We start from the raw sequence: 1,153,433 nt of genomic DNA, 5'->3' as shown, positions 1-1,153,433 counted from the left end.
TGGAACTATGAAAACTAATCTCAGTTTTATGATGGAAATAATCACCATGTTCTAATGCTTTGCCATCAGAATCAGACACCCCAGTTTTGTTCTAATGGACTAGTTGAAGTTATGGAACCAGGAGACACAATTATTTTAAATATTGGCCTCCCATTTGGCCAAGTTCTGTGTTCTTGGGAAATCACTTTTCTGAATTTATTGGCAGGGCCACTGGAATGATGCGATTGTACCACCACAGCATGTCTCGTATAATTATAGATTTGCCGAATTTGCCACTTAATCCATCATCTGATGCATAAACTGCAGATTTTATCAAACAAAATTTTATTTTTTGCTCAAATGGTGGAAACGTTACTAAAAACAGTAACACGTGTTACCATGCAGTCGAAGACTCTCTGCTAAGCTTGACTTGTCACCTTTCTGTTGCTTATTGCTACATTTGGGTGTTACCTTGGTACTAATGAGGTGCAACAATGCCCAGACAGTGTTACAAAGTGCAAAAATTACAAAATAGTGAAGTAATACATTCATAAAATGTGCTGCATTACGCCACATAACTTGCCTTCTCTTGGTGTATAATTTATTCTTCCCAAACTCATAATTTGTCCCTCCTCTGCTACATAATTCTAGCGGCCCTGCTTATTGCTCTGCCACTCCCTTTTTGTCAAGATTGGGAATATTTTGAATATATGTAAACACTGATAGTCAGCGTCATTTAAACATTGTTTTGAACAATACCTGGACGGAGAGAGGAGCTCAGTCACATGGTATAGTCACCTAAATGCTGTAGAGTGATGAGTATATAGCCTTTGCACCACGTAGCAGTATACTACTAAATAACAAACTGCTTCATCCGCCGCGGTCAGAATGCCCTCGGGAGCACCGCCAGCCTGTTGGCGGTGCTCCTGTGGTCGGTGACCCTGGCGGTCACCGGCCGCCAGGGTCAGAATGACCCCCTTTATCTCCCTGTGCCTAAAGAATGAATGTGTTCTTGTGTGATGTAACCGATGCTCATGTAAAGCTCTCCAAAACCTTCGGGTTGAGCTTGCAGTATACAAAACTGCAAAACATGTGTTTCATTTACTCATTCAAGGCTGTTTGCATCAAGGACTGCAACCTGGCTGATTTTCTGTCCCATTCTGTTTAATGTCCTGGCCATTGCGAAAATAATCAAATCAACTAAATATGTTATTTTTAGGCATAATCTGTCCAAGCCTCTCTTCCACAGCTCATCAATGGCTGAAAGAGTAAGAGCAGCGAAGACGCCCCCAACTTGGGGGAGCATGAATATGGTGGCACGCCGTGGCCCAGTCCAACGGGCATGGCAAAAGCCATAGCAGCACTGGGCTATGGTTGCAGTGGACTGGTTAGCTGGGAGCGGTCTCCGGAAGCTGTAGACCGCTTCTGGAGTGGCGAGCCAAGGAATGCCCCACTTTTAAAAGACAGAGCGAGGGGGGGCGCGGGTGTCTTTCACACCTCGCCCCCTCACTGCCCGCCAGGAATCCAGCTTTCAGGATTATTCTTCTTCTGTTTTGTCCTTGGCTATCCCTTACTCGTTTTCCTTTTACAGGTTGTCGTGGGCACGCTCTGCTGCAGGCTCTGCACCACGGCCCCCCAGCTGGTGCCACCGAGAGCTGCACGGTTTGAGAGAGTCACACCTGACCCGAGGTGCTTTTAGGCTAGTCCTGCACTCAGTGGCAGCTCCGGTAGTTTGCAGGGGCTGTGGAGGTGAGGGGGGAATGGGAGGGGCTCCCTTTATTACAATGTACTGGCACTCTGTTGTGCAGTGGCTAATGGTGCCATATTGGTGGATTACTGAAGCGACATAGTTTGTTTGTTAATGGTACTTGTGTGCACTTCCCCCCATGGTAGGCAGATTTGGGCAATTGTTGGACTAGCAGTTGTTTATGGGACATTTTAAAGATTGATTGAGTTGTTTTGGGGGCTTAAAGGTTTTTGTGCGGGGTGTGTCATTGCACAGGGCAAGCGGTTTGGCTCTAGACTGGATGTGCGCTCTGAGCATCACCAGTTGGGCAGGCATGTGTCACTGACGATGAAAGAGAAGATTTGGAAAGGGAGATACGTTGATTTGTTTGAATTGATTGTGGATAGGCCTAAAAAAGGGGGAGAGTAAGCACTGCAAGGAATGTTCGCACTCAAGGGATTGTGGTCATTGGCCTTACAAGAAAAAGGTAGAGGAGACATTATATAATTGGGTGAACGGTTTCACTATTTTGCAAGCCATAATAGCTGAGTGTTTTCCAAACAAGAGGGCTCAGCTGGCATGCCATCAGAATTGAATAGTGCATGCACATGACTAATTTGGAGGCAAGGCTTGGAGGGATAATAATAAAGAATTCCATAGAATCAAGGCAACAAGGCCCATACTAGCATGGAATCAGATGGATGTGAATACCCGGTCATGTTGTATGGAGCCCCAATCTGCAGACGCCACTCCTAGTCAGCCCTTTTGGATGAATGCAGCAGCGGGTAGTAGCCCCATGGGGAGGGGGGCACGAAAGGTTAATGCTCGGACTTCAATAATGGATCCTGCACCAGGCCCCCTGGGACATGCAGATTCAAGCATGGCTGTACTGTCTGTGGTTTGCCCCCCCCCCCCACCCAGAGACAAGATTTTTAAAAAAATCTAGGGATAGGCCTGCAGAAAAGCAGGTGGGACCACTCTGTACTGATCAAAGCTCCCTCTCTGGTTACTTGGCAGGCATTGGTACCATGGCTGAAAATCTGTACCTGTCAGAAGCCCACGCCTTATATGAGGGTTTTAAGGATGGCTTCAGGATCCCAGCAGCCGGATGCATAAGGGTTCTGTATTGCAGGAATCAGCAGTCCCTCAGGTCCAATCACAGTGTTGCCAGGGCAAAAATTGTCAAGGAAATGAGCCTGGGCAGGGACCCTTTATGGCTGTCCCACCCGAGAATTTTGTGTGCTCCCTACTCGATACAGATTGATACACAATCTTTCTGCACCCAGGGGACAGTCAGTAAATGAAGTTAGTCATGGGGCTTTATGCTCCATTAGGTAGTCCTCCCTTAAAAAGGCAATCACAATGTTGCAGGAACTGGGGCCTGGGACGCTGTTAGCAAAGTCTGACATTGAGTCTGCTTTATGGCTGCTTCTGGTTTACCCTGACGACTTCCAGCTGCTGGGTTTCCAGTTTGAGGGCTCACATTATTTTGATAAATGCATGCCCATGGGTTGTACATACTTCGAGAAATTTAGCAAATTTTTTTAATAGGCCTTTCGGCAGAAGTCAAGACAACAGTGGGTATTGCACTATATGGATGATTTCTTGTTCTTGGGCCCTCCCAGTATGGTGATGTGCGCGAAGGCATCGCAGTCCTTTCAGGAGCTGATGGAGAATTCGGGGTGCCGCTGGCACAGTGTAAGACCTGTGGTCCTGCTACAACTATTGAATTCTTAGGGATCAAGTTGGACTCAGTGGAGTGGAGAGGGCCCTTTTGAGAATATGAATGTTTTCTCAGCCTTAAAGGAGTCCCTGGGGGCAAGGAAGGTTGCAGGTGGTGGTTGCAGGTGGTGATAAGACAGTTGAATTTTGCTCTTCGCATCATTCTATGGCCTGCCTATTTTCTTAATCAATCGCTCAGGCCATGTCTGGCTAGTGAGCTAATCACCACCATACCATAATGTCATCAAAGGTTTGCCAGGATATGAGGATCTGGGAAGCCTTTCTGAGTGATTTCAATTAGCCTAATGAAGAGTAAGGTCTCTTTACAGATGGATCTGACAGAGAAGGTTTTGGTGCCATCATGGGTCCTGAGTAGTGTGCTCAGTGGTGGCAAAGGGAGTGGGTTGAGTCCCGACGTATTGCAAATGTGGCTCTTCCCCATTCTGGTTGCCCTCAAGGTCTGACCTGATCAGTTCTGCAATCATTCTGTGTTATTCTGGTAAGATATCATGATGGTGGTAAAATGCATTACCCAGGAGCAAGGCTGCCAGGTGCAAGATGATCCTTAGACTCATGAAAGAGATTATTTTGTTGGGCTTTAGACTGAATGTCTCTTTTAAGTCTAAACATGTGCTGGGTGTACTAACAATGCAGCCAATTCTATATCGCGTTTCAAGATGCAGGCTTTCAGGTACCACCACTAAGGAGCGTCAGAGTTCCCTACACCCTTTCAAGAGCAGTTATGGCAGCTTGGTGCCCCAGCTTACCAGACCTCGGGTAGCCAGCTTAGACCCCAGGACAGGGCGTTCTTATGAGGAGACACTCAGCACTTACATTCAATTTCTTAGGCATGCATGGGAAGGGAAGTGGTTTGCTCCAGAGTCAGTGGTGACTTTTCTTGTGTCCCTTAGACAGGAGGGGTGGGCAGTTTCTTACGTTATATTGTGTAATATTGCTGCAGTATTGTTCTTTGGAAAGATGCTTGGTCATTGATGGAACAAGGGCTTTCCTGGATCAGAGGGAGATGAAAGATTGGCAGAGGCTAGAAGGGTCTACTCTGTATTTGAGGTGCCCCATCGATATGAGGCGTTTAGCAGCCATCATGTTCTCCCCGGGGGACAATTGCAGGTCAGAGGATGAGGTCCATCTTTTCAGGGAGGCATTTGCCCTGGCATTCTATGGAGCCTTAAGAGTGGGTGAACTAGTGATCAAAAAACAAGGACATGGGGAGTTTACAATACACTGACATTCATTGGCCAAATGGCACTTTGGCTATCAAACGCTCCCATTCTAAGACCGATCAGATGGGAAGGGGGAACACATCCTGCTGCATAGTGCCCCAGGCAATGAGTGCTGCCTCCTGGGTAATTTAAATACCTTTTTATCACACCACACCCACGGGCCCACTATTAGTGCACAGTGATGACACACCTCCTACCAGGTTTCAGTTCTGCAGGGTGTTGGGCAGCACCTTAAAGAGAGCGTGTTTAGATCCCTCAGAGTACGGCACGCATTCTTTTCAAACTGGCGCTGCCACCACTGCAGAAGGGATGAGGTTAGCCGGGCAGACAGTCCAAAGAATTGGCAGGTGGAGGTCAGGCTGTTACAAACATTCTATGTGAGACTGGACTTATTGTAGCCTCCTGTCTCTAATGCCTGTCTCCCAACACCCCTCCCCCTTTTTTCCTGTTTCTCCTGTTGACACAGTTGGACGGTATGAGGATTTGAGGCACAGTTGGGTACCTTAGCTCATCCTGTATTTGCGGGAGCAAAGGAGGTTACAGAAGTGCTGGTAATGAACCATTCATATGTGAGACGAGCAAAGGATTTTTCTTCTACAGGTGGTTTTGCAGCCAGTGCCATGGAGGCCGGATACCGGTTGACGTTTTGTGGTTAAGGTGGTTTGCACTTGGGCAACCTGAGAACTACTTTGGACAGTTTGCTGCCCAGGGGGATAACGCTCCCTGGGATTTTTATCCTGCATCTTGGTGATAATGACTTAATGGTGATTGGACAGAAGGATTTATTTAAGCTGATTATCTCAGAGATGGGCTGGCTTGCAAAGAGGTTCCCTGATACTGTGCTAGCGTGGTCTAACATGATTCCCAGGGCTAAATGGAGAGGTGGTGAGTTGGTTAAAGCCCTCAATGTCTCTGTGAAGGGATGAACAGCAAGATCGGTAAGTTGTTCAGTTCGGCTAGGGTATCGTCTATTGCTCATGGGTGCATTAAAGGTGAGCACTTTTTCTTGCAGCATGGGATCCCCATCTGTTTAAGACAGGTATTAACATGTTTATCGAAGATCTGCTGGCCTGATGAGTCCACTGCCAACAACGTGTTTGAAGGGTAGGGCAATAGTATTATAATAGAACTATGCTGGCCTGTGGCGGGTGAGGTCATGATTGGTGAGACAGTTCGGGTCTTTGTAAGGCACCCTTTTAGACCTAAGTGACAGTGGTATCACTGGACCTTCCTAGGGGGAGCTGGCAACAAGTCAAATAGGTTTTGCAGGGGTTTGAGGGAAGTTGTTCACATGCGCTACTTAAGTGGCAACCATCCTCACAGGTGCAGTGAACACAAACTAGCGCAGGGGAATTTGGGTGTAAGAGGTGCCTGAAGTAGGTATCCTAGTGGGCAAAAAAGGCCCTTTGCACAGGGTCATTCTAGTATGGGAGACCAGTGTTGGGGTCCTATAAGGAGTGACCAATTCCAGGATTGAAGTTATCAGCCAAGGGGTTTAGGAGGAAGGGTTACTGCCACCAGTCATGATCTCACTCAAAACACTGTTTAACAGGTGCACAGGAACAATCGTAGTTGTGGATAGATAACTCCCATGTATTAGCAGCTCTGTTAAGGCTTGGACACTATGGCCCTCATTATGACCCTGGCAGTGAGTGATAAAGTGTTGGTAATACCACCAACAGGCTGGTGGTAATTACCGTTAAATTATGACCATGGCAGAGAAAACTCCCATAGACAGCCAATGTACCACACCAACCGCCAGGGCGTTAACAACACTGACCACGGCAGTAGCCAAAAACAGCCAGACGGAAGACAAAGTACAGCGCACCATATTTTGATCCTGCAATCTACTATGATTTCCGGGGCAATACCAACGCCATCAAAAGCCTTTATGGAAACACATCACAGAATAGCAAAGACTCACTATCGGAGACACAGGGAAGAACAACGCCGCCATGGAACGGGAACTGCAAGTCTTCCCGATGCTCATCTACGTCATGCTCCACCTGGAACACCAACGCCGATGATGATGGTGAGTACAGCCACCTAGCACACAAGGGAGGGAGGGAAGAAAACGAGAGTGCCACGCACACACACACAACACACACCATTCACACACACACACCAAACACACAACCAGCTGCAGACGAAAAACAATGGCACACGATATCCGGCAGAATAATGCAAGGACAACAAGAATGTAATAATGAGAATGTATTGATATAAACAGCTACCAAATGAACCAACTGTACGAAAAACAGATATGTACAAATGTACAAAAAGGGCCATTGCCCAGTCCAATGTACTAAGGGCCTACATGGCCACAGGGCACAGTCCAAGGCCCACCTCGAATCCTGACTTCATCCGGATAGAACTCCACAGGGGCATCAGTTTGCAAGTGAGCAGGCACCCCAGGGGGTTGGGGGTGGGGGGCACCTCAGCCAAATTCAGAAACAAGCCCACTGGTTCTGGAGGGGGCTCCATGCCCATTTCTCAGTGCTGGGTAGTGCAAGGCCACAGTCTCTGGAGTGGGTGACTTTCCCACTGGTTCTGGAGGGGGCTCCATGCCCATTTCTCAGTGCTGGGGAGTGCAAGGCCACAGTCTCTCGTGTGGGTGACTTTCTCACTGGTTCTGGAGGGGGCTCCATGCCCATTTGTTAGTGCTGGGGAGTGCATGGCCACAGTCTCTGGAGTGGGTGACTTTCCCACTGGTTCTGGAGGGGGCTCCATGCCCATTTCTCTGTCCTGGGGAGTGCAAGTTCACAATCTCTCAGATGTGGAACATGCCCACTGCTCCTGGAGGGGGCCCCTTGTACACAGTCCCTGGAGGGTGGCCTACATGGCTTCTGCTGGTGGTGATGGCTGCACTGTGTCATCTGGAGGTGAGGGCTGCACAGTGTCAGCAGGTGAAGGTGCCTCCTGGGCAGCCTCTGCTGGAGGTGAGGGCTGCACTGTGTCGGCAGATGGAGGTGCCTCCTGGGCAGCCTCTGCTGGAAGTGAGGGATGCACTTCCTCAGCTGGCGGTGAGGGCCCCGTGACCACTGGTGGTGGCGGTGGTGGTGTCACCCTGACAGCCTCCGCTGGAGGTGAGGGCTGAACTATGTTGGCAGGTGGAGGTGCCTCCTGGGCAGCCTCTGCTGGAGGTGAGGGATGCACTGTGTTGGCAGGTGGAGGTGCCTCCTGGGCAGCCTCTGCTGGAGGTGAGGGATGCACTTCCTCAGCTGGCAGTGGTGGCTCCGTGACCTCTTGTGGTGGTGGAGTCACCCTGACAGACTCCGCTGGAGTTGAGGGCTTCTTCCCCTTCATGGCAGGAGGCATTGGATCCTTACCCTTCCTGGCAGGGGTTGAGGGCTTCTTCCCTTTCATGGCAGGATGTGCGGGCTCCTTAGACTTCCATACAGGAGTCGAGGGCTTCTTCCTCTTCATGGCAGGAGGTGCAGGCTCCTTCCCCTCCCTGGCTGGTGGAGTGGAATCCTTCTCTGACTTGCCACCACGACTAGGTGGTGCCATCACTGTCCGCGTGGACTGTTTGGCTGAGGTGCTGGGCTGGGTCGTTGGGACCCTGCTCTTACGGGCAGGATGGGGGAGGAGAAGGGAAGAGGTCAAGATGGGCAAGGAAAAGCTTCTTAGGGACGGTGGGGTGGGATGAGGGAGGAGGGATGGGAGTGGAGGTTGAGGGAGTGGTTGTTGGAGGTATATGTCTGCTGGACTTGGGTCAGGTGCAGGTGCATGGGCAGTGTGCTGATGTGATGTGGATGGTTGTTGGGTGTGTGAGTGCTTGTGTTTGTGTCCTTTAGGAGGGGGTGGACAGACACAGTGGGAGAGGACACAGGGGACACGTGCATGGATGTTGTGGAGGTGTCTGCTAGTGAGGTGTGTGTGCTGCTTGTTGTGGTGATGCTGAAGGTGGATGTTGATGCAGTACATGCAGGTGTGAGTGTGGACGAGACTGTGAGGGAGGTGGAGGAGGAGGGGGAGACAGTGGAGGCAGTGGATGTGGTTGTGTCTACAACTGTCTGGTGTTTGCGTGAGTGCTTGTGGGATGAAGTGTGGTGCCTGTGTTTGACTGTGCCACTCTTATGTGTTGTCTTGTGTACATGCTCGTCTGAATGTGTGCATGAGATGGGTTGGGGTTGATGGGACTGGGACTGGGAAATGGTAGTTTGAGGGGGGACGGTAGGAACAGGGACAATGGCTGCCATCAGAGAGGAGGCCAGAGCCTAAATCAATCTCTGTTGGGTCGCCAATCCACCGTGAATGCCCTCCAGGGATGCATTGCATTGCTGTATCTGGGATGCCAGCCCCTGGATGGCATTTACTATGGTTGACTGCCCTACAGAGATGATCTCAGGAGGTCAATAGCCTCCTCGCTCAGGGCAGCAGCGCTGACTTGGGCAGGGCATGAGGTGTCTAGGGCGAAGGAGATGCCCAACCTCCTGGGTGAGCCGGCACAGGCAACTCGCTGAGGGGCTACTGGAAGGGCGGTGCTGGTACAGGGGGTGGCGGCTGTACCTGCAGCTGGGGTGGTCACAGAGGTGTCCACCACCATCAGGGAGCTTCCATTGAAGGAGGTATCTCAGTCTGGGTTGTCGCCTCCTGTCTCCACTGTGGTGCTCCCCTCGCCCTCCGTCCCACTGGTTCCCTCGGCATCGGTGGACTCTGCCTCCAGCTCCCTCTGTCACCGGTGCATCTGCTCCTCCGCCGGATGATGCTAATGCACACATGGACAGGATGACAGAAGAAAAAAAGGGGGAGAGAGAGAAAGGAAACATTGGGTCAATTACTGCACCAACATCACAGTTGGCATACACAGCACCGTCACACACAGGGATCAGGCTTGAGCACTATGCATTGTACTGCCAGTGATTTGGCTAGATGCCACAGCAAGATGAGGGCCACACACTGCCAACTGCACCCCTCCTGGTACCCCCAAAGCCCTGACTGACATGGAATGCAAACAAGCTAGGTTACCTACATTTGCCAAACACCCATTACCCTTGAGCTGGATCACGTTGCAATGTCTGGTCTGGCCTGAGGGGCACCCACTAAGTCACATCCACCAACCGGATCCCATGCCACTTGCCAATTATTGTATTAATGCCCACTGTGCTCACCCCCTTGTGGCTGCTTTGATGCCCTCAAGCACCCATCCAGCTCTGGGTAGGCCACCCTCAGTGTGCGGGCCATCAAGGGGGTCAGGTTCCGATGGGCACTTCGGAGGAGTTGGAGCGATTGGTGGATGTGGTCCTACCCAAGTACGGACTGCTGTATGGGCCTGCAGACCAACAGGTGAGTACACCTTGGGCACGATGCATGTGGGAAGGATGCATGGCGATGTGTGTGCAAGCATCGGGTCATTGAGGGGATAACTTGTGGTGGTGTACGTGGTGTGTGCCGGCAGATGTGTGCCCACTGTGCTCACCCCATTGTGGCTGCTTTGATGCCCTCAAGCACCCATCCAGCTCTGGGTAGGCCACCCTTAGTGTGCCAGCCATTACGGGGGTCAGGTTCAGATGGGCACCCCTTCTTCGTTGGGAGGCCATCCCCAGCTGGGCCTCTGCAGTCTATCGTGCCCAGCGTCTCAGGTCCTCGCACCATTTCTGACAGTGGGTGCTTCGTGTGCCATAGACCCCAAGGGTCCGCACGTCCTTGGCAATGACACGCCATAATTCCTTCTTTTGATGGGCGCTGACCTGCAGAGGGAATACAGACAGGATACCATTACACATACAATCCAACCTGTCACACATATGGCCCACCATTCCCGTTTCCGTCCCTAATGGCACACCCATCTGCCGGCACACACCATGTACACCACCACAAGTCATCCCCCCGATGACATGATGCTTGCACACACATCGCCATGCATCCTTCCCACATGCATCGTGCCCAAGGTGTACTCACCTGTTGGTCTGGTGGCCCATACAGCAGTCCGTACTGGGGTAGGACCACATCCACCAATCGCTCCAACTCCTCCGAAGTGAAGGCATGTGCCCTTTCCTTGGTCACACGGGCCATGGTAGGTTCCAGACACAGGTCACAGCAGCACACGCAGTGTAGATGTTCTCCTGTTGAAGGTCAGGAAAAACAAGTGAGATATCAGATAGAAAATGGCGCTCACGTCTGCGGTGGTGTACACCGTCACCGCCGGTACAGATCCCCATTGGCCACTGTACTCCATAGAGCCCCCTATTATCCAATGAGGAATTGCACGGTGGTGTAGGATGGCCTTTCTCCACAACGCCTAACGTCAGCGGAGCTACCTCACTTCCACCTGTCCCTACATACAGGACAAGCGGTCGCCATTTCATGGTGGCTAACAATGGTCATATTAACCTTAACTGCGTCACAGCCTAGATTAGCACATACCTCGCCATTCCCACTGTCCCATAACATAAATGCACTATGTACACTGAGGTTGGGGTTCATTGTTCAAATTGTGACAGCCTACTCACTCTTGTGTCCCTTAGATACCTACCCCTGCGGATAAATAGGAGGAGGAGACATACCCCCGTGTACATACCCCTTATGGACTTGTCTACACTGGTGGATAGGCACATTATAGTCACTTATAGACTGAACAAGGCCACAATCACAGAGCTGTGTACCCAATAGGAGCCTGACCTGATATCTGCTATCCGTCATCTGGCTGGGATCCCCCCCTCTTGTGCAAGTGCTATCAGTGCTCCATTTCCTGGCAATTGGTTCTTTCCAAGTGACAGTGGGCTTGGCAGCAGGAATGTCACAGTCAATGTTCTCAATTGTGCTGGCAAGAGTTTTGTCTGCCCTGGTGAAACACGGACAGCTACATTGCTTTCCCCCAGGTGGAAGATCTGGCCACTGGGAAGGCAGGATTCTATGCAATGAGACATATCCCCAATATTGTTGGGGCCACTGACGGGACACATATTGCTTTAGCCCTCCCCCCCCCACCCGCCAGAATGAACAGGTGTTCCGGAATCGGAAGAGTTTCCACTCACTGAATGTGCAAATGGTGTGCCTGGCGGACCAGTACATCTCCCACATCACTGCTAAGTATCCTGAGTCCATTCATGACACCTTTGTTCTGAGGAATATCAGCATCCCAAATGTGATGGCACAACTACAGAGGCACAGGATGTGGCTAATAGGTGAGCCATGGTCCCCACCCACTGTATGTTGATGTATGCCTTCAGGTGTCATCCCCAAATCTTTGTCAAAAATCAAAAAAATCATTAACATTTATAAAGCGCGCTACTCACCTGTGCGGGTCTCAAGGCGCTAGGGGAAGGGGTTACTGCTGCTCGAAGAGCCAGGTCTTGAGCAGTCTCCTGAATACAGAGTGGTCCTGGGTGGTCCTGAGGATGGTGGGGAGTTAGTTCCAAGTCTTGGCTGCCAGGTAGGAGAAGGACCTCCCACCCGCTGTGGAGCGGCGGATGCGAGGGACGGCGGCGAGAGTGAGGCTGGTGGAGCGGAGATGACGGGTGGGAGCGTAGAAGCTGAGGCGGCGGTTGAGGTATTCTGGTCCCTTGTTGTGGAGGGCTTTGAGTGCGTGGGTGAGGAGACGGAAGGTGATCCTTTTGCTGACGGGAAGCCAGTGCAGGTGTCTCAGGTGGGCGGAGATGTGGCTGTTGAGGGGTATGTCGAGGATGAGACGGGCAGAGGCGTTTTGAATTAGTTGCAGACGTTTCTGGAGTTTTGCGGTGGTCCCAGCATAAAGGGTGTTGCCGTAGTCCAGGCGGCTCGTGACGAGGGCGTGGGTCACGGTCTTTCTGGTGTCGGTGGGGATCCAGCGGAAGATCTTCCGGAGCATGCGGAGGGTGAGGAAGCAGGAGGAGGACACGGCGTTGACTTGTTTGGTCATGGTGAGAAGTGGGTCCAAGATGAAGCCGAGGTTGCGTGCGTGGTCTGAGGGGGTCGGTGCGGTGCCAAGGGCCGTGGGCCACCAGGAGTCGTCCCAGGCAGTCTGGGTGTTACCGAGGATGAGGACTTCCATTTTGTCTGAGTTCAGTTTCAGACGGCTGAGTCTCATCCAATCTGCGACGTCCTTCATTCCATCTTGCAGGTTGGTCTTTGCGCTGGTGGGGTCCTTGGTGAGAGAGAGTATCAGTTGAGTGTCGTCGGCATAGGAGGTGATGATGATGCTGTGCTTGCGTACAATGTCGGCGAGGGGGCTCATGTAGACATTGAAGATTGTCGGGCTGAGCGAGGAGCCTTGTGGGATGCCGCAGATGATCTTGGTGGGGTCAGAGCAGAAAGGTGGGAGGTAGACTCTCTGAGAGCGGTTGGAGAGGAAGGAGGCGATCCAGTCCAGGGCCTGGCCTTGGATCCCGGTGGAGCGGAGGCGGGTTATTAGGGTGCAGTGGCAGATGGTGTCGAAGGCAGCCGAGAGGTCGAGGAGGATGAGGGCGACTGTTTCACCGTTGTCCATCAGGGTTCTGATGTCGTCTGTGACTGAGATGAGGGCGGTTTCAGTGCTGTGGTTGGCACGGAATCCGGATTGAGAGGGATCGAGAAGGTTGTTGTCTTCAAGGAAGTTGGTAAGCTGCTTGTTGACGGTCTTCTCTATGACTTTGGCAGGGAAGGGGAGGAGCGAGATGGGGCGGAAGTTCTTCAGGTCGCTTGGGTCAGCCGTAGGTTTCTTCAGTAGGGCGTTGACTTCAGCGTGTTTCCAGCTTTCGGGGAAGGTAGCAGACGAAAACGAGGAGTTGATGATGGCCTGGAGGTGCGGGGCGATGATGTCGTCAGCTTTATTGAAGATGAAGTGTGGGCAGGGGTCTGAGGGGGCACCTGAGTGGATTGAGTTCATGGTGGTTTTGGTCTCTTCTGTGTTGATGTGGGTCCAGGCGTTGAGGGTGATGGCTGGGGGTGTGGCTTCAGTGTTGGTCGGCTGGGTCTGGTGTCCGAAGCTGTCATGTAGGTCGGTAATCTTACGATGGAAGAAGGTGGCGAGGGAGTTGCACAGGTCTTGAGAGGGCGTGATGGCGTTGGCGTTGGGGTTGGAGAACTCTTTTACGATGCTGAAGAGTTCTCTGCTGTTGTGGATGTTTTTGTCCAGTCTGTCTGTGAAGAAATTCCTTTTGGCTGCGCGGATCAGGTGGTGGTGTTCGCGGGTAGCGTTCTTGAGTGCGGTCATGTTGTCTGCGGTGTGGTCCTTACGCCAGGCTTTTTCGAGGGCACGACAGGTTTTCTTTGATTCCTTAAGGGTGTCAGAGAACCAGAGAGGTTTTTTGGTGTTGGACTCTCTTGGAAGGCGTCTGAGGGGAGCGAGGTTGTCTGCGCAGTTGGTGATCCAGTTTGTGAGGCTGAGGGCTGCGTCGTTAGGGTCGGCGGCGAAGGTGGGTTGGTTGTCGATGAGCGTGGAGAAAAGCTGTTCTTCGGGGATTTTGTTCCACTGTCGACGAGGGATGGGTTGAGTGCGGAGGTGGCGGGTCTCGCGTCGGAAGGTGAAGTGTGTGAGGCTAAATGTTGTCCCTCAATACTTGCAGATAACTCTGGCTACCCAAACCTATTGTGGCTGCTGACCCCTGTGAGGAATACCAGGACGGGATGAGGAACGTTATAATGAGGCAAATGGGCGAACCAGAAGGATCATTGAGAGGACCTGAAGGCCAGATTCAGGTGCCTCCATCTGACAGGTGGATCCCTGTGCTATTCACCAGGGAAGGTCTGCCAGATAGTAGTGGCATGCTGCATGTTGTACAACCTGGCCCTCAAACGGCATGTACCTTTTCTGCAGGAGGAGGAGAAGACTGGAGATACCCCTGGGCAGCAGTGAACCCTGAGGACAATGAGGATGAGGAGGCAGAGGATAAGGATGAGGACAACAGAACATCAGTTATACGTCAATACTTCCAATGACACACAAGTGTGACAGTGCAACTGACCATTCTTCTGACTATTGATGTTTTCTGTGTGGCTGTAGCATGATGGCATTAACTTCCATTGCATCTCAACTTAGTGTCATCTATGGCTTGTCATTTTACAGATGGAGAGATCACAACTGTATACTGATGTGATGAGTACAGACAGCTACAGGTCATTATTTCTGTGCTCTCACAGTGTTCAGATCATTTGCACTAGATGTGACTGTTTCCACAAATGCACATTTTCAACACATAAAATACTATTAGTCAAGTTGTGTTCAAGAGTGTATATTTTAGTGCTATAAAATTGACAGAAAAGTGCAATGGAATGGGTTGTTGATGGAGGAAAGTCCAGGGTATTGTTCCAGTCTGTTTGAAGCACAGGTGCAGTGTCCAAGAGGCCATAGGAAGGGGAGCAAAGGCAGTTCAAAGTGGACAAGTTGACAGTGTGGGACAAAAGGGAGACAATCAAGAGAGTCTCATTTCCTGGCGGTGGTCTTGGCCAGTGTCTCTGGCTTCTGTCTGGGTCGCAGGGAACGTTTGCGTGGTGGTTCACCTTCTGCAGGGGGAGGGGTGCTGGTGGCCTGTGGGTCCTGTGGCGGGGCCTCCTGCCCACTAGCTGCAGTGGAAGTGGAGGGCTGGTCAATGGACTGGCTAGTGGTAGGGGCCCGCTGGTGTTCTGTTGTTTCCCTCATGATGTTGGCCATGTCTGGCAGCACCCCTGCTATGGAGATCAAGGTGGTGTTAATGGCCTGCAAGTCCTCCTTGATCCCCTGATACTGTTCCTCCTGCAGCCACCTGTTCTCCTGCACGTTGTCAAGGATCTGGCCCATTGTGTCCCAGGAATGTTGGTAGGCTCACAGGATTGTCTTGGGTATGAAGTGCGGACAGGGGTCCCTGTACAGGTGGGCACACTGCTGATTGATGTTTCCTGGGTATGCTGGGTGGGTGCTGTGGTGTTGGATACTGATGGTGGAGGCTCTGTGGTGGACTGTGATTGGACTTGGGTGACTGATTGTCCAGTGGTCCCTGATGGGCCAGGTTGTTGGTCCAGATCCAGAAGTCCAGAGTTACTGTCATCACTGGGGGCATCATCTGTTGGGGGACTCCTCTCCGCTGACATTGGCTGGGGCACCTGTGGGGATGTAAGTGATACATTATGCTTCATGTCTGTGACATATTGCACATCCCTGGCTTCCCCTCTATCGTTGCTGTTGCCCTGCCACCTTTGTTTGTGTATGGTGATGTATTATGTTATTGTTAGTTTCCCTATGCTGTGCAAGCTTTGATGATGGTTGTCCATGCAGGGCTGGGAGAGCTGCCCATGCATTGGTATGGCATGCAGGGCTTGGCATTGGGGTTAGTCACCTGCGTTGGTGCAGGGTGTGGGATGGAGTGGAGTGATGGGAGTGAGGGTGAGGGTAAGGGTGTGAGATGGTATGCAGGTATGGGGGTGTGATAAGTGGTAAATATTTACTTACCAGTGTCCAGTCCTCCGGCTACTCCAGCAAGTCCCTCAGGATGCAGTAGTGCCAAGACTTGTTCCTCCCATGCTGTGAGCTGTGGGGGAGAAGTGGGGGTCCACCGCCAGTCCGCTGTATGGCGAGCTGGTGCCTTGCTGCCACGGAACGTACTTTCCCCCGTAGGTCATTCCACCTCTTCCTGATGTCGTCCCTTGTTCTTGGGTATTGCCCCACGGCATTCACCCTGTCCACGATTCTCCGCCATAGCTCCATCTTCCTGGCAATGGATATCTGCTGTACTTGTGCTCCAAACAGCTGTGGCTTTAACCTGACAATTTCCTCCACCATTGACCCTTAACTCCTCATCAGTGAAACTGGGGTGCCTTTGTGGGGACATGGGTGTTGTGTGGTGTGTGTTGGTGAGAGTGTGTTGAGTAATGTGGTGGAGTGTGTGATGTGGGGTGCGTGAGGGTTGCATGGGTGCATGTGTGTCTACTTGTCTCTGTGCTATTCATGTCAATCTCCTGGCAGTAACTGTTGTTTGTAAAAGGTTGTGGGTAATGTGTTTGTGTGTTTTATAGTGCTGTGGGTGGGTGTGTGTGGTGTGTGTATGAGTGTCAGGTGTGTGTTTTTAGTATTGGCCAATGTAGTGTTGTTTTGTATGTGGGTGTCCATTCTGAGTGTGGCGGTATGTACCGCTAATGGTTTACCGCCATTGAATGTCCGCCGTGGTGATTCGTGGGCCATAATTTGGTGGGCGTTGTTCTGTTGGCGTAACGGTATGGGTGTTGGGACCTCCACTTTAGCACTGACCTTTGGGCTGGCAGAATTGTGTATGTGGCGGTATTCTGTTGGATTGGTGTGTGTCTCATAATACGGCGAACGGATATTCGCCCCTGCAGCGGTATGTTGGCAGCCGTCACCGTGGTGGTAAGTGGGATTTACCGCCAATGTCATAATGAGAGCCTACCTCTGTAACAAAGCTGTAAGATGTTGGCTTACTGTGCATACAAGTGATTGCAATAAATATGTCTGGGGGTCTTTCAACTCCTAACCCAAAAAACATGATCAGGTCTTGTCTGTGTCCTTTGCATCTGGGGGTGTGGTGCAGGCTGGAGTGGTTAAAAGGTGGGTTGATTCTGGGGTACATCGGCGACTACCTCGCCATGATGCGTGTCATTTGAAAGGGCCTGTTCCTGGCAGTGCTATACATGCTTGAGAGGCCCAGGGGAGAAGTGCCCCTACCCATTGGCCTCGTATTGCTGGAGCATAGGCCCCGGTCATGGACACTGGTGCGAGGCCCCTGGGCAGCTGCCTATGCTGTCAATGCCTAACGCCGGCCCTGGCAATGCCAATAAAACATCTGCATTTTGGAACCAATGTGGAATGACTCGTCAATGAAATCACTTGGACTGAATATAAGGTGTGCTTCAGTATCATATTGTGACTTCTTTGAAAGGGATTTACTTTGCAGGAACAACTGACCATTTCCAGGCTCTGAGAGCTCCTTGTTGATTGCCCACATACTGAAAGGCTTGTGGTAATTTATAAACTGACAAGGCAAACTACACTTATTATATCCTCTTTCCAGCCCCTCTGTGGAATGTACATCTGCTAACTGTACAGCCGTGGTGTATAATTGCCTGGTGTAAATAGAATTATAGCTGATAGGTACATTTTTGTGGCTAATTACCAGGCGTAAATCTAACAATTTTTGTATCCAAACCTACATTTTGAGTGAAAAATCCCTTTGTGAATCAGGGCCATGGTATAAAAATGTCCGGTAATGTTCTTAGCTCGTTGGAGCTGTGTACAAAGGTTTTAGAAAAGGCTAGTATGGAGGCTGTAATCAAGTTGTGCACTAACTGCAGTACCCACTACCAGTGCTCCGTTCTTTGAGAAACTAAACTGAAGGCAGGTTTAAGTCTATTTATTTAGCAGAAAAACTATTTTTACTGTGGCTTTTTTTCTGTGGTTAGAGGGATGCCTCAGTCCCGAACAGGAGCCCTAGGTTTTTAACCAGGCATTATTTTTAGAACAAAGATGCTGGCAAGGCCAATGAAGGGTGCTGTCAGGAAAGTCTCCCTGAGGAGAACCACCTTATGTCCTATATTGCATTTCCATAACTGACTGAAATTGAAAAAATGTGACCTTTATTCAATATCAAAAGCATAGATTAAGGCAACATTTTTAAAAGGACGTGATCCCTCCGTAGATCTAGTAATTCAATCCTGTCTTTATTTCAGGCTGTTTCCATTGGACCGGTACGGTCCAAAATAGGATCTTGTGTGATGTTACAAGCCACTCCTGCCATGACTTTAGTATGGCCAAATTCTACCAATAGTCTATTGAGTTTGGAAAATAAGGTGAGTTTAGGCCCATTAGGAGCATAGATACTTCATACTGTGATATGAGAGGGTTACCTTTTAGTTTTGCAAAGATGTAGCCCCAATCATAATCCATCCAGGCCTTGCTTATGCACATTTTCCCCACTCAGTGTATCCGCAGCTTCGATGATTTAATAGCACATAGGTGGGTTTCGTGCAGACACTGCGTTGATTTTTCTGCCGCAACGGCCGCGGTGCGTGGATTTTTCTTTTGTTCCCCAGCTTCCACTTCAGCGGTTCCCAGGGACTGGATTTGGCGCCTCTTGCTTGGCAAGTCAATACTCTCAGCAGAAGTCTTTGATGTCCTTGAGACTTCACAACAGGAGGCAAGCTCAGTTCAAGCCCTTGGAGAACCTTGGAAAGCAGGATATAGAAAGCAAAGTCCAGTCGTTCACTCCCAGGGCAGAAGTAACAGCAGCAGGCCAGCCCATCAAAGCAACAGGCAAAGTGGCAGGTTCTTCTCAAGCATCCAGCTCTTCTCCCTGGCAGAATGTCCTCAGTCCAGAAGTGTTCTGAAGTTGTGATGTCATCAGTCCAATACTCATTTCTGCGTTTGGGGTAGGCAAACTTTAAGGAAAGTCTTTGTAATGCACAAGACCCTGTCTGTCCCTGTCCTAGCCCCAGACACACTCTACAGGTTTGGAGACTATATTGTGTGAGGGCAGGCACAACCCTATTCTGTTGCAGGTGCTGTAGCTTCTCCCATCATTCTAGGCCAGGAAGACCCATCTGGATAAGCAGGACGCACCTCAGCTCCCTTTGTGTAACTGTCTAGAGTGAATTTACAGACAGCCCAACTGACAGTCTGACCTAGACCTGTACAGCAGCCAGGAAGAGGCTCAGAATGGGTAAGCAAGAAAATGCTCACTTTCTAAATGTGCCATTTGTAAGCTTACAGTCTAAAACCCAAATTTACCAAAAGATGTATTTTTAAATTGTGAGTTCAGAGACCCCAAACTCCAAATCTCTATCTGCTCCCAATAGGAAACTGACCTAAAATATATTTCAAGGCAATCCCCATGTTATCCTATAGGAGAAATAGGCCTTGCAATAGTGAAAAACAAATTTAGTAGTATTTCACTATCAGGACATGTACAACACACCAGTACATGTCCTACCTTCTAAATACCCTTCACCCTGCCCATAGGGCTGCCTTGGGCCTACCTTAATGGTGACATACATATAGTAGAAGGGAAGGTTTGGGCCTGGCAAGTGGTAGCTTAAAACTGCACACACAGACACTGCAATGGCAGGTCTGAGACAGGTTTACAGGGCTACTCATGTGGGTAGCACAATCAGTGCTGCAGGCCCACTTATAGCATTTGATTTACAGGCCATGGGCACTCCTAGTGCACCTTACTGGGGACTTACTAGTAAATCACATATGCCAATCACAGAGAAGCCTATCACCAATCTAATTTAGACAGAGAGCACTGCACTTTAGCATTGGTCAGCAGTTGGAAAGTACCCAGAATCCTAAAGCCAGCAAAGCAAAATACAGCACAGAATCAAAAACAGGAGGTCAGAGGCAGAAAGTATAGGGGAAACCACGCCAAGAGCTGACAGGTCAATCAATGTACATATTGTTTTCCTTTTTATTTATTACATTTGCATAGAACAGCAATACTAAAAGAGCAGAAAGAGGGGGCAACTTTGCAGCGAGAGAAGATGATGCAAAGAAATATTAGTTATGTGGCTGTTGCGGAGGGAAGAAGGGAGAAAGGGGGAAGGTGGAGGCAGGAGAGGGAAAGGGCAAAGGCAGCACTCATCTTACATATTGCAATATTTGAAGGGCATACATATAGAGGGCAATTTCTAGCGAAAGAGATATACCAGGAGTGCATGTTCAGTGGGATCTACAAAGTTATATTAATCACTTCAGGGGGCGCGGGTGTTGTCGATTCATTTGCCAGCATGGTTAAATAGGATGTCAGTGGTGCCCAGATATCCTAAGGGTGAGAACATGCCGGTATGAAATCCCAATTGTTCTGTACTTGTTCTTGGCAGTATACTGCATCTCACAACCAGTCCAACTTTACTGGCAGTCTGCCTCTCCCCCAGCACGTGGCCACTCAACCTTCTGCCAGTAGAAGCAGCATGGCCACCATCCTACGCACATCATCTAGCACATTTTTGAAAAAGACCAGCAGGGTGAGTAGGGGGGAATATTCAATATTACACCCAAATATGGTACCCATAACATCAAAGACCTCCGCCCAGAATGCCCTAATACTGGGATAGCACCAAACAAGATGCAAGAAGTCCACCTGAGCAGTCGCTCCTCGTATGCAGCGTGCATCATCACGCAGGCCAATAGTGTGCAAGTGCACAGGGGAGTAATGCAATCTATGTAAAAATTTAAAATGAAGCAAATGAAGCCGGTAGCTGGGGAGTCCCCTATGAGAATGATGCTGGTGTAGTCTCACCATGAGGGGCTCAATGGCAAAAGCAAATAGGATAGGTGAGAGGGGACAACCCTGACTGGTTCACTAAGAATGGGCCTGAGATCACACCGTTGATGCACATTCGAGCCACCCGCTGTTAGTATAAGAGGCCAATAAGACAAAGAAACTTAGGGCTAAGGTGAAGGTGGGCAGCGAAGCAAACAGGTAGGGCCATTTGAGTTAATCAAATGCCTTTGTGGCGTCCAGAAAAACAGCAGCAGTCTGACAAATCGGTCAATCATCTGTGAGACAGCGAAGAATGTGTGTAGATTGTGGGCTGTTGATCTGCCCAGTAAGTATCCAGATTGGCCAGGACGAGTAATCAGTGTAATAGTGGCAATAGGTGAGCAGCTATTAGCTTTGCCAGAATCTTGTTATTAATATATATCATGGAGAGAGGCGATAGAACTTGCAGAGATGCGGGTCTTTATTGGCCTTCAAGTTAGTGATGAGCAGAACTTTGCGCAGGGAGTGGATAGGACACCCAGCTCCAGTGTTACGTGTACATTTCAAGCAAGTGGGGGGCCAATTCTGATGTGTACTCCTTGTAAAAGGTGGCCATAAGGCTGTCCATCCCAGGAGACCTGTCTCCAGGTAACTTCTTAATCACCTACACTATGTGTTCCACAGAGAACTGCTCACACAGGAAGCCCCTGTGGCCTCCCTCAATCCAGAAGAGCTGGATTGAGTCAAGATAGGAAGCAAACACCTCAGAAGGCATGGGCCGCGTGGATGTGTAAAGCGAAGAGAAGAAAGACATCATCACCTGTTGAACAGCATGTTTCCTCAGTTCATTGCCCCTACCGGTCTACCAATTCAACTATGTGGTCACTAGCCCAGGGTCTACAAAGGAGATTAGCCAGCGTTTTACCACCCCTATCTCCCTCCCTCTTATCTTCGTGGCCCAGGTAGTGCCCTTCCCTCTGAGCTGCCTCTTTTAAAACGGTCTAAGCTAGACCTGATTTTAGCCAGTGTAGCTTGATTATAATCAACAAAGTACTTGTGCTCAAGAGCCTGCATCTCTGCCTCTAGATCGGATAAGTACCTGCGTAAAGATTTAAGTATACCAGCTTGCTTCACTATACAAATCCCCCTGATAACCACTTTAAACGTCTCCCAGAGGGTGGAAAGAGACGGTACTGAAACCTTGTTGCAGTCAAAATAATCTACTATGGCCTCTCTAACCTCCTCACGAAAGACCTGTTCTCTGAGAGCGCCACCTGGGAGATGCCAGCTAAATATCTGCAACGCGGCAGCGGTGAGGCGGAGTTCCAAAAGAACTGGCTCGTGGTCGGACAAGGTACACAGTAGATGTTCTATTCTAGAGGTCTAGGACTCTACATCCCAAGAGGCCAAACAGATGTCTATTCGGGACTATGGCCCTCATTACAACCATGGCGGTTGGTGATAAAGCAGCAGTAATACCGCCAACAGGCCGGTGGTAACCAAAATAGAATTATGACCACAGCGGAAACGGCTCAGACAGAGAGCCACTTTAACATACCGACCGCCACGGCGGAATCAACAAGCACCACAGCAGTAACCGCCAACAGCCAGGCAGAATACAATGTACCGCCCACTGTATTATGACCGGCCTATCCACCACCTTTTCCGGAGCGGTTCCAACGACATCAAAAGCCTGGCGGAAACACTGCTCAGAAGTGAAACCACTCATCTCTGGAGACTCAGGGAACAACCACGACGCCATGGAGCTCAAGCTGCAAATATTTCCGATGCTCGTCTACCTTCTGCTGCATTATGAACATCAACGCCGGCGAAGTCGACCACGGTGAGTACTGCCGCCTAGCACACAAGGGAGGGGGGAGGAAAATGAGAGTAACACACACACACAAAATGCAACAACTCCACCCCCACCCCCACCCCCAACACCATACACACAAGCAGATGCAGTAACATAACATAGTCACCTCATACCCCTCAGGAATAATGCAAGGACAAAATGATTTGAAGAAAGTGAGTGTAATATGATAAAATACCATGAATAAGTGCATCAAAATACAAACGTATAGACATATTTACAAATGTTGGGACACTGCCCAGTCCTCAATGTCCGTTGGCCACAGGGCCACAACACATAGGCCAAGGCCCCACCTCACTCCTGCAACAACACAGAGAGAACACTGCAGGGGCATCAGGTCAAAAATAGAAAGGCCCCTCACGGGGATGAGGAATGGGGGGACACCTCAGCCAGAAGATGGTACAACACCACAGGTCCTGGAGGGGGCAACATGCCCTGTGCGCTGTCCTGGGGAGTGCAAGGCCACAGTCTCTCAAGTGGGTGTTTGCCCACTGATCGGTCCTGGGGAGTGCAAGGCCACAGTCTCTCAAGTGGGTGGTTTGCCCACTGCTTGGTCCTGGGGAGTGCAAGGCCACAGTCTCTCAAGTGGGTGATTTAGTCACTGCTTGGTCCTGTGGAGTGCAAGGCCACAGTCTCTCTAGTGTGTGGCTACTTTCACTGGTTCTGGAGGGGGCATAGTGCCCAGTGTGCTACATCCTGGAAAGGATGTGGTGAGAGGATGGCTTCTTCCACTGGTTCTGGAGGGAGCCTTGTGCCCAGTGTGCTTCATCCTGGGAAGGATGGGGTGAGAGGATGGCTTCTTCCACTGGTTCTGGAGGGGGCATTGTCCCCTATGATGCAGATCTTGGGGAGTGCAAGGTCACAGTCTCTCACCTGGGTGTCAGACCCACAGGATTTGTGGGGGCCAGGATGCACAACAGCCCACGGAGGCAGGACTACACACTGTCCGCCGGCGGCGATGGCTGCTCAGTGGGGCAGCGGCTGTGTAGGTGTCGGTGCTGGTAGTGGTGCGGGAGGCTCCAGCCCATCCCCAGCAGCCTCGGATGGCTGCCCACTAGGGCTGCTGCTGCTGGCAGTGGTGCTGGTGGCGGTGCTGGTGGCGGTGCTGGCAGTGGTGGGGGGAGGCTCCAGCCCATCCCCTGCAGCCTCGGACGGCTGCCGACTGGGGCTGCTGCTGGCAGCGGTGCTGGTGGCGGCGCTGGCAGTGGCGGAGGGAGGCTCCAGCCCATCCCCTGCAGCACGGACAGCTGCCCACTGGGGCTGCTGCTGCTGGCAGTGGTGCTGGTGGCGGTGGGGGAGGCTCCAGCCCATCCCCTGCAGCCTCGGACGGCTGCCCACTCGGGCTGCTGCTGCTGGCAGTGGTGCTGGTGGCGGTGCTGGCAGTGGTGGGGGAGGCTCCAGCCCATCCCCTGCAGCCTCGGATGGTTGCCCACTGGGGCTGCTGCTGCTGGCAGTGGTGCTGGTGGCAGTGGTGCTGGTGGCGGTGCTGGTAGCTCTGCTACCAGTGGTGGGGGGAGGGTCCAGCCCTTCCCTTGCAGCCTTGGATGGCTGAACCACCATGGTTGGTGGTAGGGGCTCCGATTGAGTCCCAGCACCAGCAGTCATGTCCTTCCTGCCTGCAGGTGCAGGCCCTTTGCCCTTCCCTGTTGCAGCTGGTGGTGCCTCCTTGCCCTTCCCTGTCGCAGCTGGTGGTGCCTCCTTGCCCTTTCCTGTCACAGCTGGTGGTGCCTCCTTGCCATCCTAGACACTGATGGTGGTGCCTCCTTGCCCTTCCCTGTTGCAGCTGGTGGTGCCTCTTTGCCTTTCCTTCAAGCACCTGGTGCAGGCACCCTTCCAGTGTGGCTGCATGGTGCCCAGGATCCTCTCCCACCTGCAGTAGCTATCGACACTACTGTGGACTGGGTGGCTGAGGTGCTTGCCTGGGTTCTGACCACCCTGCCCTGACATGAAGGACAGGGGAGGGGGAGTGGTAGGGAAGAGTTCAACAGTGGAGAGGAAAAGCTTCTTAGGGACATTGGGGCAGGAAGAGAGTGAAGGTTTGGGAGTGGAGGAAGAGGAAGTGGTTGTAGGAGGTGTCTGCTGATTTTGGGTGCAGGTGCATGGGCTGGATGCTGTTGTGAGGTGGATGGCTGTTGGGTATCTGAGTGCTTGCGTACTTTGGGAGGAGGGGACACAGACACAGCGGGAGAGGACAAAGGGGACGTGTGCATGGATGTGGGGGTGGTGACTGCCAGTGAGGGGCGTGTAGTGATAGGCGTGATGGTGGTAGTGGATGAGGATGTAGTGCATGCAGGTGTGAGTGCAGACACTACTGGGAGGGAGGTGGATGACGAGGAGGAGAGGGACACAGTAGAGGCAGTGGATGTTGGCATGTCTGCATCTGGATGGTGTTTGTGTGAGAGCCTGTGGGATGATGTGTGGTGCTTGTGTTTGCCTGTACCACTCCTGTGTGTTGTCCTGGGTGCATGCTGGTCTGCCTGTGTGCTTGGGATAGGTTGGGGTTGAGGGGAATGGGATTGGGTAGAGAAAGCTGGAGGGGGAGACTAGAAACAGGGACAATGGCTGCCATCAGGAAGGAGGCCAGAGCGTGGATTGATCTCTGTTGGGCTTCCATGCCAGAGTGAATGCCTACCAGGAATGCATTTGTTTGTTGTAAATGGGCTGCCAGCCCCTGGATGGCATTCAAATTGACTACCCAACAGAGATGGATCGCAGGAGGTCAATAGCCTCCTCACTCAGGGCAGCAGGGCTAATTGGGGCAGGGCCTTAGGTGCCTGGGGCGAAGGAGATGCCCATCCTCCTGGGTGAACGGGCACGGGAAACACGCTGAGGGCTGCTGGGAGGGCGGTGCTGGTACAGGGATGGCGGCTGTACCTGTAGTTGGGGTGGGCACAGAGGTGTCCGCCACTACCACCAGGGAGCTTCCATCAGAGGAGGTATCACTGTCTGAACTGCTCCTCCTGTCTCTGCCGTGGTGCTCCCATCGCTCTCCGTCCCACTGGTGCCCTCACCGTTGGTGGATTCGACCCTGTGGGATGCAGCTCTCCCCGTCGCAGGTGCCTCTGCTCCTCCGCCAGATGATGCTAATGCTCATAAGGACAGGGTGACAAAACAAAAAGGGGGTGAGAGACAAAGGATACGTTTGGTCAATGGCGGCAACAACACCACTGTTGGCGTACACGACACACACACACAGGGAACAGCCCTACGCACTAGGCAATGCACTACCAGTCACAATGCTAGTCACTAGCCCATGGACAGGGATACCTAACACCAATTGCATCATACCTGAGACTCACAGACCCCTGCCCAGTGGTGGATGCCTACTAGCTTGGTTGGAGGAGGTATACATCAGACCCTGCCCAACATGAGACCTACCCTGCAATGTCCGGTCTGGCCTAGGGGTACCCACAGGCCCACATCCCCCACCCGGATGCCACCCCACCACGCGCAAGTAGTATATTGGGGCATTGTACTCAACCCCTTGTGGCTGCTGTGATGCCCCCAAGCACCCATCCAGCTATGGATAGGCCACCGCCAGTATGCAGGCCATCAGGGGGGTCAGGGTTCGACGGACACCCCTTCCTCGTTGGGATGCCATTCCCAGCTGGGCCTCCGCGGTCTTCCATGCCCAGCGTCTCAGGTCCTCCCACCGTTTCCGACAGTGGGTGCTCCGTCTGCCGTAGACCCCCAGGGTCCGTACGTCCTTGGCGATGGCACACCATATACCCTTTTTTTCGATGGGCGCTGACCTGCAGAGAAGTATACATAGGAAAAGGTATCAGTCAGACCGTCCTGTCTGTTACACTCATGCCCCACCATAGCCCTCACATCCCCTTACGCACAGACATGGCCCACCATACATGCAGCAAGCTGCCCAGGGCCCTTCCACCAAGCACCCCCGTACACGAGGCCCTCACACACAGCACTCCATGTATTCATGCCCCATGCATCATGCTCACAGTGTACTCACTTGTTGGTCTGGAGGCCCATACAGCATTCGGTACTGGGGTAGGACCCCATCCACCAGTGTCTCCAACTCCACAGCGGTGAAGGCAGGGGCCCTTTCCCCAGTGACACAAGCCATGGTTGGTTCCAGACACAGGTCACAGCAGCACTTGCAGTGTAGGTCCTCTCCTGTTGAAGGTCAGGTAGCAAGTGAGTGAACAGATATAAAATGGCAGTCACGTCCACGGCGGTGCGTACTGTCACCACCGGCGTACATCACCATTGGCCACTGTAACCCATAGGGCCCAATGGTATCCAATGAAGAGTTGCACGGTGGTTCTCGACCGCCTCCCGCAACAGCGCACAACGTCAGCGGAATTTCCTTATTTCCACCTGGCCCTCCATACAGGACAGGCGGATGCCATTTCAGGGGTAGGGGGGGGGGGCAGGCCATGGCACCTAACTGCGTCACAGTACACATAGGCACCATTTGGGCCTATCCAACAATATACTGTTGCCGTCACAACATGCAATGTAGTGTAGTGTTTGGAAATATGGAATACTGACCAGCTGCTCACTGTTTTGCCCCCTAGATTGCAACTGCTCCGGATGAATAGGAGATGGAGACATCCCCGTGTTCAGGCCCCAGGTGGACTTGTCAACAATGGGGGATAGGCACATTATCCTCACCTATAGACTGGACAGGGCCACACTCGCAGAGCTGTGTGCCCAATTGGAGCCTGACCTGATATCTGCTATCCGCCAGGCCACCGGGATCCCCCCTCTTGTGCAAGTGCAATCAGTGCTCCATTTACTGGCAACTAGCTCCTTCCAAGTGACTCTGGGCTTGGCAGCTGGAATACCTCAGCCAATGTTCTCAATAGTGCTGACCAGAGTGTTGTTTGCCCTGATTAAACACATGTGCAGCTACATCGTTTTCCCCCAGGTGGAGGATTTGGCCACAGTGAAAGCTGAGTTCTATGCAATGGGACATATCCCCAACATTATTGGGGCTACTGATGGTACACATATTGCATTTATCCTCCCAGGAGAAATGAAAAGGTGTTCAGAAATCAAAAGAGCTTTCACTCCATGAATGTGCAGATAGTGTGCCTGCCGGACCAGTACATCTCCCATGTCAATGCAAAGTATCCTGGGTCTGTGCATGATGCCTTTATCCTGAGGAATAGCAGCATCCCATGTGTGATGGCTCAACTCCAGAGGCATCGGGTGTGGCTAATGGTTGAGCCCTGGTTCCCACCCAGTGGATGTTGTTGTATGGGTATGGTGTGGGCCCTAAGGATTAGTGTGTGGCTAACAGTTGTCCCTCGATATTTGCAGGTGAATCTGGTTACCCCAACCTCTCATGGCTACTGACCCCTGTGAGGAATCCCAGGACAAGGGCAGAGGAACGTTACAATGAGGCACATGGTCGAACAAGAAGAATCATAGAGAGGGCATTCGGCCTACTGAAGGCCAGGTTTCGTTGCCTCCATCTAGCAGGTGGATCCCTGTACTACTCACCCAAGAAGGTCTGCCAGATGGTGGAGGGCTGTTCATCGGTGTGGCTAGTGGTAGGGGCCTGCTGTTGGGCCACTGCCTCCCTCATAGTGTTTGCCATGCCTGCCAGCACCCCTGCAATGATGACCAGGGTGGTGTATATGTCCTTCAAGTCCTCCCTGAACCCCAGGTACTGTCCCTCCTGCAGCCGCTGGTTCTCCAGCATCTTGTCCAGTATCTGGCCCATCGTCTCCTGGGAATGGTGGTATGCTCCCAGGATCTTGGTGAGTGCCTCCTGGAGAGTCGGTTCCCTGGGCCTGTCCTCCCCCTGTTGCACAGCAGTGCTCCCAGCTTTCCTGTTGTCCTGTGCCTCTGTCCCCTGAACCGTGTGCCCATTGCCACTGACCCCATGTCCTTGATCGTCCTGTGTTTGTGGGGTGCCCTGGGGTCCCTGTAGTGGTGGACACACTGCTTATTGACGTGTCCTGGGGACAGAGGTATGGGCCCGTTGGGTGGGTACTGTGTTGGTATTTCCTGAGGGGGGAGGCTCTGTGGTGGTATGGGACTGTGCCAGGGTTACCCACTGTCCAGAGATCCCTGATGGGCCAGGTTGGTCATCCAGATCCAGGCATCCAGAGCTGCTGTCATCACTGGGACCTCTTCTTGGGGGGGGGGGTAGATGTTGCTGGCACCTCCTCTCCAGTGACGATGACTGGGGAGCTGTGGGGATGTTAATGCAGTGTCATTGTTTCTGCATGTGACATCTTGTGCATGGGTGTGTTGCCCTCTATGGTTGTTAGTGCCCTGGCAACTTTCCCTTGTGTGAGTAGTTGTTTGGTGGGCTTGCTGTTTCCCTCTAGTGTGCATGCTTTGGTGATAGGTGTCCATGCAGGGCTGTGAGTGGTGTCCATGCATTGGTGTTGCATGCAGGGCTTGGTATTGGGATGAGTGGGTTGTGATGGTGGGGTGTGTGGGAGGTGGTGGAGTGATGGGAGTGAGGTTAAGGGTGGGGGTATGTGATGGCATGCAGGTAGGGGGGATGAAAGTAGTAAAGAGTTGACTTACCAGAGTCCAGTCCTCCTCCTACTCCTGCCAGGCCCGCAGGATGAATGATTGCCAAGACTTGCTCCTTCCATGTTGTTAGTTGTGGGGGAGGAGGTGAGGGTCCACTGCCAGTCCTCTGTACAGCTATTTGGTGTCTTGCTGCTATGGAAGACACCTTCCCCCGTAGGTCATTCCACCTCTTCCTGATGTCATCCCTTGTTCTGGCGTGCTGTCCCACGCCGTTGACCCTATCCACGATTCTACGCCATAGCTCCATCTTCCTAGCAATGGATGTCTGCTGCACTTGTGATCCGAATAGCTGTGGCTCTACCTGGATGATTTCCTCCACCATGATCCTTAGCTCCTCCTCTGAGGGTGTCGTTGTGGTGCCATGGGTGTAGTGTGAGTGGTGTGGGTGAGGTTGTGTGGGGTGATGTGTTGGGGTGTGTGATGTAAGGTGCGTGGATGGTGTATAGGTGATGGTGGTGTGTGGCAGTGATCTTGTCTGTGGTCTTGCTATCTCTCTTGTGGCACCTGTTTTTAGTTGTAAAGGGTTGTGGGTAGTGTGGGTATGTGTTTTATAGTGGTGTGGGTGTGTGGGTGTGGTGTGTGTATGGGTGTCAGGTGTGTGTTATTTGAATTGTCCAATGTAGTGTTGTTTTGTTAGGCTGCGTGTATTTTGAGCACGGCAGTATGTAGCTCCAATGGTTTACTGCCATTGAATGTCTGCCATGGTGATTCGTGGATAATGTTGTGGGCGTAGTTATATTGGCGTAACGGTGTGGGTTTTGCTACCGCCAGTTTATCACTGACCTTTGGCCTGGGGGACATGTGTGTGGCTGTATAGTGACAGATTGCTATGTGTGTGTCATAATATGGGTAGTGGTAATCCGCTGCGTCAGCGGTATGTTGGCGGCAGTCGGCATGGCGGAAAGCGGTACTTACCGCCAATGTCATAGTGAGGGCCTATGTGTTATGCATAGTGGTGATACAAGTGCCTTCCCTATCTGAGCCATGAGTGGCTCGCCAAAGGTCCATCAAGCATTTATCTGTCATGAGCAAAGGTAAAAATGATGCAGCACTCGGATGCAGCACCCTAGTGGTACTGTGACAGTTAGTCATCAGGTCCAGCACCACATTGTAATCTCCACCCCATAGCAACACACCAGAGCCCAACTAGTCCATCAGACGCCAGGCCTCTGCAAACAGATCAGGACAGTCCAGAATGATACTACATACAGCAATCAGACGAAGTGGGTGATCACATAATGTACCAGGTAGAATAACCTAGCGGCCTGTGGGTTGCTCAGCTTGTGGCGGATACGCCATGACAGTCTCTTGCGAACAAGTATTGCTACTCATCTTGCATAATTAGAGTATAAGGCCATGTGGCATTCTCCAATCCAACCCGCGTGCAGGCATCAGTGAAATGTAATTCCTGGAGCATACATATGTCTATTTTGTGTTGCTGTAGGTATGCGGATACATGTCTAGCTGTATGTCCATTATTTAAGCCTCTAGAATTCCAAATTCAGCAATTGATAGAGCGCATCTAGAATCGCGGCATAGCAATGCCAGCACTGACAGCACACATGGGGAACCCCAGCGTGCGATGACCACAGGAGGTGAATGCAAAAAGGGGAAGGAAAAAGAACATAAAAATATAAACTGTGTGACGAACAGTGTGCAATGGCCAATATACTCTCCCTCCACCCCTATTGGTCAACTAATTGGACCAGAGTAAATCATCCCACCCATCAGATCCCCAAAAACAAAACTGCACAACACTTAGCATGGGAAACATCCCTTAGGGGTGAACTTGAGTCCCTGCAGATCCTGACCAGGGGTGGTGTGTTTTTGGCCGAAGTGCAACACTGAAGGATAAGAGAAGTAAAGTCAGTGCCTCACCAGTGAACCAGTCAGTCAAGGGAATAGACCCCAGCCAGGGGAGGACACAGAGCCAGGGTAATGAAAGCCAAAGGATGGCTAGTCATTGTCGCTTAGTTGGCTGTTTTGTGCATTCTGTGTCTCAGTCTCAGTTCCACCTGTAGAAAGTGGTAAGGTCTTAACAAATTTGGCAGCAAGTTTAGGGTCAGTGAAAAAAAATGGGTCTTGCCACAGTGGCAGATCCTCAATTTAGCAGGGTAGATTAGTAAGTAAGAGGCATCGGTTTTCTGCAGTGAGAGCTTGACAGGGGCAAAGTCGCGCCTAGCCAATTGAATAGCAAGCATTTAAAATGGGAAGAGAGCTATTGCATTACCTTGGCACTAAAAGGGTTTCTTCTCTCAGGCCAGTCGCAGGGCTGTGTCACGATCTAGATACTTCAATCATCGGGCTATGACAGGTTGAGCAGGGGTGCCCAGTGGGGGTCTCAAAGCCAAGGACCTATGTGCCTGCTCAACCATCAGAAAAGGGGACATGGCCTCCCCAAAAAAGAGCATATGTGTAGACTCGGGTACCCAAATTATGCGCAGATCATTTTGGCTGGATTGCGCCTCTAGGTCTTGCTTTTACTGTGAATGAGCTCCAGTACTCTTTCCACCTGTAGGAGTTTTTCTTCTGTTTCATGATGGTCATCGTTGGCATCTTATGTCCGCTTTTCCATGTGGTCCAGGTGGCCCTCGGGCCCATCTACCTTTTCTTTAAGTCGATCTAGCCTGTCTGCCAACAAATCAATCTTACAGTCTATAGTGGTGAGGCTCTTATTGAGGTACAAAAACATTGAGCAGATAGTTGTCTCAGAGGCTGGCAGGTCTTCGTTCAGAAGTTCAATCTGAGAGGACTCAGACGCAGAGTCCACTCCTCCAGCCCTGTGGTGCTGTTTGAAGGAGAGCTTAGACTGTCTGGTGTCAGACTTAAACATCTTGTCTCTACCTACAGCAGGCTGGATGAGGGTGCGAGACGTGGAGTCAGCCAAGCTGATCAAAAGAGGCAAGCTGCAGAGTTTGGTCCGCCACTCCCCTGGGGAAAGTCCAGCGGGGTGCACAAGCAGACCCGTCACCAGTGATCCAAATGTTGGAAGAGGGCCAAGCGCACCCGGTCCAGAACAGATACGTAGGCCCTGTCTCACCCAATTCCGCACAAAGATCCACTTGCCCCGGACCCTCTTAGAAAGGATAAACCATAATGCAACTGATGCAGCCTTCACTTCTGAATAGAAGGGGGTGCTTTGTGCATGCCCTGACCTTCAGAGGAATCAGTAAAGAGGACAGGCTTGAGGCCAACACCCGCATCCTCCCAAGGTCAGCTGTCCCCGATGAGTGGTTCAGCTGAAAGAACACACAAAGGGCCTCTGTGTTTTAATATTACCACCTTTCATCTTACCAGTGGTCCTGTTGTACCGCCTTAGCACACACGATGGACAGTCATTGGGTTTGCTTACTCCTACTTCAGTACTCAGGCTAAGATCCACCACTTCCTCTGTATTGACAGGACACCTTGCTTTCATACGCAGAAGACTAGTAAGTGCCCTTCTGTGAGTGGTCTTGAGACAAGAGGCCATGCAGGAGATACACTGAGGAATACCGTCCTTCCTCTCAGCAAACAGACCTATTCACAGTTTCCTTGTCTGGGTACTGAGTAGCCCATTCGGGCACTCCTAAACTCCTTCTAAAGCTAGTGACATCTTGACACTTCTTATTCTAGGGCTTGAGATTACTCAAGGAAATACAGGGAACCTGTAATCAACCAGGTGGACTCTAAGGCCCATATTTATACTCTGTTTGTGCCAGATTTGCATCATTTTGTTTACGCAAATCCAGCACAAACTCCATATCTATAGTTTGACGCTAGACACGTCTAGCGTAACAAATATGGAGTTAACGTCATTTTAAGGATGCGTGAAACCACCTTGCGTCAATGAGATGCAAGGTAGGCGTTCCCGTCCAAAAAATAACTCAAACTTCCTAGCGCCATATTTATCTAACAGGGCAAAAATGACGCACAGGTGGGAGGCGGACCCCAAAAATTTTGCTAACCTCGATTTGCGTCAAATTTTAACGCCTGGGTCAGGGCAGGCATTAAAATGAGGCAAACACACGGCTACTTAAGGAAAACACACACAAGCAACTTTATGGACCAACAGGACAACATGGAGGTGCTAGTGATGGAGCTTGTAAGACAATGCCAAGCAAAGGACCAACGGCGGCATCCACCACCATCCTAATGCTGCTGACAAAGGCAACGCAGAAGGAAGGAGAGACTTCAGAAACACTGAGGTGTGCCACTGGTAGTTATGTTGTACACCCTGCCATAATGGAATACACACCTCTGGACAACTGACGGCTGCCACAAACATTAGCTGCCACTCTAGAGCACCAAGGGACCAACCATCAAAGCCCACATTAACAATGACATGGCCTGCCCCGTACGTAGAACTTTGAAAATCAGTCAATCAATCAATCAATCAGGAATTTGTAAAGTGCACTACTCACCCGTGAAGGTCTCAAGGCGCTGATGTGGAGGTGGCAGAGGGGGGGAGGAGGGGGGAGGTGCAGCTACTGCTCGAACATCCAGGTCTTGAGATGAACCATTTACAATTACATTAGGCCACATAGTCAATCAGCCACCCTCCCAAGCAGTATGTAGCGTGGAAGGGGTGTGCAATGTGTGTTGCAGCATGTCTAACACCATGAGACACATCGCATGATGATGCAGACTCACATGTAGGTGACACGGAAATACTGAGGCAGTCCCAACATCATACGCCACTCCTGGGGTGCCATTTCCAGGTTGCAATAAGGAAGTGGACTGTGCTATGAACACATATTGATGTGCCACTAATGCAAACTGCACATTGCTGCACACAGTCCATCAAAATAGCATATGTACAGGGAGATGGCCCTTCCTGCACAGATACATCCACCTCCACAAGGCGGTTAGCAAGTTTGGTAGTGTAGGTGCACGGTTGCACATGAGCTACTGGCAGAGGGAACAACACAGGCTTGCCCTGAAACAAGTCATACATGGGAAAATTGTGCATTGTCAATACTGAACAGCTCAGTGCTGCCAACTTATGGAGATGTGTTGTGCATTGTCACCTACCTAATTCAAAGGGCCTCAGTGTTGCATTTCATCTTCAATGATAGATGTCTAAATGGATGGGATGTCCAGGCCATGTATTGCAACCATGTTACCACCACATCTGAATCCATTGTGTGTGTGGATGTATCATGTACCCTCCAGTGAATGCACACTGAAACATGTGGGACACTACACAACACATGGTACATACATACTGACCAACAGTTCAGAAACCAACTTATAGATCCCAGGGCAATGAGCCAAACACAAGTTGTGATCTCAAACAACCCAGTGCAGAGAAGACCTCACAGAAGCCCAGGAACTCACACAATACCACAAACACATATGAGTCACAGACAATACAAGATATCAACTGCCATGCCACATGACATTCCTGTTGCAAGCACTAACAAAATACTCACTCCTTTTATCTTTTGCAGCGGATCAGGGTTATGGGATCCATTCATGGATCATGACCCCATTCCCCGACCCAACCACAGCTGCAGAGCAGGACTTTTTGCATTCGGAAGTCCATATTCAGGTGCCTGGGCATCACAGGAGGCAGCCTCCTACATGCCCCATATATTGTGTATAAAATAATACTGACCTGTGCTATAATGCACAACATTTGTGTGAGGATGAACATCCCATTAAATGAACCGGACCAAGAACTGTCTGAGGAGGAGGAGGATGATGGCAAGGTAAATGAGGTGGAACAGCAGAACACAGCTGCAGGAATGTGCCGCAGACAGCAAATTGTTCACAACATTTTCACTTAATAGTTACTCTACACACCTTGTTAAGCTATGTAAATAAACACCTTACTTGATCACACAATCCTGCTCTGGTATCTTCATTCGCCATCACATGTACCTTAGGAATGTGAGTATTACCTTAGAGAGCATGTTACAAAGACAAATCTGACTGTCAGCGAGACCGGATCCTCGGGGTTTGCGCCTGTTCCCAATATGTCCACCTCTTGGCAGCTCCAAATTCTACTAGCTATCATAGCACAGAGTTAAAGAATGGCCAAGCGGGGGATGGGGTTTAGGTTGGGAACATCGGGGAAGGAGACCTGTGGAAGCAAGAGTTAAAAACACAATAGCAAGGTCATTCACATTAATCTTCCCAAACTTTGTTTTAATTCTTTATGCTCTAATAACATGAGATCAAGAACTTTTCAATAACATGAACTTTTTATACTCATATGCTCTGAACATTGAACTCTCTCAAGTTAATCCTTAGAATAGCAATTACATCACAACAAGAGTCAATGAGTACATTAGTTCCCAAATAATTAACTGCTATAGGATTCATGAATGATAGTGTAGAATAGGCAAACTGACTAAACTTGTTTTGCCTAGAAAGATCACACTCTGTTTGATTTAAGTTTCAAGATTCAATTGCCCAGAAATTATTGCGCACCTTATTGCCAGACTGCGCATCAAGACTCAAGTACCTCAAATGATCGCGCGCTCTGCCGATCTGAACTGCAAGGGTTAATTGCCAAGAATGAATAACGCACACTGTTGCCTATTCAACCATCAAGATTCAAATGCCTCGAAATGATCGCGCACTATGCCGATCCGAATTGCGAGGGTTAATTGCCAAGAATGAATCGTGCTCACTGTTGCCGATTCAACCATCAAGATTCAAATGCCTCGAAATGATCGCACACTCTGCCGATCAGAACTGCAAGGGTTAATTGCCAAGAATGAATCGCGCACACTGTTGCCGATTCAGCCATCAAGATTTAAATGCCTCAAAATGATCGCACACTCTGCCGATCCGAACTGCAAGGGTTAAGTGCCAAGAATGAATCACGCATACTGTTGCCGATTCAACCATCAAGATTCAAAGGCCTTGAAATGTTCGCGCACTATGCCGATCCGAACTGCAAGGGTTAAGTGCGAATAAATCGCGCACACTGTAAATCACAAACCCAAAAACTCAAATGTTTCTAGAAACGGAGTCGGGGGCCTACCCCGACCTCCGTCGTACCGCCCTGCTTGAAGATCAGCAAGATAATGAGGACAGGGTCAGGAAATGTCCAAGTAGGCCTCTGGAACAGGAGCCCAGGAAAATGCTGCTGCTCTGCACCGGGACCTCTGAATAGTGAGCATGGGGAGCTGGGCTGGGTTCATTAAATAGACCCAAGCCCAGCCCACATGCCACACCCAGCCAGGCTGCAGGAAAGGCTTGAAAATGAACCATACATTACAAACAGCATTATGACATTTCAAGATAAATACCTGCAATGCAAAAGGTTAATATGCAATACCAACACACAATGCATGAATTATTACATTGCATAAGGTTTGTCATTTTGCATTATGTTGCCCGTAGAGCGTGCACCGTCCTGGTGTTGACACTGACTACTTCTGATGCAACATCACATGTGATGTGTATGAATGTACAGCAAACATCACACACATATAACTAATACTCATCTCTTGAATGTCACAGATGAAGGACACAATCAATGGACCACAACATATGAGCCACATCCACGTTGCCAACATGGTCAACTGTAGCACATGACACAAACTATGACATCAGGAATGTATGAACAGACCTCTGACATTACTAAGTGTGACACTTACAATGTCTGCAAGGAGCTTGTGTGACAAGGGGGGGGCATCATTTGTGACAATGGATAGCATGATTGCCCCAGGTATGACAAGCAATGTTCACAACACGTGCCCTGCGCAGTCCATCCCTGGAAATCAGTCCTGCCACTGCCATGGAGCCCAGTCCTGACACAGGGTACACATGCCCACACACTTGGACTGGACACTTCTGTGGAATGATTATCTGAAAATATGTGAACACATGCAGCAAGGGCAGCCGGTCCACCACAGCAACACAAGTAACATAGCTAATTGTAATGTGTCAAACAGATGTGTACCAAACATTTTATGGGTGGAATTTAGGCAGAGTGTCTCAAACACAATACTCACAAAATATGTACACATGGCAGATATTTGTGTAATAGTCCACACACAAGTCACCATGAACTCATAAACAACAATTAATGACATATGAGGGGTAACATATCCTACATAGCACTCATCAGCCATCCTCAATGATATCTGAGTTTTGTTTGTCGTCTGAAATGTTATGCCCCTTAAGTCAAACAACTACACACATCACATGAGTCAACACATGTTACAAACACATACCATGACTGTTGTAGATCACTGATTGCCATCAAATGTAGATACTTATTTAGCACACATTCATACATTTGTATGACGTCCAAAGTATTGCATGCCGTTACTTCAGAAACACACACATCGTTTTTACAGACCATTTACACCCAAAACACAAAGTAGCATGCTCTACCACATGTAGCCATACACTATGTTATACACTGCAGGCCATACCATCCTATCTTCATGTTGATACAGGGTGCATCCATGTTAAATATTAGAAAATCACACAATCACAGATAGAGTAAGTAATGTTGACGCAAATGCGTTGAAAACAGCCTCAAACGCACACTAACCATACATGGGCCCTTAGCGTGAATTCCACCCGCGCACCACACTCATTTGGATATCTATTGAAATTGAAGTATACCGGTAATGTGTTGTATATTGCACACATGTAGGTGATGCGTCGAAAATATTCACGCAAACATCGTATGCGTAAAAAAAACACACACATGACGTAAAACGTGCCGTAAGTGGATAGGAAGTGATGTAACAGGAAATCCTGTTTACAGGCATGGTACAGTGGGTGTACTTTCACTTTCACTTTACAGACTGTGCATTTTTTGACTGTGTGGCTGTGTCTAGGTGTTGCTGGTGTGTTGATTGTGAATATTATATCTTGTGGTGTCTCTCTTGTTGTGTCTGTCGTGAAATCTGTTTGTTACTTGTACCAGTGTATGTGATTTTGTGTAGTTTAGTGTCTTTCATATTGTATTTGTACTGTTGGGTGTCTGTCTGGGTGTTAGATTATTTGGGTTAGTTGGGGTTCTTAAGTTTGGGCAGTAAGTTTCCTTTATTCTCATTTCTTTTTTTTTTTTTCAATATTTGCTGTTCTAATTTGTGTTTGAGGGACACGTCAGAAAGGGCGAGGCTGACACGGATGGGGAGGAGGAGCTTGAGGGCTTTGTGTGGCTGGTGTGCCACTTGCTACCCATGATGCTTGAGATAGGTGGCCGGGTGATACAGGGGTATCACACAGAGGTGAGGGCGGCTGTGGTGGGGCAAGGTGCTCCACCACCTGAAGAGGGTGTACCATACCAGCCGGAATGAGCACCTGCTAAAGCATCGCCGGGCTGACCTGGTGGCCAGAGAGCAGGATCTGCTGGACAACCTGGGTGTGATCGGTGTCCTTGTTGGTGAGTATCACATTGACAAATGTGTACAGTAGAATGCTCCTGAGTGACAGTAGCAGATGTGTTGGTGTGCTGCATGCAATGTTTATGGCCAGGTTGAATGCAACCAGAACAAAGTGTTAGTGTCCCAGTACTGAGATGGAGTCCACATGTCTATACATGGTAACAATGCAGGTCAGAGGTTTGTATAGTAATGTACGACTATCACTTAGGGCCACATGTACAAAGCTCTTTTTTATCGTTGCAAATGGCCCAGTTTGCAGAATTGTGCCTTATTCGACAAAAATAAATCCTTTTTCCAATGCACAAAGACAATTTTGCCTTTGGGCAATCACATTACTGAATCACAAAACAGGGTTTGCGAGAAGCATTTAGGAAGGAGCGTTCCCTTCCTATTTGGAGTTGCAGACCGATTTATGATTGTTTTGTGATCCCAAATGCCGTCACAAAACAATTGCAGTTACCACCAGTTTCAAGCCGGTTCTAACCCAATCACAAAGGGGAAGGGGTCCCCAGAGGCCCCTTCCCCTTTGTGAATGCATGCAAAAACAGTGGCCCGGAGCAGTGTCAATGTGAGTTTGCAGTAGTATGCCTGTTGTACTGTCTTCATGCAGGATCCCTAGCTCACTCATGTAAAATGTTACACACTGTGATATGTTGTCCACGCGTGTGAACAGTGATATGACATTGAGCATATATTCCATATATGCCTTAGAGGTGGACCTGCCCCCCGATACAATCGGAGAAGTGGCAAGATTTCAGGACCCAGGCGTATCCAGCAAGTGTGATAATGTCTGTCCTGTGTAGTGATTGCGGCTGTTGTGTGAGTGACTCTTGTGTCTTGCACTCATTGCAAGATGTGATGAGCTGGATGTTGACATAGTGTTCTGTGCAAGAGTTACACATTCACAAGCAGAGAGGCATATCTTGGGAGTCTTGTGTTGCGCAATAGGTAGCAGTGTGTGAACAAGTGATTAGTAGCCACATGTAGGCCCACATGTGACTTGGAGGTGCACCAGTGTCAGTATATTGGCACTGGGTCATACCGTCATTCTCATAACACAGTGATGCACCAGTTATCCACACAAATTGGTGCAACCCTGAATTGTAATGTACATGTTTGACTGTATGGATAACTGTTCCCCAGCATATAGCCCCATAAGTTGTACTCCATTTATGTGACACTTATGTGGTATGTAATAGGCGTGCATGCAGGTCAAGGCCAGACGTGTGCTGGTATCAATGTGGGTGTTTTGGGAATTGTGTTGGCAGATCAATTGTTGATAGGTGTCCACACCTGAACACATGAATGTAGATGTAAATGACCTATGGATGCCTTATTGCTAGGTGTCAGCCCTCCTCACATGTGTTCCACTCACTAAATCCATGTATAAGTGGACATGCCTTCGTGGTTGACCTCAACAGTTGTGATGATGTATTGCATGCCCATCCCCCCTGAGGCACAGGGGTAGGGGAACAACATATATGTAGGTGGATGTAATGGTCACAGTGTAGACGACAGTCATCTCATTCAGGCTTGCATGTGTCCCAAACAACACTGACCCCTTATGATTAGCAATTGCATACCATACTGCCAATTACATTTACTAGTCACTGGTGCTGTGTGCTTTGAAGTTGACTCAGATGATAAAGATTAGTGGGCCTGGCCCATGTGAAGTAGTTGCAGCCTTTGCATTGTGACACATTGCACTAAATCAATGCACAGATTACTTTATTTGGTCCAACTCTTGTGCTTTGCTTTGGTGTAAATGAGATGATGGGTAGGCAGCGTTGCCATTACATTCATCAGGGACATTTCATTATCTGGACTGTGATTCAGACTATATATGCAAATCGAGGCAGAGTGTTAGAGTATCATCTGTACATACATCACACAATGATGACACTGATGGTTGCCTGTCTCAATTTTACAGCTGCCAACATGGATATTGCGGAAACTCATGGTGTTCCGAAAGAGGGCAGTGCGATATCGCCACATATTGGATGTGGAGTCTGGGTACCGCAAGATGGCACGATGCTAGCGGAAAGAGCGAGCCACAGGGGAATGGCGGGCATTCAGCCAAGGGGGACCCGCATTGGCCACAAAGAGTGGACCGAGCACCACACCTACACAGGGGACCACAGCCGCCACTGTCACATCTGCCCCACCTGCACCACCATGAACTTCAGCACCACAGCCCACCACGCCTGCTGTAATGGACATGTCAGCAATAAATGAGCTCCAGAGGGACATGAAACAGGTCCTCTAAAAGCTGGACAGCCTGCAGAAGGATGTGGACTGCAATACAAAGAGACTGAAGGCCATCAAGAGGACATTGAGGAGGGCCAACCACTGAACTGTTGCCTCCCATTACCCCTAGTTCAGTCCCCTCCCTCCTCATTCCTTATCATGTTCTGTAGTGGGTTTTAGGGGGTTAGTGATAGGTTAGAGTAGGGTAGTTGTTTAGAGAGGATTAGTAGGTTTGGGGGTGAGTTTTTCATATTATTACATGTTAGTTTGTGAGTGGGTGGGGGTTAATGTTGGGGCATTTGTGTATAAAAAAATAATAATTATATATATATATATATATATATATACATATATATATATATATATATATATGTATATACATACACATAAGAGAGAGTTGTCCTGAACACAATTGAACTCACAACTGGTCATTATGGAATGTAGGAAAGTCAGCAACTTACAGAGAATTCTTTGGCATTTTCATTATTTCAGGCCTTGTATTTTCAAACATCTCTGGACACATGTTTCCAGAGATGACCAGTTGCGAGTGCGCTTTTGTTCAGGACAGCTCTCTCTTGTGTGTGTGTATATATATATATATATATATATATATATATATATATATATATATATTTGTTTAGGATTAGGTAGTATATGTTTAGGTTAGTACATGTTGTCCTGCATGTGTCTTATGATATAAGGGGGGTGGGGGCAATGTTTAGAGTGTGGTGTTAAATGTGTTAAGTAAGCTTAGCATAGGGTAGTTAGGGCCAGTTGTGGATAATGTATAGGTAGGATAGATTAGGTTAGTATAGGTGTTTTACATAGTTTTAAGTTCAGTTCCATACATATATAATAAAACGGTGGGTACTCCCTTACTGCATGTGTCATATGCTTGGGGCTCAGGGTCTTTGCATGGGTGTACAGTGCCAATTGTCTGTTGGCCTGGGGATTCTATCCTACATCCAGATCCCTCTCTTGACATGTTAATTCCCACTTCCAACTGAGCTGTCACATTGGCAGCTACAACAAATCTAATTCTCAATGCATCTGCCATCCAATGTACCCACCATTCAAAGTGACTATGTTTCCCATGTATTGGACAGGTAGGTGTGCTTTTTAAGCTGTAATTGTTTGGATCCTGTGTCGGGATGTTGGGTACTGTGGGACGTCTGCCTGCAGCCTGAATGTGTTTCACTTATACTCCCAGCTGACGTTACTGGTTGAGCACTCTTACATAGCCATTGCTGCTGTATGTAGTGGGTGATGCATATATGTTTTAAAACAAATCTCACATACACAGGGACTTGCTTGTAGGGGATGTGGCAAGCATTGACGTTCATCATGTAGATACCTTGTGCGTAGACATCTGCCCACAATATTTCTGCACTCTTGTACTGACACTCTGTAACTATAGACATGTTACACGCATCACAAATCTCCAGCAAAGTAGATGTGTCACATTACACACAGACAAAGTGGTTGTGTAGGTGCTGTTTATCTTAAAGTGCTGTAGTGCAATATTTACATTGTTCAGGTCTGTGACCCCATTAGTGTAAACCATTCTATTGTGACACAACACAAGTGCAGGGTTGAGGGACATGCCATTGGATATGCTGAGGTGAAGTGTCATTCAGTGCAGGGGAACATGAATTGCCAGTGGTGTAGTGAGAGACAATTGCAGTCCATAATGGAAAGGTTAACAGTGTGTCGGTGAAGAGTGCATGTCACCAACTGTAGCAACACTGGCATGTTGTCAAGCACAGGACAAAGGGAAATCACTGCCCATGTGGCATGGGCTGGTGCTACCGGGTACTTCTACGGGTGAAGATGATCTGTTCCACATCTTCATCCTCTGGTGTGTGTGCTGTCTCCTCTGCCCTTGATGGTGGTGGTGGTAGGGTTGAGGGGGGCACAAACACTTCAGTGGTTGGAGAAGTGGACACCAAATTCCCGGCAGCTGCCATCTGTGGAACTACATATGGCATCACTGCAGCAAGGAGTAGCTGCTGATTATTGAGTATGGCAGCAAGATCCCTGTGGTAGGCAGCCATGTCTGGCCTGAGGGAGGTCAGATCCCGGTGCATGGAGTCCTGCTTGTTGCCATGCATGCAGCAGCAAGATTTTGAGGGTAGGTATTGTGGCAACTCCCTCACGGCAGTGGTTAGGTCCCTCACACACACACTGTTGGACTCCATGCAGTGGGGATTGTGTGCCTTGTTTGGCTGCTGTCTGTTCAGTGGCTGGTATCATACACATGCGCATACCCTCAAGGCTGGCGCCATAGTTTGCATCCCCACCAGCACCTCATTGGCCAGTTCACGCTTGACGCACACTACTGTCCTCTCAAAGGTGGTCCCTGTGTCATCAGAGTCCCCAGCTGTGGTTGAGCTGGCAGGTCGTACTATTGTGGTGGTGGGTGGGTCCTCTGGGATGGCAGCTACATGAAGTTCCTCCTTGCGACTTGAGGTGGTGTCTGGAGGGTTCCCAGGACATCTTGGAGGGTTTCCTGGCAGATGGTTGTCATTTGGTCATCCAGGTCATCAGAGTAGTCCAGGACAGGCAGATCCGCAGGAGAGCCATCGTCCTCTGCAATGAGATATTGTACAATTAGTGTGTATGCTACCCTACAACTCCCAACATCAGGTCCCAAGGAATATGGCAACCTCTCTGAGATTACTTACTGACACATGATAGCAACTCCTTGACATGCTCCACCCTAGTCTAGTGCCTGCTGATAGCTTTTTTCAGAATGCTGATTTGACCTCACATGCAGTTATGTGCATTAAACTGTCTCTGTCATGGTTGTCTAGATCTGCCCTATGGAACCACTCAAATGTCTTACAACGACCCCCCTCAACTCACAAATTAGATTACTGCTGTGTACATCATTATGTTTGTAACAGTGCCTGATGGTTATTGAGTTTGTGGAAATGACCAGTTGACAGGAGTTGCACTTGAATAGGGATTGATGGGGATTGATCACGTAGTCATACTGAACCCTCATTTTGAGTGTGTTTGTTCTATGGACACCTAACTGCCATTTCCTAATTGACCAGCGCAAACAGCACAGGTAGTTGTGGCAATGTTGACAATGGGGAATGCCCCTTGAGCCAATGGCTTGACACTGGACATTTTACTATAGTTTACATTCTGACAATACCAGCTGTCCTGTGACACCAGAACAGGTTTACGTTCTACCCTACCCTTATGCAAAGGTTGTTGGTGTTGTGTTGTGCTGTGCCTCTGGATGCCCCTGCACAGCCCATACACCTGGCATGGGCAGTGCTGGGGGTCCTATGCCCTGCCTCTTTGCCCTTTCCACTGCCTGATTTGCAGGGCTAACATGCATTGCATAGTAGCTATATGCCTCCCCCTTCTTGCACTTGACATTTTGGCATTTTTGTCCCCCATGCAACTTACCCTGCATATGTGTTGTTTCCTGTTAGTCTGCGCTGTCCTGTCCTGCGATACCAGTGATGATTTCCTCTGGAATGACGGCTGTAACCATCTTGTCCAGGTCCTTTTGTGGTAATGGACTCCCACCTCCGGTCTGCAATGCTGCCTTCCTGTTCCTTGCCATTTTCTCCTTTGTCCACCGCTTGCAGTCATGCCAGCGTTTCTTGCACTCAGTGACAGTTCTCCCGACCTCTGCCATACTGGTAATCTTGTCCACAATCTGCTGCCATATTGCCTCTCTCTTTCCAATTGGCAACTTAGAGGTGATGAAGAGTTGATGTTGGTGCTCCGTCACCTCTCTCACCAGTATTTCATGCTCCTCTGCACTGAAGCGATACTTCTTGTCTCTCCCCTGGGTCTTGTCAATGTCCTCCTGGCTGCTTCCTGGTTGTCTGGAGTCTCCCTGGGATCTGTCCTGGCTTTGTGGATCCATCTTGCCTCTCCTTTGCACTGTTTGCTCCGTTAGCATCGCTTTTTGACGATATTGCGGTCAAAAATGGTGCATTTACATTTTGCGATGTGTTTACATGTCGTAAACTGGACTAGAGTCTTTTTTCCTACGTTAACGTCATTTTGCCTTACAACAAGGCGCAATGGTTAGCGTCAGGAAAAATTACTCTAATCTATTCTTAGTGCCACCCAGCATCATAGTATAAATATGATGCACAGATGGCCTTAAAAAATGGCGCTAGACAGCGCTAAACTTTTTGACACAAAACTGCGTTTGCGCAGTTTTGCGTCAAAAAGTATAAATCTGGCCCTAGGTTTTTTGCCCTCATGGTTTAGAAACCCATGCCCCATCTCACCTCACCCAGCTCAGATAACTCCCCTCGTGCCCACCTTCTATTTGCCGGCCCAGGATCACAAGGGTTGGGGGACACATTTTTCATACATGGGACAGCTTTGTACCTATTGCTCTGGCATTTCCCAAAAGAAAAAAGATACGATTCCCTCCTCTCCTGTTTTTCAGTTTCCTCCTCTGGAGAACTCCAGGTCCTCCTGGGACTGAGGGGCATGTGCTAGTCTTTTGATAATTTCTGTGGAGTGAGGCACCAGGCCCCCAGTGCTGACATACTCTATGGGTACCGTGCAAAGTCTGCCTTACAAGTGATCATGCCAAGCATGCCAAGCAGTAGTTAATTCTTCCTATGAAAGCAATCAGTTCGGTGGCACCTCAGGCAAGTACGTTTTCAAAACCTTTTGGGTATTGGCACTATGGATCCTCAATTGACTGTAGGTTTGGAACTAGACATTGTTTTAAGTGTACAAGGGCTTTGTGCCTCAGGAGACATTATAGACAAACATGTACATCATGGACAGAGAATGATTTGTCTGCATTGCCACTTCTATGTGACCAGAGTTGATATGTCACTCAAACCTTGTAAGCACATGCCAAGTAACGTGCGGTCAAAGGTCACTGTTGAGTGCTTATGATCCCAGTGACCACAGAAGCAAATCAGAGGTTCATGATGAAATAGACTGTGAGCAAAGTGCGGGTATGGTATTGTGCAGCTGGGTCTTCTGCCCTCTAGCGTATGGAGAGAACCATGGGGTTTAAGAAGGGGGGTACTAAGCACCATAAGCAATGGCAATGGCAGAGGCTATATATGAAGATGTGAACATTTCATTATGATCAGGGTGATCAGCGTGAGTCCCTAAGGACAAAGAAAATTGAAAAGCATGAAATGAACTGTAGACAACATTCTCCAGCAGGGTCAAGCAGGGACAATGACCAGACTGTGTTTTGTCCCTTCCTGCACAGAAACAATACTGCCTAAAATGGAGGAACCCTTCCACCATGGTGCAAGGGTGCCTGCATTGATGCTAGGCAGCACCCAGTGCAGCAGGGCAGAGAGAGAGTAAGAATGCACCAGTAGTAAACATGGCACATTTCTGCTCTCTCCATTTGACGCAGCATGTTGCCTTGCTCTGTTGTGTTGCAACAAATGTTAGTAACTCTAATCGTAAGTGTAAAAAATTACAGTTTTAGGTTTTGAGTAGACACATGTCTTCCTTTATCCAGTTTCCTTTGGCTACATTATTTCAAGATAAAGAAATAGAAAAGAACAACAATTTTTAACTCATTTTATTGTTTTTAAAAATTAACAGCACAGGACAATAACATTTTGCGCTTTCACAAAAGTTAAAATTATTTCCAATCCCAGAAACGAACATCAGCAGATCTGTGGGGACCTGCAGGCACACACCTATTGCATCATTGACAGTTATTCAAGTCGCAAACATTGTCATCTTGAAAGTATTCCCACCGCCTGTTCCAAATTTTGGGATGCTTTTTATGCCAGCGCCTTGCTCTGTACACTGTTACTTCCAACATAGCACAAACCCCTTGTCCCGTGAGAGGGCCTCCACTGAGCGCCAGTGCTTGGCAGTATCTCTTTTGACTATCAACAGGCCCAGTCCAGCAAAAATTCAGGCTTTGCACAGACGACCCCAGTTATCGATAAATCTCAACAACACCAATTTGGGGTCCATGGGCACCCTCCGCCCCGCTGCTCCTCCCAAGAGGTCTGTCACTATGGGGTTTAAATAGGGCATTCCCAAATTACGTGAAAGTAGGTGTCCGTAGAGGTGTTGCCTCTCAGGAACTGTGATTCATGGGCATGCCTCATTTTTCAAAGCTGTAGTGGAAATAGTAGAGGCGAAGACAATATTTGCACTAAGTCACAAACAAGAGGGTATAGTGAGCAATCTTACTGCCATTTGAGAGTCTGTCTATTCACCTTCACGTTGAACTCCCATTTGGATTTCAGATTGGATAGAGGGTCTGGGGAGGTCATTGTTTATCTGCAATATCCTAGAGATGATATTGTTCTCTAAACGTTCAGCTATCAACTTCACTTCCAGCGGATTTTGTGCAAGGACAGCTCTCAGCTAGTTGTGAGAACATGCCTCTTTTTGTATGGTCACCCCCAAGATTTTGGACTGATGCTGCTGATTTTTCGACTCTGAGAGTGCACCGAGGCCTGCTTACCGGCCTCAGTGCCAGTGTCCTGACCCCAAGACATGAATGTTGCATTGGTTATATCCAATTGACATAGGCTAACTTACCTGCAAATCCCTTGTATATGGTGCCCAAGGGACAGAGAGCATGCAAGTTAGAGAGTCACCCAAAGGATTGCAGCACTAATTGTGCACACCCTGGGTGTGCATTTAGCTCCTAGCTACAAATAATATACACTAAATGGAAACAAAAAACACAATTTTCAAACTTCAATTAATTTAGTAAATGCCCGTATATTTTGAATGCACAAGCCTATGCAATATTACACTATATACCTCTCATGAAGACAACAACAGTATTTAACCAACAAACTTTGCACAGACAAGTTTGATCAAAACATAGTAGGTACTCCTTGTGAACGGCTCAGTGTTTAGTGAATGGTTCAAAATAGTGAGCAATACTGCACAGAGTATAATAAACCAAACATAAAGTTGACTTAAAAATGCTGAAATTTTTCATATTAGGGAACCGAGGACCCAAATAACTCAATGAGTTCCGCTCGTAGCAAAAAGAAAAGTAAAGCCAGCACATTAATGTCAACATTTCGACCCCTGTTCATTAAGTTGTAACAGAGTCTTCATCAGGACCAAAAATACCTACATGTTTCAGAGAAAATCACAACATTATTAACCTTGTTGGCTTTAATAAACTTTTTGATATAACACCCAATTTCCTAGGGATAATGGGTCACCTCATTTTTTGTTTACTGGGTACTACAGGAGGTTTGGGAAAGGCTATGGGAGCATAGTGGCCCAGCTCATGTAACCAACCTCCAAGAAGCAACCCAGAAAAGTTATCTGGATTAAAGAGTTACAAAAGGCTTTTGACAACTCAAAAAATGTTCTGTGCTCAACACCTGTTCTGAAGGCACCTGACTTAAAAAAGGAATTCATTGTTCAGACAGATGCCTCTGAACATAAGATTGGGGCAGTGTTGTCACCAGGATCAGCTAGATAACTTCATTAGCAGACAATTCCTCCCCAGAGAGCAGCTTTGGAGTGCACTGAGAGGGGTGCCTTTGTTGTGGTTTAGACCCTAAAGAAACTGAGACTGTATTTGTTTGGGGCTCACTTCAGAGTTCCAACCGAACTCAGGCCTCTCAGATGGCTAATGCAGATGAGAGGAGAGAACCCCAAGTTGTTGAAGTGGCCCATTTCCCTTCTAGAAACGGATTTTACAGTGGAACACAGACCTGAAACTGACCATGCCAATGCAGATGATCTTTCTAGGTTCTTCTACTTAGATGATGAGAACTACCAAGATAAGGGTTAGTTGTTTATCATTCAAAAACATGTATGTTGCATTGGCTATACTCAATTAGCATAGGCTAATTTACCTGTAAGTCCATAGTGTATGGTACCCAGGGCACGTAAGGTAGAGAATCACCACAGGGATTGCAGCACTGGTTGTGCCACCCTGGATATGACACAAGTAAAACAAGTCTCCAAGTCCACCATTGCAGACTGAAAGAGCACTTTTAAACTGCTAGCCCGACTTTACCATTTAAAGCAATGGTAAAGTCAAACCTGCCCCATCAAAAAGTGTAAGTCACCCCAATGGCAGTCCTTTGGAGCTCTAAGGCATCGTCAATATATTTGGCAGGCAGAACATGTATTTCACATGTCCTGGCAGTAGAAATGCAAAATGGTTGTTTGTACTGTAGAAAGACTTGGTCGCCGCATTGGCAAGTACAAGGTTACATGGTGACCCCTCTGCTGTGCTAACCCCTGAATGGTGCGACCAAGGTTGATACTCCAAGTATTAAAAACACCTTGTTATATTGAGCTAGGCTTGATTTTCAAATCACAATTAACCTAATAAATTGCAATGTGCAACTTTTCCAAAGTTGCTACTTTGTTTCCTTTAGTCTCCTATGCCCTTAGTGGTGACACCAGGAACCTGTTCAAGAGACAACTCTCTGCCCTCCTGGGGAGATGTGCTAACAACCCCCAAGAAAGGAGACAATAGAAGGCTGCACTGAATAGAGGTGTTTTCTCCTTCCTGCAGGAGGCCACACAAGTGCTGGCCCAAAACGGCGAGCTTCAAAGGAGAAGTATCTTTTAAGGCAAGCTGGCACATAGAGAGAGGGAAGGGGAAACCAGTTGTCACATTGGTTTCTCAGGGGTGTGCAGCATGTCTCAGGATAAATAAGGACTAATAGACAAAAAGGAATAAGTTGCCACCATGTTGGGAGAACACAAATTGTTTTATGGAAAGATCACAGGAAAGACGAAAAGTAAAATTAGCTAGATTAACGGATTGGAAACAGATATATTGTCAGGCCACTTATTTCATTTAGCCTATTAGTCCTCCTTTGCCTTTCACTACTCTTCCATGCCATTGTGGGTCTGTCCCGCTGAGCATGTGCAGTAAGAGACTCTTCTCTACACATGCCAGCACACCTCTCCTTTCATTGGAATTTGCCCTACCGGCGTGCAGACCTGTTGCCCACGGAACATTCTGTGGGAATCCTCTTTTATTTTCTGGGCGGTATTTCCTGCCTGTTATTATGTTTCTTTTGGAAAATCTATAAGGTATGGCCTTTATCAAAAATATGTTTTTCTATTTACACTTCTTCCCTTAGGGCACTTGAAGAACTTTTCCCTCCTTTTCTATAATTGTATTTTTTAACCATAGTCCAGTGGGCCAGACATCACAGTTACAATATTGTTACCTGTTCATTTGACCTACCAGGATTCGGGTGGAGCTTGTTCTCGCCACTTCTGCAATTTTTGTTTTTACTGTGCAGCCTCCCATCTATATCTTGAACTCTGACCCTTTATTTTAGGGACGGCCCCTTTCTTCCCCTTAGAAGCTTTCAATCTTCGCTCTGTGAGTATACACTTTATATTAAAGGCTTACACCTGACATCGTAACGCTGTCCTTTCTGAACTATGTTTACTGCTCTTCTTTCAACCCACATTCTCCTAGTGTTTGGCTCCTCTTTATCATATGAATCCCGATAATGGTCCTCCCATCTTTTTGAGGGATCACAGTGTCATTGAATAGCACTATAGACCCTCGATAGATTATATTACATATAAATGGGCCATGTTGTTCTTGTTTTTCAGACACACAACTTTGATCACTGAATTTGTTCACATGTGTATCACTTTGATGAGAGCACCAAGCACATTTCTCACTACACACCCACTTCACTGTCACAAAGTAAAAGTTTTGTTTTATAGAAGTTCTTTATATATGATTTATTTTTCTCATGATTAAAATAATTGTTTGGTTCATTTGTGTTGATTGTACTATTTTTAACTGTATGACCAGTCTTTCTTTTACATGTACTTATCCATGGTCCTCGGTAATCCTCGGGTTCTCTTGTTAACTGCAACTCTTTTCTCACGGCTGTCACATTTCAGGGCACCTAGAAATAATTCAGGGTGTGCTATGTACAAAAGACTCGATCGTACGTGTGTTAAAATGTTATAATTTTGTTCCATGTACATTTACAATATTAACCAGATATATCCATTATAACAAAACTGACTTGTCTCTTGGCTTGCAGTTGACATCATCATCAAAACATTTGACACTGAAGAGAGCTTCTTTGATGTTTTAGAATTTTTAATTCATAAACAACAGATAATGCTGTAACAGAATGCACTGGTATTAAATTGAAGCCAGCATAAATGTTAAATATATACATTTATATCTAGTTTTAAGAGTGGCATTTATTGCATGATATGAATATCAAATGTTTTGATGGCTAACCTCATGCTATGGCTTTTAAGGTCAGGCTAGGCCCCTAGCACGGTTCTACCTATGAATTTGTGGGTCGCCCAGTTCTAGGGATGTTGCAATACGAGCAGTGAAATGCACAACAGGGCTGTCCATGGGGGCCCCTACAAGCCCCCCGACGCCCCTGTCCCGCCAGCCTTCTTATGGTGGTGAGACCGCCATGCAAAGGGTGACAGAAAGGGGACACGTAATCCACAGAGCCCTGGCAGATTGTGACCACCGAGACTGCCAGGCTGTCGACAGGCTGCAACCTGGTGGTACCGGCGGTCAGACTGTGGCCCATCTGCCACGGTCATAATAGGGCAGTCGGACCGTCCTGTCTGTGGCGGTCCGACCGCCATCGCGAGTGTGGCGGTCTTGAGACTGCCACACTCGTAATGAGGGCCTTAATTTGCAACATTTTCTAACATTTTTTAAATGAATTACCACAAAGAAGAAGTAACAAGGAAAAATGAAGTAGGTGGAGTACCATTTTGATGCCATCCCAGGTCTACCGATTTCAGTAAATCTGGGATTGCATCTAATTCCGATGATTTATGCATGGAACACACATGCTCCACCCATGTAATGCATAACATTACAAAATATAACGTATTTCTTTACAAAGTTACACAAAGCGAGGTGGGACAAATCTCTGTTTGCATGTCTTAGTAAATTTGGGCCAGCGTTTACACTAAGACCATCCATCATCTGTCCTTGAAATCCCAATTTAGGAACCCATATGTTGTTATTTTGAGGTCCACTCGGGGGACACCCTCGGCTAAATCCTCTATACACTGAAGCATTCATTTTCACTGACCAACGATATTGATGATTTTTGTTGCGTGGCTTTGACTTTTGTTGCGTCTCGAGCGTATCATCAGTGTCTTATCAGTTCGATCGAAGATCAGGTCATTCTGGCAGTCACAAAAGAGCAATTGAATTTCAGGGAGACTTGAAAAACGCTCACTCTATGTATAAACTCACAGCACTGGCGTAACAAAGGCCACTGCAGTGCGGTGGGGGGGCCAGAGCTCCAGGGGACCCTTTCAGCACAGTACTCAGGCCCGTCTGAGACCGCCTGCGTGAGTTCGCAGTGGGGACCCCTCCATGTACTACGCAAGTTACGTTACACCACTGCCTCACAGCTAACAAAGGCCCATATTTATATTTTTTTTGCGCTGCATTTGCGCCGCTTTTTGACGCAAAAATGGTGCAAATTTACAAAATACAATTGTATTTTGCAAATTGTTGCCGCTTTTGCGTAAAATATCATTCAAATACGGCGCTAAAAATGTATAAATATGGGCCAAAATGCGTAAAGCTCATAGCAACAAAAACATTTAAAAAGGCACTGGAGAAACAAAGGCCCATATTTATATTTTTTTAGCGCCGCATTTACATAATTTTTTGTTGACGCAAAAGCAGCGCAAACTTACAAAATACAATTGTATTTTGTATGTTTGCTGCACTTTTGCATAAAAAAGTGGCGCAAATGCGGCGCTAAAAATGTATAAATATGGGCCAAAATGCGTAAAGCTCATAGCAAAAAACATTTAAAAAGGCGCTGGTGAAACAAAGGCCCATATTTATATTTTTTTTAGTGCCGCATTTATGTCATTTTTTGACACAAAAGCAGCGCAAACTTAAATACAAGTGTATTTTGTAAGTTTGATGCACTTTTGCGTAAAAAAGCGGCGCAAATGCAGCGCTAAAAAAGTATAAATATGTGCCAAAGTCTCCAAATTAACATACAGGAATGTAACATAAACAGAAACAAACCTATACTTTTTATTGGGAGATATTTAGTTTATTTTGGTTTACTAAAGTCCATTTACCGGTCACTTGTGACATTAATTTTCAAAATTAATTTCCCAAATATTTACATTTTTAAGATTGGACTGTTCTATGCACATCAATCAATCACGCTTGCAGTGGAGGTTTGTTTTATTTTTACCCAAAGATCCTTTCCATCTTACCTACATAGCGTTTCTGTTGCAGTTCCAGTTCTCTTTACTGGGTGTGAACCTGGAAACCAGTGCACAGCTGCTTCCCCCACACTCGCTCCTCCAACGCCTGGGCCGCGTCGGTCTTTCTTTCCTCTCTCTGGCCCATATTTATACTCTGTGTGCGCCGGATTTGCGTAATTTTTTCTGACGCAAATTCAGTGCAAACTTTACTCCATATTTATACTTTGGCGCTAGACCCGTCCAGCGCCAAAGTTATGGAGTTTGAGTCATTTTTTGGACGTAAAAACCTATCTTGTGCTAATGACATGCAAGGTAGGCGTTCCCGTGCAAAAAATAACTCCAAGGCATGTGCGCCTTTTTTATCCTCTGGTGTCAAAATGACGCACAGGAGGAGGCGGATCTTAAAACATGGAGCCCAGCTGGATTTGTGCCGTTTTTTAACACCTGGGTCAGGGCAGGTGTTAAGGGACCTGTGGGCTCATTTCCATGGTGGGAGACCATGGAAGCAGTCCACAGGTGCCCTTCCCTGCACCCAGGGACACCCCTGCCACCCTAGCCCACCCCTGGAGGACACCCATGGATGGGGGCACCCATCAATGGTGAGTGCAGGTAAGTATATATATATTTTTTTTAAGTGGCATGAGGGGGCCTAACTGGGCCCCCCTACATGCCACGGTGCCCAATGGCCATGCCAGAAGTCCCCTGGGCATGGCCATTGGGCAGGGGGGCATGACTCCTGTCTTTGCTAAGACATGAGTCATTTCCATGGGGGTTGTGCGTCAAAAAATGGCGCAAGTCACGTTAGAGCCAATATCTTTGACTCTAACCTGACTTGCACCATTCTTTGGCGCACAACCCCCAGTATTCCCTTCGCCTCCGCTGCCCGGTTACCGTAATTTATTTTGATGCTAACCAGGCTGCAGCGCCGGCTAACGTCATTCCATAAATAGGGCGCCTGGCTGGCGCATTGGAATGGCGTTAGCCGGCGGTAAACTTTTTTGATGCAAATCTGCCCTGGTGCTGATTTGCGTCAAAAAGAATAAATATGGCTTCTGTTTTTTTCTTAATTTACATTACTCCTTTGAGCTTCAGGAGCTTGGCTCACCCTCTCCATAGCAAAGGGTAAGCAGTAGTATATGAGAAAGAACGAACACGATGTATTTTTTATTGGATGGAACCGCCTAAGCCGTCAACAATTTCCGAAACTTAGATAGATTCGACTCTTGGCGAAAGAATAATGGGCGGCAGGGAATTCCCGGTTAAGGCCGCTGCAATGAAAACTGCCTTGTCGCCATCTTTCCAGGAAGCCGAAGAAGGTCCAAAATATGTATTTTTTTTTTATCTCAGTAGGCTGTTACGACAGTACCACCAAAAACCTCTGGTATAAAGGACATGGATGGAAATTTTAAAAAAGGCTTTGTGCACCAGGCACATTGATTTGAAAAAATCCACTTTTTTGCAGCCAATGCAGTGATGTCAGGGCCGGTGAGATGTGACCTCTAGGACCAAGGTTTAGGGCAATGCTTGCTGCATAATTCTGCATTAACTACAACCTGTAGATCTGATAGGCCATCAGATCATCAGCCATGTATGGCCTTATTACCCATGCTGTGGAATAAGCCTTGTTATTCCCTGCCCTTGGGATTACTGTCACCAGGAGCCCAGTGATTCAGGAAGTGAGGAAATAACATGCAGGAATCAGTGTTTCCATGTCGCTCCCGCATGTTTTCCCCAGTGTTTCATACAGCGGTGTCGGCTGCTTTCAGTAGCCAAAATTGTCATGGGAACACACATCAAATTACAATTCTGACGGGCCCAGTAATTTCTGCTACCGACTACTTTGCAGTGGGGTAACGAAACTGGAGCTCCGCCACTGCAAAAACAACATGGAGGCCCCACCCCCCGGACTTACTCAGGCCAGGTGCTGCGCTAAGGGGGCCCCCTTGCGCTCGGGGCCCCTCCGCACCGTGCGCCATGCGGGGCTCTTTGTAACGCCACTCCTGCTTTGGGATTTCCGAGGCTCCCATAAAGGAGCTCGTAGGCCCGAATTATCTGCTGGATGTTAAATTTCGTCCCCAGAGCAGACAAGTGTTTGCACAGGAATCCGAATAAGTATCCTACAGAGCTGCTAGTTTCTCATCACAAATTTCGAATGGTCAATGCAGCCGAAATTTATCAAAGTAGAAAAAGGCCAAGAAAAAACTAAAAACACCCCCATCCTGCCCACTTGCAATCCTGCCATTAGACTACTAATCTGGACAGGGGCCTGTCCAACCTCCAGTTTGCACAGGGACTAGAATTAGATTTGTGTCATATACTGTACCCTAGTGATTTTCTCCATCCACATTCAGCAGCGCAAACCTGACAACATTTACCTGGGAAGAATGGCTGGCAAAATCAGATACCTGCAGAGTTTGGTGCAGAAGGCACAACTCGATAGCACAAGAAGTCGTCCAAAGACATGTCGGTGGATTTACAGATACAGGCAAGTATAGTGTTCTTAGCAGGGGAGTAACCAGACCAAAACTTTGTGGGGTGGGATGGGGCGGGGGGTTGGGTGTAGTGCTTGAACTACAGTGGTAGAGATGCCACTTCATGAAATACGGGAAAAGAGGTCCTCAGAGCAAGTGTGAGAGCACACATTGCCAACATGTCTGGCTTTAATGCGCAAAAGCATGCAAACAGCATTTATGCATATCTGCATTTTCATGCTTCAGCAAATTAATGTCAGATCTGTTGGCTTTGCCAATAATTTCCACTCAGACACTAAGCAATGCTGGAGCTTTGAGATTTCCAACAGACCTGCAAGCATTGAATGTGAGCAAGTTGTTTGGTACATAGAGAGTATTGTGCCTGAATGCATGTTTGAAACTTGGAAACTAAAGCACTGCAGCCTTATTGCAATGTGGCTTTTTATCCTAAAAGCAATGTATGACACATAACAAACAAATCATTCCATGGAACAACAAGATGTGTATGGTGGATCTCCTAATAAACACAATAGGGTGCTCCCACAGACATTGAGAAGTAGACTTTTGGGAACCATATTAAATGTGTGGTATGTGTACTGAGACAAAGAAAATTGTATTGTAGTTGTGTTGGAATGTCATAAAATGAGGGCTTTCATAAAGATCTCAAAAGGAAGGGGCATTTACAGAGTGGACTAAGCAGGACCACTAAACAATGAAAGACATGTACATGTTTATATTTACACAGCATAGACAAAACTGGGGAGTACCAGAGCGTACATTTTGTGGAGACTGCATACATAAAGTCAGGGTTGAAATCTTTGAATTATCCAGTTACACACAATTACCCCGGTGCAGAATAAAGACTTTCACAAGTTGGGTGATAGATCTCATATTGAAACTCTAAATCAGGCCTTAGACCTTTAAACTTAATATAGAGTTAAGGGGTAAAAATCCTCTAATTTATGGATAAATTGGATGAATTCTTTGGACCATTCACCAGAGGAAGAACTTCTGCCAGACTGTCTCCAAAATAGAAGTTAATTTGCTGTAGCATTTGCAAATGGATAATGGAAGATTTGTTTTTTTATCAGAACATTTTATTGAGTTTAATACAAACAATACAGTTGTTTGCAAATGCAAAGAACATTTGCAACTTGATAATTGAAGATTTTTTTTTATCAGAACATTTTTTTGAGTTTAATACAAACAATACAGTTGGTTGCCTTAACAGAGTTACATGCAGATTGCACTAATCCAGTCCCTTTGAGCTCACCCATCCTTCCACCCACCCGTGCCCCGGACTCTACATAGGCTGGAGGGTCTCTCTTAATGTCACACACATCACATACTGTGGTAGGTCCACCATTTACCTCATACATTCTCGCACACCAGTCCATGCTATTTGTCAATGTTCATAGTGCAGGGGCGTAGGGGGAGATCCACTGTTTGACTACATCTTGTTTTCTTGTTTTCCCAGAAATGTGCCTAGCTCCTCCAGGATTCTGTCCCCCCAGAAGCTCCCATATCTTCTATGATGCCTAACAATGCTAGTTTGGGGTGTGGTTCTATGTACGCACCTAGTACGTGTGAAAGGGTAGATAGAATGTTTTCCCAGTATTTGTGGGTAACGGGACAGGACCATACCATGTGACAATAGTCTCTGGGTCCTGGCATCAGGCGCATTCTGTGGAGGTGTCGATTTGAGCTGTCCATAGCTGGTGAGGTGTGAAGTATGGTTGAAGTAAATACTTGAATTGTATAAGCCTATGTTGTGCAGAAATGGTCAGCAGTCATGGTGCCATACACGCCTCCCGCCAGTCAGCGTTGTTCTCCCACCCAGTCTTCCCATTTCACCTTGAGGGGACTCATCAGGTCTGGTGAGTGTGACGTTAGTCACTTATAGATCTTGGAGATCCCACCCCGTCCTAAGGGGCCCATGAGCAATCGTCCCTCAAAGGGGTTGTACTCTGGAACATTTGCCAGGTCATCTTTGTTTGTCTGGAGGGCGTGCCGTAGTTGTAAATATTGGAAGAATTTGGAGTTGGACAGTTGAAAGCCATTTCAAAGGATCTGGAAGGGTTTAATATATGTCTTGTCCCAAACGTCCCCCAAATGCGATATCCCAATATGGTCCCAGCCCCGGAATCCCTCCAGCCGAGCCACCTGGACCAGGCACGTGCCTTACCACAGGGGGGGTCTTCAAAGTAAGTTGTTATCCCATCATGTCCACCAAATGTCCTCTCGCCACACTCAGAGCACCACTTAGGTCGTTTCAGGGAGGGTGTTGGGAATAGGTGCGCAATACAGAATACCTATTATGGGGTTGAAATCTACGGGGGCCAGTTCTCCCTGAAACGCTGGGACCCCCAACCCTGTGCATCCAGTCATTAATGGTCAGATGTTGGGCAGCCTGGTAATAGAAGTATATATCACCCATCCCTAGTTCTCCTATGCATACCCTATGTACACACTTACCTAGGGATACTCTTGGGGGTCTGCCCACCCAAATACATTTCCTCCCCATTGTTGTCTGGGAGGTGAACCAGGATTGTGGGATATTAAGGGGATAATTCTGGAGTGCATAGAGAAATTGTGGGAGCACTATCATTTGAAAGAGAGCTATCCTACCTGTAAAGTTTAGGAGGAGTTTATTTGATCAGGCCACATCTTCGAAGGCTGTTTGTACTAGAGGGCATAGGGTGAGGTTCCAGGTGAGGTGAGGCTCACAGGAAATATGAACTCCTAGGTACAAGAAGCTGAATCTGCGTATGGGGAGCATGGGATGCCATTTCTCACACTTGTGGTCTCCCCATATGGGGACAAAAAGGGATTTGGGCTAGTTACCATTAGGCTGGAGGCCATTCCGAAAGTCTTGAGAATGTGAAAAAGATGGGGCCCTATCTTAGCCGGGGGCGCGAGGAACAACAAGAAATCGTCTGCGTATAGGGCTATCCAGAATAAGTCCAGGATAGGGAGCAGGATGTTCGACTGGAGTTGCCGTTAATACTCCACTGGCAATCCGTCCTGGCCCAGTGTCTTCGCAGAGTTGAGATCTGAAAGAGCCTCACTCACTTCTTCGAATGTCGGCTCGTGCTCCAAGGCCTCACTTTCCACCACAGTCACATGGGACATTGGTAATTCCATAACTAAAGGCATGGTGGATTTGCAGTTTGGGCACTCTCGTTCTGTGTAAATCTATTCATAGTAAGGGCAAGGACCGTTGCAATTTTCCTGGGAGTCTTCCACCAGCGATCATCCCCATCCAGCATGCAGGGGATCACCCTAGACTCAACCTGTTAGGTGGCTAGCCATTGCAGCAATTTCATGGACTTGTCCCCCCGTCCATACACCCTCTGTGCTGACACCATCCAGCAGCTGTGGGCCTTAATGGAATTCCACTAGCCATATGAATTTGTCATTGCTGCTGAATTATAAATCCGTTTTTGTGTTGTTACCACCTACCAGAAAGCGTCAGTGTCGTAACTAAACTGAGCAAGCCCCCCTGCAAGGAACATGGAGAGGTCCCCCCCTGGGCTCCCACAGGATGTTTCGGGCCAGTGTGCTGTGCTGAGGGGGCCACCTGAAGCTCGGGGCTCCCCCACACCACATTGGCTGCGGGCCTTTGTTACGCCACTGGCCAGCTTGTTTGAAGTCTTATGCTCTGTATTAGCCAAAAACATTTGAAGTGCCTACGGCAGTAAAGCAGGATTACGTAAACAACAATGAACAAATCATAATACCATCTCGCTTCTACATTTTCATGTATATTATTTTCATTAGTTCTTGTACCTTGGTTGTTGTAAAAGAATTTCATCTCACCAAACAGAAGGAGGAACTACACAACAGTGGCTGGGGCAACTGTGCTTTGTTCATTGACCATAGTAGTGTTCATTGTGATGGACTGGTCTGGGACCATGATACAGAACATTTAGGGCACAGTTAACAACTTGAACATTTATGGATGTAATGCATGGCCCTGCAGTGCCTGTGATCGGATTGTAGGGGGTCATAGGTGCTGGGATTGTAGGGGGGTCACTACTATGTCAACTGCTTTTCATATTTACCTGGATTTGTCTCTCATTAAACTTATCTCATTTTGAAACTGTCCCGAGACGCAGTGTAATTACATTGGCAACGAGCCACTGATTCTATGTCAGGACCTGAGGCTCTGATTATGCTTCTCAATCTTTACTACTCAAACATATCAGCCAATGAAGAAACAGTAAAACATAGGAAGGCCTGCCAGAAAGTCTCTCCCTCGCTCTGCAGCCTTCCAAGTTGACACACTGGTGCCGCCTCCCCCCGGTCTGAAAGAACAGGGGAGTTCTGCAGGGCTGTACAATATTTTATAGGGGGTCAAAATGACAAATTCATAATGTTTTGAGAATTGTTTGGACATTTGCTAATTTTTGGAAACTCTTTGGAGTACTTTTATCAGACACCTGCTACTAGCCTTTACTCCCATTGATGTCCTAGCAATTGCTGGTTAGGGGTGTAATAACTGGATCAGGGTCTTTTTTGCTCTTTCCTCCACACTTCTGCTACTGCAAGTAAAACTGAGGACCCTTGCTTCCCTCTGGGGACTTTCTGATTGTGAGGTACTCAACCTCTTATGACCATGTCTGAGTATGAGATGTATGAGCTGGGCCTTGAACTCTATGGCTCAGAAGAAGATGAGGATTATTATTAGGATCACAATATGGAGCAGGTCATTGATGTCTCAGTCAAGAAATCCATTGATAAGGCTCTCAGTTCAGCTCTACAACCCATTTCCAAACGTCTTGCTGAGCTTTCTGTTCGACCTGAGAACCCACCACCCGCTGGAGAACTCACTCTCACTCCTTTTTTCCTTCCTCTGCACCTGGCTGGCCCCACTCTGACACTACTAATGAGCTAGCCAAAGAGGACATACCAGACCATGCTTATTCTGTGGGGGCACCCTCCGTCCCCCAAATTCCTTTTGTCTCCTCTCCCGCTTCTTACTCAGATTCTTCCTCCTCCTCTCACAAATCCTAAAAGGCTTGCAAACATTCCAAAAAGTGCAAAGGGTCTCTCTCCGCACCTTTCCCTCTCCTTTCAACTTCTAGACTTCAGACATAATCTGCCCCAGATCTTCCCATTGGACCCCTGCTCCAGCAGTGGCAGAGTCCATGCTACTCCACCTATGAAAAAGTTTTGAAAAAGTTTGCTCTAGACTTAAATCGGAGTGTCCTCAACCAGATTTACCGCACAAAACAGCTCTCACTCCTGAAACAGAGGCCACAGTGTTGACGTTTCAAAAAAAAATTCAAGCAAGACCCTAAAAAAGTATTGATAGGGCCCTCTGAGCTTGTCAGGACAAGCTTCTTGATGTATCATGCCCCTTGGCCAAAATCCTCGAATTGGCCTTGCATGCACAGGACACAGGTGTCCCCATCAACCTGGAAGTCTTAGCTGGGTGGCTCCTGGGAAATGCAAATTGCACTTTGGCATCAGAACGTCGCAAGTCGGTGTTGTTATGCATTGACCATCAGTTCGATGACCTGCCTCAACTAAAGCAGGCCCTCTCGCTATTTTGAGACCGGTTCATAAAATATATTTTGGGACCAGACTCATATCAAACCTTTCCAGATCCTTTGAGATGACTTTCAACTGTCCAACTCCCAATTCTTCCAATATTTACAACTATGGCACGCCCTCCAGACATACAAAGATGACTTGGCAAATGTTCCAGAGTACAACCCCTTAGAGGGACGATTGCTCATGGGCTCCTTAGGATGGGGTGGGATCTCCAAGATCTATAAGCGACTAACACCACACTCACCAAACAAAGTCTGTGAACACTTTCACATCCCTGGCTAAATCGCAAATGTCTCTAAAGAGAATGCTGAATGCCCTTTTTGGAAGGGCCGGGCGCAGCAGAGGATGGTTGGCTGGCCGCTTCTATCAACAAGGTCCTCCCCGAGGCTATGATACCAGATGCAGAAGGCTACACCCAAGACCAGGGACAGGCGGGCTTCTACCCCACCAGATCTAGAGGATATAGGATATCGTGGGCGTAATTACAGAGACCCCCAACAGTGGCCATCGAGCCTCCGACACCACTTCCACAGGTAATGAATCCTTCTGTTCCCTTTCTGCCTCTGGGAGGATGGCTACGCCACTTTCTGCACAACTGAGCAAAGATTTCTTTAGATGGGTGGGCGTTGAACATGGTACAAGATTACCTCATAGAATTGTCTTTGCAACTTTGGTTTCTCTCCCCTTATTTTTTCCCTTCAGGACATGTCTTTTATAGACTGCAAAATTCAAAAGCTTTTGCCAAAACAAGCTATTGCCCCTTCTTCACCTCACCCACAAGGTTTTAGCAGCAATGTGTTTCTAGTACAGAAGAAGGCTGGTGGTCAGAGATTGGTTCTCAACCTCAGGGGCAGTTCAATCCATTTGTGGTGAATTGCCACCTTAAGATGAACGGCATCCATCTTCTGAGAGACTTGTTTTAAGAAAAAGATTGGATGGTTCGTCTCAATCTCAAGGATGCTTACCTGTCAGTACCTATATCTCCCTCTCACCTCACAGGAAATACCTTCTATTTTGCTGGAGAGACATAAGGTACAGACATAAGGTATGAGTGCCAAGTCCTACCATTCGTCTGTCATCAGCCCCTGGGGTGTTCACCAAACGTCTGAAACCCGTGGCAGAACACCTGTGGGGAATGGGAGTTTGCATGATAATATATCCAGATAACATGATTCTCTTAGCACAGGACAAAAGTCTTCTGTTAAGTCATCTGTCATGGGTGGTTTCTCTCCTTCAGGAACTAGGTTTTGTGACCAACCACAAAAAATCTTCCACAATTCTGTCTCAGCAACTGGAACTCCTGGGGTTTCAGGTGGACTCTATCAAAGCTCAATTACTTCTTCCACCGCTCAAAATGAAAACTATCAAGAGGGAGTTGAAGACCATTCTCTCCAATAGATGGTGTCTTTGAGATCCCTGGCCTGGATTGTGGGGTTGCTTGCTTCTTCGATTCAAGCGGTAGTCCCGGGACCTCTCCACTGCAGGGCTCAGTAATGCCTGAATATTCATTATCTTCAATAAGGTTTCTGTTATGATCACCTAATTCCCCTATCTGCCAAAGCCCAAGAGGAACTACATTGGTGGCTTCTTCACATGGAAGCATGAAATGGCAAGGGCATTTTCAGAGTGACTCCTGCCTCATCATAGAGTCAGATGCCAGTCTTTGGGGCTGGGGAGCACAATGCAAAGATTTCTCTACAGGAAGTCATCGGTCGTCCAAAGCATTAAAACTATACATGCACTGTTTGGAACATTTTGGCCAGCTCTTTTACCATAATAACTCTGTCTCCAGTCAAGAGCAACTGTTGCATTCTCCTATGGATGGACAATGTGTCCGCCTTTCGGTACATCAATGGACTGGGGTGTACCAGATCTCCCCAATTGGGGAACATTGCCAAATAATTTTTGCATTTTTACATGGTGCAGAGGATAATGGTAGTGGCAGAATTCCTTCCAGGGAAGGACAATCTGATCACAGATTGGAAGTCATGGTTTCTGATGGATTCTAACTGATTGGAACTCCATCCCAACATCTTCCAGAAGATTATGTCCTCCTTGGGTCCCTGTCAGGTCGACCTCTTTGGGTCACGTCTCAACACTCAACTTCTCACGTTTTACAGCTGGCGACTGGACGTGATGGCCTTGGCGACAGAAGCCTTTCTGCAGAACTGGTCAGGTCAAGTGAACAATGCTTTCCCACCTTTTGCCATGATCCCAAGAGTCATCACTCAGGCCTGATGGCAGTTAACATCTTTGTTTCTGATTATTCCAGTGTGTAAAACTCAACTGTGGTTCCCAACATTGCTGGAAATGTCTGTAGCCCTTCCCATGTTTTTCCCACCCTTCCCTCAGCTTCTCTTAGGGTCAGTGGGCTCCCCACATCCTCTGCTTATTTGGGGCCAACTGAGGCTCATGGCCTGGAACATTTTGTGAGACATGACCAAGTAGAGGGCATTTCACTGACAGCTGCTGCTTTTATACACCAAGCTTGGGCTCCATCGACCCACAAGCAATATTCTTGGGTGGGTTGGTGCCTTCAAAGCGAGGTGCATACCGTGGGGTATGAGTTAAAGGATGTTTTGAAATTCCTTTCAGAGTGTGCTGGATCTGCATTATGTTACAGGTTGGTAAATAATTTCAGGTCAACACTTTTGGCTAGACATGACCTAGTGGATGGTAAACCTGTTGGGGTTCACCCCTTAGTGTGTAACTTACTAAAAGGTATTAGGGTGGATAACCCATCTAAGCCCTGTTATTCCCAACTGTGGGAGAAGAATGTTGTATTGTCCTTTTTGGATAGATGGCCTGACAATTATCTATTGTCTTTGAAGCAACTCTCTACAAAATTGACAATGTTATTATGTTTAGTTTTCCACCACAGAGTATCTGATGTTAGAGTGCTGGATCTTGCAGGTAGGTTGTTTTCACCAAATGGTGATTCTTTCATCATTTCAAAGAGGACTAAATGTATGTCCAGATCTATTGATTATCCAGCTTTTCCACACAATGACAAACTCTGCCCCTCATTATGACATTGGCGGTAAATCCCACTTACCGCCATGCCAACTGCCGCCAACATACTGCGGCGGTGGCATATAGCCGCCAACCATATTATGACACACACATACCAATCCGTCACTATACACTCACACACACAAGTCCTCCAGCCCAAAGGTCAGTGATAAACTGGCGGTATCCAAACCCACACCGTTACACCAACAAAACAGCGCCCATCACATTATGACCCACAAATCACTGTGGCGGACATTCAATGGTGGTAAACCATTGGCGGTACATACAGCCGCTCTCAAAACACACACACTCAAACAAAACTACACCACATTGGACAAGTCAAACTACACACACCTGACACCCATACACACACCACACCCACAGCACTATAAAACACACAACCAACCTAACCCACATCCCTTTACGACTAGAAATAATTGCCACAAGAGAGAGATACAGCAAGAGCACCCACACAACCAGAACCACATAACACCATCGCCTATACACCATCCACGCACCTTACATCACACACCCCAACACATCACCCCACACATCCTCACCCACACCACTCACACTACACCCATGTCACCACAATGACACCCCAGGTTCTCAGAGGAGGAGCTAAGGGTCATGGTGGAGGAAATCATCCGGGTAGAGCCACAGCTATTGGGATCACAGGTGCAGCTGACATCCATTGCTAGGAAGACGGAGCTATGGCGGAAAATCGTGGACAGGGTCAACGCCATGGGACAGCACCCCAGAACAAGGGATGACATCAGGAAGAGGTGGAACAACCTACGGGGCAAGGTGCGTTCCGTGGCAGCAAGACACCAACTAGATGTACAGAGAACTGTTGACCACAACAACTAACAACATGGAAGGAGCAAGTCTTGGCAATTATGCATCCTGAGGGCCTGGCAGGAGTAGGAGGAGGACTGGACTCTGGTAAGTCAAATCTCTATCACTATAAGCCCCCTACCTGCATGCCATCACAAACCCCAACCCTTCCCCTCACTCCCATCAATTCACCACCTCCCACATACCCCACCATCACAACCCACTCATTCCAATACCAAGCCCTGCATGAAACACCAATGCATGGACACCCCTCACAGACCTGCATGGACACCTATCACCACTGCAAGCACACTAGAGAGAATCACCTAGCCCACCAAATAGCAACTCACACGAAGGCAAATCTGCCAGGGCAACAACCACCATAGAGAGTAACACACCCATGCACAAAATGTCACACGCAGAAACAATAACACTGCATTCTCATCCCCACAGATACCCCATCCAATGTTACCGGCGAAGAGGTGCCAGCAAAATCCAGCCCCCCCCACCAGAAGAGGCCCACAGTGATGACAGCTGCTCTGGTCGCCTGGATCTAGATGACCAACCTGGCCATCAGGGATCTCCGGACAGTCAGTTATGCAGTCACACACCACCACAGAGCTTCCCCCCTCAGGAAACACCACTACAGCACCCACCCATTGGGCCCATAACTCTGTCCCCAGGATATGTCAATCAGCAGTGTGTCCGCCACTACAGGGACCCCAGGCCACCCCACTAACACAGGACGATCAGGGACCTGGGGTCAGTGGCAGTGGGCACACGGTTCAGGGGACAGAGGCACAGGACAAAAGGGAAGCTGGTAGGACTGCTGTGCGACAGGGAGAGCACAGGCCCAGGGAACCGACTCTCCAGGAGGTACTCACCGCGATCCTGGTAGCATACCAACATTCCCAGGATACGCTGGGCCAGATACTGGACAAGTTGCAGGAGAACATGCAGATGCAGGAGGGACAGTACCTGGGGATCAGGGAGGACTTGAAGGACATCAACACCACCCTGGTCTCCATTGCAGGGGTGCTGGCAGACATCGCCAACACTATGAGGGAGGCAGTGGCACAACAACGGGCCCCTGACACTAGCCAAACCGATGAACAGCCCTCCACCTCTGCTGCCGCTAGTGGACAGGAGGCCCCACCACATGAACAACAGGCCACCAGCACCCCTCCCACTGCAGCAGGAGAACCACCCCGCAAATGTTCCCTGCAATTTAGGCAGAAGCCAGAGACTATTGCCAAGACTCTCCTGATTGTCACTCTTGTGTCCCACTCTGCCATCCTGTCCACCTTGAACTGCCATTGCTCCCCTTCCTATGCTCCATTGGACAATGCACCTGTAATACAAATAGACTGGACTCCATCCTGGACTTTCCTCCATCATCAACCCAGCCCATTACACTACCCTCTCTACATAGCACTTAAATAAACACCCTTTGAAAAAATACAAGTATGGAGTATATCAAATGATTTAAGTATGTATTTGTTTATCCAGGTTTAAACATTCGCCAGTCTCTCCAACTCCGCCAAGGTGAAGGCAGGAGCCCTTTCCCCGGTCACACGAGCCATGGTCAGTTGCAGAAACAGGTCTTAGCAGCACATGCAGTGTAGGTCCTCTCCTGTTGAAGATCAGGTAGCAAGTGAGTGAACAGATAGAAAATGGCGGTGATGTCCACGGTGGTGCATACCGTCACCGCCGGCGTACATCACCATTGGCCACTGTACCCGATAGGGCACAATGTTAACTGATGAGGAGTTGCACTGCGGTTTTCGACCACCTCACGCAACGGCGCTCAACGTCAGTGGAATTACCTCATTTCCATCTGTCCCTCCATACAGGACAGGTGAACGCCATTTCAGGGGGGGGCAGGCCATGGATTCTAACTGCGTCACATCCTGTACATGGGGGGATGTCTCCATCTCCTACTCATCCGCAGCGGTTGCAAACTATGGGGTAAAATAGTGACCAACTGGTCATTATCGCTTAATTCCAACCACTACAGTTCAATGCATGTTGTGATTGTAACAATATTTTGTTGGAGATGTCCAAATGGTGCATTTTGTACTGTGACGCAGTTAGAATCCATGGCCCGCCCCCCCCCCCTGAAATGGCGTCCACCTGTCCTGTATGGAGGGACAGATGGAAATGAGGTAATTCCACTGACGTTGAGCGCCGTTGCGTGAGGCGGTCGAAAACCGCAGTGCAACTCCTCATCAGTTAACATTGTGCCCTATCAGGTACAGTGGCCAATGGTGATGTACGCCAGCGGTGACGGTATGCACCACCGTGGACATCACCGCCATTTTCTATCTGTTCACTCACTTGCTACCTGATCTTCAACAGGAGAGGACCTACACTGCATGTGCTGCTAAGACCTGTTTCTGCAACTAACCATGGCTTGTGTGACCGGGGAAAGGGCTCCTGCCTTCACCTCGGCAGAGTTGGAGAGACTGGCGGATGGGGTCCTACCCCAGTACCGAGTGCTGTATGGGCCTTAAGACCTGCAGGTGAGTACACCGTGAGTACGATCCATGGTGCGTGAATGCATGGAGTGCTGTGTGTGAAGGCCTCATGTAGGGGGTGGGTGGTGGATGGGCCCTGGGCAGCGTGCAGCATGTATGGTGGGCCATGTTTGTGCTAATGGGGATGGGAAGGGGCATTGTGGGCCATGAGTGTAACAGGCAGGACAGTCGGACTAATACCCTTCCCTGGGTCCATTTCCCTGCAGGTCAGTGCCCATCAAAAGAAGGCGTGCCATCGCCAACGACGTGCAGACCCTGGGGTCTACGGCAGGTGGAGCACCCACTGTCGGAAACGGTGGGAGGACCTGAGATGCTGGGCATGGAAGACCGCGGAGGCCCAGCTGGGGCTGGCCTCCCAACAAGGAAGGGGTGCCCTTCGAACCCTGACCCCCCCTGATGGCCGGCATACTGGCGGTGGCCTATCCGGAGCTGGATGGGCACTTGGGGGCATCACAGCAGCCACAAGGGGGTGAGTACAGTGCCCCAATATACAACTTGCACCTGGTGGGGTGAGACCCGGGTGGGGGGTGTGGGCCCTGTGGGTTTCCCTAGGCCAGGCCAGGTATTGCAGGGTTGGTCCCATGTTGGGCAGGGTTCTGATGTGAAAGTACTCCAACCAAGCTAGTAGGCATCCACTACTGGGCAGGGGTCTGTGGGTCTCAGGTATGCTGCAATTGGCGTTAGGTGTCCCTATCCATGGCCTAGTGACTAGCATTGTGACTGGTAACTGGTAGTGCATTGCCTAGTGGTTAGGGCTATTCTCTGTGTGTTTGTGTGTCGTGTACACCAACAGTGGTATTGTTGGCACCATTGACCAAGTGTATCCTTTGTGTCTCCCACACCCTTTTTGTTTTGTCACACTGTCCTTTAGTGCATTAGCATCATCTGGCGGAGGAGCAGAGGCACTGGCGACGGGCGGAGCTGCATCCCACAGGACCCAGAAGGTCGAATCCACCGACAGTGAAGGCACCAGTGGGATGGAGGGCGAGGGGAGCACCATGGCAGAAACAGGAGGGGACAGTTCGGACACAGATACCTCCTCCTATGGGAGCTCCCTGGTGGTGGGGGACACTTCTGTGAACACCCCAGCTACAGGTACAGCTGCCCCCCCTTACCAGCACCGCCCTCCCAGCAGCCTCTCAGCGAGTTTTCCGGGCCCGCTCTCCCAGGAGGGTGGGCATCTCCTTCGCCCCAGGCACCTCAGGACCTGCCACAGTTAGCCCTGCTGCCCTGAGTGAGGAGGCTATTGACCTGCTGTGATCCATCTCTGTTGGGAAATCAACCATTGTGAATACCATCCAGGGGCTGGCAGCCCAAATGCAACAGACAAATGCATTCCTGGAGGGCATTCACACTGGCATGGCGGCCCAACATAGATCAATCCAGGCTCTGGCCTCCTCTCTGATGGCAGACATTATTCCTGTTTCTAGCCTCCCCCTCCAACTTCCTTTACCCAATCCTATTCCCCTCAACTCCAACTATCCCAAGCACACAGTCAGACCAGCATGCACCCAGGTCAATACACAAGAGTTGACATGGCAAACATAAGCACCACACTTTATCCCACAGGCACTCACACAAACACCATCCAGAATCAGACATACCAACATCCACTGCCTCCACTGTGGCCCTCTCCTCCTCGTCGTTCACCTACCTCCCAGTTTTGTCTCCACTCACACCTGCATGTACTACATCCTCATCCACTACCCCCATCACCAGCACACCTAACAGCACACGCCCCTCACTGGCAGTCACCACCCCCACTTCCATGCACACGTCCCCTGTGTCCTCTCCCACCGTGTCTGTGCCCTCTCCTCCCAAAGTACGCAAACGCAAGCACTCAGGCACCCAGCAGCCATCCACCTCACAACAGCATCCAGCCCATGCACCTGCATCCAAACACAGCAGACAGACACCTACCACCACTCCCTCTTCTTCCACTCCCAAACCATCTCCCTCTTTCCTCCCCAATGTCTCTAAGAAGCTTTTCCTCTCCACCATTGACCTTTTCCCTACCCTTAACCCCCGTCCCTCATGTCAGGCCAGGGCGGTCAAAACCCAGGCAAGCACCTCAGCCACCCAGTCCACGGGCACAGTAGTAGGGAAGGGCTGGAGCCTCCCCCACCACTGCCAGCACCGCCACCAGCACCACTGCCAGCAGCAGCAGCCCCAGTGGGCAGCCGTCCGAGGCTGCAGGGGAAGGGCTGGAGCCTCTCCCCACCACTGCCAGCACCGCCACCAGCACCACTGCCAGCAGCAGCAGCCCCAGTGGGCAGCCGTCCGAGGCTACAGGGGAAGGGCTGGAGCCCCCACCCACCACTGCCAGCTCCACCAGCAGCACCACCACTACCACCACTGGGCAGCCATCACTGCCGGCGGACAGTGTGTAGTCCTGCATCCATGGGCTGTTGTGCGGCCCGCCCCAGCAAATCCTGTGGGTCTGACACCCAGCTGAGAGACTATGACCTTGCACTCCCCAAGATCTGCATCACTGGTCACAATGCCCTCTCCAGAACCAGTGGAGAAGCCATCCACTCACCCTATCCTCCACAGGATGAAGCTCACTGGGCACGATGCCCTCTCCAGAACCAGTGGAAGAAGCCATCCACTCACCCCATCCTCCCCAGGATAAAGCTCACTGGGCACGATGCCCCCTCCAGAACAAGTGGAAAAAGCCATCCACTCACCCCATCCTCCCCAGGATGAAGCTCACTGGGCACAATGCCCCCTCCAGAACCAGTGGAGAAGCCATCCACTCACCCCATCCTCCATAGGATGAAGCTCACTGGGCACAATACCCCGTCCAGAGCCAGTGGGCAAGTCACCCACTTGAGAGACCGTGGCCTTGCACTCCGAGGACAAAGAGCAATGGGCATGTTACCCACTTGAGAGACTGTGGCCTTGCACTCCTCAGGACCAAGCACAGGGCATGTTGCCCCCTCCAGAGCCAGTGGGCAAGTCACCCACTTGAGAGACTGTGGCCTTGCACTCCCCAGAACAGAGTAATTGGCATGTTGACCCTCCAGGACCAGTGGCATTATACCATCTTCTGGCTGAGGTGCCCTCCCCATTCCCCTTTCCCCTGAGGTGCCTGGCTATTTTTGACCTGATGCCCCTGCAGTGTTCTCTCCGTGTTGTTGCAGGAGTGAGGTGGGGCCTTGGACTATGTTATGTAGCCCTGTGGCCCACAGACATTGAGGACTGGGCAATGTCCCTACATTTGTAAATATGCATATACATGTTGATTTGGATGCACGTATTGCTACTATATTTATCTTAGTTCACTCACTTTAATCAATTAATTTTGTCTTTGCATTATTCCTGAGGGGGTACGGTGTGAATATGTAATGTTTGTGCATCTGCTTGTGTGTATGGTGTTGGGGGAGGGGGTGTTGCATGTGTGTGTCACGCTCTTTTTCCTCCCACCTCCCCTGTGGGCTAGGCGGCAGTACTCACCATGGTTGTCTTCACCGGCGTTGGTGTTCGTAGTGGAGCAGAAGGTAAAAGATCATGGAGAACACATGCAACTCGGGCTCCATAGCGGCATGGTTCTTCCTTGAGTGTTCAGAGGTGAGTTGTTTCCCTTCTGTGCAGTGTTTCCGCCAGGCTTTTGATGTCGTTGGTACCGCCCCAGAAAAGGTGGCGGATTGGTGTCTCATAATACAGTGGGCGGAGCATTGCCTTCCCCATGGCTGTAGGCGGTTACCACCGAGGTGCCTGTTGATTTTGCCCTGGCGGTCGGTGTATTAAAGTGGCTGTCTGGCTGAGTGGTTTCCGCCGTGGTTATAATTTCATATTTATTACCGCCGCCCTGTTGGCGATATTACCGCCACTTTGTCACCAACTGCCAGGGTTGTAAAGAGGGCCTCTGTGCAGTGAAACGTTTAAAAGAGTATGAAGAATGCACTGCCGCACATAGGACTGACCCTTTGGGTCCCCTTCTTTGGGCACTCCAAAAGTCTTTTTGACCTGTTTCAGCAACAACCTTGGCCTGTTGGGTCATGTCAGAAGCTGGCATTGACATCTTCAGGGATGGAGCTCATTCCACCAGAGGGGCCATGGCCTCCAAAGCGTTCGCTTTGGGTTCTATTTTGGAAGATATACTTAGGCCCATATTTATACTTTTTTAGCGCCGCATTTGCGACGCTTTTTGACGCAAAAGAGGCGCAAACTTACAAAACTGTATTTGTATTTGTAAGTTTGCACTGCTTTTGTGTCAAAAAGCATTGCAAATGCGGAGCTAAAAAAGTTTAAATATGGGCCTTAGTGCGGCTGACTGGTCTAATGATTCTATGTTTAAGATTTTTTATTATAAGCCTATCAAACATGTTTCTTCTCTTGTTGTTGATCAGCTTTGAACCAGGATAATCGGACCTTCCGGTCCTGACACAGAATAGAAAATTGTCTAGCTTTGCAACAAGACTTTTAGATTCTATTAAGGACACGGAGGCGAGGAATATCCCACATGTTAGGACAGGTAAACTGTATGATATTAAAATATTCTATTCATTGTATATATCAAGTATATATTCTTTCTGCTGCCCTTGATTTAGTAAGGGTTAAGATGAGATTCATTCTCTCTTTTGTTTTCGGGAGCAGTATCAAAACAGGTATGATGTGCCTCTGTTTAGATGTTTCTTGGAGCAATGTTCATGAATATGGGGAGCTTTTTTCATTTAATTTCTTCATATGGATTGGAGGTCACTTGGTCTGGGTGTCCTCCGATAAGTGTCATCCATTTTCTTCTCTTTATTGGACTTGATTCATTTTGATTGGACTGTATTTACAAAGAAAGAGGCAGCCAAGTTGGTGCCTCTCTATTTTGTATTACATTGTTGGATATTATTGGTGGGTTACAGAAGAGACGTGTTTCAAAGCCTCATGGGTAATGTAGTATGTTTTACTGTTTTTTCATTGGCTGCTATGTTTGAGTAGTAAAGATTGAGAAGCATAACCATCATGTCCATGTCCTTAATAAAATCAAAACATTTTGATGCAAAGCTAGAAAATGTTCTGTTCCTACCCATATCCTCTGTTTACCAGATTCTACTTGGCATGAGATTCTTGTTCCTCTGTTTCCATTGAGCTGTGGACTGGCAGAGAGATTGCAGGTTGGCCTTCCATCTAGTTACGGGGATAGCGTTGGGCCATTCTGTTGCTCTGATTTCTTTTCTATAACGGAACCCGAGCATTTGAAGGAGACTCTGACATATTTTAGATTTGAAGAGGGCCATTTTCATTGTGCATCATCATACCTACTTGTGGCCATTTTGGATTGCTCTTTGTGCATAAAAAGCAAAAACGATTATCTGAGCGTAATTACATTGACACACGGTAATTTTGGATAAGCCTAGCTACATAGAAAAAAATATTGTTCTGATATGCTAACACAAACTTACTATGAGGGCCATTTTGGAAATGTGTATTTGGCTTATAAGAAGTGATATTGTTCATACTTGTTTTTTAACCTAAAACCCACTTTAGGTAGCATTCTGAATTTTCATTTTAAATCCTCTCTCTCTCTATATATTTTTTCTTTGTCGTTGAAACATTTGCATTTGATAAAGTGTAAAGATTTTTTATGATTAATTCTTATGTTTAACATGCAGGCATCACACCACCTCCTCCATTTTTACAACTTCCTCACAAACCAAATATCTTTAGAATAAAGGTTCAGTGCTTTTAATGTAAATCGTGGAGTTATTAATGGATTGAAATTTAGTCTGGGGAGGAAAACATTGATTTTAGAGCATTCTTTGAGAATGGAAAGTCAGAACATTTTTGCACACTTGCCTAACATTTTACAAATAGATGATGAGGAAGAGCTAGACTAGCAGAAGGAGACTGTCAAATGTTTGGTAAATCATTTTGATATACACCTATCTCATTGGGTCATTTTGCAAGAGTTTGTCGGGCTGTGGAAAATACAAAAGTTAGTTCTGTGTTAGATAATGAACATGAATGTGTTTCTCAAAGAATGGTGAATATGGTACTTTGTGTTGAGGTGCATGAGAAAAGTGTACCTGTTTGTAAAGATTCTATTGAGAATTTTGTAATGGGTGGAGCTATCACCCCCCTCTTAAAGGACTCTGATTCAAAAGTCACCATTATTTCAAGACAGACTATTTGTGAAAGTGGACTCGTGGAATCCTGGGGGCTATAATGGCGAGAAAATAGATTTAGAGGGATATTTTGAAACCTCCACACAATTAACAGAATGAACGGTTGTGGTTGAGGTATATGTATCTGGTAAAGGACCCTATATTTTAGGTTGGTACTATCAGGGTGATCTGGGCATTCTGCTAAGGTCTGGCCATCCTCCTCAAGCTCTTGTGTAAATGATGTTGAAGATAAGCCTGTGGTTATGGAATCAATATTAGAACTACACATGGTGGTTTTCAAAGAAGAATGTGAAATGGTGAGAAATGTCGAACACATCATTAAAGTAAAGGAAGGGAGCTTGCTAGTGAAGTATAAGTTACTCAGTGTTCTATTAAGCATTAGATCAGAATTGACTGAACTTCTGAAGACTTTGTGTGGAGAGAGAGTTATTGAATGGACCGATTCCTCTTTGTGGTTAGCTCTAATTGTGGTAGCTTGTAAAAGGAACAATAAACCCAGAATGCGTATAGCTCTTAGGAGTCTTAACAAAGCTATATGGGTAGATGGTAATCCTTGTACTATGTTTGATGAATTTTGAACATCTTTGAGTGGGGCTTCTATTTTTTAAAAATGCAACAAGTATTTCTTAGTATGGAATCTAGGCATCTTACAGCTTTTGTTATTCTAGATAGTGTTTTCCAGTTTTGTAGACTACCTTTCAGGGCAGCAACTATTCAAAGAGTGATTGAGGATTTTTTGTGCAGGATTCCAGGTGTATCATTCTTGCAGGATGATGTTTTGGGTTATGGAAGGATAAGTCAGAATACAATCATAGATTAGACTTGGTTTTTAAAACAATGTTTAGAAGGGGTTTGAGGTTGAGAAAGGACACATATGTGTTTGGAGTAGAAGACGTTATAAATTTAAGACATGTGGTATCAAGAAAGGAAATGTCACTCAGACCAAAGCCTTGATTTATTCTTTTTGACGCTAAACTGCGCTAACACAGTTTAGCGTAAAAAAGTATACCTCCAGCTAGTGCCATTCCAAGACGCCTCCTGCGCGTCTTATTTATGGAATGGCGCAATCCAGCGCAAAGGGTTGGCAAATGTCATGGATAATGAAGTTAGCGGGTGGGGGTGGCGGTATGGGAGTAGTGAGTTTAGCGTTAAAAAATTACGTTAGGCTGGTTAGAGTAAAAAAAGATGACTCTAACCAGCCTAGCGTCATTTAATGACGCTAAACCTACCATACCACACGACATCTGTCTTATAAAAGACAGGAGTCATGCCCACCACCCCAATGGCCAGCACAGGGGACAAGGGTACCCTAGGCAAGGCCATTGCACCCAGTGCCATGTATGGGGGCCCACTTAAGGGCCCCCTGTGGCACTTTAAGAAAAAAAGGTAAATACTTACCTTTACTTACCTGTACTTACCTGGGATGGGGTCTCCCATCCTCCGCTGTCCCGTTGGTGTGGGTTGAGGTGTCCCTGGGCCTGGGGAGTGCACCAGTGGTCGTATTTCATGGTGGAACACAGGTCCCCTAATGCCAGCCCTTACCCAGGCGTTAAAAAATGGTGCTTATCAAGCTTAGTGCCATTATTTAGGCCCGCCTCCCTCCCATTCACCATTTATGCATGGGAGGATAAATAAGGCGCTAGGGCCTTTGAGTAATTTTTTGCTCTGGAACACCTACCTTCCCTCTCATTGACGCAAGGTAGTTTTCCGCAGGCAAAAAATGACTAACTCAAGTATTTTGGCACAAGACATGTCTAGCACCAAAATATAAATATGGAGTTAATTTGCGGTGAATAAGCGTAAAAAATGATGCAAATTCGGTGCAAAACAAATACAAATATGCCCCCAAGTGTGTTTAAAGCCATAATAGAAGTAGTTAGCCCTAAGGATTGAAATGAGCTTTGTGCCTTCATGGGTTTGTATACGTTTTATGCAATATTCATCCAAGATTTTGCCACCATTGTGGATACCTTGGTGTGCTTATTAAACAAGAATACTACATTTGTTTAGGGATCTGAGCAACAAGAGTCTTTTGATACAATTAAACAAAGAGTTCTGTGATGCAACTTGCTCAGTCCATTTTTGCCAGGGAAAAAAGTGTGTCCAATTGTAGATGCCAGTAATGTTGGGATTGGGGCCATTTTGACACAAAATCCACACAAAATCATGGGAGTTGTGAAAGCACTACTGCATTTGCTTTGCATCCCTGAAAACCACAGGAAAGGTTGTATTCTGTGAGAGAGCATGCAACATTAGCCTGCACATGTGTTGTGGAAAAGTTTACGCCGCATGTCTGGGAGACCAAATTCTTCATTAAAACAGATCATAAACGATTAATACCTATATTAAATGGATCCAATGTCAACACTAGTAAAGCTACAGCTAAATTGGTTAGACTAAATTCTAAACTTTTGGGATATCATTTGAGGTGTGTCACATTCCAGGTGGGAGAAACAGGAAGGCTGGTTGTTTATCAAGCCTTCCAATCTCTCAATAATTTGTGGGAGACATGCAGAATAAGGTTGAAGAGGATGATGAGGACATTGGATGTTTGGTTGATATTGCCTGTTAGTCTAGTGTGGTTTGTGTAAATGAACATGAGTGAAAGGATGCATTGAGTGCATTGAGGGCCTAGATGCACTTCCAGTGCCCCTAATTGTTGTGTGAGAGTATCTAGGTCATGATTGATAGGAACATGATCTTAGATGGTTAGGTTGTCTGTTCTATTGTGCACAATAGAGATTATATTTTGTGAGATCACTGAAAAATTAATTTAGGTATGTATTTTGTGCATCATCTAGAAATATGCTGGTTACATCCATCAGGGTTTTCTGCTTTTGATTTAAATATATGGACGAGTCAAATCTGAAAAGGAAATAACCATAATGAATAGTGCATTTCTATGCACTCAGGTGAATTAAAGTGGTACTCAAAGTTAATTAAATATTGTTTTTCATTTTATTGTAGGGCACAATCAATGTTGTTTTGTTTAAGACAGCAGTAGAAAAGAAGCATGATTTAAGACTGGTGCTTAGATTGTAATGTTTAGTTGTTTCATTACATAAATATTGTTACGTTTTCCTTCTTTTTTCCAAATTGTTTGATTGGTGCGAAGGTGCTTCATTGACAGGCATGTTGTAACATTAGATCGAATTATTCTGTAGAGATTTAGTAAATATCTTATTTGATCTTTTGATGGTGTTTTGTTCTCATGCTGATGGGAAAATGGCTAGTTCCCTAGAATAGTTGCACACAAGGCAGTAGGTATCCATAACAGAACATAAACCAAGCACCCCAAGCTTTAATCATTCAATGCACAGTGAACTGAAAATCAATTGTTCATGTGTGCATTGCAGAGTGGTGAAACGAGGACCCAACACTTCCCACATACCAAAATCCATAGCTGCCATGTGGCCCACTGCCATGTTTGACATCTTCAGACTATCCTGGCCTTTTAGACAACAGAGCTTACCGTGCTGCAATGTTTGAGGCCACATTTACAATGGTAAAAGAAGTCGAAGAATGCAAAATCATGTTGATTAAAAAGTTAGAACTGGGGGATAGCACCCCTTATGACATTGTGTACTTGGCAGTAGTAAATAGCTACACAATGGCAACACCATTTCCATGTAGGGCAAGCTACGAGAACAAAGGAGTAGGATCAAGTTGAAAAATAATCACATTTCTTATTAGAAAGTTGATTTGCAAGTCTGCTTTACCATGGACACTGAAGGGTTTTTAAGCATCCCCCTAATTATTTTATTTATCAAAGGTTAGGTGAATGACCTCGGTGTAAACTGACTGTAACCTTCCTGGAGCAGTACTGCAGTTGCCTATGCAATACAGAACTGCTCTTACCTGCCTGCTCTCCTGCCTATCATTGTCTTTGGGCTGTGCTGCCACTGTCCACGCAATGTGGATTTGCTCTTACCTTGCCTGCTATCCTTCCTATTGCTGTCCATGCAAAGCGGATCTGTTCCTACCTGCCTGCTTTCCTGCCTGTTCTGTTCTGCAGCTGTGCTGCAACTCTCCATTGAATGTGGATCTGTGTTTATTTGCCTGCTTTTGTTAGAGTGCAAGTTAATTAATAAAAATTGGAAGCATTAAAGCACTAATTATCAGATTAATATGTGTGTTTAAAAGCCTATTTCAAAAATAATGTTAATAAAAATAACATGTGTGCAAAATGGTGAAGTTTACTGACACCATAAACAATAGGTGTTAATAGAAAATAATAAAGTTTAAAGTAGAAATGTTTTGTTTTTTATCAATATGAACACTAAAGAAAATGAATTAATAAATATTAGGTTTGAAATGTTAATTCAATGTTTTATTAAATGTTCATATGTTAACATTAGTGTAAGGCCTACGTTTAGCATTTTTCCTAAAGGCCTGTGTGTCTCACCAGTTTCTAGAAATTCAGGGGGTGATTCTGACCGCGGCAGACGGCGGTCGCCGCCCGCCAAGCGGTTCCCGCCGAAAGACCGCGGCGGTCATTCTGGCTTTCCCACTGGGCCGGCGGGCGACCGCCGAAAGTCCACCCGCCAGCCCAGCGGGAAACACCCTTCCCACGAGGACGCCGGCTCAGAATGGAGCCGGCGGAGTGGGAAGGTGCGACGGGTGCAGTTGCACCTGTCGCGAATTTCAGTCTCTGCAAAGCAGACACTGAAATTCTTCGTGGGGCCCTCTTACGGGGGCCCCTGCAGTGCCCATGCCATTGGCATGGGCACTGCAGGGGCCCCCAGGGGCCCCGCGGCACCCCCTACCGCCATCCTGTTCCTGGCGGGAGACCCGCCAGGAACCGGATGGCGGTAGGGGGTGTCAGAATCCCCATGGCGGCGGAGCGTGCTCCGCCGCCATGGAGGATTCTCAAGGGCAGCGGGAAGTCGGCGGTACACCGCCGACTTTCCGTTTCTGGCCGCGGCTGAACCGCCGCGGTCAGAATGCCCAGCGGTGCACCGCCAGCCTGTTGGCGGTGCTACCGCCGACCTCCGCCATGGCGGTAATTACCGCCAGGGTCAGAATGACCCCCTCAGTGTTCATTGCTCACTTGTTTGCTGACCTTTCAGAATATCTCAAATACTCTGAAATTGTTTAAATGTTTAGATATTCAACATCCTGTGTAACTCGCTTACTGTGGAAATGTTATGTTCTTTTGCTTGTTGCAAAAGATGAGATGAGATAATGTGTACCAGAAGAACCATGGTCTTCAGTGCTCACTGTTAAAATTGAAACCTGCAACAATTGTGTTGTACTGCAGAAACTGGTGACTAGGAGGGAGAAAAGATGGTCCAATCATGAATGTAGAAAAAGAAGAAAGATACTTCTGAAATGTGAATTAAAGTTTATTGGCTACACACTAAACCACCCCATAGTCTTGTCCAATAGAAGTTTAGCTAGTTGCGTTCTAGGGTCTTAATATAACAATGTTTAGATGATGTAAGTTAGTTCTTCTTTTTACTCTGCTAGTGAAATTATGTGTTGTGCCTGTAGCTTTCTGCCATTGAAGGTTCACATACAAGAAGGCTAAACATTACTGAACTGTGTCCCTGTTCATGTCATGCTCAAGTGAAAACTGAAGATGCTCTGCTGCTGAAGGCTTCGCTGCTTGCTGGTCCATTAAGGAGAGGTATAACCAAATGTGCATTTGTCTTTTGCAAGTTTTTGTTTTTTTCTCTCTTTTAGAATTTCCAACCGCATTTTTGGTTAGTGGCCTATTTAGATGTTTTTCAAATTGATTTTGTCTTGTTTTTCTTTTTGCATGTATGTCCCAACATGCAGATCAAATTAGTGTTATAGTTAAGGATGTCAAACTCTCAATTTGATCAATTAAAATTAGATTGTTATGATTCATCCGTGATTACCTAAATGTATTCTGTTTCAATCTATCACATTCTATTATTGTTATTCAGTATTGTTATTCTTGAATGTTTGATGATTAATGCTCTGGCGAGATTGAGATTTTTCATACGTTTTGGTCAGCCGGTGTTGTTTCTGTTTTTGTATCATTCGGTTCTTTGTATGATTTACGTGGACGTAGCATTGTTAATGTAAAGGGCAATAAATGTTTAAACTTTACTAAAGTGGTGTGGTGATTCATGGCCACATTGGTGATGGTGTGTGGAAATTAATGTCTCCATAGTTGTATTGTTAGTAATTGTTTTAACTGGTTCCGTGCCGCGCACAGTGCTCATGTGCCCAGGATGTAACCATTACGTCCTGGGCACAGAGCTCAGAGGGAGCGCTAGCGACCCCTTAGGCAAGGGTCGCTCCCCGGGGGGGCAAATTTATTTTAGGCCATTTCTGCACCCACCCCCAACCCCCCGGGGGCAGAAACCTCTAGACGCCAGGGCAAATTTTTTTGTGTTTTTTTTTTGTTTGTTTGTTTTTTAGAGATGGGGAGCGACCCTATAGGCAAGGGTCGTTCCCCTGGGGGGCAAATTGTATTTAGACCATTTCTGCCCCCCTTTTCCCAAGGGGGGCATAAACCACTAGGCACTGGGGATCCTTTTTTTTGCGCCAATGTCACACAAGTGGAGCGACCCCTTCGGCAAGGGTCGCTCCCCGAGGGGGTGGGGGATGGCAAAATTATTTTAGGCCATTTCTGCCCCCCCCGGGGGCAGATCGTCCTATTGTTATTAGGCCGAAAACCTCTAGGCGCCAGGGCTAAAAAAAAAATGGTGTTTTTTTTGGTTTGTTTTTTTAGAGATGGGGAGCGACCCATTAGGCAAGGGTCGCTCCCCTGGGGGGGCAAATTGTAGTTCGACCTTTTCTGCCCCCCTTGGGGGCAGATCAGCCGATTTTTGTTAGGTCAATCTGCCCCCAAGGGGGGCAGAAATCACTAGGCACCGGGGATCTTTTTTTTTGCGCCAATGTCACGCAAGGGGAGCGACCCCTTAGGCAAGGGTCGTTTCCCAGGGGTTGGTGGGGTGGAGGGGCAAGGGGCAAATTAATTTTAGGCCATTTCTGCCTTCCCCCCAGGGGGGGCAGAAACCTCTAGGCACCAGGGCAAATTTATTTTGTGTTTTTTTTGTTTGTTTTTTTTAGAGATGGGGAGCGACCCATTAGGGGCAGATCGGCCAATTTTAGGCCAATCTGCCCCCAAGGGGGGCAGAAACCACTAGGCACCGGGGATCTTTTTTTTTTTTGCACCAATGTCACTCAAGGGGAGCTACCCCTTAGGCAAGGGTCGCTCCCTGAGGGGGTGGGGAGGGGGCAGGGGGGCAAATTTATTTTAGGCCATTTCTGCCCCCCCGGGGGCAAAAACCTCTAGGTGCCAGGGACATTTTTTTTTTTTTTTTTTTTTTTTTTTGTTTTTTAGTGGTGGGGAGCGACCCCTTAGGCAAGGGTCGGTCCCCTGTGGGGCCAATTTTGTATTTAGACCATTTCTTCCCCCCTTGAGGTTTTTTTTTTTTAGGCCAATCTGCCCCCAAGGGGGGCAGAAACCACTTAGGCACCAGGTATTGGTGTGTGTGTGTATGCGTGTGTTTTCTTTAGGGGGCAGCCCCTTGGGTAAGGGTCGCTCCCCATAGGGGCACATTACTGTTGGCTATATCTGCCCCCGTTGGGGGCAGATGGGCCTATTTTTGGAAGGACCATCTGCCACCAAGGGGGGGGGAGGGCAGAAAGCCCACCAGAGGCAAGCGAAGTTTTTTTTTAAAAAATAAGAGGGTTGGGGGTATGGCCATACCCCCACCCCAAAAAAAATGGGGCCAAAGTTGTTCTGCCCACCAGTGGACAGATGGGGCAATTACCCCTGTTCCACACCCCGGGGGGGGGGCAGAACGTCTACTAGATGCCAGGGAATTTTAAAAAGCAAATAATATTGGTGTGGTGGCTACCAACAAGTATGGGCCTGGTTATACCACCTTCCCAACTGAAGGGGGTTACAGTCTTTCAGCTCTCCCCCGCACTCTAAAACATCTTATCCCACAGCAAGCAAGAAGATATTTGATTATTTTGGGTTTTGGTTTTACATTGGGCCCATGAGAGCTTGGCTAACTCTCAAAATCGTCCCACTTTGAATGGTGAGGGCTGCACTTCTGAAAACTAAACATCTGGGTGATTCCAGGGTGGTGTGTTTCACATGCACCCGCACCATTTTCATACCCACAATGCCCTGCAAACCTCCAACTTGGCAAGAAATCACACATTTTTCCCACGTTTTTGTGATGGAACCTTCCGGAATCTGCAGGAATCCACAAAATTCCTACGACCCAGCATTGTCTCATCTATACCGATAAAAATTCTGCTGCACTTGTCAGCCTAAAAAATTTTTTTTGCAAACTGCCCTTTTGGACCCCCTTTGGTTCCCTCTCAATATCGACATGTTTTTGGCTCTTCCCTTTCACAAGCACTTGGCCCACCTACACAAATGAGGTATACTTTTTACCAGGAAACTGAGGGGAACGTTAAGTGGTATGAAATTTGTCCTAGTGCCGTAATCCCACACAGAAATGTTGGAAGAATTAGATTTGTTTTAGCTAAATTTGAGGTTTGCTGGGGATTCTGGGCGAGAAAACATTGGGGGTTCCACGCAAGTCATACCTCCCTGGACTCCCTCAGGTCTCTAGTTTTCAGAAATGTCTGGGTTTGGTAGGTTTCCCTAGATGGCTGCTGAGCCCAGGACCAAAAATGCAGGTGCCGCCCCCGCAAAAACAGGTAGTTTTGTTTTTGATAGTTTTGATGTGTCCAGATAGTGTTTTGGGGCATTTTCTTTTGCAGGCAGTAGGCCTAACCACAAAAGGGAGTACCATTTTTATTGGGAGACTTGGGGGAACACTGGGTGGGAGGACATTTGTGGCTCTTCTCTGATTCCAGAACTTTGTCACCGAAATGAGAGGAAAAAGTGTTTTTGGGCCAAATGTTGAGGTTTTCAAAGGATTCTGGGTAACAAAACCTGGTCAGAGCCCCACAAGTCACCCCATCTTGTATTCCCCTAGGTGCGTAGTTTTCAAAACTGTGCAGGTTTGCTAGATTTCCCTAGGTGCTGGCTGAGCTACAGGCCAAAATCCACAGCTAGGCACTTTGTAAAAAAACAGCTCTGTTTTCTTTGTACAAATGTGAAGTGTCCACGTTGTGTTTTTGGGCATTTCCTGCCGCGGGTGCTAGCCCTATCCACGCAAGTGAGGTACCATTTTTATCGGGAGATGCGGGGGAACACAGAATAGCAAAACAAGTGTTTTTGCCCCATGTCTTTCTCTACATTTTTTCCTTCCAAATGTAAGACAGTGTGTAAAAAAGACGTCTATTTGAGAAATGGCCTGTAATTCACATGCTATTATGGGCACCTTGGAATTCAGAGATGTGCAAATAACCACTGCTTCTCAACACCTTATCTTGTGGCCATTTTGGAAATACAAAGGTTTTCTTGATACCTATTTTTCACTTTTTATATTTCAGCAAATGAATTGCTGTATACCCGGTATAGAATAAAAACCCATTGCAAGGTGCAGCTCATTTATTAGCTCTGGGTACCTATAGTTCTTGATGAACCTACAAGCCCTATATATCCCCGCAACCAGAAGAGTCCAGCTGACGTAACGGTATATTGCTTTAAAAAATCTGATATTTCAATATTGTTTTATTTCAGCTGTTATTTTCTGTAGGAAACACTTGTAGGATCTACACAAATGACCCCTTGCTGAATTCAGAATTTTGCCTACTTTTCAGAAATGTTTAGCTTTCTGGGATCCAGTATTGGTTTCTCACCCATTTCGGTCACTAACTGGAAGGAGGCTGAAAGCACAAAAAATAGTAAAAATGGGGTATGTCCCAGTAAAATGTCAAAATTGTATTGAAAAATTGGGTTTTCTAATTCAAGTCTGCCTGTTCCTGAAAGCTGGGAAGATGGTGATCTTGCCACCGCAAACCCTTTGTTGATGCCATTTTCAGGGAAAAAACTACGAGCAGCCTTATGCAGCCCTTTTTTCCCATTTAAAAAAAAAAAAAAACATTTTCACTGTATTCTTGGTCTCCTTCAGGGGAACCCACAAAGTCTGGGTACCTCTAGAATCCCTAGGATGTTGATAAAAAAGGATGCAAATTTGTCATCGGTGGCTTATGTGAACAAAAAGTTATGAGGGCCTAAGCGCGAACTGCCCCAAATAGCCAAAAAAAGGCTCAGAACAGGAGGGGAAAAGGCCTGGCAGCGAAGGGGTTAATAATGTTTGATGTTGTTTGTTAGGATGTTATCACACTCATTTCTGAGTCCATAGGTCTGTGTCGACCTCTAAGTGTAATTGATTGTTACTCTATACATGACACCTGATAAATAATAAATATTAAATAGTAAGCCTCGCACACCCACACTTTCAAGCCTGTTACGGTCCTGGTGCAGTGCTGAAGCTGTCCAGGCAATGTGGATCTGTTTCTACCTGGCTGCTCACCTACCTATTACTGTCTTGGGGCAGCGCTGCAGCTAACAATGCGATGCAGAGTTGCTTTCATTTGCCTTCTTTCCAGCCTATTACTGTCATCTGGTTGTCCCTCAAATGCGGTTCTGCTCTTACGTGCCTGCTTTCCAGCCTATTACTGCCCTGGGGCAGTGCTGCAGCAGTTCATGCAATGTGGATCTGCTTTCCTACCAATTCCTGCCCTGGGGCAGTGCTGCAGCTGTCCATTCAATGTGGATGTGCTTTCCTACCAAGTCGCGCCCTAGGGCAGTGCTGCAGCTGTCAATGCAATGTGGATCGGCGTTCCTAACTATTACTGCCCCGGGGCAGTGCTGCAGCTGTTCATGCAACTTGGGTCTGCTGTTGTACCTATTACTGCCCCGGGACAGTGCTGCAGCTGTCCATGCAATGTGGATCTGCTTTCCTACCAATTCCTGCCCTGAGGCAGAGCTGCAGCTGTCCATTCAATGTGGATCTGCTTTCCTACCAATTCCTACCCTAGGGCAGTGCTGCAGCTGTTCATGCAACGTGGGTCTGCTGTTGTACCTATTACTGCCCCGGGACAGTGCTGCAGCTGTCCATGCAATGCGGTTCTGCTGCTACCTGCCTGCTTTCCAGCCTAGTACTGTCCTGGGGGAGTGCTGCAGCAGTCCATGCAATGTGGATCTTCTTTCCTACCAGTTCCTTTCCTGGGGCAGTGCTGCAGCTGTCCAGGCAAAGTGGATTTGCTTTCCTACCAATTCCTGCCCTAGGGCAGTGCTGCAGCTGCCAATGCAACGTGGATCTACTTTCCTAACTATTACTGCCCCGGGGCAGTGCTGCAGCTGTCCATGCAACGTGGGTCTGCTGTTGTACCTATTACTGCCCCGGGACAGTGCTGCAGCTGTCCATGCAATGCGGATCTGCTGCTACCTGCCTGCTTTCCAGCCTAGTACTGTCATGGGGAGTGCTGCAGCAGTCCATGCAATGTGGATCTGCTTTCCTTCCAGTTCCTTCCCTGGGGCAGTGCTGCAGCTGTGCATGCAATGTGGATCTGCTTTCCTACCTATTACTGCCTCAGAGCAGTGATGCAGCTGTCCATGCAATGTGGCGCTGCTATCGTACCTATTACTGCCCCAGAGCAGTGATGCAGCTGTCCATGCAACGTGGATCTGCTGTCGTACCTATTACTGCCCTGGGACAGTGCTGCAGCTGTCCATGCAATGCAGTTCTGCTGCTACATGCCTGCTTTCCTACCTATTACTGCCCCAGAGCAGTGATGCAGCTGTCCATGCAATGTGGCGCTGCTATCGTACCTATTACTGCCCCAGAGCAGTGATGCAGCTGTCCATGCAACGTGGATCTGCTTTCCTACCAGTTCCTTCCCTGGGGCAGTGCTGCAGCTGTCCATGCAATGAGGATCTGTTCCTACCTGCCTGCTTTTCAAGCCTATTGCTGTCCGGGGCAGTGCTGCAGCAGTCCATGCAATGCGGATATGCTCCTACCTAGTTTTTGCCCTGGGCAGTGCTGCAGCTGTCCATGCAACACGGATTTGTTTTTATCTGCCTGGTCTGCAATCTATTCCTGTCCTGGAGCAGTGCTGGAGCTGACTCAAGGCACAAAATAATCCCACGTCGCACTGACTTAACACTACACAGACTGAGGGGTGGCTATCATGTGGGCTTTATTCACTCCGCTCTCCCAAGCCCTCTGTCCACCTCCCTCACATTTTGACGACAGGCCTTCCACCGCCCGCCTGCAAGCATCTTTTGAAGAAGTAGTAGCTATTTTATACAGTTGCGCAGTTGAGCAAAATGTGCTTTTTAAATATATATAAACCCGTTGTAAATAAAGGTGACCGCGCATAACCTGCCTGTGCTCCCCCGACCCACCTCAAGCTCGCTCTATTATCAGTAGATTCGGAATGACTCTCAAGAGATATCTCATTACCACACTGTTTCCTGCCTGACCAATCTTTCCCTCTTCTCTCTCTTCATCGCATCGCGCTTCCTTTCAAATGTATGTTCAGACACCAATCTAACTCTCTGTAAGTCTTATTGTTGCGTAAAACTTGCACCGTCTGTGGCGCATTCTCTCTTTCGGGCTGTACTTTTCTATTTCCCATTGGTTTTTTGCACACTTTTTCGTTCCCTTGTTGCATTATATTTTGCACATTCTGCACTGTACCTACTTCACCATTGTTCAAATACACTTCCTCCAGTATATTAAACAGCCCCGACAGACCTTGTATGGGTATGACTCATTCTATGCCAGGAACTAACTAGATACAATGAAATACGAAAAAACTGATAGCAAGGAAAATGAAAACATATCCAAAATGATGGCTCCAACTCACAGACCACGTGTCCTTACTGCATCATAGCTCAGGCAGACTCCTAGATGGTGCTTGACCCTCAGGAAGTCAGTGAAATGACTCTGAAGGCCTTTCTACTAACATGGTATGCATTCACCCCTAAACAGTCTACACAAAGCCTGATCGCCCGAGCTGCCTGTTACTCAAATCTAGAAATGAAGGGCCATATTTATAAGCCCCTAGCGCCACAGGAGCGCCACTTCTAGTGACGCTCCTGTTGCGCTAAGCACAGCGCTGTATTTACAAGGTGGCGTTAAGCCACTTTTTGGGGCTTAACCCCACCTTGTAAATACGGCCCCTTCCCACACAGCACTGTGCGAGGAAGGGGCATGCAATGAGTGTTGCTGTGGGTGTGCATTTTGACGCTGCCTCAGATTTATGAAATCTCGTAAACTTGAGGCACTGCCAAAATCTAACACCACCCCCAGGGGTGGCGTTAGCAGGACGCAACAAGGAGGAATACTTTTATTCCTCCTACTTTTTTGCTTTTTCTATGCGTGCTGCATTCTGCTGCACGCATAGAAAAAGCAAAATGCCAGAATTTATTGTTTATGTGCGAGAAGGTGTCCCTTCCTGCACATAAACAATCATTTGAAAATGAGGCTTTGGCACTTCTGTGTGTGCTGCATTGTGCAGCACACACAGAAGTGCCAAAGCGCCATTAGTGATTGTTTATGTGCAAGAAGGGACACCTTCCCACACATAAACAATCACACCCCTCAATATAAGCATCCTTGCACAATGGTGCAAGGATGCCTGCATTGGCGCTGGCAACTAAATTTAGCACCTGCGCAGAGGGAAACACAGGGGTGCACCTTATTCCCTTAAATACGGCGCATCCTGTGTTTCTAAAGTGACGCAGCGCTGCGCTGCCAATTTTGGCGCAGCACCGCGCTGCACCGCTTTTCTTTAAATCTGGCCCGAAGTTGTTTGTGAGTAGTCTGAATTTGTTCATACAATTGATCTCTAAATGTAAAAGTGGATGGGTTTCACAGATTCTCACAAAGTCAAATATATTTCTTTAGGGTGAATTTGATTAATTGTGATGAAATATCTTTTTGTTTGCAATTGTGTTAAGTTTTGTAACTGAGAAGCATTTTGAGAAGTGTTTCTGACACTGAGATCTCAGTACTGAGATGTACAGGAGGAGATCCCATCGCCCACAGCAGATAGGTTCTGTGAGTATCCGAGCACTTCCCATGCTTTATACAAACATACACAAGGTCATATTTATGACCCAGTTTGCACCGCTCTTGCATCATGCAATGTGGTGCAAGAACGACACAAACCTTAAGTGAGAATTATTAAGCCACACAAGGTTCGAGTAATGTAACACAGTGCAAATCACTGCGTTCCCATCAGTGTTGTGTGGGTGTTCCCATACAACATTCATAGATTTTGATGCATTCCCAGATTTACAAGAACTTGTAGATCTGGGAATGCATCAAAAAGATATACCTCCCCAAGAGAGTTGTAACAAGGAGAAATATCTTTAATTCTCCTTATTTTTCCTCTTTCTCTGTGTGCTGCATTTTGCAGCACACAAAGAGGAAAAAGCCTCTCAAGATTGTTTTTATGCAGGAAGGTGCTCCCTCCTGCTCAAGCATAATCCTGCATGCAATGCAGCCACCCTTGCACAAACACAATCCTGCGATGCAGGCATCCTTACACAAACACAATCCTGCATGCAACGCAGGCACCCTTGCATCTTGCACCTTGCCCCAGTGCAGGGGAAAGTACAGGAATGTGTGGTATTCTTTTAAAGACCACACATTCCTGCCCTTTTCATGTGAGGCAGGGCAGCACAGCAAGATGACTTGCTGAGCTGCACTGCACCACAAATCCCATAAATCTGGGCCTTAGTTTCTCTGCTTCCAGCTTATACTTGACAGTAATTTATTGTTTTGGTTGATTTCTTGTGAGCCGGACACAGATAGAAAGTACTGGCAACCCGGGAAGGGCTGGGTAGAGCATTTAAAGATTTTGCCAGTTGTTATGTCTATAACTGTTTAGACTGTGTTACCTAAAATACAGGAGACTATTTGTTTTTAATAATTACAGCATTCTTCACTGGTAGGCAGTACTGTGGAGAGGAATATGACCTGTACCCAATTAATTCAGGAATTCAGAGCGTACTCAAAGACCACTGCCTTTACTATGGGTAAGTGGACTTGTGTTGGTGTAACATAACTTAGCGAGCACCTTCAGGAGTGTTTGGGAGGATAGTCACTAGACTATATGTGGTGATTGATTTCAGGAAGATGTGTATGAAACACACAAAAGGTGATGGGAGGATGCCTGTAATGAGTCTAACCACCGGTAATCGCTCGGGTAGCTCTCCAGCCCGTTGTTATTTTGCTCACTGTGCCACCTCAGTTTGGTCCCACTGTAGGAGGCTGGCCTGGCTTGTAGTGGGTACCAAGGGGTACTTACACTTTGTACACGGCTTCAGTTATCCCTTATTAGTGTAGAAGAGGTGTCTAGCAGCTTAGGCTGATAGAAAAGGTAGCTTAGCAGAGCAGCTTAGGCTGAGATAGGAGTACCCTCAGTATGAGGATAGCAAATATACACAAGATATATGTACACAATACCAAAATTATGCAGTAATAGCAATAGAAAACAGTGCAAGCAATGTACAGTCACAATAGATTGCAATGGGAGCACATAGGTATAGGAGCAACACAAACCATATACTCCAAAAGTGGAATGTGAATAACGTATGGACCCCAAACCTATGTGAGCTTGTAGAGGGTCACTGGGACTGTAAGAAAACAGTGAGGGTTAGAAAAATAGCCCACCCCAAGACCCTGAAAAGTAGGTGTAAAGTGCACCTAAGTTCCCCAGAGAGCACAGAAGTCGTGATAGGGGAATTCTGCAAGGAAGACCAACACCAGCAATGCAACAACGATGGATTTCCAGACAAGAGTACCTGTGGAACAAGGGGACCAAGTCCAAGAGTCACACTCAAGTCGTGAGTGGGCAGATGCCCAAGAAATGCCAGCTGAGGGTGCAAAGAAGCTGCCACCGGATGGTAGAAGCTGTGGATTCTGCAAGAACGAAGAGGACTAGGAACCTCCCCTTTGGAGGATGGATGTCCCACGTCGTGAAGAAGCTTGAAGAGGTGTTTCCGTGCAGAAAGACTGCAAACAAGCCTTGCTAGCTGCAAGGGTCGCGGTTAGGGTTTTTGGATGCTGCTGTGGCCCAGGAGGGACCAGGATGTTGCCAATTGCGTGAGGAGACAGAAGGGGTGTCCAGCAAGACAAAGAGTCCATTCAAAAGCAAGCAGCACCCGCAGAAGTGCTGGAACAGGCACTACGAAGAAGAGTGAACTGGAGCTCAGCCGAAGTCACAAAAGAAGGTCCCACGATGCCGGAGGAAAACTCAGGAGGTCGTGCACTGCAGGTTAGAGTGTCGGGGACCCAGGCTTGGCTGTGCACAAAGGAAATCCTGGAAGAGTGCACAGGAGCCGGAGCAGCTGCAAATCATGCGGTACCCAGCAATGCAGTCTAGCGTGGGGAGGTAAGGACTTACCTCCACCAAACTTGGACTGAAGAGTCACTGGACTGTGGGAGTCACTTGGACAGAGTTGCTGAGTTCCAGGGACCACGCTCGTCATGCTGAGAGGGGACCCAGAGGACCGGTGATGCATTTCTTTGGTGCCTGCGGTTGCAGGGGGACGATTCCGTCGACCCACGGGAGATTTCTTCGGAGCTTCTAGTGCAGAGAGGAGGCAGACTACCCCCACAGCATGCACCACCAGGAAAACAGTCGAGAAGGCGGCCGGATCAGCGATACAAGGTTGCAGTAGTCGTCTTTGCTACTTTGTTGCGGTTTTGCAGGCGTCCAGAGCAGTCAGCGGTCGATTCCTTGGCAGAAGGTGAAGAGAGAGATGCAGAGGAACTCTGATGAGCTCTTGCATTCGTTATCTAAAGAATTCCCCAAAGCAGAGACCCTAAATAGCCAGAAAAGGAGGTTTGGCTACTTAGGAAGGAGGATAGGGTGGCAACACAGGTAAGAGCCTATCAGAAAGAGTCTCTGACGTCACCTGCTGGCCCTGGCCACTCAGAGCAGTCCAGTGTGCCAGCAGCACCTCTGTTTCCAAGATGGCAGAGGTCTGGAGCACACAGGCGGAGCTCTGGGCACCTCCCAGGGGAGGTGCAGGTCAGGGGAGTGGTCACTCCCCTTTCCTTTGTCCAGTTTCGCACCAGAGCAGGGCTGGGGGATCCCTGAACCGGTGTAGACTGGCTTATGCAGAGATGTGCACCATCTGTGCCCATCAAAGCATTTTCAGAGGCTGGGGGAGGCTACTCCTCCCCAGCTCTGACACCTTTTTCCAAAGGGAGAGGGTGTAACACCCTCTCTCCAAGGAAGTCCTTTGTTCTGCCTTCCTGGGCCAAGCCTGGCTGGACCCCAGGAGGGCAGAAACCTGTCTGAGGGGTTGGCAGCGGCAGCAGCAGCTGCAGTGAAACCCCAGGAAAGGCAGTTTGGCAGTACCCGGGTTCTGTGCTAGAGACCCGGGGGATCATGGAATTGTCCCCCCAATGCCAGAATGGCATTGGGGGGACAATTCCATGATCTTAGACATGTTACATGGCCATGTTCGGAGTTACCATTGTGACGCCATACATAGGTAGTGACCTATGTATAGTGCACGCGTGTAATGGTGTCCCCGCACTAACAAAGTCCGGGGAATTTGCCCTGAACAATGTGGGGGCACCTTGGCTAGTGCCAGGGTGCCCACGCACTAAGTAACTTAGCACCCAACCTTTACCAGGTAAAGGTTAGACATATAGGTGACTTATAAGTTACTTAAGTGCAGTGGTAAATGGCTGTGAAATAACGTGGACGTTATTTCACTCAGGCTGCAGTGGCAGGCCTGTGTAAGAATTGTCAGAGCTCCCTATGGTTGGCAAAAGAAATGCTGCAGCCCATAGGGATCTCCTGGAACCCCAATACCCTGGGTACCTCAGTACCATATACTAGGGAATTATAAGGGTGTTCCAGTATGCCAATGTTAATTGGTGAAATTGGTGACTAGCCTGTTAGTGACAATTTGGAAAGAAATGAGAGAGCATAACCACTGAGGTTCTGGTTAGCAGAGCCTCAGTGAGACGGTTAGGCATCACACAGGGAACACATACATATAGGTCACAAACTTATGAGCACTGGGTTCCTGGCTAGCAGGGTCCCAGTGACACATAACAAACATACTGAAAACATAGGGTTTTCACTATGAGCACTGGGCCCTGGCTAGCAGGATCCCAGTGAGACAGTGAAAACACCCTGACATATACTCACAACCAGGCCAAAAATGGGGGTAACAAGGCTAGAAAGAGGCTACTTTCTCACACCCACCCATATGCAAATCAGTCTTGACCCTGCTCTGATATATAGCATGGGGATGCTGTCATCAATGGTACATCACTGAACTCATATGGATTCTCAAAAATCCAAGTATCACACAAAAAACAAGTCTTGCAAATGAAGCACGCGCATTAAGCAGGATAGTGGTAAGGGAGTAGTATGCAGCTGTTGCATTTAGGAGCACACTCACAAATATATTACTAAAACTTGGTTAGGAAGCTATCAGTTACAAACAGCACATTTTCAGTTAAAATGACCATTAAATTTGCATAGACATACATTTTTACTGTTAATACTATGTAGCACACAAACGATAATGTGTGGAAACTGTGGGCCATATTTATACTCCGTTTGCGCCGAAATTGCGTCGTTTTTTTTGACGCAATTTCGACGCAAAACTAACGCCAACTAACGCCATATTTATACTATGGCGTTAGAGGCGAATAGCGCCAAAGTTCCCGGAATGTGCGTCATTTTTTAGCGTGAACCCCTTCCTTGCGTTAATGATATGCAAGGGAGGCGTTCCCGTCTAAAAAATGACTCCCAGGACTTTACGTGGTATTTATACTCCCGGGCAAAAGAGACGCCCGGGAGTTGGCGTGGCTAAAAACGGCGCATTTGCGCCACTTTTTAACGCCTGCTCAGGGCAGGCGTTAAGGGGCCTGTGGGCTCAAAATGAGCCCACAGGTGCCCTCCCATGCCCCCAGGGACCCCCCCTGCCACCCTTGCCCACCCCAGGAGGACCCCCAAGGATGGAGGGACCCACCCCAGGGACATTCAGGTAAGTTCAGGTAAGTTTTATTTTTTATTTTTTATATTTTATTTTGGTGGCATAGGGGGGCCTTATTTGTGCCCCCCTACATGCCACTATGCCCAATGACCATGCCCAGGGGACAGAAGTCCCCTGGGCATGGCCATTGGGCAAGGGGGCATGACTCCTATCTTTCCAATGATAGGAGTCATGTTGATGGGGGATGGGCGTCGTTAAAAAATGGCGCAAGTCGGGTTAAGACGATTTTTTCGACGTAACCTGACTTGCCCCATTTTAAGACGCCCATGCGCCATTTTCCCCCTACGCCGGCGCTGTCTGGTCTACGTGGTTTCTTCCCACGCAAACCAGGCAGCGCCGGTCTGATTGCGCCGTCTAACGCCATTCCATAAATACGGCGCCCGCATGGCGCTTCAGAATGGCGTTAGACGGCGCAAAACTTTTTGACGCTAAACTGCGTTAGCGCAGTTTAGCGTCAAAAAGTATAAATATGGGCCTGTGTTTTAGTGAATATCGTCTGCGCATCACCAAGTAAAAGTGTCTTGATTTGTTTTGATCCCACTAAATTCTTTGTTTCCATCATACTTCAGAATTAGAAAAAACTCTATACATTTGTACTTTCATGTCTATTTGTTTTGAAATATTTATACAGTTCATTTGTAGATATTGAAATGTTGTGTGTAGAAAGGAGACAACATCTTGCAGCCTTTTTTTCACACCAGCAATAAGACAAAGAAAAGTAAACACCAATCTCCATGTTAAAAAAAATAAACAGCAATTTGACAGCAGACTAAGTTGACATTTGACCTTTGTCCTTGAAATCACAGTATATGTGGCAAAATTAAGTTGTTTTCTAAAAATAAGCAGGTTAGATTATAAACAAAGATTCAGCAGCAAGGAGTGTAATGCTTTTGAAGTGATTACCACCAGGGAATGTTCTCCATATCTTAAATGCCTGGCTCTAGGAGTCTTAACCCTGTAACTGTATTTGGAAGTAAGTTCCCCGGGTGGTTTGTACCAAGAGAATAGAGATGTCATCTAAGCATTCTGTCTTGTGTTATAAATACAATACAAGTCCTTGAAGTAACATTTCTTCTGAATTGGTAACCAATGCAATTTTAAGCACAGTGAGATAGATGAATCCCATCTTAATCCCAGGATTAGCATGGTAGCAGCGTTTTGGAGTAGTTACAAGCACTGGATGAGATGTTTGGGTAGACCAACCCATAAGGATTTGCAATAATCCATTTGTGTTATTAACTTAATGCTTGTACCAGATTAATTCTGTCAGTTGACGAAAACGAAAATAAGGATTTTCCTAATTTATATAGAAGCTGAAAGCCAGTGGGATAGATGGTTTAAACACATTCTGTAAAATTAACTTCTTTATCCATCACCATCCCCAGGTTGCAAGCATGGGGCAAAGGGGTGCCTAAGTTCTCACCGTTTCTAGTTACCAATCAATGGTTCAGGCTGATTCTGGTCCAGAGATAAGGATTTCAGACTTTTTCCTATTCAAAGGTAGAAAATGTAGGCATATGCATTCCTGTGTTGTGTTTTCCATTTACTTGTGTAGCACACATCTCACCTCAGAGGGTATCCTAGCACTGTAGAAGGAGTTGTATGGGCCAACCCAGGTTTGGGATTAGGTGACCAGCCACGTTTTCAGTTTCTTATGCATTTCAAAAACAAGGAGGCATCTGTGATGTGCGGGGGGGAGTCCTTCCATGCTTTAAGAGTGAAATGGGTGAAGGCAGGACCACTGGATCTGGTTCTGCATATGAGGGGAGTGTGTGCAAATAGGAGCTTGCCTTAGCGAAAGTGTCTAGTAGGTTTGTGAAAATGTATGCATTGTTTATGTACATGGGGCCAATGTTGTATAAGTCTTTGTATGTGATATGATGAGTTTGGAGAGTGCTCATTTGTGGACTGGAAGACAGTGGAGCTTTTTGAGGTGCAGGGTGATGCGAGTGCGGGATGGGAGATGGAGGGTGAGCCTTGCGGTTGAGTTTTGCATGGTCTGGAGTCTTCTGGTCAATTGAGCATTCATCCCAGCAGAGAGTGCTATAGTCCATCTTGCTTGTGAGGAGGGGTTGGGGGCTGTTCTGCGAGCGTTGATGTGGAACTATTTGAAGATGTTCTTGAGTATGTGGAAGAAGGGGACACAGACTTTTTGGTCATGATGATTGGTTGTAGATTACTATTACTATTCTGAGGTTCTTTGCTTGGGTTGCTGGGAGGTGTATGGGTCCAGGTTCAGCAGGCCAACAAGTGGAGTCCCAGAGTGTGGCATCTTTGCCAAAGATTATTACTTTTGTCTGTGTTGAGCTTGAGGTAGTTAGTTTTCATATCTTTGGTGACTTCAGTCATGCAGGTGGAGAAATTGGTCTGGGTATTTGGTGTCTTGTCAGAGAGAGAGAGTATGAGCTGGGGGTCGTCATCATAGGATATGATGTTCATTCCTGGAGCACAAAGGATGCTGGCTAGTGGTGTCATGTAGGTGTTGAACAGAATGGGGCAAAGTGAATATCCTTGTGGAACTCCACAGATGATGTTGACGGTGGTGCAACCTCTGTCCCTGATTATCCTAATGTCGTCTGTGGCAGCGATGATGTTGGTGGTCTGTGTACTGTGGGTGGGCCTGAATCTGGATTGAGTGGAGTCGAGTAGGTGGTTGTCAGCGAGGTGGGTGGCTAGGTGTTGGCTTGTCATCCATTCCATTAATTTTGCCTGGTAGGGTAGTAGGGATATAGGTGTGTAATTGGCTAGTGGCTTTGGATCTGCTGAGGGTTTCTTGTAGTTGGCAGCTTTCTTAGCCAAAACTACCAGGGTTACCGACTTGGATGACTCAGTGTCTTCAATTGTTTTGTCTCTCTTTTTTTAATCTGCTTAAACTGTTTAGAAAATGCTTCTATGATATGCTCAGTGTACAATGAATCTCTGACAACTAATACGTGTTCTTTTGCATGTGGATTTAATATAATGCAAATTGATCAGTGGGAACATTAACCCCCTCTTCAGCAACATGCAACTAGATACAATATTAGCATCTATGTTTTTAAACAAAATGTTGATTCTGAAAAATCTTATTGTATCTATGGTGTGTCTCTCGATTTCTTCTGGTTGTGTATCCGATTCTTTGATGTCATACATACCAATCATACCTTTAAATTTCTCAATACATTCCTCAATAAATGTATATTTAGTAATTACATTTCATAGGAGTGCACTATTAATGTCAACACTTTACCCGAAATATTGACTTGACACTTGGGGCATATTTATACTATGTTTGTGGCGAATTTGTGTCATTTTTAACACAAATTCAGCACAAACTTAACTCCACATTTATATTTTAATGCTAGACATATCTAGCGTCAAAATATTGGAGTTAGCACAATTTTTTGGATGCGTGCACCTACCTTGCGTCAATGAGATGCAAGGTAGGCATTCCCAGCTAAACAAAATGGTGCTATCCCCATATTTATCCTGCTGTGCTAAAATGACGCACAGGTGGGAGGAGGGGCTAAATAATGGTGCAACGCTTGCTTTGCACCATTATTTAACGCCTGGGTCAGACCAGGAGTTAGGGGACCTGTGGACCCATTTCCATGGGTAAGTACCATGGAATGGGTCCACATGTGCCCTCCCCAATCCCCAGGAACACTCCCACCCAAACCAGATGGACACCGGAGGATGGGGAACCCCCATCCCAGGTAAGTAGGGTAAGTATTGGTAAGTATTTTTTCCTTTTTTTTAAGTGCCGCTGGGGGCCCTGAAATGGCCCCCCTGCATGGCATTGGTTGCAATGGCTATGCCTAGGGGACACTGGTCTCCTGTGCTGGCCATTGGGGTGGTGGGCATGACTCCTGTCTTTCTTAAGACAAGTCATGTGGTATGGATGGTTTTGCATCAGGAAGTGATGCTAGGCTGGTTAACAGCATTTGTTTTGCCTCTAACCAGGCTAGCGTCATTTTTAGAGGCAAAACTCCCTCCCCCCTTAGCGCCACCCCCACCCAGCTAACGTCATTTTTCTTGACGCTAGCCCACCCTGAGCGCTGGCTTGCAGGATTCCATAAATTTAGTGCCCGCCTAGCGCTCTGGAATAATGCAAGCCAGCGCTATATTTTTTGCTGCAAAACTGCATTTGCGCAGTTTTGTGGCAAAAAGTATAAATATGGGCCCTAGTTTGTTCTTTTCGTTGACCTCTCTTGGTTACTTTTTCTTCCTTATTTTGCTCACAGAAAATACAAAATTCTTTACTACATTCAGAACCAGTCACATTATCTGGTTTTCTGTTCTCATTGCTTTCATTCACACAGCTCTATATCTGGAGTTGCTAGTCTCTGCTAACAAACATGATTGAAGTGTCCAAGATTACCACAGTTATTACTCTTTGCCTATGGCAGGACAATGTCTAAATGAAATAACAATGCTGTAACATCTATATATGTAACATTTAGTATCACCCTGGCCGATCTCCTTCCAATGGGCTACCCTCCTTTCACAATTCCTGCAAAGGGTGGGGAGCGACCCACTTGTGCCACCCCTGTGACCCATCAAGCCTGAGGGGAACCTCTTCGCTTCACCTTACCCGCTGTTCGCACCCCATCGCGCCCCTTCATCACAGTACTATCACCCTCACTACCCACTTACACACATCCCTCCCCTGCACAGACGTGACCTGCGGCTGCCCCCTTGTTCCTTCACCCTACTCCCGCCTCAGTTCATGTGTTTGCCCCATGATCGCATCACCAAGGCAGTACACTCCCGTCCTCTATACCGACTCTGCATGCACACAGCTGCGTCTTGTGTACTAACTCCCATGTTTTCCTTTACTATGTACAACTCACGGTACACACTGCTATGCTTAGTCATTCCGATGGACCCTGCCAATTGTAACTATTCTTCTAAATGAAAAATCCAATAAATATATATATTTTTTTTTTAAGGAAGAAAATGTAACGTTTACATTCACCCTTTTTTACATTAGACTCTTGTTTGGTCAAAAGATTAGCTGCACTACATACTCCTTGAATGTCCTTTTATTATTTTCTTCATTACGTGATTTCCTTGGAAACTCAGATCAATCTATTGCCTTGGCTGTAATGTTTTTTTGTAGAGTGTGGTCACCTAACATCCATAAAGTGAATCTTTTTTCTTAATTTGACCTTGTACAATTTCATTGGTCATGTTCTCAAAGTTACATGACCTGGACAAGGATGTGATAGCAGTAAGGAAATCATCATGTTGTATCCATATAAAAGAAAACAAAATATTGTTAAAATCAGTCCTACTAAATGAACAGGCTACACTGAGCAAGTCAAGTAATTGCATCACTCCATGAAGTATTTGTTACAATATGTTGGTAAACACATTGCAGGTGTGAAAAGACAGGATCACTCTACACTTCCTGTAGCTTGTGTGAAGGATGTTTACAGCTTGTAAGTGTGGAGATACAGTATCACTTTTTTCAATTCCAGTTATTATGTGCACTTCACAGACGTGCAAAATAGTATCGACTTACCACGAATGTGCAATCATTTCTTGTGTGCAGACCACAGCAGAAAATATCAAGTTGGCTACTGGCTTAAAATCCATGTATCCGTTGCTTATAGTGTGTGCACATCGCAGAATGTGATGTGTACTTAAACTATATTCCACGAGGTGGCAAACGAGAACCGTAAATAGTATGCATCGGAACTGGAGAGTTGCAACAGAAGTTAAAGCTGCTGTTTCGGCTCTGGTTTAGCTCGGGCTCCGTCCGATTCGAGCCCGGACCATCCCTCGCTCATTAGCATTTCTGAGCAACAGAAAAGCGCCTGTGTTGATGTTTTAGAGTTTCAACACCAAGTTGGTTTCTAATAGGCTGTGAAAACCACCATTGGGTTAGACCTATAAAAACACGAACACTCTGCCTTTTGGCTCGTCTGCCGAATAAACTAATCACTGGTGTTTCTTATAGGGTTAACACGATATCCCCTTTCACAGGCTGTGAAAATCAGCATTGTGTTATAACTTAAAACATCGACACACGGGGGTCAGTAATGCGGCCATGGAGCCGGGCTGTCTTTGGGAATTGAGGATTCACGTTCGAGTCTCGACGTCGGCTCAGCATCCTGTGAGTGAGCAAATCGCTCAATCACCCTGTGCTCGTGTTCACCGCTCCGGTGCTTTCGGGTCGCGTTTGTACCACATAAAACTGCAAAAACAAAAAACACAGAGAGAGATTGGAGGAGAGGGCGGAGTAGCCCGCGGATAATTTCCACGTTTTCAGTACATACTTTAAAGAGAGGGTATAAGGAGAAAACATTTTAAAATGCGCTCTAGGGATGCTGTAATGATCCCTGACTGATAAACAAAAATAGAGAGCATGGGTGGGTTGGTGAGTGGGGTTGTGGGAGCTTGGATGGTACCTTTGAAGTGATGCTGGGCCCCTTGTGCCACATATCAGTTTATTTATAAAAAAAACAAAGTCGATCTGGAGTTACTAGTGATCTACCAGTCACTGAATGATCATTATTTTGCTGGAGCACACCCATTGGTAAGTGAGGCTGCAGGGGACCACTGGGTTTGGTGATTCTGCCCAACTGAGTACCGCTAACCGCAATAGGGGCAGAATTTGCAGCGTAACTGATGTGATACACTGCTAATCATGGAACGTAGATGGTACAGGGGAAACTGTAGGTGCCCTGACCGTGCATCCTGGTCCTGCAGAAGGTGGGGGAGCGGAAATGACCCCAATATCCAAATAATGTCCATCACCCCCAGAGTGCACTGGAGACCATCTTGAAGGATTGAGGATTTTGCATTCTGAGTAAAGCCATAGATGTGGGACAAGCTCTTGTGTCTTTGTACTCTGTTTGCAGTCAACTTTCTGAATAATACAGAATATGGCGCTGTTGGACTTGGCCTCGTACTGCAGGGTCAGCCTCAAACATTTGGCCTTCACCTTCCTGTTTTCTGAAACCCTTTTTGTTGGCTTTTAGGACTCTGCATAGTTTACCACTGCTAACTAGTGCTAAAGTGCTTGTGCTCTCTCCTCTAAACATGGTGAAATTGGCTTACATCTGTTTGGCAAATATAATTTACTTGTAAGTCCCTAATAAATTGGTGCTACATATACCCTGGGCCTTTAAATTAAATGTTACTAGTGGGCCTGCACCACTCATTTTGCCACCCACTTAAGTAGTCATTTAAACATGTCTCAGGCTTGCCAATGCAGCTTGTGTGTGAAGTTTAAAACTGTAATTTTGCTCTGGCAAAATAAACATTTTGCCGGGTTTAAACCATCCTCTTTAATACATATAAGGCACCACAGCCAATGGAGTAGGATGCAGTGTATTAAAAGTTGGACATGTACTTTTAACTTTTACATGTCCTGATAGTGAAAAACTCTTACATTCATTTTTCACTACTTCAAGGCCTGCCACTCCCTTAGGGATTACATTTAACAAATGATAAGTTTCAATTGGAAGCAGGTAGGACTATCGAGTGTCTAACAAATTGTAATTTAAAAACCTCTTCAATGGTAAATCAAATTTTAAGTCACGTTTCTGAAAATGCCACTTTTAGAAAGTTAAACCAAACACCAAAATGCTGAGAAAGGGATCATCTAAATCCTAACTCATGAAATATAAATAGATCAGATTAACAATTTACACATAGAGATATCGCTTAGTACTGAGCATCAAAGTGAGAAAGAAAATATTTCAACACTTGTGTGCACGCATGAAAAAAAACGTTTTTAACTTAATAAAACGAAATAATAACTAAAGGACAAACAAAAGACACAAACAGAAATGAGGGGTAACACAAATTCAAGCATCAAACAGATTAATGACCCACAACTGTTCAATCAAGTCCATAGAAAGGGCCAAAAGTACTGTTGGTCCACTCTTACAAGAAGTTAGTTAGACCGGGACTGAATCCATTAATAAAACAATTATTTATGTGTTGACAAAAACGTTTCGGTCTCTTGTATAATTGATATCCAAAACTTTCCTCAGGACAATGCTTAGAAACATAAGCCCTTTAGATTTCATAATTTGGTGTCCTCTGTCTTTGAAACGTGCAGAAAAATGTACATATTAATTACATTTGCATCTATTTTTAATTTGAGCTCACCACACTGATGGGTATTGCATCATGAAGAAGAATAATTTAACTTTGGAGAGGGTCATGATCAATTAGAACTCAAAATACAGTCACATGGCTCTGTTCCCTTGTACTAATTTAAATCGCCGATGCTCAGTACTAAGATATGTCTCTATGTATAAGTTGTTAATGAAATCTATAATTCAGGAGTTAGGGTTTGAATGATCCCCTTATCCTACCTTTGTTATTTTGTTTGTATTTACCCAAGCTTTCAAGGGTTTACTGGGTTGCCCTTGTTTACTGCACTTTTAGAAAGTTGGCGTTTTCTTGTCCCAGCCATTTGGTGCATACAGCCTGTATCCTAGGTCACATGACTAAGAGAAGCTGGCAGTTGGTCTTTGTGTATTGCTCCCACACATGGAGCCAAAAGAGAACCCCATGTTGGCAGGATGGGATATCTGTGACTTGGAGGATGACCTGTCACCTTATACACTTGCAAATTACAAAGGCTCTGCCTGAGCACAATCACAAAGGGTTTGACACTAGTCTTTTGTGACCCCAGACAAGCTGGGGCCAGAGCAGAGAGGCAGTACATTTTAAACATCATTGAGGGTGGAATCCTCCAGAACCTTCTTGTACTTCAAAGTGGGTACCAGTTATAAATAGTAGACCCTTAGACCCAACTCTTCAGTACACCTCTGGATCTGTGGATGACTCAGAAGGACTGCTGTGCTGCTCTACAAGCAGGACTAGTACTCTGCTGTCCTGATGCCTCAGTAATAAGGACTAGATCTGTAGCTTGAACCCAGGACCACCAGAGTGACTCCAATGGTGAGTTGGCTAGCCTCCTGATCACAGCCTCAGGGACAGAAAAGGCCCCAAGCACCTTGAACCCAGCAACTGTCTGCTGTGAGACTTGCATCCACCTACCCCCACACACTTTGGTGCCACCCTAGTCCTAGACCCTAGGAAGTGGGCTTGATGGTGTTGTGCCAACCCAGCTTTGAGCAGATTCGATGAAGCATGATGCATCTCCTCGCAACTGCTTTGGAATCACGCAGCGTGATGCATCCTCAACACTGAACCTCGCATTGTAACTCAGAGTCTCTTCCAAACCGACACTGCGCAACACATCCTCCACTCAGGCCTTCGCATTGCAAGCCCTGTGACAATGGCATCCTTGACAATGATGCGGGACTCCACATCACAACTCTACAGCTTCCTGGGAACAGTCTGTGCATGTTGCATCTTCCACACAGGATCTCACAATGCTCCGCAACCAGGATTTAAGGTACTTTATTCAGTGGGCCTCACTAAATCCATGCATCCAACCTGTGCTCCATAGCAGTTGGCCTGAACTTGTGACTTTGTCTCAGTCCAGTGTGACTTGATAACTACAGATGATGCTTTGTGCTTCCAGGCACCAGTCTCACTTACATATTTAAAACTGCACATCTCCTATTCTACTGATTGGATTTTTGCCATTTTGGTGTGAAATTATTTATTTAATTTTACTCTATTTTTCTAAATTTGTGATTGTGATTTTTCCTGTGTTGTGCTCTCACTTTATTACTGTTTGAAGCACTGCACATTGCCACTATGTTACGCATGACTGCTTTGGTGCAAGTCTATCAGAGGACTAAGCAGAGGTTAATATGGGGTACGGTTGTGTTTCACCCTGACAAGAATTGTGGTTTCTTTTTGAGTAGGGTTTCACCCCCTCCATCAGTAACCCAATTTCGGACAGGCACCAGCAGCAGAGCAGGCCTTTGTTGCTATAGCACCCTGGGCATGGGTGGAGAGAAATTTGGCATCCTTGCTGATGATAGTGAATTAAATGAGACAGGAGCAGGTCCCTTTTGTGTTCACTGGTCAGTACCTTGGTGTGCTTTGACTGGCCCCTGAACACAAACATCCTGGACCTCCCCACCTCACCTAAATCATTGATAGCTTAGGTGATGTATGTGGGCAGGGGTGAGAGGGTAAAGGGAGGGCAGGGAAGGAGGCAAATGGATGTTCAAAAAATCACTTATGGTATGATTAGGAAGGAATATAACCACTTTAAACTTACAAATGAAACAGAAACTAACTGGCAGGGACAATGCTGGAGCAAGATGAGAAGGGCGCTGCTGATGGCATAACCTTAATGCACACAGCTCCCTGCTGCGCCCCTCAGAATACTAGCGGCCTAGGCCCAGCTCACCCATACTAAAGGCAGGACCTGCCTGCTGGTTGGAAACAGAGAACACCACATACTACAGCTTTGGGGACCGACAAGTTACTTTTTAAATACTTTTGGGATACCTTCTGTCTCAGACATGGATCAACTTCATAGCTGAAGAGCACTATGACTTTATTAAAAATACTATGAGGGTTATTACAACTTTGGAGGAGGTGTTAATCCGTCCCAAAAGTGACGGTAAAGTGACGGATATACCACCAGCCGTATTACGAGTTCCATAGGATATAATGGACTCGTAATACGGCTGGTGGTATATCCGTCACTTTACTGTCACTTTTGGGACGGATTAACACCTCCTCCAAAGTTGTAATAACCCCCTATGTATTTTCATCAGTGAATTTTACTGTGGTCCTGAAAGTGTCCAATAAAGTGTCAAAATCCTTATTTAACTGGCTTTTAATTAAGGCTAAAATGGCTGCACAGTGAGTACATGATGGCGGAGGCCAGGTAAGATTCAGCCTTTGCTAAGATAGCACCCACGGGAGGAGAAGGGGAGATTTCAGTGGGTTCCTGGAGTGGTGCTTTTGTTTTTATGCAGATGTTGCAAAATTAGAGGTGAGAATCTGTGAGGGGGCAAAAGTGAGGTGTGGAGATTATGGGGAAGGGATAAAACACCAAAGCTTGGCTGTTCTTCTACCTGCATGACCAGTATTTGAAGCTTAACGTACTATGAGTTACAAAGAATATATTCATGATTCTCATGCTGAATTTGTTTATTTTGTGGGCTCTGTAGGAGCATGGCCCGCTTTATAGTGTACACCTATGGTGTGGCACCCTATATAGACTCCAGGCAACCCTTAGTGATAATGTTTAGGTTGGTGTCCAGATAGCAAAAGCTCTCTAGGGGTAGCTGTCTTGAGCAGCTAAAGCTTATCCAGGATGAGTGTAAAACGCTTACCAATACCAAAACAGTCAGTCAGTAACTGTTCACAAGAAAGAACCACAACAGGTGTTGCAACAATAAAATATTCTTTATTACAACACTAAGGTTATACTAACATTGTTATATAACTCCACTTGGAGATACATACACACAAAATATACACTTAGCAACAAGCAGAAAAAGCATAAAAATACATGGAGCCCTATTGAGGGCGGGGGCAAACCATATACTAAGACAGTGGTATAAGAATGGTGGTGCCCCATCAAGATAAGTGTGTTAGAATCCCAGGGGCTGGGGGAAATTACCAGAGGTAACTATTAGAAATCCCAAAGGCGCCCGGTAGTTGTTATCGAGCCGGGTGTCCCATAGGCTAACACAGCACTGTCGCAGTTGGATTTTTATGGATTCAGGACCCGTCCCAGTGGATCATGAGAAAAATAGTTGGAGCAAAGGTTGGAGAGTGCCCCCACCCATGGATACCCAGAAGACTGGAGTACCTACATCAAGGATCCCAGGTGCATAGGGGTGAAGTGATGTTGGAAACCCTCATTGTAGTCAATAGAAGCCTAGGTTGTCTTGCTGCAGTTGCAACCTATGGACCAGACCACTGGAACCCAAAGATGGATTCCAGACAAGAAGAACCTGAGAAAGAAGTGGACATTGTCCAGACCACTCGGAGATGTTCAGGTGGTGCAGGTAGGCAACTCCCATCCTCCTCGAGGTGAAGTTCTTGCAGGACGGTGAAGGAAGAAGTCCAGCTGCGAAGTCCAGGGGGATGCAGGAGATCCTTGGAGTTACGCACAAGCTGTCCAATATCTGCTGCCAGATTGCAGGAGGGTCAGGGGCCAGCAGAACCACCAACAAGCCTGGCAAATGCAAATAGATATTTCAAGGAAGATTGTAGGTTTTTGGGGACCAGCAAGGTCCTAGTGGCTCAACCCTGGGAGGGGAGTCAGGGCAGACCTTCAGTGGGAAGGAAAGCCAGCCAGAGTCATAGAGATGCCCACGAGTGAGCCACGGGCAGCAGGCACAGGGAGAAACAGAGAGGCCTCAGCAGCACAACAAAACAGGAGCCCCACATCGCAGGCGCTACAGAGGGGAAGCTGATCTTGGAGTTGCAGAGTGCTGGAGGCTGGGGCTTCTTGAAGTTTGAAGATCTCTTGGAGGAAAAGCCAACAAGCTTTGGCTAGAGCAACAGTTGCGGTGCACAGAGGTTCCATTCCAGTGGCTGCAGCAAAGGTCCACCTAAGTTGGTCAAAGGACACATTGGACACATAAAGGACCACAGAAGCACCACCTGTGAGCAGAGCCTTTTTCCTGTTCGTGGGACAGCAGGATCCACCAGCCAGTTATTGTCGTCTTGAGGTACCTGTGGATGTAGGGGAGTGATTCCTTCACTCCAAGGGAGTTTCCTTCTTGCTGCTTGGATGCAAACAGAGTCCTTGTAACCCTGGAGAATGCACAGCCGCAGATGTTGCAGAAATCTTGCAGGAGCTAGAGAAACAATGTTGCAGTGGGAGCCCTCCCAACTGGATACAGTCTGTTCCAAAAGCAGACCAGCAGCGGTTCCAGAGGCCAGGAGCAGAAGATGTCTTACAGAGAGTTCCTTTAAGAGTCTTGCTCAATGAATCTGAGGATCCAACTTCGGGGTAGCCCTTAAGTAACCCTAAAATGGGGTTGGCCACTCTCTCTGTAGTGATCCACCTATCAGAGGGGGTCAGGGACGTCATCTACCTGGCCTAACCAGTCAGAGCTGAACAGGGGGAGTGGTACATCCTTTGTGTGGTTTCGCGCCAGAGAGGGAACCAAGGGGTTCCTGAACAGGTGCAAACCAGATTATGCAAGGACGGCACCAAATGTGCCCTTGAAAGCAGTCTGGTGGTGCTCAGAGGCCACCCCACCCCAGCCCAGAGATACCTATTTCAAAGGGAGAGGTGGCCACACCTCTCCCTTGCAGGACGTCCTTTGTTCTGCCTTCCCATTCTTGAGTTAGGCTCATCAGCAGGAAGGCAGAATACTGTCGGGGGTCAGCAGCAGCATGGGCTGGCGGCGAGACCACGTAAGGCTGCACATGCAGAACTGGGAGATCTTCTAAGGAACCCCCCAGAGTACATGGGATCATGCAACTAGCACTGGAAGCAGTGTAGTTGCATGATTCCAACATGTTTGATACCAAACATGCCTAGGTTCAGAGAAGCCATTATGTAGTTCGACCATTTGTGTGGACCAGCGTCCACTACATACCTTAAGATGGCTACTCTACACATACAAAGCCCAGGGAATGGAGTCTGGTGTTTGTAGGGGTACCTTGGTTATGCAAGAGTACCATCACACTTAGGGACCTCCATCCTGGCCTTGGGCTGAAGGGCCTACCAGAGGGGTGACTTACAGTATCCAAGTGCAGTGACCGTGATATAAGGCAAGCCTTATATCTGATGTGAAAGGTGCATGCACCATTTCACGCAGGCTGCAATGGCAGACCTGCAGACACAGTTTGCATGGGCTCCAATGGGTAGCATTATAAATGCTGCAGCAGATAGGAGCCCCCTGGTGTACCAATGCCCTTGGTACTTAAGTACCATATACTAGGGACTTACATGGGTACACCAGTATGACAATTGCGGGTGTAAACGTTTAAAAGCAACCACATTTAGAGGAGAGAACAAAGACACTGGGATCCTGATTAGCAGGATCCCAGTTTATTACTGTCTAAACATACTGAGACCAGGCAAAAAGTGGGGGTAACTATATCAGAAAGATGCTACTTTCCTACAGGCTCACCTCGTATTTGGGCTCTTAGAGTTAAGCTGGACCCTGGCACGGCTCTTCCCTTGAATTCATGAATTGTCTGGCTTGCCCACCTCTATTTGAAACGTCTGAGAAAACGTTGCCTCACTGATTAACCACAGCTCTGGACTCTGCATGGTGGCCCGAATCCTGGTGATCTTCAAGGACAAAATGTGACAGAGGAGGTAAAAGATTGCAGAAGACATCCATGATGTTCTCCACTTGTAGGAAATGATCTATGGGAGTCCTAGCACCTGTGCTATTGCCTACTGAATATTAATTGCTACAGCTGTAAACTCAGAGAGAAGCCCGTAGCCATCTATTCTAAAGAGACAATTGCTAGAATATAAACGTAACTAGGTTTGTTATATGCAAGAAAATATAGTGCTGTTCGCAAGGAAAACAGCTACACTGACAGACATAAAGGCAAACATTTTAAAGGAGCAAGAGCAACAGAACCAAGTAAGAGCATTCCATGCAAAGCAAACTAAAAGTATAACACTCAAAATAAGAATACAACACCTACACCCATTACCTCTTATGAATCTGCATTTATAGAGAAACAAAGGGGCATATTTATAATTTTTTCGTGCAGGGCAGTGTCACAAAGCTTCTTACTGCGCTTCCCTGTATCAAAAGAAAAGGAAAGGGCAGCAATGCGCTGGATGTATAAGATATTGCGCATTCTTGTCCTCTTCCACTGCGCTGAGCCACAATTGGCTCCCATGAGCCAACACAGGTACCCTTGCACCATAGTGCAAGGGTGTCTGCGTTGTAGAAATTATTGTTTTCGTGCAGGAAGGAAAACCCACCTACTGCCAGCACATGGGTTACCTCAGATACACTGGGCTGGGGATGAGCTCCCACATGGGCAGTCAGCCCTTGCCTGGGCTTACAATGTGCTGCCAGTTAATGCTGGCTAAATGTTGATTTTGATTGGAGTTCAGCAAGAGGCATATGTTCTGCGCCTTCCTCGAAATGCCAAACTGAATGAAAATCTATCAACCAACCAATGCAGTTGGTCATCTTCTCTGACATCACAGGATGAAAGGGCCCACCAGAATCACAGCTATAACTTCTCCCTCTATTACATCACACATTCATTTCCATTCTGTGAAAGACTTCACAGTTCGAGGCTTTGTTCAGGCATTCCATAAAAACAATACTTGACATGTGACGTCACAGCCCTTTGTTTCTCTTCCACCTCCCCTATATATCGCTGTTTAATTCAGTTTACTACGTTTTTAACACAATAGTGTTGGTGCCAAGACAGAGAGGATTGTTGCCTAGCAGATGATCCATTGAGGAAAAAAGTAAGCTTACCAGCCTTCTTGAAAGGTTACTCATTAGTCAGTGAGCGATCAATCAATTACATTACAGCATTCATTAGGACCTCCTAAAAGGAACAGAGGCGCTGTAGTTTAGGACTAATGCTAAAGTAATATTACACCAGTCCTCACTGTCGTGGAAGTTTCTCCTTACAAACTGCGTGCATTGCACCACTTTATAACCCTTTGCGCTACATTATGCCTGCGCCAGGCATATTGTATGCAAAGGGCTGTTCCCCCGTTAGGGGAGCTGGAAAAATGGTGTAAAGAAATCCATGAGATTTCCTTATGTCATTTTTTTACGGCACTTTTAACGCCTGCTTAAGAGCAGGCGTTAAAAGGGGCCTTCCATTCTTTAGAATGGGGCCCTGTGTACTCTGCAGGAGTAGCGCCGATATTTTGGCACTACTCCTGCAGAGTACATCAATAGCTTCATGAAAATGATGCTATTGCCCCCTACCCTGCGCCATGGTATGTCGTATTTTAAATGCAGCGCACACATGGTGGCGGTAGGGGGGTGCTAAGGGGCGCAGGAAAAGTGGCGCTGCACTCAGTGCAGCGCCACGTTCCATAAATCTGCCCCTAAGGTTTCTCCTAATCTAATTCTTAAAGGGCGGGGACATGCTCATAGTGTCCTTGAGAATTGTGCGTCAAAATACACTTGCAACAAAAAACACATTCAGGCGCACGCACTAAAAAGTCAAGAGCCAACATGTGTGATCGAATTGAATCAGCAAACTGTGTGCTTTGTTTTATAATCGGCTCTCGTAAATAGGCAGAACTGTCTTATTTTACAACACATCGCATAATCTAATAGAAATCTAGTGAACACCACGCGTGTTTCCAGCCAATGCATTTCTTCATATAAAGAAGCACATTCACAACAATATGACATATGACACACCACAGTAAAGGTCGGTAGAAGATCAACAAAGAGGAACAATTTGCCGATGCAACTCCTCAGGAGATGTGAAAGTGTAAATACATAGTTCTACAAGCCCTGGGTATTTCCAGTGCTCACCACACCAGTTGTTGGTCATCGCAGCTTCCCCATCAACAAAGATGCCACGCTCAGTTTGGAAACAGTCCGCAGGATTAAAGCCCAGTCTATGTTTTTCTGTTTACCCAAGATGCATGGCCACGCGCAAGACTGTGCTTTGGGTCTGTGCACTGCCTGACATCTGTATACAAGGTCTCAAGACAGCCACCTCCTTAGATGCCTCTAGTGGATCACAAGAGATCACTTATTTTCATTTGAATGGTCCACTGTCTACTCCCCACTCTCATCTGAAAAAGAATCAACTGCTGACCAAGAGATGAGGGGGTATGGTTTGCAGAGGAGGGCAGTCTTGAAGTCCGGCACGTACCACCGTCCGCGTGGGCTTAAAACTTCATCTCAATGCCTCAAGCGTTACCAGACATATGTCACTGTAGATGCCTCATTTGTTGCTTGGGTAGGGAGTGAGGCAGAGTTTCCCATCAATCTTCATCGAAAGCTGGTCAAGAATTTGGTCCACAAGGGGAGGACAATGCCCAGCTGGGAACCAATATAGCCCTCAATTGCTTGCCCAAGTTCGCTTAGCGGGTGAGCGGACTGTGGGGCTCGTGATGCCAGTTCGCTGGGACACTGATGCATGCAACAAAGGAGAGGGGCAAACAGATTAACAGGAAATATGATAATTATGGATGAACCAGTACACAAAATACACATTTCACGTTTAACTGAAATTTAGCACAGAGAAGGTTACACTGCACATATACACAATATACATTTGAACATATACCCCTGTTTTTGGCACAAATGCAAAGGCTTACATTTACATGTTTTCTCCACTTACGTTTTCATGCATAACCCTAACTTTACTATAAAGGAAAATATGCCATCCTGGTGGAGTTTCTGCCATAATAAGAGTGAATAAGGTTTGTAAAAATCCAAAATGCTGTTACTGCTAATTAGATTGTGAGACTGGAAATTATAAATGTGAGCCTTGGGGACTTCAAATGTAATTTCTGTTTGTGTGCATGAACATGATGTCTCCTCTTCTTATTTAACAATTCAGCATACATGAGATATTCTCATTCTCATTTATATCTATTGAATACACAATAATCAATTTTAGAAAAAACATCAACGTTTTTGTTTTCGATTATCAGGGTACATATTTTACTTAGTTAATATTTTTTTAACAGCTACGTAAGAAACTCTTTAAGGATGAAGGATGTGTCAGAAATGATCATGTGTATTTAAAACTATTGTTTATGAACTTTTTTTCAGGAGAGAAGAAATGCAAATAGAATAAAGGTGGAAATATCATTTTCTTTTAATTACTGAGACCCTGAATGCATGGATTTCTAATATCTTACTGGTGATCTATTTAGTAATTTTGGAAAATAAAAATACTTTAAAAACACGAACATCCTTTTGCCATTGCAATAATTAGGGGGACGCAGCTGGTTTTGCTTGACGCCCAATGAAGATGGGAGCTTGAGGCTCTGCGGGTGAACTACTCCCTGTGTCAAGGTGGCACTGTAACATTGGAGGATACAGGTCGGCATGATGTGCAGCTGAATTGTTTTATTTTTTTAGCTTTGAACACGGCCCGCTGCATGCAGTCTTTCTTCACGCCGAGACACGCTATTTCTTCTTCAGCGCACCCGCAATTTTCCATGAAGTAGCTGGAATGACTCTTTTCCTTTATATTTTGGCATCTATGCATGAAGTGCTACTTTAGCTTGACACAAATATTTTTGCCTTATTTTCACATTTTTAAATGTATTTTCTCTCAAAACTAACACTATTTTACTTAAATGAGGAACATTTAGTTAATGACCTTAATTCCTTTTCCTTGCTAACAATATGGAAATGACTCTCTTTTAAGCAGCAAGCTTTGGGTTGTTAAAGTACTTTGGCTTTCCAAAGGATTTTGCTGTTGCATAGTTCACATGTTATTCCTTATTTATGGGCAAATCAAGGAAACCAGAAGTTTTTTTTATACTGTCCGCTTGTGCATATAACATGCTTGCTGCAAGCAATCACTATGGTGTTTTTAATGGCATAATGGATGATCCAGGCATTTTTAAACAACAAGGACTGGCTTCTACATCTTTAAAGAAATCCTCAATTAATTCCTGTTCCTCTCATTCCCTTCTGTATATAACCTCAACAAATCCTCCTGGACTGGACACTAAAAGAATTAAAAAAGATCCTCCTTCTCCGTTGCAAACACCTCCTCCTATATCCATTGAATTATTGGAAGTGGAAATCCGAGCGTTGCATCCCTACATGAAGAAAACCAACACAAGATTACAAAGCCTTAGTGATAAATGGACCCAACTGAAAGAAAGAATACTGGAGGTAGAAGAGGTTCCACTTCTACACGATGTTACAATCTGCAATCAGAAAACGTTCTTCTCCAAAAGAGAGTCCAAAAATTCAGAAACAGAAGAAATAACTTACAAACTTATGGCTTCCTCCAAGGTACAAGAGACATTGACCAATTCTCCTTTTTTTCCAATCATTTCTATCTAAACTCCTAGATCTACCAGAAACGTCCTCATTCAATATTCAGAGAACTCATAAGTTAAGTCACAGACATAGTAATGCATCTTCAACTAGTAAGCCTAGGGGAATTGTTCTATATTTCTTACAATACACAAACTTGCTTAAAATCATATCAGCAACCAAAGTTAAGAAACAAATATCCTGGTCAGGTAATATCCTGTTTTTTTCACACGACTTCGGCAAAATAACTGCTGATAGACACATAGCATTCTTAATTATTGGGCCAGCAGTTTGTTCTATTAATGCAAGTTTTGGCCTTCTTCATCTTTGCCTTTTAAAGATAACTTACACAAGCAAAATAATGACATATGATGATTCAGCAAATTTAAGACATTTTCTTGAACACTATAAAGCTGGAGAAACAGAAAGACTGCAAATCCATTGACTATTGGCTTTTGTTTCATTTATCTGTGTATTTCAACACACATATCTTACATGCTTCAACTTCCAATATTTATATAGTTCACAATATTAATGTCTAGTTTTCTTATAAATTGTTTTTATATTTATTTTCCTTGTAAGCTACAAATCTCCTTAAACTCATTTCATGTTGTTTTTACTTCTTGCATATGTTGCAGTGCTTGTCTTACATCTCCCTCATCAAAGTCTTCCCCAATTCCTTTCCTTTTAGTAGACGCAGACCAGCAGTGTCATTTTCATTATGAGGCCTCAAGATCCTCAACATTTTGTGATATATATATATCAAAGCAATGGGTCTGATGCAGTTTTCAGTGGCGCTCTCCTGTTGCCGGTTCAGGTGACAGAGGAGACCACCCTCTAATTATTTATTATGCAAAGAATTCACCGCACTCCACAGGGTCCTGCATATCACTTTTATTCCAAGCAGTCAGTAACCACTAATGGGTTTCGACTTATAATAAGTCTTGTTCACCGCTAGTAAGTCCTTTTGCTATTTTTTTTAAATAGTAAAATTCCATCCTGCTCAGCATAATGTATTCTGCACATCGTAGTCACCAAATATGAAAGTTACATAAAACAATTCACAAAAATTAACAAAAAATCGCAAATGTGCTGTTTTATGTATTAGTATCTACTATGATGGTCACTCAGACATAAATTCACATTTTTATGAGAGACTTATGACAATATCCTCATTTAGAATATATCAGGATGTTTATGCCTCGTTGTTGACAAGTTATGTTGTTTGACAATATTTAAAAGCTAAGTGCCAATGTTGATGAGGAGCTTTTTGTACATTTATAGGAGTTGACACTGAACATGGAGGTGTAAATTGAAAATATCTGAATATTATTAGAGACATTATATGACTTAAGAAATAAAAAATGTATGTGAGAAATTCGAAATAAAAGGTGGGATGTGCAGAGTTTCAAAGATTAGGGGGATTCGCCTGACATAGGCAGATACCATACAAGCAATAGGCACTTAGCCAACACTGCAGTGGTGGGCAGTCGAGTTTATGAATTTCGCTCATTTATGTTAAGCCTAATTTAGAGCATGATCATCTAGCTTTTATATATTGTCAAGCAACATGACATGTTAACAATGAGTTATAAACATCCTAATATATTCTAAATGAGGACATTGTCATAAATCTCTTATAAAATATGTGAATTTATGTCTGAGTGACCATCATAGTAGATACTAATACATAAAACAGCACATTTGCGATTTTTTTTAATTTTTGTGAATTTGTTAATGTAACTTTTGTATTTGGTGACTATGATGTCCAGAATGCATTATGTTGAGCAGCACGGACTCTTACTATTTAAAGAAAATAGCAAAAGGACTTACTAGCCGTGAACAAGACTTGTTATAAGTCGAAACACGTTGCTGGTTACTGACGGCTTGGAATAATGGTTTATACAGGACCCTGTGGAGTGCGGTGAATTCTTTGCATTATATATATGTATGTATATATATATATATATATATATACATACATACATACACACACACACACACACACACATTTTCCCCTTGTTTACCCTACCTGTATTTCTTCTTGATGTACCATCTTTTTCTTCTCTATTTCATATATACTCCTTCATTTTCTTCCCTCTGATACTCTTTTTTCTTTGTCTTTTTACTCTACTTACATATTTATTTCATAATTCATTTCTATTCTCAAAATATATTTGGTTATATTTACAATATGCTCAATATAATCATCATTGTAATATATATAGCTTTAAAAAATAAAATATTGGTTGGAATACCAGAGGGTGAGTTTACCCATTAAGAGACAGCGAGTATTATTTCCCTTACTCAAGCTTAATACTCATATTGCATTCATACAACAGTGACATCCCATAGAATCTGAGAACTTAAAACTAAAAAGATTTTGGGTAGGTAAAGTTTTCTTTTCTCCAGGAAATGGTAAAAAATGGTACTATCATTTTATGCAATAAATCTCTCAATGTACAATTAGAATTTTGCATAAATCGGTACATTTCTAATCTCTGACCATGCACCTGGTATTGTACACCTAGATCTTTCACCTAAATCTATTGGTTCAAAACAATGGAGATTTGATAACACATTATCACTACACACTTCTTTCAATAGATTATCCACTGGAAATGCAGAAGCTTAACTCCTCATATCTAGCGCCAGTTACTATCATGGTCAGAATACATATGGTAACTTTTAAGGGAATTATCTCAAAATTAAAAAAAAAAAGTTGAATCAAAATGGATTTTATTGTAGATTCTATAAATAACAGTTTATATAATATGTGGCTATCTTGAATTAATTTCTTCAATATTATCAGAAGTTGCACACTCCCAACAGTTATCCCACAGAGCAACAAATCGCACATTACTTTTCTACCATAGGGAAATCCTTTGATAGGCACGTAGACATTGAATCCCTAGAATCAGATATATCTACAGCTAATCTTATTAGAGCTCTTTGTTCACTTAAAAGAGGCAATACCCTGGGTCCTGATGGATTTACAAGTGAGTTCTTCACCCACTTCTCACAACTACTTATATCTAAACTTCTCATCTTAATTCGATCTTTGATACAGTCAGAAAAGTTTAGTAGACTCTTCCCTGATGTACTGATTTGCCTTATTCCAAAGCAAAATAATGACTTCCAACAGTGTCCAAATTGTATACCTGTTTCCCTTGCTTAAATAGATTACATTTTTATTACGGTTCTAACACTACCAATGGAATCTTTACTACCAACTTACTTGGTAAGGAACAATCTGGATTTGTCAAAGGGAGAAAAATCATTGATAACACCAGATTATCTTTTGATAATCAAACTCTAGCAAAAATGCACATCTTATAGTGGCAATCACATTGCATGCTGAAAAGGCCTTTGATAGATTTGACTGGCTTTCTATTTTTCAAACTCTCAAATGGTTCAGATCAGGGCCTAATATATTTACTTTAATCTCTCTTTTATACACTTCCCCCTTCATGCTGCCATTTTTATTAAAGGCCTTACTTTCAATTATTTTAGTTTTCTTTTTTATCTGGCAATAGGACATTTCATATCCATCTTATGGCAAAACTCGGATCTCTATGGTGTTCAATATAATGAACAGCATTTTAAATTAGCAGTTTATGCTGAGATAAACTACTATTCCTGTTGAATCCTCAAACATCTATATTGGCCTTTTGAAACAAAGTTGATCCATACTCTTTGGTATCTGTATATAAAGTAAATCCTGAAAAATGTGTGATCCTACCCCTAATTTATCATGAAACACTCAGGAAAAAGTATATACGTTTCTGTTTCACCAACTCTATTAACAAATCAAGCACATTAAGTATGGAAGTGTGTCTCATTAAATTAACAATACTTATTAACAGATAGAATCTATGACACCTTTCTTGGTGTGCTTTTTAGATTCCCTTAAAATGATGCTAGTCCCCATTATAATACACAGTATAAAATATTCTTTAAGTATCCCCTTTACGTTTTTTAAGAGAACTAAGTCTATTCATTCCTCTTTTCTCTGTAATAAGAAAAAGCTACTCATGTCTTTAATGAACTCAGAACAAGCAAAGCAGGATGGAGGGGTGCAATTTCCAGATTTTTACAATTATTATAGTCTTTCCGCGTGATTTCAGAATGAAGCTTTCTATCCTCCATTTCCCTTAACGGACACCTGAAATTCTCACAGAAACCACAAAATATGTCTTCTACACTCTCTAGAAATATGTGTATTCTATTAGGACTCTCTTTGACTTACAAACATTTTAAAACTCAACTCTATGGTACAGTAAATGAATAACGAAAAATTGCTAATCCGTTTTCTGGAAGACATGGCGAAAAAAAGGTTTATTTTGGGTTCATCAATTATTTTCCAACACCTCCTTAATTTTGTTTTCATAAGCACAGTCCCTTTTTGATTTCCCAACTTCTTTTCAAAACAAATTCAATGTATTAACCAGTTCTATATAAACTACTTACAGTCAGCTTCATCTGCAAGCTCATACTAACTTCTCTCAACATACATTCTTATGCACAGTTTTAGAAACTATTCTAAAATTACCTACAATTTACGAACACCTTTGATGGTCAGATGCAAAAAAGAACAAGTCAGACATAGAATCAAAATGGGAACATGGTCTAGGTGTAGTTTGGCCAATTTTCCTCTGAAGAAAGATTTAAATGAAAATCAAAAAGTATTCCTGTACAGCAAACACTAATCAAACATTTTTTTTGCACACAATTGACTTTTATTATCTCCTTTAAATTTACATAAAATGTATTCACACACCCCTCCTGCATATTGGTCATGTAACAAACAGAATGCTGACTTAAATCATTTACTTTTTTTCTTGCCAATCTGTTCACGATTTTGGGTTTAAAACTTGAAACCAAGTTAACTTTATTTGTCAATCCCATGTACCTTTTATATTTGCAAATATATTTTCGGGAAGTTTATCAGGAGAATGGAAAAACGTTTCTGTTGATGTGAAAATACTTGACCTTTCATTAGTTGTCACCTTTTAACAGATGACAAAAAATTGGAAAGATTTCACCCAAGTACCCAATTTTGCCCAATTATCTTATCAAAATTGGTGGTACCCTGCCTGTTTTAACCACAGATTAGATAGAGTACATAGTCACCCTATGTCACTTGTTCAAAAATGTGATTCCTTATTGTCTCCACAAAACCTTACAAAACCTGTCCATGCCATGATCATGAAATTGTATATTCTACTGATTACCACTCACAAGTCATGCTTGGTTTCCCAGTCATTGAGAGAGACAGTAGTAAATGTTTGGAAAAAGCAGTCAACACCCACGTCAAAAATTAAATTGGGTGCAATGGTTGACTTTACCACAATTAGGTGTCCTGGTAGAGCAAAAGAGTCTGTGGCAGTGGTCACATTTGACAACTTATTAATCAACATTGATTGCAGTGCTATTGCAGCCCCAGTCTTATGCAGTTGTTGGTGCCCTTGAAAACCCTCAACCATCTAATCATCCTTGCCGGTCTCCAGCTTGTTGGATTTCTCATAGATCTCCTCATTTTAAAGCGCCCACTACCAAATGATTGCACGTATCCCATTGAACCCCACGAAAGGTGAGTTTTTTTTATTCATGTGTTCATTAATTTAATTACACCATAATAAATGCAGAAGTGAATTATGAAGTGCTATATAAAAAGGTAGATATGGTCACTATTGACTCCCCCAAAACAATACTTTTATCCACCATGGCAAGGCCCTCTCCTCAAACCGGTTTAATATTTCTATTTCTCCTGTTGGCCATATGGTATAGTAATGTGGATATTCATTTTATATATATATATATATATATATATATATATATATATATATATATATATATATATATATATATATATATATCAGGGAGTACCAGGTTCTTCTGATGGAAGGAAGAGATCACATTAGACAGAAAATTAGCATGAGGTGCTCTTATGGTCATTGAACTTCTTGCTTTCCTATTCCCACTAGTCCCTGTTGCAGCACATCAAGGCAGCTTCGCCTATCTGTCTAAGATAATCCCTACAAACCTTTTTCCATTGTAAATGCATAGCACCCTGCTTTAATTAGTTTGCTGTTGCTTATTTGGGGCTTCCTAAAACCTTATTCCACAAATTACATCTTATTACATTTTATACAAAATGTGGCAGCGCAAATCCTTATGTCACTGCAGTGTAGGGATCATGCCTTGTTGACCCTTGCTTCACTGCAGTGACTGTTGGTTCAGGAATGCCTCAGACACCGAGAAATCCAACTTCTATTCAAAGCTTTGTAGCAAACATGTTTCACTTACCTGCTTACTAAATTTTCCCTCTCTGATCTGAGAAGCCAGCTTGCACCATCTTGGCAATGCCACTTACAATTCATGCCACCTAATGAGTGCACCTGTGTGTCAGACCTTTTTCATCTGAAGCTGCAGCCCTGTTGGCTTTGTTATCTTAAAACGTTTTAGAAAGAACCTAACCACTTTTGATTTTGGGGCACAGTAAAGACAAAGGGGGTCATTTTGACCTTGGCGGACGGCGGAGGCCGTCCGCCAAGGTACCGCCGCTGAATGACCGCACCGCGGTCAAAAGACCGCGGCGGCCATTCAGACATTTCCTCTGGGCCGGCGGGCGCTCTCCAAAAGAGCGCCCGCCGGCCCAGAGGAAATGCCCCTCCAACGAGGACGCCGGCTCAGAATTGAGCCGGCGTAGTTGCAGGGGTGCGACGGGTGCAGTTGCACCCGTCGCGTATTTCAGTGTCTGCTTAGCAGACACTGAAATACTTTGCGGGGCCCTCTTACGGGGGCCCCGCGGCACCCCCTACCGCCATCCTGTTCCTGGCGGGAGACCCGCCAGGAACAGGATGGCGGTAGGGGGTGTCAGAATCCCCATGGCTGCGGAGCGCGCTCCGCAGCCATGGAGGATTCACAAGGGCAGTGGTAAACCGGCGGGAGACCGCCGGTTTATCCTTTCTGGCTGCGGCTGAACCGCCGCGGTCAGAATGCCCTCGGGAGCACCGCCAGCCTGTTGGCGGTGCTCCCGTGGTCGGTGACCCTGGCGGTCACCGGCCGCCAGGGTCAGAATGACCCCCAAAATGCCTATCCATGCTAGCTATTCTCACAATTATTCAGTTTGTTAACCCTGTCCCTACAGCCTCTACAGCTAACCTCTCCAACCTCAAGAAGCAGAGATGTGTATAACGTGCTTTGCAGAAATAAGCACAAATACAAAATAAAATTGACAGTGCCAGCAAAGTTAGATCTCCATAGGTTCTATGCCACAGTTTAGGGAAGAACATAATCCCACATTTGTCTTAATGCCAAACAGTATGACCTTCTGCTACATCTAGATCCAGTTGTGTAGATCAGTGTTTCAATAAGGATCATTCTGTTTTGAATAGATGACCTAACATTTCTTTGTCTGTGTGTCCGGGTTAGTCAATTATATTGTTAATTGGTGTTATTTGGGAAATGTCAGTCTGAATTCCGGGGTGAGATCTGAGGCTTTCCAACAACAACTTCCAAATGTATTTTAATAGTTATCACTTTAGTAAATCCTTAAAGGGAGTCAATGAATGTTGTAATTAGGCCAGCAACTGGGGGTTTGGAGGGGGGGGGCATGTAGAAAGTTGGTACAACAATAGACTTGCCTTCGGTGCTATTACCTACATGGAAGTGGACAAGCTTATTTCATATGGGAATCAGTTACATCTTTACTTACACTGTTATTTTGGAGGATAGGCCTATGGTCCAGGTGAGCTCTGTTCCACTGAAACAGTACCTCCCTGAAGATTCCTAGTGATGCGCGTTCTCTTCAAATGATTAGGGCCAGCACCAACAGAACCGGGAGTGATGGATTCAACGTCTTGGTCTGCAAACAATGGGGAAAACAGAATGCATGAATAAAGAATCTGTACACAAGCACTGACAAGGGCATTGGTGAGAATTTGTTGTACGTACCTTTTGCAGCATCTGTTAAGACGCTGGTGGAGACTGTTGGTGACACAATCACTGATTTTCGAGCAGCAACAGGTTCAACAACTGAGACATTATTGGATCCATTGCAGGCTGAGTCATCTGGTGACTTGATCACTGATTCCTGAGCAGTGACAAGTTCAGCAGACTCTGGGGTGATTTCAGCTGCAACCTCAGGGCCCCAGTGGTCCTCTCCATCTGCACAGGATTGATTCTGTTGATCCTCAGATAATATGTCAGATCCCCTGGATTCTACAGCAGGGTGAATATCAGTTGCATCTGGTAAAGTCAGTTCATCAGATAAATCTAGTGAAGTTAGGTAGCAGCTAGGGATGGGTATATCTCCCGCGTTGATTCGACGTATCAGCTCATCAAAGATGTCAGAATCAATAGCCAGCATGAGCAATCACACATATTTTCCATTAAGCAACATATGTTGATTTTAAAACAAATGTAATAAACATTTAAAGTGGTGTGGAAAAGAGTGGCAGAGAGAGAGTGAAAAATAACTAGTAGAAAGAAGTTTAAAGAAAGAGAGAAAGTAGAGGATCTGGAAAAGAGTGATAGTGAAAGATTGGGTGGCAAGACATAATTTACAAATATATCAGGAACATACTACACAGAGAATTTCAGACATCACCTCCCTCACATTAACTTTCCATCCCACTTTTCCCACCACAAATTTAAAAGGTTGGGTGGGAAGGTGTACTGGTGTCCACAAGGAGCAGATTGGTAAGACACAGAGGGTAAGAACACCAGCAAATAACAAGATAGGCAAGGGAAAGAGTTGGTGGAGCCTGGAAAGGAAAATGGGATGGGCTGAATAAATATCTTTAAAAAGTATCAACTGGGATGTTGAAGGGGACAGATGAGATGCCAATAGGGAGATATGGGCTATGTGTTGCACAAAACTGTTGGACCCAGAGCCATAGACAGATGAGTAACAGGTGCAGAGCTACTATCACCTCATGTGCAGAGCTACCACTGCACCTTCCTAGTACTGACCTACAGGGGAGGGAAGATCACAGTGGCTGCTCTCCAACCAACTGATTTAGTTCGTTCACTGTGCAATGTTGCCAACAAATCCTGTACTAAACTTGGGAAATTTACCACTAGAAAGTCTGTACGTGGTGATTTCACATAGAAACTACACATTTCAGCATTCCTAAAACTATTAAACACTGTTACACTAAGACACATTTAAACAATATATCTATATGTATACATTTCTTTTACTATAATTAGGTAGCAAGTTAATTTTTCATCATTGGAAAATATTTACTTAAAATTCTGCATATTAGAGAAATAGTGTAGTACTATGTTGCAGCATTTTATCAGCTAGATCAAACAAACATGTTACCTACCTTTGGTACCGCTCTTTCTGGTAGAGACGTTATTTAATTGTAGATTCCTCACCTTTTGAATATTCCCCAGGCGTCAGACTGGATCCAGACACTTATTCAGCAGTGCATCCGCACACCGGTAGGTGGCGTTGTGCGCCTTTGCATTGACTCCATTCCACTCTAGAAATGATGTGCGCAGCCTATATAGACACATCTCCAGCATGCTGACATCAGTTGCTTTCAAGCCTGACTGTTTCCTCAGGTGCAGAGCCCCAATAGCAAGTTGGTTGTGGCCAGTGTGCATATTCCTAGACTTGGGATCTTATTAATGGATTTGGAGTTCAGACCACAGAATGGGAAGCATGGGAGGGTCAGTGAGGAATATGTGGTTAGACAGTTTGTATAAAAAAAAAAGCATTACCAAAAAGGTAAGAAACGTGTTCTTCTGATAGAGACTTCTGACCACGGATTACTCGCCTTTTAAATAGATACCAAAACAGTTCCTATTTAGAGGTGGATCTATGGATGGACTCAAACCAAAATGTCCTGTGGGACCGAGCAGGTGAAATGCCCCTTTCGGTAAACCTGGCTGCCGAGACAGTAGTGCTTTATGAATGTATTGAGTGATGCCTATGTAGTTACCCACATAGCTGCCTGGCAGATGTCAAGGACACTAACTCTGCAAACTAATGCAGTGGTAGCAGCTTTTGCCTAGTGGACTGAGCCTGCAGTCCTTCCATAGACTGCTTTTTGGCCAATGTGTAGCAGATCCTAAAGCAAAGCATGATCGAGCAGGAGAATAGTCAGTTTCTGCATGGCATTTCCATTTATTTGCTCCATTGAACCATACGAAGAGCTGATTGTGTGCCTGCTGTTGTCTGGTACCATCAATGTAAAAGCTCAGAACTCTCTTGGGGTCCAAGCAATGGAGTCTCTTCCTTCTCCTCAGAGAGGTGAAGCAGAACAAAGAACAGCAGCAGGGCGATGATTTGGCCGATGTAGAATGGTGTAACAACCTTTTGGAAAAATAGATGCTTGCGTCCATAGAACCAGTTTGGGAAGCAGGCTAACAAAGAGAGCCTGAAGTTCACTTATTCGCTGCGCCGAGGTGATGGTGACATAGAACATCATCTTGAGGATGAGAAGCTGCAAGGACAGCTGTAAAGTAGCACAAAAGGATTACACATCAAACATGAGAATCAAGGTAAGGTCCCACTGTGGCCTGAGAAAAAGAGAGGGGGGGGAACGAGTAATGCAGGCCTTTAAAAAATGCATCACAACTGTTGGTTTAAACAATGAGGGCTGGTCCGGCAATCGTAGAAAGGCAGAAGAGGCAAAAGGTACCCTTTAACTGTGCCCAAAGCAAAGCCTTGCTGAGCGAGAGACAAAACAAACAACAGAATTTCACATAACTTGGGCTGGAAAAGGATCAATCTGGTGTGTGCTGCACCAAACCACAAATTTGTCCAAATAACAGATGTATACAGTTTTTGTAGAGAGATGCCTAGCTGCCAAGATGCCATCAACCACCTTCAGAGAATGGTCAAAGGTGTTCAGCTGTCACTGATCAATCTCCATGCACGAAGGTGGAGATTGCAAAGACCTGGGTGCAGAACTCTGCCCTGTTGCTGCAACAGCAGGTCCTCCCAGAGGGGCAGCCTGAACAGAGCCCAGCAGCTCTGGCTACCTTACCATCCATGCTCAATCTTTGGCTTTCAGTGCCAAGCAGATGGCTTGAGGCTCCAGGAAGTTGATGATGAGCCTGGCCTCAGCCAGAGACCTTTGATCTACACCTCTCCCAGGTAACTGCCCAAACCCAGAAGTGATGTATCAGTCACCACTTGTCAGCTCTTGGTAGGTTAGAGGAAGGGGTCTGCAACCGAGCCAATCATGACTAATAACCATCACTGCAGATCTTTCTTAGTCTCTGAAATCTGAATGTGGTTTGAGAGGTTCCTTTGATATTGGGCTCACCTCGACTTCAGATCCTCATGCATGCAGGGCACACATATGCCACCTGGTGTGCTTGACAAGAAGGATGGAGGAAGTCATCAGGTCCAGAAGCCTCAGAGTCGACCTCGCTGAGATCCAGAACAGAGGATGAAAGATTGCAAAAATTCCCTGGATCCTTCTTTCCAGGGAAAAGGCATGGAACTGAACTGTGCAGAATGACTCAGATGAGCCAGAACATTAGAGAAGAAGTTTTGACTTCAACATGTTGACAGTGAACCCCAAAGATGACAGGAGGTTTGTTGTAGTCTGGAGGAGGTTGACGACTGTTTGGGCCGAGCACATTTGCAACAGCTGTTCACTGAGGTGGAGAAAGGCTAGGACCCATGACCTCTGAAGGTGTGCTGCAACCACCACAATCACTTTGTGGTAGTGAATCAAATGGGAGCACAGTGAACTCAGTTGCGGCTTGCTGCGCTCACAAGGATTGGGGTGGGGCACGTGACAGTGCCGGTGTGGGGGTGGGTTTAAAATGTAATTAAATTATTTAAAAAAAAAAACTTAACTGATCTGCTGCCACCCTGCGCCGCTGCTCTTTCTCCCGTCACTGCAGGCACAGGCTCTCAGCCTGCCCTGCAGCCAATCCTGACGCTGCTCTGAGCACTGAGAGCCTGTGCCTGCTCTCTCCAGCCTGGCAACACAGTGCCGGGCTGGAATAAGCCTACTGCGCATGTGTGTTTGGCCGGCCCGAGATGGCCGGCCAAACATAAATGCGCACTGAGAGGAGTGCACAGTGCACTCCCCTCATCCTCATCATCCCCAATGGTCCACCCCTTTAACAAACATTTTGTTTCTTAAAGGATTTGCACTGGCTGCTCCTGGAAGGGGGGCGACTCTCCTCCCCCCTAACGGAGGAGCCGCTGCTGAGTGAACTGAAAATGCTCCAGTCCCACCACAAACAGCAGCTAGCACTGATGAACCTGCAGGATATGTATTTGGAGCCCTGCAGGTCCAAGACCCCTATCCAGTCTCCAGCGCTGAGGATAGACAAGACCTGGGCCAGTGGGAGCATCTTGAATTTTTCCCTCCAGAGGACAGCATTGAAAGGTGCAGATCTAAAATAGGATGAAGGCCTCCGTCCTTCTTTGACACCAAACAGTAGTGGGAAAAACAACAGCGACCTACTTTTGGCCAGGTACCCTCTCAATAGCCCCTTTGGCCAAAGGGCTTGCACTTTCTGCCGTAAAATGGTCAGATGGTCCTCTGTTAGCCATTCATAGTATGGCACAAGTTGCTGCGTAGGGGCCGTGAAGGACAAGGTGCACTCCTTTAAGACTATCTGCAGGACCTACATGTCAGATGTTAAGGATCCTGCCTCCAACTGGGTGGCTGTGCTCTACTGAGGGAATGCTGAAGGAGTTTGGAAGGTGTGACTGTTGGGGGTTGGGGTGGTGGAAGCCAGTGGGTTGAGTGTCTCTCAGACCACGAGCACAGGGGCAGCAAGTACAACAGTCTTGATTGTGAAACTGCTGGGCACCCTGTTTAGGCTGAATTGGCTGCTGGTAGAGGGTACCTCTGCTGAAGCCGTGAAAGGAACAGTAGGGTTGACGCCACTGGTGAGGTGGGGCAGATAAGGGTAGTGAGCATGCTGTGGCCCTATTCTCTTTGAAGTACTCCAGAGTAGAATCTGCCTTGCCCCAAACAGGTGATAGCAACAATACAACATTACCCAGAAAAACATGTTGACTGCAGCCAGGCGTGACAGTGAATGGCGACATGAGTGCTAATGGTGCGCCGGATAGGTTCAGTGGTGTCCAAGCCACAACAAATTGTGAACCTGGCCGTATCACTACCATCCTACATAACTTGAGTTAGGAGTGGTCGGAGATCTTCCAAGATACCTGGAAAGACTTGAGCCACCGAATAACAAAGAGCTTGGGAATAGCAGCCCAGCAGGCAACTGGCAATCAAAGACCTGACAGCCAAACTGGTTGAAGAAAATACCCTGTTCCCACAGGTTTCCACTCATTTGGGAGTATTCAGAAAGGTGTTCAGGTTCGTACAACTGGTAGACACATGTACCACCAAGTTGTTCTGGGGAGGAGTGCTGAGATGAGAATGCAGGGTCAACTGAGGCAGGGCAGTGGTCTTGCAATTTGGCAATTAACTGAGGTTCCAGATCGAGGTTTGGCGCAGGCCCTTAAGAGAGTACCCATCAGTACCTGTTTGAAGGGGAGGAGTATCTCAGTAGATGTTTGCCCTGGCTGAAGCACATCTACAAAGACATTAGTTTTGACCTCTAAGATAGGGAGCTGGAGGTTAAGGACTTTGGCTGCCTTACCCATTACCAATGTGTAAGAAGCACTCTCCTCAGTGGCAGGGTATGGAGGTGAGAGGAATCCTGACTCAAGGCAAGAGTCAAGGTCACCATCTTCTTGAAGGTATTTATCCCAATTTTCATTAAGATATGGTTGCCCTATCTCATCACCCACATCATAATTGCTGTCCGAATTCGTATCAAATAAGGAATGCAATGTATTTTTTTTGTTTAGGTGTTGGGTCAAGTGGAAGAGAAGATACTTCAACAGAAAGTGAGTGCGGCCTTGGTCATAAGGGTGCCAACTTGGACACCACAATGGGCACTGAGTCCTCTAGCGCTGATGGAGTCTGCATATAGCATGGTGCTGGATGTGGATTTGTTGCAGGAGCCAGGGGAGACTCAGTGGTGGATTCGTAAGGGGAAACTGGCACTGAAGACAAACCCACCAGTGGTATCCCAGAAGGAGGGCCTCTGGGATCCCTGAGGCCCATAGGTGCACCAGAGAAAGTTGGTAAAGATCCATAAAGTTGAAGCATGGCCTCACAGAACTCTTTGATCTGCCTTGATATCACAGATGGCCCCAAAAACTCGGATTGTGCTGGGACAAGTTGCGGGATGGGCTCCGAGGTCGACCGACTTTGGCAAGATGGTGATTCTCTCGCACCTTCTGAGGAAAATGTGAGTGGCGGGAAGAGGCCTAGTCCATCTTGAATATTTTGTGTTTTTCTTCAACTTACCTGAAGACTTGGAGCACAATGACTGACCTCTGGACTCACTTTTGCAACTTCTGGACTAGGAAAGGTGCCAGGACTGACTGTTTGACTTGGACAGGTCTTGTTGCGGAGTCTTTTCAGTGCTTGTTAACATAGAACTTCAACCCTCACTCTCATACAGCCTTCAGGTTCACTGATGCAGTCTTAGCAGGCCTTAGAGTTGTAGCTCTGCACTAGGCACCACAGGTAGACCTAATGAGGACCTGTCACATACATTTGTTTGTGACAGTCCTTACAGGGCTTCATTTTTTTTTCCAGAGGTGACATGTTCCCTGCACACAGAATATTTTTGTGGTAAAGTGTCTCAAAGAGACGAGAGGTAGCTCGGGATCACATCTGGTGGTGCATAAAGAAAGGAACTGACATCAGCACATGGGATTGGTGCCTATATAGGCTCCACATGACTTTTCTGAACAGAACAGGGCCAGGGTGGGGCCTCATAGTGCTACCTATCTGTGCACAGAGGCACCGCTGAAAAAAGTTCTGAATCCAGTCTGACTCCTGGGGAATATTCAAAATTTGAGGAACATGTGGTTGGAAGTCTCTATCTTAGGTTTATAGTGCTATATGGCTGCATGGAAAGAGTATGGTTAAACAAAACTTTTTCTCATGTACTAATTCTGCTGAGTAAAAAGCAAGGTCTTTATGGGCTTTTGAAATTGTATGTTGTGAGATTCCGTCATCAGTGTACCCATTCAGTAACACCAAATCACTAAATGTCAATGTCCAGTAGTTGGACACATTATTAAAAAAAATTACACCTATGAAGAAAATAACTCACCTTTGAAAAATCCATAGTGACACACTTGATGCACTGTTGACCAATGCTGGACTAGCAATTCTGGTCTAACTCTCTGATCTTACCAAAGAAGCCTGTTTAGTCATTTTAGACATTGTATCCTTGGAAGGAGTTGATGCAGGTAGTACTGAATGCCTATTGTTTCTAGTAAGCATTAATTTTTCCATTGGTGGGCCTTGGTCCCCATGATTGGGAAATACACTCGAAAGGTCCAAAACACCTGTTCAGATAAAAGTTGAATGCAGCATATATATTTTTGTTGATAAGTTCTAGGTTTGATCTGAGAAAATATACTTGTTACTAATAGAATATCAAGCAAGGAAACTGTTTCATGATACTCAAGGGATCATTTGACATTTGATCCATAATCAACATTATTGCAAAATTTGATAATTGTGAGGGATACTAGTTATGATACATTAATATCCAGAATCCATTATTTCCATTATCAATAATAATGGCGAATTAATAATGGAGCAATTAAACCCTAATGCTAAAGATTTCTAGACTTGAGGGCTGTTCAGGTGGTGTATTGCATTTAAACGTTGTGATGGGTCATTAAATATAAATACTACTCCAAAGGTTAAATAATAGCATGGTCAAACTAACGTGTTCCAAAAAACATTTGAAGGCAGTTACATATCTACACTACCAATGTTAGGTGAGTGGGCTATGGCATCTCTTTGTGTTTTCAAAGTTGTCAGGAGGACTGATCACAAAGTAAAATGTACATTTGCAAGTGACTGAATCACAGAACAATATGTTTATTATCATCAATAAACCTGTCTGTTGAAGTTAGAGAACAGGGTCTTCATACAGGAGTCTGGAGCCATTCAGATGGGAGGTACATGCTTTATTACTTGTTAGGACCTTAAGTTACAGCAGTAGGAGGTTGGTCCTGCCAGGACTCCATCCTGTATTCAACTGTCCCTATCTTTTAGCCTCCAGTGCAGACCACACCCCAACATTCTATTACATTATTCACTGTCAGCATTCCAAACACCAGCTCAGACATACAGGGAATGGTTAGACACAGGATAATACATAATGTTCTCTGTAAAAACAAAGAGCAGCCATTCCCTTGCATATAAGGTACAGGATAATCATTCACAATCGCTCATTTTCCAACGTTTACACATTCCCTCAACAACAACATGTTAAGTTCTCTAAGACCCACAAAGTCAACTTCAACAAACAGGAAAACAACCACTAGTTTGTGAGTAACATTGCAAAATCGTCCAAGACAAACAATTCTTGTGACCTTCTCGGACATGGGACCCAGCTAAGACATGCCTACCCACACAGAATGATATCACACATAGTTTATGCATGCAGGACTTGGAAACATGAACACAAGTCACACGACAGCCATTGCACAGAATCAGCTTCTTATCATCCCTAAATCTATACATTCAAGCCAAAAAACAAAACAAACACTGAAGATTTAACCGTACATCACCTCAACTCAAAATTCTCTTGACCAGAATTCAATATAAAATCTGTCATCACAACTACTTTCACACATAATATCTCCAGATTGGCACCTCACTTTGCTAAACTACACAGCCAAACAAACTCACATTTTCTCCACCCTTCACAAAAATCCCCACAAAGATGAAACACTGCACCACACACTAAGTGCAGCTCAGCTGTCTAAGATGCCCTTCACTCAGTCACACTAATTATCCAATTCAACAATTCCAATTGCCAGGCCAAAGAAAGCACAAAATCTGTACCCAGAAGCACGCCCTCTGGAAACTGCACCACCGAAAGTCAGGACGTCTTCTTAGCATAATGACCATCTAATATACATATACTGGGTAATTCTTGCCACAGTGCAACAATCAAACACCACAGTAGTCCAGCAATGCAGCCACTGACACCAGTCCATGTGAGCAGGTGATAATGTACTCACCTACAGCACACTAGAGCTACATCAAACACAACACTCCCTTATATTCAAGTGAATAAAACACACCACAAAACAGTCACAAACACACTATGCCTCCTGTACCACACTCCTGACATGTCTTTCCATTTGTATAGAAAGGCTTGTCCCAGAGGACACTCAAACGAACTTGTGGCTGTCACCCACAGGCTACTTACACTCAGTGGCAGCCGCCGCAAATCTCAAGGGGCGGAAGCAATTAAATAATAATAATATTAAAAATTTTAAAAACGACCTGTCCTGCCTCCGCATTGCTTCTCTTCTCTCCTGATGGTGTCCCAGCAGTCCCTAGGACACCAGCACAGGCTCCCCGCGCAATCCTGGTGCTGATAGCATGAGAGCAGCGCTAGGATTGGTCTGAGTAGCTTGGTCTGCTGCTCAGACAGTGCATGGGAGTCTGCGCTGTTTCTCCAACCTGGCTGTGCAACACAGCTGGATTAGAGAAATCTAAGTGCGTATGTCAGTTTGGCTGGACTACGACGGCTGGCCAAACTGACATGCACACTAAAGTGCACTCCACTCCACTCCACTCCTCCTCCCCCGGCCCAGTCCCGCCCATCCCTGCACAAGCTGGCTCAGCCGCAGCTGACAAATAAAGCAATAGTAAAATCTCTTTTTTTTTTTAGCTGCTGCCTCTTAGCCAGTGAGGTGATGTTCCTTCGCCATTGTGGAGGAGCCGCCCCTGCTTAAACTTCCCCAGATTTTCACTTCCCCTTCAACCTCTTGCAACATGATTCTTCTCTTCTCTCACATTGCATCCTTGAGGTACCTCCCCATGCAACTTCTCACAACAGGGTACTACTCTGCCCCAAGATAGCACACCACATTTTATTCCTCCATGCAACTTCGCACAACAGGGTACTACTCTGCCCCAACTTTGCATACCAGAGGGTGGTCCCTACATCCAAGCAGAAGCAACTGAGTACTGCTCCTTCCCCAGTTTACAACAACTCACACACGTGTACTACAATTTTGTCTCTCTGTGCAGGGTATTACTGTTCCCCACATCCCTAACACTTGGACACGCGCTGCAGCGTGTATCTACACAACACACATGGAGAACGGTGCTACACCTTCTCGGGCAATCTGCTTACTGGTCTCCATAGGAAGTCAGTAGTAAATGCTCACACAGTAGTCCCAAAGCAACCTACAGGTGGATACTTTAAAGTTCCCAAGCTGTCCTGCAGTATTAAGCAATCAGCACGCCAGAACTATTAACACGCAATTCCACCAACAACAAATATCGACTTACACAGAAACTTACTAACCCGACACGTCTTCCCAATAAAATATTTATGGTACATGTCAATCCACAGGGATCAACACCCAAACCGTTACCCAACCTAATAAACCTTATAGTCAGTGGGAAACAAATCACATACAATGATACAAAGTCCAGACATGTCAAATAACCCCGCTGAGTAATTAACTGAATGTCATGTTATAAGATTGCAGTTTAAAAATGGATGTTGCGACTTCCCATGGTTTCAGAACACAGAATACCTTTGAGCAACACAGTCTCATGTTCTATCTCAGTCTCATTTCTGTCTCCTTTGTCTTTGGAGATGGCCTTCCTTCTCTATATAAATTAACCAGGTCGTCTTGGGTAATCTTTCTTCAAAGGTTCCAGGCCTGTCCCATTCAAACATAAGCTTATTCCTCTCCCTCATGACGTCCAAGTCTAAACAGCCAGCGCCTGCCTTCATACACCCAGGTCTAGCATCCGGGACACTGGCGAGCCCCTCGCCAAGAGCACAGTGCGCTGCTATTCTCTTGCTGGTGCTTTTCACCATTAAAAGGGTCAATTGGATAGATTGTTGCTATGTGTAACTCCCAAAGAACGAGAGCCCTAGGCATCAAATACAAAATTACATGAAAACCTACAGAACTCACATAGGCAAATCAGGACAAAGAAAATTCCAAAGTGTAAATCTTGTAGGTTTATTTAAACTTGGGAAACAATACAGAAGGCACAAATACATTAGTTAGAAAGAGAATTCAAATCAATATGAGCATATTTAAGGTAACCACTGCCAAAACCACTCTAAGTACAAAATCAATAAGCGCATGACAAAATCAGAACTAGTCATATTTTGATTATTTTATGAAGGAAGGTAAACACTATGTATGGAACCATGAAAGCAGTGCACAATTAAATTTTTCAAAAAAACATGTTTTCAGTACGATCAGACTAAGGCCTAGTATTAGTTTGCAGCCTACATATATTAACCTAAACACAATGTTATACATTTTAATTTTGTATTCCCACCCCTAAATATCACACCCTCTTCGTCCACCGACTGACTCATGCTGGACAAGAATGTCCCCATTTACCTGGTGGTTTGTAGTCACAAGACCTCGGTCTACTGCCTTAGCCTCAACGCTAGCAGGACCAGCGCCATCTCCTCTAGTCACTCTGTGCCGCGCACCATAAAATATGCAGAATGTTTTTAGCTAGCACCCTTAGAGACCACACGCTGTCCTCCTCAAACGCGGTAAGTCCTCATGCGCTCACCAGGGTTCTTGCATGGAATGGAATGACAGAGTAGAGTACTGTAGAATGGCATAGAGTTAAGTGGCATGGAGTGGAATGCCACAGAGTAGAGTGGCACTGACCACGGGGTTGGTAAAAAGTAGAGTTGTGTAAAGTAGGGCGAAGTGGAATAGAGTGGAATAGATTAGATTGGATACCGAGTGGCATAGAGTGACATGGAGTACAGTAGATGCTGAGTGGCATGGAGTGACTGCCATAGACTGGAGTAGAGTAGAATGGAGTGACATGACAGAGGGGAGTGTGGAGTTGTGTAGAGTATCCAGTCATGACATGGAGTGGTGTAGAATGGAGTGATGCAGAGTTGAGCAAACTGGCATAAAGAGTAATGGAGTGGCGTAGAGTACAATGGAGTGGCGTATAGAGGAGTGGAGTGATGTAGAGTGGCATAGAGTAGAGTAGAAGAGTGGCATGGAGTTGCGTGTTGTGGAGTGGCATAGAGTCAAGTAACAGAGTCCAGGTTTATGTAGCAGACTGGCATTGAGCAGAGTGGCAAAAGAGTGAAAGAATGGAGAGGCAGAGTGAATTAGGATTGTGTGGTACTGAGTGAAGTGATATTGTGTGGTGTGGAGTGGCACTGTGTGGAGTGGAGTGACATTGTGTGGTATAGAAAGCTGGCCGAGTTGCCACTGAATTGCCCTATAGTGCTTCTAAACCCACGCTGGACAAGGCTAGTAAGTGCTACATAAATGCACTTACAATACAAAAGGTTACAATTATCTTGACCTACGATCTAAGTAAACCTCTGATGCCTTTGTTCCAATATAGGAGATTGTTAGTATGTAAAAACATCTGCAAAATCTGAGTTGTTGACAAATAAATGTGTTTTAGAGAAGAGGGGCTTATGATTGAGGAAGCAGCCATATATTGTACTGGTTGTGGCTAATGGAGATGGAGCCAGATGGTGGCAGTGAAAGAAATAGTACTTAAATCCGAGCATGATCAGTGGACAGACACTAATTAAGTAGAATCAATCTGTGATTGGTCCATGCTCCCCAGAAAGTGAAACAAGCGATACCTCGTGCATGCAGGAAAATTAGGAGGCAGTGTAGAAGAGTGACAATGAAGACAATAAATGGTAAGCTATGGGTGGGCTCCAAGCACCTCATAGTAAATAACGCTCTTTTCAAGTGAAACCTAATAAAGAAATTAGTGAGGAAAGCAAGACAAGTGGGAAACATTCAACAAAAGAAGGAAACAAAAAAGGAGAAATTAATAAAGCAAAAAGAAAGGCTGAAAGAAAGGAGAAATGAAGGAACCAGGAAATAGAAAAAAAGGAATAATAAAAAAAGGAAATGGATCATGGATGACAAAGAATGGATAAAGATTTAAAGAGGTAGAGCACAGTGGCAGCTGGTCATCTTTGAAAGTGATGGTGCATAATACCTCGATTTTACCCATTTTCTTTTCAAAGTTTGCCTTGAGAGTTCCTCATATGTAAAGAATCACCTTCTTTGTGCCAATGTGAGCTTTTTGTTATGGGTACCCACTCATGCCAATATTTACATACAATATTCAAATTCACATTTTACCATTGATACTTCCCATATACTGTCGTGTAGGCTCTCATTATTCTAATGAGACTACTGGATTTGAGCGGCAGAATCGCCTGCGGTGTGGGGGATTGAGTCTAACCCACTACAGGTTACACCTGTGGGCCTAATCCGGGTTTTGCTGCGGCTTACTAGCAGTGCCTCATCTCCACCCTAGAGCACGGATGATTGGGCAGCCGAGCGCATGACACAATTGATTCCTCAGGGAAATCGTTGTCACTCAGATCTCATCCGTTTCTCTCAGTTACATTAGTCTTCCATATACAAGGACAAACAGAGGCAGTATATATTTCAATAAGGTTTTTAATGAAGCAACTGCATCTTAGATACTAAAGCATGTATTGCAATAACCAGAACGATAAAGCATGACAGGATTAAAGTTGTGACGAGGAGTTTGAAGCATAGAAATAACGCTACCATATTGTCACTAGAGTCAATAGACTAATTCCTACCAAGGCTATATTGGAGCACAGCATGTTAAGCTCTAGTTCTGCCCTTCAGGTTCCCTGGGAAGACATAATCCCCCATACCTGAGCAAAGGCCTGAAGTCTGCTCATGCAGCTGTAGAGAAGCGTTCAGCAATCAGCATGAAGTTGTGGTCATCTTGCTTGAATCTCCCTCTAACATGTATGGGACAGGGAAGTGTTTTTATAATAAAACAACTGATGTTCTGAGAAAATGTCCCTACGTAAGGATGTGTATGTTTCTATGAATACCAGAGACAAAGCGTTACCATGTTTTATAAACAACTTATCTCACTGCAGCCTTGAGAGAAGCACAGAGTGCTTGTTTAAGAACACATTGCTGGCCTAATCAAATAACAGCTAGATAGAGAAAAATGAAACAAGACCGCAAATGTGGCTATTGTTCAAATAATAATAAACAAAGCTGAATAAAATATATCTAGGTTAAAGTGCACAGCGGCAGGCCTAGTGTGCTAAAATAACGTGCATGGAGCTATAACTAAAATGGCTACACAACAATATCATGAGGGCTTGTATGTCTGAAATTAGATCCAGTATTTTATCATGGTTTGCATTCAGCACTCCTCCCCTTCAGCCTCACAATGCCATGGCTGCCCTCTCTGAGGCAAAGAATTGCTGCCAGTATGCCAGCGCCAGCATTTTGCCAAAGAAGTCCCCTTATGTCAAGTATTACTTACAGTATTTCAAGATCTGTGTTTTGCCCTGGGTGCCCTCACATATGCCAAAAAGTACCTCCAATAATTCACTGCCAGCACTGTGCCACGGGAGCCCCCATGCCAAAAATATCCTTCAAATGCAAACGCCTGAATTTTTCCATAGTGTCCCCTCTACCAAACATTACTTCTAGTACGTCAGTTTGTGCACTTTACCTTGAGTGCCCTTCTTTGTGCCAAGAACTATCCCCAACATGCCAGCAGAAGCATGTACCCTGGGTACTGCCATAAGCTGCTAATTATATTGCGTATGCCTTGGCTAGTGACAGACTCACAAGCATAAAACATACAAAGAAAAACACTCTTACTCTTCTTGCTCGCCCTCGAACTCATATTCACTCTCTCCCCCTTCACTCACCAACTCCCAATCTCACTCATTCTCGTTCCCACTCGCTGTTACTCATGCAAAGACATACTCATGCTCATCCTAACTCCTATCACACTCATTCCCTCACGCTCAATTCACTTATTCATACACTCTTTCAAACTTCAGATTCTCACTCACTTTCAATTTCACTCTCACTGACACTCTCAAACACACACACTCTCAATCACTCACAAGCACACACAAGGAGATACACACATGCACAGAGAAACAATACTTTTTTACTCACCTTGCTCCCTTTGCTGGCAGCTCAGAGGCCCCATGGCAGCAGTACAGCAGGAGTCTGGCGTGGGCCACTGGAACCAGCAAGCCACGATTAACAACGAGGAGCTAGACAGAGCACCAATCAATCAGGAATTTGTAAAGTGCACTACTCACCCGTGAGGGTCTCAAGGCGCAGAGAAGGGGGGGAATAAGGAAGGGGTTGCTGCTACTGCTCGAACAGCCAGGTCTTGAGAGGTTTCCTGAAGGTAAGGAGGTTTTTGGTCTGACCCAGGTAGGTGGGAAGAGTGTTCCACGTTTTGGCGGCGAGGTGCGAGAATGATCTACCACCGGTTGCAGTTCTGCAGGCGTGTGGGACGGTTGCGAGGGTGAGGTCGGGAGTGGAGATGCCATGTCGGGGTGAGGAGTTTGAAGGTGATTCTCTTGTTGACTGGGAGCCAGTGCAGGTCTCTTAGGTGGTCTGGGATGTGGTAGTGGCAGGGGATGTCCAGGATGAGGCATGCGGAGGCGTTCTGGATGCATTGCAGCCTCTTCTGGAGTTTGGCATTGGTTCCTGCATGGAGGGCATTGCTGTAGTCCAGTTTGCTGCTTACGAGGGCTTGGGTGACTGTTCTTCTGTGTTTCTGTGGGGATCCATTTGTAGACCTTTCGGAGCATGCAGAGGGTGTTGAAGCAGGAGGAGGAGATGGCGTTGACTTGCTGGGTCATGGATAATGAGGAGCCCAAGATGAATCCTAGGTTGCGTGCGTGGTCGGTGGGAGTCGGAGCGGCTCAGAGAGTGGCAGGCCACCAGGAGTCATCCCATACGGAAGGTTTGAAAAGGGGAAGGTCCACCCCAAGCCCTCTCCCATCTTCTTGATGGGACCGGAAACCCAGCAATATAGCAAGCTGGGGCAGTGCTTTGGATCCTGCCCCTGCTGCTCTGTGTGGCTTCTCACCGGCCTCAGGGATGTACTAATGTTTGCCTTGACGGACACATTTTAGAAGATACATTGTGATATCTGAGGCATGCAGAGTACGTCTGATAAAAAAAACAGTGCCTCTGTGAGGGGATCGCAGTTAACTACACCCCTCCGACATGCGCAATCCAGGCATCCACCTACAGAGCTGGATGTTGTCTCAACTCCCTCTGCCCACCTTGTCCTCCTCCTGTCATCAGGAAACTGGAGAAGAGGCCAAGAGGACTGACCTGTGCACTAGCAGTGTTCATGAAAACAGACGGTTGTGTTTTATTGAACACTGTTGAGTTGGATAATTGGATGTTGAGTCAAGGGGTGCCCTCAAGAGGCAGGGCTGAGGCCTGAAGTCCTCGATGAAGGGCTGCCACTTACGATGGTGCACACAGGGACACCTTGGAGTGATTCGGTGCATATTGTGCGCTCGTAAAAAAGTATTCCATTTGTTATATTTGCTATTGTGGATCTATGCCCCTTAATGTAGATTTTCCAAGTATTTTATGATGGTAAGTCTTAATTTTATGAAAGACACGGAGGCGAGTATTATGCTTTCTTTTCCTGCTTTACTTTAACAGCAGCCAAGAGAAAAACACCAATCCCAGAGGTTTGCGAAACAAGCAGCCAATGGGAGTTAAGACTATTAACGTTAACCAATCAGTATATTATAGCACGTAACATATACCAATCCTGACTGCAGGCAGCCCTCTTTTCAGCTGCGAGACAGTCAAGAAAAGGATTTGAATAAAGGAACAATACAACAAATTAAATATATTGCCAGGATTAGAGCAAAAAAGTATTGGATTCTGTCCAGGTTAGGTGAGTAGGATGACTTGACAGGATGGTGGATGTAGGAATCAGACTTCAATGGAAATTGTGGTGAAAGAGCACTTCTAGGAGAAACGGCATCCGTTGGATTAAGTTGAAGAGGATGCTGGAGCGTTGGTAGTAACTAGAAGGGTGGGAAAAACAACATTAGTACAAGAAGCGGTGGGATAATACTTGCCTCCGTGTCTTTAATAAAATTAAGACTTTCCATCATAAAATACTTGGAAAATCTACATTTTATGACAAGACCGGAGGCTCCTAATATGCTTGTTTAAAGCATGTTAATTACTACAGAAGTTGCTGAACTAACAGGTTTACAATAAAATATGCGAAAGGTAGAATCATTTGACCAATCTGCCGATCTTAGAATATCTTCTAAGCGTGAACCCGCCCAAAAGGCTTTTGACGCCATGGCCACTCTAGCAGAATGGGCACCAAATTTTGAAGGATCAATGCCCGCAAGGGACATCACCCATTTGACCCAACGAGCTAAGATAGGGGAAGATACCGGTTTATAGGGTTTCCTGAAGGAAATTAAAAGTTGGGAAGCAGAAGATGTTCTAAGATGGTCCGTTTTCTGTTCATAAACCTTTAAACAGTTTCCCACACAAAGCTTCGGATGATTTGGAAAAAAGGGATAGAAAACAGAGGTAATGTTGGATTTGGTATGACGAGTAACATTGAACAGTACACCAGTAGAGGTGAAGTGACGAGCCGAGACATCCAGGGCTTTGACATCTGACAGACGTTTGATAGATACAAGACAAAGTAACATTGTTAGTTTAGCCGAAAGCATTTTCAAAGATAATGAGTCATTATCCTGCCATGAAACAAACATTTGTAAGACGAGGTTGACATCCCATAAAGTGGTGTATTTGGGAATTGGAGGATTGGAGAATTTTACTCCTTTTAAAAGGCGACAAATGATAGGATGTTCTCCTACGGGTTTTCCGTTTATAAACGGGTGATGTAGAGAAATAGCTGATCTATCTAGATTGATGGTTCTGCATGATTTGCCGGCACTAGCTTGAGAAGCAAGAAAATTAGCTATCAGCGTTAGATCTGCTGAAAAGAGATCACATGCTTTTCCCAGACACCAGCTAGACCAGATGGACCAAGCTGATTTGTAAGCCTTGGAAGTGCCTGGAGCCCAGGAATTGTTGATGTAGGTTGAAGCCTCAAGTGAAATTCCTGGATAAGATGAGGAAGACCTGAAACTTTCCAGGCGGATAGAATAAGGGTTTTGTTGAGAATGAGGTCGTGGGGAGACCTTGTGGATTGAGAAGGAGGGAGGGAAAGGAGGGCAGAAGCACAGTGAAATCGATAGATAATTCTAGAAGAGAGGGATACCACACTTGGGCTTGCCACAACGGGACTATTAAAACTACTGTGGCCCCTTGACGTCGATGATGGGTGAGGACTCTGTTTATCATGATGAAAGGAGGGAATGCATAGTTTGTTGCATGATGCCACTGTTGAAGAAATGCATTGGTCGCTAAAGCGTGAGGATCTGGTCTCCAGCTGAAGAAATTAGGAAGTTGTGCATTCAGACGGGATGTGAAGAGATCTATATGGAAGGGACCCCATTTGCGATGAATAGAGTTGAAGACTGAAGAGTGAAGCTTCCAGTCGCTGTAATCGGAAAGATGGCGAGAATACCAGTCTGCAACTGAGTTGAGGGAACCTGGCAAGTATTCTGCTTGAACTGAAATTTTTCGATGAAGGCAGAATTCCCAAAAGTTTTTTGCTAGTTCTGCTAGGGGTTTGGATTTGGTACCGCCGAGGTGATTGATATATTTTACCGCTGTGAGATTGTCCATACGAAGGAGTACGGAACAAGAGACTCTGTTTTTGGTGAAGGTTTTGATTGCAAATGAGCCTGCAAGCATCTCTAAATAGTTGATGTGCAATGAAGACTCCTGTCGAGACCATGTGCCTCCAGTCGATATCTGCCCACACCTTGCGCCCCAGCCTGTTAGGCTTGCGTCGGATTCTAATACAAGATCTGGGGCTGAGGCAAAGATTGTCCTGCGATTCCAGGCTTCGAGATGGTCGAGCCACCATTGGAGTTCTGTACGGGATTCGAGGTCGAGGGGGATGAAATCTGAATAAGCAATACCTTTGCATAAGTGTCAAATTTTTAATCTCTGAAGAGCCCGATAGTGAAGAGGACCTGGGAAAATTGCCTGAATCGAGGAAGAAAGAAGACCTACAATTCTTGCAAGAGACCTGAGGGAGAGAGAAGTCTGCTGTAAAGATAGGGATATCTCTGATTTGATACTTTTTATTTTTGAGGCCGGGAGTTGTAGGAGGCCTTGAGAGGAATTGATTAGGAATCCTAGGAATTCCATTGTCTGTGTCGGGGTAAACATAGATTTCTCGTTGTTGATTAGAAAGCCTAGATCTGAAAGGAGTGAGATTGTGTGAGAGATTAGACCGGAGGGCAGAAATGTCTTGATGCATTAGAAGGATATCGTCCAGATAGATTATCATTCTGAATCCTTGAGATCGGAGAAGAGCTACAATAGGTTTCATTAACTTGGTGAAGCACCAGGGGGCCGAGGAAAGACCGAAAGGTAGGCAAGTGAACTGGTAGGTGTGATAATTCCATTGGAATTGAATAAACTTTCTGTGACAGTGATGTATAGGAACTGTGAAGTAAGCGTCTTGAAGATCTAGACGGACCATCCAGTCGTTGAGGAGAAGCAAATTTCTTAGATGGAGAATCGTTTCCATCTTGAAGTGTCGGTAGACAACGAACTGATTGAATTGCCTGAGATTGATGACTGGTTTGATTTTCTTGTTTTTTCTGATTACTAAAAACAGGGGGCTTATGAAGCCTGACTGAAGGGGACGAGCTGGTTGGATAGCACGTTTTTGAAGGAGATATTGGATTTCTTTAGATATAAGGTTTGACATTTCTTCTGAAATTCTGAGGGGAAGAAGGGTGAAAGGCTGAAAGGGAGTTTCGTAAAGTTCTATTAAATAGCCTTTGAGGGTATTGAGAACCCAGGGGTCTGAGGTAATCTCTTTCCATTTGTGGAGAAATATTTTTAGACTACCCCCTATAGAAAGATGGCCAGAAGGTTGGCTTACCTGAATTGTTATAGGACCTGCGTTGGTTCCTTCCTCTGAACCCTCTGGAACGCTGGGGATAGAATTGTGGACGAAAGTCTTGTTGCTGTTGGTAATTATAGGAGCCTCTGAAATCTTGGTTCCTGAAGGACCGGCCGGTGGAGCGGCTTCTTCCTCTACCGGCCCTGGCAAAAACCCGTGAGTTAAATACTTTTTTGAGTGACTGCTGGGCTTTGTCAAGCGAAGCAAAGGTGGTAACGTATTTACTTAGTTCTTTGATAAAGTTATCTCCAAAGAGTAAGCCATCGGCTTTAGCTCCTGGATCCATAGCTGCCAGATTTGCAAGCTTAGGGTCTAGCTTGAGCAGTAGTCCTTTTCGACGCTTGTGCGTCATGGCTGAGTTCGCATTACCCAGCAAACAAAATGCTCTCTGAATCCAGAGAGACAGTTCTTCAGGATCAATTGATTCTTCGTTGATTCTAGCGGATTCTGCGAGGTTAAAAATGAGGGATAAGGGACCGACCAAATCAAGGACTTTATCCTGACACAGGGCCCAGGCTCTGTCCACCCCTTTAAGGGGATCTTTCCCGAATTTGGAGAAAAAGGTTAGAAGGGACGGATCTATAGAAGGGGGAGCAGTAATGTGTAAGGGAAGGGTGGGTCTGGGACATTCTGAACGTAGCTTTGCTCGTACCTGTTTGTCTAGGGGAGGACGCAATTTTGCAAGAATATAGCTTGCAACATGGTCAGAAGGTAACCATTCAGTGGAATTGGGATGGTGGATTAAGCCAGGATCAAACATGGGGTTACCATCTGAATCTAATAGAGGGGCGTGGGTTTGTTCAGCTGATGTTGTCTTAGATTTTTTAGGGGGGGGACCAATCCAAAAATTTGAGGTGTTGTCGTCCTCATTGTCTGAGGAAGAAACATTGATGTCACCATCATCATCAGTGTCTCTAATGTCCGCAATCACAATTTTATGGGTCTTAGACACATTTTTTGTTTTATTTTTACTTTTAGTACCCATAACTTTGTTCCCCTCCGTAGAAGGAGGCCTTTGAGGAGCTTCGTCCTCCATCCTGTGTGAGTTTGACTCACCATCCATTAGCACAGACGAGGCGTTAGCCTGATTAAAAGAAGCCTCCGAGACTTTGCGCTTTCTGCTTTCCCCCGCAGAATGGGCCACTTGTGATTGGGATAAACAGGACGATGCAGTAGATTGGATTTGTTTGGAAATCTTTCCCATAGAAGCAGAAACTGCTTTTTTAACAGAAGATTGAATAAAATTATTTAGATTATAGGAAAAATTCTCTTCAGAATCATCATTTGCTGTGAAAAAATCTGAAAAATCCATTTTGCTATAGAAAGAAAAAGGAAAACTGGTAAGTAAGGGGTTAACTAAGAAGGGCAGGCTTTAAAACGAAGAGGCGTGTGACTCACCAGGAAGTGAAGGGATGAAAGGCTGTAACACGAAGCCAAGCCTCACTAAATAGTAATTAGAACAGCCGTCGACTGCTGAGAAAGACTCCGGTAAGGAAAGCGTTGTATAAAACGTTGAAAGCGGCAGAAATAACACAAGACCTTCACTAGGAATGCGCTCAGGAATGAAAACAATGAGCGTTTGAAGCTCGCGTCAGCCGGCGTTCAAGATAGAACGTTCACGGCGACGCGGCTGAACTGAGCAATGAAGGGAGTTCTCTCCACGCGTGAGAGATAATGGCTAAATGTAGCCGGTGAGAATGAAAGCACGAGCATTCAAAACAACATTAACGTTAGTAATAGCTACACGTGAAATAGTAAAACACATTAAAAATACTTTAAAATTAAAGAAATGTATGGAGCAAGAAAAGAGGGCTGCCTGCAGTCAGGATTGGTATATGTTACGTGCTATAATATACTGAGTGGTTAACGTTAATAGTCTTAACTCCCATTGGCTGCTTGTTTCGCAAACCTATGGGATTGGTGTTTTTCTCTTGGCTTCTGTTAAAATAAAGCAGGAAAAGAAAGCATAATAGGAGCCTCCGGTCTTGTCATAAAATTCTATATCACACAAACAAAATGGTTTATTTTTTATCCATTACGTCCCCCAAGACTGCTTTTGTGTGCAGTGTATATCATTAGCATGCCTGCCCAGGAAAATAGGACAAACCGAGGTGACATAACCCAAATAAAGAACCAGGGGCCAGCTGAACGTACGTTTAGAATTGCGACTTCCTAATTGCGATTCAATGCAAATCGCAATTAGGTAATCGCAAATCTAAAGGATCAAAACTCCACTGAGTTTATTTGTGAATCACTGTGGGTCGCAAATATATCTACTTCATGAATATTAATGAGGTAGGTCTAGCTTTGTGACCCTCTGGGAATCGCAAATCATCACTGGCATCATGGTCCGCTGGGTTCAGCAGACCACCATGTCTGTGATTGCTTTTAAATAAGGCAATTTTTTTTTTTTTAATGCAACCTGTTTTCCTTTAAGGAAAATGGGCTGCATTTAAAAAAACAAAATTTAAATTTTCCCTTTCATTTTTTAAGCGCAGGCAGTGGTCCATAGGACCACTCTCCCGCTATTAGAAAATGCTTTTACAGACATTCACAAGGAGAATTGCGAATGGGTTACCACGAATTTTGAATTGGTGGTAACCTGCAAATGTTTTGCTACCGCATTTCTGTTGCAAAACATTCTACCATACCACTGCGATTCAGTTTGAGGCATAGATGCCCAAAACACTCTCCTTCCTTCCTAATACCGAATCGCAAAACCAAATTGCGATTTGGTAACAGGCTACCCAATCACAACTTTGCATTTAAACATACCAGATAGATTTTTTGTGGTCGCAAACGGCACGTTTCTGCCAATTGGACTGTTTGTGACAGCTAAAACGCTTTGAACATCTGCCCTAAAGTGTGTCCATAGACCACCTTGATTCCAGTCAACAATCTAGTCCAATACCAGAATGGTAGAAGGTGGCCAGATTCTCAAAGCGCTATAAGACCGTACAAATGGTAGAAACGCTCTATGTAAATGCAAGTAATATTCTATGATACTAATTGAAATGTAAACATACAAAACAGAGGTCTGTAAGCAATTTAGCGCAAAGTATACAATTTACTATATTGCCTTTTGTCAGAACTGTTGGGGTCCTGGGACACAGAGCTCTGTCTCCATCCTCCCACACTTTATTGCTTGGTGCGTCACACCAGCGACAAAAGCTGCAGGAATATCAGTTTGCAGTTATCTAGCCCCCCATCTTGTGTCATGCTTTACCAGGTAGAAATTCAAAATGGATCATACTAGTTTAATAACCACGCACATGCAAAAGATACAGATTCCTAAAAGTCACCAGAAATTCCGCGCACGTATAATATACACTCAGGGCCATATTTATGACCCTGTTTCTGACGTGTTTGCCCCACGCAACGTGCTGCATGCATGTTGCAAACCTGAAGTGAGATTTATGAAGCCACACAAGGCAACCTTGCGTGGCCCTGAGTGGCTTTATAAACCTGAAGTAATACAACACAGTGCCAATAGCTGTGTGGCATTACTCTGCACCAGGGAGGTATTTCCATGGGTGCTGCCTGGGTAATCCCATCCATGGATTTTGATGCATTCCCATATTTACCATAAGTGGTAGACTTGGGAATGCACCAAAAACCTACGCCTCCTTGGGTGAGGCGTAACGAAGAGAAATATCTTTATTTCTCTTCGTTTTTTCCTCTTTCTATGTGTAGTGCAGAGGCAGAGGAAAAAGCCTTTTAGGATTGTTTTTGTACAGAGAAGTACGCCTTTGTGCCCAAAACAATCCTGCGTTGGCGCTAGGCAGCCAAAAGGGTGCAAGCACAAGGGAAAAGGCAGGGAAGCACCATATTCTTTTAAATAGGGCACATTCCTGCCCTTTCCCTGTCAGGCAGTGCAGCGTGACTATCTCCATAAAGATGCCCTTCAGAATGTAAGCAAAGGGCGTGGTGATGGCAATTTAGTGGAACTTTGCAGAGAGAGGCTGTGAGTCTTCTCTCACACTGCCAGGGGGAGGAAAGAGGCCTGGCTGGTACTTGCAATTTAAAAATGTCATGCTGCCACCCCGGCTAAGTATCTAGCAACTGGTACATGGATAGTAGTCCCATGTAAAAAAAAAAACAAAAAAAAAGATGCTTCCTGAAGGCCAGGAGGTCCTGGGTCAGACGTAGGTTGACGGGGAGGGAGTTCCAGGTCTTGGTGGCGAGGTGGGAGAAGGATCTGCTGCCGGTTGTGGTACGGTGGATGCAGGGGATGGTGGCGAGGTTGGCAAAGCAGAGCTGGCGTGTTGGGACGTGGAAGTTGAGACGCTCGTTGAGGTAGCCTTCTTTGTGAATCCCTCTAACCAAAGAGCCCCGCTCTTGGTCTTCAGCACCTTTACACATACAAGGCCTCAGGGTGCACTCATGATTGTTGCATGCACACAGCACTAACACTTGAGGCTGCAGTGAACAGTTGCAGCTGGATAACTGTACCTGAGGACAGGTGTACACGCTTGCAAAACCATATAGGGGACATTCACATCCCAACAACAACTAATGCTGTCTCATAAAAAGCAAACTGTTTGCTACAGATATTACTTCATAAACAGTCACTATCCAGAAAGTGGTGTCTGTTGACCAAGCCCCCAGCTAAATACCCATCCTTAACATAATTCACCCTGTCATGTGAAGGGGGCGCCACTTGTCACTCAGGAGCTCCTTGTGCAGACTTTGCATGTATATGTTCTACACTAAATCCAGAGTTTTCGGTATTCCTGCAAACGCCACTGTAAAACCCCATCACGTACAGTGCTCTATCGCTACATAAATCATAGCCACATTGGTTGTCCTAAGGCCCAGTCCCATGATGTATAGCACTTCATTCCTTTAAAGGCTGGTGCACGCTATGTAAATCATTTACATACATACAACCAAGCACAGTCCCGAAGCCCAGCCCCACTCATGGTGAGCTCCGTAGCTTTGCAGCTAGGCCTGTGCTATGTTTGTATATATGATGTAATGTACATCGAAGACTGCATTACAAGGATACTGCAGGTCACTGGGGAGTTCTGTGGCTACAGCATGACCCCACAGGCTGGGTGCTTTTATGAGGTCAGGGAGCTTCAAGGTGATGTGCAATATCCAGACAGCTCATTAGTTATCTCAAATAAAGTGTGATTAATAAATCTAGATCTATTTTACTCTGTAGATTCAGGCATTTGTAGTGCCTAAAAGAGAAAAACAGGGCTACAATTCCAAGAATGCAATGCAAACGTCAGCCGAGATGCCCGAGTCGCCCCTTCCAAGTGCCCATCCTCCTCTTTAGTGAAGTCCTACCTGGGGCCTTGCTGAGCTCTCAGGTGCTGTTGGCACTTCATGAAGCAGAGGCTTTGCACATGGTACAAAATGGCTCCTTCCGCTAGCGCTACATGTAATCCCTGCTGGCATTCGGACTGTTGTAGCCGTCCCCTGTCTGCCTGCTCCTATCAGCTCTACGCTAACACTGAGAAGGCTATCTAAGGACAAAGCAGGCAGCAGGAAGAGCTGCAGGCAAGCAGTCGTGCACATCAGTATCGCAGCAAGGATGCCATGGGCCCTGGTGCAAACATGGAACATGGCCGCTTTGGCCGCTGTTAGTGGAGTAAACTACAGCAGCTGTCAGGGGTAAATGGGCCCCTTAGGGCCTCGGTGCACTGCACCTGCTGCACCAATTGGAGCTTCGCCGCTGGGCGACATGGCATATAAAGTAAAGTAGAAAAGCCTGTGGACGATGCAAAAGGCGGCTCCCTGTTTTTTGCAGTTAAGGAACGATTAGATCCTTCAAACTTGGCATCGCCACAGTGTTTCGCTTGTAATAATTTATTACAAACAGCATGTGATCGAATTGTCTTCTTACAGGCGCATTCTGATATCAGAAAGAAAATATTTAACAGGGATTTATACAGTAAATACTGTCCCACGTGTTGCAGTCAATTATGCATTGCTGCGGGATCGTGTGCCTTCACTCGCCGAAAAGCGCTTCGACTAAGCGCTATATAAATACTATTACAATACAATACTATACAATGCCCAATCTGAGTAATGGGCAGTGTGCGCATTGCACATGTCCAAGGACATAGGGCAATCCGTGGAGACAGGCATTCCAGTGATGCACCTTTGGCTTGTGAAGTGTTGCACACCTGGTAATGTGGTGATACAGTTTATTCTTTGCATTTGAGACTTGAAGGGTTCGGCCTAACACACGTGAAAAGGAATCCTGCCTTTGACAAATCCGTAAACAGAGACCTGCTGAAGAAATACTAACGTCATTAGGGAAAAAGTTAACAGTTGAAATAACACCACTTTCTTGATACCTATGCAATAAAACATTTGACAAGAGGAAGTTAAATCTGGTTCTTTCCCTGTTTGCCATTGCTGCTGCTGGAGACAGGAATGCAAAGGAGATAACGTTGGTACTGAAATTAAATGGTATCTTGCGCCATAGGAATGGCATCGTGTATGCTGTCCAGTAACCTCTTACTGCTGCAGGAGCCCAGGAAGAGGCCTCGCAGTCCCTTTCTGCCTTTGGTCTCATCTGCAAACGTTTTAGTGCATAGAAAACCTTGATTGGGGCCCACTAGTTGGGCAGTTCACCGGAACGGGTGGGCATACAGCACCACCCAAGCAGTTCACGGGGGTGGGTGGGCAGACAGAACCACCTAAGCAGTTCACTGGGGTGGGTGGGCAGACAGAACCACCTAAGCAATTCACTGGGGTGGGTGGGCAGACAGAACCACCCCAGTAATGTACCTGGTCTAGTGCATTTATTCCTGGCTTGCAGAAGTGCTTTGGGATAAAATGTGAGCAGGGACCCAAACACAGCTTCTTGTCCCTACTGCAGTTTTCTGCTGTGCAGTTTTCCAGGCCGTGGAGATAGCCAATAGAATTGAGAATTCAACAACGTATATGCAACAGATGAATATAACTAGTCAGAAAGATTCTCATCAGAAAGTGGCTATAATCAAACAGAAATTTAACAAATCCCAAGCAATTGCCAAAGCTGAAACATCAGTTAGGAAGGAAATTTACAAAAGAAGGGAATGTTTTAGGTGTGCTAGTTCCACCCATTTAGGTAATGCAAGTAATTGCCCTGCAGTAGGTAAAAAATGTGCAAAATGTTCCAAAGTTGGGCATTTTGCTAGAGTATGTAGGGCTGTTAACATATCAAGTTCCACTTCAAGGGATAAGGTTTTTAAGTTACACAATGACAAATTGGATGGATCTAATTCTTCCTCTAATGAGGATGACGAAATTCTTACTGTTGTGTGTTGTTCTAATGAGAGTGGTGTTGTTATGTTTAACAACACTAAAAGGCCTACCTGTAAATTGTCGATTAATGGCCATGAAATAATTGTTGTTTCAGACTCTGGATCACCTTATACACTTGTTAGTCAAAAGGTGTGGAAGGAAAATTTCAACCATGTTGGACTCAGGAAGTCTAGCATTAAGCCTGTGGGATATGGTGGCAAGCCTGTGGAAGTTTTGGGGGAGTGTGAAGTCAAGTTGAGTTTCCAAGGTAATGTGACTAAGGGAGTAGTGTATGTAGCTAATGATGAGACTTGTCTTTTAGGTTGGGAAGACCAAAGAAAGTTGGGTATTTTGTTAGATCCCAACAACCCCGAACAAGTTATACTGAGCAAGAATTATAACCAGGTGTTATCTATTAGTTCTATGTGGGTCGATGCATTTCCAGGTGTTTTTAAAGAAGGAATTGGTATGTTCAAGGGATTTGCACACAAGATAAAGTTAAAGGAGAATGCAATTCCCAAGGTTCATAAGGTACGTAGAGTACCTTTAGCGTTGAGAGCAGAGTTGAAAAAGGAGCTAGACAGATTATGTGATCAACGCATAATTGAGAGGGTGGATGCATCAGATTGGGTGGCCCCCATAGTTATTGCTCGTAAAGCCAATAACTCTATTCGCATGTGTGTTGATTTACGTGATCTCAATGCACAAATTTGGGTGGATTGCCATCCATTACCTAACATTGTTGAAATTCTATCCATTTTAGATGAGGCCAGCGTGTTCAGTTTGTTGGACATGACATCGGCTTATCATCAGATTAGTCTGCATCCTGAGTCAAGACATTTGACAGCTTTTATTACTCCGGAAGGGTTGTTCCAATTTAGACGCATGCCATTTGGTTTAGCTTCAGCCTCTGCGGTATTCCAAAGGGTGGTGGATAGTCTATTTGGGAGTATGGAACGTGTAATTGCTTTCCAGGATGACATTCTTATCTTCGGCAAGGATCAAGCACAGCATGATGAAAGAATGGAACAAGTGTTAACTTTGTTAAATAAAAAGGGGATTGTACTAGGAGCGAACAAATGTAAATTCAGTGTATCTAGTATTGATTATCTGGGGTATAAAATTTCTAAGTGTGGAGTGGAACCAAAGAAAAAGCTGGTTGAAGCTATTGAAGATTTTCAGTCCCCTAGTAATAAAGACCAAGTCAGATCCTTCATGGGTCTGATTGAATTTTATTCAAGGTTCATTCCTAGTTGTGCAAGTAAAACTCATAGAATCAGATCTCTTTTAAAGAAAAATGTCAAATTTGAATGGTGTCTGGAGTGTGAACTGGAGTTTACAGCCATTAAAAAGGAAGTAGCAATGGCAGTTCCGTTGAAGTCTTTTAACACAAGGGATGAAATAGTAATAATGACGGATGCCAGTCAACTTGGATTAGGTGCTGTTTTAATGCAGAAGAAAAATGGTAGGGATGAAGTGGTAGCCTTTGCTTCACGTAGTCTGAGAGGTGCTGAAGAAACTTACTCAACTATTGAAAGGGAAGCACTTGCATGTTGGTGGGGCATCGTGCATTTTAAATCATATTTGTGGGGTGTGACCTTAACAGTCAGGATGGATCACAAACCATTAGTGCAATTGTTTTCTACCTCTGGTGCGCATCGAGCCACTCCTAGAATAGCTAAGTGGCAGTATAGATTACAAATGTATAATTTTCATGTGGAATATATTCCGGGTGCAAGGAATACACTTGCTGATTCTCTTTCTCGACTTCCTTGCAAGAATAAGTCAGATGATGAGGAACCAGAAGAAGATGATGTACTGGTATGTTCTATAGAGTTTCATTTGGGTGGTGCGGTGACGGAAGATGAGTGGAGGCAAGCGTGTGGAAGTGATGATCAAGTGAAGGAGGTCATGAAGGGGATTGCACAGGGATGGTCTGTATGCAAGTCGGAACAGTGTGAAGTGTACAAACATGTTTTTGAGGAGTTATCTATTGTAAATAACGTGTTGATGCGTGTGGATGCAGTGGTCGTACCTAAGGATTTAAGATACAAAGTATTATCTTTGGGACATGAAGGACACATAGGTATGCGGGCTATGAAAAGGAGAATAAGAGAGGATTTCTGGTGGCCTGGAATGGACAGAGATGTAGAACACTTTGTGAGAGATTGTTTGGCCTGTGCTATCAGTGACAAGTATCAGGTTGTCCTGCCTTCCCCGGTTGAAGTTATTGAAGTGCCTGGGAAAGCCTGGAGTAAGGTTGCAGTGGATTTGATTGGACCTGTCAATTTGCTCAATGGGCAAGCGGAGTATGGTATAGTGTTAATGGACTTTTCTAGTCGTTGGCCCGAGTTTAAGTTGGTGAAAGTACCTAATTCGCATAAGATCATTGAATTTTTGGAATCTGTTTTTCTCAGAGAGGGTATTCCTGATGAGATACTTACCGACAATGGTAGTCAATTCACATCTTCTCAATTTTCTGATTTTTTGGTGCTCATGGGCATTAAACATGTTAAGACTTCACTTTATCATCCTAGGAGTAATGGTCTTGTTGAGCGCTTTAACAGAGTGATTAAAGAAAATATCCAGTTGGCCAAAGCTGGAGGGTTAAATTGTAAGGATGAACTTAAAAAGTTGTTGTGGGCTGTGCGGACCACACCCAATGCAGATACCGGTGTATCTCCTTTTATATTATTGAAGGGAAGAGCTCCTGGTACTAAGTTGAAAAGGAAGTGGATGGGTGAAAATGGAGTTGATGAGGCATTGATTGAGGAAGTGAATGGAAAAAGGATTTCTGCTCAGAATAAATACAAAGGTGATTATGGAAAAACAATTTGTGTAAAGTTGGGTGATTATGTCAAAATCAAGAGTGCCCGCATTGTTCAGAAAGGTGAATCTAGATTCTCTCATCCTAAGAAAGTCATAAAAATCTGTAAAAATGCTGTTAAATTGGAAGATGGCAATTGGTGGAATAAGGAGAGGTTGTCCTTGGCTCGTGATGTGGAACTCTTGAACAGATCTTTGAAGGAATCCACCAAAGTAAATCAAGATGCAAGAAATGATCCACAGAAGGTCAAGGATTTGGAAGGTCATACTAAGAAGGAAGTTGAGTTGATGGACATGGAAAGGAAATCTTCCACTAGGAATAGGAGGTTTCCTACGAAGTTCTGTGATTATGTATTTTTAGTTTAGCATAACTTGTTACGTTTTTTGCAACTGTTGGGTGTAACTTTGCATGTGTTAAAGGGAAGGATATGTTGGGTTCTCTCTCGGTTCGTATGTCGGGTCTTGGAAGGATTCTAGAACCTGTCCTCAAGACTCGAGATACGACGGGAGAACGGTTGGGGAGAGCGTCGGGGTTGGAGGTACTTTGCTGTTCTGCATTAATGAACATTGAACTTGAAATAAAGAACACTTACGTGATACCCGACTCTTCAGGGCTCACCGCCCGTGCACAGTGTACTGTGCTGAAGGGCCCCGCTGGAGCACCGCCGCCCCTCCCCTAACACACACTCTGCCGCAGGTGCCATTGTTATGCCAGTGATTACGGGTAATGAAGGCGGGCCTTAGATTCGCAGTCTGGTATCGCTCGTTACTGCATTAACTCTATGAATGCGGGCCTCAGTGTTGGAATCACCACTGTATGAGAATGACTCGTGAAAATAGTGACAAATAAAATACCTACGGCATCTGCTCCTGGCATCTGAGGATGTCTGCATTATACCTGGTAATATCAGGCTGGTGCAGGCGACTGCAGTCGCTGGCGGGGTGAGTGGGTGTTGGGGGGGGGGGGTAGATGGGGCATGTGGCCCAGCACCGTTCTCTCTGGCCCACCTTGGGTCCCGTTACCAAAGCTGCTGGATGCCATCCCATCCCGGGTGGCAACACGAAGGAAAACAGACAGCGCTCTTTGCCACAAACACATTAATACGTCCACGTACCTTTCACTGGAAAGCACCAGTGTAGAACCTACTGTTGCCTAAAATGTTGAAAGATGCCTTTGGATGTCTGTGTATATAAACAGGCCACACTCTTCATAATTGGCCGCCGAGATAGGCCCGACACTTTCATCTTTGGCCCATCCCCTTAAAAAGCAGTTCTAGAGACTGATCACGTTAGATTACGGACTTTATTCTGAAGCAGTGATACTCAAAGTACGGCCCGCGGGGCGCGTGCGGCCCTCTTGACCTTCACGTGCGGTGCCCTGCTCAACAGTAGCACTGGGCTGCTGCTTAATCGATTCCGCGCTAACATCAAAAAGATGTTCAGTAAATGGGCAAGAGTTTATTGAAAGTTTACTGGAGTTTTTATAGTGATCGTTTTCAAATATGGATTTAAAAACATTTATTCTTCCCCCAACAATGACAACAATGAAGTAAGAGGCAAGGGATTTGTTATGTGCATTCTTTGGGTGGCCTGGGATACTATCTCAAATGATAACCAGTGTATTATAATAAACACGGGATACGGTGTTTACGTGCACATCCTTAAGTCACATAGATCAAGTTCCGCTTATATGTGAATGAAGAAAAGAGAGGGAAAGTGAAATAAAACAAATTGGCTAGGATAACATAATTTGGTTGCGTGGGGAAGATGGGCGTAATCCCAGGTTGTCTGGTTTCACCTTGTGAAAATCATCCAATAAACGTGTGTTTGTAGTTTGCCTTACACCCACCGAACTGCCACCCCCCAACCCCCGACCACCACTGTGCTGGCATCAATCTGGCCCTCTGTCACATCACACACCAAACTTTTTGAACCATAGGAAAATGTTTGTGTAAAGCATGTGACAATTTAGAAAGTTTAGAAAAATGATCAATTGTTAAAGATGTCCTGTGGGGAGGATTCCTAAACATCGCGGGGGGTGTCAAACTCACTCACTCGGCGTTGGATGGGTCTGCTATGACGATCCTAACAGGGCCTACTTTGGGTTTCATTCCAGTTTTGCCTCCATACCTGGAACTCCATTGAATGTTTCTGAGTTCCTGCCTTTGTTTCCCTTTCTCTCCATTCTCGTAACCTCTCCATTCTTAACTCCTTCCTTGTGTTCTCTCTTTCAGGCGTGTGTTTATAGGTTTCTTGTCTCTCTCGGGTTCTCCCTCCCTTCTCCCCATCTTCTCCCTCCTTCACTTTCCTTTGTCCTTTCTCCTACTTTTCAGCCTCCCTTTGTCTCTTTCTTCCTAGTTCTCATTATTTTCCTCTTCTCCTTTCACTCAATCGTATTCCCCCTTCACACCTGACCCCCCCTTTTCTATCTAGTCTTATTTCCACTCCTTATTCTGTGTCGTTTAACTCCTCCTCTTTGTTCTCTCCCTTTCTTACTCATTCTCACACGTTTACAAACTCTGACATCTTTTAAACTCTTCCTTTAGTTCCTCTACTGTCTCTATCGCCTTCCTCTCTACATGTTCTCGGTCTTTCTTTATTATTTTGTTCCACTCTTCGCATCTCCATTTGTTCGTCACCCTACATACGGTCTCGTTTCTCATCTCTCTTCTCCACCCTTTCCTGCTGTCTCCTCGGCCTCTCTCCCCTTTCCCTGCTCCGTTCTCTTCCACCCAGGAGTTCCTCGGTTGAACCTACCCTCCAGTCTTCCTGTAAAGATTCTCTATTTGTTTCGTATTGTTGTTTTCTAGGTCTGTTGTGCTCTGATGCGAGGTCTTTAGAAGTCAGTGGGATGCAATAAACTTTGCCAGCTTCCTTGTGGCAGTGCTTAATTTGTGCTTGTTGTTTCCGGTGCTCGGCACCGGCACTTATTTTTCTACCTCAACCATTTACTGCGAGCAAAAGACACATATGGGAAAGATGGATGAAGAAAAAAAGCGTCACAATGGGAGACAGCAGAAAGCGGCAAGAGTGAAGTGAAAGGGAAGGGGCAGGGAGTGGCTTTAAAAGGATTGAAGAGGCCCGAGATTGCTTCAGGATTGCGCTGAGTCAGTTTTCCGTGTTCCCACATTTAATTGCAGCAGCCACGTGTTTAAGAGGAGTGCTTTTTATTTACAAATTAAGCACTGCCTTGTGGGCTCTGAACACAATGCATTTTAGTTCCTTTCCTTGTTTTACAGAATCCTCACTTGACACTCTGAATCCTGCTCTTTCACATTAACCTATTTTTCTCTCTCCCTTTCCCTCCATACTTTTTTCTTTCTTTCCATTCCTCCTCTGCTTCATTTTTCTACCCACTCTCTCCATACTCTGTCTCCGCGTATTCCTTCTCTCCATTTCTCCCTCCCCTTCATTTCACCTCTCCATTTTATCTCCACTTGCTCATCGGCACCATTTCCTTCTCTCTCCATCCCACCTTCCTCCCCACTACATACTCCATCTTCTTACTCTCTGTTTCCCTTCGTTCCCCGCACTATTCTCCCCTCCCTTCCTCCCCTGGTTTGGTCTCTCGCTCTCCCTTCCCTCCCCACAGAGTGCTGTGTCCCTGGCGCCACCTGCGCACAGAGGGCGTTGCTGGGTGATGCGAATATCCCAGGTGAGTCCGCTGCAGACGGAGGAGGATGGAAACAGGTAGGAGATGGGATGGCGTCCGGGTGTTTGTGTGTCAGGGAGACTTTGAAGCCAGGGCGATGGGAAGTTATGAAGTTGCGACACTAGGACCCGCTCTCCGCCTCGGAGGCAGTGAGCACTGGGCTGTCATGAACTTTGGGTCCCTCCCTGGGGTGTAACCGAGCTCCTGATTCGCAGGGCATTCGTTTAGCCCAAGGGCAATTATAACCTTTGAGGTACGGCAGACTGGAGGGCCCTTCTTGACAATCTGCAGTCGCTCCGCATCATTGTGCCTTACGCCGCTGACCCCTCACCTACATATCTGCCACGTTTCCCTGATTCATGACTGGTTAGGTGATCCAGTCTTTTCCGTTGCATTCTGGGGCGTGTAGTGCTGGTTTTGTATCCGGATAAATCAGCCAGCAAGTCCCAGCATGCAAAGAAAAGCTGGAGTGGAGGATTTAGCCATGCTTGGACCTAGGAAACTTGGCAGGGTTGCGCACCAACTCGGTCCTTGTAAGGACACACAAGTGTCCAATCCTGGGCTCTTCTGTTGTAAATCATTGTCATCAAGTGTATCAGTCCGATGGCAGCACTTACAAGCCCAAGAACCAGTAAGCCTCATAAAGTGCCTAAATTCCAAGCCTGATTGGCTGCTCCAGTCCAGATTTTTTCTTTGCATTCTGGGAGTTGTAGCAAAGACAAAGGTGGACTGGAGCACCTAGTTACGCTCGGACCTGGGAACGTGGCGGTTGTGACCATGATATTGACAATGGAGATCCCAGGATTTAAGGGAGATGGTAAAATGTGGTGTTCCCTCACCATGAACCCAGCCTGCCATGTCTGCTCGGGTGCGCCCCCACACCCATCGCTTTCCCCATATCAGCACTGGAACTACCTCGGCCACACCACTCATATATATAGATATATATATATATCTAACACTAACACACACACACTCTCTCTCTCTCTCTCTCTCTCTCTCATACACCCACTTTATCTCTAACGCTTAGAAGAATAATCTCAATATAAAGCGCTCGAGTATTCCAGACAATGAATGTCTTCCTTTTTTTAAAAGGCGCCTTAAAGCGCTGACGTAAACCACTATCTGGTGTACTCACCGCCTTTGTTCCCTCAGACAGCCTGTTGAGTCGGGAGGGGAGGACTGGTGCTTTCTAGCCCTCCCCCTGCTGTTTGCCAGAGCAGGGTTAGCTTGCATGTGTGTGGGGTGTGAGAGCAGCAGGTTGGAATCCAGGTGTGTGTATAATCGTCAAGGGATGCTCGGTTCGTCCTAGACCAATGCATTTCAAGGTGAGACTCCGCCTTTTCATATAAAAAGACTCTAACGTGTTTGTAAACGTTTGACTTCTAGCGGGGGCTGCTGTGTGTGTCAGGTGGGTGGGGAGAATGTAATGGCGGGGTGGGGGCTTCATAGCCTCACAGCTGATTGGAGTTGCAAGCTGCACAATGCCGCAACCTGAAGGCAAACCGATTGATCCACAGCGCATGTTGCACAAGTAATCTCCAGACGATTCCAAATTAAGGTTCCTGATGACATGTTATCAAGCCCAGGTGTATTTTTTACATTTCTTATTTTGTTTTTGCAATCTGAGTGTACATGACTTGTAGAGGGCACTATCTTGTTCTGCACTGTGGTACACAGGTGCAGACCAGGTAATTGCACCCTACCACAATGAAGGTGATGTGCCCACCCCAGCTGCAAACTCATTCTTCCTGGAGCCAGTGCATAAGAAAAAGGCAGAACAGCTGCTTGAAGTGGCCAGTGTTCTGACATCTGGTCTGCTTGCATTTCAAAGGTCGGTGGGGAGACACAGATCCCTCTCCAGGCAGATGCACTGAGTGATTACTCGGTGGCAAGTCTTGAGGGGTTCTATGGACCCCCTCCCTCCAATTCTGCCTTTCAAGGGTCACCACCTGACAACTCTTTTGTCTCTGCACAAGCATCCTAACATCAATCAATATAGATTTATAGAGCGCGGCTAATCACCCTCAAGGGCATTCAGCAGCTGAGAGCATAGCTATTAAGGGTTTCAGTCCAACTGGTCTTGAGTCCTTTCCTGAATTCCAATAAAGAGGATGAGGTCCACCGGTGAAGGGGGAGAGGTCGTTCCAGGATTTCCTTGTGCAGTAGGAGAAGGAGCGTCCTCCATTGTTGCTGTGGTAGATGCCGAGGGGAGTGCGCGAAGGAGGTGAGCACAGGAGTCTGGTTGGTGGAGGTTCGGGTAGTGGTTGATGTATGCTGGCCCTTGATTGTGAAGGGCTTTGTGGGGTGGATCAGCAGCTTGAACTGATATCTCTTCTGAATGGGGAGCCAGTGGAGCTTCTTGAGGTGGGGATGATGTGGGACTATTTGGAGAGATTGCGGATGAGTCTGGCTGTTGAGTTCTGTATGGTCTGAAGCCTCTGAAAGAGGTGCGTGGTGATTCCTATGTAGAGTGCGTTGCCATATTCCAGCCGGCTGGTGACTAGGGCTTGTTGAGTGATGGTTCATCTGGTGTTGACGGAGAACCATTTGAAGATCTTATGGAGCATGTGAAGAGCTAGGAAGCAGGCAGAAGAAACTGTATTGATCTGGTTTTTCATGGTGAGCTTGCTGCCCAGGATGATGCCAAGGTTGCGTGTGTGGTCTATCGGGGAGAGTGCTGGTCCAAGTTTTGAAGGTCACCAGGAGTTGTTTCATGGGGAGGTGGTGTTCCCAAAGATCAGCCTCTCAGGTTTCTGTTTTGCGTTTTAGGCAGTTGTCTTTCATCCAGTTGATGATGCCTGTCATTCACCTGAGGAAGTAAGCCTTCATGGTAGAGAGTCTTCTGATAGTGAGAGGATCAGCTGGGTATCGTCTGCATAGGATATGAAGTTCATTCCATGGGCTCTGACAATGTTGCCCAAGGAGGTCATGTAGATGTTGAACAGTGTAGGACTGAAGGATGAGGTTTAAGGGATGCTGCAGATGATGTCCTTGAGTTCCCAGGTGAAAAGTGATAGGATGGCTCTCTGTTTTTTTCTGGTGAGAAGGGAGGCGATCCACTTGAAAGTGTTTCCTTGGATTCCACTCTGAAGAAGCCTCTTGATAAGGATGTGGTGGAAAACGGTGTTGAATGCTGCTGAGAGGTCAAGGAGGATCAGAACCGTCGTTTATCTCCAGTCAAGGAGAGTTCTGATGTCATCAGTGGCAGTGATCAGGGCAGTTGGATGATGTGGTTGGTGTGGAATCCAGATATATACACACACACACACACATTTGCAGATGACCACAAAAAACAATGTGGTATTGACATATATACATATAACATTTCATACCCACAAAAACATACTCGCATACAAATACAAAACTCCATATAATGGACCATGATCATTAAAATATATATACAAAAGTTCTTCGCAAAATATCCCTAGATAATGACCAGTAAACTAATTCCTACAGGTTCAATCAAGGTGAAGTCTACCTATATAATTCGGAAGGGTTTAGATTAAATCAGTCCTTGTTTTTCAATCACCCGATGGCTGGATTCATCAGTACATTGACATACGCAAGTTGGGAACCACTAAAATGTTGATGTGTTCCCAATGTCGTTATACAGGCCTCATCAGGACAAAACAAGGGCCTGAAATATGGATATACAAACACTTTTTTCTAATCACCATAAATATATACAGGGTGGAAAACCAATAAGTCCAGCTATTAGTTGAGGAAAGAATTCTTAAAAAAAAAAAAATCAGAAACCCAGTAATAAACAAGCATTGGCAAAGTTAATAGGTCTTGCCTATACAAGAGTTGTTGGCTTTGCCAATATGTTTAGCAGTGTTGTTCACCAGCATGGCTAAAAGTTAGTGGCATAGAGAAGAGTGGCGTGGAGTGTCGTAGAGTTGAATGGCGAAGAGTGGAAGTAGAGTGTTGTGGAGTGGCAGTGTGTGTCATGTATTGGAGTGGCATAGTGTGGAGTCGCATAGAGTAGCATACCCTGGAGTTGCATAGAGTACAATGGACTCGTGTAGAGTGTACTGCATAGAGTGTTGCAGAGTATAGTGGTGTAGGGTGCAGTTGCACTGAATTTAGCGCCATGCAATGCAGCGTCGTACAATGCAGTGGCTAGAGTGCAGCGGTGTAGAGTCGAGTGATGCAGAGGGCAGTGGCCCAGAGTAAAGACGAGTGGCATAGACTACAGTGGCATAGAGTGGTGCAGTGTAGAGTAGCATAGAATGCTGCAGAGTAGAGTATAGTATCATAGAGTGCAGTGACATAGAGTGGAATAGTGCAGAGTAGAGTGGTTTAGAGTTTAGTGGTGGAGAGTGCAGTGTTGCAGAAAAGGTTGGCACAGTGAACAAATGGAACCAGCTTTCTGCAAGGTGTACCTCTTTAAAGGCCAGGAGACCTGCTGCAACTGTTCCAGGTGGTTAGATGTGCCTAAATAGAGCCACAGCGCTTATGGGGCTCTGACGCAACCTCCAAACTTACCCACAGGATGTGCCAGTGCCAGGCAGTCAGTGATAATAAATCTATCCTCTGGAAGAGGGGCGTGCATGCGGGTCCTCCCTCTCTGAGACAGCTTTGGGCCCCAAGGATCCTGTGGCTGAGCTGAGCACAGCAGGATGAAACAAAAACTTCTCCTGCCCAGCAAGACCAAAGTCCAGGCTTCTGGTTCCCACACTTGATGTGAAAGGCACCTGGGAAGTTACTTAGGGCCTTCGGACACTTCCACTCCCCCACCCACAAACAACATTTATACGACTATGGGTGCCCTGGGTGGGAATGTAACACCGTTCTTGAAGGAACAAAAAGGAAAAAAAAGAGATGTGCAAAGCTACTCATCTAATATGCATGATTCCTGGCCTGGCAAATCCCACAATGTCCTGCAGGACTTGATTTGCATATGGTTTTCAACCTTGTGGTGCCGCAAGGAGGGGCAGAGTCACCACAAACGTAAATCATAAGTCCTGTCGGGGCTGCACGGAATACAGCCGCGCCCCCAGGACTGATTAAGAATTGTAACCTAATATCTCCCAGGTTCCAGGGTACATGACCTTTTACCTTTTATTTCATACACTCTTAGAGGTTGTTTATTTTTGCTGTACAGTTTGGGAACACAGGGATTCCCTAGAGGCTGGTCCTATGGCTGCATTATGTGGCCTCAAGCAGTAAAAGAAACACACTAATGCATGTTCCATGTTGGTTTGAATGCAAATGCTTTATTAAGAAATTTGTTAATGAACAAGGTAATATTTATGAATGGTGAATGCGTTTAAACATGTTTTCGAAATCCAGGGAGGTGAAGTGTAACGTGATAATTTTGTTAACAATATGGTTACTCTCTGACAAAGCCAATAGGCATGCCTTACATTTTAATGTGGTCACTGCTTGACAAAGTCAATAGGTTTGCTTTATATTTTAATGTGGTGTGGACACCCCTTTAGGAAGCCAATAGGCCAGCTTTATTTAAAGTGACACCCCTTATATTGTGATGTTCTAGATGGTATATGTGAGGAGTATTGTGATTATGGTGGTCAAATGTGATTTCAGAAGGTCACCAAAGGATTTTCATTTGCCTATTTTAGAGGTTCTCAATCTTTTGAGTTCTGTAGATTCCCCCCCCCCCCCCCCCCACTATATCACTTTATCATTAATGGAACTTGGGAATCCCCCCTTAGAATTATTGCTGGAATCCGGGGACCCCCTCCACTGAGTAATTACTGGAAGGCAGGGACCCCGGCCTAAACACTATTGATGATTTAAGCTGCAAAACAGTATGCATAAAATACAGAAACAAGCATTCATCAAAGACACACAAAAATGATAGCACATTGTATTTAATTTGCAAACAAATATAAATGAAACAAGTACAAAATTGTATTTTAATAGGAAGGATGGAACTTTTCTAAATTTAATTGAAGCCACAATTGGTCCATACTGTTGGATGCACCTGCGCTTCTCTCGCGAATCAACCTGAGGTCACCAATTTAATTTTTAGCCTCCAATTTCAAATTCCTTGACATTTACCATACATTTAAAAATTTTCAATAGTAAATTTAGCCACTTTATTTATATACACTTTATAATCTGTTAATATAACTTAATTTTCTAAGCAGCCACGGACCACCTGAGGAGGCTTTGCAGACCCCCAGGGGTCCCTTCCTGGACCATAGGTTGGGAACCACTGATCTATTGTATATATTTGTAAATGAATGCAAAGTATTTAGTAGTAGATATGTCTGTGTATTGTAATAAAGGAACTTTTGCTATTTTAAAAAAAAGCACTGACTAGAAAATCAGTTGTGTGACAGCGGACTGAGATTACTAGCCCACACCACCTCCGTGAGTAGGACTTGTTCTGCTCTGCTTTACTACCTTGAGGGAGCTAAGTGCTACAATGAGATACTTGGTTCCCAATAAGGAGACAATTATGGAACTTCTACTTGTGCAGGCCTCACATCCTGCAGGGATCAATAGTTTCCAGTTCCAGTATGCATTGATACATTTTATTATTCCAGTTTTGCCACACATTACTGGGCGGCAGACATGGACAGCTTCATAGATGATCGCCATAGCCTTGAAAGTGTCTCTGTATAATGGGCAGCCAGTGCAAAGACCTGAGTACTGGGCTGAAATGGTAATGTCTGGGCATCCCATGAAGTAATGTGAATTTGTACAGCACGTCAAATACCAATGGTGCGTCCTGGTGCTGTTGGAAGACAGTCTTACAATGGATTGTGGATCACCAGACTATTGAAAACGAAAAGAACCAGGCTTTGAGACTCTATTCCTAAAAGAAAAATAAAATGATTTTTAGTTTCTTGTAGTTGCAAAGGAAGAAAATTCTAAAGTTTGCTTGTGTCATAGTCAAGATGTTATTGAATTAAAGTGTTTACCGATGTCCTCAAGCATCAATGAATGAATGGGTTTTCATTTAGAGAGCCTGGAGACATAAGTTGCCATGGATAGTTTGTTGTCAAGATGAAAACCTATGTTATGCACATATTTAGTAGATGTAGGGGCGGGGGCAGTTACGTGAGGCCAGACAATCTTCTTACAGAGGGAGATAAATTCCCTCAAGCAACTCTATTTTGGTAGAATTCAGTGTTAAAAACTGTGGACATCCACCAGCGGATTTGAGTTAAAGAGGTGGTAAGAGTCTAAGGGTCTTGTGAACTTCCTGGCATAGGGCTTGTTTTAAAAGGCCACAAATAAGCTGGCTGCCATCTGACTTCAGATAGTCACCAAACATCCTTTTGCTTTTCTGCCCCAGGGACCATGCAGTGGTGCCCCTCAAAGATTGTACTATCTCCCTTCCTTTTCAAACTATACATGAGGTCTCATGTATAGTTTGCGCTATACATGAGACCCCTTGGAGTTGTGCAACCTCCAAGGTTTTTGCGCCTGCTGAATGAGTTGTGCAAGAGGTCTCAGGTATAGTTTGAAAAGGAAGGGAAATAGTACCAACCTTTGAGGGGTACCACTGCATGTTCCTGGGGCACGAAAGCAAAAGAAGGCTTGATGACTATCTGAAATCTGTCCTCAAGAACCGATTTTTAGCGAGGCTAACACTGAACCAGAAAAGGTTGTTTCAAACAGTCTGCTACTTATAATGGAATGAAATATGATGGTGAGGGATGCTGACAAAATCTAATAGGATCAGGGCACTGACAACACTATTTTTGGCCAGGTTGTGAGGTCGTTGAACATAGACAGTGCAATTAACTGCGTGCTAAGCCCTGATCCAAAGCTTGCCTGCAGAGTCCAGTGGGTCGTTGCTATGATCAAATGATTTTTTGTTTAAATTTGTTTATTCACATTTTGTCTAAAATCAATAACAGTAGCAAGATATAGGTATGGCAACGCAGGAGTATTTTTTGAGAATATTCAGTTAATTCATAATTTCCACATATGTTGAGCCGTCCTTTTTTGGACCCAGGGCCCCTTATATACAACTTGAATAATCAGAAAAAAAGCAAAGGTGATTGTTACTGTTTACCCCAAACGTGGCTGAGTAGAATACTGTTTACAACAATTATCACAGTATGTCCTAGCTGACCACTAGGAAAATCCGCGTGATATCCAATAGTTCACTCATAGAGAACTTAATCGTTTTGCTAGTTATCTGTAATATTGGGGTTTCAGCTATCCACACTCCACTCATCAGCTTAGACTCTCACTCAAAGTAGCTCAGACTGTTGTTCAAATGCCCTGCTATTGGGTGTTTACACATACCTCTGCCCCCCTCCCTCCTCAACTCTTCCCTCTGCTTTAGGCTAATGATCCGCTTCTTCCTCCCAGTGGAAGCACGAGAGGCCGCCTTTAGCTTTCCATATCATCGCAATTGAGTATTTGGCAAGTACCAAAGCTAAATGTCTCTTCTTTGTGGAGGAATGAATTACTCCAGACTAGAGTGCTTACACCATCAAGGGTCGGTGTGCTAAGAGACAATGACACTGTGTGTCTGGATTGGAAATGAGAGCACACAGTCAATGGATTAATGTCCCCAAATTCCTTAAAAACACCCTCTGGGATCCGTGAGTTAGAGCGCAGTACATGCATCTCTCCTTCAAGGCTCGTAGTCATTTTTGCCTCCACTAAGAAGAGCCTTTGTTTATGCAGAATTATTTGCTAATGCATGGCTGGTTCTTGCACTTAACTATTGCAGAGACTACATGTTTCAGAGAGAACTCTCACATTAATTAGACTTTAGAATAACCATCCCAGAGCACATCCAACCATCCTGGTGAATCCTTTTCCACAACGTGTTTATAAATGACCACCTCAGGAGTGTCATCCTTCATGTGCTTCCCGTTATTGATTTGTCCTGATGATGGCCCTCTGCGAATACCTGTCTGATGTCAAAACGTTGACATGATACTAGTGTACTGGCTTTAATTTGATATGGAGCATATAATCTGATTCAGAGTGTGAATCAACCACCATTGTATCCTTATCAGTAACTATTCATGCACATGCATTGTATAGCACTTGCACAATTTATACGTGCTTAATTCACTTTCACTGCGCTCTTGCAATGTTGGGAGTACCATTTTTTTCCTTTAAAAGCCTTTAAATGAAACACTAAATTTTGTTTTGGAGGTTAACAATAAGTAAATGAAGAAAATTATTCCTTTCACATCAATACCAATCTTTGGATGGTTATGTATCATTACCGAGGAAGTTGAGGTTGCATTTCCTTCATAAGCATCTGTAGGCGGTGCTTGACCACCCCTCACCTTGGCTTTGTGTGCAGGCTGACAGTGCAGCATAACACTACGGCTGCCATAGTATTACGCTGCCTCAGGATGGATGACATGAAAATGATTCCCCCCCCCCCCCACTTAAAGTATTATGCCACCCCCACTGAACAAATTCTGCAGACACCTATGCCCATAAGGACCATTGTTCAATAGAATTATTGAAATAGTCCTAGCAGTCCTTCTGGCTGAGGGTTGGCTCAAGTCTGAGGGTGACACGTTCCCAGGACTTCATAATGCAAGGTCTACTCACATCAAAATGGAAAAGGTCAGCTGCAAGAGCTATGCAGAAAGGGGATAAAATAAATACACGCCCACCCCCAAAATATCTTGTCCCGTTTTCTAGGGGAGAGATGGATACTTTTGGTGGACGTAATTAACTTGAGGATGTTTATCCACGTTCCCAGCGCCTTCCGGCTTTGGTAAGATCCGGTCTACACATCTTAGTTGGTGGTAGCCATGTGACCAGTTTGTGAGTCGCCCGCATATTGAAAACAAGCTGCACAAGATCGTGGCTGGGGTGCCCGCTCAGCAATGCGCCCCCAAGGTTTCAGAACGTGTGCGCCATGGCCTCCGCCCCTGGTCTAAGTGTTAACCCCCCCACCCTCTGAAGTTTGAGTCCAGTAGCTACCCTACCGGGTCTCACAGGTCAGAGCCAGGGGCATAGCTTGCTCAGTATGATTGAGGGGGTGTGAGCTTCAGATTTCCCGAAAATCAGGCTGGCACATGATGCTAAAATACATTATAGACAACCAAGGTGCAGAGAGGGGCTTAAGAGGCAGTGGAAAGGGAGAGGAGTGCGGACTGATAGGCGTACTAAGAGAAACCGCGTTATTTTATGAAATAACCAACATCTTTGAAGTCTTTCTTAACCGAGAAAGGGAGAGAGTGTGGGTGTTCGTTTTTGTCTGTGTGTGCAAAAAAAAAAAATCCTTGTGAAATCCGACAGACAGCGCACCATACCAGACTGAAAGCACCTGCACCCAACTATTTATCACAAAATACATTTATTGGGGAGTGTAACACCCCACATCCCCGCATGCTGCGCCCCTGGTCAAATCAGTCAAAGATTGTAATCACCGTAGTACTAAAGTTTCCAGTATTTTGACCGCACATTGCAATAAGGAGAGTCAGCAATAGTTACTCTGGTTGATAGTATTGTATGACTGTACGTTCCTCAGAGAAACTAGAATAATAATGACCATTTACATAGAAGAGAATATTTTGTGTTAATTACCACCTCCCTCAATTGTACTAACCTAGAAGAAGGAAGATTTATTTAAAACCTGCAGATAGTTAACCTTATGCCAGTTGCATCAGGATGCTTTTAGTGGGTGCGTACCCCACTGAGCTACCTACTAGGATTGGAACCTATGACCTGTGGGCTCATGGATCTCTGGAAAGAACACATTTGTTCACTGAGAAATGCTACCAGGAAATGTCCTGGACCTTTGACCTGCAGGTCACAATCGGTGCCCTACAGTATTAGCCACCTGAGCTAACTCCTCAGTATCAAGACTTGACAGGTACTCGCAGATCTCTGCAACAGTTGCCTTAACTATCTTAAAAGGTAATCTGCTTGAGAAAAGGGAGTTATAAAGTAGGCCAGAACAGTTTTACATCACGTCTATAATCCTAAATTTAGGAATGGCATTGACTCTCAACAACTCAATGAGAGGTGGCATCAAGCACCTTGTTGTTAGTAAGAGGCGGTGCACGTTTTCACTATTGTGATCTAGGTCAGTGGTTCCCAAACTGTGGTCTGGGGACTCACGGGTCTCTGTCAAACCTCCTCAGGGGATCTGCGACTGCTTAGAAAATTAAACATTATTAACAGATTAGGTCCCCAGCTTTCAGTAATGACTCAGAGGGGGGTCCCCAGATTCCAATAATTATTCAGCGGGGGTCTCTGGGTTTCAGTAATGATAAAGCGGGGTCCACAAAAGTCAAAAGGTTGCAAACCTCTGATCTAGGTAATTATTATGATAGGTATTATCTTCAAAAGACTTCCCTCTGACCAGATATTCATCTTTATTGCCCGTGTCTTATATTGTACTTGAGACAATGTCCTACATTCTTCAACTCCAGCTATCACTGTAGAGGTAAGGAAACTAGGAGGGTTTTATCTATTCACTGCAAGGAGCGGCGCCAAGTGCCGTGTAGCTGTGAGGAGAGCCATGATCAACCACCGATACTGGCCGCCACTCCCCGCCTGCCCCAGAGCGCAGACAAAAGGCCAGACATTGTGTAGTTTTGCTCAAGCAAAGCAAAGCGAATTTTGACGTGTTGAAGTTGGCTTCATTCTTGTTCAAATACGTACAGGCAAATAAATAGGGATGGTTCCCACTCCAAGCACACACATAAACCAAGATCCATTCTAAGTGAAATCCCATGGAATTCTCAATTCCATTCACATAAACACATTTTACACTCCCCCTATGCCAGTCACTTTCTAATGCATACCCATCGACACACACCCAGGGTACCCTCATGCGCATAAGCACCATAAGAACACCCACCAACATGATATATCAAGGGAAAAGCATCCTTTTGTAAGCACACTTCACCTGTTTGCATATCCCTTCCCTTCTCACCATTTTATCTTCTTTCTCCGCTTACTCCAAACCTTATTACACCCTGCATAGCATGCTAAATGTTCACCATATCTCTCACCAAAGCAACTCTATGCAAATTCTGTACTCTTCATCTGATGTCTTCACAATACTAGAGATTATTTTCTAAATCTTGACCGGGTCTGAGGATTTTCTCCTTCCCTAGATCAATGTTCCAGTAAAGGTCACCCTCATCTCGCCACCCATAGCTGCATTTGCTGCGTTCCACGTCTCTGCTCTTATTTTATTCTGCCTTCACACAGCTTACCCTGATCCATCCCCAACCTCTTTTCTGCACCTAACCAACCATGGTCCAATACCATGTTTAGCTTGGGATACCATGACACTTCACATGGTGAAAGCCTCATAGGCCCATATGCATGGAGTTCCAGTGTACATTTCCTAAATACTGATTCTTATGAAATCACTATTTAGGAAATGCAAAATGAAATGTTAGAAAATAGCAATTTCCTAATAGCGATTCATGTGGAGTAGCATTTCCTGTTAGGAGATTGCAATTTTGGAAATGGAAAACCATTACATACCTATGGGGCTTAGGCCCACCTTAAGTGTAAGATGTAAAAAAATAAATAAATAAAAAAGCGGTGCTCTTGTACAGTGCTGCTATGCCCTTGGGCTATGGCGTGATTCAAGGCACTGCAAAAGGGCATTTTTGAGCAGTTTTGGAATTTGCACATATTTACCATCAAGTTAGATTTGATGGTAATACCATTTTGTAAATGCCCATTGAGCATGTGCTTAGGAAATCGCAAATAGGAAATCCCTATTTGCGATTTCCTATTTTGGTAATCGCAAAATGCGATTTTTACAGGGAAGAAATCACAATTTGTGAGGCCACAGAGCATTTTGTCCATATAGAAAGCCTATTTAGCATTCCTTAATGGGCCAAAATAGCCATTCAGTGCACTTTTTATGGGGTAGAAATCACAATTTGTAAGGCCGCAGAAGATTTTGTACATATGGAAAGCCGATTTGGCATTCCTTAACAGGTCGAAACAGCCATTCGGTCCGTTAAGAAATGCTAAATGACTTCGTACATATGGGCTTTAGTGACATAGGGAGTAAGAATATAGGCCTGATGTCTATCATATTATTCATCCTTGCAATCTTCAAAATCCTCACTACAATCTGAACTCCCTTCTGCAGCATTGTAGTGAGCCTCTCTGACAACCATTTGTTTCTGGATGACACAGAGCTGTGCGCTCATGACTGAGCCACCTGCACATCAAGAACCTGTCCATTTCCCGAGAGACTCGAATAGCATTGTCTGTCAGAAAAGACATTGCAAATCCTTATTTAGCAAATACTTCTTTCAAAATATTGATGATACTTTCGCAGAAACATCCACAACTATCATATGCTTTGGCAACTTGGAACAATAATAATGATCCGCGAGTTATTATGTTGGAGAAAAACCTACAACCTTGTCCACCTGCAGATTGATTCATAATATCCAGATTCTCTATATTCCATTGCAAACTGGGTAGCTGTTTCATTGTTAAAAATAGAATCCCAAAGCTCTCACCCTTCCTACCTACTTTTGCTATTCTCAGTTAACACTAATCACCTATTTAGCTTTTGTTGTTCCAAAATCTGTATACATCAACTCCTCAATCTTTCAATTATTCCTACAGGACACACCCATTTGTTTCTTTTGAACAGTATATCACTTTTCAACAACTCTTTCATCATCCAATACTTACTTCAAAGCTAGCGCTAATTATAAATATTGGGCCCTCAGACCCAACACTTCAGTACACATTTGGACCTGTGGAAGACTCAGAAGAAGGACTGCTGTGCTGCTCTGCTGCAAGAAGGACTGCTACTCTGCTGCCTGAATGAAAAGGACTGGACCAGCATCTTGAACCCAGGGCCACCAGAGTGACTTTAAGGGCTAGTTGGCTGGACTCCTGATCAGAAGCCTCATGGGCAGAAAATGCTCTAACAACCTTGAACCCTTGCACCTGGACTCTGCCTGCTGTGATGCCTGCCCCCAAGTGGTGCGACCCCAGTCCTGGACCCTTGGAGGTGGGCCTAAAGGTGCTCTGCCAGCCCAGCTGTGGTCCTCCTCTGAACAGATGTGGTCTCTCCCACATCTGCCAGCTTCATCGGAACAGATGCAGAGTGACATAAAGCCTTGCTGCACAGGTTCCTTGTACTGACGCCAGACAATGCAAAGTCTCGCAAAACAACTCTGCACAGACTGCACGCCAGGGTCCAAGGTACTTTGCAGGGCTAAGTCGGTCCCGGTATCTGGCCCTGGTCCTATCGTGGTAGGCTTGAACTTGTGACTTTGACCCAGTCTGGAGCAACCAGATAAGCACAGTTAATGCTTTGTGCTTTTTCGAAATACTTTACCTAAATCTTTAAAAGTGCAGATCTACGGTTCTACTGATTGGGTTTTTGTCTTTGGTCACAAATAATGTTTTAAATTTTACTCTATTTTTCTAAGTTGGTGTGGAATTTTTCTTGTGTTTTTTATTTTCACTGTATCACTCTTTGAAGTGCTGTTTAAATACTTTACACATTGCCTCGAACTTGATTGTGACTACTTTTGTGCCAAGCTACCAGAGGGTTTGGCACGGGTTAATTTGTGGTTTGCTACTTGAGTAGGGTTTTATCCCCTTCATCCAGTAACCCAATTTCCAATACAATGTGTCTCCTTGCTACATTTTTGGGAACATAGAAACCTTTGCTTTCTTTTCTACTATATGTGATCATTTGTTGTTACTTTTGCCTCTATCAAATTCCTTCACTTATCAGTGTATTCCACTCTTGGCTACCTGCAACACCTCAGCTCACCTGGGTTCTGTTCAACCACATTTCTCCTTGCATTTTGGCATCTCCATGTTATAAAATCATTTAATTCTGCAATTTTTCTACTAGTGTGGTACCAAACCCAGATGTGCTGGACACCTTGCTTGGTGTCTTATTGCTTTTCATGGACTCTCCTTTCTACTATATTATCCTTCTAATACTCCACTTAGGTATTATAAATAATGACAGTCATTTTAAACTCACCCGAGCTTCTAATTCTCATTCTCACTGCGACTCTCTGAAAAATTCACATTTCTTGTCCCTATAAGCCTGAACAATTTTTGAACTGTGAATTATTTCGCTGCACACTTAGGGACATATGTACTAAAGCATTTTTCCATAGACACAGAATGGGTAAAACCCCTTGGTACATCTGGCCCTTACTTGTGTTAAGTGATGTAAAACACTTTCTTCCACTGCCCGGTCTCATTAGTGAAACACCAGAAGTTCTTCAAAAAATTGCTGATGCATGTATCTTTTGCATCACGTTAAATAGCACACAACGACCAACCCACACTCTACTAGGGCCTACATGGATATCCAAGTTCAGTGTTCAAAACCATCTCCTCCTCCACCTTCAACTTGCTGCCAAGATTTCTGTGTATACGTTCCAACTTGGTAGCGTTCGATTAAATCCTCAAACTACAGTAAAACGTTTCTCACAGAATGTAGATAAAGTTTGATGGGTGGAGGAAAACTTAAACTAGTAAACTTAGTGACTTGTGGAACTCAGGAAATGTTGCTTTTTTTTTTCTTCACTTTACACAATCTTTGCACTTTGCTGTAGGGTCCATCTGCAGATACAAATGCTGACTCCATAGTTGTCTACGGGTCACCCTAACAGTCAAAAACAGCAATATATCATTGCTTTTCACCCTAACCATCCAGCCCCTGGCACGACTGATCCACTGTGATGTACAAATTGAAGGATGTTGCTAGTCGAATGCCTTCGAGGACAGAATCTCGCTGTATGCAGAAGACGTCCTCCTCTATCTGGAAAACCTGACAATCTTGGGCCCTTGAACTCTTTTACTTGCTTGCACCTTAATAAAGCAAAGCCCCTTCTTGTGCCTTTGCGAGATGGTGCCACGTCGATGGGCTGGAGATCGAGCATCCCTCTCCTTCGGCTCAGCTTTAGATACCTAGGCATATTTTGGCGACCGTGACAGAGCTTACCCAGCTCTCAACTTGACACCCCTTCCCAAGAATGCTAAAACTAGCCAGACTGCATGGCGAAACCTGCCCCTGAACTTCCTTGGTAGAGTTGCACTAATAAAAATTATGATACTCCCCTGATTTTCTGTACATAGAACTACCCACTGTATCTTCCTAATACCTAGTTCATGGAAATAGCATCTTTGCTTTGCACCTTTCTTTAGCATGGGCACCAGGCCCCGAATGGCCCAGAACACATGTCACTGGTCAGTCTATGAGGGAGGAATTGGGGCAATGAACATCCTCCTATGTTACTGGGCGTCCCACCTTCTTGTCATTAACGGGGGCTGGAATCACCTGACATAAAAACTGGAACTTCGTGACTTGGGGATGAACGAGGCACTGCATTACCTGTACGGGTCTCCACTTCCCTCTACAATACCAGAGGTGACCAAGGTGATCATCTTGGTGTGGTGACGAGCTCTTAGATTCACGGGGTTGGTACAGGCACCAAACAGGGCAAACTCACTTCTGGAGGGGCCAATGGCTGGAACAGCTGGCCTTACTCTAGGGGTTCAGCTGATGGGATCTCACAGGCATTTCTACTTTAGCCGATGTTTGGTGTGGATCCACTGTGTGTTCCATCGCTGAGCTTCAGGCACAATTTTCTTTATCTACCACCCAGTTCCACCACTATCATCAGATGTGTCACACTCTTGACCTCTACTACAATGCAGAACTGCAGGACGGCCTAGACTTGAATCCCCTTGAAGCAATGCTGATGATTGGAAGATTAGGCAAAAAGGGAGTGTTCAAACTATACTGGGCACTGGTGAACAACTCTCCAGGATCCCTAGACTCGCTGCACCTATGGTGGTGTAATGGGTTTGGCTCAAGGATAACACGAGGGCTGTGAGTATAGTTCGAATGTGATTTATTGAAGAAAATAGTGAAGTAATAACTATGCTTTTCTGTGAGTTTCTTGTACTGTTTTCCTTGGGTGACTTCGGACTCTTTTCCCTGGATCCTTACTTCTTTGTTGTTTTTCTTCTCTTTCAGGACTCCCAGGAGGCACATGCGGGGAGAAGAACAAGAGCAGTATCGGTAAGAAGCTCTATTATTTACCTGTCTCTATTCCTTTCTACCTCTTCTTTTCCTTACTCTTCTGTCTCACGTCCTTCTTGCTCTCTTTCTTCTTCCTTCGCTCTGTATTGGAGATTACTGGCTTCTTTTCTTTCTCTCCCTCCCTTGTTTCTGTCTTATCTAGGACTCTGTGCCTCTGTACTTCTGTTCCTGTCTCTTGTTTGTGGTTCGCCCTTTCTGCATTTATCTTTTCTGCTCGTTTTCCTGTCCTTTCTGTGAGTTTCTTCTTCTTTTTGTGCTTTCCGCTTATATTACCGTACCTTCAATGATTTTCTGTCAAACACCCTTTCTGCCCGTGACGTCCCTACATTAACTTCTTCAAGCTTTAGTGAGGATTATACCTCTGTGCCTTTAATTCAGTGCAGAAGTGCTCGTGAGGTGCCCAGTATCCCTCCCCTTTTTAGTTAATTGTCCTCTACCCACTCCCCCTTGTTTTGTGTTCCCGTTCCTCCCGTATTCCTGTTTTATTTTTTAATGGGGCGGGGACACACACCTGGTAGTGCCACGCTTCTCCAGAAAGGTGGCGGGATCCTTTGCTCGGCCTCCCGGAGCCGCCTCGTGCTCCGTTCTTCAGCTGCTGCCTCCTCGTCGTCTTCTATCTTCTGGGGCAGACACGGCTCCTCGACGTCTTCGTCTTCCTCCTCCTCCTCCTCGCCGCCGCTCTCGTCCTCCACTGGCATCGGTGTTTTCAACGCTCCCGATGTCCTGTTTCCGCCTCAGCCGTTCCACGTCACTGTCGTTGCCGTTTCCTGATTGGGTTCTGCCCCAGGTCGTTCCGGACTACCTGGGGCAGTGTCAGCACCAGTTCTGATTGTGCATGGGCTGTCTCCAACCGGCCCGTCACAGGTGGGAGGGCTGGATTGGGGAATTGGATGAGGTTGAAAGGCAAGAGGTCTGTATGGCCCCCCAGACAGCTGACGATATTGGCCTATTGGTGGCTGATTCAGCTGAACTATCTTCACCAAACCAATATAACTGCTCAGAGGCTGGACCGTGCTCAAATCATTATAGATCCAGATGTCTTTGCTGCCAATTTTCATAAGCTGACTTCTTTCATATGGTATGGCTGTGCCCGCGAATCACACATATTGGTCCTTGATTGGCACTACCATGTTGGCAGTCCTGGATACCCCTGTACATTTAACTCGTAAAATGGCTCTGATGGGCGTAGCGGATGGTCTGGGTGGACTCCAGGAACATAGAACATTAATTGGAAGAGCAACTCTGGTAGCCAAAAGAGATATTGCCCATGCTTAAAAACAAACGTTCCCATCAACAATGAAGCAATGGTGTGCTGGGATGGACTGATGCTTTAAACTGGAGGAACCCAATTATGTTGCCAGAGGTGCCCTGCGAAGTTCTTTAAGATTTGGGATAAATGGTAGGTCTACTGTAAACTAACTTCCATACTGGAATCCTTGGTGAGCCATGTAATTTAAACTTTTGTGGAAGGGATGTAGGTCGGGTGGGGACGGGACAGAGACTGATGGTTTGAAGCTTCATCTTTGGTGCTTTTCTTTCCTTTTGTTTTTGTCTACTCCGTTTATCAAAGAAAATACAGAAATGTTACAGCCTCAGACTTAAGAGATCTCTCAAAACTACATACAAATAAATATATATATATATATTACCTAGTGGCGGTCACCACTAGGTAGTTATAGTTAGGACCATGCTTCCATAGAAAAAGCGTTTTTTGACTTGTCTATGTCTTGGCACCGTTTGACGAATCTTCACAAGATTTTCCAAAATAAGTGCTGCTGTAATTCTTGTTGTGCACGGAAAATTTCGGGTTGATCCATCAAGCGGAGGCCAAGAAAAAAGGGGCTAAAAAAACATTGCGTTTCCCATGTTACTTCCCATAGGATTCTTTGGGCACGACTACAGCCCGAACCACTGGACGGAATTACACCATATTTGGCAGAAAGCTAGGGATTGGTGCGCAGATTACGCTTTTGCTTATCTAGAGTAAATCCGTTTAGTAGTTTTTGAGAAATTTAGGGAAATTCAAATTTGTATATTTCTGGCCGCGAAATATTCACGACAAAGCCGATCTTGTGCAGGGAAATGCGCAGCTCTGAATGGCTGCCAATACTTCAAACGCAGAAAAAAAGTAAATATAAAATAAAAGGGGCCAGGGTAGGGTCACCCTGACCCCTTAGCACTGGTGGGTGGGGGGGGGGTGGGGCAGGGGTCCCAGAGGTGCAGCCCAGATAAAAAAACAATTTTTAAAAAACGTTTTTTTGCTGCAAGTTCACAATATTCATGAATTTGCAGCAAATATATATATTTTTTAAAAGCAAGCATGGTCTGCCATGCTTGTTCTATTATAGGCCCATATGCGGGCCTGGGCGGCATTAAAAAGTGTGTGCTGGGGGGTCTTCCTGCCCCCTCCACAGCTCTGGGGGCCAACACCTCCCCAGAGCTTTCTTCTTTTTTTTTTTTTTATATGTGGGGTGGGAGAATGCCACCTCCCCAGGCAAGGGTGGGGGGGCCCGCAGCCCCCACTGTCTTGGGGTTCCGTGCCCCCCTGCAGCCCTGGGGCCTGCCGCCTCCCCAGGGCTTTCCTTTTTAATTTTTTTAATATGTGGGGACCCCCAAGCCCCAGGGACCACCACCCCCTGGGGCTATGTCCTAGTTGGGACTGCCACCCCCAGGGCCGGCTCCTGCTGTGTCCAGGGGCGCCCACCCCTGGGACATAGCTGTTTGCTGTGGCTTGACTGTAGCTCTGCAGCTACAGCCAAGCCACAGCAAACACTTTGGGATTTGACAGCGGGACCTTGAAAACAGCACCCACTGTCAAAATCTGAAGCTTTCATCTCTGTCTGTTGCATGTGTGCAGGGAACAGAGATAAAATGCTTCAGCAAGCACTGAGCTGCTGTCAAAGCAGCTCTGTGCTTGCTGAAGCAATGGCATAGCGGGGGAAGCCTTTAGGCTTCCCCTACAGTGTCAAGTAGCCCGTAAAGGACGTTTTATTTAAAAAATATAAATATATGAGGGCTCCCTCGCTGTCCCAGATAGCCCATTAAGGGTTAACAAAAAAATAAAATAAAAAATAAAAACCCCTGGACTCATTTCAGTTTTTTATTATTATTATTGTTGTTATTACTATTATATTTTTAATACATTTTTATTTTAAATTGGAAGCAACTCCATTCTAAGTACATCAGACATCAAAGACTAAATAACTCTATCTCCCTCCCTCTCACTTTCCTTCGCTCTCTCTGTCTCTCTCTGTTCTCCTACTCACACAACCTGACGAGAAGCAACATTAGTTGTACCGTAATGACACATCACCCTTAAGATACTGGGCTGACAAATCAATCCATCATCAAGACTACATTGCATTATGATTGTTGTGGTGCAATCTAGATATGTCATCAGTACCATGGGAGAGTTGATAGTCCCTATTACACATGCATGGATCACTGTGAGTATGTGTAACTAATTACATCAGCTACTCTTCACTATGATGATGATGAGTATCCGCCAATTGAACTTTTTAAAAACCAGAGTACTTTTATTGCTACTCTCATTACTGCTACTTTGGATTCTTCAGACCTCCTTTGAAGTCTTCCCTTCCAGACATGTTGAGAATAGTCGTAACTGTTTCTTCCGGCAGCTTGATGTGGAGAACTGCCACCAGTTGTCATGCTATGCTTTAGTGCTTGGCAACTCGTTTAAGTAAGCAGATTTTCAATGTTTGCAACCTGTTTTAATGTTCTCCACATCATGTGAATATGTTGGTTCAGTGGTGATTTTTGGCATTATCTCCTGCAAGCATGTTTTTGGTGGCATCTTCAGCACGAGATGTCACAATAGACAGTCATGGTATTTAACCACCTCTTTGGGCAGAGCCTCCAGCTCAGGATCCATAAAATTGTAATTCCCTTTCCTGCCTGGGTCCATGCTCTACTGAGTGATGACTAAGTTATATCAGAGGATGCCAGTGGATTTTGTTTGTATTGTTTCAAGGTGCTATGTCCGCACAAAATGAATGTCTGCACCTTCCCACACAGGAAGGAGTGGTTGATGTACTTTTGTTGTATCCTAAGTTCATTTTGTGTGTTGCTCTGGCTGTTTTACTCTCTAGGGATTACATTCCACACTGCACGAACTTCCAATTCCTGAAAAAGGCCACTTCCTGATGTTTTCTGCATGCGCTATTCATCTGGTGAGGTATTTAGAGTTTGCGCCAAATAACACATTCTATATCTACAACTAAATAACACAAATTTGCTATTTAACACACGCGCTAAATAACTATTTTGCCGTCCCTAATAAAAACTCATAATCGGTGCAATTTAACACGTGTTATTTACTGATCCCCGTGGCATCGCTATTTAACCTATGTGCAACTTTGGTGGTTTTTACCAACAAACTCGTAAACGAGGCCTATGTAGTTGGAAAGTTTGCAAACTTGGTGTACTGGCAAAGTTTGTGGACTTAAACACAACTTATCTTCAGGTGATGTGACTTGCAAATATATTCTAATTCAAAACAGGTTAGGAAGGGTTTTGCAGTGTTATTCTGCAGCAAAAAGATGTTTTTTACTGGGTTTTTTCCCGCAAACCTTAGTAATAGCATTACAAAGTCAGCAAAGTTCCATATTTTGGTGAAAAAGTGCCCGGTGTGAACAGTACCACTGGAGAGTCAAGGAAGCAATTAAGTCTTAACTTTCTCTTGCAAGCAACTGTATCCAGGGGCTGAGACAGTGAGGGGGAGATGTTGGTATTTACTCTAGCACCGCCCAGCACTCCGCAGCTGGGCCTGGAGAAAAAGCCTGCCAAAGGTTGATCCACGCTCAGTTTTTGCCACAATGCCCCTCCGCTCTTCGAATCATTCCCTCTCTGTTCTTCTCCCCTTCTCTTTGTACTTCTCTTCATACGACTCTTTTTCTCTTCTCTCACTTACATTACTAGCTTTCCATACAACGGTTTCCTTTTTTGACTCCTCATCCCTCCCATTCCTTCGTTTTACTTTCATCATGTTTTCTTTCCATTTTTCTTTTCTCTCCCCATTTTCCTCACTTTTCTTCTCCTACGTGAGATTTGAAGATATCCGATATAAGAAGTAACTCATGAGTTACTATTTGCTCTGGGTTGTGGTGCTTGAAATCTTATATTAAGAAATGAAAATGCAAAACTACAAATGGCAGATAACTATAAAATGTAGAGCTCAGTGAGTCACGCACCCGAGTTGGGACAACTGAAAAACACTGCCTCGTACTTCTCTCCTGCTCCCCTGTCCTCCATTCACCTGCAACCTAATCTATGTTCTGCCTCCTTTGCCCCTCACCTTTAAATGAATTGCTCCACTTCCTTCTTTCCCCCCTTAATTTATATCTGCTTTTCCCTTTGATCATTTTTTTCCTTTTAATTTATTTTTCCACCTTTACCCCTCCATTTATATTCCCTCATTTCTATCTCCCTCGCCTCCCTCTTTCCCACTGACTCATCTCTTACTGCTTTCCTTTTCCGTGAGTTTCGAATTTTGCCCATGTCATTGGTAAGTAGCTCATTCAGTCCTGTGGTAGCTCATTCAGTTCTGTGTCCCGCTTTGCACGCTGCTACTTGACGTCTTGCACTAATCACTGGGAATGCAAAACTGCAAATATCAGAACCGAAGCCAAGACTTGACAAGCCACTCACATCTGACTTGGGACACCTTCACGTTTCTGATGTCTCCTTACTTCTCACTTCTTCACCCTTCTCCTGACACCCTCTATTTAGCCCTCGCCCATACTCTATTAGTTATGCCTTGGCCGGATGCGATGTGAGAACAGATAACTGGAAACGCTGTAGCATCCGGCGGTGTTCTGCGTTCTGGCAAAAAAACTGGCTTTTTGTTTTTTCCAGAACGCAGAACACCGTCTAGGCGCTACAGTGTTTCCAGTTATCTGTTATCTCACCTCTTATTGGTGCGGAGCGACCATCATGTTACTTTTATAGAGATGGTTTTTGCTGATGTCAGTACGACTGCCTTTTCATCATTGACGTTAGTATAGTTCATTAGCCGCTCATAGGCCATCAGGATCCTTCTGGAGGTTCATTCACGCATGCATACCCCCCCCCCCCCCCCCCCCCTTCGATTACGTTATTTCCTGCTTTGCCTAGGGTGACCAGAAGTCCCGGATTTCCCCGGACAGTCCCGTTTTTTAGAGGACTGTCCCGGTGTCCCGACGCTTCTCTTAATTTTAAATAAATGTCCCGTTTTTTGGGACAAAGGTCAGCTTATCTAGGGAAGCCTCCATTAAGGTATTCTCTCCTTTAACAGACGCCTACAAAGTATGTAATAAAGTAATTTATCTGTTACTGTTAGGCAACACAGTCCCGTCTGCTGCCAGCAGAGAGACAGAGTGGGGAGCAGAGAGAGGTGGGTGGGGGCGGATTGGGAGGTGCAGGGTGGGAGGTCAAGCCATAGCTAATTTTGTATGTGTAGTCTTGTAAGTGTGTGTGTGTGTGTGTGTGTGTGTGTGTGTATATGTATATATATATATATATATATATATATATATACAAAACAAAAAGCTTCCACAGAAGGACGCACACTCAGGAATTCACAAAAAGTATATAGAGTATTTAATAACACAATGCGTTACGGCTGTCAAACGCGTTGTGTTATTAAATACTCTATATACTTTTTGTGAATTCCTGAGTGTGCGTCCGTCTGTGGAAGCTTTTTGTTTTGTTTATATTTTTCAACCGGAGTGCTCTGCCGGTTCTTGACGCACCACCCATCTCGGGCCTTTAGGAGCCCGGTAGTGAGCACTTTGCAGTTAATTAATATATATATATATATATATATATATACGCACACATGTATAGGCACACATTCACAAAGCTATGCAAAAAAAACAGGACATGCCAGATATAAAAGTGAGGGTAAAGTCTTTAGTACTTCTTTTATGTCTGACCTGTCCCGGTTTTCACTCTTCAAAATCTGGTCACCCTAGCTTTGCTGGCCCTTGAGCACCGGGCTCCTGGTCTTCCCTTCATGAGGATTCGGACGCACCACCCCCGGCAATGGACCCATCCAAGCTATGGTATGCTCTTTGCCCAGCCGGGTGCGGGTATCCTTGTTGTCTCGTCTTCACCGCACTCTGGACCCGCGTGGCATACTGTCTACGGCATGCCCGGTGCACACCATTCGACTTTCTTGCTGCACACCGCCCGAATTAGGGTGTGGGTTTAATTTTGGGCGCCATAGTGTCTGGCCTACTCTCTGACTGAGATTCTTACTTCAGCAGGTATTAGGGTGATGTGTTCTGTAACCCTCTAATCTTATGTCCTGATGATGATCCCAGCATTGGACTAAGGGGTAGAAACATGGTCGACTGGAGTACCTTGACTCGGTTTGTGAACAATTTTAAGCATATATACGAGCAAGGATACTGTACTACTGTCACCCCATCTCTTGATATGCAATTTCTGTCACATATATAACGTGTGAGTATTTGTATTTTGTTCTTTACGTGGTTGGTTCTTATATGTTGTATGTTATTTTTTTCTGTGCCTGCGGCTTCCCACTACAAGGGCCTTGAATTTAAATAAATGGTTTTACTTCATATCTTTGAATATTGAGCATAGATTCTATTGAGTTTCTATGGGATATGTGGCTCGTATAGTTTCACTTGAGGTACTGTTGCTCTGTTTATAAATACTTTGACCCCTGTTCCCTAAGTACCCGTGGGTTTCCCTTGTTGTTTAAATTAGTTGCTTTGAGACTGCAGCAGGCTTTTGTTTTAATGTTCTACTCAGTCTCAAAATCCATGCCAGGTCTATTGCCTTTGTCAAATGTATTATTTAAACTTCTTTGCCTCTGCGTTTACTTCAGTGCTTCCATTACTCTGCCTACTTTTCTTTGCCTCTCCCTTAATTCTTGCTTTTTAACTCTTCTTGTAGTTTTTTTGCTCTCATTTTCTTTCCACGCCAACAACCGCTGTAAGTCCAGTGTGTAAATCACTGATTCTAAACAAGTATTTGCAATGTAATGGGTCTCGCATTTGCTCGACTTAGAGCTATTAGTATTGTAACATCCTGACCAGACTTTTAATGCTACATAAAATTAAAATGAAAAGTAATACAGTTTTACATAAGTGACCCGATTTAAAGTGCCACGCCATGAGCGTGAAGGAGCACACAAAATGAAACTGAAGTTCGCTTCCAGTCAAACGTATCAGCAAATGTGCAACAATATCGCACTATGTAGGAAATAAAAAGAAAAAGTAGTCTAGAAACCATGCTGAAAACATGGAGCATCGTATGTTTTCAGTAGTTGGCCAGTGCGCATGAGGAGGGCTAAACACCTGAAAAGGCATGATGTATGCATGCCTTTCACAAACCAAATCAAGCGCTTTTTTTAAAAAAAGGCAAGCCCACAAACCAACTAAACTAATGAGCATGCAGTGGGCGTGGTTAAAAGCCCACAGAGAGATTACAGCAGGCTAGAGTGCTTGCACGCTCGACCCTAAAAAGTAATTGACACTTCACGCTCTGTTAGATTTGCACAGCTGTGAACACAAACGCAGAGCAGAAGAAGTAGTCGGAAAGGGCCTGGTCGCGCCTAACTGGGAATGAGTCAGAGTCAGTCCCTCTGCGCTGTCGAGAAAATTCTCAAATCTTGCCACATTGGGTAATCCGGAAGTTGAATGGCAACTTATGTGGCCTATTAGAGGGGAATGAGAAGGTGGCACAACACAAGACAATCTGAAGGGCGGGTTCTAAGATATCCATGGAAATCCCAAAAGACTTGTGCCTCTGGTAGCTCCTTGTTCTTAACCACCCGATAACTACCCACCTTCATTGGCCCAAAATGGTGCTTTAGTGACAAAGTAACTAGCAGTGATGAGATATAAGCGTATCAAGAGTGTCACTCACCAAGAATTCGTCAGTGTCTTTACCTGATTTGCCTGGTTCGGGACCCACTCTTTTCCCACCAAATGAAAAATTTCAGACTGAAGATCACACTAAGACCTCATTCCTGAGACAGAGGGAGTTATCAACAGTCTCAGTGGCACCAGGGAGAAAATCCACCCACACACATTTAGCAAAAAACACAGTGGAACCCAGATAGCTGTGTCACTTACACATTCAGTAAAACATTCATCCTCAGTCTACAACTATTGTGTAAGTTCAGGTGTGTCATGGACCATGACACACTCGGACTTGTACTGCATGTGCACCACAACTCATTTGGATCTGCATGACATGTGGGCCACCATACACTCTGATCAATGTGATGTGCAATACGACACACTTAGATCTGCAGGACACCTGGACCACAGCACTCTTGGATTCATGCTATAACCATCAGGTTTCGAAAATGAATCAGATTTGTTTTAGCATATCCTCTTTTATAATGTTGCATACATTGTTTCACACGCACTGCCACTTTTATATGCACCTTAGATTTTACTTCTGAGTAGGACTGTAGGCTAGGGGCACTCTGTGGTCCTAACGAAAGCCATTGATTCTTCTTGGGCGTGCAGAAGTGGCAGAGACATCTGACCAGTGACATGATGGCTAATAGGTACCCTTAATATGCAAGGCCACATGGTTTTAATCTTCCCATAGGAAGCAACGAGTTAAAGCTATATGCGTTGTAAATTCCTAGCTGGAATTTTTTTCCTACATAAATTGAAAATGAAAAGTAAAAAAGTTGACGTATGTGAGCCGATTCAAAGGGACATGCCCACCATGAGCATGAGCGCAAAGGAGAGACCCAAAAAGAAAAAGAAGTTCGCTCGCAGTCAAACTTATCGGCAATCAGGCAATTATCCATGTAACGGGGCAGTCTGCCAGGCGGTAACAAAACCCTCCCAGGGAGGGACAAACGTAAAGCATTTACCAATGATGATAAATTATTTTTGAAAGCTGAGCCTACGAACGAGTGAAAGTGATGGGTGTGGTCAAAAGTTACAATACTTACAACAGGTCAAAGTGCTTGCGTGCTCGACCTAAAAATAAGTCTTACACTTTACCTACAGGTAGGTTTGTATACATTACAGTTCCATAATGTAGTACCATATAAATTAAATAACAAAAACATCTCCAAGGAGTGCGCCACTGATTGGAACCCACTGGGAAAAGATGAAGCATGCCACCTTGGTGGGTGAGAGTTTTGCATTCTACTAAAGAAAGATCCCTTTGACCGTATCTTTTGGTTGTATTCCAGTAGACTTCACAGTGTGGCCCTCTCCATACTTTTGAGAATATCATATGTGCTAGTTTAGCTATCTTTACAGCTCCCCTGGACTGGACTTCTCATAAATACTAGGCTACTACAACCTTCCTTGGTGTTGAGTTGCATTCTCTCCTTATCTTCCTATTCAGCTGGGACTAAGTTTATTGAATTTATTTTTCCAGACCATGAACCGGACTGCCTCATGGTCTAATCTTCATGTCTAGGAACAGGCGCACCCCCACCACAATGAGAAAATCTGCATCATCTGAAGCGTCCAGCCTTCCTGCCATCCAGTTGCCACAAACCTATGACATGAACTTCAGTAGTACGACTCCATGGAGAAATGACTAGACTGCAAATAAAGGTAAAAAAATCTGGGATCCTGCCTGGCGGACTTACTCTCCCTTCATCAAAAACCATAGCATATATTGCCACTTGCTGTGGCAATGAGCAGGGTCTACAGCCCATCGCCTGTATGACCAGAGAGCTTTTAGAAACACATTTTGGTAACCAATTCATAAATTTTCAAGATGGTAATAAGATTGAGCAATTAGTAGACCTTGTTTTGGATCAGGCTGGCTCGGAACTGCATGAATCCCATACTGAAACCAAGCTATACCTGGCTGATGAGCCCAAATAAGGTTGAAACTGGTCCTGGGTTGCTTGTGTTCAGGGTCAGAGAGGACCTGGTCGGATAGTTTGGGCTGGACTGTTTCCCACTGGGGGCATGATCAAGACTGATTTGCATATGGTTGGGTCCAAACTTAAAGAGGCTTTGTGGGTAAAAATGATGGCAGTTTAATCCCAGTGGTGTGTGGCTCTGTCATTAGATGGAAGACTGTGGATAGCGATCTGTGTGCGCTGAGGAGCATGGCTGCACCACTCTCCATGCTAGTAGTTCTGGGTGGAAGCTTCACACAACTGTAATCATTGTAGACAAGACAGAGTGTGCCACTGCAACCAAGAATTGTGCCAGAGGTGGATTGTGCTGCCACCAAGAAAATGTGCCTGAGGTGTACTGTGCTGCCACCATCAAGACTTATGCCCACGGTGGATTGTGCTGCCATGAACAGGAACTGTGCCTGAGATTAATTCTGCTGTTGAAACGCCCTGCTATGGCTGCCTGTGTGCCACCGTGACCTCTGAACCTTGGTGGCCCATCTGCTGCACCTCACCTGAAACCCTGAAATAGATCCTCTGACCACTTGAGATCTCTGCTCATCCAGAGTAGGCTCCTGTTTGCAAAGACATTGGATGGTGGTCCCCACTGTTATGCTGTACCGTTCCTTTGGATCAGAGGCCAGACCTCCAGCAGGTGCATTTCTCCCCAGTAGCGGGAAGTGGAAAGAGAATCATGCTGTAGCTCTCTTCCAGCAAAGGACTTTGGTGCCTGCACTGTGGCCAGAATGCTGGCAAGAGACTTTTCGTTTAAATGAGTGTTACATAATTAAAGGGTGATCTGCAGCTGCACCTTGATACATGTCCAAGATGAACTCTAAAATCCAGAGAAACAATTCTTTGAATTACTAAAGGATGGCACACCCGGAATACTGGGGGAGTTGTGGCAGAATCCAAGGTGTGGTAGCCAAAGTAAAGCACTGAGATGGACGGTCCATTATTGTGTTGCTAAGTGGACTGTTGAACTCTGAGCCTTGGCAACCCCATCCTACCATCCTCAGAAGCCTGTCACTGCTCATCATCGCTACCACTGACTGATAGGTGCTTGAGGGGTTATGCTTGGAGCAGTTTTGCAGAGCCATGTTAGAACGTGCCCTCTGGCATTTGAGGCAAATGACCCCAGCCACGACAGCTGAGGTCCAGTAGTCCCCACTTGCCATGTGGACCCCTAAACATGGTCTGACATTCACCTTTTAACATGTTGAAAGTAACTTTCTCATGGCAACACCCACACAACGTGTCACACATGTACAGAACCAGATCGGTAGGACAGGTGTTGTCTTACATCACCCTACAGCATGGAATGGCCTCCCTCTCCACATCAGAGCTTCCTTGTCTCGTCCTGAATTCTGTAAGAAGCTGTGACCTTGCTTTTCAGTCGAACAACTGTCATAGGGAGGGCTAGGAACACACAACTACTCAGCACCAGGATACCCTCAGGGATGATAGTGTGCTTTACAACTACACTTAAGATAACTTTGTCCCACTACCTTGCAGTTTGTTAGTAGCTGCATTGATTTTGGTGACTACCGAGAGCTGTGAGGTTCACTGACCATGCCCGTAGGTTAACATTGCTTTTGTTTACATAACAGAAAGTAGACTCCACCCTTACAGTATGCTATGGTGTATATGGTTGGTGTCATAAATATTTGATTGGGAAACCTTTACTTTCACAAAAGTCCATCAATTAATCTAATTGTATTATTAAAACACATTTTTGTATTTATAATTTAATTATAATTTAAATATAATAGTGGACAGTCAAAACTTTGTTACAGTGTCTAGTACAAATCTCCCCAGAACCTCACATGAGCTCAGCCTTGACCGCTCAAACATATCTATCACTGAAGAGTCCATGAAATTACGGAGTCCCCTGGAACTGTTGCAGTTCTAGTATGAATCTGGTCCATCAGGAAGAACCTGCAATAAACACCATTAGCCAGTACCTTGAAGATAGTCATCAACCTTACCGATGTGAGCCTGCAGCATATACTGGTTATTGAGCTGCATCCTTCGTGTACCACCAAAGCAGAACCAAGCCTGAAGAAATCTGCCCATAGCCCTGATGATTTGCCTTGCTACATGGCTGTCTACATGAACCTCCACAGCCAGCAAAATGAGACCTCAAGGACGACATTTCACAAATGGCCTCCACACCAGAGGTGATTGAAAACGCCCAGCGATGACAAAGTGCAGGTGAGCTGACCACTGCAGCAGTGACTCCGCCTGGCAAGCATACTGCCATGGACTAACACTGACTTTTCAGAAGTTGGTATCCATTCTGCCAGCCCCAGTTCTCCTAACATCTGTTCAAAGTGAAGTTCAATATGGAGTTCACCATGAAACCAAGGCCTGGAAAGTGATAATGTGGAAAAGCAGCATTATGCTACAGTTGCCTCACACATTCCTGCTGTGATTTTTTTACCTCATTTACAATACTGCTAACATCTTGATGGTTCTAAGAATCATATGGGTCTAGATCACAAATCTGATTTTTTTTTGGGGGTGGGAGGTGGTAGACTTCCTAAACACTCTACTAGTGGGAACTCCTGAAACATTCCAAAGTGTCTTTTGGGATGTGTGTAGCTATCACCTAAATCTAGCAGTTAGTTGTATGTATGCTGTAACCCTGACAGTCGCTCGGGCCCCTTTGCAGTCAAATGTTGTCATAAGTTTTTTAATTATAAATAGTGATAAGTATGTGTATTATACAGTGGCATTCACAACTGTGTAGTTATAGTTAGAACCCGTTTTTATAAGAAATTGTTTTTTTGGTTTGACAATAACTTTGGTGTTTGATGAATCCTCCCAAAAAGGTTACTCCATCTCAAGTTCTTCCTGCAATGTTTTGAGGTGATCCGTCAAGTGGGGGCTGAGAAAAGGTGGAGGGAACAAAATTCAATTTCTCCGTGGGATTTCCCATAGAATTTTAGACATAGCTACATTTGAAATAGTTGAACTGAATTATACCAAATTTGGCAAAAAGCTAGATCTTTACCTCTAAAGTGTGTTTTTTAAAATATTTTTAGTATAGCGGTCCGCTGTGGGTGATTCGACGTTTGCTACTAGGTCTGGTAGATCACAAAATACATGTTCAGATGATGCACAGTGACCCCAAATGCAAGTTACTACGAGGTCCTTGTATCGCAGAACTGAAATATTGTGATGTGGAATAGTAGTATTAACTGAGATAAATTAGCTTTCATTCAAACTTGATATAAATTTTTATATTTTGAGGTATTCCCCGAATACCCTAGAGTAAAACGTAAATCCTCAGGTAACCCTATAAGTATTGGTTCTGAATGTGCCACTGGACCGTACTTTAATGAGACATTGGACTCCTGCAAACTCTGTGGTACCTCCATAGATTCCCATAGTAAAATCTTTCAACATTGTGAACAGCTCCAGAGCAGTCCATGGTACTGAACTCTAATAGGAAAACGCTGATCTGTTAGGTACTAGGACTATTCACTGTGGGACAGTCACCGGTGCATAATATGTGCTGGTCACTGTCCCACAGTAAAATCTCATCCGAGTATGTGTAAAGCTCCCATCCCCACGTATATTTTTGTTTTTCTTCAATTGTCACACTTGCTGTCCTATTGGGTTGTCCCTTTTTGGATGGGGTGTGCATTCCCGTACTATTTCAGTTTTTTAAATTTCCCTTCTCCTCACAAACACTAGAATCAATGTAATCTCATGAGGTGTCTTTTTTAAGGTCTTTTATTTTCTGGACCGAATCACAGTCGTAGCAGCAGAACCACATCTGCTTCTCCCGGCATCAAGAAGGATTAAAAAAAACAAGTATTCCTGTTGGCGCCACTTTTTATCTCTCCATTGAATCACTGGCCAACCTCGGTGTGTCTACCTTGTAGTAAACCTCAGTCACCAGAGATGATGCTTTAACAGCTTTAGTCATCTATATGTGTATTAATTGAGTTATTGTCCGAAATATTATGTCTAAATGGAGCTTGAGCTTTGTTTTGATAATTTGTGATATTCTGTATCTGTTGTACCAGCCCCTACACCACTTTCCATCTGAAAGGTCTTGACTGCTTGACCATAGCTATAACTGAAGTATCAATGTAGAGAAGGATGGGGGAAGATATGGTGTTACGGCCAGAGCTGGTGACTTTGTAAATGGGCAGTGCTTAATTTGTGACAGTGGTTGTAGGTAGGGCCCACCAGCACTAATTTTGGGGGATACATTTTTCCTTAACAAACTCTGATCCATAGAGGGAGAGAGAAAAACATAAAAGGGCTAATGTAGATTGAGATTTCAGTGGACAGGATATCCGTCATCTCTGTGACAGAGTAACCCGTCTGCTAATATCAAAATCGGGCCCTTAATCTTTTACAGATTATTCCCTGGAACTGCAAACCAGGTTCAGGTCCCAGCATCATCTCAACATCCTGTGATTCTGGGCAAATTACTTAATTTCCCCATTCCTAAAAATAAATAAATCTGACCTTGTTTAATGTAACTAGTGAATACCACTTTTTTTCAAAATCCTAAGGATTCTAAAGGTACCTAGGGATTGTGGATTCCCCTGGAGGGGACTGGGAAATTAGCCAATATAGAGCTAAATTTTGGTTTTTGGGAAAAAAAGTGTTGCAGAAGAAAGTTTTTGTGTTTTTTTTTTGCACACTGAATCAATGAAAGAGTTGTGGTGCTAAAATCATCTTCCCAGCTTTCAGGAACAGGCAGATTTGGGTCAGAAAACTAAATTTTTTAACAGTGTTGGCATTTTACTGGGAGATAGCACATTGTTCGTATTTTTTGTTCTTTCGACCTCCTTCCAATATGTGGTAGAAACAGATATGAAAACATGGTGGATCCTGGAAAGCTACACGTTTCTGAAAACTAGACAACATTTTCAATTCAGCATGGGGTTATTTGTGTATATCCTTCAAGGTTTTTCCCAAATAAAGGGCCTGATTACAATCTTGGCAGATGGGATACTCCTTCACAAACAACGCGAATATTCCGCCCGCCGTATTACAAAAGGAATTCTACTATTGTGTTCCCCTAAGTCTCCTGATAAAAATGGTACCTCACTTATGTGGGCAGGCCTAGTGCTCGCAACAGGAAACGGCCCAAAACGCAACATGGATACATCAACTTTTTCTATCCAAAACCAATCCTTTTTTTATAAAGTGGGTAGCTGTAGTTTTTGGGCCATAGCTCAGCTGGCACCTAGGGAAACCTAACAAACTTGTACATTTTTAAAACTGGACATCTAGGGGAATCCAGGATGCGGTGCGGGATCCTATGCAGTTGTTTTACCCACAATGTCCTGCAAACCTCAAGTTTTGCCTGTAATCACACATTTTCCTTACATTTCCGTGAATGAAACTTCCGGAAACTGCAGGAATCCACAAAAATCTTACCACCCAGCATTACCGCACTTGTGCAGATTAAAAATGCTGTGCCACTTGTGTGGCTGGGCCTGGTGCCAGTGACAGGAATGGATCAAACCAAGGACATTGGGAGTGATTGTTTGGGGGCTCCTGTTTACTTGAGTTGTATCTGTTACAAATAAACATTAAAAATAACACCCAGAAGAATCAAATATCCTCTTGCCTGCCATTGGGATTAGATGCTTTAGACTTCAGGGGAGCAGAAATGCTGTTGAGGTGTTAGGGGTGAGGGTTGGGCCTGATGTTAGCCTGGGAAAGGCCCACCCCATTATTTTATTAAAAATAAGTATTGCTGCCATACTGTGTGCTTTCTGCCCCACTGGGGGCAGATCGGGGTATATAATCCCATCTGTCCCCAAGGGGTGGGGGGGGGGGGCAAAGTGACTGTTACCCTATTTTTGAGGGGGTAGGGCCATGTCCATGCCCATGTTGGTCAGTCCCCACCCCTACAAATAAAAAAAAACAGTAATCCCTGGTGTCTAATAGGGTTTCTTCCCCCCCACCGGGAGAGGCAGATGGGGTTACTTGCCCCAATCTTCCCCCCCAGGGGGCAGAAATACTCTTTCCTCTTTTTTGAGGTGCTGGAGCCATGCCCATGCTGGGCATCCCTCACTCCTACAAATAAAAAAACTAAAAGTAATCCCTGGTGTCTAGTGGGCTGTCTGCACTTGTGCACCCCCCACCCCCCCAAAGGAGGCCCATGGGGTAAGTGCCCTCATCTGCCCCCGAGGGGGGCAGGAAGACTGTTTCTTTTTTCTTGGGGGGCATGGCCACGCCAGGCAGCCACCACACCTACAAAAAAAAAAGTAATCCCTGGTGGGCTTTCTGCCCTCCCCCCCAGGAAACAGATCAAGTAATTACCCCCATCTGCTCCCCTGAGGGGGGGGGCAGAAAGACCGTTTCTCCATTTTTATGGGGGTGGGGGCACAGCAATGCCCATGCTGGGCAGCCCCCACCCTACAAATAAAAAAAATAATCACTGGTGTCTAGTGGTTTCCTGCTCCTTTTGGGGGCAGATCAGCCTACAAATATGGCTGCTCTGCTCCCAGGGGGTCAGATAATGGCCATAATAATACCTCCAAAATGGGGTGCGACCCTTTCCCAAGAGGCTGCTCACCAACATGTATTGTATGAAACTTTCTGGTGGTTTTCTGCCTCCCTTGGGGCAGATCATCCTAAGAATGTGGTCAGTCTGTCCCCAGGGGTAGGGGGGCAGAAAACAGCCAAAATGTATCCCCAATAAAGGGGAGTGACCTTTGCCTGAGGGGCTGCTCTCCGCATCTTAAAAAACCCTGGGGGCTACTGGCGTGGACCCCTGTTTGGAGGATCGCCCTGCTTCAGTGATCCCCAAGCAGGGATCCATTTGGGAAAGGTACCATTTCCAACCATACCTCTCCTCGTGTGCGTCAGTGCTCAGGGAGATGAGATATTCCCCTGAGGACCGAAGCAGTAAAAGTGAAATGAGCCAATTGGCTCATTTCTCTTTCACTTTTAATGTAATGACGTCATTGCGCCATGCATACTGATTATAATTATATTGAAAAATAAATGCCCTGGGCGGCTGTGGAAGCTCTTCCCTAGCTCCCAAGGCTTAAAAAAAAAAGAAAGTCCCTCAGCTGTGAACAGCAGAGGGGTTTCCTGCCTTGTGTGCCAGGACAGCTTGGAGTTGTGCTTGGCAAACGAGCACCCTGGCTGAGGAACCCTCCAAGCTATCCTCAGCACGGAACAGGTTAAAGGCACAGCTAGAGTGCCAAGAAAGCATTCTTCTGTCCACTAGGAGCTGGTCTCTAAGATCTCATGTGTGTGCCATCATAGATCAGGTACAGCAACCTCTCTTCATCCATTGGTGGGTTGTTGTGTCATTCACATTTTGCTTCTGCCCACTATAGCATTTAGCATGGGTCAGTGGGCCAGCCTACTTAAGTCACTGGTTAACTTCACTTTGAGTGACTGCATTTTGTTCTCTCGTAAATATCACATCTGTGCAAAAGCTAGTTTTCTTCACTGCCAGTGTTTCTGTTTTTACTTTCTAATTGCTTTACTGTAGCCTTTTGTGTTTAGAGTCTGCTGTGATACCAGGACACTCTGGATGCACATTCCATCTTTATCACATCCCATCTCATGCCAATGCTCTTGTAGATTCCTTTTTGAGTGTTTTGCTTTTCTGACTGCTGGTGTTTCACACAATACCAGATCAGATAGTGTCCATTTGAAACTGTCCTGTATAAGGCATCATCTTTTTACTTTTTTCTTTCATTCTCTTTCTTGCCTTTTCATTCCTTATTTCCTCCTCTTTTTTCTCTTTCTTGCTCTTTCTTCTTTTCTTCTTTCTTTCTCATTATTTCTTCTTTTCCTTGCTTCTTTCACCCCCTTTCTTTTTCCTTTTTCTTTCTTTTGTTCCCTCTTTCCATTTCCTTTCTTTCCTTTTTGTTTCTTTTTTCCTTCTCGGATCTTCTCATTCCTTCTTTCGTTCTCTTTCCTTCTCTTTCCTACTATTTCCATTTCTTTCTTTGTTTCCTTCTTTCTTTCGTCTCTTTCACTCTTTCGCTCTTGCTTTCTTGCTCAAATGCAAGAGACCTGTAGCCAATTGCATGCCAATACTTTTTTTAGGTTTGTGTAACTATGACGTTTTGATTTTACTAAATTACGTGTTAACACAGTTAATTATAGAGGCTTCAGACAGACTTCATCCATCAGTCTATGGTTGGTGTAACTTACATTTGTCTTCCACCCACTCCAGCATGCATTAAGGGGCAATTCATCAGCCTACTTCAGTGTTGGAAAATGGGTTATTGGTAAGGGCAGGCAAGTACCTACACTTAGCAATAGGCCACTAACCTCCACTTAGGCCCAGTCAGGTCTCAGTAAATTAAACCCAGCTCAACCCTGGGTAGCTTGGCACGAGCGACAAGGCTTAACTTAGGAGACAAAGCATAAAGCATTCAAATATCACAAAACAGTAATTAAATAAAACACAGGAAACAGTTTAAAAATCCAAAATCAATTTATAAAAATAGATGATATGTTTATCTTTAAAATGACAACAACACAAATAAAATCGGATAAGGGGAACCGGAGATATGAATTTTAAAGAATCAATGCTTTCTAGCACATAGAAGCAACTAGCGCTCAAAGGGTTCAAAAAGGTCACACTGGAAAGGAACAAAGTCCAGAGTTCAGGCCACCCACGAGGTAACACTGTCACACTTACTCTCAGAAGTGTTTGATTCAGGAAAGTGGTCCACAGCACCAGCCAAGGGTTCAGAGGCTCTGGTGTGCCTCTTGGGGTCTGGGACTACAACTCCCACAATGCACCTCTTCAACTTATAGAGGTGCTCCAAACATCTCCAAACTTCTGGATCTTCTTCCAGAGGTCCTGTTTGTGTCCTTGAAGTGTGTCCACAACTTGATCCAAGGTTCCAGAAGCTCTGAGTTGCTCCTTGGGGGTTGGGACTACAATTCCCAGAATGCACCTGGTCAGAATCCTCAAATGGCCACTGGACGCTGGTTAGCTGGGCTCTACTTGCAGGACTTGATGCAGGGAACCCTGGCCAGCTCCTTTGTACCTGTAGCAAATGGGGAGTCCCTTCTTGACGCAGTAGAAAACCGATAAAGTCCTTTTAGTGGTGAAGCCCAAGTGTGCAGCTGGTGCAGTCCTCCAGAGTGCAGTGTCCAGGTGCAGATCAGGGGTCCAGCAGGGCAGATCTTCTTCTCCTCTAGTTCTTCCTTGTTGGAATCTGATAGGGATTTGAGGTGTGGGTGCAGGTCTGCCAGTTTTTGTCAGGAATAAGGCCAGGCGCGTTCCAGGTCTCGCCCAAAATTCCGCTGTGCAACTCTGCAGCGCTTTATGCACACCATTGGTCATCCCTGCTTGTTCCAAGAATGGCCATCAGCGTTGTCTGCCCTGTGGTAAAGCTCTTGTAGCTGCAGGTTCAGGGAATTGGTGGTCAAGATGCACTTATCAATGTTATCCTATGAAAGGACTACATTTCCCATGTTTTTAGAGGCAGAGGCCATCTTGGGGATTGGCAGGTCTATAAAGCCCAGCCACACCCAAGCACGTTGCTCACTATTTTGAAGACTTCGATGCAGCCAGACCTTGTGGAGGTGTCTCTGGAAAAGTCCAGAGTTTCTGGATGGCAGAGTATCCTATAAGCAGAGTCCATGGTGCATCCAAAAACGAGTTGGTCATACTCGTAGTGGTAAGGCCTTGCTGAATCCAAGTTTGGAGGAAGTTAATACTTCCAAGAGGTAATGCACTTAGTGGGCACGTGATTCATGGTTTTCCGTTCATAGATGTAAAGCGCTCTTTTGGCTCAGTGAATTCAAAGTGTTTCAGTTCACAGAGATAACGCTCTTAGTGCACATGTAATTCATAGTGTTTCCGTTCACAGATGTAAGGCGCTCTTTTGGCTCAGTGATTCAAAGCGATTTAGTTCACAGAGATAACGCGCATAGTGCGCACGCAAGTAATTCATGGTGTTTCCGTTCACAGATGTAAGGCGCTCTTTTGGTTCAGTGATTCAAAGCGATTTAGTTCACAGAGATAATGCGCATAGTGCACAAGTAATTCATGGTGTTTTCCGTTCACAGATGTAAAGCGCTCTTTTGGCTCAGTGATTCAAAGCGATTCAGTTCACAGAGATAACGCGCTTAGCGCACATGTAATTCATGGTGCTTTCCGTTCACAGATGTAAAACGCTCTTTTGGCTTAGTAATTCAATGCGTTTCAGTTCACAGAGAAAACGCGTTGTGTACAAGTAATTCAAGGAGTTTCAGTTCCCAGGTAAAAAGCGCTTCCTGGTATTATTAAGTAAGGCGCTTTAGGTTTTGATTACTAAAATCTTTTGTCAGTTATTCTTATGAATGTGAATGTATTTGGGAGATAAAACTAATTAAAGTTTTCATTGATCTTTGAATAACTTAAGATGTGAAAAAACATTTAAGTCTTCAAGATTTTCTAAGTCATGATCAAAGGTTTATGATGTGAATACATAAATGTTAGAGGATTGATATTCTGTGTAAAATCATAGTTCAACGTTCTTGCCATCTCTTGAATCTGAGGTCGTGTTTTCACAAGGGGCTTCACCCCCATTTTGGAAGAGGTCTCCACCTGATATTTCAGAGACACATTTGGTCAACAGTCTATAAATGATTTACGTTTTTTCTATGAATGAGTAAATGCATATTGTTCTAACCTTTTCCTTTTCAGATCTCTCTCCCTGCTGTTCCCTTCCCTAAATTCCCTTCACCCGACTGACTTTACCATAACTCTGTGCTATAATAGCTTTCTGAGTTGGACCTTTTTGTTCATCAACGTGCAGATCCCGAGGAAAGGACCCGTGACAGTTTTATCCTTGCTCCTGGGTGAAAAACAGGGGGGTCCTCCAATCAGGGGCAGGGTCCTTCCCCCTGTGATGACCACTTCCTGGGAAGAGTGGCAAAAATCAATCCCAGGGAGCAACATTCCTCAAAAATCCATCATGGCTGAAAGTCATTTTTGGAGGTTACATCTGGCTGAGCCCACCCACTGATGTGGCTAAAAATCATAAACACACCCCTCTCCTAATCTAATCAAGGAGGGACCTAATTGTATGGGTTTGCAGGATGTGAGGGTGTTGCTGGGTTGCTCCAAATGTCCTTCTCTGCCTTCGAAGACCAGTTTGTCAGCCCTCCACCTTCCTGCTTCCCCATCTGCTGAAGGGGGGATCTCCTCCCCCAGGCACATCTCTTTGTGGGGAGCCAGGCCACTTCACACCTCATCTAAGCAGCCTGGCCAGAGCACAGCAGCAAAAACACTGCATGGCTGGAGTTGGCAACTTTTCAGGTAAAGTTTAAAACTCTTTACCTGAACAAGTTATATTAAATCCCACAACTCGAAGTTGTGGGATTTATTATAACAATTCATTTGATACCAAACTTCTGGTATCTGTTACTTAAGGGTTTAAAAAAAAAAAAAAAAAAGTCTCCCCATTTTAACCCATGGAAGCTATTTGCTACAATGAGAGAAAACAAATGTGGCTGTTTTACCTCACCAGGGCTTCTAAAACTATTTTTATAAGGTCCCTGTTTATAGTTACATGGCACCCAGTCCTAGGGGCACATGGGGCACACCTTAGGGGTGACTTATTTGTAAAACAAAGGTAGTTTAAGACTTTGGAACTACTTTTAATTCCAAAGTCGAATTTGCATGTAACTTTAATTTAAAAGCATCCACCAGTAAGGCAGGCCTGCCTTTAAAATGACACTGGGCCTAAGGGTGCACTACCTATGCTAGGGCCCCTAAACCTACATGCCCTACCATATACTAGGGACTTATAGGTAGGTTGACTTAGCCAATTATAATTAGCCTAATTTGCATACTGATTTTACACAGAGCACAGGCCCTGGGACTGGTTAGCAGTACCCAGGGCACCATCAGAGTGAGGAAAACACCAGCAAAAAGTGACAAATGGGGGCAAAAAGTATGGGGGCCTTTGCAATCAGCCCTGTTATCTCACTTTCAGCCATTGGCCTTCCTCACTACTAGTTATGGCATTCTGCTCTTTCACAAGGAACACATGCGTACACAAAGTAGTTCCCTTCTGTGTCAGCGAGTACCGTGGTAATGTCTGTAGGTACTTTGTTGTTTTTAGATCAAAAAACCTCTTTTGTCTGTAGCAATTTGTTTTTTGACTGATGAGGCCCCGGCGTATTCCCAAACAATAATGTTTTGCAAAAACCATAACAAAGCAAGAACTGCCAAAAGGCTGGCAGCCAGAGCCAGATCTACTAGCTTTGCCAATGCTTGTTTATGAATGTCCTCTCAGGGCAGCTATAGCCCTGGCATCTTCAGGGGTGCAATGCAGGCCCCTTAAGTTCCTGTGGCCCGGGGGGCTCATTTAGCTCAATGCTGTGACATATGAGAGGCTCAGGGACCCGCAAAATTTTCTGCAGGGGCCCCCATTCTCCACGGGGCATCTTATAGTTGAGGGTGACATTAGCAAAGGGTATTTCCTGGCCATCGTCTGTTTGGGACTGGAAGGACCAGTGAGCCAATCCTCCTTCATGAAAACATCCCACTCATCACTAATTTATTTGCTTGACATGCATTCCCAGTGACTTTAATCCTACGGCTAGTATGTGTTGGTAAGAGGAAACTTTGTTTATCTAGCTTAAGTCCATCCAACCGAGTGAATCTCACCACTGCATACTTTTTAAAACCAAGATATTGGTACATCACTTGTGTCCTTAGACCTTTAGTTGGCTTTCTTTGGAACGCCCTCCTGCCTCTACAACCGGACACAATACTTATAAAGAGCTCCACTTGAGCACTTTCACTGATCTATTCCAAAAGCTCCAGTTCTCCGATTGAAACAGACCCTGGAGATACAAATGTCTCATTTGTCAGAAGGAATCCAGTCCTGAAAATGGCGGCAATGTCACAATGGTTGGGCCTATAGTGAGAAATGGTTTGTAGTAAACATTAGCCAACCTCCAATTTGAAACACCCAAGTTTAGCAAGAACTTACTTCCAAACTATAATTCTCTGGAAATGAAAATAGAGATATGGACTGCTCTTCCAGTACATATCAGACGGGCCACTTTCACCTCTCAGCACTTTCTCACAGACCTCACGTAAAGTGCACCATTGCCTGGATCCAGCCACTGTTAAACTGCCCTCAGTGCTGCGTAACTGTCCCCGTTGTCCTGTACCCTGAACACAATTTAACTGATTTTATTCTAAATGTGGGATGTATCATTGTACCTTGTTGTAAAGCGCTCTGAAGACCATCGCCAAGGTCATGATCCAACCAAAGTAAATAAACACATGAGAGAGTTCAGAGGCAGAGATAGTGACAAAGCGATCTCGGCCTGGGCTGAGAAGGCTGGGTTGGGTCTTGCTGGTTAGTCCTATTTATAGCTGGTCTGCGTGGATCTTGGAAGCTCTGCCCCTTCTATGGCCTTATACTATGACTATAAGTGTGCTATGGGCTGACAAGCTATTGCAAAACCTTTGCAATAACTTTTCAGCCCTAGCACAATAATGGTACACAGTGTACGGCCATATAATGTTCTATATTGCCCGGGTGGAAAATTGAGCCTCTTTCAGTTCCTGGTGAAAGCAGCACTGGTACACGAATTCAGAGCTATCGAAAACAATTTGCCAAGTCATGTCTAATATGTCAATGTCATCTTGTTTTGTAAGAAGAATAAGTCCTGTACACCACTAGCTATAAGCAGGGATACAGGAATTATGCTGTTCAGCATCTGTGGCAATTTTCACATAACAATAGATTTATCACACCTGTTACATAACTGCCCATCTGTTTACTAGATTAAAGAGTTCAAGAAAACCTGTTCCCAGTTCAAAAGTTGCAGAAAAAAGACCCACAAATGATGATTTGTAGTATCGGACTCTCTGCAAAGGTTAACTTGTCAATTACCAGTTGCAGGTGCTTGTGTTCTTTCAGGGGCGGGCTTGGCGCTGGTGGCACCCAGTGCGATGAGTGTATGTGACGCCCCTCCTCCCCCCCAATGATCACCTCCACTGTGGATTCCCTCACTACCACCTTTTAACAGAGCCACTCAAGTCTCCATAACCACTCTCTCTCAGATGCATTTAATTAGTTTCATAGCATCAGTCATACCAGTGTAAGATAGAGTGTCAGAGCACAGAGACAATCAATCCTACATGTTTAAATCAGTGTATAGGAAATGTTACGTAAGACAGAGGACTACAAGGTGTAGGAGTCACAGGTCGTCCATACTGGTAGCCAGTATAGTTTAGGAGTGCTTTGTCTGGAGAAGCACAACCCCAGAATTTAAAATGTAACACCATAGTTGGGGGTTCTCTTTAATAATAATAGATTTCTACCCAAATTAACCCTTTTTGCAAGATTAGGATAATGAAAGACGGGGAAAATCATTATACCTTGCTGTGTGCATGCAGCTCTTCGATGAGGGTTAATAGCTCACTGTTCTACATTAGGATTTTAATTTATAAACTGCAAGTAACAAAAGGACTTCTCTGACAGCTATAATACTCTGACCTTTTTACATCTATACACCTTGTGATCTACATAGTGCACGTTCTTTGCAGCAGACATAGCAACCCTCTGCAGTAGATTAAAACTTCCACTAGACAATACTCCAGTCTCTCTCCAGAAAGAACATTAATCACAACGTTACCTTGACATTTTTATTGTTGTGTGAAAATAGCTGGAAGCGAAGCAGGCAGGCAGCAGGTGCTATTAAAATAATGATACACTTGCAAAACCCAGGCCCGCACCAGAAGTCAGCACCCGGAGCGGGGGCACCGGTCGCACCGCCCTAGAGCCGGCCCTGTGTGCTTTAGTGCACTCCGGTGCTTAGCTGCAACTAGGGAAGCGAAACGTTCGCGAGACGGTGCTTTGCGTTAAATCTGTGAAACAATACGGCGTGAAATACGCCGCTTTATTGGCTTTTACTTGAGGCATAATTCAGTCAGCTCTGCCGTTAAACGTCGTCCTTCAGTGATGCATAATTTCAATACCCTTGATAATAATGTTTCTCCAGGCAAACTGTGAATTACTTGCATTTCTAGAGGTTTTGCGTGAAATACAGAATAAACATTCTTCGAGATATAAACCGCCACAGCGCCCTCTAGTGCCCTCGTTAAAAAGTTCACCTCGTGGTCGAGACAACGAGAAGCTGCGGCCTAAGAATATGGAACCAGTGGATGGGTGTCTAGGGGCAGCAGCGGCCCCTCGTTTGTCGTTTTGCACCCCGTGGTATTTATCAGGCTACCGTTCTTTCACAAATGACTTTTTCCTCTAGTTACAATAGCATCTATCTCTGTCTTTTTCTCATTCACTGTTTAACATTTTGTTTACTTTCTTTTGTCTAGTAAAGTTTATTTCTAAAACTAAAGTCGACTGATTGTGATTAGACAGGGATATGGAGAGATACTTTTCGTGAGTTTATTTCTAAAACTAAAGTCGACTGATTGTGATTAGACAGGGATATGGAGAGATACTTTTCGTGATGTGATCTGGGAGTCAATAGGCATTCGATGTTTTTGACTCTATACTTATGCTTAAGTGACAATGCTTCCTTTTCGTTTCCGCAAATCCAAGCAAAACGAGCATTGGCAAAGCCAATAGGTTTCGCCAATGAAAGAGCTATTGGCTTTGCCAGTGTCTAGCCATATTGTATGCCAGAGAGGCTAAACGTTAGAGGCGTAGAGGAGAGTGAAGATTGGAATGGCGTAGAGTGTAGTAGTCTTGTAAACTGGAGTGTTGTGTATTGGAGTGGCGTAGAGTGGACCGGTGGAGAGTGCATTGGTTCAGAGTGTTGTAGAGTACAGTGGCACAGAGTGCAGTGGCATTGAGTGAAGTGGCATAGAATTTAGGTGCAAAGTAGCGTAGAGTGGTGCAGGGTATAGTGCCGTAGAGTGTAGTGGCTTACAGTGCAGTGGCGTAGAGCGGAGTGCTGCAAAGTTCAGTGGCCTAGAGTGAAGTGATGCGAGTAGAGTGGCACACAGAGCAGTGGCGTAGAGTGCTTGGGCATACAATGCAGTAATGCAGAGTAGAGTGGCGAAGAGTTCAGCGGTGGAGAGTGCAGTGTTGCAGAGTAATGTGTCTGAGTCGAGTAGTGTTGTAGAGAGCAGTGGTTTAGAGCAGAGTGCAGTTGTGCAGAGTGCATTGGCGTACAATGCAGTGGTTTAGAGTGGAGAAGCTTAGAGAACAGTGGCATAGAGTGGAGTGGTGAAGAGTGGAGTATGCATGGTGTGGTAGCACACTGCAACTACAGACAATACATTTCCAATTAAAATGACCATTACATTTGCACAGACATCCAGTTTTACTAATACAACTATACAGTGCACAGACGACAATGTGTGGAAATTGCATCACCTAGTGTAATAATTTCTTTTGATCATATTGAAGTGTTCCCAACACACTTCAGAAATAACTAAAAATGTGCTTCATTTGTGTTCCTGATATATTCTGAAATACACAGTATATTTAAAATGTTGTCATGTCATAGAAAACAACTTTCCTAACCCCAGTATCCAGCATGCTTGTCACATACATACTCACACTTTGAAGTCAGAGAAAGAAAAGTAATAAAAATCAAGCTCTGTCGGAAGACAGCGCCTGACAGTAGACCTCAGTCTTTGAATGCATAGCGCATGAGACGAGCTAAGAACAAAATTTACAAACTTTTTTTTTTACAGAAAATGAGAGCTCAGAAGGATACTGCAAATTGTGCTTGGGCATGGGATGGTACAAAGTCGAGCTAGACAGCCTAAAACAAATAAAGCCAGAAAATCAAAAGCAACAAAATGTGAGGTACAAACCACAAAGCCAATGGCAAGCAACAGGCAGAATGCTTTCCTAGATCAGCTCTTTGAATGCCCCCAAGATGTCTTTAGCAAACCCGACAGCTTCGGGCTAAAAATCACATTAATGTAAAGGTGGTGTCAGTTAACTGCAGTCCGATGTCGCCTAATGGCAATCTTCTATCAGAGGAGTGTTTCAATGTATATGAGCTTTCTATGACTGGATGAGGATGTTGGGGTGCTTTCACAACATTAGGGTTCACATACATTGCTGCCTAGAGACTGCATGTCACATGTGAAAGACATAAGTATTTTGCAGGTTGGGAGTTTTCAGACCATACTTTGATGCTCCCTGAAGCATAGTTATGAATTCTAACAATCTAGGCATGGCTGACATTGTCACACATGTGGGCGACCTGTTCACTATGCAACTGGCAAACCATTTCAATGTCATGGTGATTTAAGAAAAAAAAGTGGTATCTGCACACACACACCTGTCCCATTTATTAGCGTGTCTGAGACTTCCTTGCAAGAAATTATATTTTAAACACACTGATATTTATGGAAGTTGTTTACTCACTGGCTTCTGATTCTCAATCAATCAAGGATTTATAAAGCATGGCAAATCACCTGTGAGATTCTCAAGGCGCAGGAGTTGCTAACTGCTTTGTGGTGATCTGATTGGAACAACCGGGTCTTGAGTCCTTTCCTGAATTACTGGAGCGATGAGGCGGTACTGAGGTGCAGAGTAAGGTCATTCCAAGCTTTGGCCACCAGGTGTGAGAAGGAGAATCTTCCGCTGTTGCCTCTGCAGATCTGGTAGAAGAGGGATTCGGATTGTAGGAGCCTGGTCAGTTGGTGGAAGGTCATGCGTTTGTTGATGTATGCTGGTGCTCCATTGTGCAGGGCTTTGCATGCGTGAGTCAACATCTTGAACTGGCATCTCTTCTGGATTGAGAGCCAGTGTAGCTTCTTGAGGTGGGGTGTGAAGTGGGAATGTTTGGGGAGGTCGAGGATGAGTCTTGCCGCTGAGTTTTGTATCGTCTGTAGTCTCTTCAGGAGGCGCGCGGTGATTCCTACATAGAGTGTGTCCCGTAGTCCAGCTTGTTGATGAGCAGGGTCTGTCTAACTGTCCTTCTGGTGTTGACTGGGAGCCACCTGAAGATCTTGTAGAGCATGCATAAGGTGTACAAGCAGGCAGGTGAGACTGTTTACCTGTTTCTTCACAGATAGCTTTCTGTCCAAGATGATGCCGAGGTTACGGGCATGGTCTGTCAGGCAGTGTATGAGTCAAATTCAGCAGGCCACCTTGCGTCCATTTCATGGAAGGTGTTGTTCTCAAAGATGAGTACTTCCATGTGGTCCGTGCTGAGTTTGAGACAGTTGTCCTTCATCCAGTCGGTAACTTTAATCATACATTTGTGGAAGTTGTCTCTGGTGATGGAGGGGTCTTCTGACAATGAGAGGATGAGCTGGGTGTTGTTGGTGTAGGAGAAGATGTTGAGTCCTCCTTCACTCCCTGCCCCAAAATGCCCTAGATCTTTATGGGTTGGGTTTTGGGATAAAGTTTTGAGCCAGGATTCCACCCAATGAGCAAGCTATCACAGGGTAGATCCACAGGCAGGTAGACAGCCTGATATTTTTTGCCTGGCAATTGAGGGCCCTAACTATCATAACAATTGTTTTCCTAGCTTTATCAAATGTCGGTAAATTACAAGGGTTTAAATTTAGGGGCCCTTTCAGCTTAGCTCCTAAGTTACATCATCTTCATAACCCACCCTCCATCCTGTAGGGGATGCTCATAATGCTTCCTGGGGTCCCCATGTCCAGTGTGACACCTTCATCTTGTCCTGGCTTATTAGCCAACAGTACATTGTATTTTGGGACTGACAGATTAACTTTTGCCATTGATAAGCAAGGACTCAAAAAAGCTTTGTAAAGGTCTATTAACTAAAAAGCCATGGGAGGCTGAAGGTCTCCTTCATTACATGGGGCTACTTAAGTCGAAGAAAACCTCAGAACCCTGCTTTTCATGGGATGAATATGCAAAATGTATTTACTAAAAATATGCAATTAAAAAATATTGGTCAAATGTTTCCCCGTCAGCCGCCAAGGAGAGGGATATATAAAAACGAGAGAGGTGAGGTACAGTGTGACTCGAAACAGTGAAGCAGGCAGTGTTGGTGAGAGAGAGGAGGAAATATTATAGGAAAAGAGGACAAGGTAAAGAAAGAGAAGTAGTGAGAGAACTGAAGAAACAGTAACAAAGATGGATAGAAAGACAGTAGTGAAGAAATAGTGAGGTAAATTGAGAGCTCAGGTAGGAACCGACTGAGGTCGGGAGGAGGGAGATGAGGTGGTGAGGGATGGGAGGAAGAGATAAATGGGCTAGAGAGCAATGAGGTCGAGGCTGAGACAGGGAGAGGGGTGTGAGAAAGAGAGGAGTGAGAGCGGTAGAGAAAAGTGAGGTATAGAGAAATGGAGATCAAGATTGTGAGGTAAAGGGAGACTGAATTGTGTCTAGACATGATTTCGGGGGGGGGAGGCACACTGGCAACAGATAAAACTGGCTGGCCACCTACATCTGGTTACCATAAAGACTGCAGTTTTTTATATATATATATAATATGCAAAATAATTCATGTGAATTGAACATTACTATGGTCGTTCTCCGCTTCACACCACTCTTTTGGGGTCTTTGTTAGACATTTACAGTCTTTCTCTTCAGATCTTTCAGAAACACTGCATCTGCATCTCAGTTCTTCTCCCCGTCTTCTGTTGCATGCGCTTCGCTGCATCGCCTTCTCTTCACCAATCCTCCCCGTACACAACACAGTCACTCACCTGCACGCCCTGCACTTTCTTTAACTTTTGCCCTGTCAGTATTTTGACAGCTGAGTACCACTTTTGCCCTGTGTGCAGAGAGGCTGGCTGGTTGGGCATGTGTGCAGAACCCCTTTGTGACCCACTGGCAGGCACCGCATTCGGCCTAAAGCCCACACCTCTCAACCCTGGCCCACTCCCAACCTCAACTCGCACACCTACGCAGCAATGACTTTTTATACACTACACATTATACATAAATACTAGGATGCATGAGAAACCATGGAAACACAACATCCTGGAAAATGCAAATAATCTTAGAGATTGTAAGAGTAAATAAAACGTTAAGTGTGAAGAGGAACAGCATCGCTGATCCCAGGCTGAGAGAGCTGTTGTTGCCGGCTGTGGCTGTCACGGGTGGTGGGGCACAATGGGGAGGGGCAGAACATTTACAAGAGAGAGCTAAGGTGGATGGGTGGGCGACACATAGAATTGAGATGGAAATAAAGCAGAGAGGTGCATAAAGAGAAAAGACTCAAACAGCTGAGGCAATAGAAGAAGGTGTAGAGGTGAAGAACTAGAAGTACACACAAAATGATGGGTAGAGGTTGGGTAGCGAGAGATAAGATAGATGTAATCAAAGAGAGCGGTAAATGGGGAAGAAAGTTAGACAGGGAGGGAGATTTAGGCCCTTATTTCAACCTTGGCGGGTTGAAACGCCAAACGGCCGCCTATGCGGCCGCTAACCCACCGGCCGCATTTCAACATCCCCGCCGGCCCAGCGGGGATGTGGGCCGTAACATCGCAATGTGGCGGTGCGGGCGGTGAAGCAGCACACGTCGCGCTTTCCACTGTCTGCTAAGCACGATGGGGCTGTGCCTCGGGGCCCCTGCACTGTCCATACCAAGTGCATGGGCAGTGCAGGGGCCCCGCGAGTCCCCTTACCACCAGCCTTTCCATGGCAGTGTCTACCACCATGGACAGGCTGGCGGTAAGGAGAGTCAAAATCCCCAGGGCAGCGCTGCTTGAAGTGCTGCCCTGGCAGATTGCGACCCCCGGGACCTCCAAGGTGGTAAACCGGCGGTCCCGGCGGTGTGACAATATGGCATTTCGTACCACCATCCTGTTGGCGGTACGAACGCCACTTTAACCCCTGGCGGTCACAATGAGGCCCTTAGTGATTGGAGAGGTAGGGAGCGATGAAATGCCACAGTCTAGGGAGAGATGAAAAGGAGAAAGGTGGTGTAGAAAGAAATGGGACAAGCAGAAGGTCAACAAAAGGAGGTCAGAATAAGTTGGAGGGAGCGAGGAAATAAAAGTAAGCAAGGTAGGGAGTGAGATGGTAGGGTGAGAGGTGAGGTAACCTGGATGGATAGTAAGGTATAAAGTGCTGAGGTAGGCGTAGATAGAGAGAAATAGATGTGGGCAGAGAAAAGAACAGAGGCTGCAATACAAAAAAGTGACAGAGGAAAAAGTGGTTCCCGAGTGTCCTAATCACTTTACCAAAGGGCCCTTTAAAAGTTAGGGATGCTGTGCAATAGGCTCCTTTGCACAGACCTTAAATCATCTCTGGGCGCAGGGTGACATGGGCCACATTTACTTCACATTGTAGAGTTTTGGGAGGGAAGTCCTGTGCATGGTAATAGGCGTGTACCCTTACCCTCATTGTCCAACTTTACTGTTGTCTGGATACCTAATGCTGATTTATTTATTTTTGTCATAAGCAACATGGATTGTGTGTGTGCACTATGACATAGGCCTGTGTAAAAAATTACAGTCTTCTTAGACTGGGATGGGTGCTGAAAGTCCTACCCTCTAAGTGATGGTAGGTTACCGCCTTCACCAGGGTTAAGTAGCCCAAGCACGGTGGTGGCAGCATACCGCATAGAGACCAGTAGTCGTGAACAGGACCTTTTTGCAGTGTGTCACTGGAGTGAGGCCTGCAGGCTCACTCGCCTTTTTAAAAGTTCCGCTGCTGTATGTTTAACTCACTCTTGGCCTACATCAGGTAGGTGTGGATTGCTGTGCAGCGCAGGAGTAGTGACTCTGCATTGCTTGTACTTGTGCTTGGGGAGGGTACTATACAAGAAGGGAGCAGTACTAGGCAGTGCATGTGTGGTTAGTATGCCTGAGAGGAATACATTACATTAGAGATGCTGTGTATGTCTGTATGTATGTGTGCTTGCATGAAGTACAATACATGAAATGTGAAGAGCTGTGCAGCACGCACATAGTGAGTGTGTGCACTGGTAGGGTGTGTGTTGAAATAACACAACTTGACTAAATATAGGAAAGCTTCAGTGCTTAACAGTGCACACAGACTGAAGAATGAGTGTGTGTGCTGAATGCATAGGTACATGTAGGGGTACAATGCATAGAGGTATTGGTGCTGAACAGTAGGCCTGCTGAGAGTGTACATTGAGTAAATGTGCCTGCAAGGGTATATGACATGGAGGACCCTGGGTTCCATTTTGGGAAGTCCAGGCCTGCCTGGTGGAGATATGAGGAGGAGGAGAATCCACCAGACAGATTTGTGGATTGCTGGATTCCTGGTGAGAAGGAAGAGACTCCCTTTATACCTCAAAAAGGCTGCTCTTTGATTCAGCGATAAATCACAGGGAAGGGGCCTGGGCACATCTCAGAAAGGCAAATGGGGCTGATAAGAGAATCAAAAAGAGTAGGGCTGGGATCAACCTTTTGATTAACTTATCACTGTGGCTGACATTCAGGTGTGAACTCTGCATCCCACAATTTTTTTTTTTTTAAACTGCTTCATTGAAAAAGCAGTCACAGACGTGGTCTGCTGACCCCAGCAGGCCACCATCCCTGTGAGTGCGGCCATTCCCAAATCGGTCACAAATTGGGACCTGCCTCATGAATATTAATGAGGCAGGTCCCCTGCAACCCATTTGGAAATCGCTAACAGTGTCTCAGGCACTATTGTACATTTCGTCTTGCAGACTCGCAAATTGCGAGTCACAAAACAACATTTTTCTACGTTTGGCCCTAGGTTCCTAAAAGATCAGAAGGGAGACCTTTTGAGCATAGCCTAGTAGTTTTCATTCCCTGATGCAGCTACCAATAAATAGGGAATAACCCTGGAGACATTCATCGAAGGAGGGTGGAACACGAATTAGAAATAAAATACTACTTTTTCTTATAAAGGCAAGTATTTGAATGGACATTGATTTATTGCTCATACTGTCTGCACTTTGAGTTATGAGTCGTATTCACTGAACTGTATCTACCTTCCCCTGAGGGAGCCTTGACTGCTCGACCACAGCTACCACTGAGACTCAAGTTCAGAAGGGGTACTTGGCCCAGTTGAGTGGAATCTATAGTAGGTCGGGCTCAAGGATGCCACAAGTAAAAGGTCTCAACCTCCACGGTTGGGTCCTGTAGCCCCATCGTGCCCTCTAAAAGGGGTTCTGACATACAGTAAAATGACCATGCTGGTGCAGTTTGATGTATTGTTCTTCCCAGTCAAATGGGATTGAGAAAATAGATACACCTCACTTTTAGTCTGTGACCACATTCCCATGCAGAGACCACAAGACAATAAATAGGAGTTCCTTTTTTATTGGTCAATGACCTAAAGGAAAACAATTTCTTGATAGGCCAACTGCCAGCCTGAATGAAAGCTGGTGAGCAACATCTCAAAGTGGTCTTCCAGCCTATCAGCTTCCCTGTCTAGAGGGAACAACCATGTGATGAAGCAACCAATTAAACCGGCAGTGAAGAGACAGACCCACTGAGGAACGAAGTAGGCACTATGCTGCTGGACACCAAAGGCACAGATTGTGTTCAAGGACGGGATTTGGGGGTTGCAACATTCTGGGTTCTTTGCTGTTCAGCAGGTGGAATGATGGTGTACCTCTTGGTGTACCCCTTTCTTCAGGCTCAGTTGCTCTTTTGCAATGTGATAACTTGATCAATGAAGGCAGTTGTCTGTACTGCTGGTCAACAGCACTTGAAACGGGCCATGACACCTGGGCTGTAATGGTAAATTGCCATAAAGAACTTCTAAGTGTACCCATTCTCTGACCCGCAGATCGTGGCAGGCCTCAGTCAGGCTTTTTGACAGGCTTGTTTAGCCTGAGAATGGAAGCTGTTGTGAGTCAACTTAGTTTTCTGGTTGGTGGTGTCTCTCAGTGGCATTAGTAAGGTGTCCGGTCATTTCATACTAACCTTAGCTTACAGTTTCAATATTTTGTTTTTCCAAACTTCCATTGAAAGTCTTAACTTTGCCAAAGAAGTTGAGATGGTAAGCACAGTGGAAATGTTGCACACTGAGGGATTTCCATAGTTTTTGATCTACTGAAAAACGAAAATGGCTGCCCTTGTGCCTCCCTAGCTTGAGAGGTGACCTGACGCTTGAAATGAAGTCCCTGATCTGGCCCTCTGCCCCAGTGCCTGCACCTGCCCACAGAGAAGCCTCCACCCAACCAGAAAACACGGCACCAATGACCAGAACACATTGATTACAAATAGCACTGGAGCATGCTAATTAATACATTAAAGGTAAACTAACAGACTCCATGGAGGTGGGTGGGCTGTGCTAGACAATTTGACATCTTTCCGAACATTGAATGCTTGACAGGCAGTACATGAGTGACAGCACTGTTTAGCCATAGAAGGGAAGTGTAGGAGGCTGGACTGGCTTGTAGTGAGTACCAAGGGGTACTTGCACCTTGCACCAGGCCCAGTTATCCCTTATTAGTGTATAGGGTGTCTAGCAGCTTAGGCTGATAGATAATGGTAGCTTAGCAGAGCAGCTTAGGCTGAACTAGGAGACGTGTGAAGCTACTACAGTACCACTTAGTGTCATATGCACAATATCATAAGAAAACACAATACACAGTTATACTAAAAATAAAGGTACTTTATTTTTATGACAATATGCCAAAGTATCTTAGAGTGTACCCTCAGTGAGAGGATAGGAAATATACACAAGATATATATACACAATAGCAAAAATATGCAGTATAGTCTTAGAAAACAGTGCAAACAATGTATAGTTACAATAGGATGCAATGGGGAAACATAGGGATAGGGGCAACACAAACCATATACTCCAAAAGTGGAATGCGAACCACGAATGGACCCCAAACCTATGTGACCTTGTAGAGGGTCGCTGGGACTATTAGAAAATAGTGAGAGTTAGAAAAATAACCCTCCCCAAGACCCTGAAAAGTGAGTGCAAAGTGCACTAAAGTTCCCCTAAGGACAAAGAAGTCGTGTTAGAGGAATAATGCAGGAAAGACACAAACCAACAATGCAACAACGATGGATTTCCAATCTCTGGTACCTGTGGAACAAGGGGACCAAGTCCAAAAGTCACAAGCAAGTCGGAGATGGGCATATGCCCAGGAAATGCCAGCTGTGGGTGCAAAGAAGCTTCTACTGGACAGAAGAAGCAGAGGTTTCTGCAGGAACGAAAAGGGCTAGAGACTTCCCCTTTGGTGGACGGATCCCTCTTGCTGTGGAGAGTCGTGCAGAAGTATTTTCCCGCCGAAATAACGCCAACAAGCCTTGCTAGCTGCAAATCGTGCGGTTAGCGTTTTTGGACGCTGCTGTAGCCCAGGAGGGACCAGGAGGTTGCAAATTGGACCAGGAGGTAGAGGAGACGTCGAGCAAGACAAGGAGCCCTCTTAGCAGCAGGTAGCACCCGGAGAAGTGCCAGAAACAGGCACTACGAGGATGCGTGAAACGGTGCTCACCCGAAGTTACACAAAGGAGTCCCACATCGCCGGAGACCAACTTAGAAAGTCGTGCAATGCAGGTTAGAGTGCCGTGGACCCAGGCTTGGCTGTGCACAAAGGATTTCCGCCGGAAGTGCACAGGGGCCGGAGTAGCTGCAAAAGTCGCGGTTCCCAGCAATGCAGTCTAGCGAGGTGAGGCAAGGACTTACCTCCACCAAACTTGGACTGAAGAGTCACTGGACTGTGGGGGTCACTTGGACAGAGTTGCTGGATTCGAGGGACCTCGCTCGTCGTGCTGAGAGGAGACCCAAGGGACCGGTAATGCAGCTTTTTGGTGCCTGCGGTTGCAGGGGGAAGATTCCGTCGACCCACAGGAGATTTCTTCGGAGCTTCTAGTGCAGGGAGGAGGCAGGCTACCCCCACAGCATGCACCACCAGGAAAACAGTCGAGAAGGCGGCAGGATCAGCGTTACAGAGTTGCAGTAGTCGTCTTTGCTACTATGTTGCAGTTTTGCAGGCTTCCAGCGCGGTCAGCAGTCGATTCCTTGGCAGAAGGTGAAGAGAGAGATGCAGAGGAACTCGGCTGAGCTCTTGCATTCGTTATCTAAAGTTTCCCCAGAGACAGAGACCCTAAATAGCCAGAAAAGAGGGTTTGGCTACCTAGGAGAGAGGATAGGCTAGCAACACCTGAAGGAGCCTATCAGAAGGAGTCTCTGACGTCACCTGGTGGCACTGGCCACTCAGAGCAGTCCAGTGTGCCAGCAGCACCTCTGTTTCCAAAATGGCAGAGGTCTGGAGCACACTGGAGGAGCTCTGGACACCTCCCAGGGGAGGTGCAGGTCAGGGGAGTGGTCACTCCCCTTTCCTTTGTCCAGTTTCGCGCCAGAGCAGGGCTAAGGGGTCCCCTGAACCGGTGTAGACTGGCTTAGGCAGAATTGGGCACATCTGTGCCTAAGAAAGCATTTCCAGAGGCTGGGGGAGGCTACTCCTCCCCTGCCTTCACACCATTTTCCAAAGGGAGAGGGTGTAACACCCTCTCTCAGAGGAAGTTCTTTGTTCTGCCATCCTGGGCCAGGCCTGGCTGGACCCCAGGAGGGCAGCTGCCTGTCTGAGGGGTTGGCAGCAGCAGCAGTGAAACCCCAGGAAGGGCAGTTTGGCAGTACCAGGGTCTGTGCTACAGACCACTGGGATCATGGGATTGTGCCAACTATGCCAGGATGGCATAGAGGGGGCAATTCCATGATCATAGACATGTTACATGGCCATATTCGGAGTTACCATTGTGAAGCTACATATAGGTAGTGACCTATATGTAGTGCACGCGTGTAATGGTGTCCCCGCACTCACAAAGTCTGGGGAATTGGCCCTGAACAATGTGGGGGCACCTTGGCTAGTGCCAGGGTGCCCTCACACTAAGTAACTTTGCACCTAACCTTTACCAGGTAAAGGTTAGACATATAGGTGACTTATAAGTTACTTAAGTGCAGTGTAAAATGGCTGTGAAATAACGTGGACGTTATTTCACTCAGGCTGCAGTGGCAGGCCTGTGTAAGAATTGTCAGAGCTCCCTATGGGTGGCAAAAGAAATGCTGCAGCCCATAGGGATCTCCTGGAACCCCAATACCCTGGGTACCTCAGTACCATATACTAGGGAATTATAAGGGTGTTCCAGTAAGCCAATGTAAATTGGTAAAAATAGTCACTAGCCTGTTAGTGACAATTTGGAAAGAAATGAGAGAGCATAACCACTGAGGTTCTGATTAGCAGAGCCTCAGTGAGACAGTTAGTCACTACACAGGTAACACATTCAGGCACACTTATGAGCACTGGGGCCCTGGTGAACAGGGTCCCAGTGACACATACAACTAAAACAACATATATACAGTGAAAAATGGGGGTAACATGCCAGGCAAGATGGTACTTTCCTACACAACCCCCCCCCCAAACGTAGGACAATAAGACTAGCCATGACCTGATGAGTCTTCATTGTCTAAGTGGAAATATCTGGAGAGTCCATCTGCATTGGAGTGGCTACTCCCAGGTCTATGTTCCACTGTATAGTCCATTCCCTGTAGGGATATGGACCACCTCAACAATTTAGGATTTTCACCTTTCATTTGTTTTAGCCAAAGTAGAGGTTTGTGGTCTGTCTGAACAATGAAGTGAGTGCCAAACAGGTATGGCCTCAACTTCTTCAGAGCCCAGACCACAGCAAAGGCCTCCCTCTCTATGGCAGACCAACGCTTTTCTCTAGGGGTCAACCTCCTACTAATAAAAGCAACAGGTTGATCCTGGCCCTCAGAATTAAGTTGTGATAGGACTGCCCCTACTCCTAATTCAGATGCATCAGTTTGGACATAGAATTTTTTAGAGTAACAAGGGCTTTTCAGGACAGGTGCAGAGCACATGGCCTGCTTCAGCTCCTCAAAAGCTTCCTGACAGTTTGCTGTCCATAATACCTTTTTAGGCATTTTCTTGGATGTGAGGTCATTAAGAGGGGCTGCAATGGAGCCATAGTTCTTAATGAACCTCCTGTAATACCCAGTGAGGCCTAGGAAGGCTCTCACCTGAGTCTGAGTGGTAGGGGGAACCCAATCAATAATTGTTTGGATTTTCCCCTGAAGTGGTGCAATCTGTTCCCCACCAACAAGGTGTCCCAGATAAACCACCTTACCCTGCCCTATCTGGCACTTTGAAGCCTTGATAGTGAGGCCTGCCTTTTGCAGGGCCTCCAAAACTTTCCATAGGTGGACCAGGTGATCATCCCAGCTGGAGCTAAAGACAGCTATATCGTCCAAATATGCTGCACTGAAAGCTTCCAGCCCTTGCAGGACTGTGTTCACCAACCTTTGAAAAGTGGCAGGTGCATTTTTCAAACCAAAAGGCATTACAGTAAACTGGTAATGTCCTCCAATGGTTGAAAATGCAGTTTTAGGTTTAGCATCTTCTGACAATTTGATCTGCCAATACCCTGCAGTCAAATCAAAAGTGCTTAGATACTTGGCAGATGCCAGTGTATCTATGAGCTCATCTGCCCTGGGTATAGGGTGAGCATCAGTTTTGGTTACCAAGTTGAGACCTCTATAGTCTACACAAAACCGCATTTCCTTCTTTCCATCTTTGGAATGGGGTTTTGGTACAAGTACCACAGGAGAAGCCCATGGACTTTCAGAGTGCTCAAACACTCCTAGTTCTAACATTTTCTGGACCTCTTGCTTTATGCAGTCCCTGACATGGTCAGGCTGCCTATAGATCTTACTTTTGACAGGTAAACTGTCTCCAGTATCTATAGTGTGCTCACACCAAGAAGTGGTACCTGGCACAGTAGAGAAGAGTTCAGAGAATTGATCTAGGAGATTTATGCAATGGTCTTTCTGCTCAGCAGTAAGACAATCAGCCAAAACTACACCTTCCACAAGAGCATCTTGTTCTGTGGAAGAGAAGAGATCAGGTAGAGGATCACTGTCTACTTCCTGTCCCTCATCAGTTGCCATGAGCAGGGTGAGATCAGCCCTGTCATAGTAGGGTTTCAGGCGGTTGACATGGAGCACCCTAAGGGGACTCCTGGCAGTGCCTAAGTCAACTAAATAGGTGACTTCTCCCTTCTTTTCAACAATTGTGTGGGGTCCACTCCATTTATCTTGAAGTGCTCTTGGGGCCACAGGCTCCAAGACCCACACTTTCTGCCCTGGTTGGTACTGAACCAAAACAGCCTTCTGATCATGCCATTGCTTCTGGAGCTCTTGGCTGGCCTGAAGGTTTTTGCTGGCCTTTTTCATGTACTCAGCCATCCTTGATCTGGGGCCAAGTACATAATCCACAATATCCTGCTTAGGAGCTTTTAAAGGTTGTTCCCAACCCTCCTTTACAAGTGTGAGTGGACCCCTAACAGGGTGTCCAAAAAGAAGTTCAAAGGGGCTGAAGCCCACTCCTTTCTGGGGTACCTCCCTGTAGGCAAAAAGGAGGCATGGTAGAAGGATATCCCATCTCCTGCGGAGTTTTTCAGGGAGACCCATAATCATGCCTTTGAGAGTTTTATTAAATCTCTCCACCAGTCCATTTGTTTGTGGATGATAGGGTGTTGTGAACTTGTAAGTTACACCACACTCCTTCCACATGGCCTTTAAGTATGCAGACATGAAATTGCTTCCCCTGTCTGATACTACTTCCTTTGGGAAGCCCACCCTAGAAAATATTCCCAGGAGGGCCTTTGTCACTGCAGGTGCTGTAGTGGTCCTTAAAGGAATTGCTTCAGGGTATCTTGTGGCATGGTCCACTACCACCAAGATAAACCTATTGCCTGAAGCAGTAGGAGGGTCAAGGGGGCCAACTATGTCAACCCCTACCCTTTCAAAGGGAACCCCAACCACAGGCAGTGGAATAAGGGGTGCCTTTGGTGTGCCACCTGTTTTGCCACTGGCTTGACAGGTTTCACAGGACTTACAAAAATCTTTTGTGTCCTCAGACATCCTAGGCCAATGAAACAAGGGAACAAGTCTGTCCCAAGTTTTCATTTGACCCAGGTGCCCAGCTAGGGGAATGTCGTGGGCAAGAGTTAGGAGGAACTTTCTGTACTCCTGAGGAATCACTAATCTCCTGGCAGCTCCAGGTTTAGGATCCCTATGCTCAGTGTACAAGAGGTTGTCCTCCCAGTAAACTCTGTGAGAGTCACTGACATCCCCATTAGCTTGTTTGACAGCTTGCTGTCTTAGACCCTCTAGTGTGGGACAGGTTTGCTGTGCCACACTAAGCTCCTCCCTGGCAGGCCCCCCTTCACCCAAAAGCTCAGCAGTGTCTGCTTCCAGCTCCTCTGGTGTAGGTTCTGCACAGGGTGGAAATTCTTCTTCCTCAGAAGTAGAATCCACTGTAGAGGGAGGGATAGTAGGAAGTGGTTTGCTTCTACTAGCCCTAGCTTTAGGGAGCACTTGGTGCATTGTTCCAGGATCCAAGCTTCCCTGTCCTTTTTGCTTTTTGGCCTGAGCCCTGGTTAAAGCAAAAATATGCCCTGGGATGCCCAGCATTGCTGCATGGGCCTCCAACTCCACATCTGACCAAGCTGATGTCTCCAAATCATTTCCTAGTAGACAGTCTACAGGTAAATCTGTGGCTACCACAACTTTCTTTGGACCAGTAACCCCCCCCCAGTTGAGATTATCAACAGCCATGGGGTGGCTAAGTGTGTTGTTGTGAGCATCGGTTACTTGGTACTGGTGACCAAGTAGGTGTTGTTCAGGGTGGACCAGTTTCTCTATGACCATAGTCACACTGGCTCCAGTGTCCCTGTAGGCCTGAACCTCAACACCGTTTATTAGGGGTAGCTGCTTGTACTTATCCATATTAAGGGGACAAGCAACTAAGGTGGCTAAATCAATAGCCCCCTCAGAGACTAACACAGCCTCTGTGGCCTCCCTAACAAGGCCAACCCCAACTAAGTTACCAATAGTGAGCCCAGCTACTCCCTTGGATTGGCTATTAGTAGGTTTGCTCCCACCACCACTGCTATTAGTAGGGACACTAGGGGTAGCAGTAGGGGTTATAGTGGTAGGAGGCTTGGTGCTTTTCTTTGGACAACTGGGATCTGTTGTCCAATGGCCTTTTACTTTACATAAATAGCACCATGGTTTCTTTTCTTTGTTTTGATTAAAGGAGGATTTGGACCCACCACCCCCACCAGAGTGTTTTTGTGGGCCTGATGAAGACTCATTTTTAGATTTGTCCCCACCCTTGTCAGAAGACTTACCATCCTTCTTTTTGTTGCCATCTTTGTCACCCCCTGTATGAACTTTTCTGTTCACCCTTGTTCTGACCCATTTGTCTGCCTTCTTTCCCAATTCTTGGGGAGAGGTCAGATCAGAGTCCACCAAGTACTGGTGCAACAAATCAGACACACAATTATTAAGAATATGCTCTCTCAGGATCAAGTTATACAGGCTGTCATAATCAGTAACTTTACTGCCATGTAACCACCCCTCCAAGGCCTTCACTGAATGGTCAATGAAATCAACCCAGTCTTGTGAAGACTCCTTTTTGGTCTCTCTGAACTTTATCCTGTACTGTTCAGTGGTTAAGCCATAACCATCCAGGAGTGCATTCTTAAGAACTGTAAAATTATTGGCATCACTTTCTTTCACAGTAAGGAGCCTATCCCTACCTTTTTCACTAAATGATAGCCATAGGATAGCAGCCCACTGCCTTTGAGGGACATCCTGTACAACACAGGCCCTCTCAAGTGCAGCAAACCACTTGTTAATGTCATCCCCCTCCTTATAAGGGGGAACTATCTTGTGCAGATTCCTGGAATCATGCTCTTTTGCAGGATGACTATGGGGAATACTGCTGCTGCCACCATGGGTTTCTAAACCCAGTTTCTGTCTCTCCTTCTCTACTTCTAAGGTCTGTCTATCCAAATCCAGCTGTTGCTTCTTGAGCTTCAGTCTGGTTTGTTCCACTCTCAATCTATTGAGCTCCCTTTCTAACAATCTGTCATCAGGGTGGGTGGGAGGGACATGCCTTGAAACAGAAGTATAGTGAGAATGGACAGAAGGAGACCTGTCCCTTACAGAGGGCACCCTAACAGCTTGGCTAACAGAAACATCAGTACCACTGTGGTGTGAATAAATGCTTTTGCTATGATGTGAGACAACACAATTTGTATGGTGTGGCTCTTCATCATTACCAACTATGCTAGACTGTCTAGTAATGGGCAGGCTAGGAAGTTTCTTTCCTGAATCTTTTCCTGGGGGAGTCCCTGGATCAGATTGGGAACCATTAGCTACTTTTTCTACAGATGGGGCACTTCTAGCCTTATCCTGTTCTCTAAGCATGTTAAGTAACAGTTCCAAGGAAGGATTCTTCCCTACACTCAAACCTCTCTCTACACAGAGACTCCTTGCTCCTTTCCAGCTAAGGTGGTCATATGCAAGTTTGGACAGATCAACATTTTGGCCTGTGCCAGACATTTTTAGAGAGAGTTAAAGTGATAGAAAAAGAGAAAAAAGTTTGTCAGAGCTTTTAGAAAGACAGAGAAAAAAAACTTTTAAAACTTTTTAGAACTTTTTAGAAAGTTAGAAGTACTTTTCAGCACTTAGAAAAGAGTGAAAAGAGGAAATGCAAAACTTTTTGGCTATGTGTATATACACTGAACTTGTTTTGTATATTTTTCTCTTATGAAAAGTACAATGACAAGAGTGGTAAGTAGTCTCAAAGCACTTATCCCAACGCTGCACAACCAATGTAGGAGGCTGGACTGGCTTGTAGTGAGTACCAAGGGGTACTTGCACCTTGCACCAGGCCCAGTTATCCCTTATTAGTGTATAGGGTGTCTAGCAGCTTAGGCTGATAGATAATGGTAGCTTAGCAGAGCAGCTTAGGCTGAACTAGGAGACGTGTGAAGCTACTACAGTACCACTTAGTGTCATATGCACAATATCATAAGAAAACACAATACACAGTTATACTAAAAATAAAGGTACTTTATTTTTATGACAATATGCCAAAGTATCTTAGAGTGTACCCTCAGTGAGAGGATAGGAAATGTACACAAGATATATATACACAATAGCAAAAATATGCAGTATAGTCTTAGAAAACAGTGCAAACAATGTATAGTTACAATAGGATGCAATGGGGAAACATAGGGATAGGGGCAACACAAACCATATACTCCAAAAGTGGAATGCGAACCACGAATGGACCCCAAACCTATGTGACCTTGTAGAGGGTCGCTGGGACTATTAGAAAATAGTGAGAGTTAGAAAAATAACCCTCCCCAAGACCCTGAAAAGTGAGTGCAAAGTGCACTAAAGTTCCCCTAAGGACAAAGGAGTCGTGTTAGAGGAATAATGCAGGAAAGACACAAACCAACAATGCAACAACGATGGATTTCCAATCTAGGGTACCTGTGGAACAAGGGGACCAAGTCCAAAAGTCACAAGCAAGTCGGAGATGGGCATATGCCCAGGAAATGCCAGCTGTGGGTGCAAAGAAGCTTCTACTGGACAGAAGAAGCAGAGGTTTCTGCAGGAACGAAAAGGGCTAGAGACTTCCCCTTTGGTGGACGGATCCCTCTCGCCGTGGAGAGTCGTACAGGAGTGTTTTCCCGCCGAAAGAACGCCAACAAGCCTTGCTAGCTGCAAATCGTGCAGTTAGCGTTTTTGGATGCTGCTGTGACCCAGGAGGGACCAGGAGGTCGCAAATTGGACCAGGAGGTAGAGGGGACGTCGAGCAAGACAAGGAGCCCTCTTAGCAGCAGGTAGCACCCGGAGAAGTGCCAGAAACAGGCACTACGAGGATGCATGAAATGGTGCTCACCCGAAGTTACACAAAGGAGTCCCACGTCGCCGGAGACCAACTTAGAAAGTCGTGCAATGCAGGTTAGAGTGCCGTGGACCCAGGCTTGGCTGTGCACAAAGGATTTCCACCGGAAGTGCACAGGGGCCGGAGTAGCTGCAAAAGTCGCGGTTCCCAGCAATGCAGTCTAGCGAGGTGAGGCAAGGACTTACCTCCACCAAACTTGGACTGAAGAGTCACTGGACTGTGGGGGTCACTTGGACAGAGTTGCTGGATTCGAGGGACCTCGCTTGTCGTGCTGAGAGGAGACCCAAGGGACCAGTAATGCAGCTTTTTGGTGCCTGCGGTTGCAGGGGGAAGATTCCGTCGACCCACGGGAGATTTCTTCGGAGCTTCTAGTGCAGGGAGGAGGCAGACTACCCCCACAGCATGCACCACCAGGAAAACAGTCGAGAAGGCGGCAGGATCAGCGTTACAGAGTTGCAGTAGTCGTCTTTGCTACTATGTTGCAGTTTTGCAGGCTTCCAGCGCGGTCAGCAGTTGATTCCTTGGCAGAAGGTGAAGAGAGAGATGCAGAGGAACTCGGCTGAGCTCTTGCATTCGTTATCTAAAGTTTCCCCAGAGACAGAGACCCTAAATAGCCAGAAAAGAGGGTTTGGCTACCTAGGAGAGAGGATAGGCTAGCAACACCTGAAGGAGCCTATCAGAAGGAGTCTCTGACGTCACCTGGTGGCACTGGCCACTCAGAGCAGTCCAGTGTGCCAGCAGCACCTCTGTTTCCAAGATGGCAGAGGTCTGGAGCACACTGGAGGAGCTCTGGACACCTCCCAGGGGAGGTGCAGGTCAGGGGAGTGGTCACTCCCCTTTCCTTTGTCCAGTTTCGCGCCAGAGCAGGGCTAAGGGGTCCCCTGAACCGGTGTAGACTGGCTTATGCAGAATTGGGTACATCTGTGCCCAAGAAAGCATTTCCAGAGGCTGGGGGAGGCTACTCCTCCCCTGCCTTCACACCATTTTCCAAAGGGAGAGGGTGTAACACCCTCTCTCGGAGGAAGTTCTTTGTTCTGCCATCCTGGGCCAGGCCTGGCTGGACCCCAGGAGGACAGCTGCCTGTCTGAGGGGTTGGCAGCAGCAGCAGCTGCAGTGAAACCCCAGGAAAGGCAGTTTGGCAGTACCAGGGTCTGTGCTACAGACCACTGGGATCATGGGATTGTGCCAACTATGCCAGGATGGCATAGAGGGGGCAATTCCATGATCATAGACATGTTACATGGCCATATTCGGAGTTACCATTGTGAAGCTACATATAGGTAGTGACCTATATGTAGTGCACGCGTGTAATGGTGTCCCCGCACTCACAAAGTCTGGGGAATTGGCCCTGAACAATGTGGGGGCACCTTGGCTAGTGCCAGGGTGCCCTCACACTAAGTAACTTTGCACCTAACCTTTACCAGGTAAAGGTTAGACATATAGGTGACTTATAAGTTACTTAAGTGCAGTGTAAAATGGCTGTGAAATAACGTGGACGTTATTTCACTCAGGCTGCAGTGGCAGGCCTGTGTAAGAATTGTCAGAGCTCCCTATGGGTGGCAAAAGAAATGCTGCAGCCCATAGGGATCTCCTGGAACCCCAATACCCTGGGTACCTCAGTACCATATACTAGGGAATTATAAGGGTGTTCCAGTAAGCCAATGTAAATTGGTAAAAATAGTCACTAGCCTGTTAGTGACAATTTGGAAAGAAATGAGAGAGCATAACCACTGAGGTTCTGATTAGCAGAGCCTCAGTGAGACAGTTAGTCACTACACAGGTAACACATTCAGGCACACTTATGAGCACTGGGGCCCTGGTGAACAGGGTCCCAGTGACACATACAACTAAAACTACATATATACAGTGAAAAATGGGGGTAACATGCCAGGCAAGATGGTACTTTCCTACAGGAAGTGAAAACCAAACCAATGAGTATATTCTGCTAGAACCATTCGATATTTGCTTATTTGTGCAGTACCATGATATATTAAAGGAACACCATCAGGTAACAACATTCTTGATGCCGCTATTTTACCATTCTTTGATCTCCACGGTTTGTCCTGGTGCACAGGGCACCCTTGCCTTCCTCTAACCTTCATCTCTTCCTCTGCTGCTTGCTTATGTAAAATAGCAAGACTATGCAGGGAGGCATAAGGGGTCCCTTGGAGTACATTGTGATGCTGGAAACAAAAGGGAAGGCTGCTTTATTGGCAGTTGAATCAGAAAAAGCATTCCCATGACACACTGCACCTTGCAATGACTGCTGGCCAGCACATTGTACCACAGCTACCTATTTCAGAAGCTATAAAATATCAAGCATACTCTTTACCTGTCTGCCATTTTAACCAGTGCACCTATAGATGTGAGGGAATTCCCTTGTGGCCAGATTGCACACAACCATGTGCAACCCAAAAGACATATTTTTGAACCCTTGACTATGGCAACATTCTGGTAAGCAGCTAGGATGCAAGCTCTAGTAAGAGCAATACACCTGGCCATAAATGCAGATTGAACCTGGAGAAGACACCTACTTTTCACAACTTCCGTCTGTGTGAACAGAGCAACTCGCTTACCACTAGGTTTCTGTCATTGTTTCTGAGACAGGGCACATCAACATATTGCACAAAATCACAGCTCATTAGTTGTGTATCCTTAGGTCAATTTGTGTCTTCATGAGATGGACAGTGGTTCTAAAACAATTATGGGGTCCACCAACTTGGGACATTTTGGGACTACACTGGACGTTTTACAACAGTAAAATGAAAAGTAAACAAACGAATCATTCATAGTTTGACGCCAACAAGTGTGTTTTAGTTGTCAGCAACAGGTTAACCACAGAACGAGGAACAACTGTGGGAGGAGAACCAACAAAATATTTTCAAACACTTCATCAAAGTGGGATGCAGCAGTCACCTGCCCTAAGCATGGGGTTAGGCAATGGTTGCTTTCTGTCACCATGCGATAAATGTACTAGCCCAAAAGCAAAACCCTCTCATTCATGACTGCACAAAACGAAAGGTTCCAAAGTCAGGGGCAGAGGACAAGGTAGTCTCTAAAGAGACAAGGGTGTTGTTTTGCTTCCCTGGACCGAGGCAGAGACTCAGGGGTGTCTCTTTTAGTGCGATCCTTTAGAGCCTTAACAATAATAGCATAGTCAAAAACACTAGCAGCGTTAACCAGCCATTCCTAAAAGTTTGTGTATTTGGGACAGAATAGTAAAATATGTTACCTCGGGGATAACCTGGATATGATAGGTGGACAAATGTGTTAATGCTGCTGAAATGTCAAGACTTAAATAACATACGTGGGAATGCAATACTGACATTTCTCCTTTGAGGCTTTGTGTATTTGTTGGCTGGTCCAGGGAAGTAAATACACTGAATCACATTTGCATTGGTTCAAATAATTGAAAGGGACCAAAGACACAACATATTGAATGAAAACAGAACCTCCAGGAAAAGTAAAATAATTATTCTTCCTTGAGAGCATGGGAGAAAATAGAGGGCAGTCGTGAAAAAACACTGCAGAAATCTCATCCAGGTTATTTGTCTCTGTTCAAATCTAAAATAAAACAGAAACTGGATATTAGTATTTTAGAAGGTGGAGCACAAATTACACACAGTGAAATAGGTAAGCGCAGGCATTCTACAAAACAGAATGGTTGTGAGGTTTGGAACAACGGCAAAACTAGACAATACCACAGAATATACTGCACACAAATCCCGACAAGCAAAATATTTATTTTGTGGCTTTCTACATAGGTAAGATAGCCAGCAGTACAGATGAGTGCGCCTTGTCCTACCGAGGTGAATAACTTCTGTGGCTTCAGGTCGGAGAGGATACCTGGATAAACGAGGAAGCTCTTTCAAATCTTATCAGGGTCAGGAATGAGTATACATCCTACTTCACTAGCATGTTGTGATCTAAAATAGGAGACAATTCTTTTGAAGGGGTTACAACTCTGAATGCGACAAAGATAAGTGATTCACTCAGCAAAGCTAAAACAACATTTACATTTTCCACTGGAACATCCAAATAAACACCACCAGGCGTACAACACGCTGCACAATTCAATGTACAACAATGATTTAGAGCTAAAAGTTTAGCAGTATGTTTGTACTTGGTAGTAGACAATGCGGGTCACATACAGGCCTAAAGGGTTCAGCCACATGCAGACATTGTGAGCTACCTTTTGGATAGAAAGGCCACCTGAATCAATTGTTTTAGCCAAAAGAAAATCTTCAAAGTTGATTGGTTGGCAAAGCATGGATAATACATAGAGTTGGCCTATGTTGATAACACTATATATATGGCCCTTTTTGACTTACTGGGATTTAGGTGTGCAAAGAACAGTCGGTTTCTCTATACTGTCCAAGAAGTTGGGGAATCGCTGTGGGAGAGAACAGTGGAGAGCTGACCTGTCGTCCTTGTTCATGTGATGCAAGGATGCAATTTGGGCAGTACCACTCCAGTGATCTAATTAGCCACAGCTGAAATGGGAGGAGTTGTCTGGTGGACCAAACCTGCGCCCTTCTTTTGTTTGACCCCTCACTCTATCACCACTCTGCTCCTTTTACATTGATTCTTTCTATGCTGGGTTTCTACCAGTGGTGTAACAAAGCCCCCTCCTGCACAACAAAGGCCCCGCAGCCCCTGCAGTCCCTGCAGCGCAGGGGGCGACCTCCAGCCCTTAGAACAGTGCACTGAGCATGGAGGGCAGGCCCCTGCCTGGGTCCAGGGGGTCCCCTCAAGTGTCCCTACACCCCTGGTTTCTACACATGATTTGTGACTGCAAGTAGGTCTGACGAGCCTTTATTTTACCAGCGAACAGAAACAGTACATACCTCCTCATGAACTTTAGGTAGTAATCCCTGAACAACCTCAGTAGCAATAGAAGAAGCATTTTGGATGTCATAAAGTGAGCTAAATATATTTTTCAATTGGTCTAAGTAATCAATGGGTAATGACCCTTTATTTTGTCTCCAGTAGCTGATTTTTGTGCAGTCATTTTAGCAGGGCATATCTCCATTACTGCATTGACAAGAGCTTCTTTGGTTGTCTCTTAAGGAGCATCATTCATAGGAGCCCGTTGTGGCCAACAAGCTTTCACTATAAGTTGGTCCCTAACTTCTGTGAGTAGCTATGATTCTTGGTAGCTAGTTGATCTTAGTGCAGTTGACACTGTAGGATTCAATGATTGTGTGAGGTTCTTCCTTAACCATTTGGGGACTCTCTCTAATCTTGAGATATTGCCTGGTCCTGCTGAGGAGATCGAACTGCAACCAAGGATTGTAGACAAGACCTTCCCTGCTTTCCTGTCATAAGGGTTGCAGATGTGAGATTTTGTTCTAGGGAGTTATTATTGCCCTAATACTAATTTGTGGAAGAAACAGCCTTCTTTCTAATCCTGAGTCTACGTTTCTTGCTTATAATTCTTCTTTACATTATCCTGCGGAAGCTATCAAGGGAAACATCTAAATTAAGCATGTGTCCTCTCTGAGCCTTACTCTCAGGTAAGTACCATCTGTGACCTACTAGGAGCTGGTGAATGAGGATTCACAGTTTTAGCGTCTTGTCATATACTCAAGGTTTTTGCACAGTTGCTTGCCGTGGTGTCACACACTGAGCTTGTTGAATTTGCAGGCCCTTGTAACCACGGTAAAAAAGAGTAGTGGTGGCGATGCAATTGGGGAACAGTCTCTGATTATATCCTTCTTATAGCTTTTCCTGGGTGTCTTTCCCTGGAATGTTTTGTGGTGCTTGGTAGCTTCCTCGTGACAATTTAGGAATGCCTGCCACTGGCAGGCTGGAACATTAGTTTTAGACTTTTTTCAAAATTAGTGTTTAGGATTTGTGAGCTTTTGCATGTCAAAGGTACCTTCTAGAGGAAAGTATTTACTCTTATCCTTCCCAGTGTCCCAATTATCCCAATTTAAATACGTGTACATACTTTTACAATTCTGGAAATACATACTGGGTAGATTTCCACTTATGTGGAACCACTGTGTCCCTACTGTCACCGACTCCTGTTTTGATGTAGTTTAGGGATTATTTTTTCTATCAACAAATGGCAGTTCATACCCTAATAGGGAGGACTGGAAGTGGACAATGCCTGTTGAGTCACAAGTTTTCCATTAGTGAAAACTCCAGTCATATCCTTGTGGAGTTACAGGGGTCCCTAGGTCACACTAAGTTTCAGACCTAGTCAGTAACATTTATCCAACTGTTTATAGCATGTCCTGCAGACAGTGGCGTAGCGTGGGGGGTGCGGGGGGGGGCCGGCCGCACTGGGCGCAACATCTTGGAAGAGACTAAATCCACGGGTTAGGGGGCGCAAATTACTTGCCTTGCCCCGGGTTAGGGGGCGCAAATTACTTGCCTTGCCCCGGGTGCTGACAACCCACGCTACGCCACTGCCTGCAGAACATCCTGCTCGTTCCTTGGATTTAACTCAGTCACTGCCTCCTGGAACCCTGGACTCCCCTTTTGACATCTTATACCGTGCCTTTCAGGCAGACAAACAAATGATTATTTTATTGAGATAAATATAAATGCTGACGCTCATTTAAAAGTTTGCTTCGTGTAAAATTGTCTGAGCTGGTTGATTGGCTGAGCGTCATGCCATCCTTTACCCAGGGACTCGTGGAGAAATCTCCATCTTTCCTTCAACGCACCTTGGGTGGTAGAGTGGAGATCTGTTCAAACCCCAGATATAACTCCCCATCAAGTGGACACACTCCTGAGATTGTGGAAGAAATCCTGCTTTTGGAACAAGCGTGCAAAATGCATATATTAAAACGCGGCAATCACAGAAAAATTGGTTGAAGGACTCTGGCAGCCACCAAGAAGAGGAGTGCCCCAAGGCCAGGCAGAATACACACTTATAGCAATTGATGGAAACTTTCTGAACAGGGTTGCATGTCAAAACATTTAATTACTCAATGAGTGAAAACATGAAAACTGTGGAACAGAGAGCAAGTGTCCTTCTTAGGTCTCTACACGTGGAGTTGGGCTCCTCATCATTTTACACAACAGCATTTTGAAATTTAATATCTCAGATGTTAAGTACAGCCCCCAGCTGCACTGCAAGGAAGGACTTCCAGTTAATGCATTAATAAGCACCCATAAAAGATGGCTTCTCGTCTTACACGATTCAACTCCGCATGATTATAGCTTTATGCTTGTCGGACTGCCATGTGGCTCACGCCATCCCAACTCCACAGGTCCTCCAGAAGCTCTTGGCTTTTGTAATCTCACCAGATTTCCTGAATGTAAGGTGATCAGATGACTACATGTTACCTGGACAGCACCTTTCCAGTCCTTGACTTTCTATTTAAAAAATCATGATCACGAGATAGTTTATCTAATTGGTTCAGATGATCCCAGCCTATACTACAATTCCCAGAATGCACAGATTTGTTAAACGAAAGCCCAGAACTGGAAACCTAGTATTTCATTGACCTTGAGTCCTCACTTAACTTCAGCCTATGTCGCCTCACTAAAACTGCAAAATTCAAAGAGTTTTTGGCATAAAGCCGGCTCCCAAAATTACATGCCCCTCTGTAAGGTTAGTGGTACCAGGCCCTCCTCCCCATTTAAAGAAAACTTGAATACATCACAGGGAACTGATTTTTCTCTTTCACTCACTTTCTGAATCCTTTTGTTGGAAGTATTGCTTTGGGTACTTCTGTTTGCCCACCCAAATGAAGGCAACAGTTGTGAAAGCAGGGGTGCAGCTGCCAGTGGTACAGCTGGTACAAACACTGGTGCCCAGAGGTGGGAAGGGGCCCAACTACACCAGCCCCATAAGCCCAGCGAAGGCACCTAAATAACCATGCTGGATTCCTGCAGGTGAACGAGCATTAAAGATGACTTACAAGTTTTTTTTTTAACTTATCACATTTGGTGTGTTCAAGGACAGAGATAAAATGCCAGCCTAGTTTTCCAAAAAAATGCTGCTTATTGTTTTAACATGGAGATTGATGTTTACTTTTCTTTCCCTTACAGCAAAGGGGGAGGATTTTGTAAAGTGAACTATGTGACAGTATTGCTGGTGTGAAGGAAAATGATGTAGGAGGTTTTCTTCTAGCTCAGAACAAGATTTAAATACCTATATTTGAACTGTACTAATATTTAAAAATCAACAGGAAAGCACAAATGAAGCACTGTTTTTCCAATTCAAAGTGTGATGGAAACAAAGATTTTAATAGGGTCTGAATAAATCGGGTACCTTACTTGATGATGCTCAACTGACGAATTTCCCACCCATTATTATTTGTACACTACATAGTTTTATCAATAAATGTGTATGTCTGTGCAAATTTAGTGGTCATTTCAATGGAAAATGTGCTTTCTGTAAATGAGAGTGGCTCTAGTAATATATTTGTGGCAGTGTGCTCTTAAATACAACACCAGCTACATATTACACTCATAGCACTTTCTTGCTGAATGGGCGTGGCCCAAAAACAACACTTGTTCTTTTAGTGATACTTGCCTTTTCAGACTCCCTATGAGGTCAATGATAGTAGATTGCTTCAGTGCCACTGGCTACTAGGGCCACAGGAGCTCTTACAGCAATCGGAGATTGCAGTTAGAGCTATCTCATTCCCTCAGCGGTGGGAGTCCGACTCTGAGCAGCAGAATCTACTGAAACACCTGCGGGGCACTGTCCAAGTCTCATTGCTGAGTGGCCAAGCAGTACACGCCCTAACTTTTGTAAATATGGTGTGCGCTGCTTGGCCCTGGCTGCCTGACCCCAGCAGAGATCAGAGAAGAAGTTATGACCATGCTGCTACGTGGCTTCTGAAGACAGGCCAGTCACAATAATCACTGCGTTCAGTCTGACGACTGGAGGGCAGATGATGGCAGTTAGTAGTAAAAAAAAAAACCTAGACTTACTTAGGGCATTGTGCTGGACCTGGGAAATGATATGTTTGAGTGTTGATTATTTTAGTTTATGCTAATAAAATGCACAAGTAACTTTAAACAACGAACGCACAATTCTTCCTAATTGAAATCAGAAGTAGGAATACTTAGTTTCTGCAACCTGTGGAAATCAGTCAGAATCTCTGAAAACAAGGTGTTGCTCCCTAGAACAAGATACTGAAAAAGGGTACATTTGAGTTACTGTACTGCAGAAGAGATGGGCAAGCTAACAAATTAACAGGGAGAGCCCAGTTAAAGGTCTGTCTTGGTGCTAAGAGCCAGAGCACAAGCTGAGTCATGGAAACATTTGGCACAGAAATCGAGCAACAAATATTTTGTAAAGATAGGATACAGTGTCTGTAAATTAAAAAAAATATATTTCTTTAACAAGATTTTCATCTTAGTATATCAGGTTGTATCACTGCATCGACAGGCATTTATTAAAAGTGATAGTTTTTAAACATGAACTTAGAAACATTCATTCCCCCCTCCAACTATACCATTATAGAACCAAGAGGCAGGTAAGTTGTCATGCATACCCTAAATGTGGGCTATATTTTTATTTTACATGGAGCAATATTATCACACATTTTAAAGTGTTCTCATATGCAATAATGAAAAAAATAGGAGGCAGGATAAATAATTGCCTAGGACCACACAATTTGGTCAAGTGGCAAAGCCTTTGTCTTTCATTCTTGGTGCATGAGGATAGAGCATGGGTCATAGGCAAAAGCCACAAGAATGCTTAGCTTAATTTGAGCTCAAGGGCTAAAGAGGCCCTCAAGCTCAACCAGAGCCTAGCATCAGGCTCAAGCCTTCAGTGACTCACCACCACTATACTTTTCTCTGGATATTCTGTTCTTGGAATAAGCTCAGACGCTGCTGCCAGTGTGAAACCTGTTTTGTATGTGAGGATATCTTAGCTTTCACTGCTAATGACCATCTTGTACTTGTGTGTGTGAGGGTAACTTAAAATTCTGCCAAATGCTAGACATTGTGTGTGTGTGTGTGCTTGCGCACAGGGTTGGACTACTGTCCAAGTTCTTTGCATCTGAGGGAAGCTTGCATTGTTTCCAACCAGATCAGTCTGTATCTATGTGTGGAAGGTGTGTACCCCTGCCCTGTGCTGTACCTGTTTTGTGCGTGGAAATATTGCTAGGCGTGCAAGTCACGCTTGCATTCATACACCCAGTACTGACCCTTACACTTGTGCAAAATCTCAAATGCTGCTTGTTCATTGTATCTAAGGAAGGCATTAAATATTGCTGCCTAGTGCCACACTTGTTCCATGTCTTTAAAGGAAGCTTGTACTGGCTCTGCAGTACCACACTTGTTCCATGTCTTTGAAGGAAGCTTGCTATGGCCATGAAGTGCCACTCTTTTTCCATGTCATTGAATAAAGCTTGAACTCGCTCTGCATACCACATTATCTAATGTCTCTGAAGGAAGCTTACACTGACTGGTCCTGCAGTAGAATGCTTGTTCTGTGTCTCTGAAGGAAGATTGTGGTGACTGGCACTTAAGTACCACACTTGTTTCAGGGGGGAAGACTGTGAAGCTCTTGAGTGGTGCTGTAAGTCTTACATATGTGAACAAAAGATGGCCAGCGCTCCTGCTCCCTGTGCTCAATCTATTTCTGTGTGTGTTAGGTCTGACTAAAAGACTGTTTTAGTTAATTCACCAGACTTGTTTTTTTCTAAAACGTAATACATAATCAAGCTTAGAGAGAATGGGTTTTAGGTAAGCCCACTTCAGTTATTCGTCACACAGAGTGTCATTCACATATTAGTTCAGCTCTTCAGAACAGCATACATAGAGCTGGCCAGTAGATCTTCGTTGCCAATGTTTGTTGCTGCCTAGTAGACAACTGCTGGTCATTAGGATGTGAGGTAATCTGAGTAAGAGTATTTTGCCTGCTTACTCTGTGTTACACTGCCTCCAGAGAAGTCTGACCTCAGGAGATATTTCTTCTAGTTCATCTCTCAGCAGCTCACGTACAAATGAAGACTAGTGCCAACTGAGTAATAATAATACCAACAGCTCTGCTGCCATTGCTAATGGACTACGAATTTCGTATGCAGAGCATCAGCCATCAGTGCTACAAGCGTTAAAACAATGCCACCATCTTGAATCTGTATTCTTCATGTTTTACTGTTCCCAGATAACAGACCAGTGTGCAGCTTTACATTTTTTTTTTATTGAAGCACAGCCCTCCACATTTAGGGACCAATGTGTTGGCGAACAGGGAGGTCCATTGCAATCGGGATGGAGTCTCCTCCAGTGGCGGCTGATGAACTTTGAAAGTGGTGGTGCGTAAGAACAAACCATGAGTTTGTTTGCCTGCACAGTTCAAGGAAAATGAGGGTTGAAGGGGTCACCCCTTCTAGAAATGTTTTTAAATGTGAAAAAAGTGAATTTTCCAGTATAATGTCTTTAAACAATTGGCCAAAAGTCAATAGCTTTTACATGCATTGACGTGTTTATAAAGGAACTCTCATAAACTATTTTAGAATTCTTAGTTTACCAAGCGACCTAAACTGCCCCAGTTCCTCCTTGCTCCCTCCCGCAAAATAATCCACTGTCTGGTCCTGTTGTACTTTGTTGTCCCCTTCTTTTTCTAAACCCTTCACTTTGTCTCTTTTCTGTTTCACCACCTGTTGGAGGCAGCACATTCTGGTTGGCTCAGGCTAGGCCCTAGCCAGGCAGAACCTGCCTCTCCCATCAGGGCTGGGTGATTACACTCACTGTAGAACGTGCGCTCACCCTTGGGTAGTTTGGCACAGAGCAGTCAGGCTTATCACAGAGGCAATGTGTAAAGCATTGGCACAGCATGACCACACAATAAGTACACTGAGCATCACAATCGAGACTTCACACGAGGTGTATGTAAAAAAAGAAATTGTATTCAACACACGCATGAAGTAACACCGCATGAAGATCATGTAACTGGGCATAAATCACATTCAGAAATATCACTAATAGTATGAGGCCCAACAGTGTTAATACAAACTCAGCAGAATATACATGTGAGAAAAATAATACTTTCCTAACCCCACACCGACAACTGGTACTACGGCCTTAAGCAGCACAAGACCCACCCCAGCGATCGCCCCAATTCAATGTAAAATAGTTGAAGGATGCATCCCGGTTCCCAACGATAGCAGCAATGTATACATACAGAGACTATAGCACTTTCAAAATAGCTTTGGGGTCTAGGCCGCACCAGTAAATGTCAGTCAACCGTGATAGTAAACGTGCACATCAATGCTGCTGCATGGTGAAATCAAGACAGACACTCACTCTCACACACTCACTCCCCACAGCTATGCGGTGCCACAGATGTCATCCACACTCGCCTACACACACTCGCTTCCAGTAGTGCAATGCGGTTCTCTGGCAACCGGTAGGTGAGGTCTAAATGAGTTCGCAGACCCCTCTTGGACTCAAACCTTCCTCCACCCTCCAAACAATTCCCGCCTCTGCTCACAGTTAGAAAAGAAGCAACCTTTCCCCGGATACTATGCCGCTTGTGGCAAAGAAACTGGGGCAAAGGTATGGGGAAAGGAGAGAATAGCTGATCAGGTAACAGTGGGCAGATAGTGGTTTGGTCCCCTCGCTAGAAGTTCACTCTGGGTTTTCCATGCCTCCTTCCAGTGTGGGCCACGGACTGCAATGCATAGGGAGAGGGTAGCTTTGGGACACACTGTTCACAGTGGCTCCCAGCCAAGCCAGACACTCCACTTCACGGATAGTTAACAGTTCAACACCTCCCCTGACCGAAGGCAGTACGTCAGGGGCGTGATGACTTTGACTGCCCTAGGCTTCCCGGTTGCCCACAAAGAGTTTACCACATTCCAGGCCCTAATGGTATGGACACAAGTTCTGGTGCGCAATGACCTGAGTTTCCCTATTCTCCTTTTACCCTTCCCAGGCTCAGTACATATACAAAAACCCTAATGGTCAAGTGTGCACATACTGGCAAGTTGTGCCAGGCTCAGTGTACACATGAAAAAAACAATGTGAAAGTGTGCACATACTGGTAAGCCATGCCAGACTCCGTATACACATGAAAACACTAATGTGCAAGTGTACATATAAGCAAGCCATGCCAGGCTCAGTATATACATGAAAACAGCAATGTGTAAGTGTACACATATAGGCAAGCCATGCCAGACTCCAAACGAGCAAGTGTGCACATACTGGTAGGTGCCCCTTCCTAATTTATGTAGGGAGAAAGCATTGCACACTTTCACACTGTACTGACAGTGGGAAAGTGCCTTAAGGCCACTCAAACAGGATCAGCAAAGCCCCCTGGAAAAAGCAAAAAGATTTTGGGGAACCATTATCTCATGTCAAGTCTAACACCACTCTCTTGCCTTTCTTTTTTTCATTACTCTGGCTCGCTTCCCTCATCTCCTTTTACCCTCCTCCCCCTCTCGCCTCCTTAATATTTACAAAATATCATCCTAGGTGGTATTAATTGTTTTTGTTTACTCCAATTGATGTTGACAATATTTAAGATACTATATTTATCTCACACAATTTTCAGATGCTACACTGCTGAGGTGGAAAACACATTTTTCTTTCTTGCTTCAAGGTTGAGGAGAGGTGGCCCTAATTTAGATTTCAGTGGACGGGCTACTCTATCACAACGGTGACGGATATCCCATCCGCTGAAATCTAAATCCCATTGGAAATAATGGGATTTATATTATTTATATTTGGTGGACGGGACATCCGTCACCATTGTAACAGTCACTCATCTTCTGTAATCTAAATCAGGTCCTTAATGTCTCTTTCCTTCTTCCCCTCTTTTTGGTGAACAGTGTGTACACCTTCATGACAAAGGATCCCAATGTTTTAGTTCTCTGCTCATCTCCTGCAAGTGCTCATTTCATGATGGAGACCCACCATATCTGGCTGTTCAGCTCATTTGCAGCCTTTAGCAAAGTGTTTGCTCCCCTACAGTGTTTGCCCCTCTCCCCACAGCGTCGCACCTCTCAGATCATCTTCTGTTTTTTGCACATTGTGTGCACCTCCATGAATCCATGAATAATGCCAACAATGTGTATTTTTTTCAAGCCATGGGGAGATGTGTCTATTCCCTTGCACTACCAATAACACAATACCATAATATATGCATCTCAGAAATTAGGCTACTATTCACTTCTAATGCTAACTCTGTCATGCTGAGAAGCTCTGGTCAGTGCAAAATGTGCCGGTGTTTGTTTAAGGTCTTTAAGAGATGTCTCTTTGACTGACAAAATTACATTTGAAGTTGCACTCTAGTTTATACCAGCATTTTTAGCAGTTTTTAGATCACTTTTTAGTGTTTTGTTTTAATAGATTTGTTTAAGAAGATTTATATAAAAAAAAAAAAGTTCTTTAGTTTCCTGCACTCTTAAAGCAATTAAAAAGATCCCAAATCTAGGTGGCTCAGCTGAATAGAATTTTACTCTTAGGAGGACTCCATTTATTGGTGGAAATAGGTGATTGTGCTACAGAACACTTTTACTGCTTTAGCCCCGGCCAGAATCGAAGACCATATATATAACCGCAGACTGCAGGAATCCTCACACCATGTTCCAGGCACACACCAGTAAGTCTTGTCCCAATGTCATGCCAAGAGTGTGATGTTGTAGGGCTGTTCCTTTAAGAGGGGGATTCCCCACTGAAAGGTCCGCAGGCCCTCCTCCCGCACTGAGGGTAATTGGTATGTCCCTGACGTAAGGGACGAGGTAATAAAAGGTTGACGGCGTGGCGCCAAAAGTCAGCTAGAAACGACTACTGTGTCCTGTTGTGTGTGTTCCCTAATTGACCCGGACCACAACAAAGGGGCAAAGTAAATATTCTCCCATTCCGTGCCAGCTTCGGAGCAGGTCATTTCCCTAATTACTGCTCGCCCCTCACATGGTGTGCAATAGCAATGCACTGAGTGTACCTCGCCAGTCTTAACCCAAAGCTGCACAGGCGGGGAAGAGGGTGGCATTCTGCTGCATTCCCTTTACTTAAAGTACATTTAGTCCTGCCTCCAAGGTCGGTGGGAGCATCACATATCTGCGCCTGGTGTTGGAAGTGGGCACCTTCCCGTCTGCTTTAATAATAATTAACTGTTACACCGCTTGCTTTCAGAACCTTTGAGAATTCTTAGCACTGTAACCAGGGGGCTAAACTAATTAATGCCTTAGTGGTACTCACTTTATTGGCCTTTATTAAAGGGGGAGCAGGTCCTGTGCCAGCACCCCCTCTCTTTCATTGGCCTTGCTGCCAGTGCCCTGCACCCACGGCTCTCGCCCCATGTACCATTGTCTGCCTTTGTTGGTTTGTCACTGCTCTCCGTCCCTGTCTGCTCTGTGCCTCTCTGACGTAAGTCCCCTGTTAGTGTTTCATTTGTCTTTGTTCTTTTCTGGTTGTCTTGTTGGCATATCAATCGTTACCTGTCCCTGTCTCTCTTGTGCCCCTCTGGTGTCTGTCCCCTGTTAGTGTTTCATTTGCTTGGTGCATTTCTGGCATTTCGGCCTCTCTTTAGCGTCTCATCTGCCGCGCCCCGATCGTGTTCCAGTGTGCCATGCCTTTTTTGCCGTTCCTGCCTTTTTTCCGCTGTGTGCATTCCAGTCTGCTCTTGCCACCTCTTGCCCTGCCCACTGACAGCTGCACCCCGCCCTCCCCAAACCTACTTAATGGAGGCCGAAGTGCAGCAGGCGTACCGAAATCAAGCCCGTCTGGGCCCATCCGTGCCTGGATCGCGCCCAGCACCAGGAACCCTGGCCCTCCACTCACCCACTGCTATACCGCCGAGGAGTTCAGAGCCCTGGACCCTGTGGGCCTCAACTGCAACATCTCCTCCCCCGATCAACCAAAGGACCCTTCACCTGCCAACACTGCAGCTTCTTCTGCAACACTGAGCTGCCAGCCCACAGTAGACAACGCAACACATGCACCCGGAAGACCACAGGCAAGCCGGAACCACTCTACTGCTTCCTGATCAATGTCCAACCCCTCTGCAAACACGTCACAGAAACCTGAGACACCATCAGCTACCTCTTTCCCCCCATGTGGCCTTCATCATCGAAACCTGCCCAACCCCTCCTCAAATCCCGACATTGCCACAGCAACACCCGAAGGCTTAAAGATGATACACTAATAGTGCACTGTTAGAAATGGGGTTTCTGGTTGGCTAGGGTATGTACCTCAGCCAGGCAGAATTTACCCACTCTAGTCAGGGCAAGGGAGTTACACGTCCAAGATAACCCCTGCTCACCCCCTTGGTAGCTTGGCACGAGCAGTCAGGCTTAACCCGGAGGCAATGTGTAAAGCGTTTGCACAACACAACCAACACATGTGACGCAATATACCCCCCACAAAGGAAACACAACACCAGATTATATGAAAATATACTGTATTGTACACAACGCAATTATCAGACCAAACATCACATATCAGAACTATCCTGCTACCTTAGCAGTTGTCAGAACGTTCACATTAATTACTCTGCCAATTAGCAGTAGTCACACATAACACACAGGTTACTCAGTATTCTGCAACATAAGCAGTAGTCAGGAAAACACGTTATTACATCACAGCACTTGTCATAAGAATATCATAAAATGCCCATAGTAGGAACATTAGAAAACATATGGCAAGTTAGAAAAACATATTAGCAAGCATGTCCATAAAAGGAACATTTGCATACACATATGCAAAAACATCAAACGCAGGTAAGTAATATATGAATCAAACAAAAGTCTGTAGAAAGAACTTTGGATTGCAACTATATTGGTCCTTTAAACAGTACCTGGTTGGATGAAGGCACCTCCAGTGCCTAGAAGGCGAACAATGGGGCCCCCGGCGCCCCTATGCGCAAAACGGGGGCCTCCCTTATACTCTGGGGTCAGAGGAGGGCGACATGCACATCCTCTCTTTTATAGACAGGCCCCTCTGGGGACCGTGATTACTGGGGGCCCCCCAGGGCCCTCACGAGGTGGGCCAAAGCCAGCAAAAACAACTTAGGGCAGGAGGGGGGCACCATGCACCCCCTCCGGTTTAATGACAGGCCCCTCTGGGGACCCGCGATCTCTGGGGGCCCCCATGGGCCTCCACTGGCCCTTCCACCAAGGGGGGGCCCACAATAATGCCCGTTTTACCTAACAGCAGAAAAGGAGCGTCCTGCTCCTAACGCAGAGGCCAGGGGGAAGGGGGCACTCCCCGCACCTTCCCCTGGTCCTGCCGTGAAGCCACAAGAAGATCAGACCCCTCCTGGGGCCCGAGCAGACACTCGCCTGCACCCGATGCGGTGCGCAAGTGTTCTTCCAGCTTCCCGGGCCGCTGCGGTGATCTTATTTAAAGGGGCACAATCCAGCAAGGAGCCTACGAGCTCCCAAGGCTCCATAAGCGCGCTGCAATCAGCGCTATGGCAGCCGCAACCACGGAGAAGCACCCCTCGTGAAGAAATGGATGCAGGGGTCAGAGGCCACAGCACCCTGCCCATGGGGAGCAGAATCTTAAGACAAGGTCCTCAGGTGGAGGGCCCAGCTACAGGCCAGCACAAGGGAAAGGCAGCAAGTGGCAAGTCCTTCACAGTGACCAGGCAGGTCACAGGTCAGCACAGTAGCAGCAGTCCATGGCGGTTCCTGGTGAGTCCTTTCAGCCTTTGGTGTCCAGTTCCAAGATGATTCCAAGAGTCTCCAAATTGTGGGGAAAATTCCCCTGTACTTATAGTCAGTTCTTACAGTGTTTTACAATGGTATGGAGAGGAGGTTCCAGCCAGTTACAACTGGTTCTGGGAGTGCCCCCTCTCTCCTTTCAGCACAGGCTCCAAACATCAGTGGGGGGTTAACGACCCTATTGTGTGAAGCAAGGGCACAGTCTTTACAAATGCAGGTGTGCCCCGCCTCTCCCTTCTCTCAGCCCAGGAAGAATATTCAGTATGCAGATGCACCTCTGTGACACCTCCACCCTCCCTGTGTACAGGCTGTCTGAAAAGTATGCACAAAGCCCCAACTGTCAGTCTGCCCAGACGTGGATTGGAGTCAAGCTGCAAAACACCAGAGTCATAAGTACAGATAAATGTGCACTTTCTAGAAGTGGCACTTCTGTGATAGTAATAAAAAATACACCCACACCAGTAAGCAGTATTTATTATCACCATCACAACCATACCAAACACGCCTACGCTACCCCTCATAAATCAGACAATACCCCTACACATAAGGCAGGGCATTTCTAATGCAATCCTATGAGAAGGCAGCACTCACAGCAGTGAGACACCAAGTTAGGCTGTTTGTCACTACCAGGACAGGCCATTGAATATGGCACATGTCCTTCCTTTCTACATACATGGCACCCTGCCCATAGGGCTAGCTACGGCGTACCTTAGGGGTGACTTACATGTAGTAAAAGGGGAATTCTGGGCCTGGCAAGTAAATTTAGATGCCAGGTCCCTGTGGCAGAAAACTGCGCACACAGGCCCTGCGCTAGCAGGCCTGAGACAGGTTTGAAAGTCTACTTCAGTGGGTGGCGCAAGCAGCGCTGCAGGCCCACTAGTAGTATTTAATTTACAGGCCCTGGGTATAGAGATACCACTGTACAAGGGACTTATAGGTAAATTAAATATGCCAATTAGGTATAAGCCAATCATACCAACTTTAGATGGGAGAGCACCTGCACTTTAGCACTGGTCAGCAGTGATAAAGTGCTCAGAGTCCTAGAGCCAACAGCGAGAGGTCAGAAAAACCAGGAGGAAGGAGGCAAAAAGACTGGGGATGACCCTGCGTAAGGCAAAAAGTCCAACACAACCCCCTACCAGCCAAAAGCCAGGGGAGAACAATCAATACCTTGATGTACTTCCCTGATTGGGGCGATAGAACAAGGACCCAGGCCCACAACAGCAGGGGCATGTTCCAGTTCTACGCCTTCCTGACTCCACTTGGATCTCTCTGTCAATGCTTCCCAGGCAGCCTAGACCAACCCACGGGGATTCTCTAGCTGCCAATGGCCAGAACCAGGCCCCAGGCCATCTAGGAGCCTCTGGTCTCTGAAGCCATAACGAGTGGGAGGCGGTAGCCCCAGGTGCAAAGCAACCTGTCTCCACTCCACTTCCAATCCGTTCAGGGGCTCTACCCTGCCACTGATCCACCAACCTAGGGTCCGCAACCATAGGTTCCACAGGGGCTAGAGGCGAGGCTCTCCTCCCTCTACCCCTCCGTCTAGGATCCCGCCCTCCTCTCCTAGGAGGGGTATCACCAGAATCCACACTTGCCAGGGTGCTGGTTACAGCAGCCCTGCACAACTCTCTCGCCAGCCCAGGATCACTACCTGGCTACTGACCACCCAACCTAGGGACGACACCCTTGGGTTGCACTGGGGTCCGGGGCAGGCTTCCCCCTCCCTGAACCCCACTTCCAGAGTCCTGCATCTCCCCACCTCGGGAGAAGCCACCAGAAGTTTCACACGGGGAGGTGGGCACACTAACCGCCCCCCCCAACCAGGTCAGAGTTTACCCCCTGAACCTGTCTATCTAGTCCAGGGATGACACCCTTAGACTGGACCACTGCCCAGCGAACCAGGACTTTCTTGGAGCACACCTACCCCCTACCAGATCAGAGCTTACCCCTGAATCTGGCAATCCAACCCAGAGTCACTACCCTGCGGTTGAACCACTGCCTGGTGCACCAGGACTTCCTGGGGGGCACACCTACCCCCCACCAGGGAAACACCTTCCCCAAGGGCCACACAAGAGTCTGGCTGGCGCAGGCCTCCTGACCTCTGCCCATCTGACAGAGTCTGGATTCCCCCAGCCCAGAAATGGTCTCACCAGGGTCATTCCTGGGGGGCTCTGTTCTCAGAGCTGACCCCTGACCCTCCAGGTTCTGCACTGGGGACCGCAGCCCCCTCTCAACCCTATGCCTGGATTTCTGCCTCCTCCGCTGTAGAGCGAGACTACCAGACACCAGGACCGGCGGAACGCTATCACCAGCCACCCGCCTAAGTCGTAATGACAAAATGGGATCCTCCTGAACAGCTGGCCCTACGGCACAGGCTAGGCTCACCTCCTGGCGTTCACTCATGGAACCTTCCAGGACCTGGGACGGGATCTCGGGCACCTTGGGCCTCAGCCCAGCCCCATTCCCTCTCCTCTGAGATGGGTCATGGGGTCCCTCACCCACCCCAGTCCACTGGGACCTACCTGGGACACTCCATTCCTTTCCCACCCCACCTGGTTGGGAAACACCTAGGCCACTCTCATTAGGAACACCCCCTAATGCCACACCAGACCCTCTGGTATGCAACCAGAAGTCTGCCTCCTTTGCAAGCTCCCTGGGGTCAGAGAGCTCACACGCTGACAAATGTTGGCGTAACTCTGAAAAACAACAACGAAGCAGGTGCTCTCTGGCAATCAGATTAAACAGCCCTTCAAAATTGTTTACTGTGCTCCCCTTCACCCATCCATCTAGTGCAATGCAGCAATCCTCCACAAACTCCTCCCAAGACTGGTGGGACAGTTTCTTACCACCCCTAAACCTTTTTCTGTATTCCTCAAGGGAAAAACCATACTTCACAATCAGTGCATTCTTTACAGCGGAGTACCCCTCCCTGTCACTCTCTTCTAGAGTCAGTAGGGCATCCCTCCCCTCCTCAGGAATAAAACTTCCTAGGCCAGTTCCCAATCCTTCTCAGGGATCCTGCGCTCTACCAGAGCCCTCTCATATTCCTTTAACCACTGACGTATGTCACCCCCCTCTTGGAACCTAGGTACCAGATCTATGGGTATGTGAGGAACATCTTTGCTACAGCACTGCACATTGCTGCCACCACTGGACTCCACCTGCAGCGCTGGTGAGTCCAGAACCTTCAGACTGCGCTCTAGAGCGAGTCTTTCTCTGGCAAAGGCCCTCTCCGCCTCTGCCGTTCTCTCCTGTACTAAGGCCTTCTCTACCTCAGCCCTTCTCTCCTCAACAGCTAGGCGCGCTAACTGCAACTTCAGGTCCCTCTCTTCCCGCCTATCTTTTAGCTCATCAGGCATCAAGGAATGAGAGGTAGCCCTGCTTCTTACACTGGACCCAGCAAGGGACTCCCTATAGCTGGGGCCTTCCCTGTCAACTGGCGTCCCCAACCGGTCATTCTCACCCTCCTGATCAGTCTCTCTACCACTCTCTAGGGATGAGGTCTGGGAGCCCTCCCATTGGGAACCCTCGCTACACTCAGGATCCTCTGGGTACCCCTAAGCACACTCCCTCCCTGGGTATATGTCACAAACCTTTCAAAGAAATTCAGAGATCTCCTGAGGTCCCCTTCTACAGACAGCCCTCTCTCTCTACAGAACCCCTCTAATTCCTCCTGCGTGTAAAACAGCAGGTCCTCTAAATCAAAGGTAAGGCCCATCTTGAAAAGGTACAAATAACTCAACTGTGACAACCACAATACCCAAGCGTGAGAACTGAAAACAGGATAAATGACCAAAAAGAGAAAGTTAAGAGAAGCCAAACATGTGATGGTCTAAACGCAATCCTTGTAGTGAAATAATGAGTCACAATGGTATTGTGCAAGCGCAGGTCCTATCCTCACCGCTGACAACCAATGTTAGAAATGGGGTTTCTGGTTGGCTAGGGTATGCACCTCAGCCAGGCAGAATTTACCCACTCTAATCAGGGCAAGGGAGTTACACGTCCAAGATAACCCCTGCTCACCCCCTTGGTAGCTTGGCACGAGCAGTCAGGCTTAACCCGGAGGCAATGTGTAAAGCGTTTGCACAACACAACCAACACATGTGACGCAATATCCCCACCACAAAGGAAACACAACACCAGATTATATGAAAATATACTGTATTGTACACAATGCAATTATCAGACCAAACATCACATATCAGAACTATCCTGCTACCTTAGCAGTTGTCAGAACGTTACACATTAATTACTCTGCCAATTAGCAGTAGTCACACATAACACACAGGTTACTCAGTATTCTGCAACATAAGCAGTAGTCAGGAAAACACTTTATTACATCACAGCACTTGTCATAAGAATATCATAAAATGCCCATAGTAGGAACATTAGAAAACATATGGCAAGTTAGAAAAACATATTAGCAAGCATGTCCATAAAAGCAACATTTGCATACACATATGTAAAAACATCAAACGCAGGTAGGTAATATATGAATCAAACAAAAGTCTGTAGAAAGAACTTTGGATTGCAACTATATTGGTCCTTTAAACAGTACCTGGTTGGATGAAGGCACCTCCAGTGCATAGAAGGCGAACAATGGGGCCCCCGGCGCTCCTATGCGCAAAACGGGGGCCTCCCTTATACTCTGGGGTCAGAGGAGGGCGACATGCACCTCCTTTTTTTTATAGACAGGCCCCTCTGGGGACCATGATTACTGGGGGCCCCCCAGGGCCTCAACCGGCCCTCACGAGGGGGTCCAAAGCCAGCAAAAACAACTTAGGGCAGGAGGGGGGCACCACGCACCCCCTCCGGTTTAATGACCGGCCCCTCTGGGGACCCGCGATCTCTGCGGGCCCCCCTGGGCCTCCACTGGCCCTTCCACCAAGGGGGGGCCCACAATAATGCCCGTTTTACCTAACAGCTGAAAAGGAGCGTCCTGCTCCTAACGCAGAGGCCAGGGGGAAGGGGGCACTCCCCGCCCCTTCCCCTGGTCCTGCCGTGAAGCCACAAGAAGATCAGACCCCTCCTGGGGCCCGAGCAGACACTCGCCTGCACCCGATGCGGTGCGCAAGTGTTATTCCAGCTTCCCGGGCCGCTGCAGTGATCTTATTTAAAGGGACACAATGCAGCAAGGAGCCTACAAGCTCCCAAGGCTCCATAAGCGCGCTGCAATCAGCGCTATGGCAGCCGCAACCACGGAGAAGCACCCCTCGTCAAGAAATGGATGCAGGGGTCAGGGGCCACAGCTCCCTGCCCCTGGGGAGCAGAATCTTAAGACAAGGTCCTCAGGTGGCGGGCCCAGCTACAGGCCAGCACAAGGGAAAGGCAGCAAGTGGCAAGTCCTTCACAGTGACCAGGCAGGTCACAGGTCAGCACAGCAGCAGCAGTCCATGGCGGTTCCTGGTGAGTTCTTTCAGCCTTTGGTGTCCAGTTCCAAGATGATTCCAAGAGTTTCCAAATTGTGGGGAAAATTCCCCTGTACTTATAGTCAGTTCTTACAGTGTTTTACCATGGTAGGGAGAGGAGGTTCCAGCCAGTTACAACTGGTTCTGGGAGTGCCCCCTCTCTCCTTTCAGCACAGGCTCCAAACATCAGTGGGGGGTTAACAACCCTATTGTGTGAGGCCAGGGCACAGTCTTTACAAATGCAGGTGTGCCCCGCCTCTCCCTTCTCTCAGCCCAGGAAGACTATTCAGTATGCAGATGCACCTCTGTTACACCTCCACCCTCCCTGTGTACAGGCTGTCTGAAAAGTATGCACAAAGCCCCAACTGTCACTCTGCCCAGACGTGGATTGGAGTCAAGCTGCAAAACACCAGAGTCATAAGCACAGATAAATGCGCGCTTTCTAGAAGTGGCATTTCTGTGATAGTAATAAAAAATACACCCACACCAGTAAGCAGTATTTATTATCACCATCACTACCATACCAAACACGCCTACGATACCCCTCATAAATCAGACAATACCCCTTACACATAAGGCACTGCATTTCTAATGCAATCCTATGAGAAGGCAGCACTCACAGCAGTGAGACACCAAGTTAGGCTGTTTGTCACTACCAGGTCAGGCCATTGAATATGGCACATGTCCTGCCTTTCTACATACATGGCACCCTACGTGTCTTTAATAAAATTGTGTCTTTAATAAAATCTAGCCCCTCAGACACCAAGGCTAGGAAAATCTCAATTTTATTACAAGACCGGAGGCTCATATTATGCTTGTTCAAAGGAAGGAAATTACATTGTCTAATGGGTGATCAAGAGGTTTACAGTAAAATGTTCTAAAAGTTTGACCAATCTGCAGATCTGGGAATATCGTGTAACTCAGCCCCTGCCCAAAAGGCGCGAGAGGCCGAAGCCCCTCTCACCGAATGAGCACCAAAGGAACGGGTAGATATATCCGCCAGGGACATGAGCCATTTAATCCAACAGGCCAGAGTGGGAGCGGACACAGGCTTATGTGGTTTCTGAAAGGAAATAACTAATTGGGAAGAGGAAATGCTTCTAAGATCTGCAGTTCGAGAAAAGGAAGTCTTCAAACAGTTACCAACACACAGCTTGGGTTGACAGAGGAAAAAAGGACAATGCACAGATGCTAAATTAGTTTTGGTGCATCTATTGACCTGGAAATACACACCTAAAGAGGAATAACGGAAAGAGGAAACATCTAAAGCTTTTACATCAGAAAGACGCTTAATGGAAACCAGACACAAAAGCATCGTCAATTTGGCAGACAAATGTTTGAGCGATAAATCAGCATTATCTGGCCATGCAATAAAAAGACGCAGTACAGTATTAACATCACATATGACATTGTATTTAGGAGTTGGAGGTTTAGCAAAACGTACTCCCTTCAAAAGTCGACAGACTAATGGGTGTTCGCCAATAGGTCTTCCGTCCACTTTGATATGCTCTGAAGAGATTGCCGACCTATATGTATTATTGGTCCGATAAGCTTTACCTTGAGACACTAAAGAGGCAAGGAAATTAACCACCAAGGTTACATCTGCTGAAACGGGATTTGAATCCCTGTCCAAACAACAGCTACACCAGGCCGACAAGGCTGACTTATAGACCTTCATTGTGCCTGGAGCCCAGGACTGCTGGATAAAATGGATAGCTTCCTCTGAAATTCCTGGGGCTCTCGAGGAAGTCCCGAAACCCTTCAAGCTACGAGATGAAGGGCGTTCTCTATGACCAGGGGATGAGGAAGACCCTGGGGGTTCAAGAGCAGATCGGGAAAGGGAGGAATCAACACAGGGAAATCCGAGGTTAGCTCCAGTAGGATTGGATATCAAGGCTGGGACTGCCAAAAGGGAGTGATCAAGATGAGAGATGAATGTTGTCTGTGCACCTGTGCTAGAACTCGAGCAATAAGAAGAAACTGAGGGAAAGCATAGAGAGGTGAATGGGGCCATGACTGAAGGAAGGCATCCGTGGCCATCGCCAAAGGGTCTGGCCTCCAGCTGAAAAAGAAAGGAAGTTGAGTGTTGGGAAGGGAAGCAAAGAGGTCTTTTGACATTATGCCAAAGATGGAAGAAAGATGATTGCAAACAGAGGGATGCAGATGCCAGTCACTTGGGTCGTAAATATGCCTGGAAAACCAATTGGCCATGACATTGAGTTCGCCCGGTAGATATTCTGCCCTGACCGAGATGTTTCTCTGCAGGCAGAATTCCCACAGGCTTCTGGCCAGTAAAGCTAGAGGTTTGGATCTGGTACCGCCCAGTCGATTTATGTACCTGACTGCTGACAGGTTGTCCATCCTCAGGAGCACCATGCACCTTACCCTTCCTTTTAAAAAGGACTGGATGGCAAAGGGATCTGAAAGCATCTCTAAACAATTGATGTGCAGTGTTGACTCCAGAGCGGACCATGAACCCCCAGTCGAGAGTTGACCGCATCTTGCCCCCCAACCTGTCAGACTTGCATCTGACTCTAAGACAAGATCTGGGGCGGCAGAGAAAATTGTTCTCCTGTTCCAAGCATCTAAATGACTGAGCCACCAAAGGAGTTTCTCTCTGGATTCGGAATCCAAAACGACTGGGTCTGAGTAAGCAAGACCTTGACGAAGATGACAGATTTTTAGTCTTTGAAGGGCCCTGTAATGTAGAGGCCCTGGACAAATGGCCTTAGTGGAGGAAGAGAGAAGGCCCACCAACCGAGCCAAAGATCTGAAGGAAGTGCGGGGAATGGATAAGGCGTGACGAATCTCTTTCTTTATCAAATCTACTTTCTGTTGAGGGAGCTTAAGAATTGAATCGACTGTATTCACAAAAAAAAAAAGGAATTCTAGTTGCTGAACAGGTACGAGGACCGACTTCTGAGGGTTGATGAGGAAACCCAGACTTAACAAAAGATTCTGACAAAGATCTAGATGAGTCAATAGGTGGGACCTGTCCTGGGCCATTATAAGGAAGTCATTAAGATAAACAATGAGCCTGACACCCTGACCTCTGAGGAAGGCAATTACTGGCTTGAGAATCTTGGTAAAGCACCAAGGGGCTGAAGACAGGCCGAAAGGAAGTGTCTTGAATTGGAAGAAAGAATCTTTCCACTGGAACTGTTGGAACTTCTGTAAGCGGGATGAACGGGAACCGAGAGATAGGCGTCCTGGAGATCTAAACAGACGAGCCAATCGCGCTGAAGGAGCAGATCTCTGAGATGAAGGATAGCCTCCATCTTGAAATGATGATACACCACAAAATTGTTGAACAGCTTTAGGTTTATGACTGGACGATGTTTGTTGTTCTTCTTGTGGACAAGAAATATAGTGCTCAGGAAGCCTGTAGGATGTTTTGCCAATAAAGCTTGTATCTCCTCCTGAACCAAAAGAAACTGGTCGTTTGAAAAATGAAGAGGTTGAGGAAGATGAGTCTGGAAGAGATGCTGATATAACTCTATGCAATAATCCTGGACGGTTTGTATAAGCCAGGGATCTGACGTGAGAGACAACCAAACATTTAAACAAATTGCTAGTCTGCCTCCTACAGGAGGAAGGCCAGAACTGAAAGTTCTTACCTGCGATTTGATCTCCTGTGGGCTTGAAACCCCTGCTGGTGGCTCCACGGAAACGGGGATAGAACTGGGGTTTGTATCTGTTAGAGGACGGTTCTGACCATCAGGTCTGCCCTGATTTTTCGCTTTTTGACCACCTGGTTTTTGACCTTTTACTGTGAGGGAGCATCCTGTGCGGGGTCTCACACACAGTAAACACATGGTAAAATGGACTGCATGTGTTTACCGCCGGTCCTGCCATGCTAAGGAAAGGTTGCTGTGGCGCAGCAAGGGCAGGAGGCCCTGGGCGGGTTATATGTGAGCATGTGTGTACATGGATATGCACCCGTGTGAGGGCTGTGGGAGGATTCCTGGTGTGCGCAGCCCAAGAACTGCGCTTAGGTAAGCCTGGTGCAGGAGGAACTATGCAGAGTGGGTGGTGACCTGGAGTAGGTCTCATGAGAGGGGTGTGCACATGTGAGTGAGAGTCAGTGTGCTTACTGTCTTTTCACTGTAGGGACACTCAGGTAAATGTCAATGTCAGTGTGCTTAATGTATTTGCATTGTGGGGATACTCCATTAAATGTCAATGGGAAAGGATGGCCTAGGGTGCAACTCCAGTTCTCTGGGGTCCACCAAGACCAGAGTCACACCAAAGTACACTGTAACATGTAAGAAAAGAATGATTCAGTAGGTTACAAGAGCATACTTGTACAACGTATGGGTCATCCATGGATGTCATCTTTCTCTGACTCAGCTCAGGATTAGGGCCAATTACTTCTCTGTCCAGTTGCTTGAGCAGGGCCTTGCATCAATCAGCCAGATTTCATTCCGTGCCAGGAGCAGGCTGGAGAGGCCCTGGGAGGAATGTCAATGAGGAGGGGCTAAAACTTGCAGAGCACATGTGGCAACTAACTCATGGATGGTGCCATTTTGAGCTATCCTAGAAGACTGTGCAGGAAGCAGGGGACGGGGGCAAGGAAGTGATGTGGCACAGCTGGATAGGCCAGAGGTGCAGACCTTCTGGACACTTCCGTCCCCACTTAAAAGGTCCGGCACAGGGGAGAGCTCTCTCTCTTGGCTGTGCTTCACTGCTGGAAACTGGGACTGCAGACGGGCGTCATGGGCAACTGGAAGGAAGAACCCCCTGAGGCAGGGACTCTGCCCCTGGAGGATTCCAGGCCAGTGAGGCGAATGCCAGGGCCAGGCAAGCTGGGCCCCTAACCCCCATGAGGACTAGTTGGGGGAAGGACTGGGCTAGCGCAAGGAGAGCCCGCTGCCCAGAAGGAAAAGAGGGCACCCAAAAGAAAGGCTGGCGCAGGGAGTCAGTGGGAATGGCTCCCTATGATCTGGGACCCTTCGAGGACAGGAGGCCTAAGGAGAGTGCTCCTGGTGGCAAGGGCTTGTCACCAGGAGCAAAACGACACTGGAATGATGAGAATCAGCCGTTGGTGGCCCGAGATATCCAGGGAAGAAGGATTATGACCTTTGGCCTTTCTAGAAGCACTGACGAAGCGCGTAGGGCTCCGCCGCTGTTCCAGACTGTGCCCCCGCGGTGGGCCAGGGCCCGGAGGCTGCCCCAGGAGGAAGAGGAGCGGGGGAGTGCTGTCAAACTACCCCTCTGAAGAAGAAGGGGCCCCGGACTCCATCCTGGGGCCCCATGATGCCTGGCATGTCTGACTTGATGGGGGGGCGCTGTCGCGCACCCCCCCTGCCGCGATGGGTAGGGACCCCAGGCCCCATCCCGGGGCCCCTGGCGGCCAAAATAAAGTTGGGGAGTGCCATCGCGCTCCCCGTGAAGATTGTGAGGAGGGGCCCCAGACCCCATCCTTGGGCCCCATGAAGGAGGAGTGGGGGGGCACCATTGCGCACTCCCGCAAGATGGCCGCCGGCTGTGGAGGGGCCGGCGACGAAGAAGTTGCCAGGGAGCGCTGTTGCGCTCCCCTTGAAGATTGACCTGGGTGGGGGCCCCAGACCCCATCCTGGAGCCCCAGCAGAAGTCAAGTTGGAGGCGCCGTCGCGCCCCCTGTGAAAATCCCCAGAGGGGCCCGGACTCCATCCCGGGGCCCCAAGATGCCTGGCCTGTCAGACTTGATTGGGGGGCGCTGTCGCGCACCCCCCCTGCCGCGATGAGTAGGGACCCCGGGCCCCATCTCTGGGCCCCTTGCGGCCGCAGTAAAGTTAGGGAGCGCGTCGCGCTCCCAGTGAAGATTGTGAGGAGGGGCCCCAGACCCCATCCTGGGGCCCCATGAATAAGGAGGAGTGGGGTGCGCCATCGCGCACTTCCGCAAGATGGCCGCCGGCTGTGGAGGGGCCGGCGACGAAGAAGTAGCCGGGGAGCGCTGTTGCGCTCCCCTTGAAGATTGACCTTGGTGGGGGCCCCTGACCCCATCCTGGAGCCCCAGCAGAAGTCAAGTCGGGGGCGCTGTCAGGCCCCCCGTAAAAATCCCCAGAGGGGCCCGGACTCCATCCCGGGGCCCCAAGAAGAAGGTGACATCTGGGAGTGCCGTTGCGCTCCCTGTGGAGATAAAGAGGGGCCCTGGACCCCATCCCGGGGACCAAAGAGGAAGATGGTATCCGTGAGTGCCATTGCGCTCCCTGTGGAGATGTGGAGGGGCCCTGGACCCCATCCTGGGGCCCCAAAGCTGTAGGGAGGAAAGGGGGAGTGCCGATGCACTTCCACATGCAGCCCGTCCGGCAGCAATCCTGCACACATCTGCCCGTGGAGGTGCTGGCCATGCGGGAAGCCGGTGGCGGAGGTCAGGGGTGGGCGCCCTGCGCCGCCCTCCTACGAAGGAGCACTTACCTCGTGTGGGGGTGTCCGGGTGGGACCAGGCACCCCCCCTGGATGGAGCACCAGTTTTGGCAGCACACGGCTCTCCCCGGCTCAGCAGGAGAGCGGCTCATTTCGTATGCGGCCGCCCCAGCATGCTTTTCGGTGGATCAGCAGGGGTCTAGGCCCCTAAACCAGCTTGTGGTGGTCCCAGAGAGATGGGGCCACCACCAAACTCATGCCCATGAAGAGGGGGAGCTGCAGGAGCAGCGCAGCCTCTCTCCAACGCAGTTTGTGTCCCCACCCTAGGTAGGGTGGGACAAAAGAATGATAACCCCCAGGGGGTTCTACTGCTTGTTACAGCACAAGCTTATGTGGACTTTTGTACTGGCTTGTGGGACTGTGCCTACTAGAAACGTAGGCTGGTATTACTCACTGTATTCAACTGTTATTTGATTGTCAACTAAGAGTAATTTGAAAGTAATCTAAAAGTAATTCTAATGGTTAAATTGCTTAAAGATGGTCTTACATGTTCCCTGTTGATGCTAATTTGAATAATGAAACTGACAGCCGTTTCTTGGCAAGATATATGTACTTAATTGAAAATGTAGGTGTGCTCATTCAACATTACTGTCAAATCTTCAAATGTTGCAGGGGGACACTGGGGATTGTTTTGCCATGTGGGTTGTTGGATTATATCCTCCCTTGGAGGAGACATGAGAGATTACACAATGTCGTCCCAGAGTAATCCCATCACTTTGTGTATATTTGTAGATTGTTGCATAGTATTGAGTAGTGTGTGTGTGTGAGTAATATATGCACTTTTACTTTATCAAAAGAAAACCACAGACTGGACAATCATTTATTGAGAGTCATGCTTGTGTGCTCGTGAATGGGGATTACTAGCCCACACCAATTCACTTGAGTAAGCCTTGGACTGCTCTGCAACACTACCCTATGACAGTCAAGCGCTACAATGGGGTGTTTGGTTCCCAGTGGTGGTCGTGTGCGGACCCATTACTTGTGCAGGCCACACAACTAATAACCCACCTTCCAACAGTATCCCTAATAGCAGTCCTGCTGGGAGTCTTGGTGGAAGGAACCTCGGTTGAGGTACTGTCCTTGTGACGCATAACGGCCGGCAAAGCGACTCCTTCCTCTGTCGGCCCTGCCAAAAACCTGTTTAGAAAAAATTATTTTCATGGGAGACTTGGCCTTGTCAATAGAGGCAGAGGTTGACACATATCTACTCATTTCTTTGATGAAGGAATCACCAAAAATAAGACTTTTAGCCTTGTGTCCCTCTTCTTTGGTTGCTAAAGAACTCAACTTAGGGTCAATTTTAAGTAGAAGACTCTTGCATCTTTCTTGAGAAATATAAGCATTAGCATTGCCAAGCATGCACATTGCCCTTTGCGCCAAATTGGAATCCACTTGACCGCCCTCTGTTCTTGCCTCTTCGGCCAGATCCAAGATCCTTGTTAAGGGACCAACCAGATCAAGAAGTCTGTCCTGGTAGTTAGACCAGGCTCTATTGACCCCTTTCTTGGGATCCTTTCCGAACTTGGTGAAAAATAACAACATGTTAGGATCAATAGTGGGGGTATCAGCCACCTTGAAAGGAAGGGAAGGTCTGGGACAGTCTGTCTTTAATTTATTCCTGCAGGACTTGTCCAAAGCATGCCTCAAATAGAAGGAAACATAGTCTGAGCCATGCTCAGAAGGGAACCACTCTGAGGAATTAGGGTGGTGGATTGACGTAGGGCCGAACATGGGTTCCCCAAACTGGTCAACTAAATCATCGCACAATGTTAGGGATGAAATTGCAGTGGGAGAAATTTTCTGCCTTTTCTCCAAAGGCCCATGGTCAGAAACATAATCATTGACGATAACGTCAAAAGGATCATCCCCATCACTGACCGTATCCCTGAGGTTAAGAATATTAAGGGGGGAAGAAGAGAGCCCCGAAGGATTCGCCTCTCGGGTGGGAGGCCCAATTTTAGTAGAAACGCCTTTAGAAAGTACCCGGGAGTGAGCCGCACGTTTAGTTCCCTTTTTTGAAAGAACTTCAACAAAGGGCTGTAACATCTTAGACAGGGAGCTTCTAAGTTTTTGGAAATATCCAGCATGGAAACTGAAACAGCATGCTGCACAGAATCCTTAATAAAGGACTTCAAATTATCTTTTAAAAACTGAGCTTGCTCATCCCCAGACATAATGAAGAAATAGGGGAAAAAATGTGCAAAAATAAACAATAAAAAGAAATAACAAAATATTAATAAACCCTGAACCCAATAAAAAGGATAACAATAATAAATTGCCTGGAAAAAGAAATTGCCAGGAAAACCAGACATGCAGGTGTTAACAAACCCTGACAGGAGAGGGCGTGTGCTGAGGTAGAGCAGGGGAGAAACTACTGCGGTAACCAAAAACGCCCCCAAAGGCAAGAGGGAACGCTAGGAACCAGCCGTGTTTATGAAGAAGAGAGCGGCGGCGAAAGCGAAACCGCCTGAGGCCCTGCATCAAGAAGGAACGAAACAGCACACACAACAGCAGTTGGGGGGCGCAACGACGGTTGTAGAACGAGGCGGAATGCCTCAGGAAAGCGAGCACGCTACAGAACATTCTAAACGAGCGTGAGGCTCGAAACAGTAAAGAAAACGACAATAGCAGAAATATATGCAAGTAAATACAAAACAATGAAATATAATTAAAATACATGAGGCGAGCAGAGTACTTATCTTGACTGCGAGCAGCAAGAAAAAAGGACTTGTTGCTCTGTCAAAATAGTTGTACTCGCACTTGATGTGTCATTGGTTACCCCCTTTGTGATGTGATATTGTAGTTTTTTCCCCAGGGTTTCTGGGATTTGTAGTTTTTGGCTGCTGTATTTATTAAAGTAACAAAAGAACGCATAAAATGAGCCTCCGGTCTTGTAATAAAATCAGGACATTTCTGAAAGTGTCACAGGCTGCCTAGAAGCTAGGCGAGTACGATACTTCTCTGGTGTCAAATTCTGTGTCTTACTGATCTTCACTTTAATGACAGATAATTTTGATGTATTCTTATATTTTTTTGCTTTCTTACAGATTGCCCCTTTGCATTGTCTCCTTCATAGATTCTTTGGTGAAGGCACCATTTTGAAAACCACAGCCCAGAAAGAGATGGTGACCTGCGACAATGTCTCCAGGCCAAGCAGGAAATGGGTGCTGCACAAAAGGAAGAAGACTCGGTAAGCCTGACAGTAATAGCAAGCTAAAAGAAGGAAGAGATATGCAGAGGGGCGCTAGCCACATTTGATATCTTGGAGAAGCAGCATTCAATTTTAATCACCAAGTGCCTCCTGTGTCCTTGGGATGCTATAGTTCCAGGCCCCGCTTTTCCTTGATAAACCTGTGAATTCTTGGAGTACAGTCTTGGTGCACAATGGCATCAGAATATTTTGCTTTGGGAATGAAAAGCTCAATACTTAGGAACTGGGCGATGATGTCACATATTTGTGTGCTGGGGGATTTTAAATCTTTCCATTTCAGGTGTGAGAAGTTCATCCCTATTAGAAATTGGGTCTCTGACTTGACCTCTGTCGAAGTAAGGACCACAGTCCTAAACAGGGTAAGTATGATACACACTGAAAGTTTTCCTGTACTTGGTCCCCTGGTAGCTTGACAAAGAGCAGTCAGGCTAAACTCAAGAGGCAATGTGTAAAGTATTTGTGTGTACATACAGTAACATAGTGAAAACACCACAAAAGGACTCCACACCAGTTTGGAATATTAGTCAATATTTATCGGATTCAAACAAGACTGAAACAATTGAAATCCAACATATATAAGTCAAGTTATGAATTTTTAAAGGTGGGATCAAAATGCAGTGCTTAGAAAGCAATAGCTCCAACCGGGACTATCTGGTTGTGCTGGACTGGGGCAAATCCAAAAGTGCAGTCCGATCGCAATGAAGCGTGGACTGGGTACAGGAGTCATATAGACCCACTTACAGTACCTCTGTTGCTAGGTGATGATGAGTTGATACAGAGGAGAGGATGCAACATGCTTGTAGGGAATGCGTTCTTTCCTGATTGGGTAACATAGTTGATGCGTCGATGTCCAGAAGCGATGAGTACTGATTCCGATGCATCAGTGCCTGGCTGGCCAAGCTGGGGCTGCGTTGTATGTTGGGGTCATGCGTCGTACTTTCTGCGAGCGGTGTCTGCGGCTACGGTGCAGGCAGCAGCAGAGCTGCATTTCTGCAGCGGAAGGCTTCGGTACCAATTGACCCACCAGTGTTGTTGCGTCAGTTCTTATGTTGTGGCACCACACTCACCTCCAGGGGCCCAGGACTGGATTTGGCACCACTTGGTAGGGAAGGACTCACACCAGAGGAACCCAGGTGCTGGTAGTAATATGCAGGTGGAGTCTTTGATATCTCTGAGACTTAAGAAAAGAGAGGCAAGTTCAGACAGGCCCTTGGTGAAAATCTGCATTGCAAGATGTAGAGAGTTAGATCCAGTCCTCTCACTCCCAGGCAAGAAGTAGCAGGCAGCAGGCCAACACAGCAGAGCCAACAGCAAAGTGGCAGTCCCTTCTGACAGCACAGCGGTCCTTCTTCCTGGTAGAGTGTCTTCAGGTCAGAAGTGTTCTGAGTATAAAGTGTCAGAAGCCCAGTACTTATACCCAAAATGGCCTTTGATGTAGGGGTAGCTTGAAAATAATCCTCTGAAGTGCACAAGGTTCTCTTTCAACTGAGCCCTGGCTCCAGACTACAAGTAGAGGGTAATCAGCCCTTCGTGTAAGGGCAGCCTATTCAGATGTTAAGTGTGAACTGCCTCTCCCTCTCCCTGCCCAGGACGACTATCAGTATGCAGATGCTTGCAGATGTATCTCCTGTCACACCCATCCCTTCCTGTTTGTGGCTGTCTGGAGAGAGTGCACAAATCTTACTGTCTCCTAAACCCAGACAGGCTAAGGCAGAGAGTGGTTAAAGTAAGAAAATGCCATATTTTTAAAAGTGGCATTTTCAGACCTATAGTTTAAAAACCAACTTTACCAAATTATTTATTTGTAAATTAAGAGTCCAAAGACACCAAACTTCATTTTTCTATCTATTCCCAATTGGAAATTACACTTAAAGATGTTCCAAGGTAATCCCAACATTAGCCTATAGGAGAGATAGTCCTTGCAACACTGAGAAATGAATTTAGGAGATTTTCACTACCTGGACATGTTGAACTTAAAAGTATATATTCAACTTTTTAAATTTAAATGTGCTGCACCCTACCCATGGGGCTAAACAGGGCCTACCTTATGGGTGACTTCATGTAATAAAAAAGAAGGTTTGGGCCTGGCAAGTAGGTACACTTGCCAGGTTGAAATGGCATTTAAACTGAATATGCATGCTCTTGCAATAACAATCCTGAGACATGTTTGAAAGGCTGCCATAGTGGGTGGTATAAGCAGTGCTGCAGGCCCACTAGTAGCATTTGACTTAGGGGCCCTGGGTACACATAGTGCACTTCACTAGGGACTTACTACTAAATCGAATATGCCAATCATGGGGAAGACAATGTTACCATGTTTTAGACACAGAGCACATGCACTTTAGCACTGGGTAGCAGTGGTAAAGTGCACAAAGTCTTAGAGCCAGCGGAAATGAAGTTCACACCCATCAAAAAGTCTGGGGAAATCACAACAATCCCATACCTGTCAACTTTTTTAAACCAAAATGAGTGTGATATTTGCATGATGTGTGAAAAATACCGCACACTGGGACTGTTCAGTGCTAGAAATCTTGGGACAGTACTACACTCTAAAACACAAATGGCCAGTAACAAGGCAGAAATATGTATGGTTTAAAGCAAACTTTAGAGGGTTTTGTAGTTTTACAACCAAAGAACTTTCCGGATAGGGAGTGAATAATGGTTCCTTTTAAACCACATTAGACTAGAAACTTTGATCAATAATGGATTGCGCCTAAAGACTGTTTAGTCCGGGTAAAGGTGGGCTTTGGGACTACCCAAGTGAATATATGGAAAACATTCTGAGTGACACATTTTACAGTAAATTGGACCAACAGCAGCAGTCCGAAAAGGGGAGGGTGCAAAGGCTGACTTGTAGGGAAGCGTGCATATCTACTCCAAGGAATTTGGGGGAAATGGTGTAGTAAATGTGGATTTAAAGCAGTGATCCAGTAATACTGGTCATGACTGGCTATGAAAGCCACTCAACAAAGAGATTTGGAGGTTTTCCACCAAAGAGGCTTTATGGAAAAGATGGGGATAAACCTGTTTCTAAGGGGTGAGAACCTCCAAGCATGCAGATGGTGGCTGTGAAGGGACAAAAAGCCTCATCCACCTTGTCTTAGACGGCCTGTCCGTTTTCCCTATTCCTTCGGTACTCCATAAGGTTGCATTTGAAACAAAACTGCTCTATTTTTTACAACACTGGCGTTCTAGTCTGACGAAACTACCAGGAAACAGCTCCTCTTTACCTCGCTGGCTCATTCTCCACTGACATCATATTTCATAAGATATTGCCCTTCTCCCATCACAACTATTTTTTTTATATTTTGGGGACGGATTAAAAAAAACTCACTGTCTGTTTTTTACTGAAAAATCGGGCTCTGGGACTTTACGGTCATGCTTCTTCCAATACACCTTCCAAGCTTCAAATTTTTAACTCCACACCTGCCATGGGCACTGCTAATGACCCATCATCATTAATCAATTGTGGTCTGGATCTGTATGTATTGATGGTGGAAACCATAATTCGTTTAATGGGGGGCAGTAGTAGATCACTTTATGCGGGTAGCTGACACGCCTGTAATCCAAATTTGTGTCTATTTTATTTTGCATTCTTGTAATTGGGTTATAACACTTATAAAGCTAAACACAAACTTAAAAGTGCCACGATACAACGTTTTTCTTTGGCATCCTATTGGCATTTCTAAGCACTATACACAATAGATGCTACATTTTTTACAGTACTCGATGTATGGACCTCCAAAAGGATGTGAGCTCCTTTTTCAAATTCGCGACCTGTAGATCACACAAATGACACTACGAGCACTGAACTTGTTGAGTTATTTGATTGGCTAAGAAAGAAACAACAGTACGGAAGGAAGCACTGACACTTGGAGCAATATGAGACCTCCTTGTACTGCAACGCTATAATTTCGGACGCTTTGGAAAAAAACATTGCTACTATTTCTGTTGAAGCACAAATAGGACACCAAAGTTTACGCATTTTAGACTAATTGTGATTAAAATTTTGACCGTGGACATCAGTTCACAATCTGCCTAGGGCTTCCGGATGACTGTGTCACTGAGACACGGTGACCCCTGCGTTTTATGAAGCGGCTGGAACACTCTGGTAGTTACAGTCCGGTTCACTTCAGGTGAACAAAATGGACCAGCACACTTGATAAAAAGGTTAACTGTTAAAGATTAACTCGGTACTAGAAACTTGTTCTGTTGATGTGGAACTATAGGGTAACCCTGCTGTACTCACTTGATCAATTTAATTCTAGACTGGTCTCTTCATCAATTTGTAGTTTACTGAACTAACATGTCAAAAAAAACTGGTAGCACTTATAGGCAGGTCCACTGGAATTATGCGATTGCTGTATTTATGTGATAAGTTGTTATTAATGAGATAAAAGCTTCGCCTATACAATGCTAACGCGTAAAATGACAAAATAGTGAAAGAATACTGCTTCAAAATGCGCCACATTGCACCGCATAAATTGCCTTCACTTGGTGCATAATTTAGTCAACCCTCCCGCAAAATGTTGTAAATCCCGGCTGCATAATTCCAGTGACACTATTAGAGGCGAGCCCTCAATAACATGTACTAATATAAAAAGTATTCAAAGGTACTTTATTGTCAGGTTACACAACGCCCTGATTGTATGGGGTATATAAAATCGTTTTTTTTTTTATTTGTACATTTAGGAAGAACCACCCCTTCTCGCACAGGCCTACAGGGAAATTTACTTTTTTTTCTCCACAGGGGATAGGAGTCAGTCTATCAGTCTATTTTAAGACATTTCCTGTGGGTGACTGATTTCAACTCGGCCACAGCGGCATTGGGAGGCAACACCCTGCCGTGAACTCTACCGATTTCCCTACAAGCCAGTCCTCTTGTGTAACGTAATGCACCTGTGGGACGCATTCCCACGCGCAGCTTCACGTCACCTGCTTGGTCCTGTGCACGCGCCTCGCCCTTTACTGTAAATGGCCACTCCCTTCCCTTGTCTCCCTGGTAGATGTCAAACGGTATACTGGAGCACTGGCGGAGCTGTCCTAAAACCAGCTCGGGCCGGGTCAGTATTTTACCTATTCCTCACTCCGTCGTCGCACCGGACTCAGTTTTTGAAAAGAATGAATGATAGAAAGAAAAAAAGTCTTAGGTTGCCCTATGTTGTGGAAACAAAATTTTTAGTTCTTCTGAAATAAAACCAGAGACAAAGGGAGATCAAGAAATTAGAGGCAGCAAAATATACAAGGGTGGGTTCCAGTAACATTAACAAACATAAAGTCGCAGAGGAATCAAGCATTAGCTAAGCCAATAGGTCAGACCATTGGGACCTACTTTCTCTGCTAATAGTTTTTAGCGACGCTGTATAGTATCCCCGATGTTGTGCAGCATGGCTGAAGAGTATACACAAACAGTGAAATGGTGTGTCCGCCCACGTCATTTTTTAGGCACACACAAGCATGGAAATTAGAAATGTAATTTAAAACAAAAAAGTAGCGCAAAAGTGTTTTTTCTTTTTTGAGGTGCAGGTGGGAGGAAACAACCTGGGGGCTATGTGTGTAAAGAAGCAACATGGAAGGGGTGAGCAAAACAGGGACAGAAGGGGTGAGCAACACAGGGCTTGAATCAACCCAGAGGGTGTGGGTGAAAAAAAGCAATACGTAGGGCAGGGGGAAGCAACACACATAACAGAGGAATGTAGAGGGCAGGGGGAAGTGAAGCACACAGGCTAGCGAGAAGAATGTGGAGTTCCTGGAAGAGCATGCAGGCAACGTAGAGGGAGAATCACACAAGGGCAAGCACAAAATGGAGGGGTCTTGGAGAAGCATACAGGTGTGGGAGCTGGGGAAAGAGTAGTACCTCAGGGAGACAGCTGGAGAAAACAGGTTCGCATGGAGTGCTTCACCAAAAAGAAATATAGTGCTTCAAAAGTGAGGAGTAGAAGGACACAAGTAATGCGTCCGTGCTCCAGGGGAGGGAAGAACACAAGAAATGGAAGTAAAGCCCACACAAGCTGACAATTAGCAAGCACTGGCTAAGCCAATAGGTCTCGCCTTCGGCCAATCGGTTGTGTCATATTTTGTTTGCGATGCTATGAAACATGGCTAAGGAAGCAATAAAAAGGTGCTATGATGCAGCCTAGGCAGCCGTGGCATTTTGTAGGTGTGTGCACCATGTACGCATTTACAAAATACACAGGTGTTTTGTTTCTTATTATTTACTTTGCCAAGCTGGATTGGTAAAGAAAAAACGGGTAATGCAAAAGTGTTTTTTGTTTAAAAAAAAGAAAAGTGGGTGGGTGGGGAAGTAAGCAACACGGACGGTGTAGTTGGAGATAAATCATCACAGTGGGCAGGGATGGAAGCAACACAGGGTTGTAGGAGAAGTACACAACACAGGCGAGAGAAAGCAACCTGGAGTGTGGGGGAACAAGCACACGGGTGAGAAAGAGTGAGGGCAATGTGAAATGGAGAGATGCACACCGGAAAGAAAGCAATGCAGGAGAAGACACACAAGAATTAGCACAACACAGATGGGGTGAGGGAAGAAGCACTCAAACAAGAACAACATGGAGTCCATTGGAGGGGCAAAGAGAAGTACATGAGAGAGACAGCTGGAAAACACATGCACTCTCATGGAGTGCCTAACCAAAAAAAAAAGTGTCTGAAAAGTAATATTGGAAGGACACAAGTAAAGCGGCCATGCTCCAGTGGAGGAAGAAACACGATAAGAGGACGCAAAGGTCACCCAACCAGTGCTTAATTTGTGCTTGTTGTTTCCGGTGCTGAGCACCGGCACTTATTTTTGAGGGCCATCGCTAAGTCTTCTGCCTTAAGCATTTGCTGCGAGCAAAAGACACAGATGGGAAAGATTGAGGAAGAGAAAAACGAAAAAGCGTCACAAAGGCAGAAAGCTGCAAGAGTGAGCTGAAGGGGCAGGGAGTGGCATTAAATGGATTAAAGAGGCCCGAGATGGCTTCAGGATTACATTGCCACAGATTTCCGTGCTCGCACATTTAAATGAAGCAGCCACGTGTTTAAGAGGAAGGCTTTTGGCATCGGCATGTTTTTATTTACAAATTAAGCACTGCACACAACCAGTCTTTAAAGCAGGATTGACTGTGTTCATCGGTTGCTCTATGAAAAGCATATCATGTAATGATGAACACTACATTTTGTTATTCCCACTATACAGCAATTAAAGTATACAAGTTAGCCAAATATGAATTTTATGCAAATGTGAATCTGGCCAGTGAGCACTCTCCCTCGGGGGTTACAGCAACATCCTACCATTAAGTTCCTTCTCAACGTTCCTATATCAATTTCCATTGAATACGCCGACAGGTCAATACATAGCTATGTTACTCAAGAGCAGACACACGTCTATGAAAACTGCAATCAAGTAATGAGTTGAAAATGGTTGTTAAAAATGTAAGGGCTTTTAGGACAATTGAAGGCCCTATTGAATGAGAGGGTGGTTAGGGTAAGATGAGGATGGTGGTTAGGAGTATCTACCAAGAAGGTGCAATAAGCTCCAAGTGGTGGTGCACTATTTAGCAGGGCCTATTAGATTAACATTAAGCTTTCCCCCACTTCTGAGTGAATTCCATGGCTGCTGAAGGGATCAGTTGATGACCTTTTGCCTATATGTTCGAATTCTGGTAGGTCAGTCAATTTGTCATTTGTCAATAGAGCCGCCATTTATAGGCTTTAATAAATCAGATAACAATATAAAACTGGGAAAAGCACCAACCGACAAGTACAGAAAGAAACAAATTTAATTTTTGCAGCAGATGCACCAACCCGACAATCTCTATTTACTAGACCAACCACACAAACTGCAGGAGGCGCGCAAACACGCTGAGCTGTCCTATTGGTGTTGTAACCTGTGACCTGTAGATTGCCCAGAAGCTCACACGCCTGTAGCACATACACGAATCTGCTGAGATGTCCGATATGTGATGTACAGCTGGCATACAGCTCTCTGCAGCCGGCACACCAGCCCAGTGAGCCGCCTGCTGGTACTCTTTTGGGGCAAAAACAACACAGGAAACATAGCCGGTTAGCTTTGGGTCTTGGAGTTAGGGAAGAGGGTGCAGAAGTATGTCTTCCTTTGGGCCCCGCCTTCGTTCCACCTGTTTCACATGCAGAAACTAGGAAATCATTAATGAATATGCAGATATTAAAAAAATAATGAAAACTTTAGATGATGCCATGTCTGATTAGCAGGGTCTGAACCTCCCTTCATTGTCTATTAACAGAAGGCAGAGGTGGTATTTGCAAAACAGAAATGTTGTTTGCTTAATTGTGCGCGTGTGTTTCGCTCTGTATTTTTACTTCCTCTTAGGCTCTGGGAGGTGACCCAAGCAGAAGAATGAAAAAAACGGAAGGTTAAAGTCCTCCCTCGGTGGGGCTGGCACACGGAGGCGACGCTGCGCTCCCCAGTCGGCCGGCTCAGCTGAGAGAGCGCGAGAGGCGGCCAGGCAGCACCTGTACGGCTCCCCGGGACAGGGAGGACCAGGGCAGGCCAGCGCGAGGAGAGCAGCCGCCCGGAGCAGGCCCAGGCTCGCCGAGGCAGCGCCCGGGAGAAGACTTCACGCGCAGATGGCGCGCGCCCTCTCCAGCCTCGGCGCGGCGGTGCCCCTGCTACTGACGGTAAGAGCTCCCTCTCGTCGCTGCTCTCAGTCGTGGGGCACTCCGCTTGCACGTGCCTGAGCCCCGGGGGTGGGTGGGTGGTCTGAGGTCACGCCGAAGCGTGGCCCAGCGGACTCCGTGGGTTGTGACCCCCTGTGTGACGTATGGACTCAAACTGAAGTACTTTATCTGGTAGTTGAATGTCTCGCTTGTGGACAGAGTTTTTCTCTTCAGCCGTGCTCATGTTACATTGCTTTCCATACATCTCGCGCAATAGTAGTGTTGAGACTGTGTAGCTGACATATGCGCGCTCGTGATCTCGACACACTGTGGCTTTCTGTGTGCGTACTTATCATTGTTTTAATAAATGCATCTCCACGGAGCTGACCCGGAGCAGCTTAATTAGGGAACTCCTATACAACTTGCACGTTTCACTTCGCGCTTAGTGCACTAGTACCCGAATGCGCTGCTAGCTGAGTTACTCATTCTCTACAGGTGTCCATGACTGACTGCGATTATAGAGGCTGCGTTTTCTCGAACTTCCGCTAGGACTCCTCGAGCCAGCTTTCATTAGGCTCTCTCAAGTATATGCTTCAGAGTGACTACCTACTCCTGGTCTATGACCATCCCTACTCATATAAAACATTCGTCTACAACAACTTTGTCCCAGCAGCTGTGGCAGATCATCTTCCTGATCTCTTGCTGAGGTTCGCCCTGTGACCTATGTGCTGTGACTATCGCTTAGCTATCCCGTTATCCATGTTCCAATCCCATGGCATCGTTGGCCATACCCACTGCTGGTACCTGATGAACTGGCTACCGATCGAGAAGCGAATCACCTTCAAACATCTCACCCACACATACAAGGCCATACACAACGCAGGACCAGCTTACCTGAACCACCTCGTCGCCTTCCACACGCCCGCCAGATCTCTCCACTCCGCGTAGTTGGCCCTGGCCACTGTCCCTCCCATCCGCAAAACCACTGCTGGAGGACTGTCTTTCACATACACTGCAGCAAAGAGATGGAACAACCTCCCCTTGCACCTCAGACAAAGACCGTCGGTCACCATCTTCAGGAAGAACCTCAAGACGTGGCTCTTCAGATGAGGCCCCTGCCCCTCCCCCTCCCCCGCTCCCCAGGCGCCTTGAGACCCTCACGGTTGAGTAGCTGCGCTTTACAAATACTGATTGATTGCTTGATTGAATTCCATAACAAGGCTGACTGGCCTATTGAGACGTGGAGTTTTCCCATCAGTTCAATCCAGCACTGCTCGTATTCATCCAACAAACCACTTCCTGTGTATACATGTGATGGTAAAGCATTATAACCCATTGGCCTGGCAAGGGCTACCTAGTCCTAAGAAGCAGGCTCTTTTGGCTCCCAAACTGAGATATACTTTCCATCCTTTAGATTTAGGGTCTTGTGATATCACACTTCATTGACATGGTCAGCCGTCAGTAGCAGCCACACTCAGCCCTCATCAAACTTTGCACTACATGTAGGACTGTGCAATTAGTACTGTTTACTATGTCATTCTTGAACTGTTCTTTGTATGGTAATGTATGATATTTTATTGTATTGTATTTGGCACTTATAGAACGCATAGCTGCCCTAGGGCATCCCGCGCTATAGTGTACTATACATTACACAGCAGTGACCAAGTTAGACATCTGCCATCAGAGCCAGGCGATCAACAAGATTGTGCGAACAGATTGTGTCTTTAGCTGTTTGTGGAATGGCAAGTCAAATTCACCAGTCTGCAAGGTACTATGTATAGAATTCCATAACTTGGAAACATTGCACAGGAAAGATTGTCCGCCTCTTCTCGCTCTCTGGCTCGGCAGAACCATAGCTGGGCAGGCGTTGGAAGAATGCAAGTGTCTTGTAGGCATATAAGGAGGGATCCATGCATTCCCAATCTTGGGACCCGTCTGGGTAAGTGATCTGCGAGCAATGCATAGGGATTTAAATTTAATTCTTTGAGCAGCCGGCAGCCAGTGTAGCGACTTCAGAGCTTGTCGGGCAGAGTGAAATTTAGAGTTGTTACATAGAAGACGGGCAGGAGCATTCTGCACCACTTGTAATATGTCAACTGTTGAGTTGGGAGCGCCCAAATGTAGCACATTTCCATAGTCTAGTCGTGCCAGAATGAGTGCTTAGACTGCTAGTCTTTTGGACAGGGACGGGGAGAAGGTATAACATTTTTCTAAGAGCTCTCAACATCCCGAAGCAGGTAGCAGCCACTTTTGTTGTTTTGGTGTTCATGGTCCAGTCTTTGTCCACCCAAGCGCCTAGACTTTTTACCTCCGACTTTGGTGTTGGTGGGGCGCTTAAGTCTAGGCCATTCCAGATTTATCATATTTAGAGAAGGGCTACCTAGAATCAGGAGCTCTGTTTTCTCCCTATTGAGTTTCAGAGCTGAACGGCTCATCCAATTAGCTATATCCGTAATGCAGGAGCCAAAAGAGGGAGGTCGATCGTCCTTTGCATGGCTCACCGAAAAAATAAGTTGGGTATCGTCAGAATACGATACTAGCGAGATAGCGTGTGCAAGGACGACCTCAGCCAAAGGGAGCATATGAACATTAAAATGTGCACCTTAATAATATAGTGTTAATGACATATGTTTGCTATAGAAAACACAATCAAGGGCAGAGTTCTGCAACACACAAACCCATACACACAGTGCCTTACATTGTGGGATCTAGCTGACCACCATTCAATACATTACGTGTTTTGGTGCTGTTATTGCACAAAATGTAGTGGTATAAAAATCGATATTTCACGAGGAACTGTGAAATATAAGAACTATGTTATGGTTGCCTGTGAAATACACATTTCATGATCATAAGGACAGCCCCCGAAAACAATTTGCTGAGCTTTAACATTGTCGGACTACTATGATTAAGTATTACAAAGGATCAATTATGTGGCAAGGTTATCTAAATTATGTGGCAAAAAAAATTAAATTGTGCAACACATTGTCAGTATTAGATTTATCTATTTGAGATAGAAATAACAGTTTTGATAATCTGCACATTTTACAAATTATATGATAAATTATGCAACAAATACAGTAAATCCATAATTATTCTGCAAACACTGCAGCTACAGACTTGCCCAAATCCACTGATCCTCACCATTTCCTACTGCTTTATTAGCAGTTTATTCAGGAAAGGTAAACAAATCCCAAGCAATCTAATTCCAATCAGTGCCCATTGTTAGCTGCACTTTGAAGAAAACAGCTTTTTGTTTTCAAAGCTAACTACCCCAATATAAACATGCAATATAAAAATACATAACTAGTTCCAATACAAGTACTTTCTTATAGTGCCATCTTGGGGTTCTGGTGACATTACAAACCACTAAGCCTTTGGCCTCCTGGTTCAGTATCTCATCAGAACCACTTGGCAATATTGGATCATATTACAGAGTTGCCGGTTTTGTATCCTCTAGTTTGTAGGCAATACCATTGCCTCTTTCAACGTCGCTGGCCTCTATCCAGCTTGATTCACCTGAAAACATTACTAAACAGAACAAAATACAATCTACATAGACTTTGTTGTCTCTGGTCAGTGTGATTTCCAGAACCACAAGTGGGAGCTCAGGTTTTGAATCCGTTATGAGACCTTGTAACTAGTGGAAGTGAATAAGCATGTAACATAAAATAAAGACCATCTTTTCAAATGCTGAGCTCGTTTCCATCTTTTGACATGTTTCCTAGCTTAAAGACATTTCTTTCATAGAAGCCTTTACTTAGTCACCCATGACCACTTGCCCAGGAGCTAATTACTGTCATAAATGCATCATATTCACACCCCAGAGTAATCCGCCTATCATAAAGGATGAGGGAATAGACTGTAGTAGAGATTGAAGATACCTGGAATTTTAAGAGTCAACTTGAGTTCAAGGTATATAGGGTTGTGGGAGAGAGTACAAATGCTGTACAGGACAGTCTTCCAGGAAGATTCCCAGAAGTAGGAAAATGGGTGATCTATGGATTCATTCACTGACTGTAAAACTTGGAGACCAAAGTTCTTACTGCAGCTTTCCCACTTCACTCAAGCAAGTGGCTTTTGGAAAATTAATGTATCTTCCTGACCTCAGCTCCTTTTTCTGCCAACCCAAGAAATGCTTATAAAACAGAGTGAATACTCATTTTAAGTGCTATCTTTTGTGTCTAGATGTGATCTACAGTGTAAGGTGACCTTTTCTTTTTAGTCTAGGGTAGTCTTCAAAAACCACAACAAATGCCTTTAATAAATAAGAGTCAAGGAGATGAGGTCTATTAGTGAGAAAAAAATGTGTGCAGGTCACCTTAATTCCTGCGAATTAACAGACCACCAATGCTGATTGTCAGATAGGGATGAGTAGAATCAACCACATGGCAGTGCACACCTAGTATGGGAAAGATTCTTTTCCAACCCTATGGGTCTTCATGATCAGCAATTGCTACTTCTAGAAGTTACATATTGCTTGAAAGCATGGTACAATCCAGAAACAGTACCTGCGCCATGCTCATCACACTTTAGATCAGGGATCTTGAAACTGGGGATGGGCACCCCCTGAGGGGCCGTAACTGATCCCAGGGGGTTGTGACAGACTCTGGCCAAAAGTTGCATTTATCATTTATATTTGTCTGGGAGTATGTGTCAAAAGGAAAGGGATTCTAAATATTTACTGAATGCCTCCCCTTATTTTCTGATAATCACACTGTGGCTAATTTGACACATTACTAAAGCCTAGGTAACCAGAATATTATGTTTGGTAATCATGTATTAGATTGTATTTTTAAAAGGGGCATCATAACTGCAATGTTTAAATAAGTGTAGACATATTTAAACATTGTCAATTTAATAGAATAATTGAGAAATTCTGGGGTGCAATCATTTTTTTATACACAGGGGGCGCAGTATTAAAAAGTTTGAGGACCACTGATTTAGATGGAAAAGGTGTTTCTCTTCAGCACTTTGGAAAGCTTGTCAGAAATCTGTAAATTGGACCAGACAAGCAGAACAGACCTGTATCGGGTCTTTAAGTTTTGATGGATGGGTACTTTGTGTCTGTACATCTCTGGCACTTGAAAGTTAATAGCGTAGCTGGAGATGCTGGGATCGCCGCATCACTGGGGCTCCTGTCAGCATTGCAGTGTAGGTGCTGATGCAAATCAATTACATTTACTTAGATGCTGGTGAGTTGTTCAGTGCAACATGCTGCTTTGAGGAAGCTTCATGGCACAGCAATCAGTTTATAGCTAAAATATTTTCTAAGGAATACACTGATAACTGTGCCTTTGGAGGGTGAGGTGGGACAGTGAGGGGGATGTGCCCCCTAGTTACAACCTTGCTGAAAAGACAGAGAGCTTTATCTGGTTCCATACCTTTGGTGGTCACTACACTCTGGGATGAGGGTGCTCCAAGCTTGCAGGATCTAGTCTCCTCAACAAGACTGTCATATTCACATGTGTGAATTTATTTTCTTTTGAAGGTCTCGCGTTAGGGTACTTTATGTGAAAAGTTTGTGGCAGAAACTGGTACCTAAATACACCAATTTCACCTGAGCCAGATAGAGATGTGTAAACGTTAGATTTTGATGCACCGGGAAGGCACTCACTTAATATCAGTTGATTTTTCATCTTATGTTTTTAAGGCCACAGGTTCATTTCATGCTTTGTCGTGCTTTTGCCTACTTTATTTTTCTGAATGCTTTCATAATCACTGATGCGGGCTTCGGCTAGATCCAATTGTTCCACCACCATTGGATGGATCCAATTGTTCCACCACCATTGGCTAAATCCAATTGCTCCACCACTACTAATTGAGTTAACTATTCAGAATCTGGGCTGGTGAGTCTTCCAACAGGACCGTCGCACATTAGTTACCCCAGGGTTCATCCTCATAATCTAGTGTGAAAAGCACCACCTTGTCAGCGGTCTTCTACTCAGACGTCTTCCTTGCAAAGCAGAACCACATATTTTCTCACTGTACTTTTTGAGTTCTCTGAAGTATGGTACAAGGTTGTAGTTTATTTCCATCTCTGTGAAATTGTTTGTTAAACATTGATTGTATGTGTTTTTAGTATCATGACTGTATAGAGTACTGATGCATTCTTGGGGTGGGTTCGCATTCTATGTAGCTTTATAAATAATGAATAACTGAGGTCATTTTAATAGTCTGATGTGTTTAGAATGAGAGCCCCAACTAGGGTTGCCTTGTTTTGAGAATGCTTATGGTGTCATTTTTGCAGTTTAAAATGTTTGATTGTGGTAGCCAGGGATTGACGACATAGGTAGAGGTGGGAAAGTACTGCCGTGGTTTTGGACTTTGCTATCAGTTAATGATTACTGGCCTTGGAAAGTGGGACATGAGATATGGGCTTGGGGTGAAACTATGAGCTGGTTTATTTTTTCAGAACAATGACCCTCTCGGTTAACCTGTTGTATTCCCATTGTAGCGTCATCCAGTGTGGCACTGAAGGAGCTGCACCTTCAGGGCCCCAGGAAATGTCCTTTTTCGGTTCACAAATAAACATTTTTTGTACAATTTTACATTCTGGTACATGTGGCCCTCCATTCATAATGGGAAAAGCAAAACTTTGAGTACCAAATCAAGGCGAAAAGGACTGGATAGGAGAATCATATTTGCAAAGGAAAGGCAGAGGCTCTCTCCGGCTATCCAGAGACCAAGGTGGGTCTGAACCGTCCTGACAACAAGAGAGCAAAGACACAGTTGTTTCTTTTTTTTGTAGTACTATATAGTGCAATCTCGAAACAAAGGTATTTAAGCGCCTTATATGAGACCAAGTTACATTACACAAGGTAACGTGTTTTGTTTGGTTTTTTTTTGGCATGGAGAGATTAAGTGATTTGCCCACAATCACATAATTTTGCGCCAGTACAGAGACTCAAACTTGGTTGCCAAGCCCCTAAGTCAGCAGCCCTGTGCTGACCTATCATATCCTATCCCCTATGTTCTCCTGAATTGTGGAATATGTTCTTCCTGACCAATTCACTATCCAGCTTACACCAGTACTCTTGGTCCCTTCTCCTATTTAATAGCAACTCCATTTCAGTTAGAATTGTGCAGATTTCATAAAGACTATTGTGCTTATTAGAAAATAGACTAACGCACACACTGCTTTTAAAAAACAGTTACTCCTTATTAGAACTGACACGCTGAGGTAGCATTTCCCCAAACTTTTTGCCTTTTCTACATGGTTTTGCTGATTCTCTAAGTGCCGTTGGGGCCCTCGGTGCTTTCCCACGAAGAATACAGTGTGAAAGTGCACGCGCCTTCCTACCCATGCCAGGAAAGTGAAACTGACCAGTGTGTGGGCATATGCACACTGTTTTGCCCCTATGTACTTGGCCTGTTGCAGCAGGCCTGAACTGGCACACTTTCACCAGTGTGGTGTCCTTTAACTTGTTTCCAGCCTGCCCCTGCAGGCTTGTGCGTGCGCCAGGGCACATGTGCTCATGTAGTGAAAGAATACCCACGTGTGTTTTCACTACACATGAGCCGTTCTCCCCATAGCTTAACATGGGGATATGTTACAATTGATCCTGAACTACAATAGTGGATTGCAATGGAGCAGCCTCCTGATGTTTACTATCCTTGAATTCACAAGGACAAACCCCTTCCCGTGGTAAAGGCGGTTTTGTCAGCAATGCTCTAGAAATGCCACTTCTAAGAAGTGGGCATTCCTCTGTTCTAAAAACTCTCTTTTGATGCCTTTTAATTGAAACTCCATTTCACTGGAGGCTGGGGAAAGCACATCCCCAGCAGGTGCGGATTGGTATCTCTTCATGTGCAACTGGGACCCTCTGGGGCTTATCAAGTCATGGCACCTCCTCCCAGGGAGGTGCGGAATCTGTTAACTATTGTGTATAAGAGTGCCTGCTCTGCTGGGTGCCACTGTGACCAGCAGGTGTCTTCCAATGACCCTTCACCTGGGCTCTGCAGACCTGGGCCCTCACCGCACGGCCCGGTGCAGAGACCTCTCAGTGAACTGCCAAAGTGGCGGCCAAACCTCCATTCATTGACTGTTTGCTCCGCTGGTGTCTCTTCCTTTCCCCCCATACTGTGCCCGAGTGCCTGAACAAGTGTGACTCCGGCAGTGTGCGGCCTAGCACCTGGGGAAAGGATGTTTGCATCTTCAGCTAGTGAGAGGTGGGGAAATAGGGCCAGTCGGAGGGTGAAGGATGGATTTGGGGCCCGGGGGGGGGGGGCTGCGGGCGCAGTGACAGCTAACCTGATGGATATCAGTGCGCCACATTTGGGTGCTGAGAGTGAGTGTATGTGAGTGTGTCCTTTATGAGCCGCCTGATATTGTGGCACTGCTTGGCGGTGCGGAGTAAGTGTGTGGGAGCGATTAATGGTGATTGTTACACCATACCATGGTGTTCCCAGACACGTTAATTCTTGCCAGAGGACTTACACGGTTGAGCCCAGGCCGCTGAGCTAATTGAAAATGTTACATTGCTCTGTATGTACATATTGCTGCTATTGTTGTGAACCGGGGTGCACCCTAGGACTGTGTGTAATTGAATTGGGGTAATCGCTAGGGTGGGTCGCGTGCTGACAATGTTTGCCACCTCATGTAGGTGCTGGGAGGGAATGTAATTTTTTTTCTCACATGTGCAGTATGCACATGTTGTTTTAACACAGTTGGGCCTAGTACTGCTAGTGTTGTTTCAAATGGTGATTCATGCCCAGTTACATGAAAACTATGCTGTGTTAATTAATGTGTGTGTTGAATACAAACCTTGTTTACGTACACCTCGTGTGAAGTCTCTTTTGTGGCGCTCAGCGTAATTGTTGTGTGGTATATGTTGCTTTATACATTGCTGCTGAGATAATCCTGGCTGCTCTGTGCCATGCTATCCAAGGGCGAGCGCAGGTTATACAGTGAGTTTTATCACCTAACCATGACAGGAGTGGTGAGCTCTGCCTGGCTAAGGCCCAGCCTCAGCCAACCAGAATGCAGCGCCTCCAACACTCTTGTTTTATTCTCTCCATCTCAAATATGTTTAAAGGAAGTCTTTAGCTATTGATTTCCATTGTGTTGACTGACAATATAGGGTCTCTGGACACAGCTCCTTTTATAAAGAAACATCATTGGTGAATAATATCGTGCATTTATATTTATTATAGACACTATGCTTGAAGACTCTTTAAGATTCAAGCCATAACTTGTCTGGCTTTATCCTAAAATGTGTATCCTCTTTTGAAATGATTGCTGATTTGAAAACAACGTCTATAATGTAACGCCCCTATAGACCTTCCTCCCTGTTGCATCCCACTTAAAGCCCTAGTCTCGGCCAGGGCACAAGTGGGGGGGTTTTCACAGGGGTGACGCCATCCACCCTGCAAGAAGTGGGCCCCACTGAAGTATGCTGAACATGTCCCGGTGTAATTTTCAGATACCACAGGGCCTGCAACTTGTCTGCTCTCATTTCGAGCAGCAAAGTGCAAGCCAAGCAGCAGAGGGCTTTCATGTTTCACACTCCCGCTGGGCCTATAACAATGGCCTAATTTAAGGGGCCATCAGGCCTCCTTTTGTTCCACTGTCCTGACTGGGATCTATCTGATTCTCACACCTAGATGCAGCTGCAGGGGAGGGGAAACAAAGTTGCACAGCTTGTTATCACTTCACAAATATTTAAGAGAGGCATACTTTTTACGGTGTTCAGCCCCTTTGTAAGAGATATGCATGCACTAAAAGAATGTCAGATGTGTTGGTCTGGCCCATTATTTAGACAAATAACAATTTAAATACCACTATTTTGTTTCATTTCTAATACAGCGCTGCTCTTCCCAATGCAGAGTGTCAGAGCAATTTACTTCAGATGTACACATACATTGACAATTTCTATAAATGTGTAAATCATTGTACAAGATGTGTTAAATAAGACAGTGAGGGTTACAGGGTGTAGCAGTCACATGTCCTTTATAGCTTGCTGTGCTATACCGGAAGGATTACAAACTGCAAGTAACAAAACCATTTTGGTGTTAAAAGCATTAACTCAGTGACTTAGGGAGACAAAATAAAGATCTGTCATCTGCAGATGCTTTGCAGGAGACACATTAACCATCTAGGCTAAGTTGATTTAAATCTGTTACTAGGGAAAATACAGGTGACTCCAGCAAATGAGTTATCGTACCGTTATTATTGTTCCCTGTGAATTACTGGGCACACAAAGATCGCTGCAGCAAGTGCCTTAACCCCATAGGATATTTTAAAATTTAGACTTTGCAACCAATTAAACAGAATAGACTGCTGCTGCATTTCTCCTTGTTACGAACTTCATTGTGGCAGAGTTTTAACAAAATAAATGTATAAATTGAGGGCCACATATTGTGTTTGGTTGCAGCATGATTTTGGCACAAACCAGACACACAATCTCATTTGTTAAATCTCATAATGTGCTTGGGTGTGATATCACTTCCTGTGATGGCATGATGGAGCACTGTGATGTTACGCACCATGACGTAATTTGCATACTGCCTAACTTGGTTAGCCCCCCCACTCCTTTATTAGGTTGAGCATAGCAGCCTGCAAGCGCTACTTTTCTGACGTGTTGTCATCTATTTGGACTTTTAACCACGCCCATCACAATCGCTTGTTCATGGGCTTGCCCCTTCAAAAATCCTTTGTTATAATTGGTAAATGCTTTACGTTGTCCCTCCTTGGGGCGGTTTCGTTACTGCCTTGGACATCGACCGTGTTACATGGCTAATTGCACTTTTGCTGACACATTTGACTGAGAGCAAACTTCTTTTTCCTTTTGTGTGTCTCCTTCGCGCTCACGCTTATGGCATGGCGCTTTGAATTGGCTCCTTTATGTGAATCTGTTTTACTTTTCATTTTCAATTTATGGGCAAGAAAAGTCCAGTTAGGAGTTTACAACGGTAATAGCTCTAACTCGAGCAATTTTGAGACCCATTAAATTGCAAATACTTGTTTAGGCCTTGTGTCCTGGTGTAGGCATTCTGATTTTAGGCAGATAAAGGAACTGAAGCCAAGGCAGATTGCTTTGCACAGAAAGCACACAATTTTAGACTGCTGGGGAAGCCGGGAAGCCCCATCTACTGGCGGTAAAATCGACAACCAGACTACCTCTCTTATCGGGCCCCATGACTAATCAGCACTCTAGCTCATGGAATCTCTGACTTGGAGTGCATCTTGGTGTATTAAGCCCTCTGTAAATTTACCAAAAATATAGAGTAATAGACATTTTAGGTTTTTTTTTAGAAAATCTTTAACTATGGTCTTGGTAAGCCCTATCACTGGCAAACGAGACTGACCAGGCTTTCATCAGGCCACACAGTGTGCTGCTCACTCCCCAAATCAACAAGCTCACAATTTATTTCTTCCCATCACATCGATAACTTCTACAAAACCACCTGACTCTATAATTAATGCACAATTTGCCTGTATGCGCTGCGGTCAGTGCCTGGCGTGTGCCGGTGGCTGCGCGTGGTGGACACCAGTACTCATTGTTTGGCCCATAACAAACTTTTCATCCTGAGACTTCTAGCAAGAGACAGGAAGGCAGTAAAGAGAGAAAGAAGGAGAAAGACAAGGAGGCACGGACAAAGAGCGAAAACAGCCTACAGGCTGGGATAAAGAGACAGGAAGTGCGGGGTGATGGCAGAAAGAGTGAGGAGGGACCAAGAGGTAATTTGCAGCCCTGCCTGTGCCCACTCTGAGTGCCTGTTGTAAGCAGAGGTATCCCGAACCCCCGCTAATGCAGTTTCAGCAGGGGTGGGGTTCTTTGAGTCTCTTCTGTCTGCAACTCGCTAGACAAAAGCTGATAAATACTGCAACAACGGAATACGTCAATAGAAGGGTAGCAAGAGGAAAGAGGAGCGGATAATGGGCAAATAGGAGAGGGAAAGATAGAAGGAATATTGAATGAAAGGGAGGGTGAAAGGATGTATTGATGAGAGGGTGAATGAGTAAGTGGGTAGATGGATGAGCGGGTGAAAGTATGAGTGAAGGGATAGGTGAATCGATAGGTGAAAGGATGGCAGAGTAAAGGGATGAATGGGAAGGTGGCTGGACAGGTAAAAGGATGGAAGAGTAAAAGGATAATGAGTGGGTAAAAAGACAAGTAAAATGATGGCGGAGTGGACAGATAAATGGACGAATGTGTGGGTAGGTGTCAGAGTGGATGAATGTATAATGGATGGATTAATGGATGGCAGAATGGATGGATGAACTGCAGAGTGAATGGATGGCATAGTGAATGGTCGGATGGATGGTCGAGTGGAAGGGTGGATGGCAGGTGATGGATAGATGAATGGATGGACTGATGGCAGAGAGGGTGGATGAATAGATGGCAGGGTGGCTAGATGGAAGGATGGACGGCAGAGTGTTTGTATGGATGGCAGTGTGAATGAATGGATGGATGGACAGAGTGGACGCATGGAAAAGGGAAAAATTGAATAATGGTTGAAAGAATAAATGGATGACAGAATGTAAAGGTAAATTAATGGATATCAGTGGGTGGATGTAAGGATGATTGGATAGATGCTTCGTTGGAAGTGACAAAGGAGCACTTCTAGGGAGGGTTGGGCTCACTTGCTTCGCTCTGATTGGTGCCATCAAACTTTAGTTCAAAATGGGATTATTTTTATTTTGTTGGCTACTCCCTTGGTTGTAAGTGCCTTGAGGGACCAAAGGGTGGGAGAGGCGGACCGACTTGGCCTCTCCTAACACAACCTGCATACTTGCCCTTGTGGAATTATGCGGTTTCAATTTTCACAAAACTGGTCAGGCCAGTTACTTGAGACAGAAGTGTTCCGAGCGACCTGAAAGCGGGACACTGCCGTTATTCTTCTGAATCCTGCCTCGGGGGAAAGAGGGAGAGCGACAATGAAGGCCGAGTAACAAACACCTCTTTTCTGAGGAAAGCAAGAGACAGGCCTCAGCCACCATCCAGGAAACTGCCGGGCCTCACCATTCCCTCGTAGGGGCCCTTTCTCCTTCAGGACAGGCCGGATGCCCAGTGCAGATTGTTTCTGCGTAACATATATGTTTGTAGGGCACGTTGCAGGTGTGGAGTGGAGTGACTTATATGCTCTTGGCAAGGTCCAGTCACACCTTCCCAAGTTTCCACCCGTTTGAACACGCTTTGAAACCACTGGGAGAAATCCCACTTGAAAGAAAGCATGAAACTAAGGGGCATATTTACAAGCCCCTGGCGCCACCTAGTGCCACACTAGTGTCATCATTTTTTTTTTTTTTAACGCTAAGGTGGCGTTAAGGAGGCCTTTATCCTGTGCCGTGTTTACAAAGTGGCGCACTGCTTGAATTCCTCTACTTTGTAAATCCTTGTGCCACCTTATGCCTGCACCAGGCATATTCTATACAAGGGGAGGGTTCAGACATAGGGAGGCCTGAAAAACTGACGAAGTAAAATTTACAACATTTCACTGCGCCATTTGTTCCGTCATTTTTAACGCCTGCTCAGAGCAGACGTTAAAATGACGCATCCATTTTAATCAATGGGCCTCCTTGCACTTTGCTCCACTAGCATCAACATTTTTTACTCTAGTGCAGCAAAGCGCCACAGTAGTGTCAAAATGTTGATGCTATTGGTTTAATGACCGTCATGGTGCACCATATTGTAAATACTGCACAACTATGGTGTGGTTAGGTGAGACTGGGGAGATGCAAGTAAAGTGGCGCATTGGGAACGATGTGCCACTTTGTTGTAAATATGCCCCTACGTTCAGTGAATGTGTGAGGAGCTTGACCCACATGGATAGAGCGAGCATGTGAGGAGTTTGGGGTGCATGGTCATAGTGTGAGAGGCCTGCCACAAATTGACCGGCAGTGGAGCTTGGGGACAGCGCGAGAAGTTAACTCAGCTGTAGATGACGAGCGTTAGGAGCTTTATGTGCACGGACACTGATGAGCATTCATGCCAACGCGCGTGGGTCTTTGAGGCAGAGGCAAGAAGCTAGGTCAGGCTTGTACGAAAGGTGTGAGGAGTTTGACACATGAGGACCGTGTGGGGAGCTTGCAGACAGTTTAAGGAGCTTGTTAAAAGACCGGAGAGCTCGGCAGCACATGGACAGAGTATGAGGAGCTTGGGGACAGCGTCAGAAACGTCTGGCAGTGTAGGGAGCATGGCACTGCCTGAGTAGTTTGAAGCAGTGGGCACAGTGTGAAAAGCTTGCTCAGCCTTGCCCGGAGAGTGTGAGGAACCTGGAGCACAGTGGAGTGTGAGGAGTTCGGATCTAGGGTGAGAAGCTTGCTCAGCAATGCACGGAGAGTTAGAGGAGCTTCATGGCTATGAACAGACAACGTGAGGAGCATGGAGACCTTGTGAGAAGCCAGGCACTGTGTGAGGAGCTTGAAGCACATGGACAGAAAGTGCGGGGAGCCTAGGGGCAGTGTGAGGACCTTGCACAGCACGGTTGACACAAGCATCCTCAATCTGCCGCCTTTCATGGGTTCTAGAGCGCACGTTGGGCTCTATCAAGGAAATAGCAGGCTCGGCAGATGTTTTGGAAAGCCACAAAGCCAAACACATATTGTATTTTGTTTGTCCTTATTTTCTCCGTTATTTGCAGACACACCTGCACCCATGGAGACAGGGTGGCGAGCACTGTCCAGGCACCTTGCTTTGGTAACCGCCTCCCTTCCCTGCTCTGTCAGCTGACCAGGTGGGATCAGGGAGAGGAGAACTTAGAGACATGTGGCAGGAGGCCACTGGATAATGCCACGTCAGCACAGGCATTCAGATGAGCACTAGAGGCCCTGTACTTTTTTCTGTCATGCTCATGCCCGGATTCATCACGCCTTAAACCCTCCCATCATACGCCACATGCTTTCATTCCCACAGTGCCTCCTACAGGCCGGCAGAAGCACATTAGTCGGGGTGTAGGGAAGGAACCGGCGTCTGTGCTGCCAAGTGGGAGGGAGAGGGAGCGCTGTTCTCAGATGCTGCTTCTAGAAATGGGGGCTCCCTGACGTCAGCAAAGGGATATGATCAGAGGAGCACCAAATTATGCAGCAAGATTGACTAAATTTTGCACCAAGAAAAGGCAAATTATGCGGAATAATGTGGTACTTTTGTATACTGTTACTTCATTGTTTTGTCATTTTTACACATGGTACTACTGTCTGGGCAGGGATTTCACTTTATTAGTACCAGTTTAACAACCAAATGCAGAAATAAGCAACTAAAAGATGACGCGTTAACCTTTGCGGAGGGACTTCCAGTGTGCACATACACATAGTGCATCATTTTTAGAAACATTTGATTAGTTTGAGCTAGATATAAAATTATTGTTACATTCTACAGATTATGCAGCAGATGAATTATGTCGCAAATGTGGCATATCCACAGTTATGTGGAAAAAAAAACAGCTGTTGTACCTCATTATACCGTTGGCGCTGGATATGATGGAGGGTAGATTCGTGTGACCTTCCCAAGACACACAATTTGGAGGCCATAGAGTTTCAGGACCTTTTGCACATACCTTGAACACTCCACAACATGTGTTAAAGCACAATCACAATGCGGATGCCAATTCACACTTCGGATGCCAATTCACACTTCAAAGTGACAGGTTTCAAGGGAGATGCCTCCTTCCGTTAGGTCAGAAAACGTGGGCGTGGCTCCAGTGCTTTGTGAACAGTGTGCTCATGTGGAACCACTGGCGTGACACAAAGTGATGGGGCCCAAGTGCTTTAAGCAGCATGAAAAAACAAGGGGGTGGCTCTTAGGGTAAAGCGCCCCCGCCAAAGTGGGGGGGCGCGGCCCGTTAGGAGCCGGGGGCTATGAGGCCCGGCACTCCTCACGGGTGCGCAGGTGGCCGGGGGGACTTCCGCCCCCGGGCCTCGCGAGGCCTGGGGGCGGAAGTCTCCCCGGGAGCAAGCGTTGGGTCCACGTTGGGCCCTGACTGGTTCCGGCCGCCGCGGACTGGTGGGGGGCTATTTAATGGCCCCCCCAAGAAGGCAAGCCCTTCTTTACCATTCTGCGGCGGCTGGACGGGAGCGGGGTCCCGCGTTTAACCCACCCACCCTCTCCTTTTGTTAGGCAGTAGGCATACGTATTGCGGAATTGAGATATAAATGTGACTAGAAGCAACAGGGGGGGTCCCCGAGGTGGGGCCCCCGGGAGGACACCTGGGATAGGATGCTGAAGTTCTGAGCCAACCAACTGATGTACACACCAGATCAAGGGATAAGGGAGCTCAGATCGCTGGGGGGAACATGGGGCTCCAGCCCTTGGCCGCCCCGTTACACCCAGAGTCTGATTGGTGTTTGGAGGAGGGGGTGGAACCCGAAGCATGAGGACAAGGTACAGTGTAGTCAGGGTAACCGCCCCTCCTAGGGATACAGGTGATAGATGGGTCACCTGTGTGGTCCAATGGTGGTTCAGGACAGGAAGGGATCCTGTCCGAATTGATTTATGGTCACAGAAATGCTCATGACATGTAGATAAGGAGATGTAAATATATAATATGCTTGAAAAGTTATAAGATGTTTGATGTTTGAATAAACCACTTCCAACGTTTAAAAGTTGTCGGTTTGTGTATTTCTGGTGGGGAGTGGGGGTCGCATGGAGGCCTCCGGGTCCTAACGCAGTGTGACCCATGCAGGTAATTGTTTTTTATTCAGGGAGGTAGTCATTCCTGAACAAAAACAATCCGACCTGTAATGCGGGTGCCCTTGCAGCATGGCGCAGGTGTGCTTGCGTTGGAGTCGGCAGCAGCTAGTGAGCCAGCACTACGCAAGCGCAGAAGTGCGCCATATCATAGTAGAGATGGTGCGTTTCTGACCTCTTCCTTTCACGCTATACAACGCAAGTTACCTTGCTGCGTTGCTTGAAACATCATTAAACCTTCCCCTCAATCGCTGACATGCATAACCTAAATGTTTTTTCTATCAACTGTTCAACAATTAATCAATGTTTGTTTATATTACAGATAAGGACATTAATGTAGAGCCCATTAGGAACACGTTTCAATGCCCGTTTTTAATTGCTGTCGGGTCTGAGACCCGAGGTGTTACGGCCCACCTAGAGCCCTGTGGGGTTCTCATGCAGAATTTGAAGAGGGGCCCCTTGATCTCCGATTTCTCAGATATGCATTGCCCTTGAGCCGGATGCCCCCAACCAAAGGTTAGGGTCCCCTTGAAAAGTTCGGGGAGGGGGAGACCCTGTGATGCAGTGGGTTGCGTTATGCCCGTGTGTGGAGTTAGACACAGACACCCCAGCCAGTTGCGTGCCACATTGGCCACCATGAGAAACAACTATATATCCACCTAGCACAGGCCATGACCACAGATCCCCATGGTCTTGGTAAAAGGGTCAGTATTATTTTTCACACCAGTGGTGAGCGATGCTTGCACAAAGACTCTGAATATCTTGTTCTTGAAATCCTGCCCACAGGGTCTGCATTTCCTTTCATGTCTCTGAACGGTATTTTCCGCAAAAAATGAGTCTGCATTTATACCAGCGATCAGCAATGCTGGGTAAAGGGTCTGTTTTCTTTAAATACCAGTGACCAGCAATGCCAGCATAAAGGCTCCGCGTGTAACCCCAAGGGTAAGTACTGCAGCCTCAAGGGTCTGAATTTCTTTCAATGCCAGTGTTCAGCGGCGCCTACACAAGGGACCCGTACCTGCACAGCAGTCATATCTCCTTTAAGAAGAGCTTTGTTATGATTTACTGCAGGGTTGCAAGAGCGTTTATCCACTCTTCGTCTAAGCTGAAATTAAACATTGGGTATTCATTAATGTCTTGGGCAACAGAAAGTGGGGTGTGGTAAACGTGTAATACCTTCGAATTTTAACACCACACTGGTCCTGGTTACCCAAAGTGAAACTCTTGTAAATGGGGCCCCGCCGCTGCTGTCCCCAGGCTCCCTGTACTGAAGGGGTGCATTATAAGACCTGACCCGGGGACCACCCCTTTCTCCTGGGCCTCGTTCCATAATGAGGTCAGAGGGGTTAGGTAGGGAATATCACCATTCCTACGTGGCTGCTTCCAACCCAAGAAGAATACTCTGTTACCCTCGTGATTTAACCAAACTCTGATCGCACGTTATCAGTAACTATTGATTAACCTGCTGCGGCCTCAACTCTTCACCCTTTTGGAAACATTGGAGGGGCAGAGGGGCAATAATGGCTGCCGTAGGCCGTCTGGGCGATCATTCTTAGTATTATCCTTTAAATTGTATCAGTTATAGCATTTAATCACTTATGTCTGGAGCTTCGCCAGCTCCTAAAGGTGCAGCCTGATGGTGTAGGCACTCACCCACGGTTCAGGACAACACCTTGACGAGAGGGCCTTTAATAACTGATATTGCCCGTGGTAGTGGGCTTTAATTTTGCATTGGGATGGTTAAACCCTGTGATTTACTGTAGTGGTACACCTAGAGCAGGACAGGGAGGCGGGCAGAAGAGCCATCTAAGCGACCTGTCTGTGCTCCCTTTACTTCCCCACTGGTCAGAGATGGACTATTACTGCAGAAGTGAACACACCGCAAGAAAACTAGACGCCTGAAGAGGATGCTATGCTCAAACACTGTTTGTTTTGGTGTTTGTCTGTTTAAAATTGATGACCACCTACCTTCGGGGGTGCAATGTTCTCATTGCATAATAGTCCTTCAACTTAGGGCAATATTGGCCATTAAAGCCTGTCTCTCTCGTTCAAGGCCATGCTCATGGTTTTAACTTAATGGACCCATAAATGGTACAAGGTTGGGTGATTTCACTTCCTGTGTTATGATTGGAAGGGTCCTAGGAAGTATAATGCCACTTTCTCACGACCTTTTGATTTTGGTGAAACCATTCTGAGGGCATTGTAAAAGGAAATAAAAATTGGGGCATCACTCAGTCTGGCCAAAAGTGCACTATTTCAACACAGGTGTGGCTTTAGAATAAGAGGTCAGAAGAAAATGAAAGAGCATCGAAAGTTTTGTACTGACTTTTAGCAGGTCTGATACGAACAGGGGGTCAGTAATAGTTTTGATGGGATTTGCGCTACCAGCAGCCACATGAAGAAGTTAGACTAGAGACTGACAGCTGTAACACCGTCGCTGCTGGTCATTTCCACGCATGCATTCTGGCTGCGAGAAGATGCCCGTGGCACTAGCCAACAGACGGTGTGATACCTCCCAAAAAAGATACTAAGGCCTGGCTACGAACTGGGGTGCTGTTTATCGCACCTGATAAATATCGATACCCGGGATTTCGGGGGGCATTATTTATCGCGGGCGATAAATTGCACATATTACGAGTTTCTGGGCAATAACAAGTGGAATTTGGTGTTAAACATACCAAAACCTGCATGGCACGGTAAACACTGCATGCTTCCCCCTGTTAAAGGTTGGCAGGTTTGACCTGCCGAACCCAAATGAAGGTTGAGTTATTTTAGGCATCCCATAATTATTGGATGCGTTAAATACCTAAGAACTCCTAATTCCAACCTGTGCATAAACATGGGTTTACGCAGAGGACGTAGTTTAACAAGCAACTTGTAATCAGGCCCTAAAGGTGCTCATCAGAAAAACATTCGGTAAGTCAGTTAATTTCCCACCATTACTGAGTTTGTATGTTTTACGGACATGGATAGCTGGGATAAGCCTGACATGACATTTGCGGAGTGGGTGGTAGTTTGCACGTTGCTTCACATTGTATTTTTATGCAGCAGTTGTACAGTTTTTTCTTCATTTGCTTAATTCCCATGTTTAGTGCCAGTAGGTAAATAACATGTAAATATGTGGCTGCTACTCAGAGATGTATGTCAAATGTTTCTTCCTCCGCTGTTATTGCAGTGCTGTGGGTGTTTTTTGTCTTTTCGAGGCACTATGGTACAGGCGAGGACATTCATACATCAGGCGCGCTCTGCGCCCGCCATCGTAGTGCAGAGATCCGAGCTTCTAAGGCTGTGCTGAGAGATTATGGACCTTCATTTTCTCACTTCAGCCTCAGCCCTGCCTCGTGAAATACCAGTTAAGAAGTCTGTGATTAGATGTCATATGCCTGGTACATGTCCACGTTTAATCGAATGGAATAGTCTCGCTGCCTACTAGCAGTTTACACGAATTACTGTAATTAGCACCCAAAACTCTTGCCTTTGTGTTGCATTATAAATAAGTCTCCTAGTTTCCATTTTACTGATATTTGCTTAAAAAAACACAGAATAATACAGCAAGTTGGTCTTCTTTTCAATACCTCACCAAGCTGTCATTCAAGGCTGAGAGGCCAATAAATGTTCAGACTGACAGTATGGAGAGTTAAAAAGAAGAAATGAGATGTTCCCAAATACCTTTGCATGCTCACCTGTTTGTACTTCAGTGCTGGTATTTTCACATGAGTGTGTTGATACATGTCACTGCTTAGTACACGTCTATCAGTTAAATGCATGAAGAAATAGAGTAGATACAACTCATTTGTTCATGAAACACAAAAAAGGATAGAATAAATACTAGTAACACTGGCAAAAAGTAAATATGGAAAAACACAAACATTAATATTAAAAAAAAACAAAAAACATAAAAACAAAACCAGTAATTATTATCAATTGCAACATCTACATGACCCCGCTCATCCCAATCGTCGGGAACTACTATCTGAACATCGTTTCCTATGCTGATGACACCAGCTGATCATCTCCCCTACTGAAAACGCCTCAAAGGCCCAGAAGAACTTCAAAGACGGTATGAAAACAGTCTCCGCCTGGATGAAGGAGAGCTGCCTTAAGCTGAACTCCGACAAGACTGAGACCATCCTCCTCAGCCTGGGACAACTCTTGGTGGCCCTCAACAATTGGCAGCCCAACCACCCCCACAGACCACTCATGAAACCTCGGCATCATCCTCAACTCAGTGCTTACCATGACACTGTACCCCCATAAAGAAGTCCTCGGCTGGAGGAAGATCGTTCACCTATCTTGCGGCAAAATGTTGGAACACCTTTCCTCTCTACGTCATACAGTCGTCATCGCTACCTCAATTCACGAAGGACCTCAAGACCTGGCTCTTTGACTGAACCCTGACGACATGCCCCACAGTGCCTTGAGACCCTATGGGAGAGTAGCGCGCTCTAAAAATGACTGATTGATTGGTTTCTGTAATGCTTTCCCACCCTCTGAAGGCGTTGGTACTGGAGAGAATGTTGGTTGAGGTATCCAGCAGGAGTTGTGTGCTTTGGTGTCATGCGTGAGACCCACATAGGTGTTCCAGACGATGTGGTAGCATGTAGCAGCATTGTAAGCAGGAGTAAAAGAACAAGGAGTGTGATGGATAGGCACACTTGCTGATTATAGAAAGCCGAATTAACATGTAGTTTGAAAGGCAGTTGAATCATAATTTAGGGAACTATGCAGTGAAATACCCACTGCCTGCCTCATTATTATGAATGTGCCCTGAGTGGGCTCTGCGCGGTAGCACATGCTGTGATTGTAGTCTACATGGGGAAGTAGGCCTCCACCTGGGCATCTCCACTCGCAGTGTGCTGACATTGTCACCCATGTCCTTCAAGGAGCCAGGGGTCACAATGCTACAAAAGTGGCACATAGTGAGACAATATGGGGAAGGGAGCAGGCCATCCACGCAAGCAGAGTAGTAGAGGAAATTGACAGCTTGCACTTTTCAGATGCTTACTGTCCGCACTCAGCAGTTAGTAACCAATTTCAAGCTTTACCGTGCTGTAGAAGAGAGGATGGCAGTGAGTGGACACTCACTGCTAGCATCTGCCCCGATCGGCATTTCACTGGCTTGCATCCTGGTAAGGTCTAATCTTAGTAAGGTCCACTCAAAAGTTTGTCCTTACCAAATTGCCACATTTAGTACCATAATATTCGGTAATTTTAGCAGCTGTTATTTTGCAGCGCCCAGAAGCAGCAGTAGTGGTGTATAAAGTACAAAAGCAAGCCTCAGAGAGTGTGCAAACACCACTTTGATACACCTTCCCCAAGCGGTTTCTTGGGGTTGTAGGTGAGTGCACTGTGTTCTGTAATGGCTGGTACATATTGCAGTGACTCCGGCTGCCACTTTGCGTTTGCAAAGTAAGACACTTTGGCTTTGTGAATGCACTTGGCTTTGTGACCCGACCCCTGTGTGGTATCAATGAAATGAGCGCCCTGTTGAATGAATCCTTTCATGCCCATGGCACAAAGCGTGCATTGTGTCAGACAGGGGCCTTGCCCAGCTCTCTGGTTGGTCCACACAGAAGAAAGCAGCACATCCCAGGGATGAGTGGACTTCACTGCTCATGCGGGGCTAGGGAATACCCGGGTGGGGGTGGGGAAATTGGCCCCTCAGCTTAGAAACATCTCCTGCATAGTATGCTGCCGCAGTCAAATATTGTGCCAGGCTGAGTATTTTCATAAAATGTTTGCATTAAAAGGATTAATATGCACCATTTCAAGGAAAACAAAAACAAACAAAAAGTTTGTTTGGGGTGTTTGTGACGGCTCCAGACCCTCATGACCACGCTCAGGCTCGCCGGAGGCTCTCTCTCAGCATCACTTGGCCATCCTTAAACCTCTGCCAGGGCCAGTTTTATTTCCTAGGTCGTCCGTGAACATGTGGAAAGGGTGTTAGCGTCCGTTTTCCGCACCTTTACATTTTGCAGGCGATGGTACCTCTGCTGCGGCAAATAGCGACTGGAAACCCCAGCTGAGCGCTACACTCTATTCGCTGCTAGTGCACAAGTGAGCGCAACCATCATTTTAACTTTTTCTGCTCTAACGCTTCTATAGATTAGACCCAAACAAACGCTGCCCGCTCCTTGCCTGGGAAGGAAACTAAAGATGGAAGATCTTCGTTAGAGTAGAATCTTCATTGAGAGAATGCTTGAAAATAGCCACAGACTGTAGTGGTGAAAATAATTGTTTAAAAAACGAATGTTGATGCGGGAGCGACGGCCCGTGTAAGTGCACGCTACGAGGAATTCAATCCTGGACCCTGCCGAGTGTTGTTTTTGAAGTGAATCCGGGCATCAGATGTTCAGAGCTCCTTCATGTGCTTGCAGGCCCCAAAACGTGTGCCTTAACATTTCCATAAGTAGTGATCCCTTTAAGTGAGTACTTAGTACCTGCACCGCCTCTAAAGCATCCCTGTCATGCCTAGTTGTGTAAATTCCCACTGGAGGGGCGGAGAGGCCTCCCAGGCTGCTGGGATCTGCACGCGGCCGTACACAGAGCCGCCCATGCTCACCGAGACCAGCTGCGGAAAGCCATAGGAGCACTGTAGCTACCGTAGGCGGGCGCGATGCTGTGACAGACGAGTGTGTACCCGAGTAATGACTGGGTGTAGGTCTGCTCTCGGCACTGGTGCCAGACGGTACGGCCATCAATTACCGCACACGAACTCCTCTTGAATGTTGGGCTCCCCGTTGGAAACAGTGGAGTGCTCCGGGCTTCTAATTGCCGGTAGAAGCCCTGAGCTCCAGCATTCCAATGTGTTTGCTCACAGCTGTTGCTGTAAACAAAGGCCTCAGGATTTCAGTCCTCTCTGGACTCCATGAGGCCTTTGTTTTATTTATTGGAACAATCTGCCCTTTAGTTGCAGAATGTTCTAATAGCCTCATAGCCCTCCATAGCTGGGCTGTACCTGCATTAAAGTCCTGCTCTATCGTAATCAGGCCTTGAATACTGGAGCAGGCCTTTAATGGCCCGAATAGCCCGCTATGGCAGGCTATAATCAGGGCCACTGGAATTATGTGATTGTGCGGCCGTGTCAATTTTCACATAATCACAGATTTGTCGCATTTGCCGCATAATCCACTATCTCCTGCATAATCTGTAGATTTTAGCAAACAATTATGTTTCTAGCTCAAATGGTTCAAAAGCTACTAAAAATACAGCGACGTGTTGTTGTGTAGTAAAAGGTCTTTTGCAAAGCTGGACTGGCCACCTTTTTGTTGCTTATTGCCATATTTGGGTATTAAAATTGTACTTATGCGGTGCAACCAGTGCCCATATAGTGTACTGAGTTTAAAAATGATTAAATAAGATGTAATACTAGTACAAAATGTGCCAAATTATGCTGCATAATTTGCCTTTTCTTGCCTCTTAATTTACAAAACTCTGCCGCATAATTTGGCCCTCTTCTGCTGCATAATTCCAGTGGCCCTGGCTATAATGAACACTTACAGGCGTCCAACACTCAGCGGTGTAACTTGCAGCAGTAGTGGTGGCTCTAATAGTAATACCAGCAGTACTTGTGATGGTCTTGATAGAAGTAGTAATACCAGGAGGGGCAATAGGTCTAATCACTAGTGGTAGTAGCCCAAGTAGTGGCAGAAGAACTGCAAGTACTAGTAACATTATATTTAGTAGTATTATTGGTAGAAGTAATACAAACAGTACTAGCAACAATAGCACTGATAGCAGTGGTAGTACTAGCAGCAGTAGCAGTTTTCATGCTAGTAACAGCAGTGGTAGCAGTACTACAATCAAAAGTATCAGAACTCTAATTAAAAGTAGTAATATCACTAGTAGTTGTTCCACTAAGTAATAATACCAGTAGTTGTGATTACCTTGGTAGATGTGGTTATACTAGTAGGGACAATTAAAGGTAGTCTACTAACAGCAATATTAATAGTAACAAAAGTACTTCAAGAAATTGTAACACCAGAAGTAGTAGTATTGGTTGGAGTAGTAGAAACAATGCAAGTAACAATAGTACTGATAGCAGCAGATGTGTGATTGATTTTAGCAGTATTTGTGTGTTTTATGGATTTTATCAGTACAAATCAGCTAGTTAACAGGCTTCGATCTATCTTTCCTTAAGTTAAGGCTTTATTTTTACCTCTTAGTGCATTTTTATGCAGTCTTTAAAATATAGTGCAAACTCAACCCAAAGGTATTGGAGCTCTTTACATGAGCACCAGTTACATTACACAAAGTCACATGCATTGTATAGGCATGGGTGGATTAAGTGATTTGCCTGGAATCACGGGATGTCAAGTCCACAACGAGACTTGAACCTGGTTCCTCAGTCAGCAACTCTGACTGTAATGCCCCACCTGGGTAGAGGGAGGTAGGCAGAAGCCACATTAAAACTTGGAGGTTCCAATAGGTCCTTGAGCTAAGTCTGAGCCAGGCTGCAGGCCTGAGCTTTCATTGGCTTGGCCACCTCTAGTCTTCTTAGGGTGCTGCACTGAGGTGTATGGATGCAGTAAGAGGAGCAAGAAGCCATGTAATGTACTTTAATTCACTACGTTTGAGTGGGTCTTAATGATTCCACCCACGAGGGATGTAGGAGCAGCATAGAACATGCACTGGGCATAGACAGTCATGGCAGATACAATAGCCAGATGAAGCAGCTATCAGGGGTGTCTTCCCCCAAAAGGGCGGAGGAGCGTCACCCTCCCGCAGCAGCAGCTGCCAAACCTTTCAAAGAAAAGGATAATAAACTATGTTTACTATCCTTCTCTTTGAAAGGGGCGGGGCCACGGGAGTGAGGTGCACTGAGGGGTAGTGTACAGTCCTCCCCCTTACTGCGCATGTATGTTTGGCCGGCTATCTTGGGCCGGCCAAATACACATGCGCACAGGGCTCTCTCAGCAACTGTGTTGCTGGGCTGGAGAGAGCCTGCACAGGCTCCCAGTCTGCCTGGGAGCGCCCTGGCTGGATGCTGCCAGCCAATCCTGATGCTTCTTTGAGCAGCATCAGGATTGGCTGCACCTCAAAGCAGAGTCAGGATTGGCCGCATGGCAGGCTAGGAGCCTGTGCCTGCAGCATCCGGACGAAGGAGAGGAGCGGTGCGGCGCAGGACCAGAGGTACGTTTTTTTTAAAATTTAATGTAGTTATTAATCCCCCGTGCCCCAGCACGCCACCCCATCCCCAGGAATCCCTGCGAGCCACGATTGGCAGCTATGCATGCATGTATTGGTATTTCAATCAACAGCTCTCTATTGCTACTGAGATAGGTTTGTGCCTTTGCAGCACAAACTTAGATGGGGAGCATCTGAGTGCTGTACCTAAACTGGGCATTTACACTTTTGAATTTCACAATTGCATCACATTTTACACATACTTAGTTTTATCCTAGGATGATTAAGTAATTTGTTGAAAACCACACGATTTACAGTCAAGTGTGATAGCCGGGATTAGAATCCAGGCCACCCAGGGTCCAAGGCTGGCAGCAGAGCCACTAGACCACATCGCCTCAAAAGTGAAAAGTTTAAGGGTTACAGCGTGAGTGCTGGCAAACGATCTGAGTCCACCAAAGATCGAAAATGAGTAGTTCACAAGAATATGCAATTTTGGATCATCCGCATTAAAAGTTGTCCACGCCGTCCTGAAAGGTTCCATTCCCTGCTCAGATGCATCCTCTCTGCATTAAAAAAACAAGTAACTGCAGAGGGTTTTAGTGTTGAAGGTGCTTGCATCTCTGGGCACAGGATAGGAAGGGTTCACGCATGTTCAGTGTATGTCCAGGAGGACAGGATCCTGAAAGTGTCAAGGACTTGACGCTGTGAAGGTCTGTCAAATTTCCTTCTTGGCTGCTAGAGGAAAGGATGACTCTTCCGAGTAGGTAAAGGTTCCACCCTACAATTTATAGTACACGTGAAAAACATCATGCGTCTCCTTAAGAGACACTTAAAGTTCAAGGCTAGGCGGCCTAATGGAGCAAAAAGTAAAATTAACAGCTTCCAACTGGCAGCATTTGGTCAATATAATAATGATTAACCTCTAATCATGCTCTCCGGAGAGCGTGCTAGTCGCTGCAAAGTGCTTCAACGCCTCGTCAGGGGTAGTAAGTGCTATATAAGTGCTATATAAGTACAATTTACAATTACAATATGGCTAATGGAACATAGTCCGAGCTCAGTACACCCTCTGCAAGCAAGCACACCCACTGTCTGTTTGCATCAATTCCGTGTCTCACACGTCCAGTGCGGGTGCACAGTAGGTGTTGCTCAGTGCCAGGATACCCTTCCAAGTGATAGAGCGCTCCACAAATCTGAATAACATTGTAATCTTGATCGAACTGCTTCCAGCATTCCATTGAGCACGCTTAATACTCTAATTATGATGACTTCATACATCTGTCGGGTATCCCCTAATGACTATCTAGAGAGAATATTGTCACAAAAGTATTGAATACAATCAATAAGGCAGTAAATAAGCTGGCCAAAATAGAGTACATCACAATAAACAGAAGTAAAATAACACACTGTGTCCATCAGTTTTTGAGGAAAAAAACCTCAAATAAGCACAATAGAGATGTAAATCGCAAAGTTTACAAACAAATGTAGGTGCTCAACCCCTTGTTGCTGGGGTTCCCCTACCCCCTTGATAAGCATTTTTTTGGCTATTTGGGGTAGTTTGCACTTAGACCTCTATAACTTTTTCTCCACATGAGCTATGCCAAATCTGCATCCTTTTCTTCCAACATCCTGGGGATTCTAACGGGACAAAGGGTTTCTGGATTTCCCTGGAGGGGACAGAGAAAGCCAAAATACAAGTACATTTTTTTTTTTTGGGGAACATGGGAAAAAAGTGCTGCAGAAGAAAGCATCTGTTTTTCCCCTGCAAATGGCATCAACTAATGGTTTGGGGTACTAAAATCGCCACATTCCTAGCTTTCAGAAACAGGTAGACTAGAATCAGAAAACCATCATTTTCAACACAGTTTTGGCATTTTACTGGGACATACCCCATTTTTCATATTTTTGTGTGCTTTAAACCTCCTTCCAGTTAGTGCCAGAAATGGGTGTGAAACCAATGGTGGGTCCTGGAAAGCTATACATTTCTGAAAAACAGACACAATTCTGTATTCAGCAAGGGGTCATTTGTGTAGATCCTTCAAGGTTTTCATACAGAAAGTAACAGTTGAAATAAAAAACTTGAAATTGAGTTGAAAAGAACAGCCATTTCTGTCTACTTTTTCATCTGTAATGTTTTTCACCTATGGCAGATTTTCAAAAGCAATATACCATTACGTCAACTGGACCCTTCTGGTGTGGGGAAATATTGGGCTTGTAGGTTCATCAAGAATCCGAGATACTCAGAGCCAATAAATGAGCTGCACCCTGCAATGGGTTTTTATTGTGTACCGGGTATACAGCAATTCATTTGGTAAAATATAAAGAGTGAAAAATAGGTATCAAGGACACCTATATTTTTCCGCAATGGTCATATGATATAGAGTTTAGAGGCAGTGGTTATTTGCACATCTCTGAATTTGTGGGTACCCATATTAGCATGTGAATTAGAGAGCATTTCTCATAATGACTTCTTTCTTGCACACAGTCTTAGATTTGGAAGGCGCAAATACAGAGAAAGACAATTGGTAATAACACTTGTTCTACTATTTTGTGTTTCCCCAAGTCTCCTGATAAAAATGATATCTCACTTGTGTGAGTAGACTTAATGCTCACGACTGGACACATCACATTTTTCCCACTGAAGATTGACTGTGTTTTTGCAGGTGCTTAGCTTTGGATTTTGAGTACTAGCTCAGCCGGCACCTAGGGAGACCTAGTAAACCTGTACATTTTTGAAAACTAGAGACCTAGGGGAGTCAAGGATGGGTGATTTGGGTGGCTCTTACCACATTTTTTACCCGGAATCCCTTGCAAACCTTAAAATTCGTCTAAAAAATATACATTTTCCCCACATTTCTGTGATGGAAAGTTCTGGAATCTGAGGGGAGCCACAGATTTCCTACCACTCAGCATTTCCCTTGGTCTCCCGACAAAAATGATACCTTACTTGTGTGGGTGGGCCAAGTGCCTGCGACAGGGAAGGGCTAAAAACGTGAAGAGATTGAGGGGGCACCAAAGCGTTTTCATGAATGCAGTTTTTTTTAATGTTTTTAGGCTGACTCTGCTTTGGGCACCTACACAAGTAAAGTATCATTTTTATCAGAAGATAGGAAATTAGTGGTTTATTTCTGAAAGAATATGGCACAGAAATGCAAGAAAAGTGTGTGATTTTAGTCACAGGTTGAAGTTTGCAGGGCATTGTTGGTAAAGAAACGTGTTCTCTACGAGAGGCACACCACCCTGTACTCCCCTGGGTGTCTAGTTTTATAACCTATCAAGAGTTGGTAGATTTTCCCTAGACAAGAAGCGAGCACACTACCAAATCTCTTACTTCTGTAATGTCCCAAACACTCAAATTGCGCAAAAACACATCCTTAGGTTTTGTTAAAAAGACCCCTCACCCACCAACCTAGTTGGTGGCATGCTTTATCACTGGGGTCCCACCCGAGACACTTAGCTTGTAAGGGGGGTGCTTAGACCCCCTGATTACAGCGGAGAAGGTTTTTTCATGAGTTGAATTCCCAAATGAGGAGAAGTGCACATGGCTACACTCTATTATTTTAACACATACATACTGGTTGGATTTGGCACGACGGTCAGTGATGGTTCAATATATAACATTTTATTAACGAGATCTCACAAAAATGAAATGCACTGTTAATCATTGAAAGGTCAGAACACTGAACCAATGACTCACAGCTTGTGAGCTGCAGAGTTGCAACAAGGCACCAACTGCTTTACAGGCCATTCACACTCCTTTCATATGTGACACACACAAGACCATTCACACTGGTAGCCGCGGGTCCAGCACATTACAACACTCACATCCCCAGACAGCGCCATTCAAGGGCCCATCACTCCACATCCTCCACCTCTAGAAACACTTGCCTGTCCCACTACAACAGGGCTGCCTATCACAGACTCCTGAAACTGAACAAATGTTATCTTGGACTCTGGAGAACAATCCTTAAAAACAACAAACGCATTAAAGGTTGCTAAGTGGAAAAGATGGATAGTGAACTTCTTATACCAAATGTAAGCCATAAGAACAGCAGTGTCAGGTTCCAACCACTGATCTACTCTATCAACACCACCCATGTGCCTATTATAGTCTAAAATGCACACAGGTTTGCCCACTTCAGCAACCTGGCCCCAAACAGTCACAGATTAAGTACTTTCATCATAGATGGTAGTCAGCATGTAGACATCTCTTCTATCTGCAAATTTCACAGATAGAAGTTCATCACTATGCAAAACACTTCCCCCTCTCAAGTTTTTGTATAAACAAGCTCTCTTGGGTAACCTTTATGGTTAGAGTGGATCGTGCCACAAGCAACAGTGTCCACTTTGACCAATTCCCTGAACAATTGCAGACCAGTGTAAAAGTTATCTACATATAAATTGTGACCTTATTTAAAAAGTCCTCTACCAAGTTCCCACACAATCTTCTCACTAACTTCGAAAGTGAACAGACAACCAGGGGGATCAGTACTGGAATCCCTGCCAGTATACACCCAGAAATTATAGACATATTCTAGGCCTTCTCTAAGACAGCATATACATCTGAACTCCACAACATGCCCTCTTGCTAGGAAGGTACTGCCTAAAACCCAAATGGCCCTTGAACAGGAACAAAGACTCATTGATAGCCATTTCTTTCCCTGGAACATAGCTCTCTGTAAACTGATCTGCAAAGTGATTAATGACAGGCTGAATCTTAAAAAGACTGTCACAATTAGGGTAATATCGTGGCAACGCTAAAGCATTGTCAACAAAATGCAGCATCTGAAGCAGAAGCAACTACCAATCACTACTCATGGTTGCAGGAAATATAGCCGTTGCCATCAAGGGGCTAGTAGACCAATATGAAGATTGCAACTGCTTCCTTATCAAGCCCATAAAAAATGTTAAACCCAAGAACTTCTTCAACTCATCCAGATTTGTGATAGTTCACCAGGCAGCTCTTGAGTGGTGATTAAGTATGGCACTGTTATCTCTCAAATGCTGTTCAGCATTGAAATTAGTCTGCTCAACAATCTCATCCAAAAATATATCACTTTAAACAACTAAAAGAAATTTATAGGCAAAAGGTTTTCAATATTCACTCTACACCCTCGACACCTGTAAAGGCAGGTAGCGCCGGCTGCACCATGTCTGGGGCAACCCAAGCTTCAGCTCTTTCAATGGAAAGCCTTTCAGCCCCAGGCTGCAAAACAGATGCCTCTATATACTCAAAAACAATACCACTCACTTGCCAAAGGCAGCTAAATGGACCAGAACCTACTCTGCACATACACAGTAAGTACCAACAATATCCCACTAGAAAGGAAAAACAAAAGACAATTACACAAAAAACCACACAATACATATTGAGCACAAACTCCAAGATAATTTCACACACAATCAAACAGAAGCTAAATATGCTTCCATTATTCCAGTATTTACAAAAAAATGCATTTATGCATGGCAGTGATACTTTTTTGGAGTAAACAGTACAAAAAACCTTTTCTTGCCAAACACATGCAACTGCAGATCAACCAGTGCTGAAACCACAAGCAGGAGTCGCAAGGAAAACAAATGCCTTGCACTAGAAAAAGGGAGAAATAAAACATTACAATCACAAATGATGACAAGAAATAAAACAGTTAACAATATAAAACAATATGAAGTCTGCCCATCACCATTCAAATGTCAGCCACACACATCAGCCAAACGTCAGTTCAAGCGCAGCACCAGTACATATACACTGCCAGCCAAGTGCCACCCCACACACGCAGACCATCAGCTAAACTCCAGTTCTCACACAGGCAGAAACTTTCCTGGTGTAGTGTTTTTTTGCCCTCCTGACAAATAGCCAACCCCACCCCAAAAAGGGCCGAAACGGTCAAAATACATGCCCCGATCAAGGGGAACATCACTTGCCAAAGGGGTCGCTCCCTGACATATAAATAAATAAAATCACTTGTGTCTAGTTGGGCCTAAAAATATGGCCAGTCTGCCCTGGGAGGGAGGGGCAGAAAATGGCCAAAGCATTTCCCCAATAAAGGGGAGCGACCCTTGCACAAGGGGCCACTCCTCCACATACAGCACTAAAATCCCTGGTGTGTAGTGGCCTTCCCCTCTCCCCAGATGGCAGATCGCCTAAAAGCAGTCCATCTGCCCTCCGGGAAGGGCAGAATACAAAATTAAATGCTCCCCAGTGGAGCGACCCTTGCCCAAGGGGTTGCTCCCTGCAATGATTGATAATCCTAAAAATCCCAGGCTTCTAGTGGGTTTCAGCCCCCCCCTACCTAAAAGCAGCCAAATCATCTCTTTGGGTGGCGAAAAACGGACACATTATGCCCTCCAATGGAGAGACCCTTACCTAAGGGGTTGCTCCCCCAAATACGACAAAAGAAATCCTTGGTGTCTTAGTGGTGTGGATTCCTGCTCCACAACCCTGGCACCACCAGCGATCGTGAGGCAGGAATCCACTGTTTACAGGTGCAGGGTGAATGTCCTTTCATCCTGCATCTGTCAAACCTAACTGTAAAACCTAACCCCCTGCTCCCCTTGGGAGAAGGTCGCACCTTTGCGTCTTCTCCCTGGTCACGCTAGAAGCAAAGGGCTGCATGTGATAACGTTGGCGCGCCGGAGAGAGCTGTCATTAGATCCCAGCATGGGATGTTGAGGGTGGCAGGGGAAGCGCTTCCGCTGTCATCCCCATTGCGGGGTGGTGAAAGTGGGCTGCCCATGGGGGGGAGCGGCAGTGACTCCCCCATGGGTGGGTGCGAGGACTGAATGATTCCGTCCTCAGCACACGCCCACCGTGGCTGGTGACGGAACTATTCTGTCATCAGCACGCACGGGGTTAAAGATTTTGTTTTGGAACTTAAGCATTTTTGGGGGGACTTTACATTTTTTATGTGGGAATTTAGTTTTTGGTTTGTTGGCTTTAGAGATGCAAGTGGATAGTTCGGGGGCACCAGACACTTTCAGTCCTGAAAGTCAGCAGTTATTGTTTTCACACTTATATTATACCCTTTTGTTTTGTAAATTGCTGCCAGGTTGGAAAGGTGGTTCCTTTAGGTGAATTGTAAATTCTCAGTGTTAATTTTGGATGCTTATTTTAATGATATTGTAATATTTTTTCATAGATATTATTTATGCACAACTAATTATAAAGTAATGACTGATGATAACATATAATACTGCATTTACTTTTTCCACATAATTCTGAGTATTCAAATTTAAAGATACTAAATTACTGAATCAAATTAAAGATAGTCTGTTAAAGCAGTCATCCAATATATGGAAACAACAGTTCTATTCACCTATAGAATAGATTGCATTGCTAACAGATCAACATCAAGTACTGGCAAATTAGTCGGCCATTAGCTGCCAGCATTTTGTGTAGTAGTCTGTTATTTCCTTTGTTTTGCAGATTCTCTCTGTATCCTGTTACCTTGAATACTGTTGGTGTTTTTAGAATGTTTAAGGTGATGTTTGAAAGGACACAGTTAGTCCGATGACCAGGGAGAGAACCCTCCTCTGCTTGGCCTGCAGGGTAGTTTATTCTACCCTGCTTGTAATAAAGTTGCTTTACAAAAACAGCAGTTTGGTGGTTGACTTTCTAATTATATTATAGACTTCTATCTCGCTGCCAAGGGCTATACTGGTTGTTAAAGGCCCTGAACTCGAGAGGGCCTTTAACATGTGGTATAGCCTGAGGCAAAAGGGCTATAAGGCTATTAAAACATTCTACCCACTGAGGGTACAATGCTTTAAATTGGAGAAGTAGAAAAACAACCATTGGAATGTTTGAATCGAAGGCTTATGCCAGCCATTATAAACCCTGAGCAACTTCATTGTCTTTAATGGAGCGCACCAAATTCCAGTGTTTTAATTTGGCTGTACAAATGCTTGTTTTCTTATGTTTCTGTAAACTTTATTGTTGAAGGAGTTGCTGGACACTCGCCTATATTGAAAAAAATGTCAAAAAGTAGGCCCGTGCATCTGTCATTACGCATGTGGGAGCCCGCAAAATGATGCAGGATATTTTCTTTTCTTTTTTATTGACTAATCCAAGATGGCAGGCACCACTTAGATCGGTCAATAAAAAAAAATAAAAAAAAATACATTTGTGAGGAGGCCCAGCAGCAATTTGCTGTCTGGCCTTCAAAGAAAAATAATATATTTTTTATTTTTAAAATACAACAAAAAAAAACGCACAGATGAGAAGCAATAGAGGAGCGAGTGGGGGGAGCTGGTTGGGAGAAAAGTACTGGGAAGGGGCGGGGCATGAGGGAAAGAGCAACACGAGGAGCGGAAGAGAAGCACACGAGGGAGACAGCAACCAGGGGGTGGCGCAAAGCATACAAGTTAGATGGCAACAGAGGTGATGCAAGGGGGAAAGTACGAAAGAAGGAGAGCAAACAGCAAGCACAGAGTACATGTACTTTTGTGAGGGCGAGAAATACCAGAGGGAGAAAGGGAAAAGAATCATGCACGGTGATGAGGTGCTTAAGCAACAAGCATTGGCAAAGCCAATAGGTTTCCTCTTTGTTTTTCCTTTTACTTTCTGTCTTACTAACTGGATTATAAATATTAGAAAAAGGTTGTAATAATGTTAGTTTTAAATTTGATAAACCGGTAATAGTTGTTTATGTTGTGAAGTGTGTTGAATTCATATCCCAGGGTTACAAACTCGTAATTTGTACCTTATTTAATATGGCATTGTATTAGAGTATAGTAATGTGTAGTTAGAGAGTGCAACGGCACCTGCTTCACCATTTAAAATTGTGCCCCTTTTAACTGCAAGGTAAGGACAATTGTGACTGCATGTTTAGTAGTAAAATGTAGCAACATTTGGCCTCAGTGCCACTGCACTTGCTGCACCATTGCTACCTGCACGATAACTGCACTTATGACTGCTTTTTTAGTAGTAATATATAGCAATATTTGGTGTTTACAGGGGTTCCTAGAGCTTTTGGGCACCGTTCCACTGCACCTGCGGCACCATTCAAATCATGGCCCTAGTGCCTGCAAAGAAACGTAATTGTGTTTGACTGTATAGTAGTAAAATATAGCAATACTCGGTGTTTTAAAGACTTTATGACAACTTTTGGCCCTCATACCACTGCACCTACTGCACCATTCAAATCGTGACCACGGTGCAGGCAAAATAACTGCACTTGCAAGTGCTGTGCAGGCGAAATATAAAAAGAATGAAATAGATTCCAAAAAGTGCATAGTGGAATGACACAAGTTGGCCAGTCAAGAGAATGGTAAGGAGGCTTTGGTCTGGGGGATGGACACATATAAGACAGACAAGGAAAGCCATCAAATAAGAAGCAACGTAACGAGTGACACGCCAGCCCATAGAAAGCAGTGGGCATGGCTTAAGTTGTTGGGGAGGCCGCAATAGATCTTTCAGAATCGGACAGCTTGTGTTGTCTGGGAGGTGAGAGAAAAGGCTTCCGCAGAGGTCTCTGAAAATAGGAACCTGTATTTTATTAGAAAAACGCGTCAGGACTCTCGGTCAATCACTCAAAATGGAGACCGCCAGAGTTAATCCCATCCCTATAAACAATGCAAGTGCTGAATGCTCATTTTACATACTCAGTTGCTCTTCCGAAAAGAATTTTGTGTTCCACAACGCAGCAGTATTGCCTGGAGGCTCTGCTGATTATGTGAATATTCGGCAGAACTGTAGGCTTAACTGTATTGACGATTTAACAGTGAGACATGGCTGTTTCTGGTATCTTTACTGATGTAAAGGAAACAAAATAAAACTGTGGTTGTTTAGCTTCCTAGTGGAAGCAGCGTTGCCACACTTAAGTCCGGCACACACTATGAAAAATTTCTGAATGCGCACGCACTCGCATGTCTGGCAGTGAGCCCGGTTCAGGAGGTACCTGTTTAATATTTGTAAGCTGCCACCGCCCTGGGGCTCGCATCGTAGCGCTGCTCCTGTTAACATATGTGCCAATAATCACGATTCAGGCAGGAGATTCCTGATTTTTTTTAAAGCCCAAAATACCTTTATTTTGTCTGTCTCTCTCCTGAAATTACCTTTGCTTCAGTAGAAGTCAATGGGGGAAATACATTCTCCTGATTATTTTTTTTCCCACTGCCCTCTTCTAAAATGTTGACATGTGTGCCAGTCACCAACCATTGGCCAAAGGTGCCAAACGTTTGGCCGGCCAACATGAACAAGCCCAAAGACACTGGACGCCAAGATGTGAACCCCTAAACTCAAGATGAGGTGTCTGGCACTTTCGCCCTTCTGCTTTGGGAACTGGTCAGAGTAATGGTAGCTCACAAGACATACTAGGTAATGCATGCTTCAGGCAGCCCACCAGTGTGCCTTTGCACTTGGGGCAGCTCACAAGCGCTCAGAGGCTACAACAGATGGAGGCCTATTCTACAGACATGCCAGTTACATAACAGTCCACACAGAAAAATAACATTGCTTTCGACTTGATCATCTAGATGTAAGACCTTCAAGGTGGGCAAGCCAAGTCTCCTTCTCTGCAGTGACCTCAGGCTCCTGTGCAGAACCTATTCCGCTCCTAGTGACTGCTTAGCAAAGCAGCCTTCTGCGACGCTGGAAATGACTAGAAAAGATGTTGGCCACCACAACTTACACATAATACAAATGTAAGTCTTATCAAGATGCTGCCAGTCTGCTGCACTTTCAGTAAGTGTCCCGAGTTCACCCATCTGATGGGAAAGCTCGTCCGCTAGAGTCTAATCCGGAACAGTTTGAGGTTTTGATGGTGTACCCTTGAAACCAGAAACTACCCAAGATGCATTGCAATGATAAAGGTTCACTTCGGGAGCCTTCAAAAGCCTTTGACCAAGAATTTTGGTATCTTTTGGCCTATCAGGAGTAGGTGGAGTCTGGGTATTTTAAAGTTTGTGTAATTTCCGCTCCGTTTGCCAGCCTTGATTGCTTTTCAACATCCTTCCTCCTTTCTGGAATGTATTTGTACAGCAGTAGACAGTATAAAATGATTAAAATAAAGTTCTGCTTTTGTCACCAATTCCCATTCTTGCCTTTTTTTAATATGTTTTTACTTATTCAACAGCACCTGGCGCATGCTGCTGCATGGATTACTGGGCCTTCTCCAGGAGCAACCACTGCAAATCTCAAGGGGGGAATGAGTTGGGGGCAGATAGGGGACGGAATGGGGGATAAATAAAAATAAACGTAACTTTCCCGACGCTGCCGGCCACCTTGCGCTCCTCTTCTGCTGTTGTCCCAGCAGTCCCTGGGATACCAGCACAGGCCCCTCTTGCAATCCTGGCGCTGCTCTCATGCATGAGAGCAACTCTAGGATTGGTCTGAGCGGCTTGGTCTGCCGCTCAGACACTGCGTTGGAGTCTGTGCAGTTTCTCCAAACCGGCTGTGTACACAGCTGGGTTGGAGAAACCTAAGTGCGCATGCCAGTTTGGCTGGCCTAAGACAGCCAGCCAAACTAACATGCACACTTAGTGCACTCCACTCCTTACCCCCCCCTCCCCTTGCCATGGCCCGGCCTGCCCCTCCCTTCACATGCTGGCTCAACTGAGCCAGCAGCTGAAAAATAAAACAAAATATTGTTTTATTTCTCAGCTGCTGGCTCTTAGCTAGTGGGGCAATGCTCTTCTGCCATTGCGGAGGAGCCACCACTGGCCTTCTCTGAATGCCCCTTGCCCCCTTTTCGGTGTACGGGCACACAGCATCCCACTGCCGCTAGGTGTCTACGTTGGTTACTTCTTATTATAATTGGAACATGTGTGTCTATCTCCAACATCAGTGCTTAGTTTTTGATTAAAATAGTGCCGGTGCCCGAAGGTCTGCTTGGAGGTCGGCGGCCGGTGCAGTAATTGGCACGCGAAATGTCAAGGCTGGTAGTGTTTGTTACACTACCACACCCTCCTTGACCCTGCTTCTTGCGCTAGCTGGTTCCTTCTTTCTTCCTTTAGGACAGATTTGCTGTATTTGTTTTTCTCCGTCTTTCTGATCTGTGTGATTTCCTTCTCGTGCACTTGGAAAATATCTTAAGTAGAAAAAAGTGCCGGCCCCCAAAAGTAAGTGCCGATGCCCCCCACCGGCAACCACCGGCCCAAATTAGGAACTGATTCACATACCCTCACAATCACGCTGCCAGGTGCAGAGTCTCACAACACGATAACCACACATCTGTGGTCAACACACATGGCATGAAAATACTTCCAGTAGAGGTGCAAAAGAAAAACAACACACACTTTAAACATACATCCAACATAGTGTAGCTTCGTATCTAAGGGATAAAAGCTTCTGCATTCCACCCGGGGTAGTAAGCGATATCTAAATGTTACAATACAGTCTGCTCTTTGTGCCACGAGGTGCAAAGAACAGTGTTTGTCCTGCCTGCAATGGTTCCACTGATGTACATACATGTCACCTTGGTGCAAACACTGGCACACTTTCTACCACGGTATTTACCCCGCGTTTTTTTAATGGAAGGTACCCTCTGTGCTCTTGCTCCCATCCCTGTCCAAGGGCATTTCACCACCTCGAACTGCAGAGCTGTTTAATAGGCACTGCGGTGCAGAAGGTGAAATGTGCATCGGCCAAAGAAATGCGGGACAGAGTCCGCACACTGGCTCCACTAGCAGGACCTCAGGACTCAGCGTCTCTTTTCGTGAGATTGAACAGTTAAATAGCTTAATTCTGCCCGGGGCAGTGGCAGCACTGCATGGACCAGGATCAGTACTGCATCTCGCGAGTGTTCAGTGCGAGCCAGTAGGCTCTGGCTTTCATTCTGCCCTTTGGAGGCAGTTTTGACCTGGAGGCCGCAAAGTTATTGCTCTAAAACACTGGTTCCCAACCTTTTGACTTCTGTGGACTCCTACTTTATCATTGCTGGAGCTCGGGGACCCCCACTCAATCTTTATTGGAATTCGGGGACACCCCCCCCCCACTGAGTCATTACTGAAAGCTTGGGACCTAATCTGTTAACATTATTAATTTTCTATGCAGTCGCGGACCCCCTGAGGAGGCTTCGCGGACCCCCAGGGGTCCCCGGACCACAGGTGGGAACCACCGCTCTAAAATAATAAATCTTTTGTACCTGATCTGTTCGCTGTCAGGGATGAAACCGGTCTTGCTTACTGCCACCAGACATTTTATCAACTACGGTCTCTAATCATGTGTCCGTCCGCAGAATAATGCAAACAGAGCCTTTTTAAAAGCATTGGCAAAGCCAACAGGTATTGCTGTTTGGGACCTATTGGCTTTGCCAGCAGGGGAGGCTCCTCCGCAGTGGCGGAGGAGCATTACCCCCCTGGTCAAGAGCATGGAGTTGAAAAAGAAAACGATAGTTAAACTGTCGTTTTATTTTTCATCTGCTGGCTCAGCCAAAAGTACAGGGAGGGGCGGGGCTGGGCCACGGGAAGTGGGAGGAAGGGAGAGTGCACCTAAGTGTGCATGTGTGTTTGGCCGGCCATCTCAGCCAGGCTGGAGAAACTGCACAGTCACTGCCACTGCCACTCAGACCATTCCCGATGCTGCCTTCATGCTAGGTTTTGCATGAAAGCAGCCCTAGGATTGCCGGGGACCCTGTGCTGGTGTCCAAGTGAATGCTGGGACACCAGAAGAGGAGGGAATCGGCAGAAGCCAGAGGGAACTGCAAAAAAAAGTATGTTTTTAATTATGATTATTTTTTCCCACCCTTATTGTCTGTCCTTCCACCCCCCTTTGACTTTTGTGGCAGCCGCCGCTGTTTGCCAGTAGTTTTTAGCCATGCTGCAGGCGTGCATCAAGCATGCACACACCTAAAAAATGTTGAGGATGCTTTTTTTGTTAGGGGTTAACATGGGGAGGGAGGTAGGAGAAACAACGTGGGGGGGCTCAGTGGGGTTCAATGAAATGGGCACATGAGAAAGTAACGTGAAGTTGAGGTGGGGAAGCACAGGACGAGAAATCAAGATGGGAGAGAAGCACACATGGGCGAGTGCATCAGGGAATAGGGTGGAGTGAAGCACATTAGCAAGGAAGCAACATGGCAGGAGGAGAGAAGTACATGAGAGAGACAGCTAGAAAACACATGCATGCTCTTTGTGTGTTTAACCTATAAAAAATATATATATATATGCAAGGCTCTGCGTCGCCGCATTGGTTCAGTTGAGAAGCTGTGAGGGCTGTGATGTAAGGTCCTGATTCAAGTTGCGTCATGCTGCACCTGTTCTGATGAGGCCGCTGATCAGGAGCTGAAATGTGAGGTCTTGCATTGATTCCAGTGAGGCTGCCAAACACAAGCTGCGATGCGGGGTCCTGCGTCAAGTTGCTTTGGTTCTGATGAGACTGCCAATCAGGAGATGCGAGACTCTGAAATGCAAGCTGTGTTGCACTATGTTGGTTCTGATGGACCCCACAATTGGGTTGGGAAGAGTACACTCAGATGCAGCCAAGGGTCCAGGACCTGGGAGGGTTTTGGAAATCGGGAATACTCTCCAGCAGAGCCCAGGCAGGTCCAGTTGTAAATCCAGTGCAGCAGGTCAGCTGGGCAATTGCAGGGAGACCTCTGGAGCTTGTTGTGTTCCTGTTGCTCAGACAGGATGTTAGCACACGATCCTTGGAGCCACTCAGGTTAGCCTGGGATGAAGGGAGCGCTCCAGTCTTCCTTCTCAGAGAGCAGGACAGTCCTCAAGCAGCAGGGCCATCCTTCTCTAATGTCCACAGAGCAAGGAGTGTATTGAAGAGGGGCTCTGTAGGTCCAATATTTATACATGGTCTCTGCCTTGAAGTGGGGAGAGGGGTGGATTCCCTTTACTACCCCCACATTTGGTTCTTGACAGTGCTCCCGTTCTCCAGTCAACGCTCCAAGAATTCTAGGGTGACTCAAGAAAGGGCAGGCCTGGTGTCCGTTTCCTTTGTGTGTGTGTGCGTGTGTAAGGCAGAGTTCTCCAAAGTGCAAGTGGGGCTGGTTGCAGCTCCTCCCAGTCATCCTGCCAGGATGGCCCATCCTGTCCACACCTAAGCCCCCTTTGAGCCACTGTCTGGAAGGAATACACAAATCCCAGAGCAGACCCATTCACAGTCATGTGACCCAAGACACAAGCAGAAGGCATAAATGCTTAGAACAAGAAAATGCCAACTTTCTAAAAGTGGCATTTTCACAACTGTGACTTAAAATCTGACTTTACCATTAAAAAAGATTTAAAATATGAGTGTAAACACCATATTGCCATCTGCTCCCAATCAATTGTTATTTCTTATTAGATGTAATAAGGTAACCCAGTGTTGGCAAATGGGAGCGATAGGTCTTACAAGAGTGAAAAACGAATTAAGGAGTTTTTCACTGCCAGGCCACGTAAAACATAAGTATACTTGTTCTACTTTTCAAATACAGTGCACCCTTCCCTATGAGCCTTTATGGCCTACATTAAGGGTGACCTGTGTGTATTAAAAATGAATGTTTAGGCCTGGCAAAAGATTTATTTTGGCAGGTTGAAGCTGCAGTTTAAAACCATACTGCAGTAGCGCAGGCCTTGAGATGTTTTTAAAGGCTGCTTCAGTGGATGACACAATGAGTGCTACAGGCCCACTAGTAGCATTCAATTCACATGCCCTTGATACATGTAGTACCATATGTAGAGACTTACAAGTAAATTAAGCTGTGGGCCAATTCCAACATATTTGAAGGAGAGAGCCCAAGCATTTTAGCACTGGTTAGCAGTGGTAAAGTGAACAGAGTTCTAAAGGCAACAGAAATAAATTCTGCCAATAGGAGGTGTAAAGGCAAAATAGTTTGGGGCAAGACCACGCCAAGTGTGTCAGGTCTAACACCACACTGGCTAAGGAATAAGAAGCAAAAGACTGAGAGTGGCAAAGCCAACCAATGATAAAATATGGATGGGTTCTAAGCCCTCTGTGATTTAACAATAGGTTTTGCAAAAGACAGCACATGTGATTTCCTGTAGTCGAAACCTAGCATGGGAAACATACTCAGCTGGTGGCGATGCTCCATGTTGGTCTTCCCAACAGAACACAACAAGTAAGGGAAAAGGCTTAGGCTGCATTTATTTTCAAACCACATTTGGGTCAGGCATTGACCAAAAGCAGACAAACCATTAATACATACAGTGATTCACTTGGGACACTATATCCAGTTGTTTAAAAATTAACTGGAACAATTAATTGTCCCTGTAACAATTCAACCATGGAGGGAGCAAGCATCTGAACTCACCCCCGGCACAGTGTAGGAGTCAAGATTGCTCTGAGAGGTATAGGCTAGGATTGCTTCTTCCTTGACTTGGTAGCACTTGGAATATTTGGGAGCACCTGATTTGTGGCTGCGATGTTCCAGCTCGGCACGCACACATCGCATGCATGCTTGTGTGTTTGGACAAGACAGTGTGTCATTTGAACAGTGGCAACATTCGATTGTTTTCTGCGTCACGTGATGGTCAAATGGTTTAGTGACATCATCATGATAAGTGCAGCAGCCATCTTTGATTGGGTTTGGTCCCAATTCAGTTTCATTAGAAATACTTCACTTCATGGCAAAGATTATTTTCCTCACAAATTCTGTAAAGATTTTCAAGATCAAGCACTACAAACGCTGGGTAGGCTCTTTTATATTATTAACATTTGTGGATTGCTTTGTAAAAGATTTATGGGAGCTTCAAAACAGTTAGTGCATTTATCACCATTTCTGGCAATCCCGGGCAAACCACTAGTACCATGGAAGGTTTGGTTTCATTCATTTGCAAACTTTCTTATTGCCATTGATATTTGCTTTCAAGAGAAAGCTTCCCCTAAAGTTCAGCCATTTGGGTCAAGAGGGGCAACACATTTTTGACAATTTACTGGTTATGGATCCTCCTTGTGGTGATCTTGATGACTGGTATTTTACACTGAAGGGAAGAGACTGAGTAATAAATTATTGAAAACAGAACCAAGATGAAACTGTCAAGGAATATATTTCGGCTTTGTGAAATTTGTCATCAACTTGCAATTTTGCCCCATCGCAGGATATTAATACGAAACCAATATGTTTATTGTTGTTACTAAAAAAAAAAAAAACAACGGCTACCTAGCTGTAGACAACTGCCACTTACTGAAGTGGTGGATGTAGCAAGAGGCATTGAATGTGCCATCATTTCAGTCAAGTGCATTGCTAGTGATATGCCTAATTTCACTTCAGATAAATTGGTGCATAACACAGAGTCCATTAACACAGTTGTTTGTAGAGACAGGTCCACCATGTCTTTTCAGAAAAAGAATGGTCCAGCATGCTTCAGGTTTAGTTCGTGTTCACACTTGAGCAATAGTCCTACATGCCCTGCACTTGGCAAACAGTGTATCAAATGTTGTCAGATAGGACATTTTCAAAGTGTGTGTAGAGGGGGTAAGAATGTAATTCAAGTAAGCAATGTAGATATTGATGAAGATTGTGAGTAAGATGGTTTGTATGATCTTACCAAGATGGTGCTTACAATTGAAGCGGATTCTCCTACGACTAAAAAGGTTAAAGGCCTATTTTGAGAAGTCAACATTGGCAATTTAACTCTGAACATGGTGTCGAATTCTGAAGCGCCTATTACCATAATTTCAGATGCATTATACACCACACATTGGTCAAACAACATACCCCTGCAACCCACAGATATCCTACCCATAGTGTATGGGGATCAGGAAATGTATATGTTGGGATACTTTTTGGAAGGTGTGACCTTCTGGGTAGACACATAAAAACCAAAGTATATGTAGTGGCTAAAGGGAAAAAATAGTTGGGTGGCAGGATCTGGCGAAGATGGGCCTAAAACGTGTTCCTTGTTCAGACATTCTGGTGCAACTGAATGATACATGTGATCCTCTTATAAATGATCAACATGGCAATGGTTTTGACATGATTGAAGAGAAATATCCTCAAGTGTTTAACACAAAGATTGGAAATATTAACAAATTTGAACATTTGGTCAAACTCGGGAATGCCAATACCGTAGCATACAAAGTTAGGCCAAACCCACATAGTGTGAGAGAAGACCTTAAGAAATTGATAGACAAACTAGTTAAGAAGGGTAATAACCACCACAAGTTCACCAGAGTGGGTCAGTGCAGTTGTTATAGTACGGAAACAGGCAGGAGATATTTGCTTGTGTGCTGATTTACTTACCCTTAATAAAAAATATAGTTATTGACTGCCATCCACTACCAAAAATTCAAGACCTGTTAGCCAGTATCGGAAATGCAGAAAATTTCAGTGTCTTAGATCTGAGATTGGCTTACCACCAGATTCCATTAGCCCCAGATCACATGGCCTTACCACCTTCATGACACCCAGGTCTCGAAAAATCTACTGTCCATTCACTAGGGCAAGTCACATTTTATCAGGTCGAGCTATTTTTAGCACCTATTTGTCAAAGGTGTTGTCTTCATTCAGAAAGTGAATGAGCAATAAAGACGCTTTTAAATCTTGTTTTTATCTTGACAAATTAGTTGTTTGTTCAAGGACAGAGGTCAAATGTCAGTTTGTCTTTTTACTAATTGTTTCTTACTTGTCCTAGAAAATTATGTTTATTTTATTTTTCTTATTACAATAAGGTTTTCGTCAAGTGAGCAGTCTGACAATCATTGTGAAACAAAAGGCTGTAAGATGTCCAATTTTTTTCCAACATACAGCATTTAAACAGCTTGTAAATGAATAGTACAAATATTTCAAAATCGATTGGGTTTTTCGAAAAAACAATTTTTTGTAATTCAGAAGCATGAGGCAAAGACTTACACGGGAGCAAAACAAATCAGAATACATTATTTGGTGATGTGCAAATGACAAATATTTCCAGAAGCTCTATTTCCAAACATTGTACACTATATGGTTTTATCAGTAAAACCACATGTCAGTGGGAAATGTTGTGGCCATTTTAATGGAAGATCTGCTTATTGCAAATGTGTGTGCTACCACTTCATGCTGGTATGTGTTTATTAAAAGTGATAGATTTAAAACATGATTTGAGAAACATTCCTGACTCCGCCCTGATGAAAATGTGGTTAATGAACTAAAATGCAAGTCAGCGCTCATGTGTATCTTCTATATCAGTGGTTCTCAACCTGTGGTCCACGGGGACCCCAGGGTTCCATGACACATTCCAGAGGGGTCCGCAGGCCTGTGCCAGGAGGAAGGCACTTCTCCAGCTGCGCCCTCTGACAAACGTGTGTAATTTTATATTTGACTTCCTTTGTTCAGCAGTTTTAAGAGCACTGCAGTGTTCCTTGTACATCCAGCAGTTTTATGGCAAAAATAAAAGCATCAAGATAATTCTGATGATTAGTGTACCATCTGTAGAGAGTTTGCAGTGTTGTGCAGTGGCAGTTTTGACTCAAAGGTAGTGCAGATGGTTAATATTCCTGCTGCTAAGAATGTGTAACATGCACAGAAAAGTATTTTATGTTACTAGCACAATAATGCAAAAGCGTTACTGCACAGATATTCTTTTGTTACTGTGCATTTCATAAGTTACAATCGTAATCTAGCACAGTGAGCCATGAACTGCCATTAAAGAGCTGCATGCAAACTGCATGGCACAAATTAGAAAGTTGTTTTTTTCCCCAGTGTTTCATTATCCCTATGCTGCTAAAAAAGGGTTGCTTGCGTAGAAATACATTCTTATTATTAAAGTCAACACTAACCACTGTGTTGTGTTCTGAATCCTGTTTTGTGCTGCTCCAGAACAAGCACTCTTAGAAAATGCCTACCAGTGTGGATGACATATGAATCCTACACCTTGCAGTCCCCTTTAAAGTGCTTTGATGTCCTACAATGGTATGAGTGGTGCTATAAAACAAATGCTATGAAACAAATGAATTACATGAGGCTAAGGAAAGATGAGAGGCCCTTGTAGTTTTTATTCCTTTCCCCACCACATACTTATGTGAAAAAGCTTTTGTCAGATCTTATGTAAAACAGAAATCGCTTGGGAAATGTAGAATCTGATCCGAGGATTTAACTTTCCTAAATAAAACCAAAAATAGAAAAGTTAGTGACTGAGATGCAGCGCCAACCTTCCCATTAAAATGTTTCGATTTTTGCATATTTTTTCAATATAAAATAATTATATCTTTAGTAATTTGAGTGTTTGGTGTGTACTTGTGTATTACTGTTTTAATGTTTGAAATTTAAATCTTACAAATTGCTTGGGGGGTCCCCGTCTTCCAGTAATGATTCAGTGGGGGTCCTCAGGAGTCAAAAAGTTGGGAACCAGTGCTATATATGACTGGCTTTGTATTATAAATGGAGCAAATATTCAGTTTAGTAAATCAATCAAAAGTGTTCTTATACAGCAGACATGCTGAACTTGCGTATTTGAAGATGCTCTCATACGTGATGCAGAAAATGGCAGCTCAGTGAATTAAAATATTCACCCAGGATCACATGATTTAAAACCAATTTATGGTTCAAGAGCATATTAATTAGGTCAAGTAGATCATTTAAGTCACTAGACCTGCAGATCTAGTAAATAATTTATGTTTTTTTGAGGCCTGACACCATTTGGGGCATACATGTTTCTGAGACTACTGTTTGGACTGGCCTCAGTGGCAAGTGTTTCAGAAACATATGGACAAAATTTGGGCAGGAATTGATCGTGCCAAGCTTACCAGGATGATATTTTAATGCTCTCTGGGACAGTGAGTGAACACAAAACAATTTTGAAGAAAGTGTTGAACATTTTAAGAGACGTTAGAATCACACTGAAGTGTGACAAATGTCGGTTACTAACCAGTGAGTTGGAGTACTTGGGTCATAACGTCACCCCTTCAGACATTAAACCAAAATTCTCACTCATACATGCCTTTTCTGAGGTCTCTCCTCCCAAGGAAAAAGATGCTCCAAGGTCATTTCTGGGTATAAGTGAGAATTAATCAGATATATTTGTGGTAATGCCAAAGTTGTTCAACCACTGCAGAATCTTAATTGTTGTTTTTTTTTTCTTCTAAAAGGAGTAAAATTTGAATGGCATACCATAGCCAGTGAACCCTTTAGAAAAGGACAAGCAGTTTATTGTTAGTGCACCTGCTCTCTCACCCTACTCCGCTGGTCAGAAATGTTTTGTCGCTGTAGGCACCAGCCATTATGGCTAATGTGCACTTTTATCTTAATGGGTATCTGGTAAAGAACATACCATTGCTTTTGCATCTAGGAGTTTGAAACAGGCTGACGCTCACTACAGCATGATAGAAAGGCTTGCCTGTTCTTGGGCTGTAGAGAAATTCAAAACATTTTTAATGAAGACCAGCTTTGAGATCTTTACTGATCATGAGCCCCTTTTACATTTACTCAGCGGTAATGGGACTGGCAAAGCCTCTGCAAGGTTAGCAAGACTCTTGTCATGTTTGCAAGAATTTAACCTTAACATTAAATACATTTCTGGGTGACGCAATATTAGAGCTCATTGTCTCTGAAGAATGCCCATTCAGTCATGAGGATGAAGATTCAGATGATGTAAAGTGCGTATTGGCCACAGTAGAAGATGTAATAGAATCCTTTGGCATTGAACAGCATAAAGACTGGTTAGCTGCAATAGAAAAAAGGTGGGGTACTGCGTGCAACCATGGCCTTTGTTAAAAAAGGGTTGGCCTAAGGAAAGACCTTTACATTCACCCCTAAAACCATATCTTGAGGTACCCAATGAGTTGTCCATTCTTATGCGAGCTGACTGTTGCATGCTTCCAGTGTCTGTGCATGACAGGCTTATTGAATCTGCTCATGAAGGTCATCTAGGATTGGGTGGAACTTCAAGAAATAGAAAACAACATTTTTTGTGGCCTTCAATGGACACTCAAGTATCTAAATAGATAGACAATTGGAACACGTGTCCTTTATCTGAAAAACATTTCAAGACAAGTCGCACTCCTCTGCATGTTGTGCCATTACCGGTAGATGCTTGGTGCAAGGTCCCTTTAGATTTTGTGGGGCCTTTTGAACTGTTATTTGTTGACCACAGAATACTTTACTGTACTAAACGACTACTACTCTAAATGGGTCTATTTTGAGTTTGCATCAGCCCCAACTGCCATGGTTGTAATAAAATGCTTAAGAAAAATCTGTAACATTCAGGCTTCTCCCAAAGAACTGGTGCCAGACCATGGTACAGACTTCACTTCTGCACAAAGGAGAGATTGTATTTTATCACATCATATAAACATATTAAACATCTGAAAGTGTCTTTCTTCACACTTTTCTAATGGTCTTGTGGAAAGAATGAACGTATTCTTGAAGGAGGGAATTCTAATGGTGTTGGTTACAAAAACTCCAGTAGAAGTGTTTTTAAGACCAAAGCTTTGGTCATACTTAATCACACCACACAACACCACAGGTAATTCTCCAATTCGCTTAATGGGTAAAAGGGATACCAGATCCAAAGTGTGTCCAGTTTGGGCTAAGATATTAAATCCTAAGACTGATGGTTATGCATGTGAAGATAAAAAGAGAGTTGTGACACTATGTCACATCAACAATCTTTACAAAAAATATTCTTTAACAACAAACATAATGAAGGAGATCAAGATTTTAAAATTGGAGATTGGGTAATGATCAAAAATCCTGTAAGGGTCAAGAAAGGTGTTTCTATCTTCTCGCCCATTCATCTGTGAAAGTTTCAAAAGATTCTCTGCTTTTAAATAAAAAAGACTGGGAAAAGCTGTCTAATGAAACTCACGCAGGATCTGGAAGGATTATGCAGTGCAAAAAAATACAGTATGATGAAATGCTTAATAACTCCCATTGGTTTACTGCAGATCCAAGTCCCATGGTTGGAAATGTTACAAGCCCCAGTGTGATAAATGATATTAGAACATTGGAACTTTGGCTGCTCCGTTGAAAACAATGGAGTGCTCCAGGCTTTTACTGGCCGGTAAAAGCCTGCAGCGCCAACATTCCAATGTTCTCTTTGTTCACAGCTGTGAACAAAGCCTCACGGAGCCCGAGGGGCGTGAAGCATTTGTTTTATTTAATAGAACATTCTGCCCTGAGTGGCAGAATGTTCTAATAGCCTTAAAACCCGCCGTAGCGGGCTCTACCGGCTATTATAGGCCCTCTCCCTTTTTAAAGGCCATCGCCTTCGGCTTGGGCCTTTAACGCTGGAGCGGGCCTTTAATAGCCGGTAGAGCCTGCCACGGCGGGTTCGAAGGCTATAATGTCTGTGATAGCTGTGGTAGTTCATATGTACAGAATGAAGAGTCCTCACTTTGCCAGTGACTCAGCTACAGATTTACAGGGTGTACAATTTGATGAGTCACAAGATGTCCACTTGGAACAAGGCCTAGTACTTGCATGAACAATGCAGTATGAGGTGAATTGTGGAACCAGAAGTGTTTGTAATGTTTCTGTACCTGTAAAGTAGAAGGACTTTTTTCTTCACTAAGTATATTGAAGGTTGTACATGTTTTAGTTTTCTTTAGGGCGAAGAAGAAGTAAGGATATAATGACTACATGCACATGTTACGTAGTCCTGCTATTATTTTGTATGGAGTTATTACTTAAATAAGGTAGCATTGTTATTACTTGACTTCTTGGCCTGTGCTTGTCTTCTCACCTTGTTTCCATGGATGTGGGCTTCTGCATATGTCGTAAATAAACCTTTTAACAAGCACTTCGGTCTTGGGTACTTACCTCTTCACAAAACCATAATTTTCAACCCTAATTTTCAAAATGTACAGTGAGAGGTACAAACAAGTGTCCTTAAATCAGAAGAGCTTACACAGGCCAGTGCCCTCCACTCTGCTCATTCTGCAAGAACAGAAAAGTGCGGCAAGTGGATAGGGAGAGAGCCCCACTTTACAGCAGCCAAATCCACGCACCCACCCAAGCCCCGCTGCCACAGTGCTTTAAATGGGCAGGTACTGTCCGGTGCGGAGTAACTACACTTCTTTAATTTGAAATGGAGAATACCTGCACTTCTCAGTACTGCTGCAGTACATTTAATGGGAGAGTACAGGCACTCTTCAAGAGCAAACAGGTACTCTAAAGAGTGAATACCTACACGTCTACATTTCCATTTAAAGCACTGCACTGCCACCATATTTAATGGCAACGGCGGGGGGACAGTTGCACAGCTCCATACGAGTGGTCATGTTACCTGCTCCTTGCCAGTGGCGGCTCCTCAGTGCCGGCCAAACACACATGCGCTGTAGGCTCTCTATCCCAGCCACATAGTAGCTGGGCTGGAGAGAGCCTGCACAGGCTCCTGCCTGGGAGCGCCCTGGCTGGACGCTCCCAGACATGCCTGCAGAGGAGTGTCAAGGGACAAGGAGCAGCTGAGGAGGTAAGTGTTTTTTTTTAAATTAAATGTACTGTTTATTCCCTCCCTCTTCCATCCCCCCTTCATGCCTACCCGCCCCGTGAGCGGCTACTGCACCTTGTGCCACTTGCAGATGTTCTCCTTCTTTCCATGCTTCCTGAGATTTAGTCGTCAGGTCCTAGGCCTTGAAATTGCAAGGCCAGGAGCATCAAGCTGTCATAATGTAGACACAATGGTTATAATTCCTAACTTGAAACGTCCTGAAGTGTCTGTGTGGCGGGCGACCCTTGTTTCCCACTGATATTGCATTGTGAGCTGTTTTTTTTCTATTGGGAAATAATACACTGAGAACTTTTAGACTGACTGGTGCCTTTAACCAGCAGATACTGGTACTTTGCTGTCGTCTTTCATATGCAGAACTACAAGTACCGGCATGCACAGGGAAAAAACAAGACTGGATTATTACCTTACACTTGACATGGGCAGGCAAACTGAGCTCAATGCCAGATGCAGATTAAAAGCAAGAGGCTATTCTGAACTTAGTTTTCCGTTCACAAGCAAAGAAAGATGTTTGGGGTAGGTTGTTAGCCATGGTTCTGGGCATTATCACACTTATCTACCCATCATCTTATGTCATGTCTCTATCAAACTATCCTCCATTCTCACTCTGACTCATCCCAAATCCTTTCTGCTACTTTCATCTCCTAAATAACTCTGCCTAAGCTCTTCCCTCCGCTTCCACATTTAACTCACCAAACCTCACTCTACTACCATGACCTCCCACACAACGCTACTAAATTCTCCCTCATTTATCTCACCCTGCTACTATGCTCTCCCTAACCCTTCCACAGACTCTTCCCTCCTTCATCCCCCTTTACTCATCCCAAGCCTTTGGGTTAAGTAAATGAAGGATATACTCCCAATTAACACTTCTGGATTTCTTTCCTCCTCCCCCCTCCATTACTCCAGTCAATCTAACTAACAAACTCTCATATCCGCGGCTCAAATTAACTCATCATAATACTAAAACTATACTTCATATTTCCGGATATTAATCCATCACTAATTCTTGTTGGTTTCTAGAGTAGGGTGCTACTCACCGAAAAGCGCTTCGACGCCTCGTCAGGGGTAGTAAGCAGTATATAAATACTATTACAATACAATACGGCGGTGCTATAATACCATAGCATTTTGTTGATGTTGCCACTCTCTGACGTCACCGATCACTGGCCCTGACTATGGCTTGATGGGAATTGGAACAAACGTCCATGAGGCACCGAGAGACAGTGCCTGCATCCGGACTGTGACCACTTCCGCCTTCTGCCCTTTCTGCATCAGGCGAGATACGAGCAGGAACGAAGCGCGGCCACATTCAGCTCGTGGCACACGAAACCACAAGCCACCTTCGTTCCACCCCGTCACGCCTGCGATGGTAATAGCTCTCCTTTACTTTAGCAAGGGATCTAACGTCCGTTTTACTGTTATTTTTTCAAATGCCGCCTTTACCAGTTTTTTGTATTTAGAAATACGAAACACATGGTGTTGTTTTATGTTAATGCGTTTACATGCCCTTAGACATGCATGCAGACAGGTATGTCCACCTCAGGGCTCAGTCCACAGGGGGTGCTGGCCTCTGGCGTTTCACAGCTATTCACACAGTGAACGCGCCCCGGCAGTCTTCAAAGGCATTCTGGTACCTGCAGGCCAATCAGTTCGTTGTACTCGGATTTCAGTTGTTTTTAGGAGTTCCACAGAGCATTGAATGGGCCGGTACTCAACGTTACTGAGTACCGGCACTTATACGTGTCCCCTTTTGAGTATCGGCGCTTGTCGTTAGCTCGGGAGTGTACTGGTACCCTGAGCAGAAGCAGGGCACCGTGTGGGGCCTGCTCGGCCAGTAAGTGCGCAGAGCATCACTTCATCCAACGCTGAGACGCGGCGGAAGAGCCCAGCAGCGGTTCATTTTAATTCCATCAAGCGGTCGGGCTTTGGCGAGGGCCAGACCCACAACGACGGGCCGAGAAGGGTCCTTGGCTCACGAAATGTGGGAAACGATAATGATAACTGCACGTGCCTGCAGCAAGGCCGGGCTGGGAAGGTGGTGATCAAAGATAGGGTGACCAGAATTTTGAAGCCAAAACCCGAACATTTCACAAAAATAGAAGGACTTCACTTTTATTTCAACCGAGCGCATAGGAGGACAGGGCTCATCAGCATAGAATTACAGAAGAGGCACTAAGAACACACACAACACGATTTTTTTTAAGCAGTATTACGCCTGTTAATTAATTAGCTTTCTTATAACAGCTAACTCTCCATAGTTTGGGAAACATAAAAGGCACCTCTCACCTTATTCAGTCGACCCCTTCTAAAAAGCGGCACAAATTTCCCGAAATTTGCCGGGAAAGCTGGTAAAAAACCGAGACTGTATGCGTGTTCCAGTGGCATAACAAAGGCCCACGCAGTACGGGGTTCCCCGAGCGCCAGGCGGCCGCCTCAGCACAGTACACTGTGCACGGGTGGCAGGGCCCGGACTTTGTCCAGAGGAGAGGAAGCCCCCACAAGGTACTTTGCAAGGGTCCCCTTTTAAGTTTCGTTATGCCACTGGAGTGTTCTTGCATGCGCGAGGTGAGTGTATTTTTTCCTCCAGTGCCAATCACTGCTGAAGCCCTGCCCGGGGCACCACATTGCCCTGTAAAGCTACATAAGCACCATGCAGGGGGCAGCCTATAATAATAGGGCACAGAGGGCCAGTTAAAGGAAGCCAGGCCAGCGGTGCTGGAGGGCAGGGCCACTGGAATTATGCAATTGTGCGGCTTTGGCGATTTTTCCATAATTATAGATTTACTGCATTTGCCACATAATCCACCATCAACGGCATACTCTGCATGCAGATTTTAACAAAAATAAATGTTTCTATCTCAAACTTTACTAACAGTACAGCGCCAATTGTTGCGGCGCATGGAAAGCCCCTTTGCAAATCTGAACTTGTCACCTTATTGTTGTCTTGTGCAATATTTGGGTATTAAACTGGTATTAATAAGGTGCAACCAATTTCCAGACAGGGTTACCATGTTACAAAATGATGAAATAATTATATAATACTATTACCAGATGCCACATAATTTGCTCAACCCTGCCACATAATTTGGCCCTCCTGCTGCATATTTTCAGTGGCCCTGCTAGAGAGTGGTAAGTGACAGCTGGGATGGGTGAGAGACCGTGTAAAAGCAGTAGTGCACTGCCATTATTATTATTTTAAGGAAGTGATGTCACTATTGCAATAGCAGTGCTTAATTTGTATTTAAAAAAACTAAAGTACAAGGGCCGTCGTGAGGAGGCCACTGCAACTTAGACCACCCATTGTCCCTGCCAGGACTGCCAATGGAATGACACTACAGGCACACTTACTAACCATCATACTCTCACAAGGGTGGCACTTCAGACTATTCCAGGCCCCCAGAGCTATACAAATGGCTTAGGTGGCAGCTATTAGCCAAGCTTATTGAATTAAAAAAAACAACAACTTTTGACTCCTCTCTAACTAAAAAAACAGTCACCGTGTGGCAGACTGCCATAAGTGCCGGTGTTGGCAATTAAGTGAAGGTACTGAGCACCGGAAACAACCGGCTCAAATTAAGCACTAGAGACCAGCTGCGGAAATTGCGGTTTGGATCAGTTGAATGAACCTGAAGCTTATAAAGAAGAAAGTAGCACAACTAGAGCAGCAACTGATAAGGTGAAGAAGACGAGGGTTGAGGTTGTCACTACTCCTTATCCTGACCGCCGACAGTGGCACAGCCAGTGTGTCATGGGCTCTAGAACAAGGAAGGAATGGGTCTCCAGGCCACTGGTTAGACTGTGAAGTACAGCTGTAAGCAGGTTTCAGTGGGCCTCTGGGCCCTTGTGGCACTGAACGTGATGCACCAGTGGAAACAACATGCTGTTAAACTCAGCCGGGCTGGAGAAACCTGAGTGCGCAAGTGCGTTTGGCCGGCACACACATGCGTTCTTGATGCACACCATTCCTTCTCCCGCCTCCCACCTCTTGTGACCCAGACCCGCCCCTCCCTGCTGACGACTTTTTTATTTTTCTGCTGCTGGCTCAACCGGGGGGGTGACGCTCCCTCACCATAGGAAGCAGCAGCTGCAGCAACATTTGCGTTTTTTACAGTAAAGGAGCGCACACCGCACTGTATGTGGTAGGTACTCGTGTGCGGCCTGCTGTTACTATGACTGTACTCTGCCTGTAGTCTCACCCTGGGCTGTGAGTTATTCCAGTACTGCAGCACACAGGCCAGAGAGGTGTGCAACAAGTGGGCTGCATGTCACTCATTTTGCGGGCATTATGGGTGACAAGGGCACCCGTGTAAATTCTGACATATTGTCATGTGTAGATTTGATTAATGTAATGCACATTGTCCTCTCTATCTAAAAGTTGTGGGGTTGCGTTGGACAGCGGTGGCACATTTACTCTACTGCAAATTAATTGTAACATGCTTTGAAACGTATTACATTATACAGATGTGTACATACTCCTTACATGTGTGATGCACTTTTATTTTCCTCTGCATCTGTGTCTAGTTCTTAATGCCACATTTCTTCCACCTCTAAGCACTCTAAATAGCAGACGTTACTTCCTTCCATTTTATGATACTCATTCGCTGGTCGCCAGTCTCGCTCTTCGATCTTATGCCCTCCTTCAGCCCTGCCCCTAAACTCCACCCCTGGTACAAGTTTCATTTGGGCGAGTACCTGCAGTTGTTTTCCGCATTTCAAGCCCTGAAGTTTAGTACCTGCTGCGCCAGGGCTGGACCTCTCTTGATAAGTGCTTCACGGTTACTGCCAGAGAAAAATATTTAGGGGTGCTTATATGCAGCTTTAAGTAGCTGATATACCAAACAAAGCATAGCGCATTCGACTGTAGCCCTTTAGCGCCTTGAATCCGTCATCTTTCATGGACACTGAAGCCAAGCTTCTCAGTGCAGGCTGCATGCCCCTAAACCGTCTACCCATACCACCCCTACAGAGTCATTATTCCAGCCCCATGCAAGGGGGTCAGGTACCTCAGTGCCACTCTGGCTAAGCATCTCATAGCATATTAGAGCATATCAGAGCACTGAAGCTCCTCCAATGTCGTGCCCGCTCTCACCTTCAGAGCCCTGAAACCGAGCTAACGCCCAATACGCCCTAGGAATAGCTCAAAGTGACTTGACATAAAATGCTGCTTTTTTGAGTTACTTATCATAGGTATGCTTGTGCTAATTTATGTTGCTCTTTTTTGCTGTAACTAGAAGTTTTTTGTTTTAATAACTGTTGCAAGCGCTCTCTAGGGCAATTTACATTACACGTGTTTAATACGTAAACAAATAAGCATAACATAGCACACAGACTTTCATAACATATTGTAGCATAAACATTTTAATAGCAAATCATCACATTAGAATGTATCGTATCCAGTACCTTGGAAATATGCAACAATAAAACGTTTTCCACATAGTTATGGATTTACCACACCTGCCACACAATTTATCGTCTGCTTCAAAATTTGCAGACCAATTAAAGTATTTTGTAATTGAAACCAATAAAAGTTACTAAAAATGCCGCATGTGTTGCCATGCAGTTGGAAATAATTTGTAAAGGTTAACTGGCACCCTTCATTTGCTGATAGTTATATTTGGGAAAAAAAATATGTGTGTTACAGACAAAATTGTGAAATTATACTGCCAAGAATGTGCCGCATTCTGCCACATAATTTGTATTTTCTTATTGCATGATGTATTCCACCCACTGCATAATTTGGTTCTTTATTGCAGCATATAACAGCACACATAGTATAAACTGCCATAGCATATATTAGCACCCTGTGAGCTGGCCAGCCAGTCAGAATGCGGTCTTTCCAGGCTGTATCTACATTCATAGGCCCGCAAAGAAAACATTCAGTACTTCCGTCTCCCTGTGCTCCACTATGCTTCAGGCGTTTCCTTCGGCTGCAGATAGGGATTGCTGCTCTGACTGCTGCAGAGCCAGGCGCTACCTTTCACTAGAAATGTACGGTGAAAAATACAGGCCATTCTCCTATGGTGCTGTTTTAGCCACTTCCTTTGAAGGAGCCAACTCAGACACAGCTGTCCAGATTCCTTCCCTTGCTCAGTGGGTGGGATGCTCTAATAGCACTGTAGCTGTTCTGCTTCAGGCTATACTGGTTGCTGTCTCGATGCGGGCTGACGCCTGCACATCACCAAAATACCAGAGGTACTGGAAGCAGGGCTGGCTTTGGCGCTGGTGGCACCCTGTGCAACATTCTTTTTTGGGGCCATCCAGGACCACCTCCTGGGACTACCTCACTACCGCCTGGCAAATGTGTTCCTCATCTCTCCATAGCCTCCCTGTCACATATATTCATTTGTTTTAAAAGCCAGTGTAGAGGCTGGCTTTACTGATCCACTCAGCTATCCACATAAAATATAGGTCTGTTCTTTGCAGCAGACATATTAACCCTCTATGCTACTTTCTGGTGAGTCAAAGCTGCCTCTAGACAAAACTCCCATCTTTTTCCCTAGCAGGAAAATTAATCACAAGAGGTATTTTGACATTTTAATTGCTTCTTGAAAGCTGGATGCACAAGAAACCTTTCAGGAGGTGCTTTTAAATTGCACGTTTCTAAGTTATTTCTCAACACAGCGCCCCCCTGAGGTCAGCGCCCCCCATTCCAGGTCAGCACAGGGTGCGGCTACATCACTCGCACCGCCCTAAAGCCGGCCCTGAGTGGAAGTGACATCATACGCCATTTGACCTTTACTTACTCTCTCTCTCTCTTTCTTACTCTCTCACTCTTTCTGTCCCTCACATTAACAAACGCATCCGCAAGCACACACACAACAGACATTTAAAATCATTTTTTACTCATTAGTATTATTATTATTGTACGTGATTCATAAAGCCCATGGCAACCTCAAATAAAGTTTCCCAGTGGAAGGCTCATCACGAAATATAAGTCAGACCAGAATACTAGCCAGACAGCGTATATGGTTTACGGGAAATTTAAAAAGTTGGAGCAGCCAGGGTGTAAGGAATCTGTGAGAGGTAGAGAGCGAGTGGCGCGTTCTCCGCCTCAGTGGCACAGCATTCCAGAGCTTAGGGCGCAGTTAGGAGAATGCACGGCCTCGTTGGCAGGATTTTCTGACTCTGGGATCACGCCCAGCTCGAGATGGCTGGAGCGCAGCAAGCGTGTGGGTACGTACCAGGACACAGATCTGAGATAAATCGCCCCAGTGTTGGATAGGCATTTATGCATGTAGCATAAAGCTTTATATTGAACATGGGGTCGATCAAGATCACAAAGCACACTGGGTGTAGGGGTGAATTGAAGGGGGTGGAGCAGGAGTCATGCTGCAGAATTTTGTACTATCTGGAGACATTTGAGTAAAGCCTTCAAAACGCCCAGGTAGGGGATATTCCCACAGTCCATTCTGGAAATGACCAGGGCCTGGATTACAGTTTTCTGGGAGAGGTCGGGAGACAGACCAGGATTTTCCTGAGCCATTTCAAAATGGCAAAGCAAATGGCCGCCACCTTGTTGCACTTGGCTCATGGTTAGCTTGTCATCAAGCTAGACTCCTAGGCTTTGCACTACTGAATTATTGCCCATCTGTGTGGGCTAAAATGAGGACCCCACAGGTTAGGGGGATTACCCACCAGCAAAACCTCTGTCTTGTCCCCATTTAGTTTTAGGGAGTTGGCATTTGTCCATGACGAGACTTGGGAGAGGCAAGTGTTTAAAGCTGCTGTAATAGGAATTCTCTTTGGTGACAGGGATACCTCGATTTGGTGTCATCTGCGTATGAAAAAAGGGTAAAACTGCAGTTTTCAACTATCTCTGCTAATGCTCTTACATATAGATTGAAGAGAAGAGGGCCTAGGGTGTACCCTTGAGGCGCCCCGGAAGCTGGGGGGGTGAGGCTTTGACCTATGTTGGTGTGTGTGAACCTGAAAGGTGCGGTCTTGCAGGAAGCATCTTAACCATGACTGGGCTGTGCCCTGTACTCCTGATTCCCCTAATCTTAGTGTGGAAGCGTATTGTGATTTACAGTGTTGAATACACTGAAATCTAAGAGGATCAGTGGCGCAGCGCTACCCTTATCTAACTGATGCCACAGGTATTCAGTAGCAGAAAGAAGCTCACATTTGTTCAAATGGCCAGCTCTAAACCTGAATGTGAAGAATGGAGTAGGCCATTAAGTTCCCTGTATGATGTGAGTTGCTGATTTATATGTTCTTCTAGTACTTTAGCCAGAGTAGGCAGGAGAGAAATGGGTCTGTAGTTTGACCAAATAAATGGGTCAAGATTGGGCTTTTTCAGCACTGGAGTGACCAGAGCAAGTTTCCAGGGTTTAGGAACAATACCCTCTGCTAAAGATGCATTCAGCAGTTGGGTAAATTGCTCCATGGCAGGATGAGAAAGTTTGCCAAACACTGAAGGGTGACACGGATACGGCAGAGAGCCTGATTTGGTGGGCACCAGGTGCAACATGAAGGAAGGCAAATGTATGGGATGAAACATACCTAAGGCACTAGATACACTGGATTAAACTAAGTGGGTGCTTGCCTCAGATGTATCGGAGAAAGTGGCTTGGATGTCAGGCACTTTGATAAAAAAAAAAGTTAGCTAACTCATCACACTGAAGTTGTGAGAGGTGGGTAGCTGAGGCAATACTGGGGGGAATCAGAAAATGTTTTAACTCCCCGAAAGAGAGTTTTAGGGCAGTTTTGGGCTGAAGTTATTTTGTCCGAGTAGAAAGAGGATCTGGCAATACAACAGTTTTTTTGGTTGTCCTTTAAAGCTGACCAACATTTTTGTTTATCCTTATTGCTAAATGTTTTGCACTGTGCTCTTTCTAAACAATTGCATTCCCTTTCATTTTAGTACAAGAATCCCTTGTACCACGGGGCAGGGGGAAGGGGTCTGTGGTGATTCCTGTTTGAGATGGGATTAAGGCATCGAGCGAGGATCTGAGCCATGAGTCTATGATGTGTGTATCTGATTCCATTGACTTGCCAAGCAAAGGGCGGGTGGATTCTAAAATAGAGTTGAGGAAGGATGTTGAATTTTTACCAACTCCTGCCAATGAAGACTTACTAACTCTCACAAGTCTAAGACCTTGAATCTATGGAGAGGAAGAAAGGGACTGCAAAATGATTGGACCACATCAAAGGTGTAGGTGGACCGGTCTGCATGCTCCTCAGATGATTAAAATAGGATTCAGCATTTGTTCAGCTTCATGGGTGGGGGAGTTGCTGATGAGCTGGATGTCCAAGGCCATAACATCCTCTATCAGAGAGGAAGCGATTCTGCAGGCCGTATTATCAAAGTGGATATTGAGATCCCTTAAAATGGTGAAATTGGCTTGTTTAAGGATGAATGGGGAAAGGATTTCGGTAATACTGAAACTTCAGTTACCTACAAAACCTAGTGGGTGATAAATTAGGACACCAGAAATGGTAAAGGTCTTCGCTAGAGACAACTAGAAGTGTAGGGCTTCACAGTCAGGGATTCCAGGTTTGTCTGTTTTGCATGCGAATTGTTCTTTAAAGATGATCGCAATGCTACATCTTTTTTGTCGGAGTTATCGAGTTAGGAAATCTGATAATCTGAGGGTAGTGCCATATCAATGTCTGACACTGATACATCGCTGAGCCAAGTTTCGGTTAGAAAGATAGCATCGGGACTGTGATCAATTAGAAGGTTAAAGATGTGCATTTGATGTTTAACTAATGACTGGTAATTTAGGTTGACAAACCTAAAGCAATTAGAATTGGATTCAGGCCCGATGCGAATAGAACTGGATTCATGCTTGCCCATCCGTTGAGACTATATTGACCGAGTAATGGTAATAAAGTTGCAGCAAGGGCATTTTCTCCAATGCTGAGGCTGGATCTGCTGATGAGTGGCAGGCTCCTGGGATAGGGGGCCTAGGGCAGTCAGTTGCGGGGCAGAGTAAATTTGTTTACTTGCTGGCATTCGAGTACAGTTCCTGTGCCCAGGCGCCAGAGCCCTACTCAAGTAAGCAGGCCCTGGAGCAGGTGACCAGGAGCGAGCAAACGCTAGAGTGCTAACTGCTCTGTTTAAGTGGCAAGCCCAAAACGGCCAGTGTTTGCTAAATGTTCCTCCAGCTTAAATACCCACACTGATGTCAAATTCAGTAATATTTCTGTTTTTCAGTATTTCAGTACAAAATAGTTTTGACAGTAATTCGAACAATTGAGGTTAAAAAATGGCACAGCTTTAAAAATAGGGGTTCTGGAGAGGCCCAATTGCCACAGAGAGAGCTGGTCAGCTCGCACCATGGCCACACTAAAGTAAGCAGGCTGGGAGCAGGTGACCAGGAGTGAGCAAATGCTAAAGCGCTAACTGCTCTGTTTGAGTGGCAAGCCTAAAATTACCCCCATATACTAGATATTTCCCTAACTTAAATCCCCAGATATGAGTCAAATTCAGCATTATTTCAGTTTTTCAGTATTCAAGCAAAAAATTGTTTTAACAGTGATTCAAACAAGATAGGTTTTAAAAAAACGTCGCAGATTTAACAATAAGGCTCTGGGGAGGCCCATTTACCACACAGATAGCCGCCACATCTTACCTCACTTGCCTCAATTGTCAGAGACTGTCATATTCCAGCTAATTCTACTCCATTTTTATTAGACTAAAAATATAATATTATTCACTATTAGTGTAATAAATTTTTTGGACAGAAAGCAAAGAAGGTGGAGCCACAACCAATGTCCATGAGGACCAGTTGCCCCTGTGTTCCAGGCACTGATTTTATCACCGCTGAGGACAGGGATGGCAAAGGCAGTGGCAGGTGTTGCAGGGGGCAAGCCATGACTACTACTGAGACCCCTGGCAACTTCTAGATGATGCCCATGCTTCTGCGGCTTGGGCTCAGAGTCTTTAAAAGCTGGAACAGCCCTCAACAGTGAGCTCTAATGCAATAATAACGTCCAACGAGAAAATAACTCAAGACTATCCAATAACTACTGTGATATAACATGACTATACAATGGTCTTTCATTGCGTTCTGTGCTCTGTACATTCACCCAGTGGTCGAAGAGCCCTTAATCCCATTTGCCATAACATTTAGTGATTGAGATAAATAATTTGGGTCTAAATTTAGAGGAGACCATTACAGGGTTAAAAGGAAGATAATGCCATTTTCCAGCAAACCCAGATCTGTGTAGCGTACGTTGGCCATGCATAGAAGTAAAAGGGGATACAATAGTATGTGCTACGATTTGTGAATTGAGCACTTCATTACAATTTTAAAAGATGTTTTAGAAAAATAAGAAGAGGTAGATGGGGGAGCAATGATGGGGCGGGGGTATGGAACAGGCAATGATAGGGGTGGCGCCAGGGTGCCAGAACAAGCAATGCCAGGGGATGAGTGAAGCAATGACTGGGGGAAGGGACAGAGGGAGGAGTGAATAGGTAGAGCAACAGCACAGGAGGAGGAGGGTTATGGGATCGGTAGCGATGGGCAACAAGGCGGGAGGGGGACTGGGCAGGGGAGGGGCTACGTGTAGAAATGACAGGGGGCTAGAGCAAACAATGACAATGAGGCAACAACACAGGAGATGGAGGGGGACGGTGAAACAATGATGTGGAGGGGACAAGCAACAGAAGCGGCAGGGCGTAGAGGGTGCTGGGGGAAGGGAACGTGCCAGACAGCGGTAGGAGTGTGGTAGGTGGAAGAAGGACAGGAAGGGGAAGAAGGACTGGAGGGAAAGGGCCTGCAAACACATGCACTCTTACGGAGTGCTGATAGTAAAAGAGAAAAGTAGCCGGGGACTAACAGCTCAGGTAGCTTAAGGACACTCACTGGGCACTGAAGCAGTACTTGGAGCCATGTATCAAGGGGGGGGAAACACACCAAGAGTAAGTGAAGTTGGCATGGCCTCACATAAGAAAAGCAATAAAATGAGAGTGACGATGAAGCCAAGCAATGGTAGGCAATGGCAGACTCAAAGCCTCCTTTAAGCTAACAAAAAGTTTTACAAGCGTCAGCGCATGCGTGTCTTAGGCAAGACCTAAAAAACACACCCTTTTATTCCTCACTGTCCAGTTAAATTTTTGGTAAGTTTTGCGCTTGCTTATGTCCTCTTTCTAGGGGCCAGATGTATTTTGCATTTCCTAATAGCAACTTAATAGAAATCGCTATTTAAGAAAAGCAAAACGCTATGTACAAAGATACCAATTTCCTATTAGTGATTCCTACAAAGTACGAATCGCTATTAGGAAATCGCAAATAAGAAATCCCATGCCATTTGAGACAATAGGATGGTTTTGCATTTCCCAAATAGCGATTTCCTATTAGGAAATCGCTATTTGGGAACTGCAAAACCAAGGATGGCTATGGGTAAAAGGCCCCCCTTGGTGCACCCCAGAAATAGTGGTGCACATGTAGAGCACACGTATGTCCAAAGGGCATGTGTGTGCTGTATTGCACTTAATAAAAAAAAAAGCATATTAGGGTTCTTTTTTAAATTGCATATGGTTATCATCGACTTGAATTCGATGGTATTTGCATTTCCTAAATGCTTATTTTGCATTTAGGAAATACTTTGTACATGTGGCAAGAAACCGCAAATAGGTAATCGTTATTTGCGATTTCCTATTTAAGGAATCGCAAAATGCAATTTCTACTGGGTAGAAATCGTATTTGGCGAGACCCTGTAGGAAAAAGGCTGTGTTGCATTTCTCAACGGGCCGAAGTTGCGATTCGGCCTAATAAGAAATACAAATGGCCTTTGCACATCTGTCCCCTAGGTCTCCAGAAAAATATATTTGTACATTAAGAAACGCCTCCGTAGAACAGTACTGTTTATTGCATGAGGCACGTTAAGATTCAACAGTCACACTTTATAAAAAGAGAATTGAAATGTTTTGAATGTTTCTGCACTTGGATTTCCCTCCTGAAATAACTTCTGCTTTGAGAGCAGTGTCAATTGTGAATTTGAATGAAGAGAGAAAGAACATGTTTTAATATAAAGAAGTCATAATTTCTATCTTGATTAAGTTGCATTTAAAGTTGTAAGGATTTGTTCTAACGATGAAGACAAAACGCCCATCCACGGGCCATCATTCGGGTAAGTTATTACTTAGTGACAGTTTCACCTTATCATTATCCATTTAATACCCGACTAGAGCAGCCATCAATGGAATGATGAACAGTTCCCTTTAGAAAGCGCCTGCCGCGCGCACCGTTGTAAGTAACTTTGCATGCGGTTGAGCTGGGAACGTGTAACAGGTGGTGGAATGTGTGACAGGGATGGTATATCCAGTGGCCCGGATGCTGCACCCGACGGCGTCACACTGGACGCCACTGCATTGCTGCGCACGCGGAGCTACGGACTGGGCTGCTTTGTACTCCGAGCCGCAGAGAGCCCTAGCTCCCAGGAGCAGGAGGTGTTTGTGGAGTAAATGACTTGTTTGCATTGAAAGTTCCTGCCTCAGGCGGAAGGGCGCCCTGACATGCTGTTTCTATGGAAATGCCCATGAAATATGAAATGCTATTCAGACACCCTTTTCGAAAAGTATCTGAGGAAACCAGAGTTTGTACTTTGTGAACCACCGGCTGTTTATTTATCCACGCTGCGATTCCAGACCTCTGGCATTTCATCCACACAGCCTGTGCCTTGCTGCACAGCGTGGTCTGGTTCTCCCTTTTGCCAGCCATTGGCTGCTCATTGTATCGGGATTACTCTCACTATGTACAGCGCCCTGACGCTCCTCCTGTTGGGTACATAGGCGCTGGAGGTAGCGATGCTGTTGGAGTTCAGTAGGTAAATGAGCTATAAGCTACCTTCAGATTTTCTGCGTCTTGCTACATTGGCTTTGTATTCAAAGACAAAGTTCACTTGTCATGCCTTGCCTTCGAACAAATTGCTGCTTTTCTGAAACTGGTAATTAATTATATTTCTGTGAATGAAAAGTGAGAGGATTTTGTAAAAGTCTGTAGGTTGCAATCTTGCAGGGGTACAGGAAGTGAAAGGAAAGGCTGTATGATGTCAGTTTGTTTCTAACATACAACAACGTTTAAATACCTTTGAATGAAGTATACACATATTTCAAAATATATCAGCGGTTAGGAGAGAAGAAATGAAGCACATTGTTTGCATTCTGAAGTGTAATCAAAACAAAGATTTTAATAGGATCAAGACACTTTACTTGGTGATAAATATTTGCTGAAACTCGAATTCCACACATTATTGTTTGTGTCTATATAGTTATACTAGTAAAATTGCATGGTAAGCTACAGCATTGAGTTGCATTGGAATGCATGGTAAGCTACAGTATTGAGTTGCATTGGATTGCACCGGATTGCATAGTAAACTACAGCATTGAGTTGCATTGGATTGCACCGGATTGCATGGTAAGCTACAGCATTGAGTTGCATTGGATTGCATGGTAAGCTACAGCATTTATTTGCATTGGATTGCATGGTAAGATACAGCATTGAGTTGCATTGGTTTGTATGGTAAGCTGCCGCATTTTGAGTTACATTGGATTGCATGGTAAGATACAGCATTGAGTTGCATTGGTTTGCATGGTAAGCTGCAGCATTTTGAGTTTCATTGGTTTGCATGGTAAGCTACAGCATTTTGAGTTGCATTGGATTGCATGGTAAGCTACACCATTGAGTTGCATTGGATTGCCTGGTAAGATACAGCATTGAGTTGCATTGTACTGAGAGTTACAGTGCTGGATTGCATTGCAGTGGCAGCTGCATCACTAGGTTGCATGTCTCTGGACACTAAATTATTGAATTGCATGGTAAGCTACAGCATTGAGTTGCTTTGGAATGCATTGTAAGCTACAGCATTGAGTTGCATTGGATTGCACTGGATTGCATGATAAGATACAGCATTGAGTTGCATTTTAATGCATGGTAAACTACAGCATTGAGTTGCATTGAATTGCACTGGAATTATGCGGCAGGGGAGCACCAAAATGTGTGGCAGGGTTTACTAAATTAAATGGCAAGAAAAGACAAGTTATGCAGCATAATGTAGCACATTTTTAGATCGTAGTAATTCATTATTTTGTCATTTTACATATGTTAGACTGTCTGGGCAAAGGGTTCACCCCAGTAGTGTCAGTTTAACAACCAAATATAGAGCTAGGCAAATACAAATTGACCAGTTAACCTTTGCGAAGGGCTTTCTATTGCTGCGCGCTGACATATCACCACTTTAAAAAAATAACTTTTGATTCATTTGAACTAAAAACAATTTGTTAAAACCTGCAGAATATGCAGCAGATAATGGATTATGTGGCAAATGCTGCAAATCCATATTTATTTGGCAAAAAGCTTTGGCTGCAGAACCTCGTAATTCATTGGATTGTATTGCACCGGAGCGTATAGCATTTGGTTGCATTGTGTTGGAAGCTGCTGCATTGGTTTGCATTTTAATAGAAACTTCAGCATTGCACAGAATTGCATTTAAAGCTACACCATTAGAGAGCAAGAGAGAGAAATATAAATGAATTTTATTTCAGAGCCCAAAGTCACAAACAATCACAAGTAGCAAACAGGGACTTGATTCTGTGCTACTGCAGCATTCAGATGCTGAAGCCACTCCATCATTGTTCTCAAATTTGGTATGCCGGTTGGGTGTGAGTCAAGTGACATTACCTAGTATTCATCTCAGTGCTTCTAAATACAGGGAGCGGACAGCCGTGACTGCATGAACGAGCTCTACAATTATCAGGCTGAAGCTGAACAAGCATTTTCTTCTTCCTAATTGTCTAGTACCGTGCTGCAGGTCAGTTCTCCTATGAAGTGTCTTTGGTTTACAAGGACGTCAAACCTTCCTTCGCCTGCGCAGTTTTTGGACATTGCGATCATTGGCTCCTCTAGTCCTGATGTTGATGCACACATGAGTACCAGGCGCCAGAGGGATGCATGGACTAGGTGACATACAGAAACCAACAGCCCCAAGGAGGTTCTGGTCTCACTATCAAACAGCAGGTCCATCTGAGATCTACTGACTGAGGTCAACTGACAGAATTTTGGTGGAGCAACCATGTTCTTCAGACAAAAACGTAAAGCCATGCCTGGTTTGTATTCAGGGCCGTCCTTAGCACTGGTGGTGCTTGGTGCGACAGTCTTTATTGGTGCCCCCCATGGCCACCTCTTCGGACTCCCTCACTAAAACCTGGCAAAAGTGCCCCTCATCTCTCCATAAGCCCTCTCTCACATACATGTAATTTGTCTCAAAGCGCTGGTAAAGGCTGGCTTTACTAATCCACTCAGCTAGCCACATAAAATACAGATCTGTTGTTTTCAGAAGGCATATTAACCCTCTGTGCTATTTTATGGAGAGTCAAAACTCTTTCGATCTGTAAAGCAGGAACATTCATCAGAAGAGTTATCTTGACATTTTAATTTCTTCCTGAAAGCTGGACGCTGAAAGAACTTTGCAGTAGGCATTTTTAAATTGTAAGTTAAATTGTAAGTTATTGATAAACACAGTCAGCCACACCCTCACCCTCTCCTGAGGTCAGTGCACTCCCTCCAGGTCAGCGCCCCGGTCGCACCACCCTAAAGTCGGCCCTGCCTGTATAGTGATTGAGGTTCACCACTTATCGAGTTCTAGACTTTACTGGAACTCAGTTTCTGGGTTCAAGTCCCAAGAAAGTGTTTTTGGGCTTCACGACCAAAACCTGTCTCTTGAAGTTCAAAAATCAACTGCATGTTTTTAAAGATATTTTTTCTGGCATACATGCAGATCTTATTTAGGGAAATGTAAGTCTAACTGACCTGGTGAGGCTTGGCTACTCTTGTGTTCTAGATGTACAAGTGAAGGCCACCCTAGAAGCGTTATCAAGGAAACTCTGTCCCAAATATCTGAGAGTTTTGTGGCCCTGTTGGAGTGGTGGCATTTGGACCCCTTCTGGGTGGGTTCGTTGGAGTCAAGACAACCCCTCTCCATGGCTAGTCACATGAATGGTTTCAATGCCCTTATTGTCTGATCTAACTCACCCCAACCAACCAAATTTCACTTCAGGTGCCTTGAACAAGGCCTTGAGGCACGAGCCTGCCACGCCTCATTCTATTTTTATCAAGGTATTTTTGAGAGGCGCTCCTCCAACCTGTTTACAGACACATTTTTGTTTTGGAGCATTCAAAAATGACTTAAAGCAGATGACCTTATGAAGGAATGTGTTCCCTCCCTACCGGCCTCTCCTTCCCCGCCCACCATTGACATGAGCATCCTGGTTTCATCAGGTAATGAAAGGCTGGTGAGTTTAAAAATGTCAATTTCACCTAGCTCGGGGCATGCATTCCTCACTAAAAACTTAAATTCCTAAAAAAATTCCATTACTCAACGGTAGTAACTTCAGGCCCTATATATTCTACATTGCCACGCCCAGAGCTCATGGAAGCCCTGCCACAGCACAGTGTCTTACGTCCTGGCTCTGTTTACATCCAGAGTGAGGGACCAAAGGGGCAGAGGCTTTGTTTTGCTTACGGCACGTGGGGGTATCTTGATTTGCTACCACTGTCCTCGGAAGAGCTTCTAGTTTGCAGTTTCCGGTTTTGCCTCAGTAGTGACGCAGCGAGAAGTAGATGACAAATAACATAATACCTGACCCTGTGGTTGACAGTTTTGGAGGGTAATGGTTTTTCGAGCTTAGAGCGTGAAACATGCTGTTTTTGATGACTTCATTTATTTGTGGGGTGAATGTAAATTTCTGCTCTAAGTTCATTCCTCGGTTTACGCCTGTAGGAACAGGAGTTGTCTTGCGGAGGCTTACTTTACCCTTGCACGTGGTCTAAATGCACTCCTCCCTTTACTTCCTGTTATCGCATTTGTTGGAATCCCTCACACCTGCTTAGTCCTGGTTTCTCACGAACTCGAAGCCTGGCAGCATGCAAACCAATGCAACAACCCTCACTCTATACCAACTCCCTACAACCTGCACTCAAGCACTGCATCTTGAAGTTACATGTTGTGGAACACACAGAATGATTTCCAGCAATGGCCCGAGCAATCATACACCCCTTTTATTTATCTACTCCGGCCACGCCCAGCCTTTTGACTGACATACTGCAACAATGTATGGTAGAGGTCAGATGGCACTCTACATCTATCCCAACTTTTACTCAGCTGTTATAGTCCTCTCAATGTCAGTCATGACCACATACGGTCCCTCAGTCGTTGGCTCGGCTCTGGGTTTGGATGGAGGTCATACCTCCGACTTCGGGTGCCTCCTTTACTCCTGCTCCCATCTTGAGGTCCCAGCTCTCTGGTTGTAGATGACTCTCCATTCCTTGGTGTGGGCTCCGAGTCACTAACGGCTTGCTTCTGGATGTCATTGCGCCTGGAAGATGGTCTCTCTTCCGGGTGATGTGGGAAGAAGTCATCATCAAGTCCAGTGTTGTCTTCCTCACTTGCTGTATCTTCTGGAGCATTGGCCGAATTGCAACGTCTCTTGAACTATGACACGTTTTGCACTGCCTTGCAGCCGCACTGCTGCACAGTGACCATGGTGCCTTGGACCTTCACCACTCTCCAGACTTCCAGTTCGTGAGGGGTCTGTTACTTCTGTCTGGGGTGTTTATCCCGTATGATGACCTTATCTTCCACGCGGGGGTAATGAGGCTTTCGCCCTGCGTTCTCAGCTGGCCTTATCATTCTTATCCTTTTTTTTTCTCTGAGAGGTTTGCACATCCAGTTCCGCTAGCTCACTGGAACACTGTCTGTTGTGGTTCTCTGGAAAATAAGGTCTGCCGGGGCACAGTTTTTGGTGCTGTGCGAGGTCTGCCTGTATGCTCTTAAGAAACGGTACAGACAGCACTCTTCGTCTTCTCCCTGATCAACACCAATCCGCAAGGCTCAGTTTAGGGTCCTCATAAACCTTTCAACCTCCCCATTAGCTTGAGGTCACTGAGGAGTTATTTTCCTGTGGTGGCTGGCCAGCCACGACAAGTAGTCTTGGAATTCAAGGTTTTGCCTTTGAAAAAGCTGTTGGGAATGGGAAATTTAGTGTGAGAGTCCATGAAGACGACAGTTAGTCATCCATTGGGAAAACTGCCAAAGTCCATCCTTATCTTGGACCAGGGCTTGAAGCTGGGTTCTTCAGTGAGCACAGGAGCTGGAGGTGGGTCTACCCCGGTGATAGCACGTTTGACAGCTCTCACCTCTCTTCTCCACTTGGGTGTCCATGCCTGGGAACCACACTTTGCTCTGCAACCTGGCCTTTATTTTTGTCATACCTTGGTGTCACTGATGGTCTAGATAGACTACTCTCACCCACAGACTCTGCAGCATCACTATTGTTCTCGCAGCATCAGAGCTTCTCGACTCTTACTTAGCTCACTATGCACCCTCCACAATTGTTGTCTCGCTACTTGCTTGTCGTTTGGGAGTGATTTGGATCCACCAAGGAATCTTTGCCACTGCCTCTGGGCAAGCCCCTCCTTCGTACGAGTAATGCCATCATCTCTCTGAGTTGCCTCTTGTATCTCCTGGAGGGTGAGTGCTTTCAGACACGACTCGTGCACAATCATTTGTTCAAAATCTTCGCCTACGTCATCCTCTTCCAAGCTCTGGTAATATTCTCAGTGCCTTGAGAGATAGTCAGCAGGATTGTTGAACCCTGGTCAGTAGAGTACCTCCAGAGGAATACGGATGCAGCTCCACAGCTCACCTCAAGAATCTTGGGGGCGCCAACTGGGTTGATCCGGTGAACATCACTATGAGTGGTTTGTTGTCTGTAACTACTCGGAAAGACCATCTGCACAGATACAGATGAAAATGGCGGTACACCCATTAGCTGGCCAAGGCTTCCTGCTCAATTTGAACATACCGGCTCTCTGTGGCTGAGAGCTCTCAGCTGGCATATTCAACTGGGACCCAGATTCTTTCTGCCCATTCTTGCAGAAGCACTGCTCAAAGTCACGCTGGGCTGGCATCAACTACCACCTCCGTTTTTTGTTGCGGACGTCATAGTTGCATCTCCAAGGAGGGCTTCCTTGATGACTCGGAATGCCTTCTCAGCTTCGGGGCCCAATACCCATGGAGTGTATGTCTTTGATAAGGCTTGGAGCGGCTCAGATAGCGTAGCCAAATTGGGTATGAACCTCCGTCAGTACATCACCTTCCTTACGAAATGTCTCACTTCTGTTGGGTTCTGCAGTATTGACGTATTTCTAATGGCATCAGCTTTCTTGGGGTCTGCTTTCAGGCCTTTTCAGGAAAATATCTGTCCGAAGAACTTGATGGATTTCTGGTAGAGTAGGCACTTCCTTCTCTGCAGGGTCAACCGACAGTCTGACAATCGTTGGGGTTCTTCAAGGATCTCGGAGAGAATATCAGGATATCATCACTTATGTTCAGTACTTCAATTAGGAAGGGGAGAGCCTCTATTATGGTGTTTTGCAAAACCTCTGTGGCTGATGAGATACCAAAATTTAGCTGACAATACCTTCTGAGGCCCACTGTGTGGAGAACGTTGTGATGTAACGGCTGGCCGGGTCGAGCTCTAGCTGGTGATATCCTGCATTCAGGTCCAGCATTGAGAACCGTTTTGCGGCATTCACATCTGCCATGATGTCATCCATGGTCGACGTGATGTTATGTTCCCTCTTAATGGCCTGAATAGGGAGTCTAATGTCTACACGCAACTGGATCGCCACGGCTACTTTGTTTTCTGTTCAATCACCAATGGTGACACTCATGTTGTGGGGCCCGTCACCTTCTCAACACATTTATCTGCTTTAGGTCTCTTAGTTCCCTTTCCACTTTTGGCTGCAGGTGAAAGGGGACTCTTCAGTGACATAGGGCTGTAGGCCTTATTGACTTATCAATGTGAAGTTTAATCTGTTTCCCTTTCAGCTAGCCCAGACCAGTGAACAACTGGAGAAAATCAGCTAGCAGGGTGTCTGCATGCTATTCATGTACTTCTTGGCAAAAAACACAAGTTTGAAATCCTCTGCCATATGCCACTCCAGCAGCGTACCAGTGCCTCTTTTGGTGATGTGAAACTTTGTATGGGTGGACCGGCCTTCACTCTTGACTTCAACTTTCATTGTTCCTTTTAGCAGTAGGGGCTCAGTGTCTCCGTAGGTGTAGATTTGCACCCGGCTAGGCGTTTGCATTTGTCTTGGCGTGAATGGATTGAATTTTTCCAGATCTATCACATTGACTGATGCACCAGTGTCAATGAGTGCTGTTTTTGGTCATGCCATCGAAATTTCTACTGTGCACATGGTTGGCAGCCTTTTCCTGTTTCCCTCTCTTCCGGCGGACTATATAACAAAGATGTTATCTTTTTCCTCGTCTCGGTCAGCATCCCCACCACCACTACTTGGTGTATCTCCTTCTGCGAGTGGCCATGGGAATTTTCTTTTGGTATCCTGCGCCACACCCTTGTCTCCTGTTTTGGAACACCTTTGCAACGTGGTTCACTTTGCCACACTTTAAGTAGGTCAGCCCACTAGCTGTGCATGCAGTTGGGGGCCTATGCTCCATCCTGCAGCTCGAGCATGCACCACTCTGTGCCCATGGTCTACTCGCTAGGCGAGGAGTTGGGCATTTCTGAATTGCATCAATCTGTTCTTCTTTGACTGCAGCACTTTTCGAGGGCCCAGCTGCCATCCTGCCTTAGCTCAGGATGGCCTCTGTTTCTTCAAGTGAGCTGTTAGGTAGTTCATGGAACGGGCTAGGACTAATATGTCATCTAGGAAGATGCCTGACTGTTGTGGGTTTCGTTGCTGGAGCATTGGCGACTTGCACCCTTTTATAATTTGCATCCATATATCTTCCTGTTGGTTGATGTTCACGCATGTGCTCGCCAATTCCTCAGGCGTGTGTAGAACATGTTGATGGACTCTGTGTCAGCTTGTTTGGCTTGGCGTAGTTTGAAGTGCTCATAGTCTGGACTGAACTGTGGGTTAAAATGCCTCTTTAGGTCTGCTACTACAGCATCAAAATTGTAATTTCCCCCTTTGTGGGGCAGTGTTTCGATAGATCGTGTAGTTCAGCGCTGTCAAAGTGCATCATCACTGATCATTTGACCGCCCCATCTGTCTCTCGAGTGGCGCAGAAGTAATGCTGCAGGCACCCTATCATGGAATGCCATCTTGGGACAGCCGTGGCCGGGCCTGGCAGTTTGCTGAAGGATGGTAATAGTGTGACTGAGACATGCGTGAATGGCACGGAGCATGCCTGCCCTTGCTGCTGCTGGCTCATGCTACCTTTGTTAGGTGACTCCTAGTATGTGTCTTTTTACGTCTGCTGACCTTTTATTTTTATGGTGTGTTCCTCCCTTTCTTTTCTCCTTAGTCTTCAGCCTCTCAGATTCTTGTCTGTTACTTATTTCCACGTGAGTGTGTGCTGTCGCAGTTTGGTTGGCTCTTTTATTTTTTTAGTTCCTCATGCAGATCATGTCTGTTGTGAGTGCTCTGTGCTGCCATACCTTGTAGGGGCATTTCCATGTCGGGCGTGCCAGGTATCTCCTTTTTAAGGACTAACCATCATGTGACAGGCACATAGTAGCACAGGATGCTTTTGAATTTCTTCACTGAATCTTTTACTTATGCAGTGTAATTAATTGCTCTGTATTCCCAGCATCCGGTAAGAATAGGAAGTGGTCTATGGTGGAGAAAAGCTTTGGTATACAGCAGGACGAAAGCCGAGCATGGGTGGTGCGGCCTGCCCTCAGTGTAGCGAGTCACAGCCTGCAGAGAATGCAGTGAGTCGCCAAGTGGCACTGCAGGCGCAGGCACCCGCACGTGGAGCAAGGAGTTTTGTTGAAGAGCAGCTCTTGTTGCTGCGTTCTGGCAGGAGATGTGCGCTGATCTGCAGGGCCGCTGGTGCAGCGAAGCTCACTGGCAAGGTAAATCTCCATGCAGGGCAGCTCTGAGTGGTGGAAGCAGGCAGCCGCCATAGAGCATGTTGACCATTGCAGTCAGCTACTGAGGCTTACGATGAGTCAAGAGCAGCTGGCACATGATGGGCTCTCTCCTGCCTCGTCGTCAATGTCAAGTTCTGGTTTCTCAGGGACTCGAGGCTTGGCAGCATGCAAGCGACACAACATGCAATAGGAAAGGAAGACGCAATTCCGTCAATGACCCCAAGTGACCATATGCTCCTTTATCTCCTCAGGCTGCACCAGGCCTCGGCATGACAAACTGCAACAATGTATGGCAGAGGCTGGATGGCACTCTACAACAGCCTTTTGCTTGGGGATTCCACCGGGGTTTGGAGTGGGGATTTGTTCTGCAGTTAGGATGATTCTAGAACAGAGGTCTTCAAACTTTTTGATGCCCTCTCAAAATGTTTTAGGTGTAAGGACCCCCTCTGACTAAAATTTCTAGAACCTGATACTCCTCATCATTGACGATTATAAATGTCTCCAATTCCCATAGCAAATCATTTTTACGGTGAGGAAATAATATTAAACAGTGTTTAGCAACCAAAGGTCAGTAGTTTGGGGGGCGTGGTCAAAGGTGTGGCTAAAAATTAAGGTCCGAATATATGAGGAATTGAAGTAGGGCAGTGGCGCAAGTCTACTTGCTACACTTCCCTATGGCTTTATAAAAGGGCAGGAATGGACCGTATTTATGAAATACCTTGCATTCCTGTCCTTACCCCCTGTGCTGGTGCACAAATCGCTGCCTAGCACAAACAAAGGCAGGATTGGTTTGTGCAGGAAGGGGTACCATCCTGCACAAAACCAATCCCAAGAGGCATTTCCTCTTTCTATATGTGCAGCAGATAGGAACACACATGGAAAGAGATAAAAACAAGGAGAAATTAAAAAAAATTTCCTCATTACGCCTGCTCAGGGGGAAGTGTACAGTTTTGGCACTACTCCAGTTTACATGATTTTTTAAATCTAGGGCTGCATCAAAATCCATGTGTATTGCGTGGGAACACCCACCACATTGACCATGGATTGCCTCCTTGATGCAAAGAAAGGCAACACAGTGGCTTGCTCTGCTTTGCCTTACTCCATATCTATGAGGCCATGCAAAGCCATGCAGGGTGGCTTTGCGTCACCTCATAGGTATGAATGAGAGGTTTGTGCCGCCGAAGTGTCAAAAAAAGTGATGCTCTGATGGTGCAAGTCTCTCATTAATAAGCCCCAAAATATTCAGTACGTTTTTTTTTTTTAAAGTCTTTCACCATCAGGTAGCTACATATAAAATAATAGTGAGCTTAAATGAAAATAAAATAAAGATGTTACTCATTGGGAGATGCACTGAAGTGCATTCTGAAACCTCTATTAGTTAGTGCACTGCAGAGGTGTAACCGAAGAGCAACATAATTAAATCTTAGTTGGTGCAGTGGAAAATAGCAAAAGTAAATAACATATCACTCTCCTAAACTTTCAGGACATTAGCTCAATCCAAACTGACAGAGACTGAAATCTAAATAATTTCTTCTTTATTCACAATCCCAATTTCTTTCAAAATCTATAAATATCTTCAAAATCATATATTTTGCATTTATAATATTCATAAATAAACCCCCCTAGGCCAATCAAACTATAGAGTGGAAAATAGCGACTTGTGTATTTTTAGAGCCACGAGGACACAGCCTGTGACAGAAAGCACTGTGAATATGTAAGGCATTATTGTATACTTGCATTACACACAGTATAAGATAGGCCACTACAAAAAGGTTTAAGATAAAACGGTGCTTCCAAAATGTAGATTTAAGTAATATCGGAGCATACGTAATGCCATATTTAATAGCTGTCCCTTCAACACCTCCAGGTGAAGTAAGCGCTGTGTAAATAAAATTCCAGTTAAAATCACACACTTCACAGTGCAGTTGTTAACTCTGCACTACTTCTCATAAAGAATAAATGTTTTGTCATATAAAGCTTTGAGTGACTCAATCATTTAAAGCCAAGAGCCTCCTTTACAGTTGCAGAGCAACTCGTAGCGCACATTTGCATTTCATTCAGGAAGCAGGCACCCTGGCACGAAAGCGTTTTGGCTGTCTGTGTGGCTTTATTTCACAGCACAGGAGACTCAGTAACTCAAGGTTCTGCTGAGGCCTTTTAATGATGGGATGAAGTGAGGCTAGGGGACTGCACAACCCCGTGCCCATGTCTCCACTGCCCCCCTGGGGTCGCAGCCCCCAGATCAAAGACCTCTGTTCTAGAATGACCTACTAAGGAAGTGGTTCCCAAACTGTGGTCCGAAGATCCCTGGGGGTCCACAATACCTCCTCAGACTGCTTAGAAAATGTAATAATATTAACAGATTAGGTCCCCAGCTTTCAGTAATGGCTCATGGGGGGGGGGGGCTGTATTCCAATAATTCAGTGGGGGTCCCGTAGTCCAATAATGATTCAATGGGGGTCCCTGGGTTCCTGTACTGATAATGTGGGGGTCCACAGAAGTCTAAAGTTTGGGAACCACTGTACTAAGGTATGAACATCCCTAGCGGTGCCACCAGGGATGTTGAATTATATGTAAAATTCGCATTATTTTATTGGGGTGATTGAAGGAACCTTTGCACCCATTTATACACAACAACCTCCGCTTCTGTGGGTTTCGATTTAGTAATTGGATAAGAAAACAACGAGGCCTCATAATGAATGAGCCTGGTGGCCCCGAGAGGCTACTTATTCTGTAAAATGGGTCCCGTCCAATCGAATACTGCAGAGCAACAAGACCCGGTGCTCGTGTTTGGGCGACTGATGGACATGGAATTTCTGAGCCATGGTCGGTCACACCTTTCACCAACACCGAAACAATCTGCTCTCTGACAACGTCAGAAAACAACACAAGACACGGCGATCAACTCACGCTGGGGCCAACGCCAGCGAGGCGTGGCTGTCAGCTGTTGCCCTGCTCTGGCTCGGTGCTTTGTGGCAGTCAGAAACCGGAGCGCTCGGTTCAAAGACCAGGAGAGGCTTATTTTTAGAATGATCACCTGCACTCTCGTTTTTGTCGAGGCTGCACGCCCCTTTCTGGGTAGGGCTAGTTTCATTTCTGCCTTCTGTCTCCGTGAACTACTTGACATCACCCGAGACACCCCGCGGGCGGTAACTTCAATTGAGGAACCGGGTGATAAAATTATGGTTACCAGTTAAACCGATTTATTTGACCAGCAAGGATTTGTGTGAGGTTTGGTGGCATTTAAAGCTCTTGAATTCCGATCCGGGGGTTTATTTGCTCCGCGGTGTTAGTTCCCTGCTGAAGATGCAGAGCTGTTAGATTTGTTAGATGTTAAATCTTGTCAAATGTGTGATTGGAGTCATTTTTGACTCTGGCAATTTCCTTGCTTTAACCTTTGCGGAGGCCCAGTTGGTGGCATTGTACAAAGTTCTTTTATTGTATGTACTCATTTAGTTTGTTTGTTAGTCACCTTTCAATCTTTTTACCAAGCCGTGGAAGATGGGTCACTGTTCTATAATTGGCTAACATTATGGGTCTGCTTCAAGTTTTTCTTAGTAGAGGAACAGTATGCAACTTCCCTGATGCTCTGAAACTGAAATATGTCATTTCAGTCTCAGAGCATCAGGGAAGTTGCCTACAGTAAGTGAAGCATTCATAATGGGGTAATCACATTCTTAGAAGAATTTGGAGGTGTTGCTGGTATGTCGCCGTCCGCGTACAATGCAGGTTTCAATGTTTTCTTTATATTTTTCTTTTTTTTTTGTTTGCTTAAAGTGAGCCCAATTGTTCTTAGAGATCTTTTATGGGATCAATTTTATTTCTTTGTTCTGGATTTAGATTTTTATATACCGTACAGATATGTTACATTTTACAGTGTTGTGTAAACCAGGACTCTGGCCTATCCCTAATAGACATGTGTCGCCTCTGTGGTCGAAAGTCATTGTTCACATGAATTGGCACTTTCACGAGTTCTGCGAAAGATAATGACACACTGAATATGGGCTAACGGCAGACAGGCTAAACTAAACATACTCAAAATGGAGCATGCTTTTGGGAGTTTATGACAAAAATTGAATTTTCTGGAGAGGAAGTTGCTGTGAGTTTAGTGCATTTTTTAACAACTTTGCAAATGTTTTCAGTTTGTTGAGAGAGCTATGGATTCTATTATGTGGGAATGAGGATTCTGTAATCATAATGTTCAGTTTGTAGTTTTTTCTCTCTCTTTAAAAAAAAAAAAAAAAAAGTTTTGTGAGAACTCTTGGATCAGAGGTTATCTTCCAGTTTAGGTCCAGTTTTCTGATTTCTCCTGGCTTCATGCATCTAAGAGCCACTGGTTTGGGAATTTTGAGTTTATATTCCACTTTTGATGGAGTGCAAGTTTTTCAACAATTTCTTTCATGATCATGTTAAAGTTAATAATCATTTTGTTTACACCGTAGATTTGTTCAATCAGTGAGAAGAATCCCCCATTTGGATAATTTCCGGTATATTGGGGTGATCTCCTTGATTTCCCAAGTTCTGTTTTTATTTGCTATGATGGTTTGAGATTTTATTTAAAAGGAGATTATAGCGTGGTTAGATCAGTGAACATGAATTGGATCTTTGCAGCTGATATTTACTTACTAAGTTCAGAATTGTTTTCCTTGTTTTAGGTAGAGAAAGTGCAGATTTGGTTTTAGGTTGTTGCTACCAGTACACTGGTTGATTTGTTTGAAAATGTGGTCTTTCTGATTTCCCTGGTTGATATAAATGAGTTTTACATATGTTTTTAGGATTTCACAGGAGTAAAAAACTGGTGTTTGAACTTTTTGTCAGGTAAAATAGTTCTGTTAGATGAACCCTCCAATAGAGAGGTTCGATAGAGGTCATCTTAAAGTTGCCTCAAAGTGCTGGGGTGGCAGTAGAGATTGTTCATACCCTTGTTCCCGGTCACTACATGAATGTTAGAAAGACAACAAATTGTATGGAATTCCTTTCAATCAGTAATAGAACATGTAATGCAAGTTTTCATACCCAGATCATTGGAACTGGCCCATTTTAAGAACCCAGTGGCGGAAGAGCTTGTGCTGACTTGCACTTATTCTGACAAACATGGCACTAGTTCATTTGCCCCCACAGAGCCCACGCCGAGCTTGCTTGATGGATGGACCGAGCGGTGACCACCTCCCCACTGCACATATGCCATTTGTTTCTTTTTCCACTATCACTCCAACATTGATGTTGTGCACGAGAAGATATGCTGCATAACCTCTGAGCACTGGAGTTATGTGGAAAATGCAGCATAACCTCGGAGCACTGGAGTTATGTGGAAAATGCAGCATAACCTCTGACCACTGGAGTTATGTGGAAAAATGCAGCATAACTTCTGACCACTGGAGTTATGTGGAAGAATGCGGCATAACTTCTGACCACTGGAGTTATGTGGAAAAATGCAGGCAGGGCACTGCCCAAACTCCCACACGGACGATGTTCTTCTGTGCATAACGCCCAGTGAGCATTGCAGTGGGAGAGTAAGATCTGCTGGAAACCTAATGCCGCAGCTACCATTGAAATAATAGTTTTTGTGGCACGCGAGCACTTGCTTGGTGTTAGAACCCTTGAGGGCCTTGGGTACAGATTTGGGTCAACATTAACAATTCTTCAGCAATTACTTTCAACCCCGTGGCACTGAAGCACTGCAGGCGTAAATCACACACCCTATGTCTCCTCTAAATGGTCGTGCTTATGGTGACCACTTACATGCTGGTCCTAATATTCACCATTTACCTAACCAAGCTCAAAAGTGGAAATTAGCTTTTGGCGCCTAAATATTTGTTTTTGTGTTGCCCAACTCAGTAGCAGCCCTTTTAGCAACATCCAAATGATGAAAGGGTGAGCTGCGATGAAAGGGTGAGGTGGCACGGGCGGTGTTGGAATATGTGACCCTCGGGTCACACACAAATGTCTGCAAGGGGTGAGGATTCATTTGTAATTAAGAGGCATCTTTTGGTCACGGATGTGTTGCTAGTTTCCAAGGACTGAGAGGCCTCCTCGTTGGTTGGACTAGTAAGGCAGCATTACCTCTTTGTAAGCCGTGTCCTGGTGATCCTGCTGTCAGTGTGGGTCCCTGCGGCCTGCGAGGGGCACCTGTTGTTGGGTAGGTGGTGTCTTGTGAGTTCTTGTTTAGTGGAGCGTGAGGAATGGTGAGGGAAGAGAAAGAGGCAGGAACACGAGGGGTTCCTTTCAAAATCTGAACTGCATTACAAACTCGAAGTGTAACAGAACGGGTGTATAACTTTACTACACAACTGACTCAAATACACAACGTGCGCCTTTACTGCAGTTCTGCACTGTTCTGTTACTGCCCCTGTTTGTGTTCGTGGTATTCAGTGGTTGCTCTCTGTTGAGGGCCTTAGCACTTGTTAACCGACTGCCTCGTAATAATTGTAGAGGTGCAAAAGGGGGAGAATGCGCTGAACAAGGAACGAAGGCACGTCATAGCAGCGAGCATTCTGAGCGTTCTTATTGGCTGAGTAGATCGCTGTCCAGTACAGGGAGCCAATGCACGCAGAGGGCAGTTCAGCGCAGTACACACGATGATCCTACAGGGGTTCTGCATCTAGAGTCACGGGGCCTCCACCATGGAGCCCAAATGGTTGAAGTTCTAACACCTGTAGCTTGTTGAGAGAGACCACAGCAGCAACGCCGGCCTGCTTCCGGATTGAAATAATTCTGATGGCATGGGACAAACTTGCCCACCCTGGCCTCCATCCATCCAGCCTCCTACTAGGGCACGCATAGTCGCACACTGCCGACATTTTAACACTCATCAGGTCACATTCGGACGAGTGACATAAAATATCGCCATTAGATCAATGTAAACAGGGGAAGGAGTGTTGCAGAGCGACACTCCTAGTTAAATAATTAACGGCCACAGGGCGTGGCACTCCCTGTCCAAGGAGAGTGAAAGGATTGTTAGCCTAGATTGTAATGCTATGAACAGATGCCAGCATCTGCACTAGGCACGCCACTCCCAGCTGCGTCTGCCCCTCCGGGAACGCCCCCCCTTCACCTACGGACCTCAGCATCTCTGCTGGAATTCAGAAGGACTTAAGACTAAGTTGTCTGACTAGCCCCCTGCAGCAGTACTCTCAGCGCCTGGATACCCTGGGTGATCAGTTGCGCTATACAAATCCAGACTGATTGATTGATGTGGGGCGGCTCTGTCGTACGAGGGTAGGGCTGTAACTGCCGCCCTCCAAAATATGAATTGGTGTCATCAGGTGCCAAACCTTAGTTGAAATAACAATTAATATGTAGCCTCCTGCATTTTAAGAGTGATAGTCATTTTACTTCTACCTATGCCACCCGGAAATGACAGGACCGCACACAGGCGCATGCCTGGTGAATTTCGCTAGATCTGTGCTCTGACGTCACAGCAGCAGAGTGTCGGTGAGCGACTCAATCCTTGGGGTGGGTCATACTTCAGTGTAGAAGATAATCAATACAGTCACGTTCTGGAACTAGTTTTGTTAACTTTCTTTAATGTTGCACGGCGACCTATGTGCTAATATGCTGCATCTCAAAATCTCCACTCGCGGTGGGCATCAGAACAACCTGCTAACTAATACTAACTAATCAGTTTGTTAAAAACTCAGGACTGGTGTGCAAGGAACGACAGACCACTATTCCCGGGGCCCTGGTATGGTATTAAAAAAAAAAATCCCATTTGGGAAAACAGGAATAGGCAGTGGTTCGCGTAACCACTGCGTGCCCCCTGAGGCTTCAACACCATTCACAAAGTGAAGGTGCCTCAAGGGAACACATACCCCTTTACACATCAGTTACTGCCTCCTTTGATGTTGCAAAGCATTGATGTGTACCACTGCAGCTCGCATGTAGGAGGGGCCACCTCTTATGCCCCATCTAAGTGCGATTCCAAATAGATCGCAAACCTATTTTGCAAGTTGAAAAGGCTTTTCCCGACTTACAAAATGGGTTTTACAAAGAAAAAATATATATGTTTTGTCACCAACCATTTAAGTTTGTAAATTGCATGGGGCTTGATCACAAGGTAGCTTCTAACATTAGGTCCTTACTTCAGTGCAAGCTGCTTCTTGCTTAGCCAGACAAGATATGCTCGGTTCCAATATTAGGAAATGCCAAATAAGCAATCCATATGATTATTCCAAGACCTTGCATCGCCTGCACCACGATCATTTGTCACTAAGTCTCCGACGCAACACCTGTCACTGTGATTATTCCATTAGGATAATTCTCTGGAGTAATAGTCAATCTCATTACAAGTGCAGGTTTTCAAACTTGTAAGAAGAGTAAAAGAAACTCTGTTTTACTTTTGTTGTTAAAGAAACATGTATGTTAAGGAATCGTTTCTACTAGAGACTATTCTAAAGTACTTGCATGACACCAGTGCCTTCCTTCCATAGTTAAATACCCTTGGCGTTTGTGTTCTCAGGACCAGACTGCTGGATCAACAACCTTACAAAGTGTAGTAATCGGAGTGTGGTTTGAAAGTGCTTTAAAGGGTTGTTTTGCAAAAAGGGGATAGAAGGATAGTCACTTGAGACATAGGTCCAATAAAATTAGATAGGACACGTCTGAAAATCAGATGCACAGACCGAAGGCTTTTTTGGAACGGTTCAGGCTAGAGTAAATTCTGTAATTTGAAGAAATTATTTCTCATACATAGGGATGGAAAAGGCAGCTTCCAAACAAAGGAGCCTTGGGAATTAATTATCTGCCACTGAAGTGTTTGTATTGTGCCCGGTGTGTGGCAAGAAGGCTTTGCGTGGATGACCTGAAGTGTCTCATTGGTTGGTAGGGCGGCAGCAGTTTTAAGGCAGGATGGAGGCTGGTCAAGAAGGAGCCTGTGTACAAGGCATGAATACAATCCTTTATTTTAATTGGAGCCAAGAAAATGTAGTGGGAGTGATGTGGGTTCTGTGCATCAGTAAATATTGAGTGGCATAGCTCTGGACTCTGCAGTTAAATGATGGCTTTGGTATGGTGGCAGCTTAACTACCATAGCCTTAGTCTATCAGGAGTTCATCACTGTAAAGACAAGATCGGTCATTTGAGTCGGGCGCAGTAGAGGTAGGATAGGTCACAGGATACATATGTGCTAAATATGTTTTTAACATCATAGTTTGCTTAGGGATGATTGATTTGTTTATGTCGAGCAACACCAAGTTTGAAGATGTTTTGAACAAAAGTTTGTAGGGAGGCCATAGAAGGAAGACTATCAAATAGGAACCAGTGCTGAATGTATGGATCAAGAAGCAGGAATAAATACAAAGGAAGTTTAGGTGCACCCAGTTATGGAAATGTCAGACCCCCTTTTGGGTGGGGGGGGGGACACGAGGCAAGCAGGAACATCCGGGCCACAGTCTTGGGGGTTGTTTGCCACGATGTCTGTCTACAATGGCCTTGCAAGCTGGGCCAAGTACAAACCCGTCAATAGTGCATACTACCTGTCTTCCTGTTCATGCAACAGGCTCGATCTTAAACAGAGGCCCAAGAGTGCAATATTGCGATTGTCCAGCCCAGTACTTATCTTTAAAAAACAGAATAGTACTTTATCATGTGATAAAATACAATATCATCCACTTCCCCAAAAAGTATCAAGTACAAAGTTACAGGCGTGAGGCTACTGCGGCGAAGTAGGCCTGTGTTCAGACATTAACCATTTGGTGGGCAGACATTCAGCAGGAAGGCCCTTCGGTCGCAGTCGGGCCTCCTTACATGTGGGTCAGTCCCTGGGTCAGTCACTTGAGGCACTTTTAGGCGGCTGCAGGTGGATCCGATCAGACACACCTGGGGGTAGCATCACAGGCACCTCTCAGTCGCTTTGGCACACTTGTAATTGTTTCGAAGTACCAGCCTTCCCTTCCCGCGGCATAGTTCACATGGGCACATAATTATCAAGTGCCTGGGGCCAGCACAATCTTAGTTCGTTCTGGACACTTGTGTGTGCGCCCCCAGTGTCACAAGTTTCTTCTGCAGCACAGACCACTCAGACACAAGTGGACAAGTGTTCTGTCTACATCTGTGAGGTACCTGAAGTAAATACACTGGCTCTTCTTGTTCTTTCCTTAAAAGTTTATTTCCAGTTATAATGTACAGACAGAGATACATGAGCTTGCCATCCCCAAACCGGCACAACTCTGACCTTTCATATGAAAACATTCCAATCCCCAGTCACAGCCTGCCCCAACATTCCACTGCCCCAACATTCCACTGCCCCTGATGTCATAGCATTCTTCTTTTACATACAAACCAATACATCACTACACATCCCCTTCCCTTAAAAAAAAAACACCAAAAAACAAGACAAAAATAAAATAATAATATGTATATAAATAAATATATATATTTTTATTTAATCACACACAAAATTTTCTAATACCTTAGGTTTTCTCAAAACCCTGCCGAAACAACTTTTCTTCACTTCACCACTAACTACATTTTTATTCTGTTCACGCTCATTCACATTACATTCAAATTCTCCCATATTAATACGAGTCTGGACACCTTCCTGACAGCCCCTAGCTCCCAATTCCCCAATAACTCTAGAATCTTTGTTACCATTAATATCACACTCCAACCACCAACATTTGTTATTATTACCTTCCAGCAAATCATACTGCACAAATTGTTGTTTGCAAGGCTTAGCAATAGCAACGCGACTCATGTGACATACACTGCCACCATCCAAAATGACAGTATTTCTCATCACTTTCTTAATTCTTATAGGCTCGCCAAACTTGCTCTCACCTTTAGCCACTTTCCTTACGGATTTCACTCTCACCCAATCTCCCACATTCAAATGTGCTTCTTTAGTGCCATATTTATTATTAAAATATTCCTTGTTCTTTTCTTGTGAATTCTTTATGCACTTTCTTACATGTTCCTTGCTCCAAAGTACTTGTCTGCTTCTTTGCATCCAACCAGGGTTAATCTTCGAAAATGGAATTCTACCTCGCATTATATCAAACGGACTTTGACCTATTGTCTCATGAGGTGTCACTCTATAAGCCCATAACATTTTCCTTAACTCAGAATCTATATTACTTTTGTTTCCATGCTTTGCAATTTGAATGATGCCCTTGAAAATCCTATTTATACGTTCCACTACAGCATTCCCCCTGGGATGATATAAAGCTGTAAACCTTTGTTCAATACCAGTCATTTTAGCAAAAGTTTTCATTTCCTCAGATTTAAATTGAACACCATTGTCCGTCAATAAAATTCTGGGAAATCCTTCCCTCAAAAATATTTCCTCCAAAAAATTAATCACTGCCTTGGTATCAATTTTTTGTAACACAGAAAATTCAATCCACCTTGAAAACAAATCAACTAAAACCACAATAAACTTTGAAGTCCCATCATGCCACGTAATAGGACCCATAATGTCTAAAGCAACTTCTTCCCATGGTATATTAGGACAACTTGAAGAAGAAATTGGTGGGTTAAGTGTCTTTTGAGATTTGTCACTATTCTCACACTCCATGCAGTCACGTACATATCTCTCAATTTCTACATCAATTTTTGGCCACCAATAAAGTACTTTAATTCCTCTTTTGGTGCGAGATATTCCTGAATGACCTTCATGTCCAATAGCAATAAGTTTATTTCTAATACCACAGGGGGGAATAATCTTCCCACCTCTACACACAAAATCACCTTCAATGCTCAATTCATCTCTCACTTCCCAAAAAGCTCTTAACATATCACTGCTTTTGACTTTCTTGTCATTATACCAACCGAACATCACTTTGTTTTTAACTTCTTTCAACACTTCGTCTTTCTCATACTCCATGATCCATTCTTCTTTTTGCAATGAGCTTAAAGTATTCTCATCAAACACACCAGCTACACACCAGTCATTCCATGGATGTTGATCCAACTCTCTTAAAGGTAAGGACATTCTACTTAAAAAATCTGCAGTAACATTTTTTACCCCAGGAACATACTGCACTTCATATAAGAAATCTTGTAGTCTCATAGATAGTCTAGCTATTCTCGCAGATGCTCTACATAAACCTTCTGTAGTTAACAATTTAGTAAGAGGCTTATGGTCAGTCCGTATGATGCATTTTTGCCCCCAAACAAATTTCCGAAAGTGTTCTAATGCCCATACACATGCCAAAGTTTCTCTCTCTATTACAGAGTATTTTTCCTCTGTGGGAGACAAAGAACGGGATGCAAATGCAAACACATATTCTTTACCCCCATTGTCACATTGTGTTAATACACTACCAAGGCCCTTACCACTCGCATCCGTAGTGATAATAGAACAAGCTTTTGGATCGTACCCATGCAACATTGGAGCACTCACAATTGCATTCTTAATTTCATGAAAAGCCTTCTGACAACTTACATTCCATTCAAATTTCACTTTGTTTTTTAGTAACAGTCTCATTTGGTAGGTTTTAGCTGAAAAATTTTCTACAAATTTCGAATAAAACTCGGCTAGACCTAAAAAGGATCTCAAATCATCTTTAGATGTGGGGCATGGGGCATTCTTAATAGCTTCCACCAACTTTTTTTTAGGTCTTATGCCTTCATGATCAATCTCATGTCCTAAATACGTTACTTTTCTCTGTGCAAATCTACATTTACTGATCTCTGCGGTCAAACCTTTTTCTTGTAAGATGTTCAAAACATTCCTCAATTCCTTATCATGATGTTTCTTGCTACTTCCCATAACTAAAATATCATCCTGAAAGAATGTAACATTAGGCAAATGTCCAAATAACTGCGCCATCAACCTTTGAAAGACGGCAGCCGCTGACCCCAAACCAAATGGCATACGTTTGAAACGAAAACAACCCCAAGGTGTACAAAAAGTTGTAAGATATCTGCTATGATAGTCCAACCTAACCTGGTGGTAAGCAGACGACAAGTCCAAAGTGGAAAACCATTTAGCATCTCTCGTGGCAGACAACATCTCATCAATACGAGGCAAAGGAAACTGATCTACTATGATATTATTGTTCAAACCTCTCAAATCCACACACAAACGCACTTTGCCATTAGCTTTACGCGCAACAACCAAAGGTGAAACCCACTCAGAAGCTTCAACTGGTTCTTTAATCTGTGAATTTTGTAACCTGTCCAACTCTTTTTTTTACCTCTTCCCTGACAATAAACGGAATATTCCGTACCTTATGAATTTTTGGTTTGGCATCCTTTTTTAGTCTAATCTGATGTATGAAGCCTTTCAGTTGACCTACTTGCCCATTGAACACTCCTGGAAACTCTTGTGTGACCCATTTCTTTGTGTCTTCTTCATCACACATTACTAAGACTTGCTCTACACTGTTAGGATCAAGCACAATATGCAGTTTCTTTTGGTCTTTCCAGCCTAATACCGACGGACCATCCTTAGCCACATATAATTTACATACGGCTTGTCTTTGCTTAAATTTGAATACCAGCACTCTAAAACCAATAATATCTATTCTATCACCAGTGTAACTTTCAGGCGAAATGTCAGAGGTTTCTAAATGTTCCTCTAAACTATGTACAAAATGCTTTTGCCATGTGCATTCTGAAACAATACTGTATGGGGAACCAGAGTCTGCTGCCACCTGCAACATAACTCCCCCAAATGATATCCAACACAAGGGTTTGTTTGACGTTTGTCCTGAAATGTTCAAAACCACAGTTTTGTGACCCCTCAGTTTATAATTTACGTCTTCATCACTGTCATCAGAACAGTCTTCCACCACTTCCTTAATGCAGGCCACTTTACTGTTCACCTTCTTCAGTTGTTTCTTCCTGCACACCCTAGCAAAATGGCCTACAATTCCACATTCCAAACACTTAGCATTTTTAGCTGGACACCCATCAAATTTTGCAGAATGAAAGGAACTCCCGCAACGGAAACACTCATTTCTGGATCGATCAGGCATGTTAGATTTTTGATTTTTTGCAAAAGTTAGATTTTTCTCTTTTTTTAAAGTCATTATCCCGCTTATCCATGGACCATTTGTTGTGCTTGCGATCACTAACTTTGGCAACAACTTCTTCAAAGTTCTTATCCTGTGCCAAAGTGATTTTCGCACATCTTTCGGATAATTCTGCTTTCTTTACTAAAGCAATAATATCCTTTAGACTGGATTCGCCTTCAATCCACCAACCTCTCTTGAATAGATTTGTTTTTAGTATACATTACAATCTGGTCCCGTACCAGTTCATCATGTAGACCAGCAAACCTACATGAGCTAGCTAAATGTTTTAAAGCAGAAACGTAGCTCTCTATGTCCTCGTGTTTCTCTTGTTTTCTGTGGAAAAATGCGTGACGAGTAACTGCAATGCAAACAGCAGGAGAAAAATGATCATTTAAATCCAAAATAGCACTTTGAAACACATCTTCATCACCTCTATCGTGTTTTTGTAGTTGATTGTAAATACGAAGACCTTCAGGGCCTAAACAGTGCATTAAGATCCTTTTTTTTCTTTCAGCAGAGATTAAACCATTGCAATCTTCTAAGTTTGCGATGTAATTCAAAAAATATTCCTTCCACTCCTTCCATTGTACAGCTGGTTCACCAGGAGACGCTAAAAATTCCTTTGGTGTACTCAACTGCAAAGAAAGCGACGTCCCTGTACCAGAAGAATCTCCACTCGAAGACATGGTGTACTAAAAATTATAGCTGTAAAATATAACTCTTTAGCTTACTTCTTCAGCAAGACATGTATCTCTGATATAATAATTTCTGTTAGTTTTCCTTTGTGCCGGATAAACTTCAGCAATGAAGTTGCTAAAAAATGAAGAATAGTAAAAATAATACCATGTACTTGGTACTAATTAACATTAAAAGGGCGCTGTTCCTGCTCCCATGTAACTTCCAGCACGTTCACAAGACATTGTTATTAAGCATTATGTTGTCCAGGCAACCAGTAACCAAGCGGGGGTGCACGCGAGGACCGAGGCGATGAAAAATCTAACGTTTGAGCAGTACACACGCGCCTCAAACAAAGTAAACAAACGGCAACTGTATTAGAGAAAGAGAAAAATAAATAAATAATAATTAAAAAAAAACTTCCCTCACTTGCTTAAAATAAGTTGCCTTTAACAAAGCAGGTCCGAAAATAGCTGCTCTCCAATCCTCAGTCTGATGTCTGTAGCGTTGCCTTCCAATAATTGCAGTTTTCTCAGTCCAATGCTTGCTGCTTTACGATCCCATCCTCGTCGCCATGTGAAGTAAGTACACTGGCTCTTCTTGTTCTTTCCTTAAAAGTTTATTTCCAGTTATAATGTACAGACAGAGATACATGAGCTTGCCATCCCCAAACCGGCACAACTCTGACCTTTCATATGAAAACATTCCAATCCCCAGTCACAGCCTGCCCCAACATTCCACTGCCCCTGATGTCATAGCATTCTTCTTTTACATACAAACCAATACATCACTACAGTACCTCAAGCAAATGGGTAATGCCCCAGATCAGAGACAGACTCTTCTTCGCAGCAGTGGCCTTTCAAGCACACATAGGAGGATGCTATGGCTGCAACGGCAAGGTTGACTGACACACCTGTTTGCCACAAATCCTCCTATTCGGTGTCAGTGACCGGCTCCAAGTCGGGGGCATGCCAGTCAGGCTTTTAACATGACTCCAGGTGATGGTACCTCATCTCTGGGGTGCTGGTTGTCAGACAGACACCAGCTCCCATTGCACAGTTGTCCTTTTGGTACACGGTGGAGCACCCCTCCTTGGTCAAAGGGAACTAGGCACTGAACCAAAAAGTGGGTCAACAGTTCCCACTTTGAGGCAGGCATGGCATGCAGGATATATGTTTTCTTTTTCTTTAAAAAAAAAAAAGTATTTAATTTGTTTAATATTACAACAGGACCACTTTAACAGTCTGAACTAACTAGCCTGAGTGTACGCCTGGAGGTTCGAAAATACCATTAGTCATGTCATAAATCAGTATTGAAGAATAAGGCAGTACACTAATATATACATTCCCACCTGTGTGTCATTTCTACTCTCATGTGTCCATCTCGGGCTGTCTACCCTTGTCTAGCTTGAAGGGTTCCCTCCAGGCTGTATTACCCTCTTCAGGGTCACAGAGGTGTGAGCAGTCTGCACCTAACTACTGACAACCACACCTGACAGTGATCGGGAAGACAGCCAAAAGTCTAATTCCTTTCCAAACGATCCTTCATACCCTGACAATAGGAACTGCTGTTCCACTCTTATCTTCTACCATCAAAGAAACGGCAGCACTCAAGGAGACTAATCACCAGCCTTTGGAAGCAAAAGGACCTAAATTAATTTCCAAAGGGATCCTCTCTCCGCTTTTCCAACTTCAGTATGTAGGTCCTCTCCCTCCAGCCTCTGGATTGTCAGTAGTGCACTAGAACTCTCTGGGAGAGTATCCTCAATTCTGTTTTGTGCACACGAACAGAGGAGGGCTTCTAAAATGGAACCCATTGGCCTGCGCCATTCCAGTTCACTCAGACAATCCTTCGGTCAGTGGTCGAAGTGGATTAAAAAAATTATGAGAACTGTGATGCTGCATGCAAAGCGGCGGGGTCAGTGAGCATGGCGGATCAAAGGTGTGGCTAAAAAATAAAATATTCCCTAAGTTCTGTTGGTTTTTCACCGTCCAGTAGCTATATATAAAACAACATGCAACTTAATAGAAAAATAAATAAAACAAGTTGTTACTCACTGGGAAATGCACTATAGTATATTATGAAACCTCTGTTAGTGAATACGCTGCGGAGGGCTGTGTGTGACCGGAGGGCCACAGAATCTTGGTTGGGGTAGTGGAGGATTGTGACGTGTATTTTTAGTGCTACCAGGTCAGAGACTGTGTGAATGTGCAAGTCATTCTTTTAAACTTGCATTACACACAGTATAATACACACTGCTGTACAATGGAGAAAAAGGGTTAAGATAAATGGTACTTCTAAAATATAGATTTTGGAAGTACCTAGGCTGAACGTAATGCACATTTTCGACATAACTGTCCTTTCAACACCTCGTCTGGGGTAGTAAACTCTATGTAAACACAATTTCCATTAAAAGCATTGTCTTCACAGCTCAGTTGTTAATTCTTTGCACTACCACTGAAAAATAAATCTTTATCACCATAAAGCTTTGAGTGATTTGATCAATTAAAGCCAGTACCGGCTGCCAAGCTTCCTTTACATTGTTAGATTACCCTATACATTTGCAGATTAATTTATTGAGCATATATGAATTTCTTTTAGGGAAGCATACGCCCTGGCAGAAAAGGTCTGTTTAGTGTCTGCCAGCTTCCGTTTCACAGCACAGGAAACTCACTGCATGACGCTTCAGCGGACGCATTTAAAATATAGGAATTAACCATCTGGGACGGTTGTCTTTTTACAAGAAGTAAGGGAACAGGTTTTTACAGATCAAAAAAGTATGGGCACGTTGTGCCCCACTGATCTCGCCTACTTAGATCACTGTTCAGCGTGTACCACGCTTATTATACACACATACACCAATCCACATGCTCAGGATCCTGGGACCAGGATCCATGTTTGTTGGTAGCCACCAAACTTTACATGAGTGGAGCAGTAGGCTTACAATCTCGTGACACAGGTAAAAATGTCTGCCCACATTATGATTACTAAAAACCACGATATGGTGCAACTACCATGCTAAAGCAGAGAACCATGTCAGGACTGTAGTTGCCTGCCACGAAGAAGGGCATACTTGGTGCAGCACCCCTCCAGGTCTAAGACAGGTCCAGGACCAGACTCTTTATCAAAGGCAAGTCTAGTCGGTTGCACACCTAATAGATCCTTGTGAGGGTGGGACCAAAATCCAAAATCGGACTACTAGGTACGACATCAGTTTGGACATGTCTCTGAGCACCATGCAGAGGACATTGCTGTCCCAACAGAGGATATTTACATGCAGATGCAGTGGCTTCTATTGCCTTTGGAGAATGTGCTGTAAGCACTGACAGATGGACCAATCGTACTCTTTTAATGACTGTGGAGTATGTCTTGCAGGGTCAGTTAGCCAGGTTATGTTCATGTGAAAGACGTGGCAGAGTCTTATGTCAATTTAATAAAACAAGTTATGACTTAACAAGGAGCAGTGTGGGTTGTGTATTAACTCATCATATCCATGATGGATAAGGTTTATGACATGCAATGGTTCGTTTTCAATCATGGGATTAAAAAAAATAATAAACAGCAGGATAGAAAGGCAAGCCCATTCAAAACAGTGGTGACATGAAAGTTAGGAGATGATCCCCCCACCCCAATATTTGTTTTATGCAAATTCATTTTGTAAGGAAGCATGGCCTGGTAAGGCATGTTTCCTGGTATTCGAGTCGTTTTAGTAATACCTTCCTAATATTGTAGCAAGGGTATTGAGCATTCTCCAATTTGCCCACACACACATCTCAGTGAGGAGAAGAGAGGGGACTACTGGATTTGTCTGCAGGGTACCATTTATCTTTTGACAAATGCAGTTTTGCAGGATACTGTCCATCTAACATTTCAGGGCCAACCAGGTTGCTCTGAGTCCCAGTATATTTATGTGGTACAACTGTCTGTGTGAGACCACTCCAAGGAACTGTCAGCTCGTCCATATGTCCCCATCATCCTTGCATTGAGGGGACATCATTAGAGATGGCCTGGAGACAAAGTCTGAGACAGCACTCATGTCAGCATTTTATTCTGTGGCACTGCCAAGTGGAGCATCTACTAATTTCTTTACCAATCGTGGATTTTCTACTATATCACTAAGCAGAATGCTAAATTTCAAGATATAATACAAAAGAACAAAAGAGGCAGATCTGCTTTTAAACTGTCACTCTTCGAATATATCTATAACTTATATCACTACTAACCTTCTGCACTCCACTGAAAACAAATTAAAGCTATACGACGTGGTAATATTTGACTTACAAATATGTATTATTGTCTCCCCCCTCATCCACATACTGTAACCTTGTCGGGATACTATTTGTAAGGTCTCACCTTTACTAAGAGCTAGTAGAGATTCCCAGATATTTCTTTCCTGAACTACCTGAGGTGCTGGAGGGATAAGCGTGATAGAGTATTTGCATGTACCTCTGCAGCGGCCTCATTTGAAACAACTTCTCTCTTTTCCTGTTTCCTGGTTGTGTGACTGTTGCTTGGTGACTAAACCGTGATCATATTGGTCTGAAAATGTTCCTGGCAATTTCTCCCCTGACCTTCCCATCAATGTGACATCACCTTAAAGAGTCTGAATGAAGAAGAATTGGGACCACTGTCCGAGAAAGTGTGCATAAATCCAGAGACCACACAGACAAGCGAAAATCTAGGCGCCATATATCTATCTGCTACCATCTAGTTCTCCATCCTGCTGCTCTAGGTTCAGAAAGTTGGTTTGAAGTTTCTTCCTTGCTTTAAGCCCTCCCTCTTTGACATACCAATGCAATAGTTTTCTGCTAGGGGTTCCCAATTGCGAAAACACAAAAATGTAAATTGTGCTGCTGGTACTTTGCCTGAACCTGACTGCTGGCACAATTTGAGTTGTTGCGATTAGTTAATTGGACGATCTTGCTTACTGCAACGTGTCAGTGGTATGTGTTGAAATTTACTTCCTCTAAAACTTCATCAAACAAAAGTGATTCTGTATGTTCCACAAAGTCGGCATGAATACAACCTTTGGATTGTTAGTTGCAATTTAAATGCATGCTCACTTCGTTCTTTTAGCTGTCTAAAGGTCAGATCTATTATCAACCTTTACTCGGGTATGTATATCTCACTGATACTAGAACATGATTACCCCGCTGGGAATGCAACAGTAGTTAGGGCTTGCTTGTCCTGTTTCAGGGCCAGCAGAGAGCTCCCTGTTCATCTGCTTTGTAATAATAGTTTTAATCCCCTTTCTTATCCAAATCCCAGGACACCCCCTAAATATGTCTGGGGGAGCCTTACATGAATGAGCATTGGTAGAGCTTCCTGGACCATGGATGTAACCACCCATGGTAATTGCAGTTTCTACCCAATCCCCTCTTTATTCCTTATGCGCAGCTTTGCAGGGATGTTTTCCTGGCTTTCGCGTCACCACTATGGAATTTAGGAATATGCTCCCCTCCTAGTATGTTATGCGTCCCATTCCCAAATTCAGTGGGGCAACCAGGGAAAGCCAGGCACCTGCTTTTTCCAGCACACCAAAGGTCGGGCTTGGAAGCATGACCACACACACTGATATAATTCACCCCGCACCTAGTGACCAACAATGGACTACGCCGGTTAGCAAATTAAAGGTAAAAAGATTGTGTGGAGAGCAGTAGGGGGGGGCGAAAGGCTGGAGATGATTGAAACAACTAGATCTTTCCAGAATCATCCAGAGCCTCATAGCTTACAAGTATGATGGGGAATGTGAGAAGGAATGTAAGGACAAATTGGGGAGTAGAGAGATGGAGGAAATGGTGGTGCCTGGTGAACTGGGGTGTAGGCTAGCATGATTTTTCCTAGGGACCCCGACATGAAGTTACGCTATATTCCCATTTTACTGGTTGCTGCTGAAATGTACCTTCCTTATGTTTGTGTTTCTGAGGCTAGCCACGACTCTCTTGACGTTTAAATGTCAAAGCTTCCTAATCCCGTCCATAGACACCAAACTTTTGATGGTTTATTTACTAAGATTGAGAATTGACTGAGTTTTTGTAACAGACGATTATTTATGCGTGTGTGGCTTGAGAATGGCAAGTTGGTTGTCATCGGGGGGTGGCTGAACTTTTTAATATCGACATTTTGAAGTTATGCAACTGCCCTCATTATGCTGCTGGTGTAATCTGACCATGCATCACGTGTGTTATGTATTGTCCCTTTAGTTTTCTGTACTCCGCTCAGTTATTAGAAAGTACCAGGGGCGGCTCCTCCGCTAAGGAAGAGGAGCGTCGCCACGCGGCTTTCAGCAGAAGAAAAATAAAATGATAATAACGGATCATTATTATCATTTTATTTTTAGCTGAGGCAGCAGGATAGGGTGGGGCAGGGCTGAAGGGGGCTGGAGGGAGGAGTGGTTTGTGCACCTTAAGTGTGTATGTCTGTTTGGCCCGCCGTGTTGGGCCAGCCAAAAAAGACATTCACACTTTTCATTTCTCCAACGACTGTATTGAACAGCCAGGAGGAGAAAGTGCACAAGTCTCTGTGAGCGCCAAAGCAGGGCAATCACACCAATCATGGAGCTGCTGTCATACTGGTGACAGCAGCTTCGTGATTGGCTGAGGAGAGTCTGGGAGTCTGTGTGCTCCCGGATGGCAAGGACGAGGAGACGGAGAAGACGGACTCGGTGGACAAGGTAAGTGTTTTTTTTTTTTTTTATTGTATTTATTTTTTCATCCCAGCCACCCCCATTCAGTGGCAGCCGCCACTGGACAGTACGTCACAGCAGCACCAAGGCTAGAAATGACTTTACTTACGCTGCAGGCCCAAAAATCCTTGTGGTAATTTAGTTAGATCCCAGCAAGCATCAGGTCATCGGTTTTTAGTCTTTTGACTCCCACTGAATCACTTCCGGAAGCCCGAGACACCTGTCAAAGCAATCTTTATTATTTGAGGTTCAAAACCATACACAAAAATACATAAACATGTATACCTCACGCTACTTCACAAATTATTGAATATTGTATTTAATTCACCAACAAAAAAAATCCAGAAATCGAAATGTTAATTTTAAAGGGAAAGTTGTAGGCTTTGAAAAAATGTAGTTTTATTACTGAAAGGCTTAGCAATTTTCTAAACTCTACCATATCACTTTTTCTTGTTTTGCTCCATGCTCCAAATGCATGCTCTCTATCGGAGCAACCCAATGCTACTTCAATTAAGCCACAATTGTCCATACTAGATTCCATTTGCTGAACTGGCGCAGCTCCCACAAATCAGCAACATAATTCTTAGCTTCCAATTTCAGATTTCTTCTCATATACCGAGTGTTTTAAAACTTTACATTTTCAATGTTGAGATATATATATATATATATATATATATATATATATATATATATATATATATATATATATATATATATACATATATATACATATATATATATATATATATATATATATATATATATATATATATATGTGTATGTATATATATATATATATATTTACTTTATAAACCTGCTATTTAATTTCACAGACAGTCGCAGACCCTCTGATTAGGAGTTTAAGAACCACCCTCTAGGCTGTCGATCTCTCCTTTTGCTCTTAGTTTGCTACTTGGGACCTCGAGCTTTCACCCACTCTTTTTCAAAATTCTCCAGAGCAGTACTCACAGAAGATTACTTCCTATGAGAGTGACATGATTTCAATCATTAAAGTCTATTTTGGGGTTTGTGTTTATCAGTGGAGCCTGCAGCTAAGGTAAATCCCCTCAAACAGACAGCCCCTATGAAAAACACCCTGATCACTGAGCCCAAGTAAAGACACCCTTCTTTAGTACTTATCAGTTGGCAAAGGAAGATGTTTCTAAATAAGTGTATAGTGATGGTATGGGATATTTGGAGAGCAACATTCAATTATCATGATTTGATATCTATATTTATGGTACCTCAGAGCTTCAAATAGGGATGCTGTGCACACTACAGACATAAAAACCGCAAAATAAAAAAAATAAAAAAAAGCTAAAACACCAATTTGGAAAGAAGTGAGCCCACTACATTCCACTGAAACCCAGGTCACGATGTGGTTCTCAATCTCTTATTTCAAGGAATTTTCAATCTTTGGAGTGGCTCTTTTGAAGGATTAGCCGGTAGATCTGATGAGTGAAGTACTTCCCCTTGAGGAAGGATTAAGCCAATATGCTGATGCCACGGCGTTGCACGTTTGATGTACTGACCTAAGTAGCAAAGGTATGCCCTGACCTGGGCCTTGTGCTCACTGTGCCAGTGGAAGGACCTGGTTTGGCAGCTTGGGCTGGACTGTTTCTATTGGAGCGGAGCTGAGACCGATTCGTAAGACGTGGTCCAGACTGAGGTGTAATGTTGGGCAAATGAATGATGGATTGGAATGCTGCTCTGAGCAGGTACCACTCGTTAGACTTTTTTTCAAGTATTCCTCCCATTACCTTTTGTGTGTCATAAGGTAACCAGTCAAGTGGCCAATTCCCTGTACCATAGGGGTGGCTGCTCACTGCACTATCATGTTCATCCTAAGGCAGTCTGTCTGCAGGGTCTTTCCTCAGTTCACTCCATTTGAAGATTTAAACTGAAAAAGATGCATTTTACAACAAAACTGCTTCTATCTAAATGAGTCAAAAGATATTAAAATGATCTACATGGATGCAACTCACCTCTCAGCACTTTGCAAGGGTTGCATTGGTGATCCTTGAGCTAAGTGTCATTTTCAACTATTAAAGAAGGGAGAATTTTGCTCAGATGTTAATTTCTCCAATTGAGTGACTTGGGACAGAAAATAAAAACCTAACCCATTTAAATGCGATTCAAACTACATGGACAGTATTATCCCTTGTTTTCATTAAAATGTTTTGTTTCACTATTCATGCAAGTTCAGTTATGTCGGAACTGCAGTTAATTTCAATATTTGCATTTGCTTTTTAGGTCTGATGTGCAGGGCTTTTTCTTGTTGGATGGGATGCTTGTAGACACTATTTAGTGTTAAAATACAGTAAACTAGACATTGATTACATTTTTAGAATATACCTGGGATATGCAAAATAAAATGCATCCCTTTTTTCATTACAGGAAGTGTTTTGCATGTGAGCTGACTTTCTACGGAGTTCAAGTTTGTATGTTTTACACTAGCATTGTTACTCTGGGAGGTAGAAAGGACAGGGATTGTACAATGGTATTCCTGTACTCCCCAGCAAGGTAACATCATTAATTATTGGTGTACAACATTTTGAAAATGATCCTGTCCATGTGTATAGATTTGTCTCTTACGAAATTTGCCTTTTCTGTAATTTTCGGATCGATCCTTTTGTATCAGTATTTTAAAAGCTGATAATAACATCATAGCAGTGCTAGATAATGTGTAAAATGCATTCATTTTAATCACATAACTTGCCACATAATTTATCTTCTCTCCCACTCAATTAACACATAATTTGGACCTATATTGATGCAATAACTGCAGGTTCTTTGATTGTAGCTCAGAGTTCCTATGAAAACGGATTATGGTGGTAAAAAGAAAAAAGCAGTTTGGTGATAACTTGCCTTTTTGCCATGTTTGATGGGACCTGCACCTCAAGGCTTCCTTTCATGCTTGGAGGCAATCATTTCTGACCCTTTCCTCAACCTCTTGCACCAGTGAGGGAAGCTGTCACTCATTCCTGGGGAAAGACAACCTTTCATACACAACTATGACGTCTTCCTAGAGTGTTGGAGTCTCACTGGTCCCGTTTTAGGATTTTCAAAATGACCTCATCAGTGGAAATGATGTAACGCATGTAAACGTAAAATTTTCACTTCCCCTTGGTCAGAGCTTGCTGTGTGATTGGGCAGTTTTGAAACTCGGTGGGAGTCATCGGGATCCAGATTGTAAAATGAAAAGGGAAACAGCGATAGGATGTCCGCGGACTGGGGGAGGCATTTCAGTCCAGTGTAGTCACATAACCTTGCATTTTGGGAAGCTTTACTTAACTACCTTTTTACAGCCTGGGTATGACCTCACTGCTTACATGTAATATGAAAGTGACATCACAGCTCATTGTCCTAACTTATTAAAGGTGAGGAGTGACGGCAGATGTCCAGCTTGCAGACACTATTCCGCAGTCATGTGATGAGAAGGAGTCATTCCGGAAGTGCTTGTGTGTACTGTGCTCCTGGGACGGGGTGCAGGAGAGCAGGAATCTGTCTGCAGTGGCCACACGTTTACACTACAAAGCTGCTTCGACAGTCACTTGCAATAAGTCTTTTCAACCAATCGCATTCTTCTGAGGTGCGCTTTTTACTTCCACAGTTAACAGTCTGAATTTATTTTACATATCTCGAGCCAATACAGCCCTTGCTGTATTAAAAGGAAGAGACCAAATGTTTAAATTGGGTTCTGAAGTATCTTCTAAAAGCCTGCAAAGTGGGCTTGTCTTACTAAATAGGTGGTGACGGTCCTCCTTAGTGATTTACAATATTATTATACCATGTGATGCTCTAAAAGAGAGGGCTGCCGTCTCAGGCAGGCAGCATGCATTGCAGGATAGAGACATGCGGTACATTGAGAGGGCTGCTGTATCAGGCAGCATCCACTGCTGGATGGAGACATGCGGTACATTGAGAGGGCTGCTGTATCAGGCAGCATCCACTGCAGGATGGAGACATGCGGTACATTGAGAGGGTTGCCGTCTCATACAGGCAGCATCCATTGCAGGATGGAGACATGCGGTACAATGAGAGGGCTGCCGTCTCAGGTAGCATCCATTGCAGGATGGAGACATACGGTACATTGAGAGGGCTGCTGTCTCAGGCAGGCAGCATCCATTGCAGGATAGAGACATGCGGTACATTGAGAGGGTTGCCGTCTCATACAGGCAGCATCCATTGCAGGAGGGAGACATGCAGTACATTGAGAGGGCTGCTGTCTCAGGCAGGCAGCATCCATTGCAGGATGGAGACATGCAGTACATTGAGAGGGCTGCCGTCTCAGGCAGGCAGCATGCATTGCAGGATGGAGACAAGCGGCACGTTGAGAGGGCTGCCGTCTCAGGCAGCATCCATTGCAGGATAGAGACATGCGGTACATTGAGAGGGTTGCCGTCTCATACAGGCAACATCCATTGCAGGAGGGAGACATGCAGTACATTGAGAGGGCTGCTGTCTCAGGCAGGCAGCATCCATTGCAGAATGGAGACATGCGGTACATTGAGAGGGCTGCCGTCTCAGGTAGCATCCATTGCAGGATGGAGACATACGGTACATTGAGAGGGATGCCGTCTCAGGCTGCATCCATTGTAGGTTGGACACATGCTGTACATTGAGAGGGTTGCCGTCTCATACAGGCAGCATCCATTGCAGGATGGAGACATGCGGTACATTGAGAGGGCTGCTGTCTCAGGTAGCATCCATTGCAGGATGGAGACATGCGGTACATTGAGAGGGCTGCCGCCTCAGGTAGCATCCATTGCAGGATGGAGACATGCAGTGGATTGAGAGGGCTGCTGTCTCAGGCAGGCAGCATCCATTGCAGGATGGAGACATGCGGTATATTGAGAGGGCTGCCGCCTCAGGTAGCATCCATTGCAGGATGGAGACATGCGGTACATTGAGAGGGCTGCCGCCTCGGGTAGCATCCATTGCAGGATAGAGACATGCGGTACATTGAGACAGCTGCTTTCTCAGGTAGGCAGCATCCATTGCAGGATTGAGACATGCTTTACATTGAGACAGCTGCTTTCTCAGGTAGGCAGCATCCATTGCAGGATGGAGATAAGCGGTACGTTGAGAGGGCTGCCGTCTCAGGCAGCATCCATTGCAGGATAGAGACATGCAGTACACTGAGAGGGTTGCTGTCTCGACAGGCAGCATCCATTGCAAGATGGAGACATGCGGTACATTGAGAGGGCTGCCGTCTCAGCAGGATGGAGACATACGGTACATTGAGAGGGCTGCTGTCTCAGGCAGGCAGCATCCATTGCAGGATGGAGACATGCGGTGGATTGAGAGGGCTGCTGTCTCAGGCAGGCAGCATCCATTGTAGGATGGAGACATGCGGTACGTTGAGAGGGCTGCCGTCTCAGGCAGCATCCATTGCAGGATGGAGACATGCGGTACATTGAGAGGGCTGCTGTCTCAGACAGGCAGCATCCATTGCAGGATGGAGACATGCGGTACATTGAGAGGGCTGCCGTCTCAGGCAGGCAGCATCCATTGCAGAATGGAGACATGTGGTACATTGAGACAGCTGCTTTCTCAGGTAGACAGCATCCATTGCAGGATTGAGACATGCTTTACATTGAGACAGCTGCTTTCTCAGGTAGGCAGCATCCATTGCAGGATAGAGACATGCAGTACACTGAGAGGGTTGCTGTCTCGACAGGCAGCATCCATTGCAAGATGGCGACATGCGGTACATTGAGAGGGCTGCCGTCTCAGCAGGATGGAGACATGCGGTACGTTGAGAGGGCTGCCGGCTCAGGCAGGCAGCATCCATTGTAGGATGGAGACATGCGGTACGTTGAGAGGGCTGACGTCTCAGGCAGCATCCATTGCAGGATGGAGACATGCGGTACGTTGAGAGGGCTGCCGTCTCAGGCAGCATCCATTGCAGGATGGAGACATGCGGTACATTGAGAGGGCTGCCGTCTCAGACAGCATCCATTGCAGGATGGAGACATGCGGTACGTTGAGAGGGCTGCCGTCTCAGGCAGCATCCATTGCAGGATGGAGACATGCGGTACGTTGAGAGGGCTGCCGTCTCAGACAGCATCCATTGCAGGATGGAGACATGCGGTACTTTGAAATAGACATTGGGCAGCAGATAAGATGCATTTAGGAAAACTAGTAGTGAATAAAACAATAGAAGGCAGAATCAAGGGTGGTCAAAGGGCGGCGGGTGGCAGAAAACTGGTCTTCATAGTGTTGGTGAGGCTGTGACAAGGGGCACTGAAGCTTCTGCAGCCACTTTATAAGTGTCTCTGAAAGCAACAACATTTTGCCAACGTGTTTCTCCAAAGGTACTTTTAGACGGGACAACTACCCATTGCAGCGTTTACAATATGAGAAAAAAATATATCATTTTTGTCAAACTTCTTGTATGGTCTCTAGACCACCCATCCCGAAAAACTTCATAGATATTTCACCCCTCCCTTATTTATAATAGTTCTCTAATTTGATATACTGTATTTGGTTTAAGATTATTTTATGTGCAATGTTTGGCACATGTGCAATGTTCTACTCTGCATATTGAGAAAAATTGAAAAGCAACACTACATATCCTTTGTGCCTACTTTTGTGAGTAAGAGATGTCGTCAAATGCCACCAATGTTTTTGTCTTGCTCCTAATAAGTAACATTTTACATATTAATTACGAGAAAATAACTGCTGCCAATCTGAAGTCCAATCGGAGCTGACACTTCCTGAACATTTTTGTCAATTATATGCCTTACTTTTTTGCTATTTAAACTTTTATTTGACTTAATGATATTTTCTGAAAGACGGAGAAGATTTGGGGAACTAAAATGTTAGAAACATAAGTTCCCCGGTCTGCTAACAAAAACCATTAAGTGCTGCCTGCTGGACCTTAACTTGGTCTTTTTATATTTTTTTTCTTGAAGTTTCCACCACATACCGGATTAAATATGAGGTATAGGACTGATCTCCAGCATCAGAAGTTTCTAATACACTGCAAACTGCCCCGTAATTGGTGTCACAACCGCAAGGAATTCTGGGTAAATTCATCTTTTGAGCAGGGTTGTTCTTCCGAACAGAAGGTGTTCAACCCGCGGTGTTTTTTTTTTTTTTTTAAATAATGCAAATTCTGCATTTATAATAGGAGACAAAAAACTACAAGAATAGAGAATAGGTAGTAAAAAAACACTAGATGAACTACTTGACTGTTGATATCGCTGCATCAACAGGCAGCAATTTGTACTCGGCGCACTTCAGTGTGTGCATTTTAAGAAAATATATCGTGAGTAGCGCGCAAATGGAGACATAGATATGTGTGTGAACACACAACGACTGTGCATGTTATTATGTAAACGAACACTGGCGGCAACGATTTCTGTGGGAAATACTTCAGAGTTTGCAACGAAAACATAGTACTTTAAAAGAGCAATTATAATTTTATTGTGTGAGAGCTCATTAACATCGCTGGTGTCAGAGTGTTCGAGAGTGACATTGTGCTGTAAAGCGTGAGACTCCTATCGAATGAGTGAGACTTGCGTACATAGTAGTCTCATATATGTTTCTTGATTCTGGTACAAAGGTGCTTGGCTGACAACTAGCCTGTGGTATGACAGTTGAATCAGACAATGTCTTTGCACTGAGGTAGTCAAGGGCGACTTCTTCGCAATGGCGAAAGAGCATTTCCCCCATGGCTAAGCCAGGAGATTAAAGATAAAACAATATTTAATTATCACTTTATCTTTCATCTGCTGGCTCAGCCAGCAGCGTGTTCAGGGAGGGGCGGGGCTGGGTCTTGGGAGGGGGAAGCAGTGGCGTGCACTAAGTGCACATGTGTGTTTGGCCGGCCATCTCAGGCTAGCCAAACACACATGCGCACTTAGGTTTCTCCAGCCCGGCTGTGTACACAGCCAGGCTGGAGAAACTGCACAGTCCCAAGGGATGAGTCTGAGTGGCATCCAAGCCGCTCAGACCAATCCTGGCGCTGCTCTCACGCTAGGTTTAGCACCACAAGAAGACCAGAGGAGCAAGGTGGCAGGATGCAACAGGAAAAGGTACGTTTTATTTTTTATTTTTATTTTTTATTATTATATATTTTTTTATTTGTTATTCCCCTCCCCCTCAGATTTTTAGCCGCCACCGCTGAACTTAGGCTCTTTTTTTGTCCTGTTGTTCCCTTGCAGCTATGAGAATGTCTCATGAGCATTGTTTGTATACAGTGTCAACTCTTGGGCAACCAAGCGCCTAGACCAGTGGATATCATACACTGTGTAAGAAATTTGATTATTATTTGGGGTGGATGAGACTACCCAACCAAAAGAGCAATCAAAACCTTTATCAGGGCGAACCCTCAAAGTCACTAAATTAACTTGAGGTCAACCCCCTGGTAGCTATAGCACAGCACAGACAAGCTTAACTGATGGCAATGTGTAAAGTATTTATGCAGCACCAAAACTATAGTAATGGCAAAATGCTAAACAATAAAATTCCCAAAAATTGAGTCAAATTTAATAAACAAAATGACAACTAAGTAACAAAACTCCACATAGGGGAGGTCAACCCCCTTGAAGCTTTGGCACAGCGCAGATAAGCTTAACTGATGGCAATGTGTAAAGTATTTATGCTGTATAAAAACAGTAGTAACATCAAAATGCTCAACAATAAAAAGTAACAAAACTCCCAAAAAATGGAAACGAGATATGATTTTTAAAGGTTTTACGTTGAAATAGCGTAAAAAATCACAAAGTGTCAATAATACTCAATGTTCACGGTAGACCAGGAGCTGGGCACAATTTGAACCCCAGACAGCAGGTCCCGTCCCCTTCTGTTCTTTCTCAGGTTCATCAGTGTGCTGAAGTTCCAGTTTGGAGATGTATATTTTTGCCTGGCACATGCTAGTAGGTAGAAACAACTCCAGGGCAGTTCCTAACCAATGGGGAAAAGTTCCCCAGGGACAACCCTACCCACATTGGACATTTTCAAGATGGCGAAAGGCTTTAGCCACACTAAGCTTGGGCTCTCAGGCCCCAGGTGTGTTTTGGGAGTGTACTATGGTAATCCTAGTGTCCTCCCACAAGAATTGTCTTGGCATCCTCTAACCTTCCTTTTCAAGTGTTACATGTGGCTCAGCAGACCTGTCAAGCTGGATTTTACATTGTGCTGTCAAAAGGAATCCCACAGCCCCACCCTACATAGTCTGTTGAGCTCAGTTGAGTCATCTTTGCCCATTCGTGAGATTCTATTGTTTGCTTCTGGGAGGCATTTTTAACCTTTTTCACATCTATTCAAATGCTGCTCAGTGGCTGTGAGCTGGCAAATTATTATGCCTTGTGGCAGTTTAGTCATTTGAAGCATACATTTCTTAAAGTTACTTTTTCTCAATATTTATTAGGAATCCAACTTCATCATTTAATCGGATTTTAATAACTATTTTAAAAAGTTGTTTAATTATTTTCATAGGTAGTTCCATTCCTGAGATACTGTATTAGTCTTCATATTGCTTCCCAGTGTTTCAATGGGCCGTCCAGCCGTCCTACAGTGAAAATAGCTTTGAGGTGCTAGTCACTGTAACTACATGTTAACATTAAATTTCCTAGTTTTAAATACCAGGGTCCCTGCCCTCTCGGGCCCAAGACCCACATAGGGGTGCCCAATGAATATTCAAAAGGGATATTTTTACCTGTCAAAAAGGTTTATTCTGACAGTTGCAATGCATGCTTTGCACTGTTAGCGTCAGGCTACAGTGGTAGGCGTTAAGCCATGTTTGTACTGCCACTGTAGTGGGTGACACAACAGCTGCAGCAGTCCACTAGAGCATTTAACTTCTAGGCACTGTGTTACATTTTATATCATACACTCAAGGGGCTTATAGACAAGTTAAATATACCAATTAGGAGTATGCCAATTTAACCATGTTAGAAAGGGAGTCCATGCACTTTACTACTGATTGGCATGGATACATTGCACAGAGTTCCAAAGATGGCAAAAATATAAGGCCCAGCAAAAGGTGACCACTCAGAAAAGGCAGGTTTCCTATACACCATCTTTGAATTATTTAGGAGTATGACCACTTACAGTCAAAAGATTAATGTTAAGACTTTAAACTACACCCTTTCTATTATTGGCAGCCACAGCATGGCCTTCTCGAGTGTGACACTATCTTCAGCTATCTGGCCGAAGCCTGATAACACTCACAGCACCATCCCCGCCTCCTCCAGGAAACACTGCGCTCACACATCTGACTGTTGGCTTCAGTTCCCCAGAACCTCTTTCCGCACATGCAAATTGATGTTCTTTTTTCAGCATCGCTCTTGCAACGGGAACTCAGAGTTTCCCTTCTGACACTGAACAGTTGTGTCCCATAGCAGTGCAGCTCTCCGGCTTCCCAAGTCATCTCCTGTGCATGAATGACGACATACTGCTAATAAAATTCCTACTCCTGCTAGTAGTAGTGTCTCTTCTATTACTACATCTAGCAAAATAAAATGCATCATAATTTGTAGTTTTCTTGTTGCTAGGTGCCGCTGCAGTAGCAGCCAATCACCAGCTCCTCAGTAGTGCTCCTGTACCCCCTGGAACGCGCGACTCAATGGAACGCTTGGTTTGTTTACCCTTTAGAAATCAGAACCGTCCATAGTAACAGGAGCCATGTTCCCAGAATCAGTGAAACATTCGGACTCCTTTAGTAATGGGGTTCATCTTGCCTGTTGGGGACATGGATCTCTTTCTTGGTGGTGTCCCTGGCTTAATACCTTTGGGTGGCCTCATTATTTCAGGTTGCAATGACCAGTTTGGCAATTCATTATTGTTCCTACTCTGATATCTCAGAGGCGAAACGGAAATATTTTTTGTGAAATAGATGGTTTCAGTTCTAACTTGGTAAGGTTGTTACAGTCTATTTAAGGAGAAATGTAACCTCACCCCATAAGGGCCTGTCATCTCTTCCGATGCACACTGTGCCTTTCTGCGTTCTTATCACCTGCTGGAGCATAGGTGTGCACACAAGTACATTCTGCTGTAGCTCGTTTGAAGGCAGTCACAGGGGGAAATAAACCAGCCCTGAGCGGATAGCCAAGGAGCTACAGTATGGAATCCTGCCATGCAATATTGTAGAGCATGGTGTGGAGTGGTTTGAACTAATATTTTTTGTGTAATTTAAACAGTTATTGTCTGATGTCCTTGGGAATCATCAAAGTGGGTGAATACTTGGGAACCCAAAACCTGTCACTGCAGTAGGTCCAACATGTTTTATCAGCATAGGTGGCTGGCGGGCACACAGTCCCATAGATTAGCAGATGCAAGAGACAGTGTCGCTTACTATCAGTCATCATGGAGTATAGTCGCTGGACTGTGGCAAAATAAGGGAGCCATGGAATAAAGGCCCACGGCCTGCATCTGAGAATGAAGTGGAGGGATAGCTGTGACGTCCCGGACAGTAGACTGCAGGTCACCCCAGCCAGAGCTTTGACTTGAGCACAGACCCAAGGTGTCATAAGAAAAACTGCAGAGTGGTGGATAGATCGGGCACCACCATGAATTTCACTGGTCTTTGTTGGGCACCTGCATACTAGACTTCACTTTAGGCACCAGCACGGGTGGGGTGATCCGACTCGCGGTTGATTAGGCATTGTACAGAGCTGAAGGGGAAGCTTGCTCCACAATGCTGGAACCTGAAGGGAAAGGGAGCAAGCTTCACCTTCAGCTCTGTACAATGCCTAGTCAGCTGCGAGTCAGGAAGGCACCTGAAGTATGGCTGTTTTCCTTCCCTTTAAGTCTAAGTGCTCTCTTTAGTTGTACCAATAGGAGCTCTTGTTCGATGAACGAATTTCCATTCACAAAGCAGCTATGAAAAAATAGCTTAAAGTTGCTGGCTTCCTATGTTTTTTTATTCTTTTTTTTAAGTATAAGACTGTTGTGTTTCACAAACCACTTTTTCAACTCACACTGGAATCCATTTTTAGATGTAGCATTAGCCAAGATATCTTGATTTCAGTAAAATTACATATTTAACATATTTACTTATCAGCTTTCAGCCAGCTCTCTTCATCCCTTGAGCTGTTGTTGTGTCATTAGCATACAGCACAGAGAAAGGGGTCAGCCCACTTCAGCCACTGGCTAACCTCAGTGTGAGTGACAGCCCTGTGTTCTTCCACAAGGTACACATCTGTGTATTAAGTAGTTCCCTTCAGTACCAGGTTACTACGATGACAATTTGTGATGTTTGAGATCAAATTATATTTTTGCTCTTAGCGGTTTTTTTTTTATAACGGCGAAGGCCTGCTACCTCCTCCAACAATAAAGTTTTACAAAAAAAATATGATAAAACAAAATAAAGCATTGGCAACGCCCAAAGGCTTGCATGCAACACCAGTCCTCTTAACTTTGCCAGTGCTTGTTAACATTATTAAGGCCACGGTGGTAAACATGGAGATGATCGCCTACTAGTTTCCAATGCCATGCTGATATTCCTTCTCCTTATGTGATGAATGAACTAAAAATTAACTCTGAATTTTTCGACATAGAAGTCTTTGTTACCAATGTCGTGTCATCAAGCCATTGGATAGCATTTGCACTCCGGCCTCACCATTGGTTGCAGCGCCTGCATGTTTCATATATAGTATCAGAATGAGTTAATAGGATGTGACCTGTAGGACAACTGGGAGTTTTCCAAAGGCGATGTGGTCTCAGTGGTGGAGCAAAATCGGCTGCATGCCAGGGTTTATCAACACGGCATAAAGCATCTAATGTGTCGCAACACTACACCCGTATGCGTTTATGTGTAGAAACATATATTTAGTTTAAAAATAATTAAATGTTAATTGCACGTAATGTAAATAATATTAATACTAATAATAATTGTTTTATGCATTATCTATTGTTTTATTTATTCAGGTTTTTTTCAGATTATACCACCTTTCAAACCTTTTATTTTAGGGATATAGCATCAACCTTTAGCCAGGCCGGTTGTATTACGAAATTCTGTGACTGCACCATTTCTAGCCTTTTGAGATCGATGCAAAATTTTGCTTCCAGCTCAAATGAATAAAAAGTTACTAAAACTACTGCCCCACATGTTGCCGCACAGTTACAGGTGCTTTACAGAGGTTAACTGGTCACCTCTCATTTGTTGATCACTCTGTAGCAGCGTTAAACTGACAATAATGGGGTGAAACTTTTGCCCAGACAGTGTTGCTATATTGGTAATAAGTGAATAATTAATATGCCGCATTACTTTTCTTGCCATTTAATTTGGTCCAACCTTATTTCATAACTCAGGGGCAGATTAGGAGTTTGGGAAACGGAAACTCCTTGTCCGCCAAATTCCCGACAGGGTGGTTGCTGCCCTTCTGGCGACCTCTCTGCTGGCCCCATTACGACTTTCCCAATGGGATGACCAGCGGAAACCAGGGTTACTGCCGGTCAGCCCAGTGGGAAAAGTGCGGCAGCACTCTCGAAGCCTTCAACACCTACAAAATGGCCCCAGACACTGTAGGTAGGTAATTGAAAGGGTTTGTTATAAATATTACTGGTTCCATTCTGAGGGGCATTTGTATCGGAAGCAGTACTCAGAATTCATGCCCTTTCTAATGCATTTATGAATTTTCCGCAAAACATGTAAAATGGGAATAAATTGGGAAGATTCCTGTACAATTGGTACAAATATAAAAGACTCTGCCCACTACATTTCATCTGCAATTCACAAAGACATCTATGAGTGGATGAAGAAAGGCGGGATCTCGATTAGCCGTCTATTTCCATTTGAGTATCTTCTAATATTGCTGGCCTGTGTGCACAATTCTAGTCGGGCCTGGCTCGAGTACCTCAAATATGAAAAGACACAGGATCCTTGAACTAAAGTCCTCTTCCTCATTTAGGTACTTTGGTTCATTGTTATATTATGTTATGTTGATTTGTATAGTGCTCTAATCATTCGTGAGGGTCTCCAGGCACTTTGCACATTTTCTGTTCAAACTCACTTTACCAAAAAGGCTTAAGAAAGAAGCCCAGCATAAAACATGCCTGAAACTCCCCCTCACCTCTTTTTTTCTGATTCTTTACCTAGTGGATCATCCCATAGACTTCCCGATTTTCAGCTCTTTAGCCCCAGGTGGTAAGCCTGTAATGGGCACTATTTGATTGTGCATACACATTAACTCAATCACTCATGCATTCATTGCTTTAGATCCCCATTGTTTCAAATAAATCCCTCCTTCTTATCTGAACGTGGGTCTAAGCATTGGTTTCAAACTTTTTAACGAAGCCAAAAAACACACATATCAACCACAGAAACTGACAATGCTAGACCAAGTTCTCACTCATAAACATGAACCTGAAGGGCTTCCCTTCCCAACAGCCGCAAATCCATTGCCTTTTTCATTAACGGAAACCTCTTCTTCAAGAGTCATGGTGTCAAGAAGACACAGACAGGGTAGCTGCTTCTGTTATAGAAAATAAAACCTTATGTATTGGAAATTGACTTTTCATCCCAAGTTCTAGCCTTTGCTTCCTGTCACCTGGATGTGGCAAAACCACCGTCTCCTTGGATCTAAGCAAAAACCTTGAATGGAAGAATCAGAAAGTCATTATCCTGCAATCTATATTTTTCAATCAAAGTAGAGAGTAACATGCTTTCCTTGTGAAATAATTAATGCTGAATTAATAAATGTGTTCTTCCATTAAGTATAAAAACATTTTCGGTTTCTAATGTTAATGTAGTTAGTTTTTAAAGTTAATCGTGCTCTACACCTAAAACTGAAAACTTGACCCTATAAGAAAAAAATCTATTGCAGTGTATTGCTATAGTGCTTACTACCGACAATACAATACAAGACTATAGGTACCAGCCCTGGATCTACAGCTCCCCGGGCAGCTGCTAAGTGCATTTGCCAGTTCCATCGTACTCGTCTCTTGCACATGGCCCATAATATTTCCCTACTCGCTGTAGAGCTCTTTTGGTTCCCAGCTAGGTTTCTACTACACACATCTGAGCCCATCCACCCTCGCTCACTCAGAGTCCACAACACTGTAGGACTGATCATATGAGAAATAATTATTTTTACCCAGCGCTTCATTACAGATCCAGTCCTACTGACCCACATGCTTTGCCTTAAGACGACTGAGTATAGCTCAGGCCCACCAGCCTCAAAGTAATAAACCTGACATGCCACTGACTTTGACCCACCTTCCAGAAGCAGAGGCCCGTGTTTTCACAGGTTCTTTCTCAATCCTACAAGCCTTGTGATCCTGACGTGATTCCGCTCCAGGACTGGAGACCCCTGTTGGATACACCCGGCGGGTGACTGACTCACTTCCACCCTTTCTGAGGCACCAACCTGACATGTCCCCGACTCTACCCCTGAGTCTTACAGTCCTGGCGAGGCTGACAAAACTGTCTCTGCTCCGGCACTTTGGGCCTTTGTGGGATGTCTGTTATGTCCCAGGATCTTTTCCAACCTTACCAGGGTCGGACTAGGAGGCAAGACCATCCCGCTACTCTCTTCCTCTTTCATCTCGCTCCCTTTGTATCTCCACTCTCTTTGATGCCTGCCCTGTCTCGCCACACAAATGCAACACTTCAAAACGCCACATGCCCACCCCCTCCACCCCGGGGGGCCTCCTGTAGGGGCAAAGCAGCGGGTGGGGGCACAACAACATAAAGAAAGAAAAAGAAACTTACCTCCGCCGCCTCTGCTGCCTTCCCGCTCTTCTGGCTCCCGTTCCACTCGCTGCAGGCACAGGCTCCCAGCCTCCCTGCGACCGATCTCAACACTGGCTTGGCGCTCCCAGGCAGAGTGGGAGCCTCTGCCTGCTCTCTCCAACCCGGCAACACAGCGCCGAGTTGGAGAGAGCCCAGTGCGCATGTGTTTTTGGCTGGCCTGAGAGGGCCGACCAAACATACATGCGCACTGACAGCACTCCCCTCCGCCCCTGTCATTGCCCATGGCCCCGCCCACCTGAAAAATAAAAATGATAATAAACTCTGTTTATTATAATTTTTATTTTTCATTTTGCAGCCCCTGCTGCTGGCGGGGTGGCGACGCCCCTCCGCCATAGCTGAGGAGCTATGCCTGCCTCCACTTCCCAGCTTCACTTAGCAGGTGGAAAGTGTAACTGTCAGCATTTTTCACTCAAATGAGGAACAAATGCACGGAAAAGGACCATTTTTTCTGGGTTCCTGTAGTTATTTCCCTGTCCAGGCTGTAATTGCTGGAATTTGTTTGTTAGTTAGTACTGACCAGACTCAACGATTCCGCTCACCTTGTATACCCGCACCAAATTTTGGTACACTCGTAAAAAGAGGCAAAGCCCCAACTGATTCCTCTGCGTAGCATCTCCGAGAACACTCCCTCCTCGTACACCCCACTACTCAGCCAGGAAACTCAAGTGTACACCGCAGTGACAGCACCTGCCACTCACATCCCTGTGCACACCAAGATGGCCACACCTCCAATTGTGCAACTAGACATAACTTCATCAGTTGCAATTATCATACTAAAAATATACAGCCTACATTCACTCTCATACATACTCACGTGAACACGTTGCTACACATATGTGTAACTAAGTTCCAAAAGGATCTAACTCCACTTGGCAGGTGTAAGAAGAGAGTTTATTTAAGACACCTCTCCCATCAAGCATCAGGCACAACCGGTACTTCTTACTGTCACTTATTTCGCTCTCCTCCTTTCTACATTTTCTATCTATCTATACAATCTATATTCTATCACATCTCCCAACATCTACCACAACATGCAGCCACAACAGATGCACAATACTACACATGTAATAAAATATGAAACTAATCCAAAATCACACACCAACCAGGGACATTATACTCCTGCCAAAGAGCAATGATTCCGAACCCTATCCTGACAAAAGCTGCAAAGCACAACAAAAAAACAATGTGCGTTTGCAACTCTATAACCCCCTCTTATGATATCAACACGAAAGCAACAGCAACACTCACACCAGCCACAAACGAGAACACTCAGACTCCCGCTAGAGCAACAACACCATCACCCAGCCACCAAGCAGGCCAAACTAAAAAACAAACACAACTTTAACACCCCACTCAGTGTGATCCCATGCATACAACAACTAACTCTACAACAGCCACAAATACCTGACGTGGGGCATCTATTCCCCCATTACAGACAACTACATACCTGAGACTCCAGAGAACATTCACAAAGTGACAGACTAATTCCGTCACATGTCACTGATCGGCTACCCTGACTTCCAAATCACAATGCTGCGACTCATCCAGTCATCACACGCCACAACAGAAGGTCTCACTCATCCTGCCTTGCCACTAACCCCGCACCATCGTCGGGATGAGTATGCTTTACATAAGAGATTACCGCTGCCAAAACACTGCACTCTGTGTTTCCCATGCTTAGGCTGTTTTTCTCAATATATGTATGTGTCATGGTGACAAATAATGTGACGGCCCAATGCACAGTGATTGCTACTGCAAGGAGCCCTGTGCTGATTTTGTGCTATTTTGCTCTTTTTTTTCTTGGAATTCTGGCGCCTATTCATCGGATGTAAAATCTCGATCCTGATCTACACCCTCGAAACTGACATCAAAGGAGCAAAAAGTCAAAAAAAGGAATCGTTATAGATTGCTTCTAGTTCAAATTTTGGAGCGTTAGCAATTGAACAGCTCATTCGAAACATGTTCTAATTTAATTGGCAACATTTTAAATTGTGTTGATTTGGCTTTATTGTAATTTACTTACGTTACCAGTGCACCTTGACCTACCAATGCACCTTGACCGAGGACTGTTATCTGCACACGTCTTCCAGGATTTTGCGTTCCCTTTCTTGAGATGTGTCTAGTCACCACAAAGAAGTGGAAATATTGTTTAATACAGAACCAATTGTTGAGTTTATTTTTTTCACTTGCCATTTTTTGCAATCGGGATCAGATATATTTCATGGTACTTGATCACTTGATTATCTGAAAAATGTCCTAGGTAACCTTTTTGCCTTTCACGTACACACCCCCAGATTCCCTCTTTTCCAAATCAGTTCTGCTCTACATTTCCCTAACCCAATACCATAGGGTAGAGGTGCTGTACAAGTGCAGTGAGTGGCATCTTGGTGCGTTTTGACTGGTGCTGAAAAGGTGTGATCCCACCCTGTCAACGCATTGGCATCTGCCTGATTGGTATTTGGAAATTTCACGTGGTACCTATTTCTTGCAGCAGGAGCCAATGACCCTTGTTTAGGTTGAACTGTTGTAATGTCCCTTCTAGTCACCACTCGTCTGCCAACCCCTGGTGTTCATGAACATGTTGCTGAGCCTCTCCTTTCCTACCATCCAGGACTGTCTGGTACCAGGTATGGTCATTTTGTGGACCTGCTCAAATGTGCAAACTTTCTTAGGGAAAAAAGGGTCTATAACGTTCGCGGCCATATGACTTTGCTCTGGTGCCTAACTGGTGTGCTCCAACTTCCACTGAAGCATCTCTGGCGAGGAGTGCTCTATACACGCCTCAGAAGAACTTCGGCTTAAAACCAGTCTCTACTGTTTGAGTGTTGAACTGACTGCCTGAACTGAATTCAAGCCCTCCTACTATATATGGTGTTGTATGTTTAGTGAGTGAGCATGTGGCTTCTTTTTACTTGGAATTACAACACTATGCAAAAATGATGCACTGAACTAAACCAAGATAAGGGGTTGAATAGGCCAAGAAGCAGAAGAACTTGACTAAAAGAAATGTTTAATGCCCTTTTCTGAAAGTGAGATAATCAGACATCTACCAAAGATGGAGGCAGAGTGATCCAGTATTTGGGTTTGAGACTCAAAGTGTTTGACCGTCATAAGCTTATGCTTGGGGTAGACCTGGAAGAGAACCTTAGGGAGAATTTGTTGAAGCATTAGAAGCCAGTGAGGAGCTGATATGATTGAATTTTCGCAGGCGAGGAATCATCCAGAAATCAAAATTGTGAAGATGCTGAAACTAAGCAAGAGGGTAGATAAACCCAGATAGTAGGCGTAAAATACAAGCAGCTACGATCACAGCATGTTATTATTCATGTATGAACAGAGTTAACTTCTGGTGCAAACAAGCAGTCACAACTGCTGAAATATGAAACAGTTGGGAGCACACTGCCTCATACCCCAGCATACAGTTTGCCCCATTACATTGTGGTAAATGAAGTAAAAATGAATGTTTACTTCTTCTGTGGTGTGTAGTTTTTCACCTTAGTGGTTGCAGCCAGTGCTGTATATCTTTGGACACGTGTTTCTGGGTTTAGCCCTTCATCAGTAGAGAGCAGCAGGCTTTTTTCCTGGGGTTGCTGGAAATGCTGCCAACGTCTTCTCACGTCTCAGTACCTCTCACTGGCACACAGGTGAATCTACCCCAAGCTCGTCAACTTGCTGGCTCAAGGGAGCCTTTGTAAACAGGAAACAGTTGGGAGCACACTGATTACACTCAAGCATGCAGTTTGCCCCATTGCATTATGGTAAATGCATTAGAAACTTCATGTTGACCTCACCTGTGCTGTGTAGTTTGCCACCTTGGAGGGTGCAGCTGGTGCTGTATACCTCTGGATACATGTTTCCAGCTTTAGCCCTTCATCAGTGGAGAGCAGCAGGCTTTTTTGCTGCTGAAATATGTTTGTTTTTGTTATACTTCTGATCTAGAATAAGCTCCAAGAACTGAGAAGCTGGAAAAAGGGAGCTCTCGCTGCTTTATAGCACCACCACAAACTGCCCGGTTTTTCCTATAATACGATTCTCAGTTATATCTGAGTTTCCATTTAATGATTTAAGGCGCATCCACTGTCAAACACAGCAAAAACTCACTCAGGTTGACCTGCGCATTGCGGGAACATTATTCTAAATGGGTGATCAACTAAGAGCCATCAGCTTAGGATAAGGGATTATTCCTGATTAGGGAGACCAACGAGTACATTTTGATGTTGAAGAAAATGGGGATGAAGAAGAAAACTGAGGTGCCCAGCTGGTGACTTTAAAAGTGCAGGATCAATAGGGACTAAGATGTGAGTACTGTGTGTACTCTTCCAGCAAGGATTTAAAGCATACTGTGCAGTCCCGTTAAGGCCTATATCTGCTAGCTCTTATCCAAGATCTAACAAAAGTGGTTTTGAAAGAGGTTGATGGTATCAAAAGGGTCAACCACTCTGAGTTATTTTGTTTTGCTGGGTCGGTTGAGGTGTTCAACAGCATTCATGAGCCCCAGATGGTGCCCTAGGGTTAACTTCTCCTTGGTCCTGTAGGGCTTCGAAATGGTATGTATTGGTTTGGTAAATACATTGTTAGCTTTTATCTTAGTCCGAATTTAAATGTGGTCTGGCTTGGTTTAGTCTTGCTGAGTTTTATCTCAGTCTGGCAGCCTAATGCCAGGGTCTAGCTGGACATCACAGCACTCCAGTTTTGCAGTCAACTGGTTGGGTTCTGCTGCGTCTGTCTGAGCTTTGGGGTAACCGGTTTAATATTTGCTTTCAAGTGGTTGAGTTTTGCCTTTGTCGTCCTGAACATTGCAGCAATATGATGGAGTTTTGTCAGAGTATAGCATAATGTGGGTGTTTTTTGACTGTCTGGAAACAAATTCCCAAAATTCCCCCGGTTTTTCAATAGTCTGGCTTGTTTTTTTGATATTATATGACTAGGTTTTGCTTGAATCAGACTGGTTTTTCCTTTAGTGTAAAAAAGAACAACACAACAGCAGGCCTTTTCTATCTATGCACCGAGGAGCTGCAATATCATTTATCCATCAGTGCCACCCCAACACTCCTCCATTGTATGAAAGAGGTGAAGACTCACCTCTTTAAAGAATGCATTAACTGTCTACAGCCCAGCTCCCTCTCCCTTAGTGATTTTGTTTGTTTTTGACCATGTACAGTGCTCGCTGTATTTTGGCTATAATGTTGTGCTATAAAAATGCTATATACATACATACATACGTACTTCCGTAGTTTATGGGTTGCCGCTTGTTGGCTGAGGTTTGTCGTAGTTTAGGGGGGTTTCCTGTACTCTGGCTACATTTCACCATATTCATCTTTTGCCCTTTCATAATCCTGCTTGGATTCCTGGTAATCTGTATCAGTTGTGACAGACTTGCTGTCGGTGCTGTGCTAGCGGTGACTGTCTGGTCCTCACCATGGTCATTTATAGCTTGCCATAAAGTACCTGGGCTTTGTCCTAGGTTTTCTATTTTCTTTATATTTTTCTCGCAGTCAGGCAGTTTTATGCATAATAAAGCTGAGGTCGCCATAAACTGGCTCTCTTTTGGTGTAGTTCGATGGCGCCATCACTAGAGTGTTCCTCCTTTGCCTCTGTGTGGTGGGCGTGGCCGCAGTCTGGTTGCCATAACCAGGGCACGCAATTGCCTCATTCGTTTCCACTTTCTAATAATGAAAATTCACACCTCTGCCCTCCCTCTTTCCACGGTTGGTTTCTCCTGCTCTATGCTTGAGTGAAACTTCACAATTTTGCATCTTTGTTATTTTTAAAATTCAGAATGATTCACTGAGGGCCACGGCACTTCCCTTTCAGTTTCTTGTTCCTTGACGACAAGGAAAATAAAAAAAAAACACTAAAGCATATCGGTGAGTCCGGCCCACATAACGCTGCAGACCAATAAACACATGGGGTCTCTTTGCGAGTGCTCCGGTATTTTGGGAGGTAATACTGCAAATAGCGCTACTGCCTGGCATGGTGTTTGTCGGATGCAGTATTATTTGCCTATAGGCTAAATGTGTAAACTACTACTTATGTCAAAACTGGAATTACCAGATCTCATGGAATGATGGGTTCACAGTGTTGCCTGTCATGCAACCCACTGGGCCCATGACAGACATCATTTTTAGGCCTCACCCGAAAGTAAAAACTGTTTGTTGTTGGAAAACCTGTATTGCATATTAGCAGTTCTTAAAGTGGCGTCGGTTCAGCCTGTTGCTTATTATTGGTTGGCTTTCTTTCCAATCTCATTTGCTTGCTTCTTATTCAATGGCTTTCTTTTTCTTGTGTTTGTCCTTTCCCTGAAATATAGCTTCTTTACCATCCTTTTGGTCTGGATGACCTGTATTCTTTCACATCGCAAACTACTTTTTAGGTTTCGCTTGCACGGTAAGTCTTATGTTACTGAAAAAAAGGGACTTAGAAACCCGCCCGTACATCGCCCCTTACTTACCTGAACTTTTTGTTTGTTCATTCTAAGGTCGCTCCAACGTCACTTGAATTTACTTGCATGTTACTAGCAGGACTTGCATGTTACTGGCAGATCACTTCCTGCTGTTCTACTCTTCTGTTCTGCTTTTGTCTTTACGTGGAGCGTGGTCAAAGCACACCTCCCGGTTTTTGGTGATTGGTTACCTGTTAGTGTTTCTATGCGAAAAGATTAACTGAACGCAAGTCAATTTATATTGAAATCGTTGTGTGTAAACATGTCAGTCATCTTGCAATGGAGTGTTGAGTGCAGATGTGAAGCAAGCAGCGAGTGGGCTCACTATGTTGGGTTTTTCAATAATGATTACATTTCTGATGAATAGCAGTTTAAATATTAACATTATTTGTGCGTCCATTTCTTAAATTATCACTCTAATTTTTAAAGAAAAGTAATTTGTATAATTGGGCGACGTTTTATTTCGAATTGTTATTCTCGCAGTGACTTATTAACAGACAGTCACAAGTGCAGTTATGTTGCAAGTACTAGGGTTATGATTTAAATGGTGCAGCAGGTGCAGTGGCACCAGGGCCAAAAGTAGTCAGAACTCCTCTAAACATCATATATTGCTATATTTTACTACTAATCAGTCAATCACAAGTGCAGTTATCTTGCAGGCACTAGGTTCATGGTTTTAAGGGTGCAGCAGGTGTAGTGGCACTGGCGCCAAAGGTGTCAGAACCCCTCTAAACACAGATTATTGCTAAATTTTACTATTAAACAGGCATTCACAAGTGCAGTTATCTTGCAGGCAATAGGGTCATGATTTGGATGGTGTAGCAGGTGCACTGATAATGGAGCCAAAAGTTCTTGTAACTCCTCTAAGCACCAAATATTGCAATATTTTACTTCTAAACAGGCAGTCACACATACCGTTATCTTGCAGGCAGTAGTTTCTTGTTTTTAATTGTGAAGTGGCACCGGTGCCACAAGGTGTCAAAACCCATCTAAACACAACTGATTGCTACATTTTACTACTAAACAGGCAGTCACCAGTGCAGTTACCTTGCAGGCATTAGGATCATGATTAGAATGGTGCAGCTGGTGCAGTGGCACCAGGACCAAAAGTTGTCATAGCTGCTCTAAACACCAAATATTGCTATATTCTACTACTAAACAGACTGTCACAATTGTGGTTAATTTGCCATTAAAAGGGGCATGATTTGAATGGTGCAGCAGCACTTTACTAACTACACAATAACTATACTCTAATACAATGCCATATTAAATAAGGTACAGATTACAAGTTTGGAACCCTGGGATATTAATTCAACATATATCACAATATAAACAACTATTACCGGTTTATCAAATTTAAAACAAACATTATTATAACCTGTTTCTAATATCCAGGTTAGTAAGATAGAATGCAAAATAAAAAACAAAGGTGAAACCTGTTGGCTTTGCTAATGCTTGTTTCTGTTTCTGGATGCATGTTTTCTTTCTTTTGTACTGCATCGCTTTCACCTCCTCCGCACTTTCCATGTCCCTTCAACCTCAGCTCATCCGTTGCTTCACCTACTCCACCCCATCTTGCTGGGCTTTTTTTTTCTTCACTCTACTCCCACCTCCGTTGTTGCACCCTACTACTCAGTGGCATTGACTTGTCTCCCTGGCACACCCATTTTTTATTTTATTATGCTTTTATCTTTTCAGCTGGGCTAGCACTTGCAATGTGCTGCTGAGCAACTCCTTTCACTGTAAGAACCAGTTTTTTTAAATTTGCCACTCCAAAATGGGCACCTGCCATTTCAAAATGGTATTTTAGAAGTAAACCAAAAAAAAGGCTTCTGCACCATCATGACACATATGGGTGCATAAGTGATTATTCATAAACTTCATCACATTGCCTCCAGCCAAATTAAGTGTAAACCAAAAAATTACTGATACAGCATAATATTTATGTGTGTACATGTGTGGTGAAGCATGCACATGTGTATCATTTTGGCTTTTTTATATGTTGCTCAACATCTGCATGTTTCTTTTTGCTGATGCATTTCAGCATTGCCAACAAGCATTGCCAAAAGTTAGCCAAATACCTTTCTATGGCTAGGCCTACTGGCTTTAACTATGTTTGGTACCCATGCTTTCTTAAAAGTAATACACCTGGTGTTTGTCCCAGGCCGCCCTAAATCCAGTTACTCGCATTATCTCCATTATTGCTTGTGTTGTGTTCTCAGCATCAGCAGTAGAACCTACTTCTGCATCTGTTTTACAGTGCAGTTTCACTTCGTAAGATACTAACATCTGATCCTCAGTAGTTTACTGGAGAATGCAGCTTATTGTCTTAAAGGCCCAAATCGATAACTGCTCCCAAACCTACCTTAGATACAAATATTGTGTAAGCACCACTCTTGGCTTCTGATCAAGGTGAGTTTTGTTGGCAATTGTTCGTCAATAAATAAATTCTAATGCTCTTGGCATCTGACCTCTTCCTGATGTCCCCAGGAAAATATTTAAAATCTATTTTTTAAGTCTCAACTAGTCACAACTTTAGCTGTATGTTGGCTCACCTATTGTTTCCAATTCATAACATAGACTTAAAGTGGGGTGTGGGTGGGCCCTTTGTTCACGGGTGGCTGTTTTGTCTAACTCTTGGTGTCAGTTCTTCAATTCATGACTTTCTCCCTTACTCTTATGTTTGATTGCAAACGTTGTATCCCTTCACTCTTGACTTGAAGGGACTCTTTTGTCACAAAGTGAATATTTTGTGGCAATGCTGTGTCAAAGACTGTTAGTGATAATCCACCAATGTTCTAGCTGAAGAGCGATGGAATGCAGAAATGAGTATAATCACTGAACTCTGTTATCAGCTTTCATGATACTCTGGTGAAGGCCCCAGAAAGTTCCTGGAACCTTGCCCGGATTAAAGCCAGACCAGAAGTCACAATGCAGAACGCCAAATGGGAACAGACAGGAATAGCAAAAAGGAGCCAGATTTATACTTTGGCAGACTGAGTATGTATCTTTGCCATGGCAGAGTACTTTACTCCTGGCATTGCAAAACTACTCTGCTCCCCAAATTCAGAGATGGCTGCCGGCCCAACGGACATCTCTTGCATTTGTAGGAACCGCCATCACCTCTGTTCCTGTAAATCCTTTGAAAGTTTGATGAATGCTCTGTCCACATGACAGAGCCGTATGTCAAACTTATGTTTTTTTTACAAACACAAAATCCCAAACATTTTGTTTTGGAAATACAGAAAACAATGATCTCCCTCCCTCATACCCATGGGAGTTCTCTCCCATGGATTGGCGTCATTTTCAGGGGCAGCGCCTGTCAGTAAGATTGGGGGGGTGGGGGGGAGGGGGGGGAGCTTCAGATTTTCTCAACAATCACACTGGCATATAATGTTAAAATACTTTATAGAACAAACAGTGGGTATGAGAGGGGCATAAGGGGCAATGGAAAGGGAGAGGAATGCAGATTGATGGGAGTAACATGTGAGAGAAACACACATTATTTGGTAAAATACCCAACAGTTTCAAAGACTTTCAAAACAGAGAGGGAGAGAGTGTAAGTGTGTTTGTGTATTGAAACATTCCTGGTGTAATATGACAAACACCTTACCACACTTGATCAAATTGTGAGATCCTAGGCAATTGTTTTAGTTCATTTTCTCTCGTTATTCTTCATTATGACATATAAGAGGACCTCTAAATACATTACTTAAGGATATGCGCTGCACAAAACTTTTTCCTGTGCTTGATTTAAGAAGCTATAATGTTGTTTCTGTATTATAACAACCCAGGCCACCCTCAGGGGGCACCTAACAACTGACATGCCTATTAGTTCAGTATTGGCATAGTTGTCTGTGTGGAGGACAAGAATGTTTTAAATGAATGTTTAAAAACTATCACATTTAAAATAATACTTCTCAATGCACTGTTTTAATCTGATGTGCTAGAGTGAAACGGTTCTGAAGGTTAATGAAATACACTTTTTGAATGCTGAAATAACATTTTTATACGTTTGTTGCAAGATATCTTTAAAAATTAAGTTCAGTGATATTGGACACCCTAGTTACTTTCTTTCTTTACCTTGGTTTAAGCTTTAAAGAAATGCCTACCCTTTATTTAGCATATTTTTAAGTTTAGTGCTGAGTTGAGCAAACAGCAGCACAGTGACCCATGCGAGCAGGGGGGCGCATACTTTGAGTATCACTGCTCTAAATGAAGCAGATGGACCTTCAGTACCCTATCGCCATTGTAAAGTAGTACCCTCGCCACCAAACCCGAAATTGGGCCCTAATACTTCAGAGCTAACAGAAGGAACCTGGGCAAAGAGAAGGAAAAACATAACAAATGTGTGGGCGGAAAATGGAAATGGGGAACGGATTAACAGCTGTGAAGATCCCTACAACTATTCGAGGCAATTTATGTCTGTTGTTGCTTCTTAAACTAATCCGAACTGCCAGCCCAGCTCTTCCTAGTCTCCCATTCGCCTTACACCTGCTTCTGATCCGAAAATCCCCCTCGTGACTTGCCTTCCAAGCATCCATAGGGCCATTTGCCACCTTTTCCATTCACCCAATTCTCGTCTCTGCTCATCATGCCGTATCTTTATCTTCTGTTGACTAAATCGTTCCGTTTCAACTTCTCAACCCCTATCTTCTCTGAGTCTTACTATCTGACTTCCATAAAGGGATGCACATTTTTTTTATTCTGCTCTTTCTGGGAGTACATGTGCATCCTCGCTCTGCCCCCGCTTGTTCATCTGGTCCCCTGTCTACTTTCCTTTTACTCCTTCACCCCACTTCCCGCCATGCTTTAAATACTTTTTATAATGTGTTTGTGTTTTAAGAGGGAGCAACAGCTGCAAAGTGCTGCTGGGCCACTCGTTTCCATTTTTTTGCACTAGTGCACACTTCTTTTTTCCTTTTTTTATCTTTTAATTTACTGTTCTACAGTGGCGTTCTGCCATGTTATAATAGATTAAAATAACAAAATGGATGCCGCCATGTTATGATGCAGGTGCATACGTTATGATGGAGGCAGGCACATGAGTCACGACAGAGGCGTGAGCTTGTGTCACTACGCAAGCATGTGCGCATGCATCATGATGAAGGTGTTTACATCGATAGTAATCTTGGAATGGGTTTTCTTAAATAAAAAATCGATTCTATGATTGCTGGTCGCGCATTCACATGGGTCATGGCTAATGCAAATACCAGTGTAAAAAAAAACTTTTGCAAAGAAATGTTATGTGGCCTTTTAGAACCGAGACCTATTATCTTTGCCAATCAATGCTTGGTTATAAGATCTTTCTAAACTTCCTTCTTTTAACTGCCTTCAGCCACCAATACTGAAAATGATAGCAGAGGGGCACAGGAAGGGCACCCTGCCGATAAGTTACAGGAACAAATGTGCATTGGGGAAGAAGGACAAACTCACAGGCTTGTTGTGTGTAAAAGGCTGCTTTATTGGAAACAGGTGCCCTCACATTCCTTATACCCTGGTCCTTCAGCCTTACATAACTAAAGCCTCACTAGACATCAAATTTCCTACCACCTCTCTCCCCCCACCCCTACCCCTCCCACCCCCCTACCCTTACTTTATACCTCATGTCGTATTAACCTTCCGACTATAACTGTCCTTGTCATAATCCAAACGTCCCCGTTACTGGTCTCCTAAATCCAACTATCTGTCCTAATTGTCCTGCTGTCCTCCACTCCTTTTCCACCTGCAAGTATGTTAACGGCCCTGCCGTCCTTCCCTGTTGTCATATTCCTGTGATCTGGCCCAATCCCTGCCAGCACCTGCTCCTCAGCGACAAATACAATAAACTCCCCCCGTGCACCTCTCTCCAAAAAGGTGGCCCCCGGACCAAACTGCACCAGGAAAAAATGCCCCTTAATCCCAAAACAACCCCGGGAGGGAGGGCGGGGACACAAATTCCTCTAACACCGGCCACCGTGTCGCCACCAACAAAATGGTGCCGACCCTATAAAATGGCCGTATAAATACCCCTTAAGCCATAGCCCAAAAAGTGCCCAACGGTGCCCGTGGACCATGCCACTTCCCCAAATATCCCGAGGGGGAGACCTCATTCTTCGGCGGTCCCCCCCGGGGCCTCCTTGGGTAAGAAGGACAAACTCACAGGCTTGTTGTGTGTAAAAGGCCGATTTATTGGAAACAGGTGCACTCACATTCCTTATACCCTGGGCCTTCAGCCTTACAAAACTAAAGCCTCACTAGACATCAAATTTCCTACCACCCCTCTCCCCCTCCCACCCCCCTCCCCTTACTTTATACCTCATGTCGTATTAACCTTCCGACTGTAACTGTCCTTGTCATAATCCAAACGTCCCCGTTACTGGTCTCCTAAGTCCAACTATCTGTCCTAATTGTCCTGCTGTCCTCCACTCCTTTTCCACCTGCAAGTATGTTAACGGCCCTGCCGTCCTTCCCTGTTGTCATATTCCTGTGATCTGGCCCAATCCCTGCCACCAGGAAAAGCCGCTCTGCCGACTTTTCCTGCCCCCCCCCCTTAAGCTTCCCGAAAAAGAGCCTTCAACGTCTCCTTCAGTTGCAGCAGGTAGAGCTCCATGCCCATAAAGGACAGGTGCACACCGTCATCCTTAAAGAACTCTTTTTCCTCAAACTTCAAGTCACCGTGCTCTAAACCAGTGATACCCTGTAGGGTGCAAAAAGCCCTCATCTCCTTATTTATTTTCCTCCTGGCCTTGTTATGGCCCCAGGCTTCCCGGCGCCTCTCCACACCCTGCGGGGTATAAACGCTGTCCATACCAAATGGCAACCATGCCAACATCTGTAACGCCACGCTCAGACGCGGCGTCTCTTTCTGTCCTCGCGGATGGAACGCGCTACTGATACTCGGAGCGCCGTTCCCCGCGTTTTTTGACTGCACATTCTGGGAAGCATATATTTCGCTCCCGGTCGCGCTACACTTACCTGTAGCCCTTTTTTCTTCTTTTTTGTTGTTGGTGGGTTTGTCTGGTCTTTTTACCTGTCTCTGTCCATGTTGTGTCCATCTTGTCTTCTTCGTGTTTGTGTCCCAGCATGCTCTGTTTTTCTTTTATACTACTTTCTTTTTCCTATACTGGTCTATGGGCTCTTCCCAATTCAAGATGGTGTTCTTTCCTTTTCCTGTGATGTCACTTCCCTTTTCTCAGTATATAAGTCAGTCAGCCTTGTTCCACCTTGCGTTGCAAACACTTCCTTCTGGTTGTGCTGTTCGCTCCTGTTCTTTGTTCCTGCTTTTTGCCTTGGGAGATTTTTGTCTGTTCTTTGTTCCTGCTTTTTGCCTTGGGAGATTTGTGCCTGTTTTTTGTTCCTACTTTTTGCCTTGGGAGATTTTTGCCTATTTTTTTTCCTGTTGTTTAGTCCTGTTTTTTCTTGTTTTTCTTCAGGAGTTCCTCTTTGAGGTTTTTTCCTCAGTGTTGGGGTTTTTTCCCTCTGGGACTCCTTCTGGAGGGTACGGTCTGCTTTGGCGTAGCCTGTCAAGCGGCACCGTGGCTACTAGAAGGGGTCGCCCTTATCTGGGAGTATCCAGAACCTGTAGAAGACTTGGTGTATTCACCAACCCGGTATCCAGAGGTGAGAAGTCCAGCGCAGTACGTAACAACATCTCTTAATCTCTAGCAAGTCACCTTTCATGTCCTTGATAACGTCCAGTCCCGTCCTGCGCACTAAGTTGTTCTCTCCCAGATGCAATAGCAACACATCAGGGCAAAACCCTTGACCCTTCAAGTCCCTCAACGTCACCAACAACTGTCCCCACTGCATCCCCCCTTTTCCTGACCACCTCACCCTAAATCTGTCCCTGTCCAGACCTAAATTGTCCCCTATCGGAGTGGCCCGGGCTTGACGCTGCGCTCACTTCACAAAGGAGTGTCCAACGACCCATATATGCAGGGACTGAACTTCTGGACCCGGCACCGAACCTGTGATAAAAGGAAAATATGTCACTTGTCTTACATAACGCCTATACGCGTCCGACTTCCATCTGCCCAAGGCCATAATCCGCTTGTCCTCCCACCGTCTACACGCCGCTTCCGTCGCCATCCCAATCCGGAACGAATGAGTACCAAAGTGTAGCTCATTCTGACCAATCCTCCGCAAGGCTGACCTCAGCACCCCCAATAACTGATGAGAAGACACCCGCACCCCCAAGCGATGTCGAAAGACTCCTTGCCCTTGTTCCCCGAATGCCCGTTTCAAGTCGCCCGCCCAGCGCAAAGGGCACACTGTCACGTCTGGGTAAGCTGCCAAAACCACCCTCGTCCCACAACCTCGTTGGTCCGTTTTAGAAGTCCGGAGAAGCACAACCAAATGACCTGGCCCAAACACCACGTCGTCCCACATCACCTCCTTGTGTCCTCGTGTTCCCAAGAGTTCGGATACCCGAAAAGCACCAAAAAACATCCAGGTCATCAATGTGCTAAAAAGCATACATTCAAACCCATCATAACAAATACTTCCCAGGACCTGCGTCACGTCCTTCAGTAAATTTAACGTCAATGGTTGTCTCGTCGACACCTGTCTCTCGTCCTCCCGTTCCCAACCTTTCAAAATGCGGTGCCCCAACTCACCCGCCGAAGGGGGGTAACCCCACAGCAGTTTGCCCATAAATGCGATGCCCACCAATTTTCCGGAGATGGTAACTCTAGACTGTCGTCTCTCCACCAACTCCATGATAAAACGTAACAGGTCCTCCACTCTATCGCACGCGCCGACTCTGCGACAGGCTCCTGACCTCAAGAATTCCTTCCACGCCCGAACATAGGCCCGTTGAGTCGATGGTGCCAGGGAATTCGGCAACAGCTGAAGCATCCGGTCTCTCCTGCTGACCATAACTCTTCCGGCATCCGCGTCCTGCACAAGACTTAGCCCGCAACCAGCCCATGGAATCTCTCCCACTGTGAACGAGACAAAGCATCGGCAATGTCATTGTTCACCCCGGGCACGTGTCGAGCAGTCAAATGAATATCACGCCGCAAACAGTGAAGCACAAAAACTCGCAACAACCGCAACACTTGGATGTCCCTTGCAGACTGTCTATTAACCAGGTGTACCACCGCCAAGTTGTCCACCCGTAAAAGGACCCTCTGGTGTTCCAGCAGATGCCCCCAGACACAAACCGCAACGATGAGCGGGAACAATTCAAGAAAAGCAATACTCCGCCCCCCTGCGTCCATACCGCTGGCCACGACTCCACACAATGCTTATCGTCCCAGTAGGTACCAAACCCGACCCCCCGGCCGCATCAGAAAAAAGCTGCACGTCCGAGTCCACGACCTGCCATGTCCGCAAAGGAATACCATTGAATCGTTCCAAAAACACGCCCCACATCCTCAAATCCTCCTTGACCCCCGAACGCAACATCATGTGGTGATGCGGTAGCTGTTTCCCCACCAGGGCCATACCCAGCCTCCGACAAAACATACGCCCGGCTCTACACGCAAAATTGAGGTGTCCCAGCAAAACCTGAATGTCCCTCACCGTCACCTTGGTCCTCCCCAACATCTCCCCCAAAGTCCTCAACATGACCACCTTCTTCTCCAGGGGTAGCCTCGCCACCATGGATTGAGTATCCAACTCAATGCCCAGGAAAGTCAGAGCCGCACAGGGCCCGACCGTTTTCTCTGGTGCCAGGGGCACACCCAGGTCCCCCATAATCTCCTGAAATTGCCACAGGACGGCCGCACTATGGTCCGACTCTGCCGGCCCCACAAAAAAGAAGTCATCCAAATAGTGCGTGACAGCCGTATGTCCTGTAGCTGTGGTAAAAACCCACTGTAAGAACATGCTGAAGCACTCAAATAGGGCACAAGAGATAGAACAGCCCATGGGGATCACCTTGTCCACATACCAGTGGCCTCCAAACTGAATGCGCAGCAATTCGAAATCGCTGGGGTGCACTGGCAACAGACGGAAAGCCGCCTTAATGTCCGTCTTAGCCATCAAAGCTCCTTGTCCAAACATTTGCACCAACTCAATAGCAACATCCACTGATGCATAGGACACCTTGGTCCGCTCCACAGGAATGAAATCATTGATAGATGACCCCTCCGGCCAAGACAAATGGTGTATGAGCCGGTACTGCTCCGGCTCCTTCTTAGGCACAACCCCAATGGGAGAAACCATGAGATTTTCCATTGGCCAATCCACGAACGGGCCAACCATGCGGCCTTCGTCTATTTCTTTCTGCAGCTTATCCTGCACGATGTCCTCCTTCCCCGACACCGACCGCAAATTCTCTGCCCACCGACGCACCCGTGGGCCCTCATATCCCAAAGAAAAGCCCTCTGCGAAGCCGCGATACAGGAGAGTAGCCGCGCGTCTATCCCCGTAGTCCCGCAACCAGGGGTCAAGCCCAACCAAACTAACCGGCGTACAAGCCTTTCCCCAGAGGCCCTTGCCCTCCCCGGTAGCAGCCGGACTGCTGATTTCCAGCGATATTTCCCCCCAACTGCTGACTCTGCCCCGTTCCGGTGACCCCTTGTGTGGCTGGGGCCGTACAATGCAAGATCGCATTACGTCCCGCGCAACGCAAGCATTTGTGACGGAACTTACAATATTCACGGGCGCACATACCCTAATTGTAGTCCCAACAGGCGCCCGTCTTGGGGGCGCTGTTCCCAGATGCAGACCCTCCCTTGGCCGTACTGCCCGCCCCACCCTGGGTGGGGCGCTCTCGAAAGGGCTGGTAAGTAATAGGCAAACCGCTGGCCGTGAAGACCGTCTTACCAAACTTTGCGGGCCCCATTGTATGCTGCCACAGATCCGAGTCGATCTTGTCCCACTTTACGTCCTCGTCCGCCGCCATTCCCGCCCGGAACTCCTCGTCATACTGAACCCAGGCGTATCCCCCGTAATTGAGGTAGGCTTTCCGAATGATGTCCATATATTTGAAGAGCTCCACATCCCTTTCAGGAAAACGCTCACAATAATCGCTAGCGTAGATCAAAAACGCCGCCGTCCACTTCTCGATAGTGACCGGCACCTTAGGCCGCTTGGCCAGTTCGTCCTCCTCCTCCTTCAAGCCCTCTTTTGCTCTGATTTCCTGATGCAGCAATTTCAGCATCTCTACGTATTCCCCTGTCCAAATTTTTTCTTTAGTGGTCAACATTAAGTGGGCCCCTAACGGCTTCGCCGTCCCCATATATGGCAACTTTTTGGCCTTGTCTGCCACGACCTCCGATTTGCACGGTCCCAAATCCGTCGTCTTCTCTTCCTTCGCGGCGGTAGACGCCCCCTCTTCCCGCTGCATTACCTTCTCCCCGTCACCCTGCTCAGGACCCACCCCGACGTCCGCGACGTACACCCCTCTGTACAGCCGACCCTGTGTCTCCCCTACCCGTGCCTCCACCGCCACAGAAACAGACCCCGTGGATATCAGCCCATGTCTCTTACCTGTCTTCAACACCCTCGGCCGCTCCCGTATCTTCCTCCGTAGCGGAACTTGCTGCCTGAGGTCCTGTGACGAGGCCTGCAACGACTGGACAACATCGTTAAACGCTCCCCCCTGCTTCCCCACCATGCGCTCTCCCCGTCCTCCCGCAGCTCCCCCTCCTCCAAACTGTCTTCTTCATAATCCAGTTCCTCCGTTTCATCCAACCCTTCCTCCATCGCAGACAGGGTGCCCTCACCAACCCTTGCCTGCCCAATGCACACATCCATTGAACGCCTCACCGCTACTGGACCTGCCTGACCAAGTTGCCGCTCCTGCAGAGGAAACTTAGCGTGGGGCGCAAAACCCCTCCGCTACAGCTCCCTGCAGAAACCCCCTTGGTCACATTCCCGCCGTACATGGCGTCCTTCGCTGCTCTCCGGCCGGCCGCACTTGGCCCCGCCATCGCTTCTTCCCGGGGTCGTCGAGCCCCCCCTGGCCCACCCAGGTCCTGACGCAGCTGCTCCTCACCCTGCCACGAAAAGGCCGGAGTGCTGGTGAAATCTACCTGCCCAGAGGTACCCAAACCCTCCCGATCCCCCCAATCCCCTGCCTCTACGAGCTCCCTTTCATCCCCTTCCTCGGCGGAGTCCTCCTGTAAGCCATCGGCCACTTCCCCCCAACTAAAACCCATCTGCCATCCCACCCGAGTGTAGGTCTGGCGGGGGGATCACCCTCAAGGTTATCCGGTCGTCCTCCACCCCAAACTCCCCTTCGTCCTCACCCTCACTCCAGTCCCAAGTGTCTGGACCCCCAGCCCCCGCCCCTTCCATCAACCCATCCAAACTGCCGGTAGAAGACCCCTCCCCCACCTGCACTACATCCAAAGGGGGGCGGCTCCCCTCATGCCAACCTGCAATCTCTCCACCACCATTTTCACTTGTGCACCCCTCCTGTGAAAAGGGGGGGCACACCCCTTCTCGCGGCAACAAAAAGTCCCCTGGGGTGCTGGTGCTCTTCCCACGGCGCAAAGCCGCAACCGTGCGGCTCCGCGCCGCCCCTTTCAATACTCCGGAAAGGCTGCCCCGAACCTTGGATGCCTTCTTGCGCGCCCGTCCCATCAGGCCCCGATTATGGCCGGCCTCGGCCGCGCGCCCTTGGGGAGGCCCCCTGGCACGAGAACCAGGCCTACCAGACCGCGGGGAAGCCCTGAAGTCCGCCCCCCGAAGCGGCAATGCCCTCCCACGGCCCTTAAGGAGCGCGCCTCCCACCCTACCCCTGGACTTCCCCTCACCCCTCCTCCTTACCGCCTGCCTCTCGTCGTGCTCCCTTGCCAAAGAGCAGGCGAGCACCGCTGCCGCAACTCCACCGGAGGCCCGTCGGTGGGCACGACGGGCCTTTCACACCGTCCCGAAGCATGTCCAGTCGGCCCGCTTCACGAAGCAGCCGAAGCGTCTCCTGAACCTTCTCCGCCGCCATGCCTCAATCTCAGGTACTTCTCCCGTCCTAAGTACTCTAACACCCTCGACCTTCCCGCACCAAACACTCTAGCCGAAACTATATAATTGCCGCTAAAGCGGCAATTAAATCCAAACCTGGAGTTTTTTTATTTTTTTATTTTTATAAAACACCTGCGCTATCTAAACAGGCACAAATTCCCCTAACACCGGCCACCGTGTCGCCACCATCAAAATGGTGCCGACCCTATAAAATGGCCGTATAAATACCCCTTAAGCCATAGCCCAAAAAGCGCCCAACGGCGCCCGTGGACCATGCCACTTCCCCAAATATCCCAGGGGGAAGACCTCATTCTTCGGCGGTACCCCCCCCCGGGGCCTCCTAGTACTAGGGTACTATCAGCTGCACATTCTTAACCCCACATAATGCTACAAGTTGTTCCTGCCCCATGCAGTTTTTAGGTATGCAACTTCCGCCCAAGTCCTACCATCCCGAGCGTTTACACGAATGTAATTGCTATCTATGGTCGCCTAGCCATTGAGTTGCAATCCTCTCAACCCCAACACTGCTTCATCACAGCAGCAGCCTCACATACTCGTGTTCACGCCATAAATGCTTGTATATGCATTCTTGTCTTTATCACAGCTAGCATGGGTCGGGATATTTCTTTCAGGAAGCCAACAGACGTGAGTTTGTACACACACTTGTTATATGTCTTCCTGCACTAATTTCATCGAATTTTGCTGCATGTGGGAGACGATGGGAGCCCATGTTCTATAACTTGATCCTCTCCTCTATCCTATAAAGCAGTGGTTCTCAACCTTTTGACTTCTGTGGACCCCCACTTTATCATTACTGGAACCCGGGGACCCCCACTGACTCATGATTGGAATCCGGGGACCCCCCACTAAGTTGATACTGAAAGCTAGGGACCTAATCTATTAATAGTATTTAATTTTCTAAGCTGTCGCGGACCCCCTGAGGAGGCTTCGCAGACCCCCAGGGATCCCTGGACCACAAGTTGGGAACCACTGCTATAAAGCATTTCTCTACCCAGCACCTAGCTCCATAATAGCGGGTATGAAAAACTTGCACAGAGCGCTATACCCTCTGCATCAATCCAACAGTGTACCCATATTATCAGAGGAAAGGAATCTTAGTAGTGGACTGTACCATGCTGACTTCTGGGTGAAAACAAAAGCAGATATGGGTATCCTCTGCGCAGAGTCCAAAGGGAAGTTTAATAACTTTGTGAAAAGGACTAAGAAACCTTTGACACCAGTTTCACCGCCTTTAGACTAATATTGGATAACTCAAATAGCATGTTGAACAAGCATTGGCAAATACAATAGGTCTGGCATTGGCCGCCAGTCTTCTGGTGAATATATTTTTTGTCTTGGTTTTTGCAAAATTGTGTTTGTTAATATGCTGTGACATCATCAATCTAAAAAGAAAATGAATTATTTGCTACTAGCAAAGATTTTTTTTTGTCTCAAAGCACCACAAATTACCACAGTACTGTCTGTTACTGAATTAACTGATTTGTGTGTATATGTTCCTTGTGAAAGTCTCTGTGGCGTAACTTGCAGTGAAATCAGCCAGTGGCTGAAGTGGACTGATACATTAACCCTTAATGCATGCTGGAGTGGGTGGAAGAAACATGTGAATGACCCCAATCTAGACCAATGGGTGCAGTCTGGCTGAAACCCCTCAAAGTAGCTATTTTATACATATAATTTTAGTAAAATCAAAAGGTCTTGGCTAACACAGACCTAAAAAGTCAATCAGTCTGGCATTGGCTGCAAGCCTTTTGCGTGTGAGAACAAAAGAATGAAAATAAGAAAGACTGAAAGAACTAAAAGAACAAAAAGAAATAAAGAAAATAAGGCAGGAAAGAAAGAACAAGCGTTGGCGTAGCCAATAGGTCTTGCCTTAGGGACCTTAAAAGTGTTTAGCCCTGCATCACATTATCCTGGGTGCTGTGGAGCCAGGGGTTTAAATTTACCCTTGGTAGCAGGGCAGCTGTTTCTTTTTTTTGTTTTTTTACTTCTTAAGCATCCACCAATGGAAGACCCATTTTGGTAGGCACTGTTGACAGTTATTATGCAGTCCTAATACAGAGGTTACAGTATGAGTCAGGTGTAAAATTCCCCAGAAAAGAGCACTGTGTCCAAAGAAATTGGATTCCGAATGTGATTTCAGCGAGAAGTAATTTCATTTGGTGGCTATTCTAAAATGCAATTTATAGTTTGTAGGTGATTATGAAAGGACTTGTCCATGGGTTAACATGAACTGTGTAGCAGAAGATACTGTCCAAAGTATTTCATAACTAAGATGGGAGTGTATTTGGGCGACTTAGATTGTCACCACAAAGCCAGTTCACAAGTCAAAACACAGGTAACAATGACATACAGTACATAACAAGGGTAGGCACACACCCTTCCCTGGTTGAATTCACTCTTAAACAAGCTCTATGTGCAAGACAGGAGCAGAATCACTGCAAAATATACCTCTTCCAGTGCCAGGTCAGAGAACAATGCAATGCAAGATCTGAGAAAGCTTTTTCACATAAATAAGTGAAGGGGAAAGGAAGTAAACCATAAGGGCCTCTCATCTCTTCCTAACTTCTCTGTCACATGTACTTCACTTGTTTTATAGCACCTCTCATACCACTGTAGGGTGTCAGGGCACTTTACAGGGGACTACAAGGTGTAGGATTCACATGTCATCCACACTGGTAGGCATTTTCTAAGAGTGCTTGGTCTGGAGATGCACAAACATAGGATTCAGAACACAGCACAGTAATTAGCGATGACGTTAGCACAGTGCTTAATTTGTAAATAAAAACGTGCCGGTGCCCAAAGCCCTCCTCTTAAACATGCGGCTGCTGCAATTAAATGTGGGTACACAGAATACTGAGGCAGCATAATCCTGAAGCCATCTCGGGACTCTTCAATCGATATAAAGCCACTCTCTCCACTTCAGCTCACTCTAGCAGCTTTCTACTTTCTCCCTTTGTGACGCTTTTTAGTTTTTCCCTTCCTCCGTCTTTTCCATATGTGTCTTTTGCTCGCAGCAAATGCTTGAGGCAGAAGAATAAGCCGCGGCCTTCAAAAATAAGTGCCAGTGATCAGCACCGGAAACAACAAGCATAAATTAAGCACTGCTTTAGCAATAAGAATGTATTTCTACACAAGCAAACCATTTTTTAGCAGCATAAGGAAAATGAAAGACTAGGAAAAAAACAACTTTCTAATTTGTGCCATGCGGTTTGCATGCAGCTCTTTAATGGCAGTTCACAGCTCACTGTGCTAGACTACGATTATGAACTGCATAGTAACAAAAGAATCTCTGTGACAAAAGCAGTAACCCACTGTGCCATGCTCATAAAATACTGTTCTTTGCATGATACACATTCTTTGCAGCAGGCATATTAACCATCTGCTGTACCTCTGAGTCAAAACTGCCACTGCACAAAACTCCCATCTCTCTCCAGCAGATACATTAATCACTTGAGTTAGCTTGCCACTTTTATTTTTGCAGTACAAGGAGCTTTGCAGTGTTTAAAACTGCTCAACAAAGGAAGTAATAAATATAAAAACACGCACGCACATGTTTGTCAGAGGCCCCAGCTGGAGAAGTGCCTTCCTCCCAGCCCAGGCCTGCAGACCCCTTGGGAATATGTCACGGACCCCTGGGGGACCGCGGACCACAGGTTGGGAACCCCTGGTCTATGATGCTAACACAATAGGTATTAAACATCATTAGTATGTTGCAAGGATCTATGGGAAATGTAGTATGCGTGCCACAAGATTAGCATGAAGCATGTTGTCGGGGAATGTAAACGAGCAGTAGAAGCCACAAAAAAAAGCCGTAATTACTAAACAAGATAAGTGTGAAGCTCGTTGTTGTCGGGGAATGAAAACTAACAGCGGCAAGCCACGAAAAAAAAAAGAGTGCAACAGTAAGAGCAAAAGCCGTGTCTGAGTGCATTCAGAAAGCCAATAAACACAAGAATCTTAAACCACAAGCTGAGGCAAAAGCAAAAGGCATTTTGTACATAATGTAATCGTGCAGTTCGTCTTACTGAGTACATGATTTACAGCCATCGGCTAAGCGTGTTCGGAAAAGCTGTGACTGAGAGCGTTCGGAAAGCCAATATACATATGAATCCTAAACCACAAGCCGAGGCAAAAAGTAGTGCGTCAAAACTAACATATATGCCCGAATGTGAAGTGACCTATGTGATAGGGCCAGTCTCCAGGACGTGACCAAAAGAGCAAAAGGAGGGACAAAAGTAGACTATTCACCAAAGAAATCAAATGAATTTCAGAAGGCACACAAAGGAATCAATCAAAAGCAATGGGCGTTTTGAATGCCCACGGAGTGAAAACAGCACATCTCGAAGACAGCAAATATGCGCTGCCTACTCTCGACCTAAAAAGAAGGAAAGAAAGAAGAGAGAAAGGAAGAGGTGAAAATGAAGGAAACGGAAGGAAAGAAAGTGAAGAAAAGCAAAGGGAGAGAAGGAAAGAAGGACTGAAAGAGAGAACACAGAGAGAAGAAAGACAGAAAGAGAAAAAGAAGGAAAGGAAAGAAAAGACAAGAAAGAAAAGAAAGAAAAGAAACAAAAGAAAAAGAAGGCAAGAAAGAAGGAAAGGAGGAAACAGCAGGAAAGAACGAAGAAAAGTGAAGGGAAGAAAAAAGGAAAGAAATAAAGAGCAAAAGAAGGAAAGAGGTGAATAAAGAGCTAAAAGTAGGAAGGAAAGAAAAAGAAAAAATGGAGAACGAACAAAAGAGAGAAGGAAAGAAAGGAGAAAGATAGAAGGAAAGCAGGAATGGAAGAAGGCAGAGAAAGAAAGGAAAAAGAAAATAAAGAAGACAAAAAAAGCAAGAAAATGGAAAAAAGAGTGAAATGAAAGAAGGCAAGAAAGAAAGAAGGAGAAAGAAGGGAAGAAAGCAGGAAAGACATAAGGCAAAAAGAAGATAAAGAAAAATGGTAAACCAATTATAACTTCATAAAGAACCATTTCAAATGGACGCAATCTGGTATGCGCGAAATAGCAGCAGGAGAAAAGCAAGAACACTCCAAAAGGAATTTACAACAGCATTGGTAGGAGTTGAGATCTGATGGGATCTGAAAAAGATGGAACGTGCATTAGAAGCATCCTGCTATCACATCAGACTCTAAAAACAAACACCACACTAAAGTAATTATAAAGTAAAAATAAAAACACTGGCACTCAAGGCAACTAGCTTGTGTGCAGATGTGCTCTGTCAGAGAACAAAATGCAGTCAAAGTGACGCTAACCAGTGTCCTAGGTAGGCAGACCCCCATTCTGTATACTAAGTAGAAGGAAGCAAAATTTGAATGACACCACAACATATCAATGGATGAGGAGAGGTGGCTGCAATCCCCTATATGTATGTATATTACACATATTTGAGTAACATCAAAAGATGTTGGCTAAAAATCATCAGTCATTTATGACTTATTTTGAACTTTCCAATTAAAAATCTCATAATTTACAATATGCAAAATAGATATAAGATTGAAATTGACTTTACCATATAGTCCATTAGCAAATTCAACCAGTTCTTGGGTGCTGAACAATACCCATTTTACCAAACCTGCCTATGCCAGCTGAACAACTAACCTCCAACACTAACAAATAAGAGCAATAATATTAGCATTAGTCTTCTATTACATGCCCTGTAAGGTATTTAAGGTGAGATACTGGAAAACAGCTCCTCGAAAGACAGTGCTTGTATCCCTAGTACATGAAGGAAAAATTAGTATTTTCAACTTTAGCCCTAAAAGATTTAGGGGGGGGGTACTTAGTATCCTGTGTGCTCATATGCAGTAGAAATGTTCATATGAATCTATTTTTTGTTTGCAAAAATGTATGCTATGCAAGCTATTCTTACTACTCCAATGGCGATGGATTTTTTCCAAAAATGTATTTTATTATTTTTTAACTTGGAGAAAATAACAATCAGTAGCAATGTTTTATCGCAACTTCTCTATAGTCCCCAATTCTCTGGGGAACCATACATACTGATGAGGAAACAAATAAACAGCAAAAATGCATACAGTGGAATCGGTATGATGTTCCTGTGCGGTCTTAATAACAAGGAGAGCTCTAGGCAAGTAGGAAAGAACAAGAAGCGTCTTTGACACCTATCTGTCCAGCAGTACAAAACTCTAATGTTGATGGATAACAAACATTGAGTAGCTGAGACCCTCCAGTTCTGATCACTATGTCCTGATGCACATGCGATTGACCCATCAGAACAGTAGTCAAAGTGGGAGGGATCTGAGGCATGAAGTGCCCATACTTTTTACATTTTGGAAAACAGTTCCCTACTTTATGTGAAAAGACATTCGTCCAGGGACAGTTAATTCCAAGAGTTGAAATGCTTCAGCTGAAGTGTAAGCACTGCATATCCTGTGCTGTGAAACCGTGGGAGAGGCAGACAGCTAAAAAAGCCTTCTTCCCAAGGTGCCTGCTTCCCTGAAAGAAATGTAAATGTGTGTCACTGCTCAATCTGCAAATGTAAAGGATGCTTGGAAGCAGGAATTGGCTTTAACTGATTTATTCTTTTTGAGAGGCGTTGTAAGGGAGTAACCTGCTGAACTGTGAAATGTGTACTTTTTAAAGACAGCTATAGAAAATGCTTCCTGATTACCACATTTGTTCTTTTTGACGGGTATTGTAAGGGAGCTACCAGCTAAGGTGTAAAGTGTGTACTTTTAAAAGGCAGTTATAAACAAATTGTTACACACAGGCTGGGTATTACTAACATCTATATTTTGGAAGCACTTTTTTTATCTTAAAACTTTTTGCACATTTTGTAGCAGCCTGTCTTATACTGTGTGTGATGCAAGTTTAAAATAATGACTTGCATGTTAATTGTGCCTTTGCTCAAATATTGGGACCTTGCAGCCCAAAACATACACAAGTCACTGTTCTCCACTGCACCAACCAGGATTCAGTTCTGTGGCTCTCTGGTGCAGTGCATTAACTATTAGAGGTTTCATAATATAAAATAGTGCATTTCCCATTGATTAACATAACTTGCATTTCATTTTCATTTAATTAGTGCGTTATTATATATGTTGTTACCTAAAGGTGAAAGACCAAAAATAGTTAGAGTATTTTATTTTTAGCCATGCCTTTTACCACACCCTCACGCGTACTCACCTCATCCTTCCATTGCTCCCAGCTTAACAGTTCCCATATATTTTAAATGAAGTTTGACCACTGTGTTAAAACGACTTCTTAAGAGTCCGACATGGACCCACCAAAACTAAGGATGCACCTTTGCACAGAAGAGTAAACAGGAATGTAATTAATGGGCAAAGAGATGGGTGACTGGTCCTCTCTTTGCTGTGTTGAATCCACTGAGTAAGATCTCAGGCACAAGTCCTTCCATGTGACAATCTGTTATACTCAAGTAGCTTAGTGTAGCTATTGCAGAGGTGAAAATTGTCCCAACAGTCAACACAGTTAATATTTAGCAAAAAAAACATGTTAATTGACAAGTTGCTACTGACCTTGTCTCCTGGAACACTGTGAATGGACTGGCTCCATAAGGAAGGAGAGATTACAAAACTACAAATCTTTACAACCAGTTCACTAATTACCTCTGGTTTGTCTGGATAGCAAAGATCAGAAGATGTCCGAAACGAGAACTTGTCAGTACTGAGAGTACTAAGGTCAGACCTGCCAACCTTAAAAAATAATTCACAGTGTGAGGAGGGGCCTGGGCCTTGTACCAAGAAAGCATATGTGTGCCCCCCCCACCAAACCCCTTCTCCTAAAAACAAGCCTTCGTAAAAGCGTCCAAAAACAGAAAACGAGCTGGAAATCCACTCCTTGCAGTGTATTCAAGTTCTTTTTTTGCTGCCACTGAGTGATATCAGCTCCTCACTGGGTAACTGTGTGAAGAGAGACGATATCATATCGTGTGGCACACAGTGGCGCCATATGAGCTGGCAGGACTGCAGTGTTCAGAGCTGGCCTTTGAAATGGGCGACCTTGGGCCATGCCACATGTTGTTCCTGCAACATATAACTTTTATGTACGCATCATCCGACCCTGTCCTATCATTCCCAGCGTTTTCACGAATAGAAGGATACCGGAAGGTCATATGACAGTCTCCCCACGACCTGGCTGACGGCATCCACGAATAACTCCTTCAAAGTTGTAATCAGGCCCCTAGTCTATGTGTTTGTAGACTGCCTGTGTTCATCTTGTTGGTAAGCCGTCTCATCACTTCACAAGGATAATGGATGGCTAAACAAAATGCAGCCTTCCTATCCTAAAACAATTAAAGGGATAATGAGTGGGCGCTAATAAATGCAGGGAAGGCTGTCCACTGTGTATCTGAGATGAAGGCAGAGCCACTGGAAATATGTGGCGGGGGCAAATTATATGGCAGGGTTTACTCAATTGTGCTGCGAGAAAAGACAAATTATGCGTCGTAATGCAGCACATTTTGTGATAGTGCTGCCTCATTATTTTGACATTTTTACTTGTTAAAACTATATGGGCAAATGTTTCACATTGTTTTTTTTAAAACTGTTTTTATTAAGATTTTTCAAGGAAACATAGGGTAACAGTAATACACATCCCCTGCAATGAGGCCAACGACAATGTATAGTCACATCAGTAACTCAACGCAATATGCGGTCTCCTTAAGACATCGACTTAATGGCAGCCTCACAAGGAGGGCTTGCACATTCCGAGGGGTGAGGGCATGGTGGTGTTGTCTTTGTGCATGGGGGAAGTGCTCTTGAAACTGAGAGTAACTAGAGTAAGGTGTGAAGAATGGGCCAGGCCTGCAGAAATTAAAACAAGCCTTGAGCGGACTGTGCTTTTGGGCTCCATAGTAAGGTGCCATCCAGATCTCAGCCGCTGGATCGGGGGCATTGCAGGATGTGGCCCTTACAGGGAAGCCTGCGATACAGTGCGCGCAAAAACAAAATGTGTGCCATAGGTAGAGAGGGAGCCCTCGGTTTCTTTAAGGTGGAGTCAGGTTGCTGGCTGGTTGAGCCCACTAAGGTGGAGTAGGCAGTGGTCGAAGTGCATTAAAAAAGTATGGGAACTGTGATGCTGCATGCAACAGGGGCTTGGTGAGTGAGCATTGGGGGGGGAGGGGTGGTGAATAGTGTAGTTAAAAAAAATATTCTGTAACTTTTTCTTTTTTTTTTTTTGGTCTTTCACCTTCAAGTACCTGCATATCAAATAACTTGCAGCTTAAATGAAAAATACATATTAAAAAGTCTGGTTAATCAGTGGCCGGCACACTATTGTACGTTATGTCACCTGTATAATGCAGAGGTCAGTGTGTATCCAGAAACCCACTGAATAAAATTTTGGTTGGTGCAGTGGAGAATAGTGGCTTGTGTATTGTTAGTGCTTCGAGGGCCCAGCCTGTGGCAAAAAAAGCATTGAGAACATGTAAATAATTATGTAAAACTGGCATTAAACACGTATAAGATCTACTGCTACCAAATGTGCAAAAAGCATTTAGATGAAACAGTGCTTCCAAATATAGATTTTAGTAAAGCTCAGGCTGTGGGTAACCATTTATTTTGATATAACTGCCCTGAAAAGCGCACACTTCACTGCTCATCTGGTAACTCCCTTGCACTACCGCTGGAAAAGAATAAATCATTGTCGTCACAAAGCTTCATGTGATTCGATCAATTAAACCGGCACTGGCTTCCAAGCCAACTTTACATTTCTTTTAGGCAAGCAGGCCCTCTGGCAAGAAGGCCTGTTTATTGTTAAGCTGGCTGTCATTCACTCGGTCTCACAGTACAGGAGACTCCCTGAATGAAACTTAAGATGAAGGATTTGCACTATCGGACTTTACCGTCCTGGGACGTTTGTCTTTCCATAAAAGTGTGGGCATGTCGTGCCTCTCTGGTCCCTCCGACTTCGACCACTGGGGGGGGGGTAGGAAGCCCTTGAGCACCAGGCATGAGGTGGGAAAGGAGTATGTGGGTGATGTGAGCTGGTGAAACTGATCAAGTAAAGTGTCCCAGAGATTGGAGATAGGAATTGTGCGTAGTTGATGAGTGCAAACATTCCACCTCATTAGTACTAGGCTGAAACCAAGATACAGCAATATGCATCAGTCAATCTTTAAGAAGGGCCTTCTACTGTACACCAACGCATGTTGCTGCATTCTTGGTAACTTTTAATCCGCTTGAGCTAGAAACATTTTTTTGTTAAAATCTGCAAATTATGCAACGGATGAGGGACTATGTGGCAAGTGCGGCAAACCCATAACTTTGCAGAAAACGCTGCAGCTGTAAAATAGCATAATCCCAATGGCCCTGGGAAAAACAAGTGCACTCTCATTTGGTGCTTGGCAGAGAAGCTAACCTGTGTGCGCTTCAGGTGAGACGGGAGAGGAGTGGGAAGTAAAGGCATTGTATGAGAGTCTCACCTTCATCACTGGAGTGGAGTATTTCTGCACGGGGACAATAGCAAATTTGATTTCATCAAGGGTGCTGTATATGTTCATAAAACGCAGCCCTAGCTGTGTTGGACATGTCATCATGTACATATCTGTGGTGAAAAAGTCGCACTATGGTATTTACAGGGAGCTTTTCTGTCTGAAGAGCTTCACTGAGTAGAATACGCTTCCGTGTTAAAAATGGAACCACGCACTACCTTGCACCACAAGTGTTTAGTGTCACAGGGCTGATCTCACTCACAGATTGCATGTTTATGAAACTAGAACCCGTACCTCAACTGTTTTTTTCGCCGCCACTTTGCAAAACACTCCCATTAGTCACTGCACTATGGTTCGTCTATATGAAAAAACAGCCTCTGAGAACTCATGGGAAACAGATATCAAGAGAATTTTGTCACTATAGTATATGATATAAACTATTTTATGGATGATTGAGGTTTGAGAGTTATAGCAAAAGGACGGAGGCGGGGGGGCAGGTGTTAAAAAATAAATACATTTGAAAAAACACCTTCGAGGGGAGACACGTTCGTCTCCCCTCCGTCCTCTTTCTCATCCTGGTTGCACAGGCTCCCAGCCAATCACGACGCTCAGACTGGGAGTGGGAGCCTGTGCATGTTCTCTTCTGGGCCGTGCTATACAGCCGGGTAGAGAACTTGCTGGCCAAAAAGACATGCATTTTGTATGCACATAGCCCTCCTCGGGCCCCCTCCCTTAAGCCTAGCCTGGCCCTACAAGGAAAGATAAAATGATAATAACATAATGTACATTATTATCATTTTATTTTTCCTTTTTGGGAAAACCAGTGGGGCGACGCTCCTCCGCCTTAGCAGAGGAGCCACCCCTGGTGGTCCGGTAACCAGAAGGCTAGCAAGCTGCTTTGGACATCAGTGTCCAGATGCTTCCTCCCTCCTTTGCTCCAAAGCAACACACTATACTCAGGCGATGATAGCATTTACTGGACTGCAGTGTGTACATCTTTGGAATCACAGGACCCATTCAAATGGCAGTGGTGCAGTGTTGAGGTTACTCTGGGCACTTGTAGTCAGTGGCACTCACTTCTTGCGTCCCAAAGGGTGAGATTCGGCCCTCATTCACTCCTCAGAGATCATACCACTAAATCCCTGACATCTGGCTCTCCATATCCTGAGGGACCCAAGAGAGGGAATACCTGTAGATTGCTGTCTAGCCTGTATCATGTCTCTGACATGTGTAAGGAAGAATCACTTTCTACCTGAATCATACAACTTCTTGTAGCTCTGTACACTCCTGTACTTTAAGCAAATTGAATCAGGGGAAGAAACCTGCCTTTCCTAACACAGATAATTCTTCACAGATCAACTAACATTCACAAATGTCCTGAAGAAGACCCACCTGACACATGCACCAATCACAGAGAGTTAGATGCTCTACCTACAGCACTGGAGAAGTCCCTAGAATCTAGCAACCTAACCCTCTAATAATTGATTCACAAACTGTATGGAATTGAAGCTAGAAACATGTTCCTGTAGCAAAGCGTCTACATTTGGTAATTATTCAACTTTAATGGAATTCCCCCAAAATTCTAAGAGTACTGTAGTAAAACTATGGTAGTTTTCCAGGACCACTGAAATTACATTTATGCATGTAGAATTTCCAGCAAGTGTTACATGTTGAAAAGGTAAATTTGATTCAAATGGAATGTTTAATTTTTTGTATATTACAAGTATCTGGGTGTTCACCAAGTTTTCTAGGAGGGCCCTCTATGGAATGCCCACAACATAGTTCCTATCCCTAAATGTTCAAATGCGTAAATTTCAACAAGTTGCTGTAAGCAACATATTTGAAAATTCCATTAGTGACGGTAATATTCTGACACTCCTGATTCTGTGATTTAGGGCTGGAATTTCAGTTTAAAGAATGCCTTTACCTTTGTGTCTAAATTTAATATGGGTGCGCAAATAGCTTTGTGAATCTGGTTCTCAGCGCCTTCGTAGTTTACCCAAACACTTCGGATACACACAGTAAGCCATCCTGTGCATGGAAGTGATAGACATTGGAATTAACAATCACCAGATCATTTAACTTATTCAAACGCTATATTGAGGATTAATTGACATGTTTTGTAATTAATTCTATTGGATAGATGAGCAGGTCATTTGAGTAGACACCTCAACAGGAAAACGTTAACTCATTTTTAAGGCCTTTCAGACCATGGGATAATTTGATCTTGTAAAGTAGCTGAGCATCTCGTCCGGATGATGTCTCCTATGATATTTTGAGGTGTGATTCTCAACTGCATTAGTTAGAGCTCACTTTTAGTCCTCCACTCCTTAACTAAGTTTATTGGGGACTGTAGTGTTGGCAACCTATGTTGCTTTCAGCCTGGTACTGTCTGTGCTGGATATTTGTTATGAGACAGTGAACATATATTATCTGCTCTATTCTACGCCAAAAGAAAAAGTGACTTTTGCTTCAGGCAACGCTCTTCTGCTGCAGTATTTGAAGTCCCCCCTCGACTCTTTCTGTTCCTGTGTGTCCTCTGTGGCCTACACCTCCTTATATTGTCTGATGGAACTGTAACAGAGTAGACTGTTAACCTAGGAATTTGACCTGGAGTGGGATGGGTTGTATGGTATATTCGTAATGTGCTATCTCTTCTCCGAGCCTCAAAGTGGGTGACTGGTTTTTTAAGTCCCCATCACATCGATTAGGGTGCTTGGCAGTATTATATGCATCATACTGAGAAGAGTACACTTAACAGGATCTAGGTTCCAACATATCTTGTATAGTTTTTCTTCAATACTCTGTTATCTTAGCATAATCTTTTAAAGTGAAATGTAAGATGATGTTCTTGTCATAGTACACCATAATCAACATAAGAGATAAATAACCTCTGATTTCAAGTTGCGTTTTCCTCCCCTAACAGGATTAGTCCTCCCCGATCTGCTTTGCTCACACAAACAGGAACAAAACTACTCCAGACTGGTGGAGCCTGGCTCAAGCCAAATGTCTGGCTTCGGCGATAGACCCTCTTCCAATATTGGACCAATCCTAATGGGTCTTTATCCTTTCTCTTGCTTCCTAACACATTTTTGATTTTAAAAAAACACATGCAGCCCAAAAATCAACTTCCAAAAAGTGTATTTTATGCTGCAAAAGGGCATAGATAGATGGGGGAAATGTTGCCCTTTGCCATTATGCCACACCTACAACCTTCTAAGCAGAGGTAGGATTTTTAGATCAGGGAACCTCTGTGATCTAATTGTTTACATTGTTTTATTGCATCTTACGTCCTATAGGATTTATTGTGAAATAGGTCGCGCTTATTCAATTGTGCTATTCATATATAAAGAGTGGTTTACCTTCCTTACTTCTGAATGTATACTATGTAAAACAAAACCTGCACTGGTTGTTATAGAGTTACTGTGCACATATTCCTACTCATGTGAGCTCTTCTCTTGTCCCTTTTGAAAATATATCAGAACACTTTCGGCGAATCTGTTTCTTATGCATCTTCAGATTAAATAATCATGTGAGTTGTATATTTTAAAAGGTCAACTTTTTAAACTCAGTGGGCAGACCTAGCTCTTCATGCTTTCATTTGATGCAAACAATGAAACACGGTAAAACAGGATTTAGTGGTTAAATTATAGATTGTGTGATCTTAGACGAATGACATGCGCTCATCTGCCCCTACTGTCGCAGCAGCTATACAATATTCAATTTAGTGTATACTATACAAAACAGTTAATGGTATACGGGTCAATTCACTGTACTTTAGCCTATATTAATAAGGATCATTCAATTTACAACACAAAATTGTTTCTTTACAACTCCCAGAACAACGTCATCAGTTAACCATTTTTAAAATGTACGTTTAGCATTAGAAGAGCAGAATAGTAATTCATTTCGTGTCAATTTAACCTCATGCACTAAATTAAAACACCTGCAAATGTTAAAAAATATAAGAGCATTTTTAATGGAAAAGAGTGTTGTAATTTCACGTAAGCTGTTTTGCAATTTCCATAGTAATACCTCAGTAATTCTTTCGATATCTTGGGTAATGCATTGACTCTTAGAATCAAGGCAAGAACCCAAGGACCTTCTTGCTCTGGTGCTACTCTTAATGCAAATTCTCAAGTTTACCACCGCTGCCTGACATTTTAATATTTTCACTAATTTTGTAGGATTTTTCAATCTAACTGCTATGACTGCATAATTGTCAAAAATCTGTATGACATCTTCCTGTGATATCATCTGAGACTGGAATATTTCGCTTCATACTGGTGACATCATTGCACAATGGATGACCGGGATCTCGCTTCTGATAACCATTTGAATTTGATCAGTTGATCGGTAAGCGTTCAATTTGGCCGCATAACTGATTACAGAACCATATAACCCTTAATGCCTTTAGAAATGGGAAAATCATAGGAATAGTTTTGCTTTAACAAGCCTCCCCTTGGGCATGCCAAAACAAATACGCGTGCCAGGGATCAAACCACAAGACTAATAACTATGGATCTATATTTTGGAAAAAATGCAGTTTCTTTTTGTCCAGCATCGTCAACGGGATTATAATACCACTAATAACAATAAATTGTTACTGGAATATAATATAAGAACATTATTATACATAAATCTCTCCACACACAGACACACAAATATTTTATAGTAGATTCCACATGTAAGTGCACCATCGTTACTATTACTAGTTATTAACAGTAGCAGCATGAATGTTGAGTTTTATGATTATTAGATGTTATAACAATATAACATATATGTATATATATTTGTATGTATATACATATATGTTATGTTATATTTTTATAATTACATCTAATATAAAAATATAACATATATATGTTATAATGTTACATTTTTATAATAAAATCTAATATTTATGAAACTCAAAATGCATGCTGCTACTGATAATAACGTTGGTGCACTTAAATGTGGAGTCTCTTATAACATTTAATTCAGAAAATGCTGATTGATCACTCTGTTTTAATAAATGCTGATAATCCATGTTCAGGGATGAAAGTCAAAGTAGCAAAAATTCTGATGTTTATGGTAAATGTAAAATATCAAGCCAATCCACTTAAAAACACGTACAGTTACATTAGATTTGTTAGTAAGTGCTGGTTTACACGCTCATCACATATTTCTTTTCATGGAATGAATTTGTCAACATGTATATTGATTATAATACATGAGAGCCGGCAATCCCTGTATAAATACCCGTCTTTAATTTCTTTATGACAGGCAACTTATGATGCTCCTAGTCACCTGTAATAAAGATATGATGTAGCCACTCAACTGCAATAACTTATTAGAGTTGAGTTCTCCCTTCATAATGCATGCTGCCAGAAGCCAGGGTGAAAGGCAAGTGAGGAAGCATACTCACAGCCAGTGCTTAATGTGAGCCAGGGGTTGCAGGTGGAGCCTACCAGCACTTCTGTTTTTTTCTCAGCGCACGAAAGAGAACAAGCATTTGCAATGCAATGGGTCTCAAATTTGCTTGAGTTAGAGCTATTAGTGTTGTAAACTCCCAACCGGATTTTTCTTGCCACATAAATTGAAAATGAAAAGTAATCCAGTTTCACATAAGCGAGCCGAATCAAAGTGCCATGCCATGAACGTGAAGGAGACACACAAAAGGAAAAGAAGTTTGCTCGCAGTCAAAGTTATCGGCAGTAGTGCAATTATCCATCTAACAGGGTCGATGTCCAAGGCAGTAACCAAACCACCCCAAGGAGGGACAAACGTAAAGCATTTACCAATGATAACAAAGGATGGGTGTGAGATGGGCGTGGCTAAAAGCCCAAATAGATAACACGTCAGAAAAGCAGAACTTGTGCGCTGCTATGCTCAACCTAAAAACACAAAAGGAGGAAAGAAAGGGAAAGACAGACAAACAGTGACAGGAGAACAAAGTGAAGACTAGAAAGAACCTGCAATTGAGAAACGAATGGGCAGACAGTGCCTCATGGTGGAAGAAAGAGAACTGAGGTGGAATCAAGACTATGCAGCCTTGTTATTCAGGAATCCTGATGTTTGTCAATGCTGGCTGTGGACTTTCGAGAAAAACTTTGGGCAAGAGCACATATAATTTTACAAATTAACCAGTGGCTCTTTCTTTTTCTGCTTAACTAGATTAACAGTGATTTTCAGGAAGGAGAGATTTGTGGCAATAAGTTTATTTTTTGCATACTTTAGGAATTGAAAGAAAGATATCATCTCAGCATGTTTACACACATTCTGAGCCACGCCATTTTTTTAATATGACTTCCATTAAACTGATTAAAATACATTTTGCAACAAACGCCTACCTGCGTTTTACTGTGTTTAAGTTTACGTTTGCACTACAGATTCTACTTTTATTCTTCATATATGCAAACATCCTATATATTTAATACAGGAAAGTTAAACTCCAAGGTTATTACAATTCACTTCAGAGTTCCATGACCTTATAAAGGAAGCCTGCCTTCTGGTTCGTTGCTCTATATGTTCATGGAACTCCTCTGTGTCTTCCAATATCCTTATGAAGTACAGCATGGACTACTTTACCATATATATTATTTAGCAGCAGGTCTAATATGATTAGTAAAATGCAGTGAGAGAAGCCATCACTGCAGAAATAAGCAGGTGATAGGTTTAGTTTAAAGCAGCCTTTAATTGGTATGAGGTTGATATGAAAGCCATTGAGCTGGTTATAAAAACACCTCGCATTTAGACAATTTCATTTCTTGTTTGCACTGTAGAGAAGGTCAATTTCCATGCAAAGAGACAATTTCATTTCTTGTTTGCACCGTAGAGAAGGTCAATTTTAAGTACAAATAGGCTTTGAAAATTGTTAGATAAACTTTGTCTTCTAGGTGGGACGTGCCTCACCAGAACCTTTCGGTAAACAACTACACTGGCATGTATATTACTGGATTTTTAGTTAACTTTTTTGTGAGAGCAGATGAGACAATAAGTTAATGTTGAGGAGTTTGGAATCGTGATTGAACTACTTCCTATCCTTATTTGGGGAGAAATGACTTCCATGACAGACAAAATGGAGGTGAGTTATTAGATGTGTTCCTAATCAGAATGCCTTTGTTTTACAAGTTTTGGCAAGAAATACCTCCTCCAATAGGGTTTTGTGTGGCAACATGACAGTTAGTGCATACCCAAGTTGGGCCATCTTGATCCATTTATTTCTGTGCCATACCAAATACACACAAATGTTGAGCCTCTTGAAGTAGTCATTAAATTGCTCCTTATGTATTTGGATTTACGTTATCCTAGACAGGCTTAAGTTCAGCCTGGAAACAAGTACTTTGGCAGTTAGTTTTGCAGTTAATGACAACCTAAGATCATTGATGGACACTGTACCGCCACATTTAGATCTATCCTCAATGTTCAACACTAGGTCCTTTAGAAAAAGTTGGTTTAATTGAGTACAGCAGAAGATGTTTTGGTCCAGATAATGCCTCTTCTGATGGACTGGGGTATGACAGTCCACCCATCATTTGCTTTAGAACCTAAAAGAATGAAATGAAGAGCATCCTAAAGGTCTGCCCCGTCCTTGTTCATTTTTATCATCTACTTTCTTTTCCTGCCCAAACTGATCAGATCTTTGTTTATTCTATTGCTCTATTGCAAGGACTCTCAGATTCTCTTGCAGTTCAGCTCAACATGAAAAATGACAGTAAGAACCGTGCCTATTAAGTGTTGGTCATCCACACATCAAGAATGATGTACCCCGTGGTGGGCTGTTATACAGTGGTAGCACTGCTTTCGATTTAGCCCACTGCTCTGGTGGACTCTCCTGGCTGCAAAACACCACCTTGTGTCATATGTGAACCACGAGCAATCCATTTAAATCCAGGTGGTTAAGTCTGCTGCCTCAGAGGCATCAGATTGTTTTTTTCTGTTCTTGAATCCTGGCCCATTCCCTACGTGGAAAATCAAAACGGCATTGTGCACAGACACCCCTCCTTTGGGACCGAAGTGGTACCTTCTGAAAAGACTGTGAATGCTCTAAAACGTTGCAGTGAGAATGCTGAGACGTCACTGAAGCCTCATCTTTCTGGGCCTAACTAGACATCAAAGACTGCCCATCAGTGAGTGTCTACAGTTCAAAGCTTGGTGCACCTGCTACTCCTTGGCCACCTCGTCTGTTCTCGGTTTGTGACTGCTTACTCTCGAACCTCCTGCTCTACTCTCATTTTATGACAGCAGGCCTAAGCTTTCCCCTCTCCTCTCATTTCCTGATCTCTCACTCATGACCCCTCCTCCAATCCCTGTAACATGGTCCCTAGTTCTAGATGTGCCCTTCCACTGAGAGATGCCTTGAGTAGAAATTGAGCCATTAACTGTAAGCAACCGGCAAAATACAAATTTCCATGAATTTTTCAAACAAGTTGCAAGGACAAAGGAATAAGGATCTTGTTTCACGTTGATTCAGAGAGTAGTAACGCAACGTACTATTAAATGAACGAATGAATGTAACTATTCATTACTGGGCACAGTACCCATTGCCCAATACATAAGGTTTTCACTGCTCAATGCAGATATTAGGGGAGGAAGGAGAAGAATGTTGGGAATGCTTCTAAGTTTGAGGTTCTACCTTCTGTAAACAGAAGGATGGAGCTTTGGTTGCTCTTTTCCATGCTGGACCATTGCTTCCATGTAGCTAGAGAATTAGTTCAATATCATGAACAGATCATTTCAATTCATTCAGTCTTAAATTTTACTGTTTATTTTGCTGTAGGATTTTCAGGTTTTCTCCACTTGTATTAGCGGACCTGACAATTCCCCAAGTCCTTCAAAGTTCATCATCAAATGCATTGTGGTATTACCGCAACGACCAGTTAGTCTACACGGAACCCCTCTGCAGGCCATGATCCTCACCGCCCGTTCCGGTCACTTGTGCGTTAGCTGTGCAGTCCACGGAACTAGCAATCCCGCTACATCTACGTGAATAACTCAGTGAATAACATCTTTAGAGATTAACCACTCCTACTTCATGGAGGAAAACACTCATCCACCAACGTCCTGCCAGAAACATGGATAACTGGAAAATTTAAAACGGCCCCGTGATACCATTGAAAGAAGTCTGATTTAGGGCAATGTTAAGTGATCCTAGAAATTACATAACTTTATACATTTTTATTATGAAATGAATCAGCTTTGGTGGGAGGGAGTTATTTTGGAGGTTCATTGTGATACCTTCTAATAAACCTTGTAAAGCGAGCTGTTTCAGAATAACTTAGTCCTTAGAACTAAACCACACAGAAAGTACACATGCACATTTAATTCAGTTTTAATAAAAAATGTTGCTCATTCCAATTTATATAAATAAATCCATTCCCAATTTAGAATTATGAAATCACATAGAATTCGATATCAAATGATAAAACAAATATAAGAGCAATAGCGATCAGCTTTGCACAAAAAGTAAATAGGTAAATGTGATCACACAATTTGAGTTAAGCTCAATTTACTTAGGACGTTTAGTTAGTCTGAATCCTACTATACTGTCAAAACAAACAGGTGTCAGCCAGCGGTACATCTTAACTTCTACAGGACAAAAATATGTATCATGATACAAAAGATACCAACCAGTTGCATGTAAGATTTTCATGTATGCCAAAGAAAAAACACGTTAACAGTATGTCCTCGCAAAATGCAAATATAAGACATTGTTTTGTACTTTTCTACATAAATTATGCGGATATCCTTCAAAATAAATAATAAAGTGAAACATTGTCCATTGTGGAAGGGTGGCATAATGAAAACACAATCACCATTTCAAAAAGAAAGGTGTTCCCAACATTAATAGGTGGAAATCGAATCAGTATTTGTAACTAGAAAGGAAATAGGAGTAACTTAGTTATTTTTTAAAGAATCAGAAAATCAAAACCATAATTAACCGGTTGCTCTTGTTACATAGGAGTGAAACGTCAGACCACAATACATGGTAAATAGACCTAAAAGGTTACACTGGTGTAGAATATGTATGGTTTTATGGCAGAGATTTAAAAACACAAAGTTAGAAGCAAAAGATATTTCATACTTTAACAGATCATAAAAGACAGGTTGACCACTCACTAACGATGTGTAGATTGAAGCCAGCTATGTACCTTTCACCTGAAAACACCGGAGAAAGCTTCCACAGGGAGTTTTAAACCCGATGATAGCTGGACAGAAGCATTTACAACAGGGCCAGTTACCAAGGTAAGTGAACACCAACATTCATAAATCCAGGCAATTACACGAACAGAGATGGACGAACTGTATCATCAACAGTAAAGCCTCAGAGCTCAGCACTCACTGGTTTTTGCAATAAACATAAAACAGCGTGTTTCCGCGTCTGTGTTAATTTTTAAACTGATACAGAAAGTAGGTATTTTTAATGACTCTCCCTCCGTGCTGTCAATTACTGTTGACAAATATGTACGTAGCACGAGTGCTGGGGAGATGGAAGGAATTAAGCGGCACTCAGTGCCTGTAGATGGGCGCGCGGTGCTGTTTACAGTAAGTGTTTTTTCTATACAATCGGCATCCAAGTGTGAGTGGAATTGAATTGGTTCAATAAATGTGGGAACATATCCGCTACAAACGCTTATTTTTACAGAGCACCAAGTAAATATTGGTAAATGCGAATACAATACAAAAAATGTTGAATACCAAACAATATGTGAAAAAAGCTAAATACCAGGAAGCCGGCAGCCCCAGTTATATTTAAAGAACTGCAGAGTCAATACATGTATTTCTGAAACGCTGTGGCAGTGGGAACTGGAAATATAAATGGTTGCAGCTTTGCGGTTAGTAGTTCGGGTGTAATATGTTGGTATCAGCAGTTATGTTTTTCCAATGTGTACTGAGGGCAGAGAAGGAGTGATTAAAATGCATACAAGAGTTTGTGATGGTGCCACTGAGGGACGGGGAGGAGTGATCATGAGACACGCACGTCTGGTGATGGAGACTGAGGGGCAGGCTGGAGTGATCATGAGACATGCACTTCTGATGATGGAGACTGGAAGGAGCAGAGAGGAGTCATCATGAGACATGCAGTGCTAGTGATGGTGGGACAGAGACGAGTGATCATTACCCATGCACTGCTAGTGAATGCGGGGTAGAGATGCATGCAGTCTGATGAAGATTGAGGTGGTTGAGAGGAGTGATCATGATGCATGCAGTGCTAGTGACTTCAAAGAGCAGGGAGAAGTAAGTGATCAGAATACATGTGGCATTGGTGATGGAGACTGACTGATGAGACAAGCACGTCTGGTGACGGAGACTGTGAGGGCCAGAGAGGAGTGATCATGGGGTATGCAGTACTGGTGATGGAGACTGATGGGCAGAGAGGAGTGATCATGAGACATGCACTTCTTACGATGGAGACTGGAAGGAGCAGAGAGGAGTGATCTTGAGACCTGCAGTGCTAGTGATGGTGGGACAGGGAGGAGTGATCATTACACATGTGCCGCTAGTGAATGTGAGGTAGAGATGCATGCAGTCTGATGAAGATTGAGGTGGTACAGAGGAGTGGTTATGATGCATGCACTGAAACTGACTGAGAGAGGCAGGCAGGGATGATCGTAGGGCACAGAGTGCTGAGGACAGAGTGATCATGATGCATTTATTACTGGTACAGTGAGAGCAGAGAGTGATCATGATACAGGCACTGCTAGTGACTGTGAGGGGCGGAGAGAGTGATTATGATGCATGCACTGCTAGTGAACAAGAGAGGCAGAGAGGGATGAGTTTAGTGCTCAGAGTCCTGAGGACAGAAAGGAGTGATCATGATGCATGCACAGCTAGTTACTATGAGGGCAGATAGGAGTGATCATGATACCGGCACTGCTAGTGACTGTGAGGGGCAGAAGGAGTGATTATGATGCATGCAGTGCTAGTGAATGAGAGGGGCACACGTTTGATCGTGGTGCATAGAGTACTGAGGGCAGCGTGAAGTGATTGTGATGCATGCATTGCTAGGTACTGTGAGAGCAGAGAGGAGTGATCATGGTACATGCACTGCTGGTGACTGCGAGGGGCAGAAGGAGTGATTGTGATGCATGCAGTGCTAGTGAATGAGAGGGGCACACAGTTAATCGTGGTGCATAGAGTACTGAGGGCATCGTGAAGTGATTGTGATGCATGCATTGCTAGGTATGGCGAGAGCAGAGAGCTCTTGGTACATGCACTGCTGGTGACTGCGAGGGGCAGAAGGGGTGATTATGATGCACGCAGAGTGATGGAGACTAAGACGGTCAGAGAGGACTGATCTTAATGCATGCAATATTAGTGATGGTGTCTGTGAGGGGCTGAGATGGGTGATTATGAAGCATGCAGTTCTGGTGTCTGTGAGGGAAGAGATGAGTGATCATGATTCATGCGGTGCTAGTTACTGTGATGACCGATGAATATTCATGATTCATGTGGTGCTAGGGACAGTGAGGGCAAAGATGAGTGTTCATGATTCATGCAAAGCTGGTGACCGTGAGTACAGATGAGTGATCATGATGCATGCAGTGCTAATGACTGTGAGTGCAGAGATGAGTGATCATGATTCATGCGATGCTGGTGACTGCGAGGACAGAGCTGAGTGCTCATGATGAATGCTGGGCTGGTGACAGTGTGGGCAGAGAGGAGTGATCATGGTACATGTACTGCTGGTGACTGCGAGGGGCAGAAGGAGTGATTATGATGCACACAGTGTGATGGAGACTAAGACGGTCAGAGAGGACTGATCATAATGCATGCAATATTAGTGATGGTGTTTGTGAGGGGCAGAGAAGGGCTATTATGAAGCATGCAGTGCTGGTGCCTGTGAGGGCAGAGATGAGTGATCATGATTCATGCGGTGCTTGTGACTGTGACAGATGAGTATTCATGATTCATGTGGTGCTAAGGACAGTGAGGGCAGAGATGATGGTTCATGAGTCATGCTAAGCTGGTGACTCTGAGTACAGATGAGTGATCATGATGCATGCAGTGCTAATGACTGTGAGTGCAGAGATGAGAGATCATGATTCATGCAGTGCTGGTGCCTGTGAGGGCAGAGATGAGTGATCATGATTCATGCGGTACTAGTAACTGTGACAGATGAGTATTCATGATTCATGTGGTGCTAAGGAGAGTGAGGGCAGAGATGATGGTTCATGAGTCATGCTAAGCTGGTGACTGTGAGTACAGATGAGTGATCATGATGCATGCAGTGCTAATGACTGTGAGTGCAGAGATGAGAGATCATGATTCATGCGATGCTGGTGACTGCGAGGACAGAGCTGAGTGCTCATGATGAATGCTGGGCTGGTGACAGTGAGAGCAGAGAGGAGTGATCATGATGCATGCACTGCTAGTAATTGAGGGGGGCAGAGAGCTTTGATCTGCGTGTACAGAGTGATTAGGGCAGAAAGAAGTGATCATGATGCATGCAGATAGTGAACATGGTACAGGGACTTCTGAGGGGCAGAGGGATTGATCATGATGCATGCAGTGCTAGTGACTGTGAGGACAGATGAGTATTCATGATTCATGTGGTGCTAGGGACAGTAAGGGCAGAGAGGAGTAATCATGATGTATGTGATTATGATAAATGTGCGACTACAAGGCAGACACATGGCCCACTTAATGTGTGCCAGTCTTGGCTGCTCGGCCAAAAGCAAGTTGCCTTTTAGGATATATAGTTTCAACCTTAACCTTAACCTTGTGCATATTAGTGTAAGAGTCCCACCAGGCAAAGTGATGTTGACTGACAAGTAAGAACTTGCTGAAGGTGTCACAAGTTTTGTACAGTTGACCACACGTGACACTATCACTCAACCACACTCTTAATCACACCGTGCGGTTCAGTGAATATTCATATTTACGTCATAATGCTCCATCGGATAGGGTTGAGCTAATAATATGTTGGAAATAGCTGCTTAATGTACACAAATTGTACAGCCTGCCAGGTTTGCATGAGACACAAACAAGCGTTGGCAATGCCAATAGGTCTGGCTTATGAATGAAAGTGACTCTTGTGTCATTGATGGGTTTAGGTGGTGAATAAGTCTCTGTCACTCATCTTTGCACTTGTGCATCCATCCAGTGACTCATTCTTGCATTCCCCCTTACACAACCGTAATAAAATACACACAAGCTCCACAACATGGGAAAGATAAATTAAAAGAATACAAGTAGAAAAAAATGTGCTGTTGCCTAAATACTTTAGGCATATGCCTGAGGCAGATGTTAGTCTTGCAGAGGTATTGTGTATCTATTTGTTAATAAAAATCCAGCATGGCCACAGTCTTTCCCACAAGGCAACCATCAGGCATACTATCATAAACTTATGAATGTATACAAAATTACAATTGGCCACACAAAGTATTCTCTCTCCAAAGAGAGTCTAATAAGTAGTATTGCAGTGCATTCCCTCTATCCCCCGTGGTGTATTCAGGTCGGTCATCACCACCAAAACTCATGCATAGTATGATAATCTGAGAGATTTCATGTAACAAAATACCTGTCCACAGACTTCACACAGTGTTATGACAAGCCATTCTTAAAAATGTATTGCTTATAACATGTGCTTTTCACAATAGGTAGGGTGGGTTTACTGGCTTTGTCATATTAAACAGATCAAACCTACGGAATCTGGCAAGACTATTCAAAGTCAACGAATACACCCTATAAAATTAGCTTTACACTTTAAAAAGCACAGACCTATTCAAGTGCACATAAACTAGCAAACATCCTGCATACAGGTGCAAAACTACAAATATGTAGAAAAATAGAGCTTGCAAAACAATATAGAGCCCCTCTCAATAAGGCCTAACAAGAATCATTACAGTGAAAATCCCCAGGGTTTCTCGGAGTGGGTGGCCAACACTAATCTACTGTGGTAATCCGTGAGATTACGTATGTGACAATATACCCCTCTATAGCCTGTCAAACAATGTGAGAAAAGCAAAATGTTTTTACAGTAAATATGATAGACCAATTGCCTTTCTAATAATCTTTCATAATAAGTAGCTCACACCTTTGGCATCGGATATATTATTTCCCAGCGCACAAAAGAGGCCCATAGCTTGTCACCGTAGCCAACTCAGGCCCACTGTTTTGAGTGCAAGCTTTTCCATACGGTACCACCAGGCACACAATCATAAAATCATAAAAGTGTACAAAATGAGAGTTGTCTTAGCAAAATGCTATCTCTCCTGTGCGATCCGAACAAAGGTTGTCACAAAGCAAATCTTCTATATCCACGGTTTGTCACACGGGGTCACCAGTACCAAAACCATTGCCTACTATCCGTGTAATAAAATACCTTTCTTTAGGCTTGAATAAGTAATATCAACCCACCCTTAAATGTCCATTGAATTTAACTTGTGCTTTTCACAATAAGTATATCAAGCCTGCTGCCTTTATCGTAACATTTCATAATAAATCAAGTCTACAGCCATGATCTTGGCTAAATTACAGCTCGGTATATTCATTACAACCATAAGTACACAAACTGTGCTGATGATAATAACAGATTGAAAGAACAGAGGAGCCACGCGGAGGAGGCTCCATTACTGCCTTTATCAGTTGTGTTGATCCAGGTCAGGCACAATAGGAATGCATAAATGAGCTCTGGGCCACAAGCTACTTTTTCTATCATTCAGCCAAACACAATGCTAAGGTGTGGATACAGGCCTAGTCGCACGTTCATTTATCTGATGTGAACTCCACTGTGGGACACGTGGGGTGGGAGGGCGGAGTGAGGACCTGGGGGTCCATTGTGTAATTGGCACTGGAGTTGATTGCACTGAAAGGGATTGAGCGTCCATGTGTGTGGTTGCTCGTAATCAACAGGATCGAGGAAATATCGATGATTTTGGGAGAGGGGCGGTAGTTACTGCTGCTTACTCAATGGCAAAGCTGCCTCTGGGGGCCATTTCATAAATGTCCCCTTCATCTAGGCCTACATCAAGAGGAGGTTCCATTCTGAGACTTTTATTTTCACTTGTAACATTGGGATGATCAAAGTGTCAGCACAGAGTGTGGGGTTGATTTAAAAAGCCGGGCCTGGGTGCTGATAGCACATATGACATGTGGCCATGTGCCAGCTCTGCAATAGGAGAGAGGTCTGTGACACATTGATTCCAGTGCATTCTGGGACTTGTAGTGTTAGGCTAAGCGGTGACCAAAGTATGTCGAGGAGGGCTGCACCTGTGCCAGAGTTTTAGGGGTAACCATTGCAAGAGCTCTCACTTTCCTGTAAGTACGGCCAAGAGTCACCAAACTCACTTATCCAGCAGATAAGGGAATGACCATGCTTAACAACTGGATTTCTTGAGATGTGACAATCGTTGCAAGTATCAGTCCCATTCAGTCCACAACACTTGTGATACATCAGGCTCAAGACGAGGCGATCACGCTGTTCATGCACTTAGCGATTTTACCCACCTGGTTCTCGCACAAGTTACTTCCCAGCCTGGAACTACGAAGGCGTCATAATGCTGGACACCACGGGCATCATGTCAGCACGGCACCCACTGTACCAATATATACTGTTTACATACATTGTATGTAGCTGCATATTGTGTCTAGATATCACTATAATCGGGATAGATTAGGCGCTCCTGGACTTATGTTGGACACCACAGGCTTAGCTCAATTGAACCTGAAGTGAATAAATTGTAAACATAATCCAGGTATGGAAAATGTGTCCTTATAAAATTGACTGGCATGGTGACCCTAGACTGTAGCAGTCTGTACTCAATGAGATATATAGAGTAGCATGTATAGGAGTAAAACTGGGTTGGGTTGGCAGGGATGCCCACTGTCGCCACTCTTGAATGCCTTGGTGCAGAACCCTTGGTATGTGCCTTGTGTGAACATCACAACCATAGAGGCATCTGCTTTCCTGGATACACGCTCACAAGCTCTGCTTATGCAGGTGATACCCTGCTGTGTGTCTGCGACCCAGGCCGCAACCATAGGCCTATGCTTCAGAGGAAGTGAGATTTGTAGGTCTTTCCGGTTTGGGGATCAATTGAGACAAATCCATAATTTGTCCCCTTACTTTGGCCATGACCCCAGTGCCACTGGATTTGCCTCTTATATGGAAAACAGAATCAGTCCGATACCTGGGGGTCCAAATACATATGGACCCATTGGTTGTCTTACTCAAAAACTATGGAAGAGCCATACAGAAATGAACTGAAGCTGTAGATTGATGGGTCAAGCTCCCCCTCTCACTAGTGGGCACATAGCCCTTATCAATACGGTCGTCCTCACGAGGCTGGCTCTTATTCCTATTTCAGTATATCCCGATGTTGCCTCCCGGATTGGTATTCGCTGCGTTGCACTCTCTTCTGATTAGATTAGCCTGGGCAGGGAGACAGCCAAGGGTCAGTTGGAATGTCCTCACGTACCGTATGATATGGATGGGCTGAACAGCCCGGACCGGGAGGTTTATTATACGGCAGCACGCTGTATGCTTGATCGCAGCTGGATCCATGGTCCCCATGACACACCACATCTATTTACAGAACGGGATATCTCAAGCCCCCCCACTTTGTCATATCCAATCTTCTTTCCCCCCACACAACAATATGGCACTTTTGATTCCTTGAATGCCACAACACATGCATGGCAGAGTTTCATGACCCAGCAGGCACTTCCCCTACTATGCTCTCCACACATGAAAGTAGATTCATGCGCTTGGCTTCCACTGGGTGGAGACAAGGGTGCAGTAGACACGTTCCACAAACTAGGCATTGATACTATGGGTGACTTCTTCACTGATGGCATTATGCGCCCCTGGGACTCTTATGTGGAACACTTCACAACACTGACTCAACTTATGAAATTCTACTACTTCAGGGGCCGACAAACTCTATGGGGTATCGTGGGAGACGACCTTCCTAAGCCACCCGAAATGTAGGCTCTCCTGGCTGATACAAGAGACAGCGTATAGGAAATTGGTTACAAGGTTATATGCCTTCACCCAGGAAGCACGTAGATCTGGATAATTTAAAGCTAGACTTGACTGGCAAAGGGACCTAAGCATCTCATTAACTAACTCTCAGTGGCAATACTGCTGCTCCATGGTATGTTCCATCTCCCTGAACGTGAGACACAGACTGATCCACTTTAAATACCTCATATGGGTTTACTATACACCTGATAGACTCTTGAAATATGGACTGCGTGCTACAGCTGACTGTCCTAGATGTGGGGAGCACGGACCTGCTCTGGCATACATAGATACTGGATGGTGATATTTCTGGAATTGGAGCGTTTAGTTGGACTTAGATTGACTGCTATGTGATTGCTGGCTCGCCTCTGTTACGGCAAAGATGTGGAGAAAGGAGTCAGGCAACTGGTGGCCATGGGCCTTCTACTTGTTAAGCACAGGGTGGCAAGGAGGTGGGATCGTGGCCATTACCCACTTTAAGAGACTTGTAACATATTGTATCACCCAGACTGATACGTATAGTGAATTGACCCCTCCACAGTCTCTCCCCAAAACCTACTGGGATGCATACCAAACCTATTTGATCGGTAAGGAGACTGAGGAAGCTGTAGGAGAACAAGCGTTTACACCAGAGACAGTTGCAGCACCCACAGCCATTCATCCATCACACGGGGCCTCTGGGTGCCCTAGTTGCGGGGAAAATATATCCCATATATGTGTGTCACAGGGAATCGTGCTTGATGTAGGTTGTTCAGGTGGGGGCCATGTTTAATAAGCTTACCTACCCCTTGCGTATACCATCTGCATAACCTGCGTATGCCGCTGTATTACATCCACCTTGGTCACAGTGTCAACTAATGATGTACTAATCATGTGTATTATGTTGTATACTGTTCTTCCTTTTGTTTGAAGAACTAATGACGAAAAACTATAAATACAATTTAAAAAACTGGGTTGGGCTGATAAGTCATGTGTTTAGCTCTCATTTCATAGGCTCCAGTTTGTGACCAGACCCTAGGTTAGAGATAAAACTCAGAATTTTAACAACACAGGATAGCTGATTTTGCTGCACTTGTTTCTGTGCTTCTCAGTGTGTGTGTGTGCTGCCTGTTATAGCTGGCCTAGCTGTTTATACATAACCTTCTGTCATTTACATCATTTGGAAGCAATGTCTTCATAATACTTCCTTCAGTAGAGGTGACAATGTGGTAGAAATGGCTTCCTTGTGGCTGGTCTTGCTGTACTTTGCTTACGAGAAGGCAATGATGGAGGGCAATTTACTAGAGACAACCAGTCTTATTTCATTGTGTCGCTGTCTTATTGGGGGCCTTCGATATCCTTTCTGCAGTCCTAGCTGGAGATTGGGCCTATGAAACGCCTAAGTAACTTGCTTGGCGCGGCTAGACCTAAGCTTTTTTGGGATTTCCACGCTAGCTAATTCCTTACCAACCGCTTATTGATCTGCTTCTTTCTTGCCAGTTGGATTGTTATTAGGTCTTGGCTACAGAACTTTTCACTGTCTGTTGGTCAGACCTATTGGTTCCAATATACTTAAAGTGGGCTTTAGTTGTCCCTTGCTCATGATTTGATGGCTTTGCTGTCCATCTCACTTTGCTTCTCGTGGTTTGATGCTTTCTTCCCGGTTCAAGAATTTGTCCTATCTGGGAGCATTTTGGTCTCCCAGTGTTGTGATTAGTTGGCTTATATGCTTCCACTGCTGACCTTCCATGCACTCAGGGGACTACATTTTTCTGTTAGTTTAAGCTCTCGGTTAAGCTCATTTGCTCTGTGCCTGTGTGACCCCCCGTGTGATTCCCCTACACCTTCTTCCCCGCTGTGTTGTTTCCCCAACCCTTCTATCCTGCTCATACTTAGTAGCATCCCGTGCCCTTCCCTAACTCACCTCTTTTATTTTGTAATATTCACACTCTGCCCCTCTCATTTTGGCACTCCCTTCCTTTTCCATTTCAAGATGGCCACTCATAAGTGTAACAGGGCACACATGTGCGGAGCCCTATGAATGGATTTGTGTTATTTTCACAGACCTATTCAAAGATCTTTAAATGGATTTGTTAAAATAATACAGATGCCTTCAAAGAAGGCCGTTGTGGATAGCGTGCATCCTCGGTGGGCAATCTTAGACTGAATTTGTTATGTTTTAACAAACTCCGTTCAAAAATAGCCATCTTTGAATGCATTTGTAATATTTTACAGGCATTTCTAAGATGGCAGCCACTGATGACAGAACTTTTTTTAATAGACATCTTCTTTATATGAAGTTCACTATTAAGGCATGCATTCCTATTACCAGATGTGTATAGAAACAGCACATGGCAGAAAATGCAGGCATATACAATCACTGTAAACATCCTTCTGTAGTCTTTCATGTAAGTGTAGTAAAGTTTATGCACTAGGTAGTCACTCAACGAGGAACCTCTTATAAATTTAAAGAAAGAACTCTTGCTGAGTGGACATTTGATATGAAATTGTGGATTCTTCTTGGTGAAATATATATGCAAGTTTCCATGTTGCTGAAGATGCTCAATTTGCAAAAAAATAAACCTAATAAAAAAGGTTTACAAATATGAACATAGCAGATGTCCCAGTTGAACATATACTACTGCAAATTCACAAATGATCTGAAATCCTAGATTGGAGAAAATATTTTGAGTTGCCTTAAAGGCTCTCAGTCACATCTGTTCTAGCTGCCATGAGAAAAATAAGGGTTTCCTCTGTACTATTCTCTCTGCGTGCACAGCTGATGGTTCAAACATTTGAAGCCCTTCAATCTTCTGAAGTGAATATATCACTTACCAGTTCCACACTCTTTTTCCTGACATTTTTGTGGCTTAACTAAAGTATAAAAACAACATGGGCTAGGCTGATAGGTTTCAGGGCCAAGACCTGTTTACCTGGTCAATGCTTGTTTATTGTTGACACTGCTAACTTGCTTGCTAGTGATCACTCATGCCTCTTTGTCCCTCCTTCTTCTGTGTGTGAGCAGGGACCAGCTACTGTATAATTACTTTTTGTCCTGTTTATCTGGTCTGTAGGGGACTATTTTTTTGTTTTGTTTCCTGCTCCTGCCTAGGGAAGCTTCCCTTTTAATCTGCAGAGCATTCTTCCTCTGAGTTTTGCTGTAAATATGGCTATAAATCATGCTGTTATCTTGGCCACATTTGGTCTTTATGGGCTCTCTACACCCTCTCACATCTGCGTGGCTCCCACCCTTCCTTGGCTTGTTTTTCTTTACCAAGTGTGCTTGCCTGTGTGCTGAGAGCTTGTAATTGCTCTACCAGGGCTCCTCAATCCTTAGAGACAGTGTCCACTTCTGCTCCCTACTAGGACCTCGGGCGCAGCTCCATCAGTGCACTGTAGTTCACACACTCCAGGCCCTCAGCCATGCCAGTGCCAATAACCCCACGCACCCTGTCTGCCAGAGCACCTCAGTTCTTACAGTGAATACACACTACTGTTCCAGTACTGGGACCTTGGGTGCAGCACCATCAGTGCACCTCAGTTCACACACTTCAAGCCCTCAGCCATGTCCGTTCCAGAACAGCACACATGCCGTCTGCCAGAGCACCTCAGTCCTTACAGCCAGTACACTCTGTTGGTCTAGTACTAGGACCCGGGGCGCAGCTCTATCAGGGCACCTCAGTTCCACCCCAGCGAGGTCACTTATTTTCTTATACTGGGAACCCGCTCACATATAGTTCCATTACAGCAGCTCAGTTCTAATATTCAGTCCCACTGCCAAGCCAATACTGGACCCAAAAGAGCAAAAAACAGCTCAGCCAGTGCACCTTAAGTCCAACATCCAACACTACTGTTGATGGGAACCACTACAGCTCCGCCAGAATCCATTGATTCTAACAATCAGTGTACATTTCTTCTCAGTTCTAAGGTTCACACACACGCTCTTCAGAACTCCAAGCTTCTGTGGTTCAGAGGCAATGCCACTCCATACTGGGCCCAACTCACAGCTTCACCAGGGCAACACTCAGCAACACTGGCACGCCAATACTAGGTTCCACACATAGCTCCATTACCATACCTCACTTCTGACCTTGTGTGCATGGCTGTTACTATTCCAGCACTGCAGCCCACATACAACTCTGTCAGTGCACCTCAACCCTAACCTGCAGCGCCCCATTATTCCAATACCAAGAATTACATGGCGCTCTGTTTCTCATTCCTCACCCACTGCCTTTCTGTTAGTCTAGCACAGGCCGGGACACAGCTCTGGCTATACCCCCAATCCTGATTTGAAGCACCCCAATATTGCTGTATTGGGGTTCACATACAACTCTGCTAATGCACCTCCTGCTGTTCTGAAGTGCCCCCTGCTGTTCCACACTCTGACTTATGTTTGAGGGAGCCAATTAAATTAAATCTTAGCTGCCATCTTTATTTGGGAGGGTCTGTTTCACCTATCTCACTAAGTTCTTTCCTTTACTCTGTTTACTCTCAATGTTTTCTTTCTCCCCACTTTTCTCTTTCCAGCTCTTAAAATCCACACGTTAACAGTTTTGCTCTTTCTTTCAACTGTTTATTTCTACTCCTCTCCCTTTTTTTTATTTCCCTCTTGCTACCTTCTCTTTCAAACTAGTAAAAACGTGGTTATTTGTTTCCTTGTTTCGTTCCTTTCTTTTTTCTTCATCAGGCGTTCATTCTTTCACTATTTTTTCTCTTCCTTTCATTCTTTCTTTGTCTTTTTTATTTGCTCTTTCCTTTGACTTGGTATGCGTCCTTTCACTTGTCTTTTTTTTTTTTTGGGATCTTTCTTCCTTCCTTTTTGTGGTGTTTTTTGTATCTTTATCTGTCAATTGACGTTTTTGTGTAAATCCCTCTTTTTCCAGTGGAAGCTAGAAGTTACCTGTCGGGACCCGAAGTGTCAAAGTGGTTTACCCATTCTGTGTCTGTGGGAAATGTGTCAGTGCATTCATGCCCTGGTTCTTCCTTTGCTTGTTTCTCCCACCATCTCTCTTTTTTTTCTTTAATGTTCATTATTCTTTTTCTTTTCACACTTCTTTCATTATTTTTTCCTCTTTATCTTTTGTTGGCTACCGTCCTTACCTTTTTTCTTTTGCCTCACATGTTTGCTCTATTTCTTCTCCTAGCTGTGTTTTCATTTTCTCATTTTTTTCTTTCCCTTCTTGCTTTTATTTCTTTGCAACCCCTTCTCTTTCTTCCTTTTGTCTGTTGTATTCCTTTCCCTTCTCTTTTTCTGCCCCATCCGCTTTCTATCCTGAGGCATAGTTATCAATGGGGCAACAGGTGCAGTGGCACTGGTGCCCAGAGATCTATGGATTTCACTCAGCTCTAATTACTGCTGTTTTTTCCTACCGAAATTTCAGTCAGCCATTTTGCTTTCTTACTCCGGGGCCCATGACAACGTTACTACGCCACTTATTCGCTCCATCTTTACTTCCAACTCCCTCTTTCCTTTCACCCTCCAATCCGTCCCAATTGATATTTTTGTTAAGGTGTTTTGACCATTACACTCTAATGCCAAAAGTTTATTTCTGATAAAGGTTTATATGATAATTGTATATGTTTTAATACTTTCTCCTTATTACAATGATTACCATGATTCAGGCCAACTTAACATCCTTATCACACTGCTACTGTTTGAACACTCTTGATATGTTCGGGTAACCCTTTTTGCTTATTTCTCCTCTGTGGCTGTTTTGTGTCTTTTTTGGGGAATTGTGTTAGCCAGACAGCAACTCTGATGGTGGGGTGGTGAAAGTTGTATTTTATTGGAATTATCAGCATGGCAGATTTAAATTAGGATGTTAAATGCCAACATTTTCATTTCTGCTGCAGATAGAGGAAGAATGTAAATGGAAGTGCTTTAGTTATATGCAGGGACACCAGAATTATATGGCAGGAAAAGACAAAACTATGAGGCAGGGTTGACCAATTTATTTGGCAAGAAAAGTTCCATTATCAATTTACAATGCCAATAGCTCTAACTCAAGCAAATGCGAGACCGTGCGTCATTACGTCATGAAACTAAGTGTGATTTTCTTGGATATTTTAATAACCTGCTGTAAAATGGTGAGCACCACTTGGAGCGGTAATTAATACAAGTGTATTTAAACATACACCTAGTGGCTCAGCGGCAAATGTCAGCTGGCGGGCAAACATTGTCATAGGGAGTTTGCCAAACTTTGTAGAGCCTCCATCCACGAGCTAGCAACCTCTACGGAGGGGTCTGTCTCTTGACAACGTGACAGTGTAAACAGGGTGGGTACCGTGTGGCACACAGAGCACCATGTAATCTGACAGGCCTGAAGAGGAATCCATGAGAATACCAGGATTGCCTCAGTGACCTGGGCTGTGAACTCCATACTGAAAATGACTTTCTAGAGAATTGGACCACAGAGTTCTCCGTGCGCCTTCCCTTCACTCCCGCTGACACGCACACCATTCTGAGGCCATTGAGGGAACTCCCCAGTCAGAGGGAAGCCGTCTACCCGGCCGGCCTCCCTCATTGCACGAAGAGCAGTAGTTGTGACACACCATTCACTAATATAGAGGGAACCTTTTGAACACAGTGTGGAAATGACGCGGCCCCTTGTCTGTCCGCAGGCACTTTCAACTACCTGCGCTAATTAGTGCTGCAATATGACGACGTTAATTTCAAAATGTTACTGCAGGAAGGAGATATTGCATAACAACAGTAAATGTTGCTACCGTTTTAAAACATGTATGCGTTTTCCTTTAAATTTACAGAAGGCTAGATTGGCAAATCCGTCGTCATAGAGACCTCTTAAGATTCCCCGTGTGAGGTGTGAAAACCTCTCCCTGCCCTGTTTCTACATTCTGGTACCTGGAGTTCTGCTTTTAAACGAGACTACAGACAAGTACCATCTTTCAGAATAAAAGCACCGGGCTGAGTAAACTGCTCTCTCCTGACTTGGAACCGCGTCTGGAGCCTGGGACTTGGTAAGAGCAGCGTGTTTCTGCCTCTGCCAAGGTTCCAGGGTAGAGGCTGGCAGCAGCAGCCAGGTGTGTCCCCGTGACTCGAGAGCAGGCCGAGCAGGCTGTTGCACATTCCACAGTGCTGTGGGATCGCCAGCTCTGCTTGTTGTGTTCTGTCTCGCCTGCTGTAGTATTCTATAGGCAATAAATACTATGACATCAGCAGGCGTTGGGGATTAGTGACGTGACGAAAATGATGGCCCCCCTCTCAATGTGCTTCTAAGCCTCCCACGTATATTCATTGGCTTTAGGCTGAATGCCCCCCCTTGAAATGTTGTATCCCCCTCACCCCCGTCACGGCGGGTTCCCTCGCTGAGGGATGCTTGCTAAGGCATTGCAGGTTTCCAACTGGAGACCCACGGCCAGAGGCCAGCGACCCTGCATCTTCCCATCACATAACATTGGTGAGCTTGATGCAATGAGGGAAGTCATAAATTAAAGACTAGATAGCGAGGTGACAGAAGAATGCAGGACTTTCCTTTTTGCCCAGTCCCCTACCAACACTTGACATAGGGACGCAGGCTGCCCCTGATCTCCAGCCATGGAGCCTCATGGGCCTAGCATTATTATGGCTGTGCGTCTGACCTGGTCCCTTATGTTTTTCACCCTGGTGCTCATCGCCATTACCAGGCACGGCCTGTCCTTTAGTGCGGAGGGGCCACGCCCCCCCCCCCACCTTTTGCCCCCATGAAGAGTGCCGGTCAGGCTGAACAAAGGTCAGCCTGACAGACACTCTTCATGCTCAGGTCAGGCAGCCAGGAGCAGACATGCACGATTTGCGCAGACTCCTGGCTGCCTGACCTGAACTTTGCTGGGCAGAAGAGGTCACAGCTCCTGTGGGTGTGACCTCCTCGGCTCAGCAAAGGTGCCTCGAGGCCCTCCCCCAGGTGACGAGGGAAGCGTCACCTATTGACTTTAACCTGGGCACTTCAGGTTGAAGCACTGAAGTGCCCAGGGCGAGTGTCAATCAGTGACACCTGGTCACAGAGTGGGACGGGGTCAGCAGTCTCACTGATCCCATCCCACTCTGTGAATAAGTTGGGACTGCTGCCTTCCCTCACTGGCTGACCTAAGTTCAGCCAGTGAGGGAAGGCAGCAGTCCCAACCCTCCTGGGACCTCTGAGGCTGAAGGAATGTAAGTGTGTGTGTGATCTTTTTACTGAATGTTTGGTACGTGCCTGCATGTTTGAAAGTTGATGAGTGTTGTTAATGGATGTGCGTGTGTGTGTGTGAAAGAATGAGTGTGTGTGTGCTTCCCGCCCCCCTCCTAAAACTGCCAGCCGTCACTGGCCATTACCCTGCTCCACCCCTCTGTTGCCTCTTTTGATGAAGCATAGTTCTAGAAGTGAATTTCTACTGAACAATGCAGCCCAAAAGCCGAAACCATGAGATGAGAACCCAGACCGAGCAATGAGAGGAGAGAACAACATGATTTTGTGGGAGGGGGGACTGTGAAAGGGAGACCAAAGACCTCTAAAATTAATTATTCTCTTTAATGAGCTGATTTAGGAATGGATGAGAAGTGTGGTCCTCATGGAATGTCAAACGGAGATTGCTTAGACTTTGAGTTGTGTGTTGTAGAAAATGACTTCCTCCAGTCGCTCGTACACTCACAATACTAGGACAATTGTAAGGTTTTCGAGACACAGCTCTTTGGCAATGGTAACCCCATAAACAGGAATAACAGGAGCTAGTCACGCATTATGTTAGAGACTTACAGTCAAATTGCACATACCCTTTCATGGAAACCACAGCCACATTTTCACATATATTTTACTCTGAACCAGGTTATTGCAAGATGTTGTTTCCATGACAACAGTAATTTGTATAATGGGACAGCCCAATTCTTCATTAATGCTTAACATCATGGCCTGTTTCTGGATTCCCATTATTTTGTGAGTAATAGAACTGATGCCCATCGGGTGATGGTAAATCATTCAAGAAAACTCATTTGGATCAAGTTGGGAAATCATTACTAGAAACTAGTAACCAGAGGTACTAATATCTGGTTGCAAAATACAGGTCGCAATTTGATACCAGTATTTTTGCACCAGTAAAGTATTTTATGAACCAGTCTGTCTAGTAATTTGTCAGTTCTTGAAATTCCATATCGTAGTGGGTTGGAATCCGAGCTACCTCATGCAAATTAATGGGACAGGTTGCAAATTCCAACTCACTACAATTGGAAGCCATTGCATGTATGTTGTCCTGCTGGAGTCATCAGACCTCCATGTCGATGAGGGCTTTTTAATAAAACAAACTTCAGTTTTTAAATGCAGCTCAGTTTCCTTAAAGGAAACGGGACTGCGTTTAAAAAGGAAAGTTTTTTTTTTTTTAAATTGTTTAAGAGGAGGCAGTGATCCTCTGGTCCTCACAGACCCATTCCCTTTGCAAGAGGGTGTTGGTTAAAAATTCAGTGTTCTAAGACCAGATTTTGGTCGCAAAACAATGATGCATTGGGTACCAAGTCAGTATTTACAACATGCCCCTTCCAGACACGGAATCTGTATCCATTCGGAATACCATTTTAGGCGAAAACATTTCTGACTCCTAAAATGGGATTGATAAATATAACAAAACATTTTAACAGTCGAAAGAACCACATTTGTGTGTTTGCGACAGTTAAAATGCTTAGTAGATCCGGACACTGGTCTTCTAACTCCACAACTGACTGCTGCATGTGCTCATATTATTTCCAAAAAATAAACTGCAGTGTGCTCTCGAGCCATAATGTTAATCCTGACAGGAGGTGATGTAAAATGATATGTGGGTAGGCCATACCACTGTAGGTCAAAACAAATACATAATGCAAGGAATCCAGTTTTCTAACATTGAGGGTTTGACAATCCTGTCTTGTAGATTTAGGACACGCCTTCATGCATTTATTTGTGTATTCACCTCACTTTTTTTCTGAAGATCAATTATGCTTAATATATTTCAGTTTAAAAAAAATCAGCGCACCTTTCTGAACGAACATTTAAAAATGAAATGTTCCTATATTTGGATGAAATCTATTTTTTACAAAAATTACTTCTCCCTATTCTGTAAATCTTTCACCAATTTACTGCTGCTTGGCCGTAATTGTTGTAAAAAATAAACTTTCACCCCTGAGTCCTTTTCAGGTGTGGTTTGCATCAATTATTTTTTAAACCATCAGATGACATAAATATGATGTATCTTATGCTGAGTGATATGCCACTGTAAGGTGCACCCATGGAAGGCAGAGTCCTGTCCGTGGTATGAGGACGTAGCTGGAATGACAGCATCATTATGTTGAAAAAGGAGGGAATTTCTAAACCATTTGATGTTTATATGATTATTACCTTGCTATCTAAAACACAGAGGCGCATGAGATAGATGATTTATTTATTTCATACTTTCATAAAATAGTGCCCGTTTCTTTTCGCTAACTTTAGACCACTGAAGATTTTTTTTTATAAAGAATGAATTACATCCAACAGCAGAGTCAGGTTATGTTTGTGTGATCGGGTGAAGTGAGAACTTCGCCCAAAGTTAGTCACAGCCCTTGTTCTGAAGGGAAATAGGTAGAAAGCAGGTATGAAAATTGTGTTTTTTTTGGTCTGAAGTTTGATTTGGTTCTCTTGTTTAGGCTGAGGTAATTCTGCAGTTGGGGGCCAGGAACTCCCAAGTAACAGCTCCGTGCTTCAGCCATGTATAGGTGCAATCATTTGATTGTAATCAGTCACTGAGAGAGTTTTAGTTGGTGTTTAAATGGGGAAAGTTTCTGTAATAATTCTGGACCTTTGCCCCATTAGCCATTATGGACATTATAGAGCATTTGTCTTGATCTGATGGAGATGGTTAATCACATCTGGTTGAAACATGCTGATATTTCTGTTTTAGGAACTAAATTGGCACATGATGTCAGTTACATGGTTTCAAATTTCTGGTGATTGTTCTCTCCTTTTGTGTTTAACTCAGGATCATTAAAAATACTGCATTTACAAACTGTGCATTAAGATAATGGGAAGGCAGACCAGCAACAGAATACCCACAAAGCTCTCCAATCACTTCTATTTCTTGGCATTGACTCCCTACCCTTTCCACACCCCACGGGACTCCCACGCTCCTGCCTCTATTTTGAAGATTGCTAAATAAGTAAATTCCTCAATTTAATTTTGTTAACACTGAATTATATATGATATTTGCTTTTCGATTAAGAATATAGGATAATCCCACTGCACTATACAAATACTGTGGTTGAGAACATAAAGTTTGTGTTCCCTAAAGTAGGTAGTGCTTGTCTCAATATCAGAGAGGGATCACGAAAAGATGATTATTCTGCATACTAATGAACATTCAAGAAATAACAACACACGTCTGCATTGCAGATAACTTCTTGCTGCTCTCTACATGCTTATGGTGGGTACGGTCCAAAGTGCGGGCAAACAAAAACACCCAAATGAGGAAGTAGTGGATTGCAGCTTGAACCACCATTGAACCGTGGACCAAATCTCTTGGTTGCCCAGGTGAAGGCATTGCACGTAATAGTGAAAGATAATGACGCCTTTGTGGCAGAGTTAAGAGATATTTCCCTATCAATAAAGGCATAACAGAAAAACATCTCTGCGAAGGGGGAAGTGGACTAGACCTTTTGTTACTTTTTGTCACGGAGCCAAGTCCTGGTATACACAACATTTTGAGAAGTTCATGAGTTCATAATGTTCCACTCAGTATTCTGGAAATAAACAGTATTCCGTATATAGTGGAACCGTCCCAAAATATGAGCAACTCATCACTGGGGAAAGAGACATCTTATAGTGTGCATAAAAGAAGTGCCAGAAGAATGCTTACTGCTACTCTCATATTGTATTAAATCATTTGTGTAGTACTTAATACCCCTGTGTCGGGTGCCGAAGCACTCTTCGTATGGGTGTGTGATTGGAAGTGAGTTGTCTTTGCTTTGAGCCTGTGCAGTGTTTCCATATGTGATGGTCAGCGAGGTGCATCTTTATCATGTTATGGGACACAGCTTTGCGCTGTGATGGATGACGAAGTGTAAGAGATGGACACACATTTTCATATTGTGTTATGCTGGCACCTCTGATTTACTCTGAAGCCCCCTTTATTGAGACTGGTAGCTTCACTGTTATGTTCTTGATCAGATTTACTATGCAGTTCGCCCTCTCTGCGATGCGGAAGAGGCAAGCATTGTAGAAAAAGAGCAGGGAGGGTGTAATCAGAGATCTGACTGCATAGATTGCATGAGTCCTCCTTTACATAAATGTTACTATGAGATAGCAAAGGTATTTGTCAAGATGCATTGCATTATCATACTTTTTGTCATTATAGAATGCTAGTGTTCAGAGTATGCGACTGTTCCGGACCTGCAGGATGCACTATGTTGGAGTCCCTTGGAGCCAAGCAATTTGTGGTAGATCTCTTTGGTCTTGGCAGAACTGTCTGGTTAGTATTTAGGGGTCAGTCACGTGGGTTGGTATAGCCCGTATCTGTGCCATTCAGTTGCGTGCAAGGTTCCAAAGGTTCATTCATGATATGCCTGGCCCTTTGATGAGGGATCAGGTAGTGAACTGATATACATTATCATACAGCGATATGGATTATATTAAATTGACTAAAGTTATTGTCCTTCTCTTGCAGATAGGGATAAGAGATAGGGCAGACATTGTTAACTGTGTCTGTAAAAAGGGGGTGCATGAGTCCTTTGTTTCATTTGTCAGGTTGTCGGTCTTCGGGTGTGGAGTGGCTGCGGGTACTTCTAGTATTGATTGCACTGGCATTTCTTATGGTTAGGATGGTATACTTATTATAGTCTATCCATATGTCTACACCATTGTGAGGTTATGTTATGTGTAGCTCCAGAGTTTGGGTGTGGTTGCTCTGCTGTCTTCTTGGCATGGTGTGCTGTTTGGGACTGATCCATAGCTCTAGACCATGGTTGTATTGGTAGGATGGTTCTGGTTCTGGGCTCTATTCCAAAATCAGTGGTTGATGCAATTATCTTAATAATAATCATGTTGTCACCTGTCATCTGAGCTTTAAATGCTCATTGACACTTCTAATCTTGACTGACCATGAGTTCCAGTGCTTGGCATCTTGTACAGAGAATGCACGCCCTCCTATGGATTTCCTATTGCAAGACAGCATGATGATTCCTAGTGCTAGCCTGGAGCGGTTTCCTATCTCATTTCATTGGTTAAATGTAATTTGTAGGTATGGTGGTCCTTTCCTTCGGAGGCTCTGTGTATGATACACAGTGCCTTGAACATTGATCCCATAGCTACAGGTAGTAAGTAGAGTGCTTGCTGGACTGGCTTCACATGTTCTCTAGGATCAATGAAGAGGATGCTTTTTCTTCACTGCTGTACAATCTTGAATTTGTTTATTTTTTTATATGGTAAAGAAGGGGTGCCATGGTGTGGGCTATTGAATAAGTTGTGCTCCGAGATCACGAAAGTGAGGATAGTTTGTAGTTTTTTTGGTATTCAAGGTATGGGAAGATGTGTTGGAGTGTTGTCACTGTGTAAAGGTGCTCATTGTGAACTCCTTGGCTTGTGGTATCAGGAATGGTTCTGACCGAATTCCTAGCTTTCTTTCTTCTCTTGGTGTAGCTGGTGAGGCATCAAGTTCCTTGAAGCAAATGGCCAAAGGCTGGTGTGTTTGCCATTGTCCCGATCTCTGGCTTTACAGTGTTGAACTTTAGGTGGTTAATCATCATGCACGCACAAAGGCAATCCCCAAGTCTTCACTGTAGAGGTCTTTTGGGCCATCCATTTTTAGAATGCATCATCTGTGTAGCTATACCATGTAAGGTTGAACAAACTGTTCATTTCCAGTAAGGGCGTTTGGTAGACACTGAAGAGAAGAGATGATAAACCCCGATGGATGCATGAGTTTAAAAACGGTGGATGACTATCGGCACAGGCAACCTGCTTGCACAAAGACATGGTAATAGAAGTGCACAGATTAGTTATGTGCACAGAGTCACACCTTGAACACTGGAAGCAAACAGGCATAGATAGGTAGCAGGCACATACCAGCAATAAGAGCAGAAGTACTAGAGGGGCATAGACCCATAGTTGGCATCTATATTTGTCTACAGATATAGGCACTGCAGGGTATGCACCACTACAGAAGTTAGGCACGAAGTAGGGAGCGGTTGGGCAAAATATCACTGCTGCCACTAAATGCATAAGACCGGGCATGCATTTTTGAAGAAGATGGGATGGATTGAGAGATGCCTCCAAGACAACCCATTCAAGTTGTTTTGCAGTTGACTGTCCTTTGGTTGTGAGCTTATTGATATTGTCAGCATTTGTTTGGTGCCGCAGCTTCTCTGGAGTCAGATGTTCTCATTGTTTTGGTCTGGGATTTTATAGTTTGAAGTCAAGGTATTGTGTTTGATTCGTGGAGATTACTTTGTTTAATGTATTGTTTAGTAATGATTTGCATTGGTTAATGGGAGGAATAATATGTGTTTTAATGCGATCAGAGTGCTGTGTAATGTACTATGTCATAGGGTGTGTGTTTTGACAAGGGCTTTTCAGTTTTTGGTTCCACTGGGGTGAATGGTTGTCTTTTACCAGGCCTGAAACAATTGCATTAGCAATTGAGTAGCTTTGATAGTGTGGTACAAACATGGGGACTGTATGTTACAACCACTTTGCTAGAGTGGTCCAAGCACGTATGTTTATGTGATAACGGGAATGTCCGGCTGATGTTGCAATGCTTTGTCAGAGGAGTGGCTTTGGGGCGCACAAGATTGTCCAGAGGATCCTGCAGATAATCAGGTATTTTGAACACAAAGATCAAGAGAAGCAACATACACAAAGCGGGGTGATGCCTCGTACAAGGCATGACGTGATTCAGCGAGATGACACCTGCCAGTCAGCGCGAGGAGCTCATGCAGGCCACAGTGATTGTCATCTTTGTATTAAGAGGAGGTGGTGTGGAGGGCGACAGAACTGCATCACCAACTCCTGCCTAGGCCTAAGTGATGGCAAAACAATCTTACAGACCAGGAAGCAGGTTTCCCTCAATTCTGGAAAGGATCCTATGGTGTTTTAATGTCTTTTATTGCAGCAATGCAAACAATGTATATATGTTAACCACATAATTTCTTTTTTTTAAACCAGATTTTATTGGTTTCAATTCAATTCAATAGTACATATAAATTTTTATTCACTTAGCGTTACTATGTTTATCACAGTGTATCTTGGTCACATTTGTACATTATCTGGTTAGTGGTACTTATTTAGAATATAACATAAACTCTTGTAATAACAAAATCCAACTCCCCCCCCTCCCCCAGTCCATCCCTAACCCTTCTATGCGAGAGCCTTGATTCAGTATTGATATTTCTTCTGCAGAGTAACTAGTCACGTTTGGTTAGCACTTATGGGCCCTTGGCAGCAGTCTGAAATGTTATGGATTTCTACACATGGTCAGGAGTTTGTTTCGACCTATGACTAAGTGTTGTATACTATTATATTTTGTTGCTTATTGCATGGTCCTAGTTATTGTATATGAGGTGGGTTCTGCTGTATGAACTCTGACCTGAGTGTATCCATTGTTATTTCCCAGCCTTCTGATACTTCTGCTGTTGCCCACTTAAGTAATTCGTTTTTCCAGGTAATTACTCTTGGGCCCTTAGGGTTTTTCCAATTGCTTGCTATTTCCCTTTTAACTAGTGTTAAGGCCAGGTCTAGGAATCTACCTGAGGCTCTGTGTTTAGTTGAATGAGTAAAGGCGTGTAAGAGGTAATTATCCACAGAACATGTTGTGGCCTTATTCAGTAGTTAGGACAATTTTTGGCAAATCTCAATCCAATAGGATGCCAGTATGGGGCATTCCCAAAACATGTGAATAAACTCTGCATCTACTAATCCGCATCTTGGGCAGCTCTCAGTGGATTTATTGAAGTATTTATTAATGCGGGCAGGTGTTAAATAGGCTTGGTGTAGGATATAGAAATTGCTAAGGTTAAGTCTAGCATTCCGAGAAGCCTTGGGAAGGTTCCGCAGTATATGTCCCCATTCTACTTCTGAGATTTCACGATTGGAAGCTTTTTCCCCATTGTTGTTTAAGGTAGGGTAGAGGGTCTGTAATGTCTGCTCGTATTAAAGCATTGATATTGCCTTAGTTTTGTTATTTGGGGATGTCAGGTATGTGCATATTGCCTGTGCCGAGGGTTCAATGCCCTTCGTTCGCCAATGATTGTATATGCTGGCTTTTATGGTCCCGTATGTTAAAAGATGTTTTGCCGGAATGTCGTATTCCGCTCTGGTGGCTTCAAATGTCTTCAGTTTATTGTCCTAGAAAAGCAAGCCTACTGTAGTAATTCCGGCTTCTACCCAGTCACCCCATTCAAGTACAGTCCTCTTCTGCGTTATTGCCTGTAAAGAACTAATGGGGAGCTCCGCAGAATAGGGAGTCTTAGTTTTAATCTTACGTAAATATGTGTTCGATGGCATCTCTCGCTGTAGATACACATGTTCTGCAATAGCTCGCCATCTGGTGTTGGGTCGGAGTGTTACAAGTTGTTTTTCTTCGAAGAAGTGTTTTCGAGTCACGGGACCGAGTGACTCCTCCTTCTGTGCTCATTGCGCATGGGCGTCGACTCCATCTTCGATTGTTTTCTTTCCGCCATCGGGTTCGGATGTGTTCCTGTCGCTCCGAGTTTCGGAACGGAAAGATAGCTGAAAACGGAAGATTTTCGACGGTATCGTTGCGATCCGGTTCGAGATAAACACACACGACGACGCATTGAACATCGAAGCGCTTCGGTGCCCTTCGGGGTAGATTTCGGCACACCGTCGGGGCCTAGTCGGCCCGACCGCGTGGAGAACAACGCCGATGGAACGGACCCAGTTTCGATTCTGCCCTGAATGCCACAACAAATATCCTTATACGGACCAACACTCGGTCTGTAACCTGTGCCTGTCACCCGAGCACAGCGAAGAATCCTGTGAGGCCTGTCGGGCGTTCCGGTCCCGAAAAACTCTGCGCGACCGTCGAGCGAGAAGACTGCAGATGGCGTCCACGCCAAAGGAGCATCGACAGTTCGAGACAGAAGAGGAACAGGAGGAATCCTTTTCCATCCAGGATTCAGACTCCGACGAACTCGACAATACAAAAACTGTGAGTAAGACGTCGAGATCAGAACTTAAAAAAGGCAAAAAGGCCCAGGGGACGTCACTGCCAACCGGCCATGGCTCAACCCAAATTACCGGTGACCAACAATCGGCACCGAAAAAGGCCCATTCAGTGTCGAGATCGTCCGACTCCGGTCGAGACACCGGCACGCAGCCTCCTCGGGACCGAGAGAGTGCTAAAGAGAAGCATCGACACCGAGAGTTCGGTGTCGACACGGATCGACGCCGAGACAGTGGCGCCGAAGACCATAGGGGCCAAGATTTTTCGGCACAAAAGAAGAGGAAGGTTACCTCGGAGCCGAAAAGACAAACAACAGGGTTTTCGGAGCCGAAAAAAGCACCAACAGACCCAGTTTCAGGCTCCTATACTGAAGAGCATTCTATGTCTTCACAAATGAAAAAACACAGATTCGAACAGGAACTGCAATCCACTGAAGTGGATCACACGCAAAAGCGTATCTTTATTCAGCAGGGGACAGGGAAGATCAGTACCCTTCCACCTGTCAAAAGAAAGAGAACACTTCAGTTTATAGCACTAGAGGCTCCTCAGCAACAAACAGCAAAGAAGGTAACACCTCCTCCCTCGCCTCCACCTGTAACTCCGGCTTTGCCAACTTACACCCCGTCACATTCGCCAGCTCACACCGCCATGAGCCACGATGACCAAGATCAAGACGCGTGGGACTTGTACGATGCACCAGTGTCTGATAACAGCCCAGACACATACCCAACTAGGCCATCACCACCTGAGGACAGCACAGCCTATTCACAAGTGGTGGCTAGAGCAGCACAGTTCCATAATGTGGAACTACACTCTGAACAAGTAGAGGATGACTTTTTATTTAACACCCTCTCCTCCACCCACAGCTCCTACCAAAGCCTGCCTATGCTCCCAGGCATGCTACGCCATGCAAAGGAGATCTTCAAGGAACCAGTTAAAAGTAGGGCAGTAACGCCTAGAGTGGACTAAAAGTATAAGGCGCCTCCTACGGACCCTGTATTCATCACCTCTCAGCTGCCACCAGACTCTGTGGTGGTAGGGGCTGCCAGAAAACGGGCAAATTCACACACTTCTGGGGATGCACCTCCCCCAGATAAAGAAAGCAGAAAGTTCGATGCAGCCGGGAAGAGGGTCGCTGTCCAAGCAGCAAACCAGTGGCGCATCGCAAACTCACAAGCGCTGCTAGCGCGATACGACAGAGCCCACTGGGATGAGATGCAGCATCTCATTGAACATCTCCCAAAAGATCTACAAAAAAGAGCAAAACAGGTTGTTGAGGAGGGTCAAAACATTTCCAACAATCAAATACGCTCCACTATGGATGCAGCAGACACAGCCGCAAGGACCATTAATACTTCGGTTACCATCCGTAGGCACGCATGGCTCAGAACGTCTGGATTCAAGCCAGAAATTCAGCAGGCAGTACTTAACATGCCAGTAAACGAAAAACTTCTGTTCGGTCCGGAGGTCGACACAGCCATAGAAAAGCTCAAAAAGGACACTGACACTGCCAAGGCCATGGGCGCACTCTACTCCCCGCAGAGCAGAGGATCTTATACCACCTTCCGCAAAACACCTTTTAGAGGAGGGTTTCGGGGTCAGGCCACACAAGCTAGTACCTCACAGTCCGCACCGTCCACCTACCAGGGACAGTACAGGGGAGGCTTTCGGGGCCAGTATAGAGGAGGGCAATTCCCTAGGAATAGAGGAAGATTTCAAAGCCCCAAAACCACTACCAACAAGCAGTGACTCACACGTCACTCACCCCCCCCACACAACACCAGTGGGGGGAAGGATAAGTCAATATTACGAAGCATGGGAGGAAATAACTACAGACACATGGGTCCTAGCAATTATCCAACATGGTTATTGCATAGAATTCCTGCAATTCCCTCCAGACATACCACCAAAATCACAAAATTTATCAAAACACCATTCACAGCTTCTAGAGATAGAAGTTCAAGCACTACTGCAAAAAAATGCAATAGAATTAGTACCAAGCACACAAATAAACACAGGAGTTTATTCACTGTACTTTTTGATACCAAAAAAGGACAAAACACTGAGACCAATTCTAGACCTCAGAGTAGTAAACACATTCATCAAATCAGACCACTTTCACATGGTCACACTACAAGAAGTGTTACCATTGCTCAAAAAACACAACTACATGACAACCCTAGACCTCAAAGACGCATATTTCCATATACCAATACATCAATCACACAGAAAATATCTAAGGTTTGTATTCAAAGGAATACATTACCAATTCAAAGTATTGCCTTTTGGTTTAACAACCGCTCCAAGAGTATTCACAAAATGCCTAGCAGTAGTCGCTGCACACATCAGAAGGCAGCAAATACATGTATTCCTGTATCTAGACGACTGGCTAATCAAAACCACTTCGCTCACACAATGCTCAAACCACACAAATCAAGTCATACAAACCCTCTACAAACTAGGGTTCACCGTCAACTTTGCAAAATCCAACATTCAGCCAAGCAAAGTACAGCAATATCTAGGAGCCATAATAGACACGACAAAAGGAGTAGCAACGCCAACTCCACAAAGAATTCACAATTTCAACAGAGTCATTCAACACATGTCTCCAAATCAGACAATACAAGCAAGAACAATACTACAGCTCCTAGGCATGATGTCCTCATGCATAGCCATTGTCCCAAACGCAAGACTGCACATGAGGCCCTTACAACAGTGCCTAGCCTCACAGTGGTCTCAAGCACAGGGTCACCTTCTAGATCTGGTGTTAATAGACCGCCAAACTTACCTCTCGCTTCTATGGTGGAACAGTATAAATTTAAACAAAGGGCGGCCTTTCCAAGACCCAGTGCCACAGTACATAATAACAACAGATGCTTCCATGACAGGGTGGGGAGCACATCTCAATCAACACAACATAAGAGGACAATGGAACATACATCAAACAAAACTGCATATAAATCATCTAGAATTATTAGCAGTTTTTCAAGCACTAAAAGCTTTCCAACCAATCATAATCCACAAATACATCCTTGTCAAAACAGACAACATGACAACGATGTATTATCTAAACAAACAAGGAGGAACACATTCAACGCAGTTAAGCTTATTAGCTCAAAACATATGGAAGTGGGCAATCCACCATCAAATTCGTCTAATAGCACAGTTTATTCCAGGGATCCAGAATCAACTGGCAGACAATCTCTCTCGAGATCACCAGCAAGTCCACGAATGGGAAATCCACCCACAAATTCTAAACACCTACTTCACACTCTGGGGAACACCTCAAATAGACTTATTTGCAACAAAAGAGAACGCAAAATGCCAAAACTTCGCGTCCAGATACCCACACAAGCAATCCCAAGGCAATGCCCTATGGATGAACTGGTCAGGAATATTTGCTTACGCTTTTCCTCCTCTCCCTCTCCTTCCTTATCTAGTAAACAAATTGAGTCAAAACAAACTCAAACTCATTTTAATAGCACCAACGTGGGCAAGACAACCCTGGTACACAACACTGCTAGATCTCTCTGTAGTACCCCACATCAAACTGCCCAACAAACCAGATCTGTTAACGCAACACAACCAACAGATCAGACACCCAGATCCAGCATCGCTGAATCTAGCAATCTGGCTCCTGAAATCCTAGAATTCGGACACTTACAACTTAGCCAAGAGTGTATGGAAGTCATAAAGCAGGCCAGAAGGCCATCCACTAGACACTGCTACGCAAGTAAGTGGAAAAGATTTGTTTGTTACTGCCATCATAATCAGATACAACCACTACACGCAACTCCAAAACATATAGTAAATTACTTGCTCCATTTACAAAAAGCAAAGCTAGCCTTCTCTTCTATTAAAATACACCTTGCAGCAATATCTGCATACCTGCAGACTACCTATTCAACTTCCTTGTATAGGATACCAGTCATCAAAGCATTCATAGAAGGTCTTAAAAGAATTTTACCACCAAGAACACCACCTGTTCCTTCATGGAACCTAAACGTGGTCCTAACAAGACTCATGGGCCCACCTTTCGAACCCATGCACTCTTGCGGAATACAATTCCTAACCTGGAAAGTTGCCTTTCTCATCGCCATTACATCTCTAAGAAGAGTAAGTGAAATTCAAGCGTTCACAACACAAGAACCTTTTATACAAATACATAAAAATAAGGTCGTCCTACGACCTAATCCTAAATTTTTACCAAAAGTTATTTCACCGTTCCATCTAAATCAAACGGTAGAACTACCAGTTTTTTTCCCACAGCCAGATTCTGTGGCTGAAAGAGCACTACATACATTAGATGTCAAAAGAGCATTAATGTACTACATTGACAGAACAAAGAACATCAGAAAGACTAAACAGCTATTTATTGCATTCCAAAAACCTCATGCAGGTAACCCAATATCAAAACAAGGTATAGCCAGATGGATAGTTAAATGCATCCAAATCTGCTACCTTAAAGCAAAAAGACAACTGCCCATTACTCCCAGGGCACATTCAACAAGGAAAAAAGGTGCTTCAATGGCCTTTTTAGGAAACATCCCAATGCATGAAATATGTAAGGCAGCCACATGGTCTACGCCTCACACATTCACCAAACACTACTGTATAGATGTGCTATCCGCACAACAAGCTACAGTAGGTCAAGCTGTATTAAGAACTCTATTTCAGACAACTTCTACTCCTACAGGCTAAACCACCGCTTATGGGGAAATAACTGCTTACTAGTCTATGCAGAACATGTGTATCTACAGCGACAGATGCCATCGAACTGAAAATGTCACTTACCCAGTGTACATCTGTTCGTGGCATCAGTCGCTGAGATTCACATGTGCCCACCCACCTCCCCGGAAGCCTGTAGCAGTTCAGAAGTTACCTTCAATTTTGTACATTTGTATATATATTATTTAAACCTTTAATAGGTACATACTTACACATTTCATTGCGCGGGCACTATTACTATAGTACAACTCCTACCTCACCCTCTGCGGGGAAAACAATCGAAGATGGAGTCGACGCCCATGCGCAATGAGCACAGAAGGAGGAGTCACTCGGTCCCGTGACTCGAAAACACTTCTTCGAAGAAAAACAACTTGTAACACTCCGACCCAACACCAGATGGCGAGCTATTGCAGAACATGTGAATCTCAGCGACTGATGCCACGAACAGATGTACACTGGGTAAGTGACATTTTCATTTCCAACACTTGGTTAGTATTTTTAGTTCTGGACTGTCTTGCTTCTCGTCTCTAGGAGATCCTAAAAGTATCTCAAATAGCCTGGTCCTCTGTGGGGGGGAATTTTTTCGTATTCGGTGTTGTCAACAAACTGTTCGAGATCCAGACTGCCAGCTACTGTAATTGTGCTACAAGATAGTAGGACTCAAAATCTGGTGTTGCTAATCCCCCATCTGTCGACTGTCTTTGAAGCTTTGTCAAGGCCACTCTTTTCCTACCTTTACCTCATATAAATGAGCTTACTATTGTATTAAGTTCCCTAAAGAAGGACATAGGAATCCAAATCGGGAGAGGTGAGAAATGATATAACAATCTCGGCAGTACAATCATTTTGAGAATCGCAATTCGCCCGGTCACTGATAGTGGCAGTGTTTGCCAGAATGTCATGCAGGTTTTTATGGAAGGGATTGCGCCGCCTAGATTTCCATCAAGAATATCCCTGGCCTCATGATAAACTTTCACTCCCAGGTATGGGAGCCCCTCAGGTGTCCATCTTACCAGTCCCAGATTCAGGGGTGGTAGATGGTGGTTTGTAAGAGGGAACAAGACTGTTTTATCCCAATTTACTTTTAGGCCTGAGTGGCTTTCAAAGTTAGTTAGCATTAGTTGTGCTAGTGGTAAATCCCTTTGGATGTCGCCCAAGAAAATTAGGAGGTCGTCCGCGTACAGGGCTATATGATGTCTCTCGTTTCTGACAAGGATACCTGGTCCTCCCTGCCCTGCCCTTGCCGCAGTGGCCAGTGGTTCCATCGCCAATGCAAATAGCAGGGGGGAAGGGCGCAACCCTGTCTCAACCCGCGTTCCACTTTGTATCTGTGCGATATTATGCACCCCGTGCGGACTCTAGCTGAGGGGTCAGTATATAGTAATTTCACCCATGCTATGTATTCCGGTCCTATTCCGAGTTTGGACATAACTTTATAAAGGAAGTCCCAGTCTAAGCTATCAAAGGCTTTTTCGATATCGACTGCCAGGATACCCGGGGTCCCAGCGGTGGGTGCTACTATCCCTCATGATGGCAATTAATCTACGAATATTCCCGGCTGTATTACATCCTGGTATGAAACCTGCTTGGTCTGGGTGTATTAAAGAGGGCCTCATTGGGAGAAGTCTGGATGCCAGGGTCTTGCTAAGGATTTTATAGTCGAGGTTCAGCATAGAGAGGAGTCTATATGCTCCCACTCCTGTTGGGTCTTTGCCGGGCATAAGAAAGGGGATTATGATTGCTTCCCGAGATGATTCAGGTAGAAGGCCTTGGTCTCTGGCACATTAAAAAAAAAAATCTAGTCTGGGTGAGAGGATTCCAGCAAAGGTTTTGTAAAACTCAGCAGGGAGGCCGTCAGTTCCGGGTGATTTTCCCCCTGCTAGACTCTTCATGGCTTAGTTGATCTCTTCTAGTGTGACGTTCTCCTCTAGTGTGTCTGTGGATGTTGGTTCCTAGGGTTTCAGGTTTAGTGTTACTAAGTAGTTTTCAGTTGATTCTCTGTTTAAATTGGGTCTTTTTTGGTATAGTTTCTCATAAAAAGACAAAAACTGGGCATTAATCTGTTCTGGTTCATGCAATTGGGTCCCTGTCTTTGAGATCAGGTTCATTATGGGGGGGGGATTTTTCAGATTGCGAGACCACCCTGGCAAGTAATTTTCCCGCTTTATCTCTCTCGCCATGTACTCTTGTGAGGTAGTTTTTATGGTCAAAGCATCTAAGGCGTTTGACACAGTGTGCTACTTCTGATCTGAGAGCTTGTATTGGGGTTTGTAGTTGTGGAATTCCAGGCCTATCCTTCTCAGCCTCTCTCAGTTTAGCCTCGGCTCATTCAGTATCCCCCAGTAAGGTTCTACATATTCCTACTTTTTCGGCTATGCACTTTTCCGTTATTATTACCTTAAAAGCGTCCCATTCTATCAGAGAGTTAGATGCCGTAGTGTCATTTTCTTCAAAATATTGTAACATACACTGGCGGAGTTCGGCTCTGAAAGGAGGGTCCTCCAGTAATTCGGGCCTGAGTCTCCACATGGGTATACGGGAGGTGGAGGACCCCCATTTCAGAGATAACAGCAGGGGATTATGGTCCGATATTGTGCAAGATAAATACTCCATATTTGATATGTGTGTGTATATCTGGTGAGCATAAAAAGGAGTCTAATCGTACATGCAGTTCATGGAGGCTAGAAAAAAAGGAGTAGTCCCTGACACTAGGGTGTAGTTTACGCCAGGCATCTGTAAGGCCCCAGTTCGCTTGCCAAGTTGAGAACTGTCGCGCCGTTCTCAGTAGTGGGAAATGTGGCAGGGGAGGATGTGATCTGTCTGCATTAAAGTCGCTTACACAATTAAAATCACCCCCCATTATCACTGGTGATTATAGGTATGACGCTAGCAAGCTGGATAGTCGTGTGAAGAATTCACCTTGTTCTGTGTTGGGAACATAAACATTGATCATAGCTAGTTCTCTCCCCTCTAGTCTGCCCTTGATCGCGACAAACCTCCCCTCGGGGTTTATGAGGCTATCCGTCATTTGGAAGGGGACCCCTGCCCGGATCCAGATCAAAGTGCCCGTCGAGTATGCCGAATAGGTAGTGAAGAATGCCTGACCTCTCCATCTTCTCTGCAGGGCCTTACCCTCTGCCGCTGTTAAGTGGGTTTCCTGTAGCATGGCTATTTGAATACCCCTCCTTTGCAAGTATGACGATATCTTATATCTCTTGACCATGCCTGACCTCTCCATCTCCTCTGCAGGGCCTTACCCTCTGCCAATGTTAAGTGGGTTTCCTGTAGCATGGCTATTTGAATACCCCTCCTTTGCAAGTATGACAATATCTTATATCTCTTGACCATTGAGTGCATACCTCTGATGTTCCACGTAAGGAACTTATATGGTTTTGGTGTTGTCATAGTGGTGAGTTTGTTACTCTAACCAGGTAATGTTTCTGATGACCCTGCTTCATAGCATGCCCCTTCGTGACCTCATAGTCCCTGATCTGCTCTGCATTTTTCGTAATGGTACTCAGTGTAGAATTTAACCCCAGATGATTCTTCAACAACATAATTACCCAACTCCCCATCCCCAGGACAAAAGTCAAACCTCTCTCGCCCAAACTTGTGTAAAAACGTTAACCTGTCCAACAACGTGGGGGGTGCTCTGGGGTGGAAACCGAAGCTCAGCAAGGCAGCCCCTCCTCAACCCCCAGGAAGTAAGCATACTGGGATTTCATGTCTCTAAATTTTCATTCAGTACAAGTGTGGGATATCAGTCGGATTACTCCGCAGCCCCTCTGTTTAGTGCGGTCGCAGGTGTGGTCTCTGTATTCTGTTTACTGACGTTATGTACAAAAAGTTACAATTCCATGTTTGTAGATCAGGCTTGTACGTCAGATAATATTATCTGATGTTCCTGGGGTCACCTCCGGGCCCCTCTTGTCAGATGCGAGTGAGTGGTCTGATTCTTGTTCTGATTCCGATTGATCCATGTCGTCTTGGGATTGCTTAGGTGAGCCTTGTTCTGAACAGCTGAGGGCCGCAGCGGCCTCCACTGCTTTTTGATGATCGTTTAGAATCTCTAGTGGGGATGGACTGGTACGTCTAAAAGATTTACTGAGATTAGTCTTTCCTTTGCGGTTTAGCTGGCGCTTTTCTGGGCTGTGACTTGTCTCACCGGGTGGTTGTTTATCAATCCAGTTCCATACCTCCTCTGCCGTGTTGAAAAACGGTGTGCCTGCTGCATTCACTATTCGTAGTTTGGCTGGGAATAGTATCCCCTATTGTACCCCCATGTTGCGGAGTCTCTGTTTGACTTCCCTAAAAGAGGCTCTCTGTCTCTGTACCTCTTGGGAGAAGTCAGGGAAAATTTGGATCACTTGGTTGTCGAGTGTGCAGTCTCCTTTTTTCCTGCTTTGGGTTAGTAGGTGGTCCCTGTCTCTGTAATATAGGAGTCTGGCTATTATTGGTCTGGCAGGGGCGCCGGGTGGACGTGCAGGGACTCTGTGTGCCCTCTCTACTGCGAAGAACTGGGAAAGGCATTTGTCCGCCACGTTTTCCTTCAGCCATTTTTCTAGAAAGTCTACCATGCTGGTTCCCTCAGACCGTTCCGGAAGTCCTATGATTCTGATATTATTTCGCTGCGATCTATTTTCAGTGTCTTCAGCCCTTAATTCTAATTCCCTGATCCGTTTCTCCATCTGACGCGATATTTCGGAGTTGTCTTTTATCTCAGGCATTAGTTCCTCCATCTGTTTTTCTGTGGTGGTCACCCTCTCTGCTAGGCGGGGATGGTGGTCACTTAGTACTGAAAAGTCAGACGCAAGGGAGTCTATTTTCTCCTCGAGAGCAATTCTGGAGGCAGTGATGGCTTGCATCACGTCTTGCAGGGCAGGTTCTCCTGGCTCTCTTCCCTCCCTTGAAGGAGATTTCCTCATGTTCTCTTGTTCTGGAGGTGCCCTGGTTGGAAGATCTTTGGTGCTGTCGGTATCGCGACGTCTGCCTGTTTTGCCCATTGTGGAAGATAGCAGATGTGCTTGCTGTCAGCCGTTTACCTTTGGGTGGTCGCAGGCTACTTGTTAGAGGAAGCGCAGTTTGTCACTGATGTTAATGATTATCTATCCGCTTTTTGAATCTCTTTTGGTGTGGGAGGGCAGTGGTTACTCCAATAAGGAGATTGTGATTTGGTCCTGTGTCGAGTCGAAGATTCTGTTCCTTGTAATGAGCCAACAGCTGGTGCTTGCGAGTGTTTTTATGTCAGACTAGCGACCACTCTGGTGTTGATCTATCGCCTTTGGGCCGTAGGTTGGTTTCTTCGGTGATCTGGGTTGTCTATCTTTGCTGGGTAGCAGCTAATGTTCTGGCGCCGGGTGCTGCGGGCCCTAGAGCTCTTAGGTTCGAGGTTATGTCTCCCAGTGCCTCTCAGGTAAGGGCAGCCGGGCCGTAGGCACTGGACTATTAATGCAGCCCTCTGAATGGGACAGAGCAGGCGTCTCTGGTGGTATATCCCTAATCTCTGCTATATTACTGGGTTCCTGCCATCTCTCCTGCTGCGTTGGTCACAGGGCAGAGCCGCGCACCTCGATTTGGGCAGTTATACCTCCCAACATTCACTTCTTGTTCTCAGCTACCTTCATAGGATCTGCTGCAGAGCCTCCGTCAACCCCAGCTCAGGTCGCCGGCCGTGAGTAAGATTTTGCTGCGGGGCCCCGGAGCCCTCACCGATCACCCCCCTCCTCGGGGTGCATCTTTCATTCCAATCCCCGGGGACCGTCTCCAGTTGAGCCCAGGCTGGCCGCCCCCAGGGTGACCCCCAGTGTTTAGGCGCTGGGTGCCGATGTGCCCGGGGCCCCACGGCGCTAGGTTTCGTCTCACCTCGTTTTCCAAGTGTTGTTAATTGGGCCCGTAAGTTTCGGTCCGCCGGGTCGGCTCTCACAGGAGCTTGAGTGTGAGTCTGGGAGCCAAGACGCCCGCGACCCAGCCTCCGGTCCAGCGCCGGGTCTCTCCCCCTTCTTGTTTCGGCACTACCTCGGGCCGGGCCGCTCGCTCCGGCGCGGACAGGCCTGTCTCGCTCCATCTTCCATCCGCTCGCTCAGGGCTGCAATAACCGAAAGAGGGCCGCAAACCGGTCCTCGCACCGGTCCACAGAATCAGGCGGAGCGCTCAGCTGTTAGGATCTTTAGGGGCCCCCCACCTGTCCAGCCACTCCGCGAGACTAAGTTGCGGGGTGCCCGGCGGCCGCCATCTTGCTGTTGCAGCTTCTCTCCGTCGCCTTCCTGAGCCCGCTTGCGTCGGAGCCCAAATCAGCCGCTATCTGTGGTCTGCATCCATTTGGCGATAACTGGGGGGTTCACCGCATTTCCCACTTGAATATTGGTGGTTTTGGAGCCATTTGGGGTACTATAACCCCCAGGGTGAGGAGAGAGGGACGGGAGCTTCAGAAAGAAGCTGCGACTGCCATAACGCCAAGCCACGCCCCTCGTTACCCACATACCTGACCTTCATATATAAGAGTGCTTATGATATAAAAATTCAACTAAAAGCCTCACTTTTGTGCTTAATAACTAGTATCCGATTTAGTGGGTTATTCCACATTCAATTAGCTAAAATCAGTAACTGGTTTAGAGACTGCTGCCCTACTTGGATTCAGCTAGTCGCCAGTTTGGTGGATGCCTTTCTTCATAGGGGGCATAAGGGGCACCTCAGTTATCGAAATTACAGGTATCATGTGGTATCTTTCCGCTAATACCTTAAAATTAAGAGATAATGATCTGGTAACGTGGAATAACAAGAAGGCGCAGACTTACTGCATATTCAACACGTCTTCTCCATCACTGGGCAATTTTCTGATTGTGAGCTTCACCTGCTTGTGATGGATGGAACTCAGCCAGGCTCACCGCAGCCGCTACTTCCCGGAGTGGTGGAACCAAGAGAGTGGGAATGGGGCTTGATGGTACCTCCCTCAGGCATAGCAAGTACAAGTTGTGAAAAGTTTACTGGTCCACACCCTATTACATTTCTCATTCATCTGTCTTCTAAATGATCAGATTATTTTCAAGTCTGATAAATTGCGTTTTCCCCTCCAAGGTATTCACAATCAGGGCCTTAATGAGATATAACTAGTCACCGGGGTGTTAGATAGGAAAGACCTATACAACGCTGCCCGCAGAAGTACCAGATTTTTGCTCCTGACTTTGGAACTTGGTGACTTGGGATCGAAAGTTGACCTCAGTACTTGAACCATGCATCTCTAATGTAATGGTGTATTCCCACTTACACGCGATGGTCTTTCAACACCCCCACAGTGTACAGTGCTCACGTGCCCTACAGCTAGGTTTACGCTACACCAGTACTTTCAATGGAAATACAGAAGTTCGGGTATTCTCCCATTAAATGTATTGGAGCAGTGCTGAGAAGTGCAGGTGCTATCCCTCTCAGATTGAAGAAGTGCAGGTACACAGCACCTGTCCATTTAAAGCACTGCACAGATGCATGCGCAGCATCTTGCATGTTTTGCTATGTATTTGAGGTCTCTGAAGTCACTTTCAGTTCGATTTTAAGTTATTTACAGGTCATAGGGTTCAGGGTAAAGAGCCTTCTTTAGCAGCCTGGTCTCACGGGCTCCACTCCACATTTAATACGGATTTACCTTCATAAATCCGAGTTCCCGCAGAATCATCAAGTCTGCAGAAGTCCACACGGCCGTGGATCTGTCGAGATGCCAGAAATGTTTTAATCACCAGTTGCCGACGGCCGTGACTTTAGCCTAATCCTTGTTTATGGCAGGCTATGCGTGTTTACATATAATAAGGGCTGTCCTAGCTAGCTGCAGTCCTGAAGGCGCATAATCCAGGAACACTAGGCCACCTGCATACATAAACACCCAACAAGCCCTGGGACAGAAAACAAATTCAGCGTCCAATGCACTCAGTCAGGCCAGGGCAAAATGTGAAAAATAGGCCAGAACACTATAAACTAGAAGTTTGGGAATCAGTTCTTCTGAAGGGCTTACTTTGCCTTCACACTTGGATTCGTGACCGCAAGGTTTCCTTACCATGTGCTGCTCAAGGTTTGACGCACTCACTTGTTGTGTGTTCAAAAGACTGTGCCACATCAGGGCAGAGGACAAGAGAACACGAGGGCTTTTGCAATTCATTAACTCACTGTTCACAAATAGTTATTATTGGTTTAGTTTATTGGACCACTAGTATGGACATGATAACCCCTACAAATGTTACACCCCAGAAGATACCTCAACCGCACGCCAATGGGAGAGATGGGTTGGGGATGGTTTTACACCTCAAGTTCATGAAGCAATATGCCCCGAGACAAGGCACCACGCAGCATATCAAAAATACAGTCAATAAAGTAAAGACACAATAAGTGAATTCTAGGGCAGAATTAGTAAATTTAGAAACATTTGTTACACAAATTCAAAAAATGTGGTACAGAAATTTTATATGCAAATGCATACGGCTATTACATTGAATGCTCTCAGAAATAGAGGATCAATAAAAAAAATTGGACAGCATCCATGTTAGCTTGAGAAAGGTTTCAGAAAAGTTTCTGGCTCACCCTCAAAATTGAGGGTTTATACGGGAAATCTTCCTATAGATCATAACTAAAACTATAAAATCATCATGGTGTGAGCACAAAAAGTTATCATTTTGGAAAATCAGAGCACGGTTCTATCAAGAATGTCAATTCACCAAAATGCCAGGGCTAGCGGAAGTGACATCATTTGACCTTTACTTTCACTCATTTACACACACACACACACACACTCTCACTCAAACAGGGTCACCGCAAGCATGCACACAATATACTTTTAAAAGCATTTTTTTACTTACCTCCGTTGCCAGGGAGAGTCATATTCCAGCTAATTTAACTCCATTCATTGTTACACTAATAGTGAATAATAGAATATTATTCACTATTAGTATAATAATAATTTGACGTAAAACAAGGAATCTAAAGTCTAGCCAACATCAATAAAGACATGCCGCCCCTGTGCTCTTCACACTGATTTTGACACCTCTGAGGCCAGGGGTAGCAAAGGCATTGCCGGGGGCCACAAGGGCAAGCCACAGGTTGCAGTTGTGACCCCTGACGGCCCTTAAATAACTTCCATGGGTTCCATATTGCCTTACCATCCAAGGACTATCCCACTAGATGAATATTGATTCAACCCCTCAGTGCTAATGTTATTGGGAGATGGCAAGACAAACCAGGTACAAAACAGCGAACTGTTGTGAATGAACATAGGGCACTGAGCTAGCCAAATGGACCTTGAGTGATCACAACATTCCTGAGCCCATGTTGGAAAAGTTTCTTAGAGAACAGCAAGAACAATGTCTATGGAAATAAACAAATATGACATTGCTTGACTGTACACTGCAGAAATATTAAACAGTGAACAATCAGAGGAAGACCTCCATTTTGAACAAGATGGTGTCGAGGCCTAACTGAGGCATAAGCCAGGAAAAGAACTTTAACAAGTCATAGCAAATTTGTTTCAAAGGCAATAATATCAAATAAATGTATGGCTGTAAGTTCAAATACAAAACACATTTTGCGCAATGTTAATAATACACAATCTTATAATTGCACAAGAAGGTTCTTACTGGTTTTACAACGAGTCATCATACAAATATAATGACACTATTACTCTAATACATACATTTTTTATGACGGCTCCTCACAATTAAGAATGCAAGTGCATGATTTACTCCGCCCCACTAGAAGCTGGGGATGCACGTCATTGACTGGCACCAAATTACAAGATCCTCCTCACTAAAGTAACTGGGCCGTGTACATTACTCCATTACCTCCACATATAACTAGTGTTACTTTGATACAGAAATTGACAGTGACTATAGGGTGTATCTAGCCTGCCATTTTTCCTGTGTCCTAGAACACAAAGAGCTTCCATAGATTCCTGCACGGTCTCATGCAATCATTACTTCCATATTCCGGCCACATGCCAGCCTTTAAAACTGATATTTCATTTATAAATCACCTGCTAGCCTTCATGAGGCCTTGAAGCTGTTAGTTGTCTTTTGCTTGTCAGCATCTGATTTTAAGGCAACTATTATTCTGTGCTGCAATGTTCTAATCTGAAGTAACAGAAATAGGATTAACCTGATAGTCAAGTGACCTGTGCACAAAGGTGAGGAAAGATGGAGCACCAGTGGTCATACTGGACCATAGCAAATACTAACAAAGCTGCACAATGCTGTGTTACCTTGGTTACCTCTCTTCTAGCCATGGCACTTTAAGGCACCGAGAGCACAGGGCAGAGCTTACAGGGCCACAGTTATAGGATCTTGATGACTTTTCCGTTGTATGGGGGGGCAGAGATCCTCAAATGCAACAGTGCTCACGTTGTTCACTCTTCAGAAACGGGTAGCTAATTTAATGAGGACTTTGTCCTGACACACCAGATGATCCGCAGTCAATGAACTCTGGTTGTACACGTTGCCCATCAAAGCATCTGACTGGGCCGGTTCGACTGGGCAGGTTCAACTGCTTACTTATCCCAGCCACAGCACCAAGTTGTTCCCAAATCTCGTTCTTGTACCATGATACAGCACTTGCATTCAGCACTGCAGATTAAGCGCCTTCATGGGTCACAAGTGATTCTAACCTACAAGAATACATTCTTTTTTTACCCTATTTTTAGTTACAAATGTATAATGTCCTGATGTTACTCTTCAAAATATAAAAGCATTCAATGTATTTTCAATGGGGAGTGAAAGCAGACCATCCTCAGACTCTCTTTATGAATATGGCAGTTTTTGTCCAATGTGTGTCTCAAAACAAGATGGCCCTCATGCCAAGTTTACTGAGCAGTAGAAAGTTCACTTTTCAAAGATGGCACAGCTGCAAGGTTTATGATGTGCGATGAGCAGATTTAAGGCATGCAGTGTGCTCACAGTAGGAGAAGGTGTAGCCCAAAGCAAGATGTCCTTCATGTTGTCTGTCGGCTTTGCTTGAGGAGATGGAACAAGATGTGAGAAGCGTATGGAGGAGTGTCCGCAGGGGGAGTGCGGAGCGCAGAGCCTGGTATCTGGAGCTGAGGGTTCGAGAAGGAAACCTCAAACCAATCTCATACCAGCTCCACACACCATTGGGGGCTGGCGAGAGCCACAGAAGCAGCTGGAGGTGCTTGTGCCATGGGCGTGTCAACACTGCCCCCCCTTACTTCGCCCCGTCCTGCCTTCATTGTCATGCATTGGTCTTGACGCTCTTCTCTTTTCCCGCTCAGCACCTGACTTACCGGCAGCCGAGGCCACTGGTGAGTTTGGGATGGAGTCTTTTGGTTGGGGAGTAGGGTGCAGTAGGTGTGTGATCTACCTCTATGTCTGGAGAGCAGAGGGCATAGGGCAGGTGCGCTTCCTCCCATAAGGTATGCTAGGCAGGTGGCCCTGTGCTGCCCACCTTCCTCACCTAATGATAATAAGGATAACTAATGCAGACAAAATGTAGAAAGCTTATAAGCCTAGAAGTATTGGAAAGTGGAATACCAAAACTGCTTAAGATCACACACAAAGGCCACACCATTTATAAAGGGGGTTAAAGGGAGTTAGAGATATCATAATGTTAGCAATTAGCTACTGACAGTTTTTAAACAAGTCCCCGGGAGAATGAGAATGAGAACACGCATCTCACTACTATTACAGGCGCACAGTAGAGCTCACAAACAGATGAGGAAACAAAAACATGCTGAAAGTGTAAGCAGACAACCAAGTGCACAAAGACAGCAATCTGTGGGGAGCATGATTACGAGCAACAGGTCCTGTAAGAGGCCTTGAGTGAAGAGTCAGAAGAATCTTCAATGCCACAAATGTCGTCGAGGACATTGGGGGATACTCTTTTACAATTCCCAAATCCTCTTTGTTGGAAATTGGGTTATTGGTTGGGGGGGGGGTGTGAACCCTTACTCAAGCAGCAACCACAATTCTTGGTAGGGTGAGCCACAAGTGTCACAAAATGAACCCTTTTGTAGCTGGCAGAAAAGCAGTCAGGTTTAACTTACAGACAATGTGTAAAGTATTTATGCAGCACACAAGCAGTAATAGTGAAAACACAACACACAAGCAGTAATAGTGAAAACACAACACAAGGAAAATCTCACACCAATTTAGAAAAATCGAGTATATTTTAATAAATTGACACCAAAATGACAAAAATCCAATTAGTAGAACCGGAGTTAAGACTTTTTAAAGTTTAAGGTAAAAACTAACACCTGAAAGATCAAAGTGGCAATCGCAGACATTTAGTCGTGCGAGACCGGGTCAAAGTTGAAAAATATGGCCGATAGTGATGCAGCATTTTTCGGATTCAAGAAGTGGATTGGGTCTGGTCGGTGCTTACCTTTGAACTTAGAATAAATTTTGTAGAACATATTCTGAGAAGGTAAAGGTCAGGGGGCAAGACTGCCGATAGTGTCAGAGAGGGAATGTCATTTTTGGGAAGCTGCCCGACGAAACCGCAGTGAAGATTTCTTCATTCGCACTTAGTCACTTTTTTGGAAGTCAAAAATCTCCAACAGGACGCGGCTCGAGGCTGAAGCAGAGTTCCACAATGCTGGATACTCCTTTGGCGAAGGACCGCTTAATAGGATTTGTGGCTGCAGAGAAGAATATAGCAAAGTCAAGCCGACCTGTGATGCTCCTTTGGTGGATAGACAAGCAAGTTGATCCTAGTCTCCTCAGTTCTCAGATGAATTTTTAGCCAACAATTTCCCAAGTTTTGGATTTTGGCTATCTGGGCACTTGTAGCACCACCACCAAGGCCTTTGGACTGGAGGGGTACCACTTACGGGGCTAGGACTTAATCAGGCTGGTCCTTGTGCCGATTCAAGATGGTTGGTGCCTTTCTGTCCCTGAAGCTCTGATCAGGAGGCCAGCCAACTAGCCCTTGGAGTCACTCTGGTAGCTTTGGGTTCAGCAGTCAAACAGGGCCGAAACAGCAGGGCAGGCCTCTGAGGGTTCAAGGCAGGCTTCAGGTAGCAGAGCAGTCCTTCAAGGTGGAGCAAAGGAGTCTTCATAAGTACACAGCAGGCCACAGCAGCAGGCTGTCCTCTGAAATTCCTTCCGCAGGTCCAGTAAGTGAAGTGAAGAGTAGAACTGAAGGTCCTATTTTAATACCTTGTGAATCCTTTGAAGTAGGAGAAGTTTCTGGAGCACTCCCTTCGAAGTCCTTGACGTTTCCTGACTCCCCTAACCTGGCTCCAAGCTGGCTGCATGAACAGTGCAGTAGAGAAGTCCTTTGTGTGAAGGCAGGGCACAGCCTATTGAGTTAAAGGTGGGGCTGTGTCCAGCCCTGTCCCTCACCCTGGCAGTTAATGCCCATCCAGGCACCCCTAATCCCTTTATTGTGTGGATGTCTGGAAGGAATAAACTAAGTCCAAATGTCAGCTATACCTACTCATGTGACCAAGGAAGAGGCTGCAGGCATGAAATAGGGCAGAAAAATAACAACCTTCTAAAAGTCAAACGCAATATAGTTCACCTTAACTGACGCTAGTTAACAACTCCTTTTTAATGCAGTGGTGGTTTAAAAAGTTGTAGAGTTGCCACAATTGGTTTAGTGCTCCAAAGTCTATGAGATGTTTATGTTAAAAAGTTGTTTAATGAAAAATATAAAAATAAAAGATGCTGCAATGCTTTTTGAGTTTTTTTTACCACTAAATCAAATGAGTTGTTGAATAGCGTCAGTTAAAGGGAACTTTATCGTGTTTGATTTTACAGTGGCCTAAACTTACTGACAAAAAACTGGCCCAACCCCTTGGTAATCAACTTTCTGAAAGTGGCATTTTCGAAATTGTAACTTAAAATCAGACTTTACCATTAAAGAGGATTTTTAATTACACTTCTCAGACACCAAACATGAATGGTTACCTGTTTCCTATCAAAACTTAGCACTTGTTAAATGTAATAAGGGAACCCAGTGTTATCCCATGGGAGAGGTAGATCTCACAGTAGCGATAAACAAATTCAGAACTTTTTCACTACCAGGACATGTAAAACTTAAAAGTACATATCCAACCTCTTAATTACAAGGCACCATATTGTATGGGCTACCTAGAGACTATCTTCAGTGTGATGGATATGCAATAAAAGGAGAATTTAAGGGTTGGCCATCACACTGAAGGTAGTCTCTAGGTAGCCCAACAAGTACCTCGGTTTCAGGGTATCACCCCTCATCAGCCAAGCTAGCTTGAATCCAATGGCGCAGTGAGCACGGGATTCCGTCCATCATCTGTTCTTTTTGCAGTTGTCACCCTAAGTGAGGTGGATATGCCTAGACGTGGGTCCCATGCTCACTGCGCTACTGGATTCAAGCTAGCCTGGCTGATGAGGGTTGATACCCTGAAACCGGCCTTAGGATGCTTGTTTCTGGTCTAGAAAGGACCTGACCTGCCAGTTCGGGCTGGACTGTTTCCATGGGTAGCAGGGTCAAGACTGAATTGTATATGGCTGGTTCCAAACTGGGGTGGCGTGGTGGGCCAAAAAACGATGGGTTAAACCCAGATCTCTGTGACTGGGGGTGAATGTTTGCATTGTGCAGCATTCCGTTTATCATATGTTCTTTTTGCAAGTCTATTAGTAGCATTTAATTTGCAGGCCCTGAGTATATGCTATACCATTTTAGTAGGGACTTATAAATAAATTAAATATGCCAATCAGGGTAAGCCAATTTTTCCACGTTTTGGGGAGGGAACACAAGCACTTGAATAATGGTTAACAGTGGTATAGTTCCCAGGTTACTAAAACCAAGAAGACTGAATTAAAAAAATAGGAGTGGTGAAGGTAAAACATTTGAGGGTGACCTTGCAGAGAGTGCTAAGCCCAACACCCTTCTCCAGCAGTAATTATCAATGAAAGACTGATGGAGAGATCACAATTAAGCGCAGCTGTGCAATAGGATGGGCATATTCCTGACACCAGGCCCTTAACTGCTGTAGTTTCTCCAAAGGTGGATGAAAAATGCCTAAAAGCCAGCTCCAAGACAGCATCACAAAACAAAACTCAGAAAGGCAACCATGATGTCAATAACCCTCCCGGACAAGTGCCCAAATCCTAAAAGGGGTAGACTCAAATCATGAAGCAGTGAGCAGGAAATTGCCTGTATGCAAAACAGAGTATAAGTCGTCATCAGTTAAGGATACTGAGACGCCCCAACTCAGGTCCCGTCATTGTCAAGAAAGAACAAAGAGAGACAAAAGAAGTTAAATAAAAGGATGACTGAGAAATTGCTCTTAAGAAACCAAAAGCAGGATGTTTGAACCTCATCAAAATGTTTTGCTTTTTTTGTGACGAAGGAAACAGATGTACATGATAAAAGGGGGATTTTAGAAAAGAAAAGCCACGACGAGGCCCTGGCCTCTGAAGTGCTCAATAAAACGCCCGATAAAGCCCATTCTGACAAGTCACCTGTGTGGACGTAATATAGGGATCGCCAGGGGTCGCAGCTGCGACCCCCGGCCTGCCCTTTGCGACCCCTGGCATCAGAGGTGTCAAATTCAGCACCAGGAACACAGTGACAGCTCGTGCTCATGGACGTCAGTTGGGGCTCCACTCGCTTTGTTTTCTGTAAATTTTTTATTGAACTGATAGTAAATAATAAAATTGTATTCCCTATTAGTGTAATAAAAATGGAGTACAATTAGCTGGATTGGCAACTGAGGTAAGTTTAAAAAAAAAAAAGCTTTAGGTGTATTTTGTGTGCGTGTTTGAGGGTGAGTGTGTTTATGTGCGAGAGAGAGTGGATGTAGGTGTGAATTTGTATGCATGTGTAAGTATGTGTGAGTGAAAGTGGCGGTCAAAGGGCATGTGATGTCACTCCCGCTACCCCTGGTGTTTCAGTGAATTGACATCCACGGTCACCTGACATGATGACGTCCTCCCCTAAAGTTGACCCGGTATTTGCACTCCCGCAGGCCCCGGAGCCCCTTCCCACTGTCCCCACCGACAAGGAGGTAGTTTGTACCCAAAAAACTTGTGGGAAAGTCCCTGAAGATGATCTGGATGGAAAATCCGAGCGGGTATTGGGTATGAATAGAGACAATATGCACGTGTGAACAGTAAAGCCAAAGAGCCCTGATGGGACAGTCAGAGACCTGGCACACGAGCCAAAGTTAGTGGTTATGATCACACTGAGACGGTCCAAACATACTAAGCTGTTGACTAACAACCATCAGAGCTACACAGGTAATCAACCAATACTTTTACCCGAAGTCAAGCCTGGTGTTTCCACGATGCGAATGGCATTGTCCATTAACAACATGATAGTAAAACCCATAAGGCAAAAAATAAAATCACCTTTCTTCCTGATTATGTCTCCGATGGGAAATGGAATCTTCTAAATAGAGGGACCATTTTCAAACTCTGCCCTACTCTTCCTGGCCTGGAACGTCTTAGCTTTAGGGATATTGAATTGGTTGCTTTCACTTCTCCTGGTACGGGTGAAGTCAACGAGCGATCAGAAGTTTCTCTCACCAACCCGATGATAGTACAAGTATTGGAGGAAAATCAGACACAACTAGCAAGGTGGAGCGTTACATTAGTGATGCCTTTCGAGGTGAAACGCCCACATGCATGACTCGTCTCATAGGCTGGCCACCCCAGGCTATATATGGATATCAATTGTGAGTTTCCATCAAAGAAGCACCTTTCAATATATTGCCCTCGCCAGCGAATGACCACACCATGCTGGTGTATACCCTGGCTGTACAAAGTAACCGTTGGCCTACGTTGCATCTCATTGACTCTCCGTGCAAACTAGAATGGATCAGATGGTCTCCAGAGGTCCAGGGTAGCCTAACTGACCTGGTGGAGCATTGTTTGGTAAAATACTAAGCCAAGGATATCCGGGATTCAGGCAGCTCTATGCTAAGGACGACCCTAATAGCACAAACTCTACATGGACAGCCGAGGCGTTGGCATAACTCCGGAGCACAGTCAATCAGACTGACCAGCTTGGAGAGTAAATAAGCCACCTGAAAAAAACTGAACAAGGCTTTGAGGTCCAGTGTCTCAGCAAAAGGTTTAATCTGTTCATTAAAGATAAAATCCAATCGTTAGGAACCCTACAGGAGAAGGTTACGGGTTAAAAATAAGAGATAGAAATCAAAAGGGCAAAATTGCATTAAACTGTAAGCGCTAAAGAATTCAGGAAGTTCTGGCATCTAATAATGACGTCAGCTGACAAGCGCCAGTCACCTGCAGCTAACATCGCACCAGCCTGTTGGGTGAAATAAATTGAGAAACTCAACTTCTACAACAGCCTTATGAGCCATGCATTTGGCAGTTTGAGCGACGATGCAAATTATTTATTTATCCCGATGGCTGTGAAGTCTGGTGGGAAGGCAGTCAGACTTCTGTGGTCCAATGGCCCCGCAATGCCCAAACGGTATTCCGGCCTCTGTTTTTAAACATACACCTGAGTAGTGAGTTAAACCCCGTCTCCTTTATGTAACTTGCATCTCTGGGCAGCTTTGCTCCTGATAGCTGAATGGGCTGTTTGTTAGTCCCAATCTATAAAAAGGATGAGCTCAAAATACAGTAGGACTATAGGCTGATTGCTGTTTCGACTGTGGAAGTAAAATGTTAAGCCAGAATTCTAACTCAGGAGTTGGAGAACAGAGCCATAGAAAGACTGACAATCCCTTACTTCCAAACACACTTTCAAAGAAAGACAAGTTAGTATGTTTAACACACATAGGGGGTCATTCTGACCCTGGCGGTCCGAGACCGCCAGGGCAAAAATGACGAAAGCACCGCCAACAAGCTGGCGGTGCTTTCTTCCCTATTCTGACCGCGGCGGTACCGCACCGCCGGGGCCAGCGGTTTCCCGCCGTTTATGCCCCGGCGCTGATAATCCGCCAGGGCAGCGCTGCAAGCAGCGCTGCCCTGGGGATTATGACCCCCTTACCGCCAGCCTGTTCCTGGCGGTTTGCACCGCCAGGAAGAGGCTGGTGGTAAGGGGTGTCCTGGGGCCCCTGGGGGCCCCTGCACTGCCCATGCCACTGGCATGGGCAGTGCAGGGGCCCCCTAACAGGGCCCCGGCCAGCTTTTCACTGTCTGCATGGCAGACAGTGAAAAGCGCGACGTGTGCAACTGCACCCGTCGCACAGCCGCAACACCGCCAGCTCCATTAGGAGCCGGCTCCTGTGTTGCGGCCTCATTCCCGCCGGCCCAGCGGGAATGTCGGAATGGGGGCCGCGTGAGTGCGGCCGCATTGGCGGCCGCATGGCGGTTTCCGCTTGGCGGGCGGAGGTAGCCGCCCGCCAAGGTCGGAATGACCCCCATAATCTACAAGTTCTTTGTGAAAAAGGACAAACAACTGTATGCAACTTTCATCGATTTTACTGCCGCCTTTGACAAATTAGACAAATGGGATATTCCATCACCTCTGCTAGATGCTATAATTGCACCTTTTTGAAACCAATGGGTTGAACTCAAGCTTGACACAAGATGGGTAACGTCAGGAGAGATTCCCACCAATAAAAGGTTAAAATAAGGGTGCATTTCTGTCACCTTCTTATTTAATCGTCCAGCAACATAGTCAAGTACAACTTCGACTGAAGGCGCTGAAGGATAAATTTCATGGGAGTTGGGTGGTTAACCTGCATGACCCCCAGTTGCTGCCAATGTACTTATCTCAGCCCCTCACTGAGGGTTAGAAAAAACAACCAATAAGGATAAGATTAGGGCTGATCCCTCCAAAAACGGACAGGCATGGCAGGAGCGGCAGTGATATGGACAGATTGTGCAGACTCTATCATATGGGGCCTGAATCGATCATTCATATGATGTACATTTGCAAAAAGCTGTTACCCCTGGAACATTTTGGCAAACTTTTGGTCCCTGAATATGCGCACCTGCAATGAGGCAGTTGAATGCAACTTAAAGGGGGAATCCACCTAGTTATACGCCCATTTCCTGACATTTTAAAAACCAGTCATTATAGCCCTTTAGGATGTGCCAGAGAGTTCGAGCTCTTTGGGAGCTTTATAATTGCCCCTGACCCTGATACTCCAGAAAAAGGTTTAAAACAGGGGAATGGGTAGGGGCTCTAAGCTCCTGTACCCCGCAGCAGGTGTCTGCGCCATCTGATCAGTCAGATAGCCCCCCTGGCACAGGGTCTGCACTCACAGCTCCTCAACTAGTATCTTTTTTTAAAGCAGTTCCACTCGCCTATGGTATCACTTCACAGTTTATGATTAGTAAATTGCAGCCTCCTGCGCAGAATTGCAAGTACAGGTCTTTAAAAAGGTTTAACAGTTTTATGTGGGCTCTCCCCTCCCATGTTTGGTCCTGCATTGAAATAACTGCAGGTTAAACTTGCACTTTTAAAGCTTAATTGTGGGAGTGAGAGGTGTCTCCTTTTCTCTTTTTTATAGCTTGAACTAGGCCTTTCTCGTTATCACCAGTGGGACGACGGGAGAGAGCAGGATAGTTTCAAAGTTCACACTCAGGACCTGTGGGAGGAATTCAAGTTCTTCATATTGACAGCACTGCACTTTATGGCTAACAGGCGCTATCAGCACATCTATCTATAGCCATCATAACTCTTGCCAATGAGGAAGTGATTGTTTATAACAATTTGCAGTGTCCTTCGTAGGGCTGCTTTGCTTCAGTCCAACTCCCTCCCGCATCACTCAACCACCTTCCCATGCCTCCCGTCGCCAAAGAGGGCCTGCGGCGCATTGTGGCGTTTCTAGGAGCCACTCCCGAGGTGTTTGTCTGCGCACGTCTTTTAACGTGACGTTTGTGGGGAACCTGCGGGCCTGGAGGCTGGCTAAACGTGCAACATAGAATCGACAGTAGGCCCAGGGAGTGCCCTGGCCACTCTTGCGTCTCAAATAGTATTATGGACGTGTTTGTCTAGCCTGTTTATCTGTCATGGCGCAGAACAACGCGCCGGGGTTCGGCCGATTACACAGTACATTAAACAGAACAAACCTCGCAAGAAGCAGCTCTCAGTTACTGAAGCTAGGAATGAGGAAACTGGGCACTTTACTGAAATCCCTCCCCGTGGCACGCGCGCCCACTGGAAGGGCAAAGTTCCCCGTGTGATAAGAGCGCCCCTCGGGCGCCTGCAAGCGGCCCGATCCCGAGTGTGAAAACTGGTTCGGGAAGCAGTATCGGGTTACTGGCGTTCGTGACTTTGGAATTTGGATATTCAGGAGCTGGTCACTGCGCATTTTGTGAAACATCTTCAGAACTTGGAAATGTGCTTTCCTGAAGCCTCTATAACTCCCCTCAATATAGGTGAAACGCGCCAGTCTGCATGCTTTGATTACGGTCTGCACCGCCAGCTCTTCGGCAATTTGTCGCTTTCAGCTAAAACCACGTTTTTCAGTGCCTCATACATATAATATTTTGTCTCATTAAGCAATTTGAGCCATCACAATGGCTGTCTCTCAACGGCTGAGAAACAATCCCAATTCTGCCCTCTCCCATGGAAGTCAAGTTGACACTCACAGGGGCAGCAACAGCCTAGTAGAAGCACCCAAGTACTGCTGCATTCGCAGAGTTTACCCTTTATTCCGAAATTAGGACATGAAGATGCCTTTTGGGGCTGTGCAAGTGTTTTTACATTTGGCCTACTGTTCTTTGGAAACAACCGAGTAGTCTTTTGATGTTTCTGTCCCTATTTAGAATCAGAACTTATCTCTGGGGCCTGTGCAACTATTTACCACTGATGGCCTGCTGCCTTTGCTTGTCTGCAGTAAGGTGCATTGTAGCATATCCTGAAGGTGACACTGGCCACGAGCACGTGGTACACTGCTCTGCAAGACCTGTTTTTTTCCTCCAGTTCTTTAAAAAAACACAAACGGTGGGCTTTAACACTGCCCAGAGGAATGCTTCTATCTCACCTCCTGTTACAGTCTGTTTGTTGCATCATTTCATCTTTTAGGTAGTACTTGCATAGCAGTGCTTCGGAAACTGTTTTGCGCCTAAAAAAATGATATAAACCCCTACACTTTAAATTATTAATCTTATAAATGCATCGTGCACTGAAAGTAACCGGTTTGCTTTTCTTTTTGGCACTGCAGCAGCCTTTTTAAATGGTTTAGTCGTGATTCTTAAGTGCAAGCCACACCCCGTGGGCTTTGCCAATGCTCGATTGCTGTCTTTCAAGAGCTTTTCCTGTAAGGTTGGAAGAAATTAACAGAAGTTCCTAATTAGTTAACTATAATGGATGACATCTATAATCCAACCCTGTTACCAAAGTGAAGGAAATTGGGAGATTTCCAGACCACCTGCTGCCTTGGAGAGGCTGTAAGGCTTGAGGCAGCCCTAGCACACCTGCTCTTCTAGAGAAATGCAAAATACACTCCTCCGCCTGGCACACATGGGTTGGTTGGGTACTTCAGAGGTAAGCTAGATGTGATGGTATCAAGTTGCTTTGAGAGATCAAGAGAGCTGGTAAGGAGCCAGTTGCACTCCAGTTTTGTTTGACATTTTTCAACCTCTGTGTCACCCGTACTGGCCTTCAGCGGGACTTACCTGCCTATAAATATCTTGATTTCCTAGAGAGCGGATGACTCCTGCTGTCCTGACCAGAAAACGCAAACGTGCCAGAAAAGAGCAGTTAATAAATCAACCAGACCAGTGTTGGAACAGAACCAAAAGTCGGCACTAGAGGAAACCTTTCCTTTCCTGGTTCATGCTCATGTCTGACACTGTGTCAGTTCGCTTCTGTTGTGGATCTTTTCATGTGCCGCTCTAATCTGCCATGATTGTGAGAGGCTCCAGCCACAGAACTCACACAGGGTACAGTTCCCACTCTGATTTTTTTCATTCCTCACGAAGGCAAACAAATGCAAACAATTTTTGTTCCTGCTGTTGGATGAGTCTTCCCTTCTATATCACCTGAGGCCTCAACCAACAGTTACTTAGGGCCAGATGTAGGAAACATTTTGCATGGCGCAAACTGCGGAAATCGCAGTTTTCGCAATGCAAAATGCTCATCGCGATGCTCATTCACATTTTGCGAGTTGGTACCGACTCGCAAAATGTGAATGTGACTAGCGAATATGAAGGGGTGTCCCCTTCCTATTTGCGACTCGCACCGCAATGCTAAATTGCTTTGTGACCGCGAACGCGGTCGCAAAGCAATTCGCAGTTACCACCAGTGTCACACTGGTGGTAACCCATTCGCAAAAGGGAAGGGGTCCCCATGGGACCCCTTCCCCTTTGTGAATGTCGCTATAAATGTTCTTTCAGAGCAGGCAGTGGTCCAATGGACCACTGCCTACTCTGAAAAAACGAAACCAAATGGTTTCGTTTTTTTTTTTGTATTGCAACTCGTTTTCCTTTAAGGAAAACTGGCTGCAATACAAAACAAAACTGCTTTATTTAAAAAGCAGTCACAGACATGGAGGTCTGCTGTCTCCAGCAGGCCACCATCCCTGTGAGTGCATGGACTCTCTATGGATCCGCAAAATGCGACCCACCTCATTAATATTGATGAGGTGGGTCTTTGCGACCCCATAGCGATTCGCAGACGGTGTCTGAGACACCGTTCTACATCCGAATTTGCAATCCGAAAATTGTGAGTCACAATGACTCGCAATTTCCGAATTGCAAATGCGGAAATTGCTACATCTGGCCCTTAGTCTCAACAACATGGGCCTGGATCGTTTTGAGCCCAAACTTAGTTTAGTTTAGAGGATTTATAACGTGCATGGATACCCAATGGCCACCCAGCGCTAAAGAAGAACAAAGCAGACTGTGGGGACACCTGATTAAACCCTAAACAACCAGGTTTTCTAATTCTTGCGAAAGGAGAGTTAATGACTGATTTGACCAAGCCCCAGTGGGAGGGTTTTCAAAAGTTTTGCTGCTTTATGAGCCATGGATCTTCCGCCCCACCATGCTCTCTTAACCATAGGGATATTCATCAAGGAGGCCGGAGAAGATCTGAGGGTCTGGGTATAATGAGAGGCTATGGGGCTCAAAAGAGCAGCACCCCTTTTGTGAAGTGCTCTATGCTTAATGCAGAGTGCCTTAAAATGTATACATTGTTCCACTGGCAATCAATGGAGGGCAGCTATGGAAAGTTTAGCCCATTGATGTCTTGGAAGGTTCATAAGGAGACGAGCAGTGGCATTATGTACATCATGAAGTCTCTTCAGCACATACTGGGGTGAACTGAAGTAAAGAGCATTCCCATAGTCAAAACACAAGATTATGAGAGCTTGAACAATAATCTTTTTGGCTAAAAAAGGGAGGGAGCTTTAGTAGTCTGAAACAGGTGGCAGCAAGCTTTTTTGATTGATGGTCCATGGTGAGGCAGGAGTCCAACCACACCCCCAGACTCTTTATTGCTTATTTTTTGAGGAGATAAAGTTTAAGCCCTTCAGGGATTGGAGGAAGGGATCTATGTTGAAGATTATTTCCTAATAACATCACATCTGTATTTTCTTCATTTAGTTTTAGTTCGCAGTCGGCCATCCATCTGGCTACCGTTTGAAGACAGGGTGTTAGTTGGGATTGATCCAAGTTCGTGTTTTAGGAGGATGAGATCACCATTGTGGTGCTGTCGGCATAAGAAACCAACAACAGACCTTAAGAATCTACAATCTCTGCCGGTGGGTACATACAGAGATTAAAAAGTGCGGGGCTCAGGAAAGATCCCTGAGGCACCCCACAGTTAAGGCGTAGGCTGTCGGAGAGGCATGATCGATCAAGAACTTGGAAAGTGCGATTCTCCAGAAAGGTCGACAGCCATTTTAGAGCTCAGCCATTGATACCAGCATTAGAAATTCTTTGTATCAGAATGGTCCGGTCTACTGTATCAAAGGCTGAACTGAGATCCAAAATAATGGTGGCAGCAGAGCCTCCTCAATCAAGAAGGTGCCTTAGGTGTTCCACCACTGCAAACAAAGCAGTTTTAGTACTATGTTGGTGTCTGAAGCCCATTTGAGTAGGATGTAAGATCTCATGGCCAACTCAACAGCATGTCACTCAGACCTCCACATCAAGGAACACATTGCTAGAAAAAAAAACTAGGGACTTGATACCAACTCTCTCTTCTAAAGAAAGTAAAAATGTTTCTTCTAGGAAGCAACTTCACAACTGCTGTCTTTTCATGCTCTCTTAGTCTCATTTGGATGGATGTGGTAGGTCTCCTACACTCCACATTGACTGTAAAGAAGAGCATTCAACATACTGCATTCAACATACTGCAGAACACCTTACCATGAGCCTTAAGGCACAAGACCAAATTATCCCATCTCTCAATTCCATCATTGCCAGCATTTCCACATCCGACCAGCTCACCAACTCTGAAGAAGAGAAGGAGAAGAAGAGAAATAAAAAAAACATTGGCAAAGCCAATATATCTGATATGGGCTGCAGAGCTATAGATTTTGCAACTTTTTGTTTACCTTGTTTCAGTTTAATATTACTTTGTGGTTCTGAAAAAGCCCAAAGTTTGGACCAGTAAAGTCATGGTAACGTATAACAGAAAGCATTCTAAGATGGCAGTCTGCGCATGCAGAAATGAGTGACTCATGGGCAGCCATCGTTCAGTGGGTTTTGTATTAAAATATGCCAAACATCAAGGATGGTTACTGATGTGTCTGCGTCCATGCACTGTCTTGCATGTCCATTACATGCTAATTTAGCACATTTGTCATCTTTGCACCAGTTGCCTTAATAATCCCCATGTTGTGCTGCTAGTTCATTTAGACTTTTTAGGTTTCATTATCCGTTAGGTTTTTTGAGGACCGCCTGTACCTTCACTTGCATAACCACAAGTAGAGGCGTATCCAAGCCCGTTATTTCTAGCTTTATCTGTTGGCTGATGAGGATTCCCTGCTCCTGATGGTAGAACCCCAATAGCTTGCTCTTGTGGCAGAGATCACCCCCACAAAGCCTATTCTGTTCCATGTCTATGCTCTTTCTCTGTAGTCAGACAGTGCTTCTGAGGCTCTAGGAGACAGAGGCAGACACAAACTGCTCTAAGTTACGTGGACATCTTGACGTGCACTTTGAAGCTAGTCCTTGGCTGTTTGGTGACAAAAGTAGATAGATACAGGACACTCAGATTGTAGGAGCTGTTACTTTGCAAACATGTGCTTTGGTCTGTACTGCCTAACATTTGCATGAATTATCTTGACTGTGACCCATTCACTGAAACCATGAACATGTAGATTTGTGTGTTAGAACCTAACTCGATGGGGAGCAGAAGGAGGCTGAAATCTGATTACTCATATTTAATGTCGAATACGACGTGGCTAATTTTCGAACCATTTACTGTGGCTGTGAAATGGTAAGGGGTTCACTATCTTAACACTAGTCCTCCAAATGTATTTGGCCATCCCCCCAACTGTTCTGGAAGCAGTGTGAAGCAGTGATTCTCTGGAACGGGCCAGTGTGAAGCTTATGTTCTACAAGTGAGAAATCTCTTCTGCTTCCCTGTTTGCACTCTGAATGTCAAGCCCAGTGAGTTTTACCATATTGTGGAATCGCTTCTGTGGAGCCGTGAGGCTTCTCTGCTGCGTACTTTTAAAAATGTGTTTATTTGTGCTTCCATTTTAAACTTTTAATTGGATGCTGCTCTCAATATCCTTGCGATAACAACAGTGTCTGCAATATATTCACAGTCATTATGATATTCCTAATTTGTAAAACACCCTTTTGCCATTCCCTGTGTCCCTCTTTCAGCCTTTGTGGCCTTACCAGGATGTATGATGTCTTCACATTCTGCATAATATGCAAACATTCATTTAATTTCGCCTGATTTACAGTCTTCATGACTTCAAGTCTGCAAAGTGTCCCATAGCTGCACAAAATTCATGGTATGACATTCCATCACACAATATTGCGCCCACCATGTTGGAAAGGCATCTTTGAGTGTGTAAAAAAGCCATTGAACATAAGTTATTGTCCTAGTGCCTATGAAATCCATAAATATCTGAATGTTCTGTCTTGTCTTATGTGATGTCACACAGCATTGCATTGCAGTTCTGTGAGCCACCCTTAAAATGTCTTCTCTTTTTTGTTTGCAGGTTTTCTTTCTTTGGCATGGTGGGACCGTCATTTCGGCACAAAGTAAGTCTTCTTTTCCGCAATGGTTACTAAACCTGAATTATAAGGGAGGTCTGTGTATTACAAGCGTTTCAATCTAGGTTTTTTTTTTTCAAAGTTCGTGATGGCTCTGGGCAACCCCGAAAGCTGCAAATTTGAGTCATTGATTGTGGGCTACTGGAGGGGAATTGATTTTTAAGGTTGTGTTTAGAGTTTCTGCTTAGAAACCTTTAGTTTGGCGGTGGTGAATCAATCTTTGTGGTCTTTGGCTTACATCAGCTTGGAGGCCTCTAGTTAAGTGGATCTGAGCTGATCTGGGTAAGATCTTGCTTGCAGGACAGCTGTGCTTTGAGGCCAGGGTTACAGAGCTTGCTTGGAGGTCTGTGGCTTAGTAGAGGATAGCTGAGATGTGAGGGCACGAGCCCTGCTTGAAAGGCAGTGGTCTGTGGAGGAGAGCTGATCTTTCAGGGTATGCATAGAAGTCCCTCGTCAAAGTATTTCTATTAGTGGGTGAGAGCTGATGTTTGAGACCATTAGTCAGAATCTTGCTTAGAATCCCGTAGATGAGGGCAGGATCACTAAAGAGATCATGTTTGTAACCACCAGTTACGCAAACGAGAGCTGATCTCCAATGATCTAAGCAAAGATCTTTCTTAGCAGCTGGGGTTTGATTGCAGCGGCAGAGTGCTGACCCTTGAGGGCACATAGGTAGGGATCGTGTCTTGATTTTTGTGGCTTGGTAGAGGGGAGCAGAGTTTTGGGGTAATGATAGAGATCTTAGGTAAAGGCCTTTAAATGAGTGGATGAGAGCGGGCGTTTAAGACCATTAGTCTAATTTTTGCTGGAAGCCTGTAAATGATTGTAGGGTCACCGAACTTCAAGAACATGGGTAGAGATCCTTCTTGTAAGCAGCAGGAAACAGTGATCCTAGAGGATGAAGATAGCAGTTGGGAAGCTTGTCGCCTTTGCAAAACCTCATCTGCAGGTGAAATCTACTGCCCAAAAAGTTCTGGAGTGAGATCACTTATACAAAAGTGTTTTTGCACATTTCTGTTCATTCTTGTTTTTTCTTCCACTCTACCAATTTATTATTCACCTGTTTTTTTTTTTAATACTTTGACGATTTTGTGAATTTAGTATAACTAGCGAAGTTTTACACAGATTACTTAAACCACTGTATAGATTGGGAATAATCCACATCCGATTTTGTTTTGTAATGAGTGGAACCTTGCACACTGATTCTCTGACTCTTAAGATGTTCTCAGTGACAGTATATATGCCCTTGTTAAATGTGCAGCAGTATGTCACTGTTGGTTAGGTGGTGATTTGCAAACATGTTAATAATGAACGAATATATTTGAGATTTGTGTTAGTTACAAATGATGCATGGCCATTTGTATAGCTCAAAACCATGTTAACCTGAAAGAGCTTCGTACCCTGTCTCAGTGTTCCCCACCTTCCTAGTGCTCATTTGATCTGCCTTAGAAGGATGGAAGGCTGAGCCCACTGGTGGTGTACAGGGTGCATGCACGTCTCTGTAGCTGGAGCGTTACCTGGGTGGGCACCCTTGTACTGTCAATCCTTTATTGATATACCCCATCTGTACCAGGGCTGGACAGGCCTTTAATTCCACTGGGCATTTCCCTGGTGGGCTGGAGCCCTTGGAAGCTAGATTTGAGAGCCAGAGCAGCTCTGGGTGCCAATGTCACTTTCCCCAGAGGAGATGAAGGGAGCAGGGCTGGTTTGAGAATGTTTGCCATGGCTGCTTTTGTTTCCCATGTCTGGCTCTGATCTGGACTACTATAAAAAGTCAGGTTGCGTTTTGGAGATATGTTCTCTGAAATTAAAACGGTATGTGTTGTACTTCCCGCCGATGCATCAACCTAGCTCTTCGTCACAGGAGCGGAAGGTTCCTCCAGGTCCCTTCCTCTTGTAGAAGTTGTCCAGAAGGGGCTAAAGTCTTGGGACCCAGTACGCTAGCCTTTGGCCAGCAGAATACTTTGTGTGAGGATGTCATTTGGGTGTAAACTGCTCTCCAGAATAGAATGTTTCAAGTTTCCCACATTCTCATAGTTTTATGCTACGTGCATTTGTATAGCGCATTCACACTATTTGTGCGGCCTCAAAGCGCTTTTGGATTCTGAGCACCCTTTTGCTCTGGAACCCTCGTTGATAAAAGACAAAGTGACCTTTTCGACACTACATATGGTTGTGTTTTGTATTGTTTAGAAGCAAATCATGAAATAGTAACCTGGAATACTGGAGTTTATGAATGTATCGGTCAACCATGGTTTATATTACAGCCGTTCCCGATCTGTGCGCCGCGGCACCCCGGTGCACTGTCAAAACTATCCAGGGGTGCCGCAAACAGGTGCGCTCTGGTGGGTAGACGGTGCAAACATCTCATGGCCACTGAACACCCGACTGCAGAGTTAATCCAGTACTCCATATACCAAAGATGACACCATAAAACCGAAAGCAGACACGTAAGAAATAATAACCCTGTACAGCAGCGCCTCACACTACCCAAGACGACCATTCACAGCCAGGGGGGCAGTTCATTTTTTCCCCTGTTTTTCTATAGTGTAACACCTAATTCATTGAGCGTATAGCACTACTTTTACACTAGGGGGCATCAGTGCACTTTATAGAAACAGAGGCCCGGATCTCTGATAAATATATAAAACCATCAATGAAAAGTAACAATGCCAGAGTTGGTAATTTCTATGTTTACTTGACTTTACAAATCCTCAGGGAGAAGATTCCGGGTGAGGGGCAGGGGGAGCCTAGGAGCAGTTTAAAAAATGTTCTGTTCAGGGTAGAGGGGGGTTTATTATCACTTTTTGCCAAAGAACTTCGTTTGCATCTGAGAGATTTTTAATTTCCTTGCTCGAGTTGGTTTAAGGCATGTAATCATCAGAAGTGACTTTATTCATGCACTAGCAAGGAAATCTGTTGGAATTAGCCGAAGAGTGAGGCTTTCAGGGGAGCAGTACGGACTTCACTGGGGGCGTAATATGTACTTTCATAGAAGGGAAAGTAAATAAAAAAGGCAAGGGATTCATTCCAGGACAAAAATGGTACTAAAGACTTCAATTTGTAATTCGTAGACTCTTTCTTTATTGAATTTTTGCTGGTATTCTCAGGCAATAAGGATGATTTTAGAGATTTTCATCCATTGTCTTAATATTGGGTAGTACGTGGCAGTAAGGATGTCAGCAAAGGAGGCAGTTTTCATATATAATTGTCATCCTCATAATGGTGACTGGAAACACGGACTCCTCCATCATGAACCCCACGGGCTCGATACACAAACTGAACAATGCTGAAATAGTATAGAGCCATGCTGGACTCCTCAGGTGACCATCACAAGGTAGGAGGAGGCATTTCCCATACTGAACAATGCTGAAATAGTATAGAGCCATGCTGGACTTCTCAGGTGACCATCACAAGGTAGGAGGAGGAGGCATTTCCCATTCTAACCAGCTAAACAGACTAAGAACCATACCTTTGGGTCCCAGGCGAATCGTGAGTGTTTCAATGAGACTCAGATGATCAAATGTCTCATAGTTGAGCCTGTGGCCAGATTGGTGACTTTTCCATATGATCCCGCTGTCCCAACTTGAGGATGTTCGGGCCTGGGGTTGGCAATTGTTTGAATGGGAAAATGGAGACCACATGGTTTGAATGAGCTAAACTCATGTGTTGGGAATAACATTAAAAGCTACCAACATGAAGTGTTAAAATATTTTGCCACTCTGGACTGATGGTCCCTCCTAATGATTTTGTCAGACTGGCGTAGCCTTGAGGTCCTGACTCTAGGATTACATCTATGATTAAAATACCTTTATCAGCTTCATCCCAATTATTTTCAGGGAGAAAAATGGAAGTACTCCAGAGGCTTGGGTTACATCCACCCACCCTCCAAAAAAAGTAAGATAATGGGATGGGGAGCCGTGGCCAACAGCCAATAGGTCAAGGGAGCTGCGGGTCGAACAAATTCAGAAACCACTGAATTATAACTAGGCTGAACATGAATAGCTGTGCGGTCATGACCTTTTTCAGATGCATTGTGTTACGGGTAGACCTACATTTATAATAGCAAAGTCCAATCTGGGAACAGGTAAATGTCAAAGGTGGGAGATTCATGATTTCACATATAAGGGCTTGTTTGTTCCCTGGACCCATTTATGGTGCCAGTGCCTCTAAACAGGAGGGCATTTTGGATGTGTGATCTAGGTGGATACATTCAAGATAAAACAGTGATTCAGATTGGAAGCCCATTACATAGTTCTTTGTTATTCTGCAAATCTGGCATGGCGCCAGCTGCCCTGGACGTTTGTTGGAAACCTCTGGCTAACTGGGTGCCATGTGTACCCACTCTCTTAGGCAGGCAGTCCCAGCTTCTTACTAGAGCCACACACACTTTCCTTGCCATTGTTGTTTTAAAAATATATCTTGGCCCCTGACCCTTAATCACATACAAGCCATTCTAATACACTGTAGAAAGAGACTATATGCATGAAGAGAGGAGCTCAGTGAATAGGGTGTTGGTCATATAAGCAAAAAACTGTGTTTCAATCCCAGCTTCAATATTGAAGGAAATTGCTCGATTGATCCTTGTCAAATCACTTTATCAACATGTGTTTCTGTTTATCTACGAATCTGAGAGTGCTTTGAAACAAGCTGAGCCCATCTTTAAGCACCTTCTTTTCTGAATAGCATGGTGGTATTCTGTTTTCCCATTCAGAAATCTGATGGTCATTTGGAAGCAAGATTTTTAATTTCAAATATGGATTGCTTATTTACAAACCCAAATATACATCCAGATATCCAGTCACATAGTCTGAATCTCGATGACTCACTTTTACTTTTCAATTCCATTCGCTCAGTAAGTTAGCTTTTCTGAAGTTCACCTTGAAAGTGCCTGCTTCAGATATCCAACGCCTTAAGCACTGCCTAGATATGATCCAGACCTGGATGTCCAGCCGCTATCTGAAGCTCAATCCAACCAAGACAGAAGTGCTCTCATTTGGCAAGAATAAACAAGAAACAGTACAAATGTGTTTCACTGAGATGAATCTTGACAATTTGAAATCCAAACGTTCGATGAATGCCAAGTCACTTGGATTTACCCTGGACACCAACCGCACCCTCAAGAAACACATTGCCAAAAAACAAAGGTTTCCTGGTACTCTCTTGTCTAAATAAAGTGAAACTGTTTATTCCAGATGACGTCAGAACTGCTGTTCAAGCCCCCAACACTATGTTCCATGGAATCCCAGAGACTCAACACTGGTACCTCTTAAGGGCATCCATATCTTATCCAAGACCCGAAAAAAATATGATCGCATCAACCCTATCTTGCTGGAAATCCATTGTCTTCCCTTGCCAGTCTGCACAATGTTCAAAACCAGCTGTATCATTTACAAAGCCATCCTGACCAGCAGCCGTTTATCTTGTGAACAAGCTCACCAATGATGGTGGTTCTCAGCACACCTGCGGCCAGGACACCATCAAAAGGTAGACTGAGGTATTTTCCATATATGCAGCCAGGGTCGGGCAGAGCATCTCTGTATCCATGTCCCACCACTGCACCAGTTTAGGAAAACGTTGAAGACATCTTTAAAGAACACTGCATCACAATGTATTTAGAGTCCACAAACCAGTTACCTCTCCTTTCACTAGCTGACTCTATGCTTGCCTTTACCCTCTAGTTCGCTCCCCAGCCTGTTGGCTAGGCTTGCGCTATAGAAATACCGCATCCATATCTAGCAGGTTAAAAAAAGTTCTGAAATTCAATTAACCAATCGGAATCGTTTTTGTCTACATCTGAAACATTGGTTTCCTCATATCATCTAAATGGGGTAACTTTAACATTTGGGCCAGCGGGTTTGATACCAACGTCGCCACTCCTCTGCACGTGCTCCCATAACTGTCGGGTGTTATTGGCTGCATTGGATTCCACATTAAATACAAATATGACTGTGAGGAAACTCGCAGAATAATGAAAGCCTGACTTCTAAATAGATAATGTTTTCGAAATATTTCTGAAGTAAATGACATTTTTCTTAATAATCAGGTTATCGGTTTTAAACCCTTTCGTAATGACTGAAATGTTTTTTATTTATAGGAAGGTCGTCGAAATGCCGAAAACAAAATAAAAACTGATGAATTGAAAAAGTTACAACAGAAGAATGTTGTTTCCCTTCTTTGGTGCGAGCGATTCACTGCCATAAGTTAGTCTTTGGGTTGCAGCTGCCCTCTAGTGGCCATGTTGAAAACTGTGCCTTAACACTTGAAGTGTGAACACTGGGGCGCCTTCCTTGACGCCACCAGGATGGCATCATTATTTTTCGCACTCATTATTCAGTTTTGCTCTGGTAATTGGAATGAGAGTCCGTCTTCCCCTCGGTAGCATGCACGTTGTACCTTGGCTCCGCATTCTGGCCCATTACTCTCCTGCAGGCAGCTGTCGAAGTGCGTTAGGGAGGTATGGGGGCTGTGATCGTGCGCGCCATGGGGGAGAGGTGGGCGAGCTTACAGAACCACAGGGAGACCCGAGTCAGAACCGAGCGGAGCCGAGCGTCTGTCTCGGATCTCAAAAACCCGTTAACGAGCCGAGCCCTGGAAATGTTTGCCATGTAAATCATACAACAAACATGTCAAATATGATAAAGAAATAACATTCTCTTGAATTTTAACACGTGAAGCATTGATGTTAATACATTACATTTAAGTCTGTTAAATCTAACACAATAGGTTTTTGTACAACTGGTATTCTGAACTCACCTATATGAAAGTGCTTTCATATGCATTAATAAAGAAAAAAGAGTTTTGGTGAAGTAAAATATTTGCTTAAAATCACACAATTTAAGCAGGGAAGCATCAATTGTTTCTACTGTTTATAGAAATGGAGAGATTAAATGGTTTGCCCAAAATCACAGAATGCTGAGCTAATGCTGAGACTCGAACTGGTATTCGAGTCTCAGCAAAGTTGGAGTCTCTCCAAAGTTGGCAGCCCTGGCCCTAACACCATTTCCTGGGTAGAGGGAAGGAGGCAGGCAGAAGCCAGATGAAAGCTCACCTCATTATGGGATTGAGATTCTAACAGAACCTCGAGCTGAGCCTAGCTTCAGGCTAGAGCCTGGTTCAAGATTTCAGTGGTCTGCCCAAATATAGAACAGCAATATAATGTCTAAAAAGTCAGTGGTATTAGCTGTCTAACCTTACTTTCATCATTTTGAGAGGCCTGCTGCATGCCATCGATGTACTGGCCCTGAAGGAAGCCGTCCTGAGAAAGTGGAGAGATCTTGCAAAGGTATTGCAGAAGGGTAGGGTTTCTTCATGTATGTTAGTGAGTTTATGAGATCTAGTAAGGAATGAGAAAGTAGGGTGGAATAACCCTGGGTGGCATTGGGTAGAATAATCAGTAGGAACCAATGAGTATTGCTGTAAGCCCTCCTTAGAGTCTTTACGGGTTAACCTTGTATTAGGCAGGGGACAGCCAGACAGCCAGTTAAATACCCATTGGAGCTGTGCAGCTAAATAATAGCATTCTGAGTATAGACAAAATAATCCACCCGCTGTCAGGGATAGCTGTAGAGTGGAAAAAGCTACCTGCTGGCACCCCAGCCCCCAAATCAGATGTGGAACATGTTGAGGTATCTGAAGAAGGAACAAGGGCTGAGTAGGTGAAGGTTTACAAAATAATGCAATAACTGGTGTAGAACCACTATCTTCACAAGTGCCACGTGGCCCATCACTGAAAGTGGAAGAGAAGACTAAAAAGGAAACTGGGCTTGGAGAGACCGAGTCGCTTTGCCCAGATTTCCATCGTGCAAATTAGTGGGGTAATGGTGGATATTAATCCCTTGGTATTGAAAAGTAACTGATTCACTGTTCAGTCTGGGCTCTAATTGTATATAAAGGGGAAAACACTACCATATGTTAAAGAAACACTTCTTACATTATAAAACCATTATAATGTTCTTATATTTTGCTTGTGTAATTTACATCCCAAATATTTTGATGAATCTGCATGTACTTTCCCACTTAGGTGTGAGCTACATCACTAGTTCATCCTTGGCTCAGCTGCAGAACCATTTTAAGACATGGGCAGAGTGGGCAATTGCCCAGTACAACTTTTCAAAGGGCCTGGCCCCTGCTCACAATTCACAACCATGAATAGAAGACATTTGTACCAGCAGAGTTTGGCAGGGTGGGTGCTTCTTGTTCAACCAGGGGCTTAGCTTCAAGGGGCTGTTAGGGGTGTTACACCCCCCCCCTAATAAATGTATTTGCTGCTAAATAGTTGGGTACATGTGCTTTCAGTTGGGTATGGTGAGGTAGGTGTCTGTTGAATTTCAACAGTCATTTTTACATTTACACAGAAAATACGCACACACATTTTCTTTCCCTCTCCGTTTTGAAAGTCTTTAACAAGGTTGATTATGTCACAAAATACTTATTTTTTCTGCTAATCCTCATTCGTCCCATTAGCCTCTCTCATGCACCCTGTTTGTCATATTATTTATTTTAACATTATATGCCAGCACCATTGTTGGGAAATCTGAAGCTCACCCCCGATCTTACTGACCAACCTACGCCCCTGTGTTCAACCACATGACAATGCCTCTTCTGTTTCTCTCCTCTCTGCTGAGTCAAATCCTCAAGTGCACAATACTTTTCGATATGGAGGGCTCATCTTGACTGATTTTAGAAATTGTTCCACCTTGTACTTCTCATCCTTATTTGTCTGGTTCTTAGCAACAGGCCTTTGCCTCATTTGCTGTGGATCTCCCATCTGATCTTGATTTCATACTGCTGTTAAATTCTGTTTGTCTGGTATTCTACACTCACAGTTCCGTGCTAAATGTAGAATTCTGGAAGCACGCCCTAGTGCTGTGAGATACAAACAAGTTGTGGGTACCTCACATCCTAACATTATGTGGAAGACTGTTTCCCACACCATTTTCTGTGCCTCATTCGTCTTTTTTATGTTCAACATTGACCGGAGGTTAAAGTGTGAGACAGGTGATTTTCTTCCGCTTGTCTAAACTAGCAGATTTCACTTCACTTAGTTTCCCAAACTGTTTGCCATAGGTTTTAAAATGTTTGGAAGCATAATAAAAATGTTCCTGTTGCTTTCTGTCCAGGAATGTTTGGGTAAATCTGAATAGAGGTGATGCCCATGACACCATGCACAGGGCATTAATTTACTATTGAACAAGTACATAACATGCCACCTGAACGTAGCATTCCTAGAGGCAATCACATAAAGACCATAGTGAATAAGTAGTGCTATGTAGAAAATAATAAATAAATACATTGATAAAATAGTGGGGTGTGGCCTCTTTCTGGATGTATCTATAAAACTGACCTTTTGCCCTAGGTTTTTGTCCTGAATTGCAACACTTTGCCCTGATTTTTTGTCTTGAATTTTGCCCTTTGTCCTGGTTTTTATTTACAGTGCTGTCCAGAATGTGCCCCCATGTCAGGTGGTCACCAAAGCCCATCACAGAGACATGGTACTAAAAGACTGGGTCTCACTTGGCACTACCCAGTCCGTGATGAATTGCCCTCAGCTGAGAGGCAACACACAAACACCAGGGGTGAGAGATTTTCTCCATCGAAGACCTGATCATTTTAAAGGAGATGTACATTAGGGGGGGACGGTATTTACATAACACTTGGCATTTCTCCTGGCATGGCCCTGAGGTGTGGGATTAAATGACAGGTTAGTGCAGCAGAGTGGCACGGACTCTCTAAATCACAGAGACTGGTATGGAGGATCTTCCAAAAGCCAGAGGAAGAACCCCTGAAATGGCTCACCCAGATTGCGCACTTGGCAGCTATTAATGAGCCATATCCTAGCTGGCCTCAGCGAATGTGCTGACCTTTTCCTGGTACTGACACTGGTGCACATTCAGTAGTGCCAGCATTTGGTGTATGCCCTGGTATTTTAATTTCCAGCTAAGCCCAACACAAATGCCTCACTTAAGGAAAGGGTTATCAGCACCCCTTTTGTGTCAGTACTCACCTCGCTGGGAGCTAGCTGGAGCCGAATATCTTGATGCCAAGAAAGAAAGACAACCAGCTTGTTATTTCACAAGTTTTCATGAGTTAAACTATGATCCGGGGGCAAGTGTTTGAGCATATAAGCTGTGCATGTAAGAAATATGAATGCACTGAAAGAATGTTAGATACATCTGAATTCAAGGTTTGTAACTTGTGACCTACATGCCACTCCAGCCTTTCTGCAGTAAAAGTAGCAAGCTATCTCCGCTTAACACAAACCTGTGACCGGCTTGTTACACAATGTGCCTTGTAGTAAGATATTACCCTTCTATTGTATTTATTATGTCAAAACTGTATGTAGACAGCATACAGATCTCTTCAGCAAGTGCAATGATCACTTGATTTACCCCTCCTCATATTATACTACAGTACAACACCTGTTGGGTACTCAAAGATCTCTACAGCAGGTGTCTTAACTGCCTATCTTATAGCAGTTCAAAGGAAGAACTAATCAACACCCCTTGCTAACATGGTTCTTGGAATTACTAAAAGTGTTAATTCCTCCTCATCTCATTGTCTAGGTCTACACCGTTAAGCCACAGGAATGAGGGCAGTGTACTTCCACTGTCCGGGAAGCTATCTTCACCCCATCGCATGCCATGCTACACACGGGGACATCCAAATGGATGCACCTTCACTTTTGTAATTAATACTGTGGAAAAAGACATTTAGGGTGAACATCAGAAAATAGCTGCTCCAGCATTTTCAAAACTTCCTTTTCAGTGTTTGTATTTTTGATCGCATTTAGTCTCATATGTTGCTAGGATTATGAGGTTCCTTCTGCTTTTGAGCCCAGCATAAACCTCTCAATATTTTTCAATTTGTGCATCCAGTCCTTGAGCTGATCATCTGTTCTTCCCAAAGCAGTGGCATTTCAGGGGATGGACAGGTCATCCGACACTAGTGTTTATCAAAAGCACCAAATATAGTACTACTTTACATGCAAATATTGTTGTTTCTTTCTACAGATTTGCTTCCTCAGAGTTCATGCAATCAGAAAAAAATCTCCAGTGTATTCCTGTAAATACTGACCTTGAATTCAAATGTCCAGGTGCTGCTGCTTCTTTTTTCTTCCACATGAACCTCCCTATTCCATCCTCTGCATGTCTCCTCTCTTTCAGCACAGTCAATTCACATGCACATTAGATCTAATCCCTGTTATATTTCTTAAAATTGCCCACATCTTAATTACAAAGATCTCCACCTCTCTTTTAAAAGTCATACACCTGCAACCTAACAGTACCTAATCTCCTGTGCTCATCTATTAATACCACCAATGATTTGCATGAATTCACATACCTCCACCCATTTAAGATCACACCTAACTCCTATTAATGTAATCTGTCACATAGAAGCAAATTGGCCTTTAAGGCTGGAATGTCATTACACTGTGTTAATGCCTGTGGACAGGCCTTTTATTACATGGAATGCCACAGGTTACTGTGGTGAACAAATATGTTGGGCTTGGGTACTTCGTTTGTCAAACCATGGAGGTAAAAGATCCAAAGTGTGATAACATTTACAACACCCTCTTGGGAAGCCTAGCAGGAGTAGTTGCCAGGTCCTTGTAGTTTAAAAGAATGTAACAAGCTTTACATACATATACATAAAAGGTTTTCGGGTCAATCCTTTTCTGTCTGAGTGTCATTCACATTCAGCTTCTCCCCATGAGAGCTTACTGCATGGAGCATTGTGTTATCTCATTTTCACCATTGATTCTATTCCCATCAGAGTAGCAGCATTTTGTTTTATCGACTGTGCATATCGGCATGAAAATGAGTGTGCCTGTGTCTTTGGATATTGGCCACTCCTTAAGTTATCCATTTTTCCTTTTTAATACTGCTCCTCTCATTTCCTTCCTTCTCTCTCTCAGTTTGTTTAGTGTCCTGAAGTTCCCCCAGCTCACTTGCCAATCATTTAATCTGGATTAGTGTGCTGCATCCAGTGTGGTCACCAAATTAAACATTGCAGGCCATCTTGGAATGGTTTTATCCATGATGTGTCATTGTTTTACCGTTTCAAGATGGCAACCATGTTTATAAGCATTTAGCCCTATTCTCAAAGGTAGATTTACATGCGTAGATTTACTCATGTTTAAATTTACTCTTTCGCCTAGGTGTTAATCTGCACTTTTTTGCTATTCAGATTTTCTAAGTGTGGATTTACACCTAAGATTTACATATCTCCCATGTCTGAAACCTGCAGCTGCAGACTTCTAAAGCTGAATTTATAAGTGTAAAGTTTCTACTCATAATGTTTCACTCATGGTCGAAGCTCTCCAACCACTGTGGCACTATGGTATAGCACAGGGCAAAATAATAAACTTAAAAAATTACAAATATTTTAATGTAAAATTAAAATAATTATTAACTTAGAACTAAATAAAATGTATCAGCACATTAGATCATCACATAAAATTGTCATTAGACATTTTAATAAGTTAAACATATTAATGTAGTGTATAATATTTTTTAACCAAAATGAAAAATAATTCTGCCATCATTAGCATTTTAATATTTAATATATTTAGGCAAATATTATTTTTAAAATATCATAGTTTTTATTTAAAGTGTAATCTTGTAAAAAAAAAAGTAAACTTTTTTAATTATATAATTTTATTTTGTTTATAAAATGTATATTCTACTTTGCACTCAATATAACATTTTAACACTGAAAACTACTATATATGTTTATAATGTATATATTTGTTATACATTTTATTCCAAAAAATATTTTAACATTATTTCCCATGGGATCTTAGTTTAACTCTCTGCCTCCATTATATTCTACTAGAGCATGTTTCACTCCCTGTGAGTGCCATGTGTGGTACCTGGCTTACTCCAAATTTTGGGGGAAGTAGATTTACCACTATTTTGGGGCTTTTTGAGTTGTAGTAACTTTAGAAGTGCAGTTTGTGAATAGCAACAATCATAATATTATTTTTTTGTGGGTAGGTGTTTGTTTTAGCATGTCTGTTCCTAGACCTCTTCTTACCCATCCCTAAACTCATCTTGTAAATACTCCCCACCCGCACATTTACTGTGGAGCAAAGTAATTTAGTGCTCCATTAGTTTATATTTAAATTATACTCAATGTGTTCAGTGTATTAATCTGTATGCCTTATATTAACCAAATGTAGTAGGGGGCTATATATACCTTAATGGGAGTCACCTGTATATTTAGTTGAGCTGTAACCAATGTATTCACATTAACGAGAACAACTTATATATTCTTGAAATATATTTCAGTGCCGGTTTACTCATGCTAACTGTACTACCTCGGCAGCCATGTTGATTTAAAATTGCCAAAACTGGTAATCAGGGCTAAGTAAGATCAATTTCATGTTTATTAAATGCTTTGCAAGTTTCTTGTTCTTTCCCCTTTTCCCTTTGCAGGTGTCTTATCATGCCCTTTGTTAGCTGGAATAGGCTTATTGTTATTCTACTGAACTGATAGATAGCTGAAACAAAAATAGAACTTGGCTTAATAAATGGAGACCGTGATGGTCAGAGAGATCCTTCTGTACCAGGCAGACTGCACCGGTGTTACACCCAAGGTCACACAGATGTTTGCTTCTTTTTGTATCGCTGGGAAACCAGAGAGTTTACCTGCTTCCAGAGAGCATTGCTTGCTGATTGGTCCATTTGATGGGAACTGATATGAAGAGGCTTCCAAAACATTCTTTCTTGTATTAATTGTTTCATAGACCCTGTCCTGACTTCGTTGAGAGAAAACCTATTCTCAAAATCTGCCGATTTCTGCTGCCCGAGCGTTTAGCTTCATGCTTGATCACTCATACTTTTTCCCCTGAACTTTAAACTTGGTTCTTCTGATGCTGACACCTTCCGTGTAGAAACCCTCTTGTTAATTTTGATGCTTTATTTAAGTTAGGGAAGCCCCTTTATTAGATCTGCCTATGTGATATTTTGTCTGCTGTATGTGGTTATATTTAGCATTTTCTTCCTTATATTGGGATAGCACGACCGTATTAATATGTATGCTATTACAATATATTTGCTACAATATTTCTGTTCAATTTAACTCATAATCTGAACTGAGTTACTACTAAAACCCTTAAAGTGCACAACATCCTTTCTGTCATTTCAGTGGAGCAACATTGGTTTCACTGCGATTTAAATGTATTGTCAATGCTAGTTCCATCTTTTTGCTTCGTCGATAATCAAAGGTCTATATGAACAAATTAAAAGAAATTTATAAAGCGCAACTGCTGCTTCAAAAGGAGTGTCCTGGCACTAAAAATAAACCACGGAAGGTGAGAGAAATTCTAAGGTTCACAGAATAGGAAAGTCTTCATTTGGGCTTTCAACAGGCTTCACCAGGAGTGTTATGCAGATGCAGTGGTAAAGAATTCCAGATGGCAAGTGCAAGAAAAGAGAAAGTTCTACTGCTAGTTCTAACGCTGCGCACCTTAGGGGCATAAAGCAGGTTATGGTTTACTGAGTAAAATGCCTTAGAAGGAAAATATCTTTGTAACCTGATCTGAATATGAGATGGGCCGTTCTGAAAAAAATAAAAACCTCTGTGCATGATCAAAAGGGTTTTAAACTTCATTCTGGATCTGATTGATAGCCAGTGAAGTGATTTTAGGCCTGATCAGATGGAATGTTTTTTTAGGACTATTCAAGACAGAGAGCAGCGTTCTGAACACAATGAGACCGCGTATGCAGGTCTTGAGAGATTCCTAAGTGAAGAAATTAGCATAATCTAGTCCAGGTGTAATCCTCTCCTGAGTGACTAAAGGGAGATATTTTAGAAGCTTTTTCAGAGATGTCAACAACCCAAAGCAAGTAGCAACTATGGCACCTACTTGATGTTTGAAGGATAAAGTCGAATCCAGCAAAACCCCAAGATTCCTAGCAACTGTTGAAGGTGTACACACTTGCCCCAGCTTAGAAAGCCAGAGTATTGAAGAGTCTGGATTTAAGTTTTATCAGCATTAAGCAGCTGTTTTACTGCTGTTGCAGGCTAGATGTACAACAGCCCTGAACGTCACTGGCCACAGAATCATCAAGCTGTTGAAAGGCCAGCATAAGTTGAGTATCGTCTGCATGTGATACAGTGCTCAACCAATATTTTTGCACCTCAGGGGCCAAATAGATGTTAAATAGAGTAGGGCTCAATGCTGAACCCTGCGGGACACCACAACCCGTAGATCTGACCTGAGAGGTGAAAGGTGAGGTGAGACCTGATGACCAGTGGGGGATTCTATTTGATGGTTACTCTAGGACAGTGGTTCCCAAACATTTTCGACCCCCAGCTCTCTTGACTTTTTGGCTGTTGGCCACGGCTCCCCATCGTGGGCAGATATAAGCCCGGCCTCTGGAGTACTTCCATTTTTCTCCCTGAAAATAATTGGGATGAAGCCGATGAATATATTTTAATCATAGATGTAATCCTAGAGTCTGAACCTCAAAGCTACCCCAGTCTGACAACATCATGAGGAGCGACCATTAGTCCAAGATGACAAAATATGTTAACACTTCATGTTGGTAGCTTTTAATCCTATTCCTAACGCCATGTGTTTAGCTCCCTAAGACTGTGAGGTCTCCATTTTCCCTTTCAAACAGTTGCCAAGCCCATCCCAGTACATCCCCAATTTGGGCACAACCATATATTGTGGAAAAAAGTCACCAGTTTAGCCACAGACTCAACTTTGAGACAGTTGATCCCCTGAGCCTCATTAAAATCCTCAGGGGTCACCTGGGACCCAAAGGTATGGTTCTTAGTTTGTTTAGCTGGTTAGAATGGGAAATGCCTCCTCCTACCTTGTAATGGTCACCTGAGGAGTCCAGCATGACTCTATACTATTTCAGCATTGTTCAGTTTGTGTATGGAGCCCGTGGGGTTCATGGTGGAGGAGTCCGTATTTCCAGTCACCATTATGAGGATGACAATTATATATGAAAACTGCCTCCTTTGCTAACGTCCTTACTGCCACACACTACCCAATAATAAAAAATGGATGAAAATCACTAAATTCATCCTCATTGCCTGAGATTACCTGCAAAGATTCAATAAAGAATGAGTCAACGAATTACAAATTGAAGTCTTTGCTACCATGTTTGTCCCAGAAGAATCTACTGTGAAGTCTGTACTATTCCCTTGAAAGCTTCACTCTTCGGCTAATTCCAACAGATTTCCTTGCTAGAGCATGAATAAAGTCACTTCTAATGATGACATGCCTTAAACTAACTCGAGCAATAAAATTAAAAATCTCTCAGAAGCAAAGACGTTTTTTGGCAAAAAGTGATAATAAACCCCCCTCTACCCTGAACAGAACATTTTTTAAACTACACCCAGGCTCTCCCTGCCCCTCACCCGGAACCCTCTCCCTGAGGATTTGTAAAGTCAAGTAAACATAGAAATTACCAACTCTGGAATTGTTACTTTTCTTTGATTGTTTTATATATTTATCAGAGAGCCGGGCCTCTGTTTCTATAAAGTGCACTGATGCCCCCTAGTGTAATACTAGTGCCATACACTCAGGGAATTAGGGGCCAGATGTAGGAAGAAATGGGTTTGCGACTCGCAGATTGCGAGTCGGAGCGACTCGCAATTTGTGAGTTGCAAACCCATATGCAGAATGGTGTCCCAGACACCATCTGCGAATTGCAAGGGGGTCACAAAGACCCACCTCATTAATATTAATGAGGTGGGTCGCAATTTGCGACCCCCTTGCGATTCCCTACACTCACAGGGATGGTGGCCAGCTGGAAACAGCAGACCTCCATGTCTGTGACTGCTTTGTTAATAAAGCAGTTTTTTTTTGTGTGGAATTGCAGCCCGTTTTCCTTAAAGGAAATCAAGTTGCATACACTCGAGAAAATGAAACCATTTGGTTTCATTTTTTCAGAGTAGGCCACTGCCTGCTCTGAAAAAATATTTTTAGAGCGATTCACAAAGGGGAAGGGGTCCCATAGGGACCCCTTCCCTTTTGCGAATGGGTTAGCACCCACTTCACATGGGTGCTAACTGAGAATTGCTTTGAGACCGCGTTTGTGGTCACAAAGCAATTCTGCATCGCGATGCGAATCGCAAATAGGAAGGGAACACCCCTTCCTAATTGCGAGTTGCATTCCCATTTTGCGAGTCGGTAACCAAGTTACTGACTCGCAAAATGGGAATGTGCATCGCAATGCGCGTTTTGCATGGCGCAAACTGCGAATTTCGCAGTTTGCCCCATGCAAAACGTTTTGTACATCTGGCCCTAGGTGTTACATTATAGAAAAGCAGGGGGAAAAAGAAACTGCCCCCGGCTATGAATTATCGTCTTGCGTAGTGTGAGGTGCTGCTGTACAGGGTTATTATTTCATCTGTGTCTGCTGTTGGGTTTTTAGAGTACTGGATTAGCTCTGCAGTGGGGTCCCTCACTGGGTGTTCAGAGGCCATGAGATGCTTGCACCATCTACCCCAAGTGCACACCTGTTTGCAGCACCCCTGGCTAGTTCTAGCAGTGCACTGGAGCGCCACGGCGCACAGATTGGAAACCACTGCACTAGGAAATTAAGATTCAAGGATCCCTCCCACATCAACTAGAAGTGATCAACTTAACATGTGGGCGCTCTCTCTGCAGGAAAGATAGGGGAGGTGGACGTTTCCACCTGTCCGTTGATGAATTGCATTTTGTAAAAAGTAAGTATTACTACCTTACATGCAACAAAATGCATTTTTTAACCAGGCCCTTTATGGTGTCCTTCTTTGACCATCGGTGAAGCACTGGAGATGGCTGGGCAGTGTGATAGTCACAGCGCGGTCTATCTTAGCATGGCATTGTGCATAGCATATCATTGTTCTAGACCTTCTTAGTTCTTTATACAACTTCTGTCTAATAACTGTCCCGTTGATTTAGAAAAGACATAACTACTTGTTTGCTGCCTCGGACCTGCACCTGCTGTTGAAGCCCTCAGTGCCTATGCCTATCAGATATTGTGCCGGCTATACCGTCGTTGGGGAAATCCTGTGGCAAGTCCTGTTCCTTGTAGCCCTCAGTGAACACGCTTCACGAGTGGAGAACACTTTAGCTCTCTAAATCCACTCATGCACCAGGACCTAGCTGAGGAAGTGAACATCAGATCCACGCACTCTGTGCCCAGATCTTGAAGCAAGCCCTGCTTTATCAGAATGGCATTGTGAAGATTGTGGAGATGAGCGTGGTGCGTCTACAGGCTAGAATATGTATGGGAAGACGAAAGTGACCAAACTTGGCACGCCCATGGCACTTACCTTCAGCATCTGGATGGGCATCGGAATGCAGATTGTGATAACTGCAGCGGTTGTGTCCTCCTCATCTTTCTCTGATGCGACACACTGATTCATTAGTGCCTGAAACTCGGTTGTGCTGGATGCTGAGGTCGTGGCTGAAATGTCTTTTGGTTTGCATGGTTTTTGTAACAGTTTTTGGTAGAACATAAAATAGTCACACCCAGCGATGATCTGAGAATATAGGGCTTCTTCGAAGTCCAATTTGAAATGTTTGATTCGTTCTTTAAGTCTTTTAAGTAAAGAATCAGTCGTCCACCCTGGCTTTTGCATCGTGTGCATAATCACCGTTTGTTTTAAGTGTAAGTAAGACACAAGACTGTCCTTTAGTATTATCCTTGCATTCTTCAAACTGAAACATGTCTCTTGTAGCTGGGCAAACATAGGGCATCAAGTGGCAAAGAAGGCAAATCTTGTTATCAATAGGCAAAGTACCAGTGTCCCAAAGTCCTTGATCTACCTACAGCAAGTGAGTCATAAATTGTTGATGTCGGAGAGACTGAAATGTGGTGGAGGGCGAAGGGACAGCGAGTCAGGCGATGCCTTGAAGGAAATGGTGTTTTCTGGTGGCTGAATGAATGCAGGCATTGACACACCTGCCACCGACTCAGCATACCTCTTCTCCGAGGAGGAAGACATGTTCGAAAGTCACATGCAGGGCAGGCGCAAGCCATGCCCTACAGCAGCTGATCTAGTAAAAAACGGAGTAATTGGCTATCTAGCATAGTATTGATGATTTAGAAAGGAGATGGAACAGGCTTGATAATTATTTCAAATAAAGCAAATTTTTCAGATGCATACTGAATGATCAGTATTGCATAACACCCAGCAGTTTCCCTTAGAATGGTTACAGTCGAGCATGCCTATACATTACCCTGCAAATTGTCTCTTTTGCTCTCAAACATTGATGTTAATGAGATTTACATAAAGTTTGTGATTTAGTTTCATTAAAAAAATAAGCTCCTTCTGAAATTAGAGCTTGGAGCCCACGGTCCATACTATCTGATCAACTCCCCTCCTTTTAAAAATGTAATAAAAGCAGCCAGTCCCTCTCCAGGGCTTGACCTCCTGTGCAGTTTGAAAAAGTACATTTGGAAAAACTAGATCATTAAGTTTCCAGACACACTATATGCAAACAACCCAGTGACGTTTAAGCCGTAGCTAAAGCTTTTTCATCATTAGAGTGTAGGAGGACCATAGAGTAGGTGTTGGGTATGTGGTTAGCATCAGCTTTTATAGGTCTGGCTGTAGCCAAGACCTTAAGATTTTACTAAAAGTCTTTGCATACTCTGCTTACTTAAAGGGGCTTTCTGCCAACTCTCTTCGTCCATTGGTCTGTTGTTGTGTCGTCCACATTTGGCTTCTGCCCCTGCAGCACACAGTATAATGGGGCAATTGGTCAGCCTACTGCAGCCACTGGTTAACTTCACTTTGAGTGATTGCATTTTGCTCTTTCACAGTGAGCACCTCCGCACACAAGGTAGTTCCCTTCAGTGCCAGTGTTTTTGCTTTTCTTTATATTGACTTTAGCATTGCCTTTGTGTGCAGAGCCTGAGGTAAAAGCAGTACGTTTCTATCAGCTGTGAGCACAGGCCACATTCCACACGTTATCAGTCCCTGTCTACTTCCAGTGCTGTTGTGAGTTCCTTTTGGGGTGTCTTCTCTTCATCTGACTGCTGTATTGCAAAGCATAACAGATTGTGTTCATTTGAAACTGTTCTTTATTGAGTTACTTCTTTTTACTATGCATGCAGTATACAGATGAAAGTGTCGGCAATATACATGAGAATACATACGAGGACAATTCTTCTGAACACAGTTATTCTGAACCCAATTTCACCAATGGTTGATTAATAATTTTTGCCCAGGAAAAAAATCAGCCTTCATCATGTTTAATTTGCAGCACTTGAAACACCTTTTATATTTCCTTCTTTCATTCTTTCTGTCATTATTCCTTCTTTGTTTCTTTCTTGCTTTTTTCTCTCTGGCCGTTCTTTCCTCCTGTCCTTTCTTCCTTTAAATCATCTTTCTTCTTTACTTTCTTTTTTCAGTCTTTTTCTTGTTTCTTTCTTCTCTTTTTCATTCTTTGCTTTCTTTCTTTCTTGTTTTCTTTCTCCCTTTCTTTCTTTCATTCTTTCCTTCCTTTTTTCTTTCTTTCCTTTCATTGTTCTTTCCTCCTTTCTTTGTCTTTTTTCTTCTTCCTTCTCCCTAGCTTTGTTTTTTCTTTCTTCTCCTTTTCGTTCTCATTCTATTTTTCTTTCTATCCTCCTTTCTTTCTCTTTTCCCTCTTTCTTTGTTTTGTTCCTTATTTCTTGCTTGCCCTCTTTCCTTTCTTTTCCTTTCTGTCCTTACTTCTTCCGTTACTTTCTATTAGTCTTTCTCTACTTCTTTGTTTCATTGTTCCCTTCTTAGCTTCTTTCGCAAATTCAAGAGGCTGCCACCCAGATAATGATCATCTTTGTAGGTCTGTGTCAGCCAAGACCTTTTGATTTGACTAAAATCATGAGTTTCAGGGGTTTTCAGCCACACTTCGTCCGTTTGTCTGTGTTTGTGTCATTCACATTTTTCTCCAACCCACTCTAGCATGCACCAAGAGGCAATGCATCAGCTCACTTCAGGCATTGGCTGACTTCACTGTGAGTTGCGGCATGCTTCCCTTTCACAGTGAGCACATTCACACACTAAGTAGTTCCCTTCAGTGCCAGGAAATACTATGGTAATGTGTGTTTTTGAGAGCAAAACATTTTTGCCTAAGTCAAAGGTGTCTTTTTTTAGATTGAGAAATAGCCAGCAGCTTCCCGAACAGTAATGTTTTGCAGGAACCACAACAAAAAAAAAAATTGCCAAAAGACTCTCTTGCCCTTACTACCCTCCCAGGTCCCCTGCCCAGCCATCCCATTTGTGACTAATAATTAGTCATGTGCTTCATTCTGGGACAGAAGAGCTCATGGGAATGCACTCTAATAACAATGACATTTGTTTCCACAGGTACAACACAAAGTAGTGAAAACACCACAGCTACTTGTAAGTCTTTTTCTTTTGTTCATTTACTTTTTATCTTTCATTGCTTGAAAATGTTACATAGATAATAGTCCCCACTGATGACTATGGGTCTTACAAAGCAAGTGGTAAACTATTTGATACTTACCAGTAATCTCATTATTCTGATTCTTATGCATTTTCACCCTGGTTTTGGAGCACTGTTTTTCCTATGTGAAAGAAATGAAATTAAACTTCTCTGCCCCCAGGTGTGCCTGTAAAGGAGCACCTCTGCCCATAACATTCCTATGATGGCCACCAAAGCAGCCCAACAGACCATGATCACACAGGAAGGGCGGGTGCTAATTTACAAAAGAATTAGGAGGTACAGTGTGCACAGTGAGAATTTTATGGCCATATGTATCATTATCTGGATAGCGATTTACCTAATTGCGATTTTCTGCGAATTGCAATTAGGTAATCACTATTTGAATATATGAAAGTCCAAGAGTTTCATTTAGCGATTCCCAACGGCTCACAAATCAACCTACCCCATTAATATTCATGAGGTAGGTCGCAATTTGCGACCCATTGTGAATGGCTACAATCACAGGGATGATGGCCTGCTGGACTCAGCAGACCACCAAGTCTGTGATTGCTTTTAAATAAAGCAATCTTTTTTTGTTTTTTTTTTTAAATGCAGCCCGTTTTCCTTAAGGGAAAACGGGATGCGTTTAAAAAAGAAAAATGAAAAGTTTTTGTTTAGTTTTTTAAGAGTACGCAGGTTTGTCATGAGACTTTTCAGGTTGTTGTGGTTTTCTTTGTGGTTTTCAGTGGGACCACTGCCTGATCGTAAAAAAAATTTTTCGCATGCATTCACAAAGGGGAAGGGCGCTCTTGAGGACCCCTTCCCATTTGCGAATGGGTTTCCACCTACTTGAAGTAGGTGGTAAAATGTGAATGTTGTGCGACCGCATTTCGGTCACAAAACATTCCTACATACCTCTGCGATTCGGTATTAGTAAGGGATGCCCTTGACATCCCTGGGTGAGAACACCCCTAATCTCTCCTGTAGGAGTGGGAGGAGTCATGGACAAGAATCCCATATGAGAAGGCCATGAGTCAGCCAAGAGGAATAACCTAGCAAAGAAACCACAACAACCTGAAAAGTCTCATGACAAACCTGGGTAGTCACACTACTCCAAGTGTCAAAGCATTCAGAAGTCAACATAAAACAGGGGTATCGGGCAGAATGAGATAAACTAAAGAAGACACTGCCAGCAATCTCTGGCACCAAGTCCAACCTGGAATGAGACAAACAAACCCATGGAAAAGCAAGAAGGCACATGAAAACCTAAACAAAACAGGGCAGAGGCACCACCCTGTGGCAATAGCTCAGCCTCTGTACCAAAGACTGCAAAATGATGTGTAGGAGTGGAGCAAACTACCTCAAAACCCAAGCCCAAAATGAAGGGGTGGGGCATACCAGATCTTCGAGAACCCCCCCCAGTAGGGCAGTGAGAGGACACAACATCAACAAGCTCCATGCCCTCCAAGAAGTCACTGGTGACTTTCAACAGAGAATTAATCTGTGCATCTGCCCACATGAGCACTCCGTTTACTAGCCCAGTACTAAACACCAAAAAGAAAAAAGGGAGACTAAAAGACCAACTTGAAGAACATTTTTTTAGATAAGGAGGGAATCTTTAGCATATAGCTGCGGGCCAAGGAAGCCTAAGGTTTGTAAATTGATGGAAATGCCAACCCAAGTCTACCACCGAACAGTCCTTATGGACCAGTATCCCAACAACTCCCATAGGGACAGAGAAGATGATCACAGAGTTGACTAGGAGTCAAAGCAACTACCTTATAAGCACCCTTACAACACAGGGGCAAGAACATATGAACTCTCCCACCCCCTCGAAAAACAAAAGGAGAAGGACTAGCTGGGAACTGTTAACACACTGCTGACTCCAACACAGTCCCAGATAAATAAGTAGGACACAGTACAGCATGCTACAAAGTGCCACACCAAAGAAAAGGGATGTCCAAGAGCAAAAAGGCAGAAGAATGAGGCACAATACCCTTCATTATAAAATCTGAATGCCATGAACAAAAGGGAAGAGGGGAAGACCAGGCAACCGACCCAGTCATAGACTAGTCCAGGGCACGTATGTGTCAGATACCAAAATAGAGCGGGAGAAGGCCAAGTTCTGCCAGCATCCCATGGAAGGAGCTTTCTTCTAAACCTGGGATGGAGTCATGGACAGGCAGGTCAAACGATGGAGCAGGAACCACTTAGCCGCCAACAAGTCCAGACTGGAGACAGTGGCACACACTCACCTAACAAGAAGCCACAAAATAGGGGACACATCCCATAAGCCCCAGTCTCAGTAGAGAGTACAAGAGAAAGCCCAAAATCAGGCTTCATCCCAGCAAAAGAGGGTGTACACTCGCCTAACCCCAAGCAAAGGGAACACACGATGGAGGGTTGAAACCCAAACTGGTGTGTGTGCGTCTGACCTTATTTGGTTTCTTATCTTTAATTTATAAGGGGACTTGTTAGAAGTTTGATGGACCTTTTGTCTACGCCTAGAGTAAATCCCACCACAAGTTACAAATTCAATACAACCCATCAAACAATATCAATCAGAAACTTTATTAACCTTTGGAGTCAGTAATCTTACACACCATGACCCCTTTGGCCATGAATAACCACACCTTTATGCAAAAGTGAGAAAGTTTATTTCCCTATATTAACAATGCTAATATCACGTAACTTAGTCTCAAAATCAAATGATATACTCTAGAGTTACAGTACGAATCAATAGGAAGAACAATAGAAATAGCATACATCTAGATTCAGAAACTGAGTAACAGCAATTATTTATTAATAGCCCTTATTAGCATTTTAGGGTCATCCCTCACTAACCTTCTGATTATAATAGCACTTGTTTGGACTTCATGCAAAACAATTTTAGTCAACACCAATTTGGAAAAACATCTACCTATGGCTCTATCAAAATATCGGTTGGTACCTAGAAACAAAAGACAAATTACGTCAGCATAATAACATTTTGTTACACCGTTCCTCAGTATGGATCAGCAAGCTGCGATTATCTTTGTCAATTGGACATCTGTTTGGTCAGTATCAGCAATGGGCCATGGAAGGGAATGGTTCCGAAACCAGGGACTCTTACACTATCTGAGCGATTTGAAAGCAATGTCTAAGGATCAGTATTCAGCATCGGAAGTTTAAGCAATAAAGTTAAAGATAGAAATAAAGTCCTCAGGAGTTGTTCGGCTCCTCAGACAAACAAGCTCCTCTCAGGAGGATATCAAGGTGGGAAAAGCCTTTCTCTTCTCAGTGCAGTCGGGCTAAGTTAACATTATCTAAAACACTTCTCACAATGCCATTGGTCAAATAATTGTATGGTTACTTTTAATCCACTGAAGATAGAACTTCAGGTTTTAGATATAACTAAACTGTTTTTCACATGTCGATGAGTGGCTCCTCTTCTCCTGTTCCCTTCGTCAGGTTGGTCAGGTATCAATTTTGTATCACTCCGTTCTCCATTCAGTGCATCCATTGTTAGCTCCTGGGAACATCGCTTTCTCACACACTAAACTTTATAAAGTAACAATAACTAATACAGCATTTCTTGCAACCGGTTCTCATGGGAAAATAAAACATCTGCTAATGTATGGTCAACTCAGTGGAAAAGAACAATTTGCGTATTAATTTCTTAAAGCGAGCATTTCTCACAGCGTTATCCTAACAGTGCAGTTTAATATAAGGCTGTGCAAGCTAGGCCCAAGACCTTGCTAACTTTAAGGCCTACAATTTATAAAGCAAATACATAATACGTAATCATTAATATAACACTACTACATTAATTTAAAAATGAGCATATAAATGTATTTTAATAAGCAATTAATAAGGACACTTCATGATTACTGATGATCAGTCAAGTAGGTGAATTTTCAAAGTTGTGCATTATTTTCTATACTAAGTTAAATTCTATGCAGATTCATAATTCAAATACATAAATATTTATTAGTAAGAATTCAGTGTTCACACTGGTGAGGTAGAGGGATTACTATCTAGCAACAGAGGCAAAGTCTATATGAAACTCAGCATCAGTTCCAAAGCCAGCAGGAAGCCAGTGAAGGGCAGGCCAAACACAATAGAGGACCACGCTCTCAACATGCTCAGCAAGGAGGTTGGAGCACACAACAGTCTACCCAAAGGGCACAGGATAGGGAGACAGAGCAACAGCCCAGAAGCGACTAGCTCAGCAAAGAAGAGAGTGGGAGGCTCAAACCAGGTTATCTCCCCACATCCTCAGGCAAAGGAGTCTCCAGTGGCATACCCGAAATGATACACCTCAGTTTCTATCCCAGCAGGACACAGAGGGCCATACCCTATCCTTCTGGCCATTAGATCGGGGAATCCATGTCCATCACAGGAGACCGGGTGCAACACCCAGAAGTGCAACCACAAACCTAAACCAGTCCACCAGAAAAGTGGGGGGGCACAGAGTGCCAGCAGAACCCAGTCAGCTTAAACAGGAAAACAGTCCAGAACAGAAACAATCTACCAGCTTCAAGAAAAAAAAGGCTCAAAGGAGAAGGTGTGAAAGCATTTTTTCTAGGTAGGCAGCAGGGCGCGTAGCTCCAGAGTGTGTACGCACCTCATGATGTAAGCAATGGGACAAGGCAGTGACAAGGTGGTAATGTACTGATATTCTGAGGCTTGATTTTGTTTTTACAAGGTGATTGGAGAGCTTTGCATTTTCAACTCTGAGCATTCTTATTCTGTAAGATTATGACTTAAACAGGATAGCAGTGCAGTTTAGTGACACCAGAATGGCTGCACAGCTGGTAAGTTTTCAGTTTGCTTTTGTGTGACATATCTGTATTTGCAGTGTCCCTATGAGTGACATTTCAATATCTCAGGTGTGACACTTTGAGTGACGCTTTATCGTGAGGGGAACAGAGCAGTTACTCTCATGTAACTACATTAGTTATAGAAATTCCTTTTGTGCAATGTAATAGGCTAGAATGGACTTTAAAACATTTGTGGCACTCTTGAAGCGCTTATGCATGGTGTTAAATGAACAACGCTCTGAAGCAGAGAGCATCACTCCGGCTTGTGTGGTTAGGCTATACCACCTGAATGAGTTACCTACAAGCAGTGAGTCCATGAGCTCATCTCAGCTAGAGGGCTCGACCACCCGGCTCCTGTGTAACACAGGGAGCCCACGGATGCACAGCCAGTCCTGCGGGTGCCCATGTACTCTTCCCTGTGTATTTCAACCAAACCTGTTCTTGTCATTGCATACATGGCTGCTGTCACTAGTGTTGCCCCATGCACTCCTAAATGCCCCTGCAGAAATATGCAAGTGTGGATGAATGGATTCTATTTTGCGTATCACCGTAGAAAGAAGCAAATACCAGCAAGGCAGCTCAGAGGAGCAAGTCTGGACAGTCAGGCTCCCAGTAGTCCGAGTGCATTCAGAAACACAGGTTTCAAAAATCTGTTAACCAAGGGTAACGAAACAAGGGAGTAAGTTGAGCATGTAGGCCTCTGGCCTTTAGAGATGGGTAGGAAAGAAAGAGGAGTCCAGCATGAGTAACAGCATAAGGACAAGAAAGAGAATCAGAGTAATAACCAAAGTGAAATGAGAAGACAAGAGGCAGAACAATGCACAGCTGACACAGATGAAATTAGGTGGCCAGAGGTAAAGGTAATTATGGCAGAGGTATAAACATTTTCAAAATAGAGTACAGTGGGGTTGTGTTGTTACTTGCCTTCTGGGTGCCCCCTTCACCGACCTGCAGTCACCCTGAGGTTAATAGGTCACTCCATGTCCCATTGTTGGGATTTCCTTTTACAAACATTTGTAGCTTAGTCCACATAGTTTAATTGCTGAGGATTATGAGTCCAATTAGCACAATGCACGTAGTTGTTGAAATACATCTTCTGAAAGGATCCACTACTTCTGTGCTGGATACAGGCCAGTCAGAGAGCACAGTAGAAAGTTTCATGTTCAGGTTTGGCCCAGAAATGAGGCACCTCATCTTTCAGTCTCCTCTGAGTCTCAGATTTGTTGTAAATTTATTTCACAGCTTAGTCTTTTGACTTGGGAAGACGTTTCCTTCTCAGTTATTTTAACAGTGGGCACTTTTCCCAGACTCTTGAGAGTTAGATCATTATAGACTGGTTGGCTGCTGCTTTTGCAGATTTCTTACTTGTATCCTAATCATGTTCCAAAAGCCTTGTGCAACCATGTCAGTTCCTTGAAGTTAGCCATGACCCTTATCGGGAGTCAGTGAATGTCCCTCAGAACAGGAGCGATGCGAGGCATGGACCAGAGTGAAGTGTCCATCATATGGAAAGCTGGAGAAGGCGATTTATAGATTGTTCTGTAGTAAGATCAGTAGGCCTGGGATAGTCAGCTGTATGTCAGGACCATTTGCCTGATCTTTTCCTGATGTGCAATGTTCATAAGACCCTAGTTACAGAGCTGAATTGTGGTTCCTCAGTAGAATGATGTGTAAAATAAATAGTACACTCATGAAATGTATAAACTTTATTAACATTTTGCTTCTCCCAAATGTGTGGCATTTTTTTGCTCTCAGGAGACTGCTTTGAGCAGAAATTGTCTTACTGAGACACATTTCTGATCGACCTTTGTAACGGTATCTCTTTTGGATTTTTTATGCAAGTCACGCCCTGCTGTGAAACTTACACACAACATTTCTCAAAATACATTTCTCGCTGCATGTGAAAATTCAGGTAATTTTCAAAAAACGTTAAAAAAATATTTCGAGTTTTCACACACTTGTAGAAATAATTTGGCTGAGCATGAACACCAGCAGGACTGAGGTGTTGACAGGCTGTGGTATGGACAAACTCTGCAGTTACCTCCTTTCAGAATGACAAGATGGGTATCTGCTCTTGGCGTTTTACATTGGTGAGAAAATTTAGCTTAAAAATCCCTGGCAATCTGGCCCTGGTAGCTCAGATTAAGATATATTCTGCATCTTATATTTTAAGAATAGTATTTTGAAACACATTTTAAGAAGGAAGGAAACAGTTTGCTGTACAGGCCTTCACCACCTCACATCTGGGATGATAATGCTCTGTGCTTGAGTCTTTGGTAGCTCAGGTAGTGTCTAAAAAATGCAGAAGCATGTCTTTGCTGATTTCTTTTACATTTCCAAGGGGGATCCTAATTACAGCAATGTGACAGGAACTAGCGTAACCACTCGGATGCTTGATCATTCCTAGAGAGTCTCCTCTCCCACTGCACCCTCTTTTCATGAGGCCTGACATTGTGTCTCCGCTTCTCCTACTTCTGCATCATGCACTGTAAAAGCCCCATCGTGCACAGCACTCCATTGCTTTTTCTCCTGGCTGGTGCTATGTAGATCACATACATACATTTATAATACCATCATTGGCTTCCAGTTGAAGAGAGAATGTAGTTTACGGTTCTTTGCCTGGATTTTCAGGCTCTGCAGATTCACCAGCCTCCGCAACTCTGATCCAACCTGAGGACCCACGAAGCAGAACACAACCTCAGCTGCATCTTGATCAACACGCGCTCCATCCACAGGCACGCCATCGAACTCTGGAACCTCAACGACACAACATCCCCGGAAGCCACCTTCCTCACGGAAACCTGGCTAAACCCCTCCTCGGCACACAACATCACCATCCCTGACGGCTACAAGATCCCCCGCACAGACCGCATGAACTGACCTGGCGGAGGCATCACCATCGTCCACAAAGAGTCTCTGCGCCTCTTCACCAACACTGAAGACACCATGACCAACATAGAACTCCTCCACTGCCAAATTGGAAATAACTGAAACACCACACTGTGAGGCACCCTCATCTACAGGCCGCCTAGCCCCTGCCCCCGTTCTGTGACACCATTGCCGACCTCGTCACTACCCACGCGCTTGCTTCCAAGGACTGCATCCTCCTCGGGGACCTCAACTTCCACCTGGAAAACCCCAATGACAACAACTCCACCACGCTGCTCGAAAACCTTGCCAACCTTGGACTCGAGCAACTCATCACTTCACCCACCCACTCCTCCAGACACACCACAACCACATTTCTGTCAGCCACACCACCGAACTCCAATGGACGGACCACCGCTGCATCCACTTCACCTTCAGCAAACCACCCGACCGACACCTCGCTCACCAAACCCTCTGCAGGAGCTGGAACAAGATCACCAAGGACCAGCTATCCACCAGCCTCAATAATTCACACACACCCCCAAGACGACCTCGATGTGAACACAGCTGCCCTAGACCACAACACAAGTGGATCTCAGACTGCGCCAATACCTTAGCCCCATCAACAAACCCTCCAACAGACGCACAGCAACGAAAGCCAATTGGTTCACCCTCGCCCTCAAGGAATCCAAACAAAACTGCAAAAGCCTCGAAAGAAAATGGCGCACCGACAGGACCCCCACCAACCACAAAGCTTTCAAAAAAGCCATAAACATCCACCACCAACTCATCAGGACCACCAAGAGAAACACCTTCCAGGAACGCATTAACAACAATGTACACAACAGCAAAGAGCTCTTTGCGATCATCAGTGAACTGACCAACCCCGGAGCAAACTCCAAGGACATCCCCCCTCCCAAGAACTCTGCAACAACATCTCCACCTACTTCTACTGCAAGATCCCAGACATCGATGACAGTTTCCCGGCTCAGGACTACCCCACGCCCACTACCGTCAAACCCACCACCGAAGCATCTCCGGACCCCCGCCACCTACTTTGTTGATCCAACATCTCTGATGAAGAAACCCTCAACATCATAAACTCCATCCCCTCCGGCTCACCCTCTGACCCCTGCCCACTCTACATCTTCAACAAAGCAGGCAGCACCATCGCTCCCAAACTCCGGCACATCATCGACCGCTCCTTTGAAACCGCCACCTTCCCAGACATTTGGAAACACGCCGAAATCAACCCCTTATTGAAGAAGGCCACCGCAAACTCAGATGACCTCAAGAACTTCCGATCCATCTCTCTGCTCCCCTTCCCAGTGAAAGTCATCGAAAAAGCTGTCAACAGACATCAACACCCTGGACCCTTCACAGTCGGGCTTTTGGAGCAACCACAGCACCGAGACCGCCCTCCTCGCCGCCACGGATGACATTCGCATCCTCCTAGACAGGGGTGAGACCGCAGCTCTCATCCTCCTTGACCTGTCCGCCGCCTTCGACACCATCTCCCACCACACTCTATGGACTCATCTCCATGACGCTGGCATCCACAACAGGGCACTAGAATGGATCACCTCCTTCCTCACTGACAGGACCCAGAAGGTCCGACTCCCTCCCTTCTACTCAGAGGCCACCAAGATCAACTGCGGTGCCCCGCAAGGCTCCTCTCTGAGCCCCATTCTCTTCAACCTCTACATGGCACCACTAGCAATCAATGCCAGACACCATGCGCTCAACATCGTCTCATTCTCCAACGACACACAGCTAATCATCTCCCTCACCAACGACCCGCACACAGCCAAAACCAACCTCTACAACGGAATGAAGGCAGTCGCCGCCTGGAAGAAGGATAGCTGTCTCAAGCTAAATCCCGACAAAACTGAAATCCTCGTCATCTGCAACAACCACTCTGCCTGGGACAACTCATGGTGGCCCACTGCCCTCGGAAGCACTCCGGTCCCTACCGACCACGCCCGTAACCTCGGCTCCATCCTGGATTCAGCACTCTCAATGAACCGTCAAGTCAGCGCAGTCTCCTCTGCCTGCTTCCACACCATGCCCATGCTTCAGAAAATCTTCAAATGGATCCCAACCGAATTCAGAAGCACAGTCACCCAGGCCCTCATCAGCAGCCGCCTAGACTACGGCAACGCACTCTACGCCAGAACCACCACCAAGGTACGGAAAAGACTGCAACGCATCCAGAACGCCTCCGCCCGTCTCATCTAGAACGCCCCCAGACACAGCCATACCTCTGCCTTACTGAGAGACCTGCACTGGCTCCCAATAGACAAGAGAATAACATTCAAGCTTCTCACGCACGCCTACAAAGCCCTTCACGACGTCGGACCAGAATACCTCAACCGCAGACTCCACTTCTACACGTCCACCAGACAGCTCCGCTCCACCGACCTTGCCCTCGCCGCCATCCCACTCATCTGGAAGACCACAGCTGGAGGAAGATCGTTCTCATACGTCGCCGCAAGACCTGGAACTCCCTCCCCATCCACCTCAGAAGATCTCCCACCCTCTCGCAATTCAGGAAATACCTCAAAACATGGCTCTTCGACTGATCCCCAACAGATCCTCGACGACTGTTCCCTTGCTACCCCTCCCCCCCCAGTGCCTTGAGACCCTAGCGGGTGACTAGTCACGCTCTACAAATCTGCTGATTGATTGATTGTAAATGTTGCCATTGCAGGCTTTCTTTGTGGTCTGAACGTCCAGGCCACTGCTTAGGTTGTTTGACTTCAGCTGTCACACCAGTGTACTATTATGCATCCTCACTGTGACAGATTCAGTTTCACCCCTCTTGTGACCGATTTTACAAGCAAGTTTCCTAGTAATCCCTGGGCTTCTCAGCGCTAAGAAGAGTGTCACAAAGCTGCTCTAGCCAAGACAACACTTTGTATATAAAGCAGAGACGAATTGTTTGGAGCCTTAAGGACAGAAGCTTTTTTCGTAGCAGGAGAGACTGGAGATAGTGCTATTTCAAACATGAATCAGTGTAAATCACACTGACTTAGAAAATAGCTGCCAGAGTGAACGGCATCGAATAACTATGCAAGAAAGTAAACGTAAAACACACTTTTATAGAGTCGAACATCGGGCTCTAATTGGATGAAATAACTTTGGAGAGGTTTTGACTCAAAGGTGCAATGGGCCACGATGGTTTATGTGAGAGCCGGCAGGGCTTGCTTCAAAATGTAAATACTCCAGCTGCAGCCTCTTACGCACGTTTCCCATGTGGACGTGCCTACCTGCACTACCGCCCACAGCACCATCTTTTCAGACATATTTTTACTGAGTCCCTCAATTATCAGCCCTGAAATGAGTGTGAGGAGCGAGGATGCTCTGACGTGAACTCTTAACTACCTCGGTCCCGGGTGGCTTGCAATGCGTTTAATATTTTATGGAGGAAATCCACGTTAATGGTTCAGGAGCAGAGCGCATGGGAAAGAGGTGGAGTGGAGAATTATTGCTCTATTTGAAGTTTTACACACTGAAGACTGGTCCCTTTGGTAACCTGGATTTGCTAAGTTTGCAGTTGCCTTGCGCCTTAGTGACGTTCTCTGCTTTCTTCCACAGACCAAAAATCGCACAAGTCAAATTTTCATCCATAGGCTTCTTGGTAAAACCAGAGCTTGAAGGCCACTCTTGACAGTGCCCGCTCTCCCTCCGTTTTATGATGTGATGGAAGCAACTTCCCTGCACAGTTTTTATAATATGCTTTTGGACGGTGCTGAAATGGAAAAATAGAAGTGCAGGTACTCTGTGCCAGAGTACCTGCTTGTTTCTGAGAAGTGCCGGTACTCTCCAATTAAAAGTATTACATTTTTCTTGAGAAGTGCAGGTACTCTGTCTCTCAAAATGAAAAAAAACTGCCGGTTCTCAGTACCGGACAGCACCGGCCAATTTAAAGCACTGCTTTTGGATAAACATAATGCAGCTTAGAGTTTCCGAGCACATGCTTTGTAAACTGCACACGAACATATCAGCCCTAACCGCAGCCTTGTGCATGAATCTGCTTTCCCTCTTCACGGGGGTGGCGGCTACGAGTGAGCGGGTAGTGGGGTATCTTTTCGCCATAAAAGGCATCTCCGGTTGAAATTGCGGCAGCGTAGATTGTGCTTCTTAGCCCCAAATACCGGCATCACCCCTTCCATATGTCCCCAATAATTCAGATTGCAGTAAGAGTTCACAATGTGATGCCCTTCAAAATAATATTTTCTTGGTGTTTTTCCCCACAGTTGCAACAGAGGCAAGCACCGCAATTCCCACAACTGTTCGTAAGTGCTTTCTTTTTATTTTTGGGTTTATGCATTATTTTGCTTTCTTTCTTTTACAAATGTTTCACAGGATTAGACGCTATATGGATGGCTTTGACTGAGGCCTTTCTAGGCAGAGGCACTGGTTAATGTACTGAGTAATCTAATTCCTCCTTAATATCATTGTATCCACATGCTGGAGGCAGATGCTATGCTACCCCCTAAATGAAAAAAATAAACTTCTCTCTCCAGGTGTACCTTTAAAGGAGCACCTTTTGGTCAGTGCACAATTTGAGCCGGTGGTTGCCGGTTCAGGGCACCGGCATTTTTTTTTTTTAGGGCCGGTAGTTATTTATCTGCATCAGGGAATTACTGCGAGCGAAAGACACATATATCCCATACGAAGGAAGAGAAAGACAAAAATTGCAAAGCTAAACTAATCCATAGACAATTCAAAGTCTCAATAAATATTCAATTTACAGTCAAGGTAGTACATAGTCCCCCAGATATTCATGTACAAAGGTTTGGCTCCTAGTTCTGCTGCCAAAGCAACTTGGAGTCTTGCAAAAGGAATCCGACTCCACAGTACCTTCAACAGCAGACAAGGCAAAAGCATCCCCCTGACTTCCAAAACTGGGATCACTAACAACAAAATTACTATGTTGATCGCCAGCATAGAGCCACCAACTATATGAATCTGACATGTGAACTTGCTCATTATAAGAACCGTTTTGGAGCTTAGCCGCATATCCGTATCACCAGTTACTATTCTCCACCATTATGGAATATTTAGAGACTTGGTACTGGAATACCTTCCAGAGATCCCTTTCTTAGAATCTGGAGGTCTTTTAATTCACACAATGACCCCACCTGGAAATCAACATCTTTCACTGTCCTCAGATTATCATACCTCAACTTAGATTTGTCCTGGTATCCTCCACTCTGGCATGTCTCCTTCATGTCAGGCATTCTGTCCACAAACTGTGCTTTCTGCAGAACCCTAGTAGGAGCCAACTCACTTGAACACTGTATAACCCTCAGCATTATGAAAGGAGCCACACCAGTGGTAGAATGAGGAGTGTTCTGGTAACTCCTTAGCCACTCAGAGACCTTGTCAAGAAACCTGGACCCACAAGCCGTTGCCAACTGTATGGTGTCTTTCAACATACTGTTAACCCTTTCTACCGTACAATTACCTTGGGGACTATACAGCTATGGTCAAATGTTTGTTCCCACAACACAATAAAAATGTATTCATGAAATCTAAACTGCACTCCATTTTCAGTCACCAAATACTTGGCTATGCCTTCTCTACTGAGAAGTGATTTAAAAAAATCTATGACAATCTGTGTGTTGGATTCTTTAAGAAATTTGCATTCCACCCATTTGGAATGATAATCGACCAAGACTAATGCATGTCTGAAGTTTTCCTGTAAATTGTACAGAGGCCCAATATAGTCTAAACCTAATTTCTGCAAGGGCAACTGGGAATTTCACAAACGACAAAGGAATTTTAGTAGTGCTGAAACACTTGCCTGCCTGTCTACAAAAGCACAACTAGCAACAAACATGTCAACTTCCATGTCCATTGCTGGCCAGCAGTAATAATCTCAAAGCCTCCCTATAATTCCAAGCCTGGCTAACATGTCTATTGTGAGCAAATTCTATTAAACAACCTCTCAGCACTGCAGGCGGGATCAACTGGTTTCCCCTAATAATCAAAACCCTTTCAATGGATAGTTCACTCCTAACCTTGGAAAATGATGCAGTTTGTTTATCCATTTTGTTTTCTCTCAGCCATCCGTTGGCCATGAACTGTTTTAACAAAGTCTGGCTATCATAATTCTGAGAACAGTTCTGCGAGCCATGAAGATTCATGACTTTTCCCGAAATAATCACTTTCAGTCAATCCCACCATACATTCCATATCATCCACATTTTGGTCAGTAGGTGTGTTTACCATAGTCATCTGACAAGCCTTGGGCTAGCTTAAATAAAACTCCTTTCAGTTAGCAAATGCACCTAGGGTCTATGATCTGTAAAAAGAGAAAATGTCCTACTCTGCAAATAAGTGCAAACGTGATTGATGGCCTCTCTGCATGCAACTGCCTTTCTCTCCATGGCACTGTATGTGTTTTTCAGTTTAGATTATCTTCTGGAGGCAAACTCCGTGGTGTGCTCTTCACCTTCCACAATTTGACTCAAAACTGCCCCAAACCTACACCACTGACATCCACTGTAATGATGGAATTATCATTATCTTCAGAAACCTGTAAAGCAGGGGCATCAATGATCAAGGTCTTCAACGATCTGAACACCTCTTCTTCATCAGGGTCCCACACAAATTTTACACCACCCCTCAACAATTTCCTCAAGAGTTCAGCCTGAAATGCAAACTTTACAACACATCTAGAACAGTATTGGCACGTCCCCAGAAGAAAAACGTACTTGGCCCTTATCTGTTGAAGAAGAGCTGTTTTGTATGGCCTCTACCAGGTCAGACTTTGGCTTTGTACCCTCACCAGAAATGCAATGACCGAAGTACTCAATCTCTTTCACTATAAATGGACACTTCTCTCATTTCACTGTAGCACCATGAACCTGTAATTTCCTTAACACTTCATTTAACACTTGTGAATGTTTCTCCTCACTGTCAGAAATTACCACAACATCTTCCTGATTTGCAAACATGTTTTCATAGAACTAAACATTTGACATCTCAATTTCTGAAAAAAAACAATGCTGCCAAAGCTAAGCCAAATGGCATGCGAAGGAATCTAAATGCCCCAAAATGAGTATTGAAGGCTGTTAGGGACTGAGAGTATTGACTGAGCTCTACTTAATGGTGGGCAGCTCTCAAGTCAAGGGTGAAAAGAACCCTTGCATTACCAAGGTGATGCAATGTTTCCTGTATCTGGGCATGGGAAAACAATCCAACAAAATATTCTCATTCAATGATCTAAGGTTCATACCTAATCACAACTCTCCTGTCTTAGCCACAACAGTGGGAAAGATCCAGTGAGGTGAGTTAACTGGTTCTATAACCCTTTCAGAACAAAGTTTGTCCAAGTGATCTTTCAACTGGGTTCTAAAGCCCAAAGGGACACTCCTCATCTCATGAATTACTGAAATAACATCCGGTTTCAAAATGATTTATATTAAAACCCAGTTAATTGTTAAATAGTAAATCATATTTACTGAGCAATAACTCCAATTAAACTGCAGGAAAATCTTGAGTGTTGACCAGTGGTATCGGACAAATCATGCCTGGTCTCAGTATCAGTCCAAATGATCCCTGGTCTCTGCATTCAAGAATGTTGTGACCTTTTTTTTGCAATATATCCATTTGTGAAAAGTATTCTGTCTTTGTGTGTTACATCTTCCAAAAAAGCACACCTTGTCTATAGTGAAAGCTCCAAAAGCTAATGTACGGACAATAGGAGGTGTGAGGAGCACCTGCCTCCATTCTTTGAAGTAGAATTAATCTGTGTCAGTAGTAATTGGTGATCCAGAATCTACTGCGACCTCAACAACTATATCACCAATTCTGATGCAGCAAACAGGATCAGCACCTTTTTTGATATATCCAGAAGCATCCACCTGTTAACTGATAAAACCACTGTGCTAGTAGGACTATTTAATTCCTCTGCGCCTTGAGAATAATTTATTTGATGATAACCAACTCAATTTTTGGGGTAGCCCTATGCGCTTTTGCAAATTGCCCACTTTCCTTGCATTGAAGACTGGTTTTGCCCATCTCAAACTATGCATGTGACCTATAATTAAAAGTGGGTTTTTTAAATAATAGAGTTCACATTTTCAGTTCCAGACACATGTATAAACCTCCCAAACTCTTTAGATGCCATTCTATTCCTTTGGCAATCTTCAGCATTTCCTTCAAGGTGGGATTAATACAGCAACGTAATTTGTACTTTGTTCTCCTATCAAAGGAGGCAAGCAAACATTATTTGGCCTTCTGAGCCCAAACAATTATACAGTATAGCTTTTTCCCTTACTGGGTGAAACTTAGTGCCACCTATAACACCAACAGAGACCTGGGAAGCTAGCAAAAGCACAAGTATAATCCACAGCAGAAACAAACTTCCAGCAGCATGGAAAAATGCTCAAATATGACTTAAATGATAAGGTTGAACGTTACAGGGGCAAATGAAGCAGACGAGAAAATGAAAGATAAAAGTGATTTATTCCATATCGTAGGAGGAACTACCTACAACATCTCCCAGTGGCTGCTCCAGGCTTCAACCAATCTCTATCATGAGCCTAGAACGCCACCAAGAGATGTCACCAGTAACATTCTAAGCTAAAAGAAGCACAGCCACAAAATAATAAAGCCTCTAACACAGAGCTCCAATCCAGAGACGACCAGAACAAGTAAATAACTCCCAATGAGGGAGACGATATGAGGGTACCAGATAAGGGTGTGTACCTTTATCATGCACCGAGGGGTAGAAGTAAATAATTTTTTTCATTTAGGCTCGAAGAAGGGATGCCTGTCTCCAGGGTATGAACACACCTCATGGTATAAGCTGTACATTGTTATTCTGTAAGATTGTATCTTGGATCAAGATGGCATTGGACTGCTCTTTAGTGATATTTGATTGCCTAATACCATTATGAACATTTTCACAGCCTTATTTCTCACAGCAAGGGGGACCCTATATTTGGGCAGCCAGGTCACTGTAACATTTTGCCTTGCCTGTAATAGGCCCTGGGCAATTGTCAGTGCCTTAGGGAGAGCCTCCCTAAGGTTTGTAGTAAGTAATTAGGCATCTGTAATGCATTGTTTCATACACTGGCACCGGATTCAGGCCACTCTGAAGAGAGGAGCCATAAAGCACATTACAAAAGATGTGTCTTTGGGTTTCTTTCCACAGCTTAACCACCTAACTTGTAGGCCTCCCCTCCTTATTTTATCTTATTAACAGTGGGCACCTGGAGAGCCAGATCTTAATCCACCGGCTAGTTGATGTGGTTTAATATGTTTTTTCATGTATTGTGGGCATTTCCAAAAAAAGCCTTAAGCACCCATGTTAGTATCTTTAATTTAACTTGGAGTCTGACTGGGCTCGAATAAATGTCCTTCAGGAAAGGGGAGATGTGATGTCTGGGATGGAAGTAAGTGTCCCTTATTTATAAATCAGGAGATGCTTGGCTATAAGTTGTTCCTCTGTAGGAATGGTGGCACTGGATGAAAGTCAGACATATATCATATGTGGTTGCCTGTCCTCTGCCTGACGCACTGTCTTTATAACAATGGATATAATAATGGCATAGAGTTATGAACTAAAATCTGATTTCCCAGCGGTATGGAACCATCTTGTTACCTTAACTATAGAATAACATGTGTTTCCTATTCAATCATAATGGGAAAGGCAAATTAGAAATACTTACTCTGAACCAAAGATGACTGTGATCCCATCTTAAAGAGACAGAGGGGCTGCCAGCTATTTTGTAGTAACTGGAGGGTAGAGATGAGCTGGGCGCTTGACCATCAAGCATTGTGTGGAATTGGCCAAAGTCAAATCAGAAGATATCTTGACAGACCCTTGGATGAGAAATCTTGACAGACCTTTGGATGTCATAGGTCAGTAGGACAGGGACAGTCAACCAGCCAGTGCCCTGGAGGCATTTTCGAGAATACAGCCACTGGGAAAATCTTCCATTGTCCCCCCAAGACAGCTGCCTCAGGAAGTCTGATGATTTTATCTCCATATCATGTTCATGAACTTGTTCTAAGAAGTACAAAGCTGCACATAATGGTTTCTGAAATAGTTCTTGATCCAGGGCACATCTGTGCGTTTGATTTCAGCTCCCCAGATTGATTGCAAATCGCTCAACTGGATGATAGAGGAAAATCGAATATCAGTTCAACGCACCAATATGTTCAACAGGGGAACTGCTGCAGCAGAGGACTATATAACTTCCAGAGATATAGTAGATGTATCCACGAGTGGTAACATCAGCATCACTGCATTGGAACCTGGATGTCGGTATAATGTCTCTCTTTATTCATCCAGCTACGAGGTCTGCAGCATTCTCCTCTATACACGTGAGTATGGGCTGATCCTTCCAACATGGTTTCTTTGGTACCCATTTATTGTTGATTCGCAATGCGCAGAAAGTAACAAGAACAATCAGCTGGTGTATGAGACAGAGGTGGCTTCAAATCCCTTTTCCCCATTCCTAAACCCCACAAGGATAGATAGGAAAAAAACAATTTACAATATGGGTTGTTTAGATTGTATGTAACTCTTACACTACCATCTAAGGGCATTGTATAAAGTGAAGGGAAAGATTATTTGAATGAAAACGTTATTTTCAGACTATTTTCGTATCTACCTGTGGCACTTGCAGACCTTACTTCTCCATCTGTATTCAGGCTTTCCCCTCACTAGTGAGTCATGCACTGCTGCAGCAGACTGTTTCGGCCTGTTGAGATTTTGATTGTGTCTTCATCAGGGCTGACATTACGCCTGTGTTTGATCAGCAAATGCTGTGGTTTAAGCCTCTCCTTTTTCAGTCACTCTGAATGTTATAAATATAGAGATCTGAAGGATGCTGCATGTCTGAAATGTATTGACACCCGCATGGAATTAAGCTGTTGGGGATGGAATTCCAGAATCATGTGTTGTAAGTGTTATGGGCTCAACCCAAAAATGAATGAAGAACTAAATGTAGTAATAAAGAGGATAAGTGACAGATTGCTCAAAATGTCATGCATTGAACATGCAGCTCGGATGAGGATAGGAGATTAAGGTGGTGTGTCATGCCTGTGGGTGCTTTTATCCTTAAATCCAGAACAAGAATCAGAACAGGAATTGAGCCAAGAAATGCTGGCCTGAGGGCTTTTAGCAGGAATGTCACATGAAGAACATTTACATGCACAGGAGGTGTTTCTCATCCACAAGGGGTTCCTTAACTAGATTATCTCAGACTGATGTCCTGTTTTAGATTCTACCATGGGGCATCGAATTACTTTTGTTTCCATTATGACTGCATAAGAGAATGGACAGATTTCCTGTGTATTTATTCCCCTCATTAAAAAACTGTATGCAGACTTTGTACCACAAGATGGACCATGGCCTATCTCTATGGCATATTTTCCTCACTCCCACATTGTACTGTGCCTTCCTGTAACAACCTCCTTGCCTGCTTGTGAAATAAGTGCATCAAATATTGTACAGTTGTAGACAATACACCTTCTCTTATCCTCGGAGGAGTGTTCAAGAGAATATTTCTGGGTACTAGAGTTGATAGGGAATTTTAGAGATTTGCTACAATTGATGCACAGACATAAGGCACTGAATTGCATACACTCTCATATGACTATAGCCAGGTTTTTCTTAGGATTACTGATATATCATATCCTTGGCCTATAGTGGTATTAATAATTTCCTGTCAGTGAAACCCATTGTGAATAATGTTCCACCAAACTGCAGGCAAATGGCTCCACTGCTAAAGCAAACAAAATAGGAGAATGCCTATGCCCCAAGCCTGGTGCTCCATGTTATATCTATTGCATTAGATACCAGCTCGTTAACACAGAGACAGGCAGAAAGGTTGGTGTAGAGCAGCTTTATCAGATCAAGGAAGCATGCCTGTTCTGTGAAGTACAGCAAATTAAAAGTCCTACTCCTAGGAGTTAAATGCTTTAGTTGCATCCAGCAGCACAGCCACCGCCTCGAGGTCTGGGTTTAACTAATGCATCAAAACAAAGACCATGCTCAAGTAATGCAACGTAGATCTATCTGGCATATAGCCAGACTAGTCAGGTAGCACCAGATTGGTCACCATCGAAGGCATTCTGTTAGCGAGGATTTTAGCAAGCATCTTCGCATCCGTATTGATTAGTGATAATGACCTGTCTGAGTCACTCTTTTGAGGTGGCTTGTCTGGTTCAGGAGAACAACGAGGATGGTTACCCTTAGAGAGGGTTAAGTATCATCTTTTCACAGGCCTCACTAAAGAGTGACAGAAAGTGTGGAGCCAATATTGAGATTCAAGTTTTCATAGAATTCAGATGGTAGTCCTTCTCCACCTAATGCCATACTGCCACGATTGCCCTGCAGCGCCCTCAGCACCTCTACTACCGTAACGGGTTGTGAATTTTTAGTGCCCAGTATCGTGTGTTCATTTTAACACCTTGCTTCGGCACATGTATTTTAGCTTAGGCCTGCAGCCTGTGCCATTTTATCTAGTTACATGATTCATTTCATTTATTTATTTTAGCATTGCTTGCTTTTAGCAGGGATGTTTTTTCTCATCAGCTGTTATTCTGCGCAAGGGTTGTTATTATTTTCCTTCCCCAGGATTTCACTGTGTACCTCTGCCCATGGTTGCCCAAGGCTGTACATTATAATATATCTAGTATTGCTGCCACAAGAGTCCGCAGCCAACCTTAAAATTTAGAAACATTAGCATATCAGGCCTGTTCCTCAGAATACAGCACATTTTGTTATAAAATCATCACACAGGCCAAAGAGAGTTAGTGAGGTCATTCAAGCCAGAGGAGCAATCCTCTCCTGTGTGCCACCTCATTGCCACTTTGCTGACCTTAGCCCTCTCTCTACAGCTAACCGAGGAGACGATGGGCAGGCCCCAGCTTTCAAGTATTGGGGCGGGTGTTACTTCCATGGACTTGTACAGGCAGAGAAGGGCTATTGCTGCTATGCTCTCATGTAGATGCTAGTCGTGTAGATAGGAATCTTTAGGCATATGTTAGTTCCAATATGTAGGGATTGGTTATCTACTTTTCACTTATGGTAAAAATTCTAACTGCGCTATGTTTCATCTTCCTAATATTCTCAACAGTCATAGATTGTAGTCTTTTCAATAAATGTATTGAAAACTGTCCTACATCTTTTGTCTGCCTATGTGTGTTTGTGATACCTGTGCTAACGAGAGAAAGGGGCAGGATCTGGCAACCACAACTTTCCTGAGAAGTCAGAGTGTCATACATCAGGGATAGTCTGGGGGCCAGACCAACTGTTGGAAAATGGCCCTCTTTGAAGGGGTAACCCCAAACCTTTTGCCTTTCTCTTCTTTTTCTGACCCCGTGTTTGTTGGCTTTAAGATTCTGGGCACTGTACCACTGCTAACCAGTGCTAAAGTGCATGTTCTCTCTCCCTAAAACCTGGGACATAGTAAATGAACAGAGCAGCCATTTTAAATGCATGTGCTGGACACTGGTCAGTACAAGTTTCACAGCTACACGATGGCCACTTTGAGTCCTTGGTTGTTTAGTATCAAACAACTCAGAAGGATAAATCCAAACTGGTACCAGTATTGGATTTATAGCAAAATGTACCCAGGGGCCACCTTAGAGGTGACCCCTGCAAAAGCTAACTAGCCCTGGCATGGTTGCTGGCCGGTCACAACCGGTCTGCCACCATCAGACATGATTCTGGAACCCTGGGGTGATATCCTTTGCTCTCCGGGTTCAGAAAACAAAGCACTTCCTGGGAAGAAGTGTTACACCTCCTCCCCTAGGAATGTGTACAGCCCTGCCTGTGAGCTTCAAAGGGCTTGCCACCTTTGAAACTCAACCCCCAGCCCTGCTGCTAGCAGCAGATGGCTGCCCCCTTTGCAAACCCCCACTTTTGGTGGGAGCAACGGCGGAAAAATGCACAAAGAACAGAAGGAGTGGCCACCCCCAGCCTGCACCACCCTAAGATGTTGAAGCGAGGTGACCCCTCAATTTAATTTTCCTCCATCTCGCATGGTAGGAAAATAGCCTATCAGGAATAGGGAACTGACCTCTCCCCACAGGAAGTGGTCACATAGTGGGTGTAGCCTCCCTAAGGCAGATGACCTATTGGTCACTACTAGGAACTCTCCTAAACGCCCACTAAATGCAGTATTTAGTAGACACCCTTAGACCTGCAGATCAGATTCCATGGACACAAGAAGGCCAGCAACAAAGAAGACCTAAGACTCAAGAGTAGAAGTTCTGCTGGTCAAAGAGAAAGTTGCCAAACCCTGCCTGCTGTACCCAGGACTCGAAAATCGCTGCTGAGGGGTTGACTGGACATAGAATGGACTCTGCAAAACCGAAGAGGACCTCCACCCTTCTGAAAACTGCCAAGGACCTCCCTCCCGAGTGAAGGCATCAATCACTCCCTGCAACAAAGAAGCAAAGACCAGTGAAGTCCAGTTCACTGACCGGTTGCTGACGAAGGAACCGGACACAGCAGCCAGAGCTAATACCACTCGACAGACGTGGAGGACAAATCCTGCAAGTATGGCAAGTTTGGTGGCACTGCCTCCTTCAGTGGCTGAACTGTGCAATAGTCAGTGTTCTGGACCCCCAACGTCAAACACCAAGAAGAAAAGTCTCCTCAGGACTCTCTGCGGACCAGAGCAAGCACCAGTTGAGGGACGTCAGGACGCATAAGAACCACCCACCAGAGTGGCCCTGTTGACCTGCAATACACCCTCAAAGTGACCTACCTCCTGCTTCCAAAGGCACCTTTGCACACAGTGCTTGGCTCACCTATCTGCTGTGCACCCGGCCTCCCTGGCCCCTACACCGGAGAACCAGCTATTCTCTAACACTCCCCCGCCCCTTGCAACCTCTAAACCCCAAGGTGACCCACCGGCCTCATCTTGAAGTCCACCTGTGCAGTGCTTTTCCAAGTGGTCCCCCTCTGTGGCCCTGTGCCAGCTCCAAAGAATTTCAGCAGCTGCTCCTGCCAGAAGGAGGAGCTGCCCAAACTTCTCCGGCTGGTCCACTGGACATCTCTACGACCTCGACCTAAAAACAGAAGGAGATATTGGTAAACACATTGCCTGATTTTATATGCATGTTTAAAGTTATCTCCCACTGATGGTGCGTAATTACGCACAGAAACAAGACATTTCATTTTCTAAACTTTGAAAAATCATAACTTAAAAAGTACTTACCCAATTTTGATTATCTTGGTCTTAAATTTTTTTATAAAAATCTGAAGTATTTTTGTAAATTGGTCCTGAGTTATTTTTTTGGGTGTATGTCCACATTTATCTATACTGTGAGTACAACAAATGCTTAGCGCTTCTCCAAGACTGACCTAAGTGCTCGACCAAGCGACCATAAAAATTAGAGCATTCTGTGGTCTAGTTTTTATCTCTGTAAACCAGGGTGGGGTTGATTGGACTCTCTGCCCTCTATATACAGAGCCAACCTCCTACACTGTGAAAGCCTCGGCTGACGGCAAGCCTTCACCAAAAGCATATTCTGCTAAATATTCCTACTACCTAAGTTCCAAAACATTGCATTTGCAACAGTTCCAGGGGTGGGTGATCGTGTGACCCCAAACCAAGACCAGAGATTAAATCTCATCAAAGAAGCGTATGAGGGTGTTGCTTCTGCCAATGCTGGTGTGGTGGCTACCATCTACCTATTGCAAAAATCACTATTGATGGCCAGGTCTATGCATAAAGATCAAACAGTGGTGGTCAGTGTCAACTGGCGGTCTTTTCTGAACAGAGGCGGAAGGCTGAGGCGGAAATCCACCCACCAGATAATGACACAAAAACACAGAACCGACACAAACCAGCCACAACAACAATTCCGCCAGACCCAACGGAGGTGAAAAACTCTCGACCCACCACCCTCCCCGCTACTTCAGCAATACACCACCCTCCAAATTATGGACCACAAATCACCACAGCGGACACTCAACGGCGGTCAGCCATTGTCGGTGCACACCGCCGCGGCAGAATTAACAGAAGCTAACATTGAAAAACCCACACCTGACACATATACACACCCGCCAACAGCATCATAAAACACCCGACCACAACCCACAATCCTTTGCAAACACAAAAATACTGCTATACCTTGCCAGCAAAAGACAATACAAGAACTACACACACAAACCACAGCCACCTAGTCACCTTTCACGCGTCACACAGCATACCCAAACACCTATCACACTCTGTACAACACACACACTACATCCACCACACAAAAGGCAGGTTCCCACAGAAGAATTCCTGTTTCACAGATGAGGAGTTGCGGGTGGTGGTGGAGGAAATCGTCAGAGTAGAGCCACAGCTGTTCGGTGCACAGGTCCAGCAGATACCTATTGCCAGTAAGATGGAGCTATGTCGGAGGATTGGAAACAGGGTGAACTCCGTGGGAACATATCCACTCACAAGGGATGCCATTCGCAAGAGGTGAAACAACCTACGGGGGAAGGTGCATGCAGAAGCCGCCAGGCACCAAGATGCCATCAGGAAGATTGGCAGTGGACCCCCACCTCCTCCTTCACGGTTGACAGCATAGGAGGAGAAAGTCTTGGCAATCCTGCATCCTGAGGGCCTCACTGGAGGGGCTGGACACTGGTAAGTCACCATTACTATCCTACCACTACCGATATCTGCATGGCATGTCACCCCCTCACCCTGACTCCCTTCTCTCCACTCCATCCCATACGGTGAACCACGCCCATAACCACCCTCAATGGTGTACCCCTGCATGCCCTACCCACTGCTAGCACACACCTCCCAGCTCTGCATGCACACATAACAGTAATGCTTGTGCAGCATGTAGTACTACCAATAACACAATCCATCAGCATACACTAACCAAAGGTGGGAGGACTACACAACCCATAGGGAAAGCTAGAAATGCTGAATATGTGACAGACAATGAACATGAACAATGAACAACTCTTTCACATGTCCACAGGTTCACCAGCCAATGTCAGAGACGAGCATGTGCCACAGCAGCCTAGTCCCCCACCAAAAGATGCCCTCAGGGATGACAGCAACTCTGGATGTCTTGATCTTGATGATTTCCCTGGCCCATCTGGCACCACTGGTAAGTCGGCTTCCACATCCCACACCCAGTCCACCACAGGGCTCCCCCAATCTGACACCAACACCACAGCAGCCACCCAACGTCCCCAAACCTCCGTCCCCAGGACACGTTGATCACTTGTGTGCCCATCTCTACAGGGACCCGGGTCAACATCACACAGGCAAGACGATGAAGGCACTGGTGTAAGTGGGAGTGGGCACACCGTTTAGGGGATACAGGCACAGGGGGCCAGGCCCAGTGGGAGGTTACCTGTGTGCCAGGGGGAGGCCTACCCCAGGGAACCGACTGCCCAGGAGGCACTCACACATGTCCTGGGGGACTACCAACAATCCCAGGACAGGATGGGTCAGGTGATTACCATTTTGCAGGAGAGCCAGCAGCTACACCAGGAGGTCATGCAGCAGTTGCAGGCCCTAAATGCCAACATGTCCACCATTGCAGGGGTGCTGGGTGACATGGCCAACATGATGCGTGAGTACACAGCACACTAGCGTGCCCCTTCCACTAGCCAGTCAACTCACCAGCCAACAACATCTGCTGCAGCCAGTGGACAGGACGACCTGCCACATCACTCACAGGCCACCAGCACCCCACCCCCTGCAGAAGGTGAGCCACCTGCAAATGTTCCCTGCGACCCAGATAGACACCAGAGACTGTTGCCAAGACACAAACCACCACAAGGAAATGAGCCCCTCCTGAATGTCTCCCTTGTGTGGCACTGAGACACCTTGTTCACTTTGGACTGCCATTGCTCCTTTTTCCTATGGCCCCATGGATACTGGACCTGTGCAACAAACCAACTGGGCCACTACACTGAAGTTTACGTCTACCATCACCCCACTCTATTGCACAATCCCATCCTTTTTTGTTGCTTTAATAAACACCCTTGAAGCTTCTGTGCTTTATCATAAAACAATATGCAATGTCTTAAAATGCATTATCCAGTGCAAATGTCCAGTAATGTGTGAATCCATCCAACTAATGTGTGTAAGCAGTCTGTAGTCATCACATCAGTACACAGTTGTGCCCACACCAACATCTGCAAAAAGGGAAAGCATAAGTGACAGTCAATTGAGAAGTAAAGGTAGTGGTTGGCACAACACAGCAGCCACACAGCACTGAATTGTAATGGAGGTATGAACAGGAGTACAGTCTTACCTGAGTGTCAGTGGAAGTACTGCTGTATCATATGTGTCCTGTTGTCCACATACTCCTCCTCCTCCTCCACCTCATCACCATCATCACTGTCTTCAGTGTCCTCTGCTGCCACAGGTGTATTGTCTCCTCCCTCCTCCTGCAGGTAGGGATCCACCAGTTACATGGAGGCACCGGAACCTTGCTTTCAGTAGGCCATGTGTATGTTCAATAACCCTCCTGGTACGGCCATGTGCTTCAATGTACCAAATGTCTGCCCCTGTCATCGGATGCCCCACTTGTTTCAACAGCCAGGAAAGGTTTGGGTAGCCGGAGTCACCTGGAAGTAGTGAGGGACACACATTACTCCTGTGGCACAGAGTACAACTTCAGGTGGCATACAGTGACATACATTTGGTAAATACTCAAGCTCACCTATGAGCCACACTCTGTGCCTCTGTAATCGTGCCATCACCTGTGGGACGCTGCTATTCCTCAACACATAGGCATCATCTACAGATCCAGGAAACTTGGCAGTGACGTGGGAGATGTATTGATCAGCAAGGCACTCCAGCTGGACATTTATTGAGTGGTAACTCTTCCTATTCCTGTAGACCTGGTCATTTGTCCTGGGAGGGACCAAGGCAATATGGGTTTCGTCAGTGGCCCCAATCACATGTGGTATGTGTCCATTGACGTAGAATCCAGCCTTCACAGTGGGCAGATCTTCACTCTATGGGAATGAGATGGAGCTGCTCATGTGTTTTAGCAAGGCAGCCAATACTCTTCCAAGCACATTCGAAAACATTGGCTGTGACATTCCTGCAGCCAAGCCCAAAGTCACCGGGAAGGAACCACTTGCCAGGAAGTGGAGCACAGATAGTACCTGTACTGCAGGGGGTATTGCTACAGATAGCAGGAATCAGATCTGGCTCCAATTGTTGACCCAGTTCAGTAATTGTGGCCCTGTCCAGAAGATAGGTCATAATGATGTGGCATTCCTCCAGTATAGCCAAGTCCACTAAGGGTCTGTACACGGGTTCTTGCCATTTCCTCCACAGTGGTAGGTATCTAGGTAAACCAAACATGAGATGTGTGTGACTACAGGAAGTATAGACACACAATATCACAATACACAGAGCATGTATGTATATAGCAGATTGAAATTGTCTTGGTGTGTGCCATCGGTATCTGTGACACACATTATATTGTCCACCATGAGTTCCAGCAGTAGGATTTTACAGCTGCCTGTCCTGTGTGCAGGGACAGGTGGAAGTGACCTCACACCGCCTTCGTTTGGCGTCATGGCGGAAGGCGGTCTGCACCACCGTGCAACTCCTCATTGGTTAACATGGAGGTCTATGGTGCACAGGAACCAGTGATGATCAACCCCGGCGGTGACGGTGTTCAGCGCCGCACACGTGACCAACATTTTCTCTGTCCCACTTCTCTTGATTCCTGATTCTCTACAGGTCAACACCTCCGCTGCATGTGCTGATGTGTCCTGTGTCTGGAACCCGTAATGGCCCATGCTACAGGGAGAAGGGCCCCGGCCTTCACATCGGAGGAGTTGGAGAAGCTTGTGGATGGGGTCCTACACTTGATGGGCAGTTGTATGACTCTCCAGACCAACAGGTGAGTACCTTATGGGTACGTTAGATGCAGCATGGCTGTATGAAGATGTATGTGTGTGCTGGCAGTGTGTCATTTGTGGAGTTTATTTTTGCTGCATGCAATGTGTATGCAGTATGTAAGCCATTTCTATTACATAATGGAGTGTTGAGTTCCTGGTGTCCATTCGTCTGTGTTCCCTATGCAGGTCAGTGTCCATCAGAAGAAGGGGTTGTAGTGTGCCATCACCAAGGACGTGCAGACCCTGGGGGTCCATAGACGACAGAGCACCCACTGCAGGAAACGGTGGGAGGGCCTGAGATGCTGGGCCCGGAAGACCTCAGAGGCCCAGCTGGGGATGGCCTCCCAACGAGGGAGGGGTGCCCGTCGGACCCTGACCCCCCTAATGGCCTGCAAACTTGCGGTGGCCAATCCTGAGTTGGATGGGAGCTTGAGGGCAGCACAGCAGCCACAAGGGGGTGAGTACACACTGTGTGGTATTCTTTTTTGTTGCCTGCCATGGTGTTTGGGTTCAAGGTTCTAGTAAGTGGATGTCCCAATGTGCTGCTTTAGCTAATCTTTTGGAGTCCTGCTTAGCAATGTAGGGTGGTATGTACATTTGGTAATGGCAAGTAGCTGGCATACCATGGCAGACATGGCTTGGTGAGTCCCAGTAGGGGTGCAGATGGTAGTGTTTGGGTTTATTTCTGCTGTTGTTCCCAAGTAATGGTTTGTCATTGTGGTTCATACTGCACAGTGTTAGTCTCAGTGAGTGACTGTGATGTGTATGCCATATGTGCTGTTGTTGCTGTGATTGACCCTGTGCTTCCTTTCTTTCTCCCCAATCCTCTCCCCTTTTCTCATCCTGCCCTTGTCTGCATTAGCATCATCTGGCAAAGGAGCAGGGGCACTGGTGAGTGGGGGAGCTGCAGCCCATGGGACCCAGGAGGCAGAGTTCACCCACGCCAAAGGGACCAGTGGGTTGGAGGGCGAGGGGAGCACCACAGGGAGACAGGAGCTACGACATCGGACTCACATTCCTCCTCCGATGGATGCTCCCTGGTGGTGGCGGACCCCTCTGGGACCACCCCAGCTACTGCATCTTCTGCCACCCCCGTACCAGTTCCGCCCTCCTAGTAACCCCCCACCCAGTTGCTCGTGCCTACTCACCCAGGAGTGTGGGCATCCCCTTCACCCAAGGAACCTCAGGCCCTGCCCCAGTCAGCCCTGCTGCCCTCACTGCCCTCACTATTGGCTTCCTGAGGTCCATCTCTGTAGGGCAGTCAACCATAGTCAATGCCATCCATTGTAGGTCCTTAAATCCAGATAATGCAGACAAATACATCTTAGTTGCTGTAGATTCATGTTACAGATTTCTGTGGGCAAGGCCACAATGATCGGCTGACGCTCGAACTGTTATTAACAATTTGCAAGTCTTTATTGGGAAATATGCTATTGAATCATTTCACTCAGTCCAGAGCCTTGCTTTTTCCTCCAGGGCATTCAGGTACACCATGGCAACAATGGATGGTCGACTGCATTTTTTGTCTCCCTATCATCCTGAGGGAAATTTGGTTGTGGAATGGAAAACCAAGACTTAAATCAGTCCTTAACAGCAAGAGTATTAGGTTCTGGTTGTGGTTGGCAGAAACCCTTTTGCCTTAGATGAACGTGTGGCTGTTTTACAGGAAACACAACAATTCAGTGATGAAAATTCATCTACATATGCCCCAACCTTCGAAATGAGGGATTTGTAAACAACATCTTCTGGCTGGATTCCTAAAGTTGGGGAGCTACTGAGTGAAAAATTGCTGTAAAGAAGGAGTTTGGCTCAACATATCGAGCACCGTTTCCATTTTTGGGAATACAAGGTACCAGAACTATCGTTCTGCCTGAATCTAAAGAAGACTACTTTGTTTTATTTGACAACATCAAATTGCACCATATGGCCAATCCTGCACAGTAGACTAAGAGGATTCCTACGTAGTTGCCTTGCCTCTCTCACTACCCCATGGGATATACCTCTTCAAGCACTGAATAGTGCTTCAACACTAAACAATGCTACAGCTGTCTTCCCGAGCTTCAGGAGGGCGGAGAATGAACTTTTGTTAATTCCTTTCACCACTTCATCAACAAGAAATGTCTAAGATGTAGATCTATACTATTCCAATACAACACAAATGGATGATATTGTTTATTATGATCCACCAACATTGGGTACATCTTCCAGTTCTGAACCAGCTCCAGTTTTTGCACCAGCTACTTCTGGTTACTTTGCTGACATTGACGACTTTTCTTCAAATTCTTCAGCATCAGCAACTGCACCTGTATCAAGAGCACGTAAGCTTCTAAGTGGCTTAAAAACAATTATTTGGTTCTCCCATGGTACTATCTGTGGGTACTGCGGACACTGTTTGCCTTCCTGTTTCGGAATCTTTTTGTCATTGTTTTCTTTTTGCTGATACATGGTCACTATCTTCCTGAACTCTCTGCTGTTGAACTGGTGGATGAGGTTTTAACACCTTATCTTTCATCACATAAGGTCCAAAGAGACTTGTCCCTTGGAATAAAGTACCATATGACATCCTTGACCTTACTGAAGTTATTCAAATTCCATATGTTTTCAAAGTGAATGATGTTACTACAGTGGGGTGGTTTCTGATGACTGGGGTGTAAAAACAGTTGATTCCATGCTTTCTGAGCTTCAATATTACAATGTATTTGAGAGTGAAGATATTTACAACAGGAAATTATGGGGAAATGTTCTGTTATCACCATTACAGGCATTATGTTCTGAACTGAGCCGGTACCCCAAGATTAGTTTATATTTACAAACAATAGGAATATTTTCCATCTCCACCAGTGGGGAGTTCTAAAACATACATAGACAAGTTTGCATCTTTCACTGGGCTTGATGTTAAGAATGCTGGGTCATATTATTATAAATTACTTCGCTTTAAATCGAGGAAAATATTGCTAACCGACACCAAATTGATTTATTCAGATTCCTTTGCTTCCCAGCTGACGGTTAAAGGCTATGAGTTTTGGAAAAAATATATTGATTTAAAGAGTGTGTGGGGACCATGAGATTGGCAAATATAGGATAGAGAAGCTTTATTTAGAGCCTGCCTCATTTCTTTACAAATTATATTTTTGAATGACACCGTCCAGCAAATAACTTGCCTTGGCTTAGCAAAAATAAAAGAACTGAAAGCGCCCAGTTTTCCCACCTTTGCAAAATTTGACAATAGGCTAAAGCTTTTAAATGTCACTGAACAACAGCTCAATAGTTTGGTTCAAAATGGTACCTTTAATTCATCACTTTCATGTCCCGACGGTTGGTTATTGTGGCCAGTGGGCAAAAATGGTTGTCATGCTCGTTTTGTAAGCTCCACACAGGGTTTTAGAGTGTGCTGACCAGACCCTTGTTACGTCACTGCACAACACACAGGTATTGCCACAACATACAGTGCAGGCAAACTGTGCCAACAGTAGTCACACTCTTCTACATTAACAGCTGTAAAAGGACACCTTCGTTTCCTTTTAGAAGATGTAGACTTACAAGATTTCTTGTTAGATCTTAGAAAGCCACGCTCAGAATTCTTTTTACATGCCATAAATAATGAGACTTGGAAGCTTTTGGAAATGGAAGTAGCATCACCGGTTCAGCAGATTGATAAGGAAAACATGGAGAAGCTCTAGCTGTTGTTGATAATGTCATCTGCAATTGACATTGTTCCAAATTACATGTCACTTTTACACCGTGGACAGACACAGCTTAGGTCCATTATGCATCTGGGTTGGACGATGCAAGTTCTCAAAAGTGGCCACGTGTCCTGGTTAACTCCAGGAGTTATTTGCTGCATTTAATTTGACATGGCAGCAACATGTAATAGCTGAGAAGAGGTGAGTTACATCATGCTTAACATCAAAAATTTAGAAAAGTTGCCTTTTACTGTATTGGAAATTCCATCACAAGTATGGTTAATACATGCAGTGATTAATCTGCCCATTTCAATATTCCAATTCACATTGTGTTTAAAAAACTTTCCTGTAGGCAGATTTGAGCGGTTAGGAGACAGTTACATCTACAAGGTGTGGGAGTTACCTTTCGATTACAAATGTCTGAACAGTGAGACAGAGGTCTTAATGGAAGCAAATGCGAGACTCCTGTTAGTCACTCTCTGATTTGTAAACAGGTGTTCTTGTATGGCACATGCAATGCGGCCATGGCAAACTTGGCTTGCTATCTGAAGGGTACTCCTGTTGCTATGATTCGCCCAGGGTTTCAAGTACTTTTGAATGGAAGTTATTTAATGCTGAGTGATGAAGGCTGCTGTGGTATAAAACCTGGAATTGCCTATAGATTTCGGTTATCCAAGTTGTAACTTGTTGCAGCAATGTGTTATTCCCCCCAAGCATGAGATAAAAGTAGCAGAATTCTGGCCTCACATCGCTACTTCAAATGTAAATTTTGACAAGCTGAGCGGACTGAAGGCTCTTTTGTTTCAAAAACATGTGGCTCTGACATCAGCCCAAGAGAGCTATCAACTCCAAGTAGCAAGGTCATCTGCAGAGATACAGATCCTAATAAATACCAACTTTCCCAAACATTTTGGAGAATAGGTGAGCAGGACTTTTAATACATCTAATACTACTGGGATTGTGCACTTTTTAAGGCTGTTCATTCTGAATTCGTTAGCACTTTTCAGACTGTGTTTGGAGTTATACCTTCAGCCATCTGCTCACTTTTTTCAAGTGTCTTTGGTGGATTCCCAATAAATGTGGCACTAATTGGCGGTATTCTGCTGTTGCTGTTTTTGATTTGCAATGTCTGCCCCATCTCGACAAAGCGGAGTAATGGAGCTCCCACCAGCCTATCTGTGTTATGATCGCATGATGCAGTATTTCAGGGCTTCACTGTTGGAGGAACTGGAATTTAATTGGGCACTGTCATTGCGACCAGTTCTAGATTGTGTGCAGCTAATTTTCCATTGCTTGTGGTGCTTCTTTGAATTCCCACTGAAGGTGTGTCTTGCTGTGCAACCTATACCTTCTTTGGACACAGATCTGTTAATGTTCTCGATGAGGGTTCATTCACACACTTACCCATTGGTATTGCGGTTGTTACTCTAGGCATCCTATGAGCCGCCCCTTGAAGAGGTCATGGCTCCTTGCACCTCTACATCTGGCACTGCACAGATTGCTGCCTCCTCGGCCGTACCTATGGCTGAGGCACCTGCATATGTGTGCTCTGAGGATCTTACTTCTAACAAGCTGGTATCCAATCACCTGCCACAGTGAGGTCCTTCCTGGTTTCTGACGACACAGAGATCTCCTGCAGGATCATGACTATTGCCGAATTATACCTTTGGCATTTTTTGGTTTAAATTCTAAATTGTTCTTTTAAATTTGAACTGCCTTTCGTCCTGGCTTGCTTTTCAACTTTGAGATTTTCATATCTTTTATGTACATTTTATGCTTTTAGTATTTTAGGTCTGAGTGTAGTTTATTTTAAGTCATAGGGCTTGCACTCTTGTCCCAACAATGGCGAGGGTTTTGTTGGTTCATTTTAGCGCCTTGCTTGGGCACACGTATTTTAGCATAGGCCTGTGGCCTGTGCCTTTTTATGTAGTTACATGATTAATTTCATTTATTCATTGTACAATGGCTTGCTTTTAGCGGGGATGTTTTCATTTTCTAATCAGCTGCTATTCTGCAAAAATGTTCTTCCATTCCTTGAACAACATTTCACTATATACATTTACCCAAGGCTGTACATGATAATCTATCAAGTATTGCGCCACAAGAGTGCACAGCCAACCTCAATAATTAGACACATTACCACATCAGGCCTGTTTCTCAGAGCACAACATGTTTTGTTATAAAAACATCACATAGGCTAAAGAAGGCTGACCACTTTGCTGACCTCCGCCCGGTCTCTACAGTTAACCGAGGAGAAGACGGGCAGACCCCTGTTCAGGTATGGGGGCGGGTGTTCCTGCCATGGACTAGTATGGGCCCGAGAAGAGCTATTACTGCTATGCTCTCATGTAGATGCTAGATGTGTGGGTAGGAATCTTTAGGCATATGTTTGTTCTAATATGCTGGGATTGTTTATCTATTTTTCACTTATGGTAACAGTTCTAAGTGTGCTATGTTTCATCTTTCTAATAATCGCAGCTCATATCTTTTTTATCATAGATAGCAGTTTTTTCAATAAATGAATTGAAAACTGTCCTGCATCTTTTGTGTGTGTGGGCCCTATGCTAACAAAAGAAAGGAGCAGGATCTGCCGACCACGACTTCCCTGAGGAGTCAAAGTGTCATGGGTCAGTCTGCCACAAATCATCATTACTTTCAAGGTTTGGGTGAGGTGCTGCTAGCTAGCTAAAAGGGTTAGGCCGGCAGCTACCAGGCGGTGCGGGATTAACTCAGTCCCCTATACGTGGCAGTGCTGCTGCCCAAAACCAGCATGGTAAGAGTCCTACAACACCATCACTAAGTGTGGTGGGGGTTAGTCGTCATCATGTAATACTCTCACAATACCCCAAAGATGATCCTTGGATTCACACTAATAAATCCTTAGCTTAGTCCTGGTAGTGTGGCAAAAGGCAATCAGGCTTTAATAGAGGAACATGTGTTAAGCATTTCAGAGCACCAACATCGACGATAAGTAATGGACATGACTCAAGAGAAATCTGACACCAATTTATAAAAGTAGAGCTTATTTTTATCTTATTTTAGACACCAAAACAAATGGAATTGCATTAGTACAATCAGAGTTATAGATTTTAGTAGCAATATAAAATCAGTGCAAGAAATGGCCATTGAAAACTTAACATTGCGGTCAATTGTGTTGCGCGAAAGACTTGGGAGCGAGAACTGGGGGATCCCATAGAGGGCACGGATTGGGCTATGGCTCTGTCGCTGGTGCTCATAGTCTCATGCAATAATAGGTTTAAGCTTCTACATTTCAATTTAGTGCACCGTACGTATATTACACCTGATCGTCTCAACAAGATTGACCAAACAAGAGAGGCCGGGTGTCCTAGATGTGGTACAATAAGCGCCTCCTTTTTACACTTGGCTTGGTCCTGCAGGCACGTGCAGTGGTTTTGGCGGGAGTTGGTTGGTAGGGTGGAAGTGGTCACAGGTTTTGGACTCGAAGCAACCCCCTTGACATGCCTCTTAGGTGTGGCAAGGAGACCAACGGGAAGGCACATCCCATACAGACTAACACAACTAGTTTTAGTACTGGCTAAGCGTAGGGTGGCCTTAAGCTGGATGAGTGCCAAGAGGCCATCAATTAATTGCTGGATACGAGACATACTGGAATGGGGAAGTGTAGAAGAACAACATATGCGGATAACACGTAGGGAGGAGGGGGCACTAACTGACTTGATTGCATGGGGAACGCTATTGGAACGTTTCACTGGTATGGAGGATTTAAGCTCTGAATGGAGCACTGATGACGATGATTGACTAATGGAATGTATATGTTGGATTTAATGGTGACAACAACCGTGGTGATGTTGCAACTCTTGTACCTATAGTGTATACAAGGATTGGTTACATGAGGATGTTAGCTAGTAGGGGAGGCTAAGGGGAAGTACTACTGCAGTGGTTGCTGTTGATGTATATTTCTGACTGTATATGTACTCTGTCCTCAAAGAAGATATGTATGATGTCTCGCATCGATATGCAATGTATTGTTTTTTGTTGGTTCTGCATTCTAAAATCAATAAAAACAGAGTTATCAAAAAAAAACATTGCAGTCAATGAGAAAAACCACTAGTGACAATCTGCCACTTCAAGGTCGAGTTACGTGAAACCCTTGTAGGGGTATAGTGGTGCGGACCTAAGACTAGGCCACGACAGGTAATTAAGGTTTTCCTGGCCCGTGGAGTCCAGGTGAAGCGTCATCCTAGGTGTCTGTGGAGCAGAACGAGACCCGCGCTGGTGCTGATTTTACTGCTTACACGATACTGCAGGTAACAAGATGCAAAAATTCAGCAGGGGCTGAATTACTGGACTGGCAACCAACAAGCCGTAGCAGCGGTAATTACAACAAAAAGCTTTGGGAACTTAACAGGCTCTGGGGGAGTGACATAGTGGCCTGAAACTTCGGGGCAGGTGAGACTACCACTCCCATAAGGCACTGGACCACCTGGATTTGGGTGATCTTATGGAGGTCCCGATGGCTGGTGTATCTTTGGATCCTGCAAGCATTTTTACCTGCAGTTATCAGGGGACTAGTGTCACTAGTCCATGGGAGACTGAGGGTGCTTCTGGCATCCACATGGGTCCCTCTGGTTGGAAGTGCCAAGTTTGAGCCAAAGACAAGGGTCTTTCACACAGTTCCAAGTCTGTTGCAAAAGGAACAGAGTATCACTCTTTTGCTTTGTTGCAGTGGACAAAGTCCTGTTGTCGGGACATGGTTCTCTGCTTGGTCCATCCTTGAAGTCAGTTGTTCAGATCAGAGGTTCTGATGTCAGGGGGTCCCTTAAATCCTAGATTTAGGGGATTAGGTGTGTGGAGGCTAGTGGCCAATGGGCAGCTACCTTCTGCAGCTAATCTTCCCCTGAGGTGACCACATCTGCTGGAGTGGATCACCTTTTACTACCCATAGACCTCTATTCTGCCACTCCTAACATGGCAGAAAACTAAATTTAGTGTACAGTCCCGGCTGCTCACTCTGGAAGTGTGGCTAGTCTTTAGGGGGGTGTACACTACATTACATAACTACATTTTCACCTGTCCATAAGGAGATGTGCCTGGGGTAGGGGAGGACTGTGTCGTTCTCTGGGGGTCAGCATTGATGCCTGTCAGGGGTGGTGAAGCCATTGGAGCTCACCTGCCCTGAAGTGCTAATTTACTATCCCTGCTGGAGGTGGAAGGTGTGATCTCCTTCCTGTTTCATGCTTTGTCTCTGACTCCTGGGAGCGTTCACACTACCTGGCACCCTGTCTTGGTGGCAGCAGGCGCAAGAAAGCACAGGCTGACCAGCCAGAGCACAATGACTTTGGGGCAACCAGGTGGCTAACCTCTAAGGTGCCACTTGGGCACATGACAGCTGTTCCTCTACATCAGATTTGTGTCAGGAAGAGAAGGCACGTTGTTTGACACCAAACATGACATATCTAGGCATTACCATAATGGAGCTAGCGACTTGGGTCTGCCTGGGTGCAAGTCCCATGTTATCTTATGGACCGTCTATCACTGATAGTGTACTTTGATGATAAAGACATTTTAGAGACACATAAGCTTGTGCTTGCATGGCTACACCTTCCATATAATGCACCCTGCCTCCTGGGCTGAAGAGGCCTTCCTTAGGGGTGTCTGACATATATGAAAGGCAGTGCATTGGACTGTGCCAAACATGGAGAGGGCACAGTTGAATTTGAGCAGTTTGCACTGCTCCTGCAGTCTGTAATGGCACACCTGCTGTCAGTGGTTTGCTTGTGTCCACTCAGGGTGGACAACCAGTGCTTCAAGCCCTGGTAACTCATTTAACACCCAAGTCCTGGGTACCCCTGGTACCATATACTAGGGACTTATAAGGGTGCTAAAGTACTTGCCAGTTGGGGATACCAATTCACGTTTACCAATTTAGGGAGAGAGCACTTTCACTGGGACCTGGTTAGTAGGTTTCAGTGCACTGTCAGAGTTGAAACCCAGTATCTTGTAGTCCAAATGGGAGCAAAAAGTGTGGGGGGGACATCTGCAAAGAGCCCGGTTTTCTTACAGCCTCCAATTCCTGTATCTAACATTCTGACTGGCACAGATGTACTCTAAATGTCCTTCGTATACTTCCCTGCTTTGATATTCAGAATCCAATAATAATCATCTTGAAGGACTCCCACAATATACCCTCACTATACACTGTTCCACTATTCCTCCTGTTATATTGTAGGATTTATTCTCCGAGTTGCTTGCGCAAGGCCACGTATGATAGTGTATCTGTTCGCAATCTCCTGGCAAATGGAAGGGGGGGGATCTGTCTGGAATTCCCAGGTTCAGGTAAACAGGGCAGTGGTCTGAGGGCATGTTAGCTAGATGTTGAACATTAGTATTTGGTGGACTGCTAAAAATTGGATTATGTATTGATGATGTAAATATTCCCTCATAGGCTACAGGGAGTTTGTCTCAATACATTCTCTAGCTTGTAAGACTGAGTATCTCACCTAATGCTACCACTGTTGCCCTTTCACGCCCCCTTGCAGATCTGGACCCCTCAAGTGCAGTGTTTAGGGTCATGTTGAAATCACCACCCTCTAGGATACCTTGTGGGGACATTGCGCACATCTTGTTCCATATATTGACAAAGAAACCTGGGTTGTCTGTATTCAGACCATACATGTTTGCTAGTGTTATATGTTTTCCCCATATGCTGCACATAGCGATACAATTTTTCCTGCTGGTCAGCCACAGATTATAGGGAACTGAAGTTGGTTCCCTTTTTGATCAGAATAGTAACTCCTCGTGAGTAAGAAGACTAGGTGGATGCATAGGGGTACATCGCTGATTATCCTCACTATTGTCACCAGAGTTTCTTTTGTCATGTGCGTTTCTTGCAGCATGGCAATCTCAGTGCCTTGTCTATGGAGGTATGCTAGTATCTGGTGCAGCTTGCAAAAATGTATTCAGTTGTCTTATGCTCTATGTAAGGACCCACATCAATCTAATAACAATGGGGGCCCATCATAAGGTTGTGTAAAGCTTCTCTACCGGGGAATAGATGTATTCTCATCATGCATGTGTCTTGCATTGTGCATCTACTTAGGTGAGTCACTGTATGTGCATTTCCCAAACTACTTTGCGTCAAAGATTGTAACCTACCTCATCCCACACTAGCAACCCAACTCTGCCAGTGGCTATTTAGATAGCACCCCCTGTCTCCCCACCTTCACCATTTCAGTTTTTGTCTCCAAAAACCAAGCATTCAAACAGTTAGCAATCAGCTATCAACAACTTTGGGCATTTGGGAATATCCAGGAGGGATCTCCATGAGTGACTGATGTACTTTTCCACTCAATAACACGAATGGTTGGAAGGGCATAGAAATTGCAGCCTCTTATTATTTATATTGTGCCGTAGACTTACGGATAGCTTTCTTATGGGCAAAAATGTGGCAGCATGAAAAAGCATTGCAGAAGTAACACAACCATGAGCTACCCTCTACCAACGGGCTGCACCATAAAATACGGATGGAGGCCCACAAGTGGCCTCAAGACTAGTTGTGATGCATATTCTTAAAGTGGCAGTTTATGGTATTTCTTATTCCAAGTCTTTCGTTGAGGTCGGGGTAGCTGGGTCATCAGCATTCCAGGTACAGAAAATTGTGTCCATATCCCTAAAGTTGAGCAGGCGGGCTATTATGGAGCATGCTGGTGCTCCTGGCTGTGGCTCTGCTTCAAGCACAAGAGGAGAGAGAGGTTGCCTGCCCCAAACATAGATACAAGCTTTTCCTACGCCTCTATTCTTCCTATGTTAATTAGTATGCAGAGGTTGTGCAGTGTCAAGGGCATATTTTCAGATCTACTTTCTTGGCTTTGATGAGATTTAAAACTTTCTCCATGTTTAAAAACGTATATGTGCTGTTCCATGGATGCCAACCTGTTCTCCTGATTGTCTATTTTGGAGTTCATAAGCTTCTTTTTGGTGGTGAGTGACTCAATCTTGCTATCTATGGAAGTCAAGCTGTGTTGCTTTAAGTGGCAACCTCACATCTTGGTCTTTCTCCTGTTCTGATAAGCACAAAGCATCCAACTTGGTACCTGAGTAGTTGGAGTCCACTACCTTCTGCATACAGGGGGATTCAGACCTCAGCTTTGATAGTTTTTTTGTCTTGTTTGCCCATTATGCCTTTGCACTATGCCCACCAGGTAGCTCAAGTGCTACGGATATGTAAGGGCAGTTCTCAAAAAATATTGTTTGGCTTTACCAAACCAAAACAGTGTTAACTATAGAGAACTGCTGACCAGTAACCCACATTCCATACATCCCAGCAGAGCAGCAGAAGTACCTTACACTGTAATGCTGAGAAGAAACACAAAGACACAACACTTTTGAGGACAGACAGCAGCACCCTAATAACTGAATTAAAAAAATTGGAGCAGGACCCCTGGTAATTCTCACTTCATAAGACCTTGCATGTTATTGTTCCGTCAGCGTGCTAACTTGCATGAACTGAACCTTTGCAAAGCAAGAAAGAGCAACAGAAAAACAATAGTTAACAAGGATGATAATGCTTAAAAATAAGAAATCATGACTACAAGTACAATGGAGATGACCTGTGCGCGAAGCAGATCCATGGAGAAATATCAACCCATGCCCGAAAAAGCACAACTCAGCAACTGCATTTGTCAACCAAGCCAACTTAACTGAAAGGTAGATGTTTTGCCATCTAGGCTATTCATGCCTCAAGGTCTATAGGCCTGACAACTGCTTCAGGCTAGTGTGTACCTGAATATCGAACCAACAATATTGGTAGAGCTGAATATTGTCACAAAATATTGGGAAAAAATACTGATAGGTAGGTGAGTCTAGATTTTCTATACCTAACTGCACAGCCATGTACCTACACAGTACATATATCTTCAAGGTATGTAGTTGAGGATTTAGGAATAGTAAATCTATTCTTCCTTATATCGTTCAATATTCTTGTACAATGATATTGTTGGTGTGAATATTCGTTATTTCAACCCTTCAGGCTGTAAAATGAAATGGCAGCTAGATGAGCAGGCTGGCAGGGAAATGATCGAGGCAGCTAATCACACGCATGCAAGGTAGGTTCTGAACTAAACACTTGCACTACCACCTCAGTCCTCAGAATAACCCTCAAAGCAGGAAAGAAGCCTCCAGAGTAAAGTGTACTAGGGTTCGTCCGTACATCTCATTGGTGTAGTATAGAAAACCGACAGGGTGTGTTGATAGGAATGGCGCTCACAATTCTTCCACCCCAATATTTGAAGTTCTAAAAGTGTCTACACTGTGCTCCTGGAAGGAGGACCCACCCTACTCCCCCACAAAATTCCAAAAGGAAAACGTCTATAGACAGTCCAAGGCACTTGTGGTAAATGAATAAGACCGTAGTCCATAACTCTATGTTCAGTAGATCGCTTGTTTTTATTGGATGCATTCTTCAATTTCAGTCAGTCCAGTTCGTCCAGCCAACACGTGTTTCATCATGCAAACAATACTCTGCTTCTGGTGTGCTCATGATGGCGGCCCTGTGTCCCTGTTATTGGAGTTTGGATTGCGATAACAAATGAAATACGTTTGAGGAGTGCTTAGAATTAATGTGTATAAGGATACTACTTCACATTGGATAACTATGAGGATGTGGTGCAAAATATGGCAACAATGGGTCCTAAAAACCTTTAAATAGCCTTGAAAAAGTAAAAGCGAGTATTGTTCGCATGACGAAACACGTGTTGGCTGGACGAACTGGACTGATTGAAATTGAAGAATACATCCAATAAAAACAAGTGGATCTACTGAACATAGAGAGACGGACTACAGTCTTATTCATTTAACACAAGTGCCTTGGACTGTTTATTGACATCTCATTGGTTTAGGCCTGTGCTCAAGGCAACATGGCCACCCGCAAAGGATCTGCAAAATGTACAGGGAGAGTATTTCTTCTCTCCTGAGGATAAAAATATCTGAAGATTGCAAGCAACTTCAAACCAAAAAGAAGGTAAGAATGTTATATGGTTCCTCCAACTATAACAGGACTGTGTATTAGACCAACACAAACATCACAGTAGAGGGACTCAGGCCCTCATTAGGACCTTGGCGGTCGGTGCTATAGTGGCGGTAGTACCGCCAACAAGCTGGCGGTAGTACCGCCATCAAGCTGGCGGTAGTACTGCCAACAAGCTGGCGGTAGTACCGCCAACAGACTGGCGGTACATACCGCCATATTATGACATTGGCGGTTTGGCAAAAGCCAAACTGCCAATGTAACACACCGACCACCGGGCTGGAGACTACAGTCTGCAGCCCGGCGGCCATCACTAGGCCGCCCACCGTAATATGATCCCGCCCACCGCCATGGTTTCCGTGGCTTCTTTATCACCACCAAAACTATGGCGGTACGTGCCAGGGAATACCTTCCCTGGCACTGATAGGGGTCTCCCACCACCCTCTCACCAAAGTCTTCCCCCACCCTCCCACTCCTCCTTCCGTCCCCTCAACATAAACACACATACACACACACAAATACACATGCATACACACACGCATACCTACATTCACCCACGCATGCATACATCCATACACACACACACACTGACATACATACAAGCACACACGCATTCACATATCACAACATACATGCACACTCACATTCATCCATGCGCACATGCATTACACACTCCCCACACCTGCATGCACGCACACAGACAGAAACACACACACACACACAACACCCTCCCACCCCCCTCTCCTGTCGTAGCACCTGACTTACCTGCATGCAGGGGGTCCTCCGGCAGGAGACAGGACGCTGCGCTGCTGCCAGCAGCATTGTCAGCCAGCGGAACACTGCCAGGCCGTATCATGTGTCATGATACAGTCGGCGGCGTTCTGCTGGCGTGGCGCTGCTTCTGGCAGCAGCGCTGCCATCCGCCGTCATGGCCGTACCCAGAATTCTGCCAGCCTTCTGCCGGAATTCTGGCTATGGTCATAGTATGGTGGGCGGTCTTTTGCCGGCCGGTCGTCGTCATGGCGGTAGGTGGCATTTACTGTCATTATAATGAGGGCCCTAGTCCACATATCTCATGAGTAAGTGTTGGTGGGTTTTGGCTATCTCACAGTACCACATCCAACCCCTAAACTGACCAAGGTAAAGATGTTATTGGCAACTAACACTCTGATTCCCAATGAATCAGTGAAAACAGTTCTAACTCTTTTATTTGGTCACACATGCATGCCCAAGTTGAACACAAGAAAAATACAAGAAAGCCTTTTCAAACATTTATTGAAATGATCGTATTCTTGCCAAGAAAGCATGAGCTGTGATTATTAGAAAGATGAAACATACCACTGTAATCAGCATTATTAGAATGGTAAATAGTATGAACAATTCAACCATGTTAATTTGCGTACTCATATCTGTATCTACTACTACACTAAAGAGAGCATAGCAGGAGTACCTTTCTGCCAGGTCAGTTGGGATAGTGCAACCGCCATACTTTGGTGTTAACTGTCAGGAAGCCACTACACATTATCCTCTTTGGCAGGATGGAGGTTTGAGTCAGCAGGGCTGCATCGCATTCACAGCTTGCAAACGTTCCATTACAAATCCCAGCGTGAACGTACTCCCCTCACTGAGCCTCAGCATGGAAGCTGTTTATATAACAAGGTATTGTTCTTATCGCACTGTGGCAGAGGCACTGACCACCTAATTTGCTTTTGTCTGTCTAAAATGAAGTGTCTCTTAATTAACACAGGAAGAAAGGAAAAGAATGTTCTCTAAATGTATAATCCCGGAAGTAAGTGTACAGACTACTGGAGTCAGTGCCTATCAGAGATGCACATACAGCACATTCACACAACAGCAATAAAAGTGTGGAAAAAGTCACCATGAGAAAGAGATGTCAACTTTTGCATCTAAAATGGAGGCTAAACACTGGCCATGAAACAAGAGGTGACAAAAAAACATGGGGGGGGGTGTTGTCCCACATGCCCAGCCCTGCAGGGTGACCAGTAAGGTCAGCTAAAGTGTTCTCTTGAAAGGTCAAATTGTAAAAAAGCATAAACGTGCTGAAGTGGGGGAGTTGGTGAAACCATGCGACAGTTTATACACAGCTCATCAGGTGCACATGTGAAACAGTTAGTTTAATAATGTATGAAGTGAAACTGTGAAATAAGAGGAATGCTCTAACTGCAAAATGAAAGTGCGAAACTGTGAAAATGCTAATACTGCAAGTATATACAACTGACAAAAGCAGTGAACTCGGTTCCTCTTATTTCTTTGTAGCTCGTGCATATTAAGAAAGTACAAACTACAAACGCATTTTTCTTTAATGCTAAATTAAAACTAGGCAAGGCGAAAAGTTATGAATTTGTTGCTTATTTTAAGAGAATTCCCGCGGATGCATGCTTTCCGATGTGATTCCCCTGTACCATAAATTACATTTTTATGCTCCTTGTTTTGCTACTGCAGGCCCCGCCCCTGTGTCCATCATCAACGTGTCCGGCGTGACCACTGACAGCCTGAATGTGACACTGAATCCTCCAAATGGGACTTGTGTGGACACCTATACTTATAACGTCAGTGTCAGCGGAGGAGCTGCCAAGTTTTACAGCAACAGAAGCGTTGCTGTGACAGGACTGCAGCCTGGGCAGAGCTACACAATCACAGTGTACAGTCTAACGCCTACTCCAGTACAGTCTTCGCAAAAGGACTTTGTGATTGGGACACGTAAGTGATGTGTAACCCCCCCCCCCCCCCCCCCCCTCCTCACTGCAGTCACACGTACACGTCCACACTCGCCAGCATGCAAGCAGGTGTGTGTGTATGTACACACACACAGACTTGCGCATCGGTACGACACCCTCCTCCGCTCCTATGATGCACACAGAACAAGACCCATCGACTGCCATCTCCCTCTCCCGTCTTCAGTTTCGCCCTTCGCCCTTCGCCCTAGTTGTCTCTCGTTATTGCTCCAGTTCTGTCACTCGCCCCATCTTGTCCTTTAATCGTTTACCGCTGTCTCCCCCAGTTCCGCTCCGTCTTCTCCCCTTTTTTCTTCATCCCTGGGATACCTCCGATTTCTCTTCCGCTCACAACTTTCCCCTGTCGCTCTTACTCTGTGACTCATCTCTGTTTCTGTCTCTTTTTCGTTGCCTACACCAGTGCTTAATTTGAAAAAGGACTGTCGCTTTCCAAAGTTCTACCAAGAACCCCGCGGCCGGAGTTACTATATGTCAGTGCGCCGAATACCAAGGCTACATAATCCTCAATCCACCTAAGGCCGCTTTGATCAACCACTAGTCTCCCCCTTTCCCTTTATCACACCCTTGCTGCTTCCTCCTCTCTACCTTTGGGGCGTGTTTCTGTCTTTTCTCTCTCTCTCGTTCTTTCCCCTTTGTGTGTTTTTCTTTCACTTTCTCTCGGAAAATGTCTGATCAGGAAATACAAGTGCTGGTTGTCAATAATGAGTGCCACTGGGCCCCACCGGCAACCACCAGCTCAAATTAAGCACTGCCTACCCTCATCTTGATGTCGTCACCTGTTTCCCTCCGGTCCCCCCTTTCTTCGGTCCTACCTTCGATCTGTCCCACTACTCTTTCTCGCTCCCTTGATCTGCCTCCATTTCTATCGTTCTTTCTCTGTCCTACAGACTGTGACTCACTGTCTCTGTGAATAATTCACAGACCTGTTCAAAGACATGAAAAATGTGCAAAGTGGAAACACATCTGCACATATTTACATACCTGTACTGTATATATTGTCCTCCGGGTAGCGCCCAATTAGCAAAATGTCAATTTTCACAGCCCCAGTGCAACAGCTGGCTGAACAAGAAGGAGTGCTGGAGACCTGAGAGACGAGGGACCCCGCACTGAGAAATTTGTGACTTCCTGCTGCAACCTAGGGCGGTGTCCTTGTCTGAAGAGCAGTTATATTTGTACCCTGCAGGCCTTTGAGTGTACATCTGGATGCTTGAACAGTTCTCAGTTTGTGGCATTACCACTGTTTTCGAGTCATGGGCTTTTAATCAGTACACACGTCTATTAATCTAATAGAAGTAAACCAAGACCGCAATGTTGTTCACGTTCCTTGCCTGCTATTGACTTAATTGAAAGGGGGCTAGCAAACCAGTGAGCTTCAGATGTGTAGACATCTGGGAAGTGAGGATTGGCTGTGTAAATGTAGCGTGTAAAAGTCACTCTTGGCACACTGATGATAAATCCTTCTCCTTTGTGCATGAGTTGCTGCTCTCGCAGCATGATTTTGCTCGGGTGAGTCTGTCTTCACCTTCCGTTTGCATTCTTGTCTATTTCTGACCCTGCATGTAAATTTTTTAGTCCATGACCAATCCCTACTTGGAGGATGGAGTGGGAAAAGAAAGGACATTGTCAAAAGAGCAGCCAAGCTGCCTGTGGCAATGAGTTAGTCTTGCTAAGGTGCCACATGTCCATGGACTGCTGTAAAGGATGGGAAGTTATCAGCTAAACCACACCCCTTGCCACACTTGCTGGCTCATAGAACCTAGTAAAGTAGGGTCAGAGTAACTTTCCAGAGGAAGGAGTCAAGGAGCCTGAGGTTTATCTACCTTGAGAAAGGGTGAATTTGTCTTGCTGTTCCTGGAGCACAACATCTGCCAAGATGTTAGCTCTTTCTTGTACCACCGTACTAGAGGTGGAACTAATATAGAGAGTACCCCATTTTGTGAAGGTAGGACTGCTTCACTCTGGGGGTTGGTCTCAGGTTATATTGTGTTGTATCCTTGGATAATATCCCTGACTTGATTGTCTAATTCCCTGAGTTAATTTAGTAACCATTCTCGAGTTTATTACTTTTGTCCAATTTATTATTTTTATTTCAGATTCTATTTTTGTAGGCTCGTAGTTTATTGACTCTTCAGATAGCTGAGCATAGCCTCAACACCCTGGTAAATGTGAATGGTCTGTGGTTGGACCTTGGCTGTGATCCTCAACTCACTTTTAATTATGAGGCTTAGGCCTAACTACGTGGCGTTGCTGCTTATGACCTTGTTTCTCATCTCTCCTGCTGATGATCTCGATGGGATCCAGCTGGATGAGGCCTGGCTGTGGTTCTCCATTCTTGGTGCTGGTTAGAAGGATCTTGTCTGGCTACAGCGCTCTGTTCATGGTACTGGAAGAAAGGATCAGGTCTCTCATTGGATCTCTGGTTTGGAGGATGGCGCTTAGCTGTGGGTCTCTGCATTGACATCTGATCGGAAGCAAATGATCTGGCTGCGATTCTCTGCTCTCTCTCTCTCTGATGTTGGACATGGGCACAATAAATAATGTCAGGCCCTGTCTCTTGGTTCTCATTGCGGGTAACCAAGAGGAAGGCATACTGTTTTTTGTACTCTACTGATATAATTGGCTAACTTGGAGATCTCCTTGAATGTGACAGAGATTTGATCTGCCCACCCATCCTTTACTTCATGATTGTGGTCCTCCTAAGTTTGCCTTTCGGCATCAGCTCTGGTCAGTTGATGATAGTGTGGCTCTTTCAGTGCTTGTAATGGGTTGCTGAACTTCACTGTTTAATTTGAGTCTTACTAAAACAGTTATGACTTGTGTGGTTGTCATAGCAGCCGGACATATTAAAAAGGATATCTGCCTATTGCGCTCTGATGTAAAAAAAAAAAAAAAATTGTGTCATTGCTTCAATTTCTTTCAAATTGAGAGATTTGTTTCAGACAAAAGCAAGTGTTTTTACTTATTATAAGTCATTTTGCAAACCTAGGTCATCTCCATCCTCCTTCTAACATCCTCTTGCTTCTTTTGTTCCAGTGCTCACACCGGTCAGTGCATTCAAAGTAATTGCTAAAAACCAGACTTGCATATTACCAGCCAGTACCTGAAGTCATAAAACTGTCATAATTTTAAAAGCAAAATATTTCCTTTATTGATCAAGCACAAACATTTATAGATTTCATATTGTATTAATTTAATACAGTATACCACATTACTATTGCAAGCATATTTTTAGTCACGTATCACTCATTTTTCGTTTTTTGTTAGCCATGTTTAAAAAAAACATGTTAACAATTGTTTTGACTATTTCTGTTTTCTGACAATATGCTAATGAATGAAAGATGGATTTTCCCCAATGTAGTGTATTGTATTATAATATTTTTTTAACACTTACTACCTTTATGTGAGGTACTGAAGAACATGCCTGCATGAGTAGCATGTTACACCATGTAAGGTGTGTGGTTGGAAACGAGTTGTGTTTTATTTTTGATCCTGAGCAAGTTTGAAGCTATCCTACAAGCAGTCCTGGACATAAAAACCACCTTGGAGCTTAAGATGGATGCAGAGGCGGTGGATCTTGGGTTGCTACAAAAGGACCATTAAAAGCTGGAGGAACACATGGCGGCCGGTGAATCCACGCTTGGGACAATGCATCCCACAATCCAAGCAATGCAGGCTCAACTGAAGATACTCCAAGAGGAGATGCACTACCTGAAAGTTATAGCCGATAATGCTGATGGACGTTCCCGGAGAAACAATGTGCAGATAGGGGGTCTCCCTGAATGAGTGGAGGGGCCAAGTATGGATGTACACCCCGAAGACTCGCTAACGTATACAGTACTGGCAGGCAAACAATCAACTTTTTTTTCCATTGAGAGGGCTCAAAGGGTCCCGAATCGACCACCTCCTCTGGGGGCACCCCCTCATTCGATAGTGACGTAGCTTCTAAACTACAAGGACAGAGATCATATACAATTCTCGCGCAGTAATGAGCTGTGGCTTGTTGAAAACTGCACCATACACATTTTCCCTGATTATACAATGTAAGTCCAGTGATGGAGAGAGTTTTTTATGGAAGTTAAACAGCTTATGCCACATTAACTTATGTTATTCATTAATGTTTCCAACGAAGCTGCAAGTACTGGATGGCGAAACCACCAGATACTTCACCACTCCTTCGGAAGCCTGGACCTGGTTGGAATCCAGTCTGCGCAACGGGAATGCTATAGGGTGACACAGCAGTCCAGCCCGTAACAGGCAATTGGCAGTCTTGAGACATGGCCCTTACCTCACATCTATGACTGCCGATAACATAATACAATGCCCCAACCTGCCCATGAGTTGCTGAGGCTACCAGAAAAAAGGTCAGGTCATACTGCTTGGCAGAAAGACAACAAATGACCATGCAAATGTGGGACTTGAAAGAGGGAAATTACTCCCATAGATTTTAGAGGGGGAGACACAAGAGGGGATACACGGACTCACACCAGCAGACATGGACACCCTCCCTCTGTATCCAAGATGAACAAGTTTAACGCACAGTTGTTTTGTGAATATATCATTTCGGGTTAAGTTTAGCAGCTTCTGCTAGGGCTGGGGAGTTGGGGATTGTTTATGTTGTGAGCCAGAATTGTCTGTTGTACTATGCACTGTGAGTGGTTAGCAGGGAGAGTGGAGTGTGGGGTAGTGAGATAACGGAGCTGCGCTTCGAAAATTCCTGGTAAACATGGCGGTGGTTAGTAGAGATACTACCTCACAGCACACACTCATAACCTTGAATGTCACAAGTATGGTCAATCCAATGAAATGTTACAGGGTACTGTTTTATTTTAAGAGGTATCATGTACACTTCGCATAATAGCCATTGAGCTAGTGGAGCTACGGAAGCGCTGATGGGGGATTGCGATAGGCACTAGTTATGCAGGGTACTCCAGGGGAGTTCTGCTCTGGGTGGCTCATGGGGTCACATCTAGTAAGGAGGACCCAGAGGGCAGGCATGAAGTGGTTGAGGGGGTGTAGTAGGGCAGCCCTTCTCCCTTGTAGCTATATATGCACCTAACACTGGAATAGCTAGGTTCCAGTCTACTCTGATTCTGGACCTATTAGTGAGTACACAGCCACCATGCGGTGGGAGAGGGGACTTTAGTTGCGTGCCATATGCTCAGTTCTCCACTGTCCCCTTAATAGGTGCCAAGCCCCAGTGGCTGCAATGGGCCTCCATAAAGGGGTGCGGGGCATGAGGGTGATTGACCAGTGGCGCTCCTTAAACCCTGAGGCCTAAGAATACTCTTTTTACTCAGTTCTTCATGCACTGCACAAAAGAATGGACTTTTTTAATCGCATCTTGGAAATGGATGATAAAGTGATCGATGCAGGATACATAGGCCAAACTTTATCATATCATTGTCCACTCAAGCTGATCTTTAATTGGGGCCGCTCACGGCTGTGGTTGCCTATGTGGCGTCTACAGCTGGAGTAGCTTAACAACAGTGTCCCTCTCCAGGAACACATAGAGAGATACTTCAATGAAAACGAGGGCCCACAGAAGGGGGCAAGGCGAGGCACTTATAGGCTTGGCTGTTGTCAGGGTCACTGGAATTATATGAATGTGTGGCGATTTTCGCATAATTTCAGATTTGCCGCATTTGCCATATAATCCATCTACTGCATAATCTGCAGGTTTTAACAAAAACAAATTTAGTTTCTAGCTCAAACAGTTCAAAAGTTACTGAAAATACAGCATACGTGTTTCCGCGCAGGGGAAGGCCTTTTGCAGAGTTACATTTGTGTTGCTATATTTGGGTGTTAAACTGGTACTTATGACGTCCAACAATGCCCAGTCAACGTTGGCAAGTTTCAAAATGTCAAAATAAGGAAGTAATACTATCACAAATTGAGCCGCAGTATGCTGTATAATTTGCCTTTTCTTGCTGCATAATTTACAAATCCCTGCCACATAATCCCAGTGGCCAAAGCTATTGTGCTGTGACAAACTAATCGCACCAGTAGGGGCAATCCGCGACTGAGATGCGGACATAGAGGATACATGGGCAGAAATCAATGCAGTATGTGATTCTTTGTATGTGGCTCTATAGGTTCCCCCCACACCCAGGCGGAGGACTACACCAGGCTGCACAAATTCTTAGACAGAGTTACACTCCCTACCATCAATGCATCCCAATGGATAGAACTCGAAGAACCGATAATGGTCCAAGAGATCAAACCAGCCATACAGTAGATATCAGGGGGCAAAGCGCCAGGGCTAGGCGGGCTCTCGTAGAGTTTTATGTAACCTACACACCTGGACTGGCTCCCATGCTGTTAACAATCTACTTGTTACACAGCACGTGACATGCACCTGGGTAGCGCAGCAGTCGCACGCGCGCTGATCGGCAAGGATGCGGTAAACCTGCTTCCCTTCACTTACCTCAGCTTCATGTCTTCCAGACAGGCGAATTCACGCACCCCCTTTAAAAGTCACATACTGCTAAGAAGCTGCGCTTGACTTCAAGCTGTTTCTGGATGCTCTGCCTGCCTCTCATGGAGTGTTTCCAGCTCGCGGGAGGGAGAAGGGTGAGGGGGAGTCAAGGGGGGACGTGACCAAAAATAAAAAAACATACCTGTTTGGCCGTGCCACCTTCGAACCGCTCCTCAATCTCAATCCAACCCACCCCACTACAATCCAAACCACTCACCTGAATCCACTCTAATGCACCACACTACAATCCTCTCAACCCATCCCACTCAAATCTGCCCCACTGCAATCCAAAACAATATGCCCCACTCCAATATAAAACGATAAACCCCACTCTAATCTACCCCACTGCAATCCAAAAGAATCTGCACCGCTCCATCCTAATCTGCCCTACTCCAATCCAAATTAATTTGCCCCACTCTAATCCAAACCAATCTGCCTCACTCCAATCCAAAACAATCTGCCCCACCGCCAATCCAAAACAATCTGACCCACTCCAACCCAAGACAATCTCCCCCACTCCAGTTCAGAACAATCTGCTGCTCTCTAATGTTCCCCATGCCAATCCAAGACAATCTGCCCCACTCTAATCCAAAACAATCTGCCCCACTCTAATCCAAAACAATCTGCCCCACTCCAATAAAAACTATCTACCCACTCCAATCCAAAACAACCCTCTCCCCCTCCAATCCAAAACATTCCGGCCCACCTTAATCCAAAACAATTCGACCCACTCCATTCCAAAACAATGTGCTCCTCTCCAATTCATAACAATGTGCCTCTCTCCAATAAAAACAGTCTGCACCACTTCAGTCCAATACAATCTGCCCCACTCAAATCCAATACAATCTGCCCCACTCTAATTCAAAACTGTCTGCCCCACTCCAGTCTAAAATAATCTGCCCCACAACTATCTGCCCCACTTTAATCCAAAGCAATCTGTCCCACTCCAAAACAATCCGCTACACTACAATCCAAAACAATCTATCCAACTAAAATCTGCCCCATTCCCATCCAAACCAATCTGCCCCACTCCAAACTGTCATACTCCAATTCAAATAAAACTGCCCCATTCCAATCCAAAGCCATCTTCTTCACTCCAGTCGACTCTACTCCAGTTTGCCTCACTCCAGTCCTAAACAATCTGCCCCACTCAAATCAAATACAATCTGCCCCACTCTAATCCAAAACTGTCTGCCCCACTCCAGTCTAAAATAATCTGCCCCACTCTAATCCAAAGCAATCTGTCCCACTCCAAAACAATCCGCTACACTACAATCCAAAACAATCTATCCAACTAAAATCTGCCCCACTCCCATCCAAACCAATCTGCCCCACTCCAAACTGTCACACTCCAATTCAAATAAAACTGCCCCATTCCAATCCAAAACCATCTTCTTCACTCCAGTCGACTCTACTCCAGTTTGCCTCACTCCAGTCCAAAACAACCTGCCCCATTCAAATCTGCCCTCAATCCAATCCAAAACATTCTGCCCCACTCTAATCTAAAACACCCTGCCCCCCTCCACCCTAAACCACTGCAGTCCAAAACAATCTGCCCCACAAAAATTTGCCTGACTCCAATCTTTACAGTCTGCCCCACTCCAATATTCCCACTCCAATTTGCCCCACTCCAATCCAAAAGAATCTGCCCAAATTCAATCTTCTCCACTTCAGCGTGACCCACTCCAATACTGAACAAGCTGCCCCACTCCAATCTGTCCCAATTCAATCTGCCCACTCCAGTCCACAGCACTCTAATCCACCCCACTCTAATCCAGTCCACCTCACTCTAATCCAGTCCACCTCACGCCAATACAGTCTGCCCACTCCACCCCAATTCACTCCAATCCACTCCATTCTCATCCGCCACAATCTACCCCACTCCAGTCCAAAACAATCTGCCATACTCCAAACTAAAATAATCTGTCTCACTCCAAAACAATAAACCTCACTCGAAAACAATCTGTCCCACTCCAAACAATCTGTCCCACTCCAATCCAAAACAATCTTCCCACTCCAATCCAAAAAACTGCCCCACTCGAATCCAGAACAATCTGCCCCACTCCAATCCAAAGCAATCTGCCTCTCTCCAATCTGCGCACTCCAGTCCAAAACAATCTGCCATACTCCAAACTAAAAGAATCTGTCTCACTCCAAAACAATAAACCCCACTCCAAACAATCTGTCCCACTCCAAACAATCTGTCCCACTCCAAACAATCTGTCCCACTCCAATCCAAAACAATCTTCCCACTCCAATCCAAAAAACTGCCCCACTCGAATCCAGAACAATCTGCCCCACTCCAATCCAAAGCAATCTGCCTCTCTCCAATCTGCGCACTCCAGTCCAGAACAATCTGCTCCACTCGATTCTGCCCCACTCCAATCCACCTCACCTCACCTCACCCCAATTCACCTCACTCCAGTCCACCACTATCCACCCCACTCCAATCCATCCCATTTCCATTCCAGTCCTCCCCATACCAATCCAATCCAATTTACCCCACTACAGTCCACCCCAATCTACCCCACTCAATCCACCCCTTTCCATCCCACTCATTCCAATACACCCACACCAATCCAGACTATCCCACTCCAATCCAATTCACCTCACACCAGCCCAGTACACTCACCCCAATCCCCCAATCCACCCCACTGTAATCAAATCCACCACATTTCACCTCACTCCAATCCACCCATCCCACTCCAGTACAATACAACCCACCACACTACAGTCCAATCCACCCCACCCCACACCATTCCAATCCACCCCAGTCCAGTCTACACCACCCCAGTCCACCCCACACCAATCCAACCCAACCCACCCCACTCCAGTCCGCCGCACTTCAGTGCAATACTTCCCACTCCAGTGTAGCCCATCCCACTGAAATCCAACCTACCTCGTTCCGATCTAACACACCCCACTCCAGTCCTATCCAACCCACCCACTCAAATCTATTCCACCCCATTCCAATCGAATCCACCCCAGTCCACCCTAACGCAACCCACCCACTCCAATTCACCCACCCGACTACAACCAGTTCACACTCCAAGCCGATTCGCGTTAATCCAACCCCAACCCAATCCAAAATGTCCACCCCATTCTAATCCAAACCACCACACTCCAACCCAAACCACCCTACACCAGTCCAATTCAATCAATTCAATCAAATCCACTCCACCACAATCCTCCCCACTCATATCCACCCACTCCAATACAATCCAACCCACTGCACTCCAATCAACTCACTCCATTCCATCCCACTCCAGACCACACCATTACAGTCCAATCTAAATCCAATCAACCCCACTCCAATAGAATCTCCCTAATCCAATACTCCCCACCCAAATTCACCTCACCCCACTTCCATTCACCCCAATTCATTCCACTCCATCCAGTTCACGCTATCCAGTCCACCCCACTCTTATCCACCCCACTCCATTCCACCCCCCTCCAGTTAGTCCACCCCACCTCACTCCTATCCAATAAATCCAATCCACCCCATTCCAGTTCAGTCTAATCCATTCCACTCCAGTTCACCCCACTCTAATCCAGTCCACCCCACCCCAGTCCAATCACTCCAATTCAACCCCAAACTAATCTAATCCACTCTACTCCACTCCAATCCAACCCAGTCTATCCTCGAAAGTTGGAGGGGCTCCATTGTAGTACCTATATAAAAAAAGGAAAGGAGATCCTCTGCTGTGAACTACAGAATGATAGCACTATTGGACATTGAAAGGAAGTGCTATGCAAGGCTGCTGTATGAAGACTTGGAAACCTGGGTACCTGACAAAAAACTGATCTCTTGGTTTCAGACCATCTTTCAAAGGCACAGTCAAATTGAAAATAATCGCCTGACCTTAGCTTGCCTAATTGGTGAAGCGATGCTTTCTAAGTCCTTACTACTTAATGCAGCATTTATTGGTTTCACAAATGCTTTTGACAACATCCCAAGAGGCTGGGTATGGGCATAGCTAAGGAAATGGTGACACCATCACACCCCCGAAGGCAATAGAATCGTTATACAGTGGCACATGGGTATGGGTCAAATTATCAGCTAACTGGGCAACTTCAAAGAAAATTCACACAAAAAAGGCCTGAAATAGGGTTACATTTTTGCCCCCCCTGCTCTTTAATCTGTACATGACAGATTTGGAAAGTCCCCTGGGATCTGTCCGCTCTATTGGGTGAAGCAAAAAATATAAATTTTACAATATGCTATTGACATTATGGTACATGATAACACCCAAATTGGTCTTCGTAGATCGCTTGTAGTTCTGCAAAATGAACGACATCACCATCAGCTTAAAAAAGAAAAAAAACAATGTTTTTTGCAAACATCTGATAAAAAGGGGTGTCTGGTTCATTGGAGGGTCAAGACTCGAAAGAATAACACGTTTTAAATACTGTGGTGTCACGCTTGAAGAAAGAGGGGGCAGGAAAGCCCAGGTAGGCTAATTGGCATTGATGGCGAAACACCTAACAACTCAAGAGAAGCCTTGCATGTCAAAATACCAATCCCCTACTCACGGTTGTGGCAACTAAGCTGATGCTCACAATCACATATGGCACCAGGGTGTTCAAGGATAATCTCTGAGTGGCTAGATAAACAGCAGTGTATTTGCTACCGCTGTTTATTTGCACTCCCAGATTCTACTATCAAATCCCAAATAAGGCTGGAATTTAAACTACTAAATCAGGATCTGGTATTGCGGGTCAAATTTGTTTCATCGTGTCAAACCCTGAAAATAGCCACAGTTGGCACAATGAAACATTTGCTCTGGAAAAAAATTCAAGAATCTGGCTCCATATGGGCAGCTAGTGGCCTCTTCTATTAAGGTCTTAAGAGTGGAAGACATACAAAATTACACCACTGGGAGCGATTGCAAAACTACTAATGAAATAAATAAAGATAATCTCATGGGATTAGGATTTTGAGGAGCTAAAAACTAGGTTTCACTGTTGCTTGGCCGTGAATCTTTATACATCAGGCTCCTGACTACTTTAGCACGCATCTTTGAAACCATGTAAGTACACCCTCGTGAGGATGCGCTTTGGCCTTGTTCCCTTAAGGTGCTATTGGTTTGGTCATAAGGAGGGGGACGATGATGTACAGTGCAGATGGTGTGGTGCATCAGAAGAGTCCCTAGTACATGTGGTCTGCACTTGTGAAGCCCTAAAACCACTGAGGCATTACTGGCTCCAATCAATATTTCATATTTTAAAAGTGAGGACCTGCTGGGCAGCCTTCCTAACCTCCTTAAAAGGAGAATCATGACAGCTATTTGGGTTCTTTATAAAATATATGATGGCAGCAAATTGCAATTTAAAATTAATATGATGACCATATTTTTTATTCACAGGTCACACTAACTTGCCCAGGCCGCACCTCATTGTCACAGAGTACCTTGGACTGTCAGAGTATAAACTGAAAGGAGCAACCGAAAACATCCTCAAAGGCCCTCACACTGGTGGGATACTGAATATAGAGCACTTTGATCTTCAGGGCCATATTTCATTGTCAGGGAGCCCTTTAGTCGGTTATATGACGGAACACCGAATTTTAAACTACTACTAACCTTAAGAACGAGGTCGGAACACCGACCTCGTCTTTACTACTAATGATTTTACCACGAATGCCTTTACAACGATATTTCGTTGTAAAGGCATTCCTGATAAAATCATTAGCAATAGGCACCATTCACCCTACATCCCTCACCCCACCCCCCCAACCCCACCCTAAAACCCCGACCCCCCACCTCCTCCCCAAAACCAAAAACGCCCCACCCCCCAGCCCCACCCTAAAACCTAAAACCCCCGACCCCCCACCCCCTCTCCAAAACCAAAAACGCCCCACCCCCCCAACCCCACCCCAAAACCTAAATGCCCCGACCCCCCACCCCCTCCCCAAAACCAAAAACGCCCCACTTACCTGAGTCGTCACCTTGTCATCTGCGTCGTCCTCCTCAGCCGACTCCCTTGTTTGTACCTTAACCATGCATGTTCGTTGTTCAGGACATGCGTGGTTAAGGCACAAAATAACGAAGTCGTGGTTAAAGAAAGCGTTGTTCCTCTTTCGTTAACCAGGACTTCGTTATAAAAAATTCGGCATTAAGGATGTTTCCCCCTTTAGTCGACTACCAGAATGAGGAACTATAAAGCATTTTTTGCCCTAAGCAGTTTCAATTGTCCGCCGCCGGAGGCTTTCACGCATAAGGCCCTGAGTGATGACTCTTATATTGGTGACTAATTAAGTAGTGAGGACCTAATTTTTTCAAATCACATCTCAGCAGCACGGCACAAGCATAGGATGGTGCTTGTTCCTGGAAGCACTTTTAAGTTATAAATTCCGTGAGAATCGCATACGGCCATAAGGAACCCTTTATTAAAGTATTGTTCGAAGTGAAATTTCAGTACTCTATGACAAAACCTGATGCTTAACTCAAAATTAGTTCTTCTTTATACTGTATTTTATCACCTTTCGCGAAGTGTAACTTGAAATTATCTCTCTTTTATGAAATACTGTATTTTATTCTTTCCATCCTGTTACGTACTGTTGATGGCCTAAAAGGTAATTACTAAATGGAACTTTTATATTTTATAAATATGCTGTCTTTTAATCTCGCTCTACACTTGCTATTCATGGTTTCATGTAATCATTTTAATTAATTGAACATCAATTAAATTCAAATACACCACAATCTGGTCCACCTCACCCAATTTCAATTCACCCCATCCACTCAATCTATCCCACTTTATCCAAATCCAATCCACTTCACTCTACTCAAATCCAGTCCAGCCCACTACCTCAATCCACTCCAACCCACTCCACCCTGTTCCTCCCCACTCTTGTTCACTTTACACCACTCCACTCTACAACATTCTCTGCCACTGAATCACTGAACTCTACTCGACTCTATAGCACTCTAATCCTCCTACTCGACTCTACAACACTGTACTCAAACAAATCGACTGAACAACACTATTCCCCAAATCCAATCTACGACACTCCACTCCACTAACTTTTAGCCAGCCACACTGGTGTACAACTTGGCAAGAGCATATTGTGAAGCCAATAGCTCTTGGGTAGGCAAGATCTATTGGCTTTGCCAGTGCTTGTTTTTCTATTCTGACAGCCTGAGCCTAGTCAGTTAGCTTTACCAATGCTAGAAAGACACTATAACATACACTCTCCATTCCCCGGCACGTATATGACGACATGAGGCCCATCCTTTACACAAACGCACTTGCATACACTCCTATACTGTAAGTAAGAGTTACCTACATCTGATTGTCTGGGTGTGTGTGTGTGTGTGTGTGTGTGTGTGCGCGTGTGTTCACTGTTGTCTTTTTTGTGTTGTTTTGCATGTGCAGGGATGTCTGTATGTGGGATGTTTTGTCAGCATATGTGCATGTAAACTGAATTTACATCACTTTGTGTGTGAATCGTGCTCTACATGCACTTTGCAAATGTCAGAGCTATTGTCTTTTTCATTGATTCTTTAGTCTATGTGGTGCTGAGACACTAGATTTTAAACATTTCCTTAGTATACAGACCCCTCCTTTTTCCTACATTCCAATTCTTTCTTTACAGTGGTTTACATAGCAGTCCTAACTTATAAATCAATACTAAAAGGAATTAACATATATACCAACTTCCAAAGAGCCCTAGAAATTCACAATTTTGCTACATCTTTCATTTTCTCGCACACTGGAATCTACTGGACTTTGCTTTGTTTCTTAATTTAAAATTCACTTCGACCCCAAATTCTCAATTTTTGACCGATAATAATGAAGCTGTTAGTCCTTAAACCTGTGCATAATGCGGGGTTTTAAGTATCATTTGCACAGTTTGTGGTTAGCGGGTTCCTAAACATCTATGAATTGACTGGATGTCCCCAAATTAAGGTGAGAAGAAATCCCCATCAACCGGTGTAAAATTTTCTTCGTTATTTGGTTTCAGAGCCCTCACCGGTCAGCAACTTCACTATAGCGAGCAGAAACGAGACCTCCCTAACCCTGCAGTGGACGGTGCCCAGAGATCAGAACCAGTCCAGCTACAAGTATATGGTGGTGGTGGGAAGCCTAAAAAATGTAACCGTTCCTTCAAAAGTTTCTGGTGGAGATAAGCAGACGGAAGTCATACCAGACCTCAAACCAGGGGTCTCGAATAACCTCAGCATTTACAGCATCACAGCAAATGACTTCAGGAGCGTCGCCGTGACCATCAATGACGCAACCACAAGTAAGTGCAAGGTTTTAAATTCCGTTTGGGGGAGGGCTTGATGGTCTGCTTTGTACTAAATCACTCTTAACTGAAGTGTGTCAGCACCTCCTCTACTGACTGTTTTGTTGCTTTGTGGGCAGTGTATAAGAGCACATTAAGGCCCTCTTTATAACCCTGGCGGTCGGTGACCGCCAGGGCTATAGTGGCGTTCGTACCGCCAACAGGCTGGCGGTACAGGACACCATATTTTGACTACAGCAGTACCGCCGCAGTAACACCGCCGGGACCAGCGGTATACCGCCATGGCGGTCCCAGCAGTCGTAATCCGCCAGGGCAGCCTGTCCATGTCGGTAGACACTGCCATGGAAAGGCTGGCGGTAAGGGGACTCGGGGTACCCTGAAGGCCCCTGCACTGCCCATGCACTTGGCATGGGCAGTGCAGGGGCCCCCAGGCATAGCCCCGTCACGCATTTCACTGCCCGAATTTTGAGCAGTGAAATGCGCGACGGGTGCTACTGCACCCGCTGCACATCAGCATTGCCGCCGGCTCTATTACGAGCCAGCAACAATGTTGATGTGACTTTTCTGCTGGGCCAGCGGACGGTAACACTGTTACCATCCGCTGGCCCAGCGGAGAAGTCGTAATAGGGAGCCAGACATACCGCCAGCACTGGCGGTATTCTGGCTCCCACAGCCTCAGCGGTCTTTTGGAAAGACCGCTGAGGTTGTAATGAGGGCCTAAGTGTCCCTTAATGTGATAGTATTGCACTTTACAGAGGTGGGAGGCTTTTCTTTTAATGGAGCAGTACAACAATCTCAGCACTTTATCTACACCCTTCACGATAATCTCCTACTAGTTTTAATCTCAGTTGTCATTAATATAAGGAGGCAAAGAGAATTTCTCAGCAGCGCTGCAGTTCTTTGAAAAGGGGCATTACCTCCGCTTCTCAGCAGGTTGTTGTAATTTAATGCAGGTGTTTCAGCAGTTCTCAGCAGTTGTCATTTTAATGCATTTGCTCCAGCACTACACAGCAGGTTGCTGTCATTTTAATGCAGCGATCAAGCACTTTTCAGCAGGCTGCTCTAATTTTTATGCAGTGGTTCTTCCACTTCTCAGCAGGTTGCTGTAATTTTACTGCTTTCTCAACAGGGTCCTGTCATTTTAATGCAGGTTTCTTAGCACTTCCCATAAGGTTACTCAGCTATCACGTTTAATGTAAGTGTTCTAACACCTCAGCTCTACTCTCTATGAAGCAGTACTCACCTCTCAGCAGAGCGCTTACTTGAACTTTATATGGGATGACATAACACGGCTTCTTAAGTTGTCCAGCTGTCATTTTAATGCAAATGTTCCAGCACTTCTGAGCAGGTTACTGTCATTCAAATGAAAGTAGTCCAGCAGTTCCCAGCTGGTTTCTGTCATTTTAATGCAGTGTTTTTTGCACTTCTCAGAAGGTTGATGTCATTTTAATGCAAGTATTCCAGCACTTCTCAACAGGTTGCTTGCTGTCATTTTATTTCAATGGTTCTTACACTTCTCAGCAGGGTGCTGTCATTTTAATGCAAGGTTCTTAGCACTGCTCAGTGGGATCCTGTCATTTTGTTGCTACGGTTCTTGCGCTTCTCATAAGGTTACTCAACTATCGTTTTAATGTAAGTGTTCCATCCATCAGCTCTGCTCTACTCTCTTATGAAGCAGTTCTGACTTCTCACCAGACTTGTGCAATGTATGGGAGAACATAAGGACAATTCAACAGTGCTGTTCAGCTTGAGTTATAATTGAAGAAGATGGTTACCTCACAGCATGTAACTGGATTCGTGTCCTGTTTTGTATGGGATAGTGTCAACACTTATGCCAAGAGAGCTGCAGTACCTTCGAATGAACAGTAACAGCACTTTATAGCAAGCCTTCTTTTATGCTGCAGAACCATAGCGTATCTACAGAGATAGTTTACTTTATTGGCCTGCATGGAAGGTTTGTTGGGGGGTGCGACTGGTACGGCCGCACTGGGCCTTACCTGGAGGGGGAGCTCTGACCTCAGGGGAGGGGGTGCTGTGTTTAGCAATAACTTACAATTTAAAAGCACCTGAAGCAAAGTTCCATGTGCGTCCAGCTGTTAGACAATAATAACAATGTCAATATAGCTCTTGTGATTAATGTTCCTGCTAAAGAGAGAAATCAGAGTTTTGTTCAATGGCCATAAAGTAGCACAGAGAGTTAATACACCTGCTGCAAAGAACAGACCTATATTTTATGTGGAAAGCTGAGTGGATTAGTAAAGACAGACCTTACCAGCACTTTAAAACAAATGAAATGTATGTGAGGGAGGGGCTATGGAGAGGTGAGGGGCATTTTTGCCGGGTGTAGTGCGGGAATTCAAGGAGGAGGTCATGAGGGGTGGGGGGGCACCAAAAAAGATTGTCGCACAGGGCGCCACCAGTGCTAAAGCTGGCCCTCTCGGCCAGCTACGGCATGTTTCTCCCAGCAGCGGCACCATACTTTATCACTGAGCAATACTATTATTTCTCAGCAGTGCTGTTTTACTTTTCAGAAAGTGTTCATTGCTCAAGAGGGGTTGTTTTATGGTCACAAACTCACACTGTATCTACTCTACGAGTAGCTTTAGATGTTTATTAGGACACGATTTCCATTTTCAGACACAGTGGATGCTGTCATTTGTATGGATAGTACAGGAAGCTGCTGTCCCACCCATGCTCTTCACCAGTGCTGCTGTGCTGTTAATAGGATAGAGTCTCTCCGCTACAGTGCTGTTTTAGTTTTTTATATGCTGTTGGCATTGTGCGGAATCTCTGTCGCATTATAGCACCAGAACGTAAGTGCATTCCTCTGCACCTGACCTTTACCCGCCTAAGAGAGTTAACTGAGTGTGGGAAGAAGAAGGAACAGCATGTGAACATGTTTGGTATGAATATCTTGCTGTTCGATGCCCTCCGGTGGTCATATCGACTCGAGTAGGCATGGACACAAGCTCTAGGATCCCATGTGTCAATCTTCCTATTCGGTCACTGAAAAGAACTGGAGGCCGTGCACCAAAGGTAATGTCAATACGTTTAATGATAACATGCGACCGGGAGGCAGACTAACAGCAACTGCTGTCTCCATCGTTCCACATTCGAACCCCAGCGTAATGTTCTGTAGCACAAGGCAGCTTGCATGTTTCAATGAAAAACATTACACATCCCTTCCCCTCATTATTTTACAATGAACAAGTAACAAAATGTTAAAATGAACACCCATTTCTGCAATGGAATTCTCCTAATAAATATGACAATACAGAACAATGACTTTGCAAAATCTTTCTTACATTTCAGAATCTTCTAATCTCTTGGGCAACCTTATTATTGCCTTGTCTCGCAGATGTGGAATACGTCTTCCAGAAGAATAGATTTGGAGGGAACACCTGCAATCACTTTTTGATCAGTACACTTCAAAATTTTCACCACTTTGCTAGTGATTTCCATCACTTAACAACATAAAATATATACACCTTCACAACTTTCCAAAACTCAGAAAATCTGGATTCACACTTGTTGACCCGACCCCCTTCAAAACACGAACCCAATCACCAACCACGTAATCACCTTCCACATTTTCCCTTTACTTTCTTTCTTTCCACCTCCTTCAAAAATACAGCCCTGTGCTTTCTTCCTCTCATTACTTCAAATGGAAATTTACCAGTCACACTCTGAGGCATTGTGAGGTATGACCAGATAAGATCCTTAACAGCTTTATGCCAAACCACCCCATTGCTCATTGCCAACTGCAGACTATCCTTCAAAGTTCTGTCCCACCTCTCAACTAGTCCATTGCTCTGGGAATAGTAAACTGATGTTTTTATGTCTTCAATGTCATACATTTTCAAAAAGTCAGTCATGACACTTGATACCAATTGTACCCCATTATGAGACACAATAGCTTCAAAAATCAATTAAAAACTCTATCACCTTTCCAACTGTGACACTTTCAACAAACTTTAGTACTGACCATCTTAAAAAATAATCGACCACCACTAGAGCATACTTAGGTATCTTACCCAAAGCATACAATGGTCCCATAACATTATTGGCTATTTTCTTTCAAGGTCTGTCGAACTTGTTCGACTCTATGGAAGGCTTTTTCACAACCTTCTGAGATTTGTCACTCCACGCACACAAAACTAATTCTCTGATATGATGATCTACATCTCTAGCCATGCCACGCCACCAGTACTCTGACCTGATGCGCCTCTTGGTCGCGCTCATGCCCAAATGGCCTTCATGAGCAAGGTTCATCACTTGTTCACTCAGTGTAACAGGAACCACCAATTGTTCCCCTCTCATCACTATGCTACCCACCATAGATAACTCTACACTTACTTGACTTCCATGGAAGCAACTCCCCTTGATGGCCACCCTTCTCGCATATATTTCATAACCTACTGAAAATTAGAATCTCCCTGCGTTTCCATTACCCACTCGTCCTGAGGATTTTTACCTTCAGTAATACTACCCACATCCATGTCCACAGCAGCTATTAACTCCTCAGGTTCCTCAATCTCCTCCACATCATCGTTTACAGGCAGTCTGGAGAAACAATCTGCTAATACATTTTTCTTCCCTGGCACATATTCTAGAACATAACTATACTCCAACCTTCTCATCATCCAGCGGGTTATTTAGGGGTGGCCCTACAGGCACCCTTGGTAGAAAAAACATCAATCAAGGGTTGATGATCTGTTCTTATTATAAAATATGTTCCCCAGACATAATTCCTAAAATAGTTAACACTCCACTAACAAGCAAGGGCTTCTCTTTCTATGATGGAATAGTTTTTCTCTGCTTCTTTCAGAGCTTTGGATGCATATGCAATGGTTACTTCCTTGCCCTCCCTTCTTTGTAACAGCACTGTGCCTAGACCAACAGAACTAGCATCCGTGTTAATGATGGTTTGATCCTTGGTGTCAAATGGTTTAAGTGCAGGCGAAGAAGCTATAAGTCTTTTCAGTTCCCTAAATTCCATCTCACACTCTTCATTCCACACAAATCGCTCTTTTTTGCACATCAGTTTTCTCATACACTTAGTTTTGTCTGCAAACATTCGGATGAATTTCAAATAATGCTCAGCTAAACCCAAAAATTATCTGAGCTGATCTTTGTTGCTTAGAGAGGGTGCATTTTCAATAGCCAACACCTATTTCAATTTTGGAGGGATACCATTTTGGTCTATCCAATGACCCAAGTATTCCACCCCAGGTACCCTGATCTTACACTTCTCTGGTTTGATGGTCAACCCGCTCTCCCTCAAAATATCAAGAACTTTTCTCATAGCATGATTGTGGTCACCCTGGTTTTTCCTGAACACCAAAATGTCGTCCTGGAAATACGTCACACATGGAACATCCTTAAACAAGTGATGCATGGCCCTCTGGAAAAGGGCAAATGCTGAAGCCAAACCAAAAGGCATACGCTTAAATCTAAAAGCACCTTCTGGAGTAATGAAAGATGTTTGCACCCAAGACCCAGGATGTAGTACTATCGGATGATAAGCAGATGACAAATCCAATGTAGAAAACACGTTAGCCCCCTTCAATGTAGTCAACATTTCACCAATATTTGGCAAAGGATGCCTATCTACCCAGAAGGCTGAGTTAAGATCGCAGAGTTCCACACACAAGCGTAACTCCCCATTGCTTTTTTTTCACAATAACCGCAGGAGCTAGCCAATCAGATGCCTCAATCTCTTCAATTACACCTTGTTCACACAATTTTGTTAATTCCTTACGCATCGGTTCTCTCATTCAAAGAGGAACGGGGCGAGGCCTGTGAGCTTTGGGAACAGCACCTTGTTTCAGTATAATTTTGTGCATAAATCCTTTCAGTTTTCTCAACTCCTTCCTAAATACCTGTGGATATTCTTCCACAAAAGCAGATTTCTGCACAGTACTCACTTTTGTGCATGCCATCAGGACTTGTTCAGGATGATTAGGATCCAAACGTATTCCAAGATTTCTTTGCTGTGGCCAACCTAAAAAACTGGTACCATCTTCCACAAAATACACTTTGGATGTCACACCCACACCCTGGAACTCCAACTTGGCTTCCATGTAAACCACCAAATCTGTGGGCTTATTTTCATAGGGTACCAAATGCACATCAAGAGGCTTGATTTCACGTTAAGGAAATCTTGACATGTACTCTTTCCCAGTCAAAGTGTATTGTGCCCCCGAATCAGCCATCACTCCACATCAACACCATCAATACTGATGACACATCCACATTTACACTTCCAACATCTAAAATTTGCAAAATAAATTGTTGACCAACTTCTTCATCATTGTCACATCCCACAGAATTGATCACCCTCTTAGCTTTCTTTAACCCAAATTGTCTCCACTTGCATACTCTTGCAAAGTGTCCTTTAGCTTTACACCTCCTGCAGATTTGACCAGTTGCAGGACAACATGAGTCAGTCGCTATATGCCCATTTAAACCACACTTGAAACAAGTCAAGTCGCTTTTCTCTTCTATCTTTGCAGATGTATTGGGTTGCTCCGTTTTTTTAATTTTTGACACCATCAAAATGAACGGAACTCCCTTTTCCTGTCAGAGTTGACAACTCTTTTAAACCGTCATCTGTTATTTCTGCTCTTTTCATTATGTCTACTGCCATTTGTAGGGTTCATTTTTCTGTGTTTAATAGCTTTTCCTGTATTTTTTTTATTGTGAACTTTCAAAGCTAGCTGGTCCCTTAACATTTCATCCTGAAAATGTTTGTAATTACATGACAATGCCAAAGCTCTCAACCCAGCTACATAACGTCCCACAGATTTACCAGTAATTGACATCTTTTCAAAAATGTAATCCGCTCTACTACCACATCCTTTTTTCCCCCCAAAATTTGCATCCAATTCTTCTATGGCAAAATCATATTCATCTCTGTTTTCCATGTCTTCGTCCTGAGGATCTGGTAAGTATTTTAAAATGCGCCTGCCTTCAGCTCCCAAACAATGTTTTAGCATTGAAAGTTTCCTAGATGTCGTGAAAATATCACTACCCACAGCCAGGACATAAGCTTCAAATCCTTCTTTCCAATCCTCCCAGGCCATAAGTTGTTCACCTGGGGAATTAAAGAAAAACACTGGAGTCACAAAACCTTCCATAGTGAAATCATTTTATAAGGAATAATGTCGGCAAGGTAATATTAATGATTGTAAAATGCAGTTGTTATTAATTATTACTTTTTTTTATATATAAAGTCGTGCCTGTCGCTGAGGTTTGCCCCAGTATGGTTGAAACACGCTGACCAGAATCCAGAAGTTCCTAAGGTAGGCATGCCGAGATTTGCAGCAAAGTATGCTTGAAACGTACTGAACCAGAATCCAGAAGTTGCTAAGCAACGTAGTTTCAATGCGAGACATGCTCGAGACAAGGTTCATTAGTTGCTGGGCAACGTAGCTCAGGATTTCAACAAGATGCGCTGCCGTTGGCAGTATTTGTTGCTGAGCAATGTGGTGCCGGACTTCCTTGAGACACGCTGACATTAGAAGTCGCTCGAGACGGCCAACAGGCACCCCTCTTTCTGCTCAAATTCACCTTTCCTCCCTGTGGACGTACGCCAGTACTGATCGAACCATGGTCAGAGAATAAGCCCAACGGCAAGGTATCGCAGCCGAACAGCGTGAACCTCACCCGCAAACCTCAGGAAAATGCTGCTTGCTTCAACACCGGAACAACTGCCAACCCATCCAGCCGTCTCTTCTCCCGGTCACAAAGCCCCTCGTCGTCCCAGTGAAAAGAACTGCAGGCCGTGCACCAAAGGTAATGTGAATAAGTTTAATGGTAATGCAACTGGGAGGTAGACTAACAACAACTGCCGTCTCCACTGTTCCACGTTCAAACCCCAGCGTAATGCTCTGTAGCACGAGGCAGCTTACACGTTCAATGCCAAACATTACAGTCACTAATCCCACTATTTAGTAGCCCAGGAGATGGCTGTGTATGAAATAAAATAATGTTGTTGTTTGGGATTTGCCTAGACTGACAGCCCCAAAGAGATGAGGACACTAGTAGCAATGGTTCATTTTTCATGAAAGCAATTGCACACTCCTTGTGCCATGTCTCTCTTCAAGGTGATTCAGTTTGTGGGTTCTCTCTGTTTGTGCTTGTTTCCCCTAAGGTAACAGCATAGACACAGGAGCTCCAAAGGAGAACTGATGTCAGAGAAAACCAGCACAAACGTTATGCACATTTATGCATGCTGTGGTCTCGAACTCGAAAGTGTTAGCTTTGCCAGTGCTTGTCAATATTAGATTGGGGCATTAGTTTGCCATTTATTGACTGCTAAAACACAGCTGATTTCGAAGGGCTTTTTTTGTCTGTTTGCACTTTTCGTCGTCAAACCGGTGAATACCACAGCTCTCTATATACCTTTTCCACATTTTGGAGTTAGCTGGTGTCTTTGTACCTGTCTAAAGAAGGTACAATGTTCCCTTCCTGTGCTGGATCCATGGCCGCATATTGAGTGCTTCAAATATACAGGCTGTATTCTGTGTTAAACTAATCCGTTTTATTTTGCTCGGATCCCTCGCCTTGCTACCCATGGTCTATGAAGAGTTACTATTAGAGCGTATGTTCATCAAAGCGTCTTGGAGAGTAAAACCTACTCACAGCTGCATCTTAAACAAGGAACAATATAATGTAACTAGGATTTCAAAGCTTTCCTGAGCAAAAGTATATCAGAAACTATAAATTATGGGGCCTTCTGATGAACATCAGTTTAGAAATGACAATCATTATATCTGTACACAGGGATTACAGTTTGTGTAAGAAACAAAAGTAAGGGGGAGAGTACTGAGTTTTTTAAGGTAGAAAAAGGAGTGAGTCAGGGTTGTATCCTGGACCTGTTTTTATTCTCTTTATATATTAATAACGTTGGGGAACACTTGGTGGATAAAGCACATCATCTGCCTCAGGTAGGGTCCCGACTACTGCCAGTTGTGTTTATTGCGGATGACACAGTTTTGATGGCCCGTACAGGAATGCTCTGCAGTCTCTGCTTGATCACTTTGTGAGGTTTATGAGATCTGGGCCTGTATAAATCAAGGTAAATCTTTTAAAATTGTCTTGGGGGCAGACAAGAAAAATACAGATACACATTTTCTTAAAGGAAAGAAGATGCCTAACACTGAATCCTTTTCTTATTTAGGTTTTTTATTTAATTGCCATAATAATTGGAATTCATTAGTAACAGTGAGTAGTATGTAATTTGAAAGGAACATAGACGCTGTCTTTAGATTTGCGATAAATATAGGTTCCAAACCATTGAATCTTATGGCCTCTATATAGAAGTGTAAATGTGCAGCAGGTGTAATTTATGGGGCAGGATTATGGGGATGGACAGATGTGAAGTCTTCAAAATATAGATAATAAAGGTTTTAGACGGATGCTGGCATTGCCACCTCGTAGCGCTCACTTTATATGCCATGAAGAACTAGGCACACCTTACCTGGAGGATAGGATCCATCTTGCACCTCTACTGCTGTGGCAAGTAGTATGGAGTTAGCCTGCAGCCTCTCTGAATAGGTTAATTATTCGGGACTGGTAGACCTCAGATGGGGCAGATACAATTCCTTGGCTAAAATACATCAGGATTATACTTGGGGAAATTGCTAAGGGTAACTGTTTCCTGATTTCAGAACCAATCCTCGAAGTGAGCAAGTGGGATTTAAAACTACATTTGCTCCATCTGGTTATGAGGGAGAGAGGGGGAGTAGAATAAAAAAAAAGTAAGCATATCTATCCAAGGTTTTAGCGTGATCATTTTAATTTGCTACATTCTCTGTGATCGTACTGTCACAATGCAGGTGAGGTTTTACACAGGTTTTTAACTATTTATGTTCGGGACATACATACTATATGAGTGACTGTATGTTATAGATTTTTATATTATAATGGCTCATGTATTTTGAGGTTATACTGTCATGATATAGTTTGTTTTCCTGTGATCATGTATGCACTTTTATGGTTCTGTGAAACCGAAGAAAGTATTATTGGTTTGGATTGGATATTAAAATCAGAATGGAGAGCAAATGAAGGAGAGATCAGTGAGAAGGCTCTGTCCCCAGATTTGCAAGATTATTAATTCGGGATAGTGAAGTAGAAGGTGTGAGCTAACTGCAAGAATCAAGCATAGAAAGAAAATGTCTTCATTAAAAAAAATCTGGAACTCGTTGGTAGACTACCCTAAGGATAATGATCATAGATTTAAAAATGACCCTACCTTTTTAGATAGTCAGTGGAGCTGGCGAAAGGTGGGTGCAATGCATGCTTTTTAGAGGTGTTAGTGATTCAGCTAGCTGCCACATTTTACACCAGCTGAAGCTGACGAAGCAGGGTGTGTGGGACAGCTAAGTAACTGGCCTTCCCATAGTCAAAGCTTGACTTAATCAAAGTTTTCAGAGTAGCAAGATGATTAACTTGAGCAATGACTGCTTATAGTACTTTTACCAATTTTAGGTGCAGAAAACAAGTTTTTGCAACATGATTCACCTGGGTTTTAAAGCTAGTTTGGGATTAATCAAGACTAAGTTGCGGAGTACTGCTGAGGGTGAAGGACAGCAGATCATAATTTCAGATCATAGCAGAGAAATAGCCCTCATTGGTTACCAGCAACAGCGCATTTTTCAGGGTTTCATTTAATTACATTTGACCCTCTCTAAAGCCCTAATTATAGATGCTTTGAACGAGGCACAAGCTGAATTGCTAGCAGGTTAAGGTAACTGTTGTGTCCTGACTCCTGGTGCCCTTCAAAGTGCATGTGCCGTGCACATGTCCATATTATTTGCTAAGTTACTACAGTGTGCATTATTCTGTAGGCCCATTGGCAAGAAGAGATTCCAGTGGGGGAACAGGGGACCACAGTCGGTTTGGGACTGACCAAGAAGGAACATCTGCTTTTAGTAGCATGTGGAACAAAGAACTTAAGATGAAATCAATATTTGTGATCTTAAGGAAGAAACCTACTGACCTATGCCTATCAGTGTCCTGATTACTTCTGGTTGCAAAAGCCACTTTTGATTCTGTTAAAAGCAGGAAAAGATCATCAACTAATAAAATTAATATAACCGTAATTTCACACCTTGGGACATTTTAACACTGAATCGCATGTGTATTTTTACCATAATCAATGGTATTCATTTTCTTGACTTCAGAAGAATGAGTGTTTGTGGATTCCTGAGATTTGAACCTGGTACTGAGGTCAAAAGCAGATTATTGGAGTATTGGAGTGGATACATTAGTCCACAGTGTCAGCAGAACCCCCAGCTTCAAAATGGTGATCTATTAATTAAGAGAATTGTAGTAATCTAAATGTTTGAGTTGTCAGACTCTCCTTTTTGCATATCTATGTGAATGATTACCAGCAATGCTGAAATTGCAATCCCTAGTTTATAGCCATTGTGCAATTATAACTTTGTGTGTTTTAGAGAAGGGGCCCAAATTCACACTCAGCTCAAAGGTTAAGCAGATGTTTGGTTGTAATTTCCAAATTAGAATATCACCTGCATCATTGATATCTACCAGACCATTAGCATCTCCGGAGCAATTAAACCTGGAGCCATTGGTAATTCCTGGGGTATGGGAATATCCAGTGGTGAATATAAGATTTTTTCGAGCATAACATGCAGGAAGCAAAGTTTCCGCTATGATACCCTGAGTTTTACCAGTCTACTTCTGCTTGAAATAGGTGCTATGCCTGGCTGACAAAGTCTGGACTAGCAGTGTTCCCGCAAATTTTGTAAATTCCTTTGTGAATTATGAGCCACTCAAGTTGCATAAACTACAACTCTGGTGTAGTTCTACAGGGTGTGCTTTCCCACCCACGGGTGACACGGCTGAACTTGGTTCAGTGCACCAGTGATGAATGTGACAGGTTATTGTAGCCTCCATAATACTATTCGATGTATTACTGAAAAAGAAGTATAGCTTTTGGGTTACTACCAATCCCCAGAAAGGGATGAGGGACAGTGTAATAACAGTAACAAACCTATTTTGTTATTCACAGTATCACAAACATGCACTGCACTAAGAAGAATGAACACTTTTAAGTAAAACGCATTTATTACTACGGGAATAACCTATTTCTCAGTACGTCTAAAACAACACTGTATATTTTAAAAACAGCAAGAAAGCATGTTATAAATAACAAGAATAAAATGAACATTTCTAGCATGGTTAAAATGTAATCTAGAACACCCTAATGTTTACTTTTATGTGCAAAACTAAGATATCATGGAAGGCAGAGCAATTTGCGGTCTAGAGTTTCTTAGGAAGAAGAGAGATTCTACACACCTTTTTGACAACAAAGGCTTCCTTCATCAGCAGAATTATGAAGACCGTATTGTTTGCAAAGGGCAAACACACGCTGCAATAATGGTCTTTCCCTGGGACCTGTCTTTATTGGCTTCAGATGAAATGTAGCGTCCATGAAGTGGTTGGCAGTAGGTGACACCGTCAGGCAGAATCTCGTACGATAATCTGCACGATGGATCTCTCTTGACAAGTGGTCAAGTGGCAGTACTTATATGTTGAATCTTATCAGAAGTTGGAATTTCTGACGTAAGTTTACGAATGTCTGACATAGATTATGTGCATCAAGGGTCCCAGACGTTTCCTTATGAACATATGAGGTAAAAGACATCAATTCGGAATACACTATTTTGGCTATAAATCTGTATTTGTTCATATTTAACCTGGGTATGATAAAATGTAGACACTTGTGCCAGACTAGTGTGTCATCAAGTGTTATATTTGTCATTATTCGAATGGCTTGACACTTTCACTGTTCAGATGAAATCTGTGTCAAATAGCAGACATGACAATTATTAGGCTTAAATCAGGAAAGATGGTCACTTCCATTGTCTAAGATGAAAAAATGGCGACCTCTGTTATCTAAGATGAAGTCGGAGCCTACATAAAACGGAGTTGGAACTTTGGGACTTTACCCTATCCCCGGATTGTATGTTTGAAAGTGATGTCATAGGGGGAGTATCTAACTAGTAAGGATTTATTTTATGTGGGGGGAAATCTGTGCTCTCAAGTTTTTAGGATCTAAAACTACCTAGAATAGAATATACACCTAATCAAACTATGTATGTGGAATAAGCAAAGGCAGTCAACATATCGTACATGTAAATGGCGCATAAAAAGGCAATCAACCTATCATCTATCTAAATGGCAAAAAAAACAAAACACATATATATATATATATATATACATATATATATATATATATTTATATTTATTTATATATATATATATATATATATATATATGTTCGATGGCATGTGTAGCTGCAGATACACATGCTGTGCATTATCCTGCCATCTAGTGTTGGTCTCGTAGTGTTACAAGTTGTTTTTCTTCGAAGAAGTCTTTTCGAGTCACAATACCAAGGGACTCTTCCCTTTCGGCTCCATTGCGCATGGGCGTCGACTCCATCTTAGATTGTTTTCTTTCCGCTATCCGGTTCGGACGTGTTTCTCTTCGCTCCGTATTTCGAATCGGGAAAGTTAGCTTAGTATCGAGAAATTTGACGGTATTGTTTTGCGCTCGGTACCGGTTTAGTGTTAGGACATCGACACCGATTGTAGAAGCGCTCAGGCAGCCCTTCGGGGCTTCCACTCTTCAGCGGGGCCTGGTCAGCCCGACCCTGTCCATCATCGAAACTCATGGACCGGACCCCCTTCCGCTTCTGCCCGAATTGCCACGCCAAGTATCCTTACACAGACCAACACTCGGTCTGTAATCTGTGTCTATCACCGGAACACAGGGAGGATACTTGCGAGGCCTGTCGGGCATTTCGATTGAAGAAGACCCTACGCAATCGAAGAGCCAGAAGACTTCAGATGGCGTCGACACCGGCCGAACAAATCGGCGTCGAGGAAGAGGAGGAAATCTCCATTCAAGAATCGGACTCAGACGACTCCGAAAGTGAGCAGCCGAAGGCACAGCAAAAAACTGTGAGTAAACCTGCCCCGGCCAAGCTTCACTCCAAAATTATAAAGGCCAAGGGGATGCCACCGCCAAATGGCTTAACCCGAAAACACGGTGACCAACCATCGGCACCGAAAATGGCCTCCCAACAGCCGAAGACATCCGACTCCGGTCGAGATACCGTCTCCGAACCATCTCGACACCGAGAAGGTGGCACGCCCAAAGTTAAAAAGGTTTCCTCGGAGCCGAAAAAGACTGGCCCGGAACCCTCGGTGCCGAAAAAGGAAGCCTCGGAGCCAAAATCAGGCTCCTACACAGAGGAGCATGGACTTTCCTGCCAAATTCAAGGGCACAGATTTGAGCAGGAATTAAGTGTGGGAGAGCCAGACCAGACTCAAAGGAGGCTGCACGTCCAGAAAGAGACTGGTAAAATTCAAACTCTTCCTCCAATAAAAAGAAAAAGAAAACTAGCATTCCAAGAGTCGGAAATGCAGCCAAAGGCTAAGGTGGCTAGAGACAGAACACCACCACCAAAGTTTTCGCCACAGCCTTCTCCACTGCACTCACCTCAGCTGTCCCCGGTAACAACACCCCCAATGCAGTCACCAACACACACAGGATGACCCGGATGCATGGGACTTATATGATGCACCGGTCTCTGACAACAGTCCCGATTGTTATCCGGCAAGGCCATCACCACCTGAGGACAGCACCGCATATATGCAGGTGTTATCAAGAGCAGCTACTTTCCATAATGTAGCAGTGCATGCGGAGCCGATAGAAGATGACTTCTTATTCAACACTTTGGCATCCACTCACAGCTCGTATCAAAGTTTGCCAATGCTCCCAGGCATGCTCAAGCTTGCCAAACAGGTGTTCCAGGACCCAGTAAAAGGCAGAGCTATCAAGCCTAGGGTGGAGAAGAAATATAAACCTCCCCCAACGGACCCTGTGTTCATAACACAGCAACTGACACCAGATTCGGTAGTCGTGGGAGCAGCCAGGAAGAGGGCAAACTCCCAATCAACTGGAGACGCACCACCGCCCGACAAGGAAAGTCAGAAGTTCGATGCTGCGGGCAAACGAGTAGCAGCACAGGCAGCCAATCAATGGCGGATTGCCAATTCACAGGCTCTACTGGCTCGCTACGACAGGGCACACTGGGACGAGATGCAACATATAATTCAGCACTTGCCCAAGTAACACCTAAAGCGTGCCCAACAGGTTGTTGAGGAAGGACAGGCGATTTCCAACAACCAGATAAGGACTGCTCTGGACTCGGCAGACACAGCAGCACGGACAGTGAACACTGCGGTAACCATTCGCAGGCATGCATGGTTACGGAGCTTGGATTTTAAACCAGAAATCCAGGAGGCTGTGCTAAATATGCTGTTTAACCAAGAACAATTGTTTGGGCCGGAGGTGGACACGGCAATCGAAAAGTTCAAAAAGGACACAGACACGGCTAAAGCCATGGGCGCGCTCTACTCCCCACAAAGCAGGGGCACTTTTAGAAGACCACAGTTTAGAGGGGGGTTTTGTTCCCAAACCACAGAGCCTTCCACATCACAAGCCAGACCCACCTATCAGGGGCAGTACCAAAGAGGAGGGTTTCGAGGGTCATACAGGGGCGGACAGTTCCCAAAAGCAAGGGGAAAATACCAAAGCCCCAAAACACCCCAAGCCAAACAGTGACTTCAATGTCACAAACCCCCAACACTCAACAACAGTGGGGGGGGAGACTTACCGCATACTACCAAAACTGGACAAACATATCTACGGACGCATGGGTCCTAGCATTATCCAACATGGTTATTGCATAGAATTCATAAAATTCCCACCAGATGTGCCCCCAAGAGCACACAATATGTCCAAACAACACTTAGACCTGTTACAGCTAGAAGTCCAAGCACTGTTACAAAAACAAGCAATAGAACTAGTACCCAACCATCAAAAAGGAACAGGGGTCTACTCCCTGTACTTCCTAATTCCAAAAAAAGACAAAATGTTGAGACCCATATTAGACCTCAGAACACTGAATCTCTACATCAAATCAGATCACTTCCACATGGTAACACTTCAAGACGTGATTCCCTTGCTCAAAAAACAAGACTACATGGCAACGTTAGATCTGAAGGATGCATATTTCCACATACCCATACATCCTTCTCACAGGAAATACTTAAGGTTTGCAATACAGGGCGTGCATTACCGATTCAAGGTATTACCATTCGGGATAACAGCCCCAAGGGTATTCACAAAATGCCTTGCAGTAGTAGCCGGTCGTATAAGGAGACAGCACATGCACGTATTCCCATACTTAGACGATTGGTTAATAAAAACCAACACTCAACAACAGTGTCTGCTTCACACACAATACGTTATAGAAACTCTACACAAACTAGGGTTCTCTATAAATTACCAAAAATCACATCTACAACCATCCCAAATACAACAATACTTGGGAGCAACACTCGATACACAAAAGGCGATGGCCACTCCAAGTCCACAAAGAATACAAGCCTTCCAAAATATAATATTAAACATACAACCAAACCAACACCACCAAGTAAGGTTTGTAATGAAACTTCTAGGCATGTTGTCTTCATGCATAGCCATTGTCCCAAACGCAAGACTACACATGTGGCCCTTACAACAGTGCCTAGCAACACAATGGACACAAGCACAGGGTCAACTCCAAGATCTAGTGTTGATAGACCGCCAGACACAATTCTCGCTTCAATGGTGGAACCCTATAAACCAAGGGCGGCCATTCCAAGACCCAGTGCCTCAATACGTGATCACAACAGATGCTTCCATGATTGGGTGGGGAGCACACCTCAACCAGCACAGTATACAGGGACAATGGGACGTTCAACAAAAACAACTGCACATAAATCATTTAGAACTGTTGGCAGTGTTTCTAGCATTGAAAGCATTTCAACCACTGATAGCCCACAAACACATTCTTGTCAAAACAGACAACATGACGACAATGTATTACCTCAACAAGCAAGGAGGGACACACTCGTCACAACTGTGTCTCTTAGCACAAAAGATTTGGCATTGGGCAATTCACAATCACATTCGCCTAATAGCACAATACATCCCAGGGATTCAAAACCAGTTAGCCGACAATCTCAGTTGAGATCATCAACAAACACACGAATGGGAAATTCATCCCCAGATCCTACAAGATTACTTTCTACGCTGGGGAACACCAAAAATAGACCTATTTGCAACAAAAGTAAACGCAAAATGCCAAAACTTTACGTCCAGGTACCCACACCCTCTGTCCAAGGGCAATGCGTTATGGATGAGTTGGTCAGGGATATTTGCTTACGCTTTTCCCCCTCTCCCACTCCTTCCTTATCTGCTAAACAAACTGAGTCAAAACAGACTCAAACTAATACTCATAGCACCAACCTGGGCTCGCCAACCGTGGTACACAACACTGCTGGACCTATCAGTGGTACCTCATGTCAAATTACCAAACAGACCAGATCTGTTAACTCAACACAAACAACAGATCAGACACCCGAATCCAGCATCGCTCAATCTAGCAATCTGACTCCTGAAGTCTTAGAATTTGGACACTTAGACCTTACACAAGAATGTATGGAGGTCATTAACCAAGCTAGGAAACCTATTACAAGACATTGTTATGCAAACAAATGGAAAAGATTTGTTTACTACTGCCACAATAATCAAATTCAACCACTACATGCTTCTGTAAAAAACATTGTACGTTACTTATTACACTTACAAAAATCTAACCTAGCATTCTCTTCCATTAAAATTCAACTCACAGCAATATCTGCCTATCTGCAGATTAAACATTCAACATCGCTCTTTCGAATCCCAGTCATTAAAGCATTTATGGAAGGATTGAAAAGAATCATACCCCCGAGAACACCGCCAGTACCTTTGTGGAACCTCAATATCGTATTAACACGACTCATGGAACCACCATTTGAGCCCATGCACTCTTGTGAAATGCAATACTTAACTTGGAAGGTAGCCTTTACTATACAAGAACCCTTTATACAAATACATAAACATAAAGTGGTTCTCCGTACAAATCCGAAATTTTTACCGAAAGTTATATCACCATTCCACCTAAACCAAACAGTGGAACTCCCAGTCTTTTTTCCACAACCAGACTCAATAGCAGAAAGAGCCTTGCATACGTTAGACATCAAAAGAGCCCTAATGTATTACATTGACAGAACAAAACAGTTTCGCAAAACAAAACAATTATTTGTAGCCTTCCAAAAACCTCATGCAGGGAATCCTATATCCAAGCAAGGCATTGCCAGATGGATAGTGAAATGTATTCAAACCTGCTATATTAAAGCAAAAAGGGATCTACCTATTACACCAAAGGCGCATTCCACTAGGAAAAAAGGCACCACAATGGCTTTTTTAGGGAATATACTTATGACAGAAATTTGTAAGGCAGCCACATGGTCTACGCCTCATACATTCACAAAACATTACTGTGTAGATGTGTTAACACCACAAGCCACAGTAGGACATGCTGTATTACGAACATTATTTCAAACAACTTCAACTCCTACAGGCTAAGCCACCGCTTTTGGGGAGATTACTGCTTACTAGTCTATGCACGGCATGTGTATCTGCAGCTACACATGCCATCGAACGGAAAATGTCACTTACCCAGTGTACATCTGTTTGTGGCATGAGACGCTGCAGATTCATATGCGACCTCCCCGGGAGCCTGTAGCCGTTATAAGTTGAATGAAACTTGTAAATTTGTAAAATTGTAAATAAATACTATTCTTATACACATTATGTACATACATACTTACTCCATTGCATGGGCACATTTACTATATACACAACTCCTACCTCACCCTCTGCGGGGAAAACAATCTAAGATGGAGTCGACGCTCATGCGCAATGGAGCCGAAAGGGAGGAGTCCCTCGGTCTCGTGACTCGAAAAGACTTCTTCGAAGAAAAACAACTTGTAACACTCCGAGTCCAACACTAGATGGCAGGATAATGCACAGCATGTGACTCTGCAGCGTCTCATGTCACGAACAGATGTACACTGGGTAAGTGAAATTTTCCATATATATATATATATATATATGGTTTTGCATCATTTAAAATAATATATATTGTAATCTATCTGAAATATTTTATGCATGTTGGTGATGAAACATACCAATGACGATATGAACGAGGCCAGATTAAAAAGTATACGATCTAAAAAGCAAAACAAAGCACACATTAAAGAGTTTATAAAAAAGAAAAAGTGTTTTTCAGTTCATAGTTTATATAGGCTTTTTTGGTATATATGCTGTTGGTGGACCTACATTTTTGAGTCGGTAACTCATCAGAGGACATGTCGACACTGTCAGGGCTCACACGCAGCATACTTTTGATCTTTATGAAAACCATGCAGAGTGTGTTCCTAGTTAACAATCTGTGTATCCCCTGGACCAGCAATTGCTTCCTCATCTGAGGCACTCAACTGTAGTTGCAACTCCTGTCCAGGGGGCTCAACAGATAACAGCAAGTCAAGCTACTCATCAAGAGTGGCAACGAAAGTACCAGTGGTGATGTTTCTCTGTCCAAGTAGCATTTTGTAGAAGGGACAGATGCACTGCTCGGCATTTTCTCTGGTGCTCATGTAGAGACTGAATGATTGTTCCCATACCTAGATAAGCAAATGTGGGGTCAATCAATCAGTATTTATAAAGCGCGGCTACTCACCTGTGAAGGTCTCAAGGCGCTGGGGGGCCTCATCCGAAGAGCCACGTCTTGAGGCTCTTCCTGAAGATGGTGAGCGACGGGCTTTGCCTGAGGTGCAGGGGGAGGTTGTTCCAGCTCTTCGCTGCAGTGTAGGTGTGTTCCAGCTGTAAGTCCAGGATAATTTCACTCAGACAGCTTATGCACCACGGCATAGGCTTTACATGTGTAGCATCCATTTTGTGGAGTGTGAGCATCCAGTGCTCCCTGAATATAGATAGTCAAGTAACTCCCATATATCGTTGTAGAGTCACTCTGCAGCTTTTTTCAGCTGGATACATGTACTCCATGTTGTTGATTTTCTTGTTAGAACAGGAGAAAAGTGCCAATACCACAGCCGCTTCGCAGTGTGATGATTGGAAATCCTTCAAAAAGACTGGAGAACAAAGAGAAAAAAAGTGATGGGATCAGTCCAAATACTAATCAATACAGTCACCAGACCAGATCCAATATTATTAAAAAGATGCACAACATTAGTTGTCAAAGACAAATTAAATATTGTTTGTACAATATCTGCAAAGTGTGTTGGGTATTGTGTTTGTAATAGTCTCCGAATTTCTGAAGCAGTTCTGGCTGCCTGCAGGTTATAATTTTTAACCACTGAAATCAAAGGGGCTTCTATTTGTAACAGAACAGACTAGCTTGATAGATTGTCAAAACGCATAGATTTCATGTTTATACCAAGCCAAGGAATGTTTATAATGATATTTCGAGTTGGCGGGTACAAGGTCCTTCTAGAACACTGAATTGTTTCTGAAACCGTTATCAGGTATGGCTGGCCGGGTTCCAACCCACAGCACGTAACATTTGTTAGAAATAAATGAGAACCATTATTCAAGAGTTCATGATATGTGGGAATGGATGCAATGGGGGAACGGATAAAACATGGCCCTGGCATCAAAGTGCTACACATTCCATGTCATGATATTCTGGCACACAGAAGCAAGAGTCCAAGGGGAATTCTGCAATTTGCTGTACTAATAAACACATGGTCATCTTCATTTTCATTAAAACAGATGCGGGGAAAAACAACATTTCCATGAATGGAACAATTGTAAATTGTGCATAGTTTCATATCAGCCAATAGATTTATATGTTTGCCAGTTGTGAAACTGAAATGTTGTAATGGCAAGTAAATAACACTGTGTATTAACCAACGGGTGGAGTATTACTGAGTGTAAATGGTGCATCTTCAACTTGTTCTATACACAATAGTGTATATGTAAATTCTTTCTTGGCCATTGTCTTTTGAGTGAGTGTCAAATTATAAGGTTCAAACATGGCTGTTTTATTAAGAAGTTGCCAAGGCACGAAACCAGATCTGAGCATTTTTAGTGCTCGTTTGTTATTGTATAATTGCTCTTAGCTTGAGCTTGTCGGCGCTGTAATAAACCCTGGTCTCCTTTTATGAGGTCTAAGCCTGAGGACAGAATGAGTACATTCTTTTGGACAGCGTGTGCATTCCATTGTTGATAACTTTAAAAAACATTCGCAAGTTTTCTTGATCTATTTGCCTAATTCTTTCTGCAAATTCTTTCTCTGTGTGTATTTATTTAGTTCATTATACACACCATATATTCCTCTGGCAAGGAATCTCTTATTTCTTTTAGGTCATGGCCCCAGTTCTTTTACCACTGAAAAACTATAATGTTCTAGCCATTGTTACCTATACTATATGTGGTAACTACTACAGGTGTTTGTTTATTATACCTTGGATCTGGATGATTAATTTCAGGTCCAGGAGTTTCGATAAGAAAACGCTGCATGCAGGTGTCAGAATTGTAGGGCCATGAGGCTAAACCTTCAATATAAAATTGGGTTGAATTATATGTTCCATTTTGTATCATACCATTAATATCTGATTCAGACATGTTCATTTGGAATTGCCAATTATTGAACACAGTCAAATTGGCTTTTGGTAGAGAAAGTCTCTTGAAGTCCTTCATTGTTCTGAATACCAGAGACAGGTAGTCTGTTGGATATTTTAATTTGGAAAGATAATTTCTTTCTGTGTTGCACTGGCCTGGCATCAGGCTTATTCGACTTGGGTCTGCCAAATGTGGTTCCCCAAATACTTTTTTATCAACATTTGCTTTCTAATACTCGTATCACTGAATAGCCAGGTTTGACTAAACTCAGTAGAGTAAAAGAGCTTGTCTGTAGTGACTAGATTATCTGGAAGCTTTTGTGGCTTCTGTATAAAATAGAAGGCTGAAGGATGTGATCTGTCAGCGCTCTGAAAGTAAGGGAATTTCTTTAAAAATTAGAATGACCCTCAGGAGGCGTAATCACACAATGTTCCCACTGTGTGTTTGTGAATTTCTCTAGGATAGCTAGTCCTATCTATGAAACAATGTGCATACTGGTGTTAACAATACATTCCTTTGTAATTAGTTGAATTCAAGTAAGGATATTCATTATTCAATGTAGCATACTCCTGTAAATTGAACATCACTCTTTTAACAGTCTCAGTCATCTGAAATAGAACAGAGTAGTCAAATATAATTAATTAAACCCTTCATCACATAAGACAGTCACAGTGTCTCCATACTACCTATAATCTAAAGTGGAACTTTTTCCCATGCTATGCCCTCAGGAAAAGGATAAGCTATAATGTTCACAGCACAGAGACCCGTTTGGGCTCTGTGGGATGAGAAGAGTGGCTGTAGTTTATGAACCACATGTGAGGCAATTGTTCTTGCAGGGATGAAATGTCTATTAAGTAGCAGTAAAATGGCGAGTGTTGTTAACAACCACAAGATGAAAAGAAAAGTACCCAAAATGATTCGGGCATAGGACCACGGAGGAATCAAATACCTGTCACAAAAACAATGACAAGCATTAAGCAGTCTCTGGAGTTGAGTGATTGTAGAAGAGGTTGCAAAATCTCCTGTGAAATATCCAGAGTAATTTTCAATGTCAAGATGCTTGCCCACCTACAGTTAAAGTTGGTTCAGTGCACCAGCAATGAATGTGGAAGACAGGTTATTGTAGCCCCACAGAACACTATTTAGTGTATTATTGAAATAGAAGGTATTGCTTTTGGGTTGCTAGCAATCCCCAGGAGGGGATTAAGGACAATGAAACCTTAAGTAAACAGTATTTATCACTACAAGAATAACCTGTTTCTCCGTACATCTAGAACAACTAAACGGAATATTATAGAAACAGCAAGAAACACTGCTCTAAGTGGAATGTACCAAGGGGCCACAGGTATAGCTTTAAGAAGCTTTTATTGGAGTTGACTCCAGGTTAGTAAAGTTACTCTCAAAGTCGGGGGTGGCCAGCAAGGTGGCCAAGCGGCAGTGCTAAACGCCAGCTCCCAGCCCGAATTAATCATTCTACCCCATCCTTCTGCCCCAGAGCCCCAGCAGGGGCTGTGACCTCATCCTTGCAACAGGGTACATGTGGAAGTAGCTCCATTGGCCACCAAAGCTGCCTGAAGCTGAGTGGTCATCGCCTGCAGTCCCCTTCTGGCCTGCTGTCTGACCCCTGAGAGAGCACCCGGTGCTGAGTCCAGGGGGCGAGCAAGCCCCACTCCTGGCGAATCTGCAGAGTAGAGGAGAGACAGAGACCTGTGTCTCAACAGCTGGCAACCACCCTCCGTGTTGATACACTACTCTTGGAGTGCTGTGTGTGTGTACCCGGTAGATTGGGTGCTGTTCTGGGGGAGTGAGCGGGATACTGGGGGACCGCTGGCCCAGACACCAGACTATTGGCGTGATCGACAGTAAGTGAGCCAGAGCAGTTAGGTGTTACACAAATCCCTCCCAACCCTAGATTGATCCGCCCAACTGCTTTAACTTTGCCTGCGCAGCGGGTTGCGGGCTCTGCTGTGCATGTGCCGGCCCGTCCTCTGGACCTAGGCTCTGGAGGCCCACCAGAGACTATTGGGACACGTAAGACACTATTGGGGAGCTTGGATACACAGACTGGCTAATATCGAAGGGAACTGGTGGCTGGCAGCAGTGGATCGTGTGCATCCAATGCAACCTTCCCTGTGAGCCAGAGAGAGGAACTCCTGCCGCTGCCAGAGCTCCGTGAGATTTGAGGGTGGGTGCTACAGATTGGCCATAAGTGGGATCCAGTCTGTTGGTGACCTGGAAGTCTGAGGACCATACAGGTACTGGAAGGGGCGGCTCAGGTGACAAGCGTACTGGACGGCTGGCACGGAGGGCGCCAGTAGACTTGCTAGGGTGACGAATCTGCCAGTCGCACCTGATGCCTGTGATCTTTGTGATGACACAGGTTGGCTGGGCTTAACACACACCATGGGCAAAGACAGGTCACCTAGTGGTGTGCAGCAAATGAAGATAGAGCAATTTACTGGCCCAGGTGCAGGTGGAAGTCCTCCAGTGGATGGCGGCAAGAGACCACAGGACTCAGGAGAACCAACGGGTACCCAGATCCGGCAGTTATTGAGGCGCTGGGCTTGGCCGCACAGGCGAAGATCGAAGCCATGACAATGGACGTCAATCTACTTCAAACAGATCTCCGCAAGGTGGCCGAGAGGTCAGTGGAAACAGAGCAGCAGGTGTCAAAACTGCAGGAAGAAATGACTGCATTTGAAGCAACAGTAATCACACTCAAAGCCCAATTGCACAAATTGGAAGCAAGAGCGGAGGACGTGGAGGGACGATCCTGCAGGTGCAATTTGAATTTTGTTGGATTCCCAGAGGGAGCCAAGGGGAGTGTTCCACAGTCATTCCTTGAACGCTGGATCAAGACAGCACTACCAGCTGTGAAGCTATGCGAATTCAGGAGCAGCCATAGCACCAAAACTGCTCTCCTCGCCGACATGGATGACATCTGTATCCTACTGGACCACAGAGAAACAGCTGCCCTCATCCTCCTCGACCTCTCACTTGCCTTCGACACCGTCTCCCGCACCATCTTATGCACCAGACTACACGATGCAGGCATCCGCGACAAGTCTTTTGGGTGGATCTGCTCCTTCCTCCCCGGAAGGACCCAGATAGTCAGACTCCCACCATTCATCTCAGAACCAACAGAAACCAGCTCGGGAGTCCCCCACCCTCTTTGATATCTACATGGCGCAGCCCGCCAAGATCTTCAGACACCACGGCCTCAACATCGACTCCTTCGGCTACAACACAAAGCTAATTCTGTCCATTACCGATGATCTATCAACAGCCAAGAGAAACTCCCATAACGGAATGAGAGCAGTCGCTGACTGGATGAAAGACAGCTGCCTCAAGCTCAACTCAGACAAGACAGAGATCCTCATCCTGGGCTGCACACCCACTGCCTAGGATGCCTCCTGGTGGCCAACTGCCCTTGGAATCGCGCCTGCCCCCACCGCCCATGCATGCTACCTTGGCATCATTCTCGACTCCTTGCTGTCCATGGCCCTCCGAGTCAACGCCATCTCATTGTTATGCTTCCACACACTTCACCTGTTTCGGAAGATCTTCAAGTGGATCCTCATCGCAAAAAGAAGAACGGTCACCCATGCACTCATCAGCAGCAAACTTGACTATAGCAACGCACTGTATGCCGGCATCACAAAGAAACTTCAAACAAGACTCCAGAGAATACAGAATGCAGCGGCAGCCAGACTCATCCTAGCTATCCCCCGCCACATCTCCGCCCACCTAAGAAACTTGTACTTGCTCCCCATCAACAAATGTATCACCTTCAGAAACTCCTGACACACACTTACAAGGCCCTGCACAACACCGGACCAGCCTACCTCAACCACCGCCTATCCTTCTATGCCCCCTTCCAGACAACTCAGCTCTGCTCAACTGGCCGTCTCCGCCACCCCTAGAATCAGGAAGGACCCAGCCGGAGGTAGATCCTTCTCCTACCTCGCCACGCAGACCTGGAACATGCTGCAACTCCACCTCAGGCATTCCCCCACTCTGAATCCATTCAAGAAGGATCTCAAGACCTGGCTCTTTGACAGTTCATCGCCCCCTCATCAGCACCTTGAGGCCCCAGGGGTGTTAAGTTGCGCTATACAAATAATTGATTGATTGATTGAAGCTATCACAGATATTTATGATAGAAACTGTACACAGGTCCATGGTCCCACCCCTGGCCCAGGGGATACCCCCCAGAACTGTCATAATAAAGATTCGTAATTACAGAGAGTGGGACGCCATTCTGCAGGAGGAGTGTAAACAAGGGGACCTGACCTTCAAGAACCACACCATACACATCTTTCTGGACAATAGTAGAGGCGTTCAACTGCAAAAGGAATACTTTAGTGGCATCAAACAAAAAGTGAAAGCCATAGGTCTTACTTATATGCTACTCTACTCTACAAAGCTGAAGGTGATCCATGATGAACAGGTGCACTTCTTTCGATCACTGAAGGATGCATGGGATTGGTTGAAGATCAGAGGGAACGACGGGTTCCCAGCTACATCAGGATGCGCCCACGATGAAGCCCCTGAAGGAAGGGGGACCACACCAAGAAGGAAAAATAGACACAGGAAACACTCAGGTGTGAGAGCAAAGGTGGTGGTGCAACCCGATGGCACTTTGAAATTAGAACTGCAGCATCAGGAGAGGGTGGAGACGACGGCACTGGTAGAGACAGTCACCTCTGTGACATTCTCCAGCACTGAATCGGGCCTAGTTAACAAAACTCAGATGCCTGAGACTGAAAATGACTTGGCCTAGTGGGGGATGCCACATGCTGGGAATCGGATAAGGTACAACACTTAACAGGTGACAGATATGTCGAGTGGATTCCCCCAGCATTGGATGTGTGGCAGAAAAGGTACTGTGTGGGATTGCTTGTGTGGGGACCCCACCAATGGAGAGACTGACAACATTGACCAATGGTGGAGACCCAGCCATGGGCCTTTTCAGAAAGAGGGACCGAGGCAGCATCTGTGGAGTGCTTTAGGCATTACTGTGGGCCACCCCTCTCTTCTCTCACATCCCTTTTTCTTTTCCCTCCCTTTCTCCCTATTTCTCATCTCCCCTTCCTCGTTTGTTGTTCATGGTGTGCTTGGTTAGAGTTGAGAAGTGTGTGAATGAACCCGCAGAGTTACCTCAAGTTTTGAACTGTCTCAGGCCACCATTGGTCTGTCGGGCTTCACTTTGACCAAGTATCACTGACAGGAAACATAGGGTAGGTCTCAATACACACTGACATAGCTGTAGTTTATAGTGGGTGGGGGTAGACGTATGGTTGGGGCACTAGTTACATTTTGAGATGTTTACCTGAGGAGGGAGGTGGGTTTGCAGTTGAGGGCTAATGTTTATTTTTATGCAGTGTATGTCGAACTGGTACCCCGGTGGGTGGGTGGAGGGACCGGGTGGGGGTGAGGTAGAGGACCAGCCGGACACAAAATGACTCACGATGAGTGAACCTATAGGCTTGCTCACGTAGAGTGGGAGGGGATTGAACTTGTTTGTCAAAAATTACAAGACTCATACTTACCTGCGGCAGGTGGGGGGTCCACTTTGTGCTGCTGAAGGAGACACACTTAATAGATGGTGAAGCCCAAAAACTGCAGCGGAAATGGAAAGGGTGGCTTTACTCCTCCACATATTCCTCTTATGACAGGGGAGTATCTATCTGGGTAGGCCCTGGGGTCCCATTTCAACTGCATGTACATGTTGCAGCTACTACCTTTATGTGGGCGTGGGCGTGCCCATCATTTGGGATGGGGATTTAAATTTTGTTTTAGATGGTCAGTAAGGCACCCAGTAAACCTCGCATGGTAGTGAGCTTAAAGGAGACCATGACTAGGCTGCAAATTGTGGATATCTGGAGGGACCTCCATCCCACAACCAGAGAGTTCACTTGCTACACTCCCATGCACAGGGCCCATAGCCAGCTAGACCGCTTTCTCCTTACGGATGGTGCTTTAAACAGTCTGAATGCGAGTTATCAAGTGTGCTGTTTGTCAGATCACGCCCCCCTACTGCTAGAGTGTGGGGTGTGGAAACACAGACCATACACTCCACTCAGGCACCTGAGGCCTGAATCACTAAGTGACCCGGAATATAAAGTGGACATGCTAGGGGTCTGCAGGGTTACTTTGATACGAACTGTAACATCGCTGGGTTTCGCGGGACAGAATAGGAGGTATTAAAGGTCGTCATCAGGGCGAGAGCCTCAGCAAGACCTATGGAACCAGAAGGAAACTGGAGCAGGGATTGATGGGGGGGGAGGAGCTCCTTACTAGATTGCAGTGACGGGAGGCGGGCGGATGGGGGGATATGCAGTGCTGGCGTAAGTGCACAGACGTGTTACCGCCATCTGAGACAGACAGTCATGTTCGTAGAGATTACAGACAAATGGCTCCACTGGGAGTTGGGCCGATCTGGGCCTGGCTGCTCAAATGCGAGAAGCCACTTCCACTGATTCTTTCCCTCAACCGGCCAGACAGTGGAGTGGCGGTGTGGCAATCGGCAGTAACTTTACTATTGAGGGATCATCTGGCAGCAGTGTATGTGGTTCCAGGGTGCACTGGTACCCAAAAGGTGGAGAATTTTCTGTGGGGGTTCGAGATCCCCCAAAAGATGGCAGCCCAAGCCAAGGGGCTTGGTGAAGACATACAGTTGGAGGAACTACAGGAAGCCCTTCGGGGAATGTCCCGGACCTGATGGTCTCCTGATTGAATACTTTCAGGCATACTCCACTTACCTACTCCCCTGCTTGCTGGAGACCCTCTACAACGGGCGCCAATGGAGTCCTGCCAGTCCACATGAGGGAAGCCCTGATAATTATGCTTTTAAATCCAGGCAGGGACTTAGCTTACACCAGCTCCTACTGCCCATTGTCTATGTTCATTGTAGACATTAAAATACTCACGAAAGTGCATGCAGTGTACCTGGACCACCTAGTCACACAATTAGAGCATAGGAGAGCAGTGCGGCTTCATGCCAGGTTGAGACACCCACATGAACCTGCAGAGGCTCTCCCACGTCATGCACGAGACCCGGGGTAAGGTGATGTATGCAGCACTGCTTGCCTTGGATATTAAAAAGGCATTCAACACCCTATCATGAGAATATCTCTGGGAAGTGCTGAGTCAGATGTGTGTGGGCCTGGGATTTTTGACCTGGATCCAATTTTTGTACACAGCCCCCAGGGTGAGGGTGCGCACTGGCCAGATGGTTCATGAAGCATTTGCTGTAGAGAGGGGCACCAGGCAGGGTTGCCCACTGCCCTAACTCCCATTTGCATTCGCCATGGAGTCACTGGGTATATGCCTGAGGGCAGAACTCGAAGATTAGGGGGTGCAAGTGGGTGACTTGACACACATGGTATCAATGTATGCAGATGATACTCTGCTATATGTCCCTGACCCAGAGCCCTCGGTGCCTTGTCTGTTGTGACTCATGATTGAGTTTGGGAGAGTGTCCGGACTACATGTCAACAACCACAAGACTGTACTTTTCCCTCTGGTGTCCCTAGTTGATGTAGCGGAAGCTGCCCTTTCCGACGTGGGACTGCCCTGGGAGACCAGAAGGTTTCATTATTTGGGGATTCAGATAAGATACAACGGCCACCAACAATACAAACTCAAAATGGGGAGAGTGATGGACGGCCTCGCAGCCTCTATCTGTTTTTGGAGCACACTCCCGCTGTCAGTCATGTACAGTGTGGCATTAAGCAAGATAGTCCTGCTGCCCCGGTGCCTCTATGCTATGCATAATTCGTTCTGCCTGCTGCTGTCCTCATTATTTTGGAGGCTAGACAGACTCTTATTTCTTTGGTATGGGCGGGGAAGAGGAGTAGGGTCCCTCTAGAGGTCCTAAAATCGGACCTTGCCGAGAGAGGCCTGGGCCTCTCAGATCTCCAGTTGTATTACCTGGTGGATCTGCTCCAGTATTCAGCTCAGTCGGTGAGGATGGCCGCAATTGGTTAAAGGTGATGTTGGAGAGTTCAGTAGCCATGGGAGATCTTCCCAAGTTGCTCATGTGTGGCCACCTGCTCCCAGCTGGCAACCCCTTTGTGGTCTCTCGGGTCGTTCAGACATGGAAAAGAGCTGTCATTCTGGTTCTGAGGTGAGCACCCTATGTCAGGCTTCTTCCTGTTTGGTGGCTGCACCCGTTTGCACACATAAATGCTTCCATGGATGTATCGAGATGGGTGGAGGGTGGCTGCCAGAGCGCAGAAGGTCTACAACACCTTTATGTCACTGGAGGAGGTCGGGGTACACTTCGGTGTGGGCCCGGAGCACTTTTTGCAATATGCAGACGGCACGTTGCCATTCACTGGGCCAATCAGATCCCTCGGGCACTGGGTAAATGGAAGGCTGATTTGTTGGAGTGGTCTGTGGCTGAAGAGTGTAGGCTTCGGAAGGTACGAACAGATGAAAATGCGCAACGAGACCTGGAGATTTGGGGCACAATTGTAGACTTGCTGGGCGGGTAGGGAGTGGCGGTGGCAGACAACCCTGGCTCGAGAGTACATGATGTAATTGCTGTGGCTCTGGATGTGCATGTGGCGGGAGATGACCCGGGACCCCCCCAAACCAAGCCCCCCCCCGAGATGCTGAGATATGGCAGCACCTAGCTCCTGTGTGTGAGTGTTGAGGGTCTCCCTTTCCCCACCCCCCACATACTGAATTTACCCCACCCCCTCCGCTGAGAGACTGGATACATCACCCCCGGACTCCCAAAGTGGGTCAGGGTACTTTTATTATGATTACCTCAATGCTGCAGTTTGTTCAGTAACTTACATGTTTAATTTAGGGTTTTACCATATGCAGCAATGTTTGAGTATACTATTATAAGTAATGTGCCAATTGCTTATTCAAAATGCGAATAAACAAATGTAAAAAGAAAAAGGTTACTGTCAAATTCTTTCACTTAATGGCTTCCCCCAGTCTTGGACTTCCTTTGCTGGTCTTTAGGCTGTATCTGAGGCTCGTTCCTCTTATCTCAGCTTGGGTACTAGGAGTGGAGACTATCTGGGAAAAAATCATATGAACAGGTTTAATAAAGACTATAAAGCGCTTTTCGACCATCACCACTTACCCCTTGAGTGTTCGGGTATACCTTCCTTCCCCCACCGTGTTGGTTTTCCATCACCATTTATTCTGGTTTTCCTCTAGGGTGCTTCTCCCACGACCCCCCTCCTGTTACCTCCACCTCCACAAGTACATGAACCCAAAAGCCTGCACTTGCCTGTGGCCATGACTCATCCCCAGGGCTGTGGTACCCTGGGCATCCTTTTCCCTCTCCGGGCTTGCACATAGTGGGTTGCAGCTCTTGGAGTTTGCCGATGCTCCTGTTACAATCACCTCCACTGTTTCTGGTTGGCATCTCTGTCTCCCTTACGGGCTTGGTCTTCTTTCTTCACGTGGTCAGGTGCTGTTCATATCCTGCTGGCATCTTCTCTGTCCTCTGACCCTCACATTCCCAAACTGGTTCCGTCGCAAGCAACTTATGTTTCACCGTCCTCGCTTTTCTTTCCGCAGCTGTGTGGTGCTTCTAGGCGAGCCGCCTCTAGAGCTAGTAGAATGTTGCCCTCTGAGTAGCTGGGATCCTGCTAGCGCCTTGGTACAATTCCTGCTCGACTACTGGAACTTCTCACAAACACGTTACAAATAGCAAGAGTAAAATTAACATTTCTAACATGGGTAAAATCTAATCTAGAAACAAACACCCTAATGTCTTCTTCTGTGCGCTACACTAAGAGAGCATGGAAGGCTGAGCAACTTGCAGTCCAGAGTTTCTTAGAGAGAAGAGACACACTCTGTGTCTTGTTGACAGCAAAGGCTGCTTTATCAGTGGAGGCGTGAAGACAATGTTCCTGCAAAGGGCAAACACACGCTGCAGTAGCAGTCTTCCTCCGGGACTCAGCTTTTTTGGCTTCAGCATGAGCAAAGTGTGCTGGCAGTAGGTGAAAAATTCTGACTCAGATCAGAATTTCTCAGTGTTTGATGATTGCCATCTGTACCAAAGGGGGACAAGAGGAGTGGAGTGGACAGACTCTAATGATGCAGAATTATAACCATACATCACCCTGACCGTTAATAATGAGAACTTAAACCCACAGTAAACCCTGTCCTTATCATCTGCATTGAAAGACAAGATCTAATGACCAGATCATGCACAGAGGAAGGCATTGGAGAAACATGCCCTAACACATACAGAAATACACTGTGACGTGACCGTAGGCAGTGTGTCCAGGGACCAACATGAGATGTTCTCCAGCCATGATTGACATATTACTGAGCCAACGTCATTCACTGCGCATTAAAAGGATCACTAGTCCAATTATCAGACCACAGAAGCCACACCATTCTAGGCTGAGTAAAGGGATCGTGCCACTCTTTGTGAAAGTACTGCCTCCACTAAGAGCACATGAACTTCCTCCCAGGAGTCCAACCATGATGTCCAAATCACACGCCCTAATTCGCTTATAAACGACATCACTGGAAAGCAGCACAAGAATTATTCACACAACAGAATCCTCAACTTTTTACATGGACTGGTCATGGCACCAGGGATAGTCTTTGTGGTGCTCTGGATGTCATTGGCTGTGATGCTGTAAATGCTGATGTCATATGGTGACTTTTGAGTAAGGTTTTTAATGGTCTTTGTCTGCTGACTTCCACCAGACACAACAGGCTTAAAGGTTGCATTTTATACCTGTACTTGCCCTGATAAGTCTCATTCGGCACCGTCCACTGCAGGATCAGCGAGGTCTCACTTCTATTGAATATGCTGAATTTTGTGACTGGTGATAGCACTGAAACAGAATAAAGAAAACAAAGTTACATTGGTTTATGTGAAATTTTCTTGCTAGTTTACACACAACAAAAAGAGAAGTATGTGAGCAGTGTTACAAAAGCTGTAAAGGCACAGGTCAAAGCTGCTTTAGTAAGTCTCATCTACCAATGAATGTCAGTAGGCCAATGACAAAGCCTACTCCAGTCCTTACACCAACTACAGGAATGATGGATACAGTGTGAAATCTAACCTACAAAATCTGGAAAATCAAGGCATACATACTTATTAATTGGTGTCAGGGTAGAAAGGTATGTAACTCGAAATATGGATAGAAAACATTGGACTTTTTGGAGCTATTTAATATTAGCTTACATAGACTCGCAGTGTGAGTGATGTAAAGCCCCTAATGTCCAACTCCATTTTATGTGGGCCTTGATTCCATCTCAGATAACGCAGGTCGCCATCTTTTCTTCCTTAGCCAATGGAAGTCACCATCTTTCCTGCTTAATGCAGAATCATTGTCATGTCTGCTATTTGATGCAGATGTCGTCTGACCTATTCTTTCTAAGAACTGTGAAAGTGTCAAGTTATTCAAAAAATTAAAGATATAACACCTGATGCAAAGTTAGCCTGGGGAAAGTGTCTACTTTTCACTTTTTCAAGGTTAAGTAAAAACAAAAACAGACATATAGCTGAGATAGTGTAGTCTGAATTGACATCGTTTGACCTTATATCTTCATAAGTAAACATCTAGGACACACGCCTTGAGGCATATAATCTTATATCAGACATTCTTAAACTTAAGTCAGAAATTCCAGTTTCTGATAGGATATAGTATATAAGGACTATCACTTGACCACTTGTCAGGAGAGGTCCTTCGCCCAGATTAATGCCTAAAGAGACAGTGTCTAAAGATTCTCATCTGCTGACTCCCAATGTTATGCTAGGTGTCCCTGAGGATTCCTTCAGGGCAGCTTATAAATTCTCACTCATGCGGCCATATCAAGCTCTGAGCTTCATTGCTTCACCACTTCTAAGGAGGGCCCCTGATCACCTGCTTGCTTTCTGGGTCTCTCCACACTATCCTTCGATGTCAATTGCATGAGTTATTTTACAGATCCAGGCACACAGTCACGGGCTACTTTTTCAACCTCCTTAAAACCTGGCAGTGTGTTATCCATTGTAGTTTTGTTTGTGGTTCACGCTCTTTCGCAGTCACGATAACACAGATACAAGCTTATTTGGGAGCCGAGCTTCAACACACACCAAATTTGTGTTTTCTGCACCAGCACGCTCCTTTTTTTCCAACTTTACTCAGGACAGAGGTGCCCAACCCTGGTGCTCTTCATACCACTTCACAACATGGCAGACTCTAAGGATCATAAAGATAAAGACAGTTAGAGTACTCTGAAAAGGTCCAAGCAAGAGCCACTGACTCCTGAGTCCCTGATTAAAGTTAAGGCTGATCATGCATCCACATTTGAATCCATTCTGAAAAAGTTAAACACAGTACAGTGCTAAGGCCAAAAAGGACCTATTACAAGTCAAGGTTGCATGTATTATCAAAGATCTCAAAAACCTAAACTTCAGACTCACTAATGCAGAGTATGAGCGGTGCTGCCGAAGACCACAACAACCTCCATACAAAGCTGCTCAGGAAGTCTGATGCATTAATTGCCACCCTAAAACACAGTGTCAACAATTTAGAAAGTTACAAGAATCCATGGTCTACTGAAGGGCTCCAATGATGGAGCTCAATCAAAAAAAGTATTCTTGGAAATAGGGATCCAAGTGCCCCTGAACATCAGCTTTGCGAGTGAGTATGTACTGGAGCATGCTCTTTGTGTTCCATCTTTCAAACCACGACCTTTGATTTTCAAACCTTTGAGACACCAACACACTTTGAACCTGTTGTTGCCCACATGAAGAAGGTCAAATCGGTTACATGGCAAGATGCTAGACTCTCCATCTCACAGTACTTTGCTAGAGATACAGTCATCAGAAGGAAATGTTTTCCTGCGGTCAGTAAGAAAATATTTAAATTCTCCTTCATCGGTCACTCCAAATTGAAGATTGTTTTTAAGGGCCAAACTATGACCTTCATTGCACTTGCTCACTGGGAAGACATTCCTAGAGAGTATATCTGAAACCCAAATGAAGCATGATTCCAGTCCTCCTCAAACCTGTTCCTGAGCTTTCTGAAGCATGTTCAGATGCCTTTGTGATCCAAGTTACTGCTTTATTGCCACACTCTGACAAATACTGTGCTGGGCTTCTTTTGTAGAGCTATCTTTTTCACACTATCACAGCTCTTCCCTATTTGGGACCATATAGGTTTCCCATCTAGTTGAGTGGACCAGTACCTTAGCTCTACTATCATGCTTTTTCTAGTTCTCCTTTGCACTCTGTTTTCCCAATGCTGGTGACATATGATGTGGTTTGAATATTCTACCTAGTTCACAATACGGTGATCCCTAGGGACACGTCTCCTTCTATTGTTCCTATAATTTGGTTCATTTTGCCTTTACATGTCAGGTTTCCATGTCCTCCCAATGTTTTCCAAACATTATGATGTGGCTTGAGGGTGTTACATGATGTATTTGATCTGGTTTCGACGGTGTTTGATCGTTGATACTCTACTGTACTGGATGTCAGACATTATGATCTGTATGCATATCAGAATTATATACATTGCGTACATTATGGTGTGTCTTTTTGCTGTGACTTGATTTTTTTGTGAAGTAGTTTGGCCTTGTGTTATTCATTCCACTCGTTGTTAAGTATTATGTTCTGCTTAGTTACCATAATATGCTTTACTATAGTACACTTCTAGTGGCCGATGTTCACTTGTAGATTCATATATTCAGTTTGTATTGACATTAGATAACATCACATTTGAGCCTAAACTACTGTTTTTATTTTGACATTACTGTTAGCTTGCATGTTTTTGTTCACGTCCTCTCCTAATGATCTACATTTACATCATATAGCTGTATCCCTACTGTGATATTTTACCATACTTGGCTCATCTTCCCAGTTCTCATTTCTATATTCTTGCTGGTTTATTGCTTTCATGGAACACTGGGGGAGGGGTGTCCCCTTGCATAGACCTCTGGGACTCCCCCAATCAATGATATAGGGTGGTGTTTCATTTTTGGTTTTATTTTCCAGCCTGTTTTTATTTTTCCTATTATGTTTTTTTCTCATGCTTCCTGCTCTCCTTCTGTATGTGTTTTATGTTGCGCTGCTTCTTATTGCTCTCTTACTGGGTTCCCCGGTGTCCTTCTATTCTATTATGTACCCCTCTCACCAAGTGGCTTATTGCCTGCGTCACCCACACTTTTCAGCTCATTCAGACTCCTCACCAATATTCATTATCAGACCTAATGGTACGGTTCATTGATATTCTGCTGTAGCCTCCTTGAAAGTAACCTTGCTTAATACCAAGAGCCTTAACCCTCCAGTGAAACAAAATAAAAATTCTGACTACTACGAGAACCTTAAAGGTGACATAGTTTTACTTCAAGAAACCAAATATAACAAATATAATCCTGTTTATAGATATAATCCTTTTCCTCATCTGGAAAAACTTGGGCGTATCCATCATTGCCTAGCAACATAATAATGAAGGATGATGGCAAGTCATTAGACTTCAATGCTGACCATATGAGGTCTACCCTATAAACATATATGCCCCGACAGAGATGATCCTCAATTTTGGACTGCAATAAACTTTAAACGTGCCCTACTCCCATCTGCTTCCCATTATCCTAACTTACCAATGGACATAATTCTAGACAGACAATTTACTTTTTAGTACACCTCCCCCCCCCTCCACCGGGGCTCAAAAATCCATGTTTAATCTCTGCTCTTCACACAACTTTACAGATGTTTGGCATTTGCATAATCCTATAGACTTCACTTTCTCTCCACTACACATTAGTTTCTCAAGGTTCAATGATCTATTGTGCATGTAGATGTTTCCCTGCTTCCAGAGACCGTTTCTGCGTTCATTGAAACCATAGTGGTCTTTGATCATGCAGACGTCACCATAATATTATATATTATACCCCTTCCAATCAAAACCCACTCATGGCGCATGAACAGCAAAATTGTAGGAAGTGGCTCCGATATGCATGAATTACAACGATCATTTTTTTATTTTTTCCTCTTTATTGAGGAAAACTTTAATTTCGGCTCTTCTCCAGTAATGCTCTGGGACACCTTAAAATGCTCAACTCTTGGGTCAGTTAATGAGCCGCATGGCTAAGAGAGAAAAGCCATAAAACGCTCCCCTGTCTAATGTAATCAAACACAAAACTGCAATACAGACTTTGCAAAGATTCTACACTCTTGGGTCACATTAAGGTCTCCAATACGAATATACCACAATCATTTGTAAATGTGCACATCTTTGGGTACACACCCAGAAGGCAAAAATCGTTTTTATTTACATAAAGCAGAAAAGTCCTTTGCAGCTTATTTGAAATTCACGAGTCACAACAATCTCCTTTCCAGCATAAAAGATTCTAACTGGGCAATGAAAACAACAAAATATGTTTCTTTGGAATCCTGTCTTGATATGATAAAAACAACGCAGTTGAAAACGGGCTCTAAATCTGACCCACTCCCCTTAAACAGACCAATGGAAAGACAGGAGATTTTGGATTATCTTCTTCAATTATGTTACCACTGGAAAAGATCCTTAATTACTTTACCGTATCTGGCAAGGTGTCAGGTACTGCTGCAGAAGCTAAGCTACCATTGTGTTTATTCTGTAGAGGGGTAAAAACCATGTATTACCTTAAAAGTATAGGCCAAAACCATGGAAGCAAAAACCTATGCCAAGGTCCTAGCTAAACGTTTGGAACCATATATCACTGAGTTAATTCATGTCTCTCAGTACAGTTTCAGTAAGGACAAGTTTGTGAGCAATAATACTTGTACCTTCTGCCACATCACTGAAAAACTCTTGCTCTTGGAATCAACAGTGGTTGCAATAGCCGTAGACTCTGAAAAGACCTTTGATAAGGTTACTTGTCCACACCTGGAAGTTGTGCTTCACCAATGTGATCTTAGCAATTCCTTTCTAATAATGATTATGGCCCTGTCTGCAACCTTTCATCCAGAATCAAGAGTAGTGGTTCCATCTCAGACTCCTTTACCCTCCCAACAAGACACTCCTGAAGGCTGCCTGCTGAATCTTCTTTTATTTAGTGTGCCAATAGATCCTCTCCTTCCATAATCAAACAACTCTTCTGATATCAAAGGCTCTAGCTTTAATAATTCATGCCTTTCAAAACTGCAGCTTACGTCAATAATATTTTGACTTTCACTGAAGAAGCTGACTCTGCTGTCTCTGCCATTCTGAACATTATCCACAACTTTTCTATATTTTGAGGATACTCCTTAAACATAGATAATGCTGAGGTTCTCTCCCCCTCTCAACCACCCATGCCTCGCATGGCTGCCCCAGGGCTTCCCAGTACAAAGAGGAGGTCTACTGACCGTAGGAGGAATGGCTAAAGAGAAAGAAAATTATTGGGGAAAAACCCTGGCCTTAAGCTTTTTCCTAAAGCTAGTTTCCTCCTCTATCTGCGTTAACTGATGGGGCATAGAGTTCCAAAGTTTGGGAGCCAGATAGGAGAAGGATCTGCCTCCCCATCTTGATCATCTGACTTTCGGAATATTCAGTAGCTGCTGGTGAGATGATCCTAAAGATCTGGATGGACCATAGGAGGGAAGGTGGTTTCTGATCCTCATAGGGCCCTTGTTATGAATGGCTTTATGCGCCAAGCATAAAGCTTTAAACTTGACTCTGACATCGACCGGGAACCAGTGAAGGCTCCTTAAGGCCTTCCTCACTGATTCTCAGCTGGGTATTTTAAGAAGTAATCTGGCTGCTGTGTTTTGGACCATCTGAAGTTTTTTCAAGACTTATTTTGGAGAGCCTAGGAACAGCGAATTCCCATAGTCCAGTCGAGAGAACTAAGGATTACATCACTGTTCTTTTAGAGTTTTCTAGAATAAGATCCATAATTTTCCGGATTGTTCGGAGTAGCCCAGTAAGGCAGCTCCAAGTTTTAAGCCTGGATCTCCAGTGCTAGGGACTGATCCAGCCACATTCCCAGACTTTTTATTGTGGGACTGGGGGCAGAGGAAGGTCCATTACATCTGGGCCAGTTGGTCAAAGGCCGGAGGGAAGGGTTATTTCCCACAAACATTAACTCTGTCTTTTCCCAATGTAATTTTAAACAACAACTAGCCATCCAATCATCCACTTTATCCAGACAGGGAGCTGAGAGGTGATTTTCCAGGTTGAAGACATTTGCAAAAGAAACCACTGATTGAGTGTTGCCCGCATACGAGACTAGGGAAAGCCAAAATTATTGTACAGTGTTGGCGAGCGGACGCATGTAGATGTTACACATGGTGGAACTCAATTAGGAGCCTTGAGGGACCCCGCATTTGGAGGGCAGGATGTCTGAGAAACACATATTTTCCATTATTTGGAAAGTTCGGTTTTCCAAAAAAGGATAACACCCACTCGAAGGCTTTATCTTGAATCCCCACTTCTCTGAGCCTTCCTACCAGGGTTGTATGGCCTACAATGTCAATGTCAAACTCTGTGCTTAGGTCTAGGAGAAGGATGGCTGCAGAACCTCCCTAGTCAAGTAAGCTTTGAAGTTACTCTGTCACTACTAGGAGTGCTGATTCTGTGCTATGCTGTGCACAGAAGACCATTTGAGTGGGATGTAACAGGTGGTTATGTTCTAGGAAGCCTGACAGTGTGTGATTGACATGCTTTTCCAGTAATTTCCCTATCCCTGGTAGCAAGGAGATAGGCCGGTAATTGCCAGGTATGGCTGGATCAAGGTGGGCCTTCTTCATCAGAGGTCTTATCAATGCATGTTTTCATTTATTTGGGACTGTCCAGTCCTTAATGACAGATCCATCAAAGTGAATATGGAGAAGAGTAGCGCTTGGAGACCCTAGATAGCATATTCAAAGGAACAGGATCTGGGGGAGAACCCGATTTGACTTTGCTGATCAATGCTGAGGTAGTCTCCTCATTTACTTCTGGAAAGTATTATAGGGCAGGTGAGACGAGTGTGGGCGTGGTGTAATCTGTTTTTTCAATAGGAGCCACTACATTAGCTGCCAGTGATTCATCAATATCTGTGACTTTCTTTTGTAAGAAAGCTGCCTGTTCATTGCAGCAAGTCTGTGAGGATGGTGGTAGAATATTGCCCTGTTCAGTGACCATCAGAAATTTGACAATCCTAAACAACTCCCTAGGAGAGTGGGATGCCTGGCTGATCTTTTCCTCGTAGAACAGAGCTTGGGCTTTGTTAATTTCATTATGGTAAAGTCTGATTACCTGCTTGTATTTGCCCTTTACCTTAGGGTTGTAATCTTTCGTCCAACTCCTCTCAGCAATGGCCTAACAGAATCAGGTAAATACATTGCACTAAAACATTGAGAAAATCTTGGTCTCCTAAACATATTTCTTGTTCGGGCTAGTGTTAGACCCGGCAGCATTAGGGTGGTCTTTCCCCAGGCTTTTTGCCTTTCACCTGCTGTTTTTGCTGTATCTTTTTGTTGGTCTTAGGACTCAGTGCTAAAGTGCATGTGCTTCTCTCTTAAACATGGTAACATTGGTGTATCCACAATTGGTATATTAAATCTACTTGTAAGTCCCTTGTAAAGTAGTATACCATATAACCAGGGCCTGTAAATTAAATGCTATTAGTGAGCCTGCAGCACTGACTGTGCCACCTACTCAAGTAGCCCTGAAAGCATGTCTCAGGCCTGCCACTGCAGGGCTGTGTGTGAAGTTCCACTGCCACTTCGACTTGCATTTATAAGCTCTTATCATTAGAATGGTAATGATAAATCCTTTTTTCTTGTAAAGTCGCATTTAACATTACTATTTAAGAAGTGACCACTTTTAGAAAGTGGGCATTTATCTGCTCTTCCTGCTCTGTGTACCTTGCAGTCTGTCTCTAATACACGTCTGGGCTGGGTGACAGCTACACTTTGTGCATTCCCTTTAGACAGCCACAAACACTGGAAGATTGAGTGTGATAAGAGACTCATCTGCATTCTGAAGGACCTTCCTGAGCTGGCAGTGTGGAGAGGAGCTCACACTTACACTTCAATAGGAAAGTGCCTTTCCCCACACAAAGAGCTGATTAGCCCCTACTGGTAGTTTGGAGCCAAGTCTGGGATAAAAGGGGATCTATGCACTTAAAGGAGCTGCTTTGACGTCACCTCCACTTCAAAGACGCTTTTTGGTATAAGTACTGGGTCTCCGGCCCTAGCAAATCAGTACACTTCTGGACTTGGGAAGAACTCTGTTGGAGTAAACACTTCTGTGCTGTTATGATTGTCACTCTGCCTGGACTGACTGTTCCAAGGAACTGCTTCTCTGCTTTGCCATGAAATTCTCCAGCATTGCTTCTTCAACGCCGATGCAGAGGATGCCTGATGACAGCCTGCGCAGCTCAACAATGCTCTGCATGGCTCGACAACAACTCATCACATTCAACTCAAGGCAAGATTACTGCAGACTTGCTATGGATCAATAAGAAAGCCAGAATTTCATTGGAAAAACTGTCTCAAAAACATTGGAGGTAGTTGTAATGTAACAACCTGGTTTAATTACCAGACAACATACCTTGCTACTCAGGGTGCTCAATGGCTAATGATGATACATCCCCTCATCCCCTGTGGCTAGTTATTGATCATCAACTATGCTCTTCCTATCCTATAGTAGCACTCCTAACAATGTTATGACACAAGTTTGCCCACTCACAACAGATACTTGTAGACACTGTTAAAGCATTAAAATTAGTAGACACACTCATGTCTCTACGCATTAATAAATCTACTTTATATGGAACTATAAACTAGATCATTCAACTAACTCTTCCTTGTGTAGCCCTGTTTAGGCAACAAATGGCATATCTCTCTTTAAAGATCTCTAACAGGGCTCTGAATCTCTAACTTCTGATAATCTTCAGTCAAAATTTTCCTTACTGATTTGAATATTGAGTTCTACAATTTCTTGTGAATAAAAGTGAAGATCTCCAAACTCGGCCCTTCAACTGAACCAGTAGACAATGTCACTGGATAAATTCATGCAAGTCCCCTCTGAGGTCTAAACTCAGACAACCGTATTCCAATCTCTGTTCAGCATCATATTAACCAGCATAAGGTCCTCACTTCTACCACTTGGTGATTTCTTTTCTGTCCCCTCCCCCGAACTACGTCCTTTTCTTTCTCAGGTTTACTTCTCCTTCTTTCTCTTTTTCTTCCTTACCGGTCATATAGGTACTCCTTCTAATTTACCCTTTTTTGTTAGTCCAAATGCCCAATGTGCAGAGTTATACTATGCAGTGATATGTGATCATCCCTTGGTTCATCGCTATGTGTATAGTAATATATACAAGAGCTAATTTTTCCTCTGCACATTTCATAAACCCGGCTATTATTTTGTATTCTTGTACCTTTTAATAGACTCAATATTGTCAATGTTTGGTTGTTATTTTGTTATTCCTCTTCTCTGAAAAACTCGATAAAATGTATTGAAATAAAAAAATAAACAAAACAATTAAAAAAAAGAAATGGAGATATTAATTTGGGATGTGGTAACCCTACTTACTCCATACCCCAACTCTTGTTAGATCAAAAGATTAGTTCTGAGAGAATCTGTGCTCAACTCCTGGTAGCTAAGGCCCATGCAGCAGGGAACCCCCTGAGTAGTGTGCGCTATGTTCAAGCAGCACCAAAAGTTCCAAAGTAAATACCACAACATAATAGAATTCCCAAACTAATTTAGAAAAATAAAACAGAAAAAATAAGCAAAAAGACACCATATCATCAGAATAGTTTAAGGTATAACAAAGATATCACTCTTTAAAGTTTTAAGGCATAAAGCACATAGAAAAAGTCAAGTACTATAGAAAAAAACAGTTCATGGTAGACTATGATCCAGGCGTCATTAATTCAAGGCCGATCGCAATGCAGAGGAAGCTGGACGCAGCAATCAGGTTGTCCTGGTCCTAGGTCTCCAACGGCTGGGAAAACTTCTTCCGGTCAGTCCTGCAGCCCCTCGTTCCTCTGGGCAGGATTCTGGGCACCAGCTCTCTCTAAGATCTCCTGCAGGGTTTAGTTCTCTTTAGTCAGATGTCCTTCCAGTTGTTGTATATTAACTATGACACATAGTTTTAAAAAACATTTATTGCAATATTCTGTTAATTAGTACATGCACCAGAACCAAAGAACATATCAAGCAGATTTCTATTATAGTGAGGATGGGAGTGAACACAATGCATGTTTCTATAATGGTTCACAGCACCAGATTCCCTTACATTTAAACCCAACCATACCACTTGCTACTCACTATTCTGAGAGCGTAAATGTGATCTGACATTGCCTGCCAGGAAAGTGCTATGAGTGTCGCTCTCCATACTTGCAACACATAGGTCCTCTGTATTATCAGATCTTCAGCCGGCAAAGAAGGTCAAGTAGGAGGGAGCCTATTATGATCAGAGTACAGCCTATCTTGGTTTTAGCTCCCTGGGTCCAGCAGCCGGCGCTCTTGAATCTGATGTCTCCCTGGTCAGCCAGGGGGAAAGGCCTCTCTAACCTCAATAGTCCAGTTCCAGTGTTTATATAATAAAATGACCAATGCCTGATCTAACTGAATGTGAGTGACCAGCAGGATAATAATGCAATGGAAAATTCGAGCCAGAGCCAATGTTCTGTAACAGCATCACCTCTGTGCACATATCACTCTTATATCTAGCCTATGTACCAGACGACCTGGTAACATAGATGTACAAGGGTACTACCTCAGCTAGACTCATGTCATTTATGCTACTGATAATAGACAAATTGTGTTATTTAAGCAAATGTGCTGAATGTGCACTTGTTTTACAATAACATGAATAATAAAACATGTGTATGTGACCATGGGGAATAACAAGAATCAGGCTAATGCTAAGTACTTTCTAAAGATGGAGTCTGGTGTGGAAATCTGTATCACTTCAAATTGTTAAGACCTCTCCTTATTTTCAAAAGTCCTACTTTGCCTCATCTTTCTATTTGGACACTCATTTTTTTTATCTGGCTTTTATCTTCAATTTGTCATGTCTTCAGCTGTTTAGTTCCCCCAAATAAGCTCACCCCTCCTATACTTTGAATAATAGGACAGTTTCTTTCTCAACTACCCTTCACTAAAATTGTAGGACTTGGGATTATTTACAGACAGTGTCCTAGCGGATCAATGGGCGTGTGTGCTTGGTTGTTTTCGCCCTTGGTGTCCTGTAGTATGGAAGAAGGACAGGCAGATGCTTGTGCAGTTTCTTCTGTAATACAAATAGCTCTGGCTTTATATTAAGGTGGCATTCCTTGAATTGCATGGTGGCAAACACTTTGCTTCTGAGCCAGCATTGCATTATGGTAAATAAAGAAGGAATACCCTATATTCCTTTGTGAGCTTGGCTATCAGTATCTAGTGAGGTAAGTGGCTTAGAAGGGGAACGTACAAGGGGATCTTTAGCACTTGTACGTGATTCTCTTGTAGGCCATTTACCTTAGTAGCTTTGTATTATGGACACAGGCGCAGTGGCTGCAAGTGCACTGGCTGTGCACCACAAAGCGGTGGCACACAGTCAGTGCGCCCCTACAAACCTGTGCTTTGAAGGGAAGGAAAGGGTGTCCCATGGACCCTCCCAGAGACCTCCACACAGGTGAGTGCAGTCACTCATCTGCTCCCGCCTGCAGGGGAATCTCGGATTCCCTTTGGAACGCAGGCCGGGGTCTCCCTGCACTGTGAAAGGCGGAGTAGCTGCTTCAATCGACCATTTTGTCTTTTATTAATGCGCTGTCCTAAAGACGCAAATTTGTGGGTGGCCTGAGGGTACTGCATTACATGCAGTTGGGCACACTGTCCCAGTATGCACTTGGTGTGCCCCGTTCAAGGTGTGTCGCGGTTTAAGCAGGGACAGTGCGCCTTAAGTATAATATAGCCACAGGGGTAAGTCTTGATTCATCTAGAAACCCTAACAGTAGTGGACAGGTCAAGACAAAACGAAGATGAAAACACTGGGGCCGTATCTTTATGGTCTCTACTGTCTCAGCGCAGAGCACCTGTGTTTATGCCCCACAGTGCGTGTCGGAAAACAATTTAAACCAATATTTCCCTCTGTTAGTCAATTATCAGTCAGAAATGTTTATTTCAGTGTGATACCTCATAGAACACACTCGTTCCAACAGTGCATAAATGTTAAAAACCGTACAAAGTTAAGAATACATATTTCATGATCCCTTTAAGATTACAACATAGATATAGCATTCATTTAATGTATGTTTATTTGTCCATTTCTTGTTTCCTCACGGACCACAACCAGTTGAAGAATCTATTAAGGCCACAGTAAGACCCAGATTGAAACACAACAAGTGGATCCATCTTCATCTTGTATGTGAATAAGCAGGACAGAAAACGTTCCACAGTTTCAATCACATTATCACAACATGGGCTCTTGGCCACATCGGTGGAGCCATGAACCATTTAACAGTCAAACTGTTCACTTGGAGCATGCTCAGGCACATTTTGTTATACAGGCTTTTTGGGCGAAACTATATTGTCTACTTAAATTGAATTGGAGACTTAAGGGGTTATTCTAACTTTGGAGGAGTGTTAATCCGTCCCAAAAGTGACGGTAAAGTGACGGATATACCACCAGCCGTATTACGAGTTCCATAGGATATAATGGACTCGTAATACGGCTGGTGGTAAATCCGTCACTTTTCCGTCACTTTTGGGACGGATTAACACCTCCTCCAAAGTTAGAATAACCCCCTTAAACTGCTAAAATCAGTCCCTTAGTCCTTCATTCATTGTGTCTCTTATCATTTTCTCTAATGTAAAAGATCAATATTTGGCTTTCAGCACATTAATTGGACCACCATTTATGCAACTCGGATTGGCCCAAAACATTTGTAATCAAAATTATGCATCTATGTTTACCATGGAAGGACATTATTTTTCCATTGCCATAAGTTAATATTCCCCATTCCTATAGGTGATCAATTCTGTGGTGGACTAGATAGGCAACCAATATGTCAAAGGTCTACAATTTGCTTTTCTACTAATCCAGGTCCAAAAAAAGGGAGGGGGGTTGTACCAGAGTGCTTACTGGCAATTGTAAAAAAAAAAACACACACACAGACACATCTAACAAATGTATTCTCTTTCAAAATTACACAATTTGCATTCTGGTGTTCCAGACCTTCGCCCCATGTATTGTAGCTTCTTGGGCTTTAAGGCAGTATACCTGCAGGGCTAGTGCCATTGCTCTGTAAGTGGTTGCTTTGTGCATTTTTAACACAGCAGCAGGCCCTATGCTGAACTATCAGCTCACATTTAGCAAAATGGGGATAACGTTTTGGAGACTCTCATTCCTAAATAATCAAAGTAGTTTTCCCTTCACTTTGTCTTCCAATCGAATTTGGTTGTAGTTGCCTGTGTGGAGTCGCACTAATATGTCCAGAAAATTACTGGGCATGTCAATCTCTTTCAGGGCGAGCTATAGGAAGTTTCTAGGGACCAGATCAAACTCCGATCTCAGATTCACAAACGCCTGCCACATATGTCTTGTTTCTGTGATATCACATACTTCAAAAGCACTATTGTGAAGCAAAAAGCTCGGTCAATCATGCTGCCTTTTGATCTAACAGCAACCTGAAGGGTGGACAGAATAGAACCTTGGAATCTAACAAGTAATAGCTTTTGGGCATTGCCCAACAGGCTAAAATGCCTGTAATTTCCAGGATCCTCTCTTTTTCCCTTATTATATATTGGTGCCCCAGCTGGAATGGCATTGGAAAGTACGTTAAGGTACAGGACCCACACCAGGCTGAATGAAAGAGTTCTAAAGGTATCTCAGCAGGGTCAGGGGCCTTCTCCCTCTCTTTTAGGTCTCTATAGGTTTCAATGTTTCAGACAGTGTGAGTTGTATAGGGTCGGTTCTACGAGTTTCATCTGGTCTCCAAGCGTCATCTGCTGTTGTTTTGCTTAACTGCATCAGAGCTGCTATATCTGCTCTTGTTTGCACAGCGTGGACGGCAACTGCCATGTGCTATAATGGTCCAGAATAAACAAGTATCGATCTTGCTGGCAGCCTCAAGTACGTCTTGCCAGTTTGCAGCGTCCTCTTCCCGTTTTGCTTTAACCTGCTTATTTTGTATTGCTTCATTGATTAGAGAGTTGCTGGGCTGTTTTATGTCTTTACAGCTCCCAAAACATTGGCCTTGGCTTCCTTGCACTCTTCCTTGGAACACGGATGCTGTCCAAACTTCCTAAGGAAAAATACTTTAAAGAGGTGACTAACTCATGATGGATAGAACGATCTGTAGCATAGGTACGTGGAAGCCAACAAAAAGGCCGGACTGCAGAAGCAAAAAGACTACAGATACCAGCAACAGCTTCAGAATTACTAATAATATTTGGCCATTTGATGTCTCTGATCGTTTCCAAATAATGGCTAAATAGTTGGAATATTTTTTCCTGGGTTTGCCTTGTCTTAAATGGCAATATCTTTCAGGGTTAAAGATAGGGCATTATGGTCACTATCATCCCTAAATATAACTTTCATATCCTGTAGTGAAGGTCAGAGTTTAACTTCTAAAATAATGTAATAAATTCTACTATTATAAGGACCCCATTTAAACATGCATGCCCTCTTGATATCTCGGGGTGTACTACCATTACACAGGTGTAGACCTTGGATACTGTCAAAGAGGCCAGCTGTGCTGCTGTCAATGGGCAGTTTCTGATGAGATGTGCTTCTAGTGTGGGTATTCTTAGGGCTTCATCCTCTAGTTCTGTCATTGAAGAGATGCCATCAGGTTTCATAAGTGACATAAAAATCATCAACCAGCAAGGTTAGGTGGCTGCCATTAATTGAACTTAAGATGCTATCCAGAATTCGTAATGTAGATGACTCTGGGTTCCTAGGGGTAGAGTGATCGTATATGTCATACACAATGAGTGCAAGGCCTTCTGGTGAATATATACTTACTGATAGAACGTCTGGGGATATAGGCCCTCATTATGAACATGGCCAGACCGCTATGCCGGCAGTGGCAAAAATTGCAGTAACTTTTCACATGGCAGTACTCATTTTATAGGAATTGGGATCAGAATTAACAGTAGCTGCTCCAGCAGTGATGACCCCACTTTCCTAGGAGCTAGCTCTTCACAATGTCCTTGTGAGTCTAGGTCTTGTTCTAGTTGGTTAGATGGATTCCCACCCTCAATTCAAGTACTGTTTTCTGCAGCATGTCTAGCAGTCCTTTTTGCTTTTATCCCATCCTGCATGCTATATACTGTCTTCCGTTTCCCCAGTGTTGGAGAATGAAGCAGAAATGCCTCCACAAGTTTGGCAGTACGTTACACAGTTTACCAATAACAACAAAAAAGGTTTCAATTTCATATAAATTCTGACCATTAAAGTACACAAATTTAAATAACAAAAAACGAAAAGAATAAAACGGTATCAATTGTATTTTTTTTTTAAACACTTGATTTGAGCTATCAGGTAACAAGTGATCAAAAAGAGAAAACCTGGAAATTTTACTTTGAACAAACGAGGAAACTGCCCTCTCGGGTAGCAGTTCACAGTAGGGGGCCCAACCCAACCTCCTCTGGCTGATGAGCCCACCATTAGTCTGAGCGTTGCCTAGGAATGTACCACATAGTGGTACATGCTTTGTAGCACCAGGGGGTCTTGCCTGGGGCTCCTCCCCCTTGGTCCTGGAAGTCCCCACAAAGTTAAAAGATCCCCATGCACTGGGACCGTCATAGGTGCTATGTAGCCCTAGAGATCTTGCTCCTCCGCTCATCCTGGCGTGTTTGCCTGCTCCTGGCGAGGTGTTGCTTGGTATTGGAAGTCCACAAAAAGTTAATAGATCGCCGCTCAGTGGAAACAGCATAGGAGCTTTGTAACCTTATGGAGTCTCGCTCCTCTTGTCCCTCATAGCGTGTTCAACTGCTCTGGCACGGTGTTGCTTGGGGGGTGGAAGTCTCCACAAAGTTAACAGTGCATTATTTTAGACAGCTCAGTTTAAAAACAGAAAGGGCCAAACCTTGTTTATTGTACTGAGGTGTACTCATTTGAGGGTGTGTATTTGTGTTAGCATGTTCCTTCGAAAACCCCTCCTTAAGTTTCCCCAGTCACTAGTCACTCCCTTTGTCCGTCCTACAGTCTATACCTACATGTGCAGTGCTCTCTGCACAGAAAAGATAGGAGAAACATTTTTTTTTAGTATGTGAGTGTACTACTGTAGTAGTAGTTGATGTTCTACAAAATGCAGTCTGGGAAAATGTCCCTTTGTGTTGTTTCCCCCATAACTTTAACTATCGCTGGTGCCAGATGTTCATTAAGACCTTTGGTTGTGACCTGAGGTGAAACCAAATCATATGAACTATAGGCACCCACCTTCAAAGTGCTATCTTTGGTTTTAGTTTACAGCATAAGTATGCATCCTCTAAGTCCATTGAACATGTTGACTCCATTTTTAAGTAATGCAATAATATTCTGGGGAATTTGAATTCAATATTTCTTAGCCTACTTAAGTCTAAACTATGTTACCATCACCAGACATTTTCCTTATTGCGGATGCGTGCAGCGGGCACGCCGATGGCGTACCTGAAGGCCCATCAAAAGCAAGCCTGTCTGAGCCCGTCAGTGCTCGGACAGCGCTCAGCGTCAGCCACTCTGCCAGCTCGAAGTTTTCTGGTAGTACACCACTGCTTTACTCTGGGGAGGCTCGTCTTGCCCTGCGTCCGCTTGGGGGAACTTTGTGGTGTAACTCAATCGGCCCCTCAACAGTGGTAAGTGGTATGGTTTATCCTTGCTGTCTCCAAACTGTTTCTAAATTCAGTTAAACCTCTCATGATGCCAATATGCGGTATTCAGCTAAATCTTTACGCTGTTTACAACCTGCTGTGTTGCACATTAATTAATGCTAGATTGTTAATCAAGAACAAATTAGAATTCTTCGAATTTCTTCAGGCTTATAATATCAATCTAGCTTTTGTCATGGAAACCTGGGTAGACCAGTGCTCGGGTGTGGACCTAGAATTAGCCATCCCTGAAGGCTACTCGGTATTTAAGCTAGATTGTGATGGTAGGTGAGGCGGTGGCCTAGCAATAGTCTTCAAAACATTTCACAGGTTCTTTTTCCACCGCTCCTGCTTCCATAGTATGTGAGGCCTTGAATTTTAAGATTATCCTGAACTATCATACCTCTTTTAATGGGTTACTAATTTATCGATCGTCTGGACCTAGTTCTGCCTTTATTCATGGTCCTAGCAAACTGTTAGAGGTTAAGGTCGTTTCTGATAATTTCACAGTCTTAGGTGAGTTTAACATTCACCTGGACAATAAAGAAGATAGGGACTCGGAAAATCCTATAGACTTAATGAGGAGTCTTGGATTGAATCCACTGGTCCATCCCATTCTGTGGGGCGTACGTTAGATGGCTTAGTTTCAGATAATATCTTTCTATCCTACTGTGAAGTTTTACTCCTCATATGGTCGGATCATGCAGCAATTATGTTCAATGTACAATTTGAGATTAAGGCGGTCATTATGAACACAGCGGGAAACACCACCAACCGCCGTGGCAGCGGTGAACAGAAGGCCGCCGTTGGCGGTGAATGGAAACCCGACATATAATGAACGAAAATTCAGACCCCGCCAAAAATCACCAGACCACCACTCCCTGCCATGACCCTGTCGGCGGGAATCCCGGACCTCCCCACCCCGCCACCGCCGAGCATACCCACATCACGCCCTCCAAATAATGATGCACAAATCACCTTGGCGGACAGTGGAGGCCGGATGACCATTGGCGGTGCCGACCTCCACGGGCGGCAAGTGGACTGAACAGCAAGAAGTGCACACATTGGATAAGCGTGCAACCCACACACCTGATCCATAACCCCATAAAACACCCCTAGACATAACCCACAATCCTTTGCAATGAAACCAGGCCAAGAAGACGGAGAGCATCAGAGGCAGACACCGAACGCCGCCATACATGAGACGCACACCGACCCACAGAAGAGCACCCTCACCGCGTTCCCAGCCCTGACACCATTAACCACACCCACCATGTCACCCCCCAAACATCCACACTTCACAGAAAGGGAGTTAAGGACCATGGTGGACGAGATCCTGAAGGTGGAGCCACAAATAATGGGGGCCGAGGTGCAGCACACACCGATCGCAAGGAAGATGGAGCTATGGCAGACCATTGTTAACAGGGTCAATGCAGTGGGACACCATCCACGCACCAGGGACGACATCCGGAAGAGATGGAAAGGACCTGCGGGGGAAGGTCATGTGCATGGCATCAACGCACCACATTGCAGTCCAGAAGACTGGGATAGGACCGCCACCAACACCACCAGAATACACAGACTGGGAGGAAAAGGTACTGTCCATCCTGCACCCTGAGGGACTCACTGGACTCACTGGAGGAATGGACTCGGGTAAGTCATCACCATATACACCATACCTGTAATCCATGCACCACCCCACCCCACCCAAACCCACCAGGACCAACACCCCACCCAGGCAACAGTCACTAAGTCCACCCCCCCCCTGCATGACCACAAACCCACTAACAGGCCCACATTCCTCCCCCTGTGCACAGCCACCTACCCCTGCAAGTACCCACAATGGAACGAAACCCCCCACCACAATGCAACTCCACAGTCGAAGCAAAAGGCAGTGTAAACCCCACAAAGGCACCCTGTAAGGCCACTGAAAGTAACCCTAGCACAAAATAGCCCAGTCCTGTGCACCCCAAACATTCATGCATCTGTAATAGACATGTCTATGTCCCTCAGCAGGCACCATCCCCCATGCCACCCTAACAAACGGGACAAGGAGTGCCAGTGCCCCCAGGGAGACAGAGGCACCTCACTGGACACTGATGAGCAGGCAGGCCCCTCACACAGTCCTCGACTGTCACCATGCAGCAGCCCCACCCAGGAAACCACTGTCACCCCTACCACCCAGTCAAGACCAGCAGCCCAGGGCAAGCATCCCCACACCAGTGTATCCAGGCCACAGACTGGTGGAACACAGGTACAGAGGCCACAGTCTCCCACTCCCAACATGCAAGAAGGCGATGGCCCCAGTACAAGTGGTACAGCCAGACCTGTGCAGGGGACACAGGCACAGGGGGCTAGGGCAAGTGCAAGGGTGTCAGTGGGCCAGGGGGAGGCCACAGAATTGATGCAGCAGCCCAAGACTTGATATCAGAGGTATTGGGGGCCTACCAGCATACCCATGACAGGTTGGCACAGATAGTGTCCACCATGGAGCACAGTCAGGGGCTGCAGCAGGAACAGCACCAACAGGTCATGGAGCAGTGGAAACAGCACAATGCCACAATGGCCACCATAGCAGGAGCACTGCTGCAGCTGGTACAAACCCAGTCTGAGACCCACACAGTACAGGAGGCCCCCCACTACAGCACCGGACACCCACCATGAAATTACACCATCAGCAGAAACATCCCAGGAACTTCCCTCACAGGAAACCCAAGGGCCTACCATGTCATCCCCTGAAGATCAACAGCAGGCACCCAAATGGACCCTCAGGCCAAGATATGGCACTGGAACCCCAGCAAAGAACAAGGCCCCCTTCAAGAAGTACCTCAGCAACAATCTGCACAGCAACCATCCCACTCAATCAGCCACCACACATTGCTAAGAGGCAATATAAACTAATGTAAGAAATTATGGACCCATCAATACTACCATCAAGGCTGCCTCCATGTTTGTTTAAGGACACCCACCCCTTACGACTTGCCATCACTGTAAATAGCACTATTCACTCCCTGCAACCAACAAAACACATATAACACCTGTGTTGAAATGTGAACAAAGTGAAGTATGGATGCAACTGGCTGGTAACCACTTTATTGTCAAATCGTTGCATGAAGGGAGTCCTGTGTGCCTAAATGTGGGCCCTAAGTAAATGCAGAAAATATCAATCTGTACCATGCAGAACTGGACCATGTTTCACATATCATTATCAACCCCCCCCCCCCATATGACTGAGCACACTGACAGTATGTGTCACAAACCCAATGTCAGACCAAAGTCCCACACAGTTACTGGATGTAGAGTTGTATCAGTTGGGTCCTGGAATTGACATCTTCCCCTTCCGCATCATCATTTATCACTCTCCTCCCCTCTCTGAGGTAGCTGGTCAGGACATACAGCACCCTCCACCTCCAAGAGGGGGATAGAATGTCTCACTGCCACATTGTGCAGGATGCAGCAGGCCACCACTATTCTTCACACCTTTTCAGGCCCATAGGCCAGGGAACCCCCAGAGATATGTAGACAACGAAATCTTGCCTTCAGGAGACCTATTGTGCGCTCTATCACCCTCCTAGTACGTCCATGGGCCTCATTGTAATTCCTCTCTGCATCCGTCCTAGGATTCCTCAATCGTGTCAGGAGCCAACGCAAGTTTGGATAGCCAGAATCACCTAGAAAAAGGTGCAATACAGAGTAGTCATTGTTAAGCCTCTTAGACAGCCTGGCTGTCTGCTATGTGTCAGTTAGTGACAGACACACTTACCTATGATCCACCCTCTGTCCTCTTGGAGTTGTTCCATCCTCTGTGGCACACTACTGTTCCTCAACACAAAGGAATCATGGACTGAACCTGGGAAAATGGCATTCACATGTGAGATGTACTGGTCTGCAGGACATACCAATTGGATGTTCATGGAGTGAAAGTTCTTTCTGTTTCTGGACTCCTGTTCACTGACTCTTGGGGGGGATGATCGGTATGTGGGTGTCATCAATGGCACATATCACATGGGGTATGTTGGCAAAGGCATAGAATTCAGACTTGATGGCAGGGAGGTCAGTACTTTGGGGAAACCTCACATAGGACTGCAGGTGTCGTACAAATGCATTTAGAAATCTTGTCAGTACCATGCTGAACATTGGCTGTAAAAATCCAGCACCCATGCCCACTGTCAATTGAAATGAGCCCGTGGCCAGGAAATGGAGTGCGGCGAGCACCTGCACTTCAGTAGGGATGGCATGCTGATTACGATTTCCCGGAGTTAGTACAGGATCCAGTAAAGCACAAAGTTCCTGAATTGTTGCACGTGTGAGTCTGTAATTGATAATGATCTGATGCCCCACCATGGTCCTCATATCCACAAGTGGTCTGTACACCGATGGTGCCCTTCCTAGCCACAAGGGTCGGTACCTACGAGGGGTATCAAAAAGGTGTGATGAACACACATACATAGGCACACATTGTCATCAATTGTGCACTGCATATTTCATAGTAGTGGCTCAACATTAACTGCTTCTTGACAGATCTACATCTACACCTCAATGAGAGAACAGTGTTTTTCATGTGTGGTATATTACGGAATGGTCACATGCATAGGTGCTTCATGTGGCTAGTAGGGCCTGCATTGTGCACATTTTTATTTATAGATGCGTAGTTAGTGCCAAAATGTCTGCCCACTGTAATCCAGGCCTTTCGTTGTGGAAGTGACCTCATACCGCTAGCGGTTGACGTCACAGCGTAAGGCGGTGTTTACCACCGTTCGCACCGTCATTGGTTAACATGGATGCGAATGGGGAATCCTGGCATATCATGATCGCCGCCGGCGGTGACGGTGCACACCGCCGAGGTACGTATGCAATTTTGTCATCTATTATTCACTTGACTCCCTGATCTTGTGCAGACAGGTACTCCACTGTGTGTACTGTTGTGGCCTGCCTCCGGTCATGGATGTGGCTCGTGTTTCAGGGGAAAGGGCCCCGGCCTTCACCCAGGAGGAACTGGAGAGGCTAGTGTCCTGCCCCTGTACGCAAACCTCTACGGACGGCCAGAGTTACAGGTGAGTCTGGGTTTGGGGGTCACTGTTTGGGTGTAATGGATGGTGTTGAATGGACATGTGTGCACCTCTGAGCCTGCATGGGCCGTGGTGCATGGCATGCTGCGTGCGTATGGCCTGTAAGTCTGAGAGTACTGTCCGTCCTTTTGTGGACGAATAGCCAGCTGTACCTATCTTGCACGTGCCTGACCACTGTGTTCCATATCTGTGTCACCCTTTTAGGTCAGCGCCCACCAGAAGAGGGCACTTTGGCATGCCATCGCCAAGGAGGTGCGGACCCTGGGGGTCTACAACCGGCGGAGCACCCACTGCAAAAAGAGGTGGGAGGACCTGCAGCGCTGGGCACGTAAGATCTGTGAGGCCAGCTGGGGAAGTCCTCCCAACGTGGAAGGGGTGCCCGTCGGGCACTGACCCCCCTCATGCAACGTATCCTGGCGGTGGCATACCCAGACCTGGATGGGCACTTGAAGGCTGCACAGCAGTCACAAGGGGGTGAGTACTCATGTCACAAACTTCAGTCAGGAAGGATGTCTGTGCATTAGGGTTCATGCTGCTTAGAGGCAGAGACTCTGACTGGTGTCCATGTACATGATGTCATTGTCAGGTCTCCCACACGTCGCCTCCTTAGGTAGTCCAGGGGATGGGTGTAGAGCAGTATTCTGGTCAGTAGTCAGGGGCATGGCCATTGGCATAGTGAACGGTGCTGCCTGTTGGGTGTCTTCTGGGTGGGTGTATGTATGGCCACTCTGTACCTCCATTCAGCTATTTACAAGTAGCAACATCTGGCGAGGGAGTTGAGGCACCGGCAAGTGGGGAAGCAGCGGCCCACGGATCCTCGGAGGCAGAGACATCTGACACCAAGGGGACCAGTGGGTGGGAGGGCAAGGGGAGTACCACGGGGGGCAACTACCACTGGAGCTAGTGACTCCGAGACCTCCTCCGATGGAGGCTCACCGGCGGTGGCAGATCCTAGTGGCCACACCACTACAGTGACAGCTTCTGCCACCCCCCCATTCCATCACCGCCCTCCCTTCTGCTCCCCACCGAGTTGCCCGTGCCCGCTCACCCAGAAAGGTGGGTGCCTCCTTCGCCCCAGGCACCTCCTCCCCTGCCCCAGTCAGCCCTGCTGCCCTCACAGAGGAGGCTATTGACATCCTGAGAACCATCTCTGTAGGGCAGACAACCATTGTCAATGCCATCCAGAGGCTAGCATCAGAGGTGCAGCAAACAAATGCCTATCTGGATGACATTCACGGTGCCGTGTCTGCCCTACAGAGATCTTTTCAGACTCTGGCATCCTTGGACGGCAGCCAGTTTCCCTGGCCATTCCGTCCCCCCTCCAACCTCCTCTACCCCTTCCAGCACCCCACTCCCTTCACTCGTCCAAAGCACACATTCTGACACGCAGTCAAGCACATCAACGCACCTCCCACCACAAGCATTCACACGGCCAACAGACACATGCACACACAACAACATCCACTTCCCGCAGTGTGCCCACCCCTTCCACCTCCCTGTCTGTCCCCTCTACATCCACACCATCATGCACTGCACCTTCAGTCACTGTTGCTGCTCCTCTTACTGCACTCACCACAATAGCAGACATCCATACATGCACCCCTTACACCACACCTGCACTCACCACAACTACTGTAGTTGGCACATGCAGTACACTCACCAGACTTGCAGACACCCACACAACTTACATCCACACTAGCTGCCTGTCTTCTCCCACTATGTCCACCCCCTCCTCCAAAAACACACAAACGCACCAAGACACCCACCCATCACACATCCACCACACCACAGCACACTGTCCAGTCACCTGCACCCACTACACGCACCCCTACACCACATACATCCACTGCCTCTGCCTCTGCCTCCACTCCCACGCCCTCATCCAGGACCACCCCAATTGCTCCGAAGAAACGTTTCCTCTCCTGTGCTGACCTCTTCCAACCCACTGGCCTACCCCGTCTTGTCCCTAAGCGTGCTCACCTCCTTGCACTTTCCCCTCCTTCCACTTCACAGCCCACCCCTATCTGCCCTTCACATTCCTGTGCCCCTTCCCTAGAGAAGAAAAAGGCCCGGGCAGAGCCAAGTCCATCTGGCTCCACCCGCTCGAAACACACCACCCCCACATTCAAGGGACAAACCCACACCCCCTCCACCTTTCAAATGAAAGTCCAAGCCCCACCCCGTCGCAAATCCCCACCCCCACCACCCCTGCCCCTGTTCCGTGAGGTGCCTGGATGCCCCTTTGCTGCCCCATTAGTGGAGTACCGTGCACTTTTGGGAGCCAGGTTGGGTCCGTTGTGGCACATGGCACTTGTAGCGCTACGGACTGGCCATTGGCCCTGTTTGAAGTAGTTGGCTCTGTGAGCTTTAATAAAATATTTCTGGGTGGCCTGTGTTTTGGCGGCACACTGTTGAACCCTGGTCTTTTGTTTCATTGTTTATGGGTGTGGGGCATTTATATGTACTATGGTCAAGTTGGATTTGCCTTGTGTGTCGGGTAAGTACTTCTTGCTGTAAGGTGTATGGGTTGTGCTGCTGTAAAGGGTTGTGGGGGCGTTGCAGGGTTGGTGGAGTGGGTGGGTATGTAACTGTGCCCCTTGCTCCCTTGTTTCGTAGGTTGCAGTACTTACTGTCGTCGTCTTCGTTGGCGGCCTCGGTCGTGGAGGTATATGGCAAGCAGCAGGGCTGGCATGATCTGCAACTCTTTATCCATGTCTGCTTTGGCGCGTTGTGTGGGCCTCTGGTGAGTGTTTCATTGGATTTGGTTCATTTCCGCCTGGCTTTGCGCGGCGGTGGTTCCCGCCCCGGAACTGGCGGCGGACTAGTGGTTCATAATTTGATGGGCGGGTTGGGCCTTTCCGTCGGCCTGTTGGCTGACTCTGCCGTAGTTGTTGGGACTCCTCTACTGGCGGTGGGTGGTTTTCTGGATGCCTGTGTTTCGTTTGGTTCATTATTTGGTGGTCCGGACCGCTCCTCTGTTGGCGGTTTTTACCGCCGGTGGCGCGGTACGGACCGCCGTGTTCATAATGAGGGCCTAAGTCTCTCAAATTGCCACCATCCTCTGTGAACGCTGATCGTCGTTCTTAGCATAAAGTAGATTCGACTCAGCTGGATAACGTACTTCAATCCTCATCTCCTATGGTGACCAATTATCTTGATCACGATATTCATGCTTACTGCTGGCTTACCTCGGCCTTTAACCTCAAGGCCCCTCCTAAAGCAGTATCTTATAGAAGACAATCTCTCTCCCAACCTTGGTTTTCAGAGAAGCTTAAGCATTTAAAGCAGCTTTGTAGGCGTCAGCAACGGCTGAATGCCACATTATGACCCCTATGAAAAATCCTTACACAAACAAAAACTTTCTGAGTTTAACGCCCAGATTCTTGTAAAAAAATCAGCCTATTTTGCGCAAAAAATATCTGTGGCCAAAAATGTTCCTAAAGAACTTTTTTGTACTGTAAAAAAAATTGCCTAATTTCAAGGAACAGGATAAGACTGGCAACACTCAATCTCTTTGCAAAAATTTCGCATTCGCTTTTCAGTTGAAAGTGCTGGATATTTATAACACTTTAATAACAGTCAGGTTCAGCCCCCTACTCCTTTGGCTGAGGCTAACGCTCTCAGCCTAGCACCCACCCTGTTCTCTACTTTCTCTCCTCTAACATTTGATCAAGTCCAGGAGTTGATTTTAACCACTTGCTTCGAGTCACCACTGGACCCTTGTCCTCCAAAGGTTTTGCATACAGTTCCAAGAACTATTGCTGGTCACCTGACTCCTATTTTTAACTGAATGTTTCATCAAGGCTACTTTTCAAAGGCCTGGAAGGTAGCGTCCATTCTGCCTTTGTTAAAAAAGCTTCACCTCAACTCCATGGAATGCAGTAATTATCATCCCATTTCCCTTTTCCCTTATGCTTCTAAATGTGTGTAGAAGGCAATAAATAACGAGTTTACCTCTTTTATTGAATCCAGTAGTTTATTCGATCATACTCCATTTGAATTCAGAAGCTAGCACAGCACTGAGACAGCCCTGCTAACAGCAGTGGCGGAACTGAGGGCCATTCTAGATAAGGGGTGTGCTGCAACACTGATCATGTTAGATCTGTTGGCCGCATTGGACACAGTCATAAGCTATTGATTGACTGTGTCCAGTCTTTGGGTATCGGAGGCACCTCTTTAGATCTGCTCAAGTCTTTTCTCTTGTCTGATACTGAACTCAAGCAAAACTAAATTGTTGCTTCTGGGAATCAACACTTCCTTTTGGTCCCCGGACTGGTGGCCTTCTGGTTTAAGTCAGCTTCCGGTCCCTGTCCCCAAAGTCAAAAATCTGGGCTTTGTCTTTAAAGATCGTCCCTCATTTGATAAACAAACTAATGCAGTGACCTCCTCATGTTTCCTTGTTCTTAAAATTCTGTGAAATGTTCTTCCGTTTGTACCTCTAGAGCTGAGGAAATCAGTAGTGGCTGCTCTTATTCATTCAAATCTAGATTACTGCTGTGCTTTATGTGTATATATATAAATATATATATATTTATATATATATATCTACAGAAGCAGTTATTGAACAACTTGCAAATCCTGCAAAATGCCACGGCTCGGCTCCTATTAGGAATCACAAAACACCAGTCAGCTACTAACACCCTTCTCCAACAGCACTGGCTTCCTGTGGACAAGCGCATTGATTTTAAAGCCTTATGAATAACTCTTAAAGCTCTGCATGGCCTTGGAAAAATGTGTTTGCTATGTTCCAGCCAGATCCTTGAGGTCTTTGTCAGCACAAGATGTGATGGTACCTCATTTCAAGAGAGCTGGCTAGTGGGGGCAGGGATGGTGGTGGCCGGTGCGAGAGGGTGCAGTTTCATCTACTGGGCCACTAAATTGTGGAACGCTCTTTCGGGGGAGATCTGAAGAATTGTCCTTCTCTTCAGTGTTTTAGGAAAAAGCTCAAAACCTGGCTTTTTAATCCTTAGACTGCAGGACTTCTTCTTTTCTTCTTTTGCTTCTGGCTATGGTTAGCGCCATGACGCCTTCAGGCAAACGCGGGCTTTATAAAATATATTTTCATTTCATTTTTCATTTCTATAAGGAACTGATAAGATTTGCGTTCCTGGTTGTATTCTTATAAAGGACATTTTTCCGTAGCCTCATTTGATACATGGTGTTGTCCCACTTTTATGAGCACTCATAACTACTTGGTCCTAGCTTTGCGTGACCACCCGAAAGAATACTTAACTTGACTATGTTTGTTTGTTATAGTCTCAATATGAATCGAGCTAGTCCTCCTTGAGTGTAAGGCAGAAGTTTTGAGGAAGCCTACGTTTCTTGACAAAACTGCTTTGTTGATTAGGTCTATTCAGCCTTGTGCCCATCTTGGGTTTCTCAGAGAGTTTGTAGTAGTTTTGCTGTTATCAAAACTACAGTGGTTTTATTGGTACCCTTTTGAAAATTGGTTGAGATGGTTGGCCCAGCTTTAGCTGAGTACCAACTCAAATTCCCAGTGTATGCAGATGATGACCACATATGGTTGGGCAGCCCAAAGTACAAAATAGCAATTTAACTATTTGGCTAAGAGAAGATCACTTCTAAATGAGGGAGAACACCTTTTTCTGAATGGCGCCATTACCGAAATTCTGATAATGGAAGACTCAGCTGATTTCAGTGTGCCGTCATTTGCCTGACTGGACAAGTTGCAAGGTAGATTGGATTAGGATTTGTTAGATGGTAAGAAAGGACTCAAGGACTTTTCCCAGCCCTGCTTTAGTCAGTGCTGCTTGCTCTTAAGTGTCACATTTTCCAAGTTATCTTTGGGGCACTACAAAACCTACATTGTCCTCCAGTTGCTGAGAGAACTGTAGCTGGATGACAAAACAGGAGCTATACACATCTAAAGGGGGACAAAGGTACAAACCAGTTGGTTGAGTTGCTTTTCAGAACAATCTTGTACACTGGACACATACTTCCTGTATAAGGTACACAAGGACATAATGTGACAAACGAAGGTAAATACCCATTGTTTTCAATTAAGCAGGGAAACATACCTCTCCTGGCTGCCATGATACTGGCCTCATTCTATACGAGGCTATAAAGCAACGTGCTGTGTAGAAGATTCTTTTTGGACCTTTCATTACGCTACAGAATTAGCTTCCTTTGTACTCCTCTTTAGATAAATACATTTCAGACCACATCTATTCCAAATCTATCATCCACCTCTTTGGATCAGTTTCCACTTTACTGAACTTGGATCCTTTTAAATACCTATGCTAATTATTCTCACACCATCAATTACTCAGCAGCAGCCTTTAGATTCTGTCAAAACTGTGACAGCCTCATGAAGTACAAATGCCTTGCTGTTGCCATGAAAAATGATAGAGGAATTTCAGGCTCAAAGATTGAATGAAGGGCCACTGTTGGAGCTGAAAAGTACAGAAAGGAAGGTCGGTTGATATCTTGGTCTTGAAATCCCAAGGTGCAGGTGCATCATGGGGCATGTAGTCCCAAGAGCAGGGTTAAAATATGTTGACACCAAAATAGGCCAATGAATACTTTCTCAGATGAGAACAAATTAGGTGTAGTTTGCTACATAGTGGCCAGGAGCATTTCACAGGTTTCAGAAGACATTTTACCTATTAGTTTGACAACATGTTCTGCTTGTTCTGGTGAAAGCCTTGCCAGTGCCCAAGGAATCATGATGAAGTTGTTTCTTGAGCACTTTGGCATGTGTAGGCATACACCACCACTATCTTCGTCACAGAATTCATAAGTGTGTTGGTTGTCATAAAGAGTTGGTCTTCTTCTTTCTGCAACCCATTTCCTTTTAAGTACCCCTGAAGATATTTTTGTTATTGAGTATATCATCACAGGGATTCTTTAAGTGAATTCTGTTAAGTTGAAGCTGTCCTTGATGAGATGGGTGTATCAATATAATGGTTGTCAATGGAGAATTCACTATAGTGGCTAGATTACCTGTAGATGTTTAAAGGTTCATTGTTGACAATGAGGATGTCTTTGTGGACAGACTAGAGACCTGAATATGATCTAGTATCTCATTACTAATGTTTTGCTGGGAGAGAGAGTGTTCCAAGGACAAGTCTCTGATATAGAGCAACAAAAGAAAGGTCAAGGAGGAAAAGCAACAGAGGCTTGAAAGAAGTTATTTTTCAAGTCCTGTACCAGGTGACTGTGCTACGCCTTTTATGCTCTGTTCAGGGTTTATACCCTCTGAGGTGGAGATGCTTCTTTTTTAGTGCCAGGAAAGGCTGTAAGAGAGAACATGTCACACTGATAGAAGGGGAGTGGGTGTACAAGACTATACTTTTTCTTCTCACAGAGCAGGGCTTGAAAGTCTTGAAAATGAATTCATGGTAGATGGTTGTTCTCCACATGTGATGATAAAGGCAGTAAATGCAGTTGTGGATCTTTCAGGTAAATGCAAGGCTGACCATCTTTTTGACAGTGTTTGCAGTGTCAAATTATAATGTTGACTCTAATAAGACATATGTCTTAGAACACTAAAGTTGCAAATAACCAAACAAAATCCAACACACTTTTAAAGCCATATGGAATTGTACATGTATTTTGTTTGTGAAGCTAGAGATTTTATGTGTCATGTAGAAGAGAAAAGACGCCAGGACTTCAACCAAAAACCCATTTCTGCCACATGTTGAAATAATGTAACATGGCTGCTGGGAACCAAGCTTAAGACCTGTCGACCATCGGCAATAGAGCTCAATTTAAGTGGATGTGCTGCTACACTGAATGCATTTGTTACCAATTTGTATAGGATTCCCAGTCTGATGACAGGCAATATTTGAAAACATGTAGTTCTATCAAGAAAATGGGAAAGTAGAGTAGGCTGTTCTGACTGGTGATGGTCAATGTGTAGTCTGGCTGTGGTTGTCAGCAGATTATGATGGGATCATGATAGTGATTAATTGCTGTATGTTAATGCTTGCCATGTCCGTTGGCTTCTTGTCACTGCTGATGGTCAGGATGATTAGGATGTAGTGTGGCAGAAATTCCCTGCTTTTGTTATTGATGCTCATGATGAGGTTTGGCTGTGGTTTTACACTGCCTCTATTGATGGTCAGAGCAGGGCTTCGCTTTTGGAGGCAACTCCAAGTTTCGAGTAAGACACAAGTAGGCTATATCTTTTTTAAAATCATTTACTTAGGAAATGTGTGCTTAACTATTCCTGAAATCAATTTTGAAATTGTTTGGAATTTGATTGCTATGCGGTCATCATTTTAAAAAGGAAGTCGTTTTAAATAATCAAATTTTAAATCTTCTATTTTATTTGGGGGCATTTTAAAATTTGAACTGTAATTTTCCATACTGTGTCTGAGCACCGGAGCCCGGGTTCAGTTGGCTACCGGATGCTCAGTAGTCCTTGTTTTTCTCCTCTTCCTGTTTGTGCCATTATGCGACCGCCATTTTGTTTGGGTTAATGGTCTAGTCTTTTTTACCTTTCTCCTCGATGCCGGCTCAGGCTGCCTCTCGTCATTATTTAAGGACGGAGGGGCGCCAGTCGAGCTTCGAGTAAGACACAAGTAGGCTATATCTTTTTAAAAATTGTTTACTTAGGAAATGTGTGCTTAACTATTCCTGAAATCAATTTTGAAATTTTTTGGAATTTGATTGCTATGCAGTCATCATTTTAAAAAGGAAGTCATTTAAATAATCAAATTTTAAATCTTCTATTTTATTTGGGGGCATTTTAAAATTTGAACTGTCATTTTCCATACTGTATCTGAGCACCGGAGCCCGTGTTCAGTTGGCTACCGGATGCTCAGTAGTCCTTGTTTTTCTCCTCTTCTTGTTTGTGCCATTTTGCGACCGCCATTTTGTTTGGGTTAACGGTCTAGTCTTTTTTACCTTTCTCCTCGATGCCGGCTCAGGCTGCCTCTCGTCATTATTTAATCAAATCAAATCATTAACATTTATAAAGCGCGCTACTCACCCGTGCGGGTCTCAAGGCGCTAGGGGGGAAAAAAGGGGGGGTTATCGCTGCTCGAACAGCCAAGTCTTTAGGAGTCTCCGGAAAGCGGAGTGGTCCTGGGTGGTCCTGAGGCTGGTGGGGAGGGAGTTCCAGGTCTTGGCCGCCAGGAAGGAGAAAGATCTCCCACCCGCCGTGGAGCGGCGGGTGCGAGGGACGGCAGCAAGTGCGAGGCCAGCGGAGCGGAGGGGGCGGGTGGGGACGTAGAAGCTGAGGCGTATGTTGAGGTATTCCGGTCCCTTGTTGTGGAGGGCTTTGTGTGCGTGGGTGAGAAGACGGAAGGTGATCCTTTTGCTGACTGGGAGCCAATGCAGGTGTCTCAGGTGTGCGGAGATGTGGCTGTTGCGGGGTACGTCGAGGATGAGGCGGGCCGAGGCGTTTTGGATGCGTTGCATGCGGTTTTGGAGTTTGGCGGTGGTCCCGGCGTAGAGGGTGTTGCCGTAGTCCAGGCGACTCGTGACAAGGGCGTGGGTCACGGTTTTTCTGGTGTCGGCGGGGATCCAGCGGAAGATCTTGCGGAGCATGCGGAGAGTGAGGAAGCAGGCGGAGGACACGGCGTTGACTTGCTTGGTCATGGTGAGAAGAGGGTCCAAGATGAAGCCGAGGTTGCGGGCGTGGTCTGCGGGGGTCGGTGCGGTGCCGAGGGCCGTGGGCCACCAGGAGTCGTCCCAGGCGGACGGGGTGTTGCCGAGGATGAGGACTTCCGTTTTTTCAGAGTTCAGCTTTAGGCGGCTGAGCCTCATCCAATCTGCGACGTCCTTCATACCCTCTTGTAGGTTGGTCTTGGCGCTGGCGGGGTCCTTGGTGAGGGAGAGTACAAGTTGGGTGTCGTCGGCGTAGGAGGTGATGATGATGTCGTGCTTGCGTACGATGTCGGCGAGGGGGCTCATGTAGACATTGAAGAGTGTCGGGCTGAGCGATGAGCCTTGAGGTACGCCGCAGATGATCTTGGTGGGTTCTGAGCGAAACGGAGGGAGGTAAACTCTTTGGGAGCGGTTAGCGAGGAAGGAGGCGATCCAGTCCAGGGCCTGGCCTTGGATCCCGGTGGAGCGTAGGCGGGTGATTAGGGTGCGGTGACAGACGGTGTCAAAGGCAGCCGAGAGGTCGAGGAGAATGAGGGCGACTGTTTCACCGTTGTCCATCAGGGTTCTGATGTCGTCTGTGACTGAGATGAGGGCGGTTTCCGTGCTGTGGTTGGTTCGGAATCCGGTTTGTGAAGGGTCGAGCAGGTTGTTGTCTTCCAGGAAGGTGGTCAGCTGTTTGTTGACGGTCTTTTCTATTACCTTGGCTGGGAAAGGTAGAAGAGAGATGGGGCGGAAGTTTTTCAGGTCGCTTGGGTCAGCCGTAGCTGACGGAGGGGCGCCGGCCGAGCTTCGAGTAAGACACAAGTAGGCTATATCTTTTTAAAAATCGTTTACTTAGGAAATGTGTGCTTAACTATTCCTGAAATCAATTTTGAAATTGTTTGGAATTTGATTGCTATGCGGTCATCATTTTAAAAAGGAAGTCGTTTTAAATAATTGAATTTTAAATCTTATATTTTATTTGGGGGCATTTTAAAATTTGAACTGTCATTTTCCATACTGTGTCTGAGCACCAGAGCCCGTGTTCAGTTGGCTACCGGATGCTCAGTAGTCCTTGTTTTTCTCCTCTTCCTGTTTGCCATTTTGCGACCGCCATTTCGTTTGGGTTAACGGTCTAGTCTTTTTTACCTTTCTCCTCGATGCCGGCTCAGGCTGCCTCTCGTCATTATTTTACGGACGGAGGGGCGCCGGCCGCGCTGCTGGCGCGCCAAAGGCAAGCCCGTCTGCGCCCTGGAGCGTCCTGGGCCCGGAGATGCTGCCCTTCTCCCACCCCCTATGAGGTTAGTTTATTCCTCCTCAGAATTATTGGCACTTAGAAACAATGATCCCTGTGTTTCCCATCCCAATGAATCACATCTCCCTCCCCTCCCCACCGGCCCATGGTGTGGTTGGACCACCGTGCCCCTCACGTCCGCTAAAATTTCCTCCCCTCTGCTAGCTAGAATGATGCTACTTAATTGCCGGTCCCTTTCTGGTCACTCTTTATATATCCACAATCTTCTTGAAGATCTCATACCTGACGTGCTGTTTCTTACCGAAACCTGGCTTGATGAGGACTCTGCTCCACTCATCTGCAGTTCCCTGCCCACCAGGTACTCTATGATCCATCTAGACAGACCCACGGCCAGAGGTGGTGGAATAGCTATTATTTTCAAAACCACTATTAAATGCACTACTCAACCCCTGGATATTCCTGATTGTGAGAGCTTATTGTTCTCACTATGTTTGTCCCCCACTTTCACCTTTTTAGGTATTTTGCTTTATCGCCCTCCGGGACCTGTGCTACGTTTCCTAGATACTTTACCGGAGGTTGCAGCTAGCTACATTTGCAACCTTTCCAATCTTACTATTTTAGGAGACTTCAATAGTCATCTTGATAACTTGGAATGCCCTTCGGCTAAACTATTGACGTCCTCTTTTGCTGCTCTCCAACTAACTCGGTATGTATCTGGCCCCACCCATCAGAAGGGTCATACATTAGATCTCATATTCAGCAATATTACCAACTTGCTGACGGTCCCTCCTTTGCCACTTCTTTGGACCGATCACTTCCTTCTCTCGTTCACTTTTCCGTATGATGCCACTCATGGCCTCCTCCCTAACACCACTTCTTCCGGTCGTTCTTGGTCAAAACTTGACCCTGTAGAGTGGCGCAAAGCTCTTCTAGCCTCTGATTTAATTTATCACCCCTCTACCTCAGGAACTGCAGACTCCTTTCATAAATGGATCTCATCCTCTCTGGATGCTGTGCTACCCATTAGAACCAGAGTATCCCTCTTAACTCATAAACCCAAACCCTGGTTTTCCCCCCCATCTGCTTGAACTCAAAAAGGGCTGTAAAAGACTTGAGAGACTGTGGCGTAAAAGCTACAGTCCTTCCAGCAGAGAGACATACAAGCAATCCGTTAGAACTTACCACCATAATATTAAAATGGCCCAGTCCACTTTTTATGGTGAAAAAATAGAACGCTCGTTATGTCCCCAGAAAGAAATCTTTCAAATCTTTAAAGATTTTACTACCCCTTCTAGATCTACCCCGATGATGGAGGCCTCTGTGTCCTACAGTGATCGACTGGCATCCTTTTTTCAGGACAAAGTCATCAGCATTTACTCGGGTTTTCCTCCATATATGAATCACTTCCCCATTGACAATCCTACAAACTCCTTACCTATAGGAGCTTCCCTTATCTCCTTCCCTCCCCTCACTGAGGAGATGACCACTAATCTTTTGTCCAAAATTAAATCTGGCTCTCCCTTAGACCCCGCTCCTCCCTCGGCTCTCGTGCAGGTAGCAGATGTTATTGTCCCTCCTCTCACCAAAATTCTTAACAACTCACTTTCCTTGGGATCGGTTCCCCTGTCATTTAAACACGCTATTGTTAAACCCCTTTTGAAAAAACCCAAACTGGACCCTACTTTACTAGAAAACTTTAGACCTGTTGCTCTTCTTCCTATTTCCTCGAAAATCCTTGAGAAACATGTCAACACTGAACTCACCTGTTATCTTGAAAGCAAAGAACTTCTTCATCCTACACAAATGGGATTTAGAACCTTGCACAGCACCGAGTCAGCTCTTCTTACAGTAACTGAGTCAGCCCGCCAGCTCTTAGACCAAGGGTCGCACGTAGCTATCATACTGCTTGATTTAAGCGCAGCATTTGATACTGTTGACCACGATCTTCTCGGTTCGAGATTATCAGATATAGGAGTAGGAGGCTCTGCGCTTTCCTGGCTCTCCTCCTTCCTCAAAGACAGATCTTTTCAAGTTTTGGACCGTACCTGTTTTTCCGGTTTCTACCCGCTGGCATGCGGAGTTCCCCAGGGCTCATCTCTTAGCCCCACTCTTTTTAATGTCTATCTGTCACCTTTAGCTAGAGTAATTGCCCCTTACAATTTGACTCTGGTGACCTATGCAGATGACACCCAGCTAGTGGTGTCTCTTTCCAGTTCCGGGGACTCTCCAGTGACTAACTTCTCTTGCTGCATGAGTGATATTGCCAATTGGATGACCAAGTCCAAACTCAAGTTTAACGATGGGAAATCGGAAGTTCTGATCCTTGGTAACGGCCCCCTCGCTCTCCCTCTTCCATCTCTCTCAGATGCCTTCAAATCTCTTCCTCCTCCTAAACCCCAAGTTAAGACTTTAGGTGTGATACTTGATCCCCGGCTTACCATGGATTCTCAAGCCAGTAAAATCTCTTCTACCTGTTTTGGCCTCTTGCGGATGTTTAGAAAGATCCTTACCCTTCTTCCTCCCACAGCCAGAAGAATCCTCATTCAATCCCTAATTCTCTCTCGTTTGGACTACGGAAATTCTCTGTTCCTTAGTTCCCCTTGATAGAGCGTTCCGACCTAATAATTTACCTGTATTTGGACGCTCTTGGGTCGATGAATCTTTTGACCAAGTGGGCCTCTCTTCACCCGAGAGAAATCAATTTAGTCAAATCAAATAATCAATATCGAACATAAGCAATACCCTGATCAACATAACACTTCACAATTAATCCAGAAAACATTTTGGCGAACCGTGACCTTTTGGCCACGAATAACCACACCAGTTTATGCAAGTTAATGAATTTATTTCCCTATATTAACAAAGCTAGCACAATATATATGTGTCTCAACACCAAATGATATATGTAAATGAACATTAATAGCTGTCCATATCGGCGGAAAAGATGCAATCTATGCAGCATTTGAATAACAATGCCTTCGATGATGGCAACGCATACTACTAAAACGATAATCTGTAATGAGCTAATTGCATACATTAGTCAGCATAACAAGGTCTCAAATTGCATCGTGCAACGAATGAATCCTCATCTAACCTCGAATTAGCATACGCATGTGGGACTTCATGCAAAACAATTTGGTAACATTAATTTGGAAAAACTCCTAACTAGGGCTCTTATCAAAATCAGCAGTTGGTTACCTAAAAAGAAAACACAATGCAATTGCACATTTTTATCTTTTCATATTTACCAAATTCAATCAGCATTCAAGGAAGTCTTCGTCTCGCAGGTACCGGATTCGGTCAGCATGGGACGGGGACAAAGGGGCAGGGTGGACGGGGGCAATTGCCTCACAGCGGCAAGATAAAAGGACAAAACTACTACTTCATGCTAAGGGACGAATCAAAGTTAAAGTCTCTAGGGCAAGAGTTACTTAAAGTCTCTTTCTCTCGATTAGAGAAAGCATCGAAGTCTCATTCAAAATGGCGTCGCAGCAAGGTGGGCCATAATAGCTGCAAAGTCTGCAATGGGCAATGTCCGAAGTCTCTAATGTCCGCAATGGCTGTAATGGCTGCAAAAATGGCTATAATAGCTGCTTTCTCCTTGTGCACCTGGGTTTTATAGACAACAGTTCAAATCCAGTAGGGTCTTCCATTGGAGGGTTCATAGGTTAGCTTCAAATTGTCCAATCAAAAACAACAGTTTACAAGCTTCTACTTAAGCATACATTATCCTTGGAGTCGGGAACGTAAGTTGCAACATATTTTACCAATTAACTCACTTTCAGAGCTTCCATTGTCCGCACCTGCAGATTGACCTTGAAGCAAAGAAGAAGATGCCAGGCTGGCACGAAACCTTAAAGATAAGCATGTGAACCGATCTCACTGGAAAAGTACAGCTTCAAGCAAGAATACACGTTTATTAGCACATTGGAAAAATACGAGCATCTAAACCGTGAGACAAGGCAACCAGGCCGAAGCCTCTGCTAGAGTTATGCTAAGCTAAAACATTTCACACAAGCAAATCATGGCACACGTTTACGATTATGTCAGATTCGTACAATTCTAATACATCACGTTATATAAAGCACGCTTATAAATGTTGGCAAACTACTCTGAGGGCACATTTGTCCCCGTACAATCTTTATTATTTCGATTAAAGTCACACTTGATTATTGCAGTACTACGTTTATGCGCTAATAAATGTAAAACCTTCATTTCTGCGTCATCAATCCCTCCTCTGATGACTATTTGTCATCACACAAAACCATTCCCACAAACTTTATTCCATTAAAATTCTGTCAGTTCTCTTTGCCTTTTAGTTCCCCTTGTTCTTGCCTTGTATTCTTCTGCCATTCTTTTCATCATTTTCTCTTCCTTCCTTCTCTTAATCCTTTCCATGATCATTATTATTCCCCTCTTTATTCCCCAAATTCCAAAAATACAAATTAGCACTATTAGAATTCCCTGTATTATTTTTAATAATATTCCATTCCAAATGCCACCTATCCAACTTCCTACTGACACAATTCCCTTTCCAACCTTCTCCCAAACTCCTGGTTCTTTCAATTCCTTCAAGTCTGCACTCTCTTTTGTCAAATTTGCAAGCATTGTTTTAATCTTCACACCGTTGTCAGGAATATACGTGCAACAGTGACGCGCACCAAGCATTTTGCAAACGCCGCCATCCTTTGCTAAAAGAATGTCTAGGGCAAGCCTGTTTTGAAGAGTCATAGCTCTTTCCGCTGCAAGATCAGCATCCATCAGGATTATAGCACCTGAAAACTTTGTCAACATGTTATCCACTATAGTAGACAACTTTCTTATTTTGATAGAATTCAACACAACTCCTAATGAAGGAATCATGGCTCCAAATATATCTCCTACCACAGCAGCTGCGGTCTCTCTTTTCTGGATACAATGGGATCCAGGCGTCTTTGGAATCACCGATAGGTCATCCAGTTGATAAACCTTTGGGAACACTATACCCAAATAACATCTCCCCCACCATCCCTTTGGAAGACGATAATAGGCATTATGCCCGCAAATGTAATATACACCTGGTATGACAGGGTCAAGTCCGTTCAGCATGAATGTCCATTTGGCCTTAAAGATAAACGTGTGTTTACATTCACTCGCACCCACAAAAATATTATCATAATAAGACTCACCACGATATATACAAAACTTCCCTACATGCCAAGCATCTAAAGCTATTCTTCCTTGTGTCCTTATTGCGGCAAAAGCATAATTATCTACTGAAGTCCTCTTATGTAGCTCTTTTTCTAATTTCGCATTCATTTGTGCCCTTCTATCATCTGTGCGATCTAAAAAGCTTATTTCTACTGCAGTGAGCGAGCAGGTAAGGTTTTCCCTATGAGCGTGAGCTGTTTCAAAAGGTTGCATTGGCTCGAAAAATTCCCTCATTATTTTAGCATCCCAATCTTTAGCAATCTGGCTTAGTTGCGATATTATAGGAACATATGCAAAGGTAACATCATAATTTGAATAAAAATACTGTATGTTAGTTTGACCATAAAATCTAGAAGTTACTAAACTACATGTAATCCCATATGTAAGAGGCATGTGGTGATAAGTCACCCCTTCCGTTACCGATGTCGGTATTTGTGTACACACATAACAATCTTTCGCATCCATAGTCTCAACATACTCCGTTAGTAAGCGATAGAAAACATTATACGAAAGTTCCTTCTTCTCATGCAAGTGTCTCTCATCTAATTCTAGTCTTTTCAAGGCAGTTAGTTCAGTGACAGTAACAGGAGCAAAAGTAGAAGCATCAATTTTCTCATTCTCACCCTTACCACGCATTCCAAGCACTATTGCTATTATTATTAGTACACATGCAACTACCAAGCCTATACACGCATATTTACAATATTTCACTCTACCGTTTTGTGTAGTCATGATCTGTATAGAATCAGAGAGCTGAAAACACCTATAAAAGAAACCATTTAGCAATTTGTTACAAAGCGGAACGAGCGCAATGTTCACACAGTTCTCTTCAGGAGGCCAGTCACTTATCGGTTAGCAGCACTTGTCTCAATTCGGATCGGGTTTAAGAGTCAATCAGGTTATCAAAGTCTTATCAAGTTAGCAAATGTCTCATCCGGTTTAGCAATGTCTCAGCTGGTTGTATCACGTTAGATTATAGCAAGCAATGTCATTTACCAGCTTTTCAATCAACAGTGTCCATAAAACTTTTCTTTTCTATTGGTATCTCTTCTTCTTCGTTCTCGAGGCTAAGAGATACAAATTCGTCAGTCCAGTCGTCATTGACTGCATATGCCCATTCTGGACCGGAATACCTCCTGTTTGGTATTCTTTTCCTTTTCAATTTTGCATCTCTCTTTGATTCTGCCTCACTGGTACTCTCCTCTTTGGTCAAGTCCTTTTCTTCACTTGATGTTGGTACCACGACAGACACTTCCTTTCTTTTCTCTTTCACTCTTGGCCCTTCACTGTCGCTCAATGTTTCTCTAGTTCTTAGTTTTACTGGTGATATGCTCGGTCTTCTCTTTGCACTGTGTCCACTTGATGGACCTGCGATCTCTTCTGAAGAAGTTTGAGCAGTTTCGTTCTGTTCTGCCTTGTCCCCTTCTTCTGGGGAGTCAATCAGGTTTTCCTTTTCTTTTTCTGTACCGTATGCTTCTGGGAAAGCCCTCCTCTGATCAGGCTCTCCTGCTTCTTCACCTCTTTCGAGCCCTTTGTCACCATTACTTTCTTCAGGCTCTTTGTCACTTTCAGCTGCTTCAGGCTCTTTGCTACCTTCAGCTGCTTCGTCGCTGTCTGAGGTTTCTCCTTGGTCTTCCCCAAGTGAATCGGTTGCTTCGTCCTCAGAGAATATTTCTCTCTCCTCTATTTCTGCCTGTTCGCTTCCAGTTCTGTTTTGCTCTGTCTCAGCGCTCGGCACTTTGTTATCAGGTACTGGCAGTTTCAGCTCTTCAACTTCCTCATCTGTGGGACACAACACTTTCTTTGTGTGACTGGCGTGAATCCAGTTGGGAACTCCCGCACACTTCACAGCGGTAGTGGTTGTCAGGATCACTTGGAAAGGGCCTTTCCAACGGGGTTCCAGACACGACTTCCTCACGTGCTTCTTTATCACGACCCAGTCACCTGCTTTCAGTGTGTGTCCTGGACCTTGGATCGGTGGCAAGGTGGTTGCTTCCACCTGGTGAGAGAAAGAGCGAACCACGTCAGCCAGACCCTTGCAGTAGTCTAACACCATATCATCTGTAATATTCAAAAGCGCGTTTGCGGGAACTGCAGGAAGTCTCATAGCCCTGCCCATGAGAATTTCGTGCGGGGACAATCCAGTCTTTCTGTCAGGGGTGTTTCTCATTGACATTAACACCAAAGGCAATGCGTCAGGCCATTTCAAATTTGTCGATGCACATATTTTCGCCATTCTTGATTTCAGGGTACCATTCATTTGTTCCACTAGTCCTGAGGCTTCAGGGCGATAGCTGCAATGCAGTTTCTGCTCAATGTTCAGCGCTGCGCAAAGTAACTTTATTACCTCGTTATTGAAGTGACTTCCCCTATCTGATTCTAAAGAGATCGGGAATCCGAAACGTGGTATCAACTCCCTCAACAATAGTTTTGCAACTGTAAGGCTGTCATTTCTACGTGTGGGGTATGCTTCAATCCAGTGACTAAAAATGCACACAATCACCAACACATACTTCAGACCTCCATGCACAGGCATCTCAATAAAGTCCATCTGCATCCTGCTGAACGGGCCTCCCGCCCTGCCAATGTGGCCCATGTTAACAACCGTTCCCTTTCCTGGGTTCATCTGCTGACAAATGACACAACGGTGGCAAACTGCTTCTGCAACTTGACGGAATCTGGGGTTAAACCAATCAGTTTTGAACAATCTTATCATGGCATCTCTCCCTAGGTGAGCCTGCCCATGATAGAACCACGCTAGCTGCGATAAGAGACTATTTGGTAAGACAAATTTTCCCTCATTTGAAACCCATAACTCATCTGGTCTCTTTGTACATTGTGACTTAATCCAGGAAACTGACGCTATTCTGTAATGCTTTTAGTTCATCCATTGTATCTACGACCTTCAAGGCAAATGCTTCAGCTGGTTCAAGCTCTGGCTCACTTATCGAGTTCCATTCATCCTTGAGCAATATACAGTTCAAGGCACAAAATCTTGCGACTTGATCCGCATATGCATTTCCCAGGGAAACATAGTCCTGTCCTTTTGTATGAGCACTACACTTTACCACTGCAACTTCGGCTGGCATTTGAATGGCGTGTAACAATTCCCTTATTCTCTCCCCGTTTTTCACTGGGGACCCTGAAGAAGTCAGGAAACCTCTCTGTGACCATAGTTGCCCAAAGTCGTGCACAATTCCAAACCCGTACTGACTGTCAGTGTAAATGGTCACCTTCATCAGTGTAGACAGTTGGCATGCTCTTGTAAGGGCTACAAGCTCTGCTACTTGTGCGGAATAGACTCCTTGAAGCCAGGACGCTTCCAAGACACCTGTTACAGTACATACAGCATATCCTGCTTTCAGTACTCCCAATGCATCCCTTAAACATGACCCATCAACAAAAACAATTTGGTCATTTTCATCAAGCTTAGTATCCTTAATGTCAGGTCGGGGTTTTGTGCAAAATTCAGTCACCTGAAGGCAGTCATGCTCGACGTCTTCAGCGTTCTCAATTTCAGCATTTTCACCGGGAAGCAAGGTTGCTGGATTCAACGTAGTGCACCTTTTCAGCTGCACATTCGGTGAGCCCAGAATTATTGTTTCATACCTTGTGAGTCTTGCTCCAGTCATGTGTTGCGTTCGGGAGCGGGTCAAAAGAATCTCAACTGAGTGAGGGACCATGACTGTTACTGGATGTCCCATCACTATTCCTTCACTCTGAGTGAGGCTGATACCAACTGCTGCTACGGCGCGCAAACACCCTGGCAGTGCTGCTGCGACCGGATCCAAAGTAGCTGAAAAATACGCTACTGGTCTGTTTATGCCACCATGGGCTTGGGTCAAGACAGACAAAGAACATGCATCACGTTCATGACAAAACAATGTGAAAGGCTTTGTGTAGTCAGGCATACCTAAAGCTGGAGCCCTGCACATGCATTCTTTTAATTCAATAAAAGCATCCATCTCATCTCCTTTCAGCTCAATTGCATCCAATGCATCCTTCTGGGTCAGCTTCAGTAAAGGCTTTGCTAGAGCTGAGAAGTTGGGAATCCATTGGTGACAGTAGCTCACCATCCCCAAAAACTTCCTCACCTCCCTCCTCGTCTTTGGTGGACTCATTTGAAGTACACTTGTTATTCTTTCCTTCATTATTCTCCGTGACCCTTTCTCTATTTGATGACCCAAATATTTCACTTTCTTCTGACAGAACTGCAATTTTGAAGGAGACACCTTGTGTCCATTCCTTCCCAAATGGTTCAGTAGGGCAATGGTGTCGGCTGTGCAGTCACTTTCTGTCTTAGATGCGATCAGTAAGTCATCAATGTACTGTACTAGGGTTGACTCGAATGGCAATTCTAACGCTTCCAAGTCTTTCTTTAGAATCTGATTGAAAATTGACGGTGACTCAGAAAACCCTTGAGGAATTCGACACCAACTGTAAACTCTGTCTAAGAATTTGAAACAGAAGAGAAATTGGCTGTCCTCATGAAGAGGCACCGAAAAGAATGCTTGTGACAAGTCGATGACTGAGAACCACTCGGCCTCGCAAGGAATTTGAAACATTATCACAGCTGGATTCGGTACTACAGGGCAGCATTTAACTACGATGTCATTTATTTTTCTCAAGTCCTGCACAATTCGGACCTTTCCACTCGGCTTTATTAGTCCCATGATTGGTGAATTACATGGACTGCTTAACACTTCTTTCAGTACTCCCTGTTTTACAAATTCGTCAATTAGTTGGGCGACTTTCATGAGGGTGTCTTGTGCCATGTGGTATTGTGGGGTCTGGGGAAAGGTTACATTTGGTTTTACGGTCACTTTCACTGGTTCCACTCCTTTCACCAATCCCACCTCCTTTCCTGTCATATCCCACACTTCTTTTCCCACTGTTTCCCGTAATTCAGCTGGAATATCCTCTTCAGTTATCATCGGAAAAAGGTTAATCAGAGGATATTCTTCATCAACAGTTTCCATCTCATCCCCTTCTACACTGTCCTCCTCTTCCCCATCACTGCTCGTCTGTATTTTAATTCCATCGTTCGAACACATAATCGAACATCCCAATTTGCACAATAGGTCTCTCCCTAACAGTGCTATCGGGCTTGAGTCACATACCACAAAATTATGTGACCCCTGATAGTTACCAATTCTGACTGGTACTGGATCTGTTATTGGGTTCGTCAGGTGTCTGTTCGCTACTCCCACTACTTGAACTGTTCTCCCTGAGAGGGGCAAATTTGGTACTTCAATGCTCCTAACAGTTGAACGTGTGGCTCCTGTGTCAACCAAGAATGAAACACGATGACCCATAACTCTTCCCTCCACATACGGACCCTTCTGATCAACTTCCAAGGATGCTGCAAGCACACAATTTCCCTCCTCATCTGAACTTTCGTTCTCCCATGCATCGTTTATTCCATTCTCACTGTGTAATGGGAACTGTTGCACTGTGTCATTTGTACTCATCACATGACCCGAGACCTGTGGAGGAACCATCACTTGCTGCTGATTCATTGGTGCCAAAGGTATTTGCATTGGCTGATTAGGTACCATGGGAAACTGCTGTTGCATTGGCTGCATTTGCGTCATCTGCATACGGGGCATCTGCATCTGCTGCAGCTGCATGGGCTGTAATCCTTGCAGCTGATTTATGGTCTGAAAATGTGGGTTCGGACCTCTCATTTTCGGTCCCCTCATTGTCTGGAATGCATTGACATCATTGTTTTGCTGACCAACGCCTGCACCTTCCTGCACCAACATCGGGCACTCGCGTTTCCAATGCCCGACGATTCCGCACACGTGACACGGCATCACCTTTTTCATTGCCTGCACACCATTCGGAGTCACAACAGTGCTCAAATCCGGACCATTACTCCCAAAGCCTCCTCTGCCTCTCGCCTGTGGCTGAAACACCATATTTCCCTGCGGCTGCGGCTGCGGTATCTGCTGTTGGAACCCTTGCAACCCTTGCAAACCTGTCTGAGCTGCCTTAAGTTGCATCACCATCACTTTCTCTTTCAACTTTTTCTGTTTCACTTCAATTTCGTCGCTACAGTATTTCGCATAATTCAACACCTCATCAATCGGTTTCGACTGCCAACAAATCAAATGCGTCTTTATCATCTGACTTATCTCTGGTCTCAGCCCTTCCACAAATCTGAACACAAAATGAAGCATGTCCTTCGCCTCTATTGTTTCCGTGCCACTGTAGTTCTTGAATGCCTTCAACAACCTCTCATAGTAACTGTGAATCGACTCCTTAGCCTCTTGGGCAGTTCGATCAATCTTCTGCCAATCCACATTTTTCGCGGCAACCTTCGTCTTCAAGTGCTCAATCACCTTATAGTACAAACTCATTACCATAGGTGATGGTGCACCTGTATCCCTGTTTCTCTCTGGTTCACTTGTCGGCCAACCTACAGCCCTTTTGCAGTCTTCCCACAAATCTGCCGGAACCACAATCTCAAAGAGGGTGTTCAGGTCTTCCCAAAGGCATTTTGCAAGCTTCACAAACCTATCACTCTGCTGATACCATTCAATCGGTTTCTCTCTTAGTTTGGGAAAATCATCCGTAAAAGACTGAATGTCACTTCTGTGCCACGGTACATGTATTAATTTTTCCCCTGCTGTCTCCCTCATTGGTAACATGGCTATTGCATCACTACTCTGTGGCCTTTTCTCGTTGTGCTCTGGGACACTGTCTTTCTTCTTTTCCTTTTTCTTCGCCCATCTGCTCTCCCATTTGTCTAAGCACCTCCACACTTGTGCACTCTGCAGCAATTCTCTAAGGTGCGTTTTCATGCCTGCTGACCTCATGTGTTCAAAGTCTGTGGTCCCGAAATCCAATCTATAGCTCCTGCCCAAGTGTTTTGTCTTGTCTATCTCAACCCCGTTTTTGTCAGCTATTTCTTGCAACCTTCTATGTACCTTGTTCACTTCTCTCGTAATCCTGGGACATAGATACCTCAGCTCTTCTTCTGAGTAGGACTCTAACCTATTCAAACCCATAGTCCCTTCCACCAATTCTTCTGCTTCCATGTTCAACCTGACCCTATTCAGATAGTCTTCCCCCTTCCCACTGGCTGAGCTTTGTGTGGAATTCAGACTGTTGAACCACTGTGTCAGCTGTTGCGCATTCAACCCCATCAGTGTAGCATTCACATCGACTGCCATTGATGGTTGCGGCAACTTCTCAGTGTTCGATGATAGCGGTATCATCAGTGGGGGACTCGACCTCACCACTGTTGACTGAGCACATATGGGGCTAAACTCCATCAAGGACCCAGATCCAGTTGGCTGAGCCACTATCGGAGTTGTCTCTGGAGTGTTTTCTATGCACCTCCTTTCCGTCCCACTCTGCATCACTGATCCCTGACCGCTCATACCTGAGTTAGGCTGAACGTACAAAGGTACCGGTGGACCTACAGTAATGGGTAGGGATATCGCATCTGGGTTCTGTCCATTCCCCAAGTTCTGAGGCATGTTCATTCCCACTCTATGGGTCATCATTGCCGGCATACCCGTCTGACTCCCTGTCATCTGAGCATGTGCGGTTTCCCCCTGCATCTGCTTTTGAGGCATCAAAAGCTGGGTTGATTCAGCTTGTGCCAATGTTGGGTTGCGACCATTCTGTACTCCCATTACGGTTGGATCTAGAATCATTCCCCTACTGTCGTCACTGCTGTAGTACCTTGGGACCTGCGGCTGATAACTGTCTGCTGTTTTCAACACAGGCACATCTGGATATATTCTCCTAATCTGCGGTATCTGCGGGGTGAACAGTAAGCTCGGGTCCTTAGATCCCGATGGCGTTTCTGAATTCGGAGTTTCATTATTCTGTACCGGTGCCAGAGGGGCAGAACTGGTACTTGGACCTTGTTCACTCTCTGCATAAGGTGGTGGACGGTCGTTCAGCAATTGCGTGATGAACTCCTCATCCTCTGACTCGTCTTCTCTATCTTTGGAACACCTCCTGTTTGTCTTACAGGTAGCTTTCTTGCCTGTCGCCTCTTCTTCCTTAGCAATTGCGGGAAACAATTTTATCCCCTGCAATATATCTGACCTCCACACCTTCTGTGCATTATCCCACCTAGCGTCCGCTAGTGTCTTTTCTACTTTTCTTATCCTGGTCTCGAACTTCTTTTGCTGTTGCTGTCTAGCCATTAGTTCCCAAATCGCTAGAGCCTCAAACTGTGCTGGCCTTGGAGGTACCTTCATGTCGTACATTGCGAATCTCAGATTCTCTAGGATCCTTATATTGAATGTCCCATGGATCGGGAACGCTACGCTCCCATGTTTCTCTGTCAGCTTGTGCCATTGCTTTAGCCAAAGGCACGGAGCTACCCCCCTTTCCTCCATTACAATGTAAGCTGGTGTACCTTCGGGTGGCGTCTCTTCTCCTACGCTCGCTTTAATGTAAGACTCCCCCTTCAGCGCACTCTTGAATGCTTTCAAAAATTTCATTTTCTCGTCTTTTATTTCACAAAGTTTGTAATCAATAAGTGACTTTAATTCCCGGAATACTCTTCGCCTGCCTTTCCCCTTCCAATCGAGCCCCACGGACTGCGTCCAATCCGTGCGCGACCCTTCTTTACAACCAACCTATCCCAGCGCGGCTCCTAGTGACGTCACACTCACACACACTGCGGCTGACAAAGCCTCGCGGCTGGTCCTCCTTCACTCAGCTCCTCTCGTAACAACTTCTGGCATGTATCGCGAGCAACCAAATAATAATAAAACAGATCTGTCGGTTTACTACAGGAAGGGTAACACAATCGCTTCAGGACCTTAGGGATTTTTCGCTAGCCTCGGCAGTTATTCCATCTTTCTCGGTCCCCACTTTCGCAAGCAAATCTGACCCGCAGACTCTGCTCTCAACTTTTCAATGATCTATTCTAGTGCACTTAGAATTTGTCAAAGCCCGAAGTCGAAGTTTTATTTCACTCCCTTAACACACGTACCGACTCGTTGACCACGCCCGATCAACCTAGTAAACCGACCAGACCACAACATAAAACAAGTGTCTCATACACTTTTCAACATACTCCGGAGTCTCTTGACCTCGCAGGGCCCGTCTCAACAACAACAACCACGTGGACCTTTTTCCTGCACAAAGCGCCACATGCACATGAAGTTCGACGACTTCCCTACTCTCACACTCGGAGTCGCACCTCCGCTATTCTCCATGAAGTTTGACGACTTCCCTACTTCTACACTCGGAGTCGCACCTCCGCTATTCTCTAAAATCCTCGCAACCTTTTCACACGATCTGCGGCAATAAGCTGTGCGAGCGCAAAACCCTAACTTCACTCATACCGTCACTAGTACCGCCAACGCCGATTTCACACCTCCATTCTCTCCATTCACAAGCTCCGAGATCCCGGGAAAGTCGCGGGGGACTTAGGGCATCATCATTCTCTCAATCTGTTTTACCCAAGAAAAATCTAATTCAACCTCTCGAGCGGGGTCCCAAAGGGCGAAACCGTTAATCTAACACCATGTACCTCTCGAGTGGGGGTCCCAAAGGGCGTAACCGTTAATTCAACACCATATACTTCTCGAGTGGGGGTCCCAAAGGGCGTAACCTTCCTCTGCTACCATCTACTGATAGAGCGTTCCGACCTAATAATTTACCTGTATTTGGACGCTCTTGGGTCGATGAATCTTTTGACCAAGTGGGCCTCTCTTCACCCGAGAGAAATCAATTTAATCAAATCAAATAATCAATATCGAACATAAGCAATACCCTGATCAACATAACACTTCACAATTAATCCAGAAAACATTTCGGCGAACCGTGACCTTTTGGCCACGAATAACCACACCAGTTTATGCAAGTTAATGAATTTATTTCCCTATATTAACAAAGCTAGCACAATATATATGTGTCTCAACACCAAATGATATATGTAAATGAACATTAATAGCTGTCCATATCGGCGGAAAAGATGCAATCTATGCAGCATTTGAATAACAATGCCTTCGATGATGGCAACGCATACTACTAAAACGATAATCTGTAATGAGCTAATTGCATACATTAGTCAGCATAACAAGGTCTCAAATTGCATCGTGCAACGAATGAATCCTCATCTAACCTCGAATTAGCATACGCATGTGGGACTTCATGCAAAACAATTTGGTAACATTAATTTGGAAAAACTCCTAACTAGGGCTCTTATCAAAATCAGCAGTTGGTTACCTAAAAAGAAAACACAATGCAATTGCACATTTTTATCTTTTCATATTTACCAAATTCAATCAGCATTCAAGGAAGTCTTCGTCTCGCAGGTACCGGATTCGGTCAGCATGGGACGGGGACAAAGGGGCAGGGTGGACGGGGGCAATTGCCTCACAGCGGCAAGATAAAAGGACAAAACTACTACTTCATGCTAAGGGACGAATCAAAGTTAAAGTCTCTAGGGCAAGAGTTACTTAAAGTCTCTTTCTCTCGATTAGAGAAAGCATCGAAGTCTCATTCAAAATGGCGTCGCAGCAAGGTGGGCCATAATAGCTGCAAAGTCTGCAATGGGCAATGTCCGAAGTCTCTAATGTCCGCAATGGCTGTAATGGCTGCAAAAATGGCTATAATAGCTGCTTTCTCCTTGTGCACCTGGGTTTTATAGACAACAGTTCAAATCCAGTAGGGTCTTCCATTGGAGGGTTCATAGGTTAGCTTCAAATTGTCCAATCAAAAACAACAGTTTACAAGCTTCTACTTAAGCATACATTATCCTTGGAGTCGGGAACGTAAGTTGCAACATATTTTACCAATTAACTCACTTTCAGAGCTTCCATTGTCCGCACCTGCAGATTGACCTTGAAGCAAAGAAGAAGATGCCAGGCTGGCACGAAACCTTAAAGATAAGCATGTGAACCGATCTCACTGGAAAAGTACAGCTTCAAGCAAGAATACACGTTTATTAGCACATTGGAAAAATAAGAGCATCTAAACCGTGAGACAAGGCAACTAGGCCGAAGCCTCTGCTAGAGTTATGCTAAGCTAAAACATTTCACACAAGCAAATCATGGCACACGTTTACGATTATGTCAGATTCGTACAATTCTAATACATCACGTTATATAAAGCACGCTTATAAATGTTGGCAAACTACTCTGAGGGCACATTTGTCCCCGTACAATCTTTATTATTTCGATTAAAGTCACACTTGATTATTGCAGTACTACGTTTATGCGCTAATAAATGTAAAACCTTCATTTCTGCGTCATCACCCTCTCTATGTTTTAAAGAAGCTGCAAAGAGTACAAAATGCAGCGGCCAGACTTCTTACCCACTCTTCAAAATTCGTCTCCGCTAAACTGGCTATCTCCACCCTCCACTGGCTTCCCGTCAGAGAAAGGATCCAGTTCAAATCTCTCTGCATTGTTCATAGGGCCCTACAGGACAAAGGCCCCAGCTCTCTGAGGAAACATATTTTTCTGCATATTCCTTCCAGGAGCCTTCGCTCCTCCTCTCTTAGGTATGCACATGTTTCTCGCTTCAAGAGAGCCTGGGGTAATAACTCCTTCTCTACTAGAGCCTCCCACCTTTGGAACACCCTTCCTACGGAGCTCCGTTTGGAACCCTCCGAGCGTCTCTTTAGGAAAAAGCTTAAAACTTTTTTATTCTGTAACTAATACCGGCTCTCTCTCCTTCTTGTGTTTCGCTACTTTTAGCGCTGGGATGCTTCCGGGTCACCATGCGCTTTACAAATTTTGAAAACTAAACTAAACTCCTATTGATTATGAGAATACTTGGATCTAGTTCTGATGCTATGTTCTTCCTACTGCTGTCATAATTGAATAAGGTTGTGGGTCTCTCCTTTCACTTCTGTGAACAAACAACACAGTCCGAGTATGGGTTTCTTTTCTAACTGCTGGTGTTTTGATTGTGGTCTGCTTGTTGCTCCTTATTCACTGCTAATTATCTGCATGGATTCTAGCTGTAAGCTAAAACTGTTGATTGTTGAAATGGACATTGATGCTGGTTTTCTGTTCTCACTGCCAGTGATCAAGTGATATTTGGTTCTGATTACTGTCCTCTCTGCTTGTGGGCAGGAAGGGGCCTGTGATCTCTCACTGCTGATTTTCAGGATGCAGCTAGGACGTATCCTCTACTCTAAAGTTTGATAATTAGGATGGGCCTGGGACTTGTTCTCTGAACTACCTGCTGATAGGATGGGATGTGTCTACTGTTCTCTGCTTGGAGTACCTATTTTCACTCTTTGTTGTTGGTCAGGAATAGGTGCAGCTCCAATTATCTGTTCTCACTGAAGATATTGAGGAAAGATGGCTAGTGTGGTTCTTAACTATATTGTTTATGAATAGTATGGGTCTTGCTGGTGTTCCCTATTCTCATTGCTAATGATCAGAATGAGTTTGGCTGCCATTTTATGCTCACTTCTAATGATCAGGGTGAAACAGGGTCTTACTCTTATTTGTGCACCTGCTGGTAATATTCAGAAAGGTGTCTTGCTGTGGTTTTGTGTTCTCTCCGATAGTAAGGTTCTGATCTGTCTGTTGTTCTCTGATCTTACTTACAATCAACAGAGGTCTGACTATGGATCCCGCCTTGCACTTCTGATGGTTAGGATGTGGTTTGGCAGTGGCTCTGAGCCTCCTCACTTTTGATAATGTTCAGGAAGGTTTCTGGCTGTGTTCCTTTAAGATTGTCAAGATGGGTTCTGGCTGTGGTCTTTTCCTCTCTTTGCTGATGGTGTTGTGCGGTCTGGATGTCATCCTGTGCTCTCTTTTATAATGGTCATGATGGTTCTGGATCTGTTTCTCTGCTCTGAGTGATGGTGTGGCTCAGCTGGTCTTTACACTCACTTATAGTCATGATTTGACATGGCTGTATTTCTGCGTTCCAAGTGATAATGATGAAGAAGAGGTCTAATTGTGGTTCTCTCCTCCCACTACTGATGGCCAAGGTGTTGTCTGGATACAGTTCTGTGCTCTCTCATCTGATGATTATGGTATAGTCAATTGGTTTCTTCTAATTTGTGTTTGATTTAGCTGTAGCTGTGTGATAATGGTCACTCACAAGGTGAGTCCATTTCATACGTGCTTCTTTTTATCTGTCTAGTCTATTTATTGAAAATGAAAATACATTTGCCATTATTTCTTTCTCAACCTTTGTTTGTATTTTAAAGCGAACCATTCTTTCTTTTTGTTGGTGCTTATTAAACACATTGGAGACGGCTTGACTGACATGTTACAGCTGACAAAGCAGTCTATATTAACATACAGGGGAAAGGAGAGCTAGATCTATTCATTCCTTCTTTTTTCTTACATCTAAAATTACATTGTTTGAACATATGTTTCAGAAAAAAATGTTTTGATTTGATCCTTAGTTATTGTGTTTGTAGACTTATGATATGGCAATCCTGTCACCTACTGCCCACTTATTTACTTTTTTTTTTTTTTTTTTTTTTAATAGTGCCTTCGCCCGACATCGACTTTACAGTAATCCACAAAAATGAGACCTCCCTTATATTGGGGTGGCAGGTGCCCAATGACATCAATCGGGCTAGCTACATTTATCAAGTGACGGTGAGCCTCATGGGTATCGTACAAAAAAGCATCAATTTTTCGAATCCCTCTGGGGGAGAAGCGCAGACAGAAACCGTAGGAAATCTCGCACCAGGAGTACAGTATGAGCTCAGCCTTTACAGCGTCACACCCAATGGCATCAAGAGCAACGGGATAAGTATCACCGGTGCTAATGCAACAACAAGTAAGTTCAAAGTCTGTGGATCATTGTTTTGGGGAGCACTTTATGGTTCAACCTCTAATAATACTTTGTAAAAGCTATTTATGTTACAGTTTTGTGTCATTGCATAATGTTTGCAAATTCCTTTCCCTCTTGACATTATTGTGAATTTTTGTGAGTATACAATTTTCTGAAGGTTATTGGTGGAGTTACAGCCGTGTGACCTTTTGCTTAACTCCTTGAACTATGACCTGTATCATCTGCAGGTAGCAGATTTCTGTGCTGGTGATGGCTCTGGATGTGGTCTGTTATTGCAGCCTTCTGCCCTACCAATGTGTCCGACTTTTTGCAGGTCCTGATTCAGTAGGATTCACACGAAATATCACGTATTCCTTATTGACCATGCTATTGGGTATATGGTTTGAGGTGGAAACCAAGTCCTTCAAAGGCGTCTACACTCTTCTAGGTTCCTTTGTCAAATTGATCTTCTAGATAAATGCTATGCTGGTCACCTTTTTGACAGTGTTTGAAGAGGTGTAATTCATCTGTCAGGTCTGATAGGATTAGAAACCCATACCATTGAAGTAACAAATAACAGAACAAGGCCAACAACCTGTAAGCACATTTAAAAAGAAGAAATGTTGATTTTGAGATTTTGATTATTTTTTCTAAAAGATAAGAATAGGAAAAATGGGCAAAATCTCAGTTGAAAACTCTCTTATACCACCTGTGGCGAAAGAATGCAACAAGGCCTATACATGCATTGACCTGCATACACCAAGCCAAAATGAAGTGGATGTGTGCTTACAGTCAATGATTTTATGTTACTAATTTGTATTATATTCCCATCCCGATGACAAGAAGTATTTGAAACCCTGTAGCTCTATGATAAAAAATGGGTCAGGAGAATGAGTCTGGCTGTCCTAATTCATTATGGTCAATATGTGGTCTGGCTGGGGTTGTCAACAGATGAGGGTGGGACCATGATAGCGATTTATTGCTGTTTGTTAATGCTCTCCATGTCTGTTGGTCTCTCATCGCTGTTGATGGTCAGGATGGTTAGGATGTAGTGAGAGGAGGAGGCTCTGATTTGGAGTAGAAGGTTGTCCCACACTTTAAGAGTGATGTGAGAGAATGCCTTACTTACTTATCTGATTCTGTGTAGGAGTGGGATGTAAGCGAATAGGAGTTCTGCGGAGTGAAGATGTCTAGGTGGTTGGTGAAAGGAGATTCGACTTCAGGTAGGTTCAGTTAGGTGGGACATAAATCGTGAAGTGCCCTGAATGATGTGTTTGAAATAAGTGCATTTGTGTATCAGACGCCTGAGGAGCTCTTTGCTGTGTTCTGTGAGTTCTGTGTGGCAGATGAACGATTAGTCTGGCTATTGAGTTCTGGATAGTTTGTAGTCTTCCGGTGATCCCAGTGTAGGGGGTGTTCCCATAGTCCAACTTGCTGGTGACAAATATGCTATTGATGGTTTTCCTTGTGTTGCTTGGGAATCATCTAAAGATATTTCTTAGCATCTTCAGGATGTGTTGTGCGGTCATGTTCAATTTGCTATTGATGATGATTCCTGGTGTCGGTCTGGTCCAGAGTTTCACAGGCCAGCAGTTGGATTCGCGTGATGAGGTTTTCTTGACGAATATAACTGTTTCTGTCTGGTTGGTGTTGAGCTTGAAATAGTTAGCTTTCATCTAGTTAATGATGTTTCTCGTGTTGGGGGTCTTGTCCAAGAGGGAGAGTATGAATTGCGTGTCGTTGGCTTATGAGTGATGTTGATTTTCATAATGCGGTCTAGCTGTGGTTCACGAAAAGAAGATGGAATGCTGAGCATTGTCAAACATTCACCCCCAGTCACAGATCTGGGTTAAATCCATCATTTTTTTTTTTTGCACACAATGCCACCCCAGTTTGGACCCAACCATATGCAAATCAGTCTTGGCCTTGCTCCTTATGGGAACAGTCCAGCCCAAACTGACAGGCCACGTCCTCCCTGGACCAGAAACAAGCATCCTGGGACAATTTTCAGGGTATCACCCTCCATCAGCCATGCTAGCTTGAATCCAGTAGCACAATGACCATGGAACCCACATCTGTATACCCTTGTCACTTAGGGTGACTATAGCAACAGAAAAAGATGATGAACGGATTGCTGAACATTGTCAGACATTCACCCCCAGTCACAGATCTGGGTTGAAATCATCATTTTGTTTTGCTCACCATGCCATCCCAGTTTGGATCTAACCATATGCAAATCAGTCTTGGCCCTGGTCAACATAGGAACAGAGCAGAACTTGCAGACCAGGTCCTCCCTGGACCAGAAACAAGCATCCTTGGACCGGTTTCGGGGTTTCACCCCTCATCAGCCAGACTAGCTTGAATCCAGTAGCACAGTGAGCATGGAACCCACGTCTAGGCGTACCATTCCCACTACGTGTGACTATAGCAACACAAAAAGAAGATGGGCGGAATGCTGAAGATTGTCAAGCATTCAGTCACCATGCCACCCTAGTTTGGACCCAACCATATGCAAATCAGTCTTGATACTGTTCCTCATTGGAACAGTCCTGCCCGAACTGCCAGACCAGGTCGTCCCTGGACCAGAAACTAGCATCCTGGGACTGATTTTAGGGTATCACTTCTCAGCAGCCAGGCTAGTTTGAATCTAGTAGCACCGTGAGCATGAAACCCACGTTTCGGCATACCCTTCCCACTTAGAGCGACTATGGCAACACAAAAAGAAGATGGACGGAACATTGTCAAACATTCACACCCTGTCACAGATCTGGGTTAAATCCATTATTTTTTGCTCACCATGCCACCCTAGTTTGGACCCAGACATATGCAAATCAGTTTGACCTTGCTCCTCATGGGAACAGTCCAGCCTGACCTGCCAGGCCAGGTCCTCCCTGGACCGGAAACAAGCATCCTGAGACTGGTTTCGGGGTATCATCCGTCATCAGCCAGGCTAGCTTGAATCCAGTAGCACGGTGAGCACGGATCCCACACCTGGGCATATCATTTACACTTAGGGTGACTATAGCAACACAAAAAGAATATGGACAGAATGCTCAGCATTGTCAAACATTAACCCCCAGGTCTAACTCTGGTTCTGTTCTGTCACTGTCAATGGTCAGAATGGGGCTTAACTTTTGTTCTCTACCCTTATTGATTCTAAACATGCTTGTTCTCCCTGCTGCTGTCTATGATTGAATAAGGGTGTGGGTCTCTCCATTAATGTCTGTGTACCAAGATGTGTTTTGGGTTTCTTCCCTAACTGCTGGTGTTTTGGGTGTGGTCTGCCTGTGGGTCATTATATTCACAGCTGTTTCCGCAGGATCCCATGGCTGTTTACCTACATGGGATCCCATGGCTGTTCATCTGACTCATCATCAAGTTTATAGTAGTCCATACAGATGAGACCTCCCTGACACTGCAGTGGACAATGCCAGTGACAGCAGCCAGGCCAAATATAGTTATCAAGTGATGGTGAGCCTTGTGGTTATCATACAAAAGTGCAAAAGCTCAGTAAAAAACTCCCTTACATAATGTGTCGAAAAAACAGAGATCAAGACCTATCTGTGCATTGACCTAGAAATGCAGAGCCCAAATTAAGCAGATTTACTGTTTCAGTGGTTGATTTTATGTCAATAATTTGTATTGAAGTATCAGCCTTATTGCCATGAGTATATTAAAGTCAGAGACAATATAAATTAATTGTCCAGGGGAATGCATATAGCTATGGTTTTCAGCAGATGAGGCTGGGCCATTGTTGTGAGTATTTGCTCTCTATTAATAGTTACCTTACCTGTTGCTCTTGTAGTGTGGCTAAGGATCTCTTTTTTTCAGTGTTGATGCTTATTATGAGATTTGCTGAGGTTCTGCACTGCTCCTGCCGATGGTAAGAATGGGGATTAGTTTTGATCCTTTACCCTCATTGATTATGATGAGATTAGCATATAGATTTTATTGGGAATGGCCATCTTTGGCATTGTATTCCCTAGATTTTTTGGCTTCTCTAGCTAAACCAGTTTTTGCTGGCTTTTCAACTCTGTGCACTTGACTTCTACTAATAGGTGTTTGTGTTCTCCCTTCCAAACATGATAAATTTGGTATACACCTGATTGGTACACCTAATTTACTTATATGTCCTCAGTTTATAGTACTAGATGCATGTAAAACCTGCAAATTAAATGCTGCTAGTAGGTTGCATCACCCATTGTGCCTCCACTAAAGTAGAGCTGTAAAACATCTCAGGCCTGGCATTGTAGCGTGTGTGTGCAGTTTTAAAATTACCATTTCGACCTGGCAAAGAAAAGCTTTTGCCAGACCAAAACCTCCCTATTTAGTTCTTATATGTCTCCCTTAAGGTAGGCCCTAAAATAAATGCTCACAGGGAAGGGTGCATGGTATTTAAAAAGCAGGACATGTATATTTGAAGTTTGATATGTTGACATGTCCTAGTAGAAAAAGCCTCCAAGGTCACTTTGAAAAAATATTTTTACTGCTTTATGTGATACGACAAATACATTAACACACAAATCAAAGCGTCCCTTGAACACCCTGATTGCCCCAGAGTCGGGCAGGGTATCCCCTAAAAAATCAATGTTCACCTCATCACCTCCAACCTACACTTCCCCACTGTTCCTCCCGTTGTCAAGAAATCTTTTCATGAAGGGCTACTGAGCCGATTGGTTCCTGCCCGCACAGTCTGTATAAAGACTCATGTGCCCTCTCAGTCCTTCTCTCAACCCAACTCTACATCCCATCCCCCCATATTTGATCAAATTTCCTCTGGCTCCCTCATCCTTTTTAGACCTTCTGTTCCATAATTTTACAGTATTTAATTCCTAGCTCTCAGTCCTGGTGTCTAGGGGGAATTCTAGAACCCCATTTCAGAGCAATATCTTGTTTTGCCACCATGGACCCCAGATTTACCAATAGCTTTTGACAGTGGGTGTGATCTGTCTGCCCATATACCTAGCGGTGCCATTAGTGGCTGCAGCTCCAGAGGTAGCCCCGTTGCCTCCTCCAAAGAACTCCTAACCACCTCCTAGAATTTCTGTATCTGGGGGAAGCTCCAGATCACATGTAAAAATGTGCCTTTCATCCCACATTTTCTGAGCCAAGCCACATCTGCCACCCTGCCTATCTTACAGAGGAAGGTTTGTATTCAGTAAGCCCTGTATATGATCTTGCATTGGGTCAGGTGGAAACTCTGTTTTATTGCCACCCTCACTAGAAATCCTAGAGCCTCCCATCACTCATTCTCATCTAACCCATGTCGCACTTCCATGTAGCCCGAAATCTCAACAGAGGAGGTTGTGTGTTTCTCATTGCCGTTCCATATATCAACGAGATCAGTTTTCTTTCAACCCGCCTGTCTAAGAGCATTCCTTCCAGTGGGGAGTCTTCTTGTCTCTCCTTTTCTAGAGACACACATTCCCTCAGGGCATGTCTCAACTGTCCATAACACAGCCATTGTGTCATAGGCATTCAACACTCCTTTCTCAGTTAAAGGGAACCACTCCGTTTGACTCCTACAAATCTCCCATAGTGTAAAGGCTGATACTGTCCCATCTCTGAAAACCTCTCAGAGCCACCATGGGAGTGCAACCTGGAATCTTCTCACAGTGGCGTCCTCGGGGTCACCCTACAGCCCTATCCTATCTTCCCAGTCAATTTCCTTCAGATATCTACTACTGTCCCTGTCGCCGGGCTTGCTTCAGGGCAGCAACCTGCCACCGTATAGCACATGCAAGTAACTTCTGTCTTCCATTCCTATCGAAATGCTGGGTCATCCGAATCTGCGTGTGCCCAGTCGTTTACTATACCTGCCTGTGCTGCTTCATAATATTTCCAAACATTAGGTACGGCTATGCCTTCCTCATATTTAGATCTCTGAAGGGCTCTCATAGCAATACGAGGCTGTTCCCTTGCCCACAGCAAGAGTGTCCACCTTAGTAAAAAGCTCACCCGGGATTCTATAGGGGCTGTTCTGGGGTACGTACAAAAGCCCAGAGAGTGCTACCTTTTTAAACATTGCCGCCTTCCCCAGCAGCGAGAGTGCTAGTGTTTCTCGTCTTGCTTCAGTCTTTCGAGCAAGGGACCCAAATTTGCCTTGTAATGCAAGTCCGGATACTTAGTAATCCAGATATTTAAACTGTTCTGTCTCTATCTGTAGGGCAACATGAGCGCCTCCCCCCTGGTTCTTTTCTCCCATTGGCAGCAATAAGGATTTTTCCCAATTTATGGCAAACCTTGAATGGTCTCAAAATACGCAGAAAATATCTCGCAGTCTATCCAATTTTAGGGCCACATCTGACAGGTCTAATAAAATATTGTCAGCATGTAATGAGATGCACTCATCCCGCTCATCACTGCTCATCACCCCCCGGCAACCCTATACCAGCGCGTCTATCTTCATCCATTCACCCAAGAATTTTGTTGCAAGAGCAAAAAACATCGGTGAGAGTGGAGTGTGCTCCTTCGCACTTTAAATTCCGGTGAAGTGTGGCACAATGGCCTTCTAAGGTCGTTTTTGACTGTGGCAAGCTTTTTTCTCCCATAGAAAAGCACTGGTTTACATTATGACACCGTATAATAAAGGACTAAAGTTTAGGACTTATTGGAAAAAATTATTCTAAGACTCATTGTAAAATTCAACCTTATGGTCAAGTTGGATTTTTAATTTTGTATTTTGAAAATGCCACTTTTATAAAGTTGATACAAACAAAAAATGGTCCCCTGAACAAAACCAAAATGACCTAAAGTATACAAATTAGATTGGTATATTTTGATCTTATTCAATAATATATCTAATGGTCATAGTCTGATTTAGTAGGCCAGACAGTTCTGATGAAGGGACACACATTTGGACGTGCATGCCGATGATACACAGCGTTCTGATTCCCATCCATTGATTTTGGTCTGACTGCCAGAAGTTGGAGATGGATTGTTATAGAAGCGACGTGTACTCTGACACCACACAGCACATGGGATGTACCCCTGTTGGGACCAGTAAAATCTGTTCTAAATGAGACAGAGATACTTTTTGCATTAGCAAACTTTGCCAGGATAAGCATTTTGTATGGGGAGACTTGCTATCCATATTGCCCAGATAGGCTCAATCAGTCCAAAAGAAATATGGACAGCGTACAACTGTAGGTTGCTCCTTTTTATTTTACCATTTTGTCCTGATGAAGACCCATTCTTAAGATTTAGATTGATGTCTGTTGGCTTGGGTGGAAACGTCAGTGCTTTTTCTTCAGCCTGTACTAGAATTAATATCCAAAGAGGAGGAAGTGAATGCAATCAAGCAGCTACACCAATGTGATGGATAATATTTGGATGGTCTATTGTGTGACATAAGCATATATTTTTTCATTGCCCATATGAGCACAGCTGATTGTATTTTAACTTGTTTACTGTTTGAGATTTTTTGTGAACTTCTTTCACCTTTGCAAAAGCACTCTTTCTGAGCACCCTGTCCTGTACAATGGAGCAACCATTGTATGAGAAGCCATTTGTAAATGTAACTGATCTTAAACACAATTTGAAATGTTTTTCATAATGTTGCTTTTTTGTTGTATTTCTTTCTTCTTTTTCTGTCCTGCGTTCTATAACCATTAGATATATTATTGAATAAAATTTAAGTATGCCAATTGAATTTGTATACTTTAGATATATTTTTTTTTTTCGGGGGACCATTTGTTGGTTGTATCATAATATACCCAGGTCCTTTGACTTTTTGGGTTACCCCATTGTTTTGTAATTGGGGACTTTTAGAAAATTGGTATTTTTTCTGCATAAGCCTAATGTGCCTTTCTATTGATACAATATCCAGGATCACCGGACTGTTAATGGCTCTCCATTGATGTCATGTGTATTCCTTCCCAACAGTGGACAAAAGACCTGGGTCTGGATAGGTGAAGGTATTCTCTATGATTGGGAGGACCTGTGCTCTGATTTCACTACAAAGCTTTGCGTGGGGGCTGCATCCTGCCCATCCCAATGTCTAAAGAAGCCTACACTGTCTCTCGTAGATGCAGCTCACACATGGGCCTGCCTGCCCTTTGCTTCACTAATCATACTAGAGCCAAACTCAGAAAAAGGAAAGAGCTAACCAGAACCAGTTTCAGAGTTTGACTAATGGGATTTCTCCACCCACAGGCTGGCAGTAGCCATAAAAGTGGCACCCCCAGACATTGAAGTCAGAACACACCTGGGCCTGAGTACACTCAGTAGAAGAACTGCCTTGCTGTTTGAAGAAGGAAAATTGGACCTGTTTCCTCTGAACCCGGGATCCAAGACGTGACTCCTAGAGTCAATTGGCTGGCCTTCTGTTTGAGCTGCAGGGACACAATAACCTTCCAGAGGTCTTTTTTTCTTTCCAGCTGACCAGACCCAAGTAGACCGGATCTGGTCCATGCTGCTGGCTTCTGTGGCAGTAGGTCTTGACCCCCTAATGCTGTCATCAAAGTCCTGGATTCTTGACTGGCGTCCAAGTGCACTCCTCCCTGCCTAAGCAAAAGCTTCACCAGACCCGATGTCGAGCGACAACTGACAGAACAGCACCAGACAGACAGCGTCAACTGATTTTTTCACCAAACAGCACCTGATCAACACAGCTTCAATTAACTTTGATACCGAGTACCACCTGATCAAGAACTTAGACTGACTCCAAAGTGTACAGCAGGTCTAAGACCCTGTATGGTGGCTCCTCATCTACTCTGAGTCCCTTTTTATGGATCCAACATGTCATCAGACTCCATCGAAGACTTTTGACTCCAATATAGACTTTCCAGCGGTACGATCCTGGGCCCTGTATCCAATCGACGCTCAATTGCGGCAGGACTGAACTTGTGACTTTGACCCGGTCTAGCGCAACCATATAACCACAGTTTGCACTTTGTTCTTTTTGGCACAGTTTTGGCTAAAAACTTAGAAACCCATAACTCCGGCTCCACTGATTGGATTTTTGTTATTTTTGGTGTCATTTTATTTATTAAAATATCCTCTATTTTTCTAAACTGCTTTGAGATTGTGCTTAAGTTCGGTTTTCACTTTATTACTCCTTGAGTAGTGCACAAATGCTTTACACATTGACTCTAAGTGAAGCCTGACCGCTTTGTGCCAAGCTACCGGAGGATTAAGCACAGGTTTATTTAGTGATTTTTGTGGTTCACCCTGACAAGGTTTGTGATTATTATGTGGGTTCTCAACCCCTTCAAGCAAGAACCCAATTTCTTGCAGCTTTGCTACTATGTTCTTCCCTCTGCTGTCTATGACTGAAACAGGCTGTAGGTCTCTCCCTTCACTTTTGTGTGGCAGGACATGTTCCAAGTGTGTGTTTCATCTCTAACTGCTGATGTTTTGGCTGGGGTCTGCCTGTAGAGCCATACATTCACTGCTGATTATCCAAACAGGCTCTTGCTCTGTGGTATGATTTTTATTGTCAGGGTGGACATTGGTTCAGCTTCTCTGCTCTCGCTGCCTGTGGTCATGATAACATTTGCTGTGATTTCTGTTATCTCGGCTTACAGGCAGTAGGGGTGCTGTTTTTTCTCAGCTACTGTAGTTCATGATTTTGCTGGGAGGTAGTTATCTAGTCTTACGTTTGACAATTAGGTTGGGTCTGGCACAGATTCTCTGGAATGCGTGTTAATGATTAGCTTGGGTTTCTGGCTACTTTTCCCTGCTTGGATTACTGATTTTCACCCTCTCACTCCTGAAGTTGAAGCTTGGACACAGATCCCTGTTCTCACTGCAGATCTTGAGCAAGGATGGTAAGTGTAATTCTCGGATATGCTTCTGGCTGTCCCAGCGGGTCTGGCTGGTGTTTTATGTTTTGTCTGACAATGACCTGGATGGGTACGGCAGTGATTTTGTGGTTGCTGCTGATGGCAAGGTGGGAATTTGACTCTGCTTCTCTGTTGACAGTCCTTATATGGTCCAGTTGTGATTCTTTGCTCTAATTGACTGTGGTTAAGTTGGCTGTGACGAAATATATACAGTGGTTGTACTGTGACATAAACCCCAACCCTCCAGGCAGATACTACTGAAAAGCACTAAAAAGGCTCCCAGACCAGTAAGCATTAGAGAAGACTGGGACAAAATGCGTAGGTTGCAGTGAAGCTGTGGTGCAGGGTTAGACGGATCCAAAGAAGAAAGTTGCATAAGGATGTTTTTAGCAGGAAGGCAAAAATACTGCTTCAGCAGGACAACATAAGGCAGTAAGTGTAGATTTAAGGGAAAGCAGTTCTAAATTTACATATGTCCATATGTTTACTTGAAAACAAAATATTACTACAAGAGTCCACTTACTGACTCCTCTTCAAAAGGGTAATAACGATCCACAGGACACCTAGATACTGCTTTACAGCATGAGAAGAGAAGGGCATCACTGCTGGAGGGAACAAGACAGCAAGAACAGCAATTGAAGGCATAAAAATCACCCTAAGCCCTGACACAGACCCCAAGGAAGGAAACACTGATCAGGAAAGTGGGCGGGCTGTGGCTGTTTCCTTTCATTGCTGGTGGCCAGGGTGTGCTCTTGATGTGGTTCTGTGCTCTCACTTATGATTGTCAGGCTGTTGGCTGTGGGTTTGTGCTGTTGTTGCTGCTGCATTGTGCTCTGTGCCGGTGGGCAACCATAAAGCAACCTCATTTAAACCTCACCCCTTTTAGCCCTTCGTGTCTTCATTCATTGACAATTATTTCTTTCTGAGCTCTTGTTGGCATGTTCAAGTAAAACAGTATTTCTTCTTTCTGATGCTTATTATAGCTGTAGCGAGGGCTGGACTGACTTTTCAGTGGCTGCAATGGATGCATGACTTTATAATTCAGTTATGTCTTAAATGTTCAAGGTTGTATTACAGCTAAGAAAGCATTCTCAGTACAACAGTAGTAGAGAGGAAAGGGGAGCTACACATTCTTATTCTTCGCAGATGTTCAACATTTGAAGGATCAGCATTTAAAATTTAAATGTTCAAAAATGTGGTTCAGAAAGACATCCTCTGATTTCTTGATATATGACCCCCTTCACTCACTGCTACTTATTTCCTATTGTTTTGTTTTAGTGCCCTCGCCTGTCAACAACTTCACTGTAGCCAATAAAAATGAGACCTCCCTGACACTACAGTGGACAGCGCCCAGTGACACCGGCCGGGCCAACTACAGTTATCAAGTGACAGTGAGCGTCTCGGGCATCGTGCAAAGTAGCATTAATTTTTCAAATCTCTCTGGGGCAGATGTGCAGACAGGAACTATAGGAAGCCTCGCCCCAGGAGTGCCGTATGAACTCAGCATTTACAGCGTCACACCCAATGGCGTCAAGAGCAATGCAGTATCCATCACTGGTGCTAATGCAACAACAAGTAAGTTCAATATCATGGATCGCTGTTTTGGGAAGAACTGTATGGTTCCGCCTCTAAAAATACCTAATAAAAGCTATGTTATTTTATATTTTTGTCATTCCATAATGTTTGCAAATTCCTTTCTCTCTTGGCATTACTGGGAATGTTTGTGGGCATACAATAATCTGGAGGTTATGGATGGAGTTACAGCCTTGGGACCTTTTGCCTAACCCCTTGAACTATGACCTGTATCATCTGCAGGTAGCAACTTTTTCCACTGATAATGGCTCTGGTGGTGGTCAGTTCTTGCAGCCATCTGCCCAGCCAGTGTGTCAGTCTTCTTCCAGATCCTGATGCACTCGGAACCACCAACAAGAATAATGTATTCCATATTGACCATGATATTGGGTACTTGGTTTGAGATGGAAACCTGATCCTTCGAAGCCTTCTACACTCTTACGTCGTTCCTTTGTCAAATAGATGTACTAGGTAAATGCTAGGCTAGCCACCTTTTTGACAGTGTTTCAAGAGGTATAATTAATTTGTTAGGTCTTACAGGATTAGAAACAGAAACCCTTGGCATTAAAGGAACAAATAACAGTCCAAAGCCCAACAACCTTTGAACGTATTTAAAAAGCAAAACTGTTGATTTTGATATTTTGCGGCAGTTAGATGAATTTTTCCAAAAGATAAAAATAGAGAAAATGGGCAGCACCTCAATGGGAAACTCCCTTATGCCACTTGTGTTGAAGGATTGGAGCATGCATTGACCAACATACATAGAGCACACATTAAGTGGATGTGTGGTTATAGTGAATGATTTTATGTTACTAGTTTTATTAGATTCCCAGCCTGATGGCATCGAGTATTTGAACCCTGTAGCTCAATGAAGAAATGGGTCAAGAGATTGAGTCGGGCTGTTGTAACTGATTATGGTCAATATGTGGTCTGGCTGGGGTTGGGGGTGAGGATGGGACCATGATAGCGATTTCTTGCTGTTTGTTAATACTCACCACGTCTGTTGGTCTCTCATCGCTGTTAATGGTCAGGGTGGTTACGATGTAGAGAGGCTGTAATTCTCAGCTTTCATTATTGATGTTATGTATATGTCTAAAGTGCGCTACCACCAACAAGGGTGCCCTGGCACCAAGCAGGTGTGTCTGCATAGCCGTGCCTATGGTAGGTTGGTTAATTGAAAAGCCAGTTCTGCAAATTCTAGAGGAATTCAAGGAGAGAGGCTCTGATTTGGAAGTGGGTGGTTGTTCCACGCTTTAGGAGCGATGTAAGAGAACGCCTGACCTCCTGATCTGGCTCTAGGTAGGAGTGAGATATAAGCGAATAGGAGTCCTGCGGAGCAAAGGTGTCTAGGTGGTTGGTGGAAGGAGATGCGACTTCAGGTAGGTTCAGTTAGGCGGGAACTACATTATGTAGTGTTTTGAATAATGTGTTTGACAAGTTTGAAATGAGTGTGTTTGTGTATCAGAAACCATTTGAGCTTCCTCAGGTGTGTTCTATGTGGTCTCTGTGGGATGTTGAGTCTGACTGCTGAGTTCTGGATGGTTTGTAGTCTTCTGGTGAGTTTTTTGGTGATTCCGGTGTAGGGGGTGTTCCTGTAGTCCAACTTGCTGGTGACGAGCATGCGAGTAATTTTTGTTCTAGTGTTGCTGGGGGTCATTTGAAGATATTTCTCAGGATTGTCAGAGTGTGGAAACAGGATGCAACAAGGGCCTTCACTTGTGCGATTATGTCCAGTTTGCTGTTGATGATTCCTGGTGTGGGTGCTAGGTGAGGTGTTCTTCCTGAAAATCACTATTTCTTTGTTGTTGAGCTTGAGGGTTTGACTTTCATCCAGTTAGTGGCATAGGTTATGCAGGCAGACAGTGAGCTTGTTTCTTGTATTGAGGGTCTTGCCCAAGAGTAAGAGTTGGGTGAACGCATATTTCATCCTTCACAGGAATCAAATGCACAACAAGGTTGACGGACCTTTTGACCCAGAAAGAAGTGTGGTGAAACATAAAACAATTACTTCAATACCACCCCAATAATTCTGACACGATGACCAATGTGGCCACAGAAGGGAAACTCCAATCAGGAATATAGTTCAAAGCTTTATTACAAACGCTAACTCAAAGTCATGTAGACTATACCTAAAACCAAGTTATTAAGATATAAATTCACCAAGGATTGCCCAAGGCAATGAAATAAGTTCAGGCGTAGTAAAATCAATAAAACTAAGCATTTAAGAAGCATGATACAGAAAATCTACAGGAATATCTGAGACAGAGAAATCATGTGGTGCTCGTATTGCACGATCATTCAGTCAATTCAAATTCAATCAAGTCACTAAGTATTGGCTGGGCACAAGTCAACCCTATGGCTAACCAAATTAGGGAAATACATGTGTGGTGACTAACACATGCGGGCAAATACAAAAAGGACAAAAATAATTTGGAAAATACAATAACTCGGGTTACTGGGCACTGACAAAGAAAAAGTAAAAGAAGCATCTGCATTGTGTAGTTTCTGACATGTCATGTCATGTTTCTAAGGTCATTTCATGGCCAAGAGCAAATGGCAGAGAGGGAGATGACATTCTAAGGGATACAGCATTCAGGGAATCTTCCTCAGCAAAGCATCTGTCCAGCAAAAATCAGGAAAGTGTCTGTCTCAAGACAAGACAGCTTAAGCATCTCCATCTCTCCTCTCCTCTGAGCAAAGTTTTGGTGAGCAACAACATATTAATCAACATGAAATGTTCTGATTGGTTACCAGGATAAGTTTATATTCCAAAAAAGGGGCATCATTCTTTTTGGACCATTTGCGCACTTCAGGTTGCATCAATCCATCATTCTCCTGGTCTGTCATGAGAATATCTCCTCTTTCCGTTGTAGGCAATTCAGACGCTGTTCCTGCATTACAATAAATAAATGCCATCAGTATAAGTAAAGCCATTAATTTATAATAGAAAGTCGTTGTTATTCCATTATATTAGGTATAACGGAGAAGTGCATTTTCTCACTTGAACATATTTTCAAAGTCATGTATCTTTCGTAAAGGACTAGAAAATCATATTTGTTTTGATATTGGTTTAGTGTCTAAATGACAACTTTAACATTTTAGCATGTGATTTAATTAGAAAGGTACATATGTCAAACTGTGAAAAACAAGCAAATAGCACATTTAAAATGCGTGTCAGTGTGTTAGACCTGGCATCCTTGGTGTGGTTTTCCATTTTTTTTTTGCCTCTGGCACCTGTATTTTTGTCTGTATGCTGGATTTTGTATGCGCTGGTTTTGGTACTCTGTGCACTTCACCACTGCTGGCCAGTGCTGAAGTGCAAGCGCTCCTTGTGTAAATTGTGATTATGATTGGTTATCCATGATTGGCATCTTTGATTTACTAATCAGTCCCTAATATAGTGCATCATGTGTGCCTAGGGCCTGTAAATAGATTGCTACTAGTGGGTCTGTGGCACTGATTGTGCCACCCACATGAGAAGCCCTGTAAACATGTCTCAGACCTGCCATTGCAGTGTTTATGTCTGCAGCTTTAAACTGCCATGTCAACCTGGCAAGAGCATCCACTTGCCATGCCCAAACTCTTCCCTTTTAGTACATGTAAGGCACCCCTAAGGCAGGCCCAAGGTAGCCCCATGGGCAGAGTGCAGTGTATTTAAAAGGTAGGACAGGTACTGGTGTGTTTTACATGTCCTGATAGTGAAATACTGCTAAATCTGTTTTTCACTTTTGCAAGACATATCTCTCCCATAGGTTAACATGGGGTTTGCTTTGAAATATCTGTTAAATGTAATGTCCCATTGGGAGCAGATAGAGATGTGGAGTTTGGGGTCTTTGAACTCACAATTCAAAATACATCTTTTGGTGACGTTGGTTTTTAGATTGTTAAGTTTGAAAATGCGACTTTTAGAAAGTGGGTATTTTCTTGTGTAACCATTCTGTGCCTCTGCCTATCTGCTGGAATACACGTCTGTGTCAGATGACAGTTGGGCTGTTTGTGAATTCACTCTAGACAGTCACACACAGGGAGATGAGGTGTGTCCTGCATATTCCTGGCCTGGAGTGGGCTGACACTTGCACCTGAATGGGGCTGTGCCTGTCCTTACACAAAGCAGTCTCCAACCCCCTGGAGTGTGTCTGGGGCCAGGACAGGGAGAAGCAGGGTCTTGTGCACTACAAAGAGTTTCCTTTGAGGTTTGCCTACTTCAAATGCAGAAATGAGCATAAGTATTGGACTGCTGACCCTACAACTTTAGAACACTTCTGAATCAAAAGGAGACGCTGCCAAGGAGAAAAGCTGAGGAGCTGTGAGGAGGAGTATTGCCCCTTTGCCGTGTGTGTGCTTTGCTGGGATTGCCTGCAGTTCCTGCTTCTGCTTCTGCTTCGGAGAGGAGAAAGACTGGACTGTGCTGTGCATTCAACTTGTGAAGTTTCTCCAAGGGCTTGGACTGAGCTTGCCTCCTGTTAAAAAGTCTCAGGAACATCAAAGACTTCATTAACCAGCCTCTAGGTTCTCCTGCTGAGGCCCCTGACTTGCCAAGTGGTGCCCACTCCAGTTCCTGGGACCTTGGGAGTGATAGCTGGCCTGAGAACAAGAAGAACCAGGCACATCAATTCCGGATGATTCCAGAACTGGCCCCGCTGTCCGACTCCACGCCGCTGCCTGCACCCGAGTCATCTTGCCTGCTGATGTGCAACTACCGCGACCAACACCCCTGGCCCGATGCCGCTGCAGCGTCTCCGAAGTCCAGCAACATTAAAAGTCCTGAGTGGCGTGTCACCGACGTCCGGGACACCCAGCTCCTCTGTGGCTCCTGTGACCCTTATGGTGTGACTGCGACCCTGTGAAGTTGCCTCATCGCATCATGATTAGCTGGACTCATCGACCCGACTGGCTCATAAGGAACCAATGCCTCATGGCCGATGCTGCCTCGCCTCCGCAAGGAACCAACACCTTACCTCCCTAGGGAACCAACGCTTCACCTCCTATGTAGCAGCACGGAGCTGACATCGCACCGGCTCCAGCGACACCTCCCAGATTCCATGCTACGTCTTTGACTCTACCTCATTTCTAAGGTACTGTACCTGGGGTCCGTGCGACTCCGTGGCCGGACCCACACTCCCTCGCGAGTCGTGTTGAACTGTTGGGAACGACTCCGTCACAACACTGTGATAGCACCAGTTGGAGCTATTCTGTTTCTAAGCCCTTTACTGGGATTTAATCTTTAAAAAATCATATCTTTGCTTGTGTATGTTGGATTTTTGTCTTTGTGGTCTTGTTTTACTTAGATAAATATTAGGTATTTTTCTAAACTGGCGTGATGTCCATTTGTAGTGTTTTCACTGTGTTACTGTGTGTGGGTACAGATACTTAGTACATTGCCTCTGGGATAAGCATCACTGCTCGTGCCACGTTACCAAGAGGGTGAGCAGGGGTTATCTTAGGAGTGTGACTCCATTACCCTGAGTAGAGTGAGGGTCTCTAATTGGACAGTGTGCAAACCGACTGCAAAATTAAAGACCCAAATTCTAACACTGTGCAGCTTTCTATGTTAGTTTTTCTCTCTTCTACGTTTATGGGCCTAAACATGTCACAGTCTGCTGACTTTAGTGACATGAGGAACAGAGCTACATTTTATTCTCTATCAGTCCCTCTTATGATGGCAAAATGTGCCATCACAAAAAGGCCAAATTCTTAATTCAGGATCTCAATGTCTTATTTCAATATGGTCTGCTGTAATTCTCTGTTTTCTTGAGATTACAATATTAAATCCTTCTCCTTTTCTCCATTTTTATCTCCACTTTCATCTGCCTGTTCTTTTCTCTTTTCTCTTTCAGTATCTTGCAGGGTTTGTAAAATCCAAGTGTACTTATGACACAAAATCACAATACACAGGGGTCTCAAGGTGGTTCCTCCTTTCCCCTTTCCCAGGTCTTCAAACCATTTTTCAGTGGCAGAAAAAAACACTTCTAATAGCTTACCATGCATGTCAGACTTTCAGATCTCTCTTCTGGTCAGTCATGTTTGCAAAGCACTTTTTTATCTCCTTACAGTTATCAGATATGTATGTACAACAGTGTTGCGCATGTAATGTTTTACACACTCTGCACTCATTTGCGAGTAACAAGTCTATCGCAAGACAATTTTGCAAAACCACAACCATCTCAGTGTCCATTAATAACATAGCTCCTGCATAGTCAACTTATCTACTATAGTTGACAGTTTTCTAATCTTGAGATCCTTCAAAATATCTCCCAGTGATGGAGTTATGACATCAAATATATCTCCCAATATTTCTGAGGAAAGCACTTGCTCCTCTTTTAACTCTGGTGTTTGATTTCTCATCCCAGACTGGTTCATTAATGCTATCCACAAGATACATTCTTGGAAAAACTACTCACAGGTAACAAGTACCATACTATCCTTTCGGCAGCTTGTAATAAGCTTTCTCCCTGCAAATAAAAAAAACAACTGGCATCTCTGGATCATGTCAACTTAACATAAAGATCCATATACTTTTGAACACAAAAACATTCCTGCATTCACTAGTACCTACAAATTGTGTATCTGTCTTTGGCATTAGTCTATATAGGCATATTTTCCACACATGTTGCTAATCTAAAGCTAAGAATCCTGGACTTTCAGACATTGAATGTGTTGCATCTTTTTCCCCATTTGGTAAAACTACTCCTTCTGTCATCAACTTGTCCAGTGAACTCTTTCTCTACTGAACTAAATATGCAGGTCAAATTATTCTTTTGTGCATATGCTGTTCCAAATGTCAGGGTAAGTTTAAAGAATCCTCCCACAATTAATGTATTTTGCTATAGCAATACTACTCAGATGCTTCATGATAGGCACAAAATTAAATATTAGGTCATAATTAGAATATACGTATTGATAATACTCCTGATCATACAGTTGTATTAATAACAGACTATTACAAATTCCATATATTAGTAGCAAGCTGTGTTAAGTAATTCCTTTCTGGACTGATGAAGGGATTTTCAAACCTACATAGCTGTTCTGCACCTCCATGGTTTCAATGTATTCATATAATAATTATAATAGACATGTGTTGTCCCATCTCCCTTACCTTTGTGTAAATGTTTCTCATTCTCATGTAGGGGACCCTATTTTGTGAGTGAACCTTCTAAATTTGTGACACTTGTGACTAAAATGTTCTCGCTCTCATCCTTAACATGCATACTCGCTCTGATAAACATCAAAATAATCGCATTCACACATACTACTGCTAAACCTACACACATATGCTTAGATTTACTCTTCTCACTTTAATCAGAATTCATGGCTTGTCTAGACTGAGACCAAAAAACACGTCAAATTAAAAAACAAATCAAAAATGCAAAAGCAGGTTTCAATTTTTTCTCTGTCTTTTTCAGCCTTTTGTTATATGAGGAAAGCAAAACATTATTTTCAAAAACTAAAATTCATCAAGTGCTTTTCTTATTTACAAAAGTTCATAAGTTCCAACTAAAAGTTAATATGTCTCTAATAATACATCATTTGGTAATCACATGATTAGCACTTCCAGCAAATAATGTCTCTGTTCATCAAGCGGCAATGAGATTTCAATGTTCAGTTCCGAAGTGATTTCAGTTTCCCGAAATGTTCAGCTGGATTCAAATTGTCAACACAAAAGGCAACAAGCTCCTTCTCTCAGTTGTGAGTAGAGTATCTGTGACTTGCCACTCTTTTTCTTTTTGATATCTTTGTCACACGACCTTCTGTTTCACTGCCACTTTGCTGGGCTTATTCAGTTACTTCAGCAATAGTAAGAGGCCCTTTTATCACTGGTTCTGTGCGTTTCTTGGGCCACTGGTCTCCAGTAACTACTTTTTTCTCTTGCACTACTGGTATTGCAATGTTATCTGGTCTAGCAGGAGTAGCCTGACTCTGTCTGTACCTTTCTGTACCTTCAGCTGCTTTTGATGCGCCCAGATTTTCACCGAACTGTTAATGGTCTGCATTAGCCACTTGTCCAGTCCCCACAGTTTGGCTAACCCATACCCTTTTCTCTCACTATAACCGACCCTTGGGGAACCAGCACTGTTTTGTCAAGAGGACTTGGAACTTTGCGTGTGTGGCTCACATGGACCCACTTCGGTAGACCAGCACACTTCACAGCTGTCATCGTAATCAGACCAATCTGGTACTGCTCTTTCCAACGTGACTCCAAGCATGTCTTTCTTACATGCATCTTCACCAACACCCAAGTGTCAGGAGTCAGGTTGTGACTTGTGACAAAGTTCTTGTTGTGGTTGCTCAGTTGCTTCTCCAGCCTATTGAGACAAGAAATGAATCACATCAGATAGACCTTTGCAGTAATCCAGAACCAAGTTATCTGTAATACTCACAAGAGCATTCACAGGCACTGCTGGCAGTCTCATAGCTCACCTCATAATGATCTTGTGAGGCAACAATCCTGTTTTTCTGTAAGGGGTTCTGCATATACTAATCAGGACAAGAGGAAATGCATCTGGGCATTCAGTGTTGTTAATGCACATAATTTCTCCAGTCGGGACTTCATTGTTCCATTTATCTGCTCTACCAGACCTGAGGCTTCTGGTCTGTTGCTGCAATGCAATCTTTTCTCAGCTTTTAATGCCACACACAACAATTTAAGGATGTGACTATTGAAATGAGTTCCTTGGTCTGATTCCAGAGAAGTCAGAAAATCAAATTGAGGTATCAACTTCCTCAATAACAGCTTTGCAACCGTGGGGCTATCATTTCTTCTAGTTGAGTTAGCCTGGACCCATTGAGAGAAATCACACACCACCACCAACACATATTTCAGCTCACTGCACAGTGGCAATTCAATGAAATCAAGTTGCATTCGGTTGAAAGGTACTCCCGATCTGTCTGTATGACTCATTGCTACAACTGCGTTTTCCTACATTCATCTGCCGACATGTTACACATCTGTGACCCACTGCTTCTGCAATCAGTTTGAATCTAGGGCTGTGCCATGCTTGTCGGAAGATTCCAATCATTGCATCTCTAACAATAAGATCCTGTAAATGGTAGTATCTTGCCATATGGTACAATAAGCTATATGGCAACACTGCTTTACCCTCACTCGAAACCCAAACTTCATCCTCATTCTTCTAGACACATCCTGCTGTAGTCCAACCTTGCTTCTCTTCATCTTTCACTTCATCCTGCAATCGTTTGACTTCTTCTCAAGTGTCAATGGCTGTCATACAGACATTTTGATTTGTCTTGTCATCACTTTTATATCTCGCTTCTTCATTAAAGGAAGTGCAATGCAAGGCAGAATACCTCACAACTTCGTCAGCATAAGTATTTCCTCATGATATGTAATCATTTGCTTTCTGGTGTGCTGCACATTTTACAACTGCATTTTTCCCAGGTAACGCTAATGCTTTCAGCAATTGAGAAGCCTCTCTGGGACCAAAAGTGTCTGAACTAATGAACGACACCACATGCATATTGACTATCTGTGAATATGGTCACTTTGAGCTCTTGAGAAATGTAGCATGCTCTGGTAAGAGCAGTAAATTTGGCTTCTTGGGCAAAAAAGACTCCTCAAAGCCAAGAAGCATCTATTTCACCTAAGACTATTCAAACTGCATAACCAGCTCTCAAGGCACCTTCAGAATCTCTTAAACAAGAGCCATCAACTAAAATGACATAGGGGGCATCTTGAAAATCAGGTCTTGTTTTGGTGCACAGTTCAGTCACATCAAGACAGTCATGCTCAACCTCATCCTCAAGGTTGCTTCAATTTTCAACAGGATCTGGCAGAAGAGTTGCTACGTTTAAAACATTACACCTCTTAAGCTTGACATTCGGAGAATCAAGGGTCACCTGCTCATAGTGAGTCAAACGAGCACATTAAGTACTCTGTTTTAGTATGGGTAAGCAAAATCTCCACTAAATGGGGAATAAAAACATTCAGTGGGTGCCCCATAACAATGCCTTTGCATTGCTCTACGCTGACTCTCCGTGCAGCCACAGCTCTTAAACAGCCAAGTCACACAGCAGCTACAGGATCAAATGTGGCTGAAAAATAGGCCACAGGCTTGCTGGCACTTCCATGTAACTGTGTCAGAACAGAGAGAGGACATCCACCTAGCTCACAGCAAAAAAAAGAAAAACATTTGTTGTGATGTGGCTTTTCCCAGAGCTGGGGCTCGGCACAAGCTTCCTTTCAGCTCATTTAAGGCTTTCATGCATTCATCTTCAAATGGTACCAGATCAGACATATATTTGTGTGTCACCCTCTGGAAGAGCCAGTAGGGAAAATTTGGAATCCATTGGTGGCAGAAGCTAACCATTCCCAGGAACATTCTGAATTCCCGCTGAGTAAATGGGGGATTCAGTCGGAATGACTGCTGAAATTCTCTCTTGGTACACTTTTCTTGCACCTTTCTCAATGTCGTAACCAAAGTATCGGACTTCCTTTTTACAGTACTGCAACTTTGCTGGGGAAACGTTATGTCCATTTTCTCCTAAATGATTCAAGAGAGCTATGGTATCTCTTCTGCATGCTTCTCGTGTATTTGACACAAACAACAGGTCGTCAATTTACTGCACAAAGACTGAATGATAGGGCATTTTAAGGGACTCCAAGTTCTTTTTAAAAATTTGATTAAAGATTGGTGGCGATTCCATATGCCCCTGAGGAGTACAACACCATGTTAAGATAAGATTGGCAAATCTGAATGAAAAAAGGAACTGGCTTTCCTCATGGAGGGGAATGGAAAAGGAATGCTCCACACAAGTCAGTGACCATAAACCATTCCGCTTCACAAGGAATCTGAAATAAAACCTGCTGGATTTGGTACCACAGGACAACATGGAATTACAATCTTGTTCACTTTTCTCAAATCCAGAACTATGCAGTATTTTCCATTGGGCTTTTGCAATCCTAAAATACGGGAATTACAAGGGCTTCCCAAAATTTCCTTCACAACACCTGAATCAGACTCTTAATTAAGGGGCTTATTCCTGCAACTACCTCGGGTGTCATGTTATAATATGGTATTCTAGGATACACTGCATTTGGCTTCCCTGTATTTTGACAGGCTGAACTCCTTTTATAAGGCCAATATCCTTTCATGAAAAATCCCAAACCTCAGGGTTGACTGTTTCCTGCAATTCGTCTGGTAAATCATTACATGCCATCACTGGACATAGCGTGACAAGTGGATACTGCTATACAATTTTACAACGGACATCCTCTTTTTCATTTCTCTAGATTTCTATTTGTTTGGGTGTGCAGCTAATGGAACAGTTTAACTTACACAACGGGTCACGCCCTAACATGTTTACTGGACTTGAATCAGGAAGTGGTGATTGTTTTCAAATGAACCTATTTTTACTGAGATGTTCTGTCACAGGGTTTGTCAGTTGCTTGTTTGCTACTCTGATAACCTGAATTCTTCTTCCTGTTTGGGGCAAGTCTGACACTTATGCCGTTCGGCCAGTGGAACGTGTAGCCCAGGGTCGACCAAGAATGACACGTCGTGTCCAATAATGTTTGTGTTTGAAAAGGACCACGTTGATCTACCTCTAAGGATACGGCTAACATGTAATCCTCATCATCAGAACTATCACTGTGGAATGTTTCTGAGCATTCCTTATCACTTAAGTCAATTAAGGGAAACTGTCAAGCTATGTGATTTGCATTTGCCATTTGATTTGTGTTTACTGTTGTCATCTGATTCATGTTTTGCTGAGGAATAATCACCTGCTGCTGTGGCATCATGGCTTGTGGAACCTGCATTTGTTGTACTGGAGTAATTTGTACATTCTGAATTCAGGGTCTTTGGACTGTCAGAATTTGAACCTGATTGTTACCTTGAGTCTGAGCAGCTCAATCATTCTGCAGCAAATTAGTCACATTATAATAAGGACATTCCCTCCGCCAATGTCCATAATTTCTGCAAACATGACATGGACTTGGTTTCTTTAATAACTGAACATCAACCAAATTTCCATTCTGATCAACATAAACACCACACCACAAAACTTGCTGTTGCACACCTTGTATTCCACTTGTATTCACCATCATTGGTAGATTCTGATTTCCTTTATTTGCTGCCTTTAATTACACCACCATTAATTTGATGCTGCAGGACCTGAGCAATGGGCTTGTTCTGCCAACAAATCAAATGCTGCTGAATCATTGTACTAATTTTGGGCTTCAGTCCTTGCACAAATCTTAATACAAACTGACACATATCTTTTGGCTCAATGTTTTCAGTACCACCATGCTGTTTGAAAGTGTGCAACAATCTTTCATAATATGCATGAATTGACACTTTTGTTTTCCTGTGCTGTCCTGTAAATTTTCTGTCAATTGTCATCTTTCTGAGACAGTTTTGTTCAGGAATTCAATTACTTTATAATACTTTTTCATCACCTCTTCCGTTGGTGCTCCTGTTACTGAATCTCTCTGAGGTTCACGTTCTTGCCAATGCATCTCTTTCACTCAATCCACAAATCAACTGGAATCACAATGTCAAACAATGTGTTCAAATCTCACCACAGGCATTTTGAAAGTTTCACAAATCTCTCTGTCTGCTTGTGCCATTCCACTGGGTGCTCTCTCAATCTCGGGTAATCATTTGTGAATGACAGTATATCACTCCTTCTCCAAAGTACATGTACATAACCTCCACCTGGTATTTCTGTCATCTGCATCATTTTCACATTATTTTCAGCTTGATTTGCTCCAGCCGGAGACAAATTCTGCTTTGTTTTCTGATCTCTTTTATTTGCCTATCTGCTTTGCCATTTATCCAATGCTCCTCATGTTTGGAAGAATGTAATTAATTCCTTCACGTGCATTCTCATTCTGAGCAATCTTATAATATGAATATCTTGGCTACTGAAGTCTAATCTGTAACTTCTTTTTAAAGTTTTAGATTTTTCTACTTACATATTTCTCAGCCAATTCTGCTAACATCTTGTAAGTCAGGCCTGCATGTTGAGTAACATCTTTGCACATGAATTGCAATTCATTTCGGTGTACGTTTCCCATTACTCAACCTTGAGCGTTCCCATAATTAATTAATTAATTTCATTCTAATTTCAGTCTGGGCTCATTCAGTGTTCTAACTCTCGCTGGTGTCTCTTCTGAGCTAACATTACCATTTGTTGCACTGTGCGGGCTCAGACTGTTTAAGCAATCAGTTAGCTGCTGTGCTGAAGGACCTTGCAAATATTTCTCTGGTGCATATTTTGCTAGGTACTGCAATTGCAGTCATAATCTGATCTGGTATGGGCATGTAAAGAATTGGGGTTACTTGAGGAAAGCTCGAATCAAATACTGGTCCTACTTGAGTTAACATCTGGTTTAGATCTGCAATTTGTGTAGGGGTCAAAGTTGCGACAAAAGATGTCATTCTATCCAGCTCCAGATTGTTCGACTATATTGATCTCTGTAGGTCAATTGGTGACAATCATGCAGGTACAACTGGTGTTTCAGGGACTCCTGAAACATTCATTGACTTGAGATTACTTCCAGGGTTACCTGAAGCGTACAATGGAAGAACTGGACCTATAGTCATGGGAATGGATAGTGCATCAGGACCCATCAAATTTGTCTGACTGTTTGGCATTTGCATTCCAGTGCTTTGAACTGTTAACACAGTACTGAAAGCCTGTCCTGTTCGACTCGCTGTAACATTTAACACTGTCTGCACTGGTGTATACATAGGCATAGTCTGGTTCTGATTACAGTTTTGAAGTGGTGTAGTCACATTAGGGTGTCTTCACCATCTGGTCCACCTTAGGATTTGGCATTACCTGGTTCATAACTGGACTTGTAATGTTCTGTGCTGTATTAACAGTTGGATCTGGCGGATAAACCACGGGCACTTGTGTCACTAAATCTGCAAGTGTACTTGGAACTGTCCGATTCGTGGTCTGTGTAACTGGACCTGTTGGCACATACAGGGCTATGTTCTGTACTGCTTTCTCAAATGAATGATATGGCGGGGGTACGATTCATCAGGAGCCGATTTATGAACTCATCTTCTGAAACACTCTTGTATGTAACTCTTTTTATTCTCATTGGCTGTCTGTTCTGCTTTTGCTGTTTGCTTCTTTCTTGTCTTAGGTTTTGTACTCCCATCACCTTCTTCAGTAATAGCTGGAAACATTCTCACTCCATCTAGCATGGCTGCTCTCCCCATTTTTTGTTCTTCATCCCATCTAGCTTCTGCTTATATCTTAACTGCTTTCTGCATTCTATTCTAAAATGTTGTCATTTCTTTCTGTCTTGCAACAAGTTCCAAATAGCAAGGGCTTCAAATTGTGAAGGTCTTGAAGGGGGCTTTGATTCACATATTGCTCTCCTCAAATTGTCTATAATTATCAGATTAAATGGTTCATAAGAAGGAGAAGCTAATGGACCTGTTGTGTAGCCATTTTAGTTATAGCTCCATTTTAGCATACTAGGTCTGCCGCTGTGCACTTTAACCTAGATATGTTTTATTCAGCTTTGTTTATTATTCTTACAATAGCCACTTTTCGGTCTTGTTTTATTTCTCTCTATCTAGCTGTTTTTGCCTAGGCCAGCACTACGTTCTCAAACAAGACATTCTTGCTCACTCTATGCTTTGCTCAAGGCTGTAGTAAGATAGGTTGCCGGGACCATGGTGAAAGTGTTGTCTCTGGTATTCATAGAAAAACACACATCCTTATGTAGGGACATTTTCTCAGAACATCAGCTGTTTTATTTTATAAACACTTCCCTGTTCCCTACGCGTTAGAGGGAGATTCTAGCCAGAGAACCATGACTGTATGCTGATTGCTGAACGCTTCGCTACAGTTGCTTATGCAGACTTCAGGCCTTTGCTCAGGTATGGGGGATGATGTCTTCCCAGAGGAACCTGAAGGGCAGAATTAGAGTTTAACATGCTGTGCTCTATTTATAGCCTAGGTAAGAATTAGTCTATAGACTCTAGTGACAATATGATAGCGTTATTCCTATGCTTTACTTTAATCTTGTCATGCTGTATCGTCCTGGTTATTGCAACACATGCTTTGCTATCTAAGATGCAGTCGCTTCATTAAAATCTTACTGGAGCATATACTGCCTCTGTTTGTCATTGTGTATGTGAGACTAATGTAACTGAGAGAAACGGATGAGACCTGAGTGACCATGGTTTCCCAGAGAAATCAATTATGTCATGCGCTCAGCTGCCCAATCATCCCTGCCTTTGGGTAGAGATGAGGCACTGCTAGTTAGCCAGAGAAAAACCCGGATTAGGGCGACAGGTGTCACCTGTAGTGGGTCAGACTCAGTCTCCCACACCGCAGGCGATTCTGCCGCTCAAAATCCAGTAGTCTCATTAGAATAATGAGAGCCTATGTGACATGGCGCCGCCAACGTTTGGTCAGGCTCTAATTTTCAGGTCCACCTGAGTATCTCTGTCTCACTATATACAAACACACCTCCGTACTATATACGGAGACGTCCGTGGTATTGAGGATTTCCTCCTCAAGCTAAGTAGGGCACCCTATCTGATGCTGGAGGTTGTTCAAGCTTGAACCCTAAAAGGAAAAATCCCCATTTGGTGTGCTTATCTTTGAACAAATTCACCATCTGATATAGCGAATCCGCAGCAGGTAGCAATTGCAGTCAATATGAGACAACCCCTGACTGCACATTTATTGGCAAATGGCCTAACGGCCCGGGGGGTCCAATCACATTTGTGGTGGACGCACATGCAGCTTATAGAACAGAACTCGTCTATACTTGTGTCACATTTCCAGAAGTTGATGGGAACACAAACACACTATACACCTGCAAATGTACCTGGACAATACAGAGCATATGCATATTTAGAAATGCCTTTATCTTATCAAGAACATAATAATTGGCTTGATGGCGCCCTACCTCACACGATTTTACCAGTTAGGTTAGGTCCTCTAAGTAATGATGGTCCTACCTGGCCTTTATTGGCCACTTATACACCTCATCCTGCTGCCACGAATCTAGCGGTAGCTGAAGTCCGTAGCTTATATACTGAGTTGACTGCAATATATAGACAACTAGTACAGTTTGTAATGCAAACATTAAATACAAACCCAGCATGTGCTGCTCCAGCGCAACCCCATGCAGTGATGCCAGGCATTAACCCTGCAACTGTACATTCGATCATGGGTAAAGTACACGCCAAACAAGAAGAAATTCCATTCTGGTTAGCTCAAAAAATAAATGCACTGGAAGCAGTATTTCCCCATTCGGGACCCGAGGATAAACATAGGATACTAATGATGTGCTTGCCATTTGGGATGGTTCCCACAATAGATAACTGTAATACATGGGGCACGGTATTTGCTGCGCTCTATACTACTGCACACGGTACACCGACACTTGCCAGTTTACCGGAAGTGTTGAAACAGATTCAGGATGGATACGGGGCTGCCCAGGCCCTAGATTTGGGGATGCAATTAATGGCCAACTTTGCCACCGTATCCTCAATTATTTTGAGTAACCTTAAAGGGGAAGCGGTCGCACTAGCTGTGCGCATGCGGCTCTGGGATGTTCCTCAACAGGCTCAGGAAAGTGAGCTGCCAAAGATTATCACGGAGACGTACTCTAGTATTGGTCGAGATAGTCTGGGGGCCAGACCAACAAAACCACAACTTCAGGATAAATCTAATAAAGATTTTTCCAAGCAAGCTCCTGAGGGTAATAAGAAACTCTGCGATAAAAAACAACAAACTCCTCAAAAAGAAATAGATATAATCTCAGAAATAGAGATAAAATAAAAACGCCTGACAGATATCAATATACTGATACACACCAATCTTGTTCCGTTCAGGACTCATCGGAAAAACGCAGTGAGAGAGGTGGGCAGTCAGAGTGAAGAACAGAGTACGTGAAACCGAGACAGGAATCACAGCGCTCAACAGAGGTTTCTGTTAAAAAGGAAGAGAAACCTCCCCAATAAAAACCCCAATTTTAAAAGAAAAAGGTGGCAGCAGTTGCGGTTCGACATGCCACTCAAGAAGAGGGTCCCTTAAAGAACAGGAAGTGGGCACTAGCGCTGCTAGACAGCGCAGCAGAGGTCACAATAGTTCAGCAGAATCTTCTAGAGCATCTGAAGGTGAAAGCAACTGATGACTTCTTACAAGTAGAAACTGCGGACATGCGGGTCTCCACGCCTGACAGGGTATACAAAGTAACGTTATAGTTAGAAGGAGACATTGAACGCACAATAGACACAATCTTTTGGGATTGCGTGGTAAACATATATGACATTTTGTTGGCAGAACAAGATTGGCCGCCTGAATTTGTCCGTACATGCCCATATGGTGAAGATGTTATTAAACGTTCTTTCTCACCCCTTGTTCCAGAGGAACTCGCAGAATCCTACGTCATTGATTGGGCATTGGCGCAGGTACCAGCGTTCTATCGCAACCACGTAGGTTGGGACAAAGAATCCCCCTACCATGTAATTCCTATTAAAAATCAACCCCAACCCCAATATCCAATAAAACATGATGCTAAAGCACCCGTGACACACTTCTTAAAGCTTTGAAAACTTTAATTTCTGCACAAATTCCATTAACCACAATGTGTTTCGCTCAATCAAGGAAGTAAATTCAGTCCTTCAATGCCTTTTTTGCAAGATGTTTTCAACCAATAGCAGCACTGTACTGTCGACCTATACCAGTGCGGCTTCACACTAACCGACCTATACCAGCGCGGCACAAAATGATGTCACACTCATTTCTCTCAGCGGCTTCAATCACTTCGCAATTGTCTCTCTCAGACAATCGCTCACTTCAAACCTAATGCAAAATATTGTGAGGAAAAACCAACACCCTGTCTGCACACTACAGGTAGGAACTCAATCCCTTTAAAAGCTGTACGAACTACACTTTCGACTTTGGCTTTCCCAGTTACGCAATGAGTGAAACTTGGCCAGCAATTCTCACTCTGGCTGATATAGGTCCTCTATGTGTACTCAGGATTCACTGAATACTAACCGCAACTCACACTCACTTAAGGAAAACTACTGGAACTTTCAATGGCACCTCATGACATGTACCTCACTGCAGACAAATTAACCAATTGTCTTATACACTTGTGTGGTACCCCAGGATCTTAGGCCTTGAAGGACCCATCAACAACAACAGCCATGAACATTTTTGACTAAAAAGCGCCACAATCACTTTTAGTACGACAACTCCGCAAAACACTTCACAACATCACACTTCTCCTCAAGCCACAAGCACTGCAAGCGCAATTTCCTATTTATACTCAGGGAACATATCTCCTGTACTCACAATGCTGGAAGTTCCTCAATCTCTGGAATGAACCATGGTACGATTTACAGAGTGGCCAATTTTGGGCTGGACAATAAAATGGGTCCTATCCTATCTCCCTAACTATAAACACAAATATTGAAATCATCCTCTGCTACCGAAACTGTGAATTTCTTCATTCTTCACAGGAATCAAATGCACAATGAAGTCAATGGACCTTTTGACCCAGAAACATGTGTCCTGAACTATAAAGCAATTACTTCAACACCAACCAAATAATTTAGATATCATGACCAATGGGGCCACGGACGGAAATCTCTAATCAGCAATCTAGTTCAAAGCTTTATTAGAAACACAAACTCAAAGACTATGTGTAAAACCAAGTTATAAAGATACATGATCATTAAGGGTTGCCCAAGGCTACACAATACGTTCAGGTTTACTAACATAAAAAAAACTAAGCATTCAAGTCAATAATCACTGGTTGAGCAGAGGGTAACCCTACAGTTAATCAAATTAGGGAAATACATGTGTGGTGAGTAACACATGGAGGCAAAATATCAAAATACAAAACGGACAAAAATAATTTGGAAATAAAATAGCTCGGGCTACTGGGCACTAACTAAGAAAACGTAAAACAAGAAACATCAGCATTTTGGATTTTCTAACCTAAAATGGTCATGTCAAAGGGCAAATGGCAGAGAGGAAGATACCTCTCCAAGGGATACAGCATTTAGGGAATCTTCGTCAGCAAAGCATCTAGTCAGCCAGCATCAGAAAAGTGTCTGTCTCAGGTCAAGACAGGACTGCTTTAGTAGCTGCAACTATCCTCTTGTCTGAGCAAAGTTCGATCAGCAGCGACATATTAATCCACATGAAATGTTCTAATTGGCTACCAGGATAAATTGATATTACGAAAAAGGGGCATCATCCAGTTAGGAACATTTGCAGACTTCAGTTAGCAATTCTCCCTGCTCTGTCATTAGAACCTCTCCTCTTTCTGTGTGACTCCAAATGGTTGTAACAATTTGTATGCAATTCAGACTATTTTCCTGCATTACAATACTTTCAAGGACAATTGAACATAGACCTTCTCCAGTTAAACAATAGACTTTTTACAGATGTCACTTTGCTTTTCATGGTAACCAAATCTGAACGAAGGTTTCACGTAATGAAAAAACAGTTCACTACTTTTACATGAATGCGAAACACAAGCTGGGCAGGCCTCAGTTATGCTAACACAAGGAAATAAAAAATGCACTTAAAAAGTACTTGTTAATAAAATACACATATCATGCAAACTCATACATTCATCATTATTAATAATTCATCAGTATAAGTAAAACATTTAATTTAAAATGGAAAAGCTTTTTTATTCCATTACATTAGGTATAACGGAGAAGTGCATTTTCTCACTTGCACATGTTTTCAAAGTCATTTATCTTTCCTAAAGCACATGAACATCAAATTTGTTTCTATTTTGGCTATTAGTTTAGAGTCAGTAAGGGCCAGATGTATCATCATCCCGGTTTGCATTTCCTAAATAGCGATTTTTAAGAAATCGCTATTTAGAAATGCAAAATGGGATGTATGAAAATTGCGATTCGGTAATAGCGATTTCTTAAAAGTCACAATCGCTATTACCGAATTGCAATTAGGGAGTGGGACTCCATTCAGCGAATGGTTTTGCATTACCTAATTTGCGAATTTCAGTTAGGAATTTGCAAATTAGGTAATTCAAACCCTGGGGTGCTGGGGGCCTAAGGCCCCCTTTGATACACCCCAAAAAAATATTTGTGGACATGTAAAGCGCACACATGCCCAGAGGGCATGTGTGCACTACATGTCATTTTTGAAAATACATTTGTAATGCATTTTTAAAAAATTGCACATGCTTACCACCAAACTTGAGTTTGTGGTAATTGCATTTCCTAAATGCCAAATTTGCATTTAGAAAATGCATGATACATGTGAATAGGTAATCACAAATAGGTATTCCTTATTTGCGATTACCTATTTATGGAATCGCAAATTGCCATTCCCTAATCGGAGTCGCAATTTTAAGAAATCGTTATTTTTGCGATGCCTTAAAATTGCACTGCGAATTCCTTTCATAAATCCTGAATGGCGATTTTGCATTCGCAAACGGTGGAATTTTGCGATTCGCACTGTTTGGGAATGGAAAATCCTTTGATACATCTGGCCCTAAATTACATTTTAACATCAACTTACACATTCTAGCATGTGATTTAAATAGAAAGGCACCTAGGTTGAACTGTGAAATACAAGCAAATAGCACATTTAAAATGTGTGTGAGAGCAGCTTTCTAAGTTAGTTTTTCTCTTTTTTACGTTTATGAGCTTAAATTTGTCACAGTCTCCCGACTTCAGTGACATGAGGGACATAGCTAAAATGTATGCTCTATCAGTTATGTGTCGTTGGCTTAGGAGATTATGTTGATATTCATGATGCAGTCTAGCTGTGGTTTTACTCTTTGGTGCTACACTGCCGATGATCAGAATGGGGCATAGCTTTAGTTCTCTACCCTTATTGATTCTGAACATGTTTAGATCTAGCTCTGATTCTATGTTCTCCCTGCTGCTGTCCATGATTGAATAAGGGTGTGGATCTCTCCATTCATGTCTGTGTGTCAGGACACATTCTGGGTATGGGTTTGTTCCCTAACTGCTGGTGTTTGGGGTGTGGTTTACCTTTGGTTCGTTATATTCATTGCTGTTTACATGGGATCCCATGGCTGTCCAACTACATGGGATTCCATGGCTGTTTATCTACATGGATCCCATCACGAATTTTATAGTAGTCCATAAAAATGAGAACTCCCTGGTGGACAGTGCCCAGTGACAAGAGGTGGGCCTATTAAGTTATCTGGTGATGGTGAGCCTTGTGAGTATCACACAAAATAGCACCATCTTTTTAAATCTCTCTGTCAGAGATGTGTAGAAAGGGACCATAGGAAACCTCATTCTAGGATTGTCAGATGAACTCCACATTTACAGCATCACACCCATCAAGAACAATGGGACATCTAGCACTGTTTCTAATGCAACAACATGCAAGTTTAAAGTTATGGGCTCCTTCTTTGGGACGACTGTGCAGTCTGACTTACAATAATACCTCAAAAAAGGTATGCTATATTACACTTTTGTGTTATTGCACAATGTTTGCCAAATGCTATGGCCTCTTGAGAATTTTTTAGTGTATATGGAGGTTGGGGGTGTTTCCTGAGGATGATTGATTGGAAGTGGGAGGAGACCACGCCTTGAGACCTTTTGCCTTACCCCTTTGAGTGAGACCTGTATCATCTGCAGATTGCAGATTTTTCTGCTGGTAATGGCTTGGATAGGATCAGTTCTTGCAGTTGTCTGGCCAACCAATGTGTCAAACTGTTTCTAGATCCTGATGCGGTGGGAACCTCCAACAAGTATCATATATTCCTTATTGACCATAATATTAGGTACTTGGGTTGAGATGGACACTTGGCCCACCAAAGCCTTCTACACTCTTCTGAGTACCTTTGTCAAATGAGCCCTGTAGGAAAAAGCTAGGCTGCCACTTTTTGACAGTGTTTGAAAAGGAGAGTGCAGAAGCCCTAAACACGAAGAAAGTAATAACAGGATAAGGGCCATCAATCCCTAAATATATTTAAAAAGCAAAGCAGCACATTTTGTGGCATGAAGATATATTTTTAAAAGTTAATAATGGTGGAAAAAAAGCAAAATCTCAATGAAAAACTCCCTTATTTCACTTGTGTGAAAAAAATCAACATAGCCACTAAAAGTAGAGATTTAGACCTATCCATCCATTGACGTTGCTAGGCAGAGCCCAAATTAGGCAGATGTGTTATGTTATGTTATGTTAAATAGATTTATATTGCACACAGATACTCAATAGAGTGTCCTGGCGCATTAGCCATGATCCAGAGCCATACAGTAGACATCACTGATTGAAGATTCATGTTTCCAGCTGTTTCTTAAAAGCAGATTGACAGGTCAAGATTCGTAGTTTTAATGGTAGCCTGTTCCAAGCCATTGCCCCAAGGAAGGCAGCAGATCTACCTCTAATTCTGGCCTTCCGTACTCTTGGAATCACTGCCAATTCTTTATTTGCTGATCTCAGATTGCAAGAAGGATGATGAAAACAAAATCTGGGTCTCAGGTGATTGTCCCCAGACAAATAAAGGGCTATGTGTGTCAAAACTAGTGTTCTAAACAGAATCCTTTTCTTAACTGGCAGCCAGTGCAGCTCACGTAGGTATGGAGTGATATGCACTCTCATCTGTAGATGGAGAAGAAGGTGAGCTGCTGCATTTTGTACCATCTGAAGTTTATTCAGAAGATACTCTGGCAAAGCCAGATAAAGTGCATTGTCATTGTCAAGCCTAGATGTAATAAGAGCCTGGATGACTGATTTTCTTGCCGGCAAAGGCAAAAGATACAAAAACTTTCTTAGCGAACACAGAATCCCAATGCAGGTGCCAGCTATCGCCTTAATTTGAGGCTTAAAGGATAGTTAGTTGTCAGATTTCACTCCCAGCTTCTCAACAGTGTGACTCTGGAGTCCTGGGGGAGGAGCATTAATAGGCTAGAACGATAACCAGCAATTGGGAGGCAGATCACCAAACACAAGAATTTCAGGCTTCTCAGGATTACATTTAAGTTGGTGTTTAGTCATCCAGTAGAATACAGCCCCTAGGCACTTTCTATACTGGCTCATGGCGAGGTCACAGTCCTTGTCACAAGAGAACAGTAGCTGCGTATCGTCAGCATAAGAAATGACCATGGCACGTAGAGATTGTGCGAGCCCAGCAACAGGGGTCAAATATATATTAAACAGTGTGGCACTCAAAGCTGATCCCTGTGGAACCCCCACTTACAGACCCTAGAATTTGGATGAAAAAGGCCGAATCCTAATCTGCCGACTGTGACCCTCTTATAAAGAGTACAGCCATTTCAAGGCTTGACCAGAAATGCTCAGTCATGACACACACCTCAGGAGGCAAGCATGGGGAACCGTATCAAAGGCGGCTAATAAGTCTAACATAATCAGCACTGCCCTACCACCTCCATCTAGTATACCTTTGATATACTCGCTAACCTCCAGAAGTGCTGTCTCAGTGCCATACCTGGACCTAAATCCTGACTGACTGGAATGTTACAGCTTCTTGGATTCAAGACGACTGGAATGTTGAGTTAGTATGTTTTCCAGAATCATTGAATAAGCTGGGAGCAAGGAGATGTGGCTATAACTCACAGGAACCTCTGGATCTGTTGAATGTTTCTTTAAAAGGGTAATGATTTTGGCTTGTTTCCAACTGCTAGTAACCTTAGCAGAGTCCAGTGAGTAGTTCAGTACTTGATTAACTTCCGGATTAATTACAGGTGAAGAGAGTCCACTTACTCTAGGTAGACATGGATCTGAGGGGGAGCCAGATTTCAGAGCGCAGAGCGCCTTCCTTTAAAGAGTCATCCAAAGAAATGGATTCGAAACTGAAGAAGGATGCTTCCAAAACGGGTAATCTAGTCCACTGGATATCCATCAAAGCCTTCATACTCAGTGGAAAAGCTGAGAGAAGACTTGCCTTGATGGTTTTAATTTTTTATTAAAAGTAGGAGACTAGTTGCTGACACCAACCTGTGGAGGACGGTTGATGGTAAGAGGCCGCTGTAGGGGTGAGAACCATTTTAACCATGTGTGGAACAGTGATTGAATTTATGTCAATAACTTGTATAACATTCTTAGCCTTATGACTGTGAATCTTAAAGTCGGAAGCAATATGTAAAAAATGTCCAGGAGAACGCATACAGCTTTTTTGACCTGACTGATAATGGTCAATATGAAGTCTGGCTTTGGTTTTCAGTGGATGAGGCTGGATCATGGTTGTGATTAATTGCCCTCTGTTGATAGTTACCTGCCTGTTGCTGTTGGTCCATTGCTGATGGTCAGGATGGTTAGGATGTAGTGTGGCTAAAGATCTCTTTGTTTCAATGACGATGTTTATTGCCGATGGCAAGGATGGGGTTTAGCTTTGATCCTCTACCCTCATTGATTATGATCAGATTGGTATATATATCTTTTGTTGGAAATGGCCATCTTTGGTGTGGTATTTCCCCAAATCCTTTGCCTTCTGTAGCTGAACCAGTTTTTGTTGACTTTAGGATTTAGTGCACTTTACTTCTGCTAAAAAGTGTTTGTGCTCTCCATTCAAGTATGGTAAAGTTGGTGTGCACCTGATTGGTACACTTAATTTACTTATAAGTCTTTAGCGTACAGTACTAGATGCACAACAGGGCTTTAAATTAAATGCTACTGCTAGGCTGCAGCACCAATTTTGCCACCACTAAGGTAGAGCTGTAAAACATGTCTCGGGCCTGCCATTGCAGCCGATGTGTGCAGTTCTAAAATTACCATTTTGACCGGGCAAAGTAAACTTTTTGCAAGACCAAAACCTTCCTATTTAATTCTTATAAGTCACCCTTAAGGTAGGTCCCAAATTGAATTCTCATTGGGCAGGATGCATGGTATTTAAAAAGCAGGACATGTATATTTAAAGTTTGACATGTCTACATGGCCTAGTAGCGTAAAAAACCTCCTAGGTCGTTTTTGACTTTGGCAAGGCTGTCTCTCCCATAGAAAGGTACTGTTTTACATTATAACACTATATATTGTAGAACTAAATTTAGGACTTACTAGATAAATGATTTCAAGACTTACTGTAATAGGAATTTAAAATCAAACCTCTTGGTCAAGTGGGATTTCAAATTACTATAGTGAAAATTCCACTTTTAGAACGTTGGTATTTTTCTGCCAAAGCCTAATCTGCCCTTTGGCCACTATTGTATGTGGGGTCACCTGACTGTTAATGGCTTTCTACTGATGTGTTTAACTCCCCCACCTCCCACCCCACCAGTGGTCAAGAGCCCTGGGTGTGGAGAGGTGAAGATCTTCTCTGTGCTGGGGAGGAGCTGTTCCCCTACCCTGATTTCACTGCTAATGGTAGCCTGGAGGCTGTATCAACCCCTTCCTGACTTCTGAAGAAGTCTACCCTGTCACTGGTACATGCAACTCACCTGGGTGTGCCTGCCCTTTGCTTCACTAGTCATGCTGGAGCCAAACTCAGGGGAAGGAAATAGCTGACCATAACCTGTTTCAGAGTTTGACAAAGGGGAATTCCCCACCCACACGCTGGCACTTGTCATAAAAGTGGCAACCCCAGAAACTTAAGTCAGAACACACCTGGGCCTGAGTACACTCAGTAGAAGGATTGCCTTGCTGTTTGAAGATGGAAGATTGGACCTCCATGCTTTGAACCCAGGACCCAAGACTTAACTCCTAGGGTCAACTGGCTGACCTCTTGTTTAAGGTGAAGGGACACAATAAGCTTCCAAAGGCCTTTCCTGCTTTCCAGCTGAGCAGACCCAAGTGGCCTGGACCTGGTCTGTGCTGCTGGCTTCTGTGGCAGTGGGACTTCATCCACTAGTGCTGTCATCCAGGTCCTGGATTCTTGGCTGGTGTCAGAATTCACAGGCAGCGTCAACTGATTCTTGCACCAAACAGCACCCGACCAACAAAGCTTCAACTAACTTTTATATCGAGCACCACCCAATCAAGAACTTAAACTGACTCTGAAGTGTGCAGCGCCCCAACCAACTCTGAACAGCTCCAAGACCTTGTATGGTGGCTCCTCATCTACGCCTAGTCCATTTAACTGGATCCAACATTTTGTCAGACTCCAACGAAGGCTTTTGAGCCCCTTATAGACTTTTCACCTGGACGATCCTGGCCCCTATATCCGACACATGCCTCATCGCCTGTTGGGCCTGAACTTGTGACTTTGACCCAGTCTAGTTCAACCATACAACCAGGGTTGAAACGTTCTTTTTTTTTTTGGCGTACTTTTGCTTAAAAATTTTGAAACTCATAGCTCCTGTTCCACTGATTGGATTTTTGCCATTTGTGGTGTCATTTTATTTAGTGAAATACCCTCTATTTTTCTGAACTGGTTTGAGATTGTGTTTATGTTCTCTTTTCACTTTATTACTGCTTGAGTAATGCATAAATACGTCACACATTGACTCTGTGTAAAGCCTGATCAGTTTGTGCCAAGCTACCAGAGGATTAGGCACAGGTTTTTTAGTGACTATTGTGGTTCACTGTGACAAGGTTTGTGATTATTATTAGTGGGTTCTCAACCCCTTCAAGTAATAACCCAATTTCTTACAACTTTGCTGCTGTGTTCTTCCCTCTGCTGTCAATGACTAAAACAGGCTGTGGGTCTCTCCCTTCACTTTTGTGTGGCAGGACATGTTCAGAGTGTGGGTTTCTTCGGTAACTGCTGATGTTTTGGCTGGGGTCTGCCTGTAGAGCCATACATTCACTGCTGATTATCCAGACAGGCTCTTGATCTTGTGTATGTTTTTTTTATTGTCAGGATGGACATTGGTTCAGGTTATCTGCTCTCACTGCCTGTGGTCTTGATGAAAGTTTGCTGTGAGTTTTGTTGTCTCCGCTTAACAGACAGTAAGGGGGCTAGTTTTTCTCAGCTACTGTAGTTCATGATTTTGCTGGGAGGTAGTTCTCTAGTCTTATGTTTGACAATTAGGTTGGGTCTGGCACAGGTTCTCTGCAATGCGTGTTAATGATTAGCCTGGGTTCCTGGCTATTTTTCTCTGCTTTGATTACTGATTTTCACCCTCTCACTCTTGAAGTTGAAGCTTGGACACAGATCCCTGTTCTCAATGCAGATCTTGAGCAAGGATGGTAAGTGTAATTCTTGGATATGCTTCTGGCTGTCCCAGCGGGTCTGGCCGGTGTTTTGTGTTTTGTCTGACAATGACCTGGATGGGTACGGCAGTGATTTTGTGGTTGCTGCTGATGGCCAGGTGGGAATTTGACTCTGCTTCTCTGTTGACTGTCCTTATATGGTCCAGTTGTGATTCTTTGCTCTAATTGACTATGGTTAAGTTGGCTGTGGTGAAATATATACAGTGGTTGTACTGCGACATAAACTTCAACCCTCCAGGCAGATACTACTGAAAAGCACTAAAAAGGCTCCCAGAGCAGTAACCACTAGGGAAGACTGGGACAAAATGCGAAGGTTGCAGTGAAGCTGTGGTGCAGGGTTAGACGGATCCAAAGAAGACAGTTGCATAAAGATGCTTTTACCATGAAGGCAAAAATACTGCTTCAGCCGGGCAACATAAGGCAGCAAGTGTAGCTTTAAGGGAAAGCAGTTTTAAATTTACATATGTCCATATGTTTACTTGAAAACAAAATATTACTACAAGAGTCCACTTACTGACTCCTCTTAAAATAGGTTATGACGATCCACAGGACAGCCGGATACTGCTTTACATTATGAGAAGAGAAGGGCATCACTGCTGGAGGGGATAAGAGTGCAAGAACACCAATTGAAGGAGTCAAAATCACCCTAAGCCCTAACACAGACCCACAAGGAAGGAAACACTGATCAGGAAAGTGGGCGGGCTGTGGCTCTTTCCTCCCATTGCTGGTGGTCAGGATGTGCTCTTGATGTGGTTTTGTGCTCTCACTTCTGATTGTCAGGCTGTTGGCTGTGGGTTTGTGCTGTTGTTGCTGCTGCATTGTGCTCTGTGCTGGTGGGCAATCATAAAGCAAGCTCATTTAAACCTCACCCCTTTTAGCCTTTTGTGTCTTCATTCATTGACAATGATAAAAATGTCATTATTTCTTTCTCAGCTCTTTTTGGCATGTTCAAGTAAAACAGTATTTTTTACTGGTGAGGGCTGAACTGACTTGACTTTTTCAGTGGCTGCAATAGATGCATGACTTTATAAGTCAGTTATGTCTTAAATGTTCAAAGTTGTATTACAGCTGTAAAACATTCTAGCTTCAACAATAATATAGAGAAAACAGGCTCTACACATGCTTATTCTTCGCAGATGTTCCACATTTGAAGGATCATAATTTAAAAGGTAAATGTTCAAAAATTTGGTTCAGAAAGACATCTTCTGATTTCTTGATATGTGACCCTCTTCACTCAGTGCTACTTATTTCCCTTTGTTTTGTTTTAGTGCCCTCGCCTGTCATCAACTTCATTGTAGCCAATAAAAATGAGACCTCCCTGACACTAGAGTGGACAGCGCCCAGTGACAGCGGCCGGGCGAACTATAGTTATCAAGTGACAGTGAGCGTCTCGGGCAAGGTGCAAAGTAGCACTAATTTTTCAAATCCCTCTGGCGGAGATGTGAAGAGAGGAACCATAGGAAGCCTCGCTCCAGGAGTACCGTATGAACTCAGCATTTACAGCATCACACCCAATGGTGTCAAGAGCAATGCAGTATCTATCACTGGTGCTAATGCAACAACAGGTAAGTTGAATGTCATGGATCGCTGTTTTGGGGAGAACTTTATGGTTCCACCTCTAATAATACCTCGTAAAAGCTATGTTATTTTATAGTTTTGTCATTGCATAATGTTTGCAAATTCCTTTCTCTCTTGGCATTACTGGGAATGTTTGTGAGCATACTATAATCTGGAGGTTATAGATGGAGTTACAGCCTTGTGACCTCTGGCCTAAACCCTTGAACTATGACCAATATCATCTGCAGGTAGGATATTTTTCCACTGGTAGTGGCTCTGGTGGTGGTCAGTTCTTGCAGCCATCTCCTAACCAGTGTGCCAGACTTTTTCTAGATCCTGATGCAGTTGGAACCACCAACAAGTATAATGTATTCGATATTGACCATGATATTGGTACTTAGTTTGAGTTGCAAACCTGGTCCTTCAAAGCCTTCTGCACTCTTCTGAGTTCCTTTGTCAAATAGATGTACTAGGTAAATGCTAGGCCAGTCAACTTTTTGACAGTGTTTCAAGAGGTATAATTAATTTGTTAGGTCTGACAGGATTAGAAGCAGAAACCCATGGCATGAAAGGAACAAATAAAAGTCCAAAGCCCAACAACCTTTGAACATATTTATAAAGCAGAGATGTTGATTTTGATATTTTGTGGCATATAGATGATTTTTTTCAAACAATAAAAATAGAGAAAATGGGCAACACCTCAATGGGAAACTCCCTTATGCCACTTGTGTTGAAGGAATGGAGCAAGGCCTCTCCATGCATTGACCCACATACATATAGCACACATTAGGTGGATGTGTGGTTATAGTGAATGATTTTATGTTACTAGTTTTATTAGATTCCCAGCCTGATGACATGGAGTATTTGAACCATGTAGCTATATGAACAAATGGGTCAAGAGAATGAGTCGGGCTGTTCTAACTGATTATGGTCAATATACTGTATGGTCTGGCTGGGGTTGTCAACTGTTGAGGATGGGACCATGATAGCGATTTCTTGCTGTTTGTTTATGCTCACCACGTCTGTTGGTCTCTCATCGCTGTTGATGGTCAGGGTGGTTAGGATGTAGAGAGGCTGAAATTCTCAGTTTTCATTATTGATGTTATGTATATTTCTAAAGTGCACTGCCATCAACAAGGGTGTCCTGGCACCGAGCAGGTGTGTCTGCATAGCCCTGTATATAGTAGGTTGGTTAATTGAAAAGTCAGTTCTACAGCTCCTAGCGGAATTCAAGAAGAGAGGCTCTGATTTGGAAGTGGGTGTTTGTTCCATGCTTTAGGAGCGATGTAAGAGAATGCCTGACCTCCTGATCTGACTCTGGGTAGGAGTGAGATACAAGCGAATAGGAGTCCTGTGGACCAGAGGTCTCTCGGTGGTTGGTGGAAGGAGATGCGACTTCAGGTAGGTTCAATTAGGCGGGAACTACATTATGTAGTGCTTGAATTATGTGTGTGACAAGTTTGAAAGGAGTGTGTTTGTGTATCAGAAGCCATTTGAGCTTCCTATGGTATGTTCTGTGGGGTCTCTGTGGGAGGTTGAGGATGAATCTGACTGCTGAGGTCTGGATGGTTTGTAGTCTTCTGGTGAGTTTTTTGGTGATTCCGGTGTAGGGGGTGTTCCCTTAGTCCAACTTGCTGGTGACGAGTATGTGAGTAATGGTTGTTCTAGTGTTGCTGGGGAATCAATTGAAGATATTTCTCAGGATTGTCCGAGTGTGGAAACAGGATGCAATGAGGGCCCTCGCTTGTGCGATCATGTCCAGTTTGCTGTTGATGATTCCAGGTGTGGGTGCTAGGTCTGTGTCCGAGTTCAGTCGGCTAGCAGTTGGAGTGCCATGATGAGGTGTTCTTCCTGAAAATCACTATTTCTGTCTTGTTGTTGAGCTTGAGACAGTTGACTTTCTTCCAGTTAATGGCTTAGGTTATGCAGACAGTGAGCTTGTTTCTTGAATTGGGGGTCCTACCCAAGAGTAAGAGTAGGGTGAACGACCTTTTTCATCCTTCACAGGAATCAAATGCACAACGAGGTTGAGAGGCCTTTTAACCCAGAAATAAGTGTGGTGAAACATAAAACAATTTCTTCAACACCACCCCAGTAATTTAGACACGATGACCAATGTGGCCACGGAAGGGAAACTCAAATCAGGAATATATTTCAAAGCTTTACTTACAAACACTAGCTCAAAGTTAAGTAGACTATGCCTAAAACCAAGTTATAAAGATACATAATTACCAAGGATTGCTCAACACAGTGAAATAAGTTCAGGCGTACTAACATCAATAAAACTATGCATTTAAGAAGAATGATACAGAAAGTCTACAGAAATATCTGAGACAGAGAAATCATGTGGTGCTCAGATTGCAGGATCATTTAGTCAATTCAGATTCAATCAAGTCACTAATTATTGGCTGGGCACAAGTTAACCATACGGCTAACCAAATTAGGGAAAAGCATGTGTGGTGAGTAACACAGGCGGGCAAATGCGGAAAATAGAATAACTCGTGCTACTGGGCACTAAATAAGAAAAAGTAAGAAGCATCTGCATTGTGGAGTTTGTAACCTAGAAAGGTTATGTCAATGCCCAAGGGCAAATGGCAGAGAGGGAGATAACTCTCCAAGGGATGCAGCATTCAGGGAATCTTCCTCAGCAAAGCTCTGGCCAGCAAAAATTAGAAAAGTGTCTGTCTGAGGTCAAGACGAGACAGCTTAAGCATCTGCATCTCTCCTTTTCTCTGAGCAAAGTTCGATGAGCAACAACATATTAATCCACATGAAATGTTCTGATTGGTTACCAGAATACGTTTATATTCCGATAAAAGGGGCATCATTCTTTTAGGACCATTTGCACACTTCAGGTTGCATTGGTCCAGCATTCTCCAATTCTGTCTTGAGAACATCTCCTCTTTCCATGTCACTCCAAACAGTTGTAACAATTTGTAGGCAATTCAGACCTTTTTCCTGCATTACAAAACATTTTACTTTTTACTTGCATTACATACTTCTACAATTTGCTTCTCATGGGAACGCAATCTGAAAGAAGGTTTCCCATTAAGAAGAAACAGTTCAATACTTTTACATGAATGCGAAATGCAAGCTCTGTAGCCCTCATTTATGCTAACACAAGGAAATATAAAATACATTTAAAAAGTACTCGTTAATAAACACACACATAATATGCAAACTCGTAAATTCATCAATATTAATATTCCATCAGAATAAATAAAACTATTAATTTAAAATGGAAAATCATTGTTATTCTATTATATTAGGTATAACAGAGAAGTGCATTTTCTCACTTGAACATATATTCAAAGTCATTTATCTTTCAGGAAGGCTAGAAAATCAAATTTCTTTCGATATTGGCTGTTAGTTTAGCATCTAAATGACATTTAAACATCAACTTTAATATTTTAGCATGTGCTTAAATTAGAAAGGCGCATATGTCGAACTGTGAAATACAAGCAAATAGCACATTTAAAATTTGTGTTGGTGTGAGGGACCTGGCATCCTTGGTGTGGTTTTCCATTTTTTTTTGCCTTTGCCACCTGTATTTTTGACTGTATGCTGGATTTCGTAGGTGCTGGTTTTGGTACTCTGGACACTTTACTACTGCTGACCAGTGCTAACGTTCAAACACTCCCAGTGTAAATTGTGATTATTATTGGTTATCCATGATTGGCATCTTTGATTTACTAGTCAGTCCCTAGTATAGTGCATCATGTGTGCCCAGGGCTTGTAAATAGATTGCTACTAGTGGGACTGCAGCACCAATTATGCCCCCACATGAGTAGCCCTGTAAACATGTCCCAGATTTGCCATTGCAGTGTCTGTGTGTAGTTTTAAACTGCCATGTCAACCTGGCAAGTGCACCCACTTGCCAGGCCCAAACTCTTCCCTTTTAGTACATGTAAGGCACCCCTAGGTTAGGCCCAAGGTAGCCCCATGGGTAGGGTGCAATGTATTTAAAAGGTAGGACATGTACTGGTGTGTTTTACATGTCCTGATAGTGAAATACTGCTCAATTTGTTTTTCACTATTGTAAGGCATTTTTTCTCCCATAGGTTAACATGGGGATTGCTTTGAAATATCTGTTAAGTGTAATGTTCCATTGGGAGCAGATAGAGATGTGGAGTTTGGGGTCTTTGAACTCACAATTCAAAATACATCTTTTGGTGAAGTTGGTTTTTAGATTGTAAGTTTTAAAATGCCACTTTTAGAAAGTGGGTATTTCCTTGTGTAACCATTCTGTGCCTCTGCCTGTCTGCTGGAATACACATCTGGGTCAGATGACAGTTGGGCTGTTTGTGAATTCACTCTAGACAGTCACACAAAAGGAGCTGAGGTGTGTCCTGCATATCCTGATGGTTCTTTCTGGGCTGGAGTGGAGGGAGGAGCTGACACTTGCACCTGAATGGGGCTGTGCCTGTCCTTACACAAAGCAGTCTCCAACCCCCTGGAGTGTGTCTGGGGCCAGGACAGGGAGAGGCAGGGTCTTGTGTACTACAGGGAGTTTCCTATGAGGTTTGCCTACTTCAAAGGCAGAAGTGAGTATAAGTATTGGACTACTGACCCCACAACTTTAGAACACTTCTGGATCAAGAGGAGACTCTGCCAAGGAGAAAAGCTGAGGAGCTGTGAAGAGGATTACTGCCCTCTTTGCCGTGTGTGCTTTGCTTGGTTGGCCTGCAGTTCCTGCGTGTGCTTTGGAGAGGACAAAGACTGGACTGTGCTGTGCATTCTGTTTGTGAAGTTTCTCCAAGGGCCTGGACTGAGCTTGCCTCCTGTTAAGAAGTCTCAGGGACATCAAAGACTTCACCTTCCAGCCTCTAGGTACTCCTGCTGAGGCCCCTGACTTGCCAAGTGGTGCCCACTCCAGTTCCTGGGCACTTGGGAGTGAAAGCTAACCTAAAAACAAGAAGAACCAGACACATTAATTCCGGACGACTCCAGAACCGGCGCTGCAGTCCAGCTCCACGCCGCTGCCTGCACCCGAAGTCGTGTTCCCTGCTGATGTGCAACTACTGCGACCGACACAACTGGCCTGATGCCGCTGCACCGCCTCTGAAGTCCAGTGACATTAAGAGTCCTGAGTGCAGTGTCACCAAAGTCCGTGACACCCGACTCCTCTGTGGCTCGTGTGACCGCGACCCTGTGAAGTTGCCTCATCGCATCTTGATCCGCTGGACTCATCGACCCCAGGGAATCGTCAGGAGCCGATGCCTCGTGGCAGATGCTTCCTCGCCTCCAAAAGGAACCAACGCCTTACCTCCCTAAGAAACCAACGCTTCACCTCCTGTGTAGCAGCACAGAGCTGTCGCCGCACCGGCTCCAGCGACACCTCCCTACTCCATGCTACGTCTTTCACTCAGCCTCATTTCTAAGGTACTGTACCTGGGGTCCGTGCAACTCTGTGGCTGGCTCTGCACTCCCTCTCGAGTGGTGCTGAACTGTCGGGAACGGCTCCGTCACAACACTGTGATTGCACCAGTTGGAACTATGGTGTTTCTAAGCACTTTATTGGGATTTAATCTTTAAAAATTCATATCTTTCCTTGTGTATGTTGGATTTTTGTCTTTGTGGTCTTGTTTTACTTAGATAAATATTGGGTATTTTTTTTATAACTGGTGTAGTGTCCATTTGTAGTGTTTTCACTGTGTTACTGTGTGTGGTCACAAATACTTACTACATTGCAGCCTATGTGTGCAGTTCTAAAATTACCATTTTGACCTGGCAAAGTAAACTTTTTGCCAGACCAAAACCTTTCTGTTTAATTCTTATCAGTCACCCTTAAGGTAGGTCCCAAATTGAATTTTCATTGGGCAGGATGCATGGTATTTAAAACACAGGACATGTATATTTAAAGTTTGACATGTCTACATGGCCTAGTAGCGAAAAACCTCCTACTTTGTTTTTTACTTTGGCAAGGCTGTCTCTCCAATAGAAAGGTACTGTTTTACGTTATAACACTGTTTATTGCAGAACTAAATTTAGGACTTAATAGAAAAATTATTTCAAGACTTACATTAATAGGAATTTAAAATCAAACCTCATGGCCAAGTGGGATTTCAAATTACTATAGTGAAAATTCCACTTTTAGAAAGTTGGTATTTTTCTGCCAAAGCCTAATCTGTCCTTTGGCCACTACTATATGTGGGGTCACCTGACTGTTAATGGCTTTCTACGGTTGTGTTTAAACCTCCCGCCCATCAGTGGTCAAAAAGACCTGGGCGTGGAGAGGTGAAGGTCTTCTCTGTGCTGGGGAGGTGCTGAGCCCCTAGCCTGATTTCACTGTCAAGAGTGCCTGGAGGCTGTATCAACCCCTCCTGACTTCTGAAGAAGTCTACCCTGTCACTGGTACATGCAACTCACCTGGGCGTGCCTGCCCTTTGCTTCACTAGTCATGCTGGAGCCAAACTCACAGGAAGGAAATAGCTGACCAGAACCAGTTTCAGAGTTTGACAAAGGGGAATTCCCCACCCATATGCTGCTGGATTCAGAACACACCTGGGCCTGAGTACACTCAGTAGAAGGATTGCCTTGCTGTTTGAAGATGGAAGATTGGACCTCCTTGCTTTGAACCCAGGACCCAAGACTTGACTCTTAGGGTCAACTGCCCGACCTCCTGTTTAAGGTGCAGGGACACAAGCTTCCAGAGGCCTCTCTCGCTTTCCAGCTGAGCAGACCTAAGTGGCCTGGACCTGGTCTGTGCTGCTGGCTTCTGTGGCAGTGGGACTTCATCCACTAGTGCTGTCATCCAGGTCCTGGATTCTTGGCTGGTGTCAGAATGCACACCTGCTTTTCTAAGCAGAAGCTTCACCAGTCCCAATGCCAAGCGACACCTGACAGAGCAGCACCAGACAGACAGCGTCAACTGATTCTTGCTCCAAACAGCACCCGATCAACAACGCTTCAACTAACTTTTATATCGAGCACCACCCAATCAAGAACGTAGACTGACTCTGAAGTGTGCAGCGGCCCAACCAACTCTGAACAGCTCCAATACCTTGTATGGTGGCTCCTCATCTACGCCTAGTCCATTTAACTGGATCCAACATTTTGAAGACTTTTGAGCCCCATATAGACTTTTCAGCGGGACGATCCTGGACCCTATATCCAACACACGCCTCATCACCTTTTGGCCTGAACTTGTGACTTTGACCCAGTCTAGCGCAAACATACAACCAGGGTTGACACTTTCTTTTTTCTTTGCACACTTTTACCTACAAATTTAGAAACTCATAACTCCTGTTCCACTGATTGCGAATTTGTCATTTTTGGTGTCATTTATTTAGTGAAATACCCTCTCTTTTTCTAAACTGGTTTGAGGTTGTGCTTATGTTCTCTTTTCACTTTATTACTGCTTGATTAATGCATAAATACGTCACACATTGACTCTGTGTAAAGCCTGATCAATTTGTGCCAAGCTACCAGAGGATTAGGCACAGTTTTTTTAGTGACTTTTGTGGTTCACCGTGACAAGGTTTGTGCTTATTATTAGTGGGTTCTCAACCCCTTCAAGTAATAACTAAATGTTTTACAACCTCTGTTGTCAATGACTAAAACAGGCTGTGGGTCTCTCCCTTCACTTTTGTGTGGCAGGACATGTTCAGAGTGTGGGTTTCTTCTGTAACTGCTGATGTTTTGCCTGGGGTCTGCCTGTAGAGCCATACATTCACTGCTGATTATCCAGACAGGCTCTTGCTCTGTGGTATGTTTTTTATTGTCAGGATGGACATTGGTTCAGGTTATCTGCTCTCACTGCCTTTGGTCCTGGTGAAAGTTTGCTGTGATTCTGTTGTCTCTGCTTACAGGCAGTAAGGGGGCTGGTTTTTCTCAGCTACTGTAGTTCATGGTTTTGCTGGGAGGTAGTTCTCTAGTCTTACGTTTGACAATTAGGTTGGGTCTGGCACAGGTTCTCTGCAATGCGTGTAATGATTAGCCTGGGTTCCTGGCTACTTTTCTCTGCTTTAATTACTGATTTTCACCCTCTCACTCTTGAAGTTGAAGCTTGGACAGAGATCCCTGTTCTCAATGCAGATCTTGAGCAAGGATGGTAAGTGTAATTCTTGGATATGCTTCTGGATGTCCCAGCGGGTCTGGCTGGTGTTTTGTGTTTTGTCTGACAATGACCTGGGTGGGTACGACAGTGATTTTGTGGTTGCTGCTGATGGCCAGGTGGGAATTTGACTCTGCTTCTCTGTTGACAGTCCTTATATGGTCCAGTTGTGAGTCTTTGCTCTAATTGACTATGGATAAGTTGGCTGTGGTGAAATATATATACAGTGGTTGTACTGCGACATAAACTTCATCCCTCCACGCAGATACTACTGAAAAGCACTAAAAAGGCTCCCAGAGCAGTAACCATTAGGGAAGACTGGGACAAAATGCGGAGGTTGCAGTGAAGCTGTGGTGCAGGGTTAAACAGCTCCAGAGAAGACAGTTGCATAAAGATGCTTTTACCATGAAGGCAAAAATACTGCTTCAGCAGGGCAACATAAGGCAGTAAGTGTAGCTTTAAGGGAAAGGAGTTCTAAGCATTTACATATATACATATGTTTACTTGAAAACAAAATATTACTACAAGAGTCCACTTACTGACTCCTCTTAAAATAGGTTATGACGATCCACAGGACAGCCGGATACTGCTTTACATTATGAGAAGAGAAGGGCATCACTGCTGGAGGGGATAAGAGTGCAAGAACACCAATTGAAGAAGTCAAAATCACCCTAAGCCCTAACACTGACCCCAAGGAAGGAAACACTGATCAGGAAAGTGGGCGGGCTGTGGCTGTTTCCTTTCATTGCAGTTGGCCAGGGTGTGCTCTTGATGTGGTTCTGTGCTCTCACTTCTGATTTTCAGGCTGTTGTGCCGGTGGGCAACCATAAAGCAACCTCATTTAAACCTCACCCCTTTTAGCCTTTCGTGTCTTCATTCATTGACAATGATAAAAATGTCATTATTTCTTTCTCAGCTCTTGTTGGCATGTTCAAGTAAAACAGTATTTCTTCTTTCTGATGCTTATTATTGATGTTTGCGAGGGCTGAACTGACTTGACTTTTTCAGTGGCTGCAATAGATGCATGACTATAAGTCAGTTATGTCTTAAATGTTTAAAGTTGTATTACAGCTGTGAAACATTCTAGCTTCAACAATATTATAGAGAAAAGGGGCTCTACACATGCTTATTCTTCGCAGATGTTCCACATTTGAAGGATCATAATTTAAAATGTAAATGTTAAAAAATTAGGTTCAGAAAGACATCCTCTGATTTCTTGATATATGACCCTCTTCACACAGTGGTACTTATTTCTCTTTGTTTTAGTGCCCTCGCCTGTCATCAACTTCATTGTAGCCAATAAAAATGAGACCTCCCTGACACTAGAGTGGACAGCGCCCAGTGACAGCGGCCGGGCGAACTATAGTTATCAAGTGACAGTGAGCGTCTCGGGCAAGGTGCAAAGTAGCACTAATTTTTCAAATCCCTCTGGCGGAGATGTGAAGAGAGGAACCATAGGAAGCCTCGCTCCAGGAGTATCGTATGAACTCAGCATTTACAGCATCACACCCAATGGTGTCAAGAGCAATGCAGTATCTATCACTGGTGCTAATGCAACAACAGGTAAGTTGAATGTCATGGATCGCTGTTTTTGGGAGAACTTTATGGTTCCACCTCTAATAATACCTCGTAAAAGCTATGTTATTTTATAGTTTTGTCATTGCATAATGTTTGCAAATTCCTTTCTCTCGTGGCATTACTGGGAATGTTTGTGAGCATACTATAATCTGGAGGTTATAGATGGAGTTACAGCCTTGTGACCTCTGGCCTAAACCCTTGAACTATGACCAATATCATCTGCAGGTAGGATATTTTTCCACTGGTAGTGGCTCTGGTTGTGGTCAGTTCTTGCAGCCATCTCCTAACCAGTGTGCCAGACTTTTTCTAGATCCTGATGCAGTTGGAACCACCAACAAGTATAATGTATTCCATATTGACCATGATATTGGTACTTAGTTTGAGTTCCAAACCTGGTCCTTCAAAGCCTTCTGCACTCTTCTGGGTTCCTTTGTCAAATAGATGTACTAGGTAAATGCTAGGCCAGTCAACCTTTTGACAGTGTTTCAAGAGGTATAATTAATTTGTTAGGTCTAACCGGATTAGAAGCAGAAACCCATGGCATGAAAGGAACAAATAAAAGTCCAAAGCCCAACAACCTTTGACCATATTTAAAAAGCAAAGCTGTTGATTTTGATATTTTGTGGCATATAGATTAATTTTTTCAAACGATAAAAAGGGAGAAAATGGGCAACACCTCAATGGGAAACTCCCTCATGCCACTTGTATTGAAGGAATGGAGCAAGGCCTCTCCATGCATTGACCCACATACATATAGCACACATTAAGTGGATGTGTGGTTATAGTGAATGATTTTATGTTACTAGTTATATTAGATTCCCAGCCTGATGACATGGAGTATTTGAACCCTGTAGCTCTATGAACAAATGGGTCACGAGAATGAGTCGGGCTGTTCTAACTGATTATGGTCAATATATGGTCTGGCTGGGGTTGTCAACTGATGAGGATGGGACCATGATAGCTATTTCTTGCTGTTTGTTTATGCTCACCACGTCTGTTGGTCTCTCATCGCTGTTGATGGTCAGGGTGGTTAGGATGTAGAGAGGCTGAAATTCTCAGTTTTCATTATTGATATTATGTATATTTCTAAAGTGCACTGCCATCAACAAGGGTTGCCTGGCACCGAGCAGGTGTGTCTGCATTGCCATGCATATAGTAGGTTGGTTAATTGAAAAGTCAGTTCTACAGCTCCTAGTGGAATTCAAGAAGAGAGGCTCTGATTTGGAAGTGGGTGGTTGATCCATGCTTTAGGAGTGATGTAAGAGAATGCCTGACCTCCTGATCTGACTCTGGGTAGGAGTGAGATATAAGCGAATAGGAGTCCTGTGGACCAGAGGTCTCTAAGTGGTATGTGGAAGGAGATCCGACTTCAGGTAGGTTCAATTAGGCGGGAACTACATTATGTAGTGCTTGAATTATGTGTGTGACAAGTTTGAAAGGAGTGTGTTTGTGTATCAGAAGCCATTTGAGCTTCCTGAAGTGTGTTCTGTGGGGTCTCTGTGGGAGGTTGAGGATGAATCTGACTGCTGAGGTCTGGATGGTTTGTAGTCTTCTGTTGAGTTTTTTGGTGATTCCGGTGTAGGGGGTGTTCCCGTAGTCCAACTTGCTGGTGACGAGTATGTGAGTAATGGTTGTTCTAGTGTTGCTTGGGAATCAATTGAAGATATTTCTCAGGATTGTCCAAGTGTGGAAACAGGATGCAATGAGGGCCCTCACTTGTGCGATCATGTCCAGTTTGCTGTTGATGATTCCTGTTGTGGGTGCTAGGTCTGTGTCCGAGTTCAGTCGGCTAGCAGTTGGAGTGCCATGATGAGGCATTCTTCCTGAAAATCACTATTTCTGTCTTGTTGTTGAGCTTGAGACAGTTGACTTTCTTCCAGTTAATGGCTTAGGTTATGCAGACAGTGAGCTTGTTTCTTGAATTGGGGGTCCTACCCAAGAGTAAGAATAGGGTGAACGCCTTTTTCATCCTTCACAGGAATCAAATGCACAACGAGGTTGAGGGACCTTTTGACCCAGAAATAAGTGTGGTGAAACATATAACAATTTCTTCAACACCACCCCAGTAATTTAGACACGATGACCAATGTGGCCACGGAAGGGAAACTCAAATCAGGAATATATTTCAAAGCTTTGCTTACAAACACTAGCTCAAAGTTAAGTAGACTATGCCTAAAACCAAGTTATAAAGATACATAATTACCAACGATTGCTCAAAACGGTGAAATAAGTTAGGCGTACTAACATCACTAAAACTAAGCATTGAAGAAGAATGATACAGAAAGTCTACAGAAATATCTGAGGCAGAGAAATCATGTGGTGCTCAGATTGCAGGATCATTCAGTCAATTCAAATTCAATCAAGTCACTAATTATTGGCTGGGCACAAGTCAACCATACGGCTAACCAAATTAGGGAAATGCATGTGTGGTGAGTAACACAGGCGGGCAAATACGGAAAATAGAATAACTCTGGCTACTGGGCACTAAATAAGAAAAAGTAAAAGAAGCATCTGCATTGTGGAGTTTGTAACCTAAAAAGGTTATGTCAATGCCCAAGGGCAAATGGCAGAGAGGGAGATAACTTTCCAAGGGATACAGCATTCAAGGAATCTTCCTCAACAAAGCATCTGGCCAGCAAAAATTAGGAAAGTGTCTGTCTCAGGTCGAGACGAGACAGCTTAAGCATCTGCATCTCTCCTCTTCTCTGAGCAAAGTTCGATGAGCAACAACATATTAATCCACATGAAATGTTCTGATTGGTTACCAGGATAAGTTTATATTCCGAGAAAAGGGGCATCATTCTTTTAGGACCATTTGCACACTTCAGGTTGCATCGGTCCAGCATTCTCCAGTTCTGTCGTAAGAACATCTCCTCTTTCCGTGTGACTCCAAACAGTTGTAACAATTTGTAGGCAATTCAGACCCTGTTCCTGCATTACAAAACTTTTTACTTGCATTACATACTTCTACGCTTTGCTTCTCATGGGAACGCAATCTGAAAGAAGGTTTCCCATTAAGAAGAAACAGTTCAATACTTTTACATGAATGCGAAATGCAAGCTCTGTAGGCCTCAGTTATGCTTACACAAGGAAATATAAAATACATTTAAAAAGTACTCGTTAATAAACACACACATAATATGCAAACTCGTAAATTTATCAATATTAATATTCCATCAGAATAAATAAAACTATTAATTTAAAATGGAAAATCATTGTTATTCTATTATATTAGGTATAACGGAGAAGTGCATTTTCTCACTTGAACATATTTTCAAAGTCATTTATCTTTCATAAAGGACTAGAAAATCAAATTTCTTTCGATATTGGCTGTTAGTTTAGCATCTAAATGACATTTAAACATCTACTTTAATATTTTAGCATGGCCAAGCAGCACATCTCTTGCACTTGATCCACAAATCAACTGGACCCACAATGTCAAACAATGTGTTCAAATCTTCCCACAGGCTTTTTGAAAGTTTCACAGATTTGTCTGTCTGCTTGTGCCATTCCACTGGGTGCTCTCTCAGTCTCAGGTAATCATTTGTGAATGGCAGTATACCACTCCTACTCCAAAGTACATGCACATAACCTCCACCTGGTATTTCTGTCATCTGCATCATTTTCACATTATTGTCAACTTGATTTGCTCCAGCCGGAGACAAATTCTGCTTTGCTTTCTGATCTCTTTTATTTGCCTATCTGCCTTGCCATTTATCTAATGCTCCCCATGTTTGGATGAATGTAATTAATTCCTTAATGTGCATTCTCATTCCGAGCGAACTCATATTATAAATATCTTTGCTACTGAAGTCTAATCTGTAACTTCTTTTAAAGGTTACGATTTTTCTAAATCTACTTACGTATTTCTCAGCCAATTCTGCTAACTTCTCGTAAGTCAGTCTTGCATGTTGAGTAACATCTTTGCACATGAATCGCAATTCATTTTGGTGTATGTTTCCCATTACTCCATCTTGATCGTTCCCATAATTAATTAATTTCATTCTAATTTTAATCTGGGCACATTCATTTTTCTAACTCTCTCTGGTGTCTCTTCTGATCTAACATTACCTTTTGTTGCACCGGGCGGGCTCAGATTGTTTAAGCAATCAGTTAGCTGCTGTGCTGAAGGACCTTGCAAATGTTATTTCTCTGGGGCATATTTTGCGAGGTACTGCAATTTGCAGTTGTAATCTGATCCGGTATGGGCATGTAAAGAATTGGGGTTACTTGATGAAAGCTCAAATCAAATACTGGTCCTGCTTGATTTAACATCTGGTTTATATCTGCAATTCGTGTATGGGTCATAGTTGGGACAAAAGATGCTATTCTTTCCATCTCCAAATTGTTTGACTATACTGATCCCTGTATATCAATTGGTGACACCCATGCAGGTACAACTGGCGTTTCAGGAACTCCTGAAACATTCATTGACTTGATATTACTTACAGGGTTACCTGAAGCGTACAATGGAAGAACTGGACTTATAGTCAAGGGAACTGTTAGTGCATCTGGACCCATGAAATTTGTCCTGCATTCCAGTACTCCGAACTGTTAACACAGTACTGAAAGTCTGTCTTGTTTGACTCGCTGTAACATTTGACACTGTCTGCACTGGTGCATACATAGGCATAGTCTGGTTCTGATTACAATTTTGCGGTGGTGTAGTCACATTAGGGTGTCTTCACCATCTGGTCCACCTTAGAATTTGGCATTACCTGGTTCATAGCTGGACTTGTAATGGTCTGTGCTGTATTAACAGTTGGATCTGGCGGATATACTACGGGCACTTGTGTAACTAAATCTGCAAGTGCACTTTGACCTGTCTGATTCTGGGTCTGTGTAACTTGAGCAGTTGGCACATACAGGGCTACGTTCTGTACTGCTTTCTCAACTGAATGATGGAGAGGGACGATTTATCAGGAGCTGATTTATGAACTCATCTTTTGAAACACTCTTGTATGTAACTCTCTTTTCACCCTCATCTGCTGTCTGTTCTGCTTTTGCTGTTTGCTTCTTTCCTAGGTTTTGTACTCCCATCACCGTCTTCAGTAATAGCTGGCAACATTCTCACTCCATCTAGTATGACTGCTCTCCCCATTTTTTGTTCTTCATCCCATCTAGCTTCCGCTAATGTCTTAACTGCTCTCTGCATTCTATTAAAACATTTTGTGATATCTTTCAGTCTTGCAACAAGTTCCAAATAGCAAGGGCTTCAAATTGTGCAGGTCTTGAAGGAGGCTTTGATTCACACATTACTCTCCTCAAATTGTCTATAATTCTCAGATTAAATGTTCAATAACAAGGAAAAGCTAATGGACCCTCCTTCTTAGTTATTTTACACCATTGTTTAACCCACAAGTATGCTGAAACTTCCTTCGGCTCTGGCGTTCCTTCAGGTACTACTTTTTCGCCCTCTCTAACTGGAATAAACACATCTCTTCTTGACACACTTCTTAAAGCTTTGAAATGTCATTTTTGCACAAATTCCATTAATCACAATGAGTTTCGATCAATCAAGGAAGTAAATTCAGTCCTCAATCCTTTTTGCAAGCTGTTCTCAACCAATAGCAACATGGTACAGTGCGGCTTCACACTAAAGGACCTATACCAGCGCTGTACGAAATGACATCACACTCATTTCTCTCAGCGGCTGCAATCACTTCGATATTGTCTCTCACACAATCGCTCACTTCAAACCTAATGCAACATATTGTGAGGAAAAACCAACAACCTGTCTGCACACTACGAGTAGAAACTCAATCACTTTGAAAACTGTACAAACTACGCTTTCAACTTTGGCTTTCACAATTACGCAATGAGTGAAACTTGACCAGCAATACTCACTCTGGTTGATATAGGTCCTTCGTGTGTACTCAGGATTCACTAAATACCAACAACTCACACTCACGGAAAACTACTGGCACTGCCAATGGCAACTCATGACATGTACCTTGCTGCATTCAAAATAACCAAGTGTCTTTGACACTTGTGTGGTATCCCAGGATCTTATGCCTTGACTGACCCATCAACAACAACAACAGGCGTGAACATTTTTGAGCAAAAAACACCACAATCACTTTTAATAAGACAAATCTGCAAAACACTTCACAACATCACACTTCACCTCAATCCTCAAGCCAAAAGCACTGCAAGCGCAATTCCCTATTTATACTCAGGGAACATGTCTCCTGTACTCACAATGCTGGAACTTCCTCAATCTCTGGAACAAACCATGGTACGATTTACAGGATGGGCAACTTTTGGGCTGAGCAATGAAATGGGGTCAATCCTTTCTCCCTAACTATAAACACAAATATAGTTCCCCCTATTATGGGGCGAAATCATCCTCTTCTACCAAAACTGTGAACGCATTATTCATTCTTTGCCTGAATTAAATGCAGAACGAAGTCAATGGACCTTTTGACCCAGAAACATGTGTCGTGACCCATAAAACAATTACTTCAACACCACCCCAATAATTTAGATGATATGACAAATGTGGCCATAGATGGAAAACTGCAATCAGCAATCTAGTTCAAAGCTTTATTACAAACACAAGCTCAAAGACAATGTGTAAAACCAAGTTATTATGATACATATTAGACAAGTATTGCCCAAGGCGAGAAAATACGTTCAGCCGTCCTAACATAAAAAAAACTAAGCATTCAAGTCAATAATCATTGGCTGGGCACTAGTTAACCCTAGGGTTACTCAAATTAGGGAAATACATGTGTGGTAAGTAACACATGCAGGCAAACTACCAAAATACAAAATGGACAAAAATAATTTGGATATAGAATAGCTGGGGCTACTGGGCACTAACTAAGAAAACGTAAAAAAAGAAGCATCAGCATTGTGGAGTTTCTAACCTAAAATGGTCATGTTAAGGGGCAAGGGCAAATTGGAGAGAGGAAGATAACTCTCCAAGGGATACAGCATTTAGGGAATCTTCGTCAGCAAAGCATTTGGTCAGCAAGCATCAGAAAAGTGTCTGTCTTAGGTCAAGACAGGACTGCTTCAGCAGCTGCATCCATCCTCTTGTCTGAGCAAATCTCGATCAGCAGCGACATGTTAATCCACATGAAATGTTCTGATTGGCTACCAAGATAAGTTGATATATTACGAAAAAGGGGCATCATCCAATTAGGACCATTTGCAGACTTCAGGTAACAACAGTCCAACATTCTTCCCGGTCTGTCATGAGAACATCTCCTCTTTCCATGTGACTCCAAACGGTTGTACCAATTTGTATGCAATTCAGACCATGTTCCTGCATTACAATACTTTCAAGGACAATTGAACATAGCCCTTCCACAGTTAAACGATAGACTTTTTACAGATGTCACTTTGCTTTTCATGGGAACGACATCTGAACGAAGGTTTCACGTTATGAAAAAACAGTTCACTACTTTTACATGAATGCGAAATGCAAAGCTCTGTAGGCCTCAGTTATGCTAACACAAGGAAATATAAAATGCACTTAAAAAGTACGTGTTAATAAAATACACATATTATGCAAACTCTTAAATTCATCATTATTAATAATTCATCAGTATAAGTAAAACATTTAATGTAAAATGGAAGAGCTTTATTATTGCATTACATTAGGTATAACGGTGAAGTGCATTTTCTCACTTGCACATGTTTTCAAAGTAATTTATCTTTCCTAAAACACAAGACCATCAAATTTGTTTCGCTCTTGGCTATTAGTTTATAGTCTGAATTACATTTTAACATCAACTTTCACATTCTAGCATGTGATTTAAATCAAAAGGCACATATGCTGAACTGTGAAATACAAGCAAATAGCACATTTAAAATGTGTCTGTCAGTGCAGCTTTCTACATTAGCTTTTTTTTTTTTTACGTTTGTGAGCTTAAATTTGTCACAGTCTCCTGACTTCAGTGACATGAGGGACATAGCTAATATGTATGCTCTATCAGTTATGTGTCGTTGGCTTAGGAGATTATGTTGATATTCCTGATGCAGCCTAGCTGTGGTTTTACTCTTTGGTTCTACACTGCTGATGATCAGAATGGGGCTTAGCTTTTGTTCTCTGCCTTTATTGATTATGAGCATATTTGGATCTAGCTCAGATTCTATGTACTCCCAGCTGCTGTCCATGATTGAATAAGGGTGCATTCATACCTTTGTGCCAGGACACATTCAGGGTATGGGTTTCTTCCCTAACTGCCGGTGTTTGGGGTGTGGTCTACCTGTGGTTCCTTATATTAACTGCTGTTTACATTGGGTCCCATGGCAGTTCATCTACATGTGATCCCATGGCTGTTCATCTACATGGATCCCATCATGAATTTTATAGTAGTCCATAAAATTGAGACCTCCCTGGTGTACAGTGCCCAGTGACAGCAGGTGGCCAATTAAGTTATTAAGTGATGGTGAGCCTCGTGAGTTTCATACAAAATAGCACAATTTTTTTAAATCCCTCTGTCGGAGATGTGCAGAAAGGGACCATAGGAAACCTCATTTCAGGACTGTCATATGAACTCCAAATTTACAGCATCACACCCATCAAGAACAATGGGACATCTATCACTGTTTCTAATGCAACAACATGTAAGTTGAAAGTTATGGGTCCCTTCTTTGGGACGACTGTGCAGTATGACTTCCAATAATACCTCAAAAAAGCTATGTGATGATACAGTTTTGTGTTATTGCACAATGTTTGCCAAATGCTGTGGCCTCTTGAGAATTTTTTAGTGTATATGGAGGTTGGGGGTGTTCCCTGAGGATGATTGATTGGAAGTGGGAGGAGACCACACCTTGAGATATTTTGCCTTACCCCTTAGAGTGAAACCTGTATCATCTGCAGATAGCAGATTTTTCTGCTGGTGATGGCTTGGATAGGATCAGTTCTTGCAGTTTTCTAGCCAACCAATGTGTCAGACTGTTTCTAGATGCTGATGGGGTTGGAACCTGCAGCAAGTATCATATATTCCTAATTGACCACAATTTTAGGTACTTGGTTTGAGATGGACACTTGGCCGGCCAAAGCCTTCTACACTCTTCTGGATACTTTTGTCAAATGAGCCTTGCAGGAAAATGCTAGGCTGCCTTTGACAGTGTTTAAAAAGGAGAGTGCAGAAGACCTGAGCACAGAAGAAATTAATAACAGAACAAGGGCCATCAACCCCTAAATATATTTAAAAAGCAAAGCAACACATTTTGTGTCATGAAGATATATTTTTAAAAGTTAAGAATAGTGGAAAAAAGGCAAAATCTCATTGAAAAACTCCCTTATATCACATGTGTGAAAAAAACAACATGGCCACTGAAAGCAGAGATCTAGACCTATCCATCCATTCACATGGCTAGGCAGAGCCCAAATTAGGCAGATGTGTTATGTTATGTTAAGTAGACTTATATTGCACACAGCTACTCAATAGAGTGTTCTGGCGCATTAGCCGTGATCCAGAGCCATACATTAGACATTACTGATTGAAGATTCATGTTCCCAGCTGTTTATTAAAAGCAGATTGACAGGTCAAGATTCGTAGTTTTAATGGTAGCCTGTTCCAAGCCATCGCCCAGAGGAAGGCAGCATATCTACCTCCAATTCTGGCCTTCCGTACTCTTGGAATCACTGCCAATGCTTTATTTGCTGATCTCAGGTTGCAAGAAGGATGATGAAAACAAAATCTGGGTCTCAGGTAATTGGCCCCAGACAAATAAAGGGCTGTGTGTGTCAAAACTAGTGTTTTAAACAGAATCCTTTTCTTAACTGGCAGCCAGTGCAGCTCACGTAGGTATGGAGTGATATGCACTCTCATCTGTAGATGGAGAAGAAGGTGAGCTGCTGCATTTTGTACCATCTGAAGTTTATTCAGAAGATACTCTGGCAAACCCAGATAAAGTGCATTGTCATTGTAAAGCCTAGATGTAATAAGAGCCTGGATGACTGATTTTCTTGCTGGGAAAGGCAAAAGCTACAGCAACTTTCATAGCAAACACAGAATCCCAAAGCAGGTGCCAGCCACCGCCTTAATTTGATGCTTAAAGGATAGTTTGTTGTCAAATTTCACTCCCAGCTTCTTAACATTGTGACTTGTGAGTCCCGTGAGAGGAGCATTATTAGGCTAGAAAGATAACCAGCAATTAGGAGGCAGATCGCCAAACACAAGAATTTCAGGCTTCTCAGCATTACATTTAAGTTGGTTTTTAGTCATCCAGTAGAATACAGCCCCTAGACACCTTCTAATCTGGCTCATAGGGAGCTCACAGCCCTTCTCACAAGGGAACAGGACCTGCGTATTGTCAGCGTAAGAAATGACCTTAGCACCTAGAGATTGTGCGAGCCCAGCAACAGGGGTCAAATGTATATTAAAGAGTGTGGCACTCAAAGCTGATCCCCGTGGAACCCCCACTGACAGACCCTAAAATTAGGATGAAAAAGGCAGAATCCAAATCTGCTGACTGCGACCCTCTAAAAAAGAGTACAGCCATTTCAAGCCTTGACCAGAAATGCCCAGTGATGACATACACCTCAGGAGGCAAGCATGGGGAAACCGTATCATGGGGCAGCCGATAAGTCTAACCTAATCAGAACTGCCCTACCACCTCCATCCAGTATACCTTTGATATACTCGCTGACCGCCAGAAGTGGTGTTTCAGTGTCATACCTGGGTCTAAATCCTGATTGATGGGAATGTAGTAACTTATTGGATTTAAGATAACTGGAAAGTTGTTAGTATGTTTTCCAGAATCATGGAATAAGCTGGGAGCAAGGAGATGTGGCTATAATTTGCAGGAACCTCTGGATCTGGTGAAGGTTTCTTTAAAAGGGTAATGATTTTGGCTTGTATCCAACTGCTAGTAACCTTAGCAGAGTCCAGTGAGTAGTTCAGCACTTGACTAACTACCGTATTAATTACAGGTGCAGAGAATCCACATACTCTAGGTGGACATGGATCTGAGGGGGAGACAGATTTCAGAGCGCATAGCTGCTTTAAAGAGTCATCCAAAGAAATGGGTTCAAAACTGGAGAAGGATGCTTCCAAAATTGGTGATCTAGTCCATTGGATATCCATCAAAGCCTTCTTGCTTAGTGGAAAAGCTGAGAGAAGACTTACCTGGATGGATTGAATTTTTGATTGAAAGTAGGAGGCTAGTTGCTCACACCAACCTGTGGAGGATGGTTGATGGTAAGATGTCGCGAGTAGGGATGAGAAACATTTTAACTATGTGCTCTCACAGTGACTGAATTTATGTCAATATTTTGTATAACATTCTTAGCCTTATGACTGTGAATATTAAATTCTGAAGCAATATGTAAAAAAACGTCCAGGAGAATGCATATAGCTTTTTTGACCTGACTGATGATGGTCAATATGAAGTCTGGCTTTGGTTTTCAGCGGAATGAGGCTGGATCATGGTTGGGATTAATTGCCCTCTGTTGATAGTTACCTGCCTGTTGCTGTTGGTTCATTGCTGATGGTCAGGTTGGTTAGGATGTAGTGTGGCTAAGGATCTCTTTTTTTCAATGACAATGCTTATCATGAGATTTGATGAGGTTCTGCACTGCTCCTGTCGATGGCAAGGATGGAGTTTAGCTTTGATCCTCTACCCTCATTGATTATGATCGGATTGGTATATATATTTTGTTGGAAACGGGCATCTTTGGTGTGGTATTCCTCCAAATCCTTTGCTTTCTGTAGCTGAACCAGTTTTTGTTGGCTTTAGGATTTAGTGCACTTTACTCTTGCTAAAAATTGTTTGCGCTCTCCTTTCAAGGATGGTAAATTTGGTATTTGCCTGATTAGTACACTTAATTTACTTATAAGTCCTTAGTGTACAGTGCTAGATGCACACCAGGGCTGTAAATTAAATGCTACTGCTAGGCTGCAGCACCAATTGTGCCACCACTAAGGTAGAGCTGTAAAACATGTCTCAGGCCTGCCATTGCAGCCTATGTGTGCAGTTCTAAAAATACAATTTTGACCAGCAAAGTAAACTTTTTGCCGGACCAAAACCTTCCTATTTAATTCTTATAAGTCACCCTTAAGGTAGGCCCCAAATTGAATTCTCATTGGGCAGGATGCATGGTATTTAAACCGCAGGACATGTGTATTTAAAGTTTGACATGTCTACATGGCCTAGTAGAGAAAAAACCTCCTACCTCGTTTTTGACTTTGGCAAGGATGTCTCTCCCATAGAAAGGTACTGTTTTACATTATAACACTGTATATTTCAGAACTAAAACTAGGACTTACTAGAACAATGATTTCAAGACTTACTGTATTAGGAATTTAAAACCCAACCTCATGGTCAAGTTGGATTTCAAATTACTATAGTGAAAAGTCCACTTTTAGAAAGTTGGTATTTTTCTGCCAAAGCCTAATCTGCCATTTGGCCACTACTATATGTGGGGTCACCTGACTGTTAATGGCTTTCTACTGATGTGTTTTACCCCAACCCCTCCTCCCCCCAACAGTGGTCAAAAGACCTGGGTGTGGAGAGGTGAAGGTCTTCTCTGTGCTGGGGAGGAGCTGAGCCCCTACCCTGATTTCACTGCAAAGAGTCACCTGGAGGCTGAATCAACCCCTTCCTGACTTCTGAAGAAGTCTACCCTGTCACTGGTACATGCAACTCACCTGGGTGTGCCTGCCCTTTGCTTCACTAGTCACACTGGAGCCAAACTCAGGGGAAGGAAATAGGTGACCACTACCAGTTTCAGAGTTTGACAAAGGGGAATTTCCCACCCACACACTGCTGGCACTGGCCATAAAAGTGGCACCCCCAGAAACTGAAGTCAGAACACGCCTGAGTACACTCAGTAGAAGGATTGCCTTGCTGTTTGAAGATGGACGATTGGACCTCCTTGCTTTGAACCCAGGACCCAAAACTTGACTCCTAGGGTCAACTGGCCGACCTCCTGTTTAAGGTGCAGGGACACAATAAGCTTACAGAGGGCTTTCCTGCTTTCCAGCTGAGCAGACCCAAGTGGCCTGGACCTTGTCTGTGCTGCTGGCTTCTGTGGCAGTGGGACTTCATTCCCTAGTGCTCTCATCAAAGTCCTGGATGTCAGAATGAACTCCTGCCTTCCTAAGCAAAAGCTTCACCAGTCCCGATACCAAGCGCCACCTGACAGAGCAGCACCAGACAGACATTGTCAACTGATTCTTGCACCAAACAGCACCTGATCAACAAAGCTTCAACTAACTTTTATATCGAGCACCACCCAATCAAGAACTTGGACTCTGAAGTGTGCAGCGCCCCAACCAACACTGAACAGCTCCAATACATTGTATGGTGGCTCCTCATCTACGCCTAGTCCCTCTAACTGGATCCAATGTTTTGTCAGACTCCAGCAAAGACTTTTGAGCCCCATATAGACCTTTTCAGCTAGACTTTCCTGGCCCCCATATCCAACACACTCCCTATCGTGGTTGGCCTGAACTTCTGATTTTGACCCCGTCTAGCACAGGGTCAAACCAGGGTTGACACTTTCTTTTGGCGCACTTTTGCCTAAAAATTTGGAAACTCATAACTTCTGTTCCAGTGATTAGATTTTTGTCATTTCTGGTGTCATTCCACTTGGTGAAATGCCCTCTATTTTTCTAAACTGGTTTGAGATTGTGCTTATGTTGTGTTTTCACTTTATTACTGCTTGAGTAGTGCATAAATATGTCACACATTGACTCTATTTGAAGCCTGACCAGTTTGGGCCAAGTTACCAGAGGATTACGCACAGGTTTATTTAGTGAATTTTGTGGTTCACCCTGACAAGGTTTGTGATTATTATTAGTGAGTTCTCAACCCCTTCAAGTAATAACCCAATTTTTTTTACAGCTTTGCTGCTGTGTTCTTCCCTGTGCTGTCCATGACTAAAACAGGCTGTGGATCTCTCCCTTCTCTTTTGTGTGGCAGGACATGTTCAGAGTGTGGGCTTCTTCTCTAACTGCTGATGTTTTGCCTGGGGTCTGCCTGTAGTGCCATATGTTCACTGCTGATTATCCGAACAGGCTCTTGCTCTGTGGTATGATTTGTATTGTCAGGATAGACATTGGTTCAGGTTCCCTGCTCTCACTGCCTGTGGTCCTGATGAAGGTTTGCTCTGATTCTGTTGTCTCCACTTACAGGCAGTAAGGGGGCTAGTTTTTCTCAGCTACTGTAGTTCATGATTTTGCTGGGAGGTAGTTCTCTAGTCTTACGTTTGACAATTAGGTTGGGTCTGGCACAGGTTCTTTGAAATGCGTGTAATGATTAGCCTGGGTTCCTGGCTATTTTTCTCTGCTTTGATTACTGATTTTCACCCTCTCACTCCTGAAGTTGAAGCTTGGACACAGATCCCTGTTCTCACTGCAGATCTTGAGCAAGGATGGTAAGTGTAATTCTTGGATATGCTTCTGGCTGTCCCAGTGGGTCTGGCTGGTGTTTTTTCTGACAATGACCTGGATGGGTACGGCTTTGATTTTGTGGTTGCTGCTGATGGGCAGGTGGGAACTTGACTCTGCTTCTCCGTTGACAGTTCTAATGTGGTCCGGTTGTGATTCTTTGCTCTAACTATGGTTATGTTGGCTGTGGCGAAATATATACAGTGGTTGTACTCTGACATAAACCCCAACCCTCCATGCTGATACTACTGAAAAGCACTAAAAAGGCTCCCAGACCAGTAAGCATTAGAGAAGACTGGGACAAAATGCGAAGGCTGCAGTGAAGCTGTGGTGCAGGGTTAGACGGATCCAAAGAAGAAAGTTGCATAAAGATGCTTTTACCATGAAGGCAAAAATACTGCTTCAGCAGGGCAACATAAGGCAGTAAGTGTAGATTTAAGGGAAAGTAGTTCTAAGCATTTACATATATCCATATGTTTACTTGACAACAAAATCTTACTACAAGAGTCCACTTACTGACTCCTCTTAAAATGGGTAATGACAATCCACAGGACACCCAGATACTGCTTTACAGCATGAGAAGAGAAGGGCATCACTGCTGGAGGGAACAAGAGCGCAATAACACCAATTGAAGGAGACAAAATCCCCCTAAGCCCTAACACAGACCCAGAGGAAGGAAACATTGATCAGGAAAGTGGGCGGGCTGTGGCTCTTTCCTCCCATTGCTGGTGGTCAGGGTGTGCTCTTGATGTGGTTTTGTGCTCTCACTTCCGATTGTCAGGCTGTTGTCTGTGGGTTTGTGCTGTTGTTGCTGCTGAAATGAGCTCCATCTAGATGTAGTTCTGTGCTCTGTGCCAGTGGGCAATCATAAAGCAAGCTCATCTAAACCTCACCCCTTTTAGCCCTTCGTTTCTTCATTTATTAACAATGTTAAAAATGTTATTATTTTCTTCTCAACTCTTGTTGTTGGCATGTCCAAGTAAACCTATGTTTCTTCTTGCTGATGCTTAATATAGATGTTGGTGAGAGCTCTACTGACTTTTTCAGTGGCTGCAATGGATCCATGACTTTATAATTCAGTTATGTCTTAAATGTTCAAGGTTGTATTACAGCTTAGAAAGCATTCTCAGTACAACAGCAGGAGAGAGGAAAGGGGTATACACACGCTTATTCTTCGTAGATGTTCCACATTGGAAGGGTCAGCATTTAAAATGAATACGTTCAAAAATTTGGTTCAGAAAGGCTTCCTCTGATTTCTTGCTATATGACCCCCTTCACTCAGTGCTACTTATTTCCTGTTGTTTTGTTTTAGTGCCCTCGCCTGTCATCAACTTCACTGTAGCCAATAAAAATGAGACCTCCCTGACACTACAGTGGACAGCGCCCAGTGACAGCGGCAAGGCCAACTATAGTTATCAAGTGACAGTGAGCGTCTCGGGCAAGGTGCAAAGTAGCACTAATTTTTCAAATCCCTCTGGCGGAGATGTGAAGAGAGGAACCATAGGAAGCCTCGCTCCAGGAGTACCGTATGAACTCAGCATTTACAGCATCACACCCAATGGTGTCAAGAGCAATGCAGTATCTATCACTGGTGCTAATGCAACAACAGGTAAGTTGAATGTCATGGATCGATGTTTTGGGGAGAACTATATTGTTTGACCGCTAATAATACCTCGTAAAAGCTGTGTTATTTTATAGTTTTGTCACTGCATAATGTTTGCAAATTTCTGTCTCTCTTACATACAATAATCTGAAGGTTATGGCTGGAGTTACAGACTTGTGACCTTTTGCCTAACCCTTTGAACTATGACCAGTATCATCTGCAGGTAGCAACTTTTTCCACTGATAATGGCTCTGGTTGTGGGCAGTTCTTGCAACCATCTGCCCAACCAGTGTGTCAGACTTCTTCCAGATCCTGATGCAGTAGGTAGCACCAACACATATCATGTATTCCATATTGAGCATGATATTGGGTATTTGGTTTGAGTTGGAAACCTGTCTGGGTTCCTTTGTCAAATAGATGTACTATGTAAATGCTAGGCCGATCAACGGTTTGACAGTGTTTTGAAGAGTAATAATTTATTTTTTTAGGTCTGACAGGATTAGAAGCAGAAACCCATCCCATGAAACGAACAAATAACAGAACAAAACCCAACAACCTTTGAACATTTTTAAATAGCAAAGCTGTTGATCTTGATATTTTGCATCATATAGATGAATTTTTTCCCAAAATAAAAATAGAGAAAATGGGCAACACCTCAATGGGACTTTATGCCACTTGTGTTGAATGAATTCAGCAACGCCTTTCCATGCATTGACCTAAATACACAGAGCACACATTAAGTGAATGTGTGATTACAGTGAATGATTTTATGTTACTGGTTTGTATTAGCCTGATGACATGGAGTATTTAAAACCCTGTAGCTGAATGAAGAAAATGGGTCAAGAGAATGAGTCTGGCTGTTCTAACTGATTATGGCCAATATATGGTCTAGCTGGGGTTGTCAACAGATGAGGGTGGGACCATGATAGCAATTTATTGCTGTTTGATAATGCCCACCACGTTAGTTGATGTGTCATCACTGTTGATGGTTAGGACGTAGTGTGGCTGAGATTCTCAGTTTTCATTATTGATGTTATGTATATTTCTAAAGTGCACTACCACCAACGATGGTGTCCTGGCACTGAGCATGTGTGTCTGCATAGCCGTGTCTATGGTAGGTTGCTTAATTGAAAAGTCAGTTCTACAGCCTCTTGCTGAATTCAAGAAAAAAGTAGGAGGCTCTGATTTTGAGTGAGAGGTTCGTCCCACACGAGGAGCGATGTAAGAGAATGCCTGACCTCCTGATCTGGTTCTGGGTAGGGGTGGAATATAAGCGAATAGGAGCCCTGCGGAGCAGAGGTATCTAGGTGGTTGGTGGAAGGAGGTACAACTTCAGGTTGGTTCAAATAGGTGGAAACTAAATTATGTAGTGCTTTGAATGATGTATGTGAGGAGTTTGAAGTGAGTGTGTTTGTGTATCAGAAGCCATTTGAACTTCCTGAGATGTGTTGTGTGAGTTCTCTGTGGGAGGTGAGGATGAGTCTGACTACTGCGTTCTGGATGGTTTGTAGTCGTCTAGTGAGTTTTTTGGTGATTCTGGTGTAGGGGTGTTCCCTTAATCAAACTTACTGGTGATGAGCATGCGAGTGATGGTTGTTCTATGGTTGTTCTAGTGTTGCTTGGGAGTCATTTGAAGATATTTCTCAGTATTGTCAGAGTGTGGAAACAGAATGCAATAATGGCGTTCACTTGTGCAGTCATGTCCAGTTTGCTGTTGATGATGATTCCTGGCGTGTCTGTGTCCGAGTTATGCCAGCTAGCAGTTGGAGTACCATGATGAAGAGTTCTTGGCGAAGAGTTTTGTCTTGTTGTTGAGCTCAAAACAGTTGACTTTCTTCCAGTTAGTGACTTAGGTTATGCAGACAGTGAGGTTATTTCTTTTATTGGGGGTCTTGCCCGAGAGTGAGAGTTGGGTGAATGCATTTTTCATCCTTCACAGGAATCAAATGCACAATGATGTTGACAGACCTGTTGACCCAGAAAGATGTGTGGTGAACCATAGAACAATTACTTCAACACCACCCAAATAATTTAGAGATGATTACCAATATGTCCACAGAAAGAAAGCTCCAATCAGGAATATAGTTCTAATTTTATTACAAATGCAAGCTTAAAGTCATGTAGACTATGCCGAAAACCAAGTTACAAGAATACATAATCACCAAGGTTGTCCAAGGTGACGAAATAATTTCAGGCATTCTAACATCAATAAAACTAAGCATTCAAGAAGAATGATACTGAAAGTAAACAGAAATATCTGAGACAGAGAAATCATGTGGTGCTCAGATTGCATGATCATTTAATCAATTCAAATTCGATCAGGTCCATAATCACTGGCTGGGCACAGGTCAACCCTACTGCTAACAAAATTAGGAAACTACATGTATGATGAGTAACACACGTGGGCAAAATGCAAAAAGGAGAAAAATAATTCAGAAAATAGAATAACTCGGGTTACTGGGCACTAACAAAGAAAAAGAATCGTCAGCATTGTGGAGTTTCTAACCTAAAAGGGTCATGTCAAGGGCCGAGGGCAAATGGCAGAGAGGAAAATAACTTTCCAAGGGATAGGGGATACAGGGAATCTTCCTCAGCAAAGCATCTGGCCAGCAAACATCAGGAAAGTGTCTGTCTCAGGTCAAGACATGACAGCTTCAGCATCTACATCTCTCCTCTCCTCTGAGCAAAGGTCAATCAGCAACAACATATTAATCCACATGAAATGTTCCGTTTGGCTACCAGGATAAGTTGATATCATGAAAAAGGGGCATCATTCTTTTAGGATCATTTGTACACTTCAGGTTGCAACAGTCCAACATTCTCCCAGGTCTTTCATGAGAACATCTCCTCTTTCCGTGTGACTCCAAACGGTTGTAACAATTTGTATGCAATTCAGACTGTGCTCCGGCATTAAAATACTTTCAAGAACAACTGAACACAGTTCTTCTACAGGAACGAAATCTGAAAGGTTTCTCGTTATGAAGAAACAGTTCCATACTTTTACATGAATGTGAAATGCAAGCTCTGTAGGCCTCAGTTATGCTAACACTAGGAAAATATAAAATGCATTTAAAAAGTACTTGTTAATAAAACACACATAATATGCGATCTCATAAATTCATTGTTATTCTTATTTCATAGTATGGCTAAAACCATTTATTAAAAATGGGAAAATCATTATTATTGCATTATATTAGGTATAACGGAGAAGTGCATTTTCTCACTAAGCATATTTTCAAAGTCATTTATCTTTCATTAAGCACGAGAAAATCAAATTTGGTTTAATATTGGACATTAGTTTAGAGTCTAAATTACATTTTAGCATCAAATTTAACATTTTAGCTTGCGATGTAATTAGAAAGGCACATATGTCGAACAAATAGAAGCAAATAGCACATTTAAAATGCATGCTGGTGTGTTAGACCTGGCATCCTTGGCATGGTTTCCCTTTCATTTTGCCTCTGCCTACTGTATTTTTGACTGTGTGCTGGATTTCGTTTTTGCTGGTTTTGGTACTCTCTGCACTTTACCACTGCTGATCAGTGCTAAAGTGCCAGTGTTTCCTGTGTAAATTGTGATTATGATTGGTCATAATTAGCATCTTTGATTTACTAGTCAGTATCTAGTGTAGTGCACCATGGGTGCCTAGTGCCTGTAAATCAAATTCTACTAGTGGGACGGATGCGAGTGGCCGGGACCACATGGCCCAGGTAATTTGCGGCAGAAGCCGCCGTCATTCTCCCAGCGACATCGGGCGGTTTATAGCTAACTGCACCTTCCCGCTGCATGGGACGCGAGGGGCCGGGACCTCAAGGCCCAGGTAACTTGCGGTAGGAGCCACCATCATTCTCCCAATGCTATCAGGCGCCTTATAGCTGACTGCACCTTCCTTCTGCGCGGGACGCGAGGGTCCGGGACCACAAGGGCAAGGTAAGTTGCAGCAGGAGCCGCCGTCCTTCTCCCGGTGCCATCGGGCGCCTTATAGCTGACTGCGCCTTCCCGCTGCGCAGGACACGAGGGACCGGGACCAGAAGGCCCAGGTAACTTGCGGCAGGAGCCACTGTCATTCTGCCAGCGCCATCGGGCGCCTTATAGCTGACTGCACCTTCCGCTATAAGGTGACGTGCGGGCCATGCTCGGGCTGCACCCGGGCCAAGGTGGGGGCCCATCACGTGCCCGTCAGTGTCAGGAAGAGGCAGGGCAGGGCCACTACGCTTAGCCCTTCTCTTTGCCACCACTGACTCTTGATCAGTCAACTATTAGAGTCACTTATAGTTGCTATGCTTGTCATAACTAATCTCTACTGACCCAAGCAGGGTCGAGCAATTACTCGCGGATTTTAGGACTGATTGAGGGCTGATATCATGGTGAAGCGGAAGGCAAAAGACAGCCCCCAGGGAACAGAGCGTGCTAAAAAGAAAATTTTGAGACACTCAGCAGAGAATTGTACGTTAGCAGAAATTGATGAACTAATTCACGAAGTTGAAGGGCTGCTTGTACATAAAGATAAATGTCCAGATAAGGCGGCCAAAGGACTGCTGCAGAAGAAGATGGTAAAAGAACACACTCATAAGGGCATTAGACCGTTTCTCAAACAGTTTAATAGCGAAAGAGCTATAACCTCTATGAATAAACGTGGTATAATCACTACCCAGTTTCCCTCTGTACCCAAAATAACATCTAAGGAACAACCTGAACTAGCCCAAAATATTCACACTGGGGACCAAGCAATATTAATAGCTTCATCTATACTTAGTATAGATTGCTCAAATAGATCTGAGGTACTGGATACCATGGCAATAGAACCCAATGACTTAAGGACCTTAGATACATTTAAAATCCCACCCACTGTAGGCAGTAATTCCATAGGTGAACAATTACATTTCCTTAAGGGTGAAATTGTAAGTCTCCAAAAGTGTATGGAGTGACTGGCAAAGTATTTACATACCAAACTGGATAAGCTAAATATACTGGCAGGGGTAATAAATGATACATTAGAAGTATTACAAAAAGATCTGACCCAGGAAGGATGCAACGGGATATTGTCCCAAATCAATCTCTCCATGTGACCGCAATCAACAGCGCTAACGAACCTAGTCAGAAAAGAGTAGGAACGCCTTCCCTTAGCTCTATGACTTATTAGGACAGACAGCACCAAGATCAATGTGCATTATTAGGGTCAGAGCCACCCTCATACAGCTCGAAGATTCATAGAGCAGGACCCCTAAACAGCCAGGTTGACACAAATAGAAGAAGAGGTCCACATTTTACACATGGGAAGATACATGACATCTCTATGGTCAATGTCCCCAGTCAAATAACTGATAGAAGGGAAACACGAGAAATGCTTATCAATAAAGCAATACATTGAATAACATACGAAAGGCTGTAGGTCGGTCATTAGAGAAGACATTGTCTTTGCTACTCACCTCAATAGTAACAACAGTTGGGACACAATAAGACTGGGGCTAAGGTCAAAACATCTGGTGGAAGGCTTACTATCTCTTGACCTAAGATCTCAACCCACTATATTCTCCCAAATAACCCTCAAATTACAGGACCCAAATGAGAACGGTCCACCACCTAATCCCACAAACTGTATGCCTCCCTCTTACCATCAGACAAATCCCTTCTGGATGGGTCAGGAAGCTGACCTGAATGAGATTGATTGACTAAGGGGATATGGGAGAAAGGTAATGCTTCATAACATCAGTACAGACGGGGATCGGGGCCACATAGAAGGGCAAACCTCGATAAGGCCAGTTGACACCCCTGAGATTACCATGTGGAAATCTCAGTTGGGAGGTGGGGCAAGATATAACTAGGGAAGAACAAGCCACCATGAATTTAGTACAAAGACCAGAGAGATATGGGAGGAAGATAGTGCCCCATAACATGAGTGCAGATGAGGATCGGGACTAAATGGAAGGGTCAACCTTGAAAAGACCAGTCAATACCTTTGAGATTGCCAAGTAGAATCCTCAGTTGGGTGGGGGGGCTATAACTAGGGAAGAACAAGCCATTAAGGATCTAGTACAAAGACCAGAGGGAGACCTGCCATGGGGGGATCAAATAAAATTATTGTCCTGGAATATAGCCGGGCTAAGAGCTAAACTTTTAGATCCAGAGTGGGGATGCTTTATAGATCAGCATCACATAATACTCCTGCAGGAGACTTGGGCAATCGAACCAGTGCATAGATCTGTGTTTATAACATATAGGCCCTCATTATGTACTTGGCGGTGTGGGCCGCCTTGCAGGCGGTGGCAGTGCAGGGGCCCCTGTGCAGAGCCCCGTCGCGCAGGTCACTGCCCGATTTACGGGCAATGATCTGTGCGACGGGTGCAGCTGCACCTGCCGCACAGAGGCATTGAAGGCAGCTCCATGTGGAGCCGCCGGCAATGTCCCGGCCAGGCATTCTGCTGGGCCGACGGGAGGAACCAATGTTTCCGCCCGCCAGCCCAGCAGAATGTCCATTAAATGGCCGGCGAGGTTTCAAGGGGGCTGGTGGTCACTGGAAAGACCTCCAGCATGAACACGGCGGTGTAAACCGCCGTGTTCATAATGACCCCGATAGTGTAGAAGCCACTCCCTCATCTTCTGGGAGGGCTTCAGGAGGCTTACTGGTCTGGCTTCAACTGGATCTGCTCCCTGCCTTTAAATTAATTCCATCTGAGAGTAGAGGCTTATTAGGCCTTGAAATCAGAAGCGCTACCTGCTACCAAACAAAACCAATAGCTATTGTGAATATATACCTAAGATCTATCTCGCCCACTAGCTTCTCCCCCGTGGTGGATCAACTTTCAAATCTGATAGATATATTTCAGGGGAATTCGTTGAAAATAATAGCGGGGGATTGCAACGCCACAATAACAATGGAGATGGGAAGGGAAAGAAGGGAGATTTATTCACCTCATATATTGGTAAGACCTAGCTCCCCTAGGGTTAAGGGGAAAAAGCCACCGTATGTAGCCTTACAAATGGCTGGCTTGATCTTGAGTCATGGCATGAGGGTAGTAAACGCTAATACCAAATCTGACATCCCTCAGCGTCCAACTTTTCAAAGGGGCCTGGCAACAAGTAACATAGATTACATTTTTATAGACCAGCTTTTATGTCCATTTTTAATTGATATGGAAACTGTGCTAAGAACGGACAGCGACCACCATGCTTTAAGTCTTAGGATGAATTGGACCCCCTTTGAGAACTCAGACTTGAACCCAGTAATTAAAGTTGATGTGCTTCAGGCCTGCAATAACTTGAGGAATATAAAGTGGTCAGTGATAATGAATGACAACATGGTCTTAACACGCATTTACAATGTTTTTGAGAATATATTAACCAAGGCAATCAGTGAGGAAGTGAGGGGGGGATTTTCCCAAATCTCCATACCCACCTGATGGAACAATTGAGCAAGTTTTTTGTAAAAGAAGTTAAGAATCGATAGTAAGGGAAAACCTCTACCGTCCTGTTACACTAAAGAATGCAGACTGGCCAAAGGTAGATTACCGAGTGCTCTTAAGGAGGAAGGTCAGGAGCAAATAAGAAATGCTAGAAGGAATTATATAACTATTCTGCTAAAGGCTAGAAAAGATTGGGCAATCCAGAATTGGGTAGAAATAGCAGATGCTCAATACTGAGAAAGCTTTCTGGAAGCTAGTATCACTAGGAACTCACATTCTTGACAATCATATGGCATTAACTGTCCCACCCAAGAAATGGGTCGCACATTTTGAGAGCTTATATGCAATGAAGGAGAAGGGAATAAGGGAAACTGCTGTGTTATATAATAAAAGTTTGGATGACAGCAGTAATCACATAGCTCTATGCAATAGCGTATTAGAGTTAATGACCTTTACCCTAGCTGAAACATATAATGCTATAAAACAGGTTAAAAAGGCAAAGGCACCCAGGCTGGATGGTATCCCTGGCGATGTATACATTTCTTAACCCAAGGTCTGGGCTTCGTACCTCATTGCCCTGAGTAATGCCATATTGAAGGGGGAGGGGATTCCACCATCTTTGCAAGGAGCAGTTATTATCTCCATATACAAAAAGGGGAACAAAGGCGAGCCATCTATATACAGGCCCATAGACCTAAAAGACACAAGCGAGAAAATATTTTGTAGGCAGGTGTTGATGAAGCTTCAGTCCTGGCTTAACGATAATACAATCCTTGAAGACGCCCAGGCAAGCTTCAAGACAGGTGTCAGCACAGTGGACCAGGTCTTTAGCTTTATGACACTATGTTGGAAATATGTCACATTGAAGAGTAACCATCTATACATAGACTTCTTAGATCTTCGAGGGGCTTTTGACCTGGACCCAAGGGATAAACTTTGGGAGGTCCTAGGATTATATGGCAGACCCAAGGACCTCGTACGGCTACTGAGAACATTACATAAGGACACTTATGCCAGAGTTAGATGGAATGGGGGTGCGACCTTACAACTAAAATCCCCATTAATAGGGGAGTTAGGCAAGGATGTGTTCTCACCCCAACACTGTTCAGTCTTTATATAAATGGAGCAGTGAAGCGGTTATCATAATGCAGCCATGATGCACCTAAACTAGTGGGTGTACCAGATCCAATACTCATGTTTGCAGATGATACTCTCCTTATATCAAGAACGCCAATGGGCCTCCAGCGAGAGATGGACTCATTTACTGATTTTTGTATAAGAAGAGGGCTTGAGCTCAATCTGTCCAAGTCAAAATTCATGGCCATAAACTCACAACGATCCTTTAAAGGTAATATGAAATTAGGCAAGGCCAGGTTGGAACAAGTTAAAAATTTCAATTATCTAGGAGTAAGGCTCTCTGAAAAAATAGGCTGGGGGCCCTAGTTGGAGAAAAGTAAGACCATACTCTACTGTAGATCAGTGGCCACAGCTAGAAGATATAAGGCACTAGCTGGGAGTCCGGTGTCGCCAGCATTAAAAGTATATAAAACCGCAGCTGCAACCACTTCCATTTATGGGGCGGAAATGTGTGGATACTCGAATACTAATGCACTCCAGAAAATGGAGAATACATTATTCAGGGCCCTTTTTAACCTTCTACAAAGCATACCCCTTCTTCCTCTGAGGTATGGATTAGGCCTTAGTGGCATTCAGCAAATAATCTCAGTGAAACCTCTTCTGTATTGGATCAGGGTCTGGTCATCAGGGAATCTTTCTCCATATAGGACTTCTCTTGCGGAATTAGTAGCTTTGGACCGCCAAACACAAACGCGTTGGTTAAAATATGTTATGAATCTAAGTAAACTACTTAACATGGGGGAACTGTGGAACAACCCTGGCTCAATCAGAAGAAGTGCTAGCCAGAAACTGAAATAAGAATACTGGCAGTACATAATTACAAGGTCCTAAAACAACCAAAAGAAGGGGAGTACATCAGATTTTTTTTGTTGCATAAGTGCAAACCGCACTTTGAACCCTATCTAGATAGAATATTTTCTGCCCAGGCAAAGCAGCTCTATGTCTTATTTAGATCTGGGATGTTGCCACTGAGATCTTATACGGCCAGTTGGGATAAGGCTACAAACACGTCTGCTCACTGTTCCTATTGTTCCTATAAATATGAGACTGAAGTGCACTTTTAGTTTTTCTGTCCATTGTACAAGGGACCTCGAAAAAAATTGATATTGCCATTATGTGGAGCTATGAGTGAAATACACTACTGGGAGTTTATGAGGGTTATAAAAACTGAAACCCGAGAAGTAACTACATTTGTGGTCTCCAGGTATATGTATTGGGCATGGAAACTTAGATTAAAAATGGTTACCTCATTGGCTCCCCGCAGAAGTGAACCTTGAATGGCTTGAATAGCTATTTAGATTATTGTCCAAACCCTGTATGTATTGATGCCTTTCAAAGGTATGGGCTCAAATGAATCCTATTATACTCTATCACTATAAGATCTATTGATCCTAGAGCATAGGTATATGAGAACTCTCATACTCGTAAAGTATAGAAGGCCATGGGGTAGGAATTTGTTTTTAAGAGTGCCTTAAGACCATAGCTATTGGAACGTTTTAAACTGTGAAATATATTACCTTGTTTTAAAATGTATGGGATTGTATTAATGTATTATATTACGGTATTTTAAGATCTATTGTTCCGTGATCCAGGAGTCTAGCAGTGCGATAATCTATATACTTGTAAGAAATAGAGGGCCTGGAATTAGAACGTTTTATGGAAATGCCCTAAAACCATAATTACACAGATCATTGCTTCAAATTATGAAAACTATGATCATTAGATATTACGGAAACTATTGAAGTGTTCTAAAATGTATGGGATCATGTGAATTTTATTATACTGCAGCACTTTAAGACATATGGTTACACAACTCCAGGAATTTAGTTGAGTGACAGCCTGCACATTTGTAACAAATAGAGGGCATTGAAAGTAGAAGGGTTTATAAGGATGAACTAAGACCATAGCTACCAAGACCATTGTTTAAATTATTAAAATCAAAAACACACTGATGTGCTTTAAAGTGTATGGGATTTTATGTTTTTTACTACATTATTTTACCATTTATTTATTTAATTGTTGTTAGCCTATCCGGCCATAACAATAATCACACAATAAATATCAGTCCATCACACTCAGTAAAAATCACATTGAATAAAACGTCTCAATAGAAAGGGAAAACTGTGCTTGAATTTTTGATTTAACATGTGCCGAAATGTATCCGATTTGCCCTGCATTATCATAAAACTTAATGTGTAGCCATAATTTGAATAAAACTTAACTTATTCTAGAAAAACATTATAAATCTAATATTTAAATATCTTGTTCTGGCACAAATCATTTGGGACCTTACGGTGCCTGCCAACCATTTAATAAAAGCCCGATGCCTAACCCAGTTTTACAACACCCTGCACCGATTTCCCAGGCTAGATAGCTATGGGATAACACAAGTAGTTATGCTTGTGCCAACTGTGGGTGCATTGTTGAGCGTAACTTCCATGCTTCCAATATATAAGTTGAAACTTTTGTCACAATGTGTTTCTCGTCTGATCGCATACATAACACTTCCGCCTCATTGCACTTCCTAACTCTGTAGGATCTAAAAAGTGGACGTAAATACAATTTGCGGAGTTTAAGCGTGAAGTGACATAATAAAAGGAAGTGGGAAAGTGTTTCTGGGCCACCATGAAGACATGGACAACATTCTAATCTACCCGGAGGAACGGGTTGCCATCTGTTGGTCACCGCCATCACAGGTAGTGTGCCCATGCGGAATTTAAAATAGAGAACCCTTTTTTCCTCCGGATAAATACTGTCTATGAATATTGCTGGTTTAAGCTCTTGGTTAAACAAAATATAGCGCTTAAATAAAGGGCTAAGTGTCTCACACATACTCTGTCTTTTGCTCCCAATATGCCTTTTTTATGACAGCTAAACTAGGCCTTCTGATTTTTTCTGGATGGAGCCAGAGGTCTTCCTGGCCGATAGCAGCCAGGGTAGTTGAGATGTGTTTGAACCAGGGCAATTTCCGATGGCTTTGTAGCTTCATGATGTCCTTAAGTACGTCTCTATATGGTTTGAGTTCCTCTTTTGACCAAATACGGATCCAGTATCTTATTGGAGCCAGAGCAATGTAGTCCTCAACCTTTCTCATTTGTAGATCAATTCTTATTGCGTTCATTGGTGTGGCATTGCCTAAACAAAGTAATCGGCGTAAAAATCTATTCTCGGTTACTTGTATTGATGGAGTCTTTCTGAATCCCCAGATCTCTGCGCTGTAAAGTGCTGCGGCTCTTGCTTTTGTTTTGAATGCGAGCAGTGCAGAACTCACAGAATGGTTGCCTGTAGCTTTTGCAAATCTGAGTACTGCTCCAGCTTGTTGGGCCAAGGAGATGCTACTTTTATAAATTTGTGGTTTCCATGTCTGTTTTTCGTCTAATCTGCAACCCAGGTAATCATAAGTAGCCACTCGGGCCAAAGGCTTGTTGTTTGCTCTAAAGGTCGATTGCATCGTCTGTTTTTGGTTAAGAATCATAAACTTTGTTTTCCCCTCATTGATTACCATGCTCCTTGAGGTGCAAAATGATTCGAAACCCCTGAGTAGTCGATGCATTGCTATCTCCGTTCTTGCCAGTAGTACAGCGTCATCAGCAAAGAGCAGGATAGGTATACTTTCATTGGCTAGTTTTGGCACATCCAGATTTAATTCCCTCAGGTCTTGACTTCCTTCATTTATATAACAATTGAATAAGTTTGGGGCCAAAACACAGCCTTGTTTTACGCCTCGCTCGATTGGAATTTCTGCCGTATAATCATTTCTAGTAGTATATCTGACCCTGACATTATTGTACTGTAAGATTCACGTTTCCTGGGCCCAGGACTGTGGTAGAGAGAGAACTCAAATACTTGTAATGTACAGAGGCCCTTGGACTTGGAAGGTTTTATGCCTCATGAGCTATATAGATCATTGTTTAAAATTATTAATATATTGATGTTGATGTTTTATATTGCTTTTATTGCGTTTGGCCGAAATAAAGTATTTAAAGCAAAGTAGTGGGCCTTCAGCACTGATTGTGTACCCACATCAGTAGCTCTGTAAACATGTCTCAGATGTGCCATTACACTGATTGTGTGTGCAGTTCTAAACTGCCAGGTTGGCCTGGCAAGTGCACCAACTTGTCAGGCCCAAACTCTTTTCTTTTTGTACATGTAAGGCACCTCTAAGGTAGGCCCAGGGTATCCCCATGGGCAGGGTGCAGTGTATTTAAAAGGTAGGACATGTACTTGTGTGTTTTACATGTCCTGACAGTGAAATACCGCTAAATTAGTTTTTCACTATTTCAAGGCCAATCTCTCCCATAGGTTAACATGGGGATTGCCTTGAAATATCTTTTAAGTGTAATTTCCCATTGGGAGCAGATGGAGATGTGGTGTTTGGGGTCTCTGAACTCACAATTTGAAAATACATCTTTTGGTGAAGTTGGTTTTTAGATTGTAAGTTTGAAAATGCCACTTTTATCAAGTGGGCATTTTCTTGCGTAACCATTCTGTGCCTCTGCCTGTTTGTTGGAATACACATCTGGGTCAGGTGACAGTTGGACTGTTTGTGAATTCACTCTAGGCAGTCACACAAAGGGAGCTGAGGTGTGTCCTGCATATCCTGATGGGTCTTCCTGGGCTTGAGTGGAAAGAGGAGCTGACACTTGCACTTGAATGGGGCTGCGCCTGTCCTTACACATAGCAGTCTCCAGGCCCCTGGAGTGTCTCTGGGGCTAGGACAGGGAGAGGCAGGGCCTTGTGCACTACAAATACTTTCCTTTGATGTTTGCCTACTTCAAAGGCAGAAAGGAGTATAAGTATTGGACTGCTGACCCCACAACTGTAGAATACTTCTGGATCAAGAGGAGACTCTGCCAAGGAGAAGAGCTGAAGAGCTGTTAGGAGGAGTACTACCCCTTTGCCGTATATGCTTTGCTGGATTGGCCTGCAGTTGCTGCTTCTGATTTGGAGAGGACAAAGACTGGACTTTTCTGTGCATCCTGCTTGTGAAGGTTCTCCAAGGGCTTGGACTGAGCTTGCCTCTTATTAAGAAGTCTCAGTGACATCAAATACTTCACCTGCCAGCCTCTTGGTTCTCCTGTTGAGGTCCCTGACTTGCCAAGTAGTGCCCACTCCAGTTTATGGGCCCTTGGAAGAGAAAGCTGGCCTAAAAACAAGTAGAACAAGAACTGGTCCGCTGTCTGACTCTGTGCCGCTGCCTGCACCCAAAGTCATGGTCCCTGCTGAAGTGCAAGGACCATGACCAATGCAGCTGGCCAGATGCCACCACAGCGGCTCTGAAGTGCAGTGACATCATGAGTCCCAAGTGCTGTGTCATCGACGTCCATGACACCGACTCCGCCGCAGCACCTATGGCCCTGTGGTGTGACCGTGACCATGTGAAGTCTCCTCATTGCGTCTTGATCTGCTGGACTTATCGACCCCGCTGGATCATCAGGAACTGATGCCTCATAGCCGACGCTGCCTCACCAAGGAACCAATGCCTCACCTCCATAATGATCCAACGCCTCACCTCCTACGTAGCCGCACGAAGCCGACACCGCTCCGGCTCCAGCGACACCTCTCTGACTCCATGCTACATCTTTCACTCTGCCCTGTTTCTAATGTGCTGTACCTGGGGTTTGTGCGACTCCGTGGCTGGTGCCGCACTCCCTCGCGAGTGGCGTTCAACAGTTGGGAACGACTGTCACAATGCTGTGTTGGCACCAGTTGGAGCTATTGTGTTTCTGAGCACTCTATTGGGATTTAATCTTTAAAAATTCCTATCTCTGCTTGTGTATTTTGGATTTTTGCCATTTTGGTCTTGTTTTTACTTAGATAAATATTGGGTATTTTTCTAAACTGGTGTGGTATCCATTTGTAGTGTTTTCACTGTGTTACAGTGTGTGGGTACAAATACTTAATACATTGCCTCTGGGATAAACCTCACTGTTCATGCCAAGTTACCAAGGGGGGTGAGCAGGCCTTAACTTAGGAGTATGACTTCCTTACCCTGATTAGAGTGAAGGTCCCTACTTGGACAGGGTGCAAACTGACTGCCAGCTAGAGACCCCATTTAGAACATGGTGCAACTTTCTACGCTATTTATTCTCTCTTCTATGTTTATGAACTTAAACTTGTCACAGTCTGCTGACTTTAGTGACCTGAGGAACAGAGCTAAAATGTATTATCTATTAGTCCCTCTTTTGATGGCAAAATATGCCATCACAAAAAGGCCAAATTCTCATTTGAATATGAGAGTTCAGGATCTCAATGTCTTATTTCGGTAAGGTTTGCTGTAATTCTCCATATGCTTGAGATTACAATAATAAATGCTTCTCCTTTTCTCCATTTCTATCTCCTCTTTCATCTGCCTGTTCTTTGGTTTTTCTTTCTGTATTTTATACAGTTTGTAACAATCAACAGGGGTTTCAAGATGTTTCATACTAATCCCTTTTACCAGGTCTCCAAACCATTTTCCAATGGCATAAAAAACATTTCTAATAGCTTCCCATGTACCTGTGTCGGTCAGAATTTTCAGATCTCTCCTCTTGTCAGTCATGTTTGCAATGCACTTTTTTATCTCCTTACTATTATCAGATATGTATGTACAACAATGTTGCACATGTAATGTCTTACAGACTCCGCCCTCCTTTGTCACTAAGATGTCTAACGCAAGACAATTTTGCAAAACCACAACCATCTCTGTGTCCATTAATACCATAGCTCCTGCATAGTCAGCTTATCTACTACATTAGACAATTTTCTAATCCTGAGATCATTCAAGATAACTCCCGCTGATGGAGTTATGGCACAAGATTTATCTCCCACTGTTTCTGAGGCAAGCACTTGCTTCTCTTTTAACTCTGGTATTTGATTTCTCATCCCAGACTTGTTCATTAATGCTATCCACATGATAAATGTTCGGAAAAACTCCTCACAGGTAACAAGTTCCATACTATCCTTTCGGCAGCTTGTAAAAAGCTTTCGTCCCACATACCGAATAAACACCTGGTATTGCTGGATCCTGTCCATTTAACATAAAGGTCCATCTACTCTTGAACACAGAAACATGCCTACAATCACTAGTACCTAAAAATTGTGTATCTATCTTTGACATCTGTGTATATATATATGTATTTTCCCCACATGCTGCCAATCTAAAGCTAAGAATCCTTGACTTTCAGACCTTGAATGTGTTGCATCTTTTTCCCAATTTTGTAAAACGACTCCTTTTTCTTTTGGAGCTTTCATTGCCCTCCTTCTGTCATCAAATTGTCTAATGAACTCTTTCTCTACAGAACTAAGTATGCAGGTCAAATTAATCTTGTGTGCATATGCTGTTCCAAATGTAAGGGTAGGTTCAAAGAATCCTACCACAATGTCAATGTTTTACGCCTTAGCAATACTACTCAGGTGCTTCATGATAGGCACAAAAGAAAATACTAGATCATAGTTATAATAGAAGTATTGATAATACTCCTGATCACACAGCTGTGTTAGTAACAGACTACTAGAAATTCCATATGTTAGTAGCAAGCTGTGATAAGTAATTCCTTTCTGCACTGATAAAGAGATTTCTGTACCTACATAGCAGTTCTGCACCTTAATGGTTTAAATGTACTCATATAATAATTTGTAATATACATGTGATGTCAAATCTCCCTTAGAACTACCTGTGTGTCAAAGTTCCTCAGCCTCATATAGGGGACCTTGATTTGTGAGTGAACCTTCCGTGGCACTTGTGACTGAAATGTTCTCACTATCATCCTTAAATGCACACTCAATCCAATAATCATCAAAGTAATCACACATACTACTGCTAAATCTACACACACACACGCTTACATTTACTCTTATCACTTTAATCAGAATGCATGGTTTGTCTAGACTCAGACCAAAAAAATGTCAAATTCAAAAACAAATCAGAAATACAAAGCAGCTTTAATTTATTTCACTGTCCCTTTCAGTCCTTCACTATATGAGCAAAGCAAATGCAAAAACAGACTTTTCAAAAATAAATATTCAAATATGCATCAAGAATTTCTCTGATTTACAGAAGCTCAAAAGTTCCAACTAAAAGTTCAAATCTCCAATAAAAAATCATTTGGTAATCACGTGATTAGCACTTCAAGCAAATAGTGTCTCTGTTCCTCAAGCAGCAATGAGATTTCAAAGTTCAGTTCCAAAGCGATTTCAATTTCCGAAATGTTCAGCCGGATTCAAATTGCTAACACAAAAGCCAACAAACTCCTTCTCCCAGTCATCAGTTGTGAAATAAGTCCATTCGGGGGCAGAGTATCTGTGACTTGGCACTCTCGTTTTTTTAATCTCCTTGTCACACATCCTTCTGTTTCACTGCCACTTTGTTCTGATTCTTCAGTTACCTCAGCAATAGTAGGAGGCCCTTTTATCACTGGCTCTGTGCCTTTGTCGGGACATTGGTCTCCAGTAACAATTCTTTTCTCTTGCATTACTGGTATTTCACCATTATCTGAGCTAGCAGGACCGGCACACTTCACAGCTGTCATCATAATCAGAACATCTGGTACCGCTCTTTTCAATGTGGCTCCAAGCATGTCTTTCTTACATTTATCTTCACTAATACCTAAGTGCCAGGAATCAGGTTGTGACAAAGTTCTTGTTGCAGTTGCACAGTTGCTTCTCCAACCTAACGAGACAAAGAATGAGCCACAGCAGCTAATCCTTTACAGTAATCGAGAACCAAGACATCTGTAATATTCACAAGAGCATTCGCAGGCACTGCTGGCAATCTCATAGCTCGCCCCATAATGATCTTGTGAGGCGACAAGCCTATTTTTCTGTTGAGTGTTCAGTGCATACTCATCAGGACAAGAGACAATGCATCTGAGCATTTCAGTGTTGGTGATGTACATATTTTTGCCAGTCTGGGCTTCATTGTTCCATTTATCTGCTCTACCAGACCTGAGGCTTCTGATCTGTAACTGCAATGCAATATTTGCTTAACTTGTAATGCTGCACACAACAATTTAAGCATGCCACTATTGAAATGAGTTCCTCTGACTCATTCCAGAGAAGTCAGAAAACTGAATCTAGGTATAAACTCCCTCAATAACAGTTTTGCAACTGTGAGGCTATCATTTCTTCTAGTTGTGTAAGCCTGGACCCATTGAGAGAAATCAAACACCACCACCAACACATATCTCAGCCCATTGCACGATGCCAATTCAATAAAATCAAGTTGCCTTCAGTTAAAAGTTCCTCCTCATCTGCCTACGTGACTCATTGCTAGAACTGTGCATTTTCCTGACAAAATACACATCTGTGACACACTGCTGCTGCTACCAATCCGAATCTAGGGTTGTGCCATGTTTGTCTGAAGGTTCTAATCATTGCATCTCTAACAATGTGATCCTGTCCATGGTAGTATCTTGCCATCAGGGACAATAAGCTATTTGGCAACCCTACTTTGCCCTCACTCGAAACCCAAACATCATCCTCATTCCTCTGGACACATTCTGCTCTAGTCAAAACTTGCTTCTCTTCATCTGTCACTTCCTCCTGCAATCTTTTGACTTCTTCTCAAGTATCAAAGGCTGTCATAAAGACACTTTGATTTGTCTCGTCATCACTTGCATATCTCTCTTCTTCATTAAAGGAAGTGCAATGCAAGGCAGAATACCTCACAACTTCATAAGCATAAGTATTTCCCAAAGATTTGTAATCATTTCCTTTCTGGTGTACTGCACATTTTACAATTGCATTTTTCCCAGGTAAGTCTAATGCGTTCAGCAATTGATATACTTTGTCACTGTTTTGGATAGATGATCCAGAAAGGTCATGAAGCCTGTCTGGGAACACAACTGTCGGAAGTTATGAATGAAACCAAACCCATATTGACTATCAATGAATATGGTCACTTTGAGTTGTTGAGAAATACAGTATGCTCTGGTAAGAGCAATCAATTTGGCTACTTGGGCAAAAAAGACTCATCAAAGCCAAGAAGCTTCTGTTGCATCTGAGACTGTGCAAACTGCATAACTTGCTTTCAGGGCACCTTCAGAATCTCTTACAGGAGTCATCAACGAAAAAAGGACAAGGAGGTGTTAATCCGTCCCCAAAGTGACGGAAAAGTGACGGATTTACCACCAGCCGTATTACGAGTCCATTATATCCTATGGAACTCGTAATACGGCTGGTGGTATATCCGTCACTTTACCGTCACTTTTGGGACGGATTAACACTCCTCCAAAGTTAGAATAACCCCCATAGTCATTTTTGTCCAATGGGAGATCTTGAATATCGGGTCTTGGTTTGGTGCACAGTTCAGTCAAATCAGCACAGTCATGCTCATCCTCATCCTCATGGTTGCTTCCATTTTCAACAGGATCTGGCAAAAGAGTTGCTACGTTTAAAACATTACACCTCTTAAGCTTTACATTCAGAGAACCAAGGATCACCTGCTCATAGTGAGTCAAACGAGCACGTTAAGTACTGTGTTTAATATGGGTAAGCAAAATCTCTATTGAATGGGAAATAAAGACATTCAGTGGGTGGCCCATAACAATGCCTTTGCATTGCTCTATGCTGACGCTTCATGCAGCCACAGCTCTTAAACAGCCCGGTAACACAGCAGCTACAGGATCAAGTATGGCCTAAAAATAGGCTACAGGCTTTCCTAGAGCTGGTGCTCGGCACAAGCTTCGTCTCAGCTCAGTGACGGCTTTCATGCATTCATCATCAAATGGTACCAGATCAGAAACATACTTGTGTGTCAATCTCTGTAAGGGCTTGGGCATCAGGGAAAATTTCAGAATCCATTGGTGGCAGTAGCCAACCATTCATAGGAACATTCTGACTTCCTGCTGAGTAACTGGGGGATTAATTTACATGACTGCTGAAATTCTGCCCTGGGACACTTTTCTTGCACCTTTCTCAATGTGGTGACCCAAGTATCAGACTTGCTTTTTCCAGTACTGCAACTTTGCTTGCTATTGAAACTTTATGTCCATTTTCTTCTAAATGATTTGAGAGAGCTACTGTATCTCTTCTGCATGCTTCAATATACTGCACCAAGAATGAATGATAGGGGATTTTAAGGGACTCCAAGTTCTTTTTCAAAATCTGATTAAAGGTTAATGGGGATTCTGTATGCCCCTGAGGAGTACGACACCATGTTAATGATATGACTACCAAGTCTGAATGAAAAAAAGAACAGGAGTCGAATTGAAAAGGAATGCTTGACACAAGTCAGTGACCATAAACCATTCTTCTTCACAAGGAGTCTGAAATAAAATCACTGCTGGATTTGGTACCACAGAACAACATGGAACGACAATCTTGTTCACTTTGCTCAAATCTTGAACTATTTGGTACTTTCCATTGGGCTTTTTCAATCCTAAAATAGAGGAATTAAAAGGGCTTCCCAATATTTCCTTCAGAACACCTGAATCAAACTCAGTCAGACTCTTAATTAAGGGGGTTATTCCTGCAACTACCTCAGGTGTCATGTTGTAAGATGGTATTCTAGGATACACTGCATTTGGCTTCACTGTTATTTTGACTTTATAAACACATTTTATAAGGCCAATATCCTTTCCTGAAAAATCCCAAAACTCAGGATTGACTGTTATCTGCAATTCTTCTGGTAAATCATTACATGTCGTCACTGGATACAGCCTGACAAGTGAGTCTGCTCTACAATTTTACAAGGGATATCCTCTTTTTCATTTGTCTAGATTTCTATTCCTTTGGGTAGGCAGTTAATGGAACAGTTTAGCCTACACAATAGGGGTCATGTCCTCACATGTTTACTGGACTTGAATCACAAACCACAAACTGGTGTTTGTTTTCAAATTAACCTATTTTTACTGGGACATGTTCTGTCACAGGGTTTGTCAATTGCTTGTTTGCTACTCCTATAACCGGAATTATTCTTCCTGATTGGGGCAAGTCTGACATTTCTATTGTTCTGCCAGTGGAACGTGTAGCTCCACTGTCAACCAAGAATGACACGTTGTGTCCCATAATGTTTGTGTTTATGTCGGGAACACATTGATCTACCTCTAAGGATGTGGCTAACATAATCCTCAGCATCAGAACTATCCCTGTGGAATGTTTCTAGGCAGTCCTCATCAATTAAATCAATTAAGGGAAATTGTGAAGCTATGTGATTTGCATTTACCATTTGATTTGTGTTTACTTTTATCATCTGATTCATGTTTTGCTGAGGAACAATCTCCTGCTGATATGGCATTGAGGCTTGTAGAACCTGCATTTGTTGTACTGGGGACATTTGTACATTCTGACTTCGGACTCTTTGGACTCTATGAATTTGAACCTGTTTGTTACGTTGCATCTGACCAAGTTCAGCATTCTGCACAAATTATTCACATTATTATAAGGACATTCCCTCTGCCAGTGTCCATATTTTTCGCATGCATGACATGGACCTGGTTTCTTCAATAACTGAACATCAACCAAATTTCCATTCTGATCAACATGAATACCACATCCTCTGTCTCTAGACTAAAACACGTTACTAACTTGATGTTGCACACCGTGCGTTCCACTTGTTTTCACCATCACTGCTGAATCATTTGACTAATTTTAGGTTTCAGTCCTTGTACAAATCTAAATACAAAATGACTCATATTTTTTGGCTCAGTGTTTTCAGTAGCACTATGCTGTTTTAAAACTTACAACAATCTCTCACAATATGCCTGAATCAACTCTTTTGTTTTCCTGTGGTGTCCTTTAAATTTTCTGCCAATCAACATCTTTCGGAGACACTTGGTTTTGCAGGAATTCAATTACTGTATAATACTTTTTCATCACCTCTTCAGTTGGCTCACCTGTTACTGAATCTCTCTGAGGTTCACATTATGTGCAATCAATGCATCTCTTGCACCCAGTCCACAAATCAACTGCAACCACAATGTCAAACAATGTGTTCAAATCTTCTCACAGGCATTTTGAAAGTTTCACAAACCTCTCTGACTGCTTGTACCATTCCACTGGGTTCTCTCTCAATCTCAGGTATATCACTCCTACTCCAAGGTATATGTACATAACCTCCACCTGGCATTTCTGTTATCTACATCATTTTCACATTATTATTAGCTTGATTTGCTCTAGCCACAGACAAATTCTCCTTTGCTTTCTAATCTCTTTTCTTTGCGAATTTGTCTTTCCATTTATCTAATGCTCCCCATGTTTGGATGCATGTAATTAATTCCTTAATGTGCATTATCATTCTGGGTGATCTCATATAATGAATATCTTTGCTACTGTAGTCTAATCTGTAACTTCTTTTTAAAGGTTTAGATTTTTCTAAATCTACTTCATGTTTCGTGGCCAACTCTGTTAACTTCTCCAAAGTCAGTCCTGCATGTTGAGTAACATCTTTGCACATGAATCACAATTCATTTAGGTGTATGTTTCCAATCTCTAGCGTTCCCATAGTCAAGTCATTTAATTCTAATTTCAATCTGGGCACATGCATGTCTACCTCTCTCTGGTGTGTCTTCTGATCTAACATTACCATTTGTTGCACTGTGCAGGCTCAGATTGTTTAACCCATCAGTTAGTGCTGAAAGACCTTGCAAATATTATTTCTCTGGAGCATGTTTTGCGGGGTACTGCAATTTACACTGATATCTTATCTGGTGTTGGCATGTAAGGAATTGGGGTTACTTGAGGAAATCTTGCTTCAAATATTGGTCCTGCTTGATTTAACATCTGGTTTGGATCTGCAATTTGTGTAGCGGTCAGAGTTGGGACAAAATATGCTGTTCTCTCCATCACCAAATTGTTTGAATATATTAATCTCTGTATGTCAATTGGGGACATCCCTGCAGATAGAACTGGTGTTTCAGGAACTCCTGAAATATTTATTGGCTTGCCATTACTTCCAGGGTTACCTGACGCATACAATGGAACAACTGGACCTATAGTCACGGGAACTGTTAGTGCATCAGGACCCATCAAATAACTCTGAATCTATGGAATTTGCATTCTAGTACTTCGACCTGTTAACACAGTACTGATAAGTTGTCCATTTGATACTGTCTGCACTGGCGTATACATAGGCATAGTCTGGTTCTGATCACCATTCCGCAGTGGTGTAGTAACATTAGGGTCCTTCACCTTACGATTTGGGATTACCTGGTTCATAATTGAACTTGTAATGGACTGTGCTGTATTAATAGAACTGCCGGATAAACCACGGGCACTTATGTCACAAAATGTGCAAGTGTACTTGGAACTGTCTGATTCGGGGTCTGTGTAACTGAAGCAGTTGGCACATACGGGGCTACATTCTGTACTGCTTCCTCAACTGGATGCTATGATGAGGGACGATTCATCAGAAGCTGATTTATGAACTCATCTTCTGAAAACACTCTCTTATGTAACTCTCTTTTTACCCTCATCTGATGTCTGTTCTGCTTTTGATTTTTGTTTCTTTCTTGTCTTAGGTTTTGTGCTCCCATCACCTTCTTCAGTAATAGCTGGAAACATTCTCACTCCCTTTAGTATATTTGCTCTCCCCATTTTTTGTTCTTCATCCCATCTAGCTTCTGCTGATGTCTTAACTGCTTTCTGCATTCTGTTCCAAAATTTTGTAATTTCCTTCTGTCTGGCAACACATAGCAAGGGCTTCAAATTGTGCAGGTCTTGAAGGAGGCTTTGATACACACATTACTCTCCCCAAATAGTCTAAAATTCTCAGATTAAATGTTCCATAAAAAGGAAAAGCTAGTGGACACTCATTCTCAGTTATTTTTACACCATTGTCTAACCCACCAGCATGCTGAAACTTCCTTTGTCTCTGACACTTCATAAGCTGGTGTTCCCTCAGGTGCTACTTTTTCATACTCTCTAACTTAAATAAAAACTTCCCTTCTTAGCACACTTCTTTAATCTTTGAATATTTTCATTTTTGCACAAATTCAATTAACCACAGTGATTTTCGATCAATCCAGAAACTAAATTCAATCCTTCAATCCTTTTCGCAAGCTGTTCTCACCCAGTAGCAACAAGGTATTGTGCAGCTCCACAATAACCGACCTATACCAGCACTGTACAAAATGACGTCACACTCACTTCTCTCAGCGGCTGCAATCGCTTCTTAATTGTTTCTCACACAATCGCTCACTTCAAACCGAATGCAAAATATTTCAAGCAAAAAACAACAACTTGTCTGCACACTACGGGTAGGAACTCAAATGCTTTGAAGGCTGTATGGGCTTGTCTTTAGTCTGTGGCTTTCACAATTACGCAATGAGTGAAACTTGACCAACAATTCTAACTCCGGCTGATATAGACCCTCCATGTGCACTCAGGATTCACTAACTACCAACCACAACTCACACTCACTCAAGAAAAACCACTGGCACTGTCAATGGTGCCTCATGACACGTACCTCACTGCAGACAATAAATTAACCAAGGGGCTTCTACACTTGTGCCTTATACCGGGATCTTAGGCCTTGACGGACCCATCAACATCAACAGCTGTGAACATTGTTGTGCAGAAAGCACCACAATCACCTTGAGTATGACTTCACCTCAAGCCAAAAGTATTGCAACCACAATTCCATATTTATACTCAGGCAACACGTCACTTGTAGTCACAACGCTGGAACTTCCTTAATCTCTGGAATGGACGATTTGCAGTTTGGGCAAATTTTGAGATGGGCAATAAAACGGGGTCAATCCTATCTCCCTAACACAAAAAAAAAAAAAATTGCCCCTCTTATGAGGTGAAGTTATCCTCTGCTACCAAAATTGTGAACGCATTATTCATTCTTCGCAGGAATCAAATGCACAACAAACTTGATGGACATTTTGACCCAAAAAGATGTGCGGTGAACCATAAAACAATTACTTCAACACCACCCCAAAATTTAGATATCATGACCAATGTGGCCACGGATGGAAAACTCCAATCTAGTTCAAAGCTTTATTACAAACACAAGCTCAAAGTCATGTAGACTATGCGTGAAACTGTTATGAAGGTACATAATCAACAAGGATTGCCTAAGGCAACGAAATAAGTTCAGGCATACTAACATTAATAAAACTAAGCATTCTAGTCAATAATCATTGGCTGGGCACTAGTCTACCCTACGGTTAACCAAATTAGGGAAATACAAGTGTGGTGCGTAGCCCATGCATGCAAAATTCCAAAATACAAAAAAGACAAAAATAATTTGAAAATAGAATAACTCGGGCTACTGGGCACTAACTAAGAAAACGTGAAAGAAGTTTCAGCATTGTGGAATTTCTAACCTAAAATGGTCATGTCAAGGGGCTGAGGCAAATGGCAGAGAGGAAAACACCTCTCCAAGGGATACAGCATTCAGGGGATCTTCATCAGCAAACATCTGGTCAGCAAGCATCAGGAAAATGTCTGTCTCCGGTCAAGACAAGGCTGCTTCAGCATCTGCATCTCTCCTCTCGTCTGAGCAAAGTTCAGTCGGCAACAACATATTAATCCACATGAAATGTTCCAATTAGCTACCAGGATAAGTTCATATTACAAATAAGGGGCATCATCCAATGAAGACCATTTGTAAACTTCATGTTGCAACAGTCCAACATTCTCCCCGGTCTGTCATGAGAACATCTCCTCTTTCCATGTGACTCCCAACGGTTGTAACAATTTGTATATAATACAGACCCTGTTCCTGCATTACAGTACTTTTAAGTACAATTGAACACAGTCCTTCTACAGTCAAACAATAGACTTTTTACAAATTGCACTTTGCTTCACATGGAATGAAATCTGAAAGAAGGTTTTTTTTAAGTTATGAAAAAACAGTTTACTACTTTTACATGATTGCGAAATGCAAGCTCTGTAGGCCTCAGTTATGCGAACACAAGGAAATATGAAGTGCACTTAAAACGTACTTGTTAATAGAATACACATAATATGCAAACTCATAAATTCATCAATATTAATATTTCATCAGTTTCAGTTAAACATTTCATTTAAAATGGAAAAGCTTTGTTATTGCATTACATTAGGTATAACAGAGAAGTAAATTTTCTCACTTGCACATGTTTTCAAAGTCGTTTATCTTAATCATATTTATCATAAACACAAGAACATCCAATTTGTTTTGATCTTGGCTATCACTTTATAATCTAAATTACCTTTTAACATCAACTTTAACATTCTAGCATGTGCTTTCATTAGAAAGGCACATATTTGAACTGTGAACTACAAGCAAATAGCACATTTAAAATGCATGGCAATGCAGCTTTCTGCGTTAGATTTTCTCTCTTCTTAGTTTATTAGATTAAACTTGTCACAGTCTCCTGACTTCAGTGACATGAGGAACTGAGTTGGCTTAGGAGATTATGTTGATTTTTATGATGTGATCTAGCTGTGGTTTTACTCTGTGGTTCTACACTGCCGATCATCAGAATGGGGCTTAGCTTTTGTTCGCTACCCTTATTGTTCTGAACATGTTTGGATCTAGCTCTGATTCTATGTTATCTCTGCTGCTGTCCAAGATTGAATAAGGGTGTGTCTCTTTCCATTCATGTCTGTGTGCCAGGACACATTCTGGGTATGGGTTTCTTCCATAACTGCTGGAGTTTTGGGTGTGGTCTACCTGTGGGTTGTTATATTCTTTGCTGTTTACATGGTGTCCCATGGCTGTTCATGTACATGGGATCCCATGGCTGTTTAGCTACATGGATCCCATCATGAATTTTATAGTAGTCCGTAAAAATGAGACCTCCCTGATACTGCAGTGGCCAGTGTTCCGTGACAGCAGATGGGCCAATTATAGTTATCAAGTGATGGTGAGCCTTCATGTCAGTATCATGCAAAATAGCACCATTTTTTGAATCCCTCTATCGGAGATGTGCAGAAAGGGACCATAGGAAACCTCACTCCAGGAATGTCATATGAACTCCACATTTACATCATGACACCCATCAATCACTGTTTCTAATGCAACAGCATGTGAGTTCAAAGTTAGGGGTTTATTGTTTGGGACAACTGTGCAGTCTGAATTCCAATAATATCTCAAAAAAGCTATGTTATATTACAGGTTTGTGGTTTTGCGCAACATTTGACAAATGCCTCTGCCTCTTGGCATTATTGAGAATTTGTTAGTGTATCTGGAGGTTGTGGGTGTTCCCAGGAGTTGATTAATTGGAAGTGGGAGGAAGCCTGGCCTTGAGATCTTTTGACTTACCCCTTGAGTGAGACCTGTATCATCTGCAGGTGGCAGATTTTTCTGCTAGTGAGGGCTTGGATAGGATCAGTTCTTGCAGCCCTCTGGCCAACCAGTGCATCAGACTGTTTTCACATCCAGATGCATTGGGAACCTCCAACAAGTGTCATATATTCCTATTGTCCACAATATTAGGTATTTGGTTTGAAATGGACACTTGGCCCTCCAAAGCCTTCTACACTCTTCTGGGTACCTTTATCAAATGAGCTTTCTAGGAAAATGCTAGGTGCCACCTTTTGACAGTGTTTAAAAAGGAGAGGGCGGAACCTCTGAACACAGAGGAAATGAATAAAAAAACAAGGACCAAACTCTAAATATATTTAAAAAGCAAATCTGCACATTTTGTGGCATGAAGATATAATTTGTAAAAGTTAAGAATGGGGAAAAAGGCAAAATCTCAATAAAAAACTCCCTTATATCATTTGTGAAAATAGTAACATGGCCACTGAAAGCGGAGATTAAGACCTATCCTTCCACTGACTTGGATAGGCAGAGCCCAAATTAAGTAGAGGTGTTATGTCATGTTAAATAGACTTATATTGTGCACAGCTACTAAATAGAGTGTCAGGGTGCATAAGCCAAGACCCAGAGCCATGCAGTAGACATCACTGGTTGAAGAGTCATGTTTTCAAATGTTTCTTGAAAGCAGATTGATAGGTCAAGATTCGTAGTTCTAATGGTAGCCTGTTCCAAGCCATTGCCCCAAGGAAGGCAGCTGATCTACCTCCAATTCTGGCCTCCTGTACTCTTGGAATCACACAATGCTTTATTTGCTGAACTCAGGTTGCGAGAAGGATGATTAAAACAAAATCTGGGTCTCAAGTAATCGGCCCCAGACATCGCCCAGTGACAGCTGCCGGGCCAACTATAGTTATCAAGTAATGGTGAGTCTCTTGGGCATCGTACAAAGTAGCACCAATTTTTCGAAACCCTCTGGGGGAGATATGAAGACAGGAACCATAGAAAGCCTCGCTCCAGGAGTACCATGTGAACTCAGCATTTACAGCATCACACCTAATGGCGTCAACAACAACGCTGTATCTATCAATGATATTAATGCAACAACAAGTACGTTCAATATCATGGATCGCTAATTTGGGGAGAACTTTATGGTTCGACCTTTAATAATACCTCGTAAAAACAATGTTATTTTACAGTTTTGTCATTGCATAATGTTTGCAAATTCCTTTCCCTCTTGGCATTGCTAGGAATCTTTGTGAGAGTACAAATACCTGGAGGTTATGGATGGAGTTACAGTCTTGTGACCTTTTCCCTAACCCGTTGAACTATGACCAGTATAATCTGCAGGCAGCAGATTTTTCTACTGGTGATGGCTCTGTCTGAGGTCAGTTATGGCAGCCATCTACCCAACCAGTCTGTCACACTTTTTCCAGATCCCGATGCAATAGGATCCACCTTGTACGGTGGCTCCTCATCTACACAGAGTCCATTTCTCGAGAACCAACATATCATCAAACTCCATCAAATACTTTTTACCCCTATATAGATGTTCCAGCAGGATGATCCTGGCCCCTGTATGCAACGCACGCGCCATCGCGGTTGGCCTGAACTTGTGACTTTGACCCAGTCTAGCGCAACCATATAACCACAGTTGACCCTTTTTCTTTTTGGCGCAGTTTTACCTAAAAAATTAGAAACTCATAAATCTGTTTCTGCTGGTTGGACCTTCGTCATTCTTAATGTCATTGTATTTATTACAATATACTGTATTTTTCTAAATTTGTTTGAGATTCTTCTTATGCTCTGTTTTCACTTTATTGCTGCTTGAGTAGTGCATAATTTACACATTGCCTCTAATTAAAGCCTGATACGTTTGTGCCAAGCTACGAGAGGATTAAACACAGGTTTATTTAATGAGTTTTGTGGTTCACCCTCACTAGGATTGTGATTATTATCTGAAGGAGTGTTTCAACCCCTTCAAGCAATAACCCAATTTCTTACAGCATTGCTTCTATGTTCTTCCTTCTGGTGCCCCTGAATGAAACAGGCTGTGGGTCTCTCCCTTTAATTTTGTGTGCCTGTACATGTTCCAATGTTGGTTTCTTCTCTAACTGCTGATGTTTTAGTTGGGGTCTGCCTGTAGCTCATTATATTCACTGTTGATTATTCAAACAGGATCTTGCTCTGTGTTATGATTTTTATTGTCAGGATGTACAGTGATTCAGGTTCTCTGCTCTCAGTGCCTGTGGTCCTGATAAAAGGTTGCTGTGATTTCTGTTGTTTCTACTTACGGGTAGCAAGATGCTTGTTTTTTCTCTGCTACTGTTGTTGATGGTTCTGCTGGGAGGTAAATCTCTTGCCTTTCATTTGATAATTAGGTTAGGTCTGCCACTGGTTCTCTGCAATGCTTGTTAATGATTGGCATGGGTTCCTGGATATTGCTCTCTGCTTGGATTACTTATTTTCTCCCTCTCACTCCTGATGGTAAAGTTTCATGGCCGAACTGGCCGTGCCGGCCATTTGGCATATCCCTGGGAGGCTGGAAAGGTGAGGGGCAGGTTTTGTTACCGGGGGCTGTTTTATAGCAGTGCAGCAGTTTTAAAAACACTGAAGAGTTCCTTGTACATCAAAAAATGTTGAGGCAACAATAAAAGTGTCAAGATAACTCTGGTGTTTAATGATACTACTGAAGAGAGATCTTTTGTCTAGTTGTGACTCATCTAAGGTAGCGCAGAGGGTTAATATGACTGCAAAGAACGTGTACAATACGGATCACAGAACAGTATTTTATATGCATAGGTCAGTGGGTAACTGCCATCGTCACAGAGTTATTTTGATACTGTGCTGTTAATAAGTTTCAATTATAATCTAGCACAATAAGCACAAAACTCTTATCAAAGAGCTGCATGCAAACTGCACGGTACAGGGAAATTAATTTTTTCAAGTCTTTAATTATCCTAAAGTTGCTAAACAGGATTTTATTTGGGTAGAAACAAAGGCCCTCATTACAACCCTGGTGATCGGTGATAAAGTGGCAGTAATACCACCAACAGGCTGGCGGTAATTACCGCCAAATTATGACCATTGTGGTGAGAACTCAGATAGACAGCCACTTTACCTCACCGACCGCCAGGGTGGAAACAACAGCCACCACGGAGGTAGCTGCTTACAGCCAGGCGGAAGCCAATGTCCCACCCACCGTATTAAGACCCTGCAATCGGCCACCTTTTCCGGAGCGGTACCAACGACATCAAAACCCTGGCGGAAACGTTGCACAGAAGTGAAAGGACTCCCCTTTGGAGACACAGGGAACAACCACGCCACCATGGAGCCCAAGCTGCATGTCTTCCCCATGCTCTGCTAGGTCTGGGCTAGGGGCACCCACTGACACACATCCCCCACCCGGATACCACCCTACCATGCGTACGTTGTAATGATGGGCACTGTACTCACCGCCTGGTGGCTGCTGTGATGCCCTCAAGTGCCCATCCAGCTCAGGATTGGCCACCGCCAGTATGCGGGCCATCAGGGGGGTGAGGGTTCAACGGGCACCCCTTCCTCGTTGGGAGGCCATCCCCAGCTGGGCCTCCGCCGTCTTCTGTGCCCAGCGTTTCAGGTCCTCCCACCGTTTCCGGCAGTGGGTGCTCTGCCTGCCGTAGACCCCCAGGGTACGCACGTCCTTGGCGATGGCATACCATATACCCTTCTTTTGATGGGCGCTGACCTGCAGAGGTAATACACATAGAAAAATAGTATCAGTCAGACAGTCCTGCCTGTCACACTTAGGGCCCACCATACCCCTTCACATCACCATTTGCACACACATGGCCCAGCACACAACTAATATGCCGCCCAGAGGACATCCACCCACCCACCTTACATGAGGCCTTTACACACACCACTCCATGCATTCATGCCACATGCATTGTGTTCACAGTGTACTCACCTGTTGGTCTGGAGGCCCATACAGCAGTCCGTACTGGGGTAGGACCCCATCCACCAGTTGCTCCAACTCCGCCGAGGTGAAGGCAGGGGTCTTTCCCCAGTCCCACGGGCCATGGTAGGTTCCAGACACAGGTCACAGCAGCACATGCAGTTTAGGTCCTCTCCTATTTAATGTTAGGTAGCAAGTGAATGATCAGATAGAAAATGGCAATCACGTCCGCGGTGGTGCATACCGTCACCGCCGGCGTAGATCACCATTGGCCACTGTACCCCATAGGGCCCAGTGTTAACCAATGAGGAGTTGCATGGCGGTTCCCGACTGCCTCCCGTAACGGCGCACAATGGAATTACCTCACTTCCACCTGTCCCTCCACACAGGACAGGCGGATGCCATTTCGGGGGGGGGGGGGGGCACAGGCCCCGGATAATAACTGTGTCACAGTTAAAATTTCGACATACAGGACAAATCCCACTTACCCATTACAAATTGACATCATGCATTGTACTGTTGTGGCTCCAATGTTCAGTTTGTGACCGGCTCCTCACTCCTTTGTCCCTTAGATTGCTATGCTGTGGATGAATAGGAGATGGAGGCATACCCCCGTGTTCAGACCCCTGGTGGACTTGGCAACACTGGAGGACAGGCACATCATCCTCACCTGTTGACTTGACAGGGACACAATCACAGAGCTGTGTGCCCAATTGGAACCTGACCTGATATCTGCTATCCGCCACCCCACTGGGATCTCCCCTCTTGTGCAAGTTCTATCAGTGCTCCATTTCCTGGCAACTGGTTCTTTCCAAGTGACAGTGGGCTTGGCAGCAGGAATGTCACAGCAATTGTTCTCAATAGTACTTGCAAGAGTGTTGTCTGCCCTGATTAAACACATGTGCAGCTACATTGTTTTTCCCCAGGTGGAGGATTTGGCCACAGTGAAGGCTGACTTCTATGCAATAGGACATATCCCCAACATAATTGGGGCGGTTGATGGAACTCATATTGCATTTGTCCCCCCCGTCACAATGAACAGGTGTTCAGAAATCGTAAGAGTTTCCACTCCATTAATGTACAGATGATGTGCTTGGCAGGCCAGTACATCTCCCATGTCAATGCTAAGTCTCCTGGGTCTGTGCATGATGCCTTTATCCCGAGGAATAGCAGCATCCCAAATGTGATGGCCCAACTACAGAGACACAGGGTGTGGCTAATAGGTGAGCCCTGGTTCCCACCCAGTAGGTGTTGGTGTATGGGTATGGTGTGGGCCATATGGGATAGTGTGTGGCTAAATGTTGTCCCTCGATATTTGCAGGGGACTCTGGGTACCCCAACCTATCATGGCTACTGACCCCTGTGAGGAATTCCAGGACAAGTGCAGAAGAACGTTACAATGAGGCACATGGGCGAAGAAGGATAATCGAAAGAACCTTTGGCCTCCTGAAGGCCAGGTTCAGGTGCCTCCATCTAACAGGTGGATCCCTGTCCTACTCACCCAAGAAGGTTTGCAGATAATCGTGGCATACTGCATGCTGCACAACCTTGCCTTGAGACGCCATGTGCCTTTTCTGCAGGAGGAGGAGGCTGGAGATGGCCATGTGGCAGCAGTGGACCCTGTGAACAGTGACAGTGAGGATGAGGAGGCAGAGGATGAGGATGAGGACAACAGAACAGCAGTGATACAACAATACTTCCAATGACACACAGGTAAGACAGTGTTATTTCACATTTCATTGTCAATATGTTGTATATCTTTGGCACTGGCATGCTGTTATTTCCCACTTCTATGGCCACTTATTGTACCCTTTGGCAATTCATTTTACAGATGTTGGTGCCCCACTATTGCTCCTGGTGTGATCACTGCAGCCAAATACAGGTCTTTCCTATGTGCACAATTACTGTACAGATGAATTGCAATGTTTGAACCTGATTAAGCGAATACATTCTTTAAAAATGTAACATACTCCATACTTGTTTTTTTTTCCAAGGGTGTTTATTGAAGTGCTAAGAAGAAGAGGGGCAAGTGCAAGGGGATGGGGTGATGATGGCGGAAAGCACAGGGTATTGTTCCAATCTATTTGTAGCACAGGTGCATTGTCCAAGAGGGCGTAGGAGGGGGAGCAATGGCAGTTCAAGGTGGACAGGGTGACTGAGTGGGACACAAGGGTGACAATCAGGAGAGTCTCATTTCCTGGTGGTGGTCTTGGCAATAGTCTCTGGCTTCTGCCTGGATCACAGGGAACATTTACGGGTTGGTTCTCTTTTTGCAGGGGGAGGGGTGCTGGTGGCCTGTGAGTTCTGTGGCGGGGCCTCCTGTCCACAAGCGGCAATGGAGGTGGAAGGCAGTTCAGATGTCTGGCTAGTAGCAAGAGCCCGCTGTTGTGAGACTGCCTTCCTCATAATGTTGGCGATGTCTGCCAGCACCCCTGCAATGGAGACCAGGGTGGTGTTGATGGCCTGCAACTCCTCCCTGATCCCCTGGTACTGTCCCTCCTGCAGCCGCTTGTTCTCCTGCATGTTGTCCAGGATCTGGCCCAGCGTGTCCTGGGAATGTTGATATGCTCCCTGGATCTCGGTGAGTGCCTCCTGGAGAGTCGGTTCTCTGAGCCTGTCCTCCCCCTGGCGCACAGCACTCCTCCCAGTTTCCCTGTTGGCCTGTGCCTCTGTCCCCTGAACCGTGTGCTCACTGCCACTGACCACAGGTCCATGATTGTCTTGGGTATGAGGTGTGCCCTGGGGTCCCTGTAGAGGTGGACACACTGCTGATTGATGTGTCGGGACATAGGTGTGGGTACGCTGGGTGGGTGCTGTGTTGGTGTTTCCAGATGGGGGAGGCTCTTTGGTGGTGTGTGACTGGGCCTGGGTAACCGACTGTCCAGAGGTCCCTGATGGGCCAGGTTGATCATCCAGAGCCAGGCGACCAGAGTTGCTGTCATCCCTGTGGTCCTCTTCAGTTGGGGGACTGGATAGTGCTGGCACCTTTTCTCCGGGGACATTGGCTGGGATACCTGTGGGGATGTAAAATGAAGTGTTATTGTTTCTGTGTGTGACATATTGTGCATCGGTGGGTTGCCCTATTTGGTTGTATTTGCCCTGGCAGCTTCAATTGTGTAAGTTGCTATATGGTGGGCTAGCTGATTCTCTCTAGTGCGCATGCTTTGGTGATAGGTGTCCATGCAGGGCTGTGAGTGATGTCCATGCATTGGTAGTGCATGCAGGGCTTGGCATTGGAATGAGTGGGAAGTGGTGGTGGGGTGTGTGGGAGGTGGTGGAGTGATGGGAGTGAGGGTGAGGGTATGTGATGGCATGCAGATAGGGGTCTAGTAGTAGTATAGAGTTGACTTACCAGAGTCCATTCCTCCTCCTACTCCAGCCAGGCCCTCAGGATGCATGATTGCCAAGACTTGCTCCTCCCATGTTGTTAGTTGTTGGGGAGGAGGTGGGGGTCCACCACCAGTCCCCTGTACAGCGAGCTGGTGTCTTGCTGCAATGGAACATACCTTCCCCTGTAGGTCGTTCCACTTCTTCCTGATGTCATCTCTAGTTCTTGTCCACGATTCTCCAGCATAGCTCCGTCTTCCTAGCTATAGATATCTGCTGCACCTGAGCTCCAAATAGCTGAGGCTCTACCCTGATGATTTCCTCCACCATGACCCTTAGCTCCTCGTCTAAGAATCAGGGTTGTCTTTGTGGTGCCATGCTTGTTGTGTAAGGTGTGTAGGTGAGTGTGTGTAGGGTAATGTGGTTGGGTGTGTGATGTGGGGTGTGTGAGTGGTGTATAGGTGTGAATGGTATGTGGCTCTGGTTGTGTGAGTGGTCTTGCTGTCTCTCTTTGGTGGCAATTATTTGTAGTCGTAAAGGGTTGTGGGTAATGTGGATGTGTGTTTTATAGTGGTGTGGGTGTGGTGTGTGTATGGGTGTCAGGTGTTTGTTATTTAAATTGACCAATGTAATGTTTGAGCGCAGCAGTATGTACCGTCAATGGTTTACCCCGGTTGAATGTCTGCCGTGGTGATTCGTGGGTCATAATGGGATGGATGTTGTTCTGTTGGCGTAACGGTGTGGGTTTGGATACCCCCAGTTTATCACTGACCATTGGTGTGGCGGACTTGTGTCCGTGGCTGAATAGTGATGGATTGTTGTGTGTGTGTCTTTATATGGTGAACAGATATCTGCGGCGGCGGCGGTGGTATGTTGGCAGCAGTCAGCATGGCGGTAAGTGGGATTTACCGCCAATGTCATAATGAGGGCCAAAGTCTTATTTGTAAAGCCAACCCTAACCACTGTGTTACATTCCGAATCTTGAGTTTGTGCTTCTCCAAACCAATCGCTCTTAAAAACATAGCTACCAGTATGGATGACATGTGAATCCTACACCTTGTAGTCCCCTCTGTCTTTTGTAACATTTTCTATTCTTTGATTTACACGTGTGATTTATTGTCTCTGTGTGATGAAAGGTGCTCCAACACCCTAACCTGGTATGCGAGGTGCTATTAAACAAATGAAATATATGTGAGAGAGGAACTATGAAGATATGAGAAGCACTATTGGAGGGTGATAGTGGGAGAATCCATGAAGAACCCCCCAAAAGATTGTTGTATCCTGGTGCACTGTAAGGCCACCAATTACTATGCTTTGAAAGCTAATACAATTGAGTATAAAGTGAAAATTGTGATGTAGCAAGCACCATTGTTGCCTTTTTATCCCAGATTATCTTGGTGGGAGAACCTCCCCAACCCCCCTTGTAGCGGTCAGGCCCACTTGCTGAGCTCGCGTACTATGCACCGTATGAGGGCTGGCTTGATCAAATTTACCAGGGGTGCTTTGGCTTCCCAGTCCGGCCCTGGTTTAGTACACAGATTCCTGTTCTTACTGCGTAAGGATGGTAAGTGTAATTTCATTACAAGCCAGGAGGCTACTATTATGCATTATTCCTTTAATGACACTCCACGCAGCAACCTTTTACATTCTAGAACAGAACATACATATCATACAATAAGTCCGTGCACCTAACAATCTGCCTCTTTTAAATGCTGCTCCTTGCTCAGATAAGTACTATTTGGTCCTTATTTAGTTTTTTTTTTTTATTAGAATTGACACTAGTTTTGATTTTTCTGATTTCCAATTTATGGAAATTATTGCCTTGTGATCACTACTACTTACCTTGAAAAGAAATGGGCAAATGCTTGGCCTGCCTAGCATATTACATGCCACCATGTTTGCTTGGGCTTTTCCCGTTGTTTTTCAACGCGTTAAGCGTCCATTCAGAGACACTGTAACGTCACTGTGACAGTTGACAGTTACAGTGACTCTGTGATATACTGTTTACCGTGAGGAATTATTGCTCATCATACTGGGGGTGATGTGTATTATTTGACAACAAATGTTTACCTTCCCAACAATTTTTAATTGGAAATAAACAAGTTTCTAGCTTTTTTACCATTACAAACAGGGCATTTTGTAACTATTTGAAAGAATACTTCTTTTCCCAAAGTTGTCAGATCGGGAGACAGGGACCACTGAAATACTTTTGGTGAGGATTAATGAGGAGCTAATTAAAAAGCTCATACAACAAGAGATGCGTACCTGCTTATGTGAGACTCACTAGCAGGTGATAGTTAACAAAAGATCTGTGGGATCTGATAATGATTTTGAAGGCGGGTACATCTCAGGGGAGACTCCGATTACAGAGATAAAGAAGGAAAACAAAATATATTGAGAGAAGGTCTATACCCCTTAAAAGATGAGAGATCCAAGCACCTCAAAAGGAAAGGGAGGTTTATGCAACTCGATGTGGATTGGTGTCTATGCGGCACAAAATGTAAAGGTGTCCAATGCGGCACAACTGAATCAGGTACCCTTAGCGGCAGTCAGGATATGGAGGAGGAACAACAGAGCAAATTACCCCTAAATGAGTGTGTTTTAGACCTTAAACAGGGGGACTGTGATATGAACAACCTCTTTACTGAGGATGACACCCCTTCTGCCTCCAAGGAAAAAGTTTAAAGATCCGTTAGGCATCCCAGGAGTGCAGAGTGGTGGCCCCTGGACAATATGGGCAAATTCATCAAACGATGGATCAGGAATCCACTTGAGAAGGAAGCCTGAAGTATTCTGAAAGCTGAATGCTCAAGACTAGTAATACTTGAGGAAGTGTGTCTTACCCCAAACCTAGAACCGGAACTGACCACCTTCCTTTTTAAGCTAGGTAGAGATCCTAGGAAGGGGATAGGGAGATCGCTTAAGGCTTGCCAGGACCTTTTGCTTGACGTAGTTGGACCCCTGACAAGGATCGTTGATGTGGCTGAGGAGGCACATGTCAACGAGCTTCCATTAAATATAAATCTCCTCAGGGGTTGGAGCCAAAGGGCATTGGGTCTTCTAGGGAATGCTCTTAAGTTGGGTAATGATGATCCACAGGACACCGAGATACTGCTTTACACCATGAGAAGAGAAGGATATCACTGCAGGAGCGTAGAAGAGAGCAAGAGCTCCATTTAAAGAAAGCCCTAACACAGACCCCGAAGGAAGAAGACACTGATCAGGTAAGTGGGTGTACTGTAGCTCTTTCCTCCCATTGCTGGTGGTCAGGGTGTGCTCTTGATGTGATTCTCTGCTCTCACTTCTGATGTTCAGGGTGTTGTCTGTGTGTTTTTGCTGTTGTTGCTGCTGCATTGTGCTCCATCTAGATGTAGTTATGTGGTCTATAATAAAGCAATCTCATTTTAACCTCACCCCTTTCAGCCCTTTGTGTCTTCATTTATTGATAGTGAAGCAAATGTCATTACTTCTTTCTCAGCTCTTGATAGCATGGTCAAGTAAACCAATATTTCTTCTTTCTGATGATTATTATACATGTTGGCGAGGGCTGGACTGACTTTTTTCAGTAACTTCAATGGATGCAAGTGACCCCAATCCACCTCCAGGTGTTCCGCTGATGTTAAAAATAGCCCTCTTATCGTGGAAGCTCGCAATGAAATACATGCACTCACCCACCCCATATGCTCCAAACATATCGCTGTGTGGTCTCCCTGTTTCTTTAGGAACTCTCACAACTAGGATGCTGCGTCCTTGGAATCAAGGGATAGAATTGACGGTGGGCTCTCTGTTCACAGGCAGTGTATTAATGCCCTGCCTAGAGTTTGAACAGACACATGGTCTGCCAGACACTCTCTTCTTAACACATGCTAGTATAATTGGTTATGTGCGCCACTATTGGGCTCCAGACGGAAACTCACCTACAATGCATGAACTACTACAGGCACTACACACTATGGGACACGGAAGACACCTGATGAAATGGTTATATAAAGAACTTAGAGCACACTTGGGAATCCCACTAAACTCCCTCAAGCATAGATGTGAGATCGACATTAATAGGGAATTCACAGGGGTAGAATGGTCCTTCCTCTCACAATGCCCGAAACAAATCTCACGGAATACACGTTTTAAATTAATTCAATTTTCTGTATTCCTCAGAGCTTACCACATGCCGCCTAGATTGAATTTAATCTTCCTCAGTGTCCTGCCCAAAGTGTGATGTACCGAGTGCAGACCTAGTTCACATGTTGTGGTCATGCCCTCTCCTAGCGACTTACTGGGCCGAGGTGGGATCAGCATTGTTAGGACTGACAGGGAGGGATCACTGTTGCTCATTAGAACAGTGATATTGGGCTTGTATCCCAGGCCCAAATCAGCTAAGGTATCCTCCCCCTTAGTGGACATGTAACTAATACTGGCCAAACGTTTATTGACAAGCCACTGGAAATCCTCTTGTCTCCCTTTGATACATCAGTGGAGAGAGGAGGCGGCAAAATGGGGACTAGCGGAGAGCGCTCCAATCCGCTGCAAAGAATACAAGGGATACTGTAAATGACCGATAGCTCTAGACTGTGACATTATCCGCTAAAAACTTAACATACAGGACAGTGAAGGTGATAGTACACAATAGGACAACACAAGGTTATCCCATTGACAGATCTAGACCAGTGCCCCACCATGGAGCCTGCAATGTTCCACCTTCTGGGTGAGGGGCCGGCACTAGTACTGAGGCCCTATGTAGCATTTTCAGACTGCTTCGTAATTAGTTTATTCTACACAGAATAGATCGTTTAACATACCATTCCGGCTCCCTATAATTACTATACTCGTTATGCGGTAGAACTCCACAGGTCCCTACAAAGGACACACATATATGTTAGGCTGTTGTTATGAGGGAGGGGGTGTTAGCGGGTTTACTGTTGTGTTTGCATATGTAATGTTTTTATCTATTCAGGACAATATGGTATATATTGTACTATGTGACTGATTAGCTCGAGTCATGTTTTGTGACATTATTACCATCTGTATTTAATCACTAGCAGCACATCCTGTTGTAATTGAAAAATGTAAAACGCAATAAAGTTTGTGTTAAAAAAAAAAGTTCAAGGTTGTATTACAGCTGTGAAACCATACTCAGCAGTAGAGAGGAAAGGGGAACTACACGTGCTTATTCTTTGCAGATGTTCCAAATTTGAAAGATCGGGATTTAAAATTAAAAATGTTCAAAAGTTTTGTTCAGAAACATGTCCTCTGATTTTTTTATATATATGACCTCCTTCACTCACTGCTACTCCTATTCCTATTATTGTGTTTTAGTGCCCTCGCCTGTCATCAACTTTAATGTAGCCATTAAAAATGAGACCTCCCTGACACTGCAGTGGACTGTACCCAATGACTCCAACCGGGCTAACTACAGTTATCAAGTGATGGTGAGCCTCTCGGGCATCATACAAAATAGCTCAATGTTTTCTAACCCCTCTGGAGGAGATGTGCAAACAGGGACCATAGGAAACCTTGCTCCAGGAGTACCCTATGAACTCAGCATTTCCAGTGTCACACTCAATGGCGTCAAGAGCAACAGGATAACTATCACTGGTGCTAACGCGACAACAAGTAAGTGCTATGTCATGGCTACCTGTTTTGGCAAGAATGAATGGTCTGAATTGTAATACTACATTGTAAATGTTATTTCACAGCTGTTTTGTTATAGCACAGTGTTTCTCAGGTCCTTGGCCTCTGGCATTATTATCTGGAGGTGGTGAGCTTTCCCTGAGGAGGAGGATTAATTGGAAGTGGGTGGGGTGGATCCAGCATTGCGATCTCTTCCAAAAACCTTTGTCGTGCGAACAGAATTGTCTTTAGGTAGAGAATTTTGCACTGTAGTGCACTCTGTAAAGGGATCAGTTCTTTCAGCCTTCTGCCCAATCAGTGCATCAGACTCCTTCACAGACCCTGATGTTGTGGGGGCCACCAACAAATATCAAATGTCTCTTTTCGGCCATGATACTGAGTACTTGGTTTGAGATGGAAGCTAGGCATACAAAAGCCTCCTACACTATACTAGGTACCTTGGTCGACCCCTAAAATCAGATGTAACACACTTATTATACACACAATAAATAAGAATGTCCCATCAGGTGCCTGACTTACAAGAAATACCACCTTAAAGTGTGGTGGAGGAATATAAATAACAGTGTTAACAAGCTGGACTAAAAGCAGCCCTGCCAAATTTGGTTAGACCAACCCTCCTAGTGCTCCTAGCGAGTGCAGCAAGCAAGCCTGACAACCGCAGTGGGGCCTTGGAAGGGGTTTTTCCCTCCATGAACATTTTGGAATAATAAGCAAAGATGGTTAATTTTAGAACACTAATCTAATTATAAAACCTAAATGTAAATAAATAGAATATAAAAAAAATAATCAAATGATGGAAGGAAATAGGTGATATGGCTGCATGGTTCAAAGAGCGGACGAATGTTTAAATGAGTGAGGAGAGGGTGGATGAATTAATTCAAGTATATATCACGACGAATAAAGACTTTAAGCTATGTGGAGCAACTTGTCTCAATGCACTGAACAAGGCAGGGTGCTTAGTTTTCATTTTAGCTTTTGCATAAAAGAATTACCCTCCCTAAACGCTACCACCACCAATCCTTGTGAAACATGCATAGCCCATCTGATCATAGGCAGTTACTTTTTTCACACCTCTTTTTCCTTTATCACATGAGATCACTTTGAAATACATCAGTTCAGGGTGTGCGCTACACAAAAACAAAATTCTGTAATGTTACTCCATCTATAGAAACACCGTTGGCCACAAATGGGGAGCAAAAGACATTTGACCTACCTCTTGGTTCACTAACAGCCTCGTCATCTGTGCGCTGGAGGTGGAAGCATGAATGCTTCTAAGTTCATGATTAGAATCACGGCTAACAATTGTCACTCAACGCAATGCTATCATTTTGTATCTTGAACTGAAATGTGTTGCAATGTTCATATTATAGAGAAATACACTTTAAAATTTGTGATAGTCTTTATCATATATGTACTGTACTCTCTGAGGCAAGTAACAGCAGAACACTTGCAACCTTCTGCCCAAATCGCTGAGTTGAAGCCTAGGTTCTAGAAGGTTATATAGACGTCCCCCTCCTTTCTTATGTACAAATCCGTGAGGTTAGCTTTGCTTGTGACAACCATGCGTAAGCAAAAGAATCAACGGGCTGCAAAAATGAAAGGTTTTGAAGGAAGCATTGTCTAACTGGCATTCTTTAACACCATTTGTTTGGTGAGGGCGTTGCTTTGCCCCCACCAGCAGTGAAACCAGCGCCCACCCTGCCAGCCAACTGGGAAAACACCCAGTGGGACCAGTTTGGTCCTGAATGTTAGTCTTAGTTTCTCATCTCAGGTATTTGATAAATATTGTATAGTATCACGTTTGGGTAAGGTCCTATTCTATGCCCTGCTATCCAGTTTATTGGAACATCTCTCGTAAGAAACATTGAGCCAATGGTGTCTTACAATAAATCATTACCAGATATAGTAGTAGTTTTACATAGTGATGAAAGTCTTTAACAGTGAAGTCTATGGATTTTCTTTGCGAACACTATAATAGAAGATGCAGGTATCATAGCCAGAAGGTATCAGTGGTGGATTCACCACTGAACCTTTCTGCACAGTTTTACCTCTTTGACTAGTTACTTTGTGAAAAGAAACAAAAGAGGCCATTTAGACATCAGTGGGCAGCCTCACAGCCTACCATGTCAACGGAGGGCCACCTAACATATTACAAGATAGATGTTTACCTGGTAGGGATTTCAGTGTCTTCCATGCATTCGCGGTGGATGCGCTGAAGGGGAAGTATGCTCCGAAGGCAACATGTTTTTTTGCCTCATCTCGGCATAATATTTGTTATAGTGAAACAAAGTTCTAAATCAAAAAATCAATGGCTCTGAAATGCAAGAAATGTTGTCCCTGTGTATGGGTGCTACTGTCAGTTTTCGGTGACTGGGTCAGCCACACCTCACATGGTGGACTTATGCAGGAAAGCAGAGTGATAATTGCCTCATCATAAAGAAGAAGCCGACTGTTACTGCTACCTATTAGTCCAGTGGAAGTGGGATGTCATGTCAAGCGTTTCAGACAGCAGACCCTGCTGAGGCTTCATCAGAACCCCTGTAGTTCCCCCAGTTGTGACTTCCACTGGGGAACTAGATGTTTGGTGTGGGAACTAGATGTTTGGTGCAGCAGGAGCGTGGCGTTCACCTGTACCAGCCAATTCCAATTGCAGTGCAACAGATGAATCAAGAAAACTCACATTTAGATGGATATTTGCGACCACTTTGTTTCTTCTGGGCTATCAGAGTAAAATATATATTCTTAACATATAGTTTCCTGTTGACGTTTAAGCCTTATAATATGTTGATATTCTCAACTAACTGTAACTTGTGCCCTAAATTAAGTGTAACTTGTGCTCCCACCATGCAATGTTTATCAGTGTCTTTTCTGATGTTGCTATGTTTTCATCAATGATGTCATAGAACATGCCATGAGTGATCTAATATGCGAGTAATTAGCAGTGGATGGCGAGGACAAGAGTTATAGTGCATAGCACTGATCAGATAGAACTAAGGGCCAGATGCAAGAAACAAATAGCGAGTCGCAAACAGCAAAAATTGCCGTTTGCGACTCGCTATTCGCGTTTCCCAATGCAGAAATGCATATTGCGAGTCGGTACCGACTCGCAATATGCATTTCAGAATCGCAAATAGGAAGGGGTGTTCCCTTCCTATTTGCGATTCTGAGTGGTATGCAATACCATTTGCGACCGCATATGCGGTCGCAAATGGTGTCGCAGTTACCATCCACTTCAAGTGGATGGTAACCCACTCGCAAATTGGAAGGGGTCCCAATGGGACCCCTTCCACTTTGTGAATGGACCCACAAATATGTTTTCAGGGTAGGTAGTGGTACAAGGGACCACTACCTGCCCTGAAAAAAAAACGAAACTAAAGGTTTCGTTTTTTTTTTAAGTGCAGCTCGTTTTCCTTTAAGGAAAACGGGCTACACTTAAAAAAATAAACTGCTTTATTTAAAGCAGTCACGAACATGGAGGTCTGCTGACTACAGCAGGCCTCCATGTTTGTGAGTGCCTAGACTCGCTATGGGGACGCAATTAGCGACCCACCTCATGAATATTAATGAGGTGGGTCATTGCGACCCCATAGCGAGTCGCAGTCGATGTCTGAGACACCGTACTGCATACCAATTTGCAAGTTGCAAATTGCGAGTCGCAAATTAACATTTTGCTACATCTGGCCCTAGGGGTGAATGGCAATAGACAAATATGGGGTGGATTTGTAGTACACATTTGGGTGCACAGCCTTCTACCAGCAAGAAATGTAATCTAGAGTAATGGAGTTACAAGGCTAAGAAATCTATAAACCCAGTTGCCTGACCATACTTGTACCATTATAGATCAATCATCCCAAAAGACCTCTCAAGTTGTTGAACTAGCTCCTGTTATTGTAGCATCTGACGACTTTTCCACAAGGTAACATCCAGAAGTGAATCAAACAAAATCAATGAATCAATCGATTAATTTCTTAAGGGCACTACTCACCCGGTAGGGTCTCAAGGCGCTGGAAGGGGGCCGGGGTTGCCGGTTACTGCTCAAAAAGCCATGTTTTAAGGTGCTTTCTGAAGGTTAGGAGGTCCTGGGTCTTGCGTAGGTTGGTGGGGAGGGAGTTCCAGGTCTTGGCGGCGAGGTGGGAGAAGGATCTGCCGCCAAAGGTGGTGCGTTGGATGCGGGGGACTGTAGCGAGGGTGAGGTTGGTGGTGCGGAGCTGTCGAGTTGGTATGTGGAAGTTTACTCGTTCGTTGAGGCAGGCCGGTCCAGTGCTGTCGAGGACTTTGAAAATTATCCTTTTGTTGATGGGGAGCCAGTGTAGGGATCTGAGGTGGGTGGATATGTGTTCGTGGAGAGGGAGGTTGAGGATGAGACGTGTGGCTGCGTTCTGGATTCGCTGGAGTTTTCTTTGAAGCTTGGCTGTGGTCCCTGCGTAGAGGGCGTTGCCATAGTCCAGTCTGCTGCTAATGAGGGCGTGGGTGACTGTTCTTTGTGTTTCTAAAGGAATCCATTTGAAAGTCTTGCGTAGCATGCAAAGGGTGTTGAAGCAGGAGGATGATATGGCGTTGATATACTGGGTCTTGGAGAGCGATGAGTCTAGAACGATGCCAAGGTTGCATGCGTGGGTGGTGGGTGTCGGTGGTGGTCCGAGGGTGGTGGGCCACCAGGAGTCGTTTTGTTGGGGCCAAAGATGATGATCTCTGTTTTGTTTGAGTTTAATTTGAGGTGGCTTGGTGTCATCCATTTGGCGATGTCGAGGAGTCCGGCGTGCAGGTTAATTTAGGCGGTGGCTGGGTTCCTGGTGAGGAAGATGATGAGCTGGGTGTCGTCGGCATATGAGATGATGGTGATGCCGTGGGGGCGGAGGATGTTGGTGAGAGAAGCCATGTAGATGTTGAAGAGGGTGGGGCTGAGGGAGGATCTTTGGGCGACCCCACAGATGATCTTGGTGGCTGTAGACCAGAAAGGAGGGAAGCGAGCTCTTTGGGTTCTTTCGGAGAGGAAGGAGGTGAGCCAGTCCAGAGCCTTGTGGCAAATTCCAGCGTCAAAAAGGTGTGCGCGGAGGGCTTGGTGGCATACAGTGTCAAAAGCTGCAGAGAGGTCTAGGAGGATGAGGGTGACGGTCTGGTCCACTCTGGTCCTGATGTCGCCTGTGCAGGCGATGAGGGCGGTCTCAGTGCTGTGGTTCTTGCGGAATCCAGACTAGGAGGCGTTGAGTATGTTGTTTTCTTCTAAAAAGCGAGACAGTTGTGCGTTTACTATCTTCTCAGCGACCTTTGCGGGGAAGGGGAGAAGAGAAATGGGACGGTAGTTTGTGAGGTCTTCCGGGTCTGCTTTGGGTTTTTTGAGAAGAGCGTTGACTTCGGCGTGCTTCCAAACGTCTGGGAAGGTTGTGTTGTCGAAGGAACTGTTGATGACGGCACGGAGCTGGGGAGCGATGATTTGGCTGGCCTTGTTGAAAATGTGGTGGGGGCAAGGGTCTGTTGGGTAGCCTGAGTGGATTGAGTTCATGGTTTTGCCGATTTGTTCGTCGTTTAAACAAAATGTTAAAATCCATATCATCAAGGAGCCCTCCCATACAACTAATTCTAATATGAGTTCTCGGAGTACACTAGTGTTGGGTATGTTATGGCAATTGAAGGAGCATCTCCTAAGTAATTTCAAAGGGATTTTGTGACTAAGTTGAATCCGTTAGGAAGGGGCACCTTACCAACCACAATGATCTGTATCATTGGTTTGCAACCACAATTGCAGTTGTAAACCATTAAAATTCTACTGACTCTTCAAAAGAGGACAAATGTCAGTTCTTTAAAGCATACTAAGTGAAATACTACACACTGATCCATAAGAATACTTGCACACTGACCTGAGTTTCTACCCAGTATTTACGCTAGTCTTGCAGATGATAATGTCAATTCCAGAGACATCTCTGAAACTGGTTTTAAGCAGTTCCTGACATTTTGTTTTAGTCTATAACTGGTCAGACTGAAGTATTTGTCACTCAGTGTTCAGGAGGAGGGGATGTCTTATGGATAGTTGGGTTTCCAGTCAGAGAAACCCAAAATAAAGGTGCCAAAGAGGAAGGAGCGAGGCACAACTGTCTCTATACTTCATATGGGCATATGTCCCCCTCATCAATGATGTCATTGAACATGTCATGAGTGATGCATTCTTTGAGGTCATACGCAGAGCGTGGTGGGGGTACAGGTTTTAGTTAGCTCAGTAACCTAGAACTGGAGAATTTCAGTGTTTTTGAGTTTAAAATGTTTTATTGTAACTACATTTTCACCTAACTATAACTTCACTCGAACCTTTGTTTATTTCAGTGAATTTCTCATGTTCTTTTAAAATAAAGTAAGTTATTATTATCATGAATTAATTAATTAATTAATGGAATTTATAAAGCACAAACAGCTGCTCCAGTAAGGAGCGTCCCGGTGCTAGGTAAAAAGCAAACACAATATGAAAGCAGTCATAGATGAAAACAACCCGTAAGTTAAATTTTTCTGAAGAGATTAAATGGAGTAAAATTAGATTCCTGTGAAGAGTTTTTAAAAGGCTCTTGAATTGATTCTCGGAAGTTACTCCTCTAAAATGGTCCGGTAGAAAATATCAAAGTTTAGGGGCCAAAAAGGCAAAGGAACATCCACCTGCTCTAGAGCTTCCTATTTTGGGGATGCAGAGCAGGTTGCTATTAGCTGATCATAGGACTCTGTGGGGGAGATATTGTTTCATTCTGTCACAGGCCCTTTCTGATTGACTGCCCGAAACGTCAGTGTCAAGCTTTTGAATTCTATTCTTTGCATAATGGGAAGCGAATGTAAGCTTTTTAAGCCAGACCAGATGGATTGCCTCTTGGGAATGTCCAGCGCAAGTCTGGCTGCTGCATTGTGAAGACGATGGAGTCTGTTTAACAGTGATTAAGGGGAGCCCAGGACCAGCACGTAAGCATAGTGAAGACTCCAGGTTATTAGGGCATTGAATGATGGTTTTTCTAGTATAGTCTGGCAGAAATTTAAGAGTTTTCCTTAAAGTTTTTCAGAAGGGAAAAACAGGCACCAGCAGTAGCATTGTCAAACAGTCTGAAAGAAAGGGCATTGCCAAGCTTGACCCCTAAATTGTTGGCTGTGGTGTAAGCAAAGATTTTAAGCAAAGGCAGCTATCATTCAACCAGTTGGCGACTGCTGATAGACAGCCCTGAAAATTAGCAGTCACCGAACCATCAAAATGTTTAAAGGCAAACATCAGTTGGGTGTCATCAGCGTAGGACAACACATTAAAACCCCACTCTAGCGCAGTAGCGGCAAGAGGGGCCGTATAGATCTTAAAGAGACGGGCTCAGGCCTAGCTCTGTGGGACCCCACATTTGACCTCCCGAAATTCAGATGTGATGGGAGGAATGAAAACTGCTTGCTTATGGTTTAAGAGAAAGGTGTTAATCCTTTTCCACATGGTGCCAACTATACTAGCTTTTTCTAGTCTTTGCAGGAGAATGGAATGAGGCACCGTGTTGAAGGCCACCAGTAGTCTAACAAAATTACAGTGTTGTTTATACCCAAGTCAAGGTGGGTTTTGGTAAACTCAGTCACTTCTAGTAGGGCTGTCTCTGTACAGTAACCGGATGTGAATCCGGATTGTTAGGGGTGTAAAACGTTGTTTGCTTCAATGAATTTCGTAACCTGGTAGTTAACTGATGATTCCAGCATTTTTCCGTAGGCCAGGAGAAGTGAGATGGGTCTATAGCTGACAGAGCAAAGGGGGTCAAGGTTGTTTTTTTTTCCAAGAGGGAGTACCAGCGCCTGTTTCCAGCTCGGAGGCACTGATCCGGAATAGAGAGAGATTAAAAAGAGCATTGATGGGTAAGTTCAAAGACTGAGATGCCCTTTTGAGAATGTGGGGTGGGCAGAGGTTTAAGGGAGAGCCGCAGTGGGCTTTTTGGATCAGTCTCTCTGAGTCCTCTAAAGCAAGCATTTAAAAAAAAATAGAGGACATTGGGCTGTAAGGCAGGTTGGCGGTAGGTCTCGCCGGAGCCACACCTGAGTCCATGGAGTTAGGAAATTTTGAGGAGATGTTAAAACCTTTTCATGGAAAAATAATAGGTAAGTCATCTACAAACTCCTGAGAGGCCAGGACAGCTTGCGATTGAGCCTGATGCTTTAGTAAAGTGCTGATAATCTTAAAAATTGTCCCAGGTGCTTTGCTAGCTTTGTTGATTTTTTTCGAAAAACGCAATGCTTTCGCTTTTTTCGATAATGTTTGAGTGCGGTTTTTTAACTATGTTTGTCTTCCTCCAGAAAACTTCATTGCCATTTCCTCTCTAGTTCTTTGCACTTGTATGTATTAGCCTTAAGGGAGAGTGAGAACCAAGGCACCGCTGATTCAGTATCGTCGTGCTGGTTAACCACTAAGCGGGAGCAGACTGATACCTAACTATAATGTCACTTTAACCTTTGGTATTGCATTGTCAGTGAATTGGTAGTTTTTTTTTTTTTAGAGTAAAGTAAGATCTTATTACTATACTCAGGTTCTGGGGGACAGCCACTCCTCGCTGTGCAAATCCTTAGACCACATGCAGCATTAGGTGGGGTGCAAGGTCTGGCCACAGACGCAACACCCACGGGCGGCTAACCCTCCCTGGACACAAACGCAACTTTATTTTGTAATTCATTTTACAGGGCCCACAGGAGTTCAGTGGGATCGTGGCGAAACCTCGCTTCATTTTTTTAAATATTTTTTGTTACTGTTTGGTCCGGAGGGTCCCTCTAGGGTCCCCCACCCAAAAAAAGGGCCCGGGGGTCAGGGTACCCTTAACCCGGCCCCTCATATGCTATTTTTTAAACAACTTCAGGACAGGGGACCAAGTCCTGTAATGGCTACCTCAGCATATCTGTTCATGTTGCAGCCTGCCAAACTGAGGGTTTGCTCCAAAAAAGCCCCTCAGTCAATCAGAAGACGTGATTTTTTCTTTTTTTAGCCCAACTGTCAATATAGCTGTCAAATTTGAATCTTAATATTTTCAAAACTACTAAATGGACTTATACCCAGTCACAAAAAGCACACTGTCTGGCTAAAGGTCTAGCTTTCTGCCAAATTTTGTGTTATTTTGTTCAGCTGTTTTGGCTGTAGCATTGTCTGAAATTCCCTATGGAAATTGCAGGGGAAAATTGTGTTTTGGGTCTCTTGGCTCTTGCTTGGCGGATCACTCTGAAACATTCCAGGAAGAAGCTAATGTGGATAAACTCTTCTTTTGAAAGATTTTGTGCGGCTTCACCAAACGGTGCAAGAGTTTTTAGCAAAGTAAAAATGTAACTACACAGAGGAATACATAAATGAATGAATGAAAGAGGAGTTTTTTTAAAGTGATGTATATTTGGTATGAATGAAATAGTAGTGCCACTTATTGGTTGTAATAGGATGGGAATATTGTGCTATAATATTAGTTGTGCAGAGAGAATTACAGTAGAGAATATTTGTATAATACATTTAAAAATGTTACTGTTAAGGGGGGCGTGGCCAAGCTGCCAACCAAGATGGCTGTGCGGTGTTGAAGCTCTGGGACCCGTCGCCCTGTACCCATCTCCCTCGACCACTATATGAGACAACTGATGTTTCACGACACTGTGGAGACCCTCGCCACTGCAGACTGCGCCTAGATGTGGCCATGCTGCATGATTGGCGCTGGGCAGGACCAGTGGACTCCTCACAGCAGACACTGTGGTCTGATGCAGCCCTCGGAGGCCCCGCACGGACAGGGCATGCGAGTGAGCCTGAGGGCGGGTCGCGGTGTGTGCGCAGCCTGTTGTTGCTTCCCTGTTCCATTTGGGGCCCGCCAGCAACCTGTATTGGACCACTGGAGCGGCCCTGCCCCCGGACCGCCTTCCTACGGAGGCCTCTGCACGATTGGCCCTGAGGCGACTGCCGAGCCCTGCCACTGGGCTGACTACTGGTGGTGTGGTGAGTGCTGCACAGGCCCGGGCCTTGTATGTACTGATGGTGGTGCTCCCCTTTACACTGCTGGGGCAGTATCGCGCCTAATGTCTGCTACCTACTGATTGCCTCCACAGGGGCCCCGCACCAATGTAACTTCTACCCAGTGCCTTGCTGATAAGATGGGGTGCCCACCTATCTCAACCCTTGAGGATCTGCTATTTTCTATAGCCACTAACATCATTGGTTGGCAAGCTCCACATTGACAGTGTAATGGTCGACTGATAGTGCTGTGTCTCCCCTTCAGATGCAGTGGTGATCTGTGACTCACGGTCCTTTTCTGGTCATTTCCTCACCATAGCTGCCACCCAAGACGTGCGAGAACCTTGATTGCGCTAATACTATCTTCCCTGCAAATTACCTCCGTGAGGCATGATTACTGCAGCACAGTGGGTCATGGTGACCCCATATGACAGCAACTCACATTCGATACAGCCTGTGGAACTGGCCAGCGGTCCTCTACCCTTGGAGCGATGGGGCCCCCTATGGACTCTGAGCTTGGCACTGCAGGTGGCACACCAACTATTATGGCTGAACTCAGGGCGGGCATCCAGGCCATTGAGACACGTCTTGATACCCTATCGACTCTTTTCGATCACCTCAGTGAACGCCTTGATATTCACAACACTAGAATCAATAGAGTTGAGCGCAGAGCCTCCAACATTGAAGTTAGCAAAGCAAGGACTTTGAAGACACTAGAGAGAATGAAACTACTTCTTAAAACAACTGCAGTGAAGAACGACGACTTTGAGGCCCAGCCCCACCACAGTAATCTCTGCATTGCTGGCCTGACTGAGACCACGAACACTGGCCGCATACATCTTTTCGTTGAAAAGCTCCTCTTAGAACTGTTTGGCAGAGAAGTGTTTACTGTCACCTTTGTGGGCGAGAGGCGCCCCCTCGCCTTGTCATAGCAAGGATTCTGAATTATCTGGACGCCAACAGCCTTGGGCTTGGCACCAGAGAGGGGCCCATTGGAAGGCGCTACTCTGTCCCTTTCCCTGATTTTACACAGGTAGTCCAAGATGCCCAACATAAGTTTGCTGACATGAAAAAAGCCTTCCCAAACCGGGTTGTACCCTGCGAGACTAGGGGTGGAGGTGGGCAGCCATTTCCATGTGTTTGACACCCTGGCGGAAGCTAATGAGTTGTGAAAACAGCATTGTACAGACAGATCCTCCTCCCCTCCTACCTCCTAACTGCATACCTTTCCAGATCTCATCTTTCCCTTATTGGGAACATGTCTGTGTGAAGTGGGTCTCCAATGGTGGAATAGGGGCCTCATCGTCATTCCGTGGAACATCTCTCACTGGACCCGACCGACATTATGATGGACACTTGTAATGCTTTTGATACATGGTGGTCTTCTCCTGCTTATTGGCCCTGCAGATTTTGGACAACATTATTGTCTTGACTCCCTTTTTCTTTTGTTTTAATTCCACCGCTGACACTTTCCCTGTTCCAGACTATTGTAGCTGATATATCAGCTTGGGCAATGACCCCTGTTGGGCGTTGTCGCACATCCTAGGTGTATACCATGAATCTTATGTTTGAATGTTGTTTTGGGTTGGACATACTAGCTGGCCCTTGTTTCAGCTGGTATGGGTGTGGGGGGAGTAGAATTGCTTATTGCTTGTTTGATTTGTTTTAGCCACATCTGTGGACGTACGTCACATGACTTCTGTATCCGCCATTGGCCATACAGCCTTCTTCTCGGATTCCCCCTATGACACCACCGTATATGACTAAGGGATCCCCATTTACTTTTTCATGCCTAAATTGGAACTTCCAGGGCCTCAATAATCAGAGAAGGGGGGAAACAGGTCCTTGCATACCTGAACAGGCACGATGTTAAACTGGCTTTTCTACAAGAGACCCACCTGTCCCCCAGGCAGAATTGCACCTATGCCGGCTATTGGGGTACTAACCAATACTTTTCCTATTTAACTACGGATGCACATGGGGATATGGATATTGATACATACAAATTTACCATTCACCTTACATAAATGTGTACCAGACCCAGAAGGTTGCTATATTCTTGTGTTGCAGAAGTTTACTGATACATTAACAGTACTAGTTAGTGTTTACACTTCTAATGTTGACGCCCCTGAATTTTTTCATGATACTACTACATGGCCATCCAGCTGATTATGTGCTGTAGGGGGTGATTTTAACATAGCTTGCATTCCACTGCTGGACTCTACTGGTGTTGCGTCAGCATCCAGCCACATTCACTCAATGCTGTTAACGATCTCCTTGACACCTTTCAATTAGTGGACACATGGAGGTCCCAGAATCCATCCAAAGAGAATTTACATTCTATTCTACCCAGATAACACCTGGACATGCACTGATCACTGGTATGTGTCTTGTGACATATTGCTGTGGCTAACTGACATTGCGCATCTGCCTCACACATTATCGAATCACACCCCTGTTAGGGCCACACTGAATATACCCAGTGATCCACCTCTCTTTTGATCCTGGAGATTCCCTGCCAATGCACTCCTAGATGGACTTTTCCGTGTGAAGGTCCGTCAAGCAATACTAGACTATTTTGCGATTATTGCCTGCAGACACAGTCTATACTTTGGGAAGCTTTCAAGGCTCATATCGAGGGTATTTGTATAGCCAAGCATGCTGGAGTGCTGCACAGTATACGTCAATATCTGACCAGGGTGGAGAGGGAAATCTGCGACATTGACACTCTAGGCGCGTCAGTGGTAACTCCCATATTCTCACCCTCTAGGACTGAACTGCTCAGAGAATTTGGAGAGGTGGCATCTCGCAAGGTAAATTATCTAGGTAAATACACTAATGTGCAACAGTAGGGCGAGAGGCTTGGCCGGACACTTGCCAACCTGCTGAGGCCCCCCTACCATTCCACTTATATAACCCAGCTGCAGTGGTCGGATGGCCCAGATATCGTTGATGGTGAGGCCATAGTTGAGGAATTCTTAACCTATTATAAGCAACTTTACTCGTCTTGAGTTAGCGACAATGCACAGCCACTGGTTGAGTACCTAGCTGAGGTGGCCATAGTCTGGTTCGAGCCAGGGCAACAGCATTTCCTTGCAGCTCCTATTACCTGTGAAGAAATTTTACAGGCAATTGATGGCCTTAGCGGTTCAAAAGCCCCAGGACTGGATAGCTTTACTGACAATTTCTACAAAGCCTTTAAGACAATCTTGGCCCCACACTTGCTAGAGGTCTATGTGGAATCTCTAGATAAAACATGTCTCAGGCCTCTGTTGCAACCTGTGTATGCTGTTTAATCTGACCTGGCAAAATAAAACTTTTGAGAGGCCTAAACCTTCTTTTTTAGTATATATAAGTAACCCTTAAAGTAGGCCCTAAATACTCGTTGGGCAGGGTGCATGGTATTTAAAAAGCAGGACATGCATATTTAAAGTTTGACATGTCCCAGTAGTGAAAAACCTCCAAAGCCATTTTTTCACTGTGGCAAGGCTAATACACCCATAGAAAAGCACTGGCGTACATTAAAAACACCTTACAATGCATAACTACAGTTTGGGACTAGCTAGAAAAATGATTCAAAGACTCATTGTAATAGGAATTTAAAACCCAACCTCATGGTCAAGTTGGATTTTGAATTGCTATCTTGAAAATGACACTTTTCGAAAGTTGGCATTTTTCTGCCTAAGCCTAATGTGCCTTTCTGCTGGTATCCAGGGCCATCTGACTTTTATTGGCTCTCCTGTGGTGTGATGTGTATTCCTGCTTGACAGGGAACAAGGTATTTGGGTGTGGAGAGGTGAGGTGAGGGTCTATGTGGTAGGAAGGGTGGTGAGGAGCTGTGTATCTTCCCTGATTGCGCTTCAAAGGGTATCCTGTGGGCTGTATCCAGCCCTTTCTGACATCTGAAGATGCCTACCCTGTCACTAAAAGATGCAGTTCACACCTGAGTCTGTCTGCTCTTTGTTTTGCTAGTCATTGCTTTGTTTTGTTCGTCATAATGAAGCCAAATCCAGGGGAAAGGTAAGACCTGACCAGAACCAGTTTGAGTTTGACAAAGGGATGTTCGCTACCCACAGGCTGATACTTAGCATAAAAGGGGCATCCCCATATCCTCAAATTAGAACACACCTGGACCTGAGTAGACTCAGTAGAAGGACTGCCCTGCTGTTTGAAGAAGGACGATTGGACCTGCTTGCTTTGAACCCATGAGCCCAGACGTGACTTATAGGGTCAATTGGCTGACCTATTTGAGCTACAAGGGCTACAACGAGCTTCTAGAGCCCTTTCCATCTGACCAGACCCAACTGGAACTGACCTGGTCCATGATGCTGGCCTTTGTAGGAGTGAATATTAATTCAAAGAAGAAAGAGGGCCCCTTACTTCCAGGGGATAGGGCACGAAAGTGAACAGGATTCTAGGGAATTTCCCCCTAGAATCTACTCATATACAGAGGCTATCACTCACCCAATCAGCATACATACGTTGCCATTTATTCTGCAGAAATGAATGATCCTGGTCTCTGTATACAGCTGGCACTCCATCATTTGGCCTGAACCTGTGACTTTGGCCCAGTCTAGTACAAACATATAAATGCGCTTGACGCTTTGTTTTTTTAGGTGATGTTTTTTGCTAAAAAGTTTGAAACTCATAATTCTAGTTCTACTGAATGAATTTATGTAGTTTTTCGTGTCAAATAAAAAAAATCAAATAATCTTTATTTAGCTCATGCCATAAAAGATACAGTCCAGTCAAAACAATTAAAATGTTTTAAAAACAAATTAGGTACAATTAAAAAATTGTCACATAGCGACTCCTCTGAGGCCAAAATCGCATGTCATATAAAACCCCCTTAAACCAAATGCCTTACATTTTATAAAGTGACTAATTTGCAATATTGGAGGGTTTAAAGTTCTCATCACATACTAGGCGCCCAGAGATGGAAGTTAATCAATTACGACAAACATTAGTGGAGCGTTATCTTCTCATAACGTTTTCTAATTGTTAATGCCTCTTCAGAAATTTTAAAACAGCATAATACAATTTTTCAGCTGAGAGTAGTTGCAAAAGTTGTGGACCAAACCGGTGCTTTCTGACTATTAAATTACACCACACAGGTGCTAAAAACAATTGACGTGGGGCCAACTACAGCGGACAAAACAAAATAAAGTGGGAAGTACTTTGTTTTGTCAGATTATCGTAGCGACATGGGGGTCAGTCAAACTCCCAGCTCTTCTGATATGTAAAAGCCTCTTTATAATGGCCGGAGTTTAACCTGAATAAAGTAAGAAGAGGGCGCTGGTGTGAACTTACTACCCGTGACAAATAGGGTTCACAAAGCCTGGTAGTAGAGAGCAATGCATATTTCACTGCTGGTGGTACATCAAGGGCCTTCTCCATTCTAGCTTCACTGCACACCTCTAAGTAACAGTTTTTAATGAGTTCTTTGCGATTTAGGTTAAACTCCTGGCGGTTGGTAAAAAAACTCTGTCAATCCTAATTTACTGACAATATTTATCACATATACAAGCCAGGGAATGCTGTTAATACCGTCTAAAGCCAGGCAGGCGGCCAAGCGCACTCTCACTAGAGTAGCCTTGGGATTACCCCAGGATTTCATCCATAATAATTAATGGGCAAAACCTATTTGATGCTTGGTATATGGCAATCCTAATTCCTCATGGACACTAAAACTTTCTGTATTGTTTGATACTGCCAGTAACCCATGAGCAAAAGCGTTTTCCAGCCGCTGGACGGGTTCCTCGTTCCCATAGCCCCATAAACGTGCACCGTATAGGCCAGCAGAAACACATTTACTTCTGTATAAAATGAGCATTTCTTTAATATATTTGTGATTTAATTTCCTAGCAAATCAAAAAATATCCTCCATGTCCCTTCCCAGTCGCTGCTCTTTTGTAGTTATTAGTACCTTCCAGCAAAGGGATGAACTGAAGGTGATGCCAAGATAACTAAAATTATTCACTTTATCCAGGCATGTGCCTCCCATCGTTAAAAATCTTGTTTTCATATTTGATCTCCCACAAGTCATAACAAATGTTTTGGCAAGGGCAACTTTTAAATCCAAAGATTCCCTGTAGGACAAAAATAAATCCAATAACAACTGTAAGCCTTTGCGGTGCGAGGTATAAAAACTGCGTCATCCACGTACAGTAGGATTGGTATATGTTTATTCCCCATCTTTGGCATATTTTTGACTGCTGCTATAAGATGCTTGCTGGCCCATTTAAATTTAGGAGAAACAAAAAAGGAGCTAAAATGCAACCCTGCGTCACGCTGCATAAAGAAATAATCTGTGTTGTATTTTCCCCCTGCAGGCCGTAACAGATTGAGACTGTTAAATCCTGGTGCAGGCGCTTGGTAAGAGCCAACAAATCAGGTTCCACTCCTAGGTTTTCCATAATAAGCCATAACCTTTCCTTATTTACCATAACAACGGCACTTTTAAGATCTGTAAAAGCCAAATAAAGGGAGCCTTTCTTGGCAATTACAAACTTCCCTGCAATGAGACAGAGATTTAAAGATTGCTCCACATTCCCAATATCTGGTCTGAATTTAAACTGGGCATCTGCCTCTAGGTGAAGCCTGACTGCTTTGGTTAGGCACAGGTTTATTTAGTGACTTTTGTGGTTCACCCTGACATGGATTGTTATTATTTTCTGAAGTGGGTTCTCAACCCATTCAACTAATACCCCAATTTCTTACAGCATTTTGCTACTATGTTTTCCCTTCTGCTGTCCATGACTGAAATAGGCTGCAGGTTTTCCCCTTCACGCTTGTGTACCAGGACATGTTCCAAGTGTAGGTTTCTTCTCTAACTGCTTATGTTTTGGTTGGGGTCTGCATGTAGTTCCATATATTTACTGCTGATTATCTAAATGTGATCTGGATGGACATTGGTGCAGGTTCTCTGTCTCACTGCCTCTGGTCCGAATGGGTTTTTGCTATAGTTTCAGTTCTCTCTCTGCTTATATGTAGTAAGGGGCCTGTCTTTTCTCCGCTATTGATGTTCAGGATTCTGATGGGTGGTGGTCCTTTGGTCTCACTTTGATAATTTGGATGGGTCTGGCACTGGTTCTCTGCTGTGCGATCTGATGATTAGCATGGAGTTCTGGCTATTGTTCTGTGTTTGGAATATTCATTTTCATCCTCTCATTCCTGATGCTCAGAATGGACACAAGTCCCTGTTCTCGCTGCAGATCAAGGATGTTTAGTGTAATTCTTAGAAATGCATCTGGGTGCCAGGCTGGGTCTGGCTGGTGTTTTATGTTGCCACTGATAATGATCAGCATGGCTTCTGCAGGCAGTGATTTTGTGCTTGCAGCTGATAGACTGGTGGGAATTTGACTCTGTGTCTCTGTTCATGCTGTTGACAATCCTAATGTGGTCTGGCTGTGGTTTTGTGCTCTCATTGATAACAGTTAGGAGGAATACTGGCTATGTCTCGCTTCTCCCACTGATGGCCATTGTTAGGCAAAATCTATTCAGCGGTTCTACTTTGACATAACCCTCAACCCTCCATACTGACACTACAGGAAAGCACTAAACAGGGTCCCACAAGTTTAATCATTAGAAGAGATTGGGACAAAATGCAGAAGTTGCAGTGAAGCTGTGGTGCTGGGCTGGAAGGATCCAAAGAAAAAGGTTGCATGAAAATGTTTTTACTAGAAGGCAAAAATACTGATTCAGCAGGGCAACGTAAGGCAGTAAATGTAGATTTAAAGATATATCCACATATTTACATATATCCAAATCTATGTTTGGCAAAAATATTACAGTATGAATCGACTAAATGACTCTTCTTGAACACGGGTAATGGCGATCCATGGGACAACTCAGATACTGCTGAGTTGTCCCATGGGACAACACGAGAAAAGAAGGACGTCACTGCAGAAGGGTAAAAGAGAGCAAGAATGCCAATTGCAGGAGGACAAATCACCATAAACCCTAACACAGGCCCACAAGGAGGAAACAAATAAGGTCCTAGCCGCCATATGCCGACCCTCCAACTCCACATGCACGTGATTACAGAAATGCTTCCACAAACTATCTTTTGTCGCCTCCACCACTTGGCAGTAAGGCCGACCTTACAGGAAGAGGTCTGGCTGTGGTTCCCTGCTCTCACTTCTGGTCGTCAAAACACAATTTGGCTGTGGTTCTGGGCTTCACCTGATAACGATCAAGAAGGGTTCTGGCTGTGGTTCTCTAATATCTCTATTGATAGTCAAGATGGTTTGTGGTTGTGTTTCTCTTCTCCGCTTGATTATGGTCAGAGGGTGCTCTTGATTTGGTTCTGCACTCTCACTTCTGATGGTCAGGATGTGATCTAGCAGTGGTTCTGCTCTTCCACTGACGTTGACCAGGAAAGGGGTTGGGCTGTGGCTCTCTCCGCCCATTGCTGATGTCAGGGTGTGCTCACTTCAGATTGTCGGGATGTAGTATGTGGTTTGCTGCTGCTAAATTGTCCTTGCTCTAGCTGTAGTTCTCTTTTCTGTACCAGTGGTCAATCATAAAGCGAGCTATTTTGAACCTCACTCCTTGTGGCCTTTTGTGTATTCATTTATTGACCATGAAGAAAAATTGCCATTATTTCTTTATCAACTCTCGTTGTTAGCATGTCAAAGTAAACCAATATTTCTTCCTGCAGATGCTTATAGATGTTGGCGAGGGCTGGACTAACTCAGTTCCTGCAAAGGATGCATGACTTTATAAATCAATTTTGTCATAAGGGTTAAAAGTTTTATTACAGGTGAGAAAGCATTCTCGCTACAAGAGCAGTTGAGAGGAAAGGGGAGCTCCACATGCTTATGCTACCAGATGTTCCAAAATTAAAATGTTCAAAAATGTGGTTCAGAAAGACATCTGTTTTTTGATATATGACCCCCTTCCCTTGCTGCTACTTATTTCCTATTGTTTTGTTTTAGTGCCCTCGCCTGTCATCAACTTCATTGTAGCCAATAAAAATGAGACCTTCCTGTCACTACAGTGGACTGCGCCAAATGACATCTACCGGGCTAACTACAGTTATCAAGTGATGGTGAGCCTCTCAGGCAACATACAAAATAGCTCAATTTTTTCGAATCCCTCTGGAGATGTGCAGACAGGGATCATAGGAAACCTCGCTCCAGGAGTACCATATGAACTAAACATTTCCAGTATCACACTCAATGGCGTCAAAAGCAACGGGAAAACTATCACTGGTGCTAATGCAACAACAAGTAAGTGCAATCTCATGGACTCCTTTTTTCGCAAGAATGAATGGCCTGTATGATACTTCTACATTGTAAATGGTATTTCACAGCTGTTTGTTATAGCACAGTGTTTTTCCATTCCTTGGCCTCTGGCTTTATTATCTGGAGGCGGTGGGTTTTCCCTGATGCTCCTCCTCTTTAATTGGGAGTGGATGGGGTGATCCAGTGTTGTGATCTCTTCCATAAACCTTTGGAGTGTGACATGAATCTTTCTGTCTTTAGGTAGTGTTTTTTTCAGTGTAGAGCACTCTGTAAGGGGATCAGTTCTTGCAGCCTTCTGCCCAACCAGTGCATCAGACTGTTTCCCAGATCCTGATGTAGTGGGGACCACCAACAAATATCATATGTCTCTTTTCCGCCAGGATACTGGGCACTTGGTTTGAAATGGAAACTAGGCATACAAAACCACCTACACTATACTAGGTACCATGGCCGTTCCCTGTAATCGGAAAGATTAGCACACACTTATTATACACACAATAAATAAGAATGTCCCATCAGGCTTCTTACCTAGAAGAAATACCAATTTAAAGTATAGTGTAGGAATACAAATAACAGTGTTAATGAGCTGGTCCAAAAGAAGCCCTGGCACATTTTGTAAGACCAGCCCTCCTACTGCACCTAGGGCCAGATGTACGACCCAGAGTTTTGCGACTCACAATTTGCGACTGTTGGCATTTTTCCCCTTATGCAGGGTCATCCCCAATCTTTTTGCCTCCTGCCTCCTATTTTTTCTGACGTGTTGCTGTTGGCTTTTGAACTCTGAGCACTTTACCACTGCTAACCAGTGCTAAAGTGCATATGCTCTCTGTGTAAATTGTATTGTTGATTGGTTTATCCATGATTGGCATATTTGATTTACTAGTAAGTCCCTAGTAAACGTCACTAGAGGTGCCCAGGGCCTGTAAATCAAATGCTACTAGTGGGCCTGCAGCACTGGTTGTGCCACCCACATTAGTAGCCCTGTAATCATGTCTCAGACCTGCCACTGCAGTGTCTGTGTGTGCAGTTTTAACCTGCCAATTCGACTTGGCAAGTGTACCCGCTTGCCAGGCCTACACCTTCCCTTTTCTTACATGTAAGACACCCTTAAGGTAGGCCCTAGGTAGCCCCATGGGCAGGGTGCAGTGTATGTTTAAGGTAGGACATATACTAATGTGTTTTATATGTCCTAACAGTGAAATACTGCTAAATTCGGTTTTCCCTGTTGCAAGGCCTATCCCTCTCACAGGTTAACATGGGGGCTGCCTTTAAATATGATTAAAGTGTAGATTCTCTTTGGGAGCGGATAGACATGTGGAGTTTGGGGTCTCTGAACTCACAATTTAAAAATACATATTTTAGTAAAGTTGATTTTATTATTGTGTGTTTTTTTTTTAAAATGCCACTTTTAGAAAGTGAGCATTTTCCTGCTTAAACCATTCTGTGACTCTGCCTGTTTGTGGATGCCCTGTCTGGGTCAGTGTGACAGTTGGGCTGTTTGCACCTCTCTCTTGACAGTGACACAAAGGGAGCTGGGGGTAGCCTGCATATCCTGATGAGCCATCTGTGCTAGGAGGGAGGGGAGGAGTGGTCACTCACACCTGAAAGGGCTGTGCCTGCCCTCACACAATGCAGTCTACAACCCCCTGGTGTGTCTGGGGCCTGTCCTGGGCAAGGCAGGATTTTACAAACAAGTGAGACTTTTCTTTGAAGTAAGCCTACTTTAAAGGGCAAAATGGGTATAAGAAGGGCATCCAAAACCACAGACTTTAGATCACTTCTGGAAACCAAGAGGAACCTCTACCTGGAGAAGAGCTGAAGAGCTGAGGAAGAAGAGCTGCCCTGCTGTGACTGTGGAGCTATCCTGCAGTTGCTGCTTCTGTCTGTGCAAGAGGACAAAGACTGGACTTTGTGTGCCTTTCTTCTTGTGAAGAACTTTCCAAGGGCTTGAAACTGAACTTGCCTCCTGTTGTTGAAGTCTCAGGGACAACAAAGACTTCTCTCTGCCAGCACCTGAAGCCTCTGCTGAGACTCCTACCCTGCCAAGTGGTGCCCATCCAGTTCCTGGACCCTGAAAGGAGAAGCTGGCAGAACAAGAGTAAGAAATCCATGCACAGACCGCCGTAGGGGGAAAAGATCCACGCAACTCTGAGACGTGGCTGAAAAATTGATGCGCCGGCAGCTTTGCGGCTGAAATCAACGCTCGCCTGCAGCGCGGCTGGAAGATTGGTGCACGCGGTGGGAGAAACGACGCGCATCATCGTTGACAGAGGCTGGTGAGATCGGAACCCACGCTGCGTGGTTTTATCGAATCATCGTGCGCATGATTACCGACGCAAACATCGCTAGGTGTGTAAAAACGATGCAAGGCCTGCCTGGACCCGAGGGTGCTGTTCGGATTGACGTATCGCTTTCCTGCTGAGAGAAGAAACGACGCACGCCGACCCAACTGAAGGAGAAACGAAGCAAGGGCTTGTGAGTGAGTGATATCGACGCATCGCAAGCCCTTTTTGACACATACTCGCCAGTGCTGGGTTATTTTTGGCGCGCCCAGGTACATTTCCACGCTAACAGCGTTAGCGTTGTGTTTAAAATCACATGAAGACTCTTCTTGGTTTTTCATTTATAACTTGACTTCTGTATAGTGGATTATTGTTGTTTTTGTCTTGTTAAGTTTCTATTTTTCTAAATCTGTGTTGTGTCATTTTGTATTTTTTTTCATTGAGTTACTGTGTGTGTTGGTACAAATATTTTACACCTAGCACTCTGAAGTTAAGCTTGCCTGCTCGTGCAAAGCTACCAAGGGGGTGAGCAGGGGTTGTCTTGGACGTGTAGTTCCCTTGCCCTGACTAGAGTGGGTGGGTTCTGCCTGGCTTAGTTGCATACCCTAGCCAACCAGAAACCCCATTTCTAACAGCGACTCATTTGCAAGTCACAAATTGCGAGTCGCAAAACCATATATACAACAGTGTACTTCACACTGTTTGTGATTCCCAATGGATTAATATTCATGAGTTAGGTCACAGTTTGTGACCCCATTGGGAATGGCTGCACTCACAGGGATGGTGGCCTGCTGGGCTCAGCAGACCACCATGTCCGTGACTGCTTTTAAATAAAGCAGTTTTTTTTTTTTTAAATGCATCCCATTTTCCTTAGAGGAAAAGGGATGCATTTAAAAAAAAAAAAATGAAAAGTTTTCTTTTCATTTTTCCAGAGCAGGCAGTGGTCAGTGGGACCACTTTCGCTACCATTCACAAAGGGGAAGGGGTTAGCACCAATTTGAAATTGGTGCTAACTGCGATTGTTTTGTGACAAAACAATCATACATTGAGCTACGACTCCCTATTTGGAAGGAAACGTCCCTTTCTAATTGCGACTCGCAAAACTATTTTGTGATTCGGTAAATAGATTACCGAATCACAAAATAGGGTCTGTACATACCAAAATGCTTTTTTCTTGTCGCAAGTGTCCCGATTCGCAGAATCCGGCTACTTGCGACAAGAAAAAAGCTACATACATGTGGCCCTTAGTAAGTGCAGCAAGCAAGCCTGACAACCAAAAGGGGACCTTGGAAGGGGCGCTCCCTCCATTAATTTTTTCGGAACAAATATGCAAACATGGTGCATTTTAGAACACGTTTTTCATTATAAAACCTAAATCAAAATACATAGAATTAAAAAAAGTCATAGGATGGAAGGAGATTGAAGACATGGCTGCACAGTTCAAAGAATGAACGAGTAGTTGGTGAAGTGAGGAGTGGGTGGGTAAATTAACTCAGGAATGTATGACAATGAATAAAGATGTTTATCTATGTGCTTCAAATTGTCTGAATGCACTGAACAAGGTTGGGTGCTCTAGTTTAATTTTAGCTTTTTCATAAAAGAATCACTCTCTCTGTAAAGTCTTAAAAGCTCAGGAATCAAACGAGACCATAAAAGAAAGGTACGTTTATTTTAATAATGCCCCAGCCATCAATTCAGCTTCTCCGTCCTCCGATCCACTACAGCCGTCTTCTGCCGATCGCGAGCCGCGCATCTCTTCGGAGACCGCACGAGGATTCTCCCTCGGCATCTCCGTGGAGACCTGCGCACGGCGCGGCTCCAATACACCACACATCTCCCCCACTTATAATGAACAAAATTTTAACAAAGAAGAGTATCTTAACTACATATAAAATCATGAACATGGACCAAACACAACAGTATGTGATTTCCAAAAGAAAAATAAATGCATTCCAAACAGATACTCCAAAAACCTTTTAAATAAATAACATTCGATTTAGAACATAGTCATTCAGCTGTTCAGGATAGAACATAGTCTTTCAGGTGTTCAGGAGAATTCTTCCTCTGACAACTTCTCCTTATCCCTGCACACCTAGTAACACCATAGGAGCTGTCACTTTGTGTTCTTGACTCAGAACCATTACTGCTTTTATTTCCATTACATAATTCTGGTTGTATAAAATCAATAATCCGAACGACACGGTTCATGTTCCAAATTCTGCCATCAGAAGTTTTTATAGCGTTTTTTAATAGTTTGATCACTACAAAGGGTCTTGTGAAATTTGAATCTTTTACACACCCAGTGGGTGCCTTAATCTTCACTGCGTCACCTACAGCTAGCTTCATTTCCGAAACTTTCTTTCTTGCATCAAATTCTTGTTTCCTCTTTTCTAAAAGTCTTAATTCTCTGTCCCGCCAATCAGAATTGTCTAAATTAAAAAAAAATCCTCCACTCCATCCATCCAGGACACAGCTTGGTGTTAGGTAACCTCTTCTTGAGCAAAACAAAAGGAGATGTTCCAGTGGTAGCATGTGGTGAAAATCGATAACTTGTGATCCTCTTCAACACCTCCGTCTTCCAATTTAAAGTGTTCACCTTTGCCAGCTGAATACTTTCTTTAATACATTTATTAAATCTCTCTACCGCCCCATTAGTCTCAGGATGATATATTGCTGATCTTTTGTGTTTGATCCCACATTCACTCATAAATTTCTCAAAGCTTGAGGAACAAAATTGTGGACCATTGTCAGATAACAATGATTTAGGAAAACCTTCTTTCCTAAAAATGTCCTCTAAGAAACATATCACACTGGAAGAGGAAACATCACGTACACTTTTGACCTCCACCCATCTGGAAAAAAGATCTATCAGAACGATCAGATATGGGGTGGAATGTTCTCCCGCTAATGGACCAACAATGTCTATAGCAACTTCATCCCAGGGTTTCATGACAATTGCCTACAAAACATTGGTACATTGCGAGTCCTCAAAATTTTATCACTTTGTGAACATTGTATACAGTTTCTGACCACACGTTCCACCTCCAAATCCATTCCTGGCCACCAGAAACACTTTCTCAAATTTTCTTTTGTCTTCACAATTCCCAGATGATCTTCATGAGCTTGGTTCATTATTTTAGCCCTTAATACTTCAGGTGGAATCAATCTTGTGCCTCTCAGCAACATACCATCATCCACAGCTAATTCATTTTTTACCAAAAACCACACCTTATTTAGTGATCCAAAACTCCCACTCTCCAATGCTTCGCACTCTTCTCGCAGTTCTACATCATCCTTCACCGCATCTTTCCACTCACACTCAGATATCACTCCACATGTAATTTCACACACATCAGAGAATAATTCACAATCATTATCTTCCTGTCCATGAAATCCTATTTCCTTCTCCTTAACATCCTCTACAACCAATCTGGATAGACAATCTCCGCTAAAATTCAACGCTCCCGGCAGATACTCTACTTTAAATCTGAACTCTTGCAGAGAAATTATCCACCTCCTAATTCTTGCAGAAATAGAATTCAAACCTTTGCTGCAAAATATCTCAACTAAAGGTTTATGATCGGACAGTACAACAAACTCTGTACGCCAGACAAAATGCTTGAAGTTCCTCAGTGCCCAGTGAATGGCCAAAGACTCCTTTTCAATTACCGAGTAATTTTTTTCAGCTCCACTCAAAGCTCTAGATGCACAACCAATTAAACACTTCTTCCCATTGTCATCTTGCATCAAAATTGCACCCAAACCCTTCGCACTGGCATCAGTGACAATAAAGGTAGGCTTGTCTGGTTTAAAAGCCTGAAGACACGGAGCATTATCCAATTCTTCCTTAACTTTAATAAATTATTTTTCACAATTAGTGTCCCAAATAAATTCCTTCCCTTTCTTTAAAAGAAGTCTCATGTTCACTGTCTTCTCAGACAAATTCTTGATGTACCTCCCATAGTACTCTACCATCCCCAAAAATGAACTCACTTCTTCCTTGGTTTGGGGTGCTAATAATTTTTTTATTGTTGAGTTTGGGTTTTACCCCTTCCCCTGTGATTAAATGTCCAAGGTACTCGACTTCCATTAGGCCAAACCGACATTTTTTCCTTTTAAGAGTAAAACCAGCTTGGCTTAATCTCCTCAAAACTAACGTCACACGCTCTCAATGTTCTCCAACCGTGTCTGCAAAAATTAGGACATCGTCCTGATAACATTTCACACCCCCTACATTCCCCAAAACCTTGTGCATGATGCGTTGGAATACAGAGGCTGCCTATACTAATCCAAAAGGCATCCTCTTAAATTTAAAGGCGCCAAAAGGAGTGATGAATGCTGTCAATTCCTGACAACTCTCTTCCAGCTCTACCTGATGGTATGCCGACATTAAGTCTAAGGTGGAAAAAAAATTCGCTTCTCCAACTGTGGACACAATTTCTTCAATATTTGGAAGAGGAAATCTGTCAACTACAACTTCTCTGTTTAGGGCCCTAAGATCTACACATAATCGGATGTCACCATCTCCCTTCCTTGCTACGACTATGAGTGCCAACCATTCAGTTGCTTCCACTTCTTCTATTATACCCAAATCCTGCAATCTCTTGAGTTCTAACCTCACCGGCTCTTGTAGCGCCAAAGGTATTTTCCTCACTTTGGCTACTACGGGAGTGGCACCCTTCTTCCGTCTAATTCTATGTCTGTATCCCTTTAAACAACCTCTCTACAAACACTTCAGGAAATTCAGAGATTACCTCTCCTTCCACACCCTTAACACACTGTATTTGCACTTGTGGCTGTGCATTGGGATTCAATACTACCCCCAACAACCTTTGATGTGCCCAACTTAAAAGATTGTCCCCCTTATTGGACACATATACTTTACCAACTAAATGTCTCCCTTTCAGTTCAAGATGACCCTCAAAGAACCCTAACATTTTTATTGGTTGACCACCATAACCACCTGGGCGTACATCCATTTTATTTAAAACCTTAACTTTCATTGCTAATAAGTCAAAGCTTTTCTTGGAAATTATTCTTAATTGTGAACATGAATCAAACCTCATCAAAAGATCAACTCCCTCTACTTTCATCACTTCACTTGGATGTTCCTCACTTTTTTCCCATGTTTTAACTTGGAAAACCACTTCCTGAGACACTTCTTTAATCTCTTTCATGGTGTTGCCGTTACCATACTTCTTCTTGTTACGACAACATCTATAGTAGTGACCTTTTCTCCCACAGCCATTGCACACTACATTTAAGGCTGGGCAAATGCTAGCATTAGCTTTGTGGCCAATTTTCCCACATCGAAAACATTCTCCTTTAAACTTAGACTCATCATCTTTTTTCCTCATTGTATTAAGTTCTTTGCTTTTTACTTCACATATCACCTCATTTACCTTTGAAGATTCACAAGTCATAACTTTGTTACTGCCTAGTTCTTTAACACATTTAAGCATATGTTCAACTCCTTTTGCTACCAAAATCACTTCTTCCAAAGGTGGTTCATCCTTTAACCACAATTCTTCCCTAATTTTGTCACTACTACACCTAAGTACAAATTGATCTCTGATTCTTTTGTGCACTGAAGATCCAAATTTACAAGAGGCTGCAAGTTTTCTCAAACTAGTAATGTATTCTTCCACCGATTCATCTTTCCCTTGTTCCCTTCTTCCAAAATAGTACCTCTCCATTATCGTACTGACTCTTGGTATATCATGTTTGTCCAACTTTTTAATGCACAATTCGTATTCATTCAAATTTCTAGATTCTTCAAGACTTAACTCTGGTAGGTTTTCAAGTACCTCTTGACCTTCACCCCCTAAACAGTGCATCAAAAGTGCATGTTTTCTCTCTGCGCTGAGTGTCGGCCCACACACTCTAGCATAATGAACAAACATTTTCTTCCATTTAGACCAAGAGTAAGTAGGATCAACAGGACTGCTTAAGAAAAAGGGAGGGGGTGTTACGTTCTGCATTCTTAAATATCAGATATTTTAAACAACTAACACAAATACATAAACTACGTTAGTGTAAACTGAAAGCAGAATCCTAACTTCTCCAATTTCCTATATAATATTTATCACACACATTTTTACATTTTATGAATGTTTAAATTCATACACAAACCCTTCCCAAAAGGTGTGCCTGTCACCGTGCAATGTATGTGACAGGCAAGTTAGCTTTCAAGTTAAAGGTGTGCCTATCACCGCATACAGATGCTACGGATCATCCAACAAATTGAGTCCATCATTGAAAAATGCAGTTGAACAAAGAGCAACACTTCCCCTTTAACGGTGATCCACGACTATCCCTTTAAGAGGAAACCACACTTCCTGAAAATCTTCAAACCATTGCCAATGCTGCTGAAAAGAGACACTTCCCCTTTAACATTGTTCTCCAAACGTGCCTTTAAGTGGAAACTACGCCTCCGTGTACTCACGAAATCCAGCTCATTTCACTTCCTCGATTCAATTCCAGTGCATATCACTCGTCTGTGCGCTCCTCGCATTGAAAACTCAACGAAAAAAAACACCAGCCTCCAAGAAATGGGACCTCGGTTTACCAAAATAAATTCTTCCTTGATGTTGGGGCAAAAATTAATCCACCTTCGTCGCCAGTGTAAAGTCTTAAAAGCTCAGGAATCAAACGAGACCATAAAAGAAAGGTACGTTTACTTTAATAATGCCCCAGCCATCGATTCAGCTTCTCCGTCCTCCGATCCACTACAACCGTCTTCTGCCGACTGCGAGCCGCGCATCTCTTCGGAGACCGCACGAGGATTCTCCCTCGGCATCTCCGTGGAGACCTGCGCGCGGCGCGGCTCCAATACACCACACTCTCCAAACGCTATCACCACCAATCCTTGTGAAACATGCATTGCTCGTATGATCCTAGGCAGTTACTTTTTTCACATTGCCTCTTTTTCCTTCATCACATGAAAGCACCTTGAAATACACCAGTTCTGCGTGTGTGCGGCACAAAACCAAAAGACGGTGATATTACTCCATCTATAGAAACTCCGTAGGCCACAAGTTGGGAGCAAAAAACATTTGGCCATGTTGTAGTATTGCAGTTCCTCTGAAATGTTTGTCCAGAGTGTTGTAAAGTGCATTTTAAAAATGAGGCATTGCTTGACAAGTGCAGCTGTGTACTTCAACACTGAGAGTTAATGTTGATACATTGGATAATTAAACCATGAGAAAACTATCCATTGAGAGAAGTATCTGCAATTTTCTCAAGGCATTAAGGACCAGATGTAGCAAAGGTTTTTGCCCATTCTGTTTCTATGGGAAAAAGTGTTCGTACATATGGCCCTAAATGTCTACTGGAACCTAGAAAGTAACGATATTGAAACATCTTGGTTAACTAAAGCAGTGGTTCCCAACCTGTGGCCCGGGGACCCCTCTGGGTCCGTGAAGCCTCCTCGGGGAGTCCATGACTGCTTAGATGATTAAATAATATTAATAGATTAGGTCCCCAGCTTTCAGTAATGACTTTTTGGGATGTCCCCGGGTTCCAGTAATGATAAAGTGGGGATCCACAGAAGTCAAAAGGTTGGGAACCACTGATCTAATGTATTGCACTGCAAAGTGTGTCATTTTCGTTTCTTGGGACTACTTTGGAGGGTTTACTCTGTTGTCTAATAGTTATTCCAACAATAGAAGCATGCAAGATATCATCACCGCCATCGTTTCTTCAGAGGTCAGGAGGATTGGTATTGGAGTGGGAACAGTGGAAAGAGGGGTTTAATGCATACCTTGAAGACATTGGAGTTGACGTTTTCACAGCAAAAACATATTTTAGGAAGTCTGCAGGAAGCTGTGTACTTAAACATTTTCAGCATCCTTTGATTGACAAGACAGTAGATGAACAGAATCATTTTTTTTTAAAAACATTGCCATGCCTAAATTAGCAACCATGAGAAGAAACAACTTAGTTGGTGAAAAGGTGCAGGTGAAGGGGGAGCCAGAAGATAGTTATATGGCACCGTTGCGGGCCTTTGTAACAACTTGTAAATATCAATCTTTTCATAACAAAATAAATTCCTAATCCACCACAACAAAGGCTACAAAAACACAATACCACAGAGTCTTCGCCTCACATAAGGTGATCCTAGCCAGTAGCAGAAGCATGCTGCACTGTGCTTCATGGAAAAATCAAGACTTCATTTTCGGCTAGATGGCTGTTGTGTGCATATATGTATGTATGCCTATAGAATTTCTAGAGTGTGATCCAAACCAAAAGGCATATATCGCTGTGCATGGTCAAAGACAATCATAAACCTAACATGTAAGAAGTGCAGAACTTGGGTTGTTGATTATTTTTATTTTTTTTATTTTTTTAATATTTATTTATTGACATTTTGATTTAACAATTACAGGATCCTTTACAACAAATATCATACAGGATGATGAATGATGGAGGTCCATGTATCTGCATTATGGGTTGTTGATGGTTAATGTATTGTGATGTGGTGTTCTGTAAAGAGGTGAGTCTTCAACTGTGTCCTAAATTGGACCAGCATTAGGGGTGGTTCTGATGGATTCATGTATATTGTCCCAGATCCTGGGAGCATAGATGGAAAAGGTCTGCTGACTCGTCCTTTTCGTTTTTTACACTTCTTAGTCTGCTTCTGTGTTTGCTGTAGGTGTGCCGAGACTTACCGGAGATGGTGAGCTTATCTGCAAGATATGCAGGGGTGCTGGTCATGATGACTTCGTAAATGAGGAGACTTCAGAGCGTGTATGAGGGTGAGGTGGTCTACTGTCGAAGACAGCTGAGAGGTCCAGGAATATCAGGAGGCAGGAATCGTCTTCATCTGAGGTCAAGGGGTGTAATGTAATGGTTTCGGTGCTGCAGTATTATCTAAAGCCAGACTGGGAGCCGTGCAGAAAGTGGTTAGCATTGATGTGGTCTTGGAGTTGAACACATACTGCTTTTTTCAATAATCTTGCAGATGAATTGTAGGTGACTGATGAGCTGGTAGTTGGCTTGGCCATCATGGTCTAGTATAGAGTTCTTTATGAATGAGAGGATCTGGTTTGTTTTGGGAGCTTCTGGGAAGATGTCCCGAGTTACGGAGGCAGTGACTGTGGTAAGTAAGGCGAGAGCTTTGATGGTAAGACATCATCTTCATAAGAAGTGGATTTGATTGACTTGAGCATGTCAGCGATATCTGGGAGAGGTAGGGCTTTGAAGGCTGACCATTGAGACATTCTTTTGATACCCAAACCTGATAAAGACCCCTTGAGTTGTGCCACTTATGGCTGATAGCGCTATGAAATACAGACATTAAAATATTGACTAAAATCTTAAAAGCAAGACAGCAGAAATTACTTCCTGTCCTTGAACATAGGAAACAGGTGGACTTTGTCACTTGTCAAACCTACAGGTACCATATAAGCACCCTACCGCACCTAATGTGGTAAGAGAGATAGGATGAACATGACAAAGTGGCTGTCTCCCTGGAGGCTGAGAAAGCATTTTACCTTGTAGAGTAGAGCTCCATTTCAGGACGCTGGGAAGGGGCTGAATTGGGCCTCCGCTTTATTCATTAGGTCCAATGCTATACCATTATCTTGTGGCATTCATTCATGGCAATGGCACAACATGACTCTCTTTTCTGATCAGTGCAGACACCCCTCAGGAATACCTGCTCCCACCACAACTTTCCCTTCTGACCATGGCACCATTTGCAGTTGCTATTAGAGAATCATGATAGGTGAAGGAGATAATTTCTCCAGAGAGAGAGAGCTTAGGCTTCTGCTCTATCCGGATACTATAATGCTCACTCTATCCGACTCTTTGAACTTGAGCGCAGCACTAATGAATGGGGTCACCAATTTTTGTTTGTCTTCTCTCGAGATAAAATAAATTGGTCACAAAGTTAAATGATGCCTTCCTTTGCAGGACAGACCACCATTGGCTCCCCAGGAAAATAAAATATCTGGCAATTTTTGCCTGTGGTAAGATTTCTCAGACATGCTGCAGGGGTGTGGAATTTATTAAAATATCTACTTGTCCACGGGACAGGTTGCTTCTCAAATCCACTTGTCCTGTAAAAAGATCTACTTGTCCCTTTGGTTGCCTTTAGTGTGGCGCCAAATTATGGCAGCAATCTCATTATGTAAGAGCTCTGATAATAGCCTCTCTGACTATGCCAGGGCTACTACCATAGTAGGGCTTGAATACTTGCAGTTTCAATCCCTACTGTAGCAATTTCCTTATTTTTCCACCTTTCTGCAGATCTGCATACTGGGGCTGGAGGAAGCAGTAAGCAATAGTTCCAGGGCTGGAATGCCTTTGAGTCTGCAAACCTACTAACCTGCATGTTTTAAAGATCCTCACCAGCTTCTCTCTAATATTTTCCCATAATAAGAAAGGTTGGACATTTACTCCTGACAATGGCAGAATTAGAACTTCTTCCAGGGTTGGGAAGAAAGTGGCTGGAGGGAAAATGAACTTGCGAATGCTCAATAGATTTTCACATGAGCAAATCTACACATCCGTATTTACCCATGCTAAAATACAGTTCACAAATATTTTATAAGGGTACGACATATACCATGGGTGCACTTTTGTTACTTTCTTTAAGAATTTGGGGCCACATGTAGGTAGGTTCAGATTTGCGACCCGCAAATTGCGAGTCGCAAATCCGAATGTAGGATGGTGTCTCTGACACAATCTGTGATTCGCAAGGGCTTCGCAAATGCACACCTCATGAATAATCATGAGGTGGGTCGCAATTTGCGACCCCCTTGCGATTGACGGCCTCACAGGGATGGTGGCCTGCTGGAGACAGCAGACCACCATGTCTGTGACTGCTTTACAATAAAGCAGTTTTTTTTGTTTTTGTAATGCAGCCCGTTTTCCTTAAAGGAAAACGAGATGCATTACAAAAACGAAAAATGAAACGTTTTCGTTTCATTTTTTCAGAGCAGGCAGTGGCCCTGCGGACCACTGCCTGCTCTGAAAAAATGTTTACAGTGACATTCACAATGGGGAAGGGGTCCCAGGGGGACCCCTTTCCTTTTGTGAAAGTGTTAGCACCCATTTGAAATGGGTGCAAACTGCAATTGGTTTGCGCCCGCAAAACAATCCTACATTGCACTGCGAGTCGCAATTAGAAAGGGAACACCCCTTCCTAATTGCAAATCGCAAACCCGTTTTGCGATTCGGTAACCAGGTTACCGAATCGCAAAACTGGGTTTGTGCATCGCAATGTGCTTTTTGCACGTCGCAAACAGCGAAAGTCGCTGTTTGCGACATGCAAAAAGCTACCTACATGTGGGTCTTGGTCCCTAATTAGGTCTGGTGTTAAAGACATTTTGTTTTTATTAAACTTCTATTTCTCTCTCTTTCGGCTGGCTTTACTGTGAGTGATCGCATTCTTCTCTTCCACAAGGAGCATATTGGCACACAAAGTAGTTTTGTTCAGTGTCAGGAACTACAGTGGCAAACAGTGACGTAACGAAACTGGAGGGTGCCCCTTTGCAAAGAACATGGAGGAGCCCCCTCTCCAGACTCACTCAGGGCAGGTGCTGTGCTGAAGGGGCCCCCTGGAGGGCGGCTGCGGGGCCTTTGTTATGCCACTGGTGGCAACGTGTGCTTTTAGAGTTCAAAAACGTTTTTTTTTTTTTTCCAGTGTTTGTTACAATGTTGAGGGCCTGGTAGCTCCCACAACAATAAAGTGTTACAAAAGCCATGTCAAAACAAGACACGCATTGATGAAACTAAAAGACTTATAAAAATATGTCAGATCAGTTGGCTTTGTCAGTGTTTGTTTATTTTAATGCTTCCCATAATAGTGTTGAAAATGGTTACACTGATTTTCCATTAGAAATATTTTTGGGAAATACTAGCATGCATCAAAACATTTTACTAAATGACACCTCATTTGCATCTAATCAGAGAGCATTCTGGGAGCATTATACTTAGCCTCATAGCCTAAACTTTTCAAACATGTGTATACACGTTTTTTTTTATTTGTACTGGAACCAACGTCAGTAGTGAAGTGTGACCTTAAAACATTTATTTACAGCACTCACCCTAATAATGAAGGTTTTCAAATAATGAACCATAAATACAAGTTCGAACAGCATTATCTTTTGGAAACACATTACCTCAACTGTAGAGAGTTCCACTCTCTGTAAACAGGCAGCCAAAGGGTTTTTGCTGCAGGGGGTTGGGCCTACTTGTCCCAAGGACAAAGTAAATATAAAAACTTGTTGCCCTTGACCCCAAACAAGATGTCCGGGCGTCAGGCGATAGGAATTCCACATCCCTGAGCTGGAAAAGCAAACAAACCTTTGCAAATGGGAGATATTTCTAATATTTTTAGTCAGGTTCCAAACAATAATGATGTTGGTTGCATCTGTGTTTAAGTGTGTGTTTGGAATGCTATCTATATGTATATCACAGGCCCTTTTGAAAAGGATTGACAAGGAATTGACACCAAGACTTAAGATGTCGAAATTTTGGGCAAAATATTGATTACTGCATCTACACATTGCCTCTTACTAAAATGCACATCACTTATTGCTTCTGGTGTATCACTTTTCATCGATTATTGAAACACCAGACCGGCCTTCAAATCTTTTCGATAAATGGCGACCGACGGGCAGTGTTATGGAACAGTGGGTCCTCTATGAGAACAGGGATCTCTCCAGTGACCCAGACAAGCTCATCTTCAAGAAGCCAAGGAGACTTTGGAAGTTGACTATAAGGAATGACAATGGATAGCTTCCGGCAAGCAACAGGTCTGCTTTGGAATAATAAAGCTATACAAATTTCTGGCCTTCCTATTAATTCGTGGAAGGAGATCCTGATCTTAGAACAATTGCTAGTGGGAGGTACATTGAAAGTATTCTATTGGAAGAGTTTGGAATCTCTCAGAGTCCTCAGTGGTGGTTCGTGGTGCTAGTCTTATGGTGTTCCACTCTAGAACCCTGGTATTGTTATCAGTTGAGGTTCTCCGACTGGCATTTACGGATGACTGTGGCTAGGATGCGTTATTAAACTTCTCTTCATCTTAACGTGTCTGAAGCCTGTTGGCATGTGACAGGCGTGCAGCGCACACCGTACAAATGTCTGTCAGGATATGAAAAGTGGTAAGGTGTTTGGAGTGTCATTTTTATGGAATTGAAGTGATTGCCAGTTTGTGTAAATCCAGTGAACATAGAGAGTTAGATTTTTAACCTAATTGGCACCTGAAGAGCTTGAAGTACAATGGCACCACTTGGAAGGGAAACCCCACCCCGGGCTGCTGTGATTCCTGGCTGTGGGAAGGTGAAACGTCTGGCACTCCGTGTTTCATTCCACCAGCATGATGATGTTCACTAGTGTGTCTAGGGCGACGTCATAAATGGAGCTCAGACTTACGTCATTGTGATCTCTTTGACGTGGAGTAGGCAGGAGTGGTTCGAGTGTGGTGGCAAGCAGCAGTAATAAAGAGGGTTTTTAAAAGACCTGTGCATTTCCGGCATTAGAACACATGACTGGTGCTTGCCCTTTTCTCTTCTGGTTTAGATTTAATGTTCTTTTATTTTTTTCTGTTTTGCCACATTATACCGTATATTGTTTTGACTCTTTTTGTATTTGTTATTTCATGTTTCTAATGGGTGTTTATGTTTTAAAGATGTGTGGTGTCTAACTACTCCTGTATTGTTTGTATGGTGCTCCACTCTAAAAGTTTGGTGCCAGGGGGTCGTTAAATTTCCCTGACATGTACTGCTGACTGTGACTGGGGCGTGCTATTGTTAGGCTCTCCTCTCCATCTTACCTTATCCGGAGGACTTCGGCTTCCTTTTGTACGAGTTTTTTCTAACTGACACCCTGCTCACGAAGAGTCCTAGGTCGAGAACTACGTGACATTTCGCAATCCCTGATTCATGAACAAATGTGTGATTTCAAGGTTGTAAGCTCCGGAATTTACAATGTTCTTGTAGGAATCTGGCATTTTATGTAGTGTACCAATTTAAGGGTACACCATGCAAAAAGTCCAGACGATCCTTATTGGTTTACAGTGGCTTACCATAATAATACCAAGTGCTCTATTTGTGGTAGTGTTGTTGTTTGTCCAGATTGTTGTTGTTCATAATATGATGATGAATTTATGCTATTCATTTGGTATTAATGGCTTTTTAATGTAATATATTTTTGTATGGATTGCTAGCGTGAATTTGTGTGAAATGTGCTGTTAAAAATGTGTTTGGGTAGAACTGTGCAAAATATTTTTTACGAGATACTTCTCCCTCAAAAGTAAGTCCAACTTCACCAAAGTTCTACTCTGTAATTAAGATGGGAAGTTTAATTATGCACATTGCACATGCACATTGGGATTCAGAACTGAAGATCCATAGGAACAAAGTGACTTGAGGGTGGCATAGCTTCAAGAGGTGTTAGAGACTTCATGAAAATGTCTCAAAGTCAGACTATGATGCTCCTGTAACTGTTGATGTTATATCTGCAGGAGAGACTCAGAAATAATAATGTTTTGTTTCATGTGCAGATCCTTCTCCTGTTAGTAACGTGAACCTGCATAACAGGACAAACTCATCAATTACAATCTCCTGGACAAAACCTGACAACCTTTTTGTCAATTCTTACACCTACTGGGTAAAGGTTCAAAATGCCGGCTCTACCATTGGACCTATGGAAGTTAAAGAAAATGTCTCTACGCAGAACAGTTTACTGCCCGGGACCCTCTACACATTCGTCATACAGTCGGTGACAGAGAATAACGTTTCAAGCACCGAAACAAACTACAGAAGTTACTCAAGTGAGTAATTTGCTGGCTGGCTGGCTGATTCTTTTGCTCTTAAAAATTGAGAATTTAAGTACATGTACATTCAGCACCATAGTATTCATGCCTTGGTTTCTGGGTGAAAATCGAAATGGGACTGCCACTCCCACAATTACCAATGTTGCTCGACTATGGAAATCGCTAGTTGCAGGTATTGTTTCATCATTATGAGGGTCATTATTACCCCACGGTGAATGGTAATGTGGCGGCAATAGCGCCAACAGGCTGGCGGTACATACTGCCACATCATGAGAATGGCAGGTTGGCTGCAGCCAGCCTGCCACTTCCCCACTCATGGCGGTATCAGCTGCCAGGCCGGAGATGTCTATCTCCAGCCTGGCGGCCGGCATAGTACCACCCATGGCATTATGAGCCGGCCTACCACCATGGTTTTCGTAGGCCCTACCGGTGACGGAATTCCTTCCCTGTCACCGGCTCCACCACAACACACACCTGGCACCCCCCACTCCGCATCCATCCAAACTCCCCCCACCCCATCTGATCCTCACACTCACCCCCATCCCCTCCTATCCTCACACTCACCACCCACCCCCTCTGATCCTCACACTCACCCCCACACCCTCCCATACACACACACCCGCAGACACGCACCACGCATACACCCAATCACTCACACTCGCATACACATATACTTCCAGACATGCTTGCACACTGACATGCAGACACGCACTCAATTCACCATTCTTACATGCATTCACTCACACGCATGCAACCACACAAAGAACACAACACACACAGATGCATTGACACACTCACACATTCATGCACATACTCAGACACACACAACACCCCTTGATCCCCCCCTTCCCTGTCGAAAGCCCAACTTACCTTGGTCGAGGACGTCTTCTGGCAGGGAACGGGAAGGGGCACTGCTACCGCCAGCAGTGCCCCACAAGCAGAACACATTACTGGACATAATACTCCTGGCCGTGTTCTACTGGCGTGGCGGTGCTGGTGGTAGCAGCAGCAGCTTACAACCATCAGCCAGTATGATCACTGCCAGAATTCCGCCCTTCTTGTGGCAGAAGTCCAGCAGTGATCATAATATGGCAGACAGCTGCGGTAGCGGTATGTTGGCGGCCGTAACCGTGACAATAGGCGTTTTTTACCGCCATTGTTATAATGAGGGCCTATGAGTTTTTCAACTTGGAAAGTAGAATACCCACTGGAATCTGTATCTCTGCTTCAAAATCCATTGTTATTCCCCCAGGTAAAATTCTGCTTACTTTTGAAACAGCCAACGTGCGTCTTGGGAAAGATGGAAGTGCAGGTTATACTGCACAATTTAAAACCCTGATTCAACCTGTAACTCCTATTACTGGCCAAAACAGGGTTTACTCAAAGCTCTAATACCGGCCTTTGTGTGCGTTTGCTCTAAAGTACCAGTTTCCAATCTGTAGGGCTTGAGTATATTGCTGTACTGGGATTTAATTTCTGTAGAAGCCGAACCCTACATAGGTTTTCCAATTCCCTCCATGATAAGTAAAGGATTCTTCCCTACTCCAATGCCCAGTGCCCAATAATGCACTTTCTCCCTGTTGGGGTCAGTGTTCTCTTTTGAACATCCTTAAGCTCTGACTTCAACAGTGAACTTGGAATCCAAGTTTGGTAAGTGTTGCCTACAAATCTACAAATCTAAAACCAGGCAAAACCAGGCAAAACATGCTATTTAGTAATACTTCTAACATACAGTTCCCTATAACCCCTTCGCTGACAAGCATTTTCCCCCTCCTGTGCCGAGCCTTTTTTTGTCCATTTGGTGCAGTTCGCGCTTAGGCCCTCATAACTTTTTGTTCACATAAGCTACCCACGCCAAATTTGCGTCCGTTTTTCCCAACATCCTAGGGATTCTAGAGGTACCCAGACTTTGTGGGTTCCCCTGAAGGAGACCAAGAAATTAGCCAAAATACAGTGCAAATGTTGTTTTTTCAAAAAAATGGGAAAAAAGGGCTGCAGAAGGCAGCTTGTGGTTTTTTCCCTGAAAATGGCATCAACAAAGGGTTTGCAGTGGCAAGATCACCATCTTCCCAGCTTTCAGGAACAGGCAGACTTGAATTGGAAAACCCAATTTTTCAATACAATTTTGACATTGTACTGGGACATACCCCATTTTTACTATTTTTTGTGCTTTCAGCCTCCTTCCAGTTAGTGGGCAAAATGGGAGAGAAACCAATGCTGGATCCCAGAAAGCTAAACATTTCTGAAAAGTAGACAAAATTCTGAATTAAGCAAGGGGTCATTTGTGTAGATCCGACAAGTGTTTCCTACAGAAAATAACAGCTGAAATAAAAACATATTGAAATTGAGGTGAAAAAAAACAGACCTTTTTCTCCACGTTTTACTCTGTAACTTTTTCCTGTGATGTCAGATTTTTGAAAACAATATACCGTTACGTCAGCTGGACTCTTCTGGTTGCTGGGATATATAGGGCTTGTAGATTCATCAAGAACTCAAGGTACCCAGAGCCAATAAATGAGCTGCACCTTGCAATGGGTTTTTATTCTATACCGGGTATACAGCAATTCATTTGCTGAAATATAAAAAGTGAAAAATAGGTATAAAAAAAACCTTTGTATTTCCAAAATGGCCACAAGATAAGGTGTTGAGAAGCAGTGGTTATGTGCCCATACTAGCATGTGAATTACAGGGCATTTCTCAAATAGACGTCTTTTTTACACACTGCCTTACATTTGGAAGGAAAAAATGTAGAGAAAGACAAGGGGCAATAACACTTGTTTTGCTATTCTGTTTTCCCCCAAGTCTCCTGATGAAAATGGTACCTCACTTGTGTGGGTAGGCCTACCGCCCACGAAAGGAAATGGCTCAAAACACAACGTGGACACACCACATTTTTTCACAGAAAACAGAGGTGTTTTTTGCAAAGTGGCAACCTGTGGATTTTGGCCTCTCGCTCAGTCGGCACCTGGGGAAACCTAGCAAACTAGCGCATTTTTTAAAACTAGACACCTAGGGGAATCCAGGATGGGGTGACTTGTGGGGATCTGACCAGGTTCTGTTACCCAGAATCCTTTGCAATCCTCAAAATTTGACCAAAAAAACACTTTCTCCTCTCATTTCGGTGACAGAAAGTTCTGGAATCTGAGAGGAGCCACAAATGTCCTTCCACCCAGCGTTCCCCCAAGTCTCCCGATAAAAATGGTACCTCACTTGTGTGGGTAGGCCTAGCGCTCACAAAAGGAAATGGCCCAAAACAGAACGTGGACACATCACATTTTTTCACAGAAAACAGAGGTGTTTTTTTTACAAAGTGCCTACCTGTGGATTTTGGCCTCTAGCTCAGCCGGCACCTAGGGAAACCTAGCAAACCAGCACATTTTTTAAAACTAGACACCTAGGGGAATCCAAGATGGGGTGACTTGTGGGGCTCTGACTAGGTTCTGTTACCCAGAATCCTTTGCAAACCTCAACATTTGACCCCAAAAAACACTTTTTCCTCTCATTTCGGTGACAGAAAGTTCTGGAATCTGAGAGGAGCCACAAATTTCCTTCCGCCCAGTGTTCCCCCAAGTCTCCCGATAAAAATGGTACCTCACTTGTGTGGGTAGGCCTAGCGCCCACAAAAGGAAATGCCCCAAAACACTATCTGGACACATCAAAATTATCAAATACAAAACTACCTGTTTTTGCAGGGGGGCACCTGCGTTTTTGGTCCTGGGCTCAGCAGCCTTCTAGGGAAACCTACCAAACCCAGACATTTGTGAAAACTAGACTCCCGAGGGAGTCCTGTGAGGTGTGACTTGCGTGGATCCACCAATGTTTTCTTACCCAGAATCCTCAGCAAACCTCAAATTTAGCTAAAAAAATCAATTTTTTCCCACATTTCTGTGTGGGATCACCACACTGGGACACATTTCATACCACCCAATGTCTCCTGGTAAAAATGATACCTCATTTGTGTAGGTGGGCCAAGTGCTTGTGAAAGGGAAGAGCCAAAAACATGTCGATATTGAGGGGGAACAAAAAGGGTCCAAAAGGGCAGTTAGCAAAAAACACATTTTTAGGCTGACAAGTGCAGCAGAATTTTTATCGGTATAGATGAGACAATGCTGGGTGGTAGGAATTCTGTGGATTCCTGCAGATTCCGGAAGGTTCCAGCACAAAAACGTGGGAAAAATGTGTGATTTCCAGCAAAGTTGGAGGTTTGCAGGGGATTGTGGGTACAAAACTGGTGGGGGGGTGCATGTGAAACACACCACCCTGGAATCACCCAGATGTTTAGTTTTCAGATGTGCCTAGGTCTTGTGGATTTTTCTACATGGCAGCGTCCCAAAGTCCATAAAGTGCAGCCCTCACCATTCCAAGTGGGACGATTTTGAGAGTAAGCCAAGTTCTCATGGCCCAAATGTAAAACTAAAACCCAAAATAATCAAATGTCTTCTTGCTTGCTGCGGGATAAGATGTTTTAGAGTGCGAGGGAGAGCTGAAAGACTGTTACCCCCTTCAGTTGAGGTGGGGGCGTAACCAGGCCCATACTGGTTGGTAGCCACCACCCCAATATATATAAATATTTTTTTTAATTCCCTGGCATCTAGTAGACTTTCTGCCCCACCCCACCGGGGTGTGGATCAGGGGTAATTGCCCCATCTGCCCACTGGTGGGCAGAACAACTTTGGCCCCATTTATTTGGGGTGGGGGTATGGCCATACACCCACCCTCTTATTTTTGGGAAAAAAACTTCCCTGACCTCTGGTGGGCTTTCTGCCCAGTCTTGGGGGCAGATGGGCCTTCCAAAAATAGGTCCATCTGCCCCCAATGGGGGGCAGATATGGCCAACAGTAATGTGCCCCCATGGGGAGCGACCCTTACCCAAGGGGCTGCCCCCCGAAAGAAAACACACACATACACACACACACCAATCCCTGGTGCTTAAGTGGTTTCTGCCCCCATGGGGGCAGATTGGCCTAATAAAAATCGGCCAATCTGCTCCCAAGGGGGGCTGAAATGGTCTAAATACAATTTGCCCCCCAGGGGAGCGACCCTTGCCTAATGGGTCGCTCCCCATCTCTAAAGAAACAATCAAACAAACAAAAAAACACAAAAATAAAATGTGCCCTGGCATCTAGAGGTTTCTGCCCCCCCTGGGGGCAGATCGGCCTAATAACAATAGGCTGATCTGCCCCCGGGGGGGGGCAGAAATGGCCTAAAATAAATTTGCCCCCCCCAAACCCCTGGGGAGGGACCCTTGCCTACGGGGTCACTCCCCTTGCGTGACATTGGCACAAAAAAAAAAAGATCATCCCCGGTGCCTAGTTGTTTCTGCCCCCCTAGGGGGCAGATTGACCTAAAATCGCCCGATCTGCCCCCAGGGGGTGCAGAAATGATCTAAATACAATATGCCTCCCAGGGGAGCGACCCTTGCCTAATGGGTCGCTCCCCATCTCTAAAAAAACAAACAAACAAAAAAAAAAACACCCAAAAAAAATTAGCCCTGGCGCCTAGCGGTTTCTGCGCCCCCCTGGGGGCAGATCGGCCTAATAACAATAGGCCGATCTGCCCCCAGGGGGGGCAGAAATGGCATAAAATAAATTTGCCCCCCAACCTCCCTGGGGAGGGACCCTTGCCTACGGGGTCGCTCCCCTTGCGTGACATTGGCACAAAAAAAAAAAAAAGCCCGGTGCCTAGTTGTTTCTGCCACCCTTGGGGGAAGATTGACCTAAAATCGGCCAATCTGCCCCCAAGGGGTGCAGAAATAGTCTAAATACAATTTGACCCCCAGGGGTGCGACCCGTGCCTAATGGGTCGCTCCCCATCTCTAAAAAAACAAACAAACAAAAAAAAAACACAAAAATAAAATTAGCCCTGGCGCATAGAGGTTTCTGCGCCCCCGGGGGCAGATCGGCCTAATAACAATAGGCCGTTCTGCACCCGGGGGGGCAGAAATGGCATAAAATAAATTTGCCACACTCCCCATCCCCCCTGGGGAGCGACCCTTGCCTACGGGGTCGCTCCCCTTCCGTGACATTGACGCAAAAAAAAGATCCCTGGTGTCTGGTGGTTTCTGCCCCCTTGGGGGCAGATTGGCGTAGCAAAAATCTTTGGGGCAGAAATGGCCTAAATACAATTTGCCCCCCCCCCCCCCTCCTCCTCCCTCCCGGGGAGCGACCCTTGCCTAAGGGGTCGCTCCCCGTCTATAAAACAAATAAATCCCTGGTGCCTAGTGGTTTCTGCCCTCCTTGGGGGCATATCGGCCTAATTAAAATAGGCTGATCTGCCCCCCAGGGGGGCAGAAATGGCCTAAAATAAATTTGCCCCCCAGGGGAACGACCCTTGCCTACGGGGTCGCTCCCCTTGCGTGAAATTCACAAAAAAGAAAAAAAAACTCCCTGGTGTCTAATGGTTTCTGTCCCCCTTGGGGGCAGATTGGCCTCATAAAAATAGGCCAATCTGTCCCCAAGGGGGGCAGAAATGGCCTAAATATAATTTGCCCCTTAGGAGAACGACCCTTGCCTAACGGGTCGCTCCCCACCTCTAAAAACAAAAACAAAAATGATCCTTGGTGCCTAGAGGTTTCTGCCCGCCCTGGAGGCAGATCAGCCTAACAATAGGCCGTTCTGCACCCGGGGGGGCAGAAATGGCATAAAATAAATTTGCCACACTCCCCATCCCCCCTGGGAGCGACCCTTGCCCAAGGGGTCGCTCCCTCATGCCAATTTCATAAACATAAATAAATCCCTGGTGTCTAGTGGGCGTTTTAGTAGCCGGATTGCTTGCCACATATTTCTGATTTTGTTATATATTTCTTATGAATGCAGACCTGGGAGGTTTGCCAATATATATTTTAGGGTAGCCTGGGGTGTTATTTTTGTAATTTGGTTGTTTGTCCCTGGCCCAGGATCCTTATTTTCACACAGGGAATTCCTTTCTCAGAGAAATCCATTATCTCCTTCTGAGCTTTTATTTATTTGATCTCAAATACCAAATGTATTTGTTATATTCTTGTAGAGTCTTTCAGAATTACTCAACGTGTGTATGTGTGTACATATTTCGGTGAATTTGTAGATTTTTTTTAACGTAAAGTAATATTTTATTACCATATGTAAAGCCAACCTCCCCGCAGTACACAGCCTTCAGCCATCCACTGTGGGGAGTTGCCACAAGACCGTATGTTTTTTTTTATAAAGGAAAGGGGTCCACATGCCCCGAGCATTATTAGGCCCTGGTGACTCCATCCCATAGGTCCTTTTATTTTTATGGGGGGGCCTGGTGGCCACCCTCCCAGAGCCTTAATAGGCTCCGGGGACCCCCACCCCAGGGCATTTTTTTATAAAAGGGTAGGGGGGCCGTGTGGTGCCCCCTCCCCAAGCCTTTCTGGGCCCTTGGGACACTATCCCCCAAGACTCTCTTTTTTTTTTAAGTGGTGGGGCAGAGGTATGTTCCCTCCCGAGCCTTCTTAGACCCTGGAGACCCCATACCCCAGGGCCACTAGCTAAAATAAAGGGGAAGGGAGGGGCACTGCACCCATCGCCACTCCTTGTTATGCCCTAAGGGCCCTACCCCCCAGGGCTACTAGTAACAATAAAGGGGAGGGGGCACATGGATTCCCTCCCCAAGCTGTTATCGATCCCAGGAAACCCATTCCTCAGCACCCGCTTTATGAAAGATGGGTGCCCTGGTTGAGAGCCAACGGGGAGCCCCAGGGCCCCAGCAGCTCCAGCTGGCTTCTCTCGTGTAGCGGGAGCCTAAATTGCTCCCATCTGGAGTGAGCAGCTACTAATGCTGATCCCTCCAGGTGGGAGCAATATTTTGATCTGTTTCCCTGCCCGCATCACTGCAGGCAGGGAAACCAATCAAAAGTCTGCTCCCAGTCAGCATGAGCATTTTCAAAGGTCCCACCAGCTGGGAGCATACTTTGTGTTTGCCTCCTCTTTTTTTATGCTCATTGGGTATTAAGAAATGGTCCCTGGAGCAATACCACACTTGTTTTCCTGCGTGTGTCAGCATTCCATCTACGTAATATCTGTCATGTAGCCTATTAACCAGGACCTCAAATTCTTTCATTTATTCAGCCTTTAGTGAACAATTCTTTCGAATTCTCTGGTATTACCAGGCTCCTATCCCATAGGCTCATAGGATGACTACTAGTGTATCTCAGAAGTGTGTTATGCTCTGTTGGTTTTCTGAATAATTTTGTGTATAATTTACCATCCTCGACTTGTAAAGTCATGTCTAGAAAATGTATTTCAATGCTGCTATGAGTCATGGCAAACTGAATTTCAGTTGACCTATTAAGCCATCCTAAAAAGACATCTCACCGGATGGTGTTGTCTGTCCATATTAATAAAACCCATCTATATGTCCTCCAGAACGTCTTTCTCTCAGATAAGGGATTGGTTACTGGAGATATATGCATTTTTTTGTAGTTGTCCATAAAAATATTAATCAGATCGGGAGCAAATCCCACCCCCCCTAGCTTCACCTTTAGACTGAAAGTAAAATTAATTCTTAATTACAAATATTTTTTGTCATAGCTACCTCTAATAATGACACTATTAATTCAGTGGGCGCCTACATAGGTTTATCTCTAGTGTCTAGTATAGATCTAATCACCTGCAATGCTTCCTGCTGTGGGATGTTGGTATATAACACATTTATATCCATATTGACTAATAATTGTGTGTGGGGTGAGAAAGGGTAATCCTCTACCAGTGTGCTCCAGTCTTACTTACAAAAGGCTTAATGAATATCTCCGTTTATTTGCACAATGGTTCCAGGACTGAACCACATCTTGACATTATGGAGGACTGTCTAGACGTTTGTGGATCTTGGTTAGGGTATATATTGTTGGTGTTCTAGGATGTTTTTATTTAGATATCACATTCATATTTACTTATATACCCATGAACAAGGCCTTTATCGCTAATAAGTTGACTCCCTTCCTTTGTGGGATAGGATCTCAGTTTCTTAATGTGTTCCTGTACTCCCAGTTGTCTGAATCTCAGTTTTGTAATCTTCAGTGTCTGATATCAATATGGCACCTCCTTTTCCCATAGGTTTGATTGGCAATATTGGTATTTCTATTGAGAGTGGTAAATTCTAGCTTATGGGGGACTTAGTGGTGTTGTATGTGATGTACTCCTTCCGGGCTAACCACTGTATATAATTTCCTAAGCCCATCTGCCCGAATGTCAACACCTCGTGGGATACCAAGTGCACTGACAGTGTGAAGGGGGATCGGGGTCTTGTCTTGGACCACTGCCATTCCACTTTCTTTGGTATGGGATTTTAGAGAAATAATGTTTGAGTCTTATCTTCCTGAAAAAACTGATGGGGTTCCGTTTTGATATTAAACGTATTAGGGACAATACTAAGATCAAAGGAGAGGCCCTTAGCCAGTATTTCTGATTCTGTCTTCGTAAGAGTGTATTTAGATAAACTTATAAGAGAGTCCATTTCCCTATGTGTAATATTGGAATCTGACACCTGTAGTACTATTGTCAGGTCTCAATCTTCTTATGGCTCTCCTGTAGCCTGCTCTCTTCCCTCTGCCTAGCCCCTTGCCCTGGCCGGTCTGTATCTGCCCTTCTCTAGTCCCCGTAGATTTGGGCAGATGTGTAAGGAGATGTACTTGTCCCTGCCTGCTCAGTGTCAGTCTGAGCCACTGGATATGGAAGAATCTGAGAAGTTTACAAACATGTTTTGCATTTCCATTGATTAATGTAAGACCCTGAGTATACTTCAGGCGGTTTTCGTCTTGTAAGTATAGATAGGTAACTTTTTTATTGTAGTATGTAATATCTTTCAACAGCTTGTCTAGTTTCCTCCCACTGCATCATGAAACACCCCTCAACCCCTGCCGAAGTAAGATAAATACATGCGTGTCCTCATGCTATTGCAGATTGGCCTACTGTTGCATGGGTTCTGATTGTAACTCTTGTTTTCCTTACAGATCCTAATCAGCCTGAAAATCTGATGGCATCGCCAGTCAGTGACACAGTGATCCTCATCGATTGGACCGCACCAAAGGATCCCAATGCAGACAGATATCAGTACAACATGACCCTGACAAATGCCAAGCATGAACAGACCACACAGACTGCTAGCACCAATGCAACCAACCGGACCTTTGAAGCCTTGTACCCGGGCAACCTATACATTGCAAGAGTCACCTCCTGGATCGACAACGCTTTCAGCACAGAGAGTCAAACAAATGCACAGACGAGTAAGCATTTCAAAAATACTCTAAAAAATGTGTTGGTAACATTCTTTAATCAACAACCATTATTTTATTTATGTAGCAATTACTACCACAGTTTTGTCCATTATATGGCGCTGTCAATCTTAAGTGCTGCTATCACCAAACATAATGATAGAAGGATGAAAGGCTGAATGAAACCTGCTGGAATTGAAACCTACACTCTTCCAGCTATGTACTTGCCCCTATCGGTGAATGCTCAATTCTATGGGCTCTTTCACCATTTAACTGTATTTCTTACATGTAGTTGCATATTGCATCATAAGCGTGGTTACTTCAACTTTACTTATCTGTATCTCTGTACCTGGATTGAAAGGAGAATACAGCTTGCAAAGCAACTTTCAGTTGTTCACTTTCTTAGTTTTTCAGCTCTTTGTTCAAGATAGCAGATCAACAATGTGCAACTCTACATGATCCCACTTCTATAGGACGTCTCCAGCCCTACCAGTTTCGCCATGTCTAGCCTTTTCACAATGCAAGCCAGCCTATGTGTATTTCTGCTTCATTGAACTTCACAGATGAGATCTGTCTTGAGTTCCTTGAAGACTCCCATGCTATCCTGCCTGACACTTCACCAAGACCTTTGATTGAAACAATTGGGTTCCACACCCATCATGTTATAATCCATCGGTCAAGTACATAGAAGAAATGCTGCAAGAACTGTGCTCGATCCTCAAAAGCACGTCTTCTAGTTCTCTATGACACAGTGTCTCAGGACCTCTTGCATCACACCCAAATCTTCAAACATTCTACAACCACACACACTCCCAGCAAAACATAGATCTGCCTGAATCACTCTGTCCAGTTTTCAGTGCTGTAATAGTGCAGGTTGGGTGCTATAGAATACTGCATATTATATGTTAGTGATACTTTTCAGTTTGCCCAAAAGTAGAAAACAAATGCAACTTTGCATATTTTCTGTTGTAGCTTTGCAATATATGAGATTTATAGTCCTCAGTGGCGTTATGTAATGTTACATTTTTCCTCACACTGCATGTGTTTTTCCTCTCTGGTAAAGATAAAGCTAAACAGTGAAAAAGTGACATGCTGCAAAGTTGCAATTTACATTGCACTTGTGGTTACCAATACTTGTTTCTCTCACAGTTTGTCCCCCTCCTCTCTTATGGGGTAAATCTTCCTATTATTCTGTGCTCTCACTTGTTGCTCCTATCCCCCCTTTCTTTTACATATATTTTCCTTGTTATATCTCATGTTCTCTTGTATGTTTCCTAACCCGCAAGCCTTCCACTTACTGTTTTACTCAGTCAACACTGCACACCATTTTCCAGCTTCTCTCTTTTTATCTTTAGAGTAGTCAATATTGGATAATGGAAGGTGTGATCTACCTTTAATAGGTCCCCTTTTTTTAACTAGGCAGTGAGTCTAACAGTGATCAAGAGGTTTTCATAACCTGCCTGTAATGCTCTGAGTAAGTGAGCACAGCAATTGTTCCTCTGTTTCACACCCACTCCTGCAGAGTTCAGGATCCTCCTCAGTGTCTCTGCATCCTAAAACCAGCCATCTCACAATGAGGCACTAAGGCTGGTATTTGAGTGCTGTAATATTACTTTTGGAAATACCAATGCTGTGAGATGTTTTATTTCTCTGGTGTGGTATTTACGAGGTATTTATGTTGGGATGGTGGATAACTAGGCTTTGTGGTTTTCAGTTAAAACTGACTATAACCGATAAAAGACACCACCAAAAGGAATATTTGCTTTTCAATAGAAACTGGAAAACATCTGATTTTGCCTCAATTTCACTGCTTCAGCACCCTGTTGTGTCAAGCAATGTAACTGCATCCCCTACCTCTAAGCACTTTTCTGTTATAGATGCTTCTGATATGAACCTTTTGAGCCATGGTATGCCATTTAATATGCCAGATGACCATCTGCAAGATAGTGAAACCTCCAGGGTGTACTTCCACTCCTGGTTAGGGAGTATGTTCACGTCACATGGTTTCAGCTCTCTCTTTACTGGATATTGCATAGAGCAGGTTTACAACTGAACTCTGAGAATTGTCTCAGTCAAGAGCAAGTGGCATTTCCTTGATGTTATTCTCATTCACTGAGACCAGCTAGAGCTTTGCTTTCTGAAAGCTCAGGAATCAGGATTGTGGCATCACTGTGCAAATGGATGCGTCCATAGTCAATGCCTTCCCATAAGACACTGCACCACACAATGCTATTATTGGGTTTACTTTGTGATAGTCTGAAAGTCATGTCAATAGTGCTGCATCAACTCTTACAAAAGTATCAGGGGCCATATCATAAACATCTTCAGTGCCTATGCACAGACCCAGACATAGTCCATGGTGTTGCTTTGGTGAAACTGAACTTCTTTTAGTACATAGAATAATTCCGAAAATGTACAAGTTAGTGTATTGCTGTGCACAGCACAGCTCAAAAATATGAATTGGCAAACACTGCTGTGTATTTCCTAGCATGTGCTGCAGACAGCACACTTTCAGCAAAAACAGGTGCCTAAACCCATTCTGACCAAGTGCACTGACTGACATAAGACATGTTAGCCCCAGGATCACCCAGTTCAACCTTCATTCAAAATGCTTCCATGTCACAATCAAGCTTGGAACTCATGGTGCTGGAATAGTGCTTAAACCTTGGTCACATCACCTATGCAAACTACTGCGGTCCCAAAATGGAAACATATTGAGCAGTGATCATTCGTTCTCCCAAAATGGAGAATGCTCTAAAAACCGTGCACATTGCACAGATTAAAAGGGTAAAGTACATTGTGCAACTGACACACATTTCCTGCAGGAAGACAGTTCCTGTGTTGCTTTTAAATAAACAAACGGCCATGCACGATGCTAAAAATTGATTTCTAGAGGCTTTATGCTGGTTTTCAAATGGACACCAAGGGCCTGATTAAGACATTGGCAGTCCGAGGATCGTCAATGCTGCGGTGGCACCACCATGAAAAGGTTGGCAGAGAACAAGTGCAGGGGACAACAGGGGGGTCCCTGCATTGATCACCTGTGGTGTAGACTGTGAGCATTTCGAGGGTGCTGGTGCCCCCTGAGTGTGGCAGCATTGCCACCAGCTCTGTTACGAGCCGGCGACAATGCTGACACCTTTCCCACTGGCCTGACGGGCGGGAACCTGGGTTCCCACCCGTCAGCCTAGTGGGAAACTGGTATTAGGGCTGGTGGAGAGATTGCCACCTCGACGGCAGTCTTCTCATCTTAGGTCTGGCGGTCATCTAAGTCGAATTCCAAACTTGTTATAAGCCCTAAAGCTAAAATACCCGAACCAAAAATGTAAAAAAAAATTATTTACAGTGTGAACTGCTAGAGCAAGTGACCGAGTGCACCCTGCAGTTCATGACATTTCGCTACTACCTGGGCTGCTTATTCATGCAGTAGTACATTTTGTTCTCGCAAACGACCCAATGGCTAAAATTATGTGCACTAATTCCTTAACAGACTTCTCCCCTAAAGATCTGTAGAGCAGGAATAGGTGCAGATTTGACACTAATAGTACATTAACAAGTGTGTTTTAAGGTAAAGAATAAGCTGTGACACTGACCTCCAATAACCTAGCACACACACACACACACACATATATGTGTATATATGTGTATATATGTATATATATGTGTATATATATATATATTTATATATATATATCATCAAGTACTAAGCAAAAAATATTCCTTCTGCAGAGCTTTGACATTTTACCAGAGGAACAGAGCAGCAAAGATGTATGTTAAAAGCCTACCATTGAGAGTTTGTCTGCTACAATTGAATGTTAATTATACGTAAAAAATATCTCCATCCGTGCACATTGCTGGTATGGGGTTGGACTGGATTGTAGGGCAGAGGGAATTGAGTACTGGGAAATTGGGCAAGACGGGAGGTGACAGGAATAATGAAAAGTTAATTGAAATAGCAAATTTAAGGAAATAGCTCAAAAGATGTAGTTAGGAGAAGGAAAAAAGGAGGAATAGCTGACAAAATGATTAAATGAGGAGGTTAAGAAATAAAAGCAAATCTCTTTATGAGCCCTGAGAAACATCATCACTGTCATTTTGTAAGGAGCAAAAAGAGTAAACACTGATCACCACTGATTTTTGCAGTTTTTGAAGAAAACATTCCGAAACACTAGAAAAAAACCAACAAATAGAAAGTGAAAACAGGAAGGCCTATGTATCACTTAGTGGATAACAGCACATGTTCCACCATTGAGTGATGCAAAACATGTTATGCCCATTCAGGCAACGTTCGCTGTTGGCACCCAAGTTGACTTTTCTGACCAATTGGTAATGAGGCCCTGGTGTCTGTCAGGCTCTTTTCCAGACGTGAAAGTTCTAGGGGCTATATAGTTGTGTCAAAACTAAGGCTGAGGCTTGCATGTATTCTGTATTACCTAGACTACTAGGTATATGGCCAGAAATGAAAATTGTTGTGCCTGAAAACCCGCCCTTGACTTATCATGTTACTTTGGTTAAATAATCAAGACCTAGCATATGTAGCATGTAGGTTGAGTTACATACACAATAAAATAATAGTGCAGTAACAATGAAGAATGGTGAAAGTATGACATTTCAGTCCTACGACTTCCAAAAATACTGAAGTAAATAGCTTTCTGACTATCGTAGTGTTCTTTGTTCTACAGGCTTGTCCAGGTCCTTTCCATATTCCATCTTGTACAAGGTACCTTCCAACGGTTGTAATAAATCACTGTCATCTATGCACAGTGCTGTGTATTGAAGGTTTTAAACATAGGAGTTGATGGAAGTGACACTGTGTAAGTCCAAAGTCACAGGGAAGTAGTGTCTGATGGCACAATTGGGGCATATTATTTTGGGTCAACATGGGGATTTAGGCTTCTTTTTGGTTTATTTCTTGCAAATAAGTTCAATAACTATATATAAAGTGGAATATAAATCTCTGTTTACTGGTTGCGCTCAATATTTTTGCTCTCTCTGTGGTTTGAGGGCCGCCTGGATTCTTGCAGTCATGTCATTACATCCATTAGTAACAACAATCACATGATCTACGTGTTGCAAAGAAAATAATTCAGTGTCTCCAGGGTACTGGAGCACCAGACACACATGCCTATACAATTAAAGGGATCTAAAAACAAACAGAATAAAAGGCAAAGGCTTTAGCATGCTAATGCTGTATTAGCATTAAATGTGCTCATTCAGCATTAGCACAGTAAGGAGCCAGCAGACCTAGCAATCTACAGTTGTAAATTAGCCCTTCGTGCAGTTCAATGCAAAGCAGTCAAGTTGAGGCGGAAAGATATACCCAAACTACAAATTTATTGCATTGGGTGAGAGATGAATACTCCTCTGGGCTGATCCAAGATGTGATTGACAAATTCTCAAGCAAGTGGTTTAAAGAGACTGACCAACAAAATCCATTGGTTGAAAGAGGAAGACCAAGATCCCACTCTGTTTATCATCATAGTGATAGGTCTGTTTGACATCTGCGCTGGCAAATCCCAGACCTAGAAAAGACTATAAATGTTGCATCTCTGCCATGAAGCTTACCATAATACAAAATAAATACTCATCTCCTGTCTGCTAACTCCAAAAATTACATGTAGCCACATCTGCAGATGTGGATCCACAGGTCCTGTGTTTGCATTGCGGGAAATATTGCCAACATCTTTCAAAGGTTTATTGATTACTTCTGGATTCATAGTGTACTGCTGCCCAGTCTGACACGAAAGGGCAAGCGCTACCTTCTACACCTGAAAGTATTCTAGGAAGGTGGAGGCTGCCAAAACTGTTTTGTATGAACCAAAGCTGCCCATAACTATGGCTTCAACAGAGAGATCAGTTCTGATTCATCTAAATGTGACGAGTCAACATTGGCTGCTGTGTTAATGCCATGATGATTGGCTGCTGAGCAGATACTGTGAATGGTTGTGAGCAACTACGCCTCTGGGTTGCATTTGTAGGACCCAGGAATGTGTAGGAGGGCATTGGGCCAATCGGATTGCCAGTGCAGGTGCTTGTCATTGAATTCCATTTTGTGTTGTGAGGAGTATGTTGCAAACGGCTGTTTGCACCTTTTCCTCATTCTGGCAAAATTAAATCACCAATGATGAGCAATGACACTTTAAATCAATGCCAGCCCCAAGGAGGTGCTGGCAGAGAAATGTGCAAAGAGATGACTGCATCATCACATACATTAACAATATCCTTGCCCTAAAGAAGCAGCACTGGTATGTATGGCTTGAATCTGAATCAGTTGCAATCTTGGGGGAGCGTAGATATTTTCTTTTTTATTTACATGGCCGCTGATCATTATGATCATGGAAGACGAGCCAGTGATCCCCATCTTCAGTGGCTTAGCCTCGTGCCCCCTCCTTACATTGAGAAATAGATACCTCAGTTAAAAACACGTGCACATCTAACTTGTGTGTAATCCAGGGTGGGCAACCAGGCAAGTTTTTTTAGGGAAATATAAGATCTAAATAGACAATTTGAGGCCCCAGATTCAGATCAGACTGAGATGCATGTCAAGTTTATGGCGGGCACTGACTGCCATGTCCAGAGCAACCACTTCATCCAACTTGATTGAGGTGCTGAGGAAAGATTCCAATAATCAGCTGGCGACAGAACACATCTCAAGTACGCATCATGGATGATTCTCAAAGATAAAGGTCAATGGCACTTCTGATGCACGGGAAACTAGAAACCTGCTTGTGCAAATGGCAACAGAACTATAAGGAAGGCTGCTGTTGAGAGGCACCAAACTAGTTGCTCCATTTTCTCTGCCACATCAAAATATAGATCCAGCCCACAATGGTCATCAGTCCAAAGACAAAGGTTTAGATTTAGGCTAAGGTGTGGTTTCTTGAGACGGTAATTATGATACATTTGATTCTGGGAGCCTCGATCACCTGAAACAGCCAATTTAATTTGCATGCATGAGCAGGGCTTGTGATCGTGGCATTGTGGATGTGGTGATGGTTCAGCTACAGATGCAGGTGGTAGCAGATGGCTTCTTGAGATATCTGGAAGTGCAATTTCTACAGTACTAACCCAAAACTAAACAAAAAGATGTACACAGACCATAGTGTCTAAGAGTAGCTGCAGTAAGTGATTGGTCTACCTTTTCAAGATTGGGAGGGAATTCAGAGAGTACCTTAAGAAGTTCAGAGTTAAACACACCTATTATGCCTTGATGGACCCAAGGCAGTATTTAAGTTGGAAGAGTAATGCCCACACTAAACAAGTATCGGCTTCAGTGGAGTCATTAGACAATCACCACTCGTCAATCAAGTGCGTTCTTGCTGTATTTCAGTTTAACAGGCTCATTAGCTCTGACATTCCCACACATCCCACCTAGAGATCTGGATTAGGTGTCAGTGCTGTAGAAGATAAGTGTTGGAAATGGCCCTTTTTACAGGGTCATCCCCAGTCTCTTTGCCTCCTGCCTCCTATTTTTTTTTTACCTGTTGCTGTTGGCTTTTGAACTCTGAGCACTTTACCACTGCTAACCAGTGCTAAAGTGCATATGCTCTCTGTGTAACTTGTATGTAATTGGTTTGTCCATGATTGGCATATTTGATTTACTAGTAATTCCCTAGTAAAGTGCACTAGAGGTGCCAGGGCCTGTAAACCAAATGCTACTAGTGAGCCTGCAGCACTGGTTGTGCCACCCACATGAGTAGCTCTGTAATCATGTCTCAGACCTGCAGCTGCAGTGTCTGTGTGTGCAGTTTTAACTGTAAATTCGACTTGGCAAGTGTACCCACTTGCCAGACCCAAACCTTCCCTTTTCTTACATGTAAGGCGCCCCTAAGGTAGGCCCTAGATAGCCCCAAGGGCAGGGTGCAGTGTATGGTTAAGGTAGGACATATAGTAATGTGTTTTATATGTCCTGGCAGTAAAATATTGCTATAATCGTTTTTCACTGTTGCAAGGCCTGTCCCTCTCATAGGTTAACATGGGAGCTACCTTTAAATCTGATTAAAGTGAGCAAGTAATGAACAGCATCACGCACCATGTCCAGATAGGATAGAACATGTTAGTATAGAATAGGGCACTGTACTACAGTGAAACATAGTATTTAACAGAGTTTACAGCTCCTTCTGATCACCAATCGCTGTGCTTATAGAGTACTATAGAGCATCAGAGGAGTAAATAGTGATATCTCCGTATGCCAAAATCATATTGTATGCTTAGGTTAGGTAGAAGTCCCCCTAAGAAGCAGTGTTTTTTCAGCGTAGCATGATAAAAGGTTCAGTTGATTCCTCACCTACCATGCATAAGGATTCCCCTGTACAAATGCTGCTTATGTAGAAAATGAATAAAATGCTTATTTTACCTGCCCCCTCTTAACGTTTGACAAACACCTATGCTTCATCTGTAAACATAAATAAATATTAAGTAGACTGGTAATCTGTAGTGATTCGGGGACCTCTAAAACCTGGATCTAGAATTCTAATTCCACAATGAATAGCTTTCGGAAATCCTTGAAAGATGACCAGGTGTCATCTGCTGGTTCATCACATGGAGCTGGGTCCATCATGGCCCATCATGATCTTGCTTCCTTACAATTAAGTCTTGCACATGAATTTGTTAATCTCGGTTTCTTGATGTATCTTGATGTCTGGAAGGGGGAAGATGCTACCTTCTGTGGACCTACCTGGTGACCATTTCCTAAAGGTGCTGTCCTCTAGGGGGTCCCACCAGGGTACTGAAGGGTGTTGCCCTCATTGCATTGCCCCCACTAACAAAGACCCATAAAATAAACAGCTCACTCAGAAGAAGTGCTTCTCAAACATGTAAACTTTGCCCAACTTTCAACTTCAATGTAAAAGACTCAGAGCATCGTCTTACACTCCAACTATGTAACACGGTCCATGAAGTCCCAGGGACTGAGAGAAATCATTAAACAGGGCAATCATCAACAACATGTGACTTTCTCTGGATGGAACCCAGTTATAGACACTGATCAAATCGTGTTCTCCAATGCTCAACTTCTCACCCACATACGTAAGCCAATGCTCAAACATCACTTCACAGAGCATAAAATGAAGTACACTTATGGGGTTCTAAAACCCCTCATAGCAAACCCCTGGGCCAGAATAAACCTTCGCCTTCTCAGTCACCACACAACCAGTCAGCTCAAAACATTACCATGCAGCTTATAAAGAGCTGTACATAAATGATGTGCAACTTTTCTATCACAGCTTTTTCACAGACTTACATTGCCAATTCTACTGGGTCAGGGAAGTCCAGTCTCTTTCAGTACACTGGAATAAATGAATGAAAATGAGAGCTCTTGAATGGTATGGGAACTCTTCAAAAGACTCAGAGGATAGCTCAATTAAATCATTAATCTCTCAATGCCATTGAGGATCCCTGGATGCCATTTTCTGTCCTTCAGTTGCATGAAGAATCCATTCATTATATAGAGGGTCCCTGGATAATATGGAAGGCCCAGCATGACATCAATTTTACTGCTGAACAGTGGCATGAAAGATCCTGATTTACATTTACATTCACAATATATGGCCCCTGCAAAAAACCTATGGTCCATGAAAGACTTCAGGGACTAGTTGTTGCTTGTTTGTACTACTGCTTGGCAGGCTGCAAGGCCCAGAAGTCTCCCTGTCTGAGGCCCATGGTGCAGGAGGAGGGGCTACAGCGCTCAAGTAGAGCTTTTGTAACCCGCAGCGCAGGACACAGGTGGGAATCCCCCAGGCTGTGACCGGACCAAGAGGGGCCTGTTTGCAGCCGAACGAGGCCAGGCCACCTATCTTTTGCCTAAATCAGGGGCGCCACTCAGGATGAGGAAACTTACACTCATCTGCTGTTTCTCAGAATTCGATCCCCCGAGTAAAAAACCTCACCACAAATCTACTATAAGGTAATCTTTGACATGCGCTGTGGTAGCCTTGAGTGAGGAAATCACTACAGTAGAAGAGTAGCTAGGACTATGCGCTCTAGGGTCTGAACAGCAGGTCAGTGGGGCGCGAGTAGACTCCAGCAGACCTACTGGGGCAAAATGTCTGACTATTTCGACTGATATCTATCCTACAGCCATTGAAGACATTTGGGGGACCTAAGATCTTTCACCTAAGTTGGTCCAGACAGCTTATAAGAAAAAAAGGAAAGAACTAGTGCCTCCCCTATGAGTGGATAATAACTCTGACCAGAACATTGCTAAACTCTCACAGGGGAGACACAAAAAATTCATTGAGAACCCCCTCAACCAACAGATGGCCGATTTAAATTTTCAAATGGAACAAATAGAGTGCTTATGTGCAAAGTAATTTAGTTAATGTCTTTGCACAATTGGGGCTGTGGAGAAGATCTTGTGTCAGTTGGCCTCTCAGATGAAGGATCATGGACCAGCTCCATAAACGCTTAGTGAGAGGCTGTGGCCTTACAGCCAGAGCTGTCGACTTTGGAACTGGGGTACCAAGTTCGAGTCTCTGCATCAATATCCTGTGATTCTGGGCAAATCACTTAATCTCCCTTTGCCTACAAAAATGAATGTGTCCTTGTGTAATGTAACTGGTACTCATGTAAAGCGCTCCAATATCTTCGGGTCAAGTTTGTGGTAAAAAAAAAATAATAAATGCTACAGTTCAAGTGTTGTGCCCCTGCACGTTTGCGCAGTTGAGTGGTGCCCGGTTAGCGCAGTTGAGTGGTGGATTCAATGCAGGTCCAGTTGACACAAGGGGTAACACAGTGAGGTGGGGGCCAGGAGAGACCACAAGACCTTTGGTCTGCTACGTGCACCCTTGTGAGAGTCCCTCTGCTTGGCCAGAGTTGGCTGGCAAATGTGTGCCTGTGCCCATTCACAACACCTGTAGCTGCGCTCCAGCTAAAGCAATCATAAATCTCCCACCTGATGTACACCATATGTGGTTGTTTTGTGTAATGTACCCCCGCTAAGGGAAGGGTCGAGGGAGAACTTCACTCACTTAAAAAATAATGTGCTACATTGACTGGGCAGATACACAGACATGGCGGTCAGCTACTCCAACACTTTATTATGGTCAGGAGGGTGGTTTGGATTGGGCTCAATTAAAAAATCATTTGACGGAGACTGTGTTTTGGCAAATGGTCCTGGTGTTGCTCCTGAAGTACTGACACCGACAACTGTCACAGAGGACTAGTTCTGTTAAGTCTTGCCTCTGTTTTTTTTTGTTTTGTTTTTTACAAGCCCCGTATTGATTTAGTCAATGCTACTCAGTTGCCAGTGGCCTCTGTTAACATCAACCATGCACCATTTACGCGCACACATGGACACAACTTGGGTGTTAGCTTGCCAGATTTATTCCCTCCGAGTAACAGGCTTGAACCTCTAAATTCTCTGGCAAATTTTGATTGATGGTAGACAGTTAATAAAGCTATCCAGTCATCATGTGGCATAGTCACGGGGACAGAGTGTGGTATGGCCAATCTCGAGATATTAGGCTGGAACGAAGCGGGCCCTTTGTCCAAAAAAATGATCTGATATGGCTTGAATTCATAAAAAATAATCACATATGATTTGTGTTCAGGAGACTTGGGACCCCTCAGTCTCGTTTTGTTTAGATGGATTCAAGGCTGTGTACATACCAGCCATTGCATCTCATAAGGGCCGAGCCAAAGGTGTCTTGACCGCTCGACTTTCCCTCTCGTTTCAGCCCAACACACAGAACCTGATAAAGGTTCACTGCTGTGCAGGTGCGGTGTGAACTTTTCCAAAGTTTCCAACTTTTTATTGATTAATTTTTACACCGCCAATTCGCATTATTGCTTTCATGAATTTCATGAATTTACACATTGAGAAGTCTCCTTACCTATCTCGTTCTTGTTACTGGGGGTTTTAACATCTCCACGTGTGGGTGTGCGGCTGACCTTAACACAACTGTCACTTAGACATGGAACATACACTCCAAGGAGAACTTTTAGATTTCTTGATCCATCAATTTGACCTGGTTCTGAAGTTAGAGTTGTTACCTCATCAAGGGGCCACGTTTATACCCCCTACTTTTCCAGGTCGAGGATGGGACACTACAGTTGACTTTATATATGTGTCTTCCTCCTTGTTTAGATCTGTTTTTGGCTTATGAGTCTTAGACACTATATTTAGCGATCACAACTCAATTAGTCGTGCGATGGTCCAGGAATGGGCCAGGTAAGTGGTTGCAGTTGCCCAGGGAAGAATACTTAAAATAGCTGTCTTGGAGTTTCAGACCAAGCTGTTTTATAATTGTCTCAGTGACTTCACTAATTAGCTGTCAGCAGATGGGGTGAATATTTTAGGAGCTTTTGACAGCATGGCTGGATATGTGCAACATCTCTTGTTTGCCCGGTTCAACAATCCCCCCGCAGACACCGTCAAATGTGGTTTGATACCTCATGTTCTAGGGCCCAGAGGAGCCTGATAAAGACATTAAAGACATCCTCCAGAGATAAACATCTGATTGCAACTTGTCGCTCAGTTTATAAAAATGAGATCAAAAGGCATAAAACTTACTGATGATGTCAGCTGTCTAGCAAAGAGCAGCTTATTCTGGGTCATTGTTAATCATCCTTTCTTTGCTCAGACTGAGATGGGTGATGCCTGTTCCCACATCAAGGCTGAGAGGTGGGTGATATTAATTGCTTCACCCCTTCCTCTTCGGAAATATAGTTCACATAACTTCATCTTCAGAGTTCACAAGAGAAGTCAAGGCTGGAACATTAGGGCTGTCTAAAAACAAGCACCCCAGACCGGGTGGAATTCCGGCTCACTTGCATCTAAGCGAACCGGAGATTTAGCCAGACTGAATGAGATACCTAAATGTTTCTAACCCATCTGCGTAATTGACTCTGTAGGTAATTGGGAGAGTGGTCCTTAAGCAGATTACTAACCAAGGCATTTGAGAACCATATTTTCACAGATTTGCAGAATGGCTTTAGGCCTCGCTTGAGTACTGTTGGTCAGTGTTTAAACTTGCCACTTGTTATGAATAAGTACACAATCACCAAAATAGGCTCTGTGTATATGGCCTTTAATGAGCTAACACAAGCTTTTGACACAGTCAATCCGGATAAGCTATCGGGCATGCTTTTGAGTGTGGGAGTTGACCCTAATATTGTAGTTTTTCTCCAAGACTTCCATAAGAGCTTGTCAGCAATAGTATGTTATAACAATGATGGTTCCTGTTCTGATTCCTTTAATTGTATTAGGTCAGGATTTCTTGAGGGTGGGTAAATGACCTCCCCCTACAGTATTATACCCAGGTAATGCGGTGCTCCAAGCCAGAACAGGCATGGGACTGCAAAAGTTAGTGGATTGTTTTGTGCCTTTTATGGGTGCTTTGGACTTACCTAAAAATGTTAAGTCCTTTGTGATATTAGTTGGGCCCAAGCTGTTAACAGTACAATCCTTTTATGCACAGGGGCATAAGTTTGCTAAAGTTAATTCCTTCTCCTGTTTAGGAGTTCAGTTTGATGATGCACAGTCATGGCTCCCTTTAGTTAAAACCAAGAAGAATATATTTGCTAGAATCATGGCTCTGTCCAATTTTGCCTCGAGACAGGGAAAGAAAGGCACTGAATGACCTGGAGGGTCAAGAATGTCATGGTAGGCGTGCCGACGATGATGTGTAAATCTCTTTAATGCTATGGAGGAGTCCTGAATGACTATGAGGATCCTAGACATAGAGGACCCCAGAGAGATACTAAAATCCAATCATTGCCATTGGAGTTTTTTTTTATGTTATAGAGAACCTGTGATAAAATAATACATATATATTAATATATTTGTATACATGTGTGTTTCCTTCAGATCCACAGACTGTACGCACCTTCAGTGATGTTAGCGTCACCAACACCACCGCCCTCTTATCCTGGGACATCAATCTGCTAAGCATATCCGACCTCTCTGGATTCCTGATCACTACCACGTCTGACACGAATGACTCAAAAAACACCACTCTTGGCCCTTCTTTAAGGAATTATACCATTGGAGATCTCACCCCTGGGATGAATTACACCTTTGAGTTTCGGAGCTTTACCAACAGCACATTCATTCCAGCTGCTGCTTCCGGATCAAGGAGGCGTCGAGAAACAGGTTCATCCATCACAACATACAGTCCAGCTGTGACAAAGCGTGCACAGACAGGTAAGGCTGAATATGTCATCACCCGGTGAAATAGGGTCTTCAAGGGGATGGGTGGACATGGTCATTCTTTTCAACTGGCTTATAGGAGTTGTTGTCCTCAAGTGAGAACATGAGCTGCTTTTCTGAAAATATGTTTTAGGTCCTTTCTCATTGACATATGCTTGTCTATTCACCTAGGTGTGAAAATGTGACCCAAAGAGGGGGCTGCTGTTTTTGGTTAGGTTATTGCTGGAAAAAGCTATTAGTCCATACAGAGAAAAGACACTTAGAGGGGACAGGATACTCAGAAGGGCTGAAATACGTGGTTTCTAGTGATCCCTCCTCAGCTCTTACTCGATCTCTCCTGCCCCCTCAATGCAGGAATTAAGGGATTGACCAGTGAGGCTACTGTTCAAAGACAGCATTGTTGTGCCGGCTCTGGAAGCAGTTTGCACATGGTTCTGGACTTGCATCTTCCTATATTAATGTAATCAGATATTTTCAGTCAGTTTGTTCTTTGCGGTTCATAATCAGGTGTCAACATTTATAATTCCGCCACACTCAATCGGCTCTGTACTGACTGACTGTGGGACAGTTCCAAATCCCCTGCTGAGACTTGACTTTTCACACTTGTTCCTGTTTTGCCTTTTTTCAGGCCTAACCATTCTCCCAGGGACTTTATATGAGCCCCTTCCTTCTACAGCCCGGATCTGACACTTGCCTCTCACAACGCTGATGTGGCAACTGGCCACCTTCCACTCCCATTCCACATCCATCCCCCCTCCTGTATCCCTGACTTGACTCTATCTTTATATTGTTGCCCTAATCACACAACCTATATTTTCCTTTAAAACCCACCTGAATATTATCTTATGTGCCCTTGGCCTGACACCCATCTGCCCTACGTTTACCTCATCATGCATCCAAATATCCAAGTGCCCACCTGTGCCCTTTTCTGAACACTTGTGTTCCTCACTTGTCTATGGCCGTACGCACACAACCACTTCCTGGTCCCTAAACTGATTCCGGTTTTGCTTCTATGCCCCTGATATGACACCACGCTGCCATCAAATGGGTTGTTGATTTACTTTAACTCCAATAGGATGATACTTGTGTAAACAACATTTAGGACACTATATTTATGTCAGACAGTATTTTGAAAGTATTATTCTGGTTCTATAACTTTGTATATCCATTAACAGAAAGAGATGGCAAAAATAGCAGTGTGGTTTCCAAAAAGAGCCAAGTAAGGTACACTGCACATGTGAGTTATGTCAATGTGAAACCATAGTGTAAAGATGAAGAATAGAAAATGGATCTGCTCACTGTAGGCAGAAAAATGTGAACACTACATCTACTGTCTAAGTCTTCATATATGATCAAAGATCTCTGCACTAGTGCTTTGATGGGCGGCAGTGATCAGCAGACAGTCCTGATAACATATGATGTAATATGTGTTTCTCTTTTCATGCTACAGTCCCAGGAACCACTATTGGTGTGAACTGTAAAATAGTGAGTGGTGGCTACAGCTTGGGTGTCACGTGGACCTGTCCCACTGGATCGTTCGATGGAATCCAAGTTCTCCTCAATAATGAAGTGAAAAGTTTGACAAAAACATGTAATAAAGAAGGAAGTGTCACAGTGGCAGGACTGCAGCCAGCATCCAAGTACGGAGTCATCGTTCAGACAATCGCCGGTCCAAAGCTTGCCAACTCAGAGGTGGTGCTCTGCGAAACGGATCCCACAGGTGAGCACACAAGAAGTTGCCGGGTGCACAGAAATCTATTTCGTAACAAGAGGTTTACAATGCTTCTCAAAACCTTAGGAATTGGTGCCTAAAAGATAGACAGACCCTACCTCCAGGCTTCAGCATTTATGAGATTGTGCCAACAAGAGGTCTTGAATCCACCATTGAAAGCAAAAAGGGGAGAAAATGCACCATGTCAAGTATTGCTTTCAGAATCTGGATAAACCTACTAACTCATAAAATAGAAAAGGGGCACCTAAGTCTGTCTTACCAGGGCCAGATTTCTACCACATTTGAGTATAGCCACTAACTATGTAATGTTCTCAGTTTAGATTATGTGTGATGCTATTCCAGATAGTTACCCTGAAAATCTGGCATGGATCCAGCTTTTGAATACCACACATCTAGAATACAGAAAATGCTGAGAATTTGATTAGCTGACCATCTATAAAAGGGGAGCCCGCCATTGGTCTGGGGGGGTTGAGAGGGGCAAGCTCATGGCTAACTCTCTGGATAATTAATAATAATGCAAATGTACTATTTAACCCTGTGCAAATACTAAAACTCTGGTGTGGATCTGCCCTCCTGTGGGCACACTTAACTTAAAATAATTTGTACGTTGGGCAGTGGCAAACATTTTAACGATAGGAGTCTGGAGTCACCAAAGAATAACATTAAAGAGCCTTTTGTGCAACTCATGATATAAAAAATTGCCAAATTGTGTCTGTGAAAAAGAAACTTAAAAAACAAATTCCAAAACAACTAAGAAAAATCTAAAGGAATCATCAATCATATCTGTAAGACCATATAATTATTGAATGCGTACTTTGAATGATGGGAGTGGTAGAAGTTTTGGGAACCTTTTTTCAAAGAGGTTTCCCAAAAAAGAGCAAAGTGATAAATGGTTCAGGAGCTATTTTTCCAAAGTACATTGAGGTATAATTCATAAAGACATATTCAGTCGTACCTTTACAACTGAAAATGCCTGATTCTATGCCAACTTTCGTGAAGGTTGAACTTGCACATATAAACAAACTTACTCCGCCGGAATAACATCCAATGCCCATGGGGAGGGAATAGTCGGTGTTCAAGGTGGCCTTTGGCTTGTAAGTTTGTGAACATCCACAAGCACTTACATGTATACTCATTTACAAACTGCTTTCTGGCCAGTCATGGGCTGGCTCAAATACTTTTTCAGAGTCTTGAAGGGTAACGGAACATGTGGGAGTATTTAGGAAAGGGTTTCTCCTAGGGGGCCATTTTTTTCACCTTCGAAACACTCTTCACTCCTGAAATGCCAGTGTGAAAAACGTTACATGACTTTTCCAGGAATTTACCTGGAAAACTGTGACTGCAGCTACTAAAAGGTTTTGAGATGACATAGCACCTAAACCTACACTCCTGTGTGGTAATACGTCTGTGGGTGTAGATGCATTAGTTTTCTTTGTGAATCACGCCGTGAACGTTTGGGTTAGGGGTGCGCCATGGCGGAAGATTAGCTCCAAAACTTAAAAACAACTACCACCACTGGCAAAGCCAAGCGGTCTCGCACTAATGCAAAGAGGTCCCTGGAGGTAATTGTAGGAAGTTGGCTCTGTATGTGCTATTTCAAAGTAAGGAATAGCATGCACAGAGTCCAAGGGTTCCCCTTAGAGGTAAAATAGTGGTAAAAAGAGATAATACTAATGCTCTATTTTGTGGTAGGGTGGTCGAGCAGTAGGCTTATCCAAGGAGTAGTGTTAAGCATTTGTTGTACATACACATAGACAATAAATGAGGTACACACACTCAGAGACAAATCCAGCCAATAGGTTTTTATATAGAAAAATATCTTTTCTTAGTTTATTTTAAGAACCACAGGTTCAAATTCTACATGTAATATCTCATTCGAAAGGTATTGCAGGTAAGTACTTTAGGAACTTCAAATCATCAAAATTGCATGTATACTTTTCAAGTTATTCACAAATAGCTGTTTTAAAAGTGGACACAGTGCACTTTTCACAGTTCCTAGGGGAGGTAAGTATTTGTTAGGTTAACCAGGTAAGTAAGACACTTACAGGGCTTAGTTCTTGGTCCAAGGTAGCCCACCGTTGGGGGTTCAGGGCAACCCCAAAGTCACCACACCAGCAGCTCAGGGCCGGTCAGGTGCAGAGTTCAAAGTGGTGCCCAAAACACATAGGCTAGAATGGAGAGAAGGGGGTGCCCCGGTTCCGGTCTGCTTGCAGGTAAGTACCCGCGTCTTCGGAGGGCAGACCAGGGGGGTTTTGTAGGGCACCGGGGGGGACACAAGCCCACACAGAAATTTCACCCTCAGCAGCGCGGGGGCGGCCGGGTGCAGTGTAGAAACAAGCGTCGGGTTTGTAATGGAAGTCAATGGGAGATCTAGGGATCTCTTCAGCGCTGCAGGCAGGCAAGGGGGGGGTTCCTCGGGGAAACCTCCACTTGGTCAAGGGAGAGGGACTCCTGGGGGTCACTCCTCCAGTGAAAGTCCGGTCCTTCAGGTCCTGGGGGCTGCGGGTGCAGGGTCTCTCCCAGGTGTCGGGACTTAGGATTCAAAGAGTCGCGGTCAGGGGAAGCCTCGGGATTCCCTCTGCAGGCGGCGCTGTGGGGGCTCAGGGGGGACAGGTTTTTGTACTCACAGTCTTAGAGTAGTCCTGGGGTCCCTCCTGAGGTGTTGGATCGCCACCAGCCGAGTCGGGGTCGCCGGGTGCAGTGTTGCAAGTCTCACGCTTCTTGCGGGGAGCTTGCAGGGTTCTTTAAAGCTGCTGGAAACAAAGTTGCAGCTTTTCTTGGAACAGGTCCGCTGTCCTCGGGAGTTTCTTGTCTTTTCGAAGCAGGGGCAGTCCTCAGAGGATGTCGAGGTCGCTGGTCCCTTTGGAAGGCGTCGCTGGAGCAGGATCTTTGGAAGGCAGGAGACAGGCCGGTGAGTTTCTGGAGCCAAGGCAGTTGTCGTCTTCTGGTCTTCCTCTGCAGGGGTTTTCAGCTAGGCAGTCCTTCTTCTTGTAGTTGCAGGAATCTAATTTTCTAGGGTTCAGGGTAGCCCTTAAATACTAAATTTAAGGGCGTGTTTAGGTCTGGGGGGTTAGTAGCCAATGGCTACTAGCCCTGAGGGTGGGTACACCCTCTTTGTGCCTCCTCCCAAGGGGAGGGGGTCACAATCCTAACCCTATTGGGGGAATCCTCCATCTGCAAGATGGAGGATTTCTAAAAGTTAGAGTCACTTCAGCTCAGGACACCTTAGGGGCTGTCCTGACTGGCCAGTGACTCCTCCTTGTTGCTTTCTTTGTTCCCTCCAGCCTTGCCGCCAAAAGTGGGGGCCGTGGCCGGAGGGGGCGGGCAACTCCACTAAGCTGGAGTGCCCTGCTGGGCTGTGACAAAGGGGTGAGCCTTTGAGGCTCACCGCCAGGTGTTACAGCTCCTGCCTGGGGGAGGTGTTAGCATCTCCACCCAGTGCAGGCTTTGTTACTGGCCTCAGAGTGACAAAGGCACTCTCCCCATGGGGCCAGCAACATGTCTCTGGTGTGGCAGGCTGCTGGAACTAGTCAGCCTACACAGACAGTCGGTTAAGTTTCAGGGGGCACCTCTAAGGTGCCCTCTGTGGTGTATTTTACAATAAAATGTACACTGGCATCAGTGTGCATTTATTGTGCTGAGAAGTTTGATACCAAACTTCCCAGTTTTCAGTGTAGCCATTATGGTGCTGTGGAGTTCGTGTTTGACAGACTCCCAGACCATATACTCTTATGGCTACCCTGCACTTACAATGTCTAAGGTTTTGTTTAGACACTGTAGGGGTACCATGCTCATGCACTGGTACCCTCACCTATGGTATAGTGCACCCTGCCTTAGGGCTGTAAGGCCTGCTAGAGGGGTGTCTTACCTATACTGCATAGGCAGTGAGAGGCGGGCATGGCACCCTGAGGGGAGTGCCATGTCGACTTACTCGTTTTGTCCTCACTAGTACACACAAGCTGGCAAGCAGTGTGTCTGTGCTGAGTGAGAGGTCTCCAGGGTGGCATAAGACATGCTGCAGCCCTTAGAGACCTTCCTTGGCATCAGGGCCCTTGGTACTAGGAGTACCAGTTACAAGGGACTTATCTGGATGCCAGGGTCTGCCAATTGTGGATACAAAAGTACAGGTTAGGGAAAGAACACTGGTGCTGGGGCCTGGTTAGCAGGCCTCAGCACACTTTCAATTGTAAACATAGCATCAGCAAAGGCAAAAAGTCAGGGGGCAACCATGCCAAGGAGGCATTTCCTTACACAACCCCCCCCCAAACGAAAGAGGATGAGACTAACCTTTCCCAAGAGAGTCTTCATTTTCTAAGTGGAAGAACCTGGAAAGGCCATCTGCATTGGCATGGGCAGTCCCAGGTCTGTGTTCCACTATAAAGTCCATTCCCTGTAGGGAGATGGACCACCTCAACAGTTTAGGATTTTCACCTTTCATTTGCATCAGCCATTTGAGAGGTCTGTGGTCAGTTTGAACTAGGAAGTGAGTCCCAAAGAGGTATGGTCTCAGCTTCTTCAGGGACCAAACCACAGCAAAGGCCTCCCTCTCAATGGCACTCCAACGCTGCTCCCTGGGGAGTAACCTCCTGCTAATGAAAGCAACAGGCTGGTCAAGGCCATCATCATTTGTTTGGGACAAAACTGCCCCTATCCCATGTTCAGAGGCATCAGTCTGCACAATGAACTGCTTAGAATAATCTGGAGCTTTTAGAACTGGTGCTGAGCACATTGCTTGTTTCAGGGTGTCAAAGGCCTGTTGGCATTCCACAGTCCAGTTCACTTTCTTGGGCATTTTCTTGGAGGTGAGTTCAGTGAGGGTTGTCACAATGGATCCATATCCCTTCACAAACCTCCTGTAATACCCAGTCAAGCCAAGGAATGCCCTGAGTTGAGTCTGGGTTTTTGGAGCTACCCAGTCCAGAATAGTCTGGATCTTGGGTTGGAGTGGCTGAACTTGGCCTCCACCTACAAGGTGGCCCAAGTAAACCACAGTTCCCTGCCCTATCTGGCATTTGGATGCCTTGATAGAGAGGCCTGCAGATTGCAGAGCCTTCAAAACCTTCTTCAGGTGGACCAGGTGATCCTGCCAGGTGGAGCTAAAGACAGCAATATCATCAAGATAAGCTGTGCTAAAGGACTCCAAGCCAGCAAGGACTTGATTCACCAACCTTTGGAAGGTGGCAGGGGCATTCTTTAAACCAAAGGGCGTAACAGTAAACTGATAATGCCCATCAGGTGTGGAGAATGCTGTTTTCTCTTTTGCTCCAGGTGCCATTTTTATTTGCCAGTACCCTGCTGTCATGTCAAAGGTACTTAAGAATTTGGCAGCACCTAATTTATCTATGAGCTCATCAGCTCTTGGAATTGGATGAGCATCTGTCTTGGTGACAGAATTGAGCCCTCTGTAGTCCACACAAAACCTCATCTCTTTCTTTCCATCTTTGGTGTGAGGTTTGGGGACTAAGACCACTGGGCTAGCCCAGGGGCTGTCAGAGCGCTCAATTACTCCCAATTCCAGCATCTTGTGGACTTCCACCTTGATGCTTTCCTTAACATGGTCAGACTGCCTAAAGATTTTGTTTTTGACAGGCATGCTGTCTCCTGTGTCCACATCATGGGTACACAGGTGTGTCTGACCAGGGGTTAAGGAGAAGAGTTCAGGAAACTGTTGTAGGACTCTCCTACAATCAGCTTGCTGTTGGCCAGAGAGGGTGTCTGAGTAGATCACTCCATCTACTGTGCCATCTTTTGGGTCTGATGACAGAAGATCAGGGAGAGGTTCACTCTCTGCCTCCTGATCCTCATCTGTTACCATCAACAGATTCACATCAGCCCTGTCATGGAAGAGTTTAAGGCGGTTCACATGGATCACCCTCTTGGGGCTCCTGCTTGTGCCCAGGTCCACCAGGTAGGTGACCTGACTCTTCCTTTCTAGCACTGGGTAAGGGCCACTCCATTTGTCCTGGAGTGCCCTGGGAGCCACAGGCTCCAGAACCCAGACTTTCTGCCCTGGTTGGAACTCAACCAGTGCAGCCTTTTGGTCATACCAAAACTTCTGGAGCTGTTGGCTGGCCTCAAGGTTTTTGGTTGCCTTTTCCATGTACTCTGCCATTCTAGAGCGAAGGCCAAGTACATAGTCCACTATGTCTTGTTTAGGCTCATGGAGAGGTCTCTCCCAGCCTTCTTTAACAAGAGCAAGTGGTCCCCTTACAGGATGACCAAACAGAAGTTCAAAGGGTGAGAATCCTACTCCCTTCTGTGGTACCTCTCTGTAAGCGAAAAGCAGACATGGCAAGAGGACATCCCATCTCCTTTTGAGTTTTTCTGGGAGCCCCATGATCATGCCTTTTAATGTCTTGTTGAATCTCTCAACCAAGCCATTAGTTTGTGGATGGTATGGTGTAGTGAATTTATAAGTCACTCCACACTCATTCCACATGTGCTTTAGGTATGCTGACATGAAGTTGGTACCTCTGTCAGACACCACCTCCTTAGGGAAACCCACTCTGGTAAAGATACCAATGAGGGCCTTGGCTACTGCAGGGGCAGTAGTCGACCTAAGGGGAATAGCTTCAGGATACCTGGTAGCATGATCCACTACTACCAGGATATACATATTTCCTGAGGCTGTGGGAGGTTCTAGTGGACCAACTATGTCCACACCCACTCTTTCAAAGGGAACCCCCACCACTGGAAGTGGAATGAGGGGGGCCTTTGGATGCCCACCTGTCTTACCACTGGCTTGACAGGTGGGGCAGGAGAGGCAAAACTCCTTAACCATGTTGGACATATTGGGCCAGTAGAAGTGGTTGACTAACCTCTCCCACGTCTTGGTTTGTCCCAAATGTCCAGCAAGGGGAATGTCATGGGCCAATGTTAGGATGAACTTCCTGAACAGCTGAGGCACTACCACTCTCCTAGTGGCACCAGGTTTGGGGTCTCTGGCCTCAGTGTACAGGAGCCCATCTTCCCAATAGACCCTATGTGTTCCATTTTTCTTGCCTTTGGACTCTTCAGCAGCTTGCTGCCTAAGGCCTTCAAGAGAGGGACAGGTTTCTTGTCCCTTACACAGCTCCTCCCTTGAGGGTCCCCCTGGGCCTAAGAGCTCAACCTGGTAAGGTTCAAGCTCCAAAGGCTCAGTTCCCTCAGAGGGCAGAACTTCTTCCTGAGAAGAGAGGTTCCCTTTCTTTTGCTGTGTTGCAGTTGGTTTCCCAACTGACTTTCCTGTTCTCTTGGTAGGCTGGGCCATTCTTCCAGACTCCAGCTCTACTTGTTCACCCTGTGCCTTGCACTGTGCTCTTGTTTTCACACACACCAGTTCAGGGATACCCAGCATTGCTGCATGGGTTTTTAGTTCTACCTCAGCCCATGCTGAGGACTCCAGGTCATTTCCAAGCAGACAGTCCACTGGGATATTTGAGGAGACCACCACCTGTTTCAGGCCATTGACCCCTCCCCATTCTAAAGTAACCATTGCCATGGGATGTACTTTTCTCTGATTGTCAGCGTTGGTGACTGTGTAAGTTTTTCCAGTCAGGTATTGGCCAGGGGAAACCAGTTTCTCTGTCACCATGGTGACACTGGCACCTGTATCCCTCAGGCCCTCTATTCTAGTCCCATTAATTAAGAGTTGCTGTCTGTATTTTTGCATGTTAGGCGGCCAGACAGCTAGTGTGGCTAAATCCACCCCACCCTCAGAAACTAGAGTAGCTTCAGTGTGGACCCTGATTTGCTCTGGGCACACTGTTGATCCCACTTGGAGACTAGCCATACCAGTGTTACCTGGATGGGAGTTTGGAGTGGAACCTTTCTTGGGACAGGCCTTGTCTCCAGTTTGGTGTCCATGCTGTTTACAGCTATGACACCAGGCCTTTTTGGGATCAAAGTTTTTACCCTTGTACCCATTGTTTTGTGAAGAGGCTCTGGGCCCACCCTCCTGTGCAGGTTTTTGGGGGCCTGTAGAAGACTCTTTACTAATTTTAGTTTTGGTTGTCTCATCACCCTTCCCCTGGGGAGTCTTTGTGACCCCTTTCTTTTGGTCACCCCCTGTTGAAGTCTTGGACACCCTTGTCTTGACCCAATGGTCCGCCTTCTTTCCCAATTCTTGGGGAGAAATTGGTCCTAGGTCTACCAGATGCTGATGCAGTTTATCATTGAAACAATTACTTAACAGGTGTTCTTTCACAAATAAATTGTACAGCCCATCATAATTACTTACACCACTGCCTTGAATCCAACCATCTAGTGTTTTCACTGAGTAGTCAACAAAGTCAACCCAGGTCTGGCTCGAGGATTTTTGAGCCCCCCTGAACCTAATCCTGTACTCCTCAGTGGAGAATCCAAAGCCCTCAATCAGGGTACCCTTCATGAGGTCATAAGATTCTGCATCTTTTCCAGAGAGTGTGAGGAGTCTATCCCTACACTTTCCAGTGAACATTTCCCAAAGGAGAGCACCCCAGTGAGATCTGTTCACTTTTCTGGTTACACAAGCCCTCTCAAAAGCTGTGAACCATTTGGTGATGTCATCAGCATCTTCATATTTTGTCACAATCCCTTTGGGGATTTTTAACATGTCAGGAGAATCTCTGACCCTATTTATATTGCTGCCACCATTGATGGGTCCTAGGCCCATCTCTTGTCTTTCCCTTTCTATGGCTAGGAGCTGTCTCTCTAAAGCCAATCTTTTGGCCATCCTGGCTAACAGGAGGTCATCTTCACTGAGAGCATCCTCAGTGATTTCAGAAATGTGGGACCCTCCTGTGAGGGACTCACTATTTCTGACTAACACAGTTGGAGACAGGACTTGAGGGGTCCTGTTCTCCCTATTTAGGACTGGAGGAGGGACATTGGCCTCCAAGTCACTAATTTCTTCCTCTGTGAGGTCATCATCAGAGGGGTTGGCTTTTTCAAACTCTGCCAACAGCTCCTGGAGCTGAATTTTGGTAGGTCTGGAGCCAATGGTTATTTTTTTGATATTACAGAGAGACCTTAGCTCCCTCATCTTAAGATGGAGGTAAGGTGTGGTGTCGAGTTCCACCACCTGCATCTCTGTATCAGACATTATTCTGCTAAGAGTTGGAATACTTTTTTAAGAATCTTAAACTGTTTCTAGAATCTAATTCAAACTTTTAACAAACTTTTAAACTCTAAAAAGACAATGCTAAACAGGGACTTAACACACAAGGCCCTAGCAGGACTTTTAAGAATTTAGAAAACTTTCAAATTGCAAAAATGAATTTCTAATGACAATTTTGGAATTTGTCGTGTGATCAGGTATTGGCTGAGTAGTCCAGCAAATGCAAAGTCTTGTACCCCACCGCTGATCCACCAATGTAGGAAGTTGGCTCTGTATGTGCTATTTCAAAGTAAGGAATAGCATGCACAGAGTCCAAGGGTTCCCCTTAGAGGTAAAATAGTGGTAAAAAGAGATAATACTAATGCTCTATTTTGTGGTAGGGTGGTCGAGCAGTAGGCTTATCCAAGGAGTAGTGTTAAGCATTTGTTGTACATACACATAGACAATAAATGAGGTACACACACTCAGAGACAAATCCAGCCAATAGGTTTTTATATAGAAAAATATCTTTTCTTAGTTTATTTTAAGACCCACAGGTTCAAATTCTACATGTAATATCTCATTCGAAAGGTATTGCAGGTAAGTACTTTAGGAACTTCAAATCATCAAAATTGCATGTATACTTTTCAAGTTATTCACAAATAGCTGTTTTAAAAGTGGACAGTTAGTGCAATTTTCACAGTTCCTAGGGGAGGTAAGTATTTGTTAGGTTAACCAGGTAAGTAAGACACTTACAGGGCTTAGTTCTTGGTCCAAGGTAGCCCACCGTTGGGGGTTCAGGGCAACCCCAAAGTCACCACACCAGCAGCTCAGGGCCGGTCAGGTGCAGAGTTCAAAGTGGTGCCCAAAACACATAGGCTAGAATGGAGAGAAGGGGGTGCCCCGGTTCCGGTCTGCTTGCAGGTAAGTACCCGCGTCTTCGGAGGGCAGACCAGGGGGGTTTTGTAGGGCACCGGGGGGGACACAAGCCCACACAGAAATTTCACCCTCAGCAGCGCGGGGGCGGCCGGGTGCAGTGTAGAAACAAGCGTCGGGTTTGTAATGGAAGTCAATGGGAGATCTAGGGATCTCTTCAGCGCTGCAGGCAGGCAAGGGGGGGGTTCCTCGGGGAAACCTCCACTTGGTCAAGGGAGAGGGACTCCTGGGGGTCACTCCTCCAGTGAAAGTCCGGTCCTTCAGGTCCTGGGGGCTGCGGGTGCAGGGTCTCTCCCAGGTGTCGGGACTTAGGATTCAAAGAGTCGCGGTCAGGGGAAGCCTCGGGATTCCCTCTGCAGGCGGCGCTGTGGGGGCTCAGGGGGGACAGGTTTTTGTACTCACAGTCTTAGAGTAGTCCTGGGGTCCCTCCTGAGGTGTTGGATCGCCACCAGCCGAGTCGGGGTCGCCGGGTGCAGTGTTGCAAGTCTCACGCTTCTTGCGGGGAGCTTGCAGGGTTCTTTAAAGCTGCTGGAAACAAAGTTGCAGCTTTTCTTGGAACAGGTCCGCTGTCCTCGGGAGTTTCTTGTCTTTTCGAAGCAGGGGCAGTCCTCAGAGGATGTCGAGGTCGCTGGTCCCTTTGGAAGGCGTCGCTGGAGCAGGATCTTTGGAAGGCAGGAGACAGGCCGGTGAGTTTCTGGAGCCAAGGCAGTTGTCGTCTTCTGGTCTTCCTCTGCAGGGGTTTTCAGCTAGGTAGTCCTTCTTCTTGTAGTTGCAGGAATCTAATTTTCTAGGGTTCAGGGTAGCCCTTAAATACTAAATTTAAGGGCGTGTTTAGGTCTGGGGGGTTAGTAGCCAATGGCTACTAGCCCTGAGGGTGGGTACACCCTCTTTGTGCCTCCTCCCAAGGGGAGGGGGTCACAATCCTAACCCTATTGGGGGAATCCTCCATCTGCAAGATGGAGGATTTCTAAAAGTTAGAGTCACTTCAGCTCAGGACACCTTAGGGGCTGTCCTGACTGGCCAGTGACTCCTCCTTGTTGCTTTCTTTGTTCCCTCCAGCCTTGCCGCCAAAAGTGGGGGCCGTGGCCGGAGGGGGCGGGCAACTCCACTAAGCTGGAGTGCCCTGCTGGGCTGTGACAAAGAGGTGAGCCTTTGAGGCTCACCGCCAGGTGTTACAGCTCCTGCCTGGGGGAGGTGTTAGCATCTCCACCCAGTGCAGGCTTTGTTACTGGCCTCAGAGTGACAAAGGCACTCTCCCCATGGGGCCAGCAACATGTCTCTGGTGTGGCAGGCTGCTGGAACTAGTCAGCCTACACAGACAGTCGGTTAAGTTTCAGGGGGCACCTCTAAGGTGCCCTCTGTGGTGTATTTTACAATAAAATGTACACTGGCATCAGTGTGCATTTATTGTGCTGAGAAGTTTGATACCAAACTTCCCAGTTTTCAGTGTAGCCATTATGGTGCTGTGGAGTTCGTGTTTGACAGAGTCCCAGACCATATACTCTTATGGCTACCCTGCACTTACAATGTCTAAGGTTTTGTTTAGACACTGTAGGGGTACCATGCTCATGCACTGGTACCCTCACCTATGGTATAGTGCACCCTGCCTTAGGGCTGTAAGGCCTGCTAGAGGGGTGTCTTACTTATACTGCATAGGCAGTGAGAGGCGGGCATGGCACCCTGAGGGGAGTGCCATGTCGACTTACTCGTTTTGTCCTCACTAGTACACACAAGCTGGCAAGCAGTGTGTCTGTGCTGAGTGAGAGGTCTCCAGGGTGGCATAAGACATGCTGCAGCCCTTAGAGACCTTCCTTGGCATCAGGGCCCTTGGTACTAGGAGTACCAGTTACAAGGGACTTATCTGGATGCCAGGGTCTGCCAATTGTGGATACAAAAGTACAGGTTAGGGAAAGAACACTGGTGCTGGGGCCTGGTTAGCAGGCCTCAGCACACTTTCAATTGTAAACATAGCATCAGCAAAGGCAAAAAGTCAGGGGGCAACCATGCCAAGGAGGCATTTCCTTACACAACCCCCCCCCCAAACGAAAGAGGATGAGACTAACCTTTCCCAAGAGAGTCTTCATTTTCTAAGTGGAAGAACCTGGAAAGGCCATCTGCATTGGCATGGGCAGTCCCAGGTCTGTGTTCCACTATAAAGTCCATTCCCTGTAGGGAGATGGACCACCTCAACAGTTTAGGATTTTCACCTTTCATTTGCATCAGCCATTTGAGAGGTCTGTGGTCAGTTTGAACTAGGAAGTGAGTCCCAAAGAGGTATGGTCTCAGCTTCTTCAGGGACCAAACCACAGCAAAGGCCTCCCTCTCAATGGCACTCCAACGCTGCTCCCTGGGGAGTAACCTCCTGCTAATGAAAGCAACAGGCTGGTCAAGGCCATCATCATTTGTTTGGGACAAAACTGCCCCTATCCCATGTTCAGAGGCATCAGTCTGCACAATGAACTGCTTAGAATAATCTGGAGCTTTTAGAACTGGTGCTGAGCACATTGCTTGTTTCAGGGTGTCAAAGGCCTGTTGGCATTCCACAGTCCAGTTCACTTTCTTGGGCATTTTCTTGGAGGTGAGTTCAGTGAGGGTTGTCACAATGGATCCATATCCCTTCACAAACCTCCTGTAATACCCAGTCAAGCCAAGGAATGCCCTGGCTTGAGTCTGGGTTTTTGGAGCTACCCAGTCCAGAATAGTCTGGATCTTGGGTTGGAGTGGCTGAACTTGGCCTCCACCTACAAGGTGGCCCAAGTAAACCACAGTTCCCTGCCCTATCTGGCATTTGGATGCCTTGATAGAGAGGCCTGCAGATTGCAGAGCCTTCAAAACCTTCTTCAGGTGGACCAGGTGATCCTGCCAGGTGGAGCTAAAGACAGCAATATCATCAAGATAAGCTGTGCTAAAGGACTCCAAGCCAGCAAGGACTTGATTCACCAACCTTTGGAAGGTGGCAGGGGCATTCTTTAAACCAAAGGGCGTAACAGTAAACTGATAATGCCCATCAGGTGTGGAGAATGCTGTTTTCTCTTTTGCTCCAGGTGCCATTTTTATTTGCCAGTACCCTGCTGTCAAGTCAAAGGTACTTAAGAATTTGGCAGCACCTAATTTATCTATGAGCTCATCAGCTCTTGGAATTGGATGAGCATCTGTCTTGGTGACAGAATTGAGCCCTCTGTAGTCCACACAAAACCTCATCTCTTTCTTTCCATCTTTGGTGTGAGGTTTGGGGACTAAGACCACTGGGCTAGCCCAGGGGCTGTCAGAGCGCTCAATTACTCCCAATTCCAGCATCTTGTGGACTTCCACCTTGATGCTTTCCTTAACATGGTCAGACTGCCTAAAGATTTTGTTTTTGACAGGCATGCTGTCTCCTGTGTCCACATCATGGGTACACAGGTGTGTCTGACCAGGGGTTAAGGAGAAGAGTTCAGGAAACTGTTGTAGGACTCTCCTACAATCAGCTTGCTGTTGGCCAGAGAGGGTGTCTGAGTAGATCACTCCATCTACTGTGCCATCTTTTGGGTCTGATGACAGAAGATCAGGGAGAGGTTCACTCTCTGCCTCCTGATCCTCATCTGTTACCATCAACAGATTCACATCAGCCCTGTCATGGAAGAGTTTAAGGCGGTTCACATGGATCACCCTCTTGGGGCTCCTGCTTGTGCCCAGGTCCACCAGGTAGGTGACCTGACTCTTCCTTTCTAGCACTGGGTAAGGGCCACTCCATTTGTCCTGGAGTGCCCTGGGAGCCACAGGCTCCAGAACCCAGACTTTCTGCCCTGGTTGGAACTCAACCAGTGCAGCCTTTTGGTCATACCAAAACTTCTGGAGCTGTTGGCTGGCCTCAAGGTTTTTGGTTGCCTTTTCCATGTACTCTGCCATTCTAGAGCGAAGGCCAAGTACATAGTCCACTATGTCTTGTTTAGGCTCATGGAGAGGTCTCTCCCAGCCTTCTTTAACAAGAGCAAGTGGTCCCCTTACAGGATGACCAAACAGAAGTTCAAAGGGTGAGAATCCTACTCCCTTCTGTGGTACCTCTCTGTAAGCGAAAAGCAGACATGGCAAGAGGACATCCCATCTCCTTTTGAGTTTTTCTGGGAGCCCCATGATCATGCCTTTTAATGTCTTGTTGAATCTCTCAACCAAGCCATTAGTTTGTGGATGGTATGGTGTAGTGAATTTATAAGTCACTCCACACTCATTCCACATGTGCTTTAGGTATGCTGACATGAAGTTGGTACCTCTGTCAGACACCACCTCCTTAGGGAAACCCACTCTGGTAAAGATACCAATGAGGGCCTTGGCTACTGCAGGGGCAGTAGTCGACCTAAGGGGAATAGCTTCAGGATACCTGGTAGCATGATCCACTACTACCAGGATATACATATTTCCTGAGGCTGTGGGAGGTTCTAGTGGACCAACTATGTCCACACCCACTCTTTCAAAGGGAACCCCCACCACTGGAAGTGGAATGAGGGGGGCCTTTGGATGCCCACCTGTCTTACCACTGGCTTGACAGGTGGGGCAGGAGAGGCAAAACTCCTTAACCATGTTGGACATATTGGGCCAGTAGAAGTGGTTGACTAACCTCTCCCACGTCTTGGTTTGTCCCAAATGTCCAGCAAGGGGAATGTCATGGGCCAATGTTAGGATGAACTTCCTGAACAGCTGAGGCACTACCACTCTCCTAGTGGCACCAGGTTTGGGGTCTCTGGCCTCAGTGTACAGGAGCCCATCTTCCCAATAGACCCTATGTGTTCCATTTTTCTTGCCTTTGGACTCTTCAGCAGCTTGCTGCCTAAGGCCTTCAAGAGAGGGACAGGTTTCTTGTCCCTTACACAGCTCCTCCCTTGAGGGTCCCCCTGGGCCTAAGAGCTCAACCTGGTAAGGTTCAAGCTCCAAAGGCTCAGTTCCCTCAGAGGGCAGAACTTCTTCCTGAGAAGAGAGGTTCCCTTTCTTTTGCTGTGTTGCAGTTGGTTTCCCAACTGACTTTCCTGTTCTCTTGGTAGGCTGGGCCATTCTTCCAGACTCCAGCTCTACTTGTTCACCCTGTGCCTTGCACTGTGCTCTTGTTTTCACACACACCAGTTCAGGGATACCCAGCATTGCTGCATGGGTTTTTAGTTCTACCTCAGCCCATGCTGAGGACTCCAGGTCATTTCCAAGCAGACAGTGCACTGGGATATTTGAGGAGACCACCACCTGTTTCAGGCCATTGACCCCTCCCCATTCTAAAGTAACCATTGCCATGGGATGTACTTTTCTCTGATTGTCAGCGTTGGTGACTGTGTAAGTTTTTCCAGTCAGGTATTGGCCAGGGGAAACCAGTTTCTCTGTCACCATGGTGACACTGGCACCTGTATCCCTCAGGCCCTCTATTCTAGTCCCATTAATTAAGAGTTGCTGTCTGTATTTTTGCATGTTAGGCGGCCAGACAGCTAGTGTGGCTAAATCCACCCCACCCTCAGAAACTAGAGTAGCTTCAGTGTGGACCCTGATTTGCTCTGGGCACACTGTTGATCCCACTTGGAGACTAGCCATACCAGTGTTACCTGGATGGGAGTTTGGAGTGGAACCTTTCTTGGGACAGGCCTTGTCTCCAGTTTGGTGTCCATGCTGTTTACAGCTATGACACCAGGCCTTTTTGGGATCAAAGTTTTTACCCTTGTACCCATTGTTTTGTGAAGAGGCTCTGGGCCCACCCTCCTGTGCAGGTTTTTGGGGGCCTGTAGAAGACTCTTTACTAATTTTAGTTTTGGTTGTCTCATCACCCTTCCCCTGGGGAGTCTTTGTGACCCCTTTCTTTTGGTCACCCCCTGTTGAAGTCTTGGACACCCTTGTCTTGACCCAATGGTCCGCCTTCTTTCCCAATTCTTGGGGAGAAATTGGTCCTAGGTCTACCAGATGCTGATGCAGTTTATCATTGAAACAATTACTTAACAGGTGTTCTTTCACAAATAAATTGTACAGCCCATCATAATTACTTACACCACTGCCTTGAATCCAACCATCTAGTGTTTTCACTGAGTAGTCAACAAAGTCAACCCAGGTCTGGCTCGAGGATTTTTGAGCCCCCCTGAACCTAATCCTGTACTCCTCAGAGGAGAATCCAAAGCCCTCAATCAGGGTACCCTTCATGAGGTCATAAGATTCTGCATCTTTTCCAGAGAGTGTGAGGAGTCTATCCCTACACTTTCCAGTGAACATTTCCCAAAGGAGAGCACCCCAGTGAGATCTGTTCACTTTTCTGGTTACACAAGCCCTCTCAAAAGCTGTGAACCATTTGGTGATGTCATCAGCATCTTCATATTTTGTCACAATCCCTTTGGGGATTTTTAACATGTCAGGAGAATCTCTGACCCTATTTATATTGCTGCCACCATTGATGGGTCCTAGGCCCATCTCTTGTCTTTCCCTTTCTATGGCTAGGAGCTGTCTCTCTAAAGCCAATCTTTTGGCCATCCTGGCTAACAGGAGGTCATCTTCACTGAGAGCATCCTCAGTGATTTCAGAAATGTGGGACCCTCCTGTGAGGGACTCACTATTTCTGACTAACACAGTTGGAGACAGGACTTGAGGGGTCCTGTTCTCCCTATTTAGGACTGGAGGAGGGACATTGGCCTCCAAGTCACTAATTTCTTCCTCTGTGAGGTCATCATCAGAGGGGTTGGCTTTTTCAAACTCTGCCAACAGCTCCTGGAGCTGAATTTTGGTAGGTCTGGAGCCAATGGTTATTTTTTTGATATTACAGAGAGACCTTAGCTCCCTCATCTTAAGATGGAGGTAAGGTGTGGTGTCGAGTTCCACCACCTGCATCTCTGTATCAGACATTATTCTGCTAAGAGTTGGAATACTTTTTTAAGAATCTAAAACTGTTTCTAGAATCTAATTCAAACTTTTAACAAACTTTTAAACTCTAAAAAGACAATGCTAAACAGGGACTTAACACACAAGGCCCTAGCAGGACTTTTAAGAATTTAGAAAACTTTCAAATTGCAAAAATGAATTTCTAATGACAATTTTGGAATTTGTCGTGTGATCAGGTATTGGCTGAGTAGTCCAGCAAATGCAAAGTCTTGTACCCCACCGCTGATCCACCAATGTAGGAAGTTGGCTCTGTATGTGCTATTTCAAAGTAAGGAATAGCATGCACAGAGTCCAAGGGTTCCCCTTAGAGGTAAAATAGTGGTAAAAAGAGATAATACTAATGCTCTATTTTGTGGTAGGGTGGTCGAGCAGTAGGCTTATCCAAGGAGTAGTGTTAAGCATTTGTTGTACATACACATAGACAATAAATGAGGTACACACACTCAGAGACAAATCCAGCCAATAGGTTTTTATATAGAAAAATATCTTTTCTTAGTTTATTTTAAGACCCACAGGTTCAAATTCTACATGTAATATCTCATTCGAAAGGTATTGCAGGTAAGTACTTTAGGAACTTCAAATCATCAAAATTGCATGTATACTTTTCAAGTTATTCACAAATAGCTGTTTTAAAAGTGGACACTTAGTGCAATTTTCACAGTTCCTAGGGGAGGTAAGTATTTGTTAGGTTAACCAGGTAAGTAAGACACTTACAGGGCTTAGTTCTTGGTCCAAGGTAGCCCACCGTTGGGGGTTCAGGGCAACCCCAAAGTCACCACACCAGCAGCTCAGGGCCGGTCAGGTGCAGAGTTCAAAGTGGTGCCCAAAACACATAGGCTAGAATGGAGAGAAGGGGGTGCCCCGGTTCCGGTCTGCTTGCAGGTAAGTACCCGCGTCTTCGGAGGGCAGACCAGGGGGGTTTTGTAGGGCACCGGGGGGGACACAAGCCCACACAGAAATTTCACCCTCAGCAGCGCGGGGGCGGCCGGGTGCAGTGTAGAAACAAGCGTCGGGTTTGTAATGGAAGTCAATGGGAGATCTAGGGATCTCTTCAACGCTGCAGGCAGGCAAGGGGGGGTTCCTCGGGGAAACCTCCACTTGGTCAAGGGAGAGGGACTCCTGGGGGTCACTCCTCCAGTGAAAGTCCGGTCCTTCAGGTCCTGGGGGCTGCGGGTGCAGGGTCTCTCCCAGGTGTCGGGACTTAGGATTCAAAGAGTCGCGGTCAGGGGAAGCCTCGGGATTCCCTCTGCAGGCGGCGCTGTGGGGGCTCAGGGGGGACAGGTTTTTGTACTCACAGTCTTAGAGTAGTCCTGGGGTCCCTCCTGAGGTGTTGGATCGCCACCAGCCGAGTCGGGGTCGCCGGGTGCAGTGTTGCAAGTCTCACGCTTCTTGCGGGGAGCTTGCAGGGTTCTTTAAAGCTGCTGGAAACAAAGTTGCAGCTTTTCTTGGAACAGGTCCGCTGTCCTCGGGAGTTTCTTGTCTTTTCGAAGCAGGGGCAGTCCTCAGAGGATGTCGAGGTCGCTGGTCCCTTTGGAAGGCGTCGCTGGAGCAGGATCTTTGGAAGGCAGGAGACAGGCCGGTGAGTTTCTGGAGCCAAGGCAGTTGTCGTCTTCTGGTCTTCCTCTGCAGGGGTTTTCAGCTAGGCAGTCCTTCTTCTTGTAGTTGCAGGAATCTAATTTTCTAGGGTTCAGGGTAGCCCTTAAATACTAAATTTAAGGGCGTGTTTAGGTCTGGGGGGTTAGTAGCCAATGGCTACTAGCCCTGAGGGTGGGTACACCCTCTTTGTGCCTCCTCCCAAGGGGAGGGGGTCACAATCCTAACCCTATTGGGGGAATCCTCCATCTGCAAGATGGAGGATTTCTAAAAGTTAGAGTCACTTCAGCTCAGGACACCTTAGGGGCTGTCCTGACTGGCCAGTGACTCCTCCTTGTTGCTTTCTTTGTTCCCTCCAGCCTTGCCGCCAAAAGTGGGGGCCGTGGCCGGAGGGGGCGGGCAACTCCACAAAGCTGGAGTGCCCTGCTGGGCTGTGACAAAGGGGTGAGCCTTTGAGGCTCACCGCCAGGTGTTACAGCTCCTGCCTGGGGGAGGTGTTAGCATCTCCACCCAGTGCAGGCTTTGTTACTGGCCTCAGAGTGACAAAGGCACTCTCCCCATGGGGCCAGCAACATGTCTCTGGTGTGGCAGGCTGCTGGAACTAGTCAGCCTACACAGACAGTCGGTTAAGTTTCAGGGGGCACCTCTAAGGTGCCCTCTGTGGTGTATTTTACAATAAAATGTACACTGGCATCAGTGTGCATTTATTGTGCTGAGAAGTTTGATACCAAACTTCCCAGTTTTCAGTGTAGCCATTATGGTGCTGTGGAGTTCGTGTTTGACAGACTCCCAGACCATATACTCTTATGGCTACCCTGCACTTACAATGTCTAAGGTTTTGTTTAGACACTGTAGGGGTACCATGCTCATGTACTGGTACCCTCACCTATGGTATAGTGCACCCTGCCTTAGGGCTGCAAGGCCTGCTAGAGGGGTGTCTTACCTATACTGCATAGGCAGTGAGAGGCGGGCATGGCACCCTGAGGGGAGTGCCATGTCGACTTACTCGTTTTGTCCTCACTAGTACACACACGCTGGCAAGCAGTGTGTCTGTGCTGAGTGAGAGGTCTCCAGGGTGGCATAAGACATGCTGCAGCCCTTAGAGACCTTCCTTGGCATCAGGGCCCTTGGTACTAGGAGTACCAGTTACAAGGGACTTATCTGGATGCCAGGGTCTGCCAATTATGGATACAAAAGTACAGGTTAGGGAAAGAACACTGGTGCTGGGGCCTGGTTAGCAGGCCTCAGCACACTTTCAATTGTAAACATAGCATCAGCAAAGGCAAAAAGTCAGGGGGCAACCATGCCAAGGAGGCATTTCCTTACAGTAATGTTGCAGCACTGAAAAGCTTTGTTTGTAAACTGCAGGTTGCTGCTTCAGCTAGCGGCAAGTTGAATCTACTTTTGGTTTTTCCGGGCAATGTAAATGGAGTTCCATTCAGTGGTTATAGCAATGCCTGTTTCCCCATCTCACAAATCGTGTCAACACATTGACTCCAGAGTCCAAACCCAGAGAACTCTAAATGAAACGTTTTTCTGCTTACTTAGTGCCAAAATGATGTCCCCGCACAATTCATATCAGGCATATTTCTTGAATCCCTATATTCTTGGTGACACATTCTCAGTATTTATTCTCTGGAAATGCTGCACCCTGGGTCAAGCTTGCATTTCTGAAACACTTGTATTTGCACTGGTCTTTGGCATCCTACATTGGAAAAAACTATTACACGTCATGATTCTAACACATATCTGATTCAAGTTTTCAAGAAGGTAAGTAGCGGCCCATCGATCTCTGTACTGGTTCAGTACTGATGCAACGGCATGTGTATGTTTTTAGGAGAGGGGAAATAACAGCACAGACCACTGATAGCTTGTTAGTGTTAAAATGCCACTTTCATGAATCAGGTGCACATCACAAAAACATTATAACACCCGGGGCAAATTGCTTTGCAAAACTATCCATCTCACTCTACATGAATGACACCTACTGCTTGCGCTACCCCCATACATGCCAACCCTCCTCATTCCAGTGGGAGCCTACCAATTTCAAGGCTAACCTCCTGCCTCCTGATTCCTGCATTGTAGGAGGCGGCACGTTCTGGTTGGCTGCGGCACGGTTACAGCCAGGCCGAACCTATCACTTCCATCAGGTGTGGGTGAGAACACTCACTGTATAACCTGCACTCACCCTTGGGTAGCTTGGCACACTGAGCGTCACAAAAGAGACTTCACACGTGGTAGAGAAACACAGCTTGTATTCAATACATATGTTAATTAACAAAACATAAAAGTCATGAACTTCTGGGCATAAATGACACTTGGTATCTTTACTAGCAGTACTGGGCCCAACCACGGTAAATTGACATCAGTAGCATGCACACATGGGAGAAATTCTATGCTACCCTCCCCCCTGCACCCTTATACAGTGCGAAACGTTATCAGAACTTGCCCACCCTCACAACTAATGTAATGCAAAACTACACACAGTTACAAGGTGCACCCCAGAACACAAGGATATCATGACAGTGTAAACACTCTTAATGACAACACGTTTAGCAGCACTGTGGGTCAAACGTAGTAAGTATCCATTTGGCAGGAATCGACGTGTAAAACAAACCCGCTGGTCGATGTAATAACTAACAGGTGTTCCTCATGCAAGCAGTCCTGCTACGGATATCAGGCAGGTCCGTATGGAGCACACTTACCCACACACACGCAGATCCGTAATGTGGTGCAACTGGTATCCGGCAGGTCAATTGTAGCACAGTGCAGACCCTATGGCCCAAACCCTTCCCCACCCTCCATCTCACCCCACACCCACAGATTAGAAAGAGATCACCTCCCCTGAGATTAGGCTGCTTTCGTCCAGAGTCACACTTGTGTTGAGGTGCCAGGGAAGATGTTGGGGATAGATAGCAGGTCTGAATCGGTGGCATTTGACAAACAAAGGGGGTTGGCCACCACTCAGGCATTTCACCTACATGATGTGGAGCAGTAGTGGCTGAAGGCAATAGTTTGTTCAATTAAAGGATTCCTTAACGTGCCTTCAGGCACCAGCTCAGTTCTGCAAGGTCCTCGGGCGTGGGGGGAGCAGGAGCAAGTCTTTTGACCCGCTTCCGATAGCTCTCTGAAGTGTCCCTTTAGCCCAGTTACTCTCACCACCCAGGCCCGGTTCGGGCAATACTCTTGGCACACGCTGTTGTTGGGAGCTGGGTGAGGAGAGGGAAAGTAGTTTGCCGCTAAGAGGGCCCAAAAGGAACGATCGATGAAGAGGGGAATCTACAATGGTAGGCTAAACACATGCTAAAACGCAATTGCGCTAGCTCTCACACATGGGCCTACAGTGGTGGGCTGGACACATGTTAAAATACCATTGTTCAAGCGCGCACACATGGGCCTACAATGGCAGATGGGACAGATGTAAAAACTCCATTGTGCAAGCGCGCACACAGGAGCCTGCATTGGCAGGCTGGACATAATGGTTAGCGCCACTTCCTAACATATAGGAAGGGCACGCATACTTTCACACTGTACCTGAACCATGTGCTGACTGAACCAAGCTGTATTCTGTATCCTCTCCTATCCACGTGCCTCTCTGTCCGCTGCACAAATAAATGGCCCACAATGCAGACTTTTATGACCTCCCTTTCTGATCCCAGAGCTGAATCTATGAAAAACAATATGAAATTAGAATTTATACTGAACAAGGACAGTTGCCCACAGCGTACATGTGACCTATAGCAGTGTGATGACCACCTCCCCAATCTGATAATCTATACTTTTACCCATCATCTCTTGCCTGCCTCTGTTGCTGCCCCAGTCCTTAAGGAGTATGTCCCATAGTCCGCTGCAGGTAAACCCAAATATAGTAATGCCTTGAGCAACACTGCCAACAACTGAAACGCTGTTACCGGAGACCCCTCCTCATGCTGGAAAACCAGACTGTTCCTGTGTTGCTTCTAAAGACCTAGCCTCTGGCATCAGTAGACTGGGCAATTGCTGATGTACTGGGTAGGGACCTAGCAACACCTGCACCTCTTTGGTCCATCTTAGACCTCCTCAGGTAAATCTGAACACCATCTCCAGTCCGTCCACATTCCACTCCACCTCCAATCAATGTAGTCCTTCAGTCTCACCCAGGCAGCTCCAAGACACTGAAATCTCCAAAGAACATGCAGCTCATCAAATACGAAAACAAAGTGCTCTCCCATTCGCTGTCACATGTCGCCGGTAAAACCCCTATCACTTTGTAGAAAACTGGCCGTGGAAAAGGTCTCCGCTTACACCCACCCTGCTTGCCCCCCACAGCCCGTCTTCCACCCAACCTTTCAGCAACCTCATACCCAGTCCCCCTGCTGCAGGCACCTAGCACGCAAGAGCTTACCAACAAAGACAGTACCTGACAGCTTCCCTGCTATTGTGGCCTTTGACCAACCTTTTTCAATCATAGTCAGGATGAAGTTTATAACACTGTCTCCAGTTCCCTCTTCCATGCCCCCAATTTAAACAACTCTCTCCATGCCTGTAACATCCTTTTTCACCTATTCACCACAAGTCCTCTGGCATCAGTGGTCTGTCTTTGTCCGGCCACTGAGCCTCGTCCACTGAAAATAAGACAAAGCATCTGCATTGTTATTTACCAGGCCAGGTACATGGTGTGCCCCAACATTAAGTTATCCTTAAAACAGGCCTTTACAAACAGGGTCGACTCTAAGCATGGGCAGTGTGGGTAGCTGCCCAGGGCCCTGCCCTTTCTCATTATGACGGATCCCCCCACTAGTCCATCACCTTTTAAAAAAAAGCGTCCATTTTATGGGTGTCAGGTGGGCAGCTCCCTCCCTTGTACCTTGCAGCCATAGTGCAGCATCTGAGGCTCAAGGTCAGGTTCTCCCTCTCCTGGTCCCTGAAGCCATGGGCTGAAAGGGCAAAATTACCTCTGCATCCCTATCAGCTGCTGTGGTCTGGGTTGGGTTTCTTGGCTGTATTCCAGTTCCTTGTAAGTATTTCAATTGCCCTTCTAAAGACGGACATTGCAAGCACCACTCTCTCTGCATAATTGCTGCATCTGCATGACAACAGCGGTTAGACAGATGCTTGAAGTCGCCTAAGGTGTGAACTGAGCCCTAGCCCTGCATGCATAAAAAGCAGGGCATCCTGCAGAGCTCACAAAAAAATAGGGAATGGCCTCACATTGCAATGGCTGCTGCTCATTTCCAATTAAGAGAAGAGGACAAAACGGAAAGAGGTGATTTAAAAAAAGTTTTTATTTAATTTATTTAATTTCTTTACAATTCTGTTCTATTGTTTGCATGTGAATACAAAAGCAACATAAACAGAGTTAAACATAAACAACAACTCTAGTTGAGTATAAGCATGCAATGTCTTTTACTTTTATGTAAGTTACGTGAAACGAGGGACTAATGAACGATTGGGTCTGTAACAGAGCAAGTAGAGATGATAAAATTTAGTTGGGGAAAAGGGAAGGAGGGGTGACCCCACATCAGTTATTACCACCACAGAGAGGAGCTTAATGAACCCTGCAGATTACACTCGACTCACATAACCTGTGAAACCACACACCATTTCTTATTTAACACTTCTGAAAGGGTTGCACTAATCTGCAGCATCATGCTAGCTCACATCTGATATCCCTACTTTCCATTTTCCAGAGGGCACTTAAGAAGGTCTAGGTTCCTCTTTTGATTTCAGTATAGGTATTGAGAGAAAGCCAGATGTAAAGTCATCGACAAACTAAAGAAGGTAAGACATGGGGGAAACAATAGAGTACAAGGGAGAGCTGAACATAAGGGGCAGAACAGCAAGTGATGAAAGGGATGTGGAGGAAAGAGTGATGTGTATGTAAGGGCAGAGTCGGTGAGAGAAGGGAAGAGTCTTGGTGAAGTAAAAGGAATAGTATGCACAAGAGATGAATGTTAGAGGGGCAGAACACACACACGTGGCTTGGGAGAGTGGTAGGGTGGAAGGGGAGAGATAGATGTAAAGTAACACAAGAGCAATGGTGTGATGCAAATTGATGGGGCCCCCTCCACAGAATGTGATGATGGGCCCCTGAATCTCCGGCATTGCATGGATATTCATAGGCCCTGGTTGAATGGGAGCCCCCTGATGGGCTGAGGGCCCCCTGAAGTGTTGAGGGCCCACCTGTGCTACAGGGGCCTCTGTTATGTTCTGGCACAAGAGTTAGAGAAAGGTAAGGCTGAGGGTGAAGAGTGGTGAATAGCTGCAAAAGTAGGAGAGAAGAGGAAGTTAGAGGGGCAGAACTAGCAAATGGACACTAGAGGTGGGAGATATGAAACATGAAGAATAGAGCATGGGTGAAAGTGTAGATGTAAAAGGGGCAGAACCAGAGAGAAGAGGCTAGGGAAAATGGAGAGTTGGACATAAAGAGGGCAAAACCAGTGAACAACCTTGAAGCTGGAGATAAAGATGAAAAGTGAAGGGCAGTGCTTTAAGTGGCATGGAGAGGGAATGGTGAGAGGTGGATATAAGAGGACGGTCCAACCAAGAGCAGGTATGAGGCTGGGGAAAGAGGCAAGGGAGAGGTGGGTTTTAGAGAGGTAGAACTAACAAGAGAACTTTAGAGGCTGGGGAGTGATGAGATGTGAAGTCTACAGCAGGTAGGAGAGAAGTGGGTGTAATAGGGGCAGAAGTAATGAGAAAGGTAAGAGACAGCGTGAGAGATAAGGTGAAGTGTAGAGCATCGAAGGGAGAAGTTGTTGTAAAAAGGCAGAAACAGTGAGGAAGGGTAATAGGCAGAGGGGTCAGAGAGGAGAGGTGGTCATAAAGGGTATAGACCAGCAAAAAAAGTTAGAAAGGTGGACAAGGGAAATGAGACGTGAAAGGCAGTACATGGATGGGAGATGTAGGTGTAAGAGAGGCGGATCAAGAAACCTTATGAAGAGAAGAAAGAGTGAATGGTGAGAGGTGGATGTAGAAGGGCAGAATTAGTGCGAAAAGAGGCAGGGGAGAGATGAGATGAAGTGTACAGCATAGAAGAAAAAGGTGGATATACAAGGGATATGATCAGAAAGAGAAGCAATAAAGCTGGGGATAGCGGAGAGATTGATCTAAGAGGGGCAGAATCCACAAAATAAGGTTAGAGGATGGAGAAGAGATAAGTAAAAAGGAGTAGAGCATGAGGGTAATAGGTGGTGTAAGAATTGGTGAGAATCAATTAGAGGGTTCAGGAGGATGAAAATGGATGGACGATGTAAATGGGGCAGAACCAGTGAAAAGAGTTAAGCGGCTTTGGGAAAGACGAGCAGTGAAGGTAGTGCATGAATAAGAGGCATGTCTATGAGAGAGGCAGAACCTACAAGAGAATATAAGCAGAGTGGCAAGTGAGGCAACAGAGAGAAGAGGGCGGAAAAGAGAAAAACCACCAGGAGAATGTAAGAGGTTGGATGAAGAGGGAGGGAGGAGGGGAAGGTCAATGTTAAATGTGCAGAAGCAGCAAGAGAAAGTTAAATGGTTGGTGAGTGATGAGAGATAAAGAGTAGAACAGAGAGGTAGGGTTCGATGTAAGGAGGGCAGAATCAGCAAGGGGAGAGAGTGAAGAAGGATGAGAAGAGGTGTATGTAACGGGGGCTGAAGAAGCAAGAGAAGTTAAAAGGACAGGGGAGAACGAAAAGGCATAGCTGGATTTAGGGTGGTAGGTCAGCAGAGAAGCTAAAGGCTTGGTGGAAAGTTGAGAGGTGAAGAGTATGACGGGGAAGGGATATGTGGATGTAAGAGAGGCAGAACCAGCAAGAGAATATGAGAGGCTGGGTGGAAAGATGAAAAGTAAAGAATAGAGCACGGAGGGATGGAGGGGAAAGATGAATGTAAGAGTGGCAAAACCAGAGAGAAAAGGTAGGAAGCTTGGGGAAGATATGAGATGTTAAAAGGAGAGCATGCAGAGTGTGATGGATGTAAGCGGGACTGAACCAGCAAAGGAAGGTAGAAGGCTGACGAGGTGAGGTGAAAAGTAAACAATAGAGGAGAGAGGTGTATGTAAGTGAGCAAAATCTGCAAAAAATACTAAGAGGATGGAGGAGTGATAACAATGTCTTTGAACTAGCATGTGCTGCTAAGTACATTGACCCTTCTGCAGAGTTTGCAGTTCCCTGTCTTTTATTTTCCACTTATAAAATGTGGTCTTAGTTTTGCAATGAAGTTCCTTCCTTCACAAACGGTTGTGATCTTGAACCATCCTCAACATGTCTTTGAAATTACAGCCTGCTCTGTGTGTACTGTTACTCCTCTTGAACTTTCTATCAAAAGAAGTAGACCTCCCAAATCTGCTTAATAGAAATTAATTTAGTTACTGACCGCTTGCCAGTCACTTCTGACCGTTTAATGAGCTGGAAGTAGCATATCGTACTGTGTCAGATGATTTGTGTATGATTCTTGATCAAGAAGGTAGAGCAGCCTTATAACTACTACAATACTACATAGTGTCACATTTGTCAGTTACCCATTCAGTGTTTTTGAATCAGCTGATACAACCTGGATTTTAAGGTTTTCCCTTAGCTTCCCTCCATCCTATCTGAGAGATCTCAAACAATCCATCCCCTCCCCTGCAATTTCGGTGATGTTATAAGCCTGTGATGTGTGGAATTCCTTGGGCCTCAGCTATTTATTCTTTATCTTTCCCAGTTAGCCTTATTCATACAGTGCTTTGGTTTCTTCCTGATGTTCTATGCATATCAATACCCACACCATCACTTGTCAATGGCAGTCTGGTCTCTACCCAAGGAAAAACTTTTGGACTTGCATACAATCAGTTGATTTCTGGGTAGAGACATAGGGCCCGATTTAGAACTCAGCCGAGGGGTAACTCGGATATCCCACCTGCTGAAACCTAAATACCATAGGACATAAAGGGATTTAGATTTCGGTGGACAGGATATCCATCACTCTTGTGATGGAGTAAGCCGTCTGCAGAGTCCTAAATCAAACCCAAATTCATTAAAACCTTATAGCGTAACATCAGGAGTCCTCATCTTTATTGTTCGCTTTGGTGACCTCTGGAGCCAGGCCAGTCAACTACATTGGGTGAAGCAGGAAACACATTTTAGATTATTTTTCCAATGACTTCTCTCCATGTCTGAACAGTGTGCCATCTGTCTACTTATACTACATCCATATGCAATACAGAATGATGCATTTTCATCCCTGTCACTGCTGAAGGACTGTTGTGCAGTCAAATATCTTCTCACATCCAGATTACACAAATGTTCCCTGTCTTCGTCTCCCCACCTTTTGCACTTGCTACCCTTCAGATCATTGAGGACAGTGCTAGGATTCTCATCCGAGGCTGACGCTCATGCTGTATAATTTCTATTCTCCTTCCTGCTTTCTGTTGTTTCCCGTTACCAAATGATCTATCCATTTGCCACGCTTAGTGCATAAAAAGGCCATCTCTTTCTTCAGCACTACTCACGATTTGGAACTCCTAGGAAGTCCACATACACAATACAATATATTTAAAATAACAAAAAAAATGCATTCTCATTAGAATAAGATCTACATTATAGTCCATATTATTTACAAATAAGGTGCATCCATATATTACCTCACTTAGCAGTATTACAGTGCATTTCCTATACAGTGCATCAATATATAAAACTACATGAATCCATTTGAATCAAATGTATTCTTTGTATAAAACCAACTGTACTATAAAACAATCAGTATAAATTTAGAAAAGCAATAAAAATGTAAAAATCTTACAACAGAATATTTAATTTGGAGGGTTAAATAGTAATTCAACAGCTTCACCTGCTGAGCGTATCCTAAAATTAAAAAGAGGCATTTCAGAAATATTTTCCTCTGTAAAAATAGAGGGACAAACAGATATAACATGCTTAAGGTCCTGAACATCCGCATAACACAAATCACACACATTCAAAGTACCAAACCATTTATAGGTTAAGCCTTCTAGTGACAGTATATTCAGTCTTAGCAGAATATCAAAATGCCTTACCCCCCGCAGAAGGTTCCAAAATATATAGGGCTGTGCTTTTTTCAGAATCGACAAATTTATCAAAACATCAGATCTCCTCTTTTTGATTCAAAGCTCCATATCTAACTGAAAACGTTTGCGCATTGTAACCTCCTTTAAACTCCTTTTGAATTGGAGAGGCAATAGAGCCAAAGATAAACCAGAGTCAATCTCTAACAATTGTAAGGCAAAGTTATAGTTTCTAAAAACTGAGATTTCTCTCCGTGTTTCAAAAACGTCCTTATAAACAAGATGCCTTAGGGAAAATTAATCACTATGAAAAATGCAAAAATCTCCCTGAACCACCCCTGCTAACCCCTGCACAAAAGAACTCTTAATGCCAAATTCCAGCCTTAGAGCTGCAGTAGATGCCAAGGGATTGCAGAGAACCAAGCAGCTTAAGATTTGCTCTTCCATTCTGTCTAAAAAATCCCAATCTGCTCTCTTTGTACATTCTATTGTATACAAAAAAGTAGCAGGGATCTTTACTTGATAAACAAACAATAGATGAGCAAAATGTCGCTGACCGACTGCCTTATAAAATGCATTTAATCCTTGTGCTTGAGAAAGGGCCTTTCCCACATTATTACATATATGTTTATGGTCCCTGAGTGAACTAGACATAAGTTTCCCCAGAAAATGATAGGCCTTCACCCGCTTGAGATTTAGATGGCCCACGAACCAAGAAAAATGTATTTTCTTATGTGATTTTTTCCCTAGAAGGCACACTACTTGTGATTTCAAGACATTTTTTTTTTTAAAATGTTGATCAGCATAGCAAATAAGGGCTGCCTTGTCATTATTTAATCCTTTCGGAGTTAGGTCAATAACCACAATATCATCAGCATGCAATAGACAAGATATCTGTCGCCCTCCGATTTTGGGCGGAGAGCCATAGCTTTTCCCTAGGCGATAGGCAAGTCATGAATGTACAATGAAAATAACATTTGTGGGCCAAAAGACACCCCTGCTTTAATCCATTTTTAGTTGGAAATTCAGTTGACAAGCCCCGGTCCCTGCCTAACAATACTTAACACCATGTGAAAGAATGCAAGGCTATGATCAAGCGTGACAAATTAGGAGGAATGCCTAAATTAAATAGCTTCTTCCACAGGCTCTTGCAATCAACCCTGTTGAAGGCTGTTTAAAAGTCTACAAATGCAGCATATACAACACCACCCCAAATCTGCACATATTTTTCATTTAAGAGCTGCATTACTGAAATGTTATCTAGAGTATTATGCCCCTTCCTAAAGCCAGCCTGTTCCAAAAGAAGGACAGAATTTTCCTCGACCCAAGACTTTAAATGCCCTAAAAGACTTTTAGCAAATACCTTACCAACAGCATCCAGTAAAGCTATTTGGCGGTAACTTACTGGGGAAGTTCTATCACCCTTCTTATATGGGGGGACTAGAACACTTGCAACCCAAGATTCCGGAATTGCACCTTTTAAGTATAAAAAACTGAAATACTGGATGAAGGATCTTTGCCCAAAGCAAGGGTTCCTGTTTAATTACTGAAATAGGGACCCCATCAGGGCACATTGCTCCAGAAGCTCGCAGGGTCCCTATAAACCCTTCAATCTCCACCATTGTGGGAGGGCCATCACTGTCAATATCAGCTTTACAATATAGCCGAATATCCATTTCACTCAGCTCAGTATCCAGGTTTTCCACATAAAGGGAAAGTATGTAATTTCTCCATCCTGCCTCAGCTATAGGAGGCGCAAAAGAAGATTTGCGAGACCCACAATATTCCGAAATAATTGCCCAATATTTATGAGCGTTTTATGACACAACAGCTTCTCTCAGGGCAACTCACTACTCCTCGGCAGCCTCCTTTCTTACACCTTCTTTCAACCTCCCTCTTCTCCTCTTTAAAAAGATTATTCTGCCCCTTTCCTTCGTATCCAGCACAAACTGGAATCTTACCAGCTTATTAATTTATTTTACTTTTCAACAGCAACACAATTGGCCTTATCTTCTTTTGAAGTGGCTTAGAGCACCTTAACTGATTACTCTGGACTATTTTACCCATAAATTCAGAAAAACAATGAAGGAGGTCCCTACTCAAATCATCAATATGTAATATAGCCATTTCAAGACATTTAAAAAAAATATATTTTTAAAGGGGACCAATGAATTCTACATGTTTTCCTTTTGAAATTAGTATTGAGGCCATTACAATTCCATGCTTCTACAGTCAAAGAAGTTAGCTTCAATTAAAACTAAGGATCGTATGATCACTAAAGGAGGCAAAAATTGTCAGATCTTCAACAGACTGAGCTATAACATAAGGGGCAACAAAATAATCAATGATAAAGCCTCCCTGTCGTGATTTATGCGTTAGCTCTGCTGTTGAATCAAAATTAAATCTCCCATTTAAAATCACATAGCTAGATTTCCTCATACATTTTAAAAGGGTGTATTCCCTTTTATCGGTCCTAATTCTTAAAGGGAATGATAAAGGTGAAATATTGAAAGTGTATTCCCTCTCTGCATCACAAACTAGAGAAATTGATAAATTAGAAACTTTGCAGTTTGTCACCCATTAACAACACCTCACATTCTACCTCAATTAACACAATCAATGAGTTAAAATTAAAAATATCTAAGAGGGATTTGTCATGACACTTATCTGGGGGGATATATGCATTCACTATTAACATTAAAACTGTCCTACCACCTTCCATCATAGGATTAACTCTCAATATCTGATAAATATTGGCAGGTACAGTAAGGCTTTCATATTCCCATATTAATTTATTACTTAGAAGCATAGCAATTCTTCCTTTTGCGTGACCTTTCTTAGAGGGCTGCGCTTTTTGGAACAATACCATATAGCCTGGATGAGAAACATCAGCTGTACAACAGGTCTCTTGGATGCAAATTAAATCAACCTGTAAAGTACAAAGATGATCAAGTTTGTTAGTTTGATTCTCAATTCCTGCTGCATTCCATGAAACCACTTGGAAATAACTGTTAATGACCCATTTATGAAGCATGCCCAATCGCCTGGGTACTATTAAAATCTCCAGCTAGCCAGCTCTATTCCTAATGTTCATTGACTAATTAAGGTGAGGGGGGAATTGCTCACATATTTTACAACTCTTACTCTATTTAAAATGGAGACATTAAGGTTTACCAGAGAAGATCTTATTGGATCTCGCAAAGGACGTAGCCCACCTCCATACTGCAGTCGAAGTGGAGAAGCAAGATATTTATTAAGTGGAGGCTCCTCTTTCCATATAGGGATTACATCTATACCTCTGTGTTGCAGCTGTTCGCAATTTTCTAGAATACATTTTGCAATAATTTTAGAGTGAAACCAGAATCTATCTTCGCTACTCCTGGAGCATGAGTTAAATACACATGTAAAATATCTTTACATTCAATCAGTTTTAGCTCATGAGTATCTGAAAAGCAAGATATTAAAAAAGGACGGTTCAAAATGAAATCCAAGTCAAATAATACTTTAAGCTAGAAACATGCAGTATTTCCAGTGGTCTATGTAACACCAACTTCCTTGGATACAAAGTCCCCGCCCCCCTGATGACCAGACAAATAGTTAGGTAACTCATCATTTGGCTTCACAGCTTTGGAGACCAAAAATAAAGAATCAGCACATGGATTTAAGCAAGATAAAACCCTCTATACAACAGAAGGATTTTCCTGATAGGGTCCTAACATAGTGGTCCACTCAAGTTCATCTTTTGGAGGAGAAGCTCCTGAGGTTCCCAGTTCCAAGAATCTAACTTTCCTTGGTTTATTTTTTTAAATTCTCTACTTCACCTTTTTTCCAGACAGTTTTTTCCCAATTTTCTTCCTTTTATTTGCATTCTGTTCATAATTTCCATTATTTGCCAATGCCACAGGGTCAGTGTGTCCTCTAGCTGTTGATCGAAAAATGGGAAAAGGGGTCACTTCGGATTCCGGCTCTTTTGATGGAATATCAGAGTCAGCTGTACAAGGGGTGGGGTATTGAGAAAATATTTTTTAATCGATAGACATCACTATCTTGATGAGAGACCTTCTTAGCAAAGGTGGACTTACAGGGCACTTGAGGCTTAGCTGCCTGGGTTCCCCAATCAGAAAATAGAATCTGCTTATGAGAACTTACTGCAGGGCAAATTACCTGGTCCACTTAAGAGGGGCTTATAACTGGGCACCCCAATTTTTTACAAGTCTCATTAGTGCTTGACAGAACATTCTCATCTGGAGCTAACCCCACCTCTTTTTGACCCATCAGTACGTTCAATAATATTTACCGATTTTTCTAGTAACGCCAGGAAAGAGGATAACATTCTTTCTAGATATTTGAAAGACTCAGATAGTAAAGTATATTGATCTGGAGGCTCCCAGGACAAATTCCTAGGTAATACAAGATCTGGGGTTAGAGTTGATTGTAGTGATGAAGACGCTCGATCAGACGGTGTGCTGCTGATAAGCCTTAGCCCATAGGATTGTTTTGTGCCAACCAGAGAATTAGGGCTTGAGTTATACTTTTTTAGTGCCGCATTTGCGTCATTTTGTGCTGCAAAACTGGCACAAACTTATAAAATTCAATTAGAATTTGTACGTTTGCACCGCTTTTGCGTAAAAAAATGACGCAAATGCAGCCCCAAAAAAGTATAAATCAGGCCCTAAGTTCCACCGCAAGAAGGGGACCTCCTGACACCTAAAGCTACATTTACATCAATATCTGGAAGAGTAAAATCCCCTACATCAGGATCACCTGGGACATTACAAACGGAAGATATATTGCTCACTTTTTCTGCCACTGAGGTTAAAAGCTTTCCAGCTGGTAAGATTGGAGAGACATCTTTTCTTATGAAATCAGAGTCCCTAGCAGCAGTGTCTGCAGCCAGTCCATCCTCCCTGGCTACTAAATTAAAAGGCGACTCATTCCGTAGAAAGGGGAGAATAGAATTAGAGCTTTTTGCCTGCAGCTGGGATATACCCCTATTTCTAAGTGGGTTGGACGTGGTCTTTTTACATGCTCTGGTAAGAACAACTCTACCCATACGAAGACGTCTAGCTGTCATTCTGGTGCCTATAGATGTTTGTAGTCGGAGCCGAAATTAAATGGGGCACTCTCGGAAACTGCCAAATAATATATATTTTTTAGGCGAAAGAAATATAACCCCAAACGCCTATCTTTGGTGAGACATGGCAGTGAAGACCAGTGAGGACGGGCCTCTCTGGGAGGCAAGCCGCACTAGCCTACTGGCAGCCGCCCCACCCCAGGGCACCTGCGGCTCTAAGCCTTGCCTCCCTTGGCCCTGTCCTGGGTCTCCTGGTCCCGTCCTAGTTCCAATACCACCAATGCTTCCTGGAACCGAATCCCAGACTGTGTAGTCAACTTCTCTACACTGCCATATATCAACAGCAGTGAGCCAACACTGGTGCCGAAACCCAGGCTCCTAGACACACACTACTTTGTCTGCTGAGTCTCCAAGATGCATTATTGGTGAGCGGGGAGCGGAAGGCACCAAACACAGTCCTGTCCATTGGCATCCAGATGGACCAAACGTGGGGAAGGTAGAAAACGGGGAGCAGGAAGACGCGAGTGGCAGCTTGCAGCATGCTTACACAACTAAATGGAGGGTGGGTCCCACACACCGCCTCCACGCACCTCCTCGCACCTTTCCCGACTTCTACAGCACCACAGCTCCACTTGCAGCAGGCTTACTTGGCTTGATGGGGAAGGGAGGGCCCTCTCACAACCTCCACACTCCTTGCACCTTTCCAGGCTTCGTCACTGGACTTTGCCAGCACCTCTGCTTCACCGCTGGACCACTGGCCGCACTGTGCCACACTGCACCACGCTCCCGTTGGAAGCCAATTGCCGCTGGGAGCCGCTGCAGGACTCCGCAGCTGGACGCCACAGACCGCAGCCGCAGGCTTCACACCTGGCACCTCCCCTTCTGTTTCCTCGTCACGACTTGCTCTTGCTCTCCATCAGAGTGTGGTGTCTGCATTTCCCTTATGACAATTGTGTTAAAAACAAAGTCTTAGCATCTCCTCAACTCTCCGTCATTATTTCTCCCCGTGCTTACCGAGTGACATTCATTCCAGAATCCTCAGCACTGTGACAGCCATGCTTCTTTGCCATCCTAAAATTAGGAGGTAAAATAGTGGAGGTGGGTCCTTCTCCCACCTGCATCAAGCCAGGGCTATAGTCACCAGACAGGAAATTACCTTGTGGCCAGGTAAGCAAATATTGTCATGGTTCGACAGGGATAGGGGTTGTCATGCAGGATGGGCAGAAGAATGCCGACGTCCTGTTGCGAAAAGGGGCACATATAATGAACGGGGTGGGGATGGACGAGGGAAGAGGAGAAAAGGAAGACCGGGTAGACAGAAAGATGGGGAAAGGTAAGACTGATGGAGGGAGCGCTGAAGAGACAGAAGACAGCTTGGGGCACAAGAACGCAGAGACCATGACAGACAAGGGGCAAGAAAAAAGAAAGCAAGGAGCTAAAGTCAAAAAAACTGTCTTACATGGGCATAGCCAAGCCCTCTGGGCTCAATTAATGAGGGCCACTAAGGAGCAAATATAGACGGTGAATATATGTAGGTATTCAAACTGTCACACAGAGAACTACGGGCTAAGGAAGGGTCAAAGGAAAAAAAAATATGAGCTAGCAAAGAGGCTTAGATTCTCGGTCAACATCGAAATTAGATGGTGGCATTTTTGATATACACCAGTGTCTACTGTGAAAAAATCCCTGAGTGATGCATGGCTTTGCTAAAGTATATGGATGTGATACATAAAGCCCATATCACATTGGGTTAAATGCATGGATCAGATATTGTGAGGGATTTAGAGCGAGCCTGGCAGAAGATGCTGAAGGAAAGTGGGGCGAGTTGGATAATGATTTATGGCTGCATTCCATGGAACCCGCACCACCCACCCTTCATGTTTGATTTGTCCTGCATTCCGTCCATTATCTATTGTTTCCCCCTAAGTGCGAAGGGTATACCCAGCCGTGCGTCCCGTGCTTGCTATGCCACCAGATTCAAGCTAGCCTGGCTGATGAGGAGTAATACCCCGAAACCGGTCCAGGAGCCTTGTTTCTGGTCCTGGGCAGACCTGGCCTTGCAATTTGGGCTGGACTGTTACATGGGGAACAGGGTCATGACTGATTTGCATATGGTTGGGTCCAAACTGGAATGGCATAGCAAGCAAAAAAATGAATGGATTAAACCCAGATCTGTGACTGGGGGTGAATGTTTGAGTTGTTCATCAAGTCTGTGTGACTGTAAACTCTTTGACAAAGATCCAAAAATCACACATTGCCTGCTTTGGCTGGGCTGAATGATGTTATAAGAAAATCGAATAAAGTCTAGATGTGACACTACCACATGGCTCCTCATTGGATCATTGAATGACACATTGGATTAATAAAAAATATTTCCATGACATGATCTTCTTGTTTGGACTAACAACGCTCATTTGATAGGACTTTGTGTGTGCATTTGAGCGTTCCTCTTCGTTGTATTGGTCCCCTGTGCGTAGGCCTCACTCGGGCCCCTTCACACTTCATCATCTGCAGCTCCCTTCTCCAGCAGGTCTGCACGGCCTGCTTCTTTAAATATGTAAAATTCCTCCACCACTCGAGGATCTTCCTTACTGCTCACAACAGACAAAATTCCTCCTTGACTCCAAAAATTCAGCCCCGACTAAAGCTACCAGCCACTGTGTTCACCTAATCACAAAACAGTGGCTTGAAACCCAACACCTCACTGTTTATATGTTAGGCCCCTACCCCTCCTACTGACTTAGCCCAAAGCCACTGTCAGCCCTCCTGCTCTGAACCACTCAACCAAAGTGTCCAGGGGACATACCTCTCTGGTCCAGTGCTCCCCCCGAACCCTGAATGGCTGCTGGGTAAGTGTGAACTAAAGTTCAGCTTGATAAAGACATATATGATTAGTATGGGAGATGGAGTTGAGAATGCATGTTTTGTGCGCTGGCTGCATTTATCTTTAGTTGTCTGACACAGGCGTGTGCCATTTTCCTTTCTACTCTCATAGCTTGTAATTCCGTCTCCCACACTCATTGCCCAGCAAACCAGTCTTGCAATGATGGATGGAGGTAAGGATGAGTGAGCAGGCATGGGAGTCTGGGCCAAGGAACGGAGTGAAGCAGGGGTCAGAGCAGCAGGTCGGGCTGGAGAAGCTAAAACGACCTTGGCAAAAATGCTTAAACCAGCTCCTCTCCCACTGTCTCCTCATATAATCTCTCTGTTTTCATCCTTCCTCTATCTCCTTCTTTCCTCTTTCTCTTCTCTGTCTCTTGGTTGTATTCTCTCTCCTTTGCCCTCCCTCCCTTCCTCTCTGTCGCTCTTAAAGCCTCCCTGTGCTTGCTGCAAGTTTTGTCAGGGACCTTGCGTAAAGTGTAAGAGGCACCAGAAGAGGCACTGGGCCCCCCCAACGGAGGAAATGCCTGGTAGAATAAGAGGCCTGTCCGGCCCTGCAGATGAGGTGAGAGGGGAAACCGAGGGGATGAACGTGGCCAACCGAGGAGATGAACGTGGCCAGTAGCATCGGACGCGATGACATGATGAAACAAGCATTTACAATGCAATAGGTCACTTCCATTAAAATAACACGGTTGCCATTTTCCTTTAGCGTCCTCATTTAAATCTTTCATGCTAATTTAAATAAAATACCACTTTCACCACCCCACCATCAGAGCTGCTGGCTGGCTAACACAATTCCCCCAAAAAAAGATAGAAGACAGCCACAGAAAAGAAATAAACTAGAAAGGTCACCCAAATGTCTCAAGAGTGGTCAAATAGTTATATTTTAATAAGGATGTTAAATTTGCCTGAACAAAGTTCTAGCCATGAAAAAACTTAAAAGACACTGAATGGTGGGAGGGGTTTTTATTTTGGAGTCCCCACTAACATAGTGTGGGGACCCAGAAATGATGTAGCCAGAAAGAGCACATTGGTGTGAATGTTTTGGTGGTGGTACCGTTGTCTTAGGACCACAGATGCTACGTTATGAACAAACATGTTTTGCAAAAGTAATGCCCTGCAAAGCATCATGGGGCAAGCTTCCGTGCCATGAATATTTTAGTATGTTGATATGACTGTAATGCTTAGAACAGCCCTTCCAAATAGCATTTGTAAGAAACATGGTCATGTAACTATATAGTTAACCCCTAGGGGGCATAACCATACAAAAAGAAAATGAAAATAAATTAAGTCAGCGAGGACAGCTGTAGGTGTAACAGGAGAGAACAAGGTAAAGAGGGAGGGCAGGAACAGCAGCAGACACCTTAGAAAAAAGGAAGAATAACTAATGGACTGATTACTAACTTTGGGCTCTCAGGTAGAGTGTTACTCGACGTAATGCAATTCAAACACTCCTTTAACTAAGGGGGAAGGACATTAGGGGTTTGAGGAAGCTAGTGAATAAACACGCACAAGGTAGAAGAGAAAGCGCCATGTGCTCCTATCGAGACCAAAGGTCAACTGCAATAGGACCACGCACAAAGAAAAATAGTTTGGAGTACTCTAGAATACTCTTCTGGGCAAAACAAATAAATGAAAAGGTACAAAAGCCATCAAACCAAGAACAGGGAACTGCACTAGGCAAGAAAGCCATTGAATCATGAGCAAAGGACATAACTACAGCTCTCTCTAAGTAAATGTTAATGAATAAGTACAAATATATCTCCGACTGACCGCTGAAGATGTCTGTAGCAAGACTGCAAAAAGGGTCAAATTCTACAGTCTTATAACACTTTGTTAGCTCAGTAAATTAGTGTAAGCGACAAGACAATGACCCTTTAATAGCTTTTTCAGTAAAACTGCAGCGGTGTGAAATGATCCCTACTTGTGAGTGTACAGCAGAGAGTGGTTGTGTTAAAAACAGCACTGAAGTCCTCCCTCAGTCAGCAATAGACTGAACTACAGGGCAATAAAGAGATCTTGAGCTACGTCATCGCCCATTAGAAGTATGGCAACCAGGTAGTAATAAAAAGAAGACTAGGGATACGCACAGTTGACTATGGAACATCCCATGTTCCTCCTTTCAGCTTCATGTTAGTCTGTAAAGTGCTGTGGTGTCTGAGGGCAGAACGTGATGCGTATTGTGTAGGCGTATTGTGCAGCTCGCGATATCTGACGGTAGAAGGTGATGTACAATGTTCATCCTGAGCGCGATATGCTTTAATGTATGGCCACACAAGGTGCTGCGTAACGTGTAATATGCAGCCGGTTTGTAATGTGCTGTGATATCTAAAGATAGAGCTTACAGCTCAATGTGTAACCCATATATCAAGGGTGATATCCGAGGCTAGGAAGTGATATGTAATGTTCAACCGGACTGTTATATGCCGTTATGAATGAAGATCCAAAGTGTTGCATAACATATATCCTGTATATAAACTCCGATTTTGGGCGGAGAGCCATATCTTTTCCCTAGGCGATAGGCAAGTCATGAATGTACAATGAAAATAACAGTGGGCCAAAAGACACCCCTGCTTTAATCCATTTTTAGTTGGAAATTCAGTTGACAAGCCCCGGTCCCTGCCTAACAATACTTAACACCATGTGAAAGAATGCAAGGCTATGATCAAGCGTGACAAATTAGGAGGAATGCCTAAATTAAATAGCTTCTTCCACAGGCTCTTGCAATCAACCCTGTTGAAGGCTGTTGAAAAGTCTACAAATGCAGCATATACAACACCACCCCAAATCTGCACATATTTTTCATTTAAGAGCTGCATTACTGAAATGTTATCTAGAGTATTATGCCCCTTCCTAAAGCCAGCCTGTTCCAAAAGAAGGACAGAATTTTCCTCGACCCAAGACTTTAAATGCCCTAAAAGACTTTTAGCAAATACCTTACCAACAGCATCCAGTAAAGCTATTTGGCGGTAACTTACTGGGGAAGTTCTATCACCCTTCTTATATGGGGGGACTAGAACACTTGCAACCCAAGATTCCGGAATTGCACCTTTTAAGTATAAAAAACTGAAATACTGGATGAAGGATCTTTGCCCAAAGCAAGGGTTCCTGTTTAATTACTGAAATAGGGACCCCATCAGGGCACATTGCTCCAGAAGCTCGCAGGGTCCCTATAAACCCTTCAATCTCCACCATTGTGGGAGGGCCATCACTGTCAATATCAGCTTTACAATATAGCCGAATATCCATTTCACTCAGCTCAGTATCCAGGTTTTCCACATAAAGGGAAAGTATGTAATTTCTCCATCCTGCCTCAGCTATAGGAGGCGCAAAAGAAGATTTGCGAGACCCACAATATTCCGAAATAATTGCCCAATATTTATGAGCGTTTTATGACACAACAGCTTCTCTCAGGGCAACTCACTACTCCTCGGCAGCCTCCTTTCTTACACCTTCTTTCAACCTCCCTCTTCTCCTCTTTAAAAGGGAGATTATTCTGCCCCTTTGCTTCATATCCAGCACAAACTGGAATCTTACCAGTTTATTAATTTTTTTTACTTTTCAACAGCAACACAATTGGCCTTATCTTCTTTTGAAGTGGCTTAGAGCACCTTAACTGATTACTCTGGACTATTTTACCCATAAATTCAGAAAAACAATGAAGGAGGTCCCTACTCAAATCATAAATATGTAATATAGCCATTTCAAGACATTTAAAAAATATATATTTTTAAAGGGGACCAATGAATTCTACATGTTTTCCTTTTGAAATTAGTATCCAGGCCATTACAATTCCATGCTTCTACAGCCAAAGAAGTTAGCTTCAATTAAAGACTAAGGATCGTATGATCACTAAAGGAGGCAAAAATTGTCAGATCTTCAACAGACTGAGCTATAACATAAGGGGCAACAAAATAATCAATGATAAAGCCTCCCTGTCGTGATTTATGCGTTAGCTCTGCTGTTGAATCAAAATTAAATCTCCCATTTAAAATCACATAGCTAGATTTCCTCATACATTTTAAAAGGGTGTATTCCCTTTTATCGGTCCTAATTCTTAAAGGGAATGATAAAGGTGAAATATTGAAAGTGTATTCCCTCTCTGCATCACAAACTAGAGAAATTGATAAATTAGAAACTTTGCAGTTTTTCACCCATTAACAACACCTCACATTCTACCTCAATTAACACAATCAATGAGATAAAATAAAAAATATCTAAGAGGGATTTGTCTTGACACTTATCTGGGGGGATATATGCATTCACTATTAACATTAAAACTGTCCTACCACCTTCCATCATAGGATTAACTCTCAATATCTGATAAATATTGGCAGGTACAGTAAGGCTTTCATATTCCCATATTTATTTATTACTCAGAAGCATAGCAATTCTTCCTTTTGCGTGACCTTTCTTAGAGGGCTGCGCTTTTTGTAACAATACCATATAGCCTGGATGAGAAACATCAGCTGTACAACAGGTCTCTTGGATGCAAATTAAATCAACCTGTAAAGTACAAAGATGATCAAGTTTGTCAGTTTGATTCTCAATTCCTGCTGCATTCCATGAAACCACTTGGAAATAACTGTTAATGACCCATTTATGAAGCATGCCCAATCGCCTGGGTACTATTTAAATCTCCAGCTAGCCAGCTCCATTCCTAATGTTCATTGACTAATTAAGGTGAGGGGGGAATTGCTCACATATTTTACAACTCTTACTCCATTTAAAATGGAGACATTAAGGTTTACCAGAGAAGATCTTATTGGATCTCGCAAAGGACGTAGCCCACCTCCATACTGCAGTCGAAGTGGAGAAGCAAGATATTTATTAAGTGGAGGCTCCTCTTTCCATATAGGGATTACATCTATACCTCTGTGTTGCAGCTGTTCGCAATTGTCTAGAATACATTTTGCAATAATTTTAGAGTGAAACCAGAATCTATCTTCGCTACTCCTGGAGCATGAGTTAAATACACATGTAAAATATCTTTACATTCAATCAGTTTTAGCTCATGAGTATCTGAAAAGCAAGATATTAAAAAAGCACGTTTCAAAATGAAATCCAAGTCAAATAATACTTTAAGCTAGAAACATGCAGTATTTCCAGTGGTCTATGTAACACCAACTTCCTTGGATACAAAGTCCCCGCCCCCCTGATGACCAGACAAATAGTTAGGTAACTCATCATTTGGCTTCAGAGCTTTGGAGACCAAAAATAAAGAATCAGCACATGGATTTAAGCAAGATAAAACCCTCTATACAACAGAAGGCTTTTCCTGATAGGGTCCTAACATAGTGGTCCACTCAGGTTCATCTTTTGGAGGAGAATTCTCCTGAGGTTCCCAGGTCCAAGAATCTAACTTTGCTTGGTTTCTTTTTTTAAATTCTCTACTTCACCTTTTTTCCAAGACAGTTTTTTCCCAATTTTCTTCCTTTTATTTGCATTCTGTTCATAATTTCCATTATTTGCCAATGCCACAGGGTCAGTGTGTCCTCTAGCTGTTGATCGAAAAATGGGAAAAGGGGTCACTTCGGATTCCGGCTCTTTTGATGGAATATCAGAGTCAGCTGTACAAGGGGTGGGGTATTGAGAAAAGATTTTTTAATCGATAGACATCACTATCTTGATGAGAGACCTTCTTAGCAAAGGTGGACTTACAGGGCACTTGAGGCTCAGCTGCCTGGGTTCCCCAATCAGAAAATAGAATCTGCTTATGAGAATTTACTGCAGGGCAAATGACCTGGTCCACTTAAGAGGGGCTTATAACTGGGCACCCCAATTTTTTACAAGTCTCATTAGTGCTTGACAGAACATTCTCATCCGGAGCTAACCCCACCTCTTTTTGACCCATCAGTACTTTCAATAATATTTACCGATTTTTCTAGTAACGCCAGGAAAGAGGATAAAATTATTTCTAGATATTTCAAAGACTCAGATAGTAAAGTATATTGATCTGGAGGCTCCCAGGACAAATTCATAGGTAATACAAGATCTGGGGTTAGAGTTGACTGTAGTGATGAAGACGCTCGATCAGATGGTGTGCTGCTGATTGTTTTGTGCCAACCAGAGAATTAGGGCTTGATTTATACTTTTTTTGTGCCGCATTTGCGTCATTTTGTGCGGCAAAACTGGCACAAAGTATAAAATTCAATTAGAATTTGTACGTTTGCACCGCTTTTGCGTAAAAAAATGACGCAAATGCAGCGCCAAAAAAGTATAAATCAGGCCCTAAGTTCCACCGCAAGAAGGGGACCTCCTGACACCTAATGCTACATTTACATCAATATCTGGAAGAGTAAAATCCCCTACATCAGGATCACCTGGGACATTACAAATGGAAGATATAATGCTCACTTTTTCTGCCACTGAGGTTAAAGCTTTCCAGCTGGTAAGATTGGAGAGACATCTTTTCTTATGAAATCAGAGTCCCTAGCAGCAGTGTCTGCAGCCAGTCCATCCTCCCTGGCTACTAAATTAAAAGGCGACTCATTCCGTAGAAAGGGGAGAATAGAATTAGAGCTTTTTGCCTGCAGCTGGGATATACCCCTATTTCTAAGTGGGTTGGACGTGGTCTATTTACATGCTCTGGTAAGAACAACTCTACCCATACGAAGACGTCTAGCTGTCATTCTGGTGCCTATAGATGTTTGTAGTCGGAGCCTAAATTAAATGGGGCACTCTCGGAAACTGCCAAATAATATATATTTTTTAGGCGAAAGAAATATAACCCCAAACGCCTATCTTTGGTGAGACATGGCAGTGAAGACCAGTGAGGACGGGCCTCCCTGGGAGGCAAGCCGCACTAGCCTACTGGCAGCCGCCCCACCCCAGGGCACCTGCGGCTCTAAGCCTTGCCTCCCTTGGCCCTGTCCTGGGTCTCCTGGTCCCGTCCTAGTTCCAATACCACCAATGCTTCCTGGATCCGAATCCCAGACTGTGTAGTCAACTTCTCTACACTGCCATATATCAACAGCAGTGAGCCAACACTGGTGCCGAAACCCAGGCTCCTAGACACACACTACTGTGTCTGCCGAGTCTCCAAGATGCATTATTGGTGAGCGGGGAGCGGAAGGCACCAAACACAGTCCTGTCCATTGGCATCCAGATGGACCAAACGTGGGGAAGGTAGAAAACAGGGAGCAGGAAGACGCGAGTGGCAGCTTGCAGCATGCTTACTCAACTAAATGGAGGGTGGGTCCCACACACCGCCTCCACGCACCTCCTCGCACCTTTCCCGACTTCTACAGCACCACAGCTCCACTTGCAGCAGGCTTACTTGGCTTGATGGGGAAGGGAGGGCCCTCTCACCACCTCCACACTCCTTGCACCTTTCCAGGCTTCGTCACTGGACTTTGCCAGCACCTCTGCTTCACCGCTGGACCACTGGCCGCACTGTGCCACACTGCACCATGCTCCCGTTGGAAGCCACTTTGCCGCTGGGAGCCGCTGCAGGACTCCGCAGCTGGACACCACAGACCGCAGCCGCAGGCTTCACACCTGGCACCTCCCCTTCTGTTTCCTCGTCACGACTTGCTCTTGCTCTCCATCAGAGTGTGGTGTCTGCATTTCCCTTATGACAATTGTGTTAAAAACAAAGTCTTAGCATCTCCTCAACTCTCCGTCATTATTTCTCCCCGTGCTTACCGAGTGACATTCATTCCAGAATCCTCAGCACTGTGACAGCCATGCTTCTTTGCCATCCTAAAATTAGGAAGTAAAATAGTGGAGGTGGGTCCTTCTCCCACCTGCATCAAGCCAGGGCTATAGTCACCAGACAGGAAATTACCTTGTGGCCAGGTAAGCAAATATTGTCATGGTTCGACAGGGATAGGGGTTGTCATGCAGGATGGGCAGAAGAATGCCGACGTCCTGTTGCGAAAAGGGGCACATATAATGAACGGGGTGGGGATGGACGAGGGTAGAGGAGAAAAGGAAGACCGGGTAGACAGAAAGATGGGGAAAGGTAAGACTGATGGAGGGAGCGCTGAAGAGACAGAAGACAGCTTGGGGCACAAGAACGCAGAGACCATGACAGACAAGGGGCAAGAAAAAAGAAAGCAAGGAGCTAAAGTGAAAAAACTGTCTTACATGGGCATAGCCAAGCCCTCTGGGCTCAATTAATGAGGGCCACTAAGGAGCAAATATAGACGGTGAATATATGTAGGTATTCAAACTGTCACACAGAGAACTACGGGCTAAGGAAGGGTCAAAGGAAAAAAAATTATGAGCTAGCAAAGAGGCTTAGATTCTCGGTCAACATCGAAATTGGATGGTGGCATTTTTGATATACACCAGTGTCTACTGTGAAAAAATCCCTGAGTGATGCATGGCTTTGCTAAAGTATATGGATGTGATACATAAAGCCCATATCACATTGGGTTAAATGCATGGATCAGATATTGTGAGGGATTTAGAGCGAGCCTGGCAGAAGATGCTGAAGGAAAGTGGGGCAAGTTGGATAATGATTTATGGCTGCATACCGTGGAACCCGCACCACCCACCCTTCATGTTTGATTTGTCCTGCATTCCGTCCATCATCTATTGTTTCCCCCTAAGTGAGAAGGGTATACCCAGACGTGGGTCCCGTGCTTGCTATGCCACCAGATTCAAGCTAGCCTGGCTGATGAGGGGTAATACCCCGAAACCGGTCCAGGAGCCTTGTTTCTGGTCCAGGGCAGACCTGGCCTTGCAATTTGGGCTGGACTGTTACATGGGGAACAGGGTCATGACTGATTTGCATATGGTTGGGTCCAAACTGGAATGGCATAGCAAGCAAAAAAACGAATGGATTAAACCCAGATCTGTGACTGGGGGTGAATGTTTGAGTTGTTCATCAAGTCTGTGTGACTGTAAACTCTTTGACAAAGATCCAAAAATCACACATTGCCTGCTTTGGCTGGGCTGAATGATGTTTTAAGAAAATCGAATAAAGTCTGACACTACCACATGGCTCCTCATTGGATCATTGAATGACACATTGGATTAAAAAAAATATTTCCATGACATGATCTTCTTGTTTGGACTAACAACGCTCATTTGATAGGACTTTGTGTGTGCATTTTAGCGTTCCTCTTCGTTGTATTGGTCCCCTGTGCGTAGGCCTCACTCGGGCCCCTTCACACTTCATCATCTGCAGCTCCCTTCTCCAGCAGGTCTGCACGGCTTGCTTCTTTAAATATGTAAAATGCCTCCACCACTCGAGGATCTTCCTTACTGCTCACAACAGACAAAATTCCTCCTTTACTCCAAAAATTCAGCCCCGACTAAAGCTACCAGCCACTGTGTTCACCTAATCACAAAACAGTGGCTTGAAACCCAACACCTCACTGTTTATATGTTAGGCCCCCACCCCTCCTACTGACTTAGCCCAAAGCCACTGTCAGCCCTCCTGCGCTGAACCACTCAACCAAAGTGTCCAGGGGACATACCTCTCTGGTCCAGTGCTCTCCCCGAACAACGAATGGCTGCTGGGGGTAAGTGTGAACTAAAGTTCAGCTTGATAAAGACATATATGATTAGTATGGGAGATGGAGTTGAGAATGCATGTTTTGTGCGCTGGCTGCATTTATCTTTAGTTGTCTGACACAGGCGTGTGCCATTTTCCTTTCTACTCTCATAGCTTGTAATTCCCTCTCTCACACTCATGGCCCAGCAAACCAGTCTTGCAATGATGGAGGGAGGTAAGGATGAGTGAGCAGGCATGGGAGTCTGGGCCAAGGAACGGAGTGAGGCAGGGGTCAGAGCAGCAGGTCGGACTGGAGAAGCGAAAACGACCTTGGCAAAAATGCTTAAACCAGCTCCTCCCCCACTGTCTCCTCATATAATCTCTCTGTTTTCATCCTTCCTCTATCTCCTTCTTTCCTCTTTCTCTTCTCTGTCTCTTGGTTGTTTTCTCTCTCCTTTGCCCTCCCTCCCTTCCTCTCTGTCGCTCTTAAAGCCTCCCTGTGCTTGCTGCAAGTTTTGTCAGGGACCTTGCGGAAAGTGTAAGAGTCACCAGAAGAGGCACTGGGCCCCCCACCGGAGGAAATGCCTGGTAGAATAAGAGGCCTGTCCGGCCCTGCAGATGAGGTGAGAGGTGAAACCGAGGGGATGAACGTGGCCAACCGAGGGGATGAACGTGGCCAGTAGCATCGGACGCGATGACATGATGAAACAAGCATTTACAATGCAATAGGTCACTTCCATTAAAATAACACGGTTGCCATTTTCCTTTAGCGTTCTCATTTAAATCTTTCATGCTAATTCAAATAAAATACCACTTTCACCACCCCACCATCAGAGCTGCTGGCTGGCTAACACAATTCCCCCCAAAAAAGATAGAAGACAGCCACAGAAAAGAAATAAACTAGAAAGGTCACCCAAATGTCTCAAGAGTGGTCAAATAGTTATATTCTAATAAGGATGTTAAATTGGCCTGAACAAAGTTCTAGCCATGAAAAAGCTTAAAAGACAGTGAATGGTGGGAGGGTTTTTTATTTTGGAGTCCCCACTAACCTAGTGTGGGGACCCAGAAATGATGTAGCCAGAAAGAGCACATTGGTGTGAATGTTTTGGTGGTGGTACCGTTGTCCTAGGACCACAGATGCTGAGTTATGAACAAACATGTTTTGCAAAAGTAATGCCCTGCAAAGCATCATGGGGCAAGCTTCCGTGCCATGAATATTTTAGTATGTTGATATGACTGTAATGCTTAGAACAGCCCTTCCAAATAGCATTTGTAAGAAACATGGTCATGTAACTATATAGTTAACCCCTAGGGGGCATAACCATACAAAAAGAAAATGAAAATAAATGAAGTCAGCGAGGACAGCTGTAGGTGTAACAGGAGAGAACAAGGTAAAGAGGGAGGGCAGGAACAGCAGCAGACACCTTAGAAAAAAGGAAGAATAACTAATGGACTGATTACTAACTTTGGGCTCTCAGGTAGAGTGTTACTCGACGTAATGCAATTCAAACACTCCTTTAACTAAGGGGGAAGGACATTAGGGGTTTGAGGAAGCTAGTGAATAAACACGCACAAGGTAGAAGAGAAAGCGCCATGTGCTCCTATCGAGACCAAAGGTCAACTGCAATTGGACCACGCACAAAGAAAAATTGTTTGGAGTACCCTAGAATACTCTTCTGGGCAAAACAAATAAATGAAAAGGTACAAAAGCCATCAAACCAAGAACAGGGAACTGCACTAGGCAAGAAAGCCATTGAATCATGAGCAAAGGACACAACTACAGCTCTCTCTAAGTAAATGTTAATGAATAAGTACAAATATATCTCCGACTGACCGCTGAAGATGTCTGTAGCAAGACTGCAAAAAGGGTAAAATTCTACAGTCTTATAACACTTTGTTAGCTCAGTAAATTAGTGTAAGCGACAAGACAATGACCCTTTAATAGCTTTTTCAGTAAAACTGCAGCAGTGTGAAATGATCCCTACTTGTGAGTATACAGCAGTGAGTGGTTGTGTTCAAAACAGCACTGAAGTCCTCCCTCAGCCAGCAGTAGACTGAACTACAGGGTAATAAAGAGATCTTGAGCTACGTCATCGCCCATTAGAAGTATGGCAACCATTCTGGCCAGGTAGTAATAAAAAGAAGACTAGGGATACGCACAGTTGACTATGGAACATCCCATGTTCCTCCTTTCAGCTTCATGTTAGTCTGTAAAGTGCTGTGGTGTCTGAGGGCAGAACATGATGCGTATTGTGTAGGGGTATTTTGCAGCTCGCGATATCTGAGGGTAGAAGGTGATGTATAATGTTCATCCTGAGTGCGAAATGCTTTATTGTATGGCCACACAAGGTGCTGCGTAATGCGTAATATGCAGCCGGTTTGTAATGTGCTGTGATATCTAAAGATAGAGCTTACAGCTCAATGTGTAACCCATATATCAAGGGTGATATCTGAGGCTAGGAAGTGATATGTAATGTTCAACCGGACTGTTATATGCCGTTATGAATGAAGATCCAAAGTGTTGCATAACATATATCCTGTACATAAACTGCTGAGTAGGGCTTTGGTGCCCGAAAACACAATATGCTGCCCATTGCATGCATTTGTTACACACTGGCGGTACATCTGAGGGTTGAAGGTGCTGTATAATATGTATTCTGTATATAACGTGCTTTTGTAAGGCTTTTTGCACAACAAACAGTATGCTGTACACCAGTGTTAAATCTGAGGATAGAAGCTACTGTATAATATGTTTATGTATATAAAGTGCAGCTTTTTGCCAGAAGGCATAAGATGCTGTATATTGCTTAGAGTGGTCGTGCAGTGTTGATGGAATGTGCTGTGTAAAATGTATTGCGTATATAAAGTGCTGAGTAATACTGTGATGTCCGAAGACAAGAGTTGCTGCATATTGTATAAATTAGTTGTGCAGTACTGTTATATCTGCGTGTGGAAGGTGCTGTAAATATGTATTCTGTATATAAAGTGCATGTGTAGTGCTGGGGTGTATGTCAAAAGACAGAAGATGCCGTATATTGCACATAGTGGTTGTTCATTGTTGATGGGATGTGCTGTGTGGTATGTATTCTGTCTATAAAGTGCTGAGTAATGTTGTGATGTCCGAAGACAGAAGGTGTTGCATGCTATCTACATTGATTCTTCAGTGCTGTGGTGTAAGAGGAAAGAATGTGGCATAACATATGCAGCCTATCTGTAATTTGCTCTGATGCCAGAGGATGGAAGCTGTAACTTGACTGTAAAGCACTGTGAAGACGACTTTGTGTATAGTACCAAACCTTGAACATTTCCTTTTCTTTTTCCACAGGGGTCATTGTTGGAGCTATATTCGGAGTTTTACTTTTTTTGGTCCTCATAGGATTAATCATCTTTTTAGTCCTGAAATATAGAAGGTGAGCTGTGGGTATCCTGGTGCTGTGTCCCCTAGTGCAGCTCTTACTATTCAATGTGCCGCTTTGGCTGTTGGCCCAGCGGGAAACAGCCCACAACATGACCCCGGATCATAATTGATCCGGCGGAAAAGTTGTGGTACGTAGGGTGCAGACAGTGAAAAGCGCGACAGGGTTGGCCATGGGGGCCCTTGCACTGCCCATGCAAAATGCATGGGCAGTGCAGGGGCCCACATGGGGCCCCATGCACCCCGTCGCCACCAGCGTTTACATGGTAGTGCTACCGCCACTTAAAAGCAGGCGGAGAGGGGACTCGTAATCCCCAGGGCAGCACTGCCCTGGCAGATCAGGACCACCAGACCAATGACCAGTCGTGATCTAGTGGTGCTAGCAGTCCGACCGTGGCGCAACCGCCACAGTCGTAATGTGGCTGCCGGACCACCACATTGACAGCAGTCTGACCGCCACCGCAGCATGGCGGTCTGAAGACCGTCAGGGTAGTAATGACCGCCTGAGTGTCTCCTTGTGGGTCCTGGTCCTTGCTGGTGCATTCGAGCAGTTTGAGCATCTTTCTGCTAGTCCTAATCTGTGCTCCTGGACTTTAATAGCCCTGGTCCATGCTTGTGGACCTCAGCAATGTGAAAGTCTTCATGCAGGTCCTTGTCCGTGCTGATAGACTCAAGCACTGTAAACATCTCCCTGCTCTGAGACATCAGCAGACTGAGTGTCTCCTTGTGGTTCCAGGTCATTGTCTCCAGCAGTGTGAGCATCTCCCTGCAGGTCCTTGATTAAACAGGGTGAGCGTCTCCCTGCAGGTCCTGGTCCGTTCTTGTGGACTCCAGCAGTGCGTGCATCTCCCTGCAGCTCTTGGACTACAGCAGTGTGAGTGTCTCCCTGCAGGTTCTGGCCAGCGCTCTTGGACTCCACCAGTGTGAGCTTCCTCCTTCAGGTTCTGGCCAGCGCTCTTGGAATACAGCAGTGTGAGCCTCCTGCAGGTCCTGGTCGACACTCTTGGAATCCAGCAGTATGAGCTTCTTCCTGCAGTTCCAAGGGCTGTGTGAGCTTCCTCTATCAGTTCTTGGTTAGTGATATTGGGCTTCAGGGATACGTGCTTCCTCCAGCAGTGCCTCGTAAGTCAGTGCTCTGGGACCCAAACCATTTGTAATACTCTCCTCTGTATTATTGGCCTCTGGAAGTGGGAGCTTCCTCCAGCAAAACCAATTTAGTGCTGTAGAAACTCCACAGTGTGGCCTGTGTCCTAGTAGTACCCTCTCTACGCTGTACGCGATGGAGGACTTGTGATCTGCCTTTCCTTTAAAAAAAATCAGTGCACTGTGCTAAAGTGGGTTGTTTGTTTGATGCTGTTATTCATCTTGCAACTAAACACTGATCTCTTGTTTTATTTGCTTAATACAGGACAAAGGAAAGTTCCCCGTCTGGTCGTAGTGTCAATCTAACTAGGTATGTACATTCCTCACAGTCTTCCCTGCATTAAGACCTGAGAATGCTCTTCCCCGGTGGCCCAGGCAGGGGGATGCAGGGAATGCATTGTAAACCAATGCATGTAGAGTAGTGCTGACATCTTTAGTCCTTGTGCATGCCTTAGACATTCTCTTTCACGTCTGGCACTCGTTGGTTTTCCTCTGTTCGATCCTCAAGGTTCCTGGTTGTGGAAATCGCCAGCCAATTCATTTCAATATTCTAACTTCTGTATCCTACATTCTTCTAATAAAATAATGATGGGGATCTTACAGGGCAGGGAAACAACAGCAACAATCTTGAGGTGAGAATGAAATGAGGAGTTTATTTTAGCATATATGTAGGGAGCCTAATAGAAAATCACTATTTTGGGAATGCAAAACCGGCCCGTTGTAACAAATGGCATAGGATTTCTGAATAGCGATTTCCTAGTAGCGATTCTTAATTTGTAGGAATCGCTATTAGGAAATCGGTATTTTGATACATATCATTTTGCATTTCTTAAAAGGCGATTTCTATGGAGTTGCTATTTAGGAAATGCAAAATGTCATCTACATACATCTGGCCTATGTTTTCTTCTCAAGACCAATTCAACACCTTTTTGTAGATTCTTTGGACCTCACTATACTGTTAGCGATTTCTAATGCTTCTTTGAAAGATGTCTTTTTGAATGTTAGCATCCTTGATTGTATTCTCCTGTTGAAACACCATGTGACCATTTGTTCCCTTATGAGTTGCTCGGTACATTTTTTAAAATCGCATTTAGCTATCAGCACTCTGAATGAAGCAACATACATGTTTATGGTTTCATTAGTTTGCTGTTCTCAAGATAAAAACTTATGTATTCTTGCAACTCAGTTTGGGGGTTTTGAAAATTGGTTTTCCAGCCTTTTGACTGCCTGATCTAACTCCTCTTTGTCATCATCCAGAGTAAACATGGGTAAGTAAATGTTTAAGAACTTCTTGAACTTCCATTCTGAGTGAATGTTCCAAAATCCAACATTTCCTATCGGTTTCTAATATGAAACCATCAATCTTTCCTAGGTAAGCATTGAAAGTTCGAATCCACTCCTTCCACTTAAGTGGAGGGTCGCCAGGCAATTACAAAACATGATGATGGAAGATTTATGGGTTGTGTGCTGAGGACCCAAGCTTCTTCTAGTACACAAAACATTCACTACTCGAAAATGGTAGCAGAGTTTGAAAATGGAGAAATGGCTTGCTAGTAAAAACTAATGTAATAATCAGGTTACTGGAATACTTTGCTGAAAATAAAAGTAGCTACAACAATAGTACGTCTGCTTAGTTGTAGCGTTACACTCCGTACTGGGTAGAAACTGGTATATTTAATATGGCTAGCATTTGTATATGATGAACTGACAAATATCAAAATAGTTACATCCACTCAAGGTTTAGTTCTCTTAAATACACCTTAACCTGGTAACTAAAGTGATTCTTCTATATATTGTGCTGTTACTTTATATATTTGTTTGAAAAATGTATCTTGAATGTGTGTCAATATAACTAATCCTTGACACTTATATATATAAATATATATACTTTTACCTCTCTCTCTAGTGAAAGAAAAGCAATGTATGCCCAAATTTGGTTCATTGTTTCAGATGCAACAAATCAACAGATATGGCACACCACTACGATCAGTGGTAGTGTGCCATATCTGTTTATTGTTGCTGAAATAAACATCTGAAACAACACACTAAAGTTGGGCATACATCGCTTTTCTTTCCCTGGTGGGAGAGGTGAAAGTTTTTGATAGTGGGTGTCTGTTCCCGCTCTGAGGCAGCCCTGTGAATGTCGGGGTCTCTCAATAACGGAAATGATATACGTGTGTGTGGGTGTTTGTGTGTGTGTATAAAGTATTGTACAGTGATAGGATATACTGGGATCATAAAACACCAGACGGGATATCCGGTACGTTTGTGACTGAGTATTTCCCTCCACCAAGATGTAAATCAGGCCCATAGTTAGGGGCCGTAGAATCTGACTTCTCTCCCTTGCCCAAACTGAGAGCTTAAGGGAGAAATTGTTTATACTTCGGTTCTTTCTTTTGCCAATGCCCAAGTGCTTAAAAACAGGCTCAACCTTGCTTACAATATATATTAACACTTTCCTTGGGAAACCTATATATGTGTGATATAACTTTTTATTTCCTTCTGTACAAAAGATTTCCACCGGATATTTCAGTGGATGGATTCCCTTCGCACTTCCGACGACAGCACTCAGATAGTGACTTCGGTTTTGCTGAAGACTACCAGGTAATAACCACTATAGAATATGTTTGGAGTATAGATATGATTGGATTTTGGGGAAAGGGAAGGTTAGGGAATATCCTGTTACTTGTAAGGGAGAATTCCAGAGGAGGTTTTACTCCTCTGGATTTAGCAATCCTTCACAAGCCAGGGGAATTTCTGTTACCATCCTCTTCGAAAACAGGTCTCATTTTCTACATAGTTTCTACCTTTACCTAGAAGACTGTCCTAAAGACACTTTAGAAGAGTGTTTGGGACACTTCTGGGGCCACACTGAACCAGTTCACAAGAATTTACATGGACCAGAATCTAAAGTGAAAACTTAAATTGATGGATTACTAATGCAAAGTAGGATCTCTCAAATGATGTATTTGTGCAGAAAATGCATTATCTGAGCCCGAACGTCTTAGGGAAGAGTTAATTCCTCTTTAGGTGCTATATAAGTTGTCACACTCAGTCATCTTTAGCCTTCACTTAAGTTAAATTCATGTAATTTATTTATTTAAATAGGTCTAGAATTATTTAAGTTCAAGGGAGCTTCCAATCGTGTATTGTATGCGGTAGATCAAATTGCAGTACAGATATAGTAAACTTTTGAAAAGTTCCCACTTAGAAGACTAATAGCTGCGAATAGTTCTGTTTTTGAAGGTTTTGAGATATGCATGCTGACCTTAGTGCATGAAATGTACACATTTTTGACGGGATTTCTAATAAAGAAACGTTTTTCAAAACTGCTGGATCTTTAAAAACTTGTAAAACACTCCACTGCATAGGAACAATAACATGATATTAGCATTTAATTGAGCAAGTAATTACACATGGGTACTTGCACCTTCCAATAGAAAATAGAAATGTGATGAGGTTGAGAGTCATCTCAATGTTTTTATTTACTAAGGGACCCCTATAGACACCTGACAAAGTTTGCCATGCTTGAATGCAGTAGTGCTCTGTGAAACAGACGTCCATACATTGCCACAGGAGTTGAGCCCAGAGGTCACAGAACAACACAATGCATACGGTATTACTAAGCATAACCCCACGCCAGAGGAACATATTGATTTTATCATTTTGTTTGATTGAATGACTTGTATCCATCCACTGCTGACATCTTGTTGCAATGCATAATGGGTCATCTTCTCTTGATCTATCTCCTTCGTGACTCTGTTCCCCCCTTTCCAATCCTCACTCTTTTTATTTGCAAATTAGCTCCCCTAAGCATTCACTTACACCCACCTTGACCTGTCCATCCACTGCCAATACAGCTGCAGGCAGTCATCTTTAAATGTTTTTAACCATTCCAAGTTGGCCGTGTGCACATGTGGACATCTATGATGGCTATCTTGGAATCTTTTTTCATTAGGCTTAGGCTTTATTAAAAAGCATCTAAAAATGACGGCCATGGGTGCACACGCACAATCGCCATCTGGGAAGAAATATATTGGCAATGCCAATAGGTCTACACCTTGACATCTCTAGCAAGACCAATTGCCTTAGCAATTGCTTATTACCTATTTTCATCATTTTTTTAGTCTTTTCCCTGTAATTTCCTGAATCGGTTGCATTTAACATGAAGACCGATAAATGCACTGTTTTTTAAAAATTTAATAAGTCCTCTTCACAACTTTTATTTGTAAGTACAGAACTAATATTATGCTTTCTAATGTTTTAGGAATGGTGAGAACATTTTACCCTTGTTCCCCCATTGAACGCACACTGCAATGCCACTGTGTGAAAATACCCATTATTTTTCATCACTATGTGGTTAATCACTAGTTATTGGCAAAATGATGGTTGGTCAAGGGATACTTGGAGTTTATGTTGTTAACTTCTGACCTTTGTCACAGCAACAAAGAAACAACAGACATGCTACAGTATTGACTGAAGAGACATTGTTCATGCTGCATAAGATATGGTTCTGCACAGTCACTAATAAAGACTCTGTATGGTACTACTAATGGCTCCCTTAGTAAATCATCCAGTGAATTGTTTCTAGTGAGATTAGACTGATTAACACAGCAACCAAACAGCCCTGCAAATATTGGCATGAAATAGTGCATAAGACACTTGTGATTGCTACTTGGGTCGGATGCTTACAACAACAGTGTATATAGAGAGGGAACACCGGGGCAACTGTTCAGAGATAATGGGAAATGTCTCTGTGCTAGTGAAAGTCTCAAACATAGAGAAGTCTGTTTATGGCAATGGAGTGTATGGCAGCACATTGTATGCAGACCTCTTGGAATACAAGTTCACGAAACCCGGACTTCAACTAGCAGGTAGGGTCATTATTGATCCAAAAATAAAGCCCCTCTGACCCAGCACTAGGAAACCAACATCCTGCTCTGTCAGAGACGGGATCTCCTTTAATGTGCACCACATCACCTGCCCATGTTTAACAGTCACAGCCCCACACTGCTTCAACAAGATGATCAGCAGTCATAACCCTATGAGGTCTAACTAATCTTCTAAACCAAATACCCCTCCTTAAACTGTGTCCAAACACGTGACACCTGGGATCATGAGCTTCTCTTTCAAGGCTCACAAGCTCTAAAATATCATCCCCATCCTCATCAACATCTTGCCCTCTGCAGCCGTCCTCGACAGGTTTAAAAACCTTCCTCTTTCCATATCTTCACAAGCCCTCTCAAGCAGACTAATATAAAGCCTTATCGCTGACAGAGGCACATGCATAGAGAGGATTCGTTTCATAATGCACATATTACAAAATGCATGGAACGTGTCACAGAGCAAAGTCCTCGTTTTCTTCCAGAGGCTTTCCATCCTTAAAAGAGCTTGATAATGTGGACTTCCTTCTCCACTGACGGACATTTTTCTGGTCGGTCAAATTAATTATTCATTCAGATCAATGCATTTAAATGGAAAGTCAAGACCTGCCTATGATTTTTACCTGAAAGTTTGAGAAAAGAACGTGTTGAAAGTGAATCAGATTGTACAGCTACTGTCATACTAGTTAGAGTGAGATCTTCCATCTGTATTTGAAGATTTGCTAAAAAATGTTTAAAAATAAATACGTGTGCTAGAACACTAATGCACTACCCTATTGTTCACTTTTTCTCATTCATTGAAATCTGCATTATTAGACATGACACTATTGAAGATTATTGGAACTTTACCTAATTTTGTCTTATATTTAACTCTTTTGTTTTAATGAACTGTCAGCTCCTGTCTCCAATTGGCACGGATCAACTGCAGTCAGCAGCCAAGCAGGAAGAAAACCGGCCCAAGAATAGATACACTAACGTCTTGCCGTGTGAGTATACAGTTCCTTCATGTATCTTACCCATGACATGACTTTCTGGCCATGCAGATGGGGTTCTTCTGTCTCCCTTTTTTGTTCCATTACAGAAAAACATACCTTAAACTTTGTGATTCATCATTATGGGGATGGTAGTTTGGCTCTTTTCTCTCTGTGACAGTAGCCAGCCACAACCATTAATCAAAAGTTGACCATGCCTAAATGTGAGTAAGGGAAGAGGCCAAGGAGAAACTCGTGGTTCAATTTGATTTAGTTAGGATGCTCGAGCAGATAGGCAATACAATGCCAAAATAGATAGCTTGCATATCTAAAGAAAATGGGTGACAAATATTCAGTATTTAATAATCTTTGTCAGTGTAGCTCCATATGTACAAAAAGCTCAACAATGTATTTGTTAGTATCAGTCAATGTTCTCTCGTCAGTGTGAGCAGCTTTAGTTAAACATTCTTAAGCTCCCAGTCAATCTGAAAGATGTTGAGCACATTAGGGATACTACTGAATGTGCTAGGTTCCTGTCCATTACCTCTAATGGTCATTTCTGTCTGCTTTGGTAGATAGTCAGTGTGAGATGGACATTTTGAAAATTGGATTGAGAAGTCAAAATCACTAATGCCCGGACCAGTCTTATGAAACCAAAATCTGTCCCTGAAACTAGATGCATTGACTGTATTCAGTACAGATGACCTCAGGTGGAATGGAATGCAGTTGGGTAATGCCAACTCTGTCTGCTAAAGATGAGCAGCCTAATACGCTTGGAACTTTGCTGTACATCTTAACAATGGACTCCACCATTAAATGTTCGCAAGGAGAAGTCACCATATTGTTCTGCCACAAGTGGGATACTGGGGATTTTTATGGAGGCTTCTTTAGGGGAGATGGTGCCTTGGGACATTTTAGTTAATACATTTGCCCAACCAATAACCATTCATATTTGATGGTACACGTAGGGCATCTCAGCCAATCTGCTTCATTTGATTGCTGCCCACAAGAAATGAAACAGCAAAACCAGAGACCTATACAGAGGGAACCATAGAAAGAATATAAGACGTCCTAGGAGTAGCCATGGAAACCAGTGTAATAAAATATGCTGTAAATGAGAGTGGTCACAATGTCTGTCCATTTATAGAGGTTTGCCGGTGTAAAATAGGCTGAGAGACCTGGATTTTTTAGGCTGCACAAATCGAATTCTAGACATCTTGGAGTAAGCACCCACACAGCCTATAAAAACAGCCGTAAATAACATGGTACGCAGCCTGCAGACTTGTAAAAGCCTAAGCCAAAAACAGGCACACAAGAACACAGAATTACAGCTAAACTGTATTCACGTAGAGGGGTCAAAGGAGTGATGAATACGTAATAAAAAATAAAGTACATGGTTTCTGGAATGATAATATCACAAACCCACTGTACGAAGAACACATATGAAGGAATGGTGTTGACTTGGGACACAACTGTTTGTATGAGAATATGAATTTTATGAAGGCATAGGCTAAATTTAAATTTTGATTTAGGATCATTTTGCTCATACTTGCTTCCATATATTCTTTCATACATAAACAATCTGTCATTTCCAAGACATCCCCCACAATATAGATCATGGAAAGGCCTGATCTTTCTAATGTAGTCATTCACCTTCCCATACCATTTATGCCCAATTTCACCTAATGAGATATATCTTTTTGGTTTATTTTCTAGATACTGCAACCCTAAGCTGTTTAGTCATGGCATGTATAGACACTGCTTCTGTGGACAATAAAGTTTCATATCCCATCCTCAGCCTGTTAAAAGTTTCAATTATGTTGTAGTTAATTGAATGCTTTAACAATACTTTAATCCAGAGAATTGATAAATGAGGCCGGGGCGCCAAGTTGAAAGTTGTTTGCCTTTCTGTTTTTTCAGATGACAATTCAAGGGTGAAGTTGCGCTGCCTGCCCGGGGATCCCTGCTCGGATTATATTAATGCCAATTACATGCCCGTAAGTCAGGAAGAGACATTTTACAATATGCTTTCCATATCTATCTGTACCTTCCAATGAAAGGCACAAAGTACCAAAAACAATTGCTGATCATTTGTTCAAACACGTTCTGAAATATTTAAGATTACACTTTGGCTTTTGAATGTGGTATGTTTTCCTAGATTCAGTTTCCTTTGCATGGAGTGCTTGTATTATGAGATATATCTGTTTTTTGTAAATTCTTCCCCTTTACCGAACAAGTCCTTTCAGGATCAAAATATGAAACAACAACTTCTTTCCTGGGAACATTTTTCAAGTTAAAATATCCGTATTTGTTTTAGCAAACACAAACAAGTTTACTAATAATCTACATCATACTCTTGTTCTCTTAGTTGGTATCCAGACGTGTAACTCTTTACAAAGCATTCTTGAGATACATCAATCCGGAGAAAAGATAGTGAAAACATCCTTACCCATCCCCCATACTTCCTACCGCTGCTCATTCGCCTTCCCTTAAAGTACAGAGTATTTGTTTGGTGGTAACCTTTACACAAGGTGCCAAGAATTCGTTTTGGTTGTTATGACAAATAATATAGAAATCTCTACCTGTTATTCTTGTTTCATGGGATTTAGGGTATGCTGCATTCATCTGTCTGCATCAGTGTTTTTCTTCCAGTCAGACATGATGAATCTGTTTCTGTTGTTTCTCATTCTTTGTTCTCGTTACTTGGTGCCCAGATGTTATTTTTCTTCCTTCCTTTCATTTCTTTGTGGTCTTTCATGGTATTATTCTTTTTGTTGTCAATTTCTTCCTTCACTTGCCCATTTCCATGCCTTAACTGCCTTCCTTGTTCACTCTGGGAGACCCTTGTCTTCCTCTTCACCTTCCTTCTCGCATTAAGTTTGTCCTCCCGCATTCCTGTACTTCCTTGATTTTTCTTTCTGTCTCCTCTCCTTTTTCCATTTTTTGTTTCATCTGTATTCTACACTCCCATTGCTTCCTTCCTTTTTTGCATCCTCGCTCTTTCCTCTGCTCCTCGTCATCCCCTTTCTTGTATGCCTTCTCCCCTCCTTTGCCTCATTTCCCTGCCTTCTCATTTTCTTAAGGCTGCTCTTCCCTCTCACAGGGTTACAACTCTAGCAAGGAGTTCATAGCTACTCAAGGCCCACTGCCGAGCACTATTGGAGACTTCTGGCGCATGGTATGGGAGCATCGTGTGGGGACGATGGTGATGCTGACGAACTGCACTGAAGGAGGCAAAGTGAGTTTCTTTTGCAAGAGAAACAGTATTGTGCCACATAATGGACTTTAACGTGGCAGAGATACATGCTGGAATGGCACAATTGGCACCAAGTTCCTTCTATAGGATTTAGAAATAGGATTCTGAGATGCTTTTGAAGGCCATAGAGCGCTCTCATTTCACCCAATAGTATTATATTAAACTTCCCTTTTTAGGGCATAAAGTGCCTCCATGGCTTTTTAATGTTGATAGAGGAACCCAGGAGCACCACCTTTCTTGCATTCCAGTGCCAAGGTAGCCCTACGAGGTAAATATATAGGGTCCAGATGTACTAAGCATTTTAACAGTCATAAATGATCCAATCTGGTATTTGTGGTTGGTAAAATTATTATTTTCTTTCTACTAATCCCATTTTAGGAGTTAGAGAAGTTTTTGCATCTCTCAAAGTGGGGTTTCCGAATTGATAATGATCTGGTGTCTGGAAGGGGCCTGTTGCAGGCCACTCTTCCAATTACCAAAATTGTGTCATATCTATCAATGCTTTGCAACTCATTGAACACTGACATTTTACCAACACCTAAAAGATGGTAATTCTTGCTCAAAAGTGACACTTTCCCATTTGTAAATGTAAAAAAATGTTTGTTGGAGAGTAGGCAGTGATCCAAGGGACCACTGCCAACTCTTAAACATCCCTAAAAAAAAAATATTTTGTTTAAACGCATGGCTGCGTTTAAAATAAAATGCTAGCTTTATTTGAAAGCAATCACAGACATACGTGCAGCCATACATCGGATGGCCTCCATTATAGTGAGCAGCAAATTGCAACTTACCTCATTAATATTCATGAGGTAGGTCAGATTGTGACACACTACAAGTCAGAATTTTATTTAACCGATCTAGTAGTGCATAGGTTGGTTCTTAAAATGTTTTACTGGTCTCAAAATACTGGTTGCATATTGTGAACAGGAAAAACTAAATTTGGCCCTAGATCTTCAGTTCTTTCCTGAACTCCAGTACGTTACAGATCCCTCTCAGTTTTACAGATAGAGCATTCCAAGGCTGGGATGAAATTTCAGTACAGGCTCTCCCCCGCCTTCCCTTTCCTAACTCTAGGTGCTCCCAGCAAGAGCTGCCTGGAGCAGTGAGCTACTTATGATCTGTGGCCCAGCATCACCCCAGGGAGTATAGATGCGGAAGATGCGCTCTGATCCATTATTTCTGACCATCATTGGCCCCACTGAACTGCGCATGGAGCTTCTTCGATCCAATTAACTGTACGTGTTTCTTGGCAGCTGAAATGTGAGCACTATTGGCCTCTGGACTACACTCCTTGCACCTATGGGGACATCACCGTGACCGTCACTTCGGAAATCATACTTCCTCAGTGGACTACGCGGGAGTTTACACTCAAACATGTACGTGCCATGTGCTGTTACCCTTATTTTCTTTCAAAATTAAAATGTTACTACAAAGCAAGTAATTAATGTTTGTCAGAAGAAGCAGCTTCCTCCACTTTCGTTTACATTCCACCTGTGTGAGTGAGATGCTCTGTGAGAGAAGAAGATTAAGATTCAGGGACTGTAAGTAAAGTGGGAGTAAAACGTATTTGAATCCTTGAGATTTCGGAGGGGAAAGGCTGAACATGATTGGGTGGGATCTGCTAGGTCACGTGGTAAGCATGCCATCTGAACAGCAGTATGATACTCTGTAAATATTTCTCTACGGAGTCTTTACAGATTTCAGCCATTGCACTCTAAAATCACAGGCGTATATCACAGAACAAGGTGTGAAGGAAGGAACTCTGACCTGCAATTCCATCAACACATTTACTAGTTGAGAGTGCGCACAGAATTTCAGAATACTGGGTGCAAAGGCAATCACGGTGAGGCTATGACAGCCTCAGAGGTCATGAGAAAACGGGTATCAGTATATGATGGATGGGCCCATGGGACAAATCTAAGAGCCTTGTTATGTTGATATTTTTAGACTCCCCACTTTCACTTTTTTTTCTTAGATCGAAAGAATCTTTTTGTATATCCCTTCCATGCCCCTATATGGGTTTTTGGACTGTATGGTACAATTGAAAAAAAAAAAAAAGTTTTACTTTTACGATATGCATTATCTCCGTTGTGTGTCACGTGGGGGAAATGCCACTTCTAAACCCTCAGTATGTCTAGCGGAATAAATCTGGTTTGGTGCTGAGGGGGGAGAGCTATTTATTTATATCTATAGTTCTTAATAAAGCACATCGAAACCCTAACAGAGTTGCAAAGCACTGCGGAGGTTAAGGTAATAAAGATATAGCAAAAATAAAGTAAATGCAGAAACGGCGCACAATGCAGAAAAATGCATGACCACAATCTGGATTAAAAGGTTTCACAAGAATTCCCTCTTGAGCCTCAGCTGAGAAGGATGCAAGGACCCCCGAGGAGATGCCCACTTCTCAGATCCTTCCCAGTGCATGCTCCCTGTTGGAAAACTTAGGCCTCTTCACAGAAGCACAGAGGCGAGAGAGAAGGCAACATGAGCACGGGTGGGGGAAAGGAGCATACAATGAGGGAAGGCGAGGCCAGGGGCACAGAAGATGACAGGAGAGACGAGAGTAACTTGTGCGCGAGTGAGGGATAGAAGCACACAGGGGAGGGAGAATGACCCGGAGGGCAGGGAATAGAGAAGCACACAAGGGAGGCAGCTTGAGAATACATGCACTCTCAAGGAGTGCTTAAGCAAAAAGAAAAAAGTAGCTCCTAGAACATGAGCAGTGGAAGCACACAACACTACTTTGCCCATGCTCCGGGGAGGGGCAAACACATGAAGTAGAAGTAAAGCGCACAGAAGCTTACAAGAAGCAAGCAAATGCGACTAACAATACATGAAAAAAATTGGTAAGCCTTGGGCAGGCTCAAAGGCCAGTGTGAGCTAACAAAATTGTTTCCAACCAACAGCGCATGTGTTTTCAGGCAACGCCTAAAAAGGGTGTGTGCCTGTGCCCCATGATATGATTACACAGTACCATGCTGAAGTTAGGCTCACGACTGCAGGGTGATATCCCAGGGTGACTTTTCCTCGAATGAGACAAACCGTCCAGCTCTAGCCTGTATTGTACCCTGCACCATATAAAACAGAAATTATAGTGAACATGATGGTTTTACTCTGGAGTACTAAGATGAAGGCATCAAGCGTATGCAAGATTAAAACAACATAAATAAGCACAGTGATGCCGCAGCGTGGCCATTTCAAGTTAAGGGCATGCATATGCATTAAACATGCCTGAGTGCGCTTAAAAAGAGCAATACATCCCAGCAGCTGCATCATCACACTAATTTTTTCAAGTGTTAATATGGCCAAAGGGGAGAAGTGACAGAGAAGCACACAGGCGAGAGACAGCACCTGCCCACATCCTGCTTTCTCAAGTGTTTGTTTTTGGGTGTAATTTAGACCAGGTGGGGGTTGAACTGCTGCCTAAACTATCAGAGCCATGTCTAACCTGCCAAACCTACCAATGAACACGAGCTCCTTCCCCAAGGAACTCTCACCACTTAGAAGATCAAAGCCTCTTCTGGTGTAGCCACAAATGGAACATAAGCACTGGAGGGAAACAAAATACAAGTGCAGGAAGCAGCCCAGTGGTCCACTAAGCGCTATGCAAACTCTAAAACAAATGAACAGGAACAAGAGGATGTGGGTTGTAATGCACAAAGTCTACAGTAAATAGAATCACATCCTTTTTTTCCTTCTCTTTCCTAACAGGCCAAAGAACCGGGCATCCGGTATGCCAGTCACTTCCATTACACTGTCTGGCCCGATCATGGCGTACCTGATGAAACCGCCACCGTCATCAAGTTCCGCAACATTGTTCGAGAGCACATGGACCAAAGGAGAAGCAACGGGCCTGCGGTGGTCCACTGCAGGTAATGCGGCTTGCGAGGGCCCTTCAGTAAGGGAAATCTTACACCCTGTCTGAAGTCCAGTCCCACTGTCATCCAGACCTATCCTAATGACTGGACGCCATTTTCCCCACTCTGTAGATCTAATTTAAGAAACTATTCTCACTAATGTATGACACCAAATTTTGAGCTCTCGGATTGTCACTAACATGCAGAACCGGAGTTCAAGGTTTTAAATCAATGATGTCAGTTTTCCCATATTTTAAAAAGAATAATGAATATTTACAATTATTTTTGTTTAGATTAAATACATATGTATGTATTCTTTCCTGATAACCTGAAAATCTACCAGGGATCAGGCCCCCATGGATGAACATTGTTCACTCCTGAATACAACATTTGTAGCCATATAAAATGTAATTAAACAAAAATGCCTGTAAAAGCTACGAACCAAGTTAGATGGAAAGATAATAATTAAAGGGTAGATGTACAGAACCCGTGATCCACAAAAGCACAGGATTCGTGATTACAAGACAATGTGGATCAGAGTAAAATGTTTTCATGACTTATAAAGTACACTTTGCCACCCAAAAATGGCGTGTGTGTGTAATAGACATCCCTCTGTCCTTTAACAGTCATTATGCACTATATTACTGGTTTTCGCACTCATTGTATGTCAACATTTTTTAAAGCAGCTGCAGTCCTTCAAGGGACTGGGGCTTCTTTCCAAAACAAAAGTTGGCTTTCAGTGAATGGCATTGGAGGCGTATAGCTGTCCCCTGCACCACTTCTTGCTCCACCCTTTAATGCTGAAAGCCACCATTTGTAAGGGGAAATCTGTCCCTTTGGGTTAGCTTCCACTTTGCCAGTGCGTTACTGGCCCCCTTCAGCTCCCTGTAACAGATCAATGCTTTGCAACCCCAATTGCAGTCACTAATCACTGATTCCTTGCTTACCGACTGGCAAGGGAGGGAGGCATGCCATTCCATGGCCCCTGTCCTTTGGGATGGAGGTCTGCTCACTCGCAGGCCTCCATCCCTGCCTTCGCTGCCAGCCACAGTGAGTCCCAAACAAGCTCCCTCTTGAATACTAATGAGGGAGGGGTTTTTGCAGCTCCCTGCGAATGGGCTTCTTGCACCGCGACCGACAAATGATGGTTACAAGGCTGGCTTGCGAACTCACTGTGGGACGCCAGCCCTTGGAAAGTAGAACCTGACAAAGATTAAGGGAATCTGACATACAGAGCAAGGATTATTGCAAACATGATTAGGGGACATTTTTGGTAAAATATCTCCTCAGCCCTCTGAGAAGTTCTGTTTTTCAAAACGGTGCCCAAGGGGCATCAGTGCTCTCATTTTTAGAACCAAAGGAAAAAGATGCCCCTGGAGGCTTGTTTAGAGCACAGAGATTTTTTTAAGTACTTGTTTGTGTCTGGGTGTGTTTGCTCGTCTGCAGCATAAGCACTCAACTCGCATGAAAATGTTCTTCCCAAACGCTACCTTAAAAAAGTGCCAAAGTATTCATAAGGTACTCCTCAGACACCACCGGTCCAGGCATTTAGGCGAACAACAAGCCCCTTGTTCCTCTCACCTTGATTCGTGTCCTGCATCTTTTTCATTTGATTGTGCTCATTGCTGTCCTTATACCCAGCCGTGCCTCTCCACTCTGCGCCTTCCAACTCTACACAGCAGTGATCACAGTGACTCTCCACCAGCAAACCCTACTGAGGTGCTGGGGCTTGCTGAGAAACAGCAGAGCTGTGAAAACTGTTGAATGTAGGAAATAACAAGAATATAAAATAATCGTTTACCTTCTTTGTCCTTCATTCCCTCTCTGCTTCCTCTTCCTTCTCCGGCTTAACAGCGCAGGCGTTGGCCGTACAGGTACCCTGATCGCCCTGGATTACCTGATGCAGCAGGTGAAGAATGAAAACAAAGTGGGAGTCTTTTCCTTCATAAAGAAGATGAGATTGAACCGCCCCTTCATGGTGCAGACTGAGGTGAGCAGATCCCAGGGTCACACAGCTGCCACCCCTGTGGGACCCATGCTAGAGCAGCATGAGATGATTAGTGTTACTGTAGACAGATTTATCAATGCAATTGGGTATACTCCTCTAGATGGCTAGCTGTATTGCTTTGTGTGTGTGTGTGTGTATACATGTGTGTTATTTATGTGTATTTATACTTACATGTTTTTATATATATATATATATATATTTAAATAAATATATGTGTGTGTATATATATATATATATATATATATAATGTGTATGTGTACATATAGATATATATTTTCATTCAAAATGGGGACCATCCGGCTGAAATTGGGAGGCCAGGGGCTACTTGGTTGACAGCCATGGGAGCTGGGGTGGTTTACCTCTGATGGCCTGGGTCAATCCTACTATTGCTCTGCAAAATAGGCGCAGCCCCTTCATCACTTGGCACTTGATGTAATTGATCGTGAGCATTCAGAGACTTTTCAAGGAAGTTAGTCTGGTTTTACAATAGGCACAGACCCAGAAAACACCCAACTGCTCAGTTACCAGATTATCCAGCCCACTGCTTATCTTTCTGAAAATGAAAAAGTACTTTATTACAGCGTAAAACTCGGCATTGCACACTATCACACAACAAAAGGAAAATGAAAAGTACTTTATTGCAACAAAAAAACTCACACTATCACAATAAGTATCAGAAAACCAGGATATCGGTGCCAAGCTATTACTTTCAGAAGAGGATGCCCCCTTTTGGTCCCCTTACATCTCCCTTACTCTAAGATCGTACTGGTATGGGTTCTCAGTGAAGGTGGAGCGCTAACCTCATTTGTTAATCTCTCACCCTCTGTTTGGTTCTGAGGTAGGCCTCAACTTCAGACTTTGTGCCTCCCTCAATAGGGAGGAAGTGCACTGGCAGAGGTAGAGCCAAATAGCTGCCCTGCTCCTTGCGGGCAAATGCAGGCTACCCAACCGTGTTCTAGAGCAGCAGTGGGTGGCCGTCTTCTGGCGGTGCCTTTCTCCTGGGTGGACAGCATCAATGGGAGAGGGTCCTATGGGTCACAGTTGGACCACCCTACCCTGCATTGCGAGAGTTCTAGGTTCAGTCATACAGGGACGTCACAGTCACACACACTGCGGCTGACAAAGCCTCGCGGCCAGTCCCCTTTCACTCACCTCCTCTCGTAACAACTTTTTGCATAAATTGCGAGCTACCAAAAATAAAACAGATCTGTCGGTTTACTACAGGAAGGGTAACACAGTCGCTTCAGGACCTTAGGGACTTTTCACCAACCGTGACCACTATTCGATCTCTTTCACCAGCCTCGGCCGCTATTCGGTCTTTCTCAGTCCCCACATTCGCAAGCAAATCTGACCCGCAGACCTACTCTCAACTTGTCAATGATCTGTTCTAGTGCACTTAGAATCTTGTCAAAGCCCGAAGTCGAAGTTTCTTTCACTCCCTAACACACGTACCCACTCGTTGACCACGCCCGATCAACCTACTAAACCGCCCAGACCACAACATGGATCAACATACTCCGGAGTCTCTTGACCTCGCAGGGCCCGTCTCAACAACAACAACCACGTGGACCTTTTTATGCACTAAGCGCCAGACGCACATGAAGTTCGACGACTTCCCTACTCTCACACTCGGAGCTGCACCTCCGTTATTTCTATGAAGTTCGACGACTTCACTACTTCTACACTCGGAGTCGCACCTCCGCTATCCTTAAAAAAGAAAACCCTCGCAACCTTTTCACACACCCTGCGGCAATAAGCTGTGCAAGCGCAAAACCCTAACTTCACTCATACCATCACTAGTACCGCCAGCGCTGATTCCACATCTCCGTTCTCTCCATTCGCAAGCTCCGAGATCCCGGGAAAGTCGCGGTGGACCTAGCCCATCATCATCTTGTCAATCTGTTTTATCCAAGAAAAATCTAATTCAACCTCTCGAATGGGCCACAAAATGCGTAACCGTTAATTCGACACCATGTACTTTAGGAGTACAGGGTCCCAAAAGACGTAACCGTTAATTCGACACCATGTACTTTAATAGTACAGGGTCCCAAAAGACGAAACCGTTAATTCGACACCATGTACTTTAATAGTACAGGGTCCCAAAAGACGAAACCGTCCTCTGCTACCATCTACTGATAGAGCGGTCCGTATTAATAATTTTACCTGTTTGGGACGCTCTTTAGGCCGATGAATCTTTTGACTTAGTGGGAACTCTCTGTACTCTTATATCGATCAGTCGCATCAAGTCAATAATCAATATCGAACATAAGCAACACCTTGAACAACATAACACTTTACAATCAATCCAGAATACATTTGGCGAACCCTGACCTTTCAGTCAGGAATAACCACACCAGTTTAATGCAAAGTTAGTGAATTTATTTCCCTATATTAACAAAGCTAGCACAATGTAAATGTTTCTCAACACCAAATGATAAACATATATGAACATTAATAGCTGTCCATAACGTCGAAACAAATGTAATCTATGGAGCATTTGAATCACAAGGCATTCGATAATTGCAATGCAGATCACTAATACAATAATCTGTAATGAACTAATGGCATACATTTGGTCAGCATAACAAGATCTCAAATTGCATCGTGCGACAGATGGAAACCTCGTCTAACCTCAAATTAGCATCGGCATGTGGGACTTCATGCAAAAACAATTTGGCAACATTAATTTAGAAAAACTCCTAACTAGGGCTCTTACCAAAATCAGCAGTTGGTTACCTAAAAGAAACACAATGCAATTTTACAATTTCTTCTCATATTTACCAATTACGATGAGCACACAAGGAAGTCTTCGTCTCACAGGTACCGTTCTTCGGTCATCATGGGTACCGTTTCTCGATCAGCATGGGACGGAACAAAGGGGCAGGGGTGAACGGGGCAATTGCCTCACGGCAGCAAGGTAAAACTATTACTTCATGCAAAGGGATCGGATCAAAGTTACAGTCTCTAGGGCAAGAATCATTAAAAGCCTCTTTCTCTCGATTAGAGAAAGCATCAAAGTCTCTCAAAATGGCGTCGCAGCAAAGTGGGCCATAATAGCTACGAAGTCTGCAAAATGGCGGGTATCGAGCGGGTAATGGCTACCTTCTTCTCGTGCACCTGGTTTTTATAGACAACAGTTCAAGTCCTGTAGGGTCTCCATTGGAGGGTTCATAGGTTAGCTTCAAATTGACCAATCAAACACGACAGTTCTCAAGCTTTTACTTAAGCATACATTATCCTTGGAGATGGGTACGTAATTTGCAACATTGTTTTCCCATTAGCTTACTCTCAGAGCCTCCATTGTCCGCACCTGCAAGTCGACCTTGAATTAAAAGAAAATATGCCAGGCTGGCACCAACTTTAAGATAAGCATGTGAACAGTTTCTGTGGAAAAGTACAGCTCCAAGCAGAAATACACGTTTATTAGCACAGTGGAAAAACACGAGCATCTAAACCGTGAGACCAGGCAACTAGGCCAAAGCCTCCGCTAAAATAATGCTAAGCTAAAACATTTCAAACAAGCAAATCGTAGCACACGTTTATGATTATGTCAGATTAGTGCAATTCTGATTCACCACGTTATATAAAGCACGCGTATAAATGATGGCAAACTACTCTGAGGGCACATTTTGTCCCCGTACAATCTTTATTAATTTGGTTAATATCACACATGATTATTTCAGCACTACGTTTAAGCGTTAGTAAATCAAAATCTTTATTTTCTGCTTCATCAATCCCTCCTCTGATGACTACTAGTCATCACACCAAACCACGCCCACAAATTTTATTCCATTAAAATTCTGTCAGTTCCCTTTTCCTTTTAGTACCCCTAGTTTGCGCTTTGTATTCTTCTGCCATTCTTTTCATAATTTTCTCCTCTTTTCTTCTTTTAATTCTCTCCATAATCATTATTATTCCCCTTTTTATTCCCCAAATTCCAAATACACAAATTATTACTATTAATATTCCTTCTATTATTTTCAATAATATTCCATTCCAAATTCCCCCAAGCCAATGTCCCACTGAAGCTATTCCTTTTCCAACCTTCTCCCACACTCCTGGTTCTTTCAGTTCTTTCAAATCTGCACTTTCTTTTGTTAGATTAGCAAGCATAGTTTTAATCTTCACACTATTATCCGGTATATAGGTGCAACAGTGACGTGCACCAATCATTTTGCAAACGCCTCCATCCTTTGCTAAAAGAATGTCTAAAGCAAGCCTATTTTGAAGAGTCATAGCTCTTTCCGCTGCAAGCTCAGCATCTATCAGGATTATAGCACCTGAAAACTTTGTCAGCATGTTATCCACTATAGTAGACAACTTTCGTATCTTGATGGAATTCAGCACAACTCCCAATGAAGGAATCATGGCTCCAAATATATCACCTACCACAGCAGCTGCGGTCTCTCTTTTCTGGATATGATGGGATCCAGATGTCTTTTGAATCATCGATACGTCATCCAGTTGATAAACCTTTGGGAACACTATACCCAAATAACATCTCCCCCACCATCCCTTGGGAAGACGATAATAAGCATTATGCCCACAAATATAATATACACCTGGAATGACAGGGTCAAGTCCATCCAACATGAATGTCCATTTGGCCTTAAAAATGAACGTATGTTTGCATTCACTCGCTCCTACAAAAATATTGTCATAATATGATTCACCTCGATATATACAAAACTTCCCTACATGCCAAGCATCTAAAGCTATTTTCCCTTGTGTCTTTATAGCAGCAAAATCATAATTATCTACTGAAGTCCTCTTCTGCAGCTCCTTTTCTAATTTCGCCTTCATTTGAGCCCTTCTATCATCTGTGCGATCTAAAAAGCTTATTTCTACAGCAGAGACTGAACAAGTAAGGTTCTCCCTATGAGCATGAGCCGTCTCAAAAGGTTGCATTGGCTCGAAAAAATCCCTCATAATTTTGTAATCCCAATATCTTGCAGTTTCGCTTAGCTGCGCTATTATAGGAACGTAAGCAAAGGTAACATCATAATTCGAGTAAAAATACTGTATGTTAGTTTGGCCATAAAACCTAGACATTACTATACTACACGTAATCCCATATGTAAGGGGCATGTGATGATAAGTCACCCCTTCCTTTACTGATGTCGGTATCTGTGTACACACATAACAATCCTTCGCATCCATAGTCTCAACATACTCTGTTAGCAAGCGATAGAAAACGTTATACGAAAGCTCTTTCTTATCGTGCAAGAGCCTCTCATCCATTGCTAGTCTTTTCAATGGGGTTAGTTCAGTGACAGTGACAGGAGCAATAGTAGAAGCAATAATAGTCTCATTCTCACCCCTTCCATGCATTCCGAACACAATTGCCATTATTATTATTACACAAGTAATTACCAAGCCTATACACACATATTTACAAAACTTCTTTCTATTGTTTGGCGCCATGATCTGTATAGAATCAGAGAGCTAGAAGCACTTATAAATGAAACTATTTAGCAATTCAGTCACAAAGCTGAACGAGCACAATGTTCACACCGTCTTCTTCAAAAGGCCAGTCACTTATCGGTTAGCAGCATTTGTCTCAATTCGGCAATAACTCGGTCTTTATCGGTTTAGCAAGTGTCTCATCCGGTTTAGCAATGTCTCAGCTGGTTGTTTCTTTCACGTTATATTGTAGCAAGCAATGTCATTTACTCTTTCAATCGACAGAGTCTATGAAACTTTTCTTTTCTATTGGTATCTCTTCTTCTTCTTCGTTCTCGATGCTTAGAGATACAAACTCGTCAGTCCAATCATCATTGACTGCATATGCCCATTCAGGACCGGAATACCTCCTGTTTGGTATTCTTTTTCTTTTCAATTTTGCTTCTCTTTTCGATTCTGCCTCGCTGGTACTTTCCTCTTTTGTCAAGTCCTTTTCTTCACTTGACGATTGATCCACAACAGTCACTTCTTTTCTTTTCTCTTTCACTTTCGGCCTTCCTCCTTCGTTCAAACTTTCTTTACCCTTCTCTTTTATTGGTGAGATACTTAGTCTTCTCTTTGCACCATGTCCATTTGATGGACCTGCAACCTTTTCTGTAGAATCTTGAACCTTTTCGTTCTGTTCTGCCTCGTTCCCTCCTTCCGGGGAATGAACCACGTTCTCCTTTTCTTTCTCTGTATCGTCTGCTTCTGGGAAAGCCTTCCTCTGATCAGGCTCTCCTGCTTTTTCACTTTTCTCGAGCCCTTCGTCACCGTTATTTTCTTCAGGCTCTGTATCGCTTTCAGCTGCTTCAGGCTCCTTGTCACCTTCAGCTGCTTCAGGCTTTTTGCTACCCTCAGCTGCTTCAGGTTCTTTGTCACCTGCAGCTTCTTCGTCACTGTCTGAACTTTCTCCTTGGTCTTTCCCAAGTGAGTTAGTGTCTTCGTTGTCGGAGAATATCTCCTTTTCTCCTGCTTCTGCCTGTTCGCTTTCAGTTCGCTTTTGTTCTGTCTCAGCACTCGGCACTGCTTTATCAGGCACTGGTACTTTCAGCGCTTCAACTTCCTCATCTGTGGGACACAACACCTTCTTTGTGTGACTGGCGTGAATCCAGTTGGGAACCCCCGCACACTTCACAGCGGTAGTTGTCGTCAGGATCACTTGGAAAGGGCCTTTCCAACGGGGTTCCAGACACGACTTCCTCACGTGCTTCTTTATCACGACCCAGTCACCTGCTTTCAGTGCGTGTCCTAGACCTTGGATCGGTGGCAAGGTGGTCGCTTCCACCTGGTGAGAGAAAGAGCGAACCACGTCAGCCAGACCTTTGCAGTAGTCTAACACCATATCATCTGTAATATTCAAAAGCATGTTTGCGGGAACTGCAGGAAGTCTCATAGCCCTGCCCATGAGTATTTCATGCGGAGACAATCCAGTCTTCCTATCAGGAGTGTTTCTCATTGACATTAGCACTAAGGGCAATGCGTCAGGCCATTTCAAATTTGTCGATGCACATATTTTTGCCATTCTCGATTTCAGCGTACCATTCATCTGCTCCACCAGTCCTGATGCTTCAGGGCGATAGCTACAGTGCAGCTTTTGCTCAATGTTCAGTGCTTCGCAAAGTAACTTCATTACCTCATTGTTGAAGTGACTTCCCCTATCTGATTCTAAAGAGATCGGGAATCCGAAACGTGGTATCAACTCCCTCAACAATAGCTTGGCAACTGTAAGGCTGTCATTTCTACGTGTGGGATATGCCTCAATCCAGTGACTAAAAATGCACACAATCACCAACACATATTTCAGACCCCCATGCACAGGCATCTCAATGAAGTCCATCTGCATTCGGCTAAAAGGACCGCTTGCCCTACCAATGTGACTCGCGCTCACAACTGTTCCCTTTCCTGGGTTCATCTGCTGGCAAGTGACACATCGATGGCAAACTGCTTCTGCAGCTTGACGAAATCTGGGGTTAAACCAATCAGTTTTGAACAATCTTATCATGGCATCTCTCCCTAGGTGAGCTTGCCCATGATAGAACCGCGCAAGCTGTGATAAGAGACTATTTGGCAAAACAAATTTTCCGTCATGTGAAACCCATAACTCGTCTTGTCTCTTTATGCATTGTGATTTGACCCAGGAATCTCTTTCATCCTCCCCGACATTATTCTGTAATGCTTTCAGCTCCTCTATTGTATCTACAACCTTTAAGGCAAATGCTTCAGCTGGTTCGAGTTCTGGTTCATTTATCGTATTCCAATCGTCTCTCAGTAATATACAGTTCAAGGCACAAAATCTTGCGACTTGATCCGCATATGCATTTCCCAGAGACACATAGTCCTGTCCTTTCGTGTGAGCACTGCACTTTACCACTGCAACTTCAGCTGGTACTTGAATGGCATGTAACAATTCCCTTATTCTCTCCCCGTTCTTCACTGGGGATCCTGAAGAAGTCAGGAAACCTCTCTGTGACCATAGTTGTCCAAAGTCATGCACAATCCCAAACCCGTACTGGCTATCAGTGTAAATGGTGACTTTCATCAATGCAGACAGTTGACATGCTCTTGTAAGGGCAACAAGTTCTGCTACTTGTGCAGAATAGACTCCTTGAAGCCATCCCGCTTCCAAGACCCCTGTTACAGTACATACAGCATATCCTGCCTTCAAAATCCCCATCCCATCTCTTAGACATGAACCATCAACAAAAAGAATTTGGTCATTTTCATCAAGCTTGGTATCCTTGATGTCCGGTCGAGGTTTTGTGCAAAATTCAGTCACCTGAAGGCAGTCATGCTCGACGTCTTCAGCGTTCTCAATTTCAGCATTTTCTCCAGGAAGCAAGGTAGCTGGATTCAACGTAGTGCACCTTTTCAGCTGCACATTCGGTGAGCCCAAAATTATCGTTTCATACCTTGTGAGTCTTGCTCCAGTCATGTGTTGCGTTCGGGAGCGGGTCAAAAGTATCTCAACTGAGTGAGGGACCATGACTATTACTGGGTGTCCCATCACTATTCCTTCACTCTGAGTGAGGCTGATACCAACTGCTGCTACGGCGCGCAAACACCCTGGGAGTGCTGCTGCAACCGGATCTAAAGTAGCTGAAAAATACGCTACTGGTCTGTTTACGCCCCCGTGGGCTTGGGTCAAGACAGACAAGGAACATGCATCACGTTCATGGCAAAACAATGTGAAAGGCTTCGTGTAGTCAGGCATACCTAAAGCTGGAGCCCTGCACATGCATTCTTTCAGTTCAACAAAAGCATCCATCTCGTCTCCTTTCAGCTCAATTTCATCCAAAGCATCTTTCTGGGTCAATTTCAGTAGGGGTTTCGCTAGAGACGAAAAGTTGGGGATCCACTGGCGACAATATCCCACCATTCCCAAAAACTTCCTCACCTCCTTCCTTGTCTTTGGTGGACTCATCTGAAGTATGCTTGTGACTCTTTCCTTCATTATTCTCCGTGACCCTTTCTCTATTTGGTGACCCAAGTATTTCACTTTCTTCTGACAGAACTGTAATTTGGAAGGAGACACCTTATGTCCATTCCTTCCCAAATGGTTCAACAGAGCAATGGTATCGGCTGTGCAGTTGCTTTCCGTCTTTGATGCAACCAGTAAGTCATCAATGTACTGTACTAGGGTTGACTCGAATGGCAGTTCTAGTGCTTCCAGATCTTTCTTTAGAATCTGATTGAAGATTGACGGTGACTCAGAAAACCCTTGAGGAATTCGACACCAACTATACACTCTGTCTAGGAATTTGAAACAAAAGAGGAATTGGCTGTCCTCGTGAAGAGGCACAGAAAAGAATGCCTGTGACAAGTCGATGACTGAGAACCATTCAGCATCGCAAGGAACTTGAAACATTATCACAGCTGGATTCGGTACGACAGGGCAGCACTTGACTATGATGTCATTTATTTTCCTCAAATCCTGCACGAGTCGGACCTTTCCACTTGGCTTTATTAGTCCCATTATTGGAGAATTACATGGACTACTTAGCACTTCTTTCAGTACCCCCTGCTTTACAAATTCGTCAATGAGTTGGGCAACTTTCATGAGGGTGTCTTGTGGCATGTGGTATTGTGGGGTCTGGGGAAAGATCGCATTGGGTTTCACCATCACTTTTACTGGTTCCACTCCTTTCATCAATCCCACCTCTTTCCCTGTCATATCCCACACTTCTTTTCCGACTGTTTCCCGTAATTCTGCTGGGATATCTTCTTCAGTTATCATCGGGAAGAGACAAACCAGAGGATACTCTTCGTCGACTGTTTCTATTTCATCCCCCTCTCCACTGTCCTCCTCTTCCCCATCATTGCTCGTTTCTATGGTTATTCCTTCGTTTGAACACATTATCGAACATCCCAATTTGCACAATAGGTCTCTCCCTAACAGTGCTATCGGACTTGAGTCACACACCACAAACTGATGTACCCCTTGGTAGTTACCGATGCTGACTGGAACCGGATCTGTTATCGGGTTCGTCAGATGTCTGTTTGCTACTCCCACCACTTGAACTGTCCTCCCTGAGAGAGGCAAATTTGGAACTTCACTGCTCTTAACTGTTGAACGTGTGGCGCCCGTGTCAACCAAGAATGAGACACGATGCCCCATTACTCTTCCCTCTACGTACGGACCCCTTTGATCAACTTCCAAGGATGCCGCAAGCACACAATCTCCTTCTTCTCCTGAACTTTCGCTCTCCCATACATTGTTTATTCCACTCTCACTGTGTAAGGGGAACTGTTGTACGGTGCCATTTGTACTCATTACCTGACCCGTTACCTGTGGAGGAACCATCACTTGCTGCTGACTCATTGGTGCCAAGGGTATTTGCATTTGCTGATTAGGTACCATAGGTAACTGCTGTTGCATCGGCTGCATTTGCGTCATCTGCACACGAGGCATCTGCATCTGTTGCGGCTGCATAGGTTGTAATCCCTGCAATTGATTTACAGTCTGAAAATTTGCGTTTGGACCTCTCATTTTCGGTCCTCTCATTGTCTGAAATGCATTGACATCATTGTTTTGCTGACCAACACCTATACCTGCACCTGTGCCTACACCTGCACCTACACCTGCACCTTCCTGCACCACCATCGGGCACTCGCGTTTCCAATGACCGACAATCCCGCACACGTGACATGGCATCACCTTCTTCATTGCCTGCACACCCGTCACAACAGTGTTCAAATCCGGACCATTATTCACAAAACCTCCTCTGCCTCTGCCTCTGGCCTGTGGCTGAAACGCCATGTTTCCCTGCAATTGCAACTGCTGTTGCGGTACCTGCTGTTGGAACCCTTGCATCCCTTGCAAACCTTGCAGACCTTGCAGACCTGTCTGAGCTGCCTTAAGCTGCATCATCATCACCTTCTCTTTCAGCTTCTTCTGTTTTACCTCAATTTCGTCGCTACAGTATTTCGCATAAGTCAAGACCTCATCGATTGGTTTAGACTGCCAACAAATCAAATGCGACTTTATCATCTGGCTTATCTCTGGCCTCAGCCCTTCCACAAATCTGAACACAAAATGGAGCATGTCCTTAGCCTCAATTGTTTCCGTGCCACTGTAATTCTTGAACGCCTTCAACAACCTCTCATAGTAACTATGAATCGATTCTTTAGTCTCTTGGGCAGTTCGGTCGATCTTCTGCCAATCCACATTCTTCGCGGGTACTTTTGTTTTCAAATGCTCAATCACCTTATAGTACAAGCTCATCACCATAGGTGATGGTGCGCCCGTTTCCCTATGTCTCTCTGGTTCACTTGTCGGCCAACCTACAGCTCTTTTGCAATCCTCCCACAAATCTGCCGGAACCACAATCTCAAACAGAGTATTCAGGTCTTCCCAGAGACATTTTGCAAGTTTCACAAACCTATCAGTCTGCTGGTACCATTCAATTGGTTTCTCTCTTAGTTTGGGAAAATCGTCCGTAAAGGACTGAATGTCGCTTCTGTGCCATGGTACATGTACTAATTTTCCTCCTGCTGTTTCCCTCATTGGTAACATTGTTACTGTATCACCACTCTGCGGTCTTTTCTCATTGTGCTCTGTAACACTGTCCCTCCTCTTATCCTTCCTCTTTACCCACCTGCTTTCCCACTTGTCCAAGCACCTCCACACTTGTGCACTCTGCAACAATTCTCTAAGGTGGGTCTTCATACCTGCTGACCTCATGTGTTCAAAATCTGTGGTCCCAAAATCTAACCTGTAGCTCCTGCTCAAGTGCTTCATTTTGTCTATGTCAACCCCGTTTCTGTCAGCTGCTTCCTGCAAGCTCTTATGTATCTTGTTCACTTCCTTCGTGATCCTGGGACATAGGTACCTCAGCTCTTCTTCCGTGTAGGACTCTAACCTGTTCACACCCATAGTCCCTTCCACCAATTCTTGTGCTTCCATGTTCAACCTGACCCTATTCATATAATCTTCTCCTTTCCCACTAGCTGGACTTTGTGTGGAATTCAGACTGTTGAACCACTGGGTCAACTGTTGTGCATTCACCCCCATCAGGGTAGCGTTTACATCGACTGCCATCGATGGCTGCGGCAGTTTTTCAGTGTTCGATGTGAGAGGTATTATCAGTGGGGGGCTCGACCTCACCAGTGTTGACTGAGCACATATGGGACTAAACTCCATCAAGGATCCAGACCCAGTTGGCTGAGCCGGTATCGGAGTTATCCCTGGAGTGTTTTCTATACACCTTCTCTCTGTCCCATTTTGCAGCATTGATCCCTGACTGTTCAGACCCGTATTAGGCTGACTATACAGGGAGTGCAGAATTATTAGGCAAATTAGTATTTTGACCACATCATCCTCTTTATGCATGTTGTCTTACTCCAAGCTGTATAGGCTCGAAAGCCTACTACCAATTAAGCATATTAGGTGATGTGCATTTCTGTAATGAGAAGGGGTGTGGTCTAATGACATCAACACCCTATATCAGGTGTGCATAATTATTAGGCAACTTCCTTTCCTTTGGCAAAATGGGTCAAAAGAAGGACTTGACAGGCTCAGAAAAGTCAAAAATAGTGAGATATCTTGCAGAGGGATGCAGCACTCTTAAAATTGCAAAGCTTCTGAAGCGTGATCATCGAACAATCAAGCGTTTCATTCAAAATAGTCAACAGGGTCGCAAGAAGCGTGTGGAAAAACCAAGGCGCAAAATAACTGCCCATGAACTGAGAAAAGTCAAGCGTGCAGCTGCCACAATGCCACTTGCCATCAGTTTGGCCATATTTCAGAGCTGCAACATCACTGGAGTGCCCAAAAGCACAAGGTGTGCAATACTCAGAGACATGGCCAAGGTAAGAAAGGCTGAAAGACGACCACCACTGAACAAGACACACAAGCTGAAACGTCAAGACTGGGCCAAGAAATATCTCAAGACTGATTTTTCTAAGGTTTTATGGACTGATGAAATGAGAGTGAGTCTTGATGGGCCAGATGGATGGGCCCGTGGCTGGATTGGTAAAGGGCAGAGAGCTCCAGTCCGACTCAGACGGCAGCAAGGTGGAGGTGGAGTACTGGTTTGGGCTGGTATCATCAAAGATGAGCTTGTGGGGCCTTTTCGGGTTGAGGATGGAGTCAAGCTCAACTCCCAGTCCTACTGCCAGTTCCTGGAAGACACCTTCTTCAAGCAGTGGTACAGGAAGAAGCCTGCATCCTTCAAGAAAAACATGATTTTCATGCAGGGCAATGCTCCATCACACGCGTCCAAGTACTCCACAGCGTGGCTGGCAAGAAAGGGTTTAAAAGAAGGAAATCTAATGACATGGCCTCCTTGTTCACCTGATCTGAACCCCATTTAGAACCTGTGGTCCATCATCAAATGTGAGATTTACAAGGAGGGAAAACAGTACACCTCTCTGAACAGTGTCTGGGAGGCTGTGGTTGCTGCTGCACGCAATGTTGATGGTGAACAGATCAAAACACTGACAGAATCCATGGATGGCAGGCTTTTGAGTGTCCTTGCAAAGAAAGGTGGCTATATTGGTCACTGATTTGTTTTTGTTTTGTTTTTGAATGTCAGAAATGTATATTTGTGAATGTTGAGATGTTATATTGGTTTCACTGGTAATAATAAATAATTGAAATGGGTATATATTTGTTTTTTGTTAAGTTGCCTAATAATTATGCACAGTAATAGTCACCTGCACACACAGATATCCCCCTAACATAGCTAAAACTAAAAACAAACTAAAAACTACTTCCAAAAATATTCAGCTTTGATATTAATGAGTTTTTTGGGTTCATTGAGAACATGGTTGTTGTTCAATAATAAAATTAATCCTCAAAAATACAACTTGCCTAATAATTCTGCACTCCCTGTACAGAGGTACCACTGAACCTACAGTTATGGGTAACGATATCGCGTCTGGGTTCTGTCCGTTCCCCATGTTCTGTGGCATGTTCATTCCCACACCATGGGTCATCATTGCTGGCATGCCCATCTGGCTCCCCGTCATTTGAACGTGTGCGTTTCCTCCCTGCATCTGCTTTTGAGGCATCATAAACTGAGTTGAGTCAGCTTGTGCCATTGTTGGGTTGTAACCATTCTGTACTCCCCTTACTGTTGGATCTAGAATCATTCCTGCACTGTTGTCACTGTTGTAGTACCCTGGCATCTGCGGCTGATAATTTTCTGCTGGTTTCAACACGGGCACATCTGGATATATTCTCCTAACCTGCGGTATCTGCGGGGTAAGCAGCAGACTCGGGTCCTTAGATCCCGATGACGCTCCTGAACTCTGTGTTTTGTTGCTCTGTACCGGTGCTGGAGGGGCAGAACTAGTACTTGGACCTTGTCCATTCTCTGCATAAGGCGGCGGACGGTCGTTCAGCAATTGCATTATCAACTCCTCATCCTCTAACTCCTCTTCTCTTCTCAACTTTTCCTCGTCCTCTCTATCCTTAGAACACTTTCTGTCTGTCTTACAGGTTGCTTTCTTACCTGTCTCTTCTCCTTCCTTAGTAATTGCGGGGAACAATTTTATCCCCTGCAATACATCTGACCTCCACACCTTCTGTGCATTATCCCATCTAGCTTCCGCTAATGTCTTTTCTACCTTCCTCATTCTGGTCTCGAACTTCTTTTGCTGTTGTTGTCTGGCCATTAGTTCCCAAATTGCTAGAGCCTCAAACTGTGCTGGCCTTGGAGGCACTTTCAGGTCGTACATCGTGAATCTCAAATTTTCTAAAATCTTTATATTGAATGTCCCGTATATCGGAAACGCTACGCTCCCATGTTTCTCTGTCAACTTGTGCCATTGCTTTAGCCAAAGACACGGAGCTACGCCCTTTTCTTCCATCACAATGTAAGCTGGTGTACCCTCGGGCGGCGTCTCTTCTCCTACGTTCGCTTTAATGTAAAACTCCCCCTTCATCGCGCTCCTGAATGCTTTAAAGAATTTCATTTTCTCGTCTTTTATTTCACAAAGTTTATGACCTATATTTGACTTCACTTCCACAAAACTTTAACCAATAGGTAACCTTTAATTGCACAAATTTGTAATCAATAGGTGACTTTAATTCCCGGAATACTCTTCACCTGCCTTTCCCCTTCCAATCGAGCCCCACGGACTGCGTCCAATCCGTGCGCGACCCTTCTCTTCAACCAACCTATCCCAGCGCGGCTCTTAGTGACGTCACAGTCACACACACTGCGGCTGACAAAGCCTCGCGGCCAGTCCCCTTTCACTCACCTCCTCTCGTAACAACTTTTTGCATAAATTGCGAGCTACCAAAAATAAAACAGATCTGTCGGTTTACTACAGGAAGGGTAACACAGTCGCTTCAGGACCTTAGGGACTTTTCACCAACCGTGACCACTATTCTATCTCTTTCACCAGCCTCGGCCGCTATTCGGTCTTTCTCAGTCCCCACATTCGCAAGCAAATCTGACCCGCAGACCTACTCTCAACTTGTCAATGATCTGTTCTAGTGCACTTAGAATCTTGTCAAAGCCCGAAGTCGAAGTTTCTTTCACTCCCTAACACACGTACCCACTCGTTGACCACGCCCGATCAACCTACTAAACCGCCCAGACCACAACATGGATCAACATACTCCGGAGTCTCTTGACCTCGCAGGGCCCGTCTCAACAACAACAACCACGTGGACCTTTTTATGCACAAAGCGCCAGACGCACATGAAGTTCGACGACTTCCCTACTCTCACACTCGGAGCCGCACCTCCGTTATTTCTATGAAGTTCGACGACTTCACTACTTCTACACTCGGAGTCGCACCTCCGCTATCCTTAAAAAAGAAAACCCTCGCAACCTTTTCACACACCCTGCGGCAATAAGCTGTGCAAGCGCAAAACCCTAACTTCACTCATACCATCACTAGTACCACCAGCGCTGATTCCACATCTCCGTTCTCTCCATTCGCAAGCTCCGAGATCCCGGGAAAGTCGCGGTGGACCTAGCCCATCATCATCTTGTCAATCTGTTTTATCCAAGAAAAATCTAATTCAACCTCTCGAATGGGCCACAAAATGCGTAACCGTTAATTCGACACCATGTACTTTAGGAGTACAGGGTCCCAAAAGACGTAACCGTTAATTCGACACCATGTACTTTAATAGTACAGGGTCCCAAAAGACGAAACTGTTAATTCGACACCATGTACTTTAATAGTACAGGGTCCCAAAAGACGAAACCGTCCTCTGCTACCATCTACTGATAGAGCGGTTCGTATTAATAATTTTACCTGTTTGGGACGCTCTTTAGGCCGATGAATCTTTTGACTTAGTGGGAACTCTCTGTACTCTTATATCGATCAGTCGCATCAAGTCAATAATCAATATCGAACATAAGCAACACCTTGAACAACATAACACTTTACAATCAATCCAGAATACATTTGGCGAACCCTGACCTTTCAGTCAGGAATAACCACACCAGTTTAATGCAAAGTTAGTGAATTTATTTCCCTATATTAACAAAGCTAGCACAATGTAAATGTTTCTCAACACCAAATGATAAACATATATGAACATTAATAGCTGTCCATAACGTCGAAACAAATGTAATCTATGGAGCATTTGAATCACAAGGCATTCGATAATTGCAATGCAGATCACTAATACAATAATCTGTAATGAACTAATGGCATACATTTGGTCAGCATAACAAGATCTCAAATTGCATCGTGCGACAGATGGAAACCTCGTCTAACCTCAAATTAGCATCGGCATGTGGGACTTCATGCAAAAACAATTTGGCAACATTAATTTAGAAAAACTCCTAACTAGGGCTCTTACCAAAATCAGCAGTTGGTTACCTAAAAGAAACACAATGCAATTTTACAATTTCTTCTCATATTTACCAATTACGATCAGCACACAAGGAAGTCTTCGTCTCACAGGTACCGTTCTTCGGTCATCATGGGTACCGTTTCTCGATCAGCATGGGACGGAACAAAGGGGCAGGGGTGAACGGGGCAATTGCCTCACGGCAGCAAGGTAAAACTATTACTTCATGCAAAGGGATCGGATCAAAGTTACAGTCTCTAGGGCAAGAATCATTAAAAGCCTCTTTCTCTCGATTAGAGAAAGCATCAAAGTCTCTCAAAATGGCGTCGCAGCAAAGTGGGCCATAATAGCTACGAAGTCTGCAAAATGGCGGGTATCGAGCGGGTAATGGCTACCTTCTTCTCGTGCACCTGGTTTTTATAGACAACAGTTCAAGTCCTGTAGGGTCTCCATTGGAGGGTTCATAGGTTAGCTTCAAATTGACCAATCAAACACGACAGTTCTCAAGCTTTTACTTAAGCATACATTATCCTTGGGGATGGGTACGTAATTTGCAACATTGTTTTCCCATTAGCTTACTCTCAGAGCCTCCATTGTCCGCACCTGCAAGTCGACCTTGAATTAAAAGAAAATATGCCAGGTTGGCACCAACTTTAAGATAAGCATGTGAACAGTTTCTGTGGAAAAGTACAGCTTCAAGCAGAAATACACGTTTATTAGCACAGTGGAAAAACACGAGCATCTAAACCGTGAGACCAGGCAACTAGGCCAAAGCCTCCGCTAAAATAATGCTAAGCTAAAACATTTCAAACAAGCAAATCGTAGCACACGTTTATGATTATGTCAGATTAGTGCAATTCTGATTCACCACGTTATATAAAGCACGCGTATAAATGATGGCAAACTACTCTGAGGGCACATTTTGTCCCCGTACAATCTTTATTAATTTGGTTAATATCACACATGATTATTTCAGCACTACGTTTAAGCGTTAGTAAATCAAAATCTTTATTTTCTGCTTCATCAGGCTCAATGCAATCTTCCTCTAGATGGAAGTGCAGGTGTGGGGTCTGCAGCTGGGTTGCTTCGTGCACTGTATGGCAGTGGCAGGTGGGTCAGATTGGGTGCACTTTTGGGGTAGCACCAGGGGAAGACACTCAGTTGCTCACCACAAGTTGATGAGTACAGTAGAAGATTTACTTTGAGCCTCATAGTCCACATGGTACATGATTGGAAAGTGCTGCAGCTAGCCATATTAGTCCATTTGAGCACACTTGAAGCAAGTGCTTCACAGATTTTTTTGCTTCCACATTGCACACAGCTCGGGCAAGTGCCACAGCTGCAACAGTAGGGTTGAGAAGGAGAGATCCTCTCGGGCACACTTTGGAAGTGCAGCAAATCATGCGCTTTAAGTGCGCCAGTCATGTGCTTCACAAGTCTCTGTTGGACAGACCTTCAGCACTTGGTTCAACTGTTGCCCACAGTAGTAGTACCCTCCTCCTACAGGGATGACTCATTATTTCCCTTTCTTCCATGCTTAACTCTCCAGAGGTTTCAGCACAGCAAAACAGCTCTTCCTCCAGTTCAGTCTCCAGGAATGTCCTCAAGCCTCTGAGAAGCTGTCTGTCATGCAGACTCCTGCTCTGCTTGTGCAGTATCCCTCTGGGTACTCTGTAAAGCACCCCATCCTTGGTCAAAGAGAACCTGAAAAAGGAACAACAAATGGGTCAACAGCTCCCACCGGAATGGCAAACTGGGGATGTTTTTTTTGTCTGCACTTTCAGAAGTGACCTGGGTCAGTTTTCATTTTTATGTCTTTGTCAGGCTACCTTTCAGAGTCAGCATTTTTCTAGAGTGATGCTCGTAATAGCAGGGTTATTTCTAGGCTGGATCACCTACAACAGAGGCATAAAAATGTGAGCACTGCACACCTGACTGTCAACAGCCACACCTGACAGCGATCAGGAAGAGAGATAAAAGGCTATCCCCTTTTAAATGACTCTTCACACTCTGACAAGAGGCACTACAGTTCCACCCTTCACCCCTACAATCCACCAAAATGCAGTTTCAGAAGGACTAATCAGCAGCCCTAATTGAATTTTTAAGGCAAACCCTGTTTCCTCTTTCCCCACTTCAGTGTCTAGGTTTCCTCCATCCACGCTCAGGAATGTCATCAATATACTTCCACTGCCTGGAACATGAATCTCACCTCCATTTTGTACACATGAACAGGTCAGGAGCTTTCAAACTGGAACCCGCAGGCCTAAGTCACACTGAGTCACTTGGACACTTATGTGCATAACACGCAGATCACACACAACATATATTCACGCTCTTGGAACCTTAGCACAAGGATACAAGCTCCTCTGTAACTGCAGAACTTTTCATGAGTGGGCCAGTAGGCCTTCACTTTGGTGAATTTAATAAAAGGTCTGGTCGCATAGGATTTCCCAAAACATGATATGCTGCTCTGATCACGCTGCACGCATTAACCTGTATTAGTGCCAGTAGTCGCCTGCCATTTTGGAGCGCGTGTTTGTGTGTGTGTGTGTTTGTGTGTATGTATATACACACACACAAAGCAACATTACAAAACAAAATATAATGGTGGACGGAGTGTTGAAACTTTTCAAACACTCATCCCCAGTCACAGATCTGGGTTTAATCCATCGTTATTTTGCTCGCCACATCACCCCATTTTAGACCCAGGTATACGCAAATCAGTCTTGACCCTGTTCCCCATGGGAACAGTCCAGCCCATACTGCTAGGCCAGGTCCTCCCTGGACAAGAAATAAGAATCTGGGGATCCTGGGATCCTTTGGCTGGGTCCAAACTGGGGTGGAATGATGAGCAAAAGAAAAAACAATATCAGTTATTTCAATCACACCAACCAACAATATACATTAACTCAATTGAGTGCTGTAAAAGAAACAAATCATTCAAATTTAACAAAATTCCACAATGTCCGGTCCAATCCAATGATTTATTGCGTCATATCTTCAAATCAATTATCCATAGAGAAACATTTCAAGCCAACACGTGTTTCGTCATGGGAAATTCTTTTGTCCCAATTGACTTCTTCAGGGCTTATAATCAAATCGAAATCCACTGTATACGGATAATCCTGTCGATCTATAACCGTTGCCAGTAGTATATCAATCAATCAAAGTTGTCACAGTCTTAAATTCATGGCCCAGTAGTAACAAATAGTAATGTAAGGTTCATATGACTTCCGTCTGTAATCAAGTTATTAGGCTCAAGATCAAAAGACCGGCGTCTTCATGCTGGAACGCCGAACCGCGAGTACGCGGTGAGCAAAAGAACGATGGATTAAACCCAGATCTGTGACTGGGGGTGAGTGTTTGCATTGTTCAGCACTCCGTCCATCATCCTTTTGTGTTGCTATACACACACACAGATATATATTTCTAAACGTAATGGGGTAAACCAAGAAAACGCTGAGTGCTTCACTTCTCAGATCCCTATCTCTAGTTACCCTTTAGGAAGATTGTAGGATTGATCAATGAAGTTATATGGAATTCGGAGATGTTGGGGTACCAACAAAAATATTTTTTCACAAACCTCCAATAATTTGTTGTTAAATCATAATCCATCCATTTGATATTGAACACAAAGGAAAAAATCAGTGTATCTTCACAATGTTTATTCTTAAATTGCCGTCAAATACTTTTTACAGCCAGCCGACGTGTTTTCTGGACACACCGTTTTTAAAGGCTGACATAACACAGTTGTGAGCTATTGAAAAACTAGAAACAATTCTATAACTTTAAAGTTTCATTATTATACATATATAATCCATTGATTCGTATATCAATTTCATATATATCCATTGTATCTCAAATTTCATGTTATGAAATTACCCAGAATTACCATGAAAAGTATACATTGCAAGATCCAGAAAAAAACATTGCAAAAAATGTGAGCACAGACAACAATGAAAATCCCACATCACAGTGAAAAATAATGAAAAGTAATAAAATAAGCGGGGACAGTAGAAGGTTATCAATATGTATTGATAAGTCCTTAAAAGGAACAATTACAGTCTCTTTTGAAAGTTTAACAAATCATTAACTACTTACAAATCACCTCAAGTACTTCACAAATTACATAGTTTCAAATCGAACTAGATAATCACAAACATATGCAGAGAGTTTAGTCAAGTAAAAATTGAGATTAATCAAGACAAAAGAAAGAAAAATTAAAAAGACAATTGACTCATCCAGAAATTATCATAAGAAAATAGATATAGCATTTTTAAAGGAGAAAAATACCTAAACTCTGCTATTTAATTTGTATACAAATTCATAAATAACAATGGTAAGGACAAGAACTACTGCACACAGCTCAAAATGTGCAGTATACAGCCTTACTTCTGCCAATTGCTATATATTATTAGTGAAATCCTCGTCAGTTTGCAAGTGTGTATAAGGTAAGTAATCAACACAAACTCTCAAATAAATAAACTCACGAGCAAGTATTAACAGTCTTTCATTCATCTTACTTCAATCTTCCATTTAGCCCCCAAGGTACGGTCATCCACTTGTGACTCTTAGAAAGCGAAAGCTTTGAGTTTCCTCTTCGTATTAATCCATATCTTTAAAAACAAAACCCTTTTATAAACTCAGAATTACATATATTAGAGTATCTTAACTCATTAAATAACTCATTTAACTGAACAGTAACCTCCAATAATAATGTCCAAATTTGAATACCTGTGATTTAAGCAATGCATCGCACTGCAGTGAGACAGCCTTTAGGCTTCTATCAGTGACCAACAATCCTTTTATTACTGTGACTATTTAAACTCTCATTTTTCCGCCAATTCTTGATCACATGATCATTGATGGAAAATGCAGAAAAGCTCAAAGATAGTACTAGCAATAACCCCAAAGGTGCCTCCATATTGTGCTTGGCACTCTCTTTACGGGTTATCTTTAAAGGTAAACATCTCCCTCACAAACCAAATCCAAAAACCCATTATCCCAAAGTGTCCCAAATTAAATTTTGTGTGGCTTTACTGAAATGCAACTTACTATACAAAAGCCTGAACACCCAAAAATACTCACCGAAAAAGAAAATAAACCTATGAAAAATATATGCTATGAATAACAGAAGTGAATCTCCACTTAAAAAATAGACACTCAATTGGGGTAAGACTTGAACTCTTGACCTTATTCCTTCACATGCTATTAATATACTGGTATGCTATACAACAGCTTCTCTATCTTTTACCTTTGAGACTGCACATATGACCTCCATATTTACAGAATAAAAAACACAAAGATCATAAATTAAACCTTCCCGATGATATTAACATACATTCGTATATCTAGTTCAGTACAAACCCAACAATAACAACATCTAATATTACATGTTGATTATAACAAATATTTTTTATAAAGTCTCAAACCCTAAACCTTAGCATTAAATATTTTCACACAATACCCTTACACTATTCTCTCATGTGCTGCCAATGCATTATAAATGTAATCTAATTTCTGATATTCACCAGTTGGTTTGGTACGTTTAAAATGTGAACGTAACTATAACGTCCCTGTAAAGTTTTTTTTTTAATGTAAAAATGTGTGTGTGTATAAATATATATATATATATATATGTTCGGTGGCATGTGTAGCTGCAGATAAACATTCTGTGCATTATCCTGCCATCTAGTGTTGGGCTCGGAGTGTTACAAGTTGTTTTTCTTCGAAGAAGTCTTTTCGAGTCGCGAGACCGAGGGACTCCTCCCTTTCGGCTCCATTGCGCATGGGCGTCGACTCCATCTTAGATTGTTTTCTTTCCACCATCGGGTTAGGACGTGTTCCTCTTCACTCCGTATTTCGAATCGGGAAAGTTAGCTAAATATCGAAAAATAGACTGTATTGTTCTCGTTCGGTACCGGGTTAGTGTTATTGTATCGGCACCGACAGCAGGAGCCCTCCGGCAGCCCTTCGAGGCTTCCGTTCTTCAGCGGGGCCTGGTCAGCCCGACTACATCCATCGTCGAAGACTAATGGACAGGACCCCCTTCCTCTTCTGTCTGAAGTGCCACTCGAAGTATCCCTATACAGACCAACACCTGGTCTGTAACCTGTGTTTGTCACCAGAACACAGGGAGGATACTTGTGAGGCTTGTCGAGCGTTTCGATCTAAAAAGACCCTACGTGATCGACGAGCGAGAAGACTGCAAATGGCGTCGACACCAAGAGAACAACATGACGTCGGAGAGGAGGAAAGAATTTCCATCCAGGGGACGGACTCAGACGAATCCGAAAGTGAGCGACCCTCGACGGTGCAGCGAACAGTGAGTAGAACTGCCCCGTCCAAAACTCACACAAAGATCGTTAAGGCCAAGGGGACGCCACCGCCAGCAGGCCATGGCTTAACCCATCGAAAAGAAGGTGACCAAACATCGGCACGAAAAAGGCCAGAGATTTGCCGAAGACTTCTGACTCCGGTCGAGATTCCGGCACCGAACGATCTCGACAGCGAGAGTTCGACTCACCCAAAGTGAGAAAAATATCGTCAGAACCGAAAAATACATTTTCTGAAACATCGGTACCGAAAAAAAGCGCCTTCGGAGCCGAAAAGAAGCTCTTATACAGAGGAGCAAGGACTTTCCAGCCAAATGCATGAAAGACACAGGTTTGAGCAGGAAATAAGTATGGATGAACCAGACCATATGCAAAGGAGGTTGCATATCCAGAAAGAGACTGGGAAAATACAAACTCTTCCTCCAATTAAGACCAAAAGAAAACTGGCATCTCAGGAGACAGAAATGCAGCCGAAGACGAAGGTGGCCAGAGAAAAATCCCCACCACCAAGGTTTTCACCACAACCTTCCCCACTACACTCACCACAACTGTCTCCAGTGGGAACACCTCCAATGCAGTCACCTACACATACAGGGATGACACAGGATGATCCTGATGCATGGGACTTACATGATGCACCAGTATCAGATAACAGTACGGATTGTTACCCAACAAAGCTGTCACCTCCAGAGGACAGTACTGCATATACGCAGGTACTATCCAGGGCAGCTACGTTCCACCACGTAGCAATGCATTCTGAGCCAATAGAGGATGATTTACTGTTCAACACCTTGGCATCCACCCACGCTTCCTACCAGAGTCTGCCAATGCTTCCGGGTATGCTCAAACATGCAAAGCAAGTATTCCAGGAGCCAGTCAAAGGAAGGGCTATCGCGCCTAGGGTGGAGAAGAAGTACAAGCCTCCCCCAATGGATCCTGTGTTTATAACACAACAACTTACACCGGACTCGGTGGTTGTAGGAGCAGCAAGAAAGAGGGCAAACTCTAAATCGTCAGGAGACGCTCCACCACCTGACAAAGAGAGTAGAAAGTTTGACGCAGCGGGCAAACGAGTGGCAGCACAGGCAATCGATCGCTAATTCGCAAGGCCTACTTGCTCGCTACGATAGGGCACACTGGGACGAGATGCAACACATTATACAACACTTGCCCAAAGAACACCAGAAATGTGCCCAGCAGGTTGTCGAAGAAGGACAGGCAATATCCAACAACCAAATAAGGTCCGCACTAGACTCGGCAGACACGGCAGCACGAACGGTCAACACTGCGGTAACCATTCGCAGGCATGCATGGTTAAGAAGCTCTGGATTCAAGCCAGAAATCCAACAAGCGGTGTTGAACATGCCTTTTAACCAAGAACAATTGTTTGGGCCGGAAGTGGACACAGCAATTGAAAAGTTAAAGAAAGACACGGACATGGCCAAAGCCATGGGCGCGCTCTACTCCCCACAAGGCAGAGGCACATTTAGAAAGCCACAATTAAGAGGGGGTTTTCGAATGCAAACACCAGAGCCTTCCACCTCTCAAACCAGACCCACCTATCAGGCACAATACCAGAGGGGAGGGTTTCGTGGCTCATATAGAGGAGGACAATTCCCTAAAGGAAGGGGAAAGTTCCAGACACTTAAAACAAGCCAAACCAAACAGTGACTCCAATGTCACACAACCCCAACACTTATCACCAGTGGGGGGGAAACTTACCTCACACTATCAGAACTGGACACACATTACCACAGACGCACGGGTCCTAGCCATTATCCAACATGGTTATTGCATAGAATTCACAAATTTCCCGCCAGATGTGCCCCAAGGACACTCAATCTATCCAAACAACACTTAGACCTATTACAAATAGAGGTCCAAACACTATTACAAAAACAAGCAATAGCGCTAGTACCCAACCATCAGAAAGGAACAGGCGTCTACTCACTATATTTCCTAATTCCAAAGAAGGACAAAACGTTAAGACCTATCTTAGATCTCAGAACACTGAATCTCTTCATCAAGTCAGACCACTTCCACATGGTAACACTTCAAGACGTGGTTCCCTTACTAAAAAAGGAGGATTACATGTCAACATTGGATCTCAAGGATGCGTACTTTCACATACCCATCCATCCTTCTGACAGAAAATACTCAAGGTTTGTAATACACGGCATACACTATCAATTCAAAGTGTTACCGTTCGGGATAACAACAGCCCCAAGGGTATTCACTAAATGCCTAGCAGTAGTAGCCGCTCACATAAGGAGACAGCACATGCACGTATTCCCATACTTAGACGACTGGCTCATAAAAACCAACACTCAACAACAGTGTCTTCTTCACACGCAATACCTTATAGAAACTCTACACAAACTAGGGTTCTCTATAAATGACCAGAAACACATCTGCAACCATCCCAAATACAACAATACTTGGGAGCAACACTCAACACACAAAAAGCTATTGCCACTCCAAGTCCACAAAGGGTCCAAGCATTCCAAAATATATCATCAAGCATACATTCAAACCAACACTACCCAGTAAGGATTGTAATGAAACTTCTAGGCATGATGTCTTCATGCATAGCCATTGTCCCAAACCCAAGATTACACATGCGGCCATTACAACAGTGCCTAGCAAAACAATGGACACAAGCACAGGGTCACCTTCAAGATCTAGTGTTGAAAGACCGCCAAACACACTTCTCGCTTCAATGGTGGAACCCTATAAATTTAAACCAAGGGCGGCCATTCCAAGACCCAGTGCCTCAAGCTGTGATCACAACATATGCTTCCATGATAGGGTGGGGAGCACACCTCAACAAGCACAGCATACAGGGTCAACAAAAACAACTTCATATAAATCATTTGGAACTGAAAGCAGTGTTTCTAGCATTAAAAGCATTTAAACCACTGGTAGCCCATAAACACATTCTTGTCAAAACCGACAACATGACAACAATGTATTATCTCAACAAACAAGGGGGGGACACACTCGTCACAACTGTGTCTCTTAGCACAAAACATTTGGCATTGGGCAATTCACAATCACATTCGCCTGATAGCACAATACATCCCAGACATTCAGAACCAGTTAGCCGACAATCTCAGTCGAGATCACCAGCAAACTCACGAATGGGAAATTCATCCCCAGATCCTACAGGATCACTTCCTCCGCTGGGGAACACCAAACATAGACCTATTTGCAACAAAAGAAAACGCAAAATGCCAAAACTTCGCGTCCAGGTACCCACACCCTCAATCCAAGGGCAATGCACTATGGATCATTTGGTCAGGGATATTTGCTTATGCTTTTCCCCCTCTCCCACTCATTCCTTATCTGGTCAACAAACTAAGTCAAAACAAACTCAAACTAATACTCATAGCACCAACCTGAGCTCGCCAACCGTGGTACACAACACTGTTGGACTTATCAGTAGTACCTCACATCAAATTACCAAACATACCAGATCTGTTGACACAACACAAACAACAGATCAGACACCCGAATCCAGCATCGCTCAATCTAGCAATCTGGCTCCTGAAGTATTAGAATTCGTACATTTAACCTTACACAAGAGTGTATGGAGGTTATTAAACAAGCTAGAAAACCTACGACAAGACATTGTTACGCAAACAAATGGAAAAGATTTGTTTACTACTGCCACACTAATGAGATTCAACCACTACATGCCTCCACAAGGGACATTGTAATCTACTTATTACACTTACAAAAGTCTAACCTAGCATTCTCTTCCATTAAAATACATCTCACTGCAATATCTGGCTATCTGCAGATTACACATAAAACCATCGCTTTTTAGAATCCCAGTCATCAAAGCATTTATGGAGGGACTAAAAAGAATCATACCCCCAAGGACACCCCCAAGGACACCACCAGTACCTTTGTGGAACCTTAATATTGTATTAACACGACTCATGGGACCACCATTCGAACCCATGCACTCTTGTGAGATGCAATACTTAACTTGGAAAGTAGCCTTCCTAATAGCTATCACATCACTTAGAAGAGTAAGTGAGATACAAGCATTTACTATTCAAGAAGCCTTTATACAAATACATAAACATAAAGTGGTTCTCCGTACAAATCCCAAATTCCTACCAAAGGTCATATCACCATTCCACCTAAACCAAACAGTGGAACTCCCAGTCTTCTTTCCACAACCAGACTCAGTAGCCGAAAGAGCCTTACATACATTAGAGATAAAGAGAGCACTAATGTATTACATTAACAGAACAAAATAATTTTGTAAAACAAAACAATTGTTTGTAGCCTTCCAAAAACCTCATGCAGGTAATCCTATATCCAAACAAGGCATCGCCAGATGGATAGTTAAATGTATTCAAACTTGCTATATAAAAGCAAAAAGAGATCTACCTATTACACCAAGAGCACATTCCACTAGGAAGAAAGGCGCCACAATGGCTTTTCTTGGAAATATACCTATGACGGAAATTTGTAAGGCAGCCACCTGGTCTACGCCTCATACATTCACTAGGCATTACTGTGTAGATGTGTTAGCAACGCAACAAGCCACAGTAGGACAGGCTGTATTAAGAACATCATTTCAGACAACTTCAACTCCTACAGGCTAACCAACCGCATTTTGGGGAGATTACTGCTTATTAGTCTATGCACAGCATGTGTATATGCAGCTACACATGCCACTGAACGGAAAATGTCACTTACCCAGTGTACATCTGTTCGTGGCATGAGACTCTGCAGATTCACATGCGCCCTCCCACCTCCCCGGGAGCCTGTAGCCATTATTAGTTGAATGAAAATTTAAAATTTGTAAATAAATAATATTTTAATACACAATATGTACATACATACCTACTCCATTGCATGGGCACATCTAGTATACTCACAACTCCTACCTCACCCTCTGCGGGGAAAGCAATCTAAGATGGAGTCGACGCCCATGCGCAATGGAGCCGAAAGGGGAGGAGTCCCTCGATCTCGTGACTCGAAAAGATTTCTTCGAAGAAAAACAACTTGTACCACTCTGAGCCCAATACTAGATGGCAGGATAATGCACAGCATGTGAATCTGCAGAGTCTCATGCCATGAACAGATGTACACTGGGTAAGTGACATTTTCCATATATATATTCACTCTCAACTGCCTGTGGTATATCTCAACTTAAAGGTGCATATGTAAAAGTGTTTTATACTGTTACCCCTGATGCTTTTTCCATAATGTGACATATACAAAAACTGAACAACAGTTTTCATGAATCATACCCTTTCAGCTCTTTCAGCTGGGTGTTTCGAAGTGCTTGAGTATATCACTAATGACCAATAAATTTAAAAACGACAAAGCTGATTCTCTGTTTCTCCTGATCCCGTGAACGGTGGATAAATCTCAGTCTCTTTGGTACATACCTAGCCTTTGATAGGTGGTCATGGTGTAGGAATGTTCTATTTCTTCATGTGGAACTAATCTTTTGTTCATTGGTAATTTCTTCTGTTTTTTTTTGTCTCTGCAGTCCCAGTATGTCTTCCTTAACCAGTGCATGCTCGATGTGATCCAGAACCCTCATGTACCGGCTGAGAACATATATGAGAACCAGATGGGGGGTGATCTTATCTATGAGAATGTCGGCGCTGGCCAGCATTATGGGAATGGAAATGGTAGACTGGCCTAAGAGGAAGGAAACGCCAAGTGTAGATGAAGTAGCTGAACCGAACCAGCACTTAAGGTCCAAAATATTATGGATCCTCTTTCCTCTGCAGCCTGCATTTCTCCTCCAGATGCATGGCAGTCCCTCATCCAAGCCGAGCCTTTATGTGAAGCAGGACACAGGATACCAAACACCCCACTCGTGTTTAATAGCATGAAAGCTCTTCGCCATGAAGAACGTTTATCTTCGATGCACATTCCATGACGCCCAACCTTCTCTTTGTCTGCAGATCATCCCCTGTAGCTGAATCTGATGCTGGTCATTGGTACGGCTGCAGTTTCCAGTAACTGATCAATTTCTTGGGAGTGGTGCAATGTGTCTCTTCACCAGTGCTCACCTGAGCTCAGCTTGTACTATGTTAGCATCCCTTTTTGGTTTCTCATGTCCAATCATTTTTGTGCACATTGGTGCAGTGCTTTACTTCAGCTTCTTCCGAAATACGCATCGTACATTTTTGACTCCACTTTATTATCTGGTTGATATTGTTAGCCAAAGATTTACTCTTCTGATGGTACCTCAAGCTGTGCTCCTATTCTGACACTGACTGTTTTTACCAACAATGAACATCATTACTGTGGCATTGGCGATTCTTAATGTTGCAGCGCTCTTTGTTGAACACGCATTAGCTGTTGTTGCAACTCTACTACAAACTGACTTTGCAACATTGGCCATTGGTGTTGACATGTTCGCCATTGTTGATACCCCATGTACCTTTGTGGTTTTCTTGTTATTTGTTTTTAAAGTTATAGTGTCCGTGGGTAACATCACATTGGCCAAAGTTAACAATGTCCTGAACAGCATGGGAGTTTTGTACACTTCACTTTCTGCACTAATAGTTTTTGATAGCTGAAAAAGCACATCTATGTGTACCCAAATGAAGGAGGACGGAAGAAGGATTCTGCAAATCTGATTTGTCATCTCCCACCATTGCGCCTTCCATCTTCTTCCCCTTGCCTAAGCATGCCAAAAGCAACTGACTGTGCACTTTGACAGTGGCTTAGGTGTCCAGTAGCTAAACTGCCACTTGGCATGCCATATCATCTTTGCCAATCACCATTTTGACTAAAAACAAAAGTTCAATGCTTATTTGTATGAGTAATAACTTCATAGATTTCATTTGGATGTGGAATGCTCACTCGGGGAGGAGGCCACCGGGAATTAATGCGTAGTGGGATGCATGGTAGACAATTTTGGAAAATATGTTGGAAGGGATTTTTTGTGGGAAGTGATGCTCTTTTGTAACAGAAAACGTAAATCAGATTGAAGTTTAATGGATAAGATCATTTATTTCACTAGAGAGAAACGAAACAACGAGCAAACACAGAACAATGACTGACTGTCCCCTAAATTCATGACTACTAGCCTTCATATTGAGGCAAATGGAAATTGTATTTATTGAGGATGGGTGAGGGACTAAAACTTTTGTGCCACTGTTTACTATTTTTTAAGAGAGGGTGCCTTCTGCAGAGATTCTTATTCACGAGAGCCACAGTGCCTCACTACTGTATGTTTCTGCTGGATTTTACTGGTATATTCGACTTCGGCATTATTGCACTCTGGAGAAGAGGGGTTTAATTGGACATGGTGTGCTGGAAATACTCTCAACAAGTGTGTCGGTGGGAAACTGACTACCTGATGCTGGATGCCTGACCTGAATCCGACCCAAACTATTTACTGGCTGAGCTTCAGAGATTTGCTCTCCAAACTTGTCCCGGCATTTTGAGGCAACAGAAGAATAAGAGATGTGCTCAGGATCACATATTTTGGTGAAATGGGGAACTCAGTTTCGAACTCTGGGCAAAAATTGTTAGTTCTAGCATCAACAACTAGACCAAGTTTTGTCACTGATGAGCACCAACACTGATGGTACAGAAAGGCACGGCTGCTGCCTGAAAGGATTGCAATGGTCAAGAAAACGCGCCTTGCTTGAGTCTTCCTCTGAGGTACAGCACCAGTACGTGAAGTGCTCCTGAGCAGGGAACATTTTATTTTATTTTTTAACTCATTCCTCTGGTGCCTTCCTCTCCTGAAGTGTAAACAACTTGAGTGCAAGGAAGTTATGTCTTTGTGTCGATTGCACAGCTTTAAATCCTTAGAAACAGAATAAATTATATGTAGGAATTTGTGTATGAAATGTAATTTTTTTCTACAAAGATTGTTTTTCCTTCATAAGTGCCTTCAAATGCCTTTTGTGTACGAATCTTAGGAAACAGTTGTTTTCTTAAAAACAGATTTTATAAATATAATTAAGCCACTGTGTTAATTTATTAAATCATAAAATAATTCAGAAATTGACTTGTGTGTGTAATATTCATTGGAATATTAGCAGCGACGATATCCCAACACTGACAACCCACACTGTTTGTACCCTAGCCCGTCTGCTCAGCACTGATAATCGTCCCTCTTTCCACACTGACTAAAATTTCTTACATCTTCTCTGAGAGCAGATAGGAGAGGAGGGCACAGTACATCCAATCCTCGGTCTTTGAACACTAATACTTATTTACTTGTGTTAGACACAAAAACAAGGAGCACAAATGCCTGCCACTCTTTGTACACTAGTAACACGGTCACTTCTTCTGCTAAGCGTCCACAATCCTCGCTTCTGCACTCACACGTTTTACCATTTCTCTGAGATCATAGCAATGAGGAAAACTAAGCACTGATGATTCTTACACTAACCAGTCTTTCCATTGGGCTGCTAAGCATTGATAATCCTAGGTCATTTAACATTAAACGCGTTTGCTTTTGCTAACTCAATGCAACGAGGAACACCATGCATTGAAACTGAAATGATCATCTTTTTTACAATAACCATTTTCATTTTGCTCTTACTAGACCATACAAAAGAGCACTCTTAAGTAATGACTGTTCTCTGACTTAGTACATAGACCAAACCCTAACTACTCCTTTTAGATACAGAAATGAATAGCACTTATTGCATTGACAACGCTTATTTGTTTAACACTGACCCGCAATTTTTGGTGGCAATGCAGTATCATGCATGGAAATGTTTTGCGCAGCAGCAGTTCCAATGGGATGGGGGTTGCGATACTAAGTCCTGCTTCAGGGATGTATTTCGCAGTGATTCCAATGCGAGGCGATGCGGTGTGCTGTGTAGGTTCTTCTGGGACCACAGATGAGCTGGCAGAACACCTTCAGACCCACTTTAAAGGGTCCAGGACTGGGGTGGCACCACCTCGGGGAGTCCAGGTTCTGGGTTCAAGGTTGGAGCCTGTTCTTTCCCTGAGGCTCTGATCAGGAGACCAGCCAACTGAGTTACTCTGGTGGTCCTGGGTTCAAGATGGAGGTCCAGTCCTTCACTCATGTACCAGGGCAACAGAGTAGCAATCCTTCTTGCAGAGCAGCACAGCAGTCCTTCGGAGTCTTTTTACGGATCCAGGGGTGTACTTGAAGAGTTGGGTCTGAGGGTTGAATATTTTTACCTGGTACCCACTTTGAAGTAGGAGAAAGTTATGGAGGTTTCCACCCCTAGAGGTGCTTGGAATTTCTTGTCTCCCGGCCATACCCCCATATTATCTAGTGACATATTAAACTAGTGTCAAACCCTTTGCGAGTGTGATCAGACAGAGCCTTTGTGATGCGCAGGTGTGGTAGGTGACAGCTCCTAATCATCAAGTCCGAGATGGCTTATCTTGCCAACCTACCTATAGCTCTTTGTTCCATTGTTTGAGAGCAAAATACAAAGACTAACTGCCAGCTACACCTTGCGGCAGGCACCATATGGTTGGGGCAGGAAAATGCGAACTTTCTAAAATTAAACAACACAAAAGGATGATGGACGGAGTGCAGAAATATTTCAACCACTCACCCTCAGTCACAGATCAGGGTTTAATCCATCGCTTTTTTGCTCACCATGCCACCCCAGAACTGCCAAACTGGGGTGGCACGATGAGCAAAAGAACTATGGATTAAACCCAGATCTGTGACAGGGGTGAATGGTTGAATAATTTCAGCACTCTGTCCATCATCATTTTGTGTTGCTAAAGTGGGAAGGGTATGCCCAAACGTGGATACCCTGCTTGCAATGCCACCAGATTCAAGCTAGCCTGGCTGATGAAGGGTGATACCCTGAAACCAGTCCCAAGGGTGCTTGTTTCTGGTTCAGGGATGACCTGGTCTGGCAGTACTGGCTGGCTGGACTATTCCCATGGGGAACAGGGTCAAGATTGATTTGCATATAGTTGGGTCCAAACTGAAATGGCATGGCAAGCAAAACAACTGATGGATTAAACCCAGATCTGTGACTGGGGGGTAAATGGTTGATTTTTTCTGCATTCCGTCCATCATCTGTTGTTTTTGCACTTTCTAAAATTGACATTTTCGGAATTGTGACTTAAAATCCAACTTCACCATTGAAGGGGGCTTTAAATTACAATTCTTTACACACCAACTTCAACATTCTTACCTTATCCAAATTGAAAGTTATAACATATTAAATGTAGTACATTAACCCAATGTTAGCCTATGGAAGTGGTAGGCGTTTCAGTATTAAAAAATGTATTCATTTGTTTTTCATTTCCATGACATGTAAACGCTTAAGAGTACATGTCCCACTTTTTACATACACTGCACCCTGCCCTCTGGGTTGTTTAGGGCAAACCCTAGAGGTGACCTATATATGTATTAAAAAGGAATTCTTGGGCCTGGCAAAAGGTTAATTTTGCCAAGTCGAAATGGCAGGTTAAACTGCACACAAAGGCTGCAGTGAGACATGTTTAGAAGGGCTACTTAAGTGGGTGGCACAATGAGTGCTGCAGGACCACTAGTAACAATACATTTACAGGCCCTGGGTACATGTAGTACCACTTTACTACAGACTTATAAGTATATTAAATGTGCCAATTTGGTGTAAGCCAATGCTACCATGCCTAAAAAAGAGCACAAGCAGTTTAGCACTGGTTAGCAGTGGTAAAGTGTGAAGAGTCTTAAACCCAGCAAAACAAAGTCATCAAAAACAGGAGCCTCTAAGGCAAAATGTTAGGGGGAAAACATGCCAGGATGCCAGATCCAACTGCTATCAACAAGGCTACTGGTGCCATTATGTTAACAAAGGCCAAGGGCCAATAGACCTGCTATGAGACCTTGAGAACCATCCAATCCAAGTCAGAATGTCAGATTCCTTAAATCATCCCCCTCAATTGGTGGCATGTATAATAGCTAAACATCTAGCTGCATGGCCTGGCATTATCTCAAACAGGTGAGTGGTGGACACAGTTTCATTTGACCCAACTAGATTTAATTGTAAGCCACCTCCCTGTTGAGGCTCTCTGGAAAAACAAAAATAGCTCGTACACATTACTGAAGAAGCACTAACGGCAGTAATGTTATCATTGATGAGAATGGTAATGTAATATGTTCTGTTACTGGAGTTGGAAAGTAGTTTTAATTTTGTAGCTCATGATAACTGCTCAGGGTTGTATCCCATCCTTGCATATTCAATTTAAGAATGCCTTAAAAACAGAGTGTCTGGGTTAGTGGGCTAGGTTCTAAGAAAAGAGCACTGAGTGCAGGCCCTGGACGAAGGACTACTCCTACCCAATAATCCACTGGTCACATCCAAAAGTTAGCATAGTGCTCTCAGGAAGAAGGGGCATTAAGCAACTTCAGTGATGTCAATAGTGACGTGATATGAGGGATGTCACCTGTTGGTATAGGTACGTACTGATATTGCATGCAGTAATGGAGAAAACGTTTTTTTAGACTGCATATAACATTGGGCTTATATGACTAGTTTGCTTTGACTCTCCAAAAACAAAATATGTTTACTAAAGTTTTATTTTCAATACAACTATATTGGCAAACTGTATCCATAAACTAAGGGCCTGATTCACAAAGTAAAACTTATACTTTTGTGTAAGTTTAAACTTCTTATTTGTTCACAAAGTTATATCTAACTACATATATAAATATAGATATATTTAAGTTTGATTCGCAGATTATTTTGGAATGTATGGAAACAATAATAATTTCTCCTTAGCATAAATATCTTAAGCAGATATCTTTCAGCATATATATAAATATATATATATATATATATATATATATATATATATATATATATATATATAGGTAGATAGACAGACACAAGTCTCCACCACCACCCACCCAATGGCAGTCTCCAGTGGATGCATAGTTAAGTTAGGGTTTCCATAAGAAGTGGCTTTTTTGTTTGGTAATAACTTTGGCGCCATTTGATGAATCATCACACAATTTTTTAAAAAACGTTTGCTTTTTGCCCAGTTTGTGCATGGAAAGATTTGCGCTGATCCCTCAAGCAGAGGCTGACAAAAAAAGGGGTCCCACAATGCAAAATCTCCATGCATTTTTCATAGACCTAGGGCCTAATTACGACCTTGGCAGATGTGCTACTCCGTTACAGACGTGTGGATATCCCGCCTGCCGTTTTACAAGTTCCATAGGATATAATGGAACTTGTAATATGGCGGGCGGGATATCTGTATGTGTTTGTGACGGCGTATCCCATCCACCAAAGTCATAATCAGGCCCTTATTTGGAAAGCAGTATCACAAAAATTGTTAAAAGGAAACACACCAAATTTGGCAGTAAGTTAAATCTTGCTCAGAAAGCTTATGTTCGATGGCATCTGTCGCTGTAGATACGCATGTTTTGCAATAGCTCGCCATCTGGTGTTGGGCCGGAGTGTTACAAGTTGTTTTTCTTCGAAGAAGTCTTTCGAGTCACGGGACCGAGTGACTCCTCCTTTTGTCTCCATTGCGCATGGGCGTCGACTCCATCTTCGATTGTTTTTTTTCCGCCATCGGGTTCGGACGTGTTCCTGTCGCTCCGAGTTTCGGAACGAAAAATTAGCTAATTTCGGAAGATTTTCGTCGGTATTGTTGCGTTCGGGATCGGCGTACTTAGATTCAACACCGCATCGAAGAGCTCCGGTGCCCTTCGGGGTAGTTTTTCGATCCCCCGTCGGGGCCTGGTCGGCCCGACCGCGTGCTGAAGAACGCCGATGGAACGGACCCCGTTCCGTTTCTGCCCCAAATGCCACAATAAATACCCCTATACAGACCAACACTTGGTCTGTAACCTGTGCCTGTCACCTGAGCACAGTGAAGACACCTGTGAGGCCTGTCGTGCGTTCCGGTCCCGAAAGACACTCCGAGACCGTTGAGCCAGAAGACTTCAGATGGCGTCCGCGCCGACAGCCCACCGAGAGTTCGAGGAGCAGGAAGAGGAAGGTACCTTCTCGATCCAAGAATCGGACTCCGAAGGATTCGACGATACACAAACCGTGAGTAAGATGTCGAAAACCCCACAGAGGAAAATTTACAAGGCCCAGGGGACGCCACTGCCATCAGGCCATGGCTCCACCCATAAATTCGGTGACCGACCGTCGGCACCGAAAAAGGCCCAAACAGTGCCGAGATCGTCCGACTCCGGTCGAGACACTGGCACGCAGCCTTCTCGGGACCGAGAAAGTGCTGGAGACAAGCCTCGACACCAAGATGCCGGTGTGGACACGGCTCGACGCCGAGACAGCGGCACCGAAGAAGATCGACGCCGAGAGGTTTCGACCCCGAAAAAGAAAAAAGTCACCTCGGAGCCGAAAAAACACGCAGACAAGGTTTCGGTGCCGAAACAAACTGCAAGCGACCCAGCTTCAGGCTCTTATACAGAAGAGCACTCGCTAACCTCCCAAATGCAAAAGCATAGGTTTGAGGAAGAGCTACAATCAACTGATGTGGACCATACGCAAAAGCGTGGGGACAGGAAAAATAAGCACCCTTCCCCCCATTAGAAGAAAGAGAAGGTTGGAGTTCCAAACTGAACAGACACCACAACCAAAAGTGGTGAAAAGAGTTACCCCACCACCCTCTCCTCCGCCCGTGCTGAACGTCTCACCAGCACGAACTCCATCACACTCCCCAGCTCACACCACCATAAGCCAGGGTGACCAAGATCAAGACGCATGGGACCTATACGACGCCCCAGTGTCAGATAACAGTCCGGAGGCATACCCTACAAAGCCATCTCCACCAGAAGACAGCACCGCGTATTCTCAAGTGGTGGCTAGAGCAGCACAATTTCGCAACGTAAGCCTCCACTCAGAACAGGTCGAGGATGATTTTTTATTCAACACACTCTCCTCCACCCACAGCTCATACCAAAGCCTGCCTATGCTCCCTGGTATGCTCCGGCACGCGAAAGAAATCTTTAAGGAGCCGGTCAAAAGTAGGGCAATCACACCAAGGGTGGAAAAAAAGTATAAGGCGCCTCCTACAGACCCGGTTTTCATCACTACACAGCTGCCACCAGACTCTGTCGTTGTAGGAGCAGCTAGGAAAAGGGCCAACTCTCACACATCTGGAGATGCACCACCCCCAGATAAAGAAAGCCGCAAGTTCGATGCAGCTGGTAAAAGAGTCGCAGCACAAGCTGCAAACCAGTGGCGCATCGCGAACTCCCAGGCACTACTTGCGCGCTATGACAGAGCCCACTGGGACGAGATGCAACATCTCATTGAACATCTGCCCAAGGACTTACAAAATAGGGCAAAACAAGTGGTTGAGGAGGGACAGACCATTTCCAACAACCAGATCCGCTCCTCCATGGACGCTGCAGATACAGCTGCACGGACAATTAATACATCTGTAACTATCAGAAGGCATGCATGGCTCTGAACGTCTGGATTTAAACCAGAGATTCAACAAGCAGTTCTCAATATGCCTTTTAATAAAAAAGAACTGTTCGGTCCAGAAGTGGACACAGCGATTGAGAAACTCAAAAAAGATACGGACACTGCCAAAGCCATGGGCGCACTCTACTCCCCGCAGAGCAGAGGGAATTACAGCACATTCCGTAAAACACCCTTTCGAGGGGGGTTTCGGGGTCAGAGCACACAAGCCAGCACCTCACAAGCAACACCGTCCAGTTACCAGGGACAGTATAGAGGAGGTTTTCGGGGACAATATAGAGGAGGGCAATTCCCTAGAAATAGAGGAAGATTTCAGAGCCCCAAAACCCCTACTACTAAACAGTGACTCACATGTCACTCACCCCCTCCACACAACACCAGTGGGGGGAAGAATAAGTCATTATTACAAAGCATGGGAGGAAATCACTACAGACACTTGGGTTCTGGCAATTATCCAACATGGTTATTGCATAGAATTTCTACAATTCCCTCCAAACATACCACCAAAAGCACAAAATTTGACAACACACCATTCCAATCTCCTGGAGACAGAAGTGCAGGCACTATTGCAAAAGAATGCAATCGAATTAGTGCCAAACACACAAATAAACACAGGAGTTTACTCACTGTACTTTCTGATACCAAAGAAGGACAAAACGCTGAGACCAATCCTAGACCTCAGAGTAGTGAACACTTTCATCAAATCAGACCACTTTCACATGGTCACACTACAAGAAGTATTGCCATTGCTAAAACTACACGACTACATGGCAACTTTAGACCTCAAGGATGCTTATTTCCATATACCAATACACCCATCGCACAGGAAATACCTAAGGTTTGTATTCAAGGGAATACATTACCAATTCAAGGTACTGCCTTTCGGATTAACTACCGCACCAAGAGTCTTTACCAAGTGTCTAGCGGTAGTCGCTGCACACATAAGAAGGCAGCAAATACATGTGTTCCCATATCTAGACGACTGGCTAATCAAGGCCCATTCGTTAATACAGTGCTCAAATCACACAAATCATATCATACAAACCCTCTTCAAACTAGGGTTCACCGTCAATTTCACAAAATCCAAAATTCTGCCGCGCAAGGTACAACAATACCTAGGAGCCATAATAGACACATCAAAAGGAGTAGCCACTCCAAGTCCACAAAGAATTCGAAATTTCAACACCATCATACAACGCATGTATCCAACACAAAGAATACACGCAAAGATGGTACTACAACTCCTAGGCATGATGTCTTCATGCATAGCCATTGTCCCAAACGCAAGACTGCACATGAGGCCCTTACAACAGTGCCTAGCATCACAATGGTCACAAGCACAGGGTCACCTTCTAGATCTGGTGTTAATAGACCGCCAAACTTACCTCTCGCTTCTGTGGTGGAACAACATAAATTTAAACAAAGGGCGGCCTTTCCAAGACCCAGTGCCACAATACGTAATAACAGATGCTTCCATGACAGGGTGGGGAGCACACCTCGATCAACACAGCATACAAGGACAATGGAACGTACATCAAACAAAACTGCATATAAATCACCTAGAACTTCTAGCAGTTTTTCAAGCACTAAAAGCTTTCCAACCAATCATAGTTCACAAATACATTCTCGTCAAAACAGACAACATGACAACAATGTATTATCTAAACAAGCAAGGGGGGACGCACTCCACGCAGTTAAGCCTGCTTGCACAAAAGATTTGGCGTTGGGCAATTCACAACCAAATTCGCCTAATAGCACAATTTATACCAGGGATCCAAAATCAACTCGCAGACAATCTCTCTCGAGATCACCAACAGGTCCACGAATGGGAAATTCACCCCCAAATCCTGAACACTTATTTCAAACTCTGGGGAACACCTCAGATAGACTTGTTTGCGACAAGGGAGAACGCAAAATGCCAACACTTCGCATCCAGATACCCACACAAACAGTCCCAAGGCAATGCCCTATGGATGAACTGGTCAGGGATATTTGCTTACGCTTTTCCTCCTCTCCCTCTCCTTCCTTACCTGGTAAACAAACTCAGTCAAAACAAACTCAAACTCATATTGATAGCACCAACTTGGGCAAGGCAACCCTGGTACACAACGCTGCTAGACCTATCAGTAGTACCCTGCATCAAATTGCCCAACAGGCCAGATCTGTTGACACAGCACAACCAAAAGATCAGACACCCAGATCCAGCATCGCTGAATCTAGCAATCGGCTCCTGAAATCCTAGAATTCGGGCACTTACAACTTACCCAAGAATGTATGGAAGTCATAAAACAAGCCAGAATGCCATCCACCAGGCACTGCTATGCAAGTAAATGGAAGAGGTTTGTTTGCTACTGCCATATTAATCAAATACAACCATTACACACAACTCCAGAACATGTAGTGGGTTACTTGCTTCACTTACAAAAATCTAACCTGGCTTTCTCTTCCATTAAAATACACCTTGCAGCAATATCTGCATACCTGCAGACTACCTATTCAACTTCCCTATATAAGATACCAGTCATTAAAGCATTCATGGAGGGCCTTAGGAGAATTATACCACCAAGAACACCTCCTGTTCCTTCATGGAACCTAAATGTTGTCCTAACTAGACTTATGGGTCCACCTTTTGAACCCATGCACTCCTGCGACATACAGTTCCTAACCTGGAAGGTGGCATTTCTCATCGCCATTACTTCCCTAAGAAGAGTAAGCGAGATTCAAGCGTTTACAATACAGGAACCTTTTATACAACTACACAAGAATAAGGTCGTCCTAAGGACCAATCCTAAATTTTTGCCAAAGGTTATTTCACCGTTCCATCTAAATCAAACAGTGGAACTTCCAGTGTTCTTTCCACAGCCAGATACCGTAGCTGAAAGGGCACTACATACATTAGATGTCAAAAGAGCATTGATGTATTACATTGACAGAACAAAAAACATCAGAAAGACTAAACAACTATTTATTGCATTTCAAAAACCTCATGCAGGAAACCCAATATCAAAACAAGGTATAGCCAGATGGATAGTTAAATGCATCCAAATCTGCTACCTTAAAGCTAAACGACAGCTGCCCATTACACCAAGGGCACACTCAACCAGAAAGAAAGGTGCTACCATGGCCTTTCTAGGAAACATCCCAATGCAAGAAATATGTAAGGCAGCCACATGGTCTACGCCTCACACATTCACCAAGCACTACTGTGTAGACGTGTTATCCGCACAACAAGCCACAGTAGGTCAAGCCGTACTAAGAACATTATTTCAGACTACTTCCACTCCTACAGGCTGATCCACCGCTTTTGGGGAGATAACTGCTTACTAGTCTATGCAAAACATGCGTATCTACAGCGACAGATGCCATCGAACGGAAAATGTCACTTACCCAGTGTACATCTGTTCGTGGCATCAGTCGCAGTAGATTCGCATGTGCCCACCCGCCTCCCCGGGAGCCTGTAGCAGTTTGGAAGTTACCTTCAATTATTTATATATGTATCATCTCAACCTTAAATAGGTGCATACTTAGTCACTCCATTGCATGGGCACTATTACTACAATTCAACTCCTACCTCACCCTCTGCGGGGAAAAACAATCGAAGATGGAGTCGACGCCCATGCGCAATGGAGACAAAAGGAGGAGTCACTCGGTCCCGTGACTCGAAAGACTTCTTTGAAGAAAAACAACTTGTAACACTCCGGCCCAACACCAGATGGCGAGCTATTGCAAAACATGCGAATCTACTGCGACTGATGCCACGAACAGATGTACACTGGGTAAGTGACATTTTCATTTCTGTGATTCTGTGTAAATCCATTCAGTAGTTTTTGTGGTACAAGGGATCAAAAATATATGTATATCCGTCCGATTGGGTTTCAGCGACTCTTGATTTTTTACTTTCTGATTGGCCCTAGGGGCTTTTTTCCCTTGTGCTAACTTTGCTCCCACAGGAGTCACTCTCCTGCATCAGGAAAAATGTTGCAGGTATCCATTACAAGACTTTGGGACTTGGGGCCAGATGTATCAATTTTCCCAATAGAGATTACCTAATTGTTATCTTTTGCGATTCGCAATTAGGGAATAACTATTTGAATGTATGAAACTCCAAGAGTTTCATTTAGCGATTCCCAACGGCTCTCAGTTCGACCTACCTCGTTAATATTTATGAGGTAGGTTGCAATTTGCGACCATTGTGAATGGCTACAATCATAGGGATGGTGGTCTGCTGGGATCAGCAGACCACCATGTCTGTGATTGCCTTTAAATAAAGCAATTTTTTTTTTTTTAAATGCAGCCCGTTTTCCTTAAAGAAAAATTAAAAGTTTTCTTTTAAATTTTTAAGAGTAGGCAGTGGTCTGTGGGACCACTGCCTACTCTTAAAAATGTTTTTGCGTGCATCACAAAGGGGAAGGGGTCCTGTTTGCGAATGGGTTACCACCTACTTGAAGTAGGTAGTAAAATAGGAATGTTTTGCGACCGCATTTCAGTCACAAAACATTCCTACATACTACTGCGATTCGGTATCAGGAAGGGACACCCTTGGCACGCCCCTTCCTAATACCGAATTGGTATGTAGTCACACTTCCAATTTGCGATTCGGTAACAAGTTATGGAATCGCAAATTGGGATTCATACATACCAAAATGCATTTTTGTGATGGTAAACGCACACCAGGAATCAATGGCATACACAGATTAGTCCAACTCCCTGTCCACCTTACAGTGAGGGCCTGTTCCCTCTTGGGTCTACAAGACGCAGCGCATGACCCCCGTCACTAAAACCTGACACGGGGCCCCTCAGATATGCGTCTCCTGTCATATAGTCCTGACGTGTATGCATTGTATCGGAGTATGATGGGGAGGATCACTGAGGCCAAGAGAAATGAATATTTAAATAAGTAATAAACCAAACAGACCTAATTTAACTGTCAGAGACCGCACCAGTTGCACAGCAGGGGACTCCACCCAATTCTGCGGATAAACTATATGACATTCTTGCCTAGGGGAGGCCCGGGGTGCCATGGTACTGGGAACCTACTTCCAAGGGGTCCAATAAAGCATGCACTGGGATCAGAGTGGGGCAGAATCTCCTAAAGTGAACCAGGAGAGTGGAAGGGAGGGTGGGATAATAGCGTGCACTAGGTCCACAACCTTTCGTCTGGGCTCCTCCCCAGCTGAGCTCCCCGGTGATTCTCTCTCCCCTAGTGTCTCCAGGTCATATGGCAGAAGTCTGCATCTAAGTGCCCATACTTAGGATATTCCCTCAGTTCTCCACCATAGGTAACCTGCAGTCTGTGGGGTGTAAAATAAAACAAATGTACATAGTTGAATCTTGTGTATTTTAACCACATATTTCTAGAGACCTTCTAGGGGTATGCCAACACTTTGCACCAGTCTGGGTCTGTAAATTCTTAGCCCGGTATATTCCCCCCACCTGCGCCTAATGGCCAACAAGGGTTTACCGGCTATCTCAAAGAGGGATCTATAAAAGCATCTCACCAAATGGCTCGCTAATAATTGTAGCACTACATGTAGCAGTGGCTCTTCCTGTCCCCTAGCCCACAGGTCTCTGAATGTCCGCTCAGGGCCTTGTAGGTTTAGAATTGCCCATAGGGTAGGTTAGACTGGGCTACCAAGTTCTCTGGGGAGCAGGACTCCCAACTGATAACAATGACCCACTGTTAGCCTGCTTCTGTACAGGCTGATAGCTGTCCCGATGAGAAGAGCGTAAGGAAGGGGGTCACAGTGTGGAAGGCCCACCAGTGGCAGCACAAGGGCACTCCATGCCACCCTGAGTAAGGCGTCTGGTTGTCTAAACCAAGAGAGTGGGGACCCCCTATTTGGAGGTTGCATAAATAATACAATAACCTGGGGAGCTTTACCATTTTCGGCACTGATATCTAGGTTGAAAGAGGCAACTTCAGGGACCCCCAAAAGAAGACACTGGTCATAAGTGATCGCAAGGCCTTCCCCAGTTTCCCCTCCTGTAAGTCGTCCAGTGGGTAAAAAACCGTGATAGCCATATTTAAACATGGTGGGGGACCAGGACAGATCTTGCGGGATATCCAACAGCTGCCAGATGTCTGGGGTTGTGGGGAACAGACAGGTTTTCCATTTATTGACTCAAGCCTGCGAGTCACTCAAAGTCGTCCAGTAAGTGCTGAGCCATTGCTGTCCCCACCTGGCCATCTCTCAAGTATACCAACAATTTGTCTACATACAGTGAGATAATATGTTCTCTATCATCCACCACCACTCTAGAACCTACACTTATCCCAAAAGAACTCTGCCAAAGGCTTGATGGCAAGCGCAAAGAAGGGACAGGGGGCACCCGTGTCTGGTGCCCCTGTATATCCTATATTGTGCTGAGATGGTCGTGCCTGTCTTGACATGCACTGTTGGGTCTTCATAGAGAGGTTTAACCCAGCTTATCCGCCGTTCTCCAAGACCCATCTACTTCATGGTCTTCTCAAGGTCCATTGCCATCATAATGACTCCTGTTGGGTCTGTACCTCAGAGCGGTAGAGGATATGATAGTCTTCACAGCTTAAAGGAAGTGCTACGTGCTGGTATGAAGCAGTTTTGGTCTGCATATGGGGGAGTAGGCGAAGAGCTGGGAACTTGCTAGTCATTTTAAAGTCCATATTTAGCATGGATAAGGGATGAAACACCGTACAAACTGAGCCCTTCAGCATGGTCTGGGGAACCGGATTACCATTACATCTCAGGTGGAGGCTAGTTGGGTGCCACACATGAGCAAATTGGCGTACATTGTCTCCAGCTTTGGAGCTAGGTTCCCTGCATAAGCAGAGTAGAACTCTGCAGGGAGTTCATCTGGGCCTGGGGTGTTTCCTGCAGCCATACCTCTAAAGGCTGCCTTAATCTCCTGGACAGTGAATGGGCCACCCAATTGTACCCGGGTCCCCCAGGGAAGCACTCTAAACTGCGACCACTGTAGGAAGGCAGCCTGTGCCCCTGGTGGAATAGCATTAGGTGCCCTATACATGCTTCATAATATTCCCGGAATGAGGCGTTGATGGCCAAAGGGGAGTATAACAACTGACCGTCCTCCATGAGGATCTGTGTAATAGGCGATCTTCTAGATTCTGGCTTAATGAGCCAGACTAAGAGTTGACCCAGACGGCCCTCCTCCTCATGTGCCCTAGCGATGCATTGTTTATGATCATGGGATTGTAGGCATTCTACGATTGAGTTGTGTTGTTCCCTAGTCTCCCGATAATCCAGGGATTGAAGTTCTCTATTTAATTCTCTTTTGACCTCTGTCATTTGAGCTATACATTGGTCCTGAACCACCACCTTAAAGGCTTCCCATTTGACCAAAGCAGAGGACATGGAACCCTGATTTAATTCAAAGAACCTAGAGATGGCCTCTCCCAAAGAGTCCTGGAAACCAGCATCTTCAAGGGAGAGGGGACTGAGGCGCCACTGGGGGATCTCCGGACAGTCCGCTATTTACAAAAAGCCCAGCAGTAAAGGACTATGATCTGACAACCTGCATCACAAATATTCTGTCAAAGTGGCGTAAAGGCTAAGTTTGTGCGAGCATAGGATTTTGTCAAGTCTAGTGTGTAGTTGATAAATGTGTGAATAATATGAGTAGTCACTTTCTTCCCCATGCTGTTTCCTCCAGGAGTCCATCAGGCCCCACTGGTCCAACCAGTCTCTTTAGTCCCTCCGCTAGCCTGTGGGGAATAACCCCAGGTAATGGGGGAGTAGAGTGGTCAAGTATTGCATCAGCTAAACAGCCAAAGTCACCCCTAAGAAGATCATCCGAGACCAGGGGTGCCATCACTGCCGTCAGAGCGGAAGAATGACAACTGGTCCTGGCTGGGAGCATAAATGCTTCCCAGCATGATTTCCCTATCTAACAATCTTCTCTTTACCAATACATAGTGACCCTATTGATCAGTGGTTGAGTGGAACAGCTCAAACGGGTTCCTCGCCCTTATCCAGATAAGTGTCCCTCCAGCAAAAGCCGAGTGGGATGTAGCATATATTTGGCCTCGCTACCTACACCTTAAGTTTTCCACCTCTCCCTGCAGAAGGTGAGTTTCCTGCAGCATGGCAATCTAGACTCCCCTATGCCGCAGGTATCTATGTATCTTGTGGCGCTTAGAAGCCAAACCCATCCCTTGAATATTCCATGTCAGGATTTTTTTGGCTTGATGATGGGTATGCATCTAGCCCTGCTTGAAAGATATCTTGCCTGTGACCCCCGGATCTCCACCTATGGTTTCTCTCTCCCATACATGCAACAGAACCAACCCAAGGCAAACAATAAAGACCCCAACCAAAAACTCCCTCACACCATAGCGGACCAGCAATGGCTGCCCACCCAAACCTGGAATATGAAATCATTGTCAGTTGGATGCCTCTTCCAGTTCCTTACAAGGGCCTGTCCATGGGGGCAAGCCAAACAGGGCAGCTGTGACAGTGCCCATGCCAGCCTTGCTAAGGACTGCCAGAGAGCCAGTAAGGGGCTCTAACCAGCTGTCATAATGTCTCTGGTCCAAAGTTCCAAATTGTAATGAAGGGATAGTTACAAGTCACCAGTCAGGGCCTGTTGTATGTCTCATCTTCTCAATTCCCCATTGGTTCGCAGTCTCAAGGTCTTTCAGATCAATTCATCTACTGACTGTGGGGGCATCAAGGGTCTTGAATTTCCGTCGTCGCAAGAAGCACCCAACTGCAGTGACCGCCGGTCCGAGTGAGTGTCCGTGCCAGAATCAGGACTATAAATAGCTGCAATCTCAGTCACTGCCTGAAGCACAGCTGCTCTTTCCTGTTCCTTTTGGGGAGGGGAAGGCTGTTTGAGGAGTCGGCCATGTAGTGCCTTTAAGGACTATTTCCTAGGGTTGGATCTGGGTGTCCCTGTCCTCCTTCTGACTGCCAGCAAGTTGGATCCTCCTTTATACGCCTTCAGCCATTCCCGGGCCTGGCCCGGGTCCTCGCAAAAATGCATCATGACATGCATGATAATTCGAACTTTAGCAGGAAACATTAGGGAGTATTACAGTCCTTCTTTCCTGAAGGCTTTCTTCACTCCCTGGAAGGAGGTGCATTTTGCCTTGACTGCCGTTGTGTAATCTGGAATCATGGGCACCCTACTGTTGTCCTTTGGTTTGTGCCTTCTGGATTATGAAGTTTGTCACAATAATGTAATAGGAGGAACAGAATCAAGACTGATTTGCATATGGCTGGTTCCAAACTGGGGTGGCATGGTGAGCAAAAGAACGATGGATTAAACCCAGATTTGTGACTGGGGTGAATGTTTTCATTGTTCAGCATTCCGCCCATCATCCTTTTGTGTTGCTAAAGTTGCCCTAAGTGGGAAGGGTATGCCCAGACGTGGATCCCTTGCTTGCTTTGCCACTGGATTCAAGCTAGCCTGGCTGATGAAGGGGGATACCCTGAAACCAGTCCTAGGATGCTTGTTTCCAGTCCAGGGAGGACTTGGCCTGGCAGTTCGGGCTGGACTGTTGCCAGGGGGACAGGGTCAAGACTGATTTGCAGATGGCTGGGTCCAAACTGGGGTGGCATAGTGAGCAAAAGAACAATGGATTAAACCGAGATTTGTGACTGGGGGTGAATGTTTGCATTGATCAGCATTCCGTCAGTCATCCTTTTGTGGTACAATAATGTAACAGCCATGTCACCGCTTGACTCAGTGGGCCCGTTCCAGGGCAAAGAAAGAGTAGAGACTGACCAGGGCTACCTTTTTCTGGAGCTATCCTTCAAGGTATGCCACCATATCCACCCCTTCTGATCTTTCAGGTAGTCTGACCACTCTAATGTTGTTCCTGCAGTTGCGCCCCTCCTCTTCTTCCGCTCTCTGCTCCAAGGTGTGAATCCTGACAGACAGTTCATCCATTTTAGAAGCTAATGTGTGCTAAATAGGTTGCAGGTTCTCCACAGTGGTTTCCACCTCCTTTAAGCTTTCATCTAGTTTGCGGTGTTCAGCCTGCAAAAGGGCGAGTCCTACTGATCGTGCTAATATCTTGTTGGAGGGTGTCTTTTGTGTCCGTTATTGCTGCAAGTTTCTTATCCAATTGCAAGTGGATAGAGGCGGGAGGGGGGCCAGAACTCTCAGGAGCTGTGATCGGAGGTCCAGGGGGAGGATCCTCTGGTCCAGGCAGTGCACCCACAGCCTTAGTCTTAGGTTTCCCCATCCTGACTGGGTACTGAGCCCTCACGTTTCACCGGCCCATCAGCCCTCCAGCGGGTAAGACTTTCTCAACAGCTTGTTAGTCTGCAGCCCGTGAGAGGCATGGGAGAGGGAGGATGGCTCCCTTCCACAACACCTGCGTATGATGCCTCCCAGCGTGGGCCATCCCACCCCCTGGGTCATGCCCACCCGATAAGTGCACCTCCGCCCAGGAGGAGAGTCTCACTAAATCCATCGATACTTGCAACGTCTGTGACTGTTGAACAGCTCTGAAGGGCCACAGATCAAGAGGGTGCAGCCATTCACAGGGTACTCATTTGTGGTGGGCTTAGGCGTGTGTACTATTGCAATCCTCTGCAGCCACCCTGTTGGAAAATGGGTTATTGGTAGGGCAGGTAGGTACCTACACCTAGCAACAAGCCCCTAACCTCCACATAGGTACAGTTAGGTCTCAGTAAATTAATCCCAGCTCAACCCTTGGTAGCTTGGCAACGAGCGTCAAGGCTTAACTTAGGAGACAAAGTGTAAAGCATTCAAATATCACAAAACAGTAATCAAATAAAACACAGGAAACAGTTTAAAAATCCAAAACCAATTTATTAAAATAGTTTATATTTTTATCTTTAAAATGACACAAAAACGATTAAAATCGGTTCAGGGGAACCGGAGATATGGATTTTTAAAGAATTATTACTTTTCTAGCGCTTAGAAACAAAAAGCGCCAATCGGGTCATCTGGTTGCACCAGGACCGGGGCAAAGTCAAAGTTTCAGGCCGACCGCGATGGAGCCCTGCTCGGCTACAGGTCGCGGGAGGCCTCGGTTAAAAAGTTACCTTCTGACTTAGTCTTTATTTTGAAGTTTTTCTTCACCGGGACGAACCACAAAGTCAGGCCGGGTCGCGGTTGAGGCAAGCCGGCTAGAATTTCCGCGGCGGGTCGGTCCCTCTCTGGAGCTTTTTTCCAAAAATTCTCAAATCTTTTCCAAACTTCTGGGGCTTCACCCAGATGTTCTTTTAAGGTTCTTTTGGGGTCCACAGCTCACCCCAAGGGTCCAGAAGTTCTGTGATGGTCCTTGGGGGGTGCGGACTTCAACTCCCAGAATGCACCTGGCGCAAACTCCTTTTTGGCCACTGGACAGTGGTCAGCTGGTCGCTTTCTTCAGGAGTTGGTGCAGGGGACTGTGGTTAGCAATTTTTCACCTGTAGCAAACAGGGAGTCCCTCCTTGAACCAGGTGAAGACAGGCAAAGTCCTTCTTGTGGTGAAGCCCAAGTGTGCAGTTGGTGCAGTCCTTCTGAGTGCAGGTTCCAGGTGCAGGCCAGGGGTCCAGCAGGGCAGTCCTTCTTCTCCTTAAGTTCTTTCTTCTTGAAATTTGGTGGGGATCTGAGGTGTGGGGGCAGGTCTGCCAGTTTTATCCTTGCTCCTGGGTGAAAAGCAGGGGGGCCCTGGTTCTCCAATCAGGGACAGGGTCGTCCCCCTGTGATGACCACTTCCTGGGAAGTGTGGCAAAAATCCATCCCAGAAGGCAACAGTCTCTAAAAATCCAACATGGATGAATCTGATTTTTGGAGGTTACATCTGGCTGAGCCCACCCACTGGTGTGGCTAAAAATCATAAACACACACCTCTCCTGCCCTCTCCTAATCTAATCAAGGGGGCACCTAGCTGTCTGGGGTTGCAGGATGTGGGGGTGTTGCTGGGTGCTGCAAATGTCCTTCTCTGCCTTTGAAGACCAGTTTGGCAGCCCTCCCCCTTCCTGCCTCACCATCTGCTGAGGGGAGATTCTCTCCCCCAAGCACATTCCTTTGTGTGAAGCCTGGCCACTTCACACCTCATCAAGGCAGCCTGGCAGAAGCTGCTGCAGGCTGGCCAATCAGAGCACAGCAGCAAAAACAATGCAGAGCTGAAATTGGCAACTTTTTAGGTAAAGTCTAAACTTTTTACCTGAACTAGTTATATTAAATCCAACAACTGGAAGTTGTAGGATTTATTACAACAATTAATTTGATACCAAATTCTTGGTATGCAACATTTAAGGAGACTTTAAAATTTAAATTAAAGTCTGCCCATTCTAGCCTATGAAGGCCATTTACTTCAATGAGGGAAAAACGAATTTGGCTGTTTTTACCTCACCAGGGCTTATAAATCTATTTTTATAAAGTCCCTGCTTATAGTTACATGGCACCCAGCCCTAGGGGCACATAGGGCACACCTTAGGGGTGACTTATATGTAAAAATAAGGTAGTTTAAGACTTTGGAAGTACCTTTAATTCCAAAGTCGAATTTGCATATAACTTTAATTTAAAAGCAGCCAGCAAGGCAGGCTTGCTTTTAAAATGACACTGGGCACCTCAGCAATGCACATAGGTGTGCACCACCTATGCTGTGGTCCCTAAACCTACATGCCCTACCATATACTAGGGACTTATAGGTAGGTTAACTTAGCCAATTATAATTAGCCTAATTTGCTTATCCATTTTACACAGAGCACAGGCCCTGGGACTGGTTAGCAGTACCCAGGGCACCATCAAAGTCAGGAAAACACCAGCAAAAAGAGGAAAATGGGGGCAAAAAGTTATGGGGCCTCTGCAACCAGCCCTGTTTTCTCACACACCCCAAAAGGGCACACAGACCCTGTCACCATTAGGCCCCAGGTTACAGCAATTGGCTGGTTGGGGCCCTCCAATAGGAGCGGCTCCTCAAGGGTGGCAGTTCTCGCCTTTTTGAGAGCTGGTGACATTATTAATCGTAGTCTGTAGACTCTGAGTGGCCTCTAGGTGTTCCCCGCAAACTCACCTTGCGTAGCCCAGATTTGCAGCGTGTTTAGGTATCTGCACTGCGTCGCCCATGGCATGAGAGCCAACATTTTCAGATATCTTTCTTTGGGGACATTTCCTCTCCAGTTGTGTCTCCCAGGTCCCGCCGGTCCCCCAATCCAGGCTTGGGTAGGGATCAGCTTCCCTCAAGCCTGTATAGGTCGAGGGGAACCCATCCCCCACGGCCGAAATACATATTATTAGCGCAGGGGCTGTGCTGTATTATGGTAAATACATCAAAAACCTGCCCTTTCATGCCTTGCAGTGCTGCCGATGCCCTCTCCTTAGCCACTGCTAAGAGTGAAAGATTTTCTGCATTGCATGAAAATGTAATAAATATAGGCCTGAATTGTGATGCATTTAAAATAAGACAAGCAATTTAATTTACATAATAATGTCAACTGTATCTGAAACTGACCTATTATTGTAAATACATTTCTTGCATCCACCTTTCTGCAACATAGGTGCCAGGGGTACACGTACACATTTAGGGAAATAAAGGTAAGGGAGGGTGGCACTGTACCTTGGCTCCCTTATCATCTCCACCGCAGGCTGTGGCTTTCCATCAAGGCAATTTACTACTGTTGAACAATGGAAGTTATTAGAACGATCTGCTCAATTTTCCTTCCAAGAACTTTTAATGTTTTTGAAATTGCATAGTTGGTAACCTCCTGATGAAGATTATGATTTCAAATGAAAAAAAATTGAAAGTCTGCACTCAATTACCATAACCTTATAAATTTAATGTAAATATTTTTCATAAGAAAAGAACTTTGATCAAGCTTATGTTGCTGTGCAGGAAGATTTACTGATCAAATGGTTCGGTAGGAATCTGTCACATCTGTGTAGTCTCTCATGACTGGGACCCCTTCACCCTCCCCCTGAGATCTGTTTGACCTGTTGTCAAGTGCATAAGCGGGTTGATGTGCACTATGCTCAGGTGGACCACGTTATGTGGCACCTCAAGAAGGGAGCTTTTCATGTGAGTGTATACATTGAGACAGTTGTCTTGCCTTTCCCAATGCATGTCTCTGTGATGCTCATTCTTACCCCAACCTTTGCATCTTGTACAAGATTCCATTGTAGCTGTGCTATTATGTGTTTGGTTTGGGTCACTCATCTTCATAAATCCAAGCTCCAGATATTTTGCACTGATCTGCCTTTAGACTGCAGCAAAGCAACATCTTGATGAAGTTTGTGTCCAAGGGAACAGCAACTGAAAAGGTCCACCCTCTGCAAGGTTTGTCCATCCAAAACGCACATGGTCAGCTCTGGCAGAAGAGAGCTGAACCCCAGGAATAGGCTATATGAGTGAAATGTGGTCTCCCTTTTTGCATTTTGGTGGCCTCACTACGGAATCAGAGAGTGAGGCCCTGATGATGAGTTGTTTACCTCGAAACTGAGGAATACATGTTGAAAGCTGCACTAGAGTTTAATTGGTTCCCCTCCACCGTTCTTAGTGCTGCACCATTTCTGGGTCGCTGTTTAAAATTACTCAAATTGACACTCATGCGAATAAAAACTGGGACCAGACTTGATAGGCTGAGAAGACAACTTCAGGTTACTGTGATACGAAGACCAGTCAAAGACTACACAGCACATCTGCTTCCAGTGTTGCCAGGAAGACTACCACCTGAGAGAGGAGTTGCCCAAGTCCTGATACCTTGCTGCATCTAACCCAAACTCAAAATTAGCAATAACATGAGCAGGGCTGTTGCTCCTCTCTGCCCTTCTGCCTAAGAGAGAAGCTGTTGTGTCTCTCTGCCCTCTGAGATGGAGGGAAGACCTTAAGTAGCCTCTGGCTACCTGCTGTTGTGGTGCAGCTTGATGAGGCTTTGCCACAATTTACCACATTTGTCAGTTGGACTCAGACCACACAGCGCAGCAGTTGCATTTGGAATACTGGGCAGCTGCAAAAATTACGAAAGGCTTTGTCACTTTAGAGCTCGGTGTGGATGGCACTGTGCTAATCGTATGCTTAAACCCTGCTAGAAAAACAGGCATTTGAGGTGAGCAGCTTTGGAGGGTGTGGTGTAGATTTTTTTTTATATAACGGAGCTCATCTCCACCTAAAACTTGGAAACTCACAGGATTCCCTGCTTCCATTTTTTGTATTATTTATGCAGCACTCTTAAGACTGTGCAGTGCATGGTTGGGGTGCAAGTTATAGTTAGCTCCAGCTAAATATAACTGGTAAATTTCTGTGTTTTTTTTTAAAGTTCAAAATGTTAATGTTGTCATTGACATTCACCTAAATATAACATTACATTAACCAGCCAGGCCCTGCTTCCAACTCCCTGTAGGCAGCCAACCCCATGCTGCCCACAGCCTTTGGCCATGCACAGCAGGGTGTTGGCCATAGGGCTTGGGTTTTGGGCCCCAGGAACCTCATCCCCTGGGGCCAAAACCCAAGCCCTATATATATTATGTCAGCCCCTTCCCTGGCCTTTAATTGGCCCCAGGGACTCAATTCCCCAGGGCTAGTTCAATAAAAAGGGAATGGGAGCCATGTGCCACCCCTCCCTAAGCTTTAAAAGGCTCCGGGAACCCTATCCGCAGAGGGAACATACAATTAAACAGGGAAGGAGGGCATGCAGCACCCTCCCTGAGCCTTAATAGGCCGTAATAGGTCAAGTGGACTACACCCCCGGGCCAAATACAATAAAAAATGGGAGGGGAGTCGCATGCCATCCCGCCTCAAGCCTTCTTGGGTCCCAGAGACCCCATCACTCGGGCGAAATTCTAAGGGGAGGGGTGCATGCAGCCCCCCTCATTGAGTTTTATTAGGCTCCTAGGACCCCATTTGCTGGGGCTAAATATAGGAACAAAGGGGAGTGGGCTCCATTGCCTCCCTCCCCGAGTCTTATTAGACCCCAGAGATCCCATCCTCCAGGACCAAACCAATAAAAAATGGGGTGCAGCTGTGAAGCCCCTCTTCCGAGCCTTCATAGTCTCCTGGGGCCCAATCTCCTGGGGCCTTTTTGTTTAAAGGGAGGCAGAAAATGAAAAAGGGGAGGGAACGTGCTGCACCTCTCCCCAAGCCTTAATAGGCCCAGGAGACCACATCCTCGGGGCCAAATTTAACAGAAAGGGGAGGAGCCACGTGCCCTCACCTCCCCAAGCTTTCTTGGTTCCCGGAGACCCCATTCCCGGGGCCAATATCTGAAGGGAGGGTAGCATGCACCCCTCCTCCCCAAGCATTATTAAGCCCCAAGGACCCCATACCTGCAGCTAAATAGAGTAAAAATTGCAACGGGCCTGTGCTGCCTCCCTCTCCAAGCCTTATTAGGTACTGGGGATCCCATCCCCCAGGGTCAAAACAATACAAAATGTGAGTGGGCCATGTGGACCCCCTCCCCGAGCCTTCATAGAACCTAGGGACTCAGGCCCATATTTATAATTTTTAAGCGCGGCATTTGCGCTGCTTTTGCGTAAAGAAATAACGCAAATGAGGCGCTAAAAAAGTATAAATATGGGCCTCATCTCCTGGGGCCTTTTTGTTTAAAAGGGGAGAGGGGCTGCATGCCCCCCTTCCCCAAGCCTTATCAGGCCCTAGGGACCCTATCCTCCGGAGGGCAAAGCCAATTAAAAAGGGAAGGGGGCATGTGGTCGCCATACCCAAGCCTTCTTGAGCCCTGGGGACCCCATTTCTCTAGCCCTAATTTAATAAACATGAGGGGGGCGGGGGTGTTCAGCCCGCCTCCATGAGCCTTACTAAGCCCCGGGGACCCAATCCCCGAGGCCGAGTAATTATTAAAGGGATGTGCTTGGGCTAATGGCAGGCCAGTCCTGGGCCCGTCATCGCTCGGAAGCGGCTGGGTCGGGCCACCCGTTTGATTTTCTTCTGTTCTGTCTGAGGCTCCTTCTTCCTTTTATGTTGGTAATATTTATGCTTCTCTTTTGACCCTTCTGTAAGATGTGTTTCTGTTTAGAAGTTTAAGGACAGCGTTTCGCCTGAAATACAGTAGATTTACTTTCTGATTTTAACTATTTCTTCTATCGTTTTGTTTTTATGTTGACTGTTAGGTTGTATTGTTGTTCATAGTTCGATTACTACTTCGATGTCACTACCAATAGCGTCCATGAGAAAGAGAAAGGCAGAGGAAGTACCTCCTGGCTTACGCAAAGTAAAAAAAAAAAACACACTGAAACATGCTGCAGAAAGTTGTAGAGATCTATCCTCCTATTGGAGAGGTCGAATCACTTATCAACAAGGGCAAACTCCAGAAGGTCACCTCGGCTGATCGTAAATTGCACACATTTTTACACAATTTGATAAATTCCCTTAACCTGTTACACTTTCCCCGACAACCCAGCTCTTCGACTCTAATTCTTCAGCTAGAAATGGGCTAATCACTTTTCTCCAAGACCCCAATTTCCACATGGAACGTGAAATGCACAAATACCTCCTCCCTTGTAGTAATAGGTTTGCCGTGCTTGAAAGCCATGTGGATACACAGACGTGAACCCGCAACCCTCCCCAGATCCCTCTGTGACCTCAGAGCCCATTCGAAAAGTTTTGTCTTTTATAAAAATAAAAAAAAATCTTCAAGCCATGAACATTCTAGAAGATGAGATACTGCTGCCAAAATCCATAGTCCTACAACTTTGCCAGAAGAAGCAGAACTCCTCATTTAGGGGGTCCCTCAAATGGGGGGTGCGACTGCGCCTTGAGAATTGTAATGGATAAATCCATTGTGATGGAGCCTCCTTCAGTGCATCCTATCAGCAAATTCCCCAGCCCTGCTGCATTAACAATTGACTCTCCGCTACTGGCTGGAGACTGAAGTCCTCAACGGTAACATTAATAAACTGGGGACAGGCCAGTGGATATGCATCCTTTAACCCCCCTCTCTGAAGCGAGACAGGCTATAGCTAAGAAGTCCTTCACCTCCCCGCCTGGGACACCTTTCCTCTTAGTACTGACAATGCCCATCCACATATTGTATCTTTACAAAACTTCTCCTCATGCAGAAGAAAGGGTTATACTCGTTTTATGGCCAACATCATCAAACTTAGGGGACAGGCCAAAAAGAGCACTGATTCTCTGATCAACAAGATCATTCACTGGATTATGTCTCGGAAGGACTGTTTAGTACTCATCCGCTCTGACATCCTTTTTGCCCAACGTATAAATCTTAATTCTAATTCTCTAGATCACATTTGTTTGAAGTTTACTCATCAGAATCTGCTGGAGGGCTTAGTGAATCTGTGTGTTAGATCATCAGCTTCTACTATTCAATTTAAATATAATATCCATCAAAATATACTGCCTGATCCATCTTGTTCTTCCAAATGCCCGCAGTTGTGGGACACGTAGACATGTAAAATAGGTCTCTCTTGCATTATTTGCAATGTAATCACTCACCCGGCTGCCCATATTCTTCCAAAATATGACCTGTTGAAGGCTTTCCAGCTGTGACTAAGAGATCTCAGGCACCCCAGTCTCTTTTCAGCAGTCCATTAAAAGACATTGACTGGCTGAACATTTCTGGGCCAGCTAGTATTACAAACAATGATTGTTCATCCCATTCCCCCATAAACCCCCTTTGTCTTTTCCTTAAAACCACAGCTGAACCCTGTAATCGCTACTAATAATGATCTTGCATGTGCTACTAAGATCCGTATCCTCTCATGGAATATTGCTGGTGTACGCCCCAAAGTACCTGATCCTGCATGGAGTCGTTTTATGTACATATTTCATATTGCTTTAATCCAGGAATCCTGGACTGCCTATGTAGGAGGCTGGCCTGACTTATAGTGGGTACCTTGTGGGACTTACACCTTGTGCCAGGTCCAGTTATCCCTTATTAGTAGATTAGAGGTGTTCTAGCAGCTTAGGCTGATAGAAGGTAGCTATAGCAGAGCAGCTTAGGCTGAACTTGGAGACATGCAAAGCTCCTACTATACCACTTATATCATATAGCAGTATATCACAAGAAAACACAATACTCACAGTTACTAAAAATAAAGGTACTTTATTTTAGTGACAATATGCCAAAAGTATCTCAGAGGATATACTCTCTTAGGAGGTAAGTAATATGCACAAAATATACACTCACAAACCAAATCAGGTAAGTAAACAGTTAGAAAATTAGTGCAAACACTGTAGAACACAATAGAATGTGCAATAGAAGAAAATAGGCCTAGGGGCAACACAAACCATATACTCCAAAAGTGGAATGTGAACCACAAATGGACCCCAGGCCTAGTGTAGTGTGTAGATGGTCGCTGGGAGTGTAAGAAAACACTAAGGGTGTCCAAGATACCCCACCGGAAGACCCTGGAAAGTAGGAGTAAAGTTACCCTACTACCCCAGAAAGACAGTAAAGTCGAGATAGGGGATTCTGCAGGAACAACAACTGACTGCAAGCACTGAAGACGGATTCCTGGACCTGAGGACCTGTAAAGGAAGGGGACCAAGTCCAAGAGTCACGCAAGTGTCCAGGGGGGCAGGAGCCCACTAAACCCCGGATGAAGGTGCAAAAGGGCTGCCTCTGGGTGGAAGAAGCCAAAGATTCTGCAACAACGGAATGTAAAATGAACTTCTCCTTTGGTCACAAGATGTCCCACAACTTGATGGAGAATGCAGAGTTGTTTCCACGCAGAAAGACTGCAAACAAGCCTTGCTAGCTGCAAGAGTTGCGGTTGAGGATTTTGGGTGCTGCCAGGGCCCAGGAAGGACTAGGAGGTCGCCCCTTGGAGGAGGAGACAGAGGGGGCGCTCAGAAACACGGAGAGCCCACGCAGAAGCAGGCAGCACCCGCAGAAGCACCTGAAAACGTGCTCAGAAGATCTGAGGATGGCGGTCGACTGAGCACAACAAAAGGGAGTCCCACGAAGTCGGAGTCCAACTCAGCGAGTTGGGCAATGCAGGACGGAGTGCTGGGGACCTGGGCTAGGCTGTGCATGAAGGAAGTCTTGCAAGAGTGCACAGAAGCCCTAGCAGCTGCAGTTCACGCAGTACACAGGATTACTGTCTGGCATGGAGAGGCAAGGACTTACCTCCACCAAATTTGGACAGAAGGGCCACTGGACTGTCGAAGACACTTGGATGCAGCTCCTGTGTTCCAGGGACCATGCTCGTCAGGGTGAGAGGGGACCCAGAGGACCTGTGATGCAGACGTTTGGTGCCTGCGTTGGCAGGGGGATGATTCCGTCGACCCACGGGCGATTTCTTCTTGGCTTCCAGTGCAGGGTGAAGGCAGACAGCCCTCAGAGCATGCACCACCAGGAAACAGACGAAAAAGCCGGCAGGATGAGGCTCTACAATGTTGCTGGTAGTCTTCTTGCTACTTTTTTTCAGTTTTACAGGCATCCTGGAGCAGTCAGCGGTCGATCCCTGGCAGAAGTCGAAGAGGGAAGTGCAGAGGAAATCTGGTGAGCTCTTGCATTCGTTATCTGGTGAGATGCCCACAGGAGAGACCCTAAATAGCCCACAGAGGAGGATTGGCTACGGAGAAAGGTAAGCACCTATCAGGAGGGGTCTCTGACATCACCTGCTGGCACTGGCCATTCAGAGCTGTCCATTGTGCCCTCACACCTCTGTATCCAAGATGGCAGAGGTCTGGAACACACTGGAGGAGCTCTGGGCACCTCCCTTGGGAGGTGCTGGTCAGGGGAATGGTCACTCCCCTTTCCTTTGACCAGTTTCAGGGCTTGGGTGATCCCTGAACCGGTGTAGACTGGCTTATGCAAGGAGGGTACCATCTGTGCCCTTCAACACTTCTCCAGAGTCCAGGAGAGGCTACTCCTCCCAGGCCCTTCACACCTATTTCCAAAGGGAGAGGGTGTAACACCCTCTCTCAGAGGAAATCCTTTGTTCTGCCTTCCTGGGACTGGGCTGCCCAGGCCCCAGGGGGGCAGAAACCTGTCTGAGGGTTGGCAGCAGTGGTAGCTGCTGTGAAAACCCCAGAAAGTTTGTTTGGTAGTACCCAGGCTCTATGCTGGGGACCCAGGGATGCATGGAATTGTCCCCCAAAACCAGAATGGTATTGGGGGGCAATTCCATGATCCTAGACATGTTACATGGCCATGTTCGGAGTTACCATTGTGACGCGCGTGTAATGGTGTCCCCGCACTCACAAAGTCCCTGAATAATATGGTGGCACCTTGGCTAGCGTGAGGGTGCCCACACACTAAGTAACTTTGCACCTAACCATCACTAAGTAAGGGTTAGACATATAGGTGACTTATAAGTTACTTAAGTGCAGTGGAAAATGGCTGTGAAATAACGGGGACGTTATTTCACTCAGGCTGCAGTGGCAGTCCTGTGTAAGATTTGTTTGAGCTCCCTATGGGTGGCAAAAGAAATGCTGCAGCCCATAGGGATCTCCTGGAAACCCAATACCCTGAGTACCATATACTAGGGAATTATAAGGGTGTTCCAGTGTGCCAATAAGAATTGGTAAAATTAGTCACTAGCCTGCAGTGACAATTGTAAAAGCAGAGAGAGCATAAACACTGAGGTTCTGGTTAGCAGAGCCTCAGTGATACAGTTAGGCACCACACAGGGAACACATATAGGCCACAAACTTATGAGCACTGGGGTCCTGGCTAGCAGGATCCCAGTGACATATATCAAACACACTGACAACATAGGGTTTTCACTATGAGCACTGGGCCCTGGCTAGCAGGATCCCAGTGAGACAGTAAAAACACCCTGACATATACTCACAAACCGGCCAAAAGTGGGGGTAACAAGGCTGGAAAGAGGCTACCTTCCTACAACCTCTCCAGTCCATAGAATGCAGTATGTTTCCTATTACAGTAATGCAATTCCTTCGACCAATGGTAGGCCTTGTGGTGGCTTGATCATCTGGGGAATGATATCTCTCCATTGTCATATTAAAAAATTAGACATTTCTTCCCCTGGTATCTTAGGGATGACCATTAGGACTCCTAAAGAGTTATCGATTAATGTCTTTAGTAATCATAGTTGCTCAGTATCCAAAAATTCACCAAACTTATTAACCATTCTTGATAATTATCTTTACTCTTGTGAGAATAACTTTCCCACGATTTTAGCAGGCGATTGTGATGTTACTTGCGAACCCCTTGGCTGCATTGTAAGTATAACCAAATTGGAAAATGAGACCATACGTATTCCCTCCCTCGATGCTGAATCAAAAGAAAAACTGGCACAGAGCGGCATTGCAGTTAGCATCTTTGACATACAGACTCAGAGCAAGCAATTGGAGGTCAAACTCTGATAGGGGCAGGGCTTTTACATTTAAAAGAGGAAATCGAAGAAGCCAAATTGATTATTGTATCTGGGATATTAGGCCTTGGGGCGAACTCCGAGATGGTAGGGTCTTACCCAGATGGGACAGTGATCATAACGCTCTTGAACTACCACTTTCTAGAGTCTTCTCTGAAGATCTGTCTATTCTAGATTTGAAGATCTATATATTCTAAGGAGGAATCAGCAAGTGCAATAATAAGAGGGGCATAAAACTGCAATCTAGAGCTGTCGACCCTGCTTTATTGACTAAAACTTATATACAATATTTTCGCCTAGCTTGTCCCTGTTTGATGACCTTCCCAACAAGAATTTCTTGGTGCCAGATAGACACAACATTTTTTTTCTTCCTTCAAAGACCTTTTTACTAGACCCATTAAGCAAAGCTCTAACAAGATACCAAACCCCATTACTTGGCCTGATAATGAGTGTCACATCAAATCAAATCTCATTCCGGCTATTAATCCATATAATCCACCTGCTGTAAAAGAAGCCAGCAATCTTACAAGTGTATATTAAGTCAAAAAAGAAGTTGGGACAAAGCTAATTGGCAGGACCTTTTAGTGGCCACCCAGAATAGAAATGAAACAGAATTTTAGCAAACAACTGCCCATGGTTCTCTCAGGGCCAGTACCACACTGACCACCTTGTACCACCGTCCTGCTGGGGGATGCACTTCACAGAGTTATACACTGATAAAGCCAGGGAGCGCACATACACAGAGGATATCAATTCAACTGTCAGGCATCAAGTAACTAAGACGTTCTTAGTACAATTGGGGTTCGTTTGCATATACTTTTTTTTAACTGTTTTTAATAAAGTTTTCATTAAGCAGCAATAACGAGATAAACGGCCTTGTATAATGCACAATTGCGGGTTTGAGCAATAGCATCAGCAAGCATATACAAATGACGGGAGTGCTGAGAATCGAGACAGTAACATGAGTAGCACTACAAGGAGATAAGCAGGGTGTGGTTCAAACTTTTGAAACTGGGGGCGCCGTGCATAAACTGGAGAAAGGAAAGGAGGGGTGATTCAAGACCAGGGCATAACCAGGTAAAGTGTGTGCACGTGTGCATAGAGTGTGACTGAGGCAGCTATAAGGGGATTGAAGTTGCGGAGGGGAGGGGCAACCGGGGAATGGAGGGCTGAAAGAGCTTGGCGTTAACAGTGGGTGGTGGGTCTGGTGCCCAGGGAAGGGGGGATACAGATAGGGACCCAGCGAGCCGGGGTTCATGGCGGCTGGAGTATGAAGTGATCGAGGAGGGTATCCCAAGAGGGGGATATGAGGGCCTTGCAGGGAGATGTCCGGCTTCCTCGTAGTGCAGTGCGTCCCCCTCAGCTCTATCCCAGCGTTGCAGCGCCCAATGCCAGGCCTCAATCGTAGGGGCCTGACTCGATCTCCACTGTAGGGTGAGAGTTCATTTAGCGAGGAGGAGAGCGAGGCTGGCAAAGCGCGCGCTGACCTCCGTGTTCTTCCTACGTTTGAAAATACCGAAGGCACATGCCCCCCATGTGTAAATGTCAGGAAGTTCTATTACTTCTCGGAGTGTCATGTGGACCGAGTGCCAATGTGTGATGAGAGCTGGGCATGCGCATAGCATATGCCTGAGGTCTGCAGATGGTGTTTGGCAACGCGGGCACCCCGGGAGGGTGGTAGGGAAATAGAGATTGAGTTGCTCATGTGTTAGGTAGGCGCTATGTAGGACTGTAAACTGTATGCTTATAAAGCGCGCATTTCAGGAGACGCGATGCGGGAACTCCCATTCAGTATCGTGCAGTGGCCGTCCGAAGTTGACCTCCCATTAGTCCCCTAGTGGTGTCAGTGTGACCCCCGTGGGCTCCCTCAAAGCATGATATACCCATGCGACCAAGTGACGACGTGTTCCCATGTGTAGAACAGTCTGCAATACAGGGTGGGTTTGGGGTTACTCATCCAAAATAGACCAGAGAGTTCGGCACGCGTGTCGCGGTCGGTGGTATGTCAGATATTGACCCCTTCGAAGAGTGTAATCATCTGCTAGTTGTGGACAGAGAGGAGATCCCTCCGCAAAGCGGTCGCTGACAGTTGACAGGGAGCAGGTGTTGCAGGCTGCTAAGTCAACTAGGGAATGAGATCACGGGGGCATTGCAGTCCCTGCAGGGGGAATGTTGGGGGCACAGGGTGGGTAAGGCAAACAACTCTTTTGAGACAGCTGCATCCCTCCTTGTCCACTATAGTACCTGAGGCTTGGAAGGGGGCCTCCGGGCCAGGTCCAAATGAGTGCCCACACGTGTAGGCAGGACAGGTGGTAGCTATAAGGAGCCCCCTCCAATGTTTTCGGAAAGCGCTGTAGTTCAGCTGATGAAATGTGAGTTTCTTGGAGGAGGATAATGTGTGCCTTCTGGCGTTTGATGTAGCAATAAACAGAATAGCATTTTCTCAGCATGTGCATGCCTCGGACTGTTAGGGTAAGGAACCTTGGGCCATATGTACCAACACATTTTCCCATTGACACACAATGGGTAAAACCCTTTGATACATCTGGCCGCTTGTCTTATCTAGGGGGCCTATGAGTTTGATGGGTAGGCTGCCCCATGGGGGATACCGGACAGGGGTGAAAGGTAGGATAAGGGTAGCTTTTCAAGGGGACTCAGTGTAGTGGCTTTCCTGTTGCGGATATTACTAAATGCACACCCTTGATCAGATTGCCGTGTAGAGGATTGAGGGAGGAAGGGGAGTTTAACAATACAACAACTGGGACATGCTACAACAGCAGTAGTAGGTCCAAACTGTGTGGAACAACGATCCATGAATGAAGATGGGGTGGTGAGTTGATGAAAAGAGGCAGGGCAGAGACGTGAGTTGGCCACATATCAGTATGGATAGTCTATTCAGGGCTCAGCATCGAGAAGTAGATGAAATAGGAAAATGGTCAGGAACAGGAAGAGGAGGGAGGAGATCTCAGTCATATTATACTGTCATGCCGGGCATGATGTTGTTTCCGCCACCCTCTTGTTGATTGCCGGGGGTCTCCTCTCACGTGCAGTTGGTGGTCAGTTGTGGTGGTTATCAATTAAGTCCCAAACATCTGTAAAGAAAAGTGATTTGCCCTCTGATATCAGTTTGGAGCAGGTAAGGAATAGCAAGTAATATTGAATGCCTAATTTACGGAACTGCTTCTTTGCTCCTAAAAACATTGAACAGCAGGGGGATAGTCAGGGAATAACATGATGAGCTGGTTTTTAAGCTTCAGAGGTCCGGCTGACCTCACCACCCTCAGGATGGCATCACAATCTCTGAAGATAGGAGTTTGGTGAGAATGGGGGGCAGGTTTGCTGCTGGGATCGGCGGCTTTGCCTGGACTCTGTGTGCTCTCTCCAAAGAAAAGAACAGTGTGAGGTCAGAAGTTGAGACAAATGAACAAACCAATTTTCCAAGAACGTCTCAGGGCTACAGCCCTTTAACCCCTTTGGGAGGCCTATAATAGGGATGTTGCTTCTGCATGAGTGGTCTTCTGCATCCTCTGCCCACTCCTCAAATTTTTTTACTTGATCTCGGAGGACGGGGTGCGTGAGTTGAGCAGCAGTCATCTAGGGTTGCAGCGCGAAGAGCTTCTCTCCCTCTGTTATGCGATCCACAAGCCTGCAGTGGTCATCCCGCATAGATGCAGGAAGATTTCTCGATCACCACAAGGACTTTGCTGAGCTTGTCGTTTGATGGCTGTGGGTTTTGTGTAGAATTGTTGGATAGGGGATACTCTGGCCTGACTGTTTGATGGGTGACTACATGTGGTGTTGGCATGAGTGCAGCAGATCTCAGGTGGCCCGTTATGGTAAAAGGGGAATCCCAAAGAGTCGGGGGGGGACAGTAGTGGCAGGAGGTGCCCCAATGTTCAGAGTGTACAGCAGGGCTTCCGAAGAGTGTACATCTGGGCCACAATGGGGGTGTATCACAGATTAGGTGCCTCTAGGGCACCCGGTGGAGGAAGAATGTTTGGTTGTCAGAATGCCGGTTATCTTCATGGTGCCAAAGTGAGACAGTCACCACCAGTGTAGAAGAAGTTTGATTGGAGTCTTACGGTGTAGGGGGAAATGGTTATGATGGAGAGGTGTTGTCAAGGCCATCTGCTAGTCACCTTCAGGAGACAGGCGTTCCCCCACTGCACAGGTGCTGAAATACACTGCTGCCCACAAGGAAGGGTAGGGACTCATGGGGGGGCTGCATAAGAACTTATCATCACGGGCTAGGGCAGCCAAAGAAGGCAGAAGAGGGGCATCCCCCTCCTGAATCTTATCCATCACCTCTCTCAGATTGCAGCCGATCCAGCCGTATCTGCATGGTGGCCCCTTAGCAGAGTTTCCCCCAGTGCTGTCTGGCAGGCCGGGGCAGGATCAAGGAAGAGAAGCAAGGTTTACCGTCTCCAAGGAGGGGGAGCAGAAGGTAGGTGTCTGCTGGAGCTGCTGATGGGTAGAGGATCTCCCTGCTCACCTTACATTGCTGCTGTGTATGTGGGGACTCTCAGCAGGTGAAGGCAGGCAGGTATTCACTCTTGCTGCAGCTCTGGAGGCCATTAAGGTGTCTTTGTGATGGACGCTTGAGTGAGTTGCAGGGCCCGGCCAGACCAATGTACAGATGTGGGCGGGGACCTCGGAGCTACGTCGCCCATCATCAGCGGTCTCCAAGGGGCAGAGGGGGCTGCACCGGCACCCACGGATGTTTAAGGAGGGCTCTTCCCCGTCAGCCACCAGCTGCCGCCAAGGGCTGCGCAACGTTGGACCTGTAGGGGCGCGCCATACTTCTTCATTGCTGCTGAGCAGACTGTTGTCTGGTGGTGCTCCACCCTCCCTGTTGTACGGGCCGTGGATCTCACTCTGCAGGCTGGTGCGGCTAGGTACCCCGGGAAGCTTGTCAGGTGATAGGCCTGGATCTGGGGAGGGCCTCTGCCATGTCCAACCTGAGCGATATCAGGCCCCAATAGGTCGCCCCGCGTGGTTGCAGCTGCGCCCTGATTGCTCCCTCACAGAGATGGTCGAACGCTGAGCGTTGCCGAGCCCTGGGAGGGAATTATGAAGGATTTTGTCATGGTGAAGTGGAGCTCTATTCAAAAGCGGCAGCCATGTTGGCTTACAAAGCCATGCCCCCCAGTTCCTTGCCATATACTTGACATCAGACAGGCTCCACCAATCCACTTATGCCCAAGTTAGTTGGGGTCATTCTGGAGAATTGACTGATCCTATACCAGTTCACAGGGAAGTTTGTCAAGGCTGTGTCTTTACTCCAACCTTATTCTCATTATACATCAATGGGGTTGTTGATTATCTTAATAGTGGTAGTACTGATGCCCCAAACTCTGTGGAAATAAGCTACCTCCACCTCTTTTAGCAGACAATACCTTGCTTCTGTCAAGAACTCCTTCTGGCCTCCGAAACCTTTTGTCTATGTTTCAGAAAATCATTGGTGACAAAGGGCTGGAAATTAATATCCAAATGACTAAGGGGCATATTTATAATCCCCTAGCACCCCCTTGCGCCACATTAGCCTCATTATTTTTTACATTAATATGGCCCAACAAGGCTGAAATCCACGCCTTTGCCAGGCATAATATATGCAAAGGGGGAGCTCCCCGTTAGGGGGACTGAAAAAATGGCACCAGGAAACTATGAGATTTCCTAAATCTGACCATGTAGCAAACATGCAGAGGATTGCCATCAACAACAGTTTCGCAGATGGCCTACCATGCCTCCAATGCAGATATCGCTGGGCTTTTATCAATCTTTTGCTCTTTGGTCTTTTGCCTCCTACTAATGTGTTCCTGGCAGTACCTCCCTCCAAAGGGGGCTTCCCCAATTTTAGCTTCTTGGGGTACATTTTGTGAAAGGCTTTTAACAACCTGGGGGCATGCATATTTAAATAGGGCTCCCAGGATGGCTCCTCTGGACCAAAACCCTTCCACTCAACCAAATAATACAATTTTCCCTTCACCATTTTCTAATCTAGTATTCTGCTAACTTCTCCTGAACTCAATGTTACAGATGTTGGACAATTAGGTATTCTCATTCCTAAGGGGCTGTTTTTTAACAGAGATACATGGAACACAGGGTGGATTTTAATCTGAGCTGGAAGCTGGAGTTCCACAGTGACTGGATTAATCTTTTGTATTACCTTAAAGGGACCTATATACATGGGCTGAAACGTTCTGTTACCCTTCAGCTGCAAATGACGAGTAGACAACCACACCTGATCTTCCTTCTCAAAAACGTGTCCCACTCTTCTTTTCTTATCTGCATATTTTTTGTAGGATGCCTTAGCCTTTAACAGGTTTTCTCTAGCAGACTGATAAGTATTTTGTAGGTTCTTTACCCTCTTTTTCTACTTATGGGACATATTCATCTTCTTTACCCTGCATAAAATGAGGATGTCTGCCTGAGTTTATGTAAAATGGAGTGTACCCAGTAGTATTATGTATAGAGTTATTGTATGCAAATTGTGCAGTCCAAATCAAATCAGGCCAATCACCCTCCTGATCCAGAAGATAAAAAGTGCAAATATTGCACCAGCTCCTGATTGACTCGTTCAGTTTGTCCATCAGTTTCTGGATGGTAACTGGTGGAAAACCAAGTGTCCATTACCAACCTGTTTGCGGAGGATCTCCAAAACTTTGACACAAACTGAGCAGAAACCACTACCTTTGGAATTCCATAAACTCTGACTATATATTGTGTGAACAACTGAGCGAACTGTGGGGCTATAGGAATTTACTTTAGAGGAATAAAATGACAAATTTTAGTAAAGAGATCAACAAAAACTAAAATAGTGTTAAACCCTTTACTGGAAGGAAGATCTACAATTAGATCGATAGATACTGTGTGCCAAGGGTAAGGTGCAATGGGAAGAGGTTGTAACAATCCTTGCGGGGCCAGTCTACTAGACTTCCCTTTCATGCACTTATCACAGGTTGACACATAATGTCTGATTTGAGCATTCATGCAAGGCCACCAAAATTGCCTTTTAATTAACTCTGTAGTCTTCTTGATGCCCTTGTGCCCAGTCAAAGGATCATCATGACAGGTCTTCACTGCTAGTTCCTGTAGTTTCTGAGTGGGTAAGTATAGAGCATCTCCGTTAAATAGGAGGCTATCTTTAATCTTTCTTGCTGGATCTGCTTTCACCCAATCGATCATTTCTTTTTCTGGTAGTACTTCTTCTATCTCCTGGGTAAATTTTACAAATTGAGGGGAACACACAAACTTGGTAGATGGAATAATGGGTTCTGATTCTGGAATCTTAATTTCTTCTTCTACATTTAATCGGGATATTGCATCTGACTTACCATTAACGGTACCAGGCTTGTAAGTGATCACAAAATTGAAATCTGAAAAATACAGGGACCATCTTAATTGAAGTGGTGTAAGAGCCTTAGCAGATTAAAAAAATTGAAGATTACGATGGTCTGTAAAAAACTGTTAAAACATGTTTGGCTCCCAGCAAATAATGTCTCCAGCCTCTAAAATCATCCTTAACTGCCAGCAATTCCTTGTCTGCATTTAAATAGTTCTTTTTCTGCGGCTGTCAGCTTTCTGGATCGATAAGCTACTTGATGTAACTATCAAGTTTGTTTATTTCTCTGAGAGAGAACTCCTTCTGTAGCATGGTCTGATGCATCTGTTTCCACAAAAATGGCCTCTTCTGGATTCGGATGCATCAAAATGGAAGCTGTCGTGAACTTTTCTTTGAGAAAATGAAAAGTCTTATTTGCTTCTTCACTCCACTGAAATTTTACTTCTTTCTTTAATAACAGAGTGATGGAATCACTACAGCAGAGAAATTATGGATGAATCATCGATACAAGTTATAAAAGCCAATAAAGCTTTGACTCTCTTTCACATTTCTCGGAGTTGGCCAATCTCAGATGGCAGACACCTTAGAGGAATCCATGGAAACTTACTTAGAGGATATGACAAAACCTAAGAACTCCACTTGTTCAACATGAAAAGAAAATATTTCTAGTTTTACATAAAGATGATTTTCTTGAAGTTACACAATCCATAGGGCATTACCTGGTATTCGTAGAGGCCATATTTAGTCCGAAAATCTGTCTTCCATTCATCTCCTTCGGCTACTCTCACCAAATGGTAAGCTCCTTTCAAATCTAGTTTAGTGAATATTTTTGCACCTTTCACTTGATCTAATAGTTCTGAGATCATTGGTAGAGGATATCTATGTTTTACAGTTACTTGGTTCAATGTTGTATAATCTATACAGGTGCAGAGATTTCCATCTTTCTTAAGAATGAAGAATGGAGGAGAGGAGACTGGGGATTGAGAAGGATGAATTAATCCATTCTCCAAATATTCCTCTGTATTTTTCAGGAGATATTGATTTTCTACTTCATTTAGAGCGTAGATACGACTACAAGGTAACATTGCTCCTGGCTCCAATTCTATCTCGCAATCATAGTATCTATGATGAGACAACTGTTCTGCATTCTTTTTATCGAAAATACCTGTCAAATCCTGATACTCTAGTCTTCTCTCCTTTAGATCCAAGACACAAATTGTGCAGGGCTTCGAAGCCAACACTGTGGCATGAGAATCAATAGATTTCTCCTTTTTCTATCGAAAGCACTGTTCCTTACAGTACTCTGAATTAAAATCCACTGTACATTTCTCCCAATCAATTTTCGGGTTATGTTCAGGCAACCATGGCAAATCCAGAATCAGCTGGAATTGAGGTGCGTTAATTAACTTGAATCTTAAAAATTCTCTATGCCCACTAATGCTCAATAATTCTATAGTTTCAGTTTCTTCAGTTATAGGTCTGGAAGTTAGATTAGTTCCATCTACCGCTCAAACAGTCTTGGGGATCTTTTTTTAAGAAAACGTATTCCCATCTTTTTGGCATACTTCTGATCACAAAAATTCCCAGCAGCCCCAGAGTCTATCATTACTAAAACATTTTTTATTTCTTGATTTCCAAACTTCGCCGTAAAGGGGACCACCAGATGTGGTGCAGCGGACTGCAAGGTATTGGCTACTTGTTGTATTTCTGAATTCACAATAATATCTGGAGTTGACTCTGTGTCTTTTCTCACTAGGGCAACTCCCTCTACTGGTGTGATTTGTCTTTTACAGACAAATTGCCTTTGGGTTTCTTGGTACACTCTTTCACGAAATGCCCTGGATTTCCACAGTACATTCATACGATTTTTAATCTTCTATTTTCTCATTCTTCCTTGGAACGTGGGCCCCTGATGGAGCCTATCTGCATAGGTTCTTCTCCTGATGAATGTTCTGTCTTACTAATTTCCATCTTGACTCTTTCAAACCTGGGAGGAGGAGGCTGAAAATCTTTTCTTTTTTCAGATCTTCTTTGGCTCAATCTGTGATCTATCTGCAGGACCAAATCAAATAATTTCAAATTTTCTTGAGGTCGATTTAGAATTTGGGGTAAGGCAACTTTGAGTTCATCCTTGAGTCCTTGATAAAAAATTGCAGCCCACTTACTCAGTTTCTATGATTAATTTATTAAATTGTGCCAAATATGAAATAAAATCTAGATTTCCTTGTTTTAGTTCTAACAACTATTTGTCTGTAGCTTGGTTGGCTGATCGTCTATCGAAGATCCGGAGAAATTCTAACTTGAATCTGTCAAAATCATATAGAATGGTGTCATTTGGAGCAATAAAAGGCATAGACCAAAACGCAGCATCTCCATTCCAATAAGACAGTATAAATGCAACCTTGGGTTGGTCCTCAGTAAACACTATAGGTCTGCACAGGAAATGTACTATACACTGGGTTAAAAATATCTGTGCCTTCTGTGGATCCCCACTAACACTTTCTGGATGAGCCAAAGGAATTATTGGGGAAAGGGAATGGACCATTTGAGTGGAGATCTCTACAGCGTGTGCGGACGGACTCTTGGGCAATGTTTCAGACTCTTTGAAGGAAGGTGGGGATTTAGGGCCAGATGTAGAAAGCCGTTTGCATGTCGCAAACTGTGAACAACGCAGTTTGCGCCATGCAAACGGCCTCCCGGGATGCTCATTCCCAAATTGCGAGTCGGTACCGACTCGCAATTTGGGAATGCGACTCGCAAATAGGAAGGTGTGTTCCCTTCCTATTTGCGACTCGCATCGCAATTCAGACTTGCTTTGTGACCACGAATGCGGTCGCAAAGCAACTCGCAGTTACCACCAGTGTCACACTGGTGGTAACTCATTCGCAAAATGTCTACAAAATATTTTTTCAGAGCAGGCAGTGGTCCTTGTTCTCTTCCACTGTATCATTTAATTGGTTCTGCATATTATCCAAAATCCTTTTAAAATCTAAACCCTTTGCCATCTTCTGCTCGGGTGGAACCAGCTGAATTGGCACTTCAGTCTGTCAGGAATGTCAAGTTCTAGACAGTTAGATTCCTCAGGAGCAGAAGCTGGTCCCAACACCCCTCCACTAATATCCACACCGACCCTCTAATTAACTGTCAGTGTGATATATCAACAGGGTGAAAGAGGAAGTGGATAGAGAAACAAACAAGACTGTCTTGCAGGGGAATGTTCACTTCTATTCTTTGTATTTGCCAGAAGATGTAGATGACAGCTACCTGTAGGGGAAGACAAGCACAAACATGCACAATGCACTTCTAATTCATATTATAAATATAACTAAATCATTTACTTCTGGTTACATTTACATAATTACTGTGCTCCTCCCTTAATAAATACTTTGATGATAAATAGAAAAGAGTTTTGTTTTCTTGGATTAATATAATATTAATACTGCAACAGTGCGCCCTATATAGCAGTTGTAGAATTTGATTGAGTGAGTGGACTTGGTTCTATTGTGAAGATTTTTAATAGTTTCTTAGTTGCACTTGAATAAATATGTTGGTAGATATTTGCATAGATGAGTTGTATAGATGTCTTGCTTTAATTTTTATCCACAATAAATGCGTTTAATGTCACAAGAATACTCTAAGAAAGTAACTTCCTAACGGAGAATGTCTTACTCCCAATTTGGAAATACAACTTTGAAAAAGGTATCTCTTATCTGATCTTCGTAGTGAAAGTGAAATGATGAACTCAGCTCTCTAATTCCCTTCAAACAAATGAGTGCTGAGGAAACTGAAATATTTGCTGTACAAACGAAGATGAGACACTATTCTTGAATACATGAGCTGTTGTCCGTGACTTGACTAAGTAGCGTTTTTCCTGACTAGAAATTCTGAGAGGAAACGTATGCGCATAGGAGAGACGCTACCAGTACCTCAGGAGTCCAGTTGAAGTGGAACTTCTTCCTCATTAAGTGTTTGCGTGTCGAGCTGGACATGCTGCTCGCATGTCAAAACGAGACCGCTAACCTTCAGGGAACATTCTCCATTTTGAGGATCTTGGAATCGGAGTGTGTAGCAAGCACGTGGAGGATTGCTTTCAACAACAGTTTTGCCAATGGCCTACCATGCCTCCAATGCGGATATCACTAGGCTTTTGTCAATCTCCGGCTCTTTGGTTTTTTCTCAAATAAGTTTTGACTCCTGCTACTGTGTTCCTGACACCGCAAATGTATTAATTACTGTTTTGTCATCTTTTATATAGGGTCAATGGTCAACGCATAAACCATAGAGCTCCAAAATGTTGCCCGTTCCCCAAGTTGACATTTAGCTGAACTTTCTTAGGCGCAGCTCCAGATCTTATTAGCCTGTTTAATCTGAAACCAGTATTGATCGCCTTACGAGTATGCCTAAATTTTGATCATCTGCTATTTTTTCTTGTATCACAATTCTATGGGCAATACAACTTGACCTGCTCAATTATTCCGTAAAGCACTTTCTCTTATATTTATCTAATGTTTTATTGATTGTGAAATGTTTTTGTTTTTTGTTTGTACTTTTATGGTCTATTGACCAAAATCAGGTATCAATTAATTACCTCACATATTGCATCACTCATGACATGTTCTATGACATAATTGATAACATAGTTTAACATTTGAAACAACATTGTCGTGAGGACCTCTAGGACTCAGGTTAGTCACCCCATTTTAGCTTAGTTTTATAGTTCATGTTTTACTCGTGTTTTTTAATTTTGGTAAGGCTGCTTTTTAGCAATGGCTTTTACACATTTTATCAGTTTGCTTTTATTCTAGGAAAAGAAGGAACATGCTGCTCGTTTAGGTAGCCTTTGCACAACATATATTCAGTATGTTCTGACCAAAGCCAGGTAACATGGTACGCAATATGCTAGTTTGTGTTGCCCATCCAAGAGACAGCTTCTATCACCAGGAAACAACATTGCATCGGAACTGTACTTCCAATGTGGTATGGTTTATTGTACAAACGGCACACTGACCCAAGGAAGGCAGAGTGCATTATGGCCATGGCTATCCTGAGACGCACGCTGTGTGACATATTGCTCATTTGGCGCTGATCTGCCAGCTCCCTGAGAGGACTGCCACCTACACCACAGGATGATTCCTGACACTCTTTCCAGGTTTGGGCCTGGGGCCAGGCAGAGGGTTACAACTGCTATGCTCTCAGAGTAGACATAGGGTTAGGTAGGCTAGTACATCTAGAACCCCTCTCCACCTGGAACCTGCGCTGTGGGCTGCAGGTTGCACTTAAATGCTCATTGTCTCCACCCCTCTAGGCATGATACAGTTGGGGGACGTAGTCCCACCCCAACATCTGAGCAACCAAAGTCAAGTGCGGGCAGGAAAGCGCTCTCACCGGGACCATTGATTCTATCTCCTATTTGTCTGCTGCAAAACCAGCGGCTCCACTCAAGTGATCAATCAGGGCGTTATTGTGCAGACTTGTACAAAGTTCTAGGTTGAGAGAAGATTTTTTAATTCAGCAGATGCCACTGATACCACAGTCTTCTGCTCTTCAATGTGCAAGCAGGATTTAGTATAAAATACAGTATGGCAGTGGGAGAAGGAATGAAGCACTTTGCTCACAGTCTTTTGCCTTGCCACTGACATGTGACTTGCAGTCCGGCTGACTCTTTGGCACGGAGGGGAGAAAGACGAGGGGTGATGGGAAGCCCCAGTGGAGCAGGCGAGTACTCGGTTATACAGGCACCAGATTGGAGCCTGTAGCACATGCACAGCAGCTTGTAGGCACGAGGACGATGGTGGGCGTAACACACATGCACACACACTGTCCCTGGGCTGATCTCACGCTGTGCACAGAGACAGCTGATGGTGAGGCCAGACCATCTAGAACCACATACATCATGGTTGGATTGTTCATCTCCTTTAACGTGTTTGTAATAGTGATTACCTTGCTTTGTTTCATCTGCCTAATCATCTCAGCTCACTCTTTATATGCTAGATTGTGATTGTTTCAATAAATATATTGAAAACGTATTTTGCATCTTTTTGTCTCTCCTTAGCATGCATGAGTTATAGTACGAAGGGGGTAAGATCTGTTTCCACAGCTTCACTGGGGACTCTGAGTGTCATGTTCAGGTTGCCATAATCACCTTTCACCCAGTGGGTTTGGAGGTTTGGATGTGGCACTGTGAGCTAACCAGGAGTTAGACCCATAGCTACTAACTATGTGCATAGACTCAGGCCCTCATTACGAGTTTGGCGGTCTTTTGGCAAGACCGCCGGGCTGGTGGCCTCCATAAGATTGCCAGTGATGGCGGTACAGTGACCGCTGTATTACGAATCACAAACTGAAGACCGCCCAAATACAGCCACAAATCCATATCGCCAGACCGACTGAGGGCGGGAGAGAGACAGTCCCACCACCAGCACAGCTACGCCGACAACATCCCACCCTTCATATTACGATCCACAAATCAGCACATTGGTCATTGCACAGCGGAAAACCATTGGTGGTGTGAATCGTTGCGGTCTAAAATTCACCTCCACCAGAAACTGACACCACATTGGACAGTCTCCATTCCCTACATCTGAGACGCATACACACACCACACACACCTGCTCACTGCGCTATAGAACACACCCTCACACACCCCCATAATCCTTTGCAACCACAACTACTAACAGAGACATCGAGGAAAGCACCAAGGGAGGACACTGCACATCGATAAAATAGGCACCAACACACTTCCCACGTATCACACAACACACAACTGCACCAGCAACACAATACACACATCGCCACTGCGCACAGTCATCAGATACCACCAGCACACATAACCAAGCACCCCCACCCCACCAAGCACCCTACACTGCACCCTACACAACACCCCCCACCCACAACACAACCACCATGTCCCTTCAGAAATACCCACATTTCACAGATGATGAGCTGAGGGTCATGGTAGATAAATTCTTAGGAGTAGAGCAATAACTGATTGGAGCTCAGGTCCAGCAAACCTTGATAGCCAGGAAAATGGAGTTATGGCAGAGGATCGTTAACTGAGTCAACTCAGTGGGCACCCATCCACGCACAAGGGAGGGCATCAGAAAGAGGTGGAAGGACCTACAGGGGAAGGTGCGTTCCATGGCATCATGTCACCAGATTGTCATCAACAAGACTGGCGGTAGGCCCCCACCTCCTCCCCCTGAGTTCATATCGTCGGAGGTGATTGTCTTGGACATCATGCATCCTGAGGGCCTGACTAGAATCATCAAAGGACTTGACTCTAGAAAGTGAACAACACTCCCCAGGCACCAACCACTCCTGTCCAGCATGCGTCTCCACCACCCATCACTCCCTAATCCACCCCATCTCACACTTTTGCACCCCCATCACCCCACACCCCTTCCCTGCATGCCACACCACCCCACTGTCACTATCCCCACACAGTCCCTCCCCAATGCACGGATACCAATCACAATGCCAAGCACCACAACGCATCACTCTCTACACATCAAAAGATCACAGTCCCACTTCACAGTGGATCATCTGCATGGAAAACCATAGCACATGCCACACCAACTGGATGATCAACTGCGTTCCAACACATGGCAATGACAGCAATGCTATCCACTATCCTCAACCCTTAATGGAAAATGGAAACAATGGCACAATCCGTCACCCGCAAAAAATGTCTGCAGTGCTGTATCTGTCATTGTCATCACTGGGAAGCAAGTCAAGCTACTCCATGCATCAGACGATGATACGAACAAGTACATCTCCACAATGTAACTCTCTCCATTTCCATCCACAGGTACCCATGCCACTGCCACCAGGCAGTGGATGCCAGAGACATACAGCCCTCCCCAGGATGAAGGCCCCAGTGGATGTCCGGATATTGACAACTTGCCTGGCCCATCTGGGACAACTGGTGAGTCCACAACCACCAGCTCCACCCGGGACACATCGGAGTACCCCACCCATGTGGCTACTACAGCACAGCCAACAATCAACTCCAAACCTGTGTCCCAAAGGCATGTCAATCAGCACTCTGCCCCACAGTACAGAGTCAAGGCCACACACCCAAGACAATGAAGGTCCTAGTGCAACTGGGATTGGGCACACTGTGCCAGGGGCACAGGCACAGGGGGCCAGGGGCAATGGGAGGTCACCTTTGGTCCAGGGGATGGGGCACCCACACCAAACGACTGACCAGGAGGCCATCTCCCAAGTCCTGGGAGCATATCGCCATTCCCAGGACATGATGGGACAGATCCTCGCCACCATGAACTCGAACTAGAGGCTGCAGAGCGAATACCACCAGGAGGCCATGCAGCAGTGGCAGACCCTCAATGCCACCATACCTCCATTGCAGGGGTGCTGAAGGAACTGACTGCCATCTTGCATGCATCTTCCACCCACCAGCAGGCCCCTTCCACCAGCCACATTCCAACAGAGCCATCCACTTCTGCTGCAGCTAGTGCATAGAGGCCCTGCCAGAGGACCCGCAGACCACCAGCACCCCTCCCCTGTAGCTGAGGAACCCCCATGCAAGCGAGGACATCTATCCAGACATCCTGCAGGACCTGATGCCAAGACCACTTCCAGGAAGTGACCCTCCCCTGAACATTCTCCCTTGTGTGCCACTGACACACCCTGTTGACTGTCCACTGTCATGTCTCCATTTTCCCATGGCTCCTTGGATACTGGACCTGGACTACCTACAGATGGGACAACTACTCTGATGATTTCACCCACCATGACCCCACTCATCACTCATTGCACTTGTGAATAACATTAAACACCCTTGAGCACAGCTACTGCCAATGTGTCTTTATTGTAATAAGTAGGGTTTTCTGTTGTATAACATGTCATTACAGTCAACCCATTGTCCTGCGAAAGTCAGTGACATAGACAGAAGGGGGATAAATATGCAGCAAGGATGATAGTAGAGCAGACATCTTCTGGATACATGTGTCAAGGGAACCACAAGCAAGGCAGGAACCAGAGTTGCACCACACGAATGCCCTACAAATAGACCAAGACAGGGACAACTATCACGATAGGAACACACAAGCAGTATAATGTTGAAATCCCTAGTGTGATTTGGCAGGTGGAAGCTCAAACCATATGCCCATGTCACCACATCATCACACCCACATCCTGCCACAAGTGCCCTCATTCCCACCATCACCACAATAGCAGACCCTCATACATGCACCCCATACACCACATGTGCACTCAGCACAACTGTTAACACCCCCACATGCAGCACATCCACCATACCTGCAGACACCACCACAACATACATTCACACATCCACCCTGCCATCTCCCTCCATCTCCTCCCCCCTCCTCCCACTGCACCTAAATGCCCACACTCACCCAACCTAACAGTCACACAGCACACACATGGTATCCATGCTCGCACCTGCACCCAAGGCACCTCACTGTACACATCTTGCAACCACTACCTCTCCCTCCACTCCCAAATGTTTCTCCCATGAATAACCTTGTGCCTGTAAAAAACATTTTCCTGCATGAATTTTCCCTGTTCCCTCCCACTGTCCCAGTCCCTGTTCCCCCCAAGCGCCCTGTTACCCTCCCTAAACCGCTGCCTTCCACCTCCCAGTCCTCCCATGGTCACCCTGGTACAAGCCATGCCCCTCCCCCACCTGAGACTTCTACGTCCACAAAGCCAAAGGTTACCCCTCTCAAACCCAAGCCCCTTCCCCCAAAATCAAGGTCCAAACCTAAACTCCCTCCAAACCAAAGGACCCCCCCTCAAAACCCAAACCCCCACCTTGGAACCACCCACCCTCAAGTGCCTGCATGGCCCATTGATGCCCCTGCCATGTGGAGGCCACTTTGCAGTCAGGAGTCAAGTTGAGGCCATGGACATTGCGTTGCATCCCTGTGGCACCATGTTCATTTGGACTGGTAGGTAGGCCTATTTTGTACATAGTTTGGAACTATCTATTTATTTTATATTTAATATATCTGCACCAGAGACCCATTGGTGTCGAGGGTAACAAACGTGTCTTGGCTTTTCTTCCACATGTATGTGCTGCATATGTGCGATTTGTTGTGTGTGGTTTGTGTGTGCGAGTGTGTATGTGTGTGTGTTGCTACAGGTGTTTGCATGTGTTTGTGGCCGTCGGGTGTGTGTGTTGTGTGTTAATGTGTGCTAAAGGCCTTCCCTCCAGTGTGTGCTAGGTGGAGGTACTAACAGTTGTTGTCTTTGTCGCTGGTTCTGGAGTTGTATGGCCATAAGGAGCATTGGGAAGACTTCCAGTTCAGGTTCCATGGTGGCTGCAGATGTGCCTGTGTTCCTGAAGGTGAGTGTACCCTTTTATGTTGTGCTTTTCTGCCAGATTTTTCATGGAAGGGCAACCACAGCGGAAATCCTGGAGGTGTGTGACCTCGTAATATGGTTGGCGGCAACATGCTCCCCGGCGGCCTGGAGATGCCTACTGCCGGCCGCAGCAGCCCGTACGCACTGGCGGGACTGGCAGTGACTTGGCTGTGTTCCGGTCAGAACACTGCATGCTCATAATATAAGTTCACATAATATAAGGAACATCAAAATTGGTTCCAGGACACCCCACCACACGTTGTTGCACATGTTAGATTGGGTCACCTCAGCAATGATGGGGCCACATGGCCAGTTATAGCTGCCTACACTCCACATCCAGACACGCAAAATGTACAGGCAGTAGATCTGTGACCATTAGTATGACTATAAAGATGTTTAACACAATTCATAATATGAACATTAAATACTGCTCCATCAAGTGCTGCTCCAGCAATTCAACAAAAATTGGCTACACCAGTGGTTAACCCTGTGACTATTAATGCTATTATGTGTAAAGTACCCACCAAACGGGAGCAAATTTGTTCTGGATTGCTCAAAAAACAAATCAGCTGGAAGCGGTGTTTCCCTATACAGGATCCCAAGTCAAGCATAGAATTCTCACAATGTGCATGCCACTTGGGATGGTACCCTCAAAAGATGTGTCGAAGCTTTTCAGATTCAGGAAAAATCCAGAGACCAAACACGCTCAGCAAAAAAAAAAAAAAGATTTTATTTACGTGCACGGAGACTACTGGCTTGAGAGGCCAAGTCTGTGCAGTCAGACATGATCTTTTATTTCTGCAAACCACCAGGTGTGTTTATACATCTCATTAATTATCCAAACTAACATGTGATCATTTGTCGAACATTACAGAAAGTATTACCGTTGATCTTTCCCAACCTCAGTACATAAGGTCAAGTAAAACACAGTAAAAGAAGTTATAAAACGTGGCCTACATGCCTCACATTGGGAATCTCTCCCTTTCCATAGGCAGCACGTACACAGGATAGTATATTTCTTAATACATATTGCTTCAGCTAGCATGCAATAATATTTCACGAGCGCTGTTCTGATAGCAAGCCTTGCATCATAATGCATTTCGAGCACAAAGAAAAGAGCAGTAAACACAGTTCACCAAGGCTATGAGCTGTTTAACAAACAGCCCTTGTTATCATTAAGTATCATAGGGCCTAGCAGGTGTTAGGGCGTCTGTCCTTATTTGGTCTTTTATTGTTAATTTATAAGGGGACGCGTTAGAGGTTCGATGGACCTTTTGACTGCGCTTAGAGTAATTTCCACCATAAATCCCAATTACAGTGCAATATCTTCAACAACATCAATAAACAACATCGAATACCTTTGGAGTCAGAAATCCTCATGCACCATGACCCATTTGGCTATGAATAACCACACCTTAATGTAAAGTTAGAATGTTTATTTCCCTATACTAACAATGCTAATATAACATAAATTAGTCTGATAACCATCTGGTAAACATACAAAAATAACACTGGTTGACAAAATCTTCTAAAGAATCTCAATTTAACTAGTGCATTGATTAGTAAGCATTCAGGAGTCAATACAAATTGAGAGTAAGAACGATTGCGCAATGGAAATAGCATACATCTAGGTTCAGCAACTGAGCAACATCAATTATTATTATTAGCAACCTGTTAATATGTCAGGATTTCCCTTACTAACCATCCAATTAGAATACCATCTTTGGGCTTCATGCAAAAAAAATTAGTCAAAGTTAATTTGGAGAACATCTAACTAAGGCTCTATCAAAATAGAGGTTGGTACCTAGAAACAAAAGACAAACTTACAACAAGAACAAGAACATTTTGTTATACCTCTCCTCATATGGATCAGGAACCTGAGATTATCTTCGTCAGTTGGGCATCTGTTCAGTCAACATCAGCAATGGGCCATGAAAGGGAATGGTTCAGAACGGGGACTCTAAGCTATCTAAACCATTTGAAAGCAATATCTAAAGGATCAAAATTCAGCATCAAAATTTTAACCAATAAAGTTAAAGACAGTTTACAATTAGTTCAATAAGGATTCATTTCCCCAATCTAAGATATAAATAATTGTCTTTCACATGTCGATGATTGGCTCCTCTTCTCCTGTTCCCACTGTCAGGCTCGTCAGGTAACATTTTTGTATCCATCTGTACTCCAGCCAGTGCATCCATTGTTAGCTCCCGGGAACATCGCTGTCTCACTCATCAAACTATACATTGTATCGTCTACTAGTACAAGATCTTCTAGCAAGCGGTTCTCAAGAGAAAGTTAAAAACATCTGCTATCATTTGGTCAACTCAGTGGAAAACAATACATGAATTGATTTCTCTAGACATACATTCCCACTATTTTATTAGAACAGTGCAGCTTAAAATTAGGCTGTAGAAACTAGGCCCAAACCTCGCTAACTTAAGACCTATAATTAATAAAGCAAATACATAATGCAAAATCATTAATATACCACATTGCTTCAATAATCTAAATATAGGCACTTAAATTAATATTAATAAGCATTTAATAATGACACTTCGTGATTAATGACGGTCACTCAAGTGGGCACATTTTCCAAGCGGCACATTATTATCTATGTTAGACAAATTCTATACAGATTCATAATTCAAAGTGCATGAATATTTATTAGTAATACATTTCAGCGTTCATAATCCCTCCTCTGATGACTAAATATGTCATCACACTTTACACCACCCACATTTTTGTTAATCTAAAATTTGTCCTCCTTGTAACTTTTATTTCTTCTTTTCCTTTTTGAATTTTCTCTAAACAATCTTTCCATTTTAATTTCCTCCCTCCTCTGATCGTTCTTCAATTTCTTGATTTTAATCACATGATACAATTTACATATTCCCCATGCTCTAACTATGCAAATTACAATAATTAATATTACTTGTAATATTTTCAATACTATCCCTTTCCCTAGGTTGCCAAGCCAATTTCCCACAGAAGCAAAACCGTTGCCAACAATTTCCCAAACTCCTGGTTCTTTCAGCTCTTTCAAATCAGTGCTATCATTAGTCAAATTGTTAATAAGGCTCCTAATTTCATTACTAATGTTAGTTATATATGAGCAACAATGTTGCGGGTTCAGCACTTTACAAACTCCGCCCTCCTTTGCTAAAAGGATGTCTGACGCAAGGTGGTTCTGAAGAGACATAGATCTTACCGCAGCCATTTCTGTATCCATTAGGATCATGGCTCCTGAAACATTTGTCAGCCTGTTATCCACAATAGTAGACAACTTTCTAATTTTCAAAGAATTCAGAATAACTCCTACTGAAGGAATTATTGCTCCAAATATGTCTCAAACTATGCCAGAATATGATTCTCACTTTTGTCTAACATGATGTAATTCAGTAATTTTAGTTATCTTACTCAAGTTCTCAAGTTGATAAATCTTTGGAAAAACTATCCCCAAGTAACGTGTGCCATACCACCCTCTAGGAAGATGACAATACACATTTGGTCCACAGATGTAATAAACTCCTGGAATTGCTGGGTCTTGTCCATCCAATATGAACATCCATTTACTCTGAAACAAAAACACATGTCTACATTCACTCATTCCCACAAACAACGGATCAGTTCTAGATTTAGGCCTATATACACAAAGCTTTTCTACATGTTATGTATCTAAAGCTAACTTCCTTTGTGTCTTTATGTCACTAAATGCATGATTACTTCTAAATGTCCTTTTCTCTAAGCCCTTTTCTAATTTCTCCTTTAATACCTTTCTTCTATCATCTGTCTGATCTAAGAAGCTGTTTTCTATAGGTGTCAGCAAGCATGTTGAATTATTTCTGTGTGCGTAAGCAGTGCCAAAGGTCACTGTAGGTTCAAAAAATCCTCTCACTAATTCTATGTTGTTTTCCTAAGCTACTCTACTCAGGTACTTAAACGTATATACTCCTGGTTATAGAATCTGGTTAGTAAAATACTACAACTTATTCCATAACTAAGGGGTAAACTATGGTAAGTAACTCCTTCCTCTACTGATGAAGGAATCTGCGTGCAGACATAACAATCTCTTGCATCCATCATCTCAACATACTCACACAACAACCAATGGAAAACATTAGAAGAAAGTTCTCCTGGGGTACTCTCTATGTATAAATATTTCTCATCTATCCTAAACTTATCTACTTACATGAGTGTAGTATTTGTCTTTAAAGCTGAAGTATGGTTGGCCACAGTCTTGTCAAGAAGAGTCATGCCCACAATCAACACCAGACACAATATCATACATACAATCACCAAACCAATACCCATGTATTTACAGCATGTATTCTTCCTACCCTGTTGGCTAAGGTTACTCATGATCTGTAAAGAATCAGAACATAGAAGAAAAAAAATGTAAAACTATGCAGCAAAAATTAAAAACAAAAATCTTCAATCTCAATTATTTACAGCTTTCAGTCTTTCTTCCAGGGCCTTTTGTCAAAAATAGGTAGCTTTTCAAAATTGGTTTAGCAGCTTGTCAAATCAGGTTATCATTTTTTTTTTTTTTCTGGTTACTTTCAACAGTCTCTCTCTTGCACTTTTCTCAGATTCACAGTTCGGAAAGTTTAGTTCATTGATCTTCTTCAAGTGCCAAAATATTTACCTGGAATGTCTTGATCAAAACAAAAAGACAAAAATTCACTCTGCCATTCACTTGTCGCTGCATACGCCCATTCAGGACCCGCGTACCTTCGATTTGCAATTCTCTTTCTTTTCAATTTTCGGTCTCCATTTAATTCTTCATCAGTCAAATCTTCTCTTCTCACTGTGTCTACTTCTTCCTCAATTCAACTATTGTCACTGTGATTGGCTCTTTTCTCTTTGCTTGCGACTTTGGTCACCTATCTCCTTTCATTGGACCTTTTGTCAATGCTCTTTTCAGTGCTGGACTTGCAACTTCTCTCTGTTCTGCAGGATTTTCTCTTGACGACCCTGCAATTGGTTCAGGAGGAGTCAGATCACTTTCGGTTTGATTCGCCTCAACTCCTTCCCCCTCTGGATCTGTTGTTTCCTCTGTTTGTCTTTCAAGACCATCTGCTTCTGGGACAGCCCTCCTCTGACTAGACTCTCCTGCCACCTTTGTTGTGGTCAGTTCACTGTTACTCTCTTGTAGGTCTTCCACTTCGTCTCTCGCAGGAGTGTTTGTAGTGGCTTCAGTTTGCTCAGATTAAGTCTCTGATTGTCCTTCTCCCCTCTCCAATTCTGGAGTTGGTTTGGATGTTGTTGGTACTCTCAACAACCCCTCTTTATCGTCCAAAGGACACGGTACTTTCAGAGTATGGTTTGCATTGATCCAGTTCGGAACTCCAACGCACTTCACAGCTGTAGTAGTAACCAGTACTACTTGGTAGGGGCCTTTCTACCGAAGCTCCAAACACTTCTTCCCCACGTGTTTTCTGATCACAACCCAATCTCCCGCTCTCAGGTTGTGGCTTTGATCTTGAGACAGTTTCAGTGTGTTGGCTTCCACCAGATGAGGAAAAGAGCGAACCACATCAGCCAGACCTTTGCAGTAGTCCAACATCATATCATCTGTCATGTTCACAAGAGCATTGGCAGGAACTGCTGGGAACCTCACTGCTCTTCCCATGAGGATTTCATGCGGCGGCAATCCTGTTTTCCTGTGAGGTGTGTTTCTCATAATCATCAGAACTAACCGCAGTGCGTCGGGCCATTTCAGATTCGTGGATGCACACATTTTCGCATTCTTGATTTTAAGGTACCATTCATCTGCTCCACAAGTCCTGAGGCTTGAGGGCGGTAACTTCAATGCAACTTCTGCTCAATGTTTAAAGCTGAACATTGTAATTTAATTACTTAATTGTTGAAGTGACTTCCTCTATCTGATTCTAAAGAGACCGGAAACCCAAAACGTGGTATCCGTTCCCCAAGCAGTAACTGCTACTGTAAGACTGTCATTTCTTCATGTAGGGTAAGCTTCAATCCAGTGACTAAAGATGCAAACAATCACCAAAACATATTTCAATTCTCCACACACAGACATTTCAATTAAATCCATCTGCATTCTGCTAAATGAATCTCCCTCTCTTCTAATGTGGCTCAAATTGACCACTGCCCCTTTACCCATGTTGATTTGCTGACGATGCATCGATGGCAAACTGCTTTGGCAACCTGTGTAAACTTTGGGTTGAACCAAGATTGTTTAAAGGTATGAACCATTGCATCCCTCCCAACATGTGCTTGACCATGATAATATCTAGCCATTTGAGTCAACAAGCTGTTAGGCAGAACCTTCCCTCCAAAAGAGAATATTGAAATTGACAAATTGAAAGAAGTTGAACATGACTGTCTGGAAGTAACTGATTTGTGCACAAAACCGAGACCCGACATTCGAGATACTCGATTGGAAGAAAATGACCTAAGAGTGAAAAATAGATATCAAGGAAACCTTTGTATTTCCAACATGGGCACAAGATAAGGTATTGAGAAGCAGTGGTTATTTGCACATCTCTGAATTCCGGGGTCCCAATGTTAGCATGTGAATTACAGGGCATTTCTCAAATAGATGTCTTTTTACACACTGTCTTACATTTGGAAATAAAACGTAGAGAATGACAAGCGGCAATAACACTTGTTCTTCTATTCTGAGTTCCCCTAAGTCTCCCGATAAAAGTGGTACCTCACTTGCGTGGTTAGTCCTAATGCCCGTGACAGGAAACGCAACATGGACACATCACATTTTTACATTGAAATCGGACTTATTTTTTGGAAAGTGCCTAGCAGTGGATTTTGGCATCTAGCTCAGCCGGCACCTAGAGAAACCTACTAAACCTGTGCTTTTTTTAAAAACTAGACACCTACGGGAATCCAGGATGGGGTGACTTGTGGGGCTCTCACTAGGTACTGTTACCCAGAATCCTTGGCAAACTTCAAAATTTGGCAAAAGAAACACTTTTTCCTCACATTTCGGTGATAGAAAGTTTTGGAATCAGAGAGGAGCCACAAATTTCCTTCCACCCAGCATTTCTCCGAATGTCCAGATAGAAATGGTACCTCACTTGTGTGGGTAGGTCTAGTGCCTCCAACAGGAAATGCCCCAAAATACAACGTGGACACATTACATTTTCCCAAAGACAACTGCAAAGTGCCTAGCTGTGGATTGTGGCATCTAGCTCAGCCGGCACCTAGGGAAACATATCAAACCTATACATTTTTTAAAACTAGACACCAAGGGGAATTCAGAATGATGTGACTTGTGGGGCTCTCACCAGGTTCTATTACCCAGAATACGTTGCAAACCTCACAGTTTGGTAAACAAAACACTTTTTCCTCACATTTCGGTGATAGAAAGTTCTGGAATCTGAGAGGAGCCACAAATTTCCTTCCACCCAGCATTCCCCCAAGTCTCCTGATAAAAATGGTACCTCACTTGTGTGGGTATGCCTAGTGCCCGCGACAGGAAACGCCCCAAAACGCAACATCGACACATCACATTTTTACATTGACAACTGGTGTGTTTTTTGCAAAGTACCTAGCTGTGGATTTTGGCCTATAGCTCATCTGGCACCTAGGAAAACCTAGCAAACCTGGACATTTCTGAAAACTAGATACCTAGGGGAACCCAGGATGGGGTAACTTATGGCACTCTCACCAGGGTCTGTTACCCAGAATCCTTTGCATACCTCAAAATTTGGCAAAGAAACACTTTTTCCTCACATTTCGGTGCTGCAAGGTTCTGGAATCTGAGGGGAGCCACAAACTTCCTTCTACACAGCGTTCCCCCAGGTCTACCGATAAAAATGGTACCTCACTTGTGTGGGTAGGCCTAGTGCCCGCAACAGGAAATCCCCCAAAACACTATGTGGACACATCAAAATTATCAAATAAAAAACTACCTGTTTTTGCGGGGGGAGGCACCTGCGTTTTTGGTCCTGGGCTCAGCAGCCATCTAGGGAAACCTACCAAACCTAAACATTTATGAAAAATAGACACCCGAGGGAGTCCAGGGAGGTGTGACTTGCATGGATCCCCCAGTGTTTTCTTACCCAGAATCCTCAGCAAACCTCAAATTTAGCTAAAAAAATCACACTTTTCCACATTTCTGTGGGGGATCACTGCAACAGCACAAATATCCTACCACCCAACGTTCCCCTCAATCTCCCGGTAAAAATGATACCTCACTTGTATAGGTGGGCCAAGTGCCTGTGACAGGGAAGAGCCAAAAACATGTCGCAAATGAGGGGGAACCAAAGCAGGTCCAAAAGGGAAGTTTGAAAAAAAATGTTTTTAGGCTGACAAGTGGGGCAAAAAATGTATCGGTATAGATGTGACAATGCTAGGTGATAGAAGTTTTGTGGATTCCTGCAGCTTCCGGAAGGTTCTATCACAAAAATGTGGGACAAATATGTGATTTCAAGCAAAGTTGGAGGTTTGCAGGGCATTGTGGGTAAGAAAATGGTGCAGGTGCATGTGAAAACACTACCCTGGATTCATCCAGATGTTTAGTTTTCAGATGTGTCTAGGTCTCATAGATTTTTCTAGATGGCAGAGTCCCAAAGTCCAAAAAGTGCAGCCCTCACTATTCCAAGTGGGACGATTTTGAAAGTTAGCCAAGCTCTCATGGACCAAATGTAAAGCCAAAACCCTAAATAATCAAATGTCCTCTTGCTTGCGGTGGGATAAGATGTTTTGGTGTACGGGGGGAGAGCTGAAAGACTGTTACCCCCTTCAGTTGGCGTGTGGGCATAACCATGTCCATACTAGTTAGTAGCCACCACCCCACAGTTTTTTTTTTATTCCCTGGCATCTAGTAGGCTTTCTGCTCCCCGGGGACTGGAGCGGGGGTAATTGCCCCATCTGCCCAACAGTTAGCAGAACAACTTTGTCCCCATTTATTTGGGGTGGGAGTATGGCTATACCCCCACCCTCTTTTTAAAAAAAAAAATATTCCCTGGTCTCTGGTGGGCTTTCTGCTTTCCCTTGGGGGCAGATGGGCCTTACAAAAATAGGCCGAAATGGCCTAAAATAAATTTGCCCCCCAGGGGAGCAACCCTTGCCTAAGGGCTCGCTCCCCTTGTGTGAAATTGGCACAAAAAAAATCCCTGGTGTCTAGTGGTTTCTGCCCCCTTTGGGGGCAGATTGGCCTAAGAAAAATAGCCGGATCTGCACCTTAAGGGGGCATAAATGGCCTAAAATAAAATTGTCCCCCAGGGGAGCGACCCTTTCACAAGGGGTCACTCCGCATCTGTAAAAAAAACAAAAAAAATCCCTGGTGCCTGGTGGTTTCTGCCCCCCTTGGGGGAAGATCAGCCTAATTAATATAGGCCGATCTGCCCCAAGGGGGGACAGTAAAGGCCTAATAAAAAAATTCCCTCCTGGGGAGCGACCCTTGCCTAAGGGGCTGCTCCCCTTATCAATGTAAACAAAAAGAAAATCCCTGGTGTCTAGTGGCTTCTACCCCCCTGAGGGCAGATTGGCCTAATTAATATAGGCTGATCTGCCCCCGGGGTGGGGGGCAGAGAAGGCCTAATAAACAAATTGCCCCCTGGAAGCGACCCTTGCCTAAGGGGTCGCTCCCCATATCATTGTAAACCAAAAAAACAATCCCTTGTATCGAGTGGCTTCTGCCCCCCCGACGTTATCAGATGTCACGGGGGGAGGTCGGGTGGAATGGGAAGCGATTGGGGGGAGGAGGCCCCTTAGCTAGTGCTGCCCCTGATGGCCTCTACCAGGACGTAACAGTTACGTCCTTGGCGCCATAGTGCCGCAGCCAAGAATGTATCCATTACGTCCTTGGTGGTTAAGGGGTTAACAATACATTAGGGGACCACAGGATGACTGTTTCATAATGCGTCAGCCTGGCATTTGTTAAATGCTGAGTCTTGGTTCCGGTGAGTAAAACTCCAATGGAGTGAGGAACCAGGACAGTTAAAGGATGTCCCATCACAATGCTCTCACTCTGAGTGGGGCTCAGTCCAACCACAGCGACGGTTCGCAGACAGCCTGGTAAAGCTGCTGCAACTGAGTCCAAAGTAGCTGAAAAATATGCTACTGTGCAGTTTACACCACCATGGACTTGGGTCAAGACAGACAAAGAGCATGCATCACGCTCATGATAGAACAACATGAAGGGTTTTGTGTAGTCAGACATTCCTAAAGCCAGGGCTTTGTACTGACATTCTCTCAACTCAGTAGAGGCTTTCATATAGGCTTGGTCTAGCATTAGGGGATCAGTAATTTCTTTGTGTCAGTTTCTGCAATGGCTTGAAATTACTGGAAAGTTGGGAATCCACTGGCGACAATAGCTGACCATTCCTAAAAACACCCTGACATCTCTCTGTGTGGCTGGGGGATTCATCTGCAATATGGCTGTGACCCTTTCTCTGGAGATGTTCCTAGTTCCCTTCTCAATTAGGTGACCCAAATAGTTAACTTCTTTCTGACAGTAATGTAACTTAGCTGGGGACACTTTATATCCATTCTTCTCTAAGTGTACTGTACCAATGTCGATTGGAAAGGCATTTCCAATGACTCCAGGTTCTTTTTCAAGATCTGGTTGAAAATGGACGGTGACTCTGAAAACCGTTGAGGAATTCTGAACCAACAGTAGACTCGATCCAAAAATTTGAAACAGAAAAGGAATTGACTATCCTCATGTAGAGGTACAGAAAATAATGCTGGTGACAGGTCTACTACACTGAACCATTCAGCATCACATGGGATCTGAAACAATATCACTGCTGGATTAGGCACCACGGGACAACACTTAATCACAATATAATTTACCTTCCTCAAATCCTGAACAATCCAAAATTTCCCACATGGCTTTCGCAATCCCATTATCGGAGAATTATATGGGCTGCTCAGCACCTCTTTCAACACGCCTTGGTTTACAAATTCTGCAATTATGGGTGCAATCCCTTCAGTCATCACTTCTTTCATGTGGTACTGAGGAATCTGGAAAAAAAGCACATTTGGCGTGACTGGGACCTTATCTGGCTCAACTCCTTTTATTAGACCAATGTTGTTTCCTGTAAAATCCCACACTTTCATTTTAACCATTCCTTGTAAGTCAGAAAAGAGATCTCTCACTGTGAAAACTGGAACGAAACTAATCAAAGGGTACTCCTCGTGTCATCGTTAGGCTCTGGGGACAACCCATCTAAATCATCACCATTTGTCTGACTGGCAATTCCATCATTTGAGCAAGTAATTGAACATCTTGTTTTGCACAACAAGTCCCTTCCTAGTAAGGGTAATGGACTTGAGTCACAAACTACAAATGTGTGTATTTCTTCGAAGTTGCCAGTTTAAACCTGAACTGGTTCTGTAACTGGGTTGGTCAAATATTGGTTTGCAACTCGTACAATCTGGACTGTTTTCCCTGAAAGGGACAGGTTTGAAACTTGTTCCATTCTCACTGTAGAGCGTGTAGCTCCTGTGTCGGCTAAAAATGAGACTTTGTGACCCATTACTTTTCCCTTCACTTATGGACCTTTCTCATCTACCTCTAGTGAAGCTGCTAAGAAGCATTCTTCCTCATCGGAACTTTCACTCAGCCAATCGTTGTTTATCCCATCCTCACTGTGTAATGGGAATTGGTGTACTGTGTTATTACAATGATTAAACCTTTGACCTCTGACCTGCTGAAGAAGCATCACCTGCTGCTGTTCCATCAAGGCTTTAGGTATTTGAATTTGCTGTCTAGGTACCATTTGAACTTGTGGTTGTTTTTGCTGTGACTGTGGCATCTGCAAACGTGGCATTTACATTTGTTGCATTGGTTGAAAACCTTGCACTTGATTTGCAATGCTTTGATAATTTGGATTGTGACCTCTCATTCTCGGTCCTCATATTTTGAAAGGAATTGATTTTGCTTGGTTGCTGAGCAACACCTTCCTGTACTAACATCGGATATTCCTTTTTCCAATGCCTGGGGCCTCCGCAAGCGTGACATGGCAACAATCTCTTCATCCCTTGCACATCATTCTGAACAATCACAGTATTCAAATCAGGACTACAGATTCCATTTCCAATTCCACCACAACCTCTACTTCTTGCTTGATTCTGAAACAACACGTTTTCCTGCTGCTGCTGTTGTGGAAATCTTCCCTGCATTCCTATTTGTTCCGCTTTAATCTGCATCACCATTGCCTTTTCGTTCAACTTACTCTGCTTCAACTCAGTCTCATCACTACAGTACTTTGCATACTGCAATAGTTCATCAATCGGCTTTGCTTGCCAACAGATCAAATGACTCTTAATCATCTGGCTAATCTCAGGTCTCAATCCTTCAACAAATCTGAACACAAAATGAATCATGTCTTCCGGCTCAATTGTCTCTGTACCACTGTAATGTTTCAATGCCTGCAACAATCTCTCATAGTATGCATGTATTGACTCCTTTGCTTCCTGGGCTGTCCTGTCTTTGCTCTGCCAGTCAGTGTTCTTGAGCGAAATTCTCATTGTCAAAAACTCAGTCACTGTATGGTAATATTTCATTACGTCAGGGGATGGTGCACCTGTTGCTGGATCTCTCTGAGGTTCTCTTGTTGGCCAATCTACACTCCTCTTACATTCGACCCATATGTCTGCTGGGACTACTATTTCTAACAGGGTGTTCAAATCATCCCACAGATATTTTGTGAGCTTCACAAACCTATCTGTTTGGTGGTACTACTCTACTGGCTTCTCTCTCAACCTGAGATAATCATTTGTAAATGACAGTATGTCCCTTCTGCTCCAAGTAACATTGACAAAATTCCCTCTGGGAATCTCTCTTATTGGTAGACTTTTCACTGCCTCCTCAACCTGCTGCATATTTGCAGTGAGATTCGCAGAATCCCTTTTTCTCTTGTCTCTTTTCCTCGCCCATCTGCCTTCCCATTTGTCTAATGCTCCCCATGTTTGAATGCTCTGAATTAATTCTCTAAGGTGAATTTTCATTCTCGGGACTCTCATGTTCTCAAAATCCTTTGTGTCAAAATCTAACCTGTAACTCCTATTCAAGTACTTTGTTTTCTCAATCTCTATGTCATATTTTTCTGCTAGGTATGTACTATTCCTGCTTTGTTAGTAATCAGCTTGCACAAGTAACGCAATTCATCTTCTCTGAATGTGTAAATTCTGTCTAACCCCATCGTTCCCTCACTTAGGTCTTCTGCCTCTAATCTAAGTCTGGTCAAATTCAAGGCACTTTCTCCGCTGGAATCTCTTTAGTGCTACTCAACTTCTCTAACCATTCAGTTAACTGCTGAGCTGTCAAACCTTGTAATGTTACGTTGTTTTTTCTTATACCTGGCACTTGCTGGAATGTTAGGTTTGGGGTCTCTGGTGTCACCATGCTTGGATTGGGACCTATGTATGATCTCACCTCATTACTTGGATGAGTCCTGAAAGGACTTAAATCAATTAATGGACCTGTTCCATCAAATGTTGGTCTCCTGGGAGTTATTATTCTTGCACCCTGTTCGAGTCGTTCCCTCGCTATGCTTTGGTTCAGAATCTTCTGTTCACCGTTCTTATTGTCTTGGAGCGAACAATGGTATGACTGGACCTATGGTAACTGATACTGCATCTGGACTTGATCGGACATTTGGATCTCTTGGAAACATTATTCCTGTATTCTGACTTGTCAATGCAGACATTTCTGTTTGAGATCCTGTTATGAGAGTGTATCTCGGGACCGTCTGTGTCTCTATCGGGGACATCAAATTAGGGGTAGACTCTATCTGAATCAATGTCGGCTTCGGGTAAATTTTTCCTGTCGGCATTACTAGGCAAGTTACGGTATCTAGCCTCTGCGAGTGTCCTCTCAGCTTTTCTCATTCTTCTCTCAAATTTCATTTGCTGTTGCTGTCTGGCTACTAGTTTCCAAATCGCTTATGCCTCAAGTTTTGCTGGTCTTGGAGGAGGTTTCAAATCATACAGTACTCTCCTCAAATTCTCTAAATTCATCAAATTGAATGGTCCTTGGACAGGAAGGCTAAGCTTCCATCTTTCTCTGTCTCTTTGCACCATTGTTTCAGCCAAAGACATGGCACAGCACCCTGTTCTCCAAATACAATATAGGCAGTGGACATTCTGGCGGTGTTACTTCCCCTAGTCTAGTTGGAATAAATATATCTCCCCTTAGGGCACTCTTTAGAGCTTTCAAAAAATTCCTTTTCTGTATTGCACGCTACTTTCAATCAAATCAGGAAGTGACTTTCAATCCCAAAATCCTTTTCCCTGACCTTTTTAACTAATTGTGCTTCATGGTTGTCCGCCAATCAGTTCGACCCTTCTCACTGAACGACCAATCCCAGCGCGGCTCCAATGATGTCATGCACACGTACAGCTGCTGATAAAGTCTTTCAGCTTGCCCTCCTCAGCCCAAATTCACACAACGGATGCAAAATATTGTGAGAAAAAAAGAAAATCAAAACCCAATTTGTCTGTTTACTACAGCTAGGGTAACACAGTCGCTTCAGAAACCTTACTGATTTTTAACTGAGGCATTTTGCTCTAATAGATACTCCTTCTATCTCAGTTTCCCTGAGTCGCAAGCAAAATTCGACCAGCAAATTTCATTCTTATTAGGCCTCTCCTGGTGCACATAGGACACGTAAATCTCAGTTGAAAAACCTTTCACTCACTTTAGCACGCACTCTCATGTTTGTCAACCACGCCCAATTGACCTATTAAACAGACAATTTACAACATAAACCAAGTGCCTCATACACGTAATACTCCGGAGTCTTAGACCTCTCAGAGTCCATATACAAACAACCATGTAGACAATATTTGAGCAAAGAGCGCCACATAGATGTGAAGTTCGATGACTTCCCTACTCTCACACGTCAGAGTACGCAAACTCCTTCAACAACTTCATTTGGAGTACACAAATTCCCTACACAACCGTATTTGGAGTACACAGACTCCCTAAACCCTCACAAACATCACAATTCACCTGCGATTTGCTTTCCTATTTCCTATTTTATTCACACTGTCACTAGAACGCCAATAACATTCTCAAACAAGTATTGGCAAGCTCCAAGGTTCTAGGAAAGTCATTGTAGGTTCTTAGGGTGACATTTTCTCTCCACTATATATCATTGAATCTGAAAATCTTACCTTTACCAATTTCTCTTGCCAAATCTGTGAATTATTTTGATCTCTTAAGGAGACTACCTATCCAACTCTTTTATCACTTCTGGGGAAGCTTTGCAGCGGCTTCTTAGGCAGACGTAACCATCCTACTCTGTCATCATTTATAGAGAGCAAAAAGGGACCATAAGATGGGCTCTTAAGGAAACTAACCATACACCTGGCCTTATGATGGGCTCTAAAGGAGACTAACAATCCTGCTGTGCTACCATTTCTGTTAGCGTTTCTGTCCTTATTTGGTCTAAATCCCAATTACAGTGCTATATCTTCAACAACATCACTAAACAACATCAAATACCTTTGGAGTCAGAAATCTTCATGCACCATGATCCATTTTACATAGCATGTAAATGAGTCTCAAAACCATCTGGTAAACATACAAAAACAACACTGGCTGACCAAATCTTCTAAAGAATCTTCATCTCACTATTGCATTGATTACTAAGCATTCAAGAGTCACAGTACAAATTAAGAGTAAGAACAATTGCACAATGGAAATAGCATACATCTAGGTTCAGCAACTGAGCAACATCAATTATTATTAATAGCAACCTGTTAACATGTCGGGATTTCCCTTACTAACCATCCGAATAGAATAGCATGTTTGGGCTTCATGCAAAACAATTTAGTCAAAGTTAATTTGTAAAACCTCTAACTATGCCTCAATCAAAACAGCAGTTGGTACCTAGAAACAAAAGACAAACGTACAACAAGAACAATAGCAGTTTGTTATACCTCTCCTCACATGGATCAGCAAGCTGCGATTATCATCATCAGTTGGCATCTGTTCGGTCGACATCAGCAACTGGCCATGAAAGGGAATGGTTCGGAACCAGGGAATCTAATCTATCCAAACCATTTGAAAGCAATATCTAAGGGGTCAGCATTTAGCATCAGAATTTTAAGCAATAAAATTAAAGACAGAATTATAGTCATCAGGAACTGTTCAGCTCCTCAGACAGAATAGAATGAGTGCGCTTCTCCTCTGTGCAGTCGGATTAAGTTAAAACCGTCTAAGGAACTTCCCACGTTGCCATTGGTCAAGAAATCGTATTTTTACAATTAGTCCAATAGGGGTTAATTCCCCAATCTAAGATATAACTAAACTGTCTTTCAAATGCCGATGATTGGCTCCTCTTCTCCTGTTCGCACTGTCAGGCTCGTCAGGTAGCATTTTTGTACCCATCCATACTCCAGTCAGTGCATCCATTGTTAGCTCCTGGGAACATCGCTGTCTCACACATCAAACTATACATTGCATCGTCTACTAGTACAAGATCTTCTAGCAAGCAGTTCTGATGAGAAGGTTAAAGACATCTGCTAACGTTTGGTCAACTTAGTGAGAAACAAAACATGAATTAATTTCTCTAGACATACATTCCCACGATTTTATTAGAAAAGTGCAGCTTAACATTAGGCTGTGCAAACTAGGGCCAAACCTCGCTAACTAAAGGCCTATAATTAATAAAGCAAATACACAATGCAAAATCATTAATATACCACATTGCTACAATAACCTAAACATAGGCACGTCAATTAATATTAATATGCATTCAATAATGACACTCCGTGATTAATGATGGTCAATCAAGTGGGCACATTTTCCAAGTCGCACATTATTTTCTATGTTAGTCAAATTCCGTGCAGATTCACAATTCAAAGTACATGAATATTTATTAGTAATACATTTCAGCAGTCACAATGGCCAAAATGGACTCCAGATAAAACGCAGTTCCACAGATGATTGTGCTAACTGGGGCACAGTTTTTGCAGCAATATATACATTAACATTTGGTACACCATCTCCTGAGGTTTTACAACAAATTCAAAATGAATGCAGGGCTGCTCCTGCCCTGGACTTGGGGATAAAATTAATTGTCAATATTGCCACAGTGTCCTCAGTTATTTTAGGAGCTATAACAGGGGAAGCAGCAGCATTGGTGGAACACCAATGGCTCACACAGGTTCCTTTAACAGATCAGGAATGCAAGCTACCAAGAATAATTGCAGAGACTTGTACGTGTATAGGTCGGGATATTTTGGTGCCAGAGCAAACAAGCCACAGCTTTAAGGTAATCCGGAAAACAATAATACCAAACAGGCACAGGAGTCTTCTAACAACATTCTGGGACAAATAAAAATATATTAAAGATGAAAGAAAGTCACTGGGAAATTATCTGCAATGGGAGAGCTCTGAAACACGCTACAACCTAACCGTGATAATTTAAAACAGCCTGACAGGTATCAGTTTAATGATACACGCCCATCTCATTCCTTTCAGGACTCCTCAGACAAAAAGTCAGAGCGATTGGGGCAGTCAGAGCACAGACAAGAAGACTACATGAAACCAAAAAAGGACTCACAATTTTCATCTGACTCCATAATAAAGAAGGAAGAGAAACTTCCTCAACAAAAACCCTGATTCAAAAAGAATAAGGCTGTGGGAATCTCAGCAAAATATGCCACACATATTGAGTACATTGCTGCCGAACAATGGGCAGTGACTCTGCTAGACAGTGTGGCAGAGGTCACGATAGTTTGCCAGAATATTTAGGATATTCTGGATGTGAGAGCAACTACCAACTATTTAGAAGTCGAAATCCCAGATCGGCAAGTCACCCCTCCACAACGAGTCTATAAATTAAACATTCAAATTGAGGGAGACATAATGAGTACAATTAAAGTTGAATCCTGGAGCTAAGCCTGACCATTCCTATAGTTTAATCTTAGGTTATAGACATTTAAATATTCATACACGCACCTTTCCAATACAAAATTCAAATAAGTACATGTTAGAAATTGAGTCTTTGGTTGACAGGCAGGTTACCCCCTGTTCAAGCAAGGACCCTCACTCTAGTCAGGGTAAAAGAGAATCACCCTCAGCTAACCCCTGCTTACCCCCTTGGTAGCTTGGCAGAGCAGTAGGCTTAACTTCAGAGTGCTAGGTGTAAAGTATTTGTACCAACACACACATTAACTTAATGAAAACACTACAAAATGACACAACACCAGTTTAGAACAATAGGAAATATTTATCTAAACAAAACAAGACCAAAACGACAAAAATCCGACATACACAAGTCAAGTTCTGAATTTTTAAAGATTAAACTAAAAAATAATGCTTAGAAACACAAAATGCTTTGATGAGGTGTTAACATGGCGTCGTGACGAAGTCGTTCCCAACAAGCCGACACCAGCGGCGCCGGACATGGAGTCGCGGAGACCCCCAAGTACAGTACCTTTGGTGAAGAGTGAAAACAAGTCGAATCACGAAGTCGGGGATCGTGGCGTCTGTGCGAAACGTTAAATCCGTGCACTTCGAGCATCATCGGTCACGACGTGGTGCGGCGATTTCCACGGATTTCCACGGAGTCGCAGACTTCAGTGGGGCTGCAGCGGTGTCGGGCCTGCGAAGGTCGTCGCGTTCCAGCGAAGATCATGGAGTCGGGTGCAGGCGGCGTCACCGGATTCAGCAGCGGCATCGGTCCGAAGTCGTCCAAAGTCGATTTCCATGGATTTCCACCAGCTTTCCTTTCAAGGGCCCAGGGAGTGGATAGGGCACCACTTGTCAGAGCAGGAGTCTCTCCAGAGACTCCAGGTGCTGGCAGAGAGAAGTCTTTGCTGTCCCTGAGACTTCAAACAACAGGAGTCAAGCTCTAAATCAAGCCCTTGGAGATTTCTTCACAAGATCGAAGGCACACAAAGTCCAGTCTTTGCCCTCTTACTCTGGCAGAAGCAGCAACTGCAGGGTAGCTCCACAAAGCACAGTCACAGGCAGGGCAGCACTTCTCAGCTCTTCAGCTCTTCTCCAGGCAGAGGTTCCTCTTGATGTTCAGAAGTGATCTAAAGTCTATGGTTTTGGGTGCCCTTCTTATACCCAATTTCTCCTTTGAAGTAGGCCTACTTCAAAGTAAAGTCTCTTTTGAATGTGAAATCCTGCCTTGCCCAGGCCAGGCCCCAGACACTCACCAGGGGGTCGGAGACTGCATTGTGTGAGGACAGGCACAGCCCTTTCAGGTGTAAGTGACCACTCCTCCCCTCCCTCCTAGCACAGATGGCTCATCAGGAAATGCAGACTACACCCCAGCTCCTTTTGTGCCACTGTCTGGTGTGAGGTGCAACAAGCCCAACTGTCAAACTGACCCAGACAGGGAATCCACAAACAGGCAGAGTCACAGAAATGGTATAAGCAAGAAAATGCTCACTTTCTAATAGTGGCAAATTCAAACGCACAATCTTAAAATCAACTTTACTAAAAGATGTATTTTTAAATTGCGAGCTCAGAGACCCCAAACTCCACATGTCTATCTGCTGCCAAAGGGAATCTACACTTTAATCAGATTTAAAGGTAGCCCTCATGTTAACCTGTGAGAGGGACAGGCCTTGCAACAGTGAAAAACGAATTTAGCAATATTTCACTGTCAGGACATATAAAACACATTACTATATGTCCTACCTTAACCATACACTGCACCCTGCCCTTGGGGCTACCTAGGACCTACCTTAGGGGTGCATTACATGTGAGAAAAGGAAAGGTTTAGGACTGGCAAGTGTGTACACAGACACTGCAGTGGCAGGTCTGAGACATGATTACAGAGCTTCTTATGTGGGTGGCACAACCAGTGCTGCAGGTCAAGTAGTAGCATTTGATTTACAGGCCCTGGCATCTCTAGTGCACCTTACTAGGGACTTACTAGTAAATCAAATATGCCAATCATGAATAAACCAATCAACATTACAATTTACACAGAGAGCATATGCACTTTAGCACTGGTTAGCAGTGGTAAAGTGCTCAGTGTTCAAAAGCCAACAGTAACAGGCCAGAAGAAATAGGAGGCAGGAGGCAAAAAGATTGGGGATGAACCTACAGAAGCAAAACAGTCCAACACAACCTCCTACCAGCCTAAAGCCAGGGGAGAACAATCAATACCTTGATGTACTTCCCTGATTGGGGCGATAGAACAAGGACCCACACCACAACAGCAGGGGCATGTTCCAGTTCTATGCCTTCCTGACTCCAGTTGGATCCCTCTGTCCATACTCTCAGGGCCCACTAAGCTAACCCATGCGGAACCCTTCTCCACATCTGCAGATACCATCTGTGCAGCACCTAACTTTACTTTGCTCACAGATGTATCCCAATGGGCAGATAGTACCACCAGGGCCAACACAGTGGTGTTGCCCACTCCACCCCTTGGGTGTGACTCTCATCCCCCACCAGGGGCAACTCTGTCCACCAGGACAGCAAGCCACAGTGACCCCTGACAACTGTCAGGGATGAGAGCCCGACCTCAGGCCTCTCCAACCACTGTGACTGCGGAGAGTGGGGTCGGTAGCCCCGAGTGCCTGGCACCCTTTGACCACTCTCCCTTCCACCAGGTCTGGGATGACAGCCTGATCCTGGTCCTCCCCTCTGGAGCTCTGTGCCCTCCCTCCAGGAGCGGCACCCCCAGAGTTAAAAATTGTCAGGGTGCTTGTGGAAGCAGTCCTGCACAATTCTTCCATCACTGCAGGGCTGTTGACCTGCAACTGGCCCTCCAACCTGGGGTCGTACCTTCAGGTTGGACCAGGGCCAGGGGTGAGGCTTCCCCCCCCCCTGCCCTCCGTTCTGGGGTCCTGCCCTCCCCAACTAGGAGTGGTCCCCCCAGAAGCCAACATGGTAGGAGCACTGTTAGCAGTAGCCCCTTCCTCCAGGTCAGGAGGGACACCCTGAACCTGGCCTTCCAATCCAGGGTTTGTACCCGTAGATTGCACTGGGTTCAGGGGTGAGTCTCTCTCTCTCCTTCCCCTACTCTCAGGGTTCTGCACCCCCCTCTCAGGGAGAGTCCCCCTTGAAATCACACCAGGGGGGGTGATTGGGCAAACCACCACCCCCCCTTTCAGGTCATGGTTTAGTCCCTGCACCTGATCCTCCAGTCCATGGTCTGTACCCTCAGACTGGACCATTGCCTGGCAACCCAGGACTTCCTGGGGGGCATACCTATCCCCCACCAGGTCAGAGTTTACCCTCTGAACCTGGTCATCCAACCCAGAGACACCACCCTGCGGTTGAACCACTGCCTGGCACAGCAGGACTTTCTTGGGAGCACTCCTACCCCCCTTCAGGTCAGAGTTTACCAGGTGAACCTGATCATTCAACCCAGAGTCACCACCCAGCAGTTGAACCATTGCCTGGCACACCAAGACTTCCAGGGGGGCACACTTACCCCGCTTAAGGGACACACCGTCCCCAAGGGCCACACAAGAGTCTGGCTGGCGCAGGTCTCCCGACCTCTGCCCATCTGACAGAGTCTGGATTCCCCCCAACCCAGAAGTGGTCTCACCAAGGTCATTCCTGGGGGGGCTCTGCTCTCAGAGCTGACCCCTGACCCTCCAGGTTCTCCACTGGGGTCCACAACCCCCTCTCAACCCTCTGTCTGGACTTCTGCACCCCTCAATTGGAGTGGTACTGCCAGACACCAGAGCTGGTGGGACGCTGGCGGGACGCTGGCTACAGCCCCCCCCCCCAAGTTCTCCTGACACTGTGGGGTCTCCCTCAACAGATGGCCCTTCGGTACAGGCTAGGCTTCCCTCCTGGTGTTCCCTCATGGAACCCCTCCAGGACCTGGGACAGCATCTCAGGCACCTTGGGCCGCAGCCCATTCCCATTCCATCTTGTCTGAGACTGGACATGGGGTCCCTCACCCATCCACTACACTGGGACCTACCAGGGACACTACAATCCTTCCCTACCTCACCTTGTTGGTAAATACCCAGACCACTCCTCTCAGAAGCACTTCCAAATGCCTCTTCAGACTCTCTGGTACTCACACAGAGGTCTGCCTCCAGTGTACGTTCCCTGGGGTCAGAGCATAGCTCTGGAAAATAAGGACTAGACAGATGCTCTCCAGCAAATACATCACTCAGCCCCTCACATGAATTAACCAAAGTACCCTTCACCCAATCATCCAGTGACTCTGCTTTGAGAAAGCACATCACCCTCCTGAGACTGGTGAGACAGTACCTGACTGTCCCTGACACTCAACCAACACTCTTCTGGGATGTCTTCATACTCCATAACCAGAACTTCTACCTTGTGGGAACCCCTCTCGCTGTCACTCTCATCTAGAGTCAGTAGAGTGCCCCTCTCATCACTAGGCATATGACTCCCTATGCCAGTTCCCCAATCCACCTCTGGTACCCTGTGCATCACTGGAGCTACCTCATACCCCTGAACCTCCTGGTGTGTGTTAACTGCCTCCTTCAAGTAGGGCACCACATCTCTGGGCATGTGCACTTCTTCAGCAGTACTGGATGCAAGATTTTTGCTGCCACCATCTGAACTGGAGTCAGCCCTCATGGCTTCCAGTTTCAGCTCTTCTCAGCTCAGCTCTTGAGCTGCCGACCTTTCTTTTTCCTGGGCTAAGGCTCTCTTCTCCTCAGCCCTCTCAAGCTCTGCTTCTAGCTCTTCCAGACTCTGGATTCGAGCTAGGAGCCAGTCATCTCTTTCTGTTCCCTCCTCAGGGCCACTGCCCTCCTCCTCAGAGTAGTCCTCCTCCTCAGAGTAGTTCTCCTCCTCAGACTCATTTGGTGGTGTTGCCTGACAACGTTTTAACTCATACTGAAACAGGGCTGAGTCAAGATCCTCCCTTCTGGATTTCTTGTTCACACCCAGTCCCCTTTCCATGCAGAATGCTTTAAGCTGCCACTTTTTATAGATAAATAGGTGCAAGAAATTGACTTCCATTCTGCAAAGGCTTCACAACCAAAAATCAGAGTCCAAAAATATTAGCAATATTTCCAGGAGGACATCAGAGATCAAAAAGCAGAATCACAAGACACGTAGTATGTGGTCATGTAGTGGTCTGAACTCAAAACAGTACTGTACACTGATTACTGTATGTCAATACAAATACAAGTCCAAATCCCAAACGCTGATCACCAATGTTAGAAATGGGGTCTTTGGTTGACAGTCAGGTTACCCCCGTTCAAGCAAGGACCCTCACTCTAGTCAGGGTAAAAGAGAATCACCATCAGCTAACCCCTGCTTATCCCCTTGGTAGCTTGGCAGAGCAGTAGGCTTAACTTCAGAGTGCTAGGTGTAAAGTATTTGTACCAACACACACAGTAACTTAATGAAAACACCACAAAATGACACAACACCAGTTTAGAAAAATAGGAAATATTTATCTAAACAAAACAAGACAAAAATGACAAAATTCCGACATACACAAGTCAAGTTATAAATTTTTAAAGATTAAACTCAAAAATAGGGCTTAGAAACACAAAACGCTTCGATGATGTGTTAACATGGCGTTGTGACGGAGTCGTTCCCAACAAACCGACACCAGCGGCGCCGGACACGGAGTCGCGTGGATCCCCAAGTACAGTACCTTTGGTGAAGAGTGAAAACAAGTCGATGCGCGAAGTCCGGGATTGCGGCGTCTGTGCAAAACTTTGAATCCGCGCACTTCGAGCAGCGTCAGTCACGACGTGGTGCGGCGACTTCCACAGCGTCGCGGACTTCAGCAGGGCTGCAGCGGTGTCGGGACTGCAAAGGTCATCGCATTCCAGCGAAGATCACAGAGTCGGGTGCAGGCAGCGTCACCAGATTCAGCAGCGGCATCGGTCCGAAGTCATCCGAAGTCGATTTCCTTGGATTTCCACCAGCTTTCCTTTCAAGGGCCCAGGGACTGGATAGGGCACCACTTGTCAGAGCAGGAGTCTCTCCAGAGACTCCAGGTGCTGGCAGAGAGAAGTCTTTGCTGTCCCTGAGACTTCAAACAACAGGAGGCAAGCTCTAAATCAAGCCCTTGGAGATTTCTTCACAAGATCGAAGGCACACAAAGTCCAGTCTTTGCCCTCTTACTCTGGCAGAAGCAGCAATTGCAGGATAGCTCCACAAAGCACAGGCAGGGCAGCACTTCTCCTCAGCTCTTCAGCTCTTCTCCAGGCAGAGGTTCCTCTTGATTTTCAGAAGTGATCTAAAGTCTGTGGTTTTGGGTGCCCTTCTTATACCCAATTTCTCCTTTGAAGTAGGCCTACTTCAAAGTAAAGTCTCTTTTGAATGTGAAATCCTGCTTTGCCCAGGCCAGGCCCCAGACACTCACCAGGGGGTCGGAGACTGCATTGTGTGAGGACAGGCACAGCCCTTTCAGGTGTAAGTGACCACTCCTCCCCTCCCTCCTAGCACAGATGGCTCATCAGGAAATGCAGACTACACCCCAGCTCCTTTTGTGTCACTGTCTGGTGTGAGGTGCAACCAGCCCAACTGTCAAACTGACCCAGACAGGGAATCCACAAACAGGCAGAGTCACAGAAATGGTATAAGCAAGAAAATGCTCACTTTCTAAAAGTGGCATTTTCAAATGAACAATCTTAAAATCAACTTTACTAAAAGATGTATTTTTAAATTGTGAGCTCAGAGATCCCAAACTCCACATGTCCATCCGCTCCCAAAGGGAATCTACACTTTAATCAGATTTAAAGGTAGCCCCCATGTTAACCTATGAGAGGGACAGGCCTTGCAACAGTGAAAAATGAATTTAGCAATATTTCACTGTCAGGACATATAAAACACATTACTATGGGGGTTATTACAACTTTGGAGGAGGTGTTAATCCGTCCCAATAGTGACGGTAAAGTGACGGATATACCACCAGCCGTGTTACGAGTCCATTATATCCTATGGAACTCGTAATACGGCTGGTGGTATATCCGTCACTTTTGGGACGGATTAACACCTCCTCCAAAGTTGTAATAACCCCCTATATGTCCTACCTTAACCATACACTGCACCCTGCCCTTGGGCTACCTAGGACCTACCTTAGGGGTGCCTTACATGTAAGAAAAGGGAAGGTTTAGGACTGGCAAGTGCGTACACTTGCCAAGTCGAATTTACAGTTAAAACTGCACACACATACACTGCAGTGGCAGGTCTGAGACATGATAACAGAGCTACTTATGTGGGTGGCACAACCAGTGCTGCAGGCCCACTAGTAGCATTTGATTTACAGGCCCTGGCACCTCTAGTGCACCTTACTAGGGACTTACAAGTAAATCAAATATGCCAATCATGAATAAACCAATCAACATTACAATTTACACAGAGAGCATATGCACTTTAGCACTGATTAGCAGTGGTAAAGTGCTCAGAGTTCAAAAGCCAACAGCAACAGGTCAGAAAAAATAGGAGGCAGGAGGCAAAAAGATTGGGGATGACCATGCATAAGCAAAAAAGTCTAACAGTACAGCACTAATGAACAACACTGTCCACAAAAAATACGAAATAACCTTGGTCATTACCTAAAAGCAGAGATCTAACCCAAGGGCTAATCCTTGCCGTGTGACATCAATATTGCATGGTATTGATCCAGAGACATTGTCCTATGTAAATAACGTATAGCTGATAGACGATGACCTAAACTCATATTTAGCCAGAGTAGACTGCATTGTATTGGGATTTGTTGAACATGGCTAGAAATTCAACTTAAAAAAAACAAAAATTGCTTTTCTCAGTGTCCTGTTCCTGGGATACAAGCTTTCAAATGAGGGGAAGAGTCTGACACAATTATAAACCACCAAATACCATCTAAAATCTACAATCCTTGCTAGGATTCTTCTATTCTGGCCGAACATACATACCTGATTATGAACAAAGCATAAAACCACTTTATTACTTAATTCATCCAAATTGTTCTAGTTAACATTCAATACGAGAACACACAAATACTTAGGCCCATATTTATACTTTTTGACGCACAACTGCGCCAACGCAGTTGTGCGTCAAAAATTTAACCGCCGGCTAACGCCATTCCAAAGCACCATGCGGGCGCCTTATTTATTGAATGACGTTAGCCGGCGATGTGGACTGGTGTGCGTCAAAACAAATGACTCACACCAGGCAGCGCCAGCGTAAGGGAAAATGGGGGTTGTGCGCCAAAAAATGGGGCAAGTCAGGTCTGAGGCAAAATTCTGGCCTCAACCCGATTTGCGCCATTTTTTTTGACGCCCAACCTCCATGACATGACTCCTGTCTTAGCAAAGACAGGAGTCATGCCCCCTTGCCCAATGGCCATGCCCAGGGGACTTATGTCCCCCGGGCATGGCCATTGGGCATAGTGGCATGTAGGGGGGCCCAAATCAGGCCCCCCTATGCCACAAAAAAAAACGGAAAAAATACTTACCCCAACTTACCTCAACTTCCCTGGGATGGTGTCCTCCTGGGGTGGGCAAGGGTGGCAGGGGGTGTCCCTGGGGGCATGGAAGGGCACCTCTGGGCTCCTTCTGAGGCCACAGGTCCCTTAACACCTGCCCTGACCCAGGTGTTAAAAAACGGCGCCCATCAGGCTGTGCGCCGTTTTTTAAGTCCTGCCCCCTCCTGTGCGTCAAAAATGACGTCAGAGTATAAATAAGGCGCACAGGCCTTAAAGTCATTTTTTAGAAGGGAACGCCTACCTTGCATATAATTAACACAAGGCTGGTTCCCCCTTCCAAAAAATGGCGCACATGGTGGAACTTTGATGCCCGCGGGGTGGGACGTCACAGTATAAATATGGGGCAGGGTTTGCGCCAATTGTGCGTCAAAAAATTTGACGCACATTCGGCGCAAACTGAGTATAAATATGCCCCCTTAGATCCTTACAGACTGACATGCTTGAAGCAAAACACTTATATGCATATTAAAACAAAACAAACTTGGTCATCTAGATAATTCTGGGTGCAATCGGCATTACCTATGTCTTATTCAATGAAGGTGACACAGACGTGATTGAATATAAATCGCATTTACTTTACACTGTTGTAGGAAGCTGGCTCTCTACATAGTGTACTAAAATGAAGTACACTGTGCAGAGAGTCTTTTTCTATATGTTTCAAACCCAAGAACTTCCTAATCAGGTAGGTAGACTTACAAGCATAAATACTTTGCAGTTTCAGAAATCCACACAGTGCAATTTTCAGAGTATCTCAATGTTATCCTATGGAGGAAAAACAATGTTCAGCAAACCTAGGGTTAACAACAACTTACGAGATCGAGCTCAAGGAGCAATGGTAAGTACCAGACACTAATCAGAACTACACCAACAGGTCAAACCGGGCAGCACTGGGACAGCCAGGTGCAGGGGTTCATTAAGGAGTAGAGTGCCCAAAGGTTCTGTATGGGAGTTGGACCTCGTGGCAAACAGACTGCAGGCCCTGGTGATGAAGTAGACGTGGGGTGCTCAGGGACGTAGGTACACCTTTGGTCCTCTTCTCCCATGCCCAGGGGCAACGGATGCAGAGGTGGCTTTAGGCCCTGAGTTATCTCGTCCGGCAGCACTCGTGGTTGGGGGTCTGGTGTGTTGAGGGTGCAAGTCTCGTCAGGGAGTCTGGCAGGAGTGGACCCAGGGTGGACTCGAGCTCTTAGGAGCTGGGGGGACGTCGTTGACACAGTGACTGACCTCAAAAGGGGCCAGAGGGGACAGGTGCAGTGGTTGCTGGAGGTGTCCTGTTTCCTCTCACCACAAGAAAGTGGGAGAAGGAGCCTGCATACAAAGACTGCAGATGTCTTGGGTCAGTCCAAGATGGGTGAGACCACACTGGATTCGGCCTCTGGACAGCTGGTGACCCACCCTGGCACGACTGTTTGCCTTCACCTCGGTTTGTGGACATCGGGTGCAGTGGTTACTTCTGGTGTTGGGTCTTTGGGGTTCCAGCAGCTGCTGAGTCTTTTCCTAGGAGTTTCTTGTTGCAGAGCAGGTCCGCTGCTCATGGGAGACTTGAGGTTTTTTTTTAAGGCTGTGCGCGCTGGCTTCTTGGGCAGAGTCCTTTTTGGTCAGCAGGCAGTCTGGCATGGTTAGCTGCTTCTTCTTTTTCCTCTTCTGTGGGTGTAACTCTTCTTAATCCTCATCTTTGTTGGTCAGCAGGATCTGAGTTCTAGGGTTCAGGGCTGCCACCTAAATACCTGACTTAGGGGCATTGCAGGGAGTTTCAGGCAGTATCCAATTGACTGCACCCTTCTTATGACCACTTCCGCTGGGAAGTTGGCATAACCCTAATCCTAGTGGCCTAATTCATTCCAAGCAAGATGGTGGAATTTGAAAAGTAGTGGCCACTTCAGTTTAATAAACCTTAGGGGTGGGACTGGCATGAAGTAGGCACTCCTTCTAATTTAAATAATTTTCCCGCCTGTGCGGCTGCCAAAAGTGGGATCAGAACAGGAGGGGCGGCCGTCGTGGTCATTTGAAGAGACCTGGACTGCATTACAAACAAAGCAAGGCTTTTGAAGCTTCTGCCCTGGAATGTCCATCCTGCCTGGGTGAGGTGGTAACACCTCTGCCCAGTTCAGGCTCTTGTCTCAGGCCCTCAAGAGTGGGTCTGACCTTGGGGAGCCAGAAACATGTCTATGGTGGCTGAACTGGTCAGGACCAGTCAGACAGCACAATAGTAGCTGGTAGGTTTTCAGGGGGCAACTCTAAGGTGCCCTCTCTGTGCATTTATTAATAAATCCATCACTGGGGTCAGTGAGGGTTTACTATTATAACATGTTTGATACCAAACATCCCAGGATTCAAGGAAGCAATCATGTAGCTCAGGAACTCGTAATGACCAGTGTCCAGCACATGCATTTAAAATGACTTCCCTGTTCACTTACTATGTCTCAGAATTGACAGAGACATAGCAGGGGCATATTTGCTCATGCATATATGCCCTCACATGTGCCTTGATGCAACCTGCTTTAGGGGTGACTTACACCTGACATATGCAGTGATAAGGGACGAGACACACAGGGGTGTGTGACAGGTCATGTTTTCAATTTATGCTGCATGAACACAAGCAGTCTACAATGGCAGCACTGTGTGGGTTTAGTCAGAGGTCTCTGGGGGTGGCACAACTGGTGCTGCAGCCGTCAGAGACTTTCCTTAGTACCCCAGGTCCTAGGTACCAGGGGTGCTATTTACTACGGACTTACAGTGGTAGCTAAAGAGTTTGCAAATTGTGCAAAACAACTATGCAGGTTTGGGGAAAGAAATCTGGCACTGGGGACCTGGTTAGCAGGGACCCAGTACACTAACAGTCAAAGCTACATCAGAAACCAAGCAAAAAGTGAGGGCTAACCATATCAAAAAGGCTTTCCTATATGACCTCTCCCTCCCCCAAATGAAAGAGGATGGAACTAACCTTCTCCTAGAGAGTCTTCATGGGTGCTTTCCTGCAACTGTTCATCAGACAACCTACCTAGGTCTAGCAAAATTCAAAGATATGAATGTGCCCAGTGTCCCTTCAATTGCAAAGTTTGACAATTGGCAAAGTTTAGTCAATTACACAGAAGATCAGCTCAGGGGTATGGTCAGAAATGGTACATATAATTCTACTCTTTTAGGTCCCAATGGGTAGTTATTGTGACCAGTGGACACAAATGGTTCTCATGCACATTTTATAAACTCTAAACAGGGCTTTAAAACAAACAGACTGAAACTTTGTTATGTTGAGGCACAACATGCAGGGATTGTCACTACAAAAAGCATGGGCAACTTATGCCTGCAGTGGTTACAACACTCCACATTGAAAGCTGTAAAAGAACACCTCTCTCTCCTCTCTGAGGAAATGGATTAGCAAGATTTCTTGTCAGGTCCTAGAACACCACGCTCCAAAAGATTCTTACATGCAATATACAACAAAATATGGACTTTTTCTCAAATGGAAGCTGCTGCTCGTTTAAGGCAAATAAATCAGGCAAACTTAGAGAAAGCATTAGTCGTTGTTGATAATGTTATGAATACGTTGCCCACTAAACAACATTGTGTCATCTCCAATAGACATTATACAAAAATGACATGTCATTTTTACAACATGGACGGAGTCAGCTTAGGTCCATAATGCAGCTAAGTTGGACATTACGGGTTATGAAATTGAACCTCGTGCCCTAAAAGCATGCCAACTCAACAGAGGTATTTCACCATTTATCCTAACACGCAAGCAACAGCTAATGGCAAAGAAGGATGCAACATACCCAATGCTTAATTTAGAAAAGTTAGGAAAGTTACCTTTTAACAGTGGCTGAAACACAGTCTTCAGTGTTGTTAGTACATGGAGTAATCTCTCGGCCAATATCAAATCTTCAATTCACTTACTGCTGGAACACTTTCCAGTGGGTAGGTTTGAAGCTTAGAAGAGAGTTTTTTACATGAGGTGTGGGATCTGCCTTTTGATTATAAATGTACAGTACGAGTAGGGAAAAGGGAGTAATTCTCAGTTGTAGTTATTGTGATACTTCTATAAGCCACTTAACGATTTGTAAACAGGTAACACTGCAAAGCTTTTGTAACACATTGGTGACTAATTTATCCTGTTACTTAAAGGGAGTTCCTGTCCCCTTGATTCACCTAGTCTTTCAGTTACTTTCAAATGGAAGTTACTTAATGTTGAGTGATCAAAGCTTCTGTGGGATGAAAGCAGGTGTCCCATATGTGATTTTGGTTTCTCAAATAGTGACCTGCTGTGGAAATGTGTTGTTTTTCCCTACACATGAGATTAGGGTAGCGACTTTGTAGCCTTCCATTCCTGCCTTTAATATTAGCTTCATCAAGTTGAGCCACCTGAAAGCACTATTGTTCCAAAAACATGTGGCCTTTACATCTACCCGTCAAACATCCAAATTTCAAGTGGCGAGGTCATCTGCTGACATACAATTGCTTTTAAATAATAACTTTCCAAGGCACTTCAATAAACTTGTAAGCCACGATTTTATGCTTCCAACACCATAGGTGTTGTGCACTTTTTTTTAAGGCTATCGGGTCTAGTTTTGTCAGCACTTTCCAGATGGTTTTTGAATTGATACCATCAATCGTGCATTCACTATTTTCAAGTGCTTTTGGAGGCATACTGCTTGTATTGGCATTAATTGGCCGTATTTTGCTATTGCTATTTTGCTTCACAATGAATGTTCCATTTGAAAGCCAAACGGTGGTGGAGCTACCACACTTCCAGCTGTGTTGTGAATGCATGATACAGCTCTTTGGGATGTGTTCATTGGAAGAACTAAATGGCAACTGGTCTTTGTCGTTTCGACCGGTTTGTTTCTACTGCAAGCAGCCTGTGTTTCACTGTCTTTGGTGCCCTTTTGAGTGTGCACTGGATGTGTGTCTTGCACAGCAATTGGTACTATCTAAGGAAATGGATCTTCTGATGTTCCCATTGAGGGTTCATTTTTGGAATTGTCCTAGGAGACGACGCTTGCTCCAAGATGACTTTTATGAGCCACCCTACATGGATATGGATGCTACAGCTCCTATGATATTTCTGTCTGGCTCTAAGATTGTGGGCATTGCGCAGGATGCTACTTCCTCGGCGAAGGCTGAGGTTTTGGATAATGTTTGACCCTTTGATTTGCTCACCGAGGCTTTAATGGCTTTGTTGTCTGTAGATGTGGAATGCTTTTTGGACTCCCTTTCTATTGATATGATGGATGACATTATGGATGCCTCCGTTGACTTTTAAATTTGGCCTTTGGTTTAAGCAAACTTTCCAATTTTAATTGGCACATTTTTATTGTTTGCTCTGCTTGTTGGTGTGAACATTTTATGGCTTCTAGTATTTGAGGATGAGTTTTTAGAATCTGTCTACTATTACTGGCAAGGGAAGGTGTTGTGAGGACCTCTAGGACCTGGGTTGGCTACTTCTGTTTTAGCTTAGTTTTATAATTCATGTTTTACTCATGTTTTATTCATTTTGGTAAGGCTGCTTTTTAGTGATAACTTTTACAAATTGTATCTGCTTGCTTTTATTCCAGGAAAACAAGAAGCATGCTGCTCGTTTAGTTAGCCTTTGACCAACATATAATCAGTACTTTCTGTCCAAGGCTGTAGAATTCGGTACATGATATGCTAGCTTGTGTTGCCCGTTCAGGAGACAGCTTCTGTCACTTAAACACAGCATTGCTTCGGAACTGTATTTCCCATGTGGTATGCTTTATTATATGTACAGTGCACTAACTAAATAGGGCATTCAGGACATGACTATCCTGGGACACATGCTGCTTGACATGCAGCTCGGTTGGTGCTGGTCTGCCAGCTCCATGAGAGGATTGCCATCTACACCACAGGCTGATTCCTGACACTCTTTCCAGGTCTGGGTCTGCGGCTAATCCCTTAGATCAGGCCAAGCAGATGGCCATAACAGCTATGATCTCAGACTAAGCATAGGGTACATCTAGAACCATTTACATCAAAGTTGGATTCTTCATCTTCTTTACCATGTTCATAATGCTGATTACCTTGCTTTGTTTCATCTGCCTAATAATCCAAGTTCACTCTTTATATGCTAGATTGCGATTGTTTCAATAAATGCAGTGAACAATTATTTTGCGTCTTTTTTGTCTCTCCTTGGCATACACGAGCGATAGCATGAAGGGGTAAGATCTGTTTCCACGGCTTCCCTGGGGAGACGGATTGTCATGTTCAGGTTGTCATAATCACCTTTTATGCTGGTGGGTTTGGAGGTTTGGGTGAAGCACTGTGAGCTAGCCAGGAGTTAGGTCGGCACCTACTAACTGTGTGGATAGACTCAGTCTCCCACAATCTGCCTTTCTGTCATCCTGAATGTGCAGTCCTATTACCAAAGTAGGAACTGCATAACAACATCATTGATAAAAACATAGTGCACAGCAGAAGTGTGAGTCATAGTTACCTTAGGGCGTGAGTTATAGTTACTGGAGATAACTAGAACTGGTGTTTTTCAGTGTTTTGTTAATTTAAAACAGTATGTTTTAAATTACATTTTCACCTACCTATAACATCCCTAGTTTTAGTACCCGATTGATTCTTGTAAAGTGAATAGTCATTCTCATGAAGTAAATAACATCGCCTGGACATTGTTTTTCTAGCGCTCTACTCAAGTGAAGTTTCTACATCACATCAACCCTCAGGAATAAGCCCTTGACTACTCCTGCTGGTTAAACCTTGAGAGTCAAAGCCTAAAGAGGAGCTTCCTGGTATTCAGTTATCTTGTGGTAGTATCTTGGTCCTCAGTGTTAAGAAACACAAACAATACGTGTCACATGGACAGCCCATTTGCCACTGAGTTCCCCAGTCCCTGATTGGGGTAATGTCATGGGCCCTGGGCCCACATGCTACACAAATAAGAGACACAGAAACATAGTTGTGGTTACTGGTAACTGGCCTCAGGGCACATGCCCTCATCACTTTTTATATAATGGCATGGTCACCAGACTGGTGACGCCTGTGATGGATGGGTGTGGGGTGAGTGTGGAAGTCAGCCCTCACAGAGTGGCTGGTGGAAACACTAGAATGTGTCCATCAGGGCACTACATCTGGGACTAAAGGCTTTGGCCACCTTTTACACCCTCTGGAAGTCGAGCAAACCTCCTGTACCGTGATGCGTCGCAAGACGTCAGGTGACAACACCCTGAGTCCCTAGCCCAATGAAGAACAGTTGCCTTTTATAATGCATAAGGTATAGGCCCTCATAAGCCAGAGGCGCCAGAAGACCAACAGTGCTGGCGGTCTTCCCCCAGCCATAATATGGTTACTGCCGGAATCCCGCCACAGTTGAGGCGGAAATCCAGCAGTAGCCATGTTGGCGAGCGGTGGCGCCTGGTGGTGCTACCATCTGCACCGTCCCGCCAGTAGGACACCACCAGCCATATTAAGACCATTAATTAGGCCTGACGGTGTCCTGCTGGTGGGACGCTGCCAGCGGTAGCAGCGCTCCTTCCCATTCCCTGCCAGACGACCTCCTCGCCGGACAAGGTAAGTCGGGCGTCCGACAGAGGAGGGGAGTGGGAGGGCGGGGGGTGTTGTGTGTGAGTGTGTGGTGTCTGCGTGTGCATATGAATGTGTGTGTGCGTGTGTGAATGCGTCTGTGAGTGTTGTGGTGTATGCAAGGTTGTGTGCATGTGAGTAATTGCATGTATGAATGTCAGTGTGTATATGTGTAAGTATGCATGTTTGGATGTATGTGTGTACCTGTGCCTGAATGCGTGTGAGTATGTGTGAGTGAATGCATGTGAGTAGGCGTGAGTGAATGCGTGTGAGCATGTGTGAGTGAATGAATGCATGTGAGTATGTGTGAGTGAATGTGTGTATGAATGATTGTTAGTGAATGTGTGTATAGATGAGTGTTAGTGAATGGGTGTATGGAAGTGTCAGTGATTGGGTGTGTGCGTGGTGCGTGTGAGTGTACGTGTGCATGCATGCTGGGAGAGGGGTGGGGACGCTGTGACAGTAGGGGGGTAGGGGTTCTGTGACAGTAGGTGGGGTGCTGTGACAGCATGGGGGTGGTGGGTGCTATGTGTGTAGGGGGTCAGGTGCTTGCGGGGGGTGGAGGAGTCATCTACCGGTGACAGGGAGGGAATTTCCTGTCATTGGTAGCCCTACCGCCATGGTTTTTATGGAGGTGCTACCGCCACGGAAACCATGGCGGTAGGCCGGCTCATAATGCTGTCAGGGGTCTGCTGTGGACGGCCGAGTCGGAGGTGTACATCTCCGGCGGTTCATACCGCCATGGCGGTATGAGTGGAGGTGTGGCAGGTTGGCAGAGGCCAACCCGCCGCACTCATAATGTGGCGGTAAACACCGCCAGCCTGTTGGCAGTGATACAGCCACATTGACCGCCAGGGTCATAACGATGGCTATAGTATTTATGTCATACGACCAGCGTTCATTTCCATAGTAAATGCGACTGGCGCCTTATTCACATTTATGACTGCGTTTAGTAAACGTTGTCGTAACTGCGGCGTGTACACATTTGTATTTTCATCCAGGGGAACCGGCAGCTTAAAAACTCGTACACAGAGATACAAGGGGTTGAAGTCCTCTTTCGTGTCCCAGAGAATCCGCAAAGGAGATATCAGACCCGGAAGAATGCAAGAATAAATGCATCTGCTCAGCACCATAAAACCGTGTCAGAGTGCTGGAGAAAGGAGAAAAACCCGCGCCTTGGATGGCGGGCTGAAGTGGGTTCGTTCTGCCCATGGCTGCTCGTTCCCTTTTAAATCGGGAACCATTCGGATGCCTGTGGGCGATACTGGCGGTGAGTGGTTTCTATTTTTATCACGTTTGGCAACTATTTACTGCACTAGCAGCAAGAATTGGTACTGCTTACGTTTCATTTCACAGGCTGAAGTCCGGTCCTGTAGTGACTACAGCTTTCAGGAACTTTCAAGAACGTTTATTATTCTTCATGATTTAACAATTTAATTCACAGTCAGTTGACGTTGCCAGCATGAGATTCCTTAAAACGAGTTACTGCTTTATGAACAAGTTGCATATATACATCGCTTCATACAGAAGTCATTTCTGGTGAAAGAACCTAGGGCCATATGTAGCAAAGGTTTTTACCCATTCTGTGTCTATGGGAAAAAGTGTTCGTACATATGGCCCCTAGCTCCTTATAAATATATATTTTAATTCAATTTGTAAAACAACAAAACACATTAAAGGGCATATTTACATACCCCTTGCGCCTCCTTAGTTCCGCCATACCGTCATTATTTTGACGCTAAGGCGGTGCTAAGGTGGCATTTTCTCCGCATCAGATTTACAAAGTGGTGCAATGTATCGCGCCACTTTGTAACCCCACGTGCCACATTATACCTGCCCCAGGCATAATGTATGCAAGAGGGACGTTCTGATGCAGGGAAGCCCGAAAAATGGGGCTGTGAAATTTACTAGATTTTACTGCGCCGTTTTTTTCCATCATTTGTAACGCCTGCTCAAGGCAGGCGTTAAAATGACGCACCCATTAAAATCAATGGGCCTCCCTGTGCTTAGCTACCCTAGCGTCAACATTTTTGATGGTAATGCAGCAAAGTGCCACAACAGCGTCAAAGATTCTGACTCTGTTGTGGTAACGACTGCCATGGTGCACCATATTGTAAATATGACACAACCATAGTGTTGTTAGGTGGGGCAAGGGCGACGCAAGAGAAGTAACACATCGGGAACGATTCATCACTTTCTCATAAATGTGCCCCTAAGTGTCTACAGCCGTATGAAGTGAATACAATCACATCAGCATGGTCTGCAGACATTTTCAGTTGCACATCTTATATTGCACACATAATACTGCTGTTTCTGGATACTGTTAATCTTTTATATTAATTATAGATAACACTACACGCAAATGTTCTAAGCAGCGTTTTTCAGATATCGAGATCCTTCTGCAAATTTTCATCAATTCCAACAAGTTTCGTATACATTTCTCCCACCACAGCCCATTCTGTGACATTTTTCACCCAGTGCTTTCATGTTGGTTTCTTAGGTGTTAACCAATACATTGCAATACGTCTTTTAGCTAGCAATAAGGTAATTTGCACAAATCTTCTTTTTAGTTGGATATACACCCAGCAGGTATGTCTAGGGTAATCTGTATGTGGTTTGCATACCTTTCTACTCCTTTCCTCCAATATTAAATTATGTATGAGGCATCCCCATACCATTTGGAAATATGTGGGTTGATCTTATGGAGCGCTGCAAGGATAATAGAGGGTCTATGTGCAGTGTAAAAATGTAAGAGTTGAAACCATGCATTGCTTGATGCCTTGTGAATAAGTGCAAGATCACCATGCCACTGTTTTTCTGTATATTGCATACCCCAATCATTTTCCCATTTTAATCTAGTTTTTAACAAATGCTGAGGTTTCTCATCTCTGATATCAGCATAAAGTCTAGTGACACACCTTCACTCTTGATTTGATCCTACCAACCAGCTCAATTCACTTGACTCACGCTGAGTGTGTTGTACATTTCTGCAAACTTGCTTCAACATCAACTGTCCTATGTCTACTCTAAATGCGTCCATTACTCACTTTAACACTTGCAAGGTGCCCATTTCCAATAGGTCACATGTTACCAAGCAGCTTCCTGCCTTCCCTTTAGACATATTCATCTTCTCATGAAGTTAAGCAAATTCAGGCAACAGCCACAGTGGCACATCCCCAGTGTACAGCAGCATTTTACCCCAGCTAGAGCAGAACACTTTTCATACCAATACCATGTCCCGCACGAGGGAGAAGCCATCAACGCTTATTTGGATTTTGATAAGAAACATGCTATCAGGTCTTTATTAGATAATGACCCGGCTAAGAGTTCCATGTATATACTCTGCTCTGGATCAAACCAGCCAGCCACAATCTTTATCTGAGCTGCCGTGTAATACACGTCTAGGTCTGAATCCCTTGATCCTACTTCCTCATTATTGCATGTTGAGGAATACGCACCTTGGTATTTACTCCAATGCAATATGTACGGGATGTACATATTGCATTGGAGTAAATACCATTTTTGCTATAGGTATTCGCCCTGTCATCAACAAAGGCAAGGAGACCCATCAATCTAAGGACCTCTGCATGCTCCTGATCAATTTGACAGTGTTCAGTTCATGCCACTTGTTCTCTGCGTAGGTCACCATTATCAACAAGTAGTGAAATGACACAGTTCCCCATGAATATCCAGTGGTGAGAGTGTCTGTAGGGGACAGCATGACAAGCATCCCAAAGTGAGCAAGCAACTTTTGCGTAGTTCTACAACGTCCTTGCTGTTCACCAAAACTCCCCAGCATTTTTATTAAGTTTGGCATGGTGTCTTTTGGATTTAATAGATACAACAATTGGTCATCAGTATATAAACAGACCAGGTATTTACGCACATGTATTTCGATTGCCCATTCCGACTGGTCTGACCTACATTGAGATGCTAAAGGCTCCATGGCCAAACCAAATAGTGATGCAGACAAAGGGTATCTCTGCAGTGTGCCCCGTTCCATCTCCCATTCCTCTGGTGTTATTCCGTTTGCCTTGTCCCTGGCCAACAGCCTTGTAGACAGGTGTTTAATTTTTTGATGAATACAGGGCCGAAGTTCATAGCCTTCAACATTATGAACAGGTAAAGCCAGGACACAGTGTCGAAGGCCTTCTCCGCGTCTAATGACACTGCAGCCAGCTCTTCTTGATTATATGCAGTTTTGCAGATTATTGGGGTCATTACAACCCTGGCGGACGGTGTTAAAGCGGCGGTAAGACCGCCAACAGGCTGGCGGTCTTTTTTTTAGTATTATGACCATGGCGGTTACTGCCATGGTCATCCGCCGCTTCCCCGTTCCGCCCGCCAGGGCGGAGACGACTGCTGGCCTGGAGACCTGGGTCTCCAGCCCGGCGGCCGTGACAATACCGCCGCCGGTATTGTGACCCTGCTTGCCGCCGTGGATTTCCAGCGGTAGGAACCGCCATGAAATCCATGGCGGTAAGCACTATCAGTGCCAGGAAATTCCTTCCCTGGCACTGATAGGGGTCTCCCCCACCTCCCACCCCCACACCGACTCCCTCCCCTACACCCCCCACCACCCCTGCCACCCCCAAAGGTGGCAGGGCCCCCCTCCCCACCCCGACCCCCAACATAACATTACTGACACACACCCGACACGCACGCAGGCACCACCAACACACATACACACACACACACCGACATACATGCCAACATCCACACACACACTCAGACACGTACACCCACATTCACACATTCACGCACACATCCATACAGACATACATGCAGACAGACACGCACACATTTCCCAAACACACAACACCCCCGCAAGCATACACGCACTCACACACCCCCTACATACACAGACGCACATCCCCATGCACCCACACAGCACACAACACCCCCCTCCCCTAACGGACGATCGACTTACCTGTTCCGTCGATCCTCCGGGAGGGGACGGGAGCCATGGGGGCAGCTCCGCCAACACCACACCACCAACAGAACACCACCGCGCAGAATCACAGGACGTGATTAGCTCGGCGGTGTTCTGTTGGTGTGGCGGTGGAGCAACCTCCACTTCCCCGCCGCCCGCAAGTATGGCTGTTGGTGGCTCTCCGTTCTAAAAAACGACGGAGGGCAGCCAACGGTCATAATACGCCGAGCGGCAAATCGCCACTGCTGGCAGTCTTCTGCACGGCGGTCCCTCAGCGTTCTTCTTAAAAGACCGCCAAGGTTGTAATGACCACCTATATGTTGTATGCTTCTAATATTAAGTGCTGTTTGTGTACTTGGTGTAAAAGCACAAAGTTCATTATGAACTAAGGGCCTTATTTATCAACATTTCATGCAACACAATGCAATGCAAAGCAGCAAGCTGCCTTGCTGTGCTGTACTGCGCTGTGTGAAAGGGTAGGAATGTGCTGTATTTAGCATTATACAGCACATTCCTGCTCTCTGACGCATTCCCAGGTCTACCAGTATTGGTAAATGTTTCAGAATCCATAGGTGGATGCATGGGAACACCCATGCTCCACCCATAGAACGCCTTCCCAGGGCAGAGTACCGCAAGGCAGTGACTTGCTCTGCTTTGCGTTACTCCAGATTTACCAAGCCATGTGGCCTTGCGTGACTTGGTAAATCTCATCTAGGTTTTGCATCACCCTTGCGCCTCCTTGCATGGCACAAGGGCGATGCAAAACACTGAAAAATATCCCCCTAAATAACCAATAACTCCCTACAATCTTAGTAACTACAATTTTTCCATTATTTTGTTATCCACGCTGAGCACAGACAGTGGTCGGTATTCTTTTTAAGTCTTCCCTCATAGAACGTGGCAAAATGCCCAATTTAAGTGCATTTTGCTAGACTTGCAATAGTGTATTTGCCACTTTATTACGGTGCTTTTGTTAGCATTCTGCTGGAAGACTAATTGTCCCTGATGTTGTGGTCACCTTTATTTGTTTAATATTATTTACAATGCCATTCCAGGATATTGGTGCTTCAAACTGAGCTTTGTGATCTGCAGTCAGCCTTCTTAGTCCTTTGGATGTAAAACTGGGTATGATCCTTCCCCACTCAACACATTTGTGTTCACATGCGACTCTTTATAGTAGGAATAAAACACCTTATTTATCTTTTTTTGTGTATGGTGAGTAACCCTCCTGGGAATCTCCTATAGCAGTGATGTTTGTAGCCATTAGTTCCCTTTCCAGGAGCCAAGCTAGCAATCTGACTGCCTTATCTGCTTTCCTGTGCAGTACCTGAAAGAAGAAGGTATTTTGAAGTAGTTATTTGTCTGTTTCTCTGTTCAGCTATCTCAGCTACTAGTTTTTCTGACCCTGCCTCCTGGTCTAACCTTACGTCCTGCTCTGCATTGGGGTTCAGACACTTTTGCATCCTCACCAGTTCCTTCTCTTTGATGCCAAGGGATACTTTGAATTGTATAATAAGTGATAACACCAGAGAGATGGCCGCACCTCTCATAACCACCCTTTAGGGCATCCACTCTACTTCTGTATTAGTGGCACTATTCTCATTTAGTTCAACATAATCCATTATCACGTTCTCCATGGGCAAACAAACTCTGGTTCCTTTAAGGCTGAAACTAGTAAACCCCCTCTGGGTATCATGGCTACTGACAAGACCATGTCCACTCACCTGAATTCCAGGTTCCGCAGGAGCAAAGAGAATACAACCCTTACCCCTAAACACTATTCTCTCATATCTGAACTGAACAGGGAAGGAGAGAATAGTCTCTGGGGGAAAGGGATAGGGAATAGGGATTTGGGAAGGGAAGAGAAACAAAAACACTGGTTCACAAAGGAGCATCACTGTTGTTCTAAGAAATTTGCCTCAGGGTTTGGTGCAGGAATTTTTAAGACCAAAAACAAATCAAAAACAAATATCACAGAGTCTGTCAGCAAAAAAACAATAATTATTATAATTTGATTGAGCAACCACCGTGCCTTTCAGCAAAATCACAATAATTATTAGCACTTGAAAGCTCAACTATTAAACACGATTTTGTAACTCACAACAAAATCGTTATAAAATCAAACGTATTAATTTTTCTTTTTTTATTTGTTTTCACACAATAGACTCGCTCCAAAAATAATCAGAATAAACGTAAAATTTAGCATAGATATCGAGCAATGCTTTCAGGAGTTCACAACACTTAACTTCAATGCTGACTTTTAAAATACTTCTCAAGCTGTCTTTGGAAAATAGTCTTGTATCACGCTTACCTCAGCATCGACAAATGTTTTTCATAATGCACCAAAAGATCACTAACTTCGAGAAGGTTGAAAACAGGGGAACGAGAGGGGGATTACTCATGAACCGACTTCTTTTGGAATGTTTTCAATTATTTGAGGGAGATGGAATACTGTTCGTAAATTTTCCAGCAACAGCGAAAGTAATCCACTCCAGAGAGGGAAGCTCCGATGAAGCCTCACACTGAAATGACGACTCCAGAAAGAATCACGGAAACTTCATCTGAACCAGGAACACTTGCGAGCAAAGGAAGACTGGAAGCCAAGCACAGCAAACACCTTGGCAGTTCTATTTATAGACTGGTGATGAGTCATCAGACACATGCTGGCGATGAGTCATCAATCACTTCTGATGATTCATATTAAGGAATTCTGGTGATGAGTCATCAAACACTTCTGATGATTAATTTGAAGGAATTCGATGCCTCCGTAAACCAGTTGGCACACAGTTCACAAATGGAACAACACTTGCTTTTATCAATATAAAGAAAGATGCAATGTAGTTTCTCTCACAGGTTACAAGGAAGTGCTGTGCTGTAAACACATTCATGGCATGTTTCATCATTCTTCATACATGCTGATTTATTTTGTGAGGGTGCAGCAAGAAGCGTGTGTGTATAAGTGCGAGTGAAGCATATGGGGGGACAATCGAGCAGAGCCCTTCCAGATGTTGTATTTGTGTGAGGTATTGAACGTGGTCCCTATCAACCAACACAAAGGCTATAGTTGAGTATGTATTCTGAGGGGGACTAAAATGGGAATACTCTCTTAGCATGTGATTGGGTACCCTCCAGATGTATACCATGTTTAGCTTTAGATTTTCCATACCACTAAGCAGTAAACAAAACATTCCTTGTTTGTATGTGAGGCTCTGCAATGATCTGTGCTCCCATCTAGAAAGCATTTGAAGTCCCACATCCACAGTACCACACCCTAAATATAGGGCTATCCTGTCACTTAGGAGTCCGTGAAAATCAGCAACAAGAACTTTTAGAGTATAAACGCCCACTAGAGTTACTTCTCTGCCATTCATCTGACCATGTAATATCAAGGGCAAGATTTGTCAATATATCATGTAATGCAATGCTTGCTGCGCTGCATGAAATGGAGAGGGATGGAGTGTGCCATATTTACAAATATATGGTGCATTCCTGCTATTTGCTTGCACTAGCACACAATCTGCTGCCTAGCGCGAACGCAGGGCCTTGAGACTTGGTGCAAGGGTGCCAGTGTCTCAGGCAGGATTTTCTTTGAGCAGGAAGAGACACCTTCCTTCACAAAAATAATCATTTGAGGCGTTTTCACTTACAAAGAGGAAACAATGGGGAGAAATAAATATATTTGTCCTCGTTGTGCTTCTATCGAGAAGATGTACAATTCTGACCCATTCCCAGGTTACTAGTTATGATAAATGTAGGAATGCGCCCCAAAAAATGGGTTATGCTTGGGAACACCGACGCTCTACACATGGAGTGCCTTCCTAGAGTAGAGTAATGCAAGGCAGCGATTTATGCTGCCTTGTGCCACTTTAGATTTACCAAGCAACCCAGGACCATGCATGGTGACCTTGCATTGCTTGGTAAACCTGACAAAGTTGTAAAGCAATGGATTGGAGGCAGCCCTCTTGAATACTAGGGCTGATGTTTTGATTGTAGGAGAAAGAAATGATGACACTCTTACTGTCTGTATGTAATGCAGTATAATTTGCTAGCAATTAGTGTCAGCTGATTAAAATCATAGGAGATTTGAACACTCTCACGGTTACTGTACAAGCAAGTGTCCAAAATCCTTTAAGGGGGGAGTCTGTACTTTTGGTGCACGTGTCCGTTCGGATCCCCCTTCCTAACAATATAACTCAGAACCATGGTGCCTCTTGTGGTCTCTTCCAATACACTCTCTATACACTCCTTTATAGTAAAGACTCATACATGAGTAGCTGTGTGTCATACTTAGGATTAATTACAGACAGAATCCCTGATACAGGCCGTCTTGCTGGATTCAGGAAAATCTTTACTTATCTGCCTGAAGATAATGTGGCCACCCATAAAGCTGGGTCTCTGCAACACATATACCATTCACATTAAAATCTTTCACCAACACCCAGTCTGGCTCGTGTTGGCATCTGACGCTCAGGAGTGAGGTCCTAGATCAGGGTTGATTCAGGCTTATGCAGCGAGCACAACAATAAGTGCCTCTGGTAGGTATGGTACCAGAATATCATCTAACCTAAATATTGTGCCCTAAGTGTCGCTTAGGGTATCTACGTGTTAGTTAGAAGCCCTTGTCCAGCCCTTGTCATACAATTGAGAAACCCTTTTTTATCAGGAATGTGGGGAAGTTAAAATGGCTTCATGGAACACTTCAGATCTAAACTCGAGGATAATGATCGGAATGAGTGACTTGACCAGTTGTATATCTGCGACTTCAAGGAAATACTACAGGTAGGCTGATGAAGCAGAAAATGAAGGTTTTGATTTATTAACGCATAAACGTAGTGTGAAATAATCATGTGTGACTTTAACCGAACTAATAAAGATTGTACGGGGACAAAATGTGCCCTTAGAGTAGTTCGCCAACATTTATAAGCGCGCTTTATATAACGTGGTGTATTAGAATTGCACTAATCCGACATAATCATAAACGTGTGCTACGATTTGCTTGTTTGAAATGCGTTAGCTTAGCATTACTTTAGCGGAGGCTTTGGCCTAGTGGCCTGGTCTCACGGTTTAGATGCTCGTATTTTTCCAATGTGCTATTAAACGTGTATTTTTGCTTGAAGCTGTACTTTTCCACAGAAACCGTTCACATGCTTATCTTAAAGTTTCGTGCCAGCCTGGCATATTTTCTCTTTACTCCAAGGTCGATTTGCAGGTGCGGACAATGGAGGCTCTGAAAGTGAACTAATTGGTATACAATGTTGCAACGTGCGTACCCATCTCCAAGGATAATGTATGCTTAAGTAAAAGCTTGAGAACTGTCGTTTTTGATTGGGCAATTTGAAGCTAACCTATGAACCCTCCAATGGAAGACCCTACTGGATTCGAACTGTTGTCTATAAAACCCAGGTGCACGAGAGGAAAGTAGCTATTATCAGCCATTACCAGCTATTGCCCGACATTGCGTCATTTCGTAGCTATTATGGCCCATCTTGCTGCGACGCCATTTTGAGATACTTTGATGCTTTCTCTAATCGAGAGAAAGAGACTTTAAATGATTCTTGCCTTAGAGACTTTAACTTTGATCCCTTTGCATGAAGTAGTAGTTTTATTTTGCCGCCGTGAGGCATTTGCCCCGTCCACCCCTGCCCCTTTGCCCCGTCCCATGCCGATCGAGAAACGGTACCTGTGAGACGAAGACTTCCTTGTATGCTGATCGTAATTGGTAAATATGAAAGGAAAATTGTAAAATTGCATTGTGTTTCTTTTAGGTAACCAACTGCTGATTTTGATAAGAGCCCTAGTTAGGAGTTTTTCTAAATTAATATTGCTAAATTGTTTTTTTTGCATGAAGTCCCACATGCCGATGCTAATTTGAGGTTAGACTAGGATTCCATATGTCGCACGATGCAATTTGAGATCTTGTTATGCTGACTAAATGTACGCAATTAGCTCATTACAGATTATCGTATTAGTGATTTGCATTGCCATTATCGAATGCCTTGTGATTCAAATGCTACATAGATTACACTTGTTTCGCCGTTATGGACAGCTATTAATGTTCATTTATGTTTATCAATTGGTGTTGAGACACATATATATTGTGCTAGCTTTGTTAATATAGGGAAATAAATTCACTAACTTTGCAATAAACTGGTGTGGTTATTCCTGACTGAAAGGTCAGGGTTCGCCGAAATGTATTCTGGATTAATTGTTAAGTGTTATGTTGAGCAGGGTATTGCTTATGTTCGTTATTGATTATTGATTTGATGCAATTGATCGACATAAGAGTACGGAGAGTTCCCACTTAGTCAAAAGATTCATCGGCCTAAAGAGCGTCCAAATACAGGTAAATTATTAGTACGGACCGCTCTATCAGTAGATGGTAGCAGAGGACGGTTACGTCTTTTGGGACCCTGTACTCTTAGAATACATGGTGTTGAATTAACGGTTACGCATTTTGAGACCCCACTCGAGAAGTTGAATTAGATTTTTCTTGGGTAAAACAGATTGACAGAATGATGATGGGCTAGGTCCACCGCGACTTTCCCGGGATCTCGGAGCTTGCGAATGGAGAGAACGGAGGTGTGGATTCGGCGTTGGCGGTACTAGTGATGGTATGAGTGAAGTTAGGGTTTTGCGCTTGCACAGCTTATTGCCGCAGGGTGTGTGAAAATGTGAGGATTTTTTTCTTTTAGAGGATAGCAGAGGTGCGGCTCCGAGTGTAGAAGTAGAGAAGTCGTCGAACTTCATAGAAATAGCGGAGGTGCGACTCCGAGTGTGAGAGTAGGGAAGTCGTCGAACTTCATGTGCGTGTGGCGCTTTGTGCATAAAAAGGTCCACGTGGTTGTTGTTGTTGAGACGGGCCCTGCAAGGTCAAGAGACTCCGGAGTATGTTGATCCATGTTGTGGTCTGGGCGGTTTAGTAGGTTGATCGGGCGTGGTCAACAAGTCGGTACGTGTGTTAGGGAGTGAAAGAAACTTCGACTTCGGGCTTTGACAAGATTCTAAGTGCACTAGAATAGATCATTGACAAGTTGAGAGTAGGTCTGCGGGTCAGATTTGCTTGCGAACGTGGGGACCGAGAAAGACGGAATAGCGGCCGAGGCTAGTGAAAGGTCCCTAAGGTCCTGAAGCGACTGTGTTACCCTTCCTGTAGTAAACCGACAGATCTGTTTTATTTTTTTGGTAGCTCGCAATATATGCAAGAAGTTGTTACGAAAAGAGGTGAGTGAAGGAGGACTAGCCGCAAGGCTTTGTCAGCCGCAGTGTGTGTGAGTGTGACGTCACTAGGAGCCGCGCTGGGATAGGTTGGTTGGAGAGAAGGGTCGCGCACGGATTGGACGCAGTCCGTGGGGCTCGATTGGAAGGGGAAAGGCAAGCGAAGAGTATTCCGGGAATTAAAGTCACCTATTGATTACAAACTTTGTGAAATAAAAGACGAGAAAATGAAATTCCTTAAAGCATTTAGGAGTGCGATGAAGGGGGAGTCTTACATTAAAGCGAGCGTAGGAGAGGAAACGCCGCCCGAAGGCACACCAGCTTACATTGTAATGGAAGAGAAGGGGGTAGCTCCGTGTCTTTGGCTAAAGCAATGGCACAAACTGACAGAGAAACATGGGAGCGTAGCGTTCCCGATACATGGGACATTCAATATAAGGATCCTAGAGAATTTGAGATTCACGATGTACAACATGAAGGTACCTCCAAGGCCAGCACAGTTTGAGGCTCTAGCGATTTGGGAACTAATGGCCAGACAGCAACAGCAGAAGAAGTTTGAGACCAGGATGAGAAAGGTAGAAAAGACACTAGCGGATGCTAGGTGGGATAATGCACAGAAGGTGTGGAGGTCAGATGTACTGCAGGGAATAAAACTGTTTCCCGCAATTACTAAGGAAGAAGAAGAGGCAGGCAAGAAAGCTACCTGTAAGACAGACAGGAAGTGTTCCAAGGATAGAGAGGACGAGGAAAAGTTGAGAAGAGAAGAGGAGTTAGAGGATGAGGAGTTAATAATGCAATTGCTGAACGACCGTCCACCACCTTATGCGGAGAATGGACAAGGTCCAAGTACCAGTTCTGCCCCTCCGGCATCGGTACGGAACAGTGAAACCCAGAGTTCAGGAGCATCATCGGGATCTAAGGACCCGAGTTTATTGTTCACTCCGCAGATACCGCAGGTTAGGAGAATATATCCAGATGTGCCCATGTTGAAACCAGCAGAAAATTATCAGCCGCAGATGCCAGGGTACTACAGCTGTGACAATAGTGGAGGAATGGTTCTAGAACAAACCGTAAGGGGAGTACAGAATGGTCACAATCCAACAATGACACAAGCTGAATCAACTCAGTTTTTGATGCCTCAGAAGCAGATGCAGGGGGGAAACGCACATGCTCAAATGACGGGGAGTCAGATGGGCATGCCGGCAATGATGACCCATGGTGTGGGAATGAACATGCCTCAAAACATGGGAAATGGACAGAACCCAGATGCGATATCCCTACCCATTACTGTAGGTCCACCGGTACCTTTGTATAGTCAGCCTAACTTAGGTATGAGCAGTCAGGGATCAATGCTGCAGAATGGGACAGAGAGGAGGTGCATAGAAAACACTCCAGGGATAACTCCTATAGCGGCTCAGCCAAATGGATCTGGGTCCTTGATGGAGTTTAGTCCCATATGTGCTCAGTCAACACTGGTGAGGTCGAGCCCCCCACTGATAATACCTCTAACATCGAATACTGAAAAGTTGCCGCAACCATCAATGGCAGTCGATGTGAATGCTACACTGATGGGGGTAAATGCGCAACAGCTGACACAGTGGTTCAACAGTTTGAATTCCACACAAAGTTCAGACAGTGGGAAAGGGGAAGATTATCTGAATAGGATGAGGCTGAACATGGAAGCACAAGAATTGGTGGAAGGGACTATGGGTGTGAATAGGTTGGAGTCCTACTCGGAAGAGGAGCTGAGATACCTATGTCCAAAGATCACGAAAGAAGTGAACAAGGTACATAAAAGCTTGCAGGAAGTAGCGGACAGAAACGGGGTTGACATAGACAAGATGAAACACTTGAGCAGAAGCTATAGGTTGGATTTTGGGGCCACAGATTTTGAACACATGAGGTCTGCAGGCATGAAGGCGCACCTTAGAGAATTGCTGCAGAGTGCACAAGTGTGGAGGTGCTTAGACAAGTGGGAAAGCAGATGGGTAAAGAGGAAGGAAAAGAGGAGGGACAGTGCTACAGAGCATAATGAGAAAAGACCACAGAGTAGCGAAACAGTAACCATGTTACCAATGAGGGAGACAGCAGGGGGAAAATTAATACATGTACCATGGCACAGAAGCGATATTCAGTCTTTTACGGACGATTTTCCCAAACTGAGAGAGAAGCCAATTGAATGGTATCAATAGACTGATAGGTTTGTGAAGCTTGCAAAATGTCTCTGGGAAGACCTGAATACTCTCTTTGAGATTGTGGTTCCAGCAGATTTGTGGGAGGATTGTAAAAGAGCTGTAGGTTGGCCGACAAGTGAACCAGAAAGAGACAGGGAGACGGGTGCACCATCACCTATGGTGATGAGCTTGTACTACAAAGTGATTGAGCATTTGAAGACGAAGGTTGCCGCGAAAAATGTGGATTGGCAGAAGATCGATCGAACTGCCCAAGAGGCTAAAGAATCGATTCACAGTTACTATGAGAGGTTGTTGAAGGCGTTCAAGAATTACAGTGGCACGGAAACAATAGAGGCGAAGGACATGCTTCATTTTGTGTTTAGATTTGTGGAAGGGCTGAGGCCAGAGATAAGTCAGATGATAAAGTCGCATTTGATTTGCTGGCAGTCGAAACCGATTGACGAAGTCTTGAATTATGCAAAATACTGTAGCGACGAAATTGAAGTGAAACAGAAAAGGTTGAAAGAGAAAGTGATGATGATGCAACTTAAAGCAGCTCAGACAGGTGTGCAAGGTTTGCAAGGGATGCAAGGGTTCCAACAGCAGGTACTGCAACCGCAGCCGCAGTTGCAGGGAAACATGTCGTTTCAGCCACAGGCCAGAGGCAGAGGAGGTTTTGTGAATAATGGTCCGGATTTGAACACTGTTGTAACGGGTGTGCAGGCAATGAAGAAGGTGATGCCGTGTCACGTGCGCGGAATTGTCGGTCATTGGAAACGCGAGTGCCCGATGGTGGTGCAGGAAGGTGCAGGTGCAGGTGTAGGTGTTGGTCAGCAAAACAATGATGTCAATGCATTTCAGACAATGAGGGGACCGAAAATGAGAGGTCCAAACCCAAATTTTCAGACCGTAAATCAATTGCAGGGATTGCAACCTATGCAGCCGCAGCAGATACAGATGCCCCGTATGCAGATGACGCAAATGCAGCCGATGCAACAGCAGTTACCCATGGTACCTAATCAGCAAATGCAAATACCTTTGGCACCAATGAGTCAGCAGCAAGTGATGGTTCCTCCACAGGTCTCGGGTCAGGTAATGAGTACAAATGGCACCGTACAACAGTTCCCATTACACAGTGAGAGTGGAATAAACAATGTATGGGAGAGTGAGAGCTCAGAAGAAGAAGGAGATTGTGTGCTTGCAGCATCCTTGGAAGTTGATCAAAAGGGTCCGTACGTAGAGGGAAGAGTAATGGGTCATCGTGTCTCGTTCTTGGTTGACACAGGAGCCACACGTTCAACTGTTAAGAGTAGTGAAGTACCGAATTTGCCACTCTCAGGGAGGACAGTTCAAGTGGTGGGAGTAGCAAACAGACATCTGACGAACCCAATAACAGATCCGGTACCAGTCAGCATCGGTAACTATCAAGGGGGACATCAGTTTGTGGTATGTGACTCAAGCCCGATAGCACTATTAGGGAGAGACCTATTGTGCAAATTGGGTTGTTCGATCATGTGTTCGAACGAAGGAATAACAATCCAGACGAGCAGTGATGGGGAAGAGGAGGACAGTGTAGAGGGGGATGAGATGGAAACGGTAGATGAAGAATATCCTCTGATTTGTCTTTTCCTGATGATAACTGAAAAAGATATTCCAGCCGAATTACGGGAAACAGTCGGAAAGGAGGTGTAGGACATGACAGGGAAAGAGGTGGGATTGATGAAAGGAGTGGAACCAGTGAAAGTGACTGTAAAGCCCAATGCAATCTTTCCCCAGACCCCACAATACCACATGGCACAAGACACCCTCATGAAAGTTGCCCAACTTATTGATGAATTTGTAAAGCAGGGAGTACTGAAAGAAGTGTTAAGCAGTCCATGTAATTCACCAATAATGGGACTAATAAAGCCGAGTGGAAAGGTCCGACTTGTGCAGGACTTGAGGAAAATAAATGACATCATAGTCAAATGTTGCCCAGTAGTACCGAATCCAGCTGTGATAATGTTTCAGATCCCTTGCGATGCCGAATGGTTCTCAGTCATCGATTTGTCACAAGCATTCTTTTCTGTGCCTCTTCATGAGGACAGCCAATTCCTCTTTTGTTTCAAATTCCTAGACAGAGTGTACAGTTGGTGTCGAATTCCTCAAGGGTTTTCTGAGTCACCGTCAATCTTCAATCAGATTCTAAAGAAAGATTTGGAAGCATTAGAATTGCCATTCGAGTCAACCCTAGTACAATACATTGACGACTTACTGGTTGCATCAAAGACAGAAAGTGGCTGCACAGCCGATACCATTGCTCTGTTGAATCATTTGGGAAGGAATGGACATAAGGTGTCTCCTTCCAAATTGCAGTTCTGTCAGAAGAAAGTGAAATACTTGGGTCACCAAATAGAGAAAGGGTCACGGAGAATAATGAAGGAAAGAATAACAAGCGTACTTCAAATGAATCCACCAAAGACAAGGAGGGAGGTGAAGAAGTTTTTGGGAATGGTGGGCTACTGTCGCCAGTGGATTCCCAACTTCTCAACTCTAGCAAAGCCTTTACTGAAACTGACCCAGAAGGATGCCTTGGATCAAATTGAACTGAAAGGAGATGAGATGGATGCTTTTGTTGAATTGAAAGAGTGCATGTGCAGGGCTCCAGCTTTAGGTATGCCTGATTACACAAAGCCTTTCACATTGTTTTGTCATGAACGTGATGCATGTTCTTTGTCTGTCTTGACTCAAGCTCATGGTGGCGTAAACAGACCAGTAGCGTATTTTTCAGCTACTTTGGATCCGGTCGCAGCAGCACTCCCAGGGTGTTTGCGCGCCGTAGCAGCAGTTGGTATCAGCCTCACTCAGAGTGAAGGAATAGTGATGGGACACCCAGTAACAGTCATGGTCCCTCACTCAGTTGAGATACTTTTGACCCGCTCCCGAACGCAACACATGACTGGAGCAAGACTCACAAGGTATGAAACGATTATTCTGGGCTCACCGAATGTGCAGCTGAAAAGGTGCACCACGTTGAATCCAGCAACCTTGCTTCCTGGAGAAAATGCTGAAATTGAGAACGCTGAAGACGTCGAGCATGACTGCCTTCAGGTGACTGAATTTTGCACAAAACCCCGACCGGACATTAAGGATACTAAGCTTGATGAAAATGACCAAATTCTTTTTGTTGATGGTTCATGCCTAAGAGACGGGATGGGGATTTTGAAAGCAGGATATGCTGTATGTACTGTAACCGGGGTCTTGGAAGCGGGATGGCTTCAAGGAGTCTATTCTGCACAAGTAGCAGAACTTGTAGCCCTTACCAGAGCATGTCAACTGTCTGCACTGATGAAAGTCACCATTTACACTGATAGTCAATACGGGTTTGGGATTGTGCATGACTTTGGACAACTGTGGTCACAGAGAGGTTTTCTGACTTCTTCAGGATCCCCAGTGAAGAACGGGGAGAGGATAAGGGAATTGTTACACGCCATTCAAGCGCCAGCCGAAGTTGCAGTGGTAAAGTGTAGTGCTCACACGAAAGGACAGGACTATGTTTCTCTGGGAAATGCATATGCGGATCAAGTCGCAAGATTTTGTGCCTTGAACTGTATATTACTCAGGGATGAATGGAATTCGATAAGTGAGCCAGAACTAGAACCAGCTGAAGCATTTGCCTTGAAAGTTGTAGATACAATAGACGAATTAAAAGCATTACAGAATAATGTCAGGGAGGATGAAAGAGATTCCTGGATTAAATCACAATGTATAAAGAGACCAGATGAGTTATGGGTTTCAAATGAGGGAAAACTTGTTTTGCCAAATAGTCTCTTATCACAGCTTGCGCGGTTCTATCATGGGCAAGCTCACCTAGGGAGAGATGCCATGATAAGATTGTTCAAAACTGATTGGTTTAACCCCAGATTTCGTCAAGCTGCAGAAGCAGTTTGCCATCGATGTGTCACTTGCCAGCAGATGAACCCAGGAAAGGGAACAGTTGTGAACGCGAGCCACATTGGTAGGGCAAGCGGGCCTTTTAGTCGTATGCAGATGGACTTCATTGAGATGCCCGTGCATGGAGGTCTAAAGTATGTGTTGGTGATTGTGTGCATTTTTAGTCACTGGATTGAGGCATACCCCACACGTAGAAATGACAGCCTTACAGTTGCAAAGCTATTGTTGAGAGAATTAATACCACGTTTCGGATTCCCGATCTCTTTAGAATCAGATAGGGGAAGTCACTTCAATAACGAGGTGATAAAGTTACTCTGCGAAGCGCTGAACATTGAGCAAAAACTGCATTGTAGCTATCGCCCTGAAGCATCAGGACTGGTGGAGCAGATGAATGGTACACTGAAATCAAGAATGGCGAAAATATGTGCATCGACAAATTTGAAATGGCCTGACGCATTGCCCTTAGTGCTAATGTCAATGAGAAACACCCCTGATAGAAAGACTGGATTGTCTCCGCACGAAATTCTCATGGGCAGGGCTATGAGACTTCCTGCAGTTCCCGCAAACGCGCTTTTGAATATTACAGATGATATGGTGTTAGATTACTGCAAAGGACTGGCTGACGTGGTTCGCTCTTTCTCTCACCAGGTGGAAGCGACCACCTTGCCACCGATCCAAGGTCCAGGACACGCACTGAAAGCAGGTGACTGGGTCGTGGTAAAGAAGCACGTGAGAAAGTCGTGTCTGGAACCCCGTTGGAAAGGCCCTTTCCAAGTGATCCTGACAACAACTACCGCTGTGAAGTGTGCGGGGGTTCCCAACTGGATTCACGCCAGTCACACAAAGAAGGTGTTGTGTACCACAGATGAGGAAGTTGAAGCGCTGAAACTGCCAGTGCCTGATAAAACAGTGCCGAGTGCTGAGACAGAACAAAAGCGAACTGAAAACGGACAGGCAGAAGCAGGAGAGAGAGAGATATTATTGGAGAACGAAGAGTCCGACTCACTTGGGGAAGACCAAGGAGAAAGTTCAGACAGCGACGAAGAAGCTGAAGGTGACAAAGAACCTGAAGCAGCTGAAAGTGATACAGAGCCTGACGAAAGTAACGGTGAAGAAGGGCTCGAAAAAGGTGAAAAGGCAGGAGAGCCTGACCAGAGGAGGGCTTTCCCAGAAACAGATGACACAGAAAAAGAAAAAGAGAACGTGATCGATTCCCCAGAGGGAGGGGACAAGGCAGAACAGAGCGAAAAGGTTCAAACTTCTACAGAAAAGGTTGCAGGTCCATCGAATGGACACGGTGCAAAGAGGAGACTTAGGTGGTCATTCTGACCTCGGCGGTAAAAGGCGCCTACCGCCGGTCAGAAATCCTCCATAATCCCGCCGCGGTCGCGGAAACCCGCCACGGTCATTCTGACCCGCAGAAGGCAAACCTCCGAAAATCCGACCGCCACAACAGACCGCCAGACCAGCGGTCGGCGGAAAGGTGGAGGTGACCAAACCTCCACCGCCACGCCAACAGAAATACGCCCATCCCATTACGACCCACGAATCCACGCGGCGGTCATTCAAACGCGGTATTCCATTGGCGGGACACACCGGCGCGGTCAGAATACCCACCAACGAACAAAACTCACCCACATTGGACGATTTGAATCCCACACACCTGATACACATACACACACCACTCCCACACACACAATACAATATAAAACACCCACCCACATCACCCACAAACCCCTACGCTTACAAAATCGTAAAGAAGGCAAGAGAGAGACACCAGGATCCAAAACATAACAGCCACAGCCACTCAACACCATCACCCACACACTATCCACACACAAAACAACACACACCACCACACTCAACTCACTTAAATACACATACTCCACCCCACACATCATACACACCACCCCATGGCACCCCAAAGACAACCCCGCTTCACAGACGAAGAACTCAGGGTTATGGTGGAGGAAATCGTTCGTGTAGAGCCCCAGCTGTTCGGCACACAGGTCCAATACACCAGCATTGCCCGGAGGACGGAGCTATGGCAGAGGATTGTCGACAGGGTGAACGCAGTGGGACAGCACCCCAGAAATCGGGAAGACATCAGGAAGCGATGGAACGACCTACGGGGGAAGGTGCGTTCCATGGTATCCAGGCACAACATCGCCGTGCAGAAGACTGGCGGAGGACCCCCACCTCAACCCCCACAATTCACATCATGGGAGGAGGAAGTCTTGAACATCCTGCATCCTGACGGCCTCGCAGGAGTCGGCGGAGGAATGGATACTGGTAAGTTGAAGCTTCAATACTGCTTCCCCCCCACCTGCATGCCAAATCAGACCCCAACCCTCACCCCCATCCTCGAACCCCACCCTCACCCCCACCCCCATCCTCACCCCCACCCTCACCCCCACCACCATCCTCACCCCCACCACCATCCTCACCCCCACCCCCAGCACACCTATTCCCCGCCAATGTCTCACCATCACAACCCACACATCCCAAAACCTAGGCCTGCATGCGTCCACTAAGCATGGACACCCATCACCAAAGCATGCCCAATGCATATACACATCCCCCCCACAAGCCACCCTCACCAAAGCCCCCACACACGAATGCCAGCACTTGGGGACACGGGAACCCACAGATACACCCATATGCCACACATTGAAACTATAACCATACCTCTATACCCCTGCAGGACCCGACCGTCAACACACCGCGGCGGAGGGGCCAGAATTATCCACACCCCCCACCCAAGAGGCCGTCAGCGATGACAGCAGCTCTGTCGATCTGGACACCGATGACCAGCCCGGACCATCGGGGACCTCTGGACAGTCGGTTCCCCTCACACAGGCACAGGCCACTATAGACCCTAACCCCTCTGGGAACACCAGCACAGCTCCCACCCAGCGGGCCCATGCCTCTGTCTCAAGGGCGCGTCAATCTGCGGTGTGTCTACCACTACAGGGCACCCAGGATAACCCACCACCCCAACAACAACAGGGACCTGGGGGCAGTGGTAGTGGGCACACCGGCCAGGGGGCAGAGGCCCAGGGAAACAGGGCAACTCGGCGGGCAGCTGTGCGACAGGGGGGGGAGGAGAGGCCCAGGGAACCCACTCTCCACGAGGTCCTCACCACCATCATGGGAGCATACAACCGCTCCCAGGAGACGATGGCGACGGTACTGGCCCGGTTCCAGGAGATCCAGGTGCTGCAGGAGGAACACCATCGGGGGTACAGGGAGGACATCCGAGCCATCAACACCACCCTGGTTACCATGGTAGGGCTGCTGCAGGACCTCGTAAACAGCAGGGCGGACACTGAACAACACCCAAGGGCCCCTGCCACTAGCCGGGACCAAGAACAGCCATCCACCTCCGCCGGCGCTAGTGGACAGGAGGCCCCCGCACAGCAGCAGCCCACCAGACCCCCACCTCCTGCAGGAGAAGAACCACCCCGCAAGAGGGCCCTGAGATCTCGCAAGACAGAGTAGGATGTCAAGACCCCCGCCAGCAATGGATACCACCTGATGTCATCCCACTGTCCCACATTGTCACCCTGTCCATCCTCGAACTGCCCATGCTCCATCTCTCCACAGGCCTCTGGACAATGCACCTGTGTGACTGTTACTCTGGACTCTGCCATGGACATTCCTTCACCATAGCCCCCACCCACTTGAAACCACCCATCCCATTTTGAGCACTTCAATAAACACCTATTTTGCACCAAAATATCAGGAGTCTGGCTGTGATTTCAATAGATTGTAATTGACATGACAGTGCAAATATGTCCTTGTACATGGTGAAGTCAACAAACAGCTGCCACAAAGCTGTAGTCCATGGGGAAACGAAGCACAGGACTCGTAGTGGGGACCCCAGATCTGAAATAGGGAGGGAAAAGCCAAAACTCAGTCATCATACACTGGGGCAAATAGACAGGCAGCAGAGATGCTGCAGAGTAGTTAACTTTTACTAAATTATCTTTGAAATGTTACCTGTGTCCTATTGGAAGTACTGTTCAATGATTCTGTCCCTGTTGTCTGTTTCAGCCCCGTCGTCTTCCTCCTCGTCACTCTCCTCAGGTTCCACCGCTGCCACAACACCACCGTCTCGACCATCCTCCTGCAGGAAAGGCACCTGGCGGCGCAAAGCCAGGTTGTGAAGCATGCAGCAGGCCACGATGATGTGACACACCTTCTTAGGTGAGTACATTAGGGATCCCCCGGTCATATGCAGGCAGCGAAACCTGGCCTTTAGGAGGCCAAAGGTGCGTTCGATCACCCTCCTAGTACGCCCATGGGCCTCATTGTACCGTTCCTCTGCCCTGGTCCGGGGATTCCTTACTGGGGTCAGTAGCCACGACAGGTTGGGGTACCCAGAGTCCCCCACTAGCCATACACGGTGTCTCTGTAGCTGTTCCATCACGTAAGGGATGCTGCTATTCCGCATGATGTAGGCGTCATGCACTGACCCTGGGAATTTGGCATTTACATGCGAGATGTACTGGTCAGCCAAACACACCACCTGGATGTTCATTGAATGGTAACTTTTTCTGTTCCTGTACACCTGCTCCCTGTCTCTTGGGGGAACCAAAGCCACATGGGTCCCATCAATGGCACCAATTACGTTGGGAATATGTCCAAGGGCGTAGAAATCACCCTTCACTGTAGCCAGTTCGCCCACCTCAGGGAAAATGATGTAGTTCCTCACGGATTTCATCAGGGCAGACAACACTCTGGATAACACCTTTGAAAACATGGGCTGAGACATCCCAGAAGCAATTCCCACTGTTGTCTGAAATGACCCACTTGCCAAGAAATGGAGTACTGACATGACCTGCACCAGAGGGGGAATCCCTGTGGGTTGGCGGATGGGGGACATCAGGTCGGGCTCCAGCCGGGCACACAGTTCATGGATAGTGGCACGGTTAAGACGGTAGGTCAGGATAATGTGGCGTTCTTCCATTGTCGACAGGTCCACCAGCGGTCGGTACACGGGAGGATTCATCCGTCTCCTCGCCCAACCCAGCGGACGGTGCCTAGGAAGGACAACATGGAGCACACAGTCAGGCAACCCACAGGTACGTACTCACAGCTAGCACAGTATACGATTCTCTATGCAGTGAATGGCGTGTATGAGTGGCTATGCAAGGCCTAGGCCTGTGTGACGCAGTTGAAATTGAGCCATGTGGGCCCTGGAAATGGCGGCTGCCTGACCTGTGAAGTGTGACAATGGGATGTGAGGTCAATGCGCTGGCGTGGCACACCGCGGCGGGCGGCGGGCCAAGACCGCGGCGCGAAGCCGCATTGGTTAACATTGAAGCCTATGGGTTTCAGGAGCCAATGGCGAAGGGCGCCGGCGGTGGCGGGACGCACCGCCGCGGTACGCACCGCCGCGGACGTGACCGCCATTTTCTATCTACTTATCCACTTGCGACTTGAACTTTCACAGGAGAGGACCTATACTGCAAGTGTTGCTGTGACCTCGGTCTGGAAGGGACAATGGCTGCTGCGACTGGGGAAAGGGCCCCTGCCTTCACTGGCGAGGAGTTGGAGAAACTTGTGGATGGGGTCCTCCCCCAGTATGCGCTACTCTACGGTCCTCCAGACCAACAAGTGAGTGTAATTCTATCTGGATTTGGGGCCACTGGCTGGCTTGGGGGCCTGGCGGGGATGGGGTGCATGTTGGGCCTGGCGGGGGCCTGGCGGGGATGGGGTGCAAGTTGGGCATGGCGGGGGGCCTGGCGGGGATGGGGGGCATGTTGGGGCTGGCGGGGGGCCTGGCGGGGATGGGGGGCATGTTGGGCATGGCGGGGGGCCTGGCGGGGGGCCTGGCGGGGATGGGGGGCATGTTGGGCATGGCGTGGGGCCTGGCGGGGGCCTGGCGGGGATGGGGGGCATGTTGGGCATGGCGTGGGGCCTGGCGGGGGCCTGGCGGGGATGGGGGGCATGTTGGGCATGGCGGGGGGCCTGGCGGGGGGCCTGGCGGGGATGGGGGGCATGTTGGGCATGGCGGGGGGCCTGGCGGGGGGCCTGGCGGGGATGGGGGGCATGTTGGGCATGGCGGGGGGCCTGGCGGGGGGCCTGGCGGGGATGGGGGGCATGTTGGGCATGGCGGGGGGCCTGGCGGGGGCCTGGCGGGGATGGGGGGCATGGCGGGGGGCCTGGCGGGGGGCCTGGCGGGGATGGGGGGCATGTTGGGCATGGCGGGGGGCCTGGCGGGGGGCCTGGCGGGGATGGGGTGCATGTTGGGCCTGGCGGGGGGCCTGGCGGGGATGGGGGGCGTTGGGCCACTGGAAAGGAAAATGCTGAGTAACTTGAACGTGGTATTTCTCCCTCCCTGTACGTGTCACATAGGTCCGCGCCCATGAGAAGATTGGGATTTGGCGTGCCATCGCCAAGGAAGTCCGGGGCCTGGGGGTCCACCATCGACGGGGCACCCACTGCCGCAAGAGGTGGGAGGACATCCGCCGCGGGACAAAGAAGACCGCCGAGTCTCTGCTGGGGATGGCCTCCCAACGTAGGCGGGGTGCCTGCCGTCAACTGAGCCCCCTGATGTTCCGGATCCTGGCGGTGGCCTACCCTGATTTGGATGGGCGCGTGAGGGCAGCACAGCAGACACAAGGGGGTGAGTACAAGCATCATCTACTCTGTTGTCGTGCAGTGGAGGTGTCTGGGTGGGGGAGGAGGGCTGTGGGTCCCCCTAGGCCAGGGCGATATCTGTAGGCTGGGCACCCCCGTAAGCCCCTGTGTCCCCAGCCACCACCCTCAGTAGTGTGTCAGTACAGCCATCCCTGGGCCGTGTCATCCATGGGTGCAGTTGTCAACTCTAGGCGTGTAGGGCATGTTCCACGGAATGCGTAGCATACCCCAAGTGCGCAAGTTAGTGCAGGGGGCATCTGTGTCTGTCATGTCCGCTAACTGTACCGGAGATCCATGTACTCAATATCCCTTTATTTCTCTCTCCCCCCCCCTTTTTGTTTGTCTTTCTGTGCTTGTGTGCATCAGCATCATCAGGCGGAGGAGAAGTGGCATCGGGGCAGGAGGGAGCTGCATCTCACATGGCCCAGGAGGGCCATGCCACAGAGTCAGACTGGACCAGTGAGACGGAGGGCGAGGGGAGCTCCACGACGGGGACGACTGGAGCCTGCAGCGACACGGACACGTCCTCGGAAGGGGGCTCCCTTGCGGGGGTGGCACCATCCGTGCCCCCCGCCATTACAGGTACAGCCGCCACCCAGCGCACCATCTCCGCCCTCCCAGCAGCCCCTCCGCGTTCGCCCCGTGCCCGCTCTGCCAGGAAGCCGGGCATCTCCTTCGCCCCAGGCACCTCAGGCCCTGCCCCTGTTACCCCCGCTGCCCTCAGTGAGGAGGTCATTGACCTCCTCCGAACGCTCATTGTTGGGCAGACTACCCTTTTGAATGCCATCCAGGGGGTGGAGAGGGAGGTTCATCGCAGCAATGCGTACCTGGAGGGCATTCATTCGGGTCAGGCTGCCCATCAGCGATCGTTCCAGGCTCTGGCCTCAGCACTGACGGCAGCCATTGTCCCTGTCTCCTGCCTGCCTCTACTAACTCCCTCCTCCCAGTCTCCTGTTCCTCTGCCTGTCCCACCCACACCATCAGACCAGCCTGCACACACCTCAACACCCAAGAGAAGCTCATCCAAACATAAGCACCACAGATCACCCAGACATTCACACACGCAACATTCCGATGCAGACATGCCAACAGTCACTACCACCTCTGTGACCCCCACCTCCTCGTCTCCCTCCTCCCTCCCTGTGACGTCTACACTCACACCTCCATTCAACTCACCATCAGCCAGTGTTTCCATCACCAGCACACCCTCCACTCCAGTCCGCACACGTGCAGTCACCACCCCCACTGCCATTTACACGTCCCCTGTGTCCTCTCCCACTGTGTCTGTCACCCCCTCTTCCACACCACACAAACGCAGCCACCCACCCACCCAACAGCCATCCACCTCACGACAGCCTATCCCTCCTGCACCTGCACCCAAAGACAGCAAACGTGACTCACCTACAACCACATCCTCTCCCTCCACTCCCATTCCCACTGTACCTACCACTCTCCATTGTCCCAAGAAGCTCTTCCTCGCCACTACTAACTTCTTTCCTGACCCTGAGCCCCCCCCTCCTTCTCGTCGGGGTAAGAAGAGCACCTCAGCCACCACCAGCCCTGCAGCCCCCTTGACAAGGGTGCAGGGGTATTGGAGCCCGCCAGCCCGCATGTCTGGATCTTCACCCAGCAGCAAGGGGACAGCCAGCCCACCCCCTGGGAAGAGGAGCAGAAGGCGGAAGGGGCGCCGCAGGAGCCCGCCTTCTACATCCCCCCCGGACACCACCCAGAGACAGTCACCAGCCACAGCTCCAAAGGGAGGCAAGGGCCACAGGCCGACGACTAAGGAGGGCAAGGGCAGCAAGTTGGAGAGGTCAGGCAGCAGGCCTGCTGCCCAGGAGGAGCCCACAACCCCCATAGCCGCTGCCCCGGGAGAGCCCACCACCCCCATAGCCGCTGCCCAGGGAGGACCCAGCCCAGCTGGCCAGGAGGGCCCCACCACCCACAGCCCAGGTGGGCAGTGAAGGAGCACCATCCCCGCTGCCCAGGAGGGCACCACCATGCAATTAGCAGTTGGCCATAGACCGTCCGCCGTCTCAAGAACCGCTGAACTGGGCCCCGCCGTCTCAAGACCCGCTGAACTGGGCCCCGCCGTCTCAAGAACCGCTGACTTGGGCCCTTCAAGGCAAGAACCGCTGAACTGGGCCCTTCAAGGCAAGAACCGCTGAACTGGGCCCCGCCGTCTCAAGAACCGCTGAACTGGGCCCTTCAAGGCAAGAACCGCTGAACTGGGCCCCGCCGTCTCAAGAACCGCTGAACTGGGCCCTTCAAGGCAAGAACCGCTGAACTGGGCCCCGCCGTCTCAAGAACCGCTGAACTGGGCCCTTCAAGGCAAGAACCGCTGAACTGGGCCCCGCCGTCTCAAGAACCGCTGAACTGGGCCCTTCAAGGCAAGAACCGCTGAACTGGGCTCCGCCGTCTCAAGAACCGCTGAACTGGGCCCTTCAAGGCAAGAACCGCTGAACTGGGCCCCGCCGTCTCAAGAACCGCTGACCTGGGCCCTTCAAGGCAAGAACCGCTGGCCCTTTGGCAGACGTGGCAGGGCAGGATCTATCTTGCGCAGGGCTGCAGGATGTCCTCTGGCCAACTTGCCTCCTCCAGTGGCAGTGGGGTCTGTTATGGACTGTTTGGACTGTGGCTTTGCTCTCCCCAGGATGGCCCAGTGGGCAGGCCACCCACTGTATGGACTGTTTGGACTGTGGCTTTGCTCTCCCCAGGATGGCCCAGTGGGCAGGCCACCCACTGTATGGACTGTATGGACTGTGGCTTTGCTCTCCCCAGGATGGCCCAGTGGGCAGGCCACCCACTGTATGGACTGTATGGACTGTGGCTTTGCTCTCCCCAGGATGGCCCAGTGGGCAGGCCACCCACTATATGGACTGTATGGACTGTGGCTTTGCTCTCCCCAGGATGGCCCAGTGGGCAGGCCACCCACTGTATGGACTGTATGGACTGTGGCTTTGCTCTCCCCAGGATGGCCCAGTGGTCATGGAGTCCCCTCGTGGATCTGGCGTCGTGTACTCAAGTGGCTGAGGTGCCCCCCCTTCCCTTCCCCCTGAGGTGCCTGTCCTATTTTCTTTCTGATGCCCCTGCAGTGTTCTCTCCGTGGAGTTCTTGTCGTGGGACTGGGCCTTGCCCCTTTGCACAGGACCCCTGTGATCCACGGACAGTGGTTGGACTACATTTAGTAGCTGTATATATTTTGTACATAGTTTATTTCAATATATCTGCCCGTTTCTGATCTCTTCTTTTGGTCTTTGCATTATTTCGGAGGGGGGTGGTTTGTGGGTTGTGACAGTGATCTGTGGGAATGCATTGATGTGTGTGTTGTAGTGGGTGTGGGTGGGTGGGTGTGTGCCGGTAATCTTTTCCCTCCCCTGTGTCGTAGGTGCAGTACTCACCGATGTCTTCCGCGCCGCCGGGCGTGCTCCTGGTATATGAGGAGGAATAGGAGTGCGGGGATGACCTGCAACTCTGGCTCCATACTGCCGGAATCTCCCGTGGAGTGCGTAGAGGTGAGCGTTTTCCCGTTCGTAGTCTGTTTCCGCCGTGTTCTTATCGGCGGTGCTCCCGCCCCGGAAAAGGTGGCAGATTGGTGGGTCGTAATAGGGTGGGCGGTACTTTGTCTGCCGCCGGGCTGTTGGCGGGAACCGCCGCGCTGTTTGTTTGTACCGCTGTGGCGGTCGGAGTGTTAAGTTGGCGGGCTGTGTTGGCGGTTCCCGCCAGGGTCAGAATGCCATTTTTAATACCGCCGGTCTGTTCGCGGTCCGACCGCCGCCTCTCCGCCGACCGCCAGGGTCAGAATGAGGGCCTAAGTATATCACCAGTAAAACAAAGGACTGGAGAAGGTTTGAACGACGGAGAGAGGACAAAAGTAAAAGAGAAAAGAAAGGAAGTGTCTGTCGTGGTACCAACCTCGAGTGAAGAAAAAGACTTGACAAAAGAGGAAAGTACCAGCGAGGCAGAATCGAAAAGAGAAGCAAAATTGAAAAGGAAAAGGATACCGAACAGAAGGTATTCCGGTCCCGAATGGGCATATGCAGTCAATGACGATTGGACTGACGAGTTCGTATCTCTAAGCATCGAGAACGAAGAAGAGGAAGAGATACCAATAGAAAAGAAAAGTTTTATGGACAGTGTTGATTGAAAGGGTGATAAATGATACTGCTTGCTACAATCTAACGTGAAACAAACAACCAGCTGAGACTTTGCTAAACCGATAAAGACTGAGTTATTGCCGAATTGAGACAAATGCTGCTAACCGATAAGTGACTGGCCTCCTGAAGAAAACTGTGTGAACATTGCGCTCGTTCAGCTTTGTAACTGAATTGCTAAATAGTTTCATTTATAGGTGCTTCTAGCTCTCTGATTCTATACAGATCATGACGCAAAACAATAGAAAGAAATATTGTAAATATGTGTGTATAGGCTTGATAATTGCATGTGTACTAATAATAATGGCAATTGTGCTTGGAATGCATGGAAAGGGTGAGAATGAGAATATTGAGGCTTCTACTATTGCTCCTGTTACTGTCACCGAACTAACCGCATTGAAAAGACTAGCATTGGATGAGAGACTCTTGCACGATAGGAAAGAGCTTTCGTATAATGTTTTCTATCGCTTGCTAACAGAATATGTTGAGACAATGGATGCGAAAGATTGTTATGTGTGTACACAGATACCGACATCAGTGAAGGAAGGGGTGACATATCACCACATGCCTCTTACATACGGGATCACATGTAGTATAGTAATGTCTAGGTTTTATGGTCAAACTAACATACAGTATTTTTATTCAAATTATGATGTTACCTTTGCTTATGTTCCTATCATAGCGCAGCTAAGCCAGATTGCTAAAGATTGGGATGCTAAGATAATGAGGGAATTTTTCGAGCCAATGCTACCTTTTGAAACGGCTCATGCTCATAGGGAAAATCTTACCTGCTCACTCTCTGCAGTAGAAATAAGCTTTTTAGATCGTACAGATGATAGAAGGGCACAAATGAAGGCGAAATTAGAAAAGGAGTTACATAAGAGGACTTCAGTAGATAACTATGATTTTGCTGCAATAAAGACACAAGGGAAGATTGCTTTAGATGCTTGGCATGTAGGGAAGTTTTGTATATATCGAGGTGAATCTTATTATGACAACATTTTTGTAGGGCCGAGTGAGTGTAAACACACGTTTATCTTTAAGGCCAAATGGACATTCATGATGGACGGACTTGACCCTGTCATTCCAGGTGTATATTACATTTGTGGGTATAATGCCTATTATCGTCTTCCGAAGGGATGGTGGGGAAGATGTTATTTGGGTATAGTGTTCCCAAAGGTTTATCAACTGGATGACCTATCGATGATTCAAAAGACATCTGGATCCCATCGTATCCAGAAAAGAGAGACCGCAGCTGCTGTGGTAGGTGATATATTTGGAGCCATGATTCCTTCATTGGGAGTTGTGCTGAATTCCATCAAGATAAGAAAGTTGTCTACTATAGTGGATAACATGTTGACAAAGTTTTCAGGTGCTATAATCCTGATAGATGCTGAACTTGCAGCGGAAAGAGCTATGACTCTTCAAAATAGGCTTGCTTTAGACATTCTTTTAGCAAAGGATGGTGGCGTTTGCAAAATGCTTGGTGCACGACACTGTTGTACCTATATACCTGACAATAGTGTGAAAATTAAAACTATGCTTGCTAATCTAACAAAAGAAAGTGCAGATTTGAAGGAACTGAAAGAACCAGGAGTGTGGGAGAAGGTTGGAAAAGGACTTGCTTCCGTGGGACATTGGATTGGGGGAATTTGGAATGGAATATTGTTAAAAATAATAGAGGGAATTTTAATAGTGATAATTTGTGTATTTGGAATTTGGGGAATAAAAAGGGGAATAATAATGATTATGGAAAGAATTAAAAGAAGAAAAGAGGAGAAAATTATGAAAAGAATGGCAGAAGAATACAAAGCGCAAACTAGGGGAACTAAAAGGAAAAGAGAACTGACAGAATTTTAATGGAATAAAATTTGTGGGCTTAATTTGTGTGATGACCAGTAGTCATCAGAGGAGGGATTGATGAAGCAGAAAATGAAGGTTTTGATTTATTAACGCATAAACGTAGTGTGAAATAATCATGTGTGACTTTAACCGAACTAATAAAGATTGTACGGGGACAAAATGTGCCCTTAGAGTAGTTCGCCAACATTTATAAGCGCGCTTTATATAACGTGGTGTATTAGAATTGCACTAATCCGACATAATCATAAACGTGTGCTACGATTTGCTTGTTTGAAATGCGTTAGCTTAGCATTACTTTAGCGGAGGCTTTGGCCTAGTTGCCTGGTCTCACGGTTTAGATGCTCGTATTTTTCCAATGTGCTATTAAACGTGTATTTTTGCTTGAAGCTGTACTTTTCCACAGAAACCGTTCACATGCTTATCTTAAAGTTTCGTGCCAGCCTGGCATATTTTCTCTTTACTCCAAGGTCGATTTGCAGGTGCGGACAATGGAGGCTCTGAAAGTGAACTAATTGGTATACAATGTTGCAACGTGCGTACCCATCTCCAAGGATAATGTATGCTTAAGTAAAAGCTTGAGAACTGTTGTTTTTGATTGGACAATTTGAAGCTAACCTATGAACCCTCCAATGGAAGACCCTACTGGATTCGAACTGTTGTCTATAAAACCCAGGTGCACGAGAGGAAAGTAGCTATTATCAGCCATTACCAGCTATTGCCCGACATTGCGTCATTTCGTAGCTATTATGGCCCATCTTGCTGCGACGCCATTTTGAGATACTTTGATGCTTTCTCTAATCGAGAGAAAGAGACTTTAAATGATTCTTGCCATAGAGACTTTAACTTTGATCCCTTTGCATGAAGTAGTAGTTTTATTTTGCCGCCGTGAGGCATTTGCCCCGTCCACCCCTGCCCCTTTGCCCCGTCCCATGCCGATCGAGAAACGGTACCTGTGAGACGAAGAATTCCTTGTATGCTGATCGTAATTGGTAAATATGAAAGGAAAATTGTAAAATTGCATTGTGTTTCTTTTAGGTAACCAACTGCTGATTTTGATAAGAGCCCTAGTTAGGAGTTTTTCTAAATTAATATTGCCAAAATGTTTTTTTTGCATGAAGTCCCACATGCCGATGCTAATTTGAGGTTAGACGAGGATTCCATATGTCGCACGATGCAATTTGAGATCTTGTTATGCTGACTAAATGTACGCAATTAGCTCATTACAGATTATCGTATTAGTGATTTGCATTGCCATTATCGAATGCCTTGTGATTCAAATGCTACATAGATTACACTTGTTTCGCCGTTATGGACAGCTATTAATGTTCATTTATGTTTATCAATTGGTGTTGAGACACATATATATTGTGCTAGCTTTGTTAATATAGGGAAATAAATTCACTAACTTTGCAATAAACTGGTGTGGTTATTCCTGACTGAAAGGTCAGGGTTCGCCGAAATGTATTCTGGATTAATTGTTAAGTGTTATGTTGAGCAGGGTATTGCTTATGTTCGTTATTGATTATTGATTTGATGCAATTGATCGACATAAGAGTACGGAGAGTTCCCACTTAGTCAAAAGATTCATCGGCCTAAAGAGCGTCCAAATACAGGTAAATTATTAGTACGGACCACTCTATCAAGGCTCAGATCACAAGGCAGGTAGTTTTTAAGCAGCTAGCCAAGTGGGAAATAACGGCATAGCTCTATTGATTTTAATGTCTACAGCTATGGGAGGAAGTTAGTCAGAGGTCAAAGTTCTATGCAAAAACAATTTGGGTTAATGGAAAAATAGTAACGTGATAGCTTTTGTAAATTTTCCTAAATCGAGAAAACTTGGGTCAGAGGATAATCTGGTATTTTTAGGCAATCTACTGGAGACACTCTTAGAGTGAAAAAATGATGAGAGGCAACCATCAGTAACTTTTCATAATGGGAGAGCTAGATATTAATAAACACTTTATTTTTATTGTATTTTAGTAATTCTTCTGATTTAAATCACCTTGCTCGATTACAAAGATTCCATGTAAATGCGTATTTCACTGTATTCATAATTCCATGAAGATATGTTTAATTTTTAATTGTTAACTATAAAGGTTAATTTAATATCTTAGCCACATTTTAACTTGTTTTCAACGCATATCATTTTACATTACATCAAGCAATGATATACTCCCATATGTAGTGATTCATATCATATAAGCATTGTGTTATTATTAACAAAGGAAAACAAAAAGGCAAGGGGACAGTGAGTAAATATGGGTTGAAATCAGCAATAATGAAGAGTCATGTAGTCACATAAATATTTTTGAATGGAGTGCCAGCGTTTTTCAATTATCTGAAATTCATCCAGAGTATCTATAGAATTCCTTTTTGGACGATGCACGTAACATAATGTATGTCACATTTTTCCTGGAGCAATATTATTATATTCTTTGTAGTTGTGTGGTAGTGATCTGTCGAAAACGTAATGTCAAAATGTGTGCTTTTGTCTGTGTAAATGTGAACTACGTAAATCTAAGTTCTAAAACTAATGACAATTTGGTTTTTGAAACACCTCGCCCCTTATAGTTTTCCTGAAGTTGTTCATTATGGGGAAATCAAAATCATATTCTGAAATAAGACACCACTCCCTCACTAGTCCTAGCAACATGCAATAGTGCTTGCTATGTTTACTTTTATAAAACTGCAGTTTTCCTAATTTCCTACAATTCCATGATTCCATGTTAAGGAGCCAGGTGGGCTCCGAATGAAGTGCCACCCAGATGCCCAGGTAGCGGAAACTAAGACGTTGTATGGGGATGGTTTCCTGCGAGTCAAAGCAGCCTCTCGTCCGGCCCAACGGAACCAGTACTTACTTAGCCAGGTTAACCCGGAATCCAGAGATGTCTCCAAAGTGGTGAGTATATGGAGACAGACTGCAGGGTCTGACAAATTCAGGAGAACGTCATCTGCGTATAGTGCGACACAGTTCCTGTGACTCGTTCCACCTCTAGCCGCACACCTGAGCGTTGCACCGGAAGAGACATGCCTGGGGCTCGATGGCCAGTGAAAAGAGGAGAGGGGACCGGGGGCAGCCCCGTTGTGCCCCTCTTCCAGTAGGAAAGGTTGCAAATAGTACCCTGTTCATCTGGACCCATGCAGTGGGGTTGGTATATAGGATCTGGATTAACCTTCTGAAGTGTGGTTCGAGTTCGGCACTTTTCAGCACATGGCACAAGTACACCCAATCCACCGAATCTAAGGCTTTTGCAAAATCAATAAAAAGCAGAGCCAGGAATGTTGGAAGGTGGTGGCAATGCGCAAGTGCCACGCGAAGGTGGTGGAGATAGTGGCATGTGCTGCAGGTTGGCTTGAAGACACACTGGTTCAGACGGATGAGTGTGCTAAGGACCGTTTTAAGTTGAGCGGTCAGTAAGGTGGCATATATTTTAACCTCCCCATTAATTAAGGGGATAGGGCGGTAATCCGCACTAGAGGTGGAGGCTGGTGATGCTATGGGATGAACACTTTGGTAGCCGCATCGAGCTTGGGGGGAAAGGCACCATTCTGTTCTGCCTCTTCATAAAGGGTGAGAAGGTGAGGTGTCAATGTTTCCCCAAACTTGACATAGTATTCTGCTGGGATGCCATCTGGGCCTGGAGTTTTCCCGGAGGTGATGGGTGATCTAGCAGCTCTTACTTCCTCAACTGTCAGAGATTCATCAAGAATTTGGGCCTCTACGCAGGACAGCCTTGAGAGCAGCATGTCAGTGAGGAATTTATGGGTTACGTCCAGGTGGTGGAATGGTGTGTAGAGGGGGAGGTAGTAGCACGCAAAACCATTAGCGATGCCTGGAAGAGAGTGATTGGTTATTCCAGACTCATGTACGATTTCAGGGATAAATCTATTAGTCAACGGGCGGGAGACCAACTAGTATAAGAGCTTTCCTTTTTTGTCACCCCATCCATAGGCTCTTCCTGTCGATGCTTGTCAAAGGTGTTTGGCAGCCTGAAAGGATTGGAGTCGGATCTCCTCCCTGATGAGGTCTATCTATTGGGGAACCTCTCCCAGGAGATCAATAGAAAGTTTGCTCTCTAAGCAAAGGGCGCGTGCCTCAAGTTGCATAAAACAGAGGAGACTGGCATGCTCCAGCACCCGAATCCGCCCCTTAGCATGACCTCAGACCATCTCCTTTCCAGCAGCCTAAAGGGTTTGGCAGAGTCGACAGAGCACACCTGTAGGTCCTCACCCAGGGCGCGAGTAAAGGTCTTATCTTGAAAGAATCATGCATTGAGATGCCACATGGGGTGTGGACCTCCCTTTGGGGCACGGAGGTGGAGAAAGATAGGGGCGGGGTCGGATATTCCTGTAGGTAGGATTTGAACATTGGCCACTGTGCGGCAATCTGGGTCTAGGAGAAAAATCAGGTCAATCCGGGAGTGGGTACGATGGGCTGTGGAGGTGTGAATGAATTGGGTTAGACGAGGGTTCCACACCTGCCAAGCATCACAAAGGGCCAAGGTAATGGTCCAGTCTGAGAATTGTCTGGCACCCGCCTGGCAAGCTGCTGATGGGGGCCCAGCGGCATCTTTCTCGGGGGGGCAAGGACTGCGTTAAAGTCCCTGCCAACTATAGTCAGGCCTGGCAGAAGGTCAAGCAGGATTATGGATTATTCTTGGAGGAAGACATCCTGGCATCTTGCAACAGGATGGCTACTCCTCGCAATCCTCAAGTGAAGCCTGCGTGGAAAACTCTATCAAAACCCTTGGGGCCAGAAAAGGAAATTTGGGGCCGTATTTATACTTTTTTTAGCGCCGCATTTGCGCCGCTTTTTGACGCAAAACGGCGCAAACCTACAAAATACAATGGTATTTTGCAAGTTTGCGCCGTTTTTGCGTCAAAAAACGACGCAAATGCGGCGCAAAAAATGTATAAATACGGGCCTTGGTACCTAAAAGGTGAGTCTTTTGGAGCATCATACTCTCTGGGATCTTTAGAAATTTTATGTTCAAGTTTTGGGTATTGTTCATTGTTCATTGTTGAAGACTAAATTTCAAGGTGGTGGTGTGCTTGGGTTGAAGAATATAAATATTGTTTTAAAAATGTGTTAAAGATTTTGATTTTGGTACTTTTTATGTGTTGGGGGGAAAGTAGTTTCTTCAGGTATAATATTATATAATATTTGAAGCTTTCAAGCAAACACTGTTGCACTTTTTCAAGAAAGAATAGGTGAACTTCAGGCACATTGCAGTTTTTTTGTAAGCAACCAGGGGCATATTTACTAAAAGTTCATGTAATGCAGGGCAGCAAGCAAAGTTACTGTGCTGTGTGAATGGGAGAGAGCTGTCATATCTACTACCTACCTGTGCTGTGGCTTAATAGCTACCTGCGCTGGCAATTTGAGGCTGCCTATTTGCCAACACAGACACCCTTGCACCTTGTTGCACTTTCCTGCTCAAAAACAATCCTAACAGGCAATTTCCTGAGGCATTCTGCATCACGCATAGAAAGAGGTAGTAATAAGGAGAAATAAGTATTTTTCTCTTCATTACACCTATGTGGTAGGTGCACTATTCAGGCGCAATCCTAGGTTTACTACTTTTAGCAAATCTGGGAAGGTGTCCAATTCCATATGGGAATGCCCATGCTCCACCCTTTGAACACCTACCAACGCAATGCAAGCTACTGTGCGGCATTACATTTCTTTACAAAGTCATGCAAGGGAGTGCAAATAGCACCTTGCATGGCTTTGTAAATACCATTTAAGGACTTGCTTTGCTTTACACAGACTTCGTTACGCAAGGACAACTCAAACCTTTAATAAATCTGGGCCCCAGTGCGCAGGGAATCTTGTGCACTTCCTCCCTCGTGTGGAGGGATGGTGGTATGGAGATGGCAGCATTGTCTCCATTGCATGTGTGGCTGCTCTGCATTGTATTCTAAACTGCCTCTGCTGACACGCAACTACCACACTTTTTAGGCCTTTCCCCTCAGGACATTAGTATTTTTCAATGCACAAGGCTCAAATCCCCATGTATCATTCATCAAGCGAAACCCCATCACACTAACTAAAAAGTACTGGATTTTATGCCCCTTAGTTGGCCGCTGCTCAACAATCAACCTTAAACTGGATAAACAGAAAATTATTTCACACCCTTTTGTAGCTCCTAAAACTATTCTCAGGACTATGGGCCTCATTATGAGTTTGATGGTCGGACAAAATGACTGCCAACCCCATGGGGAGGATGCCACCACCATGACGGTGGCATTCCCCTGACAGTATTACAATGTTCCTGCCGGGCTGACCGGCAGGAACATTGTATTACGAGGTTCCCACCGAGATGCCCGACGGGAACAGTTATCGTGAATGACTCTTGCCTCTCAGCGAGACTGCTGGATTAGTGGCAGCAACCCTTCTGTTACTTAGGTGGCTGGCTCACTCCTACGCCAATTAGAAGCTGTGGTCCCAAACCTCCCAGATCTCTAGCAGTACATCACCCGAACCCTAAGTAGAAAATGTGATTTCTGGAAGCCTAGCACATGGACTCCGGAGACCTCTCATGGAAGTCGCAGTGTAACAAATCTTACCCCTTTTCTTTCATTAGAAATACATCTCTTACACACAAACAGGCAATGAAGAAGATGCAGGACAGTTTTCAATATGTTTATTGAAAAGACTGCAATCTGCGATAAAATGCATGTGCTGAAATGATTATGACAATGAGAAATAACAGAAAATTTAGGATGAAAGTGATGAATATGAAAACCCCCAAAATATTGCAGTATACATAAAATATGCAATTCCTAGTAATAAGGCCTAAACCCTATCCTAAAGCGAGAGCTGGTGTTGATAAGCCTAAACTGCCAGTACAGTTGCGAAACGCCCCCAACCCAGATACCTTGGGATGAGATTGGCCTCTTAGTCTCCGGATCAGGAATCGCAGAGACACAAGGCTGAGATTGGCTGCAAATCAGCGTGGAATCTAGATGGTGTATCCTGGTGAAACCCCTTTAAAGACCTTGGTCTTGTGAAGTGTTTTTTTAGGGCACTTGTTATTGTTTGTGCAGGAATTCTGCCGCAAATATGTATCTAAACATCAGATTGTGTGCACAAACTTGTGTCGACAATTACAATACCTGACGTTCACATTCTGTTCTTGTCAACTTAAAACAAAAGGAGCATGATGGCATTACCCACGTACATCACTGATAATTAGGCTTTCTCAGAATGACACTGATTACGAAAATGAAAACATTTCTCTAAAATGCACACATCTGCAAGTAGTGCTAAAATGTAATAAATAATTAAATGAAACAAAACAGAGCATGAAAATAGGTCAAAGAGGACTAGGTTAAAAGGGCATCAGGTCTGCAAGGTAAAAGCTAAGCTGTCTCCTGTGCCCAGGTAGGGAAGGAAAAATGGACCCACGAGACAGTGCTATGGTATTGGCCTCGGCTCGCCTGAATGGAGCCGAGGCTGATACCATAGCACCCCAGCACCACCAGAAAGCAGACAGTGCGCATTCCGAGGGGGCTGAGCAGAGGGGTCTCTGCCCCATTGGCATGGGCAGTGCAGGGGCCTCCTTGTGGACCCCGCACTGGCTTTCCACTAGCCTTTCCATGGCGGGGTGACCACCATGGAAAGTCTGGCAGAAAGTGGGGTTGTAATCAGCACGGGGGCGCTGAGTTCAGTGCCCCCATGCTGAGTAGAACTCCGGCTGCCGCTGACCCATCGGGAACCACGTTCCCAGCGGAGACAGTGGTCTCCTGGCCGGTCCGCCAGCCAGGGTTGTTATGTGGCATTTGGACCACCACAGTTGCGGCGGTCCGCCGTCACTGCAAGGCTGGCAGTCCTTGGACCACCATCCTTGCAATGAGGCCCTAAGACTATATTCAAGGGTTTCCATTGGGCATGGGCTTAGGGCAGAGGGGAATGGGCCTGGGGGTGGGGGTGTACTGTGAATTGTGTTCATGTCAGTCTCCGCTGATTCATCATTACTTCACTTATGTTCCATTGACTTCCTCTTGAGTCTTTGCTTGTGACCAGAACCACTCCTGTCAATAAGTGTAGAATTGGAAACTCGTTTCCCTTTGAGGCCAGTGACCCCGCCCTTTATGTGAGGTGCGGTTTGGTGGTTAGGGCAGAGCTCTAGAAGAGGTATAGCAATCGAAAAAGGTATAGTATAAATGGACACGTTTTAATTTTTACAAGTGCTGTAAACTCAGAAAATACTTCAATCTCTGTGTCTAGTATACAGTCATGTGGAGAATGCGGTATTTCCATCACTTTGCTAACTGGCACACGATACTAGATATTTTATTGTTTTACTGGTGTGGAAAGTAATGTATTTTTTCTGAAAAGAAAAATAGGACACTTTTAATGTTATGTTGATGTAGAATAGTGGATTTATCATTTATTCTGAAAAAGAAAAATATTAATGAGTGTATCATTCAGTTGAGGTAATGATTGGTTACTGCAATGTTAGGCGTCAACTTCCAAGAAAATGTAAGGTCAATGTGAGGAGAAACAGCCATTACAATGTTGCTGTTTCCCCGACTAGCCTTTACCACGCATGCGTTACAAAGCATGTGTCGTTACCACAAATAGCCTTTACCATGCATACCATTACAACGAATTATCTTGTAATTGTATGCATGGTAAGGGCTATTAGTTGTAATGCTGGTGAAGTCTATTGGTGTTGTTAGAGGAAACGGAAAGATCATTCAGTTTCCTCAGAACAAGCTGCACCACGGCTTAGGAGTGAGGTAAGGGGGATTGGTCCTGGGAGTTGGGGGGCATTATTTTAGGGAGGTAAGCGGGGGGAGAGGGGTTTTAGAGAGGGAGAGACAGTTTTTGGGTTAAGGGATGGATTGGGCCTGGGGATTTGGGGTACTGTTTTAAGGAGGGGGCATGGGTGGGGGGGTTAGGTTTAATGGGGGGTGCAGTTTTCAGGCTTAGGCCGAGAGGTTTGGGCTTGGAGGTTGGGGGGTACTGCTTTAGGGAGGAAGGTAGGGGGTGGAGGGTTAGGTTTTAGGGCAGGGGAATGGTTTTTGGGTTTGAGGGGACTGGGCCTGGAAGGGGTTACTGTTTTAGCGAGGGGGCGGGTGTTTAGGTTTTAGGGCAGGGGAAACAGTTTTTGGGCTTAGGGCGGGGAGGATTGGGCCTGGGGGTGGGGGAGTACTGTTTTAGTGAGGGGGTGGGGGTGCGGGTTAGGCTCTAGGGCAGAGGGGTCGGTTTTTGGGCTTAGGGCAGGAAGACAATTTTAGGGCTCAGAGTGGGGAATAGGGTTGTAATAATTTAGGGTTCAGGGTGAGGAAGGGATATTTTTTAGAATGACTGGGGGAAGCGCGCTAGGACCTTTACCATGCATATGTCTTTAAAACACATGCTTTTGCAATATAATTCTGGGGCGGTTTTTGGGCTTAGGGCGGGGGGGTTTGGTCAGGAGGCAGGGGTACTGTTTTAGGGAGGGTGGGTGGTGGGGGTTAGGTTTTAGAGCATGGGGATGGTTTTTGGGTTTTGGGGGGGATTGGGCCTGGGGGGTTACTGTTTTAGGGACAGGGCGGGTGTTTAGGTTTTAGGGCAGGGGAGACAGTTTTCAGTCTTACGGTGAGGGGGTTTGGGCTTGGGGGCGGGGGAGTACCGTTTTAGGGAGGGGGTGGAGGTGAGGGGTTAGGTTTTAGGGCAGGGGGTCAGTTTTCGGGCTTTCGGGCATATGCCATTAAAACACATGGTTTTACAACATAATTTGTTGTGAAGGCATGCGTGGTAAAGGATATGGGTAGTAATGACATTCTCGTTGTAATGCATGAGTGCTCCATGTAATGCCACTAAGTGATTTGCCTAATTTGTTTTCATGGAAAATTTGATGAGCGACAATTCCATGTTTTATAATTCATAAGAATGAAATGAAGTTGGTATGCAATGTTTTCTCCAAGGACCTGCAAAAGAGTACAATCCCATAGGTGAATGTACAGTTCTGTTGAAAAGTATGCTTTCATTGTGATTTGGGTTTTGCACTGTTCCTGTTCCTGTGTATTCTGGTGTCTGGTGACGTATCTGCTGTATGTATATTTATTTCAACAAGTAACATGATGGTAAAAGTAAATGAGTTTGCATCCCATTCCATTGGTTTTTGTCCACTGCACTACTTTAGATGGCAACCAGCTATGTACAAATCAGTATTGGTCCAGCTCCAATACAGTCCAGCTGAGACTGCCAGGCCATGTTCCTTCCTGATGGAAACAGAAGCAACTCAAACCAGTTTGAACCTACTTAGTCCACATCAGTGAGTTACAGCTTGAGTCCTGTGATCAATGAACATGGGCTCCATGTCTCGGCATACCCACCCCACTTAAGGCATCTACTGCAACATTAGCAAGGTGATGGAAGGATGGAAAACTCCATCTCAATCACTAGTGCCGCTCGGAGAAGCAACCCTAACCATAATTTTACAACTATGCTACTCCAGACAGAAATCCGCCATATGCAGATCAGTCTTTTCAGTGCTCCCATAGGAACAGCCGGCTCGAACTGCCAGGCCTGATGCCCTTCAGATCGGGATGGAAGCCGACCCAGATCCGTTTCCGATTACATAGGCCTCAACAATATAGCTGGAGTCAAGTGGCACTGTAAGCGTGGGCCCCACATCTGGCAATACTTTTAGGATGTCTACTGCAACAAACAACAAAGTGATTGATTGAATGCTATCTAGAGAGGCACAGTAGGTGAAAACTGAATGAATGAACAGAGATTTCTAAATCACACTGTTACCCGTGAAAGGCAATCCTGACACTAAACTGAAGATTCTGGAAGCTGGGAAGTTAGATGGTGGTAAAGAGCCATGTTTTATCTCTTTCTAAACAGGGAGTGCAACGAACCAAGGGCCCTATTTCGAGTCTGGTGGTCACAGGACCGCCGGACTTGCGGTGGCAGTCGGTCCGCTGCGGCTGTGGTTGTCTGACCGCCACATTTCGGGCCTGGCAGTTGGACCGCCAAAAGACCGCCGTCTCTGCCAGGATCTCTGATCTGGACAGGATGACGGCGGTTGTGGTTGTAATCAGCCTTGGGGCGCTGAAGTGAGCACCGCCGTGCTGATTACAACGATGGTCTCTGCCAGCCTTTTCATGGCAGTTGGACTGGCGGAGAACAAGTGCTGAGGGCCACAAGGGGGGCATGGGCAGTGGCATGTGCAGTGCAGGGGCCCCCTCCCCAGCACCATCGGAATGTGCACTGTCTGCTGTGCAGACAATGCGCATTCCGAGGGTGCTAGGAAGGCCCCCGTGTGATGGCATTGGACTCGGCTCCATGTGGAGCCAAGTCCAATACTGCTGCACGTTTTCCACTGGGCAGATGGTTTCTACCAGTCAGCCCAGAGGAAAACTCGTAATGGGGCCGGTGGGGAGACCACCAGCACTGTGGCGGTCTCCACATCGGGAGTTTGGCGGTCTGGTTTTTCCGACCACCAAACAGAGTTTTGCACTGGAATGGAATTTTTACAGATTGGTTGTCAGAGAGAAATGAAGGTGCAACCTCCAGAGCTGCTTTGGGAAACGGAAGGATTCAAAATCAGTTTTGCAAAAGAGGACCAGAGGGACTGGACAATAAGTGTGAAATTTGCGTCCCATGTTTTGTGTGGCAAAATGTAAAATGCAAACATATGTAAAGCTTGTGTATTTCTGAATGGAGAGTCAATCCTAGTCTAGAGGAAATGGAGGAAATGGGTGGGAGTTTGAGTATTAAGCCAGAGGAAGAGTTTTGGGCAATCTTTAGAGCCAGGAGCCCAAGATGCTGAGATAGAGGGAATTTCCGTTGTCTAGTCATGTTATCTATTGTCTTCCAGGAGGTGTCAGGGAGGAAGTGAAGCATTTTCAGTGTAGAAAAAGCTAATTTCAGCAACTTGAGCTACTTGAGACGAAAACATACGTTTGCTGTTTTTGATGGCATTGAGGTTTCTTGCCAAAGATGTGGGGAAGAGGAGGGGCCAGGTTCTGCAGACCACCAAGCAGATGAGCAGATGAAACGTCTTTGCAAAAGATGAGAATTTCCGCCTTGTCTTCGTTCAGTTTTGGCAGGTTTGTTTGCATTCAATTAGTGATGGATACATGCATCTATCAGTCACTAGTTGCCAGGAAAGAAATAGACCCCTTTGAGGCTGTGTGAATTAAAAGAAAAATCAGTATGGGCCCCTCCAGCCTCTGGGCCCTAGTGCCACTACACCTGCTGCACCAATGGAAGCTACCCCCTTGACATCAGCGCAGTCTGAGTTGGAAAGCTACCCAGAGGAATTTACAGTGGTTTATAATATTTGCAAGCATCCCTCTCTTCACCTTTTGCGTGTTGTTGTACCCATATTTGTGCAGATTATGAGTATATGTCCCCGGTAGATGCATACTGGTGTGCTTGTGTCTGGAAACAGGTAAGTATGGTGTGTTTATATCTGGTTTTGTTGGCAGTGTTAGTTTTTCCCCTTAGTATCTTTTATGAAGGGTGTGTTTGAGGCTCTGTATGTCAGTGGGAAATCAGCATAGTTTCATGTGTTAATTATGAGCATACACCAGTTGAGGTAAAGGTAAATCATACTGACTAATGACTAGGCTTCATTGTGCATGCTAGTCACATCTTACTTTCCTTTAGCTTGTCATTTGGCAGTCGTCACTGCTTGTGTCCATGTTCTCCTACACTATTTTGGGCTAGTTAGTGCAGATTCTGCATCCTGCTCTAACAGTTTTTAAAGATTGATTGATGATTGGATGGCTGCAGAGAGAAGGAAGTGCAGTTGTGCAGATTCAAGCGAGGCTACTTTTGGGATGATTCTCTGCTTGCGTTAGGACACTCAACACAGAAGTAGTTTCCCCCTCTGTTAAGATGTTTATGCAGTGTGCTGCGGACCAATGTTGTTGCTTGAGATGGTTTTGGTTGTGGTTGTTAATTCTGAAGTGTTTTGACTATGTTAATTGAACGTTTGATTGAAGTATTCTATGTTGGAGAGTGGGTCTGAGTTTTGTGTTGGTTGTTGTTAAAGGAAGGAGATGTGTGTTTTTTGTGTCTGTCAATTGGTTCTTTCCTTGTCCTGTTGTCATGCCCTGTCTCTGTTTTGTGTGTGTTGTCATGTTGTTCATCAGGATTAGGTGTTTCTGAGCTGGAACTGTACTTACAGTTAGGAACACTACATAATGAACATTTGCAAGAAAACCATGGCAGAACTATTCATTACAGGACTCCTCTGTATAAAATCACATTCCTAATGGGGTACTCAATCAATCAATCAATCATTCAATCACGAGCTTTTAAAGCACACTACTCACCCATAGGGTCTCAAGGCGCTGAGGGGTGGTAAGGTGTTCCATCCTTTTGCTGCCAGGTATGAAAAAGATTTTCCTCCAGCTGAGTACTTCTTTATGCGGGGTACATTGGCGAGTGACTGGTGGGAAGAGCGGAGAGGTCTGGAAGGGAAGTACCAGTGATGCGGTTGTTGAGGTAGTTGAGTCCGTTGTGATGGAGGACTCTGTAAGCACGTACGAGGAGTTTGAAGTTGATCCTCTTCTCAATGGTGAGCCAGTGGAGGTTCTTCAGGTGTTCTGTGATGTGTTCTGGGCAGGGGATGTCTTAAACGAGTCTGGCGGCAACGTTCTGAATCTGTTGCAGCTTGTTCAGGCTCTTCTTGGAGGTTCCAGCTTAGAGGGCGTTAGCGTAGTCAAGTCTGCTTGTGACAAGGGCATGTGTCACGGTTTTCCGGCAGTCGGTTGGTATCCATCTGACGATCTTTCGTAGGAGTAGGAGGGTGTGGAAGAAGGTGGAGGCAACAAAGTTGACCTGCCTGGTCATGGTGAGCATTGAGTCGAGGATGACGCTAAGGTTGCATACGTTGTCTGTTGGGGTGGGGTGTTTGCCGAGTGTTGAGGGCCACCAGGAGTCGTCCCAGGCCGACAGTGAATGACAGAGGCTGAGAATCTCGGTTTTGTCAGAGTTCAGCTTGAGGCAGCTTTCCCTCATCCAAGTGGCTACAGCTTCCATCATGCCTCTAAAATTCTTCCTGGCTGTTGATGGGTTCTCGGTGAGGGAGATGATCAGCTGGGTGTCATCAGCATAGGAGACGATATTCATCCTGTAGTTCCTGACTCGTAGTCCCATATTGAGTCCTATGCCTCGTTACCTAACTTTTATTCTGATCTATATATGTACCTACCTGCCTACAATGACCTTTGTCTGCTAGTACTAGTCTTCCATTGTAGCATATGCCTTTTTCAAGCCATTTTTTGTGGAATAGTCCACCATCCAATGGTTATTGTAGGATACTGTGGTTTATAATGCTTCCTCATTTTACTGTGTCTGAAGAATGAAGGAGTTCTTGTATGACCACCATGTGCACGCTTGCCGCAGTCACCTACTGCCAAGGCAGCATCATTTGTGAAAACAACTTGGAGGCTCAAAGAATGAGTGACAGCTACCATCATGGTTGCAATGATTTAAGGGAATGATTATAGTGATTTGCCTCTATGAATTAAATTAAGCCCTGACGCATAGTTCAGCAAAACTGATAAATAAACACATTACACGCGCCTCATAAGAAGTACTAACAAGATATGCAGTAAGACAAGCTACTGCGAAACTGCTTCCCCTCCTTTTCCCACAACGAGCCATTCTTCGTAGGAAATCAGATCTATAATTATGGACATTATAAGAGATTCAACCTTAATATAGTTGTGAAAAAATTGTGGCACACTAACATTGTTCAAAAAATACCATGATGGCAGTAATATTGTGGGGCACGTAAGAATATACGTTTTTTTACTTTCTCAAAAATATCAAAGTATTTAATATTGTGCTATGAAATACTGTTGTACATAATACGGGTTTTTTGATTGTTTTGTAATGTTTTATTTCTTTTAATGTAAGGAGCTATTATTATTTTGTAGTTATTTATTTTTTATTATTTTTTGGGTTTGCTAACATATTTAAAGAATTACATATTAAAAAAATATTTATTGGAAGATCTTGGGTTTGTAGGGCATAAGATGGGTTTAAAATATATACTTTAATCACTGTTAATTCATTCAATAAATTGTAATTTGTCATTAGATTATTTATTTTAATAATGTTTTGTAGGGAAATTTTGTGTGTTTTAGAATGTATGTATTAAATGTAATATTTTGTATTATTATTATTGTAATGTTTGTGTGTATTTTATAGATTATAAATTTTTGTTTTTTTTTAAACATGCTTTAAGCATCCTTTTAGGAACGTGGCCTGCTTTGCAAAAAACGTTTCCTGTTTAAGAATACAAATATAGGGATGGTATTGTGCTTCTTTGCAGGCCACCATCCCTGTGGGTGTAGCCAATAATAGGGGCGCAAATGGCAACCTGGAGTTCTGTGACGTGGCATCTGTGAGTGGAGTGTCGTAGAGTAGAGTATCATAAAGTGGAGTGTTGTAGAGTAGAGTGTTGTGTAGTTGCAGAGTGGAGTAGTGGTGTAGAGTGAAGTAGATTCATAGAGTGGAGTAAAGTCGTAGAGTGGAGTCACATAGAGTGGCCTAGAGTGAAGTGGCATAGAGTGGTATAGAGTGTTGTAGAGTGGAGTGGTGTATAGTGGAATAGAGCTTGTTTACAGAGAGCAAGCACTCATGGAAAAATACAGTAAGCAGGCTATGCTCCATTGGAGGGACAAAGACATGCTGAACAGCCTAAAACAAATACAACCAGCAAATAGAAAGCAAGCACATGTGAGTTACAAACCACAGAGCTAGTGATAAGCAATGGGAGGAATGCATTCCTAGGTCAGCTTTCAGAATGTCCCCAAGAAGTCTTTAGCAACTAGACAACTGCACTGTCTGGTAGGCCTCGACCTATAAATAGGTAAAGGATTGAGGATGGGAGGCTTTCTCTCCAAAAAAGACATGGAAGGAGAGATGAGAGATGAGGAGGAGGGAAAAGGAGCACAAGACAATGAAAAAAAATGAAAAATTATGAGATGTGGGGATGAACCCACTAAAATCAATAACAACCAGTCAATTGTCACCCAGTGGCAGGCCGGGTAGTGTTGTGAAGGTAAAAAATCCAGTGGCGAGAAAACATTTTCATGATTAGCAGAGTGTACACCTTTAAAAAACACACAACTCTGCATTATTAGTGGCCTCTGAATTTAGATGAGGCAGCTCCATCGTTATTATGAAGACAACATAACAATGATGATCTGTTTATTTTTACCAGAAGCACCCCAAATTTCCAGGTGAAACTCTAGAGGGAATTGGACCCAGAATTACATTTTGATCAGACTGTGTAGGACAATGGCTTAGGACAATTTATATTTTATAAATTTGTTTTCTATGAAATCTCATACAGATATTGAAATATTCCCCTGAGCTTTCACTTTCAAGTCTCAAGTTTCAAGATGTGTATCTTTATCATCCACTTGTCTGTACCCCAGTTAAGTTCTCACCCTTGTAATTACATTTCAGAAAGTAGACCTTCCTAATGGTCACACTGAATCACACCAATTTAGATACAAAGGGCCATATTTAAACTTTTTTTGTGCTGCATTTGCGTCATTTTTTGGCACTAAAGAGGCGCTAACTTACAAAATACAAATGTATTTTGTAAGTTTGTACCGCTTTTGAGTCAACAAATTTGCGGCGCAAAAAAAGTATAAACATGGGCCAAACTGTGTTCAGATATTTTTTTTATTTCATTTAACTGTCACGATACACATCTCATTGCAAGGTGCTTGTCAAGATTCCCATCGTCTCACAGCCCATAGGACCACATGTATCCGGTTGTGATACACTCAGAATACAGCTGGTTCACCACCCCACCAACAGTAAAATCTAGTAAGGATACCCACAAAGGAAATGTATGAGTTGAATTTAAACATGAAGAAATTCACTGGAAATGATGTTCATATCTGGTGTCATTCTGGATATTTGTTTTGTGTAGGGGCTCCACAGGTCCAACCCTCGTCCTCAAAGACTGAGCCTTTTATGGGTCCAGACATAGCAGAGATAACAAACAAGGAAGAACACAGAAAGCAGCGGACAATACTAAAGCTAAATATTCCATTTCCCTTTTTTATTTGTTTTTGAATTTTTGCAGAACAAACACAACTTTATAAATGGGGCACACGGGCAGGGTAAAAAGAGAAACAACACAACTTTGGAATTTAGGTTTGCAGATGGCTTTGGGATGAACCGTTATTATGATGAAGATTTTCTGTCTTTAAGATGCGCGTCCCCTTCTACCAAGGGCCCCATTTCTTCATTAATCTTAAGCCCAAATTTACAAGCAGCCTGCGCCACCTGTGCGTCACTTTTAGCACAAGTTGTTGCATTGCCTTACTTTGCATCAAGGAGGCCTTTTCATGGGTGTTGCGCGGTCAACATCCATGGATTTTGATGCATTCCCAGGTTTACAAGGTGTTGTAAATCTGGGAATGCGTCACCCCAGGGGTGGCATAACAGTGACGCAAAGGGGAGAAATATCTTTATTTCTCCCTGTTTTTTCCTCTTTTTATGTGTGCTGCATTCTGCAGCACACATCGAAGGAGGAAAACACCTCCATTGATTGTTTTTGTGCAGGAAGATATCCCTTACTGTACAAAAGCAGTCCTCCCCACAAAGCAGGCACGCTTTCACCATGGTGCAAGAGTGCCTATGCTGGCACATGGCAGCAACTTCTGCACCAGGGCAGGGGGCAAGGACAGAAATGTGCCATATCTTGTAGATACTGTGAAATTCTGCCCTTTCCAGGTGACGCAGGGCAGTGCATCAAGACACTTGCTGCACCGCCCTGCCCCACGGGGCCTTGTAAGTATGGCCCTTAATTTTTAAGCAATGCCAGATTCCAGTTCCAGGAGGGGGGGCACAGGGGCAGAAAAATGCTCTTCAGGCAAATACTGTCTAAACAGTGGTTAAACAACCAGGAATCAAATAAAAGAGGGAAGTGGTGAGAGACAAAACAAAAGAATAACCTCTGAAAAACCAGGCACTGCAGTTTCTAGATCTAGGCTTGGGATTTTGGGGATGCAGACATTTTGTGAATTTAGACATTTGAGGTAACCAAAGGAATTACAACAAGGGAGGTGGAGTGCAGAATGCTGCACACATAGAAAGAGGAAAGAAGGAGGAGGAATAAAGATCTCCTATTTCTCCCAGTTACCCGTTCCCTGGGGATGTGTCGCATTTTGAGGTGGCCTTGTGTGGCTTGGTAAATATCATTCGTGGTGTAAAGGCGATGCAAACCCATGATAAATATGCGCCTACGTGTCTTATGAATTTGAGCTAAGCACTTAAAACATGCTAGTGCTTGGTGGCTTGAGGAATGCCCGCAATCGGGTAAACTTGCAATCTCTGAGAATTGACACATACAGGAGAATGTGTATGTGAGTGGTGTTGCTAATAAAGATTTATGGTAATGGAGGTAATTTGACTACTTATCTTCTCAAGGGTAAAGATAGTTGTGGTTTGGCACAAAAAATGGAGGACTAAGGCAGGTAAAAGTCAGGGACACTAAATGAGCAATACACTGGAATAAAGGATAACCTAATGGTGGGATTCCCAGGAAAGAGCATCAGAGAGCCTTCACCTCATTTCATCAGACGTCAGCCTCTTCATTTCCCCATCATCTTAAGCACAGCAAGGCTCAGAATGGCTTCAGTATAAATTAAATTATGGCGTCGTTACATTGACGACATCTTGGTCATCTGGCAGGGTCCTATCGACGAAGTAGCAGCCTTTACGACTTGGGTCAACAATTTGGATCCTTTTTTGCATTTCACCTCCTCTGTCTTGACCACTACGATCCCTTTCCTGGATCTGGTGATCAGCATTGATGGAGGGAAATTGAAGACTTGCACATATCAAAAAACTACAGATCGTAATAGTTTATTATTATATGACAGCTACCATCCCAAAGCACTCAGGGATAATTTGCCTTATGGCCAGTTTCTGCGGTTACGCCGCAATTGCAGCAGCATCTGCTCTTTTGACATATAAGCTACAGAATTGAAACACAAACTATGCGATCGTCACTATCCCACCAGAGTGGTCAATACCGCCTACAAGCGAGCTAAGTACAGTGACAGATTCACTACTACATACGGTACCCAGGTGTCCAGAAAATAAACTGACTTGTGTTACCACCTTTACACCATTATCTAATACCATCAAGAAAATCATTAACAAAAGATGGGATATCCTCTGTAGTGGTGGTGAGAATGTCTCAAAACCATTATTTGCCTTCAAAAGGACCACCAATCTAAAAGATATATTGATCCACACACGACCCAGACCTCGGGCCTCGCCCAGTAGACAAGGGACCCTCTGGGAGTTGCCACCAGTAAGTGGCCACTACCCTTGTGGTAATTGCAACGTATGTTCACTTACAAAACAAATGGACGCATTAGACTTAGCACCCATTGGAAACTGGCGGCTACTTAAACATACCAACTGTAACACCAGAAATTGTGTATATTTGATCACTTGCCCTTGTGGCTTACAATATGTAGGGATGACCACAAGAGCGGTCAAACTAAGAATCAATGAACACCGCAGTAATATTCGTTTCGGTCGAACCTCTACAAAACTTAGCATTCATTACATTGAAGTACAACACAGCCCTGATGACATGTGGTGGGTTGTATTACAGACATGTGCCCAGAAAGGGACTGGGTCCCTCTTCGAATTAGAACAGCGCTGGGTATTTAAACTTGGGACCCATCGCAAGGGATTGAATGATGACATCCCTTGGATGAGTCTCTCCCCTTGAATTAGTTATCAACACTTAAAAAGCTATGGTGGTCCACTGGACGTTATAGTGCTTCTGAGATAACTTGATTTTTATATTACCACAATATATGACCACCGACAGCATGACGTTTGGTACAAGAAACAGCTGATAATTGACGACACACGATGAGTCGGGACTCAATTCCTTTTTTTCTTCTCTTTACAGTGTATTAAGATACTTGCTTCAGCCGTCCGGATCAGCTCCCTGACTGGCACTGAGTTAAAATGACTTCACTTTAAGATGGCCGCCGCTTTGTGCTTTTTCACAGAGCTAGGACCATCACGAGTCCATGATCTATTTTCATTTTCCATGACCAACGTGCTCGGAACGTATTCCCATTACTTAGCAACGCACGCGTCATACACTGACCACAACTTCCGGGCGCGCTGGGATTTCTACCCCTGGGTTCGCGCTTCCCATTTACCTCCGGGAGCGCGTCCAGGGGTAGGTTTAACCGCCCTCCGCCAGGTCCATACAAGTAAGTGAATCGCTTTGCAGTGCTGTTGCGAGGCTTTGACGGCACATCTACTTGCCGTCGGAACCAGGGTATACTTACGTGATAAAAAATACGGCGTACTTGCCCCCAAGGTCTGGCCTCCGTTTATATATTTATTTAAATTTTTTTGTCAATGAAGTGAGTTCGGCGTTTTTTCATTTAGCTAGCAGACTAAGCTAAGTCGACAGGCTCCTGTTGCCTGTGAACAGTCAGCTTTCCGGACCATTCCTATTCACTAAAAGTGGGTACACAGCAACTGTCCTCTCGCCATAGAAATCCCTCATATCCGGTTCTTGTATTAGCAATAATGTTTCCTTTCACATTATTATTAAATAACTGTGATGGCTGTATTTAACAGAGGGAAATGACTTCCTGACACTGTGTGTTTCTCAGCATTTATACATAAATATTTTTTAAGTACCTCCATTCATTGGAAAGGGTGTGATTTTTAACATTTATATTTGTTCCCCTACTTTATTTTCTTCTATATGACAAATAGTGTGTTATGCCGATCTGGCTTATGACCCGCGTGATCCCATGAAGCCCTGACTTAATTTAGGAGGGTAAGCATTTTTCTGTTTATTTAGCATGGCTGTGTTATCACCAACACTATCACCGTGTGCCACACAGTTTATCGTACGTTCTGCTTTGATTGAATCAAGAGTTTTTTTAGATACAATTTACGTTTTGATATTTTCCAGGGTGACGAATAGGAACTAAATACAGGGTCAGAATGGACTTGTGTAAGTGACTGACAATACCTTTTGACTGTCAGCTTTGATATGTAATAGCTAACTTAGCTTGAAATTGGAGAAGTTTTTTTACATTAGGTCCTGAGGAAGCGTCATTGGATCCATTTTGGACCGCTGAGACGCGAAACATGTCGACCCGATTTTGAGGTGGGTCTTGTAGTTTCCTGAACCGTTATTAGACATACAGTTAGAGAGTGGTTGAGCATCATCTCTATCTCACTCTCTTGATTGATATTTTAACCTTGGCCTTCACCCTACACAGACGGAATAAAGTTAGCACTCAGTAAGGGTCCTGAGCCAATTTTATGTTCTTTCCTTCTTTGAACTCTCCCCGTTTTTCATTCTCCCTACTCATCTGCGGGATAGTGTGGCATCATCGAGAAAAGATCTCCGGCAAAGAGCCCCCCGATGGGTGGTGCCCGTCAGACATTGCAGCGCCGGTCTGACGAGGAGCTTGTCCGATGATGAAGCATGACACCCAACTGGGTGTGTGAGGACTCTTGCTCCTACTAAATAGGATCCCAGAGCACTTTCCCTTTCTCTCCCTGGTCTCTTAGGAACAGTGTATTGCATTAACAGTAACTTTCATTGGAGGGTATACACTGGACCTTTAATCCTCCCAATCCCCTGTATTTTTTGATGTGTTCAGTATTTATAGGTCTACTTCTAAGAGTTAATGCACAGATGGATGCCTTATAAATAATCTCATATATTGCATTTATTGATATATGTATAATATTTTTTGTGTTTAGAAATCTGAGAAGTTAATATTTCATAATATTTTTCATATATGGCCATAATTTGAGTTATTATTTCTCTATTTAACACAGTTTGTATATTGACATGTACTTCTCAATAAACATATACAAAAAAAAGAATGGCTTCAGTAAACCTCAGGTGGTTCTGCTCAAGATGGTTTGCTGCTGTGCTTGTCTCTCTTTCAGTAAATGTGGTAAGAGAGACGTCAGTCTACTGTGTCTCGAGGCCGTTTGCTGACAGTAATTGATGCATGGTATTTCCAAGTTTCTACACTGACTCTTGTATACATGACAGACCTTGAGGGGATCGGACTCTATGGCTCTAGGCTCCTAGAGTATGAGGACCAAGGCTGCTCTAGGATGAAACTGTCACTAGAAAGGGCGGGGGGAAGGCAGGCAGAAACTGCTCACACATGACTGACAAAGTCATGAGTTAGAAGGCCTTCTCAATGCACGTTTCGTGCAAAGCTGCCCCACAATATTTTGGCATGTACCATCTTTTGGGAATTAGCCAAAATCCGGTCTTGAAACTACTATATTATCGATACAGGACTCTGCTAGTCAGCAAATCGACAAGCCAGCATTAGCTACTGTGGCATTGCTAACAGGTTAATCATCACCTGAACTCTAGGAGAGATATATAAACATTGTCTATTAATACATCTAAACTTTAACCAACAAAAGAAGGAAGTGAACACACGCTTAAATATTAAAAATCACTCCCAAAATGGTATACATGCCAACTTCCTAGAACACACAGGTTCCATTTAATTCAATAACTTGCAAGGTCAGTACATTCCAGTACACATCATTGAAGACCAGCTGTGGGTAGCAGGATTGTCCGATAAACTATCTGCCACGACTGAAATTGTGCCAGCACTTAGGATCAAACAGATTACCTCCAGTGATTGCATATGTTTTAAAATTGTTTTATCTTAACATTGATATAGCACACCTGGACCTCATGAGTATTAGGGTGCGTTGAGCTAAACATTTTAAAATAACAGTGAACATCGAGATGGGGTGGAGGGAAGAATGTCATAGTTGTTAACAAATACAAGCGCCACCAGCAAATAAAATAGTGTATCCTTACTATCAGAAAGGTAGGCCTTAAGTAAAGAATCATTGTGAAAACATGTTTTTAAAATTGGAGTTGCAGCCACTTGGTGACAAATGGATACGGGAGGATGATCAATTCTTCAAATAGATTTTCTGTGGTCCGAGGTTACTTCCACTGGCAACAGCCCTGTGTCTTCATCACTCTGACTCCTTTATGCCATGCCAAATACAGAAGGAGGAGGCTATCGATACAGTATCTGAAAGCACTTGTAAATACAACACTTTCAAAAGTGCTTCCCTCAGAGAGCAATCTGTCTTCCTTAGACCACAAATCTTACAATCAGAGCATCTCCATAGCAGACATGTTTCTTTACTGCTGACCTCCACTGTGTAATAAATACACTTCCATGGTACAAAATGCCAGACTCCACGTGGGGCAGCTGCAGTAGTGTCTGGAAAATAAAAGGTGACAAAAGAAGGGAGTCCTGGATTACAGATTAACTTTGTCCAGATCCTAGAGATGATGCCAGAGAAATAAAATGCCAGTGAGAAACACAGTTTCAGAAGTTGTTTCCTGCGCACTCCCTCACTAATAAATCATTGATGTAAAGCTGGAAGGTACATGTGAATAATCTAGCAGTTCAGGGAAAGTAGCCTCTTTAGGAACAGATGCACAGTGCAGCAGTGTTCAAACTCAGAGCAGTCCGTCTGGCAATATTACAGCTATAGTGAAGCCAGCAGTACAGGGATGGGTGGGGCAGGGCCGCGGGAAGTGGGAGGGGGGAGGAGGAGTGGTGTGCACTAAGTGCGCATTCGTGTTTGACAAGCTGTCTGAGGCCGGCCAAACTCATCTGCACACTTAGGTTTCTCAAGCCAGACTGCGTTTAACAGCTGAGCTGGAGAAACTGCACAGACCCCAGGGCACTATCTGAGCGGCAGTGACTGAAGCTGCTTTCATACTATGTTTGGCTTGAAAACAGCGTCAGGGTTGCTGGGGAGCCTGAGCTGGTGTCCCAGCGAACGCTGGGACACCACATGGAGGGAAGAGGAGCGTGAAGCGGCAGGAGATGGCGGTAAGGTAAGTTTATTTTATTTTATTTTTTATTTTCCCACCTCCGTCTCCGTCCCCTCCTCCCGCCCCTTCCCTTGAGATTTCCGGCCGCCGCTGAGTACATAAACAAAAAGGAACGAGTTCAAGATTTCTATTAAAATGAGGCCCAGACAGTCTGGAATTAGCCACCACCTCGGAAGACCAGCTCACTGTGACTCACCTGCCAGGTGCAGAGAACATCAAAGTAAAAGCTCTGAGCAGATTCTTGCAAAAATGATCCTAGGCAATGAAGTTCGCAAAGATCTCATTGCCATGAGGGAACACTAGAGATTGACTTATTCAAAATTAAAAAAGGAATGTGAAATGCTGAGGCTTCACCTCCCAGTTCCTAGAATCCACTTCATTGTTAAACTGATCATATCATCTCTGCACATTTTTCTGCTTTTTTATCTTATACTCAAAGCAATTTGCCATCTGCTCAGGTGCAGCTAGTGCTTTAAACAAATATGTTTACCAAGAAGCTGCTGTGATATCTAGCTATCCTAGCAGGTCAATTATATCCCCCACCACAACCAAGCGGTCACTGTACTTGACAGCTTGGCTCCTGAATTCAATATAGTACTCAAGAGGGCAAAAGTTAGTCCTAGAAGAATATCCGATGCATTCATGTAGAAAATGCTCAGATCCAGTTGCCTAACAAAGTAAATGGACCCAAAACTTACCAAATAGAGATGGTACTACCTTATATTCCTTAACTTCTTTATTTGGTTAGATTCAGCTTGAAATTCCCATCTTTAAAAGTGCACGTGGCTGCTATCACTCACTATTGCAAATGTCCTCAGCAGCCATTTTATTAAAAAGGTCAGTATTAACATATTTATTCAAAGGCCTGAAAGAGGTCTGGCCCTGCACTACTAAGCAGCCCCTTCACTTTGGGAACTGAATGCAGTCATGTCAAAATGAATAAGAATTCAGTTTGAGCCCTTGAATAAGAGGGAGAGCAGCAGCACAGTTCATAGAAGCTAGACTTCCTGATGGCCATGACGCTATTTAGGAGGGTAAGTGAGTTTGAGGTCTATTGCCCTGAGAAGCTCTATACAATAGTTCACTCTAATAAGGTTTCACTGAGGATCCACTCTTATTTTGTACTAACCATCATCATCATAATAGCTTCATTTTGATCCAAAAACAGATCATGAAAGCACAATACAAATACAACTTCCATAAAAACAATTAATGCACATCGATTATATACATCCCTACATATTGAGTAATTGCCCTGATTCCTCTCTAATTGGAGCAAGGAGCTGCTCAAGAACTATACACAGTAATAAAAATAATACCAGCATCATTTGTTCCCACAGTCCCTTATCTTTTTGTAGAGAGGAACAAGAAAATCCTAATACTCATAAAATATCTGTGTAAATAAGTTGGAACAATAACATTCCTAAAAAGAGCATAAGATTACCATCACATAGCAATACATAAAAATATCAATACAGCTTTTTTAAAATTGCATATAAATAATGATCCAGAACAGGCAGGGATGACTTTATACATAATTAGTTACAGAGTTTCCTAAATAAGTCACGTACCATTACCTCACATTTATGCTCAACCTAGCAGTACATATCAACACAAGCATGGATACATTGAGACCTCCAAAACCATACAGCCTGTAGGTATCTCACGACAGCACAGACCACCAACCTTGTGGTATCAGACCTGAGAATCCTGAGAGCATCCAAATGTCTCCTCATACCCCATGACCTGCATAGTGGCAATAACCATTTTATCACTGAGGGCCATACGCAGGACAACAAATAAAAATGAGCTACTGATTCAGATGTACCCCTACATGCTGGGCATTCTGTGACACTGCATTTCCAACTTTTCCATTTAACATAGAATGCCCTAGTAGGAAGAGTCTTGTATCTAAATTGTAGATAAACTTTCCAAGCCAGAGGTGGTGTCATCTCATCAATTGTCCCCTCGTAGCTTGGATTAACGTAAATTCAGATTTTTATGTAAATCAAGCCTTGTTACCCTCATTCCTTCCCCACTTAAAAGCCTACCCTTGGCAATCACACCTCCATCTGGATGTGAACAGCAGACTGACAAATTACACAGATAATGCAACAGAGATCCTAAAATCCATACTGCTATTTTTGTGACATAGGGGTCTAGGTGTATCTGTAACCTCAAAACTACCCATTGCAAGAGGTATAGAACCTTGCATAAGTACTTGTCCTCAAATGCTAAAGTGCACTATCTTGGCAACTACCAGCTACATTCTATCCATGGAAAAGTTAGCCCTTCTGCTCTACGGAAAAATAGACCTATTTCTAATGTATGTAAGTGAGGATGTTCTGTTCGCCTGGCTTCCCATTCTCCACCTTTTGAGGTGGGGCTTGCCATTGTGCTCTATAGTTTATGAATATCAAATGGGACTCTGAGATGGAAAAGGAAAAGTTACAGGTAATTCAAGTTCTCCATCATGTTTACTTTCTTTGAATTTTTAAATAATCCATCTTCCTCCTCAGTAAGCCAAGATAACATATAGCTTTAGATTGATATAGGACTTTGTTCTTTATTCCAAATTAAAATGCCTGCCCAGCTAGTCCTGCAGTTTATGGTGTTGTAGGGCTGCTTCTGTAGACCTTAAAGAAGCAAGCTAAATCCTTATTTGTATTTGTAAAATAATATTTATGACTCTATCCCCCATCTGTCTTTCTTTGAGAAAATGCTTTGAGATAATGTTTTGTTCTTAGCCAAATGTGCCCTACATTTACAGTTAGAAATTAATTTTTAAATAACAGAGGGGCATATTTATGCTCTGTTTGTGCTGAATTAGTGTTTTTTTTTTTACGCTAACTCAGCGCAAACCCTACGCCATATTTATATTTTGACACTAGACCCATCTAGCGTCAAAATATTGGTGTTAACGTTATTTTTCAAATGCGTGAAACCTCCTTGCATCAATGATATTCAGGGTAGGCATTCCCGCCCAAAAAATGGCTCAAATACCCTTGCGCCATATTTAACCACCCGGGCAAAAAAGATGCAAGGGTAGAAGGCGGACCCCAAAAATGACGTTGACACCGATTTGTGTCAAAATGTAATGCTTGCGTTAGGGCAGTCGTTAAAATGAGGCAAACACACCACTACTTAAGGAAAAAACACAGAAGCAACATTACAACCCACAGGAGAAGATGGAGGTGATACTGATACATTTTGCAAGACGGCGCAGAGGACAACAACAACTCCAGCAATCACCAGCACAACAACACTGCCCACAAAGGACATGCAGAAGGCAGGAGGGGTCTTCAGAACCAGGACAATCCTCCTTGGCTTCAGGGACCTGGACATAATTTGGACTTATAGACTCAACCGGCAAACCATACTACACCTGCTGCACCACATTGAGCCACAAATTGCAGCCAGCCTGCAGACCCCACACAACATACAATCTATTACAGAGCTGCTCGCTGTCCTCCACATGCTGGCAAGTGGCTCAGTCCAAACAACGGGTGCACTGGTTGATGGTGTCTCACAGGCATCGTTCTCTGCATTCCTGCCAAAGGTGTTAGACACCATCATCTCCCTGACACCCCACCACATCAGATTACACAACAACCAGCAAAAGCAGCAGGAGAACAAACAGGGGTTCTATCAAATTCATGGCTTCCCGCGTGTGCTAGGTGCAATTGACTGCACCCATGTCCGTCTCGTACCACCTGCAGCAAAAGAGCATCAATACCGGAATCGCAAGCACACGCATTACATTTATGTGCAGGCCATAGTGGATTACTGTTGATTATTCATAAACATTTTGGCTAAGTATCCTGCGAGTGTCCTCGACGCCTAGATATTCCGGCACAGTACAATCAATTAACAATTCCAGGATGGACAATTTGGAAATGGCCTACTTGTGGGTAAGTCTACAAATCTAGTAATGTATACACAACACCCCAACCCTGTCAGACACACAAGACATACACCAATACAGTAACATATCGCCAGGGTTACACACATGTGCATGTGATAACACATATGCACCATGCTGCAGTACAGCACAATCAGTGCACAACACTAATACATACACCCACATATACGTAACATGCCCACAACTTGACAGGCACACCACAGGAAAAACAGGTGCAGTCATGTACCCTTTGAAAACAGCACAACTACGCAGACCACCACAAGTGCCCTCAGGTTGCCCACTACATGCACATCACAAACACTACACCAAACAAACAATAGCACAGACATGTCAAAGGCATACACCATGCCCATGTCATGTAACTTCAAAATAGGCACAGATGTCTCAAGTCATGCTGTGCAAATCACTGCCAGAACAAATATCAAACACCACACAACCTGCGCCTATATCAACTGCATCTCATCAACACATACCTAACCTGTAGTGTGCACAGACATCTGCCTGACACATTGGCTCACACTCATAGGAATACAATATCAATGTCCATCACATGCTATGTGCCAGATGTGTGAGAAGTGGAACCACAGTTACTGTACTGCAACCTCACATGCAACACTCACTGACTCACAACACCATCATGTCTGTACCAGATACAATAAATGGCCTAACAGGGGGCAGAGACACAGTCAGACAGTGAAGATCATGGATGTCATGGTGGGACCCAGTAGGAGACAACAGGACATCACTGACCTCACATGCACTGTGCCAAGGGACACATTTGCTAAGTAGCTGAGCGACATCCCGTAGCCTGCACTGTGCATGTGTCGACAGTAGAAATGCACATTAATGTTTTGGAAGATAGGAGAGACACTGCTAGTGATGTTGATCATCCTGTGACAATGGGATACACATCCTTGGACACCTCAAGGCTGACTCAGACATTAGCTGCCACTCAGGAACACCAAGGGAACAATGTAATAGCTCACAGTTCCATAGTCATGGCCTGCACTGTACGTACATCTTGGCAGATGACCATTTCATCATTACTTAAAGCCACATTGTAAATTGGCCACCCTCCCATGCAGTATGTAGCGTGGAAGGGGTGTGCAATGTTTCTCGCTGCAGGTCTATCACCACAAGATACATCAGATGATGGTGCAGACTCACATGTAGCTGTCCCCTTCAACCTGAGGAAGTGCCAACAACAAATACCACCCCAGGGGTGCAGTATGCAGGTTGCAAAAAGGATGTAGACTGTGCTATGAACTCAGATGAATGTGGCACAAATGGATGCTGCACACGGCTGCACACACAGAAAGAGCCAATTGGCCATAAAAAAAGCATATGTCTAGGCCGGTGTACCATTCTATGTAGATACATCCACCTCCACAAGGCAGATAGCTAAGAACCCTGGTGTAGTGTTGGTAGCGTTGGTGCACGGCTACACATGAGCAACTTGCGCAGGGGACAACAAAGAGTTGCCAAGTAACATGTCACACATGGGGCATTCTTGCATAGTTGAAATGTTGCAGGTCACAGCAGCCAAATTAGAAGATATGTAGTGCATTCCCACTAACCAACTTCAAAGGTCCTAAATGTCACTCCTCATCTGTAATGACACATGTCAAAAGGGATGGGATGTCGAGGCGCTGTAGTGCTACCATGTTGCTGTAGGAAAGTACCATCTTGCCTGGCATGTTACCCCCATTTTCACTGTATGTATGTTTGTTTTTGCCCATGTGTCACTGGGATCCTGCCAGGCAGGACCCCAGTGCTCATAATGTATGCCTTGTATGTGTTCCCTGTGTGGTGCCTAACTGTATCACTGAGGCTCTGCTAACCAGATCCTCAGTGTTTATGCTCTCTTTGCTTTGAAATTGTCACTGCAGGCTAGAGACTAATTTTACCAATTCTCATTGGCACACTGGAACACCCTTATAATTCCCTTGTATATGGTACCTAGGTACCCAGGGTATTGGGGTTCCAGGAGATCCCTATGGGCTGCAGCAATTCTTTTGACACCCATAGGGAGCTCAGACAATTCTTATACAAGACTGCCACTGCAGCCTGAGTGAAATAATGTCCATGTTATTTCACAGGCATTTTTCACTGCACATAAGTAACTTATAAGTCACCTATATATCTATCCCTCACTTGGTGAAGGTTAGGTGCCAAGTTACTTAGTGTGTTGGCACCCTGGCACTAGCCAAGGTGCCCCCACATTGTTCAGGGCAAATTCCCCAGACTTTGTGAGTGCGGGGACACCATTAGACGGGTGCACTACATATAGGTCACTACCTATATGTAGCTTCACAATGGTAACTCCGAACATGGCTATGTAACATGTCTAGGATCATGGAATTGTCACCCCAATACCATCCTGGTATTAGGGTGACAATTCCATGCATCCCCGGGTCTCTAGCACAGAACCCGGGTACTGCCAAATTGCCTTTCCGGGGTCTCCACTGCAGCTGCTGCTGCTGCCAACCCCTCAGAAAGGTTTCTGCCCCCCTGGGGCCTGGGCAGCCCAGTCCCAGGAAGGCAGAACAAAGGATTTCCTCAGAGAGAGGGTGTTACACCCTCTCCCTTTGGAAATAGGTGTGAAGGGCTGGGGAGGAGTAGCCTCCCCCAGCCTCTGGAAATGCTTTGATGGGCACAGATGGTGCCCATCTCTGCATAAGCCAGTCTACACCGGTTCAGGGATCCCCCAGCCCTGCTCTGGCACGAAACTGGACAAAGGAAAGGGGAGTGACCACTCCCCTGACCAGCACCTCCCAGAGGAGGTGCCTAGAGCTCCTCCAGTGTGTCCCAGACATCTGTCATCTTGGATTCAGAGGTGTTGGGGCACAATGGACAGCTCTGAGTGGCCAGTGCCAGCAGGTGACGTCAGAGACCCCTCCTGATAGGTGCTTACCTCTTTCAGTAGCCAAACCTCCTTTCTCAGTAGCCAAACCTCCTTTTCTGGATATTTAGGGTCTCTCCTTTGGGCTATTCCTCAGATAACGAATGCAAGAGCTCACCAGAGTTCCTCTGCACTTCCCTCTTCGACTTCTGCCAAAGATCGACCGCTGACTGCTCCAGGACGCATGCAAAACCGCAACAAAGTAGCAAGACGACTACCAGCAACATTGTAGCGGCTCATCCTGCCGGCTTTCTCAACTGTTTCCTGGTGGTGCATGCTCTGAGGGCTGTCTTCCTTCACCCTGCACTGGAAGCCAAGAAGAAATCTCCAGTGGGTCGACAGAATCTTCCCCCTGCCAATGCAGGCACCAAACTTCTGCATCACCGGTCTTCTGGGTCCCCTCTCATCCTGATGAGCTTGATCCCTGGAACACAGGAGCTGGGTCCAAGTGTCTCCCACAGTCCAGTGGCCCTTCTGTCCAAAATTGGTGGAGGTATGTCCTTGCCTCCCCACGCCAGACAGCAAAACTGTGTACTGTGTGATTTGCAGCTGTTCCGGCTTCTGTTCACTTTTCCAGGACTTCCTTTGTGCACAGCCTAGCCTGGGTCCCCAGCACTCCGTCCTGCATTGCCCAACTCGCTGAGTTGGACTCCGACGTCGTGGGACCCTCCTTTGTGACTCTGAGTCGACCACTGTCCTCAGGTCTTCTAAGTGCCTGTTCCAGTACTTCTGCGGGTGCTGCCTGCTTCTGTGGGGGCTCTCTGAGTTGCTGAGCGCCCCCTCTGTCTCCTCCTCCAAGGGGCAACATCCTTGTCCTTCCTGGTCCCCAGCAGCACCCAAAATCCTCAAATGCAACTCTTGCAGCTAGCAAGGCTTGTTTGCAGTATTTCTGTGTGGAAACACTTTTGCAACCTCCAGCACACCGTGGGACACCTTGAAACCAAAGGGGAAGTTCCTGGCACCTTCCGTTGTTGCAGAATCATCAGTTTCTTCCACTCAGAGGCAGCCCTTTTGCACCTTCATCCGGGGTTTAGTGGGCTCCTGCCCCCCCTGGACACTTGCGTGACTCTTGGACTTGGTCCCCTTCTTTTACAGGTCCTCAGGTCCAGGAATCCATCTTCAGTGTTTTGCTGGTGGTTGTGGTTCTTGCAGAATCCCCTATCTCGACTACACTGTCTTTCTGGGGTAGTAGGGTAACTTTACTCCTACTTTTCAGGGTCTTGTAGTGGGGTATCTTGGACACCCTTACTTTTTTCTCACAGTCCCAGTGACCCTCTACAACCTCCCGTAGGTCTGGGGTCCATTTGTGATTTGCATTCCACTTTTGGAGTGTATGGTTTATGTTGCCCCTAGACCTATGTTTACCTATTGCATCCTATTGTGATTCTACATTGTTTGCACTACTTTTCTTACTGTTCCTTACCTGTTTTGGGTTTGTGTACATATAATTTGTGTATATTACTTACCTCCTAAGTGAGGGTATCCTCTTAGATACTTTTGGCATACTGTCACTAAAAAAAAGTACCTTTATTCTTAGTAACTCTGAGTAGTGTGTTTTCTTATGATATTGTGCTATATGAAATAAGTGGTATAGTAGGAGCTTTGCATGTCTCCTAGTTCAGCCTAAGCTGCTTTGCCATAGCTACCTCTAACAGCCTAAGCTGCTAGAAACACCTCTATTCTACTAATAAGGGATAACTGACCTGGCACAAGGTGTAAGCACCACAGGGTACCCACTATAAGCCAGGCCAGCCTCCTACAGTTGCCACCACATCTGACCCCATTGTGTTGTTAGGATGTGTCATGTCTCCTCTAGTGATAGCACACTGATACAAAGGTGCACTACACAATGCATGATACATACATAATGATTATCAGTGTGGAATCCAAATCAAATGTTCCAGGTCCTTGACCCAAACACAAGATTGTCATGTCTAACAACCTAGCGCTGAGGAAAGATCACACAAGGATAGGAACTCACACCAAAACACAAATAAATATGAGCCACAACCAGCTCCTAATATCAACTGCCATGCTACATGACTTACCTGTTGCAAGTCCTAACAACAAATCACTCCTGTAATCTTTTGCAGTGGATCTGGGTTATGGCAGACAGCCATGGATAATTACCCCATTTCACAACCCAAGCACAGCAGCAGAGCGTGCATATAATAAGGGACATCGGAGGACACGGACCATTGTGGAGAGGACATTTGGTATTCTGAAGTCCAGATTCAGGTGCCTGGACATCACAGGAGGCAGTCTCCTATATGCCCCACAAATGGTCTGCAAGATCATATTGACTTGTGCTATCCTGCACAACATATGTGTATGGATGAACGTACCATTCTATGAATAGGTTGATGACCTGCCTGAGGAGGAGGAAGAGGATGGTGGAGAAGAAAATGAGGGGGAATACAACAACACAGCTGCTGGGATACGCCACAGACTGCACATTGTACAGAACCTCTTCACATAATCATCACGTAACTCACCTTGTACATTTTGTCAATAAACATCTCACTTATTCACACAATCCAGCTTTGGTGTCTTCAGTCTCTTAAACATATACTTTAGGATTATGAGTCTAACATTAGGGAGTATGTCACAAATACAAATCTGAAGAGTACTGTAGCAACATCACATGTGAAGCTTAAGAGTGAACTGCTACCATCACACGCATCACAATTAGCCCCATCACTTGAATGTGACAACTGAAGGACACAGTTTATGGACCACAACATATTAATTACATCCATGTTGCCAACTTGTATAACAATAGTTTATCACACACAACAACAACATGTCTAACAATGAGCTAAATAAGGGGTCCACACATGAGGCAGTGGATGTCAAAATATGGTGAGACTGTAATGTTTGAACAGACCACTAACACAACTCAGTGTGAGAGTTGCAATGGCTGCATGGAGCATGTGTGACAAGGTGGGAATATCATTGGTGACAATGCTCAACATGATTAGCACAAGTATGACAAGCAATGGGAAGTATGGAACATGCGCAGTACCTCCCTGGAAATCACTCCTGCCACTGCCATGGGGCCCAATCCTGTCACAGGGTACACATGACCTCACACTTTGCACGGACATGTCTATGGAATGCACATCAGAATGGATGAGAACACATGCAAATAGGGCTGCAGGTCCACCACAAAGTAATTGCAATTACAAAGCAAAATGTTATGATGTTCAACTGTCTATTGTGTTCAATACATGATATGGTTGGAATGTAGGTAGAGTGTGTCAATCACGGTATATAGCAAAGATACACACATGTCAGACATATGTGTAGTCCACACACACGTCATCCATATACTCAAGATCAACATATGGAGACATTTATCGGGTAACATTTCACAGATTGCATTCATCAGCCATCATCAACAATGCCTGAGCTGTGGATGTTGTGTGAAATGTGATTTTCTGTACGACAACTACACATAGCACATAAGTGAACACAATTCACCAACACATACCATGACTCTTGCATAGTACTGACTGCCATACATATGTGGATACTCTGTTTCCACACATGCAGACATATGCATGATGTGTTTACATTTGCATGCTGTTGATTCTGTAGCACACACATTTGTGTAACACACAAATCACATTGTACAATGAACTACCACATGCGGCCAAACACAAAATGCCATACTGCAGCCCAGCACATACAATTTTTATGTTGATACAGGTGAAAACAATAACAAATGTCAAAAACAGGCAATCAGGAATAGAGTAAAAAAAAATATATCCGCAAAGTACATGACCCATGGGCCCTTAGCGTATTTTCCACTTTTGCACTCATCGTAATGCTGATTTACTGTTAATACGACGCATAAGGGTAATGCGTCAATATAAATAGACACACGTGAGTAATGCGTCTGAAATACTCATACAAATATCAGATGCGTCAAAAAAATACACGCATAACAGAAAACGTGACACAAGGGCACAGGAAGTGATGTAATAGGAAATCCTGTTTACAGCCATGGTACAGTGGGTGTACTTTCACTTTCTATTTATAGTCAGTGCCTCATTTGACTGTGTGGTTGTATTTTGGAGTTGGTGGTGTCTTCTTGCTCATTATTGTGTCTTGTGGTGTCCCTCCTGTTGTGTTTTCTGTTGTATTTGATTGGTATTAGTCCCAGTGTCTGTGAATTTGTGTGTCTAGTGTATTTTACTTGTACCTGTGCTGTAGGGTGTCTCAGTGGCGTAGCGTGGGTTGTCAGCACCCGGGGGAAGGCAAGTAATTTGCGCCCCCTAACCCGTGGATTTTAGCACTCGAGTCCCCCCCCCAGATGTTGCGCCCGGTGCGGCCGGCCCCCCCTACACCCCGCACGCTACGCCACTGGGGTGTCTGTCTGGGTTAGTTCTAGAGGTGGGTTAGTTGGGTTAATAAATTTTTGGGTGTTAAGTTTCCTTTCAGTATTTCTGTTTCTTAATACTACATTTTACATTTTTTCAACCCCAGTGCAATGTCTGGCAGGAGGAGGCAAACCAGAATGGGGTGGAGGAGCTGGGAGGCTTTATTTGGCTGGTAGCCCACCACCTCCCATTGATGCTAGAGATGGGTGGCCATGTGATCCAGGGCTACCGTACGGAGGTGAGGTGGCTGTGGTGGGGCAAGGTGCTCCAACACTTGAAGAGGGTGTACCACAGCAGTCGCAACGACCATCAGCTGAAGCATTGCTGGGCTGATCTTGTGGCAGGGAGCAGGATCTTCAGGACCATCTTGGTGTGGTGATTGGTGGCCCTGCTGGTGAGTACCCCATTGTCTAACTAATTACTGTTCATTGCACTTGAATGACAGAAGCAGATGTGTTGGTGTGCTGCATGCAATGCTTTTGGACAGGTTGCATGCAACCAGAATGAAATGTCACTGTGCCAGTATAGACATGGACTTCACATATCCTACCTTTTTACCAATGCAAGTCAGATGTTAGGAGAGTCATGCACTTCCATCACCAAGTCACACATTTCAGGGGCCATGGCAACATCTGTGCCCCAGCATTGTGTCATGTATGATAAGCCAAGACACTGCCAGCATACCATTTGTAAGTGGATTGCGATAACAAAGTACGACAATCCATGTATGGTGCAATAATGTCAGATTTTCACATACATCATCCCTGACATTATGTTTACAAAGGGGGCATACCCGCCTCAGGGGGCACTGGCAATGGGCCATTTGATGCCATCACCCAACTGTGACACATCAGTCATGGATTACTCAATGCATGGAAATTGCAGACTAACTATTTAGCCGCTTGTCCTCCATAAAGTGCCTCTGTGTGCCTTGCAGGACAAGCCAGAATACTTGAATCAGTTGACAGGCAGAGCTCAAGGGTTGTGTCATTTATCTGTCACCCAACTCCCCCTCATTCCAAGGAGTTCTATCTTCTACAGATTGGCCACACATGGTTGTTACAGGATGTAGCACTACAAGAGTCTCAGGCACAGTGTAAGAGTGCAGATGTATGGCTCTCATTCACCAGAGTGTCAGTCTCATTGTGAGTTTGCAGTGGTGGGTCTGTTGCACTGTCCACAACCTGGATAATTACCTCACTCTTCTGAAATAGTACATACTGCCATATGTTGTCCACTAGTAGTGTCAGTGATGTGATACTAACCATGGTTTTCCATCCATATATTTCAGTTGGACCTCCCCCTACACCATAGGCGAAGTGGCAAGATTTGAGGACCCAGATGTATCCAGTAAGTGTGATTTTGTCTGTCCTGTGTAGTGTTGAAGTGTTTTGGGTGAGTGAGTCATGCATTTTGCCCCCAATGCTAGAAGTGATGAGCTGAAAAATTATCAGAAATCAAAGTAGGCTGAATGGTGACACTGTGTCACATTTAAGTGGTTCCCTATGCATGTGCAGAGAGTCATATCTTGTGAGGCGTCTGGCGCTCAATGGCCATCATTGTGTAAACAAAGTGATGATAAGCCACAGGTAGCTCCATATGTGACTTAGATGTGCACCGTTGTGTATATAAAGGCACTGGAACACACCGTCATTCCCACAACACAGTGATGCAACAGTTTGTGACCACATTGGTGCATCCCTGTATTGTAATGTACATGTAGGATTGTGTGGGCATTTGTCCCCCAGCATGGTGCCACTAATTTAGTAGTCCACTTACGTGACACTTATATGGAATTTAATAGGCGTGCATGCAGGTCAAGTCCAATCGTGTGCTGGCATGTTTATGGGTGCGTAAGGAATGTTATTAGCTGATCAGGTATTGATGGGTGTCTACACCTGGACACATGAATGTAGAAGTGATAGACCTATGGATACCAGCTTCATTTATGTCATCACCTAACTTATGGTTTACTCCCTGACTCCATGTATGAGTGGGCATGCATTGGTGGATGACCTGGACAGTTGAGATGTTGATCTGCATGGCCATACCCCTGAGGCAAAGGGGGTGGGAACAACACATTTTAGGTAGATGTGATGTTCACAGTGTAGGTGACAGTCATATTGATCAGGCTTGCATGTGTACCTATCAACACTGAACCCTTATGGCTAACAACAGCATCCAATTTTCCCAATAACAGAACCAAGTTCTAGGTGATGTATGTTTGAACATTTGACACATATGAGGGTGAATAGTGGCCCTGGTCAATGTGAAATTGTCGCTGCCTTAAAATTGTCACACATAGGTACAAAGTCTAAGCAGATCTAATTTTGTTTGTTACCTAATCTTGTTGTGGGTGGCTATGATGTAAAGGAAATGATGCTAAGGCAGCGTTGTCGTTTCATCCATCAGGGCCATTGAATCATCCGGATTGTGAGTAGCAGTGCATGTGCAATTCGATGTAGAGAGTAAGCTCATTTACTGTACATACTCCACACAATGCTGACACTGATGGTTGCCTGTCTCACTTCAACAGTTGCCAACATGAATAATGACCAACTCTGTGCCTTTCAGGAGAGGGCAGTGCACTATAGGCACATATTGGCAGTGAAATCTGGGTTCAGGAGAATGGCACGCAGCTATCGCTAAGAGCAATCCACTGGTGAGTGGCAGGCATTCAGCCAAGGGGGATCCACATTGCCCACACAGGCTGGACCAAGCATCACAGCTGTGCAGAGACCCACAGCTGCAAACATAAATATTGCTCCAACTGCTGCACCCTCTAGTACCAACACTCAGCCAACCACATCTGCTGCCATGGACATAAGTGTAATAACAGATATACAGAGGGATGTACAACAGGTCCTCCAAAAGTTGGACTCAATTGTGGCCAAGAATACCAAGGCCCTCAAGAACATTAAGAAAAGACTTTAAAGGGCCAACCTCTGAATGGCATTATGTCACTCCTCCCAAGTTAACTCTCCTCCCTCCTCTTTTTTCTAGGTTTTTTGTAGGTACTACGGGGTTAGTTGTAGGTTAGAATAGGTTAGTGGGTTAGTTAGGATAAGTAGGTTTGGGGGTGGGGTTTCTACTTCTAATATTCTACTATGTGGGTGGGTGGGTGTGGGGTGATGTTGGGGCTATTACATGTTTATAAAAATTAAAAAAACATATTTTTTTAGTCATAGTTAGTAAATGTGTAGTTTAGTGTATGTTGTCCTCCATGTGTCCTGTGATATAAGGGGGTGGGAGGGAATGTTTAAAGTGTGTCATTAAATGTGTTAGTTAAGTGTAGCATATAGTAGTTAGGGTCTGTTGAGGGTCATCTAAGGTTAGGATAGGTTAGATTGGGATAGGTGTTAATAACTATTTTTTGATTTATTTCATTATCATAATAAATATTATTGAGTACTCCCTTACTTCATTTGTCATATGCTTGGGTCTCAGGGTCTTCCCATGGGTGTACAGTGCAAATTGTGTGTTGTCCTGGGTATTCCGTTCTGCATCCAAATCCCTCTCTTGACATGTTCAACACCTCCTTATGACTGAGCTGTCACATTGGCAGCTACAACACATCTACTTTCCTATGCACCTGCCATCCAGTGTTCCCACCACTCAAGCTGACTATGTTGAACATGTAAAGGACAGGTAGGTGTGGGAATTCAGCTGACATTGTATGGGTTTTGTTTTGGAATGTTGGGCACTGTGAGACATTTTACAACAGCCTACATATCATTCCTATCCTGCTAAACTTACAAGTGTCAATAATGGATGAGTTGGAGTCCCTCTGTTCCACATCAATGTGTTCTACTGGTACTTCCAGCTGACGATATTGCACGAATATGTTTCACACCCATTCTTGCAGTATGTAGTGGGTGTAGCATACATGTGTGCAACATCTATCACATATTCAGTGAATTGCTTGTAGTGGATGAGGACAACATTGACGTACAACATGTAGGCACCATGTGGATTGATATGTGCCCACATATTCATGCACTCTTGTACTGACACTCCATGACTTGGACATTGCCAATTCACAGGAGTTCTACTTAGGTCAGGGCCTGGCACAAGTTCATATTTCATGTGCATCAGTGCAAGGGGCACATGACTGCCACTGTGTAATTGTTCACCCCCTACAGCACAGGTGGTAGTGGCAACCATTGTCAATGTGTAATGTCCCATGGACCAATGGCCTGGACATTGCAGGTTACCTGCAGCTTACAAACTGCGTATGGCATCTGTCCTGTGACACCAGACCAGTGATATGTTCAACACTACCCTCCAGGTATGTTTCCACATTTCCTCCAGCCTTTGCATGGTTGTGTAACCCCCATGAAATGGTTGTTGGTGAAGTGGTGTGGTGTGGTGTGCCCCTGCACAGCCCATGCACTTGGCACGGACAGTGCAGGGTGTCCCATACCTTGGCCCTTTGCCCTTTCCACTGCCTGATTTGCAGGGCTGAGAGCAGTGTGTCTTGTTACACCCAATGCAGGCCAAAACTGGAACTGACTCTATTTGATCCATCTATAATGTCTAGTAAGTGCTCCACAGAGCTACTATGTGCAGATATATTACCAGCCGCCATCCCAACGTGTGACTCAGACTGCCAAGTGCAATGGGTACACTGCATTGTCAGTCTTACCAACACCGGGCTTGCCCATGAACCATTCCCCACCCGTTGATGTGGAATTAACCGCCAATATGTGACAGACATACCCCATGTGTTGTATGTGTGTGTTTATTTCCCTATTCCCATGTGTCTGACATGGTTGTGTCCAAATAGTTGTTGGCTCAGCCTGTGACTGTTGTGACCTACTGTTTTCTATCTGTGGTACATATTTTCTGTAGTGGCACATTTCAGTTCAGCATCAATATGTGTGGTTGAACACAACTTCAGTTTAGTTGGTCTGTGTAGTGGCATGTTATCAATGATACCAGTCCAACTTGCTATTACCCCAGCACCTGTTGAATCAATTGTTCCATGCACCCAGGGGACACCCTGACTGCATGATGTAGGGATGGCTGCCTCATGTGGATGTGTTGTCTAAGTGTGGTGTGGTGGTGCTATCGGCACATGCCTGGGTACTGTTGGGACAGTTGCAATGACTAGTGTGCTGTGTGATGCAGCACACATGTGTTTGGGCAATGAGGCAAGGCATTTGCAAAATGTTACAGTAAGGGACACCACTCTGTAGTAACCCCAGGAATTGTGTTGACTGACTACCTGGTCTCTGAGGTCTTGGTCGTGTTAGTTGTGTTGGTGTGACTACATGCAAGGGATATTGTGATGTCACAACCAGTGGCACAGTGATTATACATGCCATCCATCCCATTTGTACATGTAGGTATTAGGCCTGGTGTTCTTAATATGTACAGGTTGTGTATGTGTCAATGGTGCATGGCACTCCCAAGGCGTAGGTACATGGGTAAGTTTATGTTGGCATCGTGCAACTTGCTTAATGTGCATTGTATCCCTCTGTGCTCCTTTGACATGCATTGTGTGAGTCCTATGTGCCTCTCCTTCTTGCACTTGACATTTAAGCATATATTTCCCCCATGCAACTTACCCTGCATTTGTGGAGTTTCCTGGTATTCTGCACTGTCCTGTCCTTATATCCCTGTGACGATTTCCTCTGGGATGACCACTGCAATCATCTCCTCCATCTCATCCATGTCCTCTTGTGGTGCTGGACTCCCACCTCCTGTTTGAAGTGCTGCCTTCCTGTTCCGTGCCATATTTCCTTGGTCCGTCTTCTGCAGTCATGCCAGTGTTTCTTGCACTTAGTCACAGTTCTCCTAACCTCTGCCACACTGTTGGTCTTATCCACAGTCTGCTGCCAGATTGCATCTCTCCTTCCAATTGGCAATTAAGAGGTGACGAAGAGTTTATTTTGATGCACCGTCACCTCTCTCACCAGTATTTTATGCTCCTCTGCACTGAAACAACACTTCCTCTTTTTCTTCTCCCTCCCCTGGGTCTTGTCTGTGTCCTGCTGGCTGGTTCCTGGTTGAATGGGGTCTCCCTGGGGTCTCTCCTGGCTTCTGGGATCCATTTTGGGGTTCCTTTGCACTGTTTGCTCTGTTAGCATCTGGTATTGTCGCTATTGCGGGCACAAATGGTGCATTTCCGTTTTGCAACGTGTTTACATGTCGTAAACCGGATTCAAGTCATTTTTCCTCCATTAATGTAATTTTGCCTTACGACAAGGCACAATGGTTAACGTGGGCAAAAATGACTCTATACATTTTTAGCACCACCCAGCGCCAAAGTATAAATTTGACGCCCGAGTGGCGTTAAAAAATGGCACTAGTCAGCGCTAACATCTTTGATGCAAAACTGAGTTAGCGCAGTTTTGCATCAAAAAGTATAAATCAGGGCCAGAATGTTGCATCTTAAAAGCATACTTTCTTTACAAAAATTAAAACTTTACAGTCCTTGCTTCTTGTTGGATACTTTGGGTCTAATTTAGATAAGGGCAGAATTGAACCTGCCTTTGCTTTTCTGTCGGATTTCTCGCCTGCCGTCTTGGCCGCCCAAGACCCTCCAACTCCTCCAGATATCTCCACTCTCATTGGTGGCGCAATAGGATATAGTGGCTTGTGGTGAGATTACAGCCACTTTTCCCGTTGAGCCAATTATGATGTGCTTTCCCGCCAAGGTAACTGTTGGGGAGTTACCTTCACACCTGAGTTGGTGAATTGGAAGGGAAATGAGGTAAAAACCTACCTTTTTTACCTTTTCTACGTCCCTTTTTGACTGAACCCGACTGGACAAGTCCTGCCTTTGCTGCTCTCACTGGGCCACAAAGGAAACACAACACCGTCATCGCCGAACTCAAAAGTAAGCATATCATGTTACTAGTGAACGTTGATTGGCCACTTAACATTAGCTCGGAACCAGTGCATAAATATTTCCAAAAGCAACTTGTGACATGCATATATCTGTAAAACATCTGTGGCAGACATTAATGGAGACACACTTGTATCACACACAAATCAATGGCATACACAAGTTTTATTTTGGTGCAAGTATTTATTACCAAATTAAAGCTTGCACCAAAATAAAATAAACATCACAATTTTAAACTATGTCCATGTATGCACTTTGCAATGGGACCTGTAAGTGAAAAGTGGTGCTTCGAGTTGTGCATGTGAGTCGGTACATATATCTCCCTGGAACAAAAATTCCATTCCAATGACACAATGATCTGTACTGCAATACACAATGTGGGACACAGTGTGTGAAAGTTGGACTCAAGTCATAAGACTCATGTCATAAGTCTCATGTTCATTATTTTCGCAATGTAACAGATATGTGACAGTGAACAGTGCGGGTGGTAATATTCTCCCTGGCTTTCTTGCCCATAACCTGTCTCCTGTCTATAGTCCAGGGGTGTCCGTATCATAAATGGGCATCTATTGGACACATATCTGGCACCTCAAAGCTTTTACTTGGGAGGGGTGGGAGTCGATTGGCTGATTGACTGATTGAGATAGAGGGAGCTGGAGTGGGTAATGTGGCTGTGTCTGTCTGTGTGACAGTTGCATGTGGGTCTAGTGTATGGTTAGTTGTGTGATGTTTTGCTGTGTGCAACTTTCAGATGAGTGTGGTTGTTTGGTTGCGGTTGTTCTTGTGATGTGTGTAGTTATGCTTTTGTGTGAGTGTGTTTGTGCAGATAAGTGTATCACTGTGTTGGTAGCTGTGGTTCAGGTGTATGGGGGTGTAGTATCAATAGTGTGAGTATGTTGTGTTTAGGATGTATGGCATTGTGTGTTTTCTGCATGTAAATGTTGTGTTGTGATGGAAGGGCGTAGGGTCATGGTATGTATGTAGTGTGTTGTGTAGTGTGTTATGCAGGTGGACACATATGACTAATGCACATGCGGTGTGTGCTACTTGCATCCTTTCCATAGCCACTGCCATTGTACGATGTACATTACCTCCCGTGAAGGTCTCCCTTCATCAGGATTCTGCCGCAAGAACAACACCTGCAGAATTGTAACATCTAAATACAGTGGACGGAACTCTGTCAGCTTGACAGAGTACTTGGGACCACCGCCTTGGCGAGACGGTGGTAATACTGTCAAGATCTAAATCAGGTGCTTTGGTTTCTGAAGTGATGGGACACATTTTTTCATAGAGGGAGTACTACACCATATAGACTTTTAAAAGATTGTGGCCCTCATTATGACCCTGGCGGTGTTGAACCGCCAGGGCCAACGGGGGCGGGAGCACCGCCGACAGGCCGGCGGTGCTCCCTTGGGCATTCTGACCGCGGCGCTTTGGCCGCGGTCAGAAATGGAAAACCGGCGGTCTTCCGCCTGTTTTCCGTTGCCCATTTGAATCCCCCATGGCGGCGCATTCCCGCCAGGAACAGGATGGCGGTAGGGGGTGTCGCGGGGCCCCTGGGGGCCCCTGCAGTGCCCATGCCAATGGCATGGGCACTGCAGGGGCCCCCGTAAGAGGGCCCTGCTAGTATTTCACTGTCTGCATAGCAGACAGTGAAATACGCGACGGGTGCAGTAGCACCCGTCGCACCTTCCCACTCCGCCGGCTCGATTACGAGCCGCCCGCCAAGGTCCGAATGAGGGCCAGTGTCTCCTTCATAAGAACAAAGTAAAAATCCTGAAAGCCATACAAGAAATCAAATGTTGCTCATAGAGGGGTTTGAAATCTAAAAGTATCTCATGGAAGTTTTACTTGTCTCGACAGCTGAAAAAAAAGTGAGCTGCTACTACACCAATCTTTGTTCTCATTCCCATATCTCAGCCTATGTGTATACTTTAGTTTGTTTTTAATATGTTGAGTAGTTCGCAAAAATCTTTCAGGAAGCGTAGCACTAACAAAGAAGTCCTTTCTTTGTAGGCCCAAACTATACGTTGAAATGTTCCCTTCATCTAGTTGTTTGTTATTTTGGTTCATGAAATTCATAATCCATGTTGTAATAGTGCTGTTCAACAGGAAGGTCTCTCATTTTATCCTCTGTAATTTGTTTGTGATCTGTAGTCAAAGAAAGCAGCCTTATATTTCCTGGTGAGTGGTTGGTAAACCAAATAAGAAGGATTTGTTGATCTACTGATTAAACATGCAGAATGTGTGTACACGTACCTAAGTCAAAGGCAAAGATACAGTCAACAAGTAATTTGAGATGTAGATGGTTTCTGAGAGTGGAAGTGAACCGTAACTGCTTTCTGATGTAGTGTACTTTAAAGAGGCATGAGATTAGTGGAGAAGGACTGCCTCCTTCAATTCCATTCTTCTGCAATCCTGAAGACTACTTCTCAGATCACAGGTACCATGTCTAATTGGGAAACCTGACTCTACAGGTGACAGCATTTGCCATTTCTTTTCATGGGCAAGCATTGAAGTAACTACTAGCTTTTCTAGAACATCAGCTAGAAAATGTAGTTCAGTGGCACACATTATATTTCAGTGTTTTGAGACATGTAGATGTTTTTTTCTAATGTTAGTTTTCAAAATACATAAATCTATAAATATGCCAACGAAATGTATGTCTATCTGAAAATTTACTCCACCAATTATATCCACATAGAACTGAAATTTTAAATTCATCATTATAACAAACTGTAACAGCCACGTTTAGATCCCATAATAACCAGCAATTATGAATAAGGCTCCTACTTTTCAATTTTTCCTGATTTTTCCAGATAAGTACAGACCAAAAACAATGTGTTTCCTGGCTGTATTTAGTTTTAAAAGGTGCCCAGTCGAGGTTGGTTGACGTGTCGGGTGGTGTGGTGCTGACAGCCTGCGTCCACTGGCTTTTAGTTACTTTTCCCTAGCTGCGGTGGGTGGAGCTTCAGGGCTGGATGATTGTGTGCTGGGTCTTGGAGATGGTGAAGTGGATGATTGTGTGGTCGGTCCAGGAGAGTTCTGTGGTGTGGTTACTACAGTAGTCTTGGTAAATCCAGAAATGCACCATAAAGAATGGGTAGATGCATGGGAAGTCTTACGCTCCACCCACATAACGCTTTCCCAATGCAGAGAAACGCAAGGCAGCGTCTTGTGCTGCCTTGCATTACTCAACATTTACCAAGCAACGCAGGGCCATGAAAAGTGGCATTGCATGGCCTGGTAAATCAGAATTAATGATTGTATTGCAATTGTGTAACCTTGCATGAAGCATGGACAATGCAATCCTTTGATAAATCTGGCAAAGATTGTTGACTCACTCTAGCAGGCAGAACTAAGATATCACAGCCTATTGCAGGTATTTCCTTCCAATTATTTATTGTTTTAGCTAGAAGGTTTACAATTTCTTCTTCTCACTCAGCCATATCCTGACTTCCTCAGACACAACCCACAAAAGTATATGCTTATTTGCACAATGAACTGCAAAAACAAAATTATATTTGAATTACTCAATACAGAGATCGGGAGTTTGATGATGTTCTGATTTGGGTATGAGAAATATAGCATGTTCGTATTTCTCTAACAGATCTCGATGTTGCAGAGGATGTGTAATTCCTTCCATAAACCTTTTCAAGAGTTAGAAACCACTAAAGGACACAAGCCTATATGTGTGACTGAGAACCACCCCTTCAAAATTAGTAGTGATCAGTTTTACCATGTTACTAATGGTCAACATTCATTGTCAATAAGCACTGTATTTACTTGCTTGGGTGATGGGTTGGCATTGTCAAAGGAGAATGCTGATGTTTCAGATTTTTTCACCCATAGATCAAAGTGTGAGCCAATCACACTTTAATCAAACGTGAAATTAGTTGATGTGATAAGTTCAGTATCCAAGAGGCAGGAGTGTGCTTTATGTATATTTGTGGACCTGCAGTGCAACACCATTGCTATGAAACTTGGGGTTGGTGGCTATATATTGGTATTCGGTAGTAGTGCAGCTGTGCACTGAACTCCGGAGGTGAAAGTCATAGTGCAGTAGCGGTGGGTAAAATGGTTGTGGTGGGGTGTTAATGGATCTTTGGAAGCACCTATTTTGCAGCTTGAGATGATAGTGTTGAGCTTGAGGCAAGTAATGTGATGTTAGGGGTGATACGTACAAGCTAAGGTAGGGATGGTGAGGCAGTGTTGGGAGCAGTGGCATGGGGTTTTCAGGGAGTCTCAGATATAGGGAACTTCTATAGTCAAGGCTTGAGTCTATCAAGTATGTCTCTCCCTGAAAATATTTTTTTTAACAACTCATAGCTGAAAGAGTCAAGAGGAAGACACTGATATATGACTTTGCAAGGGTAGGTCTTTGTCAACCAAAAAGGTAAAGTTACAAACCAAATGCAATGAGGTGGGAAACAGCTTAATCTTCATAGGCAAAAATGGATTGACTCCCACAGCTTTTCACTCACTGTTACCATAAGGATGTCTTTTTTTTTAAGAATGCGTCAAAAAGTATAGTGCCAGCTTGCGCCATTCCAGGATGCAGCCAGGCGTCATATTAGTGGAATGGCGCAATCTGGCGCAAAGGGTGAGGTAGCGAAAAAACAATTGATGTTAGCCGGGTGGGGGTGGCGGTATGACAGAAGTGGGTTTAGCTTTAAAAAATTACGTTGGGCTGGTAAGAGTAAAAAAAGATGACTTTAACCAGCCTAGCGTCATTTATTGACGTTAAACCTACCATACCACATTACTCCTGTCTTATAAGAGACAGGAGTCATGCCCACCACCCCAATGGCCAGCACAGGGGACAAGGGTCTCCAGGGCATGGCCATTTCACCCAGTGCCATGTATGGGGGCCCATTTCTGGGGCCCCTATGGCACTTTAAGAAAAAAAGTAAATACTTACCTTTACTTACCGGTACTTACCTGGGATGGAGTCCCCCATCCTCCGCTGTCCCTCAGGTGTGGTTGGGGGTGTCCCTGGGGCCTGGGGATAGCACCTGTGGGCTTATTCCATCATGTTCCACCATGGAATTGGGCCCACAGGTACCCTAATGCCTGCCCTCACCCAGGCGTTAAATAATGGCGCTAATTATTTAGGCCCGCCTCTCTCCCATGCGCCATTTTGGGGCCTTTGAGTCACTTTTTGCCCGGGAACGCCTACCTTGCATCTCATTGACGCAAGGTAGTTTTCCGCAGGCAAAAAATGACTTCAACTCTACTATTTTGGTGCTAGACATGTCTAGCAACAGAATATAACTATGGAGTAAAGTTTGTGCTGAATTAACGTTTAAAAATGGCGCTAATTCTGCACAAACAGAGTATAAATTGGCCCCATAGTTGGAGCCAATTTATCCTGTCCTCTATCACCATACTGCAGGACTGGAAGTATTGGACGAAAACAACCATATTCCCACGAAGATGCTAAATGATATGGGAAATGCCCACATAAATGAAGAATCGGTGGTCCTTCGATTGGAAGAGGTGAGCAAGCAGAAGGAATTGGGGAAGTGTGAGTAGCTCCTCAGAGCAACACAGGTCAGAGATTTAGAATTTGAGCCAAAAGGTGAAATTGTCATCATTTGCATCTAGTCTTTAGGGGAGGGTTTCTGGTGATTTGCTGCATCAGTTGTAGCATGGCACTTGGTTTGGTATTGGTGGTGACAGTACAATACTGAGAGGTGAGATTCAGAGCGCAGAGGTGCTGGTGCAAGGCAAGGAAACAGTGATGTACTGACAAGAGCTATAATGCAATGCTCAGAGATGGTGATTATTGGGATGAAAAAGTCATCTGCATGGTATGTGTACCCCTGCCCTGTGCGCCCCACTGTGCTGTTGCCGGGATCCCTAATGTTCATTTTTGTTGTTATAGGCAAACATGGATCATGCTTGTGCTCCATGAGGTAGACCTGTCTCATGGATTGTGGTCTTGTTGGATGGAGAGTGCCTCCCAAAGCGCAACCCTTATAATGGTGGAAAGCTACTGCCTTCCCCAGGAGTTAAGCAGCACAAGTGTGAGGGTGATATCATACCCTGTAGTGATCAATAAGAGTGAACAGGGCCTTTTTACCCTGTGACACTGGAGTGAGGCTTTCAGGCTCACTCACCTTTTTAAAGTTCTGCTACTGTGTGCTTAACTCATCGTCGGCCTGCATCAGGTATATATAAAGTGTTGCGCAGCGCAGGAGTGGTGATTCTGCCCTGGATGTATGTGTGCCTGGGAATGGTACAGTACAAGTATAGAGCAGTGCTGTGTAGTACCTGCATGGTGAGTGAATATTCTGGGTGTATGTATACCTGTGATGGATACATTACATGAGCCATGCAGTGTGGTACAGTGTGTGCTCATTGGAAGCATGTGCTGGGTGAATGTGTGTTTGCGAAAAGTACAATATGTGAAAGGTTAAGTGTTGTGCAGTGCATGCATGATGAATGGGTGTACTAGCAGTGTGTGTGTTTAAAAGTAGCACATCATGACACAACACAGAAAGGCTACAGTGCTGAACACTGCACAGAGTGAATGTGTGTGCTAAATGAATGTGTGTCTGTGAGGGTACAATGCATGAAAGCAACAGTACTGAATAGTATGTGTGCTGTGTCCATGCACTGAGTGCCAGTGTGTCTCCATTGGTACATTACAGGGAGGGCACTGGATTCCATTTTGGGAAGACCAGGCCTAACTGGTAAAGACATGAGGAATAGAGGAATCCCCCCAGACAGATTTGTGTGTCGCTGCATTCATTTGAGCTGGGTGGGACACACTGAAGGAAGAGAGAGAGGGAGAGATGGAGAGGGGGTGAGAGAGAGAGGACGAGAGAGAGGACGAGAGAGAGGACGAGAGAGAGAGAGAGAGGGAGAATGGAGAGGGGGAGATAGAGAGAAGAAGAGAGAGAGAGAGAGCTCACAAGGGCCTGACCACATCTCAGGAAGGAGATGGGCCTTATAAGGGAATCATAAAGAGCATGGCTGGGAGCCCAGGATTAACCTTTTGATGCACATATCACTGTGGCTGACATCCAGTTGTGAACTCTAGTCACTCCCATGGCCTGTGGGGTTGGACTATCAGCTTTAGAGACTGCTTCGAAGATTCTCCTGCTATGACAGCCTTTCTAGAGGAATAAAAAAAGGAAAAGTGAACATTTCAAAAGAAGTAGAACCCCAACATATAACTTTAAACACCCAGACTGTAAATCACATTTGGTGACTATAAGAAGTGGAAGTTGAATCCCCCAAATTTGTCACCTGTCATGCAACTAGATGGGCTGTGTGAAGAGGGGAAACTTTGCAAGGCTTCTATCTGTGACTAGGACTGGGGACCAAGGCCTGCTAGACTCTCTGCTGGGTGAGATTACTTCACCCAGAGAAACCAAGAACCCCTGCTCTGGAGCCAGGAGCACCACTGTCTGCCTGCCAAGACCAGTGTGCCCTGTGAGGAAGAGGAGAGCACTGGAAGGAGCGAGATCCAGTTGGGTGTCCTGCTTAAAAGACTCCCAGTGTGAGATGTGAGGAGACGGAGGTGCACTGAATGGATTTTTGCTCTGTGCAAGATTAAATTGGTGACCCCCTGTATGCTAGAAGATGGCCTGTTGGGCCTGGCCCTTTTACAGTGTCATTCCCCTCACTTTTTTGCCTTTTGCCTCCTTATTTTTCTGACCTTTGTTGGCTGACGTTATGACTCTGAGCACTTCTTCTCTGCTAACCAGTGCTAAAGTGCATGTGCTCTCCCTTGTAAAATTGGTATGATTGGCTTATACCTAATTGGCATATTTAATTTACCTATACGTCCCTTGTAAAGTGGTATCCCTATACCCAGGGCCTGTAAATTAGATGCAACTAGTGGACCTGCAGCGCTGCTTGCGCCACCCACTGAAGTAGCCTTTCAATCCTATCTCAGGCTGCTAGCGCAGCACCTGTGTGCGCAGTTTTCTGCCACAGGGACCTGGCATCTAAATTTACTTACCAGGCCCAGAACTCCCCTTTTACTACATGTAAGTCACTTCTAAGGTACGCCCTAGCTAGCCCTATGAGCAGGGTGCATGTATGTAGAAGGCAGGACATGTGCCAGGTTGCATGGCCTGTCCTGGTAGTGACAAACAGCCTAACTTGGTGTCTTACTGCTGTGAGTGCTGCCTTCTCATAGGATTGCATTAGAAATGCCCTGCCTTATGTGTAAAGGGTATTGTCTGATTTACGAGGGGTAGCATAGGCATGTTTGGTATGGTTGTGATAGTGATAGGAAATGCTGTGTACTGGTGTAGGTGTATTTTTACTACTATTACAGAAATGCCACTTCTAGAAAGTGTGCATTTAGCTGTGCTTATGACTCGGTGTTTTGCAGCTTGCCTCCAATCCACGTCTGGGCAGACTGACAGTTGGGGCTTTGTGCATACTTTTCAGACAGCCTGTACACAGGGAGGGTGGAGGTGTCACAGAGGTGCATCTACATATTGTATAGCCTTCCTGGGCTGGGAGAAGGGAGAGGCGGGGCACACCTGCATTTGTAAAAGCTGTGCCCTGGTCTCGCACAATAGGGTCGTTTACCCCGCACTGAGGTTTGGAGCCTGTGCTGGAGGAGAGAACGGGCACTCCCAGAACCAGTTGTAACTGGTTGGAACCCCTCTCGTCCCCATGGTAAAACACACTGTAAACTTAGTATAAGTACAGGGAAATTTTCCCCACAATTTAGACATTCTTTGGACACCGGACGCTGCTGAAAGAACTCACCAGGACCCAACTTGGACTGCTGTTGCTGTGCTGACCTGTGACCTGTCTGGTCACTAGGAGGAATTGCCATTGCTTCCATCCACTTGTTGTGCTGGCCTGTAGCTGGGATTCGCCAGCCCAGTGCCCCTTCTTCATTTTTGTTTCCAGAGGCAGGGTGTTGTGGTCCCTGACCACTGTAACTCACTTCAGCACGAGGAGTGCTGCTTTGATAGCTTAGCGCTTTTCAAAGCGCTTCCTGGCTGCCCAAAATCACAGCTGCAGCCCGGGATCACAGTGGTGCCCCTCATGCTTTTTGAAGCGCTCTACGTGCTCCGAGATCACCGTCGCAGCCTGGGATCACAGTGGTGCCTCTCTTGCTTTTTTGAAGCGCTCTATGTGCTCTGACATCACCGCTGTGACCCAGGGTCTGGATTGCCCCTCGCGCTGTGGAAAGTGCGAGGTAGTAATACTTCACCGCCGCCACCCGGGTGCTTGCTTGCCCACGAGCGCTCTAGTGTGACCCCAGGGCACAGCGACGCCAGAGATCGGAGCAGGCGTGCTCCTAGTTGTGCCCCTGGGGATCCGATTGCCATAGGAGGTGCTCCCGGGGCACACACTGGCTCCTACGGAAAATGAGCACCGCACGTTAGGAGAGGTAGCGGTCTCTCCCCCTGTTCTCTTCCGGTAGCCGCACCACGGACGAGGGTGGCTGCCTTCGGCCTTGCATGGCACAGGGGGACAGAAAGGGAGTTCCTTTTCCCCCGGCCACTGCCCTAGGTGCGCGGACGCCCCAAACACCACTTGTTGTTTCTGGCCCACCCGCCCAGGAGGGTCAGTCACGACCCGGGTGGGTAGGGCCCCCAGACCACGTCGGCGCTATTTTGCCACGGCCCCCCAACGGAAGGCCCCGACACTCATTGCCGGGGGGTGCAGACCACCCCCCTCCTCTCAGAATCAATGCATGGCCCCCCGTTTAGCGCACCGGAGCGCCTGGGGCCATACCTTCCGCTTCTAGGCACTAGGAGTGCCTTTTCTTTGTAAAACCATGTACTTTTGGGGATATATTTGCTCTGTGAGCTTAGTATGGAGCTTGGGGGGTTTATTTGTTACCTACCTGCTTTTATGACGCTACATATGTATGCTGATATTCCTTTTATGGTCATGACAAGCTGATATGTATTTTTATGACTTGTGATATGTTCTCTAATGTTCCTTTTATGGGTATTTATGAGGTATTCATGACAAGTACATAGATTTTTTTACTGTAATTCCTGACTACTGCTTATGTTGCAGAATTCTGAGTACTTACGTGTTCTAATGTGACAACTGCTTATTCTTGCAGAGTATTAGTAACTTGTGTAACGTTCTGACAACTGCTAAGTTAGCAGGGTTTTACTGGCGTGTAATGTTTGGTCTAATTACGTTTTGTGTAATACAGTTTATTTTTACATAGCTCAGTGTTGTGTTTACTTTGTGGTGTACATTTTGCGTCATGTGTTGTGATTGTTGTGCAAACGCTTTACACATTGCCTCCGGGTTAGGCCTGACTGCTCGTGCCAAGCTACAAAGGGGGTGAGCAGGGGTTATCTTGGACGTGTAACTCCCTACTAGAGTGGGTGGGTTCTGCCTGGCTTAGGTGCATACCCTAGCCAACCAGAACCCCCATTTCTAACAGGTCCGTTGTAGATCGAGCTGTGAATCTGGTGCCATCCACGGAGAGTAAAGCCCTTACCATCTTGTTGTGGTGATCCCCTATGCCAGAAAAGGCCACCATGGAAGTGACTGTGGTGACAAAGTGCCTAGACTGGTGTGGACCTTAGCTGCAACGCCGTATGCCAGGTGGGATTACAGTGGTATAAGTGGATGTACAGAAAAGGTTCACGCCTTGCCAGCTGGTACCGCTGCAATACCATATTCCGGGAGGGGCTGCTGGTACCAGGTAATTGCAAAGTTAGGCAATCACTCGGGAAAACCTGAAGTTGTGGCCTGCAGGTTGGAACTGAGCACTGAGACCTGGCCCCTGACCTCCCTTGTCGGCACGAAGAACATTGAGAGGACTTTGCTTCTTCGTTGAGATCTGGACTGAAGGATGAGGCTCAACCCCCTGCCCCTAGTGGGGGAAAGCTGAGCACAGCACACAGTTCAGGCTGTCTGTGCTGCTCAGAAGAAAGCCTGCACCTGCCGGGTGCTGATACACATCCTGCGTGCAGCTCAACTTGACAGAGCAGGATTGGAGCCTTACAAGTGCCCACGGTCCGGGGTCCTGCTGAACGCTTCTGTGTTGCTGGACCATGTAAGACTTGATATAGGCTGCCCTTGAAGGTATCCCTTCCTGCACAAAGACAATCTCCCCTGCAACGTAGCCATCCTTGCACCATGGCGCAAAGGTGGCTGCATTGGTGCTCAGCAGCAAATTTAGTGCTGGTGCAGGGGGCAACACAAGGGGTACGCTGTATTCTAGTAAATATGGCGCATTCCTGCATTTTGAAAATGACGGAGCATGGTGCTGCCAAATTTGCCGCTGTGTTGCGCTCTGTCATTTTCTTGTAAATCTGGGCCTTTGTTTCCTAGTCACTGTCTGTTCCAACCTCCATCTGTCCTGCCCACCCCAGGCTTCAAATACTCTCTTGTTTATATTTAACCCCTTCTCTAGAAAGACTTTGGGCCTCATTACGAGTCTGGCAGGTCGACTGTCGGCCCGCCAGACCCGTGGGAAGGAGACCACCCCACAGCTGGAAGTCTTCCCCCTGGCCTAATTATGATGTTTCCACTGGGCTGAACGGTGATAACCTCTGTATTAGGAGGTTTCCTCCAGTCAGCACAGTGGAGAGAGTGTGGTGCCATTGGCCTTGGCTCCTCCGGGAGCCAATGTCAAGGCCAATGCCTCTGCACAGAGGGTGCCCCCAGCACCTTCTGAATGGACACTGTCTGCTGTAGCTGAGGGTGCTGTGTAGCCGGGCCCCTGCTCTGCTCGAAATGAGCGCTGTCTGCTGTAGCAGTCAGCTGTGTTGGCGTCAGGGAGCCGAGGCCAATGCTGTCGCACAGAGGGTGCCCCCAGCACCTCTGGAATGGGCACTGTCTGCTGTAGCCAAGAGTGCTGGGCAGCGGGGCTTCTGCTCTGGCCACAACATGCTCGTGGGCAGTGCAGGGGCCCCCATGTGACCCCCAGCACTGACTAATTGCCAGCCTTTTCGTGGCAGGGACCCCGCCATAAAAAGTCTGGCAGAAAGGGAAGTCATGATCAGCATGGTGGCACTGACCATGACTTCGCCCGCTGCCATGATCCTGGCAGCGGTCACCTCGCAGTCTGACCACCAAGGTCGTAATCTAGCAGCCGGACCACCAGGACTGCGGTCGTCCGACCACCTCTGCAAGTTTGCAATCACAAGACCGCCAAACTCATGATTAGGCCAATAGTCCCTGCATAGAGCAAGCACCTCCATTGACTTGCCCTGAAATCAGCTAGTGTACCTGACAGATTGTCCTTAACTAGGTAGATTCCTAACATCTCCTGTCAAGACTCCAAACTGTCTGAGGGTGACAAAAGGCAGGGCAGTATCTGGTATCAAATTCCTTTGTGTGTGTAGGAGGTAAAGCCTTTAAATTGTGAGGCTGGTTACATCTACTCCCCAGTCATCCTGCCAGGATGGCCAAACCTGTTCACCACACCTAAGCCCCTTTGCCTCACTGTCCAGAACGAATACACAAACCCCCAACAGCAGATCCATTCACAGCATAGTCACGTGGGCCAGAACACTATAGAAGGCACAGATGGTTGGGACAATAAATGCCAACTTTCTAAAAGTGACATTTTCAGAATGGTAACTTAAAATCCAACTTCACCATTGAAGAGGGGGTGCACAGGCCCCCGTCCCAAGCCACTTTGGGCCCTGGGGTCCCCAACCCAAGGGGCCTTTTTTTAAATGAGAGAGGGGCACACCCCCACCTCCCATGAGCCAAGAGCACACTTGCGTTGCCTACCTGCCTCCTATGGGCAGGGAAACTACTGTGTCCAGGGGTGGGCTCCTTGGGACACAGTATATCAGCCGGCCCTGAGGGATGGGGGTCAAGGGGGCCTACACAGACTCAGGAGGGCCCCTTTTTCATAATGAAGTGGCTCCAGGAAATGGGATCCCCGGGGCTGTATAGGCCAAGGGAGGGGGGCCATGCATCCCTCCATTATTTTGAAAATGTGTACCACCCTCCCCTTCCTTTTTGCACAGCGGCCCCTAGCTCCCATTTTATGTTTTTTAAATGCTGCGATCCGCTGGAGTCTTCCAGGACTCTTGCTGACCAAGGCTTTTTAAAAAAAGAAAAATAATTTGGGGGCAATCACAGGGCCCTTGGGGGAAGGGTATCCCTTTCCTGCCACCTTATTTTATTTTTCAGTAATATACTCAGGACAGGGGACTAGTCCTGTTATTGCTGCCTATAACATTTTTCTTCATGTTGCAGGCAGCCAATCAGAGTGCTTGCTCCTGCAAGAGTGTGCCTCCTATTGGAACAAATTGGCCTAGGAGAAAAAAGCCCCCTTGGCCAATCAGAATCCCCTATTTTTTTTAAGTTGGGTTTCAGGGATTCTCGCGATAGTTTCTCAAACCCAACCATCCAGATATACAAATATGTTTGTACCGTAATATCTCTAAAACCTCTAAACAGATTAACACCAAATCAGAAAAAGCATGCTTTATGAACCAAGATCTACTTTCAGCCAAATTTAGTGTAATTCTGTTCAGCAGTTTTTGCTGGGGATTTTGCATTTTGGGACCAACCCTTTTTCTAGGCTTCCACTTGATGGATCAGCTCAAATCTTTTCATGGACAAAGTAGGCAGAAAAGAGCACTTTTGTGAAGATTTGTCAAATGTACCAAAGTTATTAGCAGAACAAAAAATCCTTTTTCTATGGAATGTTGCCGAGCAGCTACCACCACTTAGCGGTTGCCAGTAGGTAGTTATAGTTAGGGCCATGTTTTCATTGGAAAAGCATTTTTTTACTTGTCTGTATCTTTGGCAGCATTTGACCAATCTTCACGAAACTTTCCCAAAAAAGTGACCAGTGATTCGTGTTGTGCATTGAAAGTTTCGGGTGATCCGTCGAGCAGGGGCCTAGAAAAAGGTGGGGGTCAAACAATGTGCATTTCCCATGTTAATTCCCATACGAACTTTGAACACGACTACAGCCCAAATCACTGGATGGAATTACACCAAATTTGGCAGAAAGCTAGCTTTCGGTATGCAGATTACGCTTTTACTTATTTGGTGTAAATCCATTCAGAGGTTTTTGAGAAATTAAAGGAAATCCTTATTTGTATATCTCTGGCTGCAACAACTTTGTGAATAATGACAAGCTTGTGCAGGGAAATGCAGAGCTCTGATTGGCTGCCAACGCTTCAAACCAGGAAGTGTTGGCAGCCATCTTGGGATCTGGCTTCAGCAAAGTCCCACAAAAAGGTTAAAAAAAAAAAAACAGGGGTCAGGGTAGAGTCACCCTGACCCTTTTACTCTGGACCCTCCCCACCCCCAGAGCACAAAAACATTTAAAAAAAAAAGTCTCACAAATAGCTTAAAGAAACAAAGGGCCTCATTACGAGTCTGGGGGTCTTATGACCCCCAGACTCTTGCTGTCAGTCGGACTGCCGCACTCCTGGCAGTCCGACTGCCACATTATGACACTGGCGGTCGAACCGCCAAGGGACCACCAGGGGACTGCTGCCTCCACTAGCAACATGGTTTCTGACGGGGTGGCGATGGTCAGAGTCGTGGTCAGTCACGGCAGCGCTGAGTTAATCCATGAAAAGGCCAACAGAAAGCCTGTGCTGGGGGCCACAGTTGGGCCCCTTCACTGCCCATGACTATGTCATAGGAATGGGCAGTGCAGGAGCCCCTTTGCCAGCACCCTTGGAATGCGTACTAGAGACAGTTCACATTCTAGTAGTGCTGATATGCCACGGCATTGGACTCGGCTCCCTTAGGGAAGCCAAGACCAATGCTGTGGCACTGTTTCCACCGGGCTGACCGGCAGAACGTTTGCAATACGATGTTTCCGCCGGTCAGCCTGGTGGAAATATCATAATACAACTTGGGGGGGGAAGTCCCCTGGTATGACGGGAGCCTCCTCCCCACGGCTTTGACGGCCCGCTCAGTCCGACCGCCAAAGTCGTAATCAGGCCCAAAGGCTAAGGTGAGGTTATTGTCAGGTGTGGTAAAAAAATCTCTTATTTTACGTAAAAAAAATCTCAGAAATGTACTGAAAAAAACAAAGGTTAAATTGACTTAATAGTTAGGTGAAAATGGCAGTTATAATGAAACATTTTACACTAAAAACACACCAGTTGTAATTTACTGAGCCAGGTCAGCTGTTTTGGCTGTACCTTCGACTAATTTTCCAGTGAAACATTGCAAGGGGGAAACAGGTTGTGAACCCACCCTCTCCCCCCTCTCCCACCCCTATTATTCAGACCCCACTTGACAGATCAACACAAACTTATCAGGAAGGAGCTGAGGTGGATAAACGTTTTTTGGAACGTTTCAGAAAGGTTCATCAAACAGCGCCAAAGATATAAGCAAAATCAATTTGCTATGGAAACGTCATAACTATAACCACCCAGTGGAGATAATTAAATAAGTTACCTGTCAAGTTGTGATGTCAAGGTACTCCTCATGTATTGTCAGTGGATATACTAACTGCTACCCTCTGTAGGTGTGTGCATTACATTTGTACCCACGCTAGTAATACTGCTGACATTCGCAAAGCACTCACTTATTGTCCTGTTTCCTGCACAGCCATATTAATACACATGGGATGGTTAGTGACATAAAGGGTATGTTCTGTCCTATCTAATGTAAATCCATACCTTCAGGTGACATGGCAACTAGTCACATAGCCCTGGGGTAGCACGGAGACCTAGATCTAAAACATGGCTGAGTGTGGGCACACACAGCATCGGGCAGAAAATCGATCCTTTTTTTTAATTGGCACATTGGCATTTATTCACGCCAATAGTCTCCTTGCATACTCCACGTTCATTTTTTGAAACTCCAAAAACTGTTGTGTGATAATGTTCTGCCATGAAAACACACGGGTTTTCCACTAAATCAAGTGTGTTAAAAGAGATTATAGAAAACTTCCATATGTAAAATTATGCCCTAGCAAATCTCTATATCAGGTAGGTTATTCTTTCACAAGTATCCTAAAATGGGAAGTCCCAGCATTAATATTTCTGGCAGAATACATTTTGGGACCTAACTAGCCGTCCATCTCAAATTATATTAAACAAACGGCGATAAAGGCTTTCTATGTCCATCTCAAATATTTGTTGTAGATGCCAAACCTAATTTGTGAGTAATTATCCTATTTGAGCCTCCTTGGTTTGCACGATATGTTAGTTGAAACTCCTTAGATACAACACAATGCATTAATGCTCATCGTCATTTGGAAACCATTTCTTTCCATGTTTTTTATAGCCACGCGCCCATACTTATGCACGGACCAGCCGCACTGTAGTACGTATATTTTGACTTCTCAAGGCACACCCTTTCTATTGCTCTAACATCAACAATTAGTGCACTTGTGTATCTGTGTCCCATTTCTAACACAGCAGGTTGTTCTAAAATTGATGTACCTCGAGGTATTTCTTATGGGGAATGGCTGCTGTCCTAATGAAATCTGACTCCTGATTACTTCTTACAATAAAAACATGAATATGATGGGACTAGGATGGCTTTCCTGGTAATGTTCTTGCTGGATCAGTGACATAATATCGAGTCCAAAAATATCGGGATAAAGAAATATCGTGCCAAACATATCCTTGACACAAATATCGATCCCCTATATATATAATGGTAAATTCAAAAATATAAAAACATGATTTCACACTAATATCATAAAAATAGGACGAAAATATCGATTTCCATTAAATAGACAATATAAAATAGTAAATCTTTTAATACATAACATTAATATCATGTACATTCAATAAATGTAAGTAATATTTATTAAAAATGAATATTTACTTCTATAAACATACACTCATGTGTACATATGTATATATATATATATATATATATATATATATATATATATATAGATATATACACATACTGGGCCAGATGTAGGAAACACTTTGCAACTCGCAAACGGCAAAATTTGCCATTTGCGACTCGCAAATGCGTGTTTCCTATGCAGAAATGCATTTTGCGAGTCGGGACCGACTCGCAAAATGCATTTCCGAATCGCAAATAGGAAGGGGTGTTCCCTTCCTATTTGCGATTCGCAGTGGTATGCAATACCATTTGCGACCGCATATGCGGTCGCAAATGGTGTCACAGTTACCATCCACTTGAAGTGGATGGTAACCCACTCGCAAATTGGAAGGGGTCCCCATGGGACCCCTTCACCTTTGTGAATGGACCACAAATTATTTTTTCAGGGTAGGGAGTGGTCCAAGGGACTACTACCTGCCCTGAAAAAATACCGAAACTAAAGGTTTCGGATTTTTTTTTAAGTGCCGCTCGTTTTCCTCTAAGGAAAACGGGCTACACTTGAAAAAAAAAAAAACTGCTTTATTTATAAGCAGTCACAAACATGGAGGTCTGCTGACTACAGCAGGCCTCCATGTTTGCGAGTGCCCATAGTCGCTATGGGGCCGCAATTTGCGACCCACCTCATTAAAATTAATGAGGTGGGTCTTTGCGACCCCATACCGACTCGCAGACGGTGTCTGAGACACCGTTCTGCATACCAATTTGCGAGCTGCAAATTGTGAGTCAGAAGGACTCGCAATTTGCAACTCGCAAATTGGATTTTTGCTACATCTGGCCCACTGTTATTTAAAAATATATTTTCCAGTATATTAATTGTTTTGTATTTTCCCAATTTATTAGTATAAAAAACATATATATGTATTTATATATGGATACAGCTATAAAGTATAAAAAATTTAACACAACCAAAAATAAAACATTAAGGGCCTCATTCCGAAGCTGGTGTCCAAGGACAGCCTGCCCCACGTTGACCGTTGGACCGCAACTGTGGCGGTCTGACCCCCACATTACAACTGATCTCCGTCCCCTCCAGGATCATGGTTCCCAATGAGATAACGGTGGTCTGAGTTGTACTCAGCCAGGGCGGCGCTGAACACTGCACCACTTGGCTGATTACAACTCAGCTTTCTGCTAGCCTTCACATGGCAGGGACCCCGCCATGGAAAGGCTGGTGGAAAGCCATTGCCGGGGCCACAGGGGGGCCCATACACTGCCCAATGCACCCTGCTCAGCACTGTTGGAATGTGACCTGTCTGCGCATTCTGAGGGTGCTTTCTGCAACGATATTGACCTCTGTTCCCTTAAAGGATATCGTAGTACAATATCGTAGCAATGTTCCAGCCAGTCAGCCCGTCAGGAACACTGTAATACAACGGGGGGTGGGACGCCACCGGTATGTCTCCCTGCGAGTTTGGCCATTGGTTTGTCTGGTCGAATATACCCAACCCCTGCCGCACTCCGATTTGTGCAACAGTAGGGAAAGCATTGGACCCTGGCAGGGTAAAGTTTACTATTCCCAATCCAATCTCTGCAACAGTAGTGAAAGCATTTGACTCCAGAAGTTTAGATTTTACTATTCCAACTCCAGTCTATACAACAGTAGGGAAAGTGTTGGACTCTGGAGGGGTAAAATTTACTATTCCAACTCCAGTCTGTGCAACAGTAGGGAAAGCGCTGGGACTGCAGAGGGGTAAAATTTACTATTCCGACTCCAGTCTGTGCAACAGTAGGGAAAGCACTGGACTCAGGATGGGTAAAATTTAATATTCCCACTCCAGTCTGTGTAACAGTAGGGAAAGTGTTGTTCTCCAGAATGGTACAATTTACTATTCTGATTAAATATGTTAATACAAATGATTAATTAATTAATAATATAATACCTAATTAACTTCCCACCATATACCTCTACAAACCTTACAACCCGCAATTAATATATAACATAAAAAATATAATTATCAAACAATTTCCATATTTATAATTAGTTAATTATTTAAATAATAATTGTTTTTATTAAAATATTTAATTTAATACTTAGTTAACTTACCAACACTATACCCCTACAAACCCAAAAACCTGCACCTAATATATAATATATAAATATGATTATTTAACAATTTTCATAATTATAATTCAATCAAATATTTTATAAAACATTAATAATTAATTAACACTTAATTAACTTCCCACCCTATACCCCTGCAATCCTCACAACCCGCTAGAGCACAAAATAATTTTAACAATTACATTAAAAAAATAATTAACTTCAAACTTCAAATTTCAAACTATATTCAAAAATATTAACAACAAGTATACAAACAACATAAAACATGTACTATTAAAATATAACTAAAACACATAAAGATAATCAGAAAGTGATATCTTTTAGAACTATAATATTGAAGACAGATATTATTGTAAACAATATTACCTGCCTAAAAATCAATATTAATGTCATCAATATTTCTGCATCACCATATTTCTGTATCACTATATAAAAAACTCGATATTTGTGTGACTCAATATTTTTTAGCCAATATTTTTTCCAAACACCGTTCTTATCATGGTGTCAGATATATTAATACATTTATATTGGCTTTATTTTACTCAATAGGAATTTGGTGGGTGTACCCAATCATCAATATGGGCCTGATTACGAGTTCGGCGGATGGGATGACCAGTCTGCCGAACTTCCGACAGGGAGGCTACCGCCTTACTGACTACCTCCCCGCGACTTTCCCGCTGGGCTAATGGGCAGAAACCAGGGTTCCTGTCTGTCAGCCCAGCGGGAAAGTGGTGGCAGCATTGTCGCTGGCTCGTAATCGAGCCAGCGGCAATACTGCCACCCACAGGGGGCACCAATGGTGAAACCGCCATGAAAAGGCTGGTGAGAAACCAGGTAATAATCAGCAGGGTGGTGCTGACTTCAGCACCGCCCTAGCTGAGTCCAATCTCCACCACCGTCAGCCAGCAGTAGGTTGGTAGGGCTGCCCACCAACCTCGTAATGTGGCGGTTGGACCGCCAAAACCACTGCGGTCCAACAGCCACTGCGAGTGTGGTGGTCCGAGGTCCACCACACTTGTAATTAGCCCCTAAAGTTTGACTACATATGACTATACTCAGTGAGGTAAATTCTGTGCCTAGTGTTCAAACTCCAGTGTTTGAAGCTGGAGTAATAAAGAGTTCACTCTGAACAGGGGCGTAGCTTGATCAGTGAGATTGGGGGGGGTGTGAACCTCAGATTTCCCAACAATCATGCTGACATATAGGGCCTTATTACTAGTTCGGCGGATGGTTTAGGCCGTCCGCCGAACTTCCAACGGGGAGGTTGCTGCCATAGTGGCTACCTCCACGCCAGATCCAGTAAGAGTTTCCCGCTAGGTCAGCGGACAGAAACCTTAGTTTCCAAACACTGGCCTAGCGGGAAACACCCTACAGCATTGTCTCTGGCTGGTAATCGAACCGGCGGCAATGCTGTAGGATGCAGGGTGCACCAGCACCCTCTCAATGTTCACTGTCTGCAAAGCTAAGCAGACAGTGAACATTGCGATGGTGCTGGCTAGGGGGGGGGGGCTGCACTGCCCATGGCAAGTGCATGGGCAGTGTAGGGGGCCCCTTGGGGTCCCTGCACCCGTTCTCCACCAGCCTTTTCATGGCAGTGCTACCACCATGAAATTGCTGGCAGAGAATGAGGTTGTAATCTCCAGGGCACTGCAACCGCCAGACCATCGGTATCTCTGATCCTGGCGGTCCAACCGCGTATGACCACTGTGGTCATAATATGGCACTCGGACCGCCGCATTGGCGTGGTCCAAAATCCACAATGAGTCTGGCAGTCAAATAACCACCAGACTCGTGATGAGGCCCATATTGTAAAAAATACTTTATACTGGGGCAGGCTGCATGAGAGAGACTTAAGGGGCAGTGGACAGGGAGAGGAATGCAGATTGGTATGGTTACGGGTACCAAATGAGGGAAAACACATTATTTTGTAAACTTACCAACATTGTTGAAGACTTTCAAAACAGAGAAAGGGAGAGAGTGTGTGTGCGTTTTTGTCTTTGTGTATGTAAAAATTCCTGGTGAAATCCGATAGACACCTCACCAAACTCTAATGAAAGCTCCTGTACCCAAGTATTTACCAGAAAAAAAAACTATTAGGAGGGTGTAACACCTCAAGCACCCCCCTGAAGCTACGCCCCTGATTGTGAAGTTGACATATACATAACATAAGGAAAAGGGCCTCATTACAAGACTGGCAGGCCAACCATCGGGATGCCAGACCCATGGGGAGGAAATTGCCACAGAGCTGTCAGTCTTGCCTCCTGCCCAATTACATGATTCCACTGGACTGACTGGTGGAAACCTCCTTATTAGGAGGTTTCCGCCAGTCAGCCAGTGGAAACAGTGTGGAGGCATTGGCCTCAGCTGCTCAGGGAGCCAAGGCTGTGGCAGAGGGTGCCCCCAGCACCCATGGAAATTGCACTGTCTGCCATAGCAGACAGAGCACGTTCTGAGGGTGCTTGGCGGGGGGCCCTGCACTGCCCACAACATGGTTGTGGCAGTGAAGGCCCCCTCCCCCTTTGGCTCCCAGCACTGGGAATCTCTAAATTCTTCCTCTGGTCAGGACTCCGCCATGAAAAGGCTGGCATAAAAGGAACTCATGATCAGCACCCTGGCTGACCACGACTCCGACCGACGCCACCGCGCCAGGATCTATGATTCTGGCGTTGGCGGCGGCCCAACCAGCAGGGTTGTAATCTGGCGGACGGACCGCCAGGAGTGTGGCCGTTCGACCGCCACCACTAATTTGGCAGTCCTCAGACCACCAAACTCATAACAGGGCCCAAGGTCAAAATGGTCCACAGCTTAATACTATCTTACGATTACTTCATCAGTTTATGATTTATGATCCGCTTTAAGCTAAAGACTTTGAACAATTCACCTTCCTTCTTTAGTTCCCCATCAAGGTACTGAAAACCTTTGTATTGGACTCTTTACTACTCCAGCCTATGAAAAAGTGTGATTCCACCAATTGATTTAAATATGAATTGTACTGTCTCTATACTAATTTGAACTATTTATGGTTCTAATTTATTCTTGTGCTTGATCATTTTTAGCAATTCAAACCTGTTGCCTAAATATTTCCTCATAACGTTTAATCTTTTCAGCAATAGTGGATTTGGAACTTTAACTTTATCTAAGTTATATATTCTATATGTTTTAATATTGTTGGACACATACTTTGAGGAAAGCCTTGCCCCTGCATACATACTAAACACACTTGGGACTTCATTATGAGTTTGGCGGTCGGACGAGCCAGCCACCAAATTCGGGGGGAGGACATAGCTGTTATGCTGGCAGCGTCCCCCTCATCATATTACAATGTTCCCACCGGGCTGACTGGCAGGAACATTGTATTACGAAGTTCACATCGGACTGACTGGTGGGAACAGTGCTATGGTATTGGCCTTCGGTCCCTTTAGGGAGCCGAGGCCAATACCATACCACACCAGCACCCTCAGAATGTGCACTCTCTGCAAAGCAGAGAGTGCGCATTCCTAGGGTGGTGTCTGGGGGGTCCATGCACTGGCTTTCCGCCAGCCTTTTCATGGTGGGGTGCCTGCCATAAAAAGGCTGGTGGAAAGTTGAGTTGTAATCAGCATGGCAGCTATGAGTGAAGCACTTCCGTGGCTGACCACAACTCAGATCTTCGTCAGTCAGTCGGGACCCATGTTCCTGTCGGGGATGGCGGTCCCCTGGCGATCCGACTGCCAGGGTCGTAATGTGGTGGTCGGACTGCCTTGAATGAGGCGGTCCTACTGCCACTGCGAGGCTGGCAGTCTCATGACCACTACCCTCGTAATGAGCCCTTTTGTCTTAAAAAACTTACCAAGAGTCAACCAGGAATTTGATACAGAAACCAGATAAAGCCTATGTGTATGATTGTTTAGGTCTTGTGGGACCAGAAACACCATTCACATCAAGACTGCGGCCTCTCTTCCTGGGTTAAAAATGCTAATTCTGTACCCTACCACAAGCTATTTATTTTCGAGTTAAAATGATTCTTTCCTGTTTGTGAGGAAGAGAGGTGGTTGTCTCCAAAAGGACTTTGATGAGGAAGATAGATTGGGGGCAAGGTTGAATTTCAGGGCCTGTCAAATTTCATAGCACATGTGGATCAGATTAGGCTTCCTTTTCTTTACAGAGCCAAAGTTAAATATTGCCCTCACTTACAGAAGCATTAGCTCTTTTGAAGAATTTACAATTAATACTTCCCTACCGAAGCTGCTATATCTACATGTAGTTCCATGTTCTTCATTTTTAATATCTCCTTCATGATAACTAGAAATTGGGTCCTCATTTCACCGTGTAAATATTATTTTGCATTGTGTTTTCAATAATTTTCAATGACATATGCTCTTGCTTTGTTTTTTGTAGACCCTGTGGATGTGGCATGGCCGAAATGAAGTTACAGCTCAAGGTGAGCATTGCATTCTGAAGATGGTTATTGCTATGGAGGTGTTCTTGAGGGAAAAGGGGACTCCTCAGGTAGAGCCACCTCCCTGACTCAGGGGCCAGGATGATGGTCCCCCCGGTCCCCACGGTCCATTTGTGTGTCATCCTCTTCTCCTGATAAGGTAGATTCTTGGTGCCACCACCCCTGCCTTGTCCATGAAGGGTGATCACTGATCTTGCCTGTCTCTGGCAGCATCTGGCCAGGAAAGCAGGGCCCTTCACCGGGTGTTCAGTTCCTGGGGGGTCTCCTGGTTAACTGTAGCTTCTCCATGGCCACTGCTGTATGTTATCTGGGGGATTGAAAAAAAGTGTTTTTCCATGGTAGATGATCTTTACTTCGGTTGGATACAGCAGCATGTAGTTTATTTGCTTCACTCTCAACATCTGCTTCACCTCTTTAGAGGTCTGTTTCTACTGATGCACCCGCAGTGTATAGTCCGAACTCCAACTGCACAGTTTGCTGGCAATGAGCCTCTGTAAGGATACCATCCCTGTCAACATAGTTGACAAGGTGTAGAATAATCGCCCTGTGTAGGGCTCCAGGTGGCTAACAATATATGGCCCATATTTATACTTTTTTAGCGCCACATTTGCGTAATTGTTTAACGCAAAAGCAGCGCAAACTTACAAAATATATTTGTATTTTGTAAGTTTGCGCTGCTTTTGTGTTAAAAAAAACAAAAATGCAGCAGTAAAAAAGTATAAATATGAGCTTATGTTCCCTCTCAATAACAAAGCACGGAGAAAGAGTCTCCTCCAAGATCCAGGAGCAAAACCAATAGGTAAAGTATTGTTTCGGGTGAGCACCCTCCAGCCCCTCTGGGACCCCCACCAGCCAGACATTTTTCCACAGGTAGCAGCCTTCAGCATCCTCTCCGTGTCTCTCCAATACCTGGGACACTGAAAATATCTTCACATGGTCACCTTTGAGGGATCTCAGTTCATCCCCTGCTGAAGAGACCCACGCTTCCACTTCTGTCATACTATTGGTTATCTTTTGGAGGTCATGTCCGGGAGGGAGACCTCCATCCCCACTCCATCAATGCGAGTCTCTGAAACCAAACTGAAATCTTTAATGGCCTGCAGTATAATGTTGGTTGAATGTACATTTTGTCTGGGCTGGCTGTCTACCGTTCCTCCCATTGAGGGTACCTGCTTAGTATATTTGTTTACAGGCCCCTGCAAGGACTTTCCTGCCCCACCTCTCACCATGTCTGCAGGAGGCTCCACTGTCCCAGGGCCTTCCGAACGTTGCCTCAGCGTGCTTTGGACTCAAGGCTGCAGTACCACAGTTCTTAAAGCATGCCCTGGTGTTGCTTTCAAGGAGTCCTCTCAGTCAGCGCTTGTACGGAGGGTCAGTACCTCGTACTGCTCCCAGTGCCTGGAGTCACAGAAAGAGGGGCCATATTGTTTTCTGGGTCAGATGGGGGCACATCTGGCCCAACTCGCTTCTCATCCTTCTGCTCCATACTTCCCCTACAACTGCCCTTCAAAAGGTCTAACCAGGGGGCATGCCACTCCCCCAGGTTCCTCTGTCCTCACCTCCACCACTCAAGTGTAGCTGCCGGCACTGCAGGGCCTTCAACTGCTCCCTGTTCACCACTTCTTCTCCCTGCAGCAGGCCTCTCACTGCAGACCAATCCTCTTGCCCTTTGTGGCTGTGCTCAAACTCACTGTTCAAGCCCCCTCTCAGGTGGGTCCCGCTGGGGCCAAGCTATTTACACTGGGACCCCCAGTGGGCGCTGCTCTGGTGATTGGGAGGGACGGGGTGCCAAAAACCACAGCCCACACAGCAACTTCTCCAGCACATTTGCCCCTTCACGGGAGCATCTTGCCCATCAGAGCGCTACTCCTCCAACAAATGCGAAGCCACTGGGACAGGAGAGGGGTGCCCCTCTCCGTTAGCGATTCCCGGGGCAGCCGCTCAATCACGCCATGCATCAGGCTTAGGGCCTGCCCCAGTTTTGACTCCTGCTTGTGGTAGCCACTGCAGGGTGGATGCACCAGAGTCAACTAGAGGCAAAGAGGATCCCAAGAGGGCACAGTCTGCTCCCGTGTGCAGGTTTCCTCCACCGATGAAGACAGATTCATCGAGTCACGGCGGGAGCTTAGAGAAGCTCGACCGCCATCTTCGGTTACCAGGCCACGCCTTCCTATGATACAGATTTTGAATGCCATGAAGCAGTTCTGAAAAGTTGTGAAACAGGGTTTATAAACTATAGAGGGCTGCGACTGCTGGAAACAGTATTGTAACCCCATAATAAAGGGTTGGAAAATCAAGAAAAAGTAATTCATATTTTGAATGCAATACTCTAACACTATAAATTGGATTGCCATGATACAGTGTTAGAATGCTATGAAACAATGCTGAAAAGTCATGAAACAGAGGTTGGAATGAGAGTGGAAGGCCTGGATACAGTATTACAGTACTAGCATAACATGCCAGAAAGTTGGAAAACCATGATTTTGGGGTGGAAAATCCTTGTGTCAAAGCAAGGATACAGCATTGGAAGCAAGGGCTTGCGAGGTTTGTGCAATTTATTTTTGTATAATTAGCTGTAATTTGGGATTAATTATACAAAATTACTCTAGAAAATTGGATTACTGACTGAGGAGTTGGAAACACTCAAGCACGAACCACAATCTTTGTCAGGGTGAAGCACAATCAGACCCCAAATGGCTATGTTATATTATGTTAAACAGTTTATATAGCGCATGGCTGCTCCAGCAACAGAGCTTCCCAGCGCAGGGCCTGAACAGGAGAAAAGCAGAAGCCACAGAAAGTACTCTCTAAAGTTCTTAGTGAGAGAAGAACCACGTTTTCAAGACCTTTCTGAAATACAGATGGTTCTCCTTTGTTAACCTGTGATCAACCCTCTGGTAGCTTGGCACAGAGCAGTCAGGGTTAACTTACAGGTAATGTGTAAAGTATTTATGTAGCATGTCAAACAGTAATAAAGTGAAAACACAACACAAGAAAAACCCCACACCAATTTAGAAAAATAAAGTAAATTTCAATAATAAATCAAGACCAAAAAAGACAAAAATCCAGTCAGTAGAACCGGAGATATGCAACATAGTGCTAAAAAGAACAAAGCACCAACTGTGGATATCTGGTCCTGCTAGACCAGCACAAAGTCAAACGTTCATGGCAGACTGCAATGGAGTGTGGGCTGGCTAGAGGGACTCAGCTAGGCCTGCTGAACAAGAGTACCTTAGATCCTGGTTGCAACGAGTTGCAGAGTCCAGCGTCGAGGATGAGTTGTGCAGTGGTGTTTCCTAGGTAATGCGAAGTGGCGAAGTGTGTGCCTGCATTGTCATAGATGATGCCGTCAGCGAAAGGTTTTCGATTTGAAACCCTGCATCATCTTTGAAGATGGCATCAACCAGAGGCTTATGGTGCATAGGCCTGCGTCAATGATGCGTCACGTAGCGGCGGTTCCTGGGAGGCTCCAGGCAGCAATGCAGTGTCCTTGTATGTGAAGTACACACAACAGAGGTGATGCATCGGTTCTGCTGAACCACATATGGACTAGCATGGAACCCTCAGGCCCACTTCCAAGTGTCCCAGTTCTGGAACTGCACCATTTGGCTAGGCAGGACTCAGACATGGCAGAGCCAGGTGCTGGGTTCAAAGTTGTTGGAGCCTTCTGAGATTCTAGTCAGGAGGCCACCAGCCAACTAGCCCTTGGAGTCACTGTAGGAACCTGGGCTCAACAGATGAAGGTCCAGTCCTTCTCACCCAAGCAAGAGGGCGGCAGGCAGTAGGTCAGGACAGCAGTCTTTCAGAGCAGTAGTCCAACAGAGTAGCAATCCTTTCAGCAGCACAGCAGTCCTTCTTTCTGGCAGAGTCCACAGGTCCTGAAGTGTACTGAAGAGTTGGGGACTGAGGTTCAACATTTATACCTGTTGCCCACTTTGAAGTACAGGAGGTGTCAGGCATCCCCTTCCTCCATGTCCTGGCCCCAGCTTGTCTGGGGTCACAATAGACTACTGTGAAACCCTTTGAAGGAGTACTCAAGCAGGGCCTTTGTGATGTGCAAGTGTGTTAGGTGACAGCTCCTCCCCCTCGTTAATTCAGAGTGGTCATCCTGCCAACACCTACAGGTCAGATAAATATGCTGCTTGAGTGTAAGCCAGTTCTACTGTGTTCAAAGGAATGAGCACTTTAGCACTGGTTAGCAGTGGTAACATGCACAGAGTCCTAAAGGCCAACAAAAATGGGTTCAGAAAACAGGAGGGTTAAGGTAAAAAAGTCAAGAGATGACCCTGCAGACAGGGCAAAGTCCAACACGACCCCCTCTCGAGGCAAAAGCCTGGGTAGACTAATCACTACCTTTATGGGCTTCCCTACTAACGTGATAGAACATGGACGAAGGCCCTGTCATGCAGGGGCACTTGTCAATTCTCTGCCTCTCTGAACTCAATTGGATCCTGAGCCACAGATCTGACCAAGAGGGAACCCTTCTCCTCATCTGTGGACCCCAGCTTCGCAGTTTTCTACCATTAACTTGCTCAGAGATGCATCCCAGTAGGTGGACAGTACCATAATGCCCAACAGAGGAATATGACCCATTCCACCCCTTGGATCAGGCTTCTGTTCCCAACACAAGGAAAACTCTGCCCATAAGGACAGTAACCACCTTTCAGTGTCAAGAGCCAGGCCCCAGGCCATCCAGGGTTATCAGACCTCTGAGGTTTCTCAGAGTGGGGGTCAGTATTTTTCAGCCCACTTCCACTCTCCTTCCCACCAGTCCAGGGGTGGTGGCCTGGGACTGGCTACTCAGCTCAGGTTCTGTACCATGATGCTGAAAAGATACCTGGTGAGCCAGGACTTCAAGGGTGAACCACCACACCCCTCAAGGGTGACACCACACTGTCTGGGTCATGCAGGGGTTTACTTGGTGCAGATCACCAGACTTCTGTCTTTGTGACAATTCAGGGAGCACTGGGCGAGCCTTGTAGTGCTGTAGTCTCAGAGCTGGCAACCCATGACCCTTCCACTGTGAGCTGCTTCCACCTCCTGCCTCAGTACCCCAGAAAGCAGAGCATTAAGGGCTCCCATGGTGGTCACCCCTTTCTAAGTCTCCTGACACTGGTGGCAGCTCATTCCCCAGAAGGCAGTCTGTAAGCATCTGGAGACTTACAATCACTCTTCTCTGGATCACCTCCACACCTCATCCCAGGGATACCAGGGCCTTGGGGCTGGCAAGGACCTATCCCTGGGTCTGAGATATCCTTCACACTTGACCAGTTTACTGCTCAGTGGAAACCAACCAGTTATATGGTCTAGCTGGCCCCAGTGTCCCTCAGAGCAGTGACACGAACTCCCATTCCCATTGACCTGTTGGAAATGATATCTCCCACTCTCAGGGATCACCAGCCTACCCTCTGAGTACACCTCTCAACTAAAGGAGATTATGGCATGATTCACCTCCTGCCCCTGAGGACTACTTACCTGTAAGGTCATATTGCCCTTTCCTATAGAGGTCTCACCAATAGGTGATTTCTTAGGACAGACAGAGCCCTCCTTCCTGTGGCATAACTGAGAACAATCAAAGCAGTGGGGTTAGATATAGGGTGCCCTGAGCCACCGTCCACCCGACCCTCCTCCTTGTTTCCGAGGAGGGGAATGGAAACCCTTTCCTCCCCTTATTCTTGTCAGGCTTGCTTGAACTCCTCCTCACTTTGCTGGGGAGAACCTGAACCACCCTTCTCGGGGTAATTCCCAGGTACCTTCTTATGGGCCCCGGTGCTGAACAAATGGCCCACCTACTTAGCAAGCTCCCAGGGATCAGTTAGCCTACGATCAGTCAGGTGGTGGCAGAAATCTGAAAACAAAGACTAAACATGTGCTCTCTACCAATCAAATTGTACAACCCCTAATAATCCTCCACATCACTGTCCTTCAATCATCCATCAAGTGCCTTGCAAAAGGAATCTACACAATCCACCAGGACTGATAGGTCAGCTTCAGACTGTCCCTAAATTATTGTCTATACTTTTCAGGGGTGAGACATTACTTCCTGACAAGGATTTCCTTCATGGGGGGTTACCTCAACCTGTCCTCTTTCTCTCCGTTCAGTAGAACACCCCTCACCACAATAGGGATATAATTACAGAGTATAGCCCCCAATCCTCCTGAGCAATACTATGCATTGCAAAGCTACCTCATAAGCTTCAAACAATTTTCCAATGTTGTCCCCCACAACAAAGTCAGGCACCAGACCTTTAGGACTGTTGACCCTCTTGTCTCCAGAGGGCACTTCAGGTATGCTGCCACCAACATTGCTGGACTCTTCCTGCCAGACTGCTACCTCTCAAGACTGGAATCCAGATCCTCTCCTTCTCATTGCACATAATCACCTTTTCGTTCTGTTGCTGTAACCAGTGACTCGTGGACTTCCACCCAGGCCCTCAGCACTTTTTGGAATTCTACTTTCCTGGTGTTGCTTTTGGTTGGAAGGTCTGTCTCCTTACTGAAATCCTCGAAATGGGCCACAGTGTAGGCATCTATGTTGGGCAGCTCAAACTCCATTCTTGCAGGTGTGGTCTCACAAACAACAATCAAATAGAATGAGAGGAAAAACCAAAAGGGCCAATCAGGGAGAAATTTAAAACTGGAACTGGTCTCATATCATTTACTGGGATTTGAGTGTAACACAAAATGTACATATTGCACTGCACAAACAAGTCCTAATACTCACCACTGATCACCAATGTAAGGAACTGAGTTACTGGTTGAGGGGGGTGAAACCATACTCTAGAAGTAACTACAATCCTTGTCAGTGTAAGACACAAACAAACTCAAAATAATCTATGCTGAATCCTCTGGTAGCTTGGCACAAAGCAGTCAGATTTAACTTAGAGGCAATGTGTAAAGTATTTATGCAGCACGTCGAACAGTAATAAAGTGAAAACACAACCTAAGACAACGTCCACACCAATTTAGAAAAATAGAGTACACTTTAATAAATACATCACGACCAAGATGACAAAAATCCAATTAGTAAAACCAGAGATATGCATTTTTAAATATTTCAAAAAATATGGTGCCAAGAAGCACAAAGTGCCAACTAAGGAAGTCTGGTTGCGCGACAGCAAGAAAAAGACAGAAGTTCAGGACGACCACAAAGGAGCGTGGGCTAGCTTCTGGGACCCAGCAAGGCCTTCTGAACAAGAGTACCTTAGATCCTGGTTGAGAAATGTTGCAGAGACCTGCTTCAAGGATGCGTTGCACATTGGCAATTCCTAGGAGCTGTGAAGCAGCGATGCAATGGCCTGCATTTTCGTTGAGGATGCTGTCAAGGATGGGCTTGTGATGTGGGATCCGACGTTGTTTTGATGATGCAGTCGAAGTGGGTCTTGTGGTGGGAAGGCCTGTGTTGAGGATGCGTTGAGCAACATTGGTTCCTAGAAGGCTGAGGGCTGCGATGTGAAGTCCTTGCGTTAAACAAATCCAAACAGCAGATGTGATGCACTGGTTCTATACAAGGTTGCACTGTGCAGCAGAGGAGATGCTTTGCCACGTGGCAGGGTTAAACTCACAGATGGCAGAGTCCAGGTGCTTGGTTCAAGGTTGTTGGAGCCTTCCGTCCCTGAGACTCTAGTCAGGAGGCTATCCATCTAGCCACTGGAGTAACTAAACTGGTAAAACTAATCCAGGTTCAGTCCTTCTCACCCAAGCAAGATGGCAGCAGTCCAGTAGAGTAGACGTCCTTTCAGCAGCACAACAGTCCTGCTTCCTGGCAGAATCCACAGGTACAGAAGTGTCCTGAAGAGTTGGGGTTTAAAGTCCAGCATTCATACCCATTACCCACTTTGAAGTGGAGGAAGCTTCTAGAGGATTCCACTCACTGGGGTGCCAGGCATCCTTTTCTTACTTGTCCTCGCCCTAGTTTGTCTAGGATTACAACACACTAGTAACAAACCCTTTGGAAGAGTACTCAGGTAGGGTCTTTGTGATGTGCAAGTGTGGTAGGTGACAGCTCCTCCCCCTCGTTAGTTCACAGTGGCCCATCCTGTCAACACCTACCTTCGCCTTGTCTCACTGTCTGAGAGCAATACACAAAGGCCAACTGCCAGCAACACCTAGTCATGTGAGCCAGAATCAGGGTGTCAACACAAAATGGTTAGGATAATAAAGGAAACTTTCTAAAAGTGCCATTTTCAGAATTGGAATTAAAACTCTAACATAACCAATAGAGAGCGTGTTAGACCTGACAGCCCTAGAGTGGTCTTTCCACAAACCTTTTGCCTGCTTGCCTCCAATTTTGCTGAATTCGTTTTTGTTGGCCCTAGGACTCCAAGCACTTTACAAACGCAAGCCAGTGATAAAGTATTTGTGCTCTCTCCCTAAAACATGGTTTGATTGTTATATACCTAAATGACATATTTAAATTGCTTATACATTCCTAGTAAAGTGCATTACATGTGCCCAGGGCCTGTAAATTAAACGCTACTAGAGGGCCTGCAACTCTGCTTGTGCCACCACTTAAGTAGCACTTTAAAGCATGTCCCAGGCCTGCCATTGCAGCCTGAATGCAGTGTTACACTGCTATGTCGACTTGACATGTGAAACCCCTTGCCAAGCCTTAACCTCCGCTCTTTTTATGTATAAGTAACCCCGAAGGTAGGCACTAGGTAGCTCATAGGGAAGGGCCCTGGACATGTACTTTTTGGTTTTACAAGCCCTGATAGTGACAAACTCCCAAATTAGTTGTTCACTATTGTGAGGCCTACCCATTTCATAGGTGCTAGTGTGATTTTATAGATATGCTACTGTATATTTTGATTGTTTGTCTAAAGAATCTATGATGTAATATTGATGTATCTTGGTACATATAAAATACATTCATTTTGCTTACAGCAGTACACTATTAACTTACTGTGTGTACAATTTTTTGATGGTTTGTTGCTGGATCTTTATGTTGACCATTAGAAGATAATATTAATTGAAGCTGCAAGTAGGACATTCCAGACGAGGGTGGTATAGGAATCAGTACACTCCCAGATTCCAATGGACACGGAACCAGTATTACAAGTGGTAGATTCTCAGATGACCCACTGCAATTTGGAAGTGGTCACTATTTTCAGTTTATCATCTCATGAGCTTTGCTCTGTAGAAATTGAAGTATTGAGTATGGAATTATCATTAATTCCAACTTGTGGCCATAATCCATTTGTTACTCAAGTTGAGCTTCATAACTTTTTCAGAACCTTAAGACTACAACACTTTTTTGTGACCACACCCACGAGTGGGTCCATTGAAAGTAAAGCCTACACTGTTCATCTACCTTTTATCCACCTGCTATTTGAATGCCTAAAGAGCTAATAACATTCAAAAATGTGGTACGTACTGAAGTTGAGCAAGTATTAAAACAAAAAAGACACAGCAAATATAATATTTCTAAAACTCAGAATGATGGATTGACCACATTAGTGAACCGAAAAGATATCATAATAAAACCAGTGGATAAAGAGGGCAGTTTTATTGTACAGGAAGAAGCAGGCTGTGATACAGAAGTAATGAGACGGTTGCTAAATCCACTCCGCTATTTGAGACTACCTAAAGATCCTACTCCATCTATTAGAAAGGAAGGGCCTGATTTATGAAAAGTTTGCGCTGCCTTAACGTCATTTTTTTTAACGTAAAAGCGGCACAAATGTACTAAATATAATTGTATTTAGCACATTTGAGCCTCTTTTACGTCAAAAAATGACCTGCAGGCAGCACAAACTTTTCATAAATCAGGCCCGAATTATTTACACTGACATCAGTGGGTATGCATGGTTTATGGTTAAATCAGAAAGAATTTGACTATCTTAATAAAGAGGTTTGCACCTGCTTTTTACAGACTTTCTAAAATTCATAAGGATGATAAAAAAAAACCACTGAGAAGACCTATTGTGGCAGGGTGCCAATCGATTTTGCAACCCCTAGTGGAATATGTTGACTTTTTCATAAAACCTTTTGTTCCTCTCACAAAGTCCTACTCTAGAGACAGTGCTTCTGTCATTACACAGATTGAGGGTTTTGAGTTTGACGTTCATTGTGATATTCTTGTGACAATGGACATCTAAAGTCTTCACACCATCTTTCCGCAGTCAGAAGCATTGGAAATTATTGAACAAGCTTCAGATATGAGAGCTAGAACCCACAACGTACCAACAGATTTAATTAAGAATTGCGCCAGGATTGCTTTGGATCAAAGCTATTCTATATTCAATGGAGAATTTTCTGCTCATACAAAAGGTGTGGTGATGGGGGCAATTTCGACCCATATGTAACTAATCTCTATGTAGTGGCATTTAAAGAGAGAGTCATCTGCAATTACACTAATCCTGTTGGCAATAATCTAAAAAAATTGTTGATATATAGACAAAGTCTTTCTGATTTGAAATGGATCCACTAAACAGCTCCTGGAATTTCATGAGTGGCTGAATAATCAAGACAGCAATCTACAGTTGATTGTGGAGCATAATAACCACTCAATACATTTTCTAGATCTGAGAATTACTAATGATTAAGGCCTCCTGTATATAGGCCAGTATACCAAGCCTAACACCCGAGAAATTTAAGGGATAATCTCCCTTTTGGCCAGTTTTTACAGATTAAACACAACTTTATCAGAAAGGATGACTATTTCACAGAGGCTAAGGTTTTGCTCTCTAAATTAGTAACTAGAGGCTACTCGGATAGCTTGGTTAATTGACTATTGAAATGGGCACCGTATTACAATAGAGATTCTTTACAGATCCAGATGAGATTAACTTGTGTAACAACTTTTGGTACTGAATTTAATAAGATCAAAAAGATTATACTTAAGAACTGGCATTTGTTGGATACACCCAATACACTGGGAAAGACCGTTGTTTGCATTGAAGAGAGGAAAAAACTTCAAAGATTGTTTGGTGTGAACTTATATTGACAGAGGCTTAGGTCTTGTGTCAGGACGTTATCCTTGTGGCAATTGTACAGCATGCACTATGATAAGTGTGGTGAAAACATGTGTTCTCAACTAAGAATTCTTGAATTTGAAACACCATTCCAATTGTGGTTCTAAGTATGTGATATATTGCATTGAATGCCCTGTGATGTGTTTTACATTGGTAAAACTACCCAGGAAGTAAGAATACAGATTATATAACACAAACCACGTATTTGATGCAAAGTGTTGAATGCTCCACTTGCTGAGCAGTATTTGACAATGGCACATGCACCAAATGCAATGAAATGGTTTGTATTTGAAGTAGTCAAAGGTACTAGATGCAGTCACAGTGTGAATTGCTTGCTCACAATGAGAGAGAAGAGGTGGATTTGGATAGCAAACACAGTCAATAAAGGGTTAAACCAACAGGTCGAATGGCATACACTGGCTCCATTATAATAAACGTTTTGATGTTATTTTGTTTATGCTGGATTGCTGAATAATATGTAGTACATTCTTTATCAGGTTGTACTATTCACACTGAAGAGAGAGCTACATATGTGATCATTACAATACAGCACCTGTGGTCGTTAGTAGACCACATGATATACTTGTGATATGTTAGCACTCGATTTGTTTGGTCTCGGTTGATCTTTTGTAGAGACTTGATACAGTGAAGGAGTTTACAGTGATTCAGTTAATATTCAGTTAATATCTCTGAAAAACAAATCCTTTGTTGTTTGATTTATGTTACTTAGAATGTCAATATGTATTGGCGGATGGAGGGTTCACGATAATTCATCTTTCATTTGTTTAATTTATTTTTATGTTATACATCTAGGACAGCTGTGAGTTCTTATTAACCTGACTTTAGAAAGTTGAAGGATTTCCATCTTGGGACGATCTATAAGTGGCAGAAGGAATTTCACCATAGGACACTCTATATGTTGCAGACTTTTTAGTTGACTTAAGATGGCTCCTCCATTGTTTGGGGACAGACATATGATTTAGTGGAAGCGTCTCAGCGTTTCGCACATGGTGTATTTAATCACTCGCTTGGCATTTGGAATGGGGTAACGCTGATTCCTTCATGGGTGTGGAGTCAAAGTTAGTGTGCAGTGGCTCCTACCTTTTGACAAGAGGGGAGGGGTCTGAAATACAAGGTAAGTGTTGTCCATGTTTTATGATTTACTAATTGTGATCTTTTTATTAGGTGTTTGGCCTGTTGAAACATGTTTGTCTGGTAAGAGAATAGATTTGTAACTGCAGGGAGTGCAACTGATGGTCTACTTGGTGTAATAGTGTTAAATAAGAGGCACCATTTGGTGATTTTTGTCTTCTCTATTTAGAGTGATGACCAGATATATATGGTAGCCTTCAGCCTGATACTGAGATTGATTTCTTACAAGGTATGTTGCGAGATTGGTGATTAGTTTTGCATGGTTGTTCAGACATCACTGGAGCAGTGCACCTTGGCGATTTTCGTGTTTTTTTCATTTGGGTGCAGATACTGCACATGGGGACACTTTTGTGGTGTTCACAGGTGGATTGTAGGCAAGCGATGCACATATCTTTTTGGAGTCCTGAAGATGGTCTTGTGGACCATTTGGTCAAGAGAGACCGAAACGTCGACAGTGTGTCTTTTCTGACAGAACTTTTATATATGTTGTCTCAGTCCTTTTTGAACGTTCGAAATACAAAGATGAAAAGCGTTTAGGACTGTGTAGTTTTCTACCTGTATGATCAGGAGTATGGGGTACTTCTTCTGCTCCCTGGATTGTATCGATATAGGGATTATGGGGGTGCTTGCTAGTGCGGTTTTATAGAAATGCTACCGTATATTTTGATTGTTTGTCTCAAAAATCTATGATTTAATATTAATGTATCTTGGTATATATAAAAGTAATGTATTTTGTTTATAACAATACTCTGTCAACTTACTATGTGTACAATTTTTTGATGGTTTGTTGCTCGATCTTTATGTTGGCCATTATAAAAGATTATTAATTGAAATACAAATAATTCCTCCAGGGACACATTTACCTTTTACATTATAGTACCCAGTTCCTTTGGGGAATATTGAGTTGCCCTGTTGGCATTTTCCCGCCCTTAGCCCTGTGTGCCTGTAGCCTGTCTCCGATATATGTCATGGATGGGTGACAGCTGGGCTTTGTGCATTCCCTCTAGACAATCACACACAAAGGGAGCTTAGGTGTGACTTGATGGGCCATGCACATGCTTTTGGGCCATCCTGGGCAGGATGGGAGGAAGTCTCCCACACTGCAAAGGCACTACTGGGTATAAGAACTGGACTTCTGACCCTACCAACTCAGTGCACTTCTGGGGCTTTGGCTACTCTGCCTGGAAGAAGGAATGCTGTGCTGCTGAAGGATTGCCACTCTGCTGGACTAATGCTCTGGAAGAACTCCTTTTTTTCTGTGCTGAACTGCTGCCTGCTGCCCTCCTTGCCTTGGTGAGAAGGACTGGATCCACATCACTTGAACCCAGAACCAGAGAGATTTCAAGGGCTTGCTGGCTTGCCTCTTGATTGAAGTCTCTGGGATATAAAAGACTTCCAACTCACCTGCAAGAGCACCTAGATTCTTCCATTTGTGAGTCTTGCCCTGCCAAGAGGTGTCAATCCAGTCCTGGGCCCTTGAAAGTGGTATAAAGTGATGTTCCAGCGAGAATCCACGCACCAAGCCATTGCGCTGCTCAGAACCGGCATATCTCTATCGATGCCGATGCATCACTCCTGCTGTAAGGATCGAGCTCATCGCATCACCAATGGCGCAGTGCCTTGCCTCCATTTCCGATGTATCTGACTTTGCGCAGCTCGGGCTGATACATCACCTTCAACCTAAGCATTGACAACTATGCATTGCCTCCTCTGCTCCTCACAGTTCCCTTAACATCGATCCAAGCACGGTACTTTGCAGTGGGCCCGGGCTGGTCCCTGTATCTGACCCATACTGCATTGTGGTCGGCCTGAACTTTTGGATTTAACCTGGCTTAGCTCCACCAGATATGCTTTTAAGCACTATATTTTAGTTTATTCTTTAAAAAAGAAAAATTCTTTGTAATTCAGAAATCTACTTATTGGATTTTTGGCATTTTGGTCTTATCTTGTTAATTAAATTAAGCTTTATTTTTCTAACCAGGTGTGGTATCTTTTTGTGTGGTATTTTCACTGTATTACTGTTTAAAGTGTTGCACAAATACTTTACACATTACTTCCTAAGCTAAGCCTGACTGCTCTGTGCTAAACTACCGGGTGTGAGCACAGGTTAATTTAGGGCGTGTTTGAGACTTAGCCTGACAAGGATTGTGGTTCCTTCTTGGACAGGGTGTATACCTCTGCCAACTGGAAATCCAATTTCTAACATGGGGCTTTTAATTACTATTCTTCTGACACCAAACTTGACTTGTCTACCTGTTCTCAATTCAAAGTTGCAAACTATTAAATGTAATTACATAACTCCGGTGTTAGTCTATGGGAGAGGTAGGCCTTGCAGTAGTGAAAAATGAATTTAGGAGTTTTTTTCCACCAGGACATATAAAACTTAGATGTACATGTCCTACATTTTAAATACACTGTGTCCTGCCCTCTGGTCTGTTCAGGCCCTACCCTAGGTCTGGCAAAAGCTTTATTTATCCTCACATAGGAGGGGCGAGAGGTGTAATTCTTCCCTTGTCCTCTTGACCAGAATCAAAAACACACACAAAAAAAGGAAAGAGGTAAAATCAAGAAGGGTTGTTAGTACCCACTGATAACGAATCCCGACTGAAATAATTTTTAACCCTGCCAAGGGGTGGGCTAAAATAAAACTAGAGTGGGCACCCCCTTAGACAGTCTTAATTTATTCTGCATAGTGGATCCCTTGACCAGAAAGGGTAGTGACCCTAACAAACATATTCTTGCTCCAATCTGAGTGTTGGTCTGCCCCAGAGTGTTGTAGCATAGTCTATGATGAAGAATGCCACTATTAAGTGGGTGAGGGCAACTTTTATAATCCACTTGGTATTCGTTATCAGTGGGTACTAACAACCTTTCTTGGCTTTACTTCATTCCTTTTTTCATGCGTGTTTTAAAAGCTTTATTTAGCCAGTCCCACTAGTAGCATGTAATTTACAAGCTGTGGCCATATGTCCATATTAAATTAATGTAATTTAATAGGGACTTACAAGTAAAATAAATATGCCAATTGGGTAAAAGCCAATTCTACCATGCGTAAAGGAGAGAGCATATGAACTTTAGCACTGGTTAGCAGTAGTAAAGTGCGCAGAGTCCTAAGGGTCACGGGTCAGAAATCTGGATGGTGAATGCAAAAAAAGTCTGAGGATCACTCTACAGACAGGGAGAAGACCAACTATTCTGTAAACTGGGAATCCAGCATTTAACCCTATATTTTAGTGCAAACTGGGTTGTGACATCCATTTTGCATGCAAGGATGCATTTCATATAAAAAAACAATAATGATAAAACACAAGTGCTCAAGGAATAGGATTTTTGCCTGGATTATCTTTAATTATGCAACCAGGCATAATGGTGTCATATTGTGAATTCCACGTAGCATTCATAGCGTGAAATTCCAGGAATTAAGCAAAACTGTGCTTATGAAACTGGCTTAGTTGAAACTCCATAAAAGATAGTTGGTGTGGCATATTACAGGGTTGAAAATCCATAGAAAAGAATTTATATATGATGACATACTTAGTGATCCATTATTTAAAATAGAAAGGCCATGATACAGAATTATACTTCATTTCACACTGTAGAAATGCTTTAATAGTGTAGGAAGGCCTTGATTGTCTGTCAGCTTGGTATACCATTAGCATACAATACCATGACATGATGTGGAAAACCATGAAAAAATAGACAGACTTGATGTTGGAACATTATGGACCTGATTTAGAGTTTGGCACGCAGAAGATAAACCATCAGGAGGCAGAGTACTTCACTCCCAGCATACCAAGGATCTTCCACCCGCCAAAGTTATCTCTGGTCCAGCAAACTTCTCTTCACATTGGTAGGACCACTGTCATGGAGTGTCCTGTCACTATATTAAACATTCTGTGGACAACTTTGTTAACACAGCAGCCCTGTCTGTCAAACTTTTAATGTTCCTGTAATTTTTTTTATTAAACTCAAAGCAGGTTTTAAAAAAATACAAAAACTAATGACCCCCACAACATGGGAGGTTTCTTCCATGATGTGGGGATAATTGGCCGTTATCCCCATGTTTTACCTGGCGGTGATAGGCTTTGAAAACTGACCATTCAACTGCCCTCTCTAAACTGGTCAACAGTGGTGACGAAGTAGACTCCATCACTGACATACTTAAGGTTAGCATTAAAAGGGCTACGAACCAACACAGATGTTAATATAGAACTAGCTGACAAAGGCGGCCTATCATTGTACAAAAGACTGAGAGCTATTGGGAAGAGTGTCTACGTCTCTTTGGAGACTGTAGAAATTGCAAAACAGATACACTAAAGGAACTTATGAATAATAAAACTGTGGAAGTTGAAATAGGAAAATCGATAATAAAACATGAAGTCGTTTTTTGGCAGTAATAGACCGAAAGATTCCATGTTTTAAACTTTATCATTAATCCATAAACCTACACTACCGTCACCAGGGGCATTACTAGCACTTTCAAAATTTTGTGACTACTCCCTTCAACCTATGGTACAAAAGATACCTTCCTGTGTCAAAGACACAGAAGTAGTTTTATAGTTAATGAAGAACACTGTTTTTGACACATAACAGGAACTACTGATTAATTTAGACATTGACGCACTTTACACAAGTATCTCACATGACGATAGGCTGTGAATAGTGGAGGAGTTGCTTTACTCCTCGAAGTAGGACTACATGATGTTATTGTATTTACAAACACATGGGGCCAGATTTACAAGGCCGTAGCGCCTCCTTGTGCCACACTAGCGTAATTTTTTTATGCTAATGTGGCTCAAGGAGGCAATTTTCGCCACGCCATTTTTACAAAGTGGTGCAATGCATGCATTGTGTCACTTTGCGACTCTTGCGTCACATTATGCATGCGTCAGGCAAGAGGGGCATTCTGGTGTTAGGAGGCCTGCAAAAATGGCTCAGTGAAATCTACAAGATTTCACTGAGCCATTTTTGGCATAATTTTTAACACCTGCTCAGAGCAGCCGTTAAAATGACCCACCCATATTAACCTGTGGGCCTCCTTGCACTTTGCTCCACTAGTGTAACATTTTTGATGCTAGTGGAGCATAGTGCCACAATAGAGTCAAAAATTGTAACACTTTTGGCGTAACGACCGCCATGGAGCGCCGTATTATAAATATGGCGCACACATGGTGTCATTAGGTGGGGGCGATTGAAGCATTAAAACAAATTTGTTATCAGTTCTTCTTTTAGTAAGCACAATTACAAAGGCATTGGTTAGACAACAAATAGGTTGATCATATTTATCAGAGACTATAATGACAGCAGAAGTGCGTAATTTGTGCACTTCCACAACAAAAGGAAGACGTAGATCCACATAAATCCTCTTAACACATTAGCAATGATGTACGTGCATGCCTACATTGCACCAGTTAGACGTCCTTATGTCCTTTGCTGACAGCACTTGCTGCTATATAAATGATTGTGCACACTCAGATGGTAACCGGACAGCCGTTCTTGGTGTCCGCCTTCCGACAGATAACAAGCATTTGAAATGCAACATGGTTTGCAATTTCTTGAGTTAGAGCTATTGGCGTCGTAAATTAATTACTAGACTTTTCTTGCCACATAAATTGGTCAACCCTGCCTCATAATTTGGTCTTTTCCTGCCACATAATTCCTATGGCCCTGCACATAACTAAAGCACTTCTATTTACATTCTTCCTCTACCTGCAGAGTTGCCAGCTGGCTAACACAATTCCTAAACAAACAGATACAAGACAGCCATGGAGGAGAAATGAGAGAAATAAACTTGAAGGCTCACCCAAACATATCAAAAGTGTTCAAGCAGTCATAGTGTGATAAGGATTTTAAGCTGGCCTGAATCATGGTCATAATTGCAATAAGGAGAGATACAAACCTTTATCAGAAATAAACGTTTGACAGTAGACTGTAATGCCCAGAACAGCCCCTAGAGGGCAGCATAATGAAAATAGCATTTGTAAGAAACATGGTCATGTACCCATACAGTCAGCCCCTAGAGGGCATTACCAAATGAAAAGAAAATGTCAGAAAGTAATGTACTGTAACCATATGTTTTGCCCCTAGAGGACATAGCGCATTACACATTTTTAGGGCTAGCAGTCCTACTGCAATTAAATCACAAACAATGCCTTTAAAACACAAGTGATTCCCAGCTGTAAAACAAATGTTAAAACCATGAACGTGCTTAAAAAGACTCTGAATGGTAGGAGGGGTTATTATTTTGGGGTCCACAAGTGTTGGGCCCCAGAGAGGGTGTAGACAGAAATGAGCACATTGTGGTGAACGTTTTGAAGGTAGTCCCATTGTCCTAGGACCACCACAGGCTGAGTTATGAGCAACATCGTTTTGTAAAAGTAATGCCCTGCAAAGTATTATGGGGTGAGTTTTCGTGCCTGCGAATATTGTAGTATGTTGATTGTAATGCTCAAACCAGCCCCTAAAGGACACCACATTAAAAACAACAGTTGTAAGAACCATGGTGATATAACCATATAGTGAGACCCTAGAGGGCATAAGCACATGAAAAGAGAATGGCAGAAAGTAATGCACTGTAACTATATATTTAGCTCCTAGAGGGCATAGTGCATCACACATCTTGAAGATTAGCAGACCTACCACAATGATATAACAATCAAGGACCTTAAAACAAAATTACTGCCAGCTGCAAAACAAAGATCCAACCATGAAAGACCTCAAAAAGACACTGAATGGTCGGAGGGGTTCATATTTTGGGGTCCCCACTAACATAGTGTGGGGAGCCAGAGATGATGTAGACAGAAAGAGCATGTTCTGGTGAATGTTTTGAAGGTGGTCCCAGTGTCCTAGGACCACCACAGGCTGAGATTTGAGAAACAATGTTTTGTAAAAGTAATATGCTGCAAAGCATTATGGGTCAAGTTTCTATGCCGCGAATGTTGTACTATGTTGATATGTTGACCACAACACATGAAAATAAAATGGCAGAAAGTAATGAACTGTAAACATATATTTTGTTCCTAGAGGACATAGGGCCAGATGTACAAGGCCCCAACGCCTCTTAGCGCCACACTAGTGTCATTTTTTACGCTAATGTGGCATTAAGGAGGCCATTCTCTTCTCCATATTTACAAAGTGGTGCAATGCTTACATTGCACCACTTTGCGACCCCTTTTGCCACATTCTTCCTGCGCCAGGCATAATGTATGCAAGGGCGTGCAAGGGCGTGTTCCGGTGGTGGGAGGCCCATACAAATGGCGCTGTGAAATCTACAAGATTTCACTGCACCATTTAGCATTATTTTGAACGCCTGCTCAGAGCTGGCATTAAAATGACATGCCCATTACTTTCAATGATCCTCCCTTTAATTTGCAGGATTAGCACCATTATTTATTGCACTAATCCTGCAAAGTATCACAATAGCCTCATAAATTATGAGGCTATTGTCCTAACATCCGCCATGGTGCGCCGTACGGTGCTACCATGGTGTCACAAGGTGCCAGTAAGGGGGGGGGGTGCAAGAAAAGTGGCACATCGCATCTGATACATCACTTGCTTGTAAATCTAGCCCAAAGTGCCTTATACATTTTCTGAGCTAACAGTTCTACTACAATGATATTACAAACCAGGCCCTTAAAACACAAACTACTCACAGCTATAAAACAAAAGCTCCAGCCATGAAAGAGGTTGAAAAGACACAATGGTTAGAAAGGTTATTATTTTGGGTCCCCACTAACTTGATGATGTAGACAGAAAAAGCATGTTGTTGTGAACATTTTGGTGGTGGTCCATGTTTTCTAAAAGTAATGGCCTGCAAAGCATTATGGGGCAACTTTACAGAGTGCAGTGAATAGTGTAGTATCTGTTCTCCTGCTGTGTTGGGAGAGCTGCTTTAAGGATATCTGTGTTTTTTACATAAAGCAGTTATCAATTACAAGAGTTTTTGTGAAAGCTATGGAGCGTAAAGGGGAGCGCCAAACGAAATGACGATGATTAGGTAACAGTTTGAACAATGTGACCAGCTCTTCAATACATACGATGGAGTTTGCGGTGTTCTGCGCTGTTCGCGCTGCAAGCACCATGGCCTTCATGGAGCACTAAGGGGAGAGACAAAAGAAAAAAATAGTTTGCCCACTCTGAAGTATATCAGCAATTGTGCAGTGATCCATGTAACAGGGTCAGTCTGCAAGGCAATAACAAAACCGCCCCAAGGTGGGACAAACGTAAAGCATTTACCAATATTTTTGAAAGGCAAGCCCACCAACGAGTGAAAGTGATGGGTGTGAGATGGGTGTGGTTAAAAGCCTGCAGAATACTTATAACAGGTCAATAATCACTTGCCGGCTCGACCTAAAAATTTAGTTGCCTAGTGTAGTGATAATATGTAAGGGCAGGAGGACGCTTGGTTGATTAGCAGCAACTCTTCCTTGACAAAGTAAATCAAAGAGGGCTCGGTCTGGAACTCCAATGAATATTGTTCACATGAAGTGTGTGACTAACTCAAATCTGATACCCTGTTCTACCATGCCAGGCTTTCATTACTGAAGTCTGCCTCCTCCCTCAACCCTTGGGGTAATTTATATACTTAATAGGGGTAAGTAAATATATAACATTTTTTTCCCAAGTGACATATATGCTTCAGACTTTTGTGTTTTACGAGGGAGATTGTTGGAATCACAGAGGGCCAGATGTAGCAAAGGGTTTTCCCCATTCTGTGTCTATGGGAACAATTGTTTGTACATATGGCCCAAAGTCCCTTGTGCTTTAAATCTGAGCGCTATATTTATCAAGCGATAAATAATTTCTTTCTCTCCTACCTGCTTTCAGAATTTTTGATAATAAGAGTGAGTTTGCTTGTACGTGATTTTGTTTGTTGAATGTGACTTCACTGGGATTGTTTCGGGCACTGTATTAGGACGTATTCTTGGAATGGGATTTCAGTCCTGAAGAAATCCACGGACCCAAAGAGGCCAGAGGGTTGGATGAAAGATGTGGACTCGTCTTGAAACAATGCTGGACTAATTAGCATTCCTGTGCATAGAACTAATTATCGCTTTTATTCTTATCAGAGACGCACCAAGAAATTAAATCAGGATCGCTCTACTAGATAATTTTAACTCACACCTCTCTTTGGATCCCATCCCACCTTATTTCTAAATCAAATGGCGCTAGAAATGGTTGAGCCCACCCAAACCTTCCCAGTGTGGACGGGGCCCAGGGATGAAGCATGCTGTGATATGTAGGTGAACGTGTTTGTTCCAAAACGCCTGCCGTGCCCCATATAACCAAGGCACTGACTGTGGTGGAATTGCTTACATCATTAGTAAAATTCTCTTCTGGTGGACTATACCCTTTTCTGATTTTTTGGGATGTTTGGGGAAGCTGGAATAGTTAATATCAAACCCTACTCCTTTTTAGTGGTGTACTGATGCACTATGATGGAGGGTTGACATGCAATGAAAGAGGGTGGAATGTCAAAGTGACGTGGCTGGTCTGTTATGATGCATGATTGAAAAGCCCAAGCAGTTGGAACACGAAATTTGGAAAGTGATACACTTTAGGCAGAAAGGTGTGTTATTTAATATTTTTTACCCTAAAATAATGATTCCTGCTTGTTTTTTCCCACAGGCCACAGCAGCAGAGGCAGTGCCTTCTTCACAACGACCTCTCCTCCCTCAGCCACCTTAACTGTCTTACATGACATATCCCCTCCTCAGCGAATTCTCAAAGTTGTTTTTGCTGATTCAATCCCCACAAGTAGTTTTCCTAACACAACCAACACAAGCACCTCTCATAGTCCTGTGATGAACAGTGTCTCTCCTGATACAACCACCACAAGTGTCACTCCTGAAAAACGTGACAGTTCTCAAACATTAATCACAAGTGCCCCACCTGGCACAGTCATCCCAGGTCCCATGCCAGGCCTAGTCACCACTTTAGGTAGATTTGTCACAAGTGCTATTCCAGACACAAGCCTCACACGTCACACTACAGGCAAATCTACTGTAAACGACAGGACCAACACCGTCACCGCAAGAGCCACACAGGATGCGATGAATGCAAGTGCTGTTTTTGGCACAATCACCACAAGTTCCACCAATGGCACACTTATCACACATACCTCTCGAGATGCAACTGCCACTTCTGATGCAATCAACACAAGTCCCATCAATGACTCAGGAGTCACAAGTGCCGTTCCTGGCTCAGTCATCACAAGCGGCACTCTACAAACAACTATAAGCACAATTTCAGATACAATCACATCAACTGTGACTCCTGATATAGTCATCACAAGCACTACACCTGATTTAGTGAACACAAGTGCTGCTCTGGGCACAATCATCACAAGTTCCACTAATGGCACTATTGTCACTAATGGCACTCTTGCCACAAGTGCCACTTCTTACTCACTTATTACAAATGGCACTCTTGGAACAACCATCACACACACTGCTCCTGACATAAATGCCACTCCTGATGCAACCAACACAACTCCTATTAGCCACACAGTTGTCACAAGCGGAATCCCTGGTTCAGTCATCACAGGTGGCACTCCAGAAACAACCACTAAACATGACAGGACTAACTCAATTACCATAAGGGCCACTCCCGGCTCAATCATCACAAATGGCACTCCACAAACAGCTATAAGCACAATTTCAGACACAAGCACATCAACTGTGACTCCTGGTACAGTCATTACAAGCACTACACCTGATGCAGTGAACACAAGTGCTGCTCTGGGCACAATCATCACAAGTTCCACTAATGGCACTCTTGCCACAAGTGCCACTTCTTACTCACTTATTACAAGTGGCACTCTTGGAACAACCATCACACACACCGCTCCTGACATAAATGCCACTTCTGATGCAACCAACACAACTCCTATTAGCGACACAGTTGTCACAAGCGGAATCCCTGGTTCAGTCATCGCAGGTGGCACTCCAGAAACAACCACCAAACATGACAGGACTAACTCAATTACCATAAGTGCCACTCCCGGCTCAATCATCACAAGTGGCACTCTACAAACAGCTATAAGCACAATTTCAGACACAAGCACATCAACTGTGACCCCTGGTACAGTCATTACAAGCACTACACCTGATGCAGTGAACACAAGTGCTGGTCTTGGCACAATCATCACAAGTTCCACTAATGGCACTATTGTCACTAATGGCACTCTAGCCACAAGTGCCACTTCTTACTCACTTATTACAAGTGGCACTCTTGGAACAACCATCACACACACCGCTCCTGACATAAATGCCACTTCTGATGCAACCAACACAACTCCTATTAGCGACACAGTTGTCACAAGCGTAATCCCTGGTTCAGTCATCACAGGTGGCACTCCAGAAACAACCACCAAACATGACAGGACTAACTCAATTACCATAAGTGCCACTCCTGGCTCAATCATCACAAGTGGCACTCTACAAACAACTGTAAGCACAATTTCAGACACAATTACATCAACTGTGACTCCTGATGCAGTCATTACAAGCACTACACCTGATGCAGTGAACACAAGTGCTGCTCTGGGCACAATCATCACAAGTTCCACTAATGGCACTATTGTCACTAATGGCACTCTTGCCACAAGTGCCACTTCTTACTCACTTATTACAAGTGGCACTCTTGGAACAACCATCATGCACACCGCTCCTGACATAAATGCCACTTCTGATGCAACCAACACAACTCCTATTAACGACACAGTTGTCACAAGCGGAATCCCTGGTTCAGTTATCACAGGTGGCACTCCAGAAACAACCACCAAACATGACAGCACTAACTCAATTACCATAAGTGCCACTCCCGGCTCAATCATCACAAGTGGCACTCTACAAACAACTATAAGCACAATTTCAGACAAAATTACATCAACTGTGACTCCTGATACAGTCATTACAATCACTACACCTGATGTAGTGAACACAAGTGCTGCTCTGGGCACAATCATCACAAGTTCCACTAATGGCACTATTGTCACTAATGGCACTCTTGCCACAAGTGCCACTTCTTACTCACTTTTTACAAGTGTCACTCTTGGAACAACCATCACACACACCGCTCCCGACATAACTGCCACTTCTGATGCAACCAACACAACTCCTATTAGCCACACAGTTGTCACAAGCGGAATCCCTGGTTCAGTCATCGCAGGTGGCACTCCAGAAACAACCACCAAACATGACAGGACTAACTCAATTACCATAAGTGCCACTCCCGGCTCAATCATCACAAGTGGCACTCTACAAACAACTATAAGCACAATTTCAGACACAATTACATCAACTGTGACTCCTGATGCAGTCACTACAAGCACTATACCTGATTCAGTAAACACAAGTGCTGCTCTGGGCACAATCATCACAAGTTCCACTAATGGCACTAATGGCACTCTTGCCACAAGTGCCACTTCTTACTCACTTATTACAAGTGGCACTCTTGGAACAACCATCACACACACCGCTCCTGACATAACTGCCACTTCTGATGCAAACAACACAACTCCTATTAGCCACACAGTTGTCACAAGCGGAATCCCTGGTTCAGTCATCACAGGTGGCACTCCAGAAACAACCACCAAACATGACAGGACTAACTCAGTTACCATAAGTGCCACTCCTGGCTCAATCATCACAAGTGGCATTCTACAAACAACTATAAGCACAATTTCAGACACAATTACATCAACTGTGACTCCTGATGCAGTCACTACAAGCACTACACCTGATTCAGTGAACACAAGTGCTGCTCTGGGCACAATCATCACAAGTTCCACTAATGGCACTATTGTCACTAATGGCACTCTTGCCACAAGTGCCACTTCTTACTCACTTATTACAAGTGGCACTCTTGGAACAACCATCACACACACCGCTCCTGACATAAATGCCACTTCTGATGCAACCAACACAACACCTATTAGCGACACAGTTGTCACAAGCGGAATCCCTGGATCAAGCATCACAGGTTCTACCAGTGACGCAATTTTCACAAATAGCACTATTGTCACAATTTATACTAATGACTCAATTGTCACAAGTGGCACTCTTGTCTCAAATGCCACTTCTGACGTGCTAATTACAGGTAGTGCTCCAGGAACAACTACCCCACGCAAAACTGCTGACACAACTGTCACATCTAATGCAGTCATCACAGGCACTGCTAATATCACAGGGGTCACAAGTGTCATTCCTGACTCAATCACCACAGGTTCTACTAGTGACAAATTTTTCACCAACAGCACTTTTGTCACAAGTGTCCCTAATGGCACATTTGTCTCAAGTTCTCTTAGACCAGTGACCACACACACCACTCCTGACCCAACTGCCCCTTCTGATGTAACCATAACAAGTGCTTTTAATGACACAGTTGTCACGAGTGTCATTCCTACTTCAATAATCACAAGTGGCACATTAGAAATAACCATTACAAGCACCACTTCTGACAAAGTTACAGTAAATTTCACATCTGGCACAGTTGTTACAAGTTCTATTCCAGACACAAGCATCCAAAGTACCATTCCAGGCACAAGTACTGTAAATGACATGACTAACACAATGACAATTACCACACTTGACACAGCAAACACAAGTGCCACTCCTAACTCAATGATCACTAGAGACACAGGTGTCACAAGTGGCACTTTTGTTTCAACTGCCACTTCTGACTCAATCATTACAAGTAGTGCTCTTGGAACAACCACCACAAGCATCACCTTAGACGCAACGTCCATGCCTAAAACAATCAATACTAGTGCCACAAAAAGTACACTTGTCACAAGTGGCAATCCTGGCTCAAACATCACAAGTGGTGCTCTTCGAACAACCACCACAAGCACCACTCCAGACATAACTACCATGCCTACAGCAATCATCACTAGTGCCACAAATAGCACAATTGTCACAAGTGGCAATCCTGGCTCAAACATCACAAGTGGTGCTCTTCGAACGACCTCCAAAAGCACCAATCCAGACACAACTACCATGCCTAAAACAATCATCACTAGTGCCACAAATAGCACAATTGTCACAAGTGGCAATCCTGGCTCAAACATCACAAGTGGTGCTCTTCGAACAACCTCCACAAGCACCACTCCAGACACAACTACCATGCTTATCACAATCATCACTAGTGCCACAAATAGCACAATTGTCACAAGTGGCAATCCTGGCTCAAACATCACAAGTGGGTCTCCAGAAACAGCCATCACAAACATCACTTCTGACGCAGTCACCACAGGTTCGTCTCCTGATACAATTACCACAAGTCGCATTACATTAACAATCACCACTGCTAGTCTTCACACAAATAATACATTTTCTACAGGTGTGGTCCCTGACACAACAAGCACAAAAAACAGTTTCCAAACATCCACCATCAAGGTCACAACTCACAAAATGACCACTCCTTACATAACCTTTACAATTACACCTTCTTACAGACCCACAACCATGTTACACACAACCACGTCTGATTCTGTTCATGACACATCTACTGCTAGTACCCCAACTTACCCAACCACTCTGGCTACAAACTCCACAAGTATCACACTGGACACAAATGCCACAACTGCTACTCATTACACAACCGTTTCACCTACTGCAAGTATCATTCAGTCAAGCACCACACCTCCGGCAACCAGTATATCCACATTAAGTATTGCTGCTCCCACAAGCACCCCTTACTCAACCAGCACCATATTTACTGTCCCCCCATTCACAATCACCTCTACCACGCCACTCCTGAGAACTACAAGTACTATGGCACACACAGCTACTAACTCAACCATGACCATTCCTTTTACTATCACCAGCCCAGTGAAAACAACCAGTCCTTCTTCAGCAACGTCTTTGGGATTCCCGACCACTGGTAGGTCACCACGACTATTGATTTAACCCATTGTTTGTAATAATGAGTGTGGATCTCTTATACGAGTTTAACCTGTTAAACAGCATTCCTTGAAGTCATGATTCATACATATCAAAGTAGGGGACTTAAAACTGTTGAATGAACTTATGAGAAGCCTCAAATGAAATATGATGGCTTCACTGCGCTGGAATATATTGTTGTGCACGAATATTAGAATTTTAACCCCCTGGGTGTTATACCTTGTTGCTAAATCTATTGATTTGTATCCGAAATGACATACAACACACTCAAAAGGCTTTTCGAGTAGGTGCTAGACCTCTCTATCGTTAACAGAGACAAAGTAATTCCGAATCCACAAATCTCACAAAAACAAAGATGTCCTCCAGAGTCCATAAACTCTTACAGAAATGTTTTTATAAGGTGTTCTTTTAATTTTTAGTGTTGCTTAAGTTAAAAAGGATTGTCAGCGAGTTTATTTGTGTAGTGCCAACGAAGAACATGGGGTTAGATGTACAAAGCTTAGTAATAGGGATTGACAAATAGTGATTTTTTTTGTGAGTTGCTATTTGGTCATTGTTATTTTGAATTTACAAAATTAATATCTGGTCGATTAGCGATTAGCAGTGGAGTGCACCCTCCTCATTCTATTGGCCAGTGTCTTGTCATCACACTACCTACAGTGCCAGCCACTTCCACTGCCCACCAGGGACAGGTTCTCACGTGGTCTCTGTGAGGCCTTCAGGATGAGTCCTTGGGACTGCTTAGGGAGCAGTATCCATGGCTGCCCCTGTCAGCTGCCACTGGTGCACCGGGGCTTCAGATACTATTTCTATCAAATAGGGGGACCACGTTACTGCCTTTTTGCACAAGCTTTCAAAAGAGTTAAGGGTAGCAAGCTCAGCATTATAGGCTTTCTCTGTGTGGTGGCAAATGAGCACTACCTCAAGGCCTGAGAAGGGAGAAAACATTGGTGTCCCTCTAGATTGTTACTGGCTGCTCTGGGTCAAGGGCAGTACTAAGAGTGGACTTGCCACATTCGCCATCTTGGAATGATTCTCTACAAGTCCCGGACCTAGGGTTCTGGCTAGCTACCTGGAAGTACCTCATGGTTTTCTGGGTGGCTCAGTTTCTTGAGGCATCCTTCACAGTCAGTCAGCTTGACCTTTGTCTGTCCTTCCTAGTCATGTAATTCTGGAAGCATCTGGGTGCTTCCTGAGTGCAGGGTTTGGAGTGCATTAGAGGCAATAGTGGGAAGCAAAGCTGCGTCGCTACTGGACACCAGGGTTAGGGCAAAGTCTCCTCAATATCAGGCAACATACAACTACTGAATGAACAGAACACTATTTATCCACTTTTGAGTGCACTGCCGGTATTCAGTGCCACCTAAAAGATGAACTTTCTATGAATTGTGAACACTTTGTCAATAAAAACAGAGAACACCTACCCGGGTTTTTACAGGGGGAACCCTTGGGGGTAATTGGTATCCAGTAGCCACCTGTTTAGGTCATTCCCTCTGGCCCAGAGCAGATAGGCTGAGCCACGGTACTCAGGGATGCGGGCGTCACTCAGACCAACACGGGAATTGGAGAGGAGGCCCAGGTGCAGTTGAAAGCAGAAACTCATTTGACAGGGAGCAGATCTAGATTCCTCCAGGACACCAAACAGCAGCACTTCCAATAGCCTCAGATTGTTACATCCACTAGGGTAAAATCCAGCTAGGTCCAGAAAATGGTCAACTGCGGAAGGGTCACGGCTTCTCCAGTTGTACAAGAACTAATGCAAACTTTGTCCCCATAGTTCCATGAATGACAGATTCTCACAGTTGAAGCCTCTGGCAGTGCCCACAAATGAGTTAGGTCAAAACAATGCTGGAGCCGCTCCTTTTTATGTATTTGGGTCAAGTGGAAACCAACTGCATTGATTTTACAAGAAATTAGTCATGTGTCAAGATATTAAAGGAACTTTCGGAGTTTGCTCTGCCAAAGAGTGCTCTTATTGATGCGCATGCATGCCACAGTACATATTGGTGTGCATATGGGGCAATTATATTGTTTTACACTTACTGGTGCATTGCTGTGTTGCAATGTGAGCTGAAGTGAGGGCTCATGCTGACACTGCATGAGGCCCTAATGCTTAGGCTGCTACCCTGGCAAGAAAACGATGGTTAACCTCTCACCAATGGTGATCGCCCTTCTTTTTCTCCTTGTCGGTCCATGTCCCTCATTCCTTCACCCATGACCTTTCCAGCTGTGACATGGTTTGTGAGCGTCTGGACCCTCATTGTATTTCCATCCTACCAATGAACCAACGTCCTCCTGTGGTTCTTGAAGTTTACTCTCTGCCCCACATCTATCACAGTGTTTTGGGGTACTCCTTCCTCTTCTCTGCTCATACTGTCCCTATCACAGCCAAGTCACAGGGCTCGGTCTCCACTTAGACCGTCATTACCCATGGCACTGTAGCACCAGACCGAGATCACCAGTACTGTCTGGTAATACAGCATCTTGGCAGAGCAATGTACGTTGAAAGGCCCAACCTAAAGAAGGTAGGCCTACTGCGGTACAAAAGCCTGAAGCTTTCCCTGTGAGCGATTAGCTGCTGTCTAATGGATTCTGACAGTGAACCAGCAGATGGTCCGCTGTGGGAAACTGGACAGTTGCCCCCACCTCTAAATGAGGCAGGTGAACCCCATGCTTGGTGATGCTGGTTGTCTGCAGTTTACAGTGGATCTTGCAATCCAACAGACTCTAGGGGCCACATGTATGTATGTTAGAAATTGCGATTCCATGCGGAAAATCACAATTTCAAATGTATGAAACTCCATTGGGTTTCTTTTGCGATTCCCAGTGGGTTGAAAATAGACCTACCTCATGAATATAGCGAGGTAGGTCACAATTTGAGACCCATTGTGGCACGCAAAAATCACAGGAATGTTGGCCTGCTGAGGTCAGCAGACCACTATGTCTGTGATTACTTTTAAATGAAACAATCTTTTTTTTTTTGGGGGGGGGGGAACTGGATGAGTTTAAAAAAAATAAACTTACGTTTCGATAGCCCTTTACCGAATCACAGTTGGGGCTTTGTACATTTCAAGTTGCATTTTTCCAGGCGTAAATGGGCCGATTCTGCTAAACGGCCATTTGTGACTGAAATAAATCTTCGTACATGTGGCCTTAAATGAATGCCTGTGTTTTTAAGTCTATATATTTCACATAGAACTTAGCTCCTGGTTTCTAGTTTTGATATTGCTTTCAAGTCCCTTGAGTTTTTCAAAGTCAATTGGAGCGCTATGAATATAGATACTGACATATAAATACGATACTGCACACGGGGATGGAAGTATAAGATAGTTAGCTGGTCCAGCACTTCATGTTTCTCTGGCCCTGAAACATTGTTTCCTCTAAATCTGTATAATATCAGGTAGTCACCATCAGCTTGGTGTGACCCTCCTCTATGCATCACTCCCCCTGTGCCCCATTAGGCATCTCTCCCTCTAGCATTGGGTGCTCTTTCAGTGGAGAGGAGAGTCGCACCAATTAATCCAGCCCTCCCATTCCAGGCACTTGCCTCCTGAAGCACTTCTGACCCTGGCCAGGCATTTGTTCAGGTTAGTAAACCCCGGATAGTAGTATGTTTCTATTGCTTTCCATTCATTTGTTCTCAGCCCCAACCCGCCAAGATGGGAGATGTGTACTATTCTTTCTACCCATTCCTATTCTTTGCCACCGCTGATGGACTCTTGAGAGCATTTATCATCCCCGGCTCTGTAAGACCCATTTCTGCAGTTGGTGTCTGTCACCCCTAAGTCAGCCCATCAATTCATGGACCTTCTAACATGACTTTTTCATGATCAAGTCCCTTGCACAATTTATTTTAAAACTATGATTATCTAACTTTACCTTTGTGAATCGGGCCCCAAATGTTTTATTAACCTTCAAAAATGTGATTGATTGATTTATCAATGCATTTACTATGGTTGGTTACATGATGGTTACCTCCCTTCCACTTCTGGCAGGAGAAATGAGCATACACAGTGGATGGGTTTACAATGCCCATTTGTTTAGGTTCTTCCCTGATGCTTCTAGGTGTGCTCCTATGGGTCCATACAATGGTTACTCATCTGCCCTAGACACCTTAGAGCAAATACCATGCCTGGTCGTACAATGCTCAACTGAGTTACGTCACAAAGAACATTTCTCTTGCTGCCTGTCAGAATAAAGTGGTCACTCAATTCTGTCAGGCACCAAGAGAAATCACTCACAAAACACTCCTTATCATGGGAAGTTTGTGTGTGAAGACAATTTGATTGTGTCGATGCCTATATCTACCTACTTTGAACGTGAAGACGTACCTAAAGTACTGAAGCCAGGATTTTGTTCTTGAAGGAAGTACTTAACATATACTTGTTTCTTTTGTAAGTTAACTCACTTTGGCATTTGAAAATTAGCATCTATAGACCGTTGTGACTGGGCAAAGTGGCAGGGTGGGAGGGCGCAAAACACGAATAAAAAAAATATATTAAAAAAAAGAAATTAAACCTACCTTATGGTTGCCGCCACAGCACCACTGCATTCCAGACACAGACATCCAGCCTGCCCTGTGCCAATCATGACGCTGCTCAGAGCAGCGTTATCATTGCCTGGAGCGCCCTGGCTGGGCGCTCCAACACAGACTGGGAGCCTGTTCTTGCTCTCTCCAACTCGGCAACACAGATCCGAGTTGGAGAGAGCCCTTGTGCGCATGTGTGTTTGGCGGGCCCAAGACAGCCGGTCAAACATGCATGCGCACTGAGGGGAGTGCTCTGTGCACTACCCTCGCTGCTCATCACCCCTGTGGCCTCTCTCCTTTAAAAATAAAATGATAATAAATGCCATTTATTATCTTTTTATTTTTAAATATTTGCAGCTCCTGCTGCTGCTGGCGGGGGCAATGCTCTTCCACCATACCGGAGGAGCCACCCCTGTCTATAGTCAACAGCAACCTATTTCAACATATATATGAATCCCACCAAAGCCTTGAAGAAGTGTGAACATGTGCAACATGTCAGCTGTGGGATCTGAAGATTTTCTACAACTTGATAGGCACTGAGACTTAAATGCCATCTGCAACTTGATAATCTTGACGCAGTGCATACAGAAGGGTACTGAATCAAGAAAGAAAGCCTGTAAAATTGAAGGAATCTGTTAAAAATTAGGTGCAAAACATAAATATTTTTTAGCTGATTGTCATGTTAGGCTACCTATGAAAAATGTTTCTATAAACATTTTGTTTTAAATTGCTACATAAGTTTTATTGCATTTATTGATGATGTCACTCCATGTGATTTATGTTGTTACTATAACGTATAGATCTATAAGGTTGCTGATCATCCTAGGTTGAGTCATGCAGGGCCAAACAGATCTAAAAAAAGCTAAATTGTTTTGGCTTACCACTGCAAAGAAGGTAGGTATCATTTTGCATAATGGCTTTTAGTTTGACACTTTTCTCTTAAAACCACACATTTGTCATACAAGCACATCACCAGATACTACATTCATACACTTTCTTTACATCCATATACTAGCTCTAAAACTTAAGTCTCCTATCTCTCACTCTTTTTCACTTAATTACAGACCAGGGCACAGCTACAAAATCTCAATAGCACAAACACGATCCTTACCGACATTGAAACACTACCTATATAGGTTACTTGACAAACACACTTCCATCCTTGCACTTCCATAGAGTGGATAATGGGTATTTGTGTAATATTTTCCACTATTGCCATTGAGGGGTTCTGATGGCATCAAAAACCTCAAGGATGAAGGCCACGTCATTTTAGACATTACCAGGATGCGGAGGTGTCAATATAGGTCCATATTACCCTTTACTTGTCATTTTAGGGTAGTCTGCTTGAAAAATGTGTTTCAAACCAGGGAAATCTTTACTGAAAGTAACAAGTGAAATACTAGACTGTACCATAGTACGGAGAGACTGCAAAAGCTGTTCTCTTCAAGGTGTGGCTATGAGTAGGCACTCATTAGAAGTAGGATGTTAAGGTTTTGTTTGACTTGTACAAATAGATTGTTAGTAAAACAATAGACAAGGTCAAAGCCAATAGAATTATGTTATTCTTTGACTGAGGAATTTACCACATAATTATACATTTGCCACTTTCCATATAAGTGGCAGGTTTGAACAGAAAATGTTGCATGTAGCTAAACTGGATCAAAATATTGCTGCCAGGAAATCTGATACATACCTGTGATTATTTTGGCTCTTATTGCTACATAATTTAGATAACAATGCAACATAATTTGGTCTTCAATTACCACATAATCCTGGTGACCCTGGGAATGGTAACGTTCTACAGATCTCACTGGGTCCTGTGCAGTATTGTTCATATTTGACGGATCTCTGAGAAACATTTGTCCTTATCCACTATGCTTTGCCCAAAAAAGCAACTGTATTGCCTGTATTCCTGTGAAATATTTGTTCTTTTACATTGTGTTTTGCGTGAAAACCAACCAATATTGATGGAGGGGTGTCATGACCCTAAAACTTGCTGAAATTGACTATATTCATAATTGGCATATTTAAGTTACCTAAAAGTCCCTAGCATATGTGCAAAGTGTACCCAGTGCTTGGAAAGCAAAGATCACTAGTGGACTGCAGCACATATTGTGCCACCACTAAAGTGACAATGCAAAACACGACTGCAGGCCTGCTGACAATAACTTAACTGTGCAGGTTTAAACTGCACAGTTGACCTGTTAAAATAACCCCATTTGACCAATCTAAACCCTCCTTTTAAATATTAATATGTAACCCCCTAAGTGGGCTTTAAAAGCCCATAAGACAGGGTGCATGCTATTTAAAAATACGACATGTAAAAGTTCAATGTTAAACATGTCCTTTCAGTGAGAATGCCCTAAAAGCTACTTTCACCAATTCCAGGGTTCGCTGCTCTATAGAAAAGCATTAGGATACTTTATTAAAGTTTATAAAGTCAGCTCCACTTAGGAACTAGAATAAAATAATTCTTGGACTTTTTAAAATATTTAAGTCACATTTGTAACACATATTTCACAAAAGGTACTTGTAACCTGCCTAGAGCTTCCAAATGTCACCCAGAAGCTGAAAAACTCTTTGATTAGTGAATTGACTCCCAGAGCTGAGTCAAGGGGCTTAGGTGTGGAGAGGTGTCCTATTCCTTGAACATGATGGCCACCCAGGCAGTGCCAAGAAACTTAATTATCTTTAAAGGGGCCTACCTTGTCACAGGGAGATATAGCTTATACCTGGGTCTTCCCCCTCTATTTTCATTCTAGCCATCCAGGCCCCAGTGCCAGTGGGAGAGGAGCTGCCCCCAGAGCCATTTTTGAGTGAACACACAGGAGGTTTTCCTTATTTCCCTGGCCACACATCTAAGGTGTGCACAGGAGCTTTGCAGAGGGATGAAATGTTCTGCCATCCTGGTTTTACCTTTAAAGGGTGTCCAAGGTGAAGGCAGGCATCCTCAGTAGAGAGATTCCTTCATCTCTGGACTTCTCTCTTCATCCAGAAGTTTTCAATCTCCTTGTTCTTCATTGGAGAAGACTGCGTCTCCAGAAAATACCAAACTTCAAAGGTTCTGTTTGAGAGGGAGGAACAAACAAGCATGGGCAGTAGGTGGTATGACATGTTGTTGGCCTCCGGGGCTAATATATGCATTTCATCCTTTTCTCCTGATAAGGCCTTTTCTAGTGAGAGTGAGAAATGAGAATGGACATATTGTGTTGATTGCTCCTTATTGACCCTGCAGATATTGGTTTCCTCTTTTGGAATCTATGAGGGTTTCTCAGGAATGGAGGTTTCCGATTACTCTTCAGTTTTCCATTGCTGTCTCGGCAGACACCACTCAGGCTCTATATGGAAGCCTGAAGGTTCAGCGGAGACAGATAAAAGAATACGGGTTGCCTAAGAATCTTGCTCTTACGGTACAGGCTTCCAGGAGATCTTCTGCGCTTCTGTTTTACAGTAGGCATTGGAGGTCATTTTCACAGTGTTGTGAAGAAAGACAGTGAGACCCCCCTTCAGTCAGTTTGATTTTGGTAGTAAAATGTTGCCAGATGGGTCAAAATTAACTTTGACAGTGGCAAGCTTTGGAGTACAATGGGCTTTTTGAAGTTTTTGGAAGAAACTGGCACATTAGGATGGTCTAGTTAAAGGTTTCTTAAAGGTTTGTCAAATCTGAATCCTACATCCTATCAGGTATTTCCAACTTGGGACCTTTTCTTGGTTTTAGAGGCTTTGTCATTTCATCCCTTTGAACCTCCAGACCAGGTGGAGTTGAGGGCTCTAACTCTCAAGACATGCTTTCTTATAGTTATTACGTCAGTTTGAAGGTTGGGCGAGTTAGGATCTTTGTCTTGCAAGCATCCACTTTATAGGATCTACCAAGATAGGGTGGTATTAGTGCTGGTACCTGCCTAAAATAAATTATGCATTCCACACACTACAGGAAATCATTCTACCAGAATTTGCCCTTCCCCATCTTCAGCGGAAGAGGTCAAGTTTCACTGCTTAGATGTTAGGAGGACTTTTATTCTTTATTTGGAGAAAGAGGCTTCTTTTAGGTCTGAGGATTTGTTTGGTTAACTTTGTACCTCCTAGGAAAGGGGGATAAGGTGGATTAGGTATTTGATTTCCAGGGCTTATGAGGTAATGGGTAAAGTTCCCCCTACCAGAATACATGGAAAATCTACCTGTTTCATGTCTTCTTCTATCGCAGAATTACAAGGAGCTTCAATCTCTGAAATATGTAGGGCAGCTACGTGGGCTACTCTTTCAACCTTTGTGAAGCATTATATGGTTGCGGAGGGGGGAAACATGGATGATGTTCTTGGTTTTAAAGTTCTCTCCTCTATGAAGTAATAGTGGTGGGACTGGTTTTGAAAAATAAACAGTCTGTTGTTTTGAGCATCCAATTCGGTAGTCCTGTTTCTTTTTCTTGTTTGTTGTGTCTCACTTGTTCTGAATTGAAGCGAGGTAACGTGTTGTGGGTTCATATTTGTTTTGCAAGGTGATGTCATTTCTGAGTGTTTTTGAAGGCTTGCATAGACCCTATGAAATTTCTTCACTGGAGGACTCATTGTGAGGAGAAGCTGTTTTAACTTGTGGGGATCCTGTAATGCTTTTGGTGGTGGACAATAAATCTCTCGGAAAAGGTTCAGCTTTGGACATCCTTATCCTTCATAACACAACAGATGTTTTGGTGACAAGCAGCATCTGTGCTGGGGGCAGGCTTTTGCACACCACCACCCCTGAGGATTTCCTACGTTATTTTGGTTTGAATGCTTGAAACCCAGAGTTAAGGAATCTCATTGGAGTTACGCATTCATATGTATACCATTTCAGACTATAGGTTGGTACCTATTCACTTAATTTAATTGCATCCATGATAGTTGGTGGAGTTACTGTTACATTGTTTTAGCTTAGAATTTCTGTGCTTGTGCTGTTTCTGTCTGTCAAGTTCACTCGCTCTCGCCATCCTGTGTGAGCTGGGTGGATGTTCTTGCCGAGGTGCATGCACTCACACAAGGCTTTCTAAGCAGAGGTAGTGACGCATTCTTGTAAACCCATACACACGGAAGAAACGGTACGTGAGGTTATGTTGGCAACCATTTTACTTATTCGTAAGCAATGGAGGGGCATAGAGGTAATGTGTTGTGGGTTCATATTTGTTTTGCATGGTGATGTCATCCCTGATTGTTTTTAAAGGATTGCATAGACCCTATGAAGTTTCTTCACTGGAGGACTCACTGTGAGGAGGAGCTGTTTTAACTTGTGGGGATCCTGTAATGCTTTGGTGGTGTACAATAAATCTCTTGGAAAAAGTTCAGCTTTAGACATCTTTATCCTTCATAACACAACATATGTTTTGGTGACAAGGAGAATCTGTGCTAGGGGCAGGCTTTTGTACACCACTACCCCTGAGGATTTCTCACGTTATTTTGGTTTGAATGCTCGAAACCCAGAGTTAAGGAATCTCATTGGAGTTACGCATTCATATGTATGCCATTTCAGACTATAGGTTTTCACCTATTCACCTAATTTAATTGCATTCATGATAGTTGGTGGAGTTACTATTACATTGTTTTAGTGTACAATTTCTGTGTTTGTGCTGTTTGTGTCTGTCAAGTTCACTCGCCCTCGCCATCCTGTGTGAGCTGGGTGAGTCTTCTTGCTGAGGTGCATGCACTCACACAAGGCCGTCTAAGAAGAGGTAGTGACACATTTTTGTAAACCAATAGGCACAGAGAAAATGGTAATTGAGATTATGTTGGCGACCATTTTACTTATTCATTCAGAAGCACAAGCATACAGGGCCACGAAGGCAGCGATCTCGCTTCCTCATTAAGCTTACATCAAATTCAGCAACTTTTCTTTTCCTGATACGAGGTACACAGAAACAGGTGACATTCAACTTATTTGATGGCATGTTTGAGGGAAGCTACAGGTGTGTTGTGTTAATTCTGTGAAGAGTACCTCCTTAAGTCTTAGAACTTTGTGATGTTTCCTCAATTTAAGTTGGAATTAGCCATATTGGATTTATTTTGTTAACTTATTATATTAGTTCATTATTTTAAATTATTATTTACATTTGTAATTTTAACTTTTTGTTTTGCCAAGTTATTTCTAGTTAATGCTGAATTGCATCAACCAGTATGTCCCAGCCTCCTCCATTTTTGAATGATGCTGATGAGCCTCTTTTTACTTGGAAAAGGTGGAAGAAACTAGTCAACTCTTATTTAGTGGCTATTGGTTTGGAAAAGTTCTCCCCAGCCAGGAAACAAGGTGTGCTTTTACATAATTTGGGAATTGAGGGAAGAAACATAAATAGTGAGCCAAGTGATTCATATGAAATGTTGGTCAAGGGTGCTTGAGTCACATTTTGGGACACAGATTAATGTTGTCTTTGAGAGGCATAAGCTCTTCTCTCATGTACAAGCCAAGACAGAAAGAATTGGAAATTGGCATTTCTATAGAACTTAGCCAGGACATGTGATTTTGGTGAACTGACTGATTCTCCTATTAGATGCCTGTTGGTCCACAGCGCAAATAGCATAAGTGTGCAAAAGAAACTTCTCATGAAGAATCCTGACTTTAAGGAGGCTATTGCCATCATTGAAGGCATAGAGCATACCACTAAGTGGGTGAAGGAAATGAAAAACGACATTGGTGGTAAACCGGAGTTCTTGAGAGCACTCCATTAGGTTTCATGAGGCCTGAAATTAACAAACTTGAAAAACAAGCTAGTGACTCTTTAAAGTTGGATGTGGGAAAAATTATGTTGTTACAGAGTTGGTAGTGGAACTCATGGTTCCGACAATTTAAGTTGCATGGCCAGGAATTCTGTGTGTAGGAAAAGTGGTAAATGAGGTCACTATGCCTGTGTGTGAAAGTCAAGTGATAGTAAAATGAAGGGGGATAATTCTGTGGTGAAGCAGATTGAGGAGAACGTGGATGGTGTGAAGAAAATGGTGTTCCATGTAACTGACAGTTTTTAGCTATGTGGACGTGATGAAGCACCTCTCAAAATGCCTGGGTGTAAAAATCACCTAGGATAATAATGAAATCAATGTTTTAGCAGACTCAGGCTTACTTTTTATACTTGTAGGTTATAAGAATTGGGAGAGACTGCTTGGCAAAGACAATATTGTATTGAAGAAGCCAGAGAAATATTCTGTGTGATATGGTGGTGTGGCTGTGGACTTAATTGGGTATGTTCTCATGAAAATCAACTTTTAGGGAAGAGAAACATGTGGTAAGGTATATGTGGCAAAAAGGGAGATAATGTATTGGGATGGAGACATCAAAGAGATTTAAGCATCACCTTGAATCCCAGTTCACCTGAGCAAGTACTGATGGTGTCTCATAAATGATGATGGTGATAAAGTATTGCAATTTCCTGTTGACATCTGAGATAATTTGAGTTTACTAAAGAATTTTGAAAATAAGAGTGTTCTCAAGAAAGGAGCTCATCCTTTTGGTCACCAGGTTCACAAGGTGCCTCCCATGATGACAGAGTCTCTGAAGTGTGAATTGGAGAGCTTGAAGAGTATGGGTGTAATCAAGGAGATTGAGAGTTTGGAATGGTTGGCACCTGTGGTTATGGCTCATAAGGATGGGGGTAAGAGTATTTACATGTGTAGATTTGTGAGATTTGAATATATGTTAATGGGCGCACAGCCAACTATTGCCCAACATCTCAGAAGAGCTTACTCTCTTGAATGGAGCACAGATATTTAGTGTAATGGATTTGTCTTCCGCTTACCATCAGATTGCATTGAGGGAGGAGTTCAAGTCGGCAACATAATTTGTAACACCTTTAGGTGCCTATCATTTTATAAGAATGCCATTTGGGCTGGCACCTGCTGCTGCATGCTTCCAACGTAATATGAAGACAGACTTGCAAGGTATACAGAATGTACAGTTTTTCCAAGATGATATTTTGATGTTTGGTAAGGACAAGGAAGAGCATGATAGAACATTATTGGAAATTTTGAGCAAACTACAAAACCATGGTCTTCTGGTGAAAAGGGAAAAGGTTGGTTTAGAGTAGAGAAGATGAAGTATATTAGACACATTGGGGGTCATTCTGACCCCGGCCGGCGGCGGTAGCCGCCGGCCTGGCTGGGACCGCCAGAAGACCGTACCGCGGTCAAAAGACCGCGGCGGTCATTCTGGGTTTCCCACTGGGCTGGCGGGCGACTGCCAAAAGGCCGCCCGCCAGCCCAGTGGGAAACGGCCTTCCACGATGAAGCCGGCTCCGAATGGAGCCGGCGGAGTGGAAGGTGTGCGATGGGTGCAGTGGCACCCGTCGCGAATTTCAGTGTCTGCTGAGCAGACACTGAAATTCAAAGTGGGGCCCTCTTATGGGGGCCCCTGCAGTGCACTGCATGGGCACTGCAGGGGCCCCCAGGGGCCCCACGACACCCCTCACCGCCATCCTGTTCCTGGCGGTCGAACCCGCCAGGAACAGGATGGCGGTGAGGGGGTCGGAATCCCCATGGCGGCGCAGCAAGCTGCGCCGCCATGGAGGATTCAGTAGGGCAGCGGAAAACCGGCGGGACACCGCCGGTTTTCCTGTTCTGACCGCGGCCATACCGCCGCGGTCAGAATGCCCTGCGGAGCACCGCCAGCCTGTTGGCGGTGCTCCCGCCGACCCCAGCCCCGGCGGTCCTTGACCGCTGGGGTCAGAATCACCCCCATTATTTCTTGGGAAGGTGTTAGTCCCAAACAAGATGTGGCTGAAGCTATTGTAAAGGCACCTGTGCCAGTGGACAAGGAGCATTTGAGATTGTTTCTTGGTTTAACTGAATATTACTCAAAGTTCATCAATAACTTTGCATCTGTAGTCCATCCATTAAGATCCTTGTTGAAGAAGGGTATTGAGTTTGAGTGCTCCTCTGATTCTGATTAGGCTTTCCAGCTAGTTAATGTGCACTTAGGTTACTTGCCAACTCTGGGTCATTTTGATGTGCATAGGAAAGCCATGCTCATGGTGGATGATAGCTGGTTTGGGGGCAGGATAGTTGCAGTTTGTGGAGGGTGAGGAGAAGGTGGCAACTTTTGCCTCAAGAGCTCTTAGAGGGGCTGAGAAGATTTATTCAGTTATTGAGCGGAAAGCATTGACCTGTGTGAGGGCTATTCAAAGGTTCAAGTTCTATTTGTGGGGTCTACCTTTTGTAATTAAATCTGACCACAAGCCTTTGGTTCACATTTTTTCTACCACAGAGAGTCAGAGTTTATCGCCATGTATTGTGAGATGGTTGGAGTGTGTGAGGGAATATAATTTTGAAGTGCAGGATGTGTCAGTGTTGGAGAATAAAGTAGCTGATTGTCTTTTGTGGTTACCGATGGCCAAACAGTACTCTGGTGTTGAAGCTTGGTGTGGCAGTGATCATCATGGTGTCAAGTTTATCAATTAGGGGCCAGTCATAAATGGTGAGGAAAGAAGACTGGGTAAATGTTATCCAGGAGTTGTATATTAAAATTGCAAGTTATGTATTGGAAGGCTAGCCAGAGATTGTTAAGCTAGATATCTGTTGTAGTAGTTATCATACTGTCAAAGACAAGCTATATTTGCTAGACGTTGCCTTGTGCAGGGGTGGCAGGAAGATTCCTCCGGAGTCCATTAGGGAACAGTTGGTTAACATTACTTGCAGGGGCAATTTAGAAAGGACTCTAACTAAGGCCAGATTGAAAGAATTGTATTGGTGACCCTGCATGAATTGTATGGTGGAAATGGTAGTCAAGGGCTGTCTTTCCTCCTCTCACAATGACAGAAATAAGGTTGCACATCAAGCACCTTTGTCAGTGATGGCTATGCATATTGAACCATAGACAAAATTAGGGTTAGATGTGGTGGGCCCTCTAGATTTGCTCCAACCTAAAGAAAGTTTTGTGATTGTGTTGGATGATAGTTCCATCAAATGGCTTTCGTTGAAGTGTGTAAGCTCTGTGTCTACTCATGTCTTGCAGTACTTTCTTAGAGAGGAATTTGCTTGAGAGGGTATTCCTGAGACTATTGTTACAGATAATGGTGTGCCGTTTCACTAAAAAGTTTAGATACTATGCACCTTCGGATAGCTCTGTAATGCCCGCAAGCAAATGGTTTGTTTGAGGCTATGAAAAAACTTGTCGAAGTTAGTGTGCAAACAGCTTTGAAATGGATAGTATCATTGTGTGATATGCTGTATGATACATTGTGGCAAAGGACCACAACTAATAGTGTCTAACATGTCTCCCTTTAAACGCATAAGAAGTAGGAAGGCACCTTCCAAGTTGAATCCACCCTGATTGTGAGAAATGTCTTCCACTGATGAGAATGCAGGAAGCTTATGGTCAACAAGTGAGAGGGATCAGAAAAGGTACAAGCTGTGGTATGATAATGCAAACAAAACTAAATAGAGACTGTGAGTTGGTGGTGAATGGGTTTTAGTTAAAAAGAAAACCCAGATTTATGAACAAGGGCATCTCTGCATATATGGGCCCTTTTAAAATTAAGGAAGTCAAGTAAAAAGTGGTGGTTCTACACACCGGAGAGGTTTGGAGCATGTCACGGTTGGTAAAGTGTTTGGATAAGTTTGCAAGAGCAGGAGGTTGCTCCAGAGAGTGAGTTGAGTGATGAAAGACAGGATGAGCCCTCTAAGGTTACTGTAAGGGGGAGAGGAGGAGCCACTGCTGCTGGTGGTAGCAGTTCTAGTAGGGTTGTTAAACATCCTGGGTGGTTGAAGGATTTCAATTAATCACTTGGAAATCATTTTTGTTTATGTGATCGTACATTCTTGGGGGAGACTCTTTCTGCTATTTTTGCTATTTTTTTCTGGTCAGTGTAGGAAAGTACCCCTTTATGTATGGTCACCCTCTACTGTGTGCCCCCAGTGCTGATTTGTACGACTGTGTTAGTGCAATGGAAGCCTGCCTTCCAGGCCCCAGTGGATGTGCGCTCTCCCTAAATTGTTATGTCGGCTTGGTCATTACCAGATTGGCAAGATTTTACCTCCTATAATGCCCTAGTAGATGGGACACCGGATACCCTGGGCATAGGTGGTAAAGGGGTCCCCAGGCCTGCAGGATGAGATTGTGCCACCCTGGGTGACCCTCGCAAAGTATTGATGGCAGGGCAGCCATTGCAGACTGCCAGAGCGGTGCAACCTGCTTGAGTTCGACTGTGCCCTCACCAAGGTTGTCACAGTTCAATGCACTGCCTCAGATGTATATCAGACACCCCTAAGGCAGGCATCTGCAACCCGGTAGGCAGGGTGCATTACATTTAAGGTGCAGACATATAAGCAAAAGCTTCTATGTTTCTATTGTGCCCTTTTCATCAAGGTACACTATGAGTGCGTGCCGGTCCATAGGATAACATGGGATTTCAGCCCCGGTTGCCCATTACTATACCACCAAGATATATCGAGTTTGGTGTCAAGGAACTTGCTTTCTCAGCCCTAATACAAATTTTGTGTCAAGTGACAGCTGACATGCATCCAGGTGGCGCTAGAGGTTTCCCATCTGTTTGCACCTTCCTTTGTGCTCTGGCCGAGCAGCTGGTGCTTTTTCTCACACTTGCTGCCACTAAGACATGTTTCTGACCTCCTGCCAGGCGGCCTGGGTGCTCCCAGTAGTCATAAACAAAAGGCTTAGTGAGGAACGAGGTCACTCCTCCCAGCCGGGCTAGTGAATAGAGTCATCAGGGCAGTGAGCTTCAAATGCTTCAACGCCCCTGTTAGCTATCAGCGCCGTCAGCCAGTGAGGAAACAGCTCTCCCCCTGCCTCCAGGCACATGTGCTTGTGGACAGGTGGGAAATTAGGTATGCAGGACTGCTCACACCCCCAGCAGGCTGACCACACCTCTAGGGTGAGTATCCCGGTCTATGCACAAACTTTGATTTCTGTCATCTTAGAAGTGGCAGAATAGAGGGTTCTAGGAAGGTAAAGGTCTGTCCCACCGGATGTAGTCACCTCATGCGGATTTGTATTGGCTGCTAGTGTCCACACACCTAACTCCCCTAAATTCAGCATTTGAGGGACACCCCTGACACCAAAACCTCGGATTTGATTCACCAACTTCAAAGAAGGACCCACAGAAGCTTTTCATCACCCACAACCAGACTCTGTCCACTGCTCCAAAGTAAAAGAGGGAAACTGTGCCCCTGAAGTAGCAGACTGGGACCTTTGTCCTTGACTGAAACTCATCACTCCCAACCAGAGGGACACCTGTGTAAGCTCGAAGCACCTTCAGTCTCCCCTGGACTGGTGGCACCAGTCCCCTGCAAACTGCAAGTAAAAACTACCACAGGATCCAAAGTTACACCGGCCATCGGCCCTGCCATGGAATTGTGGAGAACCAGGTGGTCCAGTGTCTTCTGGGAGTCCTAGTCCAGTCTGCCTCCACATTTCATACCGCTACCTCACTCCCTCGGACCCCAGTAACTTCACAAAGGATTTCTGCACCTTTACCACTGCCAAGGCTTGTTGGTTGCCATTCTAGTAACTAACCTCTTCACTCAATGCTGCAGATGCAGGGCACAGCGTGAAACTTCCATCCTACATCTGCAACCCAGCTGAGATTTTGCATATCCTTGTCAGCATCATCATGCCAGTGGTAGAACCTGCACCAGCCCCGTTCAGCAGCATGGACAGCCAGGACAACTCTGCAACCAGCCCCTTCGGACCTGGTAGAAGTGAACTTACTGTTTTGGCCTGGTTGCAGGGCCTGCACCACTTTGTCCCTGTAAAGGTTCCCCACAGCTCGACCTCCAAGTGGTTGTTTGTCACCAGTGGCATCCCTGTCATTGACTTCAACTCGAGTCCTGTTCAGCACCACGGACAGCCAGGACAGCTCTACACCCAGATGTCGCGGGCCAGGTAAACAGCTCTGACTGTCGTGATCAGGTCCCAGGGACTGCATTAGCTTAACCCCCCCCCCACCCCAAGGGTTTCATGCAACTCGTCTTTTAAGTGCATTTTTGCAACACGTGACTTTTCGCCATTGACTTCAATGCAACATATAGATGCCATTTCTGCAGTGATTTTCTATTGCTTCTAAAATTGACATCTCCAGTTCACCCAAACCTATTCTGTTCATTTTGGTGTCTAAACTTATATTTAAAAAAACTCAATTTTTTATAAATTGTCATTGGATTTCTTTCGAGTCATGTCAAATACTTATCATCCATGTTTTGCTGTGAAGTGCTTATCACATGTTCTGTAAGTGAAGCCTAACTGCTCTCTGCCACACTACCATGACTGAACTAAGGATTTCCTATTGTGAATCCAAGTACCATCTCTGGGGTATTGTGAGAGTATTACATGGTGAGGACTAATCACCACACCACATAATTGAGATTTTCCTAGCCTTGGTGTCTGAAAGGCTAGATTTTATTAAAGACACGGAGGCGAGTATTATGCAGTCTTTTCTTGCTTTAATAACAACAGCAGCCAAGCAAGAACTACAGTTCCCAGAAACAAAGAACCACAAAATGACATCATAGTGCAGTAACCAATGGGATATCACAATGCACTACTAATATCTTAACTGCGAGCAACAAGTCCTCTTTTCTTGACGCGAACTACAGAGGAGAAGTAACCAAAACAATTACGTAGAACATAAAAACCAAAGTCATAAAGTCCATGCAGCAATCTTGAAGATGACGGAGACCGAAGGCCGACTGGAAGGAATAGTCGATGCCGAACAAGTCCAAGCTCTGTAAGAGACGTTGGTGTGCATCAAGTTGAGCCAACACTGGAAGAGGGAGTTGGCACTGGAAGAGAGAAACAGGGCGGGTTAAATCGTGGTGGGATAATACTCGCCTCCGTGTCTTTAATAAAATCTAGCCTTTCAGACACCAAGGCTAGGAAAATCTCAATTTTATTACAAGACCGGAGGCTCATATTATGCATGTTCAAAGCATTGCAATCACAGAATCTGAGACATGAGAAATCGGCTTACAATAAAAAGTTCTAAACGTATTTTCATTCGACCAGTCTGCAGACTTGAGAATATCCTGTAAAGAGGAACCTGCCCAAAAGGCGCGAGAGGCCATAGCCCCTCTGGCCGAATGGGCACCAAAGGCACTAATATCGATGCCAGCAAGGGACATAACCCATTTAACCCAGCGAGCCAGGGTAGGGGAAGACACAGGAAGGTGAGGTTTCTGAAAGGAAATAAGTAGTTGGGACGAAGAGGACGATCTCAAATCTGCAGTACGGGTTACATAAGTTTTTAAACAATTTCCAACACATATCTTGGGTTGAGAAGGAAAAAATGGATAATTAATACTAGACAAATTGGTTTTCGTACGTCTTTTGATCTGAAACGAAACACCTAGGGGAGAAAAGAAAAAGGAAGTAACCTCTAATGCTCTAACGTCTGAGACCCGCTTGATAGAGACCAAACATAAAAGCATGGTTAACTTGGCCGAAAGCTGTTTGAGAGATAATAACTCATTATCAGGCCACGAGGTAAGAAAACGCAACACCAGAGTAACATCCCACATAACATTATATTTAGGAGACGGTGTATTAACATATCTTACTCCCTTTAACAACTGGCAGACAAGGGGATGCTCTCCAACTGGCCTACCATCAATTCTTTGATGCTCCGCAGAAATGGCAGATCTATACAAATTAATAGTGCGATAAGCCTTATCTTGAGAGGCCAAGGAAGCCAAAAAATGTATAATTAGTACTACACTCGCTGAAAAGGGATCTGAATCCCTGTCCAGACACCAGCTGTGCCAAAGGGACCAAGCTGACTTGTAGGCCCTGGAAGTTCCAGGGGCTCTGGCCTGCTGGATAAATTTAACAGCGTCCTCCGAAATTCCTGAGGCTCTCCAGGACGACCCGAAACCTTCCAAGCTATGAGGAACAGGGACCCGTCGAGGATCAATTGATGTTGTTGGCCCTGGGGGTTCAAGAGGAGATCGGGGAATTGAGGCAGCCAAATAGGCGGAGCGATCGCCAACTCTAATAGAGTCGGATACCACGGTTGGGTTTGCCAGAAAGGAGTTACAATCACCAGAATAGACCGTTGCCTGCGCACTTCAGCGAGGACCCTGGGAATGAGAAGGAAAGGGGGAAATGCATATAGAAGGGAAGACGGACAAATCTGAAGAAAGGCATCTGTAGCCAGGGCTTGCGGATCTGGCCTCCAACTGAAATAGAAAGGAAGGTGAGAATTGAGGCGAGAAGCAAACAGATCTATGGACATTTCTCCAAAGATAGAAGAAAGGTGACTGAACACTGAAGGGTGCAATTGCCAATCGCTGGAATCGTGAAGGTGTCTGGAATACCAGTCCGCTACTGTATTGAATTTGCCTGGCAAGAACACCGCCTTGACTGAAATTCGACGAGGCAGACAATATTCCCAAAGATGTTTTGCTAGAGAGGAGAGTATCTTGGACCTGGTACCTCCTAGGTGATTGATGTATCTGACCGCGGACAAATTGTCCATCCTGAGAAGGATGGTGCAACTTACCCTGTTTTTTGCAAAAGTGCGGATGGCAAAGGAACCTGCAAGCATCTCTAAACTGTTGATGTGCAAGAAGGACTCCTTCAGAGACCATGCGCCCCCAGTCGAGAACTGACCACATCTCGCGCCCCAACCCGTCCGACTTGCATCGGATTCTAATACAAGGTCTGGGGCGGCAGAGAAGATAGTTCTGCCGTTCCAGGCATCTAGATGCGTTAGCCACCACTGAAGCTCTTCTTTGGATTCGGCATCTAAGACCAAGGGATCCGAATAAGCGAGACCTTTGTGAAGATGACGTATCTTGAGCCGTTGTAGGGCTCGATAATGTAAAGGACCTGGGAAGATTGCCTGAATGGAAGAAGCTAACAGACCTACTAGGCGTGCCAGATTTCTGAGAGAGATATGCGGAAGGGAAAGGGAGTGACGAATCTCCTTCTTGATCAATGATACCTTGTGTTGCGGGAGCTGCAACACCGATAGAGTAGTATCTATTTGAAAACCGAGAAACTCCAGTGTTTGAGTCGGAATTAAAACCGACTTTTGCACGTTGATGAGAAAACCTAGACCGCGAAGCAGGTTTAGACACAGTTGAAGATGATCTAGAAGTAGATTCTTGTCCTGTGCCATCAAAAGGAAGTCGTCCAAATAAAGAATTAAACGCACCCCGTGAGACCGGAGAAAGGCTGCGACGGGTTTGAGAATCTTGGTGAAACACCATGGAGCGGAAGAAAGGCCGAAGGGAAGAACTCGAAAGTGGTAGAAAGAGTCCTGCCATTGGAATTGAAGAAACTTCCTGTGCGAATGATGGATAGGGACTGTGAGATAGGCGTCCTGCAGATCCAGTCTGACTAGCCAATCTCGATGAAGCAGAATGTCCCTGAGATGGAGAATAGTCTCCATCTTGAAGTGACGATAGATTATGAAGTTGTTGAAAGCCTTGAGATTCAACACTAGTCGAAATTTGTGATTTTTCTTCTGAACTAGAAAGATGGTGCTGAGGAAGCCCGAAGAATCGAATTGAACAGGCTCTATTGCGCACTTGGCCAGGAGAGATTGGATTTCGACGCGCAGAAGCTCGTTTTGCTCTTGGGAAAAGACTAGGGGTATAGGGACGTGACCTTGAACTGGCATCTGATAGAATTCCAACAGGTACCCTTGAACAGATGGAATCACCCACGGATCTGAGGTGAGAGAACGCCATGAGTCGAGACACAGAGCTAATCTGCCTCCTACAGGAGGAAGGCCAGAAGCGGAAATACTTACCGGAGGTTTGGTCTCCCCTGTTGGAGTAACCTCTGGAACGGTAGCCTCTTGAGCGACGGGGATAGAATTTCGGTTTGTATCCTGAGTAGGATTCAAGCTGTGATTGCTGGTTGAAGGAGTCTCTGTTGGAATATTGATTCCTGATGGAACGGCCGGCAAAGCGACTCCTGCCTTTGCCGGCCCTGGCAAAAACCCGAGACGAGAAAATTTTCTTCATCGAGAGCTGGGCCTTATCCAGTGAGGCAAAGGTGGACACATATTTGCCCAAATCTTTAATAAAAGAGTCTCCAAATAACAGGCCTTTGGCCAAAGGACCCTCATCTTTAGAGGCCAGAGAAGTTAATTTGGGATCGATCTTTAAAAGTAGACTCTTCCTCCTTTCAATAGAAAGCTGAGTGTTAGCGTTCCCCAGCATGCAAATAGCGCGTTGCGCCCAGTTTGAAAGGACCTCCGGATCAATGGGGTTATTATCCATTTTTGCTTCTTCCGCCAAATCAAAAATTCTGGTGAGAGGGCCCACCAAATCAAGAAGCTTGTCCTGGCAACCTGACCAGGCTCTATCCACGCCCTTCTTGGGATCCTTGCCGAATTTTGAGAAAAACATCAGCATGTTAGGATCAATTACCGGAGTTGCTGTAATATTATCCGGAAGAGAGGGACGAGGACATTCTGACTTAAGTTTATTACGAGCGGTTTTATCCAGAGGATGACGCAAAAAGAAGGAAACATAATCCGCCACATGTTCTGATGGATACCACTCCTTTGAATTTGGATGGACCATGAAGGAGGGATCAAATAAGGGCTCACCAGCCTGGTCTACCAAATCATGAGACACTGGGTGAACGTCACCACCGTCAGAAGGAGAAATTCTACGCCTTTTCTCCAGAGGCCCATAAGTAAATGGATCTCCTGATCCGTCCATATCGCCATCATGGCTGGAAACATTATCATCGTCATCCGTGTCTCGTAACTGTGAAACATACAAAGGGGAAGGAGGGGGACCCGATTTATAGACCTCTCGGGTGGAAGGACCAGAGGAAACGCCTTTAGACGACATTGGGAGAGTGGCCGCACGTTTCCTGCTCTTATTAAGAGGCAACTTGGAAGAAGACATCATCTTTGAAACCGAGGCTTCAAAATTTTTTGTAACCTCAGACATGGAAACAGAAACTGCTTGTTGAACAGAGTCCCTTATGAAGGACTTCAAACTCTCCTGAAACACTTGGGAATCCTCCTCCCCAGCCATAATGCAAAAGCACTAGTCAAAAAAATGAAAATAAGCAAATAACTAAAGCACTGGGCACACAGGGGTTAACCTCTGAAGAAAAACAAGGGAGGAGAGGCTGAAGGGGCGGTACGAGTAAAAGGAGGCGTTTCAGTAGAAACGAAGCAGGCTGAACTGAAGTGGGTAGCTTCGACGAAGAAGAAAAAACGGGAGGAAACCGAGCCAATTGTGCTCAAATGCAGCCCCAAAACCGAGCGACTACCGACGAGGTATGGCGGCAGGAGAATGTGAAGAATCTGTGGAAATGTGAAACGCGCGAGCGCGCGTCCTCAACGGCCGAAAACGGCCGTTGAGAGACGCGCTGTGAAAGAAGGAAAAAAGACGCGCGTGCACCCAGAATAACATCGCATGAAGTCAACAAGCTTAAACCTTATTGTAACGGTTAAAAAGGCTAATAACTTATCGAATAAATAATGCAGTTACTTATCTTGACTGCCAGCAGCAAGAAAAGAGGACTTGTTGCTCGCAGTTAAGATATTAGTAGTGCATTGTGATATCCCATTGGTTACTGCACTATGATGTCATTTTGTGGTTCTTTGTTTCTGGGAACTGTAGTTCTTGCTTGGCTGCTGTTGTTATTAAAGCAAGAAAAGACTGCATAATATGAGCCTCCGGTCTTGTAATAAAATTCTCCACTTTCTTACAGTCGGTATGTTTTTTTGTTTTTGTTGTGGGCTCATATTTGTTTTGCATGGTGATGTCATCCCTGAGTGTTCTTGAAGCAATACATAGACCCTAGAGTATTCTTTCACTGGAGGACTCACTGTGAGGGGAGCTGGTTTAATCTGTGAGGACCCTGTAATGCTTTGGTGGGGTCAAGTGTTATGAATAAATCTCTTGGAAAAGGTTCAGCGCTGGACATCTTTATTTTTCACAGCATAACATAATGCTTCAATTACTTACTGGTAATTGCAGTACTCCTAGTCCTCCTCTCGCTTTAATTCAGAGAACTAGGGAGCAACTGAATTGTTTGCTGTACTGAGGATTTTTTTTAATAAAAAGGAGGAGCTGACGGGGAAGAGGCTCCTATTAGCAGGCTGGCTGGTGATTGGTGTCTGGGGAGGCAAGGAAGCCTCACTTGTTCTGAATTAAAGCGAGGGAGTAGGTCCAAAAATAAGGAAATTACTGTTAATTAATTGAAGCAATTTTGTAGAAACTAGTTAACATGAAATGCAGAATGTTTGTGGGGTGTTTGTCCCTGCCTGAACTATCAGAAAAACTGCAGCAGGCTTCAGCCGTTCCCCGCACCGTGTTTTGCTCTGCACACATTTCGATTGCTAACGCTTGCTACAGCAGTGTCCTGTCTGTCTGTCCGAGTTGATGCAGCTGTTGAATTTACCTCGTTTGCCATTTCAGTGGCTCCGATTGACTGTCGCAGCCTCCACTGGGAGCGAAACGAGACGACCATCACTGTTAGAAAACACAGCAGCTTTGACAATATCATCGTGCTGCCCCTTCTGGCTGCATCCTCAGCTGGACACGTCACACCTCACGTTGATGTCATCCTTGTCAGTGGACTGGATCCAGGATGTCCGTATAATATCTCTGTATGGAAAGCTGGGTACCAGGTTTGCAGCATCATTCTATACACAGGTGAGTGCAACAAATGTGCACGTGACATATTGTGCTGCATCCTTATAACCGAAAGCTATTTAATATTACAAACATGTCTCGGTATTCACGAAAATGTGAGGACATTTGTGAGACACAAATGTGCTCATTTTAAATGTAATCAGAGCCTGCAAAAGGTGCAGGTCTTGCACGAATCAGCGAAACCTATGCACTCAGCGGGACCTGCGCCGGGGTGGGGGGGTCGGGGTAGGGGGTATTTAGCTGTGGATTGTGAACAGCGCATCTGCCCCATTCTCCCAATGTATTAGGGGTATAAAGAGGCAGCCACGTGGAGAGGAAACAGAACAAATTAATATGTGAGTCTGATTTAAAGAAAAATACAACATAGGGGGTTATTACAACTTTGGAGGAGGTGTTAATCCGTCCCAAAAGTGACAGTAAAGTGACATATATACCACCAGCCGTATTACGAGTCCATTATATCCTATGGAACTCGTAATACGGCTGGTGGTATATCCGTCACTTTACCGTCACTTTTGGGACGGATTAACACCTCCTCCAAAGTTGTAATAACCCCCATAGTTTTGGAAGCTATAAAACTTCGAAATGTCATTGTTTTTTTTTTTTAAATGCCATCTAAACATGTTGAAGTTTGAGCTCAGCATGAACATAATGTTCCTGGGGCAGACCCTGTGCCAGACCTTTTGGTGGTATCAGCGATCAACAGAAAATAGGGTTCCACCACTCCACTGGACTGGACAGATGAACAGAGGTAACTGTGGTAGGATGCTCAGGTTGACTTGACTTCTTGGAATTGACAAAAGAGGGGAGGAACAAGGTTTTGGTTGTCTCGGATGATGATTCCACTCAAACTCATAGGACTCCAGCAGCGCTGGAAGGGTTTTTGCATTATAGGCGAAATAATAATATGCCAATTTCTCTCCCCGTCCAAAAAACAGCTGTATGTGTGTCCAGATATACGTTGGCACTTCATGTTTCACTATACTGGCACTGCCGTAAGGCGGGGGGTGATACCTCTATCATAGTGTTGGTCACGCAAGACATCAGCAGAATAGTGGATTTTTCAGTACAAGAAGTTGCTCATGGAACTATTATCATTAGGAACGTTCAGTCCAAAATCTCTGTATGCATTCCAAGAGACTAACAACGAGTATCTCAATAAAATCAATTATTTTCTATATATTTCTAATAAGCCATAAGAAACAAGCCCTGAGCCTCTGGCACATCTTGCAAGGTCAGAAGAGGCGTAGGGCACGCAGGGGTTCACAAGTACAGAACACATAGGAAAGGTAGCTTGCAAGCAGGATGTGAACTAGAGAAGACAGGCATTAACCGCTCCACCTATCAGGTGGACAAAGTCAGCATTAGATTGCTCAATAGGCCTCACGGTTTGCAGAACACTTACAGCCACAGAAGATAACAACAAGGCTTTTCATGTCCTCAAATGATATACTATGACTATAGTTTGGTAACACACGCTTCTCATAGAAACATTTTGCTCCCCACAGTTCCTAATCCGCCAGAAAATATCTCGGGCTCAAGCATCAGTGAAGGTGGCCTCCTCCTCCTATGGACAGCCCCAGATGACATCAATAAGGATCTTTACTGGTACGCTGTCAGCTGGGAGAGCCAGAACTATCCACAGGGTAATCAGACGGCATTCATTCAGGGGACCAGCCTCTATCTATGGAGCCTAAACCCAGGGAACCTGTACCTTGTGACCATTTCCTCCTTCCTTGATGATGTGGGCAGCGCTGCAACTCCAGGATATATCCAGACGTGTAAGCTTTCTTAACCTTAATCTCTGTCTCACCCAATTGGTTTTGCCTTAGGTTTCTCTCTGCCATAGAGAGATTGATTGACATGCTAGATACATTTACAGTGCTTTCAGATTGGCTATGTTCTATCAAGATACGTTGACTTTGAATGCAAGAAAGCAAAGCTTTTGTGTATGGGGGATAACTAGGGAGGGACTTTGGGTCTGAGATCCAAAACAGTAAGTCACAGGCCTGTACTGCTGACAGCTCCATATAGTAGTTGCATGCCTGAATTTATATACTTTGTTAAGTTGGGAAATCTACTGTTGTGCTTTGATCTTTTCAGCCAAAGTTACAAGGATGAGATCCATACCTCAGAATTGGCCAACAGCATCCCCTCTGCAACTCTCTAGTGAAAAGTATTTAAATGTGTATTATGTGGTTTATAGTAAGACATGGGTTTTATTTTATCTCTGTATATTTTAACGTTTTATCGTGAAATTTTATTAGGAATTAAATTAGTTGTCTAGGTAAATTATTTGATTACCATTTTATCATGGAACGCTGATAGTCTAGATGTATTAAATGGATATCTGAAATTCGCCCTTTTGAATTGACTAACTTGACAGCCGCAGTGCTATAAGAATCCACCTCCTTCCAGGCAATTTGTACAAATGTGCAACCATGAATGCAGAATATAATACTGCAGATGCATTTGTATCTTATGCTTTCCAATAATCAAATTCTGAGGTTAGGATTAACAAGAAAAAAGCTCAGAGTTACTAATTTGTAATTCTAGGTCTCTATCATACACATCTTCATTAAATCCATAAAATTATTGCCTTTCCTAGATGAAGAAATAATGAAAGCTGGACAGAAAGGCAGCACTGCCTCACAAAGAGGAAATATGCTCTGTCACTTGTAGACATCTAGGGGGTGATTCCAACCCTGGCGGTCCGAGACCGCCAGGGTTGGGGACGGAGGAAGCACCACCAACAGGCTGGCGGTGCTTCTGGGGCAATTCTGACCGCTGCGGTAAAGCCACGGTCAGAAAAGGGAAGCCGGCGGTTTCCCGGCGGTTTCCCGCTGCCCCAGGGAATCCTCCACGGCGGCGCTGCAAGCAGCGTCGCCATGGGGATTCCGACCCCCTTCCCGCCATCCTGTTTCTGGCGGTTTTCACCGCCAGAAACAGGATGGCGGGAACGGGTGTCGTGGGGCCCCTTGGGGCCCCTGCAGTGCCCATGCCACTGGCATGGGCACTGCAGGGGCCCCCTAACAGGGCCCCATTGAGATTTTCAGTGTCTGCTTGGCAGACACTGAAAATCGCGACGGGTGCAACTGCACCCGTCGCACACCAGCAACTCCGCCGGCTCCATTCGGAGCCGGCTTCCTCGTTGCTGGTGCTTTCCCGCTGGGCGGGCGGGCGGGCGGGCGGCCTTCTGGCGGTCGCCCGCCAGCCCAGCGGGAAAGTCAGAATGACCGCCGCGGTCTTTTGACCGCGGTACGGTCTTCTGGCGGTTCCCGCTTGGCGGGCGGCGACCGCCGCCCTCCAATCTTAGAATCACTACCCTAGTCTATTCAACTTCATCTCAAAGTAGAGTGCCAGCAGTTTAAAGGCATTTAGGGGGTCATTCTAACATTGGCGGGCGGCGGAGGCCGCCCGCCAATGTTCCCCCGTCAAAATACCGCTCCGCGGTCACAAGACCGCTGAGGGTATTTAGAGATTTGCCCTGGGCTCGCGGGCGGCCGCCCGCCAGCCCAGGGCAAATCTACCTTCCCACGAGGACGCCGGCTCCGAATGGAGCCGGCGTAGTGGGAAGGTGCGACGGGTGCAGTTGCACCCGTCGCGTATTTCAGTGTCTGCTTTGCAGACACTGAAATACACAGTGGGGCCCTCTTACGGGGGCCCCTGCAGTGCCCATGCCATGGGCATGGGCACTGCAGGGGCCCCCAGGGGCCCCGCGGCACCCCCTACCGCCATCCTGTTCCTGGCGGGAGACCCGCCAGGAACAGGATGGCGGTAGGGGGTGTCAGAATCCCCATGGCTGCGGAGCGCGCTCCGCAGCCATGGAGGATTCACCCGAGCAGCGGAAAGTCGGCGGGAGACCGCCGACTTTCCGTTTCTGACCGCGGCTGAACCGCCGCGGTCAGAATGCTTGAGGGAGCACCGCCAGCCTGTTGGCGGTGCTCCCGTGGTCGGTGACCCTGGCGGTCACCGGCCGCCAGGGTCAGAATGACCCCCTTAATCTTCACAGCTTAATGCACCTAATAGGAGCTTTAACCTGAGTTCCATTTTCTTTGCATTGACTTTACTGGGTTGTCCAGCTGATTATTGATGTATTTGGTAAAGAAGAGTACAAATAAGTAACTAAAGGCCAAATGTATGAAAGTTTGGCTTAGCGATTTCCAAATAGCAAATTTGTAGAAATCGCTATTAGGGAATGACACAATGAAATGTATGTAAGAGTGCATTCCTCCACTCGTGATTTCTACAGATTCGCAATCGCAAATATGAAATCACAATTTAGGAAACCGCTAATTAAAGTAAAGTAATGTTGCTTTAGGTTTGGGTTGCATGCCTTCACCTCTGTCACCCTCCTGACACCCTCCCATGGCACAGAGGAGCAAGGAATGTTCCCTTCTACCAGCACACAGCCTCTGCTTTTCTTTCAATGTCACTGCCTTACCCCCACTTCAATTTACCACCATGTGGTAAATCAAAGCAGGTTTGTCCTTAAAATAGGGGCACGGCATCTGAATTATGACCTGGTAATGCTGAACCCACATTCTGGGGACAAATATTCGTAATAGACGGATTTATGTGCAAGGATACTGGCCAGGAAATGTTATTGCCGGTGACATGGTATCCCTGCACATTTATCCGCCCACCTCATACCTGGGGCTTAAGTGGCACAGCATTTTGTCTAGTACAGCTCTATTTCTACTCATTTGGGACGAGCGCTCGTCACCTTACCTTGGGTAGTATGATGAAGGTCTTCTCCATAGCCTAGGTTTGACTACAGTTATAGTACATGGTATTATGGATACAGGTGACTAACGTGTAATGTTGAAAATAGATGATCGTTTTTGACAGCTTAAGTTTTTTGATGTGGTATATAATAGTGCTCCTGTAGTATGGGTAAAACATTTCTGGGGTGATGCAAGAGATTTCTTGACAGACATGCAGTGGCTGACAGACTGTGTCACTATATTGAGGAGAATCTGGGCAAAGCATGGGGTGTGCGTTGTCTTACCAAGCATTGTGGTAGGATTCACATTGGAACTGTTGCCAGTCAACCCAATTCCAACCTGTAGTTGCAGGAAGTTACCTACTGCGGCACCACCTACTTCACTTCCTCTTGGGAGAAAACAGGGCTGATTTAAGAGGCCCCCTAACTTTTTGCCCCCATTGTTCACTTTTTGCTGGTGTTTTCCTGACTCTGATGGTGCCCTGGGTACTGCTAACCAGTCCCAGGGCCTGTGCTCTGTGTAAAATCAGTATGCAAATTAGGCTAATTATAATTGGTTATGCCAACCTACCTATAAGTCCCTAGTATATGGTAGGGCATGTAGGCTTAGGGACCCCATCATAGGTAGTGTCCCCATAGGTGCACTGCGGAGGTGCCCATTGTCATTTTAAAGGCAGGCCTGCCTTGCTGGCTGCTTTTAAACTAAAGTTAAATGCAAATTGGACTTTGGAATTAAAAGTACTTCCAAAGTCCTAAACTACCTTATGTTTACATATATGTCACCCCGAAGGTGTGCCCTATGTGTCCCTATGGTTGGGTGCTTTGTACCGATAAGCAGGGACATTATACAAAAAATGTTATAAGCCCTAGTGAGGTAAAATAGCCAAATTCGTTTTTCACTCACTGTAGTGAATGGCCTCCATGGGCTAAAATGGGGAGACTGTACTTTAAATAACAAAGTTCCCTTAAGTGACAGATATCTTGAGTTTGGTACCAAATTAATTGTTATAATAAATCCCAAAACTTGCCATTGTTGGATTTAATATAACTAGTTCGGGTAAAGAGTTTTAACACTCTACCTGAAAGTTGCCAACTTCAGCACTGTAGTGCCCTTCACTGATTGGCCAGCCTCTGGCAGTCTGGCCAGGCTGCCTTGATGAGGTGTAAAATGGCCTGGGCTGAACACAAAGGATGTGCCTGGGGATGGAGATTTGCCTCAGCAGATGGGGAAGCAGGATGTGGGGAGAGCAGGCAAACAGGTCTTCAAAGGAAGGGAAGGACATTTGGAGCAGCTCTGGGCCTCCCCCATTTCCTGCTACCCCCAGACAATTAGGTGCCCTCTTGAGTAGAATAAGAGAGGGCAGGAGAGGGGTGTGTTTATGATTTTTAGCCACACCAGTGGGTGGACTCAGCCAGATCTAACCTCCAAAAATCAGTTTCAACCATGTTGGATTTTTGAAGAATGGTGCTCCCTGGGATTGATTTTTGTCACACTTCCCAGGAAGTGGTCATCAAAGGGGAAAGGAGCCTGCCTGTGATTGGACAGTCAGCCCCCCTTGCTTTCCACCCCAGGAGCAAGGATAAATATGGCAGAGCTGCACCCACACCTCAGATCCCTACAAAGAACAAGACAAAGAAGAAGAAGGACTACCTGGCTGGACCGTTGACCTGCATCTGTACTCTGCACTCTGAAGGTCTGCACCAGCTGCACACTTGAGCTTCACCACAAAAAGGACTTTGTCTGTCTTCCACTGCTTCAAGAAGGGACTCCCTGTTTGCTACAGGTACAAAGGAGCTGCCCAGAGTCCCCTACATCAAGTCCTGCAAGCAGAGCCCAGCTGACCAGCGTCCAGTGGCCATTTGAGGATTCTGACCAGGTGCATTCTGGGAGTTGTAGTCCCAACTCCCAAGGAGCAACTCAGAGCTTCTGGAACCTTGGATCACGCTGTAAACACTTCAATAACCCACAAAAAACCCCTGAAAGAAGGTCCAGAAGTTTGGAGATATTTGTAGCAACTCCATAAGTTGAAAATGTGCATTGTGGGAGTTGTAGTCCCAGACCCCAAGAGGCAAACCAGAGCCTCTGAACCCTTGGCTGGTGCTGTGGACCACTTTCCTGAAACAAGAAACACTTCTGGAAGTAAGTGTAACAGTGTTACCTTGTGGGTGGCCTGAACTCTGGACTTGTCCCTGTCCAGTGTGACCTTTTTTTAACCCTTGGAGCACTAGTTGCTTTTATGCACTAGAAAACTTTCATTCTTTAAAAATTAATATCTCTGATTCCCCTTATCCAATTTTAATCATTTTGGTGCCATTTTAAAGGTAAAAAAATAAATCTATTTTTATAAATTGGTGTTGGATTTTTATTGTCTTTTGTGTTTTACTTATTTACTGTTTTGTGATTTTTAAATGCTTTATACACTTTTCTCCTAAGTTAAGCCTTGTCGCTCATTACGAGGCTACCAAGGATTGAGCTGGGTTTAATTTATTGAGACTAACTGGACCTAAGTGGGCATTAGTGGCCCATTGGTAGGTGTAGGTACTTACCTTCCTTTACGAGTAATCCACTTTCCAACATTTATGGTGTGCAATGGTGGGATCCAATTCTTTTGTTTAATATCACACTACAATTTTAAGTGAAATAGGTTAAAACTCCTCTAAATTGACCTAGAGCAAAAGTATTTTTGATTTTTCAAATGTGGACTAATGTGTTAATAACTTCATTTTTGATTTTTCTAAAGTGTTCTGATCAATAGGTGTCAAACTTTTTTTAAGTGACACAAAACTTAAGAGAGACCATGGAGCTTGATCTGACTAGCCTACCCACACTCACTGCAGCTGAGCTTAGGTTGTTGTGCAGAAAGAGGGGGATTACCTGCTGCTAAGAACCTTAGGAAGGCTGTGACGATCAAGTCACTTGAAGCCTGGGTAGTGCAGATGGAGGCAGAGAAAGCTTCAGAGGTAGGGAGGGGGATGGAAGATGTCCTCTCCAACTTCCCGGAGGAGGAGGATGATTGCAAAACTCTAATCTCAGCAGCTAGGGCCCCATCCAGAGCTAGTGGAAGAGAAGGGTCTGTGACATCAGACCAGGAAGAAGCAGACCTGGACCTCAGAGAAAGGGAACTTGAGGCCCAGGTAGCCCTTATAGCTTTGAAGGCATAGAAGGTGGCCCTAGAGAAGAAGAAGTGGGCAAAGATTTAACAGAGAGATGGTGGCAGCGACAGAGAAGTTGAGGTGTCCATGGGTGGTGGGTTCTGCCCCTGGTTACCCAAGTTGGTTGTTCCTCCTTATGCAGAGGGGAATGACATTGACAAGTCGTAGGAGGCCTTTGATAAGGCATGCCAAATGAGAAGGGTTAAGCCCCAGTATTGGGGCTCACTCCTATCGAAGTTGGTCCCAGTATCTGGGAGGGACAGGCTCCTGACCCTAGTGGAAGAAGAAGCAGATTCCCATCCCAGCACAAAGAGGTGCTTAACTAAGAAGTTTGGTCTGACCCCAGATCAGTACAGAATTAAGTTCAGGGACACCCAGAAGGTCAATACCCAGTCTTGGGTTGACTTTGTAGACACCTCACTTAAGGCATTAGACGGCTGGATACATGGTAACAAAGTAAATAATTAAAAAGGGTTATACAATTTGATCATAAGAGAGCACATCTTGACCAATTGTATCCAAGAGAGGTTACGCCAGCATCTAGTGGACTCTAAGCTGACCAACCCCAGAGAGCTGGGGGAGGCAGGTGATGAGTGGTTGAGGACTCCCAGGGGGGAGACCCCAAGAAAGGGGATCAGGTCCCCAAACACTTAAGGAGGGAGGTGGTAAGCCCACCACAGAGACTCCCTCTATAACCCAGAACCCTAAGAAGAAGGAGAGTAAATCCCACTCCCACTCTGACAAGCAGAGGCAGGGAGACCCAGGGATAAAAAAGTTCTTGGACAGTAATGCTTGCTATGACTGTCAGCAGACAGGTTATTTCAGGGGCGATGCGGCCTGTCCCACGAGGGTGGTTAGCACTGGGCTGTCCAGTGTAGCCATTTAGGAGGACCCCTCAGATGATGAGGTACTCATAGCATTGGACTGGGCGACAGGACAGGATGGTCCTGATGGTGGGAGTAGGCACTTTCACCCCATTCAGGTGAATGGGATACCTACCACTGGCCTGAGAGACACCTGTGCCAGTCACACTATAGTGAGTGACCGGTTGGTGACTCCAGACATATGTCCTAGGAGAGACCAGGAAAGTCAGGATAACCACAGGTGAGGTCACCACCAAACCTGTAGCCATAGTGCCCCTAGAGAGGTAGGGTATCCTTGACTGGTTTAGGGTGCTGACCCCCCCTAGATTGTATTCTGGGCAATGACCACTCAGAGATGAGTCTGATTCCAAATAGGGAGGTCGCCGCAGGTGCCCCCCAAGCCAAAGTCCTGGGGAGCCAGTCCCTACAGTTAGGAGACTGGGGTCCCCAAGAAAAGGGAAGAAGAAAAGGAAGGGTAGGCCATTCTTAAAGAGAGTTCCAGGGAGCCAAAGGCATTCTGCCCCAGTAGCGGGGAGCCCAGAATTGGCACTGGTGAGACCTCACCTGACCCCAAGGAAGTCCTAAGTAGTCAGGCAGCTGTACAGATGCAGGGTATTGCTCCTGCACTGACAGAAGGGAGAGTGGTGGGAGGGTGTCTGCTACACGATGTGGTAGCCCCCACTCTAAATAGCAAGAGGGGTGCCAGGACTCCACAGTTGCCCGTAAAGCAGCTCACACACCTGTCAGTGGAGAGCTTAGGGTGTGGTTCTGGGTGCTGACAGCTGTCAGTAGCCTTTGATGGGTGCTGGCCTTCATGACAGCACTGCACTTTTCCTGGGAGGCAGACCCAGGGCCAAAAGCAAAGTAGGCCCCCTGACCCTGTTGGTCATGGTGGGGTTGCTCAAGTGTTGGATGACCTCTTTGTGGAAGCTAGGTGTTGCCCTAGCAAAGTTAGGGAGAGGGGAAGTGAGCGTCTCACTACCCAAGTTGGTAAAGAGCGAGGAGGTAGCCCAACTAGAAGGAAGTTTCAGTTTAAGATGGGTCCTTTCACTGTTGGCATAGGTTCACCCAGAGGGAGTGACCATGACAGGAGGATGTGAGGAAAAGTAGGCCCTGCAAAGGGACAGCCAGTTTTGTCACTATCTTCCTCGCCTGACAAGCCAGGAACACTCTCCCAGGGTTGAGCTGAGACTTCTGGGAGTGTGGGCTGGGAGGGTGCTTGAGTGAGAAAACATGGCTGATTGCAGAGGCCCCCTAACTTTTTGCCCCCATTTTTCAAATTTTGCTGGTGTTTTACTGAATCTGATGGTGTCCTGGGTATTGCTAACCAGTCCCTGGGCCTGTGCTCTGTGTAAAAATCAGTATGCAAATTAGGCTAATTATAATTGGCTATGTCAACCTACCTATAAGTCCCTAGTATATGGTAGGGCATGTAGGTTTAGGGACCTCAGCGTCCGCAGGGCCCCCATAGGTGCACCACTGAGGTGCCCAGTGTCATTTTAAAGGCAAGCCTGTCTTGCTGGCTGTTTTTAAACTAAAGTTTAAGGCAAATTCGACTTTGGAATTAAAAGTACTTCCAAAGTCTTAAATTACCTTTTTTTTTTTACATATAAGTCACCGCTAAGGTATGCCCTGTGTGCCCCTTGGGTTGGGTGCCATGTAACCATAAGCAGGGACATTATACAAGTTCTTTTATAAGCCCCGGTGAGGTAAAATAGCCCAAAAAAATTCCCTCACTGTAGTGAATGGCCTCCATAGGCTAAAATGGGGAGACTTTATTGTAATTAACAAAGTCCCCATAAGTGAAAGATACCTTGAGTTTGGTATCAAATTAAGGCCCTCATTCTGACCCTGGCGGTCCTAAACGGCCAGGGCCACGGGCAACGGAAGCACCGCCAACAGGCTGGCGGTGCTTCAGTGCCCATTCTGACCGCGGCGGTAAAGCCGCGGTCAGAAAAGGGGATCCGGCGGTTTCCCGCCGGATTTCCCCTGGGCCAGAGAATCCTCCATGGCCGCGCTGCTTGCAGCGCCGCCATGGGGATTCCGACCCCCTTCCCGCCATCCTGTTCCTGGCGGTAAAACCCGCAAGGAACAGGATGGCGGGAACGGGTGACGTGGGGCCTCCTAACAGGGCCCCACAAAGATTTTCACTGTCTGCTATGCAGACAGTGAAAATCGCGTCGGGTGCTACTGCACCCGTCGCACCCCTGCAACTCCTCCGGCTCCATTCGGAGCCGGCTTCCTCGTTGCAGGGGCTTTCCCGCTGGGCCGGCGGGCGATCTTCTGGCGATCGCCCGCCGGCCCAGCGGGAAAGTCAAAATGACCCCCGCGGTCTATTGACCGCGGTGCGGTCTTTCGGCGGTTTCCACCCAGCGGGCGGCGCCCGCCGTCCGCCGGGCTCAGAATGAGCCCCTAAGTGTTATAATAAATCCCACAGCTTTCCATTGTTGGATTTAATATAACTAGTTCAGGTAAAGAGTTTTAAAACTCTACCTGAAGGTTGACAACTTCAGCTCCGTAGTGCCCTTCACTGATTGGCCAGGCTCTGGTAGCCTGGCCAGGCTGCCTTGATGAGGTGTGAAGTGTCTTAGGCTGAACACAGGGGATGTGCTTGGAGAGGAGATCTGCCTCAGCAGATGGGGAAGCAGGATGGGGGAGAGCAGCAAACCTGGTCTACAGAGGCGGGGAAGGACATTTGGAGCAGCTCAGGACCTTCCCCATTTCCTGCTACTCCAGACAATTAGGTGCTGTTGGACTTTTTTACTTATACAGGGTCATCCCCAATCTTTTTGCCTCCTGCCTCCTATTTTTTCTGACCTGTTGCCTTTTGAACTCTGAGCACTTTACCACTGCTAACCAGTGCTACAGTGCATATGCTCTCTGTGTAAATTGTATTGTTGATTGGTTTATCCATGATTGGCATATTTGATTTACTAGTAAGTCCCTAGTAAAGTGCACTAGAGGTGCCAGGGCCTGTAAATCAAATGCTGCTAGTGGGCCTGCAGCACTGGTTGTGCCACCCACATAGGTAGCTCTGTAATCATGTCTCAGACCTGCCACTGCAGTGTCTGTGTGTGCAGTTTAAACTGTAAATTCGACTTGGCAAGTGTACCCACTTGCCAGGCCTAAACCTTTCCTTTTCTTACATGTCCGACACCCCTAAGGTAGGCCCTAGGTAGCCCCAAGGGCAGGATTCGGTGTACGGTTAAGGTAGGATATATAGTAATGTGTTTTATATGTCCTGACAGTGAAATATTGCTAAATTTGTTTTTCACTGTTGCAAGGCCTGTCCCTCTCATAGGTTAATATGGGGGCTACCTTTAAATCTGATTCAAGTGTAGATTCCCTTTGGGAGCGGATGGACATGTGGAGTTTGGGGTCTCTGAGCTCACAACTTAAAAATACTTCTTTTAGTAAAGTTGATTTTAAGATTGTGTGTTTGAAAAATGCCACTTTTAGAATGTGAGCATTTGTTTGCTTATACCATTTCTGTGACTCTGCCTGTTTGTGGATTCCCTGTCTGGGTCAGTTTGACAGTTTGGCTGGTTGTACCTCACACTAGACAGTGACACAAAGGGAGCTGGGGTGCAGCCTGCATATCTTGATGAGCCATCAGTGCTAAGAGGGAGAGGAGGAGTGGTCACTTACACCTGAAAGGGCTGTGCCTGTCCTCACACAATGCAGTCTCCGACCCCCTGGTGAGTGTCTGGGGCCTGGCCTGGGCAAGGCAGGATTTCACATTCAAAAGGGACTTTACTTTGAAGTAGGCCTACTTCAAAGGAGAAATTGGGTAAAAGAAGGGCACCCAAAACCACAGACTTTAGAACACTTCTGGAAACAAGAGGAACCTCTGCCTGGGAAGAGCTGAAGAGCTGAGGAAGAAGAGCTGCCCTGCCTGTGACTGCGCTTTGTGGAGCTATCCTGCAGTTGCTGCTTCTGCCAGAGTAAGAGGGCAAAGACTGGACTTTGTGTGTCTTCCATCTTGTGAAGAAATCTCCAAGGGCTTTATTTAGAGCTTGCCTCCTGTTGTTTGAAGTCTCAGGGACAGCAAAGACTTCTCTCTACCAGCACCTGGAGTCTCTGGAGAGACTCCTGCTCTGACAAGTGGTGCCCTATCCAGTCCCTGGGCCCTTGAAAGGAAAAGCTGGTGGAAATCCCAGGAAATCGGCTTCGAACGACTTCGGACCGACGCCGCTGCTGAATCCGGCGATGCCACCTGCAACCGACTCCGTGATCTTCGCTGGAACGCGACGACCTTCGCAGGCCTGACGCCGCTGCAGCCCCGCTGAAGTCCGTGACTCCGTGGAAGTCGCAGCACCACGTCGTGACCGATGCCGCTTGAAGTGTGCGGATTCAACGTTTCACACAGACGCCACAATGCCCGACTTCGCGCATCGACTTGTTTTCACTCTTCACCAAAGGTACTGTACTTGGGGATCTACGTGACTCCGTATCTGGCGCTGCTGGTGTCGGATTGTTGGGAACGACTCTGTCACGACGCCGTGTTAACGCCTCATTGAAGCATTTTGTGTTTCTAAGCGCTATTTTTCAGTTTAATGTTTAAAAATTCATAACTTGACTTGTGTAGGTCGGATTTTTGTCGTTTTGGTCTTGTTTTGTTTAGATAAATATTTCCTATTTTTCTAAACTGGTTTTGTGTCATTTTGTAGTGTTTTCATTGAGTTACTGTGTGTGTTGGTACAAATACTTTACACCTAGCACTCTGAAGTTAAGCCTACTGCTCTGCCAAGCTACCAAGAGGGTAAGCAGGGGTTAGATGAGGGCGATTCTCTTTTACCCTGACTAGAGTGAGGGTCCCTGCTTGAACAGGGGGTAACTTGACTGTCAACCAAAGACCCAATTTCTAACAGGTGCCCTCTTGATTAGATTAGGAGAGGGCAGGAGAAGGGTGTGTTTAAGGTTTTTAGCAACACCAGTGGGTGGACTCAGCCAGATCCAACCTCCAAAAATCAGTTTCATCCATGTTGGATTTTTAAAGAATGTTGCTCCCAGGATTGATTTTTGCCACACTTCCCAGGAAGTGGTCTTCAAAGGGGGAAGTAGCCTGCCTGTGATTGGACAGTCAGGCCACCTGCTTGCCCCCCATGAGGAAGGATAAATATGGCACAGCAGCACCCACACCTCAGATGCCTACAAGAAACAAGACAAAGAAGAAGAAGCACTGCCCTGCTGGACCCCTGACCTACAGCTGGACACTGCACTCTGAAGGACTGCACTAGCTGCACACTTGGGATTCACTACTAAAAGGACTTTGCCTGTCTTCTACTGCTTCAAGAAGGGACTCCCTGTTTGCTACAGGTACAAAGGAGTTGCCCAGAGTCCCCTGCATAATGTCCTGTAAGCAGAGCCCAGCTGACCAGCATCCAGTGGCCATTTGAGGATTCTGACCAGGTGCACTCTGGGAATTGTAGTCCCAACTCCCAAGGAGCAAATCAGAGCTTCTGGAACCTTGGATCAAGTTGTAGACACTTTAATGACGCAAAAAGGACTCCTGGAAGAAGATCCAAAAGTATGGGGATGTTTGGAACAACTACATACGTTGAAGAGGTGCATTGTGGGAGTTGTAGTCCCAGACCCCAAGAGGCAAACCAGAGCCTCTGAACCCTTGGCTGGTGCTGTGAACAACTTTCCTGGATCAAGAAACACTTCTGAAAGTAAGTGTAACAGAGTTACCTCGTGGTTGGCCTGAACTCTGGACTTTGTCCTTGTCCAGTGTGACCTCTTTTAACCCTTTGAGCTCCAGTTGTTTTGAAAACATTCATTCTTTAAAAAATCATATTTGTGGTTCCTTTTATCCGATTTTAATCATTTTAGTGTCATTTTAAAGATAAAAATATAATCTATTTTTATAAAGTTTTGGAGTTTTATCATGTTTTGTGTTTTACTTATTTACTGTTTTGTGATTTTTAGATGCTTTGCACACTTGTCTCCTAAGTTAGGTCTTGTCGCTCGTTGGTAAGCTACCAAGAGTTGAGCTGGGTTTAATTTATTGAGACATAACTGGACCTAATTTGGTGTTAGTGGGCAATTGGTAGGTATAGGTACTTACCTGCTCTTACCAAAAATCCACTTTCCAACATCCTCTCATTGGTTAATCCCCATTTGTATTTGCGATCTATCCTGAGCATGCATACAATAGCTTGTTTATGAATAGCATGTGCTTGACAAAGCTACAATGCATCACTAGTCCAAGGGTCCGATTTAATTGTTGGTGGATAGAGTAATCTCCATTGGCTTGGAGGAGGACTTAACGTCTGCCAGGTCGAGACTATTCCGCCCACCAAATTTGAAATTGATGGCCAAGCCTGCAGACATTTCTAAAACATTGTCAGGAGCGTCCGTCGCAGGGGTTCATGTCAATACTGTTTACAGTTTGGTGCTTGGCTCGGTCAATATGACGGAGCACTGCACCAAACTGTTTTCTTTATTATTTTCAATCTGCAAATCCTGAATCAGTATTTTCTGTTTGAATATAAAAAATTAAAGGCTGCCATCATCGGTGGCATCCTCTCCCATGGTGAGGGGATCATTTAGCAGTTTTCACTGCCCCTTACTGCCAGGGTTTTGCTAACGGTGAGGGGCAGTGAAAACAGACCTCTGACTCCACCTATCCAAATTAGGTGGTCCCAGGTCTGTAAAGTAGTTCTTTCTACTAGATAGAAACACATTTTGCACCACCACAAATGACTTTCGCACGGAGGAAAATGGCATTTTGCATTTCCTAATGGCCCAAAATAGAGAGTATCACCATTGAGAAACGCAAAATGCTTTCATACTTATGGCCCTAAGTAACTTTTCCAGGATTTGATGTGAAGAGAATCAAGAGGATTGTAAATCAGAGACAAGAAAACAGATAAAATAAAAACTATCCAAATAGATTTCTCAAACAAGTTTGGCCCCCTTGGGTATCTGAATAAAGGCATTAGTTTACTGCAAATGAATGGTCCTCTCTCCAAGTAGCCATGTTGAAATGACAGTATTGGAAACATCATTAAGAGGGCTAACTCATTCACTGTGCCTCTAGTGGGATGGATTTGCGTGCTTTTTGGTATTATGTTCTTATACAAGATGCAATCAATCAAACTATGAATAGGTAAGGCATAGCTAAGTCTTCTTCAAATAGCACAATCTTCAACACATTATCACAAAGCAATTGAATTCCTTTTGTTTGGGTCAGATAATAAAAAAGTCCAGGTCAATACTAAGAGTGTGAGTTGACCACTCCACTGCAGAAGATAAATTCACAAAAATATTTGGAATAAAGATAGATGTGCATGGGAGAACCATCAGGAGAACAAAGGATGTGTTCTCAAGCTACCTTAATGGTATGGAATCCAGTGTACATAAAACCTCTATCTAACCGACTTTGCAGGCTCAAATGACCACTTCTAAATGTCTAAATGACACCTTCCATGACGGCTCCTAAAATTCAGATTTGCACATTATCAATGGGGAAGTCCACCAATTCAGCGATAGCAGTATTCATTTTCTGTGTGCCCTAAGGGCTTCTGCTGGATGGTTACACTTTTTAGACCTTCTAAGAAATCATTTATCTGAGAAATTGTGAAAAAGGAAGTGTAAAAAGGGTACACATAGTAAATTAGTGTTTGGCTCCGAATAGGAGATCCACCTGTCAAATTAGTCTATTGTGCAAATCTTAGGATATGTGACGTTGGTCTGAAAATCACTACAGGCGAGATAATTTCAATGCAATTTGGATAACTCTTGACTGGAATTGTTTCAGCCTGAACAGCACCTCATTGTTAGCTGTATCAGTAGAAAAGTCTGATTAAAGATACCAAACAATTTTTTCAAAAGGCCTTTTGATCTGGTCTGATTACATCCAAATATGTTGTGAAGGTTTATGGAGCGTTACACACGTATGAAAAAATGTCAGATATTGTGATGCTTTCCAATTTTTTCAAGCAATACATGAATGTCACATTGTATGTCAGTATCATTACCAATTAGGCTGTTATTAGCAAAATTAGGGCAAGGTGGAGTGCACTCAGTTCAAGCATGTTTATGTGGTAAAATGCCTCTTTGGGGAATATGTTTCTTGTATTTGTAGGTGATTGATGCAACCTCCACATCACATCAACAGCACATTGACACTGTTGTCTGGATTGGAATTTGCTGTTGTAGCAAACACCCCACGTAGATGGATGACGAGCTTTCACTTATCCTCCCACACTCTAGATTGTTGGTACCAACGACTCTTTAAGGATTCTTTCATAAGTTTCATGTGCAGACATTCAGAAAGTACTTTAGAAATAAAAGATGCTCCTGAGTCCTGAAGGGAGGAGATCTGTCTGCTGTTGGTTGAGGATTCTACTGAATAAACAATGTTTCTTCTGGGTAAATCTGGTTAAAAAACACAGCATTTTCTTCCTAAGGGGTACTGTCTGCTCTGGTTTTACTATCCCAAACTTTAAGGACTGGTTCTCCTGCACTAGCATGCCTGCTGGTTTCCTGGCATTGATAAGGAGACCAACATTCTGAAGATATCTGTATGGCACCTGTAAGTACTGCATCACTTTCCATTAACAGGGACAGTATGTATGTATGTATGTATGTATTGCATATATGTATTTATATGATATTTCTATATAGTGAACCTAGCCAACAGACAGTGGTGTGATCTACATGTCTAAAGACAAGCATAAAGTTAATGAATAATAGGAGAGGAAGCTGGGTTGTGAATGGTTAATGCATTGTAAGAGGTGAGTTTTCAACTCTTTCTTAAATTCTAGAAGCATATAGGTGGTCCTGATGGATACTGGGATGTTCCTGAGTGCATAGATGGAAAAGTCCTGCTGTCCTGTTTTTTCTTTCTATTGTACCCTTTTTAGTCTCCAGTCTGATGGTATCCTGGCTGTGTGTGTGCTGACAATCACCAGAGATGGTTAGCTTAACTGCAAGATAAGAGGGGTTGCTGGGTGCATCTGATTTGTAAATGATGCAGTTGGTTTTCATGTTGATGCAGGCTGGCAAGATGAGAGAGTGGAGTTCATGTGGATGGGGTGGATGTGATCATATTACTTTGGGCACTGGATGAAAAGTGCTGTGGTATGTAGGATGCCCCTAAGGGGTGCAAGTGTGGATTCTGGGAGGACATGAGGTAGAGTTTAACCATCATCTAGATGGAAAAAGTACAGGAGCTTGAATATCAGTTCTGAAGTCGCTTTCTGGAAGAAACAGTTTTAACTTTGTTTAGAAGAGAATGCTGGTACAAGCAGTCTTTGTGTTTGTGGCAGTGTATTTATTGAGGGAGAGGTTGTTGTCCAGGGTGAATCCAAGTGACTTGGCATTTGATGAAAGTTATGGTTCAGAGCCGTCAAGGTTCATGCCATTGAGTCAGGTCTGTGCTATAACTAAAATAGTGTTTTAAATAGACAGACATTTCTAATAGAAGAGCATTGGTTCTCTCCCATTAGAAATGTCTGCCTACTTAAAGCACTGATAAGGATTTGAATGTAAGAAAATTTGGGCCTCATTTACAAGGAGCTTGTGCTGCTGCAGCGTCATTTTTTTTAATGCAACGGCAGCACAATCAGTGCTCCACACTGCTCCACATTTACAAACTCATGCACTGGGCCCAAAGCATCAGTTTGTAGAGGCCTGTGTCACATTATACCTATGCCAGGTATAATTTTTGCAGGGTAGGTATTCCCACATTAGAAGCCATGCAGAACTGACGCTTGTAGAGCTTTTCACTGCATCACTCTACGACTTGACTGCACCAAAATCCCTACGCCTTCTCAAACCAGACGTAAGGATTGACTCAGGGCTTTTAACATAGGACTCACCTCTGTGTTCTGACAAATTGTTGGAGTTGTATCAGTCTTACGGCCAACTCCAGAAATGTGTCACTTTAGTGCCAACAGATGCATCGGATTTTCTGACGTATCTGTGCAGTTCTTGCGCCATGGAGCTCTGTATTGTAAACACAGCGCATCCATGGCGTTGTAAGGGAATTCACAGCAGGCAAAAGAAATCTGACGCATCAAAGCTCATGCCTCAGTTCTGTAAATGAGGCCCTTTGTTTCTTCTAGCTATTTACTGCTGGCTTCTGATAAAACCGGAAGTCTATTATGTGCTTCCAGTTCCACTGAAAAAGGTCACTGAATAATGGACGTAAGGCTACCATTTGACTTTCCTCACAACTTGCTTACTAGTACTACATCAAACCTGTGGAAATAATATTGTTTTGACTTCTTGTTCAAACTGAAACCTTGTTTTCGTTGTAACATACAAATTTAATATACTGGCTGATCTAGCTGAAGCTGTTTGGTCTTGTTTGTTGAGTTTTTAGAGGTGCAAAAAAAAGCTATAGCCAGTGTGCAATATATTTTAACCCATTTGTCTTTTGTGATGTTTTGCAATTTTGTTAGATACTGTTTAGTAATAATCTTTTTTTAACACCTCCTCATTCAAATGTTTTAAATAGTAGGTGTTACCATACAGGTGTCACTGTTTTCTTCGCCTCCATACATAGAGTGCCATATCATGGGCATCCAGAAATCGTACAAAGGTCTCTGAATACCTCATTCACATCAAGGCATCTAGCATGATGATGACGTACTCTTCCTAAATGATTCCTCGCATTGAATTATGGCAAGGAGCAAGCAGTTATCTGGATGTGGGTCATTCAGCAGCATCACATTGGACACCTGGGTTCATCTTGCATTGACATACTTTATTATACTCACCTGTATTTTCCTACATTCAGATTGCCTATTTTGTTTTTCCACTTGTCCCATTACTGCTTAGCGGGATGCATTCTTGGACATGGTTATACATAAGGATGCCATTTTGAAAACCAACTGCTTTTAGCAATTAGATCTGTATGAATAGGGTATGAGCCAGCTCCTGGTGTTTATGTCCTATACATAGCAGTTAACTTTTAAGTCATAGAATTTCAGACCCGCTTGAGTCTCAGGTAGAGAGAAGGATTTATGGCTTTCCCAAAAGTGAGAGGGACAAATTTAGCTCCACCTAACCTGTGAAACAGCAACAGATTTGCAAACCAGTGCAGATCAGGAAATTCGGAAAGAGTGACAAAAACCCAAGTGTTGCAAATCCAAGTTGATTCTTGACACAAACTACCAAGTGTCTATTCACAAATCAGAATTAGATTAACATATTTCATACTCCGGTTTGGAGTTTGGAAAATTGGTGGGTTGTAACTGATTGGCCCTATGTCATCTATGGGATCTGCCAATCAGTAACTAAGTTTGACAAGGTCTCTTTTGGAAGATTCCATTTCTCTCTAAAATTATTTCTCCCACGTTATTCATTTTTGATACATAAATAGAGGGTACGATCAGATGATCAATGCTTAACCTCTTTTAAACCGTGCTCTCACTTTTACCAATGAATCCCTTATTTTTTAAATTCACACAAATTCTGAATTGGCTTCAAAATAATTAGCAAACTTTCTCATTGACTCTTAACCTTACCTATGTATCAATGGCATCTGCTCCTTAGTCCAATTTATGTCCTAACTGTAAGTTTGTATTTGGTGGAATTGGTTGTTGATCTTTAGTCAGATGTAATAACAAAAGCTTTCTTCCCCTTTAGTGCCCCAGACCCCAAACAGCCTCACCGTCGATGCTGTGAACAGCAGCTCCGCTTCTGTTTCCTGGAAATTGACCCTTCAGAACATGTCAGTGGTCTCTGGCTTTCAGATAAGAACGTATGTAGAAAACACGACTGAGGAAGCAGAGATAAACATTGAGAACCCCAACACCACAAGATACATCATAGAAAAGTTGAGTCCCAGCACTAACTACACCTTTGAGTTGCGAAGCTTTGCCATCAACAGACTGAGTCTTACCGCTCCAGGAAGAAGAAAGCAACATGGCGTCAGAGAAGAGTCTATGGTCCTGACTTACAGTGAATCAATTTTCCAGCCAGCAGAGACTGGTAAGAGTGAGATGTGAGACTGAATGACACATTGGCATGGAACATGGAATACACTAGAGAATGGGTTATCGTCATAGACCACCTACTTAAGCCCCACATATTGGAACACCTTGTAATGATCACTGGCATCCCAGACAGAAATCAAGTGTTTCAAAATATGTTCTTCACACATAGAACAAACAATGCATTATTATTGTTTAATATTAAGTACTGCTGAGATTTGTAGAGTAGTTCCACCGTATACGGGCCCACTCATATGGATAATTTACTATTCTGACGTCCAGGGAGTTGTTTTCCAATTATAGGTAAATAAATACTCCATCATCAGTTTGTCTTTCAATCTGAATGCTTGGGTGTTGCAGATAGAATTTATGGTGGCATATTTATATACGAAATCAAAAACCTAAAATGCTGGCAAAAGATTACATTTGGTTCTCATAGCCAGCATGTAAAGAGTGTGATTTTTTCATCAGCATGAATTCTACCACAAATGGTGAGAATATGACTTGCTTTTGATTAATTGTCAGGTTATTAAATACTTAGGTTGCTCACCAATAATATACAAGATGTTTGTGCTTTTTTGGAAAGACTGTGGATTAAGTGTTACATAATTGCTCACATTATCTGTATATTAGATGATTCCCTTCAGCTTTGCATTACTGTGTTAGTTAGGCACATAGGGCCTGATTACAACTTTGGAGGAGGTGTTAATCCGTCCCAAAAGTGACGGTAAAGTGACGGATATACCACCAGACGTATTACGAGTCCATTATATCCTATGGAACTCGTAATACTGCTGGTGGTATATCCGTCACATTTGGGACGGATTAACACCTCCTCCAAAGTTGTAATCAGGCCCATAGTGTAGAAATATTAGGTGGTTCACTCTTGTCCTGATGAAGCACCCCATCTGATTAACTGGGGGCCAAAACATGGTTTACATTCTTTAATTTGTTTACTGCTGTGGTCCGCACACTGAAACATTCAAGACATTATGGTAGGTGTAGTTTAAACTGTTAATTTTTCTCACATTTCAAAATTTTCAGCAATCATGTACTTGCCCAGTGATGCTAAAGTATTTTCACATATATTTTATGTGCTTTGCCACTCATTACGAAGAACAATCCAATAATTTTGGTGTGCTTACACGCTATTTTATGCAAAAAAAACAGATGATAAACGGAATACTGAACAAATCATACATTCACCCCCAGTCACAGAACAGGGTTTAATCCATCATTTTTTTGCACACCATCCCCTTCTAGTTTGAACCCAGCCATATGCAAATCAGTCTTGACCCTGCTCCTCATGGGAACAGTCCAGCCAGAACACCCAGGCCAGGTCCCCCCTGGACTGGAAACAAGCATCCTGGGACCCGTTTCAGGGTATCACCCCTCATCAGCCAGGCTAGTTGCTTGTTTCCAGTTCAGGGAGGACTTGGCTTGGCAGTTTGGGATGAACTGTTCCCTTGGGGAGCAAGGACAAGACTCTGCTGTGTGGTAGAGCTTGATTCAGATTGCTCTTAATGGGTTGTGTGCCAAAAGGTCATTTGTTAGATCAGAAGCAACAAGGCTACCTGTAACCCTTGTATGGTGAGGAGCAGAAGATTTATAATCTACTATTGCACAAGCTGGTTGCTAACTGTTGTAAAGTTTCTTGACCTAGACCTCAGTACTCATACTTAAGTGCTTCTTTCCATCTCTCCTTTCTCTTTATGTTGCAGAACTTGGGCCGGCAAGATTCAGCTGTTACAAACCATCTGGGGGCTACACATTGAGTGTTCACATAGAATGCCCATTGAAACCCTTCTCTGGGCTGTGGGTCCTGGTGGATGGGAACTACACAGCGTATACACAGACGTGTGTTGAGGTTTTGGTGAACGATCTGCAGCCAGCACACAAGTACCAAATAAGTGTGGAGTTAATGTTGCAAAACAAGACCATTCTATCCCCATCTTTGACATGTGAAACGGACACCACAGGTAATATAGGACCGGTAAAGGAATTGTGGAACCTGATATAAGGAATTAGGTATGTTCAATATCTCAGGCTGTTGATCCTGTGTAAAAGAGGGTATAAACTAGGCATAAACCCACACAAAGGTGAGGGTTTGATGTGCCCTGGTACTCTCAAGTACTTTTGCACTCCACATGGACAACTGACACCACAACTCTATTGAATCTCTGTGGGCACACCTTAAAGGTACTGGTAAAAGACCATGGTTGTGGAACGTAATGGCAAAGGAAAATTGTTGTGAGTCTTGGCTAGAGTTCAATATCTTGCTATTGACTTCTGGGTTTACTCCTTATATTGTAACACCATTACAATGCAGTTGATTGCAGGGAATAAAAAAAGAGAGGTTATTAGCCATCACAATTAATTCCACTTGATTTTCACTTACCCAGCTCACTGCGATTGCCCCATGTAGAATATTCTGAGTCAACAGATTTGTACTTGACTTTAATGAACATTAGTGTGTTTTATCCTCTGCAATTCAACGCACTGGGCCGGTTTTTAGAATGGTATCTTGTGGTTGTTCTTTAACGTGTTACAGTTTTACAGCTCTTAAATGAGCTCTTAGATGAGTGGTTATCGAATTAAGCTGCAGTGATTTTGGAATAAAATATTCTGACAGCATTCATTCAGTAGCATCCATTTGGGTTAGATGTAAACGAATGTCGGAAGGCTATTATCTTGGTAAACTTATGCCCATTTTCTACTAATATCCTCACTAAATGCTTACACCAATATCCAGATGTGGAAGGCATCATTAATCCCTATCATGAACCCTGTGGCCTATTGCTCCTACCCAGGCCACGATACCTTGCATGGTAGTCCAAGGCAGGAAACATATGCATTGCAAGAGGTTGGTCTTCCAAAGTATTGATCCAGTGCCTTTGTGGCAGATGGGCTACCGGGATCTTTGCATTCTGATGGTGGACATGGGAGGTCCTGCTAGCACATCAACGTGTGTGTGGTATGCGTGTGTGTGTGTGTATGATATGCGTGTGTTTGTATGATATGCGTGATATGCATATAACTCCTGGGGCTGAAAAATATGTTCTTGGTTCCAGCTCCCACAAACAACAGCACAATTAAAGTAGTGGTAATCCAGTAACTTCCATTTACCAAATTTGTTCTGGGAAGTTGGGTGATGTGGTTTATGTTTGTAAAGTGAAGGTGAATGGACTGCTAATCCTTGAATATGCATGTCTGCATGTGGAAAAAAAAATTACAAAATAATTCCCAATAGGGCAGCAAAAGCTAGCAAATTTCAGGTCCATGATTTGTTAATATGGGAATGGTATGTGTTATAGTTTTCCTACCCTGATGTAACCATATCTCTTTTTCTGATTCTTGTCACAGGAATGCTTATTGCAATTGTACTTGGTGTTCTCCTGCCAACTGTTCTCATTGGATGGCTCGTTTTTCATGTAAGGACAAACAAGCATTTGCAATGCAATAGGTCTCGCATTTGCTTCAGTTAGAGCTATTGGCGTTGTAACTGCATAACTGGACTTTTCTTGCCATATAAATTGGTCAACCCTGCCACATAATTTGGTCCCCTCTGCCACATAATTCCAGTGGCCCTGCATATAACTAAAGCACTTCCATTTACCTTCTTTCTCTAGCTGCAGCAAAAAATGAAAATATTGCCTTCATTATATTTTTTTATATTATTATTTTGAGTTTGCGCTAAATGAAACTTTGGTCGAAAGTTTAGTGGACAGGGTAGTCCATTGGGTTTGTGTTGGATTTCCTCATCCACCAAATTCTAAATCAGCCCCAAGGTCCTGTGTTTTTGTCTAGGCATACACACACAACAGATGGCATAGCAATGCCCTACAGCTTTAAAAGCAGTTTCATAAAGCATTATTGCAAATGTTAGCGATTTAATGTTAAAGATGAGACTAGCCAGTATCATAATTATCAATGGCAATCAGCATATTCATTGAGCTGCTTTATGGAGGCTTCAGTCTCCTACGACTGGCACAGTTATTACTGTCAATGAATAAATATGACTGAGAGGTAAAAATGCTCAGCAGCCCGTTTCATCTGCTTAGGTACAAGAGTGAAACCGGCAGGGAAGTCATATAATTGCATGTGAGGGGCTTACCAGATTTTATGTGTTTGTCAGTACCAGGACATCGGACGGCTCCTCCATAAGGGCGGAGGAGTGTAACCCCCCCTCACGTCAGCAGCAACCGCTGCAGATCCTTTCACAAGGAAGGGATAATAAACTGTGTTAAATTTGTTAGTGGCATTAAGGGGATAAGGTTTCAGGATATAGATCAGAAAATCGAGTACGATATGAGACTCGCTGATGAAAACACATGCTGCGGGCATAGAACCTTTGCACATACCCACTGCCCCCCCCACCACCCGCGCCACATTAAAAATAACTTGGTAATGACTCATCAAATATCTTCAAAGGGGTCGAATACATCATTATGCAAGGCAATGCCTTTCACTTGCATGAAAGTAGATCGAAAGTGACAGAGAACCTCATTTAAAAGGATGTGCAATTAAAATGTGTTTTTTAAGGGTTTGATTACAGTACAGAGAAAACGCAGGAATGCCTGTGAAAGTAAACCGTCCTCTCAATGGACACAGAAACCACAATATACGCAGGAGACGAGTTTTAAATTAAATGCAAACATTAATGGAACACCTTAAATGTCCACCTAAAAAAGACAGGAAAGGCAGAACAATAATTGGAGCTGTTAGTGATGTGAAGTCATTAAAAGACAGAACGGAGCGCTTTCCCGCGCAACAGACAGTAAAAAGGAGGGTCAGCAATTAGCATATAAACTCTAATAGAAAACTGCAAGAATTCAAAAGCTTTCCAGAAAAGCCTTTGATAGTTTGGAGGGACTATTTTGACCGGGCCAAATGCGGTGTCAGCGGAAATCAGGCCACAGTAGCAGCAGCGGGGAGAGCCCGGGGGAGCCCAGGGGCGTGAAGGGAAGAGACAAAAGAAAAATGTTAATGACTCTGATTCAGTAACAGTGTAACTGATTCTCAGGCAAAGCGCTGCAATACCTCTGATGTAGTTTGCGCTATATGAAACTTCAAAGCGCAAGAGCCGCCATACAGCACAAAGCGGCGACACAAAAGAAAAAGTAGTTTGCACACACAAAAGTATATGGCCAATTGTGCAATAATCCATGTAACAGGGTCAGCCTGCAAGGCATAACACAGCAGCCTCAAGGTATGACAAACGTACAGCATTTACCTAGGAAATCAAGGGAATTTTGAAAGACAGGCCCAGGAATGAATGAACGTGATGGGTGTGAGATAGGCGCGGTGAAAGCCCACAAAATAGATTACAACATGTTGAGAATAGCAGCGCTTGCGCGCTGCTTAGCTCAACCTAAAAAGGGCTAGGAAGCATTTTTGGATGTTTGAGGTTTAATGGCTATATCATAACAACCATCTTGGGATACCCGGAAGCTGATTGGCTGAGCAATGCAAAGCAAACATGTCTTTTGTGGTGATCCTCCCTCTCAGTTCTGCACAGTAAGCATGCAAATTTAAAGTCCCTCATTGTGAGCCACCTAGTAAATAGTCTAGATTTCCCCCACAGTCGAGTTACCAATACCAGGGGTTCCATTGTGGGGAAGCTATACCCCTTTGTGAGTTGGACCCTGAGAGGCCACTGGGCAAATAGGATGTACTGGAATTAGTAATTCTGGGTCTAATCTAATTCCCAGGTAATTCCTCATTGTGGGCAAGACTTTTTTGCAGATGTTTTGGTTTCTTTTCCTGAACTCCTATATAAAAATTATGAAGCTCATCCTTTGTTCCTGTGGATCTCATAGTTCCATATCTGCTGTCACCAGCCCAATTGGAATTAAGAGGCTGCTACAATGAAGGCCAAAGTGTCACTTTGATAATGTCATAGTGTAGGCCTCTTTAAAGCATCCGGTTCCACAACAATAATCTCAGTGACAATGCTTCCTTTTCCCAGTATACCTGTTCCTTAACTTCTCTCAGTATTGTCTTTCCACCTGGCTTCTATCTTTCACCCCTGTCCAGTGAATTCCTTTCCTTTCCTGGTCACTAAAAATAACAGGGAGGGCCAAACCATATACTAAAAAATGTAATGTGAAAGGTAGTCCCCCATACAAAGGAAGTGGAATCAGTAAAAGGGAGCTGGGGGAACTAGGAATCCCAAAAAGTAAGTACCAGGGTCCCCCAGCGACCAGGAGAGGAGAGGTAATTACCCAGTGTCCCCCAAAACCAACAGCAGGACTTTGGAAAAAGATTATGCAAGACCCAACCAAGACTGGAAGAACCCAAAGGTAGATCCTGACAGAAAAGGACCTGCAAAGGAAGGGGACCAGGTCAAGTTCGAGTTGGAGTGTCCAGTTGTGGCAGGAGTCACTACCCACCCTTCTGTGGATGCAGGACCAGGTCGACAGTGGGCAAAGAAGCTCAGCAGTGCAACACAGGAGTCAAAGAGGAGTTCCAGGAGTAATGCAAGTTATTTCCCACGTCGTCGGTCAAGATGCAGTCAGTTAATGGTGCTGGAGAACCACCAACAAGCCTTGACAAATGCAAGAGTCGGGGAAGAAGGTTTTGCAAGACTGAAGAGGACCGACAAGGCCCAGGGGACTCGACCCAAGGAGGGGAGTCCGGAGTGACCCTCAGCAGCTGGAAGAGTCACAAAAAGAGGAGGCAGCCCCCACAGGCAACCCACTGGCAGCAGGCACAGAAGTCACAGTGAGGCCAATTCAGCACACCTGAAGAGAGTCCCACGTTGCTGGAGCAGAAGGAAGGAGATTGTGCTTTGCAGGAAGGAGTGCTGGGGGCCGGGACTACACGGAGCCTGAAGGTCCCTGGGAGGAGGAACAAACAGGCCTTGCTAGCTGCAAGTGTTGTGGTGCACCGGGGTACTGTCCTGCAAGGAGAGGCAAGGGCTTACCATCTCCCAGGTTGGACAGCTGGGACCAAGAGGACCACTCCAGACTACTACCTGTGATGCAGGATCTATGCAGCTCCGGAGCAGAGAAGATCCACGCAGCTGGTCTTTGTTGCAGTTGGTGCCTGCGGATGCAGGGGAGTGACTCCTTCATTCCAGGGGAGATTCCTTCTTACTTCTTGTGCAGGCTGAAGACTCGTCACCCTTAGAGGATGCACAGCTGGGGAAATGTTGCAGTTGCTGGAAGGAGCCGGAGAAACAATTTTGCAGAGCAGAGTCATCGCTGACCCCCCACCCCGCCCCTAAAATTAAAAATAACATGACCCCCCTCCCCTAAAACTAAAAATACCACGACCCTCCCCCTCCCCTGCCCCTAAACCACCCACCCCCACCCCCTAAAACTAAAAATACCACGACCCCCCCACGCCCGCCCCTAAAACTAAAAATACCCCGGCCCCCCGCCCCTAAAACAGCCCCACTTACCTGATCACGTCGTCCTCCTCAGCCAACTCCCTTCTTCTGTGCCTTAACCACGTATGTGCGTTGTTCAGCACATGCATGGTTAAGGCACCAAACAAGGAAGTCGTGGTTAACAAAAGCATTGTTCCGCTTTCGTGGTTAAGGCCGCTTCCCATTCTGTTCACTTTTTCCAACTGTCATTGTGGTAAGCTTTGATAATTCTCTTCACTTTCTCTTCTCATCTCCGTGGTTACCTATGACAGTTCTCTTGTCTCTCACCTCCTGCCTCCATGGGTTACGTTGATTGTTGTCTTCACTCTCTCCTCCTCCAGTCTAGATAGATTTGCCCTTTGGTCTCTCTAGTCTTTATTATTTAGATTTGATGGTTGCTAGTCATCTTCCTGTCTCTCTCTAAGGCTAGATTGCATGGTCACTTTCTGGCTGTTTCTTTGAAACTCATTTTCTGTATCCATGGGTAGCACCACAGGTACCTTCAATGTGTCCTCCTGTGTCAACCACCGAGTTCCATATTTCACTGCAATCTCTCCTCCTCTCTCTAAGACTAGACTGAAGCATTATTTTGAGCCTCTCTTTCTGTCCCATGTCTAGATATGAAGGTTCACTTTGTGCTCCCATCCTGTTTATATAGATATAGATTATCTACTACTTCTGTGATCAATGTGAAATCTAGGGATTCAATTTGATGATAATCTGTCCTTCAAGCCTCAAGTTAGAGCATTGGTAAGCACCTGTTTTGGTATCTTGCACTCCTTAAAAAGTTTACAAAAGTTTTTACACTTCCTGTCCTTCCTGGTAAAACAAAAACAGTTATTCAGGCCCTAGTAAACCCTGGGATTACACTATGGTAATTTCCTTTACTTTAGACCATGGGTACTCACAAACATTTCCTCGGGTGCTACAAAGAACTCTAGGTGGCTTGCCCGAGGGCCGCACCTAAACCAGCAGGGAAGGGTTTGGGTGATGAAAGGTGGGAGTAGGGGGATGCGAAGCAGATGCGGACAACAAACCAAGCCTGTGCGTGACTTCGGTCTGCCACCAATGCTCTATTCTCATGCACCAAGAATTAAAGTCAAAGTATAAACTTCTCATGTGAAACACAAGAGGAAAAGAGAGACTCATCTGATGGCTGAATTGCAAAATGTGAAACTGGAAAACCTGGTATCTGTCCTGGCTTCCCACTTGTCCAAATTGTGTGATCCTAGGCAATTGATTAATTTCACTTTGCCTCATTTTTCTTCATTATGACATGAGAGTCCTTGAAATACACGAGTTCCAGATGTGCACTGTACAACACCTTTTCTTGTGGTTTATTTAATAAACTATAATGTTGTTCCAGTTATATAACAACCAGGACTATGCACAAGGTGCACCTGACAAATTACTCTTCTTTTAATAATGCCACTGATTTCCGAATATGGGCAGCATGATTGTTTCCAAGATCATGTTTGAAAAATATCACTGCTATTAAATGTCTCTCAATGCAGTGGCATAACCTGATGTACTAAGGAAAAAACGCTCATGCATGTTAATAAAGCACACTTTCTTTAAGTTTGCAGAGAAGTTTATCATGTCTATACATGTTTAGTGCAAGATGTCTTTAAAACTAAAGGTGTTCCCAAAGATAAGTTGGCTAGGACACCATCTTTGCTTCTTTCCTATTACTTTAGTTAACGTGTAAATAAATTATGTGCATTTCACGTTTTTCTGAATGTTCCTTCTCTGTCATGTGTACAGCAGCCCAGTGCTGCCATTAACCAGGGGGCCACAATTAGAGGTCAAGAGGGCTGCATGCGGCCCCCGGGCCGTACTTTGAGTATCCCTGCTTTAGACTAATGAAATATCTAATGGACAGACTTCAAGTGGTCCAAAAAGTGGCAGACCGCCTACTGCTGAACTTGCCGGTTAGAATGCAGATTTCATCCTATCTGCGTGCTCTCCATTGGCTTCCCATTAGAAGGAGAATCATGTTCAAGGCTCTTGTTTTAGTCGATAGTGCTCTTCACCAAACTGGGGCTCTTTATCTAGAACCAGATTTACGTTCTATGCTCCCCACAGAAACTTGAGTTTAGCTAATAAACTATCATCATTGACTCCCAGAATTCAACGCGCTAGAGCAGGAGGAAGGTCTCTTACCTATCTTACCTATCTTGGCTCAGTAGCATGGAATCAGCTACCCCTGGAGTAGCGCACATTGAGTAATGTTGTAATGTTTAAAAAAAAGCTTAAAGCCTGGCTTTTTGTGCAAGAATAAATGTATACTGTTTCATCTCTTCCGACCCAAGCACGCAGCAGAACACTCCTTGGAGTAGCTGAACGTGATACAAATTGCTATCATCATTCATCACCTTGTCATATTGCTAAAGTATATTTGCCTGGATAGCATTTCCCCACTTTATGTAAAACACATTTCCATGCTCCAATTATATTGCTGTGATAGGGCTGCCTTCCCCTATGATACCTCCCTAAATGCCATGGATGGTTGCCTGTTCCCTGGGATCCTTGTCTCCATGGCAGTTTGGCCGACACCCTGTGACTTCTTCTTCACTTTGCATGGTAGACTTGATTGAAACATTTGCTCCTTCTCCCTGTAATTGGGTTTACTGTTCCTACTCTCCTTCCTCATGACTCCATAGTAGGACTGGTGGGCCCATCATTTCTCATTTCTTTTTGGTGGGATTGCCTGGGCTGTAAAATACATTACCAAGTCTATCTGGCAAGTTTGTTTTAGCCTCCATGATCCTCCCATTTCTGCCCCCATGGTGGGTGTTTTTACTATACCTCCTTTTGTCTCCATGGTAATAGTGACTGTTCCCACTGATCCATCCTCAGGTTTGGCAGGTAGAATTAGACAAACGTTTCAACCCCTCGCATTGTCTCAGTTGTGGGAAATGTGGTCCCTACACTCCATCCTCATTGCTCCAAAGTAGAACTGCCTTTTGCTTTGGTCCCTCTTCCTTTTGCTATGATGTCTGCCTATTGCCTAGGATTCCTCCCCTTCTCTTCATGTTATAGTTGCCTGCTTTCCTCATATGTTTTGGCTTTTGTTATTTGTCTTTGTTTCCCCGGGGATAGAATCCCTCTCTCCCATGCTTCGTGCCTTGTTATGTCTGCCATAGGGTTTGCTAACTCTCCCCCTACCCAACTCATTGCATTCCTTTAGCTTCCATTATGTCTTACTTCATCTCTTGGAATAGATGTTTTCACTTCCATGGTCTCTTCCCACACCTCTGGCACTGGAGGAGCCATCTCTTGTGATAATTTCTGTTTCTCCAGCATTAGAGACCTGGGGCATATTTATAAGCCCCTTGCACCACCTTAGTGCTGCCATGGCATCATTTTGTTTATGGAAAGGCGGCGCTAAGGTGGCTTTTCTGCCGCATCATATTTATAAAGTGGCGCAATGCTAACATTCGGGGGGGGGGTTCGGGCGCAGGGAGGCCTGAAAAAACACGCAGTAAAATTTACAACATTTCACTGTGCCATTTTTCCCGTCATTTTTAATGCTTGCTCAAAGCAGGTGTTAAAATGACGCACCCATTATATTCACCCTGTGCTTTGCTGCACTAGCATCAACATTTCTGACGCTAGTGTAGCAAAGCGCCACAATAGTGTCAAAAAGTTTGACACTATTGTGCAAACAACCGCCATGGTGCAACGTATTGTAAATACAGCGCAACCATGTTGTTGTTAGGTGTCGATAGGGGGGGCGCAAAAAAAGTGGCACATCATCTATGATGCGTCACATTCTTGTAAAAATGCCCCTCTGGATCTCATACTGATGTCAGTCACATGATTCCATGCAACTCCTTCTATAGTCATGGTTAAAAGTGTTGTTGCCTTCCATGTCTCTCTTGATATGTTAATATTTTCCATCCTTTTTGACTCTTCTATCTGAAGTCTAACAGTCCCTCTTTTTCTCAGAAACACAGAAAGCGCAGGCGAACTAAAGCAAGACGGCCTGGACCTGAGCCCGACCTCAGTCTGGAGATGACTAACCTCTGAGAGAGCCAGATTGTTGTCCATGCCGGGGAGAAAGGGCCCAGCGACAGAATCATCAGGTGCCACCTCAAAAGCATCACATCTTTTGGAAGACGAACCACTCAGAATGTGCACCAGATCTGGTTTGGGCAGCATCTGCAGTTTGAACAATATTTAGGGGGCAGTGATCAGTGGTGTAACGAAACTGGAGGGTTCCCTCTGCAAAGTACATGGAGGGGACCCCCCTGGAACCAGTCAGGATCTCTCAGGCCAGGGGCTCGCTGACCGTGCACAGTGTACTATGCAAAGGGCCCACCCCCGCATCAGTCTGTGCTTAAATTACAGTGGTCCAAACTCAGCTGATACCTAAGACAGTGGGGCATCTGGCCACTAGCCTCCGACGTTACACTGCTCGGTCATAGCAATGCAGAAATTGTCAAAATGTGGGTCGTGCAATGTACAAAGAGCACCTCTGCAGCTGGAAATACATATGCCAAGCACTCACGTGACTCAAGAGTCGCCGCAATCTCATGCCTGGACAGATAAGACCTCCACTTTGACTGAGCAGTCTTTATTCCACATCAGTGTTACATCTGAAAACATGTTGTACATTTTATGTAATTATTGAAAATTTATGTCACTTGTTCCTTGAAATACCATAATCTCAGAAGGTCCTGCTCTGTTTTCAAATATCTTCTTAGTATAATAATATCTTCTAAATATAATACTAATTTATTAAATTTCGCCTTATTAAGACGTCTCCAAGGCTTGTATGAAAGAATCACCCTTCATGCCCTCTTCCTTTCAGCCATTGCTTTTTTCACTTAATTCTACAGACAGGCACATAGCATAGATGCCTGCGGTGTACTCTGGTCTTTTTGCTCTGCTTTTTATTACGCACAACATCGATGGCACTCTCTTTTTTGCACCATTCCTTGCTCTAATATCACATAACGTACACACCTGCAGATCAGTTTATACTTTCCCTTTATACCTCCTTCTAACATTACATGCAAACATGTGGCATGCATAACCCAACCAAACCAGGGTTTTCTGCCCTAAAATCTCCTGCATGAACAGGAATAAGCTAAAGTCTCCATTACACCAGAAGATTGTAGTTTCATGAATAGAGATAACATGTATTTACTGTATTATGTAAGGGGCAACAGTAATTGAAGTGCCAGGCTGTGGTAAACATGCGCATGAAATGCCAGTTCTGGGTAGATCACCCATAGACTGACCTTTTGGTACATTAGCATCGCCCGCTGAAGAGATTTGAGCTCATCCTGCTCTAGTTGTCATGGAGACTATACTGAAGTGATGACCAGATGTATCAAAACATGAGATTCCATGGAAGTCCACCTTCATGTCAACTATTCCACATCTTCCTGTAAATCCTAAAATGAAGATTGGAGGCTGATAACAGAATTTAACATTTTTATTAGGCATTCAGTCATTTTGTGTAGAAAGATACAGATGATCATTAGAATCACGGACATTCACTGCAAACTGAATGTGACAAACTTGAAAAAAGTTCACTTGCAAATAATACCAAGGGTTGTTTAGTGTGTGTGAATGTGAGGTGTTGTGGGATGTAAACCTTCGGGACACCTTCTTAACACTCATGGAAGTTGATGTTCGATCACTTTGCTGGCATGTCCATTAAGCAATAGGTGTTTCTCGGGTATGTTTTGGTTCTTTTTCTATGGCCCCCCATTTCATTTCTCTACATGGAGGGTAATGAGCCAAGATGAGGTTTTTTCCTCCAGCTGCAGGAGGAAAAAGAGAGATAGGAAAGGAAGAGATGAAAAAAGTGCCGGCGGGAAGAGTCTCTAGGTCTTTTCTAAGTTAGAAGAGTCTTTCTTGCTGATGGCTATCTGTTTACCTTATCCACTTCCAAGAGTGTCACTCATCCACTAATACACAGAAGGGACACACTAGCAACCTCCAGGTACTGCTGAACGTGGCCCAAACTGGATATGAATTCACTAAAAATCTAGAGAATGTTTTAGTAACATTAGCCACCCTTGAACTCTTGATGAAAGTTCAGGGCCCCACCCTTAACTCCTCAATAGTCTCCTATTGGCTAAGATTTTAAAACTCATTCCCTGCAATAATAGTAGCATTGCCAGCCACACAGAAGTCTCAAAGCACTATAACATTGGTTCTTTCTATTTACATAGCTGCTTGGTATGAAAAACATAGGAAAAACACAATGGCACACATACATGATCTTTTTGCAATACATAGTGCTCATGCACTGTTAAGTTTTCCGCACCATGAGTGAGGTATGTCATTGAATCCCACCCAGTACTTCCCATGTAGGTCAGACTACATTCCACACCCTAACAACTAGGAATTATGAACAGGCGCTCAAGAACCCAATGCAAATCAGAACAATTGCAACCTCGTCAGATGTTGGAAACACCATGTAAATTATTACAATACAGTTTTTTGATATTATTTAATTGCTCAGGCTACATGAACCAGCAATATTAGTGTATGCATGCAGATCTATGCGCATACATGTGTATGTGCAATATCAGATGTTGGAATTTTAATGTGTAGAGGACAAGAGGATTGGAGAGATGCAGAAATGTTTGGTACCAGATTATGTGAGGACTTGTATTCCTATGCTGTATTTCGTGAGGAAGAGTAATGCCTGGAAGTCTCAGATCTGCAAGAATGATCATTAAGAGTGTGGGTGTAGAAATCAGCCAAATGATGCCAAGCAGTGGGTCATGAAGGAATTGGACAGAACTGATCATGTGAAGGATCTGTCTCCTCTGTAACTATGGGAATAGAAGGTACTTTTTGATTCCTAGTGTTTATTAAGACAAGGATTACATTGGCTAGGCTTAGTTCTATTATCTTAATGGGAGTCAAGCCACGAGCTTCCACTATAAAGACGTGAGATGGTATGCGTATTCTGGCTCCTAGGATGCACAAACAGTGCTGTGTGCATTTTTGCTGCTGGTACTGGATATTGTCCATCCCAGTATCTGTCATGCACTGTTGTCAGGGCACATTAAAACTAATGCCCCCTGGACTACCGGCTGTGAGGCACAAGTACTCAGTGGAAGGTGGTGTGCATGCATGGAGTATGCCAAGGTGACAATCACGGACGAAACTATTTGTCAAGAATGGGCAACCTTTTTTGTAGTATAATCTTTGGATTACTTCCTGGTAATCTTAATTACTCTAACTCTTTATTCCTTTTCGCCAGTACTTACTATGTGTGCTTGTGATGAAATTCCTCACTGGAGTGACTGCTAACAAGCACCTCAAAAAGAAACGCAAACAAATCAGCAAAGCGCCTCGCCCCTTACTACATAAAGGGAAATGAGGTTACCAAACTTCCTGAAAATATCAAGCCTCCACAGCTTTGGTGTAAGAAATGGAAATTACCTTCTTTATCCACCTAACAAAAGTGGAAGGAAAATATTCTTTCCCTTATTTGCTTGACCAAAGTTGAGACAATAATAATTTCTCCTAATATCAAAAGATCTACCAGATCTAAATGAGAACAGAATCAGAGGAAGAAGGAAGAACAGGAAGAACAATTTCTTGAGATTTATCAAAATCAGAATTAACTTTAGGGATAAACTGAGGACTAAGTTTTGACACAACAAAATCCTCAAAGAAATGAAGATAAGGATTATTACAGATCAAAGCTGAGACTACCCCAAACCTCCTGGCACTAATCATGGACACTAACAAAACAAAACCACTGTCAAAGACAAAAACATCAGAGAAAGAAAAACTTCAGACAAAGACTCAAAGGGAGGACCTTGAAGAGGCTGCAAATATATTTGTGACCTTGGGCCTCAACAAGTCAAACCATTGAAAAGTTTAGAAACCCACCCTTCAATCTTAGAAATAGACCCCAAAGGAGAAGGTAAGGCATTGATTGTGGCTCCTGAACTCTCAAGTTAGTAGAAGATCTATGCTTGTAAAACCCCTCTTGTAAGAGCTGAGAGATAATCTCAGGGAGCAAAGGGCCATAGAAATGTCATTTCCCCGATGCCACTAGAAGAAAGACGCCCAGTGATGATCATAAGACCTACTGGTGGACAGCTTCCATGAAGCCTGATTGGAATCTGAGAAAGCAAGAGGCATACCTAAAGTCCTAAGCCATTCTCTCTCTTAACCTGCAACTGCTAACATTAATCCCTGCAAGCACTGAAGGGATAATAGAGGAGAAGCAACAATCGGATTTGGGGAGACAGAAAGAGGCCGGACCTGAGACGTGAACATTTCATCAAGAAAGGAAACCAATGTCTCTGGGGCTGAAATGAACAAACTAGAACCACCTCTTCTCCCTCCCTTTGAACTCTGGACAGAAAATGAGGAATTAGGGGAACTGGTGGAACTGGAGGAAAGGCATACAACAGGGATTTTGGACACTGGCATGTTAAAGCATCCACCCGTGCTGCCTGGAAAAATGTATGGGAAGAACAGCATTGGTCTGATCCACAAAAGCATCCACAGTAGGACTGCCAAATCTCTGACAGA

General features: G+C 44.7%; 2 protein-coding genes and 1 long non-coding RNA gene across 3 annotated transcripts; 2 read left to right on the top strand and 1 right to left on the bottom strand.

Moving 5' to 3' along the window:
• Positions 1–108,424: 108,424 nt before the first annotated feature.
• On the bottom strand, positions 108,425–119,521 carry LOC138247400 (uncharacterized). The gene is made up of 3 exons (XR_011194490.1): positions 119,136–119,521; positions 118,897–119,046; positions 108,425–109,301 (listed from the first exon to the last, which is right to left on the bottom strand). It is a non-coding gene; the product is annotated as an uncharacterized lncRNA (long non-coding RNA).
• A 135,728-nt stretch (positions 119,522–255,249) lies between these two features.
• On the top strand, positions 255,250–889,351 carry PTPRH (protein tyrosine phosphatase receptor type H). Its single transcript, XM_069200757.1, has 28 exons — positions 255,250–255,522; positions 461,061–461,103; positions 482,428–482,463; positions 494,436–494,474; positions 500,284–500,523; positions 526,199–526,456; positions 540,933–541,214; positions 625,073–625,369; positions 636,427–636,723; positions 665,073–665,369; positions 674,684–674,980; positions 690,665–690,961; positions 730,248–730,544; positions 749,463–749,756; positions 766,569–766,838; positions 776,791–777,063; positions 790,859–791,194; positions 792,651–792,920; positions 842,096–842,180; positions 843,594–843,638; positions 845,842–845,932; positions 849,107–849,197; positions 851,103–851,179; positions 852,286–852,420; positions 853,692–853,814; positions 856,150–856,310; positions 858,150–858,285; positions 886,862–889,351. The coding sequence occupies exons 1-28, from the start codon at positions 255,472–255,474 to the stop codon at positions 887,018–887,020; spliced, it is 5,277 nt and encodes a 1,758-aa protein (XP_069056858.1). The 5' UTR covers positions 255,250–255,471; the 3' UTR covers positions 887,021–889,351.
• Positions 889,352–970,641: 81,290 nt separating this feature from the next.
• On the top strand, positions 970,642–1,149,669 carry LOC138246291 (uncharacterized). The gene is made up of 9 exons (XM_069200755.1): positions 970,642–970,812; positions 1,065,628–1,065,670; positions 1,087,444–1,092,702; positions 1,116,609–1,116,845; positions 1,118,354–1,118,626; positions 1,137,192–1,137,536; positions 1,139,260–1,139,517; positions 1,140,902–1,140,969; positions 1,148,862–1,149,669. Exons 1-9 carry the CDS (start codon positions 970,753–970,755, stop codon positions 1,148,940–1,148,942), a joined length of 6,624 nt encoding a protein of 2,207 aa, XP_069056856.1. The 5' UTR covers positions 970,642–970,752; the 3' UTR covers positions 1,148,943–1,149,669.
• Positions 1,149,670–1,153,433: the final 3,764 nt, after the last annotated feature.

Source organism: Pleurodeles waltl, chromosome 7 (assembly GCF_031143425.1).
Source record: "Pleurodeles waltl isolate 20211129_DDA chromosome 7, aPleWal1.hap1.20221129, whole genome shotgun sequence".
Lineage (NCBI taxonomy): Eukaryota > Metazoa > Chordata > Amphibia > Caudata > Salamandridae > Pleurodeles > Pleurodeles waltl.
Note: the sequence above shows the minus strand (reverse complement) of the source record. Positions and strands in the feature narration are given on the sequence as shown.

Excerpts from the sequence above, each read along its gene's own strand:
- LOC138246291 (XM_069200755.1), top strand. The coding sequence starts at position 970,753 with ATGGCTGCTCGTTCCCTTTTAAATCGGGAACCATTCGGATGCCTGTGG. Across the intron at positions 970,813-1,065,627 it reads GCCTGTGGGCGATACTGGCG|ACCCTGTGGATGTGGCATGG; the intron begins GTGAGTGGTTTC and ends TGTTTTTTGTAG. Across the intron at positions 1,137,537-1,139,259 it reads TTTCCAGCCAGCAGAGACTG|AACTTGGGCCGGCAAGATTC; the intron begins GTAAGAGTGAGA and ends TTTATGTTGCAG.
- PTPRH (XM_069200757.1), top strand. The coding sequence starts at position 255,472 with ATGGCGCGCGCCCTCTCCAGCCTCGGCGCGGCGGTGCCCCTGCTACTG. Across the intron at positions 842,181-843,593 it reads TTAGTCCTGAAATATAGAAG|GACAAAGGAAAGTTCCCCGT; the intron begins GTGAGCTGTGGG and ends TGCTTAATACAG. Across the intron at positions 858,286-886,861 it reads CCTTCATGGTGCAGACTGAG|TCCCAGTATGTCTTCCTTAA; the intron begins GTGAGCAGATCC and ends TTGTCTCTGCAG.